Genomic DNA, 1,075,354 nt, shown 5'->3' on the forward strand with positions numbered 1-1,075,354 from the left:
TGCTCTGGGTGGGGTCTCACCAGAGAGGAGTAGAGGGGGGAGAATCACCTTCCTCTACCTGCTGGCTATGCTTCTCTTGATGCAGCCCAGGATGTGATTGTCTTTCTGGGCTTCAAGTGCACAGTGGTGGCTCATGTTGAGCTTCTCATCCACCAGCATCCCCAGGTCCTTTTCTTCAGGGCTGCTCTAAAGCCAGTAGCTGCCCAGCCTATATCGGTGCCTGGGATTGCCCCAGCCCAGCTGCAGGATCGTGCACTTGGTCCTGTTGAACTTCATGAGGTTGGCTTGTGCCCACCTCTCCAGCCTGCCAAGGTCCCTCTGGATGACCTCCATTCCCTCCAGCATGTCTGCTGCACCACACAGCGTGGTGTCATCAACAAACCTGCTGAGAGCACACTCAATGCCACTGTCCATGTTGCCAACAAAGATGTTAAACAGGACAGATCCCAGCACTGATCCCTGAGGGACTCCACTCGTCACTGGCCTCCACTTGGACATGGACACATTGACAGCCACTCTTTGGGTGCTGCTGTCAAGCCAGTTTTTTATCCACTGAATGGTCCACCCATCAAACTCATACTGCACCAGATTGGAGACTGAGATCTTGTGCAGGACAGGGTCAAAGGCTTTGCTCAGATACAGGTAAATGATGTCAGTTGTTTTGCCTTCATGTATTAATGTTGTGACCTTGTCATAGAACACCACCAGGTTTGTCAGGCAGGATTTGCCCTTGGTGAAGCCATGCTGATTGTACTCAGTGACCTCTTTGTTATTCTTCTGTCTCAGCATTGCCTCAGGAGGATCTGTTCCAGGATCTTACTGGGCACAGAGGTAAGACTGACTGGCCTGTGGTTCCCTGGATCATCCTTCTTTTCCGTTTTGAAAATGGGGTTATATTTCTCCTTTTCCAGTCAGTGGGGACCTCCCTGGACTGCCATGACTTTTGGGATATAATAGAGAGCAGTTTAGTGATCTCACCCACCAGTTCCCTCAGCACCTGTGGGTGTATCCCATTGGGTCCCATGGACTTGAACACTTTCAGGTTTGTCAGATGGTCATGAACCTGATCTTCATTTACAATGGACAGTTCCTTCTTCCAGCCCCTGCTATTATCTTCTGTTATTCTGGGAGTGTGGTTTGAGCCCTTGCTGGTGAAGACTGAAGGAAAGAAGTCATTGAGAACCTCAGCTTTCTCCATGTCACTTGTCACCAGTTCACCTGTATCCTTTCTGAGGGGGCCCACACCTTCCCTAGTCTTTTTTTTTTTTTTTTTTTTACCATTAATATACTTACAGAAATTTTTGCTGTTCCACATGATCTCCCTGGCTAGATTTTAATTCTAACTGAGCTTTAGCTTTTCTAACCACATCTCTTGATGCTAGGGCAGCTTCCTTATATGCTCCCCATTCTAACTGTCCTTTCTTCCATGCCTTGTAGCAATTGTTTAGCAATTTCCTCAGATTTTCCTAGTGTAGGCTACATCATCCCTCTTGGGAAGAAGTTTTTCCAGTAGACTATCCAAGAAAACTCCATGGGAGCCCTTTTCCTGTATCTGCTTCTCATGGGCAGTTGGGGTGCAGAGGAGAAGATTGGTAGAGCACACAGAAGAAAATTTAATTCTTCATCTGCCTGTAGACCCATGGGGAACAGTTTGGAAACACTGTAAGTTCCAGACACCATGCATCAAGGGATCATGTCTCCCTGGAAATGAGCCTACACTGGGACATGCTGGATGTCCTGACACTGCAAGCCTGTAGAAAGTTAAGTCACATAGTACAGTCTAACACAGGCTGTGCACACCTTGAGTACTGTGTCCAGTTCTGGGCCCCTCAGTTAAAGAAGGACATTGAGACACTCGAACGTGTCCAGAGAAGGGCAACAAGGCTGGGGAGAGGCCTTGAGCACAAGCCCTATGAGGAGAGGCTGAGGGAGCTGGGATTGTTTAGCCTGGAGAAGAGAAGGCTCGGGGGTGACCTCATTGCTCTCTACAACTACCTGAAAGGTGGTTGTAGACAGGAAGGCATTGGTCTCTTCTCCCAGGCAACCAGCACCAGAACAAGGGGACACAGTCTCAAGCTGTGCCAGGGGAGGTTTAGACTCGAAGTGAGGAGAAAGTTCTTCACTGAGCGAGTCGTTCGTCATTGGAATGGGCTGCCCAGGGAGGTGGTGGAGTCGCCGTCCCTGGAGGTGTTCAAGAGGAGATTGGATGTGGCACTTGGTGCCATGGTCTAGTCGTGAGGTCTGTTGGGACAGGTTGGACTTGATGATCCTTGGGGTCTCTTCCAACCTTAGTTATACTGTGATACTGTGATACTGTGATTACTTAGCTAGTGCTTTTGATCAGTACTAGGATAAACAGAAGACGTGTCTAAAAGTGGTTACTACCACTGGACTTCTATAGCTACAGTGAAATAGATTAGGGAAAAGATCAACAATAGCTCTGTAATAAAGTGCATATTTTTATATATTTTACTATTTAATATCTTGGGCAGTCGTATCTTCAAACACAGACATAACTTATTTACAAAGTACATTTACAGGTTCAATTATTCAGTTTTGGGTATCACATTCCGCATATGAAGACAGTTAATGACTCAGTCACATATTTAAGAATTTCCAATACAGTGATTCAAATTGGAAATAAAGGTTCTGCTGTTTTCCCACAAATGGGATTCTGCGGCATATTGGCCGGGGACTCACAGCTTGCTCCTCTGTCTGGTATCTTCCCAGATGCTGTGGCTATAATTCAAGCTGCCCTTGGCTTGGAGGGGGCTGGGAGGGCCTCTCTCTCTCTCTCTCTCTCTCCGGTGTGCTCCACCAATGGCCTGTAGTCTTTCTGTGGCTCTTCTGGGATTCATTTCTCTTGGAACTTTCCCCTTTCTGCCTTGGTCTAGGTGCAAGGCCTGGGTGTAGTTGGTCTGCTAGGGCAGGCTCTTCATCTGCAAGTCTGGCAGCATTTGGCTCTTGTTGCTGTCTGGGTGAGAACAAGGCAAGTTGCCTGACTTCTGGTCTGGTTTAAATACTGTCCCGACAATCAGTGCCCTTTGGTAACACAGAAACCTGACAACTGAACCTATAGGATGGGGCATATCTGAACATGGCCAGGGGCACACACAGTTCACAGCTGTGTCACAAAGTCAGTAACACGTGCTACATGTTTATCTGGACCCCAAGGATTGACCAGTTTAGCACATTCACAGGTGTTTAGTTTATCTGGGCTAGGGCATGTTTTGGGATTTGACCCTTCAGGACAAGCTCTTCTTCATTTAATAGCCTATTCTTTATTCCTTGTGTGTGTGTGACTAATTTATACATTGAGGAACATCCCATTAAAGTGAATCACAGCCTCAGTAGTGAATGAAGCCAGTCTTTTGGGGTGCTTTCAGGATACTGCATGAAAATTCCCACAAAGTAAAAAAATAAAAATTAAGAAACCTAGTCTGCCATGACTGTCAAGTTATATATAAATAGCAAAATTGTGCTATTTTTACCTCAAATTCCACCTTGGCATACACTTATAGCATACCTAACATTTACGTGCATACAAAGCCATTTCAGCCACTCATTCCACTTAGGGTCACAATCTCTGTATCGTCAATTTCATCTGAATCTTTGTAAATTTATTAATTGTAATATTGTCAATATAAATATTGTCATCTATTACAATTAGCATCTAGTTAATCCCATCTTGAGCATATACTAAGGAGTTCTGCAGAATCATTGTACTTTTAAAGAAAAATAAGAGATGTGTTTGAAATTCTCTGCAATACTAGTTTGAGATAAGATTTACGTTGTAGAAGTAATTACTTATAGTATTAAAGCTCTTCTCTTAAAGTATATGAAGTAGTAAAATTAAATCCAGTTTTGATGACTATTATGTTATCAAAAGAAAAATGTAAGATGGCCTAGAATTCAGACACTGTGAATACTAAATTCCTCTCTTAGCTGGTTTTAAAATGCATTTTAATGTTATGCCAGCTACTTTACAATTGTTTGTTGGGGTTTTTTTGTCACAACAATCTCATGTATTAAGGAAGTTACATTACTCTTCTTTTATAGATTGGTATCAAGGAGAAGAAAAGTCAGAAGTAAATTAGTGGCAAAACTGAGAAGTGATTTGTGACTTCGGGGTGTCAAACAACCTGACAACAAAATAGTGTTTTTCTCCCTGTAATCATGCAAAGCACGTAGAGGGGCTTTTCTCTAAGTGCATGGAATGTACATTCCACAGGGTTGTGTCTTATGCTTGCAGCTGGTTGCAGGCATAAGTCTTTCCAGGACAGAAGCCTTAATGCTACCAGTGGACTCCATTCAAGTACTACCTCACTACATCACTACTCTCCCACAAAAGACTTTGCTGTCTGTATCTTCCTCTATAAATATATTGTAGTTAATTATATTTCTGAAGTTCTTTCTCATTTTGGAGGACACATTCTGCAATTGATAGACATTTTTCAGATATAGCATTCAGGAAAACTTACATTTGAACTTAATATCTTGCTTTAGCTGAACAGGTCAAGTACGTCAGCGTGATCACTCCAAGTGCAAATGATTCAGTACTTAGTATCTCATTGGTCATCGCTAATTCCAATACAACAGTGATTCTTTATCGTGGGAAGGGGAAAGGTCTTTGAATTAACTTGTACAGAAATGAAACTCTAATCCAAATAGCACACATATGGTAGCAAGGGTTATTATTAATTATCAGTGGAAGGTTTTGCAAGATTAGGCTTAAGATCTTTCTTAGGAGCATAAATCTACTTTTCCTTAACAAGTAGAGGTATATTCAGTCCAAGCTTTCTGAAATGATGAGTACCTCAGCTTGTGAGAACCCATTTAAACTACTTCAAAGAAACTCCATCTTGCATAGATTGTGGAAGAAACAGATTTTGTAATACATAAGGAAGGAGTATAGATTTTTCACACTAGACACTCATAAATCTCTTATATCTTACAAAAATTTATAGATGTGTCATTTTCCCAGAATTTAAGAATTAATAGAAAAATTATATACAATCTGGGAGAACAAAAAAACACCATACAACCTTTTTGATATATTTTTGTTAGTTTTTTTTTGTTGGTTTGGTTTGGTTGTTTGTTTTTTGTTTTGTCTTGTTTTGTTTTTCTTCCTTAATTAAGAAAGCTTAGAAAGATAAAGAATGTTCTCAAGCAGAACAGAAAATCTCCACACAGTATATTTTAAAATCACATTTTCAGAAAGAAAATTGTCACTTGGACAGAACTTCCTTGTCATGGCTTCAGTTTTGGCTATGTGGCAAACATACTGAACACATTCATCAGCAAAACTATCAGTTTATAAAAAGAACTACCTATATGAAAGACATTGTAATAAATACAGTCATTGCCTTTACAGGTCAACTCAACTCATTTAAAATTCAATTTCTATAACCTTGGAAGCATAAATTATGACAGTTTCTCCAGGTGATGATTTCTCTGATCACACTAAAGTGAAGTGTAGGAAACCAAGTCCTGCAACAATATTTCAAGTGTAACCTTAGTGATTGTAGAATAATAATATTTAAAATGTAAGATGAAGTAATTTCAGAATAGAACTTCTTTTCATTTCTTGTCTTGCACTGAAGAAATATTTTTCAAGTGTATGTCAGCAAAGAAAACACCAACAACCCAAACCATTTGTTGCTTCATAAATCCTAGAATGCCAGCAACAGAAATAGGAAGGGCTTGTTTTTTGACTCAAGTTTAATGTATTCTTCCATCAATGGCAACTTTAGGTAGAAAAAGTCATATTCTTAACTTCTGGACCAGTGATACAGTTTAATCACCCTTGAGAAGAACTTGAGTTTTATGTAATCTGAAACGTGTTTTCTTATTAAAGAATAATGACATCCTTAAGAAGTAATGAGAACCTATAGAATATATATCAGAAGAGAATACCCTGTTTAAGTATTTCCCTTCTGAGGGTTTTGTGTGTCCTGTGATTTTATGTCTGGCTGTTTAATAATAGCCATACGTAAAATAAAAATGGGCAAGATGACTTGAAGTTCAAGTCAATACAGAAGGCCAGCAGAGGATACTCTGTTATACTGAGATTTTATTCTGGATTTAAAGCCACAGGGGATTCCCAGGTCATCTATTCTGGCCTGTAGTATATCACAGGAGAAGCACCAGTTAGAGGTTGACTTTCCAGTCACCATTATTTGTGTAAGTGTAGTTAATTCACACATATAAGAAATATTTATGTGTACCTATGCAGAATCCATGAGGATTCACCTGACAAGTGCTTTTCCCAGGTCAGTCTAGCATCTCTCTGAGCAGGTCTGTCTCAGCCTTATAAAGTAGGAGAGTGTGTATTATGTAGATAATGCAGGTACAGATGGAAAGGGGACAAGGCTGTCAAGACACTGCACAGCTGGAAGATGTTTCTTAAGTCCTTACAAATCACTGATGCCCTCTGTGAGATATCTTGGACCTCTCATAGTCTGTTTTTCTGTTTCCATTGTGATGCAATTCAAGACTTAAATGATGTGTACATACTAGTGCTGGAGAAAAAAAAGAAAGAGTGATGGGAACAAAATTTTTGAGATCAAAATAAGTCTGAAGCTTATCTGATATATTCACTATACTCTGTACCAATGCACTGTTAATCAAACAATGAAGAGCATGAAAACTGTATGGCTTGAGAGACTTCTTTTCAGTTATATTCATGCTTATTTTTTTATTCAAAATAATTAAATAGCTGTATGAGGCCACAGAACTGTGTCTTTATGCTCAAATGAACAAATAGAAGCAACAATTGTTCAACACGACAACTAATATGTGGCAATGATGAATGTGGAAACAAAAATGAAAGAAACAGGCATCAAAACAGAAGCTCTCCATCTGTTTGCCTCTTCATTTAAAAGAGGTTAATATGGGGCAATGGCATCAACAAAAGTTAACTGGATAATCATGAATATGAATAGGAACAATAGTGCTTGTATGCCTTTACATGAGTGCTGCCCCTTGGATGCTCATGAAATACAATGAATATTTGGAGCCTGTCATTGCAGAGTGGGATTCCAGAGGCCTGCAGTTTTTGCTGTGTACAAAGGCATGATGTTGGTTACCTGTCAGGTTGCCTTTGCGGCTAAGGCAGAGGGATTGGCAATGAAGAGCTCCTGCACACTTCAAAGGACACCGTTTAGTCTCTAAATATAGTAGGAAGACCTACAGCTCACTGTAGCCTGAGATGACACTCTCTGAGCTATCCAGGACGGAACTAGATCCAGTCTAGATGCTGCATATAGTTTTTAGCCTAAGCCATTCAGTATTACTGAAGGGAATCCTGCATAACACCACATGATTTCTGTGTCAGTGCTAATTTGTGTCTGGACATTTCAGAGCAAATATAGGCAGAGAAACCTGTATCATTATTCACATGCACATCCATCCATCCCTTCATAAATATCAAAAAGCATTGCTTTGTCACAGAAAACTGTCCCCCTAGAGAGCACAGTTAAATGGGAAAGATTTCCCCAGTACAACTGGCTCCACAGAAGTCACTCCAGGGCCAGGTGTCTCAGTGTTTTCCTTAATGCCTTTGGAAAGCAGGTGGTGACTAGGAAGTGTGTACATGCTGGACTCCTCTTCCTTATATCACTTGTTATCTCTGTTTTAGAATCAGAGACCTCTTCATTCATTATTGTCCTTCTTGCCTTGCATACATCTTTGGACTGCATCATTCTTACAGACTTGTTATCCATACACTGACAGAATAAAACCACCCTCAAGTACAGGTTGTTCAAAAAATCTACCTACTTTGTAGCCTTAAAATAACTGCAGAGAGGAATAGCCTCCTATGTTCTCAACAGTGCTACTCAAAACGTGCAATTTGCTCACCTCATGGACGTACCTAGGAATCCTATGAGTCCTGTGGGTACTTGGGTCTTGTTTTGGTGGCAAAGCAAGGTTTTCAGGGTCCCTCAGTTTAAGAATGACATTGAGACACTTGAACATGTCTGGAGAAGGGCAACAAGACTGGTGAGAGGCCTTGAGCGCAAGCCCTATGAGGAGAGGCTGAGGGACCTGGGATTGTTTAGCCTAGGGAAGAGGAGGCTCAGGAGAGACCTTATTGCTGTCTATAACTACCCAAAAGGTGGTTGCAGCCAGGAGGGGGTTGATCTCTTCTCCCAGGCAACCAGCACCAGAACAAGAGGACACATTCTCAAACTGCACCAGGGGAAGTTTAGGCTGGAGGTGAGGAGAAAGTTCTTCACTGAGAGAGTTGGAATGTGCTGCCCAGGGAGGTGGTGGGGTCACCACCCCTGGCGGTGTTCAAGAGGGCATTGGACGTGACACTTGGTGCCATGGTTTAGTCATGCTGTCTGTGGTGACAGGTTGGCTCAGGGCCTCTCATCAGCCTCGTTGCCCTTCTCTGGACACGTCCAAGTATCTCAATGTCCTTCTTAAATTGAGGGGCCCAAAACTGGACACAGGACTCAAGGTGTGGCCTAACCAATGCTGAGTAGAGGGGCACAATGACTTCCCTGCTCCTGCTGGCCACACTATTCCTAATGCAGGCCAGGATGCCATTGGCCTTCTTGGCCACCTGGGCACACTGCTGGCTCATATTCAGGTGGCTGTCAATCAGCACCCCCAGGTCCCTTTCTGTTTGGCAGCCCTCCAGCCACTCTGTCTCCAACCTGTAGCTCTGCATGGGGTTAATGTGGCCGACGTGCAGCACCCAGCACTTGGATTTGTTAAATATCATCTTGTTGGACTCTGCCCATCTGTCCAGTCGGTCAAGGTTGCTCTGCAGAGCCCATCTATCCTCTAACAGATCAACATCTGCTCCCACCTTGGTGTCATCTGCAAATTTGCTGATGACTGACTCAATCCCCTCATCCATATCATCAATGAAGATATTAAAGAGGATGGGGCCCAGCACTGATCCCTGGGGGGCACCACTAGTGACTGGCCACCAGCTGGATGTCCAGGTAGACTACAGCCACAGCCTTCCCTACATCCACCAGGCGGGTCACCTGATCATAGAAGGAGATCAGGTTGGAGAGGCATTATGTACCCTTCCTAAATCCATGTTGGCTGGACCTGATCCCTTGGCTATCTTCAGGTGCACAGTTATTGCCGCCAAGATAATCTGCTCCATAATTTTCACTGGCACTGAGGTCAGGCTGACTGGCCTGGAGTTTCCAGGTTCCTCTGTAGTTTCCAGGTTCCTCCATCCATCCTTTCTTGTGGATGGGCACCACAATGGCCAGTATCCAGCTGTCTGGGACCTCTCTGGTGAGCCAGGACTGGTGGAAAATGATGGAGAGTGGCTTGGCCAGCTCATCTGCCATCTGTCTCAGCACCCTAGGATAGATCCCATCCGGTCCCATGGACTTGTGAGCATCCAAGTGGCTCAGCAAGTCCCGAACTGATTCCCCCTGGATTTCCAGGGCAATACACTGCTCCCTCACCCCATCAACCAGCTCAGGAGGCCACTTGTCCCGAACTCCACCTGCCTTACTGTTGAAAATTGAGGCAAAGAAGGTATTTAGAACCTCAGCCTTTTCCTCGTCTTTACTTACAATGCTACCCTCCAGGTCCAATAAGGAGTGGAGGTTCTTCTTGCCTCTCTTTTTAGCATTGATATATTTATAAAAATGCTTTTTATTATCTTTCACAGAGGTGGCCAGCTCAAGTTCTAACTGGGCCTTTGCCTCTCTAATTTATCTCCTGCATAATATAGCAACATCCTTAAACATATCACGAGAAGCCTCCCCCTCTTTCCAAAGGTGATGCACCCTCTTTTTTCCCCTTAATTCCTTCTGGAGCTGCTTGCTCATCCAGGCCAGTCGCCTTCTGTTCCGGCTCATCTTTCAGCACATGGGAACTGCCAGTTCCTGTGCCCTCAAGAGCTCCTGTTTGAAATAGGTCCAACCATGCTGGACCCTTTTGTTCTTAAAGGCTGCTACCCAGGGAACTTTCTGAAGGAGTTTCTTAAACAAGTTGAAGTTTGCCCTCCAGAAGTCCAAAGTGAGGGTTCTGTTGAAAACTTCACTATCCTGTGATCACTGCACCGTCAACAGCTTCCCACCATCATGTCTCCCACCAGCCCATCTCTATTTGAGAACAGCAGGTCAAGCTGGAGTGGTGTGGCTCAGTTGGTAGCACATAAGACCTTTAATGGGGAAGGTTGTGAGTTCAAGCCTGCAGTGGGCACTAGTGTCCTCCCTACTCTAGTCATGAGGTCTGTGGTGACAGGTTGGACTCGATGATCTTTGAGGTCTCTTCCAGCCTTAGTGATACTGAAATACAAGCAGAGCCTGACCTCTGGTAGGATCACTTAACAGCTGCATCAGGACGGTGTCCTCCATATGCTCTAGGAATCTTCTGGACTGCCTCCTTTCTGCTGAATTAAGTTCCCAGCAGATATCTGGCAGGTTAAAGTCACCTACAAGGGCAAGATCTGATGATCTTGAGACAGCCTCCACTTGATTATAGAATATTTCATCAGCCTCCTCATCCTGGCTGGGTGGTCTATAACAGACACCAACCAGGAGGTCAGATTTGTTAGGCCTCCCTCTGATTTTAACCCACAGGCTCTCAATCCTTTCATCCTCCACTTCAAGCTCTGTGGCATCAAGCGACTCCCTAATATACACAGCCACCCCTCCTCCTCTTCTCCCTCGCCTGTCTCTCCTGAAGAGCCTCCCAGTGTAGTACTCCATTCATGTGTATTGTCCCACCATGTTTCTGAAATGGCGACTATATCATAGTTTTCCTGGTGGACCAGGACTTCCAGTTCTTCTTGCTTTCTTGCTTGTTACCCATACTGCGTGCATTGGTGTACATGCACTTCAGCTGGGCTCTTGATTTCTCAATCCTAATTTGTGTCCCACTCTCTCCTCTCCAGTGAGACTGGTTTCCTCACCCACCCCCTTCAGACCTAGTTTAAAGCCTTTCTAATGAGCCCTGCCAAATTCCATGCTAGTACCCTCTTGCCCTTTCTAGATAAATTCACCCCATCAAGATCCAGCAGGTCGGGTGCAGTAAAAGTTGTCCCATGGTCAAAGAACCCAAAATTCTGTTGCTGGTACCATCCCCTGAGCCAATTGTTGTTGGTGTGGGTTCTCCTGTTCCTTTCAGTGTACACCCCTGCCACTGAGGGAACTGAGCAGAACACCACTTGTGCTCCTGCCCCATCAACCAATTGTCCGAGGGCCATGAATTCCTTTTTGATTGTCCTGGTGCCGTTCTGGTCAATTTCATCACTGCCAGCCTGGATCACAGCAATGGGTAATAGTCAGAGGGGTAGATTAGCTTAGAGAGTCTCCTTGCAATGTCCCTTATCTGGGCCCTGGTAGGCAGCAGACCTCCCTGTGGGATGGGTGGGGATGACATATGGGTCCCTCAGTACCCCTCAGAAGAGAGTCCCCAACAACTATAACCCTTCTCTTTTTCTTTGTGGAGCTGGTCATTATAGTTCTTGGGGACTGCTTGGCCTTAGGCATCTCACCAGATGGGGGCTGCTCAGCCCTCTCATCTACATTGCCCTCGGCCTGCAGGGTCTTATATTTATTATGCAAGGGCAACAGAAGAGGAGAAGAGGGCTGGGATGAATTTCCCTTGCAACCCAGACAGGGACCTGTATCCATCCCTCCCTGTTTCCAGGGTCAGTTCCCTCAACAGGAGAGGTCTACAGAGCCTGCTCCCACATATCTAACTCCCTTTTGCATTTCCTTTTTGACCTGAGCCTGGATACTTCATCCATCAGGTTGGCCACTTCATCCTTTAATTCTGCCACCTGATTGAGGAGAAAGTTCACCTGGTCACGCCTGACACAGGTGTTTTCTCCTTCCCCCTCCATTCCAAGCACTAGGCTCCAGCACTCTCTGCAGCCAGCAGCCTGGAATTCTGCATGCTGATGCACCAACTCCCTCTGGGTGCATAGATTTTTTCTAATAGCCTTTGTCTGAGTAATAACCACGGTTCAGATTTTTATTGTTAGTTATCCACCTAAATTCTCTAATTTATCTGAGCTGCCACAGAGGCTGCCCCGGCATGTGCAACCCGGCAGAAGGCTCTGCAGCCCAAATGGCATCGTGCGCACAGCTCCGGCGGGTTTTAAACTTCCCGCAGCTGACATCACGATCCTGATCCCGATCCCAAGCAGGCACGTGAGAGGACAACCCTGCTGGACCTCGCCATCTAGCCCCCAAAAGAAAGCAAAGGCAAAGGAGAAAGCTCTCGGTTCAAGCACAGCAGTCCTGTGTGCCGGTCCTGATTGGCTCTGCAGCCCAAATGGCTGAATGAATGATCACATGAAAAAAGGGGGAAATGCAAAACGTAAGGAGAGAATGAAGATTTTTTTGAAAGCTCATTAGCTGAGGATAAATAAAAAAGGAAGTAAAGCATCAAACTACCACTCAAAAGATACAAAAAGCTATTAGCAGATGACTGTAAGCAGGTCAGCATTTTCATTGCCTTTTTGTTGGCAGCCTTCACTGAGAGGTTTCATTTTAGTCAGGTGCCTAGATTAGGGAACACATAAATTTACCCCAAATTATCTGAGTGACTGAAAGACTTTTAGAAATTTTGAAAAACTGAAGGATCTGGAGCTGAGTTAATCTTCCAGAAGATCAGAAAAAATAAAACATGTCTGCTTTTTTAAAATGGGAAGCCCTCCACCCAACAAGCCATGGAATTATGAGCTTTGATACTTTCAATTTCCTCCTTTACTCCTTGCCTTCTCTCCAGGACTGCATTTCTGTGTATTATGACTTCTGCACTTTTGCTGGGCTGAGTGTACCTTTACATATCTTATACTGACATTAGTATTGATTTGGCTGTTTTCATTTCAACCTGTGGGTCTTCTCTACTTTTCCTGATTCCCCTCCCCTGCTGTGGAGGGGTTATCAGGTGACAGATTAATTTCTATAGTTCAGCCCCAGACACAGAGTAAATGTAGATGCTATTTGATCCACACAATGTGTGAGTTGAGCTGTGAGCAGTGTTTCCTATGTAATTTCAACAAAATATGCATAGCTGAACAAAGGTGCATGCCAGGCATGATTTAGAAAATAGTGAACAAGGAAAGCTAAACAAAGGAATGGATTTAATTTAGAGGAGTGTCCAGGAAGAGGCATTAACAAGACAGCTAAATCTGTTCTGAGGCACTGCCCCTTTCTCCTCACACTCTCTTACAGGGTCCAGATTGAGGTCGAGGAGCCTAATAGGCAGGCACTGTTAAGGCTGCTTGGGGGAGGGTGGAAGCTGAACCCGATCCCCTTTTGAATTGATTGGCAGGACTTGAATGGCTAATGTGCCATTGGGCCATTCAGTTTTCAAAAAGGGAATTTATAGGGGAATACCTCCTAGACTCCTTGCTTGTTACACTCATAGCTTGCATGCTCGTCACTCTCTTATCTCTCTCCCCATTCGTTAATGGGATTCAAGGTGACAACAAGCACCCTACTTGCTTTATCTTCAGGGCAATTAGCTTCTTTTGTTTTAGCCGTGTAGTGCTTGAGTTGGTCCTCCACTACAGCAGTGTGCTCTCTCACTTCCTCTGACTTTTGGATACTGCCCTTTGGACTGTAACTATGAACTCAAAACATCTCTTCATTCAACATAAGTTTTGGTAGCTAGCAGCTTGGCGGTTTGTGAGTAAATTACAGGAGTTGACCTACTGGAGGGTAGAGAGGCTCTGCAGAGGGACCTCGACAGGCTGGGCAGTTGGGCAGAGTCCAACAGCATGAGATATAAGACATCCAAGTGCCGGGTTCTGCACATTGGCCACAGCAACCCCACGCAGAGTTACAAGCTGGGGTCAGAGTGGCTCGAGAGCAGTCAGGCTGAGAGGGACCTGGGGGTGCTGGTTGATGGTAGACTGAACATGAGCCTGTGGTGTGCCCAGGCAGCTAAGAGAGCCAATGGCATCCTGGCCTGCATCAGGAACAGTGTGGCCAGCAGGAACAGAGAGGTTATTCTGCCCCTGTACACTGCACTGGTTAGGCCGCACCTTGAGTACTGTGTCCAGTTCTGGGCCCCTCAGTTTAGGAAGGAGGTTGACTTGCTGGAACGAGTCCAGAGAAGAGCAACAAAGTTGGTGAGGGGTTTGGAACATAAGCCCTATGAGGAGAGGCTGAGGGAGCTGGGGTGGCTTAGCCTGGAGAAGAGGAGACTCAGGGGTGACCTTATTACTCTCTACAACTACCTGAAGGGAGGTTGTAGACAGATGGATGTTGGTCTCTTCTCCCAGGCAGCCAGTACCAGAACAAGAGGACACAGTCTCAGGCTGCGCCAGGGGAGGTTCAGGCTGGATGTTAGGAAAAAGTTCTATACAGAAAGAGTGATTGCACATTGGAATGGGCTGCCTGGGGAGGTGGTGGAGTCGCCATCACTGGAGGTTTTCAGGAGGAGACTTGATGGGGTGCTTGGTGCCGTGGGTTAGTTGTTTGGGTGGTGTTTGATTGGTTGATGGGTTGGACGCGATGATCTTGAAGGCCTCTTCCAACCTGGTTTAGTCTATGTATTCTACACTATTTTACCTGGTTACTTCTGAGGTTTGTAGCTTGTTACCTGTTGGTTAACTCTGTTGTGAACTCGGGGTTGTCTGTCTACACTACCCGAGGCAGTATTGCTGTTTGGTTTTGCATGCATAGGGAGATTCCAGTTTGATCCTCTGTATTCCAAGTTCTGATTGTTCTACACTGTTATTCTGTTTATCAGCCTTCTATCACGTGTAATAAACCTGTCATTGACCGGGCAAATGAACCTGAATAAATCGGCTAGGGAAAACAATTTCTGATATTTAATAAATCATATACATATTTCATCATTTCTGACCAATACATTTATAAACAAAAACAAGGAGAAATAACTTGAGGTAGACATGATAGCATATTTCAAGAATTAGCTATAAAGAGAATGAGGTCTTCCCTGTATTTTCTATGAAAAGGACAAAAAGACATTAAATCTTAAACATGTCATGACTGACGTAGGAATACCTGAACCTGCCTTGGGAGAGACAGGGAATGAGTGATCTAAGTGTTTACCAGTCACATGAGCTGTAGCTCTGTATCTATAACTGTACTGAGTAAAGCCAAGATTTTAACTTTTTTGTTGGTGCAATTTTTAGGTGCTTCTATTTAAAAGAAGGATTTGCAAGCACAAATAAATGGCAACATGCTTGCTGTTTTGGGGGGGCTTTTTGGTTTGTTGGGTTTTTTTTGGTTGGTTGGTTTTGTGTGTGCTTGTTTTTGTTTTATTTTGTATTGTTTTTTTAATAAACTGACTTAGACAATAAGCAGATGAATGGAGTAAGTAATCATTCCTTCATCTGATCTCAGCGGGACATGACCAGAATCAATGCAAGAACCCAAGTCAAATCTTTAGAGAGGCTTCAATTATTTTAGATTGATTTAATTTTAAGGTGTTACAGTCAAGCAGTGATTAATGGTTCTAGTCATGGATCAGTTTTTCACCTGAGCTGTCACAGGCAGTCCATTTTTAAGGAGAGCCTTTAGGCTTTATTTTAGAGAACAATGGGCATAGCTGACCAACCAAGAAAAAAAATTGGTTCTATACTGTTAACATTTCCATCTGTATTTGCCGACCAAAGCTTCCCATTGAAACAGAATAGTGCTACTCTTTGGGTGTTTGCGCCTCTATTCATACCCTCACAAACTACATTATGCCCTGTGGGTGGAGTCCCAGATTGAGGGTTGGAAGTCTCTGTGTTGGATTCAAAATGGGAACTTGAATCGACAGGGTTTAGGTGTTTGATTACAGAATACTCAGGCAGTTTTTTCCAGGTCTCCTGGAGCATCATGCGTGACACCAGGAATTCACCTTTCACTTGGACAGAAAAAGAAGGCCACCTGTAATCCTGTTCTCTTCACTCACAGGGATGTTGAATTCCCTCCACCTAATATTTAAAAAAAAAAAAAAAAAAAAAAAGTTTTTTGAGCTGTGTTCTATTTACTAATCTATCTAGACAGACATTTATTTTGCTTCTCTGCCATTTGTTTATATGGATAGGGTTTTCTGTCTGTGGGTAGAATATCCCTGACTGGGGCATGTTCTGGCTGTTCCCAGAGAAAGTTCATCTCTGTGGCAGTATAGACAGAGGAAGGCTTGACTTTCAAAAACTTGCATATTAAACTGTGGGCCAATGCCTGCTTTCTGGGAGCTCTGTACACACTATGTAGTACGACTGAAGAATTTGCTGCATAAGATAATTATTAAGTGATGACTTGAGATGCTTATCAATGCTTGAAATGGCTAGTGGCTTGTTCTGTTGGTGAAACAGGGAATTTGAATCTTCAGCAGTTCCTGGTTTCTCTCTGACATCAGCTGTACATAGACAAAGTCAGACACTTGGGACTCTCTTCACAAATTCACAGAATAGTTCTGATTGGAAGGAACCTCTAAAGACCATCTAGATGGGCAGAGACATCCTTCATTAGGTCAGGATGCTCAAAGCCCTATCCTACCTGACCTTGAACACTTTAAGGGACAGGGCATCCACAACTTCTCTAGGCAATGTGACCAGTGCCTTATCACCCTGATTGTAAAAATATTTTCTTTATTTCCAGTCTAAATATACCCTCTTTCAGTTGTTCATATCCAATTTTTCATCTACCAGTAGCCCCTTCTCCAAGGGGCTACTCTCAGCCCATGCATCCCTTCCTCATTCCACTTTTGTACTGGAGATTATCCTGACCCAGATGCAGAACCTTGACTTGGTGTCATTGAACTTCATGTCCTTTCCACTGGAGTATTCAGACTTGGTTTGTTCAGTAGGAGCATACCAGCTATGCTATTTAGTGGGAGAAGAAAAGGGTGTTTGAGTAACATGTTATTTGTTCACCACTTCTGAACATTCAAGAATGACTAAGGTAGGAATGGGATTTAACCAATGTCTGTTCTCTCCATTTTGAGTTAACTTAAATCTTGACTTCTGAAACTGTAACTAATTGTCTAGACTAATTTTATTGGAGAGGGGGAAAAATAAAAGAAAGAAAATAGATGTCTGCAGACAGCAGTTTTTCCTAGTTTTTTAGATGTCTGTACTGAGCTGAAGTGATTCTTCTGTGAAAGTATCCACAGGTTATTATTGTGGGATGCCAGAAGACTGGCTTTGCTGGCTAAAATTCTTGAGCTGCACAAATAGCACCTGCTCATTTATACCATTTTTAAATTTATTTTATTTTGTTACAGCCTTTACCTTCGCAGTCCTACTATGACTTTTTTCCACTGTTTTTTATCTTCTGGTGCTTTAATACACTTCCTATTCTAAGGGTCTGCATTATCCTGAAACATCATGTGGGTAAATTCTGTCTGATAGTAGAAGCAACATGCCAGATGAATCATGTTTGACATGCATTAAAATTACACAGAAACATATAACTAAATTATGACTAATACAAGAATGACACACTGCCTGACAACTCAGGGTAATGCAAGTCACCACCTGTAAATGGAGAAACTAAAATCATCTGAAAAGTAGTTAGCTCTTTCAACCTGGAACAACATGGCCTGTGCTTATTGATCTCTGTATTTGTGCACCTAAGGACAAGATTGATCTGAGAGGTCTAAGCTCTTCTGTGAATGGTCTGTACTTAACAGTTTTCAAGGCAGCAAAATTCATCTTGGTTTTTACATCAACCTGCATACAACTCAAGGGGGTGTCGCTGACCTGGAGGTAGATGTAGGAGAAGTGTGAGCTCTCAGGCTCTAAGTGCTGTAGGTACCTGCCTGCAGCATGGGCTCAGCCACTCCAAAGTCCCCAGAGTTCCATAGTCCCTGCCACATAGGGAGACATCCTCAAGTTTGGTGTAGAGCTGTAGTGAGGAAGCACCACAGGGTATACATCTGGATAAATAAATTCTTATGAGCCCTACAAGGAGCATGAACACGGCACTGTGATGCTGTGCTAATAAGCCTCATCTGAGTTAATTAACAGACTTGCAAACTGAATGCAGTCAAGCGGCACTTTTGCCTCTGGTCCCGGAACAAGCTCAGTCAAAGCCCATTCTGGGGTCTTTGCACAGAGCACTATTACAGTTTTCAGTAACATCCTTCAAAAGGCATCAACCTAATGCTAGTCTGTAACTTCTTTCAGTGCCACCAGAGCAATCTTGACTCAGGCAGCACAGTCCTGCAGAGCAATGTTGTCACAGGCAGCAGTGCCATGATGGTCAAGTGCATCAAGAGAGACCCAGAGTAGGGCAGTGTTATAGAGAGGTGTTGGTACAGGGACAGCACTGCCACTGGCATGGTGACTGACAAATTGCTTGCAGTGATCTGCCTCCAGCCAGTGGTTTACAAGTAACAGGCATCATTTGGCACAAGAGCTGCAGCTTTGCCACTGTGTGTCATGCTGTGTGTTGATCTTGCTTGGCTCCCAACAAAGTAGGTTTAGCAGCAGCAATGAGCTCTACTCTCTCAACAGATTTTTCTCTCTGAATCTAATGAATTAGTCTTTTCAAATATGGTCTAAAATATATCCATATGAGTTTTTATTATAAAACTTCTCAGTGAAAAAAGATTAAGAATATCATGAAAGTCTTCCCTAATACCTTATATCAGTGTAGCCTTAACCATTATTTTCCTTCCCTGCATTATTAATAGGACTTTTTTTGATTTTTAGTGGTAGTCATTGTTGTGGAACAAAGCAGACCAAAACTGCTGTTCAAAACTCTGCATCTTTTTTACCCCTTTGCTACTGTATCTAGCTGTCATGTTAGCTCCATTGTGACTCTGGTTCCATTAATTCTGTTGGAAATAATCTATCAGTGCTTGTGATTCCTGGAGCTAAAGGTGTGGCTTTCAAGGCACTTTGCAGCCAAACACAACACTGTTCACTGTAGTCATGGACAGAGGAGCACCAAGAGTAGGAGGATTTTCCCACTATCATTCACAAATCAGCTACAGAAGCAAAGACTTCTGCCATTGTCCTAGGCCAGTTTAGAGTCACTAAATGGTGGCATTTGATGTGCTCTGGACTAAATCTTTTTAAGGTAACTCTGAAAATTTTCAGAGTTTCTGGTGACACAAGAGGGAAGACATCTTTGGGTCTAATTTTATGAGATCAGAGAGCATTCACTCAAATAGGCATTTGAATTTTCAGTTTGACAAGTATCAGTCAGGTTATTTCAGTAATCACTAAACTTTACAATGAGAAAAAAGCAACGCAGTGGTGAACACAGTGGTGCATGTGACCTCTTTGTCTTCTTTTCTTTTTTTTTTTTTTTTTAAACAAAAGGTAAAGTATGAAGCTTCTTTGGCTGGTAATTTTCTTTATTTTGTGAAAATCAGTGTTACCACCTCTCAGGGGGCACATTTGCACAGGACAAGGACAAATGGTGTTTTTTAATGGGTTCTGTGCAGCAAGTGTGGCAGAGCTTATTATTATTCTCTCATAGGGTGCATTGAAAACTAGCACTTAATAAAAAGGACCACAGGAAGCCAACATCAAGTGGTACCTTTTATTACATACAAAACATCTGTGGTTTACACAATTTGGGGGAAAAAGAAGCTCAGCCTTACCTTTTGTCTTGTCCTTTAAATCCATCAAGGAAGAAATTACAAAGATGCTGAGGGTCCTAGAGACAGATAGATATTGAGATCCACCAGTGCAATGCATTGCAGCCTCTAACCTTTTAGGTGCCAGTTTTCCTAGAAACAATTATTCAGCTGAGGTATTCAGCATTCATATGTGAAATAGAGCGGTTGAGTGTGCCTGGATAAATCAGCCCTATTTGCAGCTATAGGCATTTTCTGTAGGAGCTCCAGGGATTTATTTTTTTTTAACTGGAAATCTGCTACATTTAGGCTCTAAACATCTAAGAATAGAATAGAATAGAATAGAATAGAATAGAATAGAATAGAATAGAATAGAATAGAATAGAATAGAATAGAATAGAATAGAATTAACCAGGTTGGAAAAGACCTTTGATATCATCAAGTGCAACTTATCATCCAACACTATCTAATCCACTAAACCATAGCACCAAGCACCCCATCCATTCTCTTCCTAAACACCTCCAGTGGTGGTAACTCCACCACATCACTGGGCAGCCCATTCCAATGGCCAATCACTCTTTCTGTGAAGAACTTCTTCCTAACATCCTGCCTAAACCTCTCCTGGCACACCTTGCGACTGTGTCCTGTGAACCTACAATGTAAATCTGCACAGAGTGGGGATGCAGGCAATGTATATGGAAAGCTGTGCTTTTAGTGAGGTAAGTCTTTGTACTTCAATGAAGTGTAATTTTCTTCCAAACTGAAATCACTTGTACACATCCAGTGCCACCTGGGCAGCTCTAAGGCATCCTGCTTGAACTCCAGATGCCATTCCAGGATGTGTGTGACGCTCAACAGTACTGTGTGATATCTGCCTGTACATTGCAACTGCCTCAGGCACTGGCTTCAGAGTACTTCTGGCACCAAATGTGGGTGTAGTGGTGTGATGACTTAACCTCTCTGTTGGCTATCATGGGAGCTTAAATAGCCAAGATGTAAATCAATTGTATACTTCTAGTTAGTCACCTAGCATCTTTCTAGGAACTATGGGAAATCCCAGTGGATCTCTAAGTGTCATCCCAAAGGCTCTTCTCTTTGTCATATCCACCACCCACATGTACTTCAGATGCTCTAAAGCATGTCATATAGTACTAAGTATCTCTGTTTAAGCACCTGAACTCTGATCTTGTTTCATGTGCAATAAGCTGCTGACTCCCACCTTCAGTTGTTTTGGGTTTTGTTTTTGTTTGTTTGTTTTGTTTGGGTTTTTTGTTTTTGTTTTTACCCTCCATCCTCCAAAAGCTGGCCGACAGAATCACCAGTGGGGATCTCCCATGAGCAGACTGTGGTTTCCAACTTTTCCTTCACTTCTGTTCAGCTGCTGCCTCTGCTCCTCTCAGTGCAGGTTATTGCTCTGGAAGACATTTTTCTCCCCCATTGTTAAAAAGTTTAGTACTTGTTTTCTCTGTTCCCATGTTCTCTATGCTCCGCCAATGTATAGTTATAGTTTCCACTGCTTCAGAGCTTGGATAGATTATACCTTACGATACAGTATATGCTGACATTTCAAAAAGGAGGTAGTGCCTTGAGTTTTCCTCTCTGTTGAGGTACCAGGACAGCTGGGAGCAGAGGAACCAGCTGACTCTGCATCTCTTTTCTCTTACTGCAGGAAATTATTATGTATTCCAGCAAAATTGTGGTTTGGTGAACTTCAACCTCTTTCAGTTAATCCTCCAGATGAGACCAGAAGGGTAAATTTAGGTCCTGGAGTTCTTGTTTCAGTGTCTTTGCAGACTTGGTTGGGGGAAAAAAAAAGAAAAAAAAAAAAGTCTTTGGAAGAGTTTGGGGCACATTTTGAAACTTCATTTTCAAAATGAAGCCTACAACTAACCAGGCTGCAATGTAATTGGGTCAGCCATAGGGTGAGACACACAATGGAAAATTATTGCAAACCTTGATGTTTCAATTGATTGCCAGACAAATCAGGGCATTTTAGCAACTCAGAACTGTCTGCAGGACTTTCAGGCACTTTGTGAACAGAAAAACTTCTGCTTGGAGCCATTTAATTCAAAGCATCTCAAATTCAGCACATTTCTTCTGGAGCTGAAAGAGGTTTGTGCTCGTCCAGGAGCTATAGATTCTGAGAGCACTGGGGCCAACATCTTAGTTTCCTGACAACAAATCTGCTCTGGGCAGGAAAGCACTGACACCCCCTGCGACTGCTCTCAGAAATCAATGTTACAGCTATTTTTGGTCAAACTTAGGAGAACATCATTTTCAGGTAGTAGCTGCTGGTGCTGGGGAATATCTGCTTTGTGGGGAATTTCTAGAAAAGTTGGTTTCAGTCTGATTAGAATTAAGATCACATGTGAAAAAGCTGCCTTGTGCACTGAGACTTCTGTTTTATTGACTGTTCTGAGACAGGAAATCATACTGGAAAAAGGCAGTCTGAGTATAATTGAAATTAATGGTATCTCTACTTTTACCAAGCCACGTCTGCAGCTACCAAGCACTTAGAACCAGTATGCATTCTCTCACTGATACTGGATAATTCCCTCCTGTTACTCTTAATGAATCACACAGAGAGTCAGCTGAAGGTATATGAAAATAATTGGTTCAGTCTCAGTGGCTCTTCTAAAACCGTCTATTGAAGACAAAGTGACTGAATATGCTTTTCAGTCTTTAGACTGATTCTGTGCCCATTTCAGGATGAAGAATCAGTACTATCAGAGATTTGGGTAGGGAAGGCTGCAAAGTGATAGTTGGTGCCTGGAAAAGTACATCAGGGCCATAGAAGGTTTAATTTGATTGTCAGGAAAATTTTCTTTACTAAAAGAGTGGTCAGCCATTGGAACAGGCTGCCCAGGGAGGTGGTGGAGTCATCATCCCTGGAAGTGTTCAAGAAATGTATGGACATGACACTTTGGAACATGGTTTAGTAGGCATGGTGGTGTTAGGTCAGCAGTTGGACTCAATGATCTTAGAGGTCTTTTCCAAACAAAACAATTCTATGATCAGGGCTCACAGGAACTTGGTCTGTAGGTCTCCCTTATAGAACCACAGCACAATTAAAAAGTGCTAATTAAACTAAAATATACATCTACATGCTTATAAAGACTATTTTTCACTTATTCTAAATAGATTATATTATTTTCCTGTGCCTCTTAATCTCTTTTTCTCTACATGTTTTGTAATTTCTCAAACAGAAGACTTTTTGGTATCTAGATTAATTTGATTTTAGCAATTAAATTTTAGGTGCTTAGCTCCTACTGTGCAAAACCCACAGCTGTGAGGTCTGGCTACTGATACCTGCAGAGAACTTGCAGGTTTTTAGTGTAAGTGCAGCTAACAGGTGAAATGATGTGCCAGAGTAGGGATGTGTATCCATATCTTTCTGTGTCACAAATTTGTTCTTTAAGAACACAGCTGGCCCAGGTTTTGTTTAGCTACCCTGACTTTACAGTATGTAATTTTTAATTATGGAGTGAATAATGGGACCTGAAACATAATAAAGCTCTGCAAATACACACCAGTTTTTTACCCTCTCTTTCCACTACCATATGCTGTAATCAATGGACACATTTTGTTTGCTTTCCTGGCAATTCCCAGAATTCCTAATCCTGAGAATTCCATTATTTTTAGTTGAATAATGACCAGCTACTAATAGGTGGGGTCAGTGAGGTTCCTTCATTAAACCTTCTTTAATTTCTTTCTAGTTCTGTTGTGGAAGTGAATTATGTGAGTTATTTGCTCTGTGGCCTGAGAATTTTGAACTTTTCTGCTTTATGAGATGGCTTATGTGCTGAAGAGGAAACAGCAACTGGTCAATTTATCCAGGAACCTTTAGCAGTATGTTTTCAGCTCTGGGTTTTGAATGGCATCAGAAGGGCAGCTTGTAGTCCTAATTCACTTACCTAAGATCTAGAATGGAGTAAAATTTTCTGACCTATTCCAGGATTTAGCTTTTGGCTATAGGATTTTTCCTATAAAAAATTATTTTGGAGTACCTCCAATCTAGTGTGCTCCCTGTATACTCAGTAGGAATGGTAGGTGCTTTGCAATACAGCTCAGGCACATGAAAACATAAAGGTACCACAGAAAGTTATGTAAGCTATGTTCAAATACTTGTATGAATTTATATTTTAAGAGAAAAATAATCTTAAAGAAATCAAAGCAGTTGTACTGTGGGTTTGTGTCTGGTTCTGATGCACATAAAACATAAAAGTAAACTGTTCTCTCTGCAGATGCTCATTTAAACACATCTGATCATTCCTGACTTTTAAAAAAGCATCAGTAGTCATAAGGCAAAGGAATCACTTAGCATTTACCTGAAAGGTTAATATCTGTCTTAACTCTGAACTGCAAGTACCATCCTAGGAAAGATAATTGATGGAAAACTATGAGAAAAATAGCAGACTTCAAGGTGCAAGGCAGACATTTCTGACTGCAAATATTTTTTAATTTAGCTGTCCTTCCATTTCAGCCTTGATCTCTAGTACTTATCCATTCACACCCTCAGTGCTAGGGTGCTATTCTCAAATTACAGTGATCTGAAGCAGAAGACAGAGAGGGTAGATACCTCTGCAATGCTGAGAGTAGTGGAAATGCTTTGCCAAAGACCAGACACTTCCCTGTCATGTGAGCTGGAACATGTTGGTCTCTTCTCCCAGGCAGCCAGTACCAGAACAAGAGGACACAGTCTCAGGCTGCACCAGGGGAGGTTCAGGCTAGATGTTAGGAAAAAGTTCTATACAGAAAGAGTGATTGCCCATTGGAATGGGCTGCCTGGGGAGGTGGTGGAGTCGCCATCACTGGAGGTTTTCAGGAGGAGACTTGATGGGGTGCTTGGTGCCGTGGGTTAGTTGTTTGGGTGGTGTTGGATTGGTTGATGGGTTGGACGCGATGATCTTGAAGGTCTCTTCCAACCTGGTTTATTCTATGTATTCTATGTATTCTATGTGCTAGTGTAGATGGGCTGAACAGCGACTGCAACACCTTCCGTTTCTCCACTCTAATGGACGTTGCAGAACGGTTCCTAGTTTTTGGCTGATAAAGCAGTGCACCAGGACCTGACACAAACTCACAGTAATGTTGCTTCAGGTCATGTCTCCTCTATATTCTCCCTGTCATGATCTGTCACCAAAGTGAAGCTCCAGCTTGCCGGGTGTTTATGAATCCTCAGATTCAGAAACTGCAATTCCCAGTGGTGGACACTTAGTGAGGTGCTCCTCCTCATTCTTCAACCAAACTGGGCCACATCCAGAAGATGTTCCTGCTGTTGGGCTTACTTCACACAATAAGGAGGTGCTGCAAATTCTTTTGGGTAATATTTAATGCCTAGGAGGCAAATATCCCAGATGCAAACAACCCTGTAATTCTTTTCTCCTGTCATGTCTCAACAGAAGGTTAGTAGTGATGCAGCTACCAGCAGAACCAGGGTGCAGACTGAAAATCCTGGATTACCTTAGGCTCTACATTAAATGCAATTTTTTTTCTAGCTATAAGGCAAAGCCATTTATATTTGTCAGATTTAATTGAGAGACTAGTGACCCCTATTAGAACAGCAATGACTCCAGGTATAATCTGAATAGAAAAGATGCATTTTGAGTGGTTTTACTGCAATGTTTAAAAAACAGAATTTAAAATGTTATTAAGGGCTTCAATTACCAATAAGTATTCTTTGTCTTGTTTTCATAACCATCACCAGTCAATGCTAAGGGTAATTTTCCGTGCCATACTAAGTCATAACATTTAAAAGCATAAATAAAACTAAACAGTACAGTCCTCTTCTAGGTTAGAAAGAAAACACAATTATGTCAGTGATAGCTACAAGAAAGGACTACCAGTCAGGGTGGGTATGAAAATATTGCTGTAAGTTACTGTACTATGAAGCCATTACTAACTATTAGAAACGTCAATCACGTTTTCAATCAGCTTTAACCCTTGAACATAGTTTTCTGCAGAAAAGCAATTAGAAAATGTTCATTTAGTATTGCTCCATTTTAAGTCACCATTTGCTCACAACATTACTTCTCATCTAGCCTTTAAAATGTCTTTAAGCAGTTTTCCTGTGGAGATAAAATGGAAAGGAAGGTAAAAAATCCAGATTTGGTAACCAGTGGTTCACCAATGAATTTTGCAGCCACCATGATGCTTGCTATCATTTGTCTGACCGATATTTACAGGTGTATGTATTTTATTGAATTAGAGTAATAAGAGTAATAGGACCAGATTGACACTCACCTTAGTACTGAAGTGGGAGACGGTTTAAAAGTTAGGAACATATCCTGAGTTAGTTTTTATCAGTAAAGACAAGAGCTGAGGAAGACAGTGTTGTCTGATAAGTAAATCGCAACACCTAGATTTCACCTGTGCTGTACAGAGGCTTTTAATATAAAAAGCATCAGGTAGACAGAAGATATATAAATTATTGCTGGTCTGCAAACCTGGCTTTGTAGAGTTCCTGTGTCTCTGACCTGTAGTAGATGATATGTGTTCCTTGTAAAATTATGATCACAATAATCAGAGGCCACACAGTGACCATTTCATTTCACTGGTCTAGGTATCAAACAAGCTGAAATATTTTTATTTTTTTTTAATTTACCTTGATTACAGAGGAACTTGGGAAGGTTTACAGACCAGGATTCATTGGAAACACAGTGGAGGCTCTAGCTCAGAAAAAAATGTCAGTAGAAGAGGTCAGGGAGCAAATCACAAAATTATTACCAATAAATTGCAAGGTCTTGATGGTATTCACCCAAGAGCTCTCAAAACATGTACTCTTTCAAGGAGTTCCCTGAGGTTACCCTTGAACTGAGGGGCTCAGAATTGGACACAATATTCCATATGTGGCCTCACCAGGGCAGAGTAGAGGGGAAGGAGAACCTCTCTTGACCATCTAGCCGTACCCCTTTTAATGCACGTCAGTATTGCATTGGCCTTCTTGTTCACAAGGGCACATTGCTGGCTTATGGTCGTCCTGCTGTCCACCAGGACTTCCAGGTCCTTTTCCCTTTCACTACTCTCCCACAGGTCAGCTCCTGTTCTGTACTGGTATATGGTATTGTTCTTTCCCAACTTGCCCTTGTTGTATCTCATTACATTTCTCCAGCCTATCCAGGTCTCACAGAATGACAGCACAGCATTCAGACGTGCCAGCCACTCCTGGGTTTGTGTCATCAACAAACTTGCTGACAGTGTATCCAGGTCATTGATGACTATATTGAACAGCACTGATCCCAATACTGAGCTGAGAGGGACTCCACTAGATACCAGCCTCCAATTAGACTCTGAGTCATTGACCATAACTTTCTGAGATCAAGATAAACCATGTCCACTACACTACCATCATCTATCCACCTGGCTGTGTCTTCATAAAAGTTTACGAGGAAGCTGCTCCATCCCCTTTCCAGTGATGGAGGTAGTCTTCCATCTTGCCCTTATGCTGGGAACAAAGAAGATGGACAAAGAAGAGCTGATTGACACATGTATTTGGTTTTATAAAAGCATTTTGACAAGATTCCTCACCAAAAGCTCTTAATGAAGGTATCATGAAAGAGTAGGACATGCCAACATATTGATAAAGAGAAAGGGGAATAAATGCTCAGAGTTCAGGCTGAAGGAAGTAATCAGTGAAGGAAGTTATTCAGGATAATAAAGATAAGGGTAAAGACAAGGTATAAAGATGATAAAGAACTGCAGAAGGCACTAATGACATGACATAGCTGATAAAACAGCAGATAAAACTCAATACACAAACCATGATCAAAACTTTAGGACAACTTCTATGCAAGGAACAACTTTAATAGGTGTAGACTGTTCAGCCTGAAAAAGAGATGACCAGGAACATATGATACAGGTCTATAAAATCTTTGCTAGCATGGGGCAGGAGTGTGGAAAACAGTGTCAGTGTAAGAACTAGACAGCCTAAGAGTAAGCTAGCTGAATGGAAATTCAAAACCTTGAAAAGGAAGTAACTTTCCAGTTAATACATGGTTAAACCTAAGATTAATGAAGGGGACTAGTTTACAGGTCTTGAAAGAATTACCAAATGAAGTTATGGGAGAAGATAACACAGTTCCTTTTGATGATGCTTGAGTCACAGATTCACTGGCAGGAAGGTTCACTGAAAAAGTCTCATGACATGAGGCGCTTCAGCTTATTCTTGGCCAAGGTGTTTTTTATCAGTCACTGTTTGGTTTATACAAAATAAACAATCAGAAATGAGAGGAGGGAATGAAGCAGAGGTAAATAGACCTGGAGTGCGAGTTCAGGTCTTCTCCCAGCCTCACAGTGCCTTTCTCCTGAGCAAGGCACTGGATAAGCAGAGAGGTGGAGTAAACACAGGGGGCCCCAAGGACTCTGTCTTGGAAGGTGTTGACCAGCCTGTATCATGCGATGCGATGTGCAGCAGTAAGGAGTGACTTGAAGCTGTACATAACACCAATAAACTAAAATTCAGATAAGAAGCTGTAATGACATACGTCCAGAAATGCAAGTTACTATACTGTTGCACCAGCATTTGGTAGATTAGCATTTTGTTGAGCTCTGAATTTGTTTCTATGAAGTCCAATATGTTAAAGCTCCCTCTGTATCTCAGACTGTTTTTCAGATAAGAACACAGTGCTGTTTCATGTTTAATAGCTGACATAAACTAGAATGAAGTGACACTTTCATTTGAAATTAGCAAAAAATTGAGATCCTTTGATGGGTAAAAGAGAAACTGCTGCCCTTTCATTGACAACAACCACCTTCAGAAAGCCCTTGGTAAAGATAGGGCAAAACTTACAGACATTTCCTATACAAGATTACATTTTTATTAGATTTCAGCATTTCATTTTAGTCATCAGAGGAAAGAAACACTATGTTGCTCCTATTGATTGCTCCTATTTGCAAAAATTGACAATCTGATAAGTGCATAATGGAAATCTCTTTTCATCTAGTTCTGGGAAGTGAGTGGACAACAAAAACTCTGGGATTATCTGTTAAACTCTTTGTTCTCTAATAGTACATCTTCTGCAGGTTTATCTGGTTTAGCTCCCAGTGATGTCAAGAATTACTTTTTTCACATATTTTAGCCGAAAAGCCAGGCCAAAGACGAAGTGATTTTATGAGCTAGGTTTTCATAGTTAAACTAAATCTTCTAATGCTCAAGGGTGGAGTAAAAGCTCCAGCCTCTCCCTGTTGTGACTGCCTGAATCCACCTCACACTCATTTCCACAAAAACAATTACTTTCACGGACACACTCTTCTGGTCTTTGAAGTCTTTTAGAACCATTCAGTAGCTATTTTAAATGTGTTTCCTGCCTGCTTTAGCATACTACCTTTTTTGAGTTGGTTTCTGTTATATTTCATCTGCCTTTCACTAGTTTTCTCTTTTCATCATAGAAGAAGTGATATTATGTCCTTACATAATAGTATCTTCTAGCTCCTGAAATACTGATCATACACTCATGAGATTTATCATCTGCTGCTTTTTCCTAACTCTTCTGTCTCACTTTTCCCCCAGTCATATTTAGACTTCTAGAATCTGTCTTCCTAATTCAGTGCTTTGTAAATGCAACTGTAAATGTGCCCAAATTTAGGATTTAAATCCTAATATGAAATGATGGCTCAACAAGAAGAGGAAGTGCTAGAGTTACAAATAAACACAGCAGTAATTAATCTACTAATAACTTCCTTGCATATTTTAAAAGATCTAAACCAGTCTGGTACTCAGTGACATGTTCAACCACTGAAGACATTGCAACTGCACTGTGAAAAAAATGTGGGCTCTCCCCAGACGCAAATATAATGTAAATACAAATTTATACACATAGAAGCTATGTGCAGACTTTCATGTGCAATCTTATTTGCTGCAATTCCAATTAATGCTATTTTGCTGGAAGAAAATCATGAAAACTGGAGCCATTAATCATAGAGAAAACAGGGTCACTAACACATCTGACCTCCACAGTGCTGACAAATATGAAATGTGAAGGCAGTAATTCTGGATGTTGCAGGGCTGCTGATTGCAGAGCCTTCATGCCTTATAGGAATCCTGAGATATGCCATTTATTCTGCAATATCTGAAAAGGGCTCTGGCACCTTGTTTTAAATTCTCTTCCTTCCCTCATTTAACTTTCGTCTGACCAGTTCCGTTAGCAAAGTCTGAGACACCTGTCTCAGTCCAGAAGTTGGGAAAGAGACTCAGTTCTTTTTATTCCTCTGTGTGAAATTAAGGCTCAAATGGGGTGTCAAATATCAAAAGCAGGGCTATTTATTAAAGAATAAACTAAATGAAACAGAGGAAAGGAGAAATGGAAGAGAGAGAGGGAGGGAAAATTGGTAAAAGTGAGAGAAAGAAATTGTATTACCACTCCAAGGTGCCTCTCCGTCCTCAGCCAGAGGACAGGAGGGAGAGAGAAATGTCCCAGGGTTTGTGTTTCCTTGCCAGCTTGTGCTGTCCAGGTCCTTTTCAGCTTGTGCCTTTTTCAGCCAGATGAGAGAATATAGAGAGGTCTGAGCAAGTTCTGTGATGTTTTTTCCCTCCTCTGAGCAGCCTCCAGTGTGTACTGGTTTGCTTTTTTCTCTTACAGCAGGCAAAACTTAGGGCTTTTTTACAGTTTATTAATCGCAGGTCCCTTGGCCCCTCACCTTAGTTGCATTATCTTCCAGGTGGAGGAGGACTTCCCCTACCACTGGGGGAGTCCTTTGACCTTGCAGGAGTCAGGCACCAAAATGGGCCTCTGCCTGCCATCCCCTCCCCCACCACCCCACTTTGCCTCCCACCTGTTCACAACAAACCCTGGGCCTTATCAGATCATGTTTATCATTTTGTGGAAAATTAAACTTGTAGTGCTAAGGCCAGTCAAAAAGCCCAACTGGCTGGTACTCAATCTTTTTGTAGTGTTTGATGTAACTGCTTGTCAAAATTGAGAAAGGCGTTGTAGGTTACTGCAGGTACAGAATAGTGTGAGCATCCAAGACGAGCTCTTCTGGATGAGCTACCTTTTCAGGGATCTTGAGGAATGATAACAAAGAAGGCCCAGCAGAAAAAAGGGATTCTATTCTATCATAATAGATTTGTTAATTTCAGTTTCAAAATACAAGATTCCTCAAAGGGAGAATCTGACGGTCTGTATCTTGAGCAAGCACTGAGCATCACATTTCAGAAAGCAAGACTTCACTGAGATTTCTCAGTCTGGGCTAAAATTTCTGTAAATGAGCACCTGATAGGAGACATTTATTCTGGACTGAAACTAACAGAAACGATGTTTGCACTTTTTTGGGGGGTTGTTTTCTCCTAGACAAAAGAAATAGACTTTGTGCATAGACTTACTTAGCATATTGTTCTAGTTAGATTCCAAAGTGGGTCTGCCCCCTCCCCCCGACCCACAGACAAAAGTGCTCACACACAGACACATTCAAATAAGCAAAGTGTACAGCATGTCCCTTTATTGATTCCCAAATGCATACCAGCCTGAATGTAATTACAGAAGTGAGGGTCCAGATGCTACTGCTTTTGCCCATTGCTCCTGTGCCTGATCGGAGGCCAGTAGGCATGATTCTTCACAGGTGTATGTGTGGGGGCAAGATACCCCTCTATCATAGCTGCCTGTGCTCCTGGGGAGAAGTCTCCCCTTTTATTGCATGTTGGTCCCTGCACATTGGGCCAGAATATGCCACCTCCACATACATAAGAGCGATGGTTCCTGCGCCTCTGCTAGGTTTGGGGGGAGGCCACAGGCACTGATGGAGGTCATTGTTAAAGTTCCAGCTGTTGTTTACCCAATTGTCTTTACTTGCTTTCCTAATCAGCCTTGTCTTCAAGACTCCCTCCTGCCAATTCCTTATCTCAGAGCAGTGTGCTCTGCCTGCACAGTTGAAAATATTATTGGGCCAATCAATTAGACTTGCTGTTTTGTAGCTCATGATGTGCACTGAGGAAGTTTCCTTTTTGGACCTCTGGATTTCTGCCAAATAAACTTTTTTTGGCATAGAGCATACATAGAAGATGAAGGAAAAGGACCATGTACTGATTCTTTAAGCTGTACCAGAAGCATATACAGGCTCTAAGGAGGCAAAGAAAGATGGAAGTTTAACATGGGAGAGGCAGACTGCAAACCCTGATTTAGGTGGGTTTCTTAATTAGGAAAAAAAAAAATATATTCTTTGTTGGCTTGTTTGGTTTTTTCCCCTCCTCATTTCCCCATTAGGAATGTTATATTATGGGAAATTGGAGAGGGACTTTTTACAAAGGCATGTAGTGAAAGCATGAAGAGTAATGACTCTAAACTGGAAGAGATAAGATTTAGATTAGACACTAGGAAGAAATTCTTTGCCATGATAGTGGTGAGGTACTGGAACAGGCTGCCCAGAGAAGTTGTGGAGGCTCCAACCCAGGAAGTGTTCAAAGCCAGATTGAATGGTGCTTTAAGCAACATGTTATAGAAGAAAGTGTCCCCACCTATGAGAGGGGTGCTGGGACAAGATGGTCTCTAAGGTCTCTTCCAACCCCAACCATTCTATGATTCTATGAAAGTGGCTTTTCTCTTATTCCTTTGCTCCAGAAGGTGCTAAATTGCTATTTATTGTTGTGTACAATGTTTTAAACATAACAGGAATAAATCCTTAAGACTGAGTTGCATCAGAACTCCAGTGCATCCCTCTATGGTGTTTCCAGCTGTAAAAGACAATGTACAATCCTGTCATACTCACCTTTGTAAAAGATAATTTGTCCTATCCATTTAAGATTAGGCCACTGCAATGGTTTGGAAAAATCAGAGACTGATACTCCCCGCTACCAGAAATCATGAATTTATGGCATTTTTACAACTGTAGGGCATTGCCATCCTGGTCAGGGGATTCTGGGACGCTCTCTCACTTTCTGGGTCCCCGGTGTGCAGGTGTCTGATGCTTGGTTTTGGGACTTCTGGATGGTATTTTATCTTTCCCTTTATTTCTGTTTTACATATGCATTGATGTAACATGATACTTTTGTAGTGGAGGAGTAAATATTCTGTGTAAGTCAACTAGAAAAAATTCCCTTCCCTTTTTTACCTCCCTGTCTTATCTCTTGGTGAGAGGGGAGGGAAGAGGCAGGAGAGGGAAAGGTGGGTGAGCACTAGAACCATAACAGCCATTCATGCTGCAGATATTCAAAATGAACAATTTCTGCCCATTCACATGAAGCTCCATCACACTTCTTGCCCAGGCATTTGGCATGACCCTGCTCCCTCTGGAGACCTCAGCACTCCGTGTCCTAGGACAGGAACATCCTGTTCTGGGAACAGCTTTTCATATTCACCTTTTTCATGCCAAGTACTTATTGAAAATAACAACAACAACAATAGGGAATAGGAAAAAATACAACTAGTCAGTCATACTCACAGTGATAGCATGCATGCACTACTTTAGACAATTAATTAACTCATTAATAACTCTGAAGGCTCTTGAAGGGGTCATTATGGTTTTATGAGCTCTCTGTTCAAATCCTTTTTGGGAGAAATGATTAGTCCATAGAACTCAAACTCCGCTTTGTTATATGCATGTCATTTGTTCTTAAATGTCAAGAGAGGCTTTCCTGGAAGCTTGATTGTATTCTTTTAGCATGTGGCAAAAGATTAGACTGATACAAGCTTCGAGTGTTATCACTAAAGTTGATTATGTTGTGGAAATTTCAACCTCTGATTACATGTGGTTTACATACATACACAGAATTACATACATACATAGAATAAACCAGGTTGGAAGAGACCTTCAAGATCATTGCGTCCAACCCATCAACCAATCCAACACCACCTAAACAACTAACCCATTTTATTAATAATTTGTTCCACTTCAGTATTATGTCCTTAGATGGTGATTTTCAGCAAATAATATGCTTCTTATGCATGTTTCAGGTAAGCAGATTTTACACTAGAAACAAATTTGGAAGGGAAATTTTCTGGTCAATATTGACATTTGTTTGCAATAGAAGTAGATCTCTCTATTGCCGCTTTTCAAGCATCTTTATTATCATGTCCATTCTTGGAATTAAGAACTTGACCAGGGATATACTTATGTATTGTATTGCTAAGTGATACAAATACTGCTCTTGCACTGAAATTACAATAAACACTATTCATTCACGAGCTGCAGTCTAAAACCTCTACTAAATATTGCAGATCCAACTCCATATCAGTAATTGTTTTTACTAAATAAAACCTTTTTTTGTGTGTGTGTGTGTATGTGAGAACAGCAACCTGCCAATGATTTTGATATTCTTAGAAAATGATTCACATTAGTGGATTTTTACACATTTGTAGGAATGCCAGCATAGAGAGAGGGAGTATCTCCCACAAAAAAACCAGAAGGTAAGAATTTTAAAACTCCAGAAGCATATTAGGAAATATAACATGAACATTAGCAACTCACTGTGGACCAAACTTGTCTAGAGGTATGTGCTATATACCAGGTACAAAAATGTATTTGCTTGTGTGTCAGTGTCTTAAATTAGAACTGATAATGTTATTACTACCCTTTCTTGTTGTAACACATCTTATACTATACATACATGACGAAAACAATGAAAGTCTCTCTCTTATGACAAAGATTTCAGCTTAGCCCTACTAAGTGCTTGGTAGTGCATGAACATTCTTACTGTTTCCTTTGCCCCATAGAATGATTTTTTCTTTCAAGGATGTGAAGATTGGTGGGGGGGTGTGTTGTTTTGGTTTGTTGGCTGGTTGGTTGGTCGGTTTGTTTGGGTTTGGTTTGGTTGTGAGTTTTGGTGGTTTTTTCCCTCTATAAAATCAAGGAAGAACAAGGGATCACAGTATCACAGTATCACCAAGGTTGGAAGAGACCATGATGTGGAGAATTCTGGAGAATTGAATACATTAAAGACTTCAAACCAACAAGAACTCAGTGTCAGTTATAGGCAAACACACTAGGCATCACTAAATTGCCTAGTCCAGCTTCTGAATAATACAGGCACTACACCTGAACAATTTGCCTCTATTCTGAGATGAATAGCTTGTATTTAGCTAAACAGAAGTATCACTAACCCTTAAAAACTTTATGAAGACATTGCTACCTCAGTATTTTCTCACAGTGGCTCATCATACTCACTTTTGATGCTTTGCTACATCGTAAAGTTGAAGTTCTATGTATTTTGCACAATTTCTACTGAGGTTTTACATTTTTACTTCTTCTGTTCATATTCCTCTGCAATGTATCAATGCACCAAATAAAGATGACCCCTTCTAAGACAGAGACTAGGGAATAACTATTCTATCTGCTCTAGATGACATTGCTCAGTCAGGAGATAAGATGATCACCAGATCCATCTCCCTTCCAACCTCAGATATCCTCTGGTTCTAAGAAGTACATCCATGTGGTACCAAACGGTCAGGGTTTTCTGGAGCATGAAGTGAAACTGTCTCATCTCAGTGGCAGTTTCACAGATCCACTATCTGATGTATGATTCTTCCTTGTGACTCAAATGACTGTTTAAGAAGACAGCCCATGTTTTAAAAGCTCAGAATGCGACAGTTACGTGGTAGGCAGAGATTATTTGGTGGTCTGTTTGACCCTCATCTGTGAGGGAGAAACTTACCCAAGGATGCAGGTTGCTGGGCACATTGTCATGAGACAGGCAGAGGTAATGCTGGTTTTGGAAATGAGTTGTGAATCTGAAGGCACTTTTCAGAACCTACCCAAACGTGAAATCTTGGCTCTCTAAATGTAGCAAGCTCACAGGATTGGGTGAGATTTTGAGAAACAAGATATTCTCAAACCATTACAACACTGAGTGGCAATTTTGTTTTTTCCTAAAGAGAAGTAAAAAAGGTTAATAGTAATGGGTTTTTTTTCAGTTGAAGTTTAAATAAGACAAGGGGCAGGGAGAAGTGAATCATTGAAGGGAGAAAAGTATTAACATTTCAGCTCTGGTTGAGCTGTGACATTTCTCTTTCACTCCAAAAATGCAAGTAAAAAAAATTAAATATGCAATAACAACATAAAAGAGTCTGAGTTAAAATAAATAAAATTATTAGAGAAGAGATAACTGAGAGGGAATCTTATTGAAAGAGGTCAGTCTCCTTCTAGTGGTGCCCTGTGATAGGATGAGTGGCAAGACAAACTGCAGCACAGGAAGTTTCACCTCAACATGATGAAAAACTTAGTTTTGGGGTTTTTTTATTTTGTAAGGGTGATGGAGCATTGGAATAGGCTGCTCAGAACGTTTGTGGAGTCCTCTTCTCTAGAAGCTTTCAAAACCTGCCTGAATGTGTTCCTCTGTGGCCTGCCCTAGGTGAATCTGCCCCAGCAGAGCTATTGGACTCAATCTCCAGTGGTGTCCTCCAAACCCTACCATTTTATGATTCCATTCTCTTCCATACTGCTCAGTATGAAAAGAGGGAATCCACATTTCTGTGCTAACAGAGAATCACAGATGTTTCTAATTCTCAACAAGTTATTATTGCACAGTAAATTAGCAAATACAAAAGTGCCCTGGTGAGACCAATCTGGGGCTCCCCAGTTCAAGAGAGACAGGGACCTGCTGGAGAGAATCCAGCAGAGAGCCACAAAGATGATTAGGGGACTTGAGCATCCTCCCTAATATGAGAGACTGAGAGACCTGGGACTTTTTAGTCTTGAGAAGACTGAAAGGGAGTCTCTTTTTGGTGGTGCACAGTAATAAGGCAAGGAACAATGGATGCAAACTCGAACGTGGAAGGTTTGACCTCAACATGAGGAGAAACTTCTTTACAGTGAGGATGACAGAGCACTGGAACAGATTACTTTGGAGTCTCCTTCTCTGAAGACTTTCAAAACCTCCCTGGATGCATTCCTGGGCAGACTACCCTAAGTGATCCTGCTTTGGCAGGGTAGTTGGACTTGATGGTCTCTGGTGGTCCTTTCCAACCTCTAACATTCTATGATTCCATGAAAATAAAGAATACAGTGGAGTATTAGTTGGTATTTATTTACAATAATTTGTTTCAGGGACATTGCTCACATGGTTCCTAAACTTATTCCTTGCAAACATTTGTCAGGAAAAATTAAAAACAGTCTAAAATTTAAGTACAAGACAAGTACTTTTTCTAGCAGTTAGCTTGGCATATGTAGATTCTTCAAAGCCCATTATATCCAGAATTGGTCAATTATATGTCTTCCCTCTGGGTAATTGAGTGCAAACTCTATCAGAGTTATAACTCACTGATGTTTGACCTATGTGTCATCAACACACTGTAGGGTTAGAATACATATACATAGAATAAACCAGGTTGGAAGAGACCTTCAAGATCATCGCGTCCAACCCATCAACCAATCCAACACCGCCCAAGCAACTAACCCACAGCACCAAGCACCCTGTCGAGTCTTCTCCTAAAAACCTCCAGTGATGGCGACTCCACCACCTCCCCAGGCAGCCCATTCCAATGTGCAATCACTCTTTCTGTATAGAACTTTTTTCTAACATCCAGCCTGAATCTCCCCTGGCGCAGCCTGAGACTGTGTCCTCTTGTTCTGGTACTGCTTGCCTGGGAGAAGAGACCAACATCCGTCTGTCTACAACCTCCCTTCAGGTAGTTGTAGAGAGTAATAAGGTCACCCCTGAGTCTCCTCTTCTCCAGGCTAAGCAACCCCAGCTCCCTCAGCCTCTCCTCGTAGGGCTTATGTTCCAAACCCCTCACCAACTTTGTTGCTCTTCTCTGGACTCGTTCCAGCAAGTCAACCTCCTTCCTAAACTGAGGGGCCCAGAACTGGACACAGTACTCGAGGTGCGGCCTAACCAGTGGTTCATCCATTGTAAACATCTACATCTTATATCCTCCACAATGGAGGGAAATTGACATACCCAGAAGTATAAATCCTCAAAGCAGATACAGAGACATTCGAGTTTAAAGGCTCAGCCTTCAGCATTATAAACTTTCATCCCTGTCTGACACAGGAGCTTAAGGTGACTTGCTCAGACGCAGATACCCATTAGAGCTGATTCCCAGCCAAAGTATCCCCTCTCCTATTTCCTTTCAAAGTATCACCTGCAAGGATAAAACTAGCATTTCATGCCAGCTGCTAGATTAATTAAAAGATTTGAGAGATGACAAGTTGTAATTTAACTGTTAATTACGTAATTGTATGCAGCTCAACAAATGTGTTAATTCATGTGAATTCACCCTGAGGCAGCATTGCTGTTTGGTTTTGCACACATACAGAGATTCCAGTTTGTTCCCCTCTATTCCAAGTTCTGATTGTTCTAGACTGTTACTCTACTGTTTATTAGCCTTCTACCATGCATAAGCAACCTGTCATCGACCAGGCAAATGAACCTGAATAAAATTGGCTCGGGAAAGCAAATTTTTTATATTTAATAAATCATATTCATATTTCATCATATTTCTGGCCAATAAATTTATATGACAAAAACAATAACATAACATAATATAAGCTAATTTCTAGTCAAGTCCCAAATGGCTTTTAGCATATGCAATTTCTAATTTATTTAACTCCAAATTCTGAACTCTGAGGGAAGAAAAAGTATCAAATGGCACTTGGAAGACCAGGTAATGGCCTACTTGAACTGTGACAGCTTTGGGACCTGGATGACAAATCTGAAATCTGCCTTGTAAACTAAAAGATGGAACACTGCATTCTAAGGCAATTCAGGCATGTAACAGGGAAAAAAAAAAAAGGTGTATTTTAATTCAGATATAAGACAAAGTTAGGAAAATTATTAGGAAAACAAGCAGTACATGCTAATTGCTTTGAAGCTTTTCAGAGTATATAAAGTTTAGTTCCACCTTAAAACCAAACAAAAATCTCAACCCCCCTCTTCACAATACATTTAAATTGTCTTCCCTTTGTGATTACCCCACTTAGAATAATTCATTAATCAGAGAGTGCTTCAAACCAGTCTATCAGAACAAGTTAAGAAAGTTGTCTGATTCTCAGAATTTATGTAGATCCAAAAGGCCTGTGTATTCTTTAAGCAAGCAGTGTCTCCCTCCATACTGTGCATTTTGCCTGAGCAGGATTCAGGCAAGAGAAAATTCATGGTCTTCAGCTCACTGGTATGAAATTTTGGGAGAAGACAAAATAGGTCCAGAGACCTGAAGGATCTAAATTAAAAAATGGGTTTGGAGCACTGCTTTAACTGTTGTGGAAACTTTTAGGAATAGAACACGCCCATATATTACACCAAAAAACAGAAAAAAAATTACATTATCCAGCTGAGTTATTTCAAGTGGTTCGTGTAAATTAAATGAGAGGAGGGAAAATGAGAACTGTGAGCACATAACCAATGCTTGGGTAACTCTCCAACACACACACTGTTGCCAAAGTGGTAAATCTAGGTAGTGAGCAGTTGAGCAGCCAGCAGTGGAGACAAAGACAGTCTGTCCTCTAATAGAAAAGCTCCTATGTATACACTACTGTGCAGAACAAAGCAATGATTTGTAGACCTCATAAACAAGATTTCATGAGATATCCTTGGGATCTTAGGTACATGCCTCCCACAGATTATGCTTCTTTAAATTCAAAGGATTAAGAAGCCCACAGAGGCCACAGGCTCTCTATTCTCAACAACTCAAAATTTTTCCAGTTCTTTCTCAGAGAGTATGGTAATGCCTTTCAACCTCAGTACCTGCTTGTCCTGCTTCACCTCCTCTCATCTTTATCACCTTCTTTTCAGCTTTATGACTTTTCAATCACAAACTGGCAAATACCACATTCCTGAGCTCAGCCATCCTTACATATGGTAATTTTTCCTTATGCCAATTATTGTTAAATGATTACAAAACTTTCCTCAAGTGGCATTAGAAATCATAGGTAGGGAACTAATGTTCATTAGTGATGCAACTTGAGCTCTCTTTGGTGTGCTTTTCTCCAGGACAGCAGCAGCAAGGAGTATTGGCCCAGACTCCAGATAATGAGAACCTCCCTTGGACTCATTGAGACTGCAGGGCATACCTTGGATGGGTGTGAGGAACAAGTATTCCCATGAGTCTAGCTTCAACTCTGATTTTTGCTGCCTTTCTAAGTGCAATAAAACAGAAAAAAATAACAAGGGACTCAGAACATCAGATTGGTGTGAACAGGACTGGTCTTGCCATAGTGGAAACCAAGCTAAATTGCTTGAGAACTGACTTACTGGAGCCCTTAAAAATAAAGGGGTCCAGGAGGGCTGGACCTGCTTCAAGAAAGAGCTGATGAAGGCTCAGGAGCAGGCTGTGCCAATGTGCCGGAAGAGGAGCCGCCGGGGCAGACGGCCAGCCTGGCTGTGTAATGAACTTTTAATAGAACTAAGGGAAAAAAAGAGGGTGTATAATCTGTGGAAGAAAGGTGAGGCAACCCATGGAATGTTTAAAGAGGTTGCTAGGGCATGTAGGAGGAAAATTAGGGAGGCAAAAGCATATTTGGAACTTAAACTGGCCTCTGATGTGAAGGACAACAAAAAGTCCTTCTATAAATATATTAATAGCAAGAGGAAGGGCAGGGACAACCTCCACTCCTTGGTTGACATGGAAGGAAATGTTGTAACACAGGATGAGGAAAAGGCAGAGGTACTTAACACCTTCTTTACCTCAGTTTTTACTAGCTGGAAAGAACGTCTACCAGACAGCTGGCCTGCAGAACTGGCAGAGGGAGCCAGGGAGCTGCATGGTTTCCCTGTGTTCCATGAGCAAGTGATAGGAGCTCTCCTCAGCAGCTTGGACCCCCACAAGTCCATGGGACCAGATGGGATCCATCCTAGGGTGCTGAGAGAGCTGGCAGATGAGCTGGCCAAGCCACTCTCCATTATTTTTCATCAGTCCTGGCTCACTGGAGAGATCCCAGCTGACTGGAAGCTGGCCAACGTGGTACCCATCCACAAGAAGGGCCGGTTGGATGAGCCAGGGAATTACAGGCCTGTCAGCCTGACCTCAGTGCCAGGAAAGATTATGGAGCAGGTCATCCTGAGTGCAATCACGCAACACTTAGAGGACGGCCAAGGGATCAGGCCCAGCCAGCATGGGTTTAGGAAGGGCAGGTCCTGCCTGACCAACCTGATCTCCTTCTATGATCAGGTGACCCGCCTGGTGGATGTGGGGAGGCCTGTGGATGTAGTCTACCTGGACCTCAGCAAGGCCTTTGACACCGTTCCCCATAGCAAACTCCTGGCCAAGCTGTCAGCCCATGGCTTGGATGGGAGCACACTGAGATGGGTTAGGAACTGGCTGGAGGGCCGAGCCCAGAGAGTGGTAGTGAATGGTGCCACATCCAGCTGGCAGCCAGTCACCAGTGGTGTGCCCCAGGGATCAGTACTGGGCCCCTTGCTCTTTAACATCTTTATTGATGATCTGGACGAGGGCATCGAGTCCATCATCAGTAAATTTGCTGACGACACCAAGCTGGGGGCAGGAGTTGATCTGCTGGAGGGTAGAGAGGCTCTGCAGAGGGACCTCGACAGGCTGGGCAGATGGGCAGAGTCCAACGGCATGAGATTGAACACATCCAAGTGCCGGGTTCTGCACATTGGCCACAGCAACCCCATGCAGAGCTACAGGCTGGGGTCAGAGTGGCTGGAGAGCAGTCAGGCTGAGAGGGACCTGGGGGTGCTGGTCGACGGTAGACTGAACATGAGCCTGCAGTGTGCCCAGGCAGCTAAGAGGGCCAATGGCATCCTGGCCTGCATCAGGAACAGTGTGGCCAGCAGGAGCAGGGAGGTCATTGTGCCCCTGTACACTGCACTGGTTAGGCCGCACCTCGAGTACTGTGTCCAGTTCTGGGCCCCTCAGTTTAGGAAGGATGTTGACTTGCTGGAACGAGTCCAGAGAAGAGCAACAAAGTTGGTGAGGGGTTTGGAACATAAGCCCTATGAGGAGAGGCTGAGGGAGCTGGGGTTGCTTAGCCTGGAGAAGAGGAGACTCAGGGGTGACCTTATTACTCTCTACAACTACCTGAAGGGAGGTTGTAGACAGACGGATGTTGGTCTCTTCTCCCAGGCAAGCAGTACCAGAACAAGAGGACACAGTCTCAGGCTGCGCCAGGGGAGATACAGGCTGGATGTTAGAAAAAAGTTCTATACAGAAAGAGTGATTGCACATTGGAATGGGCTGCCTGGGGAGGTGGTGGAGTCACCATCACTGGAGGTTTTTAGGAGAAGACTTGACGGGGTACTTGGTGCTGTGGGTTAGTTGCTTGGGCGGAGTTGGATTGGTTGATGGGTTGGACGCGATGATCTTGAAGGTCTCTTCCAACCTGGTTTATTCTATGTATTCTATGAAAAGCAGTTCAAAAATTTGAATGGAAATTTTGCACAAGTCCAGGCAGTTCCAGATCTGCACCAGCTCATCCTGCTGCAAAGTATCTCAGGTAAAGACAGTCTGCAGAAAAGACTATTTACATTCACTTTAGAATTGTAGAATATTTCACTCCTAATCTGGTTTTTTTTGCAAAGCAAAATTGGATGCTATATGTAGGGATGGATGTTAATCACTGAAGTGAGTGGTTCTGCAGTCCTGACTGCTTGCTTCTGTACCTGCAGTATAGACATAACCAGAAGAAATTCAAGAAAGATATTCTGTATCTGACTTTGCTCAGTCACTAGTCAGCCTTCTCTGAATTTACAATGAACTCCTAAGTGTGAGCTTTATTACCTGTAAGATCCACACTCAATTCAGCGGAAGGAGTGTCCCCCACATAGTTTCAGTCTTTGCCTCTTTCTGCAGTCAGTGCAGGCACTTTCAGGAGACAATTCCTCCCAGACTGAAAAAGGCATCTAAGAAGCCTTAACCCTGCAGGCACCAGCTCTCTCCCCTGATTGCAGAAAGGCTCTGAGTAACTATGGTACATGGAGATCAACTCTCAGATGGTTGAAGTGAAATATTATTATTAAATATTCTTAGTGGAGAGGAGAGGTAAGACTGTGCTTCATACCATGTAAATAGACAGTGACAGAATCAGGAGAAAATATTTACAATTTCAAGGACATTAACGAAGTAGTAATTAAAACAAATGGGTGTGATTTAATATCAGAAAATGGTTTGTGATTACAAAAATCCTGGTGTCTTTTTAAGGTTATATATTTTCTTAGATATATGAAACACTCTGAAAGTGCATTTTCTTAGTAGGTGTATATATTCTATATTTAATCTAACTGACTTTCACATCAAATGTATTTCAATGCCCAGATGCTTGGTAATAAGAGTCTTAAAGAAGCCTACAGTTTTGAAAGTATAAAAGTTTAAAGTAACTACTTTCTAAGACAAGTCTTAGTTTAGTAATTTCTGCACAAGAGAAAAAGCAGCTCACCTCACCAACACATCTACTCACAAACCCTTGCTGCATTGCTAACCCTCACTCCAGCTTCTGGCCATATAGTTATATAATGTACAAACTGACTATACAAACTGATGATTGTATTGACGATATTTAGAAAGAACTTCCTCATTGCAGCTAGAAATAAATTATTGTCATTATTTATTTCTTCATTTGTGAGAATTTACTCAGAAGAATCAGACTTCTCTCTATAGCAAAAGGGGACATAATTTACTTAAATTAAAAAAAAAAACAAAACCAACAATAATTTTGATTTTAGCCCCCCAAAATTATTGAGAAGCAGCTGATGCCAGTGGAAAGTTAATTAATATGACATTAGAAGATTATTTCCATTATTCCATGTTGGAGGAAGGAAATGCCAAGAGATATAGCACAGTATTCATGTATTTTATAAATACAGTCAGAAATTTTACATTATCGAAATTGAGATGACCATACCCAGCATTCCATTTGATCTGCAGGTGTTATTTTCAAAGTGGAATATATATCTTATACATAAGAAAATAACAGATAAACACTCAAATTTGGATAAAAGGAAATGAATTTTGGGAAAAAAAAAGAATCTGGAATCTCTAACTACTATGCCTTAAGTGGAATTTTCATCCTAGAGCTGTATATTTTCTCTAAGCATACAAAATGCTTCTGCCCAAAATGTGCTCACATCTTCCTCACATCATTGCCCTCTACAACTACCTGAAAGGTGGTTGTAGTCAGGGAGGGGTTGGTCTCTTCTCCCGGGCAACCAGCACCAGAACAAGGGGACACAGTCTCAAGCTGTGCCAGGGGAGGTTTAGACTTGAAGTGAGGAGAAAGTTCTTCACTGAGTGAGTCGATCATCATTGGAATGTGCTGCCCAGGGAGGTGGTGGAGTCACCGTCCCTGGAGGTGTTCAAGTGGAGATTGCACATGGCACTTGGTGCCATGGTCTAGTCATGAGGTCTATTGAGACAGGCTGGACTTGATGATCCTTGGGGTCTCTTCCAACCTTAGTTATACTGTGATACTGTAATCATAGAGGATTTACTGAATCATAGAATTTGGTTGGAAGATACCATTAGGACACAGTCTCAATGTGTACCAGGGGAGGTTTAGACTGGATGTTAGGAAGAAGTTCTTCATAGAAAGAGAGACTGGCCATTGGAATGTGCTGCCCGGGGAGGTGGTGGAGTCACCATCACTGGAGGTGTTTAGGAAGAGACTGGATGGGGCGCTTGGTGCCATGGTTTAGTTGATGAGATGGTGTTGCGTGGCAGGTTGGACTTGATGATCTCAAAGGTCTTTTCCAACGTGGTTAATTCTATTCAATTCAATTCAATTCAATTCATTTGAGAAAAAGAAATCAGGTTAAAAATCAGGCTCTGATAAAATAATGTCAAATGCATTCTAATAAAGAATAAACATTGAATATGCATTTGCAAGGAAGACAAAAAATAGAGGAAAACAGAAGAAACAAAATGCAAATCTTAATTTTAGGAGTCAACATATGGCATTGTTATAGCAAATTTCCAAATTCTGTTTAAAAAGGGCATGTTCATGTGATGAAGAGGTTATTCATTTATGAATATGACATATTTATTAATTATAAAAATATTAATAACCAATGAATCACTATTTTATATACATGTTCTAGTGCATGTTCATGAAATACATTCCATAAGTGGTTTAGTATTATAATTAGAACTCAATTGGAATATTTACAGAATCATTTTCTATTTATATCAACAAAGGGTGCAGTTCTGCCGCTTAGATGGCGACTCGATGGGGCACAGGCAGCTGCCAGCTATATACAGCGAATGTTTCTATGCGTCAGAGGTTACTGCTGGACGCGGATGCTTTGAACTGAATGTTAGTGAGTGGAAAGCACATGCAAGATACTTTGTATCTGTTGTTTGTAGCAAGGTTGTGTTCCGGCAGACTGCTGTCGCTGGACTGGTTCCTAGGCTGGTCTGGACGGCAGTGCTGGGTGGCAATCCTCTCTCCCTGGCAGTGGAGAGGAGATGGAACCTCGGCTTAGCTGGTAGGCAGGTTCCCTTGCAGGACTCGGCAGGTTCCCTCCAGACAATAGGGAGCGGTCCTGCGGGGTCAGCCCGGCAGGGCTGGTAGGGCTGGTCCCGGGACGGGGTTGGCCCTCAGAGTCGGCTCGCATGGCAGGGCGGGGTGACAGTTCCCCATAGGCAGGCTCAGAGGTTTCCAATCTGGCAGGGCAGCAGGCGAGGCTGGATCCGGTGGGGTCAGCCCTGCTGCAGTGGGCTCGGAGTGGCAGAGGTGGTGGAGGTGGTGGCTCTTCTCCCACAAGAGCGGGGTTACGCAGGCATGCGATCCTGCTTTCCAATCTGACACACAGGTTTGTGTCACTCTCGTCCGTCTGCGGCTTAAGGCTAACGCAGACCTGTGGACTGCCAGACTCCTCCCCGACAGCTGGACAGATCTTACTCTCGGGGATCCAGTCCTCTCAAGATACGGTGGGCTCTCCTGGTCGATGTGACTGGCAATGCAACACGAGCTTCTCAGGCTCAGTGAAGGTTTTCCCTCAGGAGATATTCTCAGGGCTAAGGCTCAATGGGCCTGCCTGGATGCAGGCGTCTTCTTGTCATGCAGAGGCTTCTAGTTTGCTTGCATGTATGAGAGAGAAGACTTACTAGCAATGAGCTCAATAGCAGAGGCTATGGCATGAGCTTTGGCTCTCTTGAGCAAGGAGAGAGAGCAATGTGAAAGGGGGAAAACTTGTTTATCAACTGCGGTAATACTTATATGTTCCTTGAGGCTGGATTTGACCAATGGGCACTCTTGTAAACAACTGGCTTCAGCCTATAGGAAGCATGAAGCTAGAATTATGCCCATACTTAGTATTAGCACAAGCATCCCATGCACTGGGTGTGTGCAGTGATCTGTGCTGGCCTGGCTAATGTCTTGGCTTTTGTCTCCCTCATGAAGAGGGGGAACTTGTCCACATGCTGGGACAAGATTCAATATCTGGGCATAATGTGCCTTCACCACAGTTCACATAATCACAAGTCTGAATATATTACAGATTAGCAGCATATAATTTGTCATCTGATATAGACATTCTTCTGCCACTGATAATGTCACCTACAGAAACCATAATTTAGTTTTAAGGAGCCATGTGAGCAAACTTCAAGTGCACATGCCCTTAGGAAGAACAATAAATTGTCAATCCTTTGTTTCCTGAGTCTACATATATAAAGTATCAGTCACAGAGTTGTGATTATGTCTGTACAAAATAACCAGAGACATCATGAAGTGAGATTTATCTGACCTAATGTGTGCGTGTAAATTGAGGTATCTAGGCTTCTGTTGCAGGCAAAGAAGAGAAATGAGTGTTTCTAGACTACTATAAATTTCCTTCCAAAGTAGCCATGTAAATAAGGCAAATAAATCACAACACAGTATGGCCCTTTTCAGCGTAAACACTAACTATAAAGAGTCCTGGGGGTGAATAGCTCAGAAGAGGCTGATGTCAAAACTGCAGCAAGTGCTAAGAGACACAAAAAAACCCAGTTGTGCATCTGAAAGGATGTTTTTGGATGCAGGCTCTCTAAAAAATAAGTAACAAATATCCACTGATAATGGTGATGACAAAGTTACTTTTTATGAGCCTGTATCTTCCTAGGAAGTTGTTACAATATTTCACTCAAGAGTGGTTGGCACTCAGAATAAAAATGGAAGCCTGAAGCAAGATAATGAGAGACTCCCCACCAAGGGCACAGTGTGGATCAGGCATCTGTCTCAAATAGTCAGTCAGAAACATCCTTACACTGAATGGCATTTGAACTCCTGCTCTTCCTGGAACTTAGGCACTTGAATGAGCCCTTGAATACATATGCATACGTTTATTTGGGCATCACATCTCTGCAGCTCAGTTAATTCCTTGCCTGCACCTCTCTTCTGAAACTACTGATCTGGGTTTACTGGCCTCTTTGAGATCTACATATCTATATATAGGTATGCCTACCTATGTGTGTAAGACACTGCTGGTAATCACAGAATCACAGAAACTTTCAGGTTGGCAAAGACCCTCAGGATCATCAAGGCCAACTGATAACCCTACTCTACAAGGTTCACCCCTAAACCACATCCCCAAGCACCACATCCAAATGACCTTTAAACACATCAAGTGGTGGTGACTCAACCACCTCCCTGGGCAGCACATTCCAATGTCTGACCACTCTTTCCATGAAAATTCTTTTTCTAATGTCCAGTCTGAACCTAATCAGTCGCAGCTGGAGGCTGTTCCCTCTTGTTCTATCACTAATTACATGTGAGAAGAGACCAGCACCAGCTTCTCCACAGTGTCCTTTCAGGTAGTTGTAGACAGCAATGAGGTCTCCCCTCAGCCTTCTCTTTTTCAAACTAAACAGCCCCAGCTCCTTCTGTTGCTCTTGATAAGATTTACTCTTCCGGCCCTTCATTAACTTTGTTGCCCTCCTCTGCCCTGGCTCCAGCACCTCCACATGTCTCCTGTATTGAGGTGCCCAAAACTGGATGCAATACTTGAGGTGTGGCCTCACCAGAGCTGACTACAAGAGGGCAATCACCTCCCTACTCCTGCTGGGCACAGCATTTCTGATACAAACCATGATGCTATTGACTTTCTTGGCCACCTGGGCACACTGCTTAGAATCATAGAATCATAGAATTGTTAGGGTTGGAAGGGACCTCAAGGATCATCTAGTTCCAACCCCCCTGCCATGGGCAGGGACACCTCACACTACATCAGGCTGCCCACAGCCACATCCAGCCTGGCCTTAAAAATCTCCAGGGATGAGGCTTCCACCACCTCCCTGGGCAACCTGTTCCAGTATCTCATCACCCTCATGTTGAAGAACTTATTCCTAATATCCGATTTGAACCTACTTATTTCTATTTTTTTTCTATTCCCCCTAGTCTTATCACTACCTGACACCCTAAGAAGTCCCTCACCAGCTTTCTTGTAGGCCTCCTTAAGATGCTGGTAAGGTCTCCTCAGAACCTTCTCTTCTCCAGCCTGCTTGCTCATATTCAGTTGCTTATCAATTAGAAGCTTCAGGTCCCTTTCTGCTGGACAGATTTCCAGCCACACTTTCCCAAAGTGTGAATGGATTGCCAAGAGCACCAACTGATATACATTTGGAATTTTTTAGATATACTGTGTTAATTTTCCAAGCAATATCCTTTGGTTTATTCACTGTTGCTTGATAGGACTATGCATGAACTGAAATCTGCTACCTACCAAGTTTCAGAATTCTAGACAAAATGTAAAGGAAAACAAAAACAAATAAATAAGATGTTACCTTTTGAGGCTCAAACTAAATATACACAATTTCTTTTGGCATTTGATTACAAACTAAGATTTGTGTGTGCAAAAGTTAGGTTGTCTGTCAGTATACCTTTATTTTGTTGTTGTGAATGTGATTCTGCAATGATAGCAAATAAAGGTGTGGCCCACGGTTATGTCTCCCAAAAGTTTTTCTGCTTGTTGCTCTGTGTATGACAGAACATGGAGAGTAGTGTCTAATACCTTTTAAAGCCCATTCTCATTACACTGTATTGAACTTCACAGTATCACTGTATCACTAAGGTTGGAAGAGACCTCAAGGATCATCGAGTCCAACCTGTCACCACAGACCTCATGACTAGACCATGGCACCAAGTGCCATGTCCAATCTCCTCTTGAACACCTCCAGGGACATTGACTCCACCACCTCCCTGGGCAGCCCATTCCAATGACAAATGACTCTCTCAGTGAAGAACTTTCTCCTCACCTTGAGCCTAAACTTCCCCTGGATGCAATACTTGAGGTGTGGCCTCACCAGAGCTGAGTACAAGGGGACAATCACCTCCCTACTCCTACTGGACACAGCATTTTTGATACAAGCCAGGATGCCACTGGCTTTCACGGCCACCTGGGCACACTGCTTGCTCATATTCAGTTGCTTATTCACTAGAACCCCCAGACAGACAGCTTTCCAGCTCCCAGTTTTTCAAAGATCCACCCCCCATGGCTCTGAGAGTGGTCTTCAGCAAACCATCATAGAGTTCAATCTTCCCTGCAGCTGGTGCATAGTAGGGGATGTGGAATATCCACTCAATGCCGTGCTCTTTGGCCCAGTTCTTCACAAGATTGTTTTTGAAGTGAGTTCCATTGTCTGACTCAATCCTCTCTGGAGTTCTGTGTCTCCACAGAATTTGTCTCAGCAGACCAAGAATGGTGTTACATGCAGTTGCATGTGGAACTGGATAGGTTTCCAACCATCCAGTGTTTGCCTCCACCATAGTAAGCACATATTGCTTACCAGATCAAGAACAAGGCAGAGTGATATAGTCAATCTGCCAGTGTAATGGGTTGGGGCAGATCCCCTCCCCACCACAGGCAGAAATAACGACTCAGGCAAACGGATTGCAAAAGTGATGAAAGTTTAAATAGAAAGCAGTGAATGTTACAGAGAACCCAAAGCGCAGTGACAAAGAAAGATCCCATCCCCACCTGAGGGTGCATCCAAAACCCCCAGGGCTCCTTCCTCCCCCTCCCTCTGCTGGGCTAGTCTCAGCTGGCCAGGCCTGAGACTGCCCATCCCCCTGTGGCCTTGGGCCCAGTCAGGCCCATGGCCGGGAGATCTCTCCCCCAGTTACCAAGTCTCGGAGAGGGAAGGAAAGAGAAAGTGCCAGACTCCGCACTGGATCTTATAGTGGTGCAAAGGATTATGGTAGGGAATACACAATTTCCTGTGTCCATCCCTCTGGGCTGGACTTCTGGACACAGGAAGTGAATGCACCAGGGGGGCACCCAGCTCAAACTACAACATGCCACCCCTGTATTTCATACCATAATCTTTGCACCCAAACACATCATCAGATCAGAAAACTTCTGATGACATGTCCGGCGGAGTCCATATCTTCATCTGGGCGTCCACTCAAACAGTCTCTCATTCAGGCTCAAGCATCAGTCCATTCCAGTTGTTCTTCCTCATGTGATGGAACCTCCCAGCGACGCAGTCCTCCTCCTGCAGTGTGAATTCCTTGTGGACTCCTTGGGACATCCTGGTCACCTGGAAATACCTCACAACTTCTCAGCCAAGCCTTTACTCTCCTATTCAGCGGCAAATTCTCCACCCCTGGGGCAGGCCAGTCGGAACAATCCGGCTCCACGACTGCCTTTTTCAATCCATCCAGGGTGCCGCAGCCAACCGCTTTCACGCGGACCAAAGCTACACGGATGCATGTCAGAGGCACTCCGCACCCCCCAGCTGGGCGCTCGCGTACCGAGGCAGGACAGCATCCGGCTGCACAACCTCCACCCCCGGAAGAGGGAGGAGCTGCGCCACAGCCCGCTGAAGAAGCAGGGAGGCGGAGCCAGGTGCTCGGCGCCATTTTCGGAACACGTCCGAAAACACCAGGGAAAGATTTACAGCTGCCGCCGCCGCCTGAACGCAGCCCGGCTCGGGCGGTGCCGCCGCCGCCGCTTGAACGCGGCCCGGCCCGGCCCCCGCCGTCTCTGTCGCCGCGATGCAGAGTCCGAGTCACCTCCAGCAGTCGCTTGCCCGCTCGCCGCGGGTGTCCGCTCCCCGCAGCGGCTGCGGGCCGACCACGCTCTGCTTGCCGCTGCCCCTCCTCCGCTCCCCGCCGCTCCGCAGAGAACGAGGAGAAGGCAGGTCTCGCCTTCTTAGGCTACTCGAGCATTCTTAAGCTACCCTGGGCAGAAAGTCACAGAAAGAACCACCCCTCGCTGTTCCCACACAACAGGAGGGAATTCCATGCCATCAGCCACGCACCAGCTATCCTTCTGCAGTCCACAGGAGTTCATACAGTCGCCCCGGTAACACAAAACCTGAGCCCCAGCTTCTCAAACCCAAACCGACGCCCAGAACTAAATTTAAACTCTCCATCTTTTGCAATCCGAGCTGCAGTTGGCCCCACGTTGGGCGCCAAAAATGTAATGGGTTGGGGCAGATCCCCTCCCCACCACAGGCAGAAATAATGACTCAGGCAAACGGATTGCAAAAGTGATGAAAGTTTAAATAGAAAGCAGTGAATGTTACGGAGAACCCAAAGCGCAGTGACAAAGAAAGATCCCATCCCCACCTGAGGGTGCATCCAAAACCCCCAGGGCTCCTTCCTCCCCCTCCCTCTGCTGGGCTAGTCTCAGCTGGCCAGGCCTGAGACTGCCCATCCCCCTGTGGCCTTGGGCCCAGTCAGGCCCATGGCCGGGAGATCTCTCCCCCAGTTACCAAGTCTCGGAGAGGGAAGGAAAGAGGAAGTGCCAGACTCCGCACTGGATCTTATAGTGGTGCAAAGGATTATGGTAGGGAATACACAATTTCCTGTGTCCATCCCTCTGGGCTGGACTTCTGGACACAGGAAGTGAATGCACCAGAGGGGCACCCAGCTCAAACTACAACAGCCAGGCTTCACCATACTTGTACTTGGACCATACCACAAGGGCTTAATTTGCTTTGTCTGCTTAATAGCAGCATAAAGGTCACAGTCATGGATGACTTGTGTGATAGCATCCATGGAAATGTCTATGGATCTGTCCCGAGACCACTGGTAGGTTGCATCTCTGCCTTGATGTCCTGACGAATCATGAGCCACCAAGCTAAGAATATCTCACCTCAGTGTTTCCAGTTGAGATCAAAATCAGAGTCCGTGTCTACTTGAGAAACTCTTGCAGCTAGATCTGCCTGATGGTTGTGGTGTTGTTCCTCAGTAGCTTTTAGGAATGTGCTCTTAGGAATGTGAGCATCAATGTGTCTCACCTTCACTGAAATTCTCTCAATTCAATCAGCAATCTCCTGCCACAGATCACCTCCCAAATAGGCTTTCCTTTTCTCTGCCAACCATTCTTTTTCCAGTTATTAGGAATAGTCAGAATGGATTCATGAAGGGTAAATCATGCTTGACCAATGTGATAGCCTTCTATGACACTGTGACCAGCTGGGTAAATGAGAGGAAAGCAGTAGGTGTTGTCTACAACAACTTCAGCAAGGCTATTTATAGTCTCTCCCCTAACATCCTCATAGGTAAGAGTAGGAAGTGTGGATTAGATGAATGGACATTGGAGCGCTTTGAAAACTTGCTGAAAGACAGAGCTCAGAGGCAGGCAGAGCTCTATCAGTGACACAGAGTCTAGTTAGAGGTATGTAACAATTGATCAATATTGGGTCCAGTCTTGTCCAACATATGCATCATATGATGTTCCTTCATCAACAACAACTTTGCTTATGATACAAAACTATGAAGAGTGGCTGACACATCAGCAGGCTGTGCTGCAATTCAGCAAGGCCTGGACAGAATGGAGAGTTGGGCAGAGGTGAACGTCATGAATTTCGACAAGGAAAAGTGTAGAATCCTGCACTCAAGCTGTGCCAGGGGAAGTTTAGGCTTGAGGTGAGGAGAAAGTTCTTCACCGAGAGAGTCATTAGTCATTGGAATGGGCTGCCCAGGGAGGTGGTGGAGTCACCATCCCTGGAGGTGTTCAAGAGGAGATTGGACGTGGCACTTGGTCCAGTGGTGGGTTTGTGGTGTCAGGTTGGACTCGATGATCCTCGAGGTCTCTTCCAACCTTGGCGATACTGTGATACTCTGAATAACCCCATGCATTAGTAAAGGTTAAAGGCTGACCTGCTGGAATGCTGCTCTGTGAAGAAGGGCCTTGGAGTGCTGGTAGCCAGCAAATTCACCATGAGCCAAAAATGTGCCCTCATGGGCAACAAGGCCAATGATATTCTGAGGTGCATTAAGAAGGATGTGGCCAGCAGATCAAGAGTAGTTTACCATCCCCTCTACCCTGCCCTCAGGAGGCATCACCTGGAAGACTGTGTCCAGTTCCTTCTGGGCTACCCAGTTCACAGACAGGAAACTGCTGTCCAAGAAAGACCCACATGGATGATTAGGGGACTAGAGGATATTTCTTACAAGGAGACACTGGGATACCTGTGGCTTTTTAGCCTGGAAAGAGAAGATTGAGAGGGGTTACTATGAATACATATACATACCTAAAGGGTGGAGGTCAAGAGGATGGAAATGGATTCTTTTCAGTAGCAGCCAGTAATAGGACAAGGAGCAATGGATACAGAGACTTCACTTATGTTTCAGAGGAAACTTCTTTACTTTGAGGGTGGCAGAGCACTGGAAAAGGCTTCCAGAGAGGTTGTGGAGTTTCCTTCTCTAGAGGCTTTCAGAACCCACCTGGACACATTCCTGGGCAACCTGACCTAGACATAGATGTCTTAGCAGGGAAGTTGGATCTCTGAGGTCCAGACATCCCTTTCAACCCCTACTTCCCTACTATCCTGCTATTATATGATTCAATGATTTGCTAGGTTAATTTTATCTGCCTTTTTTTTTTTCTTTAATGTCATCCTTAAATACTCCTTGGTTGCAAGGTCTTCCAACAATTTCTTGCACTTAGACCTTGATTTTCCTACCTCATATATAAAAATGCCACCTGTAAATTGTCACCTTTTTGAAAAGCTCATAAACCAAGTTAGAACAGAATTGTTAGTCCCACATTTTGGGTAGCTTAAATACACTATTTCTTTCTCTCTGGGAAAAAAAAAAAAAGTGTAGGTTTTTGAGCCTAGGTAAATACCTGAGTGTAATCAGTTACAGAGGTAAGGGCTGGCAAAGTTTGATGGAAATAAACATATCTCTGTCCAGAGTGAGAGAGCTGTTGATGCACTTCCATTAAATCAAAGAGAACTAGACAGAAGAATAATACAGAACATTGCAGAGCACTTCTTACTGAGTTAACTTATGAACTGATAATTTATTTGCAACTGGTGAGAAGTCCAGAAGAGATTAAATGATTATTCATCTTCAAATTGTATGGACATATTTGATGGAATCTTTTTTTTTTTTTCTGCTGGGGATTTTTCACATCTCAGGTCAGAATTAACTTTGTTCATGTTACAGAAAACAGGAGAAAAAGCATAAGAAAATAGAACCCCCTATAGGAGGCAACAATGAGCAGGAAGATAGTGTCATTACAGCAGTTATGTGGTGTCATTGTGATGGTACATGCAAATATAGTGGGGCTGGTATTTTCAAATAGGCCAAGAAAGCAACGTGCACCTGAGTAGAGTTCTTTAAATGAAACTGCATGATTGTGGAAATAATTCAACTCATCTGCCATCACTGTAAATCTCCATTGTACATCCTCAAATATTACAGGAATCCAGACAAATGTGTTCATTGGGGAGAACTGGTGGTATAAAGGAATCAAAGTGACATGTCAGCTTCTTTTTTTGCTGCCTGGCAAAGTATGAAGTAGTCAAGTCTCAAAGCAGTTTAGGCCCTGTAGGACAGTATACTGGAAAGCTCATCTTTCCTTCCATTCTGATAATGCTCACCATGTACTAGAAAGTCTCTCATAAATTCAAGCACCCCCAAAAAGCCCAGACCATTTAACCTGGTGAAAAAGCACGTGAGAAACTTCCTTCTCATGCTGAAGGCACCACCGTCACTCATATCCCAGACCATCTATCCTCCCATTCTGCACTGCAAGTATGACATTTCCAGTGTGATGTATTATGAAAAGCCTTAGTCAGACAATAACAGAGATGAAGCACTATGTAGGAGTCCCACTAGGATTATGTAATTGTTCTAGAACTTCTCTGCAAAAGGAGGTATTATTCGGTCATGTTGCAAGAGGAACAAAATAAGCAATACATATTTTCATTTTCTAGTATTCATTGAGTAATTTAAAAAATACCAAATATTTTCTGTACTAGCTCATTAGCTCGCTTGGACACCCAACACTTATGTCAGTGTTAAGGGAAATATGTGTTTCTTTTTTTCATATCTCAGAATGAAACAAGAAATTAATTTTTCATCTATGGCAAGGGACTAGTAAACAGTATACATGGGACAAGGTCACAGACCACACAATTATGCTTTCTCCAGTAGCATTAGTAGCAATAATTTGCTAGAGTTCTCCATTTCTAGATTTAGTGGCACTCAAAAATAAGGCAAGTATTTTAGAAAATTGGAGGGGAAAGAAGCTAAGAATAAGGGCTTGAAACAATGCAACATTTACGTAACATATGCCAGAACTTTTCCTTTATTGAAACATTCTTTCCAGATAAATAACAGGCACTCAAGACAGCCGCTATTTTTCTCTACAATCATCCTTTCATGTAATCTGTACAAGTATTCTCACAGGAATAATTACAAAGTATTCTGATGACTACTATTAACAATCAACTGAATTGCATTTTAGAACAGTTCCTCTCAGATTGTGACCATTTAAAAAGTATTGCCAACATATGCCAAGAAGTTTGGAGAGAAAACAGACTGAGTCGGCAAGGGAGGCAGAAAAGAAGGAAAAGACTGAGCCAGATAATTAAAGACAGAGATGCAGAAACTATATTTATGGGGGAAGAAAATGATGAATAAAATTATGAAATTCAGGCTCTTGAGAAAGAATTGATTTCTCCAAGCCTCACAAGAACAGTCTTCATTAAATATTCCTAGAAAGAAAAAAAATAAAGAGGGTGCCCATTTTTTAATTACTTCCTAATTGGAGCGGGGGAAAATAGAACATAAAAATAGTTCAATAACCATGTTTATATTAACAGCAAAGCTTACTTCAGTTAGCATTACAAAACATATAATACCAGATAGTTTTACTAACTTCTCTCCTAGGCTGTGAAGAGAGCTGGCACAAGTTGCAAAGACAGCAAAATGAATGGGTTCAGACCGGTTTTGTTTATTTTGTTGGGTTTTTTCCAGAATCTTTTACTTCAAGTGTACTTTGATGCCTGGAGGGTGGAAGCAAGTGGAACTAAAAGTGTGGGAGGAAATGCAGTGATTTTTGGAAGCAGAGATGGCTTGCTTTAACATCAGTATATTGCAAACTCTTGGAAGTATTTTCAAAGAAAAGCAAACTAGATGTGGAGTCTAATGAAGATTCAAATACTAAAGGTAGAGCTGTTAGTCTGCTGTAATACCTTTTTACTGATAACACTTTTTTTTCAGAGACAGGTAATGCTCTCTACAACTCTATTATTATACAACTCTATTATTGCTCTCTATAACTACCTGAAGGGTGGTTGTAGCCAGGAGGGAGTTGGTCTCTTCTCTCAAGCAACCAGCACCAGAACAAGAGGACACAGTCTCAAGCTGTGCCAGGGGAAGTTTAGGATGGAGGGGAGGAGAAAGTTCTTCACTGAGAGTTATTCCCCATTGGAATGGGCTGCCCAGGGAGGTGGTGGAATCACCATCCCTGGAGGTGTTCAAGAGGGGACTGGGCGTGTCACTTGGTGCCATGGTTTAGTCATGGGGTCTGTGGTGACAGGTTGGACTTGATGATCTCTGAGGTCTCTCCAACCTTGGTGATTCTGTGATTCTGTAATTCTGTGCAGTGAGTTAATCCACTTGCACTTAAATAAAGTACTTTATCCAATGCTCATAAGAAATCCTTTGTGGCAATAAAAGAGAGTCCAAAGTTAACTGAGTTGACTAAAGCATTGTTATCAGGATAAAAATATTAAAAAAAAAAAAAAAAAGCTGCAGAAAAAGCACTCATTAAGGATCAGACTTCAAATAATCCCTGCTGCTAATAATAATATTTGACTTCTAGGTCAAATTCTAAAAAGTTGATGTTAAGAAACAAACTTAGAGAGGTATTGTTGTAACAGCACAGTCAAGAAGAGTTGGAGCTGACATAGGCAGTATGAAATCTAACAGAAGAAAATGTAGAGTAATGTACCTGGAAGCCAACATTAAGAACTCAGTTGTAGCCCCACTCTGACAGCTGCTGCATCACTCACTTTCTTGCTCCATCCCTGACTTGCTTGTTCAAACTACCTGCACCACACAGCTTTCTCCTTACTTCTTATTGGTAAAGTAAACAGATTCATCTCCATTATTCATCTAGTGAAACATCTCTATGAAATTGTCTGCAAGTGATCTGACCATGTGGTTAATGCCCATCTTGGAAGCAGGAGAGGAGGGCTTGCAAGAGCATTGGCCTCCTTGCAGGGTGTTTTCCCCCTGGGAAAAAGTTAATCTGTTCCACTCCCCCTCCCTGTCCAGCAAGCGTATAAAGAGGAGGACACTGCAGCTGTTAGCTCTCTTGGGCCCTGCCTTTGCCTGGATGAGGACTGCTGCTGATTCCCTTGCTTCTCTGCCATGTGGTCCTCCCTGCTGCATCCACAACTTTGCAATGGACTGGTTTTGCATATCATATTTCTTTTTTTCCAATCCATCCTTGTTCCTTACCCTTGTGAATCCTGCCTGTAATTTATATATGTGTGTGTGTGTATATATATATATATTTAGTTCAAAGAAAAATTCTTTATCTCTCAACTTCCAAGCTGAATCCAAATTATTTCTTGGTGGATTTGCTCCTTCCCTTTCTTTTTTCCTCTCTATTGGGAGGGAGGAGAGGGGGAAAAGGGGGGAGGAATTCTCAGCCTTGCAACCATCTGAGCTCTTAAGTCCCAGTTAAGGCTCAAATCACCACACCATTTGGTTGTGTTTTTTTTCAGTAGGTCCCATCTTGGTATGCAGAAGCATATTTCAATCTTTTGTCCAAATGAATTGTTTTTCTCTTTTTTTTTTTCCTCCAATGTTTTTGTATTGTATTTAATTGTGATAATTGTGAGAATTTAATACAAAATTTTCAAACCAAATGGTTGAGTGGTCTCCAGTTAAATTAAGAGTGGGTACTGGAAAAAAAATATCAAATATCCTGGAACCAACTTCCACCAGCATAAAGTGGAAAATTCCTGATTTTAAGATGGATCATGGCTGGCTTCTGAGGTGGATGAAGATGGCAGGTTATAATAAATTTGATCATGATCAAGAAGGTTTCTCCCTGTCCTGTAACTTATTACAGTAAAGACTGTTCTCTCACACATGTAACAGTGCTATAATTTCTCTTTCCATTCTTTTTCTGCAAAGTAGTTCAAAGATTTCCTTAACATTCTGACCACATTTCAGTAGGTAGGTAGGTAATTTTTGATCCCTGAGTCATCAACCAGCAACCTTGCAACAGCACTACAGGCAATTACAGATGAAGTATGAAAGAGGAAGTGACTAAATAGAAGACTGTTCATTAATAAACAGTTTTGATATACTAAGGGTGACATTTCAGAAAACTACTTACAGTGTTATTCAAATTTACCTCACAATAATGGTTCAGAACTCAGTTCTACTAAAAAGATGGACTAATATTTTTATAGGCATTTCTTTGGTGTTAATTTCCATGTTATCAAGCACTTCAGAGGAAGAAATACACATACTGAGAGAAATACTAAAAAGAGGGTCAAGAAGAATCTCCACTCCTTACTGAACCTGGAGGGGAACACTGTGACTGAAGATGAGGAAAAGGCTGAGGTCCTGAATACCTTCTTCACCTCAATGTTTAACAGCAAGGCAGGATGAATTCAGGACGAGTGGCCTCTTGAGCTGGGTGATGGGGTCAGGGAGCAGTGTAATGCCCCAGAAATCCATGAGGAATTAGTTTGGGACCCACTGAGCCACTTGGACACTCACAAGTCCATGGGACCAGATGGGATCCATCCTAAGGTGCTGAGAGAGCTGGCAGATGAGCTGCCAAGCCACTCTCCATCATTTTCCACCAGTCATGGCTCACCAGAGAGGTCCCAGAAAACTGGAAACTGCCCAGTGTGGTGCCCATCCACAAGAAAGGTCGGATGGAGGAACCTGGAAACTAGAGGCCTGTCAGCCTGACCTCAGTGCCAGGCAAGATTATGGAACAGATTATCTTGGCAGCAATAACTGCGCACCTGAAGGATGGCCAAGGACTCGGGTCCAGCCAACATGGATTTAGGAAGGGCAGGTCCTGCCTCTCCAACCTGATCTCCTTCTATGATCAGGTGACCCACCTGGTGGATGTGGGGCAGGCTGTGGATGTAGTCTACCTGGACTTCAGCAAGGTCTTTGACACCGTCCCCCACAGCAAACTCCTGGCCAAGCTGTCAGCGCATGGCTTGGACAGCAGCACTCTGCACTGAGTTAGGAACTGGCTGGAGGGCTGAGCCCAGAGAGTGGTGGTGAATGGTGCCACATCCAGCTGGCAGCCAGTCACTAGTGGTGTCCCCCAGGGATCAGTGCTGGTCCCCTTCCTCTTTAATATCTTCATTGATGATCTGGATGAGGGAATTGAGTCAGTCATCAGCAAATTTGCAGATGACACCAAGTTGGGAGCTGATGTTGATCTGTTAGAGGGTTGAAGGGCTCTCCAGAGCGACCTTGACCGACTGGACAGATGGGAGGAGTCCAACAAGATGATATTTAACAAATCCAAGTGCTGGGTGCTGACTTTGGCCACAACAACTTCATGCAGAGCTACAGGCTGGGGTCAGAGTGGCTGGAGAGATGCCAAATGGAGAGGAACCTCGGGGTGCTGATCGACAGCTGCCTAAACATGAGCCAGCAGTGTGCCCAGGTGGCCAAGAGGGGCAATGGCATCCTGGCATGCATTAGGAATAGTGTGGCCAGCAGGAGCAGGGAGGTCATTGTGCCCCTGTACTCTGCATTGGTTAGGCCACACCTTGAGTCCTGTGTCCAGTTCTGGGCCCCTCAATTTAGGAAGGACATCGAGACACTTGAACATGTCCAGAGAAGGGCAACAAGGCTGGTGAGAGGCCTTGAGCACAAGCCCTATGAGGAGAGGCTGAGGGAGCTGGGATTGTTTAGCCTGGAGAAGAGGAGGCTCAGGGATGACCTCATTGCCCTCTACAACTACCTGAAAGGTGGTTGTAGCCAGGAAGGGGTTGGTCTCTTCTCCCAGGCAACCAGCACCAGAACAAGGGGACACAGTCTCAAGCTGTGCCAGGGGAGGTTTGGACTCGAAGTGAGGAGAAAGTTCTTCACTGAGTGAGTCGTTCATCATTGGAATGTGCTGCCCAGGGAGGTGGTGGAGTCCCCATCCCTGGAGGTGTTCAAGAAGGGGTTGGACGTGGCACTTGGTGCCATGGTCTAGTCATGAGGTCTGTAGTGACAGTAGACAGTGGACAATAGTAAGGAGAAAACCACAAAATGACTGAAAAATAGTTTTATTTATCCTTGAACAGTGATACTTAAACAGTTTCCAAAAAGAGGGATGTAGCTCCTATTGTGTTCCCTCCAGAGTACTGTCAAATTAGGAGCCATGGTCTCCTTGCATTATGAAGCGGATGAGAACAAAATCAGAAAACAGCCCTACTGCAGCTGGTCGGGGGAACAGTTACACTGGAGGTGGAAAACAGGCACTGGCAGGGCCATGCTGTCACCAGGCAAGCTTTAATGGAATAAATTAAAGCAGCCAATAGCCTCTGGTGAGTAGTGTTGAACCGGAATTTAAGTAGCGATGTCCATTGTCTATCTCATACAATTTCTGTAGCAATTTCAGTGAGACAGAAGCACAGCCCTACTCCTTATTCTGCTAACAATGACCACATCTCTGCTTATGAGCAGAGGCCAGTCTCTGTCAAAAGATTGGATTGTTTGTGAGAGAAGTTTGAAAACCCATTCCAACTAGGATTCATATTAATGTGGCACTCACAGATCCTAGTTATTCCTCACACTGTGCCAAGTATGAGATGAAATGCAAGTCAAAAAGTGAAGGGTAACTTACCTCTTCCCATAGACCATATGATCTCAATAATCTGTACATTCTGTGGTTGTGCATGCTAATCACTTTGCCTACATACATCATGGGCAAATGCTATTCTTACATGACAGTATATTGAAAACTCACAGGAGTAGCCTGTTATATGGTGAGTTATTCAGTATGAGGGGAGACTGCACGTACAGATTTGAGAACAGTGACACAAAAGGCAATGTCATTATGTTGTGACAGGGTTTTCCCCTCATTCCACTAACACTACTCAAAAAAGATATATCTGGATGGTATGATTGAAGAATGAAGACAAGAATGATCACAGAATCATTAAAGTTAGAAAAGGTGTCTAAGATCATCAAGTCCAATAGTTAACCTAACACTGTCAAGTCCACCACTAAACTATGTCCCTAAGTGCCACATGTATATGTTTTGATTACTTCTAGGGACAGAGATTTCATCACCTCCCTGGGTTTAAACCTCACCCTGTCACAACTCAATGTCATTTTGTCTCATACTGCCTCTTGTTACTTGAGAGAACAGACCTCACTGTAACTTCCTTTTTCTTAGCTGTAGAGAGAGCTAAAGTCACCCTTCAACCTTCTCTTCTCCAGGCAAAACAAACCCAGCTCCCTCAGCCACTTCTTATAAAACTCATGCTCTATACCCTTCACCACCTTTGTTGCCCTTCTTTGGACACACTCCAGCAACTCAGTGTCTTGTAGCCACCCACAAGGTTTTCAGCATATTTCTGCTCAAGTTTGGGTGATTGTCATGGGTTGAGTCGAATCTGTTGCTGTTATTCATACCTTGCAGCAGTCATGCCAGCTTTAAAAAGAGAAGGATCAGGGGTGACCTCATTGCCCTCCACAACTACCTGAAAGGTGGTTGTAGTCAGGAAGAGGTTGGTCTCTTCTCCCAGGCAACCAGCACCAGAACAAGGGGACACAGTCTCAAGCTGCGCCAGGGGAGGTTTAGACTCGAGGTGAGGAGAAAGTTCTTCACTGAGCGAGTCATTCGTCATTGGAATGGGCTGCCCAGGGAGGTGGTGGAGTCGCCGTCCCTGGAGGTGTTCAAGAGGAGATTGGATGTGGCACTTGGTGCCATGGTCTAGTCGTGAGGTCTGTCGACACAGGTTGGACTTGACGATCCTTGGGGTCTCTTCCAACCTTAGCTATACTGTGATACTGTGATACTGTGAAATGAAAGTGCTAGCTGGAGCAAAGTACTGGGATTAAAGTTCAGATTGTAACATGAGGCTACCCATTCCAGTTGCTGCTTTTGGGTTCTGGGTTTTTGAGTTTTTGCTCGTCTGCTGGGATGACGGCAGGACAAAGAGGGATGGGCGGGTAGTTTCTGGCTTGGACTTTCTTCTTGCTTGCTTCTGCCTGCTGCTGCTTTGTGCTCTGTGCCATCCTTTTTCTGCAAATAGGCTAAGGAAATTATGCATTTTGTACCAATTCCAAGTTTTTGTGTGTAACTTTCCCCTCACTTCTGTGTTGGGAAAATAGACAGGCTAACCCTCTGGTTCAGTGTAACCCGGTTTGTTCTGGTTTATACCATTACAGTGATACACAAACATATTAGTAAAACATTTAACATACTTAATTGTACTCTGCTATGCATAACATGCAACATCTCATGCTATTTGAATGTTCTTCACATGGAAGAACTCATGGCAAGTCCAATAGCAGCAATATTAAAAGCACAAGGCTGTGTATACTCTCCAGGATACAATTATTTCCTGTTCTACATCATCTTGCTTTCTCACTTTCTCTTTTAATTCTCCCTCTCTTTAGAAAGGTTTGAGATCATTTAGAACCTAACTGGAAAATGAGTTGGGACACTTGGTTGCTGTGATGCAGAGACTATGATTGAGGCTTCTGTGGTATATACTTCCTCTCATAGGTGCCTCTTGTTATGAAATTACTGCATGTTGTGAGGAAATCTATAGATGGCTTGAGCTGGAGAAACAGATCAAACCCTTGAGGCCAAAGGTCCCTGCACAGTAGGCTGAGCGATCTCATGCACAGCTCCCTGCTTTCAAAGCAAAAAAAGGCTCCTTGTAAGCAGCCTGTGGCGTGATACGGCAACTGCACAATATTCATAATATAATACAGCAGGTACTGTAGACAAAAAGTGTTGGTATTTTCCTCTAGTTCTAGAAAGGACAAGAAAACCCTCACATCCTCTCTGTTCCTTGTAACTGCACTATTGCTTACACATCTTTCTCATGCTATTATTGTTCTGTGATCCTTGGTGCAGAATTCCCTTTTCTGCTGTTTAAGAGAGAATGTGGGTGGGATTCATCTTCCGAAATAGCAAACTTTTATGACTGGGCTAGACTCCCTGAAAGATAAAGGAAGTCTTTTAAAGTAAGGTTTATATGATTTCAATTTCAGATGTCTGAGATAACATATGAGTTGTCCTCCAGAAGTGTCTGTGTCTCTCTGTCAGCTGTAAAGGGAATTTAGATTACTAACTGCAGTGAAAATGTCTGTAATGTTTATATCCATATTCATACAGATGAGCTTTACTTTGTGTATATTGCTATGGATTTGAATAGAATAGAATAGAATTAACCAGGTTGGAAGAGACCTTTGAGATCATCCAGTCCAACCTATCATCCAACACTATCTAATTAACTAAACCAAGGCACCAAGTGCCTCATCCAGTCTCTTCCTAAACACCTCCAGTGATGGTGACTCCACCACCTCCCTGGGCAGCTCATTCCAGTGGCAAATCACTCTTTCTGGGAAGAACTTCTTACTAACATGCAGACTAAAGCTCCCTGGCACAGCTTGAGACTGGGTCCTCTTGTTCTGTCCTCTGTTGCCTGGGAGAAGAGATCAACCCCCTCCTTGCTACAATCTCCCTTCAGGTAGTTGTAGACAGCAAGAAGGTCTGCCCTGAGCCTCCTCTTCCCCAGGGTAAGCAACCCCAGCTCCCTCAGCCTCTCTTCATAGGACTTGTGCTCCAAACCCCTCACCAGCTTTGTTGCCCTTCTTTGGACACGTTCCAGCAACTCAACATCTATCCTAAACTGAGGGGCCCAGAACTGGACACAGGACTCAAGGTGTGGCCTCACCAGGGCTGAGTACAGGGGCACAATGACTTCCCTGCTCCTGCTGGCCACACCATTACTGATCCAGGCCAGGATGCCATTGGCCTTCTTTGCCACCTGGGCACACTGCAGGCTCATGTTCAGCCTACCATCAACCAGCACCCCCAGGTCCCTTTCTGCCTAACTGCTCTCCAGCCACTCTGACCCCAGCCTGTAGCACTGCATGGGGTTGCTGTGACCAACGTGTAGAACCTAGCACTTAGATGTGTTAAACTTCATGCTGTTGGACTCTGCCCGTCTGTCCAGCTTGTCAAGTTCCCTCTGCAGAGCTCTCCTACCCTCCAACAGATCGATACCTGCTCCTAACTTGGTGTCATCTGCAAATTTACTGATGATGGACTCAATGCCCTCATCCAGATCATCGTTAAAGATATTGAACAGGATGGGGCCCAGCACTGATCCCTGGGGGATACCACTAGTGACTGGCTGCCAGCTGGATGTGGCAGCATTCACCACCACTCTCTGGGCTATGGTATGTTGTTGGGGTTTGGGGGTGGTTTTGTTGTTGTTGTCATTGGGGTTTGTTTGTTTGTTTGTTTTTGTTTGTTTGGTTTTTTGTTTGTTTGTTTATTTGTTTTGGGTTTTTTACTGTGAGATTTTATATGACCAGACATTTGCAATAGAGAAACAGGGATCTAATGATGCCTAATAGCTACCTTCAATAAAAGTAATTCAGGCAACAAATTGCTGCAAGGGTCCTTTCTTTCTTTTCTTGTTCTCTTGGATCTAATCTCTCACCATGAAAAAAACTGAGGTGAGATTCCAGTTTTTTGTGGGGCAGGGCTGAAGTGGTAGTAATACCTGTAAGCCTATAGAATATCTAGAAAAGCCTGTGGATATACATGTTATATCCCAGAATTACCAATGTCTTGGAAATTTAACACTTCTAAACCTGCAGGCTTCCCTTTCTGTCTGGGGTTCATTACTCTCTATCACCTGACACTTGGAGTGGTTGGGGAACTGTGCTCCCAGTTGCCTGTGTGGAGGAGCTGTAGCAACCAATTTTCTTCTGTCCTACACACTGATGTGAAAGTGCTGATAGCATTTCATAGATCACCCAAGCGCCATCTATAGTTGGAGCTCTTTCTGGCTTTTGCATGTTTGTGAGTCTTGTGTGTAAAATGCTGGAATCTACTCTTGCTCTAAGCTACATTTCAATACATTACATTGACGTAGATGAGCTCATGCTGAAAATTCAACCTTCTTTATGATATACTCTTTACCATCTTATTTGTTCAGAAACTACACTTCACTGTCTCATCTGAGACTCAGTGCCATTGAATGACCAATGAAGAGTCCTCTGCACCCTGATATTTCAAATACCTCTTCCCTGGAATGAATTACGTATACCAACCCCCTTCTAAAATCAGCTGCACAGCTGACTGCTGTGATTGGATTTGCACAAAACTGAGATTGTTTTGATAGGTTTCTCCACTGATGCATGAAATTAACAGATATACTAGAAAGATCTTCATATGGTCATCAGTTTCAACCTAGCTTTGCTCAATATGTGCACTTTAGTGTCTCCATCAAGCAAATGAGTGTATGCATGTGAAACAGATACTGCAGCACCCTTTAGGCCAATGGCTAGAAAGATGCTCACTAATTCAGCCCCTTAACCTTCTTCTAAGCATTCCATGTTCACCTACCCTTACAGTCTCCCACTTAAGAATTGATAGTACTGTACACGGCCAAAGGAGAGGAAGTTTAAAAGAAGAACCTTGTACAGAACCTCTTTCCCTCCCACCCCTTCTTACCCTGACACCACCACCCCCTCCCGTTAGATATAATGTTGACTGTACATTAGTTGCAAAGCACAAGCAGGTAGAGGTTATATAATTTGTATATGTAACAGATAAAAATATTTATGTGCCATTATGCCTTTGAAAAAATCTAGTCTGCATTACATAACAATATGGGTAGAAATGTAATGAATTTATTAGAAGGGGTTGTTTGTTGTGCTTTGGGGTTTTTTGTGTGTTTATTTTTTCAGACATTGAAGTATTTTCCTACATTCACAAACACAACTGAACCACAAAACTGATCTTCTGTAACAGTGAACATGTTACTCACATACTTCAATATTCAAAGTTAGTGCTTTTGTCCATTGCAGCCTACACTTGTGTAAAAATGTATCACAGTATAACTAAGGTTGGAAGAGACCCCAAGGATCATCGAGTCCAACCTGTCCCAACAGACCTCATGACTAGACCATGGCACCAAGTGCCATGTCCAATCTCTCCTTGAACACCTCCAGGGATGGCGACTCCACCACCTCCCTGGGCAGCACATTCCAATGACGAACGACTCACTCGGTGAATAACTTTCTCCTCACCTCGAGTCTAAACCTCCCCTGGCACAGCTTGAGACTGTGTCCCCTTGTTCTGGTGCTGGTTGCCTGGGAGAAGAGACCAACCCCCTCCTGTCTACAACCACCTTTCAGGTAGTTGTAGAGGGCAATGAGGTCACCCCTGATCCTTCTCTTCTCCAGGCTAAACAATCCCAGCTCCCTCAGCCTCTCCTCACAGGGCTGTGCTCAAGGCCTCTCCCCAGCCTTGTTGCCCTTCTCTGGACACGTTCAAGTGTCTCGATGTCCTTCTTAAACTGAGGGGCCCAGAACTGGACACAGTACTCGAGGTGCGGCTTAACCAATGCAGAGTACAGGGGCACAATGACCTCCCTGCTCTTGCTGGCCACACTATTCCTAATGCAGGCCAGGATGCCATTGGCCCTCTTGACCACCTAGGCACACTGGTGGCTCTTGTTTAGGCGGCTGTCAATCAGAAGCATGTAGCATGTAGGTTGCCCACTAAAAGCAGCTAGGGATTTTCCTTCATCCAACATAATATGGAAATAGAATAATTTACCCATCTGCATGGGGGAAAGAAAATTAGGATTGCATCAGATGCTTCTTTTAAGAAGTTGTATAATAAACATATGTTTTTCTTTGACAAAACTGGAGCAGCAATATAGATTAAAAAGAGACTCATTGACATAAACAACGTGTTCAAACTGAGACTTTGCATAGTCATAAAAAAATCAATTTCTCCAGATGGCAATGAGAGGTCTCACTAGGAAAGCATAATGTGGTTCCTGACATGGCTTATGTGCTATATCAAAAGAGAAATTGTTCAGGGAATGAATAGTAGCAGCAATGCCAAAGCAGATAGCTAGTGTTTTGATTTTAGTTACATCATTGTTCTCTAGTTGAATATTGGTTTAGTTGAGTATTTATGGAAGGGGTAGCTGGTGAAAAAAAATTCCTTTTATAGAAGCAAAGGCAATTTTTTGAACTCATGCATCTCAGCCTTGTGCTTGACTACCACCAATGCTAGGTCACCCTCTGTCTAGCCAGGTATTGAAAGCCACTGTGGAAGATCCCACAGCACATCCAGGCAGCCCCTCTCTTGCAGCCCTGTATTGTGGAAAAACTGTTCCTATTCTCCAATGTGAGGCACTCCAGGTGATACTCATGTCCCCCCTGCTATATTGTATCGATACTGAGAAGAGAAGTTTAGTTCCAATGTTTTTGCAACTGTCTTTCAAGTAGCTGTAGTTTGGAACTGGAGCATTCCTTAGCCTCATCTATAAATGAACTCAGTTCCCTCAACTTCTCACTGATCACAGAAACAGGTTGGAAAAAGACCCTCAGGATCACCAAGTCCGACCAATAACCCTACTCTACAATATTGACCACTAAACCATATCCCCAAGCACCACATCCAAACAACCCTTAAACACATCCAAGGTTGGCGACTAAACCGCCTCCCTGAGCAGCCCAATCCAGTGCCTGACCACTCTCTGTGGAAATTTTTTTCCTAATGTCCAGTCTAAACCTAATCAGTCGCAGCTTGAGGCCATTCCCTCTTGTTCTATCACCAATTACCTGGAAGAAGAGACCGGCACCAGCCTCTCTACAATGTCATTTCAGGTAGTTGTAGACAGCAATGACATCTCCCCTCAGACTCCTCTTTTCCAAACTAAACAGCCCCAGCTCCTTCAGTTGCTCTTCATAAGATTTATTCTCCAGGCCCTTCACCAACTTCATTGCCCTCCTCTGCACTGGCTCCAGCACCTCCACATCTCTCTTGTACTGAGGTCCCCCAAACTGGACACAATACTTGAGGTGTGGCCTCACCAGAGCTGAGTACAAGGGGACAGTCACCTCCCTACTCCTACTGGACACAGCATTTTTGATACAAGCCAGGATGCCACTGGCTTTCATGGCCACCTGGGCACACTGCTTGCTCATATTCAGTTGCTTATTCATTAGAACCCCCAGCCAGACAGCTTTCCAGCTACACTTCCCCAAGCCTGTAGCATTGCTTGGGATTGCTGTGACCCATGTGCAGGACCTGGCATTTGGCCTTGCTGAAGCTCATCCCATTAATGTTGGCCATCAATCCAATCTGTCCAAGTCCCTCTGTAGAGCCTCCCTGCCCTCGTGCAGATCAACACTTCCACCTATCTTGGTGTCATCTGCAAACTTACTGATGACACACTCTATGTCTTCATCAATGTGGCAGTTTTAGGCTATGCCTTTAAAAGTTAGCTGCAGAGTTTGAGCAGAAGAGTGGAGAAGTATAAACAATTCACAGTTGGGTGTAAAAAGGAAAACAAAAGATTATTCTAAACTAATTTCATTGGCCAGATGTGAGATGTACCCCTAGCAAAATCTCGCATCCTACTTCATTTCTTTCCCTTTTCTCTGGCTGCTGCTTCTGAGCCTGCTTCTCTGGAAAAGGATCTTATCTGCTAACCTTGAGATAAGAACACTGAAAGGACTAATGATGCTTTTCTGGGCTAACAGTACTCTGTAACATATTTTTCTCTTTTTCTTCTAATTGGTGGAAGGGGGGGGTGTGTAGGCTAGGGGAGAACTGAAGCAGTTTCCTCTGTTCAGGGGTGTTTCCATGCTGTGTTCTGATTGTAAATACCTGTATAATATTGTAAATACTGCATATTTGTACATATTCATTGCATTCCATTGTAGAGTGTACCTATTGCTTGTAAATATAGCTTCCATTGGCTTTCTCGACTGAGTGAGCCGAGCTTTTGTTAATGTGGTGGTAAAATTCCAAACCATTACAATCAAGGTCATCAAAAAAGATGTTAAACAGAAGTGGTCCCAACACTGAGCCCTTAGGAACACCACTTGTAACCAGCCACCAGCAGCATTTAACTCTATTGACCACCACTCTTTCGGCCTGTTCATCCAGCCACTTCATCTACTCTGCACCCCTGCCTTAGTCACTGCCTAACAGAGCCCTGCTAGTTTTTCAATATCCCCCTTGACCTTGTGGTTGGGAAGGGCTTGCCAAAACCAGTGTATTTATTACTGCCTGTACATGCCAGTGCTGAGCGCAGGACAGTAGTGAATTACTTTGTTCTGCGGGACACAGCCCTCACATAACAAATGTTCCATGGACTGTAATGAGAACACACTGTTACCGTACAGCCAGCCTGGCAATTGTATTGCTCTTCACTGGCTTCTCAGACTGCTCTGCTAGAAGTTATCAGCCTGTATTGATGCATGGTGTTTGGTTGAATACAGTGTCACACATTTTCTTACTGAACTCTGTGAGGTTTCTTTCTGTTTACTCTTCAGCGTAAGTGCCAGGAGTGGGCCATTGAATGATTTATAGTTCACCAGATTTGAAAGCTGTTCAGTGATATGCTGTCAATTACATTGTCAACATGTACTAGCAACAGCATACATGTAGTATGAATCTTATGAGTCTTTGGGTAATTCTGAGTTAGATTCTCTGTAATCAATTAAGAAGCTTTACAGCTTTCATCTGTATTTCATCTGGCATGGATGCTGGAGTGTAGGGGGAATTTGGCATTCAACTTGTATTGTTGTCAGTGGAGAATTCTATCAAAAAGTTGGTCAAAGCACTTGGCCTGACATTTACCTATTTATTTATTTATTTGACCTTTTTTATTTTTATTTGTATTTTTCATTTATTTATGTTGGTCAAAGCACTTGGCCTGACATTTACCTATTTGTTTATTTATTTGTTTATTTTAGAAAATGCCTGAAAACCCTTACAACAGAAACATTTCTTAGTGAAAATATATTGGTAACAGAACATCTCAGGATTTGGGAGAGGTCAGGTTTTTGTTGTGTATGAATTTTGCCAATTCAGTTTCTACTGGGTTCTGTAGTGCCTTGACCAAGTTAGATGTATTCAAGTCTAATATTTTCTGGTTAAATCTAATCTTTCATTAATGTATTAATGGTTGCTTTCACTGAGGATGTCTTATGGATTGACTGTCAGTCTCCATTCCTGTGTGTCTTATGGTCTGCTCCATAATGTATTTCAGGTGACCATCATCTGAGAAGTACAAGACCCCAAATAACTTAGCTGCACCTTATCAAATGGTACCTTTTCATCTCTGTTATGATTGATGATTCTGTTAGACTCACAATTGATCTATAAAAAATGACACAACTTCTGACAACCTAAAATCTAAAGCCACAGCAGTATATGAAAACATATGTCTATGATGTGCATTTATTGCACAAAACTAGAGGGTGGGGTAATGAAACTTTGGCCCAGATTTTGCTTACATGGAATGTAGCAGTTTGGAGGAATGTATAATAAAAAAACACTGGCACACATTGCTGAATAGAATAGAATAGAATAGAATAGAATAGAATAGAATAGAATAGAATAGAATAGAATAGAATAGAATAGAATAGAATAGAATAGAATTAACCAGGTTGGAAGAGACCTTCGAGATCATCGTGTCCAACCTATCATCCAACACTACCCAATCAACTAAACCATGCAATCAAGCATCCTGTCAAGCCTCGCCCTGAACACCCCCAGCAATGGCGACCCCACCACCTCCTCAGGCAGCCCATTCCAGTGGGCAATCACTCTCTCTGTGTAAAACTTCCTCCTAACCTCCAGCCTAAACCTCCCCTGACGCAGCCTGAGACTGTGTCCTCTTGTTCTGGTACCGGTTGCCTGGGAGAAGAGACCAACCTCCGCCTCACTACAACCCCCCTTCAGGTAGTTGTAGAGAGCAATAAGGTCACCCCTGAGTCTCCTCTTCTCCAGACTAAGCAACCCCAGCTCCCTCAATCTCTCCTCATAGGGCTTGTGCTCCAAGCCCCTCACCAACCTTGTCGCACTTTTCTGGACACGCTCCAGCAAGTCAACCTCCTTCCTAAACTGAGGGGCCCAGAGCATGTGAAATGTTACTATATATTAATCATTTTGCATTAATAATGCAGAACCTTCCATTTATAAACCAAATTTTAAAATGTGAGGTTTTTCTTACTACAGCTATTAAGTGACAGTGGTCTTCTAACAGGTCAGTAGGAAAACATATATTCTGTTTATTCCTTACTTTCTGGATAGCTCTCTGATGTTCAGCTTTGCTCATTTTCCATTTCACAGTTTACATTAACTGAAACTGTCAAGCAGTTATTCAGTTCTTAACTAGATTTGTGGCGGTGATACAGAGGATAACAAAAAAAGGCAGAACTTATTGGTGTGATTCATCATACTTTATCGCACGCTCAAGCCTACAGGGCAAGAAACGTTATTAAACTGGAAGATGTATCAGAGCCTTCTGAATTTGGCAAGATGAGCACTCTAAATCTCTGAAAGGGATGATGTGTTCAGCTCATATTCAGTCCCTCTGAATGGGTGCAAGAATATAGATTGTGTTCCAGGTTAAGCGCTGCCAGCAAGATCATCCCGGCATGGTGCACACACTGTGACAAAGGTACATGTTAAAAACTAATATGTAGCAGGCAAATAGTCATGGCAACAATTATACTTACCTGCTATTCTGGGGAGTGGGGCATAACCATATCTACTTTGTGACTGCTTGTCAAATGCTGTTATAAGAAGTGGCATCTGCTGTTAAAGAACTCCAGAATCCAGTTTAATTTTGAGTTGACAGGTCACTACTAGTAAGTAAGTATATGTGGTGGTTTGATCCTTAACTGGGAGTTAAGAGCTCAGATGGGGGCAAGGCTCAGAATCTCTCCCCCACTCCCTCCTCCTCCCTCCCAACAGAGAGGGGAAAAAAGGAAGGAGCAAATCCACCAAACAATAATTTGGAGTCGGCTTGGAATTAGAGAGGTAAAGAGTTTTCTTCAAACAATATATATATAACAATAACAGGTAAGGTTTACAAGGGCAAGGAACAAGGATGGATGGGAGGGGGGCAAAAAAAAGAATAATACAAAACCAGTCTCTCTCTGAAGAGGCACGGAGGCAGCAGGGAGAAGGATCAGGCCCGACCACATGGCAGAGAAGCAGGAAAGCAGCTGCAGCTGCAATGCTCTGTTTTTTATACCTGAGCTGGGCAGGGAGGGGAGAGTGGAACAGACTCAGCTTCCCAGGTGGAAAAGGCCCTGCAGGGAGTGCAAAGTACCCACAAGCCCTCCACCCTGCTTTTTGTTTTAGTTTTCAGAAAGGGCATTAACCCACCACAGTATATCAAAACACAAATTGGAGTAAAATAGTCACACTATTTAGTGAGTTTCTGAAGGGAAAAAAAGAGATTTCTTAGTAAAAGTTTCATGAAATACTATGGAAATACTTTTTGGAAAACAATGCTTTGGTCAGCTCTATTATTACTTCGAACTAGAATCCTGAAAAGGTGTAGGGATTTCACAGTCAGAGTGAGTCAAGACTGGCAATGCTGTAGTCAGGACAGTAAAAAGGTGGGAACAGAATTGTATTTGAGTAGGATAAACCACAAAGACACTCTTTACCTCATTAAGAAATCATATTTGTAAAAGAGCAGAATACATTTTAACCAGTAAATTTCATTGTCTAAGCACATCCAAAGAACTAGTTTTCAGTGTCCTGAAAAAGCTGGGATTGGGCAAGCTTTGAAAACAGATTTGTTTGAGGTCTTTGAATTTTGAAGCTTTTACATTCAAGCAATTTATGCAAAAGAGACAGCTCATTTCTGGATTTCTCTTTGAATTTTGTGGGATATTCTTTCCACTTTATGTTAGCCCCACTGGTAAACCTCAGTCTCAAACCTTTTAGTTTTACTGGCTGTTTGTGCTGATTACTGAAAACTTTTTAAAGACTCTTTTGAAATATCTTTCAAGAACAGAAAGGTAACATACCATGCCTCTTCCCTCAGGCAATTTTTCAGATGTCTGTTTCAACTTTGTTAAGCTCCCAACCGCCATATAAAAATACAACCACCAATATATGCACACGATACTTGCATTTTCTGATAATGTGCATTTATTTGTATCCAGAAATACAAATGTTGGGATCAAAATACGAATATAAATAGTATTCTAGACACACAACCCTACTCCTTAACACAAAGTAAACTGGGATGGATGTGGTCAATAAGGGAAAGTTATTGTCTGAGAACTTGAAGAGATAGAGCACATGGGTGTTTGATTTATCTGGTTAGGTCAATCTGGGGGATCATTAGGATGGCTATCTAACTTAGAGTGACATACTGGTACTAGTGCTACCTGTATTATTCAAGGCACATTGGGCACATAATTGTACTTTCATTTCACTATGACATCACAAGCTGCACTGCTAGCAAAGAAATCACATACCCCTAAGAAAAACTAAGGAAGGATAATTAGAAATCTAAAATTTTATTTTTGTCCTATAAGAAAGTTTCATTTGGCACATTGTTGGCAGTTTTTATGTGATTCCTAAAATGGCACTGGTTAAAAAAAAAAAAAACACAAGAAAAGAAAGAAATAAATCCATATGTTGCCATGTTTGGAAGAAATGTTTTGAAATCAGTATACTGAGAGTTTAAAACAGGATTATATGAGGTGTGTGATGACTGCCTGTGATAGCCACAGACTAGGCTCAGGTTCCCTCCAGCCTAGTGTTCCTGCTTGTGACAGTCAAGTGTTGGCCCATGGTTTATGACTGGTATTGCACATCAGCATGGATGACAATAAAGTCACAGGACACCTTAATGACCGCAAAGGAGAATATGGGAGACTGATACTGCAGTCTGCACAAGGTCTTCCACTGCTGTTCAGAGCAGCATTATTTTGTGGAACCTTACTCTGAAATTTTATTTGCTTTGGAGCACTCTTGTCTGGCAGTGGCATACTTACTTGGTCTGCCTGCATGATACTGTCAGATGCAATTATTTACCAGCTTTCTGTGAGTTTAACAGCAGCTCACATGTTAAGGATCCCATGTCCTCTGTAGGCATGAAATAGACTCTGTAGCATGCTCTGTTCCACATTCATTTTAAATATATGTCATTAATATTGTTATTTTCATTTTGCATTAATGTGCACTTCAGAAGTTTTGACATTTATCTACTTTAGGCCTCACTTTAAGTGTGTAAATCTCAAATCTCACGTTGAGTACTGAATTTACAAATTTATCTCCACAAATTTTGAATGCCAGTCAATGGAAAGTAAACCTTCCCAGATACAAAGCTCTTCCTGTTTTCTTGTAAAAATATTCTAAATTAAATCTCTCTTCTGGTCAAATGGTCTTGATTGATGAGGAAATTTTTGATTCAGACTTAGAGGCCTTTTCTTCAAAACTTGTAATCATAACACAGTCTCAACAACAAGCCATCACCAGCGTCACTGTGGATCTTTCATTCTTTGTGTTTTATAATATGCTGTGTCAGTGCAGTTTCATCTATCCCAAGCACCACCATAATCTGCAAGAAGGTAAAGAGACTTCAGGAGAGTATTAAGTGATGTATTAAACACTAAAGATTCAGTATCACTAAGGTTGGAAGAGACCTCAAAGATCATCGAGTCCAACCTGTCACCACAGACCTCATGACTAGAGTAGGGAGGACACTACTGCCCACCGCAGGCTTGACCTCATGACCTTCCCATGAAGGTTCTTACGCACTACCAACTGAGCCACTTTTTACTCAAAGGCAGCACCTCAGTTCCCCCCTAAGAATTTCTACAGGCTGGCTTAGGCCTTGAAGTAAAGACGAGTTATATGAGTAGTTCCACGATACCAAAGCAGCTATTGTGGCTCCTCTGGCTTATGTAATTCATTATCTAGATAAAAGAACACATGGCAAATAATTGACTGTATCAGTATCTGGTTTGCCAGGCTCAGTTCTTGAGACAGGATACCCTCAGACATGAATAAAGATAACCACGTATTCCTCTGTGTTTGTCCTTCATAAATAGCAAATTATTAGAAGATCAAAATGCATATTTTAATTAGGAAGTAGCAAATTCTCAGGTGTCCAACTCTGAGGCACTGAACTTTATGAAGAACTTTGTGTCCCATATATTCTAGGAAAACCCTTGAGGACTCCAGATACATAAATACACTGACCTGAGGACTCAAAACAAAAGAGAAAAAAATAAAAGTAAAGTTCATAGATGGGAATATGTCATCACAGATACTGGATATCTCCCTTGAGGAATGTCACTAATCACTAACCAAGTGATCAGTCAGTCACAGTCCAAAGCCACTTACAGAAACAGCTGCTAGGTAAAGGTAAATGTGATGACTAGAACAGAATTTATCCGTGATTCAGCATTTAGACCTAGGCAGGTTTATAGGCTACCTTTCTGAGTTACCCACAACAGATATAGTGGTGAAGAGCGTACTGTTTCAATTGTCAAAGCAGAGCAATTTGGCAAAGATTTTTTTTTTTCAGTTAAAACATCATTTCATATCCTTAGTGGACATGGAGGGGAATATAGTAACTAAAGATGAGGAAAAGGCAGAAGTACTTAACACCCTCTTTGCCAAAATTTTTAATAGCAGGATAGGTTCTCTTTCGGACAACTGGCCTCCTGAGATGGCAGATGGAGCCAGGGACCAGTATCATTCCCCTGTAGTCCAGAAGGAAGTAGAGACCTACTTAGCCACTTGGATCCCCACAAGTCCATAGGACCAGATGGGATCCATCCTAGGGTGCTGAGAGAGCTGGCAGATGAGCTGGCCAAGCCACTCTCCATCATTTTTCAGCAGTCCTGGCTCACTGGAGTGGTCCCAGAAGACTGGAAGCTGGCCAGCGTGATGCCCATCCACAAGAAGGGACAGAAGGAGGAACCAGGGAATGACAGGCCCGTCAGCCTGACCTCAGAGCCAGGCAAGATTATGGAACAGGTCATCTTGAGTGCACTCACACTGCACTTACAGGATGGCCAAGGGATCAGGTCCAGCCAGCATGGATTTAGGGCAGGTCCTGCCTGACCAACCTGATCTCCTTCTATGATCAGGTGACCCGCCTGGTGGATGTGGGGAGGCCTGTGGGTGTAGATTACCTGGACTTCAGCAAGGTCTTTGACACCGTTCCCCATAGCAAACTCCTGGCCAAGCTGTCAGCCCATGGCTTGGACAGCAGCACTCTGCACTGAGTTAGGAACTGGCTGGAAGGCCAAGTCCAGAGAATGGTGGTGAATGGTGCCAGATGCAGCTGGCAGCCAGTCACTAGTGGTGTCCCCCAGGGATCAGTGCTGGGCCCCATCCTCTTTAATATCTTCATTGATGATCTGGATGAGGGGATTGAGTCAGTCATCAGTAAATTTGCAGGTGACACCAAGTTGGGAGCGGATGTTGATCTCTTAAGAGGGTAGAAGGGCTCTGCAGAGGGATCTTGGCAGGCTGGATACATGAGATGTAACACATCTAAGTGCTGGGTTCTGCACATTGGCCACAGCAACCCCATGCAGTGCTACAGTCTGGGGTTGGAGTGGCTGAAGAGCAGCCAGGCAGAAAGGGACATGGGGGTACTGGTTGACAGTAGGATGAACATGAGCCTGCAGTTTACCCAGGGGGCCAAGAAGGCTAATGACATCCTGGTCTGGATCAGGAACAGTGTGGCCAGCAGGAGCAGAGAGGTCATTGTGCCCCTGTACTCAGCACTGCTTTGGCCACACCTTGAGTACTGTGTCCAGTTCTGGGCCCCTCAATTCAAGAGAGATGTTGAGTTGCTGGAACATGTCCAGAGAAGAAAGCTGGTGAGCGGGGGTTTGGAGCACAAGCCCTATGAGGAGAGGCTGAGGGAGCTGGGGTTGCTTAGCCTGGGGAAGAGGAAGCTGAGGGCAGACCTTCTTGCTGTCTACAACTACCTGAAGGGAGGTTGTAGCCAGGTGTGGGTTGGTCTCTTCTCCCAGGTAACAGAGGACAGAACAAGAGGACACAGTCTTAAGCTGTGCCAGGGGAGGTTTAGTCTGGATGTTAGGAAGAAGTTCTTCCCAGAAAGAGTGATTGGCCATTGGAATGGGCTGCCCAGGGAGGTGGTGGTGTCACCATCACTGGAGGTGTTTAGGAAGAGACTGGATGAGGCTCTTGGTGCCATGGTTTAGTTAATTAGATAGTGCTGGATGATAGGTTGGACTGGATGATCTCAAAGGTCTCTTCCAACCTGGTTAATTCTATTCTATTCTATTTGACATCTAATATATAAAATATAGTTTTGAGGTTAGTATCTAAAACACTGGTCTAAATAATTAGGAAAGCAGATTCTTTTTTCAAACCATAGATCCCAGGGGAAAATGTAACACTACTAAGGCCACTGAGTCCTGAAGTAAGGCCTTCATTTTTTGCATATATACTAGAAGCTTTCAAGAAGATAATATGATGAAGCGTAAGAAGCTTGTAGGTATATAATTATAGTATAAGACTAATGACCTTATCCTTTTTGTTTCAGGATGTAAGTTTCAGTGGAAGTTTTCATAGGAAAGCATAAACTAAGCTGATTTTGTGCTTGCCAATTGTACAGGTGAAAGGAATCAGGGAGGATCTAAAATAAAAAGAAAAAAGAAAACCTCTAAAGGGAAAAGAACCTCCCCTTTCACATGTGTAAATGCATTCCTAATATGTGGTTCGGTTTTTACCTATTTTGCACAATCTCCTTGGAAGCAACCTGGATGAAGCAAAGATTAGGCTTGAGTTTATGCGTTGTGTCTCTTGGTGGAATGAAGTTGCTGAGAGAAGAAGGAAGGATTCTCCTCATCTGCTGAAAACTCATTGCAGTTTTCTTGCTACTCAGGTATTAATAAATATACAGTCTGCTTAAAAACCAAATAATTAGACAATATGTAGGTCAAAGATATCTAGACTATTGATCACTCACTGTGGTTCTCAGCAAAGTCATTATCCCTCTAACTCTCAGGCCAGGAATATCAAGAAATGTTACAGGCAGAGATGTAAGAGGCACAATGATTTCACTGTAAGCAATGAGAACATACCTGTGACAAGAAAAATCATCTCATTGTATAGACAGATCAGATTATGGGATACGTCTTGTCTTTTCTTAATGCTCTGTGGAAACCTAGGAAGAGCTTCCAATGGGCAAAGTACAGTCTGTTATGGACAGCCTTTACCAATTGCAGTGGGAGTTTTGTTCTAAAGTTTAGAAGACACCACCAACCCTCCAGATTATCAAGCTAATAAAATCGCTCTTAAAATATTTAATCTTTCTTCCCATTAAGTTAGCCACTCTGGTCTTTCGAGGACTATTTTGCACCAGGTTGCTTGGTGTATGGGCAGGGCAGAGTAATTTTTCTAATGTATAATTAAAATTGGTGTAAAAGGAGGTAAGAATCCTTCCCTTCATGAAATGACCAAGTAAGGTGAGCTGTGACAGATTCATGCAGCAACATAAGGTGCTAGACTCTGAGATGCATTAGGCCTGAAAAGTGTTTGAGATAGCTATCAATCTGAGTTATTTGGCAGGTTGCCTCCAGTTCCAGAAATATAATTTCCTATCAGCTAAAGGCTCATGTGTCACTGCTGTTCCAGCTGATGAATGTGCGAACTGTGAGGTGGATGATTTGGAATTAACTGTGGGTAGTTGGTGGGAAGAACTGAATAGGAGGAGTGGGACAGATAAGAAATACACAGCAATAAAAAATAAATTCTTCCTTCTCTTTTAGCTTCACTATTCACCACTGTGAAGACAGCTCTAGCTTTTCTGATTCTTCCTGCTGTTATATTTTTATCACTTTTATTGGTATGTACAATATACCAATATACAGCTGAGAGCTGATGAAAGAGAAAATAAGCATCTGAAAGAGATGGTTATCAAAGTGCCTGAAGTGTTTTAATTTGCAGATGTACTTTTTGATTAAAAATTTACATTAAAATTGTATTGTGTGCGACATACTTCAGCTCCACATTACTGCTGGACATGAAGATAGCAATAGCTTTTATACACTTATAGCTAGTTTTCATACACTCATTCTTGGAAGAATGGCTGTAAAAGAGGGGGATGTGAGCCTGCTAGGCATCAGCGCAAGAACTGAGAAGACTGAATTAAGCAGACCAGTACTTTTATACATTCTTAATTGCCTTGAAAATGCTTTCCTAAATGCAATAAAGTATTGTCCATCCACTTATAACTGAAAGGGGAGAATAAGAAATTTGAATTTAGAATCTCCTTGGGAAAGCTGGTTATCTAAACATGCCTTCCCAATCTTTTATGCAAATTCAAAAAAGGAGGAATGTAATGTGAACTTAATTGGTTTTGTGGTTTCACATGCACATACAAATGCATTCATTTCACCGGTCATTTACTCTTGCCTTCCTCTGCTCCCCTCTCTTCCCTGGAAGGGTAAAAAGAAGTACTAAATAACAAAAAGAATTAGCTGAATAAATGCAAGCAAGAGTAAGAAATTATCTGAAAAGAAAATCTAAAATGCTAAAAGGTGGTTCTTATATTTCTCATGAATAGTGCACAGAATTGTTTGCTCAGGAGGTTAATAAGGATATTCTTAATACTACAGAAGGATATGGCACATAGCTATATATAGACCACATTATCCAGGTGTCAAGAATAACTGCATTTTGAATGATTCAGAGCCTAGAAAGCTTATCTTCTCTGATCTTTGAAGTTTTTCAGCAGAAATGGGTAGCCATGAGCAGAAGAGAGAGAAATTAGCAAAAACATCAACATATATTTGGAAATTGGAAGGTTGTCGTTGGCTTTAACTACATTAAATTGGACAGATTTTGATTAAAGTATTTCTTCTCTGTGCTTCTAATTGGAATTTTAGCAGTTCTTAGAGAAGTAGTTCCCCTCCTTCCCTGAAACCAAATTCTGTTTTCATTCTGACAGCTGAAAACCAGAAAAAAGTATTTGGGGTAACTACAGTTAACTTTTGTGGGTTTGGTGTTGGTGTTTTTGGTGGTTTTTTCAATTAAAAACTCACTGAAAGCACAGAGCAACAGCAATGACAGTGACATTTCAAAGAACATGTCAGCATTTTGGTTCCTTTAGAATTATCATTGCATTAGTTTTTGTTTGTTTGCAGTATTTTCTGTCTCGGGGAAAAAAGGAACTGTTGTTCAAGCACATCTACTACTTTTTTGTTTCTTTTAATCAAATTCTATGTGGGAGAGATACACATTCTAAGTTGATTAACAAATTATGAGGTCCTCCAAAAGAGAAAATAAAATTGAATTGTTTTGGGTTTTTTTCTGTATATTTTATCTTTTATCATTTGTAGCTATTTGCCATCCAAAGGGTACTGAAAAAACGTTGCTATTTAGTTTTGGATTGTTTTGTTTACTTAATAACAACTATTAAAACAATATGCAAAAGATGAAATCTAGTTTAACAATATAACCCCCTTTTTTGGAAAAAAAAAAAAAAAGAAGAGTAGTTTAAGAATTTAACTGTCAAAAGCTTGAAAAATACAAAAAGGATTTTTGGGTAAAATACAGTTGGTAACTTCAGGGAAAAAAAAAAGAAGATATCTGTCTTCTACATGCAGCAACTTATTCCATGTTTATTCCAAGTATGAAAATTGAGTTCCTGTAATGCACTGTCCAAGTCAAATGTGTTCAATCTTCAGCTGAGAACCAGGTAACAACTACTCTGAGTAAGGAGTACAATATTTAACTTTATGGAAGGAACCAAAAAAGTGTCCTTTGGCACCACGTTTCTCAATTTTGTTCCAGAGGAAAAAAATAAGAATGCATGAGAGCACTTTTTAGTAAATTGCAATCTGAAGAAAGTCACATATTCCTTGTGATTATAGAGTGATTTTTAATCATGGCCTATCAGCTACAACCTGCTGCAGTGACAGGGACAAAAAAAAGCAAAACCAAACCAAACCAAAACAAAAAAAACCAAGCCCAAACCCCCCCCCTACACACCAACCTACACAGGAATCTTGCCCTGATTCAAGTATAGTACTTTAGAAATTAATGGCCATCATTTGTTTAACCAGTTATAAAAAAAGAGTTAAAAGTTTGAAAAACTGTAGAAGTTATGCCTACAGCTACCTCAAAGGCAGGTAAGTCTTTTATTTATATCAAAATGAATAGCTTTCTTGTAATTCTGCCTTTTCACCTGAAATTAAAAGCAGTATCTCTAAGTGTCTAGTTCCAAGACTCTCAAACCTTTACAGAAATAGTGTCCATGCTTTAAGCCCACCAGAGACATTTTTACTGTGTTTCGGTGGTTATTCTACAACAAGGAGATCAACAGTGAAAGATTTATCAAAACCTATGGGGCATAGCACAAGCAAGTTTAAATACAAATGAGTGGTTTCATTGGCTTTGACTTATTTACCAATGCCAGTGTATGTTGCTCTGAGCCTCAGGGATATGGCATCATTTTGAAGAAAGCATGGGAATGAAAAACAAAAAATGACATATTTAACCTTTGCCTGAATCGTGTATAGCTTCTATGCCAAGAGAGAATAGTAGTGATTCTAATATACAAGAATTATTCATAAACATTGCTTACACTAGAAATTCAGCTGAATTTTGTAAGAATCATTTCTTTTAAATGAATTACAGTAAGGAGAGAATTCTTCCACGTTTTTCTTTTCCAGGCGACTGCACATTAAAACTCTTCATTAGGCTCTGTGATGGTGAAGTTTCATGTGGCCTTTAAAATTCAAGATGAAATTGACCATGTCTTTTACTTTTTCTGCACTTTTACCAGCCCTCCTCAATGTGAAAACCCAGCAGTCTTCATCACTACAGGCAACATTTAAAGATAGAGGTATCCAACCCAGTAGACCAGGTTAAACAGCAGGAAAGATGTAGGAAAAAACACCCTGGAGTAAGAGTCCAGTTCTAAGATGTCTATGTGAATCCTTCCTCTCCTCCATGAGCCTGATTTACACTCTTCATAGCAACAGAAAAAGCTCTGGCAGTCTTTACCATCCAGACATTCATAGACGCATGCATCTTCAAATTCTTGCCAATACATGGCATTGTTCAATGTGATGACTGTCGTTGGTGGTCTCATGTCAAGTACAGAATAATTCTGAGAAAAGGAAAAGAAACAGACAGTTTGACAATGATAAAGATCACAGTTAATAATCATGCAAAAAAAATCACAGGAGTTGAGTGGCTGACACTATGGGAATTCTATATTTAGATATAGGAATTCTAGATTTATATATAGGGATGCTAGATTTAGGAAGCATCTTTCTTTCCCTCAAAAGATGGCATTTCAATGAATTTCCACAGAGACGCTGTGGAGTGGCAAATTAATTCTAGGTGTGTTTTCTAATTGGGTAACTCAAGCATATATTCCTTCCTAATAACATTTTCACACTTAGGAGTTCATTTGCCTGTCAGAATATTATTTGCAAGCTGCTTTAGACACTTGCAGCTACTAAATTTAAGAATGGATTCTGAAACATATGGAAGATGTCCCCCTCTCCATTTAATTATAGAAAGATCTCCACTTAGCATAGCTGTATTCACTGTCTCTTTACCCTGATTTATAAAAACAGCTATGTTTTGCAACAGATAGTGATGATTTTAGTACAGGATTTTAAAATTCCACCCCTAAGCATGTCCCTGTACTACCTATCACACTAACATTCTCACAGTACCACTCACACCTAGAGACCTCTCATTCTTCGATGTACTCCTTATTTACATTGTCATCTTTTTTGTCCTGCCATTTCTTCTTTTGTGAAAGGTGCTTTCTCACAACAGTCTCCCTTCTCATCAAGCTGCTTGTTCCATCCTCACAAATGTCACCACCTCCACTGGCGTTACTAGGAAAGGTCCTAATCAGCTTGCTGCCCGCCTGCATTGCCCTCACAAAGCAGACTTCAGCCCTGTCAGTGAGGTTTTCTCTATCCTGGGGCTCTGTCCTCTCTGCAGTTGCACTGAGCATTGTCTTTGACTGTAGTACTATGCTGAGTATGCACTAACAAGCTAGTCAAGCTGGAAGGTGGTCTGGGCCCCTACTTCCACACTTACTATACAATGTGCTCAGTGTTTCCTGTTGTATGGCATTGGGCCATATCTGGAAATTTTCACTCTGGGTGCAAAACAGATCAGTGATATTACAGATCTGATTCAGTGGAGATTTTCTGGTGTCTATTGACCTAATTTTCTTCCTGCAAATCCTTTGGCTTTGCACACGATAATATTACCTGTCTCATTGAAAATGCTGGTTCCCAAGCTAAGAACTTGATGTGGCACCCCTCTGCTTAGGTGTTGGCATCTCCAACACAGCTAACTACATCTGAACAACTACCCTATGGTATCCAGTCAATTAATTCTACAACAAAATTTGTCTCATCATAAGTAAATGGCTAAAATCTCTCCGGTGCATTGCACCGTGGACTGTGAACAGACTGCAGTTTAGAAGCAGATTATTATAAATCTATTTGTTGTGAATCACTTTTCTCTGTGATTAGATGATAGATTACACTGTGTTGGATTTGTGCCTGGAGGGAGTTTTGGTAGCAGGGGAGGGGGCTACGGGCATGGCTTCTGTAAGAAGTTTTGAGAAACTCCCTCAGCTCCAAAGTTGGATCTGTCTCTGACCAAGGCTAAGACAGTTGTGGGAAAGGAAAATTGCTAGTGAATTGCTAGTGGTTTTATTTAAATTAAACCACTTCCATTTCTCTAGGTTGACTTTGTCTTTTGCTTGAGGCTACAACTGGTGAGTGAGCCCTCCCTGTTCTAAATCTCTACCCTTGAGTCTTGTGATGTGTTTTTCCCTTCCTTTCCCACTTGTGTTGTAGTGTGTCTACACTACAACATATTTAACTAGAGAAAAACAGTGTTTGAGAGGAGAGAGACTTGGTCTCTCATTGGAAGGGATGCCATGCTGCAGCAGAAGAGGACTGGGAGGAATTTTCCTCTTGAGGAGAAAGAAATGGCTGACACAATATGGATTGGGCTGGGATTAACCTCAACTCCCATTCCCTGCCTTCTTCCACTATGTGGGGGAGTAGGTAGCAGAGCTCCACTCAGTAAAAAGAGAAGACTGGGGGGAAGGTGTATTTAAGATCTGGTTTATTTATCACTGCTTTAGTCTGATCCCAGTGGTGAATTGCTAGTGGTTTTATTTAAATTAAACCACTTCCATTTCTCTAGGTTGACTTTGTCTTTTGCTTGAGGCTACAATTGGTGAGTGAGCCCTCCCTGTTCTAAATCTCTACCCTTGAGTCTTGTGATGTGTTTTTCCCTTCCTTTCCCACTTCGGTTTCAGAGCTTTACAATGTGCTGCCACATGGAAATACAAGCAATTATTTTTTGACTGTTGCACTTGGGAGAGAAAAAGCCATGAGTAAAGTACCCATGGAATTCTGCTATACCACCATGTCAGATTGTTCACTTATTGCAGGACTTTATGTAAATTTTTGGCTCAGAAATGGAAATTTTCCATGCCTAGCTACAAGATTCATGTTAAAAAAAGTAGAAAGGCTAAATTAGATCTGTCCAGATGACATTGGTAGTGAAGATAAATAAGTGTCCTGGTTCTGCAATGGAAACTTTTTCATCTATCAATAGCCTGGGTTTTTTTCTTTGGTTGGTATTTTGTTTTGTTTTGTTTTCTGTTTTGTTATATCAACTATCTGCTCAGAACAGAAGATAAAATAAATTCCTTGATAATATAGAAGTATTAGTCTGATTGCTTTAATTTCTGCCAGGTAGGAGTGATCCTGAAGTGACTAGATACCAGGTGAAGGTGTATGGTATCCACTGTGTCCTCTGAATCCTGATGAGCTGGTATTGGGAGGAGAGGGGTGAATGCTCAGTGGGTGACAGCTCAGTGCCACCTGAGAGGTCTGACAAGGCAATTCTCAGATGCCTTGAACAAGGAAGTTCAGATGCATTGCTAAACACACTTAATAGAATTATTTCAGGCAAGGTATATGCTCTCTAGGAGGAAAAGCATGGAGTGGGATTACCTGAACATGGATTTAGTAAGATTAATAAATTTAATCTTTTTGGCAGCACCTCTACAAGGCTGGAAAAGACAAGATGGTATATTGAGAGTCAGAGACACTGCTGATTTTAGGCAGTTTATGCTATAATTTGACCATGGAAGTTGTTTATGTGTAGAACAATATCTGTATTACAATGACAAAAAAATATAAAGGCAAAGAAAAGACAAAGGCAAAAAGACAAAGGCAAAGGCAAAGGAAGAGGAAAAGGAAAAGGAGGATTAAAAAAGAAATAAACTACTTGAAAAGGCTGTAGATAGTTCCCAAGTAGATCTGGCTAAAAGGAAAATGCTGCTGCTCATTCAATGTGCCTCATTAACTTCATCTTCCAGAAAAATCTATTCACGAAGTGACAGCAATAGCAAGTGTATAAATGCAATGCTTGCTGTAAACCACTCATTGTCCATCAGGAGAGCTTCAATGCCATATAAGCTCTTTAAATACATAAGAAAACTCATGTAAAAATAAAACAAAACCTGAAGAGTGTAACAATACTTGTAAAAGCTAAGCTAGTAATGTGGAGGTAGCAGTTGTAAATAATAAACTTCAGCACATCCAAAGAATAAAATGCAAGAGCAATGTTTTACTTCTGTCCCTGTTCTTATTTGGATCCAAAAGCAGGTCACCCAACCAGCTGATAAAATGGCTGTCTGAATGCTATAGACATATATAAAAAATGTTTCTATAAATATATTAATGGCAAAAGAAGAGGCAAGGACAACGTCCACTCTATTGGATGCAGAGGGGAATATAGTAACCAAAGATGAAGAAAAGCCAGAGGTACTTAATACCTTCTTTGTCTCAATTTTTAATAGTGGGACAGGTTTTCTTCAGGGCAAGTGGCCTCCTGAACTGTCTGATGGAGCCAGGGACCAGTATAGTCCTCCTGTAATCCAGGAGGAATCAGCGAGGGACCTGCAGAGACACTTGGATCCTCACAAGTCCATGGGACCGGATGGGATCCATCCTAGGGTGCTGAGAGAGCTGGCAGATGAGCTGGCCAAGCTGCTCTCCATCATTTTTCAGCAGTCCTGGCTCACTGGAGTGGTCCCAGAGGACTGGAAGCTGGCCAATGTGATGCCCATCCACAAGAAGGGCTGGAAGGAGGAGCCAGGGAATTACAGACCTGTCAGCCTGACCTCAGTGCCAGGCAAGATTATGGAACAGGTCATCTTGAGTGCAATCACACAGCACTTACAGGATGGCCAAGGGATTAGGCCCAGCCAGCATGGATTTAGGAAGGGCAGATCCTGCCTGACCAACCTGATCTCCTTCTATGATCAGGTGACCCACCTGGTGGATGTGGGGCAGGCTGTGGATGTAGTCTACCTGGACTTCGGCAAGGCCTTTGACACTGTCTGCCACAACAAACTACTGAACAAGATCTCAGCCTGTGGCTTGGACAGATTCACCCTGAAATGGGTCAAGAACTCACTAAGGATTTTACTGATGTGCAAATGAATTATGTTCTATGAAACTCATGCTTATTACTTTTTTATAAAATGTAATGAGAAACTGCAGTATTATATGAAGCAGGCACATGACATTTCTGAGGCAAAAATAGTACACAGTATTCTAAACTTTGATAAGCCCTTATGGAAAGAGTCAGCTATGTTCCTCTGCCACAGCTGAAAACAAACTGACCTTTTAAGAAAAAAGGCAAAACAATATTTATAACACAGTCAGGGTGAAGCATAGCACACTGTTACAGCTTTCTTGGGAATTATTACAAGTAAATGTCAACCATACCTTCATGCCTTTATTGCTTTCACTGAATGAAATAGTTTACTTACCATCACATGACCAAAACTGACATCAGGTAGCTTGAATGAAGATAACAAAGGAGTTATTCAGAAGAAAACATACTTACTGCTTTGTTAAGCATTCCTTAAAACTAGCATTTAAATGTATTTTCCCATAAATGCTGATTATTCCTATATATTTAGCATAATATTTGGCATTAAATATATGGCATAAAACTTCAGCAAAAGGTACCCCTACTTTCCACCTACTTTAAATCTGTATTTAACCCATTACATGTATTTATTTAGTGAATAATTGGGCATTTGTTCATGTGTCAGTCTCATCAATGCTGTATGCTTTCCTTCATCTTCATTCACATGTCTAGAAATACATCCTACTCACAAAGGTGCTCATTCCTTTCATTCAGTCTTTCTATAGGATGGCAGTTTTAGTTTGATCATTAACAAGTTCATTTTGGATGTCTTGTGGTTTTCTTTTAGTAATGCTTTTGCCTTTTGTATGCAATGCATTTTTACAAGAAGTTACTAGAGATTTAATGGAGTTTTCATTTACTAAGTCTATGGCTTTCTAGGCCTTCTTTGATTCCATATTGTGCTTCAGCTTTTCCTTCATTAGTTTTTCATTCAGTCATTTTCCATAGATCTTTATTCAATCCCTTTTAACCTCAAGACCTATTATCCCCTGAATCAAGCCTTCATTTTAATTTCCTTCTTCACATTTTTCCTATTTGGTTTTGCATTTCTGAATTCATATGTCCTTATTTCCCCCAGTATGTAAAAACAGCTTTCAACATCTCCAATCACTGATCTCAAACACGTAAGATTTTCTACAGATCTTGAACGCACAAACCACTTCCCCTTCCCTATGTTTGCAGTGAGATTTTGTTTTTCATTATATTGCCCTCATTCTCATATCAGTTATGAAGTATTCCAGGTAATTCTTTCAGTGTGATTGTTTTAATTTATTCTAGATAAGTAGCTTTTGTGTGTGCCTGGGTGTGAGAAGAGCCTTTTTGTCAAAAATGCAGCTTACAGTACACAAAAATGTAAGCAGCCTCAGGTTTTGTACTGAGGAACAAGCCTCTTTGTGCATAGGGCTAAAAATAAATGATGGTGCCTAGTGTAAGACATTGTAATCCCATTTGAAAAGTTCACAAATACTTCTAGACATGTTAAGCCATGAAATAGCAGATGCATTTTAATTCAGATTGATGCATGTTTTGTATAACAACCTATTCAATCTATTTAAGTGGGATCCCTTTATGACAACCTGCACAGGAACTGGAGGACAAAAGACACACAGGAAGAGCTGTCACAGTATCACAGTATAACTAAGGTTGGAAGAGACCCCAAGGATCATCGAGTCCAACCTGTCTCCACAGACCTCACAACTAGACCATGGCACCAAGTGCCACATCCAATCTTCCCTTGAACACCTCCAGGGACGGCGACTCCACCACCTCCCTGGGCAGCCCATTCCAATGATGAATGACTCTCTCAGTGAAGAACTTTTTCCTCACTTCGAGTCTAAACCTCCCCTGGCACAGCTTGAGACTGTGTCCCCTAATGTCAGCAGGCTGCTTCTGTTATGAATAGACCTCACTCAACAGGCACATAACTGCTTTAGAGTTAGTGTGGGTATTTATTTTCCATCACAGCAGATCACATCACAAACTGGGAAGACCTCAGAGGAGTAGAACATCCTGGGATTACAGGCTGCCATTGAATGATTCTTTGCTCTCTGAGCCATGCACATGTTAAAAAAGAAATTTAAATATTTCCATCTTACCGACTTTTTCTTCTTAGTACAGTTTGGCTTTCTGCAGCTTGAGTAGTAGTTAAGGGTTGCATACTCCATCAGAGCAGCAAAGACAAATAGAAAGCATACAGTCACAAACAAATCCATAGCAGTGACATAGGAGACACGGGGCAATGACTTCCTTGCAATGGTACTCAACGTTGTCATGGTCAGTACTGTGGTGATGCCTGCAAAGAGAAACAATTTAAGTATATGCAACACAATTTTTCCATGTCTTAGAAGAATCTTTGGAAACAAACATACAAACTGTTCCCAAATAACTCATTTATTTAATTTGGCAGTATAAAACATAAGTAAAATTAATACTGGCATAGCCAGTGGTATTTTGTAAACCAAGATTTCCTCAGTTTATGTTTGTTGTTGAAAAATCCGTCTTGGTATGTTTTTCCTCATTTATTCCTTTTTCTGGTCCCTGGTATGTTGGAGATGGGGGTGAGGGAGAAGGAGAGAATAAAGAAATTTTTGAAGAAAGAAGAAATTATACTAAACACAGAAAAAAGAGGAAGGAAAAAAAAATGAAAGAAACCTAGGGGAAAGGAAGAAAAAAAAAAGAGGAACATGGTCTTTTTCACAGCAGTATTGCTCTCACGAATAACCTTGTGCTCAAAAAAGGAAAAGTGGGGAGTAGACAAGAGGTTTGACTGCACATATATTTTCATGCTGCTGCTTCCTTGCAAGTCCTCCCTGCTAATTTCTTTCCACGTATGGGAAAATAGGCTCTCATACAAACTTCAGATCCAGCCTGAATGGAAGTGGCCTTTTTAATACATGCAAAGCATCACATTTTAGATTGATTTAGTAATAATAAATACAATGGGAATTATTTAGGTTGAAGCAATAAAACCAGTCCTGGAATGAGATCTATGGGGTGTTACTTCTTTGGCTGCTGGTAATTCATATAATTTCTCTTCATTCCTGAGGTATAGAAGCCTTTTCACTCCCACTTTAGACTGATACTTCTAATAATTTGTTATGAACTGCAAGCCTTCTGATAGAGAAAAAAATCTTGGTGTCTTAGGAAAAAAAAAGCTCTCACTCAAATAAATCTCAAGAGAGAATCTGCTCTAAAAACAATATAACTATAAGGTAATCTTTCTTTTTATAGTGGATATTATAGTGGATAAAATGGATATTTTGCAATGGTACACAGTATTTGAAATAGCAGGAATGACTGAAATATGCCTTATGGTAAAATTACTTCCCACAAAGAACACTCTGAAAAGAAAGAAACATTCTATGGATTACTTTTGACTTCTGGTTTTGAAGGAGTGCCCAGATGCAGAGGTGACCTCGACCGACTGGACAGATGGGCAGAGTCCAATGGGATGGCATTTAACAAGTCCAAGTGCTGGGTGCTGCACTTTGGCCACGGCAACCCCATGCAGAGCTACAGGCTGGGGTCAGAGTGGCTGGAGAGCTGCCAAACAGAGAAGGACCTGGGGGTGCTGATTGACACCTGCCTAAACATGAGCCAGCAGTGTGTCCAGGTGGCCAAGAGGGCCAATGGCATCCTGGCCTGCATTAGGAATAGTGTGGCCAGCAGGAGCAGGGAGGTCATTGTGCCCCTGTACTCTGCATTGGTTAGGCCACACCTTGAGTCCTGTGTCCAGTTCTGGGCCCCTCAGTTTAAGAAGGACATTGAGACCCTTGAGCGTGTCCAGAGAAGGGCAACAAGGCTGGGGAGAGGCCTTGAGCACAAGCCCTATGAGGAGAGGCTGAGGGAGCTGGGATTGTTTAGCCTGGAGAAGAGAAGGATCAGGGATGACCTCATTGCCCTCTACAACTACCTGAAAGGTGGTTGTAGCCAGGAAGGGATTGGTCTCTTCTCCCAGGCAACCAGCACCAGAACAAGGGGACACAGTCTCAAGTTGTGCCAGGGGAGGTTTAGACTCGAAGTGAGGAAAAAGTTCTTCACTGAGAGAGTCATTCATCATTGGAATGGGCTGCCCAGGGAGGTGGTGGAGTCACCGTCCCTGGAGGTGTTCAAGGAGAGATTGGACGTGGCACTTGGTGCCATGGTCTAGTCGTGAGGTCTGTTGGGACAGGTTGGACGTGATGATCCTTGGGGTCTCTTCCAACCTTAGTTATACTGTGATACTGTGATACCTGTGATTTGCAATGTTTGATAGAAACTACTGTAATTCCCAAGAATATCCCTCCCCATTCAAACCATCAGAAAGTCCCTGGAAGAGCCAGAAAGCAGGTTATTGCCTGGGCCTCAAGGAATAATGATTATATTCCTAAAATATCCATTACCTAGAAAAAGTTGCTGAAAAAACCACAACTCAATAATGAAGATGAAACCAATGCTGACATGAAGTGGCAAATGTAGACTTTTGTGTACCTTGGCCATCTAAAGGCTATTGGGAAAATATTTTTATTTTCTGCCATGTGTGCTGCCTCTCAATACAAACCCATGTGGCATCCATGGTCCAGCAAACTCTCCAGACCCCCTCAAAACCAGTACTGTAGCTAGTGGCTGCGTTGAAAAAGCTCCAAAGATGAAACCTATACTTAGCTATTCATCACAACAGTCAACTGCAAACATATTCAACTGCAAAAGATGTTGACTCTCAGCCTTGATTTGGCCCTTGCTGACTACGGGTTAATTAGTCTTTCTGTAATGGCCCTGACTCAGGCCGGGGGAGTCACTAACACTGGAAGAACTGCATTCAGTCTATGACATAATGTACAATATGAGATAAAGGTCTTTAACATTTTCTAACCCATGTTCATATTTCTAACACAAATCTGTACTTTCCAGAGCCACAGGTATATGTACCTGCTCTCAGGTTTTTACTTAGCTTAAAAAAAAAAATCCTCAAAACCTATAGTGTTCTTACACTGTCCTTTCCCTCTGGAGAAAGTTTTTATTTCTCACTCATACTGTGATAGGATCTCAGATTATTTTAGGACACTTTATAAAAATTAAAAGACTAAAAAGAAATAAAAAGGGGGTGGGGGGTGGGGGGGAGGTGTATGTGATGAAGTTTGCAATACTCAAAGCCCCTTTCTTTTGCAAAAGTCTGCAATTTTTCTACTGAATGTTGTATTTACAATGTAATATTTTTCTTCAATTTTTACTGAAATGCAGGTATAATTTTGTATTCTTCATGACAAGTATTGTACAGGTATCATTAATGACAACCAGCTTCCAAAGTGACTATGGACAGGAAGGCAGAGAAGTGAAAGAAAAGTTATCATTAACCTCTGTGCATAAGCACAGAAGTCCTCAATTCAACCCAAATTCAACCCAACCTGAGCCTTAAGCTTGAATGTGAAATGCCTGCCCAAATCATGCTTGAGACTGTGAAACCATATAAATTCTAGATGAAAATCAAGCCAAACCAGCACAGTAAATCATGCTGTATGTATGTTTCACTGATCTAGAATCTGAGAGTTTGGGGCGGCTCTGGACTAATTTTAGCTGACTGAAACAAAGTTTGATAAAAATTGTAGACAACAGTCTAAGATTTATTTTGGTTTAAGTTATGAATGGTGTCTATCCTCAGTCTGTTTGACAGCAAAACAGATTTTGCTACCAGAATATAAAACCTCAGGGAAAGTAAAGTTTAGCATTATCACAAGCCATCATATTTTCTGGAGTATATGTCACATTCAAATTACAGTGAGGGCATGAAACAAGATTGCTGAGAGCACAGACTGAAATATCCAAAGGTAAAACAAACATATTTTTACTCCTATTGTTTATATAAAATGATTTTATAATATGAAATCCAACAGAAAAGCATCATTCTTCATTTAAGCTGAGGCTCAGTCTTGAATTTCAGCTCAGGCAATAAACAGACAAGGAGGTTTTGAAACAATAAAAATTCTATCTAGTGGATCAATTTTACACCTAACACACTTTACAAACTTTACAAACTTTAAAATATTAAAATGAGTTTGATGAGGATACGTACAGAGGGCAAAGAGAAAGGTAGTGCATCAGATGATACAGTTTCATATTTCTACACATCGACAAGTTTGAATATAGATATGCATATACGAATAAAATGCAGCACTCATTATTTCCAAAGATTACAGAATCAGAGAATTCTTAGGGTTGGAAGGGACCTCAAGGATCATCTACTTCAAACCCCCTGTCGTGGGCAGGGACTTCTCACACTAGATAAGGTTGCTCAGAGCCACATCCAGCCTGGCCCTAAAAACTTCCAGGGATGGGGCTTCTAGCAGTTCCCTGGGCAACCTGTTCCAGCATCTCACCACCCTCATGGGGAAGAATTTCTTCCTAACATCCAATCTGAATCTACCCATTTATACTTTTGTTCCATTCCTCCTAATCCTATCATTACCTGACACCCTAAAAAGTCCCTCACCAGTTTTCTTGTAGGCCCCCTTAAGGTAATGCAAGGCCACAATAAGGTCTCCTCGGAGCCTTCTCTTCTCCATACTGAATAGCTCCAACTCTCTCAGTCTGTCCTCACAGGAGAGGAGCGCAATCCCTTTGATCATCCTAGACTCCATATTCTTAATTCTTTCTCAATTCTTGTGCTAATAAAATTGAGTTTGTTGCATTGTTGCAAGTGCCACAAACTGTACCAAATGAAATTGTCAAGTCTCTCACTTTTTGGGGGTCCATACGGCAAAATGAGCTTTGCGCCTGTTATTGAAGATTGCAGTGCTCATGAACTGTCTATTTCAACAGAATTTTAATATCAGCTGAGAATGGCTTTGATGTAATCTGGCTTCAAAATTTTCAGGTGGATGTTAGGAAAAAGTTCTATACAGAAAGAGTGATTGCCCATTGGAATGGGCTGCCTGGGGAGGTGGTGGAGTCGCCATCACTGGAGGTTTTCAGGAGAAGACTTGATGGTGTGCTTGGTGCCGTGGGTTAGTTGCTTGGGTGGTGTTGGATTGGTTGATGGGTTGGACGCGATGATCTTGAAGGTCTCTTCCAACCTGGTTTATTCTATGTATTCTAATGTAAGTGAAAGCTTGAAAGACTGAGCAAATTCCATACCAAAGATGCTGGTTGACGATGCAGGGATATATAATTCATGAGAACACTTCAACCTTTGGATCTTTGGCTTAAACAGTTATTTAAAATTATTACTGTTTGAAAGCTGCTCACCAGACAATCTTAAGCAAAGTGAGTTAGTAGAAGGTTCAGTATTAGAAACTCTTTGGTCAGCAAAGCTTATATTTTCTTATTTTTCTAAGGATATATTGGTTGGACACTGGAGGAAAGGTGTACTGCTTTTACCAGTGCTATTATTTGTTCATACACCTATTTTTCTCTGCCATTCTGGTCTGGCACATGGTTAGAGTACTTGCTTGGTTTTCCAGTGAACAAGTTTAAGATGGAATAGTAAAAAAATAATGGTTTTTTTTGTCATCATCTGTATCATCATCAATGCATTGCCAGCCTTGATACCCACTGTATTTTTTTAAACTGCATCTTGAATTTGCTCTGTAGTAATTGCCTACTCCTATTACATATTAGAACCATTTTGAAAAAGTAGAGGAAAAGTGGCATGAAAGCTTCAGTTTAACTTAATTCCCTTCATCTTCAAGGAAAACAACACGTTCTTCTTCAGACACTTTCTGGCTACTCGTGACTACACACATTGTAAGAAGATCATTTTGATTACTAGAAACAAGAAGAAATAGCAGTGTCATTTTATTTCTCCTTGAATAAAGCAAAGAATAGCCTGGGATCACAAAACACAGTTCTTATCCAGCACTCAAATTCTATTTCTAGCTTCCCACTGACTCTTCAGATGGCCTGGAGTGAATCACCCTGCCACTCTGGACATCAGTCCTTCAAAGTGCATTTTAAAAAGGAACTATGATGCCAAGCTTTTACAGAGCACTTGGATTCCTCTGGACAGTGCTGCTGCAAGGATACTTATAGTACCATTTTTTCTTTCCAGCCAAATACCCTGATTGCATTTATTTTTCCAGCAGAGAAAGAACTTTTTCCTTACTTTTATTCAGAAAGGAGTAAAACCTGTCCTTCATGTAACTGTGAGTAGTTGCCAGTATCTTAGGAAATTACTCATTAATTTCAGGGGGTGAAATATTTCCCTCATGTTAACCCATTACATTAATGCTTCAGATATAATAAGAACAAGTTTGATGTGCTGAGTCTACAATTCATTTCAATTAATTAGCAGGACAGTTTCAGCAGTTTGCCTTTGGCTGTATTATTCAAAATTTCATTATATGCCACTGTCCAAATGTGGATGCATGCTGCTGCTCAGATTGATAAGATGTATTATACAAGCAGACCTACAGGAAACTGGAAATATTTGCTTACCGCATCTCAAGAGTCAATAAACCATTTGGGAGCAACAGGACCTTGTGCAAGAAAAGAGGTGACCATGTATATATTATTTTATTGTCATTCAACTTTATTTACGAAAAAGTTGCATTTTAGCCCAGTAATTTAATTCCTCATCAGACTTTTAGGAGTTCATCATGATAGCCATTGAATACAGTCTTAGAATGTCTCAGGTGCTATGTTCTTACTTCAAATTCTTGACCTCAGTATATGATTACAATTTTTGTCTGAAGTCACACTGTTGTGACTAATGATATAATCTACCTCTGTATCCAATTAATTAGCAAACAGATCTCTGTGGTGTGGGGAATCGCCCTCAGGGACAGTATGAATGCTGTAAATAGAAAACCAGTAATGCAAACTGTAAGATGCCCTTCCTCCCTTTTCTGTTACACATTAAGGATTACCCAAATGGATGCTGTGTGACTGTCTGCATACACATGGGGTTTCAGATTTCCATTTAGAAAAACAAAGCATGCCCAATCTTTCCCTGTCTCCACTCACAGTATCACAGTATCACAGTGTGCTGGGTTGCCTTCAAGAGCTCCTGTTTGAAGTAGGTCCAACCCTCCTTGGACCCCTCGGTTCATGAGGGTTGGTACCCAGGGAACTTTACAAATAAGTTTCTTAAAGAGGCTGAAGTTTGCCCTCCGGAAGTCCAAGGTGAAGGTTCTGTTGGTGCTCCTCCCTATCTCCCTGCATATTGAAAACTTCACTATCTCGTGGTCACTGCACCCTAGGCAGCCTCCCACGATCACATCTCCCACCAGCCCTTCCCTATTGGAGAACAGCAGGTCAAGCAGAGCCCATCCCCTTGTAGGCTCACTTAAGAGCTGCATCAGGAAGCTGTCCTCCATTCGCTCCAGGAATCTTCTGGACTGCCTCTTCTCTGCTGAATTAAGTTCCTAGCAGATATCTGGCAGGTTAAAGTCACCCACAAGGACAAGATCTGATGATCTTGAGACAGCCTCCAGTTGTTTGTAAAATAATTCATTAGCCTCCTCATGCTGGTTGGGTGGTCTATAACAGACTCCAACCAGGATGTCAGATTTGTTAGGCTGCCCTCTGATTTTAACCCACAGGCTCTCAATTCCCTCATCTTCCACCTCAAGTTCTGCGGCAGAGAGTGACTCCCTAATATACAGAGCCACCCCTCCTCCTCTTCTCCCTCACCTATCCCTCCTAAAGAGCCTGTAACCCTCCAGTGCAGCACTCCAATTGTGTGTGTTGTCCCACCAAGTTTCTGAGATGGCAACTACATCATAGTCACTCTGGTGGACCAGGACCTCCAGCTCCTCTTGCTTATTGCCCATGCTGCATGCATTGGTGTACATGCACTGCAGCTGGGCTCCCGACCTCTCAACTGACCCTACCTTGTGCCCTACTCTTTCCTCTGCAGGGGGACCGATATCCTCATCCACCCCCTTCAGACCTAGTTTAAAGCCCTCCTAGTCACCCAATTTAAGAGGAAAGCACTCAGTCACCCAATTTAAGAGGAAAGGAGTACAGCAGAGAAGTATCCTTAAGGGCTATTCCTCAATTTTCTGGCAATCAGAGCCAAGTCTACATGGCCAGGAACAGATAGCTTTACAGATGCTGTATCCTCATCTTTATATCATTTTCACATTGACATTGACATAGAGTGGGTTGCTGAATAACTGTAAGTCTTAGGGTCAGACATGTTGCTAAAACATAAAGTTACTTTGGCACTCACATGAAAAGTAATGAGAACTAAAGATTCCATTCTTAGAAAGTAACCTCAGAAACCTGGACCCACCTGTTGTCACATGACATAATGATCAGAAATGCTATGCTTGTTAATTTTATCAACTTCTGCAGCAAATTCACCAGGTTATGGTCTTGTGCTGACCTCACACAAAATAGGTGTTAATACAGAATAATCTGTAAAGTGTGAACCATTATTATATATGTGTGTGTGTGTGTGTATGCATGTATGTTTTACTATAGGTTCCCAGAGACTTTTCTTTTTACTGATCCTGTTCCACAGCTCTGTGTCACTGACTTGCTCATGGCACTCTACACAGTGTTTGAAAGAGAGCTAACAGAAATAGATTCACATATAAGTAACGACCATTTCTGGTAAATTCTCTTGAAGAGCAAGTGATGAAGGAATAGTGATGATTTTTGATCAGCTGTTCATCTGAGTGCAAAAGGAAGGTGGTTTGTTCAAATGGCTTCTTCTGTACTGTGGTTGAATGAGGGCTTGTCAGCACACAGCAACACTCGAGAACACTGTGCCTACTGAAGGCTGCCTTCACGTGTCCTCCAGGGAGGTGAAACCTATGCACAATGCTAATCCTTCAGTCTTTCCTTGCAACAGCATCACCATATCAAATCTGTGGACCTATCTGCTCCCACAATTGCTTCCTGTCTGATTTCAGCCCAAGAAATCAGGCAGGTCAGTTTTAAAAAATTTCTTCTCTCATACTGAAATGATTTAAAGAGTCCAGCTGGTTAACTGGCAACAAACTCCTGCAGAAGGAGTGATGAATATTAGGGAATCATAATTTCTATGCTTGGAAAATAAAGAAAAAAAAAAGAAAAAAAAAAAAGGGCAGCTAAACCTTGACATAGTCTCTCCTTTATTCTTGCCTAGTAAATTTCTGAACCAATTAGTATGAGCACCCCTAGCAACCACAACCTGGACTAAAATTGTTTTCCTTCAGTTCTGATGTACACCTATAACTGCTTATTATATAGCCCTATTTCCTTGTTGCTAGCAAAACCTGCAACTTTTCCTATAGTCATAAGAATAAATGGTCAACATTTCTGAATGTTTCCTAAAACACAATGCCCAAATTTAAGTACTGGTTCTGACATAAATGAGCTGGAAAACCTGTAACAGCATACATCTCCACACACCACGAAAAATATCTGTACACCTAGTGTGAAGCATAACTTCAGGCATGCAAGGTAAAACACTTTGCATAAATTGATAATATTATATCCCACAGCTTTCTATATACATAAGACATGATGCCCTGTGGGAGAGAGTTTCAGAAGGGAAGGTAGCCAGCAGTGTAATTAATTTATTCTTCAAAAATGTCACTAAATTATCCTAGTGAGAACAAGGAGACAGACACTTATTGTAGATTATTACGCAAAATAGGTGTCAGTGTCATTTGAAAGGGTGAGGGCAGTTTACTGTTAATCTGTTAAAGGCAGACAACCTGAGGCTAGAGTGACCTGGGTCTGCAAGCTGTGGTAGCAATAATCCAAAGCATAAAGCCGGTGGTCTCTTTGAAAAACAATTAACCTTTTCAAGTTACAGTGTAGGGGCCACACAAAGAGAGCATAAAAAGGAATTATTGACAACTTACCTAATGCTGTTCTTGCTGGTGTGGCATCTTTTTTAATCCAAAAGGATACCCAGGAAAGAACAACTGTTAATATACAGGGAATGTATGTTTGAATAGTAAAGTACCCCATTCTTCTACTTAAGTCGAAGTATATAGTCATGACTACATAATCACCTGCAATAATAACACAGAAAACAATTTGACATTGTGGTTAGATACAGAAAATTATTCACTGACATGCTGATTTTTTAAGTTCCATTTAGTTAAATATACTCTTCTATTCTGATTCCCTTTAGTCTTAAAACTGAACTCTGTGGAAATATTGATTATTTGGATAGGAACAGGGGCTTGGTAATCCAGATGAGAAAATTTTTGAAAGGCATACTGAATTTCCAGACTTGATATTTCTGGAAGATTCCATGGTCACAATTATGAAACTACTGTCATTTACCAGGTTTTTTTAAAAAGCCACACAAAATTCCTCCTCCTGCAAGTCATGTCTTCCGTAGTTTCAGGTTTGAGTGACTTCTATTACTTTCTTTTGAGACATGAATCTGTCACCAGGGGTCTTTATGACAAGTGTAACATGCACATAAGTATTCTTTATGTAAGAAATCATTTACAGACACTAGTGCCTCAATGCTGGTGAGAGAGGTCAGACTGCATGCTTTGAAAGGACTCATTGAAAAGGGTCTTTTTGTAAGCATTTCTCTACTTCAAAGCAGTTGTGGTCACTTGTATCTGTGAACCTTCACAAGGTGAGTTTGATTATAAAGTTTACTTTTCTGCTGGATAGAAAAAAATCATAAAATCAAGAGTTCAGTACAAAGGCTAGTTTATCTCACTTTATATGATTTTCTTCACAGTTTCTCCTCTGCTAACCCTTGTTACTGCACAGAGGTTAATAATCTGTCTCTCTCTCTTTACTCAGTAGGGACTACTGACCCTATCACCTTTGCCCTTACTGACAGCTCCCTCAGCTTTGTTGAAGTTAACTATCCTTTTCTCTCAGACAGTCACAGTGATTAACAGTAAAGAAACTAAACTGAGATGAATTTCTGTACTTCACTTGAAGTACATTTCAGATGTGAAGAAGAGTTTATATGTCTGCAAATTTTTGCATGTGTCAGATTTGACTGAACTTATGTTGCTTCTTGCTACAAATCTTGACTTTTTAGAATACTGTAGTTGCGGAAGACATAATTTGCAGTAGTAAGTCTGTCCAGTTACAGCAAACCATCAGAAGACTGAAGAGCTGGTAGCACGGAGAAATTAGTCTACCAATGAATACAGTTAGAGGCAAAATGGATTCATTAGTTGAGACAAATTAAAGCTTAATTTTCTAGTAACAGAGAACACATGAACAAACACATTTAAATACTACATAGAAAATAATTCAGCAAGAATACTTTCCATCTAAAGAATTCCTAAAGGCCACTGTAAAATGCGTCAGCTACCATGAAGTACAGTCAGAAGTAAATAAAAATCTGAGTATGGGTTATGGGGAGAGAAACTTAAAACAGTGAGTCAAAAGGGAAATTTTCTGTGTAAGTACATTGGTTTGAGACAGATCTATTTAGAGGCATTTCTATAAGCCTGTGGGTGATTGCATCATGCTTGTTAGATGAATGTACACATTTTCACAACTACTGTATCAATAAAAAGTGTGTGACCTCAAGAAGTTGGACAGTCATTTCAGAAGCCTTTGCATATTTTGGTATTATCAGAGAGAGCTTTAAAGAAAGAGCTCACTGCTATTACAAATAGGAAGTACTGCAGTAGATCATGACATAGCGAGCCTTGATGGTTTTTCACAGGCTAGAGACTATTTTCATTCTACTAATCTCCATCACTTTTTTCTGTTCAGGGAATGGCAGCAGGAACCATTGGTTCTGCTGGCTTACTGTTAGAATATATCAGGTATCTAATCTGGTTTGCCACAATGAAGAAAGACATCACAGCCACTGAGATGATTTCATAGAAATGTGTGTAAGGAGTCATAGACTGTGCAAACTTTACAGTGCTTCTACTGACAGCAACCAACCCAACAATCATGGGGGGAAAAAATATGATAATGACTCAAACATTGTCTGTTCAGGCAGAAGGATGAGCAAAAAAAGAAATCAGATTCTACAGGAAACAAACCAAGTCTTTACATTTCCTTTACTTAGTAATTATTATACTCAGCACTGCATGTCCGTGGAGTATGGTATTCAGCAGAACAATCTGCAGACTTCTTACTGTGTACACAAAATTCAAGTACATACACAGGTCACTACTCCTCTGAATAGCATGGTCACAACACCCAGCACAGCAAGTAAGAGCAGGGCTAGTTACTGGACATTAAGCTACTGAGCAAGTAGGGCAGAGTCTGCAAGGCCCCTAAGGTCTTTAAGTGAAATAAATGTGATAAGCTCAGAGTAGGAGAAAATCATGGTGCATTTCAACTGTTTTGCAGACAGGAACTGAGGCAGAGATCAAATGATACAGAGTCCATCAACACATTTAGTCACAAACTAATTCAGTGTCTTTCAAACAGGATTTATTTCCCTTAATTTAGAAAACTACAAGGTAAATTCTACAGATGACCTGCACACTGTGGCCTACTTTCTATACTTAATGAAGAGAAATTGGTAATTTTAGTATATGGTTTGTTTAATTTGCTTTAGAGATGCACTTTAGAGAGAGATTGATGTGCCTAGAACGTTTGCATTTCTCTTCTGTGATTAAAAAAGTGATTAGCTCAGATGTAGACAAAGACATTCTAGAGACTTGAAGATAATCCAAGGAGTCAATCCCACCCCTTGATTCCATAGTGAAAGCTAAACTGGGCTGCTTCTGTGAGGATACTAAGATTATTTTACCTAAATATAACAACCTGTTAACCTTTTAAAAGGTATTTTATTTGACTCCTTTTTCACAGTTAAATTGGTGTTTTCCTTCCTTCCTGAATTCCTTCATTTCTTCCTTCCTAAATTTCTCCCCAAATTCCTCCCTTCCTGAATTACTTCCTTCCTTCCCTAATTTCTTCCTTCATGCCCACCATCTACAGAACATCCTTTCAGCAAATTAAATAAAAGAACTGTGTCATGGTCAAATTTCACAAGGATCTACAAATTTCCAAGTATCCTACAAAGACTCATAGATGGCTAACAAGCACCTAATGAAGATGAAATCCTAATATAATGAGTGGCTACATTCCTTTTACAAATAACTTATTTTCTTAGGTCTGTGTTCCATACAAAAGTTCTCACAATGAAGAAAGCACACCCAGTCATGCAGGCAGCAGCTGTGCATGTGGATTTATATACTGTGCCCTCTGATTTCTACTCTTACAGAAACAAATTTACAGATACTATACCAAAAGACTGGGAGGAGAAGTCAGTTCAGTGAAATTACTAATGGAAAGTGGAAGTAGGAGGACAATTTGCTGTTTCCTCTACAGTATTGTAACCATGTCTAGAAAAGATGTGGCTCAGAGACAATGAATGCTGATGACACTGCTTGGAAGGAAGAGGAAATTACCACTGTTGAGCTTCAGAGTCCCAACTGGAAACACCAACGTTGTGACTGCTGTCAGAGCCGAGCATGTTTCTGTACAACATGTTCTGAATGCATTTTTTTTAATAGCCATGGCAAATTACAATTTTCAAATAAATTACCACTTCAGCTCTATCCTCATCCAAGTCAACTTCTGCTGAGATTCCTAAACTGTCTCTTTGCATAGAGACACATATGTGTTATGGTTACTTTCCTTGCTGCACTACTCCAAATTGCTGCTTTATCATTATTATTATCATTGTCTAAATTACTTCTTCCAGAAGTAATTACACTCTATGTATCTAAAAGCACTAGTCTGCAGCTTAAAGCAAAGTAGCCCTGGTACATACATTTCTGACTTTCTCTAGATACAAAGTAATTTGCACAAAGGAACTGTCCTCTCTTCTAAAATATCTGACCTACAATTTATTGTGCATTCCCTGAGGGCATGAGCAACACAAAGGAGAGAACAAGCTTTCAAGAACTCTGCAAAGGGCCTTCTTGCTCCTTGTCTCTGTCCAGAGAGTGTAAGAGACTTAGTTATTTTGAATATTCCCATGTTATGAAATTAGAGGCACAAACAAGGCCAAAATATCAACAGCGAGGCTATTTATTAACAGAATAAAGTGGATGGAACAGAAGAAGGGAGAGAGAGAGGGAAAAACAGAGACAGAGGGAGAAGAGGGAGAGAGAAGTGGAAAGGAATTATATTGCCACACCCCTTACCCCCCAAGACAGTTTGGATCTGTGGAGGAAGGGTGCTGCTGCTTTGGCATGGAGGAGAGGTCATCCTTGTTGGCTGTGCTGTCCTCCACTGGAGGAGGGGAGAGAGAGATCCCAAAGTCCAAATCCTTCTCTGAGAAGCCTCTTCAGCTCCATGAGCTGTAGCAGGTGGAACTTAGGACATGGAAAGAGGGTTCCTCCTGGTCTGCTGCCTCCAGGCCACATGGTGATGTCTTTTTCTCTTGTGTCTGTCCTCTTGTCTCCTGGTATTTTCTTCATTTTTCTTCAGAGCGGCATTGCCCTGGTCTTTTCCTTCTTTTGAGCCAGTAGTTGCTCAGGTATTTTATACAGTTTTTTAGCTATGTGTCCAGGTGGTGAATCAATTCTCCTTTGCACCATCCTCCTTTTCCAGGGTAGCTGATGGGTAGAGATGATCTTGACTTATGCATATTCCAGAGAGTATAGATAGCAGTGGCATCTGCCCATTATTTCCAGGGCAGCTGAAGTCTGGTGAGCAATTGTTATCCCTCGTTGGGGCACGTCTCAGCTCATGATACAATCACAAGGTGATTTGCATCCAGGATTTGTAGACAGGATTCCTACAGGATTCCTACACCTCTTCACTAGCCTTCAGATCACCTGCCATTACTGTAACTGTAAGAAGAGGGGATGGGGCTGATTATCTGACAAAGCCCCACAGTTAAGGCAAGATGGGAAAACACTCCTTCCAAACTGCAGATCATTATATCAGTGTACTTCATTTAAAAGTATTTACGTAGTGATTGCTTAACAAGACCACTGGAATAGCCAATTCCAAAAAGAACTTCACTTTGAAACCCAGACAGGAATTCTCCTTTCACAGAATCACAAAATGTTAGGATGTGACTTCCAGAGATCATCAGCTCCAACTCCCCTGCCAAAGCAGGATCACCTAGGGTAGGACACACAGGAACTCATCCAGGCAGGTTTTGAAAGCCACCAGAGGAGAAGACTCCACAACCTCTCTGGGGAGCCTGCTCCAGTGCTCCACCACCCTCAATATAAAGAAGTGTCTCCTTGTGTTGAGGTTTAACATCCTGTGTTCTAGCTCGTATCTATTGTTCCTTGTGCTACCACTGGGCACCACCAAAAAGAGACTACCACTTTCATCTTGACACCCATCCCTCAGATATTTATAGACATTGATAAGATCCCCTCTCAGCCCTCTCAAGACAAAACAGCCTCAGTTCTATGAGTCTTTCTTCATTAAAGAGACCTTCAAGTTAAAGGTGAAACATTTGACAAGACTGCAACTGGTTATTTTAAGAAAATATTTTTAAATGATAAAATTCTATACTGTAAATAATTTATTTACTTAAACCATACTATGTTATCTTACCACACATTTTCATTTATCTTCCCATGATTCTATGAGGTTAACAAGTAATACAATACCAATTATCTGAGAAAAACCTACATAAAGATTGACTTTACGGAGTATGCAATATGAAACTACCATGCATATGCAGAGCAGTTTCAGCATGTGAGTGAAGGTTGCATGTCAGTTGTCCATCACTAGAACTGCAGAATAATGAGGAGTGGCAGAGTACACGCATGCAGTTACAAGAGCCTGACTACAGAAAAAAAGGTGGAAGTCATTAGAGTGAGGACTCACACTGTGTTTCATGAGTATTTCTTTATTGATCAGTGAGACTACAGAGAGTACAGTGAGGCAACGTCCTTATTATTGTAATAATCAATAAGAAGAAAATGAACTTTCTACTCTTCAGTGGGCTCTGGGAGGTTTTTTGTGATTTTGTTTGTTTGTTTGTTTTTAATATAGTTTTACTTGGAAGCCAAGAGAAGACTGTACTTAATCCTGCCATTAGCTCTTCATTTTCTCCCAACCTGTTTTCTGATCTTCGCTTTCTAAACTAGTTTTCTCTGCTTTTCTCTCCCCAGCCCTCAGAGACAGGCTCAATGAAAGTTTGAACTATTTTCATTATTAAAATGAAAAGAGATGAATCAAGATTTCTTAAACTATGAGTGAAAACAGAAATTTGGAGTTCATAAAATAATTAAGGTTGGAAAATACCTCTAAGATCCAACCCTCCAACTGTCAACCCAACTTAAGCATTAAGCTCACTAAACCATGCTCTGATGTGGCATGGCAACATGTTTCTGTATACTTCTAGGAATGGTGACTCCATCACTTCCCTGGGAAGCCTATTCCACTGACTGACCACTCTTTCAGTAAATATTTTTTCCTAATATCCAGTCTAAACCTCCCCTGGCACAACTCCAGGCCATTTCCTCTCATCCTATCACCTGATACTAGGTGAAGAGGCATCCTTTCAGGTGGATGGAGAGAGCAATAAGGGCCCCCTCTTCTCTAGACTAAGCAATCCAGTTCCCTCAGCTGCTCCTCATAAGACTTGTTCTCCAGGTCCTTCACAGCTCCACTGTCCTTCTCTGGACATGATCCAGCAACTAAATGTCCTTCTTATAGTGTGGGTCCCAAAACTGAACATAGTATTAGAGGTGCAGCCTCCCCTGTGCCAGGTACACGGGCACAATCACTCCTACTTTGGAGTGAGGACTCCAGCTGGCCACATTATTCCTGATACAGGCCAGGATGCTTTTGGCCTTTTGGCCACCTGAGAACAATGCTGTTGAAGAGAAATCTAAAAGGAGTCTGAGCTATGAATGTATCATTGACAATGTCTTTATCTTCTTCATCATCTTTATAAGAAATGAAGAAATGCTGAGGACTTACTGCAGGCTTATTCTGACTCCTCCAAAATGTGTCAATCAACATGCATCAACAGTTTTAATTTCCAGGAACAATCTTTGCCACATCTCACTCTAGGACAAATGTTTCCAAGACAAATGAAGAACAAAATAATCAAAGTCATGCTGTCACTTAAGTGATTATTTTGGATTCCCATATGCTTCTCTGGCATTTAGGTCTCTTCATGGTGATACCTTGATAACTAAGATACCATGCTTGGATGGGAGCATGTGAACATCAGAGAAATACATTTGCATCTCATGCCAAATAAATTCAGTGTCCTTGGAATGTTTACAGGCCTTGATTACATAAATAATTTCTGGGTAAGATGTATGTTTAACAACACAAGAAATGCATCAGATCTTCAGATGTGTCATTTTTATGCCACGGTAGCATAGTAGAGATAATCAGTCACAAGCAGGAGTCTTCATAAAAGAGAGGTCCCAAAGACCTCCGGTTTTGAGATCATAATTGCTTTTGGCATAATCAGGATGTGACTTTGTGTGAGGGTACCTGTGTAAGTACAGTGTAGCCCACCTAGATTTGGCTTTTGGTACTTGACAAGGAAATTTTCCAAAAATGCATGTACTCCATGAGTGCTATATCATTGCTTAAGTTTCTCATTATCATAGACAAAACTGTACCAGTACACAGTGAGAAAAAAGAAAGCCAAAGCCAACAGCACTGTTTGTGCTTCTAGAAATCACGTTCAATTATAAATATGAACATAATCATAAGCATGCATAATAAAAATAAAATATTGACAGAATAGAGTGTGAAAAGCAAAGACTAGGTTCCAGGCTGTCTGAAGGTAACATGGTTTTTCAAAGCCAAGAACTACTAAGGTCTGCCGTAGCTTATCAGAACTAAAAGACATTATAGCTGGTGTTTTTTTGCTTACATAGTAACAAAAAATGTGATACTGAGGAACATATTTTTACGTGAAGTTCCTTTTTTTTTTTTCAGTACCATCAGAAAATTTGCATTTATTCTTGCGGAGGGTTGAGAGGAAAGGCTCTGCTTTCCCTCCCCCACTGAGAAAGAAACCGCGGCTAAACCCAGTCGGAGAAATGAGATTATATTTTACAAGGAAACAGATTCTATGTAACACAACAAATACAGATATTTTACAATATATACAGGAATATACAGCAAATGAACTCAACCAGAAACCAGACCCCCCACAGAGGGGGCTTCCCCCTGTGCCCCCTTCACCCCCTACTTCCCTTCTCCCCCAAAAGAGGTAGAAAAGAGATGAGGATGGATAACAGGGCAGGAAAGAAAGAGAGGCCTGGCATAGGAGTTAGTATCTTATCTTAGTTGGCCAGAATCCCAGAAGCAGATCCAGCCGAGAGGGACAGCGAAGGAAGAGAAACTGAGAGAAAGTCCCAGCTCCCCTGGGTCTAACAATCTCACCTCCCACCTTACTTGGCCAATGAAATTCGTTTAGAATACCAAAATATTTTATAAACATTTAGCCAGCGTGCCCCTTCCTTAAAGGCACAGCCTCAAACAGTCACAGTTCTGCTTGTTCCTTCTTAGATACTGAACTTTCTTTTTTTTTTTTTTTTGATGCAAGTAGTAATTCCAAAATATTTTTGTAAAATAATAGTTTTGTTAAATGCATTATTACCTGCTTTTCAAAGTACATAAAGTTATTTCATTCTCTGATTTTGGTGTTTAGTATTGAATTTGGAACATCCATTAATTTATTCAAAGATCTAATTTCCTCATATTGATTTGTTGTTGCTGTGGTTTTCAGAATTATTGCCATACATATGTTGTATAATGGAAATCTTCATGAAGAATTGAAACTAAATAAATGAAAGACATGTTTTTTCAACATATAAAATCATTGTATCTGTGGCGGTTTGAGGCTGTGCCTTTAAGAAAGGGGCACACTGGCTAAATGTTTATAAAATATTTTGGTAGTCTAAACGAATTTCATTGGCCAAGTGGAGGTGGGAGGTGAGATTGGACCCAGGGGAGCTGGGAACTTTCTCTCAGTCTTCCTTCGCTGTCCTTTTCGGCTGGATTCTGCTTCTGGGATTCTGGCCAACTAAGATAAGAACTAACTCCCTGTGCATAGGCCTCTGTCTGCTGTACTAGCTCCCCTTTCTTCTTGTCTTCTACCTCTTTGGGGGAGAAGGGAGGTAGGGGGGTGAAGGGGGCACAGGGGGAAGCCTCCTCTGTGGGAGGTCTGGTTTCTGGTTGAGTTCATTTGCTGTATATTCCTGTATATATTGTAAAATACCTGTGTTTGTTGTGTTACATAGAATCTGTTTCCTTGTAAAATATAATCTCATTTCTCCGACTGGGTTTAGCCGTGGTCTCTTTCTCAGTGGGGGAGGGAAAGCGGAGCCTTTCCTTTCAAACCACCACAGTATCCTATAGTAACTTCAAACCACCTGGCCAAATACTTCTTGTGTCCTAATCAATTCATTATATTGTCATTATATTGTCAATTCATCATCATAGTCCTGGTTTGAGTTAGAGCAGAACTAATTCTTTCTGTGATTTTACTTTTCAGCTCAGTCTCTTGTAAGTGACTGCACTTTCTGAAGTTAACAGCCTATTTTTGCATTAGTGTCTGCTGCTACCAGTGCTACATTTGATATGTATCGTTCAGTAGCAAGGATTGGAACGCAGACCAACCCCACTGCTATGTCTTGTGTACTATATTGAGGGTGCAGAAAGTAAAAGTCAGGAAGGAATGGACACAACAGGTGACTCTAAACTGACCAATAAGGTAATCTGTTCCATATACATCATATTCAGTATAAAGCTGAGGGATCACAAGGGTCAAGCTATCTTCTTCAAAGGCCATTGTCCAAGGAGGACTCTGCCTGTTATCCATTCAATCCTGAACCATGTGTTCCTGAATTCAATTTCAGAATCCATCTCCTGAATCTGGATTCCATCTGGCACTGAGTCCAGTTTGGGACTTCCCCAGTGTCTGCCCACAGTATCCCCCCTGGGATCAGTGCTGGGCCCCATGCTCTTTAATATCTTTATCGATGACCTGGATGAGGGGATCGAGTCCATCATCAGTAAATTTGCAGATGACACCAAGTTGGGGGCAGGTGTTGATCTGTTAGAGGGTGGCAGAGCTCTGCAGAGGGACCTTGACAGGCTGGACAGATGGGCGGAGTCCAACAGCATGAGATTTAACACATCTAAGTGCTGGGTTCTACACATTGGCCACAAAAACCCCATGCAGTGCTACAGGCTGGGGTCAGAGTGGCTGGAGAGCAGCCAGGCAGAAAAGGGACCTGGGGGTACCAGTTGATAGTAGGCTGAACATGAGCCAGCAGTGTGCCCAGGTGGCCAAGAAGGCCAATGGCGTCCTGCCCTGGATCAGGAACAGTGTGGCCAGCAGGAACAGGGAGGTGATTGTGCCCCTGTACTCAGCACTGGTTAGGCCACACCTTGAGTATTGTGTCCAGTTCTGGACCCCTCAATTCAAGAGCGATGTTGACTTGCTGGAGTGTGTCCAGAGAAGGGCAACAAAGTTGGTGACGGGGTTGGAGCACATGCCCTATGAGGAGAGGCTGAAAGAGCTGGGGTTGCTTAGCCTGGGGAAGATGAGGGTGAGGGCAGACCTTCTCGCTGTCTACAGCTACGTAGGGGAGGTTGTAGCCAGGTGGGGGTTGGTCTCTTCTCCCAGGCAACCAGCACCAGAACAAGAGGACACAGTCTCATGCTGTGCCAGGGGAGGTTTAATCTGGATGTTAGGAAGAAGTTCTTCACAGAAAGAGTTATTGGCCATTGGAATGTGCTGGCACCAAGTGCCACATCCAATCCCCTCTTGAACACCTCCAGGGATGGTGACTCCACCACCTCTCTGGGCAGCCCATTCCAATGATGAATGACTCTCTCCGTGAAGAACTTTCTCCTCACCTCGAGCCTAAACTTCCCCTGGTGCAGCTTGAGACTGTGTCCCCTTGTTCTGGTGCTGGTTGCTAGAGAGAAGAGACCAACCCCTTCCTGGCTACAACCACCTTTCAGGTAGTTGTAGAGAGCAATGAGGTCACCCCTGAGCCTTCTCTTCTCCAGGCTAAACAATCTCAGCTCCCTCAGCCTCTCCTCATAGGGCTTGTGCTCAAGGCCTCTCACCAGCCTTGTTGCCCTTCTCTGGACACGTTCAAGTGTCTCAATGTCTTTCCTAAACTGAGTGGCCCAGAACTGGACACTGCTCCCTGACCCCATCACCCAGCTCAGGAGGCCACTCATCCTGAATTCCTGCCTTGCTGTTAAAAATTGAGGCAAAGAAGGTGTTCAGGACCTCAGCCTTTTCCTCATCATCAGTCACAGTGTTCCCCTCCAGGTCCAATAGGGAGTGCAGGTTCTTCTTGCCCTTCTTTATACTGAAGTGTTTATGTACTTATACAAGCAGTCCTACCAAATACACCTATTCCTTCTTCCCAGATATACTGCTGTATGTAATATACTCTTCCAACAAAAGCATATGAAGCTCCAGTATTTCGTTCATCTATGCAGTATTACAAGCCTCAGAATTGCTCTCAAGACATTCAGGCTGGTTATCTTTAGACATAATGATACTTTGTTTTACAACATAAAGTATCATTTTATATGTTTTCTCAAATCGAGTACTAATGAAAAAAAAATTTAATTTGGCTGTTGTAAGGTGTAAGTAATATTGGAAAATCCTTCAGAAAATGCAGGTTCATCAAGCCACATAATGAGAATAAAAACATATAGTGCTATAAACAAGACTTCAATCCAGTAGTATCAGTCCAGTTTGATCTCAGCCTTAACAGTAGAAAAATTTCCCACATAAACTCCATTTGCATTCATGCACCAGGGAGAAAGTCAATACACAAATATAGCATAGCATGCATGCTCCATTACTCACTGTTCCTAAGAGGTGCTACTATTTGCCATATATAGGTTTTCTTTTGTACTTGAAGAAATAACAATAGCAAATGAAATAAAAAACCACACTTCCTATATCAGTGAAAGTAAATGCAGGATCAGGCTGAAAATGAGTGTCATATGTAGGAATCTTTTTTAATTTGTTTGTTCTTAATAGGATTTATTGATAGGAAGCTGTCCAATGATTTCTGCACAGAATATTGTTTATGCTCCACAGAACACTGAATACTGTAGGAAGTCTGAGAATATAAACCACTCATGACTCTTGCATTCACTTTGCTCTGAATAAGCACCAAATCATGCCTGGGAACACCCAGATTTATATCATCTGTCAATATTGATCACATCTACTTTATTTTTCAGACTGATAAGGTAAAGGAAGAGTGACCAAAAAGAGAAGAAAGGAGTCCTCAAAAATTCTGAAGACAGGGATGAGCAAGATAAGTGGTTCAGTGACATGAAAATTATGTTTCTTTCACAATTAATAGTTGTAGAGTGATGGACCAACCATAGTGCAGGGAGATATCTACTGATTCTTCCAACCCAAAACATTCTTTAAGTCTATGATATTTACATGGTATTTGGATGAGCATGATGGAGGGGCTAAGCATGGCTTGCTCTGGGACTATCACACGTAGCAACGACATGAACACCTTGCTAATACTGATGGATTTCCAATCATAATGATACCACTTTGTGGTCATTGCTATTAGACATTAGCAGCATGCAAGTCCTTCATGATTAGGCACCCCATAAACAGACCAACAGGCACTTTTGAAAGTTTTCTCCAAGATACATTAGTTTTACATATGCAGACAGAATCCATCAGTACTGGTAATCTAATGAAAAGAGTATGGGACCCACATTCTCTACATTTCACTGAAATTAAGACTTTGGAAGAAGAAAATGAAGGAATACTTCCATTTCTGAAAGGGCTTAGAGCTGCATAATGGAAGTGTTTAATGAAGTCCCTCAGGGGCAACCAAAAAATTTCACCAGCAGTCTTAATTTACACCTCCAATGTTTTTAATTATATTTTTTTTTCTTCACAGCCAGCAGTCTCTTTGCCTTGCACTATTCTTCCACAGACTAATCAGAATGCAACATGAGAAGAAAACAGCAGATGCAAAGAATGACTACAGGTTAGAAATAACTAACTGGGGAAATATAATTCAGTTCTGTGAGAAGGAAACTCAGGAAATACTAACTACAAGTTAGGCTCCCATTTAAATATCATACACACCTTTGCAATATGACCAAATACAAAACAACCATCACATTTGAGACCTACTTTTCCTAACAGCTACATGAGTAATAGTCTTGTCTGGGAAAGAACCCATATACAAGTTTTTCGTATTTCTCCCCCGATTTTAGAAACCAACAAAGTGAAGAATTAAGTACCTCATTTACACAGATTGGCCAGAGTTCTCAGTAAGACAACATTCATTATGCTTAGTAAGTATCAACAGGAGGAGAAGAGTTGGCTCAAGAAAGACTAGTCTTAAGTTTTACTCTATGAAAGGTTCAGTAACCAAGTGCTATAGCTGAATCTGGTACCTGCTTACTGACTGCTAGTTTTTGACACAATATTTAAGAATGGCATTAGATAAGCCAGGGTTGAGGTTGGCACTGTGAGAAGTTTCTGTCAACAGCAAAGTAAAATTTACTGTGTACATTTGTTTCAATAAAAATGCTTTTGAATAAAACCTGGGGAAGAAGCAAGATATTGTTCTTATCCCTTTTCCTCCCTTTTTTTTTCCTTTCTGTTACTGCTCTTTGCAAAGAGAGACAATTCCTCTGTGCAGACTGTACCTAACAGAAAGAGAAGTATCTTACAAGTTACCACTGATCAATTACTGTGGCATTTATTAACGAGCCTGAGTATGATAAGATGCTCCCCTTGAGATGTAATACCTTAAACAGCTTTATATTTGGCAATTAAGATTAGTTTTCCCTTAACATATTTTTTTTTAAATTTGAGCACATAATTTGAGCCTTGACTGCTGGTAATTCCAGTCTACACCTAGACTTCTGCTGGTCATTAATTCCAATTTATACCAGACCATGCAGTAGATGTGTAATAGCAATAATGGAAATAAATCCAGTTGTGCCCAGCTCAGATAAGAGGCTATTGTGCAAAGCTACTACATGGTTTAGGCCCTGGAATTAGGTTTCTAAGATGCTGCCTACCAGTTACATAAAACTTTGAGTCTTTGTACATATATAAAATGTTAATAAGATGTTAATGGCAGATGTAACCTCCTTAAAACTGTCAGAAAATGAACAGGAGAGGTTGTTATATTTGAAGTGCGTGGAAGAGTCTGAAGGTTCACTTGTTGATGCAAGCAGGTAACTTTTCCACTAATAGTGAAGTGTACTTTTAGGACAAGGATAACAATCTTGGTACATACCAGACTGAAAATGATGGACCATCTACGAGCACAGCGCTGCCTGGAGGTTTTGTTTGGGTTTTTGTGATGGGGGTTTGTTTTGGTTTTGTGTAGCTGCATTTGATCAGTATTTCACATAGATTTTAAGGATAAATGGGCCACCTGTGAAAATATTTAGAACTGAATTAAGGCTAACAATAGTGCAGCACTGGAGATTTTTTTACTTTCAGAAAGATTACCCTAAAAAAACAAGTTCTTTTACCTTTTTTCTTAGTATAATTTGTTATAATTTGTTAATATTGGTTTGATTTACATTATTATTTTTGGCAATTACTGTAATTAATGATTGCCATAAAATAATTGGTTTGGCTGTTATGGAATGAGCACATTTAAACGTGCAACATTTAAATGCAACTGAAGTAGATAAAAAGACCCAAACAAAACAAATCTGAAAATATCTTCATATCAGTTCAATCATAAAACCTCTAACCACTTCCTCCTTGATTTTCTTCTTAAGTCAACCTTGTTCTACCTGGTTTATTTCAGCTGGAGCTACCTATCCTCAAGCAGTCTTCATTTCAGTTCCATTATTTCCTTATTTTGATTATTTTCCTACTTTAAGAAAGAGATGTATGCAATTTTGCTCCATCTCTAACTATCATACACATTTTGTCCCCTCTAGCAGGTTCCCTTTTAGTCTACAAATAAGTTCTTAAATTATCACTTTGAATAATTTCAATGATACATTCAATAATTAATAATAATTAATAATTCAATAATAATTCAATAATTCAACAGTAGTGATAATTTCAATGTCAGAAAATGAAATTTGTTGTTTAAAATAATCATTAAACACAATTTTTTGATGAAGCAAATAAATAATTCTGTCATCTAAATATCAGCCAGAGTGCCATGCACACTTGTAAGATAACATATATGTCTCTCTGTCATGGCAAATATAATTAGTTCCCATGAGCACTCAGGAATAGCTTCCTGTTCTTATAGTATCTTCTATGATTCTATTCATGAGTTATTCATTTTAAGTGGTTTTAATAAGGGCCTGGATGATTTAATGTAGCAGACAGTATTATAAACATTTTTCTGATACCATCCCATAGATATGAAAATACATAAATTTAAATGATAACTTTTAGGACTGAAGCAATACATGAAGTTAGCAAGTCAAGTCTGTGTGATTATGGTTTTGTTAAACTTGATATATATATTGCTCCCTGTAATCCCACCCTCTCAACTGTGCAGTGATGAGCTTCATTGATAGCTGATAATCCTTGAATGGATTTCTACATAACTGCTTAACAATTCAGTTGTTGTTGTTTTGTTTGGGTTTGCTGCTGTTTGTCTCAAGTTATCAAGTCTCACAAAGCCTGAAGCTTTGCCAAGAGGGAATATTACATTTGCATCAGTTTCTTCCAGAGAGCAATGAATAACTAAACCAAAATGGTCAGACCTTTGTGGTTGTTGCATTTATGTTTTTTATTTGTTGGTTTGTGACCAAAAATAGCAGCAAATTTTCTTGATTTTCATCCCAAAGTTTGCTAAATTCAATGGCCTCTATTGAAGCTATCTGCATTCTGATTGAACAAAGGTTCCCCTAAATATTTTCTATCCTTTATTTATTGGCCATCCTGTAGTCTTACTGATACCTGAGCTCAAAGACTGATACTGAGCCTTTAGCACTCAACTTCAGAAACGGACATAACACTGGCGTTTTGCCACAGGTTCATAGGCATTTTGTTGACAGTGGAGAACTGGTGAGTTCTGATGGTCTTGAACCACCTTCCAGACTCTGAATAGCAATATAGTCTTTCCATGAAGTTTAATATATTCTGCCTCCATCCAAAGCCTTTTCTGATGTATATTTCAGCACCAGTTCACCAGCATCTAATCTCAGTGCCAGCCAACTCATCCCTGTCATCTCCCTTCTCTCAGGTGTCCCAGTCTCCTCTACACTGCATGGCTGCATTTCCTACAACAGTTTTCTTGTCCAGCCTTCCCAAGCTACTTCTCTGTTTTCCATTTTCTTCCTCTCATGAACTTCTAGTTCCACCTTTCCCATTTTGCCTCTCCCTGGGTATTAGTGTCCTTGTCAGACCATGCCCAGCCCCTGATCTGAGCTCCCAGTTTCTCATTGCCTCCTAGCTCTGTCTTCTCTTGGAAACTTAATGAATTTATTAATGAACTTTGAATAGTAATGAGGCAAAATCATCAAATGTGGCATGCTTTTAAGTTAAGTTCAGAGAAAAAGAAGATCTAGAAGAGAGGATTTTTTGACTCCTGGACTTTCAGGGTGTTTTACACAGCTCCTTCAGTGTGATCTTGTGACCAGAAAGAGTCTGAAATGGGTCTGCAGAATTTTCAAACACCAATATGGCAATAATTCTGCTCTAGAAGCAAGGGAGTAGAACTGGAGAGGTGTGGACATTCTGCTGGCCAGTCAGGACTGGGTTAGAGATCTCTTATACCAACTGATGACACACACAAATCCACGGGCCCCAATGGGGTGCATCCACAAGTGCTGAGAGAGTTGGCTGAGACTGTTGCTGAACCTCTCGTCATCATCTTTAAAAAGTCATGGAGAACAGGAGAGGTGCCTGACAACCAGAAGAAAGCAAATGTCATTCTAGTCTTAAAAAAAGGCAAGAAGGAGGACCCAGGAAACTACAGACCAGTCAGCCTCACCTCCATCCCTGGAAAGACAATGGAGCAGCTCATCCTGGAGGTCATCCCTAACCACATGGAAGACAAGAAGGTTATCTGGAGTAGCCAGCATATGTTTACCAAGAGGAGATCCTGTCTGACTAATCTGATAGCCTTCTATGAAGTTATGACCAAATGGGTAGATGGGGGGGTGGGGAGTCTCTGCAGCCCGGCACGCCGCTTCCTTGCTGCTTGCTTGCTTCTACTTTTTTAACAAAACAACTCTCACAAGAAACTTTGACATTTTCTTGTGTGGCCCATTCGTAACAGTAGATGAGGGCAGAGCAGAAAATGTCATATACCTTGACTTCAGTAAGGCTTTGGATACTGTCTTGCATAACAACCTCATAGAAAATCTCAGGAGATGTGGCATAGATGGCTGGTCCATGAGGTGGATTGCAAACTGGCTCGACAGCAGAGCTCAGAGGGTCATCGTCAGTGGCACAGAGTCAACTTGGAGGCCTGTGGCCAGTGGTGCTCCCCAGGGATCAGTATTGGGTCCAGTTTTGTTCAACATCTTTATCAACAACCTAGATGAGGGGATCGAGAGTACCCTCAGCAAATTCAATGATGATACAAAACTAGGAGGGGGTTGGCTAACACCCCAGCAGGCTGTGCAGCCATCCAACGTGATGTGGACGGTCTGGAGAGCTGGGTGTAGGCAAACCTCATGAAGTTTAATAAGGACAAGTGCAGGGAGGAATAACAACATGCACCAGTAGAGGTTAGGGTCTGCCCTGCTGAAAAGCAGCCCCACAGAGAAAGACCTTGGAGCGCTGGTGGACAGCAGTTTCTCCATGGAACAACAATGTGCTCTTGTGGCCAAGAGAGCCAATAGTATCCTGGGGTTCATTAAAAGGGTGTTTCCAGCAGGTCTAGGGAAGTTGTTCCACCTCTCTACTCTGCCCTGGTGAGACCATACCTGAAATACTGCATCCAGTTTCGGGCTCCCCAGTTCAAGAAAGGCAGAGGACTGCTGGAGACAATCCATTGGACACCCACAAGAAAGATTAGGGGACTTGAGCATCTCAGCTACGAAGAGAGACTGAGATCCCTGGGTTTGGCAGTTTCAGGCTATGCCTTTAAAATTTGACTGTAGATTTTTGAGCAGAAGAGTGAAGAAATATAAACAATTCACAGTTGGGTGTAAAAAGGAAAACAAAAGATTATTCTAAATGAATTTCATTGGCCAGATGTGAGATGTACCCCTAGCAATATCTCACATCCCACTTCATTCCTTTCTCTCTCTTCTGGCTGTTGTTTCTGTTCTGCCTGGCTAGGAGGATCTGATCACTACTAGCTGACCTTGCAGATAAGACTAACAGTACTCTCCTAACTTTTTTTTCCTCTTTACTTCTAATTAGACAGAGTAAAGGGGGAGGAGGTTAGGGAAGAGGGGAGCAGTTACCCCCACTCCTTTTGGGGATCCCACTAGGGGTTCAGGGGAGTTTCCATGATGTGTTCTGATTGTAAATACCTGTATAATACTGTAAATACTGTATATTTGTACATATTCATTGCATTCCATTGTAGAGTGTAGTTATTGCTTGTAAATATAGCTTCCATTTGCTTTCCCTGACTGAGCAAGCCAAGCTTTTGTTAATGCTGGTAGGCCAAACTACCACACTGGGGCTATTTAATCTTGAGAAGACTCAGAGGGGATTTCATCAGTGTCTATAAATACCTGAGGGGTGGTGCAGTGGGTTAATGCCCATCCTGAAAAAAAAAACCAAAACAGGGTGGAGAGCTTGCAGGTGCATTGCCCTCCCTCCAGGACATTTTCCCCCTGGGAAACTGAGTCTGTTCCACTCCCCGCTCCCTGCCCAGCTAAGGTATAAAAAGCAGGACATTGCAGCCATTAGGCCTCCTTTTGGCTCCTGCCTCTCCTGGGTGAGAGCTACTGCAGCTGCCTTCCTGCTCCTCTGCCATGTGGCCAGGCCTGATCCTTCTCCCTGCTGCCTATGCGCCTCTTCAGAGAGAGAGACTGGTTTTGTATTCTTGGGGTTTTTTTTCCCCCTTCCCATCCATCCTTGTTCCTTGCTCTTGTGAACCTTACCTGTTATTGTTATATATATATTTTTATTTTTAAAAAAAAATTTTAAAAGAAAACTTTACCTCTCTACTTCCAAGCTGACTCCAAATTATTGGTTGGTGGATTTGCCCCTTCCTTTTTTTCCCTCCCCCTCTCTGTTGGGAGGGAGGAGGGGGAGTGATTCTCAGCCTTGCCCCCATCTGAGCTCTTGACTCCCAGTTAAGGCTTAAACCACCACAGGTGGGTGTCAGGTGGATGGGACCAAGATCTTTTCAGTTTTGCACAGTAGTAAGACAAGAAACAATGGGTTCAAGCTTGAACATAGAAGACTTCACCTCAACATGAGGAGAAACTTCATTACAGTGAGGATGACAGAGCACTAGAACAGACTGCCCAGGGAGGTTGCCAAGTCTCCTTCTCTGGAGACTTTCAAAACCCACCTGGTGCATTCCTGAGTGGACTAGCCTAAGTGATCCTGCTTTGGCAGGGGATTTGGAGCCGATGATCTCTTGAGGTCTGTGGTAGGTTGAGAGAGGGCTTAGCTCTCCCTCCTCCACAGAGTAAGAAACCACAGCTAACTCAGTCGAAGAGCAAAAGCTATATATTTACAAGCATATATGGAAAGCAGGTTATATATATCACAATATATACAGGTATTTACAATATATACACAGAAACACACAGCAAAGACAAATAACACAACAAAAATCCCTCCCTCAGGGAGGGATCCCCTCTTTGGAACCCCCTCTCTCCCCCCCTTACCTCCCTTTTTCCCCAAAAAGGGGTTAGAGAGAGAGAAAGGCAAGTTACTAAGGAAAAGAGTTGTTAGCAAGCTTCAAAAGCCCATGCAGGATTAGTGTTTGCTTATCTGAAGGCCAAGTCCAGCAGTTCGCAGAAGAAGCAGGCAGGGAGAACAGGCTGAAACACCAAACTCCCCCAACTCCCAAACCGAACTGAACTGAGGAAAAAATTTTCCAACCGCTTCACAATCTAAAGCTGAATTTTTGTTTATCAACCAATGAAATTCGTTTAGAATATCAGAATGTTTTGGTTCTAGTACCAAAAACATTAGCCAGTGTGTTCCAGCAGTGTTTGTTCTTAAAGGCACAGCCTCAAACGACCACAGTCCACCCCTTTCTAAACAATTTCATTGGCTGTTCGTACTGTCCATCCAATTCAGAACAATATTTACAGTTCGTAAGTTAAGTTCATCGTCCATTCCGGCTATACTCAGATGTAGATGATTCAGAAGTCCAAGAAAATCCAAAATCAAGAAAATGGAAAACAGTTTGTCTCTCCGCAGACGAAGCGAAGAAAAAGGGAAACAGGGACTCAGGGACTCTCAGTTGACTCAGGGCTCTCAGGGTTCTCAGGGTTCGTGCACCGTAGATTCCTCAGGGACTCTTTCCTTTGGACGCGCTGTAGCTGTACAACATTCTGAAATTAAACTCTCTCAGCTAAAGTTAAATCTCTTTGTGGAATACACTGAATTTCACCATTCTCTTGCATTACCCAATAAGTGTGACCCGGACCTTCTGCTGAAACCACCCCTCGGACAGGTTTAGCCTCTCCTGAGGGCGAAAATACCCAAACAGTTTTACCTAACAGATTCTTTTCCCTAACAACAGGAACTCTATCACCTTCTACTTTCTGTAGCAGATCAGAATGTGCAGGTCCAGCTCGGTTCACTGAACCTCTACTGTTCACCAGCCAGGTTGCTTGTGCTAAATGTTTCTCCCAGTTTTTCAAAGATCCACCTCCCATGGCTTTGAGAGTGGTCTTCAACAAACCGTTGTAGCGTTCAATCTTCCCTGCAGCTGGTGCATAGTAAGGAATATGGAAAATCCACTCAATACCGTGCTCTTTTGCCCAGCTCTTTACAAGGTTGTTCTTGAAGTGAGTTCCGTTGTCTGACTCAATCCTCTCTGGAGTTCCGTGTCTCCACAGGATCTGTCTCTCCAGACCAAGAATGGTGTTGCGTGCAGTTGCATGTGGGACTGCGTAAGTTTCCAGCCATCCAGTGTTTGCCTCTACCATAGTAAGCACGTACTGCTTACCAGAACGAGAACGTGGTAGAGTGATGTAGTCAATCTGCCAAGCTTCACCATACCTGTATTTGGACCATCTGTCACCATACCACAAGGGCTTAATTCTCTTTGCCTGCTTAATAGCAGCACAAATGTCACAGTCATGGATGACTTGTGTGATGGCATCCATGGAAATGTCTATGGATCTGTCACGAGCCCATTGGTATGTTGCATCTCTGCCTTGATGTCCTGACGAATCGTGAGCCCACCGAGCTAAGAATATCTCACCTCGGTGTTTCCAGTCGAGATCAAGTTCAGAGTCCTTGTCTACTTGAGAAACTCTTGCAGCTAGATCTGCCTGATGGTTGTGCTGCTGTTCCTCAGTAGCTTTGCTCTTGGGAATGTGAGCATCAATGTGTCTCACTTTCACTGGAATTCTCTCGATTCGATCAGCAATGTCTTGCCACAGTTCAGCTGCCCAGATGGGTTTTCCTTTCCTCTGCCAACCATTCTTCTTCCAGTTCTTTAGCCAACCCCATAGAGCATTGGCTACCATCCAGGAGTCGGTGTAGAGATAAAGCTTTGGCCATCTCTCACGTTCAGCTACGTCGAGAGCTAGCTGGACAGCTTTTACCTCTGCAAACTGACTGGATTCTCCTTCTCCATCCTTCGCCTCTGCAACTCGGCGTGTTGGACTCCACACGGCAGACTTCCACCTTCGCTTGTTCCCGACGAGACAACAGGAACCGTCTGTGAACAAAGCATATTTCTTTTCATCATCAGAAAGGTCATTGTAAGGAGGAGCTTCCTCAGCACGAGTTACTCTCTCCTCTGGAGGTTTAGCACAGTTGGTATCTTCAGGCCAACTTGAGATCACCTCCACCAGACCAGGTCTTTCAAGATTTCCCATTCGAGCTCTCTGTGTTATCAGGGCCATCCACTTAGACCAGGTGGAATCTGTGGCATGATGTGGTGTGGAACCTTTGCCTTTGAACATCCAATTCAAAACTGGCAATCTGGGAGCTAAGAGAAGTTGTGACTCAGTTCCAATTACTTCAGAAGCTGCTTTCACTCCTTCATAGGCAGCTAGAATCTCTTTCTCTGTTGGAGTGTAATTAGCCTCTGAACCTCTGTAACCTCGACTCCAGAAACCAAGAGGTCGTCCACGTGTCTCACCTGGAGCTTTTTGCCACAAGCACCAGGTTGGACCATTGTCACCTGCAGCCGTGTACAAAATGTTCTTAATGTCTGGACCATCTCGGACAGGTCCCAGACCCACTGCTTGGACTACTTCTTGCTTTATCTGGTCAAAGGCTGCTTGTTGTTCAGGTCCCCAGTGGAAACTGTTCCTCTTTCGAGTCACATCATACAGAGGTTTCACAATCTGACTGTATCCAGGAATGTGCAGTAGCTCAGTTGGCAGTGCTTTGAACTATGAGTGCTGAGGTCATGGGTTCGAATCCTGCAGTGTGCTAGATGTAACATTTCTGTACTTTTTAACATAAAAGAATTCCAGGCACCGATCATACAGAAGCCGAATCTTGTACTTAAACCACAAATATAATTTTTGCATTATATATTTACCTATCTTATCGATAATCATACCCAGGCAATACTTGTAGATCAATACACCAAAGACCGAGAAGAACAGACGCTCAAAAAGCCAAAACACCTTCATGTTTGCTCGTTCGACTTAAGCAAGCAATAAATCAAACTAATTTGTCAGCAAGCCCCACGTTGGGCGCCAATAAATGTGGTAGGTTGAGAGAGGGCTTAGCTCTCCCTCCTCCACAGAGTAAGAAACCACAGCTAACTCAGTCGAAGAGCAAAAGCTATATATTTACAAGCATATATGGAAAGCAGGTTATATATATCACAATATATACAGGTATTTACAATATATACACAGAAACACACAGCAAAGACAAATAACACAACAAAAATCCCTCCCTCAGGGAGGGATCCCCTCTTTGGAACCCCCTCTCTCCCCCCCTTACCTCCCTTTTTCCCCAAAAAGGGGTTAGAGAGAGAGAAAGGCAAGTTACTAAGGAAAAGAGTTGTTAGCAAGCTTCAAAAGCCCATGCAGGATTAGTGTTTGCTTATCTGAAGGCCAAGTCCAGCAGTTCGCAGAAGAAGCAGGCAGGGAGAACAGGCTGAAACACCAAACTCCCCCAACTCCCAAACCGAACTGAACTGAGGAAAAAATTTTCCAACCGCTTCACAATCTAAAGCTGAATTTTTGTTTATCAACCAATGAAATTCGTTTAGAATATCAGAATGTTTTGGTTCTAGTACCAAAAACATTAGCCAGTGTGTTCCAGCAGTGTTTGTTCTTAAAGGCACAGCCTCAAACGACCACAAGGTCCCTTCCAACCTCTAATATACTGTAATACAGTAATTTCCCAGGAAAATCATTCTGGATTTATTAATTCTTAGATGCAAATCCTTCCTTCAATGCCTTAACTCACATGGAGACCTCCATACAGGTGGAGTAAGAAAGGACATTCTAAACTTAACTATCCCACTTTCACAAATTTATTTATTCCCACAAGTAATGAATTTCTATTCCCACAACTTTTTATTATTTCAACTCTTTGTTGCTTTACTTACTGAGTGAAAACTTTTGGAAACTTAATTTCTTCCATTAGTCATGTGCTTTGAGCAAGAAGCAATAAAGCGTTACACAATAGTTCTCAACTACCAAGACTGCTTATAGTTTAGCCGCTTAAATGGATGAGCAAGGGACCAGACCATAGTCTTAAAAAATGCAAGATAGGCCTGTTTATGATTCATATTTTTGGATTAGGTAATTAAAGAAAAATGGAGTAGAGAGCTAGATACCTTCTCAACACTTCACTTACCATGAAGTCAACATTTCATATGAATATTTCCAGGTCTTTAAGGATTTGCACTATAAGACTATATCAAGTTTTAATGATGTTTGGGTGGATGAATATATTTGATTAATACAACTGCCATTTTTCATTATTCAAGCTAAGGTTGTCAGGTTTCTAAAAACTGAATTGGAACATCAAAGCTGGAAATCATCAGAGATCCTGTAATACTAGTGCATGAGACTGCATTCACATGGAATTACAGAGAGTGAAAACTATATTTTATCATCGTGAAAAACAAGTACATATTTAATTACGCAGATGTGGTTATAGAGAACTTTTCCTGGGTGGTTTTTTTTAGTTTACTATTTTTAAGCATATTCATCTGGAACTAAATGCAAATTCCAAAGTTCATATATTGCAGATGAACAAGCAAGTATTTCCTCTTCTAGTTTCTTCCTTCAAACTCCAGTAATGTAGATAACATCATGTTCATTTTTTTGCAGTAAAAGAATGTAATAAAACACATCTGTAGTAGAAAATCAGACCACTTAAGTCCTATTTGGTTAAAATGTTCTTTGGCCTTTTTATGGGGTCATGCAAACATTGGCAAAATAATTTAAAAATTATTTACATCCCACTTAAAATTATCTAAGTTACCACAATAGATTCAAGGGAAGAGATAACAGTTTCCCCATCTCTTCTATTTCTCCTTGCTTTCCTGATTTAGTGGTCTTCTTATAACATATACCTATCCATAGCTTATACTCCAAAAATCTCCCTACAAGTAGTGTGAACATACAAGAAAAGCTACCTCTTAAGCAGTCTGGCAAACTGATTTTACAGAATGAAAAGCTGCAAGTGTCAGAAGGCACAAAAATAAACCCACCAAAAGAAAAGAAAAGAACAAAACAAAACAAAACACCACAAAACCAACCAAACCAACCAACCATAAAAGCCCCACCCAACCTCCCCTTTAAAAGTTCACTATTAATACAACCCTTTAAAAATATTGATGGCTTTCTCTTTTGGATAGAAGGTCGTTTAAATTTCCAGTGTTGATGACTGGATGTCTCATAAAATGAAGTGGTGGGAAACAGGATAGGTAAGGGGAAAAATAAAGTACCCTGAGGAATAGAATTAGGTTGAAATGTTGCTATTTTTATCTGTAAGTACTTTGAGTCAGTTCTGATTCAGCATAGCAGTAATGCCATGATCACAGTCTCCCAGAAGAAGAGGACTGGGGACAGGAAAGGTAAATAAGAAAAAAAGTATTTTGACATTGGAAGAGGGAACGACTTTCAAGGTACATAACACCACACTGAATCTTAATTTCTCACTAGGATGTCTTGCTTTGAGAACAAAATTGGTACACAAATAAAGATCACTAAAGCTAGAGTCAATTTCTGACTTTGTTGGATACTTGCATTTGCATTTATAGACAACTCAGTTCACCCTTGCTTCTCACTTTGATGAACATTTCATGATCTTGTGCTCTTCAGGAGAGACAGGTGAGTGAGAAGGGGTGGAGGGGCGGCTCTGTACATCAGGGAGTCTCTAGACACCATGGAACTAGAGATCAAGGATGATCAGGTCGAGTGCCTCTGGGTGAGAATTAGAGGGAAGGCCAACAAAGGCAGACATCCTGGTTGGAGTCTGTTATAGACCACCCAATCAGGATGAAGAGGTTGATGAATTATTCTATAGGCAGATAGAGGCTGTCTCAAGATTGCCTGACCTTGTTCTCATGGGCGATTTTAACCTGCCTGATATCTGCTGGTAGCTTAACACAGCAGAGAGGAGGCAGTCTAGAAGGTGTATGGATGATAGCTTCTTATGCCAGCTGCTGTGTGAGCCTACCAGGGGTAAGGCTTTGCTCAACCTTCTTTTTACCAGTAGAGAAGGGTTGGTGGGAGATGTGGTGGTTGGAGGCTGTCTGGGGTCCAGCAACCATGAAATAATTGAGTTTTCAATATGCAGTCAAGCTAAGAGGGGCAGCAACAAAACCTCCACTCTGGACTTCCGGAGGGCAGACTTCAGGTTACTCAAGGAACTAACTCAGAAGGTACCTTGGGAAACAGCCCTTAAAAACAAAGGGGTCCAGGAGGGCTGCACCTACTTCAAGAAAGAATTCTTGAACATGCAGGAACAGGCTGTGCCAATGTGCTGGAAGATAAGCCACTGGGGTAGAAGGCCAGCCTGGATGGGCAATGAACTTCTGGGTGAATTAACAGAAAAAATGAGGGTATATCAGGAAGGTGAGCAATCCATGAAATGTTTAAGGATGTTGTTAGGTCATGTAGGAAAAAAATTAGAGAGGCAAAAGCTTACAATAAGAAGAATTTTTTTTTCCTTTTTTTCTTTTTTTTCTTTTTTTTTGTGGGCCACTATTAGTACTGATGAGAGAGATGTACAAAAATTTTGCAGTCAAGAGGATATTACCTCAATAAAATGGTGGAACATACTCTTCAAAATTATATCTGGCATATTTAAGACCTGCTTTTCTTTTTCTTGTCAATTTGTTCAATACTTTGAGAAACAGTGAAGGAAAAATCAGCATTATGTATGAATTTGGGAACTGAAAAAAAAAACCAAGTTTGCAAGTTACCTTATAATGCAGTGCTTAATATTAATATTAGTAAGATTGAAACTGCTTCAGGATATTATTGTTGGTTAAATCTCAGGTAAAACTATGAGAATACTTTCTTCTTTCCTCAGCATGACTGAGTTTGGATATAGATTAACTGCCAGCAATGTGCATATTTTAGAAGGTTTTTTGAGTAAAGGGCAAAAAAAGGGGTATTCTGGCAGTTTAATATCAAAGGCAATCAGAAATTATGGAAAACAGGAGCAACCAAAAATTTATTGCTTGCTATTGTTTCTGAACTTCTCTGAAGGTCCTCTGTCCTAAGAAACTTTCTTTTCCCCCCATAAAAATGTCAGATTTTTGTCATAGTTTGGGCTGGGTGCCCTCTACTACAGTGGTGTTTCCTGTGTCCAGCAGTCCAGCCCAGTGGGTGGGCACAGGAAATTAGGTATTTCTACCATAATCCCTTGTACCACTATAAATTTTGCAGTGGGGTCTGGCACTTCCTCTTTCCTTCCCTCTCCAAGACTTGGTAACTGGGGGAGAGATCTCCCGGCCATGGGCCTGACTGGGCCCAAGGCCACTGGGGGATGGGCAGGCTCAGATCTGGCCAGCTGAGACCAGCCTAATAGTAAGTAAGTTTTGGATGCACCCTCAGGTGGGGTTTGGGGTCTTTCTGGGTTTACTTTGGTTTCTTCCTTGTCACTATGTTTCCTTTTGTGCACACTCACTGTTCTCTACTTAAACTCTCCACTACTTTTGCAATCAGTTTGTCTGAGTCGTTATTTCTGCACGTGGTGGGGAGGGGGTTTGCCCCAACCCACTACAATTTTGAACCAAGAAATCAAATCCATTTAAGGTGCACCTTTATTTTAAGATTTTGATAATTGTAAAATTTTGCATTATATTCTAAGAAGTAATCCGTTCTTAGATCATAGCGTATTTATTAGCAACCTGTAATGCTGCTCTCTGCACATCTCACCATAGAGATGAGTTTTAAACACATGATGTTAGATGATGGAATTAAGGACCCTTTACAGTGGTCCTTGGCCTAAAATGAGTCACGAGGCTACAGCTGAGCTGAAGGGGTTTCTGTTATCTCAGATAGCTAAAAACAAACTTTCTATATATAAGCTGCAGTGTAAAATGTCAAGACCAAACCAGCCTCCAGCTTCTTTATTTGCTGCTAAACGAAGCTAAAAGTCAGCTCTACATCCTTGCTAGTGTTCCCTGAGGGTGACAGAAGAAACTTTCCTTAGCCCAGTATTGAGACTACTTTTCAAGTATGTACTTCATTGCAAAGGCAATGGCCCCACTACATGATGCAATTTTCCTGCTTTGGTGTTTCTGGTGATTTCAACTAGAGAAGGTAGCCCAGGGTTGCTCCTTGCAGGTTTCTGATGATTCCTGTCCCAAGAACAACACAGCCTTGGGGAAGTTTGAGTTCAGGAAAAAAAATAATAAAAATTTCAGGTACATAAGCCAGAGGTGACATGAAGTTCAGTTCACTGAGGGGATCCTTGAAGGCACTGTGGAAATCTGTTCAAGATTTTTTCAACTATGGTTGTGTCCTTAGAAAATAATCTCTCTATTCATATAAATAAGAGTAAGCTGCCACGACATTTGCTTCAAATTTGAATGTACTTCTGTCTTTATCCATTGTGTTAACACAAGTAACATGTACCATGTTTACCTCCTTTCAAAGGAAGCATTTAGGAAAAAAAAAAACAGACATGGTCTCTCTCAGTGGAGGAATGGAAGAAAAAGGATAAAACAGAGTTTGAAATGGGAGTATTTAAACTGGTATTAGTGCAACCTTTAGTCAATGTTTTATATTAACAGACTCATGCTCAACAGTGTGTTGTTTTCTTTTTTCTGGGAGGTATTCTTACAAAATCAAATTACTAGATGGAGAAAAATTCAAACCAAAGTGGACTAAGATGTAGATTAAAACTATGATCTGCAAGTCTGGCTTCAGCTTTGCTTAAAGTTTTGCATTCTTTTGACAAGTGTCCAAATACAGTAGGAAGATGTATGGGAATTTCAGTTCCCTTTTAACATCTTTATGCACTCATTAGCAACCTATATCTAGTGAACAATATACAACAAACATATTCTTTTTTTCTCTTCAAGCTGCTTTATAATTCTTCTATGATTCTCCTACTTATATTCTAAGAAAATCTCTGTTTTGAACCAAGTGCTGCAGGAATAATTTGGCACACTGTTTTTAGCAGGCAAAACACATGCCTGACGCTGTGGACATGAACAGCAGAAAATGCCTCAGAAGATTTTATTCACTCTAACTGCTCCTTCTTGTAGGAGGTGTACAATCAATTTTAATACTAACTTGAATCAGAATGTAGGTGGTGGCTCTGTACTTCTCAGATGAAAACCTGTATTTTATACTTACCTAAAAGTAGACTGTTTTCCATTTGTACATTGGTTTGTTCATTTGTGGGGGTGAAGGGGTGCTGGAGAGGGGGTATCCCCAAGTTAAAACATATTTGAAAGATTTGTACAAGCTAAAGGGAGCTTACTGCAGTTGCAGACATTTAAACCAACTAAAACAGAAGTAGCTGTGGATTGTTTGAGTTAAAGAAAGATAATGTAGATGGTACTGTCAAACTTTTGCATTGGGAGCAACTTGGCAGCCTTCAGCATAGCTAAATGTAGTCTTCCAATGTCAGTCTTTATGCATCATGTCAGAACAAACATTTTTGTCTTCCCCTCCACTGAAGATAGATACAAGATGGTAAATTCTGAGAAAGAGTGAAAAGGTTGAAAGAGAGGATGATGAGAATACACCTCACTATCATGCAGACTCATTGTGGTGGTTTAGGCTGGGTGCCAGCCCCTGATGCCATTGCACAGGCCACACCTGGGATGTCCCAAAGGGGGCCCAGCCCAGTGGGTGGTCACAGGTATTTTCATTCCCATAATGCCCTTCTCCCCTGTAAAACATCAGCATGGGGTCCTCTCCCTCTCTTTCCTTCCTCACCGCTGCCTAGGTAAAATGGCATGAGCTGCCTCCCTTGGGCCTGCCCAGGCCCAAGGCTGGGTTGGGGGGGAAGAAAGAGCCCTGGGGGGGTTTGGGTGTACCCCCCAGGTGGGGGATGGGACGTTCTTGGGTATGTTCTGGGATATCTCTCTCTTCATCACAGGGCTTGTGGTTTTCTGTAAAACTTTTATTGTTTTTTCTCCAGATTTTTGCAATCTGTTTTGTCTGAGTCTCTTGCCTGTGGTGGGAAAATTGGTCTCTCAACATACAACACTTATACAAGAGTATTGTCTACTGCTATCATTCTACCATCATTTTATATAATAAGGTCTAAAAGACTAAATAGACTCACTTGCAAGAAGGCAATGTATTCGAGATGACTGATCTGTTCAACAGCACAAGGACATTGGCTGAACACAGCACAAGTCACCTGGCTGTTTTGAGATCATTATCCAATTGCCATCTTCCTGTACTCTTGGGATTCTACATTGCTTCCATGAAGCAGCAGTCCACAACTTCTGTTTGTCTCAAGATGATTATAATTAATTGATATAATGTGTGATAGTCTATTTGGTGTCTTCTGACAAAATTATTTTGTAAACACTGCAATGCATCAGGACTGAGTCCAGCTCAGATTTCTGTCACTGCCAAACTGCTACATCCAAGTACCAAGGGTTCATCTGTTTCCTCGTGGGATACCGAGGAAGCCCTGATTATGGCAGACTTATGTTTCATGAATGCTCTCTCCCATTATTTCATGTTCAAAGTTTGGAAACCTGGTAACATTTATCTCATACTGTATCATTTCCTTAGCTACCTGACAGCATAGCTCATACTTGCCAAACTCTCTGGCAGGTAATGGAAAGACACACACTGGCTTCAGTGGGTGGTGGATAAATCCAGTATCAGGCAATTATCATTGAAGAGATTTTTGGTTCTTGCCAGTGTTACTAGGAAGCAGAAGGTGTTGACTGAAGTGGTGGTATTATTATTATGAACAAGACCAGAATATTGTGAGCACTAGATGCAGAAAAGTGTCCTAGAAACAAAGAGCCTCCATAACTGCATGGAAGAAATATGGAAGCATGACCCCAATTTGAAAGAGTAAAGGCTAAATTTAGAGGTCTTGCTAGCACATAACTAGTCTGTGCTGCACTTTTTCTAAGGCATTGGAAATTAAAATCTAAAAAGACACTTAGCACCTTTCTGCAACATGTGAATAGTCATCCTATTCTTTGCCTTAAAATACTCATTAAGATTGTAAATTCAGCAGTGAATAAAACATAAAATATGCTGTGCAATACTGCGAGTTTTAAATTCAGTACAACTGCCGCTTGTGAAAGACTTTTAAATAACATTGTAGCAACTCTGGGCAAATCACACAGTTTGGATTAATAGAAAACTTTTGATTGAGCTAACAATAAATCTCCAGTACAGTGCTGTAACAACACAGAAGTAGGACTAAAAGCCAGAAGTGTTGGAGTAGCAAGAGTCTAGAATGTTATTCTCAGCTATAAAAACAAAGTATAAAGGCATAATATATAGCATAAAAGCATAAAAGCAAAGAGTCTCACAGTTCTTATGAGATACGGCTTTCCATTGCTATTGCAGTAACATTAGTACCAGAAATTGCACCATTAATGTGCAGTGCAGGCCAGAAAATCTCGAGATATATTTTGAGTCAAAAAATTCTGTTGACATTGTGTACTTTTTTGGAAGCAAATACAATTTATCAATCAAATTCTGGTTTGTGTTTTGTGTGTTAAAGGTACCTGTAAAGCCATTCTGACCATCACAGTGTCTTTTCTGTGGAAATACTTCCCTCTCTTCCTACTTCTTTTGCCACCACAGATAGCATGCTACTGACTTTTAAACTGCAGTCCAGCAGATCAAGGGTTGTACCTGTAAGTGTTTGGGTACTATGCACACTGCAGTGAAATTTTTTATTTGGCAATGCCTGGCAACACAATAATCCTCACAGACCCAGTTTTGGCTTGTCTCTCTGCACCAAGTAAGGAGCTGAGCATCTCAGAATGAATCCATGAAAGGCAGCAGCTAACCATAGTGTCATCTAAGTAGGGCAGGAAAAAGTGCAGATGAGAAGTGGTTGCTAGGAAGGCCTCTGTTGCTATGAAGAATTCACCACTCTCTTCTTCTGAAGTAAGGAACTAAAATCTTTTTTCCTAGCAAACCATAGAAGCTGGTGGATGAGAAGCTCAACATGAGCTCTCAATGTGTACTTGCAGCCCAGAAAGCCAATCAGATCCTGGGCTGCATCAAGAGAAGCGTGGCCAGCAGGGCAAGGGAGGTGATTCTCCCCCTCTGCTCAGCTCTGCTGAGACACCACCTGGAGTACTGCGTCCAGTTCTGGAGCCCTTATTACAAGAGGGATATGGATGTGCTGGAATGTGTCCAGAGAAGGGCCACAAGGATGATCAGAGGGCTGGAGCACCGCTCCTACGAGGACAGACTGAAGGACTTGGGGCTGTTCAGTCTGGAGAAGAGAAGGCTCCGAGGTGACCTAATTGTGGCCTTCCAGTATCTGAAGGGGGCTGTTGTGGTTTGGGAGGCCAAATTCTCCCACCATGGGCAAAAATAACGACTCAGACAAACAGATTGCAAAAGAATGGTGGAAAGTTTAAATGGGTAAACAAAACAACAATGAAAGTTTTACAGAGAACCACAAGCACTGCGACAAAAGAGAAAGATCCCAGAACATACCCATGAACGTCCCATCCCCACCTGGGGGTACACCCAACACCACCGCCCCCCCCCACCCCCCCCCAGGGCTCTTTCTCCCTCCCCAACCCAGCCTTGAGCCTGGGCAGCCCAAGGGAGGCAGCTCATGCCATTTTTACCTAGGCACCAGCAGGGGACAAAAGAGGAAGTAGGGACCCCGCACGGATGTTTTATAGAGGAGCAGAGGATTGTGGGTGAAACACCTGGTTTGCTGTGACCACCCAGTGCGCTGGACCCTTTTGGGACCTCCCAGGTGTGGTCTGTGCAGTGGCATCCAGGCCAGCACCCAGCCTAAACCACCACAGGGGCCTACAAGAAGGCTGGGAAGGGACTTCTCAGGATATCAGGTAGTGATAGGACTAGGGGGAGTGGAATGAAGCTGGAGGTGGGGAGGTTCAGACTGGATGTGAGGAAGAAGTTCTTCACTGTGAGAGTGGTGAAGCCCTGGAATGGGTTGTCCAGGGAGGTGGTTGAGGCCCTGTCCCTGGAGGTGTTTAAGACCATGCTGGATGAGGCTCTGGCCAGCCTGATCTAGTGTGCAAAAAGCAGAAAGAGAGATGTTAGTCTCTACTTCCCATCAACAGGACAATAGTCAGTCTCAGGAAGCAGGGCTCTCTAAGCTTGGTGGTTACTTGGGAGGATAGATGTCATAGAAGAGTCCCCCACTTCCTTCTTTCACTTCATTCTTACACCTGAGCTGACATCATATGGTATGGAATACCTCTTTGGCCAGTCTGAGTGAGCTGACTCAGCTGTGTCCCCTCCCAAGATTTTGCCCCTCAATGTACTCTTGGGGCAGGGAAATGTTGAAAGGATGCAGCCTGGATACTGGATTCAACAGTAGCGAAAACACTGCTGTGTTAACAACTACTGCTGCAAAAAATCCACAGCACTAGAAAGATACTGTGAGGAGAACGAACTCCAGCTCAGTCCAACCCAATACAAAGCGACAAATGTAACATTACCAAAGGGTGAGTAAAGTGGGACATTAATTCAGGAACCTCTTTAAAGTTAGATACATTAAAAAAAAAAAATCAAAATATGGAACTATCAGATTAAAAAGTCAGATGAATAAAAATCTAATAGAAAAGGCATGTGTGGGGTTTTTTTTCCTTACAATATGAAAATCTTTTAAAATGACAACTTGAAGTCCTTTATTGAGGAGAACTAGAGATTTTCCTAAGAAAAATTTGCTTCCTACTGAAAAATTCCCTTAAAAAAAAAGAAAAAAAGAAAAAAAAGAAGGCAGGTTAAGACCTACCTCCAAGTCTTCCACTGTCTTTTTGGTTTTTTAACTTTTACCACAATGAAAGGTTGCTTTACTTCTAGTCACTCTCACCACCTGCACCAGTTTCTAGTGACTGAAGAGCTACTCTCATTAAGTAGCCACTTCGAGGATCTTACCTTTCAGGATACGATCCCAGGCCAGCATCAGGGAAAAGCTTCATTATCTGCTGCAGACTGCTGATCAAGTTATAAATCACTCTCTTTGGAAGATGTCTCACTATGACTTTTGTAAGACATTCTGTGGCAAGACCGGCAAATGATGGATTTTCAGGGCAATCTAAAAGTTTCAATTACTATAAGTGTCAGCCAAACTTGTAACCAACATAGGAAATTACTTTAATAGAGGCCATCTCTAACTACATTAAACAAATCTGATAGCCATCTACAAAGGCATGACCAAATGGATAGATGAAGGGAGGGCAGTGGATATTGTCTGTCTTGACTTCAGCAAGGCTTTTGATACTGTCTCCCATAACATCCTCATAGGTAAACTCAAGAAAAGTGGTTTAGATGATTGGACCATGAGGTGGGTTGGTCACTGGCTCAAACAACAGAGTTCAGAGAGTTGTGATCAGTGGTGCAGAGTCCAGTTGGAAGCCTGTGGCCAGTGGAGTTCCCTAGGAATCAGTACTGGGTTCAGTATTTTCATCTATTATCTGGATGAGGGGATTGAGTGTACCCCAAGCAAGTTTGCCAAGGATATAAAACTGGTGGGAGGGTGGCTGACAGCCCGTCAGGCTGCGCAGCCATCCAACAAGATCTGGACAGGCTGGAGATCTGGGTGAAGGCAAACCTCATGAAGTTCAATAATGGCAAGTGCAGGGTCCTGCATCTGGGGAAGAATAACACCAAGCACCAGTACAGGTATGGGGCTGCCCTGCTGGAAAGCACCTCCATGGAGAAAGACCTTGGAGTCCTAGTGGACAGCAAGTTCTCCATGGGACAGCAATGTGCCCTTGTGGCCAAGAGAGCCAATGGTATCCTGGGGTGCATTAAAAGGGTGTGTCCAGCAGGTCTAGGGAGGTTCTTCTCGCCCTCTACTCTGTCCTGGTGAGACCACATCTGGAATATTGTGCCCAGTTTGGGGCTCCCCAGTTCAAGAAAGACAGAGACCTGCTAGAAAGAGTCCAAAAGAGAGCTACAAGGATAATTGCAGGACTTGAACACCTCTCCTATGAAGAAAGACTGAGAGAACTGAGGTTGTTTAGTCATGAGAAGAGAAGGCTGAGAGGTGACCTCTATAAATAACTAAGGGGTGGGTAGTAAGATGAAGGTATTAATCTCTTCTTGGTGGTGCCCACCATAAAAAGACTGTTAAAATAAGATCTGATTATTGTACACAGTTTATCCAAGATAAAACCTCTGTCAACAAATATTTATTGCTAAATCAGGCTAGTTTTCTTCTTCACATCAATTGGTATTTACTGTCAGAAAAAAAGTCCTATGATAGTCCCTCATTCCCTCATTCCAGAGATGATTACAGTGGTCAGGACATTCAGTATTATTCTATTCCTTTGAAAGGAGCAAAAAAATGATAGCAAATTCAAATCCAGGCAGTGTAGTTGGTGCTGCACACTAAATAATATTAAGCTGTATATATATTTTGGATTTAAAGGTGATCTTGGAGTCAAATTTCACAATGAACTATTTAAAAATAACAGGAAGAGTAAATGAATTCATTATATATGCCAGGGGTCATTTCTGTGGGTCAATGCCAGTCATTATTTTCAAGTACTGAGTAGTGACCAACTTGAAGTTTGTGAGAGTCTAAATTCCTTGTATGACTCAACAAAGATAAAATCACTTGCTGCTTGCCCAGACAGTACCAATCCTGGATGCAAATCACCTTGCGATTGCATCGTGATAACACTGGACTGCAGCTGGCCTATAACAATGGCCCAAGGACCCAGCCATCACGCCTATCATTTCCTAGCTATCAGATACCCCCAGGAAGGGAGGGTGATGAGTCAATGGACTCTCCACCTGTCTCCTGATGTGTGATAAGTGGGTAGGCAGGGAGATGGAGAGGAAGGAGGCGGAGGCCCCCCCCCCGCCTCCATCCAGACCACTGTCCAAACTCACATGAATACACAAAAAGACTTCCTGGGGAACGATATCTGGATACTTATGATTTCCTGGCTCCTGAATTCCTGAGGGACGATGCTTGGACACATACCTAAGGACTAAAAACTGTATAAAAGACTTGACCACTACTGGCTCAGGAGGAAGAAAAATGCGGAGGAAGAAAAACGCAGGAGAGAAAAACGCTGAAGGAGGACCATGCTGCTGAGAAGGAAGGAAGCAGACTGAACCCTCTCTCCGTGTCCTAAGTCCCACTAGCTGCCACTCATGGAGCTGACCCACGCTGCCCAGAGGGACCTCATCTATTCTCCAGCCAAAGCCTCAGCACCTTTCCTCCACAGACTCAAACTGCCTTGGGGGGGTGGGGGGTGGGGGGGTGAGGGGTGTGGTAATAGAACTCCTTCTTTCTCTCCCTCTCTATCTTCTCCCTCTCCCCTTCTTATTTCCATTTTATTTATGTAATAAATAGTCTAGCTGTTGATATTTTGGCCTCGTTTGTGCCTATTAATTTCACAACAAGGGAATATTCGAAAGAACTCAGTCTCCTTCCCTCTCCGGACCGAGACAAAGTTGTAAATGGGGTTTTGTGTTTTTGCATGAGGTCTGACAAATTAGCTGTATATAAGAAAAGATGAGTGAAAACTAGGCTGTAAGTGCTCATACACTATGTACATCTGCCTGTGTGAAGACTTTTGGCAGATATATCTTCAGCACTGGAGTTGCAATATTGGTATTGATACTTGAGAGTTATTCAGCATGTATGGAATTATACTTTCTATCTGCTCCTGTGTATTTCATTTTTAATGACCAGCTATTAATGTTTTTATATAGGGCATTTTTATGATGTTTTCTATTTCTGATGAATTATCTTGAACTTATGCAAAGGCTTCTTTGGACTCCAAAAATCTCTCAGGCTAAAGGCATCTGAAGAAGGACATAGGACTTATAAAATGAAAAAAACTTTTCAAGTAGATAGAAATTAGGTTTAGTAGGTACAAAGTCTTTTTATTTAACTAGCAGTGTAAAAACCCGAGTCATATAAAAAGAAAGAATTGACTTTTCCCAGGAGAGATTTTTTTCCAGCAGAAAAATTCAAGAAACACTACAGCCTGCTTCATGAGCTTTACTCAGGGATTCCTTCAGTACTCTGTTTTGGCTTTTTCCTCCCCCTGCAAGTGTATTTGCAAAGTCTAGGAATCAAAACCCTGCAAGTTACAGCAAGCACACACAAAGCATTCTTAAGGATGACATTCTCCTCTGTCCTGTTTAACTGCTCACCCTTCTCTTGGTTGATTTGCAGTTATAAAATTTGAGAATTTTCTCCTTACAAGGTTTCCTCCTTCATTCACAGCTCAGTGCCAGATGGCTTAGTGTTTCCTCTACTTCAATTATCTTTGTCAGCCTTATTTGACACTGTAGCAAAAGAAGTACTCCTGAATTAGCTGCATGTGACCTGACAGTGAAAGCTTACTTAGGGTACAAGATCAAGGTTCATGACCACAGCATTAGCACAGTGCTTTCTTCTGTGTGTTCCATGTAATCATCATATGCAATAGATACTTATCTGGTTATGTTTGTACCTTAGCATGAAATATATATATATATATATATATATCTCCCCTCAAGAAAAAGGTGAGCACCTCTTCTAGATGGAAAACTTTCTTTGTCTGCTAGATTATTGTAAGAGAGGATAGTCCTCTTGCAAAGAGTAAAGCACACTGTTGTGGCAATGCTTTAAGCCACTGCTGATTCAGCCAAGAGTTGACAACATTTCTTATCTTGCTTAGATTTCAGAAATACACTCTTTGTGACAGGTGGCTTCCTAATTGCCTATTAACCTCTGAAATTGCCCTAGACTAACATAAATCTTATCTATAAAAGATTTGGAAAGACTGAAAGTGCAACATATAGTAAAACTCCGATGGGTACTAAATCTAGTAGTTGTGGTGAAATTGACTATCAAGACAGAACTTCTGCAAACCTTGGAAGAATAGCAGTGTGTTCCCATGTGGTCAGTGTAACCTCTCTTCATTAGATGCAGAACACTGCTGAAAGGAAGCTAAAAAGGGCACCCCTGAACTCAAGACAGATCGATAATGCTATAACAGCTCTTGCATTATGGATGAACAGACAACTTAGTGAGAAGTAATGGTGCCATAAAGCACCAGAAAAGTCTATGTCAGGAGCAAAAATTGTGTTAGAGATTTAAGTTCATCTGCTCTCTACAGTACATTTTTTCATAGTTTGCCTAGTCTGCTTTTATAATGCTCTGTGTAACAGCAGGTTCCATAATTTTGCTGGAGAGGAAGAGATGATGTTCAGTACCTCTCTTTGTCAGGAAGTTGGTATCCTGCCTGCTTCCTTCCTCCTAACTCCATCTCAACACCCTGAATGATTCCCTGCTGTGGTGGGTCTTTAGTGTGAATACAACACAGATCTTCCACAATATAACCTGGCACCTCTTTTATTGACCACCTCTAGGCTGCAGAGGAAATGAGAGACCTGTAGGCAGCAGCTCCATCTCACTTCATCAGAGATTGTCCACGTGCTAGGAAACAGTAACCTTGCAAGTTCCCTAATTCTCATGGGTTTTTTATAGGGACACTTTTTTTCTTTTTCTTCCCCCCGCCAGTAATTAAGCATAGGCACAGCAAGATGCCTCTTTATCCTACTCATTCACATACACTTATACACTCACAGCAGGTAATCACAGAGTTACTTTAACTTTTGTCTCTGAGACATATTGCACAATCCCAGGTGAGATGTGTTATGCCCCCCTACCTCCATTTTGGGAATGCTTACTCTATAGTATGAGGCATACTCCAGATATTCCTATGTACTTCTTAGTTTTCCCAACTTCTGCCCCCGTGTTTGCTCCCAACAGTAAATGCTATTGATGTTCAGTAAATCTGGCATTTAAAGTGCTTTAAATTGTGGTGTAAAAACAGCCAGAGAGTCTATTCTATGCAAACTCAGGTCCACCTGCAAACTGAGGTTTATATTTTTCACATCTCTCATATATTTGTTGACTGAGAGACCCTTCTCCAACATCTACTGAAATGCACAACTCATTAATTTTTCTGCCTACTAAGAGCAGATGACAATCTGACCTATTCACATTTTACATTGTTTCTTCCAAGTCAGTTTCCACAATCTGATAAGGTTATGGAAAGTGGAAAGGGGCTAATTTTTTGAACAAACTCCAATTTGCCAACAACTTTCTCCCACTGTGATCCCTTTAGGAGAACAGAAATACCATGTGATCCCTCCAAAAGGTTCCATTCAACATTATGCATGGGAAAACAAGTAACAAACACAGGTGGGTAGAAGAAGCAATAGCAATAACAGAAAAAAAAATCATATCAGTTCACATATCTTAGTAAAAACTGAACATACATTAAAAAGGCACATAGGAAATATATTTTTCCTTGTTCTGCATTAACCATGTATTTCCTTGCATAAAACTTCTATAAAAGTGGTTTTGTCCTGTGCAAAGGGAGACTTTAGCAGATCTGTTTACCAATACGATGCTGGCTTAGTAATTGTTTTTGCATGTGCAATGCAAAATTGTATTTCGTAACTTGGCAATTCTTTTTGCAAGCAATTGTTGATGCAAACTCAGCATGGCATCACTCCAGATGTGTGCACAGCAGAAAGACCAGAGCTTTCTCTTCCAGTAACCTCCCTCCCTGCATACTTTAATGATTTGGTATTTTTTACTTGACCATTGCCCACCAAATCCTGGTTCAATCTATGGGAAATCTGCAGGCTACAGTAAGTTGTATCCATAACAGAGAAGAACTTCTCCATGTGCACTAATTGTGACATTTTATTCTGCTAAACTAACACCCTAAAATACACACTAAATCTTTAGTAAGGCTTCATCATGAGAATTGATATCCAGTCCTGAGAACACATTGCTGGGTGGGCCAAAGCTCAACAGCAATAGTTTCACAGATTAATATTTTTTTAAATTCTCATTCACAGTGTTTTCAATAGAATCACACACCTTTTCATCTATTTAAAAAATCAAATAGCATTCAAAAATTCACCTCCAATTAAGCAGAAGATTGTATCTATAAGGTTCCCTTTGCAGCTAGAAGAAGAGTTATCAAATGGAGATCACGGAGCTTACAGCAGAGATGTGTATAAAATTTACATGCTCTTTGAATTTTATGAGAATTTATCCAGTTCAAATAATATATCTATCTATTTATTTTTCCCCCATATCGCTGTTATTATGAGAAACAGAATGGTTTATGAAAAACTAATACAGTTATCATTACATTTTAGTTACATTCAATTGGTAAGATCACTCACAAAGGCATTTATCAACTGAGAAACAAAACGTGTCTTTGAAAAATTAAGAAAAATACTAAATCTGTGGCCAGATGATTAACTACTATTGAAAGAGTCTAGTTTTACTAACCCTACTCTTGTGCTCAAAATCTTTAACATTTTTCATGAGACTACATATCTCAGTGCAGGACTGGCTTAACAAATTTAGCTGAGGTTTGTGAATCATATAGTAACTTTGAGTATATAACAAAGAACTGTGTCAAGTTAGCATTTATTCCTCACTTTGTGAATTTCTTAAATGAGTAGAGAAGAAGTAACCAAAAATCTAGACAAATTCAACAGTTTTGAAGTCTTCACTTTAGAGGTTTTAATATGAACACTGTTATATATTGAAATCAAACTGTACTTCAATGAAAGCAAGCTTGGAACAAATATTTCAAACCACTACTTTTTCCAAAACAACCACTACCATTTGTATCATTCTTACCTGCAGAGGTTTTCACAATTTCTGAAGTATTTCTGAGACCCATAAAGTCAAACTGATATAGTCTCCAAGATTTCTGATCAGCAGCCTCCACTGAGTTTTTCCTCCATCTGTAAATCATTTCCTCTTTAGGGTAGCCATCTAGAAATTAATATATATATATATATATGTATGTATGTCTGTGTAAATATATTGCATTTCATAAAATAAGGTCCTGAAAAACAGCATCTGTTCACTGATTTATAACTATTTGGGAATACCTAAATTTCTGATCTGATGAGTTCTGATCTCAGAGAGTTTGGTGGTATAATCCAGCTAAAAAATTGTATGGCACATAGTATTCTCTTCTACATATGCTCTAAAGAAGCTGTGCAAACCAATAGAATGTAAAAAAGAGGGAGAGTGTCAGTGTAAGAAGCAAGCAATTGAAAAGGATAGATCATTTTAAAAGTGGCAGTAGTTCTAACACGGTGTGTGCTACTATACTTCAGAAATTAGCTCAATACATGGCAAACCAGCAACATTTTAATTAGTATGGTGTTTATTCAACTATCACCTGATCTCTGCAGCTGAAAAAGCTTCTGAAAGTCTTCCTTTATCAATTCGGCACTCAGCTGTCATAACTAATACTCATGCCAAAAGAGAATGGCATTTTCCAATAAAAGTTCAAGAAAAAATCTTCAGCAGCACAAACCATAATAACAGACCATTTAGAAAGCAACAGCGTGCCTATGCTAGTTAAATCTAGATTGTTCTCTAATGCATAATACAATAAAGTCTTATTCATCTAATAATTAATATAGCAGATGTAGATTACAAGGAAAATTAAAAACCTAACAACAGCAATAGCCAGTTAATATAACTGCCTCATTAGTGATTTTTTTTCTTGTTCATTTAATAATTAATATAGCAGATGCAGATTACAAGGAAAATTAAAAGCCCAACAACAGCAATAGTTAGCTAATATAACTGCCTCATTAGTGATTTTTTTTTCACCATTAGATACTGATAATATTTTTGTATTTGCAATACAAAACAATTTCTCTGGTCACGGTGCTATTTCCTTGATGTTTTCTTTATATGAGTCTGTTCTCCAGCTTGCTTAAGGTTCCACTCTGCTGGGGCACTGCTCTAAGGTATGCATGGCCTCATTTATCCCTGTCACTTACACAGCATGAAAAGTATCCACAAGTCCCTCAGTTCTAATCTGTAGGAAATTACTATGCATTAATTCCAAATGTCACATTTGTCTGTTTTCCAGTCAATGTAAATAAAAAAATAACCCATGAAGGACTTGACTGAGTAACAAACACAAGCCCTGCCATTCTCTCTGAGAACTCTTCCTGCCAAGCAGATTTCACTGCCAATTCTACTGTGCTGGTCTGAGAGACTGATATAAAGGTTAATTTTTTTGGCTGGCAGACTGTGTCAGAGGATGCAGTTTCAGTGAAAGGAGTAAAATTTTGCAGGAACTCCAAGCCTTAGCCCTGCATCTCCTGAAATATTCTCAAATTTGCCTTCTATTTAACCAAGTTGTCTAATACCATTTCTGACTCAATAATGTCTTTCTCTAACAGAACACCCTCAGAAGCCTTCTCAAACTGGCTTCATCCATGGAGGCCGGATATCTTTTCCCTACAGTTCAAGAATGAAGGAGCATCAGATAACCTCCTTGCTCAGCTGTGGCTGCTGTGACCTCATCCAAGGAGGTGGTGGCAGAACCACCACTTCCCCACAAAGCAGGATCAGGAACACAACGGGAGCTACCATGTGGTCTGAGTTCTAATCCTACCTCCTAATTTGCCTCCTGATGCAGAGGAAAACCCTTGCCCTATTACACCAACTCCCACTGCAGAACCTGTGGCCTCAAGAGACAAGAGATCATTTGTAGATTTTGTAACAAGCAGTAGGTGGGGCCCTTTTTCTCAGGTAAACTTCACTATAATCATTGCAAGTAAAAAAAAAAAAAAAGTATCCAGGAACTAATAAAGCTATTTTTGTAAAATATATCATTTTACATTGGTTCAAAATGGACTTTTAAAATTTATTTCAAAATTTTACCAAAAAAAACAACCAAACAAAAACCAAACCCAAAACCAAAACAAACAACTTTGTGTAAATTAGTCTTGAATTCAATTTCTTTCTGATATTTTTTTTTCATCTCATGGCCACTTCATCAAAATTCCTTTACACTGTCAGGAATCTTGAAAGCTTGCTCTCATGTTATCCAAAGTCTAGCTGTTTATCTTGGCATGACCAGTATGGAGTCAGGAAGAAGTTCATGAGACTCTCATTCTTCAGAAGTTTTCCTATATTTTTGACTAAGAGGCAGATTCCATTTCAGAATAACTACTTTCAGTATCATCATTAAATGCATCATCATTAAATAGTAAGCAACCAACTTCAGAAGACCATCATCACCTTTCAGTAGTAGTCCCCTTAATCCACAGTCACTGGCATCTACTCATATAACGGCTGGGTTACTTAGATCAAAGGAGGTAAGTACTAGTGAGTCAATGGGATTTGTTTCAATCAGGAAAACAAAATGCTATAATGTTCTACTCCAGTGCCAGGTGACTTCACTTTTTAATTCATTTAAAAGATAAGGAGCTTCTTACGGAACAATGACACATTTACTTGGACAGTCTATCAGTCACAGGATTCATTTAATTTTCAGAATAGGTCATTCATGATGGTTCTTCACTCAGCGATATCCAATATTTCTTGTATACAGCCTAAACTTTTCTAGCCCTCCAAATGCTTAATTTTTGAAAATATAGGAACTGGAGACTTCAGTACTTCCAAGAAAAAAATGCAACCTCTGCTGTTCAGCCCACAACACAACTAAGTGTATTATCTATGGAAAGGTCTTTTTTGCTTTCATTTCACAAGCATGACAGCCTTAAATTACCTTAAATTCTTGGCCTTGTGGCTTCAAACCATCCATACTGAACAAATTGCTACCAAGTGTATTATCTAAGGTAGCTTTAGGTTATATAAGAATATCCATACTGCAGCAGGGCAAGGTTCCAGGAGGTCCTGGAAGCTTTCCATCAGATGCTAGTAAGAGCAAGGAGGCTACTATTGGGAAGAAGACAACCATGACAACCAAGTGTGTGTTCTGTGTTACAGCCATCCAACTTCTGGCATCCTGCTACTCAGGACTGTGCCAAAATCTTCATTTTCCCTCCTACAGATTAATTTGGTTGCCTTTAAATTCTCCTGGGTTTTGGCCTGATGGTCATTTTGTAGGTTGTGCTGTAGTTGTTATTCTTTAATTTTAGACTTATACACTAATCTTCTTTAATTTTAGACTTATACACTACCATGTAAAAGACTTCTAGAGAGCACCTTGACCATTTGGCTTTTTGTATCATTAGTACATTAGCTGGTTTATTCATGTGCTTAAATATAGACATTTTCAAAGTGTACCACTGACTTTAACCCAAGTGATGCAAGCATGGATAAACAATAAATGCATTCTTTGCCATTTTGGAGATGAACGTATTCTAGCAGAAAGCTAAACTGTCAACAACAAGCTGTGAGACTCTGTGGATTTAGTTTTAGTTTGCTTTTATTGCTGTAATAATTGAACTCATGTTACACACCTCCTCACATCACTACCATATAACCAACAGGTTAAAGATCTCTAAACTTCACTATTCATGTTCATATTGCTTCGCTGTCTAGGAAGACAGTGATTTGTGCAGAAGCCTCCACCCAACTGCTGGAAAAATTATCCAGGTTAGAAACACATCCAGGCTGCATGAGAGTCATCTGCAGCCACAAGATGGATGCTAGAACTGGAGTCAAGTGGCCCTGAAGCAGGTCTGATACAGTAGTCAACACCAATAGAAACTCATCAACACCATATTGCATCTAATCTTGATTTCCAACAATGCACAGACGTATGAGTATCTTAGATTAATTCTTGATTTCTTTGTTTCACCTAATTTTCTGTGATAATTGGTCTAGTTTAGGAAGGGAGGAAGACAGCAGGAAGGGAGTCATGTCAAAAAGGACACACACCACTTGAAGAAACAGCTTCTGTTCAAAACACTTTCCTTGGAAATGTATCAAAGACACAGAAAGACAAAGAGGCATGGAGTAAACCCAGCCTCTTTAATATCTTCAGATATCTTTTTCCTTTTTTTTTTTTTTGCCCAGGGAGGTGGTGGAGTCACCATCACAGTCACCATCACTGGAGGTGTTCAGGAGGAGACTTGATGGGGTGCTTGGTGCCATGGGTTAGTTGATTAGGTGGTGTTGGATTGGTTGATAGGTTGGACGCGATGATGTTGAAGGTCTCTTCCAACATGGTCTATCCTATCCTATCCTATCCTATCCTATCCTATCCTATCCTATCCTATCCTATCCTATCCTATCCTATTCTGTTCTGTTCTGCAAAATTAGTTTATTTTAATGCTGTTTCCCCACACTTTGTGTACATGTAAAAAGCTGGCAGACAGCCTGTAGCAGAAGAAAAAAACAACATGAAAACTCATCTCTCCTTCTGAAACTTGGAAAAAAATGGTATGCTTAGAGTGTGTAATGAGTTAATGAAAGAAGAAACAGAGCTGAAAATATGAGGGAAACAGGCAAGGATCAGCTTAGTTAAGTTTCTGCTGGGGCGTAGTGCTTGTGACAGGAGTATACATTTGAAAGACATGAACAGATTCTAGGAAGATTCTGCTTTCACAGGAATGCTAGATATACAGTCAAAATCAGGAGAAATCATGATCTGAAAGACAAGTTGTTGCCATCAGTTAGTGGTCAGTTTACACCATCAGCACGGAAGGAGTGTATATTCAATTGCTGCCAGTGAAGGTAGTCTGTAGTGGGAGGATGCTGCAATGCAACTACAGGCAGAAAATGAGCAGCCCTCTACAGCTTCCAAGCACACTATACTACCTTGAACACTGCCTAGCAAACTATTCTTCAGGCTAATCAAGAGACCTCTGTCAACACAGCCTCAGTCAGAAGAGGGTAATTAAACCTGGAAATGCACCTTTCCTGGTATGGTGTTGTGGATGACAAAATATATGCTTCCACAGAAGATGCCTGTACTCTTTTTCTTGTTAGCAGGCTTTATAAATGCTTCTGTGTTACCAAATAAACCACATTTTTGTTACAAATGCCTCAACATTTTAGAGGAAAAGTTTTCTCACTAATCTGTTCCGATACCTGTTTGGTGTTCTCAGAAAATGTGTGCACTTGTAACTAAAAGAATCCTGGAAGTTCCCTATTAAAACCATTGTTACCTTAGATTTCGTGATTGTATGCTCTCACTAATCACAGCTGGAATGGCAGAAAGAGCAAAATTTCTATTCAACTGGTTTAAAATAAAATGAAAATTAAACAATATAGAAAATTCATTGTATCTTTTCAGGAGGAACACACCAGTGTACTCCAAAGCAGAAGCAGGGAAAGACGATGGAGACATTTAACTATTTACTTAAGGCTTAATTGTTTACTTAAGAAAGCAATACTCTCATATGTATTTGAGTGCATATTGAGTTCTCTGTCAATAAATTTAGTTGACTAGCTTTGTTTCTCACTTACTGATGTAATAAAATAAAATAAAATTACATTTTTAAAGGCAACTATAATAAAATCAGATAAATGTGAATGCTATAAAAACAGCTTTAAAATCTAATGTGATTTATTTTAACAGTTACAGATATCTGCACTTGGGTGATAACTATGGGAATTCTAAATGCTTTTGTTTGCCCTAATTGCTTGCATTGGTAATTGGCATTTTATTAACAGCATATTAGCTCACAAAAAAAGATCAACCAACATAGTCATGACTAACACTGCCCTGAAGTTAAAGGATACATCTCCCATTGAAAAGAACAAACCTTTTCTACCTAAAAATGTACTTTGGCTAAGAAATAGAGGATCATCATCCTAAAAATTCTACCTAAAAATGCACTTTGGCTAAGAAATATAGGATCATCATCATCAACAGTAATGCTTAATTAGTCTTTTAGCTGGGACTGATTCTGTTTTGTGAGAGAAGCATTAGAATGCCAATAGAATTTACTGATACATTATCTGGTACTTTAGCTTTCAGGACGAACTTGCAACATCAATGCATCTTTTGGAGTACAAAGCAGAAAGGAGGAAAAGAAAATTGTTACTGACAGAGAAATAAATCCCCAAGGAAGGATTTTCTATTAACCAGCTTTTGTAAGAAGTAGTAACTTTCCTCTTTTTTTTTTTTTTTCCCCCTACTCAAACTCAAATCTTGGCTGGAGGGAAATAGAGGATAACAGGAAGGTGAATATAAGAAGGAAGGAATAGAAGAATGAATGGAATTGGACTGAAATGACAGACAGAAGATTCCCCTTGAAGATGTTTTAAGATGCAGCTTTTCTATGCACTCACTTTTTGAACAAAATCACAGTTTTCTTGTACAATCTAGCAGCTCTTTCTCATCTAGGGATGCTATGACTTTGTCACACGCAGCCCTAGTAGAGAGAAATCACTATTCTGATTATCAGATTCTGCAGAATAGATGGAATAGCTTGAAATTACATTAAGAAGCTAAGGAAATGTTGCTGTGTCAGACCATTGTACTCTGTCCTTATGCTCACCAAACAATTTCCCTTTTGACACACTTGCAATTATACTTTCATATCGTTTTGCAATTGCTTTCTCCTCTTCTGAAAAACAAACCGACCGACCAACCACAAAAAAACCCTGAAGTCTTATCTTACAGCCTGTCTTGGTATTTTGCTATGCATTCATATTTATGAACTTATTTTTACTGCTTGCTACCAGTTTTATTTGGAAGGCAATTTTCAGAAGCCTCATATGCAGCAAACTGCTTTTTTCTATCTGTTTGCATTGCTTTGGTCTATAGATGATCTCACAAATTATTCCACTGACAATTAGAACACCTGAAAAATGTTCAGATTCCTCTGATTTAGCTATAACGTATCCCCATTCCTAACATCATTAATGGTTAATCAGCTCATCTCACTCCTAGTTTGCATGATATAAATTATGTCTCTTCTAAAGCTCTGTCCTGGGTTAACACAGCCATCTCTCATGAGCTCCCTCCCCCTGCCCCCAGATATGAGAGAAAGTAACACAAAAACCCCCTCTGTCTTGAGATAAGGAGTTTCCTGGAAATGGTCCAAAGCCCCATTACCTTATCACAGTATCACAGTATCACAGTAACTAAGGTTGGAAGAGACCCCAAGGATCATCAAGTCCAACCTGTTCCAACAGACCTCACAACTAGACCATGGCACCAAGTGCCACGTCCAATCTCCCCTTGAACACCTCCAGGGACGGTGACTCCACCACCTCCCTGGGCAGCCCATTCCAATGACGAATGACTCGCTCAGTGAAGAACTTTTTCCTCACCTCGAGTCTAAACCTCCCCTGGCACAGCTTGAGACTGTGTCCCCTTGTTCTGGTGCTGGTTGCCTGGGAGTTTATTTAGTTTATTAGTTAGTTTATTTGCAGCAAGGCACAGCAAATTAGAGAAGCAGTAGCAGAAGCCAGTGTGGTGGTTTAGGCTGGGCACTGGCCCTGATGCCACTGCACAGGCCACACCTGGGATGTTCCAAAAGGGGGTCCAGCCCAGTGGGTGGCCACAGGAAGCTAGGTATTTCATTTCCCATAATGCCCTGCTCCCTTGTAAAACATCAGTGTGGGGTCCTCTCTTGCTCTTTCCTTCCTCACTGCTGCCTAGGTAAAATGGCATGAGCTGCCTCCCTTGGGCCTGCCCAGGCCCAAGGCTGGGTTGGGGGGAGGGGGGAAAGAGCCCTGGGGGGGGGTGGGGGTGTGTGTTGGTGTACCCCCCAGGTGGGGGATGAGATGTTCTTGGGTATGTTCTAGGATCTCTCTCTCTTTGTCACGGGGCTTGTGGCTTTCTGTAAAACTTTCATTGTTTTTTTCCATTTAAACTTTCCACCATTTTTGCAATCCATTTTGTCTGAGTCTTTCTTTTGCCTGTGGTGGGAGAATTGGTCTCTCAACCTATGACAGCTACCTCCCTCCAGCTCCTGACACCCAGCGGCAACAGCACTTCAAACCCAGAAACCAAAAGCAACAACTGTCACAAGATGCCTTTTATGTTACAATTTGAACTTCAAACCTCATCATAATTTGTTCAAGCCAGCATTTTCATTTTGAAGCTGGCATGAAGGCAGCATGGTATTGAACATCAGATCAATACCAGCAGATTCAACTTAACCCATGACAAGGTCTTACATAGCTCAGTGTACTGAAGACATCTATGCAAACCTTGCCTATGATGCTGGAATTGAAAACTTCTTAGAGAAGAAGTGGAATTTCCATTTATTTAGCACTAGGTAAGGCACCCTTGTGGGATTACTCCCAAACGCACAAGGAGCACAGAGGGTGGGAGCTCCAATGGTGTTCTGCTCAGTTCCCTCAGTGGCAGGGGTGTACACTGAGAGGCACAGGAGAACCCACACCATCAACAATTGTCTCAGCAAAGGAATTTTGGGTTATTTGATCAAAGGGCAACTTCTACTGCACCCAACCTGCTGGATCTTGATGGGGTGACTTTATCCAGAAAGGGCAAGAGGGTACTAGCACTGGAGTTGGCAGGGCTCATTGGGAGGGCTTTAAACTAGGTCTGAAGGGGGTGGGTGAGGGAAACCAGTCTCTCTGGAGAGGAGAGAAAGGGACATAAATTAGGGTTAATTGAGAAATCAACAGCCCAGATGAAGTGCATGTACACCAATGCATGCAGTATGGGTAACAAGCAAGAAGAACTGGAACTCTTGTTCTACCAGGAAGACGATGATATAGTCGCCATTTCAGAAACATGGTGGGACAAGACACGTGATTGGAGTGCTACACTGAGGAGTTACAGGCTCTTTAGGAGAGACAGGCAAGGGAGAAGAGGAGGAGGAGTGGCCCTGTATATTAGGGAATTTCTTGATGCCACAGAACTTGAGGTTGCAGATGAAAGGATTGAGAGCCTGTGGGTTAAAATCAGAGGGAGGCCTAACAAAACTGACATCCTAGTTGGAGTCTGTTATAGACCACCTAACCAGGATGAGGAGGCTGATGAAATATTCTATAATCAAGTGGAGGCTGTCTCAAGATCATCAGATCTTGTCCTTGTGGGTGACTTTAACCTGTCAGATATCTGCTGGGAACTTAATTCAGCAGAGAGGAGGCAGTCCAGAAGATTCCTAGAGTGTATGGAGGACAGCTTCCTGATACAGCTGTAAAGCAAGCCTACCATGGGTCAGGCTCTGCTTGACCTGCTGTTCTCCAATAGAGAAGGCTGGTGGGAGATATGATGGTAGGAGGCAGTCTAGGGTTCAGCAATCATGAGATAGTGGAGTTTTAAATATGCAGGGAGATAGGGAGGAGCACTAACAGAACCCTCACTTTGGACTTCCGGAGGGCAAACTTCAGCCTCTTTAAGAAACTCATTTGGAAAGCTCCCTGGGTAGCAGCCCTTAAGAACAAAGGGGTCCAGGACAGTCGGACCAACTTCAAACAGGAGCTCTTGAAAGCACAGGAACTGGCAGTTCCCACGTGCTGAAAGATGAGCCGGCAGGGAAGGCGACCGGCCTGGATGAGCAAGCAGCTCTTGAAGGAATTAAGGGGAAAAAAGAGGATGTATCACCTATGGAATGAAGGGGAGGCAACTCATGATATGTTTAAGGATGTTATTAGATCATGTAGGAGAAAAATTAGAGAGGCAAAGGCCCAGTTAGAACTCAAGCTGGCCACCTCTGTGAAAGATAATAAAAAGAATGTTTACAAATATACTAACGCTAAAAAGAGGGACAAGAAGAACCTCCACTCTTCATTGGACCTGAAGGGGAATATTGTAATTAAAGATGAGGAAAAGGCTGAGGTTCTAAATACCTTCTTTGCCTCCATTTTCAACAATAAGGCAGGAGGACTTCAGGATAACAGGCTTCCTGAACTGGTTCATGGGGTCAGGGAGCGGTGCAGTACCCCTGAAATCCATGAGGAATTAGTTCAGGACTTGCTGAGCCACTTGGACAACCACAAGTCCATGGGACCGGATGGGATCCATCCTAGGGTGCTGAGAGAGCTGGCAGATGAGCTGGCCAAGCCACTCTCCATCATTTTCCATCAGTCCTGGCTCACTGGAGAGGTCCCAGATGACTGGAAGCTGGCCAATGTGATACCCATCCACAAGAAGGGTGAGATGGAGGAACCTGGAAACTCCAGGCCAGTCAGCCTGACCTCAGTGCCAGGGAAAATTATGGAGCAGATCATCTTGGGGGCAATAACTGCACACCTGAAGGGTTGCCAAGCGATCAGGCCTAGCCAGCATGGATTTAGGAAGGGCAGGTCCTGCCTGACCAACCTGATCTCCTTCTATGATCAGGTGACCCATCTGGTGGATGTGGGGATGTCTGTGGATGTAGTCTACCTGGACTTCAGCAAGGCTTTTGACACCATCCCCCACAGCAAACTCCTGGCCAAGCTGTCAGCCTGTGGCTTGGACAGCAACACTCTGCACTGAGTCAGGAACTGGCTGCAGGGCTGAGCCCAGAGAGTGGTGGTGAATGGTGCCACATCCAGCTGGCAGGCAGTCCCTAGTGGTGTCCCTCAGGGATCAGTGTTGGGCCCCATCCTGTTCAATATCTTTATTGGTGATCTGGATGAGAGGATTGAGTCAGTCATCAGCAAATTTGCAGATGACACGAAGTTTGGAGTAGATATTTGTCAGTTAGAGGGTAGCAGGGATCTGCAGAGGGACTTCGACTGACTGGACAGATGGACAGAGTCCAACATGATGGCATTCAACAAGTCCAAGTGCCGGCTGCTGCACTTTGGCCACAACAATCCCATGCAGCACTACAGGCTGGGGTCAGAGTGGCTGGAGAGCTGCTAAACAGAAAGGGACCTGGGGGTGCTGATTGACAGCCATCTGAACATGGGCCAGCAGTGTGCCTAGCTAGCTAAGAAGGCCAATGGCATCCTGGCCTGTATCAGGAATGGTGTGGCCAGCAGCACACCTTGAGTACTGTGTCCAGTTCTGGGCCCCTCAATTTAAGAAGGACATTGAGACTATTGAATGTGTCTGGAGAAGGGCAACAAGGCTGGTGAGAGGCCTTGAACACAAGCCCTATGAGGAACCTGTCCAGAGAAGGGCAACAAAGTTGGTGAGGGGATTGGAGCACAAACCCTGTGAGGAGAGGCTGAGGGATCTGGGATTGTTTAGCCTGGGGAAGAGGAGGCTCAGGGGAGACCTTATTGCTATCTACAACTACCTGAAGGGTGGTTGTAGCCAGGAGGGGGTTGGTCTCTTCTCCCTGGCAACCAGCACCAGAACAAGAGGACACAGTCTGAAGCTGTGCCAGGGGAAGTTCAGGCTCGAGGTGTGGAGAAAGTTCTGCACAGAGAGAGTAGTTAGCCATTGGAATAGGCTGCCCAGGGAGGTGGTGGAGTCACTGTCCCTGGAGGTGTTCAAGAGGGGATTGGACGTGGCACTTGGTGCCATGGTCTTGTAGTCATGAGGTCTTGGGTGACAGGTTGGACTTGATGATCTTTGAGGTATTTTCCAACCTTTTTGATTCTATGATTCTCTGTTATGTAGACCCTAGCCCCATTCATGGAGGTCTTTAAGGCCAGCCTAGATGTGACTCTGGGCAATCTGATCTAGTGTGAGCAGTCTCTCCCCATGGCAGGAACTAGATGATCCTTGAGGTCCCTTCCAACCCTAACAATTCTATGAGTGTGTGGACTGGGCTTTTTTGTTTCTAGTTTCGATTTTCATGTGGATAGCATGGGGCAGGTTCCTGTACATATTTCGGTCCAGTATTTTTATTCCCCCCCATGCCCTGTTTCTTTTGGTGTAACCTGATATCCCTGCAATAGAGTAGTAAATAATTTGTGTTCCTCAACTAAAACTCTCAATTTTTCTTTCTGTTATCCCCTATATGCAGGAGAGTCAGGGCAGCGGGGAGGGTGAGTAGAGCAAACAGTTTAACATGTTCACCATGTATTAACCTGTTACAACATGGACTTCTTTCAGTCTACAATAATGAATGAATGATGCTGGGAACCCAACAGTTATGAGATTGGACTCATTATTGCACTGGTAGATATGCACATTGAGTTCTGTGATAGAAAACAAGCAACTCAAATGAATATTTTAGCAGCTAAAAGTTTGTGTTTTCAGGAATTGTAGTGAGAAAAGCAAGATCAGTTCTCTTTACACTTTGTAATTGCCTGGTGAAGACTATTAAGCTGCATGCAAGATTTTGTCATCTCTATTTAAAAATTGTGTGCTGGATCTTCTGAGGGCAAATTTTGAGGTGTTTCCCAAGATTTTTGCTGAAATTTGCAAAGCCTGGGTGGCTGAATACTTAAGTAGTATTTCAGGCAGGTGTAGGCGATGGCAAACACAACTTTCAATATGGAAGTTTACCTTTAAGTCAGGTTTATGATAGAGAGGAAGTCAACATCATAACAGTAGAGCAAAGTTAAAATATTTAGATAAACCAGAGCAAGATAAAGCTCCTGGTGTTATAATTTGAAACCCAACCTAGAAAACATTGTTTGGAGAGTTTAGGAAAAAAAAAATCCTATACAACAGACAAAGCAGAACAAAATCTTCTCAGTTTATTAAAGGAATATCTCCCCAAACTGCAATTCTTTGATCTGTTGACATTCTATATAGCCAGAATGCAGCCTTCCTCTCCCATCAGGAGTGGACTATCATTCTCTAGAGAACTTTAAAAATACATAATGTCAGGTTTTTTTCCTCAACTGACTGTATAGGGCACCTCAAATTTAGCAGAAGAATAGCTGTGTAAACTAAATGGACTAAATTCCATTAAAGATCATTAACATGAATGTATGAACTAAATTAAAAGCACGGTATCAACTTCAACCGTATTGGACATGTATTGCATCAGGAACAGTGTGGCCAGCAGGAGCAGGGAAGTCATTCTGCCCCTGTACACTGCACTGGTTAGGCCGCACCTCGAGTACTGTGTCCAGTTCTGGGCCCCTCAGTTTAGGAAGGATGTTGACTTGCTGGAACGAGTCCAGAGAAGAGCAACAAAGTTGGTGAGGGGTTTGGAACATAAGCCCTACGAGGAGAGGCTGAGGGAGCTGGGGTTGCTTAGCCTGGAGAAGAGGAGACTCAGGGGTGACCTTATTACTCTCTACAACTACCTGAAGGGAGGTTGTGGACAGATGGATGTTGGTCTCTTCTCCCAGGCAAGCAGTACCAGGACAAGAGGACACAGTCTCAGGCTGTGCCAGGGGAGGTTCAGGCTGGATGTTAGGAAAAAGTTCTATACAGAGAGAGTGATTGCCCATTGGAATGGGCTGCCTGGGGAGGTGGTGGAGTCGCCATCACTGGAGGTTTTCAGGAGAAGACTTGATGGGGTGCTTGGTGCCATGGGTTAGTTGTTTGGGCGGTGTTGGATTGGTTGATGGGTTGGACGCGGTGATCTTGAAGGTCTCTTCCAACCTGGTTTATTCTATGTATTCTATATAAAATAAAATAATCTTGCCTTTATTGATTTAATGTCCATAATTAACTGTGCCTTCAAGGTAGGACTTCCTTGAGACTATCCTGACAAGAAAGAGAAGATTTTTTACATCATTCATTTTTTGTAAAGAAGAAGTACTGAGAAAATGTGGTTTGGGACAACATATAATGAGCAAGCAGAGATTCTGATTGCGACTGAGAGCTCTAGTAAAGCCAACATCATGGCCATAAATAGCCCAGGAAATTAAAGAAAATGCATCTGTAAAATTTTTAATCAATGCAAGTGGGGAAGAAATGGAAAGAATATAATTTACTTATACCTTTCTTCCTTTCATTGATAACCAATCCATGTTTTTTATTTCAGCATGTGATATGAAGGTATTTTTAACATTGAGAACTCTGTTTATGTTTCTTGCACAGTTATGACAGTATTTAAAGATTATGATAACATGATTAATCCTTATCATCAAACTGTTGCTTAATAATTAGCATGATATACAATATTTAGTAGAATACATACATACATAGAATAAACCAGGTTGGAAGAGACCTTCAAGATCATCGTGTCCAACCCATCAACCAATCCAACACCACCCAAACAACTAACCCACGGCACCAAGCACCCCATCAAGTCTTCTCCTGAAAACTTCCAGTGATGGCGACTCCACCACCTCCCCAGGCAGCCCATTCCAATGGGCAATCACTCTCTCTGTATAGAACTTTTTCCTAACATCCAGCCTGAACCTCCCCTGGCACAGCCTGAGACTGTGTCCTCTTGTCCTGGTACTGGCTGCCTGGGAGAAGAGACCAACATCTGTCTGTCTACAACCTCCCTTCAGGTAGTTGTAGAGAGTAATAAGGTCACCCCTGAGTCTCCTCTTCTCCAGGCAAAGCAACCCCAGCTCCCTCAGCCTCTCCTCGTAGGGCTTGTGTTCCAAACCCCTCACCAACTTTGTTGCTCTTCTCTGGACTCATTCCAGCAAGTCAACATCTTTCCTAAACTGAGGGGCCCAGAACTATGTTGAGTGCTACTCAAAGAGGCCTATCTATTAGCAGTAAAACAATACAATATTATGATTAGAAGTATACAACTCTCAACATGTAACTATAAGTAAATAAGCCATTTGTTGTAAAGAGTTTATTAAAAAGCACTGGCAAGGAATAGCCTGCATCTCTGTGGAGATGGAGTAAGACTTTGCACTCTCATAAGAAATTATTAATAATAACTATAACAACTACAAGAAAAACAATAGTAGAGTAAGTGTAGACTAAAAAAATACAACATGAAGTCATCTGTCACATGAAACAGTAATAGCATCTACAGAAGTATTAGCATCCAGCCACTTATAGGTGCCAACTTCTTAGGCTGGAAATATCCTACAACCTCTCCACATTGTTCCAAGCACAGAAAAATATATTACCATTATATATTCACCTTATGTAGTCCATAGGGTTTGTGACTAGCCTGAACTATACATTTTCAATCCCATGAAAGTGAAAATTCAGGTATCAAGAATTGTTTTTCTGAATTGCCTTGACACCGATTTCAGGCTTCATAGGAGCTACACAGCAAAGTCTTTAGCTTGCAGAAGCCACCAGAAATGTGCTATGCTTAGTCAACACAGTATTCATGGAAGCAGGTTACAAATGGATGATTTCCATATAAGATTGCTATGTATTTTTCATAGATTTTCTCAGAATGCATCACAAATGGATAATAAAAGGTAAATCAACAAAACACTCAAAACTGAAAACAGCATCTTTTCTGAGTATTGTCTTTTCATGAAATAAACCAACAATTTGCAGCATCAAACCAAAACTAAACAGAAAGCTTCATCAAGCAGGGATAGCTTCTAGAGGAATTATGAAACAGTGTTGCTTCTGTTGGAAGGGGAAAAAAAAGTCCCCTAGGCATTTTTGCTTCCTAGGACTTCCCTGCATTTTATTGGCACAGCACACAAGACTAGAAATTCAAAGAAAATGCTATCATAGTTTTGAATTTTTTAACAAAAAAAGAACAGTTCCTGAAAGAGTCATGGCTAAGATGGAATAGAATAGAATAGAATAGAATAGAATAGAATAGAATAGAATAGAATAGACCAGGTTGGAAGGGACCTTCAAGATCATCGTGTCCAACCTGTCAACTAATCCCACCTACCTAATCAACTAAACCATGCAACCAATCACCCTATGGTTTAATCTTTCCTTAGTAACAGCTCATCAGAAACTATCTGATGAAATGAAGTTTCAGATGAACAGGACACTTTGCTGAGTCTGACGTATTTATAGTCACACTGAATTAAATTAGTGAAAGCACTGCACTGTCTTCATTTAAACATCAGCAACAGTGTTATGATGAATTGGTAAATACATTAATTTTGCATCCACTAAATTTGGCTACCTTCTTCTCTAGAAGCATTTATCAATACCTTTATAATTTACTTTCCAAGCTTCTGCAGTCAATGCCTCTCTTTTTCTCAGACTCTAGTATTTATGTTTCATTTGCTCCCAGGACACTGCTGATGAAAATTAGCTGATGCTTCTCTGTAGCACATCAGTCTAAGTATTCTTCACATATTTTTCTCAGCTTTTGCGATACATATATTGATCACAGCAGTATACTCGTGATGTGTCTTTGTGGCACTTTTAGGCTATGCTTTTAAACATTAGCTGCAGATTTTGAGCAGAAAAGTAGAAAAATATAAATAAGTCACTCTTGGGTGTAAAAAGGAAAACAAAATATTATTCTAAACAAATTCATTGGACAGAATGTCTGGGACAAGAAAGCTGTACCATAACAATCTTTCACATTTCACTTCCATTCCCATTTCTTTTATTTTTCTCTGACTTGGCATTTCTGATTTTGCTGGGGAGATGATGACTCTTCTGGCTGGCCTTGAGAAAAGATAAGAACTAACACTGCTTTCTCTCAACTCCTTTTTTTTCCCACTGGTACAGGGGGTAGGAGGTTTGGGTGAGGGGGGCAGTGGAGCAGCTTCCCTGGTCTCTGGGAGAACCAGAGGGGGTACAGGTGGGTTTCTGTGATATTTTCTAGTTGTAAATATCTGTATAATATTGTAAATACTGTATATTTTGTACATATTCATTGCATTCCATTGTAGAGTGTAGTTTTGCTTTGTAAATACAGCTTCCATTTGCTTCCAACTGAGTCGTGCTGAGTTAATGTTGATGGGAAACTTCAACCCACCACAGTCTTTGTATCTCTATGCCTTAATCTCGTGTCCAGGTATGTAAAGCAAAGGAAACTGTTATTTTGGTCAGCTTTACTTTAGCTAAGCTAAAACATTCCTGTTGCATTGAAGTTTTACTTTTAGTGTGGTATTCCTCAGCTCTTAGGTTAGTTAACTGAGAAGTATTAAAATCAAGTCCTTTAGTACCTTGCTTTGGATCAAGCTACTGTCCAAAGTCTACATACTAACTGGACATAGTTTTGTGTTGCTTCATTTTCCACTAAAGCTTTAAAGCAGCAGTATTTTGCATCAGCACATAACACAACTGCCTCAAATAGCTCTGAATCCCCCTGAGACTACAGCTTCCCTAAGTCATTCCAGGGCATCGGGCAACTGCCACCAATCAAAAGCCACCAAATGGCATGGCTACAATAATGTTCCAAGCTGCAGCCCTGGGAGCCTGGCAGCCATGTCCAGACAAAGGATGCTTTCTGCCCCTTGGCTAATTCATGATCTTAATGGCTAGTGATGTGCTCTTGTGACCAAGAAGGCCAACGCCATTCTGGGGTGCACTACAAAGGGTGTGGTTAGTAGGTCGAGAGAGGTTCTCTTCCCCTTCTACTCTGCCCTGGTGAGGCTGCATCTGGAATATTGTGTCCAGTGCTGGGCCCCTCAGTTCAAGAAGGACAGGGAACTGATTGAAGGAGTCCAGTGCAGACCCACAAAGATGATTAAGGGAGTAGAACATCTCCCTTATGAGGAGAGACTGAGGGTGCTGGGGCTTTTTAGTTTGGAGAGGAGACTGAGGGGTCATCTCATTAATGTTTATAAATATATAAAGGGTGAGTGTCTAGAGGATGGAGCCAGGCTCTTCTCAATGATGCCCAATGGCAGGACAACGGGTAAGGGGTGAAAGTTGAGGCATAGGAAGTTCCATGGAAACATGAGGTAAAGTTTTTTCACTGTAAGGGTGACAAGCCATCCAGGGGGGTTGTGGAGTCTCCCTCTCTGGAGATATTCAAGACCTACTTGGATGTGTTCCTGTGAGATCTGCTCTAGATGATCTTGCTCTGACATTGGGGTTGGGTCTTTTGGGGTCCCTTCCAGCCCCCAATATTCTGTGATTCTGTGTGATTCCAATGTCTTTCCTGAAGCAGAGGAAATGGCAATGATGCAATTAAGAAGCAGTTGCCAGGCTCTGTCAGAACCATTTGTTCTTTCAAAATGTATGCCTATGTTTTTGAAAGAAACTTCTAACTGTTCATCCTAGCTCATGGAAAACAGGTTATATTTGGGGGGGTGGGGGAATCATTATAAACCAGTGAGACTGTGCAAGTCCCTGTCTGTGAAAATTCCTTTCTTGGAATTTTGGAAAGAAGGCAAATTTCATTTTTTTCCTCAAGTTCTCCGTTGTTCTGCATTCTTGTTACTCTTCATATCCCAGCATAAGTTTGAACAATGTTCTGCTGAAAAGTGCATGGCTGTTATTTCATGGCTATTCAAGCCCCTGTATAAAACATACTGACAACTATTTATAGAAAAAAGAAAAAAAAAATCCCAGTTCAGCAGAACTTTTGGTTCATGTGTTTTGGGCCAAAATACAGTAATTAAATATTTCTTTAGCTTTGTTTGCTTAGGAAATGAGACTTCTGTAATTATACTCCTTATTTATGTTTACATGCATGCTATCTGTCCTTGCTTCAATAATTTTTGCATCCATTCACCAATTTTATTGAAACCTGCCAGAAGAAACTAAGTCTTGAATGTTATATATTCTGTAAAAAGAAGCTCCCAAACAAAGGTGACATTTCATAATAATGCCCTCCAAGAAGGAAAAGGTTGCAGCCTTATTATGGATCACAGAAAGGCCACTCATCCTCAAGTTCTATGCCCTTGGAATATCTGCCTTCATTAGTCTCACTGCTCCTGCAATCAAAAATGCTTCTGGTGCTGAGAACACTTCACTACTGTAATGGGTTGTGAGGACTGGTCCCAAAAAAGGGGACAGTAAAAAAGCACTTTCTCTTAAAAACAGATGTGGGCTCATCCAATACTAAAGCCACACGCCTTACAGAGCTCAAAGTCTCACCTTTGAGTCTCAGCAGGTTTCCTGATGTTGTCTGTAGTACATAATTTCCTTTGTGTTGCCTTCATCACATATTTCTCCAGCAGCACTACTTATTTCAGCATCCCTCCAAAAAGATCTTTCCCTACTACCACCCAGTGATTTGGCAGATGCTACATTTAACTGGCCTTTAAGCTGCTCAAATGACTTTGCCCAAGGACACTGACAAGGAGGGGATCTCAGCCTTCAGCCTTCCAGCAAGTGGAAATTTGTTATCACAGAGGCTTCCTGGACACTGCTTTTTGATTCTTAGCAGTCTTACATTTTTCAGCTGCTGTGTCTGACTCTGCCATGGTAAGCTATTTTTTTCATGACAATTGCATTCATTTGAAGATGATTCAAAATATGATATGCCCTAACTAGAGCACTGCTGGCACCAAGTCTTCCCCGGTCACACTCCCTTAACCATTTTGGGCTTCTACCATCATCTTAAATTTTAGTCCTGGATTTTCTTTCCATCCTGTAGTATTGTCTTTCCTTGAAAGCATTTTGGAAAAAATATGTTTTCGTTATCTTCTTTTCCCCATCTGTCTCCTTTTTTCTTCCCTGCTGAGTATTTAAAACCCCATGGCAAACAATCTTCATTCTGGTTGCCTATCCACTGAGGATACACTACTGAAGATGCCAAAGGCAGACATGGTTCAACAAGCTGCCAGGACAAGAAACTGAGCTCCAAAACACCCAGCCCATGACTCAGGGAAGGGAACCCTTGCAGAAACACAGTGAAACACAATTCAAATGCAAGGGGATCACATGGTTGGTGGAAGTCCTTAAGTCTTATACAAGCTTTCCAAAGCTCTAGCATGGGCAAAAGGGTCAGCAGAAACATGCACACTCTGCCACAGACAGGAGACTACTGCTAACTTTGCTTGTCCTAGTGCTGCATCTCTTTGCTTCCTCAGGAGCAAGCTTTTAAAGCAAGGAAATAAATACTACAAGAATTAATGTATGAGTGAAAGAGGAGAACACAGAGAACACTCCAAAATATGCTCCTTGACTTAGAGTTTGCATGCCAGAACAATCAGAAGAATGTAAGGTGAGAGGAGCACAGAGGGCAGCATTTCTTTTCTCTTTGGAAGTGAACCCCACTGGGAGGGCAGGATAAAGTTCAAACTGGAATCTGAATATGTTGAAAACCTGTGAGTGCCTGTTACAAGATTTCCATATCAAGAAAACACTAAATTTTGTGAAAGCAGAAACACCCCTTCTTCAGTGATAGACTAGAAGCTGTCATTCTGGCTCAACAATAGTAACAATAAAAATCTCATTTCTCAGCCAAAGAAATGGGAAGCAGCTCCTCCCCCCACTCATTACAGCAGTGCATCTAGTTGTACAACACTCCCTCTCCTAATTGTCCACATTTACTATTTCCTTTGAAAGGGGTTATGGAAGTCCAGGTCTGATTGCACAGGGTCCCCACACCTTGCACAGAAATGACACTGTCTGTAATGAAGGCCTCTCTCTCTTCATGTGACAAATCCTATCCTTTTCTGAAACAAAGTCTCCCATATCTGCTAACTTGGCAGCCTACATAAACACACACAGAATAATAACAGCCCTGGCTTTTCAGCTGATGTGGCTAAAGAAACTTTCAAAGCAAGGAAACAACAGTAACTGTAATGCTATCACACAGCAAAGCAAACAGTGCAACAGCCCTCACAGCACTGGTGTAACCCTGCTTCAGTCAGTATGGTTCAGTATACTTCAATGAATGAGACGCTGTGTATTAAGTAAGGAGTGAAAATGGGGCTGAAGTCCATGCTCACTATGAGCAGCACAGTTAGGTAGTTTTGACTGGCATAAAAACCCAGTTACTCCACCTCAGAAAACTGAGCATTTCCACAAGAGGCTAGGATGAAAAAGTGTCATCTCCTGAAAGCATCACTTCCATGTTACATTTCTTTCCTGGCTCTTTATTTTTTTTAGTTCCAATCAATGACATACATAACCTCTATTGACTCTTCATTACCCTAATACCTGGGTACAAGGAATCAGAAAAATGACATATTGAGGAACTAAGTGAGTGAGAGCAATTGCTTCTGCCTTCCACTGCGCAGTAGTAAGGAAAAGGTGGGATGAACACTGTTTCATTTACCTTGGTGAGAACATGAGTGTTTATTGGCACCATTATAAAACTTCAGTTACTCCTTCTCTCTTCTTGATTGCTCTGTATATATTGCCATTTGCCCCACAATTTGCTTCCTGTTGTGATACTTAAGTATTTTGAGCCTCTAAACCACTGTATTATTGAAAGTATAGATTTCTCATGTTCCCAGTGATGCTAATTAGCTGCAGTGCTCCTTACTTCAGAACAGGATTGCACATGCGAGAGGACTCTCTGCAAGTGTCCTGCCTCTATGTGAAAATGCAGCCCTAAGTTCTCTTTCTCATGCCTCAGATGCTTCTGGCACTTGGAGACTCTTTAGTCTGCTTCTCTTTAAAAATGTCACCCAGTTTCTGGGGAATTACATTTTGATGAGATAAGACATTGTTGAGAGTTATTTATAGGAGGCTATAATGGCTACAGATGCTTTGAAGAGTTCATTTCATAAGGCATAGTTTCTTTATAACTGCACAGACTTCAAGAGAATGTTAAGAGTGAAGATTCTCTTTCAGACTCAGCATCTTATAATGAGCTGGCACCTGCAGCTCATCTATGTTATAATGAAGCCAAGAAATGCCCTTCAAAACTCATTACATTTTGAAAGTAAGTTATGACATATGGGGATGTAGATGTTGATGGTCCTGTACAGGCTGCCTAGCAGATTGCTTCATCTAGGTGCTATGTCTAAGTGTCATATGAAGTACATTCCAACTGAAAAAGGGACCTCAAAATCGAACACTTAATGTAGACTGCTTATAGAAGAGTTTGTATAAAACATAAGGAGATTAGGGCTGCAAGGAGAAATTCCTCCCAGTCATCCAAAAAGTACTGGATTTTCAATTAAAACTCAATAAAAAAAAAAATCAAAACCAACAACAAAACAAACACTGGTGGCTCTAAAAACAGTGCCTGGCTTTACCACCTGTTTTTAAGTATCAGAGCAAATATGTATTTCTTGCATTCTTTCTAAATCCAATATATAATTGGAATATTTTCAGGGAAGTATGGATACAAAACCACAACTGTTGTATTGGTGGAGCACAAGATATTTAATGGCAGATTTAGAGCTCCAGAGGAGCCAATGCAGCCCATCTTCAGGACATTTTTCAGACTTAGATATGACTTTGTCATGAGAATCAGAGAAGTGCATAATTGTGCTGTACTACAGGCAGGGCTGAAAAGCCACTGTGATCCAGTTCTTCAGTCTCTTTGGCTGAGGATACCTCTGATTAAAATCTGCTGTTTCTGACACATCAGCTCTGTTGGTGGATGAGAAAGCAAAGTAAAGCCCTAACACCCTTCCTGTCCTTGGGAATGGAATACAAAAACACAGATGTGGTGAGTTTGCACTCCCTCTTCCAGGGAGCCTGGCATCAATTTGATTTTGAATTACCATGCAAATTATATACTTGGCCTCCATTTCCAGGGGCTGTAATAAATCCCTTAAGTAGATACAAGTACTTGATGCAGAAGCAGCCCACACACCTCTCAAACCTACACCATCATGATCCTGATGATTGCTGAAATATATAAAAATGCAGCTAAGTTAAACAATATGGTAGGTGACACTTCTAGCAGACACAGCATAAGGACAGGCTTCTGAATTATCTTCCGTAGTTTTATAAGATGAACATTCTTAAGAGAAGAGAGTTAGTAGAAGGCTTGAGGTGAGGAGAAAGTTCTTCACAGAAAGAGTTGTTGGAATGTCCTGCCCAGGGAGGTGGAGTCACAGTCCCTGGAGGTGTTCAAGAGGGGACTGGACGTGGCACTTGAAGCCATGGTTTAGTTAGACATGAGGTTTCAGGTGACAGGTTGGACCTGATGATCTCTGAGATCTTTTCCAACCTTATTGATTCTATGATTCTAGAACAGCATTGCTGAACATCTGCATAATACCAAATTAGTATAGTAACAAAAAAGTCTATAGAGTTCATGACAGACTTTTCTAATATTTTTTCTATATCCTTATGCCTTTCCACTGCACACAATTCTTTATTTTTTTTTCAATTTGCATGCACTAGATATCAATCTGGCCTACTGTTTTTAAAATAACAATAAAACTTGTAAATATTTTTGTAAATCTTCACTTTTGTATATCTTCAAAATGTAGTACTTTGCTCAAACAGTTCGGCACCTACATTAGTAAGTATTCTGAGTCAAAAAGGTGCTCATTTCTGTAATTTTAAACAAAAAGATGAGGTGGCAATGCAGACACATAGCACTACATTCAGAAAATCCATTAAACTGGAAGGAATTATAGTTGCTCGCATAACAACTCGTTTCAATGAAATGTCAGATATTGTTTGAAATTAATAGCTTAACATTATGGCTAGGTGTCATTCAAGACATTAAAGTTTCTAGTTGATCTGAGAGAGATTTCTTGGGTATTTTTCTTACAATATCCCATTGGATTAACCACTTTTTAAGGAGAAAGCACATCTCTGTAATGGAGAAGCTGATATTTTGGGGGGCATATATTCTATATGGCTCAAAGTCTGATTTTGCTTGAGTTTTCCCACTTTTAGTGGGACTTGCTGTTTCACAACACTAGATGTCTCATGTCCTGTCATGATGAGCCTGGGAGCCACATGTCAGAACATCGTGCCTGTTGTGGATAAAGACGACACTCGTTGGGACAGAACAGATCTTCTCCAAGACATTTTCAATCCCATTGAGTTCTACTGTGTCTCTCCAACTTTTCACATTCTTGTGTTCTTTCCACAAAGAACAGACCTCACCAATGTAAGAGTTGCCTTTCAGCTATAGGGATTTAGGCAGCTATTCCAGACTTTTTCCTCTAGGAGATTCAGGTGTGAAGCAGAAATAGAAGTAGTTTGACATCCTTGGTGTCAAGTGTCTTCAATTTCTTAATCCATCTCATACCTACCCTACTACTTAGTGGTGATAATTTAAAAACATGTCACTTACCATGAGCTTATTTGGTATCTGTGATTCCTTGCAACAGCTCTAATAATTGGCTGATAGATCTTTGTTACTTCTCAAGACTCTTGAGTTATTCAAACAGCTTCTCAGTGTCTAAATCAAAGCTGTAACAACTCTAGAAGTTAATTGAAAACCTTGCAATCAAACGGGCTGCAGCAGTCAGATACAAATCAAATGAAATGCTGTAACCAAAAAGGATGAGAAAATCAGTATGGTGTTGCAAGAGAATGGTGAAATTCAGTGTACTCCATGAAGAAATCTAACTTTAGCTGAGAGAGTTTAAATTCAGAGTGTTGTATAGATACAACATTGTACCCAAAAAGAAGAATCCATGAGGGATCTATGGTGTGCAAACCCTAAGAACCCTGAGAGCCCTGAGTCAACTGAGAGTCCCTGTTCCTTTTCTTCACCTCATTTGTGGAGAAACAAACTGTTTTCTGTTTTCTTGTTTCCTGGTTTTTGGACTTCTGAATTATCTACATCTGAGATAGCCATAATGGACTATGAACATTAATCGTTATTGTAGATAATGTTTTAGATTAGATGGATAGTATTAGCAGCCAATGAAATTGTTTAGAAGGGGTAGATTGTGGTAGTTTTAGGCTATGGCTTTAAAATTCAGTTACAGATTTTGAGCAGAAACACTAAGACGAAACTTTCCATCTTGGCAGGAGTGATGGGGTCACCCATGGGGAAAGGAAGACAGAAGAACTATCACAGCTTCTGCCAGGAAATCTACCAGTGTTGAGGGATGGCCAGTTTTGGCACTGCCTTTCAGCCTGGGGTGCAAAAAATAGCAGAAATTGATGGTCCTGCTATTTAACCACCTGGTTAGCCTCTGATATATCTTGGACTGCTGGATAATTAATCTGGGGAAGGTACAAGTGCTCAAACTAGTGGTGCTCACTGGCCCTGGAAAGGATGTAAAGATATCTGAGCCACCTACCAAAGCTTAGTTTGGAGGTGTCCTATCCTGGAAGCTCAGAGCAGACAGGCTAAAAGTGCCTTTGGGAAACTCTGGGTGGTGAGGTGCTGCCACTGGCAGGATCCCACCATTTAGAGCTTCTGAAAGGAGCGGGTACTGACATAGCAGCTCCAGCTACCTTCAACTGTCTTCCAGGACTCTTCAGGAACTTAAGGCAAAAGCAAGACAAAGAGCCAGCACAAGTCAGCTTGTGATCTGACTGAATTTTGATCTGATTCACACCTGTGCAGAATCCACACATTTCACATAGCTTCCCCAATTAACAAAATCGTTTCTTTTTCTCTAGCAGAGTTTCTCAGAAACTTCAGGTAAGGCCTGTTGCTAGGACATGGTGTTGGACTATATGTAAGGTCAGGTTTGATCTAACAATTTTTATTCTTTTAACAACAGCATACCTCTGTTGCTCTGTTCTGTACTTCTGTTAATAAAATGCTCCATTTCTGCTGTCCTTGCACACTCATGAGGTCTGAGCCTACACAATTTTCTTCCTTGAAATATTAAGTAGAACTAAAGGTGTGAGTCCTTTTCCAAAATAGCTTGGAGACACACTCATTCTTTTAATGTTATTCACACTTTGCTGATGATGCATTTCTTGTTTATATCTGGGAAACAAATATACTCCCTTTTGTCACTTCTGCTGAGCTCTCCACCCTGGATGCCATTCCAGAAACTATGTTGTAAATCATTTCTTTGCCTCAGGACCTTACATTTGCAAGGTCAATTGCTGCTGAAATGATGATTACTATAAAGCTGCTATGTATAAAGAGGCTGGCAATCACAGTGCCCTTGAGCACTGACTGTAGGAGGTGGCTACCATCCCATTTTCTGTGCCAGACAAAACTATAGTCAACCAGTGTTCACTCTACAGTATGGTCCCAGAGAGGAGAAAAAACGAACAGCTGTCCTGTGCTTTAATCTCTGGTATTAATATTTTTTTAAAATGTTTTCAGAAAAATACCTTTAAAATTAAAGCTTTCACAGACATAATGTTGATCTTGGCTTATAAACTTACTTCTTCCTGGATAATTTAAATCAGTATCTCCTTGGTGCACATTTTCATATTTACAGCTGGACCACAAGACTAAATTCTTTATTTGTTCTGGAATAATGGGATCCAATTTTGACTTTATAAAGGTGCACAAAGTGGAAGAATAAGGATTCAGCAACAACAAGGTAGCTGCATTTCCAGACTCACTGTCTTCTGTTCTGGTAATGTTCTGCAGAGGCTAAGTATCAAATGGACAGAGGGGCAGAGCAGACACAGATCAGTCTCTGGTGGCATAGGAAGCCAGCCTGGGACCTCCTCCCTGTTTTGGACACAGACTAGCAGGGGAACAGAACAGAGGAGGAGCAACTGACTGCAGATCATCACACAAAACCAACAGTCAGAAACATTGATCAAAACAGAGCCACAAGACTCTGAGGGCTCTGATGTCTCCAACCGCATCAGGTACATTGCAGTGCTAATCCAAAGGGGTTTCTGAAAGTACTGATGCACGTTTGAGATAATCCTTCCTACTGTTAGTGTAAACTCATTTTAAGGTCCATACACTATCCTAGTCTCCAGACATTCAAGATCATAGCCATGAATATTTTTGTTTCGTTAGCTACTGCTGAACTTCCTAATATCCTTTTCTGGTGATAGAACAGCAGATTGCTGTTGTTGTTTTCTTTGTTTTGTTTTGGTTTTTTCCCCTTAGGATGTCTCAAAATGCAAGCAGTATCACAGTCACAAAAACTTACACTTGTGTCATCATCCATTGTTAAATCTGAGGGATTTGCAGAATGGCAACACACAGTTAAACTTCACTCATAATGAATATATTTTTTTTTAAGTTATCAATCATCTTTCCTCAGAGAAAGCAGCACATAAAAGAATTTGGCTAAACTGAACATATAGTTTCCTCTACAGTGCAGCATTTCTTGCTGATTTTATTTATTTTTTTATTGTTTCTTTTGGTTAATAACTGAAGGCTATTTTTCTCCTGATCAGGATTTTCTGGCTAATTCATTAACAATCCAACAAAGTTATTAAAAAACAAGAGAACTAAAACTATACGCCACATTCCACTACTGACTGAAGTGGGACCATGCATGAAAGAACAACCATTCAGAGCAGACACAGCCACCTCCAGGCTCTATTTAGGATATCATCTCTGGATAGTACCATTTCCCAGACACCTATCTAACTGACTCCATTTACTTCAGAGTGGACAAATAATTTAAGACACAGTCCAAACCTAATCACATCAACATGAAAGGGCCTTAAGACATCACTGAAATGCTAGTAATCACCACTAGCAATAGGGTTGCTCACTGGTTGGGAGTTGCTAGTTTGTGGGGTGCTTCCACCTACAGTAGTTTAAGGGAAGAGTTCAGTTACTGCTACTACTTTTTTCCCAGGGTAAACTGTAAGATTTTCCCTCATTTTCCTGTCTGTTTCCTGGAAAGACAAATCAAATTCTACACTTTAATTTGGAAGGAATCAAAATCAGACAAAGAGTAAGGGCTGTCATGGGAATTTCATGAGAGACTTTTGAATGCATAGGATGTCAAAGAAAGCAAAAGGCATCTGGCCTGCTTCTGTGACAAATTCAGAGTAGAAGGATGCAGTTATAATGAAAAAATATTGGCAGTTTTTCTACAGTAATGTGGTGGGCTACGCCCATCCTGGAAAAAAACGGGGGCGGGGGGAGAGGGCTTGTGAGAGGGTTGTTTTTTTCCCTCCCTGGCGGGGGTGTTTCCTCCCCTGGGAAACTGACTTGGTCTGTTCCACTTCCCCCCTTCCTTGTCCAAAAGAGGAAGCAGAGGTAGAAGAGCGAGGAGAATTGTGGCCATTGCCCTCTCTTTCCTGCTGCTTCCACACTTTGCAAAGGACTGGTTCTGTATCTCATAATTTTTTTCCTTTTTCTTTTTTTTTTTTCCTTCTCCCATCCATCCTTGTTCCTTACCCCTGTGAACCCTGCCTGTCATTGTTACATATATATATTTATATACATACATACATACATACATATATATTTATATACATACATACATACATAGGTGCTCAAGGGGAGATTGGACGTGGCACTTGGTGCCATGGTCTAGTCATGAGGTCTGTTGGGACAGGTTGGACTTGATGATCCTTGGGGTCTCTTCCAACCTTAGTTATACTGTGATACTGTGATACATACATATATATACATACATACATACATACATATATATATATATACTGTTTAAAGAAAAAATTCTTAGCCTCTCTACTTCCAAGCCAAACCCAAATTATTTCTTGGTGGATATGCTCCCCTCCCTTCCTTCTCTCTCTCTGCTGGGGAAGGGGATTCTCAGCCTTGCCCCCATCTGAGCTTTTAGGCCCCAGTTAAGGCTCAAACCACCACAAGTAATGAAGTCTATATGTATAGATAACATCACATTCCTATAGAAACATGGTATTACCAAAGCATTAAATTATTTTTCAATAAAATATTTCATACACATAAAAGCATAAAGCTGATGGAGAGAAAAATCAAATTCTGTCTTTAAACTTCAGTGATGAATGCTTTCCTTCAGATTCCAGGAGACAGATAAATTTAACTATAGTCTTCCTGCAGCCTTGATTTCTCCTATCCTTTCAACCAGGGCTCAGGAATGTCATATTGAAGATGAAATTTAATTTCCATGAAAGGATTGGATGGCTTTGGAAACTGATAATGGCATGTAGAGTCTCTTGCCTTTCTAAGTCACTAGCTGAGATAGGGGTCAAACTGTGACTGATCTTTGCTCTCCTCTGATGGCTGTTGGTTACCTGGTCCATGACATGAATCAGTGCTTCCCAGCCTCGTTATACATTTTTACAGCTGGCGCAGTCCCAGCTATTTTATTTGTCAAGTACTGCAGGTCTATGGAAGCAGTGGTGGCAGACAGGCCAATGACTTCTTTGCCATTGCTGCATTTTTAACCTTCTTCCTTCTGACTAAGGTGGAAGTTATACACTTGGCAGTATAATGAAGCTCCACTGTTCATTGTATACTATTTCTGTGCTTTGTAGAGAATGTATTCTCCATTGTTGTCCACTGAACAGCTTTCAGTAAGACAAAAAACCTGTTTAAAAATAATGCCCTTTCAGCCTCCCAATAAACAGTACATTTTCACATATACAAAAAAACCCCAGCCCAAATCATGACTAAAGATACTTCCACCTCCCTGGTCTACAAAGAGGCTATCAGTGATTTTAGTGAATTGCAGATAATTTACTGATGACGTGATGTGAGAGGGGGAAAACAACTCTAATATTTGAAAATCTGAAGTAGGATATGATGTTAAGAAGACTTAACTGTGCTGCTATGAGTCTGAAAAAATCTGGTATTTATAAACACCATAATTATTTTTTTTTGTGATGAAATGGCATTGTATTAAAGCCATAAGAAGTGCAGAGCGAGAGGGTATGTACAGGATCTGATTATCCAGTAAGGGAAAATAAAATGAAACATAAATCTTTGAATGTTTTCTGTGTGTCTTCTTAAGGAGGTGAAGTGAGATTTAACTCTAAAAGAAAAGGCAGAGATAGAGAAAGGATGACATACACTCTTATCTCCCTTTGTGTCCCTACTTCAAGATCTTCTGTCCTACAGAGCCTGCTGCCCATAGTTACCATCTTCCTGGTAACATGCACAACACCTTGGTGTGGGAGGTTCTTGCTATTGTGTGTTTTTCATATCCTACCTACAAGATCACCAAACTATAAGCTTTTGTGGTACTGTAACTACGTAGATACACACAAAGTCAAAATATATCATTGTTGTGGCCTAAATTTACAGTTTCCAGCAACACTGCCTACATCAATTATTTGCTTTCTGCTTCTTTTGGATCATACCAGCATTTCAGTCTGCTTCTGTTATCCTATCAGCAGGCTATATCAAGTATAACAACATCATTAAATTTGTAGCTTTGGCAAGTGGAAATGCTTGAAACACAGCAATGTCACAATTTTCTACATCTCCTACTGTCTACAGATACAAAGAGCTCACTCTTTTAGAAGAAAAAAAATAGAGGGCATTTAGTATCTCTCTGAATGAGCTTAATTTTTTAATGGAAAACTAACCCAAAACATTTAACAAGAACAGTCGCTGGTGATGTCACAGGTTTCAGAGATAGCAAGCACCCTGTGGAGTTCCAGGAACAAAAGGCTATAGGAAATGAGAAATACTCAGACACTTACTATGATCTGTAGAAAATGGCTGCATTATTTTTTAGAAATACTACTTGAAAATTATTCCCAGAGCAACTACATTTAGGCTTAGGGTGTTTCTTAGTTTTAATGAAAGGCAAAAATTAAAAAGTCTATTAAACTATTTGGGGAAATTCTAGTTATTTTTAATTTTGAATTCATGGAAATCTTTTTAGGAAAAAAAAAAAAAAAAGAAAGAAGTAAATACGATATTGCTTTTCAAGCAGTTTTGATTGGTAATTGTCCTAAATTAGATTACAAATAAAAAGAAAACCAAAAGCACACATGCTGAAATGTATGCACAAGTACAGCTCTCAGGAAAGACAAGCTTCAGCATACCTAATTCAGTTACCTATTTGGTTTTTTTAGCAGAGGAGGTAGGTCCCTGGAATACTTCAAGGATAACCAGAAGTCCAAAAGACTTTGGACACGTTTGTCTGGGTCACAAGGCAAAACTCATGTGGGAGAAGTTTGCATAGATTCAGCTGTGGAATAATTAAAGCTAGAACTTTCCTTTGGAAAGTTAAAACAAACCAGTTTCAGCAGGATGTGGTCTTTTTCCCATCACAGAGAGCTCAGTGGAATTACTGATCAAAGGTATCACTGAACTGATCATGCTCACAATGCTTCCTACATATAATTAGTTGCAAATTCACTTACATGAATAAATTATAATTATGCAAATTAATATAAATACTTTTTAAACATGTTAACATATTTCAATGTGTTACGATTAATAAATTATACTTGATTATCAACAAAGTTTCAACCTAATAACTTGGACCAGTACATTTAATTGACATTTCAAAATAAAGCACAAAACAGGTTTGGAGATTTACTTCACAAGATTTTTTGCCATGGCTTTTCTAACTAAATCTGCTTGCTTCCCAGAAGTACCTATATGAGTAGCCTCTATATTCAAGTACTGGTTTTATATCAATAAAAGCATAATGTCAATGCACATGCAAACTGGAATGGTTGCAGCTGAGATATCACATTTATCATGTAGTATTTGATTTTCAAGTAGCCAGTAAAGGGGGGGGGGGGGGGAAGAGGAAAAAACCAGTGCTGAGATGGCTATGTACAAAAAAGGTGTGCAGTTAGTTTTCCCCCAAAAAATCATTTTTGTGTACATTAGCACAGAAGACTCATTGTCTATTACAAGTAGCATTCTGATAAAAATATATTACAATTAATTACTTTTAAAAGCAAAAGTCATGTTAAAACTTAGGGAATCTCTTTCATATTAATCACCATATGTCCAGCTCTTTAGTGATGCAGTCAAAAACAAACAAAAGAATCTCCATTCTCTAACTTCAAAAGACCAATGTGAGTCTTTAGTTCAACAGCCAATATCTTAATTTGTGATTTTAGATCTAACAAATGCTTCAGCATAATTTTCTTGATGGATAACCATTTTCCTGGTCTGCTGCCCAACCAGATAATAGCACTTAGTGATGTCTTTTTGCTGTGCTATCAAAAAATATAACAAACATAAATAAATGCTGTATTAACACAAACACTGGAGCAAATTTGCCATATAAATCCAAGGTACCTTAAAGGATAGCAGCAAACTCCAAGGACATAAAGGATACCAGTTGTATAATATGTGGTAATAACCCAATCTAATTAATGTTTATAGATTAACACTGATTTTACTGTGCAAATATATGCTTTCCTTCAGTCTAACAGTTAAATTTGGTCCTGAACTCCAGGCCACATAGGTGTGAATAAAGACAGATTTGGAGCCTAGCATTTCAGTAACACTGGCCATTACCCAACACTGATGAGCAGCATTTGACTTTGGAAGTAGCTCCCTTGGTTAGGAAAAAGGATAAATTGAGAAGACCTAGCCTGTAGTGTATTCACTCTTAGAATCATAGAATTATTAGGGTTGGAAGGGACCTCAAGGATCACCTAGATCCAACCCCCCTGCCAGGGGCAGGGACACCTCACACTAGAACAGGTGGTTCCAAGCCACATCCAGCCTGGCTTTAAAAACCTCCAGGGATGAAGCTTCTACTACCTCCCTGGTCAACCTCTTCCAGTGTCTCACTACCCTCATGGGAAAGAATTTCTTCCTAACATCCAATCTGAATCTACCCATTTCTATTTTTTCTCCACCTCCCTTAGTCCTATAACTACCTGACACCCTAAAAAGTCCCTCACCAGCTTTTTTGTAGGCCCCCTTCAGATGCTGGAAGGCCACAATAAGGTCTCCTTGGAGCCTTCTCTTCTCCAGACTGAACAGCCCCAACCCTCTCAGTCCGTCCTCATAGGAGAGGTGCTCCAGACCTCTGATCATTCTTGTGGTCCTTCTCTGGACATGCTCCAGCACCTCCAAATCCCTCTTGTAACAGGGGCTCCAGAACTGGATGCAATATTTCAGTTGGGGTCTCACCAGAGCTGAGTAGAGGGGGAGAATCACCTCCTTTGACCTGCTGGCCACACATCTCTTGATGCAGCCCAGGATCTGATTGGCTTTCTGGGCTGCAAGTACACTGGTGGCTCATGCTTCCACCAGCACCTGCAATCATGACAGTCATGACAGTCATGTTCCATTGTTTAGTATTGCCCTACAATGGAAGGAGGGACTGTTACTGTGATTATGCATTTCTTTTTTCTCTGTGTGTTTAGACAGCAAAAGAGATATTAGTAGTGATAGCAGCACTTTCCAAAGAGGTCTGCTACAGCCCACTAAGGGCCAGCACCTCCATCCACTACAAGCAGCAGATTAAAAACTTTCACCATATTTTCAGTGCAGCCTGTAGATAATTACACTGATGTATTGGTCCATGAATTGCTCAAGGACATCTTGAACCTTTTAAAGTAAACATCTGATTAATTATTCATTGAATAAATTAATTAAAAAATAATTTAATTAATTGAATTAATTACCGTGCATTTAACATACTTATTCATCTTCAAAAGCATCTGGGCTCATGCAAGTATTCCTTATAGCAGAATACCTTGAAAGAATTCCATTTCAACTGAAGCAAAAAAGCTTCTGTTCTTTTTTGCATGTTGATGGGGTTTATACCAAGACAGTTGCTTTCTGAAGTATAGCAAGCCACATAAAAGTAGGAAATTATTTTAAAATCAAGATGATAAAACATCTTTGTCCTTTGGAGGAATGTATTATCTAAAGAAATTATTCTACCACTATCCTCTCTCTGCATTTTCTTCTTTTTTTGTTGTTGCTGTTTGCTTTTATTTGCACGATTGCACCTCATAAAAATAAAGTTTGCTTTTTTTGGTCATTAGGGACCAGGTGGCAGCATATATTAAAAAAATCAGAAAACATATTTCCTCTGGTAAAACAGAGCATCAAAGAACACCTTACATTTGGAGTTCCCCCTTTTTTTCTCCTCACATTAATTTCTTGGTATTCTTTAGGAATGTGTTATACATGATACATATTAGTGAAACCTACAAACAAGCATCACTCAGTCCAACAAGACATTAATTATGAATATGTCTTCTGCCAGCTCTAAGTGTTATATATTTATGGAAATTATTTGTGCATGTAGGGCAAAAAACTGTAAAGCATAAAACTAGTCATTAATGTGAACAGTATGTACTTTTCTCAGTTTTTTTCAGTTAATTGAAGTTCCTTCTTTTGAAGTGAATGTTCTCTGTGAAAGCTGATGCCTTCATCATCCATTTCTCTTCCCTTTCTTCTCAGGGCTTGAATACTTCTTTTGCAAATTAAAATCCCATTTTTCTTCCAAATATTTAGGTGCTTACATAAATGCATGAATATAATTATTCCATGGATTTAAATGATATGATAGTCTGAATTAATATTGTGAACTGGAAGTGAGGCTTTCTACAGCAGAGCCACTGGAATTTCGCACTAGTACAGGTAAACCAAAACTATGGCTTAGATGGGAGAATTGGGCTGGTTAGATAAAATAAGGTTTCCCAAAATAATTGCTCAGAATTTAAACTAAAATTGAAGCACTGGGAAGAAAGAAAGTAACATTATTTATCTCTCTATAATTTTCAGGTTTTTGCTTTTTCCCACCTTCTGGTCTCCAGCTAGGACCATGAATGCAATAAAGGCAGTGAAAGAGGCTATTCTAATACCACCTGCTCAGTAGCAGAAACCAACAATGCTCACAGCACAAGCACAGATGCTGCTTTAAGACTTTCAGCACAGCTTTTTGAATCTGAGAGCATGATGTTTGAGGGACTGTCATTTTATAAAAACTTGAAAAATTCAAGCTGCAATTGCTCTGCCAATGAATACAGTCTACATCTGGAGCCAACCATATGCTGTCAGGTACTTGTACCTAAGTTCTCAAATCAGGAGTAATGTGAGTTTGATTAAACCTGGGTTAATCAGCCAAATTGGAGTTACAGCCAAGGAACCACCAAAAGAAACAGAGATAAGAAATATGTCTGAGCAGTTAACACTTTTATTTAGATATTTATGTATCTCCAACTATATAGAGTGATTTCTTTTGTAATTCCTCCAAAACCTGTGTCTGTCTGAGTGAACTAGCATGGTGAGTTAAGCTGTTTAAAAGGAAAAGAAGACAAAATAAGTAGCTCTAAGAGCATCAGAACATTTTTAACAATGTAGCAACTGGGTATATGAGTGCAGCTGTGGTCCTAGAGTCTTTTGTTCAGGGAATACAGACAGAAAATATGTGCCCAGAGCACAGGCCAGAGGAGGTGAAGAAAACAGCCAGTGCTGGAAGTCATTTAGCTCAAAGTCTAAAAGCAGATAAGAGCAACAGGATTTGACCAAAATGTAGGTGAGAGTATTCAAGTAGCTGAGCTCCTACAGAGTTCTGAGGTGATGGCACAAATTGGATTGAATAGTTTTCTAAAGTGAAATATTTCAAATGATGTTACCTCACACCCAACTTCTTTATTCATTCCCCACCCTAAATATGCACTGATTCACAGGTGTCCATTCTGGCTCCCAATTGCTCCCATACACAGATGCAAGGTGCTGTGTGATTTGTAGTGCTGGAAGTCCATAAGTATCCCCTCCCAACCCCCAAACTAGTCATGTTGCACGACGTTTCATACGCAGTGACGCGAGGAAGTTCAGGGAGCTGTAGTGTTCCAATACAGGTATGTCCTTGCAAAGCTCTGTTTGAAAGACTACAACTCCCAGAATATTCCACTTTTTCGTTAACTGCTGCAGAGACTTTTGTAAGATGACACCTGCTGCTGGAGGGAAAAAAAAAAAAAAAGTAAATAAAATAATTCCAAGAATCAAAGGTTAGTGCAAAAATAGTTATAAGGAAACTGTACTTTTAAGCTGACACTCCAAAATCAATATGAGGTTGGTTTTAGTTGGGTTGAGGAACTGAAATACAGAAGACTTCATACAAAGAGGAAAACAGCAATACGAGAATTGTTAGTTGTACTTGATGGAACCTGTGTTTCAAAGTTCCAGCTTAGCACCTAAAAGGGTGCTCTGGATCTGAGCTCCATAAAAAAACACTCCAGAAGACACTATTTGGGGCAGACATTACCTATAGTCTGAATGGAATAGCTCAATGAATGTATGGAAATACAGTGAAATACCTGATGATTTACCCTCTAATATTTTTCTGATGTGCAACAACGTTCCTGATAGAAGCTTGAAGATGATACAGTAAAAAATGGAAGCCACCACACATTATAAGGCTATGAAATAGATTCTTTCAAATTGTGAATGAATATTTTATTTATTATTTAACCAAGTTCAGAGGTACTTCCATGATATACATGCTGAGTATGCTGAGTTTTCTACAACTTCTATTTTCACCAGTTCTTCGGATTGGGCCCAGAGCTTCTACACACATCCTGGACATTAACACTCTCCTACAGATGAGATTCCTCTTTTAACCAATATTACAGAGGAACAGCGTCTCCTTTCCAGAGTGCTCTAACCTGCGAGGACTACGTCAGTGGCACGGTGATAATGATATTGCCCAATGCATGAATTGTTTGTTTACACTTGACTTTGATTGACTGAGAAAGATATGCACATCACTAGATGACAAGATTATCATCACTGTAAACATTTAGAGATGTTTATACACTCCATTTGCATTTACAATTTGGAAGACCATCTGGAAAATCAGAGAGGAAATGCTCTATGGATTAACATGTTCCAAACATAACTGTAAAATCTACAGTTCTGCAGGCTATGTACTTTATAAGATCTTTAGCCTATGACTCAACTATGTTATAAATGCCTGGCCTGCAGTTAGGGGCTCCTCCAACTGCAGAGAGGGTTTCCCAAGTATGCAAAGAAATTAGATTTCTTCTGCACATCTTTCTCACTGGTATCAGACAATGAATTTCAATAGTCTTCCTCTTCAAAGGTCCTCTCACTGGGTTTGACACCTGTACCTTGTAGAAGCAGAGAGGTAACTAGTTCCACTTTGTATTATAAAGGCATAGCTACAGCTTTACCTTGCCCTAACATGGCTTGCTTTAACAAGGTAGGCTCTTGTACCTGCAGAAGGACTGGTAAGATCTAGCTTTCCAGACTTTATTGGATGCAGGGGGAAACATAGTGATCAAGGATGAGGAAAAGGATGACGTATTCCACACTTTCTTTGCCTCAGTCTTTACAAGTAGAATTAGTTTCTTGATAGGTACCCATCCCCCAAGATGGAAGACAGGGATGGGAAGCAGGATTAAGCCCCTATAATCCAAGAGAAGATGGTCAGCAACCTGCTGCAGCACTTAGACATGCACAAGCATGCAGGATGACATATACCCGAGGGTACTCAGAGACCTGGCGGAAATGTTTACTAAGCCAGTTTCCATCACTTATAAGCATGGGTTCATGAGGGACAATTCCTGCTTGACAAACCTAATCTACTCCTATGACAAGGTGACCTGCCTAGCAGATGATGGAAAGGCTATGCATGCTGTTTAACTGGACTTTAGTATAAAGTCTTTGACACTGTCTCACACAACATCCTCCTGGGGAAACACATGGCTTGGATGAGTGGATGCTTTGCTGGGTACAAAGACTGGCTGGATGGCTGAGCCCACAGAGTTAAAACCAGTTGGTAGTCAATCACAAGTGGTGTTCCCCAGGACTCAGTATTTGGGCCAGTTCTATTTAATATCCTTGTCAGTGATCTGGACAAGGTAATTGAGTGCTCCCTCATTAAGTTTAAAGATAACATTGAGTTGGGAGGGAGTATTGATTTGCTTGAGGGTAGGAAGGCTCTGCAGAGGGATCTGGACAGACTGGATTGATGGGCCACAGCCAGCTGTATGAGATTCAACAAGGCCAAGTGCCACATCTGCACTTGGGCCACAACTATTCCATGTAATGATACAAGTTTGGGAAAGTGGCTGGAAAGCTAGCCACAAGAGAAAGGCCTGCGAGTGTTGATAGAATATGAGCTAGCAGTGTGCAGAACTGGTCAAGAATATGAATAGCATCTTGGACTGGATCAGGAATAGTGTGGCCAGCAGCAGTAGGGAAGTGATCACACACCTGTATTCAGCAATTGTGAAGCTGCACTGCAAATATTGTGCTCAGTTTTGGGCCCCTCACTTCAAGAAGGACACTGAGGTGCTGGAGTATGTCTAGAGAATGGCTACAAAGCTGGTGAAGGGTCAGGAGAACAAATCTTATAAGGAGTGGCTGAGGGAATTGGAGTTTAGGCTGTAGAAGAGGAGGCTGAGGGGACACCTTGCTCCCTACAACTACCTGAAAGGAGGCTACAGGGAGGTGAGCATTAGCTTCTTCTCTCAAGTAACAAGTGATAGGATGAGAGGAAATGGCCTCAAGTTGCATCAGGGAAGGTTTAGATTGGATAACAGAGGAAACGCCTTCACTGAAAGGGTTATCAAACACTGGAATAGAATGTCCAGTGAGGTGGTGGAATCACCATTCCTGGAGGTGTTTTAAAAAATGCATAAATGTGGTGCTGAGAGACTTGGTTTAGCACCACATTTGGCAGAGTTAGGTAATGGTTGCTAGATATATGTGCTCTGTACCTTTTTAGAACAGGAGACAGTGCTGGATACAAAGTGATTCAGAGGTATTTCTGTAGAGGTACACTAGCAAGGAGACCTGGTTTTGATGCTAAGAAGCAAGGCTTCGTCTGCAGAATAACTGATATGGCCTGTCTCATTTGAACACTGCAACTAGGGAGAAGAGACCTTACAGCAAATAATCACCTGGGTTTTGTGGGATTTATTCCACTTTCTATATCAACTGGATGCACTTCAGACTGATGTCTGATGTACGTAAATACAGGCCTGTGGAAATCAGTGCCAAGAGCAAAACAGCAAACCACACTGACAGTATCAGCAGACCTCCTATTTCAGTGTTGCACTGCTTCACAGTTTTATGCAACAGGATGAAAAAGGACCTAAAGTCCCATTAGATGCCACCCATCACATGTACTTTTTTTGCAGTAGGCATGCATGCCTTGTCTGCTCTGAGAACCACACATAGCAGAGGCTTGGTACATCAAATTTGTTTCCCACTTCTTTTTTTAATTAGAGAGAGAACAGAAGGGACAGAAGGTGCATGCTCTGCATCACCTTTTGCAGTGGGTTCTCTGTTATCTCTTTGTTCCTGCTGTCCTTAGTCCCTGGCTATTTATTTTGTTAACAATCTGCCCATAAGCACTTTTTTTTTTAATTAGTGCTGTGTCTGATTTTAGTAGAAAAGCCAAAGAAGAATGATCCCTTTTATACTCAGCTCTCCAACACATCATTTAATGCTCTATTTCAGTAATCCTATTTATCAGCACTTGCCTTCATGTATTATAGCCATTGTACAGGGATTAGTAGTGTTACTGTATAATAAGTAGGATGAAATGGCATTTGCAGTGTGGATGGCTTTACTTCACATAAGCAACATGTCAATGCATCCATTCAGTCATCTACCTGCCTGTCTAATGTTATGTAGCATGCATTGTATTTCTTTCCTTAAGAAAATTAGTCTACCATTTGGGCAGAAATATGTGTAGTTTGCCACATTCTTAATTATTGTATATTTGAACAGTGTTTAATCTATTATATTTAAATGATCTGGTACAGTTTGCAGAACTGGAATGCCTCACTGGAGAAAAACATTAAATACATTTGCAGCAGGATGTGATATTTTCAATCGACAGGGAAGACAGAGGAAGAAAGTTTGGAAAAGATAGAATATTGACAGTGGTTCACACTAGTGAAAGACAATTTGAATATAAGTTAAACTTAAAATAGAATAATAGAATAGAAATGACCTTCAAGATCATCAAGTAGAACCTATCACCCAACACTATCTTATCAACTAAACCATGGCACCAAGTGCCTCATCCAGTCTCTTCCTAAACACCTCCAGTGATGGTGACTTCACCACCTCACTGGGCAGCACATTCCAATGGCCAATCATTCTTCCTAACATCCAGACTAAACCTCCCCTGGTGCAGCTTGAAACTGTGTCTTGTTCTGGTGCTGGTTGCCTGGGAGAAGAGACCAACTCCCACCTGGCTACAACCTCAATAGACAGCAATAAGGTCTCCTCTGAGCCTCCTCTTCTCCAGGCTAAGCAACACCAGCTCCCTCAGCCTCTCCTCATAGGCCTTGTGCTCCAAACCCCTCACCAGCTTTGTTGCCCTTCTCTGGACATGTTCCAGCAACTCAACTGAGGGGCCCAGAACTGTACACAATACTCAAGTGTGGCCTAACCAGCGCTGAGTACACGAGCAGAAAGACTTCCCTGCTCCTGCTGGCGACACTATTCTTGATACAAGCCAGGATGCCATTGGCCTTCTTAGCCACCTGGGCACATAGCTGGCTTATGTTCAGCCTACTATCAACCAGTTCCCCCAGGTCCCTTTCTACCTGGCCTCTCTCCAGCCACTCTGACCCCAGCCTGTAGCACTGCATGGGGTTGCTGTGCCCAGTGTGTAGAACCCAGCACTTAGATGTGTTAAATCTCATGCCGTTGGACTCTGCCCATCTGTCCAGCCTGTCAAGATCCCTCTGCAGAGCTCTCCTACCCTCTAACAGTGCAACACCTGTCCCCAACTTGGTGTCATCTACAAATTTACTGATGCTGGACTCAATCCCCTTATCCAGATCATCATTAAAGATATTGAACAGGATGGGGTCCAACACCGATCCCTGGGGGACATCAATAGGGACTGGCTGCAAGCTGGATGTGGCACCATTCACCACCACTCTCTGGGCTCGGCCATCCAGCCAGTTCCTAACCCAGCACAGAGTGCTGCTGTCCAAGCCACAAGCTGACATCTTGGCCAAGTGCTTGCTGTGGGGGACAGTGTCAAAGGCCTTGCTGAAGGCCAGGTACACTACATCCACAGCCTTCCCCACATCCACCAGGCGGGTCACCTGATCATAGAAGGAGATCAGGTTGGTCAGGCAGGACCTGCCCTTCCTAAATCCATGTTGGCTGGGCCTGATCCCTTGGCCATCCTGTAAGTGCTGCATGATTGCACTCAAGATGACTTGTTCCATAATCTTGCCTGGCACTGAGGTCAGGCTGACAGGCCTGTCATTCCCTGGTTCCTCCTTCTGGCCCTTCTTGTGGATGGTCATCATGCTGGCCAGCTTCCAGTCCTCTGGGACCTCTCCAGTGAGCCAGGACTGTTGAAAAATGATGGAGAGCAGCTTGGCCAGCTCACCTGCCAACCCTCTCAGCACCCTAGGATGGATCCCATCTGGTCCCATGGACTTGTGGGGATCCAAGCGGCTAAGTAGGTCTCTAATTTCTTCCTTCTGGATTACAGGGGAACTATACTGCTCCCTGGCTCCATCTGCCAGCTCAGAAGGCCAGTTGTCTGGAAGACAACCTATCTTGCTATTAGAAATTGAGGCAAAGAAGGTGTTAAGTACCTCTGCCTTTTCCTCATCTTTAGTTACTATATTCCCCTCTATGTCCACTAAGGAGAGGAGGTTGTCCTTGCCCTTCCTGTTGCCATTAATATATTTGTAGAAGGATTTTTCATGGTCCTTCACAGCAGTGTGCAGTCTAACATCTAAATGGGCTTGGCTTTTGGCTCTCTAATTTTTTTTCCTATATGACCCAGCAACCTCCTTAAACATTTCATGGGTAAGCTGGTATGTACAAGAAACATTATTTGGTGGAGGGAGATGGCTCATCATTCACCATCTTGAAATCTTCTTTTTTTTTTTTCTTTCCTACTCTGTATCAGCTCAAGAAGCCTATCTGGCTTTCAGTCACACTGCAGATATATTGTATTCAAAGGAGGTAACTGAGAAGCACTGATAAACCTGCCTGCTGCCAATGTTACAAAATCTATTTAATTCATGTATAAACCAGACATTGGTTATGACATTTCATGTTATTTAGTACTATAAGGAAGATGAAGCTTAAAGGTATCAGATACAAAAAAAATGCCAATCTGTGATATGTTTCTGATAAACACGAGCCCACAGGTCATATTTAATTGGCACACAGTGATGAACTGACGTGCAGGAAGGTTAAACTGATCAGAATAATTGTTTTCTTAACAGTATTTGGCTAAATTTAACACTGGAATCAGCTGAACTTATGCTAAGCTAATGATCAGTCATAATCTCAAGTGTCAGCGTTTTGATAGACAAGCTGTCAAAAATATTAAAAGTAGTAATTTCCTGCTTGCATTGTATTTCTTGGTGAACATGATCAGGCTTGATGAAATATAAAGGAAAGTACTTCCAGATCATGTGCAATAATTTTCTTTTTTTGTTTCCTTTTTTATAAGCTGAAAGGATGGAAAAAATTCAAAACCCCTTACAAAATAAACAGACATGTCAAGTTAAATGTGGTAATGTTAAATTACCAACTCAAAATTCAAACTAAACCTAACCCCCCCAATTTCATGAAAACTGACTTTGTAAAATCTGTCACAGTTGATGCATTTGCTAAATTTTCAGTTACATGTCTAAATGAGTATGTCCACAATAAACCACCTTTTAATATAACAAATACTAGAAATACATAAGGAATATCAAGAGTAGTATCACTGTCACTGTTTTTATACATGTTTTTATATATGTTTTTTGCAATATAAAATACTTGGAAAAAAAGAAAGAAATTGGATCTATGAATATGCTACACAAAATAACCTATATGATCTATGACTGCATTTATTAATCAATGGTTTTAGAATGCTATGTTGGGGGGGAGGGGGAGGAAGCTTCAGTTGATGTTTCCCACGAGTAACCCTTAAAGACTGCTCTTCTTCTGGGGACCTTTTTGATCATTTCACCAGATAAAGTCATAGTATTTTTCATTTGCTATCTGTCGTCACTTGGCAGCGGTTCAAAGCAACAAGCCTACTCCATTAGTGACTTAGGTACCGGCTATGGATGTTTCAGCAAATTGCACCATTTTTAAAGAACTCATTGAATTGTGCATGCCTGGTGGGAGAAAGCAAGGTCACAGCACACAAATGTTGCAGTGGCAGTGTTTTTTGTAGCCCTCAGAAAACATGCTCATTCAGCTGTACTCTGAATGAATATGTGAGTTGAAAGAAAAGTTTGGTCTTTCACATGAACTGAGCTTTTTCAGTGAAAATCTGAATTCAAAGTGAAAACAAAAGCTTGACCAGTCACTCCAAAGATGACAGAGGTTTGGATGTGGGTCAGAATGCTGGTGTTTAGAAGGGCTCTTTGAAGTGCCTGGATTCATTGTATAACAAGCTCCAGAGTGCCTTGCTCATAAATGAACTTTGTCTAAGGGAAGATCTGCGCCTCTCTTTGTATGAAGTGCACAGTTACCTCTGACAAGCAGCACTCTCCTGTTAGAAAAGAGTAAGTAGCTCTTTTCTCTCTCAGTGCTTGATGCTTCTGTGCAAAAAGACCAGACAAGGCCTTTATTGCTTTACAGGTACACTCCACATGAGAATTCAAACTCATTTCCATTGGTTCCACTGACAAATGAATTTTTTTAATAATGTATGTTCCTGACAGCACAGTAAAACTCACACAGAAAGGAGAGCTGAGTTTTCTACCATGAACCACAGAATAATTTAGTTGTTTCCAACTTAATTCCTTAATCATACTGGAAACAAAACAAAACAAACAAAAAAGACAACAAAACCAACCCACCCCCACTCCCAAATCAATACAAAAACACAACAGAATTTTTGAAGGATCCATTTATGGAAAGAATAAGAAAGGCAGGAAAGAAAAATTTTTGATCTGATGCCAAGATGAAATTGCAGTCTTTGAAATGGAAAAAAAATTGTATCAATTTGAAAGTTATGTACTATCACTTGAGTACACTTGACAACTTCTTACAAAATTTTTGTCTGGACATTTCTCCAAGCAAAATCCTGGTTTAAATGCTTTATGTTAATGGTGCAATGAACTCAGTACATGGACAGCTAGGAGACCTGCCAGTCTGCTCATCTCTTTTGGAGGCATTCGTAGCTACACAGTTAATAACGCTTTGAACTTTAACTGGGAACAAGACAAGGGTTTTCTCTGAGATTCCTACATTTGAGGAGTTATGTCACACACCAACCACCTCTTTGACAACACAGAAGTTATTTTTACAATAGCCTGTTGTGTTGCTTCACGCAATGGAATGCATGGTGAAGGTGTGCTGCTTCTGAGGGCACCTTCTTTTCTCTTTGTATTAAAAAAAAATGCTTCAAAATGATTGACAAGGGGAAAAAAAGCCAACAAAACAAAGGCTTGATACTGTTATGAAACTGGGCTAGAGTCTCAGAGCAAATGCAAATGCCATTTGGTTTTTGGTTCACAAGTCATACACGCAACTATTTTTCTCCTTTGTCACATACATTGACATACATGGCATATGTTACATCATACTGAAAGACAGGAAAAAAAAACCAAAGAAAAAAAAACCCATAAAACTTTTTGTCTTGGTGGCCAAGATTCCTTATTTAGACTCCTCTGAAATTCTATCTCAGCTCACATTAACTGCAGCTGGGTGCTATAAATGAAGACTGTTGCCTTTTTATTTAATTTATTTAAATATTAATAAAGCAATATGACTGCAGGCCATAAAATGAAGATAAGAAATTGTGATCTCAAAGAAGTCATATTGATAGAGTCATAGAAATATTAATATTGGAAGGGACTTCAGCTCAAGCTCCCTCAGTGTTCAAAGCATTACTAGCTTCAAAGTTAGACCAGACTAAGTCCATCTGAGTTTTGAAAATCCCGGAGGACTAAGGTCCCACACCCTCTCCTACAGCACTTGTTTCTGTATTTAGCTACTCATGTATTTTATTATATTTCTACCCTTATGCCTAGCCAGGATTTCTTTTATTGAAACTTATAATGATTGATTTGGCCCTTTTGCTATGTGTTTCTCAGAGAATTTTGGTCCCTGCCAAATTTTCTCCCTTACCCTTTCCTTTTCCAGGATGAATGCACATGGCTTCCCTCAGGTTCTCCCCAGCCACCTTAGTGGCCTTCATCTGGACTCTGTCCAATTTTCTGACATCTGCCTTATATTGAGGTCCCTGGAACCATCCTTTACCAGTGAGGAAGAGAGAGAGAGAAATAATCACTTCCTTTTATCTGCTGGTCCCCCTTTCTCAACACAGCCCTATGTGCAGTCATCACAAGAGTGGATGGACAATTCATGTTTGCCTTGCCATCCACCAAGGTATCCTGGATCCTCTCTGCAGAGCTGCAACTTAATCAGTATGTGCCCAATCTGAATGTTGTTAAATGCTCCTTAGGATTCCACCACACCATATGTGTAATAAATGTGCTTTTCACATTTAAACATATTCTGTGGGACCAGATATTCATTAAGCTGTGGGGAAGATCAAACAAATCACTGATCATGAAAACTTCTATCTGCACCTATCAGTATAAGGCAGTGCTGGAGTTAAACTGCAAGCAAACCCTGTAAGAAGTATTGTTGGGTCTGCAGAGCCAGGGATAAACAAGATCACAGGCTGAGCAACGGAGTTCTCCCAAAATCTATTAAAAACTTCTTGTCAGTGCAAGATTTCTCGCCACTCTGTAACTCCAGTCTTCAAAGATACTCAAGAGAGATCTCCTAGACAATCATTGTAAGGGAGTTGAAGCCATATCATCTCTCTCTGGGATACTGCCACACCTGTGTCCTCAAGGGACAAAAAGCCTCAAAAAAATGCTCTGAATCAGACAACGGGGCAGGAGCCAGCAGGTCTGTTTTTTCAGGAAAATGCCCACATTGTCTGAACATGCCTCGGAGTCCAAGAGGGCCAGGTGTGTGTGCCTTTGGCCACGTTTGGAGAAAACTCATTCTATAGGTTAAAGTATGAGGGTTTTATCTCTTAATCTTTGTTATCATTGGCCATCATTGTCTCAGGAAATCTATAAATACCATCCAAAAGAGCCAGTGCCTTGCCTTGCAATTGTCCAAGCTCTGGGAGAAGTCACAAGCCTTGCCTGGAATCCTAGCTGTGCTTCAGTTTACCCAGACAGGACTTCAATAACCCTTGCTGTATAGATGTGTCTTGCCGGGCCAAGAGACGAAACCCAGGAGGAGCTGAGAGTCCCTGGGACAGTTTTGTTTTATTGGAAGAAGCAATGAGCGCTGCTGCAAAGATTGCAGCTGAAGATCCTCTCCAAAAAGGCAAAGCTACAAAACCGACAAGTCCTGCAAGCCTCGGCAGCAACCTCTTTTCCACAAAGCTTCCAGCTACAAAGCCTTTGGAGATAAATCCTGCATGTGGCTTAGCGACAAGCTGCAGATGTCAACAGAAAGTGAAACTGTGTTCCTGCAGCTTTCATGTGGTCGATGCCATTTTGGTTTCGTTTAAATCCCCACGCGTGCTGCAGGGTGCCACGATCAGTGAGTCATTACGAAATCTGATTTTTATAAGTATCTGTTAAAGGTCTGCTGCCCTAGGGAATTCTAGCGTTCCCCTCCCACCTTGTGGGCAATCTCTGGCTCTGTTGCCAATGTTCCCTTTTTTTCTTTACAGTTTCATTTGCTGTTTGTTTCTGGATTTTTGCTCATATTGTTTAAATTGTTACTTGTTCCTGCTGGTAAGGTATCTGTTCCACAAGCAAGTATTTTGAACCAGTAAATAGGTTTTACTACTATTTCCTGTGGTATTTTTATGGTTATTAATAAAATTATTAATATTTTTATTAATTGTTCCACCTATTGAATATTAACAACCTCCCTACAATCATGGCAACCTGAAACAGGGAAGTAGAAGGAAGCTGTATTTCTTGGTAAAGCATCCACAAAATCTGCTATTAAAGGAACAGACACTGAAACAAAACCAATCTCAGAAATATTCATAAGGCATTTGTCTAAGCCCTTGTAATCTGGGGCTTTCTGAATCCTTGTGCTTTCTGTAGTTGGTTGTTTGTGATGCCTTAACCTTGTCTTAGTCTCTGTTTCAAGAAGAACCAGGGTGATCTTGCTTTTGCATCATAACTCATTTTTTCACTAAGTGGTAGGTAGAACCTCTGGAGGTGTTCAAGGGGAGATTGGACGTGGCACTTGGTGCCATGGTCTAGTTGTAAGGTCTGTTGGAACAGGTTGGACTTGATGATCCTTGGGGTCTCTTCCAGCCTTGGTTATACTGTGATACTGTGATACTGTGATATATATATATATGCTGACAGAATCAATATACACTTTTCCAATAGCATCTTCAAGGACCCGGCTATCAATGACATTCAGTAACGTTTCAAAGTATGTTCTAAGAGCAGCTGGTGTGACTGCAATTCAGCAAGGCTTCAAACTATGTTCTAGGAGCAGCTGGAGTGACTGCTAATTGTATATCTGATTGTCATCTCACATGTAGATCTTATATATAAATATATATATATAGATATATAGATATATAGATATATATATATATATAAAGAGAGAGAGAGGAAGGTTTAAAATTAAACAAGCCAGTGACAGCTACAAAACAAACTGGAGGTAGAATTGCTTTCCCAAACCATGGTTAAACTAGGGAATTTATTGCTACAGGATGTTGCAGATGCTAAAAAGTTACATAAAGTTTAAAAAGCCACAAGGAAAATTATGGAAAGAAAATGCATAAAAGCTGTTAAACACAAAGACATAATCTTTAGATTAAGACAGGCTCCAGAGTTGGGTGGGAAGAAACCTAATGAAATTCATCAAGGGCAAGTGTAGAGTATGCATCTGGGGAAGAATAACCCCATGTATCCATACAGGTTAGGAGTTGAACTGCTGTGGAAAATTATTTGGGAGTTCTGGTGGACAACAGGCTGGCCGTGAACCAGCAATGTTCCCTCACAGGCAAGAATGCCAGGGGCAACCTGGGGTGCATTAAGAAGAGTATGACCTGCAGGCCTAGAGAAATTCTCTTCTCCCTCTACTCTGCCCTGGTGAGGACTCATGAGGAATACTGCTTGCAGTTTTGGGCTCCCCAGTTCAAGAGGGAGAAGGAACCAATGATGAGAGTCCAGCAGAGTGAGTGATTAGGTGAATGAATCATCTGCCTTAGCACAGCCAGAATCTTCTCAATGGTGTCCAATGGCAGGACAAACTGGAGAAGGAGATTCCACAAAAACATAAGGGGAAAAACCTACACTTTGAGGGTAGCAGAGCACTGCAACGGGCTGTTCAGAGAGGTTGTGGTGTCTTTGTCTCCAAAGTCATTCAAAATCCACCTGGATGTGTTCCTGTGTGATATACTCTGAGTGATCTTGCTCTGGCATGGAGTTTGGATCTTCAGTGGTCCCTTCCAACTCCTGCCATTCTGTGATTCTATGATATATAGAGGGCAACATAATGCACAGAAAACAGTATAAACTTTCTAGTTTTATACACTCCTCTCATAATTTTCTCTTGGCTACAGTTAGAAACAGGACAGAGAAGTTGAACTTGAGACTGACCATCATGGCCTGTCTTATGTTCTCATGCCAGCTGCTAACTATGATATAGCACCAAAACCAGGAACAAAAAAGCCATTATTTCTACAGCTCAAACTATTTGGAAAATCCCAGTGCATGTCATATTAAGGACAATCCTATATACATTATCTATATGTCATGAATAGCAAACTTGTGAAATTTTAGATCCTGCACAGAATCTTTGGTTCTGAAGCTTCTTTCACTTTTACAGTTGATCATTTACATCAAATGGCCATTCATGTTGCTGGATAACAAGGGTACCAAATAGGAGCCTTATAGTAACTCTGACTGGAGCAGAGTGCTTTGGTATATGATGCAATTACCTTTGTTTATTTTAGCCATGAAGATGTACAAAAAGAAGATGCTTAATTAAAGATTCTGAAGGAAAAAAGTAATCCACCATTACAGTGTTATAAAAGAAAACCATACTCAGTTCAGGAAAAAAAATAATTGATTTCTTTGGTTATTGGGAGTATGGGCTGGGAACAGCAAAACTTTCCTGAAAAAAAGCTTAAGTTGATTTATGCTTGCAAGTGTTTACAGGATGACACAGCAAGAATAATACATAGAATACATAGAATAAACCAGGTTGGAAGAGACCTTCAAGATCATCGCGTCCAACCCATCAACCAATCCAAAACCAGCCAAACAACTAACCCACGGCACCAAGCACCCCATCAAGTCTTCTCCTGAAAACCTCCAATGATGGTGACTCCACCACCTCCCCAGGCAGCCCATTCCAATGGGCAATTACTCTCTCTGTATAGAACTTTTTCCTAACATCCAGCCTGAACCTCCCCTGGCGCAGCCTGAGACTGTGTCCTCTTGTTCTGGTACTGGCCGCCTGGGAGAAGAGACCAACATCCGTCTGTCTACAACCTCCCTTCAGGTAGTTGTAGAGAGTAATAAGGTCACCCCTGTGTCTCCTCTTCTCCAGGCTAAGCAACCCCAGCTCCCTCAGCCTCTCCTCGTAGGGCTTATGTTCCAAACCCCTCACCAACTTTGTTGCTCTTCTCTGGACTCGTTCCAGCAAGTCAACATCCTTCCTAAACTGAGGGGCCCAGAACTGGACACAGTACTCAAGGTGCAGCCTAACCAGTGCAGTGTACAGGGGCAGAATGACCTCCCTGCTCCTGCTGGCCACACTGTTCCTGATGCAGGCCAGAATAAGAAAATGTTTGCTTTGCTCCTGGGAATTATATCGCAGTTCTGAAACCTGCACAGGCAACCTTGTTTTGTGTCAATTTTCTTTTGCTTCTTCCTCCATTTATTTCAAACTTTTGCTTTCAGAAAGCCTCCTACTGGCTTTAGAAATCTCAGTTTAAAACATATCTGCCGATTGACTAGATACTAATGCATTATTTATTATGTAAATCCCTATTACATGCTAGCTAGTAGGATTCAACATCTCATTTTTGTGGGTGTGTACTTCATAAACCATTGGCATTTCTTTTGTGGTTTTATTTTATGAAAAATAACAGCCTACTTGTCAAGAAGAAAAATCTCATAGATCTGAGTGCCCAAATTATGCAAGATCAAGAATTGCACTCCAGTGTATTCAATAGTAGCTTGACAAAGTACTTCTGAGCTTTGCACTCACTCTGAGGTTTAGCTGCTCTTTGTTCCCATTCTGTGACAAAAGGACAACTTCACTAAATGCAATTTAGGGATTTCTTGTATAAACTCACCCTTCCTATGACAGGAAATTCAGAAGAAATACTCTCTCATAACATGTTAGAATGGCCAACTCTTATTGTTTGTTTAAGAAAGAGTCTGCTCTCTGTGTGGTGGGTTGAAGTTTCCTATTCACATTAACTAAGCATGACTAACTCAGTTGGAAGCAAATGGAAGCTGTATTTACAAGCAAAAACTACACTCTACAATGCAATGCAATGAATATGTACAAAATATACAGTATTTACAATATTATACAGGTATTTAGAATTAGAAAATAGCACAGAAACCCTGCCCTGTACCCCCTCTGGTTCTCTCAGAGACTAGGGAAGCTGCTCTACTGCACCCCCCACCCCCCAAAAAAAACCCCAACCAACCATTCCCCCTCATAACAGAAGAGGAGCCAAGAGAAAGGAATGTTAGCTTAAAGAAGCAGTGTTAGTGTCCTTATCTCTTCTCAAGGCCAGCCAGAAGTGGTTATTGTCTCCCCAGCAGAACAGCCAAGACCACAGGAGCAAAGGAAAGGAATGGGAATGAAGTGAAATGTGTAAGATTGTATGGAACAACTACCCAATGAATCTGTTTAGAATAATCTTTTAATTCCTTTTTACACCCAATAGTGAATTATTTATTTTCCTGGTTTTCTGCTCAAAATCTACAGCTTAATTTTAAAGGCATAGCCTAAAACTGCCACAATCTACCCCTTCTAAACAATTTCATTGGCTGTTAGTAATATCCACCTAATCTTAAACAATATCTACAATGAGTAAATAAGTTCACAGTCCAGTCAGGCTGTCCTCATATGTAGATGATTCAGAAGTCCAAAAACCAGGAAACAATTAAAAGAGAAAACAGTTTGTCTCTCTGCAGACAAGGCAAAGAAAAGGAACAGGGACTCGCAGCAGACTCAGGGCTCTCAGGGTTCTTAGGGTTTGTGCACCATAGATTCCTCATGGATTCTTCCTTTGGGCATGATGTTGTATCTCTACAACACTCTTGTCCCAAAGGGACAAAAAGCCTCAAGAATGCTCTGAACCAGCCAATGGGGCAGGAGCCAGCAGGTCTGTTTTTTCAGGAAAATGCCCACATTGCCCAGGCTTGTCTGAACATGCCCTGGAGCCCAAGTGGGCCAATTGCGTGTGGCTTTGGCATGTTTGGAGAAAACTCTTTCTATAGGTTACAGTATCAGGGTTTTATCTCTCAATCTTCATTGTCACCTGCCATTATTGTCTGGGGAAATCTATACGTATAACTTCTATCTTATTTAACTCTTGAGATCCACCAGTGACTGTCTGAATAGTTATAGGCTCTGATCCCTGATAATATGATGGCATTACGGTGCACTGAACTCCTATGTCAACCGAGGCCCTGTACTTCTGAAATTTTGAAGTGTCAGGCCACTGGAAATACACATCCCAATAGATTCTGTTATCTCCATTATTCCTCTCCTCCCACTGGCTGAAGGCAGGGCACCCCTAATTATGGGGAATATACCCGCATGTGCAGTCAGCACAGCGTCTAGTGTCAGAGTTGGAATCACTGTTGGAGCTATTAGAATTGTTCTGGGAAACTGAGGAAGTAACAGCCACCCTTCTGGTATTGCTACCTTGGGCTCTGCCACTCTGCAGTTCCCTTAATCTCCTGAAAAGATCAGAAGCTGGTTGACCATCCCATCTGTTCATGTTCTCACCAAACTGATCATGCAGAGCTATCCAAATACGCCCACGTGATCGCATCTGTGGTCTGTTTTGGTTTGACCTGTTTCGGAATGGCCTCCTTGGAGGATGTCTGTTTCTAACAGCTGAAACTTGTATCCATCTGGAGAGAGAAGAATTGGAATTATCTCCCTGTGCCAGTTTGGATATGGAGGCTTTAAATTCCTCCTTCAGTTCTTTCATGCAATTCTTTATCTCTCCAGACAGAGAAACACATGTCAAACTATCCTCCAGTTGCCTCATTTGGACAGTGAAATGGCCAACCGTAGGAGGTGCTCCACCATCATTTCTTGCCACAATTCTGCTTGCCAGAATGGTAGCATAACTAGGAGGAGCAAGTGTGATGAGCTTTTTGGCAAGACCAGTTCCCGCAGGAATTTCATCAGGATTCAGAGTACCATGGCTCTATACATCACCTCTCTCACAGCAAATTCTCTCAAATGTTTAATTTCTTTGTCCATGGTGTTCCAAGGCTTAGGGTTACATGGAAGGTCATCTATGGATGGGTATCTCATAAGAGCTGCCAGTAAAAGGCATGTCCACAGAGAAACCTTACCAAGACACCTGCCTAGATGTCTATCTATTCCACCATCTTTTGAGAGGGTTCCAAGCTGAGATGCTGACTTGTCTCCCACTATTAAAGCTGTTGCACCCGTATCAAAACACCTTCCCCCTCATAACAGAAGAAAAGAGGAGCCAAGAGAAAGGAATATTAGCTTAAAGAAGCAGTGTTAGTGTTATCTCTTCTCAAGGCCAGCCAGAAGTGGTTATTGCCTCCCCAACAGAATAGCCAAGACCACAGGAGAAAAGGAAAGGAATGGGAATGAAGTGAAATGTGTAAGACTGTATGGAACAAATGCCCAATGAATTTGTTTAGAATAAACTTTTCTTTTCCTTTTTACACCCAATAGTGAATTATTTATATTTTTCTACTTTTCTGCTCAAAATCTGCAGCTTAATTTTAAAGCCTAAAACTGTCACACTCTGACAATTCATTTTGCCTGCAGGAAGCCATGAACTATGGTAGGATTTCTCTTTGATTACAAGAAAAGGAACTGGGAGGTACAGCAGTGGTGAGGATTACTGTAAACAGCTCTTGGTATTATCTGAACACTTCTGCAATTTTTCTCTTAGGTTGCTGTTAGTCTGACCTGAAGGCTAAGTGCCCTTATGCAGTTGGACTGTCCCTCTGGCATTGTGCTGGAGCACAGCTCCATTTAATCTTCATCTGAAAGCAATCTGGTTTCTGAGCACTGAGACCAGTCTATTGTGTGAACATGGTAAGGGAAGTCAGTTGGAAGATCCACTTCCAAAAGGATATGATTCACTTCAGCTGATCTGAACCAAAACACTAATGTAGATTCAGCCATAAATGCTTACTGTAGTGCAGTACCTAAGCAGGAAAGCAGGCCATGATAGCAGATGGATATTGCATTCCTCAGGCATCCAGTTTGCATACCAGAGGTGGCCACCTTGGAAACCTGGTCAAGGGATCTTGGCTTCTTCTGTTCCTGCTATATACATGAGCTCCATGCAGAGCAAAGGAGTATTTGCTCTGCTCTGGTCACCCACTATGAATGTATTTTTAGCAACAACTTCAGGGAGTAAGATCCAAATGCACAAATGTCCTTGGGACCCTGGAATGCCTGGATTTGCCAGTGACATCTTGTAACACTCTGGCCCAGCACAGTCTATTGGAATGTATTGCTAAAGAGAGGACTAATTGTACTGCATGTCATATAAGGATCAATGGGGTAAATCTCAAGCAACTGATACAAAAGCTTTGTAGGTCTGTTTCCACTAAATAATTTCAGTAGTTACTTGAATAATGGAATAAAAACCACTCTCAAATTCTGCAAATGATATTAGCTTTCAAAAGAGCTGCAAACACTCTGCATTGGATCAGAGTTCAAAGAGCCAGGGAATTATAGGCCTGTCAGCCTGACCTCAGTGCCAGGAAAGATTATGGAACAGGTCATCTTGAGTGCAATCACACAGCACTTACAGGATGGCCAAGGGATCAGGCCCAGCCAGCATGGATTTAGGAAGGGCAGGTCCTGCCTGACCAACCTGATCTCCTTCTATGATCAGGTGGCCTTCCTGGAGGATGTGGGGAAGGCCTTTGACACCATCCCCCATAGCAAACTCCTGGCCAAACTGTCAGATTGTGGCTTGGACAGCAAGACTGTGCACTGGGTTAGGAACTGGCTGGAAGGCTGAGCCCAGAGAGTGGTGGTGAATGGTGCCACATCCAGCTGGCGGCCAGTCCCTAGTGGTGTCCCCCAGGGATAAATGTTGGGCCCCATCCTGTTCAATATATTTATTGATGATCTGGATGAGGGGATTGAGCTCATCATCAGTAAATCGGCAAATGACACCAAGCTGAGGGCAGGTGTTGATCTGTTAGAGGGCAGGAGAGCTATGCAGAGGGATCTTGACAGGTTGAACAGATGGACAAAGTCCAATGGCATGAGATTTAACACATCTAAGTGATGGGTTCTACACATTGGCCACAAAAACCTCATGCAGTGCTGCAGGCTGAGGTCAGAGTGGCTGGATAGCAGCCAGGCAGAAAGGGACCTGGGGGTACTGGTCGATAGTAGGCTGAACATGAGCCTGCAGTGTGCCCAGGTGGCCAAGAAGGCCAATGGCATCCTGGCCTGGATCAGGAACAGTGTGGCCAGCAGGAGCAGGAAGGTCATTGTGCCCCTGTACTCAGCACTGGTTAGGCCATACCTTGAGTACTGTGTCCAGTTCTGGGCCCCTCAATTCAAGAGAGATGTTGACTTGCTGGAATGTGTCCAGAGAAGGGCAACAAAGTTGGTGAGGGGGAGCACAAGCCCTGTGAGGAGAGGCTGAGGGAACTGGGTTTGCTTAGGCTGGAGAAGAGGAGGCTCAGGGGAGACCTTATTGCTCTCTACAACTACGTAGGGGAGGTTGTAGCCAGGTGGGGGTTGGTCTCTTCTCCCGGGCAACCTGTGACAGAACAAGAGGACACAGTCTCAAGCTGCACCAGGGGAGGTTCAGTGTGGATGTTAGGAAGAAAGTCTTCCCAGAAAGAATGACTGACCGTTGGAATGGGCTGCCCACGGAGGTGGTGGAGTCACCATCACTGGAAGTATTTAGGAAGAGACTGAATTAGGCACTTGGAGCCATTGTTTAGTTGACTAGATAGTGTTGGGTTATAGGTTGGACTCAATGATCTCGAAGGTCATTTCCAACCTGCTTTATTCTACATCTATTCTATTCTATTCTATTCTATTCTATTCTATTCTAAGACATGCAGACACGCTGCAAAGAGTTCTTCAGAAATGCAGACTGAAAACAGGTTCTGGAAGTATGAGGAAATTAAAGGGAAAAACATATTTGTTTAGCTGTGGGGCAAAAAAAGACAGTAAAGTTTTAGTAAATTTTACACAGACTGTAGAATTTCCTCTTGACAGTTTTTTTTTACAGCTGATCAAATTAACTTCTCTTAAGGCAGAAGTAGGTATCCTTTGCCCTATATCAAAGCAAAGGGTACTGGATGGCATCTTGAAATTTTCTCCAGCCCTGCATTTCTATGCTTTAGTGGTGTGAAGTGCCACTGTCTTGGTAAACAAGGGAGACCTGGGGACTCTCAAAGCCTCCATGTCATCAGAAGCACTCCTGTCCAGCTATCAAAAGGTGACATCCTGGGACATAGACATCTGCAGCTGTTAAAGTGCCTCTAGAAGTAGTCACTTAACAGGTGCCAATTTTTAAACTCTCCCTCCAAAGTGAGCTCACTCACAGCAATGGTGACAAAAGTATTTGATACAAGAAGCTTCCAGGCATCAACATAATTCATAAGACACAGAGGAGGATGTTTATTGGAGGTCTTCTTGCAACAGATATTTAGCATTTGAATCAATTTCACTGCTGAAGTTACTGGTGAATAATTCTCTGATAATCAGGAAAAAACTTCTTTTTTTTTTTTGTGACTATTTTATCTATACACTCACTGTTTGACTGCTAAAATGGTAAAACCTTGCAATAGGCAAACGCTCATGAAAGTTAGAACTTCAGTCGAGTATTTTTCCTTGTCTTTCTTGGCACTGAAACCTTTCTTTCCTGAGCAAAACATCTTAGGGATAATTCCTATGTCATAGGAGATGTGATATAATCACAGCCAAGGCAAGAATGACTGTTTGGTGCCATTTTGGTTACTAACCCCTGCAGGGATATTCAGGCTGTGCTATTCAGCATTGTTCTGGTGTGCCAGCATCCCTTGTATCCAGCTAACCAGAATTTGAGTAAAAATTCCTTGCAAGGCTCTGCAAGTCAGGCAAAGTTTCCATGGAAACTGGAAAGCATGGTGGCAAAACATCAACCACATAAACAAAAGCTCTAATAATACTTTGGGAAATAGTTACCTTTTTATTCCCAGCACCCAGTGGTACTGTGAGCTCATATGTTAAGTATTTTGTGTCTCATAAACATGCTGGTATTATTCAGCCTGCAGGGTCTCTAGCTGAGCTTTAGTGTCATTGTTAAGCAGATTTAACTTGTACAGTTTCAGGAAAAAGAAATTATCAGTACAGAAATTTTACTCCTAAAAATCAGTTTGGAGCCTCATGTACATATTTACTGTGATATATTAATGCCGAAACCAGTTTAACTCTGCTGATTTTAATCACTTTATACCAGCACAGAACTTGAATAATATATAGCAGACAGGCCTAAACTGCTGGTTTGCGCACTCCCGCATTCGCAGATTGCGTCAGGGTGGAAAGGACCCTCAAAGGTCATCTTGTCCAACCCCACTGCAGTGAGCAGGAACCCCTCCAATCAGATCAGGCTGCCCAGGGCCACGTCAAGTGTCATCTTGAATGTCTCCAGGGATGGGGCCTCAACAACATCCCTGGACAACCTGTTCCAGTATTTTACCACTCTCATTGTAAAGAACTTCTTCCTTGTGTCCAGCCTAAATGCACCCTACTCCAGTTTAAAACCGTTACACGTGCCCTATCACTACAAGCCCTTCTAGACAGTCACAGTAATAGAGTGGCAGAATCACCTCTCTTGATCTGCTGGCCACACTTCTTTTGATGCAGCCCAGGATGTGATTTGCCTTTCAGGCTGCAAGTGCACATTATTGGCTTATGTCCAGTTTCTCATCCACCAGTACCCCCAAGTCCTTTTCTGCAGGGCCCCTCTCAATTTCATTATCCCCCAGGACCTTGCACTTTGCCTTATTGAACCTCATGAGATTCTCCTCAGCTCATTTCTCCAGCCTGTCCAGCTCCCCCTGGATGGCATCCCATCTTCAAGTCTTATCAACGCCAACATCAGTTTGGTATCATCAACAAATTTGCTGAGGGTGCACTCAATCTCACTGTCTATATCATTAATGAAGACACTGAACAAAACTGGTTCCAGTACAGACCCTTGAGGGACACCACTTGTCATCCATCTCCATCCAGGCATTGAGCTGTTGACTATTACCCTTTGTATGCAATCATCCAACCAATTCCTTATCCACTGAAAAGTCCACCCATCAATCCGTATCTCTCCAGTTTAAAGAGAAAAATGTTACAGGGGACTGTGTCAAAGGCTTCACAGAAGCCCAGATAGATGACATCTGTTGGTCTTCCCTTGATGTAGTTATGCCATTGTAAAAAGCGACAAGGTTTGTCTAGCAGGGTTTGCCTCCCTGTCCTCCACATGCTTTAGTATAGCTTCTAGGATTATCTGTTCTATGGTCTTCCCAGGCACAGAGGTGAGGCTGGCAGGACAGCAATTTCCAGGATCTTTTTTTACCCATTTTTAAAATGGGTGTAATGTTTCCCTTCTTCCAGTCTCCAAGGACCTCACCTGACTGCCAGAACTTTTCAAATATCATGGAGAGTGGCTTGGCTACTACATCAAGCCAATTCCTTCAGAATACTGGGATGGATCTCATCAAGTTCCATAGATTTATGTATGTTCAGGTTCCTCAGGTCCTGAACTTAATCCTCCCTTACAGTAGAAAGAACTTTACTCTGCTGGTCTGCACGTAGTGGTCCATCGACTTGAGAGGAGGACAGAGCAAGATTGCCAGTGAAGACTGAGGCAAAAGAGTTATTGATGACCTCAGCCTTCTCCTCATCTGTTGACACCAGCTCTCCAGTCTCACTCCTTAGAGGAGGTATGCTCTCTTTAAGCTTTCTTTGCTGTAGAAGCCCTTTTTGTTATTCTTTGCATCACTTTAATTTGCACTGTCTATTTAACTTTACAGTTTAGCCATAGAAATAGCAGCATACATCTTTTTGTTGTTTCCTTAGGTACCAGATTAATTTGTGTTTGAACCTTTGGGACATACTTATTTCAAAACACATCTACTACATAACATCTGGGAAGCAAACCAGAAGAATGCAGCCAGTATGACAACATACACTCCTTAAAAAGGATCAGAAGCTTCAAATTGTGTGGAATATCTTTACTTAAGCATGACAGGTTTACACCTTTTCCAAGAAAGACCATAAGTGAAAGAATAGTGAAAACCACTGCAATGAGCTGACAGCTTTCTATAAATACAACTACATGATGCAATCACTCTAAATATTCCCTGTGAAAGTTTTTCACATACTGTATATTCTGGTCTTATGTTCAAGAGCTCTGTAACCTTTTATTAAAAATAGACTTCAGAGACACTCTATAAGCAAGAACAGAGAATATTACTTCTGTAAATCAGGTTTGAAAGCATTTTGCAAAGGAGTTAGGCATTAATGAAATTGTTCCAAAGGTCACTAAGTTTAGTTCAATTTCCCGTTAAGTGGAGTTCAGTGAATAATTAATAGTAAACGATGGAATTAATTTCATCTTCCCATTGTAGTAACAAGCTCTTTCAGTAAGTCACCATACTCTCAAGAATGCTCTGAAATCATTGTTTTGGTTATTTCTCATGCTTCCTATCCATGCTGTATTTGAGCTGATGCACCTCTTGGCATCATGCTGCTAAACTGCCTATCATTTGGGGTCTGCCACGTTCCTTCATCTCTGCTTGCACTGGAAATGCAAGACTGCAGCAGCACACCTGCTGTACCAATAGCATAGTGTCACAACTCGAATATACTCAAAGGGTGAGAATTAACTTAAAAAGCAGCTAAGAATTCATAGGAAGCTCTCAGAAGTTCACATTAAATGCATGATGGCCCAGTATGTGACGCATTTGTTCATTTCACATTTTTACAAGAAAAGCTTAAAGAAGAAGCCATATATTTAAGTGGACTTGTCTGCAGCTTTACAGTCTAAAAAAGAGTGTGTCATTGCATACCCTGTAATCATTGCTGAGAGCAATTCAGTTGAATGATTAAACAAAGAGCATGCAGCATCATAAGAGCAGCAGCCCATCAAAATCAACAACTCCAGGCTTCAGCAGAGATTACAAAAGTCTTATGAGAAACTTGTGATAAACATACACACACACCCCCAAAAACAAACAAACAGACAAAAAAAACACCAAAAAACCAAACTCTCACTGAGAAGGTGACAAGAAGTAGCCTGTCTCCATCTACCCGCAATACATCAGCAGTTAGGGAAATCATGAGTCTGAGGGATGTCATTGCAGCTTAAATAGATTGTAGATTTTCTTGCTTGCACACTCCAAACTTTGTGTATTAATGTAGGATTTCTGTCTGTTGACTGTGAATCTAAAAGAGTTCCTCTTGTTTGGGTTTTGTCTGATGTTTGCTTTGTTTTTATTTTGTTTTCTGTTCTGTACACAAGTAACATATAAAACAAACATTTCTTCTGTATATGATTGATCAAATCTATAATTCAATCTTTCTGATGCTACAACCTTACATCTACCTAAACATGTTAAAGTTGTTATGCACACTGAATTGAACAGTGCTTGCTATTCAGAGCACAATGATAGGCAGGGTCATTTCATATTCATTGGAACCTCTGGTACTTTATACCTGAAGCTTTGGCTGGAAAAGTCATTGGGAAGGTTTAGTGGTTTGTGGATTAAAAAAAATAAATGCTTTTATCTTTTAGATACAAGAATGTTAATTAACCATATTCACCAAATATGGGAGTTTGGATATTTTCATTCAGCACGGCAACTTCTGTATTCAAAGGAAGTTGTTCATCTAGGCATCAGTGCAGGATCAAGGCTAATGGCTGTCATATTCCCCTAGGTAGGCTGTCAGTTGGGCAACCACCACATTTTAATGGTAACATAATTCTCTTCTCATCATCTAATGACATTTTCAATATTTCAGCTATCGGGATGCCAAGAAGTTCAGCCTGTTACAGGTCATAATGGGATGCAGTTATGTCCCAAAGGCAGACTACCATTTCCCTGTTTGGAAGACAAGCAGAACGAGCAAGACAAGTGGAACAACCATGAGGAAATGGCACCTAGAACAACAGGGCTTTAGCAGTACTGAATGTTCAGCTTGGGCCTAGAACTGTCAAGAAAGAGAATAATAATTAGAGAACAGCAAGCTCCTTTCTGCTTCCTTACAAATAGTTTCTCCTCTCTTTAGACTTCAGTTCATGTGAATTCTGTGGGAGAGTCTTCTGCTGCTCAAGCAATTTTCTGGAGATCAGTATTTTTATATCCTTATTTTGATGTTTAGTAATTCTTGATGGGTTTTTCTCAATGTCTGTAAGATAGAAAAGTGCTTTTTGAAACATTTTTTAGTCTCCAGAAAACCTATGAAAATTTTGAAAATCAAATTGCATGGAATATAAAGGAAAGTAAATCTCTCTGATTGTTGAAAATCTGCCTCCAAATAGCTCCACTTGATGGTACTGAATTCTTATGTCAGAAGAAACACGGAGTAATCATTCCATTCCTCTGGGTCCCTGATAATTTAATATGCTGTATATTATCCATCCAAAACTGTCACTAAATCTTTCCACAACTCTTTGCATTATTTTTTTTTACTAAACCCAAATAATGTAGTAGTATCCACAAATTCTCTAGCTTAATTTCTCATCTCACTTTCCAGATCATTTAAAGAGAAGATCTCCCTCTGAGATACCACAGCTAACTTCTCCTGTCATCAGACCATACAATACATTTTTCTTTGTTTCCTCTTTCTTAGTCTCAGGCAATGACCATATTTCTGGTTTCATCTGGTTTCCCTCCCATACTTCAGTTTAGCCCTAGAATGATTTAAACACTTCTAGAATATTTTACCTAAAAATATTCACAAGATTTTCTTCTGATAGGTCTTGCAAGTTGAAGGGAAAATTGAAGTAGGAACTTGCAAGGGAGTAGAATGAAATAGCCTGTTGCCTATTGGATAAAGGAATTAATTTAGCCTGTGAGTGAGTTGATTATCTAATAGGGCAAGGATTGAGAAATACTGTCGTAAATAACAGCAGGAAAATCTCTATTTAAAACTGTGTCTGGGTTTCTGTTTGAAAAATAGCTTCAAAAGCTGTGAGCTAGTTTTGGCTGCAGGTATATTTGTGCCTTGGTTTGTATTTGGAGTGCATTAAAAAAAATAAAAAATCAGAGCAGCAGCTGCAAGGCAGATGATTAATCACAGATGGAGTTAATCTTAACTCCCTTGTAGGACCAGCTTTCCCTTAATGCATAACCTTGTTCATGCTGAGTGGTATCTTACTCTGAGAATCATCCCCCCAAGATTAATGTTGCCATTAGTTTCAAAAATGTAGCCTCACTGAAGATACTGAGTTTTGCAAGGCACTTAATCAGAAGATGATGGGATTGTCTGTTTAGCAGTCAAAATTCAATCTATCCTACACAATGAGTGGCAATAATCTGTTATGAAATAGAAAATAAAGCTCGCTCCCAGTTTTGAATTATTCTGACATTGCTATTACTGTTTCTGTCCCTGATTTACATTCATCTTAATATACTTGGATGAAAAGTTAATTGGTGCTGGAGCTGATTCACAGATAGATCAGATTGCCTTAACATCAAAGGCACAGGGTGGTTGATGAGGGGCACTAGCAGTATCAGCCATCTGATTTTAAGTTGCCACCACATTTTTGCCAGAGCCCTATGAGTACATCTGAGTTCAGCTAGTCTGAGCTCAGCTAACAAGCAGCAAATTATTCCCAGATACCATTCTACCACCACTGCAAAATTCCCCTTTTCAGTACACCCAGCTCTTTTTTGTTCTTCTTTCCTTTGTTTTTATTCTTTGTATTACTCATTTAATCTCTTCAGTCGCTTTGGGAAACGATCAGATCTTTATGCACATATTAAGAAACTTCCTCATCAAAGTCTTTTAGAATGTACAGCTGGAGTCAGCAGGGCTACTCAGCTGCTTAATACAAGCACATACTTGATGATTAGTGGACTAGAACATTTGTATTATGATGAAAGGCTGAGGGATTTTTATCCCAGAGAAGACTTAGAGGGGGTCTTATAAATGCTTATAAATACTTAGTGTCAGGAGGACAGGGGTCAGTCTTTTTTCAGTAGTGCCTAATGACAGGACAAGAAGTAACAGGCACAAACTTCAACACAGGAAGTTCAATCTAAACATGAGAAGGAAGTTCTTTCCTTTGAAGGTGATAGAACACTGGAACAGGCTGCCCAGACAGGCGGTAGAATCTCCATCTCTGGAGTCATTCAAAGGCCCCTTGGATGCCATCCCATGCAACTTGTTCTAGTGGACCTGCTCTGACAGAAGGGTTGAACTACATGATCTCCAGAGGTTCTTTCTAACCCATATCATTCTGTGATTCTGTGGTACTTAAGCCTGTCAAAGCCTTTCAATTTGTAGATAAACAACCTATATAATGTCAGGTCTTCAATTAAGATGGAAACAGATTAAGCAGAACAGAGTTCACATCTATGTTGAGAAGGCATACAAATATAGAAGAAAACATACCTGAGAACTCAGACTTTTTCCTTTAAAACTATGGATGAGAAATATGGTATTACTGAGACATGAAATATGTGACAACTTTACAGGGCTGTTGTCATTCAGGCCCAGCTGGCCACTGAGTCCCCAGCAGCTGCTCACACAACTCTCCATCTCCCAAGTGTGATGGGAAGAAGAATTGGTATAAAAAGGCAAAACCCCATGTGTTGAGATATGGAGATAGACAGTAGAACAATACTAAAATAAAAACAAGCATGGAGAACAATAACACTAATGAAGCGGTACATGCAGAAAGTGGTACAAAACACAGGATAGCCCAGTCCCTCTGCCTGACTCTGCCACTGCCTACACTGCCTCTACTACATCACAGCCACCTGCTCAATCCACCAGGGTTTGCCCTGGCCAGCCCTTCACTTATGTGAGAGGCATAACATCAGTATGGTAACAAAATCCCATTGGCTAGTTCAGCTGCCTATCTTGGCTGTGGTCCCTCCCAGCTTCTTGTAAAAGGGGTTGGAAAAAAAGGGGGGTGGGAAGGGAACCTAATACTGTCCTAACTGAACCCAGGACAGGGGCTAATGTAAGTGTGATTTACAGCAGCTATTCTGTGATCTCCATCTCCATTGATTTATGGACCCACAAGCCAGTCTCAATCAAACACAGAAAAGCAAGAAGGAAGTGCCAAAATGAAAATTTGACAGGTTTCATGAGCCAGTAGGAACTACACGTCCATGGATAGCCGAGCTGTGCATCCAGACAAAGACTATGTCTTCTGTTGTGAATGTGCCCTAAGATTTGGGGCACAACCTGAAGTTACAGTAGACGTTAGGGACAACGTGTGCTGGATATAGAGTTTTATTAGGTTTGTGACTGTGGCAGTATTAGGCTATGCCTTTAAAATTTAGCTGCAAATTTTGAGCAGAAAAGTAGAAAAACATAAAGAAATGACTATTGGGTGTAAAAAGGAAACCAAAAGATTATTGTAAACAAATCCATTGGACAGAATGTCTGGGATAGATGCAGCTGTACCCTAACAGTCTTTCACATTTCACTTCCATTCTCATCCATTTTCTTTTCTCTGGCTTGGCTGTCCTGCTGGGGAGATAATAACACTTCTGTCTGGCCTTGAGAAATATAAGATAACCTGTTTTTCTCTCAACTCTTTTTTCTCTTTGGTACAAAGGGGAAGAGGTTTGAGGAGAGGGAGCAGTGGAGCAGCTTCCCTGCTCTCTGGGAAACTTCAGCCCACCACAGTGACTAACTAGAACAAGTTGTTATCATAGCTGACAGAACAGGCTGCACGTAAACAGCTTGAGCACGTGCCAAAATATAAATGGCAACCAAAGTACTATATACATTTCTTACAGGGAGGCCTCCGCTCCTCACACTGCTTGCCCCACTTTTATTGCTGGGCAAGTGTCATACGGTATGGAACATCCCTGCAGTCAGTTCATCCAGCTGTGCTGGCTACATTGCCTTCCAAAATCTTGCCCAACTTCAAACTACTAGTGAGGGGGAAATATTGGAAAGAGCCTCGATGCTGTGGAGCACTGCTCAGGAGTAGCCAAAAGCACTAGTCAGCTAACAACACCTTTCTAGATGCTAATACAAAGCACAGCATTATGAGGGGATACTGTGAGGGAAACTAACTTCATTCCAGACACATCCAGTGTCATAAGATCCTGTAACTCTCTTGATTCCCTGTGATTCTTTGTGAAGAAAGGCTGAAGAGTAGCATTATGTAGTCTAGTTTATGTTGGTAGTGAATCAGTGTTTTCTAATGCTTTATCTAATCTAGTCAATGTTCTCTACTTCCAGTGCAGTCATTCACAGTTATTCTGTGCCACAAGTACACATACTAAGAGTATTTGCTCTTTGAGAGTGAGTATGACAACAGCTCATAGTTCTCACTCAGAAAAAAAAACACAAAACAAAACCAAGAAATAAATAATAAAAAACCCCCAAACAAACAAAAAACCCCACAGCAAAACCAGCAGCAAACAAACAAACAAGCAAACAAACAAACAAGCTGTTTACTGCAGGTATTTAGTGGCTCCTACTATTCTGGTTACTTTGGTTATTCAGCAGGAATACCTTACTTGGAAATCACCATTTGTGGTATTAGCCTGTGGAACACTAATAACAGACATTAAAAAATATTTGTTCATTATCACACTGCAGATTAACATCCTAGAGGGATTCTACAGAGAGAAACAGCAATCAAGCAATTGCTTGTCATTAAATTACACCTGAAACATTAATGTATTATGAAGAAGATAGAAACTACATGTTTTCACTGTCTTCAAAATCAGCCAGAGGATGACTGTTGATCTGGGGTAGGTACATAACAATAGATGTGATTTTAACTGAAAAAAAATAATATATATATATATATACATATACATATATATATATATATATATATAAAATTTCCAGCTTCTCCCAAAATGTCAACTAGCATGTATGTGCCATGGGCAGATGGTAACCCCCAAAGCTGACATATGTATGCACATATGCTTTTATATTTATATTCACAAATGCCTTTAATATTAAAAACCCCCACTCTCAATTCTATTTCTGCACTCTACGAATGTCAGATTGTGATTGCTGAGAACCAGTAACTAAAGAATGCCCTTCTAAGATTGCTTTACAGATATGATTTCCTTTGACATGCTACTTAAAATGCTCAATATCTGTTAGGCAGCTCCTCTTGTGACTCTGAATTCAAGACCAGACAGATTGTCAGAACTGCATTGCAAACTCTGCACTAGCCAGTGGCAAGAGTCCTCCTGACACTGAAATTCTGGACAGAACACAAGACTCCACCAAGTGAAGTCCCTTGGTCTAACTACATAAAAGTTATTAGCATAAATACAGGGAAGATATGAACAAAGGCATGATAAAAAAAGTCTCTCTTAAAAACCAGTGAATTCTTTCTTGGGATTTTGTTGCTTGGTTAGGGTTTGGGTTTTTGGTTGGGTTTGGCTTCTTTTGTTGGTCAGTTTGACTTGGTTTGTAGTAAAACAAATATATTCACACACCCATACAGAGAAGAAAATGGTAAAAATGGAAGTGGGTAGGCTGCGCCAGGGGAGGTTCAGGCTGGATGTTAGAAAAAAGTTCTATACAGAAAGAGTGATTGCCCATTGGAATGGGCTGCCTGGGGAGGTGGTGGAGTCGCCATCACTGGAGGTTTTTAGGAGAAGACTTGACAGGGTGCTTGGTGCCGTGGGTTAGTTGCTTGGGCGGTGTTGGATTGGTTGATGGGTTGGACGCGATGATCTTGAAGGTCTCTTCCAACCTGGTTTATTCTATGTATTCTATTCTATGTATTCTATGACTGAATAAAAAGTGAAGGGTCTCTTCCTTTCCATCTATGAGTCTTTCTCTAAAGTTTTCAGCTGAAATATCACTTAAGAGCAATAGTAATACAGCTACCAAAAGATAAGGAGATATTCTAATGCACATAAATTACATGCTTATAAACAAACTGTCCGCTGTTCCTGGAAGCAAGTTTGGTACACATATTACTTTATTGCAATCACAAAGTACTTTTAAAAACATAAACTTGCTAAAATGATTGGAATTATCTTCTCAATTTATTTTCAGCTCAAACTGGCTCAAATACTTCATTACACTTCCTTCATTAGATGCTTTCAATAAAAAAGCAGCATATATTCACCAGGCTCATGCAACAATTAAATGAATTGTTAGACCGGCTTTACAAAATCTCAGCAGTATCTCCAATGATGAAATGTGACAGGCAAAATGTCAGTGAGATATAATCAGATAATATTCCTCAGGTGATTGATATAGAAATGAAGACTGGAAAAAGTGTGTTTAGTTTTAGAGCAAGAACAGGAAATACAGCACAACTTTTTTTTTTTCACTTAAACCTTCTTTAAGAGATATTTCTTTCACTTTCAGGAGGAAACAAAGGATTCAGTTTTGATCTCTGTTAAAATGTGAAGGGAAAAAACATCTTTTCCTTACTTCTATTAAAAAAAGCTTGAAGTCTTTAATACAGTAGGAAGACTAATACACTACTTTTCCTTGGCCACCTCTCCGCCAAGTCAGCAAGAACTGTCATCAGGTAATTGATGATCCAAGGATGGTAACAGCAATATCCAGCTGAAAAATAAATAGCCAGATAAAATAGACCTTTGGGAGGGAACAGAAAATATTTTTAAAAAGAACATCTGTACTTAAATTAAACTGTAATTCTTAGCTGAGTCCAAGTAGCTGAATCTGTGGAAGGGTCAGAAATTCAAACAAAATCCTACCAGTCCTATTTACTAACAGCATATAAGAAAAATTATAACTGTACTCATTTGTTCTGTCTTTCAAATAAAAAATACATAGCTCTTAATTTATGAGATCACATAAAGATGCTGATCTTAAACCAGGTTAGGGATGATTTCCAGCATTGACTACCTGTCTAAAAGTAGATAGATTCCACCAGCAGAAAGGTACAGCTCTGCAAGGAGAAGAGTGGTGTTGAGGTGTTCTGTGTCTCCTCACAGTAAGGATGAATGGTTCTCTCACAAGGTCCCATGGAAAAAAGGACCGACGTCCCACACCTTGAGGCTTTTTGGTGTCCTGTTTGATAGCCATTGCATGAGGTAATAGATGAGTCCTTCATCCTTATGACATTATTTATATACTAGAACCTGGGATGCTTTCATATTCCCAGATCTACACTTGTGCTGCCACTATGTATATCCCAGTATATCTTCATATTAGGTCAATATCTGGTTGCTCACCAGCCCTACTTGTACTCAGGTTTACAGAGCAATCGAACCCATGGGTACAGAGAGATGACTGCAGGTTTTTGCAAGTCCCAAGGGGCAAAAGCATGCGAATAATGTAAAAGGAAATTTTCAAGTAACACATACATAATTTCTGCCTCAACAAAATTTCTGCCTCACCCTCCTGAAAGGCTCCTGACCAGATCCTTAGATATCTATGCCTTCTGCATGCAGCAGTAGATAACTAAGCCTTCAGCTGGAAATTCAAACTTAATTTGAGAAGTAGTACAGGAATAAAAGACACAAGTCCCAAATACACAGCTGTAAGCATTTGATATCTCTCTGTGCTGGTACTGACCAGATGGCTTTGTTATTTTATCTGCCTCACTCACCTCCAACAGCTAGCAAATGATCGTGCCACTGAAGCCATTCCTGATCCTTCCTGAGAAATAGCCTCAGCTATATCTCTGACCTTATGTTACAGTCGATATTAGTACTGGTTCAACTTAAAGCACAGCTGACTATAAAAGCTGAGGGACAGCAACTTGTTCTTTCCCAGGTGCAAATACCAGGGAATGAAATATGATTTCTATTCTTTAGCTGTTTCTCTGCAAGTAAAGACATTTGCTGAAATTGTGTTTGTGTTTGTATTTATTCTCATGTCCATCAAGTTTGGACAAGCAGAGATGCAGAGCAATGTCAATGTACTTGTTCTAATTTGTTTCCTGGCACTCCTGTGACTCTTAACGAATGTTTTGTGCATGGTGTTCCAGCAGATTGCTTTCAGGAAGAAGTTTTGCATTAGTTTGGAATGTGCATCAGGTAAAACATGCTGAGAGGTGTAATACCTCTAGAGCTGTTCATTTGTTTGCTTAAGGATTCAGTATTAAGAAACCCTTTAGATATTTAAAAAAAAGAAAGAAAGAAAGAAAGAAAGAAAGAAAGAAAGAAAGAAAGAAAGAAAGAAAGAAAGAAAGAAAGAGAAAGAAACTGCTACAGACAATATTATGTACAGAAACAGTAATTTTATACTTGCAAGGCTGCAAGTGAAGACTGCAAGTCATTATAGAAATAGATGACAGGACAATTTTATTAGTTCCAGTTATTAGACTAAATCACTGCAAATTTTTTAATTTTTTTTTTTTTAACTTGTTTTCAAAGATAAGTGAGGAGCAATAAACTATAATCTTTTCAGCATTCTTTATACTTGTTTTATTCAATGCATGAGATTCACTCGGGAACTTCTTGGAGAAACTGCGTGTTCTATTTCTTCACATTATTTGCTCAGCTTTACCTACACTTTACATCAAACATAATCTACGGCAGAAATACTAAAGAATTTCACCATATAACAGCTGCCAACTTCATTCCATCAGATGCTCTTCACCTGACTACCCCCTGACAAAACATGGTAGTCTTCAAGCCTTTGTGAAATACCAGAAGAAACATCATTTCTTCTGAAAACAAATGCAAAACATTGGCAATGCAATAATCTTTATTTTTCAGGAACAAAAGGGGGAAACAATGCCCATGCTTTATGAAGCCTATTAGCTGAAGAATGCATAATTCACTATTACAGCTTTTTCAATGTGTAATTCTGTCTTTGCCCAAGGTCTGTTTACAGATAAGTATCGTAACTCTCATTTTCTTTCTGGGGGTTTGGCAGGGAAGAAAAGTGGTGTAATTGCAAAGGTGATGGAGATAGTAAAACTTCATATGTATATGTATATTTTACATAGCAGAGGTGCTATACTGGTTGTTCAGTTTACACCCACAGCAGGGCTTTGGGTAGGATCTGTGGTTCTTAAAGCAAACCCAGCAGCCATCCTGATAACAAACCACATATTCTAATCACCCCTCTTGCCCCCTTGCTCCCCCCCACCCCCCGAATTTATAAGGATGTATATAGTCCTCCATCGAAAGAAATGCTGTGGGAGACAAACAAAAGAAACAAGTCCTAAGAAATCAAAGCTCTCTAAATCTCCAAATCCTCATGTTAACAAGCATCTTTGTTGTCACACAGCTGGACTGTTTGCATGGCAGCTGCTGGGGGAGCTACAGCTGAACAAATGAAAAACTGAACAAGCATCCAGTAGCAAACTACCACCACTACCATCAAGACACATCTAACTCATTGTTAACTCCTGTTGCCTGGACCCATATTTGTCCACATTTCATGTATTTACTTTGTAAATCTCATTTGAAGTAAAACCATTAATGTCTTCTGAGATGAAAGTCCAGGACTTTTCTGGATTTGATTCACTTCAAGGAACACCCCTAGCAAACAATAAGGATAAATACAGGCCAGGGTTATCTCTTTCCACACTACAATTTAGCAGGTCCCTTCCATCCATGTTCTTGGATACTTCCTACACATTCCTATGCCAAGCACATGCCATGCAACAAAAATGCTCTGTTGTAGTCTATACAAGTATCTTTTTGGTGTTCTGGAATACATACAGATAATATTTCTGATACTGATATGAAAAAGACTCTTCAGAAAATATTACTTGCATTTACAGTCACAGCAGCACAATATAGGAAATTAGAAAGATCAAAAAGAAAAGCAAAATACTGTGAGTCACTGAAGTGATTGAAGTACCTTTCATGTGTAAAATACCTTGCTTTCAGGTACTTAGTCCAGAGTCCCTACTTCTGGGAGAGTTCATGTGGCTACTTGTGAAGTCCAGCAGTGAATTTGTTACAGCTGAGTGAAGTTATGATCCACAAACAAGAGAGAGGGACAAGGATGGAAAGCAGCATATGCCTTATGTAACTGCAGCTGAAGCTCCAGCTCTTCTAAGCATGCCTCCTTGCTTCACATAGAAGTAAAATGTCCAAAGAATACATCAATTCAAAGTGCAATGGCATATTCTCCCTGGGAGACTGTTAATGGATAAATAGTTTTCCAACAAGACCAACATAGCTTATTCATATCTAACATTATCTTAATTAGATATGGTAATTTATTAAACTCAATTATTACATGAAGTAATTAAATCCATTAATTAAATACTGTAGCTTACCCACTTTTCAGCAGTGAGTTTCACTCTTCAAACAATCTTTATAATTGAGATTATTTGGTTCACTATAGTCATAAAGAGCAAAATCCATCAAAACGCTATGAGGAATGTAAAAGCATCAGTTGTACTCCTAATCCCCCAAAGCCTTCTTATCCCTGTGCAATGCAAGAAACACCTGAATTCATGAGGTGCTTCTCTGCTTGACTTTAATACACAGTAGAAGACTATCTGTGACCAAAAGGTGGCTTGGACACCTAAATCTGCATAGAGCGCAAAATCTCCGTGGGGGAACTCTTTCCCTCTCAGAGCTCATTTTGGTGAACATTTTCAGGTAATACCAGATGGAACTGTCAGATTCACACAACATTTGGGTGAAAGTAGAGAGAGGTGATAGTTAGTCAGCATGAGCCTAGCAGATAAGTAAACTTCTTGGAAAATTCCTCCTTCAGTCTCTGGGATCAAAGTCTCCACATCAACTAACTGCAGGATTGTCCTATGCTGCAGAGTTGGATGGACTAGGACTTCCATGCCTCTCAGTAAGGACAGGCCACATATAGCATAGGATTCACTGAATCAATCTAGAGCATGGTCTATGGTTAGGAGTGTCCTGGTCTTTGTTCCCACATCTATATTTGTATTTTTCCACTGTCAGCATTTTATAGTGTGGGAAGATTTAAAGACAAAGAAGGAGTCACACCCAGTTCTCTTATCTCTAGGGCAAAAGCTGTTATGTGCTAGGGAGGAAAATATTTTTGTTGTGTACCACTTGCAAAAATGCTATATTCAGTTCTTTATACCTAATTCAAAAGAGACTCCAGGGGAAAATTAGCAGGGGAAAGTAACTCCAGGGGAACAGTAGCAGACATTTTTCTGAAAGCCTGGTGAAGACACCTAAGGACTCAAAAGAAAAACAGTCTTTAAACATCCTGTCCTTATTTTGTCTAGCAGCTTCCAGCTCTGAGTACCAGCCTGGGGGTATTCTGCCAGCTTGAACCAAACAACCCCCTCCACTGGCATGGGAGACCATGCCTGAATGTTCTCTGGACTTCACTGTAAGGATAAGTTGCCTCATTTAAACTCAGAAGCACATTGCTGGATCTAATGCAGACTCTGCTCAATTTGAGATGCCTTCTTAACTAATTTGGAGATGCCTATGTAACAGAGCACAGCCTCAGCAAGGAATGGGAACACTCCTCTCTGTCCTAATGAAAAACATTCAAAGTAGATAAGAATTAATGAAACTCTTCCTAAATCATTTTCTCCTTGAATCTCTCCACATGTAGCACCTAACATTTCTCAGAGAGTCCTGTTTGCAGGCATATTTCCTAACATACTCCTAAAAAGTGCTGCTTTTCCTTAAAATGTGACACATATTTTGAAGTCATAAATCTATCTCCATCCACCCTGAGGGTCACATCTGAGGGTCACCTCTGGGTTGGGAATTACTTGGCCAATTTCTAACTTCTTGTTTAATACCTGTCAGGCCACCAGAAGTTTTAAATTCCACAAACTCACTAAGATTCTGGAAAGATTCTATGTAATACCATCATCTTTGGCAAACAAGATGCCAACTGTGACACATCAGCTGAGGTTTAATTACAGTAGCTATGAAAGGAAAGGAAACAACAACCTTAGAAGCAATCGCAGTCATGACAAGAATGTCAAAACTCCAGAGAAAAATGAAAATAGCAAAGGACAAAAAAAACCCAAATGGATCTCCCTGACTCCTTCTCCCCCAGACTACCACAACAATTCATCATCAGATGTCTGGGGCCATACAGAAACAGAAACCAAAACCACATCCTTGTGCAATATGTCTGCTGCACAGTAGACTAGACTAGACTAGACTAGACTAGAATAGAATAGAATAGAATAGACCAGGTTGGAAGAGACCTTCAAGAACATAGCGTCCAACCTATCATCCAACCTACCTAATCAACTAAACCATGCAACCAAGCACCCTATCAAGTCTCCTCCTAAACACCTCCATGATAGTGACTCCACCACCTCCCTGGGCAGCCAATTCAATGGGCAATCACTCTCTCTGTGTAGAAATTCTTCCTAACATCCAGACTAAACCTCCCCTGGCACAGCCTGAGACTGTGTCCTCTTATTCTGGTGCTGGTTGCCTGGGAGAAGAGATCAACCTCCACCTGTCTACAACCTCCCTTAAGGTAGCTGCAGAGAGCAATAAGGTCACCCCTGAGTCTCCTCTTCTCCAGGCTAAGCAACCCCAGTTCCCTCAGCCTCTCCTCATAGGCCTTGTGCTCCAAACCCCTCACCAACTTTGCTGCCCTTCTCTGGACATGTTGCAGCAAGTCAACATCCTTCCTAAACTGAGGGGCCCAGAACTGGACACAGTACTCAAGATGTGCAGTGCAGTGTACAGGGGCACAATGACCTCCCTGCTCCTGCCGGCCACACTGTTCCTGATGCAGGCCAGGATGCCATTGGCCCTCCTGGCCACCTAGGCACACTGCAGGCTCATGTTCAGACTGCTATTGACCAGCACCCCCAGGTCCCTCTCTCCAGCCACTCTGACCCCAGCCTGTAGCACTGCATGGGGTTGCTGTGGCCAATGTGTAGAACCCAGCATTTAGATGTGTTATATCTCATGCCATTTGATTCTGCCCATCTGTCCAGCCTGTTGTCTCTCCAAAGCCCCTCTACTCTCCAGCAGATCAACACCTGTCCCCAGCTTGGTGTTGTCTGCAATGGACTCAGTGCCCTCATCCAGATCATCAACAAAGATGTTAAAGAGCATGGGTCTCAGCACTGATTCTTGGGGCACACCACTAGTGACTGGCTGCCAGCTGGATGTGGCACCATTCACCACCACTCTCTGGGCTCGGCCCTCCAGCCACTTCCTAACCCATCGCAGTGTGCTCCCATCCAAGCCATGAGCTGATATCTTGGCCAGGACTTTGCTGTGGGGCACAGTGTCAAAGGCCTTGTTGAAGTCCAGATAGACTACATCCACAGGCCTCCCCACATCCACCAGGCGGGTCACCTGATCATAGAAGGAGATCAGGTTGGTCAGGCAGGACCTGCCCTTCCTAAACCCATGCTGGCTGGGCCTGATCCCTTGGCCATCCTGTAAGCGCTGTGTGATTGTTCTCAAGATGACCTGTTCCATAATCTTGCCTGGCACTGAGGTAAGGCTGACAGGCCTGTCATTCCCTGGCTCATCCAACCGGCCCTTCTTGTGGATGGGCACCACGTTGGCCAGCTTCCAGTCATCTGGGACCTCTCCAGTGAGCCAGGACTGTTGAAAAATGATGGAGAGCAGCTTGGCCAGCTCATCTGCCAGCTCTCTCAGCACCCTAGGATGGATCCCATCTGGTCCCATGCACTTGTGGGGATCCAAGCGGCTGAGGAGGTCTCTAATTACCCCCTCCTGCAACACAGGGAAACTGTGCTGCTCCCTGAATCCTTCTGCCAGCTCTGCAGGCCAGTTGTCTAGAAGACATTCTGTCCTGCTAGTAAAAATTGAGGCAAAGAAGGTGTTAAGTACCTCTGCCTTTTCATCATCCTTTGTTACAACATTCCCCTCTGTGCCCACCAAGGAGTGGAGGTTGTCCTTGCCCTTCCTCTTCCTATTAATGTATTTATAGAAGGATGTTTTGTTGTCCTTCACAGCAGAGGCCAGGCTAAGCTTCAAATGTGCTTTTGCCTTCCTAATTTTCTTCCTACAAGACCTAGCAACATCCTTAAACATTCCATGGGTTGCCTCACCTTTCTTCCAAAGATGATACACCCTCTTTTTCTCCCTTAGTTCTTTTAGAAGTTCATTGCCCATCCAGGCTGGCCGTCTGCCCCAGCAGCTTATCTTCTGGCACTGTTCCTGCACCTTCAAGAGCTCTTTCTTGAAGTAGGTCCAGCTCTCCTGGACCCACTTAGTTTTAAGGGCTGTTTCCCAAGGAACCTTCTGAGTTAGTTCCTTGAGTAACCTGAAGTCTGCCCTCCTGAAGTCCAGAGTGGAGGTTTTGTTGCTGCCCCTCTTAGACTGACTCAGTACTGAAAACGCAATTATCTCATGGTTGCTGGCCCCTAAACAGCCTCCGACCACCACATCACCCACCAGCCTTTCCCTATTGGTGAAGAGGAGGTCAAGCAGAGCCTTACCCCTGGTAGGCTCACGCAGCACCTGGGATAAGAAGCTGTCCTCCATACACTCTAAGAACCTCCTAGACTGCCTCCTCTCTGCTGTGTTGAGATCCCAGCAGATGTCAGGCAGGTGGAAGTCGCCCATGAGAACAAGGTCAGGCAATCTTGAGACAGCCTTAAGCTGCCTATAGAATACTTCATCAACATCTTCCTCCTGGTTGGGTGGTCTATAACAGACTCCAACCACGATGTCTGCCCTGCTGGTCTTCCCTCTAATTTTCACCCACAAGCACTCAACCCGATCGTCCCTGATCTCCAGCTCAATGGCATCCAGTGCATTCCTGATGTACAGGGCCACCCCTCCAGCCCTTCTTCCTTGCCTGTCTCTCCTGAAGAGCCTGTAGCTGTCAATTGCAGTGCTCCAGTCATGAGTCATCCCACCACGTCTCTGTGATGGCAACTACATCATAACTTTCCTGCTGTAACAAGGCTTCCAGCTCCTCTTGTTTGTCGCCCATACTTCGTGCATTAGTGTACATGCACATCTGCTGGGCTGCTGGTTTGACCTCTGGCTCCAGCTTATCACCCCCAGAACTGGTGCAGTAGAAAGTTCTCCAAGATTGAAAAACCTGAAATTCTTTTGTTTGCACCAGCCTCTAAGCCACTTGTTGATTATAGCTGCCAACCTGTTCCTTCTGGTATTCCCTCCTGCAACTAAAGGTATTGATGAAAAAATTATTTGTGCTCCTGACCCCTCAACCAGATCTCCCAGGACCTTGAAGTCATTTTTGTTAGCCCCAGGAGTTCTGGTTGCAACATCATCATTCACAATTAAGGCACTATCTGGACAAACATGTTAAAAAATATGAATATATGTCTAAATAAAGTTAATGAGATGGAAAAATGGTTCAATAGCATCCAGCTGGCAGCCAGTCACTAGTGGTGTGCCCCAAGGATCAGTGCTGGGCCCCATGCTCTTTAACATCTTTATTGATGATCTGGATGAGGGCATCGAGTCCATCATCAGTAAATTTGTTCACGACACCAAGCTGGGGGCAGGAGTTGATCTGCTGGAGGGTAGAGAGGCTCTGCAGAGGGACCTTGACAGTCTGGGCAGATGGGCAGAGTCCAATGGCATGAGATTTAACATATCCAAGTGCTGGGTTCTGCACATTGGTCACAACAACCCCATGCAGTGCTACAGGCGGGGGTCAGAGTGGCTGCAGAGCAGTCAGGTGGAAAGGGACCTGGGGGTGCTGGTTGATTGTAGACTGAACATGAGCCTGCAGTGTGCCCAGGTGGCCAGGAGGGCCAATGGCATCCTGGCCTGCATCAGGAACAGTGTGGCCAGCAGCAGCAGGGAGGTCATTCTGCCCCTGTGCACCACACTGGTTAGGCCGCACCTTGAGTACTGTGTCCAGTTCTGGGCCCCTCAGTTTAGGAAGGATGTTGACTTGCTGGAGCGTGTCCACAAAAGGGCAACGAGGTTGGTGAGGGGCTTGGAGCACAAGCCCTGTGAGGAGAGATTGAGGGAGCTGGGGTTGCTTAGTCTGGAGAGGAGGAGACTCAGGGGTGACCTTATTGCTCTCTACAACTACCTGAAGGGGGGTTGTAGTGAGGCAGAGGTTGGTCTCTTCTCCCAGGCAACCAGTACCAGAACAAGAGGACACAGTCTCAGGCTGCGTCAGGGGAGGTTTAGGCTGGAGGTTAGGAGGAAGTTTTACACAGAGAGAGTGATTGCCCACTGGAATGGGCTGCCTGAGGAGGTGGTGGGGTCGCCATCGCTGGGGGTGTTCAGGGCAAGGCTTAACAGGATGCTTGGTTCCATGGTTTAGTTGGTTGGGTGATGTTGGATGATAGGTTGGACACAATGATCTCGAAGGTCTCTTCCAACCTGGTTTATTCTATTCTATGCTATTCTATTCTATATCTAATGACTTTGAGAGCGTCTTAATTATAACTACATTAATTCTAGTCTTAGCTTATGCATGTTCTCATTTTTTGTAGCAGTCATGAAAAAATGTTTGAGTCCCGGTACTGAACTTTTGTCCAAAGAACTTTGCAACATATTTTCCTTATTTTGTTCTGATCTACTTTCCTTTACAAAATCCTACATTCCAACACCAGTATCAGCAGTTTGAGCTGGTACAATCACATAGCAGGCACTGTAATACAGCAAGATGCCTGCCTGTGCAAAGCTTGGGAATTGAATAATTTTAGGCTAGCAATGTGCTTATTCTCCAACAGAAGAGTGAGCATAAGGGTAGTACACAGCTTTCAATGGCTCTTATCAATGTTTTGCTACTAAAATGGGAGGTAGGGTTCCACAGGAATCTGTCCTGGATCCAGTATTACTCAGTATTTTTAACAGCAGAAAAGAAATGCACTAAATGAAACTTCAAAAATCTTTTTTTTTTTTTTTTTTTTTAACAGAAAGAACAAATTGGAGAAATAATTTGAGGAAAACAGGACATATTTCATAGAATCATAGAATCAACCAGGTTGAAAAAGATCTCAGAGATCATCAAGTCCAACCTATTACCTAATACCTAACAACCCTTTTTTGAACACTTCCAGGGACAGTGACTCCACCACCTCCCTGGGCAGGACATTCCAATGACCAATCACTCTTTCTGTGAAGAACTTTCTCCTCACCTCAAGCCTAAACTTCCCCTGGCACAGCCTGAGACTGTGTCCTCTTGTTCTGGTGCTGGTTGCCTGGGAGAAGAGACCAACCCCCACCTGGCTACAACCTCCTTTCAGGTAGTTGTAGAGAGCAATAAGGTCTCCCCTGAGCCTCCTCTTCTCCAGGCTAAACAACCCCAGCTCCCTCAGCCTCTCCTATAGGGCTTTCAACAGGAAGCAAGAAAGATGCTGAACTCAAAAGTTAATAGAGACAGATAAGTAACAAGAACACTCTAAAGCATATGAACTAGAAAAAGTTGTTTAGAGAAGATTATAGAGGGAATAAGAGAGCTAGGTAATCTTCTCAGCTTCATAAAAAGGCAGGTATAAAGCAAGTAAATTGATCTCCTGTATGGGCTTTAAATGGCACAACAAAACCTAAAGTCAAGGACAGTGAGCCATGGGTACAGCTTGCTTAGGCAGGCTGGTTCCAGCCTCGACTCAAGGAAAGAAGCACTGAAGATGTGTTCATGGGGACACCACACACATGGTTGGGCTTAATTCTGGACCGCTCTTTTCTTCAATAACCAGGACCTGTGGTAAGTTCGCAGCTCTTATTTTGTTTCTTGTCTAGAATATGGAAATGCATCCTCCCCGCAGAGGTTCTTAAGCAATACTTTCAGGTTTATGTCAGTTACCTGCTCAGTACTGCAGTGCCTCACTCAAATGGAGGGGGCTGTTTGTTTGCTTGTTTTTTTAAGAAATAGTTACTTGAAAAACAAAGCTAACAAAAAAGCCCCAAACTCATTAAATTATAAAGGGGGAGAAAAAAGCTGAAGGATTATTCTTGTCAGCTCTTTGCTGAAAGGTGTATATTTAGAACAGCTACAGTAACAGAAAATTAATTGGTACTTCATGCTCCAATATGCTGTGAAACCTCCAGAGTGCTGTTCTTATTCTCAGGTGTTACCTCTGAGTCCTTACACACTGGAGGGACACTCTTCTTGAGACCTACACATGGGCTGAATCCTGGAAAAAGCACTGATGAAGACAGCTGTATCTGAACTTTGGGGGCGTGCAAGGTCTACAGGCATTACCCATCCTCAGATGTGCAGACCTACTGAGGCATGACATGGTTCCTCTCCAGTGCAATGCCTGGCTTTCTTTTCTTTATAACCAGAACTGAAAAAAAATGTCATCTGTTCTTTTCCTTCTTTTTCCCAAGAAGGAATGGGGTGATGGTGTAGACCATAGCCAGCCTCTCCACTGTCACCAATTCATTTGTAAGCCTGGACTCAGCATGGAGCAACATGCCAGCATTTAAAACACAAACACCATTGTCTTGTTAGACTCATCTTTCCCACACACCAGGAACACTGAAACTCTTCTCAAGACATGAGAAGCACACTTCAAGTGGAGACACAACACTCTTCCACATGCTGAAAATGCTAAGGCATAAAAGCTCACAATTCACTCATGATTTAATGTTTACATTGCTTTAGATTGGGGGACTGAATATGATTTTTCAAACAAATATTAAATCTCAGGACTTTAAAAAAAACCCTGAACACTCATTCTTTCATCTTTGTATATTTAATGTTTGGTGACGATATTTAAGTTTAGGATAACTGTGAATGTTGTTGCCATGGAAATGTAATTGGTAAAGTGCTCCAATATGCTGTGAATGAAATGATATCAAGGGACCATAGTTCAGAGACAAGAACTCTAATAGAATTTCCAGAGATTAGTAAAATCAAAAATCATCAAGTAGTCTCATTATTATTATCTCCTTATTGTATTTCTATGCACACCTGGACAAGCTGTGACACAACTGATCTAAAGACTTCAGACAAGCAGCAACCAGAAGGCAACTGCCCTAGAGCATGTATGAAGCCCAGATTTGTGTGTGGCTTTTGTTTAGTAGATGTGGGATAAAAGAAAATAAAGATTCCTCCGTACACTGTTCCATCTTCACTATTTGTACAGCTCAGACCAAATCTGACTCCAGTCTGCTGACTGTAAGGGTACATTGGCAAGGACTATCTTTTGCTGTGTGGTATAATACCATGTCTTAAAACTTCTATAAACATTTTACTGGGCACACTTCATATTTTACTTGTAATTTGTATCAAGCTGAATTTAGGGGGAAATACAGACCTATTTTAAGAAAACAAAGACAGCATTTACAGTTGTTTAAATAAAAATGTACGTAGAATAAAAAACTTTATTAAAAAGTGTCTTAACTCTGAGCGTAAGCCTTTGAACAATTTATATCAGCCCATCTTAGCCAAGATTTCAGGGCAACTAATTCAGATTCTTCATATCTCAAATTAAAATACTGCATTGCTAAATTACTAAGATGAAAATAAACATTCCTCTTTCCTTTAGCTTCCATTTGTTTTGACTAGAAGCATGTGGTGCCTTGAACAAGATGGATAACATAACATTGTTTCTGAAGTTACAGGAGTATTTACACCTGACAAGAGTTAAGTGTTAACCTTCTGCAAAACTTCAACAGAACAACAAGTTCCCCCTAAGTCAAACTAATGCCAGAATGGTCTTCAAAATGCATCTTCTCTGCTTAACTGCAAAAGTATTTTGCTGCCTTCCAGTACACATAACACTCTACACTGAGTGGTGCAAAGATGATTTAAGTATCTTCAAACCCAGAAATAAACAGAAGTCACCTAAAATAAATAATAATATAAAAAAGCATCATTTAACTCAAGCATATGCTATTTATTTAGGTTGCTCCCACTCTGCACTGGAGTACCAGAGACACAGTTGTAGAAAATGTCTATGACTTAAGGGGCGTTACGGGTGTGCTTGGATTTCTCCCACACAGAAAAAGCCCCCTTCTTCCCTCTGCTCTCATGCCTTTGTCATGGTTTATACCTCCCTGTCTGAGTACATCAACACTCAAATCATGATTGTGAGCCGAACTTGTACCTGTTGTGCCAGCAGAGAGGTCTGTAAAATGTGGCAGAGAAAGTGAGACATGACAGGCAGCTTAGGAGTGGGAGGGTGGAAATCCTTAGCCTGCTCAAGGCCTCATGATGTGAAAGTGTCACATAGCTCACCTACAGGATATATGTGCAGGCATGTGAGACAGCTGTTGTTGATACACATCACTGCAGGTGCTGTGCCATTAGAGGAAAAGCAGCTTAAATCCTGCAGTTAATTATTATATCCCTTTCCAAAAGATGTCTTTTTTTCACCCTCTCTATCACACAGTACAAAGTGCAATCATGATGTGTCTATGAGCTGCCAAGATGCTTTTGGTGAAGAGATTATCTCTGCTTATTTATTTTTTTATATCTCAATTCTAATTAAAAATGTGGAAGGAAATAAGGTGAAAGAAGCAGGCCCTCAGGTACTTCTAAAAGTCTGCACTCGAAGTAATGGAGACTGTATTAGATTTATATCAGGCTAGAGGCATGTCTTCTTGGGAACCTTAACATTTAACTTCCATCACTATACTGAATACACTGGTAAAAGGCTTAATATTTTATTAACAATATTTCACAAAGTATCTTGACATACCATTACATAAGGCAGCAAGATGCTTTGCTCCATCGGCAGAACTACCTCTGCCTCATACATGCACACTGCCATACTTTGCCCATGCCCAACACCCACTTCAGAAGGCTCTCCTTTTTTCCCAGTATAAGAGATGAGGAACCACTCACTGAGTTATTAGCCTCAGATAATGCATCTCTGTGATACTGTCTCATACTGAGGTCAAGAGGAGCCATATGAACACAGGAGGGCAGAACTTGACTGATTCAATTCTTTATTCTCTTGGGAGACAGTATCAACAGACATGTCATCACTGAAGAAGAAACAGTTATACTCACAAAACTGTATTTGTTTAACATCTCCTCGTTTTATTTGATGCGCCTTCATTCTGCACTTCTCCTTTGACAAACTCTTCTGAGAGAAAAGGTCCCCGAAAACCAGGGTGGGAAGAACACCACCCTTTCAGAACATCTTCACATACAAATGCACGAATAAACCACAAGTCACATTTGTCAGCTGGAAGGTTATGTTGAAGCCATGTGCATGTTTCTCATCATTTGCAGTAAATAAAGCCCTCTGATGAGTCGTCATCTTTCACTATTCCTTGACCAGCAAGTAGCCATTCTGACAGCACTGTGACAGCTGAATCCAGAAAGTTTTCTCGTATATACGCGCCAAAATTCAGTAGAGCCAATCTACTGAAATTTCTCTCATCTCCTGTCATGAACTATGGTTGAATTACAATTCATAAAAAACTTGACACACATTTTGCAGTTATTCAGAAACAGCCACTTATATTAAAAAAAAAAAAAAAGTAAAAAAAGGGCTTCTTTACTTCTTTGTTTCCCACCCTCTGAAATTTAACTTTTCCATGTCAGTTGTCCAAAGAAGGTGGGGTTTGAATTTACAGAACAACTTTGTATAGATTAAGGAATATACTCTCCTCCCACTAGCAAATCAATACTTAGCTTGTGAAACAAACAGAAAAATGCAAGGCAGTTCTTAGTTACTCTTATGAAAAATAGCATCATATGATCATTATTATTGTTCCTGAACACTGCAAGATTATTTCTGTATATGCATTTAAAATTGTACTGATGTATCTGGATATCATGCTATACTGTTCTTTTTGCAACATTTATACACCAAGAAGCCATGTTTTTAAGAGCTCAAAACACTGTGACATGGTGGATGTACTGCTATGCAACTGCCCTGCCACATAGAAGCATTGAATCGCAGAATGATAGGGGCTGGAAGGGACCTCTGAAGATCACCAAGTCCAACCCCCCTGTGAAAGCAGAATCGTGTAGGGCAGGACACACAGAAACACATCCAGAAGGGTTTTGAAAGTCTCTAGAAAAGGAGACTCCACAACCTCTCTGGGCAAACTGTTCCAGCACTCTGTTATCCTCCCAGTAAAGAAATTTTTCCTCATGTTGAAGTGGAACTTCCTGTGCTCCTGTTTGTTGCCCCTCATCCTATCACAGGGTACTTCTGAAAAGAGATTGGCCTCTTCTTGACACCTCTGCTTCAGATATTTGTAATCATTAATAAGATCCAAGTATGTTCTCTTCTCCAGACTAAACAGCTTCAAACATCACTTGCATTAATTAATCTCCAGCCCACATACAACAGGAGACACACTGATGGTTCACGGTCAGAGGAAAAAAAATCTGACCTCTATCCTTATGCTACCCTCTTGTCGCGGTTATGGCGTACTTTTGACAAAGTGATTAGACTTCTATAAATTCTACAGTCTTTCACTGAGATTTAATTGCTTAAGGCTCAGCTTCATAAAATGTTAATCTTTTCCACTTAGTGTTTACTTAAAGCTTATTAGAGTTCATCCTTTGGCACAGGAACTGAAATTAGTTATCTAATTGTCTTTCTGCAAATTAGAACACTCAAAAAGCTGTGATTAATGCATTTTGCTGTACCAGTCTCTATGCTTGGGGAACTTACAATTTGTCTAGCCATAGATGTAAAGCTCAAAAAGCTTTTAAAAACACACATTAAAATTGACATTCTAGTTCTATGAAAGATCTTTCTCTGAGGCAGCTGATAAAATATCAAAGAATGTTTGGATTGCACAAGTATTACATTCAGCAGGAAAATCCACTTGAGTGGTTATTAAACTCCTATCAGATAACCACTCAAAATACACAAAATAATACAGATAAATCTAGGGACACATTCCATATGATAGGGAACAAAAATATTTTATTCTTTCAGAATCAGAATTACATTTATTCAAATAAGCTTGAACTCAACCACCATAGAACATATTTTTTTAGCTGTACAGATGAACGTCTAATAAAAATTTGATCATATTGATCCGTTCTTACTGCTCTTCCACCTTCTTATTTCTTTGAGAATGGATGGGGTTGAAGTGAGGTTAGAGAAGCTCTAGCCCAGGAAGCAGAATACTAAATTTAAGATTCAACACTACATGCAGAGACCACAAATCTTTTTTTTTCTGTCACAAGACAAGATACACTCAGACTAGTTCGACAACATGACTGGATTGTGAGCTCAGGGGTGTTAGAATTCTGTAGTATGAGAAACCTACTGACAGCATTAGTTGCTACTACACTTCCATGGACACGATAAAGGTATGAATTCACAAAATACAGACATTTTTAAGGGTTACCTATTAATAATTACACCGTGCATTTTTTTAAAAAGTCTCTGTTTGGAAAAATTAACAACTATACTGTTTCCTTTCCTTGAAATATTCAAACTGCTGTGTAGGAGGAATTTGTTTGTGGTGGGGATTTTTTGTTTGTTTGGGGGTTTTTTTGTTTGGTTTGGGGTTTTTTATTTTATTTTAGATTGGTTTAAATATTGCACAATCCCTTACTCAGGCATTTTGACTGCATTTCATAGTCCTCTTAAAGTCATGCCTGGAGCAATCCTCTATGTAAACTTTTTTAAGGTCATGCAGGAATGAAAGACAATATGTTTGACATAAATCTTATATGGCTAATAAAAATAGGAACTGGCTGGAGGGCCGAGCCCAGAGAGTGGTGGTGAATGGTGCCACATCCAGCTGGCAGCCAGTCACCAGTGGTGTGCCCCAAGGATCAGTACTGGGCCCTGTGCTCTTTAACATCTTTATTGATGATCTGGATGAGGGCATCGAGTCCATCATCAGTAAATTTGCTCACGACACCAAGCTGGGGGCAGGATTTGATCTACTGAAGGGTAGAGAGGCTCTGCAGAGGGACCTCGACAGGCTGGACAGATGGGCAGAATCCAGCCGCATGAGATTGAACACATCCAAGTGCCGGGTTCTGCACATTGGCCACAACAACCCCATGCAGAGCTACAGGCTGGGGTCAGAGTGGCTGGAGATCAGCCAGGCAGAGAGGGACCTGGGGTGCTGGTTGATGGTAGGCTGAACATGAGCCTGCAGTGTGCCCAGGCAGCCAGGAGGGCCAATGGCATCCTGGCCTGCATCAGGAACAGTGTGGCCAGCAGGAGCAGGGAGGTCATTCTGCCCCTGTACACTGCACTGGTTAGGCCACACCTTGAGTCCTGTGTCCAGTTCTGGGCCCCTCAGTTTAGGAAGGAGGTTGACTTGCTGGAGCATGTCCAGAGAAGGGCAACAAGGTTGGTGAGGGGCTTGGAACGCAAGCCCTACGAGGAGAGACTGAGGGAGCTGGGGTTGCTTAGCCTGGAGAGGAGGAGACTCAGGGGTGACCTTATTGCTGCCTACAACTACCCGAAGGGGGGTTGTAGTGAGGCGGAGGTTGGTCTCTTCTCCCAGGCAACCAGTACCAGCACAAGAGGGCACAGTTTCAGGCTGCATCAGGGGAGGTTTAGGCTGTAGGTTAGGAGGAAGTTTTACACAGAGAGAGTGATTGCCCACTGGAATGGGCTGCCCGAGGAGGTGGTGGGGTCGCCGTCACTGGGGGTCTTCAGGGCGAGGCTTGACAGGATGCTTGGTTCCATGGTTTAGTTGATTGGGTGGTGTTGGATGATAGGTTGGACACGATGATCTCGAAGGTCTCTTCCAACCTGTTTTTTTCTATTCTATTCTATTCTGTTCTATTCTATTCTATAATAAATGCACTCTGAGTTGTTATCTCAGTCTACATTTACACAGAAAATCAGTTAGTTTTATCCTTGTTTATTTTATGTACTTATGCTTATTGTGCTTCTCCTAATTTTCAAAAATATTAATTTATGGGTTGGCACAGTTCAATGAAATTTTACAATAATTTATTTTTCTCTAAATATACATGCTTTAATTGTCACCTAATTTGTTTAATATTGTGTAATCTGTAGCCAAATGCATGGATGATGTTCAGAAATTTTTCCTACAAAATATTCTGCTTTGTTCTCAAAAGAACATTTCAAATCCGATTTGCACAGCATTTACCAGCAGCCTTGCTGCTGGAGGAAATATTTTGCTTCAAAGATGCTGAAAATTTGCCAAATCTAAACAGATTCTCTCTAAAAAAAAAAGTAAAATAAAAAAAGAAGGCAGCTGCAGATAAAATACAACAAAGATATTCACAAATATAATTTGTTTTCCCTAATAGAGAGCTACACATTATTTTATACTACCAATAATCTAATTTTACTTGTGCCCCATTGTTAATAAGAGTTGGTGGTGCATGTGTGATGGGATAGTGATACAGCTAAGACAGGCATGACCAAGCCCCTAAACTCCAAAGCCAGAAATCAAGATCAGAACTCTGTTCTTGATTCATTTTAGCTCATCTAGTCATTCTTGCTAAGGACATCCACTTGTAAGAATCAGTACTCAGTGCAGCAAAGTTAATTTAAAAAGGGACATATTTGTATTACAAAATATACTGCTGTTGTTAATTTCGCTTAACATTTCCCTATTAATGAAGTTTTACATTTATTTGTTTTGTTTTGTCTGCAAATACTGGAACATATTTTCCTTGGTGATTGTACTTTATAGTAATATCTTAATGGCAAATAAACCAAATCATTATTCTTTAAATGGCATCAAAATATTTAGCTTGACAAAATAATCTTTTGCTAACTACTAGGAGTACAATATTTAGAACACATAGAATACATAGAATAAACCAGGTTGGAAGAGACCTTCAAGATCATCGTGTCCAGCCCCTCACCCAATCCAACACCACCTAAACAACTAAGCCATGGCACCAAGCACCCCATCAAGTCTTCTCCTGAAAACCTCCAATGATGGCGACTCCACCACCTCCCCAGGCAGCCTATTCCAATGGCAATCACTCTTTCTGTATAGAACTTTTTCCTAACATCTAGCTTGAACATTTATACACATAAGCACTCTTCTCTAGAATGTATAATGAAATACCCTTCCCTAAATTGCCATGTAATTCCATGCTCTTGTTTCGATCGTTCTTTCAACTGGTTCCAGCACTGTCATGTTTTATACTTGAAATCTCCTCATAGACATTTCAGCACATAAGCTAAACTCCCTTGCATGTAACAGGTAAATAACAACAGTGTTAAACTGGATTAATATTTCATACTGAATTGTAAGGAGTACTTTTTGTCATTTTGAAAGTAATGTATTGAGATTTAGGAAATCGAATGGTTTCCTGAAATTCAGATTTTTTCCAAAATATTCTAGCATATGAAGAGTAGTATCATTCAAACCTTGAACATCATATATAACTGCATTTATAATACAACTTGAAAGCAACTTGCAACGCAACACAATAAGGTGTACAATTTATTAGGTCGCATATCTCTATTGAGAATCTTTTATGGAAGAATGGTAGCATATCCAAAATTCAAAACGAATTATTTTACTACCTTTATGAAATGATTTAATGAAATGTCTCACATTCTTACATTAGAAGATTGAAGTACTGCACAAATAATCCTATAAACCACATATTTTGATGTTCAAACAAGCAGAACACATAGAAAATTCAGACTACCAATATGCACTGAAAATTAGCAACAATTTTGCGACCTCTCTCTAATTATATTACTCAAAATCTGACCTTCCCTTTGCTAAAGCCTTCCATATACCTGTAATGGACTTATGCCCACCAAATGTAAAATCACCTTATTTGTTATGTTCAAATGCATTAAACTATATGAAATTATGCTGTAACAGTGGCAGCCTTTAAATCTCTTTAACAGGGCTTTCTACTGAAAATAATTTAACAAGCACTGCAATGCTCCCTGCTAGACATCTTATTAAAACTTTAAGGAAACAAAAGTCATATATTTGACTATATATTACAGTGGCCCATACACCTCCTCTGGAAAATGAAGTCAAGATCCTGACAAAAGTAGTGGCTGTTCTTTTTGCTCCTTCAGTTGGACTAAAAGGGAACTAAAGAAGAACAAAAAACAATGAATGATGGTACGAGCAGCTGTACTAAAAATGAAAGATCCAAAGCAGATTATCCGGGACATGGAGAAATTGGATGAGATGGGTGAGTGAAAGGTATCAGGTGTTGGATTTAGGCAGTGGTTTATGTGAACACTTTAATGGTCTGCATTTCTTCACTAAAGTTCTTCCCCTGGAAGTGCTTGAGTATGTAAGAATAGAATAGAATAGAATTAACCAGGTTAGAAAAGACCTTTGAGATCATCCAGTCCAACCTATCACCCAACACCATCTCATCAACTAAACCATGGCACTAAGGGCCTCATCCAGTCTCTCCTTAAACACTTCCAGTGATGGTGACTCCACCACCTCCCTGGGCAGCCCATTCTAATGGGAAATCACCCTTTCTGTGAAGAATTTCTTCCTAACATCCAACTTAAACCTCCCCTGGTACAGCTTGAGACTGTGTCCTCTTGTTCTGGCGCTGGTTGCCACGGAGAAGAGAACAACCCCTTCCTGGCTACAATCTCCCTTCAGGTAGTTGTAGACAGCAATGAGGTCTCCCCTGAGCCTCCTCTTCTCCAGCCTAAGCAAACCCAGCTCTCTCAGCCCCTCCTCATAGGGCTTGTGCTCCAAACCCCTCACCAACTTTGTTGCCCTTCTCTGGACATGTTCCAACAACTCAACATCTCTCTTGAATTGAGGGGCCCAGAACTGGACACAGTACTCAAGGTGTGGCCTAACCAGTGCTGAATACAGGGGCAGAAAGGCTTCCCTGCTCCTGCTGGCCACACTGTTCCTCATGCAGGCCAGGACGCCATTGGCCTTCTTGGCCACCTGGGCACACTGCTGGCTCATGTTCAGGCAGCTGTCAACCAGTACCCCCAGGTCCCTTTCTGCCTGGCTGCTCTCCAGCCACTCTGACCCCAGCCTGTAGCTCTGCATGGGGTTGTTGTGGCCAATGTGCAGAACCTGGCACTCAGATGTGTTAAATCTCATGCCCTTGGACTCTGCCCATCTGTCCAGCCTGTTGAGGTCCCTCTGCATAGCTCTCCTGCCCTCTAACTGATCAACACCTGCCCCCAGCTTTGTGTCATCTACAAATTTACTGATTTACTGATTCACTGATGATGGATATCAAATATTAAATATGTAAAGACTGTACTTAAGAAGACTCCTTAAGGGAAAAAAAAGCACACTCCATTTGTACCTGTACATGACTGACTAGGGCATAGTATTGAACTGAGTGAGAGATAAAATACTGAGGTGTGCGGTCCAGTCTTAATGGTACTTTCTTAAAGAAAGAGGCATATGTCAATTATGTGAGCAGTTTTGTAGAATTAAAGATTTCTCTTTTCCAAAGACTCCCACTAAAGAAAGCATTAATCTCAAATTATTTTGAAAGCACACACTTTTTAGAAGAGGAAGGGGTTTTTTATACTCAGAGTAGACGACTTTCTGTTACCTGTTTCTGGTAATTCTCATAGCATGATGCTTGAGGTACTGCTGAATGAGCTTTATGTTTCTGAGGTCATACTACATGTTTTCATTGCAGCACACACTATGATCTGCTAGGCAGTGGGATTTTCTTCATTCTACTGCAGATTATATTCTCCAATGCACTCCTCAAAAGCAGTGAAAAGTATTCTCTTTTATTTTGTAATGTAGAAATAAACTATTTTTTACTTGTTATACATTCATCACAGTGAAAGTATCAGTGTCCCTCATCAAGCCATCTGTAATTCAGGAAGCCAATGAGCATATCTACTTCCAATATTTCTTTTCTCTCCAGACATTTTCCAATGGTTAAAAACATATTTAACACTCAAAGTAGCACTGAAGCATAAGAAAGAAAACTATTGTTTAATTAAAGGATTGTTACAGCATTTTAACAGACATATTTTTCTTTTCTCACCTGTGATTTGAAGCAGTCTATCCATCATTTATCTCTCTGCATCTCAGCTTAAAAAAATGAATACTTAGGGGCACTTATATTAGTGCAACTAGTTTAATAGTAAGTACAGAGGCCATTTTAAAATGAAAGTGATTGTTGTGAAGAATTTGAACAATATTATTTTTAAATTTTGGAATTAAAATTAGACTAAAAGAATAACCCTTAATGTCTCTTTCCATCCACACTAAATTGAAATAATATAAATCTTGCTCTGTGTTTCTAGATGAAGTCTTCATTTATGCAATTCTTACAGCATGTGCATGTAAGTCAGCTTTGTGCTGGGAAGTAAAGAGGAGTTAAGAAGGTGCATCCATAGTCTACAGATATAGAGGCAAAGCAGAAAAAAAGGGGAAAGTGTTCCTGATCTCTCAGATTTCACGAGTATGAAATTACAGGTAATTTTCCTAGCTCAGATATTTTACCTATGTGCCAGGCTAGCCAAATCACCTCTGGACTTCATCCTTCATTTTGTGCAGTACTTCTGATAACAAGTGAACAGGTAAGCAAATTTTCTTAATTTCACCTCTCGTATCAATGGCACTCCCACAAACTCATTCAATCCCAAGCACTTCCAAGAGTTTTTATAAATACCAGATTTTGTGCTGGTAGATTTGGGTGCTAAAATATCCCATTGAGCAAATCCTGAAGACAATCTCTCCTTTTCTCAGTGTGCTCTCCCCATGCTCTTCAGCTTTGCAGAGATCATACCTTCGGTTGCTTCTCCTTCTACTGGAGAGTAGAGGGGCTTTGGAGAGGAACCTCGACAGGCTGGACAGATGGGCAGAGTCCAACAGCATGAGATTTAACACATCTAAATGCTGGGTTCTACACATTGGCCACAACAACCCCATGCAGAGCTACAGGCTGGGGTCAGAGTGGCGGGAGAGAGGCCAGGCAGAGAGGGACCTGGGGGTGCTGGTTGATGGTAGGCTGAACATGAGCCTGCAGTGTGCCCAGGCAGCCAGGAGGGCCAATGGCATCCCGGCCTGCATCAAGAACAGTGTGGCCAGCAGGAGCAGGGAGGTCATTCTGCCCCTGTACACTGCACTGGTTAGGCCGCACCTTGAGTACTGTGTCCAGTTCTGGGCCCCTCAGTTTAGGAAGGATGTTGACTTGCTGGAGCACATCCAGAGAAGGGCAACAAAGTTGGTGAGGGGCTTGGAACACAAGCCCTATGATGAGAGACTGAGGGAGTTGGGGTTGCTTAGCCTGGAGAAGAGGAGACTCAGGGGTGACCTTATTGCTGTCTACAACTACCTGAAGGGGGGTTGAAGACAGGCAGAGGTTGTTCTCTTCTCCCAGGCAACCAGTACCAGAACAAGAGGACACAGTCTCAGGCTGCACCAGGGGAGATATAGACTGGAGGTTAGGAGGAAGTTTTACACAGAGAGAGTGATTGCCCATTGGAATGTGCTGCCCGGGGAGGTGGTGGAGTCACCATCACTGGAGGTGTTCAGGAGAAGACTTGATAGGGTGCTTGGTTGCATGGTTTAGTTGGTTGGGTGGTGTTGGATGATAGGCTGGACGCAATGATCTTGAAGGTCTCTTCCAAGCTGGTTTATTCTATTCTATTCTATTCTATTCTATTCTATTCTATTCTATTCTATTCTATTCTATTCTATTCTATTCATTTGAGGAATCACTGTCACTGTGATACCTGCCATGGATTGTGCCTGATTTGAGGAAAAAACAAACAAACAACAAAGAGACATCACTGTTTTCATATAAAGGGCATAAACTAAACAAAATGGAGTTAAAGAGACAGTGTCATCAGAAAAAACATATGCTTTGCAAGTAACAATGACATCACTAGCAACAATTGACTTTTTTTTTTAAATACAACTGAAGGTATGAAGCAACCTTAGAAGAGAAGCTTTTAGAAGACATAGACAGGTAAAAGCATTAACATATTACTATCTGACAGAGTTTTGAAAACTCATGTTGTACCAAGTTGTAAAATCCAATTGCAAGTAATTAAATGAGATTTTTTCTGCTAACAGTATTAAATTACAAGTAGTCTAATTGGGATAATATAAAATAAAAAATAATCCCAAGATTCATATAATAAAGATTTGCTTGAGGTACAGCAAATATCATTTATTTGTCTCTGATTGTGGGTTTTCATTGTGACATCCTAATACAGACAGATTTCAGTCTTCCAGTTTACGTGCTTTATTAACAAAAAAGCCATTTAACACCGTGCTATCCAGAGATTATATCAAACAGAGCCACAGGCAAAAAAGCCCCTTGATAAATGGCTAAATAGGAACAGGCTGATAGTGTTTTGATTTGTAGCAGGACTACTTTTCTCTTATCTACTGGGCTATTAAAATCCACATGCTGATGTATTGAAATATCCTTTTAAAAAAGTTGGCCTTTTGCCTCGCAAAGTTTGACCTTACACAGACTGTTTCAGCAGCGTAATATAAAATGTCCAATGACACAGGAATAAGGATGGAATAGACTTTCAAATTCCTTTACATTGTTTTTCCATTCTCCAAATCTGCCTGGTTTCTGTATCAAGTTCAGCCAGGGTCATTCAGCATACTGTCACACATGAAAATGTATGTAGCTTGCTTGGCCAAAAAATGAAGTTCCCAGTCTGAAGCATGTAGGTTATATGTGGAAGAGAAAACAAAAAATAAAAAAAATCCCAATTCACTCTAAAAATATTCGGCTGTCACATCCATGCTTACTTCACAGGTTGCTTCTTGTTGCTGGTGAAGGTCAGAGTTTCTCTTGTTACTGTATGAAGGCTGACTCTAGAAAATGTCACTTTGATGGCAAGGGAGAGACTGTCCTGAGGGGACAAACACCAAAACATGCCCTAACACAGACAATGAGTTAAGCACCTGTGAATGTGCAAACCTGGACACTTCCTGGGGTTGAGATGGTCCAGCTAAATGGGTAACATATCTATCTAACCTTGTAACACAGCTGTGAACTGTGTGCGCCCCGGCCATGTTTGGATATCCCCCATCCTACATGTTCAGTTACCAGGTTTCACTGTTACCAAAGGACATTAATTGTCTTCCAATAGTATATAAACCGACTGAGAAGGTTGCCTTGTTCTCACCCAGACACCAACAAGAGCCAAATGCTGCCACATTTGCAGCTGAGGAGCCTGCCCTAGCAGGCAAACTACACCTGGGCCTTGCACCTGGACCAAGGCAGAAAGGGGAAAGCTCCAAGAGAACTGAATCCCAGAAGAGCCATGGAAAGGCTACTGCCCAGTGACAAAGCACACGAGAGAGAGAGAGCGCCCCCTTAACCCTCTCCAAACCAAGGAAAGGCTCCAGACCATGAACTGGGCATGAGGGAGATAGGCCACCTAGCCCTCTCGAAGCCAAGAGACCCTTGAATTGTAGTTACAGCGTCTGCAAAGGTACTGGACAGAGGGGCAAGTCCCGAGTCCCTGTCTAATCTGCTACAGAATCCCACTTGTGGGAAACTGCAGATCATAGAACCTTTATTTCTCAGTTAAATTGCTGCATTGGAAATTCTCAGATTTGTGCTTGAATCATTAACTGTCTTCATATGTGAAATGTATCACTCAACAACTGAATAGCAGAACCTGTAAATATATTTTGTAAATAAGTTATGGCAGTGTCTGAAGATACCACTGCCAAAAATATCAAATAGTAAAATATATAAGAATATACATTTTATTACAGAGACCTAAAGAACATTACAAATAATCTAAGCATCCCCACTATTATTTAAGTTACTAAATCTATAAAAAACAGAGTTCAATGAATGAGCAAAGAACCCTGATGGCTCTCTGAATTATTTTTTATATCCACTGTTGTAGTTTGAGCTGGGTGCCCCCCTGGTGCATTCACTTCCTGTGTCCAGAAGTCCAGCCCAGAGGGATGGACACAGGAAATTGTGTATTCCCTACCATAATTCTTTGCACCACTATAAGATCCAGTGCGGAGTCTGGCACTTCCTCTTTCCTTCCCCCTCCGAGACTTGGTAACTGGGGGAGAGATCTCCCGGCCATGGGCCTGATTGGGCCCAAGGCCACAGGGGGATGGGCAGTCTCAGGCCTGGCCAGCTGAGACTAGCCCAGCAGAGGGAGGGGGAAGAAGGAGCCCTGGGGGTTTTGGATGCACCCTCAGGTGGGGATGGGATCTTTCTTTGTCACTGCGCTTTGAGTTTTCTGTAACATTTCACCGCTTTCTATTTAAACTTTCATCACTTTTGCAATCCGTTTGTCTGAGTCGTTATTTCTGCCTGTGGTGGGGAGGGGACCTGCCCCAACCCATTACAATCCACATATAATTTTCCTTACATTAAGTAGAAGCACAATTGCTACCTGATTAATTCTCTCTGAATTAGAGCTCACAAAGGATTTGCCAGTTGTCCCTGTCTTGAAATCTGAATGGATTAGTGCTGAGTAAGATGACATTATATAGTGTGAGAACAACATCTGCTCACCAGAATATTTTAAAAAATACATTTTCCATATATGGCTTTTTAAAATGACTACAAATTGCTTCACATGAGCCCTAAAGGAGTTCATGCTATTTTTTTTATGATCTGCCTGCTAGAAGAAGCTAATCTAAACCAACTAGCTTGGATCAGATTTCACCTTCTTTCAGACAGTTACCCCATCCTTACAGTCCTTCTGAACCCTGCAGTTTAAGGCTGTGATTAGCTAGCTAATGCCTGAGAAAGATGTCATTGTAATCCTTGTCTAATTTTAATAGAGAAAAGAGACAACTCTTTGAGGCAGTTTAATTAATATACAGTTCAATACTGTTCAAACACCTCTAACAGAATCCTCACAGAGCTTTTTTGAATTAAAAATGCTGAAATACAGGGGGAATTTTTTTTTTTATTAGTAACCTAAGTGCATATCCAGTTTCCAGTCATTCATACAGTCTGATCAAAGGCTGCCTTACTTTAGTTTCTTCACCTACAGACTACCACAAAGCTTAGGAAACTTGAACTGAGTTGTCCCTGTTAGTCTTGTGATAATAGGTGGTTATCACCAGATCACCACTACATGTAAATAAACAGGAATTATTTTCCTCTCCTCACAGCTCTCTGAAGAAATATTGCTACCTCTTTCATGTTTGCTGGTGCATATGTGTGTGTTATTCTAAAAGCAATACTTCTACATCAGATCAAGACATGGTATTCTTCAAGGCTAGATTAAGGCACAGCATATAGTTGACACCAGACCATGTGAACAAATCACTACCACTCAAGTGTTTCAATTACTGCCTTCCATCAAACTATATAAAATGCCAGTTATGAGACATCTAAAAATAAATAAATAAGATCAAAGAGTTTAGTTTACTGAAGTAAGTTCTGAGCAAAAAAACCCCACCAAGATAACTATGTTACTAGTCACATATGTGGCTGACCAGCTGCATGTGTCAGGAAAAAATGGAAGTTTCTGCACATAGCTTTTCCTATTAGCATAGGATGGAAGTGGTCAGGGTCATCTCACACATTCCTATTAGTCATAGATAAGGTTAACTTCTTGAAAATCATGAAACTGGTACTAAAAAACATTGGATATTGAGTAGTACTTTGACATTTTCAATAGACAATTAATTTAAAAATCACAAATTGATATACTGGATAAAGTAAGCTCTTCTTGAGCTGAGGGGCTGAACCCTCCATACAACCCTTCTAACCTCAGGTATTCTCTGATCCTGCGATTCTGTGACTCTGAACAAAGTACACTTTTTCCTTTTGCACTCTCACTCAGTGCAATGAATTGTGATTGTAAGTAGATACTAGTTCAGGGTCCATAGATAACTATGGGTTCAAAACACTGCAAAAACCTAGTTTCTGTATTAACAACAGTGTAACTACAAAAGGTTCTTTTAAGTCTCAGGTCATTGTGCTCAATTCATCATCTGTTGACTGCTCTAAAGGACTCATAGTAAGCACCTTCCAGAGCATCCATTGAGTTTATCATGGCCTGTGCTAAGAGTTGAAGGAGAGTTGAAATTCAAGATTGGGCATTTGTCCTTATTCTTCCTTATAACAATCAAAGGAACTGACTTAGTTATATTTTTTATCTTGCTATGCATTCATTTTGTATTTAGTTTCAAATAATAAATGCATAGCAGACATGAAAAAAATTAAATGAAGTGACAAACTGTACTAGGCAGGTAACAGTGACTTGAAGGCAGAACATGGTTAAAGAACTGACTTCATGGATCCCATGGCTTAAGGTCTCCTCAAGATGGAACAAAATGAGAACAACATTGCCCAAAATTTAGGTGAAGTAATACATGTCAGATAGTACTTATCTGACTGGGACAGAAGAGTGTTTTCTCCATAAACATACATGCATACAAATTTTTTGTTCTGGGTTTTGTCCTCTGATCTGTATTCAGATGAGATTGCCTCTACTTGCCATTCAGAAGAGTACTACACAAATGAAAGTACATCTCTGCCAAGAACTATTTCTTAACTTATATGCACATACTCATTGTTCTTGATTGAATTAGAGACACAGAAAACCTACTGATTAGGTAAAAATATTTTTATCAGTAAGAAAGATGACACACAGAAAGTTTTATGGAGCACTGACATATGCCAGAAGCTCTAGGATTACATATGGCAGGACAGTGTTTGTGTGACTAGAATTTCCTGGCTCTTTGCTTCTTGATATGTTGAATTTTGACTTAGAGAAGATGAAATTACCTTCAATGTATATGACATCTGGAAAATCAGAAGCACTGACAGAACCATGAACACTGTATTAGGAGTCTGTGAGTTCTCTTTCTAAAATTAAGTCAGGCACACAGACTGTTGTGAAAAATACTCCAGTAAAAGTAGCAGCTATAGAGCATTCTGAGCTTCAATGTTGTGCTGGGTTGAGGCAGCCCCCTCTCTCCCCACCACAGGCAGGAATAAAACACTCAGACAAACGGATTGCAAAAGTGATGAAAGTTTAAATAGAAAGCAGTGAATGTTACAGAGAACCCAAAGCGCAGTGACAAAGAAAGATCCCAAAGCAAACCCAGAGGCATCCCATTCCCACCTGAGGGTACACCCGAGACCCTCAGGGCTCCTTCTTCCCCCTCCCTCTGCTGGGCTAGTCTCAGCTGGCCAGGCCTGAGACTGCCCATCCCCCCGTGGCCTTGGGCCTAGCCAGGCCCAAAGCCAGGAGACATCTCCCCCAGTTACCGGCTGGCGGAGGAGGAAGAAAAGAGACAGTGCTAGACCCCGCACTGGATCTTATAGTGGTGCAAAGAATTATGGTAGGAAATACACAATTTCCTGCATCCATCCCTCTGGGCTGGACTTCTGGACACAGGACACCACGGGGACACCCAGCTCAAACTGCAACAAATGTACACATAGCACCAATTCTCCGATGCCTGCCTCCTCATAGAAAAGGACCATATTCAGAGTAGGAAAGCAGCAGGTGCTTCTTCCATGCTAACAGGTGGTAATTAGTATAGACTGATAGTCTCATCCTCCTAAATTTGCTTGCTGTGCTGATTTTCACTTTGTAGGCATAATGTTTCACCTAGGACAAGCATTGAGTCTGTAGGGAAACGAGTAGAAGTGGCATAGCCAGAAACATACAGGCAGCAGCCTTGAAAGTAATACCTAGTATATCAAACTAACCACAGGGTAACTGATAAAACAAAGAGGAAGCAGATGTAAAGAAGGCACATAAAGAGGGTGAGATGACAGTAAATGCATGACATAGAATTCATGGAAAATGAGAAAGAAGCGAAAACAGGTGTTGTTGCAGTTCTAATGAGAGCATAATAATGGGCTCCTGAGGGACAGTCTACATCTCTCAGGGACAGAAATAGGGAAGAATTTCCACCAGATTTTTTTCAGAGGGCATCAATTTTCTTGGTAAGTTCATCTTGTGGTTGGTTTATTGGGTTTTTGTTTGGTTTTGTTTGGATGGTTGGTTGGTTTGTTTCACAAACTCTTCTTGTCAACAATCTTGTCTGGGTTGTACAGTGTTATAGAATGCTCTTAGTAAAGAGGAAAAAATGTATTATGTAGAACCACCTTTAAACTTGAAGCAAAAACTTCTGAGAAACATGATATTATCTGTTGTATTCACTAACCCCTAGGTATTTTTCTCAGTTTTTTTCCCAATGCTATCATTACTGAAATTGTGAAAAAGTGAAGAATACTTTTTGCTGTAGAAATAATAGAATACATCTTGAAGATTTTCTTTTCCAGTTCCCTCTTTTACTCCCTTGTTTGGTTAATGAGGTGGAGAATAATACAACTGATGAAGACTGAGTAGATGAATGGATTTGTTGAATAGATATAGGGAATCCAATTTCAGTACAGACCATAAAAATAATAGCTGATGTAACCTTTTGATGTATGTTATTCAAGCTAGCCAAAAAGAAAGCAAGCAAGCAATTCTAGTTTTCAAATCCTCATTTGAATACCATGTGCCTTTATTGGAAGTATTTGATTTACAAGTGAACTTAAACCTAGATACTAAGATTAGACTTAATTTTGCCACTTTCCAAAAATAAATTATTCTGTTGCCCAGCCCTTTCACTGATATTACTTGTCAAATGTTTCATTCATGTCCTGGCACTTGAAATAATTTGACTTGATTTAAATTTGGTAATAAACACTTTCTTAAACAAATTCTGAGATTTATGACTTTTTCCTCACTCTGTGCTATTTTTTTCAACTTATTTAATTGCTGTGTTCCCACTGACAAATGTTATCTCTTACTAAGGGTTCTGAAACTGTAGAAAGCAAACCAGGAAACCCAGGTCCCTTTTTGCAAAGCTGCTTCCTAGCCAGACAGCCCCAGGCTGTAGCCCTTTCTTACATGGGATTATTCATAGATTCATAGAATTAGAATTATAGATTTGTTTCTGTTTGAAAAGACCTATGAGATCATTGTGTCCAATCATCAACCAAGACCACCATAGCCATTAAGCCATGTCCTGAAGTGCCATGTCCACATGTTTCTTGAATACCTCCAGGAATGATGACTCTACCATCTCCCTGGCAGCCTGTTCCAATGCTTGACCACTCTTTCAGAATTTTTTTTCCCCCTAATATCCAATCTAAACCTCCTGGCACAATTTCAGGCCATTTCCTCTTGTTCTATCACTTGACCCTAGGGAGAAGAGACTGATCCCTGCCTCACTAAAACCTCCTGTCCAGCAGTTGTAGAGAGCAATCAGACCTCCCTTCAGCCTCCTCTTCTACAGACTAAACACTCCCAGTTCCCTCAGCAGCTGCTCATAAGACTTGTTCTCTAGACCCTTCTCCAGCTTCGTTGACCTTCTCTGGACATACTCCAGCAGCTCAATGTCTTTCCTACAGTGAGGGGCCTAAAACTGAGCACAGTATTCAAGGTGTGGCTTCACCAGTCCTGAATACAGGGGCACAATCACTTCCTGTGGCAGTTTTAGGCAATGCCTTTAAAAGTTAGCTGCAGATTTCAAGCAGAGAAGTAGAAAAATATAAGCAATTCACTATTGGGTGTAAAAAGAAAAACAAAATATTATTCTGAACAAATCTCATTAGCTAGAATGTGTGGGATGGATGCAGATGTACCATAACAGTCTCACATATTTTTACTTTCAGATTCATTCCTTTCCTTCTTCTTCTCTAGCTGCTTGGCTGTTCTGCTTGGCTGGGGAGGGTTTAACCACTGCTGGCTGACCTTGCAGATAAGAACTAACATTCCTTCTAGTGGCTCTCTTCTTTTCTTCTAACTATAGGGGGAAAGGAGGTGGTTTTGGGGAGGAGTGAGCAACTTCCATGGTCATTTTGACCGGGGTGGGTTGTGCAATTTTCTGATTGTAAATACCTGTATAATATTGTAAATACTGTATATTTTGTACTTATTCATTGCATTCCATTGTAGAGTGTATTTTGCTTTGTAAATACAGCTTCCATTTGCTTTCCAACTGAGCTGGTTGCGCGAATTTAATGTAGTGGGAAATTCCAACCCACAACACTTCCCTACTCCTGCTGGCCTTCTTGGCCACCTGAGCACACTGCTGGCTCATGTTCAGTCATATGTCAATCAGCACCCCTAGGTCCTTTTGTGCCAGACAACTTTGCAGGCAATCTCCACCAAGCCTTTAACATTGCATGGGGTTGTTGTGACCCAAGTTCAGCACCCAGCATTTGGCACTGATAAGTCCATCTCACATACAGAAGTTTTCATCTCTCTGTATGTTCATTTAAAGCTCTTGTCATCCCATTTATTCAGCTTGTCTAAGTCCCTTCATGTGGCAGCCTTGCCTCCAGTGTACTAACTCCTCTCTCCTTAAATTTATCATCCTTAAGCTTGCTGAGATGTTAAAGTCTCTGATTATTCAGAAGAGTAACAATGGTATTAAACAGCACTGGTCCTTGAGGGATACCTCTAGTAACTGGCCATAAGTTAATCTCCCAAGGCTATTCTCCCTTTGTCCACAAAATAAATAACTGAAGGCAGAAAGTTTCATCAGGTATGATGTGCCTGGGATAAATCCATGGTGGATGCTGCAATCAACTTTTTGTCTCTTTGCTTGGAAGTTTCTTCAAGGAGGTTTTGCTTCATAACCTTCCAAGGCATAGTCTTGCTAGGTATAACATTTCTATAAGTTTAATATTGGATAACTTAAAATCCTCCTAGGATGGAAAGGAATGTCATATTCTACACACAGAATGGTTTAATGAAAAGACTTTGAAAATACTGACACTTTAATAGAGTGCATAAGTACTTTAAGTCAGTTAACAAAAGCTTCATCCATTTCTCAAAGCCTTATATAGTCAGAAGAGTTGTAATTTATACCTTAGTTGAGAGATGAGAAATCATGAAATTCTATTTCAAAGAACATCAAAAAATCTCCTTGAGAGACTTCTATACATCTGTTTCTTTAACTTAAACAGTTGCTATGAACTTTCTATTACAGGTATTAGCTTTCCTTCTGTTTTCAAATTTTAAAAATACAGTGGATAATGGTGAGGTATTTCCAGGTGACCAGGATGTCCCAAGGAGTCCACAAGGAATTCACACTGCAGGAGAAGGACTGCGTCGCTGGGAGGTTCCATCACATGAGGAAGAACAACTGGAATGGACTGATGCTTGAGCCTGAATGAGAGACTGTTTGAGTGGACGCCCAGATGAAGATATGGACTCCGCCGGACATGTCATCAGAAGTTTTCTGATCTGATGATGTGTTTGGGTGCAGGGATTATAGTATGAAATAAGGGGTGGCTCCTGTCGTAGTTTGGGCTGGGTGCCCTCTGCTACAGGGGTGTTTCCTGTGTCCAGAAGTCCATCCCAGTGGGTGGACTCAGGAAATTAGGTATTTCTACCATAATCCCTTGCACCACTATAAATTTTGCGGTGGGGTCTGGCACCTTCCTCTTTCCTTCCCTCTCCGAGACTTGGTAACTGGGGGAGAGATCTCCCGGCCATGGGCCTGATTGGGCCCAAGGCCACAGGGGGATGGGCAGTCTCAGGCCTGGCCAGCTGAGACTAGCCCAGCAGAGGGAGGGGGAAGAAGGAGCCCTGGGGGTTTTGGATGCACCCTCAGGTGGGGATGGGATCTTTCTTTGTCACTGCGCTTTGGGTTTTCTGTAACATTCACTGCTTTCTATTTAAACTTTCATCACTTTTGCAATCCGTTTGTCTGAGTCGTTATTTCTGTCTGTGGTGGGGAGGGGATCTGCCCCAACCCATTACAATTATAGAATATTTCATCAGCCTCCTCATCCTGGTTGGGTGGTCTATAACAGACTCCAATGAGGATGTTAGGCCTCCCTCTGATTTTAACCCACAGGCTCTCAATCCTTTCATCCTCCACTTCAAGCTCTGTGGCATTGAGCAACTCCCTAATATACAGAGCCACCCCTCCTCCTCTTTTCCCTCTCCTGTCTGTCCTAAAGAGCCTGTACCTCCCAGTGTAGTACTCCAATCATGTGTACTGTCCCACCATGTTTCTGAAATGGTGACCATATCATAGTCTTCCTGGTGGACCAGGACTTCCAGTTCTTCTTGCTTGTTACCCATACTGCATGCATAGGTGTACATGCACTTCAGCTGGGCTCTCAATTTCTCAATTAACCCATCCCCTTCAGACCTAGTTTAAAGCCCTCCCAAAGAGCCCTGCCAACTCCAGTGCTAGTACCCTCTTGCCCTTTCTAGATAAATTCACCCCATCCACATCCAGCAGGTCGGGTGCAGTAAAAATTGCCCCATGATCACAGAACCCAAAAATTCTGTTGCTGGCACCATCCCCTGAGCCAATTGTTGATAGTGTGGGTTCTCCTGTTCCTTTCAGTGTACACCCCTGCCACTGAGGGAACTGAACAGAACAGCACTTTCGCTCCTGCCCTATCAACCAATTGTCCAAGGGCCTCATTACCATGGGAATCTTTGTAAAAAGCGAGTCTCCCTCCTCATCATAGCAGCCCTTTATGTATTTGCACATGGTTATGAGGTCTCCAATCTTTCTCTTGTTTAGGGTGCACAAATTCAGTTCTCTCAGCCCTCCTTTCTTCCTGTGACAGGTCTTCCAGTCCTCTGATCATTCTTGTGGCTCTTTCCTGAACCCTTTTCAGCCTCTCTGCATTCTTCTTGTATAGTGGGGACCAAAACTATTCTTCCTATACTCCTTTTAGCTTTTTAATTCTCTCTCCCTTGTTGAATGCACTTGTCCACCTGAATGTCACTGGATACGTGTCCTGACTTTCTAAGCAAGTTACCCTCTAGGTGTTATCCTTATGGTTTCCCAGGTGGAGATATTCCATTCTGTTTCTTGCCAAAGAACGAAGGAGACAAAAGGAACACTTTTTACTGGCAGACACAAGGAAAGGCATTCTGGCCATAGCCAGAAGAAAGATCAAGTAGGGAGAGAAAGGAAGCAGTCACAGGTGAAGGAAAATAGGGGGGGGGGGGAATGGAGGGAGGAAGCAAAAAAAGACGAAAATGAGAGGAAAGGAAATGGGGGGAAAGCACAACAAAATGGGGGGAGGCAAGGAAGTAGAAGAGGAAAGGACTGTAGAAAGAGACATCTAAGAGATTTCTGAAGTATGTTGTGAAAAGTAGCAGGTGATTCTGTGAGGATTGACTAGGAGGCAGAGAAGAGAGGAAACAGATCTCATGTGTCTGATCTCTGACAAGACCAAGAACCAGAAGTAGTATTTGATTTGAGCAGAGTGGAAGGATCTACTGGGGTCAGTGTCAGAGTCCCTGTGTACTGCTGTAGTATGGATGCTGATAGCCAGCAGGTGGAAGAATGAATTATCACCGCAGTATGCCAAGGGACCTGAAAATCAGTTCCTGAAATCTGTATGGAGTGGAGAGAGCTACAAAGAAATACAAAGATAAATTTTATATCCTACTTGACTTTGAACATATTGCCTGAGTGTATTAGTCTTTCGAAGAATCCCCATGTCTTGATAGACAAAGGTTTACCTAGCGTACTACAAATAACATACTAGCGACTGCTGACGCTAACTACTGTTGTACAATGAAAACATACATAAAATCATTGCCATTGCTAATAGGACATACACTCAGTCATTCCAAAAAATGGAAGATGAAGCTGCAACAATTTTCAATTCTTCCTTCCCTCCCCTCTCTTTGGGAGTTCCTTAGGAAAGCCAACACTAGAAAATTGTCAGGGATAGATGTTTTTCACAAATACAGACTTTCAGCTTTGAATAGGAACAAATCACTCGGTAAGAAAGACTGAATATTTTAGCACAAATCTTTGAAAGTGAAAAAGATGTTGTGATAGAATCAGCAAGGCTGTAAGGGACTTTAGGATGCATCTAGCTCAACTTCCTTCTCACAGTAGGGTTGATACTGAATTCAGATTAGGTTTCTCAGCTCTTTATGCAGTTATGTCTTGAAACCTCCAAGGACTTTACAATGTCTCTGGATAACTTACTTCAATGTTTAAGTATCCTTGGTGATTTTTCTTTTCCTCCTAACAGGTCAGAAACTTTCCTACTTCAGGTAGGAAACACTACCATGCACTTCTAATCTAAACATAGAATACTAACATACACTAGCTATTAATATGTTTGGCTTTGATACATACAGTGACATCAGACAGAATTGAGAAGACACTCTTTGGTGGCTGTAACGAATCACAGTGAACATTATTATAAATAAAAATGCAACTGTCATTCTGGAATCACAGAAACACTTGTTTTCCTCTTGAAACTCTCACACAAGTGATGACCAATTTCAGCTTGCTTCATTTTTGAAATCTGATAACACTACAGAGCAGGATTCTTGGTTGCCAGTTCTGCTAAGCTTTGACATATTTTGCACATAAATCAATAGAAAGCCACAGTACAAATCTCTCAAACAACTTTGAGGTTTGCAGGTTGCTAGGAACAACCTTTTATCTTCCTCTCTGCAGTCTTGCATTGGTTACACAAGAAAAGCTTTAAAGATTGCAAGTATGGACTTTGGGGAAAGGAGCTGGGGACAAAAGGAAAGAAAGGAAATACTGCGTTATGGAACACTCTCAGTTTCCTTTTAATCCTAACAGGCATTTATCCAAGAGTTTGTGGTTGCCACCTATGGCTGCCAGAGGCAAGCAGTGTTGTCTTATTGAAATGCTGATTTTCAGACAACTGCTGTGAAAAAAAATACACCATTCAGACCTCAAAGTACCCTTTTCATCAAAGTCATCAGTTGCAGGCAAACTTCTGCATGCTCTTCTTGTGTTTTCTCCTGAGTGCATTGAGCGATGTGTTGATCCTGGGCTTGCCGGTCTCAACACAGAGAGCAGAAATATAAACTGACAGACAGTTGCAAGGAGTTGACCACTGCTGCAGGGTGGGCAAAGTGGCCCAGAGCTGTGGAGCTGGTAGCTATTCATTGAGACATACATGAATGTTACAGTTCCACTTCCCCATTGCCTGCCTCATTAATCCCACTGTTTTATCTTTATTTTAACAGGTGCCCTTCTCCCCAGTTGCCTTCCCATCCATTTCAAAGATGCAACACTTTGTTGTTTTTAACTCCCATCCTTTTCTCACAGAGTTCAGAGGTACAACATCTCTTATCACCTCCAGGGACTCACAGACATGAAGGCCATCTTAATATTTTGTTATCATTCCCTTTTTATGTTCCCACAATTCTGATCTAGTTGTTTTACTTGAAGTCAATCAATACACAAAGAAAATACCTGTATGACATAAACCTGTAATTCTTGCTAGTTTTTCTTCTTTTTAACTTGTAAAAAGCAACTGGCCTTCCAAAATAAAATCACAGGATCACAGGATGTTAGGGGCTGGAAGGGATCTCCGAAGGTCATCGAGTCTAACCCCCTTGCCAGACCAGGACCATAAAATCTAGCACAGGTCGCACAGGAACACATTCAGATGGGTCTTGAAAAGTCTCCAGAGAAGGAGACTCCACAACCTCGCCGGGCAGCCTGTTCCAGTGCTCTGTGACCCTCACAGTGAGGAAGTTCCTCCTCATGTTGAAGTGGAACCTCCTGTGCTGTGAACAACACTGGCTGCTCTACCGCTTTTTTTTCCTAAATGAGCTGTTACTTTTGCTCCCTTTCAGATAAATGCATTGTAAGTATTCTCAGTGCAAAATAGCTACATTTTCTCTCAGGTGCTATATTTTGAATTATGGTAACAATCTTTACCTTCTTCAGTGAAAGAAAATCAGAGTCAGGAATTATTCAAACATTATAAAACATCTAGTCAGTGATCAGGCTACTTAAAGACAAAATGAAGAAATATAGTGAGAAACTCCTCAGTGCCCTTTTAGGATAAGATTCATGATTCGGTTGTCTCAGGACATTTCAGCATAGATACTTCTTTCTGTTGAGGAATAAAAAGCCCTAAAATCTTTCACAAAGTTAAAATGTATATTCCTCAAAAAGAAAAGTTTGTTGCACAGGAAGATCTTCTTTCCAAAGGTGGGAGGGGAGGGAGGGGAAATCCTTGAAAATTCTTCAGCAGCTCTGACATTCAGCCTTCATCAGTTAAAATGGCATGACATATGCAGAGTATGTTATTATCCATGAGGATTATAGTATTTAGAGGGTTTTTTTAAAGGACAATTATAGGAAATGTGCATTAAAATGTCAAATCAGTTAATGTAGATAAAGGGAAGATTTTTAAGAATAGCATCATCACAGTGCCTCTAGGCCATAATTAAATATTTGGCATATATTCTATTTAGAAAAGTTAAAGGACAGTTATTGTCCATTTCAGAGGGTTTATGCAGTAGGATTTGTTCTTCTTTTTGCTTCATTCTGTTTAATTCTCTGCAGCTTCATGCATATTTCTTGTTGCCTTAGTAGCTGAGCTCCTGCCAGTAAGGAAAGATTGAAAACTATCTGTTTGTTTTCTCATCCTTTCTCGTTCTTCTAGGTGAGACTGGAAATGAGTGGGTGTGTGCAGGAGGATCCACGTCTGTGTGAGAGAGAGAACAGAGATTCTTTCGGTAGGCTTGTTGTTGTTACAGTGATTATGTTTTAACTGAGGACAAAATGGCAGCAGATGATGGTGACATCAGGATGGATATTTTCTAAGATTTTCAACTACAAACCAAAGTCTAACCTTTCACACATTGTTGGCTTTGTTTGTTTGTTTGTTTTTAATTTTTTTAATTCTGTTCTAGTCAAGCAACAGTTACAATTAGGAATTTAAATGGCTTTAATATCTGTTGGGGCATAGTATGGAATTCCTTGAGCTTAGAGGCCCATGTCAAGCATGGAACAATTCTGATATGACTTTCTACTAACCTGTGCTGTTAAGGATAAAAATAGAAAGATGTTGACGAAGGACCTAAATATTGTGAACTGCAATTCCTGGTAATCAGATTTATTTTAATGAGGCTCTTGTTTTTTTCATAGCTGGTGATTTCATAAAGGAAAAAAACACAGAGATCAAATAAGGTTGCCAGAGTGCAAAATCAAACATTAATTGGGATGTTCCCTGAACTGATGAATTCAGGGCTGCCCAAGCAGAAGAGACAGGTGAAGCTAACCTTGCTCACTAATGCACCAAAAGAGATCAACACAAGTATCAAGGAAAAGCAACAAACAATAAACAAGTAATCTGATTAAGGTTACATCACAGCCAGTGAAGCTGGAACAACTGCTGAGCACCTAGATGCTCCTACCCACATTAGGAGGTAATGAAGTCACATACTAGCCCTACTCATACTGCCCTGGTTTCCCTGGTAGAGTTAGAAAAGGATCCTCCATGTCTTCCACACAAGCTCTTTAGTCAATTGCCCCAGAATTGTATGCACCTTGTGTTCAACCAACATGCTTCCATATGTTTTCTTTCTTATGTCTGATGGAAATTTTCTGTGGGAAAATCAGCTAGGTACTACCTTCCCCTTCTTAGCTCTGTGGGCATGTGGGATATATTTGTTCATTCTCCATTAATTTTGCAGAAGCAGAAGCATGGTAACTTCTCATGTTTCCAGGCTGCCTTTGTTTTTTCCAGGTTGTGTTAAAAGTAAATAAAATTGACAAGGTAAGGCTAATGATCATGAGATCTTTGTGCTCTGTGGAAAGTATTCTTAAAGATCTGCCAGCTTTCTTCTGCTCTATCATCCTTAAGGGCAATTTCCGATGGATAAATTGACTATTTCCTTCAACAGCTGGAAGTTCACTTTCCTAAAATTCAGGGTCCTGACTCTACTCTTCACCTGACAACATCCCTCAGGACTGCGAACTCCACCAGTGCCCGATTGCTACATCTCAGGCTGCCTCTAATCTTGGCATCATACTCACTTGTGTTGGTGATCATCAAGTACCACATATTTTCTGATACAGCTGTCTGTTACCTGGCTTAAGAAGTTATCCTACATGCATTCCAGGAGTCTTCTGGATTGCCTACAGATACATTTGCTGCTTTTTCAGCAGATGTCAGAGAGGTTGAAGTCCCCCAGCAGGACAAGAGCCTGTGAACGCGAAGCTTTCTGTAACTGAAGTGAGAAGGTTTTGTCAACAAAATTCCCTTGATTGAGCAGCATGTAGTAGACACTAACCACAAGGTTCACTTTTTTTGCCTCAGTCTCTAACTCTTACCCATATGTTCTCAACCTGCCTGTGGTATTCTTCAGAGCAGCTCTTCACACTCAATCTATTTCCTGATATAGAGGGCAACCCTTCTGCCTCTCTTTCCTCATCTCTTCTGAACAGCTTTGTAGACATGGACAGTTGCATTCCTGTCACCAGGGTACGAGCTGTCTGGTACAACCTGGCTGCATTGTTCTGTGAGAAAATTGTTACAGAGTGCCAAAACCAGTCATTTTTTCTTGTGTTAAAATCAAATAAAACAAAACAAATGCAAAGGAGTATGACTGTCTCCTGATGCTCTGTATATCTCAGATTCTATGTGTCAGAAGTTACAAATGCAGGGCTGCCAGGAGGTTACAAATTATGGGCCTGCTTCTCCAAACGGATCAGATTCACTTGCAAATAAGTTATCACATGCCAAACAATTAACAATAATTATGTAGTATATAGTAGGCATTATATTACATTTGAGGGAGAAAGTGATGCCATTCCTGTATGTGGTGTCACACAATCACTTTTTTTGTTAAAAAAGAAAGAAAGCTCACACTGGCACATGATGACATGCTTAAAGGAAGCACTGAATATCAGGAGATATGTAATGAAATCATGGGAACTAACAATAACTGTCACATAACAAAGGCCTGTTGCTAATACATTCAGTTGATGGACATGCAACTAGACACATGCCTTGCTTCAGTATTTTCTCTTATTTTCTCCTGACACCATAAGCATAATTGAGACAGCTGCATATATTCTTGCAAATTAGAAAAATAAGACTGGTCACTTTGAGAAGCTAGACTGCACTTGGGATTTTTGAGACGGCCTATTTCCTTTTATAAAGGTAATTCAGAACTGGGAGGTCCTATCCCTGAAATACAGTCACCGATCTTAATCTCCAGATCACAGAATAAGAACATAAGAACATTTTTTTGGCTCTGCAGCGGATTGCCTAGAGAGTTTGCAGCATAACATGGGTCTTCCACCTTCCTCAGGCAACTGTGCAGGGTAAACAGAGACAATAAGTATGCTCGGAAGCTCACTGTGAAACTGAAGTATATGCCTGGATTTGCCTGCCATTAATCCAGAGACTCTCAAAAAGAGTTTGCTGGACCAAAGATATCATGAGTTAAGCATTTTAGGCTTCACTAATTAGCACTTGCTGTAATTTTACTCTAGGGTCTTGATTTTGCTGTAAGTCAGAGCAGCTGCTGCCTCTCCAGAGGAGCCTTCAATCTCATGGAGGAAAAATTTCAAGAGTCACTATAACAGGAGAGAGACAGTTGGTCTACTACTAGGTCAAGCCCTCAGCTCTTCATGAAGAACCAAAGAGCAACACAGAATACATGAATTAATCCCTGCCAACAATTCTTCCTGATCATCAGGGAGGCAATGGACAACCCTTAACCTCAGGTAAGTTTTGCTGATTTTTCTACACAACATAGGTAATTTGTGTATTGGTGGACATCACATCTAATACTAGATTGCTTTAAATCTACTACTATTATGTCAGAACACAGTTTACAAATTTGGAACCAGTACTGAACTGTATTGTAAATGTTTAGAAAGATGTCTGTGATTTACCTCAAGCAATGAGACAAAAGACTAACAGAAAGAATAGTGCCACATTAACACTTACAATATGCATCAGTTTGGCATAAATCTACCATAAATTAGATTTAGAAAGTGTAACTTCACAGTAAATTGCCTATAAAACAGAGTCATAAAAATCAAATAGATACTTAATGCAGTGTCTTTTGTGTATTGAGAAATGTATTGAATTACACACAGGAAAGGAGTGAATTAGATAGCAGTGAGTAGTCCAGGAATTGGATAAATATTTGACTCTCTGAGAAACAATAAATTATTTATGTTAGACAAAAAAGAAACACCTACAGGAAATTTTAGGGAAGGCTGAGGAAAGTTAACATCTGAGTAATGCAGTAACAGATTTCACACAGAATGGCTATTGGAATGAAGAAATAAAATTACTCACTTAAGATTACAATATATCTCAAATTCACTATATATGGGTGTCATAGCTGGTAATTCAGGAGAAAAAAAATGCTTAGAAACATTATTGCTTACAGATTTTAAAAAGTAAAGAATATCCCTGCAGAATTAAACACTCCTCATAAATCTTTGGAATGATCAACTTGTTCTTGAATACTGCCTTGCATACAAGCCAAGGTTTTTGAAAAATTACCTACTGTAATGAAAACAATAAAGCCTAAAAGAAAGGAATAGAAATAATAAGATATGGAAATGCCTGTGTATGAGAGGGATTAGCAGATGAATAGGAGGAGGGATTTGTCATGTTTCATGTATTGTAATAATGCTAAATACAGAGTTTGGAGGAAACTTTCGAGGGCTTTCCATAAATATTTCTTTTTTCCTCTCTTAATTGACTATTCTCTGAAAAAGACAGCCTTCTGAAGCGAATGATGGATTGTTCCCAGTGCCTTAATTTCTACCTTCCTATAAGAGGAAAAAGCTACAATAGCTAAAATATGCCTGCTACAAAATCTGAATCAAGAATTCTATTGATGCCCTATGATCTTGTTCAGCCCATTACACAGAGAGCACAGATGGGAAGCTTTTTCTGCACGTTGCAATGCCTTCCCAGCATCTTTAATGAAACTCCTCTTGAGATATGAACATTAAGCTGTGTTCCTTCTGGCCTGCTCTCCATCAGAAAAAAAATTCTGCCCTCAGACTTTATTAATGATTCTGCTGCTGATAACGCAGCAAAGCACAGCTCATTCCACAAAACCAGCATTTACTTTTTTAGGCTAGGAGAAACACTAAAATTGGTGAAGACTGATAGTTCTGTTAGAAAATTAATGACATGGCTCAAAGTACTGATTGCACATCCCTAAGAGTTTTCATGTTCAAAGGAGTAACATTTTATTGAACTGAGTCTATATTTAGAAAGACAGGACCTGTTTCCTTTGAACATGATGAGAGATTTGGATTAATCTCTTTTAAATACATTTCAGCTTTCATTACTTTTTTTTTTCCTGTAATACTTTGCATGCTTTTGCACATCACTTCAAAAAAAAAAAAGGCAAAAACAAACCTTGAACTTTTAGAAGACTAAAAGTACATGTTTTAAGACCTAACCATGCAAACTGAACCAAATTTTCCTCTGTCTGACCAAACCTGTTAATTGAATTCAAAACATTTTAATTGTTTGTGAACCTATGTGCATATTCTAGTGTTTGCAGAAGGAATGGCATTCCAGGTTTGACCACCTTTTCCTGCCTTGCATCAATCCTCCAGTAAAGGACAACTCGGGACACTGTAGTCCTTCTCATTAGGGAAAAATAAGTAATTGGCTACAAAAAAGGTCACAATTTCCATTGCCTAAACTTAAAGCACTTTTAAAATGAACAAAAGTGTCTAAAGTTCAAGAACAGCAGCAAGAAAAATAAAGCAATGAAACCCCAGTAATTAATTTGATTTTGATACTGGCATCTTGAACTGCAGCTCAATGTTACTACATCTGGTAAAGTCCGAAGCATGGCCTTAGAGATTGTTTCAGACGTCAGGTATGCAGCTAGCACAGATTCCTGCGGTCAAGTTCCAAATGCTCTAAACAGGGTGAAATGGGTTTGTCAGCTTCATTTAGGTTTTGCTTTCATATGCTGTCACTTGAAGGAGTGTCATGATTTGTCCAAACACTTTTGCATCTTTATAAAATTTAAGCACCCACAGTATCCTATGCCAGGTGTTGCACAACTAATTCTGCTTAATTTTGCCTTTCAAGCCTGCATTTTGCTGCCTGTGTGTTTTTTATTGTTGTGCTGACATCATCCTTCAGAGAGAATACCTCCTCTTCCTTACTGATGTTTATGTGAGTCCTAACTACCTCTATAAGCTAAGTTTTATGGCAGAATCCTGAAATGATTTCCTCAATCCTCAAACCAATGCCGAACAGATAAAACCAAGACAGTTTAATGTGCTACTTCAGCACCAAAAGTAGCACAGCAGCCTTTGCTGGCTCAGGAGGATAAGTTAACACAAATAAAAAAACAATACAGACAATATTTTTCTGCAGTAGTATATACTACTTTAAAACCATATGAAGAAAATACGATCATACACATCAAAATCTATCAAAGATTGCTACACCAGGATCAAGTCGCAGCACTGATTCTTCCTTCACATTCACAGGGAAACGCACATTCATACCATGCATTGACACTGACATCAGCATTGTAACATTTATGTATCATGGAATTCTCCTTGCCACATGTGATCAATCCAACCACTCTGGCACTTAGACTGGGAGAGAACTGTTGCACTGCTTAGCAGCTCTGCATTATGCCATTGGGCTCAGCTTTTCACATAAGCAGTGTGCTAAGTATCCTTCTGTATAAGGGCAGCAAGGGCATACACATACCACATGCCCTAGTATGCCAGATATTCACCTCATCATATCACATGAAGCATGCACAAAACTTGCACAGAGATCACAGAGCTGTAAAATTGATTCAATAATTTCTAACTCCTATAAAAGAGACTAAAGAGCTCCAGAAACTGTTTTTGAACAAGATTTTCCATGGAAAGGTGTAGGTAAGTTTTAGCAACCACTGTTAGCACACTGAGATGGTCTCTTGTTCATAAGCCACTTTTTTCTCTGTATTCATCCTAGCAACAGACCAAGTAGAGCTCAGTATTCCCACCAAAGAATATCAACTGTCCCAACTGCAACAACAGAATTAGGGTGTGAATTAGTGGACACCAGAGGAAAATACTCCAGAACAGTTTGTGATTAATTTCACATGTCTGAAATAGCAAAGATTTATATTCAAATTTTTTAAAAAGTCAAATATTACGCTTGTTCATGTGTGTGCAGAAATGCAGGGAATAGTCTCTGAAACTTGTGGATTTTTGTGCTTGCCTGCAGTGGAAACTATGAAGGTTTTTTCTCTGTGCTAGGTAACAAACATAAGGGATGCATAGGGAAGCAGAGCTGTGCTGTGAATTCTACAACCATTTTTATTTTATTCAAAGATTTACATGTTGGGATTCATAACCAGCTACTCCCCTCAGAATCTTATCATAGTTGGCAGTAATAAATCATTCAGGCATTCAGTCATTCACTTCATGAGTCCAACTGAGTGCCATGTATTTTGAGACTGCTATGAATATATGCAACACTGAAAATACAAGCAAGTCATGAAACAAATCACACAGGAAACGTCCTATTCTTATTATAATAGTAGTGCTAAAAGTGTTCAAGGAAAAGAACACTACTCGTATGAACTTAAAGAAATAAACCCTCATTATGAATATCACCAAAGAAGTTGGCAAAATTATAAAAAAGTTATAAAATATTACTGTAATATTCCTCCACAGGTTTTCCCATCTGGGAAGAAATTGTACTGAAACAGTAACACATTCAGCTTCTGCTTGATCTTATGCCATCTCTGTCTCCATAGATGATGTCCTGAATGGTGAAACCCCAAAACATCCCCCAGCCCAGACAATGGGCTAAACACCTGTGAATGTGCTAACCTGGACAGTTCCTGGGCTCCAGATGGTCAAGGCAAATGTATAGCACAGGTGATGAACCTTGTAAGCACCTGTGAGTGTGCAAACCTGGACAGTTCCTGGGGCCCAGAGAAACATGTAGTACATGTGATCAACTTTGTAACACAGCTGTGAACTGTATGTGCCCCTGGCCATGTTTGGATATGCCCCATCCTATAGGTCCAGTTATCAGGTTTCTGTGTTACCAAAGGGTATTAATTGTCTTGGGACAGTATTTAAACCAGCCAAGAAGTTAGGCAACTTGCCTTATTCTCACCCAGCAAGCAACAAGAGCCAAATGCTGCCCAAGTAGCAGCTGAAGGGCCTGCACTAACAAGCACAACTACACCCAGGCCTTGCACCTGGACCAAGACAGAAAGGGGAAAAGCTCCACGAAAATTGAATCCCAGAAGAGGCTACAGCCCAGCAACACAGCACACAAGATAGAGAGGCCCCCTAGCCTTCTCCGAGCCAAGGACTGCTTGAATTATAGCCACAGCATTTGGGAAGACATGAGACAGAGGAGCAAGCCATGAGTCCACAGATAATCTGCCAGAGATTGCTGTATTGGAAATGTTAGATCTGTGCTTAAACCATTTAACTGTCTATGTGGAATGTGATACCCACAATCAAATAGAACATGTAAATATACTTTGTAAATAAGTTACATTGGTGTTTGAAGATACCACCACCCAAGATATTAAGCAGTAAAATATAAATAAAATACATTTTATTATAGATGGTAATATGTGTATGATTGTAATACATGTATGTTTTCAAGGGCAGAAGAGCTCTGAGCTAATAGATATAAATTTTGAGGAACCTCTGAAAATCAAGAGGTATCTGAAACTTTGCCATGATGTGGAGCCTTCAAAAGTTCCCACTGATATTCTCCCTCTCTCCCACTAAAAACAAACCTAGCTATTAGGTTTGAAGCAACTTCCCTGCTTACTAAGAGTTCACCTTCTTTGGATATTGCTAGCAGGATTTATCAAATTTATGTAGTAGATTTTATTAATATCTCTGGGCTGGGATTTCATTTTTGAGATCACATACACATTTCCCAGTACATCAACAATTCAACAGCAGACTGTCACAATGTAAAAGTAGCTTCATGCAGTAACTAACGATAGCTGATGTGCATATAGTTCAGTGACAAGTGTTCATTATCAGGAAAGTTTATTCAGGAGCTATCTGCCTCTTCTTCTGTTGAGTATGCATATATTGTACACATCAAAATAAACATAAACTGTGTATTTTTGCCCAGGCTCACTTCATATGCATATAGATCATTAAAAAAAAGTCAACATAGTGATAATGTTTTGGGAGAATGGGAGATGTTCAAACTAGTGGGGTTTATAAAAAATATTTTCCCGGAGAAAAACAGTAATACATCATGGATCAGCTGAAATTCAAATCCAGTTTCTGACTGAGAGTCTCTGTTTGTATACTATTCATAAATGGAAATCAATACTCTACTATCACAAGTGTATATCTGTTATGAAAACATTAGTGCTATTCTTCTATTGCTTCTTAAGAAATGATAGATAAAATGGTCTTTTATAAATAGAAAGACAAACTAATACTTTTCCCTTCACTTTTGGAGAACCCTGATCCTGAGTCTTGGCATTTATCAAAGGATATATCTTTAGTAGACACCCTTTAAAAATGTGAAACACTTGCATTTTGTTACTACAAAACTGTGCAAGTATACACATGAGCAGACAGCTGTCAAGCTTTTTGAAATGAATCAGCGTGAAGATAACCTTCCTCATGGTGATATTGGATGTCAAAATTAACTCATTTGACGTTAGTTTTCAACCCATTTCACCAATGCATTTGTTTCTGTAGGTTTTAAACATACCACCAATAGTGTATACATTACAACATCAAGACTACTGGACAAGCTGAGCTATAAAGTGAGATTTACAGTAGTTACACTACTTATTACAGAATAGAGAGGCATTACCATGCTACTTGCTATAAATTCAGACGTTCAAGAATTGCCAGGCATGTCCTCAAGTTGTACGCCTCCACAAGAAAATGGCAATTTCTATTCTCATTTGCATGTCACATTTTTGTACAGATTAACATAGCACAGACAGGTACAAATAGCTGCTTCTGGTGAAAGTGTGACTGTAGCATCAAGTAAAAAGGCTGAGTAAATCTACAGAAGTTTTCATGGTGTAAGTTGATTTGTGATGACTGCTAGAGAGGAAAACAAAAATTCCCTGAATATGTAAGCAAATATAAACTCTCTGTATGTCTTGAAGAATGGTTGAACAACCTCACAGAAAACAGAATTGAACTAATACCTCTGGATAACCCTCATGCAACAATAAGTCATCAAAGCAGTACTTACAGCTAGAGAATATCAAAGGACATGAGTGTTCATCCATTGGGAAATTGTGCAGCTGCAACTGGCACTCAGCATTAATGGTAAGCCTATGGAGAAACCAAGCATCTGTTACCACACATCAGCACAGTGAACAGTCAGAGGAAAAGGCAGAGTAGCTCTAGGTGTCATACGAGAGCACCTTGACATCTATAAATAAGGGCTGAAAGGAAAGGATTATATTTGCATATTGTTCATTGGTTATTTAGGCCTGATCCAAACCAATAACGATTATCTAAAACCACAAACAATTTCAGACACATCATTAACAGTTTCTTGATCCCAAGAAATCTGCACATATATTTTTCTCCAGACAATTCATCACTGAAGGTCATGGGAAGGAAATAGCTATTCTTTAAAAACACCCAGGAAATACGGCTGGTGTGGTGGTATGCAATTCCACAAAATTAAAACCTTATAAAGAATCTTTTAAGTAACATTCTCTGTATTTATTTATGGTATGAACTTTCAAGTTTTTAAATCATCATGGCTTGTCTCTCAAGAACTTAATACAACTATTTATGCTACTCTCAGCTTTACAGATGTAACAGATCAGCAGAAATGTCTTCAACCCCATTGAAATCTTGTGTTACATGAAATCCTTAACTCAAAGGACACTATGAATGGAGATGACCTTAAAATTTCTAGTAAAACCAGATAATCTTCAGTCTGATGGTTTACAAAGTAAATCTATTCACCCAGGTAGATTGCATTAAATGCTAGTTTATTGTACTGGGTGGTTTTTTTCAGGAAACAGGCGCTACATTAATTGTGTGCCTGAATTCACACAGCAACTGTGGGGCATGAGGGGTTTTTGTTGCCTTTTTTGTTCTGTTTTTAAAACTAATTCAAGAACTAGCAAACTGCATGGGGGACACTTTTTTGTCTCAGATTTAGGGTGGCACAGAAAGAAACTTAACAGTGTTCTTCCACCTATGACAAAGTTAATAGCATTTTTACACCATCATTAGAAGAGGATTTCAGTGTAACAGAATTAAAAGCAGGTGGAGAAGAGGGTGGAAAGACATGGAGCATGACTGAACCTCATATACTTTCTTGTGAACATGGAAGACTCATCAGCACCTGACAGTGCCATGGCATACAGTAGTCATTAATTCAATGCCAGACCATTCTCTGTGGTCACTGCAGTCAGAAATATTGGTTTTGAAAGACACAATGTTACTAAGAACAAATTCTATATTCTTTCTATGTAAAGAGGAGGTTTACCTGAGTGGGAAAAACAGACCAAAAATATATTTCACAAACTAAAAATACTCATTCAAACAATCCATGGGGTCAAGCATTACTCCTTTTTGAGCTAATTTTAACAAATTTTGAAGTCCATTCAATAGATATTTTCTTTAGTGATAGGTATGCAAACCTAACTACTATTAAGTAGAAGCTTAACTTGCCACAAAACACTGAAATAGGAGTCAATAGAAAAACAAAACAAAACAATGAAAAACATCAACAAAAAGGGTATGGGAGTTAACATCTGTGGTAGTGTGAAGGTTTAATCCTCCCACCACATAAAGCACAGCTAGACTCAGTCAGAGAAGTGAATGAAAAGCTGTATTTTACAAGCAGAATGAAATGCAATGAATATATACAAAATATACAGTATTTACAGTATATACAAAAATATACAGGAAAGAACGTAACACAGAAACACCCTCCTGAGGAGAATCCCCATTGGGTTCCCCCAAAACCCCTTCTCTCCCCCTTTTCTTGTCCAAGGCTAATTGGATGGCAAAAGGATTAAAAGAGAAATGGGATATTAAGGGAAAAATCATTAGTTCAAAGCAGACGTTAGAGAAGTTAGTTTTCTTATCTCATCAGTCCAAGGTGAGCAGCATGCACTCCATCCAAGAACAGAAGAGAAAAGCAGAACGGACTGAACTCAGACTAAGTTCTTAAAGTTACATTCTAACTGATCTGCCAGTGAAATTTGTTTAGAATTATCTTTGTTTTTCCTTTTTACACCAAAACACTCAGCTAGAGTATTTTGTAGCTGTCCTTTTCTTAAAGGCACAGCCTGAAACTGTCACAACATCCTAACCACCAAAGTCTTTAGCTAAAGGCTACTGAAATAAGATCTTCACAGTGAAATGAGCCTAAGGAGGGAAGAATGCTGAAAATATGAGCCACTTTTCCAGCTATTTAATTCCTTTCTTATGGTTCACCAAGGACTTTCTAAAGGAGACCACCTGCAATTGCAAGTATGATCAGAATATGCTGTCGCATTGAGAGGGCTGAACACAATCACTGAAGAAAATGTAGTGTGTGAAAGTCATGTTTCTGAAACAGTTTGGTAAGTGGAATATGGCTTATAGCAAATCTCCCTTCTCAGCAATTCATCTCTTCCAGACATAAACACATTTTATTCTGATTTCCACAGGCTTCTTTTTTAATGCAACTACAGTCTCTCTAATACAATACAGTTGATGGTATCACAACTATTAGGAAAATCCTAAAAGCCTTTCCTCTAGCAAATCACTTTCGTGATGAGATGTGATAGACTACCTTCAGTGTGACTTATATGAAGAATCAAATATTGGAATTATCATGAATCTAGAAATACTTTATCCAGCTACATATCTGACTCTAATCAGAAAAGTTTCTAACAGGTTTTTAGGGGACTGCATGGTCCTGATTTTATTAAAAGCACTAAAAAGCACAACTTCTACAATAAGGACAGGCCTATTTCCAGTTCTCAAGGTTCCTTTTTTCAGAAAGACAAAACTTTGTTATTTAAACTCAGCAGTACTTACAGCTGAATATCTCTGTATTTGTCAAGCATGGTCGGGTAAGCATCAGGAAGAAAACAGCAGAGGAGAACAAATGTACAGATAAAAATTACGACTATGCCCAAGGTGGCAGAAGCTTTCATTCCTGCACCTCACTGAGTGCTCACCTGAGGGTGTACAAGATCTTGCCATCATTCCATATGCGGAGAAGCTGGTTGGGGGTGGTGATCCAGTGAGCCTCTGCAGTCTTCGAGTTACGAAATATTGTGTCTGGGATCCAGATCAAGCCAACCATGTTGCTGTTCAGAGTCAGTATTTTCATGGTGCTATTGAAGCGAAGACGGCTATCTGTCCACGTCTGGGCAAAAAATATATCAATTTGATATTCCTGCAATGAAAGCATGATACACAAATTGAAATCAGTTCCCCACTTCTCATTACTATTTGTTGTTTGATAAGGTCTGTCTGGGTGTAGGACAGTAGGATATGTTCAGGCCGATGGAGCCACGTTTTCTTCATTTACTAACTCGGGAAATACTTCTTTTGCTTTTTTTCACTTTTGAAAATTTTTTTCCCCTTCTAGCTGCTTTAGAAAACAAACATCTCCATGCCTTGGTCTTGTGCCATAATAATTTATGCAATAACTTGCTATTATCTATTGTCTTTCCTATTGTCTTTGCCTCTGAAAAGTCACAGCTAAAAGGTACAATCTGCAGAGACTTTGTCGTAAGGCGGACAGGCAAAAGAGGTGTGAAAGATGAACAGAAGCAACACGTGTAAGCTGGAGAATTGTAAATTCCTCTGATTATGGAAATACTTTTGGGGAGTGGGTTTTGTAAATTCAATAAATTAATTGTTCTGTTTGTTACCAATTGTTCAGCCAGTCTTTTTCAGGCCATACTGCAGCAGAATTAGAAAGGTGTGTTCACGCATATTTACAGACACCTCCTGTACTCTAAATGCTAAGAGCACTAGCACTTTTAGTAGTCTGATGTCATTTATGTGTTGATTTATGGATTTCATAGCCTATGGAAGAAACTGTATTAAAACCAGTATTTGAAATGTGAATTCCAGCCACCAGAGGCTGGGAAAGGTCACACTTGATTTGCTTATGTTCCTTTTCTTGTTTCCAGACTCCCCTACCTGTGAACAGTCTGGAAACAGCCATCAGACTGTATCATGAAAGACCCTCTCAGTATAGCAGGGCTGGCCACATCCATGACAGGGACAGCATTTGCTAGTGTGACATAAAGTGCATGCACTATAAGATAGGCTAACACAGGAGCTGGGGATAATGCAGACGAAAACATCTCCTTAGGTCTCCTGGTAGATACACTCTTGGTATATCTGAGTAAAACAACTAAGGCTGTGGGGAAAATCTGGTGTTTCTTTGCCTGTGACCACTCAATTTCATTTTTCACTGCATTTTAGCTTGTTTATTCCTATGTTTTAAAAGGGAAGGTGTAAAACCAGTAACATAAACTTTTTTATTTTGGCCATTCAAGGAGCTTGTAATCTGAACTGAGGACAACTATTTTGCTAAGAGCCGTCTGGCTCTCCTGTACTATTACATTTTTGGCTGATGTTATAACACCAGTAAACCTAACTCACTGACACTGTAATCCTAGCCCAAAACATACTCTGGGCCTCATCTCTAGATGGCAAATGATCAACAGACGTGTAAGTGGTGCTAGCATGTATCCAATTACCAGGTAATTGATCATCTTAGGAATTAAAGCCTAACCACCAAAGACATTTAGGTCTATTTTTATTCATAGTCCATCTCACCACCATTTTTCATTGTATCATTAGCTTTATCTTCTCAGGGAAGCTGAGAGTTTTGAATCTGAAGAGACTTTTCTTTCATCCAGATGAGCACAAGGTTGCACATCTCCACAAACTTAAAAGATACAATATGATGTATGCAGTGTACTTTTATTATTCAAAAAGAACACCCTTAATTCACTAGATTTAAGATGGTAGAGTGCTGATCTTTTTTCTTTACAACCGGCTTCATCGTTTTAGTCATTGAAAGTCCAGTGACAACAGTTTGGCATATTAAGCTTCTATACAGAGGAACATGCCAGACATCTCTATGAGTTTCTCCAAATATCAAGTGAGTAAATACTTTTTTTAGCTCACATGTGGCAATCAGTATTTATAAAATCAAAGACCATTTGTATACAGCTGGGTAATGACAGCGCTGTCTTTCTACTGGACAAGTTTTTGCATGATACATAGAATACATAGAATACATAGAATAAACCAGGTTGGAAGAGACCTTCAAGATCATCACGTCCAACCCATCAACCAATCCAACACCGCCCAAACAACTAACCCACGGCACCAAGCACCCTGTCAAGTCTTCTCCTAAAAACCTCCAGTGATGGCGACTCCACCACCTCCCCAGGCAGCCCATTCCAATGTGCAATCACTCTTTCTGTATAGAACTTTTTTCTAACATCCAGCCTGAACCTCCCCTGGCGCAGCCTGAGACTGTGTCCTCTTGTTCTGGTACTGCTTGCCTGGGAGAAGAGACCAACATCCGTCTGTCTACAACCTCCCTTCAGGTAGTTGTAGAGAGTAATAAGGTCACCCCTGAGTCTCCTCTTCTCCAGGCTAAGCAACCCCAGCTCCCTCAGCCTCTCCTCGTAGGGCTTATGTTCCAAACCCCTCACCAACTTTGTTGCTCTTCTCTGGACTCGTTCCAGCAAGTCAACATCCTTCCTAAACTGAGGGGCCCAGAACTGGACACAGTACTCAAGGTGCGGCCTAACCAGATATTCATATCTGAGGTTTTTTATATGAATGCTTTGACTAAATTAAGGACTGGTCATAATTCCCTTCTAGCACACCTTACATATTTAATGATATTTCAGATTTAGGATATTTAGAATATCTACCTGCCAAAGGAAGGAAAGACCTTATGCTCCATAATACACTGTTCTGAGAAGGTACTGATCTGAGCAACATGTGCACCAGGAGCAGTACAGACATATCATTGTGGTTTCCAGTCAGATAAATAACTCTGGCTAAGAAACAGATCACATTAGCCTAGAAGCAGGACCATGCTGACTTGACTATCCAATTCCCATCTCACATCTCCTTTACTTATTACCACAACTATTAAATGCCATCAATAATTATTATCTAAAATATCTCCACAAGTGGCCATTGAAACTCCATTCACCATAGTAAAAGCATTTCAGCTCAAACTAAATGGTTCACAGACCTTATGAGTCAATCAGTTCATTAAAAAAAACAAAAACATTTTTCTTTTTGCAAACTGAGATCATAAAAACCAAAGTATTATTTTTTAAGAGAAGTCAAAGCTGTTTATAATTAGTTGCTCTGACTCCTCCAATACTTTACTCCTCTTTCTTATCATTAATGTATTTACAACGTTCAGTCAAAATGCATAAACTGCAAAACAAAATCTGCCAGTAAAACTAAATGCACAATTCCATATAATATCTGAAATGCAATTTCATGCTTTCTATTCTCTCAGTTAATCCTTTTTAGAAGTTAATATTGGATCAGTTTACAGTTTCAGTCCTCAACCAGCCAGATTACAGAGGATGATATCTATATATTCACTCTAGTAGGAAGGGGCAGAGGTTGTTTTCAAAACTGGCACTCCATTTCTAATGGAGCTAAGAGTGTGCACACTTCAGGAAAATTACCTTTATCTTCAATGACTACAGTTCCCAGTATAGTCAAAAACCTTCATATACAGCTTTTCATGTACAGCTTTTCATGTACAGCTTTGTAAACCTGATATAGTGATCTCCAGCACACAGTATCCAACAAGAAACCACTAGAAGAAAGGTTTCTGTGTCAGTCTCATACGTGAGACTCCTGGCCAAGCTGTCAGCCCATGGCTTGGATGGGAGCACACTGCGATGGGTTAGGAACTGGCTGGAGGGCCGAGCCCAGAGAGTGGTAGTGAATGGTGCCACATCCAGCTGGCAGCCAGTCACCAGTGGTGTGCCCCAGGGATCAGTACTGGGCCCCTTTCTCTTTAACATCTTTATTGATGATCTGGACGAGGGCATCGAGTCCATCATCAGTAAATTTGCTGACGACACCAAGCTGGGCGCAGGAGTTGATCTGCTGGAGGGTAGAGAGGCTCTGCAGAGGGACCTCGACAGGCTGGGCAGATGGGCAGAGTCCAAGGGCATGAGATTTAACACATCCAAGTGCCGGGTTCTGCACATTGGCCACAGCAACCCCATGTAGTGCTACAGGCTGGGGTCAGAGTGGCTGGAGAGCAGTCAGGCTGAGAGGGACCTGGGGGTGCTGGTCGACGGTAGACTGAACATGAGCCTGCAGTGTGCCCAGGCAGCTAAGAGGGCCAATGGCATCCTGGCCTGCATCAGGAACAGTGTGGCCAGCAGGAGCAGGGAGGTCATTCTGCCCCTGTACACTGCACTGGTTAGGCCGCACCTCGAGTACTGTGTCCAGTTCTGGGCCCCTCAGTTTAGGAAGGAGGTTGACTTGCTGGAACGAGTCCAGAGAAGAGCAACAAAGTTGGTGAGGGGTTTGGAACATAAGCCCTACGAGGAGAGGCTGAGGGAGCTGTGGTTGCTTAGCCTGGAGAAGAGGAGACTCAGGGGTGACCTTATTACTCTCTACAACTACCTGAAGGGAGGTTGTAGACAGACGGATGTTGGTCTCTTCTCCCAGGCAAGCAGTACCAGAACAAGAGGACACAGTCTCAGGCTGCGCCAGGGGAGATTCAGGCTGGATGTTAGAAAAAAGTTCTATACAGAAAGAGTGATTGCCCATTGGAATGGGCTGCCTGGGGAGGTGGTGGAGTCGCCATCACTGGAGGTTTTTAGGAGAAGACTTGACAGGGTACTTGGTGCTGTGGGTTAGTTGTTTGGGCGGTGTTGGATTGGTTGATGGGTTGGACGCGATGATCTTGAAGGTCTCTTCCAACCTGGTTTATTCTATGTATTCTATGTATTCTATGTAAAGAAATGGTTTTTATCTGGTAGGTAATACCTGCTGGTTTAGTTTTTTATGTACCCAGAGTTCAGACATGACACCAAATTTCAGAGAAATGATGCCTCAGTGTTGGTGGGGGTTAGTTGATTGTTTTTACATTCTGTTTTGCTACTGCAACAGAAATGTGGCAGAAAGTGAAACTTCGTTCTCCAGGAAATGATCCCAAGTTCATGTACTCTAAAGTGTTCTGTCACTGTGTTTTCCTGTCTTACAAGGTCCTAATTTGCCATGCTAGTGAAACAGACTCAAGATTTTTTTCTTCTTTTAGCACATATTCATGTTGTGCCTAGCTACATTAATTGAAACTACACTCCAGAGGTACTTCAGAAAAGATGCTCTCCTTGAGATAAAGTAAGGGCCAATCCTAAGGGAGAAATAGGTCTACACATTAACACGAAGGGAAATTCTAGGGAAATGTTATTTCTTTTAGTACATCATATATTTCTTAAATATTAAATTCCTCTGATGTACAATTCACTTATAAACTTGAAAGGATTGGTAGAAGAATAATTTATTATCAATTTGAATAGATTTCATGATATTTGGTTATAAAAATCAATTCATAAAGCATGTTACACGTTACATTCCCCACACTTAATGACTTCTTTGAAATTAAATCTGAGAATTCCGCGATCTGTCCAAATCTCATGACATAACAAAAATGGGCTTATTTAATGAACACTTTAAAAGAAACTGACAGAGCAAAAATGTGAAACTAGAATATGAGAATGTTTCCCAGTGGAAGACTCCTAACATATGTGAATATTCAGCTGAATTGCTAACTACATAACATCAGGCCTTTTAAGAAATTTTAAATGATCAGTAGTTTCTACTGTTTCTGGAATGACTAATGATTTTCAGTAGAGTTAAATGTTTATTTGTATTTTGTCTGATCATATAAAATGTAAAGCCTCGTTCCTGGCAGCTGATGTGTACCTCTGAGTTAAATGCCTTTGTTTTCTTATTTTTTCTCTGCTGATGACTAGCTTATGACCAAAGAATTTGTCATCATGCTGTCACTGAAAACCTCTCTGTCACCTCAAAAAATGTTAAAAATTGGTATTTGACAATGCTTGCTTAACTTCCAAATGTAACGTATAATACCCAAGAAAACATCATGGTGCTTTTGCCTGTACAGTATGCAAGTAATTGCCTCATGGAAAACATTTCCTCCTGTTCAAGTTTTAATCTCTCTTATAAATCTGAACTTGTGCTGAGAAAAATGACTGAATAAGATGAGAAAGAGTGACATCTTTTTTGTTTTGTTTTTCTGTTGTTTTCCTTTTTTGCAATCAAATTATGATTTAATTAAATTGTATTTTTCTGTTTTGCAGTTATCCTTAAACATTCTATGGGTTGCCTCACCTTTCTTCCAAAGATAATACACCCTTTTTTTTTCCCTTAGTTCTTTTAGAAGTTCATTGCCCATCCAGGCTGGCCGTCTGCCCCAGCGGCTCATCTTCTGGCACATTGGCACAGCCTGTTCCTGCACCTTCAAGAGTTCTTCCTTGAAGCAGGTCCAGCTCTCCTGGACCCCTTTATTTTTAAGGGCTTTATCCCAAGGAGCCCTCTGAGTTAGTTCCTTGAGTAACCTGAAGTCTGCCCTCCGGAAGTCCAGAGTGGAGGTCTTCTTGCTGCCCCTCTTAGCTTGACTGAATACTGAAAATTCAATTATCTCGTGGTCACTGGCCCCTAAACAGCCTCCGAGCACCACATCACCCACCAGCCCTTCCCTATTGGTGAAGAGGAGGTCAAGCAGAGTCTTACACTGGTAGGCTCAGGCAACACCTGGGATAAGAAGCTGTCCTCCATGCACTCACACAAGAACCTCCTAGACTGCCTCCTCTCTGCTGTGTTGAGATCCCAGCAGATATCAGGCAGGTTGAAGTCACCCATGAGAACTAGGTCAGGCGATCTTGAGACAGCCTTAAGCTGGCTATAAAATGCTTCATCAACCTCTTCATCCTGGTTGGGTGGTCTATAACAGACTCCAAGCAGGATGTCTGCCCTGCCAGGCTTCCCTCTAATTCTTACCCACAAGCACTCAACCCAATCATCCCTAATCTCCATCTCAATGGCATCTAGTGCCTCCCTGATGTACAGGGCCACCCTTCCACCCCTTCTTCCTTGCCTGTCTCTCCTGAAGAGCCTGTAGCTGTCAATTGCAGTGCTCCAGTCATGTGAGTCGTCCCACCACATCTCTGTGATGGCAACTACATCATAACTTTCCTGCTGCAACAAGGCTTCCAGCTCCTCTTTTTTGTTACTCATGCTTCATGCATTAGTGTACATGCACTGCAGCTGGGCTGCTGGTTTGACCTCTGTCTCTAGCTTATCAACCCCAGACCCCTGCCTGAGGGGACTGGTTTCAGCCCCTTCCCCCTTCGAAACTAGTTTGAAGCCCAACAAGCTTTTTTCCTTTCTGTTGATTTGTGGATGAGTGACATAACTCAGTTAACAACAGTATTAGCTGCAAGTACAAAGTCAGGATTCTAACTATTTAATTTTAGGATCTTTTTTACATTTTCAAATATTCTTAAAGTGGTTTCATTAGTACCCTGAACATAATCAAACCATTAGTGAATTATTTGCCTTTTGGCTCTGCAGGAATGATTAGTGATTTGAAACACCTTGAAAATGCCATTGTTTGGGGCATCTGTAGTCACAGAGGAAACAGATGATTTTCAATTTTCATTATTTTCTCATCGTTGGCAACACATGAAGTTTCACTCCTACCATTATATATAATTTAGCTGTGGATTAATCCTGGAAATTTTAATTTAATTGGCTGTCAGTGTTGGGTGATCTATTTGAATGACTATGGCTAATAGTATGGTATGCTGTTGATACTCCTGCTGCAGCCTTCTAATTTTCTGCATATTCACAACTCCTCTCAACAACAGTAACAACAACATCAAGACATTTGTCCTTAGAAAAAATGCAAGAATTTTTTGCATGATACATTACAGGTTCTTAGAATCATAGGATCACTAAGGTTGGAAAAGATCTCTAAAATCATGAAGTCTAACTGCCCTGCCAACACTACCATGCCCACTGAACCATGTCTGGAAGTGCCATGTTTACACATTTTGAAAGTCTCCAGAGATGGTGACTCCCTCACTTCTCTGGGCAGCCTATTACAATGCTTGACCACTGCCTGCTTGCTACCAAAAAATGCACCATTCCCTTAAGACTCCATTTTCCTATACTGTAGCAAGCCTTTGGACAATGAGTGCTATCTTTTGTGATCAGTTCAGAATTATTTCTCTTACTCTTCAAAAATCTTAATGTTTTTCATTGTAAATCCTGTATCTTGATTGTTGATGAAGTAAGACTGTCTGATTAAAGCTGGGATTTGTACTCAATCAACTGAAAATACCTAAATAGAGCTCAGTTTAGATGATAAATCTTCTGTACTCTGCACCCCTTCTAAATCACACCAACAAACCACAAATCCTGTTGCCATAAACTAGTCTAGTAAACAATGTAAGGGATAAAATTTCCTTTAGTTAACAAAAGGTTTGACTTTACCCAAGCCTTGAATCGTTCTAGAAGTAAGTTTTAAACTTTCTTTTTATATTTTAGCCCAAACAATTCAGTATGACATACACCTTTTAAAAGTGAATTATAATAGAACCTTTTCTATACAAACTACATCCCAGAAATGTGAAGCATTATGTTGAAAACCGAGACATGGGACAAGGCTCTTCTAGAAAAGAGAAGAGAAATGAGAGTAAAATCTCTGCAGGGTAGGCTTATTCTTCTTTCTGCACTCAGCCATAGACCACAGGTGAACACATCTAGAAACGTTCTTTCTGTATGTCCTTGCTATGCTTCAATTAAAAGTTCAAAGAGAAGCCTTTAAGAAATGGGGTTTTTTTCATGGAAAGTGTCCAAAACATTAAAGAGACCCTGTGATGTCTGTTTAGTCTGCAATTCAGTGCATCTGAAGAGTATTAAAAAAGGAGCATCTTTTCAGAGTTTGAAGTTCACTTCATAAAATATTTTCTCTATTTCACTTCATCTTTCAAAGGAGAGTTTAATCAACAAGTGAATTGCTGAAGATTATCCTGTAAAGAGCTATCTGATCAACTCAGCTGCCCCTTTAATTATATGACAAATGAAGGAAAGAAGAAATTATCCCAGAAATATGAGATGCATAGGTTCCTCTTCATGGACCACAACATTCACACACCTGATAACAAAACAAGAGTAATTCTGGGGAGCACAGCCTACCTTTAGCTTCCCTGATTCATCATATCTTACCCTGGGTAACTGGCCTAGAAGGAGAGGATTGTTCTTTGTGTGGTGTAACATCTTCTGAACGGGCTTTTAATAACTTGTTCTGGTTTAACATAGTCCACTCTCACAAGCCTCCCCTCCCCAAACACAGAAGGGAGGGAATGTAGCACATTAAAAAATAAAAAATAATCTGGGTTGAGGTAAATTGCCTTAATAGAAATGAGATAATACAATGCACAATTACCTCAGCTTCCTTGCAGAAAAACTCAGCAAAATGTAGAAGCAGGAGCAGAAGCCAGTGACCTCCCCTCACCCTCTGACTCACAGACTGCCCAATGGAAAAGACTGTGGTGGTTTATGCTGGGTGCTGGCCCAGATGCCACTGCACAGGCTACAACAGGGAGGTCCCAAGGTGGGGGCCCAGCCCAGGGGGTGGTCACAGGGACCAGGTATTCCATTCCCATAATGCCCTGCTCCCCTATAAAATGTCCATGCGGGGTCTTCACTTCCTCTTTCATCCCCTGCTGCTGCCTAGGTAACATGGCATGAGCTGCCTCCCTTGGGCCTGCCCAGGCCCAAGGCTGGGTTGGGGGGGGGGGGGGGGAAAGAGCCCTGGGGGGGGTTGGGTGTACCCCCAGGTGGGGATGGGACGCTCATGGGTATATTCTGGGATCTCTCTCTCTTTGTCATGGTGCTTGTGGGTCTCTGTAAACCTTTCATTGTTGTTTTTTTATTGTTTTCCTATTTAAACTTTCCATGACTTTTGCAATCTGTTTGTCTGAGTCGTTATTTCTGCCTGTGGTGGGGAGGGGATCTGCCCCAACCCATTACAAAGACCAACACCCAAAACCCAGAAAATGAAAGCAACAACTGGAACAAGAAGTCTCCCATGTTACAACTTGAACTTCAAGCCCCGTGATACTTTGCTCCAGCCAGCACTTTTGTTTGGGAGCTGGCATTACAGCACCATGGTACTGAATAGCAGCAGGAGATTCAACTCAACCAATGACATCATTTTAAGAGGTACAGGCCACTCTCATAGCTAGTTTTGATCTCAGTGGAAATACATGCTCCCATAGCAATTGGTGCATGAAATTGGGAAGTCGTTCTGCCCCTGTACTCAGCACTGGTTAGGCCACACCTTGAGTACTATGTCCAGTTGTGGGCCCCTCAGTTTAGGAAAGATGCTGAGTTGCTGGAACATGTTCAGAGAAGGGCAACAAAGCTGGGGAGGGGTTTGGAGCACAAGCCCTGTGAGGAAAGGCTGAGGGATCTGGGATTGTTTAGCCTGGAGGAGGCTCGGAGGAGACCTTATTGCTCTCTACAACTACCTGAAAGGAGGTTGTAGCCAGCACCAGAACAAGAGGATGCAGTCTCAAGCTGTGTGAAGGGAAGTTTAGGCTCGAGGTGAGGAGAAAGTTCTTCACAAAAAGAGTTGTTTGCCATTGGAATGGCCTGCCCAGGGAGGTCGTAGAGTCACCGTCCCTGGAGGTGTTCAAAAGAGGACTAGATGCGGCACTTGAAGCCATGGTTTATTTAGTCAGGAGGTCTTGGGTGATAGGTTGGACTGGATAATCTCTGAAGTCTTTTCCAACCTTACTGATTCTGTGATTCTATGGTTCTATGATGTGTGCTGATTGTTCCCTATATTGTGTGTTGTATGTATTATAAAAAGACAGGAATTGTGGCTATTCCAGGACAGCCCTGGAAGGCTAAAAATATTACCTTAGCATTACTCCTTGAGAGATATCAATTGTTTTTTCATGCTGTGTGCAGCTTGCATTCTAGTTTCAGAAATTGGTGAAAATCTGTGATATCCTATGGGAAAGAAACTGAATGTAGTGGAATGTAGTTTTCCAGCAAAGTCATTTTTAATCATATTGTGGAAATAATGCAGAATGAAATAAATGAAGTCTTCTGAAGGACATCTGGCAAAATAAAGTGTATTTCATATGCACTGTGTACTCAAAACTCTTGTACTATCATCAAGACTAATACAAGACTAATCAAGACTAATACTGAGGACAGTAATTCTCACACATGTACCCTGAAATTTTGTCTTGCTTTCAGCACAGCCACAGATGAATGGAGCAGCAGCATTAGGGCTACCTGTAACATTCCCTAAACTATCTCTCTGCCAGCCTGGAGCTTCCTGTTTTCAGAGGCTTCTCAGTGTGAGTTATTTCACACTGACATACAACACTGGGTTTGGGGACCTAAGCCATAGCATATTGTGGCTCACCTTCCCATTTTCCACAAGCCTTTCTTTTCATTCTTCCTGCTCCTACTCTCCCTCCAGCTTCTACCCTTATTTCTAATAGTCTCTGAGAGATGAAAGAGTTCAGAAAACACTTCCCCACTCTTGAACTTTATTCTTAATATGACATTATTTTTCCCAGCAGCACTGAAGCTGTACCTTCAAAAGACCTTCAAAATAAATAAAACCAAAACACAGAATTATTAGGTTTAATGTGCTAGTAAAATACATAACTGAACAATTTCCAAACTGTTTTATGTCTAGAAATACTTTGAATAAGTTGCTCTTTTGTGAGAATTTGCTTTGATACTTTCAGAAAGTTGCAAGCATTATGACTACAGACATAATGTCTATTCATGTTAACACAGGCAAAATATTTCAGCAAGCAGCCACAATTGTCTCTGTAGCTGAATGCTTTGAGTCAAAGAAATAAAAGCTCTTCTCAGCACTGCCTCAGCAGGAGTTTCAGAGCAACAAGGACTGAAGCTTACTTTCTTCACTATAGTGTTTCCCACTGGCTGCCTAGGAGACTAACTGATTTCTTGCTATTATAAAGAGTGAAAGATAGCTAACCTCACACTAAAACCAAAACATGCAATTATCTTGTAGCATTTCCTTTCCATAAGAAAATATTTGTCTCGCTGCACCTGCTTTGGCTTCCTGGAGGCTAGCTCCAGTCCTGCTGTATCCCAGATCACTTCTCACACTCAGTTAAAGGGAGGACTGGAGATGCTTGTCTTGGCCCACCCCGTAAGATCCCTTCATGACTTCTCACTCTGCACTGATGAATTATCTCTTCTGGTTTGATCAACCATTCCATAATCAGAAACACAGCATGAAATTAGAAAGAATGCAGCTCATGTAGATCTGTTCACTTTCCATCCCTTTTGTTGGAACACTTTTAATTCTTGATGAATATTGCTGCTTCCCACTTATTTTGGGACCCTTCTGTAGGCTTCTGTTTCTCTGAGAGCATTCCTGAAGACATGTCAGTTGCTATGATTGCGCCACAATGGCACTTTCATAGCCTCTTTTCTTGGTGTGTTAAGAAGGCTAAGGTTCATGTCCTGCTGCAGACAAAGCCTGATGTGAAGTTCTATATTTGATGAGTCATAATTACATGCTCTTAAATTGGGCAACATTAGAAAAATGCATGTCCATGGGATGCAAGGAAATCATAGGGGAAGTAGAGGAGGGCAATACATGTCAGTGGGCAGACTTTTGGTCCCTGTTCTCTTGTGGGCAATGTAACTTGAAATAATTGCTGGTGGAAGGAAAAATATTGTTGGTAGAGACACAGAAATCACAGTGCCCACTCTGACCTGTAATTTAAGGTTTTACTAAGACAGCAGAGAGGTTGTGGTTCTTTTGAGAGAGATGCCAAATGCCTAATTTGATGTAGGAAGAAACCAAGATTGTTAGCTTGTGAAATTAGTAAGACAAATACTTAACTCCTGTGGAAATTATAAAATAAAAATGACTAATCCCTGAAGAGATGAAACAAAGAAAGAGAAAAATCAAAAGTCTGTGAACATCTGTTAATTGCTGTACTTCATAAAATAAAGTACAATATTAAGGTTTTGTAAGAATACTTGATAGGCAAAAAAAAAGGTCTACAACAATTTATACAGATATTCAATATTCACATATTACAACAAAAGATGTACCAACTTTATAATCATACTTCTTGAGGCACTAGCTTATACAAAACTAAAGCTAAACTACCCTGTTCATAAAAATAAATGCACTCTTAAAGACTGCACATGATAGGAATTGATGCACATGTAATCTTTGTATTAAAGAGCTCAGTCATCAGCAAATTTGCAGATGACACCAAGTTGGGAGCAGATGTTGGTCTGTTAGAGGGTAGCAGGGATCTGCAGAGGGACTTCGACCTACTGGGCTGGCAGAGTCCAACATGATGGCATTCAACAAATCCAAGTGCCGGGTGCTGCACTTTGGCCACAACAACCCCATGCAAAGCTACAGGCTGGGGTCAGAGTGGCTGGAGAGATGCCAATCAGAAAGGGACATGGGGGTGCTGATTGACAGCTGCCTGAACATGAGCCAGCAGTGTGCCCAGGTAGCCAAGGCCAATGGCATCCTGGCCTGTATCAAGAATAGTGTGGCCAGCAGGAGCACAGAAGTCATTCTGCCCCTGTACTCTGCATTGGTTAGGCCACACCTTGAGTCCTGTGCCCAGTTCCAGGCCCCTCAGTTTAAGAAGGACATCGAGACACTTGAGCGTGTCCAGAGAAGGGCAACAAGGCTGGGGAGAGGCCTTGAGCACAAGCCCTATGAGGAGAGGCTGAGGGAGCTGGGATTGTTTAGCCTGGAGAAGAGGAGGCTCAGGGGTGACCTCATTGCTCTCTACAACCACCTGAAAGGTGGTTGTAGCCAGGAGGGAGTTGGTCTCTTCTTTCAAGCAACCAGCACCAGAACAAGGGGACACAGTCTCAAGCTGCGCCAGGGGAGGTTTAGACTCGAAGTGAGGAGAAAGTTTTTCACTGAGCGAGTCGTTCGTCATTGGAATGGGCTGCCCAGGGAGGTGGTGGAGTCACCATCCCTGGAGGTGTTCTAGAAGGGATTGGACATGGTACTTGGTGCCATGGTTTAGTCATGAGGTCTGTGGTGATGGGTTGGACTTGATGATCTTTGAGGTCTCTTCCAACCTTGGTGATAATGTGAAAGAGTTTGTTTTAATGATGGAGAGAGGGCATTTTTGACATATAAAGTCCAAATATATTTTGAAACACCTTTTATGCCACTGTCAGTCTAGAAAAGTAGAGGTTACCATGTTTTTCTGTATATTGTCACTCAGCACAGTAAAACCCTTGTAAAGGAATGGGAGATGGGGCAGTGATGGGAAAAAAATTATACACAGTGAAGGTCTCACACAGAAACATGACTGAAAGAAAAGATGGTAAGGAGGCATGTGGCAAATCAGATAGGTGAAAGTCCTCTTCCAGTTGTTTCCCTACAATAGCAATTTTAGAGTATCTCCTGAGGCTGATATATCTTAAGAATCCACATACCACTCCATTACAGTACCTAACTGTTAAAAAATTTGTTCTCTTATCCTTTGAAACACTCTGGTGGGGAAAGCAGTTATAACCTTATCTTTCTTTCTCTGAAATTTTTAAAATCATCAGTGTGTTCTCCAGTGTTGTGCAGGAAAGCTACAGTTCACCAGTGATTTAAATCCCACAATTTCAAACTCTCCCATTCAAAACCATCCTGCTACCTAGCAGTGAACATTTTCAAGGGTCAAAATCAATGCAATTGTTGCGCTTTTCCTTAAAGCAAACACCAACTCAATGACTGCATTCTACACCTGGAGTACACAGGGAGTCTACAAACTGCGTAAGCATCTCAGTTCTGGTCATTCACCAGCTGACTTCCTTACGCTGTTCATTCCAAGAAGTGGTCATTTAGGATAGGTGCCGCCAAAAAAAGAAGCCACAAAGTTGAGACCTCCAGTGCCTAGAGTGTCCAGACCAGTGGGTGGACACAGGAAATTGTGTATTTCTACCCTTAAATCCTGCACCCTTATGAATATAGCTGCAAAGTTACTGCCTTTCTCTTTCTTCCCTCTCTGCTCTTGTGGGAGAGAGAGATTCTCTTATCTGGTAACAGTGGGGGAGTAGTGTAGGAGAAGGGTCATGATAAGGTATAATAAGGTATATTTGTGATTGTAAGGTATTATAGATATTTGTTATTTTGATGTTTTGTTAAGTTTTACTAGTAAGCATAATGAATAGTAAGTAGTATTTATAAGTATTTAGTAATTATACTAAGGTGGAAGTACTTAGTAATGAGTTCAAATTGTAAGTTTTTCTATGAGTTCAAATTTTAAGTTTTTTCTTTGGGTTCAAACCTTCTTTTTTTTGTGTGTGTGTGTGTGTTATAACATTTCAGGAGATCACCATGTAATATAAGTGAAGGTTGTGGTAAATAGGTTTCCATTTTAAAAAGCATTCTTTGGTTAATGTAACATCTTTTTTGTTTCTTTTTACACATTGATTTGATAATTTAATTCTAACATAGTTCTTTAAGTTTTTAAGGATTTTTGCTATTAGAATCAGTTAAGACTTTGATATAGGGATATTATAGAATGAATATTTTTTTTGGTGTTTTCTTTGTTCATAATAGTTTTAAGATAAGGATTATATATATATTTAAAAAAAAAAAAAAAGGAGGGATGCATATTTTATAACTAAGGCTTTAGTGATACCAGCAAGAAATAGCTAACCCATGTCAACACCTGGAAACACCAGTTTTCAAGTCAGTACTGCAATCATCTCAACAAACAACAGCACAAGAATCAAGAGGATGGGACAAAGAGCTTTTCCCATGAAGGTGAGTCAGCAGACCTACCTAACACAGATCACAATGACCGTTATAATAATCTGAGATCAAAAGAATCAATGAGAAGAATGTACCAAAAAACATCTGAATTAGGACTGAATATCATGATTGCTTAAGTGTTGTGTGGTTAGAGAAAATGTTCACATGGATTTATATGTTAACTCACCATTTTGTCATAATTTTAACTAGTTAAAGGGAAAGTCAAAATAAATTATAGCACAAAAGACATTTTCATTTTAGGTTATAAAAAACAAAAAAGGGGGAATTCAGGTATTATGTCACAAAAAAGAATGGTTAAAGTATATTATGTTCTCAAATTTTCATTTTATACATGGTTTCAAGTGTGATTTAGCAAAGTTTATGGAGGATATAAGAATTAGCTAGGAGAAATTTGAAAGAAAAACAAACATTAGGCCAAAGTTAGGATCAATAGGACTCAGTATCTTTCCTTAGCAAAAAGAAAGCATCAAGAGATCAGTATTGTTAGGATGAGTAAAAATGGATTGTTATGTTATGTTCAATTTTATATTGGGCAGAACAATGAATATTCAGGATGTCATCTCTGACCCAGTGAAGGAGCCTCTTTGCTCTTGCTATTTGCCTGCACGTCTTTTCTTTATCTGTAAAGCTGGAGCCTGGCCAGATCTATCTTTACAGATAAAGAAGAATCTTGCTAACATTAAACAATTTATTATTTTTGACCACCTTAGAAAAATAAAAATTTAACATACCTTTAAAGCAGATTGTAAAAGGCAGTGCCAAGGATTGGGTTTGCTGTGGTTGTGGAGTTTCGTATCTTAATCCTTGTGTACAATGTATTCAGGCCTAATCAGGTCTTCTTTGTTAATAAGAAGAGTGAAATGTAAAAATTGGAATTGGTAAGACCTAAGTTCCTCTTTGAGAGATCAGGCAGGTAACAAAAAAGCATGTTCTTTGAAGTAGGTAAGTGACATGAAACTTTTGGTCTGAGAGAAGCAACTGTTCTGTTTGTGTTCTGACCTTGTAAGACAAATGGAAAGGAATGTGAACTTATTACTGAGATGTAGCTGGGAGTTTTGTTATCTTTAACCATATATTATGCTATTTCTGTTAGAATGTTCTAATTAGCTCAACCTAAGCATTGTGTCTTGTACGAGTTACATCAGTCTGTTAGACACACTGCATTATAGAACTTTAGCTTTTGCTATATAGTTAGTTTTAACTTGCTTGCTTCTATATATGCAAACAATTTTAGAAAGGTTTAGAAAGGTGTTGTTCTATTAATAAACAGAAAGGGGGAAATGTAGGAAAAGGGTTGGTTTTGGATAGCTTTAGAAGACTACAGAGAAGGTTTGCCTTTGCTCGAATTAGAGAAAGCTATGTTTTGTCTTTGAGGGTAATGTAAACAGCTTGCAACTGAAAGAGACAAACTGGGCAGAATTTGGTTGGATGTGTTAAAATATTGTTTTGTTATTTTGACCTATTGTATGCCTTAATTACATGCATGCCAGTAGAAAATGACCAATTGAGATGCGACGCATGTGCTTTCTCAGACTAGACAGCTTTGCTGTATAACGTAATATAGGTCTTTGCCTGCTTACATCTTGTCCTGGAAGAGTGGATGAGGTAATTAAAACATCTATATTATTACAAAGTATCACAGGCCTCTTTGGCTGGAGTAAGTTATATTTTTTTCCTGTGCAATCTTAGTCAACCTAATGCCAGGGTAAAAAGGGGTGGGGGGGCAGTTCAGGTGTGTCCAGCCTGAAATCAGCCTAGCAATGCAGGGTGAAGAACGAGCCCTGTGGTTGGGAGAAGGGGAGTTTAATAATATTTTTTAGGATCTGGCATAAAGGAACTTGTGTGTTAAGTTTACACTGGGGATTTTCTTTGAACTTTATATGCTTTGCTATGCTCACCACTATGCTTTGTAGGTTTTGTAGTATGTTAATTGCTTTTCCATTTAAACTTTCCATTACTATCCAATCCATTTGTGTGAATGTTATTCTTTTGCTCCTTTTGGAGCAATAGAGCAATATGTCCTGGTCTAAACTAGCCCCAGAGGCAGCTAAAACTAAGAAATGGAGACTTAGAACCACTGGTGCCACTCGGTTTTGGAGACAGGTATTGGCCCATGGATGTCTTTGATTTAGCAGAATAGACATACTCAGGTCACAAAGACTAAATTCATCACAACACAGAAGATAGGATCCAAAAAGAGAGCTTAAGCACTGGATGACAGAAATCATGTAAATAAATGAAGCAGCAGTGAGTAGGGTAGTCACATAAGCCTCAATGAGGCCCTGGGCAACCTGGGCTAGTTGAGGATGTCCCTGCTGACTGTGGGGAGGTTGGACTAGATGACTTTTGGAGGTCCCTTCTGGCCTGGAGGATTCTATGATTATATATGCTGCATCCATATGATGTGAATAGGTGTTAGTGTCATTAAACAAATCATTGCATGAAAAAGCCAACTGTGCACAAAGCAATGGAAAAGGCTTATTTGTAAAAGCCCTCAAAATTATCTTGAGAACAAGACTGTTTTGCCATGCAGGCACAGAGAGACATTCTGTAGGGAGAGCTTCAGCTGTGCTCAAGTCCTTCCTGTTCTTGGCTCCAAAGGAGTTGGGGCAGCCCTGCATCCCTTTGCACAACTAGCTCAGACAAAACCAGGTCATTCTGTTTCTGTATTACTGTAAGCAGACACTGAAGGGAGGCCAAGACTCAACATTAAAAATGTTGCCCCCAAGACTGAGGTAGCTGCCTTCAGCAGGCAAAGTGTAGCCTTCCGTTATTTCCAAGCTGAGGATACTCTGATTCACAGTTTACCTCTTCAGAGCCCTCTTGTGTTAGGTGGTTTGACACTCAAAATAGCTCTGTCTCCCTTTAAGACTCTACTTTCCAAGACAAAGTTAATAAAATTCCAGCTCCCCAGAGATTTCAATCCATTGTTTATTGATGCAAAATTCATATTAAATATCCTATTTACATTAGTAATTCTTCATTTTCCCTAGTCTGTGGGAAAAGTGATACCAGATGAAATAGCAGATGTCTGACTGCCATTCACTGGGCCATTCAATGATAACAATTTCAGAAGTTCATAATGTTCCTATTAGTTTTGTATGAGCACATTCCTCTTAAATGCATAAACTCCATCACTCCCCAGTTGGGGAAATTAAAAAGGAGCCTACCAGAAATTTTCAACATCTAACATTGTTAGGGGAAAAAAAAAAGACCAAACCTGAACAAGAAATTGTATGATCTATCTTGCAAAGCTCATTAGGGAAAATGAAATTACCATGCAATGACATATAAGAAAAGCTCACTTTCTAACACAGCATTTCTTCTAGCACTGCAGGATTAATAACTGATACTGTAATATAGGTGGCTTTATATTATATTAGAAAGAACAAAAAACAATTATGTTACTTGTGGTAGTGAATGGTGCTTATGGCCAGGATTGTGCCCCAAATATTACCAAAACATGCTTCTCTGTGTGTGACTCAATCCCCCTTTCCCCCCTCCCTTCTGGAGTTGGCAGGGGGAGGGGGATCTTGGCACCACTGAGTCCAGGTAAACAATCTGCCTAGGTGTGTTTCCAGCTCTGTGGTAAACAAGGGTCAGGCTACATGTTCATGTTTGCCCCATTCATGGCATATGCTTAAGCCATATTTGGCAAAACACCATTTCATTGGTTAAATATTGTGTTAGCAATGGATGCTCATTGGACCAGTATTTGTTGGGGCAAATGGTAAATAGGGGCTGTTTGGTAAACAAGTGCCCCACACTCATATTACTGCCTATGCCTCTGTGTGTGTCTGTGCCGCTACAGTCCACCTTGCCTGGGACTTGAACCAGCGCTCCAGAAGGCCTCACTGCATATTGCCACCATTGCCCGGCTGTGGGCAGCGTCACGTTGTGTGCCATACGCCATGGGGTCAACCGCTGCATGACCCATCGCTGCAGGAGGAAACTGTGGTAGCCCGTGTGCACCACCGGTCCTGAACCGCTACAACCCCCAGAGCGTGGAACCTTTACCAGGCAATGTGCTTTGGGGACCAACCTGCAAAAGCCTCTGAAGTTTCCTCTGGGAGGCTCCTGAACCTTTGTACTCTGGGAGAAGCAGCAACCATGTGGCACAGAACCACGCAGATAGCGCCATTTTCTATTTCCTTATTATGGCATATCCATGCCACATGTTATGGACTATAAATGCATTATCAAGGAAAGATTCTGCAAAGTTCTCAGTTCATGAGTGAGCCAAGCCTTTTCTTTATAGAACTTCAGTTAAGGTAGTGCCAAACCACTCTAGGTTGAGGGTTTGCCAGTCACTGACAAACCCCTCCCCTGCCGCTTTTCGAATCAGTTTCGATTCTAAGTTCTATAAATCATTTTATTCGTTTGAGGTGCCCATGCATTGACATTCTGTAGAGGTAGTTCCATCAACTGAATACTGGTACCTCTAAATAGCAACTGTAAATAACCTGTTGCATAGTTTGTACATAAATAAACTACTAATATATATATTCATTGGTATCTTTGCCACTCATTCCTGAGGGCACATTTACAACACTTGTGAACTGGTTATACTGTCATCAATGAATAGAGATTAAAATTGGTGTAGCCTGTGTAGGAGAAATACTTTATTTCCAGTGCAGTTTTTCTAACTAGAATAAAAGAGGTTAATATATGTACATGATAACACAGGCATTCCTGATATGTTGTGCATAAATTCCCTAGCATCACTTAGGTAATTAGGAAAGTTACATGTCCAAACCAAGTGAGGAAGGCACTCCTCTGCACCATTGCTGGTCTCCTTCCCATTGCTGTGGTAACTACTGGACATCAGTCCCCTTTCAACCACCCCTGCATCTCTATTTGGACATTCATCCATCCTTTGGCCATAGGCTCAGGACACGTACTGTCACTGGCACCACACAGCTGTAAATTTAACCAGGAAGATATGGGTAAAGTAGTTGTTTCTTTTGAGCAGAAGGTGCTGTGGACATTCTGTTTGTTCTATCTGGATGTGTTTATGCACATCCTATACAGAAAAGTCATGGGTTTAGTATAATGCTTGTAAGTGTCTTTCTGTGGTACATGGACTCAGGTTGATCATTTGCCCAGCGGTGAATGCCACCAGTAATTAACTCCACAGCAGTCCTTTTTTTGCCAGTACTTTTTCCTTGTATGGAAGAGAAATTTCTCTACCTCAATGTGTTGTGGCTTATTAAATTGACATTTATTTAATTTCTGAATACTGTTCTTAAATTGGTAAAGGTTTTATTTTTATTTGTATTTTGTCTTTCTCTTTCCCAATTTCAGTAAAAAGGAAGATGAAAATAAATGTTTTGCTGAGGATCTTAACACATTTCTTTTTGAATCTTGCAAAAAATTCTCCAGTCTTGAACATTTTCCATTGCAAATAATATAAATTTAGTATGGTTTCCAGTACAATTTTTCTGATCTTTTCTTAAGCACTTTAAAATTTCCCTAATTATTAAAGCTCCTTTCCCCAGAAGAATAGGAAGATGTAAGTAGCAGACAAATGGAAGGCCAGTAAAAAGACATATGGAAGTGCAAGGCCTAACACCTTTTTTACTTAATACACCATTTTTACCTAATAGCAATACATATTCACACTTTTCTTCACTTGAGCATCTTCAGCCTTTTTGCTGTTGTAGCAGGAAAGAAAAACTCATTTCCAATTATGTAACTCCTGACAATGCAGGGAAAAAAGGTATCTTTCTATGGTAATTTGCTATTTCACTGTTATTTTCCAAAACATATTTCATAACTCCTGGTTATGAAGTTTTACTTTCAAAGGGTTTCATTAAGCAATTCATAATATATATTTCAATTGACTACTGTCATGGATTGAGTTGAATCTGCTGCTGTTATTCATACCATGTCGCAGTCATGCCAGCTTCAACTGGAGAAAAGTATTACGGGGCTTGAAGTTTAGACTGCAACATGGAACACTTCCTGTTTCGGTTGCTGCTTCTGGGTTCCAGGTTCTTGGGTGTTGGTCTCTTTTTGGCAGGGATGGCAGTGAGGCATGTGGGAGTGGAGTAGCACTGGTTTATGCTGGGTTTTTCCTATATTTCACTGCATATCTCCTGCAAATAGGCTAAGCTAAGATAATCATGCATTGTATTATTAATTTGATTATTAGCTAAGGTAATTATGCGTCATGATTATGATATGTTATATTAAACTCTTTTCATCTCAACCCTGAGTTTTGTGTGTTACTTTTCCCCTCACTTTTGTGTGAGGGGAGCAGAAAGGTTAGCCTTTGTGCTAAACCATTACACCTATGAAAGGGAAAAGTTATTATAGCAGTTTCAATACCAAAAACTAGTCCATTGTGAATAACATGAAAGAAATGGACTTACTTTTTGCTAATGAAACCCTGTATGAATCCCTACTTTTTAATTTCCTAGCATAACAGTAAAAATGAAAACAAGGGACCCAAAGTACAAATTGTTCTAAACAGCTTTTTCTCATTCTTAAAATGTGTAATGAAAGCCTTGAGAAAGATGTGTGAAATTGTTCTGGAGGCAATAATTGTGTGAAAAATTAACTCAGGGATGCAAGAGTTTTTGAAAGCAGCCATTGAACAAATTAATTTTCAATTATGCATTTTTATAGAAAAGCAACCATCATCTGTAGTTGATAAATACCTACATATAATTCAGCTATCATTAGAGTGATCAAACTTTGAGGAGCAGTCCTAGTGCGAATTATCCCTGTCTCTATGTGGTGGTTTAGGCTGGGTGCTGGCCCAGATGCCACTGCACAGGCCACATCTGGGAGGTCCCAAGGGGTGGGCCCAGCCCAGGGGGTGGTCACAGGGAACCAGGTATTCCATTCCCATAATGCCCTGCTCCCCTATAAAATGTCCATGCGGGGTCTTCACTTCCTCTTTCATCCCCTGCTGCTGCCTAGCATGAGCTGCCTCCCTTGGGTCTGCCCAGGCCCAAGGCTGGGTTGGGGGTGGGGGGAGGAAAGAGCCCTGGGGGGGTTTGGGTGTACCCCCAGGTGGGGATGGGACGTTCTTGGGTATGTTCTGGCATCTCTCTCTCTTTGTCACGGTGCTTGTGGGTCTCTGTAAAACTTTCATTGTTGTTTTTTATTGTTTTCCTATTTAAACTTTCCATCACTTTTGCAATCTGTTTGTCTGAGTCATTATTTCTGCCTGTGGTGGGGAGGGGATCTGCCCCAACCCATTACACTCTAAAAGCATAAAGAACACTCATCAGCTGAAAAATACCCACCTGTTGCAACTTCATGCATTTGAATATAGTGACTTTCTTAATGAAAGTGACATTATCAGTCTGGTAGAACTGATCAAATATTAAACCAAAGAATTTGCTCATCTGTACCTTCATTTGAGGTTCTTTTCACCTTGTTCTGATTATACAGATTTAGGAATACTTCAGAGACTGAGGCTGAGCAATCAACAGCAAACATTGGAATTCTACCTGATGTTATGTTGTTTGATAATAAGCCAACACTAATTATTCTCAAAGTAGAAAAAAATATTATATAAGTTCTGGTTGTTTTGGATTGTGGGGGTTTTTTGTTGTTTTTTTTGGGGGGGGTTGTTGGTTGTTTTTTATAGGCTTTGAAGGGACAGTCTGAACCGTTGCCAGTGCTGTACTGATCAATGTATCTAAAATTAAAGAAAACAGGCCATTAATGTGTCTTAAAGAATGAAGACTAAATGCAAAACTGACCATCTTATCTAAAGCATGACTATCTAGATGAGGGTCAGCAGAAGCAAGTGAACGTTCTTAAAGAATTTCTGTACCTATACCATACTTTTAACAGCTATAAGGAGCCTATGTTCAGGAGAACAACTCAGAAGAGTGATAACTAAATTTGCTGAGGTGCTTCAGACATAAGTGCATAAAGATATGTTATGGAACAAACTAAGCAGAGTTGTTCTTAGCTGAGGCAACAGGTGAGTCACCTCAGGAGATAGATGGAGGTGCCTGAAGTGATAGCTGAGATGGTATTCGAACACTGAACTCCCGCATCCCAGTACAGAATATTGGGTGCAGGCAGAACGAGAATAATATTCTGGATGGCTGCACATTTCACCCCTTCTGTTGAAGCTGAAAGTTGTTTCACAGAGCCAGGAGACCACGGAAAAAGGTCACTCTGCAATCTACTATTACTTGAAAAGTTATCTGAAGAGTGGGAGACAAGCAAGAGTTTATATGCTTCATTTTAGACTACTACTGGATTAAAAAAACAAAACCAAACCAAAAAAAACACCACAACCCCCCCCAACAAAACAAAACAAAACAAAAAAAAAAAAAAAAAACCAAACAAAAAACAACTGTAAAGCTTTGCTCTTCTACCTTAGTTCTCCAACACAATCTAAGAAAGCACTTTCTGTCCCCAGCTTCCAGATTCACAGAGGTATTTAGGTCTATGCAAAAGTTAGTGCTGCAAAACACACTCTCTTCCAACAAATGTACTTTTTCTTAATTTAGATACCCCAGGACTCAGAAGAGCGCCCGTTAGAAATACTGAGACGCGAATGGATCTCAGAACTTCCCTGATGTTTGGGTGGGCGGGGAGGCAGTCAAGCATATGGCTTGCATTCACAGAGACAGGTGATGAATGCCCAAGTCTGGCATGAATGCCACAGCATTTAAGACCTCTCACTTCAATTTGACAGGCATTGAAATGGAGCAGGAAAAGGGGACATTCACACCACACCTTGAAAGTTTATGTAATATTTTAGAAACAATTATTTCTTAAAGCAAAGACTGGCCATTCTAGCCAGTTGAGTAAAACCTGATAATTAATACTGTTCAATTGTATTGCTACAGAGAAAATTAAAGAGATTAGAAATACAGGCACCAAGCTGATGTGACATAAAAATACATTTACACAGGTGAGAATTTTGAAGTAGATCAAAAGATAACATCATTAATTGTCAAATAGCCTAAACTGATTAAGATGAATAGCAGGCAAATGGAAGTAAATGATTGAAGTGTAACACCTGCTGCCACAGGTGACATCTATGTTATCTATGTATATTAATAACCTGAATCATCTCCATTCCTCTCAGAGATCCAAATATTAAAGTTCATTAATCACAAACAACCCCCATTCCTGCCAGAAATATTTTCATTTCTGTGCTGAAGTGACATGTACTCCACAAACTGATGGATAAGGAAGGTTTATAAAGAACATTAGGAATTGCATGGACAAGTCAGTACAAGGTTGGTCCAAACTATACTGCCAGAATTATAATGGTAACGCCCCAAATCCTGAAATGAAGGCTTAATTTAGATAAATTAGGAAACATAGTTCTATTATGTGATTAAGAGCTTCTACATGGAAATAGAATACATAGAATACATAGAATAAACCAGGTTGGAAGAGACCTTCAAGATCATCGCATCCAACCCATCAACCAATCCAACACCACCCAAACAACTAACCCACGGCACCAAGCACCCCGTCAAGTCTTCTCCTAAAAACCTCCAGTGATGGCGACTCCACCACCTCCCCAGGCAGCCCATTCCAATGGGCAATCACTCTTTCTGTATAGAACTTTTTTCTAACATCCAGCCTGAACCTCCCCTGGCGCAGCCTGAGACTGTGTCCTCTTGTTCTGGTACTGCTTGCCTGGGAGAAGAGACCAACATCCGTCTGTCTACAACCTCCCTTCAGGTAGTTGTAGAGAGTAATAAGGTCACCCCTGAGTCTCCTCTTCTCCAGGCTAAGCAACCACAGCTCCCTCAGCCTCTCCTCGTAGGGCTTATGTTCCAAACCCCTCACCAACTTTGTTGCTCTTCTCTGGACTCGTTCCAGCAAGTCAACCTCCTTCCTAAACTGAGGGGCCCAGAACTGGACACAGTACTCGAGGTGCGGCCTAACCAGTGCAGTGTACAGGGGCAGAATGACCTCCCTGCTCCTGCTGGCCACACTGTTCCTGATGCTGGCCAGAATGCCATTGGCTCTCTTAGCTGCCTGGGCACACTGCAGGCTCATGTTCAGTTTACCGTCGACCAGCACCCTCAGGTCCCTCTCAGCCTGACTGCTCTCCAGCCACTCTGACCCCAGCTTGTAGCTCTGCATGGGGTTGTTGTGGCCAATGTGCAGAACCCGGCACTTGGATGTGTTCAATCTCATGCCGTTGGACTCTGCCCATCTGTCCAGCCTGTCGAGGTCCCTCTGCAGAGCCTCTCTACCCTCCAGCAGATCAACTCCTGCCCCCAGCTTGGTGTCGTCAGCAAATTTACTGATGATGGACTCGATGCCCTCATCCAGATCATCAATAAAGATCTTAAAGAGCATGGGGCCCAGTACTGATCCCTGGGGCACACCACTGGTGACTGGCTGCCAGCTGGATGTGGCACCATTCACCACCACTCTCTGGGCTCGGCCCTCCAGCCAGTTCCTAATCCATCGCAGTGTGCTCCCATCCAAGCCATGGGCTGACAGCTTGGCCAGGAGTTTGCTATGGGGAACGGTGTCAAAGGCCTTGCTGAGGTCCAGGTAGACTACATCCACAGGCCTCCCCACATCCACCAGGCGGGTCACCTGATCATAGAAGGAGATCAGGTTGGTCAGGCAGGACCTGCCCTTCCTAAACCCATGCTGGCTGGGCCTGATCCCTTGGCCATCCTCTAAGTGTTGTGTGATTGCACTAGTTTTAGTATATTGCAGGTGAGATTCCTAATGTCACCAGATGTTATGGGATATGACTTTGTTCCATTCTAGAAATCTAAATATATCACACTCAGTACCGGTGTCAAGTAAACGACTCAGAATGACTTCATAATTATCGTTTTTCAGGGGAAAAAAGTACAGCCATTTCTGAATATGAAGTTATGATAGCAACATCATTATACTTAGTTATTTAAAAAATAAAAATGTCTTGCAAACTTCAGAGAAGTTCTTGTGACTTAGATCAAGAGCTCAAGTTGCAGAAGGCTAGCTTTGTGATAGAAAATGTAACTACAGTGAAAATCTGCCTAAAATGTGATTAAAGGAAAAAAACAAACCAAATCACAGTCTGTATGTTCTTGGTGGACATTTTCTAGATCCTTGCAGCTAATTTTCCCAAAGAATCTTTCAAAAATAGACAACTTTGCTGGCAGTACACATGAATTTCTTTGTAGTTGTTGCTCTGAAGTGCTGTGGCCTTAGCTACAAGAGCAGAAAAAGCAAATATCCTGTCTTTTCTGATCTGTGCATTCTTGTATTTCCTCTACTGTAAGCGGAGGACAGTTCTTTCAGATTACGCAGAATGGAAGCAGTTGGAAGGGACCTCTGAGGATCAATCCCTCTGAGAGGATTCAACTCTCCTGCTAAAACAGGTTAGTCATGACCAGGTTGCACAGGATTGCATCCAGACACATTTTGAGAGTCTCTAGAGAAGGAGACTCCACAACCTCTCTAGGTAGCCTGTTCCAGTGCTCGATCACCCTCAAAGTAAAGCAATTTTTTCCTTATGTTCAGATTGAACCTGCTGTGTTCTAGTTTTTGCCCTTTGCCCCTTGACCTATCACTGAGCACTACTGAAAAGAGTCTGGTCCTGTCTTCTTGACGCTGTTTAGATATTTACAAGAATTTATACGATATCCTTTCAGTCTTCTCTTCTCCAGGCTAAACAGCTCCAGTTCTCTCAGCCTGTCCTCATAAGAGCAATGCTTCAGTCCCCTAAGCTGTCTTTCTAGCCCTTCTTTGGACTCTGTCCAGTAATTCCATCCCTCCTGAACTGGGGAGCCCAGGACTGGACATGGTACTCCAGGTGTGATGGCCTCACTACATCAGAGTAGAGAGTCAGAACTTCCCTTGATCAACTTACAGCTTAGTAGAATGTAGCAAAACTTCACTGCAACTCTCAATCAGATAAAGGGAAAAGGAGGAAAAGAACTTAAGTCAAAGAATTCCCACTAACTTTTGAGTTAAACAGTTGCACTGAGATCATAGCATTGCACCACATATTTCAGAGGATATTCACTCTGCTATTTACAGTGGAATATGGCATGGAGGAATCACTGTGATTATGCATGCAGGTATTCCAAACTATACCTGTACGCATACTATATCTATACAGGTATACCATACTGCAGTTGCAGGCAACTACTGACTTTTATAGCAATAAACTGATGAATCTGATAAACTACATAGAATATTTACTAATAAGCACATAATTTTGACAAATGCTGGAAAATGAAGATTAAAGATAACATGAAGAGTTTTCTGAGAAAAATGGTAGCAATTTTTGATTTAGTGAGACTTACATTTTTATCAGGACATGTGTATTCTTTAAGCTTTACCAAAAGAGCAACAGTTACTAAAGACATTTACAAAGCTTTCTTGTATCTGCAAAACCTATGGAGACTTCATGTCTCCCTACCTGGGGCATGGGTAAGGGACATTGCAAGGAGAATCCCAAAGCTGATCCAGCCCTCTGACTATTACCCTCTGCTGGTAATACAGGCTGGGAGTGATGAGATTGACAAGAAGGGCACCAGGGCAATTAAGAAGGAGTTCAGGGCCCTTGGACAATTGATTGATGGGGCAGGAGCTCAAGTGGTGTTCTGCTCAGTTCCCTCAGTGGCAGGGGAGTACACTGAGAGGAACAGGAGAACTCATACCATCAACAATTGGCTCAGGGGATGGTGCCAGCAGCGGAACTTTGGTTTCTTCAATCATGGGACAAATTTTACTGTACCCGACCTGCTGGGTCCTGATGGGGTGCATTTATCTAGAAGGGGTAAGAGAGTCCTAGCACTAGAGTTGGCAGGGCTCATTAGGAGGGCTTTAAACTAGGTCTGAAGGGGGGTGGGTGAGGATATCAGTCCCTCTGCAGAGGAAAGAGTAGGGCACAAGGTAGGGTCAGTTGAGAAGTCGGGAGCCCAGCTGCAGTGCATGTACACCAATGCACGCAGCATGGGCAATAAGCAAGAGGAGCTGGAGGTCCTGGTCCACCAGGGTGACTATGATGTAGTCGCCATCTCAGAAACTTGGTGGGACAACACGCACAATTGGAGTGCTGCACTGGGGGGTTACAGGCTCTTTAGGAGGGATAGGCGAGGGAGAAGAGGAGGAGGGGTGGCTCTGTATATTAGGGAGTCACTTTCTGCCACAGAACTTGAGGTGGAAGATGAGGGAATTGAGAGCCTGTGGGTTAAAATCAGAGGGCAGCCTAACAAATCTGACATCCTGGTTGGAGTCTGTTATAGACCACCCAACCAGGATGAGGAAGCTGATGAATTATTCTACAAACAACTGGAGGCTGTCTCAAGATCATCAGATCTTGTCCTTGTGGGTGACTTCAACCTGCCAGATATCTGCTGGGAACTTAATTCAGCAGAGAGGAGGCAGTCCAGGAGATTCCGGGAGCGAATGGAGGACTGCTTCCTGACGCAACTGTTAAGTGAGCCTACGAGGGGATGGGCTCTGCTTGACCTGCTGTTCTCCAATAGGGAAGGGCTGGTGGGAGATGTGACTGTGGGAGGCTGCCTAGGGTGCAGTGACCACGAGATAGTGAAGCTTTCAATATGCAGGGAGATAGGGAGCAGCACCAACAGAACCTTCACCTTGGACTTCCGGAGGGCAAACTTCAGCCTCTTTAAGAAACTAATTTGTAAAGTTCCCTGGGTACCAACCCTCATGAACCAAGGGGTCCAGGAGGGTTGGACCTACTTCAAACAGGAGCTCTTGAAGGCACAGGAACTGGCGGTTCCCACGTGCCGAAAGATGAGCCGGCGGGGAAGGCGACCGGCCTGGATGGGCAAGCAGCTCCTGGAGGAATTAAGGGGAAAAAAGAGGCTGTATCACCTCTGGAAGGAGGGGAAGGCTTCTCGAGGTATGTTCAAGGAAGTGGTTAGATTGTGTAGGAATAAAATTAGAGAGGCAAAGGCCCAGTTGGAACTGAAGCTGGCCACCTCTGTCAAAGACAATAAAAAGCATTTTTACAAATACATTAACGCCAAAATGAAGGGCAAGAAGAACCTCCACTCCTTACTGGACCTGGAGGGGAACACTGTGACTGAGGATGAGGAAAAGGCTGAGGTCCTGAACACCTTCTTTGCCTCCATGTTTAACAGCAAGGCAGGAGTTCAGGATGAGTGGCCTCCTGAGCTGGGCAATGGGGTCGGGGAGCAGTGTGATGCCCTGGAAATCCATGAGGAATTAGTTCGGGACCTGCTGAGCCACTTGGACACTCACAAGTCCATGGGACCAGATGGGATCCATCCTAGGGTGCTGAGAGAGCTGGCAGATGAGCTGCCAAGCCACTCTCCATCATTTTCCTCCAGTCCTGGCTCACCGGAGAGGTCCCAGATGACTGGAAACTGGCCAATGTGGACCCCATCCACAAGAAGGGATGGATGGAGGAACCTGGAAACTATAGGCCAGTCAGCCTTACCTCAGTACCAGGGAAAGTGATGGAGCAGATTATCCTGGTGGCAATAACTGCACACCTGAAGGATGGCCAAGGGCTCAGGTCCAGCCAACATGGATTTAGGAAGGGCAGGTCCTGCCTCTCCAACCTGATCTTCTGTGATCAGGTGACCCACCTGGTGGATGTGGGGAAGGCTGTGGATGTAGTCTACCTGGACTTCAGCAAGGCCTTTGACACCGTCCCCCACAGTAAACTGCTGGCTAAGCTGTCAGCTCATGGCTTGGACAGCAGCACTCTGTGCTGGGTTAGGAACTGGCTGGAGGGCCGAGCCCAGAGAGTGGTGGTGAATGGTGCCACATCCAGCTGGCAGCCAGTCACCAGTGGCGTCCCCCCCGGGATCAGTGCTGGGCCCCATCCTCTTTAACATCTTCATTGATGATCTGGATGAGGGGATTAATTAAGTCATCAGCAAGTTTGAAGATGACACCAAGTTGGGAGCAGATGTTAGTCAGTTAGAGGAAAGAAAAGGCTCTGCAGAGGGACCTCGATCGACTGGACAGATGGGCAGAGTCCAATGGCATGGCATTTAACAAGTCCAAGTGCTGACTGCTGCACTTTGGCCACAACAACCCCATGCAGAGCTACAGGCTGGGGTCAGAGTGGCTGGAGAGCTGCCAAACAGAGAGGGACCTGGGGGTACTGATTGACAGCTGCCCAAACATGAGCCAGCAGTGTGCCCAGGTGGCCAAGAAGGCCAATGGCATCCTGGCCTGCATTAGGAATAGTGTGGCCAGCAGGAGCAGGGAGGTCATTGTGCCCCTGTACTCTGCATTGGTTAGGCCACACCTTGAGTCCTGTGTCCAGTTCTGGGCCCCTCAGTTTAAGAAGGACATCGAGACACTTGAACGTGTCCAGAGAAGGGCAACAAGGCTGGTGTAATGGGTTGGGGCAGACCCCCTCCCCACCACCTGCAAAAATAATGACTCAGACAGATTGCAAAAGTAGTGGAGAGTTTAAATAGAAAACAGTGAGTGTGTACAAAAAAAAGAAACATAGTGACAAGGAAGAAACCAAAATAAACCCAGAAAGACCCCAACCCCACCTGAGGGTGCATCCAAACCCCCCAGGGCTCCTCCTTCCTCCCCCTACTGCTAGGCTGGTCTCAGCTGGCCAGATCTGAGACTGCCCATCCCCCTGTGGCCTTGGGCCCAATCAGGCCCATGGCCGGGAGATCTCTCCCCCAGTTACCAAGTCTCAGAGAGGGAAGGAAAGAGGAAGTGCCAGACCCCACCACAAAATTTATAATGGTGCAAGGGATTATGGTAGAAATACCTAATTTCCTGAGTCCACCCACTGGGATGGACTGCTGGACACAGGAAACACCCCTGTAGCAGAGGGCACCCAGCCCAAACTACGACAGCTGGTGAGAGGCCTTGAGCACAAGCTCTATGAGGAGAGGCTGAGGGAGCTGGGATTGTTTAGCCTGGAGAAGAGGAGGCTCAGGGGTGACCTCATTGCCCTCTACAACTACCTGAAAGGTGGTTGTGGCCAGGAAGGGGTTGGTCTCTTCTCCCAGGAAACCAGCACCAGAACAAGGGGACACAGTCTCAAGCTGTGCCAGGGGAGGTTTAGACTCGAGGTGAGGAGAAAGTTCTTCACTGAGCAAGTCATTCATCATTGGAATGGGCTGCCCAGGGAGGTGGTGGAGTCACCATCCCTGGAGGTGTTCAAGAGGAGATTGGACGTGGCACTTGGTGCCACGGTCTAGTCAGGAGGTCTGTGGAGACAGGTTGGACTTGATGATCCTCGAGGTCTCTTCCAACCTTAGTTATACTGTGATACTGTGATGTTTGAGGAAAATAATTTGAATTCCATTATTCATAAACCTCCCACATTTATTCAGATTTTCTTCCTTTAACTCTCTCAGAATAAACTAAATATTCTTTTTCTTTTCCTAACTAACAGTCATAAGGCACAAGAGGTTCAGAATTTAAGACACCTATTTAGAATTTTCATTCTGAACCTCTTGTGCTCAGTTCTTTTTTTTATCAGAGTATTTGTCTATTAAAAACATTTACCAGACATATCCACTTTCTGTCTCTGGACTACTGCAGTATGATGCTATACAATTTATAAATATGTTTAAAATTTGTGATCCTCAGCAGTGCTGCTATTCCTTTTTGTCTTTTATACACTAAGCATTTTTTGCCTTCTGTTTGCTTTCACAATGGTTATGAATTACACAGTGAAATTAGTTCTTTTTCAGTTAGAAGCCCTTCAAATACCACTCTGCACATTATTATGCTTTTTCAATAGCAGTGCTATGCTTTTGAAGACTGTGGCTGAAGTGCAACTCACTGCAGAGAATGCCTGAGCACTAGTTGCCAACTGTGCATGGTAGATGAAAGCTGAGAGCAGGGATAAACATTACAAATGACTAACAACATTTTGTGATTACTTGTTCTGACAAATGAACAGGAAGCTAATCCAAGTGGATTAGAATAAAAATATTTGTGACCAAAACTCAAAAATTTTACCTTTTTTCACACACAATAATATATTTTCTTATAGCATCACAAGTCTTTCTCATGTATTCAAGAACAAATGTGTTCTTGTTTCCCCAGTGTACCAGTACAACACATACTCTACTTGTTCAAATATGACACAGATCAATAGTATGAGAGTATTATAGAATTCATAGAATATCAAGTTGGAAGGAACCTCAAGGATCATCTAGTCCAACCTTTCAGGTTAAGGATATACTTTAAATGAGATGGCCCAGCACCCCGTCAAGCTGGGCCTTGAAACTGTCTAAGGTCATCTTCAGTTAAAAATTCCCATGCATATTGGACACCTAAATGCATACTTAGATTTGTATAACTTGATTGCAACCTGTCTTCTCTTCTAAATTATAACAGAACCTTTTATTTTGCCTACCAAAAAAAACCCAAAACCACAACAAACCCACACCCAGATTTTGCCTTAGCAAAGCACTGCTTGAGTAAAAACTCTTAATACACATCAATTTAGAGACGACAGAGGATGGAATCAATACAGCTGATCAGTATGATCTAGTATTGTCCCTTTATTGCTTCAGTATTGTTTGATTATAATGCAAGCATAGTACAGAGCAGACAGTAGAGCTGACAGGCTAGTAAGAAGTGTATAGAAGAAGTGCCTAGAAGAAGTGCCTAGAAGAAGAGCGCAGTAAGAAAACCTTTACAACTTATATCAACTCGGAGGGCATTGCTGGCATGGCTTCATTGGCCCCTCACGAGTGACCACACACTATTACTATAGATTATTGGTTAAACCAGTACTAACAGGCAAGATTGTTGATGCACGTGTGTGTCCTGTTATTCTGAGGTAACTCTCTGTGTTTATAGCTACCAGTGTCCTGCTTTGGTTACACGGTGCAGGCACAGCACTATTCTGCTATACTGCTAGCCACTTCTGCACCCATGCTGGACACGGCCTACCACCATGTCAGGCTCTAGGCCTACACTGCCAGATTGCTCACACTGCTTATTGCAACCATTACCACACATCTCCTGACCAGAGTGTTGAAATTCTCACAGATTTAAATACAGCTCTGTCCATAGAGACAGAGAAATTGTGCTGATATGATAGGAATAGAAAAATTATTGGAAGTACTCATGCCACTGAGCTAATTGGTATTTTGTATTGCCTTGGAGTAGCATGAAAGTTGCAAGAAGAGGAGATGTTAAACCATGTACCATCACACTGAAACTAGGGAGAGAGAATGATTACTGAGGTTGCACTTCAAATGCTGCCATTTCCTTAAACAAATGCTTAACTAAGTTCATGTTTATATTCTCTTAATGTATTCTAGAGTTAGGCTGTTGTTCTATGCAAACAAGTTTCCCCACAAGCTTGCTGGAAACTGTTTAAGTGCAAATCCATAATCAGCATTTTCAGGCTTTCCTGCCTGCGTGTCAGTCCTATAGCATGTTACGCACCATGAAAGAATCTTGCTTTTCAGACTTGTGAAGCATCCACACATCACATGAGAAACAACTGCTGATAACTGATAAAAACAGGTGAATGCTTTTGAAGATTGGACTGTGCATCTGTTTGCATAAATATGATGTCATGTGACAGTGTCTGGGCACCCAGCTTTATACTTTTTCGTCTAACATGGAGTTAACACATGTAGTCATTTCACTCGGTGTTTCTTCACTCTTTACTCTCTGTAGAATACAAGCAAGAAGAGAAGTCTAGAAAGCATCCAGGCATTTTACTACTTGGGTTATAGCTCTCAGCTGGACTAACAAATAGAGCAGAACTCTATACATTTTAGAGGTGGCAAGTGAATCGCATGAAACAGACCAGATGACAAAACACTGAAAATTCCTAGAGAGAATTCCACTGAGGGAAATAAAACATAGTAGTAAGCCAGCAGCTCCCTTGTTCTCCAAGGAACAACAGCACTGTAGGGAAATGGGAGAATCAACGGAGAGCTGTTACAGCCTAGAGGCAGGAGAAATTCTGCTTATTGGCATAGATGTCTCCAATGCTAACTCATGACTGGGAACAGATGAATTCATTCACAGCAGGATCATTTGCTGCAGGAGGAAGCCCATCCAAGCTTTTTTGGCTGCAGGACAACAGCAGGGAGAAAATTACTTGAAGAAGATCATACTTGTGTTACTTTAACTGTCAGTTACAGAAGAACAGAATGGCCCTCAAAGAAACCTGTGTAAAGTCCTCCCAAACAAAACAACCCCACAAAAACAAAACATACAACTCGGAGAGATCAGATCTACATTAGTGCCTAAACCAACAATTTTTCCAGGCACGTTGATTCCCAAGGCAAAGGAGGTAACATCTACATTAAATTATTCACCAGAGTGTAATTCCAAATTTCACTGTACTTGTTAGAGCCGTAGCAATATGCAGCAATACATGTCTGGCCTGCTGTGGTGGTGAGAGAAAGTTCAGATCTCCCACACACACACAAAGAAACCACAGCTAACTCAGTCAGAGAAGCAGAAATTAATATAAACTATATTTACAAGCAGGATGAGATGCAGTGAATGTATACACAATAGACAGTATTTACAATATATACAGAAAAAAAACACTTTCCCTCCTCCAGCCAGGAGGGTTCCCCCCTCCCTGTACCCCCTTTCTCCCTCTACCTCCCTTTTTTCCCAAAAAGGGTTAGACAGAGAAAAACGTAATTATTAAGGAGGAAATTCTGTTAGCTCAAAGCATATGCAAGAATTAGTTTATCTGTTAGTTCAGTTAATTCAAGGTCAACTCCATCCAGCACAGCTGTTACTCAGAGAGAGACAGACTGAAAAAAGACAGACTGAACTGACTGAGATTCAAACTGAACTAAAATTTAAAGTTGCATTCTACCAATCTACCAATGAAATTCATTTAGAATATCTTGTTTTCATTATTTCACCAAAACATTCAGCCAGAGTGTTCCAGCAACTGTCCCTTTCTTAAAGGCACAGCAGCCTAAAACGGTCACACCTGCTGAGGGTATGTGCCACACTTTGAAGGTCACCACATTTCTTCAGAATAGTACCCTGGTGATAAAAATGCTCCCTCTAAAATACCTTCATCACATTTATTTCTCATTATGGATCTCCAATTAGACTAAGACAAGGATTTCTCTGGTTCTGAGATATCATGGAAGCAATATTTTTTTTTTGGTATGACTCATCACTTCATGGAGCTTGTTAACAGGAGTCATCTCCATGGGATAGTTTCATGGATAGTTTCATGTTTAGTTCCATGAAGGAAGCACAGTGAATTCTGAAATTAGATTAGGAGTAGCCTCCTCTGTTTAATTCATAATGATATTTAGTATATGTTTATGTCAGAGTTTCTGCTATCAAATATCATTGAACAGTTAGCCAGTTTGCAAAAATATTTAGTGTCCATGTATTTCAAAGCTCTCAGATATTAAACACTATATTAAGAAAAAAAAAATCAAAATATCAGAATATCTGTGATTCTGTAAATTGTTCACAAAATGAAACGTTCTATTTTTTTTTTCAAGGTTCTAGAACTAGTTAAATAGTTTATCCATATGCATCTTATTTTGATATACTAAAATTCTGTCAAGAACACTGATAACTTTGGTAATATCTTGACATTTTTTAATCTAAATTGTATTCCATCATAAGGTCTTGATTTAGTTATCAGCATTTTCCAGTAGAAAACATTTCTATGAGAAAATTTTCTCCATGGCATTAGGAAGTAAAGTCATTAACTTATTTGTTCAGTAAACAAAACCTTACAAGGTCACTTGTAGCAAACCTAAGAACTGAAAGATATCAACATCTTCCATATAATAGGACAAAATATAGCCCATTTATCCATATGGCCTATTGTAATCACTATCCCAAATCTTACAGGCTTGGCTGTACAGGTGATACTCATTCTTGATAGCAGACAATGCCTCCACCCCATCCACCTAGTGTCTGGTGAAGAAAGCAATTATTCTAAAGCCTGGGATTTTAACACTGAATACCTAGTTTTGTACTTCTATAGCAAAATGTAATAGCTCATATTGTGCTAACTGGTTCACAGTTCCACACTGGGGAAACTATTTTCCTTTATTTTAACCCCTCTAACAGCAGGGGGACATTTTGAGGCACTAAATTAACCAGCTTCTATGCATGCATAAAGGTGTTCCATCCAGTTGAACACCATATGAGCTCCATATGCTATGGTTTCATCTGCCCCTGAAAAAGACCAACACTTACTTAATTCACCTAATAAATAATGTTATGTGTTTATCTGAGGCCATAGAAGCATCATAAGATGCTGCACAATTAGTAGCAAGCAGCTAGCTATCATTTCTACTAGATTAAACTGTATTGTTAAGGTATTGAACAGACTGCAAAGGTCTGGACTTGGTTGCCTTTAGACATCCTCTGTCACCAGACCTCAGATCTGCTGCTTCATATCCACTCTTTTTTTTTTAACTGAGGAGCAAATCTCTGCTACACTGGCAACTGAATAAAGGGGATCCAGTTAGTTCAGGTGGTTCAGCAGAAAAGCAGCGCTGCTCCTACAAGGTTATGTCCTTGCAAAGAGGAAGAATACAGATCTCATTCACTCTAGGTCACCACACACCAACTGCCTCACACATGATGCATGAACCATGCTAGGTCTTAACACAGCATCTACTGGGAAGGCTGAGAAGTGGTGCCTGAAGTTAATATCACTGAGCAGTGGTGGCTGAAGTTAATATCACTACATCTTCATTGTTTCACGTTCTCCAGAAAAGGTGTCCTAAAGTCAACTCAGAAAAGTCTGTACTCACATTTTCTCAGTATAGTAGTAGTGAATCTCTCTGTGTACAGATATATATATAGATATATCTATATGCATTGCTCTTTGTCCATCATTAAAAGAGCATACACTATTTATTCATGCTGTGGTCATGCACTGCTGCCTTTTACAGTAGGCACCTGGAGTTCAAAGACAAATTGACATCGAGTTCATTTTATGTGTCTATCTACATTCAATCATCATTTACTTACAGTGGGTTCAGCAAGGTGTATAGTTACTAAAAATTGAAATCAAATAGTACCATTGGAGCTTTAAAGAGTATCATACTGACATACCAGGTACACAACGCAGTAATATATAGCTGCATTTATCACCTATAACCAGAAAAAGTAATCAAGAATGAAAAAACCCTAACTATATTTTAAAATGATAAAAACTATGCATTTGCTGCAGCTCTCTGAACAGAATTTAATGGGCTGTGGCTTATGACCAATTTAAAATAATTTATCATCCAGATAATCTGCACTGAAACAGTAAAAATCCCATTTGTTTAGATTTATTTTAACAGCAAGATAATTGTAGACTAATCATATATGCATCTTTCCCCCTACTGCATGATATATGTTTTCATTTGCCAAAAATTACAAGAATTTTAAATTCACTGGCCTTAGAAGAACAGAAAGGTAAACCCAATTATTTTAATGGATAAAAAAGACTTTGGGTCATGGGTAATTCAGATCTCTAACACAGAAATAGGAATAATATTATACCATGATTACAATATTCAAGATAAGAAAACAGCTTAGTTTATTTTTATCCTACTGATTTATTTCTGATTTGAACGTATGCCAGTATCATGGTAGACACCAGCATAAACTTTAAAGCTCAACGCTCCTAAAAAGATGACAAGGATAAGTTCACGCAATAGAAGCAACCTGAGCAGCCAAATTCAAATTTTCTTAGCTGTCTTCAAACTAAATTAATAAATACTTATTCAAGATTGAGGTCTGAATGCAAGTGGTTACATTACATGCTAATTTGCATGATCAAGAGGATTGATTTTTATGGGTGTTTTCTTCAATATCGAAATTTCTTAGGTTGCTTTCAATATGTCCAAATGGCTCCCTCAGCAAATATTTAGTCAAATCTCAATGGAATGCATTCATTCACTGGGAATGGGACACAGCTGGCTCTGCTGATTGACAGCAGTCAGGAAGGGCAACCCAGGAGACTGGTGCTTGTCTATCAAGTCTGAAGTCTGAGCAGAACACGCTGCTCACACTTAAAATGAAAGGTAGTCTTATCCTGCAATGAAGCCTTCTGCAGCAGTTTCACTGGAAGTAAAAACACTTTCAAAGCAGTGATGCACAGGTGAAGTATTTGTTCTGACTGTTTTTAAATCTTTCCGTCAAGAATTATATTCCTCAATACAGTCCTGCAAGCCCTGTCAGAAAGGAGGGATGTACAGATCTAGTGAGGCCCTAGCTTTCTCCAGATACAGCTGCCAGCAACTGCTCCTAGGAACAAGGTCTGAACAGATTGCAGGTAGGGCACAGGGAGGAAGCATCAGTCTTGGCTCCTCACTAGAGCTCCAACCACAGAGGACAACAGCATGCCCGGATAACAGACTTCTCAGAAATGGTTACAACCTCAGGTCTCTTTCACTGAATAGCTGGCATCATGTCAGAAATTTTGAGCAGAGGGCACACTTTACCTTGTAGGCTTTTACCATTCAAACACTTCTCTCTGATTTCCAGGAACAGAACAACTCAGTATCATTTCTCCCCCTCAGCTTTTGTGGGTGACCTATATTAATGATACTTATTTATTAACCTGTGCATTTGAAAAACAAATAACAGAAACCATAAAGTGCTATGAAACCTGACATGCAAGAGGACATTAAAATATACTGGTATCATTCTTTTGAATTAAACTTTGTGGGAAATGAGTGAACTATTCTTTTGACAACATCTTGCAGCTCTGAGTGTAAAATCAGTTAAGTAGCTAAATAAGTACACTGCTGGAATGGCTGTATCATAAGAGACAGACTTGCCTGTGAAAACAATCCTGAGAAGAAGCTGATTTGATTTATTTAGTGTTCAATTAATCAGTAACTGAAGCATAATCAGCTGTGACTTGCTGAGGAACCTGTTTGCCTGCAATTTAGGAATTCTGGTTAATTATGCAAAATTGCTTGATATTTAATGTCTCAACATGTAATGAATCAGCCAAGTCCTTTCTAAATTAATCCCTTCTCTGTCCAGAAGATGATCCCATAGGTAAGACAGAAGGTAACAGAAATATTCAGGGTTTAGATGAACCCTACAGTCTGACCATTTTGGCTCTTATCTGACAACTAGAGTTGTGAGACACTTGAAAAATTCCCAAAGAGGAAAACAATGTACATTACAGAACAAGAACTGACAGGAAAAAAATCTTTAAAAAGGGAATTTGGGGGCAAGAAAGTAAGAAAAGGGATGTGCTTTCATTGCTGATTTAGCCACAGGAGCAGCTGAGGAAAGAGAAACTGCAGAGGAAGAAAGGGCTGATGATTAGCAGGAACTGTCAGGCACAGAAGGGGATGCTGACAGGGTAGGAGCGGGGAAGGGCTGTGGGTTCCTACCTCCATCTGTGAAGGTGCAATCAGAAGGGAGCTGCACTGCTCCTCATATATCTCAAGAGTCAGGTTCGGTTCCCTAGTGTCTGTGCTGAGAAAAACCACAGACCACAAGGAAAACCAGGGAGTTCAGTTGCACCTAAAGCAAGGACAAATTAAGGAATGGGCAGATGTAGCACCTGTGGAGTCAAACCAGCACCAGAACAAGAGGACACAGTCTCAAGCTGTGCCAGGGGAGGTTTAGGCTGGACGTTAGGAAGAAGTTCTTCACAGAAAGAGTGATTGGCCATTGGAATGAGCTGCCCAGGGAGGTGGTGGAGTCACCATCACTGGAAGTGTTTAGGAAGAGACTGGATGGGGCACTTGGTGCCATGTTTCAGTTGATAGTTTTGGATGATAGGTTGCACTTGATGATCTTGAAGGTCTTTTCCAACCTGGTTAATTCTATTCCTTCTATTCCTTCTATTCTATTAACCTTGACTGGTGTTGCAAGGCTGGGGAGGATGCCCTTTGCTATCTCTTGCCTCATTAGCAGGAGCAAACAAACATTCAATTACTAAACTAGAAGAATTTAATGTTCCATGCAATTTAAATTCTTATCCCTCAAGATCATTAACAGTTTTCCTCAGGACTGAAAACTCTGATTGAGTTCCAATTCTAAACTATACTATCAAGTTATTTTTTTATATTATAATCATGATTTTGAGGGTTCTGTCACTATAGAAACAAGTGTTATAGGAAGTTCTCTTGATCTATTTTCCCACTAAAGAAAGCAAAGGAAATACTCTCTTTATTAGGTAGTAGAAACTGATATAGTACATTAAAATATTTTCCTTCTGCTTCTCTTGAACCACTTTTATATTTTACAATATTGCCTTTGAAAAAGCTTTCAATATCTCCATTTAAAAAAGAAATAAAACAGAGGTGCTGTTGCTCTGCTTACACATGTGTTTGCCTGTGCTTGTGTGTCATAAATAGCAGACACCACAAGAAACACCCAACACAAAATCATCTGAGACTGAAGTTGATGTTGTCTAAATACATTGTTAAACAATATGCACTTTTGGATGTGGGAAATCCCAGGTTAATATTCTTTCTACATAGATTAGGTTTGTCTTCATACATAATACACAATGCAGTCATGATGAGTAATAGCTTAGAAGAATAATAAAGTTGAGGAAATCACATCTTAAATTATGATGTTACTTTGCATAGAATAGTAATATCTAGGTGCTCCAAGCCCCTTTGCTGGCTGTTGTACCCCTAATTGCACTAGAGTCTATAGGTATACCTTGCAAATACATTTCTGGCTTCTAGTGATTTATTTATTTAAAATTTCTGCATACAAGGACTGTGGAACACTTTGGGTACTTTATACTGCCTATAATGTGAGCAGAGCCACTGTCTTTACCTTGCTGCCCCTACTGCAAGGAAAGCCTGTCTGTTTAGTGAAGAAGGTGCTTTGAACCATTTTTCCATGCAGCACCACGCTGATTGTTTCTGATGCTGCAGCTCCCGCAGACCTGACACAGAAGAAAGTCAGGAGGAAGGTTTGAGAGTGGGTAGGAGTGTCAGGAGAGCCTGCACTACTGCTGGGACATTACTTAGAATACATAGAATACATAGAATAAACCAGGTTGGAAGAGACCTTCAAGATCATCGCGTCCAACCCATCAACCAATCCAACACCACCCAAACAACTAACCCAAAGTAGGAACTCCATGTCCGGCACAGCCCTGAGGCCACTCGCCAGCTAGCAAACAAGCACAAATCCAAATCCAAATCCAAACCCAAACCCACATCGAGACACCCACAGCTCCCACAGGAGCCTGCAGAGACCTCCCAAAGGGTCCTTCGGAGGTGCCCGGCTGTAGGAAGGCTGATGGTAGCAGCAAAAGAACAACACAGCATCGCTCCTTCAGTTACCTTCAAGTTCTGCCCAACCAAACAAGTGCTCCTGAATTGCTCTCCAGCAAAGCCAAACAGATCTTAACCCATTAGTCTTGTGGATGCAGTAATTGAACAATCACAGCCTAGCTGAGAGGGACAAAACACTTTCCTAGACATTGTCTTCGACATAGGAACAACCAAGGGCCCTGTGTCAGACACACCCAAAACATAGCTGATGCTTCTTTGGGACATACCCATGAATGAAGACTGACAGGAAATGAACACTATTTCAGTGACTTAGATTTCTAAAGATCAACCTATTTGTCATACCGGCAGTAACTATTTTAAGACCAAGAAGTTCAACCAATGAAGGGACACTTTAGCAGTATATAAACATCAGACAATGTCTAAGGTAATAAACTGATGATGAGCAGTGGAGAATGTGCCTGCCTTCCTCCAACAGCCTATCCTGGATGACATTATCAAGATAATTCAGAGTTCTATGGGATCCTCCATGCCACTGAGGGATCCTACAGTTCAACCCTGAGAGCTGCCTGGAAAGGGAGCTGCTGTGGATTTGGCAACGCTTTTTATAAAAACACTGTTTATAAAAATATGAAGGGGAAAAAAAAGGGAATTTTTGATACATCACACAGATGTTCAGCCTAGGAAAAGGCAAAGTCTGGGAAAGGGATGCATGTTTTGTCACCTACAGGTCTTTAGTGGTGCCAGCAGGGAAGAGTCAAACCACGTCATGACTTGGAAACATCAGTTCTGCAACTCAGTACTGCATGAATCTCAGCAGAAGACAGCACAAGAATCGAGAGAATGGGACAAACAGAAGTGAAACTGAAAATCAGCAGATATAAGACTGATCACAATTACTGCCATGGTAATCTGAGATCAAAAGCATCAATCTGCGGCTGATTGCATGAGAATGTCACCAGAAAACACATGAATTAGAACTGACTATCACGATTGCTTAATTGTCATGTAATTAGGGAATATGTTCACATGGATTTATATGTTAACTAACCAGAATGTCATAGTTAAGTAATAACGTCAAATGGTTAAAGGGAAAGTCAAAAGAGATTATAGCACAAAAGACACTTTCATTCTATGTTATAAAAAAACAAAAGGGGGAATCGTGGGTGTTATGTCATGGGAAAGAGATGTTAAAATATGTTATGTTCTCAAATTTTCATTTTTAGTGTGGTTTAACAAAGTTTATGGAGGATATAAAAATTTTGGAGGCTTTAGTTGGGAGAAATTTGAAAGACAAAACAAACCTAACATTAGCCCAAGAGTAGGAACAATAGGATTCAGTACCTTTCCTTAGCAGAAACAGAGCACCAAGAGATCAGTATGTTAGGATGAGTAAAAATGGATTACTGACTTATGCTTAATTTTACATTGGGCAGAACTACAAATATTCAGGATGTCATCTCACTGTCTCATACAGGTATTTTCCTTATCTGTGGGGACAGAGCCTGGCCAGCCCTACACTCATGGATCAAGGGAGGACTTTGCAATCTTGTTTGTTTAAACCATGCTGACACTAAACACTTCTATGATTTTTAAACCGTCTTAGGAAAAGGCAGTGGTGTGACATTCATGCCTTTGTAGCAGACTATAAAAGGCAATGCTGAAGATCAGGTTTGCTGTATTTGTAGGTATTTTTATCTTAATCCCTGTGTACGATGTGTTTAGGGCATGTGAACTTGTACGGTTAATCAAGTCGTCTTTATTAATAAAAAAGGGGAAAAGTGGGAATTGGAACTAGCAAGATCTAAGTTCCCTTTAAGAGATCAGGAAGGCAACAAAGAAGTGTTGTACGTGTGAGTTCAAAACTGTGGGATGAAACCTTTCTGTCTGAAAGAGGCAACTGTCCTGTTTGTGTCTTGACCTTTGAAGATAAGTGGAAAGAAATGTATGCTTCTTATTTTAGTGTAGCTGCAAGACTTTACCCATATATTATTCCAATTGTGTTAGAATGAGCTAATTGGTACAGCTCTTGGAATCCAACAGAGCTGCTGGTTGGCAAAACAAAGCAATCTCACATTGGAAGTATTAAGTGATTTAGCTACTGAACATCAGTCTGTCAGACACACTACATTACAGATTAGGGCCGCTACAGATTTCTTGCTCCTTGTCCAAAGACATAGATGTGAAGACTTCAATGGCATGTGTTGTTAACAGGCTGGATACAATCTCTTATCAAAACTGGATTGTTGATTTTATTGATTATTTTTATTATATTGTTTATTTTACCTTGCTTGCTTTTATGTATGCACAGAATGTTAGAAAAGTCAATCAATAGCGTGGTTTCATTAGAAAAAGAAATAGGGGAAGATGCATTGGAAAGGTTGTGTTCAGACAGCTTTGGGGCTGCCATGTTTTGTCTTGCAATCTAGGAATGCGCACCGTATTTTGGTGACGACAGAGATTGGAGTCAATACAGCTGACCAATATGATCGGGTATTGATCCTTTATTGTTCCAGTATTGCAGGCCTATGGTGCAGGTCTATGGTGTGAGTATAGCACAGTAAAGTAAAGCATGGAAGAAGAAGGGATAGGAAAGGCAGAAGTGCCTAGCAAGGGAACTTCTGCAACTTATATAAACTTGGAGTGCCTTGCTGGCATGGACTCATTAGTTCCCTATGAGTGACCACACATCACACTATTATAGATTATTGGTCCAACTACTGATGACACGCGAGGTTTGTTGATGCAGGTGCATGTCCTGTTGTCCCAAGATAACTTGCTGTGTTTATAGCTACCAATGTCTTGTTTTAGTTACATGCTGCAAGACATTACTCTTTGGTACACTGCTAGCTGGCTCTGCACTTATGCTGAGCATGACCATGTCAGGCTCTAGGCCTGCACTGCCAGATTGCTCACACTGCTCATCGCTGGCATTGCCTCACCATATCAGGAACTGAGAGACATCATACAGGAGTTGGCTGCATATGTTGAGAAGTGTTCAAAAAGATTGGGTTTTAGCATCAACTAATTGTATGCTTTGCTTGAGCACAGTAGAAAGGTAGCCAATTAAAGTGTGACAGCACTGTGTTAACTGTGTAATGCAATAAAGGCCTTTGCTTGTCTTTGCCTGAAACTGTATTGCAGAGTTAATGTTTTAGGCCGCACCTCAAGTACTGTGTCCAGTTCTGGGCCCCTCAGTTTAGGAAGGATGCTGACTTGCTGGAACGAGTCCAGAGAAGGGCAACAAAGTTGGTGAGGGGTTTGGAACACAAGCCCTACGAGGAGAGGCTGAGGGAGCTGGGGTTGCTTAGCCTGGAGAAGAGGAGACTCAGGGGTGACCTTATTGCTCTCTACAACTACCTGAAGGGAGGTTGTAGACAGGCGGATGTTGGCCTCTTCTCCCAGGCAGCCAGTACCAGAACAAGAGGACACAGTCTCAGGCTGCACCAGGGGAGGTTCAGGTTGGACGTTAGGAAAAAATTATCTACAGAGAGAGTGATTGCCCATTGGAATGGGCTGCCTGGGGAAGTGATGGAGTCACCATCATTGGAGATTTTTAGGAGAAGACTTGATGGGGTGCTTGGTGCCATGGGTTAGTTGTTTAGGTGGTGTTGGATTGGTTGATGGGTTGGACGCGATGATCTTGAAGGTCTCTTCCAACCTGATTTATTCTATGTATATTCACTTGGAACATCTTCACTTGGAACACCTTCACTTGGAACTGTATTCAGAGGCCATGTCCATGCCACTACACTGATCTGTTTAATGCCGCAGAGTGATGCAATCAGTTTAACTTTGGTTCCCAAAATGCTTAAGTCAAAAGAAATTCCTCAATCTTCCTTTAGTCTTCCTGGCAGCATCTGGAGCATTTTTAACTTCATTATGCTCTTTGTTTTCTATTATTTTACAAGTTTACTATACATAGAATTTTCTTATTCATAGGGGACTGTGACAAGACAAGGAAATAGTGCAGGCCACTACTTACCAAAGTAGGTTGCTGCTTCCAGATACATCTGCACTGAGTCAAAGACTCACAGGTGATCTGACCAAGAGTAAATTAAGATATTAGGTTGCAGTCATACTGTTTTATGTAATAGAGAAAATTGCATTGCACTGGCTGATATAAAGTGCTTTAAATGTCTGTAGTGCTTTGTGGCAGACATTAATCTATTTGTACAAGAAATAAAATGGCCTATTGAAATTAATAAATAAAGCATTGATATCTATTTATTCATCCTGTCAGTTCCATATGTAGAATAAGAAAATGCTAGACTAAGAATTACAGAGGCTTCTTAGATACAGGAGAAAATTAGTGATGAAACACAAATTCAGTCCTAATGCATTTTTTTTGACAACATTTTGTAACAATTTTTTAAGAATGTTTTGAAGGTGAAAGTAGTAATATTTTACTAAAATAGTCCATCAAAGAAAATTTAATCTACAATGTCATAGACAACTCTCTAAGCTCCCTCTATGACCTTCATCTATACTACTCTCACTGAAGCTAATGAATGTCTTGGGCTTTGTATAGGATTTACACATGTGGAACAGGAAGGCAAAGTGAGGCTAAATTGATAAAATGATGCATAATACTAGCAATGCTGGAAAGGTAGAGGTTCACAAGACATTTGTCAAAGCAAGCTGTGCTTGAAAAACTTGATCACCTTCAATGCCAAAGTAATCTGCTTGGTTGATGCAGGGTGTCACTATCTTCCTGGGTTTTCCCATGGCTTTCAATACAGTTCCCAACTGACTAGCTGCACCCAGAGGGTGGTGGTAAGAAGTTCTTTTTCAAACTGGCAACATGTCACATCTGGGTTTCCTGAGGAATTGATATTGGTCCAATGTTGTTTAATATCTTCATAAGTGATCTGGAAGAAGGCATCAAGTATACCCTGAAGAAATTTGTCAGTCATATCAAGATGAGTGGGGAAGCAGACACTTCAGAAGGAAAAGCCACTCTGCAGAAAGTCCTGGATAGGCTGGAAGAGTAGGCTAAGGAAAACCTGATGAAATTCAACAAAAGACAAGTATAAGGGCTTACACCTGGGCAAACATAATCCAGGAGTGCAGCACAGGCTGGGATCTACGTTTCTGAACAGTAGCTCTGTGGAAAGGGACCTGGAGGCCCTGGTGGACAACAAGCTCAATATCAGTAAACAATGTGCTGCTGCAGCAAAGAAAGGCAACATTATACTAGGTTGCATCAACAAAGGCATCACAAGCAGAGAGAAAGAAGTAATTATCCAACTATACTCAGTACTTGTCAGGCCACATCTGGAATAATGTGTTCAGTTTTGGTTCCTGCCATACAAACAAAAAGATGTGGAGAGGCCAGAATGGATCCAGAGAAAAGCCACAAGTGATCAAAGGTCTGCAAAGGTTGCCATGTGAGGAAATGCTGAGAGAACTGGCTTTGTTCAGCCTTTTGAAAAGAAGGTGGCTTAGGAGAGATGCTAGCACTATTTCCCAGCATGTAAAGCATGGCTATAAAGAAGATAGACTCCCTTTTCACAAGGAGTCACACGGAAAAGACAAGGGGTAGTGAGTACAAGCTACTTGTGAGGACACAGGAGGAACAATTTTCATAACATGGACAATCAGCCACCACAGGAATAATCTCCCCAGGGAAGAGGTGGAGACCCCTACATCATATATTTTTAAGATTCATCTGAACAGGGAGCTGGGCTGTCTTCTCTAGACTGTACTTTTCCAAACAAGGATTGGACCTTGAGGTCCCTTCCAGCCTGGTTTTCTATGATTATTATTTGCACCGGCATAAATTATTCCAAAAGACACAAGACATCAAGATACTATCTATGGAGTCTATATAGTTTGACAGAGTTGAAGGATTTATTGTTGTGAGCCTAGAATAAAAAAATTATTATTATAGAATACTTAATATTATTTCACCCCTCACAGGCAATGCTAGACTATTATAAGCTTTTTTAACATGCACTATTTTATACTGTAAAATATTAATGAGCATTTATAAATTAATGGAAACTGCACTTCTAAGGTTAATGGACTGCTACCTGGGATTCCTTACTTGTGTTCACCATGACTCCTACAGGTCATTTGTTCATGCACAAATGGATACATTAACAAGCATTGTACAGCTACCCAAGGCAACAACATTTTATCACGATTAGCACTTGCACTAAACAAAAAGTAAACCCACTAGCATAATACTAATGCTGTGCTTTTAAACAAAATCTAAGGAAATCCACAGGAAAATCGTACTTGTTCCCAGGCAGTGCTATTTAAAATTACCTGTTTGTGCACACCGGTATTTTCTTTTGAAAACTGTTTTAATAGAGCCTAAAGTAGCAATTTAAAACTGTAGTGCATAAATCTAAATAGAGCTGAAAATACCTTGAAGCATTTACCGAGGAACAGGCTTTTCAAAAACAAATGTTATGCCTTTAGCAATCAGAACATTAACAGAAGGAGGACAATAGCAATTGATGGGCAAGGAATGGCCAAGCTCCCTCCAAATGCAGTTGAATTTGACTGCAGAGTGATAGGGTGATGTAGCTGGAAACACACTTTCATTGTAATCAAACATCATAAGAAGCAATCACATCAAGCCATGGTGCTGCACTTGGAAGGCACAATTACCAGAATACTTGGAAGTGAAAGCAAGCAGTGTTCCATGAGAAACTACAGAGACAACACAGATAGTGAGTTTGGCGCCGAAAAGTAGTGCTCTTTTGTTGAACAGCAAGAATCTAATGCTTATCCTTTAGGGTCAGGAACTCAAAACATATACTAGCTCTTGCAAAATTTATTAAGAACCTGCAGTTGTGGAAAAGCTCAGCAGCAAAAGAATGGGGGATGATGAATCATTTAACCATGCCCATTCTTCTGTAAAAATATATACAGCTTGGAGGAAAAAAAAAATAAGGAAGAATTTCATATTATTACACTTCTACCCCTTCCAAGACTGAATAATTTTATAAATGTTCTGAAATAAAATGTCTATTCAGGTTGCAAATGTTTACATTTAAAGCCCTTCCTTCAAATATGGCTTTGTACTACCAATTTGGTAGTCTTTAACAAAGTCTACAAGCTCAGATTTATTTTTTCTTTCTTCAAGATTTGTATTAAATTTGTTCCTTCCTCAGTCACTGGGGTTAAACACAACACAAAAAAACATCAGGAATGTGCATTTTTATCCAGAGGTATGCCAAAATGAAATCTGTCTCATAGACAGCAAGCAGAAATCTTCCCATTTTTGTTTTATTAACAGAAATATTTTCTTTAGGAAATGTGAAGTGTTCTAATGTCTTCAAAAAAATGGCAGGGTTTGGAAAAAAATGAGCCAGATTTTTCTCATATAAGCACAGCGACAGGACAAGAACAAATTAGCACTAGTTGCAGATTCAAGGAAGTTTCTGGTTAGATGTTAGAATAGTCATGAGAGTGCCAAGCACTGGAAATCTGCAAAGCAACATTTGAGAGAATCAAAAAATCTGACTGGACAACAGCTTGAGCAATCTGATATAAACTGTCCCTGCTCTGAATGGTGGGTTGGACTGGATAACCTCCAGCAGCCCCTTCCAGTCTATGTAGTAATTCTACAATGAGGTTATTAGATACAAGCTAGATACAATTACAACTGAAGCTGGCTTCAGAACACAGGAATGACATGGGGGTTTTAAAAGCAAACTGTAGGAAAAAAGTGACATTTCTACATAGCTTGGAACTGGTTTTCTAGTTTCCTTTGATACCAAATGCCAAATAAATATACTATTTTGTGACTACAACAAAACCATGTAATTCCACAGAATAATGTTGCTTCAGAATTCAAGTAGATCTTGTCTTAACTCTTATTCCTTTGGAAAAAAAATAATCAATTTCATTTAAAAGCAACTTTTTTTTCAAAGTAATTACTGATTTGTGATACCTCTGTGTTGTGGTTCTTATTAGAGATACCTTAAGAAGATTTGGGTTTCAAACAACATGAAGAAACTCACAACCATAACATTAGCTTAATTCATAGTGTTTCTGTGTTGGATTCTGAGGTATTTTTTCTTTTCTTAATAGTTCTGGAAGACTCCTTTCTCCTGTCTTGCAGAATTCCTTGCCTCTGACAATGAATTATTTACTTGGTGATATATCTACCCTGGTAATCAATTATTTGAATTAGTTCACTCTTTCTTGTTGGGATCACTACAAATCATAACAGTCAATCAGCCAATATAAGATTTGACTGGCCTTCAGGCCCCAGAAAAGCATTTTGTACAAGTCTGTCTGAATATTCAGCACAACATAATGTGAATGAGTCATCAGGATTTGGGGATTCAGATCCTTTTTATTCCACCTAAAGTAAAATCCCAAGAGCAAAACATATGTTTTGTTAGTAGGAATTAAACATCTCTTTTGCAGAAAGTTGGATAACTGCTTTCCACGTGGTTTTCCTCTCACTTTTCCCCAGAAGAACACAAGTTACACAAAATGTACATTTATGTCACTTCTGCACAAATAAGTGTCCATATTGTGTATTATAGAGACACTCACCTGTCCCAGAAGGAAACCCTTATGTTTTTGAATCTTCACACCTCAGCTGAACCAGAACATTCTCATAGCAATTCCAGAAATCTCCAGCAAGTTACAGATTAAAAATTCTTGTACACGAATTTAAAGTTCTTGTGAATCTCACAAACTCCAGAGCTGTGAAGTCAAAAAGATTTGGCAAGAACTGTATTAACCACAGTTAAAAGGCAAGTGGATGGTGTATCTCTAAATAAAATTCATATTATGCTTTGAGACTGTTGTAGGAAAAAAAATGTGAATGTGTAGAGAAAATAGATAATTTGATGTATGAAGGTGAGACAAACGTTCAAAAATGAACTTTTAAAGTCTCAAGTACACATGTGCAACTTGCTGTGTACAGTTGGTATGTGCTGCTTGTAAATTTTCCTAACTATACGTCTAAGCAGAAGCACTGTATCCAGAATCTTCCAATTAGAATAGAATAGAATAGAATAGACCAGGTTGGAAGAGACCTTTGAGATCATCAAGTCCAACCTATCATCCAACCAACCTAACCAATTAAAACATGCAATCAAGCAGCCTATCAAGTCTTCTCCTGAACACCTCCAGTGATAGCGACTCCACCACCTTCCCGGGCAGCCCATTCCAAAGGGCAATCACTCTCTCTGTATAGAATTTCTTCCTAACCTCCAGCCTAAACCTCCCCTGGCGCAGCTTAAGGCTGTGTCCTTTTGTTCTGGTGCTGGTTGCCTGGGAGAAGAGACCAACCTCTGCCTGTCTACAACCTCCCTTCAGAGAGTTGTAGAGAGCAAGAAGGTCTCCCCTGAGTCTCCTCTTCTCCAGCCTAAGCAACCCCAGCTGCCTCAGTCTCCTCTCATAAGGCTTGTGTTCCAAACCCCTCATTAGCTTTGCTGCCCTTCTCTGGACACATCAAAGGAAGTCAAAATCCTTCCTAAACTGAGGGGCCCAAGACTGGACACAGTACTTGAGATGTGGCCTAACCAGTGCAGTGTACAGGGGCAGAATGACCTCCCTGCTCCTGCTGGCCACACTGTTCCTGATGCAGGCCAGGATGCCATTGGCCCTCTTGGCCACCTGGGCACACTGCAGGCTCATGTTCAGCCTACCATTAACCTGTACCCTCTCTGCCGGGCCGCTCTCCAACCACTCTGACCCCTGCCTGTAGCTCTGCATGGGGTTGCTGTGGCCAATGTGTAGAACCCGGCACTTGGATGTGTTAAATCTCATATCTTGGATTCTGCCCATCTGTCCAGCCTGTTGAGGCTCCTCTGCAAAGCCTCTTTACCCTCCAGCAAATCAACTCCTGCCCCCGCTTGGTGTCATCCACAAATTTACTGTTGATGGACTCAATGCCTTCATCCAGATCATCAATAAAGATGTTAAAGAGCACAGGGCCCAGCACACCACTAGTGATTGGCCACCAGCTGGATGTGGCACCATTCACCACCACTCTCTGGGCTCGGCCTTCCAGCCAGTTCCTAACCCATCGCAGTGTGCTCCCATCCAAGCCATGGGCTGACAGCTTGGCCAGGAGTTTGCTGTGGGGGATGGTGTCAAAGGCCTTGCTGAGGTCCAGGTACACTACATCCGCAGCCTTCCCCACATCCACCAGGCAGTAACCTGATCACAGAAGGAGATCAGGTTGATCAGGCAGGACCTGCCCTTCCTAAATCCATGCTGGCTGGGCCTGATCCCTTGGCCATCCTGTAAGTGCTGTGTGATTGCACTCAAGATGACCTGTTCCATAATCTTGCCTGGCACTGAGGTCAGGCTGACAGGCCTATAATTCCCTGGCTCATCCAACCGGCCCTTCTTGTGGATGGCTACCACATTGGCCAGCTTCCAGTCTTCTGGGACCTCTCCTGTGAACCAGGACTGCTGAATAATGATGGAGAGCGGCTTGGCCAGCTCATCTGCCATCTCCCTCAGCACCCTAGGATGGATCCCATCTGGTCCCATGTACTTGTGGGGATCCAAGCAGCTGAGGAGATCTCCAATTACCCTCTTCTGGAACACAGGGAAACTATGCTGCTCCCTGGCTCCATCTGCCAGCTCAGGAGGCCAGCTGTCTGGAACACATTCTGTCCTGCTATTAAAATTTGAGGCAAAGAAGCTATTAAGTAACTCTGCCTTTTCCTCATCTTTTGTTACTATGTTTCTCTCCCTGTCCACCAAGGAGTGGAGGTTGTCCTTGCCCTTACTCATGCTATCACTATATTTATAGAAGGATTTTTTTGTTGTCCTTCACAGCAGAGGCCAGTCTAAGCTCCAAATGTGCTTTTGCCTTCCTAATTTTCTTCCTACAAGACCTAGCAACATCCTTAAACATTCTATGGGTTGCCTCACCTTTCTTCCAAAGATGGTACACCCTCTTTTTTTCCCTTAGTTCTTTTAGAAGTTCATTGCCCATCCAGGCTGGCCGTCTGCCCCGGCAGCTCATCTGCCAGCACATTGTGCAGCCTGTTCCTGCGCCTTCAAGAGTTCCTCCTTGAAGTAGGTCCAGCTCTCCTGGACCCGCTTATTTTTAAGGGCTGTTTCCCAAGGAACCTTCTGAGTTAGTTCCTTGAGTAACCTGAAGTCTGCCCTCCGGAAGTCCAGAATGGAGGTTGTCTTGCTGCCCCTTTTAGATTGACTGAGTACTGAAAATTCACTATTTCATGGTCCCTGGACCCTAGACATCCTCTGACCACCACATCACCCACCAGCCCTTCCCTATTGGTGAAGAGGAGGTCAAGCAGAGCCTTACCCCTGGTAGGCTCATGCAGCACCTGGGATAAGAAGCTGTCCTCCATGCACTCTAAGAACCTCCTAGACTGCCTCCTCTCTGCTGTGTTGAGATCCCAGCAGATATCAGGCAGGTTGAAGTTGCCCATGAGAACACGGTCTGGCGATCTTGATTAACAGAGACATGAGACAGTACCACCAATTACTAGTTTGATCATGCCTTGTCATTCTGGGAAAACTGGAAGTCAGTGTCTAAAAGCAGGTGAAGATCCTCACTGGAGGTAAGATCCTGAAAGTTGGGGAAGAACCTGATGATGGGGGACTTGCATGAAACAAATGCCCAGAGTCTGCAGGGACCTGTCCACTACTAGTTGAGACAGGTCACTGACAGCTGGGCAACCTGCACAGCACAAACTGGTACATTACAGGCATCGGTTTAAGTTTTCTCAGAGGAGAGCAATTGTTCAGCAGTGGCACTGCTTTAAGACCTGCAGTCTCCCAAGCCAATGGGAGAAATGAAGAAGAAAGGAGGAAAACAAAAAATACAAGACTTCAGAGGAATAATGGAAGATGGCATATTGAAATCCATCCTCCCAGTTCTGTAAGTGCAAGTTAGGCAATACACTTGTTCAACCATGATCTTATGTAAAGCAGCCAATAAAGCGGGGAAGGGGCAGGTGAAACAAAACGGGCAGACAAGACAGAAAAGAGTTTAGAAGTAATTGAATCTGATCTCTGTATCAGGGCTTCACGATTCCTTCAGGTACTAATACCAAATAATTTTAATGTGCAGCATAGAGAGAACAGCCTTTACACACATCATCACCTATGTTAATGTTACTCAGACTCAGAAGTTAGCATTCTCTTTTCCTTCATTTTGTTTTCCCTTATTTGTGACAGAGTTTAACTGGTGCATAAATGGATTCACTGTGTGAACAAGCTGAATAGATACTTTTGATCTGACTAATGAGATATGTTAGTCAATTAGAATTATTAAAACTTCACAATTTACTTTTCATATCAAACAGCTTCTACTCCAGAAGATATAGTTCTGGCGGTTGCCACTAAGTGTCACTGTTCACATAGCCTCAAAAGCCATATTAGCATGAGAATAAAAGCTGGGCTTGGGGAGGACCCTCTGTGGTTGATTTGGTTAAGGTGTAGAAGCCTCTTGGGTGACATTCTTATGTCACAGAAGTCAGCTATTCACAACATTATGAGCTGGGGCTGCTTCCCATCCCAGGTCACAGACTGGGATCTGCTGGGATGCAGTGGTGAGAATGCACCATAGTTATCATGGAGAAATACAAACACTGGCTACCAAGTCCTGGGCAAGAACATTAACATACAACCCAAGAAGCTCTTCATATTACCTCTCTGTTGTAACCAAATGCAAGAATGTTTCTATGCTGTCTCAGAAGAAAGTCAAACTGGTTAGCTGAAAACACCAGTCATCACCATCCTGCTAAACAGGAGTTAATTTCCATTTAAAACCAAGCAGCTTGCTGAGGCAAATAGGCTAAGCTTTTCTTGGGAACAGGATTTATATGCATTAGCAGATTCTGTTCTGGGAGTTTAATTAATTCCTAGAAACCAGATAGAAACTAGAAAAAAAAAAATTAATGCTGTTAGACCATGTATTTTCAGAACTGCTATACATGTGAACACAAACCACATTTCCAATGCACCAAACCCACCAACTTCTCTACTATGAAGTCACTCTTATCTTTCCTCATTCAGAAAGAGAGCATGGTTGTCCATGTGGCAAATAATAATGGTGGAGAAAATAATGCTACCTCTGAGAGGTTGTACAGAGACTTTGCTCAGACTGTTTTTCAAGACTTTTGGACTAGCACAACTTGCTGAGCAGTGCTTACTCTACAAAGACCTGAATACCAAAAGCAAGTGGAAAAAAAATAAATAGGCACAGCCACTGTTTTTATCAGCTTTTGCATCTGATAACAGCATCGTTTCTTCTAGAAGTTCAACTGCAACTTTCTACAATGTGGTTTGGGTTATGATGACATTAGTACTTGTCTATTTCTCTAATTCCATTATGAGTTTACTCAGACTCAGCTGGGTTGTTTCTAATTAGTTCAGTCACAGAATTTTTTTAGATAACTGCATTTTAGATATCTTAGATAATTTTATTCAAGGTATATATAAGTATGCAATCTACCTCACCTATCTTGTTCGTGTAGGATTTGCAATGAAGTTTCTGTTCCTTAATATCTTTTGCCTTAACTCTCTACTCTTTAAGCAGGTCATTCTTTCCACTCACTCATGGTTTATGTAAGAACAACAAGTGTTACTGAAAACTAGTATGTGAAAACAAGCAATCCTGCTAGGGAAACCAATACCACTGGATTAGTTTCAGTCTGAGCTATCTCAGTGTCTTTTCTTTACACATTAGAAATTTAATACACTAGAAAAAAAGGTTGCCATTTTAATTGCCAGATAACCCATTTACTCTGCAGAATCTAGGTTACAGTCAGCATTCTCTATATCTTTCATCTTCCTAATTTCTCACATTTTGACCTCCAAACTAATATGTATGAAAGCCTTATTGTTCATAAATAGTAAAGTTCTATTTTATAACATGTAGCTAAATAGTTCTAGGCATTTTGTACATCTATTACCAATGAACTACAATACTTCATAACAATTCCCAAATATTACTTTAGCTTTTATACAGCATATCCCTGGATCTGGAACATTCTCTCACTCCATGATTCCAATGTTCCCTTTAGACACAGTTTTGGTAAGGTCTCCCAGTACCTTATCCTCTATTCAGATGTTTGTCTGCTCCAAGCTTATTCTCTTTTGTGACCTCAGAGAGTATCAGCACAATTGATGATACACTTTCATGTGAAGAGAAAAATATATAGAAAATGATAAAATATGGGAGACTAGGACTTGAAGGAGCTTCTATGGAGGAAGAACAAGACAAAGTACATCACATACATCCTGTATTTGACAGTGAAGAAAGCTTCAACATCACCTGACACAAAGACACATGCTTAGGTCTCCAGGTATGTTTTCTTTGGCCATGAATTTCATTGACCCCAGTTGATAGAAGTCTTGGTATATTCCTTCATTATCTCCTAGGTGCATTGTTCCTCAGATTTTATGCAGTAGACTAGCCCTTAACTGAATAATCAAACATATTCATTGTCTAGATTAATTGCAGGAACAAAACAGTCTCCTCACCCCAATGTCATATCTGAAATCAGCTTTGCACAGCATGTTCAATTAACTCTCCTGTTTACCAACTCCCTCCATTTCCTGCTTTCCAGTCTCTTGATAGCATCATTAGCAATCAGTATTTACAAAAAATCTATTATTTGTTTATCACTCCTGTATTAAAACACTCATGAAATTAATTAGAAAAAAATGAGAGTAAGCTAAAGATAATTCCAGTTCACTTGTTTAGTCAATTAAAAAAAAAATAAAATAAAAGTGAAGGATTTTAAAAATACCTCTTTTTAAGTGCTCTGGTAAATTTACTAAAGATGATTGTGGATGTCTTTCCAGGCAGCTGCTCTGTTGATGTTTCTCTTACCTTTAAATGAGAATAGCAAATAAGATATGGTTTTTTTAATCTGTGTCCTCCTGTTGCTTTGCTTTTAGGGAGCAATTATTTTGTTTGCCTCCTTTTCATAAGGTTGCAGATTTCCTACTTTTTTTCTTTCCATTATTATAAAGCTCTTTTATAAAGCTCTCTAGGCAAACAAACAATCAATCCCCTGCAACTTCTGCCCTGTACCTTTTAATTTTTCACATCAGCAGGAATATGAGAGATACACATTTCACAAATGAAAACTATAGCCTGTGAAAAGGACACTGCAAAGAAGTTTGGCCAGTTGAACCTACCAGCCTATGTCTTTACCACAGGCTTGGTAATTATTATGGATCACAGAACACCAGAAGTCTTTCTGAAGGCCTCTGGACAACAGAAGGGTATAACTGAATTATGTGATGAGAGGTCAAAGAAAAGTTTAATGTCCTAAGTAATGAACAATAGAGAGTGGGAAGAAGGGATGTTTATTTATTATAGTAAATATTAACCTACTTCCTCTCCTTTCCTTCTAAAAACACCAGTTGCAGCTCAGATATCTTCAGAGCATTTCTAAAATTGGACCCAGTCTCCTCATCTGTGTGGGAGAGTGCAAAAGCCAAGATAGAGGCAAGACAGATGATCACAATATGGAGCCTGGTTTCAAGAGTTAGTCTGAGCCCAAATATAGCACAGGCTTTAAGGAGGAAAACCCACCAAAATCTTAATAAAAAACAGCGTTTGAATTGTGATAATAAAGTTGTTTGGTTCATGTTATTCCCACATTAGGGATAAACCTCATGTATTTTAGCAGAAACAAGGAAAGAAATAATGTTACTTCCCTATTTCTAAACCTGAAAACCATGGAACGTTTTCAGTTTGCCTAAGGTCCAGTGCAAAAGACAGTGAAAAGCAAAATGCATGCCTGTATTGGCCTATCATTTGAAACTCAGCTATAAGCCTGTGGACTATTCCAGCAAGAACTGTGTACTGTGGTTATGAGGTAATCTGTTCCTTGTTTTCAGGGTTTATAGTTTGACTGTAAAATACCCACCAGAAATCTTGTAAGTCTACACATAGCTTAAACCCACAAAAGGCAAGAAATTTAGGATTAGGGCTGGAACTCCCCATTCTGTATCACACTCTGCTGCCCATCGGCAGGGATGGTAGCCTGTGGGTGATACCCATCCACTACAATTACTGCCTAATGTGAGCTATTTCTTTAATAGATAATTCCATTCCTTCCCCAAAGTATAATGTTCAGTACATTAGAAAAAGTTTGGCTCATGTCTCTAAGGAACATATATGCACATGATTCTGTGGGACATGGTTTAATGGCCATGGTGGTCTTAAGTTGATGGTTGGACTTGATGATCTAATAGGTCTTTTCCAACTGAAGCAATTCTATAAGAGTACCAAACTTGAATATGGGAAAACTAGATTCAAGTGCACTGTCATTAGGATGTTCATCTGTAACAGTGTCTCTCCCTCCTTGTATCTTGAAGATACTTAGTTCCATTCAGTGGAGAATACATGGCTCCCCGAACTTCAGACATTTGCTTAAGATGCTTCCTGAATGAGCTGAACACTTTGTGTGTGCGTGAACCTGTGCATTTCTTGGGCTTTAGCTCAATTTTCAAATACCTTATGTTTCATTCTGAATCATATGACTGCACCACGTATGAAAGTGCAGTTAAGGACAGCAGATTCCTAATGTGCACTATGATCTTGTCCTTGGTAGCACACAGAGTTCTATGTTGAGCTCAGCTCATCACTGACATCTCCATCAGTCAAGCTCCTGGGAAGTATTCTCAGAATTATTTGTCTCTATCCTGTAGGGCATATGAAAAATCAAAGCACATGGTTTGCCTTCAAAATCCAAGTTGGGAAGTTTTACAAACAGCAAGGTCCCAGATTTCTCCAAGGACTTGTATGACAGGGTAATGCTAACAAAGAACTAGTTGGGTTTAGACTTCTAAATTTTCATGGGCTCATTGATAGAAATAAGGTAAGAAAAGGATCACCTTTGCCTTGCAGAAATCTGCTTTGAGTAGTTGCATCCATGACAAAGTATTTTCCCTTCATCTAAAGTTAATCACAGGCAGGACACAACTTCAGCAGAATTCAGAAAAATCCTAGAAAGCAAAGCTAGAAATTTGGATCGCTTATAAGGATGGACAAGATAGGGAGAAGACTACTATTGGAATGGCCCAAATACAGAAATGTAGCTGCCATTTATGATTACAAGACAGTGTGGCTTGAGATCTGGATACTTACACTGTGAGCCAGCAGCAACAGCATGTCAAAAAGCTTCAGGGAGCTAAAAAGATTAGGAAGACTATATGAACAGAACTCATCTCCTCCTCTTCCAGGTCAGTGCCCAAAGACTACATTGCAGGTTATTCTATCACTGACCTTGAACACTCTCAGGTTCTCAAAAATGAAGAAGCATAGACTAACTTAATTATAAGCGCCTAGTGAAATCATTTCATATCTGTCACCTCAAGATTAAGTAACCTCTGTGCAAAGGTCCATTCTTGGTTCTTGTACCCCTTTTCCTTTGTATTTCTCCCCAAACAACACACACCAGAAAGTTCCCTTGACCTTCATTGACCCTCCAATGAGGTATGGCAAGAGAAGAAAATTCTATTAAATGGGAGAGTAAACACTTGCTATTTGCTTGGCAAATAGATTTCTTTTCATTAAATATACCAAAGAATGAGATAAGCAAAGCATCTAGCCAGCTTCCAGACTGCTCTATTATATGAGCAAGAGTTTTAAAAACATGCCTATAGGCAGCTTTGTGGGGGTTTGTTTGTTTGTTTGTTTGTTTGTTTGTTTGTTTTTTACAGCTTCCAGCTAAAGTGTAGCTTTATTTGAAGGCAGGCAGATTTCAATGGGTGGTGATAGCAGTGATCTTGAGCTTAATTCCTGTTTTGTCCCCTGCTGAGGCATCTTTTGTTCTCTTTTTGTGAATGATTCTGAGACTCAAGATAGGTAGATGAAAAGCCAATGCCTTCTCACCGCTGCACTCTGATTTTAATTTCCTTTTTTAACATAGTCCCAAAATTCAGTTCTGATCTTTTAACTTAGAGTGTCCCTTCCCTCCACAATCAAAACACGCTGGAGAAATTTCAAGAGTTGTGGCTGGGAGGGTCTAGAGGCGGGCTGCTGCTTCTGTTGGAGAGGCACCAGCGTCTGCATCCCGAGGGGTGCAGGCAGGCTTAGTGGCCACGGTAGTGGAGAGGAGGGGGTGTAGATGTCAAGGAAGAGCTCTGTTCTGGTGAAGTGCCGTTAATTACTGCTGAAGTTGCCTTACAGTCTTCAGCTAGCTGTTCTAAAGAATCTTTAACTAATCTCCACGTTGTAAAGGAAGACGTAGCAGTTTTGCTTTCTTTTGTTGCCCCACACATAGCCATCTCTCCCGCTCCTGTGGTCTTTCATCGTACCTTGTTGCTTTTTTCAAGATACGCATAATGACTCCCAGTATTGATTTATTTCTTTTGTTATTTGATTATCCATTACGTGTTGTCAAAAGGAGGCATCAACCCCCAGTTTCCCTGATAGCCTACCTCCCTCCTGCAGAGCTCTTTTCTAGCGCTTTCTGTGCTATTTTTCCTTTTTCAGGCACCAACCCTTCTTCTTTTTTCCTTTTTTATTTGTAACATCCAGATGTCTGAATATATCGTGGTTCTCTTTAGCCATCTTTCACGTTCTTTATATATGTATATACACCGTCTTTCGAGAGTTTTATCTATATATACACCGTCTTTCAAGGGTTTTATCTATATATACACTGTCTTTCCCTTTTTTTCCTACATACACCATCTTCCACGGTTTTTATCATATATATATAATGTTTTAGGCATCTTTCACACCGTTCCCTTTTCCATGCAAATTGTGGAACGGCACTAGATAAAAGCAAATAGATTAATCTCACAGAAACTAACCTAATAGCTACCATTAGTGATGTTGATGAGCACGAACTTCTACACAGTCTGTAGAAGTGAAATTTCTTCTTGATGGTGCAAGTGGGAGTTGGAATGGAATGGAATGGAATGGAATGGAATGGAATGGAATGGAATGGAATGGAATGGAATGCAATGCAATGCAATGGAATGCAATGGAATAGAATAGAATAGAATCAGGTTGGAAGAGACCTTCAAGATCATCGAGTCCAACCCATTATCCAACACTATCTAATCAACTAAATCATGGCACCAAGCACGCGATAAAGTCTCCTCCTAAACACCTCCAGTGATGGCAACACCACCACCTCCCTGGGCAGCACATTCCAATGGGCAATCACTCTCTCTATGAAGAATTTCTTCCTAACATCCAGTCGAAACCTCCCCTGGTGCAGATTGAGTCTCTGTCCTCTTTTCTGTCACAGGTTGCCTGGGAGAAGAGACCAGCCCCTGCCTGGCTACAACCTCCCTTCAGGGAGTTGTAGACAGCAATGAGGTCACCCCTGAGCCTCCTCTTCTCCAGGCTAAGCAACCCCAGCTCCCTCAGCCTCTCCTCACAGGGTTTGTGCTCCAAAACCCTCACCAGTTTTGTTGTCCTTCTCTGGGCAAATTCCAGCAACTCAACATCTTTCCTAAACTGAGGGCCCCAGAACTGAACACAGGACTCAAGGTGTGGCCTAACCAGTGCCGAGTACAGGGGCAGAATGACCACGCTTCTGATACATGCCAGGATGCCATTGGACTTCTTGGCCACCGGGGCACACTGCCGGCTCATGTTCAGCCTACTATCAACCAGTAACCACAGGTCCCTTTCTGCCTGGCTGCTCTCCAGCCACTCTGACCCCAGCCTGTAGCACTGCATGGGGTTGTTGTGGCCAATGTGTAGAACCCAGCACTTGGATGTGTTCAATCTCATGCCCCTGGACTCTGCCCATCTGTCCAGCCTGGCAAGGTCCCTCTGCAGCGCTCTCCTACCCTCTAACAGATCAACACCTGGCCCAGCTTGGTGTCATCTGCAAATTTACGGGTGATGGACTCAATACCCTTATCCAAATAATCAACAAGATATTAAAGAGCATGGGGCCCAGAACTGATTCTGTGGTGACACCACTACTGACTGGCTGGCAGCTGGATATGACACCATTCACCACCACTCTCCAGCCAATTCCTAACCCAACACAGTGTGCTCCTGTCCAAGCCATGGGCTGACAGCTTGGCCAGGAGTTTGCTGTGGGGGACAGTGTCAAAGGCCTTGCTGAAGTCCAGGTAGACTACATCCACAGCCTGCCCCACATCCATCAGATGGGTCACCTGATCAAAGAAGAACAGGTTGGTCAGGCAGGACCTGCCCTTCCTAAATCCATGCTGGCTGGGTCTGACCCCTTGGCCATCCTGTAAGTGCTGTGTGATTGCACTCAAGATGACCTGTTCCATAATATTGAGTGGCACTGAGGTCAGGATGACAGGTCTGTCGTTGCCTGGCACATCCAACCAGCCCTTCTTGTGGATGGGCATCATGTTGGCCAACTTCCAGTCTTCTGGGACCTCTCCAGTGAGCCAGGACTGTTGAAAAATGATGGAGAGCAGCTTGGCCAGCTCATCTGCCAGCTCTCTCAGCACCCTAGGATGGATCCCGTCTGGTCCCATGGACTTGTGGGGATCCAAGCGGCTAAGGAGATCTTTAACTACTTCCTCCTGGAACACAGGGGAACCATACTGCTCCCTGCCCCCATTTTCCAGCTCAGGAGGCCAGTTGTCTGGAAGACAACCTCTCTTGCGATTAAAAATTGAGGCAAGGAAGGTGTTAAGTACGTCTGCCTTTTCCTCATCTTTTGTTACCATGTTCCCCTCTATGCCCACTAAGGAGTGGAGGTTGTCCTTGCCCCTCCTCTTTCCACTGATATATTTGTAGAAGGATGTTTTGTTGTCCTTCACAGCAGTGGCCTGTCAAAGCTCTAAATGGGTTTTGCCTCTCTAATTTTTTTTACACATGACCTAGCAACATCCTGAAACATTCTATAGGTTGCCTCACCTTTCTTCCAAAGATGACACACCCTCTTTTTTTCCCTTAATTCCTTTAGAAGCTCATTGACCATCCAGGCTGGTCGTCTGCCCTGGTGGCTCATCTTCCAGCATATTGGCACAACCTGTTCTTGTGCCTTCAAGAGTTCTGTCTTGAAGTAGGTCCAGCCCTTCTGGGCCCCTTTAAGAGCTGTTTCCCAAGGTACCTTCTTAGCTAGTTCCTTGAGTAACCTGAAGTCTGCCCTCTGGAAGTCCAGAGTGGAGGTTTTGTTGCTGCCCCTCTTAGCTTGACTGTATATTGAAAACTCCAACCACCAGCCCGTCCCTCTTGGTAAAAAGAAGGTCAAGCAGAGCCTTACCCCTGGTAGGCTCAGGCAGCACCTGGGATAAGAAGCTATCCTCCATACACCCTAAGAATGTCCTAGACTGCCTCCTCTCTGCTGTGTTAAGTTCCCAGCAAACATCTGGCAGGTTAAAATCACCCTTGAGAACAAGGTCTGGTGATCTTGAGACAGCCTCTAGCTGCCTATAGAATAATTCACCAACCTCTTCATCCTGGTTGGGTGGTCTATAACAGACTCCAACCAGGATGTCTGCCCTATTGGTCTTCCCTCTAATTTTCACCCACAAGCACTCAACCCGATCATCCCTGATCTCTAGTTCCATGGCATCTAGTGCCTTCCTGATGTACATGGCCACCCCTCCACCCTTTTTCCCTCACCTGTCTCTCCTGATGAGCCTGTAGCCATCCATTACAGTGCTCCAGCCATATGAATCGTCCTACCACATCTCTGTGATGGCAACTACATGATAACTTTCCTGCTGTAACACGGCTTCCAGCTCCTCTTGTTTGTTACCCATGCTGCATGCATTAGTGTACATGCACTTCAGCTGGGCTGTTGGTTTCACCCCTGACTCCATCTTACCAGCCCCAGACTCCTGTCTGGGGGGACTGGTTTCAGCCCCTTCCCCCTTCGAGTCTAGTTTAAAGCCCTGTCAAGGAGACCTGCCAACTCCATTCCTAGAATCTTTTTCCCTTTGGGGGATAGGCCATTCTCATGTGCTATGATCTTTCTTCTCCTCTGAGACAGATGTACTCCATCTGTTGCTAGCAGACCTGGTGCCATAGAAAGTTCCACAAGATCAAAAAAACCCAAAATTCTTTTGGTAGCACCAGCCTCTGAGCCACTTGTTACTTACACCTGCTGTCCTGTTCCTTTCAGTATTCCTCCCTGCAACTAAGGGTATTGATGAAAAAATTACCTGTGCCCCTGACCCCTCAACTAGTTCTCCCAGGGCCTTGGAGTGATTTCTGATAGCCCTGGGAGTTCTGGTTGCAACATCATCATTCCCTAGCTGCATAACTATTAAGGGATAGCAATCAGAGGGCCAGACTAGGGCCAGACCTTCTGATAACATCCCTGACCTAGACTCTAGGGAGGCAGCAAACTTCCCTGTGAGAAGGATCTGGCCAACATATGGGGCCCTCTGTTCCTCTCAGGAGGGAATCACCAATAACAATTACCCTCCTCTTTTTCTGAGTAGTTGGTCGATGCACACGTTTGGGGTCACAGTTTGTTGTCATGTAGTTGCTGTAATTACCTCAAGCAATGTTTTCAGGGCAAGATGTAAGCAGGCAAATACCTTTATTATGTTATACAGCAAAGCTATCTAGTCTATCAGAAGGCACGTGTGTCACATCTCGGTCATTTTCTACTGGCATGCATGTAATTAAGGAATACAATAGGTGAAAATAACAAAACAATATTTTAACACATCCAACCAATTTCTGCCTAGTTTCTCTTTTTCAGTTCCAAAGTGTTTACATTACTCTCAAAGACAAAACATAGCTTTCTCTAATTCGAGCAAAGGTAAACCTTCCCTGTAGCCTACCAAAGGTATCCAAAACCAGCCTCTTCCTACATGCCTATAGGCAGCTTTGTGTTCAGGCAAGTTATAGAACATTCTCCAGTTTAAACAATACACTACTGTAGTGTGTGGGAAGACATTTGTAGCATGTGAAAGTTAATTAATCCCTTCTGTTTGGAGATTAAGCTCTGTATGGCAGGTCAAAGGTACATGCTGAAGTACTATTCTGTACTCAGAGGAAATCCTCCTGACAGATTTGAAGATCTCTCCGGTCATTTCCTACTGCTCTGTCTGTAGGCAACTGATTTACAGACAAATCAGGCCTTCATCAACCATTGCTATTGAAAAGCAAATGACCAGAGAAGACAATAACGCATAGCAAGTGATTTGCATAGCTGCTTATTCATGTGAAGAATAAAACAAGTTCAACTGCAAGTGTTACAATGAAGCATGAAGATAGATAACAGTGCAACAGTCCTTGTTTCTAAAGCCTGACTCCATTTCATTTCCTGAGACACAAAGCAAAGAGCAAAACTCATGTCTTTACCTCAGCACACACGATGTGGGAGGTCTGTTGCCTCTGGCATTTGCCCTGACAAACAGGTACACCTTGCTTCAGCATAGCATCAGTAACCATTCTGTCAATTCCAACCATAATTAGAAAGGAAGTATTTCCATGCATTAAAAAAAAGGATGCAAACAAGTAAGTGAAACCAAGCCCCCTGCAGCATATGGGACTCGTGGGATTATTGCTATTTTTGAGGAAAACCCACAGTACTGGAAATTTGCTGCTTGCAAAGACCTGACATAATTTATTTCTTTTTCTTCTAATCTCCAAAAATAGGGATTTGGATTACTGCAAATTTACACTCAGTAGTATCACAACACTGGTGATACAGCACTAAATACAGCAGCAGGCAATTGCAGCATTTATGCAGATCTCTGTGTTAACTAGTACAGGTACATCAGACATTTTAAACAGAATTAGCCAAACTGCAGAACAAGCAGGAATGTGGTGCACAGAAGCCAACATGGTCCCAGAGAAGGAATCAGCAAGGCAGCTGTTGTTATTAGCCCTAAAAAGAGTGAGATCTCTTCTCTTCCCCACTCAGAAACACCCCTTCAGACACAAAGCCACATCTTTCTCACTAACTTTAAATGCAGGCAAGCATCAGAGTTTCAGGAAGAATTTTAGATTCCAGCTACTCACTTATTCTGGTGGTTGGCAGCTTTTGTCACAGCATATGCCAGCTAAAGAACCATCATTTTGATGAACGGATAAATTATCCACATCTTGAGCCTACCAGGAAATTATTCTACCCAGTGTTTGTTAAGCTTTCTAGTTGCTCGCTCTTTATATTTTTTCCCATAACTTTAAGCTTCTCTTTATTTCTCTGTCCTTTACCTGTGAGGCTTGTTCATTTCCTTATCTTTGAATTCAAACCTGACCTTTACTATTCTGCCACAGTGTTAGACAAGTTGTCTTTTATTTTGCTAGATTTTCTTTCCAGGGCTTTTAACATTTTCCAGCTCAAAGTTTCTCTCAACAAATGAATGCTTTGGATGATGAATAGACCATCTCTTTATCTGCATCATTAAAACTGGTAACAGCAGCTTTATAGTTTGGGTTTGGGTTTTTTTTTTTTGAGTGAAGCCTAGCAATAGTGAAAAGATTCACCCTTTCATCATGCTCTCCATTAAACCCACAGACAACTTGTTCTCCTAACTTAGTTTTAACAGATGCCAGAACCCTAAGAATGAGTCTATACCAAAGGAATCACAAGATGAAAGATCAGATAAAATTTTAGAGGTAAGCTACATTACTTGAAACACACCTACATTTAGCCCCTATGGGGAGATAAGCTATAGCAGTTGTTTCATCACCTGATGACCCCCTCTCCAGCAGTGGAGGTGAATCAGGAAAAAGGAGAGAAGACCCATGGGTTGAAATAAAAACAGATTTAATGAAACAGCCAAATTAATGTCAATATCAGTATACAAAGTTATACATAGCCCAGCAAATGTACAGTGGCCATAAAAAAATGGGAAAGCAGTCCAGAGGATCAGGAAGAGTCAGAGTCAAAATAGAAAGCACTCTTAGCCTCAGCAAGCTTCCTCCTGTGATGTTTATAGTATGGAATACACCTGTGAGCCAAATCAGGTCAGTCACCCTGGCTAACTTGAAACTGCTAATGGCCTAGTTGGGCTATGATTCTGCCCCACTGAAGCTAAGACAAAAGGTTAAATGAAATAATAGGTGTTAAGCTAAGAGATAAAAAACCCCACAGACTCAAAAAAACAAAAACCAAAAAGCTATGCAGTATGAGAGCATGATTTGTCAAATCACAATATAGTTGGTGTTATTCCAGCCATTATCAAACCAACTGGGTTTACAGGCATGTTAGCTAGCCTTGCTAAATCTAGATTGCTTCACTCCAAACAGTGATTCACAGCTGCATTATTCTTTATTTACTTTCAGTAGTCAATACCTTGCACTGCCTCAGAACAGCTTGCCAAAGCCACTGGATCATCCAGGATCTCTAGAAGTGAGGTTGGCTTTCTATACTCTGTTGCAACATTGGCTTTCTTTAGAGGTGCTGAAGTTGTACATTTCTCAGTCTCTTTGCCTTTATTCTTGCACATGTGATCATATTTGTAATGTTCTTTGGGGGTTTTTCAAGTGTAATACTGCATTTTTGTCTAACAATAAAGATGAACAGCAATGAAACATGAAGAGTAGTGCTTCTGGTACCACTGGGAAGACAATGAAGGGAAATAAAAAGGAATAGAGACAAGGTTCAGCATACCACAAGAAATGTGGAAATAGTTGCAGACTTCTAAAACATGCAGCTCAGTCTCAGCATTTCACTGTGAAACTAGAAATAGAAAGAACTTTTGGGGTACAGGATTGTTTTTATTATTGTTATATAATACGGGTTAACATGATATGACAAAGGAAATCAGTGACATCAATAAGCATTGTATGCACTGCTGAACCAGGAAATGAATCAAGTCTATTCTGCAAAAAAATATCGAAGACAATATGATAATTCCTAAACTTGTCAGTTTATCAGGAGAAAGATCTTTCAATATTCTCATTTAAGAAAAAACAAACAAACAAACAAACTTAAGAGATCTTAATAGAGAAAGCAAGTGAAAAAATATATTTGTGCATAAATGCACACACACATGTTCTTCTATCTGCTTTGTACCACCTTTGAGAGTTCCAGAACCATAATGTGAAAAAATTCTAAGAGTCACTACAAAAACAGTTTAGCTACAAGCCTGAGGCTCAGGTGGCCCCGCAGCAACCTGCGACTGAAAAACTAACATATCAGATGTTCTGGAACACACTTGCCCAGATGACCAGACTTCAGCCCAAATAATTGATTTTATAGTGGTGAGCCATCAGCCCTGTGAATGGGTATCCCAGTCCTGTTCTCTTGAGAATGGCATTTTGCAATCTAAGTGCTTTTACCCCGTAGTATCTTCCAACATAAACAACAGAAGCCTCTTACAACCATCAAAAACAGTAGTGTTGGGAATCTAACATTCAAATTCTGCTAGTGCTTTGCACACAGTCAGTCCTACTGAAACATCTATTTAGTTCACAGTGCTTGGCAGAAATTTGAAAATTATGCATCTTTAACCAAGGGGGAAAAAATGCACTGTAATGCTGATTACTGTGATTGTCTGGGAAGAAGCATGCAGCACTTCTTCAGCATGGTAGTCCAGCCCTAGACCAGGACCAGATACTGCAGAACTTGTCCACTACAGCAAAAAGACAGGAACCATGAAATGGAGAGGAAACGAGTTAACCATCTGCAGAGGAATTTCAGCTGCTCTTCATGTAACATCATTTCCAGATATATAAAAGAAGCCTTGAGTGAAGTAAGTTACACAGTCTTGGCTAACTATGAGAGGTAGCTGCATTTTATCATGACAGCAGGTCTAAGTTGAGAGTTATCCATGGGTATCATCCATCTGCTATATTATCAGTATTTGGTATGAGAGCTTTCCTAACCACCTGAGAAAATGGCTTTTAGATGGCAATGGACACACCTTCTTTGCTTCTGGCAAAAAGGTAATAAGTTTGTTCTTGGCAGAGAGATTACTGCAACATCCCTGATAAAGACATGAAAAGGTATACTCACTATAGCCTAAAAGCAGTTCCTCATCTGATACAGACCATTTATAGAATCATATTGCCTGTGCCTGTCTGGGATACCAGAAATAGAAAGGGCTCTTTCCCTGCCACCCCCCTAAATTGAGCCATTGAGCCTGGGGTGATTGCAAAAATTAACTCAGAGTGAAATATTTCATGCCAGATGAAATAAGATACAGAGTAGGCTGATTCCAAGACATTGGTGATTACTAAGGAAACTTAAACTCTGCAGTCCTCCAGAGCTCTTCTGTGCTGGCTGATGAGGCTATTTGCTAGCCAACTGGATTGTATTAGAAAGACATCTAAATATCATGGTAGAGCATGTATTCAGGAGAATGCATCGATTATGTAGTATTCCATTCATGTCTGGAACTAGAGAGAAATCTCTGCCTTATTTTATGACAGATACTGTGTAAAACAGAACAAAATTAAAATAAGCAAGAAAAATCTCACCTAATCTAAGTAGACAACAGGCTGTTACAATCCATGGTGCCTTTCACCATCTGGTCCCTACTAGCTCATGTTAGCCGTATTATAACTGGATAACAAGATGAGATGTAGCTACAATAGCCATGCAATAACTTCGTAACTCCCAATTCATTTGGAAGGAAACCCAGGTACATGACAGGATGAGAGCTATGGTAAGCTTCTAAAGGTCTGGTGAAAAGTACACCTCCTCCACAACATGAGCTCAGCTGCTGAGGATTAGGCAGAAGGTGTATTATGAATGTTATGACACAGCTAATGAGATATACTCTTTTGACATAAAAGTCAGCAGGGGAGAGGAGGTGTGGCTAAGACTTCTTGGTATGAGCTGATGCTCTTTGGTTGTAGACTTTTGAGAAGTGAAACACAGGAATTTCTCAGGTGCTCTGTCATTTCGTAGAAGGACATTTGCTAAGGTAAGGTTGCCTTTGCTCAAACTTTAATTCTTTTCAGAACTGGGCATCTCCTCTATCATTAAGCTGTCTTCACTCTACTGACCACAGAAAGAGATATTCTCCAAATATAAATTTTTTGCCTTTTATTTCCCTTCAGATTTTCCAGCCATCAATGAGTTAAATTTCTGTCCTTGAGGCTCAGGAGAGGAAGGCAAAAGTAACAAGCAATAGCTGGTGTTTGCCTGTTTTTAAGGCAGAATAAAATATTTCATCTGAATTCTAAGTTGGCATAACTCTATGTCTTCTCCGAGAACTGATAATTTGCATGAATGACATGGTCAAGCTTTCTTTCCCATTGACTGCTTCTGCATACTGTCATGGTGTCCCACATTTTAAAGAGGCTGGAATGGCTGAGTGAGGGAATTAAGCAAGTTGTTCAGAATGTTAGCAATGGGGATTTGCATCTCATGTTGTGATTTTTAGGAAAAACAAAGGCAGAGCTAGAAACAGGATGACGGAAAAGGGACATGTAGGAAAGGGGAAATGTTAAGAAAGGGAAAATGTAAGAAAGGGAAAAATGTAAGAATTGCACATGCATTTAATGGCTGCCTTGCCTTTAGATGATGTGTCATTAATCCCTCTGACCAAAAAAGAGAGGAAATATCCACTTAAGAATCCAAAGGAAAGTTCAACAGGAGGTGAATTAGTATTATTCCCCAGAATGTTGCCACTCCTTTAAGAGCAGCTGAAGGTATAAAGAACAAACAAACAAAATAAGGAAGCAACCTTTTCTAGTCCCATGGATCCAAAAGAGAGGACTCACTGTACCTTAAATTCATTTTGTGTTTGCTGCAGAAGGTCTGCTGTGAAAGAAATGAAGTTTTACAATAATTATTTGGAGCCTTAGGGATGCAGAGAATGCTCTCATTCACATTACTGCTTCCTTACTACCTGAATGCATTTACATGCATATCCTTGACAGTTTGTTTACTATTTGAATGCTTTTGATGACTATTTTGAATCATTTTGATACCAGGAAAAAATGCCTGGGTAAAACAGTTCATTCTCTGTTGTCATAAGGAATGATAAAAATTCTTCAAAATACATTTCAGACTGTATTATAAACTGCATCTGATAAAATGAAACCTCTGTCTCCTAGCAGTGCACTGGACAAACTTTATACTTTACTCACTCATCACAGTATTTCATATAGGGCTTTTATTGTTTAAACATGACACGTCAAAAGAGAGATGACAGGTAGTGCAGGGCTGCCTCTCAGATGTGAAGCACAAGGAAAATTACCTGCAGCAGGCAATTGAAAGAAACATCTGGAAGTGAGGGGAGGAAGGTATAAGTGAATATCTCAAGAATAGCAGCAAAGCATCATGATTAAGAAGGATGTGAAGCAAAAAAAGGAATTGTGGCAGATGTCAGGCAGGAAAGGGGGAATAAGACATCTAACCATGACTGTATTCAGCAAAATAAGCACTAAATAATGTTCAAACACTGGTGGTATTTTGCAGACACATATAAAGACAATTGATAAGAGTTCTGTGTGATAAAATTTAATTTAGGTTATGTAAAGGTTTTGGGCTAGGTGCAGATGTTTTATTTCAAGAGGTCCTCAGTTGTTTTGTTGAAGAGAGTCCTATTCCTTGCTAATATTCTGGCAACTACTGAAGACCTTAATGGCTTCATTCATCTTACGTTATGCTCAATAAAATGCAAGTTGATATTACTTCTGAGCAAGGTCATACCTTGTTCTCTGTAGTAAAAGAAAGTAAATTGCCATCTCTAGTTTTCTTATAAGCCAGTATAGACTCTTTAGCCTTCATCTGTAGCTGCATCTTTTTAGCGCTGACTTCAAATACATCCTTGTTGTGATGATTATGCTCAAAGGCTTCCTGATCCTTTGCTTCAAAGCTCAGGAGACATCAGTAACAATCAATTTCCCAGACCCAGGATACAGTGTGTTCAACACACCAAAGCATTTTTTTAACCCCAAGAGATGGAAAAGACATAATCTGTATCCACCTGTCAGCCTTTAAAATGGGGTGCTGGAGGACATCCAGTCAATATGAAGTCAACATGAAATCAGAGAACAACAATGGTATTTTAAGCTGAGGCGTAAAAAGCAGTCTAGAGCGGTGGCTTGGTAATCCTCTATCTAGAAAGCTTGCTAACATAAAAACTGTTGACCTATGCTTTTATACAAAGATATCCATTATCTCTGCTAATTTCATGATTTCTTATGCCTTTAGCTTCATTCATGTGTGCAAAGTTCATTTTCATATACAAGTCCCTTAATTTAGTGTAGGCTAACCCTCCTTATAGCTTAGTATAAAAATAGTATAAAAGCTTCTTCTTAAGTTTGAATGGGATTAAAACATCTCAGAAATTACAGGGTATTGCAGATATCCTCTAATGATATTAATATTATAATGGAATCACCAGAAAGATAGAAAATAGCCTCCTAGAAAACAATGATTATATTTTTCAGGAAACAAAGATGGGAACTTAGTGTAGGGTGAATTAAAGACAATTTATTAGTCCTCTGTGGATATGGAATTTTTTTGTTACTTCATTGAGTGACATGAATCATGTTCCATGAATAATGGAAAATATTAAAAGTCCTAAATTTATTCATGGGATAGTCTAGAGGCATAGCTAATACTCACTGTCAGCTCTATGGAGACAGCTGGGCACAGGGTAAAGCACCTGGCCCCTGAAAAGCATCACTTTTTATCCACCTTTTCTGCCCACTAAAAAAACCCAGTTCTTAAATGGAAATACTTAAAAGCAATATGCAAAGTTTTAATTTCATGTGAGGTCTTTTCCAACCTTATTGATTCTATGATTCTGTGTCTTCCTCTGGAAACCTTCCGTACTCACTTGAATCTTATGTGCTGTATATTGAGGGAGGAGGGAGGCTGGGAGAAACACATGACATTCACTTCCTGTTTCTAATAGGATAATGAAAAATAACATAAATAGACACAGCAACGCATACAATTTTTTCAGTGGGTAGAATGCAGGGTTTTACTTTTGGTTAAGGCAATAAAGTACTAATCATGAAGATTCTGATTATACCAGGTAGACTGAAATGCAACACTGTTTGAATGCAAAGTGATGTGCCTAGCCTAAGTTAAGAAGATAGATTACCTCAATAGCCACTGGAGTTCACTATACCAAGCAGCCATAGATCTATGCATGTATCATAATTTAATTTAATATTAGTGGAAAGACATAACTAAGCTTCAAGATCTTGAAGAGAGTGAGTTAGTTGGAGTGGACAGCTTAAGAACTTTGATGCAGAGGCAGCACTGAATTTGTGTAAGCCAAAGAGTTCATTATTGATTCTTGACTGAGATTAGGGTTTGGCACTAGTCAAGCTACTTAGACTTACTCAGTATGTGGGAAGATTGATCTACAACATTTTATGTCAGGAATATTATGGCCCCTTCATGACACACATGAATTATCAACCACACTCTTCACAGATGGGATTTTTCAGTCTTCAAAGAATAAATAGGGGTTTTTTTAAATGCTGTTTCAAATAGTGTAAGTTCATGGAAACTGTAGAGAAAATTAATAGAATTACGAAGAGAGCAGCATGATCATTAGTTGCACTGTATTCCAAACAATACATTATCAAGACTGCTGGGAGCCTTAGGGATCTGAAAGCTGAATGGAAAGTATTGCATTATGCTTTATAAGTAAGGCATAATGCGATAATAAAAGGATCTTCAGCACTCTTCAGGATGACCCAGAAGAGATTTCACAAGAAGTCATGTACTCTCCTCATGATCCACATTATGCCATATCTCCCATATTGGAAGATGAGCCAGCCACCATACTATCATGCATTAGTCCCTCCAGTCACATCCTAGCTGACTGCAACCTTTGAGAAAGTACAAATACACTTCTTAGCTACCAAAAGCCAGCAGTCAGATTCCTGGAAGTGATCATATATGCACAGAAGATCAGGGAAAGCATCAAGTCTTATACCAAACTTTACATTAGTATTCACACAAAATTAGTCCTATAGTTAACCTAGAAGCTCTTATAATAGTCTACAATGGAAAAAAGAAAAAAAATGAACAATTCCATGAAAAAAGCAACAGCTGACAGTAGACAGTAGATAATTCACATGTAGAAAATAAAGCTAGTTTAATTACAGTGTTGGGCATCAATGGCTGGTCTTTTGTTATTCTGGTAATGTAAGGTATAATTGCAGCAATGCCCAAAGCTGCTACTGCATTATAACACTTTTATGCTCACAGTGGACAGAAGCAACTTGGTTAGCACATCTGTGCCATTGCTTAACCTTAAAAGCTCTTAAAACCTTCAGAAGTAACATTTGAACACTCACAAATGGTAGAATTAATTTTTTTTAAACAACCCACTGAAAAAAACTTCTTGCTCAAAGCACAAAAGTAATTCTTAAATTACTCTAAACACATAATGATAACAAAAAGCATGACAGACTATATGGAAAATCTGATTAAAAAAATTGAACTCTGTCACTGTACTTTCAAAGAAAAACATCACTTCACAACACACTCAATCTGAACATGTTTTTAATTGCCTGGCACAACATTGCAAATGTGAAAACAAATAATTTTAAATCTGATGTGCTGTGGTGGTTTTAGGCTAAGAGGATGAGATTGATGCAGATGAATATGACATGTAAGCAGCTAATGCCCCCAGGCAGGAAATTAGGCTCGTAAGAAAGGATTACATTAGAGGAGAGAATAAGCCAATCCTAACCCGGTTAGGTGGGTAATACGGTATGGGGGCCTCTGCTTTAATAGTGGGAGACAACTTGGAACCCCCTCAAAAGATAGTGGAATAGACAGACATCCAGGCAGGTGTCTTGGTAAGATTTCTCTGTGGACAGGCCTTCTACTGCAGCTCTAATGAGGTACCCATCCAGAAATGTCCTTCCATGGAGCCCTAAGCCTTGGAACACCATGGACAAGGGAATTAAGCGCTGGAGGGAGTTTCCCATGAGAGAAGTGACGTATGGGGACCATGGTACTCTCAATCCTGATGAAATTCCTGTGGGAACAGGTCTTCCCAAAAAGCTCATCAAACTTGTGCCTCATAATTATGCTACTATTTTGGCAAGCAGAATTGTGGCAAGAAATTGTGGGGGAACACCTCCCACTGTTGGCCATTTCACTGACCAAATGAGAAAACTGGAGGATAGTCTCACACGTGTTTCTTTCATTTCAGCCACTGAAACTCAGTCTGGAGAGATAAAGAATTGCATGAGAGAGCTGAAGGAGGAACTTAAAGCCTCCATATCCAAATTGGCACAAGGAAATAATTCCAATTCTTTTTTCCAGATGGATACAAGTTTCAGCTGTTAGAAATAGGCATCATCCAAGGAGGCCATTCCAAAACAGGTCAAACCAAAACAGACAACACAGGCAATCACATGAAAGTATTTGGATAACTCTGTGTGATCCGTTTGGTGAGAACATGAACAGGTGGGATGGTTAACCAACTTTTGATCTTTTCAGGAGATTAAGGGAAGTGCAGAATGGCAGAGCCTGAGGTAGCAATACCAGAAGGGTGGCTGTTACTTCCTCAGTTTCCCAGAACAACTCTAATAGCTCCAACAGCGATTCTAACACTAACAATATGTGGTAAACAGAGTTTCTACCATAGCAAATCCCATGAACAAGAAAGAAACTCCATGTTTCTTGGGTACAGTGGGATTTTGGAGACTGCACATTCCTGGATACAGTCAGAGTATGAAACCTCTGTATGATGTGACTCGAAAGAGAAACAGTTTCCAGTGGGGTCCTGAGCAAGAAGCAGCCTTTGACCAGATAAAACAAGAAGTAGTCCAAGCAATGGGGCTGGGACCTGTCTGAACTGGTCCAGACATTAAGAACATTTTGTACATGGCTGCAAGTGACAATGGTCCAACTTGATCCTTATGGCAAAGGGCTGCAGGTGAGACATGTGGACATCCACTTGGATTCTGGAGTCAGGGCTACAGAGGCTCAGAGGCTAATTATATTCCAACAGAGAAGGAGATTCTAGCTGCCTATGAAGGAGTAAAAGCTGCTTCTGAAGTAATTGGAACTGAGTCACAACTTCTCTTAGGTCCTAGATTACCAGTTTTGAATTGGATGTTCAAAGGTAAACGTTCTACACCACATCATTCCACAAATGCCACATGGTCCAAGTGGATGGCTCTGATAACAGAAAGCTTGAATGGGAAATCTTGAAAGACCTGGTCTGGTGGAGGTGATCACAAGCTGGCCTGAAGGCACCAGGTGTACTAAACCTCCAGAGGAGAGAGGAAGCTGAGGAAGCTCCTCCTTACAATGACCTTTCTGATGATGAAAAGAAATATGCTTTGTTCACAGATGGTTCCTGTCATCTTGTCGGACACAAGCGGAGGTGGAAGTCTGCAGCATGGAGTCCAACACACCGAGTTGCAGAAGCAAAGGATGGAGGAGAATCCAGTCAGTTTGCAGAGGTAAAAGCTGTCCAGCTAGTTCTTGACATAGCTGAACGCGAGAGGTGGCCAAAGCTTTATCTCTATACTGACTCATGGATGGTAGCCAATGCTCTGTGGGGTTGGCTAAAGGACTGGAAAAAGAATGGTTGGCAGAGAAAACGAAAGCCTGTCTGGGCAGCTGACCAGTGGCAGGACATTGATGATTGAATCAAGAGAATTCAAATGAATGTGAGACTTTGATGCTCACATTCCTAAGAGCAGAGCTACTGAGAAACAACAACATAACCATCAGGCAGATCTAGCTGCAAGAGTCTCTCAAGTAGATACAGACTGATCTTGATCTCAACTGGAAACAGCCAGGTGAGATGTTCTTAGCTTGGTGGGCTCATGATTTGTCAGGACATCAAGGCAGAGATGCAACTTACCAGTGGGCTCATGACAGATCCATAGACATTTCCATGGATGCTATCACACAAGTCATCCATGACTGTGACATTTGTGCTGCTAGTAAGCAGGCAAATTAAGCCCTTGTGGTATGGTGACCAATAGTCCAAGTACAAGTATGGTGAGGCCTGGCAGATTGACTATATCAGTCTACCTCATTCTCAATCTGGTAAGCAGTATGTGCTTATTTTGGTAGAGGCAAACACTGGATGGTTGGAAACTTATCCAGTTCCACATGCAACTGCACGTAACACCATTCTTGGTCTGGAAAGACAAATCCTGTGGAGACACGGAACTCCAGAGAGGATTGAGTCAGACAACGGAACTCATTTCAGAAACAATCTTGTGAAAAACTAGGCCAAAAAGCACAACATCAAGTGGATACTCCACATCCCCTACTATGCACCAGCTGCAGGGAAGATTGAATGCTACAATGGTTTGCTGAAGACTGGTCTCAAAGTCATGGGGGGTGGATCTTTGAATAACTGGGAGAAACATCTAGCACAAGCAACCTGGCTGGTAAATAGGAGAGGTTCGGTGAATTGAGCTGGACTTGCACACTCAGATTTGCTACAAAAGGTAGAAGGTGATTGAGTTCCTGTTGTTAGAGAAAAGAATCTGTTTGGCAAAACTGTTGCAAGAAAATGGAGAAATTCAGTGTATTCTACAAAGAAATCTAACCTTAGCTGAGAGCATTTAAATTCAGGGTATTGTACAGATACAACATTGCATCCCAAAGAAGAATCCATGAGGAATCTATGGTGCATGCACTCTGAGAACCCAGAGAGCCCTGAGTCACCTGAGATTCCCTGTCCCTTTTCTTTAGCCTATCTGCAGAGAAACAAACTGTTTTCCTGTTTTCTTGTTTCCTGGTTTTTGGACTTCTGAATCATCTACATATGAGATAGCCAGAATGGACTATGAACATTATTTACTCATTATTGAGGATATTGTTTTACATTAGATGTATAGCATTAGCAGCCAATGAAATTGTTCAGAAGGGGTGCATTATGGTGGTTTTGGGCTATGCCTTTAAAATTTAGTTACAGATTTTGAGCAGAAAGGTAGAAAATTATAAATATATCACTATTGGGTGTAAATCTGAAAACAAAAGATTATTCTAAATAAACTCATTGGGTAAATATCAAGAATAAGATGAGGTGTACCATAATAACTATTGCCTCTTGCCTCACTTTGCTAGAGAGCTGACTCAGGACTGGCACTTGGGACTGATGTGATTGAGTCGAAAGGCACTCCATTTTCCTTTCCTTTTCAGGCTTTTTGGAGTGGAGGGACCTTGGCAGTCAGTGAGGGCCGGCAAGGTTGTCTCTCACAAGCCTGCTTGAGATCATGACGTCAAAGGCGGGACACTTAAAAAGCACCAGAGAGTCATGCAGTCAGCATTTTGCTGGAGAGCTGCTCATCTTCTCACTCAACTGCAGCCAGCGGCACGTACCACAGCACTTCTCATTTTTTATTTTATTTTCCCAGTTGGTCAGTGGCTAGGGATAGGCATAGTGGTAACTTGCAGCAAAGCTCTTTGCAGCAAAGCGGTTTTCAAAAGATCCGTGTCGACCCAGGCTGAGGTTGAACATAAGCAGGTAGGTGTCCAGGCAACTGGCTGCAGAGAGTGCTGGAGCCTGGCACTTGAAATGGAGGGCAGCAGAGCCAACACTTGCATTAGGCGTGAGCAGACTGACTATCTGCTTAACCTAGTGGCTGAACTGAAGGTAGAAGTTGCTAGACTTAGGGCTGTAAGGGAATGTGATAGGGAACTGAATTTGAGTAACCAGGCTCAGAAGGCTCCCCTAGCAGGGGGAGGTGATCCAAAATGCAGCGGGGAATGGATACAGGTCCCTCTTAGGAGAAGTAAAGTAAAACCCTCACAGCTCCCCTCACCTTCCCAGCTGCCCTTGCAAAACAAATTTGGGGCACTGGAAGTTGAGAGTGAGGTGACTCTGATGAGAGAAGAGGCACCATCCGAGGTGTTGCCTAAAGCCAAACAGCCTGCCCCCCACATCAGGACTTGTTCCCTCAAAAAAAGAGAGGAGGCTACTTGTTATTGGTGATTCCCTCCTAAGGGGAGCAGAGGGCCCCATATGTCGGCCAGATGCTTCCCACTGGGAAGTCTGCTGCCTCCCTGGGAACCGTGTCAGGGATGTTACCAGAAGGCTGCCTAGTCTAGTACAGTCCTCTGACTACTATCCCTTAATAGTTATGCAGTTAGGGAGAGAGGATGTTGAAACCAGAGGTCCCAAGGCAATCAAAAAGGAATTCAAGGCTTTGGGAAAACTGGTTGAGGGGTCAGGGGCACAGGTAATTTTTTCATCAATACACTTAGTTGCAGGGAGGAATACTGAAAGGAACAGGACAGCAGGTGTAAGTAACAAGTGGCTCATAGGCTGGTGCTACCAAAAGAATTTTTGGGGTTTCGATCTTGGGGAACTTTCTATGGCACCAGGTCTGCTAGCAACAGATGGAGTACATCTGTCTCAGAGGAGGATAAAGATCTTAGCACATGAGAATGGCCTATCCCCCAGAGGGAAAAAGATTCTAGGAATGGAGTTGGCAGGTCTCCTTGACAGGGCTTTAAACTAGATTCGAAGGGAGAAGGGGCTGAAACCAGACCCCCCCCAGACAGGAGTGTGGGGCTGGTAAGATGGAGTCAGGGGTGAAACCAACAGCCCAGCTGAAGTGCATGTACACTAATGCATGCAGCATGGGTAATAAACAAACAAGAGGAGCTGGAAGCCGTGTTACAGCAGGAAAGTTATGATGTAGTTGCCATCACAGAAATGTGGATGACTCATATGGCTGGAGCACTGTAATGGATGGCTACAGGCCCATTAGGAGAGATAGGTGAGGGAGAAGGGGTGGAGGGGTGGCCATGTACATCAGGAAGGCACTAGATGCCATGGAACTAGAGATTAAGGATGATCAAGTTGGGTGCCTGTGGGTGAAAATTAGAGGGAAGGCCAACAAGGCAGACATCTGGTTGGAGTCTGTTACAGAACACCCAACCAGCATGTAGAGGTTGATGAATTATTCTATAGGCAGCTAGAGGCTGTCTCAAGATCACCAGACCTTGTTCTCAAGGGTGATTTTAACCTGCCAGATGTCTGCTGGGAACTTAACACAGCAGAGAGGAGGCAGTCTAGGAGATTCTTAGAGTGTATGGTGGATGGCTTCTTCACCCAGCGGCCGCATGAGTCTACCAGGGTTAAGGCTTTGCTTGACCTTCTTTTTACCAATGGAGATGGGCTGGTGGGAGATGTGGTGGTTGGAGGCTGTCTGGGGTCCAGTGACCACAAAATAATTGAGTTTTCAATATGCAGTAAAGCTAAGAGGGGCAGCAACAAAACCTCCACTCTGGATTTCCAGAGGGTGGACTTCAGGATACTCAAGGAACTAGCTCAGAAGGTACCTTGGGAAACAGCTCTTCATACAAAGGGGCTCAGGAGGGCTGGACCTACTTCAAGAAAGAATTCTTGAACAGGCTGTGCCAATGTGCTGGAAGATGAGCTGCCGAGGTACAAGGCCAGCCTGGTTGGGCAATGAACTTCTGGGCAAATTAAGGGAAAGAAAGAGGGTCTATCGTCTTTGGAAGGAAGGTGGAGCAACCCATGAAATGTTTAGGGATGTTGCTAGGTCATGTGTGAAAAAAAATAGAGAGGCAAAAGCTCATTTAGAGCTTAGACTGCCCACTGCTGTGAAGGACAACAAAACATCCTTCTACAAATATATCAGTGGAAAGAGGAGGGGTAAGGACAACCTCCACTCCTTAGTGGATGTGGAGGGGAATATATAATAAGGAAAGATGAGGAAAAGGCAGAGGTACTTAACACCACCTCTGCCTCAATTTTTAATAGCAAGAGAGGTTGTCTTCCTGAGAACTGGCCTCCTGAGCTGGCAGATGGATTCAGGGAGCAGTATAGTTCCCCTGTGATCCAGGAGGAAGCAATTAGAGACTTAGCCACTTGGATCCCTGCAAGTCCATGGGACCAGATGGGATCCATCCTAGGGTGCTGAGAGAGCTGGCAGATGAGCTGGCCAAGCTGCTCTCCATCATTTTTCAACAGTCCTGGCTCACTGGAGAGGTCCCAGAAGACTGGAAGCTGGCCAATGTGATGCCCATCCACAAGAAGAGCTGGTTGGACGAGCCAGGGAATGACAGGCCTGTCATCCTGACCTCAGTGCCAGGCAAGATTATGGAACAGGTCATCTTGAGTGTAATCACACAGCACTTACAGGATGGCCAAGGGATCAGGCACAGCCAGCATGGATTTAGGAAGGGCAGGTCCGGCCTGACCAACCTGATCTCCTTCTCTGATCAGGTGACCTGCCTGGTGGATGTGGGGAAGGCTGTGGATGTAGTCTACCTGGACTTCAGCAAGGCCTTTGACACCATCCCCCACAGCAAACTCCTGGCCAAGCTGTCAGCCCATGGCTTGGACAGAGGTACTCTGCACTGAGTTAGGAACTGGCTGGAAGGCCAAGCACAGAGAGTGGTGGTGAATGGTGCCATGTCCAGCTGGCAGCCAGTCACTAGTGGTGGCCCCCTTGGATCAGTGTTGGGCCCCATCCTGTTCAATATTGATGATCCGGATGAGGACATTGAATCCATCAACAGTAAATTTCAAGATGACACCAAGTTGGGAGCAGGTCTTGATCTGTTAGAGAGTAGAAGGGCTCTGCAGAGGGACCTTGACAGGGTGGACAGATAGGCAGAGTCCAACTCCATGAGATTTAACACATCTAAGTGCCAGGTTCTGCACATTGGCCACAACAACCCCATGCAGTGCTGCAGGCTGGGGTCAGAGTGGCTGGATAGCGGCCAGACAGAAAGGGACCTGTGGTTACTGGTTGATAGTAGGCTGAACATGAGCCTGCAGTGTGCCCAGGTGGCCAAGAAGATCAATGGCATCCTGGCCTGGATCAGGACGGAGGTCATTGTGCCCCTGTACTCAGCACTGGTTAGGCCACACCTTGAGTCCTGTGTCCAGTTCTGGGCCCCTCAATTCAGGAGAGATATTGAGTTGCTGGGTCATGTCCATAGAAAGGCAACAAAGCTGGTGAGGGGTTTGGCCCACAAGTCCTATGAGGAGAGGCTGAGCGAGTTGGGGTTGCTTAGCCTGGGGAGGAGGAGGCTCAGAGGAGATCTTATTGCTGTGTACAACTACCTCAAGAGAGATTGTAGACAGGTGGGGGTTGGTCTCTTCTCCCAGGCAACCAGCACCAGAACAAGAGGACACAATCTCAAGCTGCACCAGGGGAGGTTTAGACTGGATGTTAGGAAGAAATACTTCACAGAAAGAGTGATTTGCCATTGGAATGTGCTGCCCAGGGAGGTGGTGAAGTCACCATCACTGGAGGTGTTTAGGAAGAGACTGGTTGGGGTGCTTGGTGCCATGGTTTACTTGATTAAATAGTGCTTGATGATGGGTTGGACTTCATGATCTCCAAGGTCTTTTCCAACCTGGTTAATTCTATTCTATTCTATTCTATTCTATTCTATTCTATTCTATTCTATTCTATTCTATTCTATTCTATTCTCAGCTGTTTTGCTTTTCTCTGGAGAGATTAATCTGTGTGCTTTGGCTGGCCTTCACTAAGTCTAACCCACTGCTTCTCTCTCCCTTCCTTTTCTCTTGAGACAGGGGCATGGGGGAGTGGGGGCGGCAGTGGAATTACTTCCCTGGTCCCTGCCCAGGGGAATTTTTCATGTTGTTTGCTACTGTAGGAGCAAACACTTTCAAGAACTTGTACTGTATAATATTGTAAATACTGTATATTTTGTACATATCCATTGCATTCCATTGTGGAGTGTAGATTTTGCTTGTAAATACAGCTTCATTTGCTTCTAACAGAGTTGGTCTGGCAAAGTTAATGCTGGGGCAAAACTTTAACCCTCCACAGTGGAATGTTGCAAGTTTTTCTTTGAGTGCACATATGATGAATAATTGAGACACATTAGCCACCAAGGTGCCCCCTAAAATGCCCTACTGTATTGTTTCTTCCACTGAACTGTAGTCAATTCATGGAAAAATATGCATCTGGTTAGCTGGAAAAACAGATGCTAATAATGTGTAACTGCAGTAGTATGACTTGTAATGTGGTGCAGTGGCAGGGATCGATTTCTTCCTTTCTATTTGGGTCTTTTTGGACCATGTCTGGAGAACTGTGTCCAGTTTGGGGCTCACCAATGCAAGAAAGGTGTTAGCACACAGGAGCAAACCCAGCAGAGGACCACAAGTTGATCAGAGCTCAGAGCACATGATAGACACAGGGAGACAGCTGATTATACTCACCCTCAATGAGAGAAGACTCAGGGAAAGACCTTGACACTGTCTACAACTACCTGATCAGAAGACAAAATCAGATTGTTCTTGGTGGTACACAGCAACAGGACAAAAGGCAAAGGTCTGACGCTGGAATGTGGGGAATTATGATTAGATACAAAGAGATTTTTTAACCTTGAGGTTGGTCAAATACTTGGGAAAGGGACCCAGAGAGGTTGTGGAACCATTATCTGTGTAAAGACCTGGCTGGACATGGTCCTGTACAACCTGATGGGCTTGCCTGATTTGACTGTGGGGTTGGACTAGATGACCTCTGGAGTTCCCTTCAAATCTAATTTTCTCTATGATTTTAAATATAGTGATACAGATAAATACAACAGAAAGCTAAACTTGAGCAAACAGAAGTCAGTTACTCAAGAAATCAAATACTGAACCTGGTCTTTGATGAGAAGGGCACTCATTTGAAGTTGCACACTGTGTCATACACATGGCCAGGTGACAACACTTTCAAAGACATGCTCAAAGTCATGAAAACTACCAAGAATTATCAGTATCTTTCAAGTGCCTTATTGCTTTTGGACTACATTCCCCACCAAACACCATTAAGAAGATTTTTCATTGGTTTTGAGAAACCTACATTCTAAATGTACTGTTCATCTCAGCTTGTTTCGTGTACTGGATACAAATGGAGGTTGCCAAAGGGACATAAAAATAACACTAGCAAGTTTCAGGACAGCTAACATTTTGGTTTGACTTACACTGTTTAGCTAGAAATTTAAATGGGTAGCAATATAATCTTCGTTCAAATAATGAAAATAACCACAATATACACAGAATTTCTGTTAGTTTACTCCTATATCAATAGGACAGAGAAGTGATTACATTAATACTCAAAACCAGACAAGTAAAAGTGTCCATTTGAGAATTAAGTTTAATATTGAATCCCTTAGTGAGTGAAAATAAATGATAAGTACCTATTTCTCCATCCAGCAAAACAGTACCTGCCTACATCTTTCATGATGAAAAGGAAATGAAAATACTCAAATTACATGGTAAGGAAAAGAAATTATTGAATTATAGTTTTGTTATTAGCAACAATAAAACCACTACCTGCTGTTGAGAAAAGTCAAACATTACATTTAGTAAAGGTTATTCCAAATGGCAGATTATAAAAGCATAATTAAAATTGATATAAAAATACTCAGATAAACAGCACTATCCTGCATGTCTTTCATTTTGCCTGCTGTAAGACAAAATAAATTCCCCACACAGCTGCTGTTGAACTGGAAATATGTTGGCAATTTTTACTATCAGTGGATTAATATTTATAGGAAAATATTTTCTATTTTGAAGGAGCAGTCTCCTGGGCTATCACTGTGCTTTCATCACTGCAGATGTCCCTGAATGTTTCCTTACAGCCAAGTTTAAAAATAAGTATATACAGATGGAAGTACAGCACGATGATGTGCAGTTATAATACCCCAGGCACTAATATTTTATGCACATTTTAATGTTACATTTAAAAACTTAGGAGTGTCTACTCTGATAACCAAGTCCATCTGTGTTCCAGAGGGTTAAACTTTGGCTTTATACTCCACAAATATTCCATATGAGGTGATTTGAGAAGGTAGCAATGAAGGAAGGAAGCCTGTTTTCAGGATCCCAATGCAGGGTATATCGTGTAAACTGGAAGTAGCAGGTTCTATATTAATTCCTTAAATTAAGTGCTGGAACACACATTGTTTCTGTGGTCATTGTGATACCTGAGGTCAGCTGGATGATCTCAAAAGTCTTCTATTAATGTAAGAATGGTTATTTGATTGAACCAAGGCAACAAATACAATGTATAGAACAATCAGAAAACAAAAGCAACCCAGTGAGCAACGAACAGCTTCCAAACATTAGTTTAATTTAAAAACTGAAAGTGGACTAAAGACAGGTTAATAGCATAACATGTACCCTTCTGTAAGCATTCCCTCTCACATAAATCCCACATTTACCATTAAGCCTTTCCTGATTTACAGAACCCTTCCTAAGTTTCATTAGTCAGCCAGTTACACAGAATTTGTGATGCACAGACTTTACAGCAGTGCTTTACTGGTATTTCAGAAATAGGAAAATAAGGGACAGAAGAGTGGTGTGAAATTGTGCTAGCTTTGAGAAAGATCCAGTTCCTTACTAGTACCTAACCACTTCCTCCACAGAACACATTCTGTGGTGGGTTGAAAAGCAAGCTGTCAGCCCATGGCTTGGATGGGAGCACACTGTATTGGGTTAGGAACTGGCTGGAGGGCCGAGCCCAGAGAGTGGTGGTGAATGGTGCCACATCCAGCTGGCAGCAAGGCACTAGTGGTGTGCCCCAGGGATCAGTGCTGGGCCCCACGCTCTTTAACATCTTTATTGATGATCTGGATGAGGGCATTGAGTCCATCACCAGTAAATTTGCAGATGACACCAAGCTGGGGGCAGGATTTGATCTGCTGGAGGGTCGAGAGGCTCTGCAGAGGGACCTCGACAGGCTGGGCAGATGGGCAGAGTCCAACGGCATGAGATTGAACACATCCAAGTGCCGGGTTCTGCACATTGGCCACAGCAACCCCATGCAGTGCTACAGGCTGGGGTCAGAGTGGCTGGAGAGCAGTCAGGCAGAGAGGGACCTAGGGGTTTTGGTTGATGGTAGGCAGAACATGAGCCTGCAGTGTGCCCAGGCAGCCAGAAGGGCAAATGGCATCCTGGCCTGCATCAGGAACAGTATGGCCAGCAGGAGCAGGGAGGTCATTGTGCCCCTGTACACTGCACTGGTTAGGCCACACCTTGAGTCCTGTGTCCAGTCCTGGGCCCCTCAGTTTAGGAAGGATTTTGACTTCCTCTGATGTGTCCAGAGAAGGGCAACAAAGTTGGTGAGGGGCTTGGAACACAAGCCCTATGAGGGGAGACTGAGGGTGCTGGGGTTGCTTAGCCTGGAGAGGAGGAGATTCAGGGGTGACCTTCTTGCTCTCTACAACTACCTGAAGGGAGGTTGTAGACAGGCAGAGGCTGGTCTCTTCTCCCAGGCAACCAGCACCAGAACAAGAGGACATAGTCTCAGGCTGTGCCAGGGGAGGTTAGGGCTGGAGGTTAGGGCTGGAGGTTAGGAGCAAGTTCTACACAGAGAGAGTGATTGCCCATTGGAATGGGCTGCCCAAGGAGGTGGTGGAGTCACCATCATTGGAGGTGTTCAGGAGGAGACTTGATAGGGTGCTTGATTGCATGCTTTAGTTGATTAGGTGGGTTGGATGATAGGTTGGACACTATGATCTTGAAGGTCTCTTCCAACCTGGTCTATTCTATTCTATTCTATTCTAAAATTTCCCCCAACATAAAATTTGCCATACCAGCCCAGTTGGAAGCAAATTAAGCTGTATTTACAAGCAAAACTACAATCTACGAAAAAAAATGCATTGAATAGGTGCAAAATAGATAGGTTAAACTCTTTCCTTTGTTCAGTGTTCTGTAGATAATGTGTGAAAATTTGTCATGACTTCAGAAGGGAGGCAGTGAAAAATAATGTATGCTCCTTTTTAACTCAGGAGCTTAAGAAATGATTTCATTTGCAGGAAGCCTTACTAAGAGACAGCTAGTTGGTTTTTAGGTATCTGAAAGCCTCCTGCCCAGGGAGGTGGTGGAGTCATCATAACTGGAGGTGTTTAGGAAGAAACTGGATGGGGCACTTGGTGTCATGGTTTAGTTGATTAGATAGTGCTGGATGATAGGTTGGACTCGATGATCTCAAAGGTCTTTTCCAACCTGGTTAATTCTAATTCTAAATTCTACTATACAGTATTTACAATTGATAAACAACGCAAGAACCCCCTGGCCAAAAACCAGGGAAGCTACAACAGCTTCTCCCCCCACTGCTCCTCTCCATACCCCCCTGTACACGAAAGGGACAAGAGAAAGAGCAGAGAAGTTGTCGTTAACACCAGCCACAACAAAAGTGATGCAGTCAAGGTCAGCAAAGCCAGACAAAAGTGTAACAAGTGATGTGTAAAAGGCTGAGGTACTCAATAACTTCTTTACCTCAGTCTTCACTGCAAGGGCCTCTAGCCTCGCTCCTGGAGTCATGGAAGATAATGGCAGGGACCAGGAGGAAGAACTGCCCATCGTAAGTGATGATCAGGTTTGTGATCACCTGAAGAACCTGAAAGTGTTCAAGTCCATGGGACCCGATGGGATACACCCACGGGTACCGGGAGAACTGGCAGATAAGGTTGCTAAACCCCTCTCTATTATATTCGAAAAGTCCTGGCAGTCTGGGGAAGTCCCCACAGACTGGAAAAGGGGAAACATTACTCCCATTTTCAAAAAGGGTAAGAAGGAAGAACCAGGGAACTACAGGCCAGTCAGTCTCACCTCTGTGCCCGGAAAGATCATGGAGCAGATCCTCCTGGAGGCACTACTGACACAGAAGAATACTGAAGAGGTGATTTGGAACAGTCAGCATGGCTTCACCAAGGGCCAATCCTGCCTGACCAACCTGGTGGCCTTCTATGAACAGGTGACAACATTAATAGATGAGTGGTGAGCAACTGATGTCATTTACCTGGACCTGAGCAAAGCCTTCGACACTATCCCGCACCACATCCTGGTCTCCAAACTGGTGACACATGGGTTTGATGGCTGGACCACTAGATGGATAAAGAACTGGCTTGATGGCCGCACCCAAAGAGTGGCTGTCAATGGGTCCATGTCCCAGTGGAGGCCAGTGGCAAGCAGAGTCCCTCAGGGATCAGTCCTGGCACCAGGCTTGTTCAACATCTTTGTCGGTGACTGGGACAGTGGCATTGAGTGCACCCTCAGCAAGTTTGCTGATGACACCAAGCTGTGCGGTGCAGCAGACATGCTGGAGGGAAGGGATGCCATCCAGAGGGACCTTGACAGGCTGGAGAGGTGGGCACAAGCCAACCTCATGAGGTTCAACAAGACCAAGCACACAGTCCTGCACCTGGGTCGAGGCAATCCCAGGCACAAATACAGGCTGGGCAGTGACTGGCTGGAAAGCAGCCCTGAGGAGAGAGACTTGGAGGTGCTGGTGGATGAGAAGCTCAACATGAGCTCTCAATGTGCACTTGCAGCCCGGAAAGCCAATCAGATCCTGGGCTGCATCAAGAGAAGTGTGGCCAGCAGGTCAAGGGAGGTGATTCTCCCCCTCTACTCAGCTCTGCTGAGACCCCACCTGGAGTACTGTGTCCAGTTCTGGAGCCCCTATTACAGGAGGGATATGGATGTGCTGGAACGTGTCCAGAGAAGGGCCAGGAGGATGATCAGAGGGCTGGAGCACCTCTCCTATGATGACAGACTGAGAGAGTTGGGGCTGTTCAGTCTGGAGAAGAGAAGGCTCCAAGGTGACCTAATTGTGGCCTTCCAGTATCCGAAGGGGGCCTACAAGAAGGCTGGGGAGGAACTTAGGATATCAGGTAGTGATAGGACTAGGGGGAGTGCAATGAAGCTGGAGGTGGGGAGATTCAGGCTGGATGTGAGGAGGAAGTTCTTCCCCATGAGAGTGGTGAAGCCCTGGAATGAGTTGTCCAGGGAGGTGGTTGAGGCCCCATCCCTGGAGGTGTTTAAGCCCAGGCTGGATGAGGCTCTGGCCAGCCTGATCTAGTGTGGGGTGTCCCTGTCCATGGCAGGGGGGTTGAAACTAGACGATCCTTGTGGTCCCTTCCAACCCTAACTGATACTGTAACAGAAGCATCAGCCAGAGCCATAGAAGGGAAAAGAGAGATTGGTTTTGTACAACTGGTTTAAGTCCATTATCTCTCTGATGGATTGTTTGGAACTTATCTTTTTTTTTTTCCTTTTCACATCCAACAGTCATTTATTTACATTTTACCACTTTCTGTTCAAGATCTGTGTAAAATTTTAAAGGTACAGCCTCAAACTGCCACACTTTCCAAGCCATTATGCTATATAGCTACAAAATGCAGAGGTGATAGCATGGGCAGAATGATTTTTGCACATGCTTCCCCAAACCTTAATTTAACCTTCATTAGCAATTATGAAGTGGATGATAGCTGCAATTCAGTGAAGCTTCTGATGGAACACAGTTTCAAAACATTCACAGTAGGTGATTTGCATTTCACATTTACCGTACAACTAAATCACTGCTATTATATCAAAGGTGTGGTACTTTATCACAACACAATCCCTCAAAATCTTGGGAATAGAAATTAGCCCCACTTCAGGACACTAAAAAAACCTCAAACACCTTCTAAGATTTTATTTCATTTATTAAAGCAATGGAAAATCTCTTTACAAAATTCACACGTAATGTCTGTTGGCCCCTGAACTCTCTTCTTGGGACAGACAAGATAAAAGACCTGTCCATGAGGAGCTTAATCCCAGTGTCTCTATTACATAATCTCACATCTAAGCAAGCAAGGACCACAAATCAGACTAAATGAGTGTAAGAGTTTGCAGTTACTCATTTTAGTACAATGTCTAATGCATCTAACAAAGGCAGTTATCTGTAATATTACACACTTCTACGTCAGTATTTAGCCATGTACATCTATTTAAAATCAAATAAACACTCTGAACTATTTTTTCTTCACATAATACTATCCACAGCATTTTGCTTGTATATTCCAATGAATAGCAACTGGGTGGCCAAATTCTTCCAAAGCCTAAATTACCAATGTATCACCAATTAAACAAGTATCTTCACAACACGTTCAGATAAAAGACCATATTGTTACTACAGGAAATGAAAGTTAGGAACATATAAGGAAGTGTAAATATATACACACTGATTATCTTGCTACAGTGTGTCAGTTGATGCTGAAGGAGAAGGTCTTGCTCTACTCAAGTACCAACTTTCATAAGCAAATATTTTCATTTGTGTCAACACCTACACAGTGAATACCAATTTCAATATCTCAGATGTGAGTGGGGATACTGTACTAAGGCAAATTGAAGAGTAGACTCCAGCAATACTCCTTGGAATTTTAGAAATATCAAATACTTTAAAAAGCATATCTAAAGCAAGAGTATTTGCTTGTGGCTTAAAAGTTGCTGTAGAAATGGTTGGCATTCTCATTCAACCACAAATATTTCTAAACTGATAAGTTATAACCCTTTTTGTTATACTGCAAAGTGTTCTACATACAAAGGCCTCACTCTAAATCATGAATTCAAACTGTGAAGTTCATGGTATTATAATGCTACGTAAGGACATGCAGTTCATAACTAGGTATTTGTTGAAAGAAACAGAAAAAAATAGTAAAGTGAGCTAGTGATAGCACTTACTGGCATGGATTTTGATATATCAAAGACTTGCTAGCAAAAGAGAAGTGAAACTTGTAACTGAAGAGTTAGTACAAAACTATGCTGAATGACAGTTTCTATTGTGTCTTCATATCTGCAGCTATGCTTTTTTTTAAGGAAAAAAAAAACCCAAACTACTAATTATCTCAAGAGTAGACATCCCCTTCCCTCCCAAAACTATTTATGAAAGCAAAATGTAATCTATGACATTGTTGAGCAGAGTAAATAATGTTATTATTTCCATACAACAGTGAGGAAGTGTAATCCATATAAATGCTAGATATAAAGGCAACCCAAACAGTAGGACAAGTCCTGATCAAAATTTCTTTGCTGTGTAGGTGTATTTTTAGATAGAACTTGGAAGGTCTTGCCAATCTCTGACAAATGCAAGTAGCTGGCTGATTCAGATTCAGAGTGGAAAATCTTGTACACCTGAAAACCTCCAAGGGAAAGAGAAAAGATGTGCCTTTAAAAGACAATCCAGACATTCTCCTCAGCCAAGATTTTTATTCTGGCACAGTATATTTTGATGTTTCACCAGTGGGCAATAAGCTATTAACTGCTGTCTGTAAAGGTCCTTGAGCAACAACCTCATTTTACCTCAGCAATGTAGGCAGATATTTGTGATTGCAATTTAGTGCACACTTGCAGTCAAAGTAGCAGTTAATCACAGATGACAGCAAAAAGCCATGATTGGTATGTAACCACACTGAGAAAGGTTTAAAATTCCCTCCTGATAAACCTCTGGCACAAGTGGGACAGAATATTACCCCAGGCCAAATAACGTCTCATCAAGACACAGCACACTGCCAAGCATCCATGTGCATCCAGTCATTTGAAAGATGTTTTGTGCATCGGACTCCACTCTGAGATAATACCCCTTGAAATTACTCCCATCAGAGAGTCTGACTTGGCCTCTGTTTTCTTACACAACATAGGTAAACATGAAAACAGCAGGTAATTTGTTGGTAAAGAGAGTGTTCAAAAGCATGAGCTGCATAGATAATTTCCCAAGTTACTATTCTAGACCTATGATTCCATCCAACTTTACCAGCTAGCCAGCTGCCGCTCTTCTGCTATGGCTGACAGTGGCCCAGATACACACAGAAACAATGTACATCAGCAAATGTCTTCCAACTAAGGAAGAGGAATATACAAAGGATGTTACTTTTTGTGCTCCCAGAGAACAACCAAATGACCAGAGATAACAGTATAGAGAGCAAGTGGGAAAGGACAAAGAAATCAATGCTGTTTAAAGCAACAAAAGAAAGAGGATACTGAAATGCCATCAAGATAGGGCGAGCGGTAGATTTAAATCAGAAGTAAGATTAAGATGACAAATCTCTGCAGATAAATTTCTCAGCATTCATCGCATCCAATAATAGCTGTTTACAAAGTAGCTGTCCACATATCAGGTACTCACCCTAGGCTACCCTGGAGAAAACCAGGTTTTTTAAACCATTTAAACTCCAAAAGCATTTACACTTGCAATCTTTGGGAAAGAATCAGACCCATGATCTGCTGGGATGCATACAGTGTTGCTAATGAGAAGAAATATACAGGATTATACAGAGGAGCACTTTGAATCTGCTCATAGATTTAGCCAAATACTTTTACAATCTTCAATTTATTATGAGAACTTGCTTTTGTTTTTTTCCTTTTTGTTGGAATTTCATCTTCCTAATAAGTATATCCTGAAAGAGGATACAAATAGGCTGCACAATTTTCAGAGACCAAAATACGCTTCAGCATCAAAATAGGTCTTAACAGGTCTGCCTACTGCATCTATGCAGGCATTGGTATTGTTTTTGTTAATAACTAATTCAAATAATCTTTAAGTTTTGCTGCATCTCACTTTCAGGCTGTGGTAATTGGTTTGGTCATCTCCAAATTCCAAATAAGTGTTTTGCCTTTGCTGTATTTTGTGCCATTTCAGCTACTTACTATTTTATCCTGCAGGGAACAGGGTAGCATTTTCTGTTATACTCCAGGTAACCTACATACTCACTGCAACAGCCAACTGATTGTCAAGCACTTGATATACAGACATGTTTTTTCAAGGTCATTCTAAACTTACAGAGGTTTAACCTTCTGCCAATTTGAGTGAAGTGGAGCAAAATTTGTCTAATAAGATGGTCTACCCTTGCAACATTTAACAGTGGTAAACATGAGCCTCAGGGTCATATGTTTATCAATATGGTGCAGTCAAAATTTTGACCAAAGTTTGTCCTCAGTAAACTGAAAAAGCAGACCATCCCACGGACATCTTCTATGTGAAATGGACAAGGTAGCACGGATATCACAAAACACCTTCCTCCTAAAATATCTTTGGGGAAAATATGGACAAAGGAGTCAGAAAGAAAGCAAGTCTCTCTCACTGAGGAAATGAAAAAAATGTAAAAGAGGGGAAAATATGCTTTTTTTTTTAGAGTGTTAATAATACTGTTTCTAGACAAAAACAGCACTGAAGGTTTTGTATTATGACAGTTCCACAAACATGGCTGAAGGTGAGAATGAACCACTGCTGTGGTTCACACAATGCTAGTATCAGATTCCCCTGTAAGATACAGTCATTACATGGTAGTGTTTCTAGGCAAAAAGCACTGAAATAAATTTACTTGTTTTCTTCCAGTCTCACAGCCTTAATTAATAGTTCCTAACGTTATGTATTCCATGCAGTATGCATGTGCTCCATTTATCCAAATATTTTTTGTTCTACAGCTGTCTCCAATTCCATTGTCATGGGCTTAGTCAAATGAATCTGTTGGTGAGTATTCAATACCATGCTGCCTTTACACCAGCTTTAAAATGAAAGTGTTGGCTGAAACAAAGTATCATGGGGCTTGAAGTTCAGACCGCAACATGAAAGGCTTTCTGTTTCGGATTGCTGCTTTGGGGGTTTCTGGTTTTGGGGCGTTGGTCTTTTCTACTGTCCTGGCTGTGGGCTTGGGGTGCTCATTTTATGTCTGGCTTCTGTTGCTGCTTCTGCTTTTGATTTTCTGCAAAACAGCTAAAGTAATGGTGCATTGTATTATTTCCATTAAACTCTATCTCTACCTAGGGCTTTTTGTGTTTTGTCTCCCTCCCTCTGTGTGGGAGGCTTCTTAGTGAGAGCAGGCTGTCTTTAACCAGGATGTCCTGGACAACCATTCACACCTTGAACTTGGACAGCAAATATACGTAGTGCTGATATAGTTCTCAACTTGATTTTAGTTTACTGAGTAGATCTACTTTATTTCCTCTAAAAATAAGTTCTAATTGGTTTTGACTATTCACACACTAATTAATGCAGTTTTTCATCCATTGCAGCAGTTTAGTGGCTGTCAATGGGTCCATGTCCAAGTGGAGACCAGTGATGAGTGGAGTCCCTCAGGGATCAGTATTGGGACCAGTCTTGTCTAACACCTTTGTTGGCAACAAGGACAGTGGAATTGAGTGCACCCTCAGCAGGTTTGCTGATGACACCAAGCTGTGTGGTGCAGCAGACACACTGGAGGGAAGGGATGCCATCCAGAGGGACCTTGACAGGCTGGAGAAGTGGGCCCATGACAACCTCGAAGTTCAACAAGACCAAATGCAAGGTCCTTCATCTGGGTTGGAGCAATCCCAGGCACCGATATAGGCTGGGCAGAGACTGGCTTGAGAGTAGCCCTGAAGAAAAGGACGTTGGGGGTGCTGGTGGATGAGAAGCTCAACATGAGCCACCAGTGTGCACTCACAGCCCAGAAAGCCACTCACATCCTGGGCTTCATCAAGCACAGCCAGCAGGTCGAGGGAGGTGATTCTCCCCTTCTACTCTGCTCTGGTGAGACCCCACCTGGAGTACTGCTTCAGTTCTGGAACCCCTATTACAGGACAGATCTGGACATGCTTGAACACATCCAGAGAAGGGCCAACAGGATGATTAGAGGGCTGGATCACCTCTCCTATGAGGACAGACTGAGGGAGTCAGGGCTGTTAAGAGACTAAATCTTGTCTCTCTTGATGTCATCTCAACAAAGATAAAATCACCTTTGCTTGTCCAGACAATAGCTGATGTGTATTGGGCAGACACCACAGGATAATGACTCTCCAGAATGTGCATAGACAAGATCATCTTTACCTATCAGCTACTCCTGAAAGGGAGGATTGTGAAAAGGACAGTGGTTTCACTACCTGGACACATACCTAAAAAACTGTATAAAAGACCTGAGCAACTACTGGCTCGAAAGAAGGAAAAGACCTAGGCAATGCCACTCTGAAGAAAAATGAAGAAAATACCAGGAGAGAAAGCGACAGACACATCACCATGTAGTCTGGAGCAAACCAGGAGGAACCCTCTCTCCATGTCCTAAGTTCCACCTGCTGCAACTGATGGAGCAGAAGAGGCTGCTCAGAGAAGGACTTGGACTTTGGGAGCTATCCCTTCCCTCCTCCAGCAGAAGACAGCACAGCCAACAAGGCAGCACCCTTCCTCCACGGACCCAAACCATCTTGGGGGGTGGCAATATAATTCCTTTCCTCTTCTCTCTCTCCCCCCCCCCCCCCCCCCCCCCTTTCTGTTCATCTACTTTATTCTGTTAATAAATAGTCTCACCATTGATATTTTGGCCTCATTTGTACCTCTAATTTCTTAACACAGGAATACTCAAAAGAACTGAGTCTCTTTCCCTCTCTGGACTGAGACATTAATATTGGCATAGTCGACAGGATTCCCATGTAGTGAAAGTACCACAGCAAGACTATTGCATTTCTGAGAACCCTGAAATGTAAATGTGTGTCTGAGATGCACTCTGAGTATGAAGCGAGAGAGGAGTCCAGATTCACAGTATCACACAGTATCACAGTAACTAAGGTTGGAAGAGACCCCAAGGATCATCAAGTCCAACCTGTTCCAACAGACCTCACAACTAGATCATGTCAGCAAGTGCCACGTCCAATCTCCCCTTGAACACCTCCAGGGACGGCGACTCCACCACCTCCCTGGGCAGCCCATTCCAATGACAAACGACTCGCTCAGTGAAGAACTTTTTCCTCACCTCGAGTCTAAACCTCCCCTGGCACAACTTGAGACTGTGTCCCCTTGTTCTGGTGCTGGTTGCCTGGGAGAAGAGACCAACCCCCTCCTGTCTACAACCACCTTTCAGGTAGTTGTAGAGGGCAATGAGGTCGCCTCTGATCCTTCTCTTCTCCAGGCTAAACAATCCCAGCTCCCTCAGCCTCTCCTCATAGGGCTTGTGCTCAAGGCTTCTCCCCAGCCTTGTTGCCCTTCTCTGGACACGTTCAAGTGTCTCGATGTCCTTCTTAAACTGAGGGGCCCAGAACTGGACACAGTACTCAAGGTGTGGCCTAACCAATGCAGAGTACAGGGGCACAATGACTTCCCTGCTCCTGCTGGCCACACTATTCCTAATACAGGCCAGGATGCCATTGGCCTTCTTGGCCACCTGGGCACACTGCTGGCTCATGTTTAGGCGGGTGTCAATCAGCACCCCCAGGTCCCTCTCCGTTTGGCAGCTCTCCAGCCACTCTGACCCCAGCCTGTAGCTCTGCATGGGGTTGCCGTGGCCAAAGTGCAGCACCCGGCACTTGGACTTATTAAATGCCATCCCATTGGACTCTGCCCATCTGTCCAGTCGGTCAAGGTCCCTCTGCAGAGCCTTTCTACTCTCTAACTGACTAACATCTGTTCCCAACTTGGTGTCATCTGCAAACTTGCTGATAACTGACTCAACGCCCTCATCCAGATCATCAATGAAGATGTTAAAGAGGATGGGGCCCAGCACTGATCCCTGGGGCACACCACTGGTGACTGGCCGCCAGCCGGATGTGGCACCATTCACCACCACTCTCTGGGCTCGGCCCTCCAGCCAGTTCCTAATCCAGCACAGAATGTTGTGGTCCAAACCACGAGCTGACAGCTTAGCCAGCAGTTTACTGTGGGGGACGGTGTCAAAGGCCTTGCTGAAGTCCAGATAGACTACATCCACAGGCCTCCCCACATCCACCAGACAGGTCACCTGATCATAGAAGGAGATCAGGTTGGAGAGGCAGGACCTGCCCTTCCTAAATCCATGTTGGCTGGACCCGAGCCCTTGACCATCCTTCAGGTGCGCAGTTATTGCCGCCAGGATAATCTGCTCCATCACTTTCCCTGGCACTGAGGTCAGGCTGACTGGTCTGTAGTTTCCAGGTTCCTCCATCCGACCCTTCTTGTGGATGGGGACCACATTGGCCAGTTTCCAGTCATCTGGGACCTCTCCAGTGAGCCAGGACTGGAGGAAAATGATGGAGAGCGGCTTGGCCAGCTCATCTGCCAGCTCTCTCAGCACCCTAGGATGGATCCCATCCGGTCCCACGGACTTATGGGTGTCCAAGTGGCTCAGCAGGTCCCAGACTAATTCCTCATGGATTTCTGGGGCATTACACTGCTCCCCGACCCTATTACCCAGCTCAGGAGGCCACTCATCCTGGACTCCTACCTTGCTGTTAAACATTGAGGCAAAGAATGTTTCCACTCTCCCAAAAAGTTTGCAGAGAGACTGTGTGGGAGTTCTCAAAAACTTCAAATGTGTGGAGTACAAATGTTGATTTTATAGTGTGACCTCCTTGAGAATCCTCTGTACCCTGTTTTACATAGAATACATACATAGAATAAACCAGGTTGGAAGAGACCTTCAACATCATCGCGTCCAACCCATCAACCAATCCAACACTACCCAAACAACTAACCCACGGCACCAAGCACCCCGTCAAGTCTTCTCCTGAAAACCTCCAGTGATGGCGACTCCACCACTTCCCCAGGCAGCCCATTCCAATGGGCAATCACTCTCTCTGTATAGAACTTTTTCCTAACATCCAGCCTGAACCTCCCCTGGCACAGCCTGAGACTGTGTCCTCTTGTTCTGGTACTGGCCGCCTGGGCGAAGAGACCAACATCCGTCTGTCTACAACCTCCCTTCAGGTAGTTGTAGAGAGTAATGAGGTCACCCCTGAGTCTCCTCTTCTCCAGGCTAAGCAACCCCAGCTACCTCAGCCTCTCCTCGTAGGGCTTGTGTTCCAAACCCCTCACCAACTTTGTTGCCCTTCTCTGGACTCGTTCCAGCAAGTCATCATCCTTCCTAAACTGAGGGGCCCAGAACTGGACACAGTACTCAAGGTGTGGCCTAACCAGTACAGTGTACAGGGGCAGAATGACCTCCCTGCTCCTGCTGGCCACACTGTTCCTGATGCAGGCCAGGATGCCATTGGCCCTCTTAGCTGCCTGGGCACACTGCAGGCTCATGTTCACTCTACTGTCAACCAGCACCCCCAGGTCCCTCTCAGCCTGACTGCTCTCCAGCCACTCTGACCCCAGCCTGTAGCTCTGCATGGGGTTGTTGTGGCCAATGTGCAGAACTTGGATGTGTTAAATCTCATGCCCTTGGACTCTGCCCATCTGTCCCGCCTGTTGAGGTCCCTCTGCAGAGCCTCTCTACCCTCCAGCAGATCAACTCCTGCCCCCAGCTTGGTGTCGTCAGCAAATTTACTGATGATGGACTCAATGTCCTCGTCCAGATCATCAATAAAGATGTTAAAGAGCATGGGGCCCAGTACTGATCCCTGGAGCACACCACTAGTGACTGGCTGCCAGCTGGATGTGGCACCATTCACCACCACTCTCTGGGCTCGGCCCTCCAGCCAGTTCCTAACCCATCGCAGTGTGCTCCCATCCAAGCCATGGGCTGACATCTTGGCCAGGAAACCCAGTTTTATGGTGATATTTTGTAAAGTGTGTGGTCTCTCAGGGAAGTAGTGTGGCTTCCCTGAGAAGCCCAGTATTGGAAAAAAAAAAGTTGCTAAGCTTTTGCAAGTGTATGTTCTGTCAGAAAAACAGAGTGATTCCTCCCTAAGAAACCAAGTGGTTTTGAATCCTGTTGTAACAGAAAATTTGAGAAATGAAAGTTGAGATGCCTTTGCAACTGTGGGTTCTCTCAGGGAAATAGTGTGACTCTCCCTTGAGAAGCCCAGGTTGGGGTTTTTTGTGTGTGACCCCTCCTGAGATATCTATTGTGTATTTTTCATGGAGAGGAGTATTTTGGAGTAAGCCTTTTTAAAGTGTATGTTATTCCAGGGAAGATTTTTTTGAGTACAAAGAGTGTTTTTGATTTGACTTCCCAATGAAACTTAGTGCCCTATTAAAAAATGCTTTGTGAAACAAAGGAAATGACCCCAACTGAGAGACTTTTTAGCCTTTTAGAAGCTCGTGGTGCCCACCCCTCCATACAAGGTCTTGACTGGTCCCATGAAAACCAGAGTAATTTCCAGAGTGTGGCTGAACAAATTTTGGCCCTACAGAAAGATGCAAGAGCGGAATCCAGTAAAGGCAAAGTTTTCATTTGTGCAGTTTTAGGTGCCCATTTACCAGCTTCAGTGGAAGAAAAACAGGAATGACATAAGAAAGAGAATCAAATGATATCCTCTTTGCAGGGCTTTGTGGAGTCATTACTGTGGTGGTGAGAGAAGGCCCAGCTCTCCCTCCCCCACAAGGAAAGAAACCACAGCTAACTCAGTCAGAGAAGCAAAATGAATCAAAGCTATATTTACAAGCAGGATGAAATGCAAATGGATATATTCACAATATACAGTATTTACAATATATACAGAAATATATAACAAAGAAAATAATACAGAACAAAACTCCCTCCTCCGGACAGAGGAGGGTTCACCCCCTGTACCCTCTCTCTCCCCCTACCTCCCTTTTTTTCCCAAAAGGGTTAGAGAGAGAGAAAAGGCAGTTACTAAGGAAGAGAATTCTTGTTGGGCTTCAAAGCGCATGCAGGGATTAGTTTTCTTATCTCAAGGTCAACTCCAGCTAGTTGCTGAGAAGCAGACAGGCTGGAAAGGCAGAACAGACTGGAACTGAGAAAGATTCCAACTGAACTAAAACTTAAAGTTGCATTCTACCAATCTACCAATGAAATTTGTTTAGACCTATCTTTGTTTTTCAAAATATTCAGCCAGAGTGTTCCAGCACCGTCCCTTTCTTAAAGGCACAGCCTAAAACGGTCACAATTACAAAACCATGTTGCCACTTTGAAAGATGTAGTGGCAGATCTTAAAATTCAATTAGAAAAGCAGGGGAGGCAAAATTTATATTTAGAATCAAAACAGGATGTGAATTACCCAGATTCTGCCCCCATATACCTTTGGACAGAATTGGCAGCAGCTAAGGAAGCTGCTGTACATGTTAGATCTCTCATTAAAACTGACATTTTATATGAGGATGGGGGAACTACCCCCACTATCACAACTAAAGAGACACCTTTCTCCTACACTGTGCTAACCAAAGTCCACAAAGAATTTGCATGCTCTGCTGGGGAATCTGAGGTGGAATATGCATGGAGAATTAAAAAAACTGGAGGTGATCAGATTATGTTAACAGAAACTGAAGACATGGGCTGTTGCGGGGGGATAATGTTTTTCTAACTACGAAAAACAGAAATGAAGTCTGGAGCCTTATTCAGTGAGCTGCCTATTGGGCAGCGGGGTTTGATCCAAAGGAGAGAGGGGAACCTGTAGTCCTGCAGGGAGGAACGAATGAGATAATGGAAAATGTGCAAAAGGCTGCATGCCTGCAAATGATTTATGAAAGAGAATTAAAACATCATTTTGAATCCCACTTTTCTCTCTTGGTGGATTCAAACAGAATGACTCCTTTGGTCAGGGTTCTCCCTGATTCACTTAAAATGAGAGAGGTATCCAGCTCCAAAAAGAAATAACTGATATTCCACTCTCTTCAAGCATGCAAGCTGCTCTAAGGGGAAGTTTAACATCCAGGGGGAGACAGCAATGGACATGGGAAGAAGTGGGAAGGGAGTTATTAGACCAGGTTGGAAATGACCTTCGAGATCGAGTCCAACCTATCACCCAACACTATCTAATCAACTAAACCATGGCAACATGTGCTTCATCCAGTCTCTTCCAAAACACTTCTACCGATGGTGACTCCACCACCTCACTGGAAAGCCCATTCCAATGGCCAATCACTCTGTGAAGAACTCCTTCCTAACATCCAGCCTAAACCTCCCCTGGTGCAGCTTGAGACTGTGTCCTCTTGTTCTGTCACAGGTTGCCTGAGAAAAGAGACCAACCCCCACCGGGCTACAACCTCCCTTCAGGGAGTTGTAGACAGCAACGAGGTCACCCCTGAGCCTCCTCTTCTCTAGACTAAGCAACCCCAACTCTCTCAGGCTCTCCTCATCGAGCTTGTGCTCCAAACCCCTCACCAGCTTTGTTGCCCTTCTCTGGACACGTTCCAACAACTCAACTCACTGAGGGGCCCAGGACTGGACACAGAACTCAAGGTGTGACCTAACCAGTGCTGAGTACAGGGGTAGAATGACTTCCCTGCTCCTGCTATCCACCCTATTCCTGATACAGGCCACGATGCCATTGGCCTTCTTGGCAACCTGGGCACACTGATGGCTCATGTTCAGTCTACTATCAAGCAGCACCCCCAGGTCCCTTTCTGCCTGGCCGCTCTCCAGCCACTCTGACCCCAGCCTGCAGCACTGCATGCAGTTGTTGTGGCCAATGAGCAGAACCTGGCACTTAGATGTGTTAAAGCTCATGCCGTTGGACTCTGCCTATCTGTCCAACCTGTCAAGGTCCCTCTGCAGAGCTCTCCTACCCTCTAACAGATCAACTCCTGCCCCCAGATGGTGTCATCTGCAAATTTACTGTTGAAGGACTCAATGCCCTCATCCAGATTTGGGGGCCACCACTAGTGACTGGCTGCCAGCTGGATATAGCACCATTCACCACCACTCTCTGTGCTTGGCCTTCCAGCCAGTTCCTAACTCAGCGCAGAGTGCTGCAGTCCAAGCCACAGGCTGACAACTTGGTCAGGAGTTTGCTGTGGGGGATGGTGTCAAAGGCCTTGCTGAAGTCCAGGTAAACTGGACATCCACAGCCTGCCCCACATCCAGCAGGTGGATCACCTGATCATAGAAGGAGATCAGGTTGGTCAGGCAGGACCTTCCATTCCTAAATCCATGCTGGCTGTGCCTGATCCCTTGGCCATCCTCTAAGTGCTGTGTGATTGCACTCAAGATGACCTGTTCCATAATCTTACCTGGAACTGAGGTCAGGATGACAGGCCTGTCATTCCCTGGCTCGTCCAACCAGCCCTTCTTGTGGATGGGCATCACGTTGGCCAGCTTCCAGTCATCTGGGACCTCTCCAGTGAGCCAGGACTGTTGAAAAATGATGGAGAGTGGCTTGGCCAGCTCATCTGCCAGCTCTCTCAGCACCCTAGGATGGATCCTATCTGGTCCTTGCAGGGATCCAAGTGGCTAAGCAGGTCTCTAATTTCTTCCTCCTGGATCACAGGGGAACTATACTGCTCCCTGAATCCATCTGCCAGCTCAGGAGGCCAGTTCTCAGGAAGACAACCTCTCTTGCTATTAAAAATTGAGGCAGAGGTGGTGTTAAGTACCTCTGCCTTTTCCTCATCTTTCCTTATTATATATTCCCCTCCACATCCACTAAGGAGTGGAGGTTGTCCTTGCCCCTCCTCTTTCCACTGATATATTTGTAGAAGGATGTTTTGTTGTCCTTCACAGCAGTGGGCAGTCTAAGCTCTAAATGGGCTTTTGCCTCTCTATTTTTTTTCACACATGACCTAGCAACATCCCTAAACATTTCATGGGTTGCTCCACCTTCCTTCCAAAGACGATAGACCCTCTTTCTTTCCCTTAATTTGCCCAGAAGTTCATTGCCCAACCAGGCTGGCCTTGTACCCCGGCAGCTCATCTTCCAGCACATTGGCACAGCCTGTTCAAGAATTCTTTCTTGAAGTAGGTCCAGCCCTCCTGAGCCCCTTTGTATGAAGAGCTGTTTCCCAAGGTACCTTCTGAGCTAGTTCCTTGAGTATCCTGAAGTCCACCCTCTGGAAATCCAGAGTGGAGGTTTTGTTGCTGCCCCTCTTAGCTTTACTGCATATTGAAAACTCAATTATTTTGTGGTCGTTGGAGCCCAGACAGCCTCCAACCACCAGCCCATTTCTATTGATAAAAAGAAAGTCAAGCAAAGCGTTACCCAGACAGAGTTGCTGTGTCAGCATACCAGAGTCCAGGTTGCTGGCTGCAAAGAGTGCTTCAGCCTGGCTAGTCGAATAGAGGGGGAAGGAGAGAACACCTGTGTCAGGTGTGACCAGGTGAACTTTCTCTTCAGTGTGCTGGCAGAGCTGAAGGACGAAGTGGCCGAGCTGAAGGAGGAGGTATCTAGGCTCAGGTCAATAAGGGAAAGCAAAAGGGAGTTAGATTTGTGGGAGAAGGCTCTGCAGATCTCCCCTGCTGAGGGAAGGGTCCCTGGAAACAGAGAGGGATGGATACAGGTCCCTACCAGGGGTGGCAAGGGAAATCCATCCCAGCCCTCTCCTCCTCCTCCACTGCCCTTGCATAATAAGTATGAGGCCCTGCAGGCCGAGGGCAGTGGGGATGAGAGAGCCAAGGAGCAGCCATCTGGAGAGGAGCCTGAGGCCAAGCGATCCCCACCAGCTATAACAACCAGCTCCACAAAGAAAAGGAGAAGGGTTATAATTGTTGGGGACTCTCTCCTGGGGGGTACTGAGGGACCCATATGTCATCCTGACCCATCTCACAGGGAGGTCAGCTCCCTACCTGGGGCATGGGTTAGGGACATCACAAGGAGAATCCCAAAGTTAATCCAGCTCTCTGACTATTACCCTCTGCTGGTAATACAAGTGGGAGTGATGAAATTGACATGAAGGGCACCAGGGTGATTAAAAAGGAGTTCAAGGCCCTTGGACAATTGATTGATGGGGCAGGAGCTCAAGTGGTGTTCTGCTCAGTTCCCTCAGTGGCAGGGGTGTACCCTGAAAGGCATGGGAGAACCCATACCATCAATAATTGGCTCAGGGGATGGTGCCAGCAACAGAATTTTGGGTTCTTCGATCATGGGGAAACTTTTACTGCACCCGACCTGCTGGGTCCTGATGGGGTGCAATTATCTAGAAAGGGTAAGAAGGTCCTAGCACTAGAGTTGGTAGGGCTCATTAGGAGGGCTTTAAACTAGGTCTGAAGGGGGTGGGTGAGGAAACCAGTCCCTCTGCAGAGGAAAGAGTAGGGCACAAATTAGGGGCAATTGAGAAGTCAAGAGCCCAGCTGCAGTGCATGTACACCAATGCACGCAGCATGGGCAATAAGCAAGAGGAGCTGGAAGTCCTGGTCCACCAGGGTGACTATGATATAGTCACCATCTCAGAAACTTGGTGGGACAACACGCACGATTGGAGTGCTGCACTGCGGGGTTACAGGCTCTTTAGGAGAGACAGGCGAGGGAGAAGAGGAAGAGGGGTGGCTTTGTATATTAAGGAGTCACTCTCTGGCGCAGAACTTGAGGTGGAAGATGAGGGAATTGAGAGCCTGTGGGTTAAAATCAGAGGGAGGCCTAACAAATCTGACATCCTGGTTGGAGTCTGTTATAGACCACCCAACCAGCATGAGGAGGCTGATGAATTATTCTATAAGCAACTGGAGGCTGTCTCAAGATCATCAGATCTTGTCCTTGTCGGTGACTTTAACCTGCCAGATATTTGCTGTGAACTTATATCAGCAGAGAGGAGGCAGTTCAGAAGATTCCTGGAGCGCATGGAGGACTGCTTCCTGATGCAGCTGTTAAATGAGCTTACCAGGGGTCAGGCTCTGCTTGACCTGCTGTTCTCCAATAGGGAAGGGCAGGTGGGAGATGTGATCGTGGGAGGCTGCCTAGGGTGCAGTGACCATGCGATAGTGAAGTTTTCAATATGCAGGGAGATAGGGAGGAGCACCAACAGAACAAGTCCAAGTGCCAGGTGCTGCACTTTGGCCACAACAACCGCATGCAGAGATACAGGCTGGGGTCAGAGTGGCTGGAGAGCTCCCAAACAGAGAGGGCACTGGGGGTGCTGATTGACAGCTGCCTGAACATGAGCCAGCAGTGTGCCCAGGTGGCCAAGAGGGCCAATGGCATCCTGGCCTGTATCAGGAATAGTGTGGCCAGCAGGAGCAGGGAGGTCATTGTGCCCCTGCACTGGTTAGGCCACACCTTGAGTCCTGTGTCCAGTTCTGGGCCCCTCAGGTTAAGAAGGACATCAAGACACTTGAACGTGTTCAGAGAAGGGCAACAAGGCTGGTGAGAGGCCTTGAGCACAAGCCCTATGAGGAGAGGCTGAGGGAGCTGGGATTGTTTAGCCTGGAGAAGAGAAGGCTCAGGGGTGACCTCATTGCCCTCTACAAATACCTGAAAGGTGGTTGTAGACAGAAAGGGGTTGGTCTCGTCTCCCGAGCAACCAGCACCAGAACAAGGGGACACAGTCTCAAGCTGCGCCAGGGGAGGTTTAGGCATGAGGTGAGGAGAAAGTTCTTCACTGAGCAAGTCATTCATCATTGGAATGGGCTGCCCAGGAAGGTGGTGGAGTCACTGTCCCTGGAGGTGTTCAAGAGGGGATTGGATGTGGCACTTGGTGCCATGGTCTAGTCATGAGGTCTGTGGTGACTCAATGATCTTTGAGGTCTCTTCCAACCTTAGTGATACTGTGATAAGAAGGTGTCCTCCACACATTCTAAGAACCTTCTAGACTACTTCCTCTCTGCTGTGTTAAGTTCCCAGCAAACATCTGGCAGGTTAAAATCACCCTTGAGAACAAGGTCTGGTGATCTTGAGACAGCCTCTAGCTGCCTATAGAATAATTCATCAACCTCTACATGCTGGTTGGGTGTTCTGTAACAGACTCCAACCAGATGTCTGCCTTGTTGGCCTTCCCTCTAATTTTCACCCACAGGCACCCAACTTGATCATCCTTAATCTCTAGTTCCATGGCATCTAGTGCCTTCCTGATGTACAGGGCCACCCCTCCACCCTTTTTCCCTCACCTGTCTCTCCTAATGAGCCTGTAGCCATCCATTACAGTACTCCAGCCATATGAGTCATCCCACCACATTTCTGTGATGGCAACTACATCATAACTTTCCTGCTGTAACACGGCTTCCAGCTCCTCTTGTTTGTTTGTTACCCATGCTGCATGCATTAGTGTACATGCACTTCAGCTGGGCTGTTGGTTTCACCCCTGACTCCATCTTACCAGCCCCACACTCCTGTCTGGGGGGACTGGTTTCAGACCTGTCCCTCTAAGAATCTAGTTTAAAGTCCTGTCAAGGAGACCTGCCAACTCCCTTCCTAGAACTCTTTTCCCTCTGGGGGATAGGCCTTTCTCATGTGCTAGGATCTTTCTCCCTGTTTGGGACAGATGTACTCCATCTGTTGCTAGCGGATCTGGTGCCATAGAAAGCTCCCCAAATCGAAAACCCAAAAATTCTTTTGGTAGCACCAGCCTCTGAGCCACTTGTTACTTACACCTGCTGTCCTGTTCCTTTCAGTATTCCTTCCTGCAACTAAGGGTATTGATGAAAAAATTACCTGTGCCCCTGACCCCTCAACCAGTTTTCCCAAAGCCTTGAATTCCTTTTTGATTGCCTTGGGATCTCTGCTTTCAACATCCTCTCTCCCTAACTGCATAACTATTAAGGGATAGTAGTCAGAGGACCCTGCTTTTCAGCCTCCTACTACCAGCGTCTTTCTGAAAAAGTGCTTTACTCCTGCCTCCAAACAGATTTTCCAGAGTTCTAAGATTTTTTAAATTTTTGTTTACTTTTTTTTCAAAATAAAGACTGCAATGTGTAGAGGAGCATTATATAATGTTGGAGAACGGCTCAGAGAGAGAGAGGTCGGGAGGCCCCTTAAGAGCGTTGCACAGCCCAGGCTTTGATGCTGATTAGGCTATTAGCATAAGAATTGCCCGAGCTGGAGGTCGATCAGCAGGTTCTCGGGGACAGCCTGCCCTGGAGAACTTGGTAAACAACTTGGGTGGAGTTGAGAGCCAGGTAGAAGAGGAAAACCACAAGTAGGAGGGCATGTGAGCATGACCTTTTGGGTTAGAGCCAATAGGACAATGACGAGTAGGCATACATTATCGTACGGTGATAAAAGTCTGAAGCGAACCCAATGAAGTTGTACTTGCTTTATCACTCATACTGAGTCGGCTGCTTGTTCCACCGCGGGAAAACCCCTCCGCAAGCACTTTGTCACTCATATTGAGTCGACCATTTGAACCGCCGCGGGAAAACTCCTCCGCAAGTGGCGCCTGAAACGGGGACCAAGATACGCAAAAATCGGAGGAGGATGTTGCTCGGACGCAGCGCTGGTAGCAGCGACTGGCAGGCATCTAGAAAAGAGGATTGCCTAGACCAATCAGTACGAGGTCTGTACTGTCCGAGGAGGGCTACCATCGTGGAAGGACACGGGATCACGGATCGACGCGGAGCTGCATAGTAACGAACGCAGTAGGACGCGGAAAATACGCAGAAGGACGTCGAACACGGTAGGATGCGGAAAACATGTGAAGGGCCCGGAACACGCTAAGATGCGGAAAATACGTGGAAGGACATGGAACGTGGTAAGACACGGAAAAGACGCAGAAGGATGCGGAAGGAATGCGGAAGGACGCAGAAAGAACGCGGGAAGATGCGGAACGCGGAAGCACACGGAGCGCGGAATAGCGCGCAATGGATAAAGAGGGAGCTTTCACCCTATTACAATGCCTTTTAGAAAAGCGGCAACCAGGGTTCCCATTGAAGCTCTTACCGGGACTGTTAGCATTTGGAGCAGCCAAGGGCTGTTTTGCCACCCCTGAGTCTTATTTTCAAGAGAAGGAGTGGGCAAAGTATGGAGAGATACTTTGGGACTTAGTCATAGATGAGGATAAGAATGCCCAGAAACTCATGAAGCCATGGCGAGAGACAATTAACTGTATAAGGGAATTTAAAATGGAAAACTAATTAATTGCCATGGTGACGCAACCGCTCGACCCCCCTCTCGAAGAGATGATATAGGGACTGTTTGGTCTTGGGAGAGATTATTTAGCTAAGCCACCCACGGGCTGTTCCATCCCGGTTGTCCCGCCTAACAGACAACCTTCTCCAGCGAGCCCACTTTCACCACCCTCGTGTCTGGCACCACAAACACTTCCTTCTTGAGAAGAAAAACTTCGACCATCACCAACAGCGCCCCCCCCCCACCACCACCTTATGTTGAGATTGGTATTCAAGTATCACAGGGCGATAAGAGTGATAATAGCGATAGTGATAGTGATAAGGAGCTGTCAGGTAGAATCAATAAATTGATACTAGAGGGAAATAAAAGGGGAGGGGTCCAGCAACAGGCCCAGAAACCAGTAGAGGATCCTCCATGTAAGATCTCTTATAGACAATGTAATAGGGTGGACTGGGCAACAATGACTAGGGAGGCAGCGAAGGGAGGTGACTTAAAGTTAGTAGAAGACTTAATGGCACAGGCTTTTCCTGTGGTGTATACTCGGGACCCCCAGGGCAATATGTTAGCAGAACACCATCCATTAGATTGGAAAATATTGTCACAACTAAGGGTAACAGTAAATGAGAGTGGCTTGCGTGGTGAACCCACACAGCAGATGCTGAATTTTATTTGGACAACTGGCATTCTCTGCCCTGAGGATATTAAGACCGTAATGCGGCTGATATTGTCTCAGTCACAGGTACTATTGTGGCAAGCTCACTGGCAAAGACAATGTGAAATTAGTGAAGCCATGCCTCGTGAAATCAATGATCCCCTACATGGGGTGATAGTGGCTCAACTAATGGGAACGGGGCGTTTTGCCACCACAGATATCCAGGTCGCCTAGGGCCAGAGGTGAATATGGAGACAGCTCCATTAGTGCCGTCATATATGTCAATCAAGCAAGGTTCGGAGGAGGCGTTTGCTGATTTTGTGGATAAAATTTGTAATGCCATTAATAGGGCTGATGTCCCAGATCACACAAAAAGGGCCCTGTTTAAGCAGTGTATACTTGAGAATTGTAATGCAAAAACCAGAAATTGGTCACATTACCCAGCACAGCAACAGTTGAGGAAATGCTGGAGAGAATGTCCCAGGTTCCAGTTGGAGCCCAGGCATTTGTCTTGGAGACCATTCAGCAGCTTGGGAGAGAAATAGCCAGTGCACAAACGCAGGCACTTGCTGTGCTAGCTCCACTCAATCCGCCTAGACAGGAGGAAGAAGACATATTAAAAGAAGTGGGACTAAATGCTTTAGATGTGGAAAGGAAGGTCATGTAAGATGGGAGTGTAGACTTGAGGTGTGGTGTCGGGAAATGGGAGACAGAGCACGAGAGGCAGCCGCACGACAACAATAGTAGCAGCCCCGGCCCTGTATCTCGATCCCAACTCCAGCCAGCAACAAGCGGGAGTATCAGAATGGACCTGGCAACAGCAATAGACTGCACTCTTATCGATAAGTGTCCACAAAAGATCCCTACTAATGTTAAAGGACCACTCATTATCAACGGCCGACCACAGGGAGCCTTGCTTTTTGGCCGGTCCTCTAGTGGACAGAGGGGACTGTTTGTTTTGCCTGGCGTGATTGATGCGGATTATACTGAACTCATACAAATTGTCGTACAAACTAACTTTCCGCCCATTCACATACCTACTGGAAGTAAGATTGCCCAGCTGGTCCCGATCCCTAATTTGGTGGCTGACATGCAGGCAGCGTCACCGTCCGTCCGTGGAGACCGTGGTTTCAGCTCGACTGGAGGATTAGTTCTATTTACAATGCCTATGAACCAGCGTCCTGTTGTCAATGCCGGTCTATCAAATGGACACCAACAAATTTGGTTGTGAGTTCTTCTAGACACTGGAGCCGATCTTACTATTGTATCAACAAAGGAATGGCCAAAGGACTGGCCCTTGCAGGAAACTAACAGAGGGGTTGAAGGAGTAGGTGGGACAGCGACGGTGCAACGGAGCGTGCAACAGATCACCATAAAGATAGATGACAGAACAGCTTCTACATATATGACTGTAATGCCTTGGCCAACAGGAGTCAACGCCTTAATTGGACGAGATGTTTTAGACCAAATAGGAGTGGTTCTCACCACCACTGATTCGCCTTTTCCCTCACGGCCACTGCCGTAACACCTTTCCCAATCCAGCTGAAGTGGCTGTCAGATAAACCAGTATGGATTGAGCAGTGGCCGTTAAAGAAGGAAAGGCTACTTCAGGCCAAAAAACTGGTTCAAGAACAGCTGGAGCAAGGACATGTTCGACCATCTGTGAGTCCCTGGAATACACCTATTTTTGTGATACCTAAGAAGTCCGGGAAGTTTAGGCTGCTTCACAATCTACGGGCTATTGATGCTCAAATGCGAAGTATGGGAGCCCTTCAACCCGGCCTCCCAAACCCTGCTATGATTCCTGAGAACAGGCACATCCTTATTGTTGATCTCAAGGACTGTTTCTTTACAATTGCGCTGCATCCAGATGATTGTGAAAGGTTCGCTTTTACAGTGCCTGCCATCAACTATGAAGGACCTGCTGACCGATATGAGTGGGCAGTCTTACCACAGGGGATGAAAAATAGCCCCACACTTTGTCAATTGTTTGTGAATTCTGCTCTAGAACCTGTTCATAGTTCTTGGCCAGATGCTGTAATATACCATTATATGGATGATATTTTAGTGGCCTAACAGGAACCCTTTACTGAGAAGCAGGTACAATTTCTCTCATGTTATATGAAGAGGTGCAGACTTGTAATTGCGCCCGAGAAAATACAGAGAGAACCTCCATGGAAGTATTTGGGCTGGCAAATTACTCAAAGTCAGATAAGATCTCAAAAACTTACTCTGCACACAAACATTGCTAGCCTTAATGACATACTGAAACTCATAGGCGACCTACAATGGTTACAACCCGTTGTAGGCTTTACCAATGATGATCTGGAACCTCTACGACCTTTGCTACAGGGTACTGATCCTGCCGCTCCTGTCCAGCCTTCTTCAAAGCAACTTGATGCTATCCGCAAATTAGGGTCACTGATTGCACAAGGCTGGGTTGATCGTCGAGATCCAGACTTGCCAGTGGATGTTACTGTGCTCCAAGGACAAAGACAGCTCCTAGGTGCATTGACGCAATGCAAAAAGAAAAAGGGGGAGAGTACGGTATTGGAGTGGTTTTTTACCTCATTGCAGCCAAAAACAACTATCCAGCAAAACACGGAAAATTTGGCTGAGTTAATCAAGAAAGGGCGAAAGCGAGTCCTCCATATTACAGGTGCAGAGCCAGGCACTATTTATTTACCAATAAAGAGGGACGATCTGGAGTGGGCCATTCAGAACTCGCCCGCCCTGCAGATCAGCCTGCTATCTGGATGTACAATCATTAGCTTCATCTGTTTTGAAATGGATGGCCCAACAAGAGTGGATTGCGCCATCAAAGAGGAGTAACAAGCCACTAGCAAACGCAGTCACAGTTTACACGGATGCTGGACGGAAGTCACGATGCGCAGCAGCAACCTGGCAGGAAAATGGACAATGGAAACACAAACTCTTGGAATCAGAAAAAGGGGACTCCTTGAAGACTCTTGAACTTGCTGCTGTTGTTTGGGCCTTTTCAAAGTGGTTACAAAGCCCTTTGAATGTGGTCACAGACTCTCTTTATGTGGCAGGAATCCTGGAGCGTATAGAACATGCAAGGATCAGAGAAGTCAAGAAACAAAGACTGTTCGAACTGTTACATGCCTTAAAGGCTGCAATTAGCCAACGTTCATTGCCATATGTAGTAATACACATAAGGAGTCACAAATGGGCAGAAGGCCTAGGGGAGGAAAATGACAGAGCTGACAAATTGGTTGCCCTTTCAGCACCCCTAAATGAGTTCACTATGGCTAGGGAAGCACATGCCACCTTTCACCAGAATGCAAAGGGATTACATAGACAAGTTAAGATTACTATGGAGGAAGCGAGGGGGATAGTGCAGGCATGTCCTAGCTGTAGCCAACATGGGCCAGGCCTTGGTGTGGGGGTGAACCCCAGAGGATCTGGCCCCCTAGAACTGTGGCAAATGGATGTGACTCATGTCAGTGCATTTGGCAAACAGAAGTACGTTCATGTTGTTATAGACACATACAATAAATTTGTCTGGGCCACGGCTCAGATGGGGAAAAGAGCCTTGCATGTACAAAGGCATTTGATAGTTTGGTTTGCCGTTATGGGAGTTCCAAAGAAAATAAAAACAGATAATGGACCTGCTTATACTAGTGAAAGGATTAGAAAGTTCTGTCAACAATGGGGAATTCAACATGTTACAGGAATTCTGAATTCATCCATGGGTCAAGCCATAGTAGAATACATAGAATACATAGAATAAACCAGGTTGGAAGAGACCTTCAAGATCATCGCGTCCAGCCCATCAACCAATCCAACACCACCCAAACAACTAACCCACGGCACCAAGCACCCCATCAAGTCTTCTCCTGAAAACCTCCAATGATGGCAACTCCACCACCTCCCCAGGCAGCCCATTCCAATGGGCAATCACTCTTTCTGTATAGAACTTTTTCCTAACATCCAGCCTGAACCTCCCCTGGTGCAGCCTGAGACTGTGTCCTCTTGTTCTGGTGCTGGTTGCCTAGGAGAAGAGACCAACATCCGTCTGTCTACAACCTCCCTTCAGGTAGTTGTAGAGAGCAAGAAGGTCACCCCTGAGTCTCCTCTTCTCCAGGCTAAGCAACCACAGCTCCCTCAGCCTCTCCTCGTAGGGCTTATGTTCCAAACCCCTCACCAACTTTGTTGCTCTTCTCTGGACTTGTTCCAGCAAGTCAACATCCTTCCTAAACTGAGGGGCCCAGAACTGGACACAGTACTCGAGGTGCGGCCTAACCAGTGCAGTGTACAGGGGCAGAATGACCTCCCTGCTCCTGCTGGCCACACTGTTCCTGATGCAGGCCAGGATGCCATTGGCTCTCTTAGCTGCCTGGGCACACTGCAGGCTCATGTTCACTCTACTGTCAACCAGCACCCCCAGGTCCCTCTCAGCCTGACTGCTCTCCAGCCACTCTGACCCCAGCTTGTAGCTCTGCATGGGGTTGTTGTGGCCAATGTGCAGAACCCGGCACTTGGATGTGTTAAATCTCATGCCGTTGGACTCTGCCCATCTGCCCAGCCTGTCGAGGTCCCTCTGCAGAGCCTCTCTACCCTCCAGCAGATCAACTCCTGCGCCCAGCTTGGCGTCGTCCGCAAATTTACTGATGATGGACTCAATGTCCTCGTCCAGATCATCAATAAAGATGTTAAAGAGCATGAGGCCCAGTACTGATGCCTGGGGCACACCACTAGTGACTGGCTGCCAGCTGGATGTGGCACCATTCACCACCACTCTCTGGGCTCGGCCCTCCAGCCAGTTCCTAACCCATCGCAGTGTGCTCCCATCCAAGCCATGGGCTGACAGCTTGGCCAGGAGTTTGCTATGGGGAACGGTGTCAAAGGCCTTGCTGAGGTCCAGGTAGACTACATCCACAGGCCTCCCCACATCCACCAGGCAGGTCACCTGATCATAGAATGAGATCAGGTTGGTCAGGCAGGACCTGCCCTTCCTAAACCCATGCTGGCTGGGCCTGATCCCTTGGCCATCCTCTAAGTGTTGTGTGATTGTCCTCAGGATGACCTGTTCCATAATCTTTCCTGGCACTGAGGTCAGGCTGACAGGCCTGTAATTCCCTGGCTCATCCAACCGGCCCTTCTTATGGATGGGTACCACGTTGGCCAGCTTCCAGTCATCTGGGATCTCTCCAGTGAGCCAGGACTGATGAAAAATCATGGAGAGTGGCTTGGCCAGCTCATCTGCCAGCTCTCTCAGCACCCTAGGATGGATCCCATCTGGTCCCATGGAATTGTGGGGGTCCAAGCTGCTGAGGAGAGCTCCTATCACTTGCTCATGGAACACAGGGAAACTATACTGCTCCCTGGCTCCTTCTGCCAGTTCTGCAGGCCAGCTGTCTGGTAGACGTTCTTTCCCGCTAGTAAAAATTGAGGTAAAGAAGGTGTTAAGTACCTCTGCCTTTTCCTCATCCTGTGTTACAACATTTCCCTCCATGTCAACCAAGGAGTGGAGGTTGTCCCTGCCCTTCCTCTTGGTATTAATATATTTATAGAAGGACTTTTTATTGTCCTTCACATCAGAGGCCAGTTTAAGTTCCAAATGTGCTTTTGCCTCCCTAATTTTCTTCCTACATGCCCTAGCAACATCTTTAAACATTCCATGGGTTGCCTCACCTTTCTTCCAAAGATGATACACCCTCTTTTTTTCCCTTAGTTCTATTAAAAGTTCATTACACAGCCAGGCTGGCCGTCTGCCCTGGCGGCTCCTCTTCCGGCACACTGGCACAGCCTGCTCCTGAGCCTTCATCAGCTCTTTCTTGAAGCAGGTCCAGCCCTCCTGGACCCCTTTACTTTTAAGGGCTTTCTCCCAAGGAACCCTCTGAATTATTTCCTTGAGCAACCTGAAGTCCGCCCTCCGGAAGTCCAGAGTGGAGGTCTTCTTGCTGGCCCTCTTAGTTTGACCAAATACTGAAAATTCAATTATCTCGTGGTCGCTGGCCCCTAAACAGCCTCCGACCACCACATCACCCACCAGCCCTTCCCTGTTGATGAAGAGGAGGTCAAGCATAGCCTTGTCCCTGGTAGGCTCACGCAGCACCTGGGATAAGAAGCTGTCCTCCATGCACTCTAAGAACCTCCTAGACTGTCTCCTCTCTGCTGTGTTGAGATCCCAACGTAGAACGTATGAATCAGACATTGAAACGTTACTTGAGAAGTATACAGAAGTACAGGACCCACAAGAAAAGCTAGCCAAGGCCCTTTTTGTGATGAACCATTTATGTATATTTTCAGATCAGGAACTTCCCCCTGCCCAAGTACATGCTGGGCCCCTTGTTCAGACATATAGCAAACCATTTTATGTTATGTATAGGGACCCAAAAACTGGAATTTGGGAAGGTCCAGCAGAAGTACAATACATGGGTAGAGGATATATGTCTGTCCTTACACCAACAGAGCCACTGTGGATTCCATCTAGATGGACCAAGGCGGCACCTACTCATCCTGAAGGTGGTAGGACTCCCTTACCTAACACAGGGAACAACAATGTCATATAAGGTGGGATCAGTCACATTTTGTTAATGAGTCAGGGGGGACAGTTGTGCCCCCACAAGGAAGGATGATAACCTGTTTGTCGTTTGATTGCAGTCTGTATTTGATAATCTTTCTCTATGGTTATGGGATTGCTTAAGGAGGGGTTGCGCTAGTTAGGAATAATTCTGCTGATGTTAATTGTATTGAGACTTGTTTATGGTTGCATTATATGTAGTGTAGATAAGGTTACCACCAAAGCCTTGGTTGTGCAAAAAGAAAGAAGGGGGAATTGTTGGAGAACAGCTCAGAGAGAGAGGTCGGGGGGCCCCTTAAGGGCGTTGCACAGCCCAGGCTTTGACGCTGATTAGGCTATTAGCATAAGAATTGCCCGAGCTGGAGGTCGATCAGCAGGTTCTCGGGGACAGCCTGCCCTGGAGAACTTGGTAAACAACTTGGGTGGAGTTGAGAGCCAGGTAGAAGAGGAAAACCACAAGTATGTGAGCATGACCTTTTGGGTTAGAGCCAATAGGACAATGACGAGTAGGCATACATTATCGTACGGTGATAAAAGTCTGATGCGAACCCAATGAAGTTGTACTTGCTTTATCACTCATACTGAGTCGGCTGCTTGTTCCACCGCGGGAAAACCCCTCCGCAAGCACTTTGTCACTCATATTGAGTCGACCACTTGAACCGCCACGGGAAAACTCCTCCGCAATATAACAGCAACCATAGTTGGAATAAAACTGTTTGCTGATAGTTCCATTTGTAATACCTAAAAGTACTAAAACAAAGAGGGAAGAGTCTTTTATTCCTTCGTATTAATTCATACGCTTCATGGGACTTAGTGCCTAGTTATTTCCACCTGGAGTTAGCTAGGAGTACAGTCAGTAGGAGTTTAATTCATATTCCAAACAGAAGTACTCTGGAAGAAGCAGAAAATAACTGCATAAAAATTTATAAGAGCGGTTAGGAAGAATTTATACAAGGCATGCCAAAGCATTGAAGTAGAGTACACTGCTCTGTTCCAGCTCAAGGGGAAAATAACCAGAGTTGTACAAGTCACCTATTTTTGAGATGAGAGTGAAAGCTAAGTTAAGTAGCTTTACTGAGCAGTCTAACCAACCACTAAGACAGAAATACACTTTGCTGTTCTTGCTTTACTCGCACTTATTTGAACAAACAGACTAATAATTTGTGTGCAACTGACATTTCTTGGAGCAAAGTTTAAATGAAATGACTGCTCCAGCAAATGTAATGGAAGTGCATAAAATGAAAACCAGAGCACACTTTTATATTAATGAAGTGCTTGGGACAAATTTCCCTTTCTAGTTCCTGTAACATAATGATGAAGTGCTATAGCACAGCACAGTTTGGAGCTTTATTTTTATGTTTTGATCTTTATCAGAAGCTAAAGCAACAGGAAAAAAGAGCATTTTACTATCGAAGGAAGTTGTACTGGCATGAAAGAGATGCAATTGATACACAACTGATGATCTATACAGAAACGCATGTTTTAGCCAGGATTGAGCCAGCATCCATACCATAAAAAGAAAGATTTATAAACTCATCCAAATTTAGACTAGACATATCAGCATAATGCTGAGAAAGACAGTATGCCTTTTCCATGGATAATGAGACTGAGATGGGTTACATCTTCAAACAGTGTTTGAGGGCATTCTCAGAAGGAAGTTATGTATATGTAGAGGTATGGAAAGGGAAAAAAATACATTAAACCCCAGGACTCCCACATGAGTATTAAAAATACAGAACCACTCTATCATTTCACATTTATCAGTTTCTACAGAAAAAAAAGAAACCTAAACTTACTGATTTAAATGACCAGAAATTAACTAGAGGCTAATTTGGGTTGTTTTGATTGCTTAGTTGGTTGTGGTGGTTTTTTTTTTCTCTTCCTCTTCTTCCAAATGGATACAAGTTTCAGCAGTCAAAACCAGACATCCTCCAACAAGGCCATTTCAAACTAGGCCAAACCAAAATAGACAGCAGAGGCAATCACATAGTATTTCAGGTTGAATGCTTGTGGGCAAGAATTAGAGGGAAGACCGGTAGGGCAGACATCCTGGTTGGAGTCTGTTATAGACCACCCAACCAGGAGGATGATGTCGATGAAGCATTCTATAGACAGCTTAAGGCTGTCTCAAGATCTCCTGACCTTGTCCTTATGGGCGACTTCAACCTGCCTGACATCTGCTGGGATCTCAACACAGCAGAGAGGAGGCAGTCTAGGAGGTTCTTAGACTGCATGGAGGACAGCTTCTTATCCCAGGTGCTGCGTGAGCCTACCAGGGGCAAGGCTTTGCTTGACCTCCTCTTCACCAACAGGGAAGGGCTGGTGGGTGATGTGGTGGTCGGAGGGTGTTTAGGGGCCAGTGACCATGAAATAATAGAATTTTCGGTATTTGGTCAAACTAAGAGGGGCAGCAAGAAGACCTCCACTCTGGACTTCCAGAGGGCGGACTTTAGGTTGCTCAAGGAAATAATTCAAAGGGTTCCTTGGGAGAAAGCCCTTAAAAATAAAGGGGTCCAGGAGGGCTGGACCTGCTTCAAGAAAGAGCTGATGAAGGCTCAGGAGCAGGCTGTGCCAGTGTGCCGGAAGAGGAGCCGCCGGGGCAGACGGCCAGCCTGGCTGTGTAATGAACTTTTAATTGAACTAAGGGAAAAAAAGAGGGTGTATCACCTTTGGAAGAAAGGTGAGGCAACCCATGGAATGTTTAAAGAGGTTGCTAGGGCATGTAGGAGGAAAATTAGGGAGGCAAAAGCATATTTGGAACTTAAACTGGCCTCTGATGTGAAGGACAACAAAAAGTCCTTCTATAAATATATTAATAGCAAGAGGAAGGGCAGGGACAACCTCCACTCCTTGGTTGACATAGAAGGAAATGTTGTAACACAGGATGAGGAAAAGGCAGAGGTACTTAACACCTTCTTTACCTCAGTTTTTACTAGCTGGAAAGAACGTCTACCAGACAGCTGGCCTGCAGAACTGGCAGAGGGAGCCAGGGAGCTGCATGGTTTCCCTTTGTTCCATGAGCAAGTGATAGGAGCTCTCCTCAGCAGCTTGGACCCCCACAAGTCCATGGGACCAGATGGGATCCATCCTAGGGTGCTGAGAGAGCTGGCAGATGAGCTGGCCAAGCCACTCTCCATTATTTTTCATCAGTCCTGGCTCACTGGAGAGATCCCAGATGACTGGAAGCTGGCCAATGTGGTACCCATCCACAAGAAGGGCCAGTTGGATGAGCCAGGGAATTACAGGCCTGTCAGCCTGACCTCAGTGCCAGGAAAGATTATGGAGCAGGTCATCCTGAGTGCAATCACACAACACTTAAAGGATGGCCAAGGGATCAGGCCCAGCCAGCATGGGTTTAGGAAGGGCAGGTCCTGCCTGACCAACCTGATCTCCTTCTATGATCAGGTGACCCGCCTGGTGGATGTGGGGAGGCCTGTGGATGTAGTCTACCTGGACCTCAGCAAGGCCTTTGACACCGTTCCCCATAGCAAGCTCCTGGCCAAGCTGTCAGCCCATGGCTTGGATGGGACCACACTGCGATGGGTTAGGAACTGGCTGGAGGGCCGAGCCCAGAGAGTGGTAGTGAATGGTGCCACATCCAGCTGGCAGCCAGTCACCAGTGGTGTGCCCCAGGGATCAGTGCTGGGCCCCATGCTCTTTAACATCTTTATTGATGATCTGGACGAGGGCATTGAGTCCATCATCAGTAAATTTGCTGACGACACCAAGCTGGGCGCAGGAGTTGATCTGCTGGAGGGTAGAGAGGCTCTGCAGAGGGACCTCGACAGGCTGGGCAGATGGGCAGAGTCCAACGGCATGAGATTTAACACATCCAAGTGCCGGGTTCTGCACATTGGCCACAGCAACCCCATGCAGAGCTACAGGCTGGGGTCAGAGTGGCTGGAGAGCAGTCAGGCTGAGAGGGACCTGGGGGTGCTGGTCGACGGTAGACTGAACATGAGCCTGCAGTGTGCCCAGGCAGCTAAGAGGGCCAATGGCATCCTGGCCTGCATCAGGAACAGTGTGGCCAGCAGGAGCAGGGAGGTCATTCTGCCCCTGTACACTGCACTGGTTAGGCCGCACCTCGAGTACTGTGTCCAGTTCTGGGCCCCTCAGTTTAGGAAGGATGTTGACTTGCTGGAAGGAGTCCAGAGAAGAGCAACAAAGTTGGTGAGGGGTTTGGAACATAAGCCCTACGAGGAGAGGCTGAGGGAGCTGGGGTTGCTTAGCCTGGAGAAGAGGAGACTCAGGGGTGACCTTATTACTCTCTACAACTACCTGAAGGAAGGTTGTAGACAGACAGATGTTGGTCTCTTCTCCCAGGCAAGCAGTACCAGAACAAGAGGACACAGTCTCAGGCTGCGCCAGGGGAGGTTCAGGCTGGATGTTAGAAAAAAGTTCTATACAGAAAGAGTGATTGCACATTGGAATGGGCTGCCTGGGGAGGTGGTGGAGTCGCCATCACTGGAGGTTTTTAGGAGAAGACTTGACAGGGTGCTTGGTGCTGTGGGTTAGTTGCTTGGGCGGTGTTGGATTGGTGATGGGTTGGACGCGATGATCTTGAAGGTCTCTTCCAACCTGGTTTATTCTATGTATTCTATGTATTCTATTATTTGGATAACTCCATGTGATCAGTTTGGTAAAAACATGAATACGTGGGATGGTCAACCAACTTCTGCTCTTTTCAAGAGACTGTGGGATATGCCAAGTGGCAGAGCCTGAGGTAGCAATACCAGGAGGGTGCCTCTTCCTTAGTTTCCCAGAACAACTCTAATATCTCCAACAGTGATTCTAACACTAGGCACCATGTCAACTGTACATGTGGATGTAATCCCCATGATCAGAGGTGCCCTGCCTCCCTCCAGGGGCAGGAGAGGGATAATGGAGATAACAGAATGTATTGGGATGTGTACATCCAGTGGCCTGGCACTTCAAAATTTTAGAAGTACAGGGCCTTGGTTGACACAGGAGCTCAGTGCACCATAATGCCACCAAATTATCAGGGACCAGAGCCTATAACTATTCTGGGAGTCACTGGTGGATCTCAAGAGTTGACTGAGATAGAAGTTGACATAAGTTTAACTGGTAAACAGTGGAAGAAGCATATTGTTGTGACAGGACCTCATGCACCTTGTATTTTGGGAATTGACTTCCTGAAAGAAGGGTGTTTCAAAGATCCTAAGGGTTACACATGGGATTTTGGAATAGCAACTGTAGAAACTGGTGGACCGAAATTGAAGCTGTTTATTAGACCTGAGCTTTCTGATGAATCTGCAGCTGTGGGACAACATGAGATACAGGATGTAAAGTTGCCAGTTGCTTCTCAGACAATACAGAACCAACCATTGCCCATTCAGAATCTGATTCATCGGTTGGAAAGTCAGAAAGTCATCAGCAAAACTCATTCACCTTTCAACAGTCCAGTGTGGCCTCTGCAAAAGCAGAATGGAGACTGGCATCTGACAGTTGACTTGCATGCCCTGAATGAAGCAACTGCACCCATGAGTGAAGCAGTACTAGAAATGATGGAACTCCAGTATGAGCTGGAATCCAAAGAGGCCAAATGGTATGCTACCATAGACATTGCTAATGCTTTCTTCTCTACTCCCATAGCAGAGGAATGCAGGCCTCAGTTTGGTTTCACCTGGAGGACCATACAGTAATTGTTAATTGTTTGCCCCAGGGATGGATTCACAGTTCAAGCACCTGTCATGCAGTGATCCATGATGCTTTGGAGAAAGGTGGTGCTTGAAAACACACCCAGTTCATTGACAACATCATTGTCTGAGGTAAAACTGCCGAAGAAGTCTTTGAGAAAGGTAACAAAATCACTGACATTCTCTTGAAGGCAGGTTTTGCCATCAAGCGAGACAAGGTGAAAGGACCTGCCAGAGAGATCCAGTTTCTGGGAGTGCGGTGGCACAATGGTCACAGTCACATTCCAGTGGATGTGATAAACAGTCTCTACCATGGCAAATCCCATGAACAAGAAAGAAAGTCTATGTTTCTTTGGTATAGTGGGATTTTGGAGACTGCACATTCCTGGATACAGTCAGATTGTTAAACCTCTTTATGATGCAACTCAAAAGAGAAACAATTTCCAGTGGGGTCCTTTAAAAGTATAGATCTTTGGATTCACCTCAGAGCAATGCTTTCAGGACCAGATGTAAGCCAGTGAAGATGTTTATCATGTTATACAGCAGGGTTATATAGGTTTTTTGAAAGCAAAGGTGTCACATCTTAATTGGGTGTTTTCTACTAGCATATGTGTAATTAAGGCACACAATAGGTCAAAATAACAAGACAACATTTTAACCCATCTAACCAAATTCTACCCAGCTTCTCTTTTTGTTACAAAGTGTTTACATTCTTCTCAGAGAAAGCTTTGTTTAGTCTGTAGCTCAAATTTGAACAAAGGCAAATCTTCCCCACTAGGGTCCTGATGAACAAGCAGCCTTTGACCAGATAAAGCAAGAAGTAGTTCAAGCAATGGGGCTGGTACCTGTCCAAACTGATCCAGACATTGCAAACATTTTGTACACGGCTGCAAGTGACAGTGGTCCAACCTGGTCCCTATGGCAGAGAGCTCCAGGTGAGACACACAGACTTCCACTTGGTTTCTGGAGCCATGGATACAAAGGCTCAGAGGCAAATTATACTCCAACTGAGAAAGAGATACTAGCTCCTTATGAATGAGTAAAAGCTGCTTCTGAAGTAATTGGAACTGAATCAAAACTGGTAATCTGGGAGCTAAAAGAAGTTGTGAGTTAGACATTCAAAGGTAAAGGTTCTACACCACATCATGCCACAGATGCCACATGGTCCAAGTGGATGGTTCTGATAACACAGAGAGCTCGAATGGGAAATCTTGAAAGACCTGCTCTGGTGGCCAGAAGGTACTGACTGTACAAAACCTCCAGAGGAGAGAGTAACTCATGCTGGGGAAGCTCCTCCTTACAGTGATCTTTCTGATGATGAAAAGAAATATGCTTTGTCCACAGACGGTTCCTGTTGTCTTGTTGGAAACAAGCAAAGGTGGAAGTCTGCAGTGTGGTGTCCAACATGTCAAGTTGCAGAAGATGAGAAGGAGAATCCAGTCAATTTGCAGAGGTAAAAGCTGTCCAGTTAGCTCTCAACATAGCTGAACATGAGAGAGAGCCAAAGCTTTATCTCTACAGTGACTCATGGATGGTAGCCAATGCTCTATGGGGTTGGCTAAAGGACTGGAAAAAAGCAGCATTGGCAGAGAAAAGGAAAGCCTATTTGGGCTGCCGATCCGTGGCAAGACACTGCTGCTTGCCTTGAGACAATTCCAGTGAAAAGTGAGACATTAATGCTCACATTCTTAAGAGCAAAGCTACTGAGGAACAACACCACAACCATCAGGCAGATGTAGCTGCAAAAGTGTCTCAAGTCAATACAAACTGTGATCTTGACCTTGAGTGGAAACACCAAGGTGAACTCCTTTTAGCTCAGTGGGCTCACAGTGCATCAGGACATCAAGGCAGAGAATGCAACCTTCCAATGGGCTCATGACAGATCCATAGACATTTCCATGGACACTATCACACGAGTCATCCATGACTGTGACATTTGTGCTCCTATTCAGTAAGCAAAGAGAATTAAGCCCTTGGGATATGGGGTGAGATGGTCCAAGTACAAGTATGGTGAAGCATAGCAGATTGATTACATCATTCTACCTCATTCTCGATCTGGTAAGCAATATGTGCTGATTGTAGTAGAGACAAGGACTGGATGGTTTGAAACTTATCCAGTTCCTCATGCAACTGCATGTTAACACCATTCTTGGTCTGGAAGGACAAATCCTTGGAGACACAGTACTCCAGAGAGAATTGAATCAGACAATGGAACTCATTTCAAAAACAATCTTGTAAAAGACTGGGCCAAAGAGCATGGCATCGAGTGGATATTCCACATTCCCTAATATGCACCAGCTGCAGGAAAGATTGAAGATTAGAACAGTTTCCTGAAAACTGCTCTGAAAGCCATGGGGGGATGGATCTTTGTAACACTGGCACAAGCAACCTGGTTGGTACAGGACAAGAGGTGCTGAATGTCTTGCAAGAGAATCTCATGCTCTGAAATTTTATAGCTTAAAAAAAATTAAAATCTAACCACTAGATAAAAGGTTATGACATTCAGTCTCAACAGGATTGTCAGACTCATACCAAGCTATGTAAAAGCTCCACAGATTTAAATTATTTAACATGCTTGAATTGACTTCCTTGAGATACTTATACCACTTTAATTTGTGTTGATTGCCAAAAATGTTAAAGGAACAACTTCACAGACTAAAAGTAAGCAAAGAGAAAAAGGATTTTAAAAGGGAAAGGGAAAAGGACCCTTTTTGAGTATCTAAGTATTTGCAGGACTGAAGTCTTAAAAGAAAACTTCTGGCACAATCTCAAAGTCAGTAGAGTGCTGCTGCATCAGAAGGAAGCTTTTAATTTTTGCTGCCACTCTGCAAGCAACACTTACATTGTTGTAAGTATAACTGATGTGGTGTTCAGTACTAGCTGAACTGCTTGAAACCTAAGGACACATTCCATAACTAATATAAAAAATAAACAAAAAGTTGAAAGCTTGTAACCTAATTATAAATGAAGCAGAAAATACACATTGTCCTTCATAATGAACAGACACTAACATAGCTCAAGTTTACCTGCTTTTGTAACGATTTTTAAGAGATCCTGAATATATTTATTACAGAGCATTAAATGAAGTGATGCCCACTAAAGACTACCAAGTATATGGATTCCTTAAACAAAATCCCAGCATAACTTCTTCAGCAACTATAGTGGACAAAATCATATCATAGAAGAAAATATAATTCCTTGTTACTGTTTCCAAAGCCCTTTGCAGATCCTGAAAGCACCAGAGGGAAAAAAAAAAAAGGAGGGCAAGGGCAAAGACTCATCTGTGATGTTTATACACAAACATATATGAGCATATGCAGACCTATATATTTATGGATAACTGCTGTGAAACCAAGTTGGCACATGAAAGTTTGAAATGCAGCCACATGGGTTCAAGCCTGCAGTGAGCAGCTGTGTCCTTTAGAGGTGGTTGGATTAGTTGATAGGTTGGACACGATGATCTTGAAGGTCTATTCCAACCTGGTTCTATTCTATGAAGTACCTGCAACATCCATTCATTTGCTCATGAAGAATGCCTGTCCTTCTCACTGTGGACAAGGTGCACCTTAGAAACAGATGTCCAGTGATCTAAGTGTTCATTAGTGCAGAAGTGTTTTGTGCCAACCATTCATCTCAAAACTAAAACTGTGATTGGAAGCAGGAGCCACAGCGTGCCTCCTGCATTTGCTTAGCTTGTAAAAGCCATATTATGGATCACTGTGGATGAGGCTCTTCCCACATGCACATGTTAATGACAGCCTCTGCCTCTCAAATGAACTTCTCTTGGGTCTCCACTCAGTCAAAACATTTTATCAACAGCTTTTTCCTTTGGCAATTCAGACTTTAGCATGATTCTACTTACACCTGTGGGTAACTTCACTAGCATAAGTAATTCAATGGATTTAAGTGGAAATTCTCAAACATTTAACTTCTACAGCATACAGACAGCATTTGTGGAATTTTGTACCAACATCAATAGCTTTTAATTTCTGATAAACATTTCTAAAGATCTGAATAACCATCAATCAAGTGCAGCTACTCTGAGAGCTGTCATGACAGAGCACATCAACAGCCTCCACATTTCAATTTGTGTTACTATATTTTTTTCTGTTATCTGGATAACTTTAAGTAAATACAGTATATAGGAATATACTACCATATGGACATTACTTGCCCTGAACTTCTTCTAACCTTATCTAGGATCTGAAATATTATACCAGAAAACATCTGACAATTTGCCTTTTAGAAATTTCCACCCACCACCACCAGTTTCTAGTTTCAGAGTGCCTTGCCAGCAGCACAGTTCTTCAGTACACTAACCACTCTGAATAGAAAGGAGAAATAAGCAGTGAAAAACTGCCACAAAAAATTTAAGTATTTTCCAAGATTTTAAAAGCTCTATTGATGTTCACTGATCTGAGGGGTTGGGAAGAAGCTGTATGAGCCTTGATATGCTTGCATAGCTCAAGGAGGACTTAAGAGCCACTACATGAACCTGGCCTTGAAACGTAACCTGTAGCAATGTCCTAACTATACATCAGATGAGATGAAAAATACAACACCTGCAGGAAGTTTGTAAAAACAAGTACAATTGCATCAGTGGGCCCATGTCTCTTGTTACAGATAACCTGGGGATCAAGACTATGAAGATCCACCGGTCACACAGGGTGATCCTAGGAGCTGTGATCTAAGACTGAAGCGACTGCAAAGAGAATGAAAGGAAAATAAGCAAGCCCCTTGCCTTGCTCTAACAGTCCTCTAGTCAAAAGGTGGCTTTTTATGCCACTCGGGGGGGAAGTAACAACTGAAAGACAGTAGAGAGTATAGACCATATCACTGATGGTGCTTAAGTTCATGTTCTTTCAAAATTAAATATAAAACCAAAATAAGGATGCTGGATATTTTTCTCCTATCAAGTGAGCAGCAAATGCTTAAGAATGTATTATATTGTGATTATGAGGGAGGAAACTGTTCAAGGTGAATAATAAAGGGAAATTTCAAAGGTCAGACACACATTAATTGGAGAATTATGACTACAACACTGTTCTCCTTGAGAGGACTAACACAGTACCACTGATAAATTTATTTCTGTAACTACAATAAGCAGCCTCCGTTATAATTGGACTGATATAAACCACACTGTTAAAGCAATCAGTTCTAGAAAACTAAATCTATGAGCCTTGAAAGCTGCTTATAATTTTACATTCTCTGGTACAAGGATGAAATAATGTTAAAAGAATAGCAAGAGTTTTTGTTTCAACCTAGCATGATATTTTTTTCCTCTAGGTACCTACTGCTTTGTAGAAACACTTTTTCAGTAAAAAATGGCAGTCCAGAAAATGGCCATCAGTGAACAAGAAAGGAATCTGTCTATATTTTCAGCAGTTTGCATTACTGAGACCTTTTCGCATCACTGCACAAATCATTGGACAAACATCCATATAATTCTAATACAGTAAATTATGCATTTAGGTATATGAGCACATTCAATTATACTTCTAGGGCTTACCCTAAACCACTTCAAAACATTCCCATTGCTTTCAAAGAGATTTAGATAGCCTTGAAGCTACTTGCCTACAAAAGTGCCTGGCTCACCTATTGTTCTAACAGGGATGTGTGACAGCAGTATAGAGAAAGGCAGAAAAACAACTGAGTTCGCTTCAGAGTGCCACAGAGTTGAATGGTCCTCCGCAGGCACATGAGGGAGCTAACAATGACTACATGGACTAGTGAGCCTTTTCCACCCTCTCAAATTGTTGAGAAAAACTATCGTGCTACTTGTACTGCTAGAAAAGTACAGGAATAATAACAACGAAAATTAAGATCTACCATATTTCAATGGCCATGACTGCACAGTACTCCAGATAAACTGCAGAATATAAATTTGCTGGGTAATCTTCTTTAAAATTTTTGTTTCAGTAGATAACACAATTAGATATGTAAACACTGAAGCTTTAGAGGTGTGCTTTTTAATCTCCATAACACATAAGTGTATTCTTTTCTTCCATGGGCAAGTTTTGCAGTCAGTGCCAGGTGTAGCATACCACATCTGATATCCAATACATTTTGGGAGGAATGTGTCAGATCTCTGGTTTTATACCCGAAAGCAACCTGTCCAGTTAGTGGATTGAACTTCCTTGAGTTAGATATCCCCACTCCCTATAATACAGGACCAGTTTCACCAGCACTGCCCACAGAAAAGATTAGAAGGAGGACTAATTTTAAACCCTGTTCAAATAAAAACGAAGTCATTTTTAGCTTGAAGTAACCAACATCACCTCTTCAAGTACACCCAGACAAGCAAAATTAATTCAGTCAGCCAACTTTACAGAGAAGCCTTGAGAAGAGGCCTACAAATAATTTATATATGAATGACAGGGTGGGGAGAAAGAGAGCATATTAAAAAGGCATATTTCTGATCTCTTTCCCAACTACACTTTATCCCACCCCGAATTTCATAGTATGGGACAAGGGGAGGAACACACCATTGCTACATTACTCTCTGTATGAAGCTGAGCCCTAAATCTCAGCAGGCACAAGATGCCAAAACTTCACTGAAGCTGTAATAAAAGTGTGTCCTGGGGATTATTCATCCTTTAAGGAGTATATTCTTTGGGATATGAATGGAGTGATAAACCAGACATCATCTTCAAGCAACAACAACAAAATCTTAAAAAATAAATAAAAATCAACACTGACTGGGAGCATGGGAAGAGAACAATACAGTTCCATGGACTTAAGCTACCTCATGGCTTGCAAAGCCAGTGGGTTTTGAAAACTGTTTGTTAATGACAGTTGGCAACACTGGTAAAACAAGGCCTGTAATTTTCAGATTTTATTTTTAGCAATACTTATTGGAGCAATGTGGCATTAACAGCTATGAAAGAAGAGATTAAAGAAAGGGGGGAGGAAAAAGCCCATGCAGAATTAATAGCCTTTCAAGTTTCCTGAAAAGAGTTTTTCAGAACAAGATGTGGGTTGTGTAGTGATTTTCTTCTATTTCTTAGGAAAAGGATGGAAGCCTAAATTCAAGGGCATAGCATATGCAAAGCACATTCAGTGTGAAATGTCTGACATTGTATCATATTAATAAAAAGCTGCTGCTAGCAAAATGGATAGCCAAATTGAAACACACAACCCATTTCTATAAAAAAAGGGAAGAAAATATTAGCTGGAAAAACTGGTGTCAAGACTTAAAGCAGGCTTTTTTTCCAGCTGTCTTTAATCGACACTGTAGTTGGGATCATACTGCAAAACCAGACAGTCCATCTACAATTAACTCTAACTGGGGTCACTAAAGGCAGAAGATACTCCTTCATAGCTTAAATTGTTGTTCCTGGCAACTGGAAAGCTTTTTAACATTTTTAGAATATACACTTGTTTTCAACAGCTTCTCCTCTTTGCCAAAATGCTCAAGCAGACATTTTTTGTATTGGTTTCTTTCCAGAGCTGACAAGTCCTGCCACAGCCATTTTTGTCAAGAGGCTGTGAAACTCCATTAAGTCATTGTAGTTTGGTTTCTGAACGAGGCATATTTGTGTTTGTTGTTTTTCCTGAAATTATGAATTGTAAAATTATATACTATCCTTAAAATTGCCCTGACATTAGCAAATGCTCCCTCTTTGAGTGCCTGTTGAATGCCATGCAGTTTGTTAATATTACAGTGCAACCTTCCCTTTCCTCTGCCTTTTACAATATCCTAAACACATTCATGTCGTCTTTGCAAACATGAGTTGCATTAAACAGTCTCCAGAAAATAAAAAATAACCAAATGAAAAGTCATGAAAAATATGCCATTTTTAAATAGATGCAAGGCAATTCAAAAGCACCAGGACAAAATTTACTGCGGAGGCACTGATTGTGCACCTTAACACTCAGCTACCAGCCCCACCTGATGGGCCACCTATTATCAGCAAAAAGAGCAGAAAACTTTAGCCCATTTCCTCACATCTTTTTGTTACCTCAAGAGCAATATAAGACTTCAGAGCAAGAATATGTGCATCTCGTATTGAGGTTAGGATCCAATATGACCTAATGCACAACTTCAAACAAAAAACAACTCAGTCACTGTCAGCACTCTCACTGTGGTTCAAGATCTAAGAGCATGCATAGATCTTTACAGACTCAGACTGCAAGTCACTCATCTCCATCAGTGGCTTTATGTGACATGAACCAGAGTTTTCTGTGCAATTCATAGCTTGTCAACAGCATTATTTCCAAAAGAGCATGGAATAAAGCATTAGAAGTTCCTACAACTGCCCAGAGACCTGAGGTGACTTGGGAGTAGGCAATAATCAGCAGCCAAAGCATCAGAATATTTTGGCAGCTTTATTCTTTAAATTACAGCCTGCTCCTACAAACAGTTTCAAAAGAACTAGCACAGGAGGTCTCCTTACAGCTCTCATGGTGGCCGCAACTTCTTAGCATCATTTTTTTCTGTAAAACTAGAAAGAGAGCACGACCATTTTTGCACCCATCCCAGAGCCAGGGGTAAGAGCCTCAATCAGCCAAGATACCACACAGAGGACCTCAGCCCCAGTAAGGAGGCCCAGCCAGTATCCATGGATGATATTGGAGGGACCACTAACCCTCTTCCTACCTAACCAGGGGACCACCAGGCCCCCCAGCCTTTGTCCTCATGACTGTCACCCAGTGTGCATCATGAGGACTCAAAACTGATGAGAAGAGGATCCCTCAGGCCAGATGGGTTCAGCTTGGGGCTTCTGCCCTTCCTGGGGAGGATTAAAAAAGGGAGTGGGCAGAAAGGGAAAAGTGGCCACACCTGGAGTGGGAAGAGAGACTCCAACAGAGCCCAGGTGCTCTGGGATTTGAGGGGGAAAATGGGATGGGTGGGAGAGAGGGATGGAAAAGGGGCAGATATGGTGGGAAAGGGGATGTGGTGGTGAAAGGAGGGGATTTTAAAATAGCTTTATTTTCAATAAATCTTTCATAATGCACAACTGCAGTTCACGGTTTGCTTTGCCTTCATGCAAAAATAACAAACCCATCCAAACTTCATAAAATAAAGCACAATTCAACGGTGCACCTTGAATATTTGGTTCAGATTTGGGCCCCTCAATATCCAAGAAGGGTATTGTGTTGCTTGAGTGTGTCCAGAGAAGGGTGGCAAAGCTGGTGAAGGGTCTGGAGGGCAGGGCTGGTGAGGAGCACCTGAGGAAACTGGGTTTGTACTGCGATTGAGAGATGGGATGCAAGCAAAGCGTCCCTTTTTCACATTATAAAGCAAAGTTATATAGACTATCAGAAGGCACATGGGTCACATCTCAATTGGTCATTTTCTACTAGCATATGTGTAATTAAGGCATACAATAGGTCAAAATCACAAAACAATATTTTAACACATCCAACCAGATTCTGCCAAGCTTCTCTCCTTCAGTTACAAGATGTTTACATTACCCTCAGAGTCAAAGACAAAATATAGCTTCCTCTAATTCGAGCAAAGGCAAACCTTCCCTATAGCCTACCAAAGCTATCTGAAAACAACCTTCTTCCCACATCTCCCCCCTTTTTGTTTACTAATAGAACAACACTTTTGATTGACTTTTCTAAAATTCTTTGCATACATAGAAGCAAGCAAGTTAAAACTGACTGTATAGCAAAAGCTGAAGTTCTGTAACACAGCGTGTCTAATAGACTGATGTAATCCATACAAGATACAATGCTTAGGTTAAGCTAATTAGAACGCTCTAACAGAACTGGTATAATATATAGTCAAAGATAACAAAATATCCAGCTCATATTGGTAACAAGCACACACATTCGTTTCCACTTGTCTTACAAGGTCAGAACACAAACAGAACAGTTGCTTCTTTCAGACAGAAAGTTTCATCCCACTTACTCACTTCAAAGAACTTACTTCTCTGTTATCTGCATGATCTCTCAAAGAACTTAGATCTGACCAGTTCCAATTTTTACATTTCACTACTCTTATTAACAAAGAAGACTTGATTAGGCCTGAATACGTTGTACACAGGGATCAAGACACAAAGATCCACAAACACAGCAAACCCAATCCTCAGCACTGTCTTTAACAACCTGCTCTAAAGATATGTTACATTTTTATTTTTCTAAGATGCTCAAAAAGCATAAATAGTTTAATGTTAGCAAGATTCTCCTTGATCCATAAAGATAAAGCTGTCCAGGCTCTTTCTCCACAGATAAAGAAAATACTTGCAGGCAAATAGCAAGAGTGAAAAGGCTCCTTTGCTGGTTCAGAGATGACATCCTGAATACTCTTGGTTCTGCCCAATATAAAATTGAACATAACACAATAAAGCATTTTTTCTCATCCTAATAATACTGATCTGCTGATGCTTTGTTTTGCTAAGGAAAGGTACTGAGTCCTGTTGGTACTAACTTTGGCCTAATGTTGTTTGTTTTCCTTTCAAATTTCTCCTAACTAAAACTTCCAGAATTCTTATAGCCTCCATAAATTTTGTTAAGTCACACTTAAAATCACATATGAAATGAAAATTTGAGAACATAACATGCTTTTACTACATAATACCTGAATTCCCCCTTTTTTGTTTTTTATAACCTAAAATGAAAATGTCTTTTGTGCTAATTAATTTTGACTTTCCCTTTAACTATTTAAAATTATGACAAACTGGTGAGTTAACATATAAATCCATGTGAACACTTTCTCTAATCATACAACAATTAAGCAATCATAATATTCAGTCCTAATTTAGATGTTTTTTGATACATTCTTCTGATTGATGCTTTTGATCTCAGATTATCGTAACAGTCATTGTGATCGATGTTAGGTAGTTCTGCTGATTTTGAACTTCATGGGAAATGCTATTTACATAGAATAAACCAGGTTGGAAGAGACCTTCAAGATCATCATGTCCAACCCATCAACCAATCCAACACCACCTAAACAACTAACCCACGGCACCAAGCACCCCATCAAGTCTTCTCCTGAAAACCTCCAATGATGGCGACTCCACCACCTCCCCAGGCAGCCCATTCCAATGGGCAATCACTCTTTCTGTATAGAACTTTTTCCTAACATCCAGCCTGAACCTCCCCTGGTGCAGCCTGAGACTGTGTCCTCTTGTCCTGGTACTGGCCGCCTGGGAGAAGAGACCAACATCCATCTGTCTACAACCTCCCTTCAGGTAGTTGTAGAGAGTAATAAGGTCACCCCTGAGTCTCCTCTTCTCCAGGCTAAGAATTTGTCCCATCCTCTTGATTCTTGCGCTGTTGTTTGTTGAGATGATTGCAGTAGTGCATTGCAAATTTGATGTTTCCAGGTGTTGACATGGGTTAGCTATTTCTTGCTGGTATCAATAAAACCTTAGTTATAAAATATGCACCCCTCTTTATTTTTTATTTTTTAATATATATATAATCCTTATCTTAAAACTATTAGGAATACAAAATAAGACCAAAAAAAATTCTATAATATATCTATATCAAACTCTTAACTTACGCTAATACCAAAAATCCTTAAAAACTTCAAGAACTGTTAAAACTAAATTATCAATGTCTCAGAAGAAATTAAAAAAGATGTTACATTACCTGAAGAATACTTTTTAAAATGAAAACCTATTTACTACAATCCTTAACTATATTACATGGAGCTCCTTTGAAATGCCTAGGCACACACAAAAAACAAACCCAAGAAGGTTTGAACCAAAATTTGAATTCACAGAAACTTATACCTTACTATAATTACTAACTACTTATAAATACTAAATACTTACTATTCATTATGCTTACTAGCAAAACTTAAGAAAACATCAAAATAACAAATATCTAAAATACATTGCAATCAAAAATAATTAAATTAGCACTGTTGCTTTAAATCAGAATACAACTTTTGTAGACTAAAGAGGTTATCAGAAAGAGAAGGGGGGGAAAAGTGAAGGGGGGGAGGTGGCTGGCTCAGCAAAGCCACTGTAGGTACAGAGAGCGGGGAATAAAAGGGGGGGTCAGCTGGATGGCTCAACAAAGCCATCACAGCCACAGAAGAGGTGGGGAGGGGAAGGGTTCCCCATGATTCTACAAACCCTATCCTTAACATAATAAGAATTATCAGACAAAGCACAATATTGTAATCTGTTGAGTCTCTAAGAATTCAGTTATGCTTCCAGTAGTCACGTAGGTCTCCCACCGTCGCCGTCAGCTGTTCTGGTGAATCACCATCCTGATGCGCTACAGACTCTTGAAAAGGCCGGACATTCTTAGCTGGAATCCACCCAGGGCCTCTTTTGTGTGGGAGGTTGCCAGGTCCAGTCCTGCACTGCCCGTTGTCGCTGGGCAGAGGCTTGAGATATGGGTGCTCCCAGCATCTGGTTGTAAAGTGATGGCTGTGGAATTTGTGTCTGCGCATGGCACTGTCCCATGCTCCACGATCGGTTTCCCTGTATCAGCTGCCCTTGAAAATCATACTTAGACCGGCATTGGTTAGCATAGTGTTTCCTTTTCTGACATTTTGGGCATACCCAAGGCATTTTAGGTCTAGTTCCGTTACTAGTTACTAAGCAGTTCTTTTTAAGGAGTTCCTGCATTAGTTCATAAGCGTCTCTTTCTGAGGAAAACGTTTGATTCCCATGTTTCCCACGGCTCACCTCTCACAGCAGGAGGGATTGATCAGGCCGCCCAGCTCCTGCTTCCTTTCAGCAGCTCACTCAAAGTTCCAAAGGACTCGCATCAGGACACACAGCTTAGCAGTTCATCAGCCCCATCACATTGGGGGTCACCATTTTACTGTGATTGAGAGACTGAACGCAACTTGATGTAAGCAAAGTGTCCCTTTTTTACGTTACACAGCAAAGTTATATAGTCTATCAGAAGGCACATGAGTCACATCTCAATTGGTCATTTTCTACTGGCATACGTGTAATTAAGGGATACAATAGGTCAAAATCACAAAACAATATTTTAACACATCCAACCAGATTCTGCCAAGCTTCTCTCCTTCAGTTACAAGGTGTTTACATTACCCTCAGAGTCAAAGACAAAACATAGCTTCCTCTGACTCGAGCAAAGGCAAACCTTCCCTATAGCCTACCAAAGCTATCCCAAAACAACCTCTTCCCAAAGGGTTGTTTGGCCTGGAGAGAGGGAGGCTGGGGAAAGACCTCATTGCTCCCTGCAGCTCCCTGAAGGGAGGTTGGAGTGAGGTGGGGGCTGGTCTCTTCACTCTAGCATCAGGTGAGAGAACAAGAGGAAATGGCCTGGAATTGTGCCAGGGGAGGGATGGGTTGGAGATTAGGAAAGAGTTCTTTGCTGCAGGAAAGGTCAGGCATTGGGGGAGGCTGCCTGGGGAGGTGATGGAGTCCTCATCCCTGGAGGTGTTCAATAAAGGTGTGGCCATGGCACGTGAAGACATGGTTTAATGGCCATGGAGATGTTGGGTTGATGGTTGGACTGGATGATCCTGGAAGTCTTTTCCAACCAAAACAATTCTATGATCAAAAAGTAAAAATTAAAAGCTCTTTCAAAAGTGAATCTTTATATTTCTCAATACAAGTACTATGAAAACACCCGCCTTTTATGCAGTAAAGCCCATGTCTTAACTACCATGAAATAGTTCCCATTTCTGTGGCCAGAAACCGAGGAAACTGGGTTTTCCTCTCATTCTATATACAGATGTTTGCAATGAAAGCAATTCCACAATCTCTCCTCCTCTGGGTCAAATCCTGCCAAGATTTGCCCATACCTCCTGTACAGTTTCTTGCATTGTGCAGCAAGGCAGCATGCGATTGAGAAAAGCAAGAAAACAAAACACACTTTGAAAAGTTGTGTTGCACAGTGTGGGGTGCAATTTGTCCTAGTTGCACATATAGCCTCTTCCCGATTCTTAGGAAGCATGTGCATGAGTACAAACATGATTAGTGCTTACTATTTCATTCCTTGTCATCCTAAGTTCATATTTTTCTCTTTTGTGCTTTTAAAAGTAACTGTACTTTGGACACCTATGAATTTCTTTCTTTGCAAATAACAGTAATTAGTTGTGTGCAGAACATGTCCTTCATTTGTCTGAAATCCCTTCATTTGGAGTCTATGCTACTACAGAGATCAAAGCACAGAGACAACCAAGCTCTTGGGTGCCAGATGGCTTATAAACAGAGTTCATAATAGAACATATACCTGTTTTATTTGCCACAAGCCTGGTTCATGGAACATCTTCCCTGTTCTTTGTTGTTTCACTCTCCTTATTCTCCATCTTGCTACATCACTCAAAAATAATTGAATGCCTTAGTTGGGAGAGAATATCTCTCAGAGTGTGTAAAGAGTAACAAATAAATTTGCCAGAACTTGCTAAGCAAAATAGGAAAAAAAAACAAAACAAAACACAACACATTGCTTTTTCCCTTTAGTTATCAGCATTTCCTTATTTTTCTTCCTGTATCTCTGATCTATTTATAAAAATCTTTATGTGCAAATGACATTCATATATCATTAATATTTTTTTACACTATGATAGTTTTGAAGCACAAGTAGTTATCATCACTTCTTTCTTCTTCACTATATTTCAAATGTGGTAGAAACTGTTTTTAAAATCAGTTTTCTGTGGTTTTGTAAGCTGTCTCTCTCAGTTTAACCTCTTTCTCCCCATCTGACAACTCTTGTAATTGAGGTATAAAGGAAAAAAAAGTAATAGTAAAATCACAGTCTGGATTTTCACTACATGCAAAGTGATAAAGTAGTAGTTTATCAATTATTTAAATCAATGTGAATTCTACCATGATGTAGGCACATACAATTTTCCCTTAGGTTAGAGGAGTTTTTTACTGTTATACATATCTACAAAACAAACAGTAATAAAGAAGCTAAGCAATGCTACCAAGTGAATATTAACTTTAATTTGAATACATATAGTTCAACAGAGAATAGCAACTGGCAAGCAAGCATGAAAGTAGTATAAATAATTGCTGTAACTGTCCTTACATCATTAGCAATACCTTCTCCCACAACACTCCCACTATTTCAGATGCAATTGACTGTTCATTTGGGCAATAACAGGACCTAAATTGGTGTATGGGACAGCCAAACCAGCAACTGGGAGGTGCTTCTGGATTCCCAGTTGATCCTAGGCTTCCACAGAGTGACACAGATGGGCAGCACTTCCTACCTCCTTTAGCTGGCCAGAAACTACTATCAGTTACAGAGACCAAAATTAAGCTCCCATATTCTCCCTGTATTATACACATGCAGCTAGTAAAGAACAGCTCCTCTGGCAGCTCTGACAAGTACACCAGCTGCATGTCATCTTCTGGAAAGCAGTGAGAGTGATGAACTTGGTGATCTGGCCATACTACCTACAAATGCTCTTCCGTGACACTTGCTGGATGTACAGTGACTCAGTGACTCACTGTGCTATGCAAAGGCATCCCCCAACTTTATTTTCCTTTGGTGTATCTTCACGTTAGGCTGAAGTTCACTTATCAGCAGCACTCATTTGCATACTGGAAAAGATCACTAAGTAAGCCTAGTACCCTTCTCAACTAGGACCTAGTACCCTTCTCGAAACAGACAGTATCACAGTATCACAGTAACTAAGGTTGGAAGAGACCCCAAGGATCATCAAGTCCAACCTGTCCCAACAGACCTCACAACTAGATCATAGCACCAAGCGCCACGTCCAATCTCCCCTTGAACACCTCCAGGGACGGCGACTCCACCACCTCCCTGGGCAGCCCATTCCAATGACGAATGACTCGCTCAGTGAAGAACTTTTTCCTCACCTCGAGTCTAAACCTCCCCTGACACAACTTGAGACTGTGTCCCCTTGTTCTGGTGCTGGTTGCCTGGGAGAAGAGACCAACCCCCACCTGGCTACAACCACCCTTCAGGTAGTTGTAGAGGGCAATGAGGTCGCCTCTGATCCTTCTCTTCTCCAGGCTAAACAATCCCAGCTCCCTCAGCCTCTCCTCATAGGGCTTGTGCTCAAGGCCTCCCACCAGCCTTGTTGCCCTTCTCTGGACACGTTCAAGTGTCTCGATGTCCTTCCTAAACTGAGGGGCCCAGAACTGGACACAGTACTCAAGGTGTGGCCTAACCAATGCAGAGTACAGGGGCACAATGACCTCCCTGCTCCTGCTGGCCACACTATTCCTAATACAGGCCAGGATGCCATTGGCCTTCCTGGCCACCTGGGCACACTGCTGGCTCATGTTTAGGCGGGTGTCAATCAGCACCCCCAGGTCCCTCTCCGTTTGGCAGCTCTCCAGCCACTCTGACCCCAGCCTGTAGCTCTGCATGGGGTTGCCGTGGCCAAAGTGCAGCACCCGGCACTTAGACTTATTAAATGCCATCCCATTGGACTCTGCCCATCTGTCCAGTCGGTCAAGGTCCCTCTGCAGAGCCTTTCTACCCTCTAACTGACTAACATCTGTTCCCAACTTGGTGTCATCTGCAAACTTGCTGATGACTGACTCAACCCCCTCATCCAGATCATCAATGAAGATGTTAAAGAGGATGGGGCCCAGCACTGATCCCTGGGGGACGCCACTGGTGACTGGCCGCCAGCCGGATGTGGCACCATTCACCACCACTCTCTGGGCTCGGCCCTCCAGCCAGTTCCTAACCCAGCACAGAGTGTTGTGGTCCAAACCACGAGCTGACAGCTTAGCCAGCAGTTTACTGTGGGGGACGGTGTCAAAGGCCTTGCTGAAGTCCAGATAGACTACATCCACAGGCCTCCCCACATCCACCAGACGGGTCACCTGATCATAGAAGGAGATCAGGTTGGAGAGGCAGGACCTGCCCTTCCTAAATCCATGTTGGCTGGACCTGAGCCCTTGGCCATCCTTCAGGTGCGCAGTTATTGCCGCCAGGATAATCTGCTCCATCACTTTCCCTGGCACTGAGGTCAGGCTGACTGGTCTGTAGTTTCCAGGTTCCTCCATCCGTCCCTTCTTGTGGATGGGGACCACATTGGCCAGTTTCCAGTCACCTGGGACCTCTCCAGTGAGCCAGGACTGGAGGAAAATGATGGAGAGCGGCTTGGCCAGCTCATCTGCCAGCTCTCTCAGCACCCTAGGATGGATCCCATCCGGTCCCATGGACTTATGGGTGTCCAAGTGGCTCAGCAGGTCCCGGACTAATTCCTCATGGATTTCTGGGGCATTACACTGCTCCCCGACCCTATTACCCAGCTCAGGAGGCCACTCATCCTGGACTCCTACCTTGCTGTTAAACATTGAGGCAAAGAAGGCGTTCAGGACCTCAGCCTTTTCCTCGTCTTTGGTCACCATGTTCCCCTCCAGGTCCAGTAAGGAGTGGAGGTTCTTCTTGCCCTTCTTTTTAGCATTGATATATTTGTAAAATTGCTTTTTATTATCTTTCACAGAGGTGGCCAGCTTCAGTTCCAACTGGGCCTTTGCCTCTCTAATTTTATTCCTACATAATCTAACCACTTCCTTAAACATACCTCGAGAAGCCTTCCCCTCCTTCCAAAGGTGATACAGCCTCTTTTTTTCCCTTAAATCCTTCAGGAGCTGCTTGTCCATCCAGGCCGGTCGCCTTCCCCGCCGGCTCATCTTTCGGCACATGGGGACCGCCAGTTCCTGTGCCTTCAAGAGCTCCTGTTTGAAGTAGGTCCAACCCTCCTGGACCCCTCGGTTCATGAGGGTTGGTACCCAGGGAACTTTACAAATAAGTTTCTTAAAGAGGCTGAAGTTTGCCCTCCGGAAGTCCAAGGTGAAGGTTCTGTTGGTACTCCTCCCTATCTCCCTGCATATTGAAAACTTCACTATCTCGTGGTCACTGCACCCTAGGCAGCCTCCCACGGTCACATCTCCCACTAGCCCTTCCCTATTGGAGAGCAGCAAATCAAGCAGAGCCTGTCCCCTGGTAGGCTCACTTAACAGCTGCGTCAGGAAGCAATCCTCTATCCGCTCCAGGAATCTTCTGGACTGCCTTCTCTCTGCTGAATTAAGTTCCCAGCAGATATCCGGCAGGTTGAAGTCCCCCACGAGGACAAGATCTGATGATCTTGAAACAGCTTCCAGTTGTTTATAGAATAATTCATCAGCCTCCTCATTCTGGTTGGGTGGTCTATAACAGACTCCAACCAGGATGTCAGATTTGTTGGGCTGCCCTCTGATTTTAACCCACAGGCTCTCAATTCCCTCATCTTCCACCTCGAGTTCTGAGGCAGAAAGTGTCTCCCTAATATACAAAGCCACCCCTCCTCCTCTCCTCCCTCGCCTATCCTTCCTAAAGAGCCTGTAGCCCCCCAGTGTAGCACTCCAATTGTGCCTGTTGTCCCACCATGTTTCTGAGATGGCAACTATATCATAGTTGTCCTGGTGGATTAGGAACCACCAGATCTAAACAGCACAAACCTAATAAATCTCTAGGGTGAAGAGACAGGTGCTTTGGGGTAAAGTTTTGAGTGTTGCATCTTCACTCAACTTCTCTTCAAGGGCATCTGCTCTTTCTTGAGCAGAAGCAGAGGAGAGAGGAGAACTGTAGACTGCTTTTTACTTCTTCTTCCTGCTGGAGAGCAGAGGTCAGGCAGGAAGCCCATTTCCAGGTAGAAGCATAGCAGGAAGAGGCACAAGGTTAGTGCAGTAGATACTGAAGGTTGGTATTATTTTGTATCTGTGACAACTTCAAAAACTATTTTGCCGCAAGAAGGGGTCGCAAACGATCAATATGATCCACGAAATCCAACTTTATTGAGCATCAGACACTTCTTATATACAGTAGCCTAGCTGCTGATCCCACCTTCTGTGGTTAAAACATCCTGCTTTCCCATCCTGATGAGATAATCACAAGAATTCTGTTTTACATTCTTCTTTACTTGTTATCGCCTGTAAGGGCGTAGTGACCTTGCTTTGGTATCCTGTTATCCTTTGCAGGCAGCTGCAAGCACAGCTACAAGGCCATGGTGGCCTGGCTGCATCAACACACTAGCTTACTGTGAGCAGTAAATAACAAGATGGAGTGCGGCCTACATGCTCTTGTTCAAACCATAATTCCATAGAACCATGTCTTTACAAGCCATTCCTCAACAATTCCCCCGTTTTCTTTAATACAAATAAGGCCTTATATAACTCTACACAATACATTCAGGCTTATCAATAATCAAAATTAATACAATGATACCTAAAAACCTTAAAACTTCTTCTATCAATTGTATAACCCACTGTCTATAAGCTCAACCAAAATTTATTACTGCCTGTCATGTTGGCCCATGTCACTCATACAAGGCACGGTGTTTAAGTTGAACTGGTTAGAATGTTCTAACAGCGTTGGCATAACACATGGTCAAAGATAACAGACATTGTAAAGAAGAACTGAGATCTTAATAGTTCCAATCTTTACATTTCACTTATAGACAGAGAAGATTTGATTATACCTGAACACATTGCACACAGAGATTAAGACACAAATGCAATCCTTAGCACTATCTTTTACAATCTGCTTTAGGGGTATGTTGCATTTTTATCTTCTCTAGGATGGTCAAAAATCATCAACTGCTTAATGGCAGCAAGATTTCTTTAATCTGTGAAGGTAGATCTGGCCAGGCTCTAGCTTCACAGGCAGAAAACTTGCAAACAGCAAGAGCAAAAGGAGCTTCATTGCTTTGCCCAATATAAAATTACACAAAATAACGTGTTTTTGCTCATCCTAGTAATTCTGATCTCTTAACATTCACACAACAGTTAAGCAGTCAAGACACTCGGTTAGAAGTTAGATGCTTTCTGTTGACATCTTGGATCATCGTGACAGTTGTTGAGGTCACTGCTAGGCAGGTTTGCTGACTGTCATTTTCATGACAGTTGTGCTGTGTGTCTTGTGGTGAGAGGGTTACAGCACTTCTAGGGTTACAGCATCTCTAGGGTTACCATGAGCTATTTTTTTTTCTGCTAGGGGGTATTCTCTCTATTCCCCCCCTTTTTTTGTTTTGATTTTGTTTTGGTTCAGTCTTTGTTTGGCGAAATGTAAAGATGAAACTTTATCCCCTAGGATGTCTACATTCAGAGGCACACTTAGTTAACAAAAGAGAAGACAAAGTTATCCAACAACCATAATATTCAGTCCTAATTCACATGGTGCCATGGTACATTCTTCTGAATGGCGTTTGTGATCCCAGATGATCGATGTTCAGCTTCATGGGCAGTGCTGTGTCCTCATGGTCTTGATTCCTCTGCTGTTGTTTATTGCGATGATCACAGGTAGCAGGAAAGAAAGCTTGAGGCGACCTACTTGTCATCTGTTTTTAAAATTTATTTCTTGTTTACTTTCCTAATTATTATTTGTATTTTGCTGCAGTTTTTAATCTGTATTTTAATTTGTTATTCTAATCACCTTTTATTTTTAACCCCCTTTTTTTTTTTTTTTTTTTTTTAATCCAGTATTTAATCCTTTATTTTGTTTGATCTTATATTCTTCAATTTTTTTTTGCATGTTTAGTTCATTTAATCTATTTTCTATTTTTATTTTGTATCTTTGCCTTTTTTATTATATTTTGTAACCTACTTTTCTATTAATTCCTTTTATTATTATTGTGCATTTTAACTTTCTTGACGTCTTCTTTTTACAGTTTTTGTTTTAATCTAGTAGTCTTGATAATCCTTATCTTTTATTTATTACTAGCAATTCTTACGTTTTTGTTAACAGCTATTTTGTCAGCAATCCTTATGATTTTTTAGTTTGTCATATTTTGTTTTTAATATTCTTTTTTTTTTATTGTTGCTCTTCTTGTTTATTATTCTGGTATTCAGTACTTTATTCTGTTATTTAGTACTCTATTTTTTGTATCCAGAGTTTTTGTACCTGTTATTTTTCGTGTGTTTAAACTTTTTCTTTGCACTTGTCACCTTTTTGTTTACCATTTTAAAATTTTTTGTTCTTTGCACTTGTTACCCTTTTTTTTTTTTTTTTTTTTTTCTTTTTTTTTTTTTTTTTTTTTTTTTTTTTTTTTTTTTTTTTTTTTTTTTTTTTTTTTGTTTTTGTAGTCTATGTCTAAGAAAGAAATCTAAAAACCTTACATTGGCTAAAGAATACCTTAGAAAATTAATACCTATTCACTACAAACCTTAACATTATTACAATATTACATGGAGCTCCTTTGAAATGCCAAGGCACACAACTAAGAAGGTTCGAACCGAAAAGAAATCTTATAATTTGAACTCATTACTAAGTAGGTATACCTTGCTACAATTACTATGTACTAAGTACCTGTGAATACCAAATGCTTACTATTCATTATTCTTATTACAAAACTTAGCAAAACTCTAAATAACAAATCTTCATACCTTAGCACAATCGCTATGTATTAACCACCCACAAGTACCAAATGCGTACCGTTCACCATTCTTACTACAAAAGCTTAGCAAAACTCTAAATAGCAAATCTCTGAAAGACATTACAACCAGGAATAAGAAAATTAAGCACTGTCGCTTTAAATCAGAGCAGACTTGCGGCTGAAGCCACTGGGAAGGGGGGTCGCTGGTGCGAGCCTCTGCGGGGGAAAGGGGCGGGGGCCGGGCAAGCGGCCGCCGCTGGGCTGCTGCTGCTGTCAGTGCCGGTATCAGTGGTGCGTCAGTCGGTACTGCCTTGGTCGGAGCCATCGCGGGCGGGGTGCGGTGGTAAGAACGCCGTCACCGCGAGCCCCCAAGCGCTCCGCTGTTTCTCAGAGGGGCCGTAAAGCAAAGTCGGCCCTGTTTGAATTCCTCGCTGTCGGTGTTGTGGTCCTCTGAGTCCGAGCCCTCGCTGGCGATATCAGAGAAAGGTGTTGATGAACGAGATCGAACGCACTGAGCTGCCTTTTCTCGGCTTTTTCCCGCTGGGTGCAGACAGTAGTGCTGGTTAGCAAAACGCCATGTGGCCGCCGTAAGATGTATCGGGGGCGGCCCCGGTCGATCGGCCGATACTTTGAAACCCATCGTCCGGCTGCAACTCAGATAGAACTTTGCTGTAACTGCAGCAGCCATTCGCTGTTCTAGTTGATATTTCTTAATACAGTTTATGCATTCTCGCCACGGCTTTTGCAGCTTGGTAGTGACCCAGTCCCACAGTCTGTTTCCATAGTCTCTCCAAATAAGTTTCATCAGAATAACTATCTCCGCTAGCAAATTATACACAATAACCCTTCTAATTCCTTTTTCAGATCAATGCCTGATACTTTGCGTTTTTCTAAAAAACACTTAAATAAATCATACGCCGCCTGCCTTCCCATTTTGCTTTGGTACCTGTGCGCACAGGCAGTCTCCCCGACTGTATGGCAGTCTCCCAGACTTTGCAGCGTCTTCAGCAATCGATCCCGCTCTGCGTTTGCCCGAGCTTCTTTGGTGATCGATCGGCCACGCTCCCCCCTGTTGGTCCGAGCGCGCTCCCCCCTATTGGTCCGAGCTCGCCGCCGGTGCTGCCAGAACCGGTGCCGGAAATCTTACGACTTGGGCTTCGGTGAACGCCGCTCTCTGTCTTCGGAAGTGTCGTTCCAAAGGAAGGTCCCTGTTCAAGGCGCCACTTGCCGCAAGAAGGGGTCGCAAACGATCAATATGATCCACGAAATCCAACTTTATTGAGCATCAGACACTTCTTATATACAGTAGCCTAGCTGCTGATCCCACCTTCTGTGGTTAAAACATCCTGCTTTCCCATCCTGATGAGATAATCACAAGAATTCTGTTTTACATTCTTCTTTACTTGTTATCGCCTGTAAGGGCGTAGTGACCTTGCTTTGGTATCCTGTTATCCTTTGCAGGCAGCTGCAAGCACAGCTACAAGGCCATGGTGGCCTGGCTGCATCAACACACTAGCTTACTGTGAGCAGTAAATAACAAGATGGAGTGCGGCCTACATGCTCTTGTTCAAACCATAATTCCATAGAACCATGTCTTTACAAGCCATTCCTCAACACTATTTCATCACTGAACTAAGTACTATGGGACAGTCCAGTTAAGAAGTCCTTGTCTCTCAGGAAGGAAGTCGAAAAAAAGAGCTCTTTACACAGTAAAACCACCCAGAAGAAGCCTGTGATCTCCTTGAGAGCAAAATGAGAGAGGGAGAGAGATTAACTACTCTTCCAATAACTGTCCACTTCGTTCAGTCCACGTAATAGAATAGAATAGAATAGAATAGAATAGAATAGAATAAAATAGAATAGAATTAACCAGGTTGGAAGAGACCTTCGAGATCATCATGTCCAACAGTGTATTATTGTGTCAAGAACCTGGTACTCTTGGCTTTTCTCTAATCTGAAATTGAATGTACCATGAAAGTGAAGTACAGAGTGGCCAATTCATACCATCCTGGCAGCAAAGAAGGTGTTTTTATTTCCTTGTGTTTCTTTCCCTTCTGTGGCAGTTTTAGGCTGTGCCTAGGAAATTTTTCACAGATCTTGAACAGAAAGTGGTAGAATGTAAATAAATCACCATTGGATATAAAAAGGAAAATAATTATAAGGTCTAAATAATCCCATTGGTCTGATATCTAACATAAAGTTAGTTGTGTACACTAATTCTTTCTCTTCAGCTTCCTTTACTCTGGCAGATACTAGCTGGCTTTTGCTTGGCTGTTGCTGACCTTGGATGTGGTTCTTTGTTGTGGCTAAGTACTAACAAGCTCTACTCTTCTCTTTCCCTTGTCCCATGTACAGGGGAAAAGAAGGGGACAGGGGGAAGAATGGGAAGCTGTTGGTAACCACCTGGTTTTGTCCAGGGGGGTTCTTGTGTTGTTTATAAATTGTACATATATGTAAATGCATATTTTGTACATATTCACCGCATTCTGTATTTCTACACTGTAGTTTTGCTTTGTAAATACAGCTTCATTTGCTTCCAACTGAGCTGGTCTGGCAATTTTATGTTGGGGGGTAATTTCAACCCACCACACCATCTTAAAAGAGGAAAATTAAGAAATGTTGAGGCACATTTCTTAAGCCCTTCCATAGCTGAAAGGGGTTGAAGCAGGGCAGATGAAAATAACCATTTCTTCACTAAATATTTTCTCTCATTGCCTTGACCACTGCTGCTTTGAAATCATGCTCATTTTGATGATATATATATAAAAATTCACATTAATATGGGTCCATCTGCAGGAAAATACTATGTACCAATTCCTCACTGATGGGAAAACTATAGGAATACATAGAATACATAGAATAAACCAGGTTGGAAGAGACCTTCAAGATCATCGCGTCCAACCCATCAACCAATCCAACACCACCTAAACAACTAACCCATGGCACCAAGTACCCCGTCAAGTCTTCTCCTAAAAACCTCCAGTGATGGTGACTCCACCACCTCCCCAGGCAGCCCATTCCAATGTGCAATCACTCTTTCTGTATAGAACTTTTTTCTAACATCCAGCCTGTATCTCCCCTGGCGCAGCCTGAGACTGTGTCCTCTTGTTCTGGTACTGCTTGCCTGGGAGAAGAGACCAACATCCGTCTGTCTACAACCTCCCTTCAGGTAGTTGTAGAGAGTAATAAGGTCACCCCTGAGTCTCCTCTTCTCCAGGCTAAGCAACCCCAGCTCCCTCAGCCTCTCCTCGTAGGGCTTATGTTCCAAACCCCTCACCAACTTTGTTGCTCTTCTCTGGACTCGTTCCAGCAAGTCAACCTCCTTCCTAAACTGAGGGGCCCAGAACTGGACACAGTACTCAAGGTGCGGCGTAACCAGTGCAGTGTACAGGGGCAGAATGACCTCCCTGCTCCTGCTGGCCACACTGTTCCTGATGCAGGCCAGGATGCCATTGGCCCTCTTAGCTGCCTGGGCACACTGCAGGCTCATGTTCAGCCTACCATCAACCAGCACCCCCAGGTCCCTCTCTGCCTGGCCTCTCTCCAGCCACTCTGACCCCAGCCTGTAGCTCTGCATGGGGTTGCTGTGGCCAATGTGCAGAACCCGGCACTTGGATGTGTTAAATCTCATGCCGTTGGACTCTGCCCATCTGCCCAGCCTGTCGAGGTCCCTCTGCAGAGCCTCTCTACCCTCATCATTATTAAGAATTTCTAATGTTTCTAATAGAAGAATGAGATCTGCAAAGAGAGATCTGATGAAAATTTCAAGACAGAAACAACCTTTAGTCTTTTCTTTTCCAAACATAAGCCAACTAAGTTTTGAAGGATAAGTCCAGCTACTTTCCTAGAGCAATCAATGTATTTTGCACACAGTTTTCTACATATTATGCTATGCAACAACCTTCTGAGAAAAAAATAGCAAAGGTTAGTAACCTGAGACAACATCACATCCAAGAAAGCATATGTATGTTACCACAATGATAGACAAATAATTTGAAGGGTACACTCTATAAATGTGGTTGTATGTGCAAAGTCTTCAACTTAAAAGTTTATGCTTTATATATGTTCACACTGACATTAGTAAAAAGACATGAACTCTTGTACTCAAAAAACGTAAGACTGTGAGTTTCTTGGTTGCTGTCTCCAGTTTTTCCATCAAAGTGCTTTATGTTCTAGAAGTGCCTGTTTTCCTCCATTGGCTGCAAAGGGCATGCAAATTTATCTGCATCCAACTGAAGTGAGAGATTCTGGTAAAGAAAGGCCAAATCATGCCAAGCCATCCCCAGAAAAGCTAGTCATATTATGGTGATGTTGCTACACAAATGAAGCAGCCAATAATCTCATAGGAATAATCCCATATCCTCATCAAATATTAACCAAAGGTATCACCTTGTTCTCTGCCCCATTTCAGTCCACATCATGCTTGCTCTTGGCTAAGATATCTGTTAAAGATGTCAGCAAGGAGTGTGCTGCTTACCCCTCAGATCCCAAAGGCACAGTAGCACCCACTTACTGTGGTCCATGTTCCACACACCTTCAGGATCATTGCCTGAGGATGACTGAAAGCTTGAGGTCACAAAATAACATCAAAGCTCTATTAAAAAAAAATCATCCTTATGACTGCATGACTTAGATGCTTACATATGATAATGTAGTCTTTGAATAATATTAAAAACAGGTGTTTCCAGTTACCAAAAGTGGTGCAAGAAACCTATCAGCCCAGCCTCTCTGCTTTTTAGGTCCTTAGAGTTATTGGGAAAGCTTCTGCTCAGTTTGGGATAAGTAGTTAACCAGCAAGAGTTGTTTCTGGGGCAGGGCAAATTACTTTGGTTCAGAAATATCTCTCATCTTGTCTGTCTTGAATCATAGAACATCAGAAGTTTTAAGGGACTTCCAGAGATCAAGTCCAACCACCCTGACAAAGCAGGATCACCTAGGGTAGTCTGCACAGGAATGCATTCAAGTGGGTTTTGAGAGTCTCCAAGGAAGAAGACTCCGCAACCTCTGTAGGCAGCCTGTTCCAGTGCTCCATCACCCTCACTGTAAAGCAGTCTCTCCTCATGTTGAGGTGAAACCTTCTATGCTCAAGCTTGAACCCATTGTTTCTTGTCTTATTACTGCACACCACCAATAAGAGCTTGGACACCTCCACTGAACATCCATCCCTCAGATATTTACAGACATTGATGAGACCCCCTCTCAGTCTTCTCAAGACTACACAGGCCCATGTCTCTCAGTCTAACATCACAGGGAAGATGCTCAAGTCCCCTAATCATTCTCGTGGCTCTCTGTTGGACTCTCTCCAGCAGATCCCTATTTGTCTTGAACTGGGGAGCTCAAAACTGGACACAGTATTCCAGGTGTGGTCTCACTAGGGCAGAGTAGAGGTGGGAGAAGAACCTCCCTAGACCTGCTGGACCCACTTTTCTTGATGCACCCCAGGATACCATTTGCTGTCTTGGCCACAAGGGCATGTTGTTTTCCCTTAGAGAACTTGCTGTCCACCAGGACTCCAAGGTCTTTCTCCATGGAGCTGCTTTCCAGCAGGGCAACCCCAAACCCATACTGGTGCCTGTTGTTATTCCTCCCCAGATGCAGGACCCTACACTTGGTTTTATTGAACTTCATGACGTTTGCTGAAGCAAACTCTCCAGCCTGTCCAGATCTCATTGGAGGCAGTACAGCCTGACAGGGTGTCAACCACCCCCATCCCCACCCCCTGTTTTTAGTGAATTTGATGAGAATACTCTCAATCCCCTCATCCAGGTCATTGATAAAGATATTAAACAAAACTGGACCCAGTACTGACCCCTGGGGACCACCACTGTCCTTTCTTTCCTCTCCCTTGCTATGTTTACATTATTTAGACATTACTGATAGCTGGATTAAATACACAAACTAATTTCCTGAAACCACCAACTCTGACTGAGGTTTTCACAAGACCAGGTATGACCCTCTGAGTTACATTGCTTTTTAGTATCTTGTTGATTCTAAGTTGAAACTTGAGTGAGAGACTTAACACAATTACCGTGGCTCACTAGACAGCCTTCTTCCTTCTCCTAGGTGTGCAGGTCCTATTTCATACTCATTTAAAAGAAAAATCTCTCTCTACTCCATACCTTCTAAACCACCAGCACTGCAATATAAATCCTTAGTTATCATGAAGGGAATCAGGAAATCTCCATTTTGCTTCATACCTTGTAGCACCTTAAAGGTTTATAAAACTTAATGGTTTATGTGACTTCATTTCTTTGAACAGCAACCATTTTTTATTACTGCCAGTGTGTGTTCAAACAGTTTTAATGCTTGCTTGATGAAGCCTGGAGAAACGGAGGTGTTATTCTGATTCTGTCATCTTAGCTGCTCTACTAGGAGTTATACGGAATATTACCCATTAGTTTTTCAGCAGTGATATTTTTCAGTTTCACCAGAATTACAGCATATACTAATCTTTTGAGTCTCACTCTTTGTTCTACCATGAATTATGAACAGAATTCCTAAGGAGTTTTGCTTTCTTAATATCAATATAATGATTTGGTTTTATCTAACTCCTCTTTGAAATCTGGTGTTTAAAGTGGTGTTTATAAGTATACTTGGCTTTCTGCGTACTGAAAATTTTCCAATCATATACAAAAATGTTTCTTTTAAATACCAAATACTGTTCAAAAATACAACTTTAGGAAAAATACTTATGTAGTATTGATTGAAATATTTTGCTGAATATGGTTTCTAACATTAATGTTGGGGTTTTTTTTCTCCTTCCCCCCCCCCCCCCCCCCCCCTTTTTAGAGTAATTTTGAGCTTGTTTATATTAGTAGTTGTACTTATATAAATTTTATTTGATTTACCATGCAATGCAGTCTTTTTAATTCTCTTGGCTAGTGCATTTGTCCTATTATTAGTCATTTCAATTAGTATTACAATATTTGATACAGACAGGTATTTCTTACCTTAAACAATCAACTGAACTGTCTACCCTGATGGTAAATATTTGTCCTTGATAAAGATGAGCTTTCTCTAAAGATGGTTGAAGGTCATGGTGAGATTTTTCAATGGACTAAAAGCAGTAATAATTTGAGCTTCTGAGATCAAAGAATATTTTGGTGACCCTGTTTCTCATAACAAACTTAACAGTAAATGTATGCAGGATAAATTTAATAAAATAAAACAAACAAAATATTTCACTGCACACTTTTCTACGCTTGGGGTCTAGGGAAAAGAATAAGCGTGGGACAGATGCTAGTGATTACTAAAACCATGGCAATGGTATGGTGAAGGGAACAACCTGAGAACCAGTATTTCATTGCAACTTCTATATGATAGCTATGCAGCTCATGTTTTTATTGCAATTCATAGCTCATTTTAAAAGAGGTTTTATTTCCAAAGCTGGCCTCTTCATTTAGGTTCCACCTCTTCGGCCAAGAGTGGAAAAAGGGGGAAGTGAATGAAGTATAATGCTCCAAAGAAAAAAATGGCAGGGTACCTTCTGTAGGAGCTTGCATGAGCAAGTTACTGTCCTTCCTCTCATTGATTTCTCTCAGTGTCTATGGAAACTTGTGTGTAAGAAACATGCTGATGATGAATACTGGAAATATTTCTCTCTAGAACTGTCCTAAACAGATTCCAGAGCCTCAGAGAAGACAAAATGAAGAGGGCTTATGCTTATTGTTTTAGAACTACAGGTCTAGTTGGGGAACTCTCCTGATATTTTTTGCAGATTTCACTCATTTATATCATGCTGGCTTGGAGTATCATGAAACAAAATTTAAAAGGAAGAATTAATAATACAAGTCTTGAAGTAATGTCACTGCTGAGATCATAAAGGATTCTTCTAATCCCTTGTATTGAAAAATCATTTTCTTGGGCATGCATTGTTTCTCTGTTACTTCTGTTAAAAGACCCTACAAGAGTAACAACATCCCTCAAGGCTACCAAAAACAAAACAAAAAAATCTGTGTTGAAAGCAAAGGGTGATCTGAATCTGTAACACCAAAACTTTGCAAAGCTATTGGAATTCATGTTTTAGAAGATGTAGCTTGATAGCTTTTTATGCATTGTTCAGGAAAGGAAATAGGTTTTAAATGTGACCTAAAAATGCATTAGAAAAGTGTAATCCAGTTTGCTTTTAAGTCAGGAGGCTTCTATATGCATACATAAAAATCAGAAGGAAAAAAAAAGGAATTTTTACTTACATATAAGCTTAAAATGTCCATTCCATACTTTATGTCTAAATCTATCTTATTTTGGGGTTTATTTACTTGGTCTTCATGGGGCAAAAACACCCACATAAAATATGATAATGAAAATCAGCAGAATGCATAATCTTGTGCAACTTCAGCTGTTACAAGTCAATATGAAGCCTTCCAGCTCCCACAGTTGATAATACATTACAGAATGGTCAATATTTCCAAAATATTTCTTTAACAATAGGAACTATTAGAGCATGTAAATATTGACTCAGGTTTCTAAACATAATTGGTTTCTCTAGAAAGGTCAGTTTCTCACTGAACAAGTTTTAAGAGCAACATGTAAAATAATTTTCTAGAAGGGTAAAACTGACAAATTCCTAGTTCAGTCCAGATGGTGTGGGGGTTTGGGTTTCTCTTTAAGTAAATCTATCTTCCCTTTCATGATTTCAAAACCTGGGTAAACACTAAATAAATAAACTGGGTTTGGGCCCTGAATAAATGTCCTGTCCAAGGAGTTCTACCAACTGTTTATGGGACAGATGAGGGTGAACAGGAAGAATATGATAAAAAATATTCAGCTATAATAGTTGTACAGCTCAAAGTCTTCAAACAATCATGCTACTTATTTTCTTTAGTTGTCTAAATAGGTCTAACTGTGGGTAATTAATTTTGAAAGAGTGCTGTCCAAGGACACAGAAAAGAAATGGAATCACCCTGACACTCCAAATTCATTTAGATGTAGGTTTGTCAGATGTGGTCTTTCCCTTGATGCTGATATAGAATGCTTTCCAAATCCTGGAGCTAAAGACAGATGCAGTGCAAGGGGTGATGTAGATTACCTGACATTGGGTTGAGATAAATAAACAATTGGAAACTTGTAGAATAGAATAGAATAGAGCAGAACAGAATAGAATTAACCAGGTTGGAAAAGACCTTCAAGAGCATCAAGTCCAACCTATCATCCAACACCACCTAATCAACTAAACCATGGCACCAAGTGCCTCATCCAGTCTCCTCTTAAACACCTCCAGTGATGGTGACCCCACCACCTGCCTGGGCAGCCCATTCCAATGGCAAATCACTCTTTCTGTGAAGAACTTCTTCCAAACATCCAGTCTAAACCTCCCCTGGTGCAGCCTGAGACTGTGTCCTCTTGTTCTGGTGCTGGTTGCCTGGGAGAAGACACCAACCTCCGCCTGTCTACAACCTCCCTTCAGGTAGTTGTAGAGAGCAAGAAGGTCACCCCCAGAGTCTCTTCTCCAGGCTAAGCAACCCCAGCTCCCTCAGTCTCTCCTTATAGGGCTTGTGTTCCAAACCCCTCACCAACTTTGTTGCCCTTCTCTGGACACGTTCCAGCAAGTCAGTATCCTTCCTAAACTGAGGGGCCCAGAACTGGACACAGTACTCGAGGTGCGGCCTAACCAGTGCAGTGTACAGGGGCACAATGACCTCCCTGCTCCTGCTGGCCACACTGTTCCTGATGCAGGCCAGGATGCCATTGGCCCTCCTGGCTACCTGGGCACACTGCTGGCTCATGTTCAGCCTACCATCAACCAGCACCCTAGGTCCCTCTCTGCCTGACTGCTCCCCAGCCACTCTGACCCCAGCCTGTAGCACTGCAAGGGGTTGTTGTGGCCAATGTGCAGAACCCGGCACTTGGATGTGTTAAATCTCATGCCATTGGATTCTGCCCATCTGTCCAGCCTGTTGAGGACCCTCTGCAAAGCCTCTCTACCCTCCAGCAGATCAACTCCTGCCCCCAACTTGGTGTCGTCAGCAAATTTACTGATGATCAACTCAATGCCCTCATCCAGATCATCAATAAAGAGCATGGGGCCCAGCACTGATTCCTGGGGCACACCACTAGTGCCTGGCCGCCAGCTGGATGTGGCACCATTCACCACCACTCTCTGGGCTCGGCCCTCCAGCCAGTTCCTAACCCAACACAGTGTGCTCCTGTTCAAGCCATGGGCTGACAGCTTGGCCAGGAGTTTGCTATGGGGAACGGTGTCAAAGGCCTTGCTGAGGTCCAGGTAGACTACATCCACAGGCCTCCCCACATCCACCAGGTGGGTCACCTGATCATAGAAGGAGATCAGGTTGGTCAGGCAGGACCTGCCCTTCCTAAATCCATGCTGGCTGGGTCTGATCCCTTGGCCATCCTGTAAGTGCTGTGTGATTGCACTCAAGATGACCTGTTCCATAATCTTTCATGGCACTGAGGTCAGGCTGACAGGCCTATGATTCCCTGGCTCATCTGACCGGCCCTTCTTGTGGATGGGCACCATGTTGGCCAGCTTCCAGTCTTCTGGGACCTCTCCTGTGAGCCAGGACTGTTGAAAAATGATGGCGAGCGGCCCGAGAGCTCATCTGCCAGCTCTCTCAGCACCCTAGGATGGATCCCATCTGGTCCCATGGACTTGTGGGGATCCTAGCGGCTGAGGAGATCTCTAAGTACCCCCTTCTGGAACACAGGGAAACTATGCTGCTCCCTGAATCCTTCTGCCAGCTCTGCAGGCCAGCTGTCTGGAAGACATTCTGTCCTGTTAGTAAAAATTGAAGCAAAGAAGGTGTTAAGTACCTCTGCCTTTTCATCATCCTTTGTTGCAACTTTCCCCTCCCTGTCCACCAAGGAGTGGAGGTTGTCCTTGCCCTCCCTCTTGCTATTAATGTATTTATAGAAGGATGTTTTGTTGTCCTTCACAGCAGAGGCCAGTTTAAGCTCCAAATGTGCTTTTGCCTCCCTAATTTTCTTCCTACAAGACCTAGCAACATCCTTAAACATTCTATGGGTTGCCTCACCTTTCTTCCAAAGATGGTACGCCCTCTTTTTTTCCTTTAGTTCTTTTAGAAGTTCATTGCCCATCCAGGCTGGCCGTCTGCCCCGGCGGCTCATCTTCCGGCACATTGGCACAATCTTCCAATTATAAAATTTGCAAGTTAAAAATGATTGCAAGCTAAATGAGCAGTAATGTATATGACTTCCTTCATGAGAAAACCTCTTAACTTTAATTGCTAGTATATGATCTCCCTCAGAAAGCATCATTTATGACCTGGCTCCCCATTACATAAGCCAGATATCCTTATCTTTATCTTCCCTTAGCTTTGTCATGTCTCTCCACATACCACTTCTAAAGTCTCCCTTCTCATCTAGAAGTTTGTGCAGCACATATTACAAACATATTAGCTGTAGCTAAAGTCTCACTTACCAGGATTAAATAGTTATCCTTGGACCTTACTAAGTACTACTCTCATTTCCCATCTATTTCTAGCAAATAGATTTTGAGCTGTAGCACACAGTTCCCACCTTCCATTGAAAGTTGTATTTAACTAGTGAAGGAAGCACTTTCTGAGTAATCAGTAAATTAAGCTACAGAGAACTTTGGAATGCTTCTGGATGACAGGTATTATGTAAATAAGGAATTGTTTGCACCAAATCATTAGTGACAAAGCCATTATTAGCTGAGAGAAGGCTGAAGTAAAAATAAAATTAATTGCTATTCACTTCAGTAGCACCTTTAATTTGTCACAGCCTAAACCAAAAACCCTGTTCTGTTACATTATGTGTTAACAGTAGCTGTAACTTGGTGGCTCCTCATGGTAGGCATGCAGATCCCCTGCAATGCAGCATCAGTTAAAGGACATCACTTCAAGCACACAGTGGCTTTCCATGCAGGAAGGTCCTCCACGAAGCCCTGCATGACCCAAGTCTGTCTGAAGATTTAACCTATATGAGTTAAAAGCAATCTTCTATAAGAGGGAACTCAACTCATATATGTGTGCATGCACATTTCTGGTGGCAAATATCTATACCTAACTACAAAAACAGTAATCCATCACTTATTTGTTAAAAAGAAATCAATTTAATATACTTTTGTCTTTAGCAGTATTTAGAGATCCAAGCTCAGTTTTGCTTACTGCCATGTTACAGTATATAGGTAGTAATATATGTTAATAAACTAGGCAATAAATACATCTTGCATCTAATGAATCAAACCCCAAATAAACTAAATTCAAATGCTGAATTTTATAGCAAGGCAAAAAAAAAAAAGTGGGGGGGGGTGGGTCAGTGCTGTGCTTTAACTCTGTCCTTGTACAGTATTCTCCAAGGAGTGTGTCAGTGTGACAGTGAAAAGAGGGACAAGCTAATGCAACAACTTTATGAAGAGGACATATCACTACATCTGCAGGAGTAGGAATCTGCAGGTAGGGCTTGCTCTTTGCCCTTACACAATTAAGCTAGAAATCTAATGTATCACAGCATAGAAATCTGTGTTACATTACATCAATTTCTGTAGCAAAGAGGCAAATTAAGTTAAAATTTAAAAATAACATTGCTTAAAAGACCCAGAAGCAAATATAATAGCTGTCACTTTAGACATAAATGATGAACACAAAACACCTGTGGTTGCTGTGTTACTTACTTCCAACAACCTTCACCATCAGAAAATACCAATATATTTGTTGGAAGGCTGCATGTGACATTTAACTGTTGTTACCCCATCTGAGTCTCTGGAGAAAACTAATTTGTTCCCATATTTTAAACACAGTACTGAAAAGTCATAGCTAATTCAAAGACATGCACAAGGTTTGATGAGAAAGATTAAAGACTATACTAATGTATGCAGAAATGTTCTTGTTTTAATTTTTATTTCTACAGAAAGGCTCACTTGTGAAAGGAGAGATTGCTGGTGTAGTCAGTGACAATATTCAGCTGATTTTAGAAGAGAATAATTCTTCATACAGACAGAAAACATGAATAATTTAAACTGAAGAGAACTCACATTTCCAGTTCTCAAAGATGGCATTTAGATTAAGAGGTAAAGCCTTAATTTGCCTGTACAAGGACTCTTCCTCAATTCACCTTTTCAAAGCATGTTAAAAAAATACTAAGAAATAAAGGAGACAGATTAAAAATAAAGCAAAAAAAATTAAAATAAAGACAGAAAAAAAGAACAGAAAGACAGAAAGGACAAGAGTAAGGTATAAAAAGAGAAAGCATCTCTCTGAATATCCCATGCTAAATATTCTTTCTCAAATTTGTGATGGAGCTGCAAATATATTTTAAATTCACCATCTAAGTCTTCCTGAAATAGAAAGCAGTAGACCAGAAACAATCTTTGGAATAAGCATTTCTTAGAATAAGAAAATCCTCTATAATTTCAGCTGGCATGCTTTCCATGTCATAGATGTATTTATGGCAGTCCATCATCCAAACAGAGTGTTTGAACTTCACTCTGTTACAATCTATGACATATTCAATTTTCTGCTTTTGCTTCTTTCCACATCAATGGATTTCATATTCTCTACAAGAGGCTGAGGCACTTTCCAGCTACTCACTTTAGAAGATACAGTTAAAAACCTGTTCTCTCGTCAATTTTTAAGCATTCCTTTAACAATGTAGACTCTATGACTTATTTGCATTGCCAGTCTCCTATAACAACTGAGCAATCTTTCTTAGGTTTAATGGACTACATAAAAGCATTAGCAAGCTAACCCCTCAGAGACCAAAAGCATTTTAAAGCAATACCAACCTGTTTACAAGTTTCAAAGAAAAAAAAAATCCAAAAAGCTCTTCCATTTTTTACCTCAGCTACAATGATAAATTATTATGCTGTAATTTTAGCAAATTTTGGCTTTTTCAAAACCTGCAATCTGCATGAGAAATGTGTATACAAGCAGGGGTTTGGAAGGCATTTCGGAAAGTATGGCACTGCTTGTTTCAACAGAACTCATCTTCTCTTACTTTCATGATTCTTTGCTTGGCAAAATTTCCAGCATTGCCATTTTGATTTATCTAGCAGCTTCATCTAGTTTCACACACATACATTCTTTCTGCTTCACTAGCAGATCATAAGATAAAACATGCTTGCATTCCACCAGAAATAAGGTGATAAATTATCTAATACATCTTCAACATAAGAAGCACCAATAGCTTTCATGCATTCATCTTTGAAGGTAACTTTTCATATGAATAGTTCAAGGATATGATAGTTTTGGGCAACTCCAGAGACTAATTAACAGCTCATTTAATACGAGGTATTTCGAGAAAATTCATGATAACTCCTGGATCCGTTCCTGACCTTTTTAGATCAAAAGGAAGGGCTGCAGCCCATATTTTTAGACTGGTCTTCAAAAAACTACAAGGAAGAAGTTACGGAATATCTTTGGGTATAAACTGCATTTTGAAAACTGTGAAAGCTACCAAAAGGTACTATTGGTGATCTTTACCAGAACATTGGATGTAGTTGGAGGTGACCCTGCTCACTGCAGGGGGGGTTGGACAGATTCATAGATTCATAGAATTGATGGAAGGGACCTTAAAACTCAGCTAGTTCTAATCCTTCTGCCAAGGGCAGAGACACCCTCCACTAGACCAGGTTGCTCAAGGCCCCATTGAGCCTGGCCCTGAACACCTCCAAGGAGGGTACATCCATGACCTCTCTGCGGAACCTGTTCCAGTGGCTCACCACCCTTGCCCTAAAGAATTGCTTTCTAATATCTAGCCTAAATCTGTCATCCTCAAGCTTCAATCCATCCCTTCTCATCTGATCACAATAAGCCCTTTTTAAAATGTCCATCATAGAAAGCCACCCAAGTCTGGCACTAATGATTTGCCTTTAGCAAAGCCATGTTGGTTACCACCAGTCACCTCTTCTTCATTTCCTTTATGCCTTAGCAAGGCCTTCAGGAATACCTGCTCCATAATCTTGCCATGCATAGAGGTGGGACTGACTGGCCTATAGATTCTGGGGTCTTATACTTCTTCCTTTTTGAAGATGGGGGTTATGTTTCCTCTTTTCCAGTCAGCAGACACTTCACCAGATTGCCATGGTTTTTCAAATATGATGGACAGTGGTTTGGCAACTTCATCTGTCAGTTCCCTCAGAACCCGTGGGTGGATCTCATTGGGCCCCATGGACTTGTGCATTTTCAGGTTCTTTAGATGGTCTCAGACCTGCTTTTCACTTATAGTGGGCAGATCTCCCTTTTCCCACTCCTTACCTTTGTTTTCTGGAGCTTGGGTGGTGCAGCTAGAGCCCTTAGTGGTGAAAAATGAGGAAAAGTAGTCACTGAGCACCTCCACCTTCGTCATATCCCTTGTGACCAGGTCTCCATTTTAGGCCCCATATCTTCCCTAGCCTTCCATTTGTCTCTGATGTATCTGAAGAAATTATTCTTACTCCTTTTTATGTCCCTAGACAAATGTAATTCTATCTGCACCTTTGATTTTCGTACCTGATCCCTGTCTGCTCAGGTAACTTCTTTGTAATCCTGCCACGTGGCACATGCTTGCTTCCACTGCTTATAGACTCCTTTCTTCCCAGGTAAATCCAGGAACACCTTATTTATCCATGCTAGCCTCCTGGCATTCTTGCCTGCCTTTTTCCTTCTTGGCATGAACCTGGGCTTGGAGGAGATGGTCCTTCAATATTGCCCAGCTTTCTTGGGCCCCTATTCCCTCTAGGGCTTTATTCCATGACACTCTGCCAAGAAGATCCCTGAAGTGGATGAGGTCTGCTCTCTTGGCATCTGGAGTTGTGAGCTTGCTTCACACCCTCTTTGATGCACTGAGGATCTTAAACTCTATCATTTTGTGGTTGCTGCAGCTGAGGCTGTCCTTGAGTGTCACATCATTCACCAGCCCCTCCTTGTTGGTGACAACAATGTCCAGCATTGCACTTTTTCATGTGGGTTCCTTTACCACTTGGAGGAAATTATCACCAATGTACTCTGGGAGCCTCTTAAGATTGCTGGTTCCCTACAGTGTTGTCCTTCTAACAAATATCTGAGTGGTTGAAATCTCTCATGTGAACACAAAGCTACTCCTATCTGTTTACAGAGCACCTCATTCACTCACTCTTCTTGGTCAGGTGACCTGTAGTAGACCCCCACTATGGTGTCACTTGCCCTTCCCTTTAATCCTCACCCATAATGCATCTGTCACCTCTTGATCTGTCCCCAGACAGAGCTCCATGGAGTCCAGTTGGTCTTTGATGTAGAGGTCAACAGCCCCTTCTCTTCTGCCCTGCTTGTCTTTCCTGAACTGCTTATACCTGTTTAATCCTACACTCCAGTCATAGGAACCATCCCACCAGTAATGCCAATGACACCACAGTCCTGCACCATGTGCATGTCTCAACTCTTGTTGCTTGTTCCCCATGCTCTATAATGTTAGTGTAGAGGCATTTAAGTTAGCGCACCATTGAAGCTGATTTACCGACTGCGGTTCCCTTATCCTGCACTTCAGGTGCTCTCATCATAGCCTTTTGTCATTTGTATTTCATTGATCCTGCACACAAGTAAGTGGTAAGACCAAAAGTTTTAAGCCACTACTAAAAGAGACTCTAACTTTAAGAATAATCATTAATTGAAATGCAGAACCCATACCTACTGCTTTACATGTGTTACTATAATCTTGTATATAATCAATTAGTTAGCCTTTTTTTCCTCTAAGAACAGCTTTATTTTCATTGATTTTGTTATTTATATGTTTGCCAAATGCTCAGATTTCAGCATCTGGACTTCTTGAAATACTCACTTCAAGCCTGACTCTACCAATGGAAGACATTGGTAGCTTTAATCAAGAGGATAATACTCACTGGCTATCTGCAGGGTGTGATCATCTATATCACATTAGTTTTGCTCCCAAATCAGGTAAATTCTCTACAAGAAGGTGGAAAAATCAGAAGAGGCAGCATAGATACTCCCATCATTAATCTCTCCATGAACACACTAACGAATTAGAAACTTCTGCTTTTCAGAACCATTCTTGAGGGGAAATCATTCCAAAGAATGTTTACATACAACTAATTTAAAGGGTCATCATGGTTCAGGACCATCAGGCAGCAGAGCCCTCTGAAGCCACTCACAGAATCACACAAACATTCATGTTGAGAAAGACTCTCAGGATCACCAAGTCCAACCGATAACCCTACTCTACAAGGTTCACCCCTAAACCATATCCCCAAGCACACCATCCAAATGACCCTTAAGCAAGTCCAGGATTGTTGACAAAACCACCTCCCAGGGCAGCCCATTCCAGTGCCTGACCACTCCTTCTGTGAAAAAAAATTTCCTAATGTCCAGTCTAAACCTACCCAGTTGCAGCTTGAGGCTGTCCACTCTGGTTCTGTCACTAATTACCTGGGAGACCAGCACTCACACAACTGTCCCCATTCCCTCACCCCCTGGTGGAATGGGAAGAAGTGCAAGAAAACTGTCAAAAGCTCGTAGGTTTGGATAAGGAGAGTTTAATAGCACAAAGAAATAACAACAACCGGGGAAATCAATAACAGCAATAAAATACCACAGTATCACAGTATCACTAAGGTTGGAAGAGACCTCGAAGATCGTCAAGTCCAACCTGTCTCCACAGACCCCATGACTAGACCATGGCACCAAGTGCCAAGTCCAATTCCCTCTTGAACACCTCCAGGGACGGTGACTCCACCACCTCCTTGGGCAGCACATTCCAGTGAGGAACGATTCACTTGGTGAAGAACTTTCTCCTCACCTCGAGTCTAAACTTCCCCTGGCACAGCTTGAGACTGTGTCCCCTTGTTCTGGTGCTGGTTGCCTGCAAGAAGAGACCAACCCCTTCCTGGCTACTACCACCTTTCAGGTAGTTGTAGAGGGCAATGAGGTCCCCCCTGAGCCTCCTCTTCTCCAGGCTAAACAATCCCAGCTCCCTCAGCCTCTCCTCATAGGGCTTGTGCTCAAGGCCTCTCCCCAGCCTTGTTGCCCTTCTCTGGACACGTTCAACTGTCTCTATGTCCTTCTTAAACTGAGGGGCCCAGAACTGGACACAGTACTCAAGGTGTGGCCTAACCAGTGCAGAGTACAGAGGCACAATGACTTCCCTGCTCCTGCTGGCCACACTATTCTTCATGCATGCCAGGATGCCATTGGCCCTCTTGGCCACTTGGGCACACATCTGGCTCATGTTCAGGCAGCTGTCAATCAGCACCCCCAGGTCCCTCTCTGTTTGGGAGCTCTCCAGCCACTCTGACCCCAGCCTGTATCTCTGCATGGGGTTGCCGTGGACAAAGTGCAGCACCCGGCACTTGGATTTGTTGAATGCCATCATATTGGACTCTGCCCATTGGTCCAGTCAGTCGAGGTCCCTCTGCAGAACTCTTCTGCCCTCTAACAGATCAACATTACATATATAAAACTGTTTGTTACTCTGGATGTCAAAGTTGGACTAATCCCACCACAAAATTTGGAGACATGTTAGACTAAGACACTAATTTCTTCTTAAATACATGCAAGGAGAAGACACACTTCTCCCAAAAGCTTGTATTAGAAAGGTAAGAGAGAGGATGACAAAATACTGCCATTGCCCTGTGTGATAGTTTCAGGCTGTGCCTTTAAGAAAGATAGCTGCAAATTCTCTAGCTGCATAGTTGAATGTAAAAAGGAAAACAAAAGATTGTTCTAAACTAATTTCATTGATCAGATGTGAGATGTACCACAGCAATATCTCACATTCTTTTCTCATTCCATCTTTCTGCTTGCATGATGGCTGTTCCTGGACAGAGAGATCTCTTACCAGAGATCTTACTTGAGATAAGCATGCTAACTTCTTAATGACACTGAGCTAACTAAAAATCCCTCTAACATTGCTCCCTTTCTCTTTTCTTCTAATTAACCAGAGAGAATAGGGAGGGGGACAATAGGGGGGAGGGGAGGCTGCTTGCTTTTTTGTAAAAACCTGTATAATACTGTAAATACTGTATATTTGTACTTATTCACTGCATTCCATTATTGCTTGTAAAATACAGCTCCTTCATTTGCTTCCCTGACTGAGTTCAGCTGAGCTTTTGTTGATGTGGGTGGGTTAAACCATCACACCCTGGGGTGTAACTGGACAGTCATCATACAAGGAGTTCTACAGTACTACAGAAGTACAGTAGTACAGAACAAGTACAGTACTACAGAAACACCATACTGTTTCAAATAATAATAATGATAGTACATCTACACAAAAGCTTCCTAAATATTTGTTGCAAAAATTATCTCTGGAGACAACAAATATCAGGACATAGGCATCCACTGAAGAAAGGCCCCAAAAATTAGACCCAAAGTTAATTTTACTTCAGTGGAAAACTGGGAGCTCCAGATGCATTCAACCCAGTGTAACTCACACCCTGTATTAGAATAGAGCCCAGAAGCAGTGCAGTATCACATATTTCTAATCAGCACATATTCTCCAACAATGATGATATTATAAAAATCCACTGATAGATAAATTCATTCTAAAAATGGGCTGCCAAAGGTAAAGGTATAGACAGTCCTACTGAGCTGAGTGAACGCATTTGAAAAGTCATCATCTTACTGGGATACTGTTACTTGTCTAGAGCATTAGCTGTAGGTTTCCATTCAGTAAATGCTTAAGTACAGGCCTAATTTTACTTCAGTGGGATTGTTCTTTTTGAAGTCATAGATTCACAAGAAATAGCTCTGGAAAGGACTGGGTATTTCACTATGCTACCCCAAAGTACAAACACACCCTGATGCAGCTCTGAGTGCCATTGCACTGGCATAGATTCCATAGAATTACCCTGAGATTTTATGTGAAAGTCAGATCTGAAAACCGAGAAAAGCATTCTTAGCAGACCTAAACGGCATTTAAATGATTGGTTGATCCATCTATCAGGAGAAAAGACATTGTCCCAGATCCCTCAATCTATAAGACTATTTCAGCAAATGCTTGCTTTTCACAGCATCCCTGTCTGGGGAGTTAAACATCACATGGGAATAACACCAGGAATGATATTACATAGGGTTTTAATGCCTTCATTCTTCCTGTATAAACCTGCTCTGTGAGGTGTTCTAACAGTGTGCATCAGATTAAACAACAAACAAAAAAACCAAATTCCCCCCCAATAAAAGCACCAATAAAAGCCTTTCTGCCCTGCTGCAGATCTTGACTTATAGATCAACTTGAATAAAAAGTTATTAGTACTTTGTATCATTCTAATTTACTGATGTACTGGGAAAAAATAAATTACACATACAATCAACTAATTTCACATGCTAGTATTAAGTGGTAAAAAAAGCTACTTCACAAATGATTGCACGTGTATATTTCTACTGGGAGTGAAATGAAACAAAAGGGAGTTTTTCAAAGAACATTGGAACTATATTTGGTATTTTTATGGTAAACTGCATCTTGCAGTGATCCTTGAGGAGTAACTGAATTCACTTTTACATATAATCTGTGGAAGCAGTGCTGGTTTTGGTGAGCAACTGCCCCTGCAAGGGTGCCTCTGCTTCTCTTGAGACTGGGAGTGAAATGGAAGAATCTACTCTTGTTCTTCCTAGCAGCTATATTCCAAGAGACAAATCAGTTAGAAATATCTACAGGGGCTAAAAATACCTGTAGAAGAAAGAAGCAAACAAAAACATTGCATTTAAGCCTGTGCTAAGATTAGTGTGAGACATGAAAAGAAAAAATCAGACAGTACTGAGATAGAAAATAAAACTTATTTGAGTAAGATTGAAAAGTCCTGATTAGCAGCATTCGGGTAGAAACCACAAGAGCAGCAAAATGTGTATGCTCTTCTCCCTTGTGTATGAACAGTTACTGTTCCTACAGGAAGCTGGAGTGGCTGAAACTGGGAATACCACAACCAGACCTGTAAACCACTGGGGACAGAGTGCCAAACACAGCAGTACATGTGAAGATGCTGAGGTTTGATTTTCTGCAGGATTCACTGTACAATAATCTTTTTCACCACTTCAAATTTCAGTGTGGAAAGCCAGTGTCTACAAAAGCAGAAGTGTGCAAATGAAAAACATTCACATTGGGGCAGTGCCAGACTTTCAAACCGAGTTGGGAACTGTCTTCAGCTCAGCACATTTACATAGTTTACTTACATGGGTTTGCTTATGCATAACTCTCTGATAAGCAGCTGAGTCAAGATATGCTATGTCATAATTTCTGTCCTATTCTAGGCACCCTGTATATTGTCCAAGCTACAACTAATAGGAAAATCCTGATATTAGTACTCCTCTTCTGTGTCATTATCATATTTATAGCTTTTTATAAAGCCTTAAGATTTGCCATTATGTAAGAGCATGGTGACTTTGATACTGCACACACAGTGTGATCTCATGCCTATTAACTGCTCTCACCTAGATCCTGAAAAATGGATGCAGATTCACACTAGTCCTGTGACAGGCTATAGTGCCTAACTGTCAGTGAAGCACTAGGAATTGGAAACCTACTGACATTTTCATTCATTTTGGTACTTCTCTGCTTTCTGAACTCATAGACCTTTAAAATTTAGCCCCAAGTCATAGACTACTTACCATGAACCAAAGTGCTTAAGATCTGAAGCCATATGCCCTTCCCTAGTGATTTACATTCACAGTCTGGAAGCACAGCCCTTTAGAACCTACAAGCCTAACTAAAACCTGTTACATCAATTCAGCTTTTAATTTGCAGCAGCTTTTATTTCTTTGAACATGGTAAACCATGATCATTCATCTTGCATCTGACCATTAGGAACAGAAATTATCAGCTTTATCATTATGTCATTACATCCAAATTATTTGACCAGTTCATTTTAATTGCTTTTGCAATAGAACTCGTTTATAATCCACTCCTCTGAAGAACTCTATCCAAAACTAAAACCAAAACAGGGCATTTGAACTTCCTACTGATCTCCACAGTATGGAGCTGCTTCAGTTGCCATTTCAATGTTTCAGGCCTCTTAAGTGTAGATACAAAGCCCTTTGCTATCCACAGATTCTGACCCCATTCACAAAACATGACTGGGTTTATGTATAGCAAAACTCCTCCCGGCAGAATTCCGTTGTTACTAAAGTGGCATGGGAACAGCCTGCCTTGTCGTATGTTGCCTTCTCACTGTCACTAAGATGTGGAAAAATCTCCACCAAATAAGTCTCCCCAGCACTGCAGAACATAGCAACTCCACAGTCAGCTCAAGTGAGCCATCTGGAAATGATGGATAATTGATAAAAAGGAAAAGATCTGCTTCCGTTTAGGAAACATTTACATTGATAAAATACAGGAGCAGATTTAAGTTGACTTTCACTCTCTCTTACCATTTTGTAGCAATCCTAAAACAAACCACATTTGTACAAAGTGTATTCCTGCTTTAACTAAAACAGCTTAAAATAAACACACATAATTTGAGTTGCATAAGGCAAAAGTTTCATGTAAGTCTCAGTAATGTTCCATTTACAGGCCAGGCTATCAGAAGTCTACCATGGTCCTCAACTAATCTGATTAGCCCAAAACCAAAAGGAAGAAGAGTAAAAATTCCCTCCACTGTGGAGAAACAGCCTAGAAGCTGAGATGATTTTGAAAACTTTCTTCTCAGTATCAGGGGCGTAGAAAGAGTTTGACAAACTACTCAATATTTCTTTCTAATAGATGCAATGTCAACTGAGGTGTCGTGCTTCCATTTCTATTTTTGAAGACAAAGTTATAGTTTGGTACATTGCTGGCATAAGGAGATTTGTGCAGCTTCTTAAAACCTCACTCCATCCCATGAATCTGAACAAACCCAAGATCACACTGCCCAAACCAATTGTTTATATATAGGATCAAATCACCTTTGATTGAGGCATTAAGTAAAAACCGATAATGGTTAGCTTTCATTTTGGTCTGTTTCCTAGCAAACAGAGAGAGAGAATAATGAGGTCAGGTAAAAATCTGTCCACAGAAGCATCAGCAAAAAACACTTGTATCTGTGTTTGCCTGGTTTAGCTTAATTAGTTTATCACGTGATGCTATTAGAAGGATGATTGTCTTTTGTAAACTGTTTAAGAAATGCAAATGTCATGTATTACTTACCTCTATCAGTAGAGAGCTAGAACTGAAAACTTCGAGTAAAAATAAGCAGTTAGACCATCTGCAGAAGCATGTTGACACATCAACTAAACAGACTGTATGGATGAAAGACACAGATGTATTACAAGAAAAAGAATTTAAGTGTGGGGAATGTCTAGGTACTAGCCTGGAAACATGTATCCCTACTAAGAATCTTATACAAAACTGATTTTCATTATTAGGCCTAAGAAGCACATAAGATATTCAGATTAAGTAAAAAAAGGGAACTTCTTTTATTAAATTTGAAGGATCCAAGTCCAACCAAGCCAAACACTGTCCTTTTGATATATGAAGGTTCAGCACTACCCTACCACTATAATACAGACTTATACCAAGTTAAGTTAGGCAAAAACTGCATTAAACTGCATTAGGAGCCTTTATTGAGGACACAAATTGCTTTTACTCAGCATACTGTACACTTTTTTCCCTTAAAAAACATCTCACATTTAACTTTCTCCTTCTGAAGAAAAAAATAAAGCAAGCAGAAAATTTGTCAGATGGCAGATCATATTGCTACTGCTTTCCTGGAAGTATCTTAGATTTTTTGGCAACAGGCACACTACAATGATATGAATAGAATTTAACCATACATAGTGCAGAGAATTATGCAAGTGGCTTATTATGCACTTACCCATTGAGAGAAGTCTTACAGACACATTTGTTACCAACAGTTAATGGGTTCAGTAGGCGTTAAAGTCTCTTTGCCTACACTGTGTTGACTTCTCCACTTCAGTGGAAGTGTTAGCCAAATGAAAATCATTCTGTATTGAAACATTTTTGCTAAAGAGCTTCCCTCTAGTTAAGTCTCAAAAACAAATATACAGTTGTGTTTTTTCTATTCTGAAAAAGAATATTACAAGAAAAAAAAAAAGAAAAGAAAAATTTAGCATGTTGAAAAGAGAAAAAAAAGTTTTCCCTTACTTTACATTTCTAGTCTTTTAAAAGATTGTACAAGCTTTGTGCTTTGCTGTTAAGCATTCTCCATTAGCCATAGGAGGCTTGAGAGGAGAGAGATAAGAGGGTTTAATTGAGAAGGAATAGACTGCATAATAAAGGAACCTTATTCCCTCTTCCCTCATACACTTACTTTTCCCCTACTACAGTGGATTATGATGTGTATGAACAAGGTAACAAGAATATTTAATGGAAAACTACAAAATATATTTGCTTCTTAGTAGATTATGACCAAAAAAAATTCTGACTGAAGCAGATAATGTTGCAGTGGGGTCTAAGCTTGATCCAGAATTATCTAATAGTTTTATTAACAATACAAAAGACAAATACCCTGATGCCTTTTTTTTTTTTTCATTGAAGAGTTGCAATTTGATTTTGTTTTGTGCCTACTGCAATTACTGTTCTAAATCCTGGTGGAGAGGTTCAGAGACCAGAGTTCTCCTCTTTCATTTCAGGTGGTCAACCTTCCCTCATTCCACCTGCAAAAGCCATTAGATCCTTGAAGAGGTTTGCCACAAGTGTGACTTGCAATCCAGTTATTGGACAAAAGGAATAAGAAGGTGGCTTCCTGCTCTCCAAAGGTCCTGTAAACTTAGATTTTTGTTTCTCATTACTTCATTCCTGGTTTTAAGTTAATAACTGAAATGAAGCATTTTAAATTTGTCTAAATGAAGGATTTTTTTTATTCAACAGAACATAAAGCTCCGAGGCTTTGTTTTAATAAAAGAAAAATCACAGAATTTTCTTAATCTGCAGTAATCTTTCCACTTCCCTTAATTCAACTGGTTTGGAAGCTAAACTTAGTCAATTATTCACTCCCAAAGGGCAAATGCAGGCTAGTTATCAATGTTTCTTAAAAAGCTGAGAAACTACCTCTGCTAATTAACTAGCACAAAGTTCCCATTAACATGGGTGGACTTGTCATTAAGTCATTAAATTCCTTGTCTGGTTGCAGTGATTAAAATCCGCATCCCCAAAGCCTAACAAGATATTGCCTGTGTACATCAAGGTGCTATTGAGTGAATGGTGAGCAATGAAAATCATTTACAGAAGTCTGAATTTAATTGACCATGATGACAGCTTCCCTTTCAAGTGATTGGAGGGACAAGTTACCAGTTTAAATTAATATCTCACGTATCATTACAAGAACAACAGAAATTGATTGCAACACTTCTTGATTACAGTCCTGGGAGGATTAGAAGCTCTTGAAGTTTCATAATTAAAGAATGGTATGTCTACATATTTTTCAGTCTACCACAATATCAGAATTCCTACCTATGAAGGAATTTTCTTTACAGCATCGTATACCAAGATACAGGAAGAGAGTATTTAATCAGAAAACACAAATACACTGAAAACTGTGATTCCAAATGGAAAAAAAAACAATAAGGCATTCAAGTTTATTAATGCTTTTCCATGACCAGTACTTAGCTATTCTTACCAATTACACTTTTATTTTCATAACACAATTCTAACCCATTTTTGACTGTTAATAAACTCAATACTTCTCCCATTTTTGTGCCATGCTTTATTCTTTTCTTTGTATGCTCCTGTTATGGCTGAATTAATCACTCTGTCCTGTGCAGGGCATTGTGGTAAAAGTTAATGAATAAACACCTACTGTGCAGCACTGATTGCTAGTAGCACTAGCTCACAGTAAGGGCACTTTGAGGGACGAAGAAGAGTTCATTTGCCTCTCCTTGCTGAAAGCCAGTGGCATCACACTGCATATTCAGCTGCAGGTAATTTGGGGAAGTAGGAGAATCTGAGAGATCTCAACTTGCTCTTTACATAAATTTCTTTGTGTGCCCAAGTGAGGCTTGAGTATCAGTTTGATGATCATAGCAACTAACAGGGATATTGCAATGAGCATTTTGAGCCCATTTCATGGGAGGAGAGACAGAAACAGCTATATAACACTTCTAATGCATTCAACAGTAGTATCTCTTCACACAACCCCCAGGTCATCACATGAGATATCTCAAGTCCTTCGTGCAGTAAAGGGACTAGCACTGGGTCATGTCAGTTGCCCAGTTTTTATCCACAATGGCATACACTGTTCCTGACATGAAGGGCAAAACCATCCCCCAGTGATAAATTCCCTCTTTTCCCAGAAAAGCAGGGTTCTTTGACTTCAGATGTAATGATGGCTTAGAAATTGTATGTTAAGCACTGTTCAGCTGTTTTCTTATGGTAAAATTACAACATTCTGAAGGATTCTGCTAAAAATCAAATAGGTTTGGGTTTTTTAAAATCCATAGTGTCCTAGGACCAGTGTCCAAGTATGCAAATCTAGAATATGCAGATGAAGAACAAACAATATAAGGGTAATAAATGAGGAAAGACATGTAGGTAAAAACTAGGAAAGGTGAATCTGGATCTTAGACAGTTAAGAGAGGTATGAAACCGCTTTCACAGCACATTCCCATATGCCAGAAGACAGTCAGAGCATCAAAAACAGCCCCACCAGAACAAAACAAAACAAAAACAAAACAAACCCAAAAATCAGAAGCGGTGTAATCCCGTTGCCAGTGGTTCATTCAGTATTGACTTTCAGTGATAAAAGAAAGCATCTAGAAGTTTTATTCTGGATCATAAGGGCACAAACATTAAATGTCTGTTTAATGGACAAAGCTGTAATTCTGGAACATTGTCTTCTTTCAAAAACCCATTTAGGGAGAAAGGAAAAACAAATAAACAAAGTGCAGCCTCTGGAGCTCAAAAAATTTCAAGTCATTCTACTTCAAAAGCTTCAACTACCAAAGCTGCTAAAAGCACATTTGTTTCTTAAGCCATTTTCCTTTAATTTTAGCTATTCTTGATGCTGCTGGATATATCACATACTAAAAAAATGCAAATGTTCCAAAGCTACAATTACACTCAGCAAGTAGCTGAAGTTCAGAGGCAATCTTTTTTAACTAGCGAGCATTGATCAAAATACAATTAAATGCATTATGCAGGAACATTTCCAAACTAAAGTAGGATTTCGTTTTCCCAATGAACTGTTCTCAAGGCTTCTGCATTTTTCAGTCCTAGATCTGCATTTTGAGCTTCAAACACAACACTATTTCAAATCTGACTTCTTCTTGCTTATTACAGCTTTATATTCAACAAGGCAATTGTTCTTGCTCCTGATATTTGTCACAGTTACTCAGATACTCTGGTAAAACAAAGAGAACTTAAAACTACAGCAATGAAGAAAGGCAGTTGACAAAAAATTGCTGGAAAGTTGACTTCCATTAAACATGTTTGAGTGACACTACTATATTTTCTCATACTGGGAAAGAAGAAGAAGCACTACGCATCTCCACCCCATTTGAAACACATTGTTTCTTTTTATTTTATGTGATCAGAGTAAAAGAAGAAGGTCAAAGAATTCGTTTAGATAAATGCATCAATGAGAAAAAGGAGGAGGAATCGAAATGGAAATGATAGGACAAAATCCTTGACGAGATAATACTTGGTCTGAAATGGGTTGAGGTAGGAGGGGTGAGATTTGCTTTCTTTCACTAAGTCAACAAAGTTGTCAACATTTTTTCTCTGTGGAAAAATATAGGTTACTTATTTATGCTAGATGTTAGATAAACCATTTGTAGATATTAACATATTTTTTTATAAATAATTTTCAATTCTTCCTTTGAACTCATTTCAGCTATTTAGAATCCAAAGGCTAGAAAATTTTCAAGATCTTATCCCAGAGAAAGATTCCATTGCTACAAATATTAGGAATTATCTCAGATTTTGCACTGCAGATTGCTGCCAGCTAAAAAGCTAAAAGCAATTAATATCTCTAATTTAATGAAAAAGCTTTTTTTAACTGTAAATGGTGTTTCAGAAATTATTTGGATCAGTTACTATACTCTACCATCTCAATTTCTGTTATCTACAGAAAGAAGAGCATAAACTTTGACACATGCAGAGACAGAGCCTAAGATTTATGCAGAGAAAAAAATAAAAGCTATAGAAGTTTGTCAACATATTTCCATTGAGCACATCAAGAAATGTCACTATTGTGAAAAAGCCCACAAGTACTTAAATAAGTGTATGTCTTCAAATGCCTAAGTTCAGGAGGTTTACTTCAATGACACAGAGAAACTGACAGCATTATTCTGCAAGGAAGGACATTCATCTCCAGTTTAATGTCACACAAAGTTAACTTGCTAATCTCCTTGGACATACCGATGAAAAATCTAGAACACTGATGACATTTCCCGCTATAAGCACAAGATTGTATTGACAAATTCCTACATCTCAGTTTCTCAAATTTTACTCTTGTGTCTGTTACATACAATTTCATACATTCTTAAAGCAAGTCTTACAGTATACCATATCAGAAATGGAACAGAAAATGCCACTTAAGACTAGAGATTAAAAAAAGCATCTCCTTCACACAGAAATGTTCTGGGCTAGTACACTAATACAACCTATACCAAATTTGCACTGAATATGACAGATATCTAGTAACTAGGCTTAAAAAAAGCCCACTTCCTGAAAACAAACAAACAAACAAACAAAAAAACCACAAACAAAAAAACTGCTACATGTTATATGGAAACTTGTGCTGTGGGCATACTGGGGCACCAGTGACATTTGAAGATGTGATTTTTCACCAGACCACTGGAGTATTCTGTGACTGTCTTGCCAAGGCAGACTTTTAAACCTGTCAAGAAGTTTAGGATGAAAACTGAAATGGAATGAGGAAGAGGAGAACATGAGAGGTATTAGAAAAGACTAGACTAGACTAGACTAGAGTAGAATAGAATAGAATAGAATAAACCAGGTTGGAAGAGACCTTCAAGATCATCGCGTCCAACCTATCATCCAACACCACCTAATCAACTAAACCATGGAACCAAGCACCCTATCAAGTCTCATCCTGAACACCTCCAGTGATGGTGACTCCACCACCTCCTCGGGTAGCCCATTCCAATGGGCAATCACTCTCTCTGTGTAGAACTTCCTCCTCACCTCTAGCCTAAACCTCCCCTGGTGCAGCTTGAGACTGTGTCCTCTTGTTCTGGTGCTGGTTGCCTGGGACAAGAGACCAACCTCTGCCTGTCTACAACCTCCCTAAAGGCCCTCCTGGCTGCCTGGGCACACTGCAAGCTCATGTTCAGCCTACCATCAACCAGCACCCCCAGGTCCCTCTCTGCCTGGCTGCTTTCCAGCCACTCTGACCCCAGCCTGTAGCTCTGCATGGGGTTGCTGTGGCCAATGTGCAGAACCCAGCACTTGGATGTGTTCAATCTCATGCCGTTGGACTCTGCCCATCTGTCCAGCCTGTCGAGGTCCCTCTGCAAAGCCTCTCTACCCTCCAGCAGATCAACTCCTGCTGCCAGCTTGGTGTCGCCTGCAAATTTACTGATGATGGACTCAATTTTTTTATTTTTATGGACTGCACTGAATTTTCTGCAAAATAAATGGAAGACCCTGAAAAGTGAATGTGAACATTTTAAGATGTCAGTCCATTTCCCTCTTTAAATTTGCAGGAAAGCACTACAAAACACATACTTGGTGCACACACAGTTGGACATCTTTGCCAGAAGTGTGAAAGTAAACACACTGTATGACAAGAAGCAGAAGAATGGCTTCAGTTTAGGAAAAGGAACAGAATGTGAGTACCATTCCTTGTCTCAAGTTTCTTTCATGTCTTTTGGCACATGTTAAGATACAGCTCACACACTTCCGTGAGTCAAAGTCTCCGTTTTCAGGTCTCTTTCCTGTTAATGGCTTCTTTTCTCGAACAAGGACTCTCTCTCATCTCTTCCTTATTCTCTACTTCAGCTAAACTGTCACTCTGTTTCCTTTAATAGTGAGTGTTACCATAGTCAAAATTCCCTGAAAATGGGCTGTGCAAAATCTTCATTACTCTGTCCTTCTCTGGCTTGGGTTTTAGTAGAGAAAAACTATTAGTTGTCTGATAATAAATCATAGAATCATAGAATCAGTCAGGGTTGGAAGGGAACACAAGGATCATCTAGTTCCAACCCCCATGCCATGGGCAGGGACACCCCACACTAGATCAGGTTGGCCAGAGCCTCATCCAGCCTGGTCTTAAACACCTCCAGGGATGGGGCCTCAACCACCTCCCTGGCCAACCCATTCCCAGGGCTTCACCACTCTCACAGTGAAGAACTTCCTCCTCACATTCAGCCTTAATCTCCCCACCTCCAGCTTCATTCCATTCCCCCTAGTCCTATCACTACCTGATATCCTGAGAAGTCCCTCCCCAGCCTTCTTGTAGGCCCAAGCTAGATGTAAATTTGAGTGTTTGGGAATGCTTCCAAACTTCTGGCTGTGGGCATATATCCTACCTGCACCCACAGCAGGGCAGGACGCAAGTAAATAGTCTTTTGCCTAAATCCTGGTGTCTTGTGTAAGGAAAACCATCCACACAGGGCAAGTAGGAATCATAAGTCGCCTTGACTAGGTCTTTACAGCACACAGTCACATCTTGGCTTAGAAACGAAATCAGCTGAAAAAGATAAGATTCCCAATTCAGACACCCTTATTGCTTTTAGACAGTGATGTCATTAAGAATTAACTTCTCTGATGAGTTCTCTATCTTCTTTTCAACAGGGTAGATGGTATGTGATGTATTCTGTGCTGGCTGGTGGTTGAATAACAGAACATTCAAAAAATTCATCAGTTTTGAATACTGATCTGCAATGAATAGACAGGGCAGAACCTTCTCCTCAAAGCCATTTACAGGATTGGGTGATCCTTTTAAGTGAAAATCCCCAGCTTCCACAATGAAAGCATGCTTTTAGCTGGCAAAATTTCTTCTCCCGAGTCTGTACTCACACTTAGCTGTAAGCCACCAGAAATATCTGCCAGACCATGAAGAGATAAGGATTCTCCAGTGGGTTCTCTGTGACATTGCACATTCACGTTTTTCAAAATTTCCCTGGATAAAGCTTGCTGCTTTTATTTTTTTTCTTTCAATAATTTGTTGTCCTCAGTTTATGTTTTCTCCATTATCATATTCAATGAGGGTGGTGCCTGAGGACTGGGAGAAGGCCAGTGTTACTCCAGTCTTGAAAAAGGGCAAACAGGAAGACTCGGGCAACTACACACCAGTCAGCTTCAACTCCATCCCTGGGAAGGTGATGGAGCAGCTTGTTCTGGAGGCTGTCTCTAACAACATGGAAGAAAAGAGAGTTATCAAGAATAGCCAGGATGAATTTGAGGAATTCGGTCTTGACTAGTCTGGTAGGGTCTGACAGGAAATTGGTCTTGACTAGTCTGGTAGCCTTCTATGAAGACATGACCAAATGGATAGATGAAGGCAGAGCAGTGGATATCATCTAGACTCCAGCAAGGCTTTTGATACTGTCTCCCACAACATCCTCGTAGGTAAACTCAAGAAAAGTGGGTTAGATGATTGGACCATGGTTGGTAACTGGCTCAAATACAGAGTTCAGAGAATTGTGATCAGTGGCTCAGAGTCGACTTGGAAGCCCATGGCCAGTGGTGGTCCCCAGGGATCAGTACTGGGTCCAGTTTGGGAGTTTTTTGTCAGTATCTTCATCAATGACCTGGATGAGGGGATTGAGTGTACCCTCAGCAAGTTCAGTGATGATACAAAACTAGGTGGAGTGGCTGACACACTGGAATTCTGCACTGCCATCCAATGAGATATGGACAGGCTGGAGAGCTGGGTGAAGGCAAACATTGTGACAGTCAATAAGGGCAAGTGCAGAGTCCTGCTTCCAAGGAGGAATAATGCCAGGCAAGAGTACAGACTAGGGGTGATCCTGCTGGAAAGCAGCTCCATGGAGAAAGACCTTGCAGTCTTAGTGGACTGTAAGTTATCCATGGGACAGTAACGTGCCCTTGTGGCCAAGAGGGCAAACAGAGTCTTGGGGTGCATTAAGAAAATTGTGTCCAGCAGGTCCATGGAGGTTCTTCTCCCCCTCTGTTCTTCCCTCATGAGATCACACCTGGAATACTGTAAGGGATCTACTGGAGAGAGTCCAACAGAGAACTACAAAGATGATTGTGAGACTTGAACATCTCTGTGGGTGGGTGTCAAGATGAAGGTGCCAGTTTCTTTTTGGTGGTGCCCAATGACAGGACAAGGAACAAGTACAAGCTAGAAGATAGGAGGTTCCACCTCAACATGAGGAGACAGTTCTTTATGGAGAGGTTCCTGGAGCACGTGAACAGGCTGCCTAGAGCAATTGTGGAGTCTCCTTTCCTGGACACTCTTAAAACTCACCTGGATGCATTCCTGCACAGGCTGTTCTCAGCAATCCCACTTTGGCAGGGGGATTGGACTGGATGATCTCTAGAGGTCCCTTTCAACCAATAACATTCTGTGATTTGTTGCTCTATTTTGACAGTATTATTTTGCCTGATGATGAGGACTAGGCTGACCAAACAGATTCTCTTGTTTCTTAGCCTCTACATAGAAGTATCATCACTATCCTAGAAAGTCATGAGTCGTGGATTGATAGAAGCATTGTTTAAAATGACCTATGAATTGACCTATGAATAATGGTAAATAGTTGCTTAGATGCTTGGCTGGGAACTGTTCCTACTTATTACCTAAATAGAATGTTAAAAAAAAAAAAAAGAAAGAGAAAGGGAGAGAGAAAGAGAAAGAGAAAGAAAGAAAAGAAAAAAAAAAAGAGAGAGAGAGAAAAAGGAAAAGGAAAAGGAAAAGGAAAAGAAAAAAGGAAAAGAAAAAGAAAAAGAAAGAGGAAAAGAAAAAGAAAAAAGGAAAAGAGAGAGGAAAAGGAAAAGGAAAAGGAAAAGGAAAAGGAAAAGGAAAAGGAAAAGGAAAAGGAAAAGGAAAAGGAAAAGGAAAAGAAAAAAGGAAAAGAAAGAGGAAAAGAAAGAGGAAAAGAAAAAGAAAAAAGGAAAAGAGAGAGGAAAAGGAAAAGGAAAAGGAAAAGGAAAAGGAAAAGGAAAAGGAAAAGGAAAAGGAAAAGGAAAAGGAAAAGGAAAAGGAAAAGGAAAAGGAAAAGGAAAAGGAAAAGGAAAAAGAAAAAGAAAAAGAAAAAGAAAAAAGGAAAAGAAAAAGAAAAAAGGAAAAGAAAAAAAAGGAAAAAGAAAAAACCTGCAATTTGTGGTTAAAGCAGGAACTAGGTCAGTCAATGCTTAATACACAACAACTAAGAAATTGTTCTTGAAGAGTTAATCTGAAACCACAGTACTGTTCTATCAAGTATAAAAATTGAGTTTTATTCAGTGAAGGCAATAATATTAAAAAAAACCAAAAAAAACCAACAAAATAAAACAAAAAAACCCAGTAAGTTTTGATGTTTTACCTTCTCTAAAATGCTTGGTCATTTCCCACACCAATATTTTTTATGCCACATATTTATCAGAAATTTTTTCCACTGGAAAGAAAAGGAAGTATATAGTAGATGTTTCATAAAATTCTAAATTCTTCATGAAAATTGTCCTTAACATTGTTTCATCTAGCTGTAGCTCATTGGCTGAGATTTTATCCAGTCTCAGACCGTTTAAAGTCTGAAATTGATTGATAAGCAGTGTTCTTCATGCACAAGCAAGAAATACAATCCTACAATACTTTTACTTGTGTGCATTATTATTCTTCATCCTTTTATTCTTTTGCCCCTGGGAAGATACTGACTTGCTGCTAATATTCCATCAGTAAATTGCTATTAAGCCCTGTGGGCTTAGAATCAGAAAAGTCAAGGCCTTCCAGACCTCAAAGAGTATATGATCTGACCTGTTCTTACTATCATATGCTCCTTGCAGCCCAATTCAAGAGTTATGCACACAAGAAATGAACACTATCTTGAAGAAAATTTGATTTTCCTCTAGGCATTGAAAAATAAACATCAGTCCAATCCTATTCTAACAAACAGATTTCCAAGAAATGTTACAAGCTAAATAAAAATAACAGTGCCTGGGAAAACAATACTTTCACAACCACTCTGTGTATTATATTACACATTTATTTTCTGACATGCTTTCATGTTCTAATACACAGAATTTAATTTTGGAGGTGCAATTCTTTTCAATGTCTTGATTTCAAATTCAAGCAAGAAAACAGTTTGAGTAGTACATCATTATTTAATTAAAATCTTGCATTTTATCTTTTTTAAAGGGAAAGAAAACACAGCTATTTGTCCCAGTTTTTTTAAAGCACCCCTAGCTTTATCCAATGAAGTTTTCAGACTTTTTGATGTCACAGCCATAAGCTAGACATTTCAGATCCTAATTATGGCTTTTGGTCATTTTTGCAAGTGAGCACTTTGGCCATTACTTTCTGATAACTACCAGTACTCAGCCCTCAAAATCAAATATGGGTAATTAATCTGCTGACAGACTACTGGCCTGTGGCATAAACTACCATCAGGTACCATTTGCATGCATTTATCTCTAAAGTAACAAGAAAGGAAAAACTTTGTTAAAAAAAGAAATCAAGGAATACATCTTTCTTAGTCTTCTCAGGAACTAAATCTCTCAGAACCACTTTGGCTTTCCTGGACACTGAAGATCCTTGATAGCAATCTTACAAGTATCATGAACATAAATCCTGCAAACAGCTCACAAGTGTTATTAATTTGCATAAGCATCTTTCCAAAATGAGATTTGCATCACTTTCCTACTATCAATTTCTCTAAGGTTTTGTGATTATCATGGGGGGCTTTGTGGAGAGTTACATGGGATGATAAGCAATTGACAACTAACTGAGATCTATACTTCAACATTTAAACACAAAACAAATGCTTAATAGATGGAAATACACATGAGAGAATGTTTTGTTAGTCTGTCACCTGCCTCCTTATAAGACAATTTTGAACAGAGCAAATCCAAGCTAGAGAAAACAGAATGCAAAGATGAAAGACAAAAGTGAAAAACTGAGCTGCCAGAACAAGAGTGAGATAATCCAGTTTTACCCTTGAGATCAGTAGGAAACTCTACAGGCTACACTTTCAGACAGGTTTTTTACACAGGTAGCACTTCCGCCAGAAAGTAGAGAAAAAACAAGGAGTCAAAGTATAATAGTTCCAGATTCAACAATATTTAGACTCTCTGAAAAAAGAAAATAGGAAGCAATTTAGTAACAGTGTCTTGCAAGGCTAGAAGTCTTGGCAATCAAAGAACACAACAAAAAAATCCAGCTCTTGCTAATGTGGAAATTAACAGCTCAATCAAGCTAAAACTGAGTTTAACTGATACGTATCCTAATTGTTATTTCCCATTGTAGTGCTTAGAGAAATGGCACCATAACACTGGCTTTACACAGTATGTAAATAACTGTTGTAGATATGCAAACAGAATTTAATACATACACATTCGAAGTCCACTGGTGTTAATGGAAAACAAGCTTGATCTAATCCTAATTCTGTTAGACATCTTTAACAGTGTGAAGATTTCTAGAAAAGGCACAAACAGGGCAGTACGTAGTATAATTCTGGATTATGTTCTCTTTACTGTTCATCATTACTTAGCACTAACTTGGTAGCAAAACGTCTAGAAGACACTTTTAATGCTTTCTTAAAATTTTATTTATGTTAGCAGTAAATCATATCTCCTATAGCTTCTAGGTAGAGTGACCTGGATTTAATAGTAGACATGAAGAGGCATGTATCACCAAATGATTATTTTTGGAATAGTGCTGAAAGAAGCAGGTGCCTGAGTGTCTCCAGATACCCTCCTTTGCCAAGATTTCCTATCATCATCCTAATTCTCTGATGCTCCATGTTACCCGAGGGGGGTGAGGGTAGGGGTAGGGGGGGGAAGTATGGCAAGAATAGAGGGAGTATTCTAGCCTTATGACCAATAAAAGTGACAATAGCTGGTGGACATTGTAGCAAAAACCCTGTGCCCTCACTCAAACTTTGATCTACAGTATTTTCCTGGGACAACCGGAAGACAGTACAGCCTAGAGTTTTCAGTACATTTTCTAAAAGACCTCTACATTTGTATCAAACTCCAACAAAAGAAGTCTTATCTGGCACAGTGCTTTTCATAGCACTAAGAAAATCAGCAGAGGGCTGCCTTTCTCAGTTGGTAGCCCCAGACAATAACTGTCATAATAAATAGAAAGTAAAATGAAACTTCAAAGCCACACCATTTGTATTCTCCAATTAACCTTCAGTCTCAACACCACACTTGCAATGCATGTGTCTCATTCCACTGTCTATTTTTGAAGTCAGCAAAGAAACCTCCAAACTATTTCCTCAGTAGAGAAAAAGTAACATTATTTAAACATTTCACCTGTAACACAGCTGTCATGGTGTAACATCCTGAAGTCTGTCTTCAGCAATCCAAGCCTTTGACAGAGATCAGTACGCTCAGCATGTTAAAGATTTGGTTGGACACATCAAAAGGTACTAAGATTTTTATCAATGCTTATAAACACTTAAAGCGTAGGTGTCAGGTGGATGAGGCCAGTCCTTTTTCAGTGGTGCCTAGTGACAAGACAGGGAGTAACAGGCACAAACTTGAACATAAGAAGTTCCATCCATTCCTAGTTCCACCTAGGAAGTAACTTCTTTTCTTTGAGGGCTGTGGAGCACTGGAAAAGAAGTGGTGGAGTCTGTCTCTGGAGTCACTCAAAGCTCTCCTGGACAATGTTCTGTGCAACCTGCTCTAGGTGAACCTGTTCCGTCAGGGGGGGTTAGACTAGATGATCTCCATAGGTCACTTACAACCCTTATCATTCTGTGATTCTGTGAAAATTAACACCAGTGGAACACTGGTTTCCAGTATCTCTAAGAAAAAAACCAGCATTTCTCTTTGCTGTAAAACAAAAATATTACAGATCCACAAATATCCTCATTAAAGAGAGTAACGGCAAAGAATGTAAAAGTGGTGTATGTCACTCAAAGCTCAAGTTCATTCTAGGAAAATGTTTAATTCAACCTAATAATAGGAGGTTATCTAGCAAAATGCCTCTGTAATTGGCAGCACTGTAGGAGAAACAGAACTGTCAGACTTGAACCTATTATCTTCAAGAGCCTTTTAGAAGAGGTCAGTAAAAAGGAAAAAAGTGAAAGCTCATTTCTGTTTGTGGAGGAAAACATCCATCATTTGCATTTATCATCTGCGTCACAAAACTACGGTAATTATTTTAGAAAGACTCAGACACAGCTGTGTTTACGTTTTCAGAGACATGCCATACATTCAGCCAACAATACAGTAGTAGGTAATTTCACAAATTAATTAATTAAATGTGTTCTATAGGAGTCTGCTGTCTCATGATACATCTTTATATTTTTTGTAGGAAGAAAATAATGCAGAAATTAATATAAAACCTTACTTATTATTCATAATATGCTCTTCTCTGGATTCCTAGGTAACAAGTAAAAAAAAAATACACCAGAAGCACCCTAGTGAAAAGAATTTATAATGCATCCTAAGTCTAAACATTACCAGCACATTGAGATATTTGAGATATTTCTGAATGTCAAAGAGCAAATTACACTTGATGTGAAGCCAAAGCCTTTCAGTGTGGAAGCATCACTTTAGGCTTCTATTAATAGAACAATCTATTTTAAGAAAGAAATACTGCTCATATTTCACACAGTCTCCTTGGAGTTTCAGGATTTCAGCTTGAATTTCTCATCATGTTTTCAACCTCTCTCTTTTAGATTTATAGTTTTCTGATTAGCTCTACGGCCACAGAGTGTGGTCTTGATTTCAGTTAGGTAAGTGCATTGTTTACTGTTTCCATTCATTGTCTCTCATAGTACTCCTAAATGTTTAAGGTTAAGCAAAACCCAGTCTGTTATTATACAATTAAACATTAACTCAAACACAAAGGCATCATTATTCATCTTAAACCACAGCATCATTGCTGCCGGCTTACGTGTACAATACAGCAACGTATTTAGTATCATGTCCATCTGAGGTATGTTTAAACCTCTAAAAGCACCCAGAGCTTTTCATATTTTACACTTTAAAACATTTAGGCCATCTTTTCAGAATGAAAGAAGCTCTTTTCAAAGAGATTACTGAGAATATTAATTATTTGCTTGTTGTTGCAAGTTCAGTTTTGTTGTTGCAAAAATAAACAGTAGTAGCCTAGGGTGAATTTCTTCCAGCTGTCTGATAATTTTGCACCTATCTGGTTCTTAGTGAATGAAATAAGAGACAGATTAGAAAATACCGTTCTTTGCAAATACTTAAGACAGGTGTCTAAATGGAGACCTTGAGAGAAATTCATCCGCTCTCTCTCAACTGGTTCTACAAAGAATGTAGATGACTAGCTTAGATCAAACATCTAAAGGTATAAATGGCTTGGATCTGATGAGACTCATGCTACGCAAGTGCATTCCTCTTCTATGATACCTAGAAAGACTAGAGGCCTCCAAGATAATTAAGCAATGGAGAAATGTTAATGTAAATTAACACCACTAGCAGTTATCCAGAGCTAGTCATACAATGACAAATGTTATGAAGACAGCTTTATAGAGTATAACAAGCAATGTCCAGGACCCACAAATAAAATGGCTGTAGGATACTGTGATCTCATGTGGACTATAATGTTTGCATTTCTGATAAATAAGTAAACAGGATTTGTAAACATAGGCATTCAATACAGCTTTGCAGTACTGAAATACCTTTTCTCCCATGGACCCTTCACTCTTCTCACTTCCCTGGGATAATTGCCCAATTATTATAGTAATGTTAGATCTATGTACAGTCATCATTCCTCTGATTCTGCTGACATGGTGGCTATAAAGCAGAAGTCATGGCACCTGGTGTCTATCCTGGGCTCATTATTCCTGGGTCCTTGATGTTACAACAGTGTAGCTCAAGCTATTCTCCTGGTTTTGTTCTTTACCTCATTTGCATAAAGAATTTTTTAAGTAGCTTGTTAGCAGGCTTTTCAAAAAGGTATTCTAACACCTTTCTGTTATGACTTTCTTGCTTTAGGCACATATATTCATTTGTGATGGGTTAATGCCCATCCTGAAAACAGGGTGGGAAGGGCTTGCCAGTGCTTTGCCCTCCCTGCAGGGCATTTTCCCCCTGGGAAACTGAGTCTGTTCCACTCCCCCCTCCCTGCCCAGCTAGGGTATAAAAGGGAGGACATTGCAGCCATTAGCTCTCTTTCTGGCTCCTGCCTTCCTGGATGAGAGCTACTGCAGCTGCCTTCCTGCTTCTCTGCCATGTGGTCAGGCCTGGTCCTTCTCCCTGCTGCCTCCGTGCCTCTTCAGAGAGACTGGTTCTGTATTCTTGTTTTTTTTTTCCCCTCCCATCCATCCTTGTTCCTTGCCCTTGTGAAACTTACCGTTATTGGGTTTTAGAGGGAGAGAGAGAGAGAGAGAGAAAGAGAGAGAGAGAGTTTAAAGAAAACTGTTTACTTCTCTACTTCCCAGATTACTCCAAATTATTTCTTGGTGGATTTGCTCTCTCCCTTTCTTTCTTTTTTTTTCCTCTCTGTTGGGAGGGAGGAGGGGGCAGCAGGGGAGGAATTCTCAGCCTTGCCCCCATCTGAGCTCTTAAGTCCCAGTTAAGGCTCAAACCACCACACCATTCTAGGAATTCTCTGTTGCTTATCTGACCCTTTTAATCTTTAAATATTTATGCACACACCTGCACTGAAAGCCACTCAATTTTGCAGTGACAGATTTATTGTTCCAGGACTCTTAACCTAAGAGTGACACTCAAGAAGTCGATTTAAAAGAGCTTTATGTTGATGGCCATTCTAATAACACTGAAATGAAACTCTACATGACCTTTGGAAATTCATATTATATTTATTTTGAATATCATGGCAAATGATCAACCACAAGTATTGTGAACTTTCAGAAAGCAGATAACTTTTTTTAAAGCTTTTTCTTCCAAAAAGCTAGAATTAGATGCATAATTTTCCTTGTTTCTTTGTTTCCAGCTAGTAAGTTCTATTTCTTTGGCAGAATTAGTGCAACCAGGATTGTCCCTGGTGGGTAGTTGCAGGGAGAGAGAGAAACCTCTTCCCAGATTTTAGCTTTATTAGTCTGAAAAGTACCCTGCAATCTATAAAACTAAGATCATCAAGACACTATACAGAGGAAAAGTTTCTTGTTCTTCTGCAGTTCAGATCTCAGTGTATTAAACACATCAGTGTACAAAATTACTTCTTCTATTGCTAAACAAAGTTACTGTATCTTCCCCTATCTCTTGTGACACAATAGCTCATTCTGGGAGTCATCTCAAAGTATGTGGACAAAATAAAGGTTATCAGAAGTAGTCAACATGGATTCACCAAAGGGAATCTTGTCTGACTAATCTGATAACCTACTACAAGGGCTTGGCTGGATAGATAGACAGAAGAACAGCGGTGGATGTGGTCTACCTTGATTGAAGCAAGGCTTTCAAAACCACCTTCCTCTTAAGCAAGTTTAGGAAATGGGGGTTGGATAAATGGACAGTGGGCTAGATTGAAAACTGGCTGAACAGTGGACTACAGAGGGTTGTGGTCAATGCCACGGAGTCCAGCCATAGGCCTGTAACAAGTGCTGTTCCCCAAGGGTCAGTAATGGGTCCAGTACTGTTCAATATATTCTTCAACAACACAGATAAAAGGATAGAGTTCCTCCTCAGCAAGTTTGCTGATGACACAAAACTGGGAGAGGTGGCTCACACACAAGAAGGCTGCACTGCCATCCAGCATGACCTGGACAAACTGGAGAGGTGGGCAGAGAACAAACTTAGGAAATTCTGAACCTTATGAAGTTCAACAAGAGCACTGCAGAGCAAGTTCAACAAGGGTACTGCACCTATAGAGGAATAACCCCATGGAGAGCAGCTCCGTGGAAAAAGACCTGGGAGTCCTGGTGGCTAATAGAATGACCATGAGCCAGCAATGTGTTCTTGTGACTAGGAAGGCCAATGGTATTCTGGGATGCATCAAGAAGAGTGTGGCAAGCAGCTCAAGGGAGGTCTCATATTGAGTAGTGTGTCCTGTTCTGGGTCTCCAGTTCAAGGATAGGAAACTGCTTGAGAGGGTTATGGCAGTTTTAGGCTATGCCTTTTAAATTAGCTGCAGATTTCAAGCAGAAAAGTAGCAAAATATAAATAATTCACTATTGGGTGTAAAAAGGAAAACAAGATTATTCTAAACAAATTCATTGCACAAAACTTGTGGGATGGATGCAGATGTACCCTAACAGTCTTTCACATTTCACTTCACTTCCATTCTTTTTTTTCTCCTGTGGTTTTAGCTACTTTCTGCTTCACTTGGGGAGATAAGTAACTGCTTCGGGCTGGCTTTGGAGATAAGAACTAACATTCCTTCTTCTCAGCTCCTCTTCTGTTGCAGTTTGGGGAGGAGGTTTGGGGGTGGGGGGAAGTGGAGCAGCTTCCCTGATCTCTGGGAAAACCAGAGGGGATACAGGGGGGTTTCTGTGCTATTTTCTAATTGTAAATACCTGTATAATATTGTAAATGCTGTATATTTTGTACATATTCATTGCATTCCATTGTGGAGTGTTGTTTTTGCTCGTAAATACAGCTTCCGTTTGCTTCCAACTGAGTTAGTCGTGCTTGGTTAATGTGAATGGGAAATTTCAATCCACCACATCAAACAAAATAATTGGTGCCCAACATCGGGCAATTGCTTGATTAATTCCTCCTCAGATCAAGGAAGCAAAATGAAGCTGTTTTGGAGTCTGTGGCATTTGATATATTCTGCCCTCATGGTAGTCATTTACAAATGGTGTATCAGTATGATGCTTGGTAAGCTGGGAAGATATCTGGTATATAACTTGTACCTTTGGTTTAAGTACAAGTGCAGTTGTTGTACGATCGCTGTCTAGGGCTCTTTTGACTTAAGAAATATGGGAATGTGATTGCTACTACTTTACCCGCAGAAATACATGAATTCAGCATTCCTGTAAGTGAAAGCTATGTGAGCAGTAGCAGCTGGGATTCCAAAGTGATTTATTTGCTGTGTGTGAATCTGCTGTTGGTGATAATAGTTGTGCTCTTGTTAATTGCACTGTACCAGGAGAGACAAGCAGCTAACAGATGTTCTATTTTTAGATGAATTAGGCAGAAGCATAGGAGAAGCAGCTCTAATTCGACTCCCAGAGATTTCTAGTGATGAAGAGACAGGGGAAACAGCTAGGAACAGGCAGGGAGGAGTTATCAGTAAGGCAGCTCTCAATGGGACCACCAGCAGTTCTGGCATTCAGCCAGTGGCAGGGGGGCAAACACAGCCCACAACAGCAGCACCTAAGATGGCAGCCACAGTTTCACTGGCAGCCATTAGAGAGGCAAAACCATTTCCTCCCACAGCAGCAGGAATGGAGGTGATCTCTGCAATAGCTGCTGGATCTCAAAGCCTGCCTGCCAGCGCTGCCTCCTTGCAAACTCCCACTGCTTCTGCTAAGCCTGCTGTAAATTCAAACACAGGCCCAGTTAAACAAATTGCAGCTTTGGATACAAGAGGCAGATGCAAGCCAGATACAGGAGCTGACACAGGAGAACAGCAAGATCCCTCGACTGGTGAGGAGCCCTCTGCTGTTACGAAAGATCCTTCTGAGGATGGAGAGAAAGCTTGCCTTAAAAATACCTTTGAATTATTGAGACCATCACGTGATAGAGGGGATGCAGGTCAGGATACAGCTTCTGGTAGGGCAGCAGTTAATAGAGGTGCTTCTGAACTTAAAGAAGTCCTTAAGAGAGTACCAGCAGGAGCATGGGGACAGCCACTTCAAGAAGATGAAACAGATGATGAACAAGATGACATCCATACAGAAAACACTCCCAGACAGGAAATTAGGCATGTGAGAAAGGATTACATTAGAGCAGAGAATGAGGCAATTCTAACCTGGCTTGGCAGGTGTTTCGATACAGGTGCACCAGCTTTAATAGTGGGAAACAAGTCAGCATCTCAGCTGGGAACTCTCTCAAAAGGTAATGGAATAGATAGACATCTAGGCAGGTGTCTTGGCAAGGTTTCTCTGTGGACATGCCTTTTACTGGCAGCTCTTATGAGATACCCATCCAGACATGACCTTCCATAGAATCCTAAGCCTTGGAACACCATGGATGAAGGAATTAAGTACTTGAGAGAGTTGGCTGTGAGACAGGTCATGTATGGAGACTCTGAACCCTGATGAAATTCCTGTGGGAATTCCTGTGGTCTTGCTAAAAAGCTCATCACACTTGCTCCTCCTAATTAGGCTACAATTCTGGCAAGCAGAGTTGTGGCAAGAAATTATGGTGGAGTACCTCCTATGGTTGGCCATTTCACTGACCAAATGAGACAACTGGAGGATAGTCTCACACATGTTTCTTTGGTTTCAGTCATTGAAACTCCATCTGGAGAGATAAAGAATTGCATGAAAGAGCTGAAGGAGGAATTAAAAAGGCCATATCCAAATTGGCACAAGGAGGTAATTCCAATACTTCTTCCTCCAGATGGATACAAGTTTCATCTGTTCAGATGTCCTCCAAGGAGGCCATTTCAAAACAGGTCAAATCAAAACAGACCATAGAGGCAATCACGTGGGAGTATTTGGATAATTCTGTGTGATCAATTTGGTGAGAACATGAACAGATGGGGTGGTCAACCAACTTCTGATCTTTTAGGAGACTAAGGGAACTGCAGAGTGGCAGAGCCCGAGACAGCAATACCAGAGGGGTGGCTGTTACTTCCACAGTTTCCCAGAATAACTCAAATAGCTCCAACAGTGATTCCAATTCTAACACTGGACACTGTGCTAACTGCACGTGTGGACATATTCCCCATAATTAGGGGTGTCCTGCCTCCCACAAGAGGGAGGAGAGAGATAATGGAGACAACAGAATCTATTGGGATGTGTACATCCAGTGGCCTGGCACTTCACAATTTCAGAAGTACAGGGCCTTGGTTGACACAGGAGCTCAGTGCACCATAATGCCATCAAATTATCAGGGATCAGAGCCTGTAACTATTCTGGGAGTCAATGGTGGATCTCAAGAGTTAACTAAGACAAAAGTTGATAAATGTTTAACTGGTAAACAGTGGAAGAAGCATACTATTGTGACAGGACCTGATGTACCTTGTATTTTGGGAATTGATTTTCTGAGAGAAGGGTTACAAATGGGCTTTTGGAGTAGCATCTGTAGAAATTGATGGACAAAAACTGAAGCTGTCTATTAGACCTGAGCTTTCTGATGAATGTGCAGTTGTGGGACAACATGAGATAAAGGACATAAAGTTGCCAGTTGCTTCTCAGACTGTGCATCACAGACAATGCAGAACCAATCACAGAATCACCAAGATTGGAAGAGACCTCAAAGATCATCATGACTCTTTGTTGCCCATTCAGAATCTGATTCGTCAGTTCGAAAGTCAGAAAGTCATCAGCAAATCTCATTCACCTTTCAGCAGTCCAGTGTGGCCTCTGTGAAAGCACAATGGAGACTGGCATCTGACAGTTGACTTCCATGCCCTGAACGAAGTAACTCCAGCCATGAGTGCAGCAGTGGAACTCCAGTATGAGCTGGAAGCCAAACAGGCCAAATGGTATGCTACCATAGACATTGCTAATGCTTTCTTCTCTACTCCCATAGCAGAGGAATGCAGGCCTCAGTTTGCTTTCACCTGGAGAGGAATCCAGTACGTTTTTAACAGATTGCCAATGGGCTGGGTTCACAGTTCAAGCATCTGTCATGCGTTGATCCATGATGCTCTGGAGGAAGGTGGTGCTCTGGAGGAAGGTGGTGCTCCAGAACACATCCAGATCATCGATGATATCATCGTCTGGGGTAAAACTGCTGAAGAAGTCTTTGAGAAAGGTAACAAAATCATTGACATTCTCCTGAAAGCAGGTTTCACCATCAAGAGAGACAAGGTGAAAGGCCCTACCAGAGATATCCAGTTTCTGGGAGTGCAGTGACAGGATGGACGCAAACACATTCCAGTGGATGTGGTAAATAGAGTCTCTACCATGGCAAATCCCATGAATAAGAAAGAAACTCTAGGTTTCTTGGGCATAGTGGGATTTTGGAGACTGCACATTCCTGGATACAGTCAGAGTGTGAAACCTCTTTATGCTGTGACTCAAAGAGAAACAGTTTCCAGTGGGGACCTGAACAACAAGCAGTCTTTGACCAGATAAAACAAGAAGTGGTCCAAACAATGGGTCTGGGACCTGTCCAAGCTGGTCCAGACATTAAGAACATTTTGCACACAGCTGCAAGTGACAATGGTCCAACCTGGTCCTTATGGCAAAGAGCTCCATGTGAGACACATGGACGTCCTCTTAGTTTCTGGTGTCAAGGATACAGAGGCAAATTATACTCCAACAGAGAGAGAGATTCTAGCTGCCTATGAAGGAGTAAAAGCTGCTTCTGAAGTAATTGGAACTGAGTCACAACTTCTTAGCTCCTAGATTGCCAGTTTTGAATTGGATGTTGTGGTGGTTTGAGCCTTAACTGGGATTTAAGAGCTCAGATGGGGGGCAAGACTGACAATCCCTCCCCCACTCCCCCCTCCTCTTTCCTGATAGAGAGATAAAAAGGGAAGGGGGCAAATCCACTGAGAAATAAATTGGAGTCAGTCTGGAAGTAGAGAGGTAAAAAAAAAACATTCTTTAAACAGTATATATATATATGAAACAATAACGGGAAGGGTTCACAATGGTAAGCAATAAGGATGGATGGGAAAAAAAATGTATATACAAAACCAGTCCTTTGAAGTCCTTTGAAGAAGCATGAATGTTGCAGGGAGGAGGACCAGGTCTGACCATGTGGCAAAGAAGCAGCAAGCCAGCAAGAGTCCTCTCATCCAGGCAAGGCAGTAGCAAAAGAGGACAAATGGCTGCAGTGTCTTCCTCTTTGTAGGCTTGATGGACAGGGAGGGGGAGTGGAACAGACTAACTCAGTTTCCCAGGGGGAAAACCCCCTCTAGGGAGAGAAAAGCTCTCACAAATATAAAAATGGGAAAGTTCAACCCACCACAAGGGTACAGCAATGGCTAACAAAGATGATTAGAGCACTGGAATATCTGTTATATGAAGGAAGGCTGAGGGACTTGGGATGTTTTAGCCTAGAGAAAGGAAGACTGAGGGGGGGATCTTATCAGTGTTTAAAAACACTTGTGTCAGGGGGCCATTTTTTTCCACTGGTGAAGAGTGACAGAACAAGAGGTAAAGGCACAATTTCAACATAGAAAGTTCCACCTGAACATGAGAAGGAAATTCTTTACTTCAAGGGTTGTAGAGCACTGGAACAGGCTGCTCAGAGAGGTGGTGGAGTCTCCATCTCTGGCGTCAGACTATTACTCCATTATGATCACTTCAATGAAATTAAAGAGAAGGGAAGGGTGACTTGTGGGAGCACCATGCTTTGGGGCTTTACCTTACTATACTATTGAGATATTGCTAAGGCTGTACCCAGATACGGCAAGCTCACAAGTATTTCTGTGTCAATTAATTTAATACAGTCATTATTGTCACTTTGTAGTGCCACTAGTTTAATGACTGAACCAGTACAGTTCACTACATACATGAGATGCCCAATAATAGTCAGCAGAAGCAGTGTCCACAGTTTCTTTAACTTCATGTAACTATATGTAATGAAAGTCTAGTCACAGTTTTAATGTTTGTCACGGTTTTATTTGATTCATTCTGCATCATGCTACAAAACAGGCTTCCTACCATGGAAGGAAAATCCAGAGCCACTGGTACATGGGTGGTCTCCTACAGATAGCAACAGCATCCAGCACAGTAAGAGGTTTTGACCATTTTTGATTGCCTGTTGTAATACCCTCTAGATACAAAATGTTATGAAGCTACCAACAAGAAGAAGAATCCCAACAGTACCTGTGAGAATATTCTGCCAACAGTGAGAAAGATGGCTCTTTAGGCAGAGGTTTAGCATGATCTACAGATCCTCTGGCTACCTACTACACACAGCCAGGTAAGCACCAGTTCAGAAACCTTCAAGGAAAAAGCATCAGCATTAACTGTAGTGTTGGACCAACATCAGCATATTAGTTCAGGTATGGACAAAGTGGGCTTCAGATTACTCAAGAGGTGACAGGAATCAAATTATTTGAACAAGACCTTAAAAAAGATTAATACATCAAGGATAAGACATATACGCCATCATCACTGGGCAATATTATCTCCTGATCTCAATGACATTCTCAAATTGGTCAGTTTTGAGGATTTAAAAAACAAAAGCTACTTTGAATACCTTCATCCTCTGAAAGATACAGCTCCCCTGGATACTTTTATTTGTATGCTACCTAAACAGAGCAAAATAATTTCATGTATTTGTAAAATTGATTAAATCAAATTTGCAGCATGTGGTGCATTTATATAGCCTGCTTATGACCTGGAAACACCCACAGAGCACTAATGCAATGATAAATGTTTAAGTGAAAAATAAATTTTAAAAAAATCTAAACTTACTTCTCTTCAACATCCCTTTGTTGCATTTAGGTTCCTGTCTTCAGCTAAAGACTCAGTCCTTTTCCTGTTTGTCTAGATCCTGAATCACTGATTTAGTTTTTGCTTTGATGAGACTCTAATCTGTCTCAGCAGGACTTGTTCTGTAAGGCCCCAACCTCAGTGCAGTCTCTATGGCACATCAAGCCTGCTTGTGCAGGGTAAAGAACCTACTGTAAAATACCTACTGTAATCACTTTGGGAAACTGTTTATACCACAATGTGTTCATGAAGCCTGCAGTGTTTCAGAGGGATGTTAGAAGGTTAAGAATTGTATGAGAAAAGACATTTGAATCAACACCTTTCTATCCATTTTAAGTTACAGTAAGTATATAGTTTTGCTAAAATCTTACAGTGAGTTTGAGAAATAAAAAAAGGTAAAGAACATTTGGATTTTACCTTAACCTCTATTAAGTCACATAAGAGCATTTCATGTCTGTTATGGAATTACTGACCCACTCAGTTAATGACTCATGTCACTATGACTAAGTTGACACTGGTAGGCCAAGAATTGCTGAATTCCAACATCCATGTTCATGTGCGGGTGTTTTGCTTCTGGCTCCATACTGAGGGGGGACTCAGGTGCAAACCAATTTTCAGCTCTTTGGTCTTGGCTTCTGCAATAAGGGACCAAGGTAACTGAATTGGAGAGAAGCCACAAAAAGATCTGAACAAACCCTTGATTTGGACAATTGAGGTATTTCTGCCACTTGTAGGTATGGACAACATTCAGCAGTGGAGGGCACTCAGCCTTCAGAGAAGAGTTTAAATTAACCTGTTCTGGCAGATCCTGGCAGATTTCTCCTCTATTAGAGACACATGCACTCACATACACACACAAGCAGCCTTCAAATATGAACCTGAGAACAGAAATGTATCAGGTCTTGTATTTCCTTCATTCAGATCCAGCAAAGTTGAAGCAAACACTCTTTGACAGGCTTCTCTGATGTATTTTTCAGGGCACAAACTTCTTGTGCTGTCCTGTGATAGAAATGAACCTGTGCAGTCTTTAGGCCACCAGGACTACAGCTAGTTCCCCACTTTCCTAAGTACTCTCTCTCCTTCTATACTGGCCAGTAGTTTACTTTCTGCTCTATCCGCAGTTTAGGCTTACAATCACTCCTCCAGGACACACAACTGCTAAAAGGAGATAGACTCACAGGACCGAAAGACTATCTCCCTTGAAAGTTAGCAGAGAAAAATACATTCTTGCAGTGTGCAACTTGTCTTCTCCTAAATTACATGTTTGTTTGACCACATGATGCCTAATCACAGAAAGATTTACTTATCTAGTAACTCAGAGGAAGCTGTCACAAGTTACATGAGACAAAATCTAACTGAAGTTTTTGTCGTAGTTTGGGCTGGGTGCCCTCTGCTACAGGGGTGTTTCCTGTGTCCAGAAGTCCATCCCAGTGTCTTCGGAGGTCTTCCAAGATGTCTGGTGTTCACATTCTTTTCCTCTCCAGAGAGGCATATAGCCATTACCTCTATAAATTAAGCCACTTCTTGTTCAATTTCCTTGCTCCTTACAATTTGGATTCTTCTTTTACATGACATGCCGCTTTCTTCTGTCCTAATTCCAGGATAAACAATTCCTTCATAGTTTAATGATTTTTGTATCTAGAACATTTTCTTCTCTCTTCTATTTCTGTGAAATTCCATTATTCTTAGCTTCAGCCTTACGTGTCAATGAAAAACTTCAGTACTTCTTCCCTCTTTTCCCTTTCCATGCCTTTAATCTGTGCTGGTGTGAAGAGAAGCTCCCATTGTTAACAGACTTCCATTAGGAACAGCGTTTCAATTTAAAGCAAGTGATCAATATGCCTACCTTCAGTTGCTCAACATTGTGACTAGATGAGTCCTGACAGATGCTGTTAAATATATTGCATCTTTTTTTTTGTCCCTGGATGCTAACAGATGGTCTACATGAAGACCGCCATGAAAGGATTCAAGTCTATGATCACGTCTGAACCCCCTATTCTTTAGAATTATACTCAGACATGATCATAAGAGAAAGTGATTTTCATATATACACATTCCTGCAGACTGTACATTTTGAGTGAAAGAACCAAAGTTGGTTTCTTCCCTGAAAAGGGATAATTTGACCAATACCACTTCAGAAGCACCGTCAGCCACAGACCTGTGATCAGTTGGAATTATCTTTCCATCACCTGGAGAAGATTTCTAAATAAAAGATCAAAGTTCCTGACTACAACACTCCCACCTACAGAGAAGTGTGGGGTTTTGTACAGGATCAAAGCAAGAGCTGAAACAACAAAACACCTTCTCCACAGTTCTGTCTCTCTATTTCCAATTCAGAAAAGTCCCTTGGGAAAATTTATGTGGGGAAAGCTACTAATGCAGTTTTGACTACAAGTGTAATTAAACACTGAATGATACAACAAAAATGTAATAAATCATTTGAAAGCAACTAAGTTCCCAGAGCCACACGATGAAGCATATCAAGCAAGATAGGATTCTGAGAAATGTTTGACTGCATATCCATTTATTCTAACATTAGATTCTCTAACCTCTTATATATCCCTAGGTCTGGCTTCTTGGAAGCAAATTGTGGATGGGAATAAAAGTTTCTGTCCGTATGCAGAAACACGGTATGTATTTGCACTAACAAAACCTCAAAAACCAAATGCAGGGGATTTCTGCAGCAGAACACATACTGCAAAGCCAGAAATAAATTCTAGCTTTAGGTTAGATCTACTGTTGGAGGTAAATCCTAACATCATGTTGGTTGTCTAAACAGACTCCTTCAGGTCTCAGTCCTATGTTCAAGCATAGCAATAAAGAAATGTATCTGTTTACTACCTCTTTTAATCCACACCATTGGTGTCCTCAGGATGAAGGTCTTACATCCTGGCACTTAGTATGAAGTTTGTTCTATGTCATACCATAAAATGAAACAGTTCAGCCTTCACACATGACCAGAAGACATTGTATGGACTACTATACCACAATAAAATATAAGGATTATTGAAATAAAATGTCTATCACTAAGAAAAGGATATACTGAAATATTCATCCAAACCAAACCAAGCTCTAATAAATACATCCAGTCAACATGAGTATTACCAGAGCAGTCCTTCAGCTAAACAGCCAATCCTTGTGTATCACTGTACCATAGTCATCGATCAATGAATTATGCCCAAATGCTAGGTTATAAACTTATTTTGTTTCTCTTCATCACTGTTGAGCTAACAGATGGAAAGGAGAAAAAGATGAAAGAAGCATTAGGCTAACATCAGAGTCCTTATGGATAGAGAATACTCAGTTCCTCTGTGAAGACATAACATAGCTCATTAGCTACAAATATTCTTGCTCTTGTTCCTCCACTATTGGCAGATTATGATGATCACCACTGTAATATGACTTGTTTGAATAGCTCACCATAACTGTACGCTGTATCAAATGTATCCACTCTATCAAATGCCTTCTTGATTACTAGGTAACACATGATACTTACTACATAGTATATGGTACCTACCAGAAAACAATATAAGGAACTAAAATGTGTAACTGTCCTAGCCTAAACATATAATGTACAAAATGCTATAAGGCATTTTATGATGAAAATCCTGATGCACGCTAAACATCGTAAATACTCTTCCAGGTAATAACAGGCCATCATTTATCAAAATAAGAGTGCTAGATAGTACTGAAGAATACCAATGGCAGCCTCAAACATCTTTCCAGGATAGATAATATACTATGTTTTACAGAATGAGAGTAAAGAAATATTTAACATAGAAAAGCACCTGACTAGGCTAACTGCAGTGACCTCTATTCCCCATATCCCAGTTTGCCGTTTCCTGATGCAGTATGGCAAAGTAACAAAACAGACTCCAGGTGCAGCTCCAATAGCAAGATCAAACACTGTTCAGAAAGAATCCGGGAATATGACCCTGGCACATACATTAGAATTGTTTTAAACATGTTTTCCTTGTGATTGGGAAAGGCAATGCAAAAAAGAAATATATTTCTGTCTCAAATATTGTTTTTCTACTTTATTAGCTGGATATAGTTTTCAACAGCTAGACTAATTTTTACATTAGCATTTGGTTTAGACTGTCAATTCAGGAACATGTTTTAAAAGAATCATTAACTTTTCAGGCTATTTCTAAGTGAACAAATGCTTTCAAATAACTTTTGTCATGAAGAAAAAAAGACAAAGTGGTATTTTGTAAGCCCACAAACTGTAGGCAGTTAGGTCTTAATATATGCTGTTCCTCTGGGAATTAAGGGGCTGGGGCAGAAAGGTATAGAATCTGGAATAACTTATGTCTTTTGTCTGAAGAGAAATGCTGCACAGGGAGGTCAAAAACTACTTTTCACTGAATGTTTAAGAAGACACATCAGTATTCTGGTTTTTTGGCCATATTACTATGTGACGGGATTTCCCATCTCAGCACACAGTATTATTACTATTTATATGGTCATACTGTAACACTTAACTGAATAATACATATTCATATCTTGACAGAATATGCCTGGAATTATAACAGTTTAAGTGCAGCCTGCAATTTCTGGCAGTATGGAGGACACCACATTCTGGCAAGAGAGTGCTCTCTTCCAGTTTAATTTTTATTAGCAAAGATCATAAAACATCCTGCTCATTAAAATCTGAATAATTTCCACTGGGAGTGCACTTTTCTGAAAGTGTTCTCCGACAGCTGGTAGCAAGGTATCTGCTGGGTATCCAGAGCTCTAATAGGATATTATGAAATCCACAACGCAGCATGAAGACAGTTGCATAATCAGAGCAACTGTTAGCAACTACTTAAAAATGGTAAGGGCTTAAGCACAACTTAGTAGCATGTAATGAACAAAAGAATCTATCATTGTCAGTCTGAGATCCTGAATGAAACTTTTTACATTATAATATCACTTTCACTGTATGGAAGCTCAGAATAGATCCATTAAAAAGACAGCACTATAAAAAATGAGACCACAAATCCCAGGTACTAGAAATGCCATCATTAACAGTAGCATAAGATTGGTGTGGATTACTGTGCCTTAGTTCTCAGTGCTGCTCCAGCACTTCTTCAGCCGTATGAAAGATGTTTAGTCTAAGGAATCTGTGATACCTCTATGTCAGAACCGTAAGTGAACTAACAGACCTTATTCATCCTGGCAACACACCTACAATCCCTGCCCACAGGCCCAGGGGCCTGATTTCAGCCCATGCCAGGCATCACTCCCTGCCTCAGCAATCTTGCAGGATCTGCCAATCTCCAGCTGTATTGCAGTGATGTCCCTACACGGCCACAGATCTCACCAATCCTGACCCTGACCTGCAGGCTAACATCCTGACCTGGTCTGGGAGCAGTCTTGTCACCAATGAAGTTTCAAGCAATCCTGCTTCCAAGTTTGTCTGTTAACTTAGGCCAGTAGAGCTACCTCAGTCATGCAGATGACCCAAGGGGTGAACTGTTGATGCTTACAGGAATGATTTGACAGATTTTTACAGGACCTCTCTGAGTGGGACCTTCATATCCTGCTGTTGTGACTAGGCTGAGCAATTTAGAATTACAGAACCACATAATCATTAAGGTAGGAAAAGGCCACTAAGATTATTGAGTACAACCATATGGTATTTTTATATACACATTTTTTCTTTACATTAAAAATCCTTACAAATCAACATTAAATTGAAAACTTAAAATTAAAATGTATTATCTACTATTGGGATTTAGATATATTTGTATTGAAAAGTCACAAAAGAAAATCACATTAAAACCTTACTGAAGGTGTATGAACATTCCTAAGAATCTGTCAAGTCTCCAATATAGCGTAGGTTTTTCTGGGAGCAAATTAAATATTCTATTCAAAGTACTTCTATTAACAGGTGACTGTAGATCTACATTAATGGACCAGATAGGCTGAGGGATTTAAAAATAAATAAATAAAACCCATATTTTTCAATTGGAAACAAGCTGTAGTTAAAAGAACCTTTTTACACAATACTGAAAATTATTACATTGCAAATCTGGGAATGGATAATGGAGTTGAATGTATTAAGTGATTTAGTGATTCTGTGACTGGTTTTGTCACCTGGGATGATGGGATTGGGTAATCAAATTTAGTCCAAAGTTGTGGTGTGAGACAATATATAATCCCTTAGCAATATCCTCTTGAAACCCTTTTACCTCTCCTTAGAGAAGATCATTTTGGTTTCACTGTTCTGATAAAAAATAATCACTGCGTATCTGGAACTGCATATTTGCATTAACCTTCTCCTCTGAACTTCTTCATTCCTGGGGTTTAGCTTCACGAGAGTATGCATGATCAGCAATCAAACATCATTATACTAAATGAGGGAAACTTGTTTACATTGTTAAGCTGTACTGTTCTGGTGGAGCTGCAGTAGCTTAAACTTTCGGAATCTAAATCTCCAGATCATAGAATCACAGAATGTTATGGGTTGGATGCAACTTTAAGGATCATCTAGTTCCAAACCTCCTACTGCCATGAGCAAGGACACCTTCCATTAGATCAGATTGCTCAAAGCCCCATCCAACCTAGCCTTGAAAACTTCCAGAGATGGGGTGTCCACAACTTCTCTAGGCAACCTGTTCCAGTGCCTCACCACCCTCACAGTAAATACATCTAATTTAAATCCACCCATTCTTGGTTTGAAACTGTTACCCTTTAACCTGTCATGACATTCTCTGATGAAGAGCCCTTCCTCATCTTCCCTGCAAGGTCCCCTGTCAGCAGTGGAAGGCTGCTGTAAGGTCTCCCTGAACTTTCTCTTCTCAAGGCTAAGTAACCTCAACTCTCAGCCTGCCTTCAGAGGGAAGATGTTCCTGCCTATTGATCATCTTGCAGCCCTCCTCTGGACTCTCTTGAGCAGGTCTTACATCTTCCCTGCTTCTTCAAACAAGGAGGCATAAGCACATTTCAGCTCATCTCCCAGTTTTATCAAAGTTATATTAAAGCATTCTTCTGCTTGAGGATTTTTGACAGAAATGGGTTAGATGACACATAAGCATCAACACGTAGAACCGAACCAAGCTCAATTGCAGCCAGAATGGCTTGTCTAACAATAGCTTTTATGTTTGGACTTTTTTTGCCTAGAAAGTAAATTCTCCAGCCCCTTCATGATTTTAGTAGCTCTTTTCTGTATCTCTTACATCTTCTGGTCTCTTCCTTAAAGAGTTTCAGCTGAAGTCTCATCCCACCTGGTACAGTATCTCTAGCCCTACAGGCTGGTACTAAATTTGCAGATTTATGCACTGAGTAGAAAGTGGTTAATCCCTTGATCTAACTGCATGTTCATACTTCACAGTTGTTTCCTTTATTCCTTTATTCCTCTCAGCTATTCTTCCTTTGCACAACCTTGTCATTTAACTCAGCAAGTATTCATTTGGTATTGGGATCATACCACATTGCCAGTAAACAGCCCCAGCTGTTCTGTTTGTATTTGGCAGCTAAAGTACCAGAAGTTTTAATGTTTTACATTTTTAATTGCAGAATACAGAATTAATCAAGTTGGAAAAGGCCTTAGAGGTCATCAAGCCCAACCTAGCACTCAACACCATCTGATCAACTAAACCATGGCACTAAATACCTCATCCAGTCTTATTTTAAACAATTCCAGTGATAACTTTGTCCTCAGACTCTTTTGATAAATGGGCTGGCTTTTCATTGATTAATCTACTTGCCGTTCTTCACAGGCTTTTCCTGACTCCTAAGTCCATTTTACCTAGTTCCATAGCCCTCTCCATTATCCTTTTCTGCTCTATTACACTCCTCCTTTTGCTTGGCATGAAAGTCAGTTTTAGAACTTTGAAGTAAGCACAAGACTGTTTAACAAGGCTGTGCAATCAAACTCACTTGTTCAAATAACTCCCTTAAATGTCTTGAAATTTGATTTTTAAAATAAATCAATTGTTTGAAAAACTGTTTGAAAACCAAGTTTGACGTGAAAGTTAAACTGATGTGTAACAACTTAACCTAGGAGGGACATTTTTTTCCAGCACTTACAAAATCAAACACTAAATTTTTTTTACTCAATTATTTAGTAAAGAAATCAGATTATTATCATACACAAGAATAACTGAACTGAATAACTTTCACACATTACCTGTGAAAATTACAAGCTCAAAAGTGACCAGATGTTTTCTGTAAAAAAATAAAATTATTTTAAATGAACAACTTAATTATACAGTGCAGGTAGCAATGGTAAAGAGCCATAATAGATGTAACATATTACCCTGATAAGAAGGTGGAGAAAATGAATGAAAGTAAAAGTCTGAAAAATAAACCTTTAAAATCAAAAGTAATTATTATTTCAAAGAACATTAATAATAAGGTTACATATACAGGCAGAAGTCTTACCTAATTTATCTAAATTGGCAACTGATTTTAAAAAAAAAACCAATCAAATACAATTGTACCATCTTCTCTTTACAAAAACTAAAGAACAGTATTAAAGAATGATTTCATATTTAAGTTGTTTCTTCAAGCATTTGCCCATATTGTTTTATACCAAATACTGTATTTAAACCAACTGAAAAGTTCTCAGCACGTTTTCCATCACAATTATAGAAAACCTTAACTTCACTTATTGATACCATTCCTGGAAAACTTTCCCACAGCATTCTAAAAACATCTATTCATGATAAAATCCAGTCTAGACTATATTGGACATTCTTTCATGAGACACAAGTACAAGTACATCCCACAGTTATCCAAAAATTTAAGACAATCTTCTTCAAACAAAGCATTCAAAATCAAATCCTTCATCTGCTGACCTCTCTTATTCCGGCTTCTCAGTTTAAGGCACTTTCTTTCCTGCTAATAGAAGTGACTTAGCAGAATAATATTCCAAGAAATCTGCTGGCATGTCAAGAATCAAAATGACCTCTTTATTTCAGAATACAATACATAGAATCCCATTAAGACCCTATTTATTAAGATTAACTATTGAACATGAAACTGCTGATAAGATCAGCTCAGAGAGAAAAACCATTTGGCAGCCAATGGATCAATCTGTTTAACTGCCAAAGAACACAATATCCTAATCTGTTGGCATTCAGTGTATGCAAATACCTATAAATATTCTCTTTTTATACAGAAAAGCATTTCTGCAACACTTTCTCTGGATTTTCCAGAGAGCAATGTGGGAAAAGCAATTAGTGTGTGGACTATAACGTCCTTAGGAGAGCCCTGTTGCCTGTACAGTACCAGGCACAAGTGACAGGATGTGCTGTGTGGGACATGTGGGTAAACATACAGGAAACGAGTTTGTCGCAACTACACTTTATTGCCTCTACTCACCTCTAAGGAAAGGTAAGTCCCTTTCCAATGCTCCCTTCTCCACTTCACATCACAATTTGGTGTGATAAATTTCAAACTAGAATGAACATTCTCCACACTTAGGTCAACGTTATAGTAAAAAGCTTTCAGAAATTAATACTTGGGTTTACAAATATCAAAGTAAAAATACCACTGCTTTAGCCAATTTATGTGAGTTATTTCAATACAGTTTCATAAAGTACTTCTGAGTTTTTGGAACTCTGATGAACATGAGTCAATATTACTACATTAAAATAAGACTAATTAGGTTGCTAAACCATTACAGTTACACTTGTAAACTAACCTGCAAGCTTAGAATGTTTTGAGTTGAAAGTCAGGTCTCAGAAATCCATAAAAGAAAAATAAAAACAATTCAGATGGATAAGACAACTGTAAAATAAGTTTAAAGAAAAGCAAAGTAATCTTAGGCAAGAGCAGACACAAGCAACAGAAACTATAAAAAACAAATAGAGCTGAGAGAAACCTGCATAAATTAGTTGAACATACCTTTAAAATGATACCAGTAGATATCCAGCAGGTTTTAAAAGCCTTGCTTCCAGCTAGTTTCAAGAAATTTGGATACAGTCCAGAAAGCTTTGCCAGCTTTTTAGGCTACTCCTGTACATTCATAAGCCACATCACTGTGTCCCAACCTGAAATAAATCTACTGTCTTTTTAAAAATTCCTTCTTTCACTGCATGGAAAAAAGAGTCAGATTTCTAAGAATTATTGAGGGTGACTCAGGATAGTCATATGCAAGACAAAGAAATAATAGTCAAATCTGCCAAATTCCACCATTTTTATTTGAATAATAGTCTATTCAATATTCCTGATTAAAAAAAAAAAATGGTACTTTGGTATGGCAGGGATGTGGCAGTTTTAGGCCATGCCTTTAAAAGGTAGCTGCAGATTTTCGTGCAGGAAAGTGGAGAAATACAAACAATTCACAGTTGGTTGTAAAAAGGAAAACAAAAGATTATTCTAAACAAATTTCATTGGCCAGACGTGGAGATGTACCACTAGCGATCCCACACATCCCACTTCATTCTTTTACCTCTTCTCTGGCTGCCCAGCTGCTTTGCTGGAGAGAATCTTATCTACTGACCTCACAGATAAGAACACTAACAACTAATGATGCTTTGAACTAACAGTGCTACTAACATCTTTCTCTTTTCTTCTAATTATAGAGGAAAGAGGAAGGGAGGAGGAGAGCAGAACAGTTTCCCCACTCCTTCTGGGATACCAGAAGAGGTTCAGGGGCGCTTCCGTGTTGTTTTTTGATTGTAAATACCTGTATAATATTGTAAATACTGTATACTTGTACATAGTCATTGTGTTCCATTGTACAGTGTAGTTATTGCTTGTAAATATATCTTCCATTTCCTTCTGAGTGAGCTGAGCTTTTGTTAATGTGGTGGTAAATTCCAAACCACTACATTACACAAAATAATTGGCGCCCAATGTGGGACAAGATTTATTTCTTGCTTGATTTATTTCTGTTCAGACTAGGGAAGTAAAATGAAGTTGTTTTGGATTCTGTGGCATTTGATATATTCTACTCTGACTGTGATTGCTTACAAATACATTATTGGTTTAATGTTTGATAAGCTGGGAAGATATCTGATGTACAAATTGTACCTTTGGTTTAACTATAAAATCCAGCTTTTGTACAATTGGTGCTTAGGGTGATTTTGGCTTAAGAGAGATGGCAATGTGAACAGTGACCACTCTTCCTGCAGAGATTTACAAATTTTGCATTTCAGTGGGCAAGAGTATTGTCCATAGTAACAGCTGATATTCCAAAGTGATTTATCTGCTGCGTGTAATCCTGCTGTTGGTAATAATTAATGTGTTCTTCTTAATGGCTCTGCTTTGGGAAAGGTGAAGACATGTTTTGTCTTTATACACAGTCCTAGACGTAGGAGAAACAGTTCTAACTCGAATCCAGAGATTTCTAGTGATGAAGAGATAGGAGAAACAGATAGAAACAGGGAGAAGCTATTGGTAAGGCAGTTCTCAATGACAACACCGTCACTTCTGGCGTTCAGCCAGCGTCAGCAGCAACACCTAAGATGGTGGCTGCAATGTCACCAACATCCATTAGAGAGGCAAAATCATTTCCTTCTGCATCAGCAGGACTGGAGGTGGCCTCTGCAACAGCTGCTTTGTCTCAAAATCTGTCTACTGGCACTGATTCCTTGCAAACTCCTACTGCTTCTGCTAAGCCTGCTGTAAATTCAAGTGCAGCCCCAATTAAACAAATTGCGGCTTTAGATAGGAGAGGGGGGTGCAAGGCAGATGCAGGACCCAACAGAGGGGAGCAGCAAGATCCTTCTGCTGGTGAGGGACATTCTGATAAAAAAAATCCTTCTGAGGATGAAGAGAAGGTCTGTCTTAAAGACATAGCTGAATTACTTAGACCATCAGTGGAGATGCAGGTCAGGATACAGATTCTGGTAGGGCAGCAGATAATGGAGGTGCTTCTGAACTTAAAGAGGTCCTTAAGAGAGTACCAGCAGGAGCATGGGGACAGCAACTACTAGAAGATGAGAAAGATGAGGAAGATGATGATATCCAAACAGCAAATGCCTCCAGGCAGGAAATTAGGCATGTGAGAAAGGATTGCATTAGAGCAGAGAATGAGCCAATTCTAACCTGGCTTGGCAGGTGTTTCGATACAGGTGCACCAGCTTTAATAGTGGGAAACAAGTCAGCATCTCAGCTGGGAACTCTCTCAAAAGGTAATGGAATAGATAGACATCTAGGCAGGTGTCTTGGCAAGCTTTCTCTGTGGACACGCCTTTTACTGGCAGCTCTTATGAGATACCCATCCAGACATGACCTTCCATAGAATCCTAAGCCTTGGAACACCATGGATGAAGGAATTAAGTACTTGAGAGAGTTGGCTGTGAGACAGGTCATGTATGGAGACTCTGAACCCTGATGAAATTCCTGTGGGAATTCCTGTGGTCTTGCTAAAAAGCTCATCAAACTTGCTCCTCCTAATTAGGCTACAATTCTGGCAAGCAGAGTTGTGGCAAGAAATTATGGCGGAGTACCTCCTATGGTTGGCCATTTCACTGACCAAATGAGACAACTGGAGGATAGTCTCACACATGTTTCTTTGGTTTCAGTCATTGAAACTCCATCTGGAGAGATAAAGAATTGCATGAGTGGGGAGTGGAATAGACCACCTTTGACCTGGGGGATCCCTCCTCCTGGAAGGGGGAAACCAAGTCTCTCTCTGTTCACCTGAATCAGGTTTCTTTTGTCCCCTATGGGAAACAGGGCTCTCGCAGCCTTCCCCCCAGGGTGGGTGTAACCCAGCACACCCCTCAAAGAGGTCTCTAATGTTTCCATAGAGGTCTCTAATGTTTTTGCATAGAAACAGGCAACATCCATCACCTCTTTGGAAGCTACCATCAATGTTTTAAAAGCAGTTTAGCAACGTGAAAAGGGAAAAGCTTTGTTTTGATTTGGTTTGGATTTTCCTTACCATATCAATACTTAGCATTGCTCTATTGAATTCAAGGGAAAAATCACATAGTGATTTCTGGGAATAAATTTTTCATGAGACTTCTCATCATCTGTCTCATTATATTAATTATATACAGTCATAGTTTTAACCTAAAGTAAGCCTTTGCAAATAACATTTGCAACAATGAGTAATGAGCTGTTTGCTCTAGGTTAGGTACAGTTTAACGATTATTTTCTTTAGCTTCTTAGCATAACAGTATCACAGTATCACAGTATAACTAAGGTTGGAAGAGACCCCAAGGATCATCAAGTCCAACCTGTCCCAACAGACCTCACAACTAGACCATGGCACCAAGTGCCACATCCAATCTCCCCTTGAACACCTCCAGGGACGGTGACTCCACCACCTCCCTGGGCAGCCCATTCCAATGAAGAACGACTCGCTCAGTGAAGAACTTTTTCCTCACTTCGAGTCTAAACCTCCCCTGGCACAGCTTGAGACTGTGTCCCCTTGTTCTGGTGCTGGTTGCCTGGGAGAAGAGACCAACCCCTTCCTGGCTACAACCACCTTTCAGGTAGTTGTAGAAGGCAATGAGGTCACCCCTGATCCTTCTCTTCTCCAGGCTAAACAATCCCAGCTCCCTCAGCTTCTCCTCATAGGGCTTGTGCTCAAGGCCTCTCCCCAGCCTTGTTGCCCTTAACATAAGTATATTGCCAAGCTGAAGCCCCCTTGATATGGAAACACCATTCCATACACAGATTTACAGATTCTCAGACTGCATCCCTACAATGAAGCAAAGATACAGTCTTCCTCAGATCCCATCCTGTCCATGCCCCCCACCTTCTTCCCTTGAAGACCAAAGCATGCTGAAGATGATGCAAGCTGAGGTTCCCTCCCAACCTGAAGTCATGTGATCAAAGTGTAAACTGGAACTGGAAAGCACCTTGGGGATTTACTTTAGAAATATTTTAATATATTTAGCATTTCTGAGCAGCTGGTAAAAGGAAGAAAATGAGAAATGGGACATCATCATCTATCATCTACCTGCAAGGTACATAATAATAAGTGACAAAGAAAGCTGGGGTCTTTTCCCTTGATCTCACCAGTTTAGTTTGGGAAGGATCTTGAGGCAACCTTGTGCCATGAAACTCCTTTTATGAGTACCCATGTACACATCTCCAAAACCTTTTAACATCATGGAGGATTGCTGTGAACCTCAATTAACATAAGTATATACCTGCATTCTCTTTTGTTTTTAAATGAAAAGTGTAAAATCGATGGAGACGTACATTGCCATGCTGCTTTGACTGTGAACGACTTCTAGCCTGTTAGAGCAGGTACTTCACAATGGTTTTAATGAGTTCATCAAGGAGTTTGTGGATTCTGTCTTGCCTTAGTTTGCTGATATCAAACACACATTTATAACACTAACATTATTTTGACGATCAGAAAGCCATGGTTAACATCAGGAATGAAGAACTGAATTGCCAAATTATTCCAAATACATGCATGTACATTTGCACTTTGCTCAACTATAAAAATGCTTTGTGAAAGCTGGGATAGCTCTGTGATTAATACGGTCTATCTATTAATAAAACTTAAACCCCAGGAAATAAAAAATAACTGATTTTTTAAACAAGTGAAAAGTGATTGCAAATGGAAACAGCAAACCTCCATGTCTAAATATCAGCAGTGTTATTAAGCCAACAGCTGTTGCCAACTTTAATACCATAGAGAAAACCTAATGATATTTTCTTTGCTATATGTTTCTGGTGATAAACTGGCAGACCCTGAGAGATAGCCTGCTGTAGCTGGATTCATGCATATGTGGAATATAGTCTGCAGATATAGGATTTCCTTGGCTTCAAATAGTTGTCTTGGACACAAAGAGACATAGACTTAAAAATAGGCCAGTCTCTACATGTGGATTGGATAGTCAGCACTCTTCAAGCCAGCCAGGAGAAGATAATTCAAAACTCAGAAAAGATGGGAAGAAGCTTTCTTGCTATTTTGTCTGATTGCTAAGTTAAATCAATTGGAGCTGAGACAATATCACAATTACAGGTAGCTACATCAGTAGATCCCTAATGGGAAAGTATTCTTTCATTTATAGATCAGCTCAACCAATAAAGGTATTGCACAGTTAACATTTCACTTCTGCTACAGCCAACTTAAAAAGCAAGATCAGTCCCTGCATTAGGAGGCTATAGAAAAAAAAATTCTGAATAATGTCTAGTGCAAGAGATTCTGACATCATTTCATGCAGTTCTTTCCCACTCCTCTTCCCAAACTTCAAATTAATTTTTAAAGGCTATCAATCAAAACATGTGCCCTTCCATAACAACAATCAAACACTATAAATATCAAGAAAGGAAGAGGGAAGAGGCATCCATCCATTTTTTGTCCCCTTTATATAGAGTCCAAAAAAGACAAACCAGTCATGAAGTCCCATATCTGTTCTACACGTATTCGACAGTATTAGCCTGCAATAATGAACCACACCAGGTTAAAACTATGCCACAAAATTTCATGATGTACTTGCCTGACTCAAACACAGTCAATTTTCATATTAAGAATGTGTTATTGATCTGACCAATGTCAGCATTTTATAGATTAAAGGAATAGTAAAACCCTGAATAACAGCAATGTGAATGACCAAAATGGGGAAAACGGAATTCTAAGAGGTACCACGTGAATGGGTTTCCCATCATATGCATACAGCCAGGTTGTTCAGATTGATACTCAACAAACAGACTATAAAGTGGATGGAAAATTAGCTGGACCACTGGGCAATGGGGCATGTGGCACTCCCAGAAAATGTGCTGAGGCAGGTGATCAACATGCCAAAGGACTGGGTTGCTACTCAGAAGTACTTTGACAAGATGGAGAAGTGAACCGAAATAGACAAATGTAAAGTTCTTCAGCTGGGATTAAATAACTCCATGCAACATGATACGCTGAGTGCTAACGGGCTAGGAAAAACCTTTGCAGGAAAGGATTTGAAGACTCTGGTGGACAAGTTGACTATGAATCATCAGCATACTGCTGTATGGAGATAAGGGCAAACCACACACTGAGCTTCATTAATAAAAGTATAGCCAGTGGGTTTCCCTCTGTTTAGCATTTGAAAGACCACATCTGGAACATTGTGCCATAATGGGGCTTCTCAGTACAAGATACTGACATACTGGAGCATGTCCAGCAGGGGGCCACCAGGATCATGGAATGCATGCCACACGAAGAAGGATTAATAGAACTGGATTGCTCCTCAGGTGTTGTGATGGGATAGACACAATATCAAACACAGGAATTTCTAGTTAGATGTACATCACATTTTCTTAAACCATATCAATGGTCAAACATACTGTCAAACAATCTGTCCAGAGAGGCTCTGGAATCTCCCTTCTTGCAAATACTCAAAAGTGCAGTGGCTGAGGCCTTGAGCAACCTGATATAACCGAGTCTGCTTTAAGTGGAGGGTTTGACTATATGACTGGGTTTACAGGTAACCAGATGATTAGATTTCCAGAAGTCCCTTCCAACCCAAATTACTCCATTATTCTAAGCATGAATGCAGAATGCCTTTTTCCTACTTCTTTTTTTTTCATATCAATATCTACATAACCATTTTGAATGGTTAATTAAAAAGAAAACAACGCTAACAATGACCACAATTTATTTCATAACAAGTGTTCAAACTTAACTACCACTTGTTGCCACCTAAAGTAAGCCTGTATTTAGCATACATTCCTATTCAAGGTAGGACCAAAAGCACAAATTGCATTCACGCTAAGGACATGTATAAATGTGCATTCATGCATTGTTTGAATCAAATGTCCAATAAAAAGGGCATTGTGCCAAACAACAAGCAAGGTATTAATTCTGGCCCTACAATTGAAACAGCCTGTATGCTAGACTGTAATACCACCCAGGCGTCCACTTCTGCTGAGTCAGGTCAGGCCCCTCCTTATGACTAAAGAGAAGCTGAGTCTTACCATTCAAATCTAAAGTAATCGTTAAATATACAGTTTGCTTTAACCATGATTTTTCAGTGCTTTCCATATTTGGTCTATCACCTGAAAAGCCCAAGATTAAAAACCAAAACAATATTGCCTGTGGAAAGGACTGCTCACATAACCCATGACTTAAAGATTTCCATTTAAGAAAGAAATTGAGCAGATAAACATGGGAAACATGAATTTCATCACAGTCTTTTTCATCTAGCTCACTGATTAATCAAAACCATCCGCCCCAATCCCTTTCACACGCCATTTTTGTAATTGCATGTATAATGAATGAGAGGCCTCTGCTGCTAATATTTTTCCATCACCACATAAGGACATCCAAACTGATGAGACTCTTCAGTCATAAATCATAAACTGTACCACCTAGATTCCTTGGAGTCTGAAGCTTGACCGCTTCAGCATTTTCTTAGTTAATCCTTATACAACTTGATTTCCATTTCATTTTCACTCTGGAAAAATTCAGGAGTCTGTAAAAATATCTAAACTTCAGATAGATTAACTTGTGTGAGCTTTGGAAAATTTCAAGATTCATCCTTCAGTGATTACAACGTACTTCACACATGCAAACACTATTACATAGCATACATTGACATTTGCAATCTTAACATATTAGAACTGTAAGAGTTGACATTTATACAAGTGTCCCTCAAATTTTAATTTCAGTACAGACTGTATATTAGGCTAATAGTAGGCATTTAATATTAATCATATTTATTAGAGAGCAATTATACAAAGCGTAAAATCCACTGCAACTCTGCTGTACACACTGTTATAAATGTTCCATGTAGTAAAGAACTGGCAAGCATGACAGAACCTGGGCAGAAAGAAGGCATAAAATCTTACACAGAATGAGCTATGGAATTGTGTCAATTGTGCAACAGTTCTGTTGGAAAGTAGCAATCAGCGCTATGAAGATGTGAAGTGGTGTATGTTAAAAGGATACATTACAGGGGAAAGAAAGAAAAGGAAAGATAACTTTTCAAGAGAAAGGAGAGTAAGAAATTAAGAAAGAAATGGAGTAAAGAGGAATTCCATTGGTGAGAAAAGAAAGCAGAACACAAAGCAGAACTTTTCCTTTGTAATGAGTAGTAGATTTCAGGAGCTCTTTCATTCACTCTTTCTACTTGGTATTCTGATTATATGGTTCTCTTCTATTAAATATAACCATATTTACATTTAGCCATGTAATGCCAGCAGCTTGCAGCAGTCACCTTTAAGAGAGACAAAGTGGATAGCCAGGCTGTGTGGGTTTTATTTCCAACCTCTGCCAAAAATAGAGTGTATGAACTAAAACTCAGAAAGTGACTAATTCTCCCTTCAGCTTCTCCCCACCTTTTTTGTGGATACAGATCATCTCTTCCTCTGTTCATTTACTCTATCCAGCACACTGCATCTGGAATCCTAGATTTCACACTTTCCTGTAATACAAAAAATATAAAGAAAAGCCATTCTACATTCTAAACTGTGCATAATGTGCTGCCTCACTAGCCCAGCAAAAGAAGGAGGTGCTAGCTGAAAAACCACAGAATCCTAGAATGTTGGGGGTTGGAAGGGACCTCTAGAGATCAAGTCCAACCCCGTGCCAAAGAAAGATCACCTAGGGCAGGCCACAGGGGAACATATCCATCTGGGATAAAGGAAAGGAGACTGCACAACCTCTCTGGGTAGCCTGTTGCAGTGCTCTGTCACACTCAACATAAAGAAGTTTCTCATTATGTTGAGGTGGAATCTCTTGTGTTCCAGCTTGTACCCATTGTTCCTTGTCCTATCACGGGTCACCATCAAAAACAGACCATTGCCTTCATCTTGACACCCACCCCTCAGATATTTATAGATGTTGACAAGATCCCCTCTCAGCCTTCTCTTCTCAAGACTGAAGAGCCCAAATTCTCTCAGTCTTTCTTCATAGGAGCAATGTTTGAGTCCCACAATCATCCTCATCACTCTCTATTGAAGTCTCTCCACCAGATCCCTGTCTCTCTTTAACTGGGGAGCCCAAAACTGGACACAGTATTCCAGGTGTGGTCTCACCACACTCTGTGGCAGCACAGAGCGGGAGGAGAACCTCCCTAGACCTGCTGGACACAATTTTCTTGATGCACCCTAGGATGCCTTTGGCCCCTTGCTGTCCCATGGAGAACTTGCTGTCTTTCTCCGTGGAGCTACTTTGCAGCAGGACAACCCCTAGTCTGTACTGGTGCCTGGTGTTATTCCTCACCAGATGCAGGACTCTGCACTCATTAACGTGAGGTTTGCTTTCACCCAGCTCTCCATCCTGTACAGATCTCATCTGGTCAATTAATCTACAGATGCAAAAGAGCAATTGTTTAAGTGTAAGAAGACTAAAGAAGACTACACGAAAAAGCTATCCTAAAGGGCTTGCTACAACACCATGACATAGAAGATAACTTTGTTTTTTATTACCCAGCATAAAAAAATAGTATCTTCCAGCATGGCTTTAAGGTTTTATCCAAACCTGTCCATTTGTCTGGTCTACAATCTAGCTGTCCCAGATGTCTTTGACAGATTTCTTTCCCCCTTTAACTAATTTAGCTTTGGTTTCTGCCATTACATACTTAATGCTTCCTCTCAGATTATTCTTTGCCCATAGCAGAGTTGTTTTATTCTCTTCAGATGAAGAAATCTCAGGCAAGGATTCACAGTATCACAGTATCGCCAAGGTTGGAAGAGACCTCGAGGGTCATCGAGTCCAACCTGACACCACAAACCCCATGACTAGACCATGGCACCAAGTGCCAATCTCCTCTTGAACACCTCCAGGGATGGTGACTCCACCACCTCCCAGGGCAGCCCATTCCAATGACAAATGACTCTCTCGGTGAAGAACTTTCTCCTCACCTTGAGCCTAAACTTCCTCTGGCACAGCTTGAGACTGTGTCCCCTTGTTCTGGTGCTGGTTGCCAGGGAGAAGAGACCAACCCCTTCCTGGCTACAACCACCTTTCAGGTAGTTGTAGAGGGCAATGAGGTCCCCCCTGAGCCTCCTCTTCTCCAGGCTAAACAATCCCAGCTCCCTCAGCCTCTCCTCATAGGGCTTGTGCTCAAGGCCTCTCACCAGCCTCGTTGCCCTTCTCTGGACACATTCAAGAGTCTCAATGTCCTTCTTAAACTGAGGGGCCCAGAACTGGACACAGTACTCAAGGTGTGGCCTAACCAATGCAGAGTACAGGGGCACAATGACCTCCCTGCTCCTGCTGGCCACACAATTCCTAATGCAGGCCAGGATGCCATTGGCCTTCTTGGCCACCTGGACACACTGCTGGCTCATGTTTAGGCGATTGTATTCCCAGTGTAGCAAGGACTGCAAAAAGCACAGGCACTTTCAACTCAGTGTTCACTAAGAACAAAGACCTAGAAAATCAATAAAGAGCTGCTACAAACGTAGGATTCTGATATCTGTATAGCAAGTGCCAGGACAGTTTTGTAGTCTTTATAAGAGCATGACATAGAAAGCTCCTTCTGGTCACAAAACCAGCTGAGACTATCAGAGCATTCAAGGTGCACAAATATCCTTTGGGTCCAAAGACATATCTAGAAATTCCAGAGTAATGGCAATCATGTCTTTTCTAGGAACATCTTTTATTCCCTCCATCATGAAGCATTACTTGTATTACATCTAGGACAACCACCTTTGCACTCAGACTTCTTTCAGTCATCAGTGGCACCTCCTACCCAAATTATGTAAAAAGATTGTACCATGTCTTGAGTACCTAACATAACAACAGCCTCAATGTTCCCACCAGTTTTTCATTACTGAAGAAAAGGTCTGACAAAATTTTATGGCCACAGCCTATAGAGGGAATAATTAGCATCACAAAATTACTTGTTGCAACTCAAGAGATGGAAGACTGCAGGTACAAAGTGATTCTGCCATTTCCTTCCAACATCCACAGGCAAAGCAACAAATCCTCTCAGCACGGCTTTTGGCGACTGTTAGCTTAACAGAATTATAGCATAATAGAAGCAGAAAGAACCATGTTGCCATGCACCTGATCCATTAAAAACTGGATTCAAGCCACTTGCCTGCAGAGTTGAAACACATTTAAAAAAAAAATAATCAAACACTAAAGATTCAAACCCACCTGTGAACTCCAGGAAATACTTCAATTTTCTTTATTAAGATCAAAAGTGGGGAGATTCATGAGCAATCAGAGCACTCTTCCTCCTTTTAACAGCTAATCTGTTTGGCACATTTAGTATAGCATGTAAAGATATAGGAATGTGATCAAATGGTATCATTTCCTTGTGGAGCAAGATAGTAATGGTCTAACCTGGGAAATTCATACCTTGTCCTCCACAGAACAGGAAATAGACAATTGTTTACATGCAACAGCTTGAAATGCTATGGCTACTACAGAGAAATAACCCGGGGGGGGGGGGGGGGGGGGGGGGGGGGAGGGTGTGGATTGGGGAGGGGGAACGGTGAGGCAAAGTGAAGCAAGGCAAAGGAATGATAAGTCAAGACAGTAGCTTTACCACACAGTGGTCCTCTAGAGAAAATAAAACCAACATCATCATATTTACTTCAGAAGCTTTCTTAAAAAAAAAACAAACAAAAAAACACACTGATTTGCTGAGAATCTGTTGAGAGAACGAACAGAAAAGAAGCAGTACTTCAAATTGTATTTCAGGTCCTGCCTTTAAGCTGTAGATTGGATAAGTCTATCATTTCTGTTTATCTGAAGGAACACAGAGCCAAGAAAAATTGTAGTCTCAAAGCTGCTTTCACTGGCTGTCGTAGTTTGGGCTGGGTGCCCTCTGCTACAGGGGTGTTTCCTGTGTCCAGAAGTCCATCCCAGTGGGTGGACTCAGGAAGTTAGGTATTTCTACCATAATCCCTTGCACCACTATAAATTTTGCGGTGGGGTCTGACACTTCCTCTTTCCTTCCCTCTCCGAGACTTGGTAACTAGGGGAGAGATCTCCCGGCCATGGGCCTGATTGGGCCCAAGGCCACAGGGGGATGGGCAGTCTCAGGCCTGGTCAGCTGAGACTAGCCCAGCAGAGGGAGGGGGAGGAAGGGGCCCTGGGAGTTTTGGATGCACCTTCAGGTGGGGTTTGGAGTCTTTCTGGGTTTACTTTGGTTCCTTTCTTGTCACTATGTTCCCTTTTGTGCACACTCACTGTTCTCTATTCTATTTAAACTCTCCACTACTTTTGCAATCAGTTTGTCTGAGTCGTTATTTCTGCCTGTGGTGGGGAGGGGGTCTGCCCCAACCCATTACACTGGCCATCACAGAAATCCAGGACTGAGCTACTAAAGAAAAGAAACAACTTTTTTAAACAGTAGGATGATTTTAAACTTTACTTAAATCATGCCTCACTACAGAAGAAATTAGACTTCTAAGCTGCAGAAAGAAGTAGAGGGTAAAATGAAGAACAAACAGAGTGGTCTTCAGCTGTGTATGAAAGTAACACTAAGTGGCAGCCCCTGTTTACTAGGTCTTCTGTAACAGCCCATGAATTTTGTAGCTGATGCAAATTTATAGTAAGAAAATCGTCACTTAAGGATATAGCAAAGAGAGAAATATAAGGAAAGTCCAGAACATCACCAAGGTCCTCTCCAACCGCTTATCTTCAATATGTGCCAAGAAACATACGTCAAGAAACTAATGTGAGCTGTTACAACACACAGTCACCCTCCTAGGTGTTTCCTCATGAAAGGAGTTTCAGCAAAGTCTCATCACAACGTCTGCCTCTAAGACTAAGTTGAAAGTTCACAGAATTTTTTTGGTGCACAAAACAAGGTTTTACTGGGTATTTTTTCTGAGTGTTTTCTAATAAGTAATATTTAATACCATAGGATTTACTCAACATTCACCAGCTCAGCATGTATTTCACTGCTGCATATCAGGCCACAAAACATCAAATAAAGTAAGGCATATGCAAGGGGGAACTTTAGCCTAGTCCCTGACCTCAAAGAAGTAAAATAAATTACCATTGGATGTAAAAGGAGAATAATTATAAGGTCGATATAATTCATTGGATTGCTAATGGGAATATAGAGCAGAGGTACAAACAGTTCTTGCTCTCTTTTACTCTTCTGTCACTTCTGCTTGCAACTTTCCTCTCCCTTCTGTGGCCTTGCCAGAACTATCTCTGTTTTGTCTACTGTGTAAGGTAACAGGGAGGAGGGAAGGAGGATGAGAGGAGGTGGACAGGTCCCCTGGATCTGTCCAGGGTGATCTGAGAAGTCCCTGCATTATTTATAAATTTTAAATATATATATATAGTACATGTATTGTATATTTTGTACATATTCATTGCATTTCATATTCCTAGATTGTAGTTTGCTTGTAAATACAGCTTCATTTGCTTCCAAAACCTTCTGAGTTAGTCTGGCAATTTTTGGTTTGGGGGTTAATTCTCCAAATTAGTTGGAGGGTAAGGAACTACTCTGCAAAAATATAGTAGATTATCAAGAAATGAAGGAGTGTATTATCATGCTTGAGAGCAAGTGAGTAAAAAAATCAACAATAACTTTGACTTTTCAACCTCAAGAAGTCTTCCTGTCCCCCTGCAGTTAAGGCGGCTTTGCTGAGCCTGTCAGTTCCCCCCCTTTTTTCCCACCTTCTGTTTCTGATATTACTCTCCTGTCTACGAAAGTTGTGTTCTGATTTAAAGCAACAGTGCTAAGTTTCATTATTTCTGATTGTAAGGTACTTTAAAGATTTGTTATTTCAATGTTTTTAGTAGTTAAGTTTTAATAGTAAGCATAATGAATAATGGGTACATAGGTATTTAGAGAATAAGTTTAAGTAGAATAAGTTATTCTAGGGGTTCATAGGTTAAGGGTTTTTTTTCTTTTGGTTCAAACCGTCTTTTTTTTGTTTTTTTGTGTGTGCTATAGCATTTCAAGAGATCTCCAGGGAGATGCCCAGGGAGGTGGTGGAGTCGCCGTCCCTGGAGGTGTTCAAGGGGAGATTGGACGTGGCACTTGGTGCCATGGTCTACTTGTGAGGTCTGTTGGGACAGGTTGGACTTGATGATCCTTGGGGTCTCTTCCAACCTTAGTTATACTGTGATCTCTATGTAATATAAGTGAGGGTTGTGGTAAATAGGTTTTCATTTTAAAAAGCATGCGCTTTAGTTAATGTAATATCTTTTTTGTTTCTTTTTCAGAAATTGATTTGATGGTTTAATTTTAACATAGTTCTTTAAGTTTTTAGGAGTTTTTGGTGTTAGCATAAGTTAGGATTTTGATATAGGGATATTATAGAATTTTTTTTGTCTTTGTATTCATAATAGCTTTAAGACAAGGATTATATTTTTTTTTTTTAAATGCATATTTTATAACTTACAGCTTTAGTCATGCCAGCAAGGAAAAGCCAAACCGTTTCAAGATCTGGTAATGTCAATTTTACAACTCAATGCTGCAATCATCTCAGCAGAACACAGCACAAGAATCAAGAGGATGGGGCAAACAGCATTTCCCATGAAATTGAAAATCAGCAGACCTACCTAACACTGATCACAATGACTGTCATGATAATCTGATAGCAAAAGCATCAATCAGAAGCTGATTACACAAAAATGTACCAGAAAACATCTGACTTAGGACTGAATATCATGGTTGCTTAATTGTTGTGTGATTAGGGAACATGTTCACATGGATTTATATGGTAACTCACCAGTTTGTCATAGTTAAATAGTTAAAGGGAAGGTCAAAATTAATTCTAGCACAAAAGACATTTTCATTTTAGGTTATGAAAAAACAAAAAAAGGAGCATTCAGGTATTATGTTACAAGAAAGAACTGTTAAAATGTGTTATGTTCTCAAATTTTCATTTTATACGTGGTTTTAAGTGTGATTTAACGAAATTTATGGAGGATATAAACGTTTTGGAGGTTTTAGTTGGGAGAAATTTGAAAGAAAAACAAACATTAGGCCAAAGTTAGGATCAATAAGACTCAGTACCTTTCCTTAGCAAAAGCAAAGCATCAAGAGATCAGTATGTTATGAGTAGAAATGGATTATTGTGCTATGTTTAATTTTACATTGGGCAGAATCATGAATATTTGGGATGTCATCTCTGACCCAGTGAAGGAGCCTTTTCACTCTGGCTGTTTACCTGCAAGTATTTTCCTTATCTGTGGAGATGGAGCCTGACCAGCTCAACCCTTACACGTCAAGGAGAATCTTGCTGACATTAAACACTTCTATGATTTTTTTACTATCTTAGAAAAAGGCAAAGGGCTAACATTCATACTTTTGAAGCAAATTGTAAAAGACAGTGCTGAAGATCGGGTTTGCTGTATTTGTAGGTCTTTATATCTTAATTCTTGTGTACAATGTGTTCAGGCTAGAACTGGTATGGTTGATCAAGTCTTCTTTATTAATAAGAAAAGGGAAATGTAAGAATTGAAACTAGTAAGATCTAAGTTCTCCTTTAAGAGATCAGGCAAGTAACAAGTTCAAAACTGTAGGATGAAACTTTCTGTCTGAAAGAGGCAACCGTTCTGTTGACCTGTTGACCTGACCTGTTGATCTGACCTTGTAAGATAAGCAGATAGGAATGTGTGCGTGTTACTGTAATGTAGCTGGAAGTCTTGCTATCTTTAACCATGTATTATGCCAGTTGTGTTAGAACAAGCTAATTGGTACAGCTCTGAGTATTGTGTCTTTTATGGGTTACATCAGTCTGTTAGACATGCTGCGTTGCAGAACTTTTGCTTTTGCTGTGTAGTTACTTTTAACTTGCTTGCTTCTATGTATGCAAAGAATGTTAGAAAGGTCAATCACTATTAGAAAATGAAAAAGGAGGAGATGTAGGAGAAGGGCTGGTTTTGGATAGCTTTAGAAGGTTATGTTTAGTCTTTGACTTGAAAAAGAACATAAACATCTTGTGACTGAGGAGAAGGAACTGGGCAGAATTTGGTTGGATGTGTTAAAATATCATTTTGTTATTTTAGCCTATTGTATGCCTTAATTACACGCCAGTAGAAAATAACCAATTAGGATGTGACACATGTGCCTTCTGACAGACTATATAATCTTGCTGTATAACATAATAAACGTCTTCACCGGCTTACATCTTGTCCTGGAAGCTGTGCTTGGGGTGAATCAAACACCTATATGACAACAAAAGTCTTTAAATATGTTTTGTGAATACTTGTCTAGCTTTTTACACACAAAATAACCTATTACATGCCACCTTATCATAATTTCCATAAGTAAGTAGAGTCCAAAATATTAGCTCCATCACAGTGAGCTCTGTTTGACCATCTTAGCTCTCAGTAAGTATAAACTATTGCTTGTTATCCCTTTCAAGGACTAGCAGAGTTTGCCACTGTGTTTCACAAAGGTTTAATGTTAAGAATTGTAGAGAATCTGAGACTACAGTGGTGCAGTTCTTTTGGATTAAGTATACCCAGATATTAACCTAGATTGTGTGGCCATATTCCCAGCTATACACTGGCCTTCCCTGCATCCTCACTCCACCTTCAGAGTGACTCAGTTACCCACCAAGATAAGGCCAAACAGATGGATACTAGTTCATAGTTGATAGCCATCCCCATAGGTAATATGAATACAATGAATAAAATGCTTATATCCAAGCTTGCACATAGGTATGAAAAGGAATATAAGCAGGACCTTGAATTCCTTCTTAGATTTTAGAGGACCATAAGGGCTCTACTAACAGATTTTCTTATCCATTCCCCTGGCATGCCTCTTGTCTTTTCACTCTCATTTCTCATTTTATGTCTAGTCCTAATTTCTCTGTACCCCAAATCTTCAGGACACTCATTCATTAGACTCAGCCATTCCTCAGTCTTTCATGCTCTACAGCATACCCACGTCTCAGTCAGTTCTTCTCACTTCTATTTCATGCAGTCCATCACCCATCACTACTACCCTTAGTCCCTTGCCCATTGCAATCAGGTAACTCCCTCCTCTGTGCTGCTGCAGTGCAGTAAGATCACCAGGAGCACATAGTACTGTTCCTTCACATCAGCTTCAGTAGCTCAAATGTAAGCTCTCCAGGAAATCTCTTACAATGAAACATATGCAACGCAGGTGGAATCTGAGATTTAAGATGCTAAAATAGGTTTTCTCTGCAGAGCATGTGCAAACAGCCTTGGTGGCAGATTTTTCAGGGACAACAGAAGGCATCTCTGACATACAGAAAATGCACCATTTTCTCTCTCTTTCCTCCTCCCCAAAGCCTTAAACCTTAATGTCATTTTATAACAAGTATGAGATAATAATGTTTGAGGAGAGCTGGACACTTGCTCACTTCTGAATGTTAAAAAAATTCTTCCTAGTTTTGTTTCAGAAATAGCCAAATTACTGTCTGAAGCGCTTCTGGCAAAGAGAAGTTTTGTGATGGATAACTTCTGCAGAAAAATTCCCCCAAAATCTTTACAATACTCATTTCAAAATCAGTATTTATAAAGAAAAATCATAGAATCAGTCAGGGTTGGAAGGGAACACAAGGATCATCTAGTTTCAACCCCCCTGCCATGGACAGGGACACCCCACACTAGATCAGGCAGGCCAGAGCCTCATCCAGCCTGGGCTTAAACACCTCCAGGGATGGGGCCTCAACCACCTCCCTGGACAACTCATTCCAGGGCTTCACCACTCTCATGGGGAAGAACTTCCTCCTCACATCCAGCCTGAATCTCCCCACCTCCAGCTTCATTGCACTCCCCCTAGTCCTATCACTACCTGATATCCTAAGTTCCTCCCCAGCCTTCTTGTAGCCCCCTTCGGATACTGGAAGGCCACAATTAGGTCACCTCGGAGCCTTCTCTTCTCCAGACTGAACAGCCCCAACTCTTTCAGTCTGTCATCATTGGAGAGGTGCTCCAGCCCTCTGATCATCCTCCTGGCCCTTCTCTGGACACGTTCCAGCACATCCATATCCCTCCTGTAATAGGGGCTCCAGAACTGGACACAGTACTCCAGGTGGGGTCTCAGCAGAGCTGAGTAGAGGGGGAGAATCACCTCCCTTGACCTGCTGGCCACACTTCTCTTGATGCAGCCCAGGATCTGATTGGCTTTCCGGGCTGCAAGTGCACACTGAGAGCTCCTGTTGAGCTTCTCATCCACCAGCACCCCCAAGTCTCTCTCCTCAGGGCTGCTTTCCAGCCAGTCACTGCCCAGCCTGGATTTGTGCCTGGGATTGCCTCGACCCAGGTGCAGGACTGTGTGCTTGGTCTTGTTGAACCTCATGAGGTTGGCTTGTGCCCACCTCTCCAGCCTGTCAAGGTCCCTCTGGATGGCATCCCTTCCCTCCAGCGTGTCTGCTGCACCACACAGCTTGGTGTCATCAGCAAACTTGCTGAGGGTGCACTCAATGCCACTGTCCCAGTCACCGACAAAGATGTTGAACAAGACTGGTGCCAGGACTGATCCCTGAGGGACTCTGCTTGTCCCTGGCCTCCACTGGGACATGGACCCATTGACATCCACTCTTTGGGTGCGGCCATCAAGCCAGTTCTTTATCCATCTAGTGGTCCAGCCATCAAACCCATGTGTCACCAGTTTGGAGACCAGGATGTGGTGCGGGATAGTGTCGAAGGCTTTGCTCAGGTCCAGGTAAATGACATCAGTTGCTCGCCCCTCATCTATTAATGTTGTCACCTGTTCATAGAAGGCCACCAGGTTGGTCAGGCAGGATTTGCCCTTGGTGAAGCCATGCTGACTGTTCCAAATCACCTCTTCAGTATTCTTCTGTGTCAGTAGTGCCTCCAGGAGGATCTGCTCCATGATCTTTCCGGGCACAGAGGTGAGACTGACTGGCCTGTAGTTCCCTGGTTCTTCCTTCTTACCCTTTTTGAAAATGGGAGTAATGTTTCCCCTTTTCCAGTCTGTGGGGACTTCCCCAGACTGCCAGGACTTTTGGAATATAATAGAGAGGGGTTTAGCCATCTCATCTGCCAGTTCCCTCAGTACCCGTGGGTGTACCCCGTTGGGTCCCATGGACTTGAACACTTTCAGGTTCTTCAGGTGATCACAAACCTGATCATCACGTACGATGGGCAGTTCTTCCTCCTGGTCCCTGCCATTATCTTCCATGACTCCAGGAGTGTGGCTAGAGGCCCTTGCAGTGAAGACTGAGGTAAAGAAATCATTGAGAACCTCAGCCTTTTCCACGTCACTTATGACCATATCAGAAAGACATTCCATTAGATAACAAATTACTAGGTAAGGCTAAAATTATCCACAATTTTCTAAGTAAAACTGATCCTCGCCTGGTTCTCAGCCTAGAAAATACTCATTTGAAACAGCTGGAGATTCAGTCCATGAAAGGCCTTCAGATTCTGCACGAAAATGGAGGCTGAGCCTTGTGAAGTTCAATCAGACACTAAAATAATGAAAGAGAAGCACTTTCACATATACCCAGTTCCTGATTTTGGTTTCCATGTGATACTCGGCATAAACTGGGTTATTTCTTTAGAAGCTGAGCGATTTTTGGCATGTCTCTCTTTTACTTAATTAAGGCTTTTATTACTGGTTTGTTTGTCATTTTATTTAAAGTGTTTTTAAATACCCTTGTAACTTTAGGCTATGGAAAGTTTATGCATGTACAGACTGATATATTAGTAAGAAATAAAAAACAAAACCATAATTAATTAAAAACCAACCAAGCAACAACAACAAAACACCAAACTTCCAGGTTCATGAGACTAAGGAAAGTATGGAGTTTTTTTCTGTGTGAGAAGCGAATTGATGTTTACATTTTTCCTACTAAATAAATTTACCCTCTCAATCTGTTGTTACAGTTTTACTTGCACAATGATGTCAGGAAATGCAGTCTGGAGGCCTGTGACCTCAATGTTGCAGCAGTATCACAAAATCTTGGCTTTGGCATGTTTAAATTTTTGGTCAGAGAATTGTATTTAATATTAAACCCACATGTTTAAACTGGAGCTGGCTGTGGTCTTCATCAGGTTCTTGACTAGGTAGCACTGTAACTGTCAGGATTAACATCATCTGGAAACATGCTAGGTGAGGTTGGATGGGGCTCTGAGCAACCTGCTTTAGTTGAAGACATCCCTGCAGGGAAGTTGGACTAGATGACCTGCAAAGGTCCCTTCTAAACCAAACCAACAATACAGCTGCCAGCAAAGGTACTTCTGTAATGACTTTTGTAATGGAGTCACAGGTAAGCAATCAGCTATTGTGATGAGATTTTTCCTTAATTACCTTTTTATATGTAAGACCCTCGGTGATTCCTGGGGTAAGCTAGTTCTGTGATTTATCGCCTTAGCACCCTTTCCAGCACAGAACTGGAATAAAACAAGTACCTCAGCTCTGTATGTTGATCAATTTTCTGCACAACAGGTAAAGAGCCCAGATTTGGGACAAACACTCCCAACAGTTGTACCAAGTTGATGATTCTCCGAGTACCATCCACTTTAAGAGCGAAACACTTTTACTCCATACTCTAGCTGATGGCTTTTCTGGTGAGGTATTTCAACAGAAATTATCGTCACAGAACTCAGCAAAAGTTTCATACATAAATCTGGTAGAAACCAAAGAACAAATACAGTTTAACACCATTTCCTCTCCTCTTATCACCTGATACTAGAGAGAAGAGACTGACCCCCACCTCACTACAACCTCCTTTCAGGTTATGTAATTTTCAGGTTACATAATACCATCTTAGACAAACTTTTTGGAAACCCAAAGGAAACTCCCAAATAATTCTTTTAATTTGCCTCTTTGAAGCTGCCTAACGTAGCCGTGCCAAAATTTATCTAAAGCTTTGTGTGCTGGTCCAGTTTGGCACGTCCCAAAACATAGGTTTAATTTTATCTTTTTAAGGTATTCTCCTAGGCTCCTTACATTTGTTTTCACTTTCCTTTCTTTATACTATTCTTATATTAGCATCCAGATGGCATAGAAATGCTCATCAGTATTTACATAAATACAGTTTCAGACTCCAGAGAGTCAGAGAACACACTGCAGGAAAAGTATTGAAGACAAAATCAGTACCTTTCAGGTAAGTAGAATTGTACAATCTTGCAGTCTGTTGTTTCTTTCATTGTCTGTGTTTTTTACTGAACTCTACATAATAATGATATCATACATTATAGTATTACACAGAAAAACTCTCGTAATACCTAACCTTTAAATCTGGAAACAGTTAAAGGGAAAAAAAAAAAAAGATATATGCAAGCAGCAGCCTATGGACTAGCATGGATGGACACATCTCCATTTATATTCATGCAGTCAGACATTTATATCAAGTGTCAACCTGGGACCCCAGTGGAATTCAGACTGCAATAGGCATCAGGCGAATCCTTCACTGTTGTACACATCACCTATTTATTTGGCCTCAGCGAGCACAGAAGAAATTCCTGAATCACAGTCACAGAAATATTCAGGTTGGAAAAGACCCTCAGGATCACCAAGTCCAACTGATAGCCCTACTCTGCAAAGTTCAAGCACCAAATCCAAACGACCTTTAAACACATCCAGGGTTGGTGACTCAATCTCAAGCACATTCCAATGCCTGACCACTCTTCCTGTGAAAATTTTTTTTCTAATGTCCAGTCTAAACCTGCCCAGTCACAGCCTGAGGCCATTTCGTCTTGTTGTATGACTAATTACCTGTGAGAAGAGACCAGCACCAGCCTCTTCATAACATACCTTCAGGTAGTTGTAGAGAGCAATGAAGTCTCCCCTCAGCCTCCTCTTTTCCAAACTAAACAGCCCCAGCTCCCTCAGTCGCTCTTCATGACATCTATTCTCCAGGCCTTTCACCAGCTTCATTGCCCTCCTCTGCACTTGCTCCAGCACCTCTCTTGCATTGAGCTGCCTAAAACTGGACACAATACTTGAGGTGTGGCAAATTTACTGGTGTTTCACTTTGCACTCTCCACAATAGTGCAAATTAAAAGAAAATGCAGAATGCAAATGAGAATCTAGTATGTTCTACTACTAAAATGAACTTCAGGTTACTTTGGATATTATTAGCCCCTCAGTGCGGAACAATTTAGGAGAACATGATTCAGACTTACACCTGGAAGAGTTACATTTACTTGGTGAGAGATTAATTTAGCTTTTTTATTGTTTATGCTTCACACATTGCACATAGGTATCATCGTAAGTCAGGAACAAAATCATTGACTACATTCATTGAGGTATCTTATTGAATCACAAGCACGAATGATTGCATGAACTGAATTTATCCAAAACTGTTACTCTCATTTCAAACCAGAGAGGAAAGGCAAGCCTACATTATCCTGACCAAACAATATAGTTTGATGTCTTATCTCAGTGTCTAACGAAGTAATGTTTGCATAATGCATGAAGGCCAATTTAGGAACATTGAAACTGCTTTGCCTTAAAGATAGCCAGATGTTTAGTGAGTATGCCATCAAGTGGCAATTTCATCCAGAGAAATGAAGACCAAGACTGAAGCAGATAAGGAATATTGGAGGAAATTTTTCATTTACATTTGCAGCAGGGAATACCTGCAAACAGCTTGATGATCTCAACTCTTCAATTACTAAAAGAAGTAAAATTAAGTAACTGACATTATTAGACATAAACATTGTTTATTACATGATAATAATCTCTATAAATTGCAAGAATAAAGTCACACCTTTGTACAGTTCACAATTTTGATTGCCTTGTAATTCATCCTCAATCCACAGGCATTCTAAGCAACAAATACAAAGATAATGTGCACACTGCAGCAAATATACCTTGGAGAAATATCCACATGAAAAGCCATTTGAAAGCACAAAACTATCAGAGCCTGATATATGGAGCGTGTGTAAGCAGATGGCAGTGACTTCTTTGTCACAGTTAGCTAACACTTTACCAGATATGAACTATCAGTCAAAGCTCCACTATCCCTTGAGTCCATTAACTTCTGTTTCTAGGATGATTTTAAGAGGCAAGGTCTGAAAACAGATAATTGATTCTTACTCTAAACTATACAGCTGGGGAAAAAAAAATCACAAAATGATGGGAACACATGCCCCTTTTTCTGGTCTGAGAGAGGCATAGCAAACTTCAAGCCTGTGGAGATGAATATGTTCTGGGTAAAAATAAGTTATATGAATCGACTGATAATCAAATTAAAGGCTAGTGTGAATCAGGAGAAGGTGCAGCAGGCAGGAAAGGTGACAAGGACTTACCAGTTGCAGAGTTTACCGGGAGCACAGATTGTACAGAGACAAACTCCTTGCCATTATTGAGCTTGTTCTCCTCTGTATTCAATAAAATTATGAAATGTGGTTTACAGGCTTCTTCTTTTGAAGTTTTTAGTAATCTCTCTCAGGAATGAGGACCAGGAAGGCTGAAATAGCATAGCTGTATTATGAAAAGTTCTCAAAATAGTAGCCAACCACTTTTGTCTTTTCTCTTCTGTTACAGTTCACTGAGATGCATCATATTTATTCTGTTTCTCCCATGCAGTCTTAACAGGCACTTCTGGCTTCACAGAGTAAGATTAATACAGCAGCAAATTACATGACAGTATAATCATTACTGTGTCTATGTTATATACGATGAAATGTTGTCATGACTCAGGGTTTCTCCATTTTTCCAACTATATCTTCTTTATAAAAGCTGGCCTAATTTTCTTCCTTCATACTTGGCCTTTTTAAATCTCAAACCACAAGAGGCACAACAATTCTTTTATTGCAACATTTATTTATTTTTAAATCCATAATTCCTATGGAAGAATACTTACAGAAAGTACCAAGAATTATCCACCTAAATCTGAATCCACCTAAATCAAGTATTCATTCTCTGTGCACGGCCAATATCCGTGGAACTCAAACTGATACAATTATTTAACAACCATTGTCAGTTATGGCAAGTTTTTGTTGGTGCAGTTGGGCTAAACCATCACACTACAACAAGCACTGTAGGAGCTTGATACCTCCATACCTTTGTAAACACAGCCCTAAATTTGTCAGGTCGCAAGTATGACAACGGCATCAGGTTACTATAACTAGATATTTAATACCTCACATGACTAAGTTCCTTAAGCAAAAATCTCTTTACAAAGTATGTCAAAGTAAGTCAGAGGAAGCTAGAAGCAGTTATCCTTGCTTCCAGGTCTCCCAGGGAATACAGTTCCCTAGATAAGCTTTGAACATACATAAGTAGCCTTGGGGTAAGAACAAAAAAAAACACCCAGAAAGGAAGATAGCAGGGTTTTTGGTTTAAGAATCTTCCAACAGCCTTGAGACTTCCATCTCCCAGACCTCTGAATAGTCTTCTTATCTTTGCCACTTCAAACTTTTAAAATAACTTAATAAAATTATCATATTAACATTGAAATAAATGTTGTTATTTTTAATAGATTGACTCCACTAACACCTTACATGTTTAACTAAAACATATCTAAAACTCTATGGTCAAAATTGTCTGCTTCTGTGTAGCATACAAAAAGCTAATAATAGTTACAAAACCACTTTCCTCTCACCAAATTTCTTCTGCCTTCAGGGGTTGTAAATGTAACTTGTGGAAGTAGGAAGAAAGACACAAGTTTCTGGAGATAATAGGAATTTTAAGATTAGAAAACAACTTGTCCAGTACAGTATGTAGCACGACTACCTGTATCTTACAAGCCTAACAAAAAGCAGATGCACAAGGAGAGCTGGAGAGATCATTGAGGAAGAAACCTATGAAAACACACAGACTTTTTTTTTTTTTTTTCATTTTAGATATCAAGCATTTATTTTGGTCTTCGTTTCTGCATAGTCACTCAGCAGAAATACCTTGTCAGTACCAGAAAAAGGATGTCTGAGAGTATTGATCAGCCAAGGAACACTAAGTTCACTAAAACAGTCTCTTGGCAAGGCCTTTGACACTGTCTCACATAACATCCTTGTGAGCAAGCTCAGGAAATGTGGGATAGAAGAATAGACAGTGAAATGGATTAGGAACTAGTTACACAATAGAGTACAAAGAGTGGTGATCAGTGGTGCCATGTCTAGCTGGAGAGCTGTAACTAGTGGAGTCCCCCAGGGATCAGTGCTGGGTCCAGTCCTGTCCAACATCTTCATCAAGGACTTTGATGAGGGGACAGACAGACAAGTTTGCTGATGATACCAAACTGGGAGGCTTGGCTGATACACCTGAAGGCTGTGTGGCCATTCAGCAAGACATGGACAGACTGAAAAGCTGGTGTGATGGGCTACGTCCATCCTGGAAGCAGTGGGGGAGGGTTTGTGAGAGCTTTTGCTCTCCCTGGAGGGTGTTTTCCCCCTGGGAAACTAAATTAGTCTGTTCCACTCCCCCTCCCGGCCCAGCAAGGCTATAAGAAGGAGGATACTGCAGCCATTAGCTCTCTTAGCCTTTGCCTGGACAAGGACTGCTGGTGGCTCCCTGCTTCTCTGCCATGTGGTCAGGCCTGATCCTTCTCCCTGCTACCTCTGTGCCTCTTCAAAGAGACTGGTTTTGTATTCTTGGTTTTTGGTTTTTTTTTCTTCTCATCCATCCTTGTTCCTTGCCCTTGTGAACCTTACCTGTTACTGTTACACATATATATATTGTTTAAAGAAAATTCTTTACCTCTCTACTTCCAAGCTGACTCCAAATTATTTCGTGGTGGATTTGCTCCTTCCCCTTCTTTTTCCTCTCTATTGGGAAGGAGGAGGGGGGAGTGGGAGAAGGATTCTCAGCCTTGCCCCCATCTGAGCTCTTAAGTCCCAGTTAAGGCTCAAACCACCACAGCTGGGCACAGAGGAACCTAATGCAGTTCAACAAGGATAAGTGCAGAGTCCTGCATCTGGGAAAGAATAATAAACTGCATCAGTACAGGTTAGGAGGTGATCTTCTAGAAAGCAGCCCTGCGGAGAAGGACCCTGTAGTCCTGGTGGACAGCAAGTTATCCATGGGACAGCAATGTGCCCTTGTGGCCAAGAAGGCCAATGGGATCCTGGGGTGCATTAAGAAGAGTGTGTCCAGCAGATTGAGGTAGGTTCTCGTCCCTCTGCTCTGCCCTGGTGAAACCCCACCTAGAATATTGCATCCAGTTATGGGCACCCCAGTTCAAGAGGGAAAGGGTTCTATTTGAGAGTCCAATAGAGGGCTACAAGGATGATTAAGGAACCAGAACATGGGCCCTATTATGAGAGGCTGAGAGACCTGGGGCTTTTTTGTCTGGAGAAGATTGAGAGGGGATTTAATAAATGTATATCAATATATGAGGACTGGGTGTCAAGTCAGCCTCTTCTCACTTGTGCCCTGTGATAGAACAAGGGGCAATGGATGCAATCTACAGCACAGGAAGTTCCACCTCAATATGAGGAGGATCTTCCTCACTGTGAGGGTCACAGAGCTCTGGAACAGGCTCCCTAGGGAGGCTGTGGAGTCTCCTTCTCTGGACCCTTCTGGATGCTTTCCTGTTCAACCTGTGCTAGATTCTATGGTCCTGCTCTGGCAGGTTGGTTGGACTCAAAGATCTCCAGGGGTCCCTTCATATCCCTAACATCCTGTGATCTGTAAATTCTCTAAAAAACAACTCACTAAAACTTGTTTTTCAACAATGAGACAGAATGGAAATTATATCCAAATAGATTAATGACAAGCTCTCTTGTAGAAAAAAAATAAGCTACATAGGTTCTTCACAGTTTTATTCATTGTAAGAATGGTGGGAAAATGACAGGCATTTTTCTGATATTTAAATTACACTAATAAATAGTATTCATTCTTTACCAACCACAAATAAAAACCTTAGAGAAACAAGAAGAGTTCTGTGACCCAGTTAGGGATTCTATTGATTCACACTGAATTCAGATTTTTCCTTCCTAACTACTAGGACATTTATGATGCCACTGAAATCACTCTATGCCTTCTGCAGCTGCTGGGTCTGCATTCTCAAAACTTTATACTGTATCATCAACATCCATTTGCTTCTTAGGTAAATCCATTAGTGAAAGAACTAAGGACGACCGAGCTCTCAAAACCATCGTTTGAATTACGTCAATATCATGCAGGAATCAAATAAACAGGTCAACACAAAGTAATTCTTCTTTCAGGGAGCAATCATGGAAAGCCCAAGCTCTAAAATAAAGTTGATAAATGCTTGACCACTCAAAACCTATGTTGATTTAGACAAAGAGACCCCCAATTTATCCTAAAGTAATTCAATATCCTTTGAAGCAATTTAGCTTTTCTAAATTAACTTTCCCAAATGGTGGCAATAAAGAAAATGAATCTATGTAGCACTGGACAGACACTCACTCTAAAACCTAGGTCATGCAGGCCCAAGAAAAGGGTTATTGAGTGGGAGAAATCAAAGCTTAAGAACTGGGATCAGGCTGGAAAGTAGTTTCTTTCCATACTTTGTGAAAACGCCAATTCAATCACTCAGAGATGAAGATACCTGTTAGATACTGTAGCACTATTTAGCTATGGTAAAAGCATTTAGTCCAGCTGGTCTTCAGATCTTTTTATAATGATCATTACTGGGCAGACAAGACATTTCATTCTCCTATATTACTGACAGTAAATTACTCACTAGTTATGCACCTTTTGAGACAATACTAAGGCTAAGTCATCCATACTTGATAATATGATTGAACTATGAGATTACAGACCATCAGACAGATCAGTTCATTACCATAAATTTGTGACAGAAGCTATCATTTCTCCAAGAAGCAAACAGGATTTCCTGCCAACGTAGTAAATTATAGCAGTAAATATTTTACTGCTGAACATCACAGTACACAAGTTTCAGCACACAAAAATGAACATTACACTAGTTCATCCCATTGCACCTCAGATAAGGGCTGCCTGGGCCTTTATCCAAGTGTCTATCCAAGTGTCTATCAGGTAGGTGCCCTAACAGTTACACAAAGTGGGACTGTAGAGCAGATCAAAAGTAGAAGCCGCCAAGATGGGATGTGAAAAAATCAGTCCATGCTCATTTTTTTCCCTCCAGCTTCATCCATTTTACTTAGTTTCACTTTTGAGATTATATTAACCTCTCACAAATTCAGTGGAGAAAAAGGTCATAAACAGACCTAAGTTTCCACATATTACTACTACCTCCCAGAAACATTTTCATAGTGAGGCACTGGCTGCCAGAGCTTGAAGCAAAAAAAAATGAGTCTGTATGTTAGGTGATTTTGATTTATCAGCAAAAATCCATGCAAGTTTTCTATAATTTGTAACTTTTTCATCATGAGTGATCCAAACTTAATGACAGTACATAAATATACTCTAGAGGCAAGAATAGTGGGTCTGTTCTAGCAAAATGCTTAAGTGCATGATTAGGTTTTTAGTCTTTGAAAATGAACACACCCACTCCATCTAAAATTTAATCCAGTGTCACAATTTTGGGTTCTTTCAGAATGGGTTAGTCTAAACACCACCAGGCATCAGATGGGAGTCACCATTCTCAAACGTGAAAGAGGGTCTAGCAGGACTCATTGATAGGGTTTTAAACTAGATGTGATGAGGAAGGAGGAAGAAATCAGGCTTACCTGTGACAAACTGAGGGTCAGCTCACAATGTTTAGAGGGATGTGATCCTAGCATGAACCCTGTTGACCAGACGTGAGCTGGGAACACTGCAGTGCAGTCAAAATCCAGCAGAGGTGAGCTCAGGGCTCTTGAGGCAGCAGAAGCCAGCAAGGAAACTGCCATGAGACATCTCAAGAGAGTCAAGGGGAGGCAGTGATACAGCTGAAGTGCCTCTACATGAACACATACAGCATGTGCAATGAACAGAACGATCTGGAAGTTACTGTGCAGCTAGAAAACTATGACCTGATAGAAGGGACAGGAAAGGAAGCATTGCCCTTTTTGTCAGGAAATGGATAAAGTGTGAGGGGCTGTCCCTGAAGAATAGCCATGAACAGCTTGTTCTTAGTGTCTTGCATTACCTTGGAGAAGAAGCCCATAAAGGAAATATATAGGGCCACACAGTGGAGTGAAAACCAGATTAAATCCAGATTTAAAGTAACTTTGATTTATTATGGGATGATTCATCAGGTTATGTTTCTGTAACTGCAGATGCGCCAATAATAGTTTTGACTACCAAATTAACAGACACGAAGACTAGAAATGTGCAAAAAAATTCAGATTTAATTATAACCTCTGAACAGTATTTTAGGTAAGTCTCCACATCAAGACTACTGTTTAAAATATCTATCATGTCTAGTAGAGAAGCAAAATGAGTATGTAGGGACTTCAAACCTGAAGTTCAAAAAAGCCTATCAGTATATTAAGGGACAAAAAAGAGTAAAGACTGCTTTTATTCTACAACAATTAACTGAATGAAAGGGAAATACAGCATCCATAAAGATATATAACATAGCCTGGAGAGTGGACAAAAAAGAATAAAATACACAAAAGAAACAGTGTATGCATTACCTTTTCAGATTACCTGAGAATAAAGACATGCACACATATCCAGCACATAATCAATTAACAGTTCTATCAACAGGTAAGTACAGTTTATAATCTTGTTTCTCAAAAAGTCTCTTCAACATACTTCCTGTACAGCTCCACTAAAATGAGATTCAAGGCACTAAAACTGTACAGGTGTCAAATTCTTCCTTTAACAGAAACTTGTGCTGCAGTCTTAGGTTCCATACCTACTCAGTTAAGACTACACGTGTGCACACACAAACACACAGACTGATGCTATTGAAATGCAATAGCCTACATAATCCCAGTGTTTACGTTCCTGTCTCAATTTTTTTTTTTCCCTAAGGAATTTCCTACTTGGCGCATTTACATGGTCACACCTCTTCCTGTTCTTTTATACACAAGCCAGTACTACTTATCTGTAGAAAACCAAGCTACCTTAATCCACATTAAGACACGGAACTCCAGAGAGGATTGAGTCAGACAACGGAACTCATTTCAAAAACAATCTTGTAGAGAACTGGGCCAAAGAGCACAGCATTGAGTGGATATTCCACATTCCCTACTATGCACCAGCTGCAGGGAAGATTGAACGTTACAACGGTTTGCTGAAGATCACTCTTAAAGCCATGGGAGGTGGATCTTTGAAAAACTGGGAAAAACACTTAGCACAAGCAACCTGGCTGGTGAATAGTAGAGGTTCAGTGAACCGAGCTAGACCTGCACACTCAGATCTGCTACAGAAAGTAGAAGGTGATAGAGTTCCTGTTGTTAGAGAAAAGAATCTGCTAGGTAAAACTGTTTGGGTATTTTCTCCCTCAGGAGATGCTAAACCTGCCTGAGGGGTGGTTTCAGAAATTCAGTGTATTCCACAAAGAAATTTAACTTTAGCTGAGAGAGTTTTATTTCAGAGTGCTGTACAGATACATCATGCCCAAAGGAAGAATCCATGAGGAATCTACGGTGCATGAACCCTGAGAGCCCTGAGTCAACTGAGAGTCCTTGATCCCTTTTCTTCACTTCATCTGCAACGAGACAAAATGTTTTCTGTTTTCTTGTTTTCTGATTTTCTTGGACTTCTGAATCATTTACATCTGAGGATAGCCGGAATGGACTATGAACTTTACTTACAAAGTGTAGATATTATTTTAGATTGGATGGACAGTACAAACAGCCAATTAAATTGTTTAGAAAGGGTGGATTGTGACCATTTTAGACTATGCCTTTAAGAAAGGAACAGTTATTGGAACTCTCTGGCTGAATGTTTTGGTATAAGAATGAAAACAAAGATATTCTAAATTAATTTCATTGGTAGATTGGTAGAATGCAACTTTAAATTTTAGCTTTAGTTCAGTTTGAATCTCAGTCAGTTCAGTCTGTCTGTTCCAGTCTGCCTGAGCAGTTGTCTTTCCTCTGTGCTGGCAGGAGCTGACCTTGAGCTAACGAGCTAAGAAGATAAGAAACTAATTCTTTGCTTAGCACACGCTTTTAACTAACAGAATTTCCTCCTTAATAATTACCTTCTCTTTCTCTAACCCTTCTTGGGAAAAAAGGGGGGAAGGGAGAGAAGGGGGTATTTTGAGGGGACCCTCCTCACTCAAGGAGGGAAGGTTTTCTGTGTTATGTTCTTTGCTGTATATTTCTGTATATACTGTAAATACTGTAAATTGTGTATATAGTCATCTGCATGTCATCCTCTTTGTAAATATAGCTCTTACCCATTTTGCTCCTCTGACTGAGTTAGCCATGGTTTCTTTGTGGGGGGGGGAGAACTGAACTTTCTCTCACCACCACAACATATTAGAAAGCAACTTAGAAACCTTTGCTGTTGTTGATGAGGACTAGATGGTTGACAAAAACAAACTGAAGCACGGATTTGAATGCAAAACATATTCCTCCTGGACACCATTTTGAATGGGAAGTGTTAAAAAAAAAAAAAAAGACACTAAGAGAGATTAAAACTGAGTGATCAGGAATTCATAATTTGGTTTATGATATAAAACATGGGGGGGTGGGAATTAAAATGAGATTGCAAGTGAATTTTCAAATTTAAAAAAACCACTTAGAAGATTCTTAACAGAAGCATGTTCATTATGATTACAGATGTAACCAAGTTTTTAAATACAGAAAATATTGAAATAATATCTTGTGACAGATATGAATATTGTGCATCCTGCAAGTCAGGATCTCTGATAATGGGAAGTTGCAGATTCCTCTAGCTTCCTTTATGAAGAGATCAAAAGCCAAGATGAAGGGATATACACAGAAAGATTGAATTTAGCTCAGAACATCCATGTGTCATTTACTTTTAAATCAACCAGTTCATGTTTCTTTTAAACCAGTCCAAGCTCACATCTTATCAAGTTTTTTATAAAGGACAGACATAAAGATATTTGTACAATAGAAGGCTTTTTAACAGATAAAATTTTTGAATGGGCATTCAAAAGTTTTCAATTTCATAATACTCATCTAGTATCAATACTTTTTATCATGTCATAACATCATACTCCAAATGCTGAAATTACTTTCTTCTTCAAAGCTATTGCCACTCTATACTACCTCAGTGCATTATTCAGCCTTTTACTTCTTTATTCTTACACAATTCCTATTTCTCACTATTTAACACTAGTTTTTTTCAGACCATGCCCCAAAGAAATATTCCATGTCACAGACAAAGATTCATCACTGCCTATCCAGAAAAGAAGTTTCTACTGGCATCATAAAGATATTATAATTTTAAGTTTTTTGTAGAAGAGCATCTACATTACCTTCTCACCATCACTCTCACTTTTTCCAGAAATCCAGAGGTTCTAAGCAGATACTTTTAAAGCAACTAGGAAATGAATCACTAGCAAGGCCTTTAAGGGTAAGTGGCATAAATCCTCTGCAGGGAATGCAAGGTCAATTCTATATTCCTGTGGATTATGCCATCTTTGTCTCAGAGAACATTACCTTTCCCTTGACTTCAAGCCTTTTTAAAGGCATCCCTAACATTTCTTCCCCTTGTGGCATCTCTAGGCTCCGTCTAAGAGGATTTCTTTTACCTCAGGGCCACAAATATTTACATAAAATTCATCTCAGGTTATCTTTGCTGTAGGCAGGTGTCTGGTAGCAACTTTTTCCTGACTGCTACAGAAATATGTCGTGGGTTAATGCCCATCCTGAAAAAAAACAGGGTGGAGGGCTTGCAGGTGCTTTGCCCTCCTTGCAGGGTGTTTTCCCCCTGGGAAACTGAGTCTGTTCCACTCCCTCCTCCCTGCCCAGCTAGGGTATAAAAAGCAGGACATTGCAGCCATTAGGTCTCCTGGATGAGAGCTACTGCAGGTGCCTTCCTGCTCCTCTGCCACGTGGTCAGGCCTGATCCTTCTCCCGTCTGCCTCCGTACCTCTTCAGAGAGAGACTGGTTTTGTATTCTTCTTCTTTGTCCCCCTCCCATCCATCCTTGTTCCTTGCCCTTGTGACTCTTACCTGTTTTATATATATTTTGTTTTGTTTTGTTTTGTTTTGTTTAAAGAAAACTCTTTACCTGTCTACTTCCAAGCCGACTCCAAATTATTGTTTGGTGGATTTGCTCCTTTCCTTTTTTTCCTCCCTCTCTGTTGGGAGGGAGGAGGGGGGAGTGGGGAGAGATTCTCAGCCTTGTCCTCATCTGAGCTCTTAACTCCCAGTTAAGGCTTAAACCACCACAAAATAATGAGATATTAATATTCATACTCAAGTCTAATCATAATTACAAAAAGGTTATTGGCATCTGAAAAGCTTTGCTGTACAAAATGGGTATTCAACTGAATACCCATTGAATAGATAATTGAAGAAAATTATTTTACTTTCTAGGTTTCACCCGCAGGAAGAAAAGTGCTGATGAGAAGTTATAAGAAAATATACCTGAATAGTTTGATATTTAGAGAAGCTCCACATGATTTTCTCTCATAAGTGCTACAGATTAAGAAAAAAGTGATAGACCTATGGGCTAAGTTTGGAAGTACACAGCAGGGAAGTCCTTGTACATGTTGATGATCTCACTCTTTAAATAGAAGAAATGGAAATCAATGTAATCATCTTTCTTTCTGTTCAATCAATGACCACCTTGCCAAGCTGCCTTCACAAAATAGCTCAGCTTTTAATAATAATTTAGCAGAGGAAAGCTAAAAGATCCAGTCCTGATGAGAAATGTAGCATATGTAAATTCTCGCAAGAATATTCTTTTTTTCTCCCAGAATACTGTTCACTCCTCTTCCTTTGAGAATTCAGTTATATGACAGAAATCAGACTGAAGATGGACCCTTTGTTCCTCCTCTTCTACTACAAGTAAGCTTCAGCTGCTATTTCTGTTGTTTGTGTACCCATGCTTCAGCACCTCACACGCTACATGAAAAACCTTATTTAAATATTTTCCCAATAGTTATTTTTTTATTTTAAAAAAATTTTCTTTTTTTCCTGTGGAGTACCACAGAGCTACTGCATACTCTAGTCAAACAGTTGAAATAACACAAATGTGGGGAAAGTATCTCCTCAATCAGTTCTGCCACTGGAGAGCCAAACTAGTACACAGCTTGTAGGTTTGTGAAGACAACTTTCCATCTTCACTGTAAAATTGAGACTTGAAGCTCATTTCTGCTCTCTCATGTAAGTTTGAATGAACTCCAAAGTATCAGAGAAGAAATGGAGCTTTTGGACAAGTTTGTTACATTTGAGTGCCTAATGTAAATCTCTTGTATTGATAATTAGTTTTGATTCAGTTTCTGTGGGATGTACTGTCCACAAGCATATTTGAAACAAAATCCATTCCTATTCAAAAGTTTAAATACAGCTTTAAGCAGACTGGAGTCCTTAATACTTCAGATATCTACATTTTGTATTTCATCATTTTATTTATCATTCAGCCCTTACAGATTATCAGCTGTAATCAAGAAACCTCTCTGCACCATCCTACCCAGCTAACTATCCTATTAAGTCCATCGACTATCAACAAGATATGGTATGCATTTTTAAAACTGCTATTGTGGCACACCTCTCCATCTTAGTACCATAAGATATCCTGAATTCAAAGTTAAGGGATAAGTAAACTATAATGTTTTGACTGTGCCATAATAATCTTCCAAGAACCACAGGTTCCTTTTATTATTTTTTCCTCTTTCCTACCTAAATTTGTTCTGATCAAACACTTTCTTAATTATTGTTCCACAATTATTTCCAGCACCCCAAAATGCTACTTACAAGCTAATTCACAACAGTAAAGAGCAAAAAGATTAAAAAGACTTTGAAAAGTAAGCATCCTCACTATTGTCACCATTGCTTTTGAACAGAATACCCATTCTTGGAAGATAGATAGACAGACAGATAGATAGATAGATAGATAGATACATACATACATACATACATACATACATACATACATACAAACCAGAGGATCATAAGCAGAATAAATCTTCTGATAAATCATTACCTTGACAAGTCTTTTTGGTAAGCCGTTGAGGAAGGGCAAGATAAATAGCTATTTATTAGTTGAAGAATGGAGCAAGTACTCCCATTGCTTGACATTCAATACTTCACATGAAATATGACCAATACATTTCACACCCTTTGAATATGTGGCCAAGCCGTTGCCAGTACATAATTTGTTCTGGTTTTACTTGCCAAATTTCCCATTGCCAGGGAGCACAGGAGTCCCTGACCACCCAGTAACTGACACACAATCATTTACATTCTCCCATATACATAGGCAAAACCAAACAAGATGAACGACCATCTTCAAATTCAGGAACTTTTGCTTCAAAAATGCAAAACATACCTGCAGTGCCTTTATTAGATTCTAATATCACCATTGTACACAGCAGCCTTTGAATGTCATTGTAAATGAGAGAAAGTAATCACTTTGAAGAGGTTAGTATAAGAGCTTTAACTAAATTAAGATATTAACCAGTCCTTTTCAAGTTGTATAAACCTCAACCTAGTTTACAAAGACAACTATTGTGCTGAATTAAAACTTGAAATTGCACAAGCAGCCATAGCTACATAAACTCAGCCTGCTTTCATATTTATCTGAATGTGTTACTGCAAAACTGACAAAAGTCCTAGAGCTAAGAAGACCTGACGAATTGTTATGTCCTGTAAGATTCATTACTGTCACACTATGACACAGATTCTTTCAGTTTCTCTTCCTTCATACATGCAGTACAGACATATACATATAGTTTCTCGAAACATATTTTAAGGCTAAAGATTGTTTATAACTCAGTGAAAGAAAAATAGCCATCGAAGTGATACTGAATTTCAAGTAAATAGATAGTATGTGTATGACTCTCATTAACTCCACATTATGAAGCTCTGTATATTCAACTGGCTCTTGAAATGTTGATTCAAGAACTTTTATGACAATAGCTTTGATTCATACTTATTTATTCCTGAGATACGTATTTTAGCATTCAAGATCTACCAGCATTTTGTGACAGACAACAAAAAGCACAATATTGCTTGTAGGTTTGTTCCTCTCTTAAAGAGACACAAAAGAGTCATCTGTAAAACAGAGTTATAGCTGAAACCAGAAGTAAATCAGCAATCAAAACAACTTATCCCAGTGGTATTTATTATCTTTTTCAAAAGCTAGTATTGATGCCATTGGCCAGTCACTTACCATATTTATTGATGATACAGGACCAATGCTGTTGACATAAATGTCAACATCAATAACTGTTGGTTTTACTGTGGAGAAAAGAAATAATTTTGTATTATTTTGGAGTAAACATAAGTAACCACTTTAAAAAAATTCTTCACAATAACTATAAAGTCTACTTTTCAGGTAGGACTCCTGAGAAATATGGGTTATAGATTTAACAGAAAAGATTCTTTTCCTCCTATCCAACAGATTGCTATATATTACAGCCTGTACCACTTTACCATCAAGATTCCCATTAATTTAATCAGCAATTTATTAAAGAAACTTTCAGTGCTAAGCACAGTGGCTCAAAGTCAAAACCTATGATAAGTGACATGAAAATAGAAATGATACAGCATATCCTTTTTTTCCCATTATTTCAACACACAAGTCCTTTATCATGTTTGTTCCACACCAAAATATCTTCCTGGATTTTCTCATCTCATCAAGCCCTGAAATCATCCAAACATGGAATAAAATCATTAAGAAATTCATTTTGCTAAACATAAGCAACTGTTCTCCTTTCAATTTACAGTCTTTTTCTTCAGCTCATGTTGACTTTGAAGTCATTAATCTAAAGTTTTTTTAATTAGATTTTGTTTAGTCAATTCAGATCTCTCACAAGACCTTCCATGTTCACAGACTTCCAGAATTAAATAGACCAGGACAAGCTCTATACTCCTTTCTTCAGCTGATGCCCCTAGGATTTATCTTCCTTTCAGCATCTTTAGTGTCATGTAACTGCTTTTATAATTCAGATAGCTTACTGGTGACATAGCCTAACTCTAAAATAATGTCATTCTTACACTGAAAGTCACATTGTTTTCTTTTCTTCATATGCTGCCCTCCTTTTGATGCTGCAGGGTATACATTAACCTCTAAATTGGTATTTCACTTTCCCCATGGTTAGCTGACCCAAAACTAAGTGAGTAAAAAGCCTGATCCAATCTGTGTAGTCAGAACAGGTACAAACTTGTCCCTAGCAGGCTAACAGTTTCTGTTAGACATCTCCCCTTTCCACAGAGGCACCTTCCCTTCTCCATGATCTTCACAGAGCAACTGAAACCACTGAAGTCTCGGAATGATGATGAACTTGGAACATTTTTGCAGTAATCTCCAAGCTCCCCCAGAATGAGGAAATGCATGTACATCAGCCACTCAAAACTCAGAGAGCTTTCCTTGGGAAGCTACAGAGCAAAGTGAGGAACGGTGAAACACCATAGTTCTGTGGGAAGCTTATCTCAGATGAGTAACAGTTAATTTGTCTAAACAAATTCGTCTAGAACAAAACTGAAGATAGATAGGAAACTTCATGTGTAAATACGAATACTTTTGCCTACTTTCCATGCATTTCAGGGTAAATCCTGAGATGCCAAGGAATTCCAAAGTACCTGAAAAATTAGAGGTTTGTGAAAAAAAAGGCAGGCTGGTTTGTCATGTAAGACTTTGGTAAGTACACATCATTAGGAAGATCTAATATTGAAAAAAAAATAGGCATTAAAGTGGTTAAAGATGATAACCATTCTTTCTAATTCCTTAAGTATCACACATTTCTTTCACTCCATATGGTCAGAACATCCAAGATTATTTAAGGTTAAAGTTTCAACTTATCCAAAGTAAACATAACTCTGATCTTCCCTACAGTGAAAGAAAATCTACACTCAGATGAACAAGCACAACTCACTAATGCAACTCTAACTGTACCCAGTTAATAACTAAATAGGAGTCTATCAGCCTCAAAATGAAGTAATAAATGTCATTAGATAGGAACTGGTAATAGTAGAGAATTACAGGTAGCTGTTTTACCAAGACAGCACACATAGAATAAACAGTTTTGATCTTTTTAGGGTTTATACACAAACCTAGCTGCAAGTTCTGGTGAAGATTAATAGAACTAGACTTAGTGATACAAATTGGCATGCAATTGAATCTTGGCAGAATCAGGGACAAAGTTCAGGACCAGAACACAGTGCTTCCACTCCATTTTTGTTTAATCACTGAAGTTAAGCATTTAAATAGATTATGAGATGGTAATTTCTCCTTAATGTGCTGGGCCAAATTCTCTTCTGATTAAAAAAAAAAAAATGAATTAAATTAAGCACTGCTTGTAAATGCTAAAGAGAATTTGGTCTTACACTAAAGCTCTAATCTTGAAACAGGAGAAAAATAAACAGCAGCCACTTCTTAATTAAATCAGCATCTAGCCTCAGACATTTTCAGTGAAATTCAAACACAGAAAATATAAATAAAAAATACAGATAAGCTGTTATATTACTAAAATAAAAAAGAAGGTTCCTTGGAATCATATTTTGATTTCCTAGGCAGAGGGAGAAAATACAATTGTAATATGACTGTATGGCAAATACGTGTTTAGGTTCTGAAAAAAGGTCTGTAGAATACAGTTCTGTTGCATGCGGTCTCTCATGGACATACACAGATATAATCTGGGAGAACCTTCAGGTATAAATTTCAGACTTGTTACCAGTCCTGGAAGAGGCATTAACAAGACAACTTGTAGTGGTTTGATGGTTTAATCCACCCGCACCTATATAAAGCACAGCTAAGCTCAGCCGGAGAAGCGAATGGAAAGCTGTATTTTACAAGCAATAATGAAATGCAATGAATATATATAAAATATACAGTATTTACAATATTGTATAAGAATTTACAGGAAAGAACATAACACAGATCCTCCCGAGGAGGATCTCACCTCGGGTTCCCCCCAACTGCTCTCCCCCTTCTCTTCTTGTCCAGTTAATTAGACAAAAAAGGAGAGAAAGAGAGAAAAGGATATTAAGGGAATTCCTGACTTCAAAGCTTTGTTAGAGAAAAACTAGTATGCTTGTCTTATCAGTCTCAGGCCAGGGTCAGCAGCATGCACTCTGGCCAAGAAACAAAAGACAGACTGAGACAGAATGTAAAATTCATAAAACTACATCCCAGTGATCTACCAATGAAATTCATTTAGAATCAATCTTTGTTTTCCTTTTTACACCCAAACATTCAGCTAGAGAATTATGCAGCTGTCTTTTCTTGAAGGCACAGCCTAAACTGCCACACAACTAAATCTGTTTTGAGCCACTGCCCCTCTCACCTCCCTCTCTGTTGCAGGGTCCAGATTGAGGTCGAGGAGCCTAATAGGTAAGTGCTGTTAAGGCTGCCTGGAGTGGGGTGGAAGCTGAACCCGATCCCCGAGCCTCACGTTTCAGAGAGGCGACTGCATGTGTCAGACGCTATGAGAGAAGGCGTGTGCGGTTTACTTGCCACATAAACGTTTTGAATTGATTGGCGGGATTTGAATGGCTAATGTGCCATTGGGCCATTCAGTTTTTGAAAAGGGAATTGATAGGGGAAGACCACCTATACTCATTGCTCGTTACACTCATTGCTTGCATGCCCATTACTCTCTTATTTATCCCTCCCTCTTTATGTTCGAGTGGAGCCTCCTATGTTCCGGTGTTCCAGCTTGCACCCACTGCCCCTTGTCCTATCATTAGACATCATTGAGAAGAGCCTGGCTCTATCCTCCTGACAGTGGGCCTTTACATATTTATAAAGATTAATAAGGTCACCTCCCAGTCTCCTGTTCTCTAAGCTAAAGAGACCCAGCTTCCTCACCCTTTCTTCATAAGGGTGATGTTCTACTTCCTTAATATCTTTGCGGTTCTGCACTGGATGGAGCTTTTTTTTCTTGCACTAAGAACGTCCTCAGTGTTGTCGCTTGAAAAATGGAGGTGTTAATGCCTCACCAAAAGTTAGCAATGAGATTACAAATGGATAACTCAGCTCCACTATTGTTTTGATATCAGTATCAACCCAAAACTGTTCTAAAGAGCTGTCAGAAAAAATACTGGCAAAACCATGTGTATAACACAAGCAGGAGAGTAATTAAAGTTTGTTAACAAATGTACCAACCTTCTCAAAGCTCTTTGAAATATTCTTTAATACATAGTAGTTAACTTCCCCTAAAAGACAATGTAAGCATATAAAAGTAATTACAGTGTTACGCTGCTACACAGTGCTATCTAAGGTTAGCTAATTGCTTATCAAATAATTTCATCTTCAAACATGTTGCTTTTAATATGTCCAAACAAAACTAAGGTTAAGCCAATATTTACCCAACAATTGCCACCTGATCCAAAAGCCATGGCTTTAAGATGGACAGAGTGTTTATATTCCAGCCAGCCTTTTGACAATCACATTGCAAAGAGACATCCAAGTGAAATTTGTCTAAAGACAGTTCAAAACATACCTACCACAGGAGTCATGAGTTCAATGCTGCCTGCAAAGCTCACTTAAGAAGCCAGGTGAACACTTAAACATTTAGCATAAAGCTAGGACAGGTATGTCTGGACAACAAAACACAGAAACAGATCACAAATACCCATGCAGGCCAGCTATAGGATTTGTGTAGTACTGCTTCCTAGATTTACACTGGTGAATTAAACAGTGCCCGAGTTTGAATGAATGCCACTAAAATCTGTGATGTGGGCTGATGCTTTGTGTAAAAACTGAGAGAGATAAATCAGGAGAACTGTAAAAGACTTTCAAGGAAATAAACAAAGGGGCTGTTACACAACTTCAAAACTCATGCACAATAAACTCCTGGCATTTTATTGTGGTTACTTAGTACTACAAATTACTTTATCCTTTTGAAAATAGATCCTAATTTTTGATAGACCTCCACTATTCAGAATTGATACTTATTCCATGTATGAAACCACCTTGTATGCCTCCTACAGAAAGCTTCCTCTGTTTCAAGTCTGTCCAAATTGCATTTATACACCTGCACAAATCATAAATATTTAGAATTATTTTTTAAATTTTACTGTTTAGAAATATTTTTATTGGAAGTTTATTTAAACATCAGTAGAACTAGCTGAGCTCTCATAAGCTTTAAAATAAAATTAGAATTAATTTTTGCGGAGAGTTAACCTTTTTTTACATTGCTGAAACAGCTCCTAGGTTTACGTTACTCCGGGTTGACCCAAATAGGGGTGGTAAAAATGTTATGTACCAATATACATATTTTTGTACAAGCAATGCAATTAGCACTGGATTTCTAGAAGGCACATAGCCACCTAATAAACACAATTTGAGCTCTTTTCCAGAAATATACAGCCACTTAAACTCTGCCTAAGTTCCACAAGACTTCTGAACACAAGAGACTAACAAGATTGGCTCTACAGTAATGAGATTTTTTTTTTTTAATTATTTTATAATGATATTTTACATTATCTCATTAGCACATAAATTGTTATTCTTAAATTGGGACATAGCTGTAATCATTACACAGTTATTGGTAAGCACAATAGTAGTTCTGCTAGTGTTAATGTTTACTTTGTATTAGTGGTGATGACTGTTAATATTTTCCTACATGACCTTATAGGAGACACCTAATTACCTGTTTGTTCCTGTAAAAAAACAAAAAGGCTATGCTAACAAGTCATTTCTCAGGGATAACTGTGGTCAGCTAAAACTTTTATATTTCAGGACAAATTGCCACATATGAAGAAACACATAGTAACAGGAAGTGTTACCCTGGAGGTGTTTAAAAGACATATTGATGTCACACTTAGGAGCATGGTTTAGTAGTAGACTAGGCAGTGTAAGGTTTACAGTTGGAGTAGATGATCTTAGGCCTTTTCCGGCCTAAATGACTGTGTGATTCTACAAAGGTAACAGTGAAGAAAATAATCTTAAAAAATAACATTAAAAAAAACCTTCACTCTTCCTGCCAGAAAAGAATGGGCTTGAATGGCATATAGAGCTCAAAGCCCTTCAGCTGCTAAAGCCAGAGAAACTCTGAAAGAACTGTCATCCCTCCAGTTTAGGATCAAAGTACCAAAACCAGGACCATAAATGGAAATCAAAAGAATAATCAAAAATTAGGTGAAGAGCTGGAAAAAAAAAAAGTTTAGATGACAGCAATACTAGGATGAGAATAGGGTATTTTATGCACTTTTGCAGCCATTCTGTCCAGGAGTATAAACAACAGTGTGCACATAAACAAGACTCCCTCAATTAACTACAAATCACTTTCATTATTCATATCCCACTATCACCATCAATCAACCTTCAGCACTTTTATCTTTCATTTACCTTTCCCTAATGCATAAGCTGTAGTCTTTCCAGTACTGTGTTCTTTGGGAATGAAAACTGTGCATCTTAATAGTTAACCTCAAGTTTCCTTGTTTTTTGAACTTACATTTGTAGAAGGGAGTTCTTATGTGGTATCATAAGACTGTGTCCTGATTTGACATTCCAGCTCGGGACAGAACGTAGATTTACCCCCAAAAGAGTAAATAAAAACACTTGCACAGGATTGGAAGTTAGTATCAGTAATATTTATAAAAGTAAACAAAAGCACAAAAGGCAGTCAGGTAAAAGGCATATATATACTCAACCAGAATCAGCAATGGACTAGGCCTCCCAATGGACTAGGCCCCACTACCCAGCTAGAAACAGCTCCCAGCCAGCAAAGCCTCCCACAGTATTATTTTTCAGTAGTACGTCCAGAAATTTTCTCTTGTTCGAAGATGACAAAATAATTTAATAGTTCATGGCACAACTTCAAAATGGCAGCTGTAGCACTGCACATGTTCTCAGTTTACAAATACTTGCTCATAACTCTTTAATTAAAAAAAAAAAAAAGAAAGAAAGAAAAGGAAAAAAAGAAAAACAGCAACAACAAAAATTCTTAATACACTTCTACACTTGGAAGAGCCACCATCATCTGGGTAAATACAGAAGAATTAATATCAATTAATATATCAGATTTTTCTGACTTTTACGTAACATTCAGCCCCCTGCATGCCACAAGTCTGTATGCTACAGTCCAAACTCCCTCTCAGATCTCTTAGGTGAAGTTGTGGAAAAGAAGAGAAAATAGGAACTAGGGGATGCTACACGACCTTTCAGTCTGACAGTTTAGATGAATGGTTTGGCAAACTGTAAACCAAACTTTCCTACCTACACCACCACTCAAGAAAAGTATTCAGTCTGAGTTTCTACCAAGCCATTTCAGCAAGTAATCACTCTTGGGAAATATAATTTTAAATAAAAAGTTATCTGAGTAAATTAATTATTTATATCCACAAAGAGAAGGTTGCATAGTAAGGGATCTTGGTATTAAGTATTTGGGTAAAATGGCCTCTCTCTCCAACACAAAACCAGTACATCTTTGTCAACCCAACAGACCACATGCAAGACCAAAGTACTGCAAAGACATGAGGAGCTCATTAGTTGGGTTAAATTATGAGATTACTTCCATAAGAACTGTTTGAATACTGAAATATTTCTATATAGTTAAGTACTGTAAGCTTCAAATTAAGGTGTTGCTTTCCAGCATTTGCTCTAAAATAGGTGTTCTAGAGAAAACCGCAACAAAACCAGGAAAAAAAAATCAAACCTGTTAAATAATTAAAATACATATATATATAATTATATTCTCCTTTTTTAAAGTAGAAACGTTAAATTGGAGGGCTTCAGGATCACTGCATTGGAATAAATTTTCTCTATATATACTTTTAGTATGACACTTCAAGAGTTTTACCTGAGAGGATGAGCAAAAAGTAGAGTGCTTCCCCTGCAACAGCTGAGAAGCTGTGAATCAAGCTAGATCTGAAAGCAACGTAAGAAATTCTCCTTTACTCATTTCAATGACTAAACAATTAGAAAAGCAGAATGTGAAATTGGAAAAGCCATACTATCAATAGCCTATTCTCATTAGAAATGTTCCTAGGCAGATTTTGAAAGTGCCTATGCTTGATGCACCATACTAGCACTACACAACAATTAGGTGCAAAGAATCTATGCATTTATGTCATGTTTTAAAACTCAGACATAAATCAGTTTTCAAAATATAAAACTAGAACTTTGATGTGGCTGTAGAGTAGCTTATTCCTCACTTATTTGCCCTGCATTAATATTCTAGAAATGTTGATGGCAAAGTGTGCAGAAGAAAGCCATCAGTTACTGAAGATGTTAGAATATTAGAACTCCTGAAGACAATCAAGAAATCCCTTCTCTCCTCCCACGTAGAACAGAGGCTGTTCTCGTTTGCACTGAATAGCAACTCTTTCCTCAGGAGTATTTCCCTCCTTGCATAGGTGTGCTTACACATAATTCATGGGAGATGACTGGCATGAAAATAGTCTTCATATTTACTGCCTTGCTCATGGAAATGGACAGTTAATGGCTTTCCAGTCTGGTGGCTGAATCAGAACCAAAGCTTTCTGAAACAAAGACAATCCACTCTCCCCTCCCCCACTACAAAAAGGAAATATCACTGACAACACTGAAACATTTCTGATTTTATTTTCCCTATGATCTTTTTCAGCTCCTGAGCCCTGTTTCCTAGTTGAGTCTTAGGCACACCCCTCACCAATGGGTTATTCAAGTTTTTTCTTCCATACAAACCTAAATTAGATTAATCACCACAATTTTCTGCAGTGCCCAATACTACAGAAGTTGGATCCAAGACTACAGCTTTCACATCCTGAGTGCTGCCATAACACAAACAGAAGTTACTCCCTGTGTCCTTCCCACTATGTAGTACCCTTTAAGCACTGGTCTGTAATCAGTCCTTAAGTGACAACTGTCTCTCACTACTTACTGTTATAAGATGTCTGACACTATCTCTGGTAGGCTAGCACAAAAAAGAGCGTACAGCAGAACATAGTAATTAGACGTTGCATGACAGTTCACAGCTTTCTCTGCATTATGATCTGGGAAATATTTTGCTCTGTGAGGCAATAAGCAACCCTCTGTCACCACGTATGGGGAAACCTTTCTGGAACTAATTTAAAGAGTACCAGGTGTGGCAATAAGCAGCTAGCAAAAATAACTTGACAGCCACAGCGGTAACAGCCTGTGATGCCACTCAGGGTTCATTTCTGTGTGGCCTGCAGGTCAAACAGCAGAAAGATTGTGATACAGGTTCAGAACTCAAGGTTTTCACCAGGATTGTGCTTGCAAATGCACATCTCCTTTAAAAAGCAACAAAGTTGTGCTCATTCACCCAACAGATCTTGCACATGCTGAGAAACTGCCTAAATTAGTTACAGAGAGAACCTTTAACTGTTAGATTATGCCAAGCCACTATGGGAAGCATGTCAGAAAGAACTGATTCTCCTGTGTTTATTATCAAGAAGGAAGTAAAATTTTCAGGTCAGAACTTAGACCTACTAATTGTCAAGACTTAAGCCAGTGTGAAATGGGGGTTGAAAAAAACACTCTTGCAAGGTAGTAAGTATAACTGCATGTAGAAAATGTTGCGTATCTATTGAATGAATCTTTACTTCAAAGGATTTTGAAACAAACCCCAGAGTACCTGCCTATGGAAGAGATTTTAAGACCTTAATCATTAAAAATGGGTTTATTTATTATCTGGGAGTTGTGCCTTTTATACTATGCAACAGACCTAGGATTCGCTATAATTGTACCTGGCAAAAAGTCCATGGAAAAGCTGTATAAGCTGTTCAGTGTGAAGTGTTTACTTTTCCTTTTCCTTTTTCTTTTTCTTTTTTTTTTTAATCCCAAAAGCTGTGTACATTCTGTGGTATAATGGAAAACTGCCAGATGCCACCATTAAAATGAAAACTCTCACAAGCTGTGATAATTATGTATACCAGAACTCTGCCAAGTGTGTTTGGCCCAGGGGATGCAGTCAAACGTTTCTCTGCTGGTAAAACACTGCTTTGTTTACAAAGACCAAAGGCCCCTTTATCTAGACAGGTGCGGTTAAGGTGTCACACTGCTTATAGCCTTCACAGTAACTATTTTGCCCAATACTGAGGTTGTTTGATCCACTCTTTCGAAACTCCAGATGGGAATCCTGCAGGTTATCCCTGCACTGCTGCATATAGATTGAACATGTGATCAGATCAATAATAATTTACATGAAAGCCTAGGCCAAGCATAGGCCAGTGTGAGAAAAAAAAAAGAGAAAGGAAAGAGCAAGTCCCAGTCTTGCAGCATTAACCTACATGCTTGTTGTGGTTTAGCTGGGCTGAGCGGGAAGGAAGGACAGTGGCTGAGTGTCTGGTCATAGGAGGTCATTCACTGATGGCTATACTCCTGATCTGGAGGTGACATGACTATTCAAGAACTCATTGCCCACAGTTTAGCAAGTGGGCACTGAGAATATGCCTGCAAAGTGCCAGGCAGTACCTGGACATACCTGAGTTAACCAAACACCAGCTGTTCTGGAAAGGATGAAAGATCATAGAAATGTGACTGCCTGGGCCAGCATGCACTTCACGACCTTCTATTTGCCACAGCCTTCTCCTTTTCCCCGGGGTCTTTGGTTTGCAAAAGTGTGTTCTGAAGTGATCTAAAAATTGTAATTTTAACTTTTGGAAAGTGCAAAGAAGTCAATATTTTCCTAGGCTATTCTGACAGAAGACCATTTCCTCACAACCACTGCCAAAGTTATCCACTGCTAGAAATACTGGCTTTACAACGGAGTATTGGGAAACTGAGTGAGGAGCAATGCAGCATGAAATGGTGAGTGTCCGCTGTCCTGTGGGACAGCCTATTTGCTATAGAGGCAGTACTGCACAAATGTAAATGCCCTGATGAGTAGGTGACTACATGTTAGTCCTGGATTTAACCCTCAGCATCTTTCCTTAATTGCACTTCTGCTTAATTCTGAGAATTACATCCCTCTTCTTCCAGTAGTTCATTCCACACTTTCTGTAAACACCACAATGTACATTTTCTTATTGTATGCTCTATGTTACCTGGTCCACTACTACATTTCCTAGTGTTTCAATTGATATGTATTATCCATTAATTGAGTCATATTAATACAAATGGATTAATACTAGACCTTCAGGGCAGCAACACAGCTCCATTTCAAAACACGCCCACAATCTGGTTTGGAGAATAATCTTCTCACAGATGGAAAGGAAGATGTGCTTTTGTGTGAGGTGCCAGCCAGCAACTCAGGGCAGTTAGCTATAATGCTTGATTCTCTAACATTCCCCTTGTATTCTCCTTGACAAATGCAGCAGCTCCTCAGTTTCAAAAGGGCAATGTTATCTATCTGCATCTAAGGTAAAAGAGGAGGGAAGAGGGACCAGGGGAAGGAAGCAGAGGTGAGCTAACTTCTTCAGCGTCTGAGCAACACTCAGCTTAATTTTTCAGAAATAGCCAGATTCCTATCAAAGAGAAAGATGACCTAGGACTGAAATAGTTGATAGAAATAGATAGATGTAGTTGAAAATTATAAAATCTCTGTTTGGTAGGACATACGAGTAGCTATGTAATTTAACTCCTTTCTCTAAACCAGGATTTATGAAAGTTTGTGGAGAGACAAAAGGAATTATTTTGGTAACAATGTTTTTTTCCACTGCTGTAAGATATGCCTGACCTCTACTGATTTTATAGCAACTGACATGGTGACATTGAATGATTATTTTGCCCCACATAGGCATAGCATAATTTACTCTGCCTGAAGTTAGTGGTCTGAGGACACTCTGTACAAAATAAAATAAAAAATTTGTCCAAGAATTCCCTCCAGATGTCGATATGGGTGGGGAACCACATTAAAGCACTCCTCCATCAAACATGAGAGATCAGCTAAATCCAGTATGACAAACTAAGTAAAGAAAGAGATAAAGCAGACACCTCTATCAAATATGAGCTTTGTAAATACTATGAAAAACCAAAGGAACATCTATGAGAGAAAAACAAACAACCAACAAATAAAACACTTTAATACCATAGCATGGGTTTTTTTCTGGAACTGTTGCATTACTGTGTAGCTATGTGTCTCATAGCTACACAGAGCTGACTCTTACTTCCCTCTCAGATGACTCAAAGGGATTGCATAGAAAGTATATCAATACATGGGCCATTGGCAAACAGTAGTTTCACTTATAATCAGTGGTAGCAATTCTCCCTCTAATCTCTGCAAAATTTAGGAAAAGTTAATGATGTCAGATGGTTATTTTGAGCACTCCACTTTTCCAGTCCATTTTAAAGTATATGCAAGGTGATACACAAGGTGCAGTACATGTCAATGACAAATTGTCTGGTTTCTGTTAGAAACTTGCTGTTAGCAAGCTCAGCAGCAGTTGTGCTGTAGCCATTCTGATCTATGCAAACAAGGCAAATGGGGCATAACCATAAAAGGCAAAAAAATACTGGTTTGAAACACACAATCTCATTATACAAACTAATTTTTTTAAAGAGGAAAATACTCAAAAATATTATATGCAGGTATCTAATGATTCCTCTCTTAAATTTTATACCTATCTGTAGTAGTACAACCCACAAGATTCTTCCATTCTATCAGATTTCTATTAGAGATATCTGTTGGTCTGAGGAAAACCTCTAGAGTTGCCGTATGCATCGGCAAATCCTAGTTGTCATCTTCTCAGCATGAAGGACCATCAACTTCCATGATCACATTTTGAAGGGAGCAGATGCACATTCTTCCTTTGTCCTGTCATACTTTTTGGTTTTAGTATGCTGGAGGTTTGATCCCTTCTCAGAGTGTAAGTTTTTCATATGCATGGATTGGATGACAAAAGGGATAAGTATGTTCCTACTACTTCAGAGCTAGCCATTCCATATTTCTACACAAACTCTGTGCAAGCAAACCAGAATTTAGCACCCTAGGCTGCCACCACATCTTACCATGAGAATTAGCATTCTTTAAATATTGACTTGGAAAAGACTTTCAGAAAAAATAAACAAACAAACAAAACTTAGTCTCCACTTTGACAATGCATACTAACCAAAATAAAACAGAATGTCTTTTTTGCACTTATAGATGCTTCTCCTCACTCGTGCAGAAAGGAGTACTTACTTCCAATATCTGGACGTAGCTTTTTGTCATACTCTCTCAACAGCTTGTTTAGTATGAGAGTCACATCTGTGTCTTGTGTTTTTGGAGCTAAAACCCATTTTTGGTTAGATGTTCCATCTTCATATTCATCTTCTTCAACCTTTCTAGAACTGCAATAAGAAATCAAACAAATAGATGTTATTTTACGTAAGTAAAACATGAATTTACACTTTGGGTAAATCCTCATACTGATCTGAAGAAGTTTTAGATATCTCACTTATCTTCGCATCTACCCTGCTTCTGCAACAGGGTGTTCTTATTGACAGTTATGACTGAGACTTTTTTAGAATTTATCTTATGCCAGGCTCTCAAAGAATTATACTCTGGAAGTTAATACAATTATCAGAGCAGCATTTTATATCCTGTATTTTAACCAACTTATCCCAACTAGTTAGTTTACAATACACTCTTACAAAGACTGAACATCTGAAGTATTACTTTATTAATACATCAAGACAACTGATTCATCTCTTGTACAAAGGCTAATAAGAATATTAAAAATTCAGATGTTTTAATACTTCCTGATCATTTTATCCTATTAATAAATTATTATATTCTCAGTGCCTGAATTTCAGTTTAATGTGTTACAAGGCTTAGAATTAAGAGCTTGCTCCTTGAATTTAAGATGAATTATCACAAGGACACAAACACATTGCATAAATTAATCTGAATTTCCCTGCAGTTTTAATGACACTTTTTTCAAGACAGTAATACACTAAGAGCTGGAACTTCTCTCCTTCAGAGATGAATTTTTTTTCTTCTAGAAGTATGCTAATACAAACGTGGTGAAATGATAGTTCACCCAGAAATCACAGCTAGAGCTATTTTCACACAAGATCAGTTTCATTTGTGCAGTTTTATGTGCACAAACGGTAATTTGTTGATTTGAAGATGTATCTTTTGGTATCTTAGAAACCAAATCTGTTTGATGTCTCTCACTGGAGAAAATCTGACAGTTAAACTGAGATGAAGTCATCAGAAATGATAACCTCAGTGGTGGAAGCTACAGAAGTATTCAGATTGTTGCGTCAACCTGCAATCACCCTAGTGATACAGTATCATTTCACAACTTTTTTACACAAATATCAATAAATACGCAAGGTGCAAAGCAACAGAGGATCAGACGCAGCAGCTTTGCTTATTCATGAGATATACTACACACATCAGTGCAACCTCCTTTTCCTCTCTCCCTCTCCTCTCCACAATGGCACCAGTAATAGCTCAGGTGTCCAGAAGATTTGATAGACATTCTACAGTAACAGAAAAAAATCAAGTTGTTTAAAAATTTAATTACAGAGCATCATCAGCCTTCAAAATTGCTTATAGACCACCATTCAAGCATTTAATGAACTTTTCATTTAAACTGCTTTATAGCTAGTATGCCCTTAAGGATTATCCATGAATCGCTTAACATGACCTCACAAATTGCAAGTGCTCTGGGTATAATTTCAATATCAAAATAATTTTCAAACCTAGCTCTGGAGAATTTTCTACAAAGAGAGCTCATATAGCCAAGTTACAGAAGTAGAGAAAAACTTAAGGGGAATTTTCAACAGACAACCTATTTCTCCTCTGTTAGTGAGCTGCATTTTTTAAAGAGCTGATCTTTTTTGTATGATTCACCTAATGAACATTTTAAAACCCCAAGAAGATTTTGGGGGGTTTTATTGGTTTTGGTTTTGTTGGGGTTTTGCTGGTTTGTTGGTCTTACAGGGGGTTGTTTTTCTCCCTCAGATCGTAACAAGTCCTGTTTTCATATTGCAGTTACTGAACCACTCTCAAAGGAGGCAGCATCTCCAAACATATATGGTTTGATATTTCAGAGCTGAAACACTGCAGTGGTGCTGAATTGCTGACAAGAAAAGAGCACAAATCACATCTTTTTTCTGCCACACCCACCACAACTTTATTGGAGGTATTCAAACAGCATGTGGAAATGAGAACTGCATTCAGCTACGATCTTGATTCCCATTTCAAGGAGCCACTTATTTAGAACAAGAGTCTAAGCATTGACAGACCCTTTAAAGCCCATCACTCAGCAGCTCGTTTCCTAGAAAGTAATTCCAAACTATGTAAATTCCAATCTACCTTCTAGATCAAGATTGAGGGTGAAAGAGGTTTCACAGTGAATCAGAATAACATACTAGACATATTTTTAAGGAAGAAAACAAAACAAGTTTAAAGAATTTCTTATTTAATTTCCCTTGATTGTTTCTACACAGTTAAGCTTCTTGAAGGCACCAGAGGTTGTGTGTTCACCTACAGCCTTACTGGCAACTGTCATTTTCTGTATCCACAGAAACAAGTGCAGGATGATGGCAGGCCATTCTCAAACTGGGAAGGAGGAAAGGTTGCACACCTTTTCCAAATTCCTTGGGGGCCATGAGTTTTAATTATGTGAGGAAACAGAAGAGGCAGTGCATAAACTGTGGGGAAAGGGTTTATTTCCGGCAGCATGTGCGTCTGGGACTTGCTCTAGGCATTGGCATGAAGAAGCCTGTAGGGATTTGGGAGAGAGCGGCCACTTGGGTATGGGGCAGGCTGCCAAGAAGGAAAAAAGGGAAAGGCAAAAGGAGAGGGAGAGGGAGAGGGAGAGGGAGAGGGAGAGGGAGAGGGAGAGGGAGAGGGAGAGGGAGAGGGAGAGGGAGAGGGAGAGGGAGAGGGAGAGGGAGAGGGAGAGGGAGAGGGAGAGGGAGAGGGAGAGGGAGAGGGAGAGGGAGAGGGAGAGGGAGAGGGAGAGGGAGAGGGAGAGGGAGAGGGAGAGGGAGAGGGAGAGGGAGAGGGAGAGGGGAAAGGGAAAGAAGGGAAAAGCCTCCGAGCATGTCTATAGCCTAGTGGATGTGGCAGATCCTGCAAAGGGATGACGCTGATCTGACTCCTTTGCTTTGGTTATGCAGTGGAGGCTCTTCCTAATACCCTGGACAGCCACTGCGACCAAAGATGAGACCAGTCCGAAAGACCACGGCTGCAGCTAGCGACAGTTACCTTTTAGCCCCTCTGCGCCAGCTGTTGCCGGAGCCCCGCCGGGAAGACCCTTCATGCCGCTAAGGACGGACCAGGGGTTCCCCGGCCAGGCACACGCACCTGTCCTGGACCCCTCCATGGCGGTTAACACCCGCCAGGCCGAGGGCGTGGCGGGTAACAGGACGCTCCGCGCCAGACTGCTCAGGTACCAAGGCTCCTCCTGGCACCCCAGCTGGTGCCGCTCTCTAGGCTCGCGCTGCCGCGGCTGCCCTCTTCTCATGCCGGCTCCGTCCGCGGTGCTCCCGGCAATGGGACGGAGAGGGAAACCGGAGCTGCCGGCAGCCCAGTGCCGTGAAGGGAGCCCGGGCTGCGTCAGCCACCGTCCCGCCGGGAGCCTGGCCCTGGCAGCCGCGGAGCGGGAAAACTTTTTGCCGGGTCGGCTCGGAACGGAGCGTGGTGGGAGACCTCTGGCTTCAAGTGGGACCGAGAGGGACATAGGCCGCTGCCGCGCTGGCAGAGGGGTCCCAGCAGTCCGGGGAGCCAGGCGGGTTCTGGTGAGGAAGCGGGGAAAGCCACGATTGGGAATAAAGCCCCAGCGCGGGGGAGGTGGGCAAGAGTCCACTGTCCTTCCCGGGCGTCGAGCATTTTGCAAACTCCGACGAGCGGGACTCGAGCCTTCAAGCCCCGATGCGAGGGGAGAGGAGAGGGAATGGGGGCAGGCGAGAGGAGTGCGGACTTACCAGGCGTGAAACACTGAGAGAAGGAAGAAAACCGGCAGGAGCTTAGCGGACATGATCTGGGCAGCGCTGGCCAGGTGAAAGGTACGGCAGGACGAAGGAAATGATGCAGGATGCTCACATGAAAGGGAGAATGAGGCAATGAGGTGAAGCTCTTAGCCTCTCTTCCACTGTATTCTCAGCTTTATACCCTGAAGAAAATACCCGCTTTCACGCCGCTCCAGGAAGGGAGGAGGGAGACGAAAGGGGGGGGGGGAGGGAATAAGTGGGACGAGGGGGAAACCCCCAGCGGAGAGGCTGCTTGGGCCAGGTATAAATCAGGCTGCACGGGGTGACAGATATTCAGAGGGCAGAGCCGTGGCGTTTCCCCCTTCCTGGCAATCAGTTGCCGGGAGCAGCGGCGCGGCCTCTCCTGCTCCCCCGGATGGCGCTGGCCGTGCCCCCCGGGATGTGCACAGCGCGGCGGAGCCGGGGCCCCGTCGGGCCGCGGGAGCCGCGGGGAGGGGTGGGCTGAGCCGGGCGGAGGGCGTGCTGGGGCGGGGGGGGAAAGGGCACACCTCGCCCCCCACGCCCCGCGGAGCGCCTGGCCCGCTGCCGGGGAACGCCCCGCATCGGGGAGCTCCTCGTCCCCGCTCCCTGCCAACAGGTATCCGCCTCGCTGGCAAGGCGGAGAGCCGGGAAGTGCACCCTGCCTCCGCCCCCGCGGGCGCACACGCACGGGAGAAGGGGGAGCAGAAACTCTCCAGCTGCAGTCAGCCCGCAGCGAGGATGTCTCCCCGCTGTCACCCGCCCGGTGCCCCCGAGGGAGCGGCTCCGAGGGGGCTGCGGCGCCCGGTGGCGGCGTTCCCCTGTTGTTTTGAAGGGTGCCTCCACCCCCGAATGCCACACTTACTTGCCAAATGGGCCCTCCAGAACGCTGGAGGTGCTCCCTTCAGATGGAGAGAGCGGGATCCGCTCTGCCTTTGGTCTCGGAGTGGTCGGAACCACGGACATCCCGATGTACACTCAGGCACAGATCCATGTAATCAGTGCGGGTACAGAGCGGGACTTAACGGTACAGTCCAAAACAAACAGAAACAAACATACACAATACAGCGTGTTTGTATATGCCTCCGTATCTAGCCGGATGTATGTAGAAGTTTGCATGCACTATATGAAGGCATAAATACACATAATTATGCGTAAGATACAGCTGTAAAATGTGTACACATGCGGTAGACAATGCTATGTGGATTTATGTGTATACAGGTAACTTTACAATAAATGAGGATTTTATGCTGTAAGAACTCAGAAATATGATGGCAGCCAACTGTATTCAGGGCAAAAATAGTTTAGATTTGGACATTATTTGTCTTTCTATTCTGCTAAGAACAGCATAGATATGATTTTTAGTGACTCTCTCCAGGTGTGTGGAGCTTTGCACCAAGCATCAGCATAATAATAGTCCCCTTTGCTTTCAGAATGGGAATGACGAAATTTTACTTACATGATGGTAATCTGGAAATAAAAAAGCTCTGCTGGAGGTACAATGAGCAACTACTTTACTGCGATCAAAAATCTCGAAGCATAAGTCTTTTCTTCTCCTCTTAAATGTAATTTCCAAGTTCTGAAGAGGCCATTTTAAACTATTATATATATATATATTTAAAAATCTGCTGGAAGATGCAGTCTTGCTTTTAGAATAACTCCTACATGATGCCTAGCAGAGGTGGCTGGAGAGAGTTGTTCCTGAAGTTATTTGTTGAAGTAATGACACAGCTTAGGGAACATCTGCTGCAAGCCAGGCAATTACCAGTCTTGCACTTTAGGTTTTGGGGTTTTTTTCAACCTAAATGTTTTTCTACTGGATTATAATTTTCTTGTGTTGACTTTGGCTAATTGCAATTACTGTGAATTGCTAATAATCACTTGTTACAAGACCTGTGCTCTTTTTCATTGACAGCAGAGAAGTGCAGGTGGACTCCAGACTGAAGGAAAGGGGAAGGGAAAGGGCCCGAGGATTGCCTGGATTGTGCCAGAAGTAGCTATGTGAAAGAGCGCCTTTCTTTAGGCGCTGGCCTGTTGAGCAGCACGCCGATCCGCTGAAGTCTGCAGAATCGCCAGTGCTGGGGGTTTTGCGAGAGGCGAGACGGGGCGAGAGGGGGCAGCCGCCGCCTCTCAGGTGCGAGGCACTGCCGCGCGGCAGTCCGATGCAGCTCCGACCGTTCTGAGGCAACCAAAGGTTTCCTGACGGGTAGTGCTTATGGAAACATCACTTGGGACTCCCAGGTCCCAGTCTGCTTTCGCAGTGCCAGCGCTTTTGGAAAGCAAGGACGGGTAGCGCTCTGCGTACAGAGAAAGGTTTCGCCAACGCCGGCTAGCCCCGCGCTGGCCACGTTTATGAAAATGCATGTATTCACACACAGGCACATCCAAGTCAAATAAATAAAAGCGTCCCCGGCGCCCTGCAATGGAGATGCTGCCGCGGCGGCCGCCACTATCCCGGCCAGGAGTGCTCTGCCGACAGGGCTTTGGGACAGAAGCGGCCGGGCGGCAGCAAGGGCCGCCTCTGCTACTGCCCGGGTGGGCGCCACAAGTAGGCCGGATGATACCGTGGCAGAAATATGCCGAGCACACCGGGCGACGATTTGCAAAGAGTGGTAAGCAGCCTGAGTCCAGCGCCGCTTCCCCAAGCCAGGCAGCCGCGCGGCAAACCACCCCGCGCCGCCACAACCCCCGCCTTCCTCACATCTCGGCCGGCGTGGCTTCCCCGCTACAGCGCTTCCACGCAGCGCCGCTCCGCCTCTTCCCTCCGCCCGCCGGCCCCTTCCCGCCCTCGCCGTCTCCTGCCGCGGCGTCGGGGGCCTCTGGCGGCGGCTGCGGGAAAGACGGCGGGGCGGGATTGGGTCGACCCCTGGCACACCTCCAGCCAGCCGATGCCCCTGTTCGGTGACTGTGTGTCCTTACCAGTGGTGTATGTGGTCATCAAGTCACCCAGTCTTCCGGAAAAAACCCTCACCGTGTTAGACTGACTATCCGCCTCTTCTCATGCATTGCGATAGCAAGCCCCGAGGCTCGAGTGGAGATTTATAGTTCATTAATTACTGACGCCATCTCTTCGGGCTGTAATGAAAAAGAAAAAACGATAAGCTTAAGATTTTCTTGCTGTTTTCCTCGGTGAGCTATGTGTTAATGCCAAATAATTACTTCTGTACCACTCTTCATTATACCTCATCCCTCGCTTATTTCTACTTTTCATACTCACATGGGGTTTTAAAAAGACTCTCTGCCTTTGCTGAGTCTTTTCAAATTGTGTATGCAGGTAAGGATCATGATTATCCAGACATGTTTTAACAAAAACATCGTACCCTGTGATGATACTGAAATGTTTATATTCTCTAGTACAATAAAACAGATCCACATTTTAACTTACCTGTTGTTTAATTTTGACAGAGGAAGACTATTCAACCTGAGGGATACCAAAGGGATACAGTTATAGTATTTCTTGTGCTGGGGGTAGGAAGTAAGAGCCTCTGAAAGCAGTTGGGCAGAGTTAGCATAAGGGGTGGGGGGAGCGGGAGGTGGAGGAGGGGGGTGGAACTGCTTGCCTCTTTTCTTGCATTTGAACAGGTTCCTGAACTTTTGTGTGATTAAATGTTGGAGAGCCCTCACTGGTGGCTTTCATGGCATTCCAGTGATGGAGGCTGCCATCTACAGCACAGGAGGGAACTGGGGTTGCTCCAAGACAAAGAGCATCCTGTCTCTTATAGCTCCTGAAGTCTTCCAGCTGAAGGGTTATTAGAGATTTATTAAAGCAAATTTATTCTGTCTGAAATGTTGCACCTGCTGGAAACACTCTGTTTTGTAGAAATAACTAAATTGACTTCAAGGTAGGAAGTTGAGCTTCAGAGATTCAGACATGTTCTATGCACCATCAGCTCTGTCCTTCAGCACAGGGCTCACTGCTCTCTTTGGCCCACAGAAAGGATATGAAGAATCCTTCCAAACAATGCTGTGATGCAGCTTTTTAGCAGCCTCATGTATGCTTTCTGGCAGAAGCACAGGCATGGAGGGCAGACATGCCTGGTCCTCTGGGGCCAGGCAACCCCTGGGCAGCTGTTCTGAGGATGTCAGCAACACTAGTCTGCACTGACTGAAGAACTGAGCTTGGATCCACTGAGGCCAAGATTGCTGTGGATGGCTGGTTCCAGTGTTTGTTATATATGTGAGAAATTACACAGTATTGTCCTATGTGTAGTACATCATTTTTTCCCACCTACAAATGCAGCCTGTCATTGTCGGTCCAGTGCATTGCAATCTATTTGTATTTCTCAAAAACTCTCCTAATTCTTCCAATGAAAATGAGCTGATATCTTCAATCAACATTCTTAATTTCCTTTTCACTTTGTGAAAAGCCAGGGCCAATTAAACAGCAATTTTTAAGACATGGTGACTGTGAGAGTGATAATTGCTTCTGAGGATGGCAATGAAAAGGCAAATAATGCAATACAGAATGGGACACTTACACTTGAGTCTAAATTAGTGGTAATCTTAGGAAGATTCTTCAGAAGTCCTTTGGGCTTCATAAAATCCAATTTCCATTCTTTCTGTCTTTCTCAAAATTGCACAAAATAGCAGAAGACACAAAATCGGCAAGGTGAGGATGTCATCTGAGACTGCCACCATATGGTGGCCATATTTAACTGTTTATAGTGACATAAAAACTTATAAAAAGCCAGAAAGAATTAAAGGAATTCAATCAGACACCTCTTTAGAATAATTCTGGTTCCTCTGAACACTTCCAATCCAAGGAGCAAGGGTGCTGGGGGAAATATATCCTTATTATAAAGAACATTATCTCCAGATTTTAAAAAACAAATAGCTGTGCAAGTGCTACCTTCATTTGTCTGCATAAACTTGACAGTTTATATGCTGAGCAAGAATTTTTGAAAGAGAATATTATTTCATAAAATAATTTCTTTTTTGGTTTTGAACAAATATGTCCAGTTATTCCACAGAGGACATTTTCTGTTTAGAAAAAAAGCAGAACACAATTCAAGGTAACAGAAGAGGTCTGAGCTTTAGAAAATACATTGTTACCTAAAATCATCCTTGGAGTAAGCTGGCCCAACTCAAATATCAGAAATAAAAGCGTTTTTCCATTGTGTTTGACTTGTTCTTTCATTCTTAGTGGGTGCAAGTGAGGAAATTTGGCAATAGAATTGCACATGCTTTCCAGTGCTGAATTGTTATAATTCACTTTTCCACTCTTATTCATGAAAGCATGCAGGAAAAACCCTTATGACAAGCAATTCCTATTTATTACTTTTTGGCTGTGACTAAGCTGTGAAGTAATGCCCTGCAGGGTCCCTGCTCACACATCCTGGGGACAGTGACACAGCTTACTGCTCTCCTGAATGCCCAAGCTTCTTCCAAGGAAAACCAGTGGAGATTGGTACTCATACAGATACTGCCCCAAGCTGGAGCAGGACAAAGCCAAGGTATTTACTTTGAGCCAGGATCTGGGAAATGCTCCCATCTCCCACAGTTCAGATACCATCAGTGAGTAACGGTCTCCCACACAAACAGTTCCACTGACTGTGGAGAGAATTAAAGTGTTAGGTGATGTGTATTGCGAGACAGTGGCATTTAAATACTCCAGAATGGAATTGATTGGCTTATCAAAGCATCTCAAAAACTTTGGGACAACACCTGCTGTTCAGGCAAGAGCATATACTGCATGTACACTGCTGCTTCTTCTATCATTTCAGTTCTCAACAAGGGTTAGGAGTGAGTGGGACACTCTGAGAATTATAGATGTTTTCTTCAGGAAACTTCAACCTATTTTAGCAAATGCACAATAACAGAATGAGCACTAATCATTATTTTTTGCCTTTACTTTCAAACACAAAAAAGATAGTCAACATAATTGGAAGTGATTTATGTATAGAAGAGAACTCTGATAGTTTACTGAAATAAAGCAAAAGGCCTGATCCTGCAACCACTCATCTCCATTGTTTGCAAGTAGTTCCAAATTCAGTGAAGGTAAGGAAACATTCCATGTAAGTAAAACAGGTCATATTTAGAGGTCCTGACAGTGAGCCCTGCAATAGAGAACAGGAAAATAAAGCTGAGCCATTCAGTATAAGACTTGGATGTAAACAAATAAAACAAAACATAGAAAACCTTCTGGGGCAGACAGGAAGGCTCTGGAGAAGATGCTGGAAAAATACCTCTGAGTTTCTTGTTCTTGTAGTGAAAAACTTCATACTGGAGGCTTTTTTGTGGAAATCAGAGGAAAGTGAAGAGCAATTTCTTGTGATTATCTTTCATGTTTTGGTATTCACGTGTATTCAGACATCCTTCTACAATGCCGGGTGTCCTCTGGATGTTTGCATACCATTCATAGTTTTCAACAGCTTCCATATTGTCCCAGAAGCACTTTAATGCCACTTTCACAAGTATTTTGTGGTCTAGGGTCTGATTAGGCATTTATGTATTCCAGTCTTCTCTTGAAAAACATTTGCTAAATAGCTGTATGGAGTCAGCACAATGGTCTGGTTAGTGCAGTATCCGTCCTGTCAAAGTGGCCAGAAGCAGACCTTTATTTTTGAAGAATAAGAGTGAAAAGACACATATGTATGATATTCTTCCCAAGTACTCCTTTAGCTTCTAGCAATAAGATCTCAGGATCCTCATACAGTTTCTGTCTATTTAGAGATTTTAGATAATTATGCAAAGAATGCATGCTCTAGATTGAGCTAGAACTCACAGAACCTGGTTTCAGTTAGTCATTATACAATTAGCTCCTTAATCTTTGGAATGTCATTGGTCAATAATTGTTTCAGCTACCTAATCTTCCCATAGAGAACAAACCCAACCAACCAACAAACTAAACCCCAAACCTAAATCCACCATGCTTTTCATGTAACGTAAATGTTTGGTATCTAAGGAGAAGTGGTGTCAAGAATCCATATGTGCAATTGCAAATACTATATATATCATAATGTGTGATAAAAAAGCTTGAACCTGTGCTACCTGTATGGTATATAAATAGTTGAGGAGAATTGACCTTACAGGTACAGATACATACCTGCCAACAACATGGTAGCATGTGTACATATGGGGTTAAAAAAAAGAGCAAATCACCAAGAGGATTATCTGCTGATACATCCTCACCAGCTCACCCATCATCCTCAGACACCTGGTTGAGAAAGTTAATTTGGTGCAGTAGGCTATGTCACTGATGTTACCAGAGTTACATCACATCTGTTATTTTAGTAAAACTAGAAATAGAAAGTTGTTGGTAGATTGATTCCTAGCAAGAATCCTTGCCCACGTGTGTTACTTGGCACACAATAATCTGTCACAGGTGTCAATGGCAGGCCTTACCGTCATCATCCACAAGACTCCAGGGGAGTCAGCAAACACACATCTGTGTGGTGCAGGCAGTCTCTCTCAGTAATTAAGACGACCCCACCATACTGTTCATTTCATGGCCACTTTGCCTTTCCACAGGAGGAATGTACACTCATATGAAGTGTTTAGAAGAAAAGTTTTCTATGTGTGCTCATCCCACCAGGAATACTTGTATTTGCTGGCCTTAACAGCAAGATAGGCTCACCTCTCCTTGACCGGATATTCAGCCTCTAGGAGCTTAATGTGGCTTTTATTGTACATATCTATGGCAATAGAAGGAGGCAGACTGAGAGGGTCTGTCTCACACATGCAGAAAGATCTGCTCTCATCCACCAGCTGCCAGGTGGTTTTAGCTGTTTCAGATGTACTTAGTGAGAGTATCGCTGGGGACATTCGGTACAATGTGTATGTGTACATTACTGTCGGACTTCGCAAAGTTACATGCTCTTCACCAGGAAAAAAAGGACATTTTGTTGGCTTCAACCATTTTTGTGGGAATAACCTGTATGCAAGAAAAGAAATAGCCATGGGACGTTATAAAGTTTTGCCTCCCTAGAGGCTCTGCAATCTTTCACTCATTTCGGTACCCAAAGGACCAGATTAATTGTTTCAGATACCATTATCTATCACTTTTTTGAAAACAAAGAAATGAGCAGGGTGGTATGTGGCTAATCAAAGCCATATGGGAAGCCTACGTGAAAACAGATCCAAACCATCACCTTGGCTCAGGCTAGCACTAATAGATGGGATGCACCTTCCTTGTTCTTCTTTACAAGCTTCTAGTCCCATGGTTTCTCTGTGGCCACTGAGAATTTGCAGACTTCTAATTCCACATCATCAAACAAAAAGTTGCATAAAGGAATAGATGTGTGAGATTTATTTCTCATCAATGTTTAAGAATGAAAGGAATGAAGAAAAGACATACAGGAAACCTAGTCAGTTCCCCAGTCCTGGACCAGACCCTCACCTCAAAGCGAAGCATGAACTATCTTCTCTGTGCCAAATAAAAAATGGGGATGATCTTCCATAGCAAGACAGCACCTAATTCTGGAACATCTCAGTTCCTGTCTTCACTCAGTATGCACCTTTCTGGCCAACAGTGAGGATGTGACATGCGCATATCTGTGACCAAGTATGTGCATGTGTGCTTTCCAATTAGTTCTTCCAGTTCTTGTGGTTTTTTGATTTCTCTAAAAAGATAACCAGTATACGAATAACATTTTACAATCAAATATTGAATGCATTTTTTATTTAAACATTAAGATTAAATTACAAAAGCTTCTGGAACAAGGAAAGGATGTCAAGGAGGAAAGAACTGAAAACTCAGACTGCATATTCTTGTTCATTGTGAAAGCAAAACACGTTGGCAGCAGCAAGGCATTGTATAGAAAAGTTTCAGATGGACAGTACAAAGACCTTTCTGTCAATATTGTCACTGAAACACCTTGCTGTCATGAAGCACATTGTTTTTTCTGAACACACTTCCTAGTGTTAGCTGATTAGTTTTCACTGTGGGAAACAACTAATAATTATTGCAGATTTACTGTAATTTTTTGTTGTTCATCTCTGGTAACGTAAAGCAAACTTCTTCTGAGGAAAATATCCAAGCATCATTTATTTTGCCCTAATGAAAAATGTCTACTGCTGTTGTTAAAAATTTTACTTGCACAAGTATGTTCCTACTCTATATTAATTCCATGCAATATATCTCTATTTTTTTGGAATAAATACTAAGAATCACTTGAGAAAATTCCTTGGAATTCAAAATCCATACAAATTCCTTCTTTTCTGTTAAGGGCAAGATTCTGTCACCTTTATTTGCACAAGTAGCATCCCTGTCGTACTTCACTGACAGAGGCTCAAGCAGTAAAAATCAGCATAGCCCCATTAGGATTTACTGCATTGTATTAAGTTCCAATGAATATTGGGCTGAGCAGCTTTATCTGTGGAGTAAAGCAATACCTATAACCAGTAAAGGTGCTCAAACATAGCCCTACACTTAATACTTTGACACATTTACAACTGGCGTTACTCAGTAACTTATCAGATGACAATAGTGGAGCTCTTCTGTAAAATATAGGTTAAGCCTATATTTCTATGACTGTACATCTGAAGTATAAAAATCACGATATGTAGTACACTTGAACAGTTAAAAAATATAACTTACTTTATTTGTAAACTATCAATGCAAGATATTAAGCAGCAAAGAAGCCATGTTCAATGTCTTCTGAACTTTTATAAATTATCTGTTGCTGTAAGTAATATCATCATCTCCAAAACATCTGAGGTTACATGTAGAAACAATCAAGGCAATATTATTTGTACATATTATTAAACATGCAAAAAACTTCCTGAAGAATATTGCCCAAATGTAGAAAGTCATCTGGATCTCAAATTTTCCTTGGTAGCATCTACTTTGTAAGTATGGCTCACACGTGGCTTTAGAGTCCTTCAGTTTATTTTGCAGAATTGGCACCTTTAATAACAGGCTCCCTATTCAAATATGTGGCCCAGTAAACTAAGTTAAAAGTTCCAAACAACACTGGAAAAATTATCCGGGACATTTTGTCAATCTTACTGATGCTGTTGTAAGTCTTTTTGCTTTCAGCGGGCTTTTCTTCTGCAGACTTTGCTGGAGCAGGTGCAGTGTTTGAGATGACAGATGGGGCCGAGTCCTTTGGCATGTTTGGTGCAGGGGTCAGCTTCCCAGTGCTGTAAGTATTAGTAGATTTATTTGCCAGCAATGCACGCTCTTTTTTCTGCAGTGTAAAGAGCAGAAACATTAGACTGAAGGAACAGAAAGTGGAAATATGTTTTCAAGTTATTAACGCAAAAATCTAAGTACCATAATCAATCATGCTAGCAAATGCCTGTTGGCTGTTCTGACTAACTACCAAACAGCTGTTTCTGCCTTGATTTCATTGCCCTTACTCAGGTTAAACTATCCCTGATGCCAGAGAAAGCTAAGAGCAGCTAAATGGACTGAATGCCATCTGGCATGTATATTAGCAGCTTCTTTTGTCAGGGCAATGAAGTCCTGTACCTGCAGAGGTTGCTGCCCTGTGGGCTTCTTCACCTTCCCAGCTGAAGCAAGGAGCATGGTGAAGGGCTCATTGACTTTGCCAGCCTGCCCTCTTTCTTTGTATGGCTATTTCAAGATGCCTGAGGGAGACCATTTGTTAAGAGTCTGTCCTATTGCAAAATTTTGCTTTCAGTGTGAAACTCAAAAGTTTGTCACAGAACTGCTCTTTTGTCTCATTACTGGAGATACGGTGGGGGGACTCTGACTCATGGAGCTCAATGTGAACTTTTTTATTTCTTTGGGAGAGTGTGTCAGGAGTGCTCTGCAGACATGTTTCATAGTATTAGTCTGCTGTTGTCAGAATTTTGATCACTGAAATCTCGTGACACGTACTCAATGCCCTATGTCTTTCTGAAAACAGTCCCCTTCATATAAATGGTAGAGATTGATAGTTTATTTCTGTGAAGAGAAGGCATATTTCATTTCAAGATTTCCTCTGTAAGAAGATGAAAGTAAGTCATGAGATAATTAAATATTTAATTTTTTTCCCATGAAGAAGATGAAGAGTGTCCATTCTGTTATTTGAACTAGACTGAATACCTGCTTTTTATTCTAGATATCTAAAATATGTAAGACAAGCACCTTGATTTTAGCAGCTTCCAGGGCTTTTTTGCCATCCCATGCCCAGCTCCTCTTGGTGAAATAGTTGACTGTTGCAAATTCAATCAATGCAGAAAATACAAAGGCATAGCAGACAGCTATGAACCAGTCCATTGCAGTAGCGTAGGCCACTTTTGGCAAAGAGTTACGGGCACTGATACTTAAGGTGGTCATGGTGAGGACTGTTGTTACTCCTGTAAAGGGAGGGAAGGAAAGAGACAGAGATCAGTTTGGTAGCCCGTGCATGAGCCCTTAAGAGTTGTGAGTGGCCCCAGTTCAGGATACGCAGACAGGCTACATGAAGTCAGTCTGTATTTGCATATTACGATCCAAAAGAGTAAGAGACTTTACTCTCCGAGAGAAAATTAAAACCTCTGTTCTCAGGTGTGGTATTCTGTGGTATTCTGGTTATCTCTAGTTATAATGCATTTAAACACACATATTTTTAGGGGTAACACAAACCCAGCTGTTACATAAACAAAACCCTTACTGGTATTTTATGCCTGTACACTGACGCATGCTATGTATAGAGTGCCCCTTGTTAAGTATAAAACCAGTGAGCAACTTGTTTGGCAGTAACTGTCAGAAGAAAGTAGAATTACTGAAGTTATTTTCTTACATGGAGACTTTTTGTATTAAATTGTTGGCTGTTACTGATTTCTTTGACTGTAGCTCCTCCCTTCTCATAGATGAGCAAATGACAGAGATACCACTATTTTCATATGTGGTAGGATACCTCTAATAGAACAAAATTCAGCAGCTTCGTAAACCTAGAATGGATACTAGCAAAGCAATGCTGGTTCCTATATTCTTCCCATACAGCTTGATGAACTGATTTTTGGTCAAAGCTGAACTGATTTTTGATCACAGCTGTCAACTGATTTCAGTAGGTTTGTAAAGAAGAATGTCTCTTTTAAGAACAGCTGAATGAGATTTTGCATAATAAACTGATCCCGTTCCCCTCATTTTTCATCTAGTGAAATTTTTATATTTCATCAACCTTCACTTAAGACTGTGTTTATTTTCTGTGATCTTCTAGTGATAAGTAATTTAAGAGACCCTGATTGATTTTTCCATGACAACTTCAGTAGTAAGTATGTTTTCTAAATGCAAAATCATATTAATTTGTTTGATGGAAATAGAGATAATTGTCACTAAATAAACTCTACATGGTTTTCCCAGATAAACATCTTGAAATAGAGATAAACTAAAATGTCTTGAAGTAAAATCTGTTCCAAATGCTTAGCTAGAGTACACACTAAATATGCTAATATGTGTGGGTTAGTAGTGCACTGTGGTTTTGTTACAGCAAATCACTTTCCAGAAGCCAAACCAATTCTTCTCATGTGCTGGAATAAAGTGGGATACTCACCAAAGACAGTCCTAGCAGGAACAGATTCTCTGTTTAGCCAAAATGATACTTGTGATAAGATCACAGTCATAATGCAAGGAAGGTATGTTTGGATGACAAAATAACCAATTTTTCTTTTCAGATGAAAATGGGCTGTCATAATAGTGTATTCACCTAGAAAGAGAAAAATGTGCATGTGGGTAAAATAGGGGATATTTACTGGTTTAATGACTTAAGCAGGCCAGCTCCACTACCCATGTGGGTCTATCATCCAGGCATTCTTAATTGCATGAAAAATGTTCGGATTTCTGTAGTGTGGAAATTCAGGACATGAGACAGAGGTGCTACTAGATCCTGTTAGTCTTCACATTTAGTCCCTCAAAGCAGAATACAATGACTGACTTTTCCTACTGTACTGAAAAGCTGCAGCCCTTTAATACACCTGGAATGTCTTGGTATTTGTGGTCTTAAAAACATGGATTGCTAGCACTGCCTCCATCCTGCATGGTTTTTGTTCAGGCCTAGAAACTGCATTACCAGAGTTAAATTAAGGCCATCTACTCTTAGAAACCTGATTTAGCAGCAGGACTTAACCTCATTAGGGTAACTGTTATATACCAGGCTGTCAATTTTCAAGAATGAGAGTGGGTCCAGGCACTCCTTCAGCACCACAATTTAGGGACTGCCCTAAATTTAGGGACTGCTAGTGTTGGTGTAGCAAACTCTGCAGCTTTGTACATGGATCCTGGGATGTCTTACTGGGTTGAATACCCAAACCTATCAGATTGCTCCTCCAGGAAAGAAGACATTTTAATAAATTGCTCTAGTGTATGCAGTTTTCCCAGAGTGTGGTACACCCTAGTCCTTAGGAAGATAGTTTCTGGATAGACATTGTGCCATGTCTTGTTCATTTGTGCAATGAATATTGTACTTCCTGCATAAGAATTCACTGAAAATTGCCTTGGCAGTGTTAAATTCCATGTCTTTTTTATATGCCAAATTTGCAGCACTATCTTTTGTCAGGTCCTCTGAATTTCAATAAAAGCCTAAAAAATGCACTCCAAAATCAACAGACCAGCTGTCACCTTCCCTAATGTTTCAGAAAAAAAATCAAAACTTAACTGATTATTTCAGACTGTTTCTGGTAAATCATATAGTTGTTACTGTAGGCTATACATTGATGGCAACTGATACCCAAAGCCAAAATCTTGCTAGCTAAAAACAGATGCCTATGTGCCTGGGGAAAAAAAAAATTAAATAAAAGAGTAAAATCAATATATAAGAATAAAATTCCTTTAAGCTCTAATAGATCTTTGCTTACCTTGATATCAAATTAATTTAAAAGCATGCATCATTCAGCTGAAGACTGATGAATCAGTGTAATGCCTCTTCAGAAATACATATTGTTCTCCAAGAACAAAACAATTGAAGCTATAATCTCTGTTGCAAGATTTGACTGTTAGTCTCTACAGAGCAGCCACAAAAGGAAAATATATAACAGACTGATTCTGCCTTGTGAATAGCCTGAGTTGAGTTGCAGCCAGCATTGCTAAGCAGTTAGATTTGGCAGATTATTTCTAAGTGACAATATGGCTAATTAGTGGAGAACAGGTCTACAGTGAAAGGGCTTTTGCAGGTATAGCTGTGCTCACATGTTATGCTAGAGGAGCACTGTTATTCTGGATGAAGTTTACAGACCTTGTTCATGTTGATGATTTCAGACAGATAGACTGGAATAGCACAGAAATACCTTACCTGACAGCCTGTCTCAATTGTTATAACTTAATTCTGGAGTCTGATTCTTCTGGTGAAATGGTTTCCTGAAGGGATGTGGAGATGGACAGTGAATGCTCTGACACTGGGGAGAAAATCCCTGTGAAGCAACATCTAATTCCCTTCCATTAAGCGTAATTTTGAACCAGGGATGCTGATCATGCTGTGGTCTCAGGAGGAACCCCACTTGCTCTCCTTTTAGGAGCATTTTAGTTTGTGGATTACCCATAAAATATGCCAGCAGCAGCAGGGTCTACATGCTTGTAATTTGAGTTGTTACTGCACTGGGATGTGTTTGAGTCAGAATTTTCCTGCTTGCTAAGGAGTGACGATGTGCATTATTGATTTTGACAGTATGCTTTCAGAGGTGGAATTAAAAAAAACCACCAAACATCTACACAGCTTCACTAAAGCAACAGGACCTCTTTCTTTTCTTTTTATAATGCAGAAAATTAATGCCCATATTTTGATGGCCTTCCACAGCTGATTTTCACCTTATCATTTTCTTTAACATAGCAAAGTTCTTGTCTCCACTGAAAAAATGGTATTACCTTGATTTCATACTTTCACTTCTTACAATCTGTATCTTCTCTGATTTCCCATTTCCTTTGCAAAAATGCCTACACTAGGAATGCTTTCTCCAGCAGACTTAGGGCTTAAGAAAACTCCACAGATTGGTTTTTAATGCCCTGGGACCACTGCTTAAAGTAAAGCTAAAAGCTTCCTGAGTTGGCCTTTTGTTTATATAGAACAAAATCCTGTCTCTGTTAGAATGGCAAAGCTTTATTTTACTTCTGTAAGGCCACTGTTTATCCTTAGACCATAAATTTTCTTGAGCAAGAGCTAATTTTTGTTATAGGTTTATGTAGCACTTAAAAGAGAATTGTGTTGCTGATGGGGTCCACTCATCACTGCACAAAACAATTTTAATAACAAATGTAGCACTAATGAAAAACCCTAGAGCAGGAATGGTTGCGTTTCTTCGCAGAGCTATTCTACTGTGCTGCTGCTGGGCTTAAGGGGTCTTTATGCTTTAAAAGATGCTACAGTTTGTTGGGGTTTTTTTTGTATTTAGATGATGTGTTTCTCAAGATAATGCTTACAGTCTTTCCAGTATCCTGCATGCATTCTTCCATTGCTGTTATGCTGGGATTCAATAGAATGTTTTAATGAGGCTGGACTAGCCCCCAGGTTTGTTTGTTTACTGAAGATACCTGGACTCACATCTCTCAAAAGCTTTTCTGGTGACATCCTGACATGATTAAGTTTGTGATGCCTCATCCCTGACCATGCTGACATTCAGAATATTTTGGCCCATGAGAAATGCCTGTGTCATTTTTTTATAGCTATGCAGGAAAAAGGTTCATCTCAAGGAAAAAAACAGAATTATTTGGTGCAAAATGAAGGGTTGAATGCTTCTTTCATTATTTAGGCTATGGATATTTCAGAGCTCAGGCTCCAGCTGGCAGAATATAAAAGAGTGGGTTTTGTTTTGTTCTGTGGCACTGCAGATCCTAAGTTAGAGATGAGAGATTCTGGGTATGTGGAACAGAACTGGGCAACCATTTGCACAAAACAGCAGGATCCACTTGGACCCAAATCCCGTGTCTGATTGTTTTACAGCACTTGTGCCACTAGGAAATAACAGATGTTGGCCTGTTGGAAGCAGTGTGAGTAGTCAAATCTCTTCTGAGGGACTGACATTTGGGGATGTTAGAGCAAAAAATCCCAACCAAACAGGTGACACATGTCAGAAGTATTTTCTGTGGCATGGCTCAAATGTTCCAAATTTCAAGACTGATCGGTGAATTGGGAGTGCCAGGATTTTTTTGTGAGAAGACAGCCAAATTTAGCATCTTGCCTACAAAATCAGCAGAATCACAAGGGACTGGTGCAAGTCCAGCATTTCCATTTTTTATAAGAAGTCTACTAGAAAGGACAGGCTAAACGTCCTATGACACACACAAACATTTTGCCTATTCAGCTGCAACGGCTGTCTATTTTGACTTGTTTGTCAAAAAACCCACAAAAGTTCCAAGCACTTGGATTTGTGCAATAGCTATTTGGATTTACTTTTTCACATTCAACAATTCAATAGAAGGAAGAAATGCCTTAGCTGTTCATAAGTAACCCTGATTACTGGCCTCCTACGAGCTTGATGAAGTCCAGAAAATCCTTCGCTGACTGATGCTTTCCCTGTGCAAAATCGGATTTTTGTATTTTGCTAATCCCCAGTTACAATCTGTGTCCTGCTCTTTGTGATCCACCCTGCAATCAGAATCCAGCTAGCCCAGATGTAACCCAGGACATTAATATAAAATTTTGACGTTGAAAAACAAGGATTTATTAGCCTAAATCTTATGATACAGTAGGGCTGGTCGTTACTGGGCAGAAACTTTGGGATCTTTCTGAAGAGTATCCTGTTTCCTTGGGCTAAGGAGTACAAGGAGCTTTCACAGGCAAAGCTGCAAACTGGAAGTTGCCTAGAACTGACACACTGGAGCAATCACTGCCTGGGCTGGATGGTTTTCTTGCTCTGAGGAGCACGAAGAGCTTGTAGGAGATGCCTCGGTGCATCCTCTGGATCTTTTTCCTGACAACAATGAAGGCGAGAGGGGAGCTGCCATTCATTGCAGAAAACAACGCGGCTATGATGGTAAACTGGTAAGGAAAAAGGCTTTGCTCTTTAGTCTACTCATCCCTTTTCTACAGTGGTGGCTGCTCCGACTGACTGTATGCTGCTCTCATCTTTTGGTATCTTTGCATTAGCAATAGCTTTGCGTCTCCAGAGATGGGCAAGGGAGGGGGTGAAGCTCTGTAAGATGGAGACAGTGGTTGTGTTTAGTGCCTCTTCTGTGCTACCCAAGGCAAGCTTTCCCTCACTTGGGGTCCCATTTCTCTTTATTTTCTGTATTTGGACAGCCTTAGAAGAAAGCTTTCATGTTTTGGTCAAGCTAACTTTGTGTGCAAGTGTACATGTGCCTGCTTTCATGTGTCCTCAGTTTCCTGTAGGTAGTAACAAGTTCCTAACTCAGTCTATAGCTTATCCTCTACAATCCTGTCTTTGGCTGAGCCTTTAGAATATGACCAGAAGACTTGTGCTTTGCCATCAGGAATGGCTCCCAGCTGTGTTGCTGCACATAGCCCCCTTTTCTCTCCCCAAGCCCAAGACAGCCCATGGTGGTGGAAATTCCCCTACACAGCAGGCAATTTTGTTTCCCCCCCCCTGCCAAATGCTGGAGGCTACTAATGCTCTCCAGACAAATGCATTGTGTAACCTGGTTAAGCTCCCATCGGGCTAAGCCCACGTGACCCCTGTCCTGGCCTCGACCCCCCCGGGAGTCCCCCCACCAATGTGCACCCAGGGCTGCCCTTGCGTGGGAGCCTTAAGAAGTAGGGGGGTATGGCTCACGTGGATGCTCGGCCTGGGATTAAAGCTTCTTTGCCTCCCTAATGCTGCCACATCTGGCACCTCCACTTGCGGTCCAGGAGGAAATGGGAATCCTCAGAGTTTACACCTCCTCTGTGGCCACGTGGTCCCCTGGGCACGCTGCAGAGCCATGCCACAGACCCTGACCTACCCTCCACTCCCTCCCCCGCCACGATTTCATCAAGCAAATAATTTTAAAGCAATGACTGAAATGGATCAAATGCGTGGGTGGTGTTTACCTCCTGGGGTGGTTCCTCCCACAGGGAAATCAGCCAGCAATAGTGCTGGCAGCATCAACAAAGGCAGTTGCCAAGAAGCTGTATGCAGCTTCTCCAGCATTCCTGTTAAATAGCAGGAGCTTGGATGCATCTTCAGCAACAGCCTTGTGACATACCTAAGAGCCAGTATATAACCCTCTCAGTCTCTCAGTGCTTCTGCTAAGTATCCAGGAACCTGCACAAGATTTCCCTAGTACCCTATGTTCCAGTGGTGCTTCCCTAGCCTCCTTGGAAGATAACTGGAGCATATGGATCTCCCCTCCTACTCCACCTATCAGCCACCATGGAATGAAAATTTCTCCATACCTGTACTGGTACTGATGTTTTCAGTTCCTACAGTTTGTCCCATCAGATGATACTGGTTAAGTCGTGAGCCATCTTCAGCCACCACCACAGATGTTGTGGTGCTATTAGTCCACACATAGATCACTTCAGAATTGGGGTAAGCGTCTGCAAACAAGGAGGAGTAAAGATGGTGATGAGTAAAAAAAACACTGTGTAATATTTTAGTGGATCCTTACATGATAAATGGTGCTGAAAGGGAAGAATAGAAGAGCGAGAGTGAATGGAGTAAAACAAATAAAGATGATATAATCATGTTCCCATATGCCCAGCTGAAAAAATATTAGGTTGAAGCCTTCTAATGTAACAGATGTGTGGGATGGTTTGTCAAAGGCTGGAACAGTGGAAGTATAAATATAATCCATCACAACCACTCAATTCGGGAAAAAGCAGCTCAGACCTATATTCACCTAGCTGGCAGCTCCTAAACCCCAGCCAGCTGCAAAAGACATTTTGCTGACTACCCCTTAAAAAGACTCAAGAACCTTAAGTGCCTGGACAATGGGAACCCTCTGCGTCTCCATCCCATCCCCAGCATAAAAATACTAAGAGACACCATGTGAAAGTGTGGGGTCCGGCATGTATGCACTGTCTTTGGGATATGTATGCAAGGATGATGGGGTAGGTCTTGCACAGAGGCAATGGCTGTAGGTAAAGGAAGTTGGGATGTGTCTTCCTGTGCCTTTGATTCTGAGACGCAGAGACAGAATTCAGGAGTGAGATTGGATGAAGGCGAGCAAGACTGGAGTGAGTTGTGCATACTGGAGAGAAAGGGTGGTAGTGTGGAAATGCCTGCACACCTGGAGATGTGAATGTGGTAAGATTTGTCTCACGTCCATTTAGAAGTCCTAGGAAACAATGGTGGTGGTAGTACTGCTAACTAATTCCTTTCTCTATAATGTTGCTGTCATTTTTAATGCCCTAGCACCTGGAGTAATTATGCTATTATCGGAGAATCTCAATTTCTTTCAGAAGGACAATCAATACTGGTTTTATTTTTTTAAGCCCTCTCTGCAGACAGTCTCAAAAATCCAGGAGCTGACTATACATTTAAATATATTTTATTTAAGTAACTCTTACACTTTTTAGAACAGCTTGATCATTGAAAGTATTCAGGTAATATTACTGCAGTAGCCTGGAAACCATTGGACTAAAGTCTCTGGAAAACAGGCAAGGCTTACTCTCCAAATAGGAGGTGAAAAGTAGATACACTTGGAAGCAGTCTGAAGCCAAATACTAGTCTCATTCAGCACTCAACTTGTAAGTTGATGGTGCAGAATGTTTTCCTCTTGGAAAACTCACATCCTCATTCTATGCAGTCAGTGCAGAAGGCAACACTGAGTAGCTTTCTAGACAAGGACTTGAGAGTTAAGGGCAAAAGTTTAGCTTGAAGGATCATGTGTAGGGGCTTCATTCAGACTGCAAGTTTTATTTGCCAGAGCTAGTGAGCTGTCTTGGAAAGCTGCAGCTTCATGGAGGACTTAAAAACTTGAGCTTTTGACGCACTGCAATTACAAAAAAATATGCTGAAGTGGTCTTTGGATCCATACAACCAGGAATGTCAAGCAGAAAATAGGAAGTAATCCCAGTCCATCTTAAGATCATATGTGTGTAGCACAAGCTGCAGATCACTTAGATGCTGGAGCAGGGAGCAGGGAAGAGAGCAGCACCTTGTTCTCACTGTTAATCTTTCTGTGGCACCTGTGAGAAGTGCTGCCAGAAGCAGCACACTAGGCTAAATAAACCTTTGGTTTGACTGTTTATGGCTGTTCATACATTGTTGTCCACACCATGGAAGATATGGAAATAATGAGGACAGAGAGGGAGTTCAAAAGAAGGTCACAAGTATCTCCAGGGACTGGAAAACAAGTCATGATTTGAGGATTAAGGAGCTCAGCTTATTTAGCTCGCTGACAAGAAGCGGAGATGTTTACTCAAGAAGTGAGTATGATACTTGCATACAGAAATATAAACCCAGGGTCAATTTCTTGTACTACTAACAGAAGTAAAAGAAAAGAATCAGTGACTGAACGATGATTTCAGGCAGATTCAGATGAAGAACAGGACACAGTGGATAACCTTCTGAGAAGAAAATAATAGACTCCTGTCACTTGAAAGATAATGATGGGATATTTTTTTTGTCACATATATAGTTTTGCTGCTGTACAGATGGAACTGATCCCAGGTTTGGAAGCGGAAGATCTACAAATCCTCCATCCCTTGTTAGCCATGTATCTATGCAAGAGCTGCCCACACACCTTCCATGTGCTTGCCTTTGTAGCTGTGCAGTAAAATTACTGTAATTATATCTCATGATCTGCTTTGAAAGGCTAAGGAGGAATGTCTTCCCTGTTTCAAAATATTTACATCACAAAAAACGAAGGAATTTCACCTTCCTTTAGAGCTGAGATGCTTTCTCATTTCAGAGATGATTACAAGTGCACAACATGTTGTACATAATTCCAAAGCCCAATTCGCCGACAGCAAGTAGGAGGAGATGTGTCCATTTTAAAAAGTGTTTCAGAAAGTACTCCTTTTTAAATGTTCAGCTGGTGAATATTGTTCATGTGCTGATATCCACAGTGATTGGTAGATTTGTGTAGGCAGATTTGAGATTGTCAGAGAATTTACCTATAGTATTTCCTGGGGGTGGGGGAAGCATTGGGCTTCTTGCTGGGAGGATCCAGATGTATCCCACCGTAGTAGTTCCCTACTTCTTCAAGGATCCCAGGCACTGGGTTAATGGAGTCTGGCCTGCTGTCATCCAAAGATACACAATAATTCAGCCCAACAAAACACTTTGCAGTAAGAGCACTGCAATCAAATTCCACTGAAATTGCAACCATACAGGAACACAGGCCTGTAAGGCTTAACTATTCAGATGCTTTGGTTCTCTGCTTTGCTTAGCCTTGGGAGTTCTAAAATAAATCACTGTCACTTCTTCGAATTGCAGCCTTTAGTGAGTAACTTAAAACACATGCACCAGTACAGGGTCGGAGGCACCTACTCTGAAGAAGCCCAGTACCTCTTCCAGTGAAAAAATATCTGTAATTCAGACAGAGACCAAAAGCTGTCAAAACTCCACACAGATATCACAGGTATGCCCAAGAAATATTTCCCGAGGCCACTTTCTTTCAAAACCATGTCAGAGAGGCTGCCTGTCCCAGGTCAGCTGATGAGAGTACTCAGGCAGACAAAAGCAGAGCTTGAGGCAAGTCCCTGCCTGGGAGGACTTCAGTTTGCAGGTCCTCTCTCACAGGAAAGCCTCTTTTGTGAGCCTACATGACAGAGCGCTGCACAACTGCTTGGCCAGGAGTATCTACGGGAGAACAAAGAATAGCTCAGCTAGAAGAGGTTCTTTTGCAGGAGGAGGATGGTTATAGCCAGGGCTTTAAGGGGGTAACAGATGTGTCCCTGAGAAGCCCAACCCAAACCAATGCAACCTGCAGTGGTTTCCTCCCCTTCCCCCATCCAGAAGAAGCCTGCCACATGAGGAATAGGATGAATTTACCCCAGTCTAGAGACACTCTATTGTGATGGATTGCCTATACAATATAATCCTCATCTATCTTCCATGCAAATGTAAGAAAACATGGTCTGTGTTTTGAAAAGCTGAAACAAAAGATTTTTGGCTTAGTGCCTCCTCCTCACTACAGGCCAGGCTCTGAGTGTCTAAGCTTCCTTGGGTGAAAGAGAATGGAGAAAATGTTAAAAAAGAAAAAGTGAATGTAAAAAGCTAACAGCCACCCCCTCAGTCGTATGCACCCTTGAGAGAAACTTGGACCTTTGAGGAAAAAGCCACGCCATGCAACTTTGTGTGGCAGATGAATTACTGAACATTTCTTTTCTGTTCATCTAGATACAACATCCAGATAGCTAAACTTGTGTGTTTGTATCACATGCTTGTCTTCCTACTGCAAACCTTCTGCCATGTCTTCCCAGGAACATCAAACTCCAATTATCCCAAACTTGACTACCAAAAGCTCCAGCTGTGCTGCTGACAACCCATACAGTATAATTAGGCACAGTTATATTGAAAGCTGAAAGTGTGTGAGTAGTCTAGAATAATCTTATTTTACTATTGCAATAGATCAGGTGCTAACAGAGATGGTATTACTCGCTGTCATACCAAATTGTGTAAAAACCCTTTTCCGCTTAAGCAAAGCTTCAGTAGGTTGCCGACCAGCCATGCTTGCTGAAAGCCTGAAGAACTTCATCTCATGCTTTCTAGAACTATGAGAAAGGTTTGCTGCTGCTGAAGGAATATGGCCCTTGTGCCCTCCACATGGCACTCAGAGTGTGGACAAGGTGTTTCCCAAAGTGCCACAGAAAAATGTAGTAGAGACTTTGTGTCAGTGAATTGGGAGAATGCTGCTGTGTTGCTGTAAAAGAAAATTCAAATTTGAACCACTGGAAATCCAAGTGAGACTGCTTTGTATTTATCCTACTTCAAGCAAATGGGCTTAATTCTCTCCTTATGAATCCAAATAATTAATTTAGTGTTCTTCATAATAATTTTTCTGGTTTTCCAGAGAAAGAAGGGAAGCCTTGTAAATTATTCTTTCTCTTCTAAGTTCACTCTTTCAAAAAGTGGGGGGAAAAAAGGTAGCAGTTGAGATGAACAGCTATAATTACAGAGAAGTATAATGTTAACAGTGAGAAAATGACAACAGACATTTATTTCTAGTGGACGTTTGATAAATGGCTGCAGGCTTATCAACTACCAGAATGATGAAGTAAGTAATTTCTTCTCATATCTCTTTATTGATGGGCAGATCCATTTTTCTACATTGTGTCCAACACATGCCAACCAATATAAAACCAAATAAAGACCTCCCTTGCCGTTCTCCCACCCTCTTCCTGCTTTTGTATGTCTGTTGAGCAAAGCATGACATGGTCTTTCTTATGCACATGAACAGAGGGCAGTGGAACAGCCACAGCCAAAGGGAGGAAATACATTAAGACAAAGTCTGACAAAGAGGCAGCCAGCTGGTAAGATCTTGAGGCTCTCTGCCATTCACTTTGGTACAGAAAGGTGCCCTGTTTTCCCTGTTTTCATTTGTGAATGAAGCAGTGTGAGCAGCGCAGCCCCCTCATGTATCTTTGAAAAGCAGCCCAAGATATTCTCCTTTCTTGCCTGTCCTTCTCCTCCATATTGAAACAAATTCATGGGAGAAGGGAGGGGAGGGGAGAGGAAGTGTTTCTGGTCCCCCTAAATCAAGTAAGCCTGAATGGTGATGTCTGATTGCAACCTTTTGAGTTTCTTACTCAAACACATACGACATGTACATATCCCCAAATCAGTGCACACACAGAGAAGTACTGCTTTTTTTTTTTTTCAGAATTATGCTACTCAAAGGCAAAATTAATTTAGAAATACAGTAGAAAGATGACTTTTTACTTGTTTGCTATTTTATTTATTGCAATTGTGTAGTTAGCATTCTTAGCCTTTATCATCATGTTATTTTAGTACATGCTATGAGATCATCAGACTGCCTAATCTTGGGTGTATTGCTAATCTCCATCAAAGCCTGTTGATTACAAAAGATGTACAGAAATTGTCAGCTTTTTTAGAAGCTCTAATTATAACCCAAATATGCATACAAATATCTATCTTCTATCATTTCTATCATTAATGTATTTGACTCAGAAGCTGTTAAACAGCTCAACAGAAATCCAGATTTACAACCAGCCAATGCCTTCTGCAGTCAGTAAACATTGCTGCTGCTAAACCATTATATACCAGCTTGAATTCTAAGAGTTAGGCTGGATTTCTTGTGATTTATCTACGAAAACTTTTTAACCCATTACAAAGCATCTGTCAACAGTTGTGCCTATGTAACTGAGGCCAGATTTGAGCTCTGTAATTGGAATTTCCCATTAAATTAACATGATAAGGATGAATCAATGTACAAATGAGATCATTCTATAGGAAGAACTAATGGAACAGAGATCTAATGAAAATGTAGTTTTAAATATAAAAATAACAAAACATGGTACTAAATATGCATGAACTGAGTCTAGGGAAAAATAGCTTTTTGTAATAGTAAGATATTAAAGTAAGAGATCAATTTAAGTACTACGAGAAATGTATTAATATATTAATTGATTAAGAGCACAAAATGAAGACTTCTACACAATGTGATAAATTCTACTGGGGAGTGCTTGAGGGTCATGAAAATTGCTCTAGGGACCAGAAATAATCAGAATTACTACTGATCATTTAAACTGGCACAAGCTTACAGCATATGGACAAACAGCATGCATGATTTTAAATATGTACCACAGACAAGAAGTATAACATGGATAAATATACAGGATTACAAGTGTGCACAACACAGAATCATATAATCGTTGGGGCTGAAGGGCACCTCTGGAAATAATCCAGACCCACCCCCTGCTCAAGCAGAGACACTGAAAGCAGGTTTTCCAGGACCATGTCCAATCAGATTTTGTCTGTCTCCAAGGATGGAGACTTCACTACCTCTCTAGCCAACCTGTTCGTGCTCAGTCACCCTCGGAGTAGAAACATGGGGGTTTATGTTCAGATGGAATGCAGTGTTTTCTAATTTATGCTCACTGTCCCGTGTTCTGTCAATGTGTACCACTGAACAGAGCCTGGCTCCCTCTTCTCATTCTCTCCCATCAGGTATTTATACAGATGGATTATGGGCCTCTAAGCCTTCTGTTCTCTAGGCAGAACATTCTTTCCTAATAGGAGAGATGCTCTGATCCTTACATGATTTTTTTTGTCCTGCATCAAACTTGTTCCACAATGTCCTTATTTTTCTTGCACTGTGGAGCTCAGAATGGGACACGGTGCTCCAAATGTAAGAAATGTGAGAAATGCTCAGAATGAAACTTTTTCGGAATGGCACAATATCATCTCGATGCGAAAACAGGACACCCAAGGAGGAAATTATTAATAGACTTGGAACAATTGTATGAAAACTGAAGACACAAGATCAGAGGATACCCCTGGTTGTGAAACAGGCAACAAGAAGTTCAGTCTTACTAAAATGATTATTTCTTTTATTCCCAAATTTCAAATACAACTTGATAACATAGGCAGTATTTTATGTTTTTTCCAATACACAAGTTTTATTTGATCTTGTTGCCACATTCCAGAGGGAGTAGAATAGGATGTTCTGAAAAATGTGCCAGACAGGTCTCAAGAGACTTCATTACTAAGCAACACTAATATACTATACCGATCATTACTAAGAAAGTAAAGCTGTAAGTTAGATAAAAATTACTGTTTCAGAATGCAATTTGTAAGTCACCTCAGGAAAAGGTGGGAATCGGAATTTCTATAGCTTGGAAATGGAATAGAAGTGCAGACCGTACCCACAAGGCAGTGACACATACAGAAAAGAAGATGCTCATGAAATTCATTTTGAGACACAGTTTCGTAAAAGCCATTTTGTTTGCTTTTCAAAGCTGGAGACAAATGGAAGGCCCTGCTTAATTATAGAAGTTCCAGTTGATGGGGGAAAAATTCTTAACATCACCCAACTTAGAGCTCAAAAATATAAAGAAAAAAAAAATCCTTTAAGATTTTGCCTGAAAGCAACTTTTGTGATCTTGGAGGTGTGATGCACAATTAGCATAGGCAAGGCTGCCGGCTGCTTGAATACAATAAATAAACTATTTGCAAGCTGGTACACTAAATCACAGTCATACCAACAATGAATGTAACATGAATACTAATGAACAGTTGTGCTGATAATTCAGTTAGACACAGTATTGTCACAGGAAGCTGTTGCACCGTTTAAGAAAAGCCCTGAGCTAGGAGCTGTGCCGAATAATAAATACAGAATGTCTTTCAAGGACAATTGTGGAGAGAGCTAGGCAATTTGAGTGATACCCCTTAGGGGTGTGTATACAGGCAGTATCACTGATGACAGCATCAGCTCTTCCCTGCCCAATCCCACTTGCCCCTGTGGCACATCAGAGTGGTACATCAATTCCTCAAGCACTGAGACTCCGACTGTGACTGACTCCTTGCTGTGAAAACTGACAATATAAATACCTGGATAAAAAAACAGGTGTATTGTATGTTGTGGGATAGTAGGTCCTCGGGCTCCTCAGAAAAGGATAAAACATCAAACAAAAAGTTTTCTCATGGGGCAGCCCAGAGCACCTCAAATGGTGAAAGGCAGGTGTAGACAAGTAAACTCTACCACCCGTTGTTGTGGGATGTCTGCCATGAGCTGACTGAAAGGGGTAACTAAACAGGGTCTGCTGAGGGGGCCGTTACATATTCAGGTTCTGAAATGTACTAGGCAGCACCAGGTCACCTTCCCTCATTTGAGAGCTAACGTTAGGGAGAAGGTTGTGCCTTTGTTCTTTTGCCTCTTCCCATTGCTTCTTCTCATTGCAGTCAGTATTTATAATACAAGTTCTTCCTTTACTTTCAGATTTACTAGTAGCTGTCTCAATATGGAACTGATCTGAGAATTCATTTTACACCACATTTAATAGTGGCTACACAATTGCTTTTCTGGTATTTCAGCCTTTGATATGTTATTTTTTTCTGTTACAGCCAGCACAAATATCTGCTGTAAGAGGACTAGAGCAACACAGCAGCGGGATGTGCTGGGATGACATTTAAAAATTAAAAATATCCTGGGACCTTCCTGACCCTATGCAAGTCTTTGCAGGCCAGGCATATGGTCTCTACCTAACATTTAATGAACTTTGAATTTGACATCATAATATTATGCAGCTATATTAACTGCTTCATTAGGAAAAACAGCACAGTCATGAGGAGTATGTTAGAGATTTAATTTACTTTTGCAAAGCAAACAAAAGTATCCTCCAATGTGTGACTGACACCATTACTCACTTTGCGTAGTACCCACTCTCTCATTTTGCAAGCAGTTTGCTTAATCTCAGCAAAGCTAGCGTGGTCAGCTCTCCAGTACGACTGAAGTTTGAGAAATGTGGAGAGAATTTTTGAAAATATTCCTCTGATCTTGCTGTGGAAGGTAGCTTCACAAAACCTTTTGGCCACATCTAACAGAGTCACAGAATCACAGAATGGAAGGTGTTGAAAGGGACCTCTGAAGATCATTGAGTCCAACCCCTATGCCAGAGCAGGATCCCTTGGGGCAGATCACACAGGAACATGTCCAGATGGGTCTTGAAAGTCTTCAGAGATGGAGACTCTACCACCTTTCTGGGAAGCCTGCTCCAGGGCTCTGACACCCTCTAAGTAAAGAAGTATCTCCTCATGTTTAGATAGAACTTCCTATGTTCAAGTTTATACTCATTATCTCCAGAATCATAGAATGTTCTTGGTTGGAAGGGACTTCTGAAGGTCATCTAGTCAGCAGGGGCATTGTCAACTAGATCAGGCTGCCCAGAGCCCTGTTAAGCCCACTTTGAATATCTCCAGGGATGGAGCTCCAATTACCTCCCTGGGCAACCTGTTCCAGTGTTCCACCACCCTCATAGTAAAGAATCTGTTCCTAATACCCGATTTAAATCTCCTCTTCTATAGTTTGAAGCCATTTCCCCTTGTCCTGTCATTGCAGGCCTTTGTAAAAGTCTCTCCCCATCCTTCCTGTAGGCTCCCTTCAGGTACTGGAAGGCTGCTATTAGGTCTCCCCGGAGCCTCCTCTTCCCCTGGCTGAACAACCCCAGCTCCCTCAGCCTGTCTTTGTAGCAGAGGTGCTCCAGCCCCCTGATCATGGCCCTCCTCTGGACCCACTCCATCAGGTTCATGTCCTTCTTATACTGAGGGCTCCAGACCTGGATGCAGTACTCCAGGTGAGGTCTCACCAGAGCAAAGTGGCAGAATCACCTCTCTGGATCTGCTGAACGCACATCTTTTCATGAAGCCCAGGATATAATTTGCCTTCTGGGCTGCAAGTGCACACTATCTGCTAATGTCCAGCTTCTCATCCATCAGCACCCCTAAGTCTTTTTCCATAGGGCTGCTTTCTATCACTTCATCCCATAGTCTGTATTGAGAGTAAGGATTGTTCATCACAGAATGAAACCTCATTGTAATCAACAGATGTTCTTCCCACCCACTTGAGTGGCATCAGGAGCTCACCCACCATAGTTATTCTATCTGCTCACCTTACCATTCAAGGCATGCTCATTTTCAAATCAGTATGATTTAAAACCAGCCAGGGGTGACTGGGACTACTTGAAGAACTAAATATATACCTTTGTTTCTGAAACGATTTCCTTAATGAAGACATTTACAAATCTCAGAAGCACTGCTACATTAATAACACTGTGTGAATGTGTAATCAACAGGTATGTAGAGATAGCAGGCTGAACTATTATTATTCAAACAGTTTAATACTACTCTGAGAATAGAATCACTAGAACATATTCTCTGCACCAGAGAAGTAATTTAAAACTCTGAAGCTGAGTTACAGACTCCTGGTGTGGGATGCAGTGCAGCCCCATCTTTAAGAGAAATGTGCAAAACTACCGAAATTCAGTGATGGATACAAAGAGACTTTTCAAAGTGAGTTGTTGTTTAACAGAGGCACTACCATTTTACATGCTGCCAGCCACATGTTGTTTCTTTGGCCACTGGCCCTTCTAGTGACAGAGACCCAGGCCTAAAGGTGCTCACGGTCTCATCTTCCCTCTGCACGAACAAAATGTCTTATCTACAGCCATCGTCTGACCTATTTTAGTCATCTGATTTAGGAGGAGATTAACCTGAGCCTAAAAATATCTACTTCTCTTTCCTCACTATAAGAGGGTGACAGTGATCAGCTCAGCTGTATATATTTACTTTACAGAAACATAAATTTAGAAGGGAGGAATCCCAGCTTTGCTGACAGATTTACCACTGGGATGACCACGAGGAGACTTTTAGTGGATACAATGGGGAATGGGGAGAAAACAGAAGGTCCTTCAGGCTTTCCTTCTTCCTATTCCTCCTTCTTGCTCATTTCTGAACAGAGGACAACATGAAACAGTTTTTTCCATTGCAGAAGCTTGCTGAGCTTGGACTGTGCTAGATCACAGCTCAGGCTAACTTGGTTCTCTGTGTAAGGGAGCAGGCTAATTCACGATTGGGCAATTTATGGGAAGACTCCCTGACTCATCAGTCTGAGGTGTTATGAAGGAGCTGTTCAACTGGAAACTAAAATCCAAAATCAGCAGTATCTTGCAGCTTTCCTCCCTGGGAAAAGAAAAGAAAAAAAAAAAAAACCAAACCAAAAACCACCCACAAAAAAAACAAACCCAAAACAAACCACACCAACCAAACCAAACAAAACAACCAAACCAACCAACCAACCAACCAAACCCAAACACACAAACAACCCACAAACACAAACCAAACCAAAAACACCCAAACCCAAAATCCTAGGCAAGTCATTTTGTCATTAATGTACTGCAGTAGCACTGGGAGATTCTAATTGAACCTTGGGACCCATAATGACAGAGGCAATAAAAGCAGGTAATGAACCACTCTGTCTTTGCTCAGAAGAGACTGTAATTGCTCTTTGCTTCTTTTATCCCCACTTGCAAAATAGAGGCAGCACAGACCTACCAACCTCACTCCAACACCATGAGAATGATTTCAGAAATGCTTGCAAGCAATGGAAACAGCCACCTTAGAAAACATCCATTAAAAACCTAGCTTGTAGCAGAGCAGTATTGACCCATTTGATCCATTTACAAATAATATCCTATCTACCAGCGGCATAAACTCACAATCTACAGCTGGCAACTGTAAGCTCTTGTTGTGCCTTCTGGGGCACAACAGGCTCAGCAATGTCTTTGTAGGTTTGCACCTGAGGGTCATTTGAAAGCTTAAGCACTTAAGCAGAGTCTCTGCATGTTTCTTCCTACAGATGACAACTCAAATTGAATCACTGCTTTCCTGTAGTCAGGCAGTTGTGCAGCCTTTGAGTTTAGGCTGAAATCTCCAGATCGGGAAATGCATGCTGATATTTGTAGCATCAATAAAACTGGATCTCCAGGCCGCTTTGCCACAATTGTGTCTAGACTTCTTTCTGTCAAAATAAAAAATCCCACTGCTGAGCATTTCCGCATCAACTCCTTCTCCTGCCTAAAGTTTTATTTCCATGAGGTTCGAAAACACTATCAATTGAGCTTTTAGTCTCTGAAAAGTTTGGTACATGTGGGCCACCTCCCAAGGAGAAGACTGCTCCCCAGGCAGGCAGTGCACAGGCTTTTAGTGGCGGCTGTTCCGGGGGCTCTCTTCAGCTGTCACAAAAGCTGCCACTGGTGCCCCCAGGAATCAAAGCACCTCCTTACTAATACAAAACAAGAATTTCCATAAGGGCAATCCTGCATGGCAGCTGTTCTGGACTGATAGGGAGCCAAGCATTTGTCCACTGCATGTCAGCAGACTTTGCAGCCTGGGGTTACTGCTGTCTGTGAGATGGATGGAGAAGACAGTGTTTTTTTCAGATCACACAGAAAATGTCCTGTGTGAGCAATTGTTCTTTCTGACCTCCCTTTTTCACTCTTTTATGAATCTAAGGAGGAAAAACTTATAGGCTTCTAAACAGGAGGTGACCAGAAGTAGGAAGTGACCAACTTGGCGCTGGATGCTGTTTCACAGGAAAGCAATGACACACACAGAGGACTAGAGAGTAGCAAATGTATTTTTAAAAATTATCTCAGTGCAAACAGTAACCTATATGTATCAACATCTTTGAAATACTAATTAAAGGCAGTGACTGCAAATACTTAAAGAGGATACTAGCAGAGTTTTTCCATCCTTTTCTGGAAAGTCCTGAATGTGTGTCATTGTAATGGGTGAAGAAAAAACTGATTTATCTGATAATTTTAGGGCTCGTTTCATTCTGTCACATTAAAAGCTATCACCTCTATAGGGGACCTACCAGACAAGTGAGAAGTTAGGGTCATGTTAATTTCTAAGTTCTGATGTAGAGTAGGGTCCCATAACAACAGTGCTGGTATTGGTAAGAAAGCTGCTTAGATATCTGAACTACTCAAACATTACAATTACTGTATGTATCCTGCTTATTGAATCTCCTACACTTTGGGAAATCCAGGCTGGGTTGCTCCACTCTGACTGTGGAAGTCAATGGAAGGATGAAGCTGCTGGCAGCACGGATGGCCCAAAATGCTGGACTAAAGAGGTGTCTATACTGCTGTAAGTGTGTAGCTGAATGAGGACAGGCTATATTGCGCCACCTGTGAGAAGGTTTAAATATCTATTGGTATGACTCACTCAACCAGTGCAGGAGGAATAGCACAGTTCTACAAGATGTTTGCAGAAATGGTAAAGTTGTCTCTACATTCAAGAGCCCTCCTGACTTGTATTAAGATCCTTTGGAAAAGGGGAATTCCAGCAGAAATGGGTAAAATAGTACCTAAGAGAGATATGAAAGCTCACTGCTGCCATAGGTAACACCTAACTAATACACAGCAGTGACTGTTTTGACTGTTTCTTCTGAACAAAGTACAACCGAAGTATGTAATTTTGAGCTAGCAATGTAGAGAAAAATGGATTTCACAGTTAGTCTGATCAGGGTGCAATACACTGCATTTGAGCTAATATTGCAGAAAACCAGAAACTTCTAAAATATGATTCATCTCATCCTTAGGGCAGTATCAAAAACAGTTCTAATGAACCTTGTTAAAGAAGTACTTATTTCCTTTCAGTGGCCATAAAGGGAGTCTAGACAACTAACAGCAACATATTCGTCTACTTAAAATTTTTGCAGAATCATCCTGTCCATTTTCCAAGGCTTTGCTGTCAGTGCAAGGCTTTTGATATGGGCCAGACTGCTGTGCTCATCCCAGAAGACGTAAGAGTCACAGCAGATCTGGGGGAATCTAGTGGAGCTTTCACTACTCCAGTGAATTACTATGATTTTATGAGTGTGTTTCACCCAGGAGTCCACTCATTAAGGACATCTGAACTAAAAGACTTTTTAAACAATGCAGCACTACAACTAGTCATAAGTCAATGATTTCAAGGAAACTAGAGGCAATACCATTAGGTAGTCTCCACCTACTCTACTCATTCGAAGGGATGTATGGAAAATTACTTCAGGCTGTATGTCTATGCTTTTCTAGCAAAACTTAAGTGAAATTATACCCCTGGTTCAAGCTAGTTGTGTAGACTGCCTGTACTGCCACAAGCATCTATTTCTGCGTGTATGAAGGTATAGCTTCTAAATAGCTAATTGGGAGGATTTCAACCAAAGTAGTGGTTGGTAACTGATGGTAACATGGAGGGGAAGAAGGGAGCAGAAAAATATAGAAATATCTTAAAATACTTAATTTTAGTATTTACCTAGCTTCACCTTAAGTCATTCAATGTGCATTACAATGGAAGTGTCTAAGCCTTAGATGTAAATGTAAGAGAAGATGTTACATGAGTGAGAAACATGCTTCCTTTGGCTTCAAACTGCATAAAGACCAAACCTATCATTTCTATATTAGCTGGCTTTTGCCTTAAACTTCAAAATGACAACTTAGTCTATAGAGAATTTGGCCACTGGGCATTTCACAGGGGATCTGCCTGGCTCTCTCCATGTGCCCTTTTGTAAAGAAAGCACTGACACTGCTCAGCAGAGTCAACAAGTCATGCTTCCTGCCTTTGCTCTCAGGAATGGACTCAAGAGCTTCTTTTGGCCCACTAATAGAGATGAGTAACTGAAAAGTTCAGCACATGAAACTGCAGTTCCAGATCTCCCTGGGAGCAACTCAGGAAACCTACAAAAGAGCAAGTTCCCCTTTTCAAGGTCTCCCAAAATTAACATTTGTCATTATATATTATTAATTAAATTATATTCTTATACACAGCTTTTACCCACAGGTTTTGAGAGGCTGAATACATTCTTTATCACCTTTTATTAAATCAGAATTGTAGTCTGTTTAGATGGTCTCTGGTTTTGAAGTTCCCCCAGTTCTCCTGTAACTTCCAAGTGCTAATGGGGGGAAGGACTAAATCAAGAAACCCCCTGTAGGTACCTTTACCTCAGTGCCTTCTCAGCCTTATTCATCAGAAGAATTATCTTAAAACACTTTTATTTTTTTAGAAATTTCTCAGCAGCTGTAGGTGCTTGGATAGTTTGTGAATGGTGAGTGCCTTAATTTTAAGTGTTACAACAAAATCCTGGGATACTGGTGAAGTTACTGTCTACTTATTAGTCTGACTACACCAGTCTTCTTAGAGAAATACTATTTGCACATGCCTCCTGCTACTGAAATAGCTTGTTCACTTTCCGTTATCAAAGAGCACAGCAAATACCACTTGAGTTTGAGCTGTTAAAAAGGAAGACATACACAAACCATGCGAACTGCTTTTTCCAGATGCTACAAATTGTACATGGTGCTATTTTCTCACAGTTGGCAACCTTCGCCATCTTCATGGCCAACTTAAATCCATCAGGAATAAACACAAGGCCCATTTTCCCTTTACTTATGAGCTAAGGGATCTCATTATTTTCAGAACATTCATTGGACTCTCTACTTTAAAAATAGTTGGGATTTTTTTTGCCTCCAAGTGACTAGTGGGCAGCAGCTTCATGCATTTATCCATTCCACGGTGTGACTTCACAAGACAGTTGCCATAAACAGACTCCACCTTACAGTATTTGACTGTCAAAGCAGTGGTTAATGTTCACTAATAGCAATTAACTAATTCATCTTCAGGGCAATCCTGTGAGCTAGGTAAAACTGATATAATTAACACATGAGTAAAATGAGATTTACAAGTTAAGTCAGTTGCCTGGGCAGAGGTCTTCATGGTCTAGTGGATTAGACATCTGTCCCTCCAACCAAAGAAGTTGAATCTAATCCTTTTTTTGACATTGATTTACTGTGTGACCTTACAGAAAGTCAATTAACTCCTCTTCTTCAGCTGCCCTAGAGATAATGATGTTTACCTACCCAGTGACACATGGGTGCTTGGAAACAGTACTAATAGATACTTTTCATGTACTCTTAAGGGCTATCAGTGGAAGAGGTGAAACATTAAAAGTTCCTCGCTTTAATGTCTCTGCTGTCTTATCCCTTACCCCTGAAATATTTTGGGGATAAAGATGAATTTCTTAGGTTTAGATGCTGCTAGCAAAACTGGCTGGCAGCAGGAATTTTCATCAAATCCTTTTTGACTAGCAAGTTTATTTCAGGTACAGGTCAGTACTAGAATTGCAATAGAAAGTTCATTTTAAACAGCCATGGAAGTAAACAGCATCCTTCCCACACTACCATGAGATAATGAACAGACTACCATGGCCATCCACACAGACTACACTTGATTCAAAGGGAGCAGGGCCTGACTGCAGAGACCAAAGAACATTTGCTCATGCACCATCCTCAGTTCCTTGTATCTCTAAATGAGATTTCGCAGGGTAATTTTCACAGGTGGCCTTATCACTACCTGGAATGCAAGCCTCAAGGGAGAGTATCCCCATACATGCACTTTTTGCTGCTGATTTCACCTGATTTTGCCATCTCTGACCACTGGGGCATTGTACTTAAGAGAAGTATAACTGAAACCTGCTCCGTTCAATTCAATAGAAGCCATCCTTGAACTTCAGTCCTCCTGTCAGCATGCCACATCTTTTCATGGACATTAAGAAATATAACTTCTGTGGCTGGCATTTGAACTGCCTGGCAGGTATCTAGGATGGTGGTATGTGCATACCACTTTATATTCCTTTTATTTCTGTGTGCAAGATTATCATTTCTTCTCTTTAATACTGAAGGAAATGTCAGGGCTTTTTCCCTCTTGCTAGCTGAATTATAGCAAGTGTGGTGAATTCTAATGCAGCCAGAAAAATAATAACCCCCTCCTGCCTCTGATGCGGCACCAATCACCTCTTGGCATCTTTTCTGCTTACCAGTCCACCTGTGTGCCACGTGGGGTTTTTTGCTGCCCTGCTCTGTCCGCCCTGACCATTTAGCCCTCATTTCTTCTCCACCCTCCCAGCTCTATCGATAATGTGTTTAACATTTACTTTGAGGGTATCCCTTGAGGCTTTCCAAAATTCTTCTTGGGAAGAAGACCATTAAAAAGAAAGCCTTTGGGGAAAGAGGGGGAGGAAAGATGAAGCAGAAAAGGGCATGTGTTTGTGCATAACATAGCCCTGTAGGCTTTATCTTGCTGCAAGCCTGAAGATGACTTAATGTGAATGCATACTGCTGTAAACAGGGAGTATATATTGTGTACTTCTGAAATACATCTGGGATAATTCCGTAAACCCTGACTTACTGGCTGCTGCTTGTGCAAGCACCTACATATTAAATCCCACGAAATTACTGCTGAGCTGTCAGACCAAAAACACAGATAAACCCAAGGCTGAAAGATGGTCTATAGCTTGTTCCTATATATTTACTTACTACAAAGGCTGCCAGTATCGACTAGTTAAGGCCAAGTGGTCCCATGTCTATACACTGTGGATAAACTTAAAGGTGACTTGTAGCAGCTCATAAAATGTGCTCTAGGATTGCACCCTAAGCATGACAAGGAGCTTAAAACTGTACTTAGCCCTCACATGCCTAAAATACAGCTTTGCAGGGCAGGTTTACCCCCAGGTTAAAATTACCTGTATGCTAATAGGTGACTAATATGTTACACATTTATCACAAGCAGAAAATATAATTGCTTTCAGACAGATTGTTTGGTTTTTTCCAGTGCTATTGACAACTGTACTCCTAAGTGTTTGTAGCTCATCTAGTAATGTTATCTCGGCACTTGCATGTTTAGTTGTGGTTGGGGTTTTTTGCCTTACTGTATGGAGAGTTAGAACCTGCATCTTACTGTAGCTAATCTACTAATGCATTGAAACATACATTTAACTTTCACGTTGAGCTTCAGAACTCTGCTGCATCAGGATCTTTATTTAAATATGTACCTTTTAGTTTTATATTGCATATTTTTAAAGGTTTCATAAACTACCCAACATCCCAGTTCTGTAGTTTGCACTAGCAACAAACAGGTATGACTTCAACTTTCTATATCAATACAATAAAAAATATGTAACACCAGGAAAGCCAACTTATCCTTTTCTTAATTCTTTCCAGTTGAGTGTAAAGGTGTACAGACCATCAGACGTATACTGACTTTGCTGTAAATCAGTGCTGCTGAAGCAAATGACACACTTGAACCTGCAGTGACCGTGTAAAATAGTAGTGGGTATTCATATGAAATTTGGTCTATCTAGATTGGAAGAGGGAAGCAAAATCAGTTCATCTTAAATTTGGTAATTTGGTAATTGTTACTGTAAAAAGTGTTTTTACTTCTTAGTATGATCACTAGAAGACAATGCATAGCCAGTATTAAACCAGGGCAGATACAGATGATAAAGGCAAAGCTTAATCTTGCGAGGATTAGTGACTCTAAATTGATATGACTGCAAAAACATTGAAAAATGCTGAAGTTAGGCAGCTTCGGGCACTAGCAAAATGCCTTGCCTGGTAATTTTCAAAAGTCTTTAGAGACACTGATTACACCTGGAACCTCTGATTTGATTACCAAAATAAAAAATATCTACTGTAGTAGCCTTATCTGTATTGTAATTAAGAGCTTTGTATTTAAATATAACCATCTGATCCCCTGAGGTTATTTTTAAAGTAAGCTCTGGCAAGACAGCAGTGTGGTGGATTAGAGGCTTCGAACTGAGGAAAAATCATCATCCATCATACAGTTAAGAACAACGTGTGCATATATACAAATACATGTGTGCACAACACCATGTAACAAGATATGGGACTGGATTTATTAAAGCCAAATGGAAAGATTGCTCCTCTCTTTAATATTCTAGATCTCCCTTAATATATGCAATGTAGATATTACACTGCAGCCTGATTCACATAAATCCCACAACAGCACATCAATCTGATCTGCCCAATGAAAGCTCTGTTCTTCTAAAAACGTAAACCCAAGTTAGCAGCTGTCATCCGCATCTACTACTCCATCTAACCATGGCTATTACACTGGACATGGATATATACAACATTTCACCCATCAGCTCACTGTCTATCATGGAGCATGCAAGCATGAGCTCAAAAGCAGTAGTGCCAGATAAAGCACACTCATGGAAAGTGAGCAGCAGGGTAGCAGCTGGAGTGGCAGACTGGGGGTGCTAATGAGCAATGTTAAAGGGAGGGAGTGGAAAAGTTGAACAAGTCACACATGACATGGCTGAACATGAAAAGCCAGGTAACAATGGATTTTTCCAGTTCTTATTTCAGAAGAGAACTTACAGCTTCCAAATTTTAATGGGCAAGCATGAGCATCCATGGGGAAATCTTCAAGCTGCATGGGACATTCAGCAGAGATAGTCAGTCTGAGGGGGGAGTAAGAAAAAGAAACACATGATATTATTTTTCAACACCTTCCCTTTTAGGCCTCTCACTGCAATACTGGAGTGCTGACAAAACCAAGCTTTTCCTGCAAATCACCACTGAAACCAAAGCAACCCCCAGTTAAACTGAATGTGAAATAAGTCAAGTGGACCTCTGGTACATGCACAGTGTAGGTCTTATCTAGTAACTCTGAGATACATGAAATTATTTCATTTATGTAAGCTGTTCCAATAAGATCCTTCTTTCCCAAAAAGATTCTTTTTCACTAGTACATGAAGACACTCCTCCGCTGGAACTTCTGCCTTGTACCTTACACTTACCTGCTTTCTGTAGATACTCAACTAGGGATTTGACTCCTGAGTATAGATAGTACTGTTACAGACACAAAGTAGCATTGACTTTATAAATAACTGTAACCATTTAAATGCATTAGAATAAATATGTCTAAATAGAAGTACATAATATAACTATTTATAACTATATATACATTTATATATAAAGTCAATTACATATATGTATTATTTTATATAGCCTAGTTAGTTTCTGTGGAAAACCCATGGTATTGGGACAGCCCATTTCAGTTCAACATACTGTGAATTGCCTGGACAAAAATGAACTGGGTCATTTTCCCCAGCATATTGCCTGGGATAGCAATACTGTCTTGCACTGCACTGCCACTACATGGAAATTCTTGAGATACAGTGGGCACAGGGGTAGGGAAGAAAAAAGCAGACATATCTCATGGGTGTTTTGCATGATTGATAGATCAAACCAAATACAAAGAAAAATCTGCAGTAAATTTCTGAGCAATGCAATATCTCAAGAGAGACAAAGCTTACTTTTCTGAGTACATGCAGCATGTAGCACAATGAGAATCTGTTTTGAATATGCCGTTTTGATATTTGCATAATAGAGATGGTTTTCTCAGGGTAGTAAGGATCCAATTCCCATTTTGCATTATCAATACCCTTATAGCCATAGCTATATATATATAGCTATATATAGCTATGTATAGTTTATAGCTATAGGTTTATGCCGCTATTCCACCCCAGAAGCACCAGACCACAGACTCTCAAAGTCCTACAGACTGCCCAGTGATACAGATGGGCTGATAGAGGTCTCTACTGGAGGGCAGTCTGGTTTCTTATCAAACTATTGCATGGGGGGCAAAACTCTGCAAAGAAATCTGCAACACCCTACTACCAGAATGCAACTATCACACAGCCACATGTAGCCACATTCCCCAGCTAGATATACAGTCACTGCTTCATATTGGCACACTAAAGGGAGTGTTCTTGTTAAAAGAACTTATATCCAAAGGGATCATAAAGGGTAGCAAACTGTCCATGTACAGACAGCACAGTGTTCAGCCAGTCCAGTTCAGTTCAGTACAAAACAATGATGTCTTGCCAGGGTGCTCCAGCTACATGGACAATAAATTGAGAGAAATGGTTCCACTCTGCCAATGCACAGAAATTCTGGGGCTTTACTAATAGCTGGAAATGGCAAAATAAATGCACAGAAATGCAATGCTATATTGGCTAGAGAGAATAGAATAGAATAGAATAGAATAGAATAGAATAGAATAGAATAGAATAGAATAGACCAGACCAGACCAGACCAGACCAGACCAGGTTGGAAAAGACCTTCAAGATCATCGAGTCCAACCTATCATCCAACACTATCAAATCAACTAAACCATGGCACTAAGCACCCTATCCAATCTCTTCCTAAACACCTGCCGTGATGGTGACTCCACTACCTCCCTGGGCAGTCCATTCCAATGGCAAATCACTCTTTCTGTGAAGAACTTCTTCCGAACATCCAGCCAATGAAGATGAGTTGGGAATGAAGATGAAGTTGGGAAATGGGAGGAAAAAGGCACACTGCAAATAGTAATAGAAAATGTAAAGATCATATACCATATAAAGTGTATAAAAATAATCCAATTTAGAACAGTGATAATGTATCATTTAGTAATAATAGACAGGATTCCTACAATATAGAAACTACTGAGGCCTGAGATACCTGCCCTTCAGCAAAACTATTCTTGGAGTTCATTTTCATAAAAGAAATTTTTAAATCACTAAAATACAGAGTTGTCTGCAAGTGGAGACTGTCCTTGGGCACCAAAGCCAGTAAAGAGTCACTGAGAGTGCTACGTGGATGAATTTAACAAGCTGGTTCTAGTAGCACCCTGCCCAAAACTTGCATCATTTTCATAAAAATAACTCTAATGGGTACTTGAAAGCAAGGCTGCCATCCTTCCAGTGCATCATTGTACTTTCTGTACTAAGTATCACAAATTTAATTTCCTTGATAGATTCAGAAACCTTGCCTCAAGTGCCATAAGAAAGACTGAAGTGTTTTATGGCCATCCATCTCCTATCTCTTTGTCTGCCAATAGTGCAAGTGTGTTGTTTCTTTCAAAGGCTGCAGTTTGGCATTTTAATACACATACTTATCATCTGTAAGCATTGAAGGAGGGGATTCCTATATCCATCTTAGCAAGATGGCACCTGTGAAATCCAGAAGTAAAGGAAGATTCATTACAGAATTATGAATAAGGTCTTCTGTTTCACTGAATTGTCCTATGAATTACTTCTTGCTGCCTGCATCTCTGCAAATAACCCTTGTGTGTAATGAGGAAGGCTGTAGGCATTCCTCAGCTGTAAACGTGGAAGAGAAATGGGATGAGGTCCACAGAGACTGACCTATTGGAATTTAAGTTGAGTCCCTTCAGAAACTATTTCTGCCTGTCTTAAATGAATGGGTAGCACATATGTCTGGAGGGCACCTGCTGCCACTACCCAATTCACAAGCTGCAAAGCACCCAGTGGCGCAAAGGCTACTCCTGTGCTATCTCTGAATTCCTCATCCAGCTAAAGGTGGCATACCCCTTAAAAGGGTGGTTCCTAGTCCAGTCTTCTGGGTCTAACCCAGGGGTAGGGAGAATGGAGTTTAATAGCTGCAGGGCCAATCACATCCTGGGCTGCATCAAAATAAGAGTGGCCAGCAGACTGAGAGGTAATTCTGCCACTCTACTCTGGTGAGACCTCACTTGGAGTTCTGTGTCCAGCTCAGGGAACCCCAACACAAGACAGACATAGGCCTGCTGGAGCAGGTCCAGAGGACGGCCACAATGATAATCAGAGGGCTGGAACACCTCTCCTGTGAAGACAAGCTGAAAGAATTGGGGCTGTTTACCCTGGAGAAGGCTCCAGGAAGGCTGGGGAAGGACTGTTTAGAAGGGCTTGTGGCAATAGGACAAGGGGAAATGGTTTGAAACTGGAGCAGGGAAAATTTAGGTTGGACATTAGGAGGAATTTTCTTTACGATGAGAATGATAAAATACTGGAACAGGCTGCCCAGGGATGTGGTTGAGGCCCCATCCCTGGAGACATTTGAGATCAAATTTGATGAGGCTCTGAGCATCCTGATCTAGTTGGAGGTGTCCCTGCTCACTGCAGTGGGGTTGGACAAGATGAACTTTGAGTGTGCTTTATCAACCCAATGCAATCTGTGAACCTGTACATGTGGTTTGGTAGAGCATTTCCTTTAACTAACATGAATTCTTTTAGTGGAGAAGATCTTTTTGCTCCTTATCAATGATATCTCATGCTGCTTACCTTTTCCTGTGCCACGCGTAATCGGGCAATCTTCAACAAATGAACTAGCTATACCTTGTTACATGCTGGTCTTAGGAAGTATGTAGTTGAGTCATTTAAGTAATTTTCAAATGCTCAGTGAACACTCTCCTAGGTACCTCTCACAAACTGCGCACTTGACTGTGGGTTCTGATACAACACATAAATGTCATCATCCTGAATTTCAGCATAGATGTTCTCCATTACAGTCACTAAACTGACTCCTGGTTCAGAGAGACTGGATTAACCAAGTGAATACAAGAGGGGGAAAAAAACCAAAACAGCACAGCAGCCATCTTTTACATTCTGGGTGCTGGAAGCATGGGTCAGTGCATACAGATTTCCTTCTAAGTGCAGAGTACAAATATTCACATTTCAGGAGTCACAACGCAATTAATATTTTGGCTTGCTCCTTCAAATATAACCTGGGGTGATATTTGCACACTTTGGCTTTTCACATTGTGTTAAAGCTTACATACCCTTTGCATACTCTGGTTTACACAGCTGATTACAACATAATTTCTCCCAGTTTGCGTTCCTTGAAAAAAGAGAAAGAAGACCTTGGCATGCATATATGAAACAGCTTTTGCCTAATCCTTTTAATATGGTCACTCCAGAACAAGCTTTCTGTGCTCACTGTAGCACAGCTATCTGAGCTACAGTCTCCAAACTAGGATTCTTCTATCACAGCACAGGCATTGCTCAAAATTGCAATTCCTTCCAATAAAAGCATTTAAAAGCTTCCCTCCTCCACCATGATTTTGTCTTAATAAAAGCCCTATGGGATTAGTTTCACTCAAACAGAGTTTTTGACAAGATTGTAAATGGCTGTTAAAATGGGAGGATGAAACTCTGATTTTATTGTAGTCAATGGTAAAACTCTCCTTGACTTCAATGGGGCTGGTATTCACACAAAATATGTAACAAACCCCGGCTACAGCTGCTGATTTATTAACAACAAAATTTCTCATTCATAAAGCTCTAAATACTTCACACTGCTATCCAAATGTTAATCAACCAACAAAATGCTACAGCACACCTTAACTATCTCAAAAAAAAAGTTAGTTCTGCAAATGATTTCACTTACCATCCATAATTGTACATGAAAGTTTCAGCAAATCTTCATTATGTACAGCATTTATTCTAAGAATACAAAGTGATTACTGATGTTCTAGTTCCACAAAATAGACACATACAGGAGGACCCATCTAAGAAAAAGACAATTCAAGCAGTAAAACTTTTTCACTCCAAAGTCTTCTACCATTTCCACTGGAGAATTAAGTATGATGATGCAGGAGGAGAAGGAGGTGTTAAAGTCAAGGATGTAGCAAAGAAACAAATGTAAATATTTGGGAGCCAAGCATCTTCTTTGAATGTGATTCTAGGAGAGGTGGGATTCCCTTGGCAGAAGTCCCTAAGGCACAAGATACCCTGTCCCACAAGAACCTGTTTTACAGCACTGCAGGGATCTTCCGGATGTTCCTTTGATTTCTCTCAATGCACATAGCATCTGCTCCTGTAAATGGGAAAAAAGCTGGGAGGCAGAGCAAAGTTGTTGTTTCTCTGCTACCCTGGAAGTGCAGAAAACATTTTGCAAAGTATTATCTGCAGCTGCCAGGTGGGAGGTGAGGGCAGTCAGCTGCCTGGGGAGCCAACAGACAGGCATGGAAACATTTTCTTATCAGGTCCTAGCTTTAATGTGCTTGCACATTAAAACAAAGAGCTTTAGGAGAGGGGAGCTGAAAGGCAGCATCACTAGTGGCTTCTGGGAGAAGTTAACTCAGTGTAAGTGTTGAATAACAAGAGTTATTGATGAAGGGGGCACAAGGAAAGTTTTGTCAGCACTGAGGTACTGGGACCAAGAGAGATAGGAAGCTCTTCTGTCTGTTTGCCCTAATCACCAAACCAGCTCTTAGTTGTTTATTTCTGTGCATTTCCCTTTGCCCTGATTAAAGGGAATATTTTAATGCTCTGCTTTGGCCCTACCTGTGCTGGCACCCAATACCTGCTACAGGGCTCGAGCCAACCCTAAGTCTCTTTCTCAGCACAACGCAAGTCATCACCAATTTTTCTTTACAAAAGGAAAAATGTTTACTTGAAACTCATCTCAAATTTATCTCAACATTTTCACAATATGCTAAAAAAAAAGAGTTAAGTGGATACAGCCTCACACAAGCTGCAACCCACTCAAAGGGGCTGGCTGGCTGGCTCCTACAGATGGAAATTCTCAGAAGGTAACTCAAAAACTTGTGCCCTTGTGGCATCTCCAGTACACACTCATGCAGGCAAGGGATTTATGGACAGTTGCTGGTTTAGATGGTTGGGTTTTTTTAAATATGAACACATTGGTAGGTTTGTGGAAACACATTTAGTCTTGTCTCAGAACACAACTATTCACCTGTTCTCCCACCATGTCTTGAGAACACTTGTATAACCAAACTGTTATTTCTTTCAAAGGATTTTAAAGGAAGGTTTGTTTCAGGCCCCAACATAGCAAATGTGTAGCCTAGCCCAGGGAACTGATGCCATCCTGTATTCCTTAAGAAAATGTAATGTGTGCTTATATGAGCATGTATACACACACAGACATACACACACACCCCTCCTTTCATGGTTCTGAAGCACTTCCCATACAGCTCTAATAAATTGTTGATGGTGGTGCTAGGGGGTTACCAAGTGTTACAATGTAGATACACAATCGGTCACAGTATCTATGGTAAGTCATACCCTGAAAGCCGTGCCTGGCTGGATGACTGCCACCTGGCTCAGGGGCTGTCATGGTTTAAAGGCACCCAGCCTAAACTACCACATGGGCAGAGAAGGGTATGTTTTCATAAACTCAGATGTTGCCTTGCTTATGAATCTCCATCACTGTGTTGGATAAGAGGCTAAAATACAGACTCGGAGCCTTGTTCTGCATGTTTATCTGGGGTGTGAAGGCAGTTTACTGATGCTTATTATTAACACTGTTTGTACACTCATTTCCTTGGAATTCACCATACAAAGTTAACACAGAACAGAAATTAAAGCTAGGAGCTGAAGTGAAGTCATGTGCAGAAATTTGTCATACCCTATTTTTCGTTCATAACTACTCTGCCAAGATTACTACCCTTTCCCAACTTTCTTATGATGCTGAGATGTGTTATCTTTCTATGACATCAACACGTGTTTTTAAAATGCCACAAGGAAAGGACCTCAGAAGACCAAGGACCTCCAGTTACTGACATTTTTGTGAGCTGTGAGTGCATAATTCAGACACATGGTGTACTTGACAGCAAATCTTGCATTTTAAGCAAACCAAATCCTTAGTGTAGCTTATATTGAAGTGAGAAAACAAGACTTGAATTACCTAGATTAACTGTAATGAAGACTAGGTTATCGTGAAATGATCTGCAGTGGACAGGACTGATCTCAAAAGCTGTGCTACTATAGGAATGACCTCCCTGCATGTGAAGTACTTTGGCACTCCCAGAGCACACTCCTAGGTAGGGGCAGGGGGGTTGTTCAGCATCTAGATATACCGCAATTGAGAGATGGGACAACGCTTGATGCAAGCAAAGTGTCTACTTTATTGTACAAAGTCTTTTCTTTATATAGGCTAACATAATCAAAAGCAACTTTGAGTGGTTACTAGATGTGTCCGTGCAACTCATGATTGGCTGCTGAGAAAATGCCAGGGAACACACATCCCTTGGCAAGGCTCAGACGGGTGTTAGACAAAAGACAAACGATCACACATCTCTTATCTAAGTTCAGAGAGAAGACAAAAGACTCTATTTGCAATGTTTACCAGCTCTTATTCTCAGTTCGTTGTGTGGCTTCCCTGAGTCACAATGGCCGTTGGTAATCAGCTAAATGCTTTTTTCTCTCTACACAGCTGCAGTTTGCTCCCAAGGTTTGTGGCCCACAAGAGCTAAAACATTTCCTTCTATCAGCTGAACATTGCTTGAGGTTCTACTCCCTAAATTCAGTCCGTCATAGATACAGGAAGAATGGAGAAAGGCAATGACACAACCAACAGAACAGTTAAATTATCTGATCTTTGATAGGGATTTGCGGGGTTATAGAAAGAATCACATTTCTAGCTCCCGGTAAATGTTTACAACAGGGGTAATACCTTTCATTCTATTTCTTTAATATGGATACAAACAATGGATGGACCACTGGATTTGCACTTATCCATCCTTGCCATGCAAAGTGTCTAATGGAGTCCATAAAGAAGGTAAATCTTGCTGGAAGAAACTCTGGTTTTTATCAGGCTAACTAGTTTAAGTTAAAAAACAAGCCTGCCAGTCATCTCCTTTAGGTTCTCTGCCAACAAACCTTACTTTCCTAAAGAAACCTTAGACCAACGTGGCTATGCTGCACTGAATGCTACAGCACAGTATCACGCCCATCTGCTTGATGGTTTCACTGAAGCTCTCCAAGTTTTCTCTGGTCTCCATGAAGAATTCTCCTTGACATCCCAAGAGGAGGGACTTCAAATCTCTTCTGCAGCAGCTTCTGTTTTTACTGAATTCTTGAATTAAATAAAAATATAACTAATACTAGCAATGCTGAGAAGCTGATTAAGTTTTTGATGCAGATAAAATGAGAGACACCACCTCAACCAGTCTTCATTTAATTACATCATGCCACACATTTCCCTGATTCTGCACATGCTGCATGTTTTGACCACAATCTCCTCATCAGCAGGGCCCTTTGTTCTTGAAGTGATGTGTAAGACTATACTACGCGTTTCTCTTTGGCTCTCAAGTGAGGCCAGGCCCAGCTACTGGCAGAACTAGCTGGAGACAGCAATGCTTAGTGCCACCTAAACCACACAGGTGGTCATCCAGTCCTTGTTTTCAATGGGAGAAACCTCAAGTACATAAGGGGAAGGGGGAACAGAAAGCTTCTGCAGGCACCCTAGGTACTGGAGGCTAAAGACTGTCACTGGACACAGCACATTGCACCTGTTCTCCAGTTTTTGATACCACCGGCTAGACAATCTGATCAGTGCAGGTTTTCTAGATGGTCAATGGGGCTTTCTTCCTCCACTTCTGCTGCCAGTATGGGACACATTTCCCCATGAGTAATGGTTATGTGGCGGCATAGCCATCTTATTCCTCCCTGTTCACACACATTTATGTTTGTATGGACAGGCACAAAATTACATGCAGTGTTTTCTAGAGAGAAAAATGAGCTGGAACTAGAAAGTAATAAGGACTGAATGGGTAGTATTGCCTATTGGGCCTCTCTCACGTCTAGACTCAGATGCACAGACATGGGAGGGGAAGTAGGAGCTTGATCTGGCAACCCTAAATACAGAGCTAAAATCCTCAGCAATTTTACATAGTTCAAACAAATGAACTAGAGCTCCGAAACATCTCAACACAGTTTCTTTTCAGCCACTTGCATTTAATACCAGCCTCTTCTTATTCACCTCATATTTCCATGTCCACCTCTCAGGTCATGTCTCATCGAAATCTCCTATTCTTTTGTAACTCAAATGCTCCTCCATGCCTGTGTGTGAAAGATGTATGCATGGGATGCACCAAATGATTTGACCACGCATGCATTCACAGAGAAACATGTGCACACACCTATTTGTATGCATCCCACTTGGTACATGGAGGAGCTTGTTTAGCTACCCAATCAGGACATTATTATCTTTTTTTTGGTTTTTTTGTCTTGATTCTGAAATGCTATGCACTTCTGTTTAATATTGCTGTGAAGCGCCAGGTAAAGGGGCAGGCTCTGGATGCCTGTTGCTTTGAAGAGTCTTCTATTCCATCAGCTCTTTCACACCATCAGCAGCCATTAAACAGGCCTCAGTTTACTAGTTACTATTTGTAACATTCCCAGCACTAGCATCTGTTACAGCATGAGCACTTGCTTGCCATAATGCAACCTGAGATAAAGAAGCACCAAATCTCCTAGTGACATTTGACGATCCCCATGCTAAATTATGTTCAATGATGTACTTGGTTCCTTCTTTCCACTAAGATTTCCCCTACACAGGTGGATGGGAGATCCCTATCAGTGAGGTGCATTTCCCCCATGACACGCACCCCTGTGCCTTTCCATGCAAACAGTGGTGATGCAGCTGCACTCACACATCAGCAACAGGTCAGCTTGGTGACACATTCAGATTAGACAGAAAAGCAAAAGCAGGTAGAATGAGTGAGATACATATTCTACCACTGGAATGAGCAAACCTAGACACCGTTGATGAAATTTAACTGATGCTGAAATTGTGTAACTGATATTCTAAGATGCACAGCCAAAAACATATTAGGTATTTACTATTTTGACTGAGGAGGTTTTGCTAATTTTCTTTTATCTTAGCTGAATTTCCAAGTCAAAACATAGTTTGTTTTTGTTTTTACATAGACAGTACATATTAGTGCATCAGCTACTGAAGTGGAGCAATGATGCAACCTTAGGAAGCGTGACTGAGACATTAAAATAATCCAGGGTTTTATCATCCCTTCTGGTCCCAAAGTTTCCTGGCCCAAATTCTGACAAGATTATGTAAAGGGAAACGAGCTTTGTTTGCAGAAATTCTTCCTAAGTTTTCATACTGGACATAGTGCATATAATGGAAATAACCTCGGGATTTTAGATTGAGCCTGGTAGAAATTACTTGCTTCATGATTTAGAGCAACCAGATAGAAATAACAGTTTGGAATTTTTTTTGAATGATATAAACATGACTGTAAGCTATAAATCTGTGTATGTGGTTTCAGGAAATTTTATTTAACAGTATGAAATGGAGTAAGTCATGATGAATACCAGTGTAAGATATGCTAACATAGTATGATCTCTGAGGAAGAAACTGACATGTCCAAAGGCAATGTCTTAAGACTTCAACAGAACAGAATAGACAAAAGACCAGAAACAGGCACAGCCAGTGGACTACTTGTTAAATGACAAGCCATGTGTATTTTTCCTATCTGCATTATCACGCCACACTTTCCTATCAAAAGGCTGAAGAACTCAAGCAGAAAGGAATGCAATGGGACAATGAAGATTATCCCTACCCATGCCCTATATATAGCTTTTGAGCTGAATATATTGGTATTTTGATTTGATGTGATGAAGCCTTTGGAGAAAGTCAAATTACCAAGAAGTTCATAGATTCCTAGACTGGTTTAGGCTGGAAGGGACATTTAAAGGTTATCTAGTCCAGCCTCCAGGGTTTCCTACAGGGAAACTGTGGTATAACATGATTCAAGGTTTAATTTCTCACTCCACCATAGTATGCTCATCTGATCAGATGTTTCTGAATCATCTTAGACCAGGCCCCCCTGTCTTCTTTTCTGAAGTAGGTTGGAGCCACTCTCCAGCTTCCCTAAGCCCTCCTCACACACATGCTTTTACTTTCTGACTACTTCAGGTATCTACACCCCATCTGCAGTACCTTCTAGTTATCCCTGAGTGACCATCACCAAGTATACTGTTCCCCAAAACCCTTCCACTGTTATTTCTTGCAAAATCCTGTCTCACGTAAGCCTTCAAATACATCTTCCAACCCCCTGCTCCTGACTTAGCCACAGGTAACTGATGCACATCAGCAGCCAGGTGGCCTCTGGCATCCCTCACTAGATCCCCCCTTTCCTCACCAACATTCTACAAACTTTTCATCTAAACAGGCAAAGGGAAGAATGAAATTTATTGGGGTTTCTTAAGCTCCTACTAAGGTACACTACATTTCCTCCTATGTGCATCTAGACAAAATTAGAGGACTGAAGCTAGTTTAAACGTGTTCACATGTGCTGTGCTTGCACAATCTTGGGCTTTAAGTTGCATGGAAAGGAAAATGTGCAGTCCTTCACAGCACATCTACAGGACCAGTTGCTGGCCAGAACATCCCACAGTTTTAGGCATCTGCCACACTACCCATCCCCAGGCTACATGAGTATGAGGGTGAGAAACACCAATGGAAGTAAGTAAGTAGAATAGGATTCATGTGACTAAACAGACATTAATTGTAACAGCAGTTAGCCTATGCTCCTCTTTCTGCTGCTATAAAAAAACAACAACCACCAGGAACCCCCTAAAGTGTGAATGGATAGATAACAAGTATCTTTCATAATAAAGTAGACATCGGGAATAATGCAGGCATCTAACTCTTTAAGAAATTCTCTTCCCTGCACAGGGAGCAATTCTGAGCCCAGAGGCTTAACTGCAGCCTCAACATTACAGATGAAGAAAATTAGCTGAGGTGAAGCCCACCTATTCTGCCCTGGTGCACTCCACCACAGCATATTTTAGATTACTCATTGACAGTCTGGTGTTTCATCACAAACATGAAGGTACTTCAGGAGATAGCATTTCCAATTAGGCAGATGAAGATTTTAATTTCAGAGTAAGTGAAATTACTAGAGTTCACTGTAATGCTATTCTCCCATAGTAATAAACAGAGATAGCATAGCCATAACAGTTCTTCAGAATCTACCAGGCACTTCTGAATCCTCCAGCTGCAGATGCTGGGAACCTACTGCAGGTATGGCAAAGACAGTCACCAATGCAGTGGTGTTTTCCTGGGGGTGCTTTGTGGGTTACCCATCAAGGTACTGCTTTGCTCTGGTTTCTGTTCAGTTGCTCCATCCCCTCCATGCACACTCAAGACATCAGGTCATCCCCCTCAGTTCATCCCTACATAGCTGGGAGAGCACAAGGGAATCTGTCAGAAATTGTACCAACTATCTCCCAAGGGAAAGATGGATTTTCCCCTGTGCCTGGTGCAGACCCAGAACTAAAGCTGGGCCTTTTTTGTGACCCCTCAAAGTCTGGGCAAGCACCTCCCTCATCCAAGGACAGGCTGGTTCAGGTCTAAGTTTCATCTTTTAATCAATTCTGTTCTTGCTGTGCGAGTTCTTCTCTTTGTGATGGAAATCTCTGCAGGGCTCTGCCCACTTTTAGTACCAGCAGAATAGGCTATTGTCACATACTCTACATAGGGACTATATTTGGGCAGGTCGTAACTGCCCATTTTGAATGTATTATACCAGTCTCCTCTGACGCCTTTCTCTCCCTGTGGGTATCTCCAGATGTGGATTTTTCAAACCAACAAATCTCAGTTCCTTGAAGGACAGCTTTTGAGAAGTAGGGCAATGTGCATTCAAAGGAGAGAGACAAGAACCAATAGGCTTGGTGTTAAAACAAGAATTCTGCTGCTGGCCTCAGGGAAGGACCCTTAACTTCATATATCCCTATTTTCTCTTGCTCTGTCAAAATCTGAACTGAAGAAAAGCAGCTGAGAGTCCTTGTCACCATGGCAGTTTTTCATCACTCTGCAAGACCCAGCCCGATGTGAAGAAATTATTTTTTTTTATTCCTGCTTCTGGCAGTTTGAAGTTTGAATATGAAAGAAAAGGACAGCAAGTCTAGCACATGAAAAGGAAATGAATATTTGTATGGCTTGATAGCTCCTAATTTGTTTTGTAATGTTTATACAATACCCAAAAGCATTGGCAGATCCCTTTCCATAAATATAAATGGACGTATAAATGAAATATTCCCTTTGAAATAGGAACAACATATTCCAACTGAACAGAAACGTTCCCATCCAGACAGCTGGCTGACTGAAAACCAAGGTTTCATTTAAAAGCATAGATTTGCTGGCCATTTGCTCAGGGCCACACAAGCAAATCCGCACCTGGAAAGGCTTCTGGCAAAGTCAGTGCTTGAGGACCCACACATTTTCCACTGAGTAATTTTCCATTAACAAATCCCCAAGCAAACAAACCTGGCTTTCCCAATTGAAGTCTTCAAAGCAGCACCACATCTTCCAGCCAACTGGTTTTATAATCGATAGCTCTACAGCATAAAATGGTTAGCTTGCTAATCAAGCGCTTCACGGAAGAGCAGACTTTGTGCTAACATGCATCCAGGACGTGTGTATGCTTGCACGTACAATTTTAACGCTCAGTGCTAATGTAAGAAACTGTATTTTCAGCCTAGCTAAGCCGTGTGTTGGCTACAGCAGAGCGTGGCTATGCTGCCATCAAGTGGACAGCCACCCTACACATCACTGAATTTTAAATAGCAGGAGCAGTTAAGACGACTATTTCAGGGCTGTACTATAAATGTTGGAGTTTCTTAACACCTTACTGACAAATGTCTGCAGTCTGCAGCCGATAAATTATGCATTTGCAAATTCATGGGACAGATTAAACTAAAAACTCTCAGGATCTCTGGCAAACTTCAGTTACCACAACATGGGAAAAATCTGTTTGTAAACTCTTCAGATACATGATCAAGTCATATTTAAAATCCCCAATTACAGCACCATGTCCTAGTGCTAGCAAAAGGGGTTTGGAGTCCTTTCAAAATGACAGGCAAAGGGGGTTTTAAGGAGCCTAGCCTTTGTGACAACAGAAATATTTTCAATGTCTACAAGCTGATCACAGAAATAGAAAATCATGTTTAAAAATGCCTATGAGCTGCTGGCAAAAAGTTAATTTATGGTCCAAAAGTTTAGCTCTAGTGAGCATGCTTTACTTCACACAATTTCCTGCTTCTTCTCAGCTTTTTTCCTGGCACTCTACAGTAAAATTTGTCAGAGCTTCTGTCTTTATACCAAGTTCCCACTGAGTGAAAAAATGCAGCTCAGTGAGATATGTTGGTTCTCTTTTTATCCTGAAAAAGTTGCTTGAATTACTGTCACCAATTTTCAGAATAGTTTCATGGAATGAACAAATTTTATGCATTTTACAACATTTATTTCTCAGCTAAGATAAATAACTTGTAAGTTTCTTAATGGGAGGAACTGAAATTTTGCCTCCATTTACAAAGCTATTGTCTATACTGATTAGTGAAATATGAAGGATGCTCCAAAAAAACCCGACAACTAATTTACAAGTGGAGATGTGGACAATACTCCCCTCTAGGGGCAGAAACAGATTTTGCAACACCCAATTGCACGGCATATAATTCATAAACCACACCAGCAAAATAAAACAAATAGGACCTACCAAATGAAAGACAACCAGAAGTACTAAATCATTCCCTGCAGAGAATGCTGCTGCCTATGAAATCTGTCTAAAGAGCATGTTGTGTTCCTGTATTCATGCAGAAGGGTTTAAATACTACACGTATATAGAAGCCCATTTATCAGATTTCCCTAGCAACATATATCCTATCAGCTTCCGACCTAGACAACATATTACCAAATGCAATATGCAGAGGACACATTTTTCTTTATGAGCAAACACATGTATCATGAAAATGTATGTACTGACAAGTGCTAAAGCTGGAAGTTTGCTCAGCTGATCATACTTGGTAGATTTGGAAGTCAAATAAGATGGAAGGTCAGCATCGGCTCATCTGCTTCCCTCCTCTTCATTTAGGCAGCCAGCTGCGAGGTTGCAAAAGCAATTCAAGCATCTCCGTCAATGACAGAGGGTCCAATCCTCCCCACACGGATTACTCCTACGTACAGTCTGGGAAGCTCACAATTCCTCCTTGGAAACGAGGGGAATGCAGAGCTAACAGAGGGTTGTATCCACAGATCTTGAGAAATGAGTAAGCCTGACAGAGATGTGGTCCAAGCCCCAGCTAAGATGCAGTAGCTTCAACTACTGCACCTCTGAGACAAGCTTCTCTCCCCTCACAAAGCCCAGTGCTGCCTATTTTATCACAGAAAGCTATCCTAGGTAGCACTGCTCAGCTGTTACCTTTGTCAGGACATGCAAAGACAGCTGAAGGTGCTATCTGCATGTCACAGCCACCCTTGTTCTGGTCAGAATGAGATCCTCAAGCCACCTAGAGCCAGAGAATCACTCACACTGCTGAAATGCCCACCACAAAAACCTCCTATCCGTAAAGTATTGTATACATGTTACAAAAGCAGTCTTCTGACTCATGCTTAAACAGAATAGGACAGACACTTATTTTTAAAGTTATTATTTGCACTAGTGGAAGGCAAGCTCTTTAAAAAGCTTTGCGCTCCATTTCTTATCACATACACCACAGTTAGTGGGAATTTATTTCCACACACATGCACACCCACACACAATACTCTACCCCAAAAAAAAAAAAAGTTATGTTGCATGGTTTTTAGGTTAGCCTACAAAAAAAATATCAAACCCAAAAGAGCTTTCTCCCTGTGAAAACCAGGGGAAAAGGAACTGAGTGGGATGATGAGAAAGTCTGTGTCAGACCCACATTTTTCTCCAGCTGCATATGCTTCACAGGGCATTGTGTTTTTCTCAATATACCTTGTGGCATCTCATGTGACATTACTCTGCTATGGTCACAGCAGAAGCACCTGCACAGAGTAACTCGGATTCAGTGATGAGCTCACCTAGGTCTTGCTTACTCAAGTTTCTTTCTGCTACCTCAGGTGGCTCAGTTCATTGCTTTATGAATAGGTACTGAACCTGATCTGGACTTTACTTATACCAGTAATTTACAGAGACAATCAAGAACTGCCTCTGCAGCAGTCTCTGTAGTGGTAGTGGTGTAGCGGCTGCAGCACTGAGATGGGTTTTAAGGTTGGCATTACAAACATTTCTGTAAAAATAAGTTTCTCAGAAAGTTACTCTGACTTTCGTTCATTTAAGTGTGTACGTGTATCCTCACATTGTTTTAGCTTATTACTGAAGAGACCACTAACTTGGGGCTAGTAAGAACAGCAATACATACAGCAGAGGAGAAAATCAGCTGGGGTTTCCCCCTCTCTTTCTTTTAAACATAACCAATTTCACGTCCAAGTCTTTGTAGCACTAGTGCATTACAGCGGTGGTGGTCTGAAGCTGTAGGAACTTAGGTACCTTAATTGTCTTAAATCTCTTCAGAAAAGATTTAAAGCTAGGGCCTAAATAAATAAATAAAACAGGTCAAACCCAACTGAAATAAAATGTGGGAAGCTCCATGTGCCTGCATACAAAACTGTAACCCTCCTGAGCCCCAGCAAGTCTTAGTCACTGGGCCCTGAGAGCAAGCTCAGGGTTCACCATCCCAATGTGTGGCACCCTGCAGCAGGACAGGGTGCTGGTGGGAGCTCAGCTCCGCCCTCCCTTTTTTGGGGACTGCCTGCTGAAAACCTGGGCATCTCAGCACTGAACTTCAATCTCCTGTGCACTTTCTTGGGTCTCAGGCTCTGGGTTCATATATGGAAAGCTCAGACTAACACTTTGCTGCTTGGCTGGCTTTTCTTTTCATACCTTTTTTCAAGTGTTGTCCGTATGACTACACTCTTGAAGAAAACTCTGTTGGCAATCTTAATTAATACAGGCTAATTACTTTCAATGAGCAAATTGCTATACACTGATGTAGGATTTGGCCTGAGAATTTCAGACAATCCTCTAACATCACAGATATTGTATCCTATATCTAGGTTATGCAATGATAAAGCTTGAGACACCAATTTGCTTCTCTGCCAATATAATGTGGCAGGAAAGTCGTCACTAAAGCAGCTTCACCATACTTTCATTTATCCTCACCATGATTTGCCTTTTAGAACTATTAGTGGAATTGAAAAAATAATAATAAAAGCTCCAAGGGTTTGAGATGTACTGCCCCAGAACAAGATATCGGTTTCTGGCCTTGGAGACTGTTCTCCTGCAAGCAGCACTGCAGCTGCAAATACAAACAGTAAGAGAGAATAGATCTTCATAAAAAAAGCTGGACTGAATCATCAAATCTGTTGAGAATATGCCTTCCATTTAATCAAAGGAAATATTTAAGCACTAGCAGTATTCAGAAGCTACAAATTAATGGGTTACTTGTAGGCAGCAATTATGTTTTCCATTTTTTCTTGATATTCACATAAATGTGTGTGCAAGACTGGTTGTCTGGCTTTACTATGAGTGGGGGAATTGACATTCCCTGTAAGTATTTGCAGAAGTAGCTGGGAATCAACTTCAGAAGAAATTGACCTTAGTTGTTACCTCATGGTGTACAGCAGAGTGCCATCATCCTCCAGGCGCAGAAGTTTGTTTGGGGTTGTCATGTTGTGAGCAATAGACTTCTTGCCATTGTGAAAAAAGGTGTCCGGGGTCCAAATCTTGCTGGCAAGAAGGTTGTTAAGAGGAAGGCGTTGCATAGGTCCTTTGAATCGCAGCCTTTCATCTTTCCAGCTTTGTCGGAAAAAAACATCAATGGTGTATTCCTGGCACAAAGACATAGTCAAAGTATTGCAAGATCTGAATAGAAGAGATGGTTCCAAGAATGACTTCAGCAAAGTAAATACAATGGAGTTGGCAGCCATGTGCTGTAACTTACCATTTCTGTGTCTGACACGGGACCAAAACTTGTAACATAGATGTCTGTTTTCACCTGAGTAATTCTCTCTGTAATAAAGATAGGCTCTGCATTAGTAATTGCTTTAAGATGCAAGTACTTGCTTGTGATGCACTTCTGAATCACTCAAAAATCACCAAAAGCATGAAATTAAGATGTTTGAGGGGGAATTTTATGCCTGATCAAATGCAGTTATCGACCTTGGGGAGTCCAGGACCCCTTCTTATATGCAGCAAACAAACCCTTCAAAAGTGCAGTTCCTTTAACTAAGAGCTTTTGATGATAGATCAAAGAATATCAGACTGGTTTGGGTTGAAAGGAACCTTAAAAGATCTAGTTCCAAACCTCCTACCATGGGCAGGGCCACTGTCCACTAGATCAGGTAGCTCAAAAAGCTCCAGTCTGACCTGACCTCCCTCAGGGAGGAGGCGTCTACAACTTCTCTGGAAAACCCAGTCCCATGCCTCACCACCCACACAATAAATTTCTTAACAAGATCTAATCTAAATCTACCCTCTTCCAGTTTAAAATGGTTATCCTTCACCCTACCACTGCACTCCCTTATAAAAAGTCCCTTCTTATCTTTCCTGTAGGCTCCTCTTTAAATACTGTAAGGCCACTGCAAGGACTACCTGGAGCCTACTCTTCTCCAGTCTGAACAACCCAAACTCTCTCAGCCTGTCCTCGCAGGAGCAGTGCTCCAGTGACTTGGTCATCTTCCTGGCCCTCCTCTGGACTTAGCTCCAACATAGAATAGAATAGAATAGAATAGAATAGAATAGAATAGAATAGAATAGACCAGACCAGACCAGACCAGACCAGACCAGACCAGTTTGGAAGAGACCTTCAAGATCATTGTGTCCAACCCATCATCCAACACCACCTAATCAACTAAACCATGCAACCCACCCTATCAAGTCCATATCCTTATGTGGGGAGGCCCAGAACTGGATACAGTACTCCAGGTGGGGTCTCATCAGAGCAAAGTAGAGGGGCAGAATCATCTCCCTTGACCTGCTGGCCACACTTCTTTAGATGCAGGATGCAATTAGCCTTGTGGGCTGTGAGTGCACACTGCCGGCTCACATTCAATACCAACTACAGGATGAGGTGACATGTATCTTGCAAAGGCCTCTTCACATCCACTGGCTTGCATGATCTGACCAATTTCAGACATCTATATTATAGATGTCCAAAGTTAGGTGAAATTAATTTTACCCTCAAAACTCTAAGTCCTTCTGGCATCTTTTCAAATCCAGGACTAATTTAATTTAAGGGCAGAAATTTCAGAAGTTCGTTACATAAGAGAGGAGCACCAAGCCCTATTTTCAAGCACGTCTGTGTAAAGTGAGAGGAGAAGGAGAGAAAGGGATGAAAGCAATGTGTTGGTCTCACAAGAGGAAGGGGTGGGGGTAGCCAGATTAAAAAAAGGGCCAGGAAGAAACATAACAGATGGTTTACACATGGGTAGAAGATGAGAGAAATCTGGAGGATAGAGAGCTGGAGGAGGGCTCAACAAGGTTAGAATGGCAAGCAACTATTCACGTTATGGTTTTAAAATAGCTGCTGTAGAGGTTATCAAAATGACATATCAATACAGATTTGCTGTAGCTGTCTAAAAATGGATGGTTTGGGAATCTGTTTTTAACAGAGATTTTTGTCACTGTCATAATTTTGTTCACGCTGACCAGTAAGGGAACCTTGCTGCAACCCACTAGCACCCTGTCTCACTCACTTTAGGGAGGATCAGAAAGGAAAAAAACCCAACCTGTATTCAATTGCAGAAAAAATGAGTCACATGTGCTCTCCTAATCCAACCTGAGATGACCTCAAATGACTGAAGATGAATTTCAATGACCTTTGCATTGTGCCTCACTTGCCAGGGGACAAATCTACTTTCTGGACTTCATTTAGCTAATGAAACAGAACTCCCTTGTCAAGGTCTGTGCAGAGAGCAGGTACCCCTTCAGGAGGGCATCATGTTTCATGTTGATGATGCTCCCACATAAACAGGGACTGCACTCAGTGAATGCATTATCCTACCTCCCAGTCCGGGGCGCAGTCGGTTGTCGTAGCCATCCAGCAGACCATCCAAGATCCTGGTGAATATTGTGATGTTATCATTGGTGTCCTCCTTTCCCGATGCTGTTGGTGTTTGCGAGAAGCTATTTTACGCAAACAAAAAGAAACTCGTCAAAAGCCCTGTCAGCCTCAAGGGACTTCACCCTTAAGGGAACTTTGTGACAGAGCCTCTGATCTTCTGCCTGCTCCTGCTGCTCCAGCTGAGCAGCATGGGAAGCTGGGGCCATTTCATTACTTCTTTAAGCAATCATAAATAGCTGTTCTTGCAGGAGAAGGACCCAAGGAAGGACCAATGCCATGGAGGTACACCCCTGGGGCGCTGGACTGGGGGACACTTGAGTCCACTGACCCTCTTGAATTAATGCACAGGAAGATCATTGCTTGCTGCAGGTGAAGAACACTTATAGATAAGCTTAGGTGATCCATGAGCATGGAAGATCAGAACAATCGCAGTCCCCCATGCTGCTCTGCTTCATCTCAGCCCTGTCATTTCCCTAGTGCTGGCATATGTCCACCCCTTGCAAGGAGCAAGGTCAGATCACAGCCAGCAAAAGCTGTTACTGGCTTTTCCACAGGTTAGCTCTCTAGTATCTTGGAACTGCATCAGCTGACAGCAGCACAGGTTTGCCTAGGGACACTCCTTCAAGTCCGCCTGAAGGTTCTCTCTAATCCTTATATGCCAAACAGTTTCTAATTTCCACAGTTTAAGTAATTTACTGCCAGAACAGAGGATGAAGTCTAACTTTAAAGGATAACAAATTCCTATTGCATTCAAAAATCCTACCCAGTATCACTGGGGTATCTGAAAAAAACACCCATACTGCAGTACAGAAAACACAGTACTTCATTCCCCCTCTCTTTCTTTGCATAAATTAGTCCTTCTTTGTAGTATGCAAATGTGTAGTGGGCCTCATTCCATACCTTTTGGGTCAGATTTGGTTTTTATTCTGAGCTCTTTTTTATTTCTTTATTTTATCCATGGTTCAAACATAGGAAGCTGCTCACAGCACAACGACTAATGCCTTTGCTTAACCAACACCAGACTTTATCCATAAGCATGCTTCACCTGCAGCAAGCAATGAGCACCTCTTCAGGCAGTAAGTTTGCTCACACTCAGTGCTTATTCAAGTTTAATTTTTCTGCTGAAACCACAAACAAATTCTCCAGCTGTGACAGGGTACATTGCCTCCCTAGGAACCATAGCCCACCTCACACACCCTGCCAGCAGACAGGAATCACACTCCAACAACCTGAGGTCGATGTGAGCCACTCACCCAGAGATAAAAAAATTTAAATCCATGTTTATTTACTGCGAGTCCCCAGGGAAATAAATCAGTAAATAAACAGAGAACCTCACAGCATCCTGCTGCACAGCTTGCCTTGCAAAATGCTTGTAATATGTGCATTAGGGTTACCTAACAGAACAGGAGCTAAACAAAGAAAGAAAGCAGGCCTCAACTTGGTTTTACCTGCACAAGGTTTACACTAATGAGACCTTGCTGACGCCTGTCAGTAAGGTCTGGAAGTTTTAATGACGCGTGACCTGGCTCAGGACAAAATGCTGGCAACCACGTAGCCCCTGACAGACATGCAGACCCCCAGTCCTGGGCCTATTCCCTTTACAAGTTATGTACCTCTGCTGGAAAATAGGATTGCAAAGCCTCTCAGGAAAGGGGAGCAAGGCTGGGCAGTGGGAATATGGGTCCTATTCCCTGGAATGCTGAAGCACATACAAATGCCTGGCTGAGGAGGCTCCTTGTGTCCTGAGTGCCGCTGGGACTCCTGAGACCCTCAACAAGCTCAACACTGGAAAGCCCAAGGCCACCAAGGAACTCTCCTCTGCAGGCAGAGGCATAGTCATAAATCTTACCCATTTTTCAGGCTCTCCCACGGTCAAAAGTCCAAATTAATTCTGACAACAGCCTCTACTGAGTAACTGAGGAAGACTATATCACCGACATATTTGACGATGATGAAAACCAACTAATTCTGCAGATAAAAAACTAATTGCAGAAACATAAGACATTCCTTCATGCTGGGCCATTCAAGACAAAAGATTGTATACTTTTATGCAAGCATAATCAAAAGGATTCACCAGGTAAAGGTGAATATTTACAAGCAGCAGCCTAATATATACAAACAGGACACAGCAGTTGCAGAGGTTCTTCGTATATGGTGTTTATAACTGAACCTTTGATAACATCCTAGAAATGTTCTCATTTATTTTAGCTCCTTTTTTTTTTTTCATAAGAATGAGATATGCATCATGCTGCTTCATTGTATCAATGTGTGAACCAGTCCTCATTATTCAACGCATCTGACAGAGATGTAGAGACGTCAAACTTGATTTCATTCCTACAAGTTTCACGAGAAGCAGCGACTAGACAAGGGGAGAGCTATCTAAATTAGTGCCTCATTAAGTAAAAATGTGAGGTCAGCAGTCATATAATTCCCCCTGGCTCACTGACTGGGCCAGTCAGCATGCATGTAGCTCAGAAACAGCCTCAGCAAAATCAGCCCACCTCCTCTCTGCTAATTAAGAGATATGGAGGAGACTTGCGGGGTGATTAGGAAAGATCCTGGGAGAAAAAGGACTGCAGAGGTAAAATGTAGGTGTTGCAATAGGTGATGGGAACAAGAAATGCCAAATTATTGCAAAGGTATGGTGCTGGGGGCACCAGGTACAAAGCTTCACTAGTTTCTCTGCTCTTGAAAAAGCTTGTTATTTTTAGTGCTTATGGCTGAATTCAAAGCCATCTGAACTCAGAGGGAAGATTTCCATTGAACTATTTTTGTGGGAATGGGATGAAATATACTTAGTTCTCATAACTGCTTCTATGAATCTATCCAGAGTAATTCACGCTGATTCCTTCCATCTCAACTATGTACATCCTTCTACATGAATAGTATATGCACCTCGAGTACTGAAATACTTATACATTTCCACATGAGAAGCTAATTAATACATGAAAAAGATGGAGAAACAACTAGGGTGAAGACTCATAAAAAGTCTGCACTTCATTTGCAAAACTGCCATCCAATTTGGATTTGGCAGATTGCTTCACCCGAAAAAAGAAGGCATCTGATGCTGAATTTTGGTGAAATGTCAGTGTTATATGAAGTTGCATTTGTAGATGAATTACTGTTTGCCACTAAGGCAAACATTATTTTTTATTAAAAAAAAAAAAAAAAGTTAATTTCTATTTTTGACATTGCTGGTGAAATACAGGCTTTGCAGTAAGTTCTGAAGCCATCTTTTACTACTTCAGACATTCAAACTGTACTTGCAAAGTTACATGCATATATTAGATACTATAGCTCTGTGAATAGAGAGAAAACAGGTGATATACTAAATTAATTATTTCCACTCAGCCAAAGATTAGGTTTTATCAGCATATTAGTAGGTAAGCACATAATTGCCTCTCTGCAACCAAAAATGTTTTTATAGCAGACATTTTCAGTTATGGATAAAAATAAACCTAGAAAACAACCTTAGGAAAACGCTAAGAAAATTCAAAGACAATTACATTTAAACCTCATTACTGCACATAAACTAAACCAACCAGGTATACTTCTCATCACATTTATTTAATATTGCAATTTCAGGGTGACTGAAAAAATTAGAAGCCACAGAAGGGGCCCATCATTATAAAATGTAATTACTCTCTAAAGATGCTCAGCTACATCTTCCAAGGAGTTCATAGTTTACCATTTTAAACGTCTTTTTTGCCATCTAGTCAGAATCATGACAGGTACTATTCATAGCTTACTTTTTAGTAATAGGAAAACATATGGTAGATATTTCATGATTTTCCCCAAAACTTTAAAAGTAAAGGTGAGAGACATTGGAAAAACAACTGAGTATTTTCTATTGAAAGTTGCATTTCTCTCTCTGCCTCCATCTCTCTTTTAAAAGCAGAGTTTACAATAACTTGCTTTAATAGAATTGGAATTACACCAGAACTTCAGACAAATTAACAATTTGTGGAAAAGACAGTGGAAAAAGCACTTGCACAATTTGGGATAGTGCCAGCTGGCCAGACATCAAAGGAAACAGATTTACTTTTCTGAGTTAGCTTCTTGCCATCTCTTTCTTACAGATTCTTGAGATCTAAAGATGCTGATATTTTGTGAATTTGTGTAATGAAGTTTCTTTTTTTTTTTTTTTCACATTGGATTAGGATAGAGGACTGACTAAAATGATGGAATTTTAATGTTCTATACATCTCCTTAAAGAATAATTTAATTCTTTTACTTAGCAAAGGTAGTACTTTACTATCTCCTGTGAACAAGCAATTTGTTAGCAGTGTAACAACAAAAGCCTGTTTTTCATAGGGTGATGTCTTATTGTCCTCAACCCCTTGTACCTTAAGGCCTCTTTCAATATCCTGACTTTCTCTCACAGCCATGAAATACCTCCGAGCAATCTCAGCTCCCCAGGTTACTGACCTGCAGCCTCACTAGGAGGCAATTCATGCCAGGGCTGGTCCTGCACCAAGCACGGGCTGGATGGCCTGTAGGTACACACCTGTTATTTGGACAGCTGGCAAGCCAAACAAAACAGAGATGCTGAAGCTGTAGCTTTCTGTTTGGCATAGAGATTGACTGATGTCTACCTGCCTCCTTCAAGCAGTTCTAGGTACCCACTTAGTTTTCCAATTATTAAAATTGTCGAATGAGTTCAAAAGACATGAAGATGGAAAGGAAAACAGGATAAAAAAATAAATGGACAGGCACGAGTGCATAAGGGTATCATAATTCTTACAAAATTAGTCTTAAAAACATGAGGAAAAACTCCCTAGCATTTCAAGTACTTAGGAAGGGACATCCCAGCAGATCTAACTGCTTAGGGTTGCAGAGACTAACTTGAAATAACAGGCTGGAGGAGAGGTATGTTTAGCCTAAATAACAGGATTATGGTCTTAGCGATAAGGGCTGTGAGCTAGGGGAAAAGTATGCAACTACAGACATGGCACAGACTAGTTCTTACAGTGTACAGAGAAGTCTTGTGTTGGCTTCGTTTAAAGGGGATCTTCTGTTCTCCATGCTTCTATACTATTCTAAATATTAGTAGCAGATAACAACTAAACTGTGGGTACACCGACATCCATCTTCATTGGTTTTGGCTCTCAGAGAGAGTTCTGAAATTGCATGTCCAAAGCACAAGCACACAGGGACTGTGCACCACCAGTGCATCCTTACGGATGTGCTCGTGGACAGTCTGGGGCTTGCAAAAAAAGTCAAGGTGCAGAAAGGCTGGCCAGCATGGAGCTGACCATGTGCTACCTCATGTCAGGGAGATCTTGGTGCCTATCCTTGCCACGCTTCCATGATATAGCGCCTCTTAGACCCCATGAGAAGTCAGGTTCTCGTCTCATATGGAAACACTCTTCACAGTTATATTTGACTTTTAATTATTCTCCAGCTCTATTATTAATGTTCATTTTCAAGACAACTGTGAACAATCTTGAAATGCTTCAGTAAAATACCTTAACTCATGAGAGCATTATACAACTCAAGGCTGAATTCAAGCAAGCTTGAAAAAGCCTTAACCTGTGATAGACCATTTCTTCAGAACTAGTTCATAAAACTGTTACACCAACAATGGTGCGGGGCTTCATGTCCTCCTCTCATTTCATCTGTATCTTTGAATTTTTAATCAGTGATTTTTCTTTAAATAACTTGTAACAACCATATCTACAGCCTATTGATGTGAATAACTCTAAACAGCCATTCCACATTTATGTTAAACGTTAATCACAGACTTTTGCTGAGTTTTCTAAAGTAGCCTAGGAGACTAAGATACATAATTCCTGCTTATTTTACCCATCATCAAAATCCTCCAAGGTGGCTTTGACTATGTCAGCAAAATCAGTATTTATGATTTAATATAAATACGGAATGACTATGGAGAATCATAGATAAATCTCTGCCTTCATTTGTAACCTCCTACTGTCTTTTGCTTTTCTAATTTGTGCTCATTTGGACCAGTCGCTTTTATCTAGCACACTGCAAAACACACTGCAATGTAACGGTGCAGTGCAAATATGGATGAAGCTAATAAAGAACCTGGTAGCGATAGCAAATACCATCAGTATTAGATTCTCACAGTTATAATATACCAGCCTACACGTAAATTGTACCATTCTGTCCTGAAGAGTCAGTCCCAAAACACTTAGCAAATTACACTCTGAAACCACTTCTGCCTCTGGAACAGAAGTGCTGGAGTATCCTCTGCCTTTTGAGCAGGGTCACAATTCAGCCCTCAGGCAGCATGTGAGTGGTGCAGTGAATTAGAGCTGCTTATCTCTGCAGGCCCAGACTAAAATTACTAGATCAGAAATGGGGGGTGGGGAAGGAGGGTTATGTGCACGTTTTAGTGCACAGAAGCTTTTTGAGTAACTTGCAGAAAACAAGTGCCCTAGTTTCGCCTAACTGTCCTGTTCTGATTATCTGCCAAGTTACAAGTCACACCAATCCCTACTTGGGACTTAGATTCAGTATTTGGAGTCAAAGGGAAGAGTTAAACCCTCATTTATTTATTATTTTCCCAAGCATCACCCATCTATTCTTCTGTTAGAGGAGTAACACAGTTAAAAAAAACTGACAATAACAAACAGGTCATGCTCAACTACTGCAGAGAGCTGCCTACTGCAAGGCTGATGGACAATCAGGAGGGACTTAAAGTTATGGTACTCAAAATTTTCTCAATGTGGTAATACTTTATCAATTGCAAACATACCAAGGCAAGTTTAAAACCAGTCCCACGCTATGTCCCCTTCATTTCTGTCACAAAGCACAGGGAGACTTTTGCCTTGGACCACAATGAAAGCAGGACCAAGCTTCTCCAAGGTGAATAAATCAGTGCTCAGTTCTTTGCATCCTTTGTAGTGTACAGTCCTACAACAATTGTTGTATGCTGCTGTGGTTCTACCTGCCTACATAGAACACACACTGGAGACAGGGCTAAGTTTTGCTTATACCATAGACAGTCATCATTCAAAGTTTGGACTTTCTTCCTAGTGCAATCTCAAAAAAAAAAAAAAAATCCCTTCACTTGAAATCAGAAACTGATTTGCAACTCCATTTTCTAGCTTTGTATAGCAAGGAATCGATGGGTGTCCTTGTGAATCAGCACGTTGGGAGGATTTGGGGGGGGTTTTTTGATGAAATCATAAATAATTGTTCTCCTCCACAAAAAAGGAATCAACCTACATTTTCAAAGTACTTGCAAAATGGTTTTCCCAGATTCTCTTGCACACCCCAATCCTAGAAACTTTTAAGATCTCTGTCTGTAGGCAAAAACATATCAATAAGGGGGTTCTGTTTGTTTTGTTGTTTGGAGTTCTTTTCTTTTCTTTTCCTTTCCTTTCTTTTCCTTTTTTTTTTTTTTTCCCCCTAAGAGCTATAGTAGGAGCTTTTCTTCAACATAGCATTCAAAACATTTCCATCAGGAAAGCATCCAAAGCAAAACTAAGGAAACAGGATTCCTTGTTATATGCCTCAGGGAAACACAATTTCTAGTTATTCTAGCAAGTTTCAAACTCAGCCATCCTTTTGAGCAGTCACGATCTTCGCTTACTCACTAGGGAAGCCTGTACCAGCTAGCAGCATGCACAGAGACCTGCTGCTGCAGCCTTGAAGTGCTGCCTATAGCCTGCACCCACCAGGTGAGAAGGAAGGTGCAAGCCTCCCTCATTACACCCACCAAGGCAGGGAGCACCACAGTCCTTATCTGTTCTGCACCCAGGTCAGAGCACCCAGCAGCTATTGGCATGGTCTGAGCTCCCCATGCCCCCCAAGCCTTCCCTGCAACAGCGTAATGGGCATAAAGAACTATTGTGAGACAATAAATATGAACAAGAAAGCAAATCACTCCCTTCCCCCTGACACCAGCACATTAAGACAAAATGCAAAGCCCACTTGTTTTGTTCAGCAGCTTAGTACCACACAGAGCCAACGTTTTTTATTTCCTAAAAAAACTCATAGCAAAAATTCAAACACAGCTGGCAACTCACCCAAAGTGGCTGGCTAGACTCATGGAAATGCAGAAGAGGAAGAAGTTTTTGATCATGATAAAGTCAGAGACCATCCCATTGTCCATTCCAGAGGAGAGGAGGAATGCAGGTGGTTGCGTTTGCAAAGGTGCAGCTGTTCACTTTGTTCTTACACTGCAACAATGTAAAAAAAAAAAGATAAATTATTACAGGGACAGACAGGATAGCTGAGTTCACCTAACATCCCATCTTCTGCTATCTCTATTTTTCACAAATTTATCTAGCCTTATGTAAACATCAGCTGTTTATGTAAAATTTCATATCTTCAAGGACATATTTTACCTTCTGCTGACAGCAAACTGCAAAACAGGAAAAAATCTTAGTGGCCCAGTTTTCCCTTAAAGTCATCCATGATATAAGTAACTAAAGAAATAGTCACCATTTTCCAAATGCCAATTTTGACCCTTTACCTATTTCCACAACTTCCACATGCCTGTAAACCTAGGGCTGTGTGCAGCCTCCGCATCCTTTCCTTTCATCACAGTTTTTTCCCATTAAATACCCATCTTCCCTTTCCAAAATCCCAGTTGAAATGCCAAGAAACACCTACTGCTTCTTGGAATTCACGATGCTGATGCACGGCTTAGCAAAAAGAGGGTGGGATGGGAGGGGGTATAAAGTGACCTTCCTCGCAAAGGCACATAAACCTCACGCTAGCAGGAAGAATGACAGTAAATGTAGCTGCTCCAGTGATGCTGCTTTTCGGATACCTGCCTCAGCGACCAGATCACCAATTTCAGCATTGTGCACTAAGGTTTTCCTCTGTACCCTATTGAAAACAAAACAAAACAAAACCAACAAACAAAAACAACAACAAAAAAAGCCAAAACACAAAGCAATGCAACCAAACTAAAAAATCCAAATCAAAACAGAACAAAACCCCAAACCTAAACGAACAAAACCCCCAAACAACCAAAACCAACAACCCCCTCAAAACAACCCTCAAAAACACACCAAGAGAAGAGCTGCCTGGATGTTCCACTTGAACCTTGTGCCCCCCGCACTACCAACCGCTCGGCAACTTACTCTCCCCACGCCGCCAGCGCAGCAAGGCGAAAAGCCAGAACCAAAAGCCGACCTCCCGGAGCTCCCTCCGCCCGGCCCGCGCTGCCCCGCAGCGGGACCCGCTCGTACCGCATCGAGCATTGCGGGGTCGCCGCTCCCTTCCGCACACACTCAGCCCCAGCACGCCTGCACCTGCCTGGCGACCGCCGCTCGCCCCACTCTGCCGCCGCCGCCCAGCGCCCCGCGTTGCCTGCTCACGGAGGGTGGCACCTGTGCGCCCGAGCCTGCTCCGCTGTCCCCTTCCCTTCTTCCCTTCCCATCCCTGTGGGGCCCCCGGGCTTGCCCCTACCCCGCCCGCCTGCCTGCCAGCCAAAGTTTCCCGCGGCCATGTGCGCGGCGCTGAGCGCAGCGGCGGTCTCCCAGGGGGCTGCGGGCAGGATTACCCGCCGCCCTTCGCTGGCCCGGCCGGGAGCTGAAGCCCGGCGCTTACCAGCCGCCGGCGGGGAGACGAGGGCGAAGGGGGCGGTGTTTGCCCGAAAGTTGCGGAGCGCCAGCGGGAGAGGAGCGGGAGCGGCGACGCTGTGACTCCCCGCCGCAGCGCCGCGCCCGCGCCGCCCCCGCGACGAGCCCGCGGTCGGGAGCGCGGGTCGGTGCGCACCCGCTCCTCGCGTACCCCAGTGAGGACCCCCCTCGGGAGGGGCCGCTCCCGGACCACCGGAGGCCCGGGAGGGTCCCCCGCTTCTTAAGGCTCTCGATGCAGCCTCCCCCCAGGAGCGGGGTCTTGGGCCAGCCCAGCCCGTACCTACCCGCCACGGGGAAAGCCCCTTGCCACAGCCTGGCCGAGCAGGTGTGTCTATAGACTCCTTACACATACACATATATAAGGATGTGAGTATGTACACCCATACACAGGCGCAGATCCGTGTCTATATCCCTATTCTGTAGCCATGGGACCTGATCTAAATCATTACAACTCTTCAGTGCTGGAATGTTACACCAAACAATGTTAACTCCCTTCATACATCATCATTATCAGACATCCCCACTTTGTATTGGTACTAGGAATTCCAGGAGAACCTGCATTAACTTTGATGTTTCCTTGTGACTGTGGTGTTATTCCAGAAAAATGGATGCACTGCTTCACAGTCCCAATATAGGTAGCGTCACACTTGCTACACGTTCAAGCCACATCTATTTTATACTGTTTGCAGGCATGGAAAGATTGGTGCATTCTGAACTTGCCAAAAGAGGAAATGAATGCCGTGTAGTCCCAGTTCCTGTGAATTCCGTGAGACACGTGCCACATTTTGTAACATGTGCATCTTGCATGTGATAAATACGATTTCAACATATACTACTGTGACCATACTTCGAAAAAATGCTTAAAATGCAGTTGTCAAATTAACAGACCTAACAAGAAGTCTGTCCTTTAGGCAATGTTATGGATCAATGAAGCATTTGTCTTTTCCCTGTTATTCATAAAAACCCTCTATGATATTAATCCCTCCCCTGAAATCAGTACTGGTTCTGTAGGCATTGCTGTAGCGAGTGCCTCCAAATGTGTGGCTGGTTCACAGTTTGTGCATAGAGTTGAAACCTGGCCCTTACAAATTTAAGTTATTGGGGATTTGGCTATATGTGGTGCTTAGCAGCGTTCAGGTTTTCTGGCAGTGATTTATGATCTTAAATGCAGAGCCAAATGACATATGTTGTTCCCTGTCCTTCCTTAGTGACTTCAATAAATATGAACTTGTGAATGAACGTTGCCATCAGAACAGCTTTCGTGGTGCTTAAAAATGCAACCTAGGTGAGCAAGAACCAAGCCTGGCTTCCCCTGACTTCCTGCGTCTTCTCAGTGAAGCCACACGATGAAGCATAACGGCAAGAAAAACGCAAAGAAAAGGTTAAGGGAAAACAACAACAACAAAAAAACCCCCGCCACACACGCACACCAAAAAACCCTCCACACCCACAAAAACAAAAAACAAACACGGAAAGGCGCCTTGCTCGGCCAAACAGCACTGGAACGAGCATCAGGGTCAGACAAAAGGCCGCGCCCACCCCTTGGAGAAGGCGGCCCTTCGCCCCCTCCGCGCAGAGCCCCGCTGGCTGCTCCCGGGTAGCCGAACCCCGGCGCGGGGCCGACGTTCTCCCTGCAGCCGCCAGGAGGCGGCCCAGCTCCACGCAAGGCCAAGAGGCGGGCGGTGCGCAAGCGGCGCTCAGCGGGGCTCGCGGGGGCGCCCGCGGGTGGCGGGGGCTGCGCGGGGCCGGGGCGGGTGTGGGGGGCGCTAGGCCAGGCCCGCTCGGGAGGCTGGCCAGGATAGCTGCCGGTAAAGCCGCTGCGGAGCCAGCGCGGGCTGTGCCGCGCCGTCAGTGGAGCGAGAACGAAGCGACCGGGAGGAGAAGGTGCCTCAGGCACGGTTGGTGGTAGCCGCAAAGACGTGCGTCTGATGGCTCCTCACAGGCGCCGTGCGGTTCTCTGTCGCATAGCCTCGTCCATACAATAGCGGCGTAACACAGACCTGGTTCTACTTGCCAGCTAATTATAGCTCATGACACAATATATCCGAAACCTGTTGTTTATAATGCAAGGTATTAACTCCTGGTCAAAGGTTGAGAGCTTGTCAGACGTTAATTGTGCAGGTTTTCGGCTTGGGTCCCTGCAGGAAGGTGTTTCTGACCTGTGACAGCAAAGTTAGTACAAGCAATAGAGAGATCTTCACTTTGAAGACACCAGTATTGTACATGTGGCCTACTGTGTTTTTTTCTAGGCACCCCCTCATGATTCACACTTATGCTATTTGTACTCTTAGCCACCTTGCTCACTTTTAAAGATGTGTTAAATTTAGTATGTGAAACAATTACTTTTTATTGTAGTCAAGGAATTGTGTTAGTTGTTGTTTTGGTTGGTTGGTTTTTGTGCTGGTGCTTATCAAAAGGCATCACAGTCTAAAGGAAGTTATTTCATATCTGGAAGAAGTTTTGTGTGTCCTCTCTCTGACATTTCTCCTCCCTGCATCATTAACTAATGTTGCTTATTTGCAGAGATAAATGCATTTGATTTACATCATCTTCTACAAGGGACCAAAATAATAGTACAGACAAACCATGATGTGATTTTTTACCATAGCGCTCATGAGTACTTACACACTCGGGAGTTTGCCAGCAAATGCACACCAAGTCATGACACTGTAACACACTTCTGGGAAGTGGCCTGTTTATACAATAGCCAAAGGCACCTCTGTCATTGCCCAAGCCATTTCTTCTCCCAGAAAACCTACAGACAACTCATAAATTTGCATGGAGGTGTGACATGCTGTGGGTATTTACCCAAGCAATAGGCTCTTCAGAGGCATTCTCTTCTACCAAAACATTTTATTTCTGATGTCTAGGTGGAGAGAATCACCTGTTTTCTTGAAATGTCTTTGGCCTCCTAGCTAAGACTGTGCAAGAGGTAATGCTTAGCATAGCAGTTTTGGTGATACAGATCCTTTTCCAATAAAAAGCAATCATTGCACAAATCCCTAATGAAAGGCTAACACCACATAGCTGTTGGCCAGTCTCAACACAGAGACTGGATCTGAACAAAAGGCAAAAGTCTTGTTTCCACTCCCTTTTTTCTCAGTATTTGTTGAGATCACAGTCAAGAGGCTTCTACTCAGCCCTGGAGAGACACACCTGTGGTTCTGGGTCTAGCCCTGGGTTTGCAAGTATGAGAAGCAAGAATACACTGGAGAAAGTCCAGCAAAGGACCAAAAAGATTATTAAAGGACTGGAGCATCTCTACTATGAGGACAGCCTGTGAAAGCTGAGACTATTTAGCCTGAAGAAGAGAAGGCTCAGGCAAGGGAATGAAGAAAAGGGAGCCAGGCTCTGCTCAGTGCAACTCACTGGCAGGATAAGTTGTAATGGGCACAAATTAAAACCCATGACATTCCATCTGAACACAAGAAAACACATTTTTGCTCTGAGGGTGGTGAAACAGGAACAGTTTGGCCAGAAAGGTTAGTGAAGCCTCTTTCTGTGGAGGTGCTCAAAATCTGAAGGGAAGCAATTCTGGGAAACCTACTGTATCTGACCCTGCTTGAGCAGGAGGTTTGATTGGCTGATCTCCAGAAGTACCCTCCAGCCTCAGTCATCCTGTGATCCTGTAAACTATGAAAACAGTGTAATCCTGTGGAACTTCCTGTTACTTTCCCCAAACTTGTTCACAACTGTTACTGACATGATACACACAGCCTTGCTGATGTGAAAGGTATTAGAGTCTGACAGACTTTGAAGCGTTTGGTTTATTTCTGAATGATAAGGGGAGATATTAAAAGCCTTTTCTTTATCCCATGCATGCCCACTCTACAATGCCATGGACACCTTTTAACTTGTCTGTTGGGTCACAGTGCAGACAGAGTTGCTTTTAGGACCTCATGTTTTGGTGGCTTTTTGCATCTGAATGGCAAGAGAAGTCCATAATGGATCATTGTGAAAGGTGTGTGGGAACAGAGTAAAGGTGGGAAGGATTGTTCATACACAGAGTCAGTTCCTTGAGAATAGATCAGTGGTGTTACTGGGAAAGAGAGACAGGCTGTCCCTCTTCCAGCAAAATTCCCAGCTGGTTGTGAAAAGTGACACCTTTAGCAAGCAAAACTGATGCTTCTGCACGTTATTTGTTGCAACTCCCAAATCTGCAGGTTCAAAGGTCTATAGGCTTCATCCAAATATAATCTTGAATAGGTTGCTTTCTTCACACATTTAGTTTAGAAATTAACAAAAGGCTACATTTCCTGTTTGATGTTTTCTCTTGTCTGTTACAGGCAACCTACACTTCAGTCCATTTCCATACATAATAGCTGAGCCTGAACAGTGCTGACATGAATTTGTAGTGTGCCTTAAGCTTCAGTGTTTCTGAAAACTACTCTAGGCACATTTAAGAGGTCCCTACTCTGAGATGAGAGCTTATTTCTCAAAAGTGGTTGGCAGGAAATTTAATATTTTTCAGATCTGTATTAGACACTTTTCCCCATTAGATGAGGGAAATAGTATCTAGAGTAGAGAACACATCCAACATTTTTCAGGCTATTGTAAGGTTTTAAATCCTTGGATTAGAACAGTAAAGCAAACACTATCTCTCAGAATGGCATCACTGTCCATGTAAAGACATATAAAGTGGCTCCATCTTTTTCCCTTAACCCACCTTGTTGTGTGACTTCTTGCAGTTCCCTTCTCCCTTATAGATCCTATCTTCCCTACAGGTTAACTTGGCTGGTACAGAGTTACAGAGTTTAAATTCCACCTGTGTGGCTGAAATAAGTGTAACTGTCGAGAGTCCTGAGCAAGTTGAGGAGTAGCACAAGGCCAGGGCCAGTGGTGGAGTTCAGGCCTGGCACCGCCCTGTCTCGGTCTGGAAAGGGAAGGAGACTCAGCTCGTTTGAATATTCCTGTGTTGTGAAATTAGAGGCACAAACGAGGCCAAAATATCAACAGCTAGACTATTTATTACACAAATAAAGTGGATGGATCAGAAGGGGAGAGAGAGAAAATAGGGAGAGAGAGAAGAGGGAGAGAGAAGAGGAAAGAAATTATATTACCACACCCCTCACCCCCCAAGACAGTTTGAGTCTGTGGAGGAAAGGTGCTGCAGCTTTGGAAGGGAGGAGATGTTGGGTCTGTGAAGAAAGGCTACTGCAGCTTTGGCATCCAGGAGATGTCCTTGTTGGCTGTGCTGTCCTCTGAGCAGCATCTTCAGCTCCATGAGCTGTAGCAGGCAGAACTTAGGACAAGGAGAGAGGGTTCCTCTTGGTCTGCTTCTTGCAGGCTACATGGTGATGTCTCTGTCGTTTTTCTCTCCTGGTATGTTCTCCATTTTTCTTCAGAGCAGCATTGCCCCAGTCTTTTCCTTCTCTTGAGTTTTCCTTCCCAGCGGCATTGTCCATGCCTTTTCCTTCACCGTGTTTTCCTTCTCCTGTGTTTTTCTTCTCCTGAGCCGGTAGTTGCTCAGATCTTTTATACAGTTTTTAGGCATGTATATTCCAGAGAGTATCCATAGCAGTGGCCTCTGCCCATTTCCAGGACAGCTGCAGAATGGTGAGCAATCCTTATCTATGCACCTTCCAGAGAGTCATTCCAGTGGCATCTGCCCAATACACATCAGCTATGGTCTGGGCAAGCAGTAAAGGTGATTTTATCTTTGTTGAGTCACATCAAGAGAGACAAGATTTAGTCTCTCACATGCCCTTACAAGGAAATGTTGTCCACAGGCAGGTTTTTGACAGTTTATTCATATCAGTCCAGCCTGCCAGTGAAATACACCATTTTTGCTCTGTTTTGCAAAAAGAGAGAATTTCCTTTACACCAATGGACAGAAATGCAAAGTCAGAGCGTGGACTCAGACCTGCTCACAGATGTTTTTCCTATGGAAGAAATGAATTTTTGTTCGCACTCTTGCCAGTTTCAGATGTGAAATCTTCACCCTATTCATGTAGATAGTCCACCAAAGTCTGCCATTGAGACACAAACCATGAAAACCAAGACAGTTCACGGTCTCAGATTTGGGGGACAGAAGGGGCTATCTAGCAGCAGTCCCTCCTGCACCACAGAGTCAACAGATTTTTCATAGCAGTATAACCTCTGAATTTTTGGTTTGCGTCCTCTTGCTCTGTGAGAACATAGGCACCGGTTCCGCCCCCCCCCCCTTTTTTTTCTTTTCTCCTGAGTATGCATTAACTCTGCAGCAGGCAATCTCCTCCATAAGTGTTATATCCCATTGTGACCGTTTGAGGCTGTGCCTTTAGGAAAGGGACAGTGCTGGAACACTCTGGCTGAATGTTTTGGTATAAAAATGAAAACATGATATTCTAAACGAATTTCATTGGTAAATTGGTAGAATGCAACTTTAAGTTTTAGTGCAGTTGGAATTTTCCTCAGTTCCTCTTCGTTCTTCCCTTTCCAGCTTGTCCGCTTCTGGGCACCTAGCCAGAACGACCTTGGATAACAGATAAGCACTAATCCTGCATGTGCTTGGAGGCCTAATAAGAATTTTCTTCCTTAATAACTGCCTTTTCTCTCTCTAACCCTTTTTGGGAAAAAAAGGAGGTAGGGGGAGAGAGGGAGGTGCAGGGGGGAAACCCTCCTCTGTCCAGAGGAGGGAGTCTTGTTCCTGTATCTTTCTTTGCTGTATATTTCTGTATATATATTGTAAATACTGTATATATTGTGTATATACACCCTGCATCTCACATTGCTTGTAAATATAGCATATCCTTGGCTTATCTGACTGGGCCAGCCGTGGTTTTCTTTTTCCTTCTTCGTGGGGGAGGGAAAGCTGGGCCTTCTCTCAACCCACCACACCCATAAACCAGCACTTGTTACTATATCACCTTGAATCTGCCCTGGTTTCTTCTCTTGTTGGCAGAGTGTTTTTTGCAGTGTCTACGTTTAGTCCATACCTAGGGCTAAACTTTAGCAGTTGTTCTATCACCCAATGACCCCTCCCCAGCAGAGAAAGAGAATCAAGAAAAGGAGAGAAGACCCACAGGGTGAAATAAAAATGGATTTAATGAAATAGCCAAATTTCAGGACAATGTCAATACAAGATACATATAGTTATACCCAGCTCAGCAAAAGTGCAGCAATCATAACATCCAGAAAAGCAGGCCTCAAGGGCAGGAAAGGTGTGAAGAAGGTACAGAAGAGCCAAAGCAGAAAGCCCCCACTCTAGGAAGAGGCTCTTACGCATCAAACTTCCTCCTTTGTACTGAGTGTGATACTCATGGTAGAGGATACGCATGTAGCCAACTCAAGCCAGCTGCCCTGGCTTACTCAGAGCTGCTAATGTGCTTCAGCCCATGACTGGACTGTGATTGTGTCCCAGCAAAACCAGGACATAGCTGTATGATTATGAGCTAGTGAGACTGGCATTGCAAGCAGGAGATTTGAAAGCAGGGTGTCACCAAAGACCTCATGAATTTGATGTCCTGCACCAAATTAACAAACTGATTAATGTGCCTGTATGGACATAGTGGACACAGGTGTGAAGTTTGCATTTTGCCTACCTCTGCGCTGGACCAATTACAGGTTCCCTGCTTTGCAACCATAGACATTGTGCTAGTAGTATGGGAATGACAGTACAGATAGATGTACTTAAGCTTCTTAGCAGGCCTAGTGAGAAGCAAGTGTATTCAAAAGCCAATGTGAGCAAACAGAAGCACATTTTGTCTTCTCATTCTGTGTGCTTACTCAATGGTGTCAGTCATGGTATCCTGACATTCCCAGGCAACTGCCTGTGAGTCTTCCAGTTCTCCAGAATGTAACTGTTAAATATGGAATGTATAAACCATACTGTTGCACAGAATGAAAGAACAGAACAGAACAGAACAGAATAGAATAGAATAGAATAGAATAGAATAGAATAGAATAGAATAGAATAGAATAGAATAAATCAGGTTGGAAGAGACCTTTGAGATCATCAAGTCCAACCTATCATCCAACACTATCTAATCAACTAAACCATGGCACCAGGCACCCCATCAAGTCTCTTCTTAAACACCTCCAGTGACGGTGACTCCAGCACCACCCTGGGCAGCACATTCCAATGGCCAATAATGTAAAGAATGAATAAGCTTTCTCTAAACATGCAAGAAACTTTTAACTATGTGTTCAAGAGATTATTCTATGTTAAACACTGTTGATACATACTTACATCTGAAATGTTGCAGTTTTCTGTTGTGTGTAAATTTAGGGGGGCTCTATAGCACACAAGTGAGCATCAACTCAGAAAACCTCTGAAGTGGAACTTTGTGATCCCATCATATATATTATGATCATATATAATTTGTTCAAGATGGCTAAATTTACTGGTTAATATTTTAGCTAGCCAGAGCAGCACTTACATCTATATTTGAAAAATGTTGGCTTATTGGGGTAACTTGGTGTACAGTCTTTAAGGCTTTGGTACTCCTGTCTGGTGATTTGGATGCATCTTTTCCATGTGTATGCATGACAGTGCACAGTTCACTCCTTGTAAGGGCAGGACACACAAAACAAAATGAAAACAAATTTACTCTGTATTCTGAAGCTTCTAAGTAAGAAAGTACTTTATGGAGAACAACCACAATGATGCAGTATCATACATAAGATTCACAAAGATTAATCAGGCTTGAACTAGGGCATACAAGTCCTACATCAATATTCAAGGGATTATGCATATTGTACTGCATATGTAAGTCCTTCATAACAGGAAAGGCAGAACAAATCTTACAAGGAACAACAGTGAAATTCACTGAATTAAGGTGGAAGGATTAATGTTGAAAAATTCTTCATTAAGTACATATTCAGATATTCTTAATGGATGGAAGGTGAGTGAACTCATGGAGAATATAGGACTGTAAAAACCTAACATACTTAGTGATGTTAAGAACAGAATATTTGAAGTTCAGAAATCAATTAAATGCAGACAAGAGGCACCAAAACCTATTGGATGGTACATCTCTGAATTTTATTGTACATACATAGGTGTATCTCTCTCTCTCATGTTTAGGTTTTAAGCTATAAATACTTATGCCTATTGATACATGTATATGCATGTTTACCTGTCAATTGGGTTTTGCTTATGTAAAAGCTAAATAAGATTGGATTGGCATGTTTTAAGTTGTTATGATGGAGTCAGGTCTTTTTTGGCTGCTATAGTTTCTATGCATTTTTCTGTGTTGTTTACATGTGCAGTGGGCATCCTGACAGAGCCCATTATTTCTGTTTCTGATCAACACAGGTAACTGCCAAAAGATATCAACAAATATTAGATTCCACTTTTGTAGAATGTTACAAATGCTTTCAAGTCACCTAGTAATGATTCATCCTAATAATTAGCTACTGCTATGGAAAAGATACATTAATAAATACCATTCAGAAAGCTGTAGACACAACTTACATTTATTTTAGTATTTGGAATATCCTGATTTTCAGACTGAATTTATTGGCAAGGTTTAGGTGTGAATAAATGTTCTTAGCAATTCCAAATCCCAGTAAATACGCTTTCTGTGCTATAATTAATACAATTTAAAGAAACAAAAATAATTGTTCAGTCTAGAATTAACATTTACATAAATTGTAGAGAACTGCTAACAAACAAATAAACAAAAACACCTGAAAATGCCTTGGTTTGGAAAAGATATCAATGGAGACTTCACAGCAATCTATAGATAATACTAAAGGATGTTAATTATTAATGATTGAACTATAGTAAGAATTATAGTACACCACACCCATGAAGCCAATGTCAGTGCTGCAATTTTGTGTGAAAATATTTTGCCAGTCCCACTGCTGTAGAATTCAGAAAAAATAATGACATATATTAAGTATATCAGTCCATAAAGCCAGTTCTTCATGTAGCATAGACTGGCTGAGTGAAGGGCAGTGGAACTACACCATACATTAGATGAGATTGTGCCTCAAGTATAACCCAGTAATTATGATTCAGTCAACAAGAGTTTGTTTGAATCTGGAGAATAAGATTTGGCACAAATATTAAGTAGGGATTTTTTGTTCCTTTTGGTAAATAATTTATTCAATAAAAAATGCAGGTGGCTTGCTCACAAAACAGCTGCAGAGCAGGCTAAAATGTGCCAATTTGTATTAGTCAGTGGGGGGGGGGGGGAGGGGAAGTAGAGTAAAACACTAGACATACTGAGCATTTTGATTTTAGTATTTCTTAAAAAGTCAGTAGGATGGAAGAAGAGGACAGAGTTGCAGAAAGACTTAACATCATTAACCCCTTCTCTCAAACTGAAAAAAAACAGGTTGCTATGGGCAGGTTTTGTCTTTTTGGAGATAAGAAACTTTGTAATGATTTTTCTTGATCATTCCACATAAACTGTTACACATTTACAGAAGTGATTGAGTATTCAGTGGGTCAGGTATCAGCAGAGATTATTATCTGTGTGTCAGCCCTTGCCAAGGAAGGCTTTGCACGGATGGAAGAAAAGCACCTTACCTCCAAGCTATGTATTTAGGAAGTAGTAGGTTCAAGTTCAGTCCTGGGTGCAGTATTTTCCCTGACTACTTGTGCTGTAGTTTTTGAAGGTGTATGAACTGGAGACAGAGTGACACACTATTTCCAGATCCCCAGACTGCATGCTTCAGTGTGTCTGTTTCTTCTTTAAGGTCTACGACAGTTCCATTGGTTGCACATTTTGAAGGAATAGGGCTACTTGCATAAGTAAAATAAGATGGATTTATCTCTGTGCCTTTCACCTTCAGGCACTGAAAACTGTTGGATTAGTTTAAAATTTGGGGCTGCTTACTTCAGTGTCTCACAGACTGATGGCCAATTGTGTACAGAGCACTTTACCTGCTTCTCTAAACATATCACTTGTGGATGCAGAGAGTTAACACTCATGTTAACTTCAGCAGCTAAAGAGTGGGGATGGTCAGGGAACACAGCATCTCAAGTGCACAGAAGAGGATGAAAAGAACAGCTTCAAAGAGAAAAAAGTGACTTAAATAAAATATGACTACTGGAATAGTTGCAGTTGGTCTACTTGTGTTTCCCCAGATTACTAAAAAGAACAAAATAAGAGCCATCAAATGTTAATCATTTGTGTGGAGATGTGCTTTTTGAGTGGAGTACTGGGACAGAATCCTGGGTATATTCAAGACAGCAGGATGAAATGAGTTTGAGGTGAATAAGCTAAGAGAAGAGACCTTAAGCCTTATCCACTTCAACTATGTTTCATCACTAAGTGCCATTTTGTTGAAATCAGATTATGGTGCTTTTATCACAACTTTTGGAGTTCTAGCAACCACACCACAGAGAACAAAATTGCTCACTGTGGAAGCACCCAGTAGCTAAGACATTCACTGAGGTGTGGGTGAAGCAGGTTCAAGACCCTCTTGTAAAAAACAGACTCAAATATTAATCATTTAATGCAATGATAAAGCAAATATTCTGTCATCTGTCTATTAACTGTGTGTCTCATTTTATGGATGACCAACTTGAGCTGCCCAAGGCTTATAGAGCACTTGCAGTTGTAGACAAAGTCAATGAGAGCTGTGGTTTCTCAGCACCTCTGGCTGCAAGGCAGTGCAGTCTCCAGTAATGTGCACAGAGTTGTAAGCCATGAATTTTAATCCTTACTCTGCTACTAATTCACTGTGTAGCTCCAGGCAAGTCCCTATCTCTTCAGCTGTAAAATGGGAATAATAACAGTTTCCTATCTTTCGGCAGTGATAAATTCATCTGTGTTCTTGAGGCATGCAAATACCACAGTGATGAGTGGCCCAGAAAAGACCATGATAAAAAATGAATAATTCTGTATTTACTGCAGGCTTTGGGTGTGCAGTAAATAAGACAGTGCTAACTGGCTGGTGAAGATTACTTTTCTAAGTTGCTGCTTATTCAGTAGGTACTGTGTAATCAGTACCTGCTTATCCTGTGCAATGAATGATAAAGGATTCTTTGGGGTAAAAAAGAGAAGCAAAGACACATTTCAAGAAAAGTCATAATACTGATTTACCGGAAAGTGCACTTAGGATTTCATCATCCATTCAGGTCCTAGTGTTCTCCACCCTTAAAGCACTTTAAAGCACTTGATTATGGCAACCATCACAATGTTTTTCTAGGCAGTTGTTTTCTGTGTAAGCACAATAGGGCTTTAACTTGGGCCACAAGAACTCAAAAAATAATATTTTGAATGTGCAAGTGTATCTATTCTTCATATGCAATTATTCCTGTCTGAAAATTGGGCAAACCAAATCTGCACTTTGTGTGTGTGTGTGTGTGTGTGCCTGTTCTGATCACACCATTGAATCCCCACTCTTATACTGCATTTTTCTGGGTTCTCAGATTAGTTGTAGGGTAGGTGGCCTGTTCAATTTTTTTCAGTATCCCTTTCTTTCTATATAAATAAAATGCCCTCAGAGAGTTCCTCTTCTAACAAACAGATTTTTGTCATTGAAGATAGCAAGGAAAACAACTAAGACCACTGTGCATAGTGGTATGCTAACACTTTGATTTAAAATTGTTTAGTCTTAGCATGCTTAGCCTGCCATTTAACCTCTTATTAGGAGCTATCACACCTGTTAAAATCATGTGAAATCCAAAAAACAAAACAAAAAAGATGTCAAATATTCCTTTATAGTTACATTGTTCAGAAAATCTCTAGTGTCATTCTCTGTTTTGTGTTTGTTTATACAACGTGCCAGTGCAGCAGTCCCCTGATAGTGCTCATTTTGATATTGTTGGAGTCATGTTTACTTTTCTGTACCTAAAGATATCTAAACTCTGCCAAGACAGAGTATGCACAGATTTGTTGGTCTAATCTCCACCTGAATTGGTGATGCTACATTTAAAACTAGGACATATCTAATTATGAAGTAATTGTGACATAAAAGGGAATCTTGCATTGCATAATACTTACACCCTTTCAGTGTATCTAATAAATGAGCATGTTTATTGTAATCCAGCTATGCATTTTTAGGCATTTACTTGATAATCTTAACTGTGATCTCTGAGGTCTATTTGAGATAAGAATATACTGCATAGAACAAAGCAATATACAATCTCAAATAATACTTTAAAATTCTATCTTAAAAGCACTTTTTCTTGATATTTACATGATTGAGTTATAGAATCAGTCATAGGATGGTAGTGGTTAGAAAGAACCTCTGGAGATCATAGAGTCCAACTTCCCTACCAAAGCAGGATCAAGTAGGAAAGGTGACACAGGAAGGTGGGGTCTGAAAATCTCTCGTGAAGGAGTTTCTACAACATCTCTGGGCAGCCTGTTCCAGTGCTCTGTCACCCTCACAGCAAAGACGTTTTTTCTCATGTTGAGGTAGAACTTCCTGTGTTCCAGTTTCACAGAATCTCAGATTTGCCAGGTTTGGAGGAGACCCCAGGGATCATCTATTTCCAACCCCCCTGCCATGGACAGGGACACCTCACACTAGATCAGGTTGCTCAGTGCCACTTCCATCCTGGCCTTAAAGACCTCCAGGGATGGACTTCCATCACCTCCCTGGGCAAACTGTTCCAGTGTCTCATCACCTTTATGGTGAAGAACTTCTTTCTAACATCTAATCTAAATCTACCCTCCTCTACCTTGGATCCATTCCCCCTGTCACTACCTGACACACCAAAAAGTACATCACCAGCTTTCTTATAGGCTCCCTTCAAATACTGGAAAGCCACAATAAGGTTTCCTCAGAGCCTTCTCTTCTCCAGACTGAACTCTCTCAGCCTGTCCTCATAGGAGAGGAGCTCCAGCCCTCGCATCATCTAGTTTAAAACCTAGAAACTCTGTAGTCTGTAGTTAATGTAGTAGAGTTACTCTGTATTTCAGGGGGAGAAAATATTTTTAATAAGAGCTTTTTGTCACTAGAATTTGATGAAGAATTGACAGGTGAATACAGTGCAGTTCATTGAAGAAGCTTCAACCTAGGAATGGTTGACCATTGTTGGATACTGATTTGAGTGATCTGCCTGTATCCTGCCTGGCTCTGTTCCCTGTGCTGTGCAGGCATGGATGTGTTACTGCCAACATAGATAAGAAAAAGGTTTTTATCCAAAATACTAAATTCTATATCTAAATTAAATGTGTCTATTGTCTCCATTGCCCCCTGTCCTATCACAGGGCACCACTGAAAAGAGACCAGCCTGTTCTTCTTGACAGCCACCATTCAGACATTTGTAAACATTAATAAAATCCCCTCTCAGTCTTCTCTTCTACAGAACCTTCATAAGCAAATATTTTGGAGAAAATTATGTCCATAAATGTCTCTTTATATGTACTGATGTCACATACCCAGGTTTCACTCTGGGTATGTGAATTCATTGCAACTGAACTCGTATGCAAAAGTGTTGAAGTGATTAACCCAGTAGAAAAACTTCTGCAATGCTCCGTCCTTCAAGTTTTTATTTTTCACTTTACAACTGGTGCTACCAGCTATGAGCAGGATAGAAGCAATAGGCACAGAATTTTTGTCAGTTATGTCTGTTACCTCTAGTCACTTATGAATTAAGCATCTGCTGTCTCACATCAAAAATGCTTTTTAAATAGTTTACATATGAAAAGGATAACTCTAAAAGCGATTTCACTTAATACATCTTTAGCTTGTGAACATGGCAGCCTTGCTGCTCAGTAAACGTTTGCCTGAAGCATGTCACCATTTGCGCTGTTTGACAGCATGTGATGGCCTAAATTTCATTTACTGACTAATAATGTGTGTCTCCTATTGCTTAGGTCTATACTTTCAGAGGCACCTAGATGTTAGAAAACATAGCAAAATAAGTAGAAAGTGGGTTTTCATGCAGTCTCTTCCATGACAGAGAAGCCAGTTGAAAATGTCCTTTATCTTTAACCACTGATGAGCTCACTGGAAAAAAAAGTCTTCTACCATGACCTCCTGTGAACACCATGGCCACTGAAATAATGTTTGTATTGAGGGACAGCAGAGGAGCATAATTGTAGTAAGCAGAATTTCAGCAGGCACCATGCTAAATATAAAGAATTCAGTGCTAGAATATATTGAAATGATTGTAACTTGGCTGTACTCGGAATTAAACATAAAACTCTTGTCTTCCTGGAATAGCACCCTGATGCTTGTAATCAAAACCAATTTAAAACACTGATGTCTGTTTCTTGGTGTAAGAAAAAGAGATTAAGGGGAAGGAGAGATCACTGTCATCTTTCATATTACAGAATGTACTTTGAAAAGGTCACAGTGAGACCAGGGAAAAACCTGAACAGAAGAAGAACATACCATCTATCACCGCTTCAGGACCAGCTGCAATGTAAAGCTGTGTGCCAGGACTAAAAGCAAGGTTACAATAATGATGCCTAAACTCAACAAAATCTGCAGTATCAAGCACCAACAATGCAGTTGTGGCTTATTTAACCCAGCTGTGACTGCCCAAAGATTTATGCCATTTACCGTGGAAAGGAGCTGGTGCTCTAAGTTTTGCTGTGTAAGTGTTTTTGTTGAGACCCACTGAGAAAATTTGCATGTGACAGCATGGGAACCTGAGCAATGCTCCATAATATATTATGGGCCTGAATCATTCGGAAGATTTCCTATCTTTTTTGAAAAATAACAACATTCATGATTGCTACTACTTGGCTCTTAGCTCTTCAGATGCCTGTATAAATAATGAATGCCTTCCCTGTCATTCTCTCTATTGCATGTGGACACTCTATGGAACTGGTGACTTTACTAATATGGGTAATTTCATTCCAGTCTTTTTTATTATTTTCCTTGCAATCTTTCCTTGTATCTATTTCCCCAGTGGCTAAAAGATTAACGATTAACCTCCCATTAGGGAGGAACAAGAAGATGACTTCAGCATTACTTATTTATTATTGCTTTCCTTAGCTGGAAATTGAATTATCTACTCGCTGTTTAAGACCTTTCTAATGAAAATGTCAGTTACCACGAACTAAATGTTCTTTAATAGTAGCAGAACATTGCTACCTAGTAGAGTAGAGTAGGAAAAAAGCTAAGCTAACTCAGACGTAAAACTGTGCACTCCTGCACACGAAAGTATATAAGCACCTTACAAGAGCAAATTACTTAATCCTCAGTGCACCCTGCACTGTGGTCAAGCCTTTCTCAGCCAGCCAGCCCTTGACACAAGGAGGGTGGCTACAACACGTGAGGTGTGCGCGCTCACGGGGTCAAATGTGTGAATGCTCCTGCGCTCCTCCAAGGTAATCGTGCATTTTACTGAGGGCTTTGTCTGCATTGCACTCCCATTCCTAGTCTATCAACCATCCTCCAATGTGGGAAAATAAAAACTCACCATCTTCCACCTTGGCCAAATACTCTGGAGAGGGCATGTCGTATGCCTGAGAAGGTGCAGCATCAGAGACATCTGCTGTGCCTGATGGAGCCTTAGAGCTCCCAGTGGGCTGTGCAGCTTGCCATAACCTCCAGAGTAGGTATGTTTGTGTGAGGCACAATCTGGCCCACAGTTTCATGTAATCCCTTTAATTTAGTTGGGGGGGGGGGGGGGGGGGGGGGGCAGGGAGAGTGGGGGAGAAGTTACTCAGAATGATGTTTTCTTTTCCTAAGGATTATTACTTTTTAATTATTGCTATAAATAGATTGTATACATAAGTGTCAATGAAAACAGATTGGAAAGAATTATGACTTAAAAAAATCATTTATGTTACGAGTGGTAGATTAATCTTTCCAGGAGGAAAACTGGAAAAGATGCCAGAATATATCGCATTAAAGTGTAGAATCTGTCAGCTCCATTGGTTCCCCTTTCAGTCTTGCATCAATTACAGTGGGCTTGTATCAATTTCATTCAGCACTGAAGCAATTGTATTAACGAGGGTATAAAGGTTGGAGAGATATGTGTTTTGTTCAATTTGCTACTGGTTTAAAGAATGAGGTTTTTAAGTTTATGAAAGTTATTAGATTATATGCGTTGAATGAAAAGCACGAAAATTTGTGAAGCATAATACAACATTGATTTCTAAAGCAAAAAGGTAATTGGACCTAAAGGCCAGCAAACTATAGCTTATTTTCATTATGGAAGCTAATTTTCAGTATCTCTGCTGATTCTGTCAAGATTTGAAACTATTGCTAAATGTACAGACACCTAGTGAAATGGCAAATCTCTGTACAGATACAACCACATCCAAACGGGCACATTGGATCAAACTGAAACATCCCATTCAGTGATTTCCCCATAATTTACACAAAGAGAGTAAAAGAGGGCAACTGCTTGCAGAGCTACTGAAAGAGGGGGCAGCAATGTCCTTAGCAGCAATGAAAGGCTGGCAAACCTGTCACAGGGTCCAGCCTCACGTTTCCTCCTGCTGCAGTCCCAGTCTGCCCTGGGTCTCTGTCAGAGTACCCCCTCTGCCTGAGGTCCCTATGTTAAAATTTGAAGGGGTTTGGAAAGGTGATAATTAGTCAGGTACCTTGGGAGTAATGAGAAGCTTCCTAGTGGTAGAGGAATTAGCATCTCATTTGTTCAGGGGCCAAAATTGCATTCCCTGGCACCCAGTGTTCAGTGGGAAGTCAGCTCCTTCAAAACTCAGTTCCAGCAATCTGCAGTTTAGAGCTAAAAGTTAATCTATGCTTAATAATATAGAACAAATCTATAAATAAGAGTTATGCATGCAAAAATGAAGGATATTAGGATATCTGAAATACTGCAAAATGGATGTCTAATTTATTTTGTCTGAAACACCATTGGATGTAGAGCTGCTTTCAGTAGGGGAAAATGCCATTTATGTTTCCTTGAAGTTAAAACGAAATATTGAGTATTAGGAGGCTGACATTCCTTCTGTGTCTGCCAGGGAAACCTTATAACCACGACTCACAGCATGACATTGATAAATTATTTAATTCCATAGTATTTGCCCCATATTCCTCAAGTGGGATTTTTAAATGGAGATGAATAACTGCTCTCTTCTCTGAGCTTTCATAACCCCTGATTTTACACTATCTGACATATGTATACATGGCATTTGAGAACTTTGAAAGAAAAACACCAAATACAGTTAAAAAATATATCAGAGCCTTTTAGCCAGTTTGCATACATAGTACAGTTTATAAAGAGACAATGAACAAAGCTAGGGAATCTGGAGATTCTAGTGGATGAATGGATACTGAATGTATCTGAATAAATAAAAAGATACGATGTGGCCTTTTTTTGTTGTGCTTTACTGGAGATAGAAAAGTGTTTCAGCCTTATCCAAAACTGTTTATAAAATTCCTCATGAGCTGAGGTGTTGAAATATGTGCATTGCATTTCGGCAGTCATTTTTCAGACTTAAGAACTTTGCAGTATTTAAAAATAAAGATGGAGGAAAATTTGAAATATCACTTGAATAAAATTATCTAAACCATTTTTTTTTCTCAAAAAAAAAAGTGGTGTTTTGGCTTTTTTTTTAAGCAAGCTAAAGAGATGATCTCAGAGTATCCCACTGTCACTGGATGTTCATTTAGCATCACAAAGAAAAGAAAAAAGTTTTAGCTGCTAAAGTTCCACCAAAACCTATTAAGAGCATTAAATTAGAAGCACTACTGCAACAGATAGTGGGATGTCCCCAGTATGTTCAGGACAGTCTAAATGTACGTATTCACATCCAAAAAAAATACAACTGTAAAATGAAAGTGGTGTTAGTTCTTCTGATTCATTTTTAAAGCAAAGCACATTTTCATGTTTTCCAATTCACAGAACATTTCCAAGTCTTTGTAGACTGCCATGACTATTTAACTACACTTTAGATTTCTCCCACCTTCACACGTGATGTGAAGCAGGGAAAAATGCAGAGATGCCTATGCTCTGTTATCAGCTTGTTTCTCTTTTAAATCAAAACTTCTGATGTTTAAAGAATTGTGGGTTAAAGAAAGTACAGCTTGAGGCTATGATACAATGCTCTTAAAGGTCCCAAAGGCAATGTTCTTAACAAGTACAACCAACTCTGAAACATAACCTAGGAATGTAAATATTAGAGCTGGGCTCTTGAATTCAGGTTTCCTGACACACTGCAGGTTGACAGTCTTTGAATTTTTAAAGACTTCCTACCTATAAACCACTGGAATTATTTTGATCAGTACATACAAAGCAGTATCAGCCTATGAGAAAGTATTACTATATACACGTGCAATTATGTAATCTGATTGTACATATTTTCATCATCTTAAAAATGTTTCCCCATGCACGATTTGGAGACTAGTTTTGTCTCTACAGGTGTGTGTCAGGACAATTGCTAACCTGTTTTATGTATTAGTGTGTAACAATAGATGCACTCACAAGGTTTAGAATGGATCAAGGAATCATTCTTCCTCGTGATATTTTTTAACAACTGAAATAGTTGAGTATTTAATGGACTGCTGGATCACAGTAAATCAAACATTTTTTTTCTGATTGCATTGGACATAAACATTCCCATACTGAATCAAACTGAAGAAGTTGCATCTAGCTTGCTGTCCTGCCTCTAACAATGGGCAGTAGCACATACTTTGGGAGAAGCATAAGAAACAGGACAGATATAAAGCAGTTATTCCTAAGGTATAGCCTTTCAGCTTCAAGCAGTCTGCAGTTTATGGACTTCCTCAGCCTGCATTCACAACATTGATTTTAACAGCCATTGATGGAGCTCCTTTTCATGAATTTGTCTAATGGATTTTTGAACGCATTTATAACTTAGACCTCCACAGCTTCCCCTGGCAATGAGCTCCACAATTTAATTATGCATTACGTGAAAAGGACTTCATATTGCTTGCTTTACACCAATCACCTGATCATCCAAGTACTCCTTTGTTTTTTATAGTATGAGTAATAACAAATACTCATTTAGGCAGTATATGACTTCATATACATCTATCATTTCTCTCCTCTCTCAACTGCTTTCCAGACTTAAGAGTCCCAGTGTAAGCCTCTTTCTTCCTACCCCTGACATTTCATACTTCTAATCATCCTTGGAGCTCTTTCCTGTACCTTTATCTAGCTCTTAATCTCGTCAAGATGGAAGAGATGTTTACAGGATGTGGATAGGCTGCAGATTTCTACAATACTTGACTGATCCTGTTTTTCTCTATTAATTGCCTGATTGTTCTTTGCCCTTGTTTACCTTTTTGCTGTCTGCTGATCATGGAGATAGGACCTTCACTGAACTATCTGCAGTGACTCTGATGTCTTTACCCTAAGGATAATGGCAACTTTATGCACCACTGTCATGTGCATTTTGATAGTTTTTTTCTTATGGCTATTGATTTTTATATCTGGAAATAGAATACATTTAAAAAGAAAAGAAAAAGAAGAAAACATTTTGACTACTATACTGGTATAGAACCTATTGGATCTGAACTAGAACTAGATACCTTCAAGAATATCAGTGATTTATAAATGTGAGTAACAGGAGTCTATATCTTGGTGTATTCTCAGTATCACAGTATCACAGTAACTAAGGTTGGAAGAGACCCCAAGGATCATCAAGTCCAACCTGTTCCAACAGACCTCATGACTAGACCATGGCACCAAGTGCCACGTCCAATCTCCCCTTGAACACCTCCAGGGACGGCGACTCCACCACCTCCCTGGGCAGCCCATTCCAATGACGAACGACTCGCTCAGTGAAGAACTTTTTCCTCACCTCAAGTCTAAACCTCCTCTGGCACAGCTTGAGACTGTGTCCCCTTGTTCTGGTGCTGGTTGCCTGGGAGAAGAGACCAACCCCCTCCTGTCTACAACCACCTTTCAGGTAGTTGTAGAGGCCAATGAGGTCACCTCTGATCCTTCTCTTCTCCAGGCTAAACAATCCCAGCTCCCTCAGCCTCTCCTCATAGGGCTTGTGCTCAAGGCCTCTCAGCAGCCTTGTTGCCCTTCTCTGGACACGTTCAAGTGTCTCAATGTCCTTCTTAAACTGAGGGGCCCAGAACTGGACACAGGACTCAAGGTGTGGCCTAACCAATGCAGAGTACAGGGGCACAATGACTTCCCTGCTCCTGCTGGCAACACTATTCCTAATGCAGGCCAGGATGCCATTGGCCCTCTTGGCCACCTGGGCACACTGCTGGCTCATGTTTAGGTGGGTGTCAATCAGCACCCCCAGGTCCCTCTCTGTTTGGAGAGGGACTTCATCCTTCCTACCTTGCTCTTAAAAGCCAACAAATAGATTTTAGACTTGCTAATTTATGATGTTTCTGAGCAATGCGAAACTCCCCAGCTCCAGCTGATGTCAAAAGGAGTCACGACTGGCTAGCCCTCATAGAATTGGACCCGGAATGTATTGTTCTGGTAACTGTTTATACTATGTGACATTGTCACTTCCATACCATTTGTGGAGCTTGATGCTGGGAAAAATGAATTTCTAGAGAGGTTATAAAAGATCAGGGATGCTATAATGTCATCATAATTACATGTAACTTGGGCATCAGCATTACAGAAAAGCATATTGAATGCTTACTTAACATAACATTTGAATAAATCATGTTTAAATTCATGTTCACTGAAACATTTATTTCATCTAGAGCCACACAGTTTAAGCTTCTCATACATAAACATTTTTGGTATTATTTATGAAAACTTGGCTCGCATCCACTTAATTTATACTTTAAAAAATAAGAGATATCTGTATGAATCTTATATTTATAGCAGAAACTGCCGTCATCTGCTGCTTACTGAAGTTTCAGCAGATCTACAATGGCAATTCAATGACTGTCTCTATAATATCTTGGGAGTTTCAAACACGGTTTCCTAGTTTTTCATACTGTCTTATATTCCTTGATGGGCTTCTAGGTACTAAAAATAATTTGTTAGTGCCTATCACTCTCTGTGAGAATGATGACCTTGAAAACCTAAACCTGATTACCATGGGTTGAACATCCTAGGAAAAGAGAAAGTGCATTTTATTGACTAATTGCTGCAGGTGTCTCACAGCCTCTGACGTTTCTGGAGAGAGGATTTGCAAGGTAAGATGGGCAATCATGAGGTAGAAGACCAGAAGCAGCTGTACCAGGGAGGAAGATTTACAATGAGCTTTTTCATTTAGTTGTTGCAACTGACGGTTATTGCACCAAAGCTGTGCAGTATGGGGTTAATATGGTCTTTGTTGTGTAAGCAGGGTCAATCAACAAAAGTATTTTCTTCATTTCAAAATGGAAAAGGCTCAAGCATAATGAGGTGTGCATTCTTCTGTGGAGAAGGAATTTAGCATCATGTTTGCCTTCTTTCCTGTTTATAAATGGTTTGTGTGAGATGTAAATAATTCTTTCTAGAGTAGCAAAAGTACTTTTTCCTCAGTAGTGGCTTTCCACGTTAGGAGACTTTCAGAATTTGAAGCTGAAATATCTCACTTTCTCATTGTCAGCTTTATCTACCAATCTATAAATATTAGCCTTTGTATTTATATTATCATGGTGAATCAGTTTGTTAGATCTGTAACATCAAGAGTACTTGTTATGCATTCTGTGATTCACTAGCATTGCTTTGTGGTCTGGCCTTAATCCAGAAGGGCCTGTTACATTTTACTCTCCTCAGAACTATTTCCAAATGAATATGACATATTTAAAGAAATGACAAAAAGTGAGGAGCATTGTTTAAAATCTAACTTATATTTAAAGACTCCAGCAGTTTCAGGAATACAGTACTAACTTAGCAGCCTTTCAGTTTCTATGCTGTCCACTTAACATTAGCAGAGCTATTCTTCATGGAGCTCCAGCCTAAAGACATATAAGACATCTTGTAAGCTTTTGGAGGGCAGTACGCTCAGTGTACTGGAACAGACCTAACCTTCCTTTCCATTAAACCACCCTGGATGAGATTTACCTTATACTATATTACATATCCAAAAGTTAGATGTCTAGGTAGGTGCAGGCTATGTTTGTAGCTATTAGGTACCTCTGGAAGGTGACTTATCTACACTATTTTAGTCTTTTTCAGCCTTTTGAGGTTTCTTTCAATCTTTGCACTTGCTTTCTCCCCATCACGAACTGTTAAAATAGCCCATGGTAACTGGCTCAGACTTACACATTTATTCTGTGATGCTCAAATGAGCAAAGAGGAATGGCGACTAGAGACATTCTGAGATGTGGTACCACCCAGAATTGTGCAGGCTTTTTTATTCTTTAAAAAAACAACAACAACAACAAACAAAACCAAAAACAAACCAAAAAACCACACACAAAGTTATCTTGCAGTTCAGGAAAGTCTGAATATGAACCCAGTTGGGGGTGTTCATGGTAAATCTTCCTGCATTACATTTATGACCATTCAAGAAAAGTGGGGAAGAAAAAGAAGGGATAAGATGGGTTACAATTTTTGTTACTTTAATACTCTTAAAACATTAGCTCTTTCTAGCAACAAAAACTCAACCAGCAGCAACACTGAAACCATATGCCCTCCATTTGATTTACCATCAATGACTGCCTGGCTGCACACAGAGCATCTCAGCCTAATAGTGGCTCTAGGCAAGTGCATGTATAATATTCAAAGCAGTTTTGTTCTTTTATTAAAGTTGTGATAAGGATGCAAAGCATTTTAATGGGAATAATCAATTACATAATGATGTTCATATACAACAAAGTGCTTTTAATATGAGTACTTTTAACATGCTGCCTTTGTGATGGGGGAATTGCTTTTGTAATTCTTTCGGAAGCATGTTTTCTATTGGTGCCAGGCAGACAGCAGCAGTAGGAGACTTCTGTAAGACGTAACTCCATTTATTCATCATTCACAAGAAGGCATTTTTTCAGTGCAGAAGCCAAAGGATTTTATCACTCTACTGAGGAAGAGAATTCAATATCAAGATGTGTCTACAGTTTTATAAAGAAGAAAAACATGGCATGCATTATCAATTTCAATGAAAGATAATTCTGAAACTTCTACATTTAAAAGACTCACTTTGATTCTTTTGTGTATTTGACTAATTGTTTTCCTTTTGCTGGTATCATCTCTCTTCAAAAAGGAAGCTAAGTTAATTCTACCCTGCCATTGGCATTTTTGCTGATGGATGTCAGAAGTTATAAATACAAGGTAGCCATACAGGATATTTTGCATTCCTTTGAAAATGTTAATGAATATATGAACAGAAACTGTTAGTATATGCAAGTACCTTTTTATCTTATGGGTATGGATATATTTAGGTGAGGAGATTGAAAACAGACAGTTATTCAATTTATATTGTACACATTAATTTAGAAGTGGTGCCCTCTTCCACCTACAGCGAATTTGCTATAAATCCCATGCCAGTTGTCATGGTTACAGGGTGAGCTGCATCTGTCTCTCAGGTGTCATTGGTTATGTTTGGGAGCACAGCCCTAAAGGAAAATAAAGGCTGAGCACACTCCCTGACTCTATATCCAACTTCTGTAAATGTAGAGTGCTTGCTCCAATACCTTCCAGTAAGTAGCAAAGAACACTTCAGAAAAAAATTCAGACATCATCTTTTGTTGTTATTGACCATGTGACTCTACCAATATGAGACATGTGACTATGTGCTGGGTTAGGAACTGGCTGGAGGGCCATGCCCAGAGAGTGGTGGTGAATGGTGCCACATCCAACTGGCAGCCAGTCACTAGTGGTGTCCCCCAGGGATCAGTGCTGGGCCCCATGCACTTCAATATCTTTATCGATGATCTGGATGACGGCATTGAGTCCATCATCAGTAAGTTTGCAGATGACACCAATCCGAGGGCAGGTGTTGATCTGTTAGAGGGTAGAGAGGCTCTGCAGAGGGACCTCGACAGGCTGGACACATGGGCAGAGTCCAATGGCATGATATTTGACACATCTAAGTGCTTGGTTCTACACATTGGCCACAACAACCCCATGCAGTGCTAAAGGCTGTGGTCAGTGTGGCTGGAGGGTGGCCAGGCAGAAAGGGACCTGGGGGTACTGGTTGACAGCTGGCTGAACATGAGCCAGCAGTGTGCCCAGGTGGCCAAGAAGGCCAATGGCATCCTGGCCTGTATCAGGAATAGTGTGGCCAGCAGGAGCAGGGTGGTCATTCTGCCCCTGTACACTGCACTGATTAGGCCACACCTTGAGACCTGTGTCCAGTTCTGGGCCCCTGAGTTTAGGAAAGATGTTGATTTGCTGGAATGTGTCCAGAGAAGGGCAACAAAGCTGGTGAGGGTTTTGGAGCACAAGCCCTGTGAGGAGAAGCTGAGGGAGCTGGGGTTGTTTAGCCCGGAGAAGAGGAGGCTCAGGGGAGACCTTATTGCTGTCTACAACTACCTGAAGGGTATCACAGTATCACAGTATCAGAGTATTACAGTATAACTAAGGTTGGAAGAGACCCCAAGGATCATCAAGTCCAACCTGTCCCAACAGACCTCACAACTAGACCATGGCACCAAGTGCCACGTCCAATCTCCCCTTGAACACCTGGTAGCACCAGAACAAGAGGACACAGTCTCAAGCTGTGCCAGAGGAGGTTTAGGCTGGATGTTAGGAAGAAGTTCTTCATAGAATGAGTGATTTGCCATTGGAATGGGCTGCCCAGGGAGGTAGTGGAGTCGCCATCACTGGAGGTGTTTAGGAAGAGACTGGATGGGGCTCTCAGTGCCATGGTTTAGTTGATTAGATAGTGTTGGATGATAGGTTGGACTTGATGATCTCGACGGTCTTTTCCAACCTGATTAATTCTATTTTATTCTATTCTATTCTATTCTATTCTATTCTATTCTATTCTATTCTATTCTATAATCAAGTGATGTATTTGGATCAGTGTGGAGGTGTCACATGCCCCTTCTCTGATCTTCCTCTCCTCTTCTTTCCTTTACTGAGTTCAAGAAAATACCCCAAGCCTATACTGAGTCACTGTGGACTAGACAACTAAGAAGTGTGGGTACTAGACAGAACTGTACTTGAGAATATCTATCAAATCACAAAATAGCATGTTCAGATGTGGTTGCAGGCATGCAATATACTATGATCTTTAAATCCAGAGCAATGCGGCTTATGAATCCTGATGCCTAGAACTATCAAGAGAACATAAGATATTGTGAAGTTTAGGGTAGAATTCATCTGATGATTAGATGTAGGTGTCTACATGAGAACTGTGTGCTCCCATTGTGTCAACAGAGATCTAGTCAACTCAGTTAATGGAGCCTATGTATAGAAAGCTGGGGATCTTTCTCTTGGGTGTAATCTGACCTGAGAGGCTCAGCCCAGTTCTCATGCACAAGAATCCTGAGCCTCTAGGATGCTCCAAGGTATATCCCTTGGACTCCAGTTACCTCTCCAGTAGAGTATGGGTATTGCATAGTTCCTGTGTTGCAATTGACAGTTCTGCGCAGTGTCTCAGGTAACTCAGGGTATCTTAAATGGGCGAGATGATAGCATCTAACCTATGCCCTATTCAGCCCTACCATTTCTGGTTTAGATGGATGGCTATTTCAAGGGGATCAAAGACATGAGAGAGGTCCCACATCTCCCTACTCAGTGCACAGGGGAACTGAGAATTCACAGTACTCAGCTGCTAACATCTGATAGGCAGCACATACTTAATATAAAATGCATAGCCACTCCAGGAACACGGACCAAACCCAGGACCTACTGTTCCCATGTAAGTGGAGCTTAATGCATTCAAACTGGATCATTTACCCCATGCTTTTAGTTCCTTCTCTTTAACTTCTCTAAGCAGACAGGTGAAGTAATGCACAGAGGTATGAATCAGATTGTAAGATACAAATCGATATTATTATGGAGTGCTCCTTACAATCTCTTACACCTTCTCAGAAACTACTTAGCTAAAACTTTTATTGCTGATTCCAGCAGAGCCAACACATTTCAGACAACAAATCCTCTTAGAATAGAATAGAATTAATCAGGTTGGAAAAGACCGTCGAGATCATCGAGTCCAACCTATCATCCAACGCTATCTAATCAACTAAACCATGGCACCAAGCACTCCATCTAATCTCTTCCTAAACACCTCCAGTGATGGTGACTCCACTACCTCCCTGGGCAGCCCATTCCAATGGCAAATCACTCATTCTACGAAGAACTTCTTCCTAACATCCAGCCTAAACCTCCTCTGGCACAGCTTGAGACTGTGTTCTCTTGTTCTGGTGCTGGTTGCCTGGGAGAAGAGATAACACCCACCTGACTACAACTACCCTTCAGGTAGTTGTTGACAGCAATAAGGTCTCCCCTGAGCCTTGTCTTCTCCAAGCTAAGCAACCCCAGCTCCCTCAGCCTCTCCTCTTGCTCTCCCTCAAATCAGTAGCATTATTTCAGAAGAATCCTTTTTGGAATACATTGCATTAGACTTAAATGTAATTTTTTAAAGTTTGGCTTATAAAAAGCCAATGATACAACTGAGTTGCATAACATTCATCTGGATCAATTAGAAAGGTTTTCTGAAAAATTATTCACATAGCTCTACTGAAATAATATTGTTGCATTGTGTTTTTCACAGAAGCAGTGACTATTTTTTTCCTTTTTCATTTCTTGGCAACATAGTCATGGATCTATAATTAAAAACCCACTCAGACAATTTCCAGAAGAGTATTACAATCTTGTCGTGTCAGGGGTTGAGTAAGTCAATTTATAGATTATTTTCTTTCCCATTTCTAGATTCTATGTTTGAATTGATCGTTTGAATACCTTCAGGGCCCTAAACCACATTTTGTTTTGACAATGGACAGAGGACATGCAAATAATTTTCTCTCTCTCTTTTTTTCAGGAATGCAGTTGAAGAAAACAAAAAGTTATATGCCATTTATGACACAAGGTGAGTAACAGTATTTAAAATTTGTATTAATATCTGTGAATGGAATGTTCATCCTTTAAAATGTTAAAAATTACTATTAACATTTCTTTTAAATTGTTTTTTTTGTGGAGCCACAAAGTAATGTTTAAATGAAGGCACAATGACAAATATTTTAGATCATCATACACAAAAGTCTGTATCTACCTAATAATGATTATGCATTATATATTGCAATTTCTCTTTGTATAAAGTGAATGAAAAACAAAGAAATGTAGTTACACAACCAGATTAATTTACACAGCATTCCACAAATGCAGCATGGCCCACGATCCTGATCTGTGTACTGTGATTTTAACTGTGGCTGCTTCTGATGTCAGTTTTTGTGGAATGAGAGGGGAGGGCTATCTGGCACAGCCTTGGGGAAAGAGGATGCATTTGAAAAGGCTAAGAGGCACACTTCCACTAGAAGAGTGCTCTACCTTGGCAGCACATGGCTGTGGATACAGCCTCTATATGAACATACCTCCATACTCTCCACACTTCAAAGCATTTTCTTCTCCTTCATCCTTCACAGATTGTTTCCTGTTAAGGGCACTCTCTAGTGCAATTAGAAAACCTTTCAAAAAGAACATATATCAGACTTCCAATTTATTTTACCCATAGCTTTTTCTTTGATATCCTGGGTTATCACTTCTAGAATTCTCCCTAATCTTAGCATATCAGAATTGGTGCCAAATAATTTTGCAACACCTTCTTCTCATTGTTTATCCTGTTCTTGTGGGACTGTTGGTGTGTAAAAATGGCTTTCTTTTCCGCCACCCCACAGGTTTTATTATTTGTCTTCCTACTTTTTTTGCTGTTAAAATTTGAGGACAGTCTTGGATTAAAATGTCAAGAACCAACATCTCTTGCTGTTTTAACTAGTCCTCATACAGACACATCAGTTAGGATCCCAACTTGATCTTATTTTAAATATTCATAATACTAAAGATAAGGAATTCAAACAACTTGTGCTTGTCTTCTTCATTCTGTATAATCTCCTGCACAATGAGGCCTGGGTCTTGAAATTCCACTTGCTGTCATAAAAAATTGCATAAACAAGGATTATCACAAGTTCTATTAAAAAAGTTATTGATAAATGCAAGAATGTGAATGAATGTCCTTCTATTTTTACCTAACCTTAAAGAAAAATGGCAACAGCTGCATATTAATTTTTTAATAATAAAGTCATCCTGATAAAGGGATTTACATGAAAATACTCAAGTAGAAAGGCTTAACAAAGAAGTCCTGTGTAAAATAGCTCTTCTTCAACTCCAGTTACAGTGAAAAAAAGTTGTAACTCACTTTTTTTGTCTAGAGACACTGTGTTTTCATCAGGACAGACACTTAAAGAATAGTACTTCTAAAGCACAATAGGCTTCTCTAACGTATTTGTGTTATTTTAGTGCATGATCATTAATCTTTATGATGAAAAAATGTGAGTTATAAAGGAGCTTTGGTTATTTCTTCCTCTGCCAAAGTGTCAATGGATCTTTATTTTGAGGTGTCTGACTCATTACGTGCATAATCCAGAGGTTTTGCTGCATAAAGAATGGAATATTGCAAGACTACTTTTTAAAATTCATTCAGATAATGACAATTTTTATTCTGTTTTCATGAATATGAAGGAAGATAAGCACCTGAAAATTAAACATTTCAGAACAATTTAGTTCAATCCTTTTTTCAAGGCAAATTTGTCCCTATTACTCACATTGATTAATACCTTATTTGTTATGTGGCCCATGGAAACATTCAGATCTCCCCTCCACCAGAACTGTTGACATAACAACATTAATATTTCTGTATAATTAAATGAAAACCAGCAAATTATGTAACCAAAGCTAATAGATTAATGCAATGCTGTTTTCAATCTGCCTGAGAGAAATGGGGACAATGAGTATAAACTCTTCGTTTATTATAAGCCTAGCATAAACTGCTGTGTATTACTCAATGTCTGCAAATATTACACATGCTTTTTGATAAACATATGTAGTAGATTAATATAATATTGTTTTCCTCACATATATGTCCAACAACCACTGCTCATTACCTGAACACAGGCAAAACTCAGCATATGAAACTGTCAAAATGCAGAGTATTCCCTAAGTCCTGATGCCATGTTGTCTACTGCCCAACATTCTGCTGTCACTCTACAACTCTGTTTCTGCTGAGATGTTGTAGGAGAGCAAATAAGAAAGGCAAGCTTTCTGAAGGAAATATGTGGGTTCTGTTAAGTATTTAGAAAAAAATGTTTCTGAACTTGTGTTTCCATAAAGTGAAAAAGAAGTCAGGCTTAGGTTAAAAAAAAAAAAGAAAAAAAAAAAGTTGAGAATTGTTGTAGACTTCTTCCCAGCCAGTTTTATTAATTACACCTTCTCAGCAGGTTAAACCAGCAGGCTATTAAAATTGCTGCAAGGTAGAATAGGTAAGCAACAGCATGGGTCTCAGCCTAGTAAGATTAATGTCTTGTGTTCCTCAGAAGACACTACTTCAGCTGCAGCAGCAATTCTTCCCACTTTTTTTTAGTTTCTGTCTTTTTTCTATATCTCTGAACCCTCTGTGATTGCAGTTTACTTCAGGATAAGACTGGCTCTTTGTCAAAATCAGTTAAATGGCAGGCAAGCCAGAGAAGAAAATGAAAATGTTCTGATAAGTGAGTCTGACCTCAGTGTGTAAGTTGGGTTATGTTCATTTTGTCAGGTAAACTCTCACTACCACTTTGCAGTGCAAGAGCTCAGTGATGTATTGCATGGTGTGATCAAATACTTCTTCCCTGATTCTCAAGCCAATCTTTCTCCTACAGTCTGTTGACTGATAGTGGTAGTACTGCAAATGCATCAGTTGTAAGCAGACCTCTCCTCTTCTCTAGCCTTCCTGTCATTGCCTCCTCTTCTGTATCTCCATTAGTACTGACAATGATAAAAAAAACTGGAACTTGATCCAAAATGTGAGTGGCTTCTCATTTCACTCCCACTGCCTTCAACGATTTCTGTCCTTTAGCAAAGGCTCAGTGTGCTCTGTTCCTGCTCTTTCTGAAAGGAGATGATGGATGCATCTACATAGCATTTTAGTGCAGATCAGAACTGTGCTTGTGAGGTGAACCATTTGATCATTCCCACTTACTGTGCTTTCATTCACGTCTCAAGAGTACATGAATGTGATTCCTTTCATAAGAAACCATAAGAAAACATACCCCAGCAGCACACTGAATGTGGTCTAAGTGCTAATGAGCAGTTATGTCTATGGGACCAGATAAGGACTTTTCCAAAGGGGAAAAAATATCCAAAATGTGTATGGCATGGACATCAGATACTCAGCAACAGCAGTTTTGCTTTATAGACCAGCCTTGGTGCTTGCTAACTTAGGCACAGCCAATGAATAACATTGTAAGTGCACTTACACCAAGGACTTCTTTCATGTGTAGGTGTGATATGTGTATTCTTCCCCATTCTTCCAAGGATTTTCCTCATTCACACAAAATGCTTGCCTTTGCAGTTGACACCCATTTCTTAAGTGGCCTTTAACAATACTGACAATGCTAAGGGGGAAAAAATAGCGCTCTGCTTACCTCGTTGAACAAAATTTGATTAGGAGCACAAATCTTTACTGTCCCATGGCCCAGAGGCTGGAACATTTACCAAAGCAGTAGAAACAGTGAAAATTTTTAGTTCCTGAACAATAACATTCAAACTCTCAAATAATTTTACTGGGACTGAAAGACTGTACACTAGAAAATGAGCGAGAATGAGAATGAGTAATGATGAAGCACCCAAGGGGAGCAGAGAATCTGGTTGCATTCCTTACACAACTGAGCACTGATTTATTATCCAGTAATTGATACATGAATTACTGATTATTTATGAAATAACAGTATTTCATAGATAAGAGCCAAATCACTAGGCCACAGAGTCATGTTAACTCTTTCTCTCTGTCTCCTACTTAACTATTTGCCTGAAAGTGGAACATTACAAACAACAGAAATTAAAATCTAACCCTGAGATCCTATAGTCTGGGCTGATCTCAGGACATAAATCCTTGGTGTTTTCTTGGAAGGAGAAATTTGCAGGTTCTGACTGGGTGCTCTGCCTTAGTCCCTAGGCTCCTTCCTGCCACTGTTTCCAGAATAAATGTCAGGGTGGTGAATTTTGGCACAAGACAAGGAATCTGTTTCGGTGCCCATTTTTTTTTCCTATTAGCCACATTACATACCAGAAATATCCACTTCCATTATTTACCTAAATACTCTCCAATGTGCAGGTCTTTGTTGGGTTTTACCTTCATAACACTGCAACAGAAACTTTGTTCTGAGTCTTTCCTGTGGACAAAACCCAAAGTGCCACTCTCCCTGTAAAGGCCGTATCACTGAGATGTCAAGATGATTTTTACCTAAATGAATTCAATGTCCCAAGGAACAAATGATCCACAATCCATTAGGTAATTCCTTGTCCCATTAGCTCCAACCTGGATTATCTTTAAACTACCCACAGGTGAGTGAAACCATTGCTCTGAAAGATCAAGACAAATGCTTACAAGAGGCTACACAATATGACAGACTCTACAGCACTGTTGATTGATTCCTATCCCAGATGCATTTCCAAAGTACCAGGATAGCATGCTAATTAGCAGCATTCTCTAAATTATTTAATTCCTGTTGCAAAACTGACAATCTATTTAAGAAATGTGGTAAGTGCTAAAATGTGCTTTTAAACCATGTAAAATTCTTTGTAAGAAACATTTTCTTCAGTGTTAATACTTTCTTTCAGAACCTAGTGGGGAGAATGGATTTGGTACCCTTCACTAAATTCACCTTTTTCTGAATGCTGAACTAGTCTTCAATACCTATTATCCATAGCATTAAACGAAACAAACAAACAGATAATAATCAGGATCTAACACCTTCAAATAATTTTTTTTTCTTTCAGCCCTTGAGTCATGTATACTTCATATCACAATTCTCAAACTTTCATCATAAGCCTTATTAGTTCTTGAATGAAAGCTAAGATTTTTCACTAACTTTATAATAATAGTAATTACAGCACTGTTAGACAATCCCAATATTGCAAGGTTCAAAATGAAATCAGAAGATGTGGCAACACTCAGTTTCTCTGCATTTTTCCTCATTGTCTATAGGGTTTTATATTGTTTTTAAACTGAACCTGCTCCTTCTTTTATTTGGAGCTTTATTATTAACTCTAACAGCAACAAGGTCAGGACTTATGCCATGGATTGCACTCGTCTTTCTTTTTGAGAATTTTTAAAGCAGAAATGAGAAGCATCCATGCTTTCTCACCTGTACTCACAACATTCTTCAAGTGTCCCTCCTTTTCCCAGCAGTTTCCCTAAGGGAAGAGGATATGTAGAAGGAAAAACAAGCGTTAAGAGAAAAAGTGAGAAAAAAACATTGCTATACTCCCTTGATCAGTTAAATGATGTGCTCTGTCATGGACTGGAAGTCACCAGTTATAGCATGACCAGAATCAGAAACTGGCTAAGGGCATGTTTAATTGTCCCTGCCCATGTCAGGAGAGGTTGGATGTAGGTAGTCTTTAAAGTCCCTTCCAATCCAAACCATTCTATGATTCTGTATTTACACTGTTGATAGAGCATGCTGAAGAGGTTTGGCATTGGAGAAGTAGCTGGCTCTTGGACCAAAGGCAATACAGCCAAGTCAGCATGCTTCTGTTTCCACGCCAATTAGTCCTGCTGGAAGGACTAATTAACCTGGAAGGAGGTTAACAATAGAAACAAGAGTGCTGTCTGCACCCCGGTCAGCGTTTTATAAAGTAAGAGCACCCAGAAGCTCGCAGTCAACGCAACAGGGAGCTAACAGCTCTCATCGTACATCCCTTTGGCACTTACAGCAGTTTCCTTTCATTACCACCCCGCGTAAGAAGCTGGGCTACACATGCTGTTAAGCTAGTGGGGGCTTTGCCAGGCAAAACATAATGGTTCGGGTTGGCATTGATGGTGTCCTCATAGGCACGGCTAAAGGGAGTCCGTGGTCCCGTTCCTGTACCAGCACACCTCACTCCTGCCCGTGGCAGACACCCCCTCCGGCGCTGTGCCAGTCAAGGCAGGAGCTCCCAGCACAGATCTCAGACCTGCCCCAGCGACCTGCCCCCGGCCACCGCTCCCAAGACGCGTCGAGGGGCAGATGGGTGCAGTCACCCCCTACGGAGCAGGCCGAGGGTCAGCGGAAGAAGTCTTGCCCCGTGGCTGAGGCCAGACCCATGCCCCGCTCCGCCTGGCGGGCAGTCCCCTCTCACGCGGTTTCGGAGTGTGTATGGGGGCTGGGGCTTGGGGAGGGTGGGGGGAGGGAAATCCCGGAGGGATGCCCTGGTTCCGATGCCCTCCTCCAACTCCGGATATCCCTTCACGCTCCCGAAGAGAAGAAGCTGGCGATGGGGGGGAGCCCGCGAGGGCTGTGAGGTGCCACAGGACAGGCGTCGCGGCTGGCGGGGCGGGCGTGCCCCGAGGCGGCGCCCGGGGTGCCACCGCCCCTCGCTGCCGGTCCCGGAGAGCCCCGCTTCCCACGGCGCCCCTCCTCGGGCTGTCCGCCGGGAGGGACGGCGGCGCCCTCCCCTCCCGGCTGGCGGGAAGGCGGCAGGGCGTGAGGCGGCGTGCGGGGACGGCGGGTGGAGGGAAGGCAGGCGGCCGGGCTCCGGCGGAGGACAGCTTCCTCCGGGGCTCGGCGGCGTCCGGCCGCGGGGTGGGCGCAGCCGCTTGCGCGATCGGCTCCCGCGGGCCGGGCAGCAGTGTTGGGGCAGTGGGTGGGGGAAAATTTTTTTGCGGGGAGGGCGAGATTAGGGGGAGAACGGGGACTGTCGCCTCCGCCTCTTCCTCAGCGGCAGCCGGGGCAGCCGGATCGCGGCGGCGGCGGCTGGCTGCTGCGCGGAGGGAGCGTGGAGAGGAGGGATGTGGGGCTTTGGGGGAGGCAGGATCTTCGGGATCTTCTCCGCTCCCGTCCTGGTGGCCGTGGTCTGCTGCGCCCAGAGGTAGGAGCCAGCGTGCCCCGGCGGCGGCGCGGGATGCGTTTCGCCCGGGGAAGAAGCTGATGCACTCCCCCCACCTCCTCGCTCCTGCCACTGCCCCTGGCCCCCCGTCCTCTGCCTTCCCCGCCTGACACCTGCTCATCTCTCTCGCCCTCACAGTGTGAACGATCCCGGGAACATGTCCTTCGTGAAAGAAACTGTGGATAAATTGTTGAAGGGCTACGACATCCGTCTCCGGCCGGATTTCGGAGGTGAGTCGCCCTGCCCGGGCTCTCCGCCCCGAGCGCCCCCACCCCCTTCTCTTTCCGCTCTCCCCGGGGCTGCCGCTGCTCCTGCACAGCGGAGCCGGCTACGCGCCCTCGCCGCCGCGGCTCCTCTCGCTGCCAGGTCGCGGAGCGTGGCGGGTAATGGTCTCATCTGCCCGCAGGTCCGCCCGTCTGCGTGGGGATGAATATCGACATTGCCAGCATCGACATGGTTTCCGAAGTCAACATGGTGAGTAGCTGGGGGGCCCAGCCCGCTGCTACCCGGCGGGTCCCGGCCGCCCGTTCTCCGTCCCTCCTTTCTCACGAAGCCTCCGTTGCCTTGGCGGGCGGTGGCGGAGCTGCGCCCCACTCCGCGTGAAAACTTTTATTTCCCTGGGGACGCGCTTTCCCCATTTCCCTCTCTGTGCCGCGGTTGTACGGGACCCAGCCGAGCTGGTGCTGCCCGGCCGCCTGACCCTCACCTCCGCCACGGGCCGGAGTCTGCTGGGGCTTCGCCGGGCCACCGGCACCTGCCGCGGCCTCGCAGGCAGTGGCATGCGGCGCGGGTCGTGTTGGCGGCGGCGGTCGACCCGGTTCTCAGGTCTGGTGGCGGTGGGCCTTGCGCGGTTAATATTGAATATCAGGAGCAGTCGCGATTGCATCTGGGCTTGGGAGGAATTGTAATTTTGCTTCGCAAAGTGATAGCGTTCGTGGCTGTCAGGTTCACTGAGGAGAAGGGAGGTGTTCAGTGTGTTTCTGCGGTTCTGTCCTTCCATCTGTATAGTTTGGTGATTTGGGGTTAAAGGCTAGAATTGCAGTTTCTTGCCTTAATGCAAAATCTGAGGTGGATTTTTCATGTTGCTGAGCAAATTACTCCTTCTCTTTGTTTCTCCGATTCTATTCTTCCATTTGCATAGCTGAGGTAAAAAGACCAATCTGGTCTGCAATGCTGTAGTTACATTTACGGCATTAAAAATATTTGGAAGCCGAGCTCTGTTTTAGTTAATATAACACTAACACCAAAATGTTTCTCCTTCAATGTACTGGTGCAGTGTTAGAAGTTGGCATATCTGGGCTTTACACATTATCTGTGTATTTTCATTAAAGCTGCACCTTCTTTCACCCACTTTACCCAAAATTCTGAGATGGAAACTTTTGCTTTACTTCCCATCTTTTTAAAAAATGATGTTAACAGAGATAAAGTTAACTGTTTGCAGTTAAAAGTGACACCAGTGTCTGCCTTTCTACTCATTCAAGGGGGGGACAAATGAGAGTTCTTATTTAAAAGACTTTATTTTAGGCTTTCTGGAAGTTTAAGCAGCTGCAGAGACACTTCATATATTCCACAGGCTTTTCTGTATCTGGGGGATTACTTCATAAAAGCATGGAGCTGAGTCTGAGTAATTGAAAAATCTGACTTCACTATCCCCACTGCCACCTTCCCCACCTTTGTCTATGCTCTAGACTTAGGAAAGCATTACTTTACACATTAAATTAATATGTAATACTTTCTGTATGTGAAGTACCACATAGGCAATAAATATCAGAGGAATACAGACTGAAATGGGAAAGAATATGAGGGGATGTATGCTTCTTTTTTTATCTTCCCTCCCAGAACCCTCTCCCCGACAGGTGTGGAAAACATGTTAAGTTTAAATTACTTGTCCAACTTACTGCAGCAGGGGTAGAAGGAAAAGCAAGTAATTACACAGCTTGTTATGCTGCTAGACTGAGTAATTAGATCTTGAATGATACGGTAGCTCCTCAAGAGGATGGATACCATCCCTTTCTCCTGGACAGTGAGCCAGAATACCACTTAAGTTTCTAGCTGCCCCCAAGTCACTGCCTGCTGTTTCCCATGAGTTGCCAGACCTGTAAACAAGTGAAGAGGTTTTGCCCAAGCACCCTCACAGGGAAATGCAAAGTCTGAAAAATATCAATACAGATCTTGCAACAGAAATGAATACATGTTTCTGAAGGGAATTGCTAAAGTACAGTAGTTGATAAAACTGTCTTAATTTACTCTGGGAAAAATGAGCAGAAGTGGGTTCTGTTTGGTGAACACCTTACTAAAACCAGAGTTTCAGCTGAAATTGTGTCTTCCTGTGAAGTTATCTTTCACTGGGGATGGCTATATTCAAGTACTGCCTGAGTTGATTGTTTCCACCTATTTTAGGTAACTTAATGCTGATCTGCAAAGATTCTTAAGTAAATATCAAGAAACAGTGAATAAGGATGAACTGAAGGAGCTTTACAAGGTTACTGAAGTGTATGTTCTAAGACAGAAATTTGGGGGGCAGAAGTGTTACAGTTTTAAGACATGAGGCATAGCTGTTGAACTTCATGCTGGTTACCAACTAAAGTTTTAATCTTTGACATATTCTTTCATTTAATTCTGAGCACATACTCTGAGCATTGACCTTTAGCCTCATTAACTACTGAAATGTCTTACAAGAATCTCTCTCTATGAACTATAGTAGTATGGGCATTAATTCCTTTGATTAAAATCTAGACTTTGGTGCAACCTTTTTTAAATTAGCTTGTTAAAATTCATCTGTTAACAATAAAATAACTAGAGAATTAATATTATTCAGTTTTATGAATATAAATAACAAGTTATTTCAGTAAATTTTATTGTACTGTCTTCTAGGCAGCCTGTAATGTTGCTTTCAGTGATATGACAATTCTTGGTAACAAAAATTGCAGGTGGTATCATACTCTATTCTTAATCAAGCTGTAGGCTTGTAAACAATGTATTCCCCTATGAATCTTCAGGTACTAGTTACTCATTTGGCTTTCCAGCATTTACATTTTTTTTTTGTGAGCATTTTTAGTCTTTCTGTTGAAGGCAATTACAAATTCTTTGCTTGTCATACATGCAGACTACCTGTAGCTATTTTGTAGAAAATGTTTATTGAATAGTAATGTGCATCTTTCTGGAATTACATTAAATAATGTTTTTCTTTGGATGCTGAAATACTAAGATAGATCAGGAGGACTAAGGCAAGTATCAGGACTGCACAGCATCAAGTGTTTTACTGAAAAGTTTTAAATAAAAAGGTTCTGTTTGATCCCATATCATCCTGATAATACTGAATAGTGTTATTGAAATTGTTACTCTATTCTACTACTTATGTCATAGAGAAAATAAGAATAATATGCTTTGATATTTATAGTTTGAGTTATGCATATGGTGGCAAGAATTAAGTTGCATGTTAAGAAGTGCATTGTTCAAGGAAGGGCTGCAGTCTGTTAAAGTTCTGCATACACACACACACACACACACATATGTGTATCATTATATGTGCTTTACTTCTCTGCTTTGCCAGTGCATGCTTCCCCATTGCTATTTGCCTGTAATTGAATACTTAACCACTCACGTTTTTGTGTGTGCCTCCAATAATTGCATTTAAAACTGCCAAAGATGCCTCTAAGTTGTACTGTAATGTAGTTCTCCAAACAAAATACCAACCAACGATAACAGACATAATACTGAGAAAATACTGTGTCATCTTACAAATAAAGAGCATGGAAGATAACCGTTGTCAGATTTCAATGATTTAACTTCATAATTTGACGTTTTACATTATTTGTGTTCATGGTGTCCTGTATTTTCTGCGTTTTAGAAGTATGCTTTGCTTAGGTGATGTGAATTGAAGCAGAAATAGTTCTCATACTTTCTAAAGTCTGACAGGCTGTTTCCAACCAGGCAGCATCCCCAGTTTGTTGTTTTTTAATACTCTGATTCTTGTTCAGCATTTGGTCTGTGAACCAAATGTGATAGTTGCTGGTGTACAATTTTCAAGCACCCAAATACTCCAGTAGATTCTTATCCTTCGGAAGTTAAATAATCAATAAGTTGAGTCTCCCAATAACCCCCTATTTAAACTCATCATTATGGCTAGAAGACTAAGGTTCTTGTACTTTCATTTTACCCTTATTTGAGGATATGCTTTATTGTTTATGGGAGGTACAGCTATAAAGTGGATAGAGAAAACAAGGAGGTCAGTGCTAAGAAGAGTCGCTCTCCTTAGAGATAATGTTCTGCAGAGAACAGTATGATCTCCTGTAAGAAGGGAAACTTGCACTATTGCTCCCTGAAGTGCTGTCTGCATTCTCTTTGTGTGTAGAGAGGACTTCAGAGCTGTTCATCCAGGGTTTCTCAAAGGCTCTAATTTTGATAAAATTAAACCATCAAAACCCAGGAGGCATCATTGGCTATCGAGTCATCCTGCTGTTCTGAGAATACTGTACTCAGAAAATTAGTTTGACATTAACACCGCCCATAAAACTTGTGAGTTGTTGTTTCTGAAAAAGATGTACTCTGTTCTATGCTAACACTGTAATCTTTTATTTTTACATATGTTTCATTATGAGACTATGAGTACACATATGGACTTCATTTGGTAACTGCTGATTTTTGAAGCAATTTTGACATCTTCCTGACATAGTGTGTTGTAGTTGCTGTTCTATGGTCAAAAAAAGTTCTCACATACTGAGGGCAAATATTGTCTTCTTCCTTACACAGTGATGCATCAATAATTATTTTTATGTGAATTAATTCATACTTTACCTGAAGTACTGAAGGTTCTGAACCTTCATTACTTCTGTCAATAAGATTTGTCACATCTTACTCATCTTACTTTAGATGTCTAAAAAATGGGATGGATTCAATTTACGTAAATTGGTACTTGTACCATTAGATGTTTAAATGAGAGCTGTAATGCTCAGCTCTACCACTACAGTTAACAGAGATCTAGAACAGAATGTGCTGAGGCAAAATTGTTTACCATCTTTCCCGTTTTAAGGTGCCATAGTTGCCCTCCAATTTCCGGATTGATGCAGATCTCTTTCAAGTCATCTGCCATGTCTGTGTGCTCTGTGTACATGTGTTAGAAATGTACCAGCTTCTGAAGTTTGAACAATCGAGTCTTACTGTTGTCAATACGGGTGACGGAGTCCAGAGAGCTATTTATCTTAAAATAAAGAAGGCACTTACCTAATTCTTCTTAGATACTTTAGGTGCCTCAAAGTGTCCTGTTTGGACTCCAGCTGCCTCTCCAGAAGGGTGGGGGCTACAGTAGATCCTGTGCTGTAGCTGGCATCCCTGGGCAGGTATAATCCAGGGCATCGAAAATGGCATCAAACACCCTTCCTTAGGTAAGCAAATTGTTCATTAATAGTCCAGCCAGTGCTCATCCACCAGGTTCCTCTTGAATTAGAAGCAGACAGGCAGTATTTTGTTCTGGGTATCTTAGACATCTGTTTTAGTCATTGTGGTTGTTTTGGTTTGGTTTGGGGTTTGGGTTTCTTTTTTGTTTTGTTAAAATGGGAAGGATTTGTCTTTCTGGGAGGTGTCCATCTTTCTGAACAGCTATGGAGAGAGCCAAGGCAGCGTGGTTAGTATTCAGGTGGCTCCAGCTAGGTGCAATGAAATATAATGTATGTTTCCTCTTGCAAATGTGGCTTATATTTCCTGCCATAAACATCTACTTTCTAAATATTTTGCAAACAAAATCTTGAAGTTACCTCATGCAGGAAATCATAGCCAAGTTGTGACATATTTTGCTTTGAAGATTCAGATGGAGAAATTGAATGAGTTGTACTAATAGAGTGATTGCATAATCATTTTTATTGCAAACACAAGTTTTGTCTCTAGAAGAATATTCATGTATGCAGTGACATGATTACAAATTACAGTGTAAAAGAGAAAATAGAACTTTATATGCTGTTTTCTGGTTTTGTCTATTTTATAATTTAATGTATATGGAGACCAGTAGATCATACTAAATAGATATGGCAAATAGACTACATAAATGATTTTGTCTCTCTCTGTGTATGTATGTATGTGTTTGATAGATAATATGGGGGGGGGGGGTGGAGAAAGGAGAATAAGACAGAAATAGTGACCAAACAGGGAAGCCTCTCCTGACGACGCCATAGCCCTGTGTAGAGGGCTGTCACTGTGTTGATGAGGAGCCATCAGTCATCTGTCAGGAGACTGCAGCAATGGATACTGCTTCTGGAGGACATTTTAGGAGATTACCTATAGTCTAGCTGCTGGCTGGCAAGAACAGCATTCATTCTTCTAATCCTTTGTGTTGGGTCCATCTGGTTTTCTTCCTTAGGACAATACCTGTTAACTCCACCAGCCTGTCTCACTATGTCTCTCCACTCTTTTCATGTTTTGTAGTTCCTGTTGACGGAGAAGTAGCAGGTGGAGCAGTTTGAGAATGAGTCCTGTTTAGCCAGGGATATTGATGACAAGCTTCTGCTTATCTGCAGAGGAGAGTGGCTGCTGTTAATGGGAAGAAATACCTGCTTATGCAGAGACAAGGAGGTAGTTAACATTGCTGCTAGGTTTTTAAACACCAGCTCCAGCTGCCAACATTGAATCATCCAGACTTAGATGATAAAATAAATGCAATCTATGATGACATCAATCTGGAGTAATTGCAAACATTTCAAGGGACAAAAAGGGAATTTGAAATGATGCTTACAGATGAAAGGAATGACCTTAAATAAAGAAGGGTGTAGGAGAAGGCTGTTTTCGGGTAGCTTTGGAAGGCTATGGGGAAGATTTGCCTTTGCTTGAATTAGAGAAGGTTATGTTTAGTCTTCGACTCAGAAAAGAATGTAACCATCTTGTAACTGAAGGAGAGAAATTAGGTAGAATTTGGTTGGATGTGTTAAAAAATTGTTTTGTTACTTTGTTATTTTGACCTATTGTATACCTTAATTACATGCATGCCAGTAGAAAATGACCAATTGAGATGTGACCCATGTGCCTTCTGGTAGACTATATCACTTTGCTGTATAACATAATAAATGTCTTTGCCTGCTTACATCTTGTCCTGGAAGCTATGCTCAGGGTGATTTGAACATATATACGACAACAAAGGGACAAACACAAAGTGCTACGTTTTGTAAGGAAGGAAAATGCCAGTATTTAGAATGATAGAATCAGCTAAGTAGTGGTGCAGAAAGAAAGGATGTGAACATTTTATGGGACTAGAGTTCAAAGAAAGTGAAAACTGTAATCCCAGTAACAAGTGTGATATGATTGAAAAAACGACTCATATTACTCTTGGATACATAAATTCACAAGACACAGGAGTTTCTCTCACTGTCATTAGTGAAATCTGAGCAAGAATGATGTGTCCAGTGTTTTTGCACTGGCTTTCAGGAAGATGGAAATGAACAGGAGGTGTAAGGAAGGGAAACAAATGTTTCTAATTAAAATAATTAGAAGACAGGGCTTGTGCAGCAATGTTGAAGTAAATGTGTTTGTTTAGCAGTGAAAAATGGGGTGGAGAAGGGGACATAAATTTCACAATATGTAGGAAGCTGGTGATGAGAGGAGGATGATCAGCTGCTCTGAACTAATTGAAGTAAGATCTGAAGAAAATAATTGATTGATTTCAGATTACCTAGCAACATTTGTTGTAGTATGTCCTTTGTTGCAGATTTTCAATAAGGGACTAGAAAAATATCTCTTCCAATGATCTGGCTTTTGCATCTAAAAAGACTGGGGTAGCTGATACTCTGAAATAATTTCCAGCACTGTATTTCTGTGAATCTGTGTACTGATTTAATTATATTTTCTGTCAGTGCTCCCCTGAGCTGTACACACAAATGTACCTTGTTGTGGTTTCATGTGCCCCTGCCAGTTTTGTGCTGATGCTGCAGAAGATCAAGAGTTTCCCAAAGGTCGTTTGTAATATATACCACTATCATAAGGATATACCACACCATCTGAGATGCCGTTACTTACCTATATTGTGTATGCATCTCTATTTTGTTGGGTGATAGGTTTGACTCGATGATCTCAAAGGTCTTTTCCAACCTGGTCTATTCTATTCTACTCTATTCTAATCATGGGTTTGGTATATTTGCACAGATTGCAACAGGCGTTGCATGTATATTGTTTCAAATATAGCGGTCAGAACAAAGGAGAAGAGATGTAAAGTACAAGGTCAGGGTTTCTGTTTATGTAACCATTAATAAATCATTACTTCTGTTGACAGCCTTTCATCATAATGAACAATTAAACTAAATTGAAGTTACAGAGAAGTAGAAAATTCACAGAAATTTAGTAGTTTTATATCTGCTCTGTGCCTAGAAAATGTTCCCATTCCTTTGAAGACAGAAGAGAGAAAGGAAAGAGTGATATTTATAGGAAAAATATTACTTATGCATTGAGTGCTTGTTCAGATAATGTAATATCTGTAGTCATACAGAATGATTAGCACTTTGATAAATGTGCAGCAGGCGATCTCATGCTTGGCAGAATACAACATACAAACCCTGGAAATTTCATGACACATCTAACTAAAGATCCTGCATCCAGGTGTCCCTACTGATAGTGGCTGGTAGTGGATGCTTTGGGAAGAACAAAATACACACGTTAATACTTCTCTGGTATACTCTTGCAACCTCCCATGGCTTGTGACTTGAAACGTCCTGACTCTCAAGATTCTAAGAATGAGTACTTTCTGTTTAGGTGTAACCAAAGCATTGTAACCATTTAGTGATGATACATCTTCCCCCACAATTCTAATTTTAATAAAGATTTGTTTAAATAAAGAATTTAAACGAGTAATATTAAGTGCAATTCATCAGTACTGAAGGATGATAAAAACTTTCAGTGGAAGAGATTGAGTAGTATTTAGCTACCATTAGGGGTTTCAGCTTATCCAGGATAAACTTCCTTTTTCCTCCCCTATGACACAGAGTCATAAAAAGTACCTGGGAGAAGAATAGTTTCAAAAGGAGAGTTCACTTAATATTTGCAACTGAATTTCACCATTCCTTATAACTACAGATATTGCAAGGAAAAAAAATCCTCAAGTCTAATCATGTTTAATTCATTATTCACTATTACAGATTTGAACCAATATTTTTTTGGGCAAAATAATTTGTGCTCTTCGCAGTTAGGAACCAGTTGCATGTTGCTGTGATAATGTAACCTGGAATATGAATGTAATATTGCATACAGCAGAGAGAGAAAGTAAAACAGCTGTGCTGGGAGGTCTGCAGTTACACTGGATAATTGGCAGTTCAATAGCAGTTAATGACTTTTTTCTTTATACTAATATGAATGTTGAATTTTCATTAGTTCCTGGGTATGTCTCCATGGCACAATACAGCACTCTGCAGCGATTCCAGAGGTACCTCTAGCATAGTTAGTACAGTTTCTGGAAGCTGTGAAGTTATGTCAATACAGAGCTCTGTACAGGATGGTTCCACCATTGGGAATTAGGTCCACGAATATGACTTGTTTTGCAAACTTTAAATAATGTAAGTAGTATATGACCAGCATCCAGACAGTGGTGATCATCAGAACTCCCTTTAACAGAGAAAATAATTTATGTAAGACCATATTTCTTGTTCTAAAATATATATTTAAGGCAATAAAGAGTGACTGTCCCTCCAAAAGTGCCTCTCTAGAAGTATTAACAGGGACAGAGAAGACAATGAGATGAATTGACTGTCCTAGGATAGATGCTCAGTTTTTAGTTAATGTTGGGAGGAATTCCACCTATTTTTCCTCTTTTACCTGCCTGAATGTAATTAAAAGAATATGCTAAACTAGTACACAGTTGATCTTTAGCAGCACTAAGTACTACTACCCAGCAGGTTCATGCATTCTGGACACAGTTTGAACTGTGAAGGGTTTTTCAGGTAGACTTTGTGTGAGTTCTGAATGTAAATGCACACAGGATGGAGAAGACAACCTTTAAAAGCAGGCTTTAATCCTTACGATTAAAAATAGCTCACCCCTTACTCTTCTAATTGAGATGTAAGTTAGCTCCACTGTCATACTCTGTTGATCTCTTAAGCCTAAAGTTACTTGAAGAGCTTCATTCTGTTGAGTGGCCATTTCTTAACCATGTGATAGATATTTCAGCATCTCCCATTCAGGTGGTTACTTAACCATCATAGGCTTAACATGTGAGTTCATTGCTTAGTTACAAGGTCAAATGTTGACATATAATCCTATTCACATGCTACACAAGCAGGGCCCTCCAGTCTTTGGGACTCAGCTGGTGCAAAATCAGAGGGGTTCCCTTTTCAGGAGCCGTGCTTAGCTATTCAGGGAAGCTGAGTCTCTCTTATGTTTTTCAGTGGGGAAATAAATCTGGAAGAGTAAGAAGAAATCAGCCAGACTTGGAATCCTAAAATTAAACTTGTGGAAACCATTTTTTCTGCTTAATCAAAAGTTATTTTGTCAATACATAACTGTTTTTCTTGGTGGTTTCTGATGTCACTGCGCCTTTTTAAGTGCACTGAAATGTTGAAATTGGAAATAATAGGCAATACAGAAATGCGTTTAAATTCTGAACTTTAGAACACACCAACTCAAGATGGGAGTAATGCAGTAAGTCTTCTTGTTCTTTAGAGGCAGAGAACATGAGCTTGGGACATTTTTTGTAATACAACATAATGATAGTCTGTGTCTTTCTGCACCAGCAGTGATTTGCTTTAGCCTCTGACCTCCTAGGCTATTCATATAATGACATTTGGGCTTTCTGAGAGTTTTCCAATCGTGTGAAATAGACCTTCTATTCAGGTAACAAAATATCTCCCAAACCAACTGGAATTTTATATAGAAAAATGTTACCAGGACTTGTAGAATAGATATGGATCTTCTAGATTTAAGAGTTGTGATGCTCCCAATAATCTGAAGAATGTCAAGACTTCTGTGCCTGAACATGGTACCTGAGCTCACGCATGCACTCATGTTAATTGTTAGCATGGATTTGACCCAGCATTTTCCCAGGTGATGCTTGGGTACTTGGGTTAGCTTATGTGAAGTCCATTCCCAGTAGGCAACTTGCGTGCAGGTACTTTTGCTGTGAAATAAGTAAGCTCATCCAGATAGAAATAAGCCATGTTACGCCATGCCTTGCTGTGTCACTTGTCCTATGGATCACAGAGCTCTTCAGCCCACTGTGTGCTAGGCTAGATACACCCAAAAAGTGCTATTCATTTCATCCATGTGAAGTTCTGTAGTCACCATTTTTAGTGGGAGAGCTGTGACTCTCCAGAGGGTGACGCATCCCATTTGACTGACAGTGTTTGCATGAGAAGATAGCTCATTGTACCGAGCTTGTTTCTTTCCATTTCCCATACAGGCAGCATGGCTTGGGTCAAATGCCTTTTTTTTAGGTTTCTGTTAGTAGGTGAGGTGTATGCCACTTGCATGTCCTGTTGCTTCTGCCCTGTTTAAGCTCTTTGTTTCTCTAAGAATGTTTATAGAGGCGAGTCTTTGGACAAATATTTTCTGCACATCAGGAAATTGCTGTTGCAAACTTGTTTCTCAGGAGCAAGCTCTGTTTCTTGATCTTGCTTGCCTTCATACTCATTGGTAGTGACTTCTCACAGAGAAAGCTGCATGTTGAGCATGCTTCTGCACAGAGCAGAAAGCTCTGATAAATGGGTGATAGCTACCAATATTCAGTATTCAGTATCACCAAGGTTGGAAGAGACCTCAAAGATCATCGAGTCTCCTGCCTCTGCTGGATGAGAGCTGCTGCATTTGCCCTCCTGCTCCTCAGCCACGTGGCCGGATCTGATCCTTCTCCCTGCTGCCTCCACACCTCCTCAGAGAAGGACTGGTTTTGTATTATTCTTTCTTGTCCCCTTTCCCATCCATCCTTGTTCCTTGCCCCTTGTGAACCTTTCCTGTTATTGTTATATATATATATATATATATATATATATATATATTGTTTAAAGAAAATTCTTCACCTCTCTACTTCCAAGCCGACTCCAGATTATTGTTTAGTGGATTTGCTCCTTACCCTTTTCTTTCCCCCTCTCTGTTTTGGGGGGAGAAGGGGAAGTGGGGGAGAGATTCTCAGCCTTTCCCCTATCTGGGCTTTTAACTCCCAGCTAAGGCTCAAACCACCACAAGGAGAAGGAACTTGAAGTGGTGTCTGAGCCAACTATGCTGAGCAGTTAATGTGCACTGACATTCAGATGGAGATATTTACCTCAGCTTAGGTAGATAATGGTCTCTGTAAAAGATTATGAAATGTGAAGAGAAGTAGTTACCAGTGCCTGTGTGTTTTTGTGATGAACAAGAAGTGATTAAGAGAAAGAAAATTAAATACTAATTTCCTTTTAATTTAAAAAAAAAAAAAAAAAGCTGTTTCCTTTGTTTCTTCCATTTTGCTTCTCCAGAAAAATGGATGAGCTAGCTTGGGAATAGATTAGCTATTTTAAAGATGTTGATTATCTGCCTGCAATTCTTTTTATAAATCCTCCCCCCTAAATTGACAGGAAAAAAAAAAAGAAAAAAGATGGGCAGTGAATTAGAAAATGCATTTATGATAGTTGATCAGCTTATCTTTCCAGTAGGGCCACTTTAATCGCTGGCTCATATATTATTAACCCGATGGGAAAGTACTGCATCAAGGTTGATAACTGTATGTCCTTCCCAGCATACCCATTTATGTGGTGTGAGGTGCCTTTTGAATTAGATGCTGATGCTGTAATTTGGAAAGGGAAACCAAAATTTTGCATGAAGTAATCTTGTTATCCATTACTGAAATATTGCTTTATATTAAAAAACAAAACAAACAAACAAACTAAAAAAAAAAAAAAAAAAGCAAGCCTCTGAAGAAGATTCCTTTTGCTTAGCTTTCCTGAAGAAGTAATCTAGCTCTGGCACTCAGGATGTTACCCCTTCCCTTCATTAGCTACTTCTAAAATGATCTCATATATAATATTGCCTTATATTGCTCTAATTTACCCACAGAGACACATGTATAATGTCATTTAGTAACCTGCTGGCACAAAGGCTTCTATATATGCAAAGGGGTTTAACTGAAAAAGGAATTATTCCACTCAGCTCTATCTATTAATTTGACTGCTGGTGCTCACTGAACAGCTGTCTTTAAAAAGACAGAAGTCATAGTAACTTGTTACTACTTTTCCCTAAAAGTAGTCTGTGAATGATTTTTTTTTAATGAGCTCAGAAAAGTGACCAAATCTCAAGAGACTCTTGTATGAATCTTCTGCAGTTTTTCTTTCTCTTTCCTCTTGACTTCTGTTTATTCATGTCTGTTGTGCTCTAAAGCAGGAGGTTACATTCCTGTCTTTGCTATTTTTCTAGTATTTTTTCTGCAGCATTCAGTCTACCCAAAATAACTCCAACCCAGACCTGTTGTGGGAAAAACAGATCTACCCTGTCCCAAACCCACTGCCAAATTAAACTAAATGCAAATGTAAATTGCTATTTTCTGTCACACAATTAGCAAGTCCTTCCAAGCTTGAATGTAGCTGATGCTTGCCACGGCATAGCATAATAATTAATGAGTTCTAAAATTATTTGCAGCATTACATGCTGTTTGATTATAACATTTACAGAGCAATATTGACTGTCATCCACAATGTACTGTGTGGGGCATTGTGGAATGCTGTATGTCTCTTCATACATTAATATGTTATTGTGACCTCCTTCATGATAATAAAACTAAAGCACACATGAAATACAGTGTTATGATAAATCTATACTTCGTGGCAGGTCTCTTCTGAGGAATTCTATTAAAACAGCAGTAATGGCAGTAACAATGCTGAAGATTCAGAAGGTGGATTTAGTTAATTGCTTCTAGAAGACACAGAATGAAATGCTACCTTTCAAAGATGAGTGATAAATCTTCACATATATGGAAATAATGGACATGAAGAATTGACTAGATCAGTGTTGATGAAGGCAATCAAAGGATGGAAGTGTCAGGGTTACTTTTCAATCTGTCATAGAATTGTAGTCATCTATCACTGCAAGCAGATTTTGTCCTGGCTTCTACTGAGACTGCTAGTGCATTTCTGTCTTTTACCACTGTCATCCTTCGCAAAATCTTCATGTCTATTACTTTCTGGTCATCTTTTTGTCAGAAACATGGCATTTTTTCATCAGTTTTTGCAGCACAACCAACTACTGCCAGTTTGGCTTTTCAATACTCTTCAACATGCCCTTGCCTACAGCTGGCTACTGTGCCTCATTGCTCAGTGCTCAGCTTCAAATGGTTTTCTGTGTCTCCTTTTCTAGTCGTATGACATGGCTGTCAGTACAGGCATGTGAATTTCTTAGAAAATAGTGCTCATTTTATGCTGTGTCTTTCTTGTTTATTTATTGTGACTGAAATAGCAGATATTTGTGCTGTTTAAATAAATATAAGAAGGGTCAAATCTCTAAAAGACTTGATGGACCAGACATTTGCAAAAAAATCCTTCAGATTATTTCTGCCTGTGCTTTTGCTGTAGTGACCGTACTGCAAACTGTGACTATTTCTAATGGAGCTAGAAAACACAGGGAATGAAGGCGGGGAAAGGGAATTGTTCAGTCTTTAGATTACTGTAAGATTGTAGTGGAGTGAATGTTTGATTTTATTCTCATTGCTCATCAGGGACTGGATATGTTTATTCTTTTGCACAGGAACCATTGTTAAATAGGTAGTTACTCTCTAACATGTAGTCTCCATGTGATCAAAACCATGTGTTCGATATTCCTCCAAGACACTTTATTGATTGACTGGAAAAACTCCAGAGGAGGTTATTTTAGCATATTATGTCAGAACAGGCTTCTGAGGAACACATTTCCCTTTTCTTTCCAAGGAAAATACAGTGTCATATTTGGCTATTACATGCTGTGGTGTAATGTCAGTAAGACCAAAGTTTTGGCCCATCTTCTGTTGACTGTCACATAGACTGGCAGAAGCAAAGCAATCCAGCATTAATAATGATATTGGGAGCACTGACATATCCCATTGTGTCTTCATAGGATGGCACAAAAGCTACAGACAAGCAGATCTTTATGCTAAATGGAATTTTAAGCAGTTTGGTATGATAGCCTTAGGTTCTTTGAAGAGGAAGAAGTGGCCATGTCTTCATGCTATTTATATTCCCTAAAAGACTAGGACCATAGCATTGTGAATATGAGAGTGTAAAAAGCAGAAGCAGAATTATATGTAATCATAAGACTAAATTATGAAAATACTTCAGATCTTCATCTCTTTTAAAACCATTTTTTCAGACATTACCTCTGTTGATCATCCCATGATCTGTACACATTCTAGATCTCCTTCTGCCTTCTCATTGTTTCTATAAGCAGCAAAACACATAGTGGAACTGTGGCTGGTTCAACATCTTCACAGTATCACAGTATAACTAAGGTTGGAAGAGACCCCAAGGATCATCGAGTCCAATCTGTCTCCGCAGACCTCACGACTAGACCATGGCACCAAGTGCCACGTCCAACCTCCTCTTGAACACCTCCAGGGACGGTGACTCCACCACCTCCCTGGGCAGCCCATTCCAATGACGAATGACTCGCTCAGTGAAGAACTTCCTCCTCACCTCGAGTCTAAACCTCCCCTGGCGCAGCTTGAGACTGTGTCCCCTTGTTCTGGTGCTGGTTGCCTGGGAGAAGAGACCAACCCCCTCCTGTCTACAACCACCTTTCAGGTAGTTGTAGAGGGCAATGAGGTCACCCCTGAGCCTCCTCTTCTCCAGGCTAAACAATCCCAGCTCCCTCAGCCTCTCCTCATAGGGCTTGTGCTCAAGGCCTCTCCCCAGCCTTGTTGCCCTTCTCTGGACACGTTCAAGTGTCTCAATGTCCTTCTTAAACTGAGGGGCCCAGAACTGACTGACTCAATCCCCTCATCCAGATCATCGATGAAGATACTAAAGAGGATGGGGCCCAGTACTGATCCCTGGGGGACTCCACTAGTGACTGGCTGCCAGCTGGATGTGGCACCATTCACCACCACTCTCTGGGCTTGGCCCTCCAGCCAGTTCCTAACCCAGCATAGAGTGCTGCTGTCCAAGCCACGAGCTGACAGCTTAGGCAGCAGTTTGCTGTGGGGGACGGTGTCAAAGTCCTTGCTGAAGTCCAGGTAGACCACATCCACAGCCTTCCCCACGTCCACCAGATGGGTCACCTGATCATAGAAGGAGATCAGGTTGGAGAGGCAGGACCTGCCCTTCCTAAATCCATGTTGGCTGGACCTGAGCCCTTGGCCATCCTTCAGGTGTGCAGTTATTGCCGCCAGGATAATCTGCTCCATCACTTTCCCTGGCACTGAGGTCAGGCTGACAGGCCTGGAGTTTCCAGGTTCCTCCATCCGTCCCTTCTTGTGGATGGGGACCACATTGGCCAGTTTCCTGTCATCTGGGACCTCTCCAGTGAGCCAGGACTGGAGGAAAATGATGGAGAGCGGCTTGGCCAGCTCATCTGCCAGCTCTCTCAGCACCCTAGGATGGATCCCATCTGGTCCCATGGACTTGTGAGTGTCCAAGTGGCTCAGCAGGTCCCGAACTAATTCCTCATGGATTTCCAGGGCATCCCCGACCCCATTGCCCAGCTCAGGAGGCCACTCATCCTGAACTCCTGCCTTGCTGTTAAACATGGAGGCAAAGAAGGTGTTCAGGACCTCAACCTTTTCCTCGTCCTCAGTCACAGTGTTCCCCTCCAGGTCCAGTAAGGAGTGGAGGTTCTTCTTGCCCTTCTTTTTAGTGTGGATATATTTGTAAAAATGCTTTTATTGTCTTTCTCAGAGGTGGCCAGCTTCAGTTCCAACTGGGCCTTTGCCTCTCTAATTTTATTCCTACATAATCTAACCACTTCCTTGAACATACCTCAAGAATCCTTCCCCTCCTTCCAAAGGTGATACAGCCTCTTTTTTCCCCTTAATTCCTCCAGGAGCTGCTTGCTCATCCAGGCCGGTTGCCTTCCCTGCTGGCTTGTCTTTTGGCACATGGGAACTGCCAGTTCCTGTGCCTTCAGAGCTCCTGTTTGAAGTAGGTCCAACCCTCCTGGACCCCTTGGTTCATGAGGGTTGGTACCCAGGGAACTTTACAAATAAGTTTCTTAAAGAGGCTGAAGTTTGCCCTCCTGCAGTCCAAGGTGAAGGTTCTGTTGGTGCTCCTCCCTATGTCCCTGCATATTGAAAACTTCACTATCTCGTGGTCACTGCACCCTAGGCAGCCTCCCACGATCACATCTCCCACCTGCCCTTCCCTATTGGAGAACAGCAGGTCAAGCAGAGCCTGTCCCTTGGTAGGCTCGCTTAACAGCTTCATCAGGAAGCAGTCCTCCATTCGCTCCAGGAATCTTCTGGACTGCCTCCTCTCGGCTGAATTAAGTTCCCAGCAGATATCTGGCAGGTTGAAGTCACTGACAAGGACAAGATCTGATGATCTTGAGACAGCCTCCAGTTGTTTGTAGAATATTTCATCAGCCTCCTCATCCTGGTTGGGTGGTCTATAACAGACTCCAACCAGGATGTCAGATTTGTTAGGCTGCCCTCTGATTTTAACCCACAGGCTCTCAATTCCCTCATCTTCCACCTCGAGTTCTGTGGCAGAAAGTGTCTCCCTAATATACAAAGCCACCCCTCCTCCTCTTCCCCCTCGCATATCCCTCCTAAAGAGCCTGTAACCCCCCAGTGTAGCACTCCAGTTGTGCGTGTTGTCCCACCAAGTTTCTGAGATGACGACTATATCATAGTTGCCCTGATGTATCTTCATACAAATGTAAATAGTATTACTTATCCCTTAGCTTTGCAAGAATGTTGGCTGAAGTTCTGAAGTGCTGATGTGTTTATAAAACTTCTCTTAATGCATTAATCACTGTCTGACTTATCTCTTTTGTTAACCAACTATTCTGTTTGGTGGCCATCAGCTGTAGTGCCAGTCGTGATTCCTGCTGATATATTGTCTAATATCATACTCCAAAGTTTTATGCATGAAAAAGGGCTTTTTTTAATCCAATGGTCTAGGAAATAGCCAGATGATTTTCTGGAGTCTGTTTGTTGTTAATTGTCTCAGTGCAAGAGAGTAAATTAAGAAACTGAGGGTTCCCTTTGGGCACACTGTTGGAAATAACTGCCTGGAGCTAGTAACTGCTTTCCCTCTCGGTGGGATATGGAGAGAAGCTTGTCATGATGAGCAGAGGGCACGACGGGGTCTATTTGACACTTGGATGACTTGTCAGCATTGTGTTTCTGTAGTCCTTGCTATGCTGCGGTTCATGCTGGGAGCTGGCTCAGTCTGGACACTTTGGTATCAGAGGAGCGAGAAAGTGGTTTAAGACAGTTTAGATGAAGATCCAATCACTACACTTTTAAAACAATGTTTTCTTAATTCTTATCAAGCAAAACTCCCAGTGAAAAAATACAGAAACTGATGTTTGTTTGACTCTGTAGCTAGTGTCTACCAGCAGGTCCAATGTTAGTTTCTTCTTGATTTCCCTTCATGGGAATTAACAAACTAGAGCATTAGAAACTGATAAATGGGTGAAAAAAAATGTTTTAATCCTTCAGTAAGCTCCAGAGGTTCAGTTTCATTTAAAGTTAGTGTACATCCCAAAGAAATTATTAAAGACTTTGCAGATCAACAGTACAGGTGGACCACAAAGCAGCATTGCCAGGAGCTTGATTTCCCTCACCTGCATCTGTATATCTGTGTTTCTTCTGCTGTCACACCACAACTCTCAGCTCCTTGTCTTGACTAAGACAAAAAAAAAAAGTGGGGGACACATACATACATAGGCACTGTTTCCAGATGTTCCAAAACACTGGAAGTCCAACCACCCCTACCAATAAGTTCTTGGAAGTGCTTCATGGGGTGGTTTTGGCCCCTGACAGCTGGTGATCCCTCAGAGGCTTCACAGACCCTCCTCAGGAGTCTGCATTGGCCACAGATACATCTGATAGCCAGCTAGCATACAGCAATCTCTTTTTGCAGGGTAAGAAAATCTAACATGAGTTGTTCTTGCCAGATGACCTCAGTGCCAGAGTGTATGTTTAATATTCTAGTCATGTTTAATTCACTAGTAGAGACAGAGCTATAGAGTCTCTTTGAGAAATTTATATACTCACCTGTGGGCCTAATAAATTCAGCTTTTTTTGGTACCAGATGTACTGGCTGTACTGCATTGAGCTTTATTAAACATCCTTACTAAGCCATATCTGTTGAACTTTTAAGCAAAGGTGAATTCTCAACAGGAATTCAGAGCTGCTGAAAATTCCCCATAATATTGTGTGACAAAAGGCTCCAGTGGTGTTTGCAGTTCAGTTTTTCCCAAATTACTGCTTTCTGAAGGAAATGCATGATTTGACTCAACAGGCCTCAGACCTATATATGATGCTGTACTGTCAGCTTGTCCCTGTTGACTGCAACAGCCAGCTGCATGGATGCCATCACCCTATGTTTTTTATCTTTGGCATCATTAGAGCCTTTCTGTGATGCAAACTTTCTTCTGCTTACCCTTGTAGTGCTCCAAAGAAATATTTGATGTTGAGTGTGCGTGAGACATGAGGGAGAACATGTCAGTAAAGTTAACACAAATGAAAATTTATTTGATGTGTGCAGATAAGCAAAGTTGTTGTTTTTTGTTTTGTTTTGTTTTGTTTAGTTTTTTTAATGCTGTGTAGAATTATTTTGCAGGATTTATGTCTATTTTGGAAACATATTGGTGGAGATTTAAGCCAACTGATACCCCCATTTATAGTAACAGTCTGCAAGATTTTCATTAAAATATACTTTTCTTCCCCATCGAGATGGTCAGAGATACCAGCATGCTCTGCAGCCTGACCTTGGAGCCACTCATGGGGTCCAGAGCATTTGGTTCTGCCCAAATGTATCTCTTCTCTAGTGAAGAGCCTGAGAAGGGAGATGTTGGTGAGGAATAGATAGTTTACAAAACCACAGTATGATACGGTGTATCTTTAAAGGAATTTGCTTGCCAGGATGCCGCATTAGCCATGCATTTGAAACAACGGTGGAAATCGCTTTTCATAGATAGAGCTCAAATTACCATTTAAAGGAGTTAAATAGACTTACAGAGTGGTGCTACAGACAAAAGAGGAAGGTATGTCCTATGTCCTTCAGCAGACTGGTGGCAGACCCTTCTTTCCTGAGATCTGGCACTGTGAAGCCCTATAGATGCATATCTGCAGAATGCAGCTGGGTGGCTGATGTCCACATTAAATACTTCTGCCAGAAATTTTCTTTGTAGAAGTAGTTCTGGCTTGGATCAGTGTGCTGCACAAAAATTTACAGTTGGAGCTTTCGGTGTATGTATGGAGAGCACCTCTGGTTGGTGCCTATCTGAGACGAGTAAAGTTGTCATGCTCACGATCAGTAGAAACCAAGATATAGTAAGGGAGAGCAGTTGGTGGACTTGCTCCAAAAGCATGTTCCTGATTTGAAGTATAATGCTAATGTAGATCACTCAAAGCCATACTGATTCCTATTTTAGAATGAACTTCATTTTAGGGCACTGAAGCACATCCCTTTCTGATGTGTTATTTATTTATCACTTAATTAGCAACTAATTGAGAAGTGAAACCTTTATCTTTTTCTCATTTCTCTGCTGTTCACAAGAAGCAGTGGTAAGCAGGTGTAAGAATTGCTGTATCAGCTCATACCAAGTGTCCCTTAGCCCAGTATTTTATCTGTGACAGGGGTTAGTATCAGATGTTTAACGAATAGCACAAAAAAAGTGATAGTTCCCTAGAAAAAATCTCCCAGATGCTACAATTTTCAGTTCAGGAGTATCTGTGGCTGCAGTTGGTATCTTAATGCTTAAGATAAAGGATATGAAAACAAATGATTGCTCTTACTTAGCTAATGTGCACTCAGATAAAGAAAATCTCAGTATGTAGTTTTTTGCTACATGTTCACTGTAGATAATACAATCTACAGCATGTTGTTGTAACGTGTTGTCATCATTGTTAGTTGCACAGATTAAATTCTTAAAGCTGTCTGGTGTTAATCAGTCACTGGCATTGCTGTGAAATCCACATTCATGGGGATTTCAGGAAGTTGCTGTGCTTTCAACAGTTTCCTCTGAATGCTGTAGAAATTCAGGGTACAAACAGTATAAAGCAGTGCTAATCTCTCTATGACTGTGAAGGGGGAAAATGTAAACTCTCCCTTAAGTTCCAGTAGCAGTTCACTTGCTTTAAATTGCACTACTCAGAAATCTTTCTGAAGTGATGTTTGAATTATGCCATCGGTAATTCAAGAAGATAAAATCTGAATATCTTTGGATATTCAGTCATGGATTAATTTATGTCTGAGACTACTTTTCCTTAAGCTTCTTTTGCCTACAATAGAGTTCTACAGTATAAGGTGTAGGAGTGTGTAATCCCTGAGATGAGAGTTTCTGATGACTTCAATGAACTTAAAAAAAAGAAACTAATACATTTTGAAAGCTGTTAATGAAGAACAGGAATTTTAATGAAGAATAGGAATTGAGAACAGATGTGTTCTTCTTTCAAGAAGTCATGACTCCTCAGTTTCCAAAAAGACAAAGCTTCAGAACTAAGTCATTGTGAAATCTAGAACAGAAAACCAAATAGAGATCAGGATGCACCTCTTGAAGTGGATGATATATTTTTTATTTATAGCATGAAAAGGTGTAAACCAGGATGTTTTTCTATGGTCAGAGCATGCCTGAGGTATGGCACTAGGAGGCACATAACTGGTGATGAGCTCCCAGGTGTCTCACTTCAGGCATAATTTACGGTTCCCACTACACACACATAGACCTTTCACTGACATACAGTCTTAATTTTTCAGTGGGTATTTCATCATATTCTTCACTTAAGCATGTTACTCTTTATCTACCTTGGAGCCAATAAGACTTACCAAATACATCAATCATTGTAGCCTCAGGTATACTGAAAAGCCAGAGGAGATTGGAGAGTGGGCAGACAAAGGGAGAAGCTGATCTTCACAGTAGTTTTGTCATTCTGTAAACTGCTCAAATTCTTCTCTAATGGGTTACAGAATCACAGAATCACCAAGGTTGGAAGAGACCTCAAAGGTCATCAAGTCCAACCTGTTACCACAGACCTCGTGACTAAACCATGGCACCAAGTGCCATGTCCAATCCCCTCTTGAACACCTCCAGGGATGGTGACTCCAGCACCTCCCTGGGCAGCCCATTCTAATGGCTAACAACTTTCTCCTCACCTCGAGCCTAAACTTCCCCTGGTGCAGCTTGAGACTGTGTCCTCTTGTTCTGGTGCTGGTTGCTTGAGAGAAGAGACCAACCCCCTCATGGCTAGCAATAAGGTCTCCCCTGAGCCTCCTCTTGTCCAGGCTAAACAATCCCAGCTCCCTCAGCCTTTCTAAGACCATTTTGGCAGAACTGGATAGTACAAGAAAGGTCACAAGTGCCTATACAGACTTCTTAACCACAGCTGTGAGATCATAGTATCACAATACATCAGAGGTTGGAAGGGACCTCAAGAAATCATCAAGTCCAACCCCCCTGCCAAAGCAGGATCACTTAGGGTAGTCTGCACAGGAATGCATCTAGGTGGGTTGTGAATGTGTTCAGAGAAGGAGATTCCACCACCTCTCTGGGCAGCCTGTTCCAGTGCTCCATCACCCTCACTGTAAAGAAGTTTCTCCTCATGTTGAGGTGAAATCTTCTATGTTCAAGCTTGAACCTGTTGTTTCTTGTCTTATTAGTGTGCACCACCGAAAAGAGATTGGCCTCCTCCTCTTGACACCTACCCCTCAGATATTTATACACATTGATGAGATCCCCTCTCAGTCTTCTCAAGACTAAACAGCCCTAGGGATCTCAGCCTCTCTTCATACAGGACATGCTCAAGTCCCCTATAATCCTTGTGGCTTTCTGTTGGATTCTCTTCATCAAGTCTCTCTCTCTTGAACTGGGAAGCCCAAAACTGGACACAGTATTCCAGGTATGGTCTCACCAGGGCAGAGTAAAGAGGTAGAAGACCTTTTCTAGACCTGCTGGACACACATTTCTTGATGCATCCCAGGATACCATTGGCTTTCTTGGCCACAAGGACACTTTGTTGTCCCAGCTGTCCACTAGGACTCCAAGGTCCTTCTCTGTGGTTTTGTCAGACTCCGGTATGGATTCCCTATACAGTTAACTAGACAAAAAACCTCACTGCCTTTTGAGGAATTAGAACTCTTATTCTTGCAAGGTATGAAGAAGCCCTGCAGAAGCCTTCCAAAAGAACTCTGGAGTGTAGGGGAGGAGGACACCAAGTAGCTGACGTACTGAAATGTGAAGTCATCTCTTGATGCCAGGTCCATAGGTAAACTATTAATTGAGCTGTGTAGAAAACAGATCATCCCTTTAATGGCAATTTTATTATTAACATGTTTGTTTTGGCCTAGAATTAAAAAAGGGTACCATTTAATTACTTTCAATAGAACATATTTTAAAAAATATTTGGAGCAGTTAAAATGTTTTGTTTTTTTTTTTTTACCATAATGTTTGTTTTTTCAATGTAGTGCTAATTTATTATGAAACTATACTGAAATAGTTACTGAAGTATTTCAACAAGATACTGATTTTCTTCAAACATTTTTTTTTCTAAATGACTTTTTTTTTTTTTTGCCAAATCAATATATTCCGACAGACAAAATATAATTTTGATGCCATAGTACTTTTTAGTAACATGGCAACCACTACGGTGCTATTGAAATCTGCTCATGATGGGGCTAGGTGCTTCTAGCAAAGTAAAAGTCTGTTTGTAACAAAACTGGTGTCTGTGTGCCTGCTGAATCCCATTAGTACAAGTGGGAAAAGAAAGACTTAAAATAGCCTTTGCTTACCACTGTGTCAGAGCAATGGCAGAGCAAACTTCAGGAATGCAAAAGTGTATTGAAGCCTGAGCTTTCAAGTTCTTACTGTGTCTCAGTCCAGAGGGAGAGAGAGACTTATTAGTTCTTTTAAAACATTCCTGTCTTGTGAAATTAAGGCACAAACAAGATCAAATATCAAAAGCAAGGCTATTTATTAAAGGATAAAGTGATCAGAAGGGACAAAATGGAGAAAGAGAGGGACAGAGAGTAGAAAAGCAATTATATTACCACCCCCCAAGACGCTTTTCTGTTGTTGGCTGGAGGAGGTCTGAGGAAGGGTGCTGCCACTTTGGCTTGGAGGAGGGGAGGGACAAATAAAGAGAGGTCCCAGAGTTCCTGTTTTCTTGTTGACTTGTGCTGTTCTCATCCAGAGGAGGGGGAGGGAGTTGCAAGAGAGATCCCAAAGTCCAAGTCCTTTTCAGCTGGTGTTGTCCAGTGTTGTTTCCAGCATGTGTTGTCTTCAGTGGAGTTCTCTCTTACAGAGGGCATGGCACAGTCCTTTGGTGGTGGTGGTGCGATGTCCTGGACTACTGCTTCCAGGACAAGTGATGATGATGTTCCCCACATAAGCTGGTATAGCTCAGTGTCTTTTATTCAGTTCTTTTAATTGCAGCTTCCCCCTGGCCCACACCTTTGTCACATTAATGCATATGTGACTGCCAGCTGTGCTATCTGCTGGGCAGAGCTGACACATCAGGTGAATCGTTCACAGCAATCTTCTCTTTGTTGCACCTTCCAGGGGGTCGGCACCAGAGTGGCCTCCAACCCTCTTTGCACCTGTTCACACCCGAAATAAACGTCTCTGGGCAGGCTGGAAGGTGCTCTGTTGCATCTTTCCACCATCCCCTCGCTTCTGGGACAGATGCACTTTTGCTGGGTAGAGATGATCTTATCTTTTGTTGGATATTCTGGAGGGTCTTTTCACCACACTCCCCAAGAAGCTGTGATTTTTTTCTTTGTTGATTTACTTGTGAGGGCTCTCACTGTTAATTTAGACAGCACAAATAGCACCAGTGTTTAGTTGCTTTACAACTGTAGTACATGTCATGCTCTAGCAAATGTCTGCATGAAATCAATTTATTATGTAGATCTTCTTGGTAATTTATTTATTTATGTATTCATTTGCCTGTTAACTTCTCCCCCATACATCCCCAAGAGGCTTCTTTGGAACAGTTTAGTCCTTCACAGCTGGATTCAGTCGCATCAGATACTTTGAGAGAAGTAAACATTACCTACCTGGTAAATATTTCTCAGTCAGTTCTGAATGATTAATCCGAAAAGATAGGATATGAATATACATTTTTCAGGCAGACCTTTATAATCCTTTGTAGAGTTACATCCACTGAACAAAAGGTCTAGTTATTTTAGGGTCTTAGTTACTCTGTTAAGTTAGCTGAATAAGTATATGAAGAGCATGTGGGTCAGTATTTGGTCCTTCCCGTTCTGGATAGGGGTAGATATGAAATTATGTTAATATCTGAGTGAAGCCTATGATTAGAAAGGTACATTAGGACTGGTTACACCAGCTGGAGGTGTGTTCAGGTGCAAGAGTGTATCAATCACAGAGTAAGCTGGTTGAACTGAAGCGGAGCCTGGCAAGTGTGGTTTTTTACACTGGGATTGTAAGAGTCATTAACTGATGTATGCTTACTTAGATTGAGCTATTAATTCCTAGAAAAGCCCTAGACTCTCAGGACAGACTTATTACTGGAGCCATACTGGGATAATTTCATACTCCTCTGGATCCTGCTGTCATGCTGGCAGTCCAGGGTCAGGAAGCTAGCTCCAGGTGCATGTGGTGATGTCACATTTCTAAAGACCTGTCATTGCATTAGAATGATTACGGCTGGAGCAGCAAGTCAGCTTTAGAAATTACTCTAAAACAAAGACAGAATCTCCTGTTTGATGTATAATTCTCCCATTTATTTTTGTGATAGATCTATTTAACAAGTTATTTTACACTTTACCTATCATGGAAAGTGTGTATTTTATATCTGGAGTAACATATGTAGCTGTATATATTATTGAATTACGAGAAGGAAGAGAAATATTCCACCTGAAATTGAAAGCCTTTCTTGAACTTGCAGCATTTTCAGTGATGTCCTCCAGTGAGGCTGCTTACAGCAAGCAGTGAACTACCTTCTTGTCAGAACCTCCTGAGTTGCTGCTGTTGTTTTTTCCTCTTTTTGGTGCTGAGACATGGCTGCATGTGTCCCAGACACTGGCCTGCTTCCTCTGTCATGCACCTGATGCAGTTGACAAACCTGTTACTCCGCAGAAATCATCCTGTGACCGAACATGTGCCTCTATCAGCCATACCTCACTTCTGCAGTTAGTGATTCTGTATCTGTTTATATCACTTGGAAATTAAGGTTGTTTTTTTTTTTTTTTAATAAGATGCTGTATATCATCTCTTGCATGTAAATATCATGCTACATTTCAGTAGTTTAATTTAGATTTGATGCAGTAGAACAAAGTTATATATGTAATTAATCCTGCCCCCCCAATAGAACAATGAGGTTTTGTTCAGGTTACTCGGTTTTGGCAAGTGTTAGAGCTTTTTCCTTTGTGTATTGAAATAATTTAGTGTCAGAATGGCATCATTTAACCTTTATTCATTATGTATATGGGGAAAATAAAAGCGGACTGGAATGATGATTGCAAAATACATCTTAGGATCAGTATTTTAGAAATGTTCATTTTTGAATTATTTCACAGAGAAATGCAATAAAACAGGCAGGCAAAAATCTGAACCTAAAAAAAGTATCTCTGTAGTGGCTATCAAAATTACATTAACAACAGAAAACCTTTATTCTATTTTTGACTGTATCTTAATTGCCGCATTAGATGTCCAGTACTGTGTGCATAGAATCATGGAATCATTTCAGCTGGAAATGACCTTTTAGGACAAAAATAGATGTAAAGATTATTCATGTAATAGTGCATAGATAACTCTATTATAATTTATAATTATTTGTAACTGGTTGATTGGTTAGCAGAACAGTAGTGATCTGAATTTTCATTTTATTTTCCCTTAAAGGTATCTTACAATTTTAGAAATAAAACGGACTTTGAACATTTTACATAAATGTGTCCTTGCCTCTTGTCATTTAATTTTTCAAAATGACATTTTCCTTTGTGCAGATCATGTTTCTGCTTGAACAGTTCGTATGAGTTTCTGTAGTCTCTGAACTGCTTTTCCTCGTCAGGGCATTTGCTTCCAAGGTGCAGTCCTGCCTTGCACTCAGTCTCCTACAAATTCAGTTAATATTTTAGAACGGTGATCTCATAGATAATTCTGTGTTCTCAAAGAGGAGTAAGTAAGATGAACTAATGCTAAATGTTGTGTTATTTCACTCAGCACTGTTTTTTGTTCTTGTGCATAAAAAAAATACTACTTTGAAAAGTTTCCATCTTTCAGACCTGTAGTGCTAGGAAAGTTAACTCCTGTTTCCATTCCCACTGTAAGCATTTTTTTTTCCCAAGCACTTACTTGGATAAAATTACAGGATGAAAAAAAGAAGTGTTAATTTTCTATGTTTTTTCTCCTACCAGAGTCGCTGAGTATTTTTTATTAATAAAGTGAATGACTGCAAGCACAATGTAACACTGAAAGAATTACTTCTTCCTTTATTTCATGCAATTCCACTATTCTATTAAAAGTTTCCAAAATAAGCTGTAGACTTTTACTTACTAAAATGTAATTAAAACTTTAAGGTACACTTTTTCATTGTTTTTACTGCAGAGTCTGATAAAAGTAATAGCAATTCTAACCTTCTCCCTCTTGCCAGGCATTTTAAATGGTCTTTTGTACTTGGAGAGCTCATCATAAATTTCTAATGCTAGTGTCAATGAGGTTTATTACAAGTTCTGTACTGCAGTGCCATGTAGTGCATATCATAATGCAGCAGAACTGCCATTGTAGGAAAATCCCTCTAAATAAGCTGTGAGTGACTTCCAACTTCCCAGAGCAACTCAAAGAGCCTCTGGAGGTTCTGGGTAGGTTTTATGCACTGTTAATTAAAACCAGTTTCTTTACTGTAGAGAATCTACTTTGATTGTAGTCATAAATTTCTAATACCTTTGTTGTTATCTGTTAGAAGTGGGGATGATTGCTGACTTGAATTCTTCGTTTTGTCTTAAATGTTTTTATTGTGTCCTTGAGTGGAAGTATGAGCAAATGCAGATCACCTTTTGGGAACAGAAGTTATTTTAAAAGATAAAGTTTTCTCGCTATTTTTACTATTTTCAATATCACGAAGAAGCAGAGAAATGAAGAGTCAGGGAAAAAAACCCAATTAGTCTTCCTTCAACTCAAAATCTACTGCTTCCACCAGTAATTAGATAGAGCTTGAAATACTGTTCCCCCAGAGCCACTAGATTAAATCAAATTGATATTACTTAACTCTCCCAGTTAATGCATTTGAGAAATCACAGAAGGATCTGATCACACTGGTGGTGAGTGGCACAGTTGAGGAGATGAAGGACTGCTCACTTCCAGAAGAATTCCCAGAGGACTTGCCATTGGGGAACCAGTGCCACTAACTGCACGATGTGAGATGTTTCAGCAGCTGTGATATTTTAATCCATTTTCCCTCTTGCTGACAGCACTGACCCCTGTACCTGCTTCAAAGGGACATTGCCAGCTGCAAAGGGAAGGAGAAAATAAAAGAAGCATCGTGTATGCTCTGAGTCAATGTTGTTAGTGTTCTCTGCTCTGTTGAAACATGTCTAGCCTCTGAAAGATGGCAGCCACAAGGCCCACAATTTGTAATTGGGCTGCAGGAATTTCCCTTTGGTTCATGTATTGAAAACCACCTTGGGAATAACAGTGTCTTGGCTACTGCAGTCTTTCTTCTGTGGGAGTCTTTCACATTTGTTTTATAGTAGTATTATGGCAGAGAAATGCAGAAAGGATGGAGAAAAAGAGAAGAGCCTTGCCAGAGTTGTTCAAACTGGCAGTGAAGTTTGGACACCGTTGTTCAGTGTTGCGCTGAGGCATACTGCAGTTAGCAGAGTTAAAAGATACTCCTGATGTTAAATGATTTGCTAAATAAAAGTGGATAAATGTGCTGTTCTGACTTGGTGAGTAGTTGGGGAATAAATGCTTTGTAAAGGAGTTTTTGTAGAAAGGTTTAATAGATACAGTTTCAAGATTTATTAGCCAATTAAAAAATACAATTTAATAAATTAACTTATACCTAAGGAGTTAAAGACTTTATGAGTAAAGCCTTATTTTTCCCTTACATTATTCTCATACTGGGCTAGTTCAGCTGCAGTATCATTATGATGTACTGGCATTTTGGTTTATGCCATTATCAGCTTTTTCACATTTTAAATTTTTAAACCAGAATGAACAACTTATAGGAAGATCAGAAAAGAAAGTAAAAATAGCTACTAATACTTAATTGGAAGTTGTTTACATCTCAATAAAGGAATGGCAAATTGATTTCAGGTTTAGGTGACATCAGATCAACCACCTGATACACTCTAGATTAACACCCTAATCCTGAGATAACATCTGCTTGTAGTATTCAGATATTGAAAAGATAAAGACCAATTCAGGATCATTAGAGGACACATACCATACAAATAACCTTTATGGTTTAGAATAAATGTGAGGGAGAAGTGGTCAATGAGATATGTTAGGCTGTGAAGGAGGGATACAGTTAACTGGCATCAATTTAAATTAGTAAACTGCATACTGACATGCTTGGGAAGAAGCAATTTCAAATCACTAAGTGATAGGATTCATGAGAATGGTCAGTATCTTTTGCCATCTCCAAGATATGTAGGTAAACACACAAACTGTACCCATTCAGCAGGATTTTGCATATTTGCTTTTTGGTTTTTTTCAGCTTTTATAAGGTAGTCTGTCTTGTCCTGTTCTGTGCACTTTCATTTGGTTTAAACTGCTTTGTGTTTGTGGGCTACAGGTGAAGCAGTGTGATTTCCACTTCTGGCTGGCTTTGGCTTTGGTTTGAGGCATCAGTAAATTTCACCCATTTATTAAAATTGGGAGTAAAATCAAATGAAGAGCAGCAGACACCTTAAAAATCCTCAAAACTAAAGGAGGGATCTGAAGCTTTAGAGTGGTCACTTTGGGGCTGTGTCTAAATGTCAAGACTGGGGAGCCTAAGTCAGCGAGAGCTCTGGGGGAGATAATTAGCGCAGTGTTTTTTTAGATACCTGTCAGTACCAGTGTATGGGGGAACTGGATAGCATTCAAACCTTTATGTTTTCTAAACTCACCTATTAAGTTTGAATAATACAAATTCGGGTTTACATACCTCATTTGAGTAAAACAAGTTTCTTCAGCACCGTTGTGATCCTTATTTCTGCCCAATGGTCGAGAGTGTAGAAATGTTAGATCTCTTTATATTTGGCTTTGAGGAACTGATCCAGCACTTGCTGTCTTCAGTAAATTTGTGATTATGGGGCTAAATCATATTGGTGAAATGATCTTTACCTCCAAGAATGGCTGTGAAACTGCAGCAATGCAAAATCTGTACTCACAGCTAAATGAAAGAGCCAGCACTGGAGCAGAGGGCTGAGCTGGGCAGGAATAATCTGGCAGAAGATGCAGTGCTGAGCAGGAGGGCAGCAGTGCTCTGTTTCATGGCCAGATGCCAGATGCAAAGTCTAATGATGGCTATCACATCCTGAAAATGATTACAAAGCAGAATTGTATTAGTGTTAGTCAGGTTATATTAAAAAAAAAACCCAAAATCACCAACCAACCGACTTCAAGCTTAGATTGTGCTTCCTGTACCTTTCCTTTATATGCTGAGTCCCTGTGCAAAGTTATGTACCTCTAAACAGAACTTGCCTAGTCCATAAGAATATATATGCATAAGCATTTAGAGAGTCTGTAGTAGGGAAGGGGAAGGGGAAGGGGAAGGGGAAGGGGAAGGGGAAGGATTCATTTTCCCCTAAATTGTTAGTGAAGCTGACATTGGTTTTGATTCTTCTGTTGTGAAGTTGGTCCTTTGGAAAGGCTCTATGCAGTGCCTTCATGGCATGAATAGAATAATGTACGGTGTAGCTGAAAGAAGCATGTTATACATGCTCTATACAGTAAGTGTAGATAACTTTCTTCAGTCTACCATTAGGCCTTTGTATCTAAAGCAAAGTTCATTTTTCCCTTCTGGAAGGGATTGAAAAGATTTGATTACAGAAGTGCATAATTTTTAATGTTGTAGCTAGTTTACTTGCCAGCTGTGTACCTGGAGCTCTCAGAGCTATTCCTAATGGTATATTTACAACAAGCATGTCTGAAAATGCCGGAGAAGAAAGGGTCCAAATTTTCTGAAAGGTACTGTGATTCATTATTCTTCCTCCCAGTGAGACCTCTTTGGCCACCTCTCTAGGATTGGGTGTTAATTTACTGTGTTTCAGGTGGTTGCAGAAACTATTCTTGGGCTTGCTGTGATGTCACCTAAACCTTAAGTTAATTTGGCATCCTTTCACTGAGAAGTAAACTATTTCTAATTAAGTATTAGCAATTGTTTTGACACCTGAAGCTCAGCCATTTTATTTAAATTTTCAGACACTTCATAGAGAACAGCAGCAAGACAAGTTGCAGTGAAATCCCTTGACCCATATGTTGCTGAGAAAACACAATAAATAGTTTCCCACACTTTGATATTTTTATAGGGAGTTGAAATGTCTATGTGATGTTTATTGTGAGTGGAGAGAGCATAGGTTAGTATCATTATTTGAAACTGGGCTGCAACGTGGCATGCTTTGGTTTGAAGACATCTTTTGTTGTAATTGAAAATTTTATTTGCATATGTGCATATGGTGGGTTGAAGCTACCCATTCACATTAAGTATGACTAACTCAGCTGGAAGCAAATGGAAGCTGTATTTGCAAGCAAAAACTACATTCTACAATGCAATGCAATGAATATGTACAAAATATACAGTATTTACAATATTATACAGGTATTTACAATTAGAAACTAGCACAGAAACCCCCCTGTACCCCCTCTGGGTGCTGCCCTCTGGCAGGGAAGCTGCTCCATTGCCCCCCCCAAAGCCCCCTCTCCCCCTGTAACAGAAGAAAAGAGGAGTCAAGAGGAAGGAGTGCTAGCTTAAAGAAGCAGTGTTAGTGTTCTGGTCTTTTCTCAAGGCCAGCCAGAAGTGGTTATTGTCTCCCCAGCAGAACAGCCAGACCATTCTCTCCTCTGGTGTAATCCTTTCTCACATGCCTAATTTCCTGTCTGGGTGTGTTTGCTGTTTGGATGTCATCCTGAGCTTGTTCATCATCTGTTTCATCTTCTTGAAGTGGCTGTCCCCATAATCCTGCTGCTACTCTCCTAAGGACCTTTTTAAGTTCAGAAGCGCCTCCACTAACTGTTGCCCTAACAGAACTTGTATCCTGTCCTGCATCTCCACTATCCAGTGATGGTCTCAATAATTTAGCTATACCTTTAAAGTAGACTTTCTCTCCATCCTCCAAGGGATCTTTTTTAACAGACATTCCCTCACCAGTAGAGTGATCTTGCAGTTCCCCTGCACCTGCATCTGCTCCCGTCTCTGGCTTGCGCCTGCCCCTTGTATCCAAAGCTGCAATTTGTTTAACTGGGCCTGTGTTTGAATTTACAGCAGGCTTAGAAGCAGTGGGAGTTTGCAAGGAGGCAGCGCTGGCAGGCAGGCTTTGAGATCCAGCAGCTGTTGCAGAGGTCACCTCTGGTCCTGCTGCTGTGGGAGGAAATGATTTTACCTCTCTAAAGGCTGCCAGTGAAACTGTGGCTGCTATCTTAGGTGCTGCCATTGTGGGCTGTGTTTGCCCCCCTGCCACTGGCTGAATGCCAGAACTGCTGGTGGTCCCATTGAGAGCTGCCTTACCAATAACTCCTCCCTGCCTATTCCTAGCTGTTTCCCCTGTCTCTTCATCACTAGAAATCTCTGGATTCGAATTAGGACTGCTTCTTCTACTCCTATGCCTAGTGCAACTGAAAATAGAACATTTATTAGCTGCTTGTCTCTCCCGCTACAGTGCAATTAACAAGAACACAACTATTATCACCAACAGCAGATTCACACGTAGCAAATAAATCACTTTGGAATCCCAGCTGCTACTGCTCACATAGCTTTCACCTACAGAAATGCTGAATTCATATATTTCTGTGGGTTCCCATATTTCTTAAGCCAAAAGAGCCCTAGAAAGTGATCATACAACAATTGCAATTTGTACTTAAACCAAAGGTATAATTTATATATCAGATATCTTCCCAGTTTATCGAACATTATGCTGATACTTCATTTGTAAGCTACCACTATGAATATATCAAATGCCACAGAATCCAAACCAGCTTCATTTTGCTTCCTTAATCTGAGCAGGAATTAATCAAGCAATTTCCCCACGTTGGGCACCAATTATTTTGAGTAATGTGGTGGCTTGAAGTTTCCCATTCACATTAACTAAGCACGACTAACTCAGTTGGAAGCAAATGGAAGCTGCATTTACAAGCAAAAATTACACTCTACAATGGAATGCAATGAATATGTACAAAATATACAGTATTTACAATATTATACAGGTATTTACAATTAGAAAATAGCACAGAACCCCCCTGTGCCCCCTCTGGTTCTTCCAGAGAGCAGGGAAGCTCCCCAACAGAACAGCCAGACCAGAAAAGAAGAAAAGGAATGGGAATGGAAGTAAAATGTGAAAGATTGTTTATGGAACAACTGCCCAATAAATTTGTTTAGAATAGTCTTTTGTTTTCTGTTTTACACCCAATAGTGAATTATTTATATTTGTCTACTTTTCTGCTTGAAATCTGCAGCTAATTTTAAAGGCATAGCCTAAAACTGACACAGTGCAATAGTTTCCGTTCTTTTCAGAAAACAAAAATGGATTAAGATCTGATAAATGCCTATATCATGCTTATTGAGAGTCATTGTTACCCTTCAGTAGGCTCTTCAGTGTTTGTCTACTCGGTGAGTTGCTAGTTGTTTAATTAACTAAATGTCTATTAATTGGACTGATTTGAGATGGTACAATATGCTGTGAAACTGGATTGGAGGTTGCAATTTTACTGTATTTGTTAATCACAAAATTTACTCATTTTAAGTTATTTGGGTAACATCTGAAGCATAATTGAATTGAATTAGGCTTTCAAGGAAAGGAAGAACAGCATAGATTGTCTGCCACTTTGAACCTCTGTATAATTTTTCCAGGACTACTTTAAACCATTCATTTCGTGTCCCTACCCATTTCCTTGAAAATAAGGGATGGAAAGGCAGCTGCTGGAAAGTTGGAAGAGGCTGTGCTCGGTGTTTGCTTAAGACTTTTTGAAAAGCTGCTTCCAAACCAATTCACGGCCTGACAGATTCTAGGAGATTTGAATATGGTAATTGATTGTATTTGGGACAAATTCTTTGATTTGGAGAATGTAGAAGAAATTATTTCAAACTTTGTGGGCTCTACATATTAAGCTGATCAAATTGCAGAAGTTTAAGTAATCAGAGTGTAGGACTAGGGCTGGTTTTGCAGTTTAGGGAAGAGAACTTGAATACAGACCTCATGTTCTGGTTTTAAAGTAAAATAAACCTTCTTTGCTTTTACTGATACTATCAGTGGTGATGTGTACTTTGCAGAGGTGGATCCAAAATCTTACTTCATATTTTCACATGCCAAGGTGAGCAAACTCACTTTTGTGAGCATCAACCTGAATTATTCATGCTCACAATTATGGAACACTGATGTTCTGTAACATCAATAACTTGAGGACAACCTGCTAATAAATAAATAAATGCATTTAAGTCAACATTTTGTACAGAAATATAATGGAATTATAAAGTAAAATATATTGGAATTGTAAAGTAAATTGTTTACTTTGGTGATAGTGAATATTTTAGTTAAAGGAGCAAAAAGAATATTACTTGCATGCAGAGTTCAGGAACAGTTAATACTGCTAAAAACTCTGTTTTGTTTTTCTGATTTCCCTAATGATAATACCTGTCACAATTAATGATTTGAGTAATTTTGCAGTTGAATTAAATGTGCCAAATATTTCACCTGGGTCTTTAGTACAGACCTCTTTTCTTCTGCCCTCCATTATCATCCTGAGATGTATAGTAGGCTTTTATTGAATCACTGCATGAAAATAATGCTTTGACTTATCTTGCTTATGCCAGGCTGGAATTTTGATTAGTTAAGATGAAAATGTCTTCTTTGCCTTTGTAAAAAAGTATGTAAAATAAAGATTGAGTGCTTTGAGTTGTACAGATAATTCAATAATGTTTTTATTCTTTTTAGTAATGTTGGAATTTGGTACCATTATTTGTATCCTCCCATAATGTAATTAGGTATTGAATGTTTGCCTTCAAAACTATTTAGTCTGAGATGCTTTTTTTCAAGGGGTCTGGCAGTGGACCATGAAGAGGAACATACTCAGTTTTCCTGCTCACTGTATTTTCTTCCTGAAATGCTTGGTAATGTTTTAATGTTTAGTTAATAGGTCTTTCTTACTTTGCTGCATTCTTCAGATGAGAGGCATCAAACCACTTAGCTGCGATCTTGGAGATATATTTAAGTGACTAGCTCTGTCTGGTTTAGGACAATATAGTCTGAAATAATACGCTTGCCAAAATAGAGTGAATGATGAAAAAAATGTAATAGAACTTGAATATTACTGACTGCCAATACTATGTGCAAGCCACTGTCTTTTGGTACCAAACATCTCAAACACTTTCCTAAACTTTATGTAGTTATAAAAATGTATAGTAATTTCATCCACGGCTGAAATACAGGTGCCAAACTCCACAGGAATAGTTTCTTGTTTTGTACTTGTAATAGCTTTTGGCTTAGAAGGAAACTCCGAATAAACAGTGCAATAGAAGTATAGGTACAGAAGTTTCAAGAGAAATCTCCTCCATTTCTGCTGCAATGAATAAAAACTAGGCTAAAAAATGATCTTGAGGCCCCATGCACTTTTTCTTCATCTTTGTCTTCATGTTCCTCGTCACCTCTGCCTTTTTGTGTCATCCACTTTCATTCCCCAGAAAGCTTCTCTGACAGTTTTGGAGTGCAGTTTTTCTGCTTTCTACTTTCTTCAGTTTCCTTTTTATTGGTAACATGCCAGTGTTTTTCTACAAGAAATTTTCAGACTTAATCATTCTGAACAAGACAATGATATGACAGTGTTAATGTCTCTTCCCTGAAAAGATGCCCTGCATTCAGAAACAAAATTGGGAGTCAGATAGTATGTTTTATGTTTGTAGCCATCCCCTTCAGTATGGTGAACTTCTTCTAGTCACCCAAATCAAAACTGGTTGGGGTGTAGGATATATTCCTACTGAAGATTTGTCCATCTTTTTCTCACACCTAAATTATCCTACAGAAGCTGTAGGGGAAGGTTGGAAAAGATGATCTCTAAGAGCAGAATAGAATCGAATAGAATCAAATCGAATAGAATAGAATAGAATAGATTTAACCAGGTTGGAAGAGACCTTTGAGATAATCGAGTCCAACCTATCATCCAACACTATCTAATCAACTAAACCAAGCACCCCATCAAGTCTCTTCCTATACACCTCCAGTGATGGTGACTCCACCACCTCCCCAGGCAGCACATTCCAATGGCCAATCACTCTTTCTGTGAAGAATTTCTTCCTAACATCCAGCCTAAACCTCCCCTGGTGCGGCTTGAGACTGTGTCCTCTTATTCTGGTGCTGGTTGCCTGGGAGAAGAGACCAACCCCCTCCTTGCTACAACCTGCCTTCAGGTAGTTGTAGACAGCAATAAGGTCTCCCCTGAGCCTCCTCTTCTCCAGGCTAAGCAACCCCAGCTCTCTCAGCCTCTCCTCATAGGGCTGCCCTCCGAACCCCTCGCCAGCTTTGTTGCCCTTCTCTGGACATGTTCCAGGAAGTCAACATCTTTCCTAAACTGAAGAGCCCATAACTTGACACAGTATTCAAGGTGTGGCCTAACTAGTGCTAAGTACAGGGGCAGAATGACCTCCCTGCTCCTGCTAGCCACACTGTTCCTGATACAGGCCAGATTGCCACTGGCCCTCTTGGCCATCTCTGGGTGTATCAAAACATGCAGTGGCTAAGCTCATAGGAGTGGTGGGGTCACTATCCTGATGCAGCTGGTGTGCTTTTAGGACTCGCTTTGTACTGCCATGATGCAGTCTTACTGTTGCACCGCAGGCACAAGAGGTCTCTGTGGGACCTTTTAACTCTCTATTCTCAGTTGTATGGTGTATTTGTCAGATTTACTGAATCCTCCTGTGTCTCCTGCAACGTAGAAAAGGCTGTCATGTCTCAGCAATTTATCTCCTGCAATCCATGAGATTACTTTAGAAGGCAGGCTTACTGAGACAACACTGATAACTTGGATAGGAATGTAGTAGTTTTCATATAGACACTAAAATGACTTAAATAGATCTTGATTTGCCAGATTTTGTCAGCTGACTGACATTCCTCCTGGATGTTAAAATACACTTGCAAACTGAAAGTCATGCTTTTTACATAATGATTAGTGGTACAATGAGAGAAACAATGTCTACGAGTCTTCAGCTGATGAACCTTAATTTAAGAGGTTGCTTCTGCCTTTCTGTGGTTAGTAACATAATCTTCATTCTCCTAGTGAGTGGAATTTTGACTTCACCTAATCCTGACTTTGCAAGGGGTGGGATTCAGTAGTTTTTATGGTACTTTATCATTCTCTGTTCCTTCTCTCATAAATTTGTAGTGGATTTATTTAAATGCAACCAGTGTTTCACCCATTTAGAGAGTAAAGGACTTCATTCCCCATCTGCAACATCATTAAAGTTAGGAGGATGTGGCCTTGCTTCAGGGCAAGGGCTACACAGAACTGAGTTCAGGCTGAAATTATGTGAATATTTGCCAGTCTTGCTTATTTGCTCTGTCTCATGAAAAGTATTCTCTTCCTCCGTAAGACTCAGAACTCCAATATGCTGAAAAGATCTCCATAGCAAAATGTTAGCAGGCTAAATTAGCCTAGACAGACAGTCCTACAACTGCAACTTCAGTCTTGAAATAATCTTGAATTAACCAGGCTGGACTTTCTGTAGAGATTGTTTGTATATTGTTTATCCTCACCCATTTTATTGTGCTACATAGGGAAACCCCAAGCTTTTCAAAGCATTCTTCTGGTACAAATCATTGTTTTCCATTCCAACAATTCTAAACTTACTTGGCTTATCCTGATCACCTGTACAACTTGGGAAATGAATCTTTAGTAACAAATGCTTCCATTAGTTGCTCTTGGCCAATCCATAAATGGAAAAAACAGTGGTTGAACTGTAAGCAATGATGATTGTTTAATGACTGCTTGCTGTTGAGTGCTCATGTGGCAGTAAATGAATCAAGCTGATGAGATGCACAGACACCTGTACAGGTTTGTGTGTAATAAACATCTTTCTGCAGAACATTTCACTGTGCATGAGTCAACATGTCCTGCTGTGTCCTTCCCCTTGCACACCATTCCTGCTCAAGAATGTGCTTGTAGCTGGGGAGCTTCTGTGGTTACCCAGACAAGAGGAAAAAGTCTGTAACTCTTCTGCAATTCAGTCATCCCATTCCAGCTGGAGTGGTAAGGTTAGTGCCAGCCTAGCAGTTGCATGAGTGAAGATAGATTTTTAAAACATGAAATTTGACAAGACTCCATTCCTGCACATGTTGGACTTTGTGTTGGGTATTTTGCTTGTTAGTGCTCATGATGCTGACGAATTCCTCTAACCCCGTTTTTTGCTCTCTCTGTTACCTCAGCATTATCACTCTGTGATTTTGATATTTGTGGTGACTCAAGTTCTAGAAAACCTTCTAATGTGTACATCAGGTAGCAAAACCGCTTCATCAGAGATTTTACTTCTCTCAAATTTGGTTGCACTGTGGAGATCCTGGTTCTCTATGCTTCTGGTGCATGCTTTAAGTAGTCAGGAGTGTTATTAGACATGGCTTTTCCCATCACTTTATCCCTTCAACTGAAGAGTCTATTCCTTTCTTATTTCCCTTTACCTGGCTTATCATGGTTCAAATTACCTAATTTCTGTTCTGGTATCAACTGTCTACTGTGTCTTTCTCCACAGTCAAACACTGAGCTTCCTAGGGATCGACAGATCAGACCAGTAGTCAGTAAATTATATAATACAGTGCTTCTCTATTACTTTACCAGGACTTTTCACAAAAATTTACACAAAAATAATTTACCCAATAGGAAATAAAATACATTGTTAGTTAACACCTGGGTAATTGCAAACAGCTTGCCAATGTTTTTTAAAAGCAAGACATCTGGGATTTTCTTAGATTCCCCCCCCCCCCCAAAGTTACATCCATGGTTTAGTAAAAAGCACCATGAGATTTGGCTTTGGAAGGAGAGTAGGATCTGATTCTGATATTCCTACCCTTCCTGAACAGTCCTTCTACATTTGGGGTTCTAATGGCTTAGTGTATGAGAATGATGATCAAGCTTTCCCTACAGTTTCCTTTCATAACTTTTTCAAGTTTGTGCAGTATTTCATAATCCTTATGGGATACAATTTGCATTAAAAGATTCCAACCAACCATTCCCACTCACACGCCTGTCTTTGCCTTCACCTGCTTTTCTGTTCAGAATAGAGAATATCTTGATTGTTGCTCTCGGTGAAGAGTTTTTTACAAATCCCATTAGGAAAATGCTGGTTTGGACAAAACCAAACCAAACAAACAAAAAGTAAGAAGATTTTTGCCCAGGTAGTTTTCATCCTCCTAAAGAAGACTTCTTTCCCTTTTTGAATATTTACTTAAAAGCAGCGTATAATAGTAGACACTGAAGTGCTGCTGGGTTTTTTTTTCATATTAAGCTTCTCATGATCAAAAAAGTATCAGTCACCGAAACATTAATTAAAATTCTTAGTCAGTAGATGTAATTTAACAGACCCAGACTGTCCAGAGGGCAGTAGACATAGATCTCACTCTTAAAAATGCTAGACAAGTAAACTAATTTTTGCCAGCAGTTAATCAATAGCATGAAAAGTAGCAAACTTCTGACACAGTAATAAGTTTAATTAGCATTCTGTTCATTCTGGTAGATAGAAGTTCCTCTAAATCTGTGTTGAAAACAACAGAGTTTAATATTATTGCTACAGAATGTTCTGAGCTTGCCAGATCATGGGTGATCAGACTTTTCTTTTTCGATTCTGGCCTTTTTTGATTTTGTCCTTAGGGAGCTGGGATGTTCTCAGTGTGTTTGATGCTGTTTAATAGTATAAATGCAGAGGGCCTAATTTTACTTTTCTCTTTAAAAATCCTTTTGGATGTTTAATACACAGAATAGTAAATATTACACACTTAAGAAACTGTGATATTAGTGGAATTTATTTCTGATGGTGGTAACATCCATTCTCTATTTTCCTAATCCAACCAGGTGTGTGTACTTGAATAATAATTTTCTTTTTTGTGTGTTTGATTGGTTGTTGTTGTTTGGTTTGGTTTATTTGTTGTTTTTGTTTGTTTTGTTTTGTTGTAAAGGACAGATTGGGATTAGCTACATGTGTGCACAAGGGAATTAAGTGGATTGTAGGAATAGCCTTTCAGCCTTGGCTGTGCTAATTGCCTACCTTGTTGCCAGATCTTCGGTTGCGGTGGAAGGCAATAAGTTTCTAAATAAATTGTGCTGCTTGCAAATTATTTCCACCCTTAAAAATGAGGTGGCAAGGAGACATATAGAGCCTAGAAGATTTGTTGCAGGCAAGAATGGCTGCTATGATTACTGTGATATGGGTGTGTGTGTGATGTGTGTGCTGTAACTTTTCCCAGTAATCAGCAGAAAGGTGTAGTCCAGCTCGGTAATTGAAGGAAGATTAATTTGGTCCAAAATTCAAATAAGGAACTCAAACTAGCAGAATATCAACAAGCAAGGTTTTTACAGCACAACAGAATAATGATATTTTTGAACATGAGCCTTTAAAACTATGGAGGAAATAAACACCAGAGTCCTTTGTGGCTTTCTAGTTTACTAGGAACAAAATACAAGAGAATTCTGTGTCATCTCTCTATGACAGCTAAAGAAGATTGATTTGGAGCTTTAAGGAGCACCTCATGTATCTGCAATTTCTGCTGCAGACAGGTTCTTTGCTTATTTTGTGTTGCTTCAGCACATTAAAAAATAAAAGTCATTGTCCCTTAAGTGAACATATGTAATACAACAGATTTAGTTGATGAATTGGTCCAGAGTCTTCCTTGTGTATATTCACTGGATTTGTGTCACAGGTGAAATTGGTTATTTTTTTTTTTCTTTTAGAACTGAATTACACTTGGAGTTATTATTTTGCATCAAAATCCAAATACTAATAATAGTGATCAGCTTGCTTAGGCCAATGTCCTAAGCGTGTTAGTGGCATAATGATTTCAGCTATTGTGTTTTATCAGCAGTATACTTGGGAACTGTGCTAGCTGAAGGGTTATGTATGTAGTCTAAAGTAACACCTCTAACATACTAATGCTAAGAATTTTTAGTATTCCTTAAATGTACAATGTTTTAAAAACTATTAAGCATAAGATTGCTCTCATCCAGTCTCTGACTTGTTTTATTAACACTGGAAGATTTACTTGAAGAAATTGCCAGTAGAAAGATTTGCTTTCTCACTGCTGCATTAATGTAAGATTCTACACATGGCTTAAGAGAGAAGAGTAGAGAAATCTAATTAAGTTAAAAGACCAAGTTGTCTCAGTTCAAACACATTTGGTCAAAAATGTGCCAGCAATAGCTGTATCAGTGTTTAGGCTGACCCCAACTGAAGTACAGCTGAAATGTACTGTTTGAATTAAAGAAAGTTAAACCAAACAACAACCAAAAAATGCTTAAATAAAGACCTAGTGAATAGTATTAGCAATCAAAAAGGAATTTACAGCAGTCTGCAGTTTTGTGTGTGTATAGCATAAGGACACATGCTTGATGGAGTTCTTGCTATGAATTCTGCAAAAGACTTGCAGGGAAACGTCCACAAAGATGTATCTTGGTTTTCCAGGTTCCCCAGTGACCAGCACATTAGCCATATACTAATTCCTCTACTACACATTCAGGGGTGTTAAGGCACTGAAAGGTTTTTCCTGACTGCCTCATTGCTCATAAACAGATTTCCCCATACAAGCACAAAATGAGTATTCAGAGTTTTCTGGCTCTTGCCAGGTGAACTTCAGGTGAGAATCAGACTCTTCTGTGTTGCAGAGCTACATATCCTTTGTTGAGCTTGTGCTTCATCCCATCAGTTTGATGCTTAAACATATGGCTCTGGAGGCTAAACCTTTCAGATGAGATAATGTATGTATTCTATGTATTTCATCTGCACCTTACATATTCTTAAAAAACTGGTTTGTAAAATGAAAAATATAATATAACCAGCCCCCAAAGCTTTAGGCTTTATTTTTCTCTACTTTTTCATGAACAGACTTGTATTTTTGTTCATTTTGACTCTTATTTTTTCTTCAGGGTTTATTTGTCATGGAAATTTTATTATGTTGTTATTACAAGTGTTGTTATGCTTCATTTGAAGTGCATTGCATCAGTGTATTAAGGACAATGCATTGATATTTGGTTTCAGGGAGAGGTGGACTCATTGCTGTGGAAAGTGAATATTTTCTTCCCTGGCAAAGGTGGCTTTCTGCTTTCTCCTGTCTCTGGCCCCAAGTACTTCTGTCACCTTTGCCACAGATGTGCGAGCCTGATGGTTATGGCAGTGCAGTGCTTCAACTGGCTGTGTCAATTATTTTTTCAATGAATGTACTCCACATACAGAATCTCTTTGTCCATTGCATTAGCACAGTCAAGGGACAGCATACAATGATTGAGAAATACAGATTCAGAAAGTTGAAATGGGAATATTTCAATTTTCATTTTTGAGAGGTTTTGGTTTGCGTGAGAGAACAATCTCCTGATTTTTCAAAGCCTTCTGAAAGTTTTCCAGAACTGGGATACACCGCAATTAGGAGTTCTGGTTTCTGTCTTACCCTTCTAGAAGTTTTCCTTTGTCATGTACTTGGGTCATATGTCAGCTGGCTAGCCGACATTATTTTCCAGTTTGGGCTGTAAACAAAATGCTTACACTAAATAACTGTTCCTTTTCCCAGGCGAAGCTGCTGGTAGTACTGAATTACATTCGTATCTCTCAATATGTGTGAACTAAGTCCGTGTTTTTCCTAACCTGTACATGCAGAACTAATCAGCATAGAAAAACATAAATCTGAAAAATTGTGGTGGCCATCAGTAGCTTTTGGTAAAGTTTGGACACGTGAACAAACTTGGGGTAATTGTGCCCTTACCTCAAATGGCAAAACAAGTGTTCTTGCTGAGGACCTGGAGCTGCTTTCGTGAACTGAGAAGCAGGGTGGGACCATACTCACAATCTTACATTTCTCCTTATATAATAAACTGTATTGATTAAAGTCACTTGACTAGTGTCCTAAACGATTGTCTGTTTGTCCACGAGCTGTCTGCCTAAGGCAATTGCTTTCAACACATCATTCTTTTCAACCATCCCTCTTCTTGTACTCCCTCTCCTCAGTCATTTTTGCCTACCCACTCGTCATCCTTGTGTGTGTGTGTACTATGTGTGACCGTAATACGACTTCAGTTGCTGTTGTGCACTACTCCATGCTTGTGGTTTTTTAATTTAACTTTTTTTTGGGTTAAGTACTTCAGCTTAGCGAGTATCTTGGAGACGTCTGGTGTGGAGTCCTGTTTAAATTAATCATGTACTGAAGTCTTAATACAAATTAGTGACATAATGAATAGTGTCTTCTGAATTCTGTTGTGATGAGAATTGCATGTAAGTGTCATGCATTCAGCATAGCAAAAATAATTTTTAAATGGTTAAAGAGAGGTTGTTAAGTAACTATCATACAGTATTGTTGTGAGAATTTGGTCTACAAAGAATTTGCACCAGTGTCTTTAAAAAATAGAATTAGTTTCACAGAAACTGGCTTAGTCAAAGTGCATAACAATGCAGTTGTATTCAAGGAAAACTTTGTATTTGTTCAGTTAATAAATAGAATCTACTGGAATATTATTATCCTGGAATAAAATAGTCTAACAAGGACACATTGTATATATTTTAGTAGAACTTATCATTGAAAAAATATATCAAGTAAAAAAACCAACTATGTGAAGCATGTAAATAGATGATACATGTTATACTCATGACTAATTGAGTACAGTGAAAGTGCTGCTTTCATTTGAAGAAGTCATTTTTCCTGAAAACTAAAAATAGCTTCTTATTCAGATAGATTGTCTAGCTGTGTTGCATGGAAACCATTTTTCTCTATTACTGTACTTATGTAACACTGGCTTCAGGCTGAAAAGCACAATTATGTTTTTGTTAAATTAACAGTTTAAGGTCAGGGTCTTTTTCCTTCTGTTGCTCTATAGATATGTGCCTTTGTGTGATGTACTGAACTTTTCTCTATAACATAATGGAAGAGTTCACAGTAAAGTGAAAAAGTGGACTTCAATCTCTTAGTCAAGCTGATTCAAGTTCCATCTTCTGTTGTGAGCTCTCTGTGAATCCCAGAGGATGGTATGATGGGATCAGTATAAAAATTTTAAAGTTTAATTTAAATAATAAATTTTCTGTCTTGCTGATAAAAATGAACCAATTTTATTCTGACATAAAGGGATATCTTGGAGTTACTGAACTGGCTTTTATTTTGTTGGTGGCTTCTATGGTGGTGTTCCTCATGAATAGCTTTTGGAAAGACCCAGAGCTGTTTGCATGACACAGTTTTCAGTGCTTTTGACTCTGAGTTTTAGTTGTACTTAACACTCAATTTTATCCTCTTTTAGTGATTATTTCACTGCAAGTGAAATACTTCAGTATTTCCTTTGGTTATTGATATATGTTATGAGCAATGATTTTAGCTTAATAAAGACTCTTTCTTCTAGGAATTGCTTTCCTGTACATTTTCTCTGCAAGGCACCGTATCCCTTGCCTCTCCTCCAGCCTTTGGAGGGCTGCGTATGTCTACCTTGGCAGCTACACAGTTCCCACTGTCTGCATGTATTGATTTCTGCTTTCTCTCCTTGCAGACCTTCAGAAATACAAACCTGTAACAAGTAAGGCTGTGGTCCTTGATGTTTAATAACACAGCACCCCTGTCTGTAACTGCTGTGATATGCCTTTATTATAGATGGAGAGATACTCATGGCTCAGGGTTTGACTGGGTAGGAGCATATGCCCTCTGATGAACAGAAAAAGGAAATCTTTGTGATAGTGATGTGGAAGCAGACTGTCTGACTGTCATACAGAAGGTGCCTCTCTCCATGAAGCTCACCTTGGCTGGAACATAAAAACAAGGTGATTGTATAAAGAAAAGACAGCATGGAGACTCTCAAAGAGAATTGAATTTTGTTCAGAGATCATAAATGGGTTCTCCTCCTTTGTTTTAAGAGAGAACTCTAATGTGTGAATCTTGGGATTATATATTTTTGTTTGCTGTGGTTTGAAATCCTTTTTCCTTCTTAAATATTCAGGTCCAGCATCCCTATAAACATATATTGGGAAGTCTTCTGCTACTGATCATAATTTTCAAAAAAGGAAAAACCTGCACATGTGCTGCAAGCTCAGTTAGATGTGACAGTTACCAGTCATTTTTTCCACATATGGCTGACCCTTATCACAGCCTGTGAGCAGAAGCACTGCAATACCTCATTCTCAAAGAAAAAGCTCCAAGATGTACCTTGAACTCTGATCACCAGTGTCCTGTTCAAGGACCTGGCTGGTAAGTGCTGTGATTAATTTTGGGCCTTCCCAGCATCACCTGGAAGAGCTCTTGGGTCCATCTTTTTAGACATTAGACACAAAGGGCCATATGTGCTGTACTCTGCATGCCTTGATGTGCTAATTCTCTTGCAGTTCAGTGGAATTGTATTTTTCCACTGCAGACCTAAAGGAAGCTTCTCTAATTCAGGCACTAGTGTCATCCTGAAAATGTCATCTTAAGGCACTGCTAGCCATAAAACTTTTTTGCCAGTTACCTTGAAATATGTGTCTCTTTACAGGGTGGAAGAGAACTGAGTTACACCATTTTAGCAAACTTGATACTGCCTTGTTTACTCCAAAGCTGAGCTTGCCTGTAGTTAGGACTTAAAATCTTATTTAGTCATCTCACATCCTATAGCATAGCATAGCATAGCATAGCATAGCATAGCATAGAATAGAATAGAATCAGTGAGGGCGAAAAGACCTCAAAGGTCATCAAGTTCAACCTGTCACCCAAGACCTCATGACTACTAAACCATGGCACCAAGTGCCATGTCCAGTCCCCTCTTGAACACCTCCAGGGATGGTGACTCCACCACCTCCCTGGGCAGCCCATTCTAACAGCTAACAACTCTCTCAGTGAAGAACTTTCTCCTCATCTCAAGCCTAAACTTCCCCTGGTGCAGCTTGAGACTGTGTCCTCTTGTTCTGGTGCTGGTTGCCTGGGAGAAGAGACCAACCCCCTCCTGCCTACAACCTCCCTTCAGGTAGTTGTAGAGAGCAATAAGGTCTCTCCTGAGCCTCCTCCAGGCTAAACAATCCCAGTTCCCTCAGCCTCTCCTCATAGGGCTTGTGCTTGAGGCCTCTCACCAGCCTCGTTGCCCTTCTCTGGACACGTTCAAGAGTCTCAATGCCCTCCTTAAATTGAGGGTCTCAGAACTGGACACAGGACTCAAGGTGTGGCCTAACCAGTGCTGAGTACAGGAGCACAATGATTTCCCTGCTCCTGCTGGCCACACCGTTGCTGATGCAGGCCAGAATGCTATTTGCCTTCTTGGCCACCTGGGCACACTGCTGGCTCATGTTCAGCTGGCTGTCAATCAGCACTCCCACTTTCCTTTCTGTTTGGCAGCTCTCAAGCCACGCTGACCCCAGCCTGTAGCACTGTATGGGGTTGTTGTGGCCAAAGTGCAGCAGCCGGCACTTGGACTTGTTGAATGCCATCGTGTTGGACTCTGCCCATCTGTCCAGACGGTCAAGATCCTCTGGAGAGCTCTTCTACCCTCGAACAGATCAACATCTGCTCCCAACTTGGTGTCATCTGCAAATTTGCTGATGACTGACTCAATCCCCTCATCCAGATCATCGATGAAGATACTAAAGAGGATGGGGCCCAGCACTGATCACTGGGGGATGCCACTGGTAACTAGCCTCTAGCTGGATGTGGCACCATTCACCACCACTTTCTGGGCTTGGCCCTCCAGCCAGTTCCTAACACAACACAGAGTGTTGCGATGCAAGCCACAAGCTGACAGCTTAGACAGCAGTTTACTGTGGGGGACAGTGTCAATGGCCTTGCTGAAGTCCAGGTAGACCACATCCACAGCCTTCCCCACGTCCACCAGGCGGGTCACCTGATCATAGAAGGAGATCAGGTTGGAGAGGCAGGATCTGCCCTTCCTAAATCCATGTTGGCTGTGCCTGATCCCTTGGCTATCCTTCAGTTTCACAGTGATTGCCCCCAGGATGATCTGCTCCATAATTTTCCCTGGCACTGAGGTCAGGCTGACTGGCCTGGAGTTTCCAGGTTTCTCTATCCATCCCTTCTTTTGGATGGGGACCACATTGGCCAGTTTCCAGTCATCTGGGACCTCTCTGGTGAGCCAGGACTGGTGGAAAATGATGGAGAGAGGCTTGGCCAGCTCATCTACCAGCTTTCTCAGCACCCTAGGATGGATCCCACCTGGTCCCACGGACTTGTGAGTGTCCAAGTGGCTCAGCAAGTCCCGAACTAATTCCTCGTGAATTTCAGGGGTACTACACTGCTCCCTGACCCCATCAACCAGTTCAGGAGGCCAGTTATCCTGGAGTCCTCCTGCCTTACTGTTGAAGATGGAGGCAAAGAAGGTATTTAGAACCTCAGCCTTTTCCTCATCTTTAGTTACAGTGTTCCCCTTCAGGTCCAATAAGGAGTGGAGGTTCTTCTTGCCTCTCTTTTTAGCATTAATATATTTATAAAAATGCTTTTTATTGTCTTTCACAGCAGTGGCCAGCTTAACTTCTAACTGGGCTTTTGCCTCTAATTTTTCTCCTACATGATCTAACAACATCCTTAAACATATCATAAGTTGCCTCCCCACCTTTCCAAAGGTGATACACCCTCTTTTTTTCCCTTAATTCCTTCAGGATCTGCTTGCTCATCCAGGCTGGTCACCTTCCCTGCCGGCTCATCTTTTGGGATTTTGGAACTGCCAGTTCCTTTGCCTTCAAGAGCTCCTGTTTTAAGTAGGTCCAACCATCCTGGACCCCTTTGTTCTTAGGGGCTGCTGCCCAGGGTACTTTCCAAATGAGTTTCTTAAACAAGCTGAAATTTGCCCTCCAGAAGTCCAAGGTGAAGGTTCTGTTGGTGCTCCTCCCTATTTCCCTGCATATTGAAAACTTCACTATCTCGTGGTCACTGCACCCTAGACAGCCTCCACCATCACATCTCCCACCAGCCCTTCTCTATTGGAGAACAGCAGGTCAAGCAGAGCCTGACCCCTGGTAGGCTCACTGAACAGCTGCATCAGGAAGCTGTTCTCCATACACTCTAGGAACCTTCTGGACTGCCTCCTCTCCGCGGAGTTAAGTTACCAGCAGATGTCTTGCAGGTTAAAGTCACCCACAAGGACAAGATCTGATGATCTTGAGACAGCCCCCATTTGCTTATAGAATATTTCATCTGCCTCCTCATCCTGGTTGGGTGGTCTATAACAGACTCCAACCAGGATGTCAGTTTTGTTAGGCCTCCCTCTGATGTTAACCCATAGGCACTCAATCCTTTCATCTGCAACCTCAAATTCTGAGGCTTCAAGAGATTCCCTAATATACAGAGCCACCTGTCCTCCTCTTCTCCCTCGCCTGTCTCTCCTAAAGAGCCTGTAACCTCCCAGTGCAGTACTCCAATTATGTGAATTGTCCCACCATGTTTCTGTAATAGCAATTATATCACAGTCTTCCTGGTGGACCAAAACTTCCAGTTCCTCTTCTTTCTTACCCATACTGAGTGCATTGATGTACATGCACTTCAGCTGGGCTGTTGATTTCTCAATTAACCCTAATTTGTGTCCCACTCTCTCCTCTCCAGAGAGACTGGTTTCCTTACCCACCCCCTTCAGACCTAGTTTAAAGCCCTCCCAGTGAGCCCTGCCAACTCGAATGCTCGTACGCTCTTGCCCTTTCTAGATAAATTCACCCCATAAAAGTCCAGCAGGTTGGGTGCAGTAAAAGTTGCCCCTTGATCAAAGAACCCAAAATTCCATTGCTGGCACCATCCCTTGAGCCAGTTGTTGATGGTGTGGGTTCTCCTGTTCCTCTCAGTGTACACCCCTGCCACTGAGGGAACTGAGCAGAACACCACTTGAGCTCCTGCCCCATCAGTCAATTGTCCAAAGGCCTTTTTAATCATCCTGGTGCCCTTCTTATTAATCTCATTGCTTCCTGCTTGGATTACCAGCAATGGGTAATAGTCAGTGGGCTTGTACCCATCCCTTCTTGTTTCCGGGGACACTTCCCTCAACAGGGGAGGTCTGCAAAGCCTAATCCCACATATCTAACTCCCTTTCACATTCCCAAATAGTCCTCAGCCTAGATACTTCATCCTTTAGCTCAGCCACTTCATCCTTAAGCTCAGCCACCAGGTTGAGGAGAAAATTCACCTGGTCATGCCTGACACAGGTGTTGTCTCCTTCCGCCTTTATTCCAAGTACCAGGCTCCAGCACTCTGCAGCTAGCAGCCTGGACACCTGTGTGCTTATGCACCAACTCTGTCTGGGTACCTACTGATTTTCTAATAGCCTTTGGCCGAGTTGTTACCATGGTTCAGAGGCTACCACAGAGGCTTCTGTACTCTGTCAGCTGCCCTGGCACATTCAGTGGGGCAAGAAGGCTCTCCAGCCAAAGTGGTAGAGAGTAGAGTGAGTAGAGTAGAGTAGAGTAGAGTAGAGTAGAGTAGAATAGAATAGAGTAGAATAGACCAGGTTGGAAGAGACCTTCAAGATCATCGTGTCCAACCTATCATCCAACACCACCTAATCAACTAAACCATGCAACCAAGCACCCCATCCAGTCTCCTCCTAAACACCTCCAATGATGGTGACTCCACCACCTCCCTGGGCAGCCCATTCCAATGGGCAATCACGCTCATGCCATTGGACTCTGCCCATCTGTCCAGCCTGTCAAGGTCCCTCTGCAGAGCTCTCCTACCCTCTAACAGACCCACACCTGCCCCCAACTTGGTGTCATCTGCAAATTTACTGATGAGGGACTCAATGCCCTCATCCAGATCAATAAAGGTATTGAACAGGATGGGGCCCAGCACTGATCCCTGGGGGACACCATTTTAAAAAGGTTTCAAAGCTCATACACTTCTTGTGTTCCTAATTACCAACATGTAATATACCAGAATTCTTTCCTGCTTCTTCTAATGGCCCTTTTCACCTACATCTCACTTCGGACAAGGTTTATTTGAAGTTTCAGAACAGACAATGTTTGGAGATGCAACATGGGCAAAAAGTGCTAAGATATTCTTCAAAACATAATTAACACCTATTTATCCTGACTCTCCTATCTAACAAGTGGCTTTACCAAGCACTCTCAAATTTGGGCCAACGAAAGGTCTGCTAATGAGAAATGTCTGCAATATCTGAAAAGAAAGTGAGCATTTTGTTGTGTTAGGGGTTTCTTTTAGGTTTATGTGTTGTTTTTTTTATCTTTTTTTGTTTGTTTGTTTGTTTGTTTGTTTAAGATGTAAGATTAGAGGTGGAGCTCAGAACCCTGGAAAGAAAGCACAGACTCAATTGGTGAATGATTGTATCTTCCTCTCATTCCTCCCTTTATGGTGGAATATGCTTTATGAAATTGAAACTCTATTTCTGATTCTTAGAAGGAATGAGATTGAAGGAACAAATCTCACTTAAATGCTTTCACTATTACTAGAAGAAAATATCAAATGCATAGCTTCATTCCCCTAAAAAAGTAAGATTGAAAATACCAAATCAGAAAAGCATCTGAATGATGCCATTTTCTTTTAGCTACAGAGCTTTTAGTCCCCCTGCATTTTCCATTCACCTATAGAGAGGCAGTCTGACAGGACTGCTGTGCACAGCTATTATGTTTAATTGCCATGGATTTGCTTTGCTTTTCTTAAACCAGAACATGTTTGTGGCTAAAAATAGAGCTATTATATTCTGATGTAGATATAAAATCTCTAGGAGCTTAACAGGTTACATACTGTTTGCCAGCAGAATAGTGGCTTATAAAATACTTGCAAGCTCTATTTGTAGGAAAGCCGAGTGAGTTCTCAACCAGGGAATTGTTTTAGATGGCCAAGCGACATTTGTGTGCTTTTTCTCTGAATTTGTACTCTGCAGTCCTTCCCCTCTTCAGCCTTCACTTCCTGTTTCTTTTGTTTGTTTGCATTTTTTAAATATTTTTTTTTTCCAAATTACATGTTTTGATGCACAGGAAAGAACAATGCAGAGCTTGTTAAATATAAATGGTCAGATAAAATTAGATGGTTACTGTTTAGCATTTTATATGTGCTTTGTGAAAATGGAATATGACCCCCAGAGCAGAGGTAAAGACAGTTAGGAGCAGTGGTGCCCTGTTTTGTGCCCCCGAATGGATGACAAGACTTGCAAACTCACCACTTTGAGAGTAAGTATTCTAGGGCAGCTACATATTGAAAGCATTTTACTAAATATATTAATGCTAAAAAGAGAGGCAAGAAGAACCTCCACTCTTCATTGGACCTGGAGGGGAACACTGTAACTAAAGATGAGGAAAAGGCTGAGGTTCTAAATACCTTCTTTGCCTCCACTTTCAACAGTAAGGCAGGAGGACTTCAGGATAACAGGCTTCCTGAACTGGTTGATGGGGTCAGGGAGCAGTGTAGTTCCCCTGAAATAAATGAGGAATTAGTTTGGGACTTCCCAAGCCTCTTGGATACTCACAAGTCCATGGGACCGGATGGGATCCATCCTAAGATGCTGAGAGAGCTGGCAGATGAGCTGGCCAAGCCTCTCTCCATCATTTTCCACCAGTCCTGGCTCACTGGAGAGGTCCCAGAAGACTGGAAACTGGCCAGTGTGATGCCCATCCTCAAGAAGGGTTGGATGGAGGCTGGTGAGAGGCCTAAAGCACAAGCCCTATGAGGAGAGGCTGAGGGAGGTGGGATTGTTTAGCCTGGAGAAGAGGAGGCTCTGGGGAGACCTTATTGCTCTCTACAACTACCTGAAAGGTGGTTGTAGCCAGAGGGGGGTTGGTCTCTTCTCCCAGGCAACCAGCACCAGAACAAGAGGACACAGTCTCAAGCTGCATCAGGGGAAGTTTAGGCTTGAGATGAGGAGAAAGTTCTTCACTGAGAGAGTCGTTCGTCATTGGAATGGGCTGCCCAGGGAGATGGTGGAGTCACCATCCCTGGAGGTGTTCAATAGGGGATTGGACATGGCACTTGGTGCCATGGTCTAGTAGACATGAGTTCTGTGGTGACAGGTTGTCTTGATGATCTTTGAGGTCTTTTCCAACCTTATTGATTCTATGATTCTATAGCCAGCTATATCTATTGCTGATGACAGGCTGTGTATCCACTGATGTTGGCAAAACAAGCTCAAGGTTACTATGCAGTGAGCATGCTTTTGCTGAAAGTAAACTAAAATTTGCTAGCAGTAACACTATGCCCATCACTACCTGGCAAATGTATTTGGTTTCTTTCTTCTATTTGTTATGGTAAATGAATTACCATATCAAACAGCTAGACTTTTTTTTTTCCTCTCTGAATTCTTATTCACGTAATGTGCTTGATATCTTCTTGCAAGCCAGAGTTTGCCAGAAAAAGAATGACTTATTTTCTTCTAGAATATAAACTCAATAATACATTGTGCAGAAAATAATGTCTAGAACTCCCCAGGATAGTTCTGTACATTTGTTCTCAAAGATAATAGAAATATTATCATCTTAGATATCAAAGTTGTGGGCTGACCTATGGGCTATTCACGAGTAGCATAAAGAGTCATCTTTTCTTGAAATACAATTTTCATTGCTTGTGAGGGAAGCAGAGCTGAACTTGTAGCCTTGAGGGTCTTGATGCACAGGACAGGTACCAGCAGTCAATCTTGTGCCAGGATAGGAGGCAGACACTGGAGCCTAATTCTTAGGCCTTCATCCTGGAAGTGAAGCCCACCACCCCTGTGGCAGTGAAGGGTATGATCCCCTGGTGCCAGGTTGGCCTCAGCAGTGTGAGAGTGGTTCTGCATCATCTGTGTGCTGGTGGACTGTGGTCTCCTGAGAATCAGCAGCTTATTGGCTGAGTGCCAAACTGAAATGAGTGAGGAAATACTTTGGTTTATTCTTTTGACTGCTGCTGTGATAGAGCACTGTTAGCTGAAAAAACCTTATGGCCTAACACACTTTACTTAAAGAAGACCTCTTTTAGTTTATTGATCACCATATAATTTGAGTAAAGACATCATAACAAACAGGTAGACTGAAAACAGTAGTCAGCGATTGCCACTCCCATCACAAGATATGATTTGGTCATGTCTACTTCAGAATTGTATCCTTAGCTCTTAGATACTTAACTGAATGGTACGTGCTTTCCAAAGGTCTTGTCAGAAGACATTCTGCTCCTCTGAGAGAGTTTTTATCTTCTCGCGTTACTCCAATTCCAGCAAACAACCCTTCAAATCTGGAATAAAACTCATAATCAGCATTTTGTTTGGAGATATCCAAGTTTTGATTTGATTAAAGACCATGATGTTAGTGTCCTGAAAAGCAGCATAATTACACAGAATGTGGAGAGCCAAGCTGAGATCTGCTCAAAAGCTCCTTTCAGAAGCCCAGGTCTCCTGGAGTGCTAGCAGGGGTATTGAAAGGGGTTGCTGTATTATCAGTCTCTCTGGGCTGCATAGAAAATCACACCTATCTTGTCACCAGTGCAAAATTCTCCCAGCTGATGTGATTCTGTATGTGTCTGGAGGCATGTGTGCCTGATGGTAAAGTGGTAATTTGTTTTATATAACTTTGGCCTCCCATCTAAGATTCCGTACAAGCATGTAATTTAGATCTTATTCAGCAGCTCACTCCAACATGCTCTTCAACCTTGAGTATGTATGTTGTCCCCTTTACTTCTGTGTGACACCTCTCAGGCATGAAATTAGGAATGTACTGGAATGTTTGGGCAGTGTGAATTTGTGAAGGAAGGAAGGAAAGAAAAGAAAAGAAAAGGAAGGAAGGAAGGAAAAGAAAAGAAAAAGAAGGAAGGAAGTTAGTTGGTTCTTAATAAACTCAGCATTGGTACTTTAACAATGTTTGTGATGTGGTCTTTAAAACTTTCTTAAGGAGAATGGGATATTTTGTAAGGTGTGAGCCACACTTCATATGGGACCGACTCTCTGGCTCTTGTAACCTGCAATGATTTAGACAAAGGAGACCTGCATTGCAAAATATTTTAGTTGTCTAATTTTTTTTCATGCCCTTTTAAAACTAAACACATTTAAAAGTCTCTGAAAGGGAGTTCCTCATCCAGTTAGCAAATTGTATTAATGGGAATGGTAATTGTTATTGGTTATTCCATGCTTTCTAGAGTATTTCTACAGATTTCCATTTTGCAGCTATTACAATTACACTAATTATACACATAAATACACCCCGCACTTGTAGACAGATTTCTTCTTGTTTGTTTGAAGAATATACATACTAATGGAATCTTTTCAATACAAATTAAGCCAGCTTGAACTATTTAAGTTAATTCATATAATAGATTTTGTTCATGGAGATTAGCATTTTGGTCTTGGATATAAACAAGGATATCAGGGAGTACACTGATTACTCCTGTGAAGCCTCCCTACTGTGAAGAGGGAGTGAAGTTTTCTTTGTTTAGATTTTTTAAAAAGTTCACAAAATCACAGAATCACCAAGGTTGGAAGAGACCTCAAAGATCATCAAGTCCAACCCATCACCACAGACCTCATGACTAAACCATGGCACCAATCCCCTCTTGAACACCTCCAGGGATGGGGACTCCACCACATATCTGGGCAGCCCATTCCAATGGTAATGACTCTGTGAAGAACTTTCTCCTCACCTCGAGCCTAAACTTCCCCTGGTGCAGCTTGAGACTATGTCCTCTTGTTCTGGTGCTGGTTGCCTGGGAGAAGAGACCAACCCCCTTCTGGCTACAACCTCCCTTCAGGTAGTTGTAGAGAGCAATAAGGTCTCCCCTGAGCCTCCTCTTCTCGAGGCTAAACGACCCCAGCTGCCTCAGCCTCTCCTCATAGGGTTTGTGCTCATGGCCTCTCACCAGCCTCGTTGCCCTTCTCTAGATGCATTCAAGTGTCTCAATGTCCTTCTTAAACTGAGGAGCCCAGAACTGGACACAGGACTCAAGGTGTGGCCTAACCACTGTGGAGTAGAGGGGCACAATGACCTCCCTGCTCCTGCTGGCCACACTATTCTTGACGCATGCCAGGATGCCATTGGCCTTTTTGGCCACTTGGGCACAGGTGGTTGTCAATTAACACCCGCAGGTCCCTCTCAATTTGGCAGCTCTCCAGCCATTCTGATCCCAGCCTGTAGGACTGCATGGGGTTGTTGTGGCCAAAGTGCAGCACCCAGCATTTGGATTTGTTAAATGCCATCATGTTGGACTCTACCCATCCGTCCAGTCAGTAGAGGTCCCTCTGCAGAGCCCTTCTACCCTCTAACAGATCAACACCTGCTCCCAACTTGGTGTCATCTGCAAACTTGCTGATGACTGACTCAATCCCCTCATCCAGATCATCGATGAAGATACTAAAGAGGATGGGGCCCAGCACTGATCCCTGGGGGACTCCACTAGTGACTGGCTGCCAGCTGGATGTGGCACCATTCACCACCACACTCTGGGCTTGGCCCTCCAGCCAGTTCCTAACCCAGCACAGAGTGCTGCTGTCCAAGCCACGAGCTGACAGCTTGGCCAGCAGTTTACTGTGGGGGACAGTGTCAAAGTCCTTGCTGAAGTCCAGGTAGACCACATCCACAGCCTTCCCCACATCTACCAGGCAGGTCACCTGATCATAGAAGGAGATCAGGTTGGAGAGGCAGGATCTGCCCTTCCTAAATCCATGTTGGCTGTGCCTGATCCCTTGGCCATCCTTCAGTTGCACATTGATTGCTGCCATGATAATCTGCCCCATAATTTCCCCTGGCACTGAGGTCAGGCTGACTGGCCTGGAGTTTCCAGGTTCCTCCATCCGACCCTTCTTGTGGATGGGCACCACACTGGCCTGTTTCCAGTCATCTGGGACCTCTCTGGTGAGCCAGGACTGGTGGAAAATGATTCTCTCAGCACCCTAGGATGGATCCCATCTGGTCCCATGGACTTGTGTGTATCCAAGTGGCTCAGCAAGTCCCAAACTAATTCCTCTTGGATTTCAGGGGTACTACACTGCTCCCTGACCCCATCTACCAGTTCAGGAAGCCAGTTACCCTGGAGTCCTCCTGCCTTACTGTTGAAAATTGAGGCAAAGAAGGTATTCAGGATCGCAGCCTTTTCCTCATCTTTAGTTACAATGGTCCCCTCCAGGTCCAATGAAGAGTGGAGGTTCTTCTTGCCTCTCTTTTTAGCAGTAATGCATTTATAAAAATGCTTTTTATTATCTTTCACAGAGGTGGCCAGCTTGAGTTCTAACTGGGCCTTTGCCTCTCTAATTTTTCTCCTGCATAATCTAACAGCATCCTTAAACGTATCAGGAGAAGCCTCTCCCTCCTTCCAAAGGTGATACAGCCTCTTTTTTCCCCTTAAATCCTCCAGGAGCTGCTTGCTCATCCAGGCCGGTTGCCTTCCCCACCAGCTCATCTTTTGGCACATGGGAACTGCCAGCTCCTGTGCCTTCAAGAGCTCCTGTTTGAAGTAGGTCCAACCATCCTGGACCCCTCAGTTCTTGAGGGCCGCTACCCACTGAACTTTCCAAATAAGTTTCTTAAACAAGTTGAAGTTTGCCCTCTGGAAGTCCAAGGTGAAGGTTCTGTTAGAGCTCCTCCCTATCGCACTGCATACTGAAAACTTCACTATCTCGTGGTCACTGCACCCTAGACAGCCTCCCACCATCACATCTCCCACCAGCCCTTCTCTATTGGAGAACAGTGGGTTTAAGCCAAAACAAAGAATCTGTAGATATATTTTGGTAGAAATGCTTTTCAGATCCCTTTTTTTCACTCGTAGACATCAGAGCAAATAAATATCAAGCATTTCTAAAGTTTGTTGCACTGGTACCCTTGTCTACAAACAGATAAGGAGAACACAGACACAAGATAAGAAGTCCAGGTGTCACTCTCCCTCTCCTCTTCCTTCCAAAACCAGGGCAGTGTATCCCAAGTTGCAAGCAGAGAGGTCATGTTAGAAGCCTTAAAACTGTTTGAGCTCAGCGTGGGGCAAAAGAGGGACTTCAAAATAGTCTACTTGTGCTTTCTTTCATGTTTGGCCTTCAAAATATCCATCTCTTTGCTAAGACAGGAGGAGTGGAACAGCAAAGAGTGCACAAAGATCATAGTGAAAGAATAGATTGAGGCTGCAAAGAAGCAAGATGAACGAATAATTAGCAGATGGCCGTAATTTCAGCAGTGGGTCATCTGAAACATTTCTCTCCAGTGGAGCCCTGCGTTGAATAATTAAAAATTATGTCAAAACCACAGCAGTTCAACCAAAACACAAATGAAAACAAATGCACACACATACGTGCGTCCCCTTCCCCCAGGTTCTAATTGTGTTGAATGTGACAGGAAAAAATTCTTCAGCATTGGCTGCTATTAAGACAAGCTTCAATACTTGAAAGTATGTCTTTCTATAATAAATACAAAACAATTCCCTTGCACATATGTGATAATTAAACCCTCCCATGAGTTCTCTAAATCAGGTCTAAATCAGCACTTGCTATTGCCAGTGTATTTTTATTTGATTTTTGGTGTCATTTGGATCCAATGTTTTGATTTCCTTGATCAAGACTCAACAATACTTAAATAAATACTGCTAATGCATCTCAACAGTAAGCATGTACTTCTGTGATCTAAGCTTACTTCAGAGTCCTGTAGGGACATTGCCTTCCTTTTTCTGATTTTTTCTTGCACCTTTCTCATTTTTCCTTCTTGCCTTTTTTTTTTTAAGTGCAGACAGACAAGCAATTTTTTATTTTTTACCCCCAGTATGTTTGGATTGAGAACTCGTATTGTGAATCCTTCCACTGCCCCATCCTCTTCTTCCATCATACTTGCTCTGTGCTTTTCATCTTCCACTAACAGCTGTATCTTTTCTGGCTGGTTCATTTTTGTATTGTATCAGATTGATCTCTACCCCTCCACAACAGCATCTATCCTCATCTTTCTCAACCTTCTGCTGCTCAAACAAAAAAGTACACACCTTTTTTGATGCAGCTCTCCATCACTGGTGAGGTTTCTTCCCAAACATCTTTTTGCATTTCACTATGGCTTTTAGAGTAAACTGTAGAAAATGAACTTTGGTTGTGTCTCTTCTGTAAAGTAGCTACAAAATACAGCCTAATCTAAACCACTACATTCAGGTGCTGCTTTAACATTGCTATTTAGTAATAGAATAATAGAAGGAGATTGTTTTAATAGCACTGAATTCTATTCCAATTCGCCATTACTGCTTATTACTAGTTTGCTTTCCTGTTTGTTTCTTGTTGTGTTTTTGGTTTTTTCCACCAATTGCCATTTAAAAAGAGGAGCACACAGACTAGGGGGAGGGATGTCAACATGGAAATTCAAAGCAAAAGTCACTTGTCCTGTTTAACATTACAAATTCATGCTTTAAAAAATTATCTGCTTCAGTGCTAATTTTACCTTGTGATGGAAGTTAGGCTTTAAATATGTAAAACACAGAGAGGGGGCAACAGCCACTATCAGTAGCCTGAGGAAGTTGTCTTGTTGTCCTCAAAATAATTACGTGACCTGCCTCTCAAAGCCAGGTCTGTTTAATTACCAAGCTACCTAGAAACGCAGGAGAGTGCTATAAAAACCAGCTAGTTGTTTAGCTGAGGAGCTGCAGGAACTCCTGAAGCTTGGAAGGAGCTTGAAGGAAAAGCAAAGTTCCAGTTCACAAATGTTTTTAGGGCTTTGTATGCCTCAGAGCCTACAAACTACTGTTCCAAGATTCTGCTGAAAAAAAATTGAATCCAAAAGACTTATTGCTGTCTTGTGAATAATGTGTGGCATAATAGGGAATTTTACAAAGCAGGGCTTTACAAAGCATGTGCTAACAGCAGTAACATCTTTCATGCCCTTCAACATGTGTTAATCAATGCATATTCAGTATTGATTAATAAGAGCCTGGAGAGGAGGAGACTCAGGGGTGACCTTACTGCTCTCTACAACTACCTGAAGGGGGGTTGTAGTGAGGCAGAGGTTGGTCTCTTCTCCCAGGCAGCCAGTACCAGAACAAGAGGACACAGTCTCAGGCTGCGTCAGGGGAGGTTTAGGCTGGAGGTTAGGAGGAAGTTTTACACAGAGAGTGATTGCCCACTGGAATGGGCTGCCCGAGGAGGTGGTGGGGTCGCCGTCGCTGGGGGTGTTCAGGGCGAGGCTTGACAGGATGCTTGGTTGCATGGTTTAGTTGATTAGGTGGTGTTGGATGATAGGTTGGACATGATGATCTCGAAGGTCTCTTCCAGCCTGGTTTGTTCTATTCTATTCTATTCTAAGAGTAAGGTAATTCCTAAATTCTTCAGAGGAAGGGCAGTAGAGGATTGACTCAGAGTAAAACAGGTAGCCCCCTCTTCCCATCCACCCAGTGGTATTTACACATAATGGATTTGTTTCAACAGTCTAGCTTTCATGTTTTAGAGAATGAAGTCTCTGTGAGCTCTTTGACTACTGCAAGGAAGAGACAATTCAGTATCTTTTCAGATAAAGCTGTGGAGTTTAGCAAAAACGCCTTTATTTAAGTAAAAATCCGGCAGTTATAGCCCATGCTAATTACGTTATGCACACTCCAACAACTGATAGCCATTGACCTGTATGGAACATTTCCAACTACAAACTGATTAAAACTGCTTTAGGCAGCTGTTCTGTTTTACAGGGAAGTGCTGATGCCTGATGCAATGATCTGACCAATGTTAAGTGAATGCAAAGCCCTCTGAGCCTAATAGTACAAATATAGACAGTCCAAAGGCCATGCACTGTATGCTTACAAACTGTGAATGTTGAGAACAGGTTTCACAGCCATGAATAATCATCAGCTGGCCAGTCATCCTTGGCACATTCCTGTGTAGCTCGGTGTATAGTAGCAAATTTATTTCTAGGCTGAACTGGGTATGTTTTCAAAAATATGTTAGTTTTCTGGGAAGTGCAAGAAATTACATTTATGACTTACTTGAATTTGTTAAGTGGGTGAAAAGCATCAGTGGATAGTCATTGCTCTGTTTATGGCCGCTCAAGCGCTTCATCTCTTCAGCCCTTTGCTAGTCCTGTGTTTAAAAGAGTTGAGGGGACCCCACTTTCTGGTGCATGCATGTGTATACAAAAAGTGCAGTCCCTTTCCTGCCAGTAGTCCTTGAGGAGTTTTATGTGAAATATAGGTATTTACATAATTAGGATACACATTTAAGGGCCACTTAACATGAGAATGTAACTGTGTTTGACATACTGTAGGGCCCTGAAGGCTTTAGAAACTTAGATTTGCTGTATCTGAATAATGCAGTTGTCATAAATTGATGGCACCTTTCTAGTATCTCCCTTTGACAGTACAAACCAAAGATTGCCATATGCTACATGCCACACACCAAGACAAAAACATTTATCCAGGTTGCTCCTGTTCTTTATAAGCCATATATGCTTATATGCTATACTGCATTGAGGTGTAGTGTGACTTTCTCAGCACCAATGATGCCATGAGTGGTTAGAACCTGTTGCTTCATTATCCTTCTAATTCTGTCTTTACTATTTTCAAGATGTTGAAATTATTAAAATATTGTTTCTTGTTATTGAAATATTAAAATATTTTTGAGGCTTTTTTCCCAGGGTGCACTGCTAAATAACTTCACACACACACACTTTCTTATCAAATGAGAAAAAAGAGTGAGGATAATAGATCTTGATAATTTAAATATTAAAAATAGGTCTGTAATGAGGAATGAGACCTTATTGATGTTTTATATTAAATGATAAAATATTTGCTTGAAATTTCTAGACCCTAATTATTCTTCTTGGGAAAGAGAACATTGTTAAAAGTGGTCAGGTTTTGGTGATTGTTTCAAAATCCATCAGAGGTAAGTCACAAGGAGGCAGAAGAGTGTAACTGTAAAGAATGATGAAGAGTCTGACGTTGTTTGCAGTTCAATAGCTTCCATGCTTCCAAACTTGGCAGGTGTCAGATCAACACCTCACTAATGCTTTATAACCTCTTATATTACAAGTTGTTGCTATATTGATGACAAAAGCAGGAAAGCAAGATGAAGGCATAAATTGCAGGAGAGGAAAAGTTAAGGAGTTTCAGAACTATTTGGAAACAGGGAAAACTTGCTGTTTTCTACAATATCCTCATCTGTTTTCTTCTGTTTGACTGGGCCACCTATGGTTTTATTTATATTAAAGGAAGATGTACACATTTGGCTGTGGAGTCTAATAGATGAAAAAGGCTCCAGCTAAACAAACAGAAAAATTCAAGGTATTGGCTTGAGCAGGTGTCCATTCCCCATCCCTGTTCAGTCAAACCAGATTCACAATGACCCACATGTGACAGACTCTGCCTGATTGTGTTTTTGGTTGCCTTTTTTTGTTGTGATGGTGTCTCGGTCCGGAGAGGGAAGGAGACTCAGTTCTTTCGAATATTCCCGTGTTGTGAAATTAATAGGCACAAACGAGGCCAAAATATCAACAGCTAGACTATTTATTACATAAACAAAATGGAAATAAGAGGGCAAGAGGGAGAAGATAGAGAGAGAAGAGAGAGAGAAGAAGAAAGGAATTATATTACCACACCCCTCACCCCCCCCAAGGCAGTTTGAGTCTGTGGAGGAAAGGTGCTGCAGGAGATGCTGGGTTTGTAGAGAAAGGGTGCTGAGGCTTTGGCTGGAGAGAGATGAGGTCCCTCTGGGCCGCTTCTTCAGCTCCATGTGTGGCAGCAAGCAGGACTTAGGACACGGAGAGAGGGTTCAGTCTGCTTCCTTCCTTCTCAGCGGCATGGTCCTTCTGCGTTTTTCTCTCTCTGCGTTTTTCTTCCTCCTAAGCCAGTAGTGGTCAAGCCTTTTATACAGTTTTTAGTCCTTAGGTATGTGTCCGAGCATTGTCCCTCAGGAATTCAGGAGCCAGAATGTCCTCCTTAGGTAAATATCCAGGTATCGTTCCCCAGGAAATCTTTCTGTGTAACCCTGTGTGTTTAGACAGGGGTCTAGATGGAGGGTGGGGAGGGCCTCCACCTTCCCCTTCTCCATCTAACCTGCCCACACACCCATTACACCCATTGTCTCGCCATCCTCCCTTCCTGGAAATGATCTTGTCCTGAAGGCGTGATGGCTGGGTCCTTCGGCCATTATTGTAGGCCAGCTGCAGTCCAGTGTTATCACGATGCAATCACATGGTGATTTGCATCCAGGATTGGTATTGTCTGGGCAAGCAGCAAGTGATTTTATCTTTGTTGACTCACACCAGGAGTTTAGACTCTTACAGGTGGTGGTTTTTTTGTTTGGTTGTTTGGTTTTTTTTCTCCAACAGGGTTCTGCCCTGTTGCTATAACAACTCTGTAGCTTCCTCAGAGTTCCAAACACAAAGAGTTAACCCAGACCATGGAGCCTCAGTTGACCACCTTTCACTGTGTCCTGTACATATTCTCAACAGTAGTGTTACATAACATACACTGAGGATTCGCATGGGCCTCCATGCAAATTAAAGTTTCCATCAGGCCGCAGTCAGCATAATTACACATTCTTTCCATCTTTTCTGTGTTGCTAGTTGATGGTTATTGGAGAGAGGGTTAGTATTTGCTGTATATTTTGAACAAATCACACAGAGTGTGTATTTGCACTCTGAAATCTAATTACATTATTGTGTCATTTTGGTTATTTTTTTTCTCCTGTATCTTAAGTTATCTGAACAATAGCTTATCCCGCCTTAATAAAATCCACAGAAAAAGAATGAGCTGCAGGATTATGCAAGACTCATGCATGGAATTTGCTATAGCTGTGTCACTGGGAAACAACTAGTGAAGTAGAATTTCCATGGCTGGCATGAAACAGATATGTCTTTTTCCTTGTAGGATCTATTTCACATTCCAGAAGTACTGTATTTTACTGCAGCAACTGGAAGATGCAGAGGACTTAGCTTTTCAGAATTACAGAAAATGATGTAGTAGGCCCCAAGTACGAGAGTTGGCTTGTTATTTTCCTTTCCAGAGTCTCAGTTTGGCTGTCAGAAGTCATCTTCCCTCTCCCAACACCATGGAGAAACAAATGCAGACCATGAATTGGTATTAGTTCACATGTAGAAATATATATGTATATAAAAATATAGATAAATTAAAATTAGCTTACAGTTAAGCAGAATGACACCACAATGAGCCTTTTTTAGTCACTTCTCTTCTTCAGAGTCAGTTTCCAGTGGATCTGGAACATGGGATTTGAAAGAAGGGCCACAGGTTTTGTCTGGGGTAGAGTTAATTTTCTTCACAGAAGCTGGTACGGGGGTATTCTTTTGATTTGTGCTGTTTGACGACGGAGCTCAGAATCAATATGGATGACCAATATGATCTAAGTATTGTTCAGTTTAATTAAGGAACCTCTACAACTTATATAGACACACAGACTCACAGAGCATGCTTAGCATAAGTTCATTGGTTCCCCACAATTGTCCACACACCCTACTGTTATATATTATTGGTTAAACTACTAATATCACGTGAAGTTGTTGATTGATGTATGCATCCTGTTATTCCAAGATAACTCTTTGTGTGTACAGCTACCAGTACTTTGTTTTAGTTACATGCTGCTAGCACAGCATTGTTTTGCTGACACTGTATCAAGCTCTAAGCTTATATCGTCAGATTGCTCACACTACTTATTGCTATGATTGCCACAAACCCCCTTTTTTGTTTTTGTGAGCAATCTGGTCATGGGAGTTTTTCCCATCCCATATAAAATACATCCTTATATTGTCAAATCCTTTGCATACACAGAAGCAAGCAAGTTAAAACTAACTATATAGCAAAAGCAAAAGTTCTGTAGCTCAGTGTGTCTAACAGACTGATGTAACCTATACAAGACACAATGCTTAGGTTGTGCTAATTAGAACATTCTAACAGAACTGGCATATTACATGGTCAAAGATAACAAGCCCACTAGTAACAAGCACACATTCCTTTCCACTTGTCTTACAAGGTCAGAACACAACAGAACAGTTGTTTTCTTCAGACAGAAAGTCTCATCTTACAGCTTTGAACTCATTCCTTTGCCACCTGCATGATCTCTTAAAGAAGAACTTAGATCAATTCCAATTTTTACATTTCACTCCTCTTATTAACAAAGAAGACCTGATTAGGCCCGAACATGTTGCACACAGTAAGACACAAACACAGCAAACCCAATCCTCAGCACTGTCTTTTACAATCTGCTCTAAAGGTATGTTACATCTTTATTTTTCTAAGATGGTCAAAAATCATAAATTGTTTAATGTTAGCAAGATTTTCCTTAATCTGTAAAGGTAGATCTGGCCAGGCTCTAGCTCCACAGATAAAGAAAATACTTGCAGACAAACAGCAAGAGTGAAAAGGCTCCATTGCTGGGTTAAAAATGGCATCCTGAATATTCATTGCTGTGCCCATATAAAATTGAACATAATAATGGATTTTTACTCATCCTAATAATACTGATTTTTTGATGCTTTGTTTTTGCTAAGGAATACATAGAATACATAGAATATAAAATTGAACATAATAATGGATTTTTACTCATCCTAATAATACTGATTTTTTGATGCTTTGTTTTTGCTAAGGAAAGGTACTGAGTCCTATTTATACTAACTTTGGCCTAATGTTTGTTCTTCTTTCAAGATTCTCCTAGCTAAAACTTCCAGAATTCTGATATCTTCTATAAATTTTGTGAGATCACATTTGAAACCACATATAAAATGACAATTTGAGAACATAATATGCTTTAACCATTCTGGTTTTGTGACATACCTGAATTCCCACATTTTTGGTTTTTATAACCTAAAATGAAAATGTATTTTGTGTTATAATTAATTTTGACTTTCCCTTTAACTATTTAAAATTATGACAAACTGGTGAATTAACATGTAAATCCATGTGAACATTTTCTCCAATCACACAACAATTAAACAATCATAATATTCAGTCCTAATTCAGATGGTTTTTTGGTACATTCTTCTGATTGATGTTTTTTATCGCAGATTATCGTAACAGTTATTGTGATCAGTGTTAGGTGGTTCTGCTGATTTTCAACTTCATGGGAAAAGCTGTTTTTTCATCTTCTTGATTCTTGTGCTGTTGTTTGTTGACATGATTGCAGTACTGCATTGCAAAATTGGTGTTTCCAGGTGTTGACATGGGTTAGTTATTTTTTGCTGGTATCACTAAAACCTTAGCTATAAAACATACATCCTCTGTTTTATATATATACATATATATATATATATGTATGTCTATAAGCCTTATCTTAAAGATATTATGAATACAAAAAAAGACCAAAAAAACCATTCTATAATATACCTATATCCAACTCTTAACTTATGCTAATACCAAAAATCCTTAAAAAACTTAAAGAACTATGTTAAAATTAAATTATTAGATCAATGCCTAAAAAAGAAATAAAAAGATGTTACATTAACTAAAGAATACTTTTAAAAATGAAAGCCTGTTTACTACAATCCTTAACTATATTACATGGAGCTCCTTTGAAATGCCTAGGCACACACAAAAAACAAAACCAAGAAGGTTCAAACCAAAAGAAAAACTTAAAATTTAAACCCATAAAATAAAAACTCAAGATTTGAACTCATTACTAAACACTTATACCTCATCCTAATCATTATATACTTGTTACAGTCGGTAAAAGGTTATTTTTAATATTCCATAAGCGGTGCGATTAATAAAGTATTAATAGTTTTATTAATCATAAAAATCCCACCAAAAATATTAAATAAAACCTATTTACAGGTTCGAGATGTTCGGTTGTGGAACAGCTCTCTCACCAGCAGGAACAAGTAACAATTTAAACAATATGTACAAAAATCCAGAAACAACAAACAGCGCTTTAAACTGTAAAGAAAGGAGCATCGGCAATGAAGCCGGCGATTGCCCACAACCGGGGGGGAACTCCAGAGTTCCCTAGGGCAACAGACCTTCCATAGATGCTTATAAAAATCAGATATTGTAATTACTCACTGATTCTGATACCTCGTGGCATACGTTAGGATTTAAACAAAACCAAAATGGTGTTGACCACGTGGAAGCTGCAGGAGCACGGTTTCACTTTCTGTTGGTGTCTGCAGCTTATTGCTGAGACAGGATTTACTCCCGAAGGTTTTGTAGCTGAAAGCTTTGTAGAAAAGCGGTTCCTCTGCTGCAATCCTTTCACAGTGGCGCTCACTCCTTGCTCCAGTCAAACAAAACTGTCCCGGGGGCTCAGCTCCTCTGGGGTTTCGCATCTCGGCCCGGCAAGATGTGTCTATCTGCTCCTAGGCCTTACAACGCTAAAACAGTGAGGGGTCATTGCTGTCCTGTCTGGGTAAACTGAAACACAGTCTGGCTTCCAAGCAAAGCCTGTGGTTCCTTCCAGAGCATAGACAATTGCAAGGCAAAGCTCTGGCTCTTTGGGCCGGTGCTTATAGATTTCCTGAGACAATAATGGCCAGTGACAACACAAATCGAGGGATAAAACCCTGATATTGCAACCTATAGAAAGGCTTCTTTCCAAACGTGGTCAAAAGCACGCCCACCTGCCTCATTGTCTGGTTCAGAGCAGTTTTGAGGCTTTTTGTCCCTTTGGGACAATACTAAATACCTATAAATACCAAATACTTACTAATCATTATGCTTACTAGTAAAACTTAACAAAACATCAAAATAACAAATATCTAAAATACATTACAATCAGAAATAATAAAATTAGCACTTTTGCTTTAAATCAGAACACAACTTCACAAACTAGAATGTTATCAGAAAGACAAGAAGAGGGGAAGGTGGCTGGCTAGCAAGGCCACCATAGATACACAGCAGGAGGAGGGGCAGTTGGACAGCTCAGCAAAGCCATTGCAGCCACAGAAGGTGGGGAAAGGTGTGGGGAGGGGGGTAGCAGGCTGCTGTTGCTGTTAGGCATAGCGTCTGCAGCTCCAAGGATGCAGGCGGGCTTAGCAGATTGCTGTTAATTACTGCTGAAGCTGCCTTACAATCTTCTTGTAGTTGCTTTAAAGAATCTTTAACTAATCTCCACATTGTAAAGGAATATGTAGCAATTTCACTTACTTTCATTGCCATCCCAAACTCTGTTCTGACTCCCAGTATAGATTTATCTTATTTTGTTTGTTGTACTAGTGGTTTCACAGCTGCTTCTACAGCAGTGGCTACGTAGGCTGCCTTTTGTTGTTCAGTCACTCATTCATTTGTGCAGTAGTGGCCCCTCTCAGTAAAATGCTCAGAACCTGTTTAGTTTTTTTGTTAGCATTGTCAAATGCCAGAACATCCAGCATTTTTACCTTCATATCGTGAGTCAAATCTGGATTGGTATTTAATGCCGTGTGCAGCCTAGCCACAAAGGAACCAAATGGCTCTGTAGGACCCTGTCGAATGATAGCAAATGCAGGACCAGATTTGTCGTCCTGAATTCCCGACCATGTTCTGATCGCTAAATCCTGAGTTAATTATAAAACCTCATCAGGAAGTTGTATTTGGTGATCTGATCTAGCAAAAGGTCCTGACCCAATGAGTTGGTTAACAGTGACACCATGTAAAGGATGCTCTGGTTGCCAGAGCGTTGCCTCCAGGGCAACCGCTGATGTGGCGTTAACAGAGTATTTGCCACCATATGTGTGTCGTACAGGGTTAACAAGTGCGCTGAAAACAAATGATCAATTACAGCAGTTGTATATCCTGACTTTAACCCCTAGGTAATTGTGACCGGTTTGGGCTGTGCCTTTAAGAAAGGGATAGTTGCTGGAACACTCTGGCTGAATGTTTTGGTGGAAAATTGAAAAACAAAGATATTCTAAACGAATTTCATTGGTAGATTGGTAGAATGCAACTTTAAGTTTTAGTTCTGTTTGAATCTCAATCAGTTCAGTCTGTCTGTCTTTTTCAGCCTGTCTGTTTCTTTCTCTCTCTGAGCAACAGCTGTGCAGGCCGGAGTTGACCTTGAACTAACAGATAAGAAACTAATTCTTGCATATGCTTTGAGCTAACAGAATTTCCTCCTTAATAATTACCTTTTTCTCTCTCTCTAACACTTTTTGGGAAAAAAGGGAGGTAGGGGGAGAGAAGGGGTACAGGGGGAGACACCCTCCTGGCTGCAGGAGGGAAAGTTTTTTTTTCTGTATTACATTCTTTGCTGTATATTTCTGTACATATTGTAAATACTGTATATTGTGTATATATTCACTGCATCTCATCCTGCTTATAAATATAGCTTATTCATATCTTTGCTTCTCCAACTGAGTTAGCCGTGGTTTCTTTGTATGTGTGGGAGAACTGAACTTTCTCTCACCACCACAGTAATTATGGCTTGTTTAGCTTCTTTTAACATTTTCCAATCCAGAGATTGCCACATTCTTTGTTGACCTTGTAATACCACAGGAAATTCATGCACAGGAAAATTTATAAATTCTCCATCTATTAGTGCATCTCTCACAATACCTTTCCACCAACGCACCGGATCACTTCCCCCTCCTCCCCCCTCCTGATCCCTTATGCTATCATCCCCTCTTAATTTGATTTTATTCTCTGTTGCGATGGTATCGTCTGCTGATAATGCCTGGGATCTAAAGGGCAAAGACGGTTGTGTAGCCGGAGCTGCTGACAGTGCTGCTGTTGTTGGGGCTAGCATTGTCGGGGCTGCCGGGGCTCATGGGAGGGGTCCGGTCATAAAAATGCTGTAATTGCGAGCCTCCAAGCACTCCATTTTTTCTAAGATGAACTTTAAAACAGAGTCGCCGCTGCTCGATTTCTTAACATCGGTCTTCTCGTCTTACAAATTCAAGCCATCACTGTCATTATTAGAGGAAGATGTCGATGAAGGGGATCGAATACCCTGAACCACAGGTTTCACTGCCTTTTAATTGCTTCTTCTCTGCTTAGGACAAACAGCAGCGGTGGTGTCTGCTGAACGCGGCATGTTCACCAAAATGGTGGATGTTGCGTCTTGTGGTGACTGTTTATCTTTCTCGTCCTCCATTTTGTTTGTGCATGTCTCTTCAATTAGATCAGAATTTGCTTCTGTTGCTACTGACGTAGCAGCAGGAGATTTTTTCTTGGAAAAGAGCGGTAATAAAGGAGATGCCATTTGTGTAGGAAGGGGGATAGCAGGTAATTGAAATAGAAATTGTGAAGACGATACTGATGAAGCGGCAGACAATGCAGGGAGTGGGGGGCGGGGTGCGGAGGGTGTGAAGCCTTCCAAATCTCCCTTTTTCGTCTTGGTTATAACAAATGCCACAGCAGCTGAATCGAGAGCAGACTTTTCTGCTTCCATAGATTGCAGTGTATCTGTGATAAGTCGCCACAAGGTGCTATAGCAAGAAGCTCCTTTTGAGCCTTTAGACACTTCACCCCACGGTCAGACACCAATATTGTCCCAAGTTTCACAAGTAAAAACTTTGTTTACTGTGGGGATAAAACCTTGATCCTGGGCCCAGGCTAATAGCCCTTTTAAAGTCCCAGAATCATAAGAAATAACTCTCATAGAAAGGATACTGCGGAGAACTTTAAGCATAGCCTCTTCTTCTTTACTAAGTGCTACCCCCATTTCCTCCCTGGCTGCTCACCGGATCCTGGCGAGATCCCCTTCCTTCTTTGAGCGTGCACTACTTATTTTTCCAGCACCAGGACAGTGCTGATTTGACTGCCTTTCTGTCCCTCTTGGAGTGTACCTCTTACGCTGGGTTGAGCAGCATCGTAGTCCAAGGGTCCCGTCCACGATTTCAGGTGCCACTTTTGATGATGGAGCTCGGAATCAATATGGATGACCAATATGATCTAAGTATTGTTCAGTTTAATTAAGGAACCTCTACAGCTTATATAGACACACAGACTCACAGAGCATGGTTAACATAACTTCATTGGTTCCCCACAATTGTCCACACACCCTACTGTTATATATTATTGGTTAAACTACTAATACCACGTGAAGTTGTTGATTGATGTATGCATCCTGTTATTCCAAGATAACTATGTTTACAGCTACCAGTACTTTGTTTTAGTTACATGCTGCTAGCACAGCACTGTTTTGCTGACACTAAATCAAGCTCTAAGCTTACATTGTCAGATTGCTCACACTACTTACTGCTATGATTGCCACAGTGCTGGAAACGTTGTCGATAACACAGACATGTCTTGATTACTGCTGAGTAGTGCTTACACAGAGTCATGGCCTTTTCTGCTTTTCACCCTGCCACACCAGTGAGTAGGCTAGGAGTGCACAGGAAAGTTGGGAGAGGACATAGACAGGACAGCTTACTTCAGCTTGCCAAGGGGATGCTCCGTACCACATGATATCATGCTCAGCCTATAAAACTGTGGTAAGGAGGAGGAAGTGGGGATGATCAGGGTGATGATGTTTTGTCTTCAAAGTAACCCTTACTTGTGATGGAGCCCTGCTTGCCTGGAATGCAGGGGGAGTGAGCGAGTGGCTGAGTGATCCTTAGTTGCCAGCTGGTGTTAAATCTTGATGATCATCTTTCTCAATATACACTTTGAGAAGTTTACTTGGAGAAATTTACTTAGTAATTTTCTCTTTGATCACTATAGTTTTCTTTTGGAATGGTAATTTCCCCCCCCGAGTATATTGAAATTAGAGCTGTCATTTGTGTGTGTGTATAAAAAATTATTTGATTCAGAAGGCACTTAATAGCTTCCAGAGGAAAAAAACACCTGCTATTTAAGTCAGAGCAACTAAACAGAAGACTTTTCATTTTACTTTATAGGCTGTCAGTGGCACATTTATGCATGGACATCCGAGGATCAGTTTCTTCCTTTGAAGTTCTAACTCATTTACTGTTTGGAAGACATAGCTGTACCATAGCTTACTTACATGTGGAGTCCTGCAAGTGTCTCCAGTTTGACAATGTTGTACTTGGTGTGTAACACTTTGGTGTTCACTGGAGTAGGAAGAGGAACTCATTGTGCAGGTGAATGTCCTAGCCACCTGGTAACAGGGTTAACTTCACATTTGCTTCCCAATGGCTGCCTGTGTATTGGGAGGATTTTAACCTAAGAACAAGAAGTCTTAAAGGTAAGAGTGACTTAAAGGCATTTCAGAATGCCCTTCAGAATACTCCTGGCAGTGACACTTACCTGAGAGATCTGAGTTAAAAGCTCTACAACTAAAGCCAGTGTGGCAGTTTGGGATGGGTGCCCCTTGCCACGGCCACATAAGATACACCTCCGGTGTCCCGAGGGTCCAGCCCAGTGGATGGACACAGGAAGCTACGTATTTCATTCCCATAATGTCCTGCTCCCTATAAAAAACACCAGCAAGGTCTCACACTTCCTCATTCTTCCCTCACTGCCCTGTGGGAGATGCTACCTATCTGGTAATGGAGGGGGAGTTATCTCATGGCCTCTTGGGCCTGGCTAAGTGTGACTGTTTGATGCTATGCCTTTAAGGAAGGGGCACACTGGCTAAATGTTCATAAAATATTTTGGTATTCCAAACGAATTTCATTGGTGGATGGACGAAATGCAACTTTAAATTATCGGGCAGCTGGGACTTTCTCTCAGTCTTCCTTTCTTCGCTGTCCCTTTCAGCTGGACTGCTTCTGGGCTTCTTGCCAAGAGATAAGAAGTAACTAACTCCCTCTGCTTAGGCCTCTGCTGTGCTAACTCCCCTTTTTTCTCTTTTTCTACCTCTTTGGGGGAGAAGGGAGGTAGGGGGGTGAAGGGGGCACAGGGGGAAGCCCCCTCTGTGGGGGGTCTGGTGTCTGGTTGAGTTCATTTACTGTATATTCCTGTATATATTGTAAAATACCTGTATTTGTTGTGTTACATAGAATCTGTTTCCTTGTAAAATATAGTCTCTCATTTCTCTGACTGGGTTTTAGCCACGGTTTCTTTCTCAGTGGGGGAGGGAAAGCAGAGCCTTTCCTTTCAACCCACCACACTAAGCCTAATGCCAGGAGGAGAAGGGGGAAGGGCAATCTCAGATCTGGCCAGCTGAGATTAGTTTAACAGTGGAGGGTGGGAAGAAAGAGCCCTGGGGTTTTGGGTATATCCTCAGGTGTGGAAAAGGGAGTGCGGGGATGCTTCTGGGTATGCTTTGGGATCTCCTTTGTCACTGTGTTTGTAGTTCCTCTGTAAAACATTCACTGTTTTTTGTTTGTTTGTTTGTTTGTTTTTTCCCATTTAAACTTTTCCATCACTTCTGCAATCCGTTTGTGTGAGTCTCGTTTTTTTGCCCTGGTGGGAAGCAAGGGAGGATCTGCCTTCCAACCCACCACAGCCAGCTATCATCCTTGGTTTTTCTTTCCTTCTTTCTTGTACTTGGAATAGTTCAAAGTCTTCCTTTCCCATTGTGATTGGTGATAATTATTGTTGTCTCATAACATCCTTCCTGATGGTAAATTTTATAGTTGATTTGATCAATCTTGGTTGGAGATTCAATAGATGTGACTTACTGCGTAGGTGCTAGTATGGGCAGTCTCTCATATATTTTGGTGCAGGTACAGAGAAAGAAGCAGAGTAAGACCTTTGTGACTCTTGCACTCACAGTTAAGTTTGGGTGGGGAAGAGGATGTGAATGGAAATTCAGTTCCAGTCTTGACAGGCATCTGGATCATGTTGCACAGGAGGAGCAGCAAGCAGCAGCTGCCTGCAGCAGAGCAGTCTGCAGTTGGTTTTGCTGCCAAAACTTACTGTTTTCTTTGCTTGGAAGTAACACATGGTCATGTTTCCCGAGCCTGAAATACCTGCTCTGAGGTACCCTCTTGGCATTTCCTCAGTGTTGATAGTTCTTGATTGTCTTCCTGAATTATTAAGAAAATTTGTTAATTCTGTTGCCTTTTTCTGCTGCATTCTTTGCACGAGAGAGGCCTACATTTTCTCACACAGTTCTGAATTAGGAGGAACTGTCTTGAATTTTGAAGAAAGGGGAGGTAGAGAGAAAGGGCAAAACTATTGGCCGTATCACATAACTAATCTGAGCAGAAAAATGTTCATTTACAATTTTACAAATGGTTTTCTGATCATGTCTAAAAATTATGCCTGTTTAAATAAATGTAGTTTTTTAGTTAAAAGCAGATTGTTTCTGTTGATATACTTTGCTGACCACAAAGAAGTTACTGTAACTGTGATACTGTGATACACTTCACAATTAATGCCTAAAACAGGATGTCTTGCCTGGCTGATGTCTTTGATTTTCCTGAAACCTTCAGTTTGATCTACAGATGCTTGAAAAATGCCATCTGGCATCAGTACATCAAGCCTTTTGATGTTAACCTGTTTCTCCAGGGAGATAAAATTGCATCCTCACTCCTAATGTCATCCACTGGTATTTAGACTATTCTTGGTTTGCTGTGTGTGCTTAAAAACAAAGGCAGAACTCAGATTCAGTCTTTCCAGTTGCTATTCATGTCCATAGGTGCTCTGATGCAGCCCATACACCTGCAGTAATGTTCCATATTTACAGTTGTCTGCCAGTGTGCACTGTGCACTGCAGGCAGCCTGGGAACCCTGTGCAAGGGAAGAGTACAGTAATCAGAGTACAGAGGGATCAGAGGAATGTATGAGTTATCCTTGGAGGCCCTTCTAGGACCAGCGTCTACTCTTACACTTGCGTAGCAATGGTTTGTTTGCTTTAAGCCTTTCTCTCCAGAGAACTGGTGAAAACTCCCCTTACCGATGTGAAATATCAGTGACTATACTCTGGATGTAGTGCGAGACAGCACCAAACCAGGCAGCATTATTTTCAGCTTGTTACCCAAACCAGCCTACATCCACAGGAGTTGGATTACTTACAGTCTTTTAAGATCTCCCATTCTTGTATGGAACTTCTGATTTTCTTGGCTAGAATGGCCTTAATCTTGCTGAGTTCCTGGCTTCTTTCTGTCCTTCCCTCTCTTAATCTCTTGGCAGCCACCAGCTGAAGTCAACTCAGTGCTGAACCTGTTGCAACCAGAATCTTTTGCAAGTCTGTACTGCAGCTTTGCCTCTAGGGGGACACTTTCATGATTGTCTTCTGTAATAGAGATAGCCCCCAGTAAACGAACTTGGGAATGTCTGGCATGTCTTTTCCCCGTTTCTGAAGCTTAAGCCGATTGGGTTGGCTTCTTTTTTCTCACTAGAGTTCTTCATGAGGATCTGCACATATGCATGATGATACAGTGTCCAAACGAAAATCACATGGCCTTTTTCAAATCCCAGAAGTTCATTCAGTAGCTCTTCATTAATTATTGCAAAAAAATTAATAATATGTAGAATTGCTTTAGTTGGATGACAGAGTGTTTTTGCCCTTCTGTTTAAAAGCTGTGTCAGACAGCTCTTCTGCTATCCATCTAATATTTCTTTCATCAGGTTTTAATGACTGCAAAATGAGTGATGTCTGACAGATACACTTCTGATATTTATTTGCTTAATTTAATATAGAATTAACAAAAATGAGTGAATCTTTTGCTGTTCTTGTTGGCTCTGCTTTGTGAGTTTTCAAAAATTACTTCTGTGCACAAGAGATGAATAGGCTATATAAACACTCCTGTATTCCCTATATATACATATGCTTGAATACTTGAACTTATACCTTTTATCTTTTTTTTTCAGTCATAGGTAAAAACAGTAATATCAATATAATTAAGTGATATTTTCATTCTTATTCATAATTGGAATAAAACTGGAGTCCTTGAACTCTAGAAGACTATGATTTGCACAAGCCCAAATGCCTGGCATGTAATTCTGAATGACAAAATCTACACTGGCAAGGTTAATTCTTCCTGAAGATACTATTTCTAGCTGGTCACTTGCTGTATGTATAGATGTAATAGGAACTGATGTGTCTACCTATTCAGGGTAAAATCCTGCCCTCTTTGAAGACTTTGGCAATACACCATTCAGGAAAGTGGATGTTTACCCTATCAGTGTGTATGTTGTCAAGTATTGTTTGTCTGGAGGTGTAAACAGCTTTGGGAGTTGAGATTCCCATTCTGGTAACTTACTCTGAAGATGTTTGGGTGTAAAATTTGGAAATGAACATCACAGACATGGACTGAAAAGGAGCTGAATCTGTTAAGTATTTCTTGTCATTTTTTATCTAATTTCTCTTTTTGACTCATTTATAATGAAAAAAAAAGAATCCTGATAGAGAAACAGCAGAAGCTTCTTCTATGACTAAGTTAGGAAAATAGAATAGAAAGTGGGAGAAAGTGACATAGGAGGCATGAAATTTGTTTGACATCAGAACTTGTGGCCTATGCTTTTGCTTGCATGTGATTCAGTTGGCTGTTTCAGTCTCATGTCTGTGCAACTAATTTCTTGTCTTTTTTTTTTTTTTAATTTGTATTCATTTTATAATAGAGAGGGTTGGAGTCCTTTGCTCAATTACAGGTATCTAGTGTCCCTTTGGGTGATTTAGTTATTTCATCTGGCCTCCTAGTACAGTCCCAGGAAGTGAGTTGGTCATCTATGATCACGTCTCTATCTTCAGTTTTGTGCAGAAATCTAGATGTCCAAGAATCATAGAATCATAGAATTGTTAGGGTTGGAAGGGACCTCAATGATCATCCAGTTCCAAGCCCCCTGCCATGGGCAGGGACCCGAAGCCAAGAGCAGTAGGTTTGTGTGCCCTGATAACTGAACCCTGCCCCCAGGTACCAAAGGGACCTGTGAACCAGCTACCAGGCCAGCCTAAGGCATTACTACAAGGTGTTGGAAAACACTGGACTAGATAACACCAACAACTGTCGGAGCCACCAGAGCACAAAAATGCACTAGGCTCCAGGAGAATGAATTTTGGTGTCGGAGATCCATTCACCACTATATATGTATACCTACTGTGATAAATGGCTTGACAGGCAAGATTTTTCCCCCACATCATGGGATTGCTGGCTTGGCTAAATAATGAATAAGTCATTCAGACCAAGAGTTAATAGATCTTTGGAAATAAAAAGAACCCTAGGTTGGGCTCATGGGTGTGGCAGTTTAGGCTGGGTGCCTCCTGCTGCTGTCACACAAGATACACCTCCAGTGCCCTGAGTGTCCAGCCCAGAGGGTTTCATACCCATGGGTATTCCATACCCATAATGTCCTGCTCCCTATAAATCTATCAGCAAGGTCTCACACTTCCTCTTTCTTCCCTCGCTGCTCCTGTGGCAGATGCTCCCTATCTGGTAATGGAAGGCGAGTTATCTCAAGGCCTTTTAGGCCTGGCTAGGCTTAATGCCAGGAGGAGAGGGGGGAAGGGCAATCTCAGATCTGGCCATTTGAGATTTGCCTAACAATAGACGGGAGGAAGAAAGAGCCCTAGGGGTTTTGGGTGTACCCTCAGGTAGAGAGGGAATACTGGGAAGCTTTTGGGTATGCTGTGAGGGACTCTCTATGCTTTGGGATCCTTTTTATCACTATGCTTGTAGCTTCTGTAAAACTCTTTACTGCTTTTCCATTTAAATTTTCCATTGCTTCTGCAATCCATTTGTGTGTCTCATTTTTCTGCCCTGGTGGGAGGCAAGGGAGGATTTGCCTCGCCTCCCAAACTGGGACAATGGGCTACTTGCCCAGCTGTCTATGTGTCTGTCAGGCAAGTGTAACTGCCAGAACCAATTGTATGAGAAGTAGGTGTGTTATTTCTTGTTTTAATTCTACCAGCAAATGCGTATATGAGATTTTTATAGAGACATACTAGAAAAGGTTTGTTACCTGTTGACTGTCTTGAGTGATAAGCAAACAATACTTCCTATTTACAGAACATTTGGAGGCAGAAGGAAAGCGGAATAAAAAGTTTTTCTAAACCTGTTATAAACAAATATCAACTCTTCAGCTCTAGAAATTTACTGATGGGCTGAAATGGACAAGATTTGCTTGCAAATACATGGTTAAAAATGGAGTAACAAGACTAAAACTGCCTTTGCAATAGACATTTGATGCGGATTCTGAGGTATTTAGTTCCAAGGTAGGTTTGTTTTAACTCTAGTTAGTCCAAACTGAGTAACTTCCCTGTGAAAACTGGAGTTCATATGAGGTACATAAATTATGAGTGCATTTGTCGTAGGTTGCATATGCAGTCAATGAAAAGAGAAGTGCACCTTCAGCAACTTCAGTTTGTCTAAGATCTACATGGACCTCTGGAATAGCCTGGGGCAGTTACACATCTAACTCATGCAAGTGCTTACAATTCAGCAGGATAAGCCTGTGCCTAAGGACTTAGATTTTCTGGAGAAGTAACAGATGTTTCAGATGCCCTTTTTTTTTTTTTTTATTATTCTGTCATTCCTGAAAAATAAAATGTGGTCATCATATAGCCCATAGTTAGAATCACTGTCAATTAAAGAAAACACAAGATTGACTTTGCTTCAGATGTTTGTTATAGGCTGTAGTATTTCTTGGAAGCTTTTGCCTCTTTAGCATCCAGAAATATTTGGTACTGTCTGTAAGGGAGTTTTTCACAATATGGAAGCTGTAACTGAAACATGCAATCCCATTGGCATTGAGTCCATCATCAGTAAATTTGCTGATGACACCAAGCTGGGGGCAGGAGTTGATCTGCTGGAGGGTAGAGAGGCTCTGCAGAGGGACCTCGACAGGCTGGACAGATGGGCAGAGTCCAACAGCATGAGATTGAACACATCCAAGTGCCGGGTTCTGCACATTGGCCACAACAACCCCATGCAGAGTTACAGGCTGGGGTCAGAGTGGCTGGAGAGCAGTCAGGTGGAAAGGGACCTGGGGGTGCTGGTTGATGGTAGGCTGAACATGAGCCTGCAGTGTGCCCAGGCAGCCAGGAGAGCGAATGGCATCCTGGCCTGCATCAGGAACAGTGTGGCCAGCAGGAGCAGGGAGGTCATTCTGCCCCTGTACACTGCACTGGTTAGGCCACACCTTGAGTACTGTGTCCAGTTCTGAGCCCCTCAGTTTAGGAAGGATGTTGACTTGCTGGAGCGTGTCCAGAAAAGGGCAACAAGGTTGGTGAGGGGCTTGGAGCACAAGCCCTATGAGGAGAGACTGAGGGAGCTGGGGTTGCTTAGCCTGGAGAGGAGGAGACTCAGGGGTGACCTTATTGCTCTCTACAACTACCTGAAGGGGGGTTGTAGTGAGGCGGAGGTTGGTCTCTTCTCCCAGGCAACCAGTACCAGAACAAGAGGGCACAGTCTTAGGCTGCATCAGGGGAGGTTTAGGCTGGAGGTTAGGAGGAAGTTTTACACAGAGAGAGTGACTGGCCACTGGAATGGGCTGCCTGAGGAGGTGGTGGGGTTGCCGTCGCTGGGGGTGTTCAGGGCGAGGCTTGACAGTATGCTTGGTTCCATGGTTTAGTTGATTGGGTGATGTTGAATGATAGGTTGGACACGATGATCTCGAAGGTCTCTTCCAACCTGGTTTATTCTATTCCATTCTATTCTATCTTTCTGCTGAGAAATGGTCTTGTCTCTGTGATTTGGAGGCATCCAGGGCTGGACGGTTTAGTGTGTGGGACAATAGCCCTGAAATACAGCAAGAGTGTCCTGGGTGAGCTTCTAATGGGGTACCCTACCTGTTGTCATCCAGTATCCGCTTGAGGTTTTTTTATTGCATAACAGCTCAAATTATGAACTTTGTAAAGAGGTGGAGTCAGGAAAGGACAGGTTATGGAAAAAGAAAGGAGGGAGTGGGGAGGGGAGAAAGGCAGGTGTAAAGGAGAAAAAGCAATGATTCAGAGTGAGAAAACTTGAACTATTATTAAGTAGTCATCAAGTTACTAGAAGGTTCAGAAAAAAATGTTTTAATCTGGTTGCCTAAAGTCGCCAAGCTTTCGGTTCATGAGTCATCTTGTGTTGAGTATCCAGTAGAATGATTTATTTTCTTGCAAGATGTGAGATAGGTTATGTGTAGTAAGACCACTAGCTGTCATGTGGGTACCAGGTTCTGAGAGCTCTGAAAAAACAAAAATCCCAATTACTAAATGAGTTATAAGTAACACATTGAAAGACATTATAATGAAGACTAGAATTACTCTGCAAAAAGCCACTGAAAACATCCTTGTAAAATAAGTACACTTTATTTTGTTTGAACAACAAAAAAACCCAACTTACTTACTTTCTAAGTTATCTCATAATCAATATTTACATTCCTAAGTTTTATCATATTTATAATATTTGTGTTTCAATTATTTTAAAGATTTCAGGAAAAAAAGCTTTAAAAAAAATGTTTAATGTATTCTTTCAAGTGGTCTGTGCACACAAACATCAAAGCAACAATGCAAAGATTGTAGATGTAGCTGAAATTCTGTTAATTTTTTTATAGACTAAGTAAACATTGTCTGTTGGATAGACTTTTCATATTCATTTGTAGTTAGTTGTGCTGTGTCTTCATTAAGAGTCATAAAGAAAATTTCCTAGTAATCATTGCCACTAATTTTCTATCCTGTTAGATATATTGTAATTTTTTTAAATGAAAAATGAAGTGAGACCTTGTAGTGGCATCAGTAGTAAGTGATTTCTGTAAGTTACCAGTACTCTCACTGTTCATGTTTTGTCAGTGCATGATTTTGTACCAAGAAAAATGTATCCTGGCTTCACCATAAGTGTTTGTTGGTGACCCCAGTTTAGCAAAGTTATTTGTCATTTGGGTACTCTTTTTATCTTTGTCCTCTTTTTGATAACTTCTTGGGCTTTGTGTACTGCCAGTGAGAACAACATCAGCCAAGCAAGTGCAGAAGACAATGTGAATATTAGAATGTTTTCTAAGGTAACCAAAATATTATGAAGTAGTTTTTCTGCAGCTAAAATAGTTTATTTTCTAGCTTCTTTTCTGCAAAATCTCTGAGTGTTTTCAAAGGCCCAACAGTCCACATGCTATCAAAGATGGAAGCAAATATTCGTGGGAGTACAGAAAGGAAAATATGAAGTATTTTTGTCATAGAGAAAACTATTTGGCAGGAAGACTCCTTGAATTAGTGCCATGCAGATTACATTGGTAGGCAGAGTCCAAAGGTACCAAGAGTGGACAGATGCAAGAAAGAAATGTGTTTATCTCAAGTTTATGTGGATGCAAATGATGTGTGCTTGATCCAATATTCTCAGAAGCATGGGAGTGACTGCCCATGGAGTTTGGGGTTGCTTCTTCACTAAGACTGACTTAATGGAAATTTGTCAGACACTCCAGCTGATTAATGTAATTATTTTTTAAATCTAAATAAGGTTACTTTTCAGTTTGCTTCAATATTTCAATTGAACTGATTTAATTGAATAAACAGGCAATAGATACCAGTTAACAAACTTGCTGCATCCTGTTGCATACCTTTGTTCTGTGGCTGCTCATATTGCCAATTTGTCAGTGAGAAAGTAAAAATGCTGGTAGAAAGAGGAGCTCTAACAAATGCAAACATATGGTATCCGTAATGCACAGTACAAACTGTATTGCTGTTGTGTTTTGGGTATTTTGCAAGAAATACAATGAAATCTGCATAGCAGGCTGACAGTTCTACTGCCCTCAGCTATCACATACATTTCCCTAGCTTTAGCCCAGTTGTATCATTGCTTTTCTACAGATATTCATTGTGTCAGCTGACATTTTACTGCTTTCTATTTTTTGCAGTCTGAAATGGCAGCCACTGATTCTGAAAGAAAGAGGTGTTCTCACCTGCTACCTCCAGCAAATGCATTAAGCTGATGAGGCTTGATATTTCTAAGCAGACAACTTCTTTTTAAAATTAATTTAACTTCTAAAGATAATAATAAAATCTTGTATGACTAAGAAATAAGCAGAACTTGGATATTAACTAAACACTCTAGATTGTTACGGGCTGCTGTTTTCCGCAACTGGAAGCACTGAAAGGTTATCTCAGGTCTAGGAATGAGCTGATTCAACCCCAGAGTTCAATACACTACCAGTTGGGAACTCATTTGTTTACCACCACCACTTCCCGCTCTCTGCACACCCCCCACACCCCCCACCTTTTTTTATGCATTAAATATCAAGTAATACAGTCTTTTTTGTTCTGCATCCACAGGGTGCCAGCTGATTCTGCTTGAACAATGACTTAAATCTCAAAAATTGAAGTGAAAAATAAAGGTTTTACTAAAAGTATTTCAGGCATATTAAAATATATTAATCTACTAAAAGCTTTGAATATGTATCTTTCAATATTTTCCATTCATCTGGTTCTTTATAAGGTGCATTCCAGACAATCAATTTTGTAAGTATCAAATAATTACTTTGGTTTTGTGGTTATTAATTAAGTAATGCTTACAACTAAGAGCATGTGTGAAGTTACTGTGCTGAGATTTATGCAGTTTGATAACATATACAGTCCTGTTACCTTTTTGATGAGAAAAGGTACTGTGAGCATGATAGAGCACTGGAACAGGCTGCCCAGAGTAGTTGTGGAGTCTCCTTCTCTAGAGATCTTCAGAACCCTTCTGGACATACTCCAGTGTGACCTGCCCTAAGTGGTCCTCCTTTGCAGGGGGGTTGGGCTCCATCTCCTGAGGTCCTTTTTGACTGGGGTTGTTTAGCCTGGAGAAGAAGAGGCTCATGGGAGACCATATTGCTCTCTACAACTACCTGAAAGGAGGTTGTAGACAGGTGGGGGTTGGTCTCTTCTCCCAGGCAACCAGCACCTGAACAAGAGGACACAGTCTCAAGCTGCACCAGGGGAAGTTTAGGCTCGAGGTGAGGAGAAAGTTCTTCACAGAATGAGTGATTTGCCATTGGAATGTGCTGCCCAGGGAGGTGGTGGAGTCACCATCCCTAGAAGTGTTCAAAAAAGGATTGGATGTGGCACTTGAAGCCATGGTTTAGTTAGTTGTGAGATGTTGGGTGACAGGTTGGACTTGGTGATCTCTGAGGTCTTTTCCAACCTTATTGATTCTATGATTCTATGAAAGGGAAGTGAACCAATTTAGAGTTATTCAGTCCATTTGTGGTGTTTATTTAGAAAGGAAACACACAATAGGCAAGTCCTGCTTTCCAGGTTACACTATACATAATCAAGAGGGATCTCCTTTGTGTTCAGTACCACAAGCACTCTACCCAGAAACCTCCCACAGTAAGTCTTGGCTTTCTCCCAGTGCTGTGCATGCAGCCATCTCCTTGTGAGTGGTGCATTTATACTATAATCCTTTCTTCCTTTCATGTATATCTTTATAATGAAACTCAGTCTCCAAGCATCAGTGTTTTCAAACCACCCTTGGACAGTGGTGTGATGTATATGTTTTCTTACTGAGCTGATGGCTAAGTTGCCATCCTAGTATTTCAGCTATTTCCATTTTTTCTTTGGAAGTCTGGGTTCTCTGATAAAACCATATGTGTGCAAATAGTGTGTCTTCTTTTGAACTGAAGTTTAGGAGTATTTTCCCCTCTGGTTTCAGGAAAGTCATGTGACAGATAAATATTTTTAGTGTCAATGCCTTCTATGTATAGGTGACATTCTGTGTTCTTCTAATTTATGCTGTTTTAAAATGTTGCTGGCTAATGACATTGTATTATGTGACAGTAATAGATGATCCAAATACTTCTGTTATTCCCAAAGAAGAGAGAGTGCAACCTCTTAAGCCACTCTAACTTCATTGCAACAGAGCAATTTTAGTTCCAATGGATTATTTCTGCACTGTAACTAAATCATACGTGTGCAAAAGCGTAACTCAGTTGTAGTGTTTTATGTGAAGCCGTTTCTAAGCATGGAGTGGTAGTTACGCAAAATTAATGGGGTTTTACCATTGTAGTTGGAAGCCCTAGTAACAACTGCACTGCATGGTTAAACAAACCAAGCTGTGTGAGTTTATGATTGTTCCATTTTGCTTCAGAGACAGAAAACAGCAAAGAACTCTGGATGTGAATTAGTAGTTTAAAAGCTTAATAAGAACTGTATTGCTGGACCAAGAGTGAGTATCTTCTGATTAAAGTTTTCTGGTAACAACCTTACAGTTCAAATCATCAGTGAGGGATGGTGTGTACGCTCCAGAATATCTTTCGAAGTATTGTGTTTAAAGAGTGTGTTTTGGGTAAAGGGTGTCAACTTCATCCTGGCCTGCGTCAAGAATAGTGTGGCCAGCGGGAGCAAGGAAGTCATTGTGCCCCTGTACTCAGCACCGGTTAGGCCACACCTTGAGTCCTGTGTCCAGTTATGGGCCCCTCAATTTAAGAAGGACATTGAGACTCTTGAACGTGTCCAGAGAAGGGCAACAAGGCTGGTGAGAGGCCTCAAGCACAAGCCCTATGAGGAGAGGCTGAGGGAGCTGGGATTGTTTAGCCTTGAGAAGAGGAGGCTCAGGGGAGACCTTATTGCTGTCTACAACTACCTTGAAGGGTGGTTGTAGCCAGGAGGGGGTGGGTCTCTTCTCCCAGGCAACCAGCACCAGAACAAGAGAACACAGTCTCAAGCTGCACCAGGGGAAGTTTAGGCTCTAGGTGAGGAGAAAGTTCTTCAGAGAGTTGTTAGTTGTTGGAATGGGCTGCCCAGGGATGTGGTGGAGTCACCATCCCTGCAGGTGTTCAAGAGGGGATTGGATGTGGCACTTGGTGCCATGGTCTAGTGAGGTGTTGGGTAACAGGTTGGACTTGATGATCTTTGAAGTCTTTTCCAACCTTTTTTATTCTATGATTCTATGATTCTATGAACTATTTTCCTGCTTATGAAGAGTAAAACAATATAATGTCCAGTAAAGATTCAGAATAGCAATGTCTAAAAACTATTTTTATAAAGGTGCTTTAAAAATTGCTTGGCTTCCTTCTGTCTGAAGGAAGTATAAGCATCATGGGAAAGTTGTGAGGGAAACAAGCAAATAAAATCATTGCATCAGATTGCAGTTTGATTGCAGTCTATTGTGACTCACCCCTTACTAATGAATACTTTAGTTGCCCTCAACAGTTATCACAGTATCACAGTACATCAGAGGTTGGAAGGGACCTCAAGATACCATGAGTCCAAACCCCCTGCCACAGCAGGATCACTTAGGCCAAGCTGCACAGGAATGCATCAAGATGTGTTTTAAAAGTCTCCAGAGAAGGAGACTTCACAACCTCTCTGGGCAGCCTGTTCCAGTGCTCTGTCACCCTCACTGTAAAGAAGTTTCTCCTCATGTTGAGGTGAAATCTTCTGTCTTCAAGCTTGAACCCGTTGTTTCTTGTTTTACTAGTGTGCACCCCAAAAAGAGCTTGGCTGCTTTTACTTGACATCCACTCCTCAGATGTTTATACACATTGATGAGATCCTCTGAGATCCTTTCAAATTACCCTGCTATCCTTTTGAGGAACTTATTTGAAATCTATATAATTGAAAGAAATATCTCCAGATGACTAATTGCCATCTCCTTAATGCTGTATAGGTCATTATCCAGGTAGTTAGATCTGAACAAACTCTCTTCTGTGAGTATCTTTTGTTCTGTAATGTAAAATTGAAAAAGGCACTATCAGCCTGTGGAAGCTGCCAGGAAGAGAGGGGTCAGTAGCCAAAATTACCATTTTTTTACCTCTATATAAACCTTAGAATAAAATGCAGAATACTTCCTTCTCTCTCTCATCTTGATGGGCCTAGTAAATTTGAGCCTGAGTGGCTCAGATCACATGTAAAAACCTGAACATAATGATAAAATTGTTAGTTTTTAAGGTGGTTTCAATGATTTTTTTTTTTATTTTTTTTTGCAAGGAGTTTATATTTACTACCTGTGAGATTTGGAGGGGTTTAAACTGATTGCATCTAACAATAAATAAACAGAGCTGAGGTATGGAAGTACAAGATCCAAGCCACAGCAAACAGCAAAGTTCCCAAGACCAGCCCTGCAGAATTGCATGACTGCTTACTATTTACAACACTTTTATGAGGAAATAAATACTTATTAAAACACATTCACATAAATGCTGGTTTGTGGGAAAGCATTGATTCTACCACCTTAAAATGTTCTATTTCAGTTTCTGCACTGTTACTAATTACACAGCAGAAGAAATCTATTGCTCTAGTCTGATAATACAAATGTAATCTAAAAAATGCATAATGGCAGAAACAAGTATGAGGGAATACATTTAGAGGATGAAATATGATGTCCATGGAAGGAGGAATGCATTTAAAAGCACAGACCAAATCAAATATACTCAGAAACAAAAATATGGCAGAGAGGACAAAACTCAGTGTCATAGACCATATAAAGGATGACTGTAGATGGAGTACTAAAAAATTCAACAAGCGAAGAATTTGCGTGAGCACAAACTCAGTTTATAGAAGGAGAAAGAACTATCTAGTGTGCAGAAACCAACAGAAAAAGGTATTATCTACCTAGAAAAATGGAAGCATGCATGCTTAGTTCTTGGTTGCATTTAATCTTGCATCATAACATTCTACATGAATCATTATTTCATTTTTCACTGGGAGAAAGTTACATCTCCTTTACAGGAGTATAACCCCATCACCATACTGTTAGAACCTGTAGGGCTCTAATAGCATCACATTACCTGATTCCATCCCATTATTTGTAAATAGTCTGTCTGAGCTCAATTCAGAATCTGAATCACACAACAGGACTATTTTAGCTCATCTTCTATGACTGTTCTGCGGAATGCTTATCCAGGCATGGACATGCCTTAGGTCTGGTGCATTAAAGCTATGAATATGCTCTTATCCTGTCTAAGTACAATAATAACTGTAGTTAGGTGCAAACTGCACACTAACACTGTTGCTGCAGCTTTTTTTATGCTTCCTTCTAGTCAAAATTGAACATAAACCTTAAATTTGAGAATAAGCACATTTAAAATAAAACTGTAATGATGCTGGCATGATGTAGAAATAGTGTGAAAGCAGCAACTACTTATACCTGGACTATAACTTACACTCTGGTTTTGCCAAGTCAGACTGCCAAAGCAGAGTTTTGCGTCTGTTTTGTGTCATAACTCTTCATCAGCCTGTCTCATGAGCAATTCCACGTGCATCAGTCACACTTGCGTCCTGACACTGGGGCATCATTCTGCTTCTGTAAAACTCCCAAACCACAGAGGTCTCCAACTCCTATTTACCAACTCATCACACTACTCAAACTGCACCCTCAAAGTAGTCTTGTCTGCCTTTGCCTTGGTTCTGGGCCATTACATAACTTTTTTTTGTGAGGCAGCCTATCAGCAGATGGCATCAGGCATCTTCACACACTGCAGAGGTGTGACTTGTCACCATCATCTCTCCAGCATACACCATGCACAAGGTTTCATATGCTCTTGAGGTCTCTGTTGTGCTTTCCAAATACACACCGGTGTGCACATGCGGTGTGAAGCTTTGTGGCTTTAGTTCTAAGTGTGCTTAGACAAGTCCCACAACTTCAGATTCAGTTCAGATTTTCTGGTTTTAGTACTATAAATCATCTAAAATGAACACTTTGAAACTCTCATTAGTGATAATCAATGACAGCAGCCAACAAATTTGATCAACACTAAGCAGGCAACCGATGCTTCTAAATGCAATTAACTTTTTTTCCTAATAAGTTAGGAACAATATGATTCATTTTTTGTAATTATTTCCTGTTACAATTTTAAAAATTTACATCATGAGGACTTTGATAAGTATCTTAAGGTCAAAAGTAATTTAGGAGTCTGAATCCTAACTACTCGTAGGCACCTTTGAAGAAAAATACCTGATACCTTTTTTTTTTTTAATAGGAGTTGAAGTTTATTTTAGGACTTTCTGTGAAAGATTAATACTTAATGATGAAGAAGTGTGGCTGGATCATTTTCATGGCAATCAATTTTAAACTTCCTTAGATTACATCTGAACATGGAGTGTTTCCTTCCCTAGAATCAAGACAAACAATGAAGATGCATCCTAATGGCATGTTTTGCAAAGATATAGGTGCACACATTCCCTCTGTCTCCTGCTCCTCAGTTTGAGTGTGTGGTGCAGGGAGAGAGTTGTAACACACACCATTTTTCATGTCACTGAGCTAAACAAGGCAGAGTTTTATTCAGGAATAGAATAGGATAGGATAGAATTAACCAGGTTGGAAAAGACTTTTGAGATCATCGAGTCCAACCTATCATCCAACATTATCTAATCAACTAAATCATGGCACCAAGTGGCCCATCAAATCTCTCTCTCCAGTGATGGCGACTCCACCACCTCCCTGGGCAGCCCATTCCAATGACTAACAGCTCTCTCTGTGAAGAATTTCTTCCTAACATCCAGCCTGAACCTCCCCTGGTGCAGCTTGAGACTGTGTCCTCTTGTTCTGTCACAGGTTGCCTGGGAGAAGAGAACAACCCCCACCTGGCTACAACCTCCCTTCAGGTAGTTGTAGACAGCAATAAGGTCGCCTCTGAGACTCCTCTTCTCCAAGCTAAGCAACCCCAGCTCCTTCAGCCTGTCCTCCTAGGGCTTGTGCTCCAACCCCCTCACCAGCTTTGTTGCCCTTCTCTGGACACCTTCCAGCAACTCAACATCTTTCCTAAACTCAGGGGCCCAGAAATGGACACAGAACTCTAGGTGTGGCCTAATCAGTGATGAGTACAGGGGGAGAATGACTTCCCTGCTCCTGCTGGCCACACTGTTCCTCATACAGGCCAGGATGCCATTGGCCTTCTTGGCCACCTGGGCACACTGCTGGCTCATGTTCAGCCAGCTGTCAACCAGTACCCCTAGGCCCCTTTCTGCCTGGCCACTCTCCAGCCACTCTGACCCCAGCCTGTAGCACTGATGGGGTTGTTGTGGCCAGTGTGTAGAACCCAGCACTTAGATGTGTCAAATATCATGCCATTGGACTCTGCCCATCTGTCCAGCCTGTCAAGGTCCCTCTGCAGAGCTCTCCTACCCTCTAACAGATCAACACCTGCCCTCAGCTTGCTGTCATCTGCAAACTTACTGATGAGGGACTCAACCCCCTCATCCAGATCATTGATAAAGATCGTAGAGCATGGGGCCCAGCACTGATCCCTGGGGGACACCACTAGTGACTGGCTGCCAGCTGGATGTGGCACCATTCACCACCACTCTCTGGGCTCAGCCCTCCAGCCAGTTCCTAACCCAGCGCAGAGTGCTGCTGGACTGACAGCTTGGCCAGCAGTTTGCTTCCCCACACCCACCAGGTGAGTCACCTGATCATAGAAGGAGATCAGGTTGGTCAGGCAGGACCTGCCCTTCCTAAATCCATGCTGGCTGGGCCTGATCCCTTGGCCATCCTGTAAGTGCTGTGTGATTGCACTCAAGATGACCTGTTCCATAATCTTGCCTGCCTGACAGGTCTGTAATTCCCTGGCTCATCCAACCGGCCCTTCTTGTGGATGGGCACCACGTTGGCCAGCTTCCAGTCATCTGGGACCTCTCCTGTGAGCCAGGACTGTTGAAAAATGATGGAGAGCAGCTTGGCCAGCTCATCTGCTAGCTTTCTCAGCACCCTAGGATGAATCCCATCTGGTCCCATGGACTTGTGAGATCCAGGCATCTAAGGAGATCTCTAACTACTTCCTCCTGGATCACAGGGGGACTATACAGCTCCCTGAATCCATCTGCCAGCTCAAGAGGCCAGTTGTCTGGAAGATAACCTATCCTGTTATTAAAATCTGAGGCAAAGAAGGTATTAAGTACCTCTGCCTTTTCCTCATCTTTTGTTACTATGTTCCCCTCTGTGTCCTCCCAGGAGTGGAGGTTGTCTTTGCCCCTCCTCTTGCTATTAATATATTTGTAGAAGGATTTTTTGCTGTCCTTCAGAGCAGAGGCCACTCTAAGCTCTAGATGGGCTTTTGCCTCTGTAATTTTTTTCCTGCACGACCTAGCAACATCCTTAAACATTCCATGTGTTACCTCACCTTCCTTCCAAAGATGATATATCCTCTTTTTTTCCCTTATTTCACCCAGAAGTTCATTGCCCACCCAGGCTGGCCGTCAGCCCTGGCGGGTCATCTTCCGGCAGTTTGGCACAGCCTGTTCCTGCGCCTTCAAGGAGACAGGCTCTCTCTTTCCTTGGACTTTTGTTAACCCTTCTCTAAATCTATAGTTTAAGTTTTTAGGAAAGATTCCCAGAACTTTACAGCATATTTTAGGTGAAATCTTAACTTGTCCAGTAGCACTGCTACTTCCATCATTGGGTGCATGCTAGGATTACAACAGCATCTTTCATATAGACATTTAATTGATAACTCATAGTACTCTTGAAATTCTTGAAACCTAAAATATCCAGCTTCAACTTCTGTGCTTCCTACTGACTGATCAGCTAATGTTGTTGGTCGTAGTCCCTAGACACATGACTTTGCACTTCTGTTTTTCCCAGTTTCAAACAACTTCATCCTCCTCGCCTGAAAGGAGACCTTAATTAAGCAGGAGTAACTGGAGTGTGTCCTCAACATAAGACAGTCTGAGAAATTCTAGCCTTGTGAAAGACTTTTCAATGCACTTTGCATTTGTCATCACTGGAAACACCCAAGCGACATAGATTTTGTAGTCAGCTAATGACTATTTCCACAACAAAAGGTCAATGGATTTTGAAAATATAAAATATATAAAATAAATTCTTGCACTCCAAAAATAGCAATATTACCTACTGGTATTTTAAAAAGGAATTTCAATTAAATTAGCCTTCTAGAAGTCATCTTAAGGTCTAAGGTGAAGTTTTGAATCAACAGCTTCAAGCCATGACTCTTCATATATTTCAGATGGTGTGTGAGTGATCAGCAAATTACTTTTCTGGAATGGCAATGTTAACTGCAAACCACAAGTTTTTTAAAACCTAGGAGGGAAGCCAAATCACTGAAAGTATGAGTTAGCGTAATGTGAACATGCTAGATTTTTTTTGTCATATATAGTAGCACAGACCCAGGATTTAAAGTCTGCATGTTTGCACATACAAATTTATGTATAATCTGTGTATCTGGCAGGAAAGATAAATCTTTCATATTTGTATTTAGTTATTATGTTATCAGGGATCCACTTTATGAATCCATTTGGAATATTTATACAATGTCACATTAATTGTAATAATAACACATACATCAATACTTCTAGCAAAGGCCTTTTCTAAACGTAAGTCACTCCACTGGGGAACAGTCTGAATTCAAAGAAGGTCAGTTCTTTTATGAGTGTAAATGCATTTGTCACAGTTAGTTCTAAAAGATAGCAAATCAGACATATTTTTCAAATGCATCCATTTTCATCATTGCCATCAGATTTCTAAGAGTTTTTATCATTAGATGTTTTAATGTGTTCAGCATCCAGCATCATCTACTCTGAAGGCAAGCTGCTGGATTTGGTACCATGTAGAAGAGCTGGTCATATAGGAATGAATTATCTTCTCCCAGGCAGCCAGTACCAGAACAAGAGGACACAGTCTCAGGCTGCACCAGGGGAGGTTTAGGTTGGATGTTAGGAAGAAGTTCTATACAGAGAGAGTGATTGCCCATTGGAATGGGCTGCCCGGGGAGGTGGTGGAGTGACCATCATTGGAGGTATTCAGGAGGAGACTTGATGGGGTGCTTGGTGCCATGGGTTAGTTGTTTAGGTGGGTTGGATTGGTTGATGGGTTGGACGCGATGATCTTGAAGGTCTCTTCCAACCTGGTTTATTCCATTCCATTCCATTCTATTCCATTCTATTCCATTCCATTCCATTCCATTCCATTCTATTCTATTCTATTCTATCTGTGAGATCAATCTGGACAAATGTGAAGAGGTAAAGTAAAACTAGGTCATATACTGAAGTACAAATCGTGCATACACTTTTTTCCTTTTTTATTTTAGGATGTGGTCTACTTTTTGTTGGTTTATATAATTAACGATTTGGGAATTCTGTTTCCGCCAGTAGCTGACAATTGCAATCCTAATTAGGAAAAGATATGAACTTAGTCTAGTCATCACAGACACTAGCTAATTGTGTAGAAAAAGCATCTGTTTGCATAAATAGGAACAGAATCAAAATTCACTATAGCACACTAAAGAGAGTGGTTATTTTTAGCTTTTTGAGTGATCTGCATTGGCGTGCAGTATGGTTTTTGGGTACATCTTTCTCATCTAGTAGAATTTGAATGATATACAGGTTTTGTAGCACATAGAAAATATATTTTGTTATGAGCAGAGCCATTTTGTCTACATATTGTAAGTAAAGTCAGATGATGTAATAACAAACCAAACATTCTTAAAATTTCAACTTCTAAAAATACCTGTGGATTGAAAGGTATTTTGAAGTTAAATGCTTCCTTCTTTACTGACATGTTCTATGTTCTGTGTATGAGAAGCGATAACCTAATCAACTTTGCACTCGGTCTGAATAGTGCAACTTCTTGATATGTTTGAGATTATGTTGCTTTTGCAACAGTTGTCAGTTTGGCTTTTCACAATCAAATCACTCTACAAACCCATCACATCCTCTTTCTGCAGTACATGTTATAACCCTGAACAGCCTACAGCCTCTCCAGTGTGCTGGCACACAGCGCAGCAGCCTGGCCGGGTATCTGTCTGTCAGAAATGCAGATAAAGAGCCAGTAGTTACTCCCTTGCACAGCAGCAAGACCTTGCATGTTGCCAACCTCTGGACTTGAATGGTCATAGCCAGATGTGTGGCAGCAGTTTGTCCTTGGGCAAGCAAGTCCAAGAGCAGCAGTGTCAACAACTGACCCAAAATCTAACAGTGGAGAGGTTGTATGAGGGGCTATGGGTTTGGATGTCCCAGTTTGAGAAGACAGACATAACTGAGTGGAGAATCATTCTGCAGGGGATGTATAGTGAAACTTCAGTCTCATGACATAGACCAGAAATCTATATAATTGCTATGTTGTGTTTAAGAGGGTAAATAAAAACTTTATTGGGGGTTTTAACCAATTTAAAAATCTTCCAACATGTAAAACTCTCTCAAATAAAACGTGAATGGTTTTGCAATTGGAAAGTATCATCAAGAATATTATCCCTATAGGTCGACTTAAACTGTAGAGAACATGGTTCTGACTTCAGGCTCCAAGCTAATTTAAATTTCACGTAGACTAAATATATCTATCATCTTCAAACAGTATTTTCATTTGGAATAATGTATCACTTGTGCTTATTTGCTAACTTCCCAACTACAAAATAGATATTTTAGCTATCTGATTTGTTGCCATGTCGTTTGCTTCAAAGGCATTTTATCTCAGCTTCACAGAAGTCTAATTTTTTCATGTTCTTATTCATGCTATGCATATGCAAGTATTGAAAGGTAATAATTAGGTGCATCTGCTTGCATTTTCCAGGAGCAGATGTTATACAAATTAAAGTGAACGTAACTATTACTCAACATCGTTAAAGAAGCGACTCATATAATGATTTCTGAACTTTGACAGGCAGTTAAATACTGTACTTTGGCATATTTATGCTATTTGCAAAAACTCACATGAAAAAAAATTACCTTCTGCAATTGAATCAATAATGAATTGTGTGTTTCAGGTCACAACTACTTCCTTTCACACTGGAACAGTAAGTTGTCAGCCCCAACAGCAATGCTTATTAACACCACAGGACAACCACATCAGTTCACAAGCAATGTTGTAGAGTCCTAAAAGACTTAATAGCACACTCTAAGAAGATAAGGACATGAGAATGATTTTACAAAGTTAGACCAGAACTCCATATTTCCTGGTATTGAGTTTCCAGCTGTAGGCAATTGTGGAGGCTTAGGGAAAGGAGAAAAGAAGGATGAGATTAAATTGTGACATTTCTTCAGTTTTCTCTCAGTATCAAACTATGAAACTGCTCAGGGCTTTCCCGGGACCTCTGCATATTTTTGGTGTCAAGCAATGGGTAGGAACTGCCCAGTTTAAGCATGCACATCCATACATATATGCATGAAAACAGAGTATCCTTTCACTTGTTTTGAGCCTGACATCTGGTAATTTCTTTTGCTGCTCTGTTACATACAAGTGAGAAGCTGTGAATAGCTGTTGGCCTCCTCCCCAACGTTATTACAAATATCTGCAATATATCTCTTAGTTTCCTCTTTTCTAAGTAGAAAATTCCTTGTGTACTGAGTCTGTCATTATATGGAAGATACTCTGTTCCTTTTATTCCCCTTGCTGCAGTTCCTGATACCTTGTTAGGTTCTGTTCTGTTGGAGACAGAGACCAGAACTGCACACAACATCAGTATGTGAGTGGACTGAAATGGTGCAGCACAGTGATTTTCCCTTTCTTCTATTTTCCAGACAGTCTAAATATTCTGTTTGCTTATTTTGGTTTTACAGAATATTAAACTGTTTCTTCATGAAACTGCTGATTAATATTGCAACATTTTTTTCCCTCTTGAGTGGCTATAGTTAGACCAGAACCTACCACTTAGTCCATAGTTAGGTCTGTTGTTTCCCCATATTCATTGCTTTGTAATAGCATTGAATTTTAAATGTTTTATCACTCAGGCATTCAGAATGCTGCTGTGCTTCTGCACCTTCTTGTAGTCACACCTGTATTTTTTACTGTGGCAGTTTTAGGCTGATGCCTAGGAAAATTTTCCACGGATTGAATAGAAAATGATAGAATGTAAATTAATTACCATTGGATGCAAAAGAAAAATAATGATAAAGTCTAAATAATCCCATTGGTCTGATAACTAACCACCACATTTACTGCTTGGAGAAATGTTGTAGCAAATACTAGCACCTTGATGTGCATCTCTTGTCAATGCTGTTTATGAGGATGATGACCAGAATGAAATCCTGCGCAGATCCATGATCAGGTCGAAGAGTGGTCTCCCACTGTTCTGAAAAATAACTCCTAGGCTGTGTTGTAGCTTCAGTGAATTATTGTTTATGTGGTTTTGGCTTGCTTTTCTGTCTTCTTTTTTTTATAATTTTCTCCTCTGAACATGACTTTTTATTTCTGAAGTACAACTTTTTCATGTGAAATGCAACTATTTACCCAAACTATTAAACACAGAATCACAGAATGCACTGCAGTAAGCAGGGACATCCCCAGCTAGATCAGGTTGCTCAGAGCCTCATCATCCTTGACCTTGAATGTCTCCGGGGATGTGACCTCCACCACCTCTGGTAATGGAAGCCCTGGTATTCCACCACCCTGGTAGTAAAGAACTTCTTTCTAATGTCCAATGTAAATGTACTCTTCTCTACCCCGTAGCCCATTGCCCTATTGCAACATGCCCTTGTAAACAATCCCTCCCCAGCTTTTTTGTAGGCCTCCTTTAGATACTGGAAGGCTACTGTAAGATCTCCCCAAAACCTTCTCTTCTCCAGGCTGAACAACCCCAGCTCCCTCAGCCTGTCTTTGCAGAAGAGGTGCTCCAGCCCTATGATTATTTTTGTGGCATTCCTCTGGACCTGCTCCGTCAGGTTCATGTCTTTCTTGTGCTGAGGGCCCTGGAGCAGGACACAGTACTGCAGGTGAGGTCTCACCAGAGCAGAGTGGCAGAATCACCTCTCTGGATCTGCTGGCCACACATCTTCAGATGCAGCCCAGGAGGAGGAGGAGACTTGATAGGGTGCTTGGTTGCATGATTTAGTTGGTTGGGTGGTGTTGGATGATAGGTTGGACATGCTGATCTTGAAGGTCTCTTCCAACCTGGTCTATTCTATTCTATTCTATTCTATTCTATTCTATTCTATTCTATTCTATTTTTATACAAGTTCAGACTTCATGTGTTTTTAAAATATTATTTCCAAATTCCATCAGGGTTATGGAGCAGTTGCTCTGTCACAGCATTTTGACCCATGACTTGCACATAGTTCAGAACCAAGTCAAGAATGTCTTGCCTTATTTCAGCTTTCACCAAAAGCTCCTCCATGAATCAGTCCTTTGTGGTGTCATTTAGTCTCTGCATCACACCCCAACTTGACATTTACTCAGTTTGTGTGAGGGTGATTGAAGTTTCTGATTACTAATTTGTTTTTTTGCCATATCTTAAATCTCTCTTGGCACCTCACTGACACCACTGTCATCCTGATTAAACAGTGACAACTTATTTCTAATACTTATGTAGGCCTAGTGTCTTAATCCATAGAGATAACATGTTACATTCAGTACAGTTAATTATATGATGCAAAGCTTTCTTTAGCATACATTACATCTTTCTTTTACTTGCCTGTGTAGTTTATTGTTTGTTACAGGTTTCCACTGACTGTTTTCCTTCCATCAAGTTTCTGTTGCTCCTATTAGATTAGTATTCTCACTTAAAATTAGGTATTTTAGCTCCTTTGTCTTAAAACTTCTAGCATTTCAATAGTAGCATGTATGCATTTGATCTAGTTACTTACTTTTTTGTGATGCCTTTAAATGGTATTTTTGGGTGCAGAATTAGCTTAACTTTTGTCCTAAATGAGTTTTGTCAGCTTCTGTCTGTAGAGCTTGTATTCTATAATATAAAGCTTTTTTATTTTCAACACACTAGGATTCATTCCCAAACCAGACTTTCTTCTGTACCTGTTGACTTTCCTATAGTCTTTAGTTCAATCTTCTTCTCTAGTAACCTTCCTGGGGTTTAGATCCAGCAGTTTTACCTGAAGTCTATTTTGCTGTACAGACTTATGCAAAGTTTGTCCAGTTTTGATCTGAACCTTTTATCCCTGTGCTGCTGTGTGAAGAACTGACTCTCCAGACAGCATGGAAAACGCTGCTGGAGGAAGGGTAGAGGCAAATAATCAAGGATGTAGTTTTCATATTTGAGGAAGCCATCTGATTATCATAACTGAGGTTCCCTGCAGAATATTGTTCTCTGGCTGAAAGCAATGGTATATAATGTACCTTACTCAGCTTTACTCAGCCACGGTTTGTTCACCCAAAGACCACGTGGGTAAAGGTGATTTCTTGCTTCTTAAATGCCCTTTGCTGCTTCTGAGGTGTTTGACAATAGTAGATAATTTAGGTAAGTAATTGAGAAGTGGTTATAGGCTGTACCTGTGGTTTTGAAGATTCCATTTCTTTAAATAACTGCTCTGTGCCTTCTGAATTTGAGGAGCAGTTTTGAAATTAGCCTGTCCACTAGCACATATTTATACAAGTAATTTTGCTGCAGGAGAAGCATTGCATCGAGCCAAGTAACTTTTTAGTGAGGCAAAAGCACTTACTGTAAGGGAGGAGTATTTTTGAGTTGTCAGTGTTTTCACCAAATTTCTAGGAAATAAAAATATTTGCCTTCTGTCCTTCTGGTTGATACCACATTAGGAATAATGATGTAATACACAAGTAGCCCCCTCTACGTTCAATTGTTTGAAGTGAATGTATGGAAAAATACATTCATGGTTTCTTGTCCTTGCAGGTATGTAGTATTGCATGTATGTGGTATTGCATGTATGTATTGTTGTTGGAAAACAGCCTCAAATAGCCTTGAGGAAAATGTTGTTACTGTATGTAGATCATAGAATCGTGAAATAGCTTGGGTTGAAAAGGATCTTAAAGATTTAGTTCCATTCCCCCTGCCATGAGCAGGGACACCTTCCACTAATCCAGGTTGCCCAAAGCCCTATCCAATTTGACTTTGAACACTTCCAGGGAGAGGGATCCACAACTACTCTGAGTGGCCTGTTCTAGTGTCTCACCACTCTCACAGAAAGAATTTATTTCTTCCTAACATCTAATCTAAATTTACCCTCTTTTAGTTTAAAACTGACGTGCCTCATCCTACTACTACAATCCTTGATAGAGTTCCCCTTCTCCATCTTTCCTGCAGGCCTAGTTCAAATATTATAAGGCTACTTAAGGTCTCCCCAGACTCTCCCCTACTCCAAGCTGAACAAACACTAACTTTCTTGCCCTTTGTAGGAAAACCATTTCAGCCCTTTTCATAGAATCATAGAATAGTCTAGGCGAAAAGGGACCTCCAAAGGTCATCCAGTCTGACCTCCCTGTAATCAGCAGGGAGATTCCCAACTAGACCAGGTTGCCTAGGGCCTCGTTGTGCCTCATCTTTAATATCTCCAGGGAAGGGGGCCCAACCATTTCCCTGGGCAACCTTTTCCTGTGTTCCATCACCCTCATAGTGTAGAACATGTTTCTAACATCCAATCAAAATCTGCTCTTCTCTAGTTTGAAGCCGTGGCCCCTCATCCTGCAACTACAGGCCTTTGTAAACAGTCTGTCTCCATGCTTCCTGTTGGCCCCCTTAAGGAAGGATGCTATTACGTCTCCCCAGAGCCTCCTCTTCTCCTGGCTGAACAAACCCAGCTCCGTCAGCCTATCCTCGTAGCAGAGGTCCTCCAACCCCCTGATGATTTTTGTGGCCCTCCTCTGGACCTGCTCTATCAGGTCCATGGCCTTCCATATTGAAGACTCCAGACCTGTACACAACACTCCAGGTGAAGTCTCACCCAAGTGGAGTTATGTAGCAGGATCACCTCTCTGGATCTGCTGGCATCGCATCTTTTGATGCAGCCCAGGATGTGATTGGCCACCTAGGCTACAGGTGCACACTGCCTGCTCATGTCCAGTTTCTCATCCATCAGTGTCCCCAACACCACTCAGCTTGGTGCACACTGGTGGGATCTGGTGCACTGGATCCAACCATCTATGTAATTGACAAAACTATTAAACAACACAGGTCCCAGTACAGACTGCTGAGGGTCACCACTTGTCACTGTTCTCCATCTGGGCTTCAAGCCATTGAGCACCACCCTCTGAATGTGACCATCCAGCCAATTCCTTATCCACTGAACAATCCACCCATCAAATCCGTTTCTCTCCAACTTGGCGAGCAGGTTGTTGTGGGGGAACTGTGTCAAAGGCCTTGCAGAAGGCCAGATAGATCACATGCATAGGTCATCCCTTACCTACTGACATAGTCACTTTATCATAGAAAGCTACTAGGTTAGTCATGCAGGACCTGCCCCTACTAAAGCCGTGCTGGCTGTTTTGAATCTCCTCCATGTTCCTCAGCATGGCATCTGGGTGGATCTTTTCTATGATATTCCCTGGCATGGGTGTAATGTTTCCTTTCTTCCAGTCACCAGGGTCCTCACCTGACTGCCAGGAGAGTGGCTTGGCAACCACATCAGCTAGTTCCTTTAGGACTCTGGGATCATCAGGTCCCATGGGCTTGTATATCTTCAGGTTCCTCAGCTGATCATGCACCTTGTCTTCTCTTACAATGGGAGGGACTTTGTCACCCTGGTCTCCAACTCTTGTGGCCTTCCTTTGGACCTGCTTCAACAGATCCATTTTTTTTTGCTGTGCTGAGGCCTCCAAAGCTGAACAAAGTGTTGGTTTAGAGTTTGACCAGAGTGGAGCAGTGGGGCAGAATTACCTCCCTTGATCTACTGGCCACACTGCTTTATTATGGGCTGCAAGTGCTATTGCTAGCTCCTGTCTGGTTTTTCATCCACCACTACCCTCAAGTCCTTTTTCACAGGGCTGCTACAGTTCACACGTTGTCCAGCTGATACTTGTGTTTGGGATTGCCCAAGTTGCAGGACATTGCACTTGGCCTTGTTGAATTTCATGACGTTTGCACGAAAGGGAAAGTAACCAATGTGTTATCCACTGCAGGATCAGTTTTGCTCTAAGTATCCTAAGTAGATACAAAACTCCACTTCTTTAAAAAATCCAGTTACTAAAGCTAGAAGTTTTGAAAATTTGTGCCTAAATATGTGGGTTCTGTTCGTTGCTTAGACCATCCTATTTGTGGCTTCAGGGGACAGGCAGCACTGCACTTTGAAACTCTGCTCGTTTTTCTCTATGTAGTGACACAGTTTGATTCCCTGATTCCAAAAGTTATTATCTAATCTTTGCAAGGTGTTCAAATCACATGTGGGGGGGGAGATGCTCCCTCAGCAAGAAATTTCCCTTTAAAATTATTCAAAGCCTAATTCTTTTTAAAGGGCACTGGTAGGGAACACACTTTTCTACTTCTTTCACAAGTCTCTGTATGTCAAGAAGTTTGTGTGGGGGTTGAATATCATGTATGCTTGTAATACTTCCTCTTGGATACAGTTCTTGGCTTTTTTTCCCATTTATTTTGTGCGTTACCGAGTTTCATGAGCATAGCTCTGTCATGGGATGAGTTTATTCTACCCACAGTAATGGGTTTTTAGTAAATGCATTGCTTTCCTTTTGACTCAGCATACATCCCAGCTTCGTTATTGCAAGATGTAAAGTAGGATGTAGGATTACTGATAGAGTGAAAGAGCAAGTGAGGGAAGCTGGCAGTGTGAATAACGTGTCTGGAGGGAAGGGAACAGGCTGTGCAGGTCACTTCACTGATCACCTTTCCAACTTTTGGCCATTGCAGAGAAATCTATTCTAGTTTATTTCCTTACTCAGAAGTGGGCACATAATATTCTGGTCCTAATGAACTGTCTGCCCATTTACATATAAAGAGCCAGAGTTGCTATGGACACCTTGTCATGGTGTCTGTAGTGGTGGATGCTCCTCGTGCAGGGCACCAGGGCAGGGCCTGTCTCACTCTTGGCCAGGAGCAGGGCAGTGGAAGACCACTGCAGCAGCCCCAGGCATTGGTCACCTCCCTGGGGATGGGCTGGTGCCAGTCCAGGACATGGGCCCACAGGTGGTCCTGGCTCATGGTTCTCATGGCTGGGCAGTGCAGGACTGTGGGGAGCTGAAGACCAGCCTGGAAGTCTTGAGCCCTGGGTATGGTGAGGAGGAGGCCCATGGGGCTGAGATGAGGTCCTGTGCCATGGGTAGGCCTGGAGGAAACCCAGGGTCTGACAGGGCCAGCAAGATCTGGATGTGTTCTCTAGGCCTGCCCCACACAAAAAGTGTGTGCCCTGATATTGAAAAACACATGGATCACATTTTCAGTTTTTCATTTCAAAAGCATTGGATGGCCAGTGTAGTGTCACTGTCTTCCTCAAAGGGCTTGTTCATGGTGTCTGTCGTGAATGGGATTTCCTGTAAGGTTAGATAGTGTTGGATGATAGGTTGCACTCGATGATCTTGAAGGTCTTTTCCAACCTGGTTAATTCTATTCTATTCTATTCTATTCTATTCTATTCTATTCTATTCTATTCTATTCTATTCCGTTCCATTCCATTCCGTTCCATTCCATTCCATTCCATTCCATTCCATTCCATGCCATGCCATTCCATTCCATTCTAATATCTGGTGGTTTAGGTAATCACAGCAAGTGGAAGTTTGCATGTCAGCCTTGCTGCTCTAGTGCCAGTGAGGTTGGTTGGCTCCCAGAGTCAGCAAATTAATAGGTTTGGAGGTGAGAAAATGTAAAAAGTTCTTCTCCAAGTGGAGTAAATATTTATTTTGTAACCAAAAAGTGTGGATGTAAACAGATATGTATATCCATTTTCATTCAGTGCTTGTTTCCCCTAGCATTCTGTTCCTAAATAGAATTTTGATTTGTTAACTTTGGAGTGATTAAAATAATATCGTGATTTCTGGACTGCTGTTACAAAGGACTTTTACAGTTCTGTGGTGACAAGGAGAATGTAGACTTTTCAATCTGAAATAAGGGTTTATTGAAAATTTTTTTGACCATTCTCATGTTTGATCATATTAAGTGAGGGAGGCATGGAGCTATGTGTTTATGGTCACAGTATTTAAAACACACTTGTGATCTGGTGGCAGTTATAGAGATGTGGTGGGACAGCTCACATGACTGGAATGTGGTCATGGATGACTATGTCCTTTTTAGGAAAGACAGGTCAACAAATAGAGGTGGTGGAGTTGCTCTTTATGTGAGGGAGCAACTGAAATGTATTAAGCTATACCCAGGGGTGGAGGAGGAGCAAGTTGAGTGTTTGTGCGTGTGAATTAAGGGGCAGGCTGGCATGGATGACACTTGTGGGTGTTTATTACAGACCACCTGATCAGGATGAGGAAGTTGATGAGGCCTTCCACAGGCAGCTGACAGCAGCCTCACAATCACAGGCCCTCGTAGCCATGTGGGAATTTAACTACCCAGGTATTTGCTGGAAGGCCTACTCGGCCAGCCAGACGCAGTCCAGGATGCTTCTCCAGTGCATCGATGGTAACTTCTTGATGCAATTGGTGGGTGAGCCAGCTAGGAGAGGAGCACTGCTGGACCTGATATTCACCAACAAGGAGGATCTGGTTGAAGAGGTGAAGGTTGAGGGCAGCCTTGGCTGCAGCAATCATGAGATGGTGGAGTTCAGGATCTTGTGCAGTAGGAACAGAATACCAAGCAGGATCACAACCTTGGCCTTCAGCAGGGCCAACTTTGGCCTTTCCAAGCAGTTGCTAGGGGAAATCTCATGGGACAGGCTACTTGAAGGCAAAGGGCCCCATGATAGTTAGTTAATATTCAAGGACCACTTCTTCCAAGTGCAAGATCTGGGCATTCTAACAAGTAAGAAATTGAGAAAGGGAGCCAGGAGACCTGCATGGTTAAGTAGGGAACTGCTGAGCAGTGGAAGAAGAGAGTCTACAGATCCTGGAAGGATGGTCTGGGCACTTGGGAGGAGTATAAGATGGTTGTCAGAGTATGTAGGAAGGCAACTAGGAAAGCTAAGGCCTCCTTGGAACTCAACCTTGCAAGGAGGGAGGTCAAGGACAACAGAAAGGGCTTCTTCAAATACATCACAGGAAAAACTAACACCAGGACAAGAGGGTCATTAGGAGCAGTCAGCATGGATTTACCAAGGGAAAGTCCTGTTTGACCAACCTGATAGCCATTTATGAGGACACAACCAGGAGGATAGATGACAGTAAAGCAGTGGATGTGGTTTATCTTGATTTCAGTAAAGTGTTTGACCCCATCTCCCGCAGCATCCTTGCAGCTAAGCTGAGGCAGTGTGGTCTGGATGATCAGGTAGTGAGGCAGATTGAGAACTGGTTGAAGAAAAGAAGTCAGAGAGTTGTGTTCAATGGGACAGAGTCTAGTTGGAGGCCTGTAACTAGTGGAGTCCCTCAGGGGTCAGTACTGGGACCAGTACTATTCAATATATTCGTCAGTGACCTGGATGAGGGCAAACTGGGTGGAGTGGCTGACACACCAGAGGGTTGTGCTGCTGTTCAGCAAGACTTGCACAGGCTGGAGAAGTGTAATGAGTTTCAACAAGGGCAAGTGCAGAGTCTTGCACCTGGGAAAGAACAACCCCATGGATCAGGATAGGTTGGAACTGAGCTATTGGAGAGCAGTGAAAGGAAAAGGGACCTGGGGTCCTAGTGGATGGAAGGTTGACCATGAGCCTGCAGTGTGCTCTTGTGGCCAAGAAGGCCAGTGCCATTCTGGGGTGTATTAGAAAGAGTGTGGTTAGTAGGTTGAGGGAGGTTCTCTTCCCTCTCTACTCTGCCCTGGTGAGGCTGCATCTGGAATATTGTGTCGAGTTCTGGGGCCCAGTTCAAGAAGGACAGGGAACTGCAGTCCAGTGCAGAGCCACAAAAATGATTAAGGGAGTGGAACATCTTCCTTACGAGAAGAGACTGAGGGAGCTGGGGCTCTTTAGCTTGGAGGAGAGTAAGGGGTGACCTCATTAATGTTTATAAATATGTAAAGGATCAGTGCCAAGAGGTTGAAGCCAGGCTCTTCTCAGTGATGCCCAATGACAGCACAAGGGGCAGTGGGTGGAAGTTGAGGCATAGGGAGTTCCATGGAAACAGGAGAAAAAAAATTTTCACTGTGGGGGTGACAGAACACTGGAACAGGCTGCCCAGGGGGGTTGTGAAGTCTCCCTCTCTATAGATATTCAAAACCTGCCTGGATGTGTTCCTGTGTGATCTGGTATAGGTGATCCTGCTCTGGCAGGGGAGTTGGACTGGGTGATCTTTTGAGGTCCCTTCTAACCAATAACATTCTGTGATTCTATGTATGTCCAGCTATGAAGGCTCTTGGCTACCTCCACTACTGCTGTCCCAGAACACGTTGCAGACACTAAAAGAATTATGAATGCAATAGTCTAAGATAAATGGGAATGTCTGGACCAATACAACAAATAATGTCAACTTATGGCGCTTGCTTGGAGCTTCGTTTTGCCTTAATTTTTTTTAATTGATAATTCAAGTAATGTCAAAGAGAGATACAGATTGATATATTTGTGGAAAGAACACAGCAGAAATGTAAGAAGTCCTTCATTCTGTAAGATGGGTACTTGGTAGGTCTGAGTTTTTTAACCTCTGTTCATGTCTCAAAACTGAAAAAAAACCCCATCCCATAGCTTTAAGATTTTAGGGGACTAGCTTAATTTTCCTACTCACTGGTGTCATGTCTTACTCCTGTGTAGGAGGCAAAATCAATTAGTTGTCAGCTCCCATCTTTCTAAGGTCAGCTGCCTCAATTGTGGGAACCAGCTGACAGCTTATAAAGGGTGATTTTTTTTCTTCCCTGTAGGTTGTTAACAGGATTTCAATTAGTGCAATTAAATATATCTAGTTTCTTGAGGTTCTGGAAGCTTTAAAATAAATAAATTTGTGCTTTGTGGAGAAAATTCATTGCCTCAGTGAGCCTAGCATTATTTTTCTTTCTTAAAAGTCTTTTTTTTAAATGGTATTTGGTGGGGATTTTTCTAATTTGATCTCTTAGATTTTTCAAGTACAGCATATAACATTTGACGTCTCTATTTCTATTCCTCTTTTTTTCTAGGAAGGCTCAATCAGATACTGAATTTTATGTTCTATCTGTCCATCATCAAGTGGATTTTGATTGCAATTTGGCACACAGACTTTCGTCAGATCTTCAGGGATGTAGTGACAGACCACACTTCTTTAAGCTAGGTTTCTGCCACTAGATCACAGAATATGATACCCTTGATGTGTAAAGGTATATGTTAGCTTTTCTTTGATCAGCCCCTTGGGCTCCTGTTTACTGAGAAGCCTGTGGTGTCATAATACTTGTAATACTCTGAATCTGAGAACTGTTTAAGTGTTCTCCCCCTATCTGTCAGGGATTAAATAGCCCAGACTGACTTCTTACTGTTCTGACTTACGTCCCTGAACTGAAATATTTGCAGAAACTTGGTTCTTTCTCTCTCTATACTCATCTTCCAAAGCTCAGCCCAAGAACTTGCTTCCTTGTCAGCTAGTGTCCTCTGATGTTGAGATGAGAGAACACCCCAAGAATGGGAAGGCATATCTGTCTGTTTGTTATGGGCAGAGGAACACAGAGAGAGAAAAGCTAGCTTTTGAAGAGTAAGTAAGCTCCTGTGGCCATTGCAGGAAGGCTGCTCCCTTCATTCCTGTTGAAAAGCTGCTCTTCTGTTGCACTGACCACCAAAAAGCTGGGGAGAAGCTGCTTTGGCTGGTTGCTATGTCAACTGTGCTGCCTTTGCCTGCAGAAAGCCAAGCACAGGTTGATATGGCAACCCTCTTCAGAGATGCTCAGTGGGAGACAGGCTCTCTGGAGAATCACAGAATGATAGGGATTAGAATTGACTTCTGCAGATCATCTAGTCCAACCCTGCTGCTGGAGCAGGTTCACCTAAAGCAGGTTGCACAGGATGGCATCCAGGTGGGTCTTGAATGACTCCAGAGATGGAGACTCTACCACCTCTCTGGGCAGCTTGTTCCAGTGCTCTACCACCCTCAAAATAAAGAATTTCCTCTTGTTTAGATGGAACTTTCTATGTTCAAGTTTGTGCCTGTTACCACTTGTCCTGCCATTGGGCACCACTAAGAAAGAGTGACCCCATCCTCCTGACACCTACCCTTTAGGTATTTATAAAATATCTCCTCTCAGTTTTCTCCTTTCCAAGCTAAAAACTCCCAAGTCCCTCAGCCTTTCTTCATGAGAGTGATGTTCTAGTCTAATCATCTTTGTTGCCCTTTGTTATACTCTCTCAAGCAGCTCCCTGTCCTTCTTGAATTGGAGAGGGCAGAACTAGACATAGTACTCCAGATGAGGCCTCACCAGGGCAGAGCAGATGGGGAGAAGAACCTCCCTCAACCTACGTGCTGCGCTCTTCTTGATGCATGCTAGAATACCATTGTTTTTTCTTGGCCACAAGGACACATTGCTGGCTTGTAGCCATCCAGTTGCCCACCAGGACTTCCAGGTCTTTTTCCACAGAGCTGCTTCCCAGCAGGTCATCCACCAACTTAGACTCATACATGGGGTTATTCCTCCTTAGATGCAGTGCCCTTGTTGAACTTCACAAGGATACTCTTTGCCCAACTCTCCAGCCCAGGGGGCTACCAACAGTTTCCCCACTCCCTGCTCCCTTCCCCCCTGTACATGATAGAGGAGAGAGAAGAGCAGAGAGCTATTTGTTAATAATCACAACAACTCAATGCAGCCAAGGTCAGCAAAGCCAGCGGAGGCCAGAGCTTGTATCTGCTAGAACGAAGGAAGTGAAAAGAGAGAAAGTTAGTTTACCAAACTAGCTTTATGTTTGTTATCTGTCCAATGAGATTATTTACACCTTATCATTATTTTCCTTTTTATATTCAATGGTGATTTATTTGCATTCTACTACTTTCTGTTCAAGACCTGTGGAAAACTTCCCAGGCACAGCCTAAAACTACCACAGCTTTTCTGAACATGTCTTTACTAAACTAGTATTTAGCTATGCGAATTATTGTGTACATGAATCTATTTTTCCGATCTCTTCAGTATATGCTAGAGGGACAGATTTACACCTGCTCTGTTGAAACATAGAATTCGTTGAGTTTGGCTTTGCACCTTGCTTTGGGCTTATTGGGAAGAATGTAACTCAATCATCAGTGCTTCAGAAACAGCTCCTTGTAATACATCAGCTATATCTAATATTTGAAATTGTGTGGAAGGTGAGGAAAGGGACCTTGAAGTTATGTAGAGACTAAGATGTGGATTTTCAATACATCTTTTTATCCATTGAATGAGTATTTGCTTTATTAACTTCTCAAAGATAAATAATCCAAAAGCTGATGATAATTAGCACATGTGCCAGTTGGTCAAGAAAAAGCAGCATATGAATTTATATCCATTGGAAATCAAACCCAGGAATATGCATTCAAAGTAGAGACAAGTCTGTCTTCCCAAGCAGTGGAATAGTTCTTTTTTGCATACATTTTTCTAATATTTCAATGTATTTACTTTGCATGAATAATTTCTTTTGCCTAACTGCCATATTAGCAGCATTCCATCCGGGTTGTTAATTGCAGTGTTCTCTCTAGCAGTCATTTTGAAGAAACACATCATTTTTACAGCTAATGGAAAACTTTAATATCCTTGATACATAGCATAGTAAGACTGTAAACTGTGATAGTCAAATGTAGAACATTATTGCTGCTATGATGAGCAAATTTCTATTGAGTACAGAAGAGAAAAAGCTAAAGATAGCAAACCCTTAACAGAAAGCAAATTATTGTTTGCTTTTAGTATTACAGCATATTAGTATTTACCACTCATTAGTCCTGTAGTCAGTGCATTAGGTATTCTACATTATCATGCTATAATACATTCTGCCTGTCTGAAGTAGCTTTGCGGTTCAATCATAGTTTTCTTCCTATATGGTGTGTTCATTCTCTGGAGAGACAAATGTCATGTAGAAAACACTTAAAAATTTATTTGTACATGGTTTGCACATAATATTTGTGGGTCTCTGTAATTCTCCCCTAAGGTGTTTTGAAATCACAGATAATTCTCATGAAGAGCACAGATATATTATACTCTAGTTAAGTTGTGGTATCAACCTGTTTACCACTGTATCTCAGTTCCTTCACAAGTATTATCTGCTATTCAGGTTGGGGTGTTTTTACTTTTTTTTGTTTTCTTTTAGGGAAATCTATTGAAAAATACACCAGCACTCTGTGTGTGTTAAATGGCATCACTGCAGTGCTAGAATGTCAAAGGATTCTCATCACCATTTCTTATCCTTGTAGGATGTTCCATGGTCTTTGAATGCACAAAACCTCATCTTGCTTCACAATCCAGCTTTTCCTATTTAGAGGACATTTGTCCTGTACTTCAAAATCACTGTGTTTTTTCTTTCAGGTCTTTGGGTGATTTTGTTGCCTTAGATGTCTATTACTGTGAGGAACTGGAGAGGGTAAAGGTGGACCCTGATTATGGCATGGTATCATGTGGGGAAAAATACGATTTATGGAGGTGTTTGCTGCTGAGAAGATTGTCCATTGCTCTGAGCACTAGATAGAATTTCCTAAAACTGGCAGCTCTGTGTCATCTTTGACATACAATAACAAACTTTAATACAGTACCTGTAGTGGAATTAATTTCTTCTGGCTTCTGCCCTCTTGACCTCCACATCATATACCCCCCTGGAGGAAGGTGGCAATTAATAAACTTTGTAGGCTACTTACCAAAGGGTGAAAAGTCCATTTTCTCATTTTACCCAACCTAGTAAATTTTTTCAAGTTCATACCCAAACCATGTACACATTTTCTTCTGGAAAAGGGAAACTGTATTTTGTGGGTACACAACCTAGCAAATTAGTCAAAGAATCAGAGCTGACATCCTTACAGGTTTTAATAAGCTTGACTTTGTAGAACCACCCCGAGGAACTGGCCTTTTCTGCTTATCATAGTGTCATAGTATCATAGTATCAGTCAGGGTTGGAAGGGACAACAAGCATCATCTAGTTCCAACCCCCCTGCCATGGGCAGGGACACCCCACACTAGATCAGGCAGGCCAGAGCCTCGTCCAGCCTGGTCTTAAACACCTCCAGGGACGACTCCTCAACCACCACCCCAGACAGCCCATTCCAGGGCTTCACCTCTCTCATGGTGAAGAACTTCCTCCTCACATCCAGCCTGAATCTCCCCACCTCCAGCTTCATTCCATTCCCCCTAGTCCTATCCTGAGAAGTCCCTCCCCAGCCTTCTTGTAGCCCCCTTCAGATACTGGAAGGCCACAATTAGGTCACCTGGGAGCCTTCTCTTCTCCAGACTGAACAGCCCCAACTCTTTCAGTCTGTCCTCATAGGAGAGGTGCTCCAGCCCTCTGATCATCCTCATGGCCCTTCTCTGGACACCTTCCAGCACGTCCATATCCCTCTTGTAATAGGGGCTCCAGAACTGGAGGCAGCACTCCAGGTGGGGTCTCAGCAGAGCTGAGTAGAGGGGGAGAATCACCTCCCTTGCCCTGCTGGCCACACTTCTCTTGATGCAGCCCAGGATCTGATTGGCTTTCCGGGCTGCAAGTGCACATGGAGAGCTCATGTTGAGCTTCTCATTCACCAGCACCCCCAAGTCTCTCTCCTCAGGGCTGATTTCCAGCCAGTCCCTGCCCAGCCTGTATTTGTGCCTGGGATTGCCTCGACCCAGATGCAGGACCCTGCACTTGGTCTTGTTGAACCTCACGAGGTTGGCTTGTGCCCACCTCTGCAGCCTGTCAAGGTCCCTCTGGATGGCATCCCTTCCCTCCAGCATGTCTGCTGCACCGCACAGCTTGGTGTCATCAGCAAACTTGCTGAGGGTGCACTCAATGCCACTGTCCATGGCACCCACAAAGATGCTGAACAAGACTGGTGCCAGGACTGATCCCTGAGGGACTCTGCTTGTCACTGGCCTCCACTGGGACATGGACCCATTGACAGCCACTCTTTGGGTGCAGCCATCAAGCCAGTTCTTTATCCATCTAGTGGTCCAGCCATCAAACCCATGTGTCACCAGTTTGGAGACCAGGATGTGGTGCGGGACACTGTTGAAGTCTTTGCTCAGGTCCAGGTAAACGACATCAGTTGCTCGCTCCTCATCTATTAATGTTGTAACCTGTTCATAGAAGGCCACCAGGCTGGTCAGGCAGGATTGGCCCTTGGCGAATCCATGCTGACTGTTCCAAATCACTCCTCACACAACCACGCGCTGTCAGTACAGTTCTGATATGAGTTTGCTACTGCTTTTTGCTTTGAAGTGATTGAAAAAAGTGTGATGCTGAACATGCATGGTTCATATTAATTCTTTCTATCCCATCATGTTGAGAACAGGTGAGTCTGACAGAGCACAAATCTACAGTGATCCTTCAAGGTGTTGCGGTAGCACACGTGTTCTTGGGCACTATCTCTGCCATGCCTATTGTGCACAAGAGGAGTGGGGTTAGGTGTCAGGGCATCTGGATAGTAAATTGCCATTACAGAAGATGCTACATGAACATTTTCCTTGGTAGATACTAAGCTCAGAACTGGGAATGAGCTGATATTTTGCATGCAATAATGTACTTTAAAAAAAAACAAACCCAACCTGAGTTATCTGGATATCCTTGCTTTGAATACTTGCAAATATGGTCATATATATTAGCAGACATATAGATAGGGGTTTTTGTTTCAAGTTAAGATGAAGTAAGAAGTGAAGCTTAATTGACAGATCACTGAGGAAATATGTAACTTAGAGGTTGTATTTTGGATGTTTGTCTTTCAGTCAAGACACTGAAAGTTCTTGATGTTTGCTGGAGGTTGCTATTTCTACATGTAATTTGGAAAGTTTTTTTTCCATTGTTCCTTGCCATAGTAAATCTTCTTATTAAAAAAACAGTACCACCTGTACTGTTACATGTGTTTTGCTTAGCTAGTTAATTACTCCATTTATTAACTGTTAATGTGCATTTTATATCAAGCCAAAGGAAAAAGGAGGCTAGCCTAGAGGTCTGATCTCTTCAGATGTGCTGCTTCTCTTTTGCTTTGGTACTAGCCAGTTCATTTGGCAGAATCACAGAATACATCTGTTTGGAAGAATCCTCAAAGATCATCCATTCTGACCCTCAACCCAGCGCTGAAGGACTGACACTAAACCATGTCCCTAAGTGCCAGGTCCTCACACTGCTTGAACACCTCCAAGGATGCTGACTCCATCACTGCCCTGGGCAGACCATTCCAATATTTGATAACCCTCATTCCAATGTTTGATAACCCTCTCTGTGAAGAAGTATTTCCTAACATCCAGCCTGAACCTCCCCTGGTGCAACCTGAAACCATTTCCTTTAGTTCTGTCACTTCACACCAAGAAGAAGAGGCTCTGCCCCTCCTCACTTCAACCTCCCTTCAGGTAGCTGCAGAGAGCAATGGGGTCTCTCCTCAGCCACTTCTCAAGACTGAACAACCCCATCTCCCTCAGATGCTCCATGAAGGTCATGTGTTCCAGGCTCTTCATGACCCTTGTTGCCATTCTCTGGACACACTCCAGCTTCTCAGTGTCCTTCCTGTAGTGTGGAGCCCAGAACTGAAGAAAGTACTAGAGATGTGACCTTACTAGTGCTGGCTACAGTGTTTCTAATACAAGCCAGGATGCCAAGTGCTGAGCAGTGCCACCCCATTTCTTTATATCTGTTTAGCATTTGTGCATATGCTGTGCATCTACACCTAGTGAACTTTTGATGTACTGCTTATCCATCCACAACTTTTATGAACTCAAATTTCTTGTCATTGATGTGCAAACTAGTAGAGACACCAAGCACTTAAGCAGATTTTCAATGTCAATAGAAACAAATTTTAATCAAGGCAAAGCAGAGCTGTTAGATGATATTCATTCTAACGCACCAGTGTCAGAAAATTGGTTGAGGAGAACATGAGGAGAGTTACATTTTTCCTGACATGCTAATGGGAGTGAAGCAAGCCAGTCACTAGTGGTGTCTCCCAGGGATCAGTGCTGGGCCCCATCCTGTTCAATATCTTTACTGATGATCTGGACGAGGGGATTGAGTCACTCATCAGTAAGTTTGCAGATGACAGCAAGCTGAGGGCAGGTGTTGATCTGTTAGAGGGTAGGAGAGCTCTGCAGAGGGACCTTGACAGGCTGGACAGTTGAGCAGAGTCCAAGGGCATGAGATTGAACACATCCAAGTGCCAGGTTCTACACATTGGGCACAACAACCCCATGCAGTGCTACAGGCTGGGGTCAGAGTGGCTGGAGAGTGACCAGGCAGAAAGGGACATGGGGTACTGGTTGACAGCTGGATGAACATGAGCCAGCAGTGTGCCCAGGTGGCCAAGAAGGCCAATGCCATCTTGACCTGCATCAGGAATAGTGTGGCCAGCAGGAGCAGGGAAGTCCTTGTGCCCCTGTACTCAGCACTGGTTAGGCCACCTTGAGTCCTGTGTCCAGTTCTGGGCCCCTGAGCTTAGGAAATATGTTGACTTGCTGGAATGTGACCAGAGAAGGGCAACAAAGCTGGTGAGGGGGTTGGAGCACAAGCCCTATAAGGACAGGCTGAGGGAGCTATGATTGCTTAGCCTGGAGAAGAAGAGGCTCAGAGGAGACCTTATTGCTCTCTACAACTACCTGATGGGAGGTTGTAGACAGGTGGGGGTTGGTCTCTTCTCCCAGCCACCCAGCACCAGAACAAGAGGACACAGTCTCAAGCTGCACCAGGGGAGGTTTAGGCTGGATGTTAGGAAGAAGTTCTTCACAGAAAGAGTGATTGGTCATTGGAATGTGCTGCCCAGGTAGGTGGTGGAGTCACCATCACTCGACGTGTTTAAGAAGAGACTGGATGGGGAGCGTTGTGCCATGGTTTAGTTGATTAGATAGTGTTGGATGATGGGTTGGACTCGATGATCTTGAAGGTCTTTTCCAACCTGGTTAATTCTATTCTATTCTATTCTGTTCTATCCTATCCTATCCTATCCTATCCTATCCTATCCTATCCTATCCTATCCTATCCTATCCTATCAAGTGCATGTAGTATATAGCATGTACCTCATTCACCATTGAGCAGGAACCTTTAGTCCTACCAAAGAAAGCTTCTGACAACAAGGTCAAAGGAGGTTCTCCTGAGCAGTCATGTTGAATTTGAGTTTTGAGGAATGAGCAGGCAGTTTTGAGGAATTCCAGGCAGTTCCACACAGACTCCTTTTTTCCATTAGTGAAACCATTTGTTTTCAAAGGTCTTCTATTAGTTTCCTAAGATGTGAACAGCTTGTCCTTGATATCTGTAGTGATTTTTTTTTCCTAAGCAATTAATGTGATATCTTAAAGCTATAACAGGTCCCTCGTTAAAGAGAATGAATTACTGAATAAAAAATACAAAGTCTCTGAATCTGAAAGGCATGCTCAAGTCTCATTTGATTTTAAGGAAATGCTGTAGGGCTTGAGGGAAGCAGGGCAGGATCAGTGCCTGAAACTGGGTTGTCTCCACGTGAAACCCACTACAGGAACAGACCATTCTCAACAGCCATGCTTAGAAAGCCTAACAACCTTTTCCCAAATAAGCAGCAAGCTTGAGGAGTTTTGTATCACCAGCTTGTAGAACCAGATGCGATTGCAGGTATCCTGTGGCTTGCACACATTTAAATGTGTTTGGAAATTACATACATTTCTCTATGTTTTGAGCTTCATGATGAATTTTATCCTTTAGAGCATTCCTGTAATTTGAAAATCCAAGTTTTAATGGCTCGTGCTTCCTCTCTTTTTTCTTTAATTGTTAAATATGGCAGTATTATCATATCTAAACCCAATGTTTACTTTAATTGTAAGCACCAGTTTCCATTAATAAGACAGTATTATTTTCAGATGTTCTCCTTTTTTATGTAATGCATAAAAATAGGCTTTTAAAAATTAAAATATCCTTACACACTTCGAAAGTCATGAGGGAAAGAAAAGACAAAGGTTTTTCTGTTCTAATAGGAAATTTTGATATCTAATGTGATTTTGTTTCCATTTTGCTGGCAATTAACTTTAAGTTGTTCCCAGACTTCTTTATTTTTTATAATACCATGAAGCTAATGAATGAGGCCTATTGTCTAAGACTTCCAAAGTGTTTCAACATAGCATTATTACAACACAACTGAGTCAGGTTAACAAACTCTGAAATGAAATAAAGAATCTTAAAATAGATGGTTTAGGGCTATGTATCCGTGTTTAAGCTTCTTGCTAGTGAACACAGCTCACAACAGGCACTATGAGACTTAAGTGGCAAAATTACGAAAACCAAATACTGACATTAGTGCAACTTTACAATTCCATGTCCTTCTAAGTACCTATGTAACCTGCTGATGAGAAGATCTATATGTCACTGCAACATGTAATCTCACATAAAGGCATATGTATAAATGACATCTTTGCAGCTAATTTTTCAGACAGAAATTTGCACACTATTTCAAAACACTTGGGATGTTTTTCCCATTTGTCTGTCGTTGGTAAAAATGGAAAAGATTACAGTAGTTTCTTATTATCTCATTTATCATTCCACAAACATCAGAATTCTGGGTTAGTTGTCAGGGGAACTACCTGAAAGAAAAGAAGGAGCAAGGCAAAAGATACCAATACTAGATTAATTTCTTAAGATTTGAAATACTTCCTCAGACCAGTGCGATACTTGAATCATTCAGATTTTTTAATGAGGGATAGGAATATTTAATGTTTTAAACAAGTGCTTGGTTTCTTAAAAAAAACAAACTAAACCAAACCAAAAAACTAAACCAATAGCAAAATATGCTAATAAATGCAAAAAATTATAAATTCTTTAATTGCACCAAGTCTGATTAACTGTTGTGCTTCTCTTTTTTTTTTCTTTTCTTTTTTTTTCTCCTCACCAGGATTACACTTTGACTATGTATTTTCAACAGTACTGGAGAGATAAGAGGCTGGCTTATGCTGGCATACCTCTGAACCTCACGCTTGACAACCGAGTGGCAGATCAGCTCTGGGTGCCTGACACTTACTTCTTAAATGACAAGAAATCATTTGTGCATGGTGTTACTGTGAAGAATCGAATGATTCGCCTTCACCCGGATGGAACAGTGCTTTACGGCCTCAGGTCTGTACTTCCGTGATGAAGAGTTCCCCACTGCCGTTATGTATTGTTGATATTTACTTCCTGGTACAAGGTTATTCCAAACACTGGGTAGGACATTATGTAACATTCCCTGGAACTCTGAAAGATGCCTGTAGAAAACAAATGACACATTTGATGTTTCTTAATTTTGCCAGAAGCGCCTTCAGTCAGGTTTTATCTGTAGTCACCACATCTGGAAAACCCACTGGCTATAGGAAGCAGAAAGACACACATTAATTGTAAACCTGGAAATTTTGTCCAAAATACAGGCAGTAAGATTGTAGGTGCTGATGTTGTCTCTTGATGTGTCTGGAGTTAATAAAGGAAAAGGTGCAAGCAGCTCTGGTTGAGTGGAGTCAGCCACAGTTAAGTCCATGACTGTGGGTACTTCCAGTGATTTCTTAAAGCAGGGATCACCACTACAATGTGTTATATTCCAAGCCAGAGGTACAAAGTGATCTTATATTATCCTACTTTCTACCTATTTTAGGCTTGATGTGTTTTCTTTGTTTTCTGTCATAGCTATTATGGTTAGAAATGCCCAAAAAATCCTTGTAATGAGCTTAATTACCCTAGAATAATCTTACTGGAATACTCATTAGTATCAAAAAATTGCTTGCTTTGGACAGATTACTCATTTTACTCTAATGGTTTAAATTGAAGCAATTTCCAATTTACAATTGAAGCAAGTCTCTGCCAGTGGAAGCCCTGTTTTCATCATTCCAAGTTCCTTGTATTTGTAAGCATAGGTAATACTCAACATTGCTACATATAGACAATGTAGGATAAAGAGTTCCTAGTATACAAATGAAGTGTGGAAAGTGGTGTGAATAGATTGTGTGTCTACTATCATTATTTTACCTGCTTTCATTTTTTTATCAACAGTTGAGTATTTTCTTATCAATGAATTTGGTCTTGGCCCCTCACTTTTTTAACTTCTATTACTTATCACGTATGGCATATAATTGGATTAACCTTTCTAGACAAAGTAAAAATAGACTCATTATGAAACTTTAAAGAAGTTTAGGATTTCAGGAAATACTGTCATTATAATTAACTGTTTTAGCAAAAGGAGACTTTTTTCATCTTGCATGCTGTTCACCTGGTGTGGAACACTACAGGTTTAGGATTCTTTCAACAAATAGTTAAATGTCAAAAAATTATGCAAGATATTTTTGTTTCCTTTATCTGAAGAACCATCCCCACAGGCAATGCAATAAAAAGGTGACACAGGTTAGAACACTTGTGCTTGTAATAAAATATAGAGGTCTTTTTGTCACGCTCTAAAATTTGAAGCCATTCAGATGGGATTAGCTGTCATAAAATAGTGCATTTGATAAAACTAGCACAACATAGTTGTCCACAAGCAGGCTGCATTTCACTTGATAGTATTTGCTTAGCAGGGATTTGACCAGTAGCTCATTTGTAGCACACTACTTTCCATTCTCTTGCCTTGGAAAGCACCCAAAGGTCAGATATTCATTGTGTGAAGTAGAAGAGTTACTTTATGAAGGAAACTGTCTGAAACTAAAACTTGGCACAATGTAAGACATTATGATCTAGAGGAAGAAGTATCTAAGTCTTAGCTCCATTGATGTAAAAGCTTTCTCTTTCTGTGGCTCTACCACTAGCCTGTCTTGTAGTGTTGTAGCTTCAGATAATCCCATGACACAAGTGTGGAGCCACGGTGTGGAGGCAATGATTCATCCTGTGGGCTGAGACCAAAAACTGGAGTTTTATGTGCCACAAAACACAGGGTCACAGAGAATAATAGGGAAGGTTTTGGAGGGCTGCAACTGATAATAGAATATCCATAGAGCAAAGCAGTTTCTCCAAAAAATATATAATGAAAATAATCCCAAGGCCACACTGACTCTGTGTTGTCTTCTGAACAATGTTAAATATATCATAGTTTTGAAAGACTTGACCTTTAGTTATCCAAGGTTTCTCTCTACTTCAGAGAAAGTAGTTTGCTACCTCAGCAAAAGTTTATGACAGTGGAGGAATGGGACAGTGGCTTTTTGAAGTTCACCTGTTTCTGGAGAATTCTCTTTGAGCATGATATGGACTGTTGTTCCACCTTGGTCAGAAAAATACACAAAACGTATGATGATACCACAGGTTTTTTTCATAATAGAAATAATGAAAATGTAGACTGGAGATCAAAAATAGTCCTTCTGACTGCTTGTGAGATTGCCATAGACTTTTTGTTCTCAGGCATTACTATGCTAACCATTCTAAATATATGGAGTGGAGGAATATGTGTATTTTATCTGAAAGGACTCATTAAGTTATTGCTTGTATATAAAACATGTTGGATGTTTGCAAGGAGAAAAGATTAGTTGTGATCAGTCAGACAAGGAAACCACACTTAATTCTGCTCTTTTTTTATTGAATGAATGTGCTGCTGTATCAAGATGAAAAGAAGATCAAATTAGCCATCAGGACTGTTACCTAGTGACATAAGAAGTACTTATACTGCTTAGACTGATTTATATTGTAAACTTTGGGGAAAAGAAAATACCTTTCTGCTAATTGTTTGTTCAGCACCTCCCAACGCATCACAGGTGGAATTTCTATACAATATAGCAATATGATCAAAGGCAATCATCACAGCAATAAAGTAGCAGGGAAGGATAGAAGAATCAGTATCGACAGGAAAGATGACTGAGATAGGGAATTTTAAGCAATTAAAAATACTTCCTTTGTGTATTGCATTCACCCCAATTGTGTGTATCTGTGTACTGCTTTGTCTTTCTCTGGCTTGTAATTGCTTCTCTGTCACTGCTGTAATGAGGAGTTCTTGAAACCTGATTGTACTGCTGTGTCAGGCAGCATCCCATCACATAAAATATAAACCTGCTCTTCTTGGGAGCATGCAAAAGCCTAAGCAATTAACATTTGGTTTTAGTGAGCATTTGTGCAAGTTAAATTTGGTTGCTTGAGCGTTCACTCAAGAGGGACCTGAGCACTCAACTCTGAGTAAATGGGGTAAATCTGTTTCTATCTATATCCAGCTATATCTTCTTTTGCAGTGGATATTTATGAAATTGAATAGTGATGTGAATTAATAATGGTATTTAAGAACTGCATAACGGTAAAAAAATACATTTTGTTCTAGTGTAAAAAGTTACTTGAGCAAGAACATGCAGAATCTGGTACTGGAATTTGTGACACTACAGTATGTGAATAAGCCAAAAGAACAATATATTACTTAAGCCAAAAGGTAATTAATAAGTCAAGTACAAGTTTGACAGCTGCATATTTTTTAATAATTCTGACAAATTAATAATTTGTAAGTATACATGTTCTATGTGGCTGGCATTTAAAACTAGTTACACAACAGAATAGAATAGAATAGAATAGAATAGAATAGAATAGAATAGACCAGGTTGGAAGAGACCTTCAAGATCATCATGTCCAACCTATCATCCAACACCACCTAATCAACTAAACCATGCAAACAAGCACCCTATCAAGTCTCCTCCTGAACACCTCCAGTGATGGTGACTCCACCACCTCCTCGGACAGCCCATTGCAATGGGCAATCACTCTCTCTGTGTAAAACTTCCTCCTAACCTTCAGCCTAAACCTCCCCTGGTGCAGCCTGAGACTGTGTCCTCTTGTTCTGGTGCTGGTTGCCTGGGAGAAGAGACCAACCTCTGCCTGTCTACAACCTCCCTTAAGGTAGTTGTAGAGAGCAATAAGGTCACCCCTGAGTCTCCTCTTCTCCAGGCTAAGTTGAGATCCTGGTACAGCATTCCCTCGTGTATCAGCATAGCTCATACGGATTCTGTTGCAGGATCTTAAATGAGGCCCAGGTCAGTATAGGGAAATGTACTAAAGCATGAGATGGACACCTCGTAGCAGCAGTGCTCATGTGTGCCTGGTTGGTTTGTGTTGAGCATAATTATCAGCTGACTCAGGAGCAAGGTCATGTGATGGCACAATCAGTATGGCTTTGTCAAGTTGATCTCTGCTAAGACTCAGTTTTCTTCTCTAAGACTCTATGCTAGTCCTAGTTTTATATGCTTAGTTAGAGCTGATAGTAGTCATCATATTGAGGAGACATTCATCCCCATAATTAATAGCCCTGTGTCTAGCACCTTTCTTGATGATCCGGAAGGGCATTTGCAAATGGCAGTTACAGTAATGTCCCCTAAACTGCAGAGCAGGTGAGGAATTGCTGTTTGTAAACTATTCCAGCCCTCTGGGATGTGTTAATAGAGGAACCAGAGCATCTCCCAGCAGGGAGATGGAAGAAAGTTGACCTTAGTACCCTCCTGTGACTTGCTATATGGGTGCCTGTGTAACTACCGTAAAGGTATTGATAGGGCAGTCAGAGTGAACAGCAGTGGCAGAGAGATGTTTGTGCCATAGATAAGATGGGAAGAACAAAAAATAGCAATATGCCTACTTAGAACTGGTAGGAACACAGGCGAGAAGATACACTGAATAACAGATCCTTGAATGTTTTCTTCTCCTAATTGATCCCCTATATAAAGAAATGCTAATATTTTCTCATTCAGAAAAGGGTGGCCTCTCTTGTCCTATGAAATAGTTGCAATGGCCTTAATCTCTTTCTTTGGCTATTATGTGGTTATCCATCTGAAATAAACTATATGATAAGGATACATATTCTTTCTTTTCTGGGAAATTGGATAGGGCATTCACACTAACAACATAGGATCCTTTTTAGTCTGAAAGAGGTGGAAAAAGACCCCTAGCTACTTTTATCCTCTTGAAATGTTGCCTCCGAATTTTGAAGTAGTTTACCAGATTAGAAGACTGCAAATTGCAAAGATAAATGGATTAAATAGAAAGCTTAAAAATGGAGAAAACACATGGGCAAAACCTTAGCATTGAGGGTTCCAGCTTTCAGATGTATATTGAAGGCATTCACTTTCTTGTATTATTAAAAATTATCACCAGAGTAATATTGAACTATGAGCTAATGGTCCACAATGACCATCTCTTGTTTATATCAGGGAAGAATCAGTAAGAAATGGACCTAGTCAAGCCCAGAAGATAATTTAAATAAGAAATTTATTTGAAGCTATTATTAAGAAAGTGATGCATAATCATTTACATACTCTTGATGAAGGCTGTGATTCAGCAAAACACCAAAATACGCTGAAGATTAACCGTGAGCATATGACTATATCTGTCTAAAAGTTTGTGACCATTTGAGGCTGTGTCTTTAAGAAAGGGACAGTGTTAGAACACTCTGGTTGAATGTTTTGGTACCAGAATGAAAACATGGTACTCTAAACAAATTTCATTGGTAGATTGGTAGAATGCAACTTTAAGTTTTAGGGCAGTTGGAGTTTTTCTGAGTTTCTGCCTGTTCTGCCTTTCCAGCCTGTCTGCTTCTCAGCAAACTAGCCGGAGCTGACCTTGAGATAAGCAAAACTAATGCCTGCATGTGCTTTTGAAGCCCAATAACATCTCTTTTTCTTAATAACTGCCTTTCCTTCTCTCTCTAACCCCTTTTTGGGAAAAAAAGGGAGGTAGCGGGGGAGAGAGTGGGTTACAGGGAGGAAAACCCTCCTCTTCTCGATGAGGGAGTTTTGTTGTGTTATTTTTCTTTGCTGTATATTTCTGTATATATGTTTTGTAAATACTGTATATACTGTGTTATATATAACCTGCATTCCATATATGCTTGTAAATATAGCTTTGCTTCTCCGACTGAGATTAGCTGTGGTTTCTTTCTCTGTGGGGGAGGGAGAGCTAGGCCCTCTCTCAATCCACCACAAAGTTAGCATAAATATATAAATCCATTAATTTAAAATTAAAGTGCCAATACTGCATGAGGCTGTTAATACAATTGTTTTGGTTGTGCATGTGTGTTCTTGAGACTCCTGATACACCAGCGCTTGATGGAGCAGGGAAGATTTAGGTTGGACATAAGGAGGAAGTTCTTTACAATGAGAGTGGCAAAATATTGGAACAGGTTGTCTAGGGATGTGGTTGAGGCCCCATCCCTGGAGACACTGAAGATCAGACTTGATGTGGCCCTGGATAGCCTGATCTAGTTGGAAGGGTTCCTTGCTCATTGCAGTGGAGTTGGACAAGATGGCCTTTGAGGGTCCCTTCCAACTTGACGTAGTGTGTGAATATGCAGATTCATCAATAGTGAAAGTTTTGCAAATCCATCCTTATTATACTAAATTGCCAGCATTGGAAACAGAGAAACGAAAATACAGTTCTTTAGGGAGAAAATGTGAAATTCAATATGGTGCATCATTACAAAATCCTCTTTATCTGAAAAATAGAGAGATATACTGAACTTTGAAACAAAGCCTTTTGCTGGACTTCAAATATATTTTTCAACATTTGGGGAGTCAGTTACTCACACAGCTCTAATCATTTTGACATTCATAGCAGATTTTTTTTCCCTCCCATTTTCTGTTACAAAGTCATATTTTTTAATCTCAGCAAATGTTTTGAGTAGCATTTTGCATATGTGGATAGATCCATTGAACCCCATTGGGACTGGTTGCATAAGGGTAAGTCACAGTGGGTTGTTCCATTGTAGTCAAGGTAACTGCTGTTGTATTAAGCTGCTGCTCAGTGCACAACTGTGGACCAGATTTTCACTTATTGTAAGCTATTCTTCAGAGAGTCCTCACTTGGAAAAATGAGCAGCAACAACAAAGCCTGGATTCCTGGCTCTACTGTAATTCTATTTGATATTTGCATTTCAGAATCACAACCACTGCAGCTTGTATGATGGACTTGAGAAGATACCCATTGGATGAACAAAACTGTACTCTGGAAATAGAAAGCTGTATGTATCTAAGAAAATGTATGTAGAAACTAGTTCAGATGCAGGGCAGTCTTCCTTTCATGCAACTATGTAGTATTTACACAGGTGTCTAGAAACACAATGTGACTTGTAACTATCACCCTATGGATATTATGTTTGTTTATTTTATTTTGAAAAAAAAAATGCAAGGGGTCATCTATTTCTAGATGGTTGGATGTGTCCTAGAAAAATGAGTTTAGGACAGAATGAAGTCATTTATTGCTCCAGATGGTTTTGGCAAGAGGACTAGATGCTTATCTTCAGCACAAGAGAATAATTTTTTATATTTAAATCTGATCCATTGTCAAGAAAGCAAACACTCTGGTATTATTTTCTTGCAGTATGTTTTATTTTTCATGGGTGGTCTTGCTGCAGGTCCCCCCAGGCTTACAGATCGACCCCATTTATGATAGGCAGTTCTGTTCCAAACAGAACCGGAGTCTCTCTTCTACCTAGTCATGTCCTAGGTTTGCAGTATTCCAACTGGTATCACAATATCACCAAGGTTGGAAGAGACCTCAAAGATCGTCGAGTCCAACCTGTCTCCACAGACCTCATGACTAGACCATGGAACCAAGTGCCACGTCCAATCCCCTCTTGAACACCTCCAGGGACAGTGACTCCACCACCTCCCTGGGCAGCCCATTCCAATGGCGAATGACTCACTCAGTGAAGAACTTTCTCCTCACTTTGAGTCTAAACCTCCCCTGGCGCAGCTTGAGACTGTGTCCCCTTGTTCTGGTGCTGGTTGCCTGGGAGAAGAGACCAACCCCTTCCTGGCTACAACCACCTTTCAGGTAGTTGTAGACAGCAATGAGGTCTCCCCTTGAGCCTCCTCTTCTCCAGGCTAAACAATCCCAGCTCCCTCAGCCTCTCCTCATAGGGCTTGTGCTCGAGGCCTCTCAGCAGCCTTGTTGCCCTTCTCTGGACACCTTCAAGTGTCTCAATGTCCTTCTTAAACTGAGGAGCCCAGAACTGGACACAGTACTCAAGGTGTGGCCTAACCAATGCAGAGTACAGGGGCACAATGACTTCCCTGCTCCTGCTGGCCTCACTATTCTTGATGCATGCCAGGATGCCATTGGCCTTGGCCACCTGGGCACACTGCTGGCTCATGTTTAGGCGGCTGTCAATCAGCACCCCCAGGTCCCTGATTGGCAGCTCTCCAGCCACTCCGACCCCAGCCTGTAGCTCTGCATGGGGTTGTTGTGGCCAAAGTGCAGCAGCCGGCACTTGGATTTGTTGAATGCCATCATGTTGGACTCTGCCCGTCTGTCCAGTCGGTCAAGGGCCCTCTACAGAGCCCTTCTACCCTCTAACAGATCAACATCTGCTCCCAAATTGGTGTCACCTGCAAATTTGCTGATGACTGACTCAATCCCGTTACCCAGATCATCTGTGAAGATATTAAACAGGATGGGGCCCAGCACTGATCCCTGGGGGACTCCACTAGTGACTGGCCGCCAGCTGGATGTGGCACCATTCACCACCACTCTCTGGCTCGGCCCTCCAGCCAGTTCCTAACCCAACACATAGTGTTGCAGTCCAAGCCACGAGCTGACAGCTTAGGCAGCAGTTTGCTGTGGGGGATGGTGTCAAAGGCCTTGCTGAAGACCAGGTAGACCACATCCACAGCCTTCCCCACATCCACCAGGCAGGTCACCTGATCATAGAAGGAGATCAGGTTGGAGAGGCAGGATCTGCCCTTCCTAAATCCATGTTGGCTGGACCTGAGCCCTTGGCCATCCTTCAGGTATTTGCACTTCAGGATTTCCTGCTCTGTTTCTACTAGTGGCTGGAAACTGGGCCATCTATGGAAAATACTACAGTATTTTCTACTACAGAAGCTAATGGAAGTGGTGATACTCACAGTCATTAGTGTCAGGGGAAAAGATCTTCCCCAGTTATGTTTTTCTCTACTTGTGGAATAATCCTCTTCTTTCTGGTGATTATCAGCATACATACACACTTGTGCTAAATGCACATGATGTTTCAAATCATGCTAATCTACAGTTTGGCAGATCATAATGTAGCATTTTCTGTGTTGTTGGAGCCCTGTTTACCCCCATACACCACTCCAGCTGCTGATACTTTTCATTGTGGCAAATGACAAACCACATGCAGACTGTGTGTGCTGGGTTGAGGCAGCCCCCTCTCCCCACCACGGGCAGAAATAAACACTCAAACAAACAGATTGCAAAAGTGATGAAAGTTTAAATAGAAAGCAGTGAATGTTTACAGAAAACCCAAAGCACAGTGACAAAGAAAGATCCCAAAGCAAACCCAGAGGCATCCCATTCCCACCTGAGGGTACACCCAAGACCCCCAGGGCTCCTTCTTCCCCCTCCCTCTGCTGGGCTAGTCTCAGCTGGCCAGGCCTGAGACTGCCCATCCCCCCCCGGCCTTGGGCCTAGCCCGGCCCAAAGCCAGCAGACATCTCCCCCAGTTACCGGCTGGCGGAGGAGGAAGAAAGAGAAAGTGCTAGACCCCGCACTGGATCTTATAGTGGTGCAAAGAATTATGGTAGGAAATACACACAATTTCCTGTGTCCATCCCTCTGGGCTGGACTTCTGGACACAGGAAGTGAACACACCAGGGGGCACCCAGCTCAAACTGCAACACTGTGTTTGAAGCTACATTTCAACCTGCTGTTATTTTGGACTTACTCTCCTGCTTTACCCGCAGATGGCTACACAACTGATGACATCGAGTTCTACTGGAGAGGTGGAGATAATGCAGTCACTGGCGTGGAAAGGATTGAGCTTCCTCAGTTCTCCATTGTGGAATATAGACTGGTGTCAAAGAATGTTGTCTTTGCCACAGGCAAGTACTGTCATTTCCCCAATTAGTGTTTAATTTCCTTGTGTATGACAATTAACTGGGTTGTTAATCATAATTAATAATTGTTAATCATAATTATATATAGTCTGTGTTGTGTGTTTAGCTAAAGAAATTACTTACTTGGTAAAGCCTGGAAGCAGGAACCCATGGAGTATAATTTCATGTTTATTTTTTCCTGTGTGCATATATGTGTGATATTTGACACCTAAATATCTACGATATAAGTAATTATGATGTCATTCACCTCTGAATCATGAATTTAAATGGAGTCTATGGGGTTACTGGCCATACTTGAGTATGTTTGGGTGTATTAGATCAAAAAGCCATGTTTTTTGTGAACACCTCTCTGCAACTTTCCAGTACATGTTTGTACTGTTGTATAATGAATGCAATATCTTTTACATCTTGATTTGCACTGATGGGTATAAACAAACCCATACATAGCCAATGCTTTTTCATTGCTGTTAAGATACTAAAATTATATCCCTGGGTTTCTACCTTTTTTCCTTGAAGATTTAATTGAAGTTACTGGTATCTTTGGGTGACAAAGCATGATATTGATTTATATGTTTGATGTTGCATACCAGCACACGAAAACGTTGTTATGTGTGATAAGACCAAAGCAATAGAGAAAGCTATCAGCAGTTATGGAGCTACTACTTGGGATCCCCAGATTTTCAGGACACTTTAGACCACAGGAGTGTACTGTTTGGTCTGTCCCACCACTCTAGAACAAGTGAAGCACAGCTCTATTTAAAGCGTCACTTTCTCCACTCTTTCGACACAGCGTCTGTTTCAATGTATGCAGAAACAGAAGTTTTATTTCAAAACAAAACGTAAACATTGCTGGGATTGAAATTAATATGAGCAGAATTGCCAGATAGTTCCAAGGTAGAGGAGAGCAGATTTACATTAGACATTAGGAAGAAGTTCATCACCATAAGGGTGGTGAGACACTGGAACAGGTTGCCCAAGGAGGTGGTGGAAGCCTCATCCCTGGAAGTTTTTAAGGCCAGGCTGGATGTGGCTCTGGGCAACCTGATCTAGTGGGAAGTGTCCCTGCCCATGGCAGAGGGTTTGGAACTAGCTAGATGATCTTTTAGGTCCCTTCCAACCCTGATGTTTCTATAATACTAAAATTCTACGGGGCTGTTCTTGTTTGTCATTGTGAATGGAAGTTGGTTTTTTGTTTTGATTTTCTATAGGGAAACAGATACTCTAATTCTATATTCCTTCTGTTTTGCAGCTAGTGTCAACTTTGGCAGCCAGGGCTTAGCTGCCCCTTCACAGGACTGTGTATGTTTTTGTAGCATGACTTTTTTGGACTCCAAGGAGCAAATAGAGAATTTATTTGGGAAGTTTTTTTGGCAATCCAAAACCAAATTATGAAATACTTCCTTAAAGGCACGATTTAGTAATGTAGAGGTGAGACAAATTTAAGTTTAGGAAAAAGATAAATCCAAAGACCTGTGAGACAAGTGTGAGAGAGAGTGAAACCTAAGAGCTGACATTTATATGACTGACCAAATTTTCAGAATCATAACAATTATTAAAAAAAAACAACCAACCAAACAAAAAAACCCCACAAACTTTAAGTAGTCTCTTGCTTCAGTGTTTTAAGACAGCTTGATGTTAGCGATGAGACAGTCACAGAGAGCAGATTACACCATATTGCATCTAACATTTTCTGAAGAATATAATTCTTGTCTCTGATGCAGATGCAATACTGAGTTTATTATTGTTTAGGTCCAAGACATTATGAAAATGTCGAATTACAACATTTTGTGACAAGTATTTCCATTCAGGTGAAACAGCAGATTTATTTCTTAAATCCAAATACTTAATTCTGAATCCAGTGCATGCTAATTCAGTATTCAGTATTCAGTATCACTAAGGTTGGAACAGACCTCAAAGATCATCAAGTCCAACCTGTCACCACAGACCTCATGACTAGAGTAGGGAGGCCACTACTGCCCACTGCAGGCTTGAACTCATGAATGTGATGAGTACACACTCTCCAAGTTTCTTCTCAAGACCCTGCTTTCTTATGGTTCTACTAATCAGGGCCAGTTTCTACATTTTTGTGGAGAAAAAAAAATTAGGCTTCTTTTTTTCTTTTTCTTTTTTGGCTTTGAGGTTATTGTAATCTCACGGGAAGATATTAGTTCTTTGAGTGCAATATCTCAGTGAACATTTCAGATATGTGGGTACCAGTGTGCTTTGATTGTATAAAGCTAAAAGAAGACTTCAGAGTCATGACATAAACAGCTTTTGGAGTAATTATTTCTCCTATCCTCCATGAGGAGCAGTGCAGTATAATCTTGTGTAAGTTATGCAAATGGAAAAATCGGTTCCCATAGTTACTACTGAGCAGCAACAGTAAGCATGGGGAAAAAAACCTCAGATAATGACAGAAAACTGTATGGGACTGCGAGAGGGAGGAACTGCATGTATTTGGGAACACAGCACTGGAGTTAACATTTTTTTTGGCAATTTTGCAAAATGGACATGAAAAAAAAGAATAAAAGTGAGTATGAATAAGTGTAAAATACAACATCTATACAGCTAGTTATTCCTATACAAGTTCAGGATAGTGAATACCAGGTTAGGCCGGGATCCTGTATTGAAAATCTAGAGGCTGCTATTGATCTCAGACTGAATATGAGCCAGTAACACCTTTTTGAGGGAAAAAAACCAAACCAAACCAAAAACAAAACCACAAAAAACCAACACACACACACACCCAAAAAAAAAACCAAAACCAAAAATCTCAGATGAACCACACCTTATAAGGAATCTGATTTGCATTGCTGAGGCCTGGGCTGAGTACTTGTGATTGTGGGTAACACTTTTTGGACAGTTGTGGAGCAACAAAAGAAGGTCTGGGGAAAATTCGTAGGTGTAAGTGGAAGTCTTGAAAATGAAATTCATGAGATAACTGGAGAAAGAGGTGTGATCATGTAGTTTAAAAAAGAAATAAAAAAAGAAAGAAAAAGGGTACACTTGATGGGAAATAAATGAAGTCCTGGAGTGTCTAGAAGGTACCTGCAAAGACATGGGCAATAGCCTGTATTCTTTATTCATAACAGAAGGAAGATAAAATAGTTATTTAAATTGCTATGAAGAAGTAAAATACAGTTTGACTATCCTTCTAACACCGGCTGAAGGCTACTGTTAGACATCTACAATGACACTGGATGCCCATGTGTCAGTAACTGAATTAAGCCCATAGTCAAATGATACAAAATCAATAGTGTCAACAGAGCTATTCTGCTCTCGTACACTTTGATTCTGTCAAATTAATCTATCTTAGGATACTATTCAGTTGCTCAAACATAGGTATCCAAGTGCCTCTTCAGGTGGTGTAGAGCATCCTGCTTAGACTGCTGTTCTAGAATCTTAGTATTGTGTCCTATGTGACAATCTAGTGCTTCAGTATTACTTATTTAACCAGGTAGTACTACTTCTATGCTTCAATAACCTGATACATCTCAAATGGCATTAGTCTTCTCTGTACAGACAACTATATTCTGCTCTTGCAGCAGGCTGCAAGTCTAGACCTCCACAGTCTACACTAAGAGCTTATGCACCATCAATGTATGAATATCTGCATGCAGATACCTGAAATTTAGTGCCTAGACATGTGAGTTAAGTCCACCTCCTTAATACTTGTTAGGCAGAAATACTAAGAAGCTGAACAGGAATGGGGATGTGTAAAACACTGCCTAAAAGGTTTAAGATGCATAGCAGTCAAAGCCCAACTAGCAGCCTGTTGATAAGAGGAGGATAGCCTTTAAAGATCTGAAAATTAATTACTTGCTGTATTCTGAAAGCTCAATCTGTAAAGTACATTTCCAATTAGCCAAAGAACCTTCCCAGAAGAACATATTAAAATAAGAATTCTGTTACTGACCAGCTCTGTTATCTTGGTTCATACTTGGATAAAACAGCAAGAGACTAATTTAGCCTTGGAGCTAGATATTTCAGCTTGCTAGCTTTAAATGAAATTGAAACAGAAACAAGTAATTACTTTTTACCAAGTGGCCAAATATATGAAAGAGGAATATTTTGGGCTTAGTTATTGATTGAGGATTTATTTTCATGCTGGCATTCTCAATACTGTTGTTAGATTTAAATACTTAAGTCAAAATTCTGTTAGTCCTCTACTGTTTAAATTAGCCCATAGGCATCAACATGTTATGAGATAGCAGGAAAGGTAACAAATCTGGTCCCTGAACAGCAAGACTGTTCTTTAGGCAAAAAAAAAACAAATTTTGATGAAATGTTAACTAGAATTTCCTGGTAATTAATTTCCAGATGTACTGAGCCTTAACTGAAAAATCATTATCCAAGCATAATCAGGCAAGTAACAGTACAGTCCATTTTTATTACGTAAATTACACAAGATGACTCCTTCTTAACTAAATAAAGATCTGGGCTTACAATGTTTATTTCACACATACTAGCACACATCCTTTCCACTGAGCTTTAGGCTCAGACAAAGGGGAGGAAATATGTATGGGAAATAAGGAATGTTCCTTCTTTTAATTACTTTGTCCACAGATTCCTGTGGTCTGTTTGCTAGAGATGAGATTTTACAGCAGAGATTGCAGGCTGGAAGCAGGGCACACAGATCATTTATGAAGGCATAAAAGCTATACAGGTGAAAGTAGTACAAGCTTGTAGTCTCAGAGAGAGCAACCTAAAGGAGAAGTTTGGCTGTATAGTATAACAAAACAAGGCTGCCAGCTTGTATCTCATTTTCAACCTGAATCATACAAAAACCAAATTATTCTGAAATTTCATGAGATCCAGCGCTCCGAATAAAATTTCAGCTTGGAAAAATCACCACAAAACCAGATGACATTCTATTTACCTTTATGGCCCTGAGCAATGTGTCACCTCCAGTAAGTAGTTGTAATGCCAGCAAGACTTGATTTATTGCCCACGAGCCACAGATCTTCATAAAATACCCTGAGCCTTGCAGGGTTAGGATTTGTCTTGCTCTGATTTAAGGTGAATGTAATTTCAGTGTATACATCTGAACCAGCTGTCCTAGGTGATGGGAACTCAGTGAAGTTTGGGGACAAAATTCAGTCCACCAATAGGAGTCTATTTTAGGAGGAGATGCATAATTATCTACATTTCATTTATTAGATTGACTGGTAGAACAGATTGTCTTTTAAATGTAATCAGAATTTAAGACACCTAGCCCATGTTTGTGCAGTTCAAGTGAGTAGCAACTGCTATTTAAGATGGCATAGTGCATAGTCTCCAGCTGCTGATCAGAGAGCTGTCATATTCACCAGCTGTATACTGGTGTCTGAGATGTCATAGGACACCTCAAAAGCAGCAGAGCATCTTCAGATTCACAACTGAATCTGTCTGTTACAGTCCAGTGCAAACTCTAGAGCAGGAAGACTGGCAGCACTGAGAGCTCTAGGCCTAGGTATGGTTCTTAGGGTTCTGTCTTTGAGCTTCAGAGCACAGAAACAACTTTATGTCTCTGGCCTTGAGAAAATCTGTCCAGAGAGTCCACCTTTAAGACCAGGTTCCTCTAGTTTGAGTAATTGAGTAATCTCATTAGACAGGGATGATGAGGATGTAATAGCTGATGGTCATGGGTGAAGCACTGAAGATAAATGTCTCAAGTTTGCTCTGTTACATACTTTCTCATTTCAGGATTTCATTACTGACATGCATGACACTTCATCAACAGCAAAGTGTGCTCTTCATTCTCTGAGGTTCCCCAATGCATCCAAGGTCCTTGGCACTGGAGTAGCCTAAGAAAAGACTTTGATTCACTGATTCAGACTATTTATCTAAGTATTTTAGGGGAGATTTTCCAGTCATCACCTCTATTAATGATATTCTACAGATACCCAGACCTGGACAGGACTTCAGGAAAGGAAGAGATTCATACAGAATTCTTTGTGTGGGTGGTGTATTGCATTGTAGTGGTTTGAGCCTTAACTGGAATTAAAGAGCTCAGATGGTAGAAAACCAAAAATTCCCCCCCGCTTCCCCTTCCTTTATTCCTGATAAGGAAAAAAGGGGAAAGAAAAGGGAGAAATAAAAAAAAAGGGAATAGGAAAAAAAGGGAAGAAGGCAAATCTGCCAAAAAAATAATTTGGAGTCAGTTTGGAAGTAGGAGAAGTAAATACTTTTTTTAACTACATATATATATATATATAAGTAACAGGAAGGGTTTACAAGGGTAAGGAATAAAGATGAATAGAAAAATATACAAAACCTAATTTGGATAACCTTATATCTCCCTCGATGTGTGTGGATTTCAATCCTTTAGGGAAGCATGGATGTGGCAGGGAGAGGATCAGGCCTGACCATGTGGCGGAACCAGGAGGCTAGCAGCGGCTGTGGGTCCTTTCGAAGAGGCGAGGCAGGAGCAAAGAGAGCAAATGGCCACAGCGTCTTCCTTTTTATAGGCTTGCTGAATAGGAAGGAGGAGTGGAATAGACCACCTCTGACCAGGGGGACCCCTCCTCCTGGGAAGGGGAAACCAAGCCCCGCTCTGTTCACCTGGATCAGGTTTCTTTTGTCCCCTGGGGAAGCAGGGCTCTCACAGCCCTTCCCCCAGGATGGGTGTAACCCAGCACATGCATGAAATTATTTCCTCATCTGAGCTTCATAAAGTTCTCTGTCTGATGCACCACTCTTACTGCAGAAAGATGATCAGGTCTGCTACATTAAAAATGTATTTCATGATATCAGGGTATGTTTCTGTTTTATTTACAAAGTCTGAAGACACAAGACCATGGAAACAGTTTCCTAAGAAGCTCAATAGAAAAGTTAAGCTTTATTAGCAAAAAAACCCAGGCATGATTTCAAAGAGAGAATTCATATTATAAAATTAAACATTGTTCATTGGAAAATGAAGATGTTAAGCAAGCTAAAGTCTGAAATTATTCTTTGCTGAAAATTATGTTGACTTTAGACAGCAGAAAACCTTTCATGATGAAATAAATTCTGACTACACCAGTATTCATCTGCTGATGAAACTAGAAAGCATTTCCTCCTGGAATAAAATACTACTGATTGAAGTAATCACAGCCATCAAGTGTGCCTACCAGATATTTCCTTTTTTCAGTGATAGTTCTTCTGAGATTGTTTGATAAAATAGTTAAGGATAGTTGTGTAAAATTTGATGCTCGCTGCATGCTTCTGCTGCCTGGAAACAGTGCAGCATATTTTCTGTTACATGGCTCAAAGTATGCCAAACTATCAGGAATGTGATGAAGAGTAATCTGCAGTTTTTCTATTCCTTCTTTTGCATTGTCTCAGGAAATCCATCATTCCTTTATATATGGACAAATGTAATTTCCAATGCTTATGAACGAATGAACACAATTTAAAGGGCGTTTTAAAACTTTTATTTCTTTCTAGATGAGATCTTTCATGTCTTGCACACATTTGCATTAGAATAAGTGGGATGTGAGCCAATACCTAACTGGGCCCTTGGTATGTTCAGGAATATATTTTAGGATGTTGACTAAAATGAGAACTTTTAGATGAGCTATTACAAGTATCATATCTAAGACTAGTAATGCAAACAATGAAATCATGAAGCTAATGTGTAAATGACTAAGTTTTCCTTATACAGCTGTACTCAGTTTAATCCTCTTTGCTATTTGGTGAAAGAAGTCACATTTTTTTTGACTGTTTGAGATTTATTCAGTAAGATTAACATGGATTTTGAAACATACTGATTTGAAATTAAATAATAGAATGTTTTATTTGAAAAACTGGCAGCTAGGATATTCATTTCCCCCCCCCCCCGTTATTTACTTTCTTCAATTGTATATAATTAATGAATCCTCTATATGTAATATAAATGCACATACATAAAATCATCTTGGTTATGCTTAAAATATTTTTGGAGGAAAAATTATGTCCAGCTCTAATTGATATTGGAGGATCTGGTCTAGAGGCTTTTCCTCACTGGGATTCATTACAATTTGTTTTTGACACCACAGGTAGCATGTTTCTCATAGTTTAGGTGCAATTAAGAAGTGCTATGTCATGAACTCTTCCATGTAAATAAAAAGCTATGCACATTACTCATCCTCTCAATATAAGTGCTATATATAAAAGTGTATTTGGATAAGCATTTTACTTGGGAGACCTAAGCATCTGCTTTTATAAACTTAGCAGTGTTCACCCATCTGTTCAATAATCTAGAGTACTTATCTTTTCTTCACAAATGTAGTTAGCTTGGGTATCTCTATATTCACTTCAAGGTTTCTTTTAGCACCAACCAAGTACTACAGGGAAGACATTCTCCCTGCGGTTCTGCAGATGTCATACTACCCCATGAAATGTGCACGCTTTAGTTTCTACGGAAACTGAAGACAACTGTCTGCAAGTGTCTTTTCATCAGTATAAATAATGCTCTTTTCCTCTCCCTTTCCTCAGGTGCCTATCCAAGACTCTCACTGAGCTTCAGGTTGAAGAGAAATATTGGATACTTTATTCTTCAAACCTACATGCCCTCCATACTGATTACCATTTTATCATGGGTGTCATTCTGGATCAATTATGATGCATCAGCAGCAAGAGTTGCCCTTGGTATGTGCTAAGAATGAGTGGGACATTAAAATCTCACACTGAATGTAGCCTTTAGAGGTTGTTACATAGTGCAACATGATGGCAGTGTTTTGATATTCCCAAATCATTTTATGTCAAAATCATGCCATCCAGGATTGCCTCAAAAGTGGTAAGCTTTCCTCTGTGTGGAAGAATGTAGCTACCACTGAATCTCTGGTATGAACTGCTCACGTGGGTCCCAGCCTTGTTGTCATCAAAGCTCATGTTGTTTTCAGTAACTTCAGCAAGGGAACCGGATCCAGAATCACACTTCAATGGCTTAGTTGTGGGCTTTTAGTTCAGTTCAGTGTGGGAAGAAAAGTGTGGCTCCAAGCCTCTTCCAGAGGTCCTGGGTACTTTAACTGACAGTAACAGGGACAGACCTCGGGAACCATGTGCTAGTTCAGAGCACAAGAGCACATCATCTATGGACCATGACATCCTGTTTAACCCTCAGAATGCACAGTATGCTAAGTGCATTTTTATTACAGTTTAATGTACAGTTTAATGTACAGTTTAAAGTACCGTTTACCTCATGGCAGAAGAACATGGGTTTGTGCAGATCCATGTCCAAGACTTTTTCAGATCAAAGTATCCCTTAGATAAGGGAGGTTGGCTTCAAAATATCTCAGGGGAAATGCTTCATCTGTTACAGAAGCATACTCAGATATAGCTATAGGCAAGGAAGAATAAACAGATATATAAATCCCTATGACTATAGCTGCCTCTCATCTCATCCCAAATCCTGTTTTCAGCTCAGTATGTCCCAATAACCCACACCTTCCTACCCAAAACTTGATACTAAGGATATGCTGTGTAACTTCATGCTGTACTCTCTTTTCTTCTTAAAACTGGAACATATTTCCTTATTTTTCTGATATGTAGCATAGCAAACTGTGACTCCAGACCATGTCCATCTGATCCCCATCTCTGTACCCGATACTTCCTAGGTCCTACATAACAAAGCAGGCTGGGCAGACACAGCTATACTTTTATGCAATATCATATTAGACGAGAATACAATAGAATTAACCAGGTTGGAAAATACCTTTGAGATCATCAAGTTCAACCCATCACCCAACACCATCTAATCAACTAAACCATGGCACAAAATGCCTCATCCAGTCTCTTCTTAAACACCTCCAGTGATGGTGACTCCAACACCTCCCTGGGCAGCCCATTCCAATGGCCAATCACTCTTTTTGTGAAGAACTTCTTCCTAACATCCAGCCTAAACCTCCCCTGGTGCAGCTTGAGTCTATGTCCTCTTGTTCTGATGCTGGTTGTCTGGGAGAAGAGACCAACCCCCTCCTTGCTACAACCTCCCTTCAGGTGTAGACAGCAATAAGATCTCCCCTGAGACTCTTCTCCAGGCTAAGCAACCCCAGCTCCCTCAGCCTCTCCTCATAGGGCTTGTGCTCCAAACCCCTCACCAGCTTTGTTGCCCTTCTCTGGGTGTGATGCAGCAACTCAACATCTTTCCTAAACTGAGGGGCCCAGAACATTGCATTCTGGCATCTGAACTTGGGTAATTGAAGATATTCTATCTTCAATCTTCTATTCTATTCTATTCTATAATCTATCTTCTATCTTCAACTGCAGTTACTGTACACTAATTTTACAGGTAGTGTAGATTAGCTGGTGCATGTGGGCGTGACACAATGTAGCATTGCCACTCAAGAGCTAGTGCATGTTCAGCATGTTGCAGTAGTAGCTTAATGGAAGGCGGGACACTGCAAATAGCTCTGATGTATCTATAAATGAACCACTGTATACCAAAGATCCACACTGGAGACATTATGAGCAAGTGAGGGGAGTGCTTCAAACATATCAGTCAGCATGTAGATTTTACATACTGTCCAGGACTGCAGAGTATTCTCTGGTTGTCTGGTTAGACAGAAGTGACCAAATTCAGTGACATTCCACATCCTTCTCTCATGAGTATTGTGTGATTTTTTCCCCCCTGTTTAAGGAACAGGACTGTCTCTTGTGCCCTATTTCTGTGTAGCACAAGCTCATCAAGTGCTGTACTCTGGTAACACAACTACTAGAATAAAAGTGATGGTTCATTCAAAGCAAGCTCAGGAACCCAGATTTCTATTTCCAATTGATAGGAAGTACTTTTGAGAGTTAAAAAGCCCATCTATTGGTTCTTCTGAGAAGACAATTAGAGCCTTGGTGAGTATGTCTTGTATCATCTGATGTTTCCATAATGAAATTCAGTACCATGGGTATAATTCTGTGTTGCTTTGTATAGCCCCTCTTAAGAGTTTGAAGCTGATACAAAATGGTATCAAAGTTTAAAGGCTGTATAACTGCTTTGGACATGTGTGAAAAGCTCATTTCAGAGGAGAATAAGGACTGTTGGCTTAGGCATTTGTTTGAGGAAGAACACATTGTGCAATTCTTAGGGACATGGAGACAAGCTTTTGCTAAATTCCTGCAGGAAGCCTGTGTTCTTGGGAAGAGCCTCATTTTAGTTCATTTACTTCCATGGTTTGCTCCCATCCTTGGTTCCTCTCTGCACACGCTGTCTGTGGTCCAGGCTGCACTGAACCAAGTAGTTTCCCCAACGGAGAAACCCAGGCGTGGAGCAAAGGCCAGCTCATTCATTACCTGCTGGAGAGAGTCCATCAGAGATCCAAAAGGATGATTAGAGGACTGGAGCATCTATATTACGAGGAAAGGCTGAGAGAGCAGGGGCTCTGTAGCCTGGAAAAGAGAAGTCTGAGATGGAATCTTATAAATGCATAGGAATATCTCAAGGGTGGAGGTCATCAGGATGAGACTGAGCTCTTTTCAGTGGTAGCCAGTGATGGGACAAGGGGCAACAGGTACAAACTAGAACACAAAAGGTTTCACTTGAACTTAAGGAGAAACTTCTTTATTTTGAGGGTGATGGAGCACTGAAACAGGCTGCTCAAAGAGGTTGTGGAGTTTCCTTCCCTGGACATATTCAAAACCTTATTGGACGTGTTCCTGTACAATCTGATCAAGGTGTACCTGTGATAGCGGAGGGGTTAGACTAGATGATCTTCAGAGATCCCTTCCAACCCCTACCATTCTATGATTCATTCTAGAGACTGCTATAGACACTGCAGGTAGAGGCTGATAGAAGGCTGAACTCAGGATAAATACTCAAAACTATCAATTTTGTTCAAAACTGAGTTTTTGTTAGTTAGCTCTAAAAATCTCTTAAATTCAGCCCTATGACTGAGAAGAAAAATAATCTGAAGAGTTCTCACTTTGGGGAAGGATTATAATCACAAGAGTATCCTGGTTTTGTATGATAGGTGGGTGTAAGCTATTTGTTCTTCAGTTGTGCTTTAAAATAAATTATTGGGCATCAAATGGACATTTGGCTGCAGGGTGTCAGCAGTCTCTCACAGGGGACATATTTCCTTTTGGTTAGCAGTAGCTGCCTTTCTGTTCAGTGTGTTTAGTATTCTGGATCACCAACAGAGCCACCAAACTGCCCCCATGTTCTGTTTAAGTACTTATCTCTAGAATCAAGGTTACAGCCTGGGAACAGACTTAAAAAAACTGTGGACATCGTAACACTCACTGGGCAGGCTTCTTGTTGACTTAGGCTTTCAAAAGCATCTGTGTGATGGTACTGAGATGCCAGGAGTGTTTTAAAAGGAATATGTGGGCTTTCTGAACAAGAATCAATTTCTTTTAAATAATTTATGAAATCCTTTATGGGAAGCAGCAGCAGGTAATCCTGCAGAGAAAGAACATAATTCAGGCTAGAGAAATCCCTTGGGCTGCAAGTATATGATAGTGTTTACTACAGTCTCCCAGCTTTCTCACCCATGTTCCTTGTCAGGCATGGAGCTTTTCAGAGACTTCATAAAATTTCTTCAGTTAAAAATAATGTGTCATCTATACTCCTCATTTTACAGGAGAGCTAGGTGAGTTATACCCAATACAGTTTTTAAATAGGCTTGTGTTGTGTGTGTGTCTGCTGTATTTAAAACTGTGAAACATCTGACATCAACACAAGCTTGTTTCACAGTTTAGAGTAAAAGCACTGAAAACTGCATGATGCTCACCTACTAAATATACAAAATATTTGTTACAGAAATGTATAGGCTACTACTACAGTTCCCTGGAGTGACACCGTTTACACTGACAGCTTGATTTTGAGTTATAGTATCTTTATTTTTGTTTCTTCTGGTAAAAGAAGCTGTACTTAGTAGTATGGCAGCAATTTTCTTTCAATCTTTGCTTTTGTTCTGCCTGCGTTTTGGTGACTGCTCACAAATTGATGCTATAATTATGGAATCAGAGCAAATAGTGATGGGGAGGACTTATAAGAGTGGCTTTGCCTCTTCTACCAATGTAGACTTATTCCACAAATCAGTGTTTTCAGCCACTTGTGATTTGTGATTCCCATAAACCTTCCAGCAGAGATACAGACCCTGCAGTTTATTGTGTATTCAAGTAGACTTGACAGTAAATTTGCTTTTCTTAACAGCTTTTCAAAGCAGTGCTTCATAATGTATTTTCAGCTACTACATCCATCCTTGGGTAAAAAAATGAGGGTTTGACATACCTTACAGATTTTTCTAGGTACTTTATGGGTGTCTAGTCAATCACTATGAAGCAACTGCTCTTCTTCCCTGACTTTTTCTTTCAGTAAATGCACATGCCTCTCCCTGCTCATCTCACTTCTTTCTGTGTCAAAATTACACTGCTTCTCTAAAGCAGTCATCTCAAATGCCTCTTCAATATTGCCCTTTCCTGAAAGAAGTGTCTAAAACAGATGGGATAAACTGCTCTAGAAAGATGCCTTTCTCTCTCCATCTACTACAGAAGAGCCCTGCAAAGCTAACTTCAACCAATTGCTTAGAAATTTTAAAACTGCAGAAAATTAATCTTTCACCACCTATATGAACACTCTGCCTTAGTATGTGCACATGATTTTATCTATCCAGACCCCTAAGTAGTTTTGTTACTTTTAAAAAACTTCACTTCTCTGTGTTGAGCAGCACAGTTCTGGTGGAGCACCCCGTTCAGTTCATGGCAAACTGTTTGCCTTCATGTTTCAGATCAGTTTGGCCTTCATGGAGCCAGCTACACTGGCATTAACTCACAACAGTGGTGCCAGGACCCCTTGTTACAAGTTCCCACTGATCATATGAAGGAAATACTGTAGCAGAATAATAATGCATGGAGTTTTAATTATACTTTCCTTTGCAGTGGTGTCACCTACAAGTTATCTTTCACAAATTTTTAAGCTTCCTCACATGAACAAGGCAGATTTGCCAAAAAGGAAAATTAATATTGAAACATGGTGTATCTGGAGTAGTAAAATGTGCTTTTCCCCCCCTTTGTGTAGGAATTACAACTGTGCTGACTATGACAACAATCAACACTCATCTGCGAGAGACTTTGCCTAAAATTCCATATGTTAAAGCCATTGACATGTATCTTATGGGTTGCTTTGTATTTGTCTTCTTGGCCTTACTTGAATACGCCTTTGTCAACTACATTTTCTTCGGAAAAGGCCCTCAAAGGCAGAAGAAACTTGCAGAAAAGACAGCAAAGGCAAACAACGATCGCTCAAAGTTTGAAGGCAACCGGGTAGGATTCTTTAGTCTCTCTTTTATTACAAAAAGTAACTGTATGAAATTTAAAAAAAAAAAAAAAAAAACTTACATAAAACCATCACCAACTATACCCTTTCTTTGTGGACAAACTTTGATGTTTTTGTTTTCAACAACCTACGCAGAAGAATATATTTAGGTGTACAGAAATTGATACAAGAATGATCTATGTGACAAGTAACTATTAGAAGAAGAAAACAATGAGAGCACAGCTACCTTGAAAATACAGGCTCAGATCTACAAAGGCATTTACTTGTCTAAATCAAACATAATTTAATTGTGATTTTGTTTATGTATTCACATGATGCAGTCCAGGATCTGAGCATACTTTTTCTCACTTCAGTTAGAGCAGTTGCATTTAGAATGGGAGATAACAGATGAAGGATTAGTTCTGCTATGCTAATTAATTGGCCAGCTTAGCTGAACCTCTGCATGTGGCATCATCATCTGCTGCTGTTTAAGACCAGCAGAAAATTGTGATTTCTGGAGAAACTTTCAGGTTGATTTCTGAAGCACAGCAATAGCAGAGTCTGTGTTGATGACGCTCCAGCCAGTTTCCTTTATAGCAATATTACATCATCCAATCCCCTTTGGAAGTGAAATTCAAAGTATTCAACACTGGTTTTAGTATTAAGTATAAGTTAGAAGAGTTTACAGTAACAAAACTACTACCCATTTGTTAAATACCAATAACACAAGAGTAATTTAAAGCTGTATTTTTGATCCTAATGAATCTGTCTGCTATAGTAAATGTAATGCAGAATTACACCTAATTATTGACACTTGTATCTGTGAAGTAATTTTTGTCCCGATAAAGTAATTTTTGTCTAGTGTATTAGGAAACCAAATCTTCATCACAGTTGGCAGCACTGCTTAGGTGTAATCTAGCAGCAAGAATTAATTCCCTTTTCTGGAAAAATAGATTTTTATACTAATAAAAATATCAGATGGGGGGGAAAAAAGAACATCACAACTGAAAGTAATGGAGGATTTAGCAGTAAGCAGGTAATGCAGATGTATGCCCTAAGTTTCAGTTCTGCCAATGGAAACCATCTGGTGAATCTCATCTGTTTAAGGGATTTATAAAATTCAGTACAGGTCATGTTAATAGACCCAATAGCACCCCAAGCATGCCTGTTCTATTTTGAGATCAATTGGTGTGTATTGTCAAAAGCATAAGTACCTGAAGTAATAAAAATGAGAGTTTTCATAACCAGATTCATGCCAATTTCATATCCCAGACTTAATCATACCATATATTGACCCTTTGCTTCTCACTTCTGAGCGCAGAACGTTGGATTTTTTTCTGAACCATACTAAGCAAATATCACAGACTGTTCTGACTTTTCTGCTGGTTTATGTCAACCACACATGAACGAAATTAGGATACAAATACAGCTCACCAGAGCTGAAAGAAGAGTGTGTAACTTTGTCCCTTGAAGTCCCAGCTGTTACAAGGAAGCTCTTTATGCTTTGTAGAAGCACTTTTACTCATGCTGACTGTGAATGCTTGCTGTTCGAATGACATAGGATAAATAATGAGGCATGACCCCGTTCTGTGGAGAAAACATTTTGTCTCTGGGCCTCAGCTGATGAGGTCAACAGAGCTTGGTTGCAGTTACAGGATTCAGTGCCTTCAGAGAAGCTGTGCCGGCATGTAACAGAAAAAGACAGAAACATTGGATAGAGCTGATCAGCGGTATTCCTTAGAAGCAAAGCATAAACAGAAAATACAGATGCAATGGATGTAGAATGTCATATCTGAGTTTCTTATTTGAGAAACACTGGGAAATGCAAACCAGAAGGAATTGCTCAGAACAGGCTAGAAGTCCCAGTGCTTTCAGGATGGGCAGCTCAGGGAAAATCCATCTAACAGATACACTTTGGACAAAGTTTACCAGGGCTTCAAGACACCACAGCCCTGAAGCAAGAAAACTGTATCCATGGTGCTGGATCATGCTCATCATGTATTATGCTGTACACACATGCATGGATGTAGCAGGACAGGTGGTCATGCCAGGGCTTGTAACATACTTGCCATGGAAGACAGCATGTGAAAGCACTGCAGCCTTTGCTCTGGCCTCTTCAGAGGAGGAAAAGAAATACTAACTTCCAGCCTCTCCTTTGTTGGCTCTTGAAGCTCATTGAATATGCTAGAAATACTGGCTGCTTTGCAGTTGATTGCTTCTTTCTCTAGAGTTGGAACTCAGGGCCTGCATATCCTGGCAGGGGCTCACAAACAGAAGGCTATACTGCACTGTAAGGACTTGGAGCCATAGGTGGAAGACTACTTTGTGCAGCTTCAGTGAAATTAGTGGGTTGGTGATTTTGATGAGCCTTTCAGGGCTTCCATGGAGGGTATTAAAAAAGGGAAGTGTTCCAAATCTGGCATGATTTGAGGCTATGTGACACTTCAAAAGAAATGGAAAATGCCTAAAATCATGCAGCCCCCTTTCCAGCTATTGCAGCTACTTAGTGACTATCAACATTTATGCTGTGATGGAAAGAAGATTGAAAATATTTCAAATATAAAACTGGGAGAAGGTGTTGTTTTCAGTTTGTTTCTAAGATTACCAATTTGTGTCAATTTGTGTTGCTGTTTTGTTTTAGTAATTGAATTTGCTTGTATATGAACTGGGCTCCCTGTCATTGATTTAGAGAGTTAGCTCAGGGCACTAGAAAACAAACAAACCAAAACCCAAAACAACAAAGCCAATAAATAAATAAACAAACATTAGCCCATTTATTGTCTACATCAGATGCTGAAACTTGTGGATGTAGTGACAGAACAATTCTGTGCTCTAGCAGGACCAAGCAGATTCAGGAGGGGCTGCAGCTGTGTGGGAATCATTTGGTAGTGTTGGGAGGCAGCATTAGCAGAGCAGAGACAGCACCAACATGCTGCCAGGCATTCGGGCTCTGAGTTTGAGCTATGCTCTTATGGTACCCAAGACTAGGAGTGCTGCTAAGGCTGTCGCTCTCTGTCTCTCCAGCAAAGGTAACAAGAGAAAGATGAGGGGGAAATGCCACATTATTTTCGCTCCAGCTGCTTGTAAGGAACTGAAATATGTATGTGGCTCAGCATTGTTGGGGAAGTCATTAGGGGTAATGGTTTGGTATAAGGGAGCTTGGCACTTGGGCCCCTGGGGTCAAGTAAGGGGCTTTGTACTGGGGAGATGCCCTGGTGGGACTTAGGACCCTGGTGACTCCCTGGCACTGAAGGCAGCAAAAACACCTGGGGGCAGGTTTTGAAGCCCTGGAGATGGCTTTAGGCCTGCAGTCTGCTGACCAAGCAGGACAGGTGTCAACCACTTGGTGGCAAGGTGTGAAAGGATAAAAGAGACTGCCTGCGGCTGCTTGGAAAAACTACCTGGAGACTGCCTGGTGGCTGCTCGGAGGGACTGCTTGCTGCTTTCTGGAGGGACTGTTGGGCTGCTTGGGAGCTGCTTTGAGAGCTGTTGGCTGGAAGAAGGACCTATGCAAGGGAGTTTAACTTCTGCCAAATTCCCACCACTGGACCCTGACAGTGCTTTCAACCCGTGGAAACCAGAACAACCAGCATGGACTCCGGTACTGAAGTTCATTTTTGCACATCAGAGGACTGAACTACAAAGTGCAAGCAATCAGCCTTCTTCATAAACATCCCCCTTATAGCAGAAAAAGGGCTTTTCATGCTTTCCTAGTCTTACTGGATTGTAGACTGGGAAAATTTTAACCAGAAAAGCATTCTAGGCCACAAAATCCACAGACATGGTTATGTTTGTGTTTTATTTGATAATTACTTTGCAAAGTAGCCACTGTTCATGCTCAGTAATTCTGCTTGCTAACGCACACACTTGCATTGCCCTGCATCAGAGGACACAGGCTTGAGAAGCCCAAACTGACACAGCCATCTCCATGCTGCTCCAGCTACTGTGGGCATGCCCCTCAAGCACCCAGCTTTTAGGTGCTTCTCTGAGTTCTCCTGATATGCTACCACTGAGGCTTTCTGTGTTGAGAAAGGCTCCACCATCTGCTGCAGTTGAGCTGTCTGTTGGCTTCTGTGCTCCCATTGTGGCTTTCTGTACAGCTCTGCCCATGTGTTAAAGTCAACCAGCCCAAGAGCTCCAGGTGTAAGGGAGAGAAGAGCCCTTGCAGCATGAAAACAGCACAGCTAGTGTCCTCACATTGCAGATCAGACAAAGAAAAGTGTGGAAAGAAAAACTCAGCCCTGTGATCTCCCAGGTACCACTGCTGAAGGCAGAATGATGACTGAGGCATATCTGATATAACAGAATCTCTGGAAACAGTTTCAGAAGATTCAGAGCTGGTGATGAGAAGAAACCTGAGCAAGCCTTTACAAATTACTCATCTGTGGATCAGCAGCTGACTACAAAGAAAATTTCACATTTCACTGTCTCTTCTTTTGACTGCTTTTGTGTCACTTTTTTTTTTTTTTTCAGGTAATGTTCTGTTCTTTGCTGAACTTCTCCAGCCTGTCCTGGTAAACAATAGTTACTGGAGACAAACATAAGATGCTCATGTCTATGACAATTTTTGTGCATGTACCAGTGTTTGGATTGAAGATGCTCATTTGAAAACCTTGATAACTGAATTCAGATTTTTTTATAAACTATTTCTTCTGCTTATGCTATCAGTGCCTAAATTAAAGTCCTCTGTGCAAAAGCTGTCAGAGAAATATAGATGTCCTCTAAAAATGTTTTCCCTAGAAAATTGATCACCATTGCTACTGATCGATTCTATTTCTTCTGTTCGCATCGGCAGATTCTGGCTTCATTTGTAGCTCTCTTTGCACTTTCAGTTTTGCTACATTGTTTCTTTTAAATAAGGCTCAGATACAGCCTAATTTACAATGAGAGAGCTCCAAGGCAATCCTGTTCTCACTTGTTCACTCTTGTGATGGAGGCTACTGGCATAATCAGCTGGTGAGCATGTGGTTCGGACATTGCTCCTTCCGGGCCAATCCACAGAGATTATGATTTGTTACAGTTCCCTGTTAGTTCTTAGTTCAAGTTGTGGCAATTTATGTTTGCAGTTTAGTGGGACCAAAAGTTCAGCCCAGGAGGGTAACTATAGCACAAACTCATTCAAGCTTCAACCCCCTGTGCCTGTCAGGCATGTGGGAAAAGCTTATTTTGAACAAAAACAATGCATAAGCCTTTATAAAAAGGCCCTTCTCATCAGGAAGTCCCTGCATGTTTTTATAGCAATGGAAATTCCTAGCTCAAACCCCTGCTGTTGGCCAAGGCAGTAGCTTCCCACCAGGCATTACTGAGAATAGTCTCAGGCCACTTACATCTACTCACTGCTTTTAAAGAGCTGTTAATTGTATCAACCCTTCTCACAAGTGGGATTTTATTCTGAGAGTAAGTATCTTGGCTGCTGTGGCAGAATTATCACTCAGTTTAAATTGGGAAATATGAGAATAGCAAAGCTGGCACTATCCTCTCTGTGCGTCTTCATCTTTCTTGGGTACTTTTTTTCAGTGCTGAAACAGTGGGATATTTCTGAACCATGACTGTGATGAGTAGGTGCCAAGGTTTTAAAAATATCTGTCAAGGTTGATGTGCAGAGTTCTTGCGGGAAGCCATTAATACATAAGTAAAGCCATTTATACTTAAGTAGATGAAAACTGCTACCAGAAAGTTTACTCCTGGCAAGACCATATATATGCTTGCACTAGGGTAGACCAGGTGAGAATCAAGTGGTTAGCTGGAGACTCTATTACAAGTTCCACTGAAAACAATTAACTTTTTATTACAATTTTAATGGGAGATCTATTTAGTGGGATAATGTACTTGAATACTAATTTTGATGTAAAATAATGCAAGACTCACTACAGAGACTGCTTTTCATGCTGTTATTTAAATCTACTATTTGCATTTATATTGCTTCATATGATGTAAAGTGTTTATGTGCTCTTTAAAAATCTGGGATTGATGAACTCCTAGACATACCTATGGGGTTTAAACAAAATGCTTCCTTTTTTTTTTCTTTCTTTCTTTTTTTGTGTAGTAGAGTGAAAGAATTATGAGGAAAAGAAGATTTCATTGTAAAGTACTCCTGAAATAATTTTGAATATTTAACAGAGAGCTAAACGAACATGAAGTAATTCAAACACTAGCTAATAGTAAATGAAGCTTTATGATAGTTTCCCAACTAGTGAAGTGTTTTCAAACTGGCATTAAAGCTGAAATTTTCCAAGAACTGGCAAAAACTATTCAGTAGCAGAGCATGTCTTTCATTTCTTTAAAAATGCAGTACCTAACATCCAAATGAGCCAGTTATCTTGTTCAGAATTAAGCAGCAGATTCGGCACTTCCCAGCTGTAAAAGGGTATCAAAGTTTCAGACCTACAAAATACAATCTAAGTTCAGGCCACTGGTGACCAAGAGAAGGGCCGAGGTTCTTTGTGAGCCTTATCTTAATTGTCCTCTCTCTGGCTTCAGTGAGTGAGTTATGGTCATTTTTATGTAGTGCCATTAGGCTGCTGGAGTCTTTGGATTTTTTGTTTGTGCTGGAATATGCATAGCTTGGAAATGATGAGCCTTCAAAAGTCAGTCTGTTTTTCCTGGATATAAAATGTCTCACAAATTGTCATGCTTCTCACCCTCCAAATGGATTTATGTGAGATTCAGACGCTTCACCCTGGTGTGAGATCAGTAGTTGTTCAGAGATGGGAGAGATGTGGTTTGATAAAAATTAATTCTGAAAGAAGACCATCACTTTTGTATATTTGGATCCTTGCTGATTCAGCTAATTCAGGGAATTAATTAATGATTTGGTACTTGTCTGTTTCCTTATGCTTTGATTAATTTCTCAAAGCCTGGGAGGAGAAGGCAAAGGAGATACTGCGAAGACCTGGATGAAAGGTTTAGCTTTAAACTTCATGAGGAAAATGCACATTGGGGAGATATTTCACGTGATACTATTACAAATCCTGACCATAATTTGTCTTTGTGGAAAAAGTCTCCAACAACCAACCAAGCAAAAATCAGAGAAAACACATGCAGTTATTTTCAGAGTCCACTATAAGTAGTGGGGTATCCATGGCTGTATTTTACAACTGTGTGTCTTCCCTGTTTACAGGTATCAACAGCATAAACTTGGTTTTGCAAACCTCAAGCTTGTACTTTTGTACCCAATGGGTTTATGCCACAGGGAAAATAAATTCTTAATCATGACTGAGGCGTCTCCACACCATCGTTTCGGCTCACGTTGTTTATTTTTATTTATAGGCACTCATCAGCATAATGTGCTGTTGCCTACAACAGCAAGATTTGTTAAATACTTTAGGGTTTTTTTTTCCTTTCTGCCTGTATGTCATTCATAGCATTTTATGTTCTTTTTCCATTTGCAAGAAGCTTGGCAAAGCATTGCTGCTGCACTATCCTAATTGTTTTTGCTGAGGAAAGATAAGCTGTAGCATCAATAATTAATGAAAGAAACAGCTATTTTATGGAATTTTAACAAGACTGAAAAAAGGCGAATGCATATGGACAGACACAGAGCTAAGCATACCTTTAGTGCATCGCACAAAGTTTGCACAGGACCTGCTGTCATGACCATACAAGCTTCAAAAAGCCATGACAATAGTGTGTGCTCAACTGCTTTTAAACAGATACTTTTGGAATGAATTGTTCAACTGATGCAAAGTTAACACAGCTAGATCACGTGGCAGGTTAGAAAAATGTATTAATTGCAGCATGAATTTTGGAAGAATAAAATTGATACATAAAAGGGGAAATTATCCTGTATGCTGTGATTCATTGTCTATTTCTGACATGGAGAACTGAGTTCATTTGAACATAGTCACACGTGTTAATTGGCTGAAAATACCCAGCGTAGGGCATTTATTTTTCCTTCAGCTATTATTTTCCTTGGAGATGATCCTTGCATCAGCTGTGTTCTCTCCCTGTCCTCCAGCATGCAGGGCATGGGGCACAAAGGGATGTAGTGCTCCACCACTGAAACTACCAAATACTAAGACAGCATCATTTGGGGCTCCTCATCAGTGCCACTCACAGCAAATGGAAGTTTTTCTGGATTGAAAGAACCATACTCAACTCCTGTGCTTCTTTGGGGTATCACTGCTCACAAGGACTGGAGAGTCTGGCACAGACTTTATTAAAGACTCTAAATGATCAGAACCTTTCTCTTCCTTACTGAGAATGGTATTGCATTGCTCACCTGTATTCAACACTGTCTCTCCAATATAAAGTTTGAAGAGAAGAATGCCACCTATTCCCTCTTACATATCCACATTCATTTCTCTTTAAGATCACTTACCAAGTGGGAAAAACTCTGCAGTTAAACATTGCCATGACTGGAAAACTTGTGCAAATCACTTGGGAAGAAAAGTTTCAGAGAAGAGTTGTAAATGAGCTCTGTGATTGCTAGATGCAAAGAGTTTAGCAGGCCAGAATTATTAATTCTTGTGATTTTAGCAAACTTCTGGTTTTAAATCCCAGATAGAAAAAAACTAGTCTAGTTTAACTTAATTCCTACTGTGGCAGAGAGAGAATCCATCTCTTACCATCACTACAGACATGTCACTGAACTGCATCATCTTTTAAAACACAGCTGGTTTAGAGGGAGAGGAAAATTATTGATTTTGCCAAATTAAGCTTTGTACTGGGTGCTGTTAGTGTGATGATAACCCTGTTCACAAAAGTATTTAAATACCCTCCTAATTTTAAGCAGATGAGTACTGTCATTTCCCTCCTAAGATTATCACATGCTTAAATTGAATACGTGCTTTCTTAAAATAGGTGTGGATTTGGAGATATAAATATGCCCACATCCTGCTGATAGCTGTCAGGTCCTTTAAAACAATTTATGTTTCTATTTTTGCCCCCTAGGTGGACACCCATGGCAACATTCTGCTAACATCACTTGAAATTCACAACGAGGTGGCAGGGAACGAGATCACCACCAGCGTTACAGATGCCCGAAATTCAACGATATCCTTTGACAACTCAGGAATCCAGTACAGAAAACAAAGCTCACATCGCGAAAGCCTTGGCAGGCGTTCATCAGAAAGAACAGGCTCCCACAGCAAGAGGGGCCATTTACGAAGAAGGTCTTCGCAACTGAAAATAAAAATCCCTGATCTAACAGATGTGAATGCGATCGACAGATGGTCAAGAATGGTGTTTCCATTCACATTTTCTCTTTTCAACCTAATTTACTGGCTATACTATGTTAACTGAGTGACTGAACTTTTTAAAAGGACTTCAGCTCTAACAAGCGGTGTACTACTTGCCTGCAGAGTTTATATATATATTTATATACAAAAATATATATATATGAACTTTTACTACATAGACCATACTCATGTATGTGTGAATACATGTAGCAAAGAACCGTGTGTACTTAAAAGCACATACTGCAAAGCGAAAGCATATGTATGCACACACACATGTACGCATTTGTTCTGAGGTCATGGACACTTCAACATAGAATGCACTTCAGAGGAACTTTTTAAATCAAAAGGCAGGTGTCATCAAAACAGCAAGCCTTGAGAAAGTAAGTGTTGTATATTATCACTACAGAACTTTGATTGTCATAGACGTTTTCAAACAGCTGTAATCGTGTATAAAGTCAGTATTTAGTAACATTGTTTGCAAATGCTGCCATACACCCTAGTCATAAAGAGGTAGAGTTATGCTGGTAAGTTGAAGTCATTTATATTGTTGATCCATGCACTATCATTTCATCAAGCCAAATTTATTTTTCTTTCCTAAAGTTTCCTGGGGTTATATATGTCATAATTCACTTCCCCTCCTACCTGGTTGTGAGTGGGCATTGTTTTTAATCATCTCTTGCTTTCTCTTCTGCAGTAAGCAAGTTCATCATGGGAGTGTTGCTTTAGGTCTCTGGTGACATGTACATGTTCATAATATGTCAAACAAGCATTTTAAGTGTCCATCAACAGTGAAATGAATCTTTTGTATGTACTGTAAATGTACAGCACATTTTCCTTCCCTTGGACTGGTTCCAGCTGCCATGTAATTTTGAACAAGAACAGCACCTTTTTAGTATAATTTAGCTGAGAATTCAACTACTGTCAAATGTATTCTACATCTGCCGTAGATGTAAAGATTGTTACTCCAGTGAAAGCATAGAAGATGTCTCAGGTTATTTGCTACTTCAACATGAAACCACCTAGCCGTAGCCTTTTTTAAACATTGATCCACATTATTTAACATTCTTATAACACTGTATGTTAATGTAAAATATATTTGCATACTATGCGTATAAGTATATTTTCTCAATATTTTCTTCCCTGTGCTTGCTGTTGTGACCGCATGCTATGTCATATTTTTTTTCTGTGATGTTACAACATTCTGTTCTCTAGAGTTGAGCAAGTAGAGTACCTCTGATACTTTGATTCAGTAAAATGGAGCATTTTCCTATTTTATTTGTTTACTGAAAGTGTATACCCGTACACTTGCCAACTTAGTGTGCTGCTGTCACAGATCACAAGAGACAGCAAACGGTATGTTTTCTTTCAGCATTAGCTATATTCTAACATATCCTTCATGCAAATTTGACCACTTTGGGTTTCGTCCCAGTTCATTCCCTCACCTGGATTTTTTTCAGTCTAGTAGGTGTAGTCATTCAAGGTATGCCAATTTCAGATCTGTAAACTTGTTAGTTATCAAAACTAAACCTTTCTAAAGAAAAGAAGATATATTTTTTGTAACCAGTGTTTCTATCATGTACATTCTCTAATAACAACAAATACAGTAGCATAAATAGATAAAATAAATTTTAAAAAGTTTCAGGCTTAGCCCTGCCAGTTCTCTGCGTGTAGAATTTCTCTGGGCATCAGTCAGAATTCTTGACACATAGAGAGATTTGGATGCTGGTTAGAGACATCTATGGGATAAAAATGTGTGGCTATGCATCCACCAAAAACAGCAAAAAGGGATGAAACTGAAAAGGCTGCCTTGGCTCTATAATGACCTGTGGACTGACTAGTACTTGATTTATGTGTGATTAGAGCAACGATAGTTGTATTGCTGCTGTGTACGGTCTGTTACTGTTCCCACTCCTGACTGTTTACAGCTGAACTGTGAAACTTTGCTCTGGGCTGAAATTCATCATAGATAAACTGGGATTACAAAGTCTGCATTGGAGTCCCATTCTGGGGTCTGCTCCTTGAGCAGGAATGGGCTCCACACAGTTGCCTTGCAGCAAAGCTACAATGTGATCCCTGGCTAGTAGCATTCACAGTCATTCTGACAGGATCAGCACCGCAGTCCTACTGCATCCTTGGCAGTGGTGCAAAGTGACTGTAACTGCAGTGTTTAAGCACTGTATCTGCAGACAGCTACACAGTATGGAGAGCCTCAGAGGAAGTCATATAGCTGGAACAGAAAAACTTGGTTTCTAAAAGCTCCTCGATGTTAGCTCCTATTGGTAGGCCACAATGCATTATGAGCTTTCTAGTATCTCTTCAAACTGTGAAGGGATTACAGAGCAGATTGTCATCATTACAGTGAAAGTAACTGAACAATTAACACCTTCCCAAATTACATGTTTGGTAGAATTGTTGAAACACTTCCCCCTACCCCCAGGTTCGTATCCTAGTAACAAAATGTAATAAAAAAATATTATTTTAATAAAACTTCTAAATGGTAGACTTTGCTGTAGAAAGATTATCCTAATGAAATGATCTTTGAGCAAGACTTTCAGACCTGACAGATGGGATCCAAGAAGGGCGTGGTCCCACCCTCATGATTCAGTCACAGTTCTTTCTTTTCTTCAAGACTCGGCTCCTAGAGCACCTTTGCTCTGCGGTCAGAGATCTTCAGTAGAAAGAGACATTTTGGTTGTGATAGAGATGTGTACTCTGAATCCCACTCCAGTGGCTTCAGTCAGGATTTTGAAGCAGATGGAAAATTACTGTCTGGCCAGAGCAAAAAGGCAATGGTGGTTTTTCTGGACCTTGCATAGGAAAGAGAATTCAGTCTGTGAGGACCCTCTCATCCTTCACATAACTGGAGGGCAGTGTGCTGCTGCAGTCACTTCCATGGAACAGCACTCCCCACCTTGCCTGCCATCACGAAAAGGGGCAGTTGCAGGTTTCAGCTTTTTTTACAAGATTTCATATTCATTGATCTAGCTGACTTCCATGGGGCACAAGCAGCTTGAACCTTGAACAGATCCAACTCTTGATTTGACTTGAAAAAAAGCCAGGAAAATATCACTTAAGGTTAACACTTCATCTTTAACATGCTTTTTGGTGCCTTTCTTTGCCAATTCCCTTCTGGTCCCAGCACCATTTCTCACACACACACACACACACACAACCTTATGTGTTAAGAACAGTGTTTGCCTTGACCTGAGCTTGACCTGGCTCTTATTCCTGTATGCTAGCTGCAGTATATGACTTTAACCATAGAAAGCTTTTAAGTCTAAAAAGGGTAATTTAAACCAAATTGCACCAGGGTAATGTAATTCATAGCTAATTAACTCCTTTCCAATTCAGCACTAGTATAAATAACATTTACACATCATTTGTTTGTAAAAGGTATTAAGAAAAAAAGAGGGGGGGAAAAAAGAAGAAAAGTGAAACTATTTTGTGTTACAGCCCAAAGGGTCAATAAACAGTAGAAATATTATGGTGGTTTAACTCTAAGTTGATTTCATCCCATTGTAAAGATAAACTAAAACCCAGTCTTTTTTGCTTAAGGCACATCTATGTATTTTTGGTATTCTTCAGCAGTGAAGAAACCCAACTAAACAAATGTAAATAGCAAAATGGAATGATGAAGAGATGCTTTATGAAAATATTGATGGATGAATATTCATTTATTAAAAAGGTTTAAAGATTAATTGCTTGGCTGTTGTTTTTGGGTTTTTTCCTTCAGATGGAGGGAGTACGACTACTGTGTGTTTGATTAAATTTTGATGTTTAATTACATGTTAAATACCGTGTGATGGTTAGTTGGACACAGTTTGAAAGAAAACAAACATGAAAGCAATTTCTTATCAACACACAAGTAGCAAAAGGGATTCTTAAGCATTAAACGTAGCATCTTTCCTACTGGCAGATATATGGCAGATTAAGGAAGAAGGAAAAACTACATCCACTGGTTTGGGATGATTCTAAATGGCAAACAAACCTCTCTTCAAGGTGGGGCACTGCCTGTTAAGAGCAGAAAGTTTGTATGAAAGCTCTACCTGCCCAGGAGGCAAAAGAGCTTTTGATATCAAAACATGACAGTGGAATCCTGTTTGTTTGATTAATCAAGTCAAATGTTTCAAAACCAAATAAAAAATCTCCAGCTGAACTGATTTTATCAGGAATGCTAATTCTGTTCATTACACTTTTTATTGGCAAGTACTAGTAAATTATTTTAGGGGAGTTAGGGTACAGCCAGATTCCAGGAGGGGTTTTCAAAGCCACCTTGACACTAGTTTACCAGCCCCTTCCCCTAAAACCAAAAAGAAAAGACTCTGAAGATTTAGAAAGCAAACCATCCTTAAATCTAATTGCCATGCTTTGCATTGGAGCAAGCTGTCACACGCTTGCTTAAATCTCATAGTAGCTAGTGATACATGTAACAACTTTAGAAATAGATAAAATATTCAGCACTGTAGATATGATTGCAAGGCCTTTGATGTCAACAGCAAGGCTTCTTCGGCTTTGAGCATGTTTCAGCTCACTTTTATTATCTATTTATTCCAGTACAGCAACATACTGTAAAGTAGAAAAAACTAATGATGTACCAAGCTTAGTTTTCTGATTGGAAATAAAATGGTAGGGGTTGGAATTATCTGGTAAGAGATTTATTTCTTGGTGTACTTTGTAGCTGATCTATGGATAAACAACAATTAACTGCTTAAGTGCTACTTGTTATATTAAAGGAGTTCAGGTTCTATTATAAATGATTGGCTGTTTCTCTCCCCCCCCCCCAAAAATATGGTCCAATTAGTGTCAAGATTGTTTCCACAAGTGTTGTTTTTACAGTCACAACTATCACAAGAGCCAGCTCTTACCTGTCTACAGTAGACAACTGAAAACAAAAAGCAGTGAGAGTCCCAAGGCTTCTCTGAATGTTTTTTTTTAACATAGACAGAATCTCTCTTTCAAACTCCATCCAATACAGGGTCTGAGCTTTTCTAAAATCATTTAAGGTTTTGAGTGTTTCATTTATGTGGTTCTTAACCTCACATGAGGGCTGACTTGTGGTCTTGAATGCACACCTTCTGTGCAATTACTTAATGTATAGCATCACTTGTCATAATTGAAGAAGAAAGCCATGAGGATGGGATATATAGTAGTACAAAAGCAAGAACTACTTCTCCTAAAATCAGCCGTATTGCCTAATTAACTGAACTTTATGTAGTGCTTAAGCAAGCACAATATTTGTTTGGACAATGTCCCTTATCTTTGCAATGTGCAGTGTGGTATGGCTTTGCCCCAGCGCTGCAGCCTAATTGAGATTCACGGGTTTTGTTCTCTCCTATAAACAAGGGAAAACCCAGAGTGTCTGCTCAGCCCAAGTTTGTCCCTGCAGTGGCGTACCTCCAGTAAGGTGCAGGGAGAACACCTCCCTAGGTTTTCCCTAGACAGAGGTCCCCAGAAATGCTTAGATCCCTGCTCAAATCCCTGTTTGAAGCTATCAGTCTCGTCTCTTTGACTCCAGAGGGAGCCTTAGGCTAAACTCTGAATTATTCCCCAGCTTACCACCAGCAGTTGGCTTCTTTCAGATGATATTTCTCCCGCAAAAACCTGGAGATAAAGTAGCTATTATCCTAGCTGGCAGGAGGCATACCAGCAAACAGCTTGTGTAATCACAGCTATGATATATCATGGTAATCTTTAGCTTATTCCTTCTAATATTGTATTTAAATATATTGCAGTTTATGCTCTAGCCTTCAAGAGTTATCACACTTGTCTCCAGGTAGTGATGCTTTTTACATGTATATACTTGGCAGTCTGCAACAGAGCATGGGTGAGTTTTCTAAAGACTTTAAGTCCATTCAGCAGTACTCCCCATGGCATTTCCTCCATCCTTCATCCCTGTCACAGGTCAGGGTTTGCATTACCCCTGCACTAGGTTTGCCACTTGTCTACAGGTTACTGAAAGCTCAAGCCTGCAGACATGCTGCCAAGTGATGACTTGCTCAGCTGTACTATTATATATTCTGCTTGTTAGAAAGTTTCTCAGAAATCAGATGCTCTATTAGTCTAACAAATAACTGCTGCTTCAAATTTCTTCTGTCTTGAATGCCAGCACTGCCACTGGAGGCCCCATTTCCCCATCCTTTGAAAATTACTAGGAAAGGGGAATTTGCAGGCTGCCAGGCAATTAAGAACCTCTCTCTGTACACCCAGGCTCAGATTTTGCTTCAGGTTATACATTTAATCCACAGGGACAGAAGTAATTCGGTACAAAATTCTTCCTGCCTAGGGCTACTCTTAAGAGTCTGCAGTTCAAAATACCAGTAATGTAGGTAGATGCAAAAGTATTTAAAATTGCTAGCAATGAGGTCTTCCCATCTTTTTTCTTCTGGGGATATTTAATGTGAAAGGCACAAGGAGCAGGAATGAGTGCTTATTAAATTTCTCAGTGCAAGCAACCCAAGAGCTAGGGGGAAGTCAGGCCCTTGTGCTCCTCCTCTTGTTTTCAAAGGTTTTCTTGGTTGAGCAGCTGGAGTGTTTTGATGGAAACTCCCAGTTCAGATGAGAATAGTCCTGAGACATGACCCAGAGCACCCTTTGGGCAAGTGCTCTAGGCATCTGCATCTGATGTTAAGAGATGACAAACGCAGTACATCTAACTGCATCTTAGATGGAGGGGAGCCTCCTGTCATGAAAAGGCTTTGGGTGCCAAGCAGATACATGTGACTGCCTTCAAGGCATGGGATCTCCCTAAGCTCTGTATTTCTTGTCATGACTCCTGGACAGTTGGATGATGGACATGCTGCTTTGCCCATCAGAGCTGCATAATTCCCCTGCCACTGCAAAGGATGCACAGGCTGAATTCATTCCATCTCACATCGCACAGTTATCTGAGGCACTCAGTTAGTCCCTTAGATATTGTAGACCATATTTCTAGCTAATGGAAATACACACTACCATGCCAAGAGCTATATAAAGCCCACATATGGAATTCCAGGCCAGCATTTTTAGTTTTGATTCTTTGACTAGCTGCAAAAAAACCCCCACTCTCCAGTGAAGTTTGTGAATGATGACAGAGGGAATGGTATGTGCAGCAGTGGTGCTGCACGATGCTCTGCAGCAGGAGTTGCCATGCTTGAAGTTTGCATGTAACAGGGAGTTCAAGAGACAAATATTTCCATGCATGCCTAGATTTATAATGTATTGGACAAAGCTGTTTCCATTGCAGATAAGAGAAGGGAGAAAGGGACCTGGGGGTACTGGTTGACAGCTGGCTGAACATGAGCCTGCAGTGTGCCCAGGTAGCCAAGATGGACAATGGCATCCTGGCCTGCATCAGAAATAGTGTGGCCAGCAGGAGCAGGGAAGTCATTCTGCCCCTGTACTCAGCACTGGTTAGGCCATACTTTGAGTACTGTGTCCAGTTCTGGGCCCCTCAATTAAAGAAGGATATTGAGACACTTGAACATGTCCAGGAAGGGCAACAAAGCTGGTGAGGGGTTTGGACCACAAGCCCTATGGAGGAGAGGCTGAGGGAGCTGGGGTTGTTTAGGCTGGAGAAGAGGAGGCTCAGAGGAGACCTTATTGCTCCCTAAAACTACCTGAAGGGATGTTGGAGCCAGGTCGGGGTTGGGCTCATCTCCCAGGCAACCAGCACCAGAACAAGAGGACACAGTCTCAAGCTGCACCAGGGGAGGTTAGGCTTGAGGTGAGGAGAAAGTTCTTCACAGAAAGAGTTATTGGCCATTAGAATGTGTTGCCCAGGGAGGTGGTTGAGTCACTGTCTCTGGAGGTGGTCAAGAGGGGATTGGATGTGGCATTTGAAGCCATGGCTTAGTTAGTCATGAGGTGTTTGGTGACAGGTTGGACTTGATGATCTCTGAGGTATTTTCCAACCTTGTTGATTCTATGATTCTATGATTAAGACATCTCTCAATGCTAGTGATCCCATATGATGATCCACTTCGGTATTGGTCAGAGCCAAGTGTGGGCTTACAACTTTGGTTGGAAACTCAGGACCAACTTGAATGTTGGGAAATAAATTCTGACTGCTGATTTGGGTTGGAAATCTTTCATGTGACTTCATGTAGAAATAGGAACAGTTTCAAGACACATTTCCTCATTACCTTTACACTTCTGACTTCACCTTATTCTAAGCTGGAATCTATTGTATCGTTAACTCATTTTCAAATGACTGTTAGTTTCTCATTATTTAATAAGAAAAAATGACAGGCTTTATTGCTTTCACTGAAAATGCAATACCCATTTGCAGTAGGAAAGTAATTAATCTGTAATAAATGCTTATGCAACTGCACATAGTGCAAGGTATTAGTAGACGAAAAGTAAAAAGGTTACCCATAACCTTCTAGTACTGCTAGTATTTAAAACACTGTCAACAATTACATCTGCAAAGTAAGCTTAGTTTCTAATTACACTGATTAGGTATTCTATATGGGCAGTTAATACAGCATACTTCCATGTACCTCATTTGCTTTGACAAGGCAGTTTTTGGTGAAGCCAGTGCTGGAACAATTTCTTAATGACCTCACTGATGCTAAATTTCTCTTGATCATCATTTCTTGCAGACCTGTAACATTCTGAATGCAGATGACAGTTTTGACATTCACAAAGATGTAGGTTTAATTATCATCTTGATTACTTGAGCTGGAAAGCCAGATGCCTAAATATCATGAAAGGTTGAGTAGAACAAATCCTGATAGTTGATATCTTTCGGTGTTAGAAACATTGCTTGGGCTGTAAAGTGGCTTAAAGAATAACAACAAGTAATTGGAAAATCGAGGGCTTTTTTCTTTGCACAATTCCATTCCTGCATAAAGAGCTGCTGAAACACTGTTTAAACAAGAATCTGGTCCTAAAAGACACAGGAATGTGGAGTACCAAAGACATGTAAATTACCTCAAATAAAAGAGAACTGAAAGGATAGGTACCCAGGACACCAAGATATATAAAGATCTGGTCGTTTTTTCCAGTGTCCCAAGATAGGTAACACTTTATTGTTGAGAGACTCACATAAAGCACAGCAAGCTTTCTCTATTATAGCAAAGAATTTGTCAATATCTTTTATGTGCATGATTTATAAATCTATTTTCTAAAGCAATTTGAGGGTTATAAAATCATACCATTATTTAGTACACATCTCCTCATGGATTTTGGTTTATCAACTGTTAGGTAAAGAGTGGGAAAAACATCTGCTAATCATTCATTAAACTAGAATAGAGTCAAACAAATTACTGCTATTAAGAGTCCTGATCCAAAGCCCATTATAGTCAACAGAAAAGCTCTCAGAGGTTTCAGTTGGCTTTGCACACCACCTGAAATTAATGTTAGCCAGACTGATGGAAAATTTGCATCTTAATTGATTGGATAAAACTAAGGACACAAAAAATGTCAGGACTTAAAACATCTATCAGAAAGATTAAAATACAGTGGAGGACTGAAACCTAAATTTGAAATAGCCACAAGGGACAGAAATTTGTGCGGGTTTAGATTAATTGAGAACATTGCTGATGATAAGGTGACAACCAGCCAAGCTGCAGGTTTTATTCTCCACAGATATTCACAAAACCCGTTTGACACTTAGTAGCAAAACACCAAACCAAATTAAAAAACCTCCAAACCATCCCAAAAAAATGAAAGCAGGTCACACATCCCTCTCCACCTCCGGAGGCAGGCTCACATCCTACTGCAACACAAAAATGTTTCTTTTGTAAAAAAATTATGTATTAATAGAAATAATATTAATAGTATTGTTGTTACTTAATAATATGAACATATTGCATGCTTTGTTGAATAAGAAACCTTATCTAAGAGCTGACTATTGATCTAGGTTACTATAGCCCAATATATGGGACAACTCTGATTTAGAAAGTGAAGAACTTTCGTCCAGAAACTGCTTTCCAATGTACAAAAGTAAAAACAGAGCCTTATTCTCATGCCACTTCCTGCACCCTGACACGAGCCTAGCAGTCTTGAGGGTGAGTACCTACAGGTTTACATGAGGATGAAGAAATCCCAGCAACTGAAAAGGCTGAGACTCTCAAAGGTGGGAAAGCAAGGGGAGCTACCCTCATGCTGCTGATACTGTAGCAATTTTTGAAGAATTTCTTTTCAATATTTAGATGGCCCATTTGGAGTTCAGTACTGACTGACATGTTAAATAGTCTTGAAAAGCATATTTAGTAGCTTCATCTGCAATAAGACAAACACTTGCTAACCACTGAAGCACCAACTTCATGGATAAACAGCTTTTTCCATTGTAAAGTGATTGTAAAACATGAAAAAAGGAGCTTCAGGGGCCCGGCTGGATGAGGATCTGATAACTAACTGAGGAAATTATCAGTGCACTCAGTAATACTGATAGCTGCTAGCTGACAAAAGGCTGCCAGCAAATCCTCCACTTATTTTCATTTTCATGGGTTTTAGGGTGGGGTTTTTGTGGTGGTTTTTGGTTTTGTGGGGTTTGTTTGTTTGTTTTTGAGCGAGAGAGCAAGACCTGAGCATCAGAGCATTGTGCCTTGTCAAAGCCAGGCAGCCCTGTCACTCAGTCCTTTTCATGCAGCGATCAGTCTCTACCTTTAAGTCTCAATGATTGTCCCAGTGGCTCCAAGCTGAGAGGACATTGCAAACCCTCACTGCTCAGATGGTTAAAACACTCTCTGGGATGAATGTATTTAGGGCTTATTTTCCCCCTCTTCCGTTCTTTTGCCAAAATGGCCCTTTAGCTCAAATAGCTCTTCATCTGGCATTTACTCTTTTGATATATTTCTAGAGAGAAATCACATCTTTCTCAATCTTCCCTTTGCTGAACTAAAACAAGTCCAGGTTTTTTTTTAGTCACATTGTGCTCTTCACTCACCTGTTCCAGAAAAACAAAACAAAACAAAAACCAACCCTCTTTCTGGATGATAAATGGTCAAAATACTGTATGTTGTTCCTACTATTTATGATCACTCTCTTCCTCAGTCTGGCACTTAGCTTATGATTTATTTTCAGTCTTCTTTTGTGTCTTTTCCCTGTGCTGCCCACTTGCCTTCTGATATAAGGAAAGGAATTTGCCTTAACATATATTACAGGGAAAGAGAAACCCTGAATTGAAGGTAAAGGGAAAGCCTGCATTTCAATTCGTGAATAACAGAGACCAAGTCTTCTGTATCTTTCATCCAGCTTCACTGACAAGGCAAGGCAAGATTTTGAAGCACAAAGAAAAACAGACATTGACAGGTGATGGGTGTTTTCCAAAGTGCCACATTTCCTCCTTGAGGTCCTGAGGCTCCGACCTAATGCATCTCTGTTGTGACAGAAGTGTTAATGCCAACAAGAATTATTCAAATTACCTTGGAGCTTGAAAGTGAAACAGTTATTCACATGTGAAGCCAAGTTTTTGGGATAGGGCTGCAGCAGACTGCAGCACCTATTCTCACCAGCTCAGCTAGGCATAAAAACCACTCACAAATATTGTTCTATAATAACCACCCAGGGAAAAACAACATCAATAGCCACAACCAAGCATGAAACACAGCGGTGCACTGCACTACAATGGTTTTAGCATAAGTACTAACCTGCCTGCTCCCCCACACAAAAGTGAGGGGAAGAGTAACACACAACTCAGGGTTGAGAGAAAGAGAGAAGAGTTTAATATAAGATATCATAACACAATGTGCAATTACCTTAGCTAATAATCTAATAATGCAACACATGATTACCTAATCTTAGCCTATTTGCAGAATAAGCACAGTGAAATATGCAGGAAAAAAACAATATAAACAGAAACTCAAAACCAGCAGCTGCCTGATTCCCACCTATTTCATCGCCATGCCTGCAGAAAAGAGCCAGCACCCAAGAGCCCAGAAGCAGCAACTGGAGAAGGAAGCCTTCCATATTGCAATCTCAGCTTCAAACTCTACAACACTTTTCTCCAGTTAGCACTTTCCTTTTTTGAAGCTGGTGTGACTGCATCATGGTATGAGTAACAGCAGCAGATTCAGCTCAATCCATGACATGCACCTATAAAAATTGCTGATGTCTCTGGCTGCCTGGCAGGGGTCATGCCCTGTGGGCACAGCCAGCAGTTTACTGGAGCAGGACCATTTTAGAAAGGCAGAGGATCTTTCCCACTGATGCAGAGACATGTTTTAAAACCCTTTACTGAGTGTAAGAGGACATTTCCTAAAATGTCTGAAACTGTCTGCCCTTTCCTTTTTGGTTTTGTTTGTGTGTTTTTTTGATATTCCACTTGCAGGGCTTCAAAGACTTGCTGAAAGTTAGATCATACTCAAGCCCCAAGACAAGTTAGTGATACTGTGTAACCCTCTGCCAGTTGGGACCTGCTGATTCTAGTGTGAACTGAGGAGGTGCCTGGTTTGACAGGACAGAAAAAACTTGAAGGTGAAGCGAAGGACAAAGGTTTGTCTAATATAGAGACCTGATACATGAACAGTTGCTGAACAACTAAACACACAGGGTCAGTTCCCTCTATGCTGAATGTTCATTACTCCCCAGAGGTGTCATGGACTTACTGCTGTGACTTGGGTTTGAGTGCACCAATACTCAGGCCACGCTGGAGAGACATCTGTAAGGAAGGTACCAGCGTTTGTACTGAGGGCTGAAGAGGCTGGGGGGAAAAGGTGATACTTATTTTCAGTCCTGCTCTTTTGTATTCCTTTTTGACAAAGCCTCAAAGTTTCTGTCATTTTCAACAAAACAGATAGGAAAGATAGGGAAGAATGCATGAAGCCTCAGCTTCTCTTCCTATGACAGTATGTGCCCCTGCTTCTGGGGGAGCTGATGGATGTCCACCTCCAGAGACCTTCATCTCCTTCATGTAAAGGGTGATGAATCTGATCACAGGATCACAGCCTGCATGCCAGGAAAAGCAGGCTCTAGGGCTGCTTTACAAATGATCCTAATGGTGCCTGAAAAGATTTTCTGTAAAGGGTCAGTCATTTGGTGGTTTACAGTTATACTGTATCAAGGATGGAAGCAACCTTGAAGACACAAAACCAGCATTACATACTAAAATTCATTCTCATCAGAGCTGTTACTGGAGAGCAAGAGAATTGTTTCTTGGTTTGTTGGGGTTTTTTCCCCCATGTAACAGAGTACTTGTCACAGCTGCAATTGTGGGCTTTTTGTAATCTAGTTGTTGACTTGAAATGTAAATAACTGTAACATTTCACAGACACATTTTAAAAATGCAAATTGCATGTGATGACAAAGCAGTTTTCACATACTGGTTTTCATTGCTCATGAGCAGAATCTTTTTGTTTGTCTGGGGAATACTTCTTTTTAAACTTCCTAGACAGTTAAAAGGCCTAGCTCAAACTATGGAGATACACCCTCAACTTGACAGATACAAATGAATGTAGTATTAGGGACATACTTTACACAAGCTGAAGAACAAGTACATCACAGATAAGATTGCTCTCTGCACCCTTAATTCCCATTGCTGCATGTGAATGCACGCAGTAAGTTGCAGGTTCTTATCTGCATTATTTTTCCTGCAGTATCTACATAACAGTGTGAGCCAAAGTGTTAACAGCTGTCTGGCTAATAATTCTAAATATCTGAAGCTGATTGGAATGCTTGGATGCTCAGAAACTTCACTCACAAGATAGAAAATGTATATTTCCCTGCAGCAGCAAGGCTCTGCGATGGTGGGGTCATGTGTGGGTGTGCAGTTTGGACTAGGCAGCTACTCTCTGGTTGCCTGCAGCTATTTGGTTGGATGCAGTGATGCTGGTGGTCTTTCCCTTTCTATTTTGAAAGATCTTGGTCTTTAATGTTTGTGCTAGAGTGTGGCTGTGTACTTGCTAAAAAAAGTGGGATGAATCCCAGTTGTTGGAACAAATTGCTCTCACTGAGAACAAACCAAATCATTTATTAACATAACATGCCAGTAGGAGGCTTGCCAAAGTTGACTTAGGCCTCCAGGCGATAATGCTATGTAAACAGCATTAGACTGCAACTAAAAGCCTGAAACTGAGGATGAAGAGAATTGCAGAGCAGATGTGTAGTAAGCAGAAAATTAAAAGAAGAGAAAGACACAATAAAGATATGCAACAACTTAGGAAGTTTGTGGCTTCTCTGCAAAAATATTCTGAAAAATGAGGCGGCATGTCAGACCCACAATTTCTGTATGCACATCCAGTGTACCCCAGAGGGACTAACTTATTTTCAGAGATAGCTGCTCCACAATTTCTCCAAAAAATCAGATTACTGCTTTCTGTCTCAGATTGGACTGTCCAATAACAGGCTCTTAAAATTGCTGACTATCTTAGCTGAGATCATAAAAGCACAACCAGAAATCATCTATGGACAAATGTAAAGTCAAGGTGAACCAAACTACAGCCTTGCTGTTGGCAGCTTTTCATGCAGTTTTGCACCCTCAAAACTTCTCTTCCTCCTGATGGATTTTCAGAGGCTTTTTTTAGTTGTTTGGTTTTGGGTTTTGTGTGTTAGTTTTCTGTTTGTTTGGGGTTTTTTTGTTTGTTTTCTTTCAGCAGGTTCTTAACACACAGCAATGCTCAGTCAGTGGCTCTAAGATATTTGAAAGATATTTTTGGGAGGCTTAAAGAGAGATTCAGCTTCTGTGTGCTGATATCTGATATATGCATACATGCATACAAGCAGGAACACTCGAAGGGAGTTCCTGAGAAGTACCTCCACTGAGCTGCCTGTGATTTTTCACCAATTGGAGGCAGCATGAGCTTAACTGAAAGCAGAAAAACCATGATGCCACAGGACTTCATAGAGTCTAACAAATTCTTCTGAAAGGCAGAGCTTATGGGCTCTGTGTGTCTTCCTTGTGGCTCTGAGGTGGAGACCTAGACAATTGTCTCTAGCACCATACAGCTCTGTCCTGTGACAGCACATAGAGTGGGTCACCACTAATTCAAGAATATCATGCTGCATTGCAAGATGTAATCACACCCTTCTTGTCCCTTCTGGTACTCTCTAAATGGTGCAAATGTACAGTATAATCAGTTGTATAAAGGCAGAGGTATCAACAACAACTGATTAGGAGAACATTGCAATTAATCACAAGAATGCAGGCTCGATGAACTCTGTTGTCATTTTTAATGAACCATACATTATAATTAGAGACACCCAAGGGAACTGGAAGCATTTACCAGGGCAGATACGTAGAGCAGAAGAGCACTGCATCAAGAGCTTGTTCTTACACCATTTGCTAGGCTGTTCACAATTTCATCACAAACCCTGAGCTGTGTCTTAGTGATTGCTAGAAAATTCAGCATGGAAGGAAAGAGAGTGAAAAAAGAAAGGAAGAAAACCAAGCCTGGAGTATTCCTTTATATTTCCGTAGTGTTGCATGTGGATGCTTAGAGTTTGCAAGAACTGTGAAAGTAATGCAGAAGAAATCCCTCTGTGACATCCAAATTACAAATATATCTCAAGGGTGGGATACCAAAATAAACACCAGAGATAGGAACATTTCCCTTTAATAGCACTAAACTATTACTGACATACCTAGGTTTACAGTAGGGGGTAGCAGCATGAACACTTTGCACACCCAGCCCTGGAGCGAAGCAGTGTCCACACATCTCAGGTCTGTGTGATGGAGCTTGATACATAGAATGCAAGATATTAGTTATGGTCATTTTTGATGAATTTTCATGTTATTAACTTTTGTGATTCACTTGCAAGGTTAATTGATTTTCCCAAGGTTCCTGTTTTCTTCAATTTGATAACTTCTCCATTGTATGTATCATTCACCAATGTGTACTTTTTTATACAGTCTATTTTCTTATGGATCATTTTCCCAGATAAACTGCTTGTCTGTGGAACATCCACCAAATTATATGTTACTTCAGGTGCAGATTAACAGTATTTTAAGACATAGCAACTTCCTGGTATTTTCCTAAGTGTGATTCAGAATAGATTTAATATATTTTGGGTCACCCTTTTTTTCCCCCATTAGAATACCCATGTTTCTCAGGGTTCCTAGAAACTAGACTTACACAGCTACAGGAAATCAGGCACAGTCAACATTTGTTCACAAAGTGGAAGTGCTGTTTAACTAATTTGATAACCTTCTGTGATGAGGTCACCCACCTCATGGATGAAGGGAAGGTAGCGGATGTGGGTTTTCTGAATTTTAGTAAAGTGTTTGATACTGTCCCTCACAGCACCCTCTAGAGAAACTGTCCAACTGTGGCATGAGTTAACAGTCTGCTGACTGAAGAGCTGGCTGGAGGGCATAGCCCAAAGGATTGTAATGAATGGAACTACATCTGGCAAGCAGCCAGTCACCAGTGGTGTTCCTCAAGGTTCAGTTCTAGGGATAGTTCTGTTCAATATATCATCAATATATCGATCTGGATGCAGGAGTTGAATGCAGCATTAGCAGGTTTTCTGATGATACCAGAATGGGAGATGCTGTTGACTATCTTCAGGGACAAGAGTAGCTACTTGTAGATCAAGGAGAAGACATTTGATACCATTGAGGCAAAAGAAGCAATTTTGCCATTTCCATTTAAAGCATCTTTTGCAAAAACATTGCACAGAATTTCTCTCTCTGTGCTTTTCTTTCTCTCTCACACACATGCTCTTCTTACATAACTTGAAAATTCTAAACACCTCAACTAGTGAAAGATCCCAGCAATACCACAGGAATAGTATGAATCTGCTCCCACATAGTTGACATAAATGTTGCTGCTGCTATTTTTGTTTTCTGTACCCAAAGTGCTCTTCATCTGTGATGTCCCTGGAGAGGAAGCATGCAAATATATACAGACTCTTAGGACCAAGAGACAAATGACCATATGGCTACATTTTGTAACCAGTGTTGCATTTAGAGAAGGATAAATGCAGTAAGAGATGAATCCCCTTACATTTTAGCTGTTCCTCAGAGATTGCAGAGGCTAGGGACGGCTGGATTCTTAATAGATATGCCAAACTGTGGGAATTACCTACAGCCTGTTTGCTGTAGCTTGGGCGGCACTTCAAAGAAGTGGTTGAGTATATGAATAGTATGGTTTATTTACATGCAACACACACAGGATCTTCAGATTGCTGGTGATAAACTCACTAAACTGCAGAATCACTATGCAGCTCCAAAACATGATTGCAATTACAAGCTTAACCTCCCAGGGAAGCACTCATCATAGCTGAGGTCACAAATCTCACCCAAAAGGCATCCCTTCTTGGGAGGGGGGAGTTGAGGGAGGCAAATGCGTTGATCTGTCCCAGACCTTTGGCTTCCAACTCTGGATCCCCTCCAAATGAGATATTAAATTGGGGCAATATTTTTTACATGATTATCTGTAATTACACAGACTGTGGGGGTAGGACTTCAATCAAGCCATTGCTCCTGGTGGTCTAACAGTTGGTCCCTTATCAGCTGCATGAGACATTTCTTGCTTTTTTGGTGTGACTCCTATGGCCAGCAGTATTGCAAGTGATAAGTGGAATAATGGAGTGATGGGCCTCCACCTTGCCCCTTCCATTCTGCCAGTGTTATGGCAACAGAGACCACCTGGTCTCCACTCAGACCCTGTGCCTACTCAGGTCACCATGTGTATATCAGCAACATTGGGCTCGGCATTTTCTCCATTATTTTGTGCTTCCAACAACTACATATTAAAATTGCTGCTTCAGAAAATCACAACTTTCTAGAGCTCTTGCACAGAAAAATATGTGACAATTTTAGGAAGCCATGCCCAAAGACTTCTCTACTTAGAAAACACTGTCACTATGTCAGTGCAGCACCACTGACTTTACTGCAGTCACTAATGAGTTACACCCTTTTAACACAGAGAAAAACTAGATCTGTTGAGGCAAGAACATAGTAGTAAAAAACCCAAACCAGATCACAAATCTCAGAGAGCACATTCATCATTGATGTAAGAGACAGCTGCTCTCTAGGTTACTCTCAAAGTACAGATGGCTGAGCTTCCTTTTCATCTGGATTTGAAAAGTTACAGAAAAAAAACTTGACTCCTCTGGAAAAACATCAGCGTGAATTGTTTGTGTCCTTTTCCAACATTTTGACAATTGCCCAGCTGTGTTATTCTATTGATATACCACTCCCTGATTGCTTCAGGGATCTGCTGGCCAAAGTATTGTGAGACAAAGCCCTGGAGGGAAGGGGGGCCCAGGACAGCTAGTCTATATTCAAGGATCACTTTCTCTGTGCCCAGGAGCAAAGTATGCCAACAAACAGGAAGGCAGGAAAGAATGTTAGGAAACCTGCGTGGAATAGCAAGGAGCTCCTAGACACATTGTCACATAAAAAGAAACTGTACAAGGAGTGGAAGAAAGGACAGCTGGAATGGGGCACATATATGGAAGCTGCCCAAGCAGCAAGAGACCTGGTTAGAAAAGCCAAAGCTCAGTTAGAATTAAATTTATCCAGGGACATCAGGAGGAATAGCAAAAGTTTCTACAGGTACATTATTGGCAAAAGGAAGACTAAGGAAGGTGTGCCCCCCACCCCAAGAAAGAAAAAGGGAAAACTGGTGATAAGTGGTGTGGAGAAGGCTGAGGTTCTCAATGACTTCTTTACCTCAGTCTTCACTGGCAAGGGCTCCAGTCACAGTCCTGAAATCACAGAAGATGGTGGCAGGGACTGGAAGAAGGAGCTGTCCATTGTAAGTGAAGTTCAGGTTCGTGACCACCTGAAGAACTTGAGAGTGTACAAGTCCATGGGACCCAACAGGATATACCCACAAGTGTTGAGTGAGCTGGCAGATGAGGTCACTAAACCATTCTCCATCATATTCCAAAAGTCCTGGCAGCCAGGGAGGTCCCCACTGACTGGAAGAGGGGAAATATAACCCACATTTTCAAAAAGGGAAAGATGGATGATTCAGGGAACTATAGGCCAGTCAGTCAAGCCTGGTAAGATCATTGAGCAGATCTGCCTGGAAGCATTGCTGAGACAGAAGAGTAACAAAGAGGTGATCTGGTATAATCAACACAGCTTCACCAAGGGCAAATCATGCCTGGCAAATTTGGTGGCCTTCTATGACAAGGTCACAACATCAATAGACAAGGGGAGAGCAACTGATGTCATTTACCTGGACCTGAGCAAAGTCTTTGTCCCACATGTCACCCTGATCTCCAAGCTGGTAAAATATGGGTTTGATGGTACATCCATCACTCAGTCAATTAAAAAAAAGGCTTGATGGCCACACCCAAAGAGTGGCTGCCAATGGGTCCATGTCCAAGTGGAGTGACAAATGGAGTCCCTCAAGGATCAGTACTGAGACCAGTCTTATTTAACATCTTCACTGGTGACATGGACAGTGGCATTGAGTGCAGCCTCAGCACTGGCTTGAGAGCAGCCCTGAAGAAAAGGACTTGGGGGTGCTGGTGACTGAGAAGCTCAACATGAGCCACCACTGTAGACTTGCAGTCCAGAAATCCACTCACATCCTGGGCTGCATCAAGAGAATTGCAGCTGGCAGGCCAAGAGAGGTGATTCTCCCCCCTCTAAACCGCTCTGGTGAGACCCCAGCTGGAGTACTGTGTCCAGTTCTGGAGCCTCTATTACAAGAAAGATATGGACATGCTAGAACATGTCCAGAGAATGGACATGAGGATGATCAGAGGGCTGGAGTACCTCTCCTATGAGAACAGGCTGAGAGAGTTGGGATTGTTTGATTTGGAGAAGAGAAGGCTCTGAGACCTTATTGTGGCTTTCTGATATCTGAAGTGGGCCTACAAGAAAGCTGGTGAGGGACTTTTCAGGGTGTCAGGTAGTTACAGGACTAGGGGGAATGGATCCAAGCTAGAGGATGGGAGATTTAGATTAGACATTACAAAGAAGTTCTTCACCACAATGGTGGTGAGATGCTGGAACAGGTTGCCCAGGGAGGTGGTGGAAGCCCCATCCTGGAGGTTTTTAAGGCCAGGCTGTATGTGGCTCTGGGCAACCTGATCTAGTGAAAGGTGTCCCTGGCCATGGCAAGAGGGTTAGAACTAGATGATCCTTGAGGTTTCTTGCAACCCTGACAATTCTGTGAAAAATGAATAATTAAAGAAATTATTCTTCCTTGGGATCAGAGTAGTCAGAGTAAGTATTTGCTGCCCTTAATCTCAGTGACATCCAAGGAAACTCCAGACACTGGTTAGGGCTGAGGTAGGGCCACATGTGATGCAAGTATGAACTCAGAATATTTGTGTTTCAGTCATTTTTCTCTCTGGAAGAAATAACTCTATTCTACAGCAAAACTAGTGCCCAAAGGTGAGTCTAAACCAGACTTCCCTAATGAGGGCAGCAGATTACTAACGTCTAGCTGGAGAGGCAACCACCTCATATTCCTCACCTTGTCCCAGGGCTTGGGCATAAGACCCTGCCTGTAAATACATTTCCAACAGTCTGTTAAAAAATGGATTTTCAGTTATATCACAGAATCAACAGGAAATACATTTTCTCTGAAATTAAAACCATGTGCTGACCATGTGCTTAGGTGATCTGAAACTACCTCAACTGGAAGGAGATGTATATGATCCTCTTGGGACTTAAGACATTTTATAACCCAAGTGCTCACCAAAATAATCTCTTCTCTGATACTTCCTCTGTTCCTTGGAGGAGAGGAGGGAAGAGGGCAGGGATCATCCAGTACTATTCTCTAACTTCATTTAGATGCTCACAGTTTTTCTAGGCACTGTACTTAACCTGCAGATGTAGACTTCCTCTCAAGGAATATTTTAAAGCACCTTAGTGACTTTTCTCCTCTTATTTGCCCTTCGGACATTCCTTATCTACTCTGTTTTCTTCATAGGAAAAGAGGATTCCGACTCAGACACCTCATGGCAGCTATTTATATCTCTGAAGGTCATTTCAGGAATCCACTGATTAGAGATGATCTAGCAGTTTCATAAACACGCTCTGGTCCCATTAGTATCTGTAGCATACCAGTTCCTTCAGTGATAGATGGAAATTCAGTAATTATTTATCTAATAAGTTTTGAGGCTATAAAGGCTAGGATACATCTTACTGCAGAGGAGGGAAAAAAAGATTTTATTGAATAAAAGCAACTGCAAGATTTGACTGTGTGCAATATTAAAAACGTAAAGAAATCATCTGTCTTTTCTTCATGCAGAGTGATTTCGTGTGCTATGCAGTCATTAATGATGCATACTGGAAGAGTGATTCTGTGATTCTGTGATTTGTTCAAAGTGAAGCTAGCACTGTGCCTAATGGAACAACAATTATGGTTCCTGGAAATAAAATTGCTGCAGCAAAAGGTAAATGATTCACCTAGCTACAAAATAAAACCCCAACACATTACCACATTTGTGCAATCCTGGTGTAGAGCAACACAAATAGAAGAATGCAAAAGCAATATATTTTTCAAGGCAACCTTCTATGCCCTCTCTCCTCATATGCATGTTTTTAGCATAGGTAGACATATGACATTCACATAACCTGTACACACCAGTAAGTCATGTTCCATTTATCGATCACTTGAGGAAGCTGATGGAGCAGTGTTTCATTGTACCTGAGTAAGCTTAAATATGCACACAGAGAGGAACTGTGTATATTGACTTTGTGAGGTTAAATTCAAAAATATAAAAGACTGAGTAATGAACACCCAGTTTAATCAAAATCTTTAAACTATTTAAAGGGCACTAATGCTCCAAAATCTTACAGTAAAAATAGATGCCATTATGCAGCTCAGTGTGTACTGCCTCTCCTTAACTTTAGCACTGGCTTATGTGGAGTTTGTGAAGCTGAAATAACAGTACTATCATTGCCAAAACCAGCATACATGAGCTGAGAAACTCACATTTTGCTTGTGTAATTTGAATGTAACACCTCCCCTCCACTCTGTGTGCCTCATTAGAGAGTCTTAATGTATTCAGACAATACTTTTCCATAAGACACTAACAATATTTAGTATATATGTCATTAAAGACTGATTTGCACCTGCTTGTGACACAGCTTATCTTTTAATATCTCCAGAGAAGGAGACTCCACAACCTCTCTGGGAAGCCAGTTACAGTGCTCTGTCATACTCAAAGTAAAAAGGTTTTTGCTCGTGTTCAGATGGAACCAAAGAAGAAAGAAGAAATTATTTAGGAAGAAAAGAGCTACAGTAAACATCAATGTCTATAAATATCTGAGGGGTGGGTGTAAAGTGGAGGGGGCCAAGCTCTTTTTGGTGGTGTACAGTAATAAGACAAGGAACAACAGGTTCAAGCTTGAACATAGAAGGTTTCACCTCAGCATGAGGAGAAACTTCTTTACAGTGAGGGTGATGGAGCACTGGAACAGGCTGCCCAGGGAGCTTGTGGAGTCTCCTTCTCTGGAGACTTTCAAAACCCACCTGGATGCACTCCTGTGCAGACTACCCTAAGTGATCCTGCTTTGGCAGGGGAGTTGGACTTGATGATTTCTTGAGGTCCCTTCCAACCTCTAATATACCATGATGTAAGGAAGGGCTTACATTTGATTTCTTGTTTCTACTGGTGTTTGCAAAGCCTTAGAGGAGTCTGTTGTGCCTCCAGCAATTATTCATCCTGGTGATGCAGATCTGGACTCTTTTTCCTTTGGAGAATGTGAAGTCTTGAAAAATGGAGGTATAACTCCTTATTCTATAACTTGTTTCTCCATTCATTTTTGAGGAAGAAATAAGTCCAGCTTAACTTATAATAGAAGTGAATAAAGTAAAAAATTAAGGGAACAATAAGAAATAACATTATGCCATTTCACAATGAGCTGCAGACCAAATAGAACAGCATAAAATTCCTCTGTTTTTCCTAAAAAAAAAAAAAAAGAAGAAAAGTCTATTCTGGAGCCCTGCTGATGTACACCTGTTGAAGTACTGCTCTGTCATTGGTGGTGGTTGAGAAAGACTCACAGGAGAACAGGAATTTGAAGTAGAAGGCAAAGAAATGGATAAATGAGGCTGACACTAGCAGGGGGTCAGAGAAGAGCTCAGCCATAGGGTAACAACTCTTGATGCTAACCTATGAACCAGGAAGAAACAGCAACCCAGGAAAGGGTCAAGCTTCCTTTCTTGCCTCAAAAACCTTGAAAAATTTTATCTTTCAGACATAAGCAGAGAAAGATACTGAATTTCAGGGCAGACAGACTATGTGTTCAAGACTAATTTAGTTTCAGTGAACCTCCATGAATGTGACAAGAGTCCTGAGGCTGAATAGAGAGAAGCAGCGAAGGCGATGGTATTTATCCTTTTAAAATGGCATCTGTCCTTGGGTTTTCAACCTCTTCTTTAACCTGTGACAGCTGCAGGTCAACTCCTTTTTTCTGTGTACTCCTTCAGATTGTTCTGGGAAAAACATTATTTCTACCTTAACCTAGACAAATAAACCTTGTCCCCTTTCCAAGGATTTTGATCAGAGACTGTTTCTTGGGAATGGTGCAACACTAGCTTTTACGCTTATCTCAGCTCACCAATGTGGCTATGTCCCACAGTCCAGTGCTACCACTTATTTGAGAATATCTAAATGCGCTACAGTTCTTATTACCTGTAATACCAGAGCAAGAATGGTTTGGAGGGCACGTAAAAGTTGAACAAATATACTGGGGATTGCCATCTCCTACTAGAACTCTCTGGCCCAAGGAGGAGCCATTCCATGTTAGTTTATAAAGGCAGAACTGTTTGGAGAACCTGAGGAGGAAGACATAAAGAAGACTCCTGAGTGTGCCACTGTGACTGTGATATGCAATGGTTTGGGAATTATCTTTGTTTTTCTCAAGTATTTGCCTTCTCCTCAAACATGATAGATCTTCCTTTTTCTTTTCTATTTTTATTCTGAGTCAGTGTTCTCTTTTTGCTTCTTTGCAACTCTTTTCTCACGTTATTGGGACAATTTCAGCTTTGAGTCAACAAATGTAGTCTTCAACTTCTGTAATTTTGTTGTGGATTTTCAGAGAGATTCAATTTAATACTTTCTAAGGATTTTGAAGAAACTAATGGTCAAATTTTATTGATTCAGCAGAAGCCTAATTCAACTCCATATTGCAGCTTCCCCACTAGTAACTTGGGGACACTGGAAGAGTTTGTTTCAAGACTTTTTCTCTTCCTTGCTACACCATTCAATGTACTTCTGCTTTAGTCCAGAATGCTTTCTGTTACTATGAAATGCAGCTAATCTTTTACAGCTTGTATTGATACCTTATCAGCATTACTCTGGATCATGAATTTCCACTGAATGCCCAGAAATGGATGACAAATCTGAAGTATCAGTCTCAGTTCTCATCAGAGAACACCTGGTGATCCTCGGACTCAAACCAAAATAGTGTGATCACATCTGAAGTCTGATTAATAAGCTTGATGTCCCTATGAGCTAGAGGATTGCATTTAATGATGACTGGCAGAGGCAGCTAGAAGTGAAGTGAAGCAAAGCAAGGTCTGACCCTGAAGGGCACTATTAAGTATTTTGGTGTGCTTCCATAAACATCAGAATGACAAGATGAAATATTTTAATTAACCCAGCTTTTGGCTTTACAAGCTTGGTCAAAACTCTTTCTCTCTTTTAGAAGTAAGCTTGCTCTCCACATGTACTCTTCAATCGGATCTCTCTCTCTTCTGGCCTTTCCTAGGCTAAAGTACCTTTGGCAAAGGTAGAAAAATCTACTTGGCAGACAACTTGCACTGCTAAAAATAATCTCCCCTATTGCATTGAGCAGGAAGGGCAAGGAGTATTCAGAATGTGTATGTATTGATCCTATTATTCACATGCCAGAAGTAATCGCTCTCTTAAAGCATGTTTATAGATCTTTACTAACTCCTGGTTTCCTCACAGCATGTCAGGACTGACAAAAACTTTTCTCATCTATGTTATTTCTGGAGCACATGGAAAGTCACAGAAGTTTCTGTGTCAGGTCTGGAATAAGCTGACTGCCTAGAACAGACTCTTCTGTTCCATGTCTCCACATGATTTGAATCTCCAGACCAAGAATAGTGTTATGTACAGTTACATGTGGAACTGGATAAGTTTCCAACCATCCAGTATTTGCCTCTAGCATAGTAAGCACATATTGCTTACCACATTGAGAACAAGGTAGGGTGATATAGTCAATCTGCCAAGCCTCACCATACTTGTACTTGGACCATCGATCACCATACCACAAGGGCTTAATTTGCTTTGCCTGCTTAATAGCAGCACAAATGTCACAGTCATGGATGACTTGTGTGATAGCATCCATGGAAATGTCTATGGATCTGTCATGAGCCCACTGGTAGGTTACATCTCTGCCTTGATATCCTGAGGAATCATGAGCTCACTGAGGTAAGAACATCTCACCTCGGTGTTTCCAGTCAAGATCAAAATCAGAGTCCATGCTTACTTGAGAAACTCTTGCAGCTAGATCTGCCTGACGGTTGTGCTGCTGTTCCTCAGTAGCTTTGCTCTTAGGAATGTGAGCATCAATGTGTCTCACTTTCACTGGAATTCTCTCGACTCGATCAGCAATGTCCTGCCACTGGTCAGCTGCCCAGATGGGTTTTCCTTTCCTCTGCCAACCATTCTTTTTCCAGTTCTTTAGCCAACCCCACAGAGCATTGGCTACCATCCATGAGTCGGTGTAGAGATAAAGCTTTGGCCATCTCTCACGTTCAGCTACATCGAGAGCTAGCTGGACAGCTTTTACCTCTGCAAACTGACTGGACTGTCCTTCTCCATCCTTTGCCTCTGCAACTCGGCATGTTGGACTCCACACTGCAGACTTCCACCTTCGCTTGTTCCCGATGAGACGACAGGAACCGTCTGTGAACAAAGCATATTTCTTTTCATCATCAGAAAGGTCATTGTAAGGAGGAGCTTCCTCAGCATGAGTTACTCTCTCCTCTAGAGAGGCCAAATTGAGATCACCTCCACCAGACCAGGTCTTTCAAGATTTCCCATTCGAGCATTCTGTGTTATCAGAGCCATCCACTTGGACCATGTGGCATCTGTGGCATGATGTGGTGTAGAACATTTGACTTTGAACATCCAATTCAAAACTGGCAATCTGGAAGCTAAGAGAAGTTGTGATTCAGTTCCAATTACTTCAGAAGCTGCTTTTACTCTTTCATAGGCAGCTAGAACCTCTTTCTCTGTTGGAGTGTAATTAGCCTCTGAACCTCTGTAACCTCGACTCCAGAAACCAAGAGGTCATCCACGTATCTCACCTGGAGCTCTTTGCCACAAGCACCAGGTTGGACCATTGTCACCTGCAGCCGTGTACAAAATGTTCTTAATGTCTGGGCCATCTCGGACAGGTCCCAGACCCATTGATTGAAGTACTTCTTGCTTTATCTGGTCAAAGGCTGCTTGTTGTTCAGGTCCCCACTGGAAACTGTTCCTCTTTCGAGTCACATCATACAGAGGTTTCACAATCTGACTGTATTCAGGAATGTGCAGTCTCCAAAATCGTACTATCCCCAAGAAATGTAGAATTTCTTGCTTGCTCATGGCATTTGCCATGGTAGAGACTCTGTTTACCACTGGAATGTGTCAGCATCCATCCTGCCACTGCACTCCCAGAAACTGGATCTCTCTGGCAGGTCCTTTCACCTTGTCTCTCTTGATGGTGAAACCTGCTTTCAGAAGAATGTCAATGATCTTGTTACCTTTCTTGAAGACTTCTTCAGCAGTTTAACCCCAGATAATGATGTCAATGAACTGGATGTGTTCACAAGCACTACCTTTCTCCAGAGCTTCATGGATCACTGCATGACAGATGCTTGAGCTGTGGATCCAGCCCATTGGCAATCTGTTGAAAGTGTACTGGATTCCTCTCCAGGTGAAAGCAAACTGAGGCCTGCATTCTTCTGCTATAGGAATAGAGAAGAATGCATTAGCAATGTCTATGGTAGCATACCATTTGGCCTCTTTGGATTCCAGCTCATATTGGAGTTCCATCATGTCTGTGTCTGCTGCACTCATAGGTGGAGTTACTTCATTCAGGGCATAGAAGTTGACTGTCAGATGCCAATCTCCATTATGCTTTTGCACAGGCCACACTGGACTGTTGAAAGGTGAATGAGTTTTGCTGATGACTTTATGACTCTCCAACTGACGAATCAGATTCTGAATGGGCAACAAAGAGTCACGGTTGGTTCTGTATTGTCTGTGATGCACAGTCCGAGAAGCAACCGGCAACTTTATGTCCTCTGTCACATGTTGTCCCACAACTGCAGATTCATCAGAAAGCTCAGGTCTAATAGACAGCTTCAATTTTTCTCCATCAATTTCTACAGATGCTACTCCAAAAGCCCATTTGTAACCCTTAGGGTCTTTGAACCACCCTTCTCTCAGAAAACCAGTTCCCAAAATACAAGGTGCATCAGGTCCTTTCACAGCAGTATGCTTCTTCCACTGTTTACCAGTTAAACTTATATCAACTTGTATCTTAGTTAACTCTTGGAATCCACCAGTGAGTCCCAGAATAGTTACAGGTTCTGATCCCTGATAATTTGATGGCATTATGGTGCACTGAGATCCTGTGTCATCCAAGGCCCTGTACTTCTGAAATTTTGAGGTGCCAGGTCCCTGGATATACACATCCCAGTAGATTCTGTTATCACCATTATCCCTCTCCTCCCCCTGGTGGGAGGCAGGGCACCCCTAGTTATGGGGAATATGTCTACACGTGCAGTTAGCACAGTGCCCAGTGTTAGAATTGGAATCACTGTTGGAGCTATTAGAGTTGTTCTGGGAAACTGAGGAAGTAACAGCCACCCCTCTGGTATTGCTGTCTCGGGCTCTGCCACTCTGCAGGAAGAATTGGAATGATCTCTTTGTGTCAATTTGGATATGGAATCTTTCAGCTCTTTCATGCAATTCTTTATCTCTCCAGGCAGAGTTTCAATGGCTGAAACCAAAGAAACACATGTCAGACTATCCCCCAATTGTCTAATTTGGTCAGTGAAATGGCCAACCGTAGGAGGAGCTCCACCATAATTTCTTGCCACAATTCTGCTTGCCAAAAGAGTAGCATAATTAGAAAGAGCAAATTTGATGAGCTTTTTAGCAAGACCCATTCCTACAGGAATTTCATCAGGATTCAGAGTGCCATGGTCACCATAGAGCACTTCTCTAACAGCAAGTTCTCTCAGAAGCTTAATTCCCTCATCCATAGTATTCCAGTGTTTAGGATTCCATGGAAGGTCATGTCTGGATGGGTATCTCATAAGAGCTGCCAATAAAAGGTGTGTCCACAGAGAAACGTTACCTAGACAGCTGCCTAGATGTCTATCTATTCCTCTATCCTTTGAGAGAGTTCCTAGATGAGATGCTGACTTGTCTCCCACTATTAGAGCTGGTGCACCTGTATCAAAACATCTGCCAAGCCAGGTTAGAATTGGCTCATTCTCTGCTCTGATGCAATCCTTCCTCACATCCGTTATTTCTTGCCTGGGGGCACTAGCATTCTGATATTATCTTCTGATTGCTCTCTCATCTTCCTGTAGTTGCTGTCCCCACGCTTCTGCTGCTACTCTCTTAAAGATCTCTTTAAGCTCAGAAGCACTTCCATTAGCTGCTGTCTTACCAGAACCTGTATTCTCTCCTGCATCTCCAGTATCCAGTGATGGTCTCAATAACTCAGCTATACCTTTAAGACAAACTTTCTCTTCTTCCTCATCAGGATCTTTTTTAACAGAAGGTCCCTCACCAGCAGAGGAATATTGCTGCTCTTCCCCATGAGCTGTTGGATCAGCTTTGTGTCTTCCTCTCCTGTCCAAAGATGCTACTTGCTTAATTGGAGATGTGTTTGAATTCGTAGCAGGCTTAACAGAAGCCAGCAGGTTTTAAGACAAAGCAGCTGCTGCAGAGGACACTTCCAGTCCTGCCAATGAAGAAGGAAATGATTTTGCCTCTCTAATGGCTGCCAAGAACATTGTGGCCGCCATCTTAGGAGCTGCCGCTGCCACTGGCTGATTGCCAGAATCACCAGTAGCCCCGTTCAAAGCCGCTTTATCGATAGCCTGTATAGGTGTAACTGTTTTCCCTAGTTCTTCATCACTAGAAATCTCTGGATTCAAGTTAGAATTATTTCTTCTCCACCTAGGTCTGCATTTAAAAATGAAACAGGTCTTAGATACCCATTTCTCCCGGTACAGTGCAATTAACAAGTTCACAACCACTATCACCAACAGCAGATTCAAACACATCAAATAAATCACTTTTGGATCCCAGCCATCACTCAGAATTACTCTCACCTAATGGGATTTTGAACTCATGTATTTTGATAGGCAGTGCTGTAGCAGTCACATTCCCATATCTCTGAAGCCCAAAGAACCCCAAAAATCGATCACAGAGAAGCTGAATTTTATACTTAAACCACAAGTACAATTTATGCATCAGACAGCTGCCTAGCTTGTCACAAAGGAATCCAACCAAATATTTGTAAACAATAACACTTAAAGCAGAAAAGATCAGATGTCCAAGAATCCACAACATCTCTATGTTCTCTTCCCTGATCAGAGCAGAAATAAATCAAGCAAATCTTGCCCTGTGTCTGGAAGGCAATTATTTTGAGCCCCACGTTGGGCGCCAATTATTTTAGTTGTAGTGTGATGGTTTCACCCACCGACATCAACAAAAAGCTCAGATAAACCCAGTCAGAGAAATGAATGAAGCTGTATTTTACAAGCAGTAATGGAATGCAATGAATATATACAAAATATACAGTATTTACAATATTATACAAGAATTTACAGGAAAGAAACAATACAGAAATCCTCCTTGGGAGGAGGATTCCACCTTGCCTGCCCCCAACCTCTCTCCCCTGTCCCTTTTTCCTCTGTTAATTAGAAGAAAAGAGAAGAGTAGAAAAAAAAGATGTTAGGGAAATTTCAGTTAGCTCAAAGCTTTGTTAGAGAAAGCTAGTAATGCTTGTCTGAAGGTTCGCTAGATAAAAGGCCTCTGTCTCTGTCCAAGGGCAGCATGCATGCATTCCAGCAGAAAGAGATGGAGAGTGAGAGCAGAATGTAAGATCATAAAACTACATACCACTCATCTACCAATGAAATCAGTTTAGAATTGTCTTTCTTTTGTTTTCCTTTTTACACCAACTGTAGCTCCTAGCTTAAAGGCACAGCCTAAACTGTCACAATGCTCCAGGTTTGACCATGGTTCCCTTTGATGTTTAGAAAGAGTTGGAAATCTGGATCCAAGGTTTTTGTTTTTGTGGTTTTGTTTTGGGTTTTAATTTTTAGAGAGTTCATGATTAACTGAACTTGATTCTTATCCTGGCTATATTCTGTGAAATGTAAAAAGTCTCCTGTTCTCTCCATTCCCCAAATTTGTAGTGAAACACAGTTTTCTGACATTTCTCACTGTGGCTAGCAAGATCAGTTCATGATCTGTTCCAATTCTCTAGTATCATTACAGTGTGCAAAGAGCTAGCCAGTCTCATAAGTGCAATGTGAAGTGCTGTTTCTCTGTCTTTTATCTCTAGAACTTCCTCCATTTGTTCTCTGCTGTCAGTACAAGCCTGAGTTCCTCAAGCCTATACTAGCAGAAATGCAGAGCAATTAGCTTCAAAGTGTGGCCCACTCTAGCTGCCTGCAGAGCTAGATAAAAACTGGACAAAGAGGGACTCCTGGTACCACAGCCAAAGTTGCGGATTATAGTGCCCTTACAGAAACTTCGTTTTGAAGACAACCAGCCTCAGGAGGTCAAACAGGTTAGGGAATGAGTCAATAGTGAAACAAAAGGCTTCCAAAAATATTAACATACATTCCCTGTACACATGTTTGTATGGTCAAGTACTGGTGACCAAAAGGATTGTGTTGTTTTGGCCTAAAAAAAAAAAAATTCTACCCTTATCCTTCTCTTTTGGCAAAATACCTAGTGAATAATGCAAGACTCTCCTCTCCTCCAAAATGCCTTAAGCCACAGTAGCAAAGCCTCTTGTGAATTAGCTAAAAACACATCCCCTGGCATGTTTGTTCTAATTCACTGAAGCAACCTTTTTCAGTAGGGAACACAGAGCTTAACACCTGACATGTTGATGTGACAGATGGCAATTAGGCAACACTAGGACAACTGCCAAAAATGCTGCCTGCAGCTGTGTGACCACTGAGGATACACATTTTTTAATCAGTAATCACAAAGCAGGAGCACCTTGAACATGTCACATATTCATAAGTGTCCTCTTCCTGCCAGGAATGTTTATATGCCATGGTCTAACCTGCGAGACTCAACTGAGCTCCTGGATGAGGTTTTGCTGGAGATTATAGGGTAGGATTGAGAAATAAAGAATTAACTTGCCAACTGCTTGTAACTGCTCTTGAAACACAAAATATGAAATGTTGGTTTCACAGCTGCCATAGCTGCCTAGGAGCACTGAAAAATGAAGAACCACAAGGTGTAAGGAGAAGACAGGTGACATTTTGGTTCAGTTGCAGTCAGTGCACTTTCTGCTATTGCTTTTAACATGTTGTCTGTAGGAAAGTGGAAAATCTTTGGCTCTTTGGAAGAGGCACAAAAGGAAAGTAAGGAGGTAGCAAAAGAGTTAGGTTGAGAGGCAGATGAATGTAACTACAGACATAGGGGTTACAGGGAGACACAGAAGGAGAGAAGGAATAAAAATGCAAAAAGAGGCTGAAGTATGTAGTAGTTCAGGTACATGTCATCACTGAAGCTGCTCAGTTCCTTCAGTTTCACTCACAGAATCCCTACAGGTCAGAGTGCCTCCTAATATGGCATGGATTTTCTTGTGAAGTACACACTCAGGAGGCAAACTGGTGAGTATCTATGTGTGCCAGTCATGGATTGAGTTGAAAGGGCTCCTAAAGCATCTTCATAAGATGCAGGCAGTTTCAGTTAGAATCAGAAGGGCCCTGCCTCCAAGCAGATGGAGGAGATGGACAAGTGGGTTTATTGGACTATATAGTTGGCAGGTTGAAGAGGTGGAACCCATCTGCATTTTTGGGGTGACAGAGGGATCTCCACTCCTGCATGCGTTGGAAGCTGAGCACTGGAATGAAGCCACAGTTTGCTTTCACTTAGAGGTGTGGAAAGACTCAATGCACTCAGCTGTTCCAGGGGTAGAAACACAGCCCCACCATTTGGAATGGTCATGGACTGATCCAGACTGTGCTGGAACAGAGTGGTGCTCCAGAGCATCTCCAGTGAGCAGTCTTCTGTGTACTGCAAAGTGATCCAATTTTGAATGAGAGTGGACAGTGAGTGATGTATGATGTCTATTGCTTGATGTTGATTGCTGCTGGGCATGACGCAGATCATATAGAATAAGGGGTGGAGAATGTCATGGGTTGAATTGAATCTGCTGCTGTTATTCATACGATACTACAGTCACACCAGCTTAAAAAATGAAAGTGCTAACTGGAGCAAAGTATTATGGGGCTTGAAATTGAGATTGTAACATGGCAGGCTTTCTGTTTCAGTTGCTGCTTCTGCATTCTGGGTTCATGGGTGTTGCCTCTTTTCTGCAGGCATAGTGGTGGAACAAGTGGAGGTTGGGTAGCTGCTGATTTTGGTTTTCTGTTTTATGCTGATTTTTTTTCACTCTTGTATTTCACTGTATTTCTTTTGCAAATAGGCTAAAGTAAGGTAATCATGCACTATATTATCAAATTAACTAGATTATTAGCTAAGGTAGTTATACATTGTGGCTATTATATCTTATCTTGTATCAAGGGGCAACTTTTACTGCACCTGACCTGCTGGACCTTGATGGGGTGAAATTATCTAGAAAGGGCAAGAGGGTAATAGCACTGGAGTTGGCAGGGCTCATTGGGAGGGCTTTAAACTAGGTCTGAAGGGGGTGGGTGAGGAAACCAGTCTCTCCAGAGAGGAGAGAGTGGGACATAAATTGGGGTTAATTGAGAAATCAACAGCCCAGCTGAAGTGCATGTACAACAGTGCATGCAGTATGGATAACAAACAAGAAGAACTGGAACTCTTGGTGCAGCAGGAGGACTATCTTGCTATTACAGAAACATGGTGGGACGATTCACATAATTGGAATACTGCATTGAGGGGTTACAGGCTCTTTAGGAGAGACAGGTGAGGGAGAAGAGGAGGAGGGGTGGCCCAGTACATTAGGGAATCACTAGATGCCACAGAACTTGAGGTTGCAGATAAAAGGATTGAGTGCCTGTGAGTTAAGATCAGACATCCTGATTGGAGTCTCTTATAGACCACCCAACCAGGCTGTCTCAAGATCATCAGATCTTGTCCTTGTGGGTGACTTTAACCTGTCAGAAATCTGGTGGGAACTTAATTCAGCAGAGAGGAGGCAGTCCAGAAGGTTCCTAGAGCATATGGAGGACAGCTCCCTGATGCAGCTGGAAAGCAAGCTTACCAGGGGTCAGGCTCTGCTTGACCAGCTGTTCTCAAATAGAGAGAGGCTGGTGGGAGATGTGATGGTAGGAAGCTGTCTAGGGTGCAGTGATCATGAGCTAGTGAAGTTTTCAATATGCAGGGAGATAGGGAGGGGCACCAACAGAACCCTCACTTTGGACTTCTGGAGGGCAAACTTCAGCTTGTTCAAGTAGCTTATTCAGAAAGTACCCTGGGTAGCAGCCCTTAAGAGCAAAGGGGTCCAGGATGGTTGGACCTACTTCAAACAGGAGCTCTTGAAGGCACAGGAACTGGCAGTTCCCATGTGCCAAAAGATGAGCCGGCAGGGAAGGCAACCGGCCTGGATGAGCAAGCAGCTCTTGAAGGAATTAAGGGGAAAAAAGAGGGTGTATCACCTTTGGAAAGGTGAGGAGGCAACTCATGATACGTTTAAGGATGTCAGGTCATGTAGGAGAAAAATTAGAGAGGCAAAAGCCCAGTTAGAACTTAAGCTGGCCACTTCTGTGAAAGATAATAAAAAGCATTTTTATAAATATATTAATGCTAAAAAGAGGGCAAGAAGAACCTCCACTCCTTATTGGACCTGGAGGGTTACATTGTAACTAAAGATGAGGAAAAAGCTGAGGTTCAGAATACCTTCTTTGCCTCCATTTTCAACAGTAAGGTAGGAGGACTCCAGGATAACTGGCCTCCTGAACTGGTTGATGGGGTCAGGGAGCGGTGTAGTACCCCTGAAATCCAGGAGGAGTTAGTCTGGGACTTGCTGAGCCACTTGGATACTCAAAGTCCATGGGACCGGATGGGATCCGTCCTCAGTGCTGAGCGAGCTGGCAGATGAGCTGGCCAAGCCTCTCTCCATCATTTTCCACCAGTCCTGGCTCACGGGAGACTTCCCAGATGACAGGAAACTGGCCAGTGTGGTCCCCATCCACAAGAAGGGTCGGATGGAGGAACCTGGAAACTCCAGGCCAGTCAGCCTGACCTCAGTGCCAGGGAAAATGATGGAGCAGATCATCTTGGAGACAATCACTGCACACCTGAATGATGGCCAGGGGATCAGGTCCAGCCAACATGGATTTAAGAAGGGCAGATCCTGCCTCTCAAACCTGATCTTCTTGTACTATCAGGTGACCCACCTGGCGGATGTGGGGAAGGCTGTGGATGTTGTCTACCTGGACTTCAGCAAGGCCTTTGACACCGTCCCCCACAGCAAGCTCCTGGCCAAGCTGTCAGCCTGTGGCTTGGACAGCAGCACTCTGTGCTGGGTTAGGAACTGGCTGGAGGGCTGAGCCCAGAGAGTGGTGGTGAATGGTGCCACATCCAGCTGGCGGCCAGTCACTAGTGGTGTCCCCAGGGATCAGTTCTGGGCCCCATCCTCTTTAATACCTTCATTGACAATCTGGATGAGGGGGTTGAGTCAGTCATCAGCAAATTTTTTATTTATTTTTTTTCCCAAGGGCAGTGGGGAAGGTGAGGGGATGCAAGGAGGTTTAACCTTACGTCTTTTGAGAGGAACCTGCATACATTCCCCTCTGCTTTTTGGATGACCAGCCTCTGCTGGGAGAGCTTGCAGAGCCTGGTTACTCAAGTTCATCTCCCTTCTACAAACCCTTACATCTCTAAATCTAGCAACCTCGTCCTTCAGTCTGGCCACCAGGTTAAGCAGACAGTCGATCTGCTCACACCTAATGCAGGAGTTGTCCCAACTACCCTGCATCTCAAGTGCCAGGCTCCAGCACTGTCTGCAGCCAGATGCCTGGACACCTACCTCTTGCTTATAACACCTACCTACCTACTTATATTTCCCCTCAGTGTGAGTCAAGATTGATTTTTTGAAGGAGTTATTGCAACGAGTTACCACCATGGCCAGCCCTGCCCATGGGACCTATTGGACAAAGATTTAGAGAAAGTGTGGCAGCATGTGTGTCTGGCCGCAGCCAAGTGAGAGCCAGGGCTGAAACGGAACCGCCCGCAAGGTGCCGCCAGCTTTTAAACGTGCCACTGGTGACGCAGCGAGCCCTGAGCGACCCCAAGCCCAAGCACGTGGAGAAACGGCAAGCACCGATTCTAGCCGAGTGCCGAGAGACTGCGGGGGTCCTGCCGTTCCCGTAGGCTGAAATGGAAAGCAGCTAGTGCTCTCTGAGGACACTAAGTTGGAAGCAGATGTTGATCAGTTAGAGGGTAGAAGAGCTCTCCAAAGGGACCTTGATCAGTGGACAGATGGGCAGAGTCCAACATGATGGCATTCAACAAGTCCAAGTGCCGGGTGTTGCACTTTGGCCACAACAACCCCATGCAGAGCTACAGGCTGGGGGCGGGGTGGCTGGAGAGCTGCCAAACAGAAAGGGACCTGGGGGTACTTATTGACAGCTGGCTGAACATGAGCCAGCAGTGTGCCCAGGTGGCCAAGAAGGCCAATGGCATCCTGGCATGCATCAAGAATAGTGTGGCCAGCAGGAGCAGGGAAGTCATTGTGCCCCTGTACTCAGCACTAGTTAGGCCACACCTTGACTCCTGTGTCTAGTTCTGGGCCCCTCAGTTTAAGAAGGACACTGAGACACTTGAACGTATCCAGAGAAGGGCAACAAAGCTGGTGAGGGGTTTGAAGCACAAGCCCTATGAGGAGAGGCTGAGGGAGTTAGGATTGTTTAGCCTGGAGAAGAGGAGGCTCAGGGGAGACCTTATTGCTGTCTACAACTACCTGAAGGGTAGTTGTAGCCAGGAGGAGGTAACCTCTTCTCCTAGGTAACCAGCACCAGAACGAGAGGACACAGACTCAAGCTGCACCAGGGGAGGTTTAGGCTCGAGGTGAGGAGAAAGTTCTTCACAGAGGGAGTTGTTAGCCATTGGAATGGGCTGCCCAGGGGGTGGTGGAGTCGCCATCCCTGGAGGTGTTCAAAAGGGGATTGGACGTGGCACTTGGTACCTTGGTCTAGTAGGCATGAGGTGTTGAGTGACAGGTTGGACTTGACTTGATGATCTTTGAGGTCTTTTCCAACCTTGTTGATTCTATGATGCTGTGATTCTAAACTCTTATCTATCTCATTATCTCAACCTGGAGTTGTCTGTGTTACCTTTTCCTTCACTTTTGTGTTGGGGTAGCAAACAGGTTGGATCTTGTGCTAAACCATTACAGTCAAGTACATAAATGCAGTTTGAAGTCACTTATTTAGTGAGCACATAAAGCAGTGGGGCAGGATGTGTATTTTATGCAAAGGGCACAGGGCTAGGAGACCTGGAATTGTGTCATCTGCCCACTCAAGTTGTAACAGTAGGTTCTTGGTCGGCCATCTGCCAAATGTTGTGCTGTCTTGCTGCTCACTATATTGCCCAAACAAAACGAATGTGAGTGGAAGTTTTGGTGTTGTGTTTGTGCTGAGGGAACTTTTGTGCTGAGGGAACTTAGATACTGAAAAAGAGGACAAAGTTTTGGTCTAGAAAGCTACTGAATTAGAGTGCCGAATGGATGCCCACGTACAGGAGCATGTGCTATCCTGAACAGAAGACAGCATGGGGACTGGAACTGCTTTGCTCATAAAGACACAGCGTAAATATAGAAGGATTAGGAGCCATTGTGGCTCAGACCAAAGTCCAGCAAGCCCAGGATATTTACTTCACAGGCATTCAAGAGCAGAAGAAGTATGCATGCAAATGGCAATAACCTGAGACACATGAGCATCCTGAGCAAGATATGGTGTCTGTATGTGTAAAAGACTTTAAGGACTTTCCTTAGTGTTTCCAGTTGCTTTTTGGAATCATAGTAGTCTTCAAAGATTTATCATAGGATCAAAAAAATAGGTTGAGTTGGAAAGGACCTTTAAAGGTCATCTAGTCCAAGGCCCTCTGCAGTGAGTGGGGACATCTTCAGCTACCTCAGGCTGTTTAGAGCATCATCCAGACTGATTTTGAATATTTCCAGGGACAAGGCATCTACCACCTCTCTGGGCAACCTAGTCAATTTCACCACCCTCATGGTAAAAAAAAGTCTTCTGTTTATCTAGTCTACATGTACCTTCTTTTAGTTTTCAGCCATTACCCCTTGTCCTATCACAACAGACCCTACTAAAAGGCTTCAATAAGATCTCCATGGAGCCTTCTCTTCTCCAGGCTGAATAATCCCAACTCTCTCAGTCTTTCTTCAAAGGAGAGGAGTTGCAGCCTGTCATGGATTCAGCCAGTTGAATCTGGTGATAAGGATTTGATACCATGCTGACATCATGCCTGCATTATAATGAAAGTTGTGGCTGGAGCAAAGGATTATGGGGCTTGGAATTTAGACTGTAATGTGAGATGCTTCAGGTATCCAAGGGCTTCTTCCAGCTTCCTGCTTGGAGTGTGGGTCTATTCTGTTTTGCTGGCTGCAGGCTTGGTTGCTGTTCTTATCTGCTGGCTTGGCTTGTTGACTCATTCCATTACACTCTCCTTATCTCAATCCACAGGGCTTTTTGTGGTACTTTCATTCCTGGTCTGTGTGTGGGAGGTTTGCTTGTGTGAGCAGACTGGTTTTGGAACTCAGCCACTGGCTGGGTTGAAACCAGGACACAGACCTCTGTCTGTTTTTGTGGCCCTCCTCTGGACCCACTCAATCATGTCCATGTCTTTCTTTTGGAGAGGAATCCAGAGCTGCACGTGTTTAGGGACATGCTCAGTCTTTCCAGTATTTATTTTTCCAGAATGCTTGTTATCTCTGCCCAAGAGGCAGAGCTAATTGAAATACTATAGTCTACCATATAGTTTTTGTGACTGTTTTAGGGCATGTTAAAATTGTTACCACATTTGAAGAGGTTGAATTTTGAGAATCAAAACATTCTGAAGCACTGCACATTTGGATTTATTTATAAGTTGTGCAAACTGATACTATGATAAATGTGTGACTGCAGGAACAAGCTAAGGTAGGCAGGGGTATTTTCTATATCTCTGTGTTCCCCCCCCCCAAGTCTTGTATATCTCTTTGTACATGATTAATTGTTGTTTCTTAAGCTCTTTTAGAAGACATATAGCTGAAGAACTGTGAGGTTATTACATATCCATTTAATTCTACCTCAAAGCCCTACACATCCATGGACAGTATCACATAAATCACCTGAAGCTCCACATCTAGATTTCTTGTGCCTTTCCTTACTCTCTGGTGAGCATAAATCTGAAACATACAAAATTAAGTGTGTTTGAGCAGTTTGGGAGAACAGGAAAACAGGAGTAAGAAAGACATGGTATTTATGACTTCAGAGAACAGAAACAGTCACTTAATTTTATAGTTCAAATAGGAGCTCATTGTGCCTCAGCTATGCTGAGCATCAGAAGGCTAATTTGTGAATCAAATGTGTCTTTATTACACTGACCAGTGTTATCTTCCCAGGCTAGCACAGTGTGCTACACTGTCACACCGTTTGCCTAAAGTAACTGCAAGTCCTTTTCACAAGCCTCCTGGCTGCAAGATAATGTCTAATATTTACTGTCACAACACAAGCCTGGTGGTTTTATGATCTCTAGTCCCCTGTACTCTCACTGGTCACCAACTCTGCTTGTGCATCTCAGGACCTATTTGTGCTATTGATATATATAGTTGAGAAAGTTGATTCCAGACATTTTACCCTTCCACCTGCCTTTTCCCAGTGTTTTATCGGGAACTATAAACTTGGTTTTCCTGACTTTGCAATGTTCTTCTGCAAGGTTTCCTCAGACAGAAAGCAGTATCTTAAACTTGACAGCCATGCACAGAGGTGCTGTGAAAGCAGGCATGGAAATACACCCAAGCCAACACCGAGCAGCTGCTCTGCTGACTACACTGGAATTACATTACATCTGTCAGGCGCTGGAGTAGGTTACTAGGTGAGATGCTAGAGTCACCATCCCTGGAGGTGTTCAAGAAATGTGTGGACATGGCACTTTGGACATGGTTTAATGGCCACAATGGTCTTAAGTTGACAGTTGGTTGGACTCAATGATCTTACAGGTCTTTTCTAACTGAAACAATTTGATTCCATGATTCTATGAGTGTTACACTCCCACTCAGCTCCAGAACAAGATTCTTCCTATATGCAGTATAAAGACCTCATTCATGCATGCATGCCCCACATTAAGTTGGTGTTTTTAGTTACTCTTATCCCATAGTTCTCATGGCATGACAGTATTTCAGTCAGCTACAAGAAGACAGGAATTTGCTTACTAGTTTATTTACAGACATTCATCTTCTCAATGTCTACTGTCCTAGAGGAAAACTAGAGGAACTGTGCTGATAGAACAGCCCTGAGACACGGAGACTCAATCTGTTTCTCAATAAAATTCATCAATCAACTCACAATGGAGTAAAAATGAGATGTGCAGTGGTAAACAGAGTGCAGACAGCACTCTCGGACAAATGCAGATTTGTGTGCCTAATAGCTAATCTCCACTTTCTGCAGTGATGAGCTAGTTTAGCTTTGTTAAGGGAAGTTGTGGTGGTTTGAGCCTTAACTAGGATTTAAGAGCTCAGATGGGGGGCAAGGCTGAGAATCACTCCCCTGCTCCCCCCCTCCTGTTTCCCAATCAAGAGAAGAAGAAAGGGAAGGAGCAAATCTACCGAGCAATAATTTGGAGTCAGTTTGGAAGTAGAGAGGCTAAAAACAAATTCTTAAAAAAAAATAAATAAAAATAAATATATATAACAGGAAGGGTTCACAAGGTTAAGGAACAAGGATGGATGGGGAAAAATATGTATACAAAACCAGTCCTTTGAAGTCCTTTGGAGGGGCTTGAATGTAGCAGGGAGGAGGACCAGGCCTGACCATGTGGCAGAGAATCAAGAAGCCAGCAGCAGTCCTCTTGTCCAGGCAAGGCAGAAGCCAAAAGAGACCCAAGTGGCTGCAGTGTCTTCCTTTTTATAGGCTTGCTGGACAGGGAGGGGGAGTGGAACAGACTAACTCAGTCCCCTAGCAGGAAAATGCTTTCCTGAAGTGCAAATTCCAAGTAGCTTGATGTTTCCCTTGTGTAAAGGCAGGATTTTTTTCATAGCCATTCTGGCCTGATGGGGAGGTATGAAAGAAGAGTATCCTTACAGCTGGTTGCCACAGTTTTATTTTTAATTGCCATTGATTTAAGAGTGAAACAAATGCTGTGACATGCTATTACAATTGTTTAGATCATAAGCTTGAATAAGACATGTAAAAAGAACTGTCTATGCGAGGAAGGAACACAGGATCCATAACTGATAAATATTGCATTGTCCCATACTCTATACTAATTTAATCCTGTGAGGGGTCATTTCTGGAATTCAGTGCTCACTTGAAATAGTAAGATTTTTACAGATCATTTTTTGGGGGTTTGTTCAGTTAGTTTTTGTTGTTGTTGTTTGCAATGCAAGTGTACAATGTTCAAATATCAAAGACTTAGACTAGGACCTCTAACTGGACTTTCTCTAGCTGGAGTGAAGAATCTCAGATTCCAGCTATAGTGTAATTCAAATCTCATTCTGCAAGGCTCGAGGACATCTGATAATTATGTTTAGGAAATGTATTTCAAATAATTGGTGGAGGTCTTTATATAAGAGTTTACTTATAGCTGTCATGTTTTCCTCTAGAAGTGAAAGGATGGAAAAGTTTTCATAGTTACAGAAGTGTCTTAGGGTTACCTGAAATCTGCAGTTCCAATGGAAATTCAGTGTGGTAATAGTAAATGGTAAATATCTTTATAATAATGCTTAGTTTTGCTGTTCATTCTGAATAGTACAACTAAATCCAGTGTTTGATGCTGTTGAGATAGCTTGTTATGATCATGAATGAAATAGTTTTGTGATCTACACTCAGGAAAACCTTCAAAATGTGTTTACTATGTAGCTTTGCAAAGCTCACTATTTGTCTCGAAGATACACATTTTGCAATAAACTAAGGACAATTTAAAGAGAATGCAAAAGCAGATTTGATTTCCCTCTTCTTCTGGGAGATCAAAAATAGGTGGTTTATCCATTTTTCTAATATTTTGGGTAGAATTGAACCATACCACATGATAATAAACCTCATATTTGGTCTTGGCAGTCTTAAGAGAATGGCATTTGTTAAAAGGGCATTATGTTTTAGGAAAAAGGTTTTAGATGAGTTGCTAATTTTTTTCCAGTGTTGTGTAATTATGTACATGTCCTGAAGGTCAAACTGCATTACATATGTTCTAAACAGTCTGAATCCACTCTGGAAGTATCATGATCATGAGAGTTCAATAAATTAAGTTTGAGGGTTCATTGAGTCAAGCTCATAGATACTGCTGAATTCTAAATTTAAATTAGGAAAAAGTTACTACAGAGATACAAACCAAATTTTCTGGAATTTAAGCCACTTGTGAAACAAATTTTTATGTATAAGAGAGCAAGCTGAAAGTCACTGTGTTTCGCAGAATATGTAATCCTTACAATATCCAAATGGTCTTTATTATCTCTGTATCATTAATATCTATACAATTTTCATTCTTAAAAGCTCTTTCCTAAACACTGTGTGCTCCCATTTTCTGACCGGTGAAGCTGACTGCACTCAGTGAGATACCTTCATTCTCATACTTGTGATAAATTCTGCTCAGTTAATGAACAAAATTTATTAGGCTGCTACTGTACCAATTACCACAATGCTCATGGCAGAGACAGCATCTAATGCACTAATCTAAACCTCTTACAGCATCTTGTAGCTTTTACTAGTTAGGAAAAAACAAAACAAAACAAAAAAGCCACAGTTTCCTTATTAGTTTCACATACAGTTGAATTTCTGTTCTTACTAAAACTTGTAGAATTTTTATTTGCCCCCAAAGTCCACTCACCAGTTGTGGTAGGTTGAAGTTTCCCATTCACATTAACTAAGCATGACTAACCCAGTTGGAAGCAAATGGAAGCTGTATTTACAAGCAAAAACTACACTGTATAATGGAATGCAATGAATATGTACAAAATATACAGTATTTACAATATTATACAGGTATTTACAATTAGAAAATAGCACAGAACCCTCCCCCTGTAGCCCCTCTGGTTTTCCTAGAGAGCAGGGAAGCTGCTCTGCTGCCCCCTCCCAAACCTCCACCCCCCACTCCCCCTGCCCCCAACAGAAGAAAAGAGAGGCTGAGAGGAAGGAATGTTAGCTTATCTCTCTCAAGGCCAGCCAGAAGCAGTTATTATCTCCCCAGCAGAACAGCCAAGCCAGAGAAAAAATAAACAGAATGGGAATGGAAGTGAAATACAAAAGAGGTTATGGAACAACTGCTTCTATACCAGCCATTCTGTCCAATGAATAACCTTTTGTTTTACATTTTACACCCAATAGTAATTAATTTATGTTTCTCTACTTTTCTGCTTGAAATCTGCAGCTAATTTTAAAGGCATAGCCTCAAGCTGCCACACCAGTCAGAGTTTATTTATAGAAACACAGTTTTGCACAGACAAATGTAGTATTGTCCTGCATAACCACAGGAACTGTGCGTGTTTAACTTGATAGCATGTCATGGACATGACTTCAGAAAGTCTGCTTAGCTCAGGTGGGCAGTAAATGCCTGACATTGAATGCAGCCCAAGTGTTCAACCAATCTGCTGGCTTGGTGAATTCTGCAAGCTAAACTTGTTTGCACAATCTTTTCTCACATTTCTTAGAGACACTCCAGCTAAGCTACAGAAAGATAGAGAAGATGCGTCAGCATTTTATTTCATTGAACTCTCACTACTTTGTTTCTAATCCCTTTTATGTGCTGGGCTCATCAATAAGGCCAGAATCAGGCTCAGTTTAGCTGTTATTTGCTGCAAATGTAGGGCTGAAGTGACATTCATTATGTCTACACACCCTGTCCCACCCAGCAGAACTTCAGGCTCACACAGAAGATGGTGCAGCAGTTTCTGGGAGCCTCATTGGAAGGCCTTTGGACAGTGTTGGAAGAGACAAGTGGGGGTCATAGCATCAAATAGGGATGGAACTGTAGTGGAAAAACCACTTGGAGAGGAGGAGACTCAGGGGTGACCTTATTGCTCTCTACAAATACCTGAAGGGAAGTTGTAGACAAATGGATGTTGGTCTCTTCTCCCAGGCAGCCAGTACCAGAACAAGAGGATACAGTCTCAGGCTGTGCCAGGGGAGGTTTAGGTTGGATGTTAGGAAGAAGTTCTATACAGAGAGAGTGATTGCCCATTGGAATGGGCTGCCTGGGGAGGTGGTGGAGTCATCATCATTAGAGGTGTTCAGGAGGAGACTTGATGGGGTGCTTGGTGCCATGGGTTAGTTGTTTAGGTGGGTTGGATTGGTTGGACACGATGATCTTGAAGGTCTCTTCCAACCTGGTTTTATTATTATTATTATCTTTTTTTTTTTTTTTTGGGTGTCCTTGGGCTGGTGCAGATTAAAGGCTTTTGTTTTCTTTTAATAAAAGCAGCTCCCCTTATTATTGTATCTTATATGTCACTATGTTGAAAATGCAGTATTTTGAAGCACTACAAATATTGTTTCTGAAGGACAGTCACAGATTGTGAATCATCAAACTTTATTTGCAAGCTGATCATGGTTTTCATGTAAACGGCATTTTCTTAGCATTTATCAGTTTGGTTAAAGCTGAGAGAATATTTTCTTGCCAAGCCTTCTCAGTATGCCGTCTCCCCACTTACCTCACTTGTTTGCCTTCTGCTCCCCTTTATCACAGTGTCTGAATCACCATGCAATTTTGATGGAAAATGACAAGAGCCTCAGCCATAAGCTTGCTTGGCTGGAGTGACACTTCTTGTGAATGACCACAATGCAAGTGGCATTTACATGACAACATTTTGAAAAGGCAGCAGATGCTGTAGTGCTATCAAACAATCATTTTTTTTTTTTTCATTCTTTAAAGAAGGATGGACAGTTGCCATCCATTATTTGACTGCTTCTATGTGCAGTCAAAATGTGCTGCCTTTATATTGCTTGATTTCGCAAACTGCTTAATCTATCTGATTAAGTGCTTGGAAGATGATGTTGAAGTGATGCATTTTTACCACATTATCCCACTCTTGCTGAGATTCAGAGACATGATTTTCCTGTTTTCTAGTAGGAAGAAGGAAGTACATTGTTCTGAGCTGGGCTCAAGACTGAACTAAATCTAAATGTACACGTCACTTGCACTCATGGACCACAGTCAAGAGCAGACTGAGATGTCTCCTCTAGCTCATACCACAAGTATGCTCTGCCTTTGCTTGTCCTTTCAGAGGGACTGCTATATTAACAAGCTAGGAATTTTTTTTTGCATGAAGTTATGCATGTTAGCAGTGCTCTAGATTAACTACAGGTGTCACTTGGCTTATATTAGGCCTTGTGCTCAACTTCTTGTCAACTGCCCATGGAAATCCAAATACTCATGGTGGAAAAATATATTCTGTGCATCAAACATGTTGGACCCATTGGAGGGCTTGAAGCTGCTGATGTAAAGAGAATTTTACTCCAATTGTTTTTCCCCATTACACTGGTAGAGTAACCCTTGCAGAAGGTTTCCTATAGCAGTCTCTTATTCTCAGCTTCCTTAATCATTGTTGTATATAATTTCTTGTCATGTAACTAATTAGGACATGACATGAGAAAGACAAAGACCTATGACTTGAGTATGTGCTTAGTGAAACAGAATTTGCTCAGTTAGGGCCTTAGTTTCTCGATCACATTATATAATCTAGAGGGAGTTTTGAGCCAAACAAATTTCTATGCAGGGATGTGTGGTAGGACCTCTCCCTGTGAAAACAAAGACTCACAAGTTCAGCCTCACCTGAACCCTTCCTGAATGTTATTGCTGCACCAGTTCAACTCCCCAGACTGAAACATGGTGAAGAGATTTATTTTCAGGTATGTCAAGTCTTCACTCTTTTCAACCAAGGCATTTAGAAGAGAGCAAAATGTTATACCTTCTACTGCTAACACAGTAGTTACAACTGTTAATCCAGATCTTTAAACAGGTCTGATTGGGTTATTCCATTTTATTAAACTTTAGGGATAAGCATATGATCAAACAAACTTACTTAGTTCCTGGCAGCCTAAACCTGCTGCAGCTGTGAGAAAAAAATACCTTGGCATTTCATTGCCACAACAAAGAAGCTGCAAATACCCCTAATGTTGCTTTAAGGAATTGATGCTAGGAACACTTCTTTGGGAAAAAACAAGGTGAAACACAACCTAAAAACACCCCACCCAAAACTGGAGGATGTGTTAGTAAGTAGGAATTGAGAGAGAGAAAAATGAGTGCAACAGACATAAAAGGGGAGAAAACAAGGGGAACCTTGGTATAGAATACCTGAATAGCAGGCAACTGTAGCACTCAGAGTATGATCTAAGGAGTAGTCAGAAATATATGACTAAGAAATTCATCAGCTCACAGACAGGAGCAAAAAGCAGTGACAAAGCCTCTTTCTCTGACACTGTTATTGGTGGTTACTGGTAAAATTTCCACTGACAGAAAGCTGATCTGTTTGAAAAATACCTCTCCTGGAAGAATAGGTGTTATGGTTTGGATTATTTTTTTGGAACTCTGCCCCAGAGGGCAAATTTACCACACTCAGAACTTGGAAGTAAAAATGGAATTGTATTTACAAAAAAACCCTTAGGTATAAAAGGCAGTAAACATGTAAAGAGTGTATTTACATATATATACACAGTTTAACGATTTGCACAGGTCCCCCACTGTCCCCTCTTGGGGACAAAGGGCCCCAAGAAAACTATACAACCACACACGTTCCCTCTTGGCCCCCCCTTTAGAGAAGCAAAACAGAGAAGCCCAAGGTCAGAGGGAGGATAGCACAGCCTGAAAGCCAAAGCAGAGCAGCAAGAAAGCCCAGCAAAGACAGACAGCAGACTTCTACTGCAAAATTGAATTAGATGGTCGTCGTCGTCATCGTTGTCGTCTTCTTCTTCTTCTTCTTCTTCTTCTTCTTCTTCTTCTTCTTCTTCTTCTTCTTCTTCTTCTTCTTCTTCCTATTATTATTATTATTATTATTATAATTCTGAGGAGTCCATGCCTCTCAAACTGCCCTAAACCTCAGGAAAATTCTGTTTACAACTAAGCTTCAGTTCTGAACTGTAACAATAGGGGTTGCTAGGAATTGAAGGCCTTGTGACAAAGTATTTGGAAATCACTGATGGAAATAAAAGCACTCAAATTTTAATTTAATCAAATTATGGAATGTAGTTTAGAGAAGTACCATCTTGGTTTTATTTTCTTGATAGACTTGGCAAGAAAAACCTGTAATTTAGTAAATGTTAAACAAATTAATTTAAAATATTGTACTGAGCCTGAGCTTGCACAAATCCATCACTCACACAGTTTTAGATGTGAAAACTATCAATATTACAATTTAACATTAATTTCTGACCAACCAAGAGATGGAAATGCAGTAACTAACTTCCAAGCTGATACTCACAGTTACCTTTGATTAAATATCTTTTGTGGATACCATAAATCATCATTGATTATTAAATAAATATGCCCATATTGAAATAATCTTCTAAGCATTCCTTCCTAATATATATAGATATAGATAAACTGCTTCAGGTCTAAGTCATCTTTTGCTACCCATAAAAGCAGTTCTAGAGTGCTCTTGCAGGTGCAACCTAATCAAATCAATGGTCTGCTTAATACCATTCAGTCTCCAAGCTTCAGAAAGTTATATAGTAGCTACTTTTTCCTGCTTTCGTCTGCATTCCCTCCCTGTGATGGGTTGAAATTCCCTGCCTCCCCACTCCCCGCCTTAAATTTGCCAGCCCAGCCCAATTGGAAGCAAATGAAAGTTGTATTTACAAGCAAAACTACAATCTACAATACAATGAAATTAATATGTACAAAATATACACTATTGACAATATTTACAGGTTTTTGCAATTAATAAACAGCACAACCCACTGTACTGGGTTGAGGCAGCCCCCAGCTCAAACTGCAACACCCACACACACCCACACACACACCCCTGCCCCTGGTACAAAAAGGGAGAAGAGACAGAAGCAGAGAAGTTAATACCAAAATAATGCAGCCTAGATGAAGCAGAAGCAAGTTAGTGTCTCTCCCAGAGCCAAGAAGTGAGAAGAGAAGAGAATTGTTTTGGGAACAAGATCTTGTGGTAGGTATCTCTCCAAAGAGATTGTTTAGAATTATCTTTATTTCCCTTTTTATACCCAATAGTGATTTATTTACATTTTGCTACTTTTCTGCTCAAGATCTGTGAAAAATTTTAAAGGCATAGCCTAAAACTACCATACTCCCTATAGTAGAATATCTGTCTTTTTACTGCAGGAAACACATACTCAGTTTCTTTCCAGTCTTGCAGGGCTTGCTCCCTCTGCATGCTCTCTGAAGGAGGAAGATATTGCACAGAGGACTGGTCCCCTTCTGTATAGCTGTGGGGAGTTCTAAGAGCAGCAGAATCACCTGCAAACAGGGAGACAGATTTGAAGATCGTGAAATGTGGGCTCATACTCTTCAACTACACTCAGCCTCTTCAGTCCCACAGGGATTTCCTTCTAGGAGGTGCAGAGCTGCCTAAGGCTGGTATCTGGATCAGCAAATGCTTGCTCTGAAAACCCCCACTCCTTTAGGGGCCTAAGATGTTAATTTACTGTTGAATCAATGTTTTGTGGTGGCAGTCTGTCTGTTGAATATCTGTAGTTTGGCATGGGATTCTTACTAAATTAGACTTTGGCACTTCAAGAATGGTCTCTGTTTTTACATAATTTCCAAGTAATAATAACCTGTGGAATTGTGCCAAAATCCTATGCTTCACTAATTTCATCATTTCACTGAAAAATGTACAGGTTCCATTTTATTTCCAATAAATTTTGTTTGTTTTCATAGCCAAAACAGGCTCTGGCAGTGTGAAACCAACAGACCAAAAACCCCTAAAAACTTAATTGAGAAAAGTTAAAAAAATGATTGCATATACTTGGTTTTAGAATAGAATAGAATAGAATAGAATAGACCAGGTTGGAAGAGACCTTCAAGATGAGCGTGTCCAACCCATCATCCAACACCACCTAATCAACTAAACCATGCAACCAAGCACCCTATCAAGTCTCCTCCTAAACACCTCCAGTGATGGTGACTCCACCACCTCATCAGGCAGCTCATTCCAATGTGCAATCACTCTTTCTGTATAGAACTTCTTCCTAACCTCCAGCCTAAACCTCCCCTGGCACAGCTTGAGACTGTGTCCTCTTGTTCTGATGCTGGTTGCCTGGGAAAAGAGAACAACCTCTGCCTGTCTACAGCCTCCCTTCAGGTAGTTGTAGAGAGCCATCAGGTCACCCCCGAGTCTCCTCTTCTCCAGGCTAAGCAACCCCAGCTCCCTCAGTCTCTCCTCGTAGGGCTTATGTTCCAAACCCCTCACCAACTTCGTTGCTCTTCTCTGGACTCGTTCCAGCAAGTCAACATCCTTCCTAAACTGAGGGGCCCAGAACTGGACACAGTACTCGAGGTGCGGCCTAACCAGTGCAGTGTACAGGGGCAGAATGACCTCCCTGCTCCTGCTGGCCACACTGTTCCTGATGCAGGCCAGGATGCCATTGGCCCTCCTGGCTGCCTGGGCACACTGCAGGCTCATGTTCAGCCTACCATCAACCAGCAGCCCCAGGTCCCTCTCTACCTGACTGCTCTCCAGCCACTCTGACCCCAGCCTGTAGCTCTGCATGGGGTTGCTGTGGCCAATGTGCAGAACCCGGCACTTGGATGTGTTAAATCTCATGCCGTTGGACTCTGCCCATCTGCCCAGCCTGTCGAGGTCCCTCTGCAGAGCCTCTCTACCCTCCAGCAGATCAACTCCTGCCCCCAGCTTGGTGTCGTCAGCAAATTTAATGATGATGGACTCTATGCACTTGTCCAGGCATCAGTAAAGATGTTAAAGAGCACAGGGCCCAGCACTGATCCTTGGGGCACACAACTAGTGACTGGCTGCCAGCTGGATGTGGCACCATTCACCACCACTCTCTGGGCTCGGCCCTCCAGCCAGTTCCTAACCCAATGCAGTGTGCTTGCGTCCAAGCTATGGGCTGACAGCTTGGCCAGGAGTGTTCTGTGGGGGACAGTGTCAAATGTCTTGCTGAAGTCCAGGTAGACTACATCCACAGGCCTCCCCACATCCACCAGGCAGGTCACCTGATCATAGAAGGAGATCAGGTTGGTTAGGCAGGACCTGACCTTCCTAAATCCATGCTGGCTGGGCCTGATCCCTTGGCCATCTGTAAGTGCTGTGTGATTGCACTCAAGATGACCTGTTCCATAATCTTGCCTGGCACTGAGGTCAGGCTGACAGGCCTGTCATTCCCTGGCTCATCCAACCGGCCCTTCTTGTGGATGGGCACCACGTTGGCCAGCTTCCAGTCTTCTGGGATGTCTCCAGTGAGCCAGGACTGTTGAAAAATGATGGAGAGTGGCTTGGCCAGCTCATCTGCCAGCTCTCTCAGCACCCTAGGATGGATCCCATCTGGTCCCATGGACTTGTGGGGATCCAAGCAGCTGAAGAGATCTCTAATTACCCTCTCCTGGAACACAGGGAAAATATGGTGCTCCCTGGCTCCCTCTGCCAGCTCTGCTGGCCAGATGTCTGGAAGACATTCTGTCCTGCTAGTAAAAATTAAGGCAAAGCAGGTGTTAAGTACCTCTGCCTTTTCCTCATCTTTTGTTACTATCTTCCCCTCCCTGTCCACCAAGGAGTGGAGGTTGTCCTTGCCCCTCCTCCTGCTATTAATATATTTATAGAAGGACTTTTTGTTGTCCTTCACAGCAGAGGCCAGTCTAAGCTCCAAATGTGCTTTTGCCTCCCTAATTTTCTTCCTACAAGATCTAGCAACATCCTTAAACATTCTATGGGTTACCTCACCTTTCTTCCAAAGATGGTATGCCCTCTTTTTTTCCCTTAGTTCTTTTAGAAGTTCATTGCCCATCCAGGCTGGCCGTCTGCCCCAGCGGTTCATCTTCCGGCACATTGGCACAGCCTGTTCCTGCGCCTTCAAGAGTTCTTCCTTGAAGTAGGTCCAGCTCTCCTGGACCCCTTTGTTTTTAAGGGCAGCTTCCCAAGGAAACTTCTGAGTTAGTTCCTTGCATAACCTGATGTCTGCCCTCTGGAAGTTCAGAGTGGAGGTCTTCTTGCTGCCCCTCTTAGTTTGAATGCTGAAAATTCAATTATCTTATGGTCACTGGACCCTAAACACCTTCTGACCACATCTCCCACCAGCCCTTCCCTATTTGTGAAGAGGAGGTCAAGCAGAGCCTTACCCCTGGTAGGCTCACGCAGCACCTGGGATAAGAAGCTGTCCTCCATACATAGAATACATAGAATAAACCAGGTTGGAAAAGACCTTCAAGATCTTCGCGTCCAACCCATCAACGAATCCAACACCACCTAAACAACTAACCCATGGCACCAAGCACCCCATCAAGTCTCCTCCTAAACACCTCCAATGATGGCGACTCCACCACCTCCCCAGGCAGCCCATTCCAATGGGCAATCACTCTCTCTGTATAGAACTTTTTCCTAACATCTAGTCTGAACCTCCCCTGGTGCAGCCTGAGACTGTGTCCTCTTGTTCTGGTGCTGGCTGCCTGGGAGAAGAGGCCAACATCCGTCTGTCTACAACCTCCCTTCAGGTAGTTGTAGAGAGTAATAAGGTCACCCCTGAGTCTCCTCTTCTCCAGGCTAAGCAACCCCAGCTCCCTCAGCCTCTCCTCGTAGGGCTTATGTTCCAAACCCCTCACCAACTTTGTTGCCCTTCTCTGGACACATTCCAGCAAGTCAACATCCTTCCTAAACTGAGGGGCCCAGAACTGGACACAGTACTCGAGGTGCAGCCTAACCTAAGAACACACTCTAAGAACCTCCTAGACTGCCTCCTCTCTGCTGTGTTGAGATCCCAGCAAATATCAGGCAGGTTGAAGTCTCCCATGAGAACAAGGTCAGGTGATCTTGAGACAGCCTTAAGCTGCCTATACAATGATTCATCAGCATCTTCCTCCTGGCTGGGTGGTCTATAACAAGACTCCAAGCAGGATATCTGCCCTGCTAGCTTCCCTCTAATTTTCACCCACAAGCACTCAACCTGATCATCCCTGATCTCTAGCTCAACAGCACCTAGTGCCTCCCTGATGTACAGGGCCATCCCTCCACCCCTTCGTCCTTGCCTGTCTTTCCATGCAGTTGTCTCTGCATTGCTCTACATTCTTAATCTGTAGCTTATAGAATGAGCTTCTCACTGTTTTTGCAGTTTTTCTGCTGAAAAACTGAAATAGCACATCAACCTTCTATACCTTGTGGGAGTAGGTAACTAGGAAATGCTGCTGTTGAGCACAGTATGAGCATCTGTTCTCTCACCCGTTTGAAAGATGGAACATGAGAAAGAAATTCCCAGAGCTAAAGAAGTGTAAAAGCTGCTTTTCTTCAGGACTAGCAAAGCAAGAGGCTGAGAGTAAATACTCCCTTGAGCATGAGGCGTGTATGCTCCCTGGGACTAAGACACAAACCACATTGAAGCCTAGGCAGTGATTACCTCTTATTTCATAATGCTGTTTATTGGAGTGTTGGAAGGGAACTTATGTGTGAGACACCTGATGATTTGAGGAGGAAAAAATAAAGGTGAAAATGAGTAACATTTTACAGAAACTGTCTTCAAAACAGAAATACCTGCAATGAAACAAAGGTTGTGAGGCCACAATATTGTTCACAAATCTGGTAACAAGTACGAGGGATTCAAACCTAGCACTTCTTTTTCCTGAGCAACCTGATTTCTCTGGCATTATCTCTTTGACATTCATTGACATCATTAGAGGCTACAAAGCCATCTGTCCTAAAGGTATCAAAGTTAGTTAAGCTTGGGCCAATCACAGCAGGCTTCTTTCACAGTGGGCACCTCCAGAGAATGAGCCATTTCTGAAGGCACTTTTTTTTACGTTGAGCCAACTTCAAAGCTATTACAAATGTCCAGATGACATCTTTAACTGCCTAAGTTGAGGTTAATTTACTTTTTCAGTAACTCAGTTTATACCATTGAGATTTCAGCCCACTTCAATCAAATCTCCTAGGTCAAAATAAAGATGTTAAATCACGGTAAGGAAGGTATGGTTTAACCAGGAGAAATTCCCTCTTGAGGTGGTTTGTCCCTGGCTTGGGGCCAGATGGCCATCAAAGCTGCTCTATCACTCACTTTCTTAGATGTACAGGGGAGAGGAAAAATATGATAAAAGGCAAATGAGTCAAGAGAGAAGCAGTTTAATAGGATGAAAAGCAAAATCAAAGGCCATATGTAGAAGGAAGAGCAAACAAAGATATAATCTCTACTTCTCATCAGAAGAGGATATTCACAGAATCATAGAGTCAAAAAGGTTGGAAAAGACCTCATGACCAACTAAACCATGGCTTCAAGTGCCATGTCCAATCCCCTCTTGAACACCTCCAAAGACAGTGACTGCACCACCTCCCTGGGCAGGCCATTCCAGCTTTGTTGCCCTTCCTGGACATGTTCCAGCAACTCAACATCTTTCCTAAATTGAGGGGCCCAGAACAGGACACAGTAATCAAGGTGTGGCCTAACCCGTGGTGAGAACAGGGGCAGAATGACCTCACTATTCCTGCTGACCACACTATTCCTGATAAAGGCCAGGATGCCTTTGGCCTTCTGTAGTGAATGATGCTTATGGTCAGGATTGTGCCCCAAACATTTCTAGAACATACTTCTCTGAGTGTTAACCCTCCTTTGTTCCCCCTCCTTTCTGGAGGCACTGAGTCCAGGTAAACAGCCTGCCTAGGGGTGGTCTCACCCCTGTGGTACGCAAGGCCCAGGCTATATGTTTGTTTCCCTGGGTATAGCATATACTTATGCCGTATTTGGTAGGTGTTAGTTCATTGGTTAATCTTTGTGTTAGCAACAGATGCTCATTGGATCAGTGTTCACTGGAGCAAATGGTAAATAGGGGTCGTTTGGTAAATGAGCCCCCCACATCGTGTTGGAGCCTGTGTCTGTGTGCGTGCCAGTGCTGCTGTGGTCCGCCTTGCCCGGGACTCAAACCAGTGCCCCAGGAGGCCTCACGCTCCTTCACCACCATCACCCAGCTGTGTGCGGTGCCGTGGACAGTACCCCGTGGGATCAACCACTGCGTGATCCATTGCTGCAGGAGAAACGCCAGCAGCCCGTGTGAGCCAGCGTTGCTGACCTGCCACAGCCCCCCCTCGAGCGGGAGACCTTTGTGTCCTGGGAGGAGCAGCAGCCACGCGGTGCAGCCACGCGGCCGGCGCCATTTCCTGTCTCTGTCTTACGGCACATCCGTGCCACGTTCTCTGGACTATAAACATTATTAAGGGGAGACTTCACGAAGTTCTGAGGTTGTAAGTCAAGCCTTTCTTTATGGAGTTTTCAGTTAGGGTAGCGTTTAGATTGCTCCGGGTGGAGGGTTACCGGCCACTGACCAACCCCTCCCCCGCCGCTTTCTGAATCCGTTTCGATTCTAAGTTCTGTGAATCATTTGATTTAAGTGCCCATACACAAACATTCTGTAAAGATAGTTTCACTAACTGAATAGCGATACCTGTGAAGGGTGACTGTATATATATATATATATATATATATAAAATAAACTTAACATATATTTTCATTTATATATCTGCCACTCATTTCTGAGGGCATATTCACAACACCTTCTTAGCCACGTGAGCACACTGCTGGCTCATGTTTAGCCAGCTGCCAACCAGCACCCCCAGGTCCCTCTCTGCCTGGCCACTCTCCAGCCACTCTGACCCCAACGTGTAGCTCTGCAATGGGTTGTTCTGCCCAAAGTGCAGAACCCGGCACTTGAACTTGTCAAATGACATCATGTTGGACTCTGCCCATCTGTAGATAAAGATATTGAATAGGATTAGGCCCATCACTGATCCCTGGGGGACACCACTAGTGACTGGCCGCCAGCTGGATGTGGCACCATTCACCACCCCTCTCTGGGCTCAACCCTCCAGCCAGTTCCTAAGCCAACACATAGTGTTGCTGTCCAATCCAGGGGCTGACAGCTTAGTCAGGAGTTTGCTGTGGGGGAATGGTGTCAAAGTCCTTGCTGAAGTCCAGGTGGACTACATCCACAGCCTTCCCCAAATCCCCCAGGTGGGTCACCTGATCATAGAAGGAGATCAGGTTGGAGAGGCAGGACCTCCGCCTCCTAAACCCGTGCTGGCTGGAGCGGATCCCTTGGCTATCCTGCAGGTGCACTGTGATTGCCCCCTAGATGATCTGCTCCATAATCTTGCCTGGCACTAAGGTCAGGCTGACAGGCCTGGAGTTTCCAGGTTCCTCCATGCAACCCTTCTTGTGAATGGGCATCACACTGGCCAGTTTCCAGTTATCTGGGACCTCTCCCGTGAGCCAGGACTGGTGGAAAATGATGGAGAGAGGCTTGCCCAGCTCATCCACCAGCTCTCTCAGCACCCTAGGATGGACCTCATCTGGTCCCATGGACTTGTGAGTATCCAAGTGGCTCAGCAAGTCTCTAATTACTTCCTCATGGATTTCAGGGGGATTATACTGCTCCCTGACCCCATCAACCAGTTCAGGAGGCCAGTTATCCTGGAGTCCTCCTGCCTTACTGTTGAAAATTGAGGCAAAGAAGGTATTTAGTACCTCAGCCTTTTCATCACCTTTAGTTACAATGTTCCACTCCAGGTCCAATAAGGAATGGAGGTTCTTCTTGCCCTCTTTTTAACATTAATATATTTATAAAAATGCTTTTTATTATCTTTCACAGAGGTGGCCAGCTTGAGTTCTAACTGGGGTTTTGCCTCTCTAATTTTTCTCCTACGTGATCTAATAGCATCTTTAAACATACCTCAAGTTACCTGCCCCCCCTTTCCAAAGGCGGTACAGCCTCCTTTTTCCCCTTAATTCCTTCAAGAGCTGCTTGCCCATCCAGGCTGGTCGCCTTCCCTGCCGGTTCATCTTTCGGCACATGGGAACTGCCAGTTCCTGTGCCTTCAGGAGCTCCTGTTTGAAGTAGGGCCAACCGTCCTGGACCCCTTTGTTCTTGAGGGCTGCTACCCAGGGTGCTTTCTGAATTAGTTCCTTGAATAAGCTGAAGTCTACCCTCTGGAAGTCCAACATAATGACTCTGTTGCTGCTCCTCCTTATTTCGCTGCATATTGAAAACTCCACTGGTCTCATGGTTGCTGCACCCTAGACAGCCTCCCACTATCACATCTCCCACCAGCCCTTCTCTATTTGGGAACAGCAGGTCAAGCAGACCCTGACCCCTGGTAGGCTCAGATAACAGCTGTATCAAGAAACTGTCCTCCATACACTCTAAGAACCTGCTGGACTGCCTCCTCTCTGTTAAATGATGTTCCCAGCAGATGTCTGGCAGGTTAATGTCGCCCACGAGAACAAGGTCTGTTGGTCTTGAGACAGTCTCCAGTTGCTTATAGAATATTTCATCAGCCTCTTCATTCTGGCTGGGTGATCTATAACAGACTCCAACCAGGATGTCAGTTTTGTTAGCCCTCCCTCTGATTTTAACTCACACCATTTTTCTAGTAGTCAGAGAAGCAGGGCTTCAATACATGTAGTGGTTGCTCCAGAGGACAGACACCATCAACATATGTCCCCACACCTTTCTAAGTTATCTGTCCTAGAAGAGATTCATGGTATTCTGTAGTGGCAGCCAGATAACTTTGAACTTTTCAATAGCCCTTGCACACCTATTTTTAGGGAACCATTATTCACCTCTGTACTCACAGTTGTATCTTCTGTTTCTACACATTAAGTATAATTCAGATGCAGTTTCCTTGTTTCTGAGGAAAACATGTTAGGCAGCCCGAAGAAACCCAGCAGAGAACAGCATGTGGTGAAAAGTCAAAGCACAACATCAGGGAAAAAGATCTGACTTCAGTAAATCCTGATCACAAACTTGTGATGCTTTTTATAGTGTAAGCACAGCGATGTATGCTCTTCCACATGTCCTAGAACATAGCATAAACCATTAATGGCTATAAGGCATAGCTTATAGCTGATGCTAATATTGGTCGGATGTTAATATTGGTCCTAAATGTATAGATCTGTGATTATCAGTTAAATACATGCTGTAAATTAAACTGCTTCCATCCCAATTCAGTTTACACTGAGATGACCTTTTTTTTTAACCTTTTTTTTTTTCCCTCAGCACCTAGAGGATTTGTCCTACTGTGACCGTTTGAGGCTGTGCCTTTAAGAAAGAGACACTCTGGCTGAGTATTTTGTAAATATACTGTATTCTAAATTAATTTCATTGGTAGATTAGGTGGGAGTAAGGTCTTAAGTCCCGGGGGCAGCTGGAACTTCGGGCAGTTTCACTTCCTTCACTCACCCTTCCAGCTGACTGCTTCTGGGCTTCTGGCCAAATGACAGATAACCCTAACCCTCCTGTACCAGGCCTTATCTGCTCTTGCTAACTCCCCTTTTCTTTTTCCCTCCCTCTTTGGGGAAGAAGGGAGGTAGGGGGGTGAAGGGTGTACAGGGGGAAGCCCCCTCTGTTAGGGGGTCCTATTCCTGTTTTGTTCCTTTGCTGTATATTTCTGTATATATTGTAAATTCTGTATATTTGTGTACATAAATTCCCTGCGATCATTGCTTTGTAAATATAGCATTTTTCCGTTTTGCTTTACTGGCTGAGCTGGCTGTGGCTATTTCTTCTTAGTGGGGGAGGGAAAGCTGGGCCTTTCCTTTCAACCCACTACACATACTCTTTTCACCTTTGTATTCACTTTCTTGAGGACAGATTATAAAATAAGTACATATTTTTCTCAGAGGGAGGCTCAGTACTGTATTCAGTCTTTCTTGGTACTTCTGCTTCTTCACACATCCTTAAAATGTGAAACACCTTGTGCTTTCTCCTTGCATGTTCTATGCCTACATGTTGACACAGTTTTGATTCCTTCTCTACCTTTGTGATACCTCTTGGAGGAGGAGATTGTCCTTGATGAAGAATCCCCACTTCTTTTCAGGCACTTTTCTTATTAATCCCCTTTCTCACATGCATTCATCTGACATAGCAGCATCTATGAACAGAGCAAGACAATGATGAATATGGACTCCTCCAATTAGGTGGAGGAGCATATTCTCCACTGAGGTTGAAGGTCTAAAGAAATTAGGAAATCCCTTCAGATTTGGTGGCAAAGAAGAAGACTGCCAAATTCTGCTTCAGTGACCTTGCAATTCTTAAGCTCAGGGACACAAGACAGGTGAGGCCAACAAGAGGACTGAATGAACAGACTCCTAATTCCTAATGGTTATGTCCATTATTTAAGCCAAATGGCCAAAATTTTCTGAAGGCAGGTTTTTGAGTCTAGAGATATTCTTAGAACATCTTCTGTAAGGTTAGCTTTCTGATAATAAACCCTTTAATATATTTCAGATCAGGCACAAACATACTGATCAGGCACAGAGCACAGGGGATAATTTTTTTAATATTTGAAAATACATATTGCAGCTTCAGAGTAAAAAAAAAAATAATTGAAAATTACAATACTCCTAGGTGGTACTTTGTCGTTTAAATACTTCTTACATATGAATGCAATAGAAAACTACTTGTTGGCAAGTAGCATCTTCAACTGTTACTTAGCAGGATTTTTATGTCTTTCAAAGAGTATATTTCTTTTTTCTACCTCATACACCAGCGTATCCTCAGCAGGTATAAATCAATAGAGCTTGAAATACAATATGCTGACTTCTGCCTCTTGGGGATATGCTCTGCAGTCTCTAAAACTTTAAATTCATATAACAGGAAATTCTGGATTATTAAATTAATGGGGAATATAGATTCACTTTGGAAACAATATAAATCCAAAATAAGAGTCAGAAATCAGCATTTCAAAAGCTCATGACTTTCTTAAATGATTCATAACTCAACAAACATGATCTGTTTTTTTTCAGACTGTTGAAAGTTTTTTCTGTCTCTTTATGAGATAGAACCATTTTGAAAGCTGAAGTTGTGCCTGGGCAAACAGGCAATTCTACAGCTCACAGTAATATGCAAATCCATTTTCTTTCTTCCAAAATCTACTTAAATGTTTTTACATTTGCAAAAATAAAAAAATATTTAGTTATCAGTGCTTCCATAGAGTTCTTCACCTTGAAGGAAGATAGTTATTAACTCTCAAAAAAATCTTGTGGGATAAAAAAGAGTTATGCTCTTAGGGAAATGAAAAGCAAGATCATAAATTCATAAACTGTGTCTCCATAAGACCACACTTACAAAGTTCTCCTGCCATGTGCTCTTACTGGAACAAAGGCAAAGTTTTTCTTGCATGTGTTTTCAAAAATCTGAAAAAAGTGACTGAAATGACAGATAAACTGTTCAGTTTTATGTTAAAAGACTTGAAAGAATATTGGTGTCCTCTGGGTCTCAAAGTGTCACTGAGTTTGCGGTTTGATCCATTACTGAGTACCAGTGGTGGTATCTTCAAGAGTAACTAAAATGCAGATATTGTCAAAGGAATAAAATTATTTGCAGGAACATGACTGATGACTGTTTATGCCTTAATATAAATAGTATGAAGTGTTTAGATATTTACTAGCTTGTCAAGTCAACAGAGGGGTGAGTGTGGCACAGTAAAGCTTATGTTCTCTCTGCCTCTTCAAAGCATTATTCTGTATTTGTGTTGAATTAAAAAACCCTTTTCAAATTGTCACCCCTCCCTCCATGTTTTGGCCCTAATTTCTTTAAAAGAGCATTCTGGGTCCAGTTATACAGCGATACAGTAGATGATCCGATGAGGAAAGTACCATGTGAGATTTTTTTTCCAACTGATCTAATTTTGCATTTGTAGTGTGGTCTACCTTCATAAATCTCTTCAAAGGATAGAGACAGGGTAAATGTTCATGTATGGTCAGTGAAATCTTGTACCTCAACCATTTTGTCTCTTGAACTATCTGCTGTGTCTTTGACATCTACATTCTTGTTTTTCTGGATATGGTAGAGGAAAAGAGAGGACATGGCAGAAATGCTGTCCTAGGGTTTCAGAAATAAGAATAAAGTAGAAAACTGATGATTATTCACTGACAAAATCAACTGGAAAATAGTTATGCAAGCTAATAGTTTGCTTCACACTATGTAGTCAGCAATAGAACACCTCTGTTCTAGGTTCTAGCATCCCTAGGTTCTTCCCCGGTTTTAATCAGGCACAACCATTCCTTTGCTATCAACACAATGAAGAGTCCAGAGAGCAAAGTTCTATGATAAGGGCAGATAAATCCACAACTTGATGTAGTCTTGGACAACCTGGACAAAAGAGTGCACCCTGATATCTGAGTCAAATGTCAGTGGTGTGAGTTGCCTGTTGTCTTCATCTTAACTGTGCAGGCAGCATGGGGCTGCAATCGCCCTTAGAGTTGTGTATGTATATACACTGCTGAGAAAGTAATAAGACGAAAGTTGCCTAAAACTATAGGGAGGTCTTTTTAGAAATACAACTTCAAAAGGCTGAACAATGGCTTCTCCTTGACCTCAAGAGCTGGAACAGAGCTAATGAAGGCAGCATAAATGTCTGTGAAATACCCATTGTTGAGAGGAAACAATATAAATTGCAAAAATTGGACAAGTTTCAAACCACTAAAGCATGCAACATCCCTGTATGCCTAGCAGTGAGGTCACAACCAATGCCCCACCAGGAGTATGGCACCGGGGCTACGAGGGCAACTCCAGCCCTGGGCAGTATGCACTCCCCTGGGGATGAGCTGAAGCCTGGAGATGGGCCAGAAGGTGGGCCTGGCTCAGTGGCTGGGCAGGGGAGCTGTAGAGTGGCCTTGGTGTGGTGTTGCTGGAGTTGATGGCCCTGAGGGTCTGATATGGGGTCCTTGGCCATGAGAAGGGCAGAGGGAGCCCCGGGGCCTGCAGGGGCAGGGAGGTCTGTGGGGGCATCCAGGGATTTGGCAGTGGTCCAGAAAATGCAAAGTTAAAAGAAACCATGGTAAATGCTGGCTGTGCACTCCTTTATATTTGTTTTTTTTAAACTCAGTTTTCTACCCTGCTCAGAATGTCTAGTTGACAAGAATGAAAACATAAATAGAGCTTTAAAATGAAATTAATTGTACATATTTTCAGTGAAATTGCATTGTATCATACAGTTTTTGTCTACAATTGTATTGTGCTTTTTTTCCCCAATATATGTCTTGGAAACAGTGTCTACATGTGAGAAGTTAACCTGGGGCTTATTTTCACTACCATTTTGGTTGTTGCCTCTTAAGATTCATGCAAAAGGACAATTGAAACTTAACAAAAATAGGTCCCAGACAGCTACTGCTATTTTAAGAAATACTGGAAATGAGGCTTAACATTGTTGATACCTGAAAATGAGCCCAGAAAACAAGACAGATCCAGCAAGCATCACTAGTTAGAGTAAATCCCTCTGATCAAGCATATAGCAAATAACATCAACTAGTTAAAACTAATATTTCATTTAAATGAAGATTATTGCATGCCTGGACTGTAGATAAGGACACTCCTGTAAAATAAAGCTCTGAAAATCTGTGTGATTTCCTTCTGTTTCAATAGTCCTAAAGATTGGTAAGAAACATGAGATAGCGCATCTTGAATTTAGTGAATTCAGCAGTGGGAAGAACATTGCACCTGAAACAGCCAACTACATCATACAATGTAGGGAATACATAGAGAGATACTCACTGTGATTAAAAGGGACCCATGGGCTAACCTGAGTGGCTGCCAGGGCATAGCATGATGTCCCAGCAAAGGCAGGGTGCTCAGAATGGCCATGGGCTTGGCAGGGCTCTGCCCTCACCAGTCTGGATCTCTCCTGTAGGACTCAGCAAGCCTGGGGACAATGGCTGAGGTAAACCCAGAGGCATGTGGGTGCTTGGTATAGCCAGGGTGTCAGGACAGGGCTCCAGTCCAGCCAGGAAATCAAGTCCATAGGTCAGAGTCAACAAGGTACATATACAAGTGTAGCCATACCTAGCACAGAAAAGCACAAAAAAGAAAAGACGATATGAACTCAAATACAGCTCCAAGGAAAGGGAGCCCCTGGCAAAACTTCTACCAGATCTTTCTCTCCTAGATTTTTCCCAGCAGTGTGATCCCAGGGTACCCAACCAAGTCATAGCAGAGCTGGCCCAAACACCTGTAGCCAGACCCTGAGGACGGGAAAGTGGTTACAGAGCCTGTTTGTGTACAGAGTTTTTGACTCAAACATACAGAGTTTTCACTGTAGTTATGGCACAATAGGAGTATTAGATATGCTTTGGGCAACAGCTTCAAGAGATGTGAAGGAGAATGAAATGTTCAGTAGAGAAATGAAAGTCATCAGATGTCTAGAAAACCTGCTGCATGAGGAAAGAAGGAAGTAGTAGCATTTTTTAGTTCAGAAAAAGAGTACTCTTCAAGCATGTAAACCAGTAATTGGGGGGGGCGGGGAGAGACAGGGAGGGAGGGGAAAAGGGAAAGGGAATGAGCAGTCCTGTATGCCCAGGTGAATAAATAATAGATGGATGAAAAATCAAATGCTAGATGTAAAATTATGTGAAGCACTGAGAGAAACATTGTCATCAAGCAAACAGTTATGCCCTGGAACTACGTGTACTGCAGAATTGAACTTAATTTTAGAATTGAATGGGTTCTTGAAAGCTTTTCAAGAGATTGTTCCTGAATTTTCCCTAAATGTGCTTTAACTGAATGTTTTCACTGAGCTTTGGATCCCCTTGGGTCTTCATTCTTTTCTCCAGCAGGTACTGAATTTTTATGTTTCTATAACTTCAATGCTGCAGATTTGACTTATTTTGGGGGGAATTTTTTGATGGAAATCCCTTTAGTGAATCATATCTTATTATGTGAATCCCACTGGACATTTAATTCTTAATGGAAACATCTAGCACTAGAGTCCAAATATAATTTGGACATGGTTTATCTTACATATTGTTAATCAGCAACAACAGGATAGGGATCAATATCTGACCTCATGTGCTGTTTGTCTGACAATACAAAACACATCCCTTAGGGGCATATGAATAAAGTAAACAATGTTGCTAAGAAACCTGATAAAATATCTTGTTAATTGACAATGAATAGCCTTCTAATTATTGGCAACATTTCTTACCAGCCCTGTTTCAAATACAACATGTAGGGGTAGTTGATGGTGTCAATGACATTAGTTATTTAAGAAGCACACACAGCAGGGAATGAGTGAGGACACAATCATCAGATAAAGAAATTGCCTTTGTTTACTTCGATGTTGGTAACATTATTGGGGCGACATCACAGAACTCTGTGTGACTGAATGGAAGCCAATGAGAAAACAGAAAGTGCAGTGAGATGGTCTGACTTCTCACAGTGAACATTTGTTTCCTTGTAACAGTCTGAGTAGCTGTTCTCTCCCCAGTTGCTATTTATTCTTGGAGCAAGGTTCTGAACATAAGCAAATGCTCTGGCTAATGTTAATTTTAAAACATATTTTAAGCTGTGTTTCTGACGTAAATTATACTCAGGACAGATTTAAGTAGGCACTGTTGCCATGATAGTCCTCTTCTTAATGGAAATGTATGATGAAATGTACTCCATTAGAAATAAATCAAACATAATGGTTGGTACTCTTCTCTCATTACAGTGGATATCCTAAGACTTTTCCATGTTGCTTTCAAAGCCATGGACAAAGGTGCCCTGCATCCCCTTAAGCAGAGTGCACACACTGAGAAACAGCAAGGGCTGATCAGAAAAACAGAGAATAGCACACAGAAGAACAAAAGTATTGAATGTTGCTCAAGCTAATTTCTAGGATTTCTAGGAAATGCTGAAAGTGAATAGGTTGTATGGAAAATGTATGGCACATGAAAAGAGAGCAGCAGTGTATATTGTTCCTTTTCTGATTTTTTTCTCTACTGAAATGCTATGAGCAGCAGAAGAGCTTACGTAATGACTGACTAATGGATTGTACCTTAGAAACTTCTTGCAGCATTCCCCTCTTTAATCTGCTTCTTTCTGAAAGCTGAGCATAAGTGACAGGACAAGAATCACATTTTATATCTATATAAAACATTTTACAGTGACCAAAGTGGAGACAGGACAATAGCCAGGCAGACTTTTACTCTTTTTTTTTCTTTTTTTTTTTTTGCTGTGGTGCATATTCTTATGCTGGCCAAACATCCCTTTCTATACTGTTTTATAAAGAACAAAGAAGCCACAAAAGATGTTTTCTTGAAAGACCAGCTGCTCTAGAGATGTGTGCCCAGAGGTACTCCAGCAGAAAATGATGTTATGCTCAGGCCCTTACCTGAGGGTGACGGTCAATCCTAGAGTGAAACCAGCTGCCATTGACAGGGGTTTCTTATCCACGTCAATGAGACCACATAAAGCATCTGTATTTGCACACACTTTCCATATGCCTGAAATACTCCTGCCTTTCACAAGCTATCTCCTATACTCCAGTGTGTTGTAAGAGCTGATCATATATATTAAAATATCTAGTTTTAAACTTTTTCACAAAAGCACGCCCTAATTTAATTCATCTGGCCTTTCATCTGCTGAGTACTCATCAAGCTCCAGTTTAGTTCCCAAAACCTTTCTGAGATGCAAATTGTTATAAATACAGAATTAATCCAGGAAATTGTTTTGTTAATCACTATTCATTGTCTTGTTTTCAAAAAACCTACAACAGTTGCACAAACTAAAAGCAGAGAATGAAACAGGATTTAAATGAAACGTGACATAAATTATATATACACCTGTACAAATGTTCTCTCACGCAAAGTATTGTGACAGTTTTAAGAATAGAATCATAGAACCATAGACTCAATAAGGTTGGAAGAGACCTCAAAGTCCAACCTGTCTCCCAAGACCTCATGACTACTAAACCATGATTTCAAGTGCCACGTCCAGTCCCCTCTTGAACACCTCCAGGGATGTTGACTCCACCACCTCCCTGGGCAGCCCATTCCAACAGCTAACAACTTTCTCTGTGAAGAACTTTCTCCTCACCTTGAGCCTAAACTTCCCCTGGTGCAGCTTGAGACTGTGTCCTCTTGTTCTGGTGCTGGTTGCCTGGGAGAAGAGACCAACCCCCTCCTGGCTACAACCCCCCTTCAGGTAGTTGTAGACAGCAATAAGGTCTCCCCTGAGCCTCCTCTTCTCCAGGCTAAACAATCCCAACTCCCTCAGCCTCTCCTTGTAGGGCTTGTGCTTGAGGCCTCTCACCAGCCTCGTTGCCCTTCTCTGGACATGTTCAAGAGTCTCAATGTCCTTCTTAAATTGAAGGGCTCAGAATACTGTGTGTCTGTTTCAGGATGTGTTGGCCAATGATTTGTAAACAAAAATAAGACATGCTTTAAGAAACCATTGGCAGCTCATTTCACATCTTCTGCATATCCTTATCCTAGTTTGGATTGATATGAATTGTTTACTCCAATCTTACCTTATTTGTAAGAAAGTGCAGTGAAAAACACAAAATGTTTCATGTGGATATTTCAGACTGTTACGGGATGCTCCTTCCCCTACCTCCATCAGCAGAGGTCTCAATGGGGAAAGACAAAAGCATGAAGTTGACTTTCAAGGTGCGAAATTGCCATCCCCTTCCCTGGGGACAGGTAAGAGGCACCCATTTTTCCTGCAGGGTTGGAGGTCCCTCACAGGTATTTACCCATGGGGGAGGTCCACTGCAATTTGGGAACTATGATTAGCAGGGTGCTTTGCACCCAGTATACATTGGGCCTGGACACATTGTCTAGGAAGGCCTTAAATAGAGTGACCAGAAAGAGATTTGGGTTCTCGCTTCCATTTTGCTCCCTCCCATTTTTCTGCTCTCATTTTGGCTCATCTTGGACTTACTCTGCATTTGGAGAAACCAGCACTGGGATCTGGCTTCTCCCTGGACCTGCCTGCCGCTGGAATGACCTTGCCTGCCGTGAAACTGCGGCTTTTCCTTGCGCTGTTCAGACAGTGCTACTGAATGAGTTTTCCCTTGTGGCAGCCATATCTATGATTTTGGCAGGTCCCTTTCCTTCGGATTTGTGCCACATTTTCCACAGATTTGATTATAAAACCTGCAGTTCTGGAGCCTGCCATCAAAGAAAGACACAGGGACCGCTGCCAAATTCCTGCTCTGTCCTCGTGAGTAAAACCAGCGTTCTCATACTTTCCCTAAGGTCCTGGCTTGCCTCTGATTTTATAAGTGGAGTGAAGCTATTTTATGGCTTAGCCTTTTTGCTTTTCTGGATTCTCTGAATTATACTAAAATTGCCCATAAGCATCCTGGTAGAATTTGCGACTGAATAGAACCTGTAAATAATCTAATAAGTTTTATACCTAATTTTGTGGTGGGGTTTTCAGGAAAAATAAAGATAACCTTATTTTTGGAATTCCAGCCTCATTACTTTAACCCCAATTGAAACACAGAGGAGGAGCACAGGAGAACTCAGCTGTGAAGCAAAATAAGAAAGTTTATTTCTGAAACAAAAAAATTGAAAGGACGTTGATGCAACTTATTGCAATGTTTTTGGAAAGGAACTCAATTTATTATTTTTTTTTAGGTATTTGTTTATGTTTACAAAGATTAATACATCTATGAATTTTTCCTGAACAACAATTTCTAATAATGATGTTTCAGAAAGAATGGAATTTTTTTTAGACTTGTCTCATTTTATTTTTGGAAAGATTTGGGTATTTGGGGAGGTTTGATTCTGAAAGTTCAGGTGGCTCCCTTAAGTGTTGACTTGCAGAAGCCAAATCAGCACTGAATGGAGAGTAATTGGTCCTTAATGCTAAGAAAAAAAGATGTTGGAAGGCTATTAAAATCCTATTGGTCATTTATGTTACTTCCAGTATGTCAGGGATTTTATGCATTACAACTTCCATGATCAAGAATATATATTAGCAGATCTGTTCTTTCAAAAGCTAACTAGGAAAATGTTGAATAATAGTAGACACATTTTATAACATCTTTTTGGATCCCCTCCATTTCATTAAGAAAAAAAAGTACAAATACAATAAACTCAATATTTCAAAATAAAATACTTGGTCAAGAACTCCCCAAGAAGAAGGGCCTTTATAGCTCATCCCTATGTGTGTTTGACATGCCAACACTGTCTCTATCCACAGCAAAGGTTTCTGCTTCTTCCAAATTCTTCCAGCACAGCAAAGGCAAGATCAGAGGCACCTGGATCTCTGCACTCAGTCACATCAGTTAACATGAAATTTCAGGGTAAGCTCTGGGTAACACTGTTGTTGTATCAGTGCACAGTACTCTGCTTAGTATTTCATATGTGTAAAGGCTTTTTTACATATATAGAGGAATAAAAGGATCCTAGTTACTAATGATTTCTTGCCATCACAATATTTTTTTTTTTCATCTAGAACACATCACAAATTTGTGTCCAGTGCCTATTGCTCTTGTTTCTGCTCCAGAAAGAGCAGAATTCACATCACTTTAAAACATTGCACATGGCAATCTCAAAACAGAAACTACACATGGAAGACACTGTTTTTATTGCAATGTAGCTTCATGAAGTTCTTTACACTAGGCTGTATTAACTCCAGAAAACTACTAAAATCTACTTATGAGGATTAATTTGGATTTACTTCTTTGACAAAGTCGTTTATTGATTAAATCCAGTCCTGAAGCTAAGATTCAGTTTAGAGTAAGAGCCTTCAGTAACCACTTACCACAGTGAGAAATTTGTTTCACCATGAACACATAAGGAAAAGCTTTGTAACCCTCCTTTCCCATGGCCTGTTACAGTGAAACAAGTCTTATTACATGCATATCCATCCTAGTAAGTAATTGATATGTTTAATCAAAGAGCAGAAGAAAAATTAAGATACCTCTGGGTCAACAGTGTAGGAAAAAAGAAGAGTACATGACTGCTCCCATGAGATTTCTAAATACCACTAATACTTTCCTCACTAAAATGAATGCCTGTTCATGAATGCAAAACACTGAGCAAAATCTACATGCTTTAACCTAACAGTTACAATGTATAAAAAGAAGTGAGTTTTCTTTGCAATTTTTCTCCTTAGGGAAGTAGAATGTGAAATAGCCAAAGGAGTGGGTATAAATACCTGTGTTTCTGGGCTGATTTTTGCCCTCTATGAAAAATAGCAGTTTCTGGGGACTTTCATAGAGACATTTGATGATTACATTTTCAAGGATGTCTACACAGCTTAGGCTCCTAAGTCTCGGTTTAAAATTTGCAATAACCTCTTGGGTTCTGTTTTGATTGGAATTAAATCACTGAGGAGGGAATTGTAAAAATATAGTTATCTTTGTTTATCGCAAAAACCCCAACCCAAAATTATGTACAAAACTGATTAAATTATTTGCAAGTAATGGGTGCCTTTTACCTGTCTCCAGGGGAAGGGAAGGGCAATTTTGCACCTTGGAAGGCCTTTGTCTTTCCCCATTCAAACCTCTGCTGATGGAGGTGGGGGAAGGGGATTTGGAGCACCCTGTAACAGGTTCATAAGTACTTTTGTAACTCAATCACACTGAAACTCCTAAGGTCTGCCTCTGAAAAATGAATTTACCTGCTACAGTAAGGGCTGTAACACAATCATGTACACGTGACTTAGGTACATGGCCCTTGAGACTAGAAACATGAACAGCCTTTCATTGGACATAGTTAATGTTGGACACACATCTCAGCAGTGCAATCTTTGGATGACACCTTATCCAGGCTATCAGGATGGAGAAAAAAGTCTATTTGGGAAAGATCTCTTTTAAGATGGTTCTGTGATATCCAGTTTCATAGATGCATAGAATGGTTTGGGTTGGAAGGGACCTTAAAGATCACCTAGTTCCAACCTTCCTCCTGTGGGCAGGAACACCTTCCAGTAGACCGGGTTGCTCAAGAACTCATTCAGCCTGTGTTATAGATGACTCCAGGTAAAAGTTTCTGGTCACAATTTTATTGGCAATAAAAGACCATAAAAAGGTGATAAAAAGCAATAAAAGCAAGCAAAGTAACTGGTTGGGCATGCAAAGGTACCAAACTTCACCTCCATAGCAGCTTTACAATAGCTTTCTTCATCTTATATAGTTACATCACCTACATAAACAAACTTATGCTAAATAGAAGGCAGGCATATAATAATGAGTCTTAGAATAGGTGGGCAGATCCCTGCTCATGTGCACTCTGCATGGTAAGGGTCCTCCCCAGGGTCGAAAGATGAAGTAAATGAGTCATCCTCTAAGGTGTCCACTTTCACACATGCTCAGTTGTCCAGGCTTCTTATCCAAAGAAAATAAATCCCCAGTTCCTGTGGTGGTTTGAAAGGAAAGGCTCTGCTTTCCCTCCCCCACTGAGAAAGAGAGCACGGCTAAACCCAGTCGGAGAAATGAGATTATATTTTACAAGGAAACAGATTCTATGTAACACAACAAATACAGGTATTTTACAATATATACAGGAATATACAGCAAATGAACTCAACCAGAAACCAGACTCCCCACAGAGGGGCTTCCCCCTGTGCCCCCTTCACCCCCCTACCTCCCTTCTCCCCCAAAAGAGGTAGAAGAAGAGACCAAAAGGGAGTTAGCATAGCAGACAGAGGCCTATGCACAGGGAGTTAGTTCTTATCTTAGTTGGCCAGAATCCCAGAAGCAGATCCAGCCAAGAGGGACAGCGAAGGAAGGAAGACTGAGAGAAAGTTCCCAACTCCCCTGGGTCCAATCTCTCCTCCCACAATCCTACCAATGAAATTCGTTTAGAATACCAAAATATTTTACAAACATTTAGCCAGTGTGCCCCTTCCTTAAAGGCACAGCGTCAAACAGCCACAGTTCCGAATAGAACTGAGTGTTTATCTTAATACAGCTTCTCCTCAGCCTTGGTGTCTCCAATTAGCCAAACACACTGTCTCTGTTTAAGTCTGTAAAATATACAGCTCTCCCTTTGTCCTCAAAACAGGCTCTTGCAAGCTCCCCAATCACCCTTTAACACAAATGCAGAATCACCAGTATATTCGTAACAGCCTAGCCTTGAACAGCTCCAAGGAGAAGACATCCATAACCTTCCTGGGAAATCTGTTACAGTGTAAGGAATTTCTTCCTAATATCCAGTCTAAATCTACCCTCCTCAAGCTTCAGTCTATTCCTTCTTGTCCTATCACTACAAGTCCTCATAAAAAGTCCCTCCCAGCTTTCTTGAAGGCCCCCTTCAGGAACTGGAAGGCTGCTATTGCATGAAACAATTTCTGATACCTTAGACATTGAAACACTTCTAGGAAGCAGAGGCTGTTAGCAAAGCATGTTATTGCATGAATATATACAGTGAAAGAGTGATTATAAAATGGCCTCTTTGTACATACACCATGACAAAAAGTCAAAACTTGTAGAAAATAAAATGTGTGTGCCATTGGCCTTGCCTCACCCTATGACAACTGATCAGAGGCAGCCAAAGCAGTGCAACCTGCATTATGCACTGAGGTTGGTGGGCTGGTAAAGGGAAGCTGGCTGTTCAGTCTGTATCCCTAGATTTCTTTTTATTTGTAATGTTTTCTTTTGTTAGTAACAGAGCTTTCATGTCACTTGCACTTTTTCTCCCATTAAACAATGGGAGCAGCTCCACAGCTGCTCTCAGATTCCTATGGGACTGAGGGCTTCTGGGGTGAAGGCACATTATGCCCAGATACTGGATCTTGTCCCAGCATGTGGATAAGTTTCCCCTCCTTCAGGAGGAAGACAAAAGCCAAAGCATTAGCCAGGCCAGCACGCACCCAGCTCATGCAGTGCTCATGCAAATACCAAGTATGGGCATAATTCTAGCTTCACACTTTCTATAGGCTGAAGCCAGTTGTCTATGACAGTGCCCATTGGTCAAACCCAGCCTTGAGAAATCTGTAAGTATCACCCCAGTTGGTAAAAAAGTTGCCCCCTCTTTCACTTTGTCTCTGTACTTGCTCAGGAGGACAACTCTCAAGCCATAGCCTCTGCCATTGAGCTTATTGTTGTTAGCTTCTGTCATACATGCACACATACTGAAAGCCTCTGCATTGTGAGAAGCAATCGTGAGGATCATCTCCAGAGGGAGGACCTTCGCTGAGCCCGAGAAGCCCAGCGTCACCACAGCCAGTCATATCGACCAGGAGAGCCCACTGTGCCACTGGAGGACTGGACCAACCCCTGAGGGTAAGATCTGCCCAGTTGATGGGGAGAAGGGACTTGATCAAGGCTGAGTCCACATATGCCTAGCCCTGCCATAGCAGGAGAGGAGCCGCCACGTGTGCCACTCTGAGCCCTGTAAACCTCAGGGAGGACTAAAGCACTGTTCGTGCCTATACTGAACCAAACCCGGGACCACTCTGGACGTCCCGCTATTCCTTTAAGCCCAGTAAACAATAAGCCGCCACTTGATGCAGCCGCATTCTCTCTCCGAGGCTGTTTACATCAGCCCCGAGAATCGTCGTAGCCAGGCCAACCCCGCAGACCTGTCTGCTGTCGTGTCTGGTCGGAAACATCCAAGCCCGCCTATCGGCAACCGTCACCCCACCCTGTCATGCGAGCCGACTCCGAGGGCCGACCCCACGGGCCGACCTCAACCAGGACCGATCCCTATTGTCTGGAGGGAATCGACCGAGTCCTGAAGGGAACCTGCTTCCGAGCTAAGCCCAGGTTCCATTATTTCCTCTCCACTGCTGCAGAGAGATTAGACAGTAGCCCAAAGCTGCCCTCCAACTCAACTAGGAACCAGTACAGCGACAGTAGTCTGTGGGACTTCCACCTTGCTACCAACAACAGCTACAGAGTATCTCCCATGTGCTTTCCATCCACTAGCACTCAGTTCAAAGTATCCGCGTCTGGCAGAGTAATCGCTGACACATAGAAATATTATAACATTGCTGTATATAGCCAGAAGCCACCCACGTGCCACCGAGTTGCCATCTAGTGGCCAAGCGGCAGAACTGCACCCTTGTTATATAAATATAGTCTGTAGATAGTTCAATTAAGTTCTAATCATAACACTAAACCACGTATGGAATGTATTTCACGAACGTGCACTAGAACATGTATATAAGTTAGTGATTCATTGGTTGTTAATAATTTGATAATTAATAAAAATAATATTTTCATAATTAATATTTCAAATTCATAAATTAAAAAACCTCTTCATCACAGCTTCCTACTTGCAAGCTAGCAAGCCACCCACCAACTTTTCCACTTTTGTCTTCCTTTCTAATGCCATTTGCTTCACTGTCTGAAACATTGCAAGCTCTTAACTTAGCATGTGTACCTCACCAAAGCCAGGGAATGTCGGAGTATGTAACTTGCATGGCTGTGACACTGCATCAGACAAGTACACACATATCCCTTGTAGGGCATCTGATTGAATGTAAGGGTAATACTTGTTCTTAAATCGGCGAATCCACTCATATTTTGGAGGAGCCCATACTTGAAAATGCAGTTACCTATTTCTCCCATGGCTACCATTTAACTGTTGATAGTGTGCATTTATAGAAGTCTAGAACAGTTCAGGTTGAAAAAGACCTTTATGATCATCAAGTCCTACCATTAACATGACACTGCTAAGTTCACCACTAAACCATGTCATTATATTCTGTTATGTTCTGCTACATTCAACAAAATGTATATGAGAAGAGGGATAATGAATTTAAACCTATTCCTTTCAATAATTTTGTGAGAAATTGTAATATTTGGCTTTCACAAGGGTAAGACGGGTGCTGGTGGGCGCCAGCATTGCAGGGGATGGTGGGGTTCGATCCTTAAGCTGATTGGCTGGTTGTAGTCTGTATTGTGTAGGATGTGTATTGGAAAAGAAATGGAGGGAGGGCGAGGCATCAAGATGTCTGAGATTGCCTGGGTCAAGAGTGCAAACTTTTATCCCAGCCCTGGCTGCAGCCAAAAACAGGTGGGACTGTGAATGGAAGTAAGTGGTGAGGGGGGAGTAGGAGCGTCCTTGGGACGCTTGGTAAAGGGAGTTGTGGAGATATTTATGAACATTCATGTTTGATGTCTATATAAGCTCAACTCATGTTGTTATGGCACACCTCTAGCGAATCTGCTATGCACCCAGAGCTGTTTGCCTTTGTTTTATAATAAACAGTTTGTATTCAAAATTTAGCAGTGAGCTCATTTCTCACTATTTCCTTTTTTATTTTATAAATATTTGGGTTTTGAATATCATTTAGCCTCAGATAGCAATTCAATTAAATCCTTACTTGTCCTGCCACTTGCCACTGTTTCACTTACCACATTTGTACAACTGTTCCATAAATATAAGCTAAAAAATAATTTTTTATGCCACTTCAAATTCGACCAACCTGCTGATAGAATCATAGAGTCATAGAATGGTCTGGGTTGGAAGCGACCTCTGAAGGTCATCTAGTCCAACCCCTTCTGCAGTCAGCAGTGGTTGTCTCAACTACATCAGGTTGCCCAGAGCCCTGTCAAGCCTCACTTTGAATATCTCCAGAGATGGAGCCCCAGCCACGTACCTGGGCAACACGTTCCAGTGTTCCAACATCCTTATGGTAAAGAACTTGTTCCTAACATCCAATCTAAATCTACTCTTCTCTAGTTTAAAGCCATTGCCCCTCATCCTATCACTGCAGGCCTTTGTAAACATTCTCTCTCCATCCTTCTTATAGGCCTTCTTCAGGTACTGGAAGGCCATTCTTAGGTCTCACCGGAGTCTCCCCTTCTCCAGGCTGAACAACCCCAGCTCCCTCAGCCTATCCTCATAGCAGAGGTGCTCCAACCCCCTGGCTGTTTTCAAGGCCCTCCTGTGGACTGTGTCCTTCCTATATTGAGGGCCTCAGACTTGTACACAATACTCCAGGTGAGGTCTCACTAGAGCAAAGTGGCAGAATCACCTCTCTGGATCTGCTGGCCACACATCTTTTGATGCAGCCCAGGATGTGATTTGCCTTCTGGGCTGCAAGCTCACACTGCTCATGTCCAGCTTCTCATCCATCAGCACCCACAAGTCCTTTTCCTCAGAGCTGCTTTCTATCACCTCATCCCCTAGTCTGTAGATAGTGAGGATTGTTCCAGCCCAGGTGCAGGACTCTACACTTGCTCTTGTTGAAGCTCATGAGGTTCATCTGGGCCCACCTATCCAGCTTGTCCAGCACCCTCTGGATGACATTCTGTCCCTCTGGCGTATTGACAACACCACTCAGCTTGGTGTCATCTGCAAACTTGCTGATGGTGCATTCAATCTCACTGCCTATATCACTGATAAAAGTATTAAAAAGTACAGGTCCCAGTACAGACCCCTGAGGGACACCACTTGTCATTGCTCTCCATTTGGATTTCAAGCCATCGAGCACCACCCTCTGGATGTGACCTTCCAGCCAATTCCTTATCCACTGAACAATCCACCCATGAGACCCTGTCACTCCAACTGGGTCAGTAAGATGTTGTGGGGGACTGTGTCAAAGGCCTCACATCCATAGGTTGTCCCTTATCTACTGACATAGTCACTTTGTCATAGAAAGCCACTAGCTTAGTCAGGTGGGATTTGCCCCTAGTAAGCCATGCTGGCTGTCTTAAATCACCTCCCTGTCCTCCATGTTCCTCAGCATGGCATCTAGGAAGATCTGTTCCATGATCTTCCCAGGCACAGAGGTGAGGCTAACAGGCTGGTAGTTCCCAGGGTCCTCCTTTCTACTCTTTTTAAAAATGGGTGTGATGTTTCATTTCTTCCAGTCCCCAGGGACTTCACTTGACTGCCAGGACTTTTCAAGTCATGATAGATCTTATCTTCTAAGTTATAAGCTCTTTCTCGCAGTAATTCTTATTTTCTAGGTTGAGTGACTGGCACCAAAAGCCATGCTCACCCCAAAACTCTGTGATTCTGTCCTACTGATTCCAGCACTCAGGGATCTCGTGGAGTCCCCCATTGCATCTGCTCAGCCTCCACGCTAAGCTTTCCTCTTTATAAGAAACAACATCATGAACAAGTGGACATACATGTGCCTGATTTTGTTCTATTATCCATGTAGTTGACCCTGACCTGAACCAGGAAACAATGGTAGTAAACAATAATGATGATGATGATTGTAGTCCAAGGAATGTGATTCAGGCAGGTTTACTAGGCAACATTAATTAAAGGTTATTAATTCCCAGTGTAGAATTCTTAATTATTAATTACTTTTCCCTTCTGCTTGAGAATTCCCTGTCTCAGAAGATGGACTTTGATATTTTTGGGGGTAATGGTGTTAATATAAGTACATAGATAACAAGGATACACAAATCTTTTTCTAGCCCCAAGACCATTGTCTTTTGTTAGTTTTTTTTGTCCTACATAATGTTTATAATGTGTATCACTGCATTTAAAGAGAACTTTAATAGCTGCTTCACGATAATTTGTCAGAGAACTGTAACTATCGTTGAATGAGAATTTTAACCTTGTTCTGTAAATTACCTTTTCTGTATCATAACAAGTAAAAAAATAATTGTGCTGAAATTAAGTGTGAAGATCTATCAGCTTTTGAATCTGGTAATGCTGGTGTAAGACAGGAGTCATGCCCCACTGATGGGTGTGACCCAATCAAAGAAAAGCTGTGATTTTTGTTGTTGTTGTTGTTTATTACCTCACAAGGTTAAACAATTCACTAGAAGAAAGGGGAACCAGGAAAACAGCTTCAGACCTTTGACTTCTCCAGCACAAACCCTCCTTTCTCCTGAACTCACACCCAAGGAAAAGAGCCTTATCTTCAGACAGCTTGGTGTATAGGATGAAGCAGGCTCTTCACTTCTGCTTGAAGCCCCTCAGCTATACACAAAATGTCTAACACTTCAGGGGCACTGAGACTGAAACATAGGTGGTTCATGTCCCCACTGCTGCCCTAAGCAGCCATTTGGAGGGCTGCTGTGGTGCAAGTAGATGGTCCTGGGTGTATTTAAGTGTCTAGAATTGAGTGGAAAGGCTGGTAGCAGAGGGTGGGAGGAAGATGCTGTGCAGAGGTGATGAGCCTGCTCTCCTGGAAGGTCAGCAAGGAGGGTCTCAGACATCCAGAGGGGATCTACAGGCCTCCAAGGACATCAGAAAAGCCACCTCAAATCAAAGAGAGAAACTCAGATTAAATTGTTCAACAAATGCAACACCAACCCAACATTAGAATAGCAAAACCACATTTTGGAAAAAACCCCTACTTGCTAAGACAAATAAAAATATTTTCACTGTAAACCTGTGTGAAGTATCTCTGTAACATCTTGCCTCCACTTAAGTCAGTACTGCAATACCTGTCAGATCATGGTGGGGCTTCATGGGAGAAAGGAAAATTAGCAGACTTCAGTTTCACAAGACTTGTAGTAGACACTTGGGCCTCATTTTAAGGAATTTGCAAATGTGTCTCAAGAGGAACCCTTTTGTAAGTACTTTTTGGATAGCCACTGTGGTAATTGAGGCAGTACTACGATTCTTCTCACGTGTGTAAGGCATTATGCTTTTTCTCCCACTCCAGACAGAGCTCTTTTACTTTACAGACATATAAAGATTTATAGTCTCTACCAGGGCTCACAAGAGGTTAATATGATTAACTTAATTCAAAAGAATGTTGTCATCAACACTTATTAAAATTCCTGCTTTTTGTGCATGTATTTCAGCAACCAGAAATTGGCAAAAAAACAAAAGGCAATGATGGAAATTAATTTCCCTGAAAGAATCATTAAATCTTCCTCCTTCATTTTTGACCCTTGTCTGCACCTCCCTCTTACTTCATGGGCTCTAGTACTGGAAGCTTTTAATTGTCTGGACTGTCAGTTTTTGACATCTTATTCTCCCCTGATGAGCCTGGCATCTTAGAAGTATAGCCTCTGAATACTAAACACTGCACCTCTTCCATAGCCATTATGCACAAATCAGGTCAGCAAGGAGGAAGTGAGGCATCCAGATTGCCCAGGCAGGTAGTTGAGGTCACATCCCTGGAGATATTCAATGTCAGGCTTGACAAGGCTTTGAACAACCTTATCTAGTAGAGGATGTCTCTGCTCATTGCAGAGTGGTTGGACTAGACAACCTTTGGAGGTCCCTTTCAACCCAAACAATTCTATGATGCTGCGATGCTGCAGCTGTAGGGAGGCACCAGAAATGCTCTGTACCTGGATCCTCCCCATTTCAAAGACACCAGCATCCTTCAAACCAGGTTATCCTGAAACAGCATAAAGCTGATATCGGTCACTTCAGTTGCTTATGTAGATAATTTTGATGAGAAGGTGTCTCGGTCTGGAGAGGGAAAGAGACTCAGTTCTTTTGTATATTCTCGTGTTGTGAAATGAGAGGCACAAACGAGGCCAAAATATCAACAGCTAGATTATTTATTACATAAATAAAGTGGATGGATCAGAAGGGGAGAGAGCAAAAATAGAGAGGGAGAGAGAGAAGAGAGAAAGAAGTGGAAAGGAATTATATTACCACACCCCTTACCCCCCCAAGACAGTTTGAGTCTGTGAAAGAAAGGTGCTGCAGGAGATGTTTGGTCTGTAGAGAAAGGATGATGAGGCTTTGGCTGTGGAAGAGAGGTGGTCCTCTGGGCAGCTTCTTCAGCTCCATGAGTTGCAGCAGGTGGGACTTAGGGCATGGAGAGGGGGCTTGGTCTGCTTCTTCCAGGCTCCATGGCCTCTTTTCTTCGGAGCAGCATTGTCCCGGGCTTTTCCTTCTCTCATGCTTTCCTTCTCAGCAGCATTGTCCTTCTCCTGTGTTTTTCTTCATGTGTTTTCCTTCTGTGCTTTTGGTTCTCCATTTTTCTTCTCCTGTTTTTCTTCTGCTGAGCCAGTAGTTGCTCAAGTCTTTTATACAGTTTTTTAGTCCTTAGCTATGTGTCCAAGTATTGTCCCTCAGGAAATCAGGGGCCAGGTGGTGAATCCATTGTCTCACCATCCTCCCTTTCTGGGGTACTTGATGGGTTGAGATTATCTTGTCTTATGCATATTCCCGAAGGTGGCCTCAGTAGTTGATTTTATCTTTGTTGAGTCACATCAGGAGAGGCAAGCTTTTAGTCTCTCACACAAGGTCACATTTTGTGCAGCTATAAAGACTCTGTGGTAGCAGTCCATGCTTGGTGGATGGAGCCATTCAATGTGACACCAAGTGTGTCTAGGGTCTGGGGAGAAATACTGACTAGAGTCCTTGGGAATCTGGGAAATGCTAGGTCACACTGGTTGTTCCCTGGCATACCAGCACAGAAGCACAGAGCAGGATGATAGATCAGAGCTGTCTTCCTTCTTGTACTTCCAGGAGCTGCCGCCCACTGTCTCCCTCTATGGACAATGTCTACTGCAAGGTTGATGAGTTTGCAATTCTAATGTATTGGGTTTTTTATAAAAGGACCTCATTTATCATGGACCCATGAGTGTTATTTTGTGACCACTAAGAAACTATAGGAATGGCAGTATAGACTGAAATGTTTATTTGCAGAACATTCTGATGCTGCAGGGAAGAATTGCTCAGTCCACATGGTTTGAATGGCATCAGAATTGAAGATGGTTATTGATTTATTAATGACAGATTATTGACTCACAATCCATGAACCAGAATCAATATTGCTAATGCAACAGATAAAGCACAAAACTAGGCAGTTAGAAAGTGTTAATAAACACCTACAAACATCTAAATGACCTTCTGTAGCTCGTCCTGGTTTTGCTCAGAATCACAGGGCAGCCATGGTATGCAGGCTGTTACCAGTTTCCTGTCAGCCAGAAGCAAAAGCTGGGAAGGGCAAAATCCAGGGAAGACAAAAAAGCTAGGTTAGATGGAATGCTTTGCCTTGGTTTGGTTTAGTTTTGCTTTTTGAGCCACGGATGGCTTTACTACTGTTATTGATACTGGCTTTGTATGGTTTGTCAGGTTTTGGTGTGGAATTAGTGGTATATGACAAACAATATTGCTAATGCATTGGCTAAAAGTAGACAAACTGATCACAGGGTGTTCTGCTATTACATACCTGTGTGAGAGAGGTGGCTGCTCTGGCTATATGTCACCACTGTTGCCCCCAAAACCCCACAGAGCTCCATGAACAAGTGTCTGTAGTTCCCACTGTGCAGCACCATATTGTCATCTTGTCTGTGTGCTGCCTGCATCCTTATCCCTCGGGAAGGCTGCCCATGCAGGAGCTATGGAGCTGTAGGGTTCCCAAAGTTTTCACTGATGATTTGCTGCCACCCCAAGCACCTTCTTTTCTGATACAACTGTTTTATGGGTCTTTTATACTAATTTTCAAGATGACTTCTTTCTTTCAAAAGTGTCTGTGTAACTCCCTGGTTTTGTTTTAATTCATCACAGTCATTTTCCTCTTAGCATGATGCCCTCTATACAGTTAGGGTGTCAGACTCATGCACACATGTGCACACACGCATCATTTACTGGCAGATTTCTGTCTTCCCTTTTGTTGTTCACTGCATTTGCCATGGGAAACAAGGGCCACGTGAGCACAATTATCCCTGAGAGCATAACTTATCTTTCTTTTCTGAGCAATACAAATTATGCAGTAATAAATGTTAGCAATGTGCTTTTATCACTGTGATATCTATTGTTTTACAAATATTTTTGCCTAGAACTAAGCTGAGTAATTCACACTTGAATACCATTTTAGCTGTGTTCAAGCCATCTGAGCTTGTTCTGGAAATACATAAAAGTAATTTTGCATAGTTAGAACATTTTGATTTTAAATATTAACATTTAAATTAAACAGTGTGCTGGGTTAACACAGCCCTCTCTTGCAAGCCCCCATCTCCCCATGCAGATGGGAGGGAAAATAACCCTCCTGGACTGAGATAAGGAATTTACTGTGATAATGCAATGTACTATTACCTTAGCCTATTCGTAGAAAATGAGCAGCAAAATGCAGAAGCAGCAGCAGAAGGCAGCAATAAAAAGGTTCCCCACACACAAACATGCAGAAGACAGCGCAGCAGGAAAGATCAGCACCCCAAAACCAGGAACTGAAAGCAGGCACCAGAAAAGGAAATATCTCATGTGATAATCTGAACTTCAAGCCCCATAACACTATGTTCCAGCCAGCATTTTCATTTTGAAGCTGATCCAACTCAACCCATGGCAATCAGTTGAAAGAGTTCTAATTCTGAACAGAATTAAACCTGAATTTTGCCTGAATCAAAACTTGCAGCTGAAAATGTTGCCTCTAAATTGAATCTAAAAACTGAACAGCCTTTGGTTTCAGCACTTGAGAGGACATTTGCTATGATGTGTAATAGTTTTTATTTTCTGCAGAGAATGCATTTGCACTGGTTTGTTTTGACTCACTGCTGTATTTCTCTAGCATTTCAAAGCAAAGTGACCTCTCCTGTGGTTTGGTTTTGTTTTGTTTTGCTTTGCTTTGTTATGTTTTGGTTTTTTTCCCTATCATCACTTAGGGCTGGGGACTGACAGAAGCCTTTCAGCCAGCCCAAATTACAGTCAGATATGTGTGAGCCTCACCTGACCAGATGTCCAGATTTACACTGCAGACTTTCATGTCCTAGGCATATCAGCAGAGCAAAGTAGGCTTTTCTATGTGTGGTCTAATTCATCTGAACAGGCATGTTTAAAATAAGTCAGAGGAACCAAGCTTCAGTGACTCTAAACTGAGCCTGGGAAGACACAGTCACATGTGGACAAAGATGCTGCAGGCTTTGAAAAATAATATGGTGTATGACAAAAAATTATCATTAAGGAAATAAAAAGAGTGACATGATTGTAATATTTAAGCACCGTCCTTGGAAGAAAAATGTTATGTATGCAGAGATTTTTTATAGAGAGTAACAAGTATGAGTAGCTGAAAGCTGATGTCAGCTGCATTTAAATAAGAAGTCAGGTGCAAAGTTTTGATTTTGAGATGAAATTACCAAAATTCATAGCAGACACTTTCAGACTATCAGATCAAGCCCTTTTAGTTTGGAAGAAATAATTTAGATAACTACAGAGCGTAGTGTTCAATTTAGGGACAAAGGATTAGAATAGAACAAGCCTAGTAGAACCTCTGGGCTCTCAAATGTCCTTGTAGGAAAGGAAAAAAAAAAAAAAAGCAAAATTATGTTAATTTACAAAGAGTTTTGGTTTCTCTTTGGAGCCTGAGTGGAGTAAAAAAAAAGTTTTGCAAGTAGAAAAACATCACTATTTGCAAAGTATGAATTACTGCACTTCACCTGCATGTCTGAGAGAGAGAAGGAAGCAGGAAAATGGTGTGTATACAGACTGCAGATCATGACATTCCACAGGAAAATTATTCACCATGAAAAAATTTACTCTTGAATTTCAGTTTTGATAGTGTATTATGCAAAGGAATATTAAGAAGAAAATAAAAATTAGGAAGAATGAGATTTTTGTGGTGCTGACTTTTTAAGCTACAATTTAAGGCTCCAGGTTTACTGTGTCACTGTTTTGGTTTTTTTTTAGTGAAATGTAAAATTTGTTTTGATTCTTCTGTTCTTCAATATAAGATTATTATTTCTTTTGTGGAGAATAAGAACACACTATCTGTTTGTCAGCCTGCTTTTGTGGGTGCTATTCCAAATTTGTCAGTATAATAATGTAAAGCTATATGTAAGCTTTGATAATCGTTTCCAAAACATTGAGAAAAGCAAGGAATGACCAGGGATGTTCATTCACAGTATCACAGTATCACAGTATAACTAAGGTTGGAAGAGACCCCAAGGATCATCAAGTCCAACCTGTCCCAACAGACCTCACGACTAGACCATGGCACCAAGTGCCACGTCCAATCTCCCCTTGAACACCTCCAGGGACGGCGACTCCACCACCTCCCTGGGCAGCCCATTCCAATGACGAATGACTCGCTCAGTGAAGAACTTTCTCCTCACCTCGAGTCTAAACATCCCCTGGTGCAGCTTGAGACTGTGTCCCCTTGTTCTGGTGCTGGTTGCCTGGGAGAAGAGACCAACCCCTTCCTGTCTACAACCACCTTTCAGGTAGTTGTAGAGGGCAATGAGGTCACCCCTGAGCCTTCTCTTCTCCAGGCTAAACAATCCCAGCTCCCTCAGCCTCTCCTCATAGGGCTTGTGCTCAAGGCCTCTCACCAGCCTTGTTGCCCTTCTCTGGACACGTTCAAGTGTCTCAATGTCCTTCTTAAATTGAGGGGCCCAGAACTGGACACAGTACTCAAGGTGTGGCCTAACCAATGCAGAGTACAGGGGCACAATGACTTCCCTGCTCCTGCTGGCCACACTGTTCCAAATACAGTTGCAGCCTTAAAAGCCATGAACAAAACTTTTAAAACATGAGATATCATTTCAAAATAAAATAGAAAAAAAAAAAGTATAACCTGGAGATAATTGTAGATTCCTTCTCTTCGCCCCACCCTCACCCCCCTCCTCTTACAAAATATCAGTCAAAATAATTCTGGCAGCCCTAGGAGAATAAGAAAAAAATTCTTTTTTATGTTCTCAGAAACTGTTCTATTCCCTTAATTTTTCTTAGCAGGGTGTAAGCTTACTGATGATTTAACATCGAGGTACATAAAGGATAAAGGCAAATACCTTTCTGAGTCATATCTTTTCATTATTTTTCTTTGTATAAATGATTCATGTTCCCACATAAGCCATGACTGTAGAACTTTGGTTCTTTCAAAACTTTTTTATAGGCTTAAATCCAAGGCATGGAGATTAGGTTAGTGAGACTCATAACTAGAATTAGCATGTTTGTCATCATGATTTGTCACTGCATCAGGTGAAAACTTTGAAGTTAATTGGTTCATATTTAAACCACACTTTGAAAATCAAAGTGCCTTTTTTTTTTTCCTCTTTGCAATAATGAGGTCTATTTCTTATACTGACTGATAAGCAGTCAGTGTAAAATGATGGGCTCTTAAATGTATGGGAATTGTACTTAATGAGAATGACTGTGATCCTCATTGTATTGATTTCAGTGGGAAAACTTTCACTCATTTTAATGGGAACAAGACCAACTCTTGCTGAGGGTTTGGAGCCAGTCCAGTAGAGATCTAAGGACATGAATGGGAGGTATAACTCCACATTAGCTTCACTGCTTGGGCTCCTGTTATCAGACTATGTTGTCTGCAAACCATCCTGCCTGAGTACACAAGAGGAGAAGGGTGCCAAACATCTGTAAAGCATGCTAAACTTCTGTAAAGCCTTCATGCACAAAGTTATTTGACTAAATGTTACATTTTGGATTGTAGGTAAGGATTATTAAGCTCAGTTTGTATAGAATCCACAGCCCAAGTTTCTTTCCAAGAGCAAGCTGCTACTAGCATTTTTTTTTAAAGAACTGGGCAAGAGACACTGCTTTCAGTGGTAGAGGCTATAGATCCTGATTTTTTAACATAGTCAAGTAGTTAGGACAATTAATTATGAAGTTGAAACCCCAAGTTCAGTGCCTTGCTCAAGCATATCCTGTTTATTGGGCCACAGGCCAAGACAAATAATGACATTTCCCAAATCTGTGGATTATTCACAACTGTGAAGTGAATAGCACAAGGCTGATGAGGGAAGAGTAGCAAAAGGAAACACAAATCATTGTAAAACAGTCTTTATTAAAGTTGGTTTTATCTTCCCCAATATTTTAAAATCAAACAAGACAAGTTAAAAAGGACAAAATAATGTGTTCTTTAAAGTTGACATTTCCCAGAATTATGATAATGTTGGAAATAAAAAAATGGAAAGATAAAAAGTGCACCCTAATAGTGCTTTTATTTCTCAAAATGTTCTGCAACTTCTTAGGTATATTTCAAGCAATTCATTACTCTGAAGCACTCCAGGACCCAGTCATAGGTCTTTAATGCCACTTAGGTGCTAAAGGATAAGTCCCTTGTCCTCCAGCTGCCACTCCAAAGGCAAAACATCTCCTGTGTTAGATTTGCCAGTCTTTCACAGATGTCAGCTACATCAGGGTGTCTAAAGTGGCACAACAAGGCAGATAGGTGTGGTGGTTTGAAATTTCCCCCAGCAATAACTTTCAGCCAGACCAGCTCAGTTAGAAGCAAATGAAGCTGTATTTACAAGCAGAAACTATATTCTACAATGGAATACAGTGAATATGTACAAAATATATGGTATTTAGAGTATTATACAGAAATTTACAATTAGTGGAAACCCCCCATGTCAAAAAAGATCAGGGAAGCTGCTCCACTGCTACCTCCTCCTCCCCCCACACCCCCAACTTCCCAACCCCTGCACACCCCCTGTACCAAGAGAGACAGAAGTTGAGAGAAAAGCAGGGACTCTCAGTTGATTCAGAGCTCTTAGGGTTCTTAGGGTTTGTGCACCACAGATTCCTCATGGATCCTTCTTTGTGGGCAAGATGTTGTATCCGTATAACACTCAATTTAAACTCTCTCAGCTAAAGTTAGATTTCTTTGTGGAATACACTAAATTTCACCATTCTCTTGCATTATACATTAAGTGTGGCCAGGACCTTCGGCAGAAAGCACACCTTGGACATGTTTGGCCTCTCCTGAAGAAGAAAACACCCAAAAAGTTTTGCCAAACAGATTCTTTTCTCTAACAACAGGAACTCTATCACCTTCTGCCTTTCATAGCAAATTTGAGTGTGCAGGTCCAGCTTGATTCACTGAACCTCTACTATTTACCAGCCAGGTTGCTTGTGCTAGATGTTTCTCCCAGTTTTTCAAAGATCCACCCCCCCATGGCTTTGAGACCGGTCTTCAGCAAACCATTGTAGCATTCAATCTTCCCTGCAGCTGGTGCATTGTAGGGAATGTGGAATATCCACTCAATGCCATGCTGACTCAATGGTCTCTGGAGTTCTGTGTCTCCACAGGATTTATCTCACCAGACCAAGAATGGTGTTATGTGCAGTTACATGTGGAACTGGATAAGATTCCAAACATCCAGTGTTTGTCTCTCCCATAGTAAGCACATATTGTTTACCAGATCGAGAACAAGGTACAGTGATATAGTCAATCTGCCAAGCCTCACTATACTTGGACTTGGACCATTGGTCACCATACCACAAGGGCTTAATCTGCCTGCTTAATAGCAGCACAAATGTCACAGTCATGGATGACTTGCATGATAGCATCCATGGAAATGTCTATGGATCTGTCATGAGCCCATTGGTAGGTTGCATTCCTCTGCTATGGGAATAGAGAAGAAAGCATTAGCAATGTCTATGGTAGCATACCATTTGGCCTCTCTGGATTCCAGCTCATACTGGAGTTCCATCATGTCTGTGTCTGCTGCACTCATAGGTGGAGTTCAGGGCATGGAAGTCAACTGTCAGACACCAGTCTCCATTCTGCTTTTGCACAGGCCACACTGGACTGTTGAAAGGTGAATGAGTTTTGCTGACAACTTTCTGACTCTCCATCTGACGAATCAGATTCTGAAAGGGCAACAAAGAGTCACGGTTGGTTCTGTATTGTCTGTGATGCACAGTCTGAGAAACAACTGGCAACTTATGTCCTTTATCTCATGTTGTCCCACAACTGCAGATTCATCAGAAAGCTCAGGTCTAATAGACAGCTTCAGTTTTTGCCCATCAGTTTCTACAAATGTTACTCCAAAAGCCCATTTGTAACCCTTAGGGTCTTTGAACCACCCTTCTCTCAGAAAATCAATCCCCAAAATACAGGGTGCATCAGGTCCTGTCACAGCAGTATGCTGCTTCTACTGTTTACCAGTTAAACATTTATCAACTTGTATCTTAGTTACCTCTTGAGACTCACCATTGACTCCCAGAATAGTTACAAGCTCTGATCCCTGATAATTTGATGGCATTATGATGCACTGAGCTCCTGTGTCATCCAAGGCCCTGTACTTCTGAAATTGTGAAGTGCCAGGCCACTGGATGTACACATCCCAATAGATTCTGTTATTGCCATTATCCCTCTCCTCCCCCTGGCAGGAGGCAGGGCACCTCTAATTATGGGGAATACATCCACCTGTGCAGTTAGCACAGCATCTAGTGTCAGATTTGGAATCACTGTTGGAGATATGAGGGTTGTCCTGGGAAGTTGAGGAAGTAACAGCCACCCCTCTGGTATTGCTACCTCAGGCTCTGTTACGCTGCAGTTCCCTTAGTCTCCTGAAAAGATCAGAAGTTGGGTGACCATCCCATCTGTTCATGTTCTCACCAAACTGATCATGCAGAGTTATCCAAATACTACCACCTGATTTCCTCTGTTGACTGTTTTGGTTTTACCTGTTTTGGAATGGCCATCAGGAATCATATCCATAGCTACATGGAAGGCTGTCAAAGGTAGGGTGCTGCATCTCCTCCTAAGTTCTTCAGCATCTCCAAGGAAAAGAATATTCATAGCACAGCGCTGCACAGAGAAGTCAGCTCAGGTCCCAAACTGGGTGTGGCTCCACTAGAGTGTTGCTACACTTCAGTTAGAAGTGCTTTGTCAAACCATGTGTATCCAAATGGATTTCCTCATGCTTTCCTCAACTCTTCCTTGACATAAGCTCTGACTTAGTATCAAATGTGACTTAGCCTCAAACGTGACTACTCACAATACTTGTAAGATATTATAAAATTACTATTTTAAAGTGCATTCCAGTACATTAATTCCATCAAAATAATTTGCTGATAAGATTATCACTTCCTTTCTACCACAAGAAAAAGAAAATTTATGAGAGGTAAGGAGAACATGCAAATTGTACATGATTCAATGAAGCTTCTGCTTTAAATGAAAAATCTTGTTTTGGATGCAGGTCTGAATTATGTTTTTTTCTACTCTGCATCTGTCTTTCATTCCCTGAAGACTGAAATACTTTTTATGGGCTTCCTTCTCTGATTTGTATAATAGAATTAACTGGGAATATCTGCCCTTTTCAGAAAGAAGGGTAGTAACTCAGCAAAGGCTTTCAGCAGCCAGTAGCTGAGACGAATAAGAACATCATCTATTCACAAGATAAATTTTTTCCCCCAGGTGATTAAAACTAGTCAATATAGCTATGCTGACATTTACTTTAGGTGCCAATTAATATTTGCTAATAAATGTCCAGTTATATTCATTTTTTATTGTACTGATAGGTCTCTAGAGTTCTATCTTTCTGCAGTGAGAATATATGAAGAAGTATTTGCTGCACTACTATAAGTACTCACAGTAACTGGTTCAAAAGAAGTCTAAATACTTGCCTATATTTTGGTTAAAGACCTTCAGAGAAAGATGTGGCCTGCATTTTTCTCATGATCCTAAGACTCACTCTTTGCTGGAGCCTCTAGAAGCTTCAGAAAGGTTCTTCAGAGGGATGTGGATGGGCTGGATCAATGGGCCAAGGTCAGTTGTATGAAGGCTCACAAATGCTGGGTCCTGCACCTGGGTCACACTAATGCCATAATGCCTGGGGCAGAGTAGGTGGAAAGTCGCCTGGCAGAAAAGGACCTGGAGGTGCTTGTTGAAAGCCAGATCAATGTGAGCAAGCAGTATGCTCAGGTGGCCAAGAAGGCCAACATCATCCTGTCCTGAATCAGAAATAGTGTGGCCATCAGGAGCAGGAAAGTGATCATGCCTCTGTACTTGGCACTGGTGAGGCCACACCTTCAATGCTGTGCTCAGTTTTGGGCCACTCATGACAAGAAGGACATTGCATTGATGGAGCATGTCCAGAGGAGGGCAACAAAGCTGGCGAAGGGTCTAGAGATCAAGTCTTATGAGACACAGCTATGATAGAATGAGAGGAAATGGCCTGAAATTGGGCCAGGGTCTCAATGGGATATTAGGAAACATTTCTTCATTGAAAGAGAACTCAAGCATCAGAACAGGCTGTCCAGGGAAGTGGTGGAGTCACCACCCCTGGATGTCTTCAAAAAATGTGTAGATGTCTCAGTTTTAGGCTATGCCTTTAAAATTAGCTGCAGATTTTGAGCAGAAAAGTAGAAAAATATGAATAATTCACTATTGGGTGTAAAAAGGAAAACAAAAGATTATTCTAAACAAATTCATTGGACAAAATGTGTGGGATGGATGCAGATGTACCCTAACAGTCTTTCACATTTCACTTCATTTCCATTCTTTTTCTTTTCTCCTCTGTTTTTAGCTGCTTTCTCCTTCGCTTGGGGAGATAAGTAACAGCTTCTGTCTGGCCTTAGAGGTATGAACTAACATTCCTTCTTCTCAGCTCCTCTTTTCTTCTGTTGCAGGGGGGGAGGAGGAGGTTTGAGAGGAAATGGAGCAGCTTCCCTGCTCTCTGGGAGAACCAGAGGGGGTACAGGGAGGGTTCTGTGCTATTTTCTAATTGTAAATACCTGTATAATATTGTAAATACTGTATATTTTGTATACTGTATATTTTGTACATATTCATTGCATTCCATTGTAGAGTGTAATTTTTGCTTGCAAATACAGCTTCCATTTGCTTCCAACTTAGTTGTGCTTAATATGAATGGGAAATTTCAACCCACCACAGCAGACATGGCACTTCAGGATATGGTTTAGTGGACTTCGTGGTGGTGAGTGTGGGTAGACATCTTTTCCAGCCTTAACAATTCTATAATTCTAGAAATACATTGAACAGTGGAGCATCCTAAACTTGTGCATATCTTGTTAACTCCCTGGATAATGGTGCGCCTTCTGAATTTAATTCTCTGATTATGCATGACACCATAGGAATCAGTTTTCAAGAATATTTATTTATTTCATATACTTTTTTCTTCCTTTTATTTTCCCTTTTTCCTTTCCTTGAAATGAAGTACAAAAATTTATTTCTCAGATATGCCAGTTGTTTTCAAATATGGAATCTCTGAGTAAAACCACTGAAGTGTGGCTAAATCAGCCTGCACAAAATCTTTAAACAATTTTGTTCAAGAAGACCAGGAGGATGGAGAAGGGTTTTTTTTTGGTAATGAAGTTCTGCTATTGCAAATTCATACGGCTTTGCATTTATTTCATACATGTTATGTGCTGCTAAGATATGGTTCTTGGTTTGGTCACATCCAGTTGGAGATCATAGTACTCATTCCTTGTCCAAATGACAGTCTGATGATCTTTCCAAGACCCAGGGTCAATGACGCTTAGTTTCCTCATAGTCAAGCTGACTCAGACAGAAAAAGCTGTAAGTGAAGTACTGGGAAATCTGACAAAGATCAAATGATGATTTATCATTGAGGGATTTAATTTTTTTTCACTTTAACCACCTACAGATAAAAATAAGCTCACAAAGGTATGCCTGTAGCGCCAGTAAACAAGAGCAGTTGCAGTACAAATTATGAAGAATAGAGTGTTGCCAAAAATTCATGCGAAGATATGAATCTCTCCTTGATGGGCATCATTTTCCAAATGGGCTCTTGCATGCTGTTGTGGTTTGAATTATGAGTTTCATGCAGATACAATCTGCAGTTCAAGTGCACGGGCTGGTGAACAGTAGCTGCTTGTCTGGAAAAATGAAAACAAGTGATAGCCTAGCAAATGAGTATTGTAAATTTAAATTAACAGAGAGGTTGTCTGCTTTAATCTTTGAGTGAAGGGCACATTGCTTTCAAAAATATCTCTGCAAAAGAAATAGCTCCAGCAGAATTAATTTTTTTACTTGTAAGATCTGTGAATGTAACTTTGAGAACTCAAAGAATTTAATCTTGTTTGTGGTTGATATATCAGCTACATGAAAATTCTCTAAAATGTCTCATTACTCACAGAACCTGTCATGTCTAGATATGAATAAAAAGTACACTCCTTGCAATGCCTAAGTAAACAAGCCTCAAGCCTTTCCTAGTGAGGACTTTGTGGTGAAGGTACCATATGCCCAGAATTATGCTCCAAATACGGGAAAACTTGTCCCAACGTGTTTGGCCACATCCCCCCGCTTCCACCCTCCTTTCCAGAGTGGGTACTCAGCCCTGAGCTGAGGGGGACAAAGGCCCAGGTGCCAACCAGATGGCAAAAACAACCCCACTTGCTTTCTAAGGGGTAAACAGCAACATGCACCTACTGCATGGGATATTGTGCTTCTGCCAAGTAAGGGCATAATTACATACATACATAGAATATACGTACATAGAATAAATTCTAGCATCACACTTTCTATAGGCTAAAGCTGTGTGTTTACAAGATTACCCATTGGCCAACTCCAGCCTCAAGAAACTTACAAGTATTACCCCAAGCTGTAAATAACTCACTCTGATCTCTCTTTGCCCGAGCTTGTAAGCTCATTGCTAGTAAGTCTTCTCAAGCTCCACATGCAAGCAAACTACTAGCCTCTGCAATATGGAGAGAAGCTAACAACCTTGATAAATCCTCAAGGGAGAGTCCTTTGATGGAAGTCCCAGCATCGCATTGGTCAGCCCTACTGGTTGGAAGAAGAGCTCACCGTGTCTTAAAAAGGACTGGACCCCCGAGGGTAAGCCTTTAGCCCAGACGGGGGAGGGACCAGCCCAAGTTCGGCAGTCCAAGTGTCTGCTGCAGCCCTAGGTGACAGACGATAAGCCACAGAGCCTCTGTGCTTAGCTTAGAAAGCAGGAACAGTGCCCAACCGCATTCTGCGTGGCCCCATTCGTGGGAGAGAAGGGAACCGTGGCTCCATTCGTGGGAGAGAAGGGAACCGCCCGCTCCACGCCCTGTAAACCCCAGCCAGAACTCACGAGAGAGAGCCCCGTCGGCTCCTTCGAGCCAAGCAAGGGGACGCCACTGCCGCTTCCTACAGCCTCACCCTCTATGTCCAGAGCTGCTCCGAGGCCCCGGCCCCCTACAGCGCGGGCCGACCCCGGAAGAGCTCGTCACCACCGGCCCGATCCCCGGAGGGTCCGGCCCGATCCCCGGAGGGTCCGGCCCTGCCTGCTGCAGCGCAGGATCGGAGATATCCGAGCCCGCCACCGGCAACTGTTGCCCCGCTCTGCACGACCGCTCCTGGGGAGCCGCACTGGTCCTGCCAGCACTGAGCCTCCGGCAGGGGCCAGCTCCAGCAGTTGCAGTCGCGCCGAGAGATCGCTCCACCAGCCGCTCCGCCGCAGCCTCAGCCCTGGGTACCCCTCCCCTGAACCGACCAGCCCTGGAGCCAGCCCCAGCCGTAGCGGGCAGCCAGGCTGTGTAATTAAGCAGCCTAACTAACCTAGCAACTAGCTTCGCCACAAACAAAAGACACAGTGTATCTTTTACGTGTGCAGCACCCACTAACTGTCAGTTCAAAGCCATCCGCGCTTAGCTCGGTGACAATTTCTAGTTCAAGCCTCTGACACATTGTAATCGTTCTGTATATAGTTTAGCAGCCGCGAGCATCTTGTCGGGTCGCCATCTGCTGGACAAGCGGCGGAATTGGAACTCTGTTATGTAATCGCAATTATTTCTGTAAATATTCTAATTGGGTTCAAACTGCAAATACTAAACCAGTTACGGGATATATCTCACAATTTAGCACTAGAATCTACATATAAAGTAGTGATTAATTGGTTATTAATAAATTGTTATAATTAATAGAAAGTAATTACAGTATCACAGTATCACAGTATCACAGTAACTAAGGTTGGAAGAGACCCCAAGGATCATCAAGTCCAACCTGTTCCAACAGACCTCACAACTAGATCATAGCACCAAGCGCCACGTCCAATCTCCCCTTGAACACCTCCAGGGACGGCGACTCCACCACCTCCCTGGGCAGCCCATTCCAATGACGAATGACTCGCTCAGTGAAGAACTTTTTCCTCACCTCGAGTCTAAACCTCCCCTGACACAACTTGAGACTGTGTCCCCTTGTTCTGGTGCTGGTTAATTATCATCTTTCATTTTAATGATCCATAATTAATAACCTCTTCACCACAGAATTATAAATATGTGCATGTGGAACTTCCAGAGATACCAAATGTGCAGTCATCTCAGCAGAGAAAGCAGAGTAATAACATGGCCTCACCGGCCTGTGCTGCCTGAACCTCCTGGCTCATGCTGCTAGCATGGCAGATGGATATATCCCTGAGCTCTAGAATGCTGTGAACCTTCCTCTGCTTCCTTGTGTATTGCTTCCCCCCAGGTAATGTGGTCTTCAGTATTATTTTCTGGTTTTTTTGTATCACACTATTTGTTAGTGTTGGTGCAGCTTGTAATGGTGATGGGTGCTGAGGTCTTCACAAGGTATATCTGACTTCACCTGAAATCATCCCATGATACAGAGTTTGATATATACACACGCACAATTCACTCTGACAGCAGTGAGGATGGCACAAAAATCAAATATGGTGCTATAACAGAGTTTTCAAAAATGGTCTTTTCTCTAATGGTGAACCCATATTGATGAGATGACCCAGGAAGTGGTGCACATAGGTTTAGTGACCTCTTACTGTCATGAAGTTCAAAACCACTTTCCCAGGCAGAATTCCCTTATTGATTTTGGAAGGTGGTAGCCTGGGTACCAATAGTATCAAGTTACTGCGAAAAATACTAAACTCTTCATTGTTTTTATATTTGATTTTAGCTGGGAGTGGGACCATCTCTTTTCTGACCTTTCATGAAGGAACTGGATTTTTCTTTTCCCTGTTTTTGGACATAGTGGAAAAACATAGTGATTGAAATGCTGAGATGGACCAGTCACAGAGAAGCCCTCCACACCTCCCAGATGAGCCATCTTTACTTTATGTAGTAGTCAGTTCTTAGTTTGCTGCACAGAGACACAGCTCAGTCTGAATGAGGATATAATATTCCTTAGATCTTTCTCATGTACAAGGTTTCTGACTGTGATACTTTCCTGGGGAGTGAAAAAAAAATGGGTCTGAACCAGTTGAGTTATGCTTTCCATCAGCAGAATAACATCCTTGCTCAGTGCATGCCTGTAACTGTCATATAGAAACCACACAATGCAGACTTACTGCCAATACTCTTTCTCGTAACACCTTCCAATGACAAAGGTGTTTCCTCAGAATTACTAACCAGATTATAAGATATATTGTCTTATTTATTCTGGTTTTGGCATGATGCAAAGGATACATATTTTTAACCTCAACCATCCTTGAAATTCAGTGGAAAAGATATTGGTCATCAACCACCACCCCGAAGATGCCCTAATTTGGTTTTTGAAACCTCAAGTCTATACCAAGCAAATATTATCTTTAGACAATAAGTTACCTTCATAATATTCATCTACTCTGCAACCTAATGGTGTAATTTTGATTGATTTAACTTTATTAAGTCACCAAAGATTCTGTTTCCTTTCTGAATAGCTACAAAAAATGCATAAAATCTTCATGTGTTGGGATACCCCCTCCCCCCCCCCAAAAAAAAAAAAGAAATATCAAAGAGAAGAACAATTCCTGAGATTTATGAAGCTCTGGTACTACTTTAATTTTAATAAAATATAGCCAGTGACAAAAAAAAATTCTAATTACAATTATATAAAATTTAATTGTTCACATTATATGATTGTAAAATTCTATTAGAAGAATGATGGCTAAACTAGTGATATAGTCACATCTCTATTGAAATAACCTTGAGGGGTAAAAATGAGTTGGCATTCTAGACAGGTGTCAAATGGAGAGTAACTTTTTTCCACCAGTACAGTTAATTTCAAGGTTTATTTTCCTATTTTGATTCACTCATCCTATTTTCATCATTTAACAATATCAGCCTTTGTGTTTTCCTTTCATCTTTTTGCATTCATTCAACAATAAGGCAGAGTATACTTCAGATTAAGGACTGAATTTACCTCATCTTAACCTGGCAGCTACAAGTCGTATGCCTACATGTGTGCCATGGGTTAGTTGTTTAGGTGGTGTTGGATTGGTTGATGGGTTGGACGCGATGATCTTGAAGGTCTCTTCCAACCTGGTTTATTCTATGTATATTCTATGTATATTCTATGTATATTCTATGTGAGCAATTGTCTTGGCTCTACTCCAGTCCATAGCTGTCTAGTGAACACCAGTTAACGGCATCTGGAGAGCAACCCATTGCAGTCTAAACCAGCTACCATGTAAACCATCCTTTATATACCATTGCTTATGTTTGCTAGTATCTGCCAACACCAGTAGGAGATAAAAGGGCTCAAAAAATGCCCCAATCCACCAAAATAAAACAAGGTGCATCCTATCCAAGCATCTGTTCTCCCAGTCTTTTATGAGCATCTCTGTGTGTATGTTCCTGTAATATCTATTTCTATAACAAGGTCTTTCTTGTCCATATCAGTGTAATTTATAAGTTCTGCATTAGTAATTATTTTTAAAAGATACACTGGTCCTGTTCTTTATGTGATTTTCTTTTGCACCTTAAATGTAAACTGTGTGATGTGACATCTATAAAAATTAGTGTCTAGTAATGACTTCCATCTAGGCATGTCTTCCAAGATGTTTAAGTTGTAAATGCTTATATAGACACTCCCTTCACTGTATCAAGATAAAGGTCAACGATTTCAGATTAGCCAAATATGTACCCATTTTTGTAAATATTTGTAGCCTGTGTTACTGGGTTCATTCCAGTGTTATGTGCTGGTCTTGTATGGGAAATACATATGTTTTGCAGCACCATGCAAGAGGCTGTTCTTAGAAACCTGACTTTAAGTTCTCTCCCAGAGGTGGTGTTTACTTTTTCTCTTCTTTTAGTTCTTATCAACCCTACCCCAATGTCAGTCCCACATTTAAGTCTAAAGGATGCTCCAGCTTCTTCAGCTCTAGAAAAGAAATAATAAATAAGGCTAACAGACACAAAATTAATACTGGTAGTATTAGTCCATCTCTTTAAAAAAAGTTTCAGATTAGACCATCAATATGCATTGCGTTGACCTCAGATTGCTAAGTTATGACACTTATACTCAAGTAATACAAAATTCTTGATCTTTATTGGAAGAAAATCTGGCATCTCCATCTGACTTCAGAAACCACTAAAAAGACTTCACCCTGCCCCTCACAGTTCAGACTTATAGTTTGAAAAATAGTTAACCATACTGATGTTAAAAGATGGAGATGTGCTACTTACATTCCTGCAAGTGAGGAGCTAGCTAGCTGCTGATGCATGTGCCATATAGGTATAGAGACTGGAGAAACAAACTGGGCAGAAAGCCCAGTCACTCCACTGGAGTAAACAAGAAAGCCATAAACCCAGCTACCTCACTGACAGGAAGAAATTGCTTTAGACAGTAGATAACAGAGCAGTAGCTAGTAGAGGAAGATTTCAGATCTGCTTACTTGTGGAAGAGAGTTGCTTCCTTTTCATTGCCTGTTTGCTAATTTTCAGGAGTGGAATGCCCCAAGGAAAAATGTGTTTGGTAGGACACCTAATGCTAGACCAGATGCATCTATCATATAGCTTGCAATTCCTTTCTTCCTTAGATTGTTACTGTTGTCTTCCTTCCTTTTTTTATCATACTGCACTTAACTCCTTAGCACTCTTTCTAGCCCTTTTTCTACAAAACCTGTACAGTTTGTCAACATTTTTCTAGCTATTTGGTATTTGGTGAGGAAGCAGCCATGGTGCAGTAGATAAAAAATGTGTTTCTTCCCTGCTTTATGAATCTTCTGTGTGTCTATCTCCAAAATGGCAATGGGTTTTTATCCTGCCATGTTGCATTAGAGACATGGATGTAAATTTCTGCTCACTATTGCCATCCACCTTTCAGCATTAGAACACTCCAAGTGTCTTTTCTCACACATTTATGATGAAATCTGTGGTTATACTGCCCGCTGTATTTCAGGATTACATTTTAAAGTGTGGGTGAATAAGAAGATCTGAAGAAAGGAGGGAAAGTAACATTATGCCATTATACTCATGATCATGTGCGCATCTGCTGTATGCAACAATCATTTTACATTTACTAAAGCTTGCCTATTGGTCATGGAGATAGTTCATTTGAATGTGCAAGTTTTATAAATGTGGAAGTCCTGAGAAAAACAGGAAAATGTCTTAGATTCCCACTATAAAAAGTATAGAGGTACAAAAGAATGGGTTCACTTTCCCCAGAAGTCATCTTACTTCATGTTATCTATCTAAAGTGTATTCATCCATTCTGAACCTGGCTTTGGATCCCTGCTTTAAGATTTAGGAAAAACTTCCACATTTCTAAGACATAGGGTCATTTACCTTCTGGTTTATTCCTCATTGACTATAGAAACGGGGTGCTGAGATGAGTCATCCATCCTAAATCAAACATCTGAAGGTTGATCTACATCTGACCTGCTTGACCAATGCTTTTATGATCACTGTAGAGAAGCAAGCCTCTTCCACAATATAGTTCATCTCATTCTTAATAGATCCTGAAGTAGATCAGACAAATCACTTTCTCCAGATATCTTTTTCTTTCCAATTATAATTTGTTATTCTGAAACAGACATCTTGGGTTTAGACATCACAAATGTGGTCAGATCAGTTTTCTTTGTTTTGGTTACATGACCTCAGAGTTTTCTCCAGTGCTTATAACCTGAAGACATCATTCAGAGTGGGAGATATCTGTGCCTGCTGTCATGCATAAGAATGGCACCTTGCAGTCCTGAAAGCAAATAGGCTTCAGAATCCAAGCCCACACCACTGCTGGGAATCTGAATTAATTAATTAAGCAGGACAGCATCACACTATATAAGTATAATTGCACTGCCTCCAGCCAAGGTCTGACTGGTATTGTACATGTGGACAGCGTAGACACACCAGCTCCTTCTGAAGCAGCTTAGATACCTTTGTCACAGAGCAAAACTACAGGCAGAGTTGACTTTTAAATCTGCTGCTGGAAGTGAGAAATGCATGTGGGTTAACAGTTAAAAAATGAATACGTTGCACTGAAATTGGGAAGGAGAATCTCCCAGTTACTCAAGCTTTCAGATTGTAGTCACTGCTGTTACCACCATTTCAGGTGCAGGTAAGCAGTAAACCACTCCGTAAGGATGTCCTGCTATCATACTGCATACTTTATAGTGCTCAAAATCTGAGACCAGGCACATCTAAGACCTTTAAATTATTTTGCAAAATTTTCTGTGTGGCTACAAAAGTCCAATAAAATACAGCTCGCTTCTGCCCTTTCTGTGGTCATCCTCTTGAAACAATCAAGCAACACATCTTTTTTTGGGAAGCTCTTTTCATTTTCAAGCTTTTGTGACTCAGTTCTGTAATAATTCTGCTTCACCATACAATTTTTTTCCTGGAGGTGTTTTTAAGAGATGTATCTGGGTTTTTGTTTTGGTTTGGTTTGTAATAACAGCACAATGTCTTTCCCTTTCCAATTTTGCCCGGTCTGATTAAAATCCCACAGCATGTTTCAGAGGCTGGATCCAGTAATTTGGTTTTTAATGTTATCTAAATATTTCCCTACCATCCGACACTCTGCAGAATGGGTATCTTTGTTTAATTGTTTCTCTTTTATGGTCTCTCACCTGAAGTGGTTCAGTCTGACTTTCACTGTTTGGAAGCTGTAAAATCGCTATTGGCTTAAATCTTATTTAGTTCCTCATGATAGGAAATTTGTAAACTGCGAACCTGCAGGTTTTGGCAAAGGCAGATATTGGGATGAAGCTGATGTCACACTCCCATACCCATGTCTATGGCTCAGTAGTTTGAGAAGAATTGAGTGTTGCTGTCCCAGAGATGCAGGGCTATACTACCTGTGACCATGAATGGAGACAGTCAGGCCAAAGAAACGTAACAAGAAGAGAGATAGACAGCCTACCAGGAAGAGGCTCAGAGGCCTTATTACATGGAAAGGAGACAAGAGATGCCATACATATATTCTACATCTGCATGAACACTTTTTTTAAAAGGTTGTTATTTGTTGTTCTGTGCAACCCAAAGAAATGACACAGAAGTAGCAGCATCCATTCAAATGAGCTATCTTCTAAAACTTTCAGGAGAAAAAAAAAAATCTCAGCATTTTTACAAACTGAAGGCAAAATAGTAAGTCTTACAATAGTGTCTTTAAAGCTCAATTTCTCCAGAGAGGAAAAAAGCCAGAACCCAAACCAAAAACAAAACGCCAAAAAAAAGGACACTGCATTTTCTGGAATGTGCTAGAACACAGTTCTGCCTGGTGAAAGATGCATAACTCTGTAAATATAATCTATAGAGAACATAACAAAGTCAATCATTAATATAGAAGGTAATAAATTCAATCATTAGTTTTATGCAGTAGAAAGAAAAGAACTTACAAAACATCATCTCAATATCAAGTGTGAAGATTTTTTTTGGATTTGTTACTCTATATGATTCTGAACTCTTTAATCTCTTACAGAATCGCAGGATCACCAAAACACTCAGGTTGTAAAAGACTTTCAGGGTCACCAAGTCCAACTGACAGCTCTACTGAACAGGGTTCATCCCTAAACCATATCCTCAAGTACCACATCCAAATGACCTTTAAACACGTCCAGGGTTGTTGACTCAACCACCTCCCTGGGCAGCCCATTCCAAAGCCTGACCACTCTTTCTGTTGAAAACCTCTTCCTAATGTTCAGTCTAAACCTACCCAGTTACAGCTGGAAGCCATTCTCTCTTGTTCTTTCACTAATCACTTGTGAGAAGAGTCCAGCCCCAGCCTCTCCACAATGTCCTTTCAGGTAGTTGTAGAGAGTGATGAGGTCTTCCTTCAGCCTCATTTTTTCCAAACTAAACAGCCCCAGCTCCTTCAGTCACTCTTCATAAGATTTATTCTCCAGGCTCTTGTTCTGGTTTTGGCTTAGTTGCTAGCTGATGTTAAACCAATATACAAGGAAAATTCTGTGTGATGACCCATCACTTTCATAGACCTGTATAATGAAGAGAACACCCTTTTTTACATACATGTTTGGTTGCTGCTGTTGGATCATACTTTTACATAGGTCTGCTTGTCTTCCCTATCCAACACAACATCCAACTGAATTAATTAACCATTTACCTTGTCTTGAAATAAAATTACTGACAGGCCCCCAAGACATTTGTGAAAAGCAGTGTTTATCAATGAACTTTAAGGGTTCAAACACTAGAAATATGAAGTATACTATTTGTTGAAATCATATTTTTAGCCCTTTGCACTTTGAGAGTAATTCTCCATGGCAATTAATTTCTACCATATTTTCATACAGCAACTCTGTGGTAAACAGAATAACTTGTCTTCCATAAACCTTATAGTTTCTGTTGTGTTTCTTAAGAGATAGAAAAGGGTGGAGGCAACATTGCAGTGGCACAACTCTGTCAGAAACTCAATAATTAGTTACAAATACTTTCTACTTTGCAGTAACCATCTGGTTCATTTTTGAGTCCCTCAGACTGTCAGCAGTCATTATATTCATAAGGGAGCTGTGTGGCATCACAAGAAAAAAAGGGAGATAAACATGTGTAATCTGTGTACAAATAAGATAAACTTTCTAGATAAGCAGTCCAGTAATAAAGACCACCACTGCCCCGCAAAACCCCACCAAACCCAAAAACCCCACCAAAACAAACAACACCCATACCAATCCAAACAAAACCAACCAAAATCTGTAAACCAAAATTATAGTACAGTATTCTCGCTCCCCCCCCAGTTTTGCTAATTTTGAAGAGGGGTTATAGTTCTGTCACTCAGAGGAAGAGTCTCTGCCTTCCCAGCAAAGATGTAAATTTAAATTTAAAAATTAATTCCATTTAATACTGGAAATGTAACATTTCTCTAGCTGTCAAAAACTGTTATGCCTGACTCATTTTGCAACCTTGTCTTATTGTACATGAGAATTCAGCTCTGTTACTTTTGAAATAAAAGAACAGGACATTGTATGTAGCATCATAATGATTAATGATGTATTTCCTCTAATGATATATTTCCTCTACTGTGATTAATGGTGTAGAAAAGTCATTCTATTCAGTCAAGTGTGATTCTTATCTTACATTTAAATACATTTTAAATCAGAAATACATAAACAATTCAGCCATTTTCTTGGTTTCTAAAAACCAAACTCCAGGAAAGAAAACTTATCCAGTTGATGAAATTCAAAGTGCAGCTTTTATTATGAATGGAGGTGCTGCTGCTTGAGTCTTTGTTCATGAAAATGATTAGAACATCAAGAACACTTGGTTTCTGGCTCATTCTGACACTTCAATGAGATTCTGCTGCAGTTCCCTTGGTTAAACAAAATGAAACAGGTTTTGTTGTTGGGTTTTCCTGGCTAACTACTGTGACAGAGGACGCCTATCATAATAAGAGAACATTTCTGTTGTATCTCTCGAATACATTCTATGGATGAATTATTGCTTTGAAACCCAGCCTGCTTTAACAATTATGTATAGAACTCACTTTGCATTTATCTGATTTGCAACTTCCCAGAGCATTTTCCAATTCGAGTAACATCTTTTTGAAGTGACCCAACACTATGTATGGTTTTGTATAGTAATGACTCATGAGCCCAACACGTGCAAGATATGTCAGAATTTTCATGTATTTCTTATGAAATATGGTAAATATTTTTCACATGACAAAAACTTTAAGAAAGATTTGATGTAAAAGATAATTTTCCTGATAAAGACTAGGTAGTCCTTACAGAAGGTTTTAGGGGAGAGGAAGGAAAAAGGCTAAGGTTCAACAAAACCCAGAAAGTTGCTGTTTACTTAGTTTGCTACTCCTCTTTCTTGCACTGATGTAACCGAAGCAGGAAATACAACTATGAGAAGAAACTGAATGTCAAGTTTATAATAAAATAATAAAATATATTTTGTAATGCAAGCACACACTGCTTACTTCTCTAGGATCCTGCAAAGATGTAAGCCTATGTTTGTGCCAACAAGCAGGTCCAGCTGAACCATCCACTCAGGACCAGCACACTAGCTAAATACAATTAAAATTTACACCGTAAGCCTTTATTTTCCAGCATGTCTTCTTTTTAGAAAACTTAATTTTACAGTATATATAAGAATCATAGAATCATAGAATCAACCAGGTTGAAAAGTCCTCAGAGATCATCAAGTCCAACCTATTACCCAATACGTAACACATCATAACAACTAAATCATGGCGTAAAGTGCATGTCCAATCTTTTTGTTAACACCTCCAGGGATGGTGACTCCACCACCTCCCTGGGCAGCCCATTCCACTGGCCAATAACTCTTTCTGTGAAGAACTTTCTCCTCATCTTGATCCTAAACCTTCCCCTGGCACAGCTTGACACTGTGTCCTCTTGTTCTGTTTCTGGTTGCCTGGGAAAGGGACCACCTGGCTACAACCTCCTTTCAGGTAGTTGTAGAGAGCAATAAGGTCTCCCCTGATCCTCCTTTTCTCCAGGCTAAACAACCCCAGCTCCCTCAGCCTCTCCTCACAGGGCTTGTGCTCGAGATCTCTCATCAGCCTTGTTGCCTTTCTTTGGACATGTTCCAGCAACTCACCATCTTTCCTAAACTGAGGGTCCCAGAAATGGACACAGGACTCAAGGTGTGGCCTAACCAGCGCTGAGTACAGGGACAGAATGACCTCCCTGCTTCTGCTAGCCACACTATTCCTGATACAGGCCAGGATGCCATTTGCTTTCTTGGCCACCTGGGCAAAGTGCTGGATCATGATCAGCCTACTATCAGACAGTACCCCCAGGTCCCTCTCTGCCTGGCTGCTCTCCAGCCACGTTGACCCCAGCTTGCAGAGTTGCAGTATCACAGTATCACAGTATCACCAAGGTTGGAAGAGACCTCAAAGATCATCGAGTCCAACCTGTCACCACAGACCTCGTGACTAGACAATGGCACCAAGTGCCACATCCAATCTCCTCTTGAACACGTCCAGGGATGGTGACTCCACCACCTCCCTGGGCAGCCTATTCCAATGATGAATGACTCGCTCGGTGAAGAACTTTCTCCTCACCTCAAGCCTAAACTTCCCCTGGTGCAGCTTGAGACTGTATCCTCTTGTTCTGGTGCTGGTTGCTAGAGAGAAGAGACCAACCCCTTCCTGGCTACAACCACCTTACAGGTAGTTGTAGAGAGCAATGAGGTCAACCCTGAGCTTCCTTTTCTCCAGGCTTGTGGTGGGTTGAGAGGAAAGGCCCAGCTTTCCCTCCCCCACTAAGAAGAAATAGCCACAGCCAACTCAGCCCATGAAGCGAAAGGGAATGCTGTATTTACAAAAAGCAATTTTGGAATGCAGGGAACTTATGTACACAAATATACAAAATTTACAATATATACAGAAATATACAGCAAAGAAACAAAGACAGGAACACAACCCCCCAGCAGAGGGGGCTTCCCCTGGTACCCCTTTACCCCCGCTACCTCCCTTCTTCCCCAAAGAGGGTTAGAAAGAGAAAAGGGGAGTTAACAAGGCAGAAGACCTAGTACAGCAGGGTTAGTTCTTATCTGTTATTTGGCCAGAAGCCCAGAAACAGTCAGCTGGAAGGGTGAGCAAAAGGAAGCGAACTGACCGAAAGTTCCAGCCGCACCGAATCTTAAAATCATACTCCCACCAGACCTACCAATGAAATCATTTAGAATACTGTATATTTACCAAAACATTTAGCCAGAGTGTCCCTTCCTTAAAGGCACAGCCTCAAATGGTGACAAGGCTAAACAATCCCAGCCTCACAGGGCTTGTGACCTATGTGTTGTATGGGGTTGTTGTGCCCAAAGTGCAGAACCCGGTACTTGGACTTGTTAAATGCCATCCTGTTGGACTCTGCCTGTTGGTCCAGCCAGTTAAGATCCCTCTGGAGAGCCTTTCTACCCTCTAACTGATCAACACCTGCCCCCATCTTGGTGTCATCTGCAAACTTATTGATGATGGACTCAACCGCCTCATCCAGATCGTCAATGAAAATATTAAAGATGATGGGGCCCAGAATTGATCCCTGGAGGACACCACTAGTGACTGGCTGCCAGCTGGATGTGGCATCATTCACCACCACTCTCTGGGCTCAGCCCTCCAGCCAGTTCCTAACCCAGTGCAGAGTGCTCCTGTCCAAGCCATGAGCTGACAGCTTAGCCAGCAGTTTGCTGTGGGGGATGGTATCAAAGGCCTTGCTGAAGTCCACGTAGACTAACATCCACAGCCTCCCCACATCCACCAGGGGGGTCACCTGATCATAGAAGGAGATCAGGTTGGTCAGGCAGGATCTGCCCTTCCTAAATCCATGTTGGCTAGGCCTGATCCCTTGGCCATCCTGCAGGTGTGCACAGTGATTGCCCTCAGGATGATCTGCTCCATAATCTTTTCTGGCACTGAGGTCAGGCTGACAGGCCTGTAATTTGCAGGTGCCTCCATCTGGCCCTTCTTGTGGATGGGCATCACATTGGCCAGTTTCCAGTCATCTGGGACCTCTCCAGTGAGCCAGGACTGGTGGAAAATGATGGAGAGAGGCTTGGCCAGCTCATCTGCCAGCTCTCTCAGCACCCTAGGATGGATCCAATCTGGTTATGGACTTGTGAGTATCCAAGTGGCTGAGCAGGTCTCTAACTGCTTCCTGATGGATTACAGGGAGACTATTCTGCTCCCTGACCCCATCTACTGGTTCAGGAGGCCAGTTGCCCTGAAGCCCTCCTGTCTTACTGTTGAAAATTGAGGCAAAGAAGTTATTTAGTACCTCTGCCTTTTCCTCATCTTTAGTTACAATATTCCCCTTTCACCCCAATAAGGAGTGGAATTTCTTCTTGCCCCTCTTTTAAGCATTAACATATTTATAAAAATGTTTTTTATTATCTTTCACAGAGGTGGCCAGCTTGAGTTCTAATTGGGCTTTTGCCTCTCTAATTTTTCTCCTACATGATCTAACAACATCTTTAAACATACCTCCAATTACCTCCCCCTTTTTCCAAAGGTGATGCACCCTCTTTTTTCCCTTTAATTCCTTCAAGAGCTGCTTGCCCATCCAGGCCAGTTGCTTCCCCCCGGCAGCTCATCTTTCAGCATGTGGGCACAGCCTGTTCCTGTGCCTTCAAGAGTTCCTGCTTGAGGTAGGTCCAACCATCCTGGGCCCCTTTGTTCTTATGGGCTGCTACCCAGGGTTGTCTCTGAATTACTTGCTTAAATAATCTGAAGTGTGCCCTCTGGACCTTCAAGGTAAGGGTTTTGTTGTTGCTTCTCCTTATTTCCCTGCATATTCAAAACTCCGCTGTCTCATGGTTGCTGCACCCTAGACATCCTACCCTCACTTCTCCCACCAGTCCTTCTCTATTTGAGAACAGCAGGTCAAGCAGGGCCTCACCCCTGGTAGGCTCATATGACAGCTGCGTCAAGACCCTATCCTCCATACACTCTAAGTAGCTTCTGGACTGTCTCCTCTCTCCTGTGTTAAGTTCCCAGCAGTTATCTGGCAGGTTAAAGTCACCCACAAGAACAAGGGCTGGCAGCAATCTCTAGCTGCTTGTAGACTACTTTATCTACCTCTTCATCCTGGTTGTGTTCTATAACAGACTCCTGCCAGGATGAAAGGATGTCAACCTAATTCTTCATTATTGAGTAACCATCAATTCCAAAATGCACAAAAAAGCTGGAAGCAAGAGAAGGGAGTGAATTTATAGCCAGAGCAGTGCAGAGAAAGAGAAAAGCGGTTTCAATAGACTGAAGAACCTGTTTCATGGATTTCCCCTCACCAAAGGGATGCGTTCATTGGAGCCATTGTGGAATATACACTCTAGGTTTAAAAGTTCAAACTTCCACAGACATTTTGTGTGTGTGCAGTCAAGTAGAATGTTTCCAGAAGAATCTGGACCCAGAAAAAAATAACTCCAGGTTGAAGGCCTTGGTGGAGTGAGATGGTGGAATACAGGAGCAGATGAAGGACTTTATCAATCACATGGAGATTTTTAGGCAGATGTAAACCTCAGCTTTATAGGCATGAAGTAGATGTTACATACTAATCTATGGCTCATGAAAAAATCATCTTTTTCAGCTACAAGCACAGAACAGTAGAAAAAGTTTTGAGTAGGGTATAGGTTTCTTATATCCAACTATTTGAGACATTTTAAGAACAAAAGTAACCATCCTACAGTAAGTATACATAAAGGCCCTGGGCTACTTTTTATTCCCTAATGGTCTCATCTAGGATAAAATCTTTGTATTGCCTTTAGTGTAGCTTTAGGCTTTTCCATTGGACCAAGATTGATTATCTGTTTACAAGTGAGTTATAAGACAAGTAAATATACTGCAGATTGCACCTGGGTTAAGATTATGGAGGTGGTTACAGAAGCTGATAAATAATTTTTCATACTGAAGTGCAATACACAATGCACTCCAGAAGCATAATTGATAATTAATATGTAAGTCTTGGAAGTGAGCTAGCAAGAGATTTACAGGCTGAAGCTACTTTTCTGCGGCAGCATGAGACACCGTGCAGAACAGCTGTTGCAAACACAATAAACACTAGAGAAGTCAATATTGACTGATGGGGATCAACATATTCAGTTTCAAAAGGATGTGGAATACTGAAAATAAATACTGGGTTAAGAAATAAGTGGTGGAAGCTTTCCCATACACACAGCAAACAAAAAAAAATAATTGACAACACGGTTGTATGCATCCAGAATGCTGGTATTTGAATTTCATCCAATAATGCTCCAGTGACATGCTTCTGTTCTAATAAGCACATAATGTTCTTGCTCTCACTGATTTTGTTTAGCTTCTGGGCAGATATGACATTGCTATCTTTAATTCTTGAACAGTGTTCACTTATTTTCAGAGGTTATATGAAATACTATATAAACACATTTCAAAACAAATAGTATTAATTAAAATGACATTTTTTTTTCTACAGTGTAGCACTGGGTCATATCAAATTAGCATGCAGAGGCTGTACAAACTTTCAACAAGTATATTCAGAGTGAAAAATTCTCTATTTTATCATGTCACTGTTCCCTCACTAGCTTTACTGAAATTGAAGAGTAACTTTAGAAAGATGTGTTTGCAATCTACCTTTGGTCAGTTCTCACTTTGTGCGCAGGCTTTGAGGCCAAACAGCACAGAAAGTCTAAGTGTACACTACCAACACTTTTAGTTTCCAAAATGCAATGTCTGTGTGAAAACCTCACTTTAGGAAAGGTTGCTTGGTCATTCTGTGATTTGAGGTGTGCCCTGATTTTTTAACACCTCCAGGGACAATTGCTCCACCACATCCCTGGGCAACATATCTCAATTCCTGATGACTCTTTCACTGGACACACTTTTCCTAATATCCAATCTAAACTTTCCCCTGCTACAATTTCAGGCTATTTCCTTTAACTCTAGCACGTGATACTTGGGAGAAGAGAGCAACAAGCACCTCAATACAGTCTCCTTTCATATATTTGTAGAGATCAGTGAATTCTCCTCTGAGCCTCCTCTTCTCCAGACTAAACCCAGTTCCCTCAGCTGCTCCTTGGAAGACATGTTCTCCAGACCCTTCACCAGCCTTGTTGACCTTCTCTGGACATATCACAGTATCACAGTATAACTAAGGTTGGAAGAGACCTTGAGGATCATCAAGTCCAACCTGTCTTCACAGACCTCATGACTAGACCATGGCACCAAGTGCCACATCCAATCTCCTCTTGAACACCTCCAGGGACGGTGACTCCACCACCTCCCTGGGCAGCCATTTCCAATGGCGAATGACTCGCTCAGTGAAGAACTTTCTCCTCACCTTGAGTCTAAACATCCCCTGGTGCAGCTTGAGACTGTGTCCCCTTGTTCTGGTGCTGGTTGCATGGGAGAAGAGACCAACCTCCCTTCAGGTAGTTGTAGACAGCAATGAGGTCATCCCTGAGCCTCCTCTTCTCCAGGCTAAACAATCTCAGCTCCCTCAGCCTCTCCTCATAGGGCTTGTGCTCAAGGCCTCTCACCAGCCTTGTTGCCCTTCTCTGGACACGTTCAAGTGTCTCGATGTCCTTCTTAAACTGAGGGGCCCAGAACTGGACACAGTACTCAAGGTGTGGCCTAACCAATGCAGAGTACAGGGGCACAATGACTTCCCTGCTCCTGCTGGCCACACTATTCCTAATGCAGGCCAAGATGCCATTGGCCTTCTTGGCCACCTGGGCACACTGCTGGCTCATGTTTAGGCGGGTGTCAATCAGCACCCCCAGGTCCCTCTCTGTTTGGCAGCTCTCCAGCCACTCTGACCCCAGCCTGTAGCTCTGCATGGGGTTGCTGTGGCCAAAGTGCAGCACCCGGCACTTGGACTTGTTAAATGCCATGCCATTGGACTCTGCCCATCTGTCCAGTCGGTCGAGGTCCCTCTGCAGAGCCTTTCTGCCCTCTAACTGACCAACATCTGCTCCCAACTTGGTGTCATCTGCAAACTTGCTGATGACTGTCTCAACCCCCTCATCCATATCATCAATGAAGATGTTAAAGAGGATGGGGCCCAGTACTGATCCCTGGGGGTCACCACTGGTGACTGGCTGCCAGCTGGATGTGGCACCATTCACCACCACTCTCTGGGTTCGGCCCTCCAGCCAGTTCCTAACACAGCACAGAGTGTTGCAGTCCAAGCCACGATCTGACAGCTTAGCCAGCAGTTTACTGTGGGGGACAGTGTCAAAGGCCTTGCTGAAGTGCAGGTAGACTACATCCACAGGCCTCCCCACGTCCACCAGACGGGTCACCTGACCACATAAGGAGATCAGGTTGGAGAGGCAGGACCTGCTCCATCAACTCAATGTCTATCTTGTAGTGAGGGGCTCCAAACTGAACACAGTGTTCAAGGTGCAGCCTCACCTGGGGTGAGTACAGGGACACAATCACTTCCCTAGTTCTGCTCATATTGTTAGTACAATGTCTCATTCCAAGGCCTATCAATGCTTTCTGGTATTGATTAAAATAATAAAGTGGAACTAACTTTGTATACCAGATACTAAAGGAGGAAGTAGCATTTGGAAAAGTCATCTGTCTATTCCCAGCTCTGTCACTCCAGCACTGACAATTGGTACCTTCAGTTCCAGCCCCTCTTCAAATTAGGCACCGGGAAGTCTGTATCTAAATGCCTCGTTTTCCTGAAGGTGCAGTGGATTGAAGCCTGCCTAGAAATGGACATCTGAACATCCTGAAAGACCAAACTAAGTTAATTAATGTGGCTAATGTACGATAAAACTAATGAAAAAGGAGGTTTGTAAGGAGCACAATTTCTGATCAATGTAGTTATCAAAACAAACATTTTTAGGCCAGAAATGAATATGAGAATATCTAGATTGTAATCATGAAGTGAGTTTGCCTAGAGCACTCTGCTGAGGGCCTTCGAACAAGTAGTGTGTACAACTCTAACAGTGCTCAACTTGCAAAGCCACCAAGTAACCTAGTTCACACATACTTAACATTTTTTATGTGAGGATCACAAGACAGATTTTCCAGGTCTCCTGTAATGTGCTTTTATGTATTTTTGGAAATGAGAGGAGAAAAAAAAGAGTTCCTGCTGTGAGCTTTACAACAAATTGAAGAGCCTCTTCTGGTTTCACTCAGCTGTATAATGAGATGATCCTGCATCTAATCACAGAAGAAGAAAGAATGAAATGTACCTATGTCCTGTTATGCAAGATACTTTATGGATGATCAGATACATGAAAACAGCTAAATCTGCTTTCATCTGCTATAATAAGCTGTTGTTAATATATGTTTGAAATTATTTCCCAGTATTTTGTGCAGCGATGAATGTTTAATTATTAGGCAGTTGTGTTCTGATTTTGTACAAAATCATCCTATAGGAATAAACATTGTTTGTACTACAGCTTTTGTTATTGTTTTCTTCAAATTTTTCAAATTATTGTGTGAAGGCTGCCACTTTATTTCAGTAGTAAACAGTCTTATTCATGATTTCAAGCTTATTTTCTCTATATATTATGGATCATGCAATTTTCTCAATTATATAGGAACCAACTCATGAAGTTCAGTGAAATTACATTCACAAAGCCAAAAAGATATTTCTATAGGTATGCTCATACAATTAACGCTCCTGGAAACTGCTAGGGACAACCAACTATCCCCCAATAGATTACAAAAAAAAGACAAATAATTAAAAATAATTCATTAAGTGCAAGTAACCCCCCAAGGCAAACAAACAAAAAAACCTAAACCAAAAAATCCACTATTTTTGTTTTGTTTTGTTTTTCCATAAAATTGAGTGATTTTTTAAACTGGTTTGAATCAAAAACTCTTAATGAGAAAACAGGTAAGTCCTGAACCAACAGGCAATGCAATTAAGCTAATGCAGTTAAGAGCAGGCATTACCAAAGCACCACAATGTGAAAGCTGCAGCTAACATAGACAAATCACTATTTTAACAGTATGAAACTAGTTATAAACTGTCAACATGTCACTTAATGTGCTTTTGCATGTCTAACATTTTTTCAGATTGATTACACAAATGAGTGAAAATAATGATAGTAAATGAAATACATACCCACTGGAAATTTTATGTCTTTGACAGAAAGTCAAGACAAACATTTCATTTTCTGTATCTTTAAAAATTGAGTTGTAGACAGAGTAAGTTTGACAGCTACAGAAGAAGTCATTATCCTCATTATTATTGGTTTGCTGGATGACACCATAATATCCTATGACACTTTACAGAGATTTTAAGATGTGACACACACTGCCACAAATTATTTCCCATCTAAACAAAGGCTAAAGGAAATACACCAAAGAAAGGCAAAAGAATAGAGTAGGAAATAACATGTATAATATCTGTGTAGTATGTCCAGAAAAGTTTGAAAAAACAAGGTAGCATTAAGGGTCAGATGGAGGCACCTGGAAACTCCAGGCCTGTCAGCCTGACCTCAGTGCCAGGGAAAATTATGGAGCAGATCATCTTGGGGGCAATCACTATGTACCTGAAGGATGGCCAAGGGCTCAGGTCCAGCCAACATGGATTTAGGAAGGGCAGATCCTGCCTGACCAACCTGATCTCCTTCTATGATCAGGTGACCCGCCTGGTGGATGTGGGGAAAGCTGTGGATGTTAGTCTATGTGGACTTCAGCAAGGCCTTTGATACCATCCCCCACAGCAAACTGCCGGCTAAGCTGTCAGCCTGTGGCTTGGACAGGAGCACTCTGCACTGGGTTAGGAACTGGCTGGAGGGCTGAGCCCAGAGAGTGGTGGTGAATGATGCCACATCCAGCTGGCAGCCAGTCACTAGTGGTGTCCCCCAGGGATCAATTCTGGGCCCCATCGTCTTTAATATTTTCATTGACGATCTGGATGAGGGGGTTGAGTCAGTCATCAGCAAGTTTGCAGATGACACCAGGTTAGGAGCAGGTGTTGATCAGTTAGAAGGTAGAAAGGCTCTCCAGTGGGATCTTAACTGGCTGGACCAACAGGCAGAGTCCAACAGGATGGCATTCAACAAATCGAAGTGCCGGGTGCTGCACTTTGGCCACAACAACCCCATGCAGAGCTACAGGCCGAACAGAAAGGGACCTGGGGGTACTGGTTGACAGCTGGCTGAACATGAGCCAGCAGTGTGCCCAGGTGGCTAAGAGGCCCAATGGCATCCTGGCCTGCATTAGGAATAGTGTGGCCAGCAGGAGCAGGGAAGTCATTGTGCCCCTGTACTCAGCACTGGTTAGGCCACATCTTGAATCTTGTGTCCAGTTCTGGGCCCCTCAATTTAAGAAGGACATTGAGACTCTTGAACATGTCCAGAGAAGGGCAACAAGGCTGGTGAGAGGCCTTGAGCACAAGCCCTACAAGGAGAGGCTGAGGGAGTTGGGATTGTTTAGCCTGCAGAAGAGGAGACTCAGGGGAGACCTTATTGCTCTCTACAACTACCTGAAGGGAGGTTGGTCTCTTCTCCCAGGCAACCAGTACCAGAATGAGAGGACACAGTCTCAAGCTGTGCCAGGGGAAGTTTAGGCCCGAGGTGAGGAGAAAATTCTTCACTGATGTCGTAGTTTGGGCTGGGTGCCCTCTGCCACAGTGGTGTTTCCTGTGTTCAGCAGTCCAGCCCAGTGGGTGGACGCAGGAAATTAGGTATTTCTACCATAATCCCTTGCACCACTACAAATTTTGCGGTGGGGTCTGGCACCTCCTCTTTCCTTCCCTCTCTGAGACTTGGTAACTGGGGGAGAGATCTCCCGGCCATGGGCCTGATTGGGCCCAAGGCCACTGGGGGATGGGCAGGCTCAGATCTGGCCAGCTGAGACCAGCCTAATAGTAGGGGGGGGAAGGAGGAGCCCTGGGGGTTTTGGGTGCACCCTCAGGTGGGGTTTGGGGTCTTTCTTGGTTTACTTTGGTTTCTTTCTTGTCACTAGGTTTCCTTTTGTGCACACTCACTGTTCTTTATTTAAACTCTCCACTACTTTTGCAATCAGTCTGTTTGAGTTGTTATTTCTGCACGTGGTGGGGAGGGGGTCTGCCCCAACCCATTACAACTGAGAGAGTTGTTAGCCATTGGAATGGGCTGCCCAGGGAAGTGGTGGAGTTGCTGTCCCTGGAGGTGTTCAAGAGGTGATTGGATGTGGCACTTGGTGCCTTGGTCTAGTAAGCATGAGGTGTTGGGTGACAGGTTGGGCTTGGTGATCTTTGAGGTCTTTTCCAACCTTGTTGATTCTATGATTCTATGATTCTATTCCATGACTCGGTGCTACTAAAGAAAAAAGGGACCTCATCTCTGGTGTGCAATGACATAAATGGGTGAGGAAAGAAGACCTCATAAAAGCCATAGAGAGTTGAAGTATAGCAAGCCACAAGGACAAAGCAGTGAAGGAGCATTCAGAAGCGCTGACTTGAAGGTCATATGGGAGATCCTATAAATAACTGCTGCATACAATGTGTCTGTAATGTTGTGTGACTGTTTGAGGCTGTGCCTTTAAGAGAGAGACAGTGTTGGGAACACTCTGGCTGAATGTTTTTGTATAAAAATGAAAACATGATATTCTAAACCAATTTCATTGGTAGATGGGCAGAATGCAACTTTAAGTTGTAGGGCAGTCGGAATTTTTCTCAGTTTCAGTCTGTTCTGCCATGCCAGCCTGATCTGCTTCTCTGCCTGCCTGCTTCTCAGCAAACTAAGCGGAGCTGACCTTGAGATAAGCAAAACTAATTCTGCATGTGCTTTTGAAGCCCAATAACATCTCTTTTCCTTAATAACTCCCTTTCTTTCTCTCTCTAACCCCTTTTCGGGAAAAAAGGGAGGTAGGGGGGAAGAGAGGGGGTTTTAGGGAGGGAAACCCTCCTCGAGGAGGGAATTTTGTTGTGGTTTTTTTTTTTTTTTTGCTGTATATTTCTGTATATATTTTGTAAATTCTGTATAAATTGTGTTATATATAACCTGCTTTATATATATATGCTTCTAAATATAGCTTTGCTTCTCCGACTGAGTTTAGCTGTGGTTTCTTACTCTGTGGGGGAGGGAGAGCTAGGCGCTCTCTCAACCTACTACATTATTGGCGCCCAATGTGGGGCCTGTGATCAAGTAGCTTGATTTATTGCTTGCTTGAGTCGGACGAGCAAACATGAAGGTGTTTTTGATTTTTAAGCAATTGCACTGTTCAATTTTCAGTGTATTGATCTACAAATATTGTCTGGGTTTTATTATCGATCAAACAGGTAAATATATAATGCAAAAATTATATTTATGGTTTAAGTACAAGATTCAGCTTCTATATGATCGGTGCCTGGCATTCTTTTGACTTAGAAGATACAGGAATGTGACCTCTAGCACTCTCCCAATTGAGATAAGGGAGTTTAAGATTCCAGTCGGTGAAAGAGTAATTTTAAGTGATGGCTGGGATCCAAAGGTGATTTATTTGGTGTGTGTAATCCTGCTGCTGGTGATAACTAATGTGTATTTGTTAGTAACACTGTACCAGGAGAAAAAAGTTTCTAAGGCCTGTTTTATTATAAAACATAGATCAAAGAGAAAGAAGCACCACCCTGTCTCTGTTCCAGAGACTTCTAGTGATGAGGAGAGCAGAGAATCTGTATCAGTTAAAGATAAAGCTAAAAAGTCTATTGGAAAGGCAGCTTTGAACGGCACTGTTGCTGATTCTGGGAAGCAGCCAGGGGCTGTGACAGCTCCAAACATGGCAGCTCCCACATCCCCGGCTGCTGCCATTAACGAGGCAAAGTCATTTCCTCCTCCTCCTCCGGCAGGACTGGAAGCGTCCTTCAAAGCAGCTAATCTGTCTCAAAGTGTATCAGCTTCTGATAAGGCAGCTGTAAATTCAAACACAGCTCCAGTTAAGCAAGTAGCAGTTTTAGCAACAAGGAGTGGAAAGGTCAAAGCCGATCCAGGAGCTGATGGGGGAGGACAGCAAGGTACTTCCGCTGGGGAGGAAGAGAAAATTTGTCTTAAAAATATAGCTGAGTTATTGAGATCATCAGAGGACCGAGATGCAGCTCTTGGTAGGACAGCAGCTAGTGGTGGTGCTTCTCAGCTTAAAAGGATCCTTGAGAGAGTGACATTAAGATTATTTGGACCACAAGTTGAGGAAGAGGAGGCAAAGGAAGAGGCAAATGATATTTCTGAATGTTCTTCACCTTGGGAAGAACTGAGAAATGTGCATAAGGATTACATTAGAGCAGATAAGGAGCCAGTTCTAGCTTGGCTTGGTAGATGTTATGATACAGGTGCTCCAGCTCTAATGGTTGGAGACAAGTCAGCAACTCAGCTAGGAACTCTCTCGAATGATAATGGAATAGATAGGCATCTAGGCAAGGCTCTTGGTAAGGTTAATCTGTGGATAGGCCTTTTAATGGCGGTTTCCCTGAGATACCCTTCCCGAGATGACCTTCCCTGGAATCCTAAGCCCTGGACTACCATAGATGAGGGAATTAAGCGTCTGAGAGAATTTACTGTTAGAGAGATACTCTATGGTGAATATGAATCTCTGAATCCTGATGATGTTCCTGTAGGAACTGGTCTTGCTAAAAAGCTCATCAAACTTGCTCCTTCTAATTATGCAAACATTCTGGCAAGCAGAATTGTGGCAAGAAATTATGGTGGAGCTCCTCCTATGGTTGGTCAATTCACTGATCAACTAAGACAATTGGATGATAGCATGACACGTGTTTCTTTGGCTTCAGCCATTGAAACTCTGTCTGGTGAAATGAAGAATTGCATGAAAGAGCTGAAGGATGAATTTAAAAAACACCGTATCCCAATTGGCACAAAGAGATAATTCCAATTCTTCCTCCATGTGGATACAGGTTTCATCTGTGAGGACCAGACATCCTCCAAGGAGGTCATTCCAAAACAGATCAAATGAAAACAGACCACCAAGGCAATCACGTAGGACTATTCGGATTACCCTACGTGATCAGTTCAGTGAGAACATGAACAGGTGGGATGGTCAACCAACTTCTAATCTTTTCAGGAGACTGAGGGAACTGCAAAGGGGCAGAACCCAAGGTAGCAATACCAGAAGGGTAGCTGTTGCTTGTACAGTTCCCCAGAACAACTCTAATAGCTCCAACAGTGGCTCCAGTTCTAACACTGCACAGTGTGCTCGTTGCACCTGTGGACATGTTCCCCATAACTAGGGGTGTCCTGCCTCCTGCCAGGGGGAGGAGAGGGGTAATAGAGGTAACAGAATCTATTGGGATGTGCACATCCAGTGGCCTGGCACTTCACAATTTTGGAAGTACAGGGCCTTGGTTGACACAGGAGCTCAGTGCACCATAATGCCATCAAATTATCAGGGATCAGAGTCTATAACTATTCTGGGAGTCACTGGTGGATCTCAAGAGTTAAGTAAGGTAGAGGTTAATATAAGTCTAACTGGTAAGCAGTGGAAGAAGCATACAGTTGTGACCGGACCTGACGCACCTTGTATTTTGGGAATTGATTTTCTGAGAGAAGGGTGTTTCAAAGACCCTAAAGGTTACAAATGGGCTTTTGGAGTAGCTTCTGTAGAAATTGATGGACAAAAACTGAAGGTGTCTGTTAGACCTGAGCTTTCTGATGAATCTGCAGTTGTGGGACAACACAAGATTCAGGACATTAAGTTGCCGGTTGCTTCTCAGACTGTGCATCACAGACAATACAGAACCAACCGTGACTCTTTGTTGCCCATTCAGAATCTGATTCGTCAGCTGGAGAGTCAGAAAGTCATCAGCAAAACTCATTTACCTTTCACCAGTCCAGTGTGGCCTGTGAGAAAGCAGAACGGAGACTGGCGTCTGACAGTGGACTACCGAGCCCTGAATGAAGCAACACCACCTATGAGTGCAGCAGAACCAGACATGATGGAACTCCAATATGAACTGGAATCCAGAGAGGCCAAATGGTATGCTACCATAGACATTGCTAATGCATTCTTCTCTATTCCCATAGTAGAGGAATGCAGGCCTCAGTTTGCTTTCACCTGGAGAGGAATCCAGTACACTTTCAACAGATTGCCAATGGGCTGGATCCACAGCTCCAGCATCTCTCATGCAGTGATCCATGATGCTCTGGAGGAAGGTGGTGCTCCAGAACACATCCAGTTCATGTTGAAACCAGCATGACTCTACATGAAAACCTTTGGGGAATCCCTCCCAGCCTAAATTGTCCTGTGATTTGGGTAGCCTATCTGATAAAGTCTGACAGGCTGGTCTGTCATATCTTAAAGTCTTGGGAAGGCAATGTGATATTGTTTTATTCTCTATTTGGGAGTTCCTGTGTAGCTTGCTCTCTTGCCACAATGTGTTTTTAATATTTCTGAAAAGCTGACCTGTTTGTGAGTAGACCTCAAAAGGTTGGCAGTTTTATGTGACTTTTATAGTCCCCTAAAAATGCAGTTAGATACTGTCACAAATAGAGAAAACACTGTTTGCTCATTAATAGACATATGTCTGGAAGGAGAAAGAAGTGGATGACAGAAAGAAAAGAAGAGAGTAAGCACAAATCAGTTTTGTAAAAGACAATGTAACTTTGAAGGCTATATGAATGATTCTTAATCATCTCAGCCTCTCAAATAATATGCAAAAGCCTTGTGTATAATTGCAAGACTACAAATATGATATGGAAATCTCTTTTCATCATCTCTGCACTGCAACATATCTGTAGGTCTGTGAGGTTTTTAATAGCTGTACTTTATAGCAAAGCAAATTAATCTCCATTTTACAGCTAAAGGGAGTTGAATTTTAGCAATAATTTGTTCATTAGTTCTGCACTGAAGCCTGCCTTTGCCTTATGCTGCCCTCCCTGGGAATTTTTATTGTTGTGGTATTTATTTGGTCATAATTACCTCATCTCTACCTACATCAGCCTGTCAGGGAGAGTGCTAGTTTTTCCTCACTGATTTGTAATTCTATTACACAGCCCATCAGCAGGTTGTTTCTGATTACTGCAAGCAGTACAGTCTTCTGGTAGCAGCTGCTAGTATTTGCCCCTGCTTTATTAAACAACAAGTATTTGTTTCTTGTCCATAATAATGTGGAGCTAATAATGTTGTCTCAGGCTGATTCTGGGGACATTATATTCTCCCTGTTCCCTTTCTTTATTTGTACAACACCAGCCAGGTAGTTAACCAACTATTTAATTTATCCATCATCTTGAAAAGTCACAGGAACAGAGAAGGCTCAGCAGACAAGGCAAGAGCGGCCCTGAGGAGCAAAGACTGCATTCCATGAGGAATTAGTCCGGGACCTGCTGAGCCACTTGGACACCCATAAGTCCGTGGGACCGGATGGGATCCATCCTAGGGTGCTGAGAGAGCTGGCAGATGAGCTGGCCAAGCCGCTCTCCATCATTTTCCTCCAGTCCTGGCTCACTGGAGAGGTCCCAGATGACTGGAAACTGGCCAATGTGGTCCCCATCCACAAGAAGGGACGGATGGAGGAACCTGGAAACTACAGACCAGTCAGCCTGACCTCAGTGCCAGGGAAAGTGATGCAGCAGATTATCCTGGCGGCAATAACTGCGCACCTGAAGGATGGCCAAGGGCTCAGGTCCAGCCAACATGGATTTAGGAAGGGCAGGTCCTGCCTGACCAAGCTGATCTCCTTCTATGATCAGGTGACCCGTCTGGTGGATGTGGGGAGGCCTGTGGATGTAGTCTATCTGGACTTCAGCAAGGCCTTTGACACCGTCCCCCACAGCAAACTGCTGGCTAAGCTGTCAGCTCGTGGTTTGGACCACAATACTCTGTGCTGGGTTAGGAACTGGCTGGAGGGCCGAGCCCAGAGAGTGGTGGTGAATGGTGCCACATCCGGCTGGCGGCCAGTCACCAGTGGCGTCCCCCAGGGATCGGTGCTGGGCCCCATCCTCTTTAACATCTTCATTGATGATCTGGATGGGGGGGTTGAGTCAGTCATCAGCAAGTTTGCAGATGACACCAAGTTGGGAACAGATGTTAGTCAGTTAGAGGGCAGAAAGGCTCTGCAGAGGGACCTTGACCGACTGGACAGATGGGCAGAGTCCAATGGCATGGCATTTAATAAGTCCAAGTGCCGGGTGCTGCACTTTGGCCACGGCAACCCCATGCAGAGCTACAGGCTGGGGTCAGAGTGGCTGGAGAGCTGCCAAACAGAGAGGGACCTGGGGGTGCTGATTGACACCCGCCTAAACATGAGCCAGCAGTGTGCCCAGGTGGCCAAGAAGGCCAATGGCATCCTGGCTTGTATTAGGAATAGTGTGGCCAGCAGGAGCAGGGAGGTCATTGTGCCCCTGTACTCTGCATTGGTTAGGCCACACCTTGAGTACTGTGTCCAGTTCTGGGCCCCTCAGTTTAAGAAGGACATCGAGACACTTGAACGTGTCCAGAGAAGGGCAACAAGGCTGGTGAGAGGCCTTGAGCACAAGCCCTATGAGGAGAGGCTGAGGGAGCTGGGATTGTTTAGCCTGGAGAAGAGAAGGATCAGAGGCGACCTCATTGCCCTCTACAACTACCTGAAAGGTGGTTGTAGACAGGAGGGGGTTGGTCTCTTCTCCCAGGCAACCAGCACCAGAACAAGGGGACACAGTCTCAAGTTGTGCCAGGGGAGGTTTAGACTCGAGGTGAGGAAAAAGTTCTTCACTGAGCGAGTCATTCGTCATTGGAATAGGCTGCCCAGGGAGGTGGTGAAGTCGCCGTCCCTGGAGGTGTTCAAGAGGAGATTGGACGTGGCACTTGGTGCCATGATCTAGTTGTGAGGTCTGTTGGAACAGGTTGGACTTGATGATCCTTGGGGTCTCTTCCAACCTTAGTTACTGTGATACTGTGATACTGTGAAAAACCCTCCAGTGTGGTTCACATCCTGTAACCAGCAGGGATTTCAGAGTACCTGGGGGAAGTCATGGCTCATGCTAAGCAGAGAAATGTTGGTGTGCAGGGAGACCTTTTAGACCAGGATATCTCAAGATTTCTCTAACATTTTGAGAGAGGGAGTACCAGGTAAAACAATTTGTCATTTTCTTTTAGGACTCAAAAGACTGAGGGAAAATTTTAGAGATTTATCAGATACTTGCAAGTTCCTTTTGAAGACCTTTTTTTTTTTTTTTCTTTTCTTGATTGATTCCATTTTTGGGACTTTTGGAGGACCTCACCCACAATCATAGAATTACAGAATTGAAGAGTTAGAGGCTGGAAGGGACTTTGAAAGATCATCTAGTCCAGCTACCTTGCCAGAGCAGGCCACCATGTAAAGCCTAGGAAACATAAACAAAAGTAAACACAAGTGCTATCAGTCTCTCACTCACATGACCTCGCCTGGGTGTTTGGAGGTACAGGAAGGAGGCAATCAACCAGACTGGGTGAGGGGACATGTTTTCTATAGACAGCAATTTATTTCCTCAGGTCTGTAATGTTACTGTTGCACACACTCAGGTGAGCATTGAGGCCTCACCTCAGAGCCCCATCCCACTTCCCTCACCACACAGAGAAAAACTTCATTTTATTTAAGATATCGGTGGTGGTCAGAGGAATAATACTAGTGGACAGGATTTCATCTCCATGTATTTATTCACAGCTGCTGTTATCATCTTTGAAAAGTATTTTTACCTAAGTTTCAAATTCCTGATTTTTGAAATATATCTGTTCATTCTCCAGATGTCTGCAGATGAGGGATTCAAGCTAAACTACTGACATAATTTCTAAGTGTCTTTCCTCCTAGGATGAAGAAGCTTTTCAAGTTACATTCTTCAAAACTATTTTTTAAAGTTATGCTTCAATAACATTCAAGTCAGTGGAACTGAAGCAAGTGTTGACTTGAAAAGGCTCAATGCTGGGAGTATTTCAGTTGTTTTCCAGCCAAGCATCCCATTCCTTTCTCTTCCTCATCCTGTCTGCCCTCTAGTCCAGGAGTAGCTTGTCTAGAAGAATGATTTATACAGAGGTCCAAATACATTTTTAGTAAGATTTACTTTATATTTTTACCTAGTTTTAACTTCCGGGAGTTCAAATGTCAAGATTTTAAAGAAGAAAATTGTTAGTCAGATTTGTGCAGTCTTTCTTTCATAAAGGAGGTAAAGTCTGGAAAAATCCATTACGTTAGTCTTCTTGTATATTGCTGAAAGTGCTTCAAGCATCTTTCACATCACAATCTAAAGTATTCTTCCTTTTGGACTGTGGCAAAAAACTCTCAGAAGCAAGAGACACTTGTGAGAGCTATGAAACTGAAGTTCATCAGAACTTGAAAATAGGAAAATCTACTCTTCTTGGGAAAACTTACTAGTCTTCTATCAGTGTTGGAAAGAAATGAGCAAGCAAGCCAAGAAACTTTTCCAAATGTATTAAGTAACAACTTCAAATTTTGTTGCTCTCTTCAACGGAGAGTCAGAAGTTACGAATACATGGAGAAACTCAAGAAAGCACATGAAAAACAATAGTGGTCTTCACTTTCTGTTTCACTTGGTACATTTGCCTCTGATGTCTACTTCTGTAGCATCAGTTTCTAGATTGAGGGGAAAGCTGAAACTGATATGGCTGCCAAAAAATAGTTAATAACAATGGCTGACTGCTGAATTTATTAGAGTGTTGAGACCCAAGCAATACCTGAAGTCATACTCAGCACTTAGAAGAATACCAACTTCCCGTCTCAAAATCCTATTTTAGTGTAGCCCCAGAAAACCTTGTCTTACATAGGAGGAGTCTTGGACAAGTAGAAATCAGCACTTCATATTTTGAGCACTGGCTGTGTAACAACAGTACGTTTGGAGACATATTCTGTAAAGCTATGGAGGTTTATAGCCAGAAGCAGTGGGATGAAATTAGAGCAAGAAAACTGCACATCACAGAAGGTTTATTACATTGAGACATGGATTCCTATGGGAAATGGTGGAAGGTCTACTCTGGTATACTTGGTGCTGAAGCGAACTAAACTTGAATCTTCTAGGATATGCATTTGATTTTAAGGAATATAAAATTACCAAGGCTTTGGACTGGATGACTGAATATGCCTCTGCAATATCTAATTGCAATACCTGCATGAAACAGCCCATTGAAGGAATGAGAAAAGGAAAGTAAGGACAAAGGAGAAAGTGCATGAAAGTGCATTGAAAAATGGTAATCTCTCATCTAAAACTTCCAGACTTTACGTAGAGATGTGTCAATGTCAATCTAACTTTTTTCCACCCCGACTAAAAAGTTTTCCTCATTGTAAACTAGCAAAGGACAGGTATCTCCAAATGAATTCACTTCCTCAACATCTTACAAGAAAATTAAGGATTTTCATGTTTTGCTGCACCACTTTGTTGTATTATATGATCGCCAGAACTGCAACATACTGTGAGGTACTTCTGGTACTCATTAACAAGAGCTCTGAAAATAGAGTCTACAACCAGCACTTCCATCACATTTCTTCAAGTGTCATGCTAAATATTCACTAAACAATTAATTCAGCAATTGGCATCAAGTCACAAGGAGTTATGAATATACAATGAAATGCTGGCAAAGCGGTAATTTGGATTTAAAATCTCACTGTAAATATTTCTGAAAATAGAATTCTTCATTAAATAAATAAGAGTATGAAAAAGTGAAAGGATTGTCCTTGTGAATGTGTGCCTGTTACACAGAGACTGAAAATATTCTTAATGATCTTAAAATGCAGGAAATGTTATTTGCATGTTTTTGTGTTGCAGTCATCCATACATCTCTGGGCTGAACCATCCAGTCTCCCCAAAATGGGTATATGGTAACAACATTGGCAACATTTTCCTGGGAGCGTTTCATAGAAGGAAGTTCACAGAAAATCTACAACCAGGACCCCGGAATCTTCGTATTGTGTTGGGTCTTATTTCAAGGCCTAAAGTCTAATCTGCTCTTCGCACACCTTATGAAACCATGAAACTTTGAAACATGTATGTCACTTGAGCTTTAGACACTGCAACTTTTGGAGAGTGGGAGGTAAGAAAGATAAAAGGTGCATAAAAGCCTTATCGGTCAGACAGCTGGTTCAAGTAGAGAAACTGCCTTCTCTACAGTCTAGTTTCACAGTCTCTGAAACTATTTGTAAGGTAGGTTTTTACAAAAATCTCACTTTTTCTTGTTTTTTTTTTTTTTTTTTTTTCTGCCTGTCCCTCACCATTTGATAATTGTTGTCCTCAGGCTCCTTGGCTCAGATTCCCCACACCACTTATCTCTAGGCATCTGATTTTGTGTTCTCTGCAAGGACTCCAGGCTCCCAGTATAGCCAGTTTAAAAAAATGAGCTTCTTCAGAGGCTATTTAGCACTTGGGAAATGATTTACCCTCCAGTGAGCTTGGGTGAATGCCCATCTTACTTTGGCCATGGCAAAAGCTGAGAGAAATTAACTCAGAGATGAAAATAATTCTTCCTCTCCCTCTACTCTGGCCTTGTTTGTGCTGTGTGAGATTTGGAGTTCCCTTGTATCTCCTACAGAATGTCCTCTTAAGTAAAAACAGAAGGACTGGGAAGACAATTTATAGGCTGCTGCATTTCACCTGCAGCATCATTATTTTGAAATGTTTGAAATGTGAAGCCTAAAATAAAACAGATAGAAAGTCCTGCAGAAATCTGAGCCACCATTCCTGGTAAATATTGCAATGCCTGGTATGACTTGTCTCATTCTAGGTAAGTATTTTGATGAGACATGGGTAAAGTGTTGGAAGGTGATGTGATAAAAGTAGCATCCAGAGAGCTATGTAGCAAATCACAGAATCACAGGATGTTAGGGGTTGGAAGGGACCTCTGGAGATCATCTAGTCCAACCCTCCCTGCCAGAGCAGGACCATAGAATCTAGCACAGGTCTGTCCTGATGGGACAAAGCCTCAGATATGCCCTGAACCAGACAATGGAGCAGGAGCCAGAAGATCTGTTTTTTCAGGAGATTGCCCATATTGCCCAGGCTTGTCTGAGCATGCCCTGTGGTCCAAGTGGGCCAAGTATGTATGCCTTTGGCCGCATTTGGAGAAAAATTGTTTCTATAAGTTAAAATATCAAGTTTCTATCTCTTAATTTTTGTGGCTACTGGCCATCATTGCCTTGGGAAATCTATAAATACTAGCCCAAAGAGTTCTTTGGGTTACCTTCTTGTCCAAGATCTGAGAGAGAAGCCACAAGAAGCCTTGCTTGCCTTGCAATTTGGAATCTGAGCTGTGCCTCAGTTTATGCAGAAAATGCCCCTTGCAGGAAAGCATCAAAAATAAAAGCCCAGGAGCAGACAAGCATGTCTTGCTGGGCCCAGGGATGAATCCTGGAGGAGCCAAGACCCTGGGACCGTCTTGTCTTATTGGAAGAAGCAATAAGAACCGCTGCAAAGATTGTAGCTGAAGAACCTCTCCATAGTAGGTAAAGCTATAAAGCTGATGAGCCCTGCAAGCCTCGGCAGCAACCACTTTTCTACAAAGTTTTCAGCTACAAAGCCCTCAGAGACAAAAGCTTTCCCCATGTCTGTGCTCCAGCAACAAGCTGCAAAAGCCAACACAAAGTGAAACTGTACTCTTTCCACTTTGACCTGTTTAATGCCATTTTGGTTTTGTTTAAATCCACGTGCATGCTGTGTGGTACCATAATCTGTGGATTATAAACATAGTAACTGAATACACTGGACTAAAAGCTATTTACAGTGAGTAACCAGTAAATATGATTTTTATAAGCATCTGTTATTAGATCTGTTGCCCTAGAGAATTCTAGAGCCCCCCACCTCCCCTTTACCGCCTTCCATCCCCTGTTGTGGGCAAAGCCAGCATGTTGCCAATGATTTTTTTTCTTCACAGTTTAAATTACTGCTTGTTGTATTTTGAGATTTTTTGCTAATATTGTTTAAATTTTTACTTGTTCCTGATGGTGAGATATCTGTTCCACAATCAAATATTTTGAACGAGTAAATAGGTTTTATTAATATTTCCACATTATTTTTATTGATAAAATTATTAATATTTTATTAATTGCTCCAGCTATTACATATATTTTATTAGCTGTTCCATCTATTAAATATTAATAACCATAATCATAATCATAAGGTCACACAGAATGCATCCAGATGGGTCCTGAAAGTCTCCAGAGAAGGAGACTCCACAACCTCTCTGGAGAGCCTGTTCCAGTGCTCTGTAATCCTGACAGGGAAGAAGTTCCTCCTCATGTTGAGATGGAACCTCCTGTGCTCTAGTTTATATCCATTACCCCTTGTCGTATCACAGGGTGCCACTGAAAAGAGCCCATCCCCTCCCTCTTGACACTCAGCCCTCAGATATTTATAAACATTTATTAAATCCCCTCTCATTCTTCTCTTCTCCAGACTAAACAGTCCCAGGTCTCAGCCTCTCCTCACAGGACATGCACTCCAGTCCCTTAATCATCCTGGTAAACTCTTCATTGGACTCTCTCCAGCATATCCTTGTCCCTTTTCAACTGGGGAGCCTCAAACTAAATGCAATATTCCAGATGAGCTCTCACCAAGGCAGAGTAGAGGGTGATGGAGAGTGGTAGAGCAACAGCACCAGCCAGCTCTCTCAACACTCTTGAGTGCATCTCATCAGGGCCCACAGACTTGTGATTATTCAATTTATGTAACTGATCCCTAATTGAGTCTTCATTGACTAGCGGAGAGTCTTCCCACTTCCAGTCTCCTCTTTCATCCAGAGTTTGGAATTCATAGGGGAGTTCAGTCTTAGGAGTAAAGACTGAAGCAAAGAAGGCATTCAGCACCTCTGCCTTCTCTGCATCCTCAGTTATCAGGGCTGCCTCCTCATTCAGCAGTGGGGTGACACCTTCCTTATTTTTCCTTTTTTTACTGATATATTTGAAGGAACCCTTCTTGTTCTCTTTAACTTCTTTTGCCACTTTTAGTTCCAAGAGGGCTTTGGCCTTCCTTGTTGCCTTCCTACATGTGCTGGCAACTATTCTGTAGTTCTCCCAAGTGACAAGTCCCTACTTCCGGGAACTGTAAGTAGCTTTCTTCCATAAGATTTCCTTCAGAAGCTCCTTGCTGATCCATGCAGGTCTCCTGGCATGTCTACCCCTTTTCTTACTCAAGAAACACACCCATCTAGGGCTCTGAGGATGTGGCATTTAAAAATTGACCAACTTCCCTCCAACCCTCCAGAATCTTAGCCCATGGGATTCCTGCAAGTATCTCTCTGAAGGGTACAAAGTTAGACCTGCAGAAGTCCAGGGTGTGGTAGTTTTGGGCTATGCCTTTAAAAAATTTCACAGATCTTGAACAAAAAGTGGTAGAATGAAAATAAATCACCATTGGGTGTAAAAAGGAAAATAATGATAGTTCTAAACAATCCCATTGGAAAGATAATGGACTTAAGATTTAGTTAGGAAAACAATCTCTCTCTGTGCTTCTTTGGCTTTGGCTGATGCTTCTTCTGGCTTTACTGACCTTGGCTGCATCACTTTTGTCGTGACGTATTAACAACAACTTCTCTGCTCTTTGTCTTGTCCCTTTTGTGTACGGCAGGTAGGGGAGGAGGCAGGGAAGGGAGAAGCTATTAGCTCCAGTGGTCTTTGGCCAGGGGGGTCCTTGTGCAGTTCATTAATTGTTAATATCTGTAAATAATTTCAGTACTGTATATTTTGTACATATTCATTGCATTTCATTGTAGATTGTAGTTTTGCTTGTAAATACAGCTTTCATTTGCTTTCAAGTGAGCTAGTCTGGCAAATTTGATGTTGTGGCCGGGGGGGTTGGAATTTTCAACCCACCACAGTGGGTTGTAAATGCCTCAATTGATGAGAACTGGTGTCAAACCTTCCAAAAATGTTTTCAGAAATCTGCAAGGCCTGTTTATAGTATCTATGAAGTGGTATAATCTGGTGCTGGAAAGCTAGCGAAGATTTCAAGAGCACTTTGTATTTCCAACAAGATAAACTCTCTAGGTACTCTTGTTTGTTAGCCGACTGAAGGAGATTCACAGTAACCCTTTTCCTTGTCTTATTTTTCCACTCCACATTAAACTGCCATCATGACAATGGCAACTGGAAAGGAAAAGATTGCACTAGTGGGATTTGTTACTGTCCAGCCAAGAGGTAGATGTCAACTTTCCTTCATTTCAAGCTTGTTTCGACTTGCTTCCAACAAAGACAAGGGTCAAAAAATCACAGAAAATAAAGCAAAATCTCTAAACAACATGAGCTAACAGCCACTGCTATCATTCTTCTCATCATTTCACAGTATACTTCAATAAGGCTTTTCCTAGGTGACCTGCAAGATGGTGTCCTTAATCCTTTCCTGGTTAACTGACCTACAAGAGACTATAAAGTAGTTTGGGATTACAGCCTGCATTGATACCGTTTCTTTTATCCTGCTCTATCAATCTGACTCTTTGCTCCTGACTCTTCTGTTGATGACAGATGAGTTCCCATTTTCACTGGGCTGCTTGTAGCTTTCAGAAATCCTGCTGTGCTGAGTGTTTATGCTTAACAAGAGGTGTTATGGTAACAACCTTATTCATACTTACAAACTTATTCGTATGATAGAAAGTTGAAGGAGTAGTAATTTCTTAAGAATAACACATCTTAGGCTAATAATTACAATTGGCTACAAATAGCAATAATTAAATGAAGTGGTCCACAATAGCAAATAGTTGTATTGCAGGAATAAAATGCAAGAGGGTAGCAGGGAAGACAGGTGGGAGTATGACTCAGTATTTGGAGAGCAAGGTAGCCCACACAGAGGGTCTTGTGCAGTTGGCCTAAGTCACTTTTAAGATAGCATGACATTGGGACAAAGGGAGGACACCTCTGAGCAATAATATTTGCTCGACTCACTATCTTATCAGGAGACAAAGTATCAATGCTGAGACCATTCCCTTTCTGTGGCTTTTCACTCTCCTTCTAGAACTGTCTAGGGAATTAAACAATCTATATGAATCCTAACTCCCTGTTTATTTTCTTAACAGCACAGGGATGACAGAAAATCTTCAGAGAAATGATGTGAGAAAGAATACTGAGTAAAAAATAAATTACCCCTGCATTTTTTTTATTCCCTCTCCTTCTCACTACAGAAATAGGTGTTACTTGTTTTGAAAAGTCAGATAAATGGTGCATACTTCTTCTTTTTTTTTTTAATCCACTCTGCAAGCTAGCTATGAAAGATGTAGAGTATTTATCTATATATGGTTCAGGTGTGAATGCTTGTTCTAAAATGACTCTCTCCCTCCACTTTTGGTATGTAGCAATCAGAAAGAAATGATACATTTTACCAGATATGAAATTCTAATTAAAGGAGGTAGCAAAGGGGTCAGTTAACAAATACATCAAAGTGTTTCATGCAAATTTGTTTTCTATCCCTGACAAGAGTGTTAGACATTAATTTATGCCTATGGTAAATGATCTGTATGAAAGTATTTCTTCATGCATTATAGACAAATAAAGATGCTGCTGAGGTTGTTGTTTTTTTCAAAATTAATTCTATTTTAGTGAACTTTCCATGACATTTACTGTTCTCAATATGACAATGCCTGAATCTAAGCCACAAACCATAGCACATCATGCTGAGTGCTGTCAGACAAAGAAGTTAAGATGGTTCCTGACCCATTACTTTATTATTTTGCAACCTGAATAGACAAACTGTTTCCTTGACTGTTTAGAAAGGGGAGAATGGAAATTCTGTCAGGAAAATGTCTCCATTTTGATCATTAAAATAGACTGACATCTTGATTCATACTTACTCTCTGGCATTGAGGAATGACTGCAGGAAGTGAAAGCCCCAAAAATGTTGGAGGAGACAAGAACCACTTCCTTGTTAATTACAGAAGAAAGCAAGAAAGATTTTTTTCAGAACTACTAGGAAAAATAGAATCATAGAATCATGGAATCAATAAGGTTGGAAAAGACCTCAGAGATCATCAAGTCCAACCTACCACCCAACACTTCATGACTAACTAAACCATGATTTCAAGTGCCATGTCCAATCCCCTCTTGAACACCTCCAGGTGACTCCACCACCTCCCTGGGCAGCACATTCCAATGGCCAATTACTCTTTTTGTGAAGAACTTTCTCCTCACCTCAAGCCTAAACTTCTCCTGGCGCAGCTTGAGACTGTGTCCTCTTGTTCTGGTGCTGGTTGCCTGGGAGGCTACCAACCCCCAGCTGTCTATAACCTCCTTTCAGGTAGTTGTAGACAGCAATAAGATCTCCCCTGATCCTCCTTTTTTCCAGGCTAAACAACCCCAGCTCCTTTAGACTCTCCTCATAGGGCTTGTGCTCAAAACCTCTCACTTCTCTTCCCATGGGACTGAATGTGTGTGAATCCAGCTTTGTGGAACCTACTTATGTTTTCAAACACAGAAGCCTTGCAACAGGAATCTCCTTTAGGCCAAAATGAAGCAGAGCACATCAGTGCACCACTGCACCACCACTCACAGATTTTCTCAGTGAAACTGGACACTGCATCAAGATGCCCCAAAATCTCTGATACTTCCCTTTGTAATTGTCAATGTTTTCCTGTTTGGTTTTTTTTTTTCCAAGCTTAGTTCATAAACAATGATATTTTTCCTTCTAAAGCAAGCTTTTCAGGGTCACTAGCATGCTGGGTATCAAGACACAGAATTTCTGTCAGTTCTTGGCATGTCCAGGTCCTCCCTGTTTTTAGGGCGACATTAGGTTGTGATTAATGCAGCTGATGAGATAAGCTGTATTGAAGAGCTGTGCATTTTGGTAGTGATCGGATACATTTTAAACTCAGAATATGAGCTCTATCCTGGTTAATGACATTATTTCCAATTATTTGAGCTGGGATATAATTTCAAATAAATTGTCTATACCCAGTACCCAGAAAAGGAAATGTCTACACTACCTAGTTAACAAAGAAAATGTCAGAGAAGTATGGTGTTTTCCTTCTGCTGTGTAAATTTTCTACAGCAAAACTTTGTACATAACCTCCAGAGTCACTTTAACCAAAATAAGGTTCACTCTGACACCTTTTCTAGTTGTCTACAATGTGTAAATCTGTTGTGGTTGCTTTTTGGTTAATGCCACTCTAAAGTCAAGGCCCCTACAAAGAATTAGAAGTTACAAATTATTCTTGTTTACTTAAACCACTGTTTTGGAGACCTGTGATTGTGGCCCATTGGTGCTTGATGAGAGCACCCACAGTATTGGAGATGATGTATGTTATGCAGTAAAAATAGATGGTTCAATAACACTGTGGTCTTCTGGAGAAAATATAGTCACAAAACACCTGCTTCTCTCTGTTTCCAGATGATTTTGCAGACATCTACAGTGTCTACATAAAACTGGTAAAACTGTAGCCTGGAATTTTTCAAAACTGATGTATTTTTTCCACTGGCAAATGTTGATTCACTTAAAGGTTCTTTCTACAGAAATATGACTTACTGGACAAAAATATGTCAGAGAGCATTCCTAGGTCCAGTATGATAAATACACATTGGACAATTTTGATGAAAAGGTAGTAGCCTCAGTGCAGACACTGCAAGATTTTGTTCCATAACTTGGTGCTGCAGAAAAAGTTAAATATAGTTATTCAATATATAACCTACTGGTAGTGAAAGCCTTAACAACCAAGCTAATGACAACAGCCTCTACCCGTCAAAAGTTCCTGGAACAAAAACTCATGACAGCCTCTTGCCGTCTTAGGTAAGCAAAATATAATGTGTGTTGGTTGGTTTTTGTTTGTTTGTTTGTTTGTTTGTGTGTTTGTTTGTTTGTTTTACATTCTGTCCAGTGCTAGCTAGCTTGGAACAAGGAGCTGGGTTTGGTGCCAAGATATGAAAGAAAAACCTCTGTCAAGGATACCAGACAAGAGAAGAGCTAAAAACACCTAGGAAAATGCCAAAAAACGGTCCAACTCACAGTACCTAAAACAAGGCAAAAGCCCCAAAAACTTTAATTAACAAGTCAAATTAAAAAAAAAAAAAAAAAAAAATCATTCAAGGCACAGAATTTGTCACAGTGTAAGCTACAAGCCTGAAATGCAAAAATCAGATTTCTTGCTCTGTTATATTATATGGTGTCTTTGGTTCCTAGGAACTGGACCTGAAGTCCCAAGCATCTTAGATGAACATTCTGAGTACCTAATCTAACGGTCAATTTTCAGCATATCTTCAGAAAAGGTGTGAATCTTTATGATCTTTTTCTGCTGACCATGCACTTTTCTTTCCTGTGAATGGTGATCTCCAACATTTCACAATCTCACATAACCAAATTACATGCCACATATAGTTTCTCATTCATTTCCACCTTGTTACTTGGACTGAAATTAGAGCAGCCATTTAACTGACAGCTTCTTTCCCCCAGGTTTTTGATATGAAGGTTTTCAAGCTCTTCTCTATTATTATTTTTTTCCAGTTATTAAAGTTACCACAGAAGTGTTGCATAATTGAAACAGGATTGTATTTGAGAGCTATGTTGGAAAATGCTCTTATTGGATGTTGTCCATAGCATATAAAATTGAAAATTCAGGATGATAAAATTAAACTCTTCTAAAAAGAGAATTGTTCATTTAAATAACAGTGACTTATCCATATGCCTCAAGTCAGAATATTTACATAAATGTGAAGACTTTTGAAATGAACACTGCATAAAATTCACAGAATCACAGAAGCACAGAATATAACTGGTTGGAAGACACATTCGAGATTGTCCAGTCCAGCCTTCAACCCATCACTGAAGGGTCAACACTAAACCGTGTCCCTAAATGCCAGGTCCACGCTGTGCCTCAACACCAGGGTTGACAACTCCACCACAGCCCTGGGTAGACCATTCCAATGTTTGATAACCCCTTCAGTGAAGAAATATTTCCTAATATCCAACCTAAATAAACCTCTCCTGGTACATCTGGTAACCATTTCCTCTACTTCTGTCACTTGCCACCAAGGAGAAGAGGCTGGCCTCCTCCTTGCTCAAACCTCCCTTTGAGCAGTTGTAGAGAGTGATAAGGTCTCACCTCAGCCTCCTCTTCTCCAGACTGAACAACCCCAGCTCCTTCAGATGCTCCTTGTAGGAAGTGTAATATAAAATTGACTTGGTAAGACTAGTCCTGTTTAATAACTGCATGTCTTTTGAATCAGTCCTCCATATATTGAATTTCATGAGGATCAGATGAAGGAAAGGAATGTAGATATTAATGGAATAATAGTTTAAAGCAACTGCAGTCACCTGGTTTCTGCAGTATTATCCTTTAATTACATTTAATCTGACAATAGAGAAAGGAGACCTTGAATCAGAGAAACTGTACTGTAGATACAATGATTGATTGTTGAGTTCCACAGCATAATGAAAATATTGATGCCCCAATATGGCTATCTGTGCATAAGCAGAGCAATAGAATTAGTACTTCTGAAAAGGTTACTTTCTTTGCAAGAAGTTTGTTTTAACTCAGATGGGGTATCATAATCAACAGTACTCCTCAGCTGTGCATGGTGAAGTAAAATGGTTTGCTGTTGCTTATCTAGTGTTGTAATATCTATTTCGCTTATTGCACAATTCGAATGTGATTCCAGATGCAAACTGTTGCATGTCACAGATGGCTGAAATAGAGTATTTCACTAACAGTTCCAGTAAGACTCTTGATTTAAATAATCAATTTTACTTTTTATTCCAATGGGCTTTGGAAGCAAGCATGGCCATTTGCTATGTCTTGACTAGGGTGTAGTGTCTTCTACATATGGGGTTGTATCTTGATTACTTTGGAGCATGCCCCTTTATACTGAGACTTCACTTACTCTTCCAAAAGCAGGAAAAGCACCTGCCAGTGACACAATGAAATTAGAGAATGAATCCCTGACAGAAAATCCCTTGGAATCAATCCAAAGGCTTGCTAACCTCAAAGAGCTTCAGTTTGGTCCTAACTAAACATAGAAACCTGTTCATTGCTCAAAAAATAAGAGAGTGAGAGGGAACTCCAGTCTCCTACAATTTAAGTAATTAATTGTGTTGTGATTCATTACTGTCTTTCTAGCCTTTAAAGATAGGAATAAGCAGGATGTCATCAGGAAAAAGATCATCTTAGTCACATGTGTAAGTCATCTCTAAAAATTGAAACACTTTTTCTTTTCCTAATCAGTTCTACATATTTCACACATTGCTATTTGGTTAGTTTCACTGAACATCACTGTTGATTAAATGAAGGAATACGCTTCATGATGCAATGCATTGTGACTTCTATCACTGGTTGATAGCTGTCATGAATCTTAAAACCTATATATGAAATTATTTGCAAACAAAAGTATAACTGTACTGTATGAGTATAATGTACCTTCTATTGTCACTTACACTTGTGCTTCATAAAAACTGACTGAAAAATGTGGGCTCACAAACTGCTGCACTGGGTATGTCATTGTTGTACAACCCTCTAAAATAAAAGAGTCTGGAAGCTCTTAAATCATGGTACTGCTAAATTAAGTTCTCCTCACTTCAGGGACACTTTCTCTTATTTTTTTTTTTCATCCTCCCCTCCCACCCACCCACCCCTGTAATTTATGGATCTATTTTCAATGTATTTGCTAATGCCATTTAATATTTCATTCTACTCTCACAGCTGGAGTTCATCAGCTACCCTTACTTGGAGTAAGGTAGTAGTGTTAACACATGGCATGCATTCAAAGGAACACTCCTGTAGCTTTGCTACTGGAATGTAATTATTAACAAATGGTAAGACCAGTTTTATTTCTGCTAAAATATCATTTGGGCTCAATTATATGATACTAAGATGATCAGGTCATTAAGTTCACTACTCTATTGATTCTAGCTTTAGCTGAGCTCTGTTCATTTTTTATTTGAGCTCATTTGCTTTGGCTTGAACTTTGACTGTGTTATTTGATTGAAAGTTAGCTTCCATGGAAATTGTTAAGAGGATGAGGTCTTACACTCCTGCATACATCTCTGAATTCAATTTGATGCTAACTTTCACATGTTTGGGTTTGTTTTTTTTCCTCTTTTAGGCTACTGTTCCACAGCCACAGTGTTCAGCAGAGCACAGGAGTCTCTAGGACTTTGCTCTTCTAACCTGTATTTATGCCTATGGCCTGAAAAGGACCTGCTGTCAGAAGGAAAGATTCAAAAAGTAGTCATATACACAAGACAGTGGGAATGGAAATGCTGAGCTGTTTTTCAGTTGGGGGTTCCATTTGCGGAAGGATCCTGTGGGCTGACAGCGGATAGGGCAACATCTCTGGAGCAGGGGCTGGCCAACAGCTGGCCACTCCTGGCATAATTCAGCTAAGGGCAACTTTCCTAATACTGATGTGGTGTTCTGCCCCAGGGCTTTGGGACTGCTTTGACATGGGGTGCCTATATGAAGAACCACCACAACTTCCAGTACAGTTCAAAAGCTCTTGGGAAGAGTGGAAAGACAAGGGTTAACTGGGGAGACAAAGCCTTGGTGCTCTTACCATTTCCAGCCTGGTATATTGAACCTGCTGGAAAGGATCCTGAAGTCACCAAGTCCAGTTTCTATGTTGGGGTATGGCATTGCTGAGAATGGGATGAATAAAAAAAATTGTTAAACAGAGCATCTATTACAAGGTACAAAATTATCATATTATATGTTCTGGAACTGCTGCCGTTGCACACTAGAGTCTTTGTCAGTTGAAAACAAATGTATTTTCCAGATAGCCTTTTTAGACAAAAAGATTCTTACATGAACTACGTAAGTTTTTATCGTGGAAAGGAGTAGTGATTCTCAGAAGGAGGACCTTCTTTTGACTGCAGAACTCTTCATCTTTTCTGTAAAAGGTGTAAATGACTGTCTGGTTGAAATAATTACATGCAATGTCTTTCCTATCACCATAAAATATGACCACTGGTGATATATGTGCCAGATAGAAATGTATAAATAAACACTTCCTGAATAAATCACTCAGTGGTCACCTGAAGTTCGCCCTTCATCATGGCAATGACTGGCTGGTTATGAAACTGCAACCCAGAGGGAATACTCTGGCTGTGTGAATCCCTTCAGTTCTTCACAGTCAACTTATTATACCTTCAGACCTGTGAAGGAAGTGCCAGCATCCTTTGCTAAAGACCAGAAGATCTAAGCTGTCCTTCTCATCCTTGCTCGTCTAACATTGAAGGTGCTAGCATTCATCTAAACTTTAGCCTTCAAAATGTCACAGAGTCCAGTAACTGCAAGAAGAGGTAAGTGCAACATGGGTTATTCTTTTATGGCAATGGGTGGGAGTTGAGGAATAGGAAGGTCCATGTAAGCATGAGGAAAATTTTTTTCATTGTGAGGGTGACAGAATGCTGGAACAGGCTGCCTGAGGGGGTGTGGAGTCTCCCTCTCTGGAGATACTCAAACCCCTCCTTTATGCATTCCAGTGTGATCTGTTGTAGGTAATCGTGCTCTGGCAGGGGAGGTGGACTAGGTGATCTTTCAAGATCCCTTCCAACCCTTCTGTGTTTCTGTGACTCTATACTAAAGGTGGAGATAGAAGGAAAAGCCGTTCCCTGTCTTGCCATAGTGGTGCTACCTGTAAGGAAAAAAATATATTCAAGACTGGAGGGAGAGGGGTCATGCAACAACATGATGCTGTTACTGTTGGTTGCCTTTGCTGCTGGGATGTGATGCTGAAGTCTTTATGAAAGAGAGGAAAAGGGATTTATTGCTTCCAGTTTCTTGCTGAGCACTCTATTAGTCTGATATATAGATTGATAGTTCAATTATTAAACTGCAACACAGAAAGAAGTTCTCCGTTATAAACTGTGAAAGATTGAGGGAATCACCCCCACACTCTCCCTTCACCTCATTCAATACTTTGAACAAAAGGATATAGCTACTAGCTCCAGGGGTCTATTCTTTCTATCCAGGGCTGGCAAAGAAACCTAACTCCCAGAGAGTACTAGAATTTCATCTTTTTCCTTAGCATTTCATACTTGCTACTGCCTACTGATCATGGTGACTGCAAGACTGCTGCAGAAGTCTTGTTGCTGTATTTCTTCTGGCCTCTCCATCTCTCCCCTTGCATGGCACAGGCCCTTGTGGCATACCGTCCAGGGTACCCTGAAATTTGTGAGCATAGTCACAGTCTTCTTTCAAGGCTCCAGTGCATTTCTGTGCCTAGCTCTAAAGCTTCATGTCATACCATTTGCCAGACAACATCCAGAAGCACTTCTCTACAAAAGTGATGCTTATGTTGGTACCAAAGGTTATGGGATTGCATAGAGATTTACCCTTGTAGAGAAAACGCAGATTTTGTATGTTTGGCAGATTAAATAAATACAGAGAGAGAAAGAAGGGAAAGTGAGCAAGCATTGACAAAAACACCATAAAAAGTATATTCCAATCAAGGGATGCACCTAAGTCAAGTATAGAAAAGAACCTCTCCCTAGAGCAAGCCAAGAGTAGCTGCATGGTTTCCCTACTGAAAGTTTCTTGTTTCTCATGGAGAACAAGAACAGCATGTAATGAGCCGTATTTCTCATCTACTCCTAGCCTTAGGAATCCTATTAATCTCATCAGTGTTACATTAACCTTGATAGTTGTGATGGGTTACGCCCATCCTGAAAGCAGGGCAGGGGAGGGCTTGTGAGAGCTTTGCCCTCCCTGGAGGGGGTTTTCCCCTGGGAAACTGAGTTAGTCTGTTCCACTCCCCCTCCCTGTCCAGCAAACCTATAAAAAGGAAGACACTGCAGCCATTTGGATCTCTTTTGGCTTCTGCCTTGCCTGGATGAGAGGACTGCTGCTGGCTTCCTGCTTCTCTGCCATGTGGTCAGACCTGGCCCTCCTCCCTGCTACATCCATGCCTTTACAAAGGACTTCAAAGGACTGGTTTTGTATCCATATTTTCCCCATCCATCCTTGTTTCTTACCCTTGTGAACCCTTCCTGTTATATATATATGTGTGTGTGTGTGTGTGTGTGTGTATGTATGTATGCATGTATATATTGTTGAAAGAAAATTTTTACCTCTCTACTTGAAAACTGACTTCAAATTATTTCTTGGTAGATTTGCTCATTCCCTTTATTTTTTCTCTTGATCGGGAAAGAGGATGTGGGAGCGGATTGTGAGAGACTAAATCTTATCTCTCCTGATGTGACTCAACAAAGATAAAATCACCTTTGCTGCTGGCCCAGACAATGGACCCAGGGCCACTGCCATTGATACCTTTGGGAATAGGCGTAAGACAAGATCATCCCCACCCATCAGGTACCCCGGAAAGGGAGGATGGTGAGACAATGGATTCACCACCTGGCCCCTGATGTGTATTGGGTGTGTGGGCAGGTAAATGGAGAAGGAGGAGGTGGAGGCCCCCCCTTCCTTCCAGACCCCTGTCCAAACACAAAGGAATACACAGGAAGATCTCCTGGGGAACAATACCTGGACACTTATCTAAGAACAATTTCCTGGGGGACAAGACTTGAACACATACCTAATGGCTAAAACTTGTATAAAAAGACCTAGGCAACTACTGGCTCGGAAGAAGAAAAACACAGGAGAAGGACAGTGCCGCTGAGAAGGAAAACAGGAGAGAAGGAAAAGCCCGGGGCAATGCTGCTCTGAAGAAAAACGGTGAGAACACCATGAGAGGAAAGAATGACAGAGACATCACCATGGAGCCTGGAAGAAGCAGACAAAGAGGAACCCTCTCTCTGTGTCCTAAGTTCCTCCTGCTGCAACTCATGGAGCTGGAGAGGCTGCCCAGAGGACATCTCTACAGACCCAACATCTCCTGCAGCACCTTGCCTCCACAGACTCAAACTGTCTTGGGGGGTGAGGGGTGTGGTAATATAATTCCTTTCCTCTTCTCTCTCCCTCTTCTCTCTCTCCCTTTCTATTTTCTTTCTCTCCACTTCTGATCCATCCACTTTATTTGTGTAATAAATAGTCTAGCTGTTGATATTTTGGCCTCGTTTGTGCCTCTAATTTCTTAACATGGGAATATGCAAAAGAACTGGGTCACCTACCCTCTCTGGACTGAGACATGGGGGAGGGATTCTCAGCCTTACCCCCATCTGAGCTCCTAAATCCCAGTTAAGGCTCAAACCACCACAATAGTTATATGGTATTTTGAACATTACTAAGCTGCAATACTGTCACTTCCTAAACAAGCCATGGGCTGTGTTTCAAATGAGCACAGAAACACTTATCAATACTGAAAGGTTATCAGAACCTGTCTCCTGATAGCAGACTTTCATGATGCCCAAGGACTCCTTTTCCTCTCAGTTATACAAAAAATATAGAGGTTCTTTTAGTGGTTTTGCTGTCTTTCTCTGGAGCCCTGTTTTCTCCTTCTGGCAGTCCACTCTGTTCCCACATAGCCTCCCATCTCCTCTGGAACTTCACCCATTCTTGTGCCTATAGAGATCCAAACTGCTCAAGACTGATTCCCCAGAGAAACCATATCAGGCTAACAGCTTCCTAGGGTCTAACTCAAACACTGATGTATGGCATACACAAAATGTTCCCCATTTCTTGAAGGGATCTCAGTGTCCAGGTCCTTGCTTGCATGCTTTCAGAGTGTGAACTAATGAGGCATAAAGTTCCTTAAAGAACTGCCAAAATACAGAGGGCCATGGCATGCTTATGCTGTCTAATGGGTCTACTCAAAAGTTTGTTAGGTTGCATGTCAAAAAATGAGTGGGGACACCCAGGAATCTGTGGTGGAAGCCCCATTAAGCCCACACAGGCCAGTGAAAGCTCCTGCCCTAGACACTCTTGAGCATCACAAGAAGCATCTACTTACCCCATGAATCTGGGCAAGGCCCATCAAGATGACTCCATGGGAAAGGCTCTGCTTAGTTGCTTGACAGATGGAGGGTGACTGCTCTCAAGCACAAGAATCCATATGCAGAAGGTTATTTTTGGATAGCATGTTTACAGAAGGGAACAAAGGTAGTGAAAGGGAGGTATCAAATAGTACTAGGGAGGAACAAGTATGGCAGAACAGAGGGAAAATGGCATGAAAGGGGCTGGTGACATGTAAGGTGGGGAGAGGGGATGTTGGTAGAGGAGGAGGGGGCTACTAGTGTAAGAAGCTTCAAGAAGCTTCCCAAGCTCCTAAGTCAGACTAACCTCTGGCTAAGGCCAAGCCAATCAGTTTCTGTGTGATTGCATATTTAAGAGGGGAAACCTGTTTGGCAGATTCCTTTTGTCTAGGGAGTTCTTTTGTGTTGGAGGAACCTAAGACAAGCATGTTGACACAGAGGTCAGTGAGGAAGGACCAAGTGTGGCACACAAGGGCAGCCAGTCCCCTTCTTCCTGTAGTGACATGGCTGGCTATGTCCTTGTAGCCCTTAGAGATAATTGGTGGAGCAGAAACCCACCTGCAGCCATAGAGGACTCCATGCCAGAGCAGGGGACTGATCCTGCAGACTCTGAGGAAAGCCCTAGATGAGGGCACAGAGTGCACTGTCAGCAAGTTTCCTGACAACACAAAACTGGGTGGAGTGGCTGACACACCGGAGGGTTGTGCTACCATTCAGTGAGACTTAGACAGGCTGGAGAAATTTAATTAAATAGAATAGAATAGAATAGAATAGAATAGAATAGAATAGAATAGAATAGAATAGAATTAACCAGGTTGGAAATTACCTTTGAGATCATCAACCCACCATCCAACACCATCTAGTCAACTAAACCATGGCACCAAGCACCCCATCAAGTCTCCTCCCAAACATCTCCAGTGATGGTGACTCCACCGCCTCCCCAGGCAGCCCATTCCAATGGGCAATCACTCTCTCTGTATAGAACTTCTTCCTAACATCCAGCCTAAACGTCCCCTGGTGCAGCTTGAGACTGTGTCCTCTTGGTCTGGTGCTGGGTGCCTGGGAGAAGAGACCAACCCTCACCTGGCTACAACCTCCCTTCAGGTAGTTGTAGACAGCAATTAGGTTTCCCTTAAGCCTCCTCTTCTGCAGCCTTCCTTTAGGGAAACCATCTTGCCTCCATCAGGTATAGAAGGAGCCCTGTGACCACAGCCCTCTCCCACAGGCATGTGAATTTGGAGGCAGAGGGAAGGGTGGCTGCCCAAGTGCCCAGTGGGCTGCTCACAGACCCTCACCCACAAGATAAGCTACATATAAACATCCTTGGTTAGAATGTCATCCTGTCATTGCTATATAACTTTGACACAAGATTTTCTTTCCTACAAGATTTTTGTTTCTATGGTTTGCTTGTATGGTTTTCTTTTCTACATTATTAATCCTCCCTACAAGATTTTCTTAACAAAACTACATCTTCCTAGAATTTCTCATTTAAAGGAAATATTAGAGAAAAAAAATTTCTGGTCCTCTTGTTTGCACTCTGGGCTGAATTCCTTGTTGGTCCTGATCCTAAAATATGCTGAAGGATTCTTTTCAGCATGTAGAAATCTAATATATAGCAGAAGTTAATAACATTGAATATAATATGAGGTATGATATGTAAACAGAATTATATGATCATATGTCATATAACAGAATGCACAACATACATTATGCATCTTATGCTATATATACTGTTATATTGTTGTGGAGATTTGTATCTTGATGTTTCTCTTAATTTTTTCCCGTTTCAAAAAGTAACCTCTTTGGAAACAAAATTATCGCATCAGTCAGAGTCAAGATTCACAGAGTTGGTTTCGCTTACAGTTGCAGCAAAACTTTATTAGGGTGAAGAGAGAACTGATCTATAAAGCCATGCTGTGTTGGTTTCTGCTCTGCTGATACCCCATTGTGGTAGGTTGAGAGGGCCTCTCTCTCTCTCCTCCACAGAGTAAGAAACCACAGCTAACCCAGTCGGAGGAGCAAAGCTATATATTTACAAGCATATATGGAAAGCAGGTTATATATAACACAATATGTACAGGTATTTACAATATCTACACAGAAATATACAGCAAAGAGAAATAACACAACAGAAATCCCTTCCTAAGGAGGGATCCCCTCCCTGTAACCCCCTCTCTCCCCCCCTACCTTCCTTTTTTCCCAAAAAGGGGTTAGAGAGAAAGAAAGGCAAGTTATTAAGGGAAAGAGTTGTTAGTAAGCTTCAAAAGCCCATGCAGGATTAGTTTCTGCTTATCTGAAGGCCAACTCCAGCTAGTTCATGAAGAAGCAGGCAGGGAGAACAGGCTGAAACCCACACTCCTCAACTCCCAAACCACACTGAACTGAGAAAAAAAAAATTCCAACTGCTCTACAATTTAAAGTTGCATTTTGTTCATCCACCAATGAAATTCGTTTAGAATATCAGAATGTTTTTGTTCTAGTACCGAAAACATTTAGCCAGAGTGTCCCAGCACTGTTTGTCTTAAAGGCACAGCCTCAAATGATCACACCCATGCAAGTTACATCCTTTATTGTACCACCATCATCACAGCTTCCCTGTTTACACAAGCCAGCAAGCACCCAATCCTGTGTTTCATAGCCTGTCCTTATCCATTTACTCCATTTTTGAGGTAACAGTACACACTTCTCTAGAATTTTCAAGCACTCTTATGCCAACAAGCCCTCTTGGTGTTGACCTGTCAAATCACTAAACCTGCACTGCAGCCAAAGGGTGTCCTGGGTTTCTTACAGTGTCAGGGGTCTAAAGCAAAACTTTGTTCAGCTGGGCCCTGTTCCTTCTGCTAGCTGACAATATCACTCCCTAGTTTTTCCCAAAAAACAACAGATACAATCAAGGTGAAGATGTATTTTGGTTGCAGAGAAAATGGGCTTTAAAATTTCCCAAATATTGTGTCAACTTCAGATTCTACCTCATCACACTTTGTAATGAAACTGTATTTCAAACAGTGAAGGAAACTATAGGTTTGATGTTTCCCAAGGGAGAAGACAGTGCTCTTCTCCATCTATACTTGTACATCTATCCTTCTAAAAGAGAAAAAAAATGTTTAGTTGGATTTTCTTGTTTTCACTGAATTATAGCTTTTGGAGATACTTTTTTTTTTTTTTCCTGTAGCTATACAACAAGTTAAACTTAGCACTAACTTGTTACAAAAGTGGGGAAACTGTAAAGCTGAATCAATGTGGGTTTAAAATCTGCTATTTAATTAATTTCTGTTGGTTAGACAGACATTTGATTTTATAGCAGTGCAGCATGCTAAGATTAAAGGGCAATAATACCTAGATATATTTTCTGGTAGCACTTTCATCCACATGTGTTATAAGCACATCTGCAGACAACAGATAAGAAAATGAAGCTATAGGAGGACTGTGAATTTCCTTACTAAAATGATGACATAACACACATCTTTTCTCCACTTTGTATGACAAGTGATTCAGCTTCTCTGTGTCTCTGTTGTCTTTGTACAGCAAAACTTCTAACACAAGAGGTCTTGGTCCAAGCAGTGCAGCAAAGTGAGTCATTGAAAGGGTAGCTCTGATACTCTCTGTATTAGAGCTGCTTGATCCATGGATAGTCCGGAGAGTGGGGTGAAGGAAAACTTCATGAAGTTCAACACGACAAGTGCAGGGTCCTGCATTTGGGGAGGAATAACAGCAGGCCCCAGTACAGACTAGGGGCTGTCCTGCTGGAAAACAGCTCTGCGGAGAAAGTCCTTGAAGTCCTAGTGGGCAGCAAGTCATCCATGGGACAGCAATGTGCCCTTGTGGCCAAGAGGGCAAACAACAGCCTGGGGCGCATCAAAAAAAAGTGTGTCCAGCAGGTCTAGGGAGGTTCTCCTCCCTCTCTGTTCTGCCCTGGTGACACCACACCTGGAATATTGTGTCCAGTTTGGGGCTCCCCAGTTTAAGAGAGACAGGGATCTGCAGGAGAGAGTCCAATGGAGAGCTACAAGAATGATTGCAGGACTGGAACATCTGTCCTGTGAAGAGAGACTGAGAGACCTGGGGCTGTTTAGTCTTGAGAAGGGAAGGCTAAGAGGGGATCTTATCAAGGTCTACAAATATCTGGGGGGTGAGTGTCAAGATGAGGGTGCCAGTCACGTTTTGGTGGTGCCCAATGACAGGACAAGAAACAACGGGTAAAAGCTGTAACACAGAAGTTTCTACCTCAACATGAGGAGACACCTCTTTATGGCAAGCGTGATGGAGCCCTGGAACAGTCAGCCCAGAAAGGTTGTGGAGTCTCTTTCTCTGGAGACTTTCAAAACCCTTCTGTATGTGTTCCTGTGCAGCCTTCTCTAGGTAATCTTGCTTGAACTTGATGATCTCTGGAGGTCCCTTCCAAATCCTAATATTCTGTGATTCTGCTGGTACTCCAAAGCAGTTTTTTACAATAAACATTACTTATAGATCACAGTGAGATAAGTAAATGTATTAAGCTTGAGAAGACCACCAAGATCTTCAGACGTGGTTGTGATGTTCAGAGTGAACTAATGGCAGAATGTGGAAGGAGATTTACCTCAGAGTAAATGAGAGCATGAAAGATGGAAATTAGCATAACTTCCTTAAAACACAGATTTTAGTTTTGCCTACCTAGTGCTCTTAGGAAGAAAAATACACTGGTGTCATCTGTGCCAGAGGCTTTTCAAATATAATGCATTTTAGCAGCTGGGCAAATCAAAACCCATAGCTGCTACAATTTATAAATAAGGGCAGTCCCCAATGAGTCAAATGATTTAATAAAAATCTACTTCTTTTTCAGACACACCACCTTTTCAAACCACCAGCCTAATAAAGGTGCCATTTTGTCAGAGCCTGAGCATATACTGTAGTCCTTACACAAGTAAAACTCCCTTTCATGTCTGTAGGAGTTTTACATGAATATGAAAGACAGTGTCATCCTTGGACATGCTTTAGGAGAAGGATAATTTTTATAGTCTAATAAATCTCTTTCTAGATAAAAATAACTTGATTGCAATTCTAATAAATGCTTGGTTATAGAGGTTGGGAATTTAATGTCCATGCCAAGTAGACAAAATTGAACTTAATTTGTGGAGAATAGATGCTTTCAGTATTGCAGTTAGCTTTTAACACTGTATTTTAAGATGTTTTCTAGGAAACCCAGACTATCATTGGCAGGTAACAAGTGCCTGGGAGGTCAAATGATCCCTAGTATACTCTTATCATGAGGCCATTCAGAACAAAATTTCAGGCATTATTCCTGAAATCAGCTCAAGGTCCTCTCCAACAGGTTTCAGAGAAGAGATTTTTTTTCATCTATTTGGGCATCAGGGCACAAAGTCAGTAACAAACCTGAGGAACACATACTTGCAATCCCAAAGGTTGAAATCAAGACAGATTTCACTCTCAAATCTTGACTTTCTCCATGAAAGAGAGTTCTCTGCACTGCCATCATTCCTCTCACACTTTTGAGATGATTTTTGGGGATCAAAAGGCCTTCATGGCAGTTATCACGGTTGCCAAAGGCACTGATGAAGCTCAGTGCAATTTCATATGGAAGTCTCAAGACCTGTTCAAGAGAACACCTGAAATGACCCAGGAGAAAGTTCTGCCTTGGGAGATGGACAGGACATAGATGCCATCTTTCTTTCTGACACACAGGCTGTGGCCACTGAAGTAGCATTAATAATGCTAATATAAAGCTGACCAATGTGTGGGAATAAAGAGACATCTACAGCAAAAGTAAAGATGGAAATATGGTAGTGGATTTTTTTTCTCACGTTGGTCTTGACACAGTTTTAACTGTGGAGGGGCAATTGAGATATTAACTCCATAATACTGTAAGAGTTTGTGATGCTGTTGGTCCATTCTCTATCTTCTGCTGGTGGAACTGAAAGGCAAAGGAAGGCTGTTTCAAAGTTTTTGCATCCGAGCTCCCCATCTTCTGTTGTCCAATGACTTAAAAGAATTTTATTGGAGAAGGAAATATAAGTAGTTTATAAGATTTCCAGCTATGGTAACACAGTGGGTTTGAGGTGAGCTGCAGTGTCTTTTTGATCCCATCCCACCTGTTTCACATATCAGTCAGGTTTTCATCAATGCAGATTTATTATGTACATTACAGGAAGAAGGAACCTTGGATACTGGAAGGCTACAGATACCAGAAGGATGTAGATTAAGTGAAGATATCCTGGGAAATGGCTTAGAGTAGAAAGGGGAAAGAGAAGGATCCCTAATGCTACTTCCCAGAATCATAGGTAGATGTTGGAAGGGTCCTCTGAAGTTCGTCGATTCCTGCTGAAGCAGGATCACCTAGAGCAGGATCACCTGGAGTAAATCACACTTCCAGGCAGGTTTTGAATGCCTCCACAGACTGTCTAGGGAGTCTCTCCTAGTGCTCTGTCACCCTTAAAATGAAGATTTTTTTTTATACCTTTAAGATGGAAATCCTCCAGACTCATAGACAAAGGAAAAGAATGAAAATTAGTGGAAAAAAAAAATGAGAGAGAAAGACAGGTAAAGGGATAGACCTAATTTAATCCTTAAGCCCAAAACTTACAATGATCCTTCTCTGAAAATTTTGACATTGTGTATAATCATCTGTGATTTTAATCTGTCTTTCACCTGATTCAGATCATTATCTCTGTCCTTATGGGAATCTCCTTCACCTTGCCATAAGCAGTATTTATGGGAAAGGAGCTAGTCAGTGTACCACAGAAACAAAAGTGTTCCTGAGTGAAAACATTCTTCTTTTTCTCTATTCACATGCAGCTCCTGGACATACATACAACAGTGCAATTCCAGGACCAGAACTGTCTTGCTGCCCTGGGGGCATCATCTTTCCTCATGTCCTTGTCCTAGTTACCTGCATCAGCCCTGCAAAACCAGCAGAAATACCAGACTGCTCCAGACTAAGATTCCTGCAGTGTTTAGCTTTCCCTGTAATGAGAGCATTATTGAACATACTGGCATCCAAAGAGATGTATGAACAGTAGCATCTTGGAATAGAATAGAATAGAATAGAATAGAATAGAATAGAATAGAATAGAATAGAATAGAATAAACCAGGTTGGAAATGACCTTCGAGATCATGTCCAACCCACCATCCAACACCATGTAGTCAACCATGGCACCAAGCACCCCTTCAGGTGTCCTCCCAAACATCACCAGTGATGGCGACTCCACCACCTCCCTGGGCAGCCCATTCCAATGGCGAATCACGCCTTCTATAAAGAATTTCTTCCTAACATCCAGCCTAAACCTCCCCTGGTGCAGCTTGAGACTATGTCCTCTTGTTCTGGTGCTGATTGCCTGGGAGCAGAGACCAACCCCCACCTGGCTACAACCTCCCTTCAGGCAGTTGTAGACAGCAATAAGGTCTCCCCTGAGCCTCCTCTTCTGCAGCCTAAGCAACCCCAGCTCCCTCAGCCTCTCCTCAGAGGGCTTGTACTCCAAACCCCTCAACAGCTTTGTTGACCTTCTCTGGACATGTTCCAGCAAGTCAACATCCTTCCTGAACTGAGGGGCCCAGAAATGGACATAGTACTCAAGGTGTGGCCTAACCAGTGCTGAGTACGGGGGCACAATGACCTCCCTGCTCCTGCTGGCCACACTATTCCTGAAACAGGCCAGGATGCCATTGGAACTTCTTGGCCACCTGGGCACACTGCTGGCTCATGTTCAGCCAGCTGTCAACCAGTACCCCAAGGTCCTTCTCTGCCTGGCCGCTCTTCAGCCACTCTGACCCCAGCCTGTAGCACTGCATGGGGTTGTTGTGCCCAGTGTGCAGAACCCGGCAGCTGGATGTGTTAAACCTCATGCTGTTGGACTCTGCCCATCTGTCCAGCCTGTTGAGGTCCCTCTGCAGAGCTTTCCTACCCTCTAACAGACCAACACCTGCCTCCAACTTGGTGTCATCTGCAAATTTCACAGTATCACAGTATCACAGTATCACAGTAACTAAGGTTGGAAGAGACCCCAAGGATCATCAAGTCCAACCTGTTCCAACAGACCTCACAACTAGATCATAGCACCAAGCGCCACGTCCAATCTCCCCTTGAACACCTCCAGGGACGGCGACTCCACCACCTCCCTGGGCAGCACATTCCAATGACGAATGACTCGCTCAGTGAAGAACTTTTTCCTCACCTCGAGTCTAAACCTCCCCTGACACAACTTGAGACTGTGTCCCCTTGTTCTGGTGCTGGTTGCCTGGGAGAAGAGACCAACCCCCACCTGGCTACAACCACCCTTCAGGTAGTTGTAGAGGGCAATGAGGTCGCCTCTGATCCTTCTCTTCTCCAGGCTAAACAATCCCAGCTCCCTCAGCCTCTCCTCATAGGGCTCATTTACTCATTTACTCATGATGGACTCAATCCCCTCATCCAGTTCATTGATAAAGATTTTAAAGAGCATGGGGCCCAGCGCTGATCCCTAGAGGATGCCACTACTGACTGGCTGCCAGCTGGCTGTGGCACCATTCACCACCACTCTCTGGGCTCGGCCCTCCAGCCAGTTCCTAAGTACCAGCGCAGAGTGCTCCCATCCAAACCATGGGCTGACAGCTTGGCCAGGAGTTTGCTGTGGGGGACAGTGTCAAAAGCCTTGCTGAAGTCCAGGTAGACTACATCCACAGGCCTCCCCACATCTACCAGGCAGGTCACCTGGTCATAGAAGGAGATCAGGTTGGTGAGGCAGGATCTGCCCTTCCTGAATCCACGCTGGCTGGGCCTGACCCCTTGGCCATCCTGTAAGTGCTGTCTGATTGCACTCAAGATGACCTGTTCCATAATCTTGCCTGGCACTGAGGTCAGGATGACAGGTCTGTCATTCCCTGGTTCCTTCTTTCAGCCCTTCTTGTGGATGGGCATCACGTTGGCCAGCTTCCAGTCATGTGGGACCTCTCCAGTGTGCCAGGAGTGTTGAAAAATGATGGAGAGCAGCTTGGCCAGCTCATCTGCAAGCTCTCTCAGCACCCTAGCTTGGATTCCATCCGGTCCCATGGATTTGTGGTGATCCAAGCAGCTAAGAAGATCTCTAGCTACTTCCTCCTGGATCACAGGGGAACTATACTGCTCCCTGACTCCATCTGCCAGCTCAGGAGGCCAGTTGTCAGGAAGACAATCTATCCTGCTATTAAAATTTGAGGCAAAAAACGTGTTAAGTACCTCTGCCTTTTCCTCATCTTTAGTTACCATGTTTCCATCTGTGTCCACCAAGGAGTGGAGGTTGTTCTTGCCCTTCCTCTTGCTTTAATATATTTATAGAGGGATTTTTTGTTGTCCTTCACAGCAGAGGCCAGTCTAAGCTCTAAATGGGCTTTTGCCTCCCCAATTTTCTTCCTACATGACCTAGCAACATCCTTAAACATTCTATGGGTTGCCTCACCTTTCTTCCAAAGATGGTACACCTTTACTTTTTTCCCTTAGTTCTTTTAGAAGTTCATTGCCCATCCAGGCTGGCCATCTGCCCCAGTGGCTCATCTTCCAGCACAGTGGCACAGCCTGTTCCTGCACCTTCAAGAATTCTTTCTTGAAGTAGGTGCAGCCCTCCTGGGCCCCTTTGTTTTTAAGAGCTGTTTCCCAAGGTACCTTCTGAGCTAGTTCCTTACTTATCTCTACTTAGCTAGTTCCCTACTTATCTTCTGAGCTAGTTCCTTATCTTGGTACTTTTCCAGCTAAACACTATCCACCACCCATTAGCAACTGTTAGTTTAGGTATAGAAATGAGCCAGTATTTAAGCTCTCTTTCCAGCTAGCTTTCCATCAAATTGTTAATATGGGCATGGACAGCCCACTGCTTGTCTGTGGAAGCCAGTGAAGGAAGGCCTCAAATCACTCACACTATAAACAGTAGGTTACTGTATCACTTTAGCTTTGTGAGGCACTAAAACATGAAACATCAGCCATATTGCACAGACATCTTTTAACTCACTTCTTTGGTTGATCAAGACCTACCTAATGAGCATAAATATGTATGGCTGACATATTTATAGTTTGAGCTCATAGTGATAGTCCCAGCAGACCTCTGGAGCACTGTTTGCTATTATTCTGGAAACCCCCTAACACTACCTGTGGTTAAATGACAACATGACTGCTTGACCACCTGCACTGGCAGCTGATTTGCATGAGCTAGATAGCAATGCTAATCAGTGTTGTTTCACCAAAAGGGCTACTTATCTGCCTGACCTGAAAACAAAGAGAGAAAACCAGTTCAGGTTGGTCAGGCAGGACCTGCCCTTCCTAAATCCATGTTGGCTGGGCCTGATCCCCTGGCCATCCTTCAGGTGCACAGTGATTGCCCTCAAGATGATCTGCTCCATAATTTTCCCTGGCACCGAGGTGAGGCTGACAGGCCTGTAATTCCCTGGCTTGTCCAACTGGCCCTTCTTGTGGATAGGCATCACGTTGGCCAGCTTCTAGTCATCTGGGACCTCTCCAGTGAGCCAGGACTGGTGGAAAATGATGGAGAGAGGCTTGGCCAGCTCATCTGCCAGCTCTCTCATCACCCTAGGATGGATTCCATCTGGTCCCATGGACTTGTGAGTATCCAAGTGGCTCAGCAAGTCCCGAACTAATTACCTCTGGATTTCAGGGGGACTACCCTGCTCCCTGACCCCATCAACCATTTCAGGAGGCCAGTTATCCTGGAGTCCTCCTGCCTTACTGTTGAAAATGGAGGCAAAGAAGGTATTTAGTACCTCAGCCTTTTCCTCATCTTTAGTTACAATGTTCCCCTTCAGGTCCAATAAGGAGTGGAGGTCCTTCTTGCCCCTCTTTTTAGCATTAATACATTTATAAAAATGCTTTTTATTATCTTTCACAGAAGTGGCCAGCTTAAGTTCTAACTGGGCTTTTGCCTCTCTAATTTTTCTCCTACATGATCTAACAACATCCTTAAACATATCATGAGTTGCCTCCCCACCTTCCCAAAGGTGATACACCCTCTTTTTTTCCCTTAATTCATTCAGGAGCTGCTTGCTCATCCAGGCCGGTCGCCTTCCCCACTGGCTCATCTTTTAGCATGTTGGAACTGCCAGTTCCTGTGCCTTCAAGAGCTCCTGTTTGAAGTAGGTCCAACCATCCTGGACCCCTTTGCTCTTAAGGGCTGCTGCCCAGGGTACTTTCCGAATAAGTTTCTTAAACAAGCTGAAGTTTGCCCTCTGGAAGTCCAAAGTGAGGGTTCTGTTAGTGCCCCTCCCTATCTCCCTGCATATTGAAAACTTCACTATCTCATGGTTGATGCATCCTAGACAGCCTCCTACCATCACATCTCCCACCAGCCCTTCTCTATGTTCTGGGATCTCTCTCTTTTTGTCACTGCGCTTGTGGTTTTCTGTAAAACTTTCATTGTTTTTCCATTTAAACTTTCCACCATTTTTGCAATCCATTTTGTCTGAGTCTTTCTTTTGCCTGTGGTGTCTCTCCTAAAGAGCCTGTAACCCCCAGTACAGTACTCCAATTATGCAAATCATCCCACCATGTTTCTGTAATAGCAATTATATCATAATCTTCTTGGTGAACCAAGACTTCCAGTTCCTCTTGTTTGTTACCCATACTGCGTGCATTGATGTACATGCACTTCAGCTGGGCTCTTGATTTCTCAATTAACCCCAATTTATGTCCCACTCTCTCCTCTCCAGAGGGACCGATTTCCTCACCCACCCCCTTCAGACCTAGTTTAAAGCCCTCCTAATGAGCCCTGCCAACTCCAATGCTAGTACCCTCTTGCCCTTATTAGATAAATTCACCCCATAAAAGTCCAGCAGGTTGGGTGCAGTAAAAGTTGCCCCTTGATCAAAGAACCCAAAATTCCATTGCTAGCACCATCCCTTGAGCCAACTGTTGATGGTATGGGTTCTCCTGTTCCTCTCAGTGTACACCCCTGCCACTGAGGGAACTGGGCAGAGCACCACTTGAGCTCCTGCCCCATCAACCAATTGTCCAAGGGCCTTGAATTCCTTTTTAATCATCCTGGTGCCTTTTTTATCAATCTCATTGCTTCCTCCTTGGATTACCAGCAATGGGTAATAGTCAGAGGGCTGGATTAGCTTTGGGAGTCTCCTTGTGATGTCCCTTAACCGGGACCCAGGTAGGAAGCAGACTTCCCTATGGGATGGGTCAGGACAACATATGGGTCCCTCTGTTCCCCTCAGGAGAGAGTCTCCAACAACTGTAACCCTTTTCTTTTTCTTTATGGTGCTGGTCCTTATAGTTGGTGGGGACTGCTTTGCCTTAGGCATCTCCCTAGATGGTTCCTCTTCAGCCCTCTCATCCACATTGCCCTCGCCCTGCAGGGCCTCATACTTATTATGCAAGGGCAACAGAAGAGGAGGAGAGGGCCAGGATGGATTCCCCTTGCTTCCCCTAGCAGGGACCTGTATCCATCCATCCCTGTTTCTGGGGACACCTCCCTCAACAGGGGAGGTCTGCAAAGCCTGCTCCCATATTTAGAATACATAGAATAAACCAGAATTCACCTGGTCACACATGACACAGGTGTTGTCTCCTTTCCTCTTTATTCCAAGTGCCAGGCTCCAGCACTTTCTGCAGCTAGCAGCCTGGACAGCTGTGTGCTTATGCATCAGCTCTGTCTGGGTACCTACTGATTTTCTGACAGCCTTTGGCCTAGTTGTTACCATGGTTCAGGGGTTTATTGTTAGTTGTTAAAAATATATATTCCACCTAACTATTGTAATTTTTCTGAGTTACCACAGAGGCTTCTGTACTCTGTCAGCTGCCCTGGCACGTGCAGTGGGGCAAGAAGGCTCTCCAACCAAAATGGTTTCATATGCTCAACCCCACTGGGTTTTAAAATTCCTGTGGCTGACATCATGATCCCGAGCAGGCACATGAGAAGATGACCCTGCTGGTTCTCACTCTCTGCCAGGGGTCCTTCTGACCCTCAAAGCCCCAAAAAGAAACCAAAAGAGAAAGATCTCAGCTCAAGCACACCAGTCCCGATGCCGGTCCCAATCAGCTCTCCAGCCAAAATGTCTGGATGAGATTAAGGATGGTATCTGAGGCACAGAAATGGAATATAATAAATTTCTGTACATCATTGTAGCTAGAGCAGAAAAAATTGAGCCTATTTATCTGGTGACACATCAACAGCAGAAGACTGCAGTTATAACGCTAAAAGGCAGCTCAACATAAACAAGGCAAAGCTCCTTCCTTGGTGATCCCTGAGAAGTGTTGAGATACTCATGATGCATCTGCAAGAATGAGGCAGGGCAAGTATCTGGTGAATCCTTCAGGATCTGCAGTGCTAATGTTCAAGACCCCTGTCTGTTTTATACAGATCTGCCAAGGGTTAGGGCTAGACCAACCATTGAAGGAGTGACAGATACTTGCTGTTAATCTCCTTCCCTTCCCAAGGAGAAGAGAAAGAGGATAAAGGAGAGACACTTACAGATTAGAAAACTAAACCAGCTTTAATGAAAACAACAACAACAAAATTAATATATACATATACTGAAAGAAAAAAAATCTATATCAAACATAACTCCCCTGATGGCAATTAAGTCATCATCACCACTGATGTGGCATGCACTGGGAAAGTCCGAGACTGGACTGAGTGGCAGACAGGAACTGGATTCAGGTGCTAGATTCTGGAAATGGAGTCAAGAACTCATGGATCCAGATTGAAGGCAGAACGTGCAAAGTCCTCCTCAGATGCTAGCCACTGAAGAAGAGAGCTGGACCCTCAGCTTTATGCTGAATATGATGCATACTAAAATACCTCGTTGGTCAGTTTAGGGTCACATGTCCTGTCTGGTCCTTCTCACAGGTGCAGCCTTTTACTCTGCAGCCCCATCACAGTACACAAGATTTAGCAGTGACTTTGGTCTGCATTCCAATCCGTGGCACTATCTATAAACATGAAGTGTTAACACTGCTAGAAGCACACGCTGTCTGCAAAAACATGCCATTAAGTTCAGGAAGTGCAGTTATTTATAAGAGACTTAACTGAAAAGTAAAACCACTGAACAGAATTAGTTCTGTTCTAACTCAAACCAGGGCAAAGCAATAGTTGTGACAGTAGCTTCCAGAGGAGTTAGGTTGCAAAGTGTCAAAAAGCAATGGGGCAACAACTGCCTTCCCATCCAACCATCCACCCCCTGGGTTTTCTGTACATCATTCAGGACATAATTACATTCAGCTTAATAATCAGTAGTGACAATTTTACCTTTGTCATGTCCTTTACAAGTAATACAATAAAATGCAAACAAAGTAAACAGCCTTCCTTAAGAAAATGTAATTTGGACATCATATCCAAATGAATAAATTATTCCTGAAAGGCAGAAGCAGTATTACTGGTGAATTAGGGCTGGATATCCTTTTGTTAAATTGTATACAATCAAAGCAAGGTGCCAAATTGCCAACTAACTGTCTGGAGGTCGATTTTTAAATTCATGGCTGAGCTAATGCATTTGTGGCAGTGATCATAAAGGGAGGAGTTCACCTTGCATTAGCCTTGACTCATAACTATAAATCTACTATGTTACCAGAAATAGATGTCCTATTTCTTGTCATTGATCTGCAAGCCATAGTTTAAACATTTACATGGCTTAATGTTGAGTCTTCCAATTGCCTGAAACATTTTTCTCCTGGGACTGCTCACCACAAGGACAGGGACTGTAAAAACAAAAGCATCTTCAGTAAAAACTGGGAATCTTTGGCATCTTAAGGCTTACCAAAAGTCTCACCAGCCTTGTTGCCCTTCTCTGGACACGTTCGAGACACTTGAACGTGTCCAGAGAAGGGCAACAAGGCTGGTGAGAGGCCTTGAGCACAAGCCCTATGAGGAGAGGCTGAGGGAGCTGGGATTGTTTAGCCTGGAGAAGAGAAGGATCAGAGGTGACCTCATTGCCCTCTACAACTACCTGAAAGGTGGTTGTAGACAGGAGGGGGTTGGTCTCTCCTCCTAGGCAACCAGCACCAGAACAAGGGGACACAGTCTCAAGCTGTGCCAGGGGAGGTTTAGGCTCGAGGTGAGGAAAAAGTTCTTCACTGAGCGAGTCATTCGTCATTGGGATGTGCTGCCCAGGGAGGTGGTGGAGTCACCGTCCCTGGAGGTGTTCAAGGGGAGATTGGACGTGGCACTTGGTGCCATGGTCTAGTTGTGAGGTCTGTTGGAACAGGTTGGACTTGATGATCCTTGGGGTCTCTTCCAACCTTAGTTACTGTGATACTGGTAAGTCAATGAGAATCATACCTGAATCATTAAAGGATATTGATATGGGTCAAATGAGGATATAACAGAAGTAAAATAAGTGTACAGTAGATTATAGTGTTGACAGACAAAAGAAATTAGAAGTGAAAGAACTCTGGATGACTATTTAACAAAAAGCTGAAGAAATTCCTGCAAAAATAACTCATTATCTTTCAGTAGAACCAACATTGTTAGTCATTCATTAATAGACAAATTGGAGAAAAGTTGTTGTACTTGAAGTGCTATGTGATTCCCTGACGCTGATGTTTTCAAAACTGTATGTATGGGGAAAAATGAATCATGAGTTAGGAAAACACTTATTCATTCAGGTGAAATGGAGTACCTGGCAAATTAAAGGAACTGGATTCAAGGCTGTAGTAGTATGAACAGACATCATTTCTAGGGGAGATGAGAGAGTGGAAAGATTAATTTCCAGACATATTTACAATACATGATAAATGCACACACAAGCCAGTTTCTTGTGAAGTGCTCCTAGTCCCAAAGAGTGGAAATTGCCCTTAGTTAGCTAAAGAAATCAGTGCAGTATGTCCAAACATTAGGAAAAAAGTGTTCAAATACCAATGTGAATCTTGAGGTGTTTTGAATTCTGTATTTTTTATTTCAGACATAATTCACAGAATCACACAGAGTCGCAGAACTGTCAGGGTTGTAAGGGACCTCAAAGATCACCCAGTTCCAACCCCACTGCCTTGGGCAGGGACATCTCACACTAGATCAGGTTGCTCAGAGCCCCATGCAGCCTGGCCTTAAAAAGCGCCAGAGATGGGTCTTCCACCACCTCCCTGGGTAACCTGTTCCAGTGTCTCACCACCCTCATGGTGAAGAACTTGCAGAATCTTGCACTTGGTCTTGTTGAACCTCATGAGGTTGGCTTGGGCCCACCTCTCCAGCCTGTCAAGGTCCCTGTGGATGGCATCCCTTCACTCCAGCATGTCAGCCTCACCACACAGGTTGGTGTTGTCAGCAAACTTGCTGAGGGTGCACTCAATGACACTGTCCATGTTGCTGAGAGACCTAATGGATCAAGAAGCAAGCACCATATTGTAGCATGTAATACTTTTAAATATCATAGTTTTTACATAGGTTTTAATATTTACTGCTCCTTATAACTTCATTTTTAATATAATCTTCAGTAGAAGCCTGAGTTTTGAGACATTTAATTGAGGTTAATAAATACATAGTGATAGAATTTTTAAAAGCATTTGTCAAATTCAGTAAGATTTTTTAGTCTTTCATAATGAAGCCAGTTGTGAACATCAGTGCTGCAGGTCTAATGCCTATGTGATGTGACCGTTTGAGGCTTTCCTCTCAACCACCACACGTGACTTTATTTTTTCAGTTTGCATTTTGCAGTAGTGACAAATTAGCAGAACAAAACTCTCTGCCTTCTTGTTCAGAAGCACCTGTAGTCTAGCACTTTGACCAGCCTCTAACAGCCTGTAATTTTTAATCAGTTTATTTGTTAATGGTTTCTGGGTTACTCCTATTTCACACAGTCCTTTAAGCAGAAAAAAAGGTCTGTGCATGCAATGGTGCATCAGTTTTCAAAATGTCCCTGGTCTTCATTAAATACATAGAACAGAACAGAACAGAACAGAACAGAACAGAACAGAATAGAATAGAATAGAGTAGAATAGAATAGACCAGGTTGGAAGAGACCTTCAAGATCATCGTGTCCAACTAAACCATGCAACCAAGCACCCTATCAAGTCTCCTCCTAAACACCTCCAATGATGGTGACTCCGCCACCTTCCCAGGCAACCCATTCCAATGGGCAAGCACTCTCTCTGTGTAGAATTTCTTCCTAACCTCCAGCCTAAACCTCCCCTGGCACAGCCTGAGACTGTGTCCTTTTGTTCTGGTGCTGGTTGCCTGGGAGAAGAGACCAGCCTGTCTACAACCTCCCTTCAGGTAGTTGTAGAGAGCAATAAGGTCTCCCCTGAGCCTCTTCCTCTCCAGGCTAAGCAACCCCAGCTCCCTCAGCCTCTCCTTGTAGGGCTTGTGTTCCAAACCCCTCACCAACTTTGTTGCTATTCTCTGGACACGCTCCAGCAAGTCAACATCCTTCCTAAACTGAGAAGCCCAGAACTGGACACAGTACTCAAGGTTTGGCCTAACCAGTGCAGTGTACAGGGGCAGAATGACCTCCCTGCTCCTGCTGGCCATACTGTTCCTAAAACAGGCCAGGATGCCACTGGCATTCTTGGCTGCTGGGCACACTGCAGGCTCATGTTCAGCCTACCATCAACCAGCACCCCCAGGTCCCTCTCTGCCTGGCTGCTCTCCAGCCACTCTGACCCCAGCCTGTAGCACAGCATGGGGTTGCTGTGGCCAATGTGCAGAATGCGGGGTTGCTGTGGCCAATGTGCAGAATGCAGCAATTGCATGTGTTAAATCTCATGCCGTTGGACTCTGCCCATCTGCCCAGCCTGTCGAGGTCCCTCTGCAGAGCCTCTCTACCCTCCAGCAGATCAACTCCTGCCCCCAGCTTATTGTTGTCCTCAAATTTACTGATGATGGACTCGATGCCCTCATCCAGATCCTCAATAAAGATGTTAAAGAGCATGGGGCCCAGCACTGATCCTTGGGGCACACCACTAGTGACTGGGTGCCAGCTGGGTGTCACCATTCACCACCACTCTCTGAGCTCGGCCCTCCAGCCAGTTCCTAACCCAATGCAGTGTGCTCCTGTCTAAGCCTTGGGCTGACATCTTGGCCAGGAGTTTGCTGTGGGGGATGGTGTCAAAGGCTTTGCTGAGGTCCAGGCAGACTACATCCACAGCCTGCCCCACATCCACCAGGCGGGTCACCTGATCATAGAAGGAGATCAGGTTGGTCAGGCAGGACATGCCCTTCCTAAATCCATGCTGGCTGGGCCTGATCCCTTGGCCATCTGTAAGTGCTGTGTGATTGCACTCAAGATGACCTGTTCCATAATCTTGCCTGGCACTGAGGTCAGGCTGACAGGCCTGTAATTCCCTGGCTCATCCAACCGGCCCTTCTTGTGGATGGGCACCACGTTGGCCATCCACGTTGGCCAGTCTTCTGGGACCTCTCCAGTGAGCCAGGACTGTTGAAAAATGATGGAGAGTGGCTTGGCCAGCTCATCTGCCAGCTCTCTCAGCACCCTAGGATGGATCTCATCTGGTCCCATGGACTTGTGGGGATCCAAGCGGCTGAGGAGAGCTCCAATCACCTGCTCATGGAACAGAGGGAAACTATGCAGCTCCCTGGCTCCTTTTGCCAGCTCTGCAGGCCAGTTCTCTGGACGACATTCTGTCCTGCTAGTAAAAATTGAGGCAAAGAAGGTATTAGGTACCTCTGCCTTTTCCTTGTCTTTTGTTGCTACGTTCTCCTCCATGTCCACAAAGGAGTGGAGGTTGTCCTTGCCCTTCCTCTTGCTATTAATGTATTTATAGAAGGATTTTTTGTTGTCCTTCAGAGCAGAGGCCAGTCTAAGCTCTAAATGTGCTTTTGCCTCCCTAATTTTCTTCCTACATGATCTAGCAACATCCTTAAACATTCTATGGGTTGCCTCACCTTTCTTCCAAAGATGGTACATCCTCTTTTTTTCTTTTAGAAGTTCATTGCCAATCCAGGCTGGCCGTATGCCCTGGCAGCTCATCTTCTGGCACATTGGCACAGCCTGTTCGTGCACCTTCAAGAGTTCTTTCCTGAAGTAGGTCCAGCTCTCCTGGACCCCTTTGTATTTAAGGGCTGTTTCCCAAGGTACCTTCTGAGTTAGTTCCTTGTGTAACCTGAAGTCTGCCCTCTGGATGTTCAGAGTGGAGGTTTTGTTTCTGCCCCTCTTAGCTTGGCTGCGTATTGAAAATTCAATTATTTCATGGTCACTGGATCCTAAACACCTTCTGACCACCACATCACCCACCAGCCCTTCCCTATTTTTGAAGAGGAGGTCAAGCAGAGCCTTACCCCTGGTAGGCTCGCGCAGCACCTGGGATAAGAAGCTGTTCTTCCTACACTCTAAGAACCTCCTAGACTGCCTCCTCTCTGCTGTGTTGAGATCCCAGCAGATATCAAGCAGGTTGAAGTCACCCATGAGAACAAGGTCAGGTGATCCAGAGACAGCCTTTAGCTGCCTTTAGAATGATTCATCAACATCTTCCTCCTGGTTGGGTGGTCTATAACAGTCTCCAACCAGGATGTTTGTCCTGCTGGTCTTCCCTCTAATTTTCACCCACAAGCACTCACCCAATCATCCCTATTTCCATCTCAATGGCATCTAGTGCGTCCCTGACGTACAGGGCCACCCCTCCACCCCTTCTCCCTTGCCTGTCTCTCCTGAAGAGCCTGTGGCCATCTGTTGCAGTGCTGCAGTCATGTGAGTTGTCCCACCATGTCTCTGTGATGGCAACTACATCATAACTTTCCTGCTGCAGCAAGGCTTCCAGCTCCTCTTGTTTGTTACCCATGCTGTGTGCATTAGTGTATATGCACTTGAGCTGGGCTGCTGGTTTCATCCCTGGCTCCTGCTCATCACCCCCAGACTCCTGCCTGGGGGTACTGGTCTCAGCCCCTTCCCCCTTCAAACCTATTTTAAAGCCCTATCAATGAGACCTGCCAATTCCCTTCCTAGAATCTTTTTCCCTTTGAGGGATAGGCCATTCTTGTATACTGTGATCTTTCCCCTCCTCTGGGACAGATGTACTCCATCTGTTGCTAGCTGGCCTGGTGCAGTAGAAGGTTCTCCAAGACCAAAAAACCTGAAATACTTTTGATTGCACCAGCCTCTAAGCCACTTGTTGACTATAGCTGCTGACCTGTTCCTTCTGGTATTCCCTCCTGCAGCTAAGGGTATTGATGAAAAAATTATTTGTGCACCTGGCCTCTCAACCAGATCTCCCAGGGCCTTGAAGACATTTTTGATAGCCTTGGGAGTTCTGGTTGCAGCATCAGCATTCCCTAACTGCATAACTATTAAGGGGTAGTAGTCAGTGGGCTGCACCAGACTAGGAAGCCTTCTGGTAACATCTCTAACTTGAACTCCCGGGAGGCAGCAGACTTCCCTGTGAGAAGGGTCTGGCAGACATATGGGGCCCTCTATGGTCCTCAGGAGGGAATCACCAATAACAATTACCCTCCACTTTTTTTTGAGGGAACAGGTCCTGATGCCAGGGGAAGGCTGTTTTGCCTTAGGCTGTTTAAATTCAGGCTGCTTAGCCTTAGGCTGTTTTGCCACAGGGAAAACCCCAGATGGTGTGTCCTCCGGCATCAGAATCACCTCACCTTCAATCTCTAGTGCCCCATACCTGTTTTCCAAGGGCAGTGGGAAAGATGAGGTGAGGCAAGGAGGTTTTACTTTGCTTCTTTTGAGAGCATGCTTCTCATGCACTCATCATGCTCTCTTCAGATGTACTTGCATACATGAATTTGTTATGTTTAAACTCTCTGCTAAACTGAGGAATCATAGAATCATAGACTTGTCAGGGTTGGAATGGACCTCAAGGATCATCTTGTTCCAACCCCCCTGCCATGGGCAGGGACCCCTTACACTACATCAGGTTGCTCAGAGCCACATCCAGCCTGGCCTTAAAAACCTCTGTGGTGGTGAGAGGGATGGGACTTCTACCACCTCCCTGGGCAACCTGTTCCAGCATCTCACCACTCTCATGAGGGAGAATTTCTTCCTAACATCTAATCTGAGTCTACCCATTTCTATTTTTTTCCCATTACCCCTAATCCTGACACCCTAAAAAGTCCCTCACTGGCTTTCTTGTAGGCCCCTTTAAGATTACTATTTCTATATTGGAGGAAGGTATAATTCAAAGTGGCTGATGTTAACTCCTAGGCAAATGTACCCCAGAGGAGCTCTCCCTTGGAGGTGATCTTGGGGAGTCCTGCATACTAGGGCACCAGCAGGATCATTTCCAGGCGCTTGCTTGTCCCCACACCTGGACTCTGCCTAAAGAAAATTCAAGTTCAAGAAACCTGGAGAGCTACAAAGATCTGGATCTTATCTACATCCAGGGCTGGGAAGCACTCCTGAATCCCAGAGCTCGGATGGAGTCAGCAGAAATGTTTCTCAGAGAAGGTACTTAGTTCATTTTGGGAAAAGCAAAGCTCATGCTAACACAGACTCAAAGGTCACTGCTGGTCATGTCTGCAAGTAGAACATTAGTTTTGATACAGTCTGGCAACACCTGTGGTCGTGTTTCCTAGCAATGGTTTGTGATCTCAGTATGGCTTAAAGAGACACATAGGAGTTTCAGTCTTTTCAGATTAATCACCTTTTTAATGGAAAGTGGAATGTTTTTGAGATTGGCTGTAAGGAAAGAAATTTTCTTTGATTGTTATTAGAGAATGTCTTTGTGTTTGCTTTTTTGTTGTTGTTGTTTTCATATATCCTATAGATTTTAATATCATGACTGTCTGCAGGAAAAGCTTAATCCTGTTTTAGAAAGTGCGTATGCAATCTTGTATGGCTTTGTAAGAGAGCACTTTGGATTTCCTAAACCAGAAATTCCCATCTGCAACTGCTGAAAACATTCTGCAGCAGGCAAATGAGGACAAAGGTGCCCTGATACAAATATCATGGGTAGAACTTCTTTAAAAACAAAATATGGAGTTCTTTCCATCTTCTGATCTCTCTTTTCTAGCACTATAACTACTATGCTCCTATTCCACTTTCCCCTGCAATTCTCCATACATCTGTATAAATATTTGAAAACTGTAACTTCAGTGTTTTACCTAATAATTGATAATACAGGAAAGAACTCTTCTCAGTTTTGACTTTACCATCTTACATTTTATTGACAGTGCTTGTTTTTATTATGAGACCAAGACGAGAAAACCTCGTTATCTATCATACATCAACTCCAATTATTTTAAACATATTTATAATTTCTTCTTCAGACTGGCTTCTCCCAGGCAACTTGTGACAAGATGAGAGGGCAAGGCCTGAAGCTGAGCCATGGGAGGTTTAGGTTGGATGTTAGGAAGCACTTCTTCATGGAAAGGGTAATTAGACACTGGAATGGGCTGCTCAGGGAGGTGGTGGAGTTGCCATGCCTGAAGGAGTTTAAGGAAAGATTGGATGTGACACTTAGTGACATGGCCTAGTCAGTGTGGTGGTGTTAGGTCATAGGCTGGACTTGATTATCTCAGAGATCTATTCCAGCACCAATAATACTGTGATTCTGTGAGTCAAAATTAGGTGAGATAGTTTATTGTCTTCTCCTGTCTCCTACCAGGTGCCGAAAGTCTCCAAGCTGTTCCATGACATTCCAGGACAACTTTGCGCAGTGCTGAATCATACTCATGCGAAGAATTTGTTCCCCTCTATCGGAGTGAAGTTTCCCTTACTGCATTTTCTGACCACCACCTCATGTCCTTGCACCTTTGGAAAGCATCCATTCCTCTTTTCCGATAAGCTGGCTTTACAAAGTAAAGGAAAGCAGTTAGACTCCTCTCTTTGCCTTCTCTTTTCCTGCCTGACACTCAGTGTACCCCTGTTCATCTTGTGCTCCCCAGATATTACAGTGATTCTCTACACATTCTCTTCTATTTATTGATGTCCTATGTGCATGGAGAAGCCAAAAGCTGGACACAATATCCCCTACACACCCTGATAAATACCAAGTAGAAGGGGATACCTACTGGTTATACTCTTGCAAATACAACCCAGTCTGTGGTAGTCTTCCTCATCACAATACCAACTCCTGTTAAGCCTGATCTATAACCAGGTTCTTCTAGGTCCTTTTGGACAAAGCTGCTTCTCAGGCCCTCAACTCCTGACTGCATTGTTGCATGGAGTTTTCCAATTCTAGGTAGAAGGACGTGCATTTGAATTTATTGAAATTCATAACTGTGGTGGTTCAGGCTGGGTGCCCCCCCCCAATGCCACCACACAAACCACACCTGTGGTGTCCCAAAAGGGTCCAGTCCAGTGGGTGGGCATGGGAAGCCAGGTATTTCATGCCATAATGCCCTGCTCCCTAATAAGACTTCAGCAAGGGTCCTGCACTTTCTCTTTCTTCCCTCACCACTACCTGGTAATGGGGTGAGCCATCTCGCAGCCTCTTGGGCCTGGCCAGGCCCAGGCTGGGGAGGGGGAGAGAAGGAGCCCTGGGGGTTTTGGGTATACCCTCAGGTGGGGATGGGATACTTTTGGGTATGCATTGGGATCTCTTTTGTCACTGTGCTTGTAGTTCTCTGTAAAAATAATTTTCACTGCTTTTCCATTTAAACTTTCCACCACTTTTGCAATCCGTTTGTCTGAGTCTTTTCTTTTGCCCATGGTGGGGAGGATCAGCCTTTTCAACCTACCACAATAACTTTTTTCAGTCCATTCTTTCACCTTGTTGAAATTCTTCTGAATAATTACTCTGAACACCAGCATATCAAGCTCTCCCTCCAGCATAGTGTCATCTGCTAACTCAATGAATGTCCACTCCTTATCAGGGCTGAGACTGTTCATGGAGGTCATCAACACCCAGATTCAGTTCCTGCAGAAATATCTTTCAGTTTTGATATCAGAAGTGTAACATTCAAACAATTCCTTTGTTGTAGATTAACAGTATACAGAGATTTATCTTGACTGCTTATTCAGGTACATTTGAGACCCTATGGCACTGATATACACAGGATCATCCTTGCTTTGGATGCCTTCATCAGTGTTTTCTCTCCCTAGGTTCCCTTAGGTGACGACTCTGTGGTTTCAAACTCACTGATGGAAATCTTGTTCTGTCTTGCTTCTTCTTTTGCTTCATGTTTGTTAGTGTCAGCTTGAGTCACCCTAACCATTTAATTTCCCCCTTTGTTTGCAAGTTCAAGTTTACGTTCAGTTACACAGTTACTCCAAAGCCCGATGTATTCAAAATACAGCTCTGTGCCCATGGAATGCAAGAACATGCTAAGAATAAAGAACAAAACTTTCAATAGCTTTTGAGACTATTTTTTTTTTTTTGGCTCACCATTGACAAGGTCTGCAACAAAGTTCAAGGATCTTTCAAATGTGCTAGCTGAGTACTCAAAGTTCTGCTCTAAACATACAGCAGCTCTTATTGAAAAGTTGTATTTCATAAACATAAACAGTTTCTACTTTTAGCCAGACATGAGTTAGGGGATCCTTCTATAAATACATGTAGTTAGGTGTGAAATGCATACTTCACTTTGGAAACACAAGGGTCCTTTCCTTAAAGCTACTCAGTATGTCATATTTAATGCTCAATACATCAGTTATTTAAGCAAAGAGAGAACACACCCTACTTGTACATATTTAGCTGAACTTCACCAGCTTTGAGTTTCCTTCTGGAAGTTGTAATGTCTCATGATTCCACTGTGACCAATTAGGATGACAGCCTCCAGCTTGGCTTTGCCATTCAATAAACAAATCTGATGTTTAATTGTTCCCAGACCTCAACATGCTCAGAAACTAACCACCAGCAGCAGTTAGTATTTAAAAATACAGATTCCAAACCCACCTTTTTTTTTTTCTTTTTTTTTTTTGGCCCAAATAGTACAGAAGCAAAGTTTCTGTTTTTATCCTGTACAGGCATAGTTGCCTGCCCTGACTTCAGCATGGCTTTTGACAGTCTCCCTCAGAGGTAAGCTTAGGAAGTGTGGGTTAGATAAGTGGACAAGTGAGGTAGATTGAGAAGTGGATGAACATCAGAGCTCAGAGGGTTGTGATCAGCAATGCAGTCTAGTTGGAAGTCTGTAGCTTGCAGTGTTCCTCAAGGGTCAGTACCAGGTGCAGTCCTGTTCGAAGTATTCACCAATGACCTGGATGAAGGGAAATACAAAACTGGGAAGAGTGGCTGACACATGCAAGGCATTGCTGCCATTCAGCATAACCTGGACAGACCAGAGAGCTGAGCAGAGAGGAACTTCATGAAGTTCAACAAGGGCAAGTGTAAAGTCCTGCACAAGGGGAGTATCAGTACATGTTAGATGTTGACCTGAGGGAAAGCAGCTCTGAGGAGAAAGACACAGGAGTCCTGAAAGATCACCATGAACCAGCAGTGTGCCTTTGTGACTAAGAAGGCTAATGGTATGCTTTGGTGGGTTAAGAGTGTGACCAGCAGGTCAAGGGAGATTTTTCTCCCCCTCTGCTCTGCCTTGGTGAAGCCACACCTGGAGTATTGTGTCCAGTTCCGGGCTCCCCAGTTCAAGAGAGAAGGAACTACTGGAGAAAGACCAAAGAAGGGTGACAGAGATGATTAGGGGACTTGAGCATCTTTCTTATGAGGAAAGGCTGAGAGATCTGGGCTGTTTGGACTGGAAAAGAGAAGTCTGTTCTTGATCCCCCACAACTTCTTTCAGAACTCTTGTACCAATTGAGAGAGACTTATTACTTTTACAAAAGTAAAAGCATAAAGTGAAACAAAAAGAGGGTCTTAAAGTTTGAGAGAGGCGGAAAAAAAATAAGTAAAATAGTAACCAAGATGAAGTACAAGTGGGACAACTGTTATAAATTATTGTTTACAATATAGCTTATAAATGGGGCTGGTCAGCTATCCCAGCCAAAGCTAACAAAGTTTCCTTCTCTCTCTAGGACAATGTCTGCAGTCAGAGGGTCACTAATCTATTGGATTTTCTGGTCTATTGAAAAAGACCAGCACGTGGGCAGCAGCAGTCAGTGCCATCATTGATGGAGAGACATTGATGTATGGCTCCAAGCGTTTCCTACCTCTTCCTAGTTAGGATTAGGGAACTTGGATTTAAACCAAGCAGACCTGAATTGCAAAGCAATACAAAAGTGACGCAGTTAAACGCCCCTCTCTCTGCCTTTGAATAAATAATGCACCATTTTGAAATAAATTGCTTTGACTTCCCATGATGAGAACTAAGACCTGTCAAGCCTAGGTGAGCCCACAGGAGTAAGGCAGACAAAACCCAAGGACTTCAGCAATGGTGAAGTTCCCCATGAAGGAACAGAAATAACACAAAAGAGCATTTCTGGAATGAACAAGTCAGAGCCATAGTTCAGATGTTTCCTATCTCTTTGAAATATCACATCTTAAATAATATTGTCAAGTATGTCTGGCTACAATTTCATGTCTAAAATAATTCTATTGTAGTAACACATGAAATCATATCCATAAATAAAGGAGAGATTGGCCTATCTCACTCAAATACTTAAGTTTTGTCTAAAGAGAGCACCGCAGTATTTCAAACAGTTTGTATGTGTTTCGTGACACTACCTAAGCAGCTTGTGAAGAAAAGCATTATTTAAAAACCATTATTTAAAAAGCATTATTTAAAAACAGTATTATACTGTGATACAGTGATTATTTAAAAACTATATTTACTCTGCTATACTGCCAATCATGTCCTCTCAATCTGCTGTTAACCTCCACACGCTGTTTATGTCTGCATTGGCGGTCAACCTTTAGAGCTCCCCGAAGGAATACACCTCATTTTTTAAATGGTTGAAATCAACAACAAAAACTATTTGCCTTTCCAGCTTAAAAAAAAATAAATTAAGAGCACAGCACAATGAGAACTTCATGCCTTGTGAAATAATTACAACTGTCAGGAGCTTCCTGCTGTGTTCATGGGATTTGTATGCTTATTATATAACATCACTATTTAAAAATCAAGGGAATGGTTGTGCCAGTGCAGCAATGAGTGGAAACATGTACATATAAAGAAATGTGCATACATTAATAGCAATAAAATTAAATTAGAGAAGAAGGAGCAGAAATCTGGCAAGTCATAAAATCAGGTGGATTGGTGGGCCAGCTCGTACTAAGCACAACAGCCATTTCATCTCCCCGTGAAAGCCTGGACACAAGTGGGCAAGTGATGAGACTGGTCATGGAAGTCCCTTAAGGAAGGACCTGAAGGGTTGTCAGGAGGTACGAAGTTCAACATACCTGGCAGTTTTAGGCCACCCACCTTCCCCAAGCAAGATATTTTGATACACATGAGATCAGTCCCAGGACCTGCCAGAGCAAGAATAGCATTATATGAACAAGGCCTACTCACTTTGCATAAGAATTAGACCTAGCACAGGGGCAGAGTTACAGCTGGAAATCTTTGTTGGCTTCATTGATGTTACAAAATTCATTTGCTCTCAGAAATGATCTTCAGCTCCTGGCTAGGTGATGTGTAGCAACTCAGAGCCGAGTGCCATGGAATTCCCTCCAGAGCAGAGCAGCCAGGGCCACACTTTAAAGTGCATAGCTTGGGGTCACTCCCAGGCTGTGTGGGTACCATTTTATTCACTAGGCACAGCTATTGTTTTAGGTGAAGTTCATTGCAGATGCAAATTTCTGAAATGACGGTGGCTGTGTTTCAGCCCTCTGGGAAGAGATTTTTATAGCCTGAAATATTTGCTAAAGAATATGCATCCTGTGGCATGTTATGAGGGCCATGTGAGTATGTGGAGGTGAAAAAATTGCTGTGATAATATTGAAGTAGGTTGGGCAGAGATACCTCAGCCTGAGACTGACTCTTCTATGCTTCTGTACTGCCTATTGGGAGGAGTCCCTGGGCTGGACTTACCTTAGAAGCAAATGCATTTTTGTGCCTCTTTTTTTTTTTTTTTTCATTTTATTTTTTTTGATTAATGGGAATACATCAGTTCATTACAAAAGAGTTCCCATAAACAAATTAACATCTCTGCAGCATGAGCAATTATGGAATCAGTTCACCCAGGGGTGAATTGTGGAACAAAATTCTTAGGCTGTGTACAGGTACCAGAGATTCTGATCTGGCTACAATACTATATTTACTACATCTTTCAATTATATTTGGGAATATTAAAACATTCTCAGTTAACTGTTTCTTGCTCACTAATATTGTTGAAGTAGGAGACCAAGGATTTTCACACACATGTAGAGTCTCCTTCAGAGAATGACAATAAGAAACAACCCCTGTAAAATCAGAAAGTGACTATCTGCACCTACTTTGTCTGGGCTCACTAGTGTCTTTCTGATTGTCCAGACCAGGACACAACATATATTTCATCCAGCTTTCAGTAAAAATCATCTGGGTCATTGTTTAGTTAAGGTCTTTTAATAAGGAATTGGGACAGAGCAGGTGCAAGGATTTAGGCTGAGGAAGTAGAAGGATTCTGGTGCAGTAACAATGCCATTTTCTGTTCATGAAGCAGTTTCTCATTAATGAAGCTATGCAGTCACTCCTATGATATTTGTTATGTAAGAATAATTTTTCTCTTTAATATGTTTCTGGCAAAACTATTCTTTTCCACTGCCTGTTTTTCTAAGGCCAGACATTTGTTACTCTGAAAGCAGAAAAGCATTACGCCTTTCTGCAGTGGAGTTACACATCATGCTTTTCCATGCTCAGCTTGGTTCACCCTCATAATCTCCTGAACCGCATATGAATTGTTCTGTTGGATAATAATACAACCAGTATAGGATAGTTAATAAAAAGACTTAACTTCATAAAGAACAGACTTTGTAATGCTTCTATCCAAAAACAGTAAAAAAATTGTTCTGTGCTGACATAGGCTGAGAGATGTTGGGTTAAGAACTGGCTGGAGGGCAGAGCCCAGAGAGTGGTGGTGAATGGTGCCAGATCCAGCTGGAGGCCTGTCACCAGTGGCAACCCCCAGGGATCAGTGCTGGGCCCCATCCTCTTTAACATCTTCATTGATGATCTGGATGAGGGGATTGAGTCAGTCATCAGCAAATTTGCAGATGACACCAAGTTGGGAGCAGATGTTGGTCAGTTAGAGGGCAGAAGGGCTCTGCAGAGGGACCTCAACCGACTGGACAGATGGGCAGAGTCCAGCATGATGGCATTCAACAAATCCAAGTGCCGGGTGCTGCACTTTGGCCACAACAAACCCATGTAGAGCTACAGGCTGTGGTCAGAGTGGCTGGAGAGCTGCCAAACAGAGAGGGACGTGGGGGTGCTGATTGACACCCACCTAAACATGAGCCAGCAGTGTGCCCAGGTGGCCAAGAGGGCCAATGGCATCCTGACTGTATTAGGAATGGTGTGGCCAGCAGGAGCAGGGAAGTCATTGTGCCCCTGTACTATGCATTGGTTAGGCCACACCTTGAGTCCTGTGTCCAGTTCTGGGCTCTTCAGTTTAAGAAGGACATTGAGACACTTGGACATGTCCAGAGAAGGGCAACAAGGCTGGTGAGAGGCCTCAAGCACAAGCCCTATGAGGAGAGGCTGAGGGAGTTGGGATTGTTTAGCCTGGAGAAAAGGAGGCTCAGGGGAGACCTCATTGCCCTCTACAACTACCTGAAAGGTGGTTGTAGCCAGGAAGGGGTTGGTCTTTTCTCTCTAGCTACTAGCACCAGAACAAGAGGACACAGTCTCAAGCTGCACCAGGGAAAGTTTAGGCTTGAGGTGAGGAGAAAGTTCTTCATGGAGAGAGTTGTTTGTCATTGGAATGGGCTGCCCAGGGAGGTGGTGGAGTCGCCATCCCTGGAGGTGTTCAAGAGGGAACTGGACACGGCACTTGGTGCCATGGTCTAGTCATGAGGTCTGTGGAGACAGGTTGGACTCAATGATCTTTGAGGTCTCTTCCAACCTTGGTGATACTGTGATACTGTGATGTGCGAATCATTTGCTGGCTTCCATGCTGCTCTATTTGTGTTAGACATTTTACTAAAGAGGCTGCACATAAAGTGAGGGAAAAACAGTATTAAAAGAGAAGCGGGTGTTTAGGAACAACATACAGGTGTATTTGTGCCCTAAAGTAGTCTATGCATAATGATAGCTGCACAGCAGCCTCCTGAGAAATCTTTAAAGATCCCACACAGAAAGTTTGCCTTCTTGTCTGCAACACACACTTCTTCAGCTGGATAATTAGAGGGTGACATGCTGGCAAAGAGTCTGTGTAATCTATATAACAATAACATTAAGAAAAAAGTCAACATTCTGGGGACTATGCCAGTGATCATGGCACTATAATTGCTATAATTAAAAGCTAGGCAAATATTGCAAGGAAAGTAGGTCAGTCTTCAGGCTGGTGTATTCCTGATGCAAATGGAACAAGATAAAGAAGATTCTGTAATGTGATCTAAACCAGACAAAACCTCTGTTTTTCTGAGGTTGCTAGTGACCCTTCATTAAATGCCTTTGGTTTTCACATGCCTTCCTAGCAGGCGATGTTTTCATGAACAGAGTGAAGCTGTTGCAGTCTAGCACAAGGACTATCAGAGGAGTTCATCATAAAATCCAGTGAGTGGAGAATAATTAAGACCTATTTTGTACAAAAACGGTCCGAAGAAGGCTACACTACTGCTTACTTTCAGAGCCATATAACTTAGGTGCTGGTGTTTTTCTGACAGTAGCTATTATATGAGCACATGCATCTTTGCACTTGAGAAACACTCAGTCTCCATCCAGTATTCAACATCTGTACAAGCCACTGGAGAACCGGTTTCTGAGGAAAGGACATGGCACTGTAACAAGAAAACAGAAGGACATTTGCTTGCATCATCTCCAGCACCACCCCAGGGGTGTGCTGGGAATGTCCATGTCTCCCCTGCCATCACTGCCTCATTTTTGCTCACTTCCTTGCATGGAAGTTGCCCAACTTTAAAAACCAAGCAAATAAAATGAGTGGTTTATTCTCATAAAGACTAATTGCTATAGCCCCACTGCTCAGCCCCTGTAATTCCCATCTTCTTTTTCCCTCTCATTTTTTTGCAGAAGACAATCTCACCACCTGACTTTTCCTTGCATAAATTTACTTTTTTTTTTTTCTGATCCCCACGGGCAGGTAATTCTCTCCCATGTGCTAACCCAGAAGCATATAAATGCTGGTGGATCCAGGAATTTTCATTGAGAAATCCCTTGCACCACAAGCATCCCCTCTCCTTCCAGGCTTTTATGTGGTCCCTCTTCCCCACTGCCATATTCCGGGCTCAGGTGTTGCACACAGTGCTGAGCAAACACTACCCTCGTGTCAGACTTACAGACTTTACCAAACAGTGTGTGAGAGAGGTCTGTAAGCATTTCAATGAAAAAAACCCAAACCAACAACCCCCCGCAACATCAACAACCATGCCAAAAAAACCCCAACATTTGAAATATTTATTATAATTTTTTAGTAATAAGTTCTCTACATTTCAAAAATCCTTACACTTACCTGCTTTCTCATCCCACTGCAAAACTGATTCTACACTGAATTCAGGCTTACAAGAACTTCCCAGAAGAGTAGGGATATATAAGTATAAATTGAATTCATTTGAAGGAATCTACTAAATGGGAGTTCTCTTCCTCGTAATGGTAAGGATTTGTTGATCCTTGGACTTTTTCATCTCTATCCATCTTCATTTTAAACATTTTGCACATTTGCAATTTACCTAACAAGTGACAGAGTCATGAGACACGTTTCAAAGTGTGCAGGTGTTTTACCTTCATACAGCATAGTCATTTCCCTGGGTCACCATGAAATAATGAGATTGACTTAGCTTCATATCGTGTAACTCAGCTGTTTAGATAATTCAAGGTAGGCTATGGACCTTCTTTGGTATTTTACTAATCTTTGGGTTACTAATCTTAATAATGTCATTCTTTGGGATTTTTCTTTTTCCTGCTATCAAACTCAACTCATTGTAGTCTAAGGTAAAAGCCACAGATGCATTTCATAATGAGAAATGTATTAATAATGGTAATTAAGCACAGCAATCATGCAGAAAAATGTGAGGGAATTGGGAAGCTGGCTAAAATTTAGAGATGCACAGCAAGGGCAAATTGATCCTACTAATTTATTTTTTCCCCATATATATAAGATGTCTTTGTTGTTATTTTAACACATTAAACTGAGAGGAACAGGTAAAGGTAAGGAAATAACATATAATTATTTTGGCTACATCTGTGGAAATTATGCATGTCACAATGCCCTACAGTGAAAGGCATCCATAGGCAGAACTTGAAAGTACTAACTAAGTGTGTTGGGTTAAGTTTGTCTGACTTCTGGATGCCTGCCCACCAGCCCACTCTCCCAATCTTGCTCTTCAGCAAGACAAAGGGCACATCCATCTGCTGCAGCATAGGGTCCTTCAAGAGCTGTGGCATGAATATCTGCTTCAGCATGGTCCTTCACCTATGCCTGCACCGGGAGGATCTCCTGTCCTTAGTCTTCTCTCCCTTGATGTCTGCACCACTATTTTATTCTGATCCTATATTCCTCTTAGCTATTGTGCAATGGATTACATGCACACCCACATTTTCTCTGGCAGTTATATAGACTGTGACTATCTTCTGATTATGACTTAGAAGAAGCTTAAAATACATCATAATCATTCCTGACTCTAGTGAGCATTTAGGACAAATTGCTTTCACTGTGGGAATAGCTCTCATTATAAACCCTCTTCCTTACTAAATCACATATATCTTGGAGTGAAATGGACACTGATAGAGTGATAGTCTCTGCAAGAATGAATATCCAAAAGTGTTATGCCAGACTTGAACATTTGGTCATTTTCACTGTTTATAGTTGTACTGACTGACTAAAGCTGGGAAAAAAAGTTAAGACCAATGGATTAAAGTGCAACTATGGATGAGAACAGCTACAGGACACCAAACCTAATGACTTTAACTACTCTGCTGACAGAATACTGTGCTGGAACTATAAAGCAGTAGAAAGTAGTAGTAATACTAGAAAGTACCTGAGGCACTAGAAAAACACTAAGGTACTAGAAAGTACCTCCAAAGACTGAGAACGTAGGTCCCTTGGCAAATCCTTTTATGGAAATCATACTTCCCTTTTCTAATCACATCTGCTTGAATTACATGAGCTGCAACAAGCCTTTGTTTCTTGATAAGACTTTTCAATCAGTGCATTATGTTCCAGGGCAGATATTTACACCAGGTCATTAAGTTGTCTCTTAGTTTCTGGTTTAGTATCTGCTGCACATCACTTGTCCATACCTTTATTCATACTTATAACTTAACTCTGAATGCTGCAATATTTTTTAATCTGTTCATCTTGAGAATGGCATGAAAAAGTTATTTGTTTTAGGAACTTTCAACTGATAGAAAAATCATCACTAAAATGTTTGGTAACCAGTCATTATCAACTATGTCTTCAAATACCTGGAAAAATGCAGTTCAGAGCACAGCAATGAATCATCAAAGAGCTTTTTCTAAAACAGTTTGTGAGGGATGATTTTAGCACAAGACTAGTTTACTGCTGAATTAAAAAAATGAGGTACTTGTAGAAAATGCCTTCATGACACGAGGTGGTAGATGAGCATATTGATGCCCCTTCCAAACTCAGGTGCAAAGGCATAGTTTTGGCTGTGTCCTGGTTTTGCTCAAACAGAGGCTTATCAAATGTTAGCTGCAGGATGTTAGCAGTACTGAGTCAGCCAGGACAACTGACCTGAGTTGGCTACAGGTTTTTCCCATAGCATGAGTGCCACAGTCAGTATAGTTTGCTATAAGTTTGCTGAGGAAAGGGCAGCCTCCTCCTTGGCATCCTACTCAACCTTTCTCTCTCCTTGAGGGCTGTCTCATGACTGCTTCACTTTTGCTGGGCTGAGTGTAACTGTATTTTGTATTGACATTGGTATTAATTTGTATATTTCATTAAATATGTTTCACCCTGTGGATCTTCTTTTCTTCATTCCCCTTCTCTGCTGGGGAGGGGTCATTGGGTGTGGTAGTCTTAGGCTATGCCTAGAAAATTTTCCACAGAACTTGAACAGAAAGTAGTAGAATGCAAATAAATTACCATTGGATGCAAAAGGGAAAATAATGATCAGGTCTAAATAATCCCATTAGTCAGATATCTAACATAAAGTTAGTGTGTATAAACTAACTTTCTTTCCTTTTGCTTCCTCTGCTCTGGCAGATACTAGCTTCTGGCTTTCTGCTGGCTTTGCTAACCTTGGCTGCATTGCTTCATTATGGCTAAGTATTAACAAACAGTGCTCTTTGCTTTTCTCCTTTCTTCTCTTGCCCCTTGTACAGAGGGAAAGGGAGCAGGGAAGGGGAAGCTGTTGGTAGCCCCCAGTCTTGTCCAGGGGGTTCTTGTGCTGTTTATAAATTGTAAATATACATAAATACTATTTATTTTCTATATATTAATTGCATTCAATATTTTAGATTGTAGTTTTTTCTTGGTTTGCTTCATTTTCATCCATCTGAGTTAGTCTGGCAATTTTATATTGGGGGAGAATTTTCAACCCACCAGACTGGGTGATAGAAGGACTGATATAGTTTAACCCCAGGTATGGGCTAAGTATAGACAGACTGGCATAGATTTAATTTTCTTCATATCACCTGATATGGGGCTATGTTTTGAAATTGCACTGAAAACAGTGTTGATGACATGGGGACATTTTAACTATTGCTGAGCAGCACTTACATAGTATCAAGGCCTTTTCTACCTCTTACACTACCCTGCCAGACAATAGGCTGGAGTGACCAAGAAGTTGGGAGTGAGCACAGCTGGGAGAGCTGACCACAAATGACCAAAGGGATATTCCATACCATGTGCTGTCATGCTCAGCATAGTCAGCTGAGGGACATTCCGTTCGGCGGGAAGCCCTCTCAGGACCGCACCGGGACCAGCAGCCGCCGGGGACCATCTGCTGCTTTCCTTTCTGGGCTACGGGAACTGCCAGCACCGTGGAGATCCCTGCACACGCTGCGAGGCCTGGAGGAGCTGTGTTTTCACATGCCTGAGGCTCGTGATCCCTGCATCAGCAGCGGCAGATTTTAAAAGGGTTTGCCGCGTATTCTCTCGTATTCTCTCGAGCTCTCATGTGCCGCTGCACTGTTTCTAATTTTTTTGTCCAGTAGATGCTGTGGCCAGGGACAGACATGGTTGTAACTCGCAGCAAAAACTCCTTAAAAAACCCAGTGTCGACCCAGACGGAGGTAGAACACAAGCAGGCAGCTGTCCAGGTATCTGGCTGTAGAGAGTGCTGGAGCCTGACTCTTGAGATGCAGGGTAGTGGGAGCAACTCTTGTATAAGGTGTGAGCAGATTGACTATCTGCTCAGCCTGGTGGCCAGACTGAAGGATGAGGTTGCTAGTCTTAGAGATGTAAGGGAATGTAGGAGAAAGATGAACCAGAGGAGGAAAGAGATGAACCAGAGCAGGAAAGAGATGAGCCAGACTAAGCAGGCTCTGCAGACTCCCCCAGCAGAGGCTGGTTATCCAAAAAGCAAAGGGGAATGGACTCAGGTTCCTCACAAAAGACAAAAAGTTAAACCTCCTTGCCTCCCCTCATCTTTCCCACTGCTCTTGGAAAACAGGTATGGGGCGCTGGAGATTGAGGGTGAGGTGATCCTGATGCCGGAGGACACACCATCTGGGGTTTTCCCTGAGGCTAAACAGCCTAAGGTTAAATAGCCTAAGGCAAAGCAGCCTAAGGTTAAACAGCCTTCCCCTGGCATCAGGACCTGCTCCCTCAAAAAAAAAAAGGAGGGTAATTGTTATTGGTGACTCCCTCCTTAGGGGAACAGAGGGCCTCATATGTCAGCCAGACCCATCTCATAGGGAAGTTTGTTGTCTCCCAGGAGCCCAAGTTGGAGATGTTACCAGAAGGCTGCCTAGTCTGGTCCAGCCCTCTGACTACTATCCCTTACTAGTTATGCAGTTAGGGAATGATGATGTTGCAACCAGAACTCCCAGGGCTATCAAAAAATACTTCAGGGCCCTGGGAGATCTGGTTGAGGGGTCTGGTGCACAAATAATTTTTTCATCAATACCCTTAGTTGCAGGAGAGAATACCAGAAGGAACAGGTCAGCAGCTATAGTCAACAAGTGGCTTAGAGGCTGATGAGGTCAAAAGAATTTGGGGTTTTTTGATCTTGAAAAACTTTCTACTGCACCAGGTCAGCTGGCAACAGATGGAGTACATCTGTCCCAGAGAAGGGGAAAGGTCACAGTATATGAGAATGGCCTGTCCCCCAAAGGTAAAAAGATTCTAGGAAGGGAATTGGCAGGGCTTTAAACTAGTTTCAAAGGGGGAAGAGGCTGAAACTAGCCCACTCAGGCAGGAGGCTGGGGGTGATAAGCTAGAGTCAGAGGTGATACCAGCAGCAGACGACACCAAGCTGGGGGCAGGAGTTGATCTGCTGGAGGGTCGAGAGGCTTTGCAGAGGGACCTCGACAGGCTGGACAGATGGGCAGAGTCCAACGGCATGAGATTTAACACATCCAAGTGCTACAGGCTGGGGTCGGAGTGGCTGGAGAGCAGCCAGGTAGAGAGGGACCTGGGGGTGCTGGTCGATGGTAGGCTGAACATGAGCCTGCAGTGTGCCCAGGCAGACAAGAGGGCCAATGGCATCCTGGCCTGCATCAGGAACAGTGTGGCCAGCAGGAGCAGGGAGGTCATTCTGCCCCTGTACACTGCACTGGTTAGGCTGCACCTCGAGTCCTGTGTCCTGTTCTGGGCCCCTCAGTTTAGGAAGGATGTTGACTTGCTGGAACGTGTCCAGAGAAGGGCAACGAAGTTGGTGGGGGATTTGGAACACAAGCCCTATGAGGAGAGGCTGAGGGAGCTGGGGTTGCTTAGCGTGGAGAAGAGGAGACTCAGGGGTGACCTTATTACTCTCTACAACTACCTGAAGGGAGGTTGTAGACAGGCAGATGTTGGTCTCTTCTCCCAGGCAACCAGCACCAGAACAAGAGGACACAGTCTCAGACTGCACCAGGGGAGGTTTAGGTTTGATGTTAGGAAGAAGTTCTATACAGAGAGAGAGATTGCCCATTGGAATGGGCTGCCTGGGGAGGTGGTGGAGTCGCCATCATTGAAGGTGTTCAGGAGGACACTTGATGGGGTGCTGGGTGCTATGGTTTAGTTGTTTAGGTGGTGTTGGATTGGTTGATGAGTTGGACGCAATGATCTTGAAGGTCTCTTCCAACCTGGTCTATTCTATTCTATTCTATTCTATTCTATTCTATTCTATTCTATTCTATTCTATTCTATTCTAAGTGATGGTATTTGTATTTCCAAGTAATTGTGTTCCTGATGGAGCCCTGCTTTCCTGAAGGCTGCTGAGCACCCATCTGCCATTGGGAAGTAATGAACAAATTCCTTGGTTTGCTTTGTTGGCATGCATAGCTTTTGCTTTTCCTATTAAACTGTCTTTTTCTGGACTCGTGAGGCTTCTCATTTTTACTCTTCCATTTCTCTCCACTGTTCCTCTACATGGGGAGTGAGTGAGCAAGCAAGGAGCTCTGCGAGTCTCAGTTGCCACCTGGGGCTAAACAATGACACCAGTAAAGACTCAGGTTGGCTTAGCAGCTTCTGAAGATCACCAACTGATTGTATGCCATGTAAATTTGGCATCACACAAATTTACTTCTTCAGGAGACAGCAAGAAGTGTGACCTAGAAGGAAGAAATCAGAAGAGACAATAAATGAGGATTGCCTGAGAATGGATGAGGAGATATCAGAGGCCTTCAGACAGCTGTAAGGACAGATCATTTGTTAAAACAGAAATGGAAGTGCTGTGTTAAGTGTACACATTCCACATTGCAGTAAGGACTTATCAGATCAGGGCAGCCAAGGAATGGCTGGTCTATCTGGAAAAAAATATGACCAAGCATAGTCAAGGTGTATGATTTTCAGCTGACTCTGACAAACTTTAAAAGTGCAAATCCGAGGAAGCCTGTCAGATAAAAAATCCTATTCACTTGACTAGTTCAACAGGAACATCAGTTTGGCTGAATGAGTTTGTGTTTTCAAAATCATAATCTCCAAAGTCTGACTCCCGCATAATGTGTTTTTCATGTCATATTATTTATTTATCAGCAGTCCTGCCTAACCAGGGAAGTCCCAGTTGACTGGAGGTTAGCAAGTTGGTTGTTCATCTACAAGAATGGCCAGAAGGAGAATCTGAGGAACTACTAATCTGACCTCAGTGCCAGAGAAGGTTATAGAACAAATTATCTTGAGTTGCCATCACAGAGCATGTACAGGACAAGCAGGTGCTCAAGCCTAGTCAGCATGAAAAGCAAGTCCTGCTTGACTAGCACCATCTCTTTCTATGACAAGGGGATCTGCTTAGTGGGCAAGGAAAAGACCATGTACATCGTCTATGTAGAAACTAGTGAAGCCTTTTATACTGGTTCCCACAGCATCCTCCTGGGGAAACTGCTCATGACTGAGGTACACTATTTGCTGGGTAAAAACTGGTTGTATAGCTGAGCCCAAAGAGTGGTGGTGAATAGATATAAATCTGGTTGGTAGCCACTCACAGATGGTGTTCCTTAGGGTAGTACTGGGGTCAGTTCTCTTTAATAACATTTGATGACCTGGACAAGTGGATTGGGGCACCCTTTGTATTTTTGCAGATGAAACCAAATTAGGTGACAGTGCTGATGCGCTTGAGGGTAAGGAAGCTCTACAGAGGAACCTAGACAGACTGGATCAGTGGGCTAAGGCAAATGGTATGAGGTTCAACAAGGCCAAGTGCCGAGTCCTGCATCTGGATTACAACAACCCCAGGCAATGCTTGAGGCTTGGGGAGGAGTGGCTGGAAAGTTGCCTGGCAGAAAGACTTGAGATTATCACCTGACAGCCATCTGAATGTGAGCCAACAGTGTGCTTAGGTGGCCAAGAAGGCAAACAGCATCCTGGCCTGTATTAGAAATAGTGTGGCTGGTAGGACTAGAGAGGTAATGTGGTGGTGAGAGAAGGCCGAGCTCTCCCTCCCCCACAAAGAAAGAAACCACGGCTGACTCAGTTGGAGAAGCAAAGGGTAGAGCTGTATTCACAAGCAATATGGAATGCAGGTTGTACATACACAATATGTAACAGTATTTACAATATATACAGAAATATACAGCAAAGAAAGTAATACAGAACAAAACCCTCCTCTGTCCAGAGGAGGGTTCCCCCCCCAGTACCCCCTTCTTTCCCCCTACCTCCCTTTTTTCCCAAAAAGGGTTAGAAAGAGAGAGAAAGGTAATTATTAAGGAATAAATTCTGTTAGGCTCCAAGCGCATGCAAGGATTAGTTCTTATCTGGTATTCAAGGTCAACTCTGGCTAGTTGCTCAGAAGCAGACAGACTGGAAAGGCAGAACAGAGTGGAACTGAGAAAGATTCCAACTGAACTAAAACTTAAAGTTTCATTCTACCTATCTACCAATGAAATTCGTTTAGAATATCTGAATGTTTTCAAAATATTCATCCAGAGTGTTCCAGCACTGTCCCTTTCTTAAAGGTACAGCCTAAAACAGTCACAGGTAACTCTGCACTTGTCAATGTTGAACTTACACCTTGAGTACTGGGTTCAGTTTTGGGTTTCTCACTATGAAAAAGTCATTGAGGTGCTGGAGTGTGTCCAAAAAAGGCAACAAAGCAGGTGAGGAGTCTAGAGCACAAGTCTTATGAGGAGTGTCTGAGGAAATTGGGATTGTTTAGTCTGGAGAAAAAGAGGCTGAGGGGAGACCTTAACACTCTTTGCAACAACCTGAAAGAAGGCTGCAGCAAGGTAGAGGCTGGTCTTTTCTCCCAAGAAATAAGCAACAGGACAATAGGAAATAGTCTCAAGTTGCACTAGAAAAGGTTTAGATTGGACATTAGGAAACAATTCTTCACAGAAAGGGTTGTAAAGCACTGGAACAGGCTTCTCACTGGTACAGGCTTCTCAGTGAAGCATCCCTGAAGGAATTTAGAAGACGTAGATGTGGTGCTTAGAAATGTTGTTTATGGTGGACTTGGCAGTGCTGGGTTAATGGTTGGACTCAGTCTGAAAGGTCTTTTCAAACCTGAATGATTCATGAGTGTTTTGTTCTGGACTGAAGCTGGGGAGAGTTGAGCTCCTGAATGATGGATTGAAGGCATATTTGTAATCATTGCACTTGATAAATGAACTTGATTTTCAGTTCAAGTTAAATACTTTTCATATTCTAAGGTTAAATAGGAACAATTTAATATTTTTTTCCCTCTAACAGCACAGACTAGTGCAGACTTGGAACAAAGTATGTTGGTTTTGCTTGAGTAAGTCTTCTATCTTCCTGTTCTGGTGATAACCAACATAATCTATTAAAAAATGACAGAAAAAAGCAGATTCACTAGATGTAGTGCATATTGCAATAAACTTTGCTGCAACCACGCCTGTGCCTTGACATGTTCCTTGATGATCCTGACCTGTGTGCTTAGCTTCCCAGCCTGACCTAGGACCTGCCTCATTCCTGTGACTTCTTTGGTCACCTGACATTTATTAGTGATGACAGATCTGCTCTGCTCCCACTGCTTTTGACTGATGCCATGGTCCAGATCCTGCCTCCCCTCCCCTTGAGGAGCAGCTGTCCTTGCTGCTCCCTGGCTTGGAAAAGCTGATGTTGATCTGCTCTACTTTAGGAAATATTTTAACAGTTAGGTATCCAGTTTCCATAGACATTCTTAAAGAATAGGAGAGATCAAATGGGAAAAGTCTAGAAAGGAGTTACAAAATAATCATAGATCAAGAGAGCCGCACTGGCAGGAATAACTAGAAGAAACAGTTGTTTAGCCTGAGGATGAGAAGAGTTAGAGGAGCAGTCTAAGTATATTTGAAGGACTGCACAAACAGGAGGAGAGTATTCTGCATATACACGTGTTGGATAGAATGAGAAATCAGAGATTGTAGCATAAGAAAAAGATGATTTACATTTACTAATGTTATCTAATGATAATCAGGGCAATAGAGTAGAAAAAGTGGCCTTGGGAGGCAGTGGAGTTTTTATTTTCCTAGTGTACACGAATACTAATCAGAAACAATGTAAATATGGTCTTGCCTTAGGATGAGGATGGATAATGTCATCTTCTGAGGTTCATCCTAGAGTGTAAAATCCTTCATTTGTGTCACTGAAGACTACTGTTGTGAATCCAGTCATTTCTTGTAGTCCACAGCTTAGTGTTCCTCTTCTGCAACATTCCATGTAGGAATCCCATTGCATAGTTCTGCTCCTTACTGTTTGTTCTTTATGGAAACCCTGACTTTCTGAAGATCACTTGTGTACAGGTGGTCTTTTTCAGTTACACCTGTCATGGATTTATTGAGCTAGATTATCCTTCTTAAGATAGGGGAAAAACAAGGTGAAAATGTTCATGAAGGGAAGAATAATGAACAGTGTTGTAAGAACTATGCTGCTTCTCATCTGGAAAGTAACATGCTCATGAAATAGACCTGGGAAGTTCTGTATTTTTGAAGGTACAGTGCCTGCCTCTTCTGTTTTCTGGATGGTTCATATACAGCAGCAGCTGCATCTATCACAGTATTTTCAGTGCATGCTGCAATGCATGACAAGGTACTTAATAGTACATACGAGCTCTTATGTTTGTCAATGACTGAGATATAATCAGGGTTGTCTTATGGTTCTTTCAGCTGATTACTTTGGTGGAAGCAGCCATCGCAAAAGCAAAAATCATCCTTGGTGAGAAGCATTCTGCCTTCCCAGCAGAAGATGCTGCTCTTTACCATCACACTCCAGTGTATCACTTACTGAAGGAACTGAGTATATTTCTCTGTATCAATGTTTATCTGGGTAGCCCTGCTATTAGAGTCTGATCTTCAAGTTTTTGCTCAAAGGAAGCAAAGACTCCAGGAAAAGTCTCCAGTGAACAAAGAAGAACATTTAATTCTAGTAGCTGAATAACTGCATTTGCTCAGATGGAATCTGCTGTGGAAAAAGAAATCACAGTACACAGAGTTCTAGAGAGCTATAATACACAACAAGCAAAAAGCAAAACAAGCAGTACCTTCAGTGGTTTTATTGTGTTAAAACAAACAAACAAACAAAAACACACACCCCCACCAAAAAAACCAAACACAAAAAACCCCCAACCCACAAGGAAACGAACAAAAAAACCCAAACACAAAACACCTTTCAATGATTTCTTGGCTGGTTAAAAATTGCTTTCAGCACACATTAGCAACAAAGTTTCTTTTCCATGCTCTAATACCAAAGGCTATTCCTCAGAATGGAAGTAATCACAGAAGTGATAAATTCTCCTGTTCTCTGGTTTGGAAATCTGAAGAAATGAAAGTAAAATGTATTGGAAGATGCATATCTTCTGAAGTTGAAGCCTCAGTAGTGCTTTCTCTTTCTTTTCTTTTAAAACACAAATCAGACCTCCTCTCATTTAACACCTTTTAATGTAGTTGGAGGTTTTTTCCAAAATCTATTACAAAATAAATGCTGTCTTCTACAGTTAGCAGAGAACACTGGCGAGTTGCCCAAGTAACTAATCAACATGAAACTTTTATCAAGATGTACTGAAAAGGATATATATTATTACATGCCAGATTCCAGTACTTTTCAGATAAGATGAAATTTCAACCACAAATCAGTTTCTTGCTGTTAAGCTTTGTCTCATTAGAGAAGATAACTAACATCAAATTTTATTTTGGGACTCCAGTAAGGAAATGTTTTGCAAATGCTAACATCCTCATAGAAGTATGCACTGTACAGTTGTCTTCATTTATTGCTACCCTATCCTTCAGATGAAGAAAAAAAAAAAAAAAGACTTCTGGTTTAATTGCACAGCAACACAGCCAGAAATAGACAAAAATAGTGACATCTGCACCAGAATTTCTCAGCTAGACTGAAAATTTCCAGAAAGTGCGTGGTACTTTAAGTACCCTGTGTGGTAACTGGATGCCAGACCACTTTTGACTGAAGGAAATGTAGGTGTTTAATAATATCTAATTTATTTCTTTTGCTCTGTTTTCTGTGCTTCCATATCAATCTAGGCTACTAAGGATCCTTTTAGCACCCATTACAGAAGCATTCAGTTCCTTGATCGATTTTCAGTTTATCAAAACTAAGGACTGAATACTTGCTCTTTTTCTTTGGCATGGAGATCCTGAAGCTTAGAACTATGTTAATTTTTGTATCACCTTCACAATACTGGGAGCAAGAGTCGGTGCAGTACTTCACAAGCACACATAGTAAGCAGCGTGAATGTGCCCCTTTGTAGACCACAGTTTTGATTTTTGTCCTTATGTTTTACTGAAGAAATAAGGTTTCTAACAGATGCTCCTTCTTTGCTGCTTCTTTTGTATGATAGGCCTTATGATAATTCATCAATGTCATTAGTGGCATCCAGTAAGACTTCCTAACAAACTACTAGTACATAGCCCAAAGAAGTTTGATTGTCCAGTTCCTAGAAAGTATGCTAGGTACTCCCTTTGAGTGTCTTCTCAGTTCTCCATCTGCTCCAAAGCAATCACTGTATCCCATACTGAGGACTTAGATGTATGAGTAGTCTAGTTATTTGTTGGGGTTTTGGCTTTGTGTCAAATTTTGAACAGTTATGGTTCATAACTCATTGCTATTTTCTCCCCAAAAAAAGTTATAAAAAAAAAATAATAAATCAAACACAAATACCTGAACACTTGAATCTCCCTTGAAAATCTCCTTGTGACCCTCTGCAGCCAGATCTTGCTCCTTCCCCCACCACTACTCTAATCCCTCATAATAAATCTTTTTTTTTTGGGTAGCAGACTTTTTCCTCAAGGTGCACTGAAGTCACTGGCTTACACTTCAATAGCTGGTGACAGTAGTGTGCCCACTGGCTCCACAGGATTGCAGCTGTTTGTACTCTTTACTGCTCAAACCTGGATGTGCCTATGGGACCTCAAGGTAAAATGTTCATCTGAATATCTGAGGCTGTGTTGTACAATATGTTGTCTAATTTCAACACTGTGGTACACTGACTTCCCTAGAAGGCTTTCTTAATGTAGTCTTTTTGCTTGAAATACTCTGGTGGCTGCAATGCTTTTAGATCCCTGGGAATGCGGTAAAGCAAAACCACTTGTAAACAAACATTGCTCTTCATTGACGGGGAAAGGAAGACGTGAGTAAAGACAGCCCAGGATGGCAATACGGCAGAATGGGTCAGGCAGATTTTTCTGTTTCAAAGGCACCGACAATCCTCCACTCACCAGGCTGCAAATGCCACCTGGTCCATCCAGCTGTGAAGCAACATTCACTTGCCTTCAGCAGGGATAGCATCCAACACCTTCTATGCACCAGACGAAGGTGGCAGCTGGTCCAAGCAAGCACATCTCTGAAAGAAATGAGAATCTTTTCTTTTTGAGAAGATCAGCAATGCCATAGCAGCAGCATCTTCACTGTTTTCACCTGGCAGACACAAAAAAAAAAAAAAAAAAAAAAAAGAGAGAGAGAAAAAAAAGGAAGAAAAAGAGGTAGGCAGGGCTGTTGCATAATAGTGCTGCTGGTTAAAACCATATTCTGTATCACTGCATGATATTGCTTCAATAATATATTGCATCAATATTTCAACAAAGCAGTGTAACTGATACTGCACTGTGTCATAAATCTTTCTCCCATCTGCAGCTGTAGAATTTATTGATTATTGGGATGGGTATCTGGAAGGAGAAACATGCATATCTTGGGATTTATTTTTTTTTTGCCTAATATTTAAGGAATAGGCAGGAAATAAATTCTAGCTTTCCCCCCACTCTGCTCACTTATTCCACAAGTTCTACTGCAGGACATAACGCAGCTATTATTTTTCATGCAACAAGGATAGATGCCTGCAACCTCTTCTGCCAGTCTACCTAACATTTTCTCCCTAGATATGTCTGATCTAGGGCCTGAAGGAATATAAAGTCTTCCATCAGATCTGAAGGAAATAGTACCAATCTGTATACCTTGGATGGTGCACTCTAATTATGTCTCAGAATAAATTAAATTAAATAAACATGATCATTGAAAGTCTGATTGAGGGGGGATGATGTATCCAAGGGTCAGTCTGTGACTTATGTGAACAATAAAATGAGTTCTGTGGGAGAAAAAGCAGAGGTACTTTGCAGGAAGAAACAAAGTGATGCAGATTTCAAACCACTGTTATGTTACAAAGAGATGGACTTTCCTGGTGGAAATGCTGGACTCTGATATTACAACACTGCCCTCAAGACCTTCTTAACCATACAAGTAATTATTTAAAAATGAATACTCCAAGGAAATAGCCCTGGTAATCAGCACTCAATTTAAAGATTCTTCTAATTTTTTTCTATGACCACAGGTAATTTCAATACAGAGTGCTCCCATTCTGGACTACCAGTGTCTACACAACTATTCACAGAAATGTTTTGCTCTTTTTCTTGAGAAGATGCATGCCAACTCTCAGACGGACAACTTCTCATCCTGATACTTGGGAACAAAGAGATTAAAATATTTCAGAAACGTGAGTTCCAAGTGAAGAAGAGTCAGCCACAACTGCTCCAAAATTCCAGTTTCCTCTATGTGAAGTCAAGCCTTAAGACTATTTTTCAGAAGATGAGGAAGGTTGGAATAGGATGACCTTTAAGATTAGTAAATCATCCGTTAGGCAGATTCTTCAGTGTATTAAGAAAATTAATAAAAGGAGGCTATTAGTGTAGAATTGAAAACAAAAAAAAAGTTAAGCAAAATGTATGCAAAATACCTGAAATCCTTTACTGTAAATGACAAGGACATAACTAGAACAAATCTGAAGAGTTCATGCATAAAATACAAATAAAAACGAAAAGTCTACAAAGGACCAATCAATTTCAAACAAGTTCACAATTAGTATGTCATAGGTAAATCACAAACAGCAAACTAATTAAATTACTAGAGAAAATGTTTTCACTGAAATAAGTGAATTTGATAAGTAGCATCTCAGTACTTATTAATTTTCAAAATAATTTGTGCTCCTATATTTATTTTCAAAAGTATGAATCTCAGACTTTTATGTAGTTTGACATTTTTGCTATTTTATTCTCATAATATTTTTCACTGACCAAAATTTATCAGAGAAGGTGTAACTTAGTAAGATACACAGTTTTCCAACTATTTTAGTAGCACTTGACACTGTTTTTAATTTTGGCAGCAAAATATTAGGTCTCATTATGTCTTCTTCAAATTTAAATATAATTTGAAATGGGGCAAATTTGATGTATTTCAGGGTCTGCCTCTATGTGTTTTAATAGTCTCAAATTTTAACTTTGCTAAATGGCCATAGTATAATTCCTTATGGAAAGCACCTTTGCATGTGCTGCAAATTCTCTGGTTTCTGTACAAAACGTTATTGTGCTGCTTTGTTCTTACTGAAGCATTTTCAATTCAGAGATATGTCCTGGATGAGGCATTAACAAGGCAACTAAATCTTTTTTGAGCCACTGCCCCTTTCTCTTCCCTCTCTGTTACAGGGTCCGGATTGAGGTTGAGGAGCCTAATAGGCAGGTGCCATTAAGGCTGCCTGGAGGGGAGCCTCACATTTCAGAAGAGGCAACCACATGTGTCAGATGCCATGAGAGAAGGCCTTTTTGAATTGATTGGTGGGATTTGAATGGCTAATATGCCATTGGGCCATTCAGTTTTTGAAGAGGGAATTGATAGGGGATGACCTCCTTTACCTTTTGGCTCACTCGTTACACTCATAGCTTGCATGCTCGTAACTCTCTCACCTCTCTCCTCTGTTCCTTAACGGGATTCAAGGCGGCGACAAGCACCCTACTTGCTCCTATCTTCAGGGCGATTAGCTTCTTTTGTTTTAGTGGCATTGTGCTCGAGTTGGGCCTCCACTGCAGCAGTGTGCTCTCTCATTTCCTCTAAATTTGTGGATACTGCCCTTTGGACTGTAACTATGAACTCAAACATCTCTTCGTTCAGCAAAGGTTGTGGTAGTTAGCAGCTCAGTGGTCCGTGAGTAAATTACGCTGTTTTACCTGGTCATTTCTGAGGTTTATAGCTTGTTAGCTCTTAGCTCCATTGTGAACTCGATGGTGGTTCATCTACGCCACCCGAGGCAGTAGTGCTATTTGGTTTCACGTGCACAGGGAAATTCCAGTTTGTTCCTCTGTACTCCAAGTTCTGATTGTTCTAGACTGTTACTCTACTGTTTATATAACCTTCTACCATGTGCAAGCAACCTGTCATTGACCAGGCAAATTAACCTGAATAAAATTGGCTCGGGAAAGCAATTTTGATATTTAATAAATAATATTAATATCTTATCATGTTTCTGGCAAATAAATGTATATAACTATAGCAAGATACAAAATCCTTCAGTAGATCCCAGTCTCTGGAGTGAAAATGTGGACATCCTTTGGTGTCAGTAATCATCTGGCTCCATTTCATATTTGTGTGTTTTTGCAGACCATGGATGAAAAACAATAAAAAAAGCATACCTCTTCTCCTGTTCTCAAATCCCTAGTGTGGTCTGTGGGTTTTACCCAACCTGTGAAGCAATAGGTCAGCTAAACCTGACCTTTATTGACAATATCCCTCAGAAGACACTAAAATAGCTCTTCAAAAGATTCTTCTATTTACTGTATATTTACATATACTTCAAAGGAAATGGATGCATCATTGTCATATGCTGGTCACACCAAAGTTAGTTTTAGTTCACAAGTTATGACCATTTTCTAATATCCCTCCAGATACACATGTGCAATGTAAAACACACTTTTCAGTTCATTTAGTTCATGCCTGATGAATTTCTTGGAGAATGGGCTCATGAATTTTTAATAACTTTGCAGACATAAAACCAAATAATGTTATATTATTTTTATTCTTTTCTGCACAATTTGAGGAATAAAGTAGTTCCTGTGTTCCCAACAGAGGGATCTCCACCAGCTCAGACACTTACTCTGTGTGCCAAGTCAGTACTTCATGATGCTGCCCACATCAACGCCTCCCATCACAGTGAGAACAGGATAAAGGTCGGTATTTGCTTTGCCTTCCAGGTTCATTTTTTGCTTTCTGACTGTTTGTAGAGAAGAAAAAAACGTTGTGGCTCTTCTAAGTACTCCAGACTACCTGGAGCCATTGTTCCCTTCAGAGCAAAGATTCTTTAAAAACAAAACTGCTAAACCACTGCTGCTGGTAGGGCTCACGGGTTGCTGGTTTATCTAAGCCAAGCCTTGCTCGTTTCTCTCTCTCTCCACTCTTGAGCTACAACTAGTTTCCCCACTAACACATCAGAGAGTAAATATGCTACTTCAGATTTTACCAGAATGAGTGCAATTGAGTGAGAGGACAGGAGGAATGTGCAGGAATTGGTTCTGTTGCTTTTCTGGTTTTGTTTGATTTCATTCTATTTTGGATTTCCATGCCTTAAAAATAAGTTAAGCCACTGCCTGCTCTGCAGGTCTGACAGCAGCTTTAGCGCAGTCAAGGCCAATGCCGGATTCCTGTGAGATTTAACTTCATATTGCATCTACACCCTCTAGTCTGTGCAAAATACAAAAGTGTTTTTCTAACTGTATCCACTTCTGCTTTTTCTTTTCATTAAAGCTGCATATTTATGCATTTCATTCCCAGCAATTTAATGTGACTGGGACTTACGTTTTACCTTTCCTCTTCTACAAGACAGAAAGTACTGTCACTGTTTAAGAGCTGTTAAAGATGATAATTCCACATCAGCCCCTAGCCATTATTTCTTTCACTGGAATGCAGTTTTAGTTCTTGTTGCCCTCTAAGATATTAATTATTCCTCTGAATATGTATGCATTTTCTCAGTGGAAAAAAATCCTTTTCATGTTCAACAGTTTAACTCAAGGTGTTGACTAATTTACTAACTGCGTATTTCTGATGCCCCACTCCTACATGCTGGGGATGCTCACATTCCTGCTTGAGCTGCTGTAGCTTTCCCAGCCATTTTGCCCCATCTGGGCTTGGTGTATAGACCACAGTATGATGGGAGGAGGCAAGGTGCAGACTAATTAGCCATGTCTGCACCGGGGCACTTGGCAGCTGAGAAGCTGGGATATGCTGAATCTTGCAGTTCTTCACCAGTAATTTCTGGTAAAGAGCAAGGACACAGGTGAAGTGTCAGCTTCACCCAGGAACCCCTGGATCTTGGCTGCAGACACAATAGCCTTCATAGGGATGTTTGAATGCTGGGTTTTGAGAAAAATCTTCCTTCAAGGCAGTGCTCAAATTGCATTGAGAATTTATTGGTTTACCACTATCTCAGAAATGTTTTGTTATGACCTCCAGGGAATGAGGCAAGTAGAGCAATTGAAAAGCAGAACAACAACATGGGCCATGCTGATAAGTAGAAAATCCTTGGACATGATGAGCAGAAAATTATTTAAAAATTCTTATCGAGTTTAACAAAGAGTTGACAAGAAACTCCTCTTGTCATTGTTACTTGGAATTAAGGAGGGGGAGTGGATGGACCTTAAGGAGGACAGGATTAGATAGGTAACCTTTGCATAAACAAGAGGCACCAGGGCTTTCTGTAAGATACTTCTGTTATTCTTAGATAGATAACCTTTGTATAGATAGGAAGCACCTGGACTTTCTGTGAAATATTAACATACCTCTGTCATTTTAGATAGATAACTTTTTGCATATAAGCCTGTACTGAACCTCCTGAAGACACAAGGGTCTTTGGGAAGTATCCCCCCTGAGTCCAGCGCTGCTATAAAAGCAAAATATGTGAAACTTACTGAGTTTTTTGCCTTTCTCTGAATCAATTTTGGCGAGCCAGGCAGGAGAACTCTGTGCAGCTGTGGGACCTATTGAGGAATGGGAGCTCTCAGGGTGCTCCCGAGATATTCTTAAAGAGAGCTCCCCTACTCATGAGATCACCACAGGGACAGACAAGACTGCTGGCGAAGAGAAGGCATTGCTTTTATATAAGGGGTAACTTCGTAAGCCACGAGGGGATGCCCTACGCAGCAGAGAGGCATTTATTGCACCCCTAGGTAAAAGAGTTCTTGGGTCGGAACCAGGGGGGTCCCGAAGGTAACTATAAGCATTGCTTATATTTTAAGTTTGGGTGGTGCTAGGGTGGTTCCTAAAGACCTTAAAGTATTAGAACAATGTTTTGAATGTGTGGCCGAGTGTGTATGCGAGTGAAAGAAAATGGAAGTGAAAATTGTGAATAGGAGAGTGGCCAATAATTTTGTATAAAGGACCAGTCATTATTGCTGTAATTGTATTTGTTGTGTGCTCTGTGTTTTGTAAAAAGGCAGTACTGTGTTGTATTGTGAAATGGGGGGAGACAAAGTAGTGAGATCCCAAGACATACTCCACTTGGTTGTATATAAATGAGGCAATTGCAGGCCCTCCAGGAGCGCTTGCTGGCGGCAGGAGGGAGTGAGCAACAGAGGAGGGGGATTGCCAAACAAAACTCACCACAAATCACGGGAGTTTATTAAAAGCCTTTACACCAGGATTGTGGGGGTGCTAATTTATGGTAGTAATAACAATGTCAGTTGTGTGCTAAGTGTGACAGTTCTTAATGGGGTGGGTAAGAGCTGTCTTGTGAGGAAGGGGGTGTAAACTTTGCAGTTAATTAGGCAAAGGTTTTTGCTCAGGCACTCTAGCCTGAAAGGCTTTGTGGCTTTGAAAAGTTATGTGTTCAGTAGTTTTGGCAGAACAGAAAGGACATGAAATGAAATTCTGGTAAAGCTGATAAATTGGAGAGTCTAAAGAGGTACCAAAATTTAATTTTGTTTGAAATGTAAATTGATGTGGAAAAAGAAGATGTTGTTTCAGTTGTATGAAGAAAGGCATTCTTTTTGTTCTAGCGTTGGAGGCCCCTCTTTGGTTCTGAGAATCTGGGTCTTTGATATTTTGTTTATTGGAAAATGATTATTGTCTGAGCGTATTAATTAAAAGTTAAAGTTATAACTATATGGAATTGGACAACACTCAGAATCTAAGCCCAGCCCCTCTGACATCTGAGGCTAAGCTGGAACACAAGGCAATTTATTTTCTGCCATATTGGTTAATGGTTGGATTTGGGACAGGTTAATTTCAAGGGCAAATCTTGAAAAAGTGTTTCTTAGGTTTTATTTTAGAACACTGGAAACAAACAGAGTAAAGTGTTTGTGAAAGTTTTGAGAGACAGAGTTCATGTGGGAATGTTAGTTAGTATACTGTAGAAGAGACAGAGGGGGAGTATGGAAAGGAGAATGCTGGTAGTGTGTTTAGAGGATGTTGGTAACAGAGTTGTGGGAAAGTAGGGAGACTAAAGGGCCTAATAGGTCACGGCTGGGAAAGGATCAGCGTGTGATTTGTAAAAAGGAGGGACACTGGAGAAGAGAATGTCCAGAAAGGAAAAAGAAAAAATAGGATACAGACACAACTGGAAGAGGATGATTAGGGAGGACCAGAGGAGACTATAAATACCCTAGCAGAACCTCTAGTTATAATGAAGCTAGAGGAAAAAGAAAATAAACTGGAATGCCTAGTTGACACGGGAGCGACCTTCACAGTCTTAATACAAGCACTGTTACCCTTGGATGAGAGTTATGTGTCTGTAGTAGGGGCTGCAGTTCAAACTGAGAAGGTGTATTTTTTTAAACCTGTTAAATATAAATATGGTAAAACCTGGGGCTTACATAAGTTTTTATATATGCCAAATGCCCCAAGTCATTGCTAGGAAGGGATTTGTTAGAAGCACTGGGAGCTGAAATTTAATAAGGGGAAGGTAGAATTTGGAATAGAATAGAATAGAATAGAATAGAATAGAATAGAATAGAATAGAATAGAATAGAATAGACCAGGTTGGAAGAGACCTTCAAGATCATTGTGTCCAACCTATCATCCAACACCACCTAATCAACTAAACCATGGGACAAAGCACCCTATCAAGTTGCCTCCTGAACACCTTCAATGATGGTGACTCCACCACCTCCCGGGGCAGTCCATTCCAATGGGCAATCACTCTTTCTGTGTAGAACTTCCTCCTAACTTCCAGCCTAAACCTCCCCTGGTGCAGCCTGAGACTGTGTCCTCTTGTTCTGGTGCTGGGTACCTGGGAGAAGAGACCAAGATCCGCCTGTCTACAACCTCCCTTCAGGTAGTTGTAGAGAGCAATAAGGTCACCTCTGAGTCTCCTCTTCTCCAGGCTAAGCAACCCCAGCTCCCTCAGCCTCTCCTCGTAGGGCTTGTATTCCAAACCCCTCACCAACTTTGTTGCCCTTCTCTGGACTCGTTCCAGCAAGTCAACCTCCTTCCTAAACTGAGGAGCCCAGAACTGGACACAGTACTCGAGGTGCGGCCTAACCAGTGCAGTGTACAGGGGCAGAATGACCTCCCTGCTCCTGCTGGCCACACTGTTCCTGATGCAGGCCAGGATGCCATTGGCTCTCCTGGCTGCCTGGGCACACTGCAGGCTCATGTTCAGCCTACCATCAACCAGCACCCCAGGTCCCTCTTTGCTTGGCTGCTCTCCAGCCACTCTGACCCCAGCCTGTAGCACTGCATGGGGTTGTTGTGGCCAATGTGCAGAACCTGGCACTTGGATGTGTTCAATCTCATGCCATTGGACTCTGCCCATCTGTCCAGCCTGCTGAGGTCCCTCTGCAAAGCCTCTCTACCCTCCAGCAGATCAACTCCTGCCCCCAGCTTGGTGTCGTGAGCAAATTTACTGATGATGGACTCAATGCCCTCATCCAGATCATCAATAAAGATGTTAAAGAGCATGGGGCCCAGCACTGTTCCCTGGGGGACTCCACTAGTGACTGGCTGCCAGCTGGATGTGGCACCATTCACTACCACTGTCTGGGCTTGGCCCTCCAGCCAGTTCCTAACCCAGCACAGTGTGCTCCCATCCAGGCCATGGGCTGATGGCTTGGCCAGGAGTCTGCTGTGGGGGACAGTGTCAAAGGCCTTGCTGAAGTCCAGGTAGACTACATCCACAGCCTCCCCACGTCCACCAGGTGGGTCACCTGATCATAGAAGGAGATCAGGTTGGAGAGTCAGGACCTGCCCTTCCTAAATCCATGCTTGGCTGGGCCTGATCCCTTGGCCATCCTGTAATGCTGTGTGATTGAACTGAAGATGACCTGTTCCATTAGAATAAGTGAGAAACATTGAATTCAGGTCTTAAGTCTTGCATTAATGAACCCTCAACAAGAGAAAAAACAAAATAAGGGAAAGCATAAAAGATCAAGTATATCCTTGGGTTTGGGACACTGAGCAGCCTGGAAGAGCTAAAAATGCCCTACCTGTGATTATAGACCTTAAGCCCAGAGCTCAACCAGTTAGGTTAAAACAATATCCCAAGATATTCCCAAGAATAGGGAAGGAGTTTTGCCTATTGTAGAAAAATGCCTAAAGTATGGGCTGCTAACGGAGTGTGAATCAGCTTGTAATACCTCAATTTTACCTGTGAAAAAAACAACAGCTGGGGTTATTGATTAGTGCAGGACCTAAGGGCCATAAACAGAATAACAAAATATATTAATCCGGTGGTGGCAAACCCATATACCCTCTTGATCCAATTAAGAACAGAATTAGAACAGTTTACCATCTTGGATCTAAAGGATGCCTTTTACTGCTTACATCTGGACTCTGAGAGCCAGCCACTGTTTGCCTTTGAATGGGAGAACCCAGAAACTAACCGAAAATGTCAATTAACTTGGACAGTCTTGCCCCAAGGATTTAAGAACAGCCCCAATATCTTTGGAAACCAGCTTGCAAAAGAATTAGAGAAGTGGGACAAGCCAGAAGGCAATGGAGTTCTGCTACAGTGTGTAGATGACATCCTGCTGGCCACCCAGACCAGATCAGAATGTGAAAGATGGACTCTGAGTATGCTGAATTTTCTGGGACTTAATGGGTATTGAGTTTCCCCACAGAAGGTACAGCAGGTACAGCAGCAGAAGTAATCTACTTGGAATATGAATTGACTGCAGGACTAGGCCCTGAAAGAAAGGAGGCCATATGTTCCAAACACAGTAAAGGCACTCTGAATCTTTTTGGGAACAGGAGGGTGGTGCTGGTTGTGAATTAATAATAATTAAGGCCTGATTGTTAATCCCCTCTAAAGAGATTGATAAGGACTTACAATGGAGTGGAGAAGCTGAACAAGCTTTCCATACCTTAAAGAAGGAATTGATGAGGGCACCAGCACTAGGTCTTCCTGAGGTCACCAAACCCTTTTTATTGTATTCCCATGAAAGACAAGGGATAGCACTCGGAGTCCTAGCACAGACCTTAGGACCCTACCGAAAAGCGGTGGCATACCTCTCTAAACAACTGGATGAGGTGAGCAAGTGGTGGCCAGGATGCCTGAGGGCTGTGGCAGCAGTTGCAATTAACATTCAAAAGTCTCACAAATACACAATGGGACAGAAGATCACAGTCCTGGTATCACATACCCTCTCTGCTGTTCTAGAAACCAAGGAGGGGGACACTGGCTGTTTCCACGATTTCTCAAATACCAAACCATCCGAGTGGAATAGGATGATGCAGAAATCAAAGTTACTAATGTTGCAAATCCAGCCTCTTTCATCCAGGGAGGTGATGGAGAACCAGTTCTCCATGATTGTTTGGAAACAATTGAAGCTACTTCTTCAGCAGACCTGACCTGAAGGAAGAACCCCTGGAAAAGGCAGACCATAACTGGTACACCAATGGAAGCAGTTTTGTGATCCAGGGAGAAAGAAAAGCTGGGGATGTTGTAACTACAGGAGAAGAGGTAATCGAGGCAGAAGCCCTACCAAGTAATACCTCCACTCAAAAGGCAGAGATGATAGCACTAACCAGAGCCCTTGAGATTTCCCAAGGGAAATGTGCAAACATATGGACTGACTCCAAGTATGCTTTTGGGGTGGCATATGCCCATGGAGCCATTTGGAAAGAAAGAAGACTGTTGTCATCTCAAGGAAAAGGTATTAAACGTGGAAGAAATACTGAGGCTGCTGGCAGCAGTGCAAGAGCCAAGTAAAGTAGCTATAATGCACTGCAAAGCACACCAAAAAGGGAATACCAGACAAGAGAGAGGCAATCGACTCACAGATGAAACAGCTGAAAGGGTGGCCAGGGAGGGGAGGAAGGTGGCAGAATTTGAAAGAGCCAGAACCTGTGTATAGCACAGAGGATCAGAAATTAATCAAAGACTTCTTAGGGATTAGTCTAGGAAAGGAATGGGCCAGGACAGTGGATGGGAAGTTAGTCATAGCTGCTAGCCTTATTTGGCTTTTGTTCAGATGGAACATGCAAGGACTCATTGGGGAACGGAAGCCCTGTATCGAAAGTTGGTTCAGGACTGTATAGCATGAAAGTTACACACCACAGTAGAACAGGTAACCCAATGTGGTAGTGACAAAGTTCAATCCTCCCACCACACAAACCACAGCTAACTCAGTCAGAGAAGCAAATGAAAAAGGCTGTATTTTACAAGAACAATGACATGCAATGAATATATACAAAATATACAGTATTTACAGTATAAACAAAAATACACAGGAAAGAATGTAACACAGAAACTCCCTCCAGAGGAGAATTCCCCCTGTGGGTTCCCCCCAAAACTCTTTTTCCCCCTTCTTCCCCTTTTCCCAAAAAAGGATTAAAGAGAGAAAATGGATATTAAGGGGAAATTTTGTTAGCTCAAAGCAGTTGTTAAGGGAGAAAAAAAAGTTAGTTTCTTATCTCATGAGTCCAAGCTCAGCACTGGCCAAGAACAGAAGAGAAGAAAGCACCTGAAGTCGTTTACCTGGACCGGAGCAAAGCCTTCAACACTGTCCTGCACCACATCCTGGTCTCCAAACTGGTGACACATGGGTGTGATGGCTGGACCACTAGATGGATAAAGAACTGGCTTGATGGCCACACCCAAAGAGTGGCTGTCAATGGGTCCATGTCCCAGTGGAGGCCAGTGACAAGCAGAGTCCCTCAGGGATCAGTCCTGGCACCAGCCTTGTTCAACATCTTTGTGGGTGCCATGGACAGTGGCATTGAGTGCACCCTCAGCAAGTTTGCTGATGACACCAAGCTGTGCGGTGCAGCAGACACGCTAGAGGGAAGGGATGCCGTCCAGAAGGACCTTGACAGGCTGGAGAGGTGGGCACAAGCCAACCTCATGAGGTTCAACAAGACCAAGTGCAAGGTCCTGCATCTGGGTCGAAGCAATCCCAGGCACAAATCCAGGCTGGGCAGGGTCTGGCCCTGAGGAGAGAGACTTGGGGGTGCTGGTGGACGAGAAGCTCAACATGAGCTCTCAGTGTGCACTTGCAGCCCGGAAAGCCAATCAGATCCTGGGCTTCATCAAGAGAAGTGTGGCCAGCAGGTCAAGGGAGGTGATTCTCCCCCTCTACTCAGCTCTGCTGAGACCCCTCCTGGAGTACTGTGTCCAGTTCTGGAGCCCCTATTACAAGAGGGATATGGATGTGCTGGAACGTGTCCAGAGAAGGGCCACAAGGATGATCAGAGGGCTGGAGCACCTCTCCTATGAGGACAGACTGAAGGACTTGGGGCTGTTCAGTCTGGAGAAGAGAAGGCTCCCAGGTGACCTAATTGTGGCCTTCCAGTATCTGAAGGGGGCCTACAAGAAGGCTGGGGAGGGACTTCTCAGGATATCAGGTAGTGCTAGGACTAGGGGGAATGGAATGAAGCTGGAGGTGGGGAGATTCAGGCTGGATGTGAGGAGGAAGTTCTTCAGCATGAGAGTGGTGAAGCCCTGGAATGGGTTGTCCAGGGAGGTGGTTGGGGCCCTGTCCCTGGAGGTGTTTAAGCCCAGGCTGGATGAGACTCTGGCCTGCCTGATCTAGTGTGGGGTGTCCCTGTCCATGGCAGGGAGGTTGGAACTAGATGATCCTTGTGGTCCCTTCCAACCCTGACTGATTCTATGATTCTGTGATTCTATGAACAGACTGAACTCAGACTAAATCCTTAAAGTTACATTCCTACTGATCTACCAATGAAATTCATTTAGAATGATCTTTGTTTTCCTTTTTACACCAAAACAATCAGATAGAGTATTCTGCAGCTGTCCTTTCCTTAAAGGCACAGCCTAAAACTGTCACACCTAACAATGTGAGGTGTGTCTTAAGGCTAACCCCAAGATAATGAGAGGAGTTAGGTTTGGACAGATTAGCACAGGAAATTATCCAGGACAACAATGGCAAATCGATTTTACTGAGCTCCCAAGAAAGGGGGATCCAGATACCTGTTGGTACTCACTGACACCTTCTCTGGTTGGCTGGAAGCATTTCCCTGCCACACACACAAAGCACAGGAGGTTACTAAAACAGTGTTACAAGAGAGAATACCTTATTTTGGGGTACCTGCTGCTATTTCCTCAGACAGGGGACCTAATTTTGTGGCCATGGTGGTACACCAAGTAAGTAAAATCTTAGGGATTGATTGGCAGCTCCACACCCCCTATGATCTACATTCAAGGGAGTAAGTGGAGAAAATGAACCATTTAATCAAAAGTCAGATAGTAAAAATTGGACAAGAAGCAAACTTTCCTTGGCCACAAACATTACCAATTGCCCTGTTGTGAATTCAGACTAAGCAAAGGATAAAGGAAGGGTTGAGCCCATTTGAAATCCTGTTTGGAAGACCTTATGTAGTAGGAACTATGGACCCTTGTGAACGAGGGCAATTCAGAGAAGAAATGTTGAACAAGTATGGTCAGCAGATTTATAAGAACCTGAGCACTGTTACCAAACAGGTGACCAGAACCAATGTGAGAGGGTTAGACAGAACAGTCCGTGATGTGCAACTTGGAGACTATGTCTATGCAAGATCTCTTTCAGAGAACCCTCTGGAGCCTAAGTGGACTGGACCATATCAGGTGTTACTGACATCCTTCACAGCCATTAAATCAAAGAACAAACTGCTTGGATCCACCACATCCAAGTCAAGAAGACTTCAGTGGGAGAAAATTCGAATCCTTGGGACCCTTAAAGCTCAAGCTGCACCAATAATTGTGACCAGTTTGTTGGTTAATACTATTGAGGGATGGGAAGGAAATATGTATTTAAATATTAGTTTTGATTAAGAAAGTTGTGTACTGGGAAAAGTGGTGTGGAATCATACCAGAAGTATAAACATGATAGGCATGAGCTGGAAACAGGAAATTATTTTCAGAAAATAGAGTATAGGAATATACTATTGGATGTAAGAAAAGGGGGAATTGATAAGTAGAAAATCCTTGGAGTTGATGAGCAGAAAATTGTTGTGAAGAAATATCCAACGGCAAGATGGGTGAGGGAAAGACTCGCAGCAATCAATATGATTGATAAGCAAGCTTCAACTTTATTGTTCCACACTTCCTTATTTATAGTCTTATCTTATACATAGTTAATTCTATTCTAATTTAACACACAATATTGGTCTCTCTCTAAAAGGGTTACATCATTTTTTGCACTACTCTGTGGAATTTCTAGCTCAGTCTAATTGCTCCTTTTCTCAGCTCCTTATCTTGTTTGCCTCCCATCTAAGGGGCAGCTTGACTTCAGCATACCAAGCATCAGAACTTTTCCACAACTCCTACTCCATTGCTATATTAATAACAGAAAGTCCTTCAAGGCCTAATTTGCACAGATGTGCAAACCATTTCCCAACAGAAAATTATTTAAAAATTCTTATCGAGTTTAACAAAGAGTTGACAAGAAACTCCTCTTGTCATTGTTACGGGGGGGGGGGGGGGGCGGGGGGGGGCGGATGGACCTTAAGGAGGGCAGGATTAGATAGATAACCTTTGCATAGATAAGAGGCACCAGGGCTTTCTGTAAGATACTTCTGTTATTCTTAGATAGATAACCTTGGTATAGACAGGGAGCACCTGGACTCTCTGTGAAATATTAACATACCTCTGTCATTTTAGATAGATAACTTTTTGCATATAAGCCTGTACTGAACCTCCTGAAGACACACAGGTCTTTGGGAAGTATCCCCCCTGAGTCCAGTGCTGCTATAAAAGCAAAATATGTGAAACTTACTGAGTTTTTTGTCTTTCTCTGAATCAATGCTGTAAATTGTAGTTTATAACAACTGAAGCTCTGATTAGCAAGTACCTAATCTTTAGCACAGGAGAAAGTCCGGTAAAAATACCTGCTCAAGTATCTTGCTGGATTTGATTCTTGGTGACTATTTCCTGTTCATTTACATGTATTTTGAATTTTTCTGATCACAGTCACAACAGGACACCAACACAAAACCTAATTCAGCCTCACAGAAGGAAGGTTCACATTCCATTTCTAAATACCAATATGTATCAGAGCCATAACCAGATACGCATATGTTTTTCCCACATATTCATATCTCTGATAAAAGTAGTCAATAGACATTTCTGTTGATATTTTAAAATTGATTTTCCAGGTGTAAACATGGATCTGATCTCTTTCACTCTCCCTTACCTACAGACTGGAGTTACTGGGGCACCCAAATAGCTGTTGTACCTGGTATTTGCAATTGTTCAGGGCAATTACTGTCACCTAGAAGCTATTCTGGACATAAATAACGTCTCATGAGCCTCACAAGAGAGGCTCGCTAGTAATTATGGGAAAATAGACCCTGAGCTGGTGTTGCTCTCTCCCTCCAATAACAATGGAAGGTCTGGATACCACTTTAGACACTTCATGTTTAAAGAGCTTAAACAAAAAAGACTATGAAGTCTGGGAACCACAGCCACCCAGATGTTACCATTAATGATCTATATTACTAAATCAGATGAGCTCTCTCTTCCCTCCCCCTCTGAAATCAGTAGACATTTTATTCTGATTTCTGTTGAGCTAATAGGAAATTAACTAAAAGCAAAACCCCATGTCTTCCCTTGTTTTATTTTGTGTTAGGTTTACTGGAAACCAGTAATCAAGTACAAAATGCATCAGCAGTTTTTAGACAGTAAAATCTCTACAGTATAAATATCTACACATGACTTTGTATTTAAGCTGTTATTACTGTCAGTTTACTGTTGTCAGTGGACAACAAATTAATACAGCTTAAACAAAACAAGGCTAACATTGGTGTCAACTGAATATGCTATGAAATTGTTCAGTCTAGATAACGGGAAGATTCATTTGCCTAAGTATTGGTGACATCAGGTATATCCAGCTACTGGATGGTCAGACCTTGGTCAGACCTTTTGCAAATCCTAAATAGATTTGATACCCTATATTATCCCATATGGCAGCAGATGACACATTTAGGCAAAAAAGTCCCACATCACTGACCTAGGCACATTGGATATACTGGAGGTTTAGGCACATACTAACACCCGTATGCAGGCACCAGAACTTTGGGCTGTGTAAACTAGAATAGGAGTGCAACCCATTTTCTATGTATAATAATATGTTGTATCATTAAAACTGAACTATTCTTTATCTCAAAGATGCCTTAGCCTCCCAATGTTTTGGTTCTGTGCTTGCTTCTTAATTGATGCCACCCATATCTCTCCAGGAAAATAAGAGTCAGGTCACTCCTCCCAAAGACACAACCACTGACCTGCTAATTTGTCAGGGAGGGGCTAGTGGGGCAAATCAAGCAAATCAAATTCAATTATTTGTAAATTCTGAGGGCTGGTTAGAATAGATTTATAGATCTTAATGCTCATCCCAGCACAGAACAAAGAGAAGATCATTAGGAAGCAATACAGGTGTTATATCTCTAGGCAAGGATGTTTAAACAAACAAGTAAAGCAACTCACAGGAACTTTCCCCTTATTTCCCAGCCTGTTTAGGAATATAGAATGCTTCAGATGTTAAAAATTTAGTTTCCTTCTTGTCACTGTCATAACATTAATTTTGCATTGATTCCTGCTGCTGCATGACATCTGGAGCAGACATCAGTTGGAATGCACAGAATGTAAGTTGGTCATATAAGTTTAAGTTAACCAGCCACTCATCCTGCTATAAAAACTAACTGGGTCATCTTGCATGTGATATTTGGCCACTGGAATGTTAAAGCCATTATAGAAGCATCTTGGCTAATTGCATCCAACAATAAAAATGGATCCCCCACAAAAAAGTATCAATTAAAACTATGCAACTACAGGAAAGCAGTCACTTCTAATGCGTCATTTATCATGACAACTTGGTGTTCTGTTCTTCCACAATGTTTAGAACTCCTGTTGCCATAATAATCAGAAGCAGACTTTACAGGGCATGGGCCAAATCCTGCCCTGGTGACACAGATGCAAATTCAGCATAACTATGGCAAAAAGCCTGGAATAACAGTGATGCAAATACAACATAACAAAAGTAGAGTGGGATCCACCGTCTCCTTTGTGTAAGCATTTTCTCCTTCACTTTTGCCTTGTCAGGCAGAAAGGATATTTTTCTTTTCTACTCTGAGTAAGCTCGCAGTATAATGATCAGACATAATGGCATGTTAAACCCCAAAGGAATGTTGCATTCTAAATACCATATTAACTTGAATTTGTTTATTAACTGTTATTTAAAGTGCCCAAGGAAAGAACGATGGAGGGCCCCATATGCAGACAAACTGTGTCTATTTGTACAGAACTTATTTCAAAGACATCATCATAAAATATTCTCAAATTTGCCACTCTTCCAGAGGAAATCAGTGGGAATTCACTGCCATTTCAAGGTCTGTGTACAGATCACTGCAACCAAAGTAAGAGCCCAAGAGGAAAGTGTGGGTCAATCCTGTCTGATAACATTTTAATGAATTATAATAGCAATCAGAAACCCAGCTGAACAGGTTCTTTGCAACTTGTTAAAGATAAATCTGGTAGACTCATAGTCTAATGATAGTTTTAACCTCCACTCCTGTTACAAAACCAAATGAAGCCACCTGGCAAATTCTGTCAGTAGGTTGGAGAGAAATCTATGCAGAATTTAAAAGGCAAGAAATTCTTTGCATGCAATCCACACACCTAACTAACCTAAACAGTAGAGATACATTTCCTCTATGAAATCCAAAATGTACAGAGCTGCCATCTCCTTGACAATAGCTCTCCAAATTTTAAGGCTTCCTATGGATGAATTGATAGCCAGAACTCTACAAAACCTATCAGGAAGAATGGGGATGACTTCCTGCATTCAAAGCAGTGTTAGAATAATGATATTTTCAAAATACTAGTAGCAGATATTGCCAGTGCTCAGTGGTGACTCTGAAGATTGATGCAAAAACATGGCACTGAAGCAGTGTAAGACACTCAGATAGATTTAGCTTTGTTACCTAATGAATTCTGGCTGCAGAGCTGATTGGGACCAGCACCTGGGACCGCTCCACTTGAACCATGAGCTTTCTGCCTGGCTTTTTGCTTTCTTTTCTGGGCCTTGCTGGTCGGAAGGACCCCTGGTTGGCAGTGAGGTCTGGCAGGATCGTCCTCTTGAGAGCCACCTCTGTGAAAGATAATAAAAAGCATTTTTACAAATATATTAACACTAAAAAGAAGGGCAAGAAGAACCTCCACTCCTTATTGGACCTGGAGGGGAACACTGTGACTGAAGACGAGGAAAAGGCTGAGGTCCTGAACACCTTCTTTGCCTCAATTTTTAACAGTAAGACAGGAGGAGTTCAGGACAAGTGGCCTCCTGACCTGGTTGATGGGGTCAGGGAGCAGTGTATTGCCCTGGAAATCCATGAGGAATTAGTTCGGGACTTGCTGAGCCACTTGGATACTCACAAGTCCATGGGATCAGAAGGGATCCATCCTAGGGTGCTGAGAGAGCTGGCAGATGAGCTGGCCAAGCCGCTCTCCATCATTTTTCACCAGTCCTGGCTCACCGGAGAGGTCCCAGATGACTGGAAACTGGCCAATGTGATGCCCATCCACAAGAAGGGTCGGATGGAGGAACCTGGAAACTACAGGCCAGTCAGCCTGACCTCAGTGCCAGGGAAAGTGATGGAGCAGATTATCCTGGTGGCAATAACTGCGCACCTGAAGGATGGCCAAGGGCTCAGGTCCAGCCAACATGGATTTAGGAAGGGCAGGTCCTGCCTCTCCAACCTGATCTCCTTCTATGATCAGGTGACCCACCTGGTAGATGTGGGGAAGGCTGAGGATGTTGTCTACCTGGACTTCAGCAAGGACTTTGATACCATCCCCCACAGCAAACTGCTGGCTAAGCTGTCAGCTCATGGCATGGGCAGCAGCACTATGTGTTGGGTTAAGAACTGGCTGGAGGGCCAAGCCCAGAGAGTGGTGGTGAATGGTGCCACATCCAGCTGGAGGCCTGTCACCAGTGGCAACCCCCAGGGATCAGTGCTGGGCCCCATCCTCTTTAACATCTTCATCGATGATCTGGATGAGGGGATTGAGTCAGTCATCAGCAAATTTGCAGATGACACCAAGTTGGGAGCAGATGTTGGTCAGTTAGAGGGCAGAAGGGCTCTGCAGAGGGACCTCAACTGACTGGACAGATGGGCAGAGTCCAGCAGGATGGCATTCAACAAATCCAAGTGCTGGGTGCTGCACTTTGGCCACAACAACCCCATGTAGTGCTACAGGCTGTGGTCAGAGTGGCTGGAGAGCTCCCAAACAGAGAGGGACCTGGGGGTACTGATTGACACCCACCTAAACATGAGCCAGCAGTGTGCCCAGGTGGCCAAGAGGGCCAATGGCATCCTGGCCTGCATCAAGAATAGTGTGGCCAGCAGGAGCAGGGAAGTCATTGTGCCCCTGTACTCTGCATTGGTTAGGCTGCACCTTGAGTACTGTGTCCAGTTCTGGGCCCCTCAGTTTAAGAAGGACATTGAGACACTTGAACGTGTCCAGAGAAGGGCAACAAGGCTGGGGAGAGGCCTTGAGCACAAGCCCTGCGAGGAGAGGCTGAGGGAGCTGGGATTGTTTAGCCTGGAGAGGGGGAGGCTCAGGGGTGACCTCATTGCTCTCTACAACTACCTGAAGGGCAGTTGTAGCCAGGAAGGGGTTGATCTCTTCTCTCTAGCTACCAGCACCAGAACAAGGGGACACAGTCTCAAGCTGCACCAGGGGAGGTTTAGGCTCGAGCTGAGGAGAAAGTTCTTCACTGAGTTTTTTGTCATTCGAATGGGCTGTCCAGGGAGGTGGTGGAGTCACCGTCCCTGGAGGTGCTGAAGAGCAGATAGGACGTGGCACTTGGTGCCATGGTCTAGTCATGAGGTCTGTGGTGACAGGTTGGACTCGATGATCTTTGAGGTCTCTTCCAGCCTTGGTGATACTGGGTGATACTGTGATTATGCAAGACTATAATGTAAAACTATGCACTTGGCCAGGACATCAATTACTTTGTCTATCTACCCAAAGGCAAGATTATCTGTAACTACATGGTTCCAGATAGTTTTTTATTCAGCTTCAATTTAAAGACCTTCAAGAAAAGAAGTTTCACAACCTTCAGCCACTCATTTTCAATGTCTTGTTCTCTTCATTATTAGAAGACACTAAGCTGCACTTCAGGATGTCATTCCTGCATGGATATGTGTTACTACAGTATTACTACACTATCTTTGTTTCAAGCTGAGGCAGTGAAACTGTATTTGCAGTCTGCATTGGCCAAGATTTGACTGGATGTCCATTAGTAGCAACTGAGGCCCGCTATACTTTTAATGGTATTTATCATAACCAATTGATCTGTTGTATTTTGCTCCCAGTGTCTCTCTTTCAGTAGAGATTTGATTTTATTTTATTTGAGACCATGATGTTTCACAGTTCTCTCACTCAGCTGCCATGGCAAATGGTTCACACCATGATTTCCACAGCACTTCTGTAGATTTTTTTCAGGTTGATTTGTAATCAGCTTGCAGGTGACTGACCAACACTGTACTGTACGGTGTGTGTACTAGTAGGAGGCAGGTAAAATAACAAGGTGAAGTGATGAGAACGGAGACAGGGATGACAGCACTCAGTATGAGTGATGGAAATCATCCAACTTTATTGTTCCACACTTCATTATTTATAGTCTTATCTTATGCATAGTTAATTCTATTCTAATTTAACACATACTATTGGTTTAACTCTAAAATATTACATCATTATTTCACTACTCTGTGGTTTTTTCTACTGAGTCTAATTGCTCTTCTTCCCAGATCTGGCCTTATCTTGTTTGTCTCAGGAGCAGCTTGACCTTAGCATACCAGGCAATCAGCAGTTTTCCACAACTCCTACTCCATTGCTGTATTTTCAACAGAAAGTCCTTCAAGGCCTAAGTTGCACAGATGTTCCTGGGACCCATGTCCTTTTGACCTAAGCCAATCCTCAACAGTGAAGCATTTCTCTCATGTTTAATGGCAGACTAATTTCTGAGTCTGTACAATGAGTACTCACTGTATTGTACAAAACAGAAAATTAGTAATTTCAGAAAAGGTGTTCCTGGAGTGTAAACTGTCTTTCAAACCATTAAAGGAGAAATGTTAAAAGGAAATATCCAAGTGCAGAATCAAATTTTATAGTAGTACTGGACTAGATGTTAACCATCTCTGACAGTGAGCCCAGTCTCTCAAAGCAAACTGAGTATCAAAACAATAGTGGAAGACCAACACAACTTTTTAGTAGTATATTCCTGTTACTATCCTGAGGATAAGGACACATTGGCATCAAAATCTCTTCCTGGCATCTTACACCTGCACGGTTTTAGAGCATCTCTGGATAACTTTACCAGACCCAAAAATCATGTGCAAAGAATGAATATAAATAGCAGTGAATGGAAAGATGATGATTCAAAATAGTTGCCATAGAAGCATCTGCTGGTAGGGTCTTCATGATAGGCAAGGTAAAAACAAAGTCTGCATTTGATATTGTTGACAAAAGATGGAGTATAGAAACAGCAGGAAGGAAGGAAGGAAGGAAGAAGCCAGAGAACCTGTCAAAGAAATAGAGAATGGTTCACCACTTGAACAAACTGTCAAAGACTTCAGTCCCACAGGCTCAGAGGTGCTGATCTTCTTATGCTCACTGAGTATAGCACTTAGTGCAGTGGCACCATTCTTCATTGGTCATTAGGCAGTGCTGTAATAAAAGTGATTATGGCAACCTTTATTTTATAACACTTTTAAAACCAAATGAAAAGCCAAATATGAGTCATTACATTCTGTACAGCATCAGTGAGTACAATGATGCAACCTATAGATTAGAGGAAATCATCGAAGTGGGGGTGTCATAGAAAACATGCTTGGAAAAAATTCTAAAAGGTCCTTTAGTCTGCCTTTCCTTCCTTAGTCAGGATCTGCTGCTTCTTTTGACATTCGTGAGAAATAATTCATCTAACACTTACTCTTAAAGGCTGCTACTAATAAAGATTTAGCAGCCTCTGGAGACAAATTATTTCCCAAATTAACTGGAAATTCCCCTTCCACAATTTAAAATGATCCTTTCTAACCCGAAGATCTACACACATTTACTTCTTTTTGTTCCCTTTCTTTTGAACCCAACTCCCTATTTCAAGGAACACAAATCTGAGTAAATTGGTAATATATTAATTTATACTCTACACAACCTTCCTGAAATCAGTTGTTTCCAACAGTGCAAAACTCAGCAAGCAATTAAACGTGTAAGATTCTGTCTTAATACTGAAATAAAGATGTAATTTCTTACAGACCTGTTCTTTATGCCCATCTTGATATCTGTTATGTAATTCTGTTACAATTTATCTGCTGTGTTTTCTAATATAACTGATTGATAACCATCTACCACTGAAATGTAAGCCTTCAGTGATTTTTGATTACAACAGAATTTGTCTTCCATATTTATCTTTTCCCTTGATTTTTTAAATTTTTTTTTTTACACAAAATTACTTTCAGTTGAACTTCTTTATATGGCCATCTGCATAATTACTACAACTCTTACTGAACCAGCAGCTTGCAGATCATTAACTACATACTGCTCCTCCTGCCATCATTGGGAGTTCTGCCATTGACTTCAATGGAAGCAGGGCTAGACCCCTTGAAAGAATGTTATTATTGGATAACTCCAAGCTGTGATGAGAATTGACACTGGTATATTGACAACAGCTTCTTTCTTTCTTTTTTTTTTCCCTTTCTCTTTTTCTTTCCTTTTTTTTTTTTTTTCATTTATAATCTCATAATTAACTTAACCAGCCACATTTTTGTGTGTGTGATGATTCTGCATCTCTGAAAGCAACTTTCCATAATTAAATAGGAAATGTTTCCTTCCTCAACTGACATACAACAAGAAGAGAAAGCAGCTTTCAAGCAAAAGGACAAATTCCAACTTGTATGCTGCAGAAGAATCTTTTCAAGTGCCAGGAATCTCTGAGTGAAGAAGGAAATATGGTATGTGAGGGGCTGCATGGAAGGAAGTGTGAGGAAGGGGGAATTCAGCCTGGGAACTGGAAGTTCAAGAGGCATAAACCCAGTGTATTGCTCTTCCAGGTTTGTAGCTTAGGCAGAAACCTAAAGAGCTCAAAAGGTTCCATTTTGTGCTCTGAGCAGATGCCACCTTCAAAGGCATATACTCCTGAAGTCTGTGTGACTCAGTGTAATGCTGTTGGTTTACACCAGACATGGAGGGACAAATGAAGGCTAATGCACAGAAAATATTTGCTACCTGAGCTGAAATTCAGCTGAGGAGCCCTCACTCACAGTTCTCTGGGATGGCAATTGGCTCACATGCCTGGAGCTGCTCTGGCTGATCTCTTCATTGAATTAACCAGACTTAGGTCCTGTGCCCTGAAAGAAAAGTTCCCCTTCATTTCTCTTATCAGAAGAGAGGACCAGGCAGGGCAATGTCCATGCCATGATACAGCAGCAAATTTCTGAGGGGAGATGTGAGAGCCTTTTTGGAGAAAGGCAATCCAGGCTGGCCCCATAGAAGTAGGCTGCAGATGTCCAGATGAGATTCAATGGCAGGTGCTAATGTTCAATTTGTCTTTCAAAATCTAAACAATTCATTTTCTTTGGGCTGGGCTCCTGGACTCAGGTTTTCTCCTGTGACTGGCACTGAGGTAGTTTAACAAAGAAAATTTTATTTATTGGTCTAAAGGCTGTGGGGTGCACCTTTTCTTTTTTCTTTTCTTTACTTTGCCCCTTTATATATATATATATTTTATTTTATTTTCAAATGTGCCCTTATTTTTAACTGGATTTACATCAGGAAAAAACGTGCTCCAGAGCAATACTAGATTCAGTTTGCATGGTTTTGAGACAGCCATACACTGACCAAATAGTTTTTAAACCATCCATATACTATCTCATTTTTTACCCATAATTTACTCTGAATGATGCAGAAATACTCACCCCAGTCACTTCCTAAGCAGCGAAATGGCAATGAAGATTTAAAAGCATCCATGGTCATCATTTATTCAGGTTACAAACAGGGAAGCAGTTTAACAATTGCCCAGATTTGGGAGTTTTTCAGACCAGCTTGCTTGAGTTTTTTTGCTCTTGCTTTGTTGTTCTTCTAAATAGATCCATTCTGGTATTAGTGACACAGGAAAATAAGTGTTCCAACAGTCATGTAACACATAAACCCCTGAAAGTCTACATAAGACATTACACCACCACCTGATCTTTGCTCACCTGCCAGTTTGAAAGGCAAAACAGAATGATATATACTGAATTCCTCCAGTTTCTCAGCTCAGTTACTGGGAAGTTCATCTACAGGAATCCCTTTTAAAGAAACAGACCATTTTTACTTACAAAATATATTTGCCATGCAACAGAGCACAGTATTTTTAAATGACTCTCTGTTGAGAGAGTAAGAAAGTTGGGTGGTTGGGATTTATTTTTTCCCCAAAAGATACTGCTGCTGTGAGGCATTGTGTTATTGGTTGTGTTGGCCAAATTGTGACATCCATCAATATGAATGTGTTTACGTGCATGCCTGGTGACATAGTCTGAAGTGGTATATTGTAGGTATAAAATCCTGATGAAACTTACCTACAGTAAATCTTTGTGCAGTAATTGTATTTCTTCATTCCTTACTGAAATAAGAGCTGCTGCCTGCAAGCATGCAAGTCTTTAATTTTGTCACATAATTCCCTCAATTTCAGGCCATGGTAAGTAGCACTCTTGGTACATGTCAGCTGTCAATTCCCATTACAGCATCTAGCTATTACATGATTTATCACTGCCTGGCGATTAATGCTGTGCTGTGAACTCATCACTCTGAAAATGGCAGAAGAAATCGAGTACTAAGGATTCTGTATGAATTAACCCAACTTGCAAAATGGTATTTATGAAAGCTTTATCACTGCACTTGCTTTTACTGAAGAGATGCATAGAGCACGCTCTCTAAGCAAGTACAGTGGAGGAACAGAGATAAAACTCCTCTGACCAAGTGAAGAGAGACCTCTACAGGTGTTTGGTTTCTTCAGTCCAAACACCTTTGGAAGTTGTTCCCTGAAGCTTAAGCAAAAGATGTGCACAGTGTTCTGTTGCCAAGTCAGAGGAGAAGACCCTGAGCTCCTTAGGGAATCTGTGCTGCCTTCCCCTGTGCAACCTATGGTGCAGACACCCCTGGGCTCCTGCAGTGCTGCCCTGGGCTACATGGGCAAGATGCCTGTAGTGGGGGACAGGTAATCAAGTGGACCCTGGACTGGCAGCCAGAGGGGCGGGAAGCCATGTTCTTTGAACAAGTACAGGGCTCTGCCTTCCTAGGGCAGGGTGTGCTTGGCTCTGCAACAGATTTAATTAAATGCCCCACAAGCATTTAAATGGCCAGCTTCGTTATGCTTCTTTGTGAGGCACTCTGAGTCTTGAATTACTTATTATTATAAATGTTTTGCAGTATGCATAAAGGCTCCAGAGACAGCAAAAACAGAAGGAAGCACCCATTCCTACAGTTTTGCAAGAGGAGTTCAATCTGTTTCCATAAGAAGCAGACCCTGCTGACAATACCCTCTGCTGCTTTAGAAGGACAGTAGAGTGTAGCCTTGATGCAGCTCTTTTGGTACATTTTGTAAAGTGTACTATCCTCCTCCATAACCCATGTTTATTGACAAAACTAAAGGCAGCCTAATGGAAAGCATGAACATTATTTACAGCTGTACTTTTTGCACTAGTCTTCAAATTGTTCCCCTCTGCAGGTATCACCCAGACCTACATGGCTAAAAGTGCTGGCAAATCAATGAGACATGTAAGACACAGAAATGCTAAATGACAATTCACTGACAGGAATACTAAAGACAGCAACAGAAAGTAGAGCTAAAAGTTGTTGACCCTTTACAGCATTTGGGTGGTCTGAGTGCAAGAATATAGCCTGTAAGAATCTCATCAGCCTCCTTTCTAAATTTCTCCAAGATTGTGAAGTTTTAATCTATAGATGCCAGTATTTTTCCAGAAGCTGTGACTGGGCACAAATGCTACAAAAAGTTAAGGCCAAATTAGGAACAACGTTTGCTTTTCATAATGACTAACTCTGCTTTGAAAGATCAGTATTCTGAAGTTTCTCATGCACACGCAGGATCGATGGGCACTTTTCAGTCATCAAGAGTAAAAAACCTTTATTGATGGAACCACATACTGGAGACTTGAAAATAAATGTTCTGTTGCAGAGAAATAAAATGAAAAGACAGTACTCTGGGGAAAAAAAAAACCACAAACAAGCAAACAAACAAACAAACCACATAAACCTTAACTTATAAAAAATGGATAATATAGAAAGCAAGGGGTTTCCTTTTTTCTAAAACTGATTTTGTCATCAACATCACCACAAGGTGTGTAGTGTTGCTATTCCTGCCCTGGATGATTGTAATGGGTTAGGGCAAACCCCCTCCCCACCACGCGCAGAAATAACGACTCAAACAAACCGACTGCAAAAGTAGTGGAGAGTTTAAATAGAGAACAGTGAGTGTGCACAAAAGGAAACATAGTGACAAGGAAGAAACCAAAGTAAACCCAGAAAGACTCCAAACCCCACCTGAGGGTGCATCCAAAACCCCCAGGGCTCCTCCTTCCCCCCCCCCTACTATTAGGCTGGTCTCAGCTGGCCAGATCTGAGCCTGCCCATCCCCCAGTGGCCTTGGGCCCAATCAGGCCCATGGCCGGGAGATCTCTCCCCCAGTTACCAAGTCCTGGAGAGGGAAGGAAAGAGGAAGTGCCAGACCCCACTGCAAAATTTATAGTGGTGCAAGGGATTATGGTAGAAATACCTAACTTCCTGCATCCACCCACTGGGATGGACTGCTGGACACAGGAAACACCACTGTAGCAGAGGGCACCCAGCCCAAACTACGACAATGATATTTGGAATTGCTATACATGATTATGCTCTATTGCTGACTGTCGAGAATGTGGTTGTGCTGGATAGAAATTCACAAGACCTGTGTTACAACAGCTCACAGCCATAGCATAGCCTTGAGCAAGCTGCCCAACTAATCCTCCATTCAGCTGTAAAATAGAGGGAACAGTTCTGCCCTGGCAGCAATTGGTTTCTTTTTTCTTTTGTCATCTGAAGATTTTAGGAAGGGTATTATGAGTACTTAGATAAAGATTCTTGTAAACTTCTCACAAATGTAAATATTAATCAGTAAACAAGGGAAAAATATTGCCATAATAAGATAATTACATCAACATACTCCGTGGTCATGGTGCACATTCACAGGTATGCCATACTATATAGTGTCATATTCTCACAGGCTGCTTTATTTTATAATGAGTTTTGTTTAGTAAATCACTCTGCCACACCATCATTAATCACAAAATCAACTGGAGGAAGTAAAATTAATATTTTCATAGAATCATTTGGATCGGAAGGGATCTCCAAAGGTCATCTAGTCCAATCCCTGTGTAATGAGCAGGGACATCCTCCATTAGATCAGGTTGTCTGGAGCCCTGTTGAGCCTGACCTTGAATATCTGCAAGTATGGGGCCTCCACCTACCTCTCTGGACAACCTGTTCCAGTGTTCCACTACCCTCACAGTAAAGACCTTCCTCCTAACATTGATAAAAATATTAATCAGTACAAGCACCAGTAAGGACCCTGAGGAACACCACTCGTCTGCAATCTCCATCTGGACTTCAATCTATTGACCACTACCTTCTGGATGTGACCATCCAGCCATTTTCTTATCCACTGACCAGTCCACTAATCGACTTTGTAGAGTCAGGTCTAGAAAGAAGATGAAGGCTCATGAATGTGGATCCAGAGAGCTGATCTTGGGGGCCTTCAGACACAAACATCCACTGAAGCACCCTGAATTACAGCACCAAGGGTGAACTGCCACATAGGAGTGTACCTTGGACTGTCTGTAATCATGAACCCTATATGACTGGAAGAAGGGGGATAGGATCTTTTTATTTCAAGTCACTCAGATAATGTCAGTTTCTAGTCTATTTAGGCTTGGTAGCTCTTTGTTGTGCTGCATCTAGATGTCCTGCCTCTCTCAGATATTTTTTCAAGCAAGAGCATGCACCAAGCCAGTGTCAGTGTGAAGTGCGCAAACCTACCCTTTCCCTGCCCATGAAACCTGTGTGGCTGCTGCACTGCCAGATGCTGTCTGTGTTTTCAAGGCTGGGAAAGCTAAATCAAAATCATCACTGCAGAACAACGGTGCTAAGCACAGATATAGCACATTTCATGGTAACAGTTTACCTGGCTGCTTGCCTTTGAAAGAAGGCTGAAATTGTCATTTTTAGCATGTAACAGCTGATTTGGATCTCTTAGCCCCACAGCGAACAGCTGTGCCGGCCCATGGTGCTGCTTCAGAGATGGATGTGGAAAGGCATCCTGCCGAGGGTAGGTGCTGTGAGGAGGTGGCAAAGGAGCTGAGCACCCACTTAGTGCTGCACCTTTTACAGTACAGCACAGGGTAGGACCAAGTGTGTCTTTCAGTCTTTTATTTCCACCAACCTAATGACAGGCTGCTGGAGAGTTTGTTTCAACTGCTCCATTGTAACAGAGGAAACTGTGTTCTGTGTCTCCATCTATTTATGCACAATGTCCCTGCAAGAAGCAGGGGGTTTGATCCACTTGCATATTTCATCATAGAATCATAGAATGCACTGGGTTGGAAGGGACACCTATAGGTCACCCAGTCCAACCCTCCTGCAGTAAGGAGGGACGTCCCCAACTAGATCAGGTTGCTCACGTGACAACACTTCTCCAAGCCAATGCCGTGGCCACTTATAATACTTATAATGGTGTAATTATTCAGGATTCAGATAGCTTGGTAATTAATTGTGTGCTTCTTGGAATATGACTACTTGATAATCCTGTTGTTCCACTCATTGAAGCCTACTGTTTACATTAAATTCAATGAAATACTTCAATTCATACTCCATGCTTTTATATTCTTGTACTTACTGATTTTATTTTTTGGTTGTTAAAGGTCAGCAACAAAGACTTTAGCATCAATAATGATCTAAATAGAGGCTCCTATATTTGAATGTGTAATTCATGGAAAAACTGCTTAAGTGCTTAGGTACTTGAAAGACCAGAGACATCAAAGGTTTACATGGTTTGACACATTGTCAGGGTTGGGCTGAGCATTAGCCTCACCACTTACTTGAAACTGAAGCATATATGGGATACATGCATTGGCCTCGTAGTGCCTGTATGTCCTGAAAGGCCCACTGCAGCAGACATGTAAAGTATGCCCAATGATAATGTGACATTCTATCACTTACATTAATGGGTGAGCACCACAGCTAACAAGCTGTAACTCCTGAGTTACCCTAAATCTATTTCTCTAGAAGTCAAATAGATCTTCAGTCATCTATCAGATAACTGATATTATTTAAGTGAATTATACCATGATGTCCTGATATTGCTTGCAGCTAAAATCTTTGCCTCCAGAGGAGTTCAGCAATTACATGAAAGATGTCATAATGAACCAAGGGACTCAACAGCTACTAACACGTCATGGAAAACTTCAGAAAGCCATTTCACCCAAAGTACACTATGCTGTGTAAACATACCCAGTGGACATTATTTCTAGTTCTGTAATGAGCTCCATTTATAAATACAATTTTTATGGTTGTATAAGACTATAATTTGCAATGTCTGTGCTTTTCAAGGGTTTTTCTCTATCTGGTTTTCAGGGGAAATGTCATCTACTGTGGCTAAACAACATGTTTAAAATCCAGTTAAATATCATCCTGTCTTGTCCAAACCACAGTAAGGAGCAGAATTAATGCTCAAGAAGATGCCAAACTATTATGTAGAGGATCAGAGGTCTGTACCTGTCAAAGCCCACAAGAACAAAAGTGTCTGTGACAGTTAGAAATGTTATTCATTTACATTCTAAAGGCCTAAAACTACTTCCACTGTCATATGAAGGAAGGCTACAAGTACATAAAAGGCAGCTATCATGGTGGGGGAGACTGCTTTTTTACAGAGCCACATGGTAAAGACAAGGGGTAATGGGTACAAGCTGCTACTGGGGAGATTCAGACTGGATGCCAGAAAAAAAAAATCACCATTCAAACTACTAACATTGGAATAAATTCCCAAGGGAAGTGGTGGATCTCATACATTATACAGTTTCAAGGCCCAGCTTGGCAGGGTGCTGGGCCATATTACCCTGAAAGATTGGGTTAGATGATCCTTGAGGTCCCTTCCAACCTGGCATTCTATGAATTCTATGAATTGGTTAACCTCTGTTATACTACTAGGCAAAAGCATACAGGAATGCCATGCCACCCAAGTTATATGTAGAGTCATGGCTCTAACAAGAAAAATGTTATCAATCTTGTTCATTTCATATCTCATAACAAAATAGAACAATATGTCTATCTATTCATTGCTATCTGTCATGTTTTAGGGATCCAGTAAACAGAACAAAAAAGCCCAATACCTAAAGTACAGGTCTCTGCTACTTAACGTTTACAATAGAAATGTGAATCAGAACTGCAGCCATAAGGAGAGAACATGAACTCAGGATTGTGACTGGTCATAAGTAAAGACATAAAAAAACCCATACTTCCAAGGGGAAGGATTTTCTAGTCTGACCACTCAGCCTCAGCCAGGAGCAGGAAAGACCCAGGAGCTCTCCAGGACATGCTAAACCCAGGGCTGATTGCAGAAGCTAATTTGGACTATCCTGGAAAACCATGGCAATGATGGAGGCAGCATGGGAATTTTCTTAAATTAAGCATAAACTCAACAAATTCACTGTATTTTTTTAACTTTATTGCATAGTGGCAAATTTGTGTTTTCAAATACAGTAATTTTAGTTCTCAGTCTTGCTTAATGTTAAATCTGACTGAGACTAGTATAATGCTGGCTTGACATGACATTCTCTCCAAGTTGTTGAAATCATTATTCCAGAGTGGAGAAGGGTGGCTCTGGCCCTCTACACTGTGAGATTCTCAAAAATGTCTGGCATCACCCTCAACCCCTGAAAAGCAGATGTTAGAACGTTTTTGAAAAGCGTCTTTCTCTGGAGGAGTCAGCTTGAGTGTCAAGCAAGTAGCAAGATAATGAAAGAATGAAATATGTGAGTCAGTGTAAGACAAAACTGTGAATGTCTTGCATCCTCACAACTCTTACTTTCCTAGCTGTGGATGTCATATAAAACTCACAGAAATGTAACTATATTTGAGACCCAGATCCCTCCCTCAAATGAGGGAAATAGGCTTGGACACACAGATCTGTATAACATTTGTTTCCTGGGAAAGCTGAGATGTAAAACACAGATAGAGGGGGGGAAGGTTAAATAGTGCCTTCTTTTTGCATGTATGTATAACTGTTACTGAAATGTCATGGAAGACAGCCATGCACAGTATCCTCACCAGCAAAGTGGAGGCTAGTTCCATTCAATTCACCAGGCTTTGGAGAAGAGAAACTCTCTGCTCCTCCATCTCCCTTGAAATTTAATCAAGACTGAGAAGTTCAAAGAACACGTAAAACAAAAACAGCTTATTAATGAAATTCTTCCTTGAGGCATTATTCTTTTACCTGCAAAGTAATTACATGTGTTTGATCACTGCCTCCCTGTCTGTGTCTCTCCTGTCTCCTAAACATTGTCTGAATCCTTTGGTTGATTTCAAATAGAGCAAATCTGATTAAAAATTTCCCAAAATTCCCTGGAAGCAGATGGCTAAGGGAGACATGAGTGGAAGAGGTACTTCCTGATACAGCAGGTGGCAGGGCTGGGGTCAAGCCACCCTGTGCTTGGCATCAGGAGAGTCCTTTCAAGGAACACCATGATGCTTCTTGCACTTGCTGCACCTCACAACTTCTCAGGCATCTCCCTCAAGGAGAAGAGGAGATGCAAAAAGCCACTGATGCTGCCACTTAAAACTCTTTCCTATCCTGATGTTTCCTGTTTCCTTATCACCTGGACTATGTTTATCTTTAATGGTACCCATTCATTTCTTATCCCCTGGTCCTTTAAACAAGGCTGTCTAAATGTATTACATTCACTTTTATTTCATTGAAATACTTAAATATTTTTGTGCTAAGTTGCAGGTATAGCCCTAGCCACTATACAGCTACTTAATTTAAAGTAAAAATGTACCTAAAATAGTTTATCTTTTCTATTTGAGACTTATGACTTCTAAACTATGAATGTTTCTGGCTTGTTTATCATTTAAGATGGAATTCATTATCTGAATAATCTATCAATTTTATGTCTGTTGTGTCATGCAGGAGTTCTGAAGCCTCAAAAAAGTTTACCCAAGGTTTAGTTTACCAATTTTTTTTGGCTATCCTTAAATGATGATCACTGGCCAATGCAAACATTCCTATTTTTGCTGACTCCTACATTCAGACAGAATTATATGCTTTTGAGTAGAAGGAAATTTTTTACACATGTAAGTCATATTTTTAATAGGCTTACAAGCTCGTGTGATTATTTTTTTTTCCCTTTAGGAACATGAAGATGTTTATGCAGTAGAAGTATGCCAGGGTTACATCTTGTTTCAGGCAAAGGGAGAAGCCCTGGCAGAGAGGTCCCATGTATGGGTGCCTTATTGTCTCTCAGCTGTAGAGAGAAAAGAAAAGATTTAGGAAGGTACCAAAATCCAGGAGTATCTCTAAGATGGAGTCTCAATACAGTAATTGTATGGCAGAGCAAGGATCTATCCTTCCTATACATATAGGCATGTATGCCATGCTGCATGCCTCAGATTGGAAATGACCCAAGTGAATGAAGCCAAAGCTGAATTTTTATCACAAATGTGTTTCTTCTAAATCTCCTATGCTTAACTGTGCAACTACTTCTTTGTAAAATGCAGTAGTTAAGGAGAATAATTTGATTTGTATCTGTCCTACTTCATAGTCAGATACACATTTTATTGTTCAAATATTCCCTGCTCAAGATGAGGTGTAACTGGGAAGGAAGAAATGCTGACTAAATGGATCTGCTTCTTGAGAGCAGCTGCTGGCAATGAACTGTTATTAATTTTATTATGTACTTTTTGGTTGCCAGAAGCAAGTTGGACATAAAGGTCTAAATAACAAGGTGTATAGAATGGAAATGGCTTCCCTGTTGTTGAATGCATCTTCTCAGTGAAGACTTTTTTTAGTTCTTCCCCCTTTTAATCTGTGTAAACAGACAGTCAATACTCCTGTCATTCTCAGGATGCCAAAACCTTCTCAGCTTTAGAATCTTCTCTCATGGTCTCCCAGATCAGAAATGGATATACTTAGGATATCCTAATAGCCTTTGAAGAGAAAAGGTGACAGTAAATGCCAATCTTCTTCTGGTTTTATTTCATACTCAGTGAACTATGAACTAGATTGGAGTCACTGAAGCGTGATGGAATATTTTGCAAATCAGCTGCATATGCAGAAATAAGATATGTACAACTTAATTTTTCTAACAAATCCATAAGCTAAAAACTTTGGGGCTTGCACTGTGTTTGTGCGGCTCAAATGATCCATTGAAATGAGAAGGAGGAAGATAGCCAATTCATTCAACAACAGGATGTACTTAGATTTGAAAGATGAGGAGTCCCAGAAATGAAGACGGTAATAGATGTCCAACATGATACCAAATTTCTATTAAGCACATAGGATTATATCTAATATTTTCCTCTATGTTTCTCATGATTGTAAAAAGTTACAGACACACAAAGACAAAAGGTTAATGACATTCTCTTGTGCATTAAACTTGTTGTGAGTGAGTGCATAGAAGCAAGGAGGACTAAGTCAATGTTTCAACAGTTTCAGAACTGTTTCAATGGAATGAAGCTTCTAGAGTGAAATAATCATGATACCCTCATCAAATTTTGAAAACAGATATCTTAATTTTACATGTTGAACAGGAAAACGTGCTGTTCAGACGAGGGTCCATAATCACCATCAACATCACCTTTACTCAAAACAACAGCAAGCAGCAAAAGAAAGAACTCCAACTCAAATAAATAGTAGAGTCCATCTATGTGTCTCACTGCAGAGTCTGGGTTAACTCAGTTCATCCTCCACCTCAACAAGCAGTTTGAAGCTACAGCACGGGAGATGGAAGACATGAAAGTGCCAAGTACAGCACTACTTTTAGGTCAGCAACAGTGAAGATTATTAACATAGCACCAGAAAGCGCACAGTGAGACTACTGTGGGTAGTGACTGAAAGGTAAGGGTAAAGCAATGTCCTGCCCCTGGAAAATTGCATGTGTTAAGGACCAGAAGGTTAGGAACAGACAGCTCATCCTTGTACAATGCTTCATGATTAAAACTGAAAAAGCAATTTGGCAATGAAGAGTGCCATAGAATAGTGCACTTGATTCATTTAGCTCTTTTTCCTATTCACAGAAAAACTAGAAAAAGCTCACAACTACCTCTGATGTATTCATTGTTGGAATTTACATGACATATTGTTGCAAGCCTTTTCAGACCTCTTTGGACTGATTCAATAAGAAATTGAAAGTACTTTGGTTAGCTGAGTGCCAAATCATACAGTATTGCTGTTGTCTCCTGAGTGGATTAGCATGACTTACAGTAAAGAGAAGGGACTATTGAAAATCCTGAAGGAATTCAAGCTTCAAGCTTTCAAGTATCTGTGCAACAAACCCTGTGTCCCAAATGCCTTCTTACTCCTCATGCTGCCTGTGCAAAGGAGCATTGCCTAGTGCCTGCCAAAGAGATGCCTCTCTGTAGGCAGTATCTGGCAGCATCAGTTCCAAAAGGATCTTTGTCCATCAGGGTGAAAAATCTAATTTTTTAGGAAGTTCCCAGCTTCTTCTATGCAGCAGATACTGTGTAAGTATGCTTGTGCACTTGCAGAACAATCTTCTATTCTTTAATTACAATGGTCATACACTAACTAGAGCATCCAGAGCATTTCCAATTTCCTAGGTCTAGGCTAGTCAGCCAAAGTCAAGTGGTGTAAAACAAAATGGTCCCTGATTGGAGGTGAAAGGAAGATAAGATTTGGAAGAGATGCTGCTGTATGTACCTGCAGTTAAGCTTAGGTGCACTCTATAGGACTTTTTATTACAAATCCACATTTAGAATAGAATAGAATAGAATAGAATAGAATAGAATAGAATAGAATAGAATAGAATAGAATAGAATAGAATAGAATAGAATAGAATAAACCAGGTTGGAAGAGACCTTCAAGATCATCGTGTCCAACCTATCATCCAACACCACCTAATCAACTAAACCATGCAACCAAGCATCCTGTCAAGCCTCGCCTTGAACACCCCCAGTGACGGCGACCCCACCACCTCCTCAGGCAGCCCATTCCAATGGGCAATCACTCTCTCTGTGTAAAACTTCCTCCTAACCTACAGCCTAAACCTCCCCTGACGCAGCCTGAGACTGTGTCCTCTTGTTCTGGTACTGGTTGCCTGGGAGAAGAGACCAACCTCTGCCTCACTACAACCCCACTTCAGGTAGTTGTAGAGAGCAATAAGGTCACCCCTGAGTCTCCTCCTCTCCAGGCTCAGCAACCCCAGCTCCCTCAGCCTCTCCTCATAGGGCTTGTGCTCCAAGCCCCTCACCAACCTTGTCGTCCTTCTCTGGACATGCTCCAGCAAGTCAACATCCTTCCTAAACTGCGGGGCCCAGAACTGGACACAGTACTTGAGGTGCAGCCTAACCAGTGCAGTGTACAGGGGCAGAATGGCAAGGTTGTTCCTTCTAAGTGAGCAGTTTACACTTAAAAATTCTCATGTGAAATGGAAAAATTGAATTTGAGTGATAGTGTAGTTGGAGGAATTGTCAGAGCACAGAAGGCTCATCGAATTGTCTATTTTCCCACAGCATGGCTGACAATTTTAGAGTCTAATTTTGAGAACTGTACCTAGTCATGGTTTTTTTCGATATTAGGCAGCCTGGATTCAATCACCTCTGTTTGTGTTTTGGTACAACCATGACAAGAAATTCCCATTTCTTTCCATTTGGAACTTGATTAGTTTCATCCTCTTGCCATTGGTTCAATGGACGAATGACACCTACAGCAGCAACAGTTGTTTCTTCATTGAGACACCATGCTCGATTAAATAATCCCTCAAACTACTCTTTAAAAAATATGTGAATATAACTTCTTAATTCCCTTCCTGTGGGAAGCAGGCTTTGAAGATTTCTAGATTATTTTCAGTGCTCTTTCCTATGCTTTCTCTAAACTCCTCCCTTCTACTTGGCTTAAAGGCAAGCAGTGAACATACTTAAATAATGAGACCATGGTTTTTCTCTGTAATGAACAGAAATAATACCACTTTTCCAGTTGGAAGCAATTTAGTTGAGTTTAGTTTTCCCTCATTGAAAACCCACAGATTAAAAGTCACCACTGATGAAAAACCCCAAGAAATTAATAAAAAAATAAAAATAAAAAAGAAGCTATGATTCTAAAACTGGGGTTTGAATTCACTAAAAGGAGGAAATGAAAATATCAGAAAATCTTGTGAGCTGAAACTGATCTCAACTTCTTAGACCTTAGGCATCAAAGAATGATATTTTTCATCTCACTCAATAACTGTTTACTCCAGAGGGATTCCTTTCTGTCCTGAGAAAAACCATGTCAGTTCCCAAATGTTCTCCAAATTCTGACACAAAAGGGTAAACTAAGGACAGAGATCTTGCTGTAAATTACTTTTTTTTCTTTCCTTACTGGATTTAAATGAGATGTTTATTATCGCCTGAACATTTTTGCAGCGGTTTAGTTCTGTAGAATAGCAAAGCCAGTACTAAGTTAATTAAAAGAGCTATAATGTCTGAAAGAAGTCAGCAGGTTTCTGTGGGTTGCTGATCAAAAGGAAAGCAGTTCTTTTTTTAATGGTGTATTTTTCTTGGTCTTTATACTGTATGTTTCTGTAACCATCTACAGTGACAAAATTAGATAATCACCATCATGACAAAATTTGATAAAACCAATCATTTGAAATAAAATAAGGCTGGAAATACAATTCACACACACATACACACACAAAAAAAAAAAAAGAAAGGAAAAAAAAAAGAGGTGGTTGTTGTTGTTGGGTTAGTCTACCTTCATCACCTAGCTTACAAATAAGTAATGAAGGATCAGTAATGTCCTTTCACTTGAGTAGCAGCAATGTATTCATGTAAAAATGACATTCAAGTCAGTGAGATGAAGCTATGTCTATATAGCCCTTGAAATGTATGGAGCAGTGTGCTAGTAATATCCTCCAATCAGTTGTCACTCTTATGTGCATGTATTTTTAATGCCCAAAGAGTGAACTATTCAACTCTGAAGGTACACTTCCTTTACTTTCATATACTATTTGTTTGTGTCTTTAAAGAGTGGCAGCATTCAGTATGACCTATATTCTGAAGAAAAATAAAGGAAAAATTTTACTTTTCTCCATAATGACTTCAAAAAACTTTAAAAAATATATATACTCTGGAAGTATCTTTATACTCTGAAAGTTTCTGACCACCTAAATGGTTTTCATAGAATCCTAGAATGTTTTGTGTTGGGAGTGACGTTTAAAAGTCACCTAGTTCTACTCCACTGCAGTAAGCAGGGACATTTCTCACTAGAACAGATTGTTCAGAATTACATCCACCCTGACCTTGAATATTTCCAGGGATAGGATTTCTACCTACCACCTCTCTGGGCAACCTGTTCCAGTGTTTCACCATATTAAAAATGCCTTCCTTATATTTAAACTACATCCACCTTAAATAAGTTTAAAACCATTATCCCTTGTCCTGTCACAACAGACCTTGATAAAAAGGTTGTCTTTGTCTTTCTTGTGGGTCCCTTTAAATACTGAAAGGCCACAGTAAGGTCTCCCTGGAGCCTTCTCTTCTCTGGGATGAACAACCCAAACTATCTTCTCTCAGCTTGTCCTCACAGTGGAGGTATTTCAGCCCTCTGATCATTTTTGGCCCACCTTTAGACCCACTCCACAGGTTCATGTCTTTCTTGCGCTGACAGTTCCAGAGCTGGACAAAGTTATCTTCTATGCTTTGACCTATTCTTCTTGTTGGATTGTGAATTGAGTTTGGAAGCACTGAGATTTATTTTTTTTTGTGGGGTCGGGGGGAAGAAAAGATTGTAATTTGTCATGGATATTAACAAGAGACACAAAGGAAATTGAGATATGGCTAACACAAGGACAAAAGAGAGATTTTTCTTAGCTTCCTATAATATTTCCTGTGAAGGAATCTATTGTATTTAAAAAATACTATTAATATATATCCTGAGGTAATCTAGAGAAACAAGACTTCTGAATTTTCATTTTCATCTCTTCACCACAGAGATAAGCACTGTGTCTGTCTCACCTAGAAACTATAGGATATTATCCCCTTTACACAGGTGTTTCAGTAAACACCTAGGACATTTCTGACAAAGTACTCTTTGCTGTTGAAGGTAAACTCAAATTTTTGTAGGGCAATACTAATTTGGAAAGTCTTCAAGGGGAAGATTCTGAGGTCAAACTGTGCAGAGGAAGAGAGAAAAGAAAAAAAAAATTGCTATGAATCTTACCTCTTTGATATCTATAGATATATAAAAAAGACATTTCAGCAAAAGTCATGTTTTGAAAACACTCCAGATATTTACTGGTTTTCTGATAAGAAATGAAGACAAATAGGAAAGCCTGAAAGGTCAAAGCAAGAAAGAATTATCAGCCTCTACATACTTCTTACTTTGAGTCACTAGCACTTATAAAATATTTTGGCACTAAATCTCCTCTGTGACAAGCTTTTTTTGATGTGCCATACTCATTGGACAAGAGAGCCGAAAGTTGATAAATTTGACACAAATACTACCTGAGCCTTTTGTGTACTTTGTAAAGAACCTGAAGTAATTTGATTTCCCGCAGAGTCATCTTCAAATGTAAACATATTTTAAGTCAGAGCGTGAGAAACAGAACTTTGGCAGTAAGGAAATTTGTGAACAGCTTTCCCCAGTAAATGTAGCCCTATTTTGCAGTGATAGAACCTGGTGAATTAGGCTGATTTTTGTTAATCGACTTTGTTTCCACAAATATTCACCAAGTCATTGACATTTAAAAGAATCAGCCTCTTGTGACTTTGCACAGTGTTCACTCTATTCATCACACACTGAGATGGGTACTGCATGTTATAAATATCTCATTGACACTGCACTGGAATATTTCTTAAAAAGCGAAAATCATATGGTTAACAATAATAAAGAATAACAAATTATGATTAGGAAATATATTTCTTTCCCTGCGTGACCATCTTTAATGGCAAGAGAAAAATGAGTTTCATATCAACAGAAACCTGTGCTGGAGACAATTTTAGAAAGTGCTTGCAAATAGCAAACATTTAATCTGCAGGAAAGAAAAAGATCTTAAGAATTCATAAATATTCTCAAAGTTGGCACTGGTGTCTTTAATGAGTTTAGATTGGTTAATTTATTTCAGACTGTGCACTGATTAGGAACACTGACTGAAATAATACCTTGTGGCTAGAGTGCACTGGCTGCATAATAAGCCAGGCTCCTGCCATGAAAGACAGAGTCTTGAATATATCTTAAAGCTTTTGGCTGCATCGGGTGGAAAGAGACATACAGAAATGGAGCTATTCTGGAGTAATTTATGAATACTGTATTTTGATCTACATAAAAGAGTGTTCACTGCAAGAGCAGAAGAGGGCTGTCAGGGGAATCAGGCAGGGAGATAAGGAAAATGGCTGGAAGTAAGGCATAACTCCAGTCAATATTTGTGGGCTTTTAAAATTTTGTTTCCTCAATAGACAGCCTATAGTAATAGTTTGTCCAGAAAGACCAAATTTTCTGAATTGGCTGTACGTGAAGGAGCTCTTCTATGGGCAGTGAAGGGTCTCAGGTGAAGGAAATTATTCAGAGAAGCTTGATGAAGAAAGATATACCCTTATCCTTCAGAAAATTAGCTGATATTTGTAAAATCTCTGGATATTTATCAGTTGTCTAGAACCATATACATAGGATTATATACCTAGTAACTAGCTAAAATGCTTCTCTTTCTAGTCGCTTGCCTTCTAGGTGAGCATGGCTAATGCATGCATAGCTCCATGGCTCAGTGTAACATCATGTGAGTATCTCAAGTATAGTTAAGACATACCTCCTGTTTTTGTGATGCAAAAGGAGGAAAAGCATTTCCCATGGGTCACAGATGACTATCAAGATGAGTGGAGTGTTTCTGTGAAATCCTAAAATTCCTACTTAAGAACTGAGTTTTGAAAAGTACATGTGTATTCTTGAGATTAGAAATAACCCTTACAACTTCATTTATTTGAAGAATTGCAAAGCCATGAAAAGTGGCACTATTGAAAAAAGGGATAAGGAACTTTCTGTCTAAAGCTGTTGAATTCTCTTCTGCATGCAAGCAACTAACTCTCCTGTATGGTTAAGAAAGGTGGCATTTTGCTGTCATATCTTAAGCCAGTATTAGCAACATAGACAGGGGCAGTGTGGAAAATAGTTGCCTAATTTAAAGTTCCAAATAGCTAATAATAAATGAGTCCTCCATATATTACACCAATGTACTTTGCTGGAAAATGTCCTGTCCATTCAAACTGCACACAAAGATTGATTCAACAAGTATCATGGACTACATATAAAACCTGTAAGAAAAATCCCCTCTGCAAGTCTGTCCATGGAGCTCTCTTTAAGAGTAATACTTCAGTTATTGTATAGGACATATTATAGCCAGTTTCCAGCAATGATTGGAATAGGTGATTCTTTTTAGACTCTAATGATTAGAGTCAGGGAAACAATGTGTGATTAACATCCCACAAGAGCTGGTAGCAGCATGGAAGTTAAGAGATTACAAAAGCTGGGTCACACAGAGGTCTTGGTGACAAAGAGGTGAAGCAGTCTTAAAATCTTCATCATATGCTGCTGCAGTCCAGTTATTGTGTGTTTTGCTACTAAGCTCAAAACAACAACAAAAAAATTGTAGGCTGTGACAGGAGAATATGACTAAAAAAACCAACCCTCAGGACATGTAAACTTTGCAAAGTGTACTGAGGAAAGTGCAGAAGAGCTTATACCTTGGCAAACAAACTGGCCTGGTTATAACAACATTGAGCATTGCTGAACATAAGGATTTGTTTTGCTTCATGGAGATTTTAATGTGACTGCTCAAAAGTGGTTACAAAATTAAGGCATTGCATTGCATTGCTTAAGAGCAATTGCAAGGTTCTTTGCAGGTTACTGTCCAATTTGCAGACCAAGCAGGGCGTGTGTATAAAAAGAACTGAATGATTTCCACTCTGCAGCAAGTCTAGCTTTTCTGCAAGTTAAGCAAGTTAAATGTCTCTTACATCAGCTTCTCAGCAGCTTTAGAAGCAATTGTTTTTCTGATAAGGTGTGCTGGGAATTTGGAGCCTTCTATATTTCTCTCCTCTTTGTCCGTGTTTTAAGGTATTTGCACAAGAAATTAATTGTGCTGTATGCTGTCAGAGTAGCATCCATAATACATTTGGAAGCAGCTTTTGTGAGGGAGCTGCTTTTGTTGTGAACAACTGCAGATAGATGCATGCACTCTAGAACATACTGTCTGTTATTAACCTGGATATAAGGATAGGCCAAGTTAGAAACAGTCATCTGTACATTGCAGCTCACCAGAATATAATCTACATAGCCTCATATAGAGGGGAGCCTTTGGGTTGGACGACAAACCTCTTCTTCCACTTTCATGCTCTTTTAGACACTTTTTAGTTGCCATTCACAGTGGCACCTGTTGCTGGCCCGAGTCTTGTAGAAGCCTTCAGCATAATTTTAGTGCCCACCACATATAATCTTATACCCAGAGTAGCCTGTCTGCATTCAAAAAAGCAGACAGTGCTGTAGGGGTGGTTGGATAAAGAATTTGAAAATAAACCCTTTCACTGCATGAAGGAGAGGGTGTTGTAGCTCCCTTGCCTTCCCTTTCACCACTGTCTGCTGCTGAAATGCTGCATTTGTGTCACTGAGATTCCGTGCCAAGCCAAGCATTTGCCACCTATGTTGGAGCTTAAAATAGCACATAAACTGACAGAAATACCTGAAGGCTGACAGAGGGGTGGTTTTCTGATATATTATACTCAGCTGTGGGAAGATTTTGTTTATTTAGAATGATATAAGCACCCTGAGGAGGGATGTGGTTTAGATTTACTCTAGTTTGACCGAACCCCCAGTGTGTGTGAAATGTAAAGTAGCACTGAGCTCTCCCCAAGGGTCTAGAAATGGTGCAGCTCTATTAAATGATAGATTTTTAACAGTTCTACTGCTTGATGTAATGCTGCTTAAAGCAAGCACATTTCCTCTACAGCACTCTCATTCATCCCTCCATAGCCACTTACTGCAGAGACCATGCAGGCTTTTAATTATTTCACTAAACAGAGAATATTTTTCTTGGAAGTGCATCATGAAATGTTAATGACCGTGCTTTTATTTCCAATGGAAAGACCTCAAAAGTGGCAAAGCCCTCACAGGTTTGAAATTCCACATAGGTTTTAACTTTCCTTCTGCAGCACCAAAGAGAAGCTGGGAGCCCTAGAGTTAAATGTAGCACTGTTATTCTCCTCTAGTCATAAACCCATGGCTCTGCATTCCATACAGGGAGGCAAAGCTGATTTTCTGCTGCTGCTGTTTCCATGAGTGCCCCATCACACTGTCTTCAACTCAAGTACAGATGAAGAAGAAATGTGCCTGTACAATGAGGTGTTGCAGATTTATAGTCAAGAATACAACGGGGAGGATACTCTCGGCTCACAGCCTGACAGCATGCTGGGTCTCCTTCACAAACAAAAGAGCATTGAGAAGGACGATAGCTGATTTTTTTTGCCATATACAGAAATGTCAAGCATTGTGCTCCAATGTGTGTTTGTGAACTTACATTGTACCCAGTGTAGAGCATCGTAGATAGTAATTTATGTTCTCACTGTTAAAGTGTTGATGACAGGCAGGTGCTTATAGAGCCAACTAGACTCACTGTCAGCAGCTAGAGTATGCAGTTGTACCACTACCATTCTTTGCAAGGCACTTCACTTTAACTATAAGAAAAGGCCTACAAATTTAGAAGGAAGGAACTCAGAAGGAAGGAATGAGCTTGGAAGGAAGGAAATAATTCTAAAAGAGGAAATTTGGAAGGAAGGAAGGAAGGAAGGAAGGAAGGAAGGAAGGAAGGAAGGAAGGAAGGAAGGAAGGAAGGAAGGAAGGAAGGAAGGAAGGAAGGAAGGAGCGAGCAATATCTGCAGGGTTTCTACCTCTAGCTAACTTCTCTGATAGGCCACCACTGGGCATTTTTTCCCTGCTCAATGATGCAGTAAAAGTCCCTTTCCTTCCTCAAAATGATCATTTTAAATTAAACTTTTTAAGAAGAGAAAGAGAGGAGAAAAGGAAGGAGATGGTTCCAGTTTTGCCATCAAACAAGAATGACGATCATTCTGTACTTGGAGTTAATTCTCAGAGGTAAAATATCTTCAAGCCAAAGGCAGATACCTGGCAAAAAGTAGGTCCCATCACTTTTCTTTACTAATGCAAAAGATTCCCTGGGTAAATTAATCTCAAAGCTGGAATCATTCTCTGTCAACAACTTTTACTTCAGTAAATCAAGAAATCATCAAACTCAGAAAGGTTTTCACAAAGATGACCCAGCATATTAAGACTTTGAAGTGCTTGGTGTGAAGATGCACTTGTGAAGATGCAATATATGAGGTGAATTAGCTACCAGATGAAGTGAATTATAGAGAGACCATGGTAGAAATTCAAGAATAAAAAAACAAGGTCAAAAATAGAAATATAAGAATTCATGCTTTGCTTTATTAAGCAATGAAAACTAAGATGTTCTTGCATCATTCCTAGGCCAACTTAATCCTTTATTACTAATAAATGATCGTTTATAAAGGGTTTTTAAGTGGACAGAGATAACTGTCTAATCATTTTGATGAAAAGCCAAATTTTTTCATCTTCAAAGTACTAAAATATCAGCATACACCACTAATAATGAACCTTGTTAAGCATTAGCATCCCTAAAATATAATGGGAATAACACTTTCCTAAGAGCTCGCCAAAGAACTGAGAAAAAAAGGGTGTGTTTTTTTTCCTTTTTTTAGGTTAGACCTTTTATAACTAACTTTATTCATATTTTAATGAGTAATGTATGAATAAGTAGATTTTTAAGTTAACAAATGAATATTTCAAGAAAAGAGAACAGAATAAATTTGTCAATCAGAAGTCTTTCAAATCCAGGTACATGCTCCAGGCGTGATCCTGAAAACATTTATGCACACGAGCAACTTGTGACTCAATGAGTCATCCCTGTGAAGTCAAGGGTACTAAATTAACCTATTATGAGGAACACGTTAGGTTGACAGTTTCTATTCCACCCAAGACAGTGGAAAAGATAAACAACTACAAGGTAGGGGCATAATTCAAGGTGAAAATGGATGGACTGAGGAGCATCTCCGTGAGGAAAGCCCTGAGATAGTGACAGTCTCTGCCCACACCATGCTGGCCTTTTGGGAGAGAAAAGCTGGCTCGGGGGGGATGAGGGGGGCCTTACTACTATATTTTGTCCAAGCTACCACAGAGGCTTCTGCACTCTGTCAGCTGACCCAGCACGTGCCGCTAGCTGCAATGCAGCCAGCAGGTTCTTGCCAAATGGCGTTGCGTGGCTCAGCTCTCCCGCATTTAAATTTGCCGCAGCTGATGTCACCCTCTTGAGCAGGCATGCAAGAAGATGACCAGGTGATGTTCTGCTCTCTGCTAACAAAGCATGATGCTCAAATCTACAACCCGATTCATTAGGAAGTTTGACATACAACAATCACATATCCTCAGGCATCTTAAGCACCTCAAAGCTTCTCAAAGGAGCATGGAGTCGTATTTTAAATGACTAGCAGTACCTTTGACATAATCCTTAGCTAAGACCTACGTTATGTTCAAGGCTCATTAAAGCCACAGAATGACATTGTTAGTCAACTATCTCTGTGGTGTGATGAAACTCTGCAGTAAGGATGAAGACCATATAGAAGACAATAGTTTTGCAGGGGTCAAAGCAGTGGAAACTGGCGATTTTGGGAGCTAAGAAATATAACCTTCCTTATCAGCTTCTGCTTGAAAGATTGAAAATATGTCCTCTAGAGTGTTTGAAACATTCCTTGGGTTATTATGGGATTATAAAGCATGAGGTACCCCCAAGCAGCAGAAAAAATCCTCGGTGGACCTTTAGCTATGGAAACTCAACCTTTTCAAGGTTGCAACTAGTCTACATCCAAAAAAGCAGCCTAAATCTCTTGCAAAGGCAGAGTCTCCTGAATACACAAAGGAAACACAAAGGTGATGTTTTCTTTAACCTCATTCAGGAACTGGTTTTGATATATTTACTAAGAAATACTTTTCCTCTGGAGAAATCTCAATATTGTAAGTTAGTACAACTCAAAGCTAAATATTTGCGCTGACATCAGATGCAGAGCTGAGAATGATGAACTATATAAATACACATGAAAGTTCTTCACTTTAACCTCTTGGGTATGCTCCCTAGGTGCTTCATGCTGTGGCAGTTTTCATCTGCTATAGATGTGTCCTAACACTTGGAAATGAACAAATGTAGCTGAAATAAAGCTTCTTAAATACTTTTGAAAGTTATATAATACAATAGCTGACTGAAATAGCACAAAAGCTATAAAATTTCATGTGCTGTACTTATAATTTCTGTGGATATTTTTCAGCCAAAGAGTATGATAGACGTAATCTTGATGACATTTCTGGTGTTCATGAGCATCTTTTTTCAATACTGGTACCCCATTGTCGCCTTTCTTATGTTTGCAGATGTTAACAAAACCCTGTTTTGTTTTTTGAGTTTGGTTTTTAGCTTTGGAGTTTGAGTTTGCTTTCTTCTTCATGTTATGGATGTAAAGAAACTGAATTTTTTTCTCCCTGAAATATGAAATAAAAACATAACACTAATAATCCAGGTCTGTAAACTAACACTAAGCAACAATTCTACCTCTACCTTCAGGATGATAAAGCAATGTGCAATTTGCAATTAACTACAAAGTTGTTAGCACTGTGATTTGTGACTCATACATTTCAGTTCAGCCTCAGCAGAAATTCCTTCCAGACAGAGAAGGAAACAGATCCTTCCTGTCTGTTCCACCATATCTTCAGCAACATCTCTTCTGCAGAACTACCTTGCTGTGTACTTTGAGTGTGGCTGCCCAAAATGGGGCCTGGGTGGAGGCACTGTTGAACAAAACCTTTGGAAAGGTCATTCTTCAAATATTTCTCATGTAAATCTGCCCTGGGGTGTTTTTGGTTTTGTTTTTGTTTTTTGATTGGGTGTTTGGTTGGTTGGTTTGGGTTTTTTTTAATCTTCTCCTCCTTGGCTTTGCAGCAAGTATAGGTTTTTACAAAAAAATATGAAGCATACAAGGGGCTGAAGGTCCAGACGAAAAACCTATAGAATGCCATTGACTATGGGACTCTCACTATGGAAAGGCAAGCCATCATGATGCAGCACAAGAACTGTAAAATTACAAACTCGCAAACCTGACATAGCTAAGAGCAGCCTCAAGCCTTGATTGTCAAGTACAGACTTTCTGGTTCTTGATGACTGCAGGAACAAGCACAGAAACTGGAGTCTGATGAAGAACAGAGGAGGGACAACTGCATACAAGTTCTCTGGTTGTGTCCTTTTTGCAAAAGCCAGAGCAGAACAGGAGGCTTCCTAACCATGCTGGATACTCTTCAGATGTCAGATAATCCTTCCTTTGCTGGCTGATCCCATGCTAGAGCTACATTTTAGCAGTAATGAGGCACAAAACTACCACTTTATACTTCAGAATCAGCCAGGAAAAAGGTAGAAAAATCTCCATCAATCATTGTCCTTGTAGCGTACGTTTTGGGGACAATCTGAAGAAAAACATTGCTCTAGGTAAGAAATAGATATGTGCATCTAAATCATGTATTTATGCTGAGACTCTCTGCCTTCCCCAATAGTTACCACAAAGCAGGATAAAATTATATCAAGGTCAACTTTGCAGAGTGGGTTTAAATGGTAATTCTTATTTCTCACTCTTTTTTTTTTTTTTAAGTTTGAACGTATCATTTATACTTGTGTTGTAATGAGCAACACAGAAGGATGGAAATGATTGCAAATTACACGATTATAACTGTAATTTAGCACTCGGTTAATGAAGGCTTGAACTGCTGTCCATATTGCCATAGTGCAGTTATCAAGTATCCATACCAAATACAGTTTACATTTGCAAGAAACTGAGTTAGTAATAGAGGTTAATCCACTGCCAAATAAACATTTGATCTCACAATGATCCCATTAACCTTTTTTATATCAAAGATTACGAATAAGCTAGCAAAATACTAACCTTATTTAAAGTTGCAGAGCTCTGAGTACCCAACATTTTCTAATTCTTCCCTGTAGGGGCAGAGGTTTAAAGGCATCCTCCACTTCTCTGCAAAGTGATCAAGCTCATAGTCTCACAGGTTTTATTACTGTATTAAAGCAATATTGCAATCAGTTCTGTGAAGCAAACTTAGGATGTTATTTTGTATTGGTTTTGGTTTGGTTTTTAAAGAGGAAAGTTTTCATCTCTGTTATCTTGTATTGAATCCTATCCTGACTGCAAGAGAAGGTTTTGGAGGTGGTACCAAGGTACAGCTAAGAACCTGCGCACTTCCAGCAAGCATCTGTGAAATCAAACCATCCCTTCAGGTGCTGTCATTTAGTCCCATTTGGTGAGATGCTCCCACAGCTGTACAAACCCAGTGCTGGTGAAACTGACTTCAGGAATTCCAGAGTCCTGCTCTGAAGGCAGCTTGTGCAGCTGGTATGGCAGGGGAGCATCAATTGCTTGCAGCAGGGAGGTAGTGGAGAGTACTGCCGTGGTGGTCAAGCACCAACACTTGTGACTTCTAGGGTGGCTGTGACTGGCACAGCCTTTGCTGTCACACAGGCACTTGTTAGTGCTGCCTGTCTGTGCATGAAAAGAGATGTCCCTCCATATAGGCAGTCAGTCCCTTTTGCTTTTGCTTTTGCTTCTGTTCTGCTTTCATTTTTAACATCAGCTCAAGCATATTTTAGATGCTGCTGTTGTTCAAAGATGGAAATTTGCAGGTAGGTTTGTTAAATGACAATTATTACCACAGTTAATGATGACAGTGTGGACAGAAGTCCTTACCATTGCCATGGCTTCTCCAAATGACTCATGTTTATTTCTCTGTTACGGCAGAAATGGCAAGGAAGTAAATGTCCGTACATTTTAATGGGCTTGGCGTAGATAGCAATATATTTGCACTTGCATCTAGCTAATATGTACTTGCTAGACTGCATGCTTCATAATCTGCAACACAAGTTGGCAGCCTCTCCCCACCTCTCAGCTAAGATTTAATGGAAGGTAATGCAGTTTCCTATTAATAGCATCATTTCTCCTAGCTACAGCACATAGGCTAGCTAGCATACCATGAAGAATTTCCTGAGTACAGCAGCTAGAAAACATAGCATTGTCATAAATAGCGAATCAGGGATGAAAACGTAAATAAGCTGATCACACCTTTTGACTGATGGCATATTTCCTTTTGCTTATCCCCTTATTAATTTGCAAATTTATTTTTTTTCAAAAGCTTTTCTAATCATTACTGCAGATTAGTGAGCTACCACTGCATTACACACTGTTAGACAAATCTGACCAATAGGAACAGAATTAAATAGCAGAAAATAGTAGAAAATCAAAATGCAAAAAGAAATAGAAGGTTTTATAACAAGCATAAGACTACTGCACATTTTCTCACTTTCAGATGTCTTCTGAAGGAATGGATGCCCATTTGATAACTTTGTCTCCTATCCTTGCCTTTGCCCTACAAAAAGTCAAAGAATAATACATACTATGGTGAATGTCAACACTGACTTATTGGTATCACTTGTTGCACGTTGGTGATCCAGGTTATCTAGCCTGTGGTCTCCTGTCAGAGACGTCATCCCAGGTTTTTAAGGAAGGTCAAGTCAAAGCCTTGTCAAGAGCAAGTGGTGTTTGATAATACCTGATCCACGCTGTAAAATGTCCAGTAATATTTTGAAACAGAAATAATGTTACATCAAGAGGGCCTGCTACAGAACATGAATTAAATTCCAAGCCCCCTTGGCCAAATGTTGTAGTTTGAGCTGGGTGCCCCCCTGGTGTGTTCACTTCCTGTGTCAAGAAGTCCAGCCCAGAGGGATGGACACAGGAAATTGTGTATTTCCTACCATAATTCTTTGCACCACTATAAGATCCAGTGCGGAGTCTGGCACTTCCTCTTTCCTTCCCTCTCCGAGACTTGGTAACTGGGGGAGAGATCTCCCGGCCATGGGCCTGATTGGGCCCAAGGCCACAGGGGGATGGGCAGTCTCAGGCCTGGCCAGCTGAGACTAGCCCAGCAGAGGGAGGGGGAAGAAGGAGCCCTGGGGGTTTTGCATGCACCCTCAGGTGGGGATGGGATCTTTCTTTGTCACTGCGCTTTGGGTTTTCTGTAACATTCACTGCTTTCTATTTAAACTTTCATCACTTTTGCAATCCGTTTGTCTGAGTCGTTATTTCTGCCTGTGGTGGGGAGGGGGTCTGCCCCAACCCATTACACCAAACCAGGAGATAAGCAGTTCTGCCATGTTCAAGCGGACAGCATCCTGCATATACCATGTTATTGCTCACCACAGTGTCCATGGCACCTTGTAATTCTGATGCACTGGTGTGAGTGGGTCAGGTACCAAGTCAGAATCTACAGCCAGAGGTGAACCAGGTGACTGCCCCAAACTGTCAGCATAAACCACGCTGCTGTGCATGCTCCACACTGCTACTACGGCTGGTCCTTTGTGGCAGGAACATTTTTCAAAGGATTTTATATTGTGCCCAAAGGAAAATTAGTATATTTACCCCTTAAATTAGTGTATTTACCCCTTCCATTCTCAATTTAAACTGAGCTTATAGGCAGTTGAAGTTTCCCCCCAGCATTAACTTTGAGCCAGACCAACTCAGTTAGAAGCAAATGAAGCTGTATATACAAGCAAAAACTACGCTCTACAATGGAATGCAATGAATATGTAAAAAATATACAGTAGTTACAATATTATACAGATATTTACAATTAGCAAGCAACACAAAACCCCCCTGGTCAAAGAGATGAGGGAAGTTGTTCTACTGCCCCCTTGCCTCCTGTCCCAAAAGAGAGAGGAGTGCAGAGAGAAAGCAGTGGGTTAGACTTAGCCAAGGTCAGCCAGAAGCACGTTATCTCTCCTGAGCAAAGCAAAAACAGCCGAGATCAGAAGAGAAGAGAAAAAGGAGTGGAAAGAATTGTTATGGCACAGCTCCTTTTATCCCAGACATTTATCTAATGAATTTGTTTAAAATAATATTTTGTTATCCTTTTTACACCAAATAGTGATTTTTTCATATTTTTCTACTTTTCTGCTTAAAATCTGCAAGATAGAAATGCTGAGTATCTTTTCAGTCTTTTTATCTCCTCTGTTTGAAAAGATAAATAGTAAAAGTACTTGAAGAAATGCTATCCAGGATGGAAATTTTTAATAAAACCTTTTTCCTTGTGGTGAGTGCTAACAGGGCTGACATGGGGATCATTGAATTTAGCAGCCATAATTTACACAGTGGGGAGAAACCACTGAAGCAGACAAGAGACAGCCATGCATAAGGCTGAGCTGAGCAAACCTGAACCTTGATTCACAATCCATCCTGCATTATACTTGAAATGCATTCTCACCATGTCCTACCATAGCCATACCCTGACTTGGTCATGAGACAGATTCATAAAAACAAATGCAGTACTTGCAGATATTTTATCAGGGAAGAGGTTGGAAGAACCTGATTTATAGTCATGTGTTTTCTTCCTGACAAGCAAGGAAGAAGGAGCCCCATGGAGGTAAACTGCTGATTTACTTAGCTACCACCAGGTTACTCATCTACCATGAGCTTTGCATTGATAAGGTGCCACTAGTGGTCCAAGGCTGCTGCAGTTGAGGAGGATTCTCTTTGCAGAAAATGCTTTGATGACTAAACACCAGCAAAAGATTTGCCTAGAAGCAGATCATTATTTCTCTGGTTTGCAGAAAATTAAGCTAAACCGTGAGACAGGGATTAAGCATTGTGGCTTAAAGGTGACTGGATCCTCTGAGGCTGCAGACACGCTGCACTAGAAACACTTCATATCAGACTCAATTAAATTTAATCTGAATCTTCTAGCAGATTTCCTGAGATTATTTTGGATTCCCTTTTTATTTTTTTTTTGGCAGGGGGTTGGTTTGTGTGGGGTGGATGGCAGATCAGCCTGGTTCCACATGCAGGTTGCTTCCCAGACCCTGAGCCATTTTTCATCTGGGATACTCTAGCTTGCATTTCCTGTGGTGCATGTCACCCATTTATGCTTCCTCTTCTGCTTAATACACCACGCTAAAGAAGCAGGTTAACACTGCAGGCTTTCCTGGTGCAAAACTTCAGCCAGGGCACAAACATAACACATAGTCTACAAACCCAAACAGAGTCTACCTGGACTTCAGCAAGGCCTTTGATACCATCCCCCACAGCAAACTCCTGGCCAAGCTGTCAGCCTGTGGCTTGGACAGGAGCACTCTGCTTAGGAATTGGCTGGAGGGCTGAGCCCAGAGAGTGGTGGTGAATGGTGCCACATCCGGCTGGCAGCCAGTCACTAGTGGGGTTCCCCAGGGATCAGTGCTGGGCCCCATCCTGTTTGCACTTTCCACAGCAGTATGATGATGGTGGGAAATGTGCCCAGGTAGCAGCATTTCATTGAAATCCCATTTCTTTTCCATTAGCCAGTTGTACTTAATCTTCTGTTTTGTCAATGAGTTGATTATGCCTATGGAAATGCAGAACTTTCCACCTCTCCTTATTGAGTAGCATCCTGTGTATTTCATGCTAGTTTGTTATATTGCTCAATTTGTCATGAGCTAGGTTTGTGTGTGTAGTGGGGTTTAGGTGCCTACAGGGGTAGCTCTTGTAAGAATCTTCTAGAAGCTCCCCCATCACCAAGTCAGGCCCACCTCTGGCCAAGACCAAGCTCCTCTGCAACAACCAGTGGGAAAATCCACTGGCCAAGTTCTTGGAGAGGGGCAGGATGTGAGAGAAACCATCATGAAGACTGAAAGGTCAGTGATAAAGGAGGAGGAGGAGATATTCCAGGCAATAGAACATTGATTCTTTTGCAGTGTGTGGTGAGATGGCAGGCTGTCCCCATGCAGCCCATGAAGATTAATGGTGGAGCCCACCAGGCCATGGAGGACTCCACACCACAGCAGATGTCAGGGCCCCCAAAAGGTCATGAAGTTCATGGTGGAGCAGACTATTGCTGGGAAGACTATACCTTATAGAAGGGACCCACACTGAAACAGTCTGTGAAGAACTGTAGCCCCATGAGAAGGGCTCATATTGGAGAAGTTCCTGCAGGACTGCCTCCTATGGGACGGTCCCTATGCTGGAACAGGAGAAGAGTGTGATTAATCCCTGAGGAGGAAGCAGCAGCAGAGAAGAGTGTGATGAACTAACTGCAACCCCCATTCCCCATTATGCTGCTCTGTTGGAGGGAAATAGGTAGAGAAATTGGTAACAGAGCTGAGCCCAGAAAGAAAGGAGCAGTGGGGGAAATGTCCGTTTAAGATCTGATTGTATTTCTCATTATCCTACTCTGATTTAATTGGTAAATTGGTAATGGTAGTGGTGTTTAAATTAAGTTGGTGTTGTTTCACCAAGTCTAGCTTTTGTCCATGGCCATAACTGGTGAGTGTGCTCTCCCTGTCATTTTCTTGACCCTCAAGCCTTTTGTTACAATTTCTCCTTCCCCATTTCACAACTGGAGGAATAGGAGCAAGCAGCTGCATGGTGTTAAGTGCCAACAGTGTGGGCCTAAACTTCAATACCCCCTTTCCCTACCCATTTCCATCCCTCAATGTGGTGGTGTCTGCCAGCTTGCCTCTCACTCTCACATCTTTAGAGCATTATGGAAATAATCAATACAATCAGCTTCAGGGCAGACTCTGTCCTGCATACAGAGGATTTCTGCTTAAGGTTCTAAATCTTAAACGTCACGTCAGATGGCCTCAGCAAAGTGAGTATTTTCAGAGAGAGATTCATCTGGCCTGTGTCCAGCACCTTTCTTTGGCCTCATGAATTCTTCCAGGGTTGCTGCCCACTGATTTTTGGAGGAGGCCAAGTGAAGGGCTGAAAGCTGTGCTTGTGATCATGTAAGTTCTGCCTTTGGGAACTATGAACTCTAGCTGCCTCACCACCAAATCACTGGATATAAACCCATGAGATACATGTGCCTTCAGCCAGCCTGATTGGGCAATGAACTTCTGAGCAAATTAAGGGAAAAAAAAGAGGGTCTATCATCTTTGGAAGGAAGATGAAGTAACCCATGAAATGTTTAAGGATGTTGCTAGGTCATGCAGGAAAAAAAAATTAGAGAGGCACAAGCCCATTTAGAGTTTAGGCTTTTCACTGATGTGAATGACAACAAAAAATCTTTCTACAAACACATTCATGTCAAGAGGAGGGGCAAGGACAATCTCCACTCCTTGGTGGACAAGGAGGGGAATATAGTAACTAAAGATGAGGAAAAGGCAGAGGTACTTAACACCTTCTTTGCCTCAATTTTTTATATCAGGATAGGTTGTCTTAGCCTGGAGAAGAGGAGGCTCAGGGGAGACCTAATTGCTTTCTACAACTACCTGAAGGGATGTTGTAGACATGTGGAGGCTGGTCTCTTCTCCCAGGCAACCAGCACCAGAACAAGAAGACACAGCGTCAAGCTGCACCAGGGGAGGTTTAGACTGGGTGTTAGGAAGAAATTCTTCATAGAGAGAGTGATTGCCCATTGGCATGGGCTACCCAGGGAGGTGGTGGAGTTGCCATCACTGGCGGTGTCTAGGAGGAGATTTGATGGGGTGCTTGGTGCCATGGTTTAGTTGATTAGATGGTGTTGGATGATCACAGTATCACAGTATCACCAAGGTTGGAAGAGACCTCAAAGATCATCGAGTCCAGCCTGTCACCACAGACCTCATGACTAGACCATGGCACCAAGTGCCACGTCCAATCCCCTCTTGAACACCTCCAGGGACGGTGACTCCACCACCTCCCTGGGCAGCCCATTCCAATGACAAACGATGATGGGTTGGACATGATGATTTCAAAGGTCTCTTCCAACCTGGTTTATTCTGTTCTATTCTATTCTGTTCTAACTCTTAAAGGCTGTACCCTGGAGCTCAGTCAGTGTGAAGCTACAACCTTCTTCATAGATCTTTGCTTCATAACTTCTAATACATTTTACACTTGCTTCTATTTTTTCCTATTTTCACACCTTTCCAGTTATCACCTTCAGCACTAGCTCATAACACATCAGTACTGTTATCAGGTAACTGTGTCTAATAAATCTCAAAAGCCTAAAAAGGCTTCTGAGAGGCCTTATTTTATTTACAGGGATGAAGGGCTTGATCCATTCTTCTGGAAAAAAAATAAGATATTTGGGAAAAAGGACTCTGTCAAAGTTCCTTTACAACTTATTTGCTTTTCAAACAAAAAATGTGCCTTTAAATAAACTTGTAAATTGACATAATGTGCTGCTTTCAGAGTTGTTTCTTTTCTCAGTACTATCATGAAGGAGGGAAAAAAATGGTTTTTCCCTCAGTAACAGAGGTTGCCTTTCCCAAAAATGTAGACATATTCTTCCACAAAAAACTAATTTCCAAGCTAAAAAATATTTATCTATACTGACAAGGAATAGAAAATATAAATAATAATGCAGGGATAAATAAGAAATTAATTATTTCTGTAAGCCAAATTTTTTATTAATATGATACATGCCTTTCTGAGCTACTATAGCTGTCTTTTTCCCTGGTAATCATGGCATAATGCAAGCCTCTCCATCTAACAACAGAAATTAGTAGAACATATCTACTATAGCTGTCTTTTTCCCTGGTAATCATGGCATAATGCAAGCCTCTCCATCTAACAACAGAAATTAGTAGAACATATCTTTCAATTAGACAAATGAAAAATGCATTTCCAAACCAAGCCATCATGCAGAGTGCAGCTTTTAGAGATGCAGAGGGTGTGATCTTAATTCTTCTTGACTTTACTCATTCTGTTTACATAAATTCAGTTTAAATACTAGTTAATCCTGGTCACTCTACTGCTCCTCCCTGAAAAGACTTTCAGCAGAATTGCCACACAGAGCAGGAGGAAGGTTCGCTAGCAAGGGCAAATTTGCAGTGCTGCACTGTGTATGAATGTCTGGGTATTGTTCCCATTTTGGGCAGCCCCTCCTTTTGAAAACAGGGACCTTCCACAGCCCAACACCCCAATAGATGGGTGAGATGCAGCAAGCTGGTTTTCCTCCACATAGAACCTAAGCAGTAAAACCACAAAGGATGCATGAAAATAGAAGGTGGGATACATATTTTCCCTATTCACTCCTTTTGTCAACAGGCATTCAAATGAATCGGAAAAAAAACATGGACATTTACCTGCTTTCTTGATTGAGATTTGCCAGCAGCTATGTACTGTGAAACAGACTTTCCTGCCTTCAGAAGGTTCCTTGAGAAGAAGTGCTCCACTCATTCCTAAAATAAGAAATAGGATCCTGTTTCCATAAACCAAACTAGCAACCGCCTGGGGGCTTGCCACTGATTTCCATGGAAGCAGAATCTTTCTCTACCTGAAGTGTCTCTCCTTTGAGATTATTAGAGAAACGGTACTAATGTAGATTTCACTGAAATGGTTTTGCTGTTACTGGTGTTAATAATGGCTGATTTTGATTACTTCATTAAAGAACATGTTTATAGACCGCACAGAGATACAAAAGCTAAGCTAAGGACTCAGCAGGAGGTCAAATGACCACTGATAATTAACTGCCCCTCTTTTAAAAGGTCAGTGCTTTGAGGATCCTCCTGCTGAGGAAAAGATGAGAAGAGGCATGGCTATGGGTTAATAAATTAAAACAAGATGACACACACACAAAAAAGTATAGTCGTTGGTTTGATACAGTGGGGTCTCGAGATCTGTGTCATCATAAAGGATCAGTCTTGAAGTTTAGCTGGAGTTAATCCATCTAAAAGAACTGATGAATACTCTCTTGATCTGTAACGTTTATAGGCTTTGGAAACAGCACTGGGGAGAGATTTAAAGCTTCAGACAAGCAAAACCTTGCAGGTATATGCTTAACCTTTAGCACCTACTTGTCTTTAGGCAAGTGGCTGAGCATGTCCTTTTAATCATGACTGCATTTTCTAAATCCTGTTGTCTTACATGGAGCCCACAGGTATTACTTGAGGGCTGAAGAGTCTTTGCCCTTCCACAGCAATGCTGATCCTTGAGCTTCTGCTAACTTCACCTGCTCCTGCTACCATTTCCTTTTCAATATGTCGCTTTATAATTTTTTTTAAGTGAGAGGCCAGAGGCCACCTTTAAAATGTATATTGATTGCTTTCTTTTCACATATCTTTATTTTGAAATCTCAGAGGAATTCACTATATTTTTTCTAATACCTACAGCAAGCCATCTTTTCCACCACTGATTTATTTTATATGATGTCATTAATGCTTCTAATATACGCCTCCTCAACTGCATTATTCCTGCTCTGTCTGAAGAGAAGCTCAGAGCTGATACCACTTAGATGAAGGAAACATAGTCTTCTTATGTGAAGGGAATAACTGAGTCTCCTAAACACTAAAAAGTATCTCAGGAAGATGTTTGAAGCTCAAAGGAACCCAGCAAGTACTCTATTGGCACAGTTCTTGCCAAGCAGAAAGGCATAGTGCTGAGTCCTGCCAGCTTATTTGCTTGTTCCTCTGTCTGCTGCCCACCTTGCCAAGACAAGGAATTGGATAATCCCCAGTTGGGTCACCTACCTGTGTACATGCCCAGTAGGGTCTCCCCAGTTGCCCTTTCAGAGATATTGTAAGCTAAGCCATATTTTCTGTCATTTAATCTTTCACAGAAAAACAGTAGCATGATTGGTTTCCATGTCCAAAACCAAGACAAAGCAAAAGGAAAGCCCACGTTTTTGAAGCTCTGAAACTATCATTGCAAATACAGTTTCCTCAGCTTCACAAGTAATAACAAGTTATGCTTTCATATCTATATCCTAAGCCAACACTACTGAAACATTCATCAAAAAGCTAGTATGGCAGGGCTTTTCAGCTCACCAGGCTATTCCCCCTGGCTATGTACTTAAATTACAGATGCATACTGAAGCACACAGAGGGTATGTTCATTGGAATATCACCCAATTTAAAGAGAATTATGATGGAGGAGAAGCTGACAAGCGAAAAGGATGAAAGTAGTACATTAATGAACTCTCCTAAATCAGTATATGTAACCATCTAGTCTCTTCAAGACAACAGCAATTGGCACCCAGAAAAATAACTCATTGCGAAGGACATGTCTCTTTTTACAGCTGCGGTTATTGCTCTGACTGCATGGGCATTGTGTGCAGCATACTTGGAGATAACATCTAATGTATTTTTTCTTTTCTGATAAAGTGTATTTTAGTCAGTGGTATTGATTTATTCCTTTCCTTGCTTAAGTAGGAAATTGTCATTTAATCAAGATTTCCCCGTCAACACAGAGGTAAAGTAATGACACACTTCCCTTTTGTAACAGCTACTAGCAAGCTCTCCATTTCATTGTCCAGAACACACTTTCCTGTGTGTTTCCTGTTCTCTTTTTTTATTACATTCATTTTTGCAGCAGTGAGATGGTTATAGTTTTATTAAAGAACAACAACAAACCCCAGCACATTTGCAAATAAGTATGAGTCTGTGGTGAATGTAGTAATTGGTTTTTTCCTTCCTTCACTTACAGCAGAAAAATTATGCTGCAACAAGAATTTCAATAATTAATTGGTATGAGCGATTTTCATAAACATGCTCCTGCTGTGAGAATTTTTGCCACAAATTAACTTCTACATCGACTTCAGCCAAAAAAAAATAACAACTAACAAGTAGTTCAATAACCTCTCTCCCCACTCCACTAAGTTGTTCCTGCAATCACCTTTTTATTTTTCTATGGCTAGGCATCATAAGAAAATGGAGCAGTTGCGAAGAGGTGAGACAAAACATGGTAGAGTACTGGCTCTAATTTTTTGTTTGTATTCTTGGGAAGGGTTTTGGCACATCCCTGCTGTTTCTGACACAGATTACTGATTCGTAATGGGAATTTGCTGCAACTGCTGGCTCATTTTCCCTGTGGTTAAACCCGCTTCCTGATATTTCTCAAAAGAGTGCCATAGGAAAATAGATGCAACATCTCATTTTTGGAGATCTGCTGGTTGTCATTGTTCTGGAGTCAAGCATGTCCTCTGCCCAAAAGGCAGATTTGGCATGTTTCATTGAAGAGGCATCCATGTGGCTGACCTCTATGCACAAGAGGATCCTCCTTGTCTCACTGTCTACCACTCAGTGGTGTCCTGGCTGCAGAATATTGTACTTAGTGAAATACAGAATAGTCAACATCGCTCCTGGACCACATAGCCAAGGCAACGCATATCTGCTTCTTCTGAGCATGCACGGAGCACACAGTGGCTGATCTGTCAGAGAGGGGAACAGAGGGGTGTCCTTGGAACTGCAGATGAAAGCTCAAAAATGTGAAGAAAGCAAATGTCAGAAGTCCAGAAAGCATTTGTTCATGAAAAAAACCCAACAGGTTGAAAAGCATTTAAAAAGTCTTACTGAGCCAGTCCCATTACTTTGGAAGTGACAGATCATGATTTTGGAATGTTTCAAGGCAACAACAGTGACCTCCTGTTAACCATAACAGGGAAGAGATGGACTATTCACCTTCCCCCTCTGCTTGGACAATACCCCATGCTTCTGTTGGAACCTGAATTTCACCTAGCCTGCCCCAGTATTTTCCTGTTGAGTCTTGTTCCTGCATTTAAAAAAAAAGGGCACAAGTTTATATTCAGGGAAAACAAATCTTCAGTCCTGCTTCTAGTGGCACAGGAACTGAGTAGTGACATGATAAAACAAACAAACAAACAAACAAACAAACAAACAAACCTGAAATATTTAGATAGTTCTTCAATGCTCCATGCATACTGTCAACAATTTATGTAAACTGCTGTTTGAATACCTTTAATAGAGATTGTTGTAGGTTGGTTTTTTTCCCCTGCTTTCCCTTCCTTTTCTCTTTTCTTTCTCTCTTCTTTTCCTTTCTTTCCTCTCCTTTTAATTTCTCTTCTTTTATTCTCTTTCACTTTAATTTGATTTTACATTCACTGGATGAACCATGAGAATGTAAAAGCTGCAGAAGCAATACATGTTCTGAATTTTCCTCCAACAATGGCTTATAGATTCAAATTACAATACTTTCCTTTTTTTGTATTCAGATGCAAACCATAGGCTGTCTGAACTACTTAAACAGAAGATACACACCCAACACTGAGGTGGCCTCTGCAGCATACATGTCAAATACCAGAAGATCTTCTCCTCTTCCATCAGTACTGTTGCTAATCCAGAATTGCAGGCAGTATCAGGTTCAAAACAACAGAGGTATATGGTTCATCAGATCAGCTGCAGATCAGCTATAGAAATCCTTACCACAAGATGCCACAGATGCTAATTGCACTGAGGACTACTTGGATTAAAAATGCCACTTCTGGCATTATTGGAGCCTGGGAGAGTACTGAGGATACATTTACCTTATTCTTATCTTCTTGGGCATCTGCTGAAGACCACAAAAAAGGCATAATATTGGGCTAGTTGGACTATTCTTGTCTTTGGGGTTTTTGTTAATATTTAAGCAGTCAGGCAGAAAGAAAGTTGTCAGTCCTCAGAATGCAAAGTCTTGCAGCTCCTGGCAGCACCAGGCAGCAGGAACATTAGGGTCAGTATTTCCAAAACGGCTCACTGCACAGCCCAGCCAGAACCCAATCTTCTTGTGTGCAGAACTGCAGGATGCTTAGTTTTGATTCCAAATGTGAAAGAAAGGAAATATCAGACTCTTCCATGAAACAGAATTACTTTTCTCCATTCAACTGCATTAACTATTCATGACTTCATTGCACACAGAATTTTGTTTCACATTCCTTTAGTGCACTGCTTCCCAGATTGTGCTAAATGTACCTTAAGCACTACAGAAACAGCCTCAGATCAGCATGGTTGCAATACCCAAATATTTTAATGCTTCCCTCTCTGCTTGCCAAATTCAACATCACTGCCAGAACAAGCCCAGTTTGGTATACCTGCCCTAGGATCTGTCATCCCATACAGCTACTTAATTATGATACATAGTTAACTGTGAAAGATCCCACACTGAATAAATGGACCTCATATGTCAGCGTAAATGAGACTGATCCATGCTTTAAACAACATCTCAAACACACCTTCAGTCTTGGAGAGTACCAGGATTGTCTCCTAGCTCACAAAACAGGCCAGGAAATCACCTTAAGTGGATTAGAGCCATGAGCAGCAGGTGAAGCAATGCAGGAAGAACCCCCTGAGAAATTAAGGGGAGATGGAGAGCTAGGTGGGATTTATTTCAGTCTGGTTTGAATTTCTGTCACTCAGCCCTTCAGTGAGACATTTTGCAGTCTCCCTTGTGTAAAGCAGACATCTGCACCTTAAATAAAATGCTGGTTTTGAGAATGTTGGTTGTGCTTCAGGAAGACAGATTTTCAGAAAATCTTCTGAAAGTGAAGCTTTCCAAGATAAGAGACTAAAGTGTCCTGTCCAAGGTCTGTGCTACAGAAGTCCAAACTCTCAAGAGGATCCTAACAGTATGCCAGAGGTCTGACCAGGGAATCTCTTATCCTCAGCATAAAATGTCCATTTATGACTTCCAGAATATGAATTCTTTGCTGAAAGCAGTGAGCAAGTAATCCAAATAATCTGTGTTGTAATATGTTAGAAGATCTTTATAGAAATGGTTTCTAAAGTACATTGCCCTGATGAAAAAGTATTTTATCAGTAGCAACCTAGGAGATGTATGAACCATTTGCTTGGACATAAAAGTGGTGCAATAATCTGCTTATCTGGCTGTCTGCATGCCCTTACACCTCTCTGGAAAGTGGACAGTTGAAACCCTAAACAGACTCTGGAAGCAAATTTCAAGAGCAAATTTACTTTAATTCTGTATGTAACATTAGCTCTGGTGTTTCATTATCCTCTACTAATTTGTCTTTTGAGGATATATCTTCCTCCCCTTTCTTCACTTTAAAGCTTTTTCCTCTAATCCTGCTAGCAGAAGGTTATTTCCCCTCTGGATAAATTGGAGTATCTCCAGTCCACACCAGCTCTTCTTTCAGAGAAGCATCACATGAATCTAACACTTCTTTTGCCAAAAGTTTGCTTTCAAAACTCTGCTTGTTTCTTCTTCAGTATTCTTCATAAGCAACTCAGCTACAGCCTTCTACTCACAGCATCACAGTATCACAGTATCACCAAGGTTGGAAGAGACTTCAAAGATTATTGAGTCCAACCTGTCACCACAGACCTCAAGACTAGACCATGGCACCAAGTGCCACATCCAATCCCCTTTCGAACACCTCCAGGGATGGTGACTCCACCACCTCCCTGGGCAGCCCATTCCAATGACAAACAACTCTCTTGGTGAAGAGCTTTCTCCTCACTTCGAGTCTAAACCTCCCCTGGGTCAGCTTGAGACTGTGTCCTCTTGTTCTGGTGCTGGTTGCCTGAGAGAAGAGACCAACCCCTTCCTGGCTCCAACTGCCCTTCAGGTAGTTGTAGAGAGCAATGAGGTCTCCCCTGAGCCTCCTCTTCTCCAGGCTAAACAATCCCAGCTCCCTCAGCCTCTCCTCATAGGGCTTGTGCTCAAGGCCTCTCCCCAGCCGTGTTGCCCTTCGCTGGACACGTTCAAGTGTCTCGATGTCCTTCTTAAACTGAAGAACCCAGAACTGGACACAGGACTCAAGGTGTGGCCTAATCAGTAATTTTTTATTCAGTAATTCAGTATCACTAAGGTTGGAAGAGACCTCAAAGATCATCGAGTCCAACCTGTCACCGCAGACCTCATGAATCAATGCAGAGTACAGAGGCACAATGACTTCCCTGCTCCTGCTGGCCACACTATTCTTGATGCAGGCCAGGATGCCATTGGCCTTCTTGGCCACCTGGGCAAACTGCTGGCTCATGTTTAGGTGGCTGTCAATCAGCACCCCCAGGTCCCTCGCTGTTTGGCAGCTCTCCAGCCACTCTGACCCCAGCCTGTAGCTCTGCATGGGGTTGTTGTGGCCAAAGTGCAGCACCCGACATTTGGATTTGTTGAATGCCATCCTGTTGGACTCTGCCCGTCTGTCCAGTTGGTTGAGGTCCCTCTGCAGAGCCCTTCTGCCCTCTAACTGACCAACATCTGCTCCCAACTTGGTGTCATCTGCAAATTTGCTGATGATGGACTCAATGCCCTCAACCAGATCATCAATGAAGATATTAAAGAGGATGGGGCCCAGCACTGATCCCTGGGGGATGCCACTGGTGACAGGCCTCCAGCTGGATGTGGCACCATTCACCACCATTCTCTGGGCTTGGCCCTCCAGCTGGTTCCTAACCTACTCCAGTCCTACTCCAGTCTTACTCTTCCTGTGAGGGTCACCTGTAGCACATACTGAAAAGCAGCTTTCCTTAGGTGGGACTCAAGCTGTCCATCCTGATAGGTATGGCTTCTTTAATGTCTTTTTTGTTGTTGTTGTCATACAAGAAGGCTAGTGTACTTCAGAGTCACCTTTCAGAAACAACTGCTGTTTTGCCAGCTTCCAGATGATGTCTCCAAGTCTCCTGTATCCCTGTCTGTTTGCCATCCTTCATCCTTATCTCCAGTGTTTCTTCAGGGAGCAGCTAGAAACACATAAACCACCATGAAGTTCAAGGTAAAAAAATCAAGTAAGGGAAGCTGAAGACCTGCATGGATAAGCAAGGGGGGTCTTTGAAAAACTCAAAAAGAAAAAGGAGATTTACAATATGTGGAGAAAAGGTCTGGTCAATTGGGAGGATTATAGAAATAGCGCCAGAGAATGTAGAGACGTGACATCCAAGTGCCGGGTTCTGCACACTGGCCACAACAACCCCATGCAGTGCTACAGGCTGGGGTCAGAGTGGCTGGAGAGCAGCCAGGTAGAGAGGGACCTGGGGGTGCTGGTCGATGGTAGGCTGAACATGAGCCTGCAGTGTGCCCAGGCAGCCAAGAGTGCCAATGGCATCCTGGCCTGCATCAGGAACAGTGTGGCCAGCAGGAGCAGGGAGGTCATTCTGCCCCTGTACACTGCACTGGTTAGGCCGCACCTTGAGTACTGTGTCCAGTTCTGGGCCCCTCAGTTTAGGAAGGATGTTGACTTGCTGGAACGAGTCCAGAGAAGGGCAACTAAGTTGGTGAGGGGTTTGGAACACAAGCCCTATGAGGAGAGGCTGAGGGAGCTGGGGTTGCTTAGCCTGGAGGAGACTCAAGGGTGACCTTATCACTCTCTACAACTACCTGAAGGGAGGTTGTAGACAGGTGGATGTTGGTCTCTTCTCCCAGGCGGCCAGTACCAGAACAAGAGCACACAGTCTCAGGCTGTGCCAGGGGAGGTTTAGGTTGGATGTTAGGAAGAAGTTCTCTACAGAGAGAGTGATTGCCCATTGGAATGGGCTGCCTGGGGAGGTGGTGGAGTCACCATCATTGAAGGTGTTCAGGAGAAGACTTGATGGGGTGCTTGGTGCCGTGGGTTAGTTATTTGGGTGGTGTTGGATTGGTTGATGGGTTGGACGCGATGATCTTGAAGGTCTCTTCCAACCTGGTTTATTCTATGTATTCTATGTATTCTATGTGACAAGGAAGGCCAAGGCCCTTTTGAAACAGTCTTGCCAAGGGGGTTAAAGAGGGTTTTTTTGTGTACTCTCCTGAGTGTACCCCCAGTGTACCCTGAGTGTAGCCTCCTCAGAGGGGTGAAAGAGAACAAGAAGAGTTTTTCAAATACACAATGATAAAAAGAAGAGCAGGCAAATGGTAGACCCACTACTGAATGATATGGGAGATGTGGTAACTGATGATGCAGAGATGGCAGAGTTGCTGAATGCATTCTTTGCCTCAGTCGTTACTCCTAAGACCAGCCCTCAGGAACCTCAGTCTCTTGAAACAAGGGAGCAGAACTGGAGGATAGAGAACACTCCACTGGTCAGTCAGGACTGGGTTAGAGATCTCTTATACCATCTGAAGACACACAAATCCATGGGCCCCAATGCGGTGCATCCATGAGTGCTGAAAGAGCTGATGATACTGTTGCTGAAGCTTTAAAAAGTCATGGAGAACAGGAGCGGTGCCTAATGACTGGAAGAAAGCAAATGTCACTCCAGTCTTCAAAAAAGGCAAGGAGGAGGATCCAGGCAACCACAGACCAGTCAGCCTCACCTCCATCCCTCAATAGGTGATGGAGCAGCTCGTCCTGGCGGTCATCTCTAACCACATGGAAGACAAGAAGGTTATCAGGAGTAGCCAACATGGATTTACCAAGGGGAGATCCTGTCTGGCTAATCTGATGGCCTTCTATGAAACCATGACCAAATGGGTAGACAAGGGAAGAGCAGTGGATGTCATATACCTTGATTTCAGTAAGGCTTTTGATACTGTCTGCCATAACATCCTCATAGAAAAGCTCAGGTGATGTGGCATAGACAGCTGGTCAGTGAGGTGGGTTGCAAACTGGCTCAACAACAGAGTTCAGAGGGTCATCATCAGTGGCACAGTCAGCATGGGTTTATAAAGGGCAGGTCCAGCCTGACTCTTTCTATGACAGGATAACCTGACTGTTGGATGAGGGAAAGGCTGTGGATATTATCTACCTAGCCTTTGACACTGTTTCCCACAGAATTATCATGGACAAACTCGCTTCTCGTGACTTGGATGAACACAGGCTCTGCTGGATAAAGCACTGGCTGGGTGAACAGGCCCAAAGGGTGGCAAATGGAGTTAAATTCAGCTGGTGGCCACTCACAAATGGTGCTCCTCAGGGCTCAGTATTGGGACCACTTCTGTTTAACATCTTTTTTTATGACCTTGATGAAGACACAGAGTGTGTTGGCAGTAAGTTTGCAGATGACACCAAGTTGGGTGATCTTCATGAGGGACTTGGATAGATTGGATCAATAAGCCAACATTAATGGGATGAACTTCAACAAGGCCAAATGCACTTGGGTCCTTCCTGCACTTGGGGCACAACAACTCCAAGCAATGCTAAAGGCTTGGGAAAGTGTGGCTGGAAAGCTGTCTGGCAGAAAGGGACCTGGGAGTTTTTATCGACAAGCAACTGAATATGAGCAAGCAGTGTGCCCAGGTAACCAAGAAAGCCAATGGCATCCTGGCTTGAATCAGAAATGCTGTTTCCAGCAGGAGTAGGGAGGTGATTGTCCCCCTGTACTCAGCTCTAGTGAGGCCACACCTCAAGTATTGTGTCCAGTTTTGGGCACATCAATACAAGAGAGATGTGGAGGTGCTGAAACAAGTGCAGAGGAAGGCAACAAAGCTGCTGAAGGGCCTGGAGAATAAATCTTATGAAGAGTGACCAAAGGAGCTGGGGCTGTCTGGAAAAGAGGAGGCTGAGGGAAGACCTTATTGCTGTCTACAAGTGCCTGAAACAACATCATAGAGAGGCTGGTGTTGGTCTCTTCTCCCAGGTAATTAGTGATAGAACAAGAGGGAATGGCCTCAAGCTGTGACTGGGTAGGTTTAGACTGGACATTAGGAAAAAAATTTTCACAGAAGGAGTGATCAGGCACTGGAATGGGCTGCCCAGGGAGGTGGTTGAGTCACCAACACTGGATGTGTTTAAAGGTCATTTGGATGTGGTGCTTGGGGATACGGTTTAGAGGTGAACTTTTCAGAGTAGGGTTATCAGTTGGGCTTGGTGATATTGAGGGTCTTTTCCAAACTGGATAGTTCTGTGTGAAATATCTGAGGGGTGGGTGTCAAGTGAAGGAGGCTATTCTCTTTTCAGTGATGTACAATAATAAGACAGGAAACAATGGGTACAAGCTTGAACATAGAAGATTTCAGCTAAACATGAGGAGAAAGTTCTTTATAGAGAGGGTGAGGGAGCATTAGAATAGGCTGCTCAGAGAGGTTGTGGAGTCTCCTCTGGACACATTCAAAACCTACGTGGATGCATCCCTATGTGGACTACCCTAAGTGATCCTGCTTTGGCAGGGGGATTGGACCTGATGATCTCTGGAGGTCCCTTCCAGCCTCTAATGTACTGTGATACTGTTGGCTATTTTTAGCTTTTACTGTGATACTGTTGGTTAGTTTTAGCTTTTACTGTGATACTGTTGGTTATTTTTAGCTTTTCTCCCCCAAATGGTGTATCACTCTGTATGAGCTATAGTCATATCTCAAGCCTTTTTATATAGGAACATTTCAAGTCCATTATTACCATTCTGCTCTCCCACTGAAAATGAGAATATTTGTTCCCAGGTCTTTGCAGGCAAAGAAAAGCTATGCTTAATCACACAAAAGCTATTTTTCTGTCTATATTGTCAGCAAAAACTCATCTCTTCTGATTATTTGGTCTTGCTCTGCAGGCAAAGGGAACAGTGTACAGCAAGGTGCTCCAGCAAAGCTGTTGAATGGGGACTAATGGCTTTGTGACCTCTTTGCAAACTGCACCTCAGACAGCAATATCTGAATTCTGTGTCTCTTACAGAGTATGTAAAACTGCATGCTTTCAGTGGGGTAACAGACTCATGAACTCTATACCTGAAGTGTCACTTCTTATCCCATGCTTACATATGGTGTCCAGCCTTTGCACTTCCTCATTGAATGTGTATTCCACAGCTGGCTTGTGGATGTGTCCTCAGAAGTAGACGGGTTTCAGCCTTCTGCAATGGGGCCTGAATCCATTAATGTCAACATTGCCCTACAACTGCTACAATTTTAAATACCTCTGTAAAACTAGTCCTTAAGTACTGCACTTACAGTGGCAGGAGAGGAACTTCAGTGTTCCCTTCTCCAGTACATAAGCATATTACAACAATGGATTTTTCAGTATTGCCTATTGTAACCTTAATATCTGCTACTGTAGTTTGCCCTGGTGTCTTGCCTTTTACTGCTACTATCTGACTTCTTTGGCTTTTGTCTGTAACTCAGACCCTTCTTTTTTTATAAATTAGTTTTTCTATTACTCTGTCATTAAAATCCTACTGAACTGCTCTATTGTGCATTAACAGACATGAATAACTTTAGCTAACTTCCAGGTCTACTTGTCCTAATCCTGAGAGAAAAATACTGCTTGTTATTCTGGCATCATCCAAATATGCCAAATGTACTGTAGAATGTGGACAGCATTTATTCACTGGCTGCTCAGCTCACATGCCTGAATTCTCCTGTACCTGCCTCCCACACCTGCTAAATTTCTCTTTAAGTAGAATTTGGTTTCTTGTAATTTTATTCTGGCTTTTCAATGCCCAGAACAAGAGTTGAAGGCCAGCCTGAGTTAAGACTCCTGCATCCACTAAGCTGTCTTATTCCTGGTGAGTGAAATCCCTATGCAGGCATTCACTGAGGCTGGCAGGCATCCTGAACTAGTAACTCAAAAAGCCTACTCTGTATGCAGACCTAAAGCCAGAGCTGGCTTTAGGCCTTACCACAGCTGGGTGGCTGCTCAGGGAAGGAAGACTGACCCAGAGAAAACAGACCCTGTTTTAGGTATCTCAGTCCTCTTTTCTATCTAGCTCACAGTCAAAACAAAATTCTGAAGAGTAGCAAAACCAAGCACAGCACTGAAATGGTGCCTCCCCTTAATTTCCCACCCTCCAAAAAAACAACCAAATACTTGAGTTGGGTTTAGGGGTTTGAATCCCTCCCTGTTCCTGCTCCAGCTCTATGAATGCAGAGACTTGTATTCCTTCAGGTGCAACAGGAAATAAATGCTAATATTTTCATCCTTCTCAGTCTTCCAAATTATTGAACAGGTAATTCCACACTCCTGCAATATTATATTTGGCAAGGTCTAAAGCACCATCACAGTCCATAAACTACAAAGGAAAAAGAATTTGTGATTAGGCATTTCTGAAGGCAGAACCTGACCATACGCTTCGGAGGTGCTTGAATTGAGGTCCATTTCAGAAAAATCTCTCCTCTATTTCATTTCTAATCATTTGGTGAGCTGGATCTAAAAGTAGAGTTTTCTGGTTTTCCATAACAGCATATTGCTTCTCATCTTCTTCTCATCTTGTTTTAACCCTCCTGCAGCCCATTGGCAGTTTCCATTTCTATCACATTCTGGTAACGATATTTTTACTTCAAAATGGGCAACAATCTTTTCCAGCAGCATTTAATGAAGTTGCAAGCAACCAAATATTCCTTTTTGAGGAATTTTCTTCTTCAGCTACTCTGGGCATGCTGCAGAGGATCCTATCTGGAAAACAGATTGTTATTCAAACCTTTGGTAAAAAAGTATATTTCACTGACTTGGACTAGAAGTGATGATTAGATTCTCTAGCAAGGTTTGCTTCCAGTGTGAGATCATTTTATACCACACCACAGGGAGGGTGGTGGCCCTAGCACTAGATTCTCTATTCATGTGGGATCCTGTTCTGTGGCTATACACAGGCACAGATGGATGCAGAGGGACCAAGTTCATTTGTGTGGTCTGCAAATTGTCTGTGTCTGAGCCAGCCCTGTTCTGGAAGATGGAAATCCAGGTTACAGTGGAGCTACATCCAAGCCAGTGAGACTCACCAGGAGTTCTACTTTAACGTTGCTGTTACCTTCTGGACCTGAGCAGGCTCACGTTTGCCTAGTCTGGTACACAAGCAGAAGCATCCAACTCTGGAATGTCTTCCTTGCTCCAGAAAAAAAAAAGAAAAGCTTAATCTATTATAGGCTGAAAGAAACCACTGCAGACTTCAAGCAATGATCAGTACTGTGTACAGAGGGCAAAGCCTCATTTCCAATGAACAAATAAGGGAACATAAATGTCTTGTTTTCATGCCCAAACTATGCAGTGGAAACTCGTTTCTTAATTTCCAGTGCAGCCCTTGCAGACCTGCAATGGCCTGGGAAACAAGTTGGAAGTTTTCAGGCCAGCCACGGAACCCAGGCATCCCAGGAGTTAGAAGAAGGGAATAGGTCACTACGCGCAGACTATGTCTAACCACTGGTTCCGTCTTCCCATAAACAGTACCAATGCATGGGACAAGGCACCAGCTCTTATCCTGAGCAACAGCATCCAGCAGATCAGAGTTTGCTGCAGTATCCCCTCTCCAGCTCTACAAAGCTGGTGATGTCCTGCAGAAGGATAGTTCCTGATGAATCTATCCAAGCCTCAAACAATGAAGGCTGGAGGTCTTGATGTGATGAATTACAAGGCTGGAGAAATCCTTGCCTGCCAATAACAGAAAACAGCTGCCCAGGGAAGAATTGCAATTTCTGCTGGGTAGTAACTAAAACCCATTTGAATCCTTGGTGTAATTGCAGCACATCCAGCAGATTAAAATCCAAATTATTCTCTCTTTCTTAGTACATTTAGGCTGTAAAGACCTGTGGAAGAGATGGCTACCAGGTGACTGTACACAGCATGCTGATCCACAGCTGCAATCACACTCATGATCAGAAATCACAGGCAGCTGAAGATGAGGGCTGCCCACAGTTCCACAGGGCTCTTGGAAACAGTGCTGAGCTCCCATCAGACAGCTAAGCAAACAGCCATCCCTGGATGAAGACACAGGTTCTGTGTTGTCGGCATGCTTTGCCATTCTTCAGCATCTGCACATTTATTGATCAGTTTTCACTCCTGCATGAAGGAGCAGTGGCATGCAGGCCTGGGCACTGGCTCTTTAGTCATATAGCATTTAGTCCAACCCTTGGTGAAAAGCATTGGCTGCATTACACATTGGCCAGTACTATGACTGAAAAATGGCTGGAAAAGACCAAATGTCAAATCTCATTCCTGCTTTCTCAGGTACTCATCATGCAACTCCTTCCAGGATTCATCTCAGGGCTTTCAATTCTCATTCTTCTTTTTGTATGGTGAAGGCACATAGGACCTATTTTTCTGGTCTGCTCTTCCACATCTTCGCTTACCAACATGGCAGCATTTTCAGCACCACAACATCCCTCCTTCTCTTGGAGTTCCTCTTACCTGAACCTTGGTGCCCATGACTGCATCCTACGCCTTATATAGGGTGATTCCAGAGTCCTGTACAGTACATGAATACTTCCTTCACTCTTTAGCCAAACTAGGATGCCAATATTGAATTCAAATTATTTTTCAGCTTTTGCTACAAATCCCTCATTTAGTTTTCAGGCAATCAGAGACAGAGCTCACTCTGATATATTTTCATTACATACAATAATAATTCTGATTTACCCAACTGTACAAGGTCACAAGCTTGGATGGAAGTGCACCTTCAGAGCATATGACTCCCAGTGTACTAGAGAAGGATGATTTTGTAGCTTACATATTGATTTGAACAAAAGGATTACTGTCCTCTGTAGCTGAACTGGGAAATCCTGGGAGTGTCTGAAGCCACAGGGCACTCTCAAAACATCAGCTAACATTCAGCCATCTCTCCAAGCAGTAAGACATCCACTATACATCACACCACCCATATAACCCACAAAGTAGGCATTGTTAAGGTCATCATAGAAAAGACCTAGGCTGTTGTGATCTTGATCGCTGCGTGGTGTCACTGGGAAAATAACGGTGTAGGGATCTGGACATAGATCATCAGAGCTGCCCTCACTGCTGGCAGCAGCACTGTTGTAAACATGGGCTCCCTGTCGGATTCCTGGGTAGCCAGAGTGGGCAGGAACACAGGCTTGGTGATGGTGGCCATTGGGCCAGTCTACAAGGGACAAAGATACCACTTCCAGCTCTGCTGCAGGCCTGATGTGAACACCTGGAGAAAGGTCCCAGCAACAGCAGTGAACTCCACGCCCCTCAAACATAGGAGAATATGGTTGCTTCTCTGGGCACAGACTAAGGCAATGGTGAGGGGTCACAGTATAGCAGTGGCTAAGTACAAAACATCTCTCACCTTGAGCTGTAGATGTTTCTCTTCTTCCTCAGAGGCTCATTTCATCCAGCTTTTTCTAAAGTACTCAACCTCTTTGAAGTGTTTGGTTTTGTTTGGTTTGGGTTCTTTTAGTGGAACTGTTGGTATTATACACAGAGGATGTACTACACTTGCTTTCATTCTGCCTCGGTTTATGAAAAGATGCTTCTGGGCTTCAGATAAAAATACCCAGATGGATTTCAGGAAAAGGCTTTATTGAAAATAAAGAGGTAGACCTTCAGCATTTAAAAAGGAGAAAAAAAAATCAGTCCTATAAGGCAGCAGAGATAGTAGTAATAAAAGAAAAGTATCAGCAGAAAAATGTTTGCAACCTGGAGCTGATGATTTAAGAGTAACCAGGGATTTGGCAGACATTTTAATGTGCCAGCAGCAGAAGGCTTAAAGAGAAAAAAAGTTTGTGATTTAAAGTGAAAGTTATCAATGTTAAAGCATCAGTTTGTGTCTCATTCACTTTCTCTCTTTACTGCTGGGCCTGTCTCTCACCTGTGAAGTGCAGGGCCAGGGTTTTTTCCTTTTTTTTTAAATCTCCTTTTAATGGCAGAGTCTAAGAGCAAGCGTGTTCACAGTCACAGGGCAAAACCTACTTCCCTAGTGGGAAGCTTTCCACCACCTTTCCTGGTATTGGTTTTTCTGGAAGGGGCAGGTCAGCTGCAGTATCAAGCTAGGGTGTTCCTGCTCACCCTGGACAAGTGGGCAAAGGAAGCTGGAAAAAAAATCTTGTTGATGTTTGCCATTAAACAGCTACAACCAAAGATGAAGACTTATATGTAAATGATACCTTGAACTATGCTTCATCTGTGTGGTCTTAATCAAACATCCTTAGGGCTCATTTTACCTTGAGGTGATCCCCCCAATTCCCTGTTCACTGCCTGCACATACCAGTACCTGCCTGTGCAGCCCAAAATGCACTGTGCCTGTGCCTGCGCATGCCAGCACCAGAGCTCCATCAGGAGGTGGATCAGTAGATTAGAAGACATATTGCACATGTTATTGTGGCCACAGGCACAGCAGAATTGAGACATTTGCACACTTGCCTCAATGGTGTGGGGCCATGGGGCATACAGAGCCTGCAGATGGTGCTATTTAATTGTTAAAACAACTGAATTATAACCCATCAAAACTGCCTGCAGGCTTTTGTCCTGGTTTGTCTTCGGGAAGGGAGAGGCATTTGTCACTCATTTGAAGGCTGGTCCAGCACTAACCCTTGCTAGCTTTGCATTTGCAGGATCAACACTAGCACTGAAAACCTGCATCCACTCAGAGGTACTGTCCGAGCCAACCACAGAGGTGGATCACTAGTTGGGCAACAGGAGTGCAAAATCACCCTTAGGCGTGACAATGCAGTTTCCTCTTCCTGCTCCCCTGAATGGGAAAAAAACCCGATAATATCTAGAAAAAGCCAACACCTGCTGACACGGCATTGTGAGCACAACTTCCTCCCAATTCAGCTGGAGGGGGTTGTACCTTTGCAAAAAGTAAGACACAGTCATATTATAGTGACTTGTGTGATAGCCTCCAGGGAAATGTCTATGGATCTGTCACAAGCCCGCTGGTAGGTTGCATCTCTGCCGTGATGTCCTGAGAAATCGTGAGCCCACAGAGCTAAGAACATCTCACCTTGGTGTTTCTAGTTCACATCAAGATCAGAGTCCATGTCTACTTGAGAAACTCTTGCAGCTAGATCTGCCTGATGGTTGTGTTGCCATTCCTCAGTAGCTTTGCTCTTAGGAATGTGAGCATCAAAGTGTCTCACCTTCACTGGAATTCTCTCGATTCGGTCAGCTGCCCAGACAGGCTTTCCTTTTCTCTGCCAACCATTCTTTTTCCAGTCCATTAGCCAACCCCACAGAGCATTGGCTACCATCCATGAGTCAGTATAGCTATAAAGCTTCAGCCATCTCTGACGTTCAGCTATGTCAAGAGCTAGCTGGACAGCTTTTACCTCTGCAAACTGACTGGATTCTCCTTCTCCATCCTTCGCCTCTGCAACTCGGCGTGTTGGACTCCACACTGCAGACTTCCACCTTCGCTTGTTCCCGACGAGACGACAGGAACCGTCTGTGAACAAAGCATACTTCTTCTCATCATCAGAAAGGTCATTGTAAGGAGGAGCCTCCTCAGCACCAGTTACTCTCTCCTCTGGAGGTTCAGTACAGCTAGTGCCTTCAGGCCAGCTTGTGATCACCTCCACCAGACCAGGTCTTTCAAGATTTCCCATTCGAGCTCTCTGTGTTATCAGAGCTATTCGCTTGGACCAGGTGGAATCTGTGGCATGATGCGGTGTAGAAACTTTACTTTTGAACATCCAATTCAAAACCAGTAATCTAGGAGCTAGAAGAAGTTGTGACTCAGTTCCAATTACTTCAGAAGCAGCTTTTACTCCTTCATAGGCAGCTAGAATCTCTTTTTCTGTTGAAGTATAATTTGCCTCTGAACCTCTGTAGCCTTAACTCCAGAAACCAAGAGGATATCCACGTGTCTCACCTGGAGCTCTTTTCCACAAGCACCAGGTTGGACCATTGTCACCTGCAGCCGTGTACAAAATGTTCTGAATGTCTGGACCATCTCGGACAGGTCCCAGACCCATTGCTTGGACTACTTCTTGCTTTATCTGGTAAAGGCTGCTTGTTGTTCAGGTCCCCACTGGAAACTGTTCCTCTTTTGAGTCACATCATACAGAGGTTTCACAATCTGACTGTATCCAGGAATGTGCAGTCTCCAAAATCCCACTATACCCAAGAAATGTAGAGTTTCTTGCTTGCTCATGGCATTTGCCATGGCAGAGATTCTGTTTACCACATCCACTGGAATGTGTTGGTGTCCATCCTGCCACCGCACTCCCAGAAACTGGATCTCTCTGGCAGGTCCTTTCACCTTGTCTTGATGGTGAAACCTGCCTTCAGGAGAATGTCAATGATCTTGTTACCTTTCTTGAAAACTTCTTCAGCAGTTTTACCCCAGACAATGATATCATTGATGACCTGGATGTGTTCTGGAGCATCACCTTTCTCCAGAGCATCATGGATCAATGCATGACAGATGCTTGAACTGTGAACCCAACCCACTGGCAATCTGTTAAATGTGTAACAGACTCCTCCCCAGGTGAAGGCAAACTGAGGCCTGCATTCCTCTGCTATGGGAATAGAGAAGAAAGCATTAGCAATATCTATGGTAGCATACCATTTGGCCTCTTTGGATTCCAGCTCATATTGGAGTTCCATCAAGTCTGTGTCTGCTGCACTCATAGGTGGAGTTACTTCATTCAGGGCATGGAAGTCAACTGTCAGACGCCAGTCTCCATTCGGCTTTCGCACAGGCCACACTGGACTGTTGAAAGGTGAATGAGTTTTGCTGATGACTTTCTGACTCTCCAACTGACGAATCAGATTCTGAATGGGCAACAAAGAGTCACGGTTGGTTCTGTATTGTCTGTGATGCACAGTCCGAGAAGCAACCGGCAACTTTATGTCCTCTGTCACATGTTGTCCCACAACTGCAGATTCATCAGAAAGCTCAGGTCTAACAGACAGCTTCAATTTTTCTCCATCAATTTCTACAGAAGCTACTCCAAAAGCCCATTTGCAACCCTTAGGGTCTTTGAAACGCCCTTCTCTCAGAAAATCAATTCCCAAAATACAAGGTGCATCAGGCCCTGTCACAATAGTATGCTTCTTCCACTGTTTACCAGGTATACTTTTATCATCTTCTATCTTAGTTAACTCTTGAGATCCACCAGTGAGTCCCAGAATAGTTACAGGCTCTGATCCCTGATAATTTGATGGCATTATGGTGCACTGAGCTCCTGTGTCAACCAAGGCCCTGTACTTCTGAAATTTTGAAGTGCCAGGCCACTGGATGTACACATCCCAATAGATTCTGTTATCTCCATCATCCTTTTCTTTCCCCTGGTGGGAGGCAGGACACCCCTAATTGTGGGGAATATGTCCACATGTGCAGTTAGTACAGTGTCCAGTGTTAGAATTGGAATCAGTGTTGGAGCTATTAGAGTTGTTCTGGGAAACTGAGGAAGTAACAGCCACCCCTCTGGTATTACTACCTTGGGTTCTGCCTCTCTGCATTTCCCTTAGTCTCCTGGAAAGATCAGAAGTTGGTTGACCACCCCATCTGTTCATGTTCTCACCAAACTGATCACGCAGAGTTATCCAAATACTCCCACGTGATTGCCTCTGTTGTCTGTTTTGGTTTGACCTGTTTTGGAATGGCCTCCTTGGAGGACGTCTGTTTCTAACAGCTGAAGCTTGTATCCATCTGGAGGAAGAAGAATTGGAATTATCTTCCTGTGCCAATTTGGATATGGAGTTTTTAAATTCCTCCTTCAGCTCTTTCATGCAATTCTCAATTTTTCCAAACAGAGTTTCAATGACTGAAACCAAAGCAACACGTGTGAGACTATCCTCCAGTCGTCTCATTTGGTCAGTGAAATGGCCAACCGTAGGAGGAGCTCCACCATAATTTCTTGCCACAATTCTGCTTGCCAAAATAGTAGCATAATTAGGAGGAGCAAGTTTGATGAGCTTTTTAGCAAGACTTGTTCCCACAGGAATTTCATCAGGATTCAGAGTACCATGCTCTCCATACATAACTTCTCTAACAGCAAATTCTCTCAAGCACTTAATTCCCTCATCCATGGTGTTCCAGGGTTTAGGATTCCATGGAAGGTCATCTCTGGATGGGTATCTCATGAGAGCTGCCAATGAAAGGCACATCCACAGAGAAACCTTACCAAGACACCTGTCTAGATGTCTATCTTACTCTGTTTTGAGAGAGTTCCTAGCTGAGATGCTGACTTGTCTCCCACTATTAAAGCTGGTGCACCTGTATTGAAACCCCTGCCAAGCCAGGTTAGAATTGGCTCATTCTCTGCTCTGAAGTAATCCTTTCTCACATGTCTAATCTCCTGTCTGGTGGCATTCACTGCTTGGATGACATCTTCTTATTCATCCTCTGTCTCATCTTCCTGAAGCTGCTGTCCCCATAATCCTTCTGCTACTCTCCTAAGTATTTCTTTAAGTTCAGAAGCACCTCCACTAACTGTTGTCCTACCACAATCTGTATCCTATCCTGCATTTCCACTGCCCAGTGATGGTCTCAATAATTCAGATATGTCTTTAAGACAAACCTTCTCTTCATCTTCAGAAGGATCTTTTTTAACAGAAGTTCCATCACTAGCAGAGGGATCTTGCTGCTCCCCTGTATCTGCTCCTGCATCTGCCTTTCACCTACCTCTCTTTTCTAAAGCCACAACTTGCTTAATTGGGACTGCGTTTTAATTTACAGCAGGCTTAAGAGAAGCAGACAGGTTTTGAGATAAAACAGCTGTTGCAGAGGCCACTTCCAGTCCTGCTGATGAAGAAGGAAATGATTTTGCTTTTCTAATGGCTGCCAGTGACATTGCGGCTGCCATCTTAGATGCTGCTGGCTGATTGCCAGAATTAGCCATGGTCCCATTCAGAGCTGCCTTACCAATAGCTTCTCCCTTTCTGGTTCTAACTGTGTCTCCTATCTCCTTATCACTAGAAATCTCTAGATTCAAGTTTGAACTGCTTCTCCTATGTCTGGGTCTGCGTTTAAAAATGAAACATGTCTTAGCCGCTCGTCTTTCCTGCTCCAGTGCAATTAACAAGTAGACAACTATTATTAGCAACAGCAGATCCACACACAGCAAATAAACCAGTTTAGGATCCCAGCTATTACTGAGGATGACCTTTTCACCTACTGGAATGCTTAACTTGTGAATTTCAATAGGAAGTGGTGGTGTCACATTTCCATACCTCTTAAGCCAAAAAAACCCTAGAAGTCGATCATATAACAGCTGAATTTTATATTTGAACCAAAGGTACAATTTATACATCAAATACCTTCCCAGCTTATCAAACATCAAACTGATAATATACTTGTAAACAATCACGGTCAGAGCAGAATATATCAGATGCCACAGAATCCAAAATAGCTTCATATTTGCTTTCCCTAATCTGAGCAGAATCATAGAATCAATAAGGTTGGGAAAGACCTCAGAGATCATCAAGTCCAACCTATCACCCAGGACCTCACGACTACTAAACCATGGCACCAAGTGCCATGTCCAATCCCCTTTTGAACACCGCCAGGGATGGTGATTCAACCACCTCCCTGGGCAGCCCATTCCAATGACGAACGACTCTCTCTGTGAAGAACTTTCTCCTCACCTCCAGCCTAAACCTCCCCCGGTGCAGACTGAGACTGTGTCCTCTTGTTCTGGTGCTGGTAGCTAAAGAGAAGAGACCAACCCCTTCCTGGATACAACCTCCTTTCAGGTAGTTGTAGAGAGCAATAAGGTCTCCTCTGAGCTTCCTCTTCTGTAGGCTAAGCAATCCCTCAGCCTCTCCTCGTAGGGCTTGTGCTTGAGGCCTCTCACCAGCCTTGTTGCCCTTCTCTGGACACGTTCAAGTGTCTCAATGTCCTTCTTAAATTGAGGGGCCCAGAACTGGACACAGGACTCAAGGTGTGGCCTAACTAATGATGAGTATAGGGGCAGAATGACTTCCCTTACTCCTGCTGGCCATACCATTCCTGATGCAGGCCAGGATGCCATTGGCCTTCTTGGCCACCTGGGCACACTGCTGTCTCATGTTCAGCCAGCTGTCAACCAGTACCCCCAGGTCCCTTTCTGCCTGGCTGCTCTCCAGCCACGCTGACCCCAGCCTGTAGCATGAGGTTGTTGTGGCCAATGTGCAGCAGCCAGTACTTGGACTTGTTGAATGCCATCCTGTTGGACTCTGCCCATCTGTCCAGCCTGACAAGGTACCTTTGGAGAGCCCTTCTACCCTCTAACAGATCAACATCTGATCCCAACTTGGTGTCATCTGCAAATTTACTGATGAAGGACTCAATACCCTCATCCAGATCATCAATAAAGATATTGAACTGGATGGGGCCCAGCACTGATCCCAGGGGGACACCACTAGTGACTGGCTGCCAGCTGGATGTGGTACCATTCACCACCACTCTCTGGGCTCAGCCCTCCAGCCAGTTCCTAACCCAGCACAATTTTGCACCATGTCTGGAAGCCAATTATTTTGTGTAATGTAGTAGTTTAGCTCACCAGCATTAACAAAAACTCCGCTCAACTCAGTTGGAGAAGCAAATGGAAGCTATATTTACAAGCAAAACTACACTTTACAATAGAATGCAATGAATATGTACAAATATACAGTATTTACAGTATTATACAGGTATTTACAGGGAGAAATCAGCACAGAAACCCCCCTGAATGGGGGAAAACTGCCCTGCTTTTCCCCCCTAATCTCCCCTCATTTTCCTCTGTTTAATTAGGAGAAAAGGGGAAAGAGATGTTAAAGAGCTCTGTTAGTATGCTTATCTCAAGGTTAGCTGATAAGGTGGTCCAAGCTGAGCAGAGCAGAAAGCAGCCTCAACAGCCAGAAGAGAGAGAGAAGAATGAAGTGGGGTGTGAGATATCGCTAGAGGTACATCTCACATCTGGCCAATGAAATTTGTTTAGAATAATCTCTTGTTTTCCTTTTTAACACCCAACTGTGGATTTGTTTATACTTTTTCACTCTTCTGCTCGAAAATCTGCAGCTAACTTTTAAAGGCGTAGCCATCAACTGCCACATATAGAAACTCTCAGATGGGGTTTTGTGTACTCTCCTGAGTGTTTGCATACATGCACACTATATCCTGAGGTGGTCCACTACTGATAAGAAGTACCAAAAGACCATAGACAAGGTCAGCCACAGAAGCAGAAGAAACTAGTTAGTTTAGGTAAAATATACAGATAATTGTATAGGTTGGCTCAGCTGGCAATGCCAGTTCCTTCTGCAAATTTCCCAGAGTCTGCCTAGCTGTTGTCACACAAAAGTAACTTTAAAACCTGGCCTAGTTCAGTCTCTTCTATGGGAACACTCCACCAGCCTGAAAATGATCTCTTGAAGAACTCTGACTTGGTTCCTTGTTCTGTCCTTGGGATATAGCCAAGATGTGCAACTGTACAAAACACACTTCGTTTGTCAGAGGTGCAATGAGCAGAATATGCAAAGGTTACTCACAAACTTCAGAGCATAAATTTCCGGACTCTTTCACTGGGGCTCTGTATCTTTAAACAACATTACCTCCTCTGGAGTATTTTTCTGCAGCACTTTAAGTAGAGGTGAAGATGAGGAGAGAGTAGGCAGGACAGGTGAGGAAAGGAAAGCTAAAAACTCCTGCACCTTTCATATCAAAAGCCCGCCAAGCAGAGAGGGAGAAAAAGAAAGAGGTGGAATGAGGAAGTGGACAGAAACTTTCTGCAGAGTAAGATAAGGAGACCTGGAGCAGAGCTGTGATGAGGGTGTGTCAAAATTTCAGGTGCTTTCTGGCATTTGTAAACTTGTTTATAGACATGGTTTCATTCTTTCTTTTTGGCATCTGAAAAGAAGTAATTTGCTAAGCAGAAAGACATATTTAGTATCTACTGGCAAGGCTTATGAAATACAGCTGAGCTAAAGATCCCCCAGACTAGCACCACAGTGCTTCTGCTTTTGAGGTCTTGCTGACATTTCCTACAAAGTCTCTGTATCTGCTGCAGCTCAGCAGACCATTGCTCCTCACTGATCATGGGTGTAATCCCTCCTCATTTTGGAGGAACAGAGCTTCTTCCAGGGGCAAAAGAAATGTAACATTCTCTGATCCCCTATACTAGAGGGGGTGGCTACTGCTGCACTGTCACTTAACCATCTCCTTTTTATCATTTTCCTGCCTCGACTTTTGAAACCTTACCCTCTGTATACACCCAAGTTGTCATGACCCAACATGTGAGAAACAACTGAGTAGCACAATCATAGCATTAATATCATTGTAGATTTTTTTTTTTTTACCTGACTGAAATCTTGATTAAAAAATTACTATCCCCTGAAGTGGATGACAACCTACATTAGATACAGACTGAGGCACTGCACCAAGATACCTTGTGGTATGACAATGCAATTGTAGTCCATCAAATCTTTAAAACTTGTCACCTGTCATCTGACCAAAAGTATTGTAATCCCACTGTAAAGTAAAAAATTAAGACACAGACTTTATCCCCAGATGTACTCCTCTTGATCCTGATCCCACAGATCATTCTGTGGTCTGACATTAACAGAGATACAGAAACCCATTGATGAGTTAATTCATTGATGGGGTGAATGAATTTTACAGCCATTAAAAACCTCAGAAGATCCTAACTCCTCTCTTGAAAACTGTCAGGAGATGATGTGAAATACGCATTGATTTAACAAGTTATGTGATACTATGAAGCAGACACACAAGCACCTACTACATGATAACGAATGATGAAAACATCTTGAAATTACCTGAGAAAAATATAGTTTCATTTCAGGCCAGGAATTTTTCTGTTTTTTTTCTGCAACTGGAAGAGAGCCAAACATGTTTGCATTATCATTAAAAATGCCTCTCTACAAATGCAGGAGCATTTTTCAATTCACCTACTTTTCTCCCAGTGACAGAGAAAGTCTCTGATGGCTGAAATTCAGAGCCAGATGGATTCCACTTATCTCCATGGCCCTTACTTACCTTCATGAAAGGTTTTATTTTCTCTCCATCTCACTACCAGATTGGCAGGAAAAGACTTTTTTTGAGGCCTTTGTGGAGGAAGTGTGCAGCACCCTAGTTTAAAATGATGAAGTCATGTGAAATCAGCATAGTAAAAAGAATGAGTTACCAGTAAGGTATCTGATATATCACAAATATTAATGTCAAAGGGCAAAACAATCCCCTAGTGAAATTTCAAGATTCCTAGGAGTTCCCATAAAGAACTTGATTATTATTATTGGCTCAACACCATTATCTTTTTATTAATACTACTTTCTGGAAGAATTGTGAAAAAAAATGCTAGTTAAAATGGTGAGGTGATGAAAGCAGTATGTTTATGTGGGAAAACTTGCCCACAATCATAAAGGGTTCTCAGATAAATATCATACATAATTGAATTTTTAAAATTACATTGGAGATAAAAATGTTGTCCCTGCTACCCTCCTATTGTAAAAAAAAACAAAAACAAAGTCAAATATTCTGGGGTCCTTGGATAACAACAATATTTTGGAGAACACAGTAGATGATAAAATCACTATATGCTTCAAGGGCAGCAGGGTGGCCAGGAAAGTAGACCTGGGGGCATGAGTACTGGATAACGAAAAAGAGCAAGAAGGTGGTCTCCTCGCAAAATACAGCATTGTAAGGCTACCGCAAAATACAGCATCGTAAGGCCATCCCAGACTACTAACTGCCTGTGCCTGTACCAGTAAATTACTAATACCTGGTGCTACCCTCTAGCCCTGAGGACAGCTGACTTGAAATGATCCATATCTATGCCCGTAACCTACCTTAATTTCTAAACCACAGTGGCTTCAGATGAGCTGCCTGTTGGGAGCGCCCGGCTCACAGCTTGTGCTAACCCCAATCCCACATCAGAGCTTGTGCTAAGAATTAACACCAGGGGCAACCAAGTTTAAGCTCCCAGAATTGTTTCCTGTTTAATTTACTATTCTATTTCAGTGTGTCTAGGCTTGACAGATGCATTGGAAGGATGATGTTGAAAAATGGGAAAAGGCTCAGAAGAGAGCCACGAAAGCAATTTGTTCTCCATAAAACTTAGTGAGATGCTTAAAGAGCTCTGTTTATTAACTTTATTTAAGGGACAGAAATGTATTTATCATGATCAGCAAGAGCCCATATGTACAAGAGCCCATATATAGGGAAAAGATTTCTTGTAGAAAACTACCTGATACTCCAGGAGTTAAAAAGCATCTGAAAGCTAGATAAATTCAAGCTGTAAAAGAGGCACGTTTTTAAGCATTAGGAGAACTAACTATGGAAAGAATTAACAAGTGTTATGATGCATTCTTCATCACATATGATTCTTTAATTTCTTCTGAAAAATATCTTGTAGATACAAAGAGATGCTTGGTGAATTGTAAGAAAAGAGTATCTGAGTTTATTTGATTTGTGTTATGCAAAGGACAGTCTAAATTATTGTACTAATATCTTCTGATCTTGGATCAGTGATTTGATTCCAGAGATGTTTGCATATCCCAACCCAAATATGAGGTAACTGGCATGCTCTTCTGCAGTATTGTTGTATAAACACAACAATAGCTGAATCTGGGATACATTTTCTGCTTGGATAAAATGGCGATGACACAGACAGATGGGTTTCCTTACATCATCAACCAACTTAAGAGGAAAAGGAACAAAGGAGAATTCACTGGAGGGAATTAGAGGAGAAAAGCTCCTATGCAGCACTTTTCTACTAAGTAGCTGTCTTCCCCCTAACACAAAGGGAAACAATGGGAGAGCCTTTTGGCCCAATGACCACCTTCTGTTTCCTTGAGTAGTTGTCAGAACAAAGCTACAAGCATCCCCTGTTGTCCTTTCCCAGGTGTGCAGCCCTGACCTGTGAGACAACCTATGGTGATGACAAAGGGAAAAGTCCACACCCTCATGTCTCCCATGTCTCGGGTCAAGAAGTGAGATGTAGGTATATGCTTAGCTGCCCAAGTAACTTCTCCCCTTCTGGGACACCACTAAATCCAAGTAACTATCAGAACCAGTGCAGAACCAGTGCAGAACCAGTGGCAGGTCTCATAGATAGGGCTTTAAACTAGATTCGAAGCGGGAAGGGGCTGAAACCAGTCCCCCCAGGCAGGAGTCTGGGGGTGATAAGCTTGAGCCAGAGGTGAAACTGGCAGCCCGGCTGAAGTGCATGTACACTAATGCACGAAGCTTGGGTAACAAACAAGAGGAGCTGGAAGCCTTGCTGCAGCAGGAAAGTTATGATGTAGTTGCCATCACAGAGACGTGGTGGGACGACTCACATGACTGGAGTGCTGCAATTGATGGCTACAGGCTTTTCAGAAAGGACAGGCAGGGAAGAAGGGGTGGAGGGGTGGCCCTGTACATCAGGGAGGCACTAGATGCCATTGAGATGGAGATTAGGGATCATCAGGTTGAGTGCCTATGGGTGAGAATTAGAGGGAAGGCTAATAGGGCTGATATCCTGGTTGGAGTCTGTTATAGACCACCCAACCAGGAAGAAAAAGTTGATGAAGCATTTTTTAGGCAACTTAAGGCTGTCTCAAGATCGCCTGACCTTGTTCTCATGGGCGACTTCAACCTGCCTGACATCTGCTGGGAACTCAACACAGCAGAGAGGAGACAGTCCAGGAGGTTCTTGGAATGCATGGAGGACAGCTTCTTATCCCAGGTGCTGAGTGAGCCTACCAGGGGTAAGGCTATGCTAGACCTCCTCTTCACCAACAGGGCAGGGCTGGTGGGGGTGTGGTGGTCGGAGGCTGTTTAGGGGCCAGCGACCACGAGATAATTGAATTTTCAGTATTTGGTCAAGTTAAGAGGGGCAGCAAGAAGACCTCCACTCTGGACTGCCGGAGGGCGGACTTCAGGTTGCTCAAGGAACTAACTCAGAAGGTTCCTTGGGAGACAGCCCTTAGAAACAAAGGGGTCCAGGAGAGTTGGGACTACTTCAAGGAGGAACTCTTGAAGGCACAGGATCAGGCTGTGCCAATGCGCCGGAAGAGGAGCTGCCGGGGCAGACGGCCAGCCTGGATGGGTGATGAGCTTCTAAAAGAACTAAGGGAAAAAAAGAGGGTGTATCATCTTTGGAAGAAAGGTGAGGCAACCCATGAAAAGTTTAAGGATGTTGCTAGGTCTTGTAGGAAGAAAATTAGGGAGGCAAAAGCACATTTGGAGCTTAGACTGGCCTCTGCTGTGAAGGACAACAAAAAGTCCTTCTATAAATACATTAATAGCAAGAAGAAGGGCAGGGACAACCTCCACTCCTTGGTGGACACAGAGGGGAATGTTGTAACAAAGGATGAGGAGAAGGCAGAGTTACTTAATAACTTCTTTGCCTCAATTTTTTCTAGCAGGACAGAATGTCTTCCAGACAGCTGGCCTGCAGAGCTGGCAGAAGGAGTTAGGGAGCAGCATAGTCTTCCTCTGTTCCAGAATGGGGTAGTTGGTGATCTGCTTAGCCATTTGGATCCCCACAAGTCCATGGGACCAGATGGGATCCATCCCAGGGTGCAGAGAGAGCTGGCAGATGTGCTGGCCAAGCCGCTCTCCATCATTTTTCAGCAGTCCTGGCTCACTGGAGACATCCCAGACGACTGGAAGCTGGCCAACGTGGTGCCCATCCACAAGAAGGGCCGGTTGGATGAGCCAGGGAATTATAGACCTGTCAGCCTGACCTCAGTGCCAGGCAAGATTATGGAACAGGTCATCCTGAGTGCAGTCGCACAGAACTTGGAGGATGGCCAAGGGATCAGGCCCAGCCAGCATGGGTTTAGGAAGGGCAGGTCCTGCCTGACCAACCTGATCTCCTTCTATGATCAGGTGACCCGTCTGGTGGATGCAGGGCAGGCTGTGGATGTAGTCTACCTGGACCTCAGCAAGGCCTTTGACACCATCCCCCACAGCAAACTCCTGGCCAAGCTGTCAGCCCATGGCTTGGATGGGAGCACACTGCAATGGGTTAGGAACTGGCTGGAGGGCCGAGCCCAGAGAGTGGTGGTGAATGGTGCCACATCCAGCTGGCAGCCAGTCACCAGTGGTGTGCCCCAGGGATCAGTACTGGGCCCCATGCTCTTTAACATCTTTATTGATGATCTGGATGAGGGCATCGAGTCCATCATCAGTAAATTTGCTGATGACACCAAGCTGGGGGCAGGAGTTGATCTGCTGGAGGGTAGAGAGGCTCTGCAGAGGGACCTCGACAGGCTGGACAGATGGGCAGAGTCCAACGGCATGAGATTTAACACATCCAAGTGCCGGGTTCTGCACATTGGCCGCAGCAACCCCATGCAGAGTTACAAGCTGGGGTCAGAGTGGCTGGAGAGCAGTCAGGCTGAGAGGGACCTGGGGGTGCTGGTTGACAGTAGAGTGAACATGAGCCTGCAGTGCGCCCAGGCAGCCAGGAGGGCCAGTGGCATCCTGGCCTGCATCAGGAACAGTGTGGCCAGCAGGAGCAGGGAGGTCATTCTGCCCCTGTACACTGCACTGGTTAGGCCGCACCTCGAGTACTGTGTCCAGTTCTGGGCCCCTCAGTTTAGGAAGGATGTTGACTTGCTGGAGAGTGTCCAGAAAAGGGCAACAAGGTTGGTGAGGGGCTTGGAGCACAAGCCCTATGAGGAGAGATTGAGGGAGCTGGGGTTGCTTAGCCTGGAGAAGAGGAGACTCAGGGGTGACCTTATTGCTCTCTACAACTACCTGAAGGGGGCTTGTAGACAGGCAGAGGTTGGTCTCTTCTCCCAGGCAACCAGTACCAGAACAAGAGGGCACAGTCTCAGGCTGCGTCAGGGGAGGTTTAGGCTGGAGGTTAGGAGGAAGTTTTACACAGAGAGAGTGATTGCCCATTGGAATGTGCTGCCTGAGGAGGTGGTGGGGTCGCCGACGCTGGGGCTGTTCAGGGCGAGGCTTGACAGGATGCTTGGTTGTATGGTTTAGTTGATTGGGTGGTGTCAGATGATATGTTGGACATGATGATCTCGAAGGTCTCTTCCAACCTGGTTAATTCTATTCTATTCTAATTCTATTCTAATCCTATATAGACTGTTTGTAAGGCATAATCTTTCTTGCTAGGTCCCTACACAGCATCTTGAATCACGACTTTGTGGAACAGAAGATCAAGGTACTCACTCGGATCTCGGGGCTGCTAGCTGCTAGCTAGCCCCTGATGCCACCACCTGAGGAGTTGCAAGTAAAAGGCATTTTCAGCTGATTTTAATATGATGAGACATTGGATCAGCTAAAGATATGAGAGTGGCAACACTTGTAGGGAGAAATAATTTAATTTGTTAGAACTCCTGCTATTAGATCACCTGATTTTCTGTGGCAGTGTCTTCAGGAACACAAGCTAGTAACTCTTTCTGGGTGTTGGTTTACAAGTATGGAAGTGTGGAGCTCCATTATGCTCCTTCTATGGACAAGAACTGGCCTGGAGTCATAGCAACTTTTTAAAGATGCTGTAGTGAGTCACTGAAGAGCTGTCACAGAATCACAGAATGTTAGGGGTTGGGAAGGACCTTGAAAGATCATCTAGTCCAGCCACCCTGACAGAGCAAGATCACCTAGAGTAGGTCACACAGGAACGCATCCAGGCAGCTATCCGCACCCAGTCCTCCCTCCCTCCTGCTGGTTTAGCAGAAGCCTTTGCTGACATCCTTGTAACATCAAAACTTACAATCTCATTCCTTCAAGTGGTTACAAACACATTAAACTTCGAGCATGGTCTAGTCCCATTAAAGTTAATCTGCATACTTGCATGCTCCATGTTGAACATCTGTTTTAGAGAGGCCCCAAACCATTCCAGACATCAAACCAAATTTTAAGAGATCGTACTCAGAGCAGTGTCAGTAACTGTATATCTATTGTTGTTCCTCTGTTCTGCACCTGCTGACATGTGATCCACTGATGTGCTCTGAAGCTTTGCCTTTGGACAAATTTGTGTTGCTTGGAGGTGCCCCCCTCCCGACTGTTTAAAAATGTCTAAAAGCTGGAATTGCTACTGTGCAAGCTCTCATGAGGAATCTGCAGTAAAACAGGGATTTACCCTTCCATTCCTGAGTCTGGAAGAATCTCAACCTCACCAGCTCTGAAGCCCAGTGCTGAAGAAACTGGCCACTGAAACTTTGGATAAAAGTCATGGGAGCTGCAGATTTGAGTATGATGATGGCATATGCTTGAACACGATTCTGCCTGCATTTCTTATGCTTCTGGGTGGCTACTTCCTGCACAGATTGTTATTTAAAATTACTGCTAGAGATTTTAGACCTAAAGAACTATATATATTTTATTATTACTTAAATTTAAAGATATGCAATACATCATTTAATGGTGGTTAATGAAGAAATAGACAAAGAACACACATTTAAAGACATCCATGTGCCATTAGTGATTATCTTTCAAACTTAGACATTATAAGTCAAATTTTCCTCAACTGAACCTGACCAGTAGTTAATGAAACTGCAACCATTTTGGCCATATAAGTCTACATGCATTTGTAAAATTCAAGTTTTAAGGTGCAGCAGCTCCTCTGGTTATGAGCATCCCTGGTGAAAACATAGATACGCTTATTCACATGAGGTGGACAGAACTGATGGATAAAACTCAGATGGACAAAACTCAGATGGACACAAGCTATGCTGTCTTAACCCCCCAAAATTTGCAAAAATCTTTTCAGCCGCTGTACAACATAGCAGAGGAGAGCTTTTCTACCTGTGCTATTTCTTCACAGGATCAGAACAGCGGAGCTAAATTCACAAGCCAAATCCACTTACCTATTTGCACTGTTTTTCTCTTGAAGTTGTATTTGCCGATGGTTTAACATTTTGCTACAAATGAAACACACCTGACACGGGGAGTGTTGTTAAACTTTTCTCATGACCAATCCAACGATTTAAGGTGGTTTGGGTGCAGCTTTATTAGTATTTTGTGAATTACTTTGTTGTGTAGCAGACTGCAAAGAGAGCAATCTGAAGGATGTATTAATAATAATAAAGTTGATGGTGTGTTGTGGTAGTTTAAAGTGGCTTAAGCAGTGTTATTTGGGTAATTATAATTAGTAGTAGCCATTTAAAGGCCCCAGCATGTGCTTTGTAAGAGTAGAAACGTTAACCCTAGTGTCTTGTCCCATTTCCAGCATAAGCAATTACATTCTTCCCAGAGTAGTTAGCAATCCCGTCGCTTCAGTTTGATATGGTATTCTTCAGTTTCTCTCTGAGAGCTGTTGAGTTGCATTGCTACATGGTTGTTGAGTTCCAGCAAGAGGTCCCAGTATTTTTGTTATAAATGAAGTGTTCTCTGCTTGTAAAAGGGTTCTGTAGAGTAGTCTCAGAGCACTGCATAAATCAATAAAACAACAGATGCACTTGATATTGTACATTGACTTGAGGGCAGGAGGTAAAAAATACAAACCACAAAAAAACAAAAAGGTGGAACAGTACTGTCAGAAGGATAACACCAGGATATGAATAAAACATGCACACCTATCCCCATGCAGGGTGCACAGTGAGGGGAAAGGGCAAAGGCAGCTAACAGTGGGGTTGGGCTTGGAGAAGGAAAACAAAGTCCAGAAAAACTGATTTAGCCTTCAATCAGCCACATAGTGTTCAAAGGAAACTTACCCTAGCTGTTTTTCTGGCATGGAAATAAGGGCAGCTAGTCCCTGGATTCCCTCTGTAATGAGTGACAGAGAAAAAGAGAGCTTCAAAAAGCAACGTAACCAATACTAATTCTTTGTGTTTCTACAAGATTCCTTAAATTGATTGACTTCTTGCATAGGTAGTTATAACCTTGCAATCATGGTTAAAAACCCTTCACAGCTGCAGATAGGTAGGATGTTCTTCAGTTTCCAAAGAACTGTTGAAGAAATCTTCCCACAACTTAAGCAGTTCTTGAATAACCATTCTCTAACTCTGTGGTGGGTTGAAGTTTCCTCCCAGCATTTATTTCAGCCAGACTAACTCAGAAGCAAATGAAGCTGTATTTACAAGCAAAAACTACACTCCACAATGGAATGCAATGAATATGTACAAAATATACAGTATTTACAATATTATATAGATATTTACAATTAGCAAACAGCATGAAAACCCCCCTGGTCAGAAGACCCAGTAAGCTGCTCCACTGCCCTCCCAAACCTCCCTGTCCCGAGAGAGAGAGGAGTGGCAGGAGAAAGCAAAAATAACAATGTGACTGCATGCCAAGAGATCTCTAGACAGACAACTGTTAGTTACAGGCAGGATAAGAATCACAGTATCACAGTATCCCAGTACAGGCTGTTAGGGACAAAATGTCAACAAATCTCTCCTGGCAATCAGGATTACTGCCTGAATAAACTGAACTCTTGTCCTCTGTCCATCTTTCTTACAATTTTCTACTTACTCTTTTGTGTGTGTGCATGCAGTATTTGAATTCCATAAATAATAAATATAATAATAATAAATAATAAACTATAATGGTAATAAATAATAATAAATTATAATAATAATACATGATAAATTCCATAAATAGTTAATAATAAATAATTCTGTTTTTTAAGTATATGTAGAAGAAGAGGAACTTTACCAGCACTTCATCTGTGAGGTCTAGTTTATTGTTGGTGTGATGGTGGTGGTGAGGGAGCCATAAGGTTGTTTTTTTCTCATTTTCATAAAATGTCATGCTGTTCCAGGAAAGCTGCTGGTATGCCTATCAAACCACCCCCATGCTCACTGTGTGTGATACTCTGGCTCTTTCCTCCTAATACTTAACATCTCCGTCTCACTCCTCCCGTCCTCACAAAAGCTACCTGATTAACTCCACGCTCTTCCACCAGAACTGAAAACCAAGATATTAAGCTATAGGTATAGCAGCCTGAGCTTCATGTTGTTCTTTTCTCCCAATAGAAATATTACTGAGGGGACTTATGAATCAGTAGGATCCAGCTGAGGTATATTTGAAATGTTATTGGACCGTGGCATAAACCTACCGGTACATGAAAGACTTTTGTGCCAGGTACAGCTTCTGCCTTCAGAGAGACGCATGGGGACACAGATTCACAAGATAGGTTTCTTCTGACCTTACAAGACAGCCAGTGGGATCCTGATCCAGAATTAGATGTCACTCCAAAAAGCACATTTTCTGAATTCAAACATATTAGCTTAACTTCTGCACAGGAAAGTCCCCTTTATCACATTGTGTGTGTTTCAAAGACTTCCTCTGCAATTCTACTATTTTTATCCTCACAAAATTTCTTTAGTGTATTACAGAAGTGGATTTATAACCTGATCAACAGACTTTAGGGTTATCAAACATTGGAATGGTCTGCCCAGGTCAGTGGTGCAATATTTAAGCAGCATGTGGACCTGGCACTTAGGAACATGGTTTAGTGATGACCCTTCAGTACTGGGTTGAGGGTTGGACTGAGTGATCTTTGAAGCCTCTTCCAACCAGATGTTTTCTGTAATTCTGTGACTACACCAGGTATGACCATATTTTGTTGCTAAGTGATCTTCTTTTTCATTGGACCTTATATTTGCCTTCCACCTCAGATAATGTGTATAACTAAGAACATCCCTGTGTTATAATCTAGATGTAAGCCATTATCCCAACTATTTGGTTAGTAATATAATTCCGTTTGAAAGAAAAACCACTACAGAGGACAAGCAGATCTCAAAAGAGGAGCGATGGAGAGTAAAGCTTCAGTTAGTTTTATCTTTAAGTGATGCAGACAAGATGGGGGGTTTGGGGTGTTGGTTTTGGTTTTTTTTGTCAATAAGCCTGCTTCCTCCTCTCTTTCTGAGAGGAATAAATGGGTCTAAGAATCTTTTTCCCCCTTCATGCCTATAGTTGCAGAAACAGGGGTTTAATGAGGACGTGAGGAAGAGGGAGCAGGAAATTAATGCAGAAAGAAGAGAATACTAATTGTAATGCATCCCAGAAGTCCATTCCAATATTTGTAACTTCAGTACTTACAGGAAAGACAAACCCTTATGCCCTGGTCAATAAAACTTTGAATGGTGTGGAATAAATGATCACCTGTATGGCTCCAAAGGTATCTTGTCCAAATGGTACATAATCTACACTCAGCAGGGAAAGGAAATAAATCACCTTAAATGTAGGCAACAGCAGCAAACAAAACAAAGAGTGCAGGAAGAAAATATTGAGATGAATAGCAAGAAACTAGTTGCCCATCCTTTCTCTATGACTGTTATAGACACAGGTGGTTACTTGTGCCTGTAACTGGGTGTAGTGGTTTGGGAGACCAATTCTCCCACCACAGGCAAAGAAAGACTCAGACAAAACAGACTGCAAAAAAAATGGTGGAAAGTTTAAATGGAAAAACAATGAAAAGTTTTACAGAAAACCACAAGCACCGTGACAAAGAGAGAGAGATCCCAGAATATACCCAAGAACGTCCCATCCCCACCTGGGGGTACATGCAAACCCCCCCAGGGCTCTTTCTTCCCCCACAACCCAGCCTTGGGCCTGGGCAGCCCAAGGGAGGCAGCTCATGCCATTTTACCTAGGCAGCCCAAGGGAGGCAGCTCATGCCATTTTACCTAGGCAGCCCAAGGGAGGCAGCTCATGCCATTTTACCTAGGCAGCGGTGGGGGACGAAAGAGGAAATAAGGACCCCGCATGGATGTTTTATACAGGAGCAGGGAATTATGGGTGAATTACCTGGTTTCCTGTGACCACCCAGTGGGCTGGGCCCTCTTTTGGGACCTCCCAGGTGTGGTCTGTGCAGTGGCATCCAGGACAGCACCCAGCCTAAACCACCACACTGGGCGGTCCTGTCTTTGGAAGAGCTCAAGCAGGGTCCTGATGCCCCTTTAGCTAACAGACCTGTCTAGGTGGTGATCCATGTCCTTCTCAAGAAACAAAGCAGCAACATGCAGTACCTGACATAGTTGTAAGCAACGGTGAGTAATAGCGTGGTTTCACTTGATATTTAATTTGTTCTTGACTGAAAGGTAAAACTCAGCAGCTAGGAAGAGTTAGGGATGAAAATGAATACATCTGAGCCTGAGGAAACAGGTGAGCTGTGTCATATTCAGGCATTCAGACTTTCAGAATTCTTTGTGGAATTGAATTTGGTAATAAATATATAGGAAAGATGCATCTCTGCTCCAGAAAATTTGTGTGTCATTCCACACACACAAAATTCCCATCAATTTTAAATCTAATTCTGCAGATGCCATGACTCAGGCCACAGCAGCTCTAGTGCCAGAGCTGTACATTACTGGTTCCCTCAGAAGAGCTGGCTCAAGCTGCAGTGATGTGACTGGTCTGCAAAAGGTCACTGACAGATTAGGGAGATCATGCAACCTTGTCATTTTACACTAGCATGACTCAAAGATGTGCCACTTACCATTCCACACTGCATCTGCCCTGCTTTCCTGCAACCTCATACACTGCCAGAGCTCTTTAGTTACGGTGAGTTTCGTAGTCTGTGCATTATTCTGTCTGTGTACTTGATCATCACACAAGTTGGAGTGTCAAATATAACTTAATCTCAAATGTCTCACCTGGATCCCCTCACCTGAACAATAGTTTTGAACAGTAGTTCTACGACACCAGGAAAAGAAGAAAACTGGTGGAACTTTGAGGGATTGACCAGCTGTCTCTGTACCTGCATGCACCACTGAGATTTGGGGAAGACATGGATATTTACTTTATCGGACACTCATTGGGGCTGAACTGCACAGAAATGAGAAGGAAGCCATTACAGTCTTTCTGCATATCCTGCATTTATTGATGTGTTCTTGATGTGTTCAGACACACCTTCTTTTGTTTCAGGCTTTTTGCATTCCTCGGTATCTGATCCTCAGAAATAAGTATCTGTGACCGTTTGAGGCTGTGCCTTTAAGGAAGGGGCACACTGGCTAAATGTTTATAAAATATTTTGGTATTCTAAACGAATTTCATTGGCTAATTAAGGGGGGAGGTGATGGTTTAGACCCAGGGGAGCTGGGGCTTTCTCTCAGTTTTCCTTCCTTCGCTGTTCCTTTCAGCTGGACTGCTTCTGGGCTTCTTGCCAAGAGATAAGAACTAACTCTCCTGTACCAGGCCTTCCTTTTTTTCCTCCCCTGCTAACCGCCCTTGTCTCTTTTTTTCTACCTCTTTGCGGGGAGAAGGGAGGTAGGGGGGTGAAGGGGGCACAGGGGGAAACCCCCTGTTGGGGGTCTGGTTTCTGGTTGAGTTCATTTGCTGTATATTCCTGTATATATTGTAAAATCCCTGTATTTGTGGTGTTACATATAATCTGCTTCCTATACATGCTTGTAAATATATGTGTCTGCTTTTTCTCTGACTGAGTTTTAGCCGCGGTTTCTTTCTCAGTGGGGGGGGGAAAGCGGAGCCTTTCCTTTCAACCCACCACAGTATCTCAATACTGTTTAAGTACAAACAGAGATTACAAGGATTTAATGAAAGTGTAAACCATAGGAGGGAAAAAAAAAGAAAAGGTGAGAAGTTTGCACCTGGAAAACATAGGGAGCAGAAAGCAATGAGGGAGAAAGTAGTGAGACAATTTAGTAGCTAGGACTAGAAATCCTTCTGGCTACATTACAGTGCACCTCTATGATGCAGTATGTGGCAGTCTTGGTGATTCATTACTGACTTTGTCTAGAAAATGTGACTGGAGAGGATATTTAAAGGTATGAGGGATAACAGGCAGGGGTTGACTTTCCTATGCACAGTGTTATGCCACCACCACCTGAAGTATCTTCCAATGCCCATCCCATTTCACAAATACAGCACACCACAGCAAGAGGAGAAACCTTTCCTCCAATCTGTGAATAATATTTACCTAGAATATGCTCCCTACACCCAACCAGACAGGTCCTGCTTCTGCCAGTAAACTTATTGCTGGGCCATCACAGAGTAGCCAGCCTCCAGAATGAAGTGCACACCTGGGCCTTGACATCCACGTTCAAGCACAGGTTTCTATTCTCTTCAAACAGAAGCAGTCACCATCCTAGCCCCAGGGTGTTCCTCCCCTGGGCTATTTAAGAATGATTGCTGCTCGCCTCTCCCTGCTGCCTGGGCTATCTCTGTGGGTAACTGTCTTTCTGCTAAGGCCTCACTGCACAATACCTTTGATTCACTACCTGGTTCCATGTGAGAGAAACAGGGACAACAAGAACCAGCTGCCTCTGGAGATACAGGTGTACATGAGGGAGAGCTGCACGCCAGGCACTCCCAGAGCAGCGCTGCCGAGCGGCTGCTCCAAGCCACCGGCAAGGCAGCTGAGCAGGGGGTCGGCTGGCTTCTCGGTAAAGCCACCTGACCCCCTCGGGTCAGGCAGGGGACCCGTGGGGCCGGGCAAGGGCACGGCGGTTTGGGGTGGCTGCTGGTGCACCCGTAGCGATGGGGGACGGGGGCTTGCCTGTACGTGAGCCGGAGCCCAGCCCAGGCTCAGCAAGAGGGAAAGGGAAAAAAGAAGGGTGGCTGGCGCCAGGCACTGCCGAAATGTGGAACCCCCAACCGAAGCGAGGTTTGAACTGTCTGGAGGGCCGAGCCCAGAGAGTGGTGGTGAATGGTGCCACATCCAGCTGGCAGCCAGTCACTAGTGGCGTCCCCCAGGGATCAGTGCTGGGCCCTGTGCTCTTTAACATTTTATTAATGATCTGGATGAGGGCATTGAGTCCATCATCAGTAAATTTGCTGATGACACCAAGCTGGGGGCAGGAGTTGATCTGCTGGAGGGTAGAGAGGCTCTGCAGAGGGACCTCGACAGGCTGGACAGATGGGCAGAGTCCAAGGGCATGAGATTGAACACATCCAAGTGCCAGGTTCTGCACATTGGCCACAACAACCCCATGCAGTGCTACAGGCTGGGGTCAGAGTGGCTGGAGAGCAGCCAGGTAGAGAGGGACCTGGGGGTACTGGCTGATGGTAGGCTGAACATGAGCCTGCAGTGTGCCCAGGCAGCCAAGAGCGCCAATAGCATCCTGGCCTGCATCAAGAACAGTGTGGCCAGCAGGAGCAGGGAGGTCATTCCACCCCTGTACACTGCACTGGTTAGGCTGCACCTGGAGTACTGTGTCCAGTTCAGGGCCCCTCAGTTTAGGAAGGATGCTGACTTGCTGGAACGAGTCCAGAGAAGGGCAACGAAGTTGGTGAGGGGTTTGGAACACAAGCCCTATGAGGAAGACTGAGGGAGCTGGGGTTGCTTAGCCTGGAGAAGAGGAGACTCAGGGGTGACCTTATTGCTCTCTACAACTACCTGAAGGGAGTTGTAGACAGACAGATGTTGGTCTCTTCTCCCAGGCAGCCAGCACCAGAACAAGAGGACACAGTCTCAGGCTGCACCAGGGGAGGTTTAGGCTGGATGTTAGGAAGAAGTTCTATACAGAGAGAGTGATTGCCCATTGGAATGGGCTGCCTGGGGAGGTGGTGGAGTCATCATCATTGGAGGTGTTAAGGAGGAGACTTGATGGGGTGCTTGGTGCCATGGTTTTGTTGTTTAGGTGGGTTGGATTGGTTGAGGGGTTGGACACGATGATCTTGAAGGTCTCTTCCAACCTGGTTGTTTATTATTGTTATTGTTATTATTATTATTATTATTATTATTATTATTATTATTATTATTATTATTATTAGTGGCTTTGTGTGAACCTTTTGGCTTTGACCAGAGATGAGAAGCTGTGTTGACAGCAGCTGTTGAAGTAGCATAGGTTGCTATGCTACACTACTGGAAACAAAACATTCAAAAGAGTGTGGAGAAAACATGGAAAATGAGCCTCTACCTGGGCTGTTGACTGTGTCCTCCGTTTTAGGACCTTCCTACGGATACCTGGGAACTAAGGAGACATCCAACCATTCTCCTGAAGGGCTTTATCTCCCTCAAGATTCTGGTCCTTCTCCTTGTATTTCCCCTTTTGGGGGGATTAGATGGACTGGCTCTGTTTCTGAACCACCACTGTGTCTAGCACAGGCAAACTCTCCCTGCCCCAATACCAGACTATTCACTAACAGCCTCAGCTCTGTGTCATTCCCTCAGTACCTATGATGAGGCATTTCTGAAATGAGGGTTCAGAAATAGACATCTTGCTGCAAAATATCCTTCCTGCCCAGAGTCCTGGCAGGACTTCTACTAATACTTCTATCTCTATCCTTCTGGACCTCATCAGGCAAGTCTGAATCAGGAAGACAAGAATGTTGTATATATGGCATGGGATGGTACGTATTGACAGTAAGGAGCTGCTGCCACAGGCACTTTAGAAAATCCAGTCTTTCAGTGGTGCAGAAGTCTAATACAAGACAGGAGGTCACATTCACAGAAAGGCAACCAAGGAAAAGGGACATGACAGAAAGCAGCTGCAAAGCAAGGTTCAGTGCAGATAGCTGTAGCTAACAAAAGCCCAGTGGATGCAAACAGCAAAAAGCGGAAGCACAGGGCTCCAAATCTACAACTGTAGTGCATGATCCTGGGTGGCAATGAGCAGAAGCAAGAAAGAATGGCAAAAGCTGTTGCAATAACCATGGATGTTAGGATTTGGACAGGCAATATTAATCCAGTATAAAGACTACTGACAAAAAGTTAATCCATCAAAATGCTCCAAGCACATTTGAAACAGGCAGAATGAGTTTATATACAAGTGACTTCATATACTATGTTCAAGGCATTTCTTGCCATATACTGGATACATTTGAGTTTTAGCACATCATTAAGCCCCATCTTCACACTGTTGAAATATGCATATATAAAAACATATGTATACATGCATATATAAAACAGGAGGCATCCCCACCCCAGATGCCAGTGGCCTCTGAAGCTAGGCACTGCAGCTGCCTAGTAATTCTGGGCAATTACTATGCAGATGGAAATATCATCTACCAGAAAAACACTCATCCAGATCATCGATAAAGATACTAAAGAGCATGGGCCCCAGCACTGATCCCTGGGGGACACCACTAGTGACTGGCTGCCAGCTGGATGTGGCACCATTCACCATCACTCTCTGGGCTTGGCCCTCTAGCCAGTTCCTAACCCAGCATGGAATGCTTGTGTCCAAGACACAAGCTGACAGCTTGGCCAGGAGTTTACTGTGGGGGGTGGTGTCAAATGCCTTGCTGAAGTCCAGGCAGACTACATCCACAGCCTTCCCCACATCCACCAGGCAGGTTGCCTGATCACAGAAGGAAATCAGGTTGGTCAGGTAGGACCTGCCAACCAATCCATGCTGGCTGGGCCTGATCCCTTGGCCATCCTGTAAGTGCTGTGTGATTGCACTCAAGATGACCTGTTCCATAATCTTGCCTGGCACTGAGGGGTGCAAGCTGACAGGCCTGTAATTCCCTGGTTCCTCCTTCCGGCCCTTCTTGTGGATGGGCATCACGTTGGCCAGCTTCCAGTCTTCTGGGACCTCTCCAGCTCCAGGACTGTTGAAAAATGATGGAGAGTGGCTTGGCCAGCTCATCTGCTAGCTCTCTCAGCTAGGATGGATCCCATCCAGTCCCATGGATTTCTGAGGATCCAAGCAACTAAGGAGGTTTCTAACTACTTCCTCCTGGATCACAGGGGAACTATACTGCTCCCTGAGGGATTTCACGAGGACCTTACATGTAAGAGTATCAGCAGGTGAACAGCTGATGAGACTACTCCCAAATTTTTCAAGACATTTGGTAATTGCCACCTTATTTAGACCCGAGAGGTGCTGGAACAAAAAATAACTGTTTTGAAATTGATTCATCCTCTTCTTTCCAATCTCACTCTCATGTGCATGTCAGACAAGAGAGAAATAGATTTTATCAGGAGCCACAACAAGAACAATGGACTTGTGTCAGTCTCTTTTAGAAGGACATCCAAAAAAAGAGAGCAATAAATCCAGATATTTTGCTTGACTCTAAGTTAGTTTGGGTCAAGTTAATTTGACTGGCACAGCCCACCTTGTTTCCACAACTTGCAAGGAAGCTGTTTGCATCCTTTTCTACTCATTCTGTGCAATTTCTCTGCTTTCTGAAGTGCAGTGCTAGTGTACAAAGGACATGAATACCAACATGGGTTCCTTTTCTGCAGTTCAAATCTGTTCTTCCTCAGGCTATGGAACCACTTTGTATATGGCAATAACAGGCTGAAAACACTGCATGTATTCTGATAGCTGCAAAACCACATCTCAGAGATATAAAATTTTCATAATTCATTTATCTTTTCCCTCCTACATACACATGTTTTGCCTTTTGATAGCTAAAGGAGGCCTGCAGTCTATGTAAAAGCATTACTCACTAATGCTCTGTGGCAGGATAGCATATGACACATATTCAGTAAGTACACACGTATCTGCTCCCTTGGCATAGAGCAAACAAGGATTCTCAGGCAGGGATAAGGTTGAGTTGCTCTAATGGCAAAGGCAAAAAAAAAAATCTAAAAGAGAACTAATCTAAAGTGATGGTTTGTCTCTTGTGCAGTGAGGGGGATATTTAATTGCTGCACATAGAACTGCATGCTTTTCTGATCCAATAACAGGAATAACTTCCTTCTGACTAGAGAAACTCAGAAGCCCTTCCCCAGGCCAGACTCTCCCTGAAGCAATCCATTGCAGAGGGAAGATTTGGCCCTCACTGTGTGAAACAAATAACCCATCTAATTCTCTAAGCAAGGTAAGCACACACGAAGTAAGCCTCTCTCAACACTTAGTTGTCCTCTTAAATTTCTAGAAATGCTGATGCTTTGGCATCAAGTCATGGAGGGCATAAAGATGTGTAGATTTCTGAGCAGTATTAATGCCTAATGCTGGCAGTAAACAGGAAAGCATTATAAAACACCCACATCATTGCTAATGGCTCCTCTATTTTTAAAGAAAGCATCTACTCATACTGTTTCAGGTTTGACTATACACTTAATGTATTGATATACAATGAGGACGAGTATACATCATCTCTAAATAATGAAAAAAGTGCTCTGCACGTGGCATCTTATTGCACAAAACACTTCTGATTTGCAGAACAAATTGATCAAGTTGCTTATATGTTGCTTGGATAAAATATTAAGATGGAACCTAGTGCAAAGGTAAATATGAAGGACTACATGGTTCTATTCAAATTATGGGTTTTGAACAAGAAAATATGTAGTTGGTCTCACATAGCCTCACTATGCTCTCTCATGGATGTAAAAAAAATTTCCACCTTTACAGTTATGAAAAGAATATACAAAAAAAAAAAAAAAGGAGTGAGCTTCACTGATTCTACATAACAAGAGAGGAGCAGCTGACAATTGCTAGGGGTAAGACTGATAAGTGAAGAACAGTTACCTAAGAAGATATTTATGTATTGATGACTGGTGTCACCCACACACTCACAGAGAGTTCAACAAGTAGAAGTATATCTGCCACAAATATTGGTGATCTGCCACAAATATTGGTGACACACTCACACTCAGTTTAGTATATTTCTTAAGTCCATGGGAACTGACAGGATGTGGAGACTTGAGCTGCCCTGGGAGACCTAAGCATTTTACATAATATGGTTGGAGATGGGTGGCTCACGTGGGGTATGCCAAGCTGTAAAATTAGAGTTTAAGAATTCATTTCAGATTTTCTCCACTTCTACCCTAAGATAGAGCATTCAAAGGACTTTTTTTCCCTATAAAATTTCCAGATGCATTAGAATTATAAAGTGCACAAATTTGCAGTATTTAGCTTGTAAGTGCCTGATCATTAGAACAGACAGATGTTACAGGGGTAGACACCTGAAGGAAGCTGTTGGCAGAGAAGGAAAAGGTGAGTTTCTCTTCCATCCTCCTACTGGGTGCTTCACAGGAGGCATTTTTTCTTCTTTCACCTCAGACAAAAATTAAGGTCCATTTTCTCAGATGCTTTATCCTTCACCACAGGTAAGACACTATATTCTCCTACTCCCTGGACTCTATGCTTGCTTGTTCATCCTCAGATGCTCAGGTCACACTATCACATAGCTAACAGGTTTCCAAGTCAATCTCCCCCTTATAATAACTTGCTGAAATACAAAAAGGCAGAGATCAACCAGGAAGAAATCCTGAATACTTGACCCTATAATACGCACAAGGAATAGAAATTTTGTTACAGTGGTATGGAAATAACATTACTGCTTTTAAGAGCTCTATACTTGCTATAAAAGTATTAGAAGATGAAGGTGCACATGACTTGTTACCATAAGGACTTAGTAGTCCTATAAAATTATCCACTCATTTAATTCAATCACCTGGACAAAATGAAAAGGACTCATTCTGAACATCTAGGGTGGAAGCAGCTACAGGACCTGCATTCAGACTTGAGCAGCCTGAGTTAGCAGCATGGGAATGACTATCTCTGCCCATAGCAACAGAATGTACAGCTTCCAGTTGTTTGTAAGAGGGGATAACTGGAAGAGTCATTTTGAAAATGAAATACATAAAATCCATTCATAAATTGAGCAGAAGAAGTGCAAACAAGGAGAGTGCAGCAAGCCTCTCCCTGTGGCACACTGGTGCTCCACCAGGAAGACAAGCCAGGAGCAAGGTGCCCCACAATCCCCACTCCCAGGCTGGGCTGGGTCTCATCTAACATGCTGCTTTGGTGCATGACTAAGTCCAGGTGTGACCAATCTCACCTGAGCTCTGTCCCTTGTGCCCAGTCACCACAGGATCATTTTACAGGCAACAGGAATTGAGGTAATGAATATCAGACTACAGGCTGCTGAATCCTGCCTCAAAGGCATTTTTTATCACCACAGACCTGGATGAAGCTCAGACCTCCTCCTGTTGCAGACTTCCTGTTTTACATGTAAATGACAGGAGTCGCCCAATAAAATCTTGACAGTATGTACTGAGTACCACTCTCCCCATCTCCATCACCTTTGCCATGCTGTGGTCACGTCCTCAGTCTGCCCCCCAGGTTGCACTTATGTGCCCAGAGCCATCACAGAAAGGAAAACGAATCTGTGCTGCAGGGACAGTTGAGGACAACAGGGGTGGAGAGGTTCGGTGAGAGTGAGACACAGGCTGGAGGATATCCCACAGTGCACCAAGTGTGTTGCTGCCTGTCCAGTGAGGGGGAGAACCCTTCCCCTGCCACCAAGGGTTGGTACCTGTGCTATTCAAGGGTTTGCAAGCTCATTTTAACTCAGACATGGAATTTTACCAAAACCAACTTTACCTTTTGTCCCCTGTCACAATCATAGTACATTAGCACATGAAAGTAGAGTGAAGAAGAGCTGCAAGAAAGCCAGCAAAAATTGCTTTGAGTGGCTATGAATCCGTCTCTGAGATGGCAGGGAGAAACTAACAGATGAAGATTTCCCAGCAGATAACAAAGGCAACTTGGCCATAAAAAGTTCCACAATTGTAGGTAGTTTTGCCAGCAATCCACAGATGCAAGAAGTTGCTCACATACATGAACATGTGCAGAATCAGAGCTCTCATCATTTTCACAAACCAAACCATATCCAGGCTGGCATATGCTTATTTTGTCAGTGTTTGAAGAACTTGGCCAGTACCAAGAAATGTTTGGCAGTAGATTTGCTCTTCTCTTCTGCACTCTGCACTGAGTCCCAGTTCTTCTGTAATATTCCTTTTTGTTGTCTTTTTCATGAAGCACCAACCTTAATTTAGAAAGAAAAAGAGGATTTATATGGGAAACACAATAGTATCTGTGTAGTTTGAGCAGGGCATATGAAGTGGGAGAAGTGGTGGGGCAGGAAGGCAGGGCAGTTCCTCATCTCTGCAGAGGCACAGCAGTGAGGGGAGGGCATTACTTAAAAGCTTTGTTGGACCATCCATGTGGGAAACTGCTCAACTGCCCCATTCACTTTCTGCTCCCTTGTGAAAAATTGAGGTCTCAGGCCAATAAGATGAACCATGGCAAAGGACAGGGCACAAGCAAACTGAGGAATGCCAAAAAGCTAAAGGCACCAGTTAGCACTGAGGCTGCACCAGCCTGATTGAACAAAAGAAAACATCCCTGAGAAATGGTCCTAGATCCAGCCTCCCCAAAACACAAAACCCTGCATGGCCAAGCCCTCCCTTATGCACATACCTTCCTTCTCCTCTTCATTTTTTAATTTATATTTTTTTCATACATGCAGACTTTTCACACACGTTTTCAGAATAAAGCATCTGTAGCTGTACTCAGGCTGGAAATACTCAGGCTTGAAAATCCTAACTAAAACACTTGAAAATTAATCAACTCGCGTTGTACCACTCTATCATCCAATTATTTTATTGGGGAATTGTATCATTTCTAGTGAAACTGTTCTTTGAACTGTAGATAATTTTATCCAATCAGTTATTTACTGCAAGTGCGACCTTCTAGACTTAGATAAAGTCTATCTGATATTTATTACCGGTTTCATTTGCACTTACATATCCACAACTTGGGGACTCATTTGAAATTTTTCTTAGTAAGATTTTTGCACTGATATTGTTCAGCTTAAAATGTAAAAACTGCTTGTGATTAAACTGCCTGCCTTTTGAATTGGTTCCCCCAGAATAAAGCTGAAAGGTCCTTCCTAAAGCTGTAACACAGTAAAAGGTTGTAAAAGATTCCATTAGAGTTACAAATGGAACCAGCTACCAAATCACAGTCTCTGTAATTAAAGGTAACACCTGTACCTTGTGTTTGCATACTGACTTAGGATAAAGAGATTTTTCTGTGAGGAGTGACTATTGTTCTGCTTTCCTGGGCACCAGCTCTTTCCCTCTCCTTTCAGCCAGCCTTGCATCTCCCCTTCTCCCTTCAGTTGGATGATTTTTGAGGCAACTGCCCAGTGTCAGGAAAGTCTTTGAGCAACCACTGTGAAAGAGTAGGAGATACATATGCTCTTCAGCCAGAGCAGAAGAGGACATTTCTAAAATGAAAGGACCAGACAACAGCTATGTGAGGTGACGCTCTTAGGAGGCAATTGGCTTCACCTAAATTTACCCTTTTAGAACCAGAGGGGAGAGACGAGGAACAGCCAGAGGAGGATTCATCTGCGATCGATGTCTAAGACTAGTGGGAAGATTCCCTGCTCCCAGAGGTGTTTATATTCCCACACTGACTTAAAAGTAGCCTTGTTTTAGATATCTCAGAGTGTGACTGGACACAAAGTTTGGAACATCCCAACACCATGCTGGGTGGGGCTCCCTTTGAATACCTCTGATATGTGAGGCTGTGGTACAGGTTCAATGACACTCCTCAGAGGATAGTGCAATAATGGAGGGAGTAGGAAGGGTGGATATTAAAACAGCTTGCAGAAGCACTGCAGCTCATACCGATCCAGATTGCAGAAGTAGTTTTGCCTGTAGCCCACTTCAAGAGCAAAGAAAGCCAATGGAAATGCAACTATACTGCTGTAGTCTTCTTAGGCACCCGTGAGTTCAGCACTGCATATTAATTACCTTACAGTTGGTGCCATAAAATACAAAGGGAAAGCTAAATGCCTTTTGTTTCTGCCTGAGTTTGCATTTCCCTTTCTCAGCATGGCTTTCCAGAGCAAGCATCAAGGCAGCAACAATTCTTTTTCTCCTGCCCAGTTGTGGTGGGTTGAAGTTTCCCCCAGCATTAACTTTTAAACCAGACCAACGCAGTTAGAAGCAAATGAAGCTGTATGTACAAGCAAAAACTGCCCTCTGCAATGGAATGTAATGATATGTACAAGATGTACAGTATTTACAATATTATACAGATATTTACAATTAGCAAAAAACCCAAACAAACAACAAAAAAACAAACATGGAAACCCCCCTGGTCCAAAAGACCAGGGAAGCTGCTCCACTGCCCCCCCAAACCTCCCTCACCCCTGCCCTGTATTAGAGAGAGAAAGGAGGAGAGCCAGGAGAAACCAGTGTTAGTTCTTATCTCAAGGTCAGCCGGAAGCGTTGTTATCTCCCGGGTGAAGCAGAACAGCCAAGATCAGAGGAGAAGAGAAAAGGAAGGGGAATAGGAGTGAAATGTGAAGAATTGTTATGATACAGCTCCTTTTACCCCAGACATTTATCCAAAGAATTTGTTTAGAATAATCTTTGTTTTCCTTTTTACACCTAATAGAGATTTATTTATATTTTTCTACTTTTATGCTCAAAATGTGCAGCTAAATTTTAAAAGCATAGCCTAAAACTGCCACACCAGTGCTGCCTTAGCTGTCAGAGTAATTTATTACCTCCTCTGTGCTGTGGCCTCTAGGCTGCATAGCTCAGGATGAGCTTAAGCAGCACCCTACAAAACAGGTGGAAGCCACCTGTCAGAGGCTCCATCCTGTTCACCAGAGCACAGGCCTAGTAGCAGTCTTCCAACTCTACATTTTCTGTTCATGTGTTGGAGGACTTTCCAGCCACAGATCAGGCCCAAAAACCATTCTTAACAAGGAACAAGCTCCCTCTGCCTGCTGGCCAACAAATTCCAGTGCTCCCACCAAATCCACTCCTACCAAGCCCCACCAGTTAGATGTCCAACAGCCTGAGAAGTGAACTAGCACACTCAGCAAGGACTTTCCTGTCTCAAGAAAAGCTATCAGCCTAACAGGGGTCCCAAAACAGGCTTAAGCAAATATATCATGGTCTGAGTTCCTGAGAAGGAAAGCTGAAGCTGCTGCCAGCATTTCAGTGCAAGCTGAAGCACTTTGAGCATGACAGCAATCCTGGGAGTACCCCATGGCTTCACACACCCTGTGTCTGGGGAGCTTCCTCAGTGAAGTGGGAAACATTTGTCTCAGTGGCCTGCTGACAATCAGCAATGTGCACAGACAGCATGACCCAGGGTGCACGACATTTAAAGCCATCCTAGGTCATGCAAACCGTGATGCCCATTCGCTTCTGCAGCTCCTTTTCCAGGACTTTTTGCTCAATCCTTTATATTCAGTATAGGCAAAATGAAAAGCCTGAAATTTCTCTTCCAAAAGGTAAAAAGTAGCCTCAATTGCTATCTAACTTTGGAAAACAGAGCTATCTCCTCCTACCCAGTTGTCATGGAACTGCAGAGGAAGAGTGTTGCATGACATCCTGACCTATTGTCCCATAAAAGCAAAGCTTTTCTCACATTAACTTGCTGCCCCTCCATGAAAACTCAATGCCATCAATGTAAACAAAGAAACATGGTCTGACTTTTTCAGCATCAAGTTATCTCAGAGGTTTTAATTCAGCAGCCTGATAGGCATGGGCTGATGAAAACATTGTAAACTCTCTGTGGAAACCCTTCTGTGAAGAAGCTATTTATTTGTGAGAGGTTGTAGCTCATAATAATCTGAAGAAAAAAGGGAATTAATGTTTTACAACTAAATTGTTGTAAACATTAAGAGACTTCAAATCCCCAGGGACAACAATGATTTGAAAGTAAGGGTGGGTGCAGAAGAAACTCAAGTTTATCGAGTAACATACAACCTTCCTGCACTGTTTATGGCATCACCACTGGTAACTCCCATTTGCCCAGAGAATTAGTAAGACTTAAGGAGTTCCATCCCTCTTTCCTACAAGAGCTGAGATGCTTTTTTCCCAGTGAATTGCAGGGGATTTTTTTTTTCTCCTCCTAAGACTATATGTGCTCCAAGGACTACCTTTGTCCTCAGCACAGAGCAAACTATCCAAGCATAAGCAGCATTTGGACTTATGCCTGCACTCCCAGAGCAAGCCATAGAATTTGGCTATGATGAATGATACTTAGCTGCAGGTAAGTATATACGTGTGGATAGATGCTGCGAGTGTACCAGGGGCAGCTGGTAGCTCTGCACACACTTATGTTGCACAGTGCAAGTTCAGCACAGAGAGAAATCCTTAGGCACAAGAGAGCCAGCATGAATTAAGGTTTTTGTGTGTGAAAGTGAGTGCAGTGAGCTTTGCATGATGTCAGCAAAACATCATTTGGGATTATCTTGGCTGCTGTTCTCTGTGTGGCATTATACAGCGTACACTTGCTGTCAGGCATGCATTCACATTTCTGCCTATCCCAGATGCTCTCACTACAAGCTTGAATAGACATTTTTAATACAGTTCTGAGCTGGGTAAATTTCCTTCTCACAGCTCCTTCAGCACCCAGAATCCAAAGCAAGCACTGAAGGAACACAGAGGTTCATGGGGTCAAAATGTATGTAATATCAGCTACAGTACTTTACAGAGTTTCAGGCTGCCACTGTGAAGCCTGTGTGCTATTACTTTCAGAAAGCAGAAATATCAGGAAAATACAGATATTCATCATAGCCTTCTAGTGCCCAGAGTGGACCATGGCTTTGTGAAGACAGTAGAGTCTTCAGCTGGTAAAGCAGAAGTTTGGATCTTGAAGGGAAGGATCTGGGTTCTGTCCTTGGCTTTAACAGTGTGGAACACTGGTCAAGTTCTAGCTTCTCTATGACTCAGTACCTTCTATTAGTGAAACACATGTGATCACTCTACTACTACATCAAAGGAGTTTGGGGGAGGTTCAGGTTGGATATTAGGAAAAACATTTTCACAGAAAGGGTTATCAAGCATTGGAACAGGCTGCCCAGGGAGATGGTGGACTCACCATCCCTGGAGGTATTTAAAATACACATAGATGTGGTGCTTAAGGACACAGTCTAGTGCTAGCGCTTTAGCAGCAGTCATGGGATTGTGAGTTCTAGGTGAGCAGTTGGACTCGATCCCAAAGGTCTCCTCCAACCTCCACAGTTCTATGATTATATGATTTTTAGCAAAATTATTTTAAACATACTTCTGAACAGCCTTATGCAAGACCAAGATGTCAATGTGCTAGCCCTGTTCTGGGAGAGAGAGAGCATTCTGGTGATCTCTCTAGAAAGTGTCTTATCTCTTTAGGGGAAAGACTGTTATGTTTAGGTTTTGTGTTGCCTATTCAAGGAAGTACACAGACAGGAGAAATGCATGGGCCCCAGTGCTTCTTCTGAGATAGCTTACCCAGAAGGACCACTTCCTTCTAGGGGCAATGCTGTCAAACAGGGACAGTAAGGATAGCTTCAGTTCAGTGAAATCTGTGGAGTGGATGCTGAATGATGAGTGACACGCAAGCAAGGGCTGCTACTTTGAGCAGCTGGACATAGAAGTAGGGACAATGATAGCTTTGGCTCCTTTTTTACCCCTCCTTCCCCACAATTCTGCCATTAGTCTGTGCATGGACAATGAGGTTCTGGATCTGCTGGGATTTATTTTTTATTTAAAAAAGAAATCTAGGGTTTGGACTCCTGCCTTTTTATTGGCTCATGAAGGTGGATGCAGAAGTATGGGATTCTCTGAGTACGTCAGACAGTGCTGCAAGCCTTTGCTTGGACATCTGTCACTTGAGGTTGACAATCTGGAAAGGACAGACTTGCACAAACTTCCATATTGTGGTTAAGGCTGTGAAGTATTAGAAAAGCTAGATGTTCTCATGTAGCTGGCTTCAGCTTTGCTTACATCTCTGAGATTACACAGATGGCACTGACTTGCAATCTGCTCCAGGCTATATCTGTGAATGAGCTCCCAAAGTGGTATCTGTAGAGCTCACTGATGACTTTGGCATCTTTGATCACCAGGTGCCATCACCTGTCTGCCTTCCCCTGAGCAGAGATGCCTTGCAAGGGCAGTTGGGTTTGTTCTTTGGAGATCCCAAAAGGCCATCAGGAATACATTCACATTTAAAATGTTCAAACCTGTCTAAGATGCTCAGCCAAGCAAACACCATTCATTTCATCTGGGAGCTGCTATTAACTCCCCAATTCACAGTGAAGAGTCAGGGCTGCTTAAGTGACAAATTAATCAGAAATATACTTTAACCTAACAGGCTCCTAAAATGTTATGTAGCTGCTTTTTTAGTATAACAGATGATTGTGTTGGAAGAAATACACTGAATTCACACTTGCAGTGCTCTGGTTATATTTCCACTCTTAGAAACTGATGGCTCTGTTTTAAATGCACGCATGTATGAACACACACATATATATATTACCAGTGTGTGTGTATATATATATATATATATGTGTGTGTGTGTGTGTGTATGTGTGTATATATATATATACACATATACACTCTCTAAAATGAGTTCATCCTGAATTGTAACAGAACTCCCTCTAAAATGCTGCATCATAAAAAAGCAAACTTTAAGCAGACAGAGCTATAGAAACAAACCATACAGAGACTTTGAAGATCAGGTGGCATCAATGTGCAGAAGTTAAAATTTTATGTACTTTGTAACATTAGGAAAAGAGAGGGACAAAAACACGAGTGACATCTGTAGTTTAAAGACAATAGTGTGTTATTCTTTGATTTTTAACAAAGTAAAGAACCAATGCCCAAGAAAGCACAATGGCAAATCAATGCACTAACTTTCAGATTGAAAAGCCACTTTCTTGACAAATTATATAAGTACTGGTAATACATGTATATATGCATACGCAGCATGAACATCATTAGCATCTATATAGCAAGTCCAGTCCAAACAAAAGAAAAAAAGTAGAATATTAATTTGGAGATTTGGAGCGGGTTTGCTGGTTTGGTGCTCTTTAAGGTGAGGGAAAGAATGGGAACTGAAAGCTGGGGTCCAACATAACTTAAAACACTCTGACACTTGTCTCCAGAGCCAAGTTGGGCAGTTCAGTAAATCCAGGCCCTTCTGAAATGATATAGGCTATTTTTCCCTGCAACTGACACTTGATTTCTTGTGGGGATTCAAGAGAATTGCCAAAACCCCAGAGAAAGTGCTTTTTATTGCATGGATTTAAGAGGCATCACATTTCATGTAGTAGTTGTATTGATCCTCAAGATTCATCCTGCCCACCTCTGTGGGCATCACAGATACCCAACACAAGGAAACAGATCACATTGCTTTGGCAATTTTCTGCATTCCCCCTTTTCCCATGCAGTCACGATAAACAATTATTGGAGAGCCATACATACCCGGTTTGCAGGAAGTGCTTCTATATGTGATAAGTAACACACTTCCTTTCCACTATGTGTTCAAAGATGCTGGCATCTTCTACTGGAAGGATCTCACTCTGATCCCAGAGACTGTTGCTGCTGCCTCAATTGCACGTTTTCTCACCCAAGTCCGCATGTGAGACACAGCTCAGTTCTGTGATGATGTTCCCAAACTTCTGGACTAGCAGAGAACTCAGAATTTTTTATCTATCGTTAAAAAAAGATGTGACAGAAACAGTAATGAAGCATTTTCTACAGTCTGTCTTCCCACTGCAGATCAACTCTCCAGCAACATTTGTTTCTCATTAAGTTTCTGTGGTTTGTTTTTTTTAGCTCGATGGATAACTAGGCGGAGGAGGGTACAGAATGAAGCTATGGGCTCTGAATGAATCACAGTCTCAGACATGAAATTGTTATCCCATACTAAGTTTTCTTGCTGTAGCAAACCAAAGCCATAATTTTCAGTCTGCAACCCTCCACAGCCATTCCTGTGAAGGTGCAAATCCATTTAGAAATTTCCAGGATGGACTGTTGTAGAGCTGATATAATTAATTTACTTTTCTTTGTAACCAGACCACTCAGCAGTAAATCTACAAGCAATAAGGACTGAGGTTCCCAAGCCATGAACAAGAGCCAGAATAAGAGGGCAGTCAGCTTTTCTATCACCTAAGAAGTTGACAAGACAGGAATTGTTTTCAGTTTTCATAAAAGACAGTTCTTGACAAGAACACAGGGCAATCAGACTGAACAAAAGATGATCTTTTAGAAGTATTTCTTTTCAATGCTGTTATTCTTCCACTATACTAGCCAAGGAAAGCATCATACACTTATGGGTATTTCTAGTCATCCTGTTTCCAGAGGTTTTGTACATTCAGCCTGGACATTAAAAGTTATCCTTTTTTTTAATCACCAAATATGGCCAACTGCATGTATCTGCAGATCTGAACATTTACAATTTATTGCCAAATGCATTTGAGTCTGTTTGTTCCCAGCCAGCCTGATCTAGAGTTTACTTCTGATCTACTTCAGTGCTAGCTTTGTTATCGATAGCAGAAATGGCTCTAAGTCATTCAGACATGCCTTAAAGGACACCACAAATGCAGCATTATATCACCCAGCTGAAAAACTATTGAACTACTGACGTGGTTAAATGCAGAGATTTTAAGATTAGAGTTGAAAATTATATTCTTTCAGGCCCTGTTCGGGCTGAAACAACATTATATTAAAGCACTCAACATTCTCTTCCACGCTGAAAGGAACCACCCTGTTCACCACCTCCCTGTGTGGCTGCACTTCATGCTACACAAATTTGCTCTTCCTTGTTTGCTTTGGAAACTTGTTGGCAGGAAGCCATCTCCAACTGTATATGGCATCTGGAGCTCAGGCTTTGATTTAGTGTGTTTGCCTCAAACTGCTCTGGATGAAAAGGGCAGATCAGTCAAGCAGGTATTTTTTTCTTCAATTTCCAGTACCATGACAGCAGCCTCCTCCTCCTTTTGTTAAAAACATACCTTTGAAAGGTGCACCTTCAGATTTCTATGAGAACCCCAAAGGGGGAGGCAGTTAAATTCAGATTCTTTATCAAACTGTAGCACAAACAACTTAATGCAAAACACTCAAATTTGATGACACAGGGCAGCTGCACTTTTTCAGGCAATATCCTTTATTTTTCATTCTAATTGTAGTAACTGAATTAAAATTAAGGACAAAATCACAAAGAATCTAGAAAGAATGTTTTTCAGAGCTTGTTCTTTTCTTTTTCAGCCTGCTTTATAAAGGACATGAGGCTTCTGCAAACTTGTATCTGAGTGTTTGATCCTGTGTACCCCCTTCTTCCTCACCACCATCAACCCTAATTCTTGAACCATTGTGTTAATTTCAATCAAATTTAATATGAAGATCAAAACCACAGTGATACAGTAAGACCCAACAGCCTACCTGAGAGAAAAAGACAAAACCAAAAAAGCACAAAAAAACCCCAAACAACAAAGCACTCAGATCATCATTTCTACTTTATTAGACACCCGATAATCCAGCCATGAGGCACAAATCCCTAGGCAAAGCATGCTTCACTGCCTGTACTTCTGCTAGGGCAGCTCATTTGAAAAGCTGTAAGAAAATGTCTCATTCCTTTCATCCATGTGACTCCTTTGACCTCACTGGATTCCAGCATCTGCATCTATCCTTCACTCTTTCAGGCTCATTTCTTTACCTGATGTCAGCTGATAATGGTTAGGCGGGTAGCACACCAGATAAGACTTCTTTTCCCCAGTGCTTACTGCTTAATGCAGGGCGAAACAGATGAAAAATGTACAACATCATCTATGTTCCCAAATTCTGAACTATGTTAAAAGAAAAGGAAAAAAAAAAAGAAAGAAAGAAAAAAAAAAGTGCTACCTGTTTATTAAGGATAAGTGGAGCTTTTCCTATTTAATCTCTAGAACAGCACCCATTTTTGAGGAAAAAATATTAAATGTTCAGGAAGATTTTTATTTTGCATTTAGCTTCCCCCCCCATTTTAAATTATTTCTAAGTAACCTTTTCCGGCTGAGACTAGCTTTGTTACCATCTTCTGTTCTCTTGCACATTCGTTGACTGCTTTTCATGCCTATTATTTACATCTTGACTGCAAACCAATGCATCTGTCCCGGTCTTAACCCCTGGGAAACTACAGTGCCACAGCTGGGCTTCCCATGTGAAGATTCAATTTCTGGGCAAGACCATGTTCACTGGGCCTCAGAGATGTACCCACACTAGAACTTCAGATCCAAAGTATGCCTTTACAGCTAATCTCCTGGCAATCTCCACCAACCATGCTTTTTTTCTCATACCACTATGGCTTCTAATGGACATTCAGACCATGGGATAAAACTAGAAATACTTCAAAGTGAAAGCTCCATGCAATGTCCCTTATATGGGTGTCATTTCCTTGGGACCAACTGTTTTCCTCTCTGAATGCATTTTAACATCACCTTTTCCAGTGACAGCAGACATTGTTTGTGAGAGGAGAAACTGGCCAAGAATCTCGGGGGAACATTTCTGTAATTTCAACACATCAGTGTTTATAAATAACCCAAGTGTACCCTCAGCATTTTTCCTCTGCTTGTTTGACTTGTTTGCTGTACCTGAGGGTGAGTTTGCTGCCGCCTGAGTCCATTTTGTGACTAAACTGTTGTTCAAGTTCAAGTTCATTAGTAAGAGTCAGATTTGAGATTAATCCTTGTGTTTGGGATCCAGTCAAGCTGGGAAGATTAAAGGTACATTACCTCCAGGGCAATAAAATACAGAAAGCAAAATACCAAAGAAAGTTTTCCAAACTGAGGTTAGCTGTATTGTTTGGGAATGTGAAAATGGCACCTTAGTTCCATATATAGAATTGACTGATTCCATAAAAGGTTGGGCTGAGTTCTGCTGTCTGCTTGGTCTTAAGGCAACGTGGATGATCACACATACAGTGAGTTACAGTAAGTACACTGTTTTGCTGTTGTACTTATGATACATTGAGACCTAATTTCTCTTGACTTCACTTTTAGTGATTTTGACGCTCGCTGGACTACAGTGATACCTAAGTGAACAAAACCATTCTCAGTAACCACACTGGGTATTCTTGGTTTTTGTTTTGTTTTTCTTTTGTAAGTACCATGATATTTCTGTGTAATGATATTAATGAAGTTACAAGGCTGAAGACAAGACACGAAGAGACGTAAGTACTCTTTAGTGCTACTGCACAGAAAAAAACAACTGACTCCTAAAAGCACTTACTGTGGTTCTGACTTTGAGGTTTATTCTGGTTTAGATGGAACTAGCATCTGTAAATAACAATTTAGCAAATCAAATTAATGACATCTAAAGGAATTACAGAGGTATCTGGGTTACATATTCATCTAACCATATGCGAGTTTCCCTTAAATGGCACTTTATGTTTTTGCAAATTGAATTAGACACAAGCTCATAGTGTACATTAGCAGGAATTAAAGACTGAACTAGTTCCAGAGAAGCTACATCCCCCACATGCCCCCAAAACCATTTTATTGATGAGTATGAAACAGTTTATGTAGACTAAACAATAGTCCATGCATCTTTATTGAGATGAGTGAATTTTACATGGCAAATAAATCAAAATCATAGCAACCACGAATGCTCATCATTCTCTGACCTAGTCAGCCTGGCTTCCCCAGGGGCCCATGAAGTTAGTTCTCGCTTGCCACTGAGATTCACATAATGTTAAAACCAGACAGGAAAGATTCAGGATTTTTTCTGGGCTTCAATCACAACAACAGAGAGTTATGGACTCTGAGCCAGGGAAGTAGCTGTGAGACAGAAATGCTCCCCACAGGTCCTTCATCCTGAAGCCATGCCTGCTTGCTGTGGGGTTATGACAGTCTGGCACAGTGGCTACAATTAGCTTGCCCTGACTTGGAGAAGTTACTTTCTGTTGTGGCTTTTTTTTTTAATTTGGTTGCTTCAGGGAGTAGTTTTGTGTGTTGTCTTTTTTTTTTCAGAAACCATCCATGTAGTCTGTATTTACAGCCCTTAATATCCACCATCCAAGGAGCATGGAAGGTCAAGAAAAACACAGCCACTGGCCTCCCTTTCTGCTTTCCACCCTTGTACACAGGTGTCACACTCACTCACAGTTTAACGTTTAAAAAACCAACAACTCCATTTGATAAGATTGTGAGCGAACTGAAATAAGCCCTGCCTCACAATAGTTGAGGGCCACCAAGAGAAGGGGTCTTTTCTCTTTGGAAATCCCTTTGGATATAGCTAACACCCCCTTTTATTCAAGCCCATTGGTCTGGATTACAGACAACCATGGCAAGGAAATACTTGAACTAGGAAAAGAAAGGTCACAAGCTGAAAGGTGCTTCAGTCAAGGCATTAACTGAAGTGAACTGGAACTGGAACTGGAAGGTAAAAGGAAACATCTGGCATTTAATGTAGCCATAGCGATTTTGTAATTAAAGGAAAATAGCTACTGTGCTGAGACTGTAAATATCAAGGCACTCCAGCCTACTTATCGTTCTAAATCGCAGACTATTGCCAAGCTGGTAAAACTATATGGACTTGAATGATAACAAAATAGCTTGTGTCAGCATCCACTGACTTTGGTAGAGGTGTCTGACAGAAGTAGAGGTGTGTTGCAGCACACCCTCTGTACCTTGGACAGGAGAAATTACAGGCACAGTAGAAGAAAATTAAACACCTGTTTCTCTGGCCTAGCCATGTCCTGCGAGAATATGAGAGCCTGAGATCTTCCTAAGTGCAATGGTTTGTTCCTTGAATGGTACTTTTTTCCTTCTAGTGTCTCAGGAGTGCACATAAAATATTTGAAGGAAGGAGCAATTCTGACCTACTTTAAAACTGTTGCAGTCAATATTCTGCTGTTTGTATCAATCTAAAGGAATTAGCTGTCTGACAGCTTTTCCTCCTGAAACTCATTATGGGAATCTGCTCCAAATTAGGCCATTCATGCTACACTGCCTCTTACAGACAGCCTTAAAGTCCAAATATTTCATTCTCCTTTGTATGCCTACACATTGCAGCCAAACCCAGCTATATTCTTGCATCAAAACACATCTGGGTGATCTATCAGAGGAATCATTGCTCTGTTCCCTCTTGTCTATGGGTTAGATGCATACATACATGTCTCCTGGTGGCATTTCTCTACACAGGTAACAGTCTGAATATTTTTTCCCTATCTCTGTTTGGACCACCACTGCTGTGCATTTGTCTGTTCTCCAGGAAAACTATGATATAGTTGCTATTACAGAAACATGGTGGGACGATTCACATAATTGGAGTACTGCACTGGGGGGTTAAAAGCTCTTTAGGAGAGACAGGGGAGGGAGAAGAGGAGGAGGGGTGGCTCTGTATGTTAGGGAATATCTTGATGCCTCAGAACTTGAGGTTGAGGAAGAAGATTGAGTGCCTGTGGGTTAAAATAAGAGGGAGGCCTAACAAAACTGACATCCTGGTTGGAGTCTGTTATAGACCACCCAGCCAGGATGAGGAGGCTGATGAAATATTCTACAAGCAACTGGAGGCTGTCTCAAGATCATCAGATCTTGCTCATGTGGGTGACTTTAACCTGCCAGACATCTGCTGGTAACTTAACTCAGCAGAGACGAGGCAGTCCAGAAGGTTCCTAGAGTGTATGGAGGACAGCTTCCTGATGCAGCTGTTAAGTGAGCTTACCAGGGGTCAGGCTTTGCTTGACCTGCTGTTCTCCAATAGAGAAGGGCTGGTGGGAGATGTGATGGTAGGAGTCTGTCTAGGGTGCAGCAATCATAAGATAGTGAAGTTTTCATTATGCAGGGAAATAGGGAGGAGCACTAACAGAACCCTCACTTTGGACTTCTGGATGGAAAACTTCAGCTTATTTAAGCAACTTAGTCGGAAAATACCCTGGGCAGCAGCCCTTAAGAACAAACGGGTCCAGGACGGTTGGCCCTACTTCAAACAGGAGCTATTGAAGGCACAGGAGCTGGCAGTTCCCATGTGCTGAAAGATGAGCCGGTGGGGAAGGTGACCGGCCTGGATGAACAAGCAGCTCCTGAAGGAATTAAGGGAAAATGGTGTATTGCCTTTGGAAAAGGGGGAAGGCAACTAGTGATATGTTTAAGGATGTTGTTAGGTCATGTGGGAGAAAAATTAGAGAGGCAAAAGCGCAGTTAGAACTTAAGCTGGCCACCTCTGTGAAAGACAATAAAAAGCATTTTTATAAATACATTAATGCTAAAAAGAAGAACCTTCACTCTTCATTGGACCTGAAGGGGAACACTGTAACTAAAGATGAGGAAAAGGCTGAAGTTCTAAATACCTTCTTTGCCTTCATTTTCAACAGTAAGGCGGGACTTCAGGATAACTGGCCTCCTGAACTGGTTGATGGGGTGAGGGAGCAGTGTAGTACCCCATGAGGAATTAGATTGGGACTTGCTGAGCCACTTGGATACTCACAAGTCCATGGGACCAGATGGGATCCATCCTAGGGTGCTGAGAGAGCTGGCAGATGAGCTGGCCAAGCCTCTCTTCACCGTTTTCCACCAGTCCTGGCTCACTGGAGAGGTCCCAGATGACTGGAAGCCGGACAACATGATGCCCATCCACAAGAAGGGCTGGATGGAGGAACCTGGAAACTCCAGGCCTGTCAGCCTGACCTCAGTGCCAGGAAAAATGATGGAGCAGATTATCTTGGCAGCAATAACTGTGCACCTGAAGGATGGCCAAGGGCTCAGGCCCAGCCAACATGGATTTAGGAAGGGCAGGTCCTGCCTCTCCAACCTGATCTCCTTCTATGATCAGGAGACCCGCCTGGTGGATGTGGGGAAGGTTGTGGATGTAGTCTACCTGGACTTCAGTCAGGCCTTTGACACCATCCCCCACAGCAAACTCGTGGCCAAGCTGCCAGATTGTGGCTTGGACAGCAGCACTCTGTGTTGGGTTAGAAACTGGCTGGAGGGCCAAGCCCAGAGAGTGGTGGTGAATGGTGCCACAACCAGCTGGCAGCCAGTCACTAGTGGTGTGCCTGTCCTGAATGGACAAAAAGCCTCAAGATGGGTCTGAGTCAGACAATGAGCCAGGTGGGCGTGCTTTTGGCCACGTTTGAAAAGGTGGTTTTCTATAGGTTGCAATACCAGGGTTTTATCCCTAGATCTGTGTTGCTACTGGCAATTATTGCCTCAGGAAATCTATAAGTATCAGCCCGAAGAGCCAGAGGGTTGTCGTGCAGTTGTCCACCCTCTGGAAGGAAGCACAAGCTTCGCTTGGAAGCTGAACTGTGTTTCAGTTTACCCAGACAAGACAACAAAGGTCCCTCGCTGCCTCAGTGTTGTAAAGCCCAGAGGACAAACACGTGTCTTGCTGGGCCAAGATGCGAAACCCCAGAGGAGCTGAGCCCCCAGGACAGTTTCCTTTGGCTGGAACAAGGAGCGAGCGCTGCTACAAAAGGATTACAGCCGAGAAACCTCCTCTCTACAAAGCTTTCAGCTACAAATCTTTTGGGAATAAAGCCTGCCTCTGCAATAAGCTGCAGACACCAACAGAAAGTGAAATGGTGCTCCTGCAGTTTCCACGTGGTCAACGCCATCTTGGTTTGTCTAGATCTTAACGTGCACCACGAGGTATCAGGATCAGTGAGTAATTACAATATCTGATTTTTATAAGCATCTATTGAAGATCTGTTGCTTTAGGGAATGCTGGAGTTCCCCCCCCTGTTGTGTGCAATCACCAGCTTCATTGCCGAGGTTCCTTTTCTTTACAGTTTAAAGTGCTGTTTGTTGTTTCTGGATTTTGTACATATTGTTTAAATTGTTACTTGTTCCTGCTGGTGAGAGATCTGTTCCACAACCGAACACCTCGAACCTGTAAATAGGCTTTAATTAGTTGTTTCCTTTTTTTTTTGGGGGGGGGGAATTTTATGATTAATAAGTTATTAATATTTTAATTAATCGCCCTGCTTATTGAACAGTAATATATCCTTTTATAGACCCCCCCGACAACAGTGCCCCAGGGATCAGTGCTGGGGCCCATGCTCTTTAGTATCTTTATCGATGATCTGGAGGAGTGTTTTTCTGATTCTATGATTCTGTGATTCCTGTTGTTTGATAAATCGCCATGTTCCTGGCATTATTATCAGTACTAAGGTGAAGTCAGAAGCCCATGTGTTTGCAAGAGGTGCAAAGAGGGAAAAATTGAGAACCTTTTCACCTGAAGTATAGGTGGTGGTTTCTCTGGATCAGTGTGTGAGTTGTGATTCTCTCTGGACTTCTGCTTTGTGGTCAGATGGCTTCTGTGCTCTCCAGCTCTGCTTACAGGTGACAAACCACCAGTTTGTATGCACCAGAAACCAATTTGCTGTTGTAGCTGTCCAAAGCTCTGCTGCTCCACATGCTCCCTTCAGACTACATGACACAAACACAGCTGAAAATTATTCCACAGTGCACAGGTACCTGTTCAGGTAGGAGCCAAATGTAGCTACCGGTGCTGTTACCATCCCCTTGGTCACAGTGCTTGTCACCACTCCTTTTCTGAGGCTGATTAGAAGAATAATGCATCAAGGGCTGCCCTGATGCGTTAAAAAGAAGGCTGGGTAGAGGGCTGAGTTACACAACCAAGCTTCACATTGAAGATTACATGCACTGTTCAGCCACTTTTACTTTGGAGGTAGTGATCTGCGGCAAAGGAATAAGGATAAGACGAATAGAATAGAATAGAATAGAATAGAATAGAATAGACCAGACCAGGTTGGAAGAGACCTTCAAGATCAACGTGTCCAACCTATCATCCAACACCACCCAATCAACTAAACCATGCAACCAAGCATCCTGTCAAGTCGCCTCCTGAACACTCCCAGCGACGGTGACCCCACCACCTCCTCAGGCAGCCCATTCCAGTGGGCAATCACTCTCTCTGTGTAAAACTTCCTCCTAACCTCCAGCCTAAACCTCCCCTGGTGCAGCCTGAGACTGTGTCCTCTTGTTCTGGTACAGGTTGCCTGGGAGAAGAGATCAACCTCTGCCTGACTACAACCTCCCTTAAGGTAGTTGTAGACAGCAATAAGGTCACCCTGAGTCTCCTCTTCTCCAGGCTAAGCAACCCCAGCTCCCTCAGCCTCTCCTCATAGGGCTTGTGCTCCAAGCCCCTCACCAACTTTGTTGCCCTTCTCTGGACTCGTTCCAGCAAGTCAACATCCTTCCTAAACTGAGGAGCCCAGAACTGGACACAGTACTTGAGGTGTGGCCTAACCAGTGCAGTGTACAGGGGTAGAATGACCTCCCTGCTCCTGCTGGCCACACTGTTCCTGATGCAGGCCAGGATGCCATTGGCCCTCTTGGCTGCCTGGGCACACTGCAGGCTCATGTTCAGCCTACCATCAGCCAGTACCCCCAGGTCCCTCTCTACCTGGCTGCTCTCCAGCCACTCTGACCCCAGCCTGTAGCACTGCATGGAGTTGTTGTGGCCAATGTGCAGAACCCGGCACTTAGATGTGTTAAATCTCATGCCGTTGGATTCTGCCCATCTGTCCAGTCTGTCAAGGTCCCTCTGCAGAGCCTCTCTACCCTCCAGCAGATCAACTCCTGCCCCCAGCTTGGTGTCATCTGCAAATTTACTGATGATGGACTCCATGCCCTCATCAAATGTCACAGATGAGTGCTGTATAAGACCATGAGTAGCTATATGCTCTAGCAGTAACTTTTTTTTTGCATTAATCTCTTTTGTTGGTGCAATGCAGTACTGAAATACAAACTAGAGACACTGAAGAAGACTAAAGACCCTTTGTGTAACATGTTGTTATGCTCACCCATAGCAAGAGGTTGTCTCCTGGCCAGGCAACACCTAAAGGGCTAATTAAGGGACCAGATGAAGTGGAGAACTAGGTGGAGCTGGTAGATGACTCAGCCCTGAGTATATTGTCACCAGTGACAGAGCAAAGACATGCATCCTGGAAATGATCCCTCTTGAAAACAAGGCACAAAACTCTAATAAACTGTTCTACAAAACCTTTTCCACTGAGGTGTGCAGAGTCCCCATTTGACCTTATGGAGCAGGTTCAGGTTAAAAGCAGACTTACTCGAAACTTGCTTTACTAGAATCATTCAACCACGACCCACAGAGGCTCTTGGTGGATGCCATGCTATATCCTGCTGCCCCTGAGACAGGCTGATAGCTTGCAAAGCTGGTTGTGAAATTGGCAAAGATTTCATTTTTTAAATTATTTTTCTGTGTGCATATAATTTACCTGGTCACTAAATTTATATTTTTAAATCTGTTGCATTTTTTCTAGTGAAGGAAAGGTTGGAAAAAAATATCAGAAAATGGAGCATTTGTATTATGGGATCTGCCACACTGGATGCTAAAAAGATAAAGAAGATGCACTTTCACTTCCCAGTCTAATGTAATTTGCTAATTCTGTTCCAAACACTTTCAGCCTTTGACAGAAAACTCAAGTGTAACTTCAAATATGTACTATAAATTATTCACTACAAATTCTTATTCTCGATATTATTGATTTTCAAAATAATGTGGATTTTTAGGGATTTATTTTTAGCAGCAAATTCAACCATAACTTAACAAACATGCATAAGCAGTCTTTGTTGTACCAAAACAAGCATGCGGTATGCAAGAGCTAATCCTCAAAAACCTATCAAAAGCATGTTGATTTGTCCAAGCCTCCAAACAACAGCATCTTGGTAGAGACAGAAAGATTTTTCTAAAACTGAAATCTTCTAAAATACAAACAACCTGCCACAACAGACACAGACAATGAGGAGACATCTGTGTGACTGGACAGAGTGTACATCTTCTATTCTGGTGTGGTAGGTTGAGAGAGGGCCTAGCTCTCTCTCCCCCACAGAGTGAGAAACCACAGCTAACTCAGTCAGAGAAAAGCAGACTATATTTACATGCATATATGGAAAGCAGGTTATATATAATACAATATATACAGGTATTTGCAATATATATACACAGAAATACACAGCAAAGAGAAATAACACAACAAAAATCCCTCCCTGAGGAGGGATTCCCTCCCTGTAACCCCCTCTCTCCCCCCCTACCTCCCTTTTTCCCAAAAAAGGTGTTAAAGAAAGGCAAGTTATTAAGGAAAAGAATCGTTATAAAGCTTTCAAAAGCCCGTGCAGGATTAGTTTTTGCTTATCTCAAGGCCAACTCCAGCTAGTTCGCTGAGAAGCAGGCAGGGAGAACAGGCTGAAACCCAAACTCCCCAACTCCCAAACCAAACTCCCCAAAAAATTCCAACTGCTCTACAATTTAAAGTTGCATTTTGTTCATCCACCGATTAAATTCATTTAGAATATCAGAATGTTTTTGTTCTAGTACCGAAAACATTTAGCCAGTGTCCCATTACTGTCCCTTTTCTTAAAGGCACAGCATCAAACGGTCGCATCTGGACAGGTATTTTAAGCTAATTTAGACTAATTTTGTCCCTGGTATAAACCTTAGTATTAATGGTGTGGTGACTACTTGCACCAATTAGATTAGCACATACCTCTTAAAGCCAGAACCATTTAACTGTGGTCTTGAAGGCTGTTACTAAACTAGATGCTTTAGGAAGAAGAGGTGTACAGTTACAAGTTGCTGGGGGCTCTTTCTTCAAGGCAGAAGGATAAAACTTGCTGAGTTCAAGAGAAATGGAGATTGTGATGCTCCTCCAAGAAAGGAATACTATATCCTTGTGGCCTTCAGGGAGAAGCAACCTGCTTGGGTTAGATTGATGAGGATGGGTGAAGTTGATTGCGGTAGATAGTAAAGCAAGGAAGTTGTGAGGAAGAAATAGGAGAGAAATGACTGCTTGGGGAGGGCTCAATATTTTCAGAGCTAGTGACCATGCTTTCAGTCCTACAGGGCCAGGATAACAGTGCAATGGAGCTGGATATCTAGGGAACAGGGAATGGTCCTTCCCTTTTGGATCAAGGCCAAGCAGTCTCAAATACAAAAATGGGTCTGTGCCTGGGCATATCCAAGGAAACTTCTCTGTTGAACACGATAGAGAGGAAAAAGTGCATTTAATACAATCTCTTCCTTCTCCAAGAAGAGAAACCACAATCAGTCCAAAGCCAGGTAACCTATTTCTGAATCTGAAACTTCCTAGGGCTGCAGAATTGGTGCTGCTTTTGGGGTTTATGCTCTGTTTCCTAAGAGGAATGACAGTTTTGAACAAGTGTCTTCCAGCTTGAATACAGGTCCTTGAAATTGTCGTATTGTGGCTGGAGGGTTTGGATGTTAATACTCTGGACATTTCTAGGACTTTCTCCTGAGATTCAGGAGCTTTGTCCAGCTGTCACAAAATTACAGAATTGAGTATGTAGCAAAAATATATCTTAGTGTGGATGAATGCTTCAATTTCAATAATGATAGTGGAAGACTTTCACTTCACAAACCCTTCTGGAATAGCTCTGCAAGGGTCCCCTCAGCTACATGGTTGTTAGTGGGCAATATTTGCCTCTCAGGAAAAGACTGTGGGCTCTGCAGCTGTTCACTGGTGGCAACCATAAACTCCAAAGTTTCTCTTCAATATTATGTGCCAAAAACTCTGACAGATTTCACAATTAACCAAAATTGTTTCAGAGTGTCCAAGGTTAAACTTCTATTTAGATAGCAGCAGTAGCAACTTTCTTGCATCTGCATATTTTTCCAGTCTTCTGAGGAAATGATGCTTGGAATAAGATAAGTGCTAACCATCATGCTGCTTTTTCCTACGCCTTTTCCTGTGTATGGCTTCTGTCATAGGTAGCATGACCAGTGATAAAAGACATTTCAGCATAGTGCTTTTCCAAGGTAACTTTTGCTTGCAGTTTTGATTGCAGCCGTACCATCCACATTCAGACACCTTGCACTGTGCTGAAGCAGTTGAGGTAGTTTGAGATTATGGAACTGGTAAATGGCAGTAGGCAAGTATATAATGTATTGTTTTTAAGCATCTTACTACTCAGAATGAAAAATGGCACAGAGTATTCAGGTGTGAGCCAAAATACATCCATTTTTAAATGGTGATGTCTCTCACTGAATAAAAATTGAAGGACCATACTCTGACAACAGAGTACAGCCACCTACTTATGGCAAGTCAGGATAGCAATAAGTGACTCACTCACCCACCTACACACCAAGGATACCAGGGCTTGGTATCTCTATCACAAAGTTGTCACAATACTGAATTTAGACAAACAGTTTTTCCTACTGCCCACAGTCTGTACAGCACTCCTCACTTGTTCACTTTTCCAGGTCACTGACTCCTAAAATATCTCAAGGTGAAAATGAGTGGGAGTGACGCTAAGCAAAATCTTCCCTTTATTAGCAAGCTTGTACTAATATTTGCTCTAAAATTTGTTTGTTGATAAATGCTAATTAAATACCAACTCAAAGCTGTAATTTGGCCCTTTCTTAGGGTGTTTTGAACTCCTTCATTTGCAGGGCAATCAACCAATCCCACCTAATGTGTTCTGTAAGGTAATTAAAACCAGCACTAGGGGATAAAAACATAAGAAGATTTTATATAGTGGGAAGAAAGTGGAGAGAAACATATGGAGCAGAAATATTATGAGAGTTCCCAGCTGCGCTATCAATTTGTTGATTAAGTGAAAATTAAGCACAGCAGTGGCTTTTTCATGTGATGGTCAGTGAGCTGCAGAGAGCATTCCATCTGCAAAGAGATTCAGGAACTGGTTTGCGCAACAAGACATCAGACAATGCTTCCTGAGCTTTCTTGTTCTTTTGAGGAGCAAATATCTGCCAGGAGCTAACACATGACCTAACTTTTCCATGTGTTACATGGACATAGAAATTACAGTGAATGTTGTCTACAGGTAAGAAAAATCACATTCTTGATTCACTGTGAGGACAAAGAAAGCTAGCTATGTGGAGAAGACACTGTCACAGAATCAAAGAATGTTAGGACCCTGAAAGATCATCTAGTCCAACCCCCTGCCATAGTGGAATCACCTGTACTAGGTCACATAGGAATGCATCCAGGTGGGTTTTGAATATTCCCAGAGAGGGAGACTCCACACCCTCCCAGGGCAGCCTGTTCCAGTGTTCCAGTGAAAAAATATTTCTCCTGTTTCCATGGAACTTCCTATGCTTCAACTTCCACCCACTGCCCCTTGTCCTGTCATTGGGCGTCACTGAGAAGATCCTGGCTCCGACCTCTTGGCACTCATCCTTTACATATTTATAAACATTAAAGAGGTCTCTCCTCATAAGGAAGATATTCCACTCCCTTAATCATTTCTGTAGCTCTGCACTGGACTCTTTCAAGCAATATATAAAGGGAAAAGATAAAAATAATGGATTAAATGAAGGTGTGAAAGGACAAAATTTCAGCCTTAGAGGTTGCTTGTGTAACAATACATCAAAGGGGGCAGAGTCTGACCTCTGCAGGCTATTTGGTCAGTACACATGTTCACATTTGAAGAGATGATCTGTATCCTTCATATTCTTACCCCCTCTCCCCAAACACCTGGTAGATATTATGCTCTAAACTAGTGACCAGACATTGTCTGAAAGACTGGTAGGTGGCAAAGACTAAAACAATATTGGGGACCACAGTGAATTAAAAATTAAGCACCCCAGAAGACTACCTGCTAGTGCTTCTGCACAAGGTTTGTTTCTACTTTGTTTTTAAGTATGGAAGAGTCAAAGAAAATGGTGTTCTGCTCCAAGGACTAAATATGGGGTCCTTAGTCATAGAATCAATAAGGTTGGAAAAGATCAACGAAGTTTGAGGTTAGGGGAAAACAATGTGACTGAGCTCTACTATCTGCATAGTTATTCCATCTGTTTTAGCAGTCAATTTGAGTCACTTGATATTTAAGTAACATATTCTCACATAAGTTCCTGGTCTTTCAGAAGAATCTCAAAGCTTCATGCTCACTTGCTAAAAGATAGGATCTCAGCCTCTTCAATCAGTGACCACTGTGTTATAGTAACATCTGGACACCCTTTACCCTGAGGGTTCTTAGATATTTACTCAGGAGTAATGTTAATTCCTCATTCCACCAGCACAAGTGTAAACCCCCAGGGTCACTTTGTACGCACAGTAGAACCAGAAGTTCTGTGCTTTGATAGGGCAAGACATCCTTTCTTTCTTAGATTAGTTGCACTACAGTGAATGGAGTCTTAGCACTGAAGATTAAGGGTGACTGCTCAGGTCTGATGACACTGCCCAAGTTGTTGATCATTTCAGGATGAACAGCCACCAGCTAGCTCAGATTTAAATGCTTCCTCTTGCCACTCTTGCTTTTGACACAAGCCTGAATGTTGGGAGCTGAGGAAAGATTAGGTGGTTTTCGTGGGTTTTAAGCTCAAAATGAAGAAGTATTGTAGGATTTGAACTAGTTTCTTCAGCAAAAGGCAAGTGATAAAAAATAATAATTCTTAAACCAAAAATGCTCAAATTGTGTTATTATCTGAGAATCTGAGTTTTCATATAAGAACTAAAGTAGGAATTTAGTCCCAACTGCCTGAAAATGAGTCACGACCTTTCAAATATCAGATGGCAAATAAAAAATACCCAAATGTACTATTTTTTGTCTATACATTAGGGGGGAATTAGGGCACAAAAAGATTCATATTATATAACCTTGCATTATCAATCTGATACAAAAGTGCCTATATCTAGGTAATAGGAAGACAATTTTCAGAGGGCAGGCATGAGGTAGTAGAAAGTGTGTGGAGAACATGACAGTAAATTCAGACTACACAGTGTAAATGGTAGTGAGATGAAACATATGGTCTTGAATATGTTTGAGAGGAATGATACAGGATGAAGCAGGACCATGAGTAAGGATGTGGGCAGGCAGCCAAGGCAATGATGAGAGTGTAAGAGATATTCTTAACTTTGATCTCTGCAGTGCAGAATGCTGAATTCATACTATGAGTGCTGTATGACATAGCTTGGTATTGAGGAACTGGAGGCCTTGGTACACCAGGAAAACTATGATGCAGTTGCCATTACAGAAACATGGTGGGATGACTCACATGACCGGAGCACTGCACTGCATGGTTATAAGCTCTTTAGGTGAGAGAGATGAGGGAGAAGAGGAGGAGGGGTAGCCCCATGTGTTAGGGAATCTCTTGACGCTACAGAACTTGAAGTTAAGGATGAAAGGATCGAGTGCCTGTGGATAAAAATAAGAGGGAAAGCTAACAAAACTGATATCCTGGTTGGAGTCTGTTATAGACCACCCAACCAGGATGACGATGTATTCTACAAACAGTTGGAAGCTGTCTCAAGATTGTCAGCCCTTGTTCTTGTGCATGACTTTAACCTGCCAGATATCTGCTGGGAACTTAACACAGCAGAGAGGAGGCAGTCCAGAAGGTTCTTAGAGTGTATGGAGGATAGCTTCTTGATGCAGCTGTTATGTGAGCCTGCCAGGAGTGAGGCCCAGCTTGACCTGCTGTTCTCAAATAGAGAAGGGTGGGTGGGAGATGTGATGGTAGGAGGCTGTCTAGGGTGCAGCAGTCATGAGAAAGTGGAGTTTTCAATATTCAGGGAAACAAGGAGGAGCAACAACAAAACCCATACTTTGGACTTCTGGAGGACAAACTCCAGCTTATTTAAGCAACTAACCCAGAGAGTACCTTGGGAAGCAGCCCTTAAGAACAAAGGGGTCCAGGATGGGCTTACTTCAAACAGGAACTCTTGAAGGCACAGGAAAAGGCTGTTCCCCAGGGATCAGTGCTGGGCCCAGTCCTCTTCAATATCTTTATCGATGATCTGGATGAGGAGATAGAGTTCACCATTAGTAAGTTTGCAGATGACACTGAGCTGGGGGCAGGTGTTGATCTGTTAGAGGTTAAGAGAGATCTGCAGAGGGACCTTGACAGGCTGGACAGATGGGCAGAGTCCAACATGATGGCATTCAACAAGTCTAAGTGCTGGGTGCTGCACTTTGGGCACAACACCCCCATGCAGCACTACAGGCTGGGGTCAGAGTGGCTGGAGAGCTCCCAAACACAGAGGGACCTGGGGGTACTGGTTGATAGTAGGCTGAACATGAGCCAGCAGTGTGCCAAGGTGGCCAAGAAGGCCAATGGCATCCTGGCCTGTATCAGGAATAGTGTGGCCAGCAGGAGCAGGGAAGTCCTTGTGCCCCTGTACTCAGCACTGGTTAGGCACCTTGAGTCCTGTGTCAGTTCTGGGCCCCTCAGTTTAAGAAGACTGAGACTCTGGAACATGTCCAGAGAAGGGCAACGAGGCTGGTGAGAATTTTGGAGCACAAGCCCTATGAGGAGAGGCTGAGGGAGCTGTTTTGCCTGGAGAAGAGGAAGCTCAGGGGAAACCTTATTGCTCTCTAGAACTACCTGAAAGGAGGTTGTAGCCAGGTGGGGGTCGGTCTCATCTCCCAGGAAACCAGTGGCAGAACAAAAGGACACAGTCTCAAGCTGTGCCAGGGGAAGTTTAGGCTTGAGGTGAAGAGAAAGTTCTTTATAGAAAGAGTTATTTGCCATTGGAATGTGCTGCCCAGGGAGGTGGTGGAGTCACCATCCCTGAAGGTGTTAAAAAAAGGATTGGATATGGCACTTGGAACCATGGTTTAGTTGTCAGGTGGTGTTATATACTAGGTAACAGGTTGTACTTGATCTCTGAGGTCTTTTCCAACCTGGGTGATTCTGTGATTCTGTGATAGGCTACACTCCAGCAACGGGTTCATATTCCAGTTGCAGGTTAGACTGGGAAAACTCCAATTCTGCTGATGGAGCTTGTTGCACCTGTCTTGAGGGGGGGGTGTGTGTGTGGAAATTTACTCTCTAAAATAGCACTTTTGCTGATATGTCTTAATCCATACAAGGGGTTTCTGCTGGCACAGCTATGCTGGTTGCAGATCACACTTCAGCACTCCCCTGATTGATGTACATACCTTGCAACAGTTTGTCATGCTGATCTGGCCAGCATGCTAGGAGAGAGGGAGTCAGAGGATCAGACAGGGAGGGTCAGGGAGCAGAAGAGTAAAGAGGTTTCCTTTCATATTGCAACCAAAATGAGAATGAGTAATAGCAGAAACAAAACCAAGATATTAAGAATAAACAATATTCACCATGGTTTACTGGCTGAAATTCCAACCACATAAACTTGAAGATTTTTTTTTGTTTAAAAAAGAAGTCTCTGTTTTTCATTGCTGTGTTAGGTGTCTGGTATTTTGTTGAAGCAGGACTATAAGACAGATCCTTTCTTAATAGGAGATCTATTAGCTTGTACATTTGAAAGGCAGCCTGTGATTGCTGAATGCATGGGTCTTTAAAAATCATCATCTAGTGCTTCATTACATGTAAAAATTGCTTTATTTTGATCAAAACATTGTGCTACCATTGCTGTTCTCCTCCAATTTTTAAATTTATTATGCTGGCTGCTCTTCAGATTTCTTCTAACTACTGTTGATACTCTATACACTGATATTCCATCTGGTTTCCCATGTATTATTTATTTAAAACATTTATTTAAAATATTATTTATCTCAAGATAACTAATATTATCCTGTTGCACAGTGAACTTTCTGTGGCTGTGGCTTAATGAATGTAACTGATTTAACAGAGACAAGCAATGCCCACTGAAATGTCTCAGATCACAATATCATTACTAAACACTCTACCACATTTCTATATACTATGCAGAGATTGATCCAGTGTGTGTATACACAGACTACAGGTATACATAAAATGGGTACATGTTTGTGTGCTTATATCGTGTATATAAGGTGGATGCTGTATAGTATATACAGCCTATTTATGCAGCTTCTGTCATGCAGTGATTAGTAGCATTACCTGATAATATAAAAACACAGATGATAAAAAGCTGTTTCAATTAAAGCCTTCAAGGAAGACTAGAGTAAGGAAAGAAACATGGATCACTGATGCTGCTGACAAAGCAGAAGCAGCAAATTTCCAAGCCGATAAGCCTGCACAGCACCACGAAAGTTCTATTAATCATAGAATCATAGAATCATAGAATGCACTGGGTTGGAAGGAATGTCTAGAGGTCATCTAGTCCAGCCCTCCTGCAGTAAGCAGGGACAACAGTAATTAGAGCAGGTTGCTCAGAGCCCCATCAAGCCTAACTTTGAGTGTCTCCAGGGATGGGGCAACCTGTTCCAGTGTTCCACCACTGTTACAGTGAAGAACTAAATCTACCCTTCTTTAGTTTAAAACCATTGCCCCCTGGCTCAAATGCTACATGTCTTTGTAAATAGTCCCTCTCCAGCTTTCTTGTACTCCCTTCAGGTATTGGGAGGCTGCTATAACATCATGGAGAACCAGTTGGAAGAGTTAGGTTCTGGGCAACAGAGGGGGAAGAAATATTCTTTTTTCCCACCACTGAGAGTTACTTCCAGATCAGAAAAACACCAGCACTCATTTTCCGTTTTGTCCAAACACTGGGAAAGTTAAATGACTACAAAAAGTCTCCCCTTACATTTTAAAATAGTTTTTCTATGTACAAGCTTCTATTCACTGCATTAGTGAGTGATGAACTAGAAAACATGTTTCAGCCATTTCTATGACATACACTCCCCACTGGTACCTAGCTGTATCTGATGCTTATATACCCTTGACTGCCATGCAACCTTGACTAACTACTGCTTGCTACACAATAGAAAGGTCTACAGAGCAGTAACAAGAACCACTATACCTACAGAATACAATGTCACTATTTTACAAGAGAAAAACAAGCAAACAAATATCTAGTGTCTCTGAATCTTCATAAACTGCAGGGAAAATCTAGATAATTCATGAGTTTTATTGAACTGACTTCAGTAGAAGCCACATCAGCTCTCATCAATGTTTTAGCATTGTAGAAACACTTGGTTAGATACTCTTATTAAAAGCAGATCTTCACTAAGTTCATTAGCTTTAGTATGCCAAAAGTATGATTTGTTTCTTATGGTTAGTGGGAAATAATATAAACACAGACAGTAAGTTTGACATATCCCACAGTGTTCTTAAAGTATGTGATCTTTTGGCAGTCTGTGCTTGGAATTTTTAAGGGGGTAGCAAACAACTTTATAGTTGGTTCTTGACATTCAGCACTGAATTTGGGCACAGGTATTAAAAAATTAATCAGGAGCTTCTGTTGCTCTATTACTGCTATTTAGGAGCAGATGTTGGTCAGTTAGAGGGTAGAAAGGCGGTGCAGAGGAACCTCGACCGACTGGACAGATGGGCAGAGTCCAATGGGATGGCATTTAATAAGTCCAAGTGCCAGGTGCTGCACTTTGGCCATGGCAACCCCATGCAGAGCTACAGGCTGGGGTCAGAGTGGCTGGAGAGCTGCCAAACAGAGAGGGACCTGGGGGTGCTGATTGACATCTGCCTAAACATGAGCCAGCAGTGTGCCCAGGTGGCCAAGAGGGCCAATGGCATCCTGGCCTGTATTACGAATAGTGTGGCCAGCAGGAGCAGGGAGGTCATTGTGCCCCTGTACTCTGCATTGGTTAGGCTGCACCTTGAGTCCTGTGTCCAGTTCTGGGCCCCTCAGTTTAAGAAGGACATTGAGACACTTGAATGTGTCCAGAGAAGGGCAACAAGGCTGGTGAGAGGCCTTGAGCACAAGCCTTATGAGGAGAGGCTGAGGGAGCTGGGATTGTTTAGCCTGGAGAAGAGGAGGCTCAGGGGTGACCTCATTGCTCTCTACAACTACCTGAAAGGTGGTTGTAGCCAGGAAGAGGTTGGTCTCTTCTCGCAGGCAACCAGCACCAGAACAAGGGGACACAGTCTCAAGCTGTGCCAGAGGAGGTTTAGACTCGAGGTGAGGAGAAAGTTCTTCACTGAGCGAGTCATTCGTCATTGGAATGGGCTGCCCAGGGAGGTGGTGGAGTCACTGTCCCTGGAGGTGTTCAAGGGGAGACTGGACATGGCACTTGGTGCCATGGTCTAGTCGTGAGGTCTGTGGAGACAGGTTGGACTCGATGATCCTTGGGGTCTCTTCCAACCTTAGTTATACTGTGATACTGTGATACAAGGAATTTTTCTATACTTTGTTATATTATTTTGCAGATAGCCTGAACTGGTCCCAAATCACTCCTTTACTTGAAGTATTTTTCAAGATGCAAGTTATTACAATAATTCGACAGTTTCTCTGCTAATATGAGCAGACACTTTAAGAAGCTGCAAACTGTCAGAGGAGCAGAACAGCCTCAGCTACCAGGGATGAGTGCTGCAGAGCCAGGGATTCCAGACATTAGGTATCCCTTGCCACCATTGCAAGAGGAAAAGCAGTCTCCGCAAACCACCCTATAAGTGGTATCGCAAGTCTCCTCACAAACTCAGCAGGTACCACAGAGAATGCTGCAAAAGTTCTTCAAGCTATTAGATTTCAGACCAAGCAGTCAGGCTCAATGAACCAGATTGTTTTTCCAATCAGTTCTACTTACAGATGAGTTACCCATAGGCAGGAAAGTCACCTTTTTCATTCTCCTGCTGTTGAGTTTGTGGGTTTTTTTTTCCTATTCAAATCTTGTTCTTTACAGCTCATTTACACCATTTTGTACTAAGCCTGGCCATTCTGAGTCAGCACTAGGCAGATGATCAATCAGCACTGCTCTAGACCTGCAGCAGACTCACTGAAAGCTGCAGTCGCCTTCCAAGATGGAGAAAGAGCCTGCAACCACCTTTTTTTCCTCAGTGTAACCCTCATCAGATCTGAATGGGAGTCTTGTTTTCACCCTGCAGAGTCACAAAATCCAAAGGCAAATCTGACTGTAGTGACTACCCAGCAAACAAACCACATGGTTTGCACAATATTGGCTTGCGCAACTTTCTCTTCAAGCAATCCTGACTAACGATCAAACAGCAAAAGAGCCTCAATATTTTTGTTGCTGTTAAATCCCCAGTGAAGGTATAGCTCCCCTCAGACAAATCCTTGTGAAAACTCATTCAAGCAATTCTAATTAGCCTTTTGGGGAGGTTTTAAGAAACCTAGGTATAGCAAAACATAAGCATGATAGGTCATTAAGTATCTCTTAATTTGAAGAGGGATGCAATTTAGCATTCAGGAACAATATCCTGAGACAGTATTTTCTTTCTTGGAGAGATGTGAAAATGAGGTTTTGTCTCCATATGTAAAGGAAATGCAGCTTCTATATAAATAGAATCATTGCCAAGCGATTGGTGATTAAAATTACCAAGATTTCAAAAACTCACAGAACTGCTTTAAAAAGCACAGTTTCCAAAAGCATAAATGTGTGTCCTTTCCTATTCTATTTATTTTCTCTTCTGGAGTCCCCACTTTCAAGCTTTTTCCAAACTTTTTTTTTTTTTCTTAGTGAGCTAAGATTGTTGCAAAATCCCATTATACAAGGATATGCAGTTCTAAGAACAGCCATGAATATTGTGAGACTCACCATAAACCAGCAAGTTGGCAGCTCTGCAGTAAGGATATTAACTTTTGTGTCCTCCCAAACAGCAGTTTCTATAAATAGCACATTGTCTGCCTTTACTCCTGCAGTTAATTACATAGATCTTCCTGAATGTCTTCTCATGCAATGTCCCTGTGAATCAGTATGTTAGACGATAAACTGAAGCAATGCTTATGAATGTGTCCCAGCAAACATTAAGCATTAATACCAAAATAGAGTATTTCTGCAAGTGGGGAACTTAAGTGGGTCAGTAGGCATCTCTGCTTTTCCACTGCAGAAGTTGCCACTCTGAATTACATTTTCTGTCAGGTATGCCAGACATTACTGAATGGTCACAGGATCATGACATGGCTGAGGTTTCTCCTGTGTGAATCTCCTATTGTGCATGCCAAACCCAGTTTAACCATTTCTTTCACAGGGGAGCACTGGTTGTTCTGTGCTCTGGACTGGTTTGGCAGGACATTAAGGGAGAAGTTTGCCTCACCCAGCTTTGGATACCACCAGGAAAACACCTACCTCTGCACTAGTCACTAGTCATTCTATAGTTATCAGAAAGGGGGAAGTGCTTTTAAGCATAAGCTTCACCTGACCTGCTTACCTACTGACCCACTTTAGGATGTTCTTGGTGTCCTAAAAATGCCAGTCCCATTCCACCAACTGTGATAGCTCTTTTTCAGTAATTTGAGATAATTAGAGCAAAGTTCCATATCTGAAAGCTCTAAATGCTGACTAACAGCTCTGTATCGTTAGTCTGTACACAACTCAGAAGTTACTGGTCATTAAGTATCTGCTTAGTGGTATTTTCCACAAGTGTCATGCTTGTAAGCTAACTACAGCTACCAGAACACGTGATTTCTTTACTTTTCAGCCCTTGTTACACCTTGACTAGTTTCTCACCTTCTTAATTGTACGGTAGTGCAGATTTTCAAATCATTTGTTGTCAGTTTCTGCAGCTCCATAGGGAACAGCTGGCTCATTTTAACTAGGGGCATGCGTGCAAACAGGTTCGTAAGGCAGGTGATGGAGGAAGGATGTGGTACCCTTTTGCTTTCTGGGCAGGTTTCTTTCCACACAAAACAATTATCAAAGGTATGTGTTTCACAGTGCTGTAGCCTCCTTCCAAACACCTCACTTGCCAAACACAGTCTGTTTGTGAATCACAGATTGGGTTGGGTATGCCTCATGGTGTGGTAGCTGGCAGGATGCTGACACGGGTGCCCTAAGGGCACAGCAGATGGGAAAAAACATTTCAGTGAAACACAAGCAGAATGTGGGAGGCTTGCTAAGTCCTCATAACATTGATCTCACTTCCAGAGGGGAGAAAGTGTTCCTCAATGTTTTACCATTGCACTCAAAGCATCTATCAGGGCTGCTCAAGCTCTGTACAAGACTCACTCCCTCAATACTACAACACTTTCACACATGGCTCCTGCTCACATTGGGACCCAAACCTCCCTTCTCCAGCTGTTGAGAAACTAAGGTATGGGATTTGGAGGCTGCTTGTGGTACATACGCACGTATATCTCTGTGCATGCATGCATGTGTCTGTGTGTATGTATGTATCTCCTGCAGAATAGAAGAAAATGAGGAATTATGTCATTTTGGCTGTCATGTCTCCCTATTTGATTGTGGCAATTTTAGCAGGCTGCTCACATTGAAAGTCTCTTGCCTTCTTTCTGCTAGTTCTAAATGTGTAAGCCTGTCCCCTTTATGGAGAGCCAGATGGGATATGTCTCATCTGCAAAGGGCAGAACAGATTTTGTCTGATGTGTGGTACCATGTCTTTACAGATATTTTTACTGCTTTTAAAGTTCCAGATTCTGACTGAGGCCTCTAGGAGGTTCCATGATATTAAGTATATTAATATTAAAATAAATCCTTTGAAACAAAGGTGTTCCTTTATGAGAATCAATTATAATTTGATAGATGTTTCTGGCAATATCCAACATGAAAAAACTTTATTTTAGGATCACATAAATATTACAAAAGTGGACTAGTAAAGTAGAAAATGTGTTACAATTAGACCTGCTTCATCTTCTGATGATAAGAAGTTAATTGTTAAAATGGAATAATGAGAACTCCAAGCATTCAAAAATTCCAAGAAGTGAAATAATGAGTTCTTTTATTAGGTTTTAATTCTCAGAGTTTAAGACAACCAGGCAATCAGGTGCAGTCAGCATGGGTTTATGAAAGGCAGCTCCTGCCTGACTAATCAGATCTTCTACAATAAGGTGGCCCACCTAGTGGATGAGGGAAGTGCTATTGTCTACTTGGACTTTAGTAAAGCCTTTGACACAGTCTTCCACATCATTCTCCTTCAGAAACTCCTGGCACAAGGCTTGGATAAGTGCACTCTGCATTGGATTAAAATGCAGGCCCAACGAGTGCTGGTGAAGTAAGTCTGGCACCCAGTCACTAGGGATGTCCCCCAGGGTTCAGTACTGGGGCCTGTCCTCTTTAATATCTTTATCACTGATTTGGATGAGGGTATTGAATGCACCCTCAGTAAATTTGCAGAGGACACCAAGCTGGGTGGCTATGTCAATCTGCTAGAGGATAGGGAAGCTTTACAACACCATCTGGAGAGGTTAGACTGTTGGGCCTAGGTTAATTGTATGAAGTTCAACAAGGCCAGGTGCCAGGTCCTACACAATAACCCTACAGTAAGCTACAGACTTGGGGAATGTGTATTTGGAACAGCGTGACTTGGAGAGGGACCTGGGGGTATTGGTTTACAGTCAACTAAATACGAGTCAGCAGTGTGCCCAGGTGGCCAAGAAAGCCAATGGCATACTGGCTAGTATTAGAAACATGGTGGCCAGCAGGAACAGGGGGGTGATTGACCCCCTGTATTCAGCACTGGTGAGGCCACACCTTGAGTACTGTGTTCAGTTCTGGACATTGAGGTTCTTCAGCATGTCCAGAGAAGGGCAACAAGTCTGGTGAAGGGCCTCAAGCACATGACCTGTGGGGAGCATCTGAGGGAGCTGGGGTTGCTCAGTCTGGAGGAAAGGAGGCTGAAGGGAGACCTCATTGCTCTCTACAACTACCTGAAGGGAGGTTGGAGCAAGAAAGAGTCCAGCCTCTTCTTGTTGTCAAGCAACAGGACCAGAGGAAATGTTTCAAATGTTTGCACCTAGATGTTAGGAAATACTTCTTCACATAGAGGGCTATCAAACATTGGAATGAGGGTTATCAGACATTGGAATGGTCTGCCTGGGGCGGTGGTGGAGTCACCTTCCTTGGAGGTGTTCAAGCAGTGTGAGGACCTGGTGCTTAGGGATACGATTTAGTGTTGACCCTTCTGTGCTGAGTCAAGAGCTGGACTGGATGACCTTTGAGGTCTCTTCCAGCCAGACAAATTCTGTGATTCTGTAACTTAATAATGATTTCAAGCCGTGGGGTGTGTAACATCTAAAAGGCCAAGTTAATACAGTATCTTGGGTCAGACAATCCTTTGGTTCTTTCTAGTCTTCAAAGCAGTGTCATATCTAAAGACTCAGCTTTTAATGGCCTAGGCTATCAAAGATGACCTCATTAGGAATCTTTTTCATCTTTAGTTCTTATCCGAATAAAATCTGTACAGTTGAATAAAAGAGTCAGACACTGGGATAGGCTCTGGGAAGAGCTTGAAATTCAAGACATATTTGGTGTTAAAGGCTAGATTCAAGTTAATGGCAGGAGAAATCACAGCAGACACTTAGCAAATTGCAGAGTGTTTAGGCCAGCGAGATGGAGGATGGCCAGAAGCAGCCATGTGACAATGAAGGAAGAGCTCCTCACAGGAAGGAGACATCAACGGATGGCAGGATTTGCTCAGCTGGAGCACACAGTAATCTTGAGTAAAAAAAAAAGAAAAAGAGAGGTGCAGCTGTACTGCAGTTTATGAATGCAACATATTTGTCATTTTGCAATCCAAAAGCTTGGTACAAGGCTTGTGCATGGATATTTTGCATATTTGGTGCAAAATTTATGTTGCCCGCCTCTTATTTGCAACCTCTCACACTCGGATTGTGCGGGCAGGGAGAGCACAGATAGAAACATTTATGCTTTCTCAAACCTTTATGTGCACAGCTTTAGTTAGAGAGGGAAAGGGAAGACTAAATTCTTGGGAGTGTCTGCATTCCCAAAATCTTTGGCTAGCAAAGCCTGGCAAACACGAGATTTAATAAGATTTTAAAAGTAAGACTGACTCTTAATTTTATTTATCAGAGATTATATGTTCTCAAGTTTTAATAGAAATATACAGGACTTTGGATTCCTCACATGACTGAGAGGTTTTTATAGTCCGTGGAAAAATTTTCACTACTTTGCCTGTATTAATACAAAATTACACTCTGGCTTGCCTGTATTAATACAAAAACTCCAGTCTATTAACAACAGAAAAAGTTCCAGTCAATTATATGAGAACAAAAGGGTTTTAGCTCTTGATTTGTGGGCTGTCACATACTTTCTACTCTATTTTGATACTGAAGCTTTGCAAGGGCGGCCCTTGACTCTGGTGTCCTCAAATCACAGTATCACAGTATCACAGTCACAGTATAGCTAAGGCTGGAAGAGACCCCAAGGATCATCGAGTCCAACCTCTCTCCACAGACCTCATAACTAGACCATGGCACCAAGTGCCACGTTCAATCCCCTCCTGAACACCTCCAGGGACAGTGACTCCACCACCTCCCTGGGCAGCACATTCCAATGGCGAATGACTCACTTAGTGAAAAACTTTCTCCTCACTTCGAGTCTAAACCTCCCCTGGCGCAGCTTGAGACTGTGTCCCCTTGTTCTGGTGCTGGTTGCCTGCGAGAAGAGACCAACCCCTAACCGGCTACAACCACCTTTCAGGTAGTTGTAGAGGGCAATGAGGTCACCCCTGATCCTTCTCTTCTCCAGGCTAAACAATCCCAGCTCCCTCAGCCTCTCCTCATAGGGCTTGTGCTCAAGGCCTCTCACCAGCCTTGTTGCCCTTCTCTGGACACATTCAAGTGTCTCAATGTCCTTCTTAAACTGAAGAGCCCAGAACTGGACACAGGACTCAAGGTGTGGCCTAACCAATGCAGAGTACAGGGGCACAATGACCTCCCTGCTCCTGCTGGCCACACTATTCGTAATACAGGCCAGGATGCCATTGGCCCTCTTGGCCACCTGGGCAAACTGCTGGCTTATGTTTAGGCAGCTGTCAATCAGCACCCCCAGGTCCCTCTCTGTTTGGGAGCTCTCCAGCCACTCTGACCCCAGCCTGTAGGTCTGCATGGGGTTGCCATGGCCAAAGTGCAGCACCTGGCACTTGGACTTGTTAAATGCCATCCCGTTGGGACTCTGCCCATCTGTCCAGTCGGTCAAGGTCCCTCTGCAGAGCCTTTCTACCCTCTAACCGACCAACATCTGTTCCCAACTTGTTGTCATCTGCAAACTTGCTGATGACTGACTCAACCCCCCCATCCAGATCATCAATGAAGATGTTAAAGAGGATGGGGCCCAGCACCGATCCCTGGGGAACACCACTAGTGACTGGCCGCCAGCCGGATGTGGCACCATTCACCACCACTCTCTGGGCTCGGCCCTCCAGCCAGTTCCTAACCCAGCACAGAGTGTTGCGGTCCAAACCACGAGCTGACAGCTTGGCCAGCAGTTTACTGTGGGGGACAGTGTCAAAGGCCCTGCTGAAGTCCAGGTAGACCACATCCACAGCCTTCCCCATGTCCACCAGACGGGTCACCTGATCATAGAAGGAGATCAGGTTGGAGAGGCAGGACCTGCCCTTCCTAAATCCATGTTGGCTGGACCTGAGCCCTTGGCCATCCTTCAGGTGCACATTGATTGCCACCAGGATAATCTGCTCCATCACTTTCCCTGGCACTGAGGTCAGGCTGACAGGCCTGGAGTTTCCACGTTTCTCCATCCGACCCTTCTTGTGGATGGGGACCACACTGGCCAGTTTCCAGTCATCTGGGACCTCTCCAGTAAGCCAGGACTGGAGGAAAATGATGGAGAGCAGCTTGGCCAGCTCATCTGCCAGCTCTCTCAGCACCCTAGGATGGATCCCATCTGGTCCCATGGACTTGTGAGTGTCCAAGTGGCTCAGCAGGTCCCGAACTAATTCCTCATGGATTTCACGGGCATCACACTGCTCCCTGACCCCATTGCCCAGCTCAGGAGGCCACTCATCCTGGACTCCTGCCTTGCTGTTAAACATTGAGGCAAAGAAGGTGTTCAGGACCTCAGCCTTTTCCTCGTCCTCAGTCACAGTGTTCCCCTCCAGGTCCAGTAAGGAGTGGAGGTTCTTCTTGCCCTTCTTTTTAGTGTGGATATATTTGTAAAATTGCTTTTTATTATCTTTCACAGAGGTGGCCAGCTTCAGTTCCAACTGGGCCTTTGCCTCTCTAATTTTATTCCTACACAATCTAACCACTTCCTTGAACATACCTCGAGAAGCCTTCCCCTCCTTCCAAAGGTGATACAGCCTCTTTTTTCCCCTTAATTCCTCCAGGAGCTGCTTGCCCATCCAGGCCGGTCACCTTCCCCGTCGGCTCATCTTTCGGCACATGGGAACCGCCAGTTCCTGTGCCTTCAAGAGCTCCTGTTTGAAGTAGGTCCAACCCTCCTGGACCCCTCGGTTCATGAGGGTTGGTACCCAGGGAACTTTACAAATAAGTTTCTTAAAGAGGATGAAGTTTGCCCTCCGGAAGTCCAAGGTGAAGGTTCTGTTGGTGCTCCTCCCTATTTCCCTGCATATTGAAAACTTCACTATCTCGTGGTCACTGCACCCTAGGCAGCCTCCCATGATCACATCTCCCACCTGCCCTTCCCTATTGGAGAACAGCAGGTCAAGCAGAGCCTGTCCCTTGGTAGGCTCGCTTAACAGCTGCATCAGGAAGCAGTCCTCCATTCGCTCCAGGAATCTTCTGGACTGCCTCCTCTCTGCTGAATTAAGTTCCCAGCAGATATCTGGCAGGTTGAAGTCACTGACAAGGACAAGATCTGATGATCTTGAGACAGCCTCCAGTTGTTTGTAGAATAATTCATCAGCCTCCTCATCCTGGTTGGGTGGTCTGTAACAGACTCCAACCAGGATTTCAGATTTGTTAGGCTGCCCTCTGATTTTAACCCACAGGCTCTCAATTCCATCATCTTCCACCTCAAGTTCTGTGGCAGAAAATGACTCCCTAATATACAAAGCCACCCCTCCTCCTCTATTCTCTCGCCTATCCCTCCTAAAGAGCCTGTAACCCCCCAGTGCAGCACTCCAATCGTGCGTGTTGTCCCACCAAGTTTCTGAGATGGTGACTATATCATAGTTGCCCTGGTGGACCAGGAATACAAAGGCTTTGAACTGTTTTGAAATTAAGGATTTAGCAAACAAACACAGGAGACTTCAGAGGTTCCCACCCAACTGTTTGTTATCTTTCTGCTGCTGTATCCATTTCTATATCCCAGCGATGTAAGATGGGGATTACACAAGAACTTTCTGCCTATGTTTAGTATTTTTTAAGTAAGTTTCAGTCCTGATACTCCCTTGTGGAAGAAAGCCTGTTAATGTGAACTCAAAACACTTCAAAACAAATTGCCAGTAAAACAGGTTTTAAAATACAACTCACTGATTTACAGACCATTTCTCTTATTTTTCATAATTGAGAATTCTGAATAACTGGTGTCATGGGTTCTGACAATACACTAAGCGTCGCATTACAGGTAAGATCCCAATGTTTGCCTGTCTTTGAGTCCAGGACTCTTACTGGAACTCTTTGTCAAAATCAACATTTGCCTCTTATTCCAGTGCCTCAGTAAGGACTTGCACTGACAGAGCTTCAGAAGTTAAAACAATCAAGTGGTTTAATTGTCCAAAGCCACAGATACAACAGGTACAGAATTGCTGTTGATAAAGGCATTAACTGCATGATGATGTCAGGTTAATAGATCCTGGGTAACATCCAACACAGTCAGAGACACAAACCTTTGCAATAACTGTAATATAAAAGTGCAGCAGAAGTTAAGCTGAATATTGAAGACACAATTCTCACCAAGGTGTCCCTGACTCAGGTGGAGAAGGAGCACCACCTTTTGCCCCTCTGCATCTCTATCTTTCCTTCCCAGCTACTGATGCTGGTGATGGTGCTGGTCCATACTGTACCCGCAGTGCAGAGCCCATGCATGCACCAACAGAAGAGCCTTTCATGGGTTTTATACCCTACCTCAAGCTGTCCCTACCTTCTAGATAATGTTTAGCATGATTTGGGAGGGAAGTTGAGTAACACAGTCATATATTTTTAGCATGTACTTAATTTTCCCCATTAGCATATTGAGGGGTGTCAACTTTAATATTAAAACTGCAGTTAATTAGGCAAATGTCTACGCTTGGGCACACTGGCTCTCAAAATCTGCTTTGAAGTTGTGTGTGTGTGTTATCTTAGCCTAGCTTCATCAGTTTTAGCCAAAACAGAGCCATCTTATCTTCCTATCTTCCTATGACTCCTCCTTCAGCTCTTTGGCAGGCCAGCTTTGCAGACCTTCATTTAACACAAACACCAGCTGATTGTAAACAACCGTGGTCCCAAAGCATGCTAAATCAGCTTGCCTTTGTGTCCCACGGTGAGCTAGGTGGTTTTCCCACACTAAGTGTAAGTACAATTACACTTAGGTTAGGTTCTCCAAAGTTGCCAATACACAAGTGTTTTCCTTAAACAAGTAGCTTAAGGGTTATGTGAGCATTTGTCTTTTCTTGTCTTGCCTTGAGCAGTGTGATCAAGAGTTCAATGTCACCACATATTCAGTCCTTAATTCACATTCAGTTAGTTTGTATCTGTGCCACGATTTGAAGTCACCTGAGGAATCCTGTATACAAAGGGACTGCTCTTAAATTCCAGCCTACAGCGATGCTGCGAAGTCTCTTACCATGTGTGGTAAAAGTAATCTTAATTATTGTTATATTATTTGTTATTTAAACATCTCCATGCATTTATTTGATTGTGACTTCAGACTAAGTGTTTTTTATCTGGATTATTCTCTCTTCTATCTTTCAAGACTACCTGGCATGCTTTCAGTCTTCATTCACGACTGCATCTCTCTCCAAAAACTGCAGTGCCTAAGCCTCAGAGTGTGAGGGAGGCATTTTCCTTCCCTCACCAGAAAGACCTGCCACAAAGGAAAACTCCACATAAAACTGAACACACGTTCTAGCACAACACTGCCTGGATGTGTGTGGGGCTGGTGCCTAACACTTTCCATCAGAATCTTCGTTTTTGGTTTCTGTCTTTTGGGGTTGCCCCAAGCACGTCAGCCAGCGACTCAGCTACCCCTGGACCAGGCAGAAGCGGGGAGTCAGGAGACTCCTCGCTCAGCACAGCGCCGACTACAGTTGTGGCACACGATTTCAGTCAGCAAACGGAGTATTTTGACGTGAGTCAGCTCGTAAAGACTCCCGCCGGCCGCTGCTCGAGGACCGTGGATAAAGGCCGGTGCAGAGCTCCAAGCGCTCGAGTGGAATTTGCTTCTTTCCACTCCT

The 1,075,354-nt window shown here is 41.7% G+C and overlaps 3 protein-coding genes and 1 pseudogene across 4 annotated transcripts; 2 read left to right on the top strand and 2 right to left on the bottom strand.

Annotated features, from left to right (window-relative positions):
• Positions 1-81,216: 81,216 nt before the first annotated feature.
• GABRG3 (gamma-aminobutyric acid type A receptor subunit gamma3) lies at positions 81,217-506,421 on the bottom strand. Its single transcript, XM_054164712.1, has 10 exons — positions 506,200-506,421; positions 502,457-502,605; positions 489,616-489,683; positions 255,441-255,661; positions 252,494-252,576; positions 138,231-138,368; positions 97,843-97,995; positions 88,165-88,361; positions 86,406-86,435; positions 81,217-81,677 (listed from the first exon to the last, which is right to left on the bottom strand). Exons 1-10 carry the CDS (start codon positions 506,250-506,252, stop codon positions 81,399-81,401), a joined length of 1,371 nt encoding a protein of 456 aa, XP_054020687.1. The 5' UTR covers positions 506,253-506,421; the 3' UTR covers positions 81,217-81,398.
• A 9,011-nt stretch (positions 506,422-515,432) lies between these two features.
• Positions 515,433-572,901, bottom strand: GABRA5 (gamma-aminobutyric acid type A receptor subunit alpha5). Its single transcript, XM_009900156.2, has 10 exons — positions 572,484-572,901; positions 571,735-571,887; positions 563,678-563,799; positions 561,617-561,684; positions 561,283-561,503; positions 543,651-543,733; positions 524,415-524,558; positions 518,649-518,801; positions 517,259-517,470; positions 515,433-516,353 (listed from the first exon to the last, which is right to left on the bottom strand). The coding sequence occupies exons 2-10, from the start codon at positions 571,818-571,820 to the stop codon at positions 516,051-516,053; spliced, it is 1,392 nt and encodes a 463-aa protein (XP_009898458.1). The 5' UTR covers positions 571,821-571,887; positions 572,484-572,901; the 3' UTR covers positions 515,433-516,050.
• Positions 522,475-756,145, top strand: GABRB3 (gamma-aminobutyric acid type A receptor subunit beta3). 2 transcript variants are annotated; one of them, XM_054164813.1, is made up of 10 exons: positions 522,475-523,064; positions 600,921-600,968; positions 608,138-608,229; positions 608,406-608,473; positions 721,431-721,651; positions 728,380-728,462; positions 731,167-731,304; positions 739,756-739,908; positions 745,271-745,515; positions 754,400-756,145. In XM_054164813.1, exons 1-10 carry the CDS (start codon positions 522,964-522,966, stop codon positions 754,748-754,750), a joined length of 1,500 nt encoding a protein of 499 aa, XP_054020788.1. In that variant the 5' UTR covers positions 522,475-522,963; the 3' UTR covers positions 754,751-756,145. The 2 variants fall into 2 exon arrangements, with proteins under 2 accessions (XP_054020788.1, XP_054020787.1); XM_054164812.1 differs by lacking the exons at positions 522,475-523,064; positions 600,921-600,968 and adding an exon at positions 607,784-607,981.
• Positions 756,146-925,526: 169,381 nt separating this feature from the next.
• LOC128897478 (uncharacterized) lies at positions 925,527-945,479 on the top strand (annotated as a pseudogene).
• Positions 945,480-1,075,354: the final 129,875 nt, after the last annotated feature.

The sequence above is a fragment of the Dryobates pubescens genome, chromosome 10 (genome assembly GCF_014839835.1).
Source record: "Dryobates pubescens isolate bDryPub1 chromosome 10, bDryPub1.pri, whole genome shotgun sequence".
NCBI lineage: Eukaryota > Metazoa > Chordata > Aves > Piciformes > Picidae > Dryobates > Dryobates pubescens.

Bases quoted from the DNA above. Each gene is read 5' to 3' on its own strand.
- GABRG3 (XM_054164712.1), bottom strand. From the start codon at position 506,252: ATGTCCGCTAAGCTCCTGCCGGTTTTCTTCCTTCTCTCAGTGTTTCAC. The intron at 88,362-97,842 runs GTAAGTTGTCAA...TTCTCTTTGCAG, and splicing joins ACCAGCAAGAACAGCATTAG to GCATCACCACAGTACTGACC. The intron at 81,678-86,405 runs GTAAGTAAACTA...TCCTTTTCTCAG, and splicing joins TCAGTTTTGGTCATGTGATG to AATTATTCTGTACTTGACAT.
- GABRB3 (XM_054164813.1), top strand. From the start codon at position 522,964: ATGCCTCGGTGCATCCTCTGGATCTTTTTCCTGACAACAATGAAGGCG. The intron at 608,230-608,405 runs GTGAGTCGCCCT...ATCTGCCCGCAG, and splicing joins TCTCCGGCCGGATTTCGGAG to GTCCGCCCGTCTGCGTGGGG. The intron at 728,463-731,166 runs GTATGTATCTAA...CTTTACCCGCAG, and splicing joins TACTCTGGAAATAGAAAGCT to ATGGCTACACAACTGATGAC.
- GABRA5 (XM_009900156.2), bottom strand. From the start codon at position 571,820: ATGGACAATGGGATGGTCTCTGACTTTATCATGATCAAAAACTTCTTC. The intron at 561,504-561,616 runs GTAAGTTACAGC...TCTTTGTGCCAG, and splicing joins CCGTGTCAGACACAGAAATG to GAATACACCATTGATGTTTT. The intron at 543,734-561,282 runs GTAACAACTAAG...CTCCCCCCTCAG, and splicing joins ACTCTGCTGTACACCATGAG to ACTGACTATCTCTGCTGAAT.